At 37.6% G+C, this 1,125,387-nt stretch overlaps 1 protein-coding gene and 1 long non-coding RNA gene across 3 annotated transcripts; one reads left to right on the forward strand and one right to left on the reverse strand.

Moving 5' to 3' along the window:
- Positions 1-10,553: 10,553 nt before the first annotated feature.
- THSD7B (thrombospondin type 1 domain containing 7B) lies at positions 10,554-919,538 on the forward strand. Of its 2 annotated transcripts, none has more exons than XM_054679008.1 (28): positions 10,554-10,737; positions 128,090-128,263; positions 298,828-299,638; positions 334,810-335,058; positions 355,040-355,209; positions 400,089-400,244; positions 410,711-410,908; positions 471,066-471,257; positions 472,906-473,140; positions 482,103-482,218; positions 512,184-512,313; positions 515,565-515,668; positions 646,397-646,591; positions 652,385-652,648; positions 691,577-691,755; positions 806,153-806,286; positions 815,321-815,471; positions 858,096-858,237; positions 860,311-860,426; positions 862,526-862,643; positions 884,363-884,508; positions 897,385-897,544; positions 898,688-898,861; positions 898,957-899,052; positions 901,555-901,637; positions 905,233-905,425; positions 909,620-909,707; positions 918,340-919,538. In XM_054679008.1, exons 2-28 carry the CDS (start codon positions 128,125-128,127, stop codon positions 918,419-918,421), a joined length of 4,821 nt encoding a protein of 1,606 aa, XP_054534983.1. In that variant the 5' UTR covers positions 10,554-10,737; positions 128,090-128,124; the 3' UTR covers positions 918,422-919,538. The 2 variants fall into 2 exon arrangements, with proteins under 2 accessions (XP_054534983.1, XP_009441664.2); XM_009443389.3 differs by lacking the exon at positions 10,554-10,737 and adding an exon at positions 11,408-11,636.
- LOC129143306 (uncharacterized) lies at positions 719,658-747,924 on the reverse strand. Its single transcript, XR_008546594.1, has 3 exons — positions 747,786-747,924; positions 745,065-745,181; positions 719,658-721,313 (listed from the first exon to the last, which is right to left on the reverse strand). It is a non-coding gene; the product is annotated as an uncharacterized LOC129143306 (long non-coding RNA).
- Positions 919,539-1,125,387: the final 205,849 nt, after the last annotated feature.

Here is a 1,125,387-nt window from a genome sequence, read left to right on the forward strand (position 1 = left end):
CAAGTTTTGCACATAAATGCCATTTAAATGTCATTGGTTAGATCACCAAAAGGCTAATAATTGTATAATCAGGAATAGATCAAATACCATTACAATAAGGTTCCTCAAAGATTGAAAAAGTCCTCTTTACAGGAATGAAATCAAAAGAATTTTTTTCATGAGGTCCAAATTGCCATTTTGGTATGAGCTCTAATTAAATTAAAGCCTGAGAAATTTAAACTGGAAATATAGAAGATCCCCTCCTGCCCCTGACTGACTCTAAAGGTTACAAGATAATAGAACATGTTCTTTGGGAAATGTACAGACTTTTAAGAAAGGTGAATAACTAACTTGTTGAGGAAGCTGTAGCTCTAAGCTACAACTCAAAGTGGGTGAACTTAGCAAGAAAGCCTGCTTTGACAAAAAGGGACACAGAGATCAGACTAGACTGGGTATGGTGTTGTCCTCAAAGAGCTGACAGCAATATCCCCTGAGAGATGGACCAAATCATGGCTGACATGGAAAGCCAATTGTCCAAGTAGGGGAAGCATGCTGAGTGCCACTCCTGGTAAGAAAGATAAAAGAAGTCCATAAATAGGAAGCTAAATGAAATAGTCAATGATAGCATCAGGAGTAAGTTGAGAAGCAAGGTGTGAGAACATTTGCAGGGAGAGCAGTGCTGGATAAAGGTCATTGCACCATGAAAGCCTTCCTTTATATGTCTCCAGCTACCTGTCCTGAGAGTTTTGAGAAGCCAGGCAGAACCAGACACTAGGAGGTAAACTGCCTTTTGTGCTCTGAGCATCCTTGGTCTAGGCAGAGCAGACTGCTAAGGAATGGAAGTCTTTCCTTCCTTGAGAACTCTAGAAATTGGACCAATGGTGCATACAAGTTATATAATGTTGTGGTATCAAGATGTGACTGTGTATCATGGTACCTGTACTTTCTATTTATTTCAGTGGACTTGGAGATGAACCCTTAGGTCAGTCCTGTCTCCCATCCTGTCACTGCTTCCCCTCCACCTTGGGTGAATCACTCCTTCCAGAACAGTGACAGCCATCACCAAAACTGAGAACTCAGTGTGACAAAAGGGCTGTTTTCACAGTTCTCTGGCAACATAATATAAAAGTTCACCACATCAGGCACATCATCTTAATCACCAGGGTCAAAAGAACCTTTAGACGTGACAAGTTGCTGCCTTCTTAGTTAACTTTTTCCCTCTGACTGGCAAGGGGAAGACTGCAAATCACCAACCAGGATGATCACTTCACTGTTTCATTTCTTTAGATTTGACTCCATCAGTTGCAAATAGGGATTTCAGCAAGAGTCTTTTGTATTGAAAGGATATATGAAAGGAACCCAAAGCTCACACTTAAAGGTGAGAAGAACAAGGGCACCAGAATTCGTAAGGAAACCAGTGAATGCATTTCTTCAGTCCATGGTTTTTTGTTTTTTGTTTTTTTTTTGAGACAGAGTCTTGCTCTGCCGCCCAGGCTGGAGTGCAGTGGCACGATCTCGGCTCACTGCAATCTCCACCTCCCGAGTCCACACTATTCTCTTGCCTCAGCCTCAAGTAGCCGGGACTACAGGCGCCCGCCACCATGCCCAGCTAATTTTTTTGTATTTTTAGTAGAGACGGTGTTTCACCGTGTTAGCCAGGATGGTCTCGATCTCCTGACTTCGTGATCCACCCGCCTTGGCCTCCCAAAGTGCTGGGATTACAGGTGTGAGTCACCGCCCCCTCCCCACGCCCAGTCCATGTTTTTAAAGGACCTACTCTGTGCCTGACACTGTTTCTTTAGGCACTGGTGGCTACAAGAATGAACAGGCTGACAAAGTTCAGCTCTAATTGAGCTTATATTCCAGTGGATAAACAAATACACAACAGCAAAATGTTACATAATGACAAGTACTATGCAAGGAAACAAGTAGGGGGATGTGATACAGAATGACAGTGGCTACTTTATTTAGCTGTTTGGAAAGGCCTCTCTAAGGTACTGACATCAACACTGAGGTCTGAATGATAAGAGAGAGGCAGCTGCATGCAGGTCTGGGGGTGAGTGTTCAAAGCACAGCACAGAGTTGATACAAAGTCCCTGAGGCAGAACTGAAATTGGCATACAAGACAATCTGTCAACGGTGACAGAGTAGAGAAGTAGAAGATGAATTCTTAGAGAAAAATAGGGGTCAGATTGAATAAAGAATTTGGAATTTATTCTAAGTGTACTGGGAAATCATTGGAGGGTTTTAAGCAGAAAAATGATTTTATCCAATATACCCTTTGAAAAGATCACTGTGGCTGCTATGTGGAAAATGGATTGTATGAAGACAGGCATGTAAGAACAGGAGTCCATTAGGAAGCTACTGCTATTACCTACTAGGAAAGATCATGGTGGCTTTGACCAGAGTGGTGGGAGTAGAAAAGAAGAGAAGTGGATGCCTGTGGGATTTATTTTGGGAGTAGATCTAACAGAACTGGTTATTTCCATGTAGGTGGAATGACAGAAAGCATGAAGGATAATTCCTGGAGTTTGCAGGTGAACAGAATCAATGTTCAATTTGAAGTACATGTGTGATGTCAAAAAAGATGTCAAGGAAGCACTTGGATACAGAATTGGAGCATGGAGGTATGCACAGTGCTAGTGTGGAAGAGACAGGTACTACTCATTGCTTATTCCTTTGCTTTCCTATATTTTTTGATCCCCTCTTCATTTTGGTGGGTCACATGACTGGTTCTGGACAATGGGCTATGCCAACTTGGGCTGAAACATAGAAGAGGGAATTTGAGTTTTGCAGTGATCCCTCCTGCTGCTGCCACAGAGAACAGCAATGTCCCAGATGGCAGAGCCCTTTTCAACCTGGGTCCCTGACTGGGTTATGTGAAGCAGAGTCACCATTTCCTCTCATAACCTGTATTAGTCATATAGGATGAGACACACATAAATCTTCTGTGTCAAGCCAGTAAGGTTTGGGAGTGAATTATTATTATTATTATTTTTATTTTTACTGTAGCACAACTTAGCCTGTACTGACTACTACAGCCAAAGAAATGGATTAAGACATTACCAGTAAAAGGATACTTTCTAAAATGATGGGAATGGACGTATTCATTCAAGGAGAAAGTCTAGATGGAGAGAAAAGGGGAGACCAGTCTAGAGCCCTAATATGCCCCAGCATGCAGGAGTTGAACAGAAGAGGAAAGCAAGTGTTGTGTGAAGCTTAGAAAGTTAAGAGAAGAGTCATAAGAACAGGATTCTTGGTGTTAAGTGCTGAGTATTGATGCAGAAGGGATTTTGCAGCATGCATAGACACTGCAATGGCAATTGAGTTTTCCCTAGACACATGGGTGTGAGAGAGAGCCTGTGCTATGATTTCGTAGAATTAAGTCATGACTGGAGCACAACACACTAAAAATGTCACACTGATAAATAAACTATTTCAAACCAGCAGGTCACAAAAACTGAGGATTTTTTTTTTAACCTGGCTCACAATTGGGCAGAGGCATATGTATTCAACACATCAAGCTTTTCTGACCTCACTCCAGACTAGGTTAGATGCTTCTCCTTGGGGTTTCCACTGCATCCACTGGATGCCTCTAAGGGTTGGTATATGGCAATTTAAGTGTCTGTTTCCCCAGATAATATCTCCTCCAAGACACTCTCCAGTGCCTACAGTGGTGTCTGCCACAAAGTGAATTCTCAGTCAGTGTTTGTTCAATGAATAAACAGTCTTCCATGGCACCTGCAAGAGCACCTCCCACAAATATAAGGTGATAAGGGTCTGGTTGTTAGAAACGTAAGGTGATAATGATTCTATTAACATCACATGACTAAGAAAAGTCTAACCCTCTGGTTCAGATTCCTCACACATCCTAGTCCATCGACAAGTATTTAACTGAGTGCCTGCTGTGTACCAAAAGTTGTGCCATTGGAAAAAAAAGAAAATATCTATCTTAGCCTCTATCCTCAAGGAACTAGCAATGCAGTTGAAAGGACTAGCTAATGACTATGAAACCATTAGAGACCAGTAGGAAATACTACACAGTTACTTGAAAAACTGAATGGCAGAGACAATGAGCATTACAGGAGTATGATAATGGGAAGACATAGATAAATGTAGAATGAAATAATATCCAGGAAAATTTCATAGAAGAAGTGGGACTTTGAGGGAAGGTAAGATTTGCAAGACTGAGGAGGGAGAGATGGAGAGGACCGGAATCCGAATGAGTGGGAAGGTAAGGTGGGGCCAGACTAGGAAGGATCCCAAAAGTCAGTGAGGTGCTAATGAGAGGTGACAGCGTGCTGGCAGCCCTCGCAGCCCTCGCTCTCAGCACCGCCTCGGCCTTGGTGCCCACTCTGGCCACGCTTGAGGAGCCCTTCAGCCCGCCGCTGCAATGTGGGAGCCCCTTTCTGGGCTGGCCAAGGCCGGAGCCGGCTCCCTCAGCTTGCGGGGAGGTGTGGAGGGAGGGACACGGGCGGGAACGGGGGCTGTGCCCGGTGCTTGCGGGCCAGCTCAAGTTCCGAGTGGGCGTGGGCTCAGCGGGCTGGCACTCCCAGCGGCCAGCCGGCCCCGCCTCCCCAGGCAGTGAGGGGCTTAGCACCTGGGCCAGCAGCTGCTGTGCTTGACTTCTCACTGGGCCTTAGCTGCCTCCCCGCGGCGCAGGGCTGGGAACCTGCAGCCCGCCATGCCTGAGCCTCCCCCGCCTCCCCACCGTGGGCTCCTGCGTGGCCTAAGCCTCCCTGATGAGCGCCGCCCCCTGCTCCATGGTGCCCAGTCCCATCGACCACCCAAGGGCTGAGGAGTGCCAGCGGACAGTGCAGGACTGGCAGGCAGCTCCACCTGCGGCCCCTGTGTGGGATCCACTGGGTGAAGCCAGCTGGGCTCCTGAGTCTGGTGGGGACTTGGAGAATCTTTATGTCTAGCTAAGGGATTGTAAATACACCAATCGGCACTCTGTCTCTAGCTCAACGTTTGTAAACACACCAATTAGCACCCTGTGTCTAGCTCAGGGTTTGTGAATGCACCAATCCACACTCTGTATCTAGCTACTCTGGTGGGAACTTGGAGAACCTTTGTGTGGACACTCTGTATCTAGCTAATCTAATGGGACGTGGATAACTTTTGTCTCTAGCTCAGGGATTGTAAACGCACCAATCAACATCCTGTCAAAACGGACCAATCGGCTCTCTGTAAAATGGACCAATCAGCAGGATGTGGGTGGGGCCAGATAAGAGAATAAAAGCAGGCTGCCCTACCCAGCACTGGCAACCCGTTGGGGTCCCCTTCCACACTGTGGGAGTTTTGTTCTTTGGCTCTTTGCAATAAATCTTGCTGCTGTTCACTCTTTGGGTCCACACTGCCTTTATGAGCTGTAACACTCACCACGAAAGTCTGCAGCTTCACTCCTGAAGCCAGCGAGACCACGAACCCACCGGGAGGAATGAACAACTCCAGATGCGCCGCCTTAAGAGCTGTAACATTCACCAGGAAGGTCTGCAGCTTCACTCCTGAGCCAGCGAGACCACGAACCCACCAGAAGGAAGAAACTCTGAACACATCCGAACATCAGAAGGAACAAACTCCGGACCCACCGCTTTTAAGAACTGTAACACTCACCGCGAGGGTCCGCGGCTTCATTCTTGAAGTCAGTGAGACCAAGAACCCACCAATTCCGGACACACTAACTTATGCCATTCATTCAACATTTAGTGAGGCCCCGCCATTTGCCAGGCACTGTTGTACGTATGGGGGTTTGTGTGTGTATAGTTCCTGACCTCATGGGGCTTACATTCTTAATAAGAGGATAGATAATAATCATTGAAAAATTATGTAGCAAAATTTTAGATTGTGATAAAGGCTGTGAAGGAAAGGAAGACCAGATAAGAGATACAGAGAGATGGAGGAAGATATTTTCTCTAGGGGAATGTAAGAGAAAGCTTTTCTGTGGAGCTGATATTTTTGAAAGGACTCACATAAAGTGACAAGATGAAGATAATAGTGGGTTCCTGGGAATCAAAGTGATATGACAGAGTATTTCAGGAAGATAATGCATAATGTAGAGAAATGTGGAGAGTCAATGAGGTAGCAGCAAGGAAAATGGCATAATTCAGAATTTAAGAATATACTAGAAAGCTTTAATTATGGGATTTATTTTATATGCTTTCTTTTAAACATCAGAGGTATTGGGGGTTTTCCCTATAGATACTTAGGTCCTGTAGTTGAAATGACTAAGACATGAAAAAAAATGATGCTCTTTTATCTGTTCCACCCCTTATACCTCACTCATGAACACTCTAGCTTTCAATCTGTTGACAATAGTCATTTTCCAATATTATCTATTCTTCCTATCCTATAAAGGGACCTACTGTCCGTCAGTCAGGCTGGTGTCCTTAGAAGACAGAGAAATAGAAGACATGGGCCCTCTTGCCCATCTCATCAAAGTTAGGCTATGAGTATTGTGTGGCTTTGTGCCCAGCAGAAGAGGATTAAGGTTGCCAAATCTTTGGATAATAACAAGCTCCAATCTACATAACACCTGGGCTTTACAAACCAAGTCATTATGAATGTGATCCAAGTTGTCACTCCAGCGGTTTTATTATTTCCACATTAGTCGGTGTTGTGTCTTAGATATATGGAGGTTGCCAGCTTGTTTAGTGTGGATTGAATGACTGCCTCTCCTTTCTTTGCTCTGGTTTGGTAACGTTAGAGAGAAGTGGGGAAGAAGGGATCATTGTACTATAGATCTCTTGGTCAGTCAATATTATTGGAGATGAGCAGCAAAACAATGAACCCAGATAATGCTGGGCATTAGAGTGGGTGGTACAGGCTTCTAGGACAGGGATCAGAAGCAAGGGTCCCAGAACTGACTGGATGGGGCTGATCACTCTCCAGCCTCTCCACAATGCTGCTATATGACAAGAAGACAGAGCCAAGATCCTTCCAAATATTCATCAAACCATCTGGTTCTCTCTCCATTAAGCCACTTCCATCTCTTGCCTGGACACTGGCATCCCTGTTATGCTCTTGCCATTTTCTTGGTTGCTGCACAGCATCAAGTGATCTTTTTAAAGTCTAAATTAGATGATATTGTTCAAAGAGATAAAACCACTCATTGGTCACAAGCACCTGCCCCTCTGCCCCTGCCTGCCTTTCCTATCCCACTGCACTGCAGTTTTTCCAGGCTTACTCATCTCCGGCTACCTTGGCCCCCGATGGGTTCTTCATGTGCCAACCTCTTCCAGCCATAGGCTCTTTGGCCATGTATCCTTCTTCTTCCCCTTTCTTAGCTGATGCCTGCTTATATGAGATGCAGTGTATCTTGGTGATTAAAAATGCACACACTAGTGCCAGACTGCCTGGCCAAATCCTAGCTTTCCTACTTATCAGCTGTGTGACTTTGAATAAGTTGCGTAAACTCTGTATGCCTCCACTGTAAAATGGAGTTGAAAATAGTGTCCACATCTTGGGGTAGTTATGAGGATTAAATTATATATATATATAACATTTAGCCTGTTGCCTAATATCTAGAAAAATCTTCATAAATGTTACCTCTCATTCATGATTGGGTCTCAGCCTAAATATCATTTCCTCTGAGAGCTCTTGCCTGGTTCTGACCTTCCTTTCTACCCCTGCTCCATTGCATTCCTTTTTTATTGCAGGACTCCTTTCCTTTTCTTTCATATTATATATTTAGGATCATTTGCATACCTGTTTATTGTCACTGCATTAGACTATAAATGCCATGAGGGCAGGGACTCTGTATCACTGAATAACCAATACCTAGTGCAGTGCCAGGCACATAGTAGACACTAATCAAATATGTTGCTGAGTGAATGACTGAGGCTGATGGTTCAGGACTTCGTTTGTGAGTGTTGAGCGTCTGCTGGGAAAGCATTGGTGCCTCAGAGGGACTGAACTGGGCCAGAAGCCAGTGGAGTTCCACTACACTACTTTTCAAGACATTATCTTTACATTGTATTTTAAGATGTTGACACATCAAAATCAAATTACTGGACCAAGCTCAAAAGTTACATTTATATGCCAGGATTAAATGTTCTTTTTTGGCAGAAAAAATGTTCAGATTTGCCACAGAATCTCTTCCAACCTGGAACTGGCCTGAATGAATTGTGTAAATGAGACAATCATGATTCTTTTTCTCTTCCCCCTTTCCTCCTATTTTGTCCCCCAGAGTGACTGAATATTTGACTCAATTCGCTGCTTCAGTGGATGGGCCATTGTAGACCTGGGCAGCAACTCCCTGGGTGGCAAGTCCAAGATACTGGCTTATGTTTGCATTTATCACTTGTGTTTTAGATTGGGCTTCTTTATCTATGTGCCTTCTTTAGCTCTTCCTTGTTTAATGCCACGGCTTGTTTATTTCATTTCCATAGCACTTTCCCATCCAAGCTTGTTAGACTATATGGAGAACATCATGTTCAGAAAAAGCAGTGGCAAACACACACGACAACAACAAAAATGTAAATTTACACTCTGCCTGTACTTGGCTAGCATAGGGTTACTTTTCTCCGTGATTCCTTAATGGGAAGACGCATTAGGTCTTCCCAATGGAGACCTAATCTCAACAGACTTTCTCCTTCTATCCCCTCTCTTCTGCCATTGTATTTTTGTTTTGTTCATTCTCATTGGAAGTCTGGTGGTGATTGGGGCCTTTGGCATCTGTGTGTGCAGGATTATGGGAATTTCTAATCTCAAGCTTATTTTCCAACCCTGGCACATTCAACTATTTCTTACACATGATGCCACCTTTGTTTTTTTTTTTAATCAAGCCTACCTTCTTCCAAATCCTTTCTTTGTTCACTTATTTTTAAAAATTTCTGTTCCTGCTCTTACGGACTTCATTACTAATATCCCTTTCCCTGCCTAGGTTATCCTTTTAATGTTTCTAACCTAATCTAGATTTTGAGAGCAGTGTTTTTATTAAGAACCAAAGCTAACTATGTTGGCAAGAAACTCATATTATGAGTAAAATATACATTTAAAATATAAATTGGGAATTTGAGCTAGAAATGGAAAGAGAAAGTTAGAATGAGTCTTGTGCTTGCATTCTCCGTCTACAAAATTTGTATGTAATCACACAGATAAAGTTCAGACATCTTATACTCTTTGACTATACTGAAATATATGTTGTCAGCAGTGCCTTAATGAAAAGTGATTGTTCTCTAAAGGAATCAAATGTAACAAGTTTAACATTCATGGTTCTTTATTTTTCAAAAATAATTTAGATTTCATTCTCCTTTTTTATTTTAAGAAGCCCAACAGAATTACCATATGACTATAATCTCATATCCTAGATTCAAAAACCAGGAGACCAAACACCAACAATGCCTCAGAGGAGAAAAGTTGTGTCTTAAGAATCAAAGTATTCTTGGGTATCGTAAGTGATTGCTGACGTAGAGCAAAGGGTTAATGAGAATGGGCTGGCATATTAAATCAGAATGCACGTTGAAAGCAAATTGCCAGCCTAAAGGAAAATATACGTATCATTGTCTCTGGTGAGGGAGGGGGACAAATAACTACTAAGATGTCCATACATGCCATACTCAGAAGTCATCCTTGATATCTTTTTTTCCAGACAGATTGCAAACCCAAGTCTTTCTCCCATATAGGGGTGTGTGCAGGGGGTGTGGCCTGAAAATGCAGCATTGATTCTGGGAAAACTGAAACCTGGGAAGCCTGGGTATAATAGTTCAAGAAAACAGAAATGTTTTTCTTTGGCTGTTGTTCCTGAAGTTACTTAAATGAGACTCATAGGCTATTGATCTGTATATATTGAGATTACAATAAAACATAATGGACCAGTTTCTCTCTCCCCTGGGTCACAGGATTGGCCTTTTATCTCTTGAGAGTAATAAATCATGGTCTTGGATTTAAGAAAATATTCTGGGATCTGGTTGGCAGCTGATTTATTTTTAAGACAGTGATGTCAGGGAAAAAAAAAGCATAACCCAGAATGTGACTATAGTGGGAGAATAGCGATTGCTGTTTAAAATATTAAGTAAGGCTTCCCTGCTTTCAGAACCCATCATCCCACAGCAAGCTGAGTTGAAGCCCCTTACCAATATATTCACATCTTTCTTTACAATGGCACTTACATTCTTTTGATTTCCTTTTATCTGTGACAGATCCTAGCTGCTCTATTTATCTCTTGAATCTAATTTGCTCTATGACATCAAGCTTTAATTTTATCATTATTATTTTGCTTCATTTTAAGCACCCATGGTGTGCCAGGCATTGGATAAAATAGAAAAGATACAATCCCTGCTGTCGCTGGGCTCACACATTTAAAGAGATTTGACAGGCAAAATATCCTGTAATTGGCAATAGGTAGTCCTCATGCTTCCCCCCGCCCCTTCTCCCTTTTGAAGCAACTTCATCTCTCTGAACAAGCTTAAGAAGTTCCCTAGATCAAAGGTGTCAAAAACCAGAAGGGTTTGGAACAAGTGTCAGAGAGTAAGCAAACGACTTTCTGAGCTGTGACTCTGCTCCTCGACTGCCCACGTGCTCTCCGCTGTCTGCACTCCTGCCTCACCTGGGCTGACTCGGACTCTCCACCTCCTTTGCTGCTTCCGGCATCAGCTACCCAGGAGCCTAAGGCGCTCCTTCCCGCAACTCCGGTCCCCGCGCCCCGGGACTGCAAATCCTTTAAACAGAGGCCCCAGAGCTAGGGGTTTTCCCAGGCTCTGGTGGGCGTGGGCTGACAGTCGCTGGGAGCCCCGCAACAGGGGGATGTCCAGGCAGGTATGCACCCAGCTCCCGGCGTTTCCCGGAGTCACCACAATGTTTCCCTTTCTCTCTCCCCAACGTACGCTGCTAGGGGTACTCCCCAGATAGGATTTTCTTTGTCTTTTCTCCTAGTAACACCGAAGCCCTCTCGTGCCCGGGGACTGCAGAGGAACGCCAGACCATCCGGACCTTGCGGGATGGCTCGGTGTGTGTGTTTTACTGTGTGTCGGAGTGTCGCGCATGTGTGCGTGTTGGGGCGCGTTATCAACAGGGGCCTAGGGCACCCCCACTCTTTCTTGCTCTCTTCCCCCATCACTTCATGGACCTCCGAGGCGCAAAGCGCTCGACCCTCTCCTGGGCTCAGTGGCTTGGGTACTCCGGGCTGAGCTCAGCTGGGGAGACCCCTTACCCAGCCCGCACCGGCACCCCGAAGCTTCAAAGTTGCGGCAAACAGTTGCGGGGAGCAGAGGAACTGAGGTCCAGGCCAGCGCGCCCGCGGTCGCTCGCCTTGGGGAGCGGGCTGAGCCGAGGGTCCTGCGGGTGCGCGGCAGAGGCGGTAGGAGGCGGAGGAGAGGGGGGAGAAGGAGGGGGCGGTGGGGAACAGCTGCCGGGGTAGGCGAGGCGCAAGGTGGCTCCCCGAGGCCCCGCGCCCCGCGGCTCTCGGACGCACCAGGCAGCCAATGGCTGCGCAGAGGTGTACAGCAGATGGCGTCCGACTGCGCCGTTCCTTCCTCCTCCTCCTCCTCCTTCTCTTCCTCCTCCTCCTCCTTCAGTGCTGAGGAGCCAGAGTCGCCGCCGGGTTGCCAGACGCTGGAATGGGTGGTCTTCCGACACACACCACCATCTTTCTTGCGCTCGGGAAGCTCAGGGCTCAGCGGCTCCCAGAGGTTACGGCGGCGGCTCTGGCGAGACGGGTGAGTGCAAGCGCGCGGAGCCTCGAGTCGGGGATGCCGGGCCCCCTGGCCGGCCGACTGGGGCGCGGGGTGGCAGCCCCGGGGATGGGGGCGCGCCGCCGGCGCAGACTTTGCTCTTTCCTCGCCGGACAGCCATCGTCGCCCCTTCTCCCAGCCAGACGCGGGAACTTGGAAGCGGATCTTCTCGGACGCCTCTGGCTTGGGGCTGCGGGAAGCGTGGGCTGCCCGGGGCGCAGTGTGCGGAGACCCTCTAGGCGGGCGGGGACGCCCCACGCGGCGACCTGAGCACCGACCTCATGCAACGGGACCGAACCTTGGGACCCGGGCAGCAGGAGCTCTGTTCCCTTCACCTCCAGCTTGCTTTGAGGGATACTGATGAAGGAAACCGGGGGTTTCCCGTCCTGCGCGGAGAGCCTCGGGGCCCAAGATCGAAAGGCCGGGAGTTGTTCTGCAGGCTTTGCAAACAGGTTGACTGAGGGTTTCCTTTCCCGTAGCGCTGACTGCGAAATCTGCGCGTGGGCGTTCAGTGCCTGTGGAGGATAGCTGAGCAAGCCAAGAAGTTTTGCAGCTTCCTCTGATTTATCGGTGGAGTGTCAGGAGGCTGTAGCAACAGTTTACATTTCCCCTGTCCCTGCGAGTGGCTAGGGGCAAGCTGGGGTCGGACGTGATATCCTGCTGTTTGTGGAGAGGAAACTGGGAACGGGGCGTGAGAGTGAGGGGCAGGGAGGGGGGGACAGGCATATTTTCTACTGCATTGCCCATCTGCACCTGTCCCCTTTGCTATCTTACACATCCCATAGTATTAAAGTTATTTGAATATGCAAATGAACCCCGCTCTTTGGTGACTGCGTATTTTGAAGTTGGAAAACTTTGCAGGGGACGAGGGAATGTTGAGGAGGGGGCGTTAAGCTCTCTCACTCTATCCCTTTTTAAAGACAAGAAAAAAACTTTCGTTGGCGAAGGTGGTACTTTTTTCTTTTGGAATGTCTGAGCTCAGAGCTTCCCATAAGAGGTATTGCGATTCAATACTGTACAGTCAAGATGAAGTTCCACTAAGATTATGGGACCGTGGCATATTCTACGGAAGATACCAGGGTTCCTTGGCGCTCTGTTCATTGCCAGGGTGGTCTGCTGAAAGCCGGCAGTTTCCCACCCTCAGACTCCTTGGAGCTCTTTAAATGACGATCTGCCTGGTGTTTCTCAGCGGTACACCTGTGAGTGCTCTGTTATCATGGAAATGGTAACCCATGCAGGTAGGGCTCATGCCAACCAGACTGTGGTGGGGTGTGTGTGTGTTCGTGTGTGTGTGTATACATGCGCGTGCGTGTGAACGTGTGTGTTTGGAGTTTCCTTTTGACAGGTAATCTTTGGATGTCAAAGGGATACACTTATTTGTCTGGCAGTGTCAGGGCAATCTGAGTTTCTCGAGTAACTAGGAGGAGGTAATCTCCAGGGAAGCCTTTTTGTGCTCTTGACTCTCTACTCAGCCGTTGGTGAAGGCTTCCTGAAAGCCACTTAGGGTGTTACTAACCAAATCAAGAAGTCTTACTCAGTGGTGAGTGAAAGCTCGTGTCTTTGTGGGATAAAAGCTGTTTATAAAGTTTCTGTCTTGAGGCTTCACTTTGATAGACTGCTGTTTTTAAACCTTAGTGCCATTAATAATAGGAGCCTTCTTTTGAAAAGTAATGTGGCTAGTTCTCTGTTTTCTGAGGGTAGTTGATCTAATCTGGTAGATTCCCTGGAATTGTTTTATTTTCTATCCCTGGGAAGTGTGTGTGTGTGTGTGTGTGTGTATTTTTGTGTGTGTGTTTTCTTCATCTACCTGCTGAGAGTTGAGGGTTAGAAACTCTTTTTCATGCAAATTTAAGTGAAAAAAATTATGAAGAAAATTCTCCTGACACTGTAACAATATACACAGATACTTCTGAAAAAATTGTAGGTGTCATTGTTGACTTTAAAAACATCGGATAGTCTCGTATAAATCAGCACAGACAGATCCAGCAGCCCTGAACACCTACAAACCATTCAGGGTTTTGGATATTCTAGATTAATCTGTGATAAGGGCTTGGAGATACATGGTCCAGGAAAGGGCTGTCTACTGTTGGTGGACTTTGATAGTCTGTTTTGAGGGTTTACAATACGATGAGCTCACTTTATGTCAACCTTAATATTTAAATCAATACTTGAGAAATGATCTTACAATATTTCTTAATCTCCTGGCCCATTGTTTTCCATCAAAGTTGTTGATTGTTAGAGAGTTGAAAGGCTAAGAAAGAGGAACACTGTTAGACAGGTAGAAAATAATTACCGATCATATAAACAATGTAAATACAGACTCTACTGTTTGAAGACTGACATTAACAAATTGGTAACGAGAGGTACCTTTCTGTTCTCTGCTGAGTGTGCCTTTTGAGAGAAAGTAGGGAAGGAATGAAAGGAAAATGGTACTAAATTGTACTTCATCAGAAGGGCTATGAAGGACCTTGTCTGCTTGCTACAGATCCTATTTCTGAAGGAATAACTCTTTTGTTAATATCAGCAAAAAGAATTTTGTCCTTAAATGATAGACTGAAAAAGCAGAATAAAAAGATAGGCTCTAAGTTAAAGGAGGGAGAATGTCCAAACAAGAACAATTCTAAAGCATGTCAACTCACTTTAATTATACTTCACAAATTGAAACTGGAGTCGTATGATTCCTTTAAAGAAAAAAAGTCTTGCCAAATCTTCAATTCTGCTGTTCTGCACACTTTACAAAGATTAGGCATTAAAGTAATAACATCATGTCAAAAGTTTGAATAGAATGATGAAGAATATTTGACTGGTCCCATTTAGTTAACTGTGAAAATGACAAATGATACAATATATTAAATACATGATTAAGATAAACAGATTAAAGAATTCTAAGTAGTGACACCTATATTAGTTGATGGGAAAAAAAGAATAGCACTATAAAGGCTTCAGCGATGCTCTACAGACAAAGCATAAAGGCTGGGTCTTTGAATAACTATTGGGTATTGTATTATCAAAAACTACATGAGTTACTTAGATATGCTGTTGGATCTTTGAATATGGATTGCACATAAGTGCTTCATATTTTCAAAAGAAAACGTTTCCCAGTATATAACTACAAAAGAAGCTGCTGCATTAACTTTAACACCAGGCAGCTTCCTAAATATAACACAGGTCCTTAATTTAGAGCTGTTAACAAGATTAATATCTAAGTGACAATTAGCACGTTAAACCTGTGAAAGTAGAGGGATTTTTAACTCCACTTCTAGTCTAGAAATTTACTATTGTGAATTTTAGTGGGGTCTGTAGTTTAACAGATCTAAAATCACAGGCACCTGTGCTCCAAGATGATAAGCATTCTATTCCCACCCTTTAAAACTTCTCCATCTACTGAGATTATTTTGTGGATGTTTTAGTAGGATGTTCATGGGTGGTTATTCTTGATAGCTAACAGTGGCTATTTTTGAAACGAAGCCAAGGAGGATTAGGTAGTTTTTGGTCATCTTGTAAGTATCTCTTGACAAAAGGAAATAGGAATCCCAGTCACTGAATTCCTACATTTATGCTTTCATTCTAAGCCATGAATCCTGGTATGGGCTAGTTATACAAAATATAGAGACATAGTTATTTTGCCAGGTTATAGTCCACCAGTGATTTAGTATGATCATTTTGTTGCTACCACATCAAGCATTTCATTTGAAAGGGAAAATCAAATATTAGTGAAACCCAATTACTCCGTATCTTTTGGTAAAACTTTGAAACTAACTCTAGAGATGCTGTAGAATAGTTTCACTGCTGGTAGGGACTCATGCTTTTGGTAACAGGAGTTGAATCTAAGCATGGTTTGTAAGCTGAACAACGGAGTCATCTGGCATCTATAAGAACTACTTTATTTTAAGTGTGTATATACTGTTGTGATGACTAAAACACAGTATGTATAAAAGCATCGCTAAATTCATATTAATGTTTGGTTACTAGGTATTTTTGCAATTTATGGATTCTAAAAACACAACTGTTTGCTGTGACGTGGAAATCAGTAGAATTTTTTGACGTTAAAAAGAAGAGGTCCACCTACTAGAAAAGGTTAGACATTGACCTAGATGTGGAGATCTGTGAAAGTGTGAAAATGTTTCCTGCATGAATAAAAAAGGCTATCATTGTTGAACTTAGGTGTTTTGCAGCAAGGGACATGATGCTCGCTTTTGATTTTGCCTTTCTGGGCATATTTTAATTATGAGCCTCTTGTAATTAAACATGCCATAGCTAAAAACAGAATCCTAAGTAACTAATGCACAAACGATTTTTCAATGCCTTGACTTGGAAGAAACTCATGGCCGTGTTCCACTTGCCTGCATGAGGGCTGGCTGCTGATTTGTGTCCTAGTGTTATGTTAGCGAACAGCTCATTACTTCTGGAAAAATCACAATGTTGAGTAAGGCTCTGAACTTTGTGGTAGTTAGGCACGATTGCCTTAGTCTTAGACTGCAGCTTTGTAGCAATGCATATTTTAATTTTGAGTTCTTTCAGATGGTTATTTTAAAAAGCATACCATGTAGTATGCATACATGAAAGATTTTAATTATAATAAGACTAAGGCTTGCTGCAATCTCTTCTTGCAGAGTTTGCTTCTGGGCTCTCCTCTATTGATTTTTGCCTTTTGTGCTTACGTTAGACTTATTCAGGGCAAGTTAGACAGTGCACGTGAATACAGCCTTACTGGTAAAAATATTGAACTATTTGTAAAATATTGAAATACTTGTAAAAATATTGAAATACATGTGCTCCAGTAGGTCAATGAGTATTGCTCTGAGCCCTCTGAAGGTCCCACTATCATCCTGGTCCTACAGACCACTCCCCTTAGATCACTTCCTGAGAGAGCCACTGGGTGTCACCCACCTGGTATGGCAAGGAGGCCTTGGGACACACTCCAGTGATATTACCTAAGGCTGTTCTGATTGGCTTATGCCCCAGACCTACCAACTGGTAAATATTTTAAATATTATCCCTTGATATTTGTACTCGTGACAAGAATGAATGCAACCATTGGCATTATCAAGTAGTTGAACATCAAATGTTTACATTTTAATTTTCTCTGTGTCTAATATTTCTGGCTGTTAAAACACTTAAATATTGTTATCTTTATATTATCTAGGAGCCCAAAGGTATCAAAACCCCTTTCATCTGAGTTATCAATTCATATAAAGCCACTCTACCTTCAATTTAATTTGTTTTCTTAGAAAATATAAAATAAGGATATTAAGTTCCTTCCTTCCTGTTAAGAGGAAGAGCCAAATTTCTCACCCAGGTCATCTGCCACAACTGTAAATTCTTCTGCCTCACAGCTGTCTCAGACCACTTAATTAAAATGTATGTATGTGGGAGTAGTTCAACAAGGCTTCTTTCTTTTGGGGAAAAAGTAATTATTTTTTTTCAATCTCTGTTTCTAGTCTTCAGAATTAACTCAATTTATTTCATATTGACTTCCATTCATTTTTGTGATTAAATATTGTTAGTAGGGCTTTCATTTCATCTGACTTGACCCATTCTATGAACTGGAATATCTTCTGGCCAATCACAGACAGGCAAGGGATGTTAATGACTTTGAGGAAAATTTTTTGGTGCTTTCTTCTAGATCTCTTCTAGCTAAAACTAAACTCCAGCACTGCTAGATGGTCCCTGAAAAACATAACTTAAATTATGCTTCTTTCTTGAACAGAAAAAATAGGATTCCAGATACTACATCAATTTAACTCTTGCCTGTCGTTAATTTCCTATTATCCACTTCCTTCTTCTTTTAGACCTATCTCTTTACAGTCACCCACAAGACTCACACTTATTTAAAGTGGCCAAAAATGTTGCTCTCCCTACTCCTGTGGTCCCAGTTATCCAAATTGTATCTATTAGTCAAAATCCAGTTCCAATTATACTTCCACTGAGCTTTCACTGATGATGCCAATTCACAAAGCCCTCTCTCAGTCCGAACAACTCAGGTGGTAAATTCTAATTTTCATGTTTGATTGAATCTATTTTCTTATTAGCATCTATGTGTGGAGTTCTGATAGTAAAGGATTTAAATGGAGAAGGGCACCACTCTCTACTGAGAATTCTGGAAAATGTTGAAGAGGGGAGTGTGATGGAGAGTAGGGGCCTGGGTAATAACAGCCATTTGAGGATCTGTAAGGTAAGGCTTACCAATATCCAGGTAGGCAACAAGTGTGACTAGTAATTATTACTATTAGTTAATTACCTATGAATTGCTGCATACCTAGCTAGGTACATTAGAATTTGTTTGTCTAATCCTCATAATAATGTTGCAAAGTAGGTACTGTTATTTAGTCCCATTTTTTTTTGTAATAGGAAACAGAATCTGAGGGACCTCTGGTACCTTGTCTAAGGTGAATGCAACTGGTAAACCACAGAGCCTAGATGTGTATCCCAGTTTGTTGGACTGCAAGGCCTATTCTGCTTCTGATAAACCAGACTATCCAAAGCCCGAGGTTTTACTCAGCAGGTTCAGTCTTTACCGCTGCTGGAATTTATCCAAAATGCAAGAACACACACACTTTCAAGGCCTCTATAGTCAATGGAGATGACTGACAGGAAGAATATTGCTGAATTACTTCTACCTGGAGGTAGAAGCGTCATTTGGAAATATGGAAAAAGGCTGCATTTTGATTTTGCACAGACCTTGTGCATGAAGATTATATCATATTAAAATTGTAAAGAACTAGATACATTCACTTATAAAAGTGTTGGCTTCCTGAGGAACCATTGGAAAATTCAGAAAAGACAGACATATTTAGAAAATCCACACCATATTTCTTTGTATTAATGGCTTATCATTAGAACAGAACTGTCCTGCCAACTATGCAAAGCATTAGTTTTTGAAATTAGCATAATGAATACAAAAAAGGGAAAATGAGTTGTTCGATGTGAGTGGGGGTTGCTGGTGGGTGCCTGGGTCACTCCTGTGATTTGGTCAGGTGAGTGCTCTAGTCTGTTCTCTTTGCTCTAAGTATATCCCAACTGGAAATTGTTCTTGGTCAAAGAGGACAACTTACTGAGAAGAGAAGAACTGTTCTTTAGTTGAGCATGTGTAAGAAGTCACAGTTCTGAAGATCTGTTTCTTGAAAGTATTTTGATGGCTCAGTATGAGTTTTCTTGACATGAACTTTCATGGAAGTGTATAATAAACTCATTTCCAATACTAATGTCTTGTAACTATTTCTAAACAAATATACTGTTGGAATCTGACCAGTTTCTGTCTTTGCCTCTGGCAGAATCATATAGGAAGAAGCTCAGAAAAGTCAAAGTTGTAAAGAGATTTTTACTCATTCCAGGAATGAGCTTTTTCACATTCAGGGCTGTCTAAAAGTGTGATCGGCTGTCTCAGGGAAATGTGAGTTGCCCGTCTTTGGGAGTATTCAAGCAGAGTATGAGTAACTACATGTCAGGGTGCTTTGCAAAGAGGATGTGCACATTGAATATTAGTAGTTGAGATTTATTGAACATATACTGTGTGCCAGACGCTACTCTATGTGGATTAACTTATGAAATCCTCTCAAAAAACTTATGAGGTTGATTGTATTATTATTATTTTTATTTTACAAATATAGAAATAGTGAGTGATTTGCGCCAAGTCGGGAGTTGCATGCAGGCATTCTCCTTCTAGAGCAGTACAGGTCCCTAGAAATTGAACAAGAGCCACAAATACAATTCATGTATGCAACCTTGTATTTTTTAGTAGCCACATTAAAGAAGAAAACATTGAAATTAATTTTAATAATATGTCTTGTTAACCCAATGTATATAAAATATTGCCATTTCAATATGTAGTGATTATGAAAGTTATTAATGTGATGCTTTAGATCTTTGCTGTATTACATCTTTAAAACCCAGTCTGTATTTTACACTTACAAGCACATACATTTTAGTTTAGCCATGTTTCAAGTGCTCAGTAGCCACATGTGGCTGGTGGCCACCATGTTGAACATGCCTAGAATCTGTACTATTAACGACTCTACCCTACTGCCTGCCTATTGACAGAAGAGGGTTTCCTTTTAACGGTACATACCAGACTACATAGTAGAGGGTTTCCTTTTAACTGTACATAGTAGTCTTTGTGTATGTGAGACCATTCATTTGTTTATTAATGTTTTCTTTAGATACCGGCATGGATAATCTATTTAAAAAAGAAAAAAAAAACCACTTCCATGACTGCTTTCAAGAGCACAAATTAAAAACCCATCAGATAGTAAGATTTCTCTCTATCTCATTACTCTCATCTACTAAAAACTGAATCCCACATACCTTTCATTTTGGAAGAGGGGGCATGTCTGGCTTGCTTCCACTTTACAACTCTTCATACATATTATGAAATCACCTCACCCTTCTTGTTTCCAGCCTAATAATCCCAGTTTCTTTTTTAATTTTGATTAGTTTGTTAGTGTGTATGTGTAGCCTAATACATATGAAATGGGCATAGCCTAAAAATAACCTTTAACTAAGATTGTAAGTAACCAGTGTTTCTGATTTACATTTAATGCATATTTCTCAGCCCTCCTTTACTGTATCTTTATTATAATGACTGCAATTGGAGACGACATGCAGCCCACCAAAGTGATATTTCTGATCAAATGGTAGTAATTTTTTGGTAGATTTGATTCATTCCCTGGTAGGTAGCATTCTTCTCAGTGATCTGAAGGTCTTTTCTCAAGTTGAATTTCTGACAGTAACAGACCCTCTGGGCTGTGACATGCTTCAATTGAAAAAACAGAATGTGACATTCCTTTCATTGTGTGCAACATAGAAAAAAAGTCCTGTGTTTCCTTTGTGAGTGCAACCTCTATTCAGCTGTACATGACAATGTGAAACATTTTAATAATTCCAAGTCCCTTTTGGTGGGGGGATGCATATTTCACAGGTAGCTTAAATCTTACTTCAGTTACTTTTTAAAAGAATATTAAGAACAAGACGTCTGTTAGAAAAATTCTAAACTTCATAAAGAAGAACTACCTTGTGGAGATAGACTCTAAGGCTATGTCATGTAAGAGTATGTGCATGATTATTAGATGTTTCAGTTGGATTACAGAGTCGGTGGAATAAAAACATAATGCTTGTGGACATAATATATTCCCAGTGAAGCACTTCTTTTATTTTTATTTTTTATAGCTAAGCAGTTTTCAAATAGCAAGACAAACAAATGTAAAGTCCAAGATGCATTTGTTTGTAAGCTATATGAATAAATTCAAAGAGTATTTATTGTGTACCTGCTGTGTCCGTGACATAGAGTAGATACATGCAAGAGTAAAATGCCAGTTCCAGTTTCTAGGAATTTACAGTCTACCTACGGAGATATGACATGCACATTCTCTGTACTTGGCAAAGCCAGATCACTTTATTTATATATGTCTATCTCTCTTAGTAAGTATGAGCTCCATAAAAGCACAGAAGCCATCTTACTCATCTTTGGATTGTTGCCACCTTGCAGGGTATGTACTCAACAGGTATGTATTGAATTAAATGAAAGGGGTACATTAATTGAATTTACACATGTGAATTAAAATATAGCTGTCAAGCCATATTTACAGTGGGACCATCTATATAAAATTTGCAATTCAAATAATGAAGACAAAGTCTGGTCTCAATCCTTTTCTACTCCTGTGACTGGATCAGCTCTGCTCACTCCATTGGTGACTTGTAACAAGTCAGGGCACTAGAAAAAGATTTTCATCTGAAAGGAGTAAAGGAATGTGGACGTCTTTTTTCAACATGCCAGGATTCTATTCAGATGTACCCTTAATCATACAGTCATTCAATATAAAAAATTATTTTGTTCAGGGGATAAAGAACCTTATCATTCAGTCACACTAAGTGATCTTTGGAAGTATGCATATGGGAGGTGGGAAGTGGAGCAGGATAAAAGTGTATTCACGTATGCCTGCATAGGGCTCCCAATAACTCTTGAAGAATATAGTGCTAAGCAATACCAGGAGGACCATTTAATATTTGTGAGCAAAAGGAATCAGCTAAAAATTAGAAATGCTATATAAGCTGCAGAGGTGAAGCCCCTTTAAGTATCCCATTAAGTGCATAGAATATGCTGCATTGCTAGTTTAACTATTTGAGCCAGTTACAGAACAGTGGCGATTACCCGTGGGGGCATCAGATCATCAAGAAGACATTTCTTCAGCAATTTCCAGGCAAGGAGTTTATTATACTTTGATAGATTAACATAATTCTTCTCAGCCTACTGGGTTCCTCAAGGCAAATTCAGCCAATCTTTATGTACTGGTTGCCTGTAGTGTGAAATATATGTACTATGGTTGGCCCAGTCAGGGTGCACAATGATATCCAAGAATTGGCCATGCTCTTAAGGAATTTTCACAGAGATTTTATGGAGTTAGGAGAACAAAGAAGGATGCTTCAAGGGTAATTATTGAATCTGTGGGGTTTTATAGGTGAGTAGATTCAGCATGGGAAGAAAGGAATTGGGCTCTCTGTCTACCTATTTGTTTCTGTCACAATTTTCGCAGCATTGTTTGGATTCTGGGTTATATATGCTGGTCTTAAATGCCAAGTATTTATATTTTCTTTGATCTTTAATAACATCTTATTTCATGGTGTTTTGAATTCTGGGGTTAAGGAACCTAGGGGTTAAGATTCAACAAAAACAAAAAATGGCAATAACAATGCCCTCCTACGGCCTCACAATGCAGGCAGAAGGTTTATCTCTGGTTTACTGGTCCACCTAGAACTTGATAACATTCTTAAACTCTGTGTTTTGAAAACCTGTGATGCTCACAGCACAGTCTAAATAAAGAGAGACCCAAATCCTTATAATCTAAGATAAACAATTTTGTCCTGGCATGTGTCAGTGTGTGGCAGAAAAATGTACACAGGGACAGAATTATCCATTGATTTGGCAACAAGGTTGGCAAGCATTGATGTTCAGCAAATGCCTACAAGATAAAAGCACCTGAAATAGCAAAGTAGTTATTCATCCCTAAAAACTGAAAGCCAAGGGAGGTTCAAAATAGTATGAAATAATTTATGCTGTGAAGACTTAGGAAGGGGATCTAGGCTGATGGAAATATGGTAGAGCATTCATGTGTGCATGCAAGCCCATGCACACACTTGTGCACTCACACACATATGCACACACACACACATACAACCAGAAAGAAAACATACAGATATTTGAATGATAGGAAAATGATTCTCAGATGAGAAATGACAGGAAAAGAGGAGAGAAGAGGAGACAAACAATTCAACTGAAAGGGAAAAACCATTCTCAGCTGTTGGGACTCGACATGTGTTCAGAAATATCATTTGTTCAAACCAACAAATGAGATAATTAGAAGGGGTAGAAGGAAAGAAATATAGGGCTCCAGAGGTTTCACCAGTTGCAAAGGTGAGAGAGATCTGAATAACACAATCAGATTATGCATTCTCTTGGATTTAGAGAAGCTTTATGAACAAGACCAAAAACGAATGGGAAAGAAATGAAACGGTGGGTGATGTAGTGAAATTGAAGGTTACTCATAATGTACTGTCAGAAGTTCATGTATAGTACATGAGAGCCCAAAACTTTCCCATTTAATACAAAGCAACTACTCCTGACCCTGTTTCCAGTTACTGCCTCATCTCTTGCCCTCCTTTCAAATTCTAGCTTCTGAAACTAGTAGAATTTGCTCAAGGTCTCCACTTTGCACTCACTCTTCAAATCACCAGTCTGTATTCTGCCCTCACTGGTCCTGCTGAAATAGTTCTGGCCAAAGTAATGAATTACTTCCCAGTTGTCAAATCCAAAAGACATTTTCCAGTCTCTTTTTATTGTGGTGATTAAAAGAAGAATCTTAGTATATGAGAGGAGCCAAGAATGGATTGGCAAAATTCCCATGATCCTGCCATTTTGATTCTCTCTTTTAAAGCTGCCAAAATAACTACTGAAGATTTAGACAAGGAAAACGAGTAATTTTGGACTGAACGTAAACTGAAAAAGTTTGACATATATGATACTTGGCCAAAAAGAATAGCTACCAAATAAAGTTAAAATTGGAATTTTAGGTTTTGGAAATGGAGAAAGACACAGGTAAAAGGGAAAATTAATTAGAATTTATTAGTAGAAAATATCACAATGCTTTATGGAAGAAACCCTGTTAACTCTGAGGGGAGATGTTGCCTAATACACAGACATAGTCCTCTTCCTAGAGGACTTTGAAGCCAAAAAGTTGAAAGTGGCAGAGTGTTAAAGGAATGCATAAAGATGAACATGCAGTCAGACACAAATGTCCTTATGAGCACCAAATGTTTATGGATCCAGAGTGTGGAAAGAATGAAGGGCATACTTATAGAATATTCTGGTTGATGGAATTATCATGGAAATAATCTTTCCAAGAACACCTACAACCCTCTGTCTGCATAGTTCTACATTTACTTTCACCCTCCTCATGGCACTAGATTAATTTGCTTTCTTCACCTTGCTTTCCTGCTCAAATTCTGTCATTAGATCCACATGGTCTAGACTGGCGTTCAAAATCTTACACTCTGAGGTCTCATACTTAGTTTTCCACCATTTGCTTCTATAGTTTCCTTCAATAGATCATCAGTGGCAGCTACACTTGTCCCTAAAAGAAATCCTGTACACGTCTCCCTCCCGTGACTCAGTTCAAGCTTTGGTGTCCCTTCTGCCCCTCTCTGTATCATGTTCACCCAGTCATAGCTGAATGAGGTGAATATCTACCCCCACACTCTCCACCTCATGGTAGAGCCTGCCTTCCACAGCCTTTAACCATGAATCCATCAATGTCCTACCCAGGAATTCACACAAAAGACAAGCCAGGGGCTCCAAAGTTCTATGAGAAATATTTTGATGCATCTTTTAAAAACTCCTCTGTTACCGATCTAATAATTGCTGCTGGGGTTTCCCAATGAAATTCTTAGCTATCTGTTTACACACAGTAGGTTTATTCCATATTTACTTTTTCCTCATTAAAAAAATCTGGTCAGAAACCGTCACCTTAAGGAAGTTCAAGAGATAGAAGAGAATGAAATGAAGAAATGTTAGGTCAGTCTTTTTAAAAGAGAAGCGATGCACTGATACCTCTATAAGCACTAGGAACAGACATTTACTAAATTCCTTCCCTGGGCCTATAAGTCAGCTCTAAGGTAAGGGAGGAATTTGGGCACTGCAGAGAGATTTATCTGTAGAAAAAGAATACATCAGCTCATTTTTAAAAGAGACTCAGGCCATCAAAATCATCCCAAAAGTACACTTTAAAATCCAACAAGTCAAGCAAAACTATGGTTAATGATATACTTGTGTTTATCAGAGCTGGCATTAAGTTTGTAATATATTACAGTTTACATTAGAGTTTTATTTTTATGAAGTGTGTAAACTTGAGTACATTGGATCTTCTTGTATCATTTCTCCATAATTATTATCCCTTTTTGGGGACACATGTTAAAAGGCTATATATATATACGTGTGTGTGTGTGTGTATTCTTTTTTAATGTCAAGTCCTTGATCAGGAAAACAACTTATAATTATAATTTATAAAGTTTTTCCTTCGGGAAATATGTCCAATTTATGACCCAGTTTCTCAGGACACGTTAGAGTAGAAAGACAAGTGTCTTTGTTGGTGTGTGGCATTAGTATAAATATTGTTATATTGTAGCTTAATTTATGTTGTAGCTTTTCTTTTCTTATGAGTATTGTAACTGCTCTAAGGTCCCACACCTTGTATTATATTTGGAATTGTCTCCATTATGCTGAGCACATTACTGCATATACATTAGGAGCTAATTTAAGTGTTTCTTAAATGAATCATATTAGAGTAAGAAAAAAAATCTTGGAAACTTCATTGAACATAGGTTAATCTCGCTTTGATGATTTAAAGTTCCTTAGGGAACTTGGAGTATTCCCAAAAACACTAAGAAAATCAATTACCATTGAATGGCACTATAAATTCTGTTTATTTAAATTTTCTGGGGTTTTCAACATGTAATACATGGGATTTTGCTCTAAATAGGAATGGATATGCATGTGCACAGACCCATTTGGTCTACAATAAGCCTATGAAAAAATGTAAACAAACTGGTTATTGACGCAAATAGGGTTAGTCCTATGGAGGAGTTGAGGTCCAGCCTGCTGAGAAAGGTTCTGTATTCAGAATACCATGGACAGAACTTGTGGAAGAGAAAGAATCTGGTCTGAATCAGTAAAATTTAAAGGCCAGAGTTGAAGGGATGTATTAGCTAAGGCTGTAAACTGGCTGTCCACCACAGATGAGGTGATTTTTTGAGGGGTGTGTGTGTGTCTATGTGTGCTTGTGTCTGTCTGTCTTAGGCTGTTTTGTGCTGCTATAACAATAATTTATAATTTATGAATTATGGGTAATTCATAAATAATTTACTCTCTCACAGTTCTGATGGCTGGGAAGTGCGAGATCAAGGCATTGGCAAGTTCCTTTGGTTCCAAGAATGGTGCCTCATTGCTGTGTCCTCTGGGGAGGGAGGAACATTGCGTCCTCATATGGCAGAAGAGTAGAAGAGAGAACCCACTCTCACAGCCCTTTTACAGCAGCATCCATCCATTCATGAGCGCATGTGCCCTCATAGCCTGAGCACCTCCAAAAAGGCCTAACTCCAAATACTGTTACCTTGGAGGTTAGGAGTTCAACATATGAATGTTGGTGAGACACAAACATTCAGATAATAGCAGTGTGTGTGTGTGTGCATGTATTTGTATTTTCTCTTTCTATCTCTGTCCTCCCGACTCATTGAATTTGATTTCCTTTATGCGAGGAGAGCAGATTCAAGTTTTCCCTAATGATCACCTCTCTTTAGTGTCTAATGTTGAGTTTTCATTTTCACTGTATGTACAGAACTTCCCCCTCCCTAAATTATTCTATAGAGTAGTGAGAATCACCTGACAAAGTCTTTCGTATATAGGGCTCTCTTTCAAAAACTTAATTTTTGAACAGAGTGTTTAAACAGAACTTTTAGTTTCTTTATCCAAAATCTGATCTCTTTAGATGTGCATTTAAATACAAAGGCATTTATTGTTTTTTATGCTCTTCACTGAACAATCCAGGCAGCAGTTTGTTACTGCTCCTCAAAGTTCCAGAGAGGTGTAAAACAGGCCAACACTTCCACCCATAATTAAAGAGTAAAATAATTAGAAGGGGGTGGATAGCCGTAGTGAAGGCCAACACCGATGCCTCCAATGCCTGTGAAGAATGTGAAGAAGCATATAAAGAGTATGTGCAAAATGCTTCATGCAGTGTGTGAAAGCAATATTTCAAAATCACAGTATGATTTCTTGTAATGTGATTTTAAATATGCATGTGTAACGGTTAATAACAAATTTTAATATGTAGATGTTTTCAATTTAATATACATTATCAAAAATTAAGTATGTGTTGGGGAGTGGGGTGGGGGGGCGTTGCGCAAGCTGGCCCAACACGAATTAATTTGTATTTTATCATTGGGAAAATGGGGCCTTGTATTTTGACTACTTACCAGTTCTATTTTTTTTTTGAGATGGAGTCACTCTGTCACCCAGGCTGGAATGCAGTGGTGTGATCTCGGCTCACGGTAACCTCCACCTCCTGAGCTCAAGAGATTCTCCTGCCTCAGCCTCCTGAGTAGCTGGGACCACAGGTGCACACCACCATGCCCGGCTAATTTTTTTTTTTTTTTAATTTTTTTAGAGACACGGTTTCACCATGTTGGCCAGGCTGGTCTTGAACTCCTGACCTCAGGTGATCTGCCCTTCTCGGCCTCCCAAAGTGCTGGAATTACAGGTGTGAGCCACTGTGCCCGGCCGCCTACTTACCAGTTCTATTGGATACTTGTCTGTATGTCCAGCTCCCTCCTGCTACTCTACTATGGCCCCTCCCCTCTTCCTGTCTACCATACATAGGCTCTCCATGCAGCCCCTGTCTACCACTTCAGCTCTCTGGCCTTCTCCCCAACCACATTCCTGTCTCTCCCTCTGTCCTCCAGCTCCTTCACCCTGGCGTTCCTCTGATTCCTTCTATCTATGCCCTGCCTCCTGTCTCCGTGGCCATGGCTCTCGCTACTCTTTGCTACTCTGCTCTCCTAGAATGTGGAGAAATAACACGATTACCCTTTCCTTCAAAGTGTAGCTGTTTGATTAACATGTGACATATACATTTTTGGAAATCATCATGCTATGCAAAAATTACAGAATGAAAATCCACAGGGCTTGTGGGAAAAAGGGGTAGGGCACAGCATTAAAAAACTTCCATAGTGACACGTAAAATAAAAGATAGGAAACTAATACAAAATGCTGGTATGTTTTTGCATGTGTAAAGTGGTTAAGAAATGCCTAAATACTTCAGTAAATGTATTTTACCTTGGAAAAGATCTGAAATGTACTTGTGGAAGTAGGCTTTGGAAAATCTGCAGCTTGTGAGTTGCGACGTGGTAGAAGGGGTTTACCTGCGATGTGTGCGGAAGTTGTAACGCCAGAAGAGGTGTGCGCTTCTGCTGCGTTTGTGTATTACTACCTTGCTGTAACTCCCTCAGGATTCTAGGTCTCTCTTGGTGGCTCCAGTTCTGGGCTCTGCTAATTCCACCTCCTTCATTGGTCTCTCCTTCCTCCTTCTTAGCTGTAACTAAGCTCTGAATTGTTTCACCATCTCTTGTTTGCATTTCAATTGTCAAAAACACCCTTTGAAGGAGTACCCATCTTAACTTCCCTTCATTGAACCACTTGGCTGTGTTCAGCTGGGTGCAGATTTTTGCTTGTTCACCTGGTGCTTCTGCCAGATGAAATTGCTGCGTAGCAAAGATGAAATTATGTTATGCTCTAGAAGTAGAGAGTAGAATGGTGGTTACCTGAGGCTGGGGTGGTTGAGGGGATGGGGAGATGTTGGTCAAAGGATACATAATTAAAGTTAGATAGGAATAATTTTCAAGTGATCTATTATATAGCAAGGTGACTATAGTTAGTGTCGATATATTGCATTCTTGAAAAACTTGGAGTGTGCATGTTACCTGCTCTTAATACAAAAATGATAACTATGTGAGTTAATGCATGTGTTAATTAGCTAGATATAACCATTCCACAGTGTGTATATATACTTCAAAGCATCATGTTGTACATGATAAAAACATGCAATATTATCTGTCAATTAAAAAAAAAGAAAAAACAAAATAGAGGAATGACAACATTCAACAGAGGAAGATCACATTATGCTCAAATTGTTCCCCAATATATATGTATTTCACATTTCAGAGCAAACATCCAGGCAGAACTGACTGTATGTTGTTGCAAACTTACGCTGAGTAGCGTGATTTTCCATGCATGCTCATCTTCTTCATTATATTAGACACTGTGAAGACTGTGTTTGCTTTTGCTCGTATTTGTAACCTCATCATCCAGCACATTGCCTGGTATTTGAAAAATGAATGAATGAGTCTTTTTGTCCATTCTCATCTTGTTTTCTCAGGACCCTTATACCTGCTGTATACCTTGTGAGCAAAAGGGTTAAAGGCTGATTATGGCTTAGTGTGTTACTCTACCTAGCTAGCAAAATCTTGGGATGGTTTCTTCATGAATTATCTATGTGGTTCTCATATCAGGCAGAATTGAGCTGGGAAACAGAGTACATGCCACGTGGTTCTCATTGAACCAAAGGGAATTTAAGATGGGTACTCATTCAAAAGATGTTTCTGACAATTGAAATACAAACAGAAGATGGTGAAACAATTCAGAGCTTAGCTACAGCAGGAAGGAGAGACCAATGAAGGAGGTGAAATTAGCAGAGCCCAGAACTGGAGCCACCAAGAGAGACCTGGAACCCTGAAGGAGTCACAGCACTGCTGAAAATGCTGTCCTAAGGGAGGTAGAGAGGCTATAAAAGCTAAGAGCTTCTCCTGGCCTCCCACCCGCAATCTCCTGCCAGGCCCTCCAGTTGGAAGACCATAATCAGAAGTTAGTTGGAAGGGGAGTGTGGGAATTGTAATTTGCAGGAACCAGCTCCCCTCCTCACAGAGGAGAGGAAGAGTAAGGTAGAGAGCCCTGAGGCAAATGACTGGTGGGGACCCACTGTTTCATCACCTCCTTTTCAACAAGTTAGTTAATCAGTGGTGTCAATGCTGCCTGTGAATCAGTTTGTGAGAGTCTTCTTCATCAATTTCGTAAGAGAAATGCATGGCAGTTAGGACTTTAATTAGAGTTTCCTTGAGAGAACTTACTGGTGAATGGATTATTTATGTTAAAAGTGTGAAGCATAGGCCACATAGATCCAGTGAACCCGAGGGTGTGTTCTAAGAATGTGTGTCGTGAGGAAACTTCTGTTTCCTAATGAGTCACAATGTGAAATACTTATTTAAAAAGTGGTCTCTCTTTAGTTTCAAATCACAGTAGCAATATGGTACGACTCACTTTTACCCTGTCTTATTTTTCTTGCAGTTTGTAGGCAATATTGTCATCCATAAATTATATTTCTAGCTGAATATTATTCTTCAGGGCAAAACAAAAGTAATCAAAATGGAGCTTTTACAAATAACAATTTTGAGCACAGACTCTGCAAGATGGAGAACATTCTTTCTACTTGGGCTGCCTTTTATTTGGTTCATTCCTTTTATCATTTAGAACAACAATGCTCTCTGATACAGAAATGGCTAGGCACAGATTTTTTTTTTTGTAAGACATTAAAGGGCTTAGATTATTGCAAAGATGATATTTATTTTGTAGGCTCCATTCTTTGTTTTGTTTTTGTAAAATATGTTAAAGAAAATTTAAAATGTGCAAATAGAAGGCTGTTAAATTATTGATGAATTTATTCCTTCAAGAAGGAAGTATTATAAAATAAAATGCAATTCAATTTTAATAAATGTGTCTTAAATTTCCAAAACCTTGAATCTTTTTCTATCTGATAATATTTAGTTCTGAGCTTCAAAGGTGTTATATACAAGGTACTTTTTATCCTTAGTCTATAAAATTGTCATCATGATGAAATATTTGTTAACCTTTCCTCTGTTAGTAGCACTGTGAAGTGCAATTTTCAAGGCAAGTTACAGTGACATCCACTGGCTCTCTAAACAGGGATAAATTATTATACTAGCTACTACCAATATTTTTAAGCCACATACTTATGCATGCAAATGAGGAAATTTCTTAGTTGTTTTTCCTCTGGCAAAACAATCTCTATTTTCATAATGCCATTCAGCCTAATGGCAGAAAATGTAATCTGAGCTAATTGTAGGTTAACTTCATTATGTCTCTCTCTATATATATTTTAATCATTCAATTCTGGACATTACTCCCACCTTTCTCCCCTGGTGGCACTTGTTGTGGGAGGGGCTTCTGGCCTGCAGGAGTCTGCCATGATCTGAGCTGGCATCCTCTGAGGTGTTAAACCATTGCTGCTCCTGGGTATTGTCAAGCCTTCCACTCACTGGCCTCTGCAACATATCCTAGTGCCCACGTGCTCTGTTGTCCTTAAGTCCACACTGCCCTTCACACTGCATCCTCTAGCACTGGGAGATCCATCAGGTCTGCTGCTTGCTCTGTCAAAACCTTGCCCTTCTTGTCACTAGGATGATGTTTGGCTGTTCCCCTTGCCCCCTCAGGTGAGAGCTGGTGAGGCAGTGTAGCCCCTCCGCCTGGCCCCTGGCTGCTGTCACTACCCTGCCACCTTGGCCACAGCAGTGTGGGGACAGTGAGATGAGGGGGCAGGGGCCGCTTTCCATCTTGGAGGACCCCAGAAGGAAAGCAGGATAGGGCTCCCGGGGTCTGAGTGCTCTCCACCACTCCTTTTCATAGAAACCCAAACTGCGTCCAGCTCTTGTTTTCCATTAAACATGTCTGCTCTGTTTCAAACACACATCCAAGACCAATCTGCAAACCCAAAAGTAAGGAGTTTGAGATTTCTGTTTTCTGATTCTCTTACAGACTTCCCCTTGAGGCAATGAGCAACTCATTAGGTGGAGGTCTTTGGGATTTCCGGGAAAGCCCTTACAGCCCCAGTTCAGAAATTCAGTAAAGCTGGATGAGAATGCCTCACTTGATACCCAATACATGGTCTTAAACCACGTTGTGTAACTCCTGGGAGCCTGTTTTATAAAATGTAAAATGAGATGATAATATCCAGTTCGTATGGCTATTATGAAGATTAAATGTAGTAGATTAAGTCAAGGACCAAGCCCAGTGACCAAACAAATGAGTTCTTTTCCCTCCACGTCTCCCTTCCCTGCTATAGTTTAGAGACAGAAAAAAGTTTAACTGACACACAAGGATCAAATAAAATCAGAAAACAAACTCAAGGCTGTAATTCAAAGTATTGTCCATATAATCATGTTGAGGCTAACCCCTTAAAACACAGTCTTGTGTTATTACAGAGGCAGTACATATGCAGTGTAGACAATTAGACAATACTGACAAGCAACAATAAGGAAAAAAGTCATCATATTTCATCATGTAGAGATAACTATTTTAACACTTAGTGTATATTCACTTTGATCTGTCTGTCCGTATACATATATGTATATATGAATTTATAAATATATTTTCATCTCCTGTAGTAGCAAAGAATATTCACATTTCACATTTTCCCAGTTGTCACCAAAATGTCTTTCACTGCTGCTTTTCCTGTCCAGCATCCCAAAGAGGACCATGTATTGTTTCTGCTTGTTATGATTCTTACGTTTCTTTTACCTAAGAGCTGCCTATTTTTTAATGATGTTGGCTTGTTGAAGAGACCTGTTCAGTTTTCCTGTGAAATATATCACCTCCTGGATTCGTCTGATTGCTTCTTCAATGTGTTGCTTGCTTGGCTTGTTTCTCTTGTATTTATTTAGTTAATCAGACGTTTCATCTAAAATGTTCATCAACAAACATTTTGGGCTTCACTGGCCATTTTGTATAATTCAGATTGCACCATATCGGAATGCGCATGGTCTCTGTGATGCTAAAAATAATGGCTGGATTAAAACGATGGCACTGATATTTCCATTGTGCAGTTACGTGTTTCCCCTTCTGTCAAGAAATTACTTTCTTCTGTGTGTAGGCTTGTTTTGGCATTACATAAATGTCGATGATTTCTTATCAGTCATTCACCTAATAATTTTAGCACCATTTAAAATACATAAAGCTATTTTGAATCAAAAGGAACATTTAAGTATGTTGTAGGGATGGAGATTGGCACAGTATATTTTTAAAAAGGGGGTACATCAGCTTTCTCTGTTTGGGTTAATGGGGTGGCAGATTTTAGCAGTCTTTGAGTGAGGCATATCTTGGTGGCCAAGACACACAAGGTTGCCAGAAGTATCAAGAACTGAACCTAAAATTCAGAAGAAAGCATAGGGTAATTTTAACAAGATACTTTGAGTTTGTTTCCAGGATGAGTGTAAGGAGGAGAGTCAAAATTTAGAAAATGATGGAATTCATAATCCAATATTATTCAGAAAATGTAGAGCACCTTACAAATGAAATCCAAGAAGCTTCAAAACTTGAAGTTGGATGATTCTTTTTTTTTCAAGGAAAGTTTTGAGTTGGAATATTTTTTTCTTTATATCTGTATAGTATACTTTTGATTAAGTACCCAAGTTTTATGAGCTCTGACAATTTTTTCATAAGCCTTCTCTTTTTTAGCTCTCTAGGTATAAATTATTCTTTTCTGTTTGCCAAGAGAAAGTTACCCTCTGCTCTGGCACAGTGAATATTTCTCAGGCTGCCGGAAGGACTAGATGGTACTGGATTCTTATAGAATTTCAAGGACTGATTTTTAGGAATAGGTTGCTTTATAAAATGTGCCTACAATGTAAGTTTACAAACGGAACCAACTTCCCTGGTCTTTTTGTCCCTTTGGATGTTAAGATTCAAAATCTCTTGGAGATTTGGAGTGGAATATGAAGTTTTTCTTGGCACATATAAATATTTATGGTTGTAGTGGGTATGGTAGATTGTATTAACCTTATTATTCACTATATTATTAGAAATATACTGCTATCCCTTGTTCCAGGAGCCTCTTGTACAAAGCTTGGCCATGTGATTTGCTTTATCCAGTGAAATATGAGATGATACCATGAGTGATTTTTTCCAAGCAGAACTTTTAAGAGCCATTGTGTAGTTCCCCTAATGCTATTTTCTCCTTCTGCCCTAAGGCTGCCATGTCCCAGATAGAGGCTGCTTTTCCAACCTGGCTCTCAGATCTGTGATTAGTGTGTAGCCTGTGTGGGACACAAACCTATGGTTGAAAGCCTGTAAGACTTTCCTTTGTTTCTTAATGCAGCACAGCTTAACCAAAACTGACTGATGCAGAGGAGAAATGAGATATGTGAGTATAAGGCAGGATCATGTTGAAGCCAACTGGAGGGTAAGGTTAAGAAATTTCAAGCCTGTGTTCAGCTACGCATAGTTGACTTGAAGGCATCTGGATTTTCCTTTCAGTTTTGTGATTCAGTGAAGTAAACTGCTAACCCAGAATGGGGTTAAAGTGCCCGTTGGGAGAGACCTTAAGCTACTAGAGTTATGCATACACTACAAATCACAATTGATTGAAGGAATGAGAAAGGACTTCTTCCAATTGGAGTATGGTTCTGCTCTGAGGTTAATACTAGTGGTCTGTTGGAACAATTAACTGAAAGTGTGCTGGGACTTTTAAGTTATTATTTTTTCCAGATATGCTGTTTGAAGTAGTTATTCAAATTGCAGTGCCCCATTGTGAAAGAACACAATCTGTTTGTTTTATAGTCATGCAAATTAATTTTCAACTGAAGTATAAATGTCAGATGATGTATGTCTTACTCAGCTTAGGAAAAAAATATTCTTTTATATTTGATTTTTTTTCCTTTGGAGAACACATGCTTAGAATAAACTGTGAGAGCTATGAACTGAGAGGAGAAACCATTCTCTCTTCACTTCAAATTAATTTCTTAGAACTAAAGCAGGATAAATACTCCTGCTGAAGTGTGTGCCTTAATTACAAACCTTAAGTTTTATGGCCCATTTTAAGCATCTAAACCTCTGCGACATGCCTTAAGTAAGCCAAGTTATCAACTAGGTGGTTGTAAATCATTATTTTGCATAAGGAGTGTTATATAAAAATTAAGAATTAGAGGCATGTCTCTTTTCTCCTTATCTGGTTAAATGAAGTTGATCTTCAAAAAGATGTTATTTTCAGCAGATCATTTTGTTATGTGTTGGAAGTTTCCGGATATAGGTTCTTTGGGTAATCAAGGAACAGAGATGAGGGTCTATAATTCATAATTGAAATTTAGCCTTTAGATTAATTTCATTAGTATGCAGTTGATTAGGAGGTATGTGTTTATTAAATGAAATGACCTCTAGATTTCCATATTCAGTACAAAATTAGGTTCTTGGAGATGTAAGGATGTTTAAAATCACTAATTAAAGGGATATTATTGCCAGGATTGAATAATTAAAATTATAACAGTTTGGTTTTTTAAGTTTTTATAGTTTTTGAAACTGCTTCCAGGCCATTTCTTTCTATGCTTCTGTCCTTAGCAAAAAGTAATTGTCTTTTTAACATGAAAAAGGTGAATGTGAGTTTCCCAATCCTAAAGAGCTGATGATCACTACTTAGTTTTATTTTTTATTTTTAATTTTTTAGCTTTTATTGATGCATAATAAATATCCATGTTTTCAGGGTACCTCTGATAATATGATACATTCACATAATATGTAAAGATCAAAGAAATCAGGGTAATTGGCATATCTACCACCTTAAATATTTATCTTTTGTGCATGCTAGGAACATTCGAATTATTCTTTTCTAACTATTTTGAAATGTACAGTAAGTAATTTCAGTCTAGTTCACTAAGGAACTCCTGTGTGTCAGACACTGTACCAAGCTGATGATACAAAGATAAAAAGATTTGCTTTGTGCTCTCAAGATGCTTACAACCTGATCAAGGAAATAGATACTTTAAGAATAAGTAATGTACAACTTGATATGTGACATTTATGGGAGTACTCTAGAGGAGAGGGTAATGAATTTTCTTATGGGGAATTAGGGACAGATGAATAAATGTTACAAAAACTGATTTTGTTTCCAAGATTGGTTTTTGTATCTAAACAACAGCAAAGTTAAAATGGATACCACAAACTCTTTGTGGAGGGGCTAGTTTAGAAAATGAGAAATATGTTACTTTATACCAAGCTCATTGCATGAGCAAAGGACCCTTCAATTTTAATTGATAGAAAAGATGGAGCCCTCTGTAGACAGATTTTGTCTTTTTTTATTTCTTAAACCCATTAGGGATCTTTAATGGCCTGGGAAGGGAAGGAGCTTTGTTCTCAGGGCCTTACCAAATTGTAAGCTCACCCTTTCTAACTCTCTGTGGTCTCCTAGTGCTTGGGAATCTTTCCTGGTTTGTGTGTGTGTGTGTGTGTGTGTGTGTGTGTGTGTGTGTGGTTTATTATACATTCTACTTGCCCTGGGTTTCCTTAGATAACAGGTTTTGAAACTCGATTCGCCTTCACCAGTCCTCACTTTTGATGAATTATGTTTCACCACAGGTAACAAACCCCACTGAGTTAATAGAGAAAAGAGTGGAAAATAGAAGAAAAAAAACCCACCTTATTTAATATCTTAAAATATTCAAATAGTGCCCTGACACTTCTACTGAACTAGAGATTATTAAAAATCTAGATTTCAATTCTATAAAAAATCACATTTGTTCATCAAAGTTGAAGTAAAATCCTGCCTTCTTTATGAATGTTTTATCAATAGTTTAAGTCACAGTCATCTCCACTTTTATTGCAAATTTCTACAACATTTGCAATTTCTGTAGGTAATAGAGCTTTCAATTATATACTGCCTTGTATCTTATTTTCCTGTTGTCTGTGTTAAAATATTTTCTCCATAAAAAGATGAAAGTTTTTGGAGATTCAAAGACTGTAATTTATACTTATCTCTGCCATGATAGTTAGCATATTGGGGGTAGTAAAAATGGTACTTAGGATGTCTAATCCAAATGTATCCAGGTTTTCCAGAGAAAAAATACAGATCAACAAAAAGAGCAAATAAAATCACAACATAACCTAGAGACCAAGGACACTACAAACTGTGGATTACCTCTAAATAGAGAAACACCCAAGTGTAGCAGAGGAAACTGAGAAAAGAGGAGAGGGGAAGCAGCGGGAGTTGATGGAAACAGAAAATATTCACTCAATAGAGGGAAAGTACCACTGACATTGGAGGCCTTAGGAGGAGGTCTAAGACTTTGTAGACCAGTGTTCCAGCTACTGGGGCACTGGAAGGAAATAACTGGAATGTTTGTGGGACATGACATGGCTGTCTCAAGAAGACATTGCATCTGGTGGAGAAGGGTGATTTGACATGGGGAGCTTCCATTGGAGAGTTGGTGATAATGGGAAAGAAAGAAGAAAGAGGGAATAATTGAGGATCCTACAGAAATAAATGAATAGGATAAAATAGAAAGATATAGCAACTTCTAGGTTTTCTCCCCTCCAAAAATACAAAACTACACTTTTTAATACCAGTAATCAGTGCTCTTGGGCAAGGAAACCTGGCAAGGAATAGTTATGCAACCATCTCCACAACCCAGTAATTTTATTTTAATGACATCAAAAAAACAGGGTTTTAAAAAAAATTACAACTTTATTGAGATGTAATTCACATACCAAAGAGTTTACCCATTTAAAACGTGCAATACAATGGTGTTTAGTATATATATGAAGTGGTGCAGCCATCACTACAATAAATTTTAAACTATTTTCATCATCCAAAAGGAAACCCCATGCCCATTCACAATCACTCTCCCTTTTCTCTCAACTCCACTCCCTCCCCCGCCCCCCATCCGAGGCAACCCTAATCTACTTTCTGTTCCTATAGATCCTATAGATTTTCCAATTCTGGACATTTAATATAAATAGAATTATACAGTGCATGATCTTTTCTGATTGACTCATTTCACTTGGCATGTTTTCAAGGTACATCTGTGTTCATGAATATGTACCAGTATTTATTTCTTTTTATTGTCTACTAATATTCCACTCTATGGATACACCACATTTTATTTGTCAGTTGGTGAACCTTTATATGTTTCTGCTCTTTTGGCTGTTATGAATAATGCTGCTACGAACATTTATGTAGTGTTTGTGTGGACATGTTTTCATTTCTCTTCGGTATATACCTAGGATTGGAATTCTGGATCATATAGTGACTCTATGTTTAACCTTTTGAAGAATTATCAGCTTGTTTTCCAAAGCATGATTTTACAATCCGACCAGCAGTGTATGAGGGTTTCAATTTCTCCACCTCCTTGCTAACCTTTGTTATTATCTGTCTTTTTTATCCTACTGGGTATGAAGTGGCATCTCATTGTGCTTTTAATTTGTACTTCCCTGGTGGCTGATGATGTTGTGCATTTTTGCATGTCACAATCTAGGATTGAAATTCCTGGATTCAATCCAAGGGTTAGAAGACTTCCATCACCCCCTAAAATTTCCTCTGTGAGGAAACTTAAGTGCAAATTATAAGTGAAAGGGGCCAATCTGAAAAGGCAACATAATGAATGATTCCAACTATATGATACCCTAGAAAAGGCAAAACTATGGAAACAGTGAAAAGATTAGTGGTTGCCAGGAGTTCTGGGGGAGGGAGAGAGAGATCAATAGATGGGGCACAGAATATTCTTAGGGCAGTGAGACTATTGTGTATGAAACAATAATGGTGGATACCTGCCATCGTACATTTGTCAAAACTCATAAAATGTATAACTCCAAGTGTGAACCCTGGTGTAAACGATGGGCTTCTGGGTGATGTCTCGTGCCAATGCAAGTTTATAGATTGTGACAAATGTACCACTGTGGGTGGAATGCTGGGGAGGCTGTGCTGATGGGGAGACAGGGAGAGATGTGAGCACTCTGTATTAATTCTACTGTGAACCTAAAACTGCTCTAAAAAATAAAGGTTATTAAACCAAAGTTCCTCTGGGATTATTTTCCCCATTAATCAGCCTCTGTTATTATAAATCCCCATTTCAAACCCAAATAACCAATGATCTTTTTCCTATCTCTGTATTCCTATCTCCTACTGCCTATCCTGAAAATTTTATAGAAATGGAATCATACAAATACAATGTTTTGTGTCAGACTTCTTTCTCTTACCAGGATGTTTTCAAAATTCATCCATGTTATTGCATTTATCAATAGTTAATTCCTTGGTATTGCTGAGTAGTATTCCTTTGTCTTGATATGTCACAGTTTGATTATTTCACCATTTGAAAGTGATTTGAATTGTTTCCATTTTTGGCTGCTATGAATAATGCTGCTATAAACATTTGGCTACACGTGTTTCTGTGTGGGCATATATTTTCTTTTTCTTTAAGTAAATAATATATGAGTGGAATTGCTGTGTTTTAGTATAAGTTTAACTTTTAAGAAACTGCTGAATTCTTTACCAAAATAGCAGTAGCATTTTGCATTCTTACCAGTAATGAATAGGGTTTCCAGTTTCCTTACAACCTTGCCAATACTTGGTAATGTCCATCATTTTGATTTTAGCCGTTCTTGTGTTTATGTAAGGTATCTCATTTTGGTTTTAATTTGCATTGCCTACATGACTAATGAAGTTGAGCATATTTTCATGGCTTATTTCCCATTGGTGTATCTTCTGTTGTAAAGTCTTTATTCACAACTTTTGCCCATTCTAAAAATTGGGTTGGAAGTCCTTTATCATATACGTAGTTCATAAATATTTTTCCCAGTGTGTGGGGTTATCTTTTGCTTTGTTTAATGGCATCTTTGAAGAGTAAGTTACTTAATTTTGATACACCAAAACTCACAGATTTTGTCGTACTTATGCCATGTTGATTGACTTTTGGTTGTTAAACCTATCTTGCATCACTGGAATAAAAACCTCTTGATCATGTTGTGTCATCTCTTTATATATTGCTGCATTTCATTTACTAATATTTTGGTTAGAATTTTTGTATCTTTGTTTATGAGGAATAATGATGTGTAATTTCTTTTCTTGTAATATCCTTCTTAGGTTTCAGTATCAGGATTATCCTAGCCTCATAACATAAATTGGAAAGTATTTTTACTTTCTTTTTTATTCCATAAGGGAGTATGTTTAAGCTTGGTGTTGTTTCTTCCTTAAATGTTGGGAGGCATTCATTTGTAAAGCCTTCTGGGCTTTTGTGGAAAGGTTTTAAATTATAGATACAAATTTTCATTGTTTTTCATACATTTTGGTAATTTGTGTTTTTTTTTGTGAATGTATCCCTTTCATCTAGTTTGACAGATTTATTGCTATAAATTTGTTCATAATATTCTCTCATTATCTGTTTCCGTGTGGTGATGCCCCTCATTAATTCCTGATATGTGTGCTTTGTTTATTTTTTCTTGTTCAGCTTTGCTATGTGAGACTAGAAAAAAATTTTGCAAATCTTTTCAAAGAAAGTCTGACTATATTGAATTCTGTATATCTGCTTTCTGTGTCATTAATTTTTATCTTACCTTTCTTATTTCCTTTTTATGTTTTCTTAAATTTCAATTTTTTTTTATTTTTCCTTTAGGCAGAAGCTTAGATAATTGATCTTTTACCTTTATACTTTTCTAATATATACATGTAAAGCCAAAATTTCCATTAAGCATTGCCTTAGTTGCATTCCATAAGTTTTAATATATTTTTATCTTCATTCACTTCAAACATTTTGTAATTTCATTTTTTTCCTATTTTCTTATTTAGAGGTATATTACTCAATTTTCAAAAAGTTGGTGGATTTTTCTAGTTATCTTTCTGCTTTTTATTTCTAAATCAATTCCGCTGGGGGCAGAGTGCATAATCTGTATGATTCAATCCCTTGAGATTCATTGTTTTGCTTTATGACCAAATGCATGCTTTATTTTGGAAATGTTTTATATGCCCTTGAGAGGAATGTGGATTCTGCAGTTGTTGAGTATTGTTTTATATATATTTGATTAGGACAGTTTAGCTAATTGTGTTCTTCACATCTTCTACATCCTTAAGTACTTTTGTCTGCCATTCTTTCAGTTCTTGAGAGAAGGAGTTGTTAAAATCTCCAATGATGATAGTGGATTTGTCTAGTTCTCTATTTTTTTCCCTCAGATTAAAAAAGAATTAGGATGTCCATGTCTTTCAGTTAAATTGACACTTGTATACTTATAAAATATTCCTATTTATGTGTAGTAAAACTTCTGGTCCAAGAGTCTACTTTGTCTAGCATTACTATAGCCATACCTGCTTTCTTGTGGTTAACATCTGCTTGATATACCTTTACCATCCTCTACCATTAATTTATCTATATACTTATATTTAAGATATTTCTCTTACAGCCAACTGTATTAATTTCCTATTGCTGATGCGACAAACTATCATAGCTCGTTGACTTAACAACAGCATAAATGAATTTTCTTACAGTTCTGGAGGTTAGGAGTCCAAAATGGCCCTCAGTGTGCTAAAACCGAGGTGTCAGCAGGGCTGTATTCCTTTTGGAGTGTCAAGGGGAGAATGCATGTTCTTGCCTTTCATCTTCTAGAGGCTCTCCACATTCCTTGGCTCATGGCTGCCTCCATCTTAAAAGGGGCTGTTCGAGGCTTCCTTACGTTGCATCCACCTGATGCTGACTCTCTTGCATTCCTGTTTCACTCAGAAGGACTCCTGTGATTACATTGGGCCCATCTGGATAATCCAGAATAATCTTTCTGTTTTAAGATCCTTAGCTTAATCACATCTGCAAAGTCCGTTTTGCTGTGTGAGGTATCATATCCACAGGTCTTGAGAATGACGACATGGACATCTTTGTGAGGGCCGTTATCCTGCCTATTACACCAGCAAATAGTTAGGTATTGTCATTTTTATTATTCTGACAATTTTTGTCTTTTAATTTGACTATTCATCCATTTATATGTAATACAATTAATGGCACAGATTAGTTCAGGTCTACCATCTTGCCTTTATTTTCTATTTGTTGCATTTTTTACTTACTCTCACCCCAACCCCTCTCTCTTGCCTTTTTGAGAATTAAATGAGTATTTTATTATTCTATTTTTCTCTTCTAATCTTTTTAGTTATGCATTATTTTATGATTTTAGTGGTTACTGGAGAGATTTCAGCATGCATACTTATAGTTTATCTTGATTTAGTTTTATCATATACGTTTTTTAAGTCCTTGGATGTTAACTCTAATACTTGGATCATATGTGAGTCTGCTTTTATTTTTTCCCCTTTGGTTATCAGCCTCATTTGCATATTACATACACACATAATCATATCTTACTCTCATTTACCCTCATCTCACCTAAAAAGTGTTCTGTCCTCTCTGAAATGTTAGTTCATGTAGACTTTATTGCTCCTACTGCTTTTTGATTTTTTTTTTTTAGGTATGAATTTTGAAATGTATCCCTTTTTAAAAGTAGTTTCCATAAGACCTCTACAGGTTTCCATGACCTCTACAACTATCCTAAAAACACAAGACAGGAAATGTTATTTATGAAGGAGAAAAGTTAAAGAAACTGGCATAGAGGATTGCAGGCTGATTGCCAGGGACACTGGCCTGAGCAGGGAAATGGCATCCACTGGTCTTTGAGGACACTTTCACTCGTTTTCCTATGATCTGGTAATTTCTTCGTGGGATGGTTTGTAAATTTTGACCTCACATGGAAACCTGCTGGCGACCGTGGAACTTTAACAGTAGCCTCTGCAGCCATCTAATTCACACAGGTCTGAGGAGTTTTCTTTCGAAACTAGACTAGCTCTACCAAGGCCCCACTTAAAACCTTTTCAGAGGGGATTATGAGTGTTGGGTGCTACCTGTAGGTGACAGTAGAGAGTCATTCAGTTGTGATAAAATCTAATTCAAGATTTTCAGAGATTAAGTTCTAAATTATAAAACTGAAGTATTCCCCAGTATTTTAACCTTTGTGCTTCTTATCAATTCTGGGAGTTTTGAGTTCCTCTAAAGTCAATATTTGTTTAGGTTTGGAAAAAGACCCATTATGAAGTTATAAGCCTGTTACAGTATGATTTCTGTGAAGGCTGAAGTCATGAATTTATCTTTCTCCTTAAAAAGCTTCCATTTTAAAGACTTGTATTTTTTAATAGTAATTTAAAATTATAAACATAACTTTCTCTGCTTCTATATCTGGGACATTTATGAAGAAGCCATAAATAAGGTTTGGAAGAGCTTGGGAGGGTATAACTACCAATTTTACTGGCCAAGATAGTGATATCATATTTGATCACACACACACACACACACACACACACACACACACACACACAACCTAAAAAAACTGAAGACTCATTTGTTTTTGTCATGAAAAGAAATAATAATTAGGAATAAGTGAAATGTCTGGAACTTTTTTTATAGAAACCAAATTTTGTTCACTTGGGGACCTTTCAAGGACAATAGAGAGACACTCCTGTATATCACAGACCTTCAAATGCTGGAACAAGTTATTGAGAGTGGGTGAGAAATTATCGTAATTATTCAAGTTTCTGCTGGTTGGTTTAGATAACCATCATCCCCTTCTTCCCTCAAGTCAAGGGAAAGATGTAAATAAACGCTTTCTCTCACTCTCTGAAGGCCATGAGTCACTAAACCACACAAATTAAATAACCCTTCCATGTTTTGAATGAACGGACTTAAAAACCATTGGAGAAGGCGTAAGTCTTTCCATAGGCAACTCCATCTGAGTGAATAAACTCGAAGAAGATGTCTGGCTAGTGAAGTCTTACTAGTGCAGATGGAACTTCACAGAAAGACCATAGAGTAGGGCTTAGTTAAAATGAGCTTGTTCATGCGTTGCAGATGGGTAGGCCATTGATTATACATAATGTTGTTCATGGTCTTTTTGAGATTGGTGAAATGGAAAGTAATACAATTTCATGCACATTTTAATCATTTTTATTGAGTGTTGGCGCTTGCATTTTTCTGAACCACTGGGGGACAAGTCATGGTTTTCTTTTTATTCTTTTTCCTTCAGTCTTATGATTCAAACAATGCATGTAGCCTGATACCAAGTGATGCTTGTTTCAGAGCATTAGCACCTTAGAAGGAAAATGACATTGCCAAGTACTCTCTACCATATGCAAATACTTACAGTTATTTAACATCAAAACTTGTATATGAGATTTGTTGCAAACCTGTACTAAGTGGCCTGGTGAATTTTCTGTCCTGCTGTTTGTTATGTCTGACTTCTATTTGGAGGTGATTTATATATGAGACAAGTCACTTTCTCACTACTATAATTCTAGACAAGTATCTAGCAAAATTATGCATTCCAGTAGACTTATTTTTTCTTTCCCATGCTCTCTCTTATGACCATTTCCTACTTGGATGAGCATTTCTTGGGCCCTTACAATCAAGGATGCCTGTTGGTTTCCACACTATGCTGAGCTCTAAAATTATACCCTTTATTCAAACCTGATTCTTTCAGTTTGATTATTTTTCCACTCTCATTAGAATAACAGGGTTCAGAGTCTGGATACCTCAAATCTTGCATGTTAGCAACCCCTATTTTATACATTAGGATATGCCTGCCTTTACTTTAATGATAGACTAGGGTTGACTGGTTCCTAGCCACTTGGGAACAATTCCTTGAAAACTTTGTGTTCAGTTCTTTGGTTTCTTTGCATGATTATAGAGTTACAGATTGCTTTAGGCGTCATAGATTGGATTTTGAAGGGAGCGATTATGATGGGTAGGGAAAGATCTCAGTATTCCTTAAAGGAGTCACTAAAGCATGTTGAGTGGGACAGTTCTTCACCTGTCAGACTGTTCTGCATATTCCAGAATGGTTAGTACCCCTGTCTGCTTCCCTGTCTTCTAAATGGTAGTTTCTACTTTTAGTTAACGACTCCCTCCAGAGGTGATACTGTCTCAGGTCAGGGACCACTGACCTGATATCAACACTGCGCTAAAAACAAAACAAAGCAACCACCTCCAAACTGGCCAGTAAACATTTTTACTCTCTTGCAAAATCAGCACTGGCTGAAGCCACACTGATTGCGACCTTTCTCTGTGGAACTTAGTTAAAACAAAAAAACCATTTGTCTGCAGTTTACCCAACCAATTTCCTTTGAAAATTCCCATAAACTCAAATTCCCATAAACATTGACCAAAGGACAATAGAAGTAGTTAGCAATGCTTTCTTTTTGGTTTTGTAGTCTACACACATTCCCTAACTTCCTCTAGGCCTTGCCCAGAGATTCCCTTGCCAATTTTTGGCATCTTGCCCTGCTAGCCTTTCATATGGCTGCTTTCAAAGTGAATCCATAGATTTTCTAGGGTCATCTAAAGTCTCCCTTTGCAGGATTAATGCTGCCTTTCCTGATGAAAGAACTTCTTTTTCTATTCTCCTTTACTAACCAGCAACAATATCTTTCATCTAGATTTGCTATGTAACACTTCTTTGTTAGTTGAATAAGAAAAATGATTTATTTCACATAGCAAAAAAGATGTTGGCTGGCCATGGGATTTTACCACAATGTCATTATTGCCCTCCACTGTAATAATCCAATTTCTTAGATTCTTACAAAATGTATTTTGTAAATGTTTTGGGAGATTGAAAAAAAAAGATTTTAACATTTAAGTTTCACAAAATAAAAAAAATTCTTTTGAACAGCAAGAACCATTGATTAGAGCCTATATATTTTATTTTGGTGACAAAAATGCTTACATATTCAATAGTTTTCATAGATTCCATTTTTTTGTAATCCATCTTCACCATCAAATCCACTAACCTGCATCCTAAGCATGTCTATACTTTAATTCAGGTCAGTTCGGGTCAGCTATATTGCAAATCATTACTTCCTTTCTAGCTAATTAACATTTGATTTTTTGAAGTCAATTTATAATTGCAAAGAATGTTTGACTACACATACACACAGACAGAAATACACAGACACACATCCAAAAACATAGTTATGTATATTTTACACATTTTTTTTAAATCACTGTGAAGTGCTTCTCCTGGACCTGAGTTAATTTGAAAGAAATAGAACTTTCAGAGATTTGAATATCACTTTTTCAATGGGATCAACATGAATTCTATAACCTCATATAAATTATTCTTAAATGCCCATTCTTATTTAATATATCTTATACATTCAAGGGCATCTCCATTGTTCTAGATCCCAAGATGGGTCACTTTGGTTTTACTTCTGCCCTCAATAACATGACATGACTGAATCATTGTGCCCATGAAATAACTATGTCAATATCCTGGTACTACAGTAATTGAAAGAAGAAAACCTTAAAAAATATATAGAGCTCCCTTTGAGCTATGTGTTCACTCTAGGGGGAATAAGAAATATTCTGATATGTGATGCTTTATAGAAAATTGATTTCATTAAAAAACAATTGTATATATTATAATTTAAAGAAACGCTAATTGGTTAGTATCTGAACCCTCAATTTTTTTCACATTAATTAGATTCTATAATCATTTACAGAGGTTGTACTTTAAATAGTTTTCAACTCCCAGACCACCAAATTTTGTACAGTCATTATATTTGCATCAGTTTCTGCTATTTTTTTCAATAATTATTTTTTGTGATTACCTCCTCCTTTAGGGAGGTGATTAAGCGTCATATTAAGTAGTGTGGCTTCTTGGCTTTGGCTATCTGGATTTGGAACTGTATCTCCGTCATCTCAAGGCTTATTTCACCTCTCTGTGGCTTACAGTAAGTATCCATCAGTAGGTGAATATTTCATAGTATCTTCCCCACAAAGAGAGTTGTAGCATAGTCCAGCTTGTGGCTTCCAAATGTGGATAGAAAACTTAAAACGGGCAACCAATAGAGAATGGGTGTTTTTATCTGTTAATCACACAGTTAGGTGAAACTGTTTAATGTATTGTTCAACTTGCATCAAACCTACTAAAATTGTTGTATTTAGAAATAAAATGTTTGCAAGATGAGCCGTTTTTCAAGTAACTGCAGATTTGTATGGGCTTCCGTAATTTTTTCTTGTTTTCCATGTTAGCATTTGGAATGATGGGTCAAGCCTCTATAGAAACTGTGAGATAAAATGGTAAGGCAGAGAGAGAGAGAGAGAGAGAGAGAGAGAGAGAGATTAACTTCTCAATTTTTTTTCTCCTAAAGTTTCTTGCATCTCAGATAACACAGCACTTTTGTAGATCTTAGAGACTTACTTTCTTTTTTTATTGCCTATGCAGTTCCCTGGAATGAGCTTACCAAGTAAACTCTTAACTCTTAACTTCCTTTACAACACACCCAGAGTCACCTTATTCATGAAGACTTTCATGACTTTGCCAGGTAGACCTCGAGTTTTTTTTTTCCTTTGTCCCTCTTTACCCACTGTGTGTATGTCCATTGTAGGAATAGTCCTAAGTCTTGATGGTTTGCATATCTTTGCCTTCACAAATAATTGATCACCTGGAAGACAGAGATATTTACTCCGACAAATGATGTAACTTGCAGCATAATTGGCTGTGAACACTGGGGAATCAGGGACACAAATAATTTTAGACTAAAATAAATCTCGAAATGTTTTTCTGTTAAAATTTCTCACTTCACAGATGAGGAAAACGGAGGACCGCCAAAGTTCAGTTTCCATTCTGTAGACTTTACTCTATCTAGAATCATTTGAGGTAGCATTGGGTAGGCACGTTCTGGAATAGACCTCCAAAGTTCAACTTCCGTTCTGTAGACTTGGTTGTATCTAGAATCATTTGAGACAGCATTGGGTAGGGTTCCAGAATGCAACTTTATGTCAAGAAAGCAAAATGGTAGGGCTAGGCTGCTTTATCCCAAAGCTTCTCAGAAAGGCTTATTTTGGCCTCAGTCCGATGTAGTCATGACTACCTTTTTAAATAAGGTTCAAACAGTTGGTTCTTCCTCTTCTGCTGTTTTGATATTCTCTGGTTAGCATCTGTATTAGAAGAAAAATGGCGGTGGAGCAAAGGAAGGGCCCATTAAAGAGGCTGTAACAAGTATAAGACGACATTTTGAAAGCGAGGAGGATGGTTTGAATAGTATTGTAATGCAATTGGCAAGCCAGTGGAATTGTGTCTGAGGGCAGGGTGTAATTGTGCAGCTGTGAATGGCTAAAACGAAGGCAGTAATTTTCAGCACATGCTGTGATCTGGAGTGCTAGAACTAAGAGGAGACTTCAGGGAAGGAAATGATAGCATCTTAAACCAGAGCATTATTTCATTCTGATTGCATAATATAGACATGGTGGTTAAACTGTTATTGTGGAGAAATGGCTTATGCATATTTAGTGAGCTGCTTGTATTGAAATGAGTGGCTGTTACAATAACACAAATGCATGTGTGGTTTCCGAACAGTTAATAATTGTTTAATAAGCAATTCCTTGTAAACCTCCCTGAATCATTGTAACTTGGATAGAGATGGATTATTCTGTCCCCCATTATTAGGGACAGAATAAGAAATAGCTGGTAATGAGGAAAACACTTTAAATATAAGGGGAACGTTAATGGGGTAAACTGCCAATTACCATCAGGAGAAATTTTCAAAGCTGACAGAAATGTACCATGTGGGAAAGAAAGTGAGAATAGCAGAGACAATATAATCCCGTGGATCCTTGGATAATTCACTTCCTTTTATTTCCAAATATATTTTTGCAATATGTGTACAGTGAAGGCAAAGAGGAAAGCTACACTGTAGAGAGGGAGCCAGCATATTTTGGCCAAAGAACTGAATTCCTTTGTAACATGAGCAATAAAGATAGCTTCTCTTGATTTCAGAAATGTACACAGCAGGAATAAAAAGTGTGTGCTTCTCCCCAAGTTGGCCCTCCTGAGAGGATAACAAAATATTCAACAATTGAAATGCTGTACAGCTTTGTGATAACCTGGTGTTATGGTCCTTCAGGTATCCCTGCATGTGTACTATTGATTATAATGCCTTTAAAAATAATTTATGAATTAAGTCCATATATATATATATATGTAGTATTTGATCACTGCTTTTGCATCCATGAGTGGGCAAAGCCTACTATGATTTGTCTACAATGAAATATTAAGCAACCCATTAAATATTTAATTCACCTGCTGAACTGCAACAGAATGGTTTAGAAATGTGAGACCTCCCTCTTCACTTACAGAGACACTTACTATATAACCAAATGAATTATTAACACCATTATTTAGATCTTTATTATCACCTCATGATGGGTATGCTATGAAACATTTTGCCTACATCAGAGCTAATATCTAACAACAGAGTCAACATTATTATTTTTCAAAGAGTGAATCTAAGCTCATAAAAATTATAAGCCATGGTGTAGATCAAGGAAAAGATGCTTGCTCATAAAATCATTTGATAAACTACCTAGTAACATCCTTGATATTATAGATTCCTATTTCATGAATTTAGATATATTATGGATCAAGTCATATTTCCTGGATATAAATACACCCACACACACACACACACACATATATATAAGACTGTTTATTTGTTCTGTCCAAATTTTCAATAAGCAAACAGAAAATTAATGTAATGAACACTAAACATCATGAAAAGATGGAAGAAGTGAATGTACTACCAGAACCCCAATATAACTATTGTGATTGAATCTTAAATTTGATGCTGTCCTTCCTGGCAGTCAAGTCCAGGAAGCATATTATGATTGGTTGCAAAATTCTTATTATCAGGAAAGAGGGAACATGTCAAATTTTAAAGCTAAATATCTGTCTGCACTAAAATAAATTTTTACGTGGAACTATGTGTAGAGGACTTTAGGGATTATGAAAGTTAAATGTCTACTGTGGCTGTTTTGTAGAATATGCAGAGAAAATTTTTACCTGGCAGTTTAATAGAGAATTTTAAAATTAGATTATATATTTGTATTAATCAAGGTTCTTCAGAAAAACAGAACCAATAGGTTATATATAGAGCCAGACAGATATGTAAGAAGAGATTTATTATAGGAATTGGCTCACATGATTATGGAGCTGAGAAGTCTGACAATTTGCCATCTTCACGCTGAAGAACATGGAAAGCCAATGGTGAAATGCACTTCAAGTCATGGAGCTGAGAAGTCTGACAATTTGCCATCTTCACGCTGAAGAACATGGAAAGCCAATGGTGAAATGCACTTCAAGTCCAAAGTCTGAGCATCAGTAGACAATGATTATGTAAGGCCCAGTCTGAGCTCAAATACCCAAGAACCAGGAGTGCCAGTGTGGGAGGGCAAGAGAAGATGGATGTCTCAGCTCAAGGTGTGAGGAAATTCACCCTTCCTCTGCCTTTTTGTTCTATCGAGGCCCTCAATGGACTGGACGAGGCCCAGTGACAATGGTGAAGCCCATCTACTTTACTTAGTTCATCAATTCAAATGGCAATGTCTTTTGGAAACACCATCACAGATACACCCAGAAATAATGTCTTACCAGGTATCTGGCATCTCTTAGTCCAGTCAAGTTGACATATAAAATTCACATGAAAATACTCCTGTACAAAGCTGGATATGATATGGCCTCTGAAGGTAATGTGGTGCATTGGAAAGTGCATGCTCTGTGAATACTGCTTTGGTCATGTATAGCTGTGTGATCTTCAGCAATGTAATTACCTTTCTATGTTCAGCTTCCTCATGTGCAAATATCTTCCGTATAGAATTATTTGTGAAGGTATAATGAATTAATGTGTCTATATAGAGGTTGAAACTTAATGTTGGTTTGTGGCTTCATTCTTTAGCATCAATGCGTTAAGTGAATGTACTGGAACTCACATACACACACACATAACACACACACACACACACCCTTACCCTTGTGTGTTTTACATTTGAGGTTTATTCTTAAAGATGTTAATGCTGGAGAAAACAGAGTGATTTCTTTATTAAATTTAAGGCCATAAAGACCAATATGAATATCAAAGTTTAGCTTGGGGTGTTTCCATAATATTATGGTGTTTTGTAAGGTAGTCAGCTGGAGTGTTTGGATCCTGTGAATTGTTTGAGAGCTTTAGGTTGTATTGGTTGTATTGAAGAGGAGAGTATGGATCCTCCTTCCTACAGATAACCTGGACCTCCTCAGATATTTGCATTTCTTTTCTTGAAGTTACTTTTTCCATTTGGGTACTTCAAAAATCTCCTTAAGTAAAAAAGCTTGCTTAATTATTAAGAATGAGGTGTCATGCTGCTGCCAGAGAGTGATAAATGCAACTTTCTTCAGGCCTTGGAGTCAGGGCCAGCAGGTCAGCCCATTCTATATTCGTTTTTTGTTCTAGGGAAATGGTGTCCCTACAGTCATTCAGTGGAAATGATCTTGGAGTTGGGCAACACATGTCCCTTTCTGGGGTGATGGCGAAACAAATTTAAGTTAGAATTGAATGATGTTCACATAGCAGGCTGTTATACTGAGCTAAAAACCTTCAAAGACCCAGGGCATAGCTGCTCTTTCTTTCTTCACCCTAGAAAAAATGCTGAAAGTATAAGTGATTCCATACAGTTCTTATTTTTATTGCAGAACCATATAGACTGCATCTTCAGCCTCCTTTACCTATTTGCTTCTGACTGGGTTTGGTCAGGAACTGATGAATTAACAGGCATTGTCTCTTTTCAGCCCCCTTCAACTGATAAAACTTCTGTTGGAGTAGCCACCTGTGTTTGCAGCAGTTAGATAAATTAGTGTCCACAGTTCAATCTGTCTGTGTTCATGTGAATTAGAATTAGAGGGAAATATATAGCACAATTAAACAGCATTTTTGCATCCCCACCAATAGGAGGGGAGAGGTGATCTGTTTCATGAATCTAAATGGATACAGCCTAAAATTCCAAAATGGTGGCCATGAGAATGGACCTTCTAAGCCCAGCACAGTGAGAGTCAGTGTTAGCTATGTGTAGGTGGGACAGCTAGCCATTTTCTCTTGTGTGTTGAAGAGCTGTTGTTTGCCCATCCAGTTCGGTTCTCTCTCCCCCTCTCATTTATCCTGCGGTGAGCTCCAGGAAGCAGAACCGTATTGGCTGCATCTTCAGGCTCCTTTGCCCATTGGCTGCTGATCTGCTGATTGGGTTTGGCTAGTAGGGGAGGGGCTGGGAGAAAAGTAAAATTTGGAGCCTTTAATTCCCATGGTTTTGTCCTTGCAGAGTCTGTAGCTCCTCTCGTCTTTTCTCACTTTGTTCATTTTCTCAGCCTCCAGCAACTGCTCTGTCCTCTGGTCCCTTCAGGTTAGGGGGTAGTAACAGCTCTCCTGTTGCTAGCTCAAGGGTGCTGCACTATTCCTTGTGGCTTCTCCACTTCCAGCCAACACCTTTGTAAATAAAACCTTTACTGAAATCTCTTCATATTACCTATTTAGAATATGCCATGTGTTTCTGCAGGGACCTTACACTGCTGTTGTCACTCAGTGCTGGTGCCCACTTAGAGGGTGGGAGTCCCTCAGGGAAATTCAGGCTGCTAATAAATGTGTCCAAATATAACTTGGCCACAGCATTGCCAAAGTTGACTCTTGTTCTCTTGGAGATCACAGTGCCAAGGCTACTACTTTTTCAGGATTGTGGATAAAATTTTTTTATCTTTTTCAGCCCATGACATTTTAGACATTTTAGGAATTATATCCTGGGATTCAGAAAGGAGTATTGGCCAGTGTGGGCTCTGGAGTCAGCAAACATAGGTTTGAATTCCACCTTCCCAACTCCTAGCTGCATGGCCCCAGGCCCTTTATATAATTTATATTTCTCTGTCTGTAAAATGTGAGAAAAACACTCAGCTCCTCAGGCTGTTCTGAGAGTAAGTATGATAATCCATGAAATCTACCAAGAAGAGTATGTGTACATTTAGGATACTTAATAAATGATAATGGGATATGACACAACTTAGCAAGAAGAGTGAAAAACATTATATTCAGCCATGTTTTCTTTTTTTAAATAAGCTTTTAATTTTAGAATAGTTTTACAGTCACAGGAGAGATGTGAAGATAGTAGAAAGAGTTCCCATATACCCAGCGCCCAGTTTCCCCTGTTGTAACATCTTACATCAACTATGGCACGTTTGACAGAAGACGAATCTGCTAACTATTGAACAAATAGTTTCCTATTATTATTAACTACTTTCTGCACTTTATTTTTACTTCATTGGTTGTTTTCTAGTGTCCTTTCTCTGTTCCAGGGTCCCACCCTGGATACCACATTACATTTAGTCTTCATGCCTCCTTAGGCTTCTCTGGATGGTGACAGTTTCTCAGATTGTCTTTGTTTTTGAGGACCTTGGCAGTTTTGAAGAGTTCATAGTCACGGATTTTGTAGAATCCTCTTTATTTGGGCTTGACTCATATTTTTCTCATGATTAGACTGGGGTTTTTGGGGGGAAGACCACTGAGGTGAAGTGCTCTTCCCAACACAACATATCAAGGGCGTTTACTATCAGTTTGAGTCATCACTACTGATGTTAACCTTTTACACTTGACAGCTGGCTAGGGTAGTGCTGGGAGGCTTCTTCATTGCACAGTTACTTTTTTATTTCCCCCTCTTCTATATGGTGCCTTTTGGACAAGTCGCTAAGTAGAGCCCAAACTTAGGTGAAAAGTTACACTCCATCTCCTTGAGGAGAGGAATATTTACGTAACTTATTTGGAATTTTTCTGTGCAGGAGATATTTTCTTCCCTTCATTTATTTATTTATTCAAATATGTATTCATATCAGCATGAACTCATGAATATCTTATACTTTGGGTTATTATCCAATAGTATGTTATTTATTTTTTGCAGGCATTATTCCATCTTTGGCCATTGGGTGTTCTTTGAGTTGGCTTCCGCGTTCCTTTGACATACCTTCATCATTTTGTTTTTGAGAATTTCCTTACTTCCTAGCACTACAAAATGTTTCTTTTTTTTTTTTTATTTTTGAGACGGAGTCTTGCTCATCGCCCAGGCTGGAGTGCAGTGGCACAATCTTGGCTCGCTGCAAGCTCCGCCTCCCGGGTTCACGCCATTCTCCTGCCTCAGCCTCCCAAGTAGCTGGGATTACAGGTGCCCGCCACCACACCTGGCTAATTTTTTGTATTTTTAGTAGAGATGGGGTTTCACCGTGTTAGCCAGGATGGTCTCGATCTCCTGACCTTATGATCCACCTGCCTCGGCCTCTCAAAGTGCTGGGATTACAGGCGTGAGCCACCACACCTGGCCACAAAATGTTTCTAGCTAATCTTGTATATTTCCTGTCCTAGAACCAGCCATTTCTCCAAGAAACTCTGGTTCCTTTTGTTGAACAGTAGTAAAAAATGAAATCTGGGAACTGGATATGCTCTTTGTACTGTGATTTCATTGCTTCTGGACCCTCTTAGTGGATAAGAGCTAGGACATACATGTGTGTATACACTATCTATATTAAGCTAAATAGGACTTCCTACTGATAGCTCCAAATCTGATCTGTTACCTTGTGTTTTATTCTTCTCCCTTTGCTTTGCTGCCATCTCCCACTCCAATAGTGAGAAGCCTTCCATTTACTTACTTGTTCAATCCAAATACTCAAGCACAGCACTTTCAGAATTGTCAATGTGCACCTCCATGAGGAACAACTTCACTAATGTGGTATAGTGCTTATGTGCAGATCTTTTTGTTTTTAAGTCTTACAGTTTCCAGTCATTTCCAAAGTTACTTAGGCCAACATCTCTTTTTCCTTACTCCCTCCAGTGAGGTTATGTCATACATTTGTAATTGAGTTAGATTCCTTTGCCCATTCCATCCTGGCTTATATGCCTTCCTGTTTCACTGATTAATAGCTTGTTTCTTTTCATGGCTCTCTGGTATCACCTGTTGAATAAATGCATTACAGTGTGTTTATTGAAGGTTTGTGTCCATCACCTATTGAAGGACATCTTGGTTGCTTCTAGGTTTTGGTGATTATTTATAAAGACACTATGATGTGCAGATTTTTGTGGGACATATGTTTTCAATCAGTTGGCTAAATGCTTTGATGTGTGACTTTCAAAGTGGCTATACCATTTTGCATTCCCACTGGCAATGAATGAGAGTTCTTGTTACTCCACATCCTCATTAGCACTTGCTATTGCCGATTCCTTTCATCCTTAGGAATATCTAAATTTAAACACATGTAATTTTTAGGTTTAAACTATTCTATATCTTCTGGCCACAGTTAAAGCTGCCTGAGGTCGTCTGGTCTTTTACAGATCTGTCCCCTTATGCTGGAGGTTACTTGCCAATTATGGCTAATTTTCTTTTAGGAGTCAGAAGTGCCTAAGTTATCTTTTTAAGGTCTATAAAAACCTTGCACAAGTTTGGATACTTGCTTAAGCCACTGTTTATTAGAAGCACTAGTTTCAGATACTCACTAGTTCATCAAATAGTTATTGAATACCTTCTATGTGCTGGGCCTTGGGGATCGAGCAGTGAAATAATTAAATGACAAAGTCCTTGCAGTTATAGAGCTTTTATTTGTAAGGGAGAGGAATTTTTCATATAAACATATAATGTAATGAACTTTATAAAGTAATGATAAATGTCATGATCAAATCAAGGCAGGGTCTAGGAATCTGGAGAACACGAGTTGGCAGGGGAGAGTAGGGGTTGTCAGGGCTCCCTTAGAAGACAGTGAGCAGGAATCTGGAAGTGGTGAAGGGATGAGCCAGTCAGATGTCCTAAGGGATGAACATTAGGGGCAAAGAGAAGAGTTAGAGCAGATGCCTGAAAGCACAATGCTTGCCACATTTGAGGAGGAGTGAGGAGCCCAGAGGCTAGAGCTAAGTGAAGATGGTAGGACATGGGGTTGTAGACAGGATAGGAGCTTGGTCTTGTTGAAGTTGGTAGACTTCAACCAAATTTAATGTGCCATGACATCACCTTGGAATCTTATTACAACGTAGACTCTGATTCATTAGGTCTGGGCAGGACCTGAGATCCTGCCTTTCTAATAAGTTTCTGGGTGATAGTTCCACTGCTGGTCCATGGATCACAGATGAACAGCAAAGTTAGACACTCTGGCCGGTTTTTATTCTGAATGAGACTAAAAGTCTTACGAGGATTCTTAGCTTGGGAATGGCATGATTTGTCTTAAAATTTTCAAGGCTCTTGCATAGAGAATTCTCTGTGGAAGCAAGGGGGAAAGCACAGAGACCAGCTTGGTGCCTACTGCTGCAGCCTGGGTGAAAGATTCTGGAGCTTGGACTTGGGTGGTGGAGATGACAATAATGAAAAAAGTGCCAGCCAACACCGTTGCATAGTTTGTGCACTGCTCAAGGTACTCACAGAATAGGCATGATGGGCTGGCAATCTAGCCACCTACCACTTGCTAAGCCATTCGTTTTGTGATTCATCAGCCCAGAGCAGGCAGCACCCTTTTTGCAATTCTTACTCTCAAAAGGTAAGGGGTGCCTTTTTATAATTCATGTAAAGGTAGGGGGTATGCTGGCTGTGCTCTGGGTGAGAAGTGGTAGGAGACTCCGGGTAGTTAACGCATAGAGAAGGCAAGTGTGACAAAAACCTTTCCCTTTCAGTTTTCACTTGTGCTGTCACGTGCTGCTGCCTGAGTTCATGGCCCATGAAAGCTTTTCCTGGAAAGTAGTGCAGCCACAGAGGAGCTAAGCTGAACTTTGCATTTTCCAGAGAGTAGTCTTTCAAAGAAATTGCTTTTGCCAGAGGAGATGGAAAACAGACCTAGGTCATTTGTTTTAGGCTCCTCTCCATGAGCAGATAGAAGTGAAACTTCCTTTAAAATGTCTCTATATGACTATAAAAGTGGTCACTAAATGTAAAAAGAGAGTCATAGCTCCCTATGCCAGTCCCCAAACTGCATCTGGTAGTTCATCTCCCTCTCCCCACTGCAAAAGTGGTCTGAAGATAATGTCTTGTCCAAAAAGTGAAACTATAAAAGATACATCGTACATTCTGCAGTGCTGAAATGGTGTGCTTTCTCTGAGAATGTCTTAAGCTGGTTGTTGGATGGTGCCAATGACAGGTTTCTTTACTGAAGGTTGCTTCACTCTCATGGGTTTTCTGCTAGTGCAATGGGCTCTGCACATGAAAGTTCAGGTGTTACATCCTTAGTCGTTATATAGTATAATTAGTTTGTATGCTCTTTTTATTTGTGTCAACATAGTCTGCTCCCTGAAGGCATGCTTCTTGTGGACCTGGCATTGGCACAGTACCCAACTTGCTTGAAAGGTAAAGAAATAAAATGTGATGACATTGTTGTAACCCTTGGGCCAGTGGTGCTCCTGGCATGGATTCTTTGAGTTCCTTCATGGGGGTATCATGCTTGACTTGTTCCCTTGCACTGAATGTGGGGTGATAGATCCTGCTGAGAGCTGTGCTGCATTAACCAGCTCTCAACACACGGTTTTAAATACAAGTTGCATGAATGGAACCCAACTTGACAGAAGTTGGCAACAAAGGGAGCCCTTGATGGCGGAGAGTCTTGGAAAGTCTCATTCACAACTCAGGTCCCCTGAGAAGGATTAGTCCAGGCTCTACACAGGAATGGGCGCTCTAGTGTCCTCTTCCACTGCGTTCCCCACTGCTGAATCTCCCAGATCTGGCCTGGACTCTGGGATTTCCCCCTTCTGGACTAGATGCCTATCCTGTTTGTAGTCAAGAGTTTGAATTTTATTTTATTTTTACAAACTCACTAGATAGATGTAGGGAGTAGCATTTTTCTCATTTTTCGACCCTCAGGCCTTAGAATAAATTCACAGCACATGGGAGGTAAGTAATTGTCATGTGAAATAGTAGAGAAATCAGGGTGAGGACTCATGCCCTTCTTGCTTTGATGCTCTGCCCTCCACCTTCTTGGGATGGTTTATTATCAAGATCATAGACCATGGGTTACTTCTTTAGATTAAATAAATTAATTCCATAGTGTATAATAATTATTTATCATGAAAATTTCTTTTCCTCAGCTCTCCTTTGGCCCAGTAGCTTATCATTATGATTAATACATTTTATTTTGGAAAAAGCATGATGGTCATACACTAGGATTGGTCTTGGGAAAAACATTTCAGTAGTTGAACCTAGACTTTAGATATAATTTGCTTGATCTGAACAGTGTTTAAAATCTTTTTGAATTATTTTCCATTATTTCACCATCGGGAAATTTTACACAAGACTTATGATTTCTGAGTTCTGCTGAAATGTTTCTACATGGCAGCACAGGGGCCTCTTTTGCACATGGTGACTATCAGCATGTGCTCAGTCATGGTTGTCCTCTTTGGAAGGGTGTCGGCTCTTCAAATTCCCACCATCCTCCATACTCATTGATGTTACCTGCCTGATCTCAGTAGGTATTGGATTTTGGGTTCTGTGATCTGAAGAACAAATTCCTCTAAGACTATGCTTTGCAGTCAAGAGTTTAGTTCCGATTCCAGTCTAAACTAACATAAAATGAATTATTAAGTGCAATAGACAGCAAATTACTTGATTAGAGCAATATTTCTCAAACTTCTTAGGATCTTGTGAATTATGTTTAAGTGATTAATTCATTCTAAATAATGTACAGCTTTGTTTTTAAAATATCAATAATTTGAAAACTCATTCTGGTTGCTGGATCACACTCTGAACACACTTAGTGATTTCTGCCTAGAAATGGTGATTGTATTTTTCTTGTTTAATTGGCCAACACCTTACCATGTTGTTTGTGTAGTAATTGTCATGAAGAATTTTAATGGCATAGCCACTGAATTATCTAGAAAGAATATAAAAAATTCACAGTACTTTAGTTGACCTGAAGCTTGCTAATTGACAATAAGATATTGTATTTGGTTCTTTGTAATATAAAAGCACATTTTTATTCTCTAGCTTACATGATTCTGATAAGACTGTAGTGAGGTAGTTGTAAGCTAAAATTCAGAAGCTGAGCAAAATAGTTATAAAATAGTAATAATAAGAACTACTATTTATTGAGAAGTCTGTATGTGCCATCACCATGCTAAATACTTTATATACAATGTCCTATTTACTCATCAAAGCAATTCACAGAAGTAGGCATCACAGTATGTTCATTTCCTAGATGAAGAGACTGAAGTTGAGAAACTTTAAGCAATTTGCAGTAGGTCACACACAAGTAGACAGCAGAGCGGAATTCGGCCTCAGGCTTGCCTCACTTTGTTGTCACCACTATGAACACTGTAGGCTGCTAGAAATAACGATTTATTACTACTAATAAATAACAGTACTAGGATTCACATGCAAATCTAATTCAGGATACCATTGTTTTTCAGACTGGGTAGTAATCTTTGCTCTGAAAATGCATTATTTTTGCAAGTTCATATAAGTAGTCATTACTGGGCAAATAAGAATCTATTTACATATATCTGGTGATACAAATGAGCAATACCAGTTGACATTTGGCCGGCAATTAAATGAAATTCTTCCAACTATTACTGAATCAATTGATTCAGAGGATAAAATAAGGATTGGATAAAAGTAAGCATGTCTTATTTACCACATTTTTCTTCTGTTTAATTACTTTTCTTCTGTTTAATTAATATCCTTTCTGAGTCCTCATACTTTTTGCTTCTTTTTGATGAATATGCAATGATTTTTTTCCCAGCATGGCTACATCAGTTTGAAGGAAAAATATTGACCTATGTGTCAAACAGTCTTTCTTTTTTATTATTATTCTTAATTAAAGCCATTTAACCTGACCTCAGCTCTGCTGTGACTTACCAGACACTGCTGTGCATTTAAACCCTTTGGATTAGCCCCACAGTGTGACTACAAAGCTCCTGTTGGCTGGAAAGTTAATGATAGATACTTCCCATTTCCCAAGAGAAGGAAAAATGGAGCGCCTGCTCTTTGAGATGACTTAAACGTATACACACAGAATTGACAAATGGCTCGCCTATATTTACACTGATATTAGTTTGGAGACAGCTGAAGGTTTTTAACTCCTAATTTGAAGTTTGAACTCATACAACTTTGAACTTCAACTACAGAATTACAAATAATATTTATGAAAATGCCATGATTCAGTTCACGTGCTATTCTATCATTTTTTTTCCAGTGAACTCTACGAGTCAATACAATTTCTAAGAGTGATTTTTTGTTGCTTCCAGAAGCACAGCGTGAAATGATAACTATGTTCTTCAAAGTGAGGTTGCTTGTTATGTTACTTAATGGAGATGATCAAGTTATTTCTCTGCTTGTGACTCTACAAAATTTCTCTTTTAGAGTTCATTAATTTTTGTGTTATTTTCCTGTTTATAGAGCGCTTTTCTCCTTTTATTCTCATAAGAGTTTTGTGAGTTAAGTGATGCCCATTTTATATGAAGAACTGTGCCTCAGCAAAGTAGCACGGTGACTTGTTCTTTTGGCTTCCTGGTGGCTATGCAGGGACTGATGACCTCAGGTTTTCTGACTCAGGCTCTCCTGATTTCCAATATCCCCCTGTGTTCTGTTGCATGCACTCTCCAGAACCACCAGTTGGGAACTTTGACTTCTATTTTGCCTTGATCTTTGAACTCAGCTGGAGTTCCTTTAGAGTAATTATTGAATAATCATTACATGAACTGCATAAATTGCTTTGTTCCTAGATGATGACCTCTAAATTCCCACGTAAAATGAAAGTGGGTTTTAATGGGAATAAGTGGAAAAGTAAAAGGTCTGTTATACACTCACTTATATTAGCCTCGGAATGGACTTGCTGGTAATTATGTATACGTAATTAAATGACACCAATTACAATTCTTTTTAAAACTCTTTAAAAACATTGTTTTGGAGTAAGATTTGTTTTTTTTTCTTTTTATTTTATTATTATTATTATTTTTTGAGACAGAGTCTTGCTCTGTTGCCCAGGCTTGAGTGCAGTGGCAAGATCTCAGCTCACTGCAAGCTCTGCCTCTGGGGTTCACGCCATTCTCCTGCCTCAGCCTCCTGAGTAGCTGGGACTACAGGCGCCTGCCACCACGCCCGGCTAATTTTTTGTAATTTTAGTAGAGACGGGGTTTCACCGTGTTAGCGAGAATGGTTTTGATCTCCTGACCTCGTGATCTGCCCGCCTCAGCCTCCCAAAGTGCTGGGATTACAGACGTGGTTTTATTGCCTTAGTATATAATTTTTTATATATGCAAAGAAATCTTTAGGGAAGAATATTACAAACACTTGGATCTTTGTCTTCCATCAGCTTGTATGGCAGCTATAAAATTGCCAACCCTAGTGGTCTAAAATAGGGTTTGGCAAACTATGGCCAGTTTGGCTCACTGCCTGTTTTTGTATGGCTCTCAAGATGAGAATGTTTTTTATACTTCTAGATAGTTGGAAATAAATTAAAAGAATAATATTTCTTGACATGCAAAATAACATCATATTCAAATTTTAGTGTTTGTGGTCAAGTTTTATTGGAATGCAGCCATGCTCATTAATTTATCTATTCATTCATTTATCTATCTATGGCTACAATTGAGCTATAATGACAGAGCTGAGTGGTTGTGACAGATAGTATGCTCCATGAACTCAAAAATATTTACTATCTGGCTGTTAACAATAAGTTTGCCGACTCTTGTTCTAAAGGAACTTAAAAGGGAAGTGTATCTCTGTTGTTTTAAATGCACGTTTTATTATCTAAATAAATGGCTGTTGCTGCCTGTATTTTGGAGAGAAGAAGCACAGGAGTCCCTGATCTAGAAAAAGAATTGACTTGAGTAGGTCAGTCAGGCAAAAAGATGGTCAATTTTGGGTCAGTTCCAAAAGATCCCTCTCATCCAGCCTTCCATGGTTCTTGGTGCTATGGAATATTTAGATTAATAAGATGTTGTTTCTCCTGATAGACTCTGTTAAACTATACCCAGATCACCTATCAGCATCCATTAAGCTGGCATTCCCATGTGTTTCCTGTTGGAATCAAAAACAATGGTGTAATTGCAGGAGATAACTTATTAGATGCTTTTTCCCCCTTGATAGGTATTCATTTTAACCTATATTAGAAAAAAATAATTAGAACATTAAACCCATGGTTTCATGAATGAGACTAAAATATTTAAATAAAAACATAAGCTCATATAAGAAAGAAATAGAGTAACAGACAACATAAATGTTGGTAAATGTCATGAACTTAGTAAGCAAATGGCCAAAGTTTGGAAAACAAATTAAGTTATAAGTTGAGTTGGAAGATCCAGGATATGTCAAAAACACACAGAGAGGTTAAATTTTGACCAAAGTGATGAGATGAGGCCCAGCTGAAAGTGAGGATCTTCTTCCACTTGGGAGAGAGCATCAGGCGAGGGATGTCAGAATTTTTTATTTTTATTTTTTTTCTGAGACAGTGTCTCACTCTGTCGCCCAGGCTGGAGTGCAGTGGTGTGATCTCAGCTCACTGCAATCTCTGCCTCCTGGGCTCAAGTGATCCTCCTGCCTCAGTCTCCTGAGTAGCTGTGATCACATGTGTCAATCACCAAGCCTGGATAATTTTTGTATGTTTTGTAGAGATGAGGTTTCACCATGTTGCCCAGGCTAGTCTCAAACTCCTGAGCTCAGACAATCTGCACACCTTGGCCTCCAAGTGCTGGGATTACAGGTATGAGCCACTGCGTTTAGCAGACATCAGAATTTGGTTTGGTATTATTGGAACATGAAGAAAGTGTTTGTTTGCCCCATTCTTTTTAGAGTTTATTCAGTCAGCTATTACGTAAAGGAGTCCTTACATTCTGGGGATTTGAGAGGCCTGGAAGGTATCCTTTGATATTGTTAAATGTCTACTACATGCACACATTTTATGAAGTGGAGAATATTCTGCTTCTTCAACTTGGTATCCTGCTTTAAGAGTATATTGTTTAATGCTATTTTAAGGCTTTTTTATATTTTTGAAAACTATGATTTTAATAGCTGCATAGGGTTCCATTGCATGAATGAGACAGTTTATTTACCCAATATCTCTGTTCTTGAAGTTTTTGAGTTTTTGTTTTATTTTGCTATTATGAATAACACTGGGACAAACAAACTTCATCCTTGGTTACATTTCTGGTAATTTCTTTAGGATAGATTTTTACATAGGGTTTCTTGAGTGAAAGAATATACATATTTGTAAGACAATATGTAATGCCAATGGTCCTCCATAAAGGCTGCACATATTTGCATCTCCACTGGGAATGCACTTGAATGCCCTGTTTTTTTGTTTGTTTTTATATCTATATCCTTATGGCTGAAAAAGGTTTTATAATGTTTTGAATATTATACACGAAGATTTAATTATCTGTTTGCTAGGTGAATAAGAATCTTTATTCCATTGTTTTCTATGGGGTATTGCTGGTGTGTTAAGAAAACAGTCATTTTTGGTAAATTTTATATATGGACATATTGCTGAACTTTCTTATTAATTCTAAAAGTATTGCAATTGATTCTCTCCATTTGCATTTAGGCAACAGAAAGGTTAGAGTAGATTCTAGGAGTGAAGATCTTCAACTTTCTTCAATGTGTAGAAGCCTCTATTGTCGGCCCATTCTTACCTGAGCCAAAAAACAACGCTAGCAGTAACATGCTGACCGGCTGTAATTTAGATAAATAAAACTGCATTAATCTACCAGTCTGAATGCTTCCCTTTAAGAGTAGAACTTACGGAAATATTACAGTTTTGTTTGCTGTTACTTGTCAAATTAGTTTAAAAAATAAAAGACTATGATTTTTCTTAGAAAAGAGTGCTGAATTATGATCAGCACTACAAAGAACCTGGAATGGGTTAGGAATTGACTATAGTCCCTTGCTTCCTTTAGCTTAAAACAGAATTTATGTTTTAATTTAGTTCTTCAGCCTTTATGTGAAATTGTTTAACATGAGTGTTAAGGCCAATGGTATAATAAAATGTCACTGATTCCTCATTTCTAATTTTTTTTTCATTTAGCAGTGTCCACTGGCTTTCAAGTAAGTTGATTTTTAGGGGACTGGATTTGGTGGCTTATAACTCTAATAAAATTATGCTGTTATAAAGGAGAATTGTCATTTTAGGTGCTATCAGACTTTTATGTTCTCAATATCCTAGCATCTCAGTGGAGAATTAGGTATTTATGCTTGGGTGAAAGCAGATTTAATGAACATGAAAACCACTGCCTTTACTCTTTCAAAGCATTCTCCATATTTGTCATGTAAAACCCACTGAGCGGCTCTGTGCTTAATACTTTGTTTTGCTTATTTCATCTCGATCCTCCAATGTCAACAGTGGGAACGAAAGGATCCAAGCTAGTGTCTTTGAAAAAATATATAATAGGCAAAAAAAAAAAAGAAGCCCATGTTCAAATGGTCATTTATCAGGGTCTTTAAAAGTCAAGATCATTATTATTTCTTTATGGAGACAAAGTATGATTATGTAAATGCACTAATAGTGCACATCTGTTGTTTTTTCCTGCTCATTACATCTTCTTCCTTTCTTTAGAATTAGGACCTTTGGAGAATTGTCCCCCATCCCCTACTCCATTAGTGTGTACTGGGTTGGGATTGGGTTTGTCCGGGTGGATTTGTGACCCAGACTTTATCAATCCAAACACCCTCCCCCTTCTTTTTCCCTCAGTCCTTATCCCTTAGGGATTTACTCAGGAATAAGACTGGAGCCAGGTAATGTCCATAACCTTGTTCTCTGGACTTATCCTCAATGTACTGGGGAAAAGGCACTCACTCTCCCTGGGAAGACTAAATGAGTACCATGAAACATGGGACTTGGGATGGCCATCTGAGCCACCACCTGGAGGAAGGAATTGGGGGCAAGAGCTAAAGAGGCTCCTGAGGACCTTGCTTATGCCCCCCCAGTCCAGCTGAGGCTGAACTGAGCTCTGCTATTGATGTCAAAATTATATTGGCCAATGCATTTCCTCTCCCTCCCTTCTTTCTTCATTTTAGAAGTGTAGGGAGTTTTCTTCTTGGGAAAGAATCCCAAGAAGCCTACTACTCTCCTTGTTGCTTAGATCACTCTGCTTCAGCTAAGTTGGCTCTTTGGTGTTTCCTAAACATAGTAGGCACCTCAGGCCATTTGCATTTGCCAGGCCTAATGTCTGGAAAGCTCTCCCCTTCCCCACTATTCTGGTCCTCACCGCTTCAAGTCTTTGCTCTAATGTCAACTCCTCAAGCAGGCCTTCCCTGACCACCCTACTTAAAATAGAAGCACACACATTCCTCTGTAAACTCTCTTCGGCTGTCTTCTTGCATACTAAATACCTTATTATTTGTTTACGGCCAGTATTTCTCCACCTTTGCTGGATCCTAGAAGGAAGACATTTTTGTTTCTTATTTTCTGTGATATCCCTAACACCTCAAACGGTGCTGGATAGGGTGGGTGCTCAATTAGTGTTGGTTGAACTACAAATAAAAGTGGTAGCTAATTCCTCCAGAGATCATTTACTAATTCCAAGGGGAAAATAATAACTTACTCAGTGGAATAACCTGGAGGATACCCTGAACCTAGTGACCAAATTCAGCATTCCAAACAGTGAAACAAAGCCATATCACCTGCCTCCTGATGCAAGGCACTGAGGACATAGCATCACTTCTGTGTTATTTTGCCACAAGTGCAAGGAAACATAAGAAAACATCAGATAAATTCAACATGAGGTTTAGTTAACAAAATAACTGTCTGGTATCCTTCAAGAACACTGATACTATAAATGAAAAAGAAAGGCTGAGGAAGTTTCTGGACTAAGGGGAACAAAAGAGACAGTAAACAAATGAAATGTGTGGTCTTAGATTAGAAAAAAATGCTATGAAGGTCATTATTGGGATAACTGGAAGACTTAGAATATGGACTGTATATTAGATAACAGTAGCATATCAATGTCAAATTCCTGAATTTAATAATCATACTATGATTATATAAGGTAATTTCCTTGTTCTTACAAAATACATATGAAGTATTTGAAAGTAAAACATTATGATGTTGCAGCTTTCAAAAATTTCAGCACTAAATATTCCAGTATCAGTATCTACTTGAGAGAGAGAGAGAGACAGAGAGAGAGAGAGAGAAAGAGAGAATCAAAAAGCAAATGCTACAAAATTCTACCAATTACAGAATTTAGGTGAAGGGCAAATGAGAATCCATTGCATTAAAATACAAACTTACAGATAATTGCAAGAATAATATTAGGTAGAACCGTATAAAATTACTAATATTTGGACTTTTTTGTGTATAAAAATGACAATCTCATTGAATATTCTTGCAACCTTTCTGTGAGTTTGATGTTTTTAATGAAAATTAGAAAAAAAGAAAGCGAATGTGGTAGGTATGACTGGCCAATCTTTACAGAGTCATGTATTTACATGGACTATTTTTTTTCCCAGTAATTTATATCAGCTCGACTTGTTAAGCTTCCATATCCAATGTACTAGCTGAGGGAAAGAAGGAAAGAAAATGTAAAGTTGCCAATTAGTGGCTTCTCAGTCCCTCCTGATAATTTTGTCCTACTTGATATTCATTTATAATTAGTTTGAAACTGGAAACTCCATCCTGTGTTATAGTTCAGAACTCCCTGGGCCTGACTCCTCTGGAATGGGTCTGCAGGGACCGGCTATCATGAACTGCTTCCTCCCCCTTCCCTCTGTCTCCTCCCTGCTCCAGTTTCCTAAACAACTGGTGGCTGAGTTGGAATAGGGCATGGTAGTGGCTGATGGTGTGGAGAAAAAGTCCTTTTTTGTTATTGACAAGCACAGCAGCTGGACTCGGTGGAGCAGGTCCCTTTCTTGGGTATCACTGGCTTATCTGGCTGGTGCTGGAGTTAGAAGACCATGAGCTCGCAAAGTCTTCTTCCGTGGTTAGGTTGGTGTTCACTGTGAGCTTCTCCTGCCTTGGAATTCTTAGTATAGGCAATGTGTGTGCTCTGCTCCAGCTCCAAACTCAGGGGCTTCTATGGGAGCCTTCACATCATTTTAAAACCTTCTACCAGTGATGCGTGCTGCAGCTCAACTTTAACTGTGGATCTCCTTGCTCTATTGCAAACTTTAGAAACGCAGAGCTTGTGCTATGCACAGGACCTAGTAAGACTTCAATAAATGTATGCTGTCTACAGAGAACACAACAAATTACATCAGGACATGAATAACTAGGAACATAATGAAATAGCGGGGCTCCTGGATCATGGCTCAAGGATCACCACCCTTATTTCAAGCCCCTCCGAAGAGGGAGAGAACCATATTCACACTAGAAAGGATGAAGTAACTGGGGCATAATTGTACGATGACTTGGGAGTTATAAAGAGGAGGTTCAGTCTTCTTGCCTTTTACGTTCTCTGAATGATGTAGAGACTAATGCTTTTGGTCTCTTGGTGAATTGATTGCTCGGAGTTATAGGGACTATGGCTCTGAGACCCCATCCAGACCGGCCTCCACCAAACCCACTTTAGATGATTTAATTTCAGCAAAGAATCCCTTCGGCCGTTTGTGTATTGACATACAAAAGCCAAGGGGCATCTTTTCCTTCTAGATGTTATTGTGGTTCTGTACTGAGACTGACTCCTGCTGCTGCTGGTGGTGTGATCACCTTGGCAACAACTAATTGTCCTCTGAAGGAGAAATCACTGTCAAGCACCTTAAACACTTAGAGCTTAGGGTCATTTAGTCCTTAGATTAACAGAGCAAACTTTTGAAACAGGCATTATTTTCCCCATTTTACAGATGAAGGAAGGAGACTTAGAGAGGTCATTCAGCTATTACATTATACAGCAGGGTTTTGACTCTTTCTGTAATTAATTCCAAGATTTTGCTTTTATACCCTGTTTAAAATATGCATAAGTTCATCTAATAAAATAAGGAAGGGAATGTCCCATGGAAGGAGCTAGCGGAAGATGGCCCAGGGCATACACTTTCCTTTGCCTGGTGTCACCACGGAGCATGTTTGAAAGGGAGAGTCCTACCTGCAGTCATCATGACTCTGTGGATGGAGCAGAGAATCTAATATTTTTAAAAACTCCCCAGGATAATTCTGATATCTGACTTCCCTAGAAAGTAGGCTAGATTTAGCCCTATACATTAATGAAATTGTTTATTCTAAGGAAATGTGTGATTCTAATTTATTTTGTGGTGTACTGATGGGGAGCTTTCCTTGAAGAAGTTTGGAGTTTAATTACAAGACAATATTATCAATAAGCACCTGTTTTATACTTCTTTCATGACTGAAGTAATATCTAGAACAATGATAGGCACAGCACAGGCTTTCTGGTTAGTTGGTTGGTTATTTAACGTGAAAGAGATGTGTATCATATGGAGGATGAGCATTATCTTGTAGGATATCCTTGTGTAAGGTGATTTCTCAAAGATAAAGGCAAGGAGATAATGAATAACCAAGGAGAATGGAGCTCTTAGTACTAACGTCCAGAAATTCCTCAACTCTTCTACGATGTGGGCCATTAAAGTTCTGATTTGAAGACATCCAGCTGCTAAAGAACAGTTTAGTACTTCATCTCTCAATGTCAGTTCCTTTTTGTTTTCTCTTGTGACAGACGGTGCTTGCTTTGGTTAGCAGAAAGCAGATGATACTTGTTTTTATAGACATTTTGACGACCCAAGACGGACTCCTTAACATGATTGGTTAACCTTTTCTCCCCGTGTCTCTCTTTTTGCTTCATCAGGTATTTCTGTGTCTTTTGCCAGTAATACCCTTTAACTTTTTTTTTCATTGTTTAAACTTCTATCTCCATACATTTACTTCTTTATATTTAAAACTTTTACTTTTCATGACATTCCCATTTGCTCTGAATTCTGCAGAAATATCTCATTTTAGCCAATTTATTACTTGGGCAGCACTTTCTTTTCTAAAGTTCATTTTTATTATCTTCCTGATTTTTCTTCTCATTCTTGGGATTTAGATTGTATTATCGTGTAGTTGCTTCTAACAGTATATATCAAAGGAATTTCTCTGTAATTCTTAACTAAATTAACAAAGAAGATCTGGATAAGTTTCTTCCTTTGAATTGTCCCTGTTGGTATTAGGAAATTGACTAAGGTGTAGCAAAGATATATATGATGAGCTGTGGTCCATGGACTGGATTCCTACCCTGAACATTTGATCATAATTGATGAAAATAATTACGAATATGTATTGAGTATCTGCGGTGGCTCAGAATTGTACTAAACATTTTGCATCCATTATCTCTTTATTAATCCTCACAACAATGTACTAAACTCAATATTCATTTATCACCATTTTACAGATGAGGAAACTGAAGTATAAAAAAGAAACTTTTCCAAAGGTACAAAGGCAGTACATAGTGTAGCCAAGATTTGAATGTAGATAGTTGCTTTAGACCAATGCTTTGTCACTTCTCTGCTTTTAAAAACATTTTCTAAATATTATTTTTAATATGTATACTCATTCATTACATATATAAAAGTATATATTATTATATAAAGAACTGTTTAGTACTTTGTACTAAGTGCTTATATATAAGTACATATATATGTACTTTGTACTGAGCAGATATATATATAAGCTCCCTTTGATTATTTAATATTATCTGAGATTAAGGTCTTTTTTTCTAATATGTTAGCTAGGAAGCTCAGTTTTGGATGCATCTAATATATAAACCCCAAAGTTATCTTTTTAAAGGGCTGTTCCTGGAATGTTGACAAATCATTTTGTGTGGCTGAGCTTCAGTATTTTGAGTGTACCAAATATAATCAGTGTTTGACTGATTAAATATGTTACTTGCGAAATATTTTATTCGGTTTGCAAACTCTAATACATGGCCTGCTGTCCTGTTTCTGATAGCTAAGGGTGGATGTGGAAACTTTTAATACATGGAGTGTCTTCTCTTTGCTGATAGATGTTTCTGTAAAAAATGGATAAGGTGATGAGATCAGAATCAACTGTGTTTCTTATGCAGAACTAGTGCTCGAGATGCATGCTAACTCCCTAGCTATGCATCTTATTAACTTGCCTAGCAGTTGGAGATCTGCATACTGACTTTGAGAATATTTCATTACTGTATTTTTCTAAGGGAGGCTTTACATTTGCTGAAGAACTGACAAGATATGTGTCTCTATAACTCAACTTGTTTTGTATTATGATCAATATGAAAGATTGCCTCTGATTACCTGGGGATGCCATGAAACTGTTAAGATATATTAGGTTTCTGGTTTATTTTCTAATTGACTCCTGTCAAATGTAGTAAAAGGAGGTACATTGAAGAAAATTTTAAAATGTGATTTCTTTTTACTATTTTCCTTTAAGAATCTTTGTTCAATATTTGTCTTTTAATGTTTGCAACAATTTAAGAGAACAATGAAAAGAAAATTGTCCTATTTTACAGTTGACAAAATAGAAAGGGAAACAAGATAGTCTTTTACTGCTGCTTTAACAAATTACCACACATTTAATGGCTTAAAACAAATTTATTATCTTATAGGTCTGGAGATTAGAAGTCCAGCATGGGTCTCACTGACTGCACTAAAATCAAGGTATTGACAGGACACCTGTGTTCCTTTCTGGAGCTTTCAAGAAGCTCTGAAAGCTGTGCTGATTACCCTTTTCATATTCTAGGGACAGCTTGCGTTCCTTGGCTTATGGTCCCTTCCTCCACCTTCAAAGCCTGCAGCAACAGTCCAGTCCCTCCTATACTCCCAGTTTTTCTTCTTTCCTCTCATCTTTTTAACCTAGCCAGGAGAGATTCCTCTCTTTCTTTTCTTTTTTTTAGACAGAGTCTCGCTCTGTCACCCAGGCTGGAGTGCAGTGGCGCGATCTCGGCTCACTGCAACCACCTCCTGGGTTCACGACATTCTCCTGCCTCAGCCTCCCGAGTAGCTGGGACTACAGGTGCTCACCACCATGCCTGGCTAATTTTTTTTTTTTTTTTTTTTTTTTTTTAAGAGCTGGGGTTTCACCATGTTGGCCAGACTGGTCTCGAACTCCTGACCTCAAATGATCCACCCACCTTGGCTTCCCAAAGTGCTGGGATTACAGGTGTGAGCATTCACGTCTGGCTAGATTCTTCTCTTTTAAGTATGCATATGACTAGATTGGGCCCACCTTAATGATTATTAAATGAAAATAATCTCTCCATCTCCAAGTCCTTTTCCTTCGCAGCACCTGCAGTGTCCTTTTTGCAATGTAAGATAACATATTCACAGGCCCTGGGGATTCGGATGTAGGCATCTTATGGAGGGGGGGCATTATTCTGCTTATCACAGATTCCCCAATGTCGTGACAGATTGAAAAAGGACTCGTTATACATAAATTAGTTTCATCCTTTTAGTTATGAAATTATATACTCTGAAGTGGACCTTCCAAAATATAAAATAGCTTATAATGATTGAATTGGACTCTAATGACATAAATTTCAGGAAATGGCAGATATGAAATAAGGAGTCTCTGTTTAATAAGAAGCCAGGTTCCCAGGATTAGCATTGAGAGGATTTATTATCATCTGCAGTTTTTATCTGTTTTGTACATTTGTACAAAATAAACTGTAAGCAAATAAACTGTAAGCACCTTGAAGGAGGTAAATTGGATTCACCCTCTTTTCCCTGAAGGATGTTGTTACAGAGCTCTTTGATTACTAAGTAACTGCAAGAGGACCGGCCCAAGGAACACTGGGAAAAGGATCAGACTGGGTTTTCTGGCTTCAGGCTCTTTCTTCTCTCTTCTTCTCCAAGTCACATTGTCCCATCTCTCCTCCTCTGGAAGGCATGGGGAGCCTTTTGTCCTAGCAAGAGCTAAAGTTAGATTCTTCATTCATGATGCCTGGCAAAATGTGCTTTTTTTGCATTCTAATAATCATTAAAACCACCAAAAAGAGAGGCGATGAATTTCAGATGCAGTAAGAAAATAAAAGGAATTTCTTCACAATAAGAGCTTCCTTGTTGTCCCCAAATCACACTCTGCTACTCTTCCCAGCACTAGAAGATGTCTCCATCTCTATGTGACCAGTGATGGAGAAGGAGTGATCTGACATGGTTTAGCAATAGCATTGAGCATAATAATCTCTATGTCTGTGTAGACTTAGTGATTAGCTGGTTAATTTATATACTTACATCTCCATCTCTTTGAGACAGAGTTTCTGACTTCTCTTACCTAAGAGTACAGTGCTGATAAATAGAAACCTAGGATTAGAAAACCAGAACAAACACAGGAAAAGAAAACATGCCACAGATTAACATAGTTACTATAGTTTCTGTGATTAGTGGTCAGATTTGACCTGATGGTAACCAAAGCAAAAAGACAATCATGAAAATCATTGGTTTCTCTGGCAGTGTTAGGTCAGCTCCAGACTCTTGCAGGATTTCTGACCCAATTTTTCTGCGGATCTTTCATTGACTTGGAGTACATAGCATAATATAGAGTACATGCAATATCCACAATACTTAGAAAACTCACATTTATGGTATTCTGGTGTCCAGACCTATTTGGACCAGCATCTGAAAAGATGAATAGCTGGTCCTGAGCTGTTAGGATATACAGAAAACAAGAAGTTTGTATGGCCTTAAGCATCAAGGAGAAAGAAATTTAAGTTTAGTTCTCTAGGCCAGGGCAACAATTCATCTATACACCAGAGGATGAAAGTAGTGTCTTATTTGAGGAAAGAATAACCCAGTGTCTCTCAGATGGCCTGCCTCTGCTGCCACAGTGTTGCTGCAGTTTAGTGGAGGTTGAAAATGGGGTGATGAGGGGCAGAAAGAACCTCCCAGCTTCAGGCTCTGGATTGAAAACCAAGGCAGAAGCTCTTCAGTGGTTTGGGTGTGTCCTCGTGGTCCACTTTCTTTAGAGGAAGATACAGGTAAATTTCTTGAGTTAATGCGTACAAAGATGTAGCCATTGGTTATCAGTAGAAAGGTATGAGATATTTAGAGAGTTACACTGAAATGAGAGAGAGAGAGAGAGAGAGAGAGAGAGAGAGATTGAGAGAGACACAGAGAGAGAAATATGAAGGAGGATAAAAGAAGCAACATATTTTGTGCTTTGAACCATTTCAGACTATAAAAATTGAATTTAGCCCATTTCTTACCTATTTGATCATTCAGGGATAATTTCTAATAAGTGATTTGAAGGGTGTGTGTGTGTGTGCCTGTGTATGTCTTGTTTGTGTCTGTTATATCAGCATAGGATATAACCTATGGGCTCCTGTGTTGATAACATAGGAGCCATGAAGATGCTGACAGGTGAGTGAAGATTGGGGTATACTTTACTCTTAATTTTTGTTCTCCAGCCCCTCATTCCACTCTTATCTGCCACCTGACCCCACATGCCACCTGAAATTACTGTCTTGAATAATCTTCATGTTTCTAAACTCAAAAGCCCCATCTTAACCTCTCTAGAGCATTTCATCATCCTCTCTTTCTCTGGGTAGCCTTTTCTATGTTTCTTTCTCAGTTAATGGCACTATCATTCCTTCTGTTATACAAATCAGAAACCTAGGAACTATCATTGACAACTGTCTCTTTCCTACACCCATATCCGTTACATCAGCAAATTTGGTCATCTTGACTCCCTCCCTCCCCACAGCCACCATCCTAGTCCAACATGTCATCATTTCTTACCTGGTCTGTGAAGTAGTTTCTTAAATATCTCCCCATATCTGCTCCTGTCTTTCTCTATTCTCTTCCCCACACAGTTACCAGATATGTACATCTGGCAATATTATTGTTTCAAAATGAAAATTGCTACCATGGCCTACAAGGACCTGTATGCCTGGTCTTGCTTTCCTCTTAAGCATCATCTTGTGCTCCTTGCTTTTTGCATTCTTGCCACATGTTCTTCTTTCAGTTCCTCAGACCTGCCAAGCACATAATTGCCACAGGGCCTTTGCACATGCTATACTCAGACTGCAATATTCTTGCCTCGTTTGTTTCACCTGGATAGTGCTGTTTTGTTTTTAGATTTTAGTATGAGGGTCACTTCTTCACAGAAGCTCCCTCTGAGCTTTCTTACTAGGTTCTTTCCTCCTTTTATCTCTCACATAGCAACATGGTCTTCTCCTGTCAATGCCTGTCTTCTGCTAAACTGTAAGCTTCATGAGAGCAAGAATTATGTTTGTTTTCGCACCTGACACAGAGCATGCACTCAGTAACTAATTGCGGAATTAGCAAAATCCTATTTCTTCTATGAACTCTTTGTTAGTTATTTACATCTACACGGAACTGTCCCTTTCCAAGGCCACTCTATTATGTATGAGTCTTCCTTTGTTCTCTTTCTTACTGTATTTTTGAGTTTTCTTCTAACTACATGGTAAGTTCTGTAAGGACAGATTGTAATTTCTGTGAGGAGAAGGAGCATATCTAATTCTTAAAAAAAAAAAAAAAAGTCCTCCAGAGTGCCCAGAATGCTTTTGAGCACATAGTAGGTTTTGAACCACGACTTGAAGATCAGTGTACCTTTGTTCCTATATATGTGGAAGTTCAGCCACAGTGTTTTGCATATAGCACCTCTTTTCTTGGCTTTCTCCTCCAACCACCTCAGATATGGGACAGGTTGGGGATAGATGAGAGATGGGAGTAGAACCATTGATTTGCATTCTCTTCTCTGTGGGAGCTTTCTGGAACCTTGGAGAGGACAGGCTTAAACTCTTCACCTTTTAGATCAGGAAACTGAGCCCCGGATGGGAGAAACTCTTGCATTGCATGGGGCAGGTGTGCAGTAAATTGTACCAGGCTGAGTAACTAATTAGAAGAAAATCTGTGGTCATAACTTGGGTCCCCTGACTCCAGGCCCATTGTTCTTTGCTAGGTTGTCTCATTTAAATTTGGAGAAGAAAGATTAAGCACTCATTAATAAGATGAGGAGCACATACTGGGGATCAAAATTAATAGGGACAGGGAAAGCCATGAAGATCTTGAGGGAAAATGTGGGTCTGTGGGTGAAGCCAGGAAGAGCAGGCATGGGTTATATATTTGGCTAAAACCATTATCTAGAATTTATTTTTCTTTGAAGCATATACATTCCCTCTATTTTCCTTATGTCTTACTACTTTAATCTTCATTTATAGAATAATTATACATTAAAACATGCCTTTACAAATATCCTTTCCCTCTTGCCTCTTTTTATCTTTTTTATATTTTTATTATACAAGCTCTAAGTTGTGGCCCCACTGGGTATTATAGTCTGTAACTGTGAATGGTAGTGTGTGTGGCTTAGTTTATGATCAGACACAAATCTGGTTGTGTTGTTTTCCCAGCCCGTCTATGCCTTTCCTTTTCCTAGGTACCAGATGTCATTTTCTTTGTATGCCTGTGCGCACACACACACACACACAAACCTGAGTGTGCATAAACAAAGATTAAATTGAAGTGAAATACTGTGACATATGGTACCTGAAAAACCAGAGTCTCAGTAGCAGATCCGTAATCAAGGGTGCAGATGTTTGGCATTTGACAAATGAAATTTTTTATGTAAAACTGTTTTAGTACATTAAGTCAAAAGATGGAAAATTAGCTGCATACCATAATGAACATTTTCTTCCATTGAAAAAGAATAAAATGAGAAAATTAACGAAACAAATAAGTTAGGCCCCCAGTGATCCTATGAATATGTTTTTCCAAGTACTCAGATTTCATTTTTATTGCCTCTTGGGGGTTCTTTTCTTCTGCCTTCATTATTCAGTTTACTACACAGATAGTGTGTTAAGGTGTTCTAAGTTTCATTAACCTTAAAGTATTTGGAAATAGATTTTCATGAGGATACTGTAATGTTTTCTTTCTCCAATGCTGAATTTTATTGTAAATGTATTTTCTTCTTCTCTCTATCCTTTCAGACTTTTGTTTCCCATTTTATCTTAGTTTCTAAAACATCTTGTCTCTTCTAAACACCTTTACTTAGCTATTTCAAATGGGTATCAGCCTATTTTTCAAATGTTTCATTGTCTGTATCATTGTCATTAAATTCAGTTCCATATACAATTTGGCATTTAGTTATGCCCTGTCGGAATTGCTTTTTGCTTAGTGCATGCTATTATTTTACTCCACCTTGATTGTAAATTCCTTAAAATTAGGAGTTTGATCTTGGGATAAGTGATCCATAAATCCCCCTTGATTCCTTTTGGACTGTTTTTAGAAAAGGAAGCAGTCTAGGGTTTTTATGGTTTTAGGTCTAACGTTTAAATCTTTAATCCATCTTGAATTGATTTTTGTATAAGGTGTAAGGAAGGGATCCAGTTTCAGCTTTCTACATATGGCTAGCCAGTTTTCCCAGCACCATTTATTAAAAACCCTAGAAGAAAACCTAGGCATTACCATTCAGGACATAGGCGTGGGCAAGGACTTCATGTCCAAAACACCAAAAGCAATGGCAACAAAAGACAAAATTGACAAATGGGATCTAATTAAACTAAAGAGCTTCTGCACAGCAAAAGAAACTACCGTCAGAGTGAACAGGCAACCTACAACATGGGAGAAAATTTTCACAACCTACTCATCTGACAAAGGGCTAATATCCAGAATCTACAATGAACTCAAACAAATCTACAAGAAAAAAACAAACAACCCCATCAAAAAGTGGGCGAAGGACATGAACAGACACTTCTCAAAAGAAGACATTTATGCAGCCAAAAAACACATGAAAAAATGCTCATCATCACTGGCCATCAGAGAAATGCAAATCAAAACCACTATGAGATATCATCTCACACCAGTTAGAATGGCAATCATTAAAAAGTCAGGAAACAACAGGTGCTGGAGAGGATGTGGAGAAATAGGAACACTTTTACACTGTTGGTGGGACTGTAAACTAGTTCAACCATTGTGAAGTCAGTGTGGCGATTCCTCAGGGATCTAGAGCTAGAAATACCATTTGACCCAGCCATCCCATTACTGGGTATATACCCAAATGACTATAAATCATGCTGCTATAAAGACACATGCACATGTATGTTTATTGCAGCATTATTCACAATAGCAAAGACTTGGAACCAACCCAAATGTCCAACAATGATAGACTGGATTAAGAAAATGTGGCACATATACACCATGGAATACTATGCAGCCATAAAAAATGATGAGTTCATGTCCTTTGTAGGGACATGGATGAAACTGGAAACCATCACTCTCAGTAAACTATCGCAAGAACAAAAAACCAAACACCGCATATTCTCACTCATAGGTGGGAATTGAACAATGAGATCACATGGACACAGGAAGGGGAATATCACACTCTGGGGACTGTGGTGGGGAGGGGAGAGGGGGGAGGGATAGCATTGGGAGATATACCTAATGCTAGATAATGAATTAGTGGGTGCAGCGCACCAGCATGGCACATGTATACATATGTAACTAACCTGCACAATGTGCACATGTACCCTAAAACTTAAAGTATAAAAAAAAAATTATTAAAAAAATAAATAAATAAAAATAAAATAAAAAGCCAAAAAAAAAAAAAAGAAAAGGAAGCAGTCACACTGCTTAGCAGAAAATGACATATGTGGATCAATTATAAATACATAAAATGATAATCAACTGGTAATTGCTATCAATAAACTGATTTGGCATTTCTTCTCAATCTTTTGGAACTATGCCACCTGTTTCCTAGTTTGCCTTCTTTGTTTGGTGGTCTGGAGTTCTCGGCCTGTAGAATCTTTTTTTTTTTTTTTTTTTAGCCATATTCAATTTTCCAATGGGATTTTCATCAGAAACAACTCAAAATTATATTTCCTAACAGTATTTTTACATTAAAGAGAAATATGGATCTCAGTTAAAGATTAAAAATAACATACATATTTAGTACTTAATATTTGTATAATATTCTCCTTCATCTCTTTATTTGACCCATATAACCTAATCCTAGGCAGGCATTTATATCTTGGTTTATGAATGAGAAAACAGGATAAATGATCAGGCAAAGCCCATATAGCTGTTGAATAGCAGAGCTTGAGTTCCAACCTAATCATCTGGCTTCAGATTTTTGGGCCTCCCAGAGGCATTGTGTCTTTGGTAGAATAGCTAACCTTTAAGTACACACTATTGTGTTTGATGCACTGTGTAAAGAGGTATTCTCCAAAATGCATGACAAGGCCATTTCTCTATGGCAAAGACATAACTGTTACAATATTTTGCCTAGTGACATAGACTTGTGCAAAAAGACATGGACATCACCTGTTGGTGGATTTGCCAAAGGCTGGTGTCCCAAAAGAGAAATGCCCAGTGTTAGAGTTGAATGGTTTTAGATGCTTTCGAAAGAAACTTAAGGCCCTACCAAATATCATCCTTTGAGGATATACTCCTTGGTCTTGGCAAATGAGCCTAGGTATACAATCTTCCTTTTCTTTCCTAGCCCACTTATATAAGGCTTATCCTTCCTTTAAGCCCAGCGCAGTCCTTCTGTATGGGCCTTTTCTATGTTGCTCAGGACACTGAGATATCTTGCTTTTAGGAAACTCCTGTAATAATCGTCCTGCTCATTTGGCACCTAGCAAATGTATTAGCTTAATTTCATTATAAATGTTTTGCTTCCTCAACTGGATTTAAAGGCTGTTGAGGCTGGAACCATGCTTGTGCATTTTGTATTAGCAATTTGACCATAGTACCTTATACCCAGTAGGCTATAATAAGTACTGGTTGAGATGGTTATTAGGTTTTTCCAGAAAGAACAGAATCAATAGGATATACATCCTATTGTGTGTGTGTGTGTGTGTGTGTGTATACACACACACATATATACAATTGTGTGAGATATATATATCTCACACAGTTATGGAGGATGAGAAGTCCCATGATATGCCATCTGCAAGCTGGAGAGCTGGAAAAGCTGGTGGTGTAGTTCCAACTGAGTTTGAAGGCCTGAGAACCAGGGCAGTGGATGGTGTAAGTCTCAGTCTGAGGACAGGAGAAGACTGATGTCCCAGCTTATGCATTCAGTCAGAAGGGACAAATTCCTTCTTCTTCTGCCTTTTCTTCTATTCAAGACCTCAATGGTTAGGTTGATGCCCACCCACATTGCAGAAGCCTATCTGCTTTACTAAATTCACTGATATAAATGCTAATTTTATCCAGACACACTCAGAAATCATGTCTACACTGGGCACCCAATCTCCCAGTGAAATTGACACATAAAATTAATCATCACAACATGGAGCTGTCCCCAGTGGTCCTCATCACTTTGCCACTGGCTATCCCAGTCTCCAGTCATTAATACAACTTAAAAGAATACAGAGATCATTTGTTTTGCATGTAGCATATAACAAGAACTATGCTGGTCCAGATGGTATCAATATCCCCATTTTATAGTTAAGACACTGAATCTCAAAGTAACTTGCCTGAAGTTACCAAGTAGGTGGCCGACTTGGGATGCATTCTTTCTTCTACCACTCTTGAAGCCTGGCCAGTATTCATCCTCTAGATATACTTTATCTCACTCTTATGTTTGCTTTTCACCTGAGAATATTGGTAGCTAGACAACAATTTGTGGATTTTCCTGATGAAACCATCACTCTTCTACTGATCTCTTAATAATAGACTTTATTTGTGTTGGGTGATTATCATATTGGTAGAAATTCATACTCTAATAAGTTTAAAAGGAGAGGGGAATTGGCTGGGTGCGGTGGCTCACGTCTGTAATGCCAGCACTTTGGGAGGCCGAGGTGGGCGGATCACGAGGTCAGGAGATCGAGACCATCCTGGATAACATGGTGAAACCCCGTCTCTACTAAAAATACCAAAAATTAGCCAGGCATGGTGGCAGGCGCCTGTAGTCCCAGCTACTCAGGAGGCTGAGGCAGGAGAATGGTGTGAACCTGGGAGGTGGAGCTCGCAGTGAGCCGAGATAGTGCCACTGCAGTCTGGCCTCGGCGAAAGAGCAAGACTCTGTCTCAAAAAAAAAAAAAGAGAGAGGGCAATTATATGCATAGACCTTGATTATTTTCTATTTTTTTTTTTTTTGCAATTAACTGTTTGGTACTTTTAATGACCTATCTCTTTCCGTTTTAGATTTAAGGCAATAATTAGAGCTAATCTCTGCTGGGTGAACTATGAAGGGTCAAGTGTGGGTCATATAATTCAAAGAGGTTTGTAATGAATATAGTTAGAAATATCCTACTTTGTGATTTTACTTTTGTGTATTCAAAGTCACATTTCTGAAAACGCTGATTTAGAGCCTAGTTTATAGAAGGGGGTGTTTTTCACTCAGGCAAAGTGCAAAAGGTCAAGTAGAATAATTTAGACCATCATTAAGCGTCTTTCTTTCTCATGTGTCATAGGTCTCCTTGCTCAGCCTTTGATGAGGGGAAGAAGATGAAAAAGGTTTGATCCAATGAGGGAAGTTTTTTGAGATGTGGATAATCACTTCATAAAAATTGTAAAATTCACTAATATTAATAAAAATATTCACTAAAAGTTTCACTCATCTAAAATGTGTGGCATGGCCTCCAAATCCCCATAGATTTTTTTTTTGAGATTAATTCCTGGAATTTTAGAGTTTAATAGTTTAGCCAGAACTCTTATCAGAACCTTTTCCTGCTAGAGAAGTTGTTCCCGTGACTAATTTGTAGCTAGTACACAGCAGTATGATGATATATCATGTCAAAATATTGAAATATTTCCATGTTGTTTGGTAAATGACACTGCCCTGACTTGCTGAAACTTCTCACAATCCAAGAGCTAAAAGGTTAATGTCTAGTACACTAGAGGCCAGAGAGGACCCAGCCCCTGATCAGCATCCATCCTGTTGGTGGTGAAGTGTTTTAAATATCACCGTTGGTTGTTCTTGCACAGTCTTGCTGCCATAGAACACGCTCACAGCCACAGTGGCTATGGTCCTTTGCTGCTCTTTGTCAACCTGAGAGTTGACTTTTGAATGCTGACAGACGTTGCTGTAATATAAAATTAGTGGTAGAGTCTTCTCAGTTGTAGATACAATGCCTTAAAAATATGCCATATATCTAGGTAAAAGTGAATGGACAAATCTAAGTTTTGCTTCCTTATTTTGTTACTACTGTTGTTTCCCAAGGAAAGCCATGTAGGTTGACTGTGACCCTGTGACATATTTGTGGAGTTCTCATCATCTCGGTGTCAGAGTTTTATGCTGGAAATGTCTACGACTAGGGGTATAGTGTTAGTATCTGTGATTGTAGATGGAAATACATTCTATAAATTGTGAAATGCTTTGACTCCAGGATTTTTTAAAAGAAGATGATTTTATGAGGTTAATGATACAACTCCAATAGTAGTAATTGCAGTAGAGCACAACAGTTAGCACTGTTTGGACAGCTGCTACTTACCACTCAGTTTTATATGGACAATTGACCTCTAGAAAATGCCAAATAGATACTAATAAATCTACTAATAAATCTATGTTATCTTCTGTATTTTAGGTAACAATAGAATGGTTTAAATAATTAATGAAATAAGGTTGGATGTAAATGTTCAAATGTCCCCATTGTCTAATTTTTCCCTCATAAAACCAATGAGAGAGGTCCTACTGTGTATTTTACAAAGACTAATTGGCTTGATAGCAGCCATATTATTTTGAATGGTGGAGCCAAAGCTGAGACTTAGATTTGCCTCCAGAGCCAACACGCAACTCTGATCACACCTACTCTGATACTGGGGCATCTTCTAATTATCAGGACTCTATTTCTATACAAAGCCTAATATTTTAAGTAAGGGACTTTTAAAGTTATAGAAAACTGACAGGTCATGCAACAAAACATAACAAGAACACCTCTTTAAATTGAAAAAAGAAGACTAAATTTGTTGTGTTTTTATACCATTCATAAAGTGAGTGAAAAGTAGGATGATAGTTGAGCTCTTTAATTGAGTCCAGGTGTAACTCTCTCATGACTGCTAAGCCATTTTTTCTTAGTTATTGAAATAAGGTTATTAACATTAGCTTGCCTCATAGGAGATGTTATGGAGTGTTGACAAACTTTTAAATTAGCAATATTGATGATGCAAAGTATCATGATATAGAATGTGAATTCATTATATTTTTCAGTTGTGAGGAGGCTCTGATTGTAACATCTTTTGCCTCATGCATGTCAGGAGTAGATTAGGCTCTTCAGCAAGCTGACTTTTATACCCATACTCCCTCTACACTCTGTGGGAAACCTTTTGAATTATATATTTCGTCTTTGCGGGGAGTAACCCTTTGTTTTAGCATCTTCATTCTATGTTGTAAAGAATACCTAAAATAACTCTTGTACTTCAGTTTCCTCACAAAGTGGAGAAATGAAAGATTAATATATATTAGTCCTTTCTGAAAATATGCCATACTTCCTGAATTCCATGGCCCAAGAAGAGAAACTGGTACACATTTGAGTTGTTAGATAAAGGACTGAATCTATCCCTGATAATGATGAAAGAACACAGGGGTTTGAGTTGCATAAAGACAGAGAAAATGACTGAGAATTAATGTCTGTTTATTTTTGCTTTCGGGGAAGAAATTAAACTAATCTCATCAAAGTTATTTAGGAAGTTTGCGACTACTCTTTAATCTTTGTTTCCGAAAACAGCAGACTGCATTATTAGAAAGGAGATCATTGCATGTGGGAAGAACATGCAGCTGTTGTCTGTTTTCAAATATGAAATTAAAGAATTTGAAGTTAATTTCAGAGCTAAAGAAAACTGCTAGTCAAAACAGTGTAAGCCATTTTGGAAATGTTATTGTATTATTTAACACATATTTATTCAAAAAGTGTGTATGTGAACTGCAATGCAAACGTCTTATGGATGTAATCGCACATGAAAATGTCACTAATGCTGAGCTCCAACTACAAATTGATAAACTGTACCTGAGGGTGTTAATTTGGTCTCTTTGTTTCAGATGGTCCATACTCAACTGTTTCCATACTTGAGAAGAGAGAACCTTTTTTCATCTTCTCTGTCAGGAGGTCCATATGCATGCAGTATTTTAATTTCATATTGTCTAGTCCTGTGGCTAGCAGGGATGAGACTTATTAGTGTGTGTACATTCACTTTTTGTATATATTGTATTAATTGGTAAAGCCACCTTGCGACCTAACATCCTCCCAGGGAGCTTAGCACCTCACTGGCTGTCCTTTCTCCATCACCTTTCTAGATCCCCATGCTATGTTGACCTTTGAGTTTTAGAGTGCTCCAGGGCTCAATTCTTGGACTACTCTACTTATCTAACTATATTCACCTCTTAGGTGATTTCTTCCAGTCCTATGGCTTTAAATGCCATCTACATGCTAAAGACGTTTATATTTTTCTTTCTAGTCTCAGTAACTCCTGAACTTCAGGCTTTTGTGTCTGCCATCTAGTGTATATCTCTCCTTGGATGTCTAAAGTCATCTCAAAACTAACACACCTAAAATGATGGGTATTAATTTCTGTTGCTCACACCCCTCCATGATCTAGCTCCTCTCTTGTCTTCCCCATCTTTACCCAGTTGCCAGGCCAAAAACCTGAGAATTATTCTTGAACTTTCTCATTCATTTCATATTCAACCCATTAGCAAGTCCTGTCAGCTATACTTTCAAAATATATTCCACATATATCTCCAGATTAATCCCAGCAGGTCACTGCTATCTTCCTAGGTTGGATTGGCTTCATCTTTCCCAAAGATCTCTCTGTGTCCACTCTTAACCTGGCGGGTCTGTATTCGATCCTCTATATTCATCATGAATCATCAAAAATATAAAGTTGTTCTTGTCATCCCCTGTCTTCCAAGGGCTTTTCTTCCTACTTGGAATTAAATCTCAAGACCTTACTATGGCCTGTAAGATCTGCCAGGGTCTGGCCATTGCCTGTGGCTCTTTATTTATTTTCTACCACTCTCCTTCTGCACTTACCTCATTCACTCTCCTCTAGCCATAGCCTCCCTTCTAGCCAACTAACTTTCCATCTCAGGGCCTCTGTTCCCTCTGCTTATAATTCTCCTCACCCGGATACATGCATGACATATTCCCTCTCCTCATTCACAAATCTGTGCTCTTCCTCCAGATAGCTGCAAGGCTTCCTTCCTCATGTCATTCAGAGTGACTGCTCTGTCTAAAATAGCAACTCTGCCACTCTCTATTCCTGCTTAATATTTTATAGCACTTCTCATTACCTGAAGTAATATTGGTTATTTCACTTGTTTATTCATTGTCTGTCTCCTTGGCAAGTGTGAAAGCTCCATTTGGACGTGGCATTGTGTGTGTTATTCATCACTGTCTCTAGAAACAGCATCTAGAATATGGTGATGAATGAATGAATCAATGATGGAATTACATTCATCTTTTTTTCCTTGATATCCTTACCCATCCTCTAATTTTCATCTTTGATGGTTTAAGTCATTTCTTTATATATCCTCCTACCTTGCAATAAATATTCAACAATATCCTGGTCCTTTTAGAATAGAGGAGCATCTCATTTAAGAGGCAGTCAAAATGCATAATGGGTTCAGGCATAGGACCTGGAAAGAGACAGACCTGAGTTACATTCTGGCTGTCTAGTTACTAACTTCGTGATTTTTGGACAATTTGCTTCATTCTCTTGACCTCATTTTCCTATGCTATTATCACAACTGTATGTTTTTTATAAAGAATAAGTAAAATCATACATGTAGAGCTCTTGGTTTAGAATTAATGCTCAAGTATGATACCTGTTATTATTGCCTTTGATCCTAAAGAGTTGTGTAAACTAATTTTTTTGTGATTAAATCATCGATTAACAAGTGACCACATTTGTTTGTCTTTTTTGTTTGATGCTCTGGATGTGATCCCTGTTTTTCTTAAGATCTGCTTCCTTGGATTGGGATTATAAATTGGGTATAGAGGGAAGGAGGAGGGGACAGTTTGCTTGGCTATTCTTAAATGAGATGAATCATGTTTTGGGCTTAGGGATACTAAGGGCAGAGTTCCCCTTTTATCATTTAAATATGTAGTAAGGTCAATATTTAAACCACTCCAAATGAAGCTGTATAATAAAAGTAGCTTCTGTACTTTCTATAACTGATTTCATCTTAATTGCAAGCCTCACTCTACTGGGTACTAGAGCTTGGGGGAACATAACCTTTCATATTAAGGGTATGCCAGTCTTTCTTGGTTAAACAAGTTATATTTTGGTCATTTAATTTTTTGCTTTTACATATTCAGCTTTTCTATGTTCCTCTGCCTTCCCCATCCTCCTTTTCAAGATGAGGTTATTGAGTCAAGAGGAACCTATGGGGCTGACACACTGACTTCTGGGTCTTTCTTGGCATCTGACTGGGGGTGGCCATTTTGATCTGACCCTGAGGGTCTGGCACTGTACTTGCAGAGGTGTTCAGACCTGATTTGCATGTGCTTTGGGTACCATACTGGCACTCAATGATAAAATATGTTTTTTCCCCCAATTATAAAGTCTTCATTTCCTGCCTGAAGTCTCTACTTGTGCAGCTGCCTTGCTCTGTGAGCATGGGTTTCCTTAGTTTTCTTCGTTCTCTCAGCTCCTGGAAAGCCGTGGATGGTGAAGGAGGATATTAGGACCTCTCAGGTGCTTTAGCCTCACCATGCTGGACGTTTATAGTTCAAGTGAGAGAATGCTTTAGTCCACTAACCTAGAAATGTTTGTAATTTATGTATAAACTACCCTTGAGACACTGTCATGTTGTTCTCGTGCCATATAGGACAAAGGAATTGACAAGGGAGCTTGCAGATTTTCCTAGACTATGCTTTGAGGAGCAAAGATCAAGCATGCCTCACACTAGAGTTTCCTCATACACTTGAGGGTATGCACCACACCTACCTCCTTCCTACTGCCTGAGGGTCACCCCTGGCTGGGAATATACTCCTTCTAACTCATGTTTCTCCCTTTCTCTCTCCAGCCTCTGCTAATGAGAAATGGAAGAACTGTTTTTCCTGTCTGGTAGGAACTTCTTATCCTCCATCCTCAAAACACTATGGCTTATAGTAAAACTCTGTGATCAGAGTTCAACATGGTTAGTTTTGATATAGAAATAGGGAATTTTTAGTAATAATAATAAAATCTCAGAATCTTTTTCTTTAGCTACAAATTCTGACCTTTAATATTATTGTTTCACTATGTACTCATTAATTTTAGTCTTTGAGACTCAGAGTCTGGCATTGACCTTCTTCCTTTAGGCAGAGCCCCTCCTCTCCATCCTAGGAGACACTTGACCTGCACAATGGAGGGTAGAAAGGGAAAAAACTTTCAAAAAAATGATCAATGCCTCTCTTTAACCTATTGATCACATTATTGTCTTGACATGTTTTATTTTTTCTTCTTCCTTTTTTTCTGCTGGTTTGGTGCTGCCTGATGGTCATTTAGATCTTGTTGTTTATGTTGGTCTTGCTAATTCATGATTTTTTAAATCAAAGAAATTAGTCATAGACAAAGGCATGTACTTAAGTTGAGTCAATGAGCTTCAAAATGGTATCTTTTACACACAATTTCAAGTTTATGCATTCAGTAAGCATTTATTGAGTACCAGCTATATGCCTGACATTGTATCATTGTCTGGGGATATTAAGTTGGAATGACATGGATTTTTGCCTTAAAACCCAGTTTAGTAAAGGAAATAGATAGAAAAATAAATACAAGGCCGATTGATAGCATATAACTGAGTATGCAAAAGAGTATCAAGAAAGAGGCTGAGCGTGGTGGCTCACACCTGTAATCCCAGCACTTTGGGAGGCTGAGGTGGGCAGGTCACCTGAGGTTAGGAGTTTGAGACCAGCCTGGCCAACATGGTGAAATCCTGTGTCTACTAAAAATACAAAAATTAGCCAGGAGTGGTGGTGCATGCCTGTAGTCCCAGCTACTCAGGAGGCTGAGGCAGGAGAATCACTTGAACCCTGGAGGTGGAGGTTGCAGTGAGCTGAGATTGCGCCATTGCACTCCAGCCTGGGTGACAAGAGCAAAACTCTGTCTCAAAAATAAATAAATAAAAAAGAATATTGAGAAAGAAATCGCCAGTTCTCTTGGGTAGTTGCAGAGCATGTCAGGGTTCCCACTGAGTTGGAAGTTGGAGAACAGCTTGCTAGGCAGGCAGAAACAGAGCAGCACAAGCAAAGGCATTGAAGCAAACCTGGTGTGTTATCTAAAATCACCTCTGTGTTTGGGGCATTGGAAGTTCGAAGGATTGGCAGAATATAAGACTGTCAAAGTAAACAGGTCCAGATCAACAAAGGCTTTGAATGTCTTGATAAAGAGCTTGAACTTTATCCTAAAGATGGGGGTCACTGGAGAATTTGAAACACAGGAGGGGTATGATCCAAGTTATATTCCAGGGAACTTGCTCTGGATGGTATATGGAGAAGTGATTGGAAGGGAATAAGCCTGCTGGAAACCCAATGGCAAAAGATGATAGGGGAAAAAGAAAAATTAAGTCAAGGGGCATGCAGTAAGTAGAGTGACAGAACAAGAAATTAGGGCTGTGGGAAATGAGAGGGAAAATATGGAATGATTCCAGATTTTTTGGTTTGATTGGATAGTTGGTGGTGCTACCAAAGGAGAGGGAATATATTTAATATCAAGAAGAGCTTCCTATACTATCATCAGTGAGGCTAGCATTTATTGTTCACTTGCTATGTGCTGAGTCCTTTGTATTCATTACTCCTAGGCAATTCTTCTAACAGCCCTATGAGGTAAGAATTTCAAACCCCATTTTACATACCAGTAACTGGAACTCCAAGGGGATATAGATACCTTGGCCAAAGTTTTACAATGGGAAATATCAGAACTAAGACTTGAACCCATCTGTCCGACTCGGTAGTGTGCTTAAAAATATATTTTACTTGTTTACATTTAATGTTTAATATATTCAGTTTTAAAGGTAATGCACATTTGTTATGGAAATGAAAAAAGACCGGGTGCAGTGGCTCACGACGGTAATCCCAGCACTTTGGGAGGCTGAGGCAGGCGGATCACAAGGTCAAGAGACTGAGACCATCCTGGCCAACATGGTGAAACTCCATCTCCACTAAAAATACAAAAAAAGTAGCTAGACATGGTGGTGTGCACCTACAGTCCCAGCTACTCGGGAGGGTGAGGCAGGAGAGTCGCTTGAACCTGGGAGGCGGAGGTTGCAGTGAGCCGAGATTGTACCACTGCACTCCAGCCTGGTGACAGAGCAAGACTCCATCAAAAAAAAAAAAAAAAAAAAAAAAGGAAAAGAAAAAGAAAAAGAAATGATAAAAATACCTAAAAGCAGCAATAGGAGAAATTATTGTTCAGCGTATTATAACACAAAAAGCTGATTCTTGGCTTTATTTTGCTGGGTGAACTTCCTGGTGGGGATGCAGGAGTTTGAGACACCTACAAGAATACACAGCTGGGTGTATCTTCTAGATGGTTGCTTACGAATCTGGATATCAGACTAGCAGTCAGAGCTAGAGACACGTATTTGGGAAAAGTCAGTAGATGGGTGGTGGGTAAATTGTAAAATTAAAGAAAAGAAAACCAAACTTTTCTTAATTATTGCAGCTGTATGTATCCTGACCTTCTGCAAAGAAAATAAAAATATGCTTATTTTTTCTGAAGAAATGAAGGGATCAGTTCATGCAAGCAGATGTGTATGGAATGTCATACCTACTATCATGATAGCAAACTTCGTCTCCATGACACTCTGAGGCAGCTACGTCTGTGGAAGCATGAATTTGTCAAATGAAAGGATTTAAGGACAATTGTTTTTAAAGAACATCTTGCACTCTTGCATTATCACTTCCTTTTTCATCTGAATGATTTCTGTGTTCTTGGGAAAATACTAGCATTTCTCATTGTTAACTTGGAAAAAAAGAACTGCACTGGGTTATTTTATAGGTGTCAAAAGCTACACAGGAAGTAGAGAAGCCAAAGAAGTACTAACAGTGTGAAACAGTTTGTGTTCTTTGTTCCTTGTCCAAAAATAATTGACTCATTAATCTCAACTATATCAATCTGGCCCCATTATGAGGGTCAAAGACAGGTTAATTCTAATAAGTTGATGAGTATCAGTTCACAGATAAGGCATGCATTTAACAGATATTATCTTAGCAAGAAAGCAATAATTAGAAAATTTATTCAGTGAGGTGATTTCAGGGAAAACAGGATAATAAAACCCCTAGTTTCTATCTCAGGGTTATTAGGAGAATGAAAACTGAGCTATGTTCCTAAAATTGACATTTGGAAGTAAAGCACAAGGTAAACTTGTCTCCTCTTTGGGAAGAACCTTTTTTTGAAAATAATAAAACACTTTCACTAAGGGAGCAATAATTTCACCCAAATCACAGAACAGCTGGGGTGAAGAATTATGGGAATTTGACCTTAGGTTGCTTTGGCTTTGATTCCTGAACCCATTACTTCATTATCTGACTTTGAGCAAATAACTTAATCTTTATAGATCTCTGTTTCTTTCTCTATGAAGTGGGATGAGAATCTATTTCTCAGATTTGTTTTAGGAATTGAACAAGAAAATGCAGGTGAAAACATGAAGCACAATCTTTCATGTACTTTAATTGTTCAATAAATGTTCTTTCCTTGCCCCTTCTGAATAATGTACTCTAATCAGGTACTGACTGGCATGGTCTCCCTTTCCAGAAGAATGTTATTGTAATTTTGAATTTGAGCAAAATAACCAAAATAACTGTTCACTCGTATCGAGTGGTTTCTTTTTTTTTTTTTTTTTTGCTTCCTTCCTTTGCTTCCAACTACGGCATTGCTTTCTTTTCTTTCATGTAACTTAACAGATTTAAGAGCACTGTTTATACTTCTATTGCCAAGGGTAATCATTCATTGGAAGTAAGGCAATGTCCCATTGTTACAGTTATTGGTGTCTATTGGGAGAAAAGTTAGAATTTTATTAAGTCGGTTCAAACATTACATTTCTTGCATTTCCCAAGAGGCATCCTGGCTTATGTAAATTTCTCTCTGATGATACTTATATTAATATGCTTATCCCTCATAATGGAATCGTATTCGTGAATGTCCATTGTTCTTTTCTCCTGCATCATAACCATCACCACATGCATAGGAAAGCCATTAAAATGGAGAAAAAAATATTACATAAAACTTTTTTACCATTCAAGAGAAAAGTACAGGAATGAGAATCTAGTTTATGTCTTGTACTTTCTTAGGGGTGGAATCTGATAAATAAGACAGAGATATTGCCACACTCCAATGGAAGAGACAGGCATGTGTAGAACCAACAGTGAGCTCAGTGTGGTACTGGAGGCTTGCATCTACTTTTACTGATATCTACAGCTGATCCATGTGCAGTCACTTGTTACCTGATTTGCAGGTAAATGGTACATATTTTAGTTAGGATGTTTCTCTGTACTGAGTAGGCAAGGAAGGGTCCCAAATATAGTGCCCTGACAGTTTTGGGGTGGCTGCTTCTCTGATGTGTTGTCATATGGTGGGGTTCTGGGGGTACTCCTTGTTGTTCTCCTAGGAACGCAGAATCCTTTGAACACTATGGATTTATTCCAGTTTAAATAATTCCATGATCCAACAGCTATCCACTGTGCCCAGCTCTGGGGGCAGTGTATACCATCACACTTAAGGATCATCCACAGGGATTTCAAACTATACTCTGAGAGGCCAGAGGCCTCTCTGAGACTGAAAGCAATGTTCTTCCAACCCCCTTTAGGCAGAGCTTTGTGATTTTGATCTTTTTCAGATGTTGGGCCTGTACATGTGGTTTTGATTCTGATAAAGTTTTATTAGTCAGGATCCAGTCAGGTATACCAAAATTATTCTAGAGACCTAAATAGAGAGAATTTAACACAGGGGTTAACATAGGTGTTGGAAGAGTGGAAAAGCCAATCAATGGACAATGTGGTAACTATGAGGCAACAGCTGAAAGCTACCAGCATTCCTAAATCCAGAGGAACAAGGGAGGGAGAAGTGTTGCAAAAGCTTAGGAACTGGGGCCACTTGGTGGAAGCTGGAATTACAGCTGTCCTGCATATTGGATGCTGCATCTGTATCTACCTAGGGCAAGATTTTTCAGCAAAAGCTGGCACCAAGGAGGAGAGGCCACCCAAAACAGAGAGAGAGAGAGAGAGAGAGAGAGAGAAAGAGAGAGAGACAGAGAGATCGGTTTTCTGGTTTCTCCTTTTCTTTTGTTCTCCAACCTCCTTTCATTGTCTCCTGATGACCAAGCCTAGCAAGGGAATTGGAAACTCATGAAAGGTAATTTGGAGAAGGGCTAAGAGTGGATCTGAGCACACATAGGTGATGACTATTGAGGCAGACGTGGAGATGGAGATGAGCTCTCCTTCAGGAAGGAAGCAGCAGTGTGGTTAGACAGCCTCCAACTGTCAGCTCTTTCAATCTGTCTTAGCTACAGAGAGCTTGCTTGCCTGAGGTCATGCCCAGTTCAGGGCAGCCCACAGCGGGAGAGGTAGGAGAACATGTAAAGGCCTAGCCATCAGAGTGCAAGGTGGTATAGCTCTTAATAAGCAGTATTCTCTCCAAAGCTCTAAGCTAGGTTTGCCAACACTTTAACAAGCCTGAATTGCAGTTCACTTTCTTTTTCTGCTCACTTCACCCTTCTTCCTTTCATATGTGTTGATACCTAGTAAAGGTCTTGTGCTCCAAACTCCATTTGCATCTGCTTCTAGATAACTGGAAGTCGGAGAGAGACTTATTAACTCAAACCTTGGACATGATCCAGGGCAGAGGGAGAAAAGAACACGCTTTGGATCTGGGAGGGTCAACAGGATTGTAATTCTCTACAGATGTTGTGAAGCCTCAGAAAAGGGAGAGACTGTTGTGCATTGGAGCATCTGGGCACATTCCTATGGAGGAGGTGAAAGGATTGGAAGATGTGAATAGCGTAGCGGTAAAGGGAGGCTTCTGGAAGACATGAAGAGCTCAATCAAAGGGTAACAGTGGGCATTATTATGCTTAGTGCAAAAGGCAGTGCAAGAATTTAGGACCTGGCCTTGATACTAAATTCTGCTTCAGGGAAGGATGAGAAGCCGTGATAAGCAAAAGAAGTTTTTCTTTTTAACTTTGCAGCATCTGGGGAAACATATTTCACAGTGTGGCAGAAAGAGGTATGCAGATTTTAAATAAGCTTTCTAACAAGATTTTGTACCCTGGTTTATGTATTTATTTTGCCCCATAAAACATTTAATCATAAGAGCATAACTGAGGCAGGTACAAGTCATTGTTTAAATATAAATTCTTTTCATTTTGGGGGTTTCATATGAGAAAGGAAGAACATCAGAAAGGCACTGTTATGTAAGCAATTACAGGCTGGAATGTTGTGCTAACCTATTATGAACTTTGGTTTAGGAGAGGAGTGGCGGTAGTACACTAAGGCAAGATGTGCTTGTTTGTTTCTTCTAGATTAGATTTAAGTAATCTGTGAGCATGAACTTGAAGAGAGAGGTTATTCCTCATTCCTCATCACAAGTTATTCCTGAACATTTGGAAACTTAAATTAGAAGTTTCCACTGATTTCTTGAGATATGATATAGCTCCCACAGTATGTTGTTTATACAAAAGGGGTATTGGGACCATTCCCATGACTGGCCATGGTGTGGATGGACTGATGAGGGGCTCTGGTGAGCACAGGGGGTAGTCGGTCATCTTCCTGTCACTATCCCTCATCTTGGCTGAGGGATGACTCCTTAGACTTCCCGAGACGAGCAAGGGATTTTCTATTTATATTAATGATGGATGCTTAACCCCAGGGGTTGAATCAAGGGTGGGATGTGGAGTCTTCCAGATAAAATGAGGTCTTTGCTGCATTTTCCATGGCAACATCCACAGCAATTTGGCTTGAGAGACTGGGGTTCCTGAGTCATTGCCTCTTCTGTCTCCTTAGTTATCACACTCATACCCTGGGTTATCATACCCTGGGTTGGGTAACTAAGGAGACACCAGGTACTGAGCAGATGTCTTGAAGCCACTCTTAAGATTACCTTTCATGCTTAGTGTTGTGTGGGAAAGGAGTCATAACTAGGAAATGTGATCATTTTGTTCATTAAAGAAATGAAAACACTTTCTGCTACAGTAATTTGATAATAAAATTTATATATTATGAGAAGCAGGAGCAACACCCCAGTACCTGCCTGATTTTCTTTAGGTATGAAGCTAATACTAAATAATTAACATAAGAATCGTTTATGGATGCCCTAATTTTATTGAAAAGCACTCTGTGATTCCATTTTAACCTTACTTAGTAATTCATACAGAGTGCAGGCAACATGGGCATTATCATAATTATACATTGAAAATTGCCCTACTAGGATATAACTTTTTTACTTGTATAATGTAGAATTCAGCAGGAATATGACCAGAGCTTGGTAGGTGCAGAAGAAAATCACCCACTGAAGCACTGTATGGGTTTTACGATACACAGATTTCCATATTAACTTTAGGACAGCATTAGGATTTACTAGCAACTCTATTTCCTAGGACTCTGTTGATATGCAATAAATATCAATAATAAAAATAGTGATGAAAAGTTGAGACTTCATCTTTTATATATTCTCCTGGGTCTGTGTATAATCATATGGGTTATTTAGAGTTTATGTAAAGCTTAGTTCTGGCCACAGGAGAAACATTTGAAAAATCTTTCGTTGAATATACTTTTTCTATTTTTTTTCCAATCTAGAAGACTTTTACAGCTGAATTAAAGGTGGGAATGAAGATGCCTTGTGAACACATCTTCATTTGGATGGAAATAACACATGGAATTGCTTTGATTTGGAATAAAAGTCCGGAAAGGAAGCCTTCTACCCCATTTAGAGAGGACTCTGTTACAGGCCGAGGTGCCAGTATTGCTAATACAGTCAGGGAGAAGTGGGAATAAATGCAGAATGAGAAAATCAGATTTGGTCAATAGGATCTCAGAGTGGTGGACTTTCCATGATGGAAGTGAATATGCATTAAGGATTACTTGATTTTAGTTTTATCTAGAACACTCTGGAAAGCAGTTCTTAGAATCGGGAATCCTCTTTCTATTTGGATAGGATTACAGGCTCAGAGGGGAAAGGATATTTTGGAAAGTTTGGGGGTGATTTCTATCTCATGGAGCAAAGATTATGGGTATTCCTGGGAGGGGCCCCATGGCTTTCTGATAAAGTCCTTAGCGCCCAGTTTAGAAAAAGGTGACTATATATCTGGATTTTTTCATAGACAGAATCTATTTCTTTTAAGATACTTCTTTGTGGCAACCTTGAATAAGAGATGTATGACTGCATATGATTGCTGGCTGATTATCTGTAGGGACACAGAATCCCTTTGCTTGACAGGGTCTTTCTGTCAGTGCCCACCAAGGCAGTCTACCTACATCCCACCCTTCAAAAGCAGGTCAAAAAGCATGTAAGCAGAACTTTGTCTTTTGAGATTCTTGCCTTTAATGTTTACCTTACACATTGGCAGGATACTTTCTCTACTTCAGGCTTCTATTTAGTTTGAATGAGTATATCAGAAGCACAAGGTGTGGAATTCTAAAACCATGCGGCCCAGCTTAGCCTTATTCCTCCCTTCTTATGAGAAAACATTTGCCAAGATTCCAGTGTGCATTTAAAGGTTCCCCTCACACCACACTGGGTTGTCTCTCACTGTGGGGGTGGAAGGGACTTAAAAGATGATCATGTGGAATCTCCTATGTGTTTTGAAGCACTTTCTGCAAATACAGAGACCATTATTTGTAGCATCAAAGATGTAAGAGATCTTAGAGGTCTTCTAATCCAGGTTTCTCATACAGTGCACAATTCCTGTACAACATTGTACAGTGCTTCTCTGTCAGATGTGGTCAGAGCACTACAGATAACACTGTGCTAGTCTCCTCAAGATTTGGAAGCTGTGAATTTACTATTAGGCGGCCCAGTACATCTTAAAACTCTAGCATGCATCAGAATCACCTGGAAGGCTTGTGAAACATTGCTGGGCTTCATTCTTGGGGTTTGGGAATTAGTAAGGCTGGGATCTGGCCCTACAATTTGCATTTCTAACAAGTTTCCAGGTGCTGTTGGTGCTGCAGGTCCAGAGACCACATTCTGACAGCCAGTGATATAACATACAGTTTTGGAGATTTGAAAACTATAAAAAGACAGATGCTAAATTAAGTGTGTAATATAAATTCTAATAACTTTTTCAAGAAATGGCTCTAATTTGAAAATCATAATTTTAGATTTTATTATGATTTCCCAAATATATTTGTGAGGGGCAATGAAGACTTAAAACCTAAGTATTTATTGTATCTTTTAATCCAATTTTTGCCTAGAAGTAAATCTGTCAATCATTTTGAGAAAGCTCTAGGGGTTTTTAGTTATGCAAAGTTTTATTGAGAATGAAATGTTCTTATTCTCTTGAAAGATTGTTTAGAGACATCTTAAATTGAACAAGACTTTTGATGTTTTAAAAATTCATAATTAATTTCTCACTCTGTGATCACAAATTCCCAATTTCTTTTCCTCTTTTACTCCCTTCTCTCTCAGTTTTTAGAGAATAATAATTTTGACAGCAACAATAGCAGCTACTGTTTATTGAATGTCTTTTTAAGTGTAGCACTTTATGGCATCTCTGAGTATTCTAATAACCCTGCAAGTTAAATTTTTTAATTCCCATTTCCAAGATGAGGAGGTTGATACTGAGAAATGTCACCTGACTTATTCAAAGACGTATGCAATCTGATATCTTACATTGTAAAGACTTGCATTTTCTTTATTGTAAAACACATCCCCTTACCATCAATGATACATCTGGTTTCTGATGCATTTTGTCTTTGCTTACATCAATGTTGTTTGAAGGAAGTTTAAGAGACTAACACGTTGAATGCCTAGTAGGTGCCATAGCTTTTATATGTTGTTTCGTTTATTGCTCCCTATACTCTGCCAGTAAAGTAATGCTAAACTCATTTTGAGAATGAGAATTCTGAAGCATTGAGAAGATTAAAGGACTTACTAAATAACTTGGGAAGGAGTATTTGAACGCTAGTCTTTTTGGCATCTAAACCTGTACTCTGTTCAAGGCACCATGTTGCTTCTCTAAGCTTTGAGATGGCCTGATCTTAAATGCTATTAAAGTTGCTAATTGTGCCTAACTATGGCCAGACTTACTGATGGGCAGAACAGAAAATCTTCTTGCTAGAGAGATTTGAGGGGAACAGGGATGTCCTGTCCCCATCCTAGCTCCTAGTGAAACATGCAGGGGGTGGGGAGTCTGATATATATCCATTAGTGCATTATAGCAGTAAATATAGCCTTGATCTCTCTGGTTGTCTTCTGCAAATATGTCCACCCCTGAGAGGGCTAATGCACTCAAATAGCCTTCCAGATTGCATTTCATTCTCTAGAGAAATAACCTGAATAATATTTAGAAAAATTGTTTAGATATTTTTGTTACAGGATATTAGAGACATACAGAAAGGTAAAACAAACAATATAACACCTACGCATAAACCACCTAGCTTTATCAAATCTTAATAGTTTTTTTATATTTGCTTCAAAAGGTTTTTTAATATCCTACCATTACTTTTACATTGGAAGTCATTTATGTTTTTGCCCTAAAACTGTTCCCTTCCACCTCTCTGCTGAGTTAAGCAGTATCCTTTATTTGGTGTTTATAATAACTCTAATATATATTTTAATTCTATCACTGCATATATATGCTTTTATAAAATATATTTCTTGACATTTTTAAACATACCTCTATGGTATGAAGCCATAAAGTATGGTTTCATACTTTATGTATCATTCTGCAATTTGCTTCTTCACTTAATCTTATGTGTTTTGAGATTTATCTATGTCAATAAATATAATGTTAGTTTATCAATTTTTACAACTGTATAATGCTGCATTGTATGAGTACATTAAAATTATTTATCCATTCTTTTCTGAATGGTTTTTTAGGTCATTTCAATATTATGCCATGGAAAACAGTGAAACAGTGAACATTTTTGTATATTTTTCTCTTTGAGCACATTGGAAAGACTTCTCTAATATTGCCTAAAAGAAAAGTATAGCAAATGATATAAAACAAGTGGAATTTCAGGGATAAAGAAAATATACATCTTCAAACTTCCCTCAGTGATGTCAATTTTTAAAAAGTGTTGTTCTGGTGACTCTACCATTAGCAGCTTGTAAGAGTTTCTTGTTGCAAGACTTCTAAATGGCAGGCATTTTAAACTTTTTTCAGGCTGAAAGTGTAAAAAAAATATGTGAATATGGCTTTAATTTTAATTTCCCTAATTACTAATGATATGGGACTTTTTTTCCATTTGTGGCTTGGCAATCAATACAGGATAGTTTCTACCTATTTTTAAGAAAAAATAATTATTTTATAGCTAATATTTAATTATAGTTTTAATTTAATAATGTAGTTTCATGAATATTTTGTGCTCACTATTGCTTATGTCCTACATTTTCCCTTTATTTTTACTTCTCTTCTTTTGGAAGTATATCCTTTAATAATTTTTAAAAGCCCTAGTGTTTATATGTCTTAAACTATCATTATTTTGAACTCAGCCAGGAGTGATAATTTAGCTGGTTATAAAATGAGAGATTTAAATTTATTTTTCTTCAGCTATTGGAAGATATTGCTGCACAATTTTTTGTTGCTGATGAATACTCTGCCATCAGAGTAATTTTTCTATTATTCTGGTCATCTCACTTTTCTTTCTGAAAATTTTGTCTTTCAAAAATATATTGGTGTGTTCTTCAGTTTTTCTGTATATCTAAATATGAATTTATCTTTAATGATCTTGCTTGATACCTAACATATTCTTTTCATTTGAGGATTCTTATATTTCCTAAATTATGGCGAAGTCTCATCTCTTATTTCTATAATTATATTTTTATACCATTCTTTTATTCTCATCTGCTATTTCTATAAGTATTCTTGTGTACCATTTCTTTATTCTTTCTTTCTGCTATCATTTGCATGGTATATAGCTCTTCATTCCACTCCCCATGTCTCTTAACAGCAGCACCTTGCCATTATTTTTTGCTTTTTGTCTTTGTATCCTGGATTCTGTGTAAATTCTCCAGTAATACTTTCTGATTTATTTAAAGTTTTCTTTGACTACTTTTAGGCTAACATTTATGTCATTGTATTGTTAGGTCTTGTTGCAAATGAAATTGCTATCCAAATAGTAGCTTAAAACTATTTTTTATTATTGTTTACATGTCAGTGGGTCAGCTGGAAATTAGCTGATCTGGGCTGGACTCAACTGGGGTGACTTTGTTCTATTTGCCTCTACTGTTTTTTGAACCGGGGCCTAGAGAGGGATGTTTTTCTCATGATGGCTTTGGAGATATAAGATGGCAAATAGAAATACTTGAAGTCTCTTAAGGCCTAGTCTTGTATCGTTACAGCCTTTTTCTACAGGACAAAGTAATTCATATTGGCTGAGCTCCAAATCAAGGGATGTGGAAATATCGTCAAAGGATGTGGAAATATCCTGCCATTGTGGGAGGAATTTCAAAATCAGTGACAAAGGATCTAACCACAGGGAAAGATGAAGAATTGAGGCCAATAATTCAATACACAAACATATATATATATATATATATATATATATGTATATATTTGTAGTAACAGAATAAGGGCCCCGAAAAGACACTCATATCTTATTCCCTGTTGATAAGTTATATGGCAAAAGAGACTTTGAAGATTTAATTAAGATTATATAAGGTCCTTAAAATAGATGATCCTGGATTGTTTAAATGGGCCCAATCTAATCAGATGAGCCCTTAAAGGCAGAGAACTTTCTCTGGCTCAAAGTGGAGAGATGTGACAGAAGAGTAATGCAGAAGAGATACAACGAAGTGAGGAAGTCAGAGAGATTCTGAGTAGGGAAAGGATTCTGAGTTATAAAGGGACATGTGGAAGAAATAGAGACTTGTTTCTAGAAGGTAAGGCAGTCCTGGGCTGAAAGCTGGCAAACAAAACAAAACAAAACAAAACAACAAAAAAAACAAAAAACCACAGGGGAGGATTTAAGTCCTTCTACAAGGAACTGAATTCTGTCAACAACCTGAATGGAAGTAGATTCTTCCACAGAGCCCTCAGAGAGGAACACCGCCTTGCTAACACCATACCTTAGGGTCTTGTGAGACTCAGAGAAGAGGCACTGGTTGAGCCACACCAAACTGAGACTTGACCTACAAAAATTGTTAGATGATGAGTATTGTTTTAAGCTGCTAAGTTTGTGATTATTTGTTATGGTAGCAATATAAAACTAATACAATTGCTGTGGTTTTGATTTTGTTCTTTTATATGTTTTCTTTTAATATAATTTATGCCTGTCTTTGCTTTATGATTTATCTTTGTATTAAAAACTATTTTCATTTTATAACTAAAAGAGCACTCTAAATATTTTTATTTTTGCAGTGTCACACAAAATTAATTTTATTTTTGGTGATTTCAAGTTCTGATTGTTTAGAACAGAACTTGCTGTCTTTCATACCATTAAATTTCTTCATGTGTTTTGGCATTTCCATTAAAAAAATTGTATATGATTTTAAAAATGTTGAAACTGCTTCAAATCTACAGAAAGGTTGAAAGTACTTCTGCCTTCCTATCACTCAGTTTCCCTAATTGTTAACATTTTATATATTTCCCCATCCCACCACTTTGCATGTGTGTGTGTGCATGTGTGTGTGTGCATGTGCATGTGTGTGTATGTGTTCATGTGCGTGTGTGTGTGAATACTCTACTGTTTCCCGCCCAGAAACAAGGACACTCTCTTATATTCCACTGTACAGCCCTCTGTTCAGGACATCAACCCTGGTATACTGTTTTCCATTCTGCTGACCTCACTCAAATTTCCCCATCTGTCCTATCAATGTCTCTTATTCCTTTGTGGTCCATATGGAATCCAGGATCTTGTGTTTCATTTAGTCATCAGGTCTCAGTAGTCTCTCTCAAATGGGAACAGTTCCTCCATATTTCTCTTATCTCTCATGTCCTAAAGAGTTTCAGAGTACAGGCCTTTATTTTGTAGGATAAACCTTAATGTGGGTCTGTCTGGTGTTTCCCCATGACCAAACTCCAGCCATCCATTCTTGGCAGGATACCATAGAAATGATTCTATGCTATTCTTGTTGCTTAATCTCAGGAGACACACAATGCTGACCCATCCAATACTGGTGATGCTAACCTTGATAACCTGGTCAAGATGGTGCCTCTACATACTTTACCTTTAAAATGACCTCTTTACCTTTGTGTTTGAGTAACATTTTGTGGGGAGATACTGCCGTATTATGCCAAACCTTCACTTATCAGACTTGGCATTCATTGATGACTCTTTCTTGAATTAACTACCACTATTCTAATTGCCAAATGGTGATTACCTAGTTCTGTCGTTCTTTTTGCATTTGCAGATTAGCATTCTATTGTGAGAAATAATTTTCCCTTCCATCTCATCATTTATTTAATTATATGGACTCATGGATTCCTATTTATTCAACAGGGTATAATTATGTACTCTCATTAGTTTTGTGTTTGTGTGTGTGTGATGCTTAAACTGTCCTAGATTTGGCCAGAGGTACCTCTTCAAGCTGATTTGTGTTCTTTTAGCATATCTCCATCCCACCCAATCTTTGAGTGTTTTCTTACTTTCTGGCACAACAGGATGCTCTAGGCTCATCTTATCATTTTGTATATTTTTTAACTCAGCCTAGAATTAGCTATTTATTCCTGGAGGATGGCATTTCAATACCAGATCAGGTTACTCAGTGTGCACATTGGTAGTGAAATGTCATTGCTTCTAGGCCCTCTTAGGAAAGAGCTGTGGGGGAATAAAATACCACACAGACACATACTTACACACACACACTCTGACACACACTTACATATGTGCATACATCCATATCTGTTTCTATATGCATGTATTTTTTGTTCTATGAATTTATACCAATGTTCTCAATTCCAGTTGAAAATTTTGGGATTCATTTTCATCTTCCTTTTATTCATGTTTATAAATTTTTTCTTAGAGAGTGAGAAATGGCTCTTATTATCTTTCATAGATTTACTTCTTTGCTTCATAAGTGGGCACATTTCCTTAACTACACAACTTTCTAACCACCCCCGACTCCTTCCCCATCAGGCCTGTCTCTAGTGATGTCCTCCCATGGCCCCCAGCTCTGTTCCATCCCTTTCTCAAGTGCACAGCACCATGGCCTTAGCACAGCACTAACTGTCCTCCATTGTCCTGCTTCTATGCACACTCTTTTTGCTAAGGCTGGAAAGGGATAAGAAAGAAAGATAAGTTGGGAACGGAAAGTGTGAAAGGAAAGGCAACTAGATCACTTTCAATGAGAAGTAGTTCAACAGTGTTTTTCCTCTGTCTTTACTTAGCTCTCTCTGTGTAGGGTTTTATGATGACATTTTGTGCTCCCAGCTCATGGTGATACTTGGGATGTGGAAAATCCAACCACAGAATCATTGGGCACCATGTTTCAGATCTTGATTGCTAGTATCTGTAGCGTCTCTCTCCCCCATGTTTTTCTATAAGCCATTGCCCCAGGTGATGGGCAGCAAGGGGTTTTATTCTTTTTAAATTTCTCTTTAAAATATAAGAAGCCCTTTCCCAGGCACTGGCTTCAAATAATTAGTCTCAATGTGGTCTGCTGTGTTATATAAGCATTGTTAGTTTTCTTTCTGCCTCTGATGGATTTGTGGTTCCTTCTGCCTGTTTCCAGTCATGGAACTGAGAATGCTTATGGCTTTAGCCTTACTCGCGTCTCCTTTATAGAGATATATCTCTTTGGTTTTCTGTATATTTATGTATGCATTTTGTTGACTTGAATTTTATTTACATGTATGAAGTGAAGAGTGGGTACATCTTGACTAAAATTTGAGTGTATATATATATATATATATATATATATATGGATTTTCCAGTATACATCAGATCATATCACCTTTCTACCCTATTCACACACCACCCTACTCTCACCACAAAATCTTAAAATCGCTTCCTTTACCTTAGAATATCCAAACTGCTTAACATGACTTTAGACGACCTCTATGACCTGGCACCTGCCTGTTTCCCTTGTTCTTCTCTCTCTTTTTTTTGAGACAGAGTCTCACTCTGTGGCCCAGACTAGAGTACAGTGGCACGGTCTTGGCTCACTGCAACCTCCACCTCCCAGGTTCAAGTGATTCTCCAGCCTCAGCCTCCTGAGAAGCTGGGATTACAGGTGCGTGCCACCGCATCCGGCTATTATTTATTTATTTATTTGTTTTTTGTATTTTTAGTAGAGACGGTGTTTCACCATGTTGGCCAAGCTGGTCTCGAACTCCTGACCTCAGGTGATCTGCCCGCCTAGGCCTCCCAAAGTGCTGGGATTACAGGCGTGAGCCATCTCGCCCGGGCTTCCCTCATTCTTCTCTTATCACTCCCTCCCTCATTGATTATGATCCAACTCCAAGGATCACCATTTTGCTCTCAAAGACACCAAGTGCACCCTCTCCTGTGGCCTTTGCAAACTCTTTCCTCTGCCTGGATTACCTGCCTCCTCTTCCCCAGATCTTCACATGGCTGGCTCCTTCTTACCATTTAAGTCTCAACTTGAATGTCACCTTCTCAAGGAAGTTTTTCCTATCCACCACCTACGTTCATACTCCCATAAGCACTTTCTATTACACCACACTTTTTCATTTCCTTAGTGGCATTTATCACTTTCAGGAAGAATTTCGTGTAATTATTTGTTTAGTTCTTAATTTCATGTATGTCAGTGAAGAGCAGGGCACTTCTGTTCTTGGACAGTCACTGGCATATGGTAGACTCTGGCTTGTTGAATGAGTTGATGAACGGATGATTCCCACATTAGCAAGAGGGAATCAGATAAACTTGGGCATTAGAGAGTTGGGAGGATGGGAATGTTAGGAAAGGTTGAGGGGTCTTCCAAAACACATCTCAACCACCTTTTTAACAGGCTGAGGCCAGTGCTTGTTTGTTATGTTTCATCAAAAGGCTCTTAGTATTGCATTCAGTGTCATGCTTCTTTCTAAATTTTCTTTAAAATGACTTTTAATGTCAATACTAAATTCTCTCTTGAACTTAGGTCAATTTACTTAGCTCTTGAAGACACAGATCACTCCATTATAATGAGCTGGATTTTTTTTCTTTTTTTTGAGACAGAGTCACTCTGTCACCCAGGCTGGAGTGTAATCACGAGATCTCAGCTCACCAAAACCTCTGCCTGCTGGGTTCAAACAATTCTCCCTGCCTCAGCCTCCTGAGTAGCTGGGATTACAGGATTCTGCCACCACGCCTGGCTAATTTTTGTATATTTTAGTAGAGATGGGGTTTCACCATGTTGGCCAGGCTGGTCTTGAACTACTGACCTCAGGTGATCTGCCCACCTTGGCCTCACAAAGTGCTGGGATTACAGACATGAGCCACCACACCCAGCCATGAGCTGGATATTTGACTAGTGTTCAGACTTCCTGTTAATTGTTTTCCTTGAATCTTCAGTTTAGTATTTTCTCCCAAAGAGAGAGAGAGAGAATGAGAGAGAAAGTGATCTAAGATTTCATAAACAACTTTTCTGAAGTTTAGTTAATTTTACTTTTCTTATTTTTATTCTTTTAGAATAGAGACCTAGATTGGTTTCTTGATATGATGTAATTCTGTTTTGAAAATTTCATTTTAATTCATTGGTTTTCATTTCGACTGTTTTCATTTCTACAATATCAGGAACATGACTTACCTTTTATAAAAATGGTTTGCTGTATAAGTATTAAATTAAAACTTAAATTGGCTATATTGATTTGAAATTGCCACCAATTTGGAAATATGAATTCATGAAGTTATATGATCAAGTTTACATGTTTAACAACAAACAAAATGATCTGTCCTTGGGTCGCCAGGGTCAGGCTCTCCATGTGACACTGGGCATGGCCACCCTGGGCTCAGGCTTGGGCTGGAACCACTGTGATCCCACTGGGACTGTGCACTCATGGTGACCACATGCCTGCGTTCCCACCAGATGCAGCAGTAAATGGCTGAAAGTGGCAGCAACTTGTGCTTTTTATTCCCCAACTGCCAAAGTGTTAAAGCAGATGTTCTTTTACCAAGTCCTAGGCATCCCGTATTTTCTCTCCCTTGTTTAATTTTACATTTGGATCTATCTTATTCCATGTCTATAATGTGGTTCTATAGCTATGTAAAATTTGCTAATTTATATAATTCGTTATATGTAACACACCACATGCACACACACACAAACACACACACACGAATGAATTTAAGCTTACTTAAATCCAGAGCTATCAAGTGAAGACAGAATTATGTATATCTGAAGTAGTGATTTGAAGGTTCAGATCTGGGTTGCTAAATTCATACATGACTACTCCAACAAAATCTCACATAATAATTGCATTTTTAAATAATTTGAGGAACAAAGAGTGTTCATGTCACTATTGAACATCGATTTATCATTTTTCCTCTTTTAAACTAAATTCTGGTTCTTATATCAGCAGTTTAAACCCATTCCTTGCTGTTCTAGCATCTGTAGAGAATAGTTGTTTTTCTCCTCTGTCTACTACCCACTGTACTGCTGGAAGGCAATTATATTTATGCACTGGCTGCCTTCTTTTTTTATTTGAAATGTTTGTAGAGTCTGTAGCCTTTCTTCCTAAGCCTAGTAACCAAACTCTTTATTTTGGATGGTAATAGCATTACAAACAGATGTCTTAAAAGCATAATTGAAAACAGCATTGGAGAAAAATAATTAAGGATGCAAGTGAACAGAGATTAGTTATTTAGATATGTTAATTAAAAATAAATTTAAAGCAATGATTATTAAATAAATAGCATTCTAGTCTTGGGCAGCATATTTTCACCGTTTCTGGAATCTTTCCTTTTGGGGATTGAAAATGTCTACTTTGAAAAAAATCAACAAATAAGGCCCATTGTAAAAATAATCTATAGTTCTATCCAATGTGGGGATTGCAGACATGCTGACATGTGGTTTATTCTCAGCTCTCTTAAGTTGTTATTGCCATTGTCTATTCATGCCACACAATATAAGGCTAATGGTCCTTTGCATTTCTGTCCATTTCCAGATCATCCTTGGGCATCCTGTGAAATGCTTAGGTAATACATCAAAAATGTCTTCTTTTACACAATACACACTATTTAGATAGTGATACTTTACTTGACAGTAGCTTCTGCCAATACCATATTTTATTTATATGATCTAAAATAGTGATGCCACTGTGAACATGTAGCTTCATAAGTCCAAGCCATTTGTTATTATTTTTATATTCCTTTCAAATATGTGTTGGATTGCTACACTGGGAAATTGACCTAATATTTCCAGGTGATCAGGTACTCTTTTCCCTCCCATTATCTGAATTGCTTTTACCACCCAGTGTGAAAATGGAAAAAAACTTAAGCAGACGTCCCATAATATCTTCCCATGGTGCGCCCTTATTGAATTATTTCCAGGTGGATGCGACAGATGTTCATCAAGTTGCTCCCGGCTTCCACTGTTAATTGAACCATAATGGGAGTGACAGCAGGGAAGGACAAATTACGGGAATAGAGAGACAGTTTGAACTCTGGGTTCTTATGACCTTCCTGGAAATGCTGGTTGGGCTGACAGTTCCTGTTTCTTTCCCATGTGTGGGAAGGAATATGAGATTGTTTCAGCTGAAAAGATCAATGAACTAATGTCCTCTAGGATTAGTAGTGTCTTACTGTTGGCACCTGCTACCAATCAACTTATTATTTCTGTACTTGTGAGATGTTAACAGCTTACTAAACCAGGAGTCATAAGTCTTCACTATGAACATCTTCACTATGAACAATGCTTTTAGACAAATCACTTAATCTTGATGAACCATCATTTTATCATTTTAAAAAGGAACAAACATTACCAATTTTAAAGTGTCTGAAATGAGGCCTTTTCATGTCTGTGAATATTTTTATAAGGGAGGTAAGTTTTATGCATGTATCTGTTTTAAAAGCCACTTAACTAGAATTAAAAATTCTCTTCTCGAATAATTGAATCTGGTGGAGAGAAGATAGACTCAAAGCTGACCAAGTTTAACAAGCACTGTGCTGACGTGCTAATAGATCATAACTATAGTAACCAAGAGTTAAGGAACAGGCTACTTAGAGAATAGAAGAATTTACAAAGTTCCTAGAGATGAGTTCCAAGGAAGAGCGAGTGGCAGTCATCAAATAAGATGAGATATGAAGGGAGTGACTAGAAGGTTGGTGTGGCTGGTGTGTGCAAGGTATGCCCCTTCTCTGTGTGTCCAAAAGGCAGTTCGAATGGTCAAGCATACTTGGCCACGGTGCGTTTTTATGTTCATCAGAAACAGCATTACTGTAGGTTCTTTGGCATTTTTTAAAAAGAGAAGTGGTATAGCCCCAAAAGAGCAGCCCAGCACTAAAAGTGTCAGGAATGAAGGGAAGGAAGACCTGAGACACATTAGCTGAACTACAATGGAATGAGCGCCGGACTGACCATCCCTTCTCCCTTTGTGTATCAGTGGATGATGAGAGAACAGTAAGAGAAACCAAATCATTCCAGAAACTGGTGTTTGAGGAACTAAATGTGGATCCCAGTTTTACATTGGAGTGGATTCGAGAAAACAATTCATGGTTTTTTTTGTTTGTTTGTTTGTTTGTTTTTGTTTGTTTTTTTTTTTTGAGATGGAGTCTCACTCTGTCGCCCAGGCTGGAGTGCAGTGGCGTGATCTCGGCACACTGCAAGCTCTGCCTCCCGGGTTCACGCCATTCTCCTGCCTCAGCCTCCCGAGTAGCTGAATTCATGATTTTTTTGAGGGGTTGAGGATGGTATCTTAGGAGGCCAGGGCAGTAGAATGAGAGAGAACTCAAAGGAGACAGCGATGCGAGTAGAGGGAGTGCATTGATGGTGGTGCAGGCCTTGGTCTTCTTCTCTATCCATTCTCACACTAACTTGTCCTCATCCAATATCACACTGTTTTTAGCTAACATCTCCCAAATTTATATCACCAGCCTAAGGCTCTCCTCTAAACTCCAGGCTTGTGTACACAATTTCCTATGTGCTATTTCTACTTGGATGAATAATAAGCATTTCGGTCTCAGTATCCAGAACTGAACTCCTGATATTCTTCCTATTCTAAATCTGTTCCTCTTACTGCACAGCCTTCCCCTATCTGTTAGTAGCAATTTTATCCTTTCAGTTGCTTGTGTCTAACATGTTGGAGTCATCCTTGATTCTTCTTTCTTACTGACATCTAATCCATCAGCAAATCTTGCTGTCACTACCTTCAAAATATTTCTAGAGCTTGAATAATGATTTCCACTGCCACTCATAACTGCATCATATCTAGTCTCCTGGTTTCCCAAGTATATTCTTAACACAGCATCTTGAGAGATCCTGCTAAAATGTAAGTCACATGACGTCACTGTTCTGTTCAAAATACTCCAGAAGCTCCCCAAATTACTCATAGTAAAAGCCAAAGTCATTGCAGTGGACTGTAAGGGCCCCGGGCCTACTCTGATGCTTTCCTGGAATCATTCTATTTCTCCTGTTGTTCTCTCCACTACAACCTCACTGGCTTCAGTGCCTCAGGACATCAGCACTTACTGTTCGTTTTGCCTAGAATGCTGTTTCGCAGATAGCTGCGTAGCTCACTTCTAATCTGTTTCATTTTGTTTACTGCTGCATTCTTAGCACAAGGACAGTACTTGGTATGTAGTAGGTACCCACTGAATGTGTATTGGAAAATTAATTTACCTTGAATGAGGATATGGGCCAGAAGGCTGGCAATTTGGGTAGCATGAGTGAGATTTGCTGAATAAGTGAGATGAACCTATTTTGTTACATGTGGAAGGTAGGACCTGGCATAGGAATATTAAGTGAGGCAAAAGTCTCATTTTAGGGTCTCATTATTTTGTGGTTTGCCTTCTATAATGATTTCTCCCACTTATTTCTTAGCCTTTTAAAATCTGGTTTCTCTTTGAACTGCCTTTAGATTCTCATTCCATTCATATTTATTGAACACCTACCATGTGTGAGATTCCGTGTTGGGTGCTTAAGATATTTTGTCTCACTTAAGACAACTCCACAATAAACATGTAGTTAGGTATTATATTCTCATTCTACATGGGAGGCAATAGTGTTTCAGAAGAATGCAAGGACTTGCCCTGAGTCACAGAGTATGCCAGGACTGGGTGAAGACTTGAGTTTTGTTTTCCCATGGATCTGGTTTGCTCCACTTTGCAGTCTTTAATCCACCAGCAGAATAATCAAATGTCTACTCTGTAAGAGTTGCTGTTACTGACTCTCCCTTTTTATCTTCTTTCTTTTGGGGAGGAGGTCTAGAGAAATTGAAAGAACCTAAATGTATTGGTCATTTATTATTGTATAACAAATTACTTCAAAATGTAGTAGCTTAAAATGATAAACGTTTAGCATCTCACACAGTTGCTGTAGGTCAGGAACCTGAGAGCTACTTAGCTGAGTGGTTCTGGCTCAGGATCTTTCTTGAGGTTGCAGCTTGGGCATCACCTGGGACTGCAGTCATCTGATGGCTTGACTGAGTCTGGAGGATCTGCTTCCAAAGGGACTCACCCACAAGCCTGGAATGTTAATGCTGGTTGTTGGCAGAAGACCTCAGTTCCTTGCCATGTGGACTCTTAATAGAATTGCTGGAATATCCTCATGACATGGAAGCTGGTGTTCCCCATGGTGAGTGATCGAGAAAGTGTGAGTCAGAAGCTGCAATATATTTTATGTAGTAGTCTAGGAAGTCACACACCATCATTTTCACAATTTCCTATCCCATTAGGGGTGGGACTGTACAAAGTGTGGATACCAGGAGGTGAGGATCAGTAGAGTCCATCTTGCAGCTGGCTGCCATAGTCTGCCCTGTGGCCTCCCATGACCCCACCTTTCCCACTTGCAAAATATAGTAATTTCTCCTCCAGGCCCCGAGAGTTGCTGCTCATAACAGCATCAGCTCTATGTCCAGGATCCTATCACCTAAATCAGTTTCAGGTATTATTAACTTTTACTTCACAAAATCTTGCCGTTTTGGGTCCCCTTCTACCTGCCAAGTTACCTTTTCTCTTCTTTGCTGAACATTGAACACCTGATTAGCATTGATTAAGTGTGTTTCTGTGCCAGGCACTAAGGTATGAGTACGAAAAAAATAATAAGGCAGGATGTTGATCACTGGGGAGCTCGCAGTCGAATGGGTGAAAGAAATGTGTAAATGATTATTGTAAAACATAATTTAGGATCATCAACTGGGGAGTGAATAACTGCCCAGATGAGCTAGAGAAGACCCTCCAGATGAAGCATCCTTTATGTTAGGCATTGAGTGTTGTGGAGAAGTTCATAAAGCGATCAAGTAGAAAAAAGCATTTTATTCAGAAGAGGCAGAATGAGCAATGTCTACTTCTTCCTCCTGAATATGAGCAGACTACAAAACTTAGCCCTTAGCCTTCTTCTCTTCCTATATCACATTCTCTCACTTGGAGAGCTTGCCCTGTTTTCTACTTTCAGGGACTTAACTGCTAACTTAATGGGCCCGATTTTCCAAATCCGTTGCTTATAGAGTGAAATCAGAAGTTTTCATGTTTCAGATCCTTTACCATGGGGACTCAATCTATTGCTTACGCTTTCTCTCCAATCTCAGCACTTTAGTTCACAATATTCCCTTGTTTGATATTCTGTGTGTTTCCCCATGCTCCAACCTTGCCTAAAATCACCTCATCTTTCAAAGTCTTCTTGAAGTCATTCTAGTAGTGCCTAGAATACCCGTGGTCTGTCATGGGAAATTGGCACTTACACAGGTTACTTTGTTAATTAAATCTTTACTCATTGTATACCCAGCCATTGGTGATTAGTTGGTAACCATCCTGAAAGGTGGTTCTGTGTGTATGTCCCCCTTATTTTCACCGGAATCCAGCACTCCACCTGGTCTCTGCATTCTGCATTTGTCACTATTTGATGTTGGCAAGTTTTGAGATGAAATACAGTGCTGGAGGAGGAGCAGAACCATGAGATTCTGTTCACTGTGATACTGAGATGTAATATCATGAAGTTGGGTGTGTGTCAGCTTCTCACAGTGCCCAAGGGGCCATCCAGATCCTTTTGCAGTAGAGTCTATGGCCATACCACCCGGAACACGCCCGATCTCATTAGGTCCTTTTGCACTAGAAATCTACTACTGAATGAAATCAGCCGAAAGATGGCTGTGGCAGTGACTATCATTGTGATGGAATTTGGCCTCAGTTCTCTGAATAGAAAGCCAATTGGAGCTGAGAATATTGAGAGAAGGAGATATTGCAATGGATTTTGGTTGGCTTAGGGTCTTAGGAAGAGGGTTCCAGCCACAACTATTAGAGGTAGAAAAGCTGTGCAGAGAGGAGTGGATATTTCTATCTGTGTTTGACTGTAAGCTTTCATTATTGAACTTCAACAAAAACAAATCAAACTGATATTAACCTCTTACAAGGGGCAAATCATTTATGTTTATTTTACTTTTCGTGATAAAAGATGTAAAATTTATCCAGCAATGAGCCTTGGTGATTTACAGGACTGTGAAACCCAAGGGTCTGCTTCCTGCTTGGCTCCAGGCATTTCCATTAAAAGTTGATGGTGGCTCTGTGTTTAGATAAGCTTTGTGCTGCATGACGGAGGGAGAGGCATGTGCTGTGTTTGCTGCTTAGAGAGGAATGGCTACATAGGGAAACAACACTATTTTTAAAGTAGTCATTACAGTTTATTTTGCCGCAGATTATTTTCCTTCCTGGGAAAAACATCGTTTCACTGACAAATTGCCAATATCCACACAGTGCAGTGAAGTGGCCTTGCTGAGTTGGCTTCCTCAAGCAGGCAGCAGATACTTATTAAGCGCTCAATATATGCTCCAAATTATGCCACATTTGGTGTTGGGTACACACAGTGTGTTCTCTGGATTTTCTTTTTTGAAAAAAATCTGCAAAATTCAGGTAGTCTGAATTACACATCCTGAATAAATGTTCTTGTTGAAGCTTGGAAAAGTAAGAGGACAAAGAAGAATAAAATCTTTCATATTTCTACCATGCAAATACAACGAACATTTTTAGTATATTTCTTCCAAAAATTTAATGTATGTATTTTTGCTCATAATTTTCATCAGCTATAATATTGAGTTACTTTTTAAACATATCATATTTCTTTTTTATCATTTTCTATATTTTCTTTTTTTTTTTTTTTTTGAGACGGAGTCTCACTCTGTTGCCCAGGCTGGAGTGCAGTGGTGCGATCTCAGCTCACTGCAAGCTCCACCTCCCAGGTTCACACCATTCTCCTGCTTCAGCCCCCCGAGTAGCTGGGACCACAGGCTCCAGCCACCATGCCTGGCTAGTTTTTTGTATTTTTAGTAGAGATGGGGTTTCCCCATGTTAGCCAGGATGGTCTTGATCTCCTGACCTCGTTATCTGCCCACCTTGGCCTCCCAAAGTGTTGGGATTACAGGCGTGAGCCACCGTGCCTGGCCTATTTTTATACTCTTGATAGCTGAGTAATATGGCTACATAATACTCCATGGAGAAGACATGACAAAATTATTACATTATAATAGACACTTAGGTTGCTGCCTTTCTAATCAATATTACCATGTGTCTAATTAAAATTAATAATAAGTTCTGATATGAATCCTTTTGTGCACAGTTTGGATTATTTCTATACTGGGTTATTACAGTACTGGATTATTTCTGGAGCAGTTGTTGCCCTGTCCAAATCTCCTTTACCTGGCCAGTTACTGTGAATGCTGGTTGCTCATGGATCACAGCCCTCTCCTTCCTAGAGAACTGCCCTTTGCCTCTTGGAGGCATGTCCGGAGAAAGGGGCCATTTTGGCTAAGGATGTGGGAAACCATGCTTCATAGAGAATGGTGGAGAGAGCTGGACATGTTTGGCTGAGAAGAGACAAGGCTTGGAGCTTCATTGCATTGGGAAAGATGAGACATACTTTAGCTATAATTACCAACAGAAGAGTTAAGATCAAAGGCTTTAGATTAAAAAAGGAGAGCACCTATTTCAATTTGAGATCCATGTCCTAATATTTGGACTGGGCTGCTTGGTGGGACATTGGATTAATTTTCTGTCATTGGAAGTATTCAGTTACTGCACAGGGTATTAGAGAAACTTTGAGCTGTGGAGATCTCTTCCAACATTCTTCTGATTCCTTGATCCTTCAAATGTTTGTCTCAGTACTATCAATGTGCTCTTCTGTGTTTTAACATTAACTTCAACATTCATTTCTTCTTGTCCATGTGAGTTAGAAGATGCAAGAAAAGCTTCTCTAGAGAAAGAGAAAGGTTTAGAAAAACAATAGCATGTGTTGAAAATTGTTGAGGGAAGATAGTACCATAAGTTAGGAAGATGTCATCCCTGGAGCTGGCGTTACCAGTTAAAAGCTGTATTCTTCTCATAAGTTCATTGATCCTCTATCAAAATCTCTCTACTGTATGTTTTTAAGTAGTGGCAAAGATGTGTTGGAGTGCATCATCCCACCTAAGTTTATTCAGGACTTCCACCCTGCAACCAATAACAAGCATTTTTAAAGCAGGTAGAGGGTTAAGATGCAGCTGTGGCCACAGAACAGAGTGACAAATGACCTGTAAGATGACATATTGTGTTACCTATTGTCTCATAAATATACAATTCCATGAGAGGATGATTTGATCAGCTGGGATGGTGAGCATTGCCTCTGGTTCCCCAAAAGTATTGTCAACACCTATGGAGTGGGTGTGATTGTTGCTTTTTCCTTGGTGTTCCTAACACAGGAAAAAGTGGGATTTCTTTTTTTTAAGCACTTGTGAGAGTGCCTATTTCATTCTTCTTATTTAACTAGTTCTTCATAAGCTCACTTTGTGTTTGTCCTAATGTATTTAGATTGTCATTTTTGTTTTAATGCTTTTAAGAAGTTTATGACTTTTTTTCTCTCTCAGGCTTTATTCCCGCAGACATCTTCTCATGTTCTTTGAATTTCTGAGTATTACTTCTTTTTCCCTAGCTGACAGAGGTCACGTTCTGTATTACTGTTAATAAAATATCAGGTCTGTAGGAAGCTATATTTTGAACTTTAATAAAAAATCACTATATTAAACTATGTTATTTTTAATGGCCAAGGTCCTTTAAAAACTTCCTGAAATTCACTCTTAACTCTGAAAAAAGGTGGAGGGGGGTGGGGGTTATTTGAAGAAACTATAGGGCATCTGACATTCCAAGACTATTAGTTTAGGAAATATAACTCATTTATTTTCTTTAAGAATTGTACCTAATTATTCAGTAAGGCTTACTTATGAAAACATTTGTTTGGTATTTAATTTTTAACGTATGGTTACACGCAGAAAAGCGTTCCTACCTAAAACCTTAGAGATTTTCCAACATTCTACCTGTTGGTCCTCACTTCAGTTTTGGAATTGGCAACAGTCTGGAAAGTATTTGTTATGAAAGGTGTAATGTTGATGGGATGAACAGAAGAAAGCTGGGTTTCTAGCAGAGTCTGTGAGAAATGGAATTTTGCAGCGTTTTGGAAGGAGCCTAATTGGTAATCAATTTTCCGTATGTGTTTGAGGTTGCTGGCTTTTCTAGCCCAGTTCTTTTTTTTTCATGAATTGTATTATATCATAATCTACTACTGGAATAGAATGTACCTTGCTTTACCTATTCACTTCATTCATTTCTTCATTTATTCAACATCTACTGTCACCCAGTGGGTCTAGACTACAAACTAGGACTACAAGATGAAGAAAATTATGTCCCCTAACATCCAGGAACAAACTTTTGTTTGGATGCTGCAGAGTCCACAGGAGTATTGTTGAAGCTTTTGAAAATACATGTCTTTAACATGCTAGTGTCTCAAGTAAATAATTTAATTCATGCCAAGAATAAAATCACAGACAGGCTATAACCTTGGCTGTCCCTAAGGGACCACCATTAATTCAGTGGACATTTTGATGGACATTTGTGGGCTCATTTGCCTTCTTTTGAAGCCCGTGGGTTTCCATGCAGTGTGGAGCTACCTCAGGTGCAGTTCACCAAGGACAAGCATGCAAACAAGAAATGCTTTTCCATTCCCACATGTCTTTAATGGACCTTCCCGTTTTTCTTACCCACACTTTTCTGCCCTTATAACTGAGAATGAAAGGTTTAAAATACTTTCTATAGTGAAATAGTTTCAAAGAATATATTATATAGTAAATAGAGTTAATGAACTGAGGGTAACAGTAATATCATTTCACAGAAGAGATCTATCCTATTGCTGTTTAATTAAAATCTTTCTGCTGATGGAAAAGTTCTCTCTCTGGTGTTTTCTTTAATGCATTCATGATGCATCTGTCTGGGCTCCCTTGCTAGAGATATCTTTCATTATAATCCACTTATCTAAGTTTGTAATTAAACTTCTAAATGTAAAATTTCCAGTGGTAAATTGCTAGGATACCCAGTGAACTTTACTTCTTTCTCTGGGAGAAATTGCTCCTTGAAATTTTTGATTTTGTGTTTTGGCTACTTTATTATTTAGAAAGTATTTGTGTGTACACACACACATATGTGTGATACAGCAATAAAGACAAAGAGTGGCTTTTTATTTAGTATTATTAATTTCTGTCTGTTTCTGTGAAATTGGAGATAGATAATATGGACTGAATGAATGAATGGCTGTTTTTAAGATGGGAAGTGGTAAATGAAATATACTTCAAGACAATTGCCTTCAGGCTCTATTGGTCTGTTTAAAACATCTAGAAACACACCACACAACACACACACATGCACACACACACACACACACACACATCCTTGAAGATGCAAGATGAAATAATATAATTTGTTTTCCACTGGTCAAACATGTTCTTGCAAATTTTCTTGGAATTTATACAATGAAAAAAGAATTTAAAAATGCCTTTTGCATTTCAACTTAATTTAGGATGTTTTCTTTCAAATAACACTCCATTCTTGTGCAAGGAGGGATGATACAGGATGAAAGTAAATTCTGTCAAATCTCCTGAATCTAATGGCAAATTACTAATGGTCAATGCCTAGACATAATAAATAAAAACTTATAAAGATAATGGAAGAGACTGCTAGAAAATTTTATAGGCTTATAAACTTATTATTTTAATGTCAACTGTAGATACATTTTTCAATAAATTTCTTTGCAACAATAGATGCATAATTAATCAAGAGAATGCAAAGCTATATTTACAGTTTAACTGGATAATTCTTTTGACATTAAATATTTAGAATCTTACATCGCAGAAAATGTTAATGAGTAATTAAGTATTTTTTTAATCTCAAAGTTCAACAGCATTTGAGAAGAGGATGTTTTCTTGTTCACACATTCCAGTTATCTTGAATTCTTATAAAGCTCCTTAGAGTAACTGTTAAATGTCAGCCTACATAAAATCTCTCTTTCTCGACAACATTCACATATATGTGTGTGTGTGTGTGTAAATTTGGTGAAAAGAGGTTATCAAATTCTTTCCTGTACCTTCAAGCAGAATGGACTACAGACTGACTTCCTCAGGTATCTATTTTATTTCTTAAAATATCTACAGAAGGTAATTGTGTCAATTTTATTACTTTTTCTAGAAGGTAAGGTTTTCAAATGGAACGTATTTTCTTTTTATAATTAACCTAAACTCCTCCAAACAACAGATTATATAGATTTTATTTTTTCTTTAGTGACTAGGTTATGTTTTTTGATATTATTTCTATTAAATGATTTAACTTCCTTTTTTTATAATTTGTAAAAAAAGTTCTCCACTTGAGTAGATTTAAAGTATAGGCAATTTAGAACTTCTTCTGTTCTGATCTTTAGGGGTGGTGGAGTGGGATATTCGTAATGTATTTATAAAGTAGGTGGAATTTTAAAGCTATTTACCGTAGGGTTGCGTAACTTCTGAATTAACTTTACTAAGCACAAAACAGATAATTCAGAGACTCAAACCAAGAGACATTCCTAAAGTTATAAAATTTACCTTTTCCCTGTGCAAAACTTAATTTAAATGCTATTTAAGAGATAACCTACTGCTGTTCTCAATTTAAATAATTTCCATTTGTCTGTAAACTAAATAAATTTTAGTAGCCATTAAAGTGAAAATGCCAAATATACATTTTAATCAATGATTTTCCACCTTAAATGCAAGGATTTGGAACCTGACAACATCTTTTATTGAAGCACAGCAGTATTAATTAACGATAACAGTTGTTGTTGAATAATAATGTAAAGACGGTCCTACCATAAGAAGTAAAAAAATCATAACTTATAGAAACCATTCTCTTTAAGTGAAGTTTGTTTTCTTTGATTCCATAATTTCATTCCTTTCCCACAAGAGTCATAATGCTTTGTGCTTGGGAGCCATTTTGTGCTTTAAAAATGTAAACAATAATTTGTTCATCTAAGACACTTGGAAATATGATTCTTTTAAAAATGAGTGTCAGCGGCTGGGCACGGTGGCTCACGCCTGTAATCCCAGCACTTTGGGAGGCCAAGGCGGAAAGATCATGAGGTCAGGAGTTTGAGCCTGGCATGGCCAATATGGTGAAACTCCATCTATACTAAAAATACAAAAATTAGCCAGGTATGGTGGCACGTGCCTGTAATCCCAGCTACTCAGGAGGCTGAGGCAGGAGAATCACTTGAAACTGGAAGGCAGATGTTGCAGTGAGCTGAGATCACACCACTGCACTCCGGGCTGGGCGAAAGAGCGAGACTCCGCCTCAAAAAAAAAAAAAAAAAAAGTGTCAGCGTTTGTGCTTGTATTTTAGGTGGCAGCAGATAGTTCTGTGTGTTGGGTAAGATCTCATTACCTGTGTGTTTGTATGTATGCATACCTTCCAAATGTTGATATTTTATGAATAATTTCTCAAAATGTTTTAAAATAGCCTAATTTTTCAGTAGTTGGATTTTTCTATCCATATTTCTCCCATCATAGGCTAAAGCTTCTTCACTGAAGTTATGGTCCAAGATTAAGAAAACTTCCTCGAAAAAATTATTTAAAAGTTGACTCAATAGTCCATGGATCCATTGAGCAAATCTTTGTTGAATATCTGTTTCCCAGGCAATATACTAGGAACTGGACATATAACACTGAACAAGATAAAGTACTTAGATACTGCTAGAGGACAGGAACATAAACCAATATGCCAATTTTAAGTACACTAAATTATGAGTTATTGAGCTGTTGTAAGTGTTACCAACAAACAACAAACAAACTAAACATCTAGGGACAGAGTCATCTCAGTTGTGCTGAAGAGACGGGGGTCTGGGAAGGCCTTTGCTGCACAATGAAGTGAGGAAGCAGGTCACGTGAATAGGAAGGAATGGCAGTGCAAGGACGTTAAGAAGGTGCATGCTTGAGGAACAAGAAAGAGGCCAGTGTGTCTGGGGCACAGGAGTGAATGGAGACTTGTGAGAAAGGAGGAAGGAGAAGAGGTAAAGTTCAACTAGCAGAGTCTTTAGATTTTATCCTGTGATTGAAAAGCCACTAGAGGATTTTGTAGAGGAAAGTATATTTTTTCCTTCCTAAAGATTACTCTGGATTTTCTGTGAGGAATGCATAGAAGGAAAGCAAGAGTGGAAGCAGAAAAGCCAGGCAGGAGGCTGTTAGCAGCTCTGGGGAGAATTGGTGTCTTGCATTAGGAGGGGAGTGGCTTGATACTGGATAGATTGCAAAGGTGCTGTCAACTAGATTTGCAGATGGATTGATTTTTCGATGCGACAAAGAAGGATTTCAGGATGACTCCTGGGCTTCTGGTCTGGTGAAGTGTGATGCTGTCGGGGAGATCCGGTCTGTGGGCTCTGTAGGGTAATCAAGCTCCATTTATTTTGTATGTTACATGTGTGTGCCCATCCAAATGCAGATGTTCAGTGGTAAGGTGTGAGTTCAGGGGCGAAGTCAGGTTGAAGATAGGGGAATAGATACAGAGAAATAGAAATAATGAATTGTGGAGTTTATTATTCCACTGTGGGACTAAGTCAGATCACCTGGAGAGTGAGCAAAGCTAGAGAAGAGGAGTCTGAGGACAGAGTCAGAGCCACACCAATCTAGAGGTTAAAATGAGAAAGACATACCAGAAATGGAGACTGAAAATACATAGCCCAGGAAAAATAAGACAAGTTGAGGAGAGTTTGATGTCTCTGTCCCAAGGGAAGAAAGTGATGAAGAAAGAGGGAGTAGGGGAATATTTGGGCAACAACCAGAAATGTTAGGGGGTGATAAAGAGATGATCCCATTAGGTAATCAGAGAAGGTGATTTTCCATGAAATGATGACAAGGCGGTTCTGAAATTATAAGAATGTATCCATGATACCTTCAGAATCAGGTAGGGCCTGGCAACTGCGTAGAAAGAAGCCGCATAAGTAAGTTCTTACTTTGGACTCTGTATGAACAGATTCATTCTCATTGGGGAATCTGAGGCAGCTTATCAGAGTAATTACTACTTTTCTTGGTATAAGCTGTGTCAGAGCCCTCAGTGAGAACAAATCCACTTACAGAACTTCCTTCTATGCAATTGCCATCATAAATGAAGCACCCCTTTCTTCACTGAAATGACACATGAAAAATGACAACAGATGCAATTACTCTACTTCTCATGTATTAATCATGTTTCTATGAATGTGAGTTTGTTTTATTCCCCATATTGGTTTCTCCTATGTTCACGTTCAGCAGGATGTTAGAGGCACACTCATACAACATACATCAACATACATAGATGTTTATAAATAGACCTACTGTATTTAGTGACATGGATACTGTGGGACTTACAGCTCATGTAGCAGAAGGCACACAAAAGCATGGCTTAAAAAGAAAGTGGTTTATTTACTCACAAAACAGGAAGTCCAGAAGTTGACAATTCAGACAGTGGCTGCAGCTCTGTGATGGTGTCTGAGCCTCAGGTTTCCTCTGTTCTCCATTCTATCTTCCTTAGTAGGTGGCACATATCCCCATGGCTTCAAGCAGGCTCTGGCGACTCCAGGTGTTGCATCTGTGTTCTATGGGAAAGAGATAAATGGCGAAAGACCATACTTTTTTTTTTGCGGGGAGGGGACTTTATATTTTTATTGGATAAGGGAACTCTCCATACCCTTGATACTTCTGCCTCCTAATCTTTGGCCAGAACTGAGTCACGTGGCAGCCCTAGCTACGTAAAAATCTGAGAACGTGATCTTTTCTTTTTTCTTTTCTTTTCCTTTTCTTTTCATTTTCTTTTCTTTTCTTTCTTTCTTTCTTTCTTTCTTCCTTTTTCTTTCTTTCTTCTTTCTCTTTCTTTTCTTTCTTTCTTTTCTCTCCTCTCTCTTCTCTCTCCCTTCGTTCCTTGACAAGTGGACACTTTAAAGAATAGTAGTTTTAGAAGAAAGGGAGATTGGGAGGCCAAGGCAGGTGGATCATGAGGTCAGGGGTTCAAGATCTACCTGGCCAAGATGATGAAACCCTGTCTTTACTGAAAATACCAAAAAAAAAAAAAAAAAAAAGCCAGGCATGGTGGCAGGCACCTGTAATCCCAGCTACTTGGATTTATAAAGTAGGGGGAATTTTAAAGCTATTTACCATAGGATTGCATAACTGCTACATTGCTTCAACCTGGGAGGTAGAGTTTGCAGTGAGCCGAGATCGCGCCACTGCACTCCAGCCTGGGTGACAGAGCAAGACTCCATCTAAAAAAAAAAAAAAAAAAAAAAAAGAAGAAAGGGAGAATATAGCAATGTTTGTCACAGATACCCGGATACCAAATTATGTTTTTGGAGGTTTCAGAAAACCTATTTCAATCCCTCTTTTTATCTGTTATGTCCTGTGGCAAAAGCTTGTTAAGAGGTAGGACTTTTTGCGAAATTTTCTGTGACTTCATTACATGACACCAAGTTATTGCAATTATAATATAGCAAACCAAAGACACATGTGATTGTATACTTTTATGGTATGCATTCCCGTGCCACATTCTTACATTTCACACTGTTTAGGATTCTTCAGTTACCTGCAGAGTGTCATGCTGAGGTCTGCAGAGTGAGGTGCAGAGAGGAAGAGGCTGGTGGTTCAAAGGCCTGAACAAGTTACTAAACATCATGTCATTGCAAGGCCGGAGGTTATTCTCTCATAAAATAGAGATGATAATACCTGTTTTCTCCTTCGCAGGGTCAGTGTGAATCTTTAATGGAGTTCTTGGTACAGAGTGCTTTTTAGCTCTTCAGAAATATGGCACAAAGTCACAAGATTGGAAAGTTGAAAAATCATCTTCCACTATTTTGCTGCAGGGCAGGATTGCATTCAAACTGTTCCTTAAATATTGCTGGAGTGGAGTTCTGACTTTTGAGAAAACAATGACAATAGTAATAATGACAACCCTTTAGTGACCTGTCAGTGTACACTGTCAGGCACTCATCTATACACTTTATATCCATGTTTCTGTAGCATCCTTCATTCCTAAGGGTTATCAATGACTGTCCTCCTCATTTTGTGGATGAGGAACCTCAGGCTCCAAGGTCGTGCACCGCCAGGGTTCACAAGGCATGATGTAAACAGAATGGGTTGTGGCGTCAGGACTGTTTTGTGACCCAGCTTGACACTTGTTTGCTGAGATGGCCTTGGAATATTGATTTAACACCCTTAGGGATCAATCTCTTTTGCATCTAAAAATAGGAATAATTGCTCATCGTGACGATTAAGTGAAATTATTTGATATAAATTGGCTTGTACAGATGCTAAGAGAACCTACTTCAGGCTATAAAGGATCTATATTATCAGAGACATGAAAAAATGCTTGTGTTGATATTGAGTTACAACTCTAGTCTCTCTTGCTTCAGTGGGAGATCATTGAGGTCACTTGGAAACAACCGACTATCTTTGGGACTTCGGGTTGTTGCTTGATGGACCATGCCTCAGTTTTCTTATCTCTAAAGTGGGGCATAATATGAATAACTACTTTGCAGGGCTGTGGTGAGCATTAAATGAAGTGTTTAGGTCATTGTCTTGTATACAGCAACGTATGGTAAAGCCATTATGGAAGGTAAAGTGGGATGCAGAATATTGCAGTCAGACAATAGCCCCGTTGATCGGCCATCTTTATTGAGCCATCTTCTCTGCACAGTTACCATGAGATGGCGCTATGGAGATGTACATAATCACAGTTTCCTTTTCTCCCACTCATTGCTGTTTCTTTAGGCTGAAAGCAAATTGAAACTATTTTTACTTTATTTTATTTTTTTAAATGTTGCACCTTTTAAATATTTAAGGGCTTCAACGGTAAGAATACATTTAAGGGAAAATGAAATGCGTATGAAGTGTGAGGCACTTTTTTTTATAGTCTCAATGGCCTTTCAATGATTAGAAAACTGAGGCTAAAAGGAGAAACTGTGTTTTTTAATTTCTCTTAATATTCATCAGTTTAGAGCTAACCTTGCAAATACATTTTGGATGCTAAGATATATAGTAAAGAAGAAGATTTGGAAACTCAACGACCTTCATGATATAAATTATTCAAGCCATTGTGGGTAGCACATGTCTCCCACATAATGTATTTTTGTAATCATAGTCATAGCATTTTTTTTTTCATTTGTGTTTTACAAACAGAGGAGTGGAATCTCTGATTGTTTCTTGTCCTCTCATTTTGTTTATGGTGAACTCTTGTGTAGCTTCCCAAGTTACAGATACAAAAATGACTCCCAATATTTTCCAAGGAATAATTTAATGGGAATTCCAGGCATTTCAGGAAGAGAGGCAGTGTGGTTCAGTGGAGTAGGACACACCTGTGTTCAAACTCCATTCTGGGCTGGGCACAGTGGCTCACGTCTGTAATCCCAGCACATTGGGAGGCCATGGCAGGCTGATCACCTGAGGCCAGGAGTTTGAGACCAGGCTGGCCAAAATGGTGAAACTCTGTCTCTACTAAAAATACAAAAATTAGCCAGACGTGGTGGTGGGCGCCTGTAGACCCAGCTGCTCGGGAGGCTGAGACACGAGAATTGTTTGAACCTGGGAGGAGGAGGCTACAGTGAGCCGAGATCGTGCCACTGCACTCCAGCCTGAGTGACAGAGTGAGACTGTCAATAAATAAATAAATAAATAAATAAATCCATTCTGCACTTTCCATCAGCTCAGTAGAAAGCATGCAGCACGTATTTTTAGGAGTAAAAGTCCAAAATTGAAATTCTTTTAATCATTGTGTAAGATCTGTATTCCAGATTGTTTTGGTCAAGATCAGTTTTTGGTTTCTTATTGGCACTAGGCCTTGTTAGTGATAGCCAGGAGATTATGGGGACCACAGGAGCCCCGTAGGTTCTCCAAGCCACTCTATCCGGATCTTCTGCTGTTAGGTCCTGGCTTGGGTAATCACAGAAGGCACCTTAAAGGAGTTAGGTCACTTTGCAGAGTTAATACAGGGTTCTAGACTGCTGAGGAAGCCTAAGAGAAAACCAAGGCTCATAGCAAACTGTGCTAAGACAATATTAATGTGGCTTTCTTTGGAATTAAAATTCAAAGATTGATGCAAAATTCAACATCTTTCCATATGACTCCTTGGCCAATCATTCTGGCTCATGTGCTATCTCATTGGAACTCATAATCCTTTCAATCGCTTTTTAGCTTCCCACCTACAGCCATTTGGAGTAGAGAAGATATGCTTTTGGCCCTCCTTCTCTTTAGTTTACATGGTAGTGATCTGAATATATTTTCAGATATGCTGAATGGCCATTAGTGAGAATGGACAAAGTCATCTTGTATACCCTGGTGATTTTGTTTCATGAAAAAAAGTAGCCTCTGTGTAGAACTGGTCCTGCTAGCTATTACTTTATTAACTTTGGAAATAATAGCTTAGGAACAACCACTGCCAAACACAGTCATCATCTTTATCAAAAGCTCTCTGACATGGCATTGACTTTGATCTATCATTATATATAGAAGACCACTCATTTGCTTTCCCAGGGGTATATTTTTAAACTAATTTGCTTTTTAGGATTCACCAGGAAGTTATATTGTTTTATGAGGGCAATATTTAGGTTTTTTTCAACTGCCTCAATGGCATATATAATTGGCAATGATGTCTTCTGAAAAATGTCCAGACTAAAATCTTTGTATCAAATCTGTATTATGCAGAATTAACCACCCATTTGTGTGGTGTGGTGTGTATGTGTCTGGAGAATATAATAGCCTGGCTTCAGTCCACCATTCCGTAGAAGTGGAGTGAACATCTATTGAGACAAAAGACTTAGGCAGTCTTTAAATATCATGATATAATTTCCAGTCCATTCTTTGTTGTGTTGCTTCTTAAAGCATGTGAACTTACATTATAAGTGTGAAATATCCATAATCTAGTGTATGTGTGTGTATGTGCATAAAAATGTCTCATCTATTGGGCCACAATTCATATCATAGACAGATGCCACCTTACCTGGGAGCATCAGGGCAGGAGCTGAGATTCCAGGGCTTCTAGCTGGAATGGGGAGCTCCTGCCTGTATGAACCCACAGCTGAAACTTGTACACTAAGCAGAGCAGGCACTGATGGGTAAACACATGTGTTTGTGGCTGCAGTCTGTCCCCTAACATGCTCTGGGGTCTCTGAGGCTCTTCTCCAGCTCTGCTGTAGCTGCAGTTCTGACTGTGGCACTGTCTCCTCTTCTGGAGAGGGGGAGGAAGGGAGCGTGTAGAGTGTGCTCCCTGATGGTGATGTGTGCGTCTGTGAATCTTCACATGTGCAGATGGGTTCCAGTGCGCCTGTATGTGCATAGAGCCTGGGCTGCTGTCCACTAGGGTTCCAGAAAAGGACTCTTGGTCAGAACAATTCAGGTTTTGTAATAGTATACTAACTTAAAAATATTTTTACTTGAGGAGGGGGACTACCTTTTTCAGCTTCACACAAAAATACCATGTAAGCTAGTAATTGCCTTAGAATAAACTATAATTTAGTAGCCATTTTGCCTAATTTTTAGCAAAAGCACAGTTGTGACAAATCATATTCTTGGATGTTTGCTCTAAGGAAATGTGGCCAATTCAGTTCTCTAGGCCAGAAGTTTTAGAATTGTGTCTAGTAACGCCGCAAAAGTTTCATGAAATCATCTAACAGGCCACTCTTGGAGAAAAAAACCATTCAAGCAACGGAGCTTTACCATCTTTCAGCTGGAGCACTCCACTTTTGCTCTTCTCAATATGGTATGCAGTGTAGAAATTTGAAGAAAAGTTTTGGTTGCTTTTTACTTCTCATCCCTGGATTGAGGCAGGCTGTCAGAGAGCTGTGTACTGGAACTTCATTGCTTGACTCCTTGTAGAATAATTTTTACTGATTTGTACTTTGCTACCATACCCTTGGAGTGTTCTAGGAATGCCACGAGACTCCACTACAGACAACTTGCTGTTTTATTTGATGAAGTAATGTGTTCAGCACATGGCCCAGCATACCACCTGTATTTATAAGGACTCCTGATATAAATCCCAACAGTGCTTGGGAGCAGGGCAATGTCTTTTCCTGGGGGGGAAAAAAAGAAGGCAAAAACTGTGGATAGGGTGGTATAATTTAATCCTATACACATGAGGATCATAGACTGCAATAGCCATTTCTTTTCTTTTCTTTTTTTTTAATTATACTTTAAGTGTTAGGGTACATGTGCACAATGTGCAGGTTTGTTACATATGTATACATGTGCCATGATGGTGTGCTGCACCCATTAACTCGTCATTTACATTAGGTATATCTCCTAATGCTATCCTTCCCCCCTCCCCCCACCCCACAACAGGTCCCAGTGTGTGATGTTCTCCCTCCTGTGTCCAAGTGTTCTCATTGTTCAATTCCCACCTATGAATGAGAACATGCGGTGTTTGGTTTTTTGTCCTTGCAATAGTTTGCTGAGAATGATGGTTTCCAGCTTCATCCATGTCCCTACAAAGGACATGAACTTATCATTTTTTATGGCTGCATAGTATTCCATGGTGTATATGTGCCACATTCTCTTAATCCAGTCTATCACTGATGGACATTTGGGTTGGTTCCAAGTCTTTGCTATTGTGAATAGTGCCACAATAAACATACGTTTGCATGTGTCTTTATAGCAGCATGACTTATAATCCTTTGGGTATATATCCAGTAATGGGATGGCTGGGTCAAATGGTATTTCTAGTTCTAGATCCTTGAGGAATCGCCACACTGACTTCCACAATGGTTGAACTAGTTTACAGTCCCACCAACAGTATAAAAGTGTTCCTATTTCTCCACATCCTCTCCAGCACCTGTTGTTTCCTGACCTTTTAATGATTGCCATTCTAACTGGTGTGAGATGGTATCTCATTGTGGTTTTGATTTGCATTTCTCTGATGGCCAGTGATGGTGAGCATTTTTTCATGTCTCTTGGCTGCATAAATGTCTTCTTTTGAGAAGTGTCTGTTCATATCCTTCGCCCACTTGTTAATGGGGTTGTTTGTTTTTTTCTTGTAAATTTGTTTGAGTTCATTGTAGATTCTGGATGTTAGCCCTTTGTCAGATGAGTAGATTGCAAAAATTTTCTCCCATTCTGTAGGTTGCCTGTTTGCTCTGGTGGTAGTTTCTTTTGCTGTGCAGCAGCTCTTTAGTTTAATTAGATCCCATTTGTCAATTTTGGCTTTTGTTGCCATTACTTTTGGTGTTTTAGACATGAAGTCCTTGCCCATGCCTATGTCCTGAATGGTATTGCCTGGGTTTTCTTCTGGGGTTTTTATGGTTTTAGGTCTAACATTTAAATCTTTAATCCATCTTGAATTAATTTTTGTATAAGGTGTAAGGAAGGGATCCAGTTTCAGCTTTCTGCATATGGCTAGCCAGTTTTCCCAGCACCATTTATTAAATAGGGAATCCTTTCCCCATTTCTTGTTTTTGTCAGGTTTGTCAAAGATCAAATAGTTGTAGATGTGTGGCATTATTTCTGAGGGCTCTGTTCTGTTCCATTGGTCTATTTCTCTGTTTTGGTACCAGTACCATGCTGTTTTGGTTACTGTAGCCTTGTAGTATAGTTTGAAGTCAGATAGCGTGATGCCTCCAGCTTTGTTTTTTTGGCTTAGGATTGACTTGGCAATGTGTGCTCTTTTTTGGTTCCACATGAACGTTAAAGTAGTTTTTTCCAATTCTGTGAAGAAAGTCATTGGTAGCTTGATGGGGATGGCATTGAATCTGTAAATTACCTTGGGCAGTATGGCCATTTTCACGATATTGATTCTTCCTACCCATGAGCATGGAATGTTCTTCCATTTGTTTGTGTCCTCTTTTATTTTGTTGAGCAGTGGTTTGTAGGTCTCCTTGAAGAGGTCCTTCACGTCCCTTGTAAGTTGGATTCCTAGGTATTTTATTCTCTTTGAAGCAATTTTGAATGGAGACCCATCAGTGTGCTGTATTCAGGAAACCCATTTCATGTGCAGAGACACACATAGGCTCAAAATAAAGGGATGGAGGAAGATCTACCAAGCAAATGGAAACAAAAAAAGGCAGGGGTTGCAATCCTAGTCTCTGATAAAATAGACTTTAAACCAACAAAGTTCAAAAGAGACAAAGAAGGCCATTACATAATGGTAAAGGGATCAATTCAACAAGAAGAGCTAACTATTCTAAATATATATGCACCCAATATAGGAGCACCCAGATTCATAAAGCAAGCCCTTAGAAACCTACAAAGAGACTTAGACTACCACACAATAATAATGGGAAACTATAACACCCCACTGTCAACATTAGACAGATCAACGAGACAGAAAGTTAACAAGGATATCCAGGACTTGAACTCAGCTCTGCACCAAGCAGACCTAATAGACATCTACAGAACTCTCCACCTCAAATCAACAGAATATACATTCTTCTCAGCACCACACCACACTTATTCCAACATTGACCACATAGTTGGAAGTAAATCACTCCTCAGCAAATGTAAAAGAACAGAAATTATAACAAGCTATTTCTTTTCCTTGGCCACTAGGAAGCTCATAGTCAGATTTGCCACCCACTTGTAGTAATTGTGTGGGTATATATTTAGGGGCAATAACTTCTACCCTTCAGATCCCCTTTTTACTGTTCAATCTTTTTACTCTCCAATATCTATATCTTTTTATTTTTCATAATACATATATTGTGGTAAGTTATTTTAGATCTCCTTCACTCCACTACAGTTTTCTTATTATCTTTTGGAAAACTGTACATGGATATCTGGTAGCCTCATCAGACTTAATCTATTCTATTCTAAAGTAAAGCATGTTCTCAAATGTGCCCCTCTTCCTGTTTCCTGTTTTTGGTAAAGGGATCCCATCAGTTCAGGCATCTAAGTTTGCAGTCTTTCTATCCTTTTTCATCATCTTCCTCTTATGTAGCACATCCAGTTGTTAACCAGATCGTTTAAATCCAGAAGCAATTTCTATGACTTCTCAAGTCTCTGCTGATCCTTGATCATTTCATTCACCAGTACTTGCCTGGACTACTGTTTCACTAATTTTCTAACTGCCCTCAATTTCTCTACCATTGTCTACTAGTAATCCATTTTGCACACTGATTCTAGTTATTTAAAAATCATTTGCTCTTCTATGATTCTTGTTACTATTTACAGCATGAAGCCCAAATCCCTCATATGCCATTCACAGCTCTTTACAATTTGGTTCCCAACCTATGTTTTAAATCTCATCTTAGTCTATTCCTCCCTCTTCTTTGTGTCCTTCACAGCAACCACCAGCCTAATCACCAGTCCCCAAGCACAAAACGCATTTCAACGCCTTGTTGTTTTCTCTGCCTGAGATGCCCTTCCCGACTCCTTCAAGTCCTTATGTTTCCTTAGGCTCTTCTCAAATATTATCTTGTGTGAGGCTCTCCTCTCTTTGTCGCACAGCACAGAGGAACTAATTGCCTTGTCCTCAGTCTTTCCATCCCACTTTCTTAATACTACTGTTAGAGCATCCCTTGCCCTGCTTTGGACTTGTTGTGTATGCGTATCTCTTTCTCCAAATCATGAACTCCTCATGGACTTTGTCTGAGTAGAAGGGAGGGAATATACAAGGTATCTGCCAACCCTGCTTTTAAGAATAAAATATACCGACACAGGGACTGTGGAGTCCATAGAATTGATGAGGCCTTCAGTGGGTGAGGATTGAAAACTTGGCTAATTAACTGCTGACCTTCAAATGTTAATATTATAAAGACTATCTTCATGGCAATAGAAAATTTGCAATACCATCATAATAAACGTTCTAGCAGTCAAAGTCAGTTTTTATCATTTCTGTACAGAAGAAACTTACTTGATTTTTTGTACAGAAGAAACTTACCTGATTTTATTTCAGAGAAATAAAAGGTATATATTTAACATTTAACATAACATATATTTACTACTTTCTTTTAATAATGTGTACAGTTAAAGCTTATTTTCTTACCAAAAGTATAAACATGAGTTAACCACCTCAGGCTTTTGTTTCTTTTCTTTTTAGAGCTACTATGGGAATCAAGTAACTACTTTGGATCCTGTGAGAATCCATGATAATATTATCACGTTACATTGATCTTTTTTTTACCAAAAGTATAAAATAAAAAGCAATTGGGGAAATAACTAGTTTTATCATCCAGTGGTAGATTTCATTCATGAATACACTTCACTACAAAAAATAATACAAAACATGGTAAAAACAGAATGTGGATTTGCTTTTTGTAGCTTTTCCCACAGGGTTGATATTATATGTACTATCTTCATGCTAATGAAAAATTTGCAATACCATCATAATAAAGGTTCTAGCAGTCAAAATGAGTTTTTATCTTTTCTTTATGGAAGAAACTTACCTGATTTTTCTTTTTCTCTTTTAGGAATAGGCAAGTCAAGAGGCTGAAAAATCTGAAGCATGTTTCCAAAGAGCAACCTAACAGTCACTTGCTGGGTATGGAGGAGCATGAGGAAGCTCTTTCTATTGCTTTCTCTCTTGCTGTCCCATGCAGCTCATTTGGAAGGCAAAAAGGATAATCAGTTCATCTGGAAACCAGGTAGGAATGTCCTGGCTGTTCCTTTGTCCTATTTTCATTAACAAGAAGAATATTCTTTCCATCCTTCTTCTTCTTCTTCTTTCTAAAGTAGTGGGAAATATCCAGAGAGGAAAAATAGACTCTTTTTTTAAATTCTGCAGCTTATATTTGATTTTTACTCCGGCATAATTGTCTTCTCCATCCATGATGCTTGTTGTCCTTCTGAATTTTCCTGTTGTTGTCAATTAAAGTTATGATTTCCATAGTTACATCTACTTCTCCTTTGTCAAATATTTCACCAGTGTGCAGCACATTTGTAGCAAAAATGACATCTGAATTTAGCTGATATTCTCAGCTAAGAACGCTTTGGACCAGTTTTGCATGTCTCTTTCAGGGTTTAAACTAGTTAGCTATTTATTATTAAATGCTTTCCAGCATAGATCTTCTATGTCTAGGTTTGAGAGCATGAAAAATTATCCTAACAGCTTTGCTCATTAGTTGTGACTGTAAAGTCACGTTAATGTATTTTGAGATTCTTAGCTACCTCATGCATTATCCTTTATGTATATGAATAATTTGAGTTGAAAGTTGGGGCTGGAATATAACTTATGTTCATCTCTAAATATTTCCTTAATTTGGCTGCGAAAAAGATCTTTTAAATTTAATTTCAGAGCCTAATAATTTATTAACTTAAATTATGAACCCTAAACATCTTAGCTCTTTGTATTACTGATGCTTTTCCTTGCTCTGGATTTTAATTTTCTTTAAGTTTCACAATCAGATCATTTAAAATATTTATTGCTTTCTCAAGACTCCATTCTTTCAAATACTGATAACTTATATACTTAATATCTTGGAACTGGAAAATGTGATGTTATAGAAGATCTATGGTCCTCAAAGAGTTTTCATTTTGGCCTCATCATCTGTAAATTAAATAGACTTCAAATGTATTGTGTCACCATGGAAATATGTATAAAAGTGATGTTTGTAATATTTAAATAATTTTGCAAAAATGAAAGTGAATTTTGCTTTAAAGTCTATTAAGTAAAAAAAAAAACAAAACAGCCACCATTAGAGATACAGTCTGGATGAAATTTAATTGCATTAAAGCCCCTATAAATTAATTTAATTGTGGGCTCCAATACTTCATTACTGATTTGCATTTTTTTCCCTCAGAGTAGTTTTAGGCAGCTTTGGAAATAGTCCTGAAAGTCAGTATTTCCTTTCTGGGAATGGGGTTATTTTGTTTTAATCACAAAAGACGAACATTTGATCAAATCAAAATATGCACATTTTTATGACTACTGTCAAAAGTTTTAAAAAATATATGATTAAAATGGAAAGTGGCAAATTTGAAAAACGAATGAGATGTGTTAAGAAAATGGGGTTATTTTGAAGCAAGTTTTAAAATAAGCATGCTTTTCTAAAAGTAGGTCATTGGAACAAGATGGTAAAAACAAACTCTACAGTGGATGAATTTTTTTGGTAACTGTCAAACTTAAGTTTCAGAAGTGAGGATCCTTTTCATCATACATAACACATTGTTTAAAATGAACATATAAGTCACTACTGTCACTTCTCCTGGTATTCATTACTTCTTTCCCTCCTTACAGTGCCATCAAAAAGGTAACAATATGATTTTTTCCTATTTGGTTTTGCTTTCAAAGCAGATTACTTATGTATGACTGACATTTTAAAAGTGAAAGAAATCTAAAAGGTACAAAATTAAGAACAAAAGCTCCAATGTATCCCTTTCCAATCTCTTTTGTATCCTTCAGAAAATTTCCTTGTACATGTAAGTACACATTTATGCATGTTTATGTGTATGAATCACACAGAAGATACACATATAACTATAGTCATTAATTAGGTTGTTAAGAAAGAAACAGCACATGCGAAGTTGGCAGTTGAGAAGAGTTTCATAGAAGGACATTTACAAAAGTAGGCAAGTGTGAGCAGTGTGTAAGGACAGGAACAAGGGATTGTGCAGTGACCCTGAACTGTATCAGTTGGGAGCCTCTACAACTTCTGGGTATGTAGGGACCAGGAGAAAGAGTGGTTCCCAGAATCTGGAGAGGTGCTTGACAAATGCTGTGGCTTTTAAAGGGATACAGCCAACCTGCAGCAAAATAGGAAGGAGGCCAGGGGAATGAAGGGCTCCACCTCACTTTCCTCCAGCTTTCAGATCTGCCAGGCCTCCCATTGGATGAATTCAACCAAAAACCACAAGGCAGGGGAGCCCATGGATATATCCATTTGGGTAAACCTCTTGAGCAGGAAGCAGGATGGAGAATGGTGCACCTGAAAATATTTAATTCTTCCATATATGCATGTATGTATACACACATGTTTCATATAAGTGGAATCATACTCTGCACTGCTTTCTGCAACTATCTTTGATCATATAATGATATATTGATGAATATTACATATTAATGCACATATGCCAACCTCATCTTTTAATGATTGCATAGTATTCTTTAGCATTTTCATTTAATAAATTTATCTAGTTTTCCTGTTGCTTTATCTTCTCTTCCTCTATTGCTTGGCATTTCAGTGGTTTCTAGTTTTTTTGCTATTATAAATAATGCTGACATGAATGCAGTATTATTTTAAAGGTAAGCAATAATAAATTGATTTAAGGAGTTACATCCCTGGAAAAATTCTAGTTTATAACCTTCGAAGACAACATCAACATCTTAGAATCTGTTACCTATTTACGGATGAGTTTAGTGTATTTCATTTTGATTTTTAACACTGTATTGCAGTTGAAATTAGCTGTATTTTTAGGGTATGTTATCAAATCCAAGGACTCAGGTCCAGTGTAATTTGGAATTTGAACAGATTTCCATGGAGACCCAGATAACTATACTTTATTTTAGAAACCTAGAAACCATTCTCTGGGTTTTGATTGCTGTGTCAACCACTTTACTCTTTTGCTGGTGTCTATTGTTCCCCACCCCCACACCCCAAATCGGTAGGTCCGATGTTAGTCAACCTCATCCAAATTACAGGCATTTCTAAGTGAGTCCTGGCTTTGGAAAAACAATGGATTGATGAATAATAAGTGAGTGTATTATGTTTTTTAGGATTTCCATACTGAGGGAGAGTCTGCTGAGTTGTAGGCTGCAAGGTCATTGATCTGTCAAGGCTGTTGAATGCCTATCATTATTGTGATGAGATCCTATAATCTATATTGGTGTCAGGCACTCTGTTAGCTGTGTCAAGAAAGAAGGATCACGTCAGCAACAGTATCAGATAAGGGACAATGTTGTTTGCGGTTTTAAGTTTCAATATAAAACTATTCATGCCTGCCTGCTTTGTAGAGATGAATAGATTATGGTCTCTGATCCCACAGTAAATTGTGCTCTCTTAAAAAATTCCTCAGTTTTGGTTCTAAGAGGTTCACTTATTTCTAGTAATACTTATTGAGTCCTTACTGTGTGTCAAGCATTGTTACAAGTACATGAGATAAATTGATTGAGAATAAAATAGGCAAATCCTCGGTCCTCATAAAGAGGGCAATAAACATGATCAGTAGTTAAATAGAGTATGCTAGATGAGGGCGAGTGGTAAGAAGGAAAGATGAGGCCAGGAGGAGGGATATGCAGTGGGAGCGGGGAGACTAAAAGCTTAAGGAGGTTGTCCATGAGCTGCCTGAGGAAGTGAATCTGAGTAAAGACCTGAGGGAAGTGAGGGAGCCAGCCGTAGATATATCAAGGTGAAGAAGAACATCCCAGATGGTGGGAACAAGAAGGACAAAGGACCTTAGGCAGGAGTGTGGGAGGCATACTTGAGGACATGTGGGGAGGCCAGCATGCAGGAGCAGAGTGAACATGGGGAGGGTGATGGGAGCTCAGGTGAGACGGGTAACGGGGTCCACATGGGGTATGTCCTCATAGGTCAGAATAAGATTTTGTCTTTTACTCTATGTGAGATAGAAAGACATGGGAGGGTTTTGAGAGGGTGGTGACATAAGCTGACTTTCTTATTGACTTTCTTTTCAATAAGATTTGAAGAGGATCCTTGTGGGTGGCTGGCTGAGAAGAGCAGGGCAAGGAGACGAGGTAGGAGGCTACTGCAGAATTAAAGGGAAGAGCCATGGTGATAGCTTGAACCAAGGCCATGGCAGTGGAGGTGCGGAGAAGGAGTTGAATCTTGGCTATATTATATTTAAGGCCACAGTTATCAACCAAGGGTGATTTTGCCCTGCTGGGGACATTTGGCAATGCCCGGAGACATTTCTGGTTGTCAAAACTGGGGGTGCTACTGATGTGTGTTGAGTAAAATCCAGGGATGCTGATAAACATTCTAAAATGCACAGAGCAGTCTTCTACAACAAAGAATTATCAGGCCCAAAGAATCTCAACAGTGCCCAGGTTGAGAAACCCTGATTTAAGATAAAGCCATCAGGATTTATTGATGTGGGATGGGTGATACTGACTTTGCCCTGAGCAACTGGAAGAGTGGAGGTGCTGTCATTTAATATGGGTTGAGAAGGAGCTGGTATACAGGGAATATTAAGCACTCAGAATTGGGCATGCTGAACTTTTGATTCTGTTAGAAATTCTTGTGGAGGTGTCGACTAGGAAGTTATGGGGTCTGAATTCAGGAGAGAGGTTTCTGCTGGAGATATAAATTTGAGAGCTACTACCAAAGAGGTAGGATTTAAATATGTAGTCCTAGAAATGAAGAGATTAGCTTGAAATTTGTGATCTGGCATAGGTAGAGGATAAAATTCTAATATATTTCCTTTTAGGACTGAAACGATGTTAAAGAAAATTGTTGTGGCAAAATACACACAATATAAACTTTACCATTTTAACCACTTCAAAGTATACAATTCAGTGATATTAGTACATCACAGTGTGGTGGAATCATCACCTCTATCTAATTTCAGAACATTTTCATCACCCCAAGCTATATTTTGCAAGTGAGCTTATAAAAAGTCTGGAAAACAAATTATGTTTTGAATAATACGTTCTGAAATAGAAGAAAACTCCATATTTGTTGTGTGTGTGTGTGTGTGTGTGTGTGTGTGTGTGTGTGTGTGTGTGACAGGCTTTTAAAATAGCCTTCAGTCATCCTAAGAGATTACTCTTGATATAATTTGGATGTTTGTTCCATCTAAGTCTCACATTACAATGTAATCCCCAATGATGGAGGTGGGGTCAGGTGGCAGGTGTTTGGATCATGAGGGGGGATCCCTGAAGAATGGCTTGGTGCCATCCTGGCAGTAGTGAGTGAGTTCTTGCTTTATTAGTTCCTGAGAGATCTGGTTGTTTAAAAGAGAATGGCACCTACCCCCCATCTTGCTCCCTCTTGCCATGTGGACACACTGGCTCTCCCTTTGCCTTCCTCCCTGATTGTAAGCTTCCTGAGGTCTCACCAGAAGCAGATGCTAGCACTGTGCTTCCTGTACAGTCTGTAGAACCATGAGCCAAATTAAACATTTTCTTTATAAATTACCTAGTCTCGGGTATTCCTTTGAGAAATGAAAACATACTAATACAAGTATAATACTAACACTAATACAGACTAATACTAATACAGGTAAACCAATGTTCAAATCCTGGTTGTCTAAGGGGAAAAAGTTGTTTAACCTCTCTGAGCCATATTTATCCATCTGAAAATGGATATTGATAATAAACACTTTACAGGACTCTTTGAGAATTAAGTAAGACACTTTGAAATACCTAATATATAGTGGCTATTCAATAACTGTTAGCTACTATTTCTATCATTGTTGTATAATAATTTCAGGTTTAAAATATTTACTTGTGCTTTTATGTTATACAATTTCCGTATACTTCTCTTTCTTAGACATACAAAAAAGGGGATTATTTGACAGATATGTGCACTTTATTAATAAATGGTCAAAATTATTTCACTGGCTTTTTTAGGTCTAAAACTTTCTTTATATATGCCAAACTCTAGGAAAGTTTTAATTTCAGTAGCTCATGCTCAATGAATAAAAAGGGTGAGGATAATGACCTGTTTCGAAGAACTAAGTATATAAATTGGAATTAATATTTTTGGAAAAAAGAGACTATGAAAATTACATTGCATGAGGAATAAAGTATCTTACATATATTAATATTTAGTTATAGCTTAAATAATAGTGTTTTCAGCATTGAATGTACTTTAAGGAAAAAATTGCATTATGTATATTACCTATTTATATATTAAAGGTTAGGAATTTTAGAGAAAATAAAATGTTCTTAGGAGAGAGCTATTTTTTAAAATATGTGCTAGAAGTTCATGAAATTTTTTTCTGGAAATTTTACTTATGTTGACATCATTTTAATTACTTCCATGGATATTGGTTTATCTAAGAGGCATGAGTGTTAAATCAGCAATATCCAAAAGTATAGACATATGGCCTGGAGTTCACCACTAAAAATTCTAATTTTTTTATAGACCACAGTCACTAATTTTCCAAGGTTTCCAATAGGTCAGAAAAACATCCATCTTACCTAAATTGCATAAAATAAATTACTCTGCTATATTTTTTCTAAGTAGTATTAAAATATAGGCTCCCTGAGGACAGGGCATTTTGCTGGTTTTATTCACGAATATACTCCAAGTGTCAAGAATATACATAACCTATATAATAAGAATAAAATATGAAAAATATCCCCAGCACATTAAATAAAATAAGGGACACTGTCTTTTGGGGTGTGTGTGTGTGTGTGTGTGTGCTTGTGTGTGTGTACATGTATTTAGGGGAGTTGAGAAGAGATGAAAGAGAAAATATGACCCATCTTATTCTAGAGCTTGTAGTATATATTGAGGAGAGGATATAAAATGACTGTAAATTAAAGTCAAACTTATAAATCAGTAAATGTGAAAATGTATTTCCATGTCACTTTATTCCAGTACCATTTCTGATCATCTCTGGAAAAGAGGTTGAACTCAATCTTTAAAAAACAGGCTCACATAAAGATTTAAATATTATTCTAAATCTTATAATGAGATATTATAGTTATATCTCACCTTCCAGTTCATTTACATAAAGAGACAGTTTCAGCTCTTTTTGCTGTTTATTCTGATATTCACCTTCATATTTCTAGGTAATATGCTCATGATTGATACTTCTTAGTTGATAGATATTAGATAGTTCCTATTGACTCTCTGTTATGTTAGTTAAGGATTTATGTCTCCTAGATCTACTCCTCTCCTCCTTACTACAGTTATTCAAAAAAGTTCTATCAAAATATTTAAATCAACAAACAGTGCCCATACTCTGTTGATTTAAATATTTTGATAGAACTTTTTTGAAGTCTTTGTAGTGTCCGCTGCTGAGCCAAGCAGTGTGCTGTGCACCTGCATCCTTTCTTGTTCAGCTTTTTCTTTTACATAGAAATGAAAAATTTCCTTCTTTATTGTTTTCTTGGTTTTCTTTGAACCTACTGCTGCTTTTCCCCAAGGCTCCATCTGATATGTCGCATGCCCATCATTAATTTATTCAAAGATTCAAGTGCAGTTCCAAGTGCTCTATTATATTTTTTTCTTTGGGAGATTTTCCCACAGTCCTGTCCCCCTGCACAGCCTGCATAGTCATCATCTGTGGAACATCCTTTTGCTCTCGATCATCTTGAATCGCTTGTTTCCTGTTCTGTTTCTCTTCTTTGCCTTTATTGTCGTGTTTTCCAGAACTGCTAAACGCATCCTCTAGTACTGCTAAAATAGGGTGTACTGGAAGTAATTTTTCAAATCCGTTGATGTCTGAAAGGGTCTTTGTGCTTGTCATATACTTGATTGATAGCTTGGGTGTGACATTCAAGGTTAAAAAGCATTTTTTCCTTCAGAATTTTGAAAGTCTTGCCCTATTGTATTATAGTCCCCAGTGCCATTACTGAGAAATTTGACGCCATTCTGATCCCGACTTTTTGCACATTGCTACCTGTTTGCTTGTTATTCTTTTTCTGGAATCTTTTTTATCCATGAAGTCTGAAATTTTGTGATTATATGCTTTGAGGTAAGCCTGTTTTCTTTATGGTGCTAGATGTTTGTAGGATATTTCGATTGGTGTACTCATTGCTCATTCATGTCCATGTCCTACACTACTTCTTCTTCTTCTTCTTCTTCTCCTCCTCCTCCTCCTCCTCCTCCTCCTCCTTCTTCTTCTTCTTCTTCTTCTTCTTCTTCCTTTTTTTTTTTTTTTTTTAAGACGGAGTCTCACTCTGTCGCCCAGGCTGGAGTGCAATGGTGTGATCTCGGCTCACTGCAACCTCCACCTCCTGGGTTCAAGCGATTCTTCTGCCTCAGCCTCCTGAGTAGCTGGGATTACAGGCATCCACCAACATGCCAGGCTAAGTTTTTGTATTTTTAGTAGAGACAGGGTTTCACAATGTTGGCCAGGCTGGTCTCGAACTCCTGACCTCAGGTGATCCACCTGCCTCAGCCTCCCAAAGTGCTGGGATTATAGGCGTGAGCTACCGTGCCTGGCCATGTCCTACACTTCTGAGATTTTTTTTTTTTTATGCAATTTCCTCTTCTCTGTTGTGTGAATTCCTTCTGAAACTCCTTAGACAAAGGTTTGACCTCTCTTACTGATCTTCAATTTTTAGATAATTTCCATATTTGTGTTTTGTTTGTAGATTTATTTTAATGTCTAAATTTTTTTTCTACTTCATCTTTTAACTATTATTTCGAACTTTTTTTATTTCTACAATCCCTTTTTTTAATTTGTAAGGTCTTTTACTTGTTCTATGATTTTTTTTAAATTTCATCTTGTTTCATAGATGTAGTGACTTTTCATTCAGAGGATATTAAGGACAGTTTAATCTTTTTACTTTCATTCTCTGCTTCCTCTGAGTCATTTTTTCCTGTTTCCTTCATTTATGTGTTTGATCATGGCCCCTGACATAGTGAGCTTTCTTCTAATGTCTATTAATTATTGGCTATCTCTTTAGTGTTTCACATTATTAAAAGCGAGGCACTAAAACTGATTCAACATTCCATGTACATGACTCAGCTGTTGGGCTTCACTGTCAAAATATTTTTGTGTGGAGAGCTGGCTTTTTTATTAGAGTATGGGTCCCTCAAATAATCTATATTTATCAATACCCAGAGTTTTTTCTCTGGAAGTCTATTCTTTAAGGTGGAGGCTAAGCAGCTGTAACAAAGATGCTCCCAAATACAGTGGTTTAAAAAGATAGAAGCTCAGACCTCTCTTATGTGAAATCATGTAGTTAGTGGTCCAGACTGGAGGCTCCGCTCCCTGTGTCCATTCAGCCAGGCACCTTTCTTTCATATTCGGGAAAGACATCATCATTCTCTGCCCATCCAAGCTGGGTCACAGGCATTTCCATGTTCTAGTTGATGAAAAGAGGTAAGAGCTGAAGTCCAGAACAACAGATTTCAAACAAGTGACACAGCAGTTCCATCCATGTTGCAATTCTCTATTGCTGTGTAATAGCTCACCCCAAAATAGTGATTTAAAACAGTAACACACCAATTTTGTTCACACATCAGTGTTCTCACTTGGGTTCGTTCTCTTGTGCCATTGTAATCAGCTGGTTCAGGGGCTGGGGTCATCTGGAGGGCTTCATCACTCACATAGCTGGCACCTGGGCTGGGAGGACTTAACTAGCTGGGGTTGGAACAGCTGAAATTCTTCAGGTATCCCTTTCTCTCTGTGTGGTCTCGCCATATGGAAGCTTCAGGGCAGCCAGGATCCTTACATAGGTGTCTGAAGGCTCTCAGAGTAAGCTTCCACAGAGAAACAGAGAAGAACTGCTTGGCTTGTTCTTAACTAGCCTGAGGGCCACGCATGGTCACTTTTTCTGCCTTCTGTTAGTTACAATTAAGTCTCCAAGGAGAGAGCTTCCAGATCATCTCTTGATGGGAGGAGTGGCAAATAATTTACAGATGTGTTTTAAAGCCGCCATGACCCATCACTTCTGTTTACAAATTTCACTGGTGAGAAGATAGTTACCCGGCCACTCCTAGCCACAAGGGAAGGTGAGTCTGTGACTGGGCTGTTATGTAAGAAGGGAAAATGGATTTAGTCATAATAAATGCATAATTTTTAGTACAGGAGCTATTCAGCGTCTCCTCAAATAGGAACATTTTTTCTACTACCTACGCTGGACTACTGAAAAAAGGGCAAGGGAGTGGGTCTTGGTGGAGATGGCTCAACATTTAGTCCCCAGTATTTCACTTATATCCTCTCTTTTGAATGATATACCTCATATTGCCTTCCACGTTGTCTACTCTTCTCAAGAATGTCCTCTTGAGAAGTTGAATTTTGCTGTCTGTTTTCCTGCAGAGATTAAGGAAGGCACAGAGGAAAGGATCTGGGGAGCTAATTAGTTCCATGTATGGATTTTAAAGTATTCTTCATTTCAAGCCACAAGCCTTGCCCCTTCTTAGAGTGTCTAGGTCCCAAGCCTTCCCAGAGTTTTGCAAGTATAAATTGCTTTTTTGTTGTTGGTTCATACTCTTCTGTAGGCCCCTAATATTCAGCTTCTTTTACATTGCAAAGCCGCTTAGAGCTCCTACATTTATCTGCCTCTTCATGTTGCAGAATTCATTGCTATATCTTCTCGACCTTTCTCTCTTTTTGACCTTTACTGAGTTATATCATTTAATGCTTTTAACTGTTATTTCAGTGGCGTATTAGCAGGGAGTGAAAATTATACCTATGTCATGTCTTCCACATTAACGGGAAGTCTTCTCATTTACGTTTTACCACTTCTACCACAGTGTTTGTTCTGGAATATAATAGCATGTTGAACTGGGTTAATTTTACAATAATTGACCCAGGTATCCTCTTTGCACATATGCTAGAAAATCTGTCTGTAATAACTGGCCACTAAAGCTTTTTCAGATTAAAACTTCAAAAAACCTAATTTCAAATGTTCATTGGCTTTAGATGATCGGGAGTTGAATTGAGATACTGGATTGACAATTTGATATGGGAAATATTCTGCCTCGTGGTGAAATTATTGGGGGAGAAATTTCTTTTTGGCACCTGGAAATGTCTCCCTGCACCTTTTTCTGCCATGGCAGAGTTTTGATATTTTACTTAAGTTTGAATTATTATTAACTGGGAAATACAGGTCACTATATAAATACAAACAAAGGTCAGAGTTCAAAACAAGTCAGACATATCAGAGTGGAATTGAATCATAAACTAAAGACTGAACAACAGTACTTTGGAGTAACAAAGGAACCTTAAAAGCTTACCTTGTAAACACCTTTATGGTCATGACCTTAGATGCCATAAACCACAGTCAATTTTTATTGGAATCAAAGTTTTTAAAAGCCCACCTTCTTCTGTGTACCTTATGGATTTACCCTATTTATGCAGTTATTTTGATATTTCACTAAAGTTCCCAACACTATAGCCACAGATGACATATATGCTGTAGACATTAGGGCCACAGATGTTATCTGAGACTCAATTAGAGAAATAAAAGGTGTACATTTAACATCACTCATACTTATTACCTTATTCTAATAATATGTACTATTAAAGCTTATTTTCTTAGCAAAAGTAGAAATACAAATTAACCATCTTAGGCTTTTGTTTCTTTTCTTTTTAGAGTTACTATGGGAATCAAGTAACTATTACAGATCATGTAGAGAATCCATGATATTATTACTCTCTTACATTGATCATTTTCCCCCAAAAGTGTAAAATAAAAAGCTATTGTGGAAATAAGTAGTTCTATCATCCAGTGGTGGATTTCATTCATGAATACACTTCACTACAAAAAGAATAAAATGTGGATTTGCCTTTTGTAGCTTTTCCCTCAGGGTTAATAATTTTCTAATTGAATGCAGCTGCTCAAAGATTTCTATTGCTAAATATATGTACTATGTTGCAAAAGAGTGCTGCACTTTTAATCTTTTTAGAAACTGTTTTCAGCTTAATTACTTGGCTTTATTTGTACAACTTTATACCATTTTCAAATACTGATGACTGTACATGATAAAGGAGCTGACACTACATACAAGGCAGGTTGGTGGAATGGTTCAGAGCATGGACACTGGAATCAGGCTGTCTAGGTCCTAAGCCATGCTGTGTGTGACCTTGAGCAAGTTCCTTAACCTTATGCCTCTACCTTCTCATCCAAAAAACGGGAATGAATGAGAAGCACGATATAAAACCTAGTTGATATTCTATGTTACATACTGAAACTAAGTTTTCTATACTCAAAGTACATATTACGTGCTTGAGTCATATAAAGCATGTAACTAATGCTACTTTTTATTTCTGGTAAATAGGTGTTACTTGAAGAGACTTATTCTTTGGCCCTCCACCTTCTGACACGTAGAACGTAATGTAGTTCGGATACATATACATGCATCTAATGATAAATGTTATTTTTCTAAAGTGGCCATTAGGTATTCCTTTTCTGCACGTTAAAGTTTATTTTCTAAAATATTTAAATTTTTTTATGTTATTGCATGTCTCTAGTGACATTCCTAATGTACTTTAGCTGTTTCAAATATTGGGCCTCCAATATTTTCCTCTGATATTTCCATTCATAAAACTCTATTGTTTTCAAAGCAAGAGCTCTGGGATTCTATCCAAAGCAATTACCAGGCAGAATGTAGTCTCAAAGCTTTCTTGGAACTGACAGTGTGTGGCATGTTTGAACAAACCTGGGTTTGAGCTTAGATGGGTCCATATGATTGACTTCTTCCATTTTCAGACTTAACATGAGGAAAAGCCAGAGTGTAGGTGGGAATAAGTGGCATCTTTATATTTGGTAATGAGTTCAAAAAATATTATATTATGGCACCTTCTCTTTTATTTCTCTTATATAGGCCTTACAATAGCCCTGGGATGCTGCAGGCAGGACAGGAATACCATTTTATTTTACAGTTGATGAAACTGAGTTTGAAGAGTGTAGATATGTGATAGAACTGAAACTTGCCCAGTGCCCTTTTACGACTTGAATTTTCTTTATGAAAAGGTCTTAGGTTTTCTTCTTTTGAAACTGTAACTTAGAACTGCTTATGATGTTGCCATTCTCCACAGAGAATCTCATTAATAAAAAAATGCAACTTTTTAATACCATGTAAATTGGTTACCATTTTGGGTGGTTGATGATCCAAATGAACCAATGTTTTATGCCAAGTGGAGACTTTTTTTTTTCTTTCTTTCTTTTTTTTTTTTTTACAGAATTCCATGCTATTACAATACTAGTAATTGTTAGCCTGAAAGATTGGCTATTTATTTTAAGCAACTTTATTGAAGCATAATTTATATTACATAAAATTTACCAATTTAAAATATATAATTCAAACTTTTTAGTACATTTATTAAGTTGTGCAGACATCAACACAATCTAATTTTAGATCACTTTAATCACCCCAATAAAATTCTGCATGCCCATTTACAGTTAGCCTCTGTCCTGCCTCTAGCCCAGGCAACCACTAATCTACTTTCCGTCTCCATAAATTGACTTCTCTGGATATTTCATATAAATAGAATGATACAATATTGGCCTTTTAAAACCACCTTCTTTCATATCACATAATGTTTTGTGGTTCCTCTATATTATAGCATCTATCACTATTTCATTCTTTTGTATTACTGAATAGTATTCCATTGTATGGATATAGCACATTTAAAAATATTCATGTTTGTGTTGTTTCTACTTTTTGGCTGCTATGGATAATGCTGTTATGGGCATAACATGCAAATTTTGGCATAGACATATGCTTTCATTTCTCTTGGGAGCAGAGTTGTTGTGTTGTATGGAATATACATGCTTAACTTTTTAAGAAAAACTATTTTCCAACCTGACTATAGTATTTCACATTGCCACCAGTGATTTATAAGAGTCCCTGTTTCCCCACATTCTTGCTAATATTTGATATTGTCTTTTTGATTGTAGTTATTTTAGTGGGTGTGAAATAGTTCCTCATTGTGGTTTTAATTTGGATTTCACTATATCTTTGAAAGTATTTATTAGCCACTTGTATATTTTCTTTGGTGAAATGTTTATGTACATCTTTTTTGCATTTTTTAAAACTGTTTTCCTATTAGTGAGTTTCAAGAGTTCTTTCTACATTCTGGATGCAAATCCTTTATTGGATGTGAGTTTTGCAAATATTTTCTCCCAGCTTGTGGCTTTTCTTTTCAGTTTAATGGTGTCTTTTGAAGTGCAAAAGTTTTGTATTCTTATGAAGCCCAGTTTTCCAATTTTTAAAAATTTATGGATTATACTTTGGTCTTTTATCTAAGAAATATTTGCCCTGTTCAGAGTCTCAAGATTTTCTCTTATGTTGTCTTCTAAAATTTTTATAGTTTTAACTCTTACATTTAAGTCTGTGACTCATTTCAAATTAATTTCTTTGGTATGAATAAAAGTCTAAGTTCAATTTTTTACATGTGGCTATTCAATTGTGCTAGCATAATTTGTTGTAAAAACTATGGAAATTCTTCACTGAATTGCCTTGGAATCTTTGTTGAAAATCAATCAAATGTAAATATTAGAGTTTATTTCTGGAATGTCTGTTCTGTTCCATTGATCTATAGTCTATACATAATCCTTATGCCAGTACTATATACATATATATATATATATATATATTTTTTTTTTTTTTTTTAAGACAGGGTCTCACTATGTAACCCACTCTGTAGTGCCATGGTGCAATTACTATTCACTGCAGCCTCAATCTCCTAGGCTCAAGCAATCCTTCTACCTCAGCCTCCCAAGTAGCTAGGACTACAGGTGTGCACCACCCTGCCTGGCTACTTATTTTTAATTAAAAAAAAATTTGTAGAGACAAGGTCTCACTGTGTTGCCTAGAAATCATTATAGAAAGAATCGTTCTCTTAATGTGTCCGTAACTGGTTCCTTCCGGTGGGTTCTTGGTCTCGCTGACTTCAAGAATGAAGTCACGGACCTGCGTGGTGAGTGTTGCAGTTCTTAAAGATAGCGTGTCCAGAGTTTGCTCCTTCAGATGTTCAGATGTATCCGGAGTTTCTTCCTTCTGGTGGGCTCGTGGTCTCGCTGACTTCAGGAGTGAAGCCACAGACCTTCACAGTGAGTGTTAACAGCTCTTAAAGGTGGCACATCTGGAGTTGTTTGTTCCTTCCAGTGGGTTCATGGTCTCACTGACTTCAGGAGTGAAGCCGCAGACCCTCGTGGTGAGTGTTACAACTCATAAAGGTAGTGTGGACCCAAAGAGTGAGCTGCGGGCTCAGGTGGCCAGCTTTTATTCCCTTATTTGACCCTGGCCATGTCCTGCTGATTGGTCCATTTTACAGAGCACTGATTGGTGAGTTTTTACAGAGTGCTGATTGGTGCATTTACAAACCTTTAGCTAGACACAGAGAGCTGATTGGTGTGCTTTTACAGAGTGCTGATTGGTGCGTTTACAAACCTTCAGCTAGACACAGAACGCTGATTGGTGCATTTTCACAGAGTGCTGATTGGTGCATTTACAAACCTTTAGCTAGACACAGAGTGCTGATTGGTGCGTTTTTACAGAGTGCTGATTGGTGCATTTACAAACCTGTAGCTAGACACAGAGCGCTTGCGTTTTTACAGAGTGCTGATTGGTGCATCTACAATCCTTTAGCTAAACACAGAGTGCTGATTGGTGCGTTTTTACAGAGTGCTGATTGGTGCGTTTACAGTTTTTTAGACACAGAGCGCTGATTGGTGCGTTTTTACAGAGTGCTGATCGGTGCATTTACAGTCCTCTAGCTAGACAGAAAAGTTCTCCAAGTCTCCACTCAACCCAGGAAGTCTAGCTGGCTTCACCTCTCATTAACAATATTGAGTCTTCCAATCCATGGACATAGAATGTCTCATCTCTTTAATTTCCTTCAGTGATGTTTTATAAATTTTAGTGTATAAGCCTTGTCCTTCTTTTGTTAAGTTTATTCATAAGTATTTTTTATTCAGTTTGAATAGAGTTTTTCTTTAAATTCTGCTTTTAGAGTTTTGACTTCTAAGACAAAGAAATGCAATAGATTGTTTAAAAATATAGACTGAGTGCAGTGAACTCCTGACCTCAGGTGATCTGCCCGCCTCGGTCTTCCAAAGTGCTGGGATTACAGGCATGAGCCACAGCGCCCAGCCCCATACTGTGAGCTTCTACTAGGCAGAGAGTACTGCAAGTAAGTTTTACTCCAACATTTACTATCCAGAAAGTCTAGAAAATTCTATTTAGCTCCCCTTGTCCCCCTCGCCAAAAGAGCTCAAAGTATGTTAAAACTCACTTGGGATATAACAGTGGGGAACTGAGACTTTTTTTTTTTTTGAAATGGAGTCTCCCCCCATCACCAGGCTGGAGTGAAGTGGCACAATCTCGGCTCATTGCAACCTCTGCCTCCCAGGTTCAAGGAATTCTCCTGCCTCAGCCTCCTGAGTAGCTGGGACCACAGGCGTGCACCACCATGCCCAGCTAAGTTTTGTAGTTTTGGTAGAGACAGGGTTTCACCATGTTGGCCAGGTTGTTCTTGATCTCCTGACCTCGTGATCTGCCCACCTCGGCCTCCCAAAGTGCTGGGATTACAGGTGTGAGCCACCGTGCCTGACTGGGAACTGGGACTTTTAATGATCATTGTTACCTCTTATGTCCAGAGGCCACTCCTGGATTTTTACCATGGAAAAAGTCATTTTTCCAGCAAAAAGAAAAATAAATATAGCAAATACCCTTTAAAGTACCAAGGAACCATAAAAAATACCCTTAGTTAAGTGAATAGACTATTAAGTGATATCAGGAACTGGCCAGTGTCTTTTAGCTTATATTGTCGAGAGGACCTGGTTCAAATAGTAAAGAGATACTACTTTTCTGTTTCTTAAAAACTCTGTTTTAAGATCCACCTTGTAGGCTATGTCGAGTGCTCTAAAATCCCAACTCCTGGCGGTTAAATATCATATTTTCATTTTCATATTTATTTGTATCGTGTATTATTATACACCTTAAGTAACTACCACTTATTCAACTGTAAGGTGCATGATAAATATTTATTGCATTCTTAAATGTGATTTTAAAATTGTATTTTCACACTGTAACTTTTCTTCTGGGAACATATGTCCAATTTTATAAGGCAAGCCAATTGGACAATATATTTCAGTTAACGCACAAATCGGTTTTGTACTTCAGTTTCCAGTGAAGCACAGCTATATTTAGGTCCCTCAATGGTGTGAGGTTTCATAAAGTTCACAAGGAAGTTACAAGTAGGTGAAAATCTTGTTCATTGCATTTTAATGGGTTTATGTTACAGTTGTTGTAAATGGGGTTCCTAAAATTGCTGGTGGATGAATTTCAGAATTATACATAACTGGGCATTCATGTGTTGGATGCTTGAGTTCGGAGAATCAAATAGATTCTCATAGTGCTACCCAGAATACTTATGTAGAGTATTGAGTATTATAAGCTGATTTTAAAAATCAATAATTGCATAATTCAAATGAAGTATAAGTTCTAAAGTTCTTAACATGTTGCTAATATGCCAGTGGATGCTTAGCTGGCAGGTTCAATAGTGCAGCCTCCTGCTCATAGCATGTCTTGTTTGGCTGGTCATGAAAAATCACTTTTCAAATTAGAACTTAATAAAAACTTTCCTGCTCTGAACACTAAGCTCTACTCCCTGTGCGATTAGTGGTTTCATTTCTTTCTCAGCAGTTGGGTAATGATTATGGCTCCAGATGCAGTGAGAGTGATAAAGAGATTGATTAATTTCACTTGAAAGGGCATATGTTCAAAGAGAATCCGATCTGAACACCATGAATGATCTGACATGTTTGCAGCTGAGAATTGTGTATACGCTTACTTTGTGTCCCACTAATGCTGAGACCAGGATCTCTAAACCAATGTTACTAACCCACTTGGTCTGTAAAATATTGGTCCTTGCTCATACCTGTTGTGCACATGTGTGCATGTGTGTTTGTTCTTACTGCCTTTATCTTTGTAGTAAGTTACTTGTGATAGCTAAAAAGGTTCCTTTGGCTCCTTTACCCTTGAGATGGCTTTGAGTTATGTGTTGTTATCGATCAATAGAACCAAAGTCATCTCTGAACCATGGCTTAATTTAGATCACACTACACACACATACACACACACACACCACACAACAAAATCTCTTTGTATTTTTGTTTGAAAAAAACAGGTTCAACATTGTAGCTGTGTGGCCATCGAGAAGGGCCTTTTATCACATTTTATAAAAGACCAAAAAGGGATCTGTTTCCTATACCTAATGCTTTTTCAGCTTGTGTTTATTTGGTATTTTTTATTTCCAGGGAGCACTATTTTGCACAAATGTCTTTACATACCACTCACTTTCATTTTCATGCATTATGTAACCTTTACAACAAATATTTCATGACAATTTTAAAGTGATTCAAAACTTACATTTCAAGAGAAAAATGTTAATATCTGTAAAAATCATGGGCTCAAATTTTGATGAAAGAAAGATAAGGGTGCACAGCTGATTTTAGCATGGAGCTTGAAGTCAATGAGTTTTGCTAATGAGTCTGCAAATGAGTAGGTGAGTATGTGTTTTTAGATAAACAAAATGTATCTACCCCCCATGCAGAAAGTGTCTCTTATATACAAATCTCTATTGTAAGGTATGAGTAGAAGATTAGAAAAAAGTGTGATACTTGGAAAACTATCTTCATAATCTTTTACTCAGTGCTTGTGTAAAACAGAAAAGCCTTCTTATTCCTTGGATTTTTTTTTTATTGTTTTAATAGAAAAACAAAGTTTTGATCTGAAATGTCTTAGGTTATTTTTCCTGCCTTTATCCTTAAATCTTAAGATTGTAATCATGCAGTAAATATTGCTTGGGCACTTATTATGTGTCAGATGCTGTGCTGTGAGAGTTACAAAGCAAAGCAAGACATAGCTACTGTTTCCAAGTCGGAGGGCTGCCATTTAATGATCCAAATATGGAACCAGTAGACTATGGCCTGTGAAGGCCCACGCCGAAGGAGAACGAAGAAGAATTGCCCTGTACATTATATTGACGTAAAACTTTTCACCTTTTAAAAATATATTATTTCTTTAATACTTCCAATTTTTTAAAAGCTCTAGAATATTATCTGAGAAAGCCCATGTGCTTCCTAATTGTTAAATTCTGAAGTAGACGATAAGGTCACTAAAGGATGCTAATGAGATGAATGGAAATGGGAAATTTGAGAAGAATTTTATAGCTATTTAAACACTCCTCACTGCTTAGGTTAAATTTTAAAAAATTATTGGGGAAGTGACATTAGCTCTTTAAGTTCTTTTGATATTTTGAAGACATTTCAGTTAGAATGAACTTTGACAAGGAGAAATTCCCCCCAGGGAGTTTTATTTATAGCACATGAGAAAGGAATTCTGTGTTCTCACCAGGATTTCTACAAAGCAAGGATACTTTTTAAAAACTTTTCTTTGAAAAACATCTTGTATTCAGCATTAAAGCCAGTGATGCATTAAAAGGTAGGCTTCACCTTCTCTTATTTATCTTTGTTAGACTCTGAGTTGTTTGCCCTTGATTGATTTTGAAATAGACAAGCCAGCTTTCAGACCAGAGAATGATTTAATTATTACAGAACCTAAGGCCCAAAATCAGATTTGAAGGTATGTTGAAGCAGTGTTCAGAATGAATTAGTGGACAGATGTAGAGTATATGTCACTGATATTCGATACCCTGGGCTGGCCCAGAAGTAGTGCATTTCCCTGAAGATCTTCACCTCTAAACGTCAGATGCTTGAATTTAATGGTGCCACTTAATCTACACTTAAGTCAAATAATGGAAATTCTAGAATCATTAAAGGGTCTAAAGCTGAGAAAACAGAGGGAAGGATGCATGCAGGATATACTGAATTTATCGGATATATAGGGGTCTTGTTTAGGATGACTAAATTAGCAGTCTGAACTTTGATGTCAGAACTGACACCGGAGATTAGCGAAAAGTACAATTTATGTTTTAATAGTTTCAAAGGTCATTGTCATTGTTTGGATCATTATGAAACATATATTTAAGCCAATGTTTTTATAGAGTTTTCAAGCTGGAGGAGATCTTCAGCTCAGCAAACCTGGCCTCTTCATTAACAAGTGAGAAAAATGACGGCAGGAAGACAGGTTGGAGCAGCAGAGATGGAACTGGGCCATGCGCCCTCTGAGTCTGTCCTCCCCTTTGCATTCTAAGTGTGGTTCACTTTCTTCTTCCACATGCGCTGAGGATAGGGGTCCAGAGCCTGCCATAAGGGAGTGGAGGGTGGACCTTCATGGTATACATTCCACATTTTACAATCTAAACAGTAGAAAGTCATGAGAAAAATAGGAGGTAAAGTCAATGATTCAGAAGAGGGTTCTCAGTCACAGGAGAAAGGACAGATGAAGAAAATATTGTGGCAATGTCTGCAGTGATGTGTTAGAAGGCCAGGATTCCTGAACTGTCACTGGATACAAAAGCACCTGGGAGACTGGCCCAACGTCAGCGGCTCTGGAACCTGTGAAAAGAAGCAGCCACTCCATTATATGCACATGGGAGGAAACTTCATTTTAAAATCAATGCCAAGAATGACCAGTGTTACAAGCTGGTCCAGCATAGAGGCATTTTGAGATTGGATGAAATTGGCTTGTGTCCAGCTCTGTTCTTACTAGGGTATGAGTGTGGCCCAGTTGTGCCTCCCTGCTGTGCCTCAGTGTTCTACTGAGTGCTCTATCCCATCATTTACGTGGTGAACGTTAATGTAGCATTTACGATGGCCCTTGCCAGATTATATAGAATAAGGTTATTGACAGCTACCCCAAAAAGGTGTTTTTTTTAAAAAAAATATGAAATTAGATAATATATGAAAACACAGCACAGTTGCCTGGCATATATTAAATGCTCCGTAGGAGATAGAATCATCACTAGTGTTGAACTGCTAGCATAGGAAGACCAAGTTTCTAGCTGAGGAAAAGGAGTAAGGTGATCAAGGATCTGATATAAATAGGCAAAAAGAGGTTATAAGGAGATAACATGGTTTTGAAGGCAATCTTTCCTTGACACTTAACAGGTAATTTTGAGGGTTCTCTTTTGTTGTTGCTGTTGTTTGTTTGCTTGCTTGCTTTCAGAATTTTTTTTTTAATTAAGGAAGAGAATAAAGTGTTGTAACATATGTTTTTCTCATGTACACCTCAAAGGTGATGCTGCCACAGAGCAGGGGTATGGACAAGATGGAGATCTTTTACCCTACTTCACCCCAGGCCTTTATCCTGGGTGACAGAGGCACATGGCAGGCCAGCACCACACCTCACCCTTCAACCCAAAGGATCAGTGATTCTAAGTTGCACAGATGGAAGGATGCCAGCCTCTAGCTCATTATCACAGGGCCAGAGAGCTAGGCTAGTGCCTCCAGGGAGGTTGGGTACACTTGTTAAGAAAACCCTTTACCAATTAGAAATAAATAAGACATGAGATTTCCGTGGACTCCCAGCACAGTGGCCAGGGCCACCACCTTACATGAGGCTCTCAGGATAGGTGGCAGAAAGCAAAGAACTTTCAAAGGAGTTCTCAGTACCCAGCAGAATCTTCCTGTGAGGTGTGTGTGTGTGTGTGTGTGTGTGTGTTTCTGAGCTGGGCCGGCAGCATGATTTTTGTAAACCTTAAAGCCAATGACAAAACCCATAGTCCCAGCTGTGTCCCCAAATGTTCCTCAAGGAGGAGGGAAGAATAAGAGGAGGCCTTTTATGGGCAAGAAAATGTGTTTCTCCTTTAATTAAATAATATTCAGTGTGTAGCGAGAATATTAGGCAACCCCAGCAAATGTGGAGATGGGGAAGTGGTGACATTGACTGGTGGTACATGCCTGAGGTATCCTGGCAGTGGCAGAGGTAACCCACCCTGGGATAAGCCTGGGCAGTGTGGGAAAGTGTCTGAGTGAATGAGTCATCCAGTCATCCTGATCCTAGACATGGAGGCAGATGCAGAGAAGCAGAGGCAGTGGCTGAGCTCAATGGGTTAGGGTAATGTGCAGTGACAGGGGTCACTTACCACCCCAACCACTGGAAGGGTTTCTACTCAGAAATCCTTCTGGGGCTGGTGCTACAGGAGACAGGGGCATGTTCTGGTAGGGCTGCTGAAAAGTTCCCTCTTCTGTTATGGGCTAAGCGTCTATGAAAATAACTCCATGTTCACCAGGATTGGAAACAAAATGCTTGGAGCCGGGCAGAGGTTCCCTGCCCTGTGGCAGGGGCCATCTTCTTCCATGTCAGGACACTCAGGGGTGGGATAGCTGGTGCTGAGCTTATGACAGTTCATCCCAGGTGAAGAGAAGTAATGAGTGATCTGGAGATCCCAAGGAACCTTCAATGTTTGGCCCTGGGGTCTTACTGGGAGATAATTCTGAAGGAAATGAAATAAGTTGGATAAAGAAGACAGAGAAATCTGAGAATAAAAAGAGAGAGAGAGAGAAAAAAAATTATTTGCTTTCAGCAAATGCATGTTCCATTTGATGTAATTTCTTTTGTTTTTGCTGTTCTGAGAACTTTAGTGTCCTTTAGCCTGGGGGTTCCACAGACTCATACAGTGTTGGAGCGGTACAGCCTCTTCTTTTTCAACTGGAATCTGTGGGAGGGGAAGTGACTCTTTCATCCACTACTTCCTTGGCTTTCACCTTCACACTTACTGTGTAATGTGATCCTCATGGGAACCTTATGAACTATGTAGGTGTACCTTACTCTCCTTCTGTATGTGGGTTGCTAAGACAATGCAGGAAATCACTGGTAGAGGTGAAATGAGAATCCAACTTTCCAAATAATATATCGAGCACTCTTATGATCATTCTACTTGGTTTTGTAGTGAAATCCTACCCAACTCTACCTTCATTCCTTTAGTTGGCTGTCAGGCATTTATGAGGCATCTTCCATGGTACTTATCGTGTTCTAGGCCTTGAGGACACAGTGATGATTCCCTCTTTCTTCACTCTGAGTTTACCATCTAGTTGGTGAGGCAGCACAGATATAGACAGTTATTGAAAGAAGAGCTAATAGAGGTATGTCAAAAGCATTATGAGAAGACGAAGACAAAGGTTTTGTGAGAAATATTGTTTTGAACAATGGAAAAGAGCTATAATAGCTATGTATACTAAATACTATGCTAAGTGCTTTGCATGAATTATGCCGTTAATGTATTAGCAAGACCATGTCATTGGTCCTAAATTAACAGTCAGGTTTGTAGTCATCCTGCGTAATCATGTTGGTGCTTATTCTCTTCACTAAGCTTCAGTAGCATGTTCTCCTATCTAATACAATACTGTCTATCAGGAATAGTCTATCACTTTTGGTTGTGGGCAAACATGCCAATGATAACCAGCAATTTGAGACAAGTACATCATTAGGCATTGAGACAAATGATCATTATGGATAATGTAAAATTGAGGGAGCATGTGGTCTCCTGCGAAAACAGAACTCCAGGGACAGTCAGATCGAAAAAGACAGTTGGGGCTAGCATTGGAGCCTCTTATATTAGGGAGGGGAGGGAGGCATGCATGTGCCTCTGAACCTTGAACACCGGGTGAGGAATACTTACAGCTAAAGGCAGAATCAAGCTGTGACATTTTGTTTGCCTAGGCAGCTCTATGAGTGCAGACAGGTTTCCCCTCAATAGTGAGAAACACAGTCTCAACATTCCAATGCATTGAACCTGGCCTTCTCTGCCTTTCACACCTTCTGCCCTGCTCACTGTGATCCCTTTTCTCATTTTCTTCCATTTCTTAATAGGGGCCTTTAAAAATATTTTTTATTCACTCTTTCATTCAATTTCCCTTGCGTGGAGTGAAGTTTTAAGAGAATCTGATTCTTCCAGATAACGCTCAGTGTTCAGCAGCAGACAGATACCCTTTATGAGAGCTTCCTAACTTTAAATACCCAAAGCAAGTTCTGAATATTGGCTAAAAAGATAAAGTATATTTGTGTGTGTTTGTGTATAATATATACATGTGTTTATATATCATCTATACATCTATATCCATTTATTGAGAGAAAATGAGAACAGGGTAAGATGCAGTGCACAGCTGAGTTTATTATTTTTGTACTTGCAGGACTTGCCAAGTAGAAGAAAGCACTTATTGGAGAGGGGGAGTAGAGTCAAGCAAATAAACCTGAGATTTTTAGGATCATTTTTATATGTCTTGAATTCGTTGATGATGTTAACAAAAAAAGTGAGTATGGATTCATCAAAATAGTGATTTAGTATATTGATATATTTGACTGGGAAGTTCTACTGTAACTTTTCCAGAATCCTTCACTGTTTTCTGTTTAGGAAATAAAGAATTGACAGGTGACTCTGCATGAAGAATGGAAGAGGAAGAAGTATGACAAATAATAGTGATCTTTCTTTTTAGTGGTCCTTTGAGTTTTTCTATCAAATTTTCACTCAAGTAATTATGGCAATGTTAGTTTAGTTTTAAAATGAAAATAAAAGAAATAAAAATAATGTGAAAATTATTCTTAAACTTTGTAGAAAGTATGAAGCTATGCAAACTTTCATTTACAATAGTCACATATTCATAGATTCCTTACATTTCAAGGTTTTTTTTTTTTTTTTTTTTTTTTAGAGGGTCTGACTTTGTCACCCAAGCTGGAGTGTAGTGGTGTGATCTTGGCTCACTGCAACCTCCACCTCCTGGGTTCAAGCAATTCTCCTACCTCAGTCTCCCAAGCAGCTGGGATTACAGGCACTCGCCACCATGCCTGGCTAATTTTTGTATATTTAGTAGAAACGGGATTTCGCCTTGTTTGCCAGGCTGGCCTCGAACTCCTGACCTCAGGTGATCCACCTACCTTGGCCTCCCAAAATGCTGGGGTTACAAGTGTGAGCCACCACTCCTGGGCTCAAGGTATCATTTTTATACAAGTTTTCTCAATAAGAACTGTCAAAAACATTTGAATATATTTTTTATTAAAATGGGCAGAAAGAGAAATATAATTTAATTCTGTACAGAATTAAGTAGTCACCAATATTTATTTTCTAAATCAATTACAAAGGTAGAAATATGGTTTTAAAAATTTAAGTGAAAGTTTAAAGTTTTTACTTATTTTATCAGATCTGTGAAAGTGGATACACTTCATTCTACCTATATTGGATCACAGGAATTTGATAGCCAACAGAAAAAATTCAAAACAAAGTAATAAAATGATAAATAAGAACCATGAAGGAAGTCATTTATTTCATGCCTAAGCAATTAAACTGTTATTATGTTAGTATTATTTATACCTAGAAGTGAACATCCATTCAGTTCCATCAACTATTTTAGTAAATTACTAAAAATCTACAAAGTCTGAGAATTTTTATTTTGTGTTAAGAGAAGCTGAAGTAATAATTATGGTCTCAGATACTGACAAATTGGCTTTTTCTCCTTTTGCAAAGGTAACTGCTGTATGTTGCTGACCTACAAAGATTTCAATTTAGAGGTTTGTGTTTTTTCTTCTGAAGCTGGAAAATAAATGTCACCAACATTAAGCAGTAGGATGTTGCTTTCAGTGCAGTATTTTAGGTGATAGTGGTGACACTAATAGAGGAAATTTGGCATAGGCGGCTATAATAGATGAAAAAACATTTATCTGAAGTTTTTTTTATTTGCCTAAAGGTTTGGTATCTTACAGTTCTCAAAATTGAGTGATTTACTTTTCATTTAATCTTTTCACAGAATTTGACAGCCTTGATTTAAAACACTTCATTTTCTTTAATAGTTTTAATGTGTTTTGTAGACACATGTTGCATATGGTTGCCAAAATTTGCTTCCAGGAGCTCATTTTAAATCTCTAGAACTATATTAAGTTACTGTGCCATGTACAAAATTAATAATAGATAAGTCAAATTATATTAAGAATTTTCACATAATGTGGTAGAAATAGCAGCAATAATAATATTTATGTTGATTGGCCAGTTGTTAGATTTCTGATTGCTTTTACATGCTTTATTTCATTGAATCTTCACACACAAGAAAACTATGAGATTATCATCCATATATTACATCTGAGGAAACTAAGTCACGTAGTGAAATGAGTAGCAAAATTGGAATTTGAACTAGAATATAATTGATAATAGACTTGTGCTTCTAAGCAACTGCTTTACAAATTGGGACACTGAGTTTCCACCTGGGATTTGATATGACTGGAATCCATCAGGTAATCTGGAGTCTAATTTGGAGATGATCTTCCCTGGGAAGCCATATGTCTGTACATCAGCCATCTAGGATTGAGTTTGCACATATTTACCAATAATACACAATTACTGAATGAACAGAGAAAGATGGACGTGATTTTGAATGAATGACATAATACCTTAGGTAACTGGATTGAGTCAAAGCAACCCAGCTAGTGCCGAGGCTGAGTGAATTCCGGTTTTCTTTATGGGGAGGAAGTAAGGCATTTTGAGGCATGGCTACTGAGGATTATGTTTTCTGAATAAATAAGAGTAGAACATCATTTAACAAGTAAACTTATGGGAACAACAGGAAGGATTAATTAAAAGTGGGCCTATCCTAGTCTGGGCGCGGTGGCTCACACCTGTAATCCCAGCATTTTGGGAGGCCGAGGTGGGAGAATCACTTGAGGTCAGGAGTTCGAGACCAGCCTGACCAACATGGCAAGACCCAATCTCTACTAAAAATACAAAAAAGTTAGTCAGGCATGATGGCATGTCCCTGTAGTCCCAGCTACTAGGGAGGCTAAGGTACAAGAATCACTTGAACCTGGGAGGTGGAGGTTGCAGTGAGCCAAGATTGCCCCACTGCACTCCAGCCTGGGTAACAGAGCAAGACCTTGTCTCAAAAAAAAGGTGGGCCTCCTAGAAAATGCACCAGAATCATCACTTTCAGCTTATAACACTCAAGGCAAGGACTGAAATGAGGTGTACAGTTCTAAATGCTTGAAATGGCAAGATGGCATGGGAAGATTTTGGAAAAATGAGGGGTGGAGGGTGGGAAATGAGACAAAAAGAAGGAACAGGGAGGAATAGCAAGATAACTTTCCTTTATCCAAAGATAAAGTACTGATACTCTACTGTTTGTGCTCCTGGAACAGAAACCCTTTGAAGGCAAGGCCATTTCTTATACATCTTTGTGCAATAGTTTCTTCCCGCAAAGTTGTGATTCCAGAGTCTTGGTGAGTTTTGAGCTCAATAAATGCGTAGTGAGCAGAGAGGAATGAATGCATGATGAAATACACGAATGACTTTGGAAAATCCATTTGAGCTCATATTTATCCAAGAAACACAGAATACTAATCAAGCAGTATCTAAAATGTAGTCCAAAACCATATTGGAAATAAGGGGAAAAGTGAATGAGGTTGTTAATCGAGGGCTTATGAGCATGTCCTAAACAATGTTTGAAATTACTAAATCAGTACAATCCACACGATGCTTCCATATTTGTAATATGGCCAGACTACTTACATTCTTTCCTGTTGTTGTTATTGATTGTTTTGTTCTAGTTTTGCTATTGTTACTGTTTGGTTTTCTTTACTATTTCCTTAGGGGTGAGCACAGATTACTCGCATAATGGGAGGGCATGCTGAGAATCCTGAGAGTGTAATAGCCTAGGAATGTGGTTGGCAAACAGAACAGGATCAGGTCTTCAGATATATATTAACTTTGAGGCCCCTCTGGGGCCTGTGGGGAAATATCTCTGCTGGCTTGAGCACCTTTCAAGAATAGTGCTTTAGGTTTCAGCAATCTGGGAGCAGTTTCATGGAGAAAGAAGAGTCCAATAGTGTGTCCTTAGTCTATGGAGTAACTCTGCCAGGAGGGAGAAAGCAAGGTGAACTACAGACAACTAGAGTGGAGTATAGACAAAACATGCTCTTTAGCAAAATGTGCCAAGCAGGAGTGGAGCCAAGAGGGAATGAAAAGAGTTCAGAGAGGAAGGGCTAAGAAACATCACTGGATGTATGGTTCTAGAATGAGTCTTGGCCATGGTAGTGGCATACTGGGTAGTGGAGCTTTTAGGAATGGGGGCTTGTGTTCACTCACATTTGGGATTAGTCATTTACATGTGAGATTTAATGATACCAATATATAGTCAAGATTATAAGTAAGTTGAACCTCAAGAATGTTTTTATATTTAAAAAATGTCTTGTTTTCTAACATGCACATGGGTTTTGGGATTATTGACTTTGTACAGATATAACTTAAGTAGCCGAAAAATTGATGGTCCTGAGGTGTTAGTGAATGTTATGAAAATATGTCTTTATCCAAGGGCTTTTTAGTACGTGGAGAAGAATCAAAGTGCTTTGCATACATGAACAATTCAGGAGTTATGAATGTGGATTCTGGAAACACATAAACATGAGTTTGAATGCCGGTTTTGCTACTACTTTGCTGGTTTTGCTATTTTGTAAATATTACCCCAAATGATATAATTTTTAATGATATTAATTTAATGATATAATGATATATTTGATTTTATAATGACATATGATTTAATGATATAATTTTTAAATGATATAAATTTTGCTACTACTTTGCTGATTTTGTTATTTTGTAAATATTACCCCAAATTATATCATTTATTTTAGTACCCAAATTATATCATTTGGGGTAATATTTACAATTCACTAAGCCTTTATGTATAAAATCAGACTTTAAGGTACCTTAATTATAGAATTATGAAGATCAAATGAGATATGATGAAGATATTATGAAGATCATGCTTTGTTCGGTAACTAATACATACTAAGGGATGATGCTGAAATAACTTGGGAAATATTAATTTTGGTCAGCAAAATCAACTTTAAGGTTGGCTTTTGGCCAAGGCACATACTACTATTTTCTGTAAGGGCAGGAAAATTCATGTTTTGCCCTTAGAAATCTTTAATGTTTGTAACCACTGAGAACATTTGAAGTGATGATTATGTTGATATGACCCATATTAATGTTGAAATTGCTCTTTAAATGCCATTCATTAATAATTCTTTGATCATCTGTGTGTTTAACAAAATTGATAAAATTGCTTTCACTGTTTCTTTCTAATAAAAACCTTTTGGCGTTCCTCTGGAGATTTTATTGATAAACTCTCCCTTAAGCATACATCCAAATTAAATGTGAGAACCTGCAGCTAAAAGAAATTGCTTCAAGGCAATGATTCACTAACATGAAAAATCAATAGCAGTTTCATTAAGGAAGGAAAGATACCTTAGACATACTCCTACCTAGCTTTCTTCATACTAAAAAATGGAAACAGTTGTTGATAATGTCTTTCCTTATAGATGTAATGTTCATATCTTAGTGACATGCCTGCTGTATAGCAAGATTGTATGTGTACCTTCTACTCTGCTGTGATTCTTGAATAGAGCTAGTCTCTGCATTTTGAGAAACTGACACTCATTCAAATCACAGTTTCTTTAATAATGCATGCCATGCTGCGACTACTACAAGAGAGTGCTTTACAGCCATCAAATCCTACGGATATATTTGAATTAGTTAAATTCCAAATTTCTAGACATATGCTTTAATTCCTTCTTCCTTTCCATCTACTCCATGGTTGATAGCTAGATGAGGGGAGGGACAGATGGATAAATGGATAGATGGATGGATGGATGAATAGCAGGTCTGTGCATTACTGATGGATTGATGGGCTGTTGGATAGCGGAATGCAGGAAGGGAAAGAGGGAGGAAGAAAGGAGGGGCCAGGTGCAGTGGCTCATGTAATCCCAGCACTTTGGGAGGCCAAGGTGGGCAGATCACCTAAGGTCAAGAGTTCTAGACCAGCCTGGGCAACATGGCACACATGGCAAAACCCCATCTCTACTAAAAATACAAAAATTAGCCGGGCGTGCTGGTGGGCGCCCATAATCCCAGCTAGTCATGAGGCTGAGGCAGGGAAATTGCTTGAACCTGGGAGGTGGAGGTTGCAGTGAGTTGAGATAGTGCCACTGCACTCCAGCCTGGGTGACAGAGCGAGACTCCATCTCAAAAAAAAAAAAAAAAAAAAAGGAGAGAGGAACTTAAAGGGTTTAACACAGTGGTATGTGTGCGAGACTCCCTCTCAAAAAAAGGAGGGAGAAACTAAAGGGTTTAACACAGTGGTATGTGTGGGAGACTCCCTCTCAAAAAAAGGAGGGAGAAACTAAAGGGTTTAACACAGTGGTATGTGTGCTTTCCTGCTGTGTTACTCTGGGCAGTTGATTCAAGCTCTATTTGCTTTGGTTTTATCACCTGTAAATAGGTCATAATAATATTATTAATTGTTATGGTTTAGCTGTGCCCCCAGCCAAATCTCATCTTGAATTGTATCTCCCAGAATTCCCACGTGTTGTAGGAGGGACCCAGTGGGAGGTAATTGGGTTATGGGGGCCAGTTTTTCCCCTGCTATTCTTGTGATAATGAATAAGTCTCACAAGATCTGATGGGTTTATCAGGGGTTTCTGCTTTTGCTTCTTCCTCATTTTCTCTTGGTGCTGCCATGTAAGAAGTACCTTTCACCTCCTGCCATGATTCTGAGGCCTCCCCAGTCATGTGGAACAGTAAGTCCAATTAAACCTCTTTTTCTTCCCAGTCTCAGATATGTCTTTACCAGCAGCATGAAAATGAACTAATACAGTAAATTGGTACCAGTAGAGTGGGGTGTTGCTGAAAAGATACCCAAAAATGTGGAAGCGACTTTGGAACTGAGTAACAGACAGAGATTGGAAGAGTTTGAAGGGCTCAGAAGATAGGAAAATGTAGGAAAGTTTGGAGCTTCCTAGAGACTTGTTGAATGGCTTTGTGCCAAATGCTGATAGTGATATGGACAATAAAAATGAAGGCTGAAGTGGTCTCAGATGGAAATGAGGAACTTTTTGGGAACTGGAGCAAAGGCGACTCGTTTCATTTTAGCAAAGAGACTATCGGCATTTTGCCCCTGCCCTAGAGATTTGTGAACTTTGAACTTGACAGAGATGATTTAGGGCATCCGGTGGAAGAAATTTGTAAGGAACAAAGCATTCAAGAGGTGACTTGGGTACTGTTAAAGACATTCAGTGTTAAAAGGGAAATAGAGCATAAAAGTTCAGAAAATTTGCAACCTGACTATGCAGTGGAAAATAAAAACTCACTTTCTGGGGAGAAATTCAAGCCAGCTGCAGAAACTTAACTAAGTAGCAAGGAGCCTAATGTTAATCCCCAAGACCAAGGGGAAAATGTCTCCAGGCCATGTCAGAGGCCTTCATGGCAGCCCCTCCCATTGCAGGCCTGGAGGCCCAGGAGGAAAAAGTGGTTTCATGGGCCAGGCCCAGGATCCACATGCTGCGTGCAGCCTAGGGACTTTGTGCCTTGTTTCCCAGCCTCTCTAGCCATGGCTGAAGGGAGCCAATGTACAGCTTGGGCTGGGGCTTCAGAGGGTGGAAGCCCCAAACCTTGGCAACTTCCATGTGGTATCAAGCCTGTGGGTACTCAGAAGTCAAGAATTAAGGTTTGGAAACCTCTGCCTAGATTTCAGGAGATGTATGGAAACACCTGGATGCCCAGGCAAATTTTGCTGCAAGGGCAGGGCCCTCATGGAGAACCTCTGCTAGGGCAGTGCAGAAGGGAAATGTGGGGTTGGAGCCCCCATGCAGAGTCCCTAGTGGGGTACTGCCTAGTGGAGCTGTGAGAAGAGGGCCACCATCCTCCAGACCCTTGAATTGTAGATCCACTGACAGCTTGAACCATGCATCTGGAAAAGCCACAGACACTCAACACCAGCCCATGAAAGCAGTTGGGAGGGAGGCTGTACCCTTTAAAGCCACTGGGGTGGAGCTGCCCAAGACCATGGGAACCCACCTCTTGCATCAGCGTAACCTGGATATGAGACCTGGAGTCAAAGGAGATCATTTTGGAGCTTTAAAATTCAACTGCCCCACTGGATTTCGGACATACGTGGGCCCTGTAATCCCTTTGTTTTGGCCAATTTCTCCCATTTGGAATAGCTGTATTTACCCAATACCTGTACCTTCATTGTATCTAGAAGTTAGCTAGCTTGCTTTTGATTTTACAGGCTCATAGGCAGAAGTGACTTGTCTCAGATGAGACATTAGACTATGGCCTTTTGAGTTAATGCTGAAATGAGTTTATACTTTGGCAGACTGTTGGGAAGGCATGATTGGTTTTAAAATGTGAGGACATGAGATTTGGGAGGGACCAGGGTTGGAATGACATGGTTTGGCTGTGTCCCCACCAAAATCTCAACTTGCATTGTATCTCCCAGAATTCCCACATTTTGTGGGAGAGACCTGTTGGGAGGTAATTGAATCATGGGAGCCCGTCTTTCCCCTGCTGTTTTCGTGATAGTGAATAAGTCTCATGAGATCTGATGGGTTTATCAGGGGTTTCTGCTTTTGCTTCTTCCTCATTTTCTCCTGCCACAGCCATGTAAAAAGTGCCTTTCACCCCCCACCATAATTCTGAGGCCTTCCCAGCCATGTGTAACTGTAAGTCCAATTAAACTTCTTTTTTTTCCCCAGTCTTGGGTATATCTTTATCAGCAGCATGAAAACGGACTAATACACTGCATCATAAGACAGAATTAAAATGAATTATGTGAAATATTGTGATCAATGTCTATTACATGATAGGCACCATATAACTGTATAATTTTGAGCTATATTACCAGAAACATTATTGAAAACAATAAAGAGATAGGCAAGATAAATATAATGAAATTTTAAAGATGGCATTTTAGACTAGAAAAATTCAAGTTAAAAATAATTGCATTTTAGTCTGAAAAAACACAAACATGGCTTCTGGGTTATCTTCGATGGGAGTTGGACTGTTTGGGGCATGAAACATCACAAACAGAAGATGGTTTTATCTCTAGGGGAAGATTTTAAGTGGAGTGGAACCACATCCATGCATTGAAGTGAGATACTAGCCTTTTTCAAGACATTTTAGTATTCACATTTGCTCTGAAATGAGTTAAGGGACTTACAAAAAATCCTTTCCAAAGCAAAGTGAAACAGTTAGTTTTTCACAGCGTAGAAATAATTGGAGTACTCAGTCCAGAGATGGAGACAGGACTTTATCATAAATTGCTGCACCTCCTCTATCAGGTGTAAATATGGTTATATGATGTTTTTCCTGTGATAGTGGCAGGCAATATAAGTATCACAGAGTTTTTAGGAACTTTATTAGAAAATGCTATTTCAAATTCTCAAGAGTTTAACTACTCCGAACAACTCGTTACATTTATTTCTAGACCTGTTTGATTCACTCAGTAAGCATAATTGCTAACACTTGCTACTTTTTCTTAATGGTCAGGTAGTATTGCAAATGCTTTTTATCAATTGTTTTATATTATTTTACCTCACATGGATTGTTAAGAGGTTGGTGCTATTAGCATTTCCATTTTCTAGGCTGAAGCACAGAGAGGTAAAGTACCTGGCCCATGGTTACACAGCAAGTAAGTGGCAGAGCCAAGGTGCCAAGGTTCAAACCCACTCTGATTCCAGAGCCTGAGTCCTAAATTAGTTCCTTGTACAGTAAGTCCTTGATAGTTTTTGGATGGTTATAATAAGATCTGGTATTAAATACAACAACAACAAAAGGAGATATCTTCTCAACCTGACAGTACATTTTTAGGTCTATAAGTTTCAGGTCTGTAAGTTTATGTTAAGTGCCTATACTTGAAGTACATTTTAAAACAATTGTAAAGATAATAACTCATCACTTTCCACTCACCTTCTGGCATAAAAGGAGATAAAGAACTATACCAGCTTTCCCTAACGATTGCTTTCTTTCCCTAGTAATTGGTCTAAATTTTGCTAGAGGGAAGAAGTACAGGTACAGGTAATGATGGATGTTTTTGTTTTTGTTTCTTGTTTTTATTTTTTTTAATCCACTACCAGCTACCACACACACAAAAAATGCTGAAAGTTTTCCAGTGCATTTATTAGTCATGAGAATGTGTTGGTTATCTGTGGTCTGTGGGGAATTGGGTTGTAAGAGCATATACTAACCTCTGCCATGATGGGCAGTGAGAATATTCTGGTCTACTGGTTCAGATTGCTCCTTGTGGACTTGAAAGGACTTGGTGGCTTCATGAAGCAGACCTGGTAAAAATAATGCCATTCCCGGAGTGCCTGCCAGGCCAGGCAGACGGTTAGTGTGCATTCACTCATTTCCTTCCACCAGTAATGCAAAGGAGGCTTAGTTAGCCCTGTAACACAAGTGCAAGAGCCAAGCATTAAGTTTAGAAATTCACTCAAAGTCACAAAGCTTGTGAGCAGTAGAACTCAGTTTTGAAGTTGTTTAGGATCTCTAGGATTTGTACCCATTCCATGGAGCGTTTTATTGTAGTCCAAGTGCATGATATAGAAAATGTATTTTCCCCACTGCTTCTCCCTGTGTATGACGTTCAGCTTCCAGATGGTTTAGTTTTCTGGAGTCTCTTACCTTCCCTTGCCTCCTTTTTGATCCAGATAGTTCATCAGTGTGAAGACTAAGTTGCCATAGCACCTGTCTTTACCTCCACACTCATAGGTAGTGATGGAGGAGGCAGATAACACTTAGTAGTTTACAGTGGAAAAGGACCCAAATCCTGATACTGGTTGCCACGAATCAATGGCTTCATTCTTTAGTCTTGGCATTGAACTTCTTTGAATAGACCTCTGGATCCTATTTCTAAAATACACAATTAGAGCCACTCAGCCTATGTTAAAGATAGCATTATTATGAGGCTATAAAAAGAAAGGTTATAGAAATACCTAGAAAAATAGCATTCAAATTGATACTGGTTTTATCAGTCTCATAGAGGAGCCTGCTTGTTTGGATAAATCATCAATAACTTTCATCAGAAACATTTTTGACTATGATATGATTGTTACAAATTATGAAGTTTTCCAATCTCAAAGTTTTCAGTTTAAGTTATCCTCCCCGCATCCCACCCCAGCTTATTAAATTGGCATGAAATCTTCAGTTTGGGACAGTGATATTACCATTTCTCACTTTGTTCCTAGTCCCCTAGTTCCTGTTAGTAAATGGAAATATATTCACACTGTAGCAGTATCTGTAGATATATTATTTAGCTTACAAAATAGCATATTTTATTGGGTTGTTTTAGCAGGAATGGATGGGGCTGATCGTTGCATGGTTTAGTCTGTGGACTCACAAAGCCAGCTCTTGTCTAATTGAGTCAGTGAGTCAGCTTATGTGTATTGAGCTCTCAGCTGGGGGTGGGGTGGAACTTTTAACCAGAATTGAGCATCTGCTCAGTGCTTAAGTAGTATGAGCCTCCAGACTCTGGCTGGCCTAATGGACTCTCCACCACATCTCTGTTATTGAGTAGTGATTAGTATACAGATTGGGACATATTTGGTTTCATTTCAGTCTGTTCCCACAGATGAGGCCTGTGTATGATCACATCATATAAATTATTTAAGGTGCACAGTCTATGTAACCCGAGCCATAAGTAAAAGTTGGCCTACCGTCTGTTCTGTCACCCTGGAGGACTCTTTATTTTCCAAAGGAAATAGTCCATCTTGTGAACTGACATCATTAGAGTCATAAAAATTCAAATGCGCCTTGAGCGATTTCTTTACTTTGGCATAAAGTCTCAAGTATAGTATCCAAAAGCTTAACATCCTTTAGCTGAAATATACTGGCTTAGGGTTAGGGGAAGACAATTCTAGAACACTAATTGCAGTTCCAGAACAGTGGTAACTAGTTGTAATCTGAGGAAAATTTGAATCTGTAAATTGCGTTTTCACTGACTCTGAAAAGTTTGTTATATTTATTTTTTTCGTTTGTAAATTTAGTTTGATTGTAAATACAGTTGGTTGTGGATTTTGGTGGGGGCAGGGGAATGGCATGAAATGGACTACAGAGATTATTATTATACAAACCTTTTAGTTTGTACCTGAAGAGCATTGGGTTTGGAAACAAAATTGACATGTTGAAGGCTACAGTGTTAGAACTAGAACTTAGGTTATCTGACTTCTGATGGAGGAACCTTTCGTTATATTATCTCCCATCACATAATCCTATTTTAGTACACAATGAAAGCCAGGTCTCTTTCATTTTTATTTCTCCACTCCTGGTTTCAGTGAGCTGGAAATGGAAAACTAGTGGAGACCTCAATCCATCTCCCCTTTCCTCTTGTTGAATCACCTTGCCAAATATAGTTGCTACATTATATCTATTCTTCCCTTTGTCTGGATAAGACCTGCTCCCTGAGCCTGTCCTTCTTATTTTTCCTGATGCATGTAATGAAGATGTTGGTGTAGGCTGTGGCAAGTGACAGATTCCTGAAGGTAAAAGTCTGATAGTTACAGGCTCACTGCTAAAAGGGTTTGTAACTCTCACTCCTTGGAGGTAAGGATAACGACAGAAGGGACCCAGAACTTTGTTATTCTTCTCCGTGACAGAAGATCTGAATTGGAGTTGCCAAGACCAAACTGGCTTTTCCTATGTCAGGAAGCAATCTGGCCTTTTCAGTGTTTTCCAGAAGTACAACTTTAAACTTGCAACTTCATCTAAGAAAAATACCTAGACTCAATTAATGGAGTTAAAAGGGCATTCGTTTCTTCAATTCAACATCTTTCCTTTCTCTCTCTATATCGTACGATTCTCCTGACCTGGGTTAATAAAATAAACAGCTTCTCTACACTGGGAAGTCCTGGGCATGCTTGAGTGATGGGTCTGGGGTGACTTTGCATTCTCTTCATGAAGGTGTTTATACCTCAGATCCTCCTTGTCATGCACTCAATTTAGAACTCCTTTAACAAGTGGTCTTGGTTCTAGTTCCTTAAATTGGTGTTTCCCAAACCCCAAAGTGAAACAATTTCCCAAATGATGAATTCCTTAAAAATGCATGTAGTTTAGGAGAGCAGTGGTAAATAATTGGCAACTCAGTAGCTTTAGACCTTTTTACTCTCTCAAAGCTCTTGACTACAGTTGGCAATCTCATAAAACAACCAGAGAATAAATAGTTGCCTAAAACAGTAATATCACGGAGTATATTTTTGCTTCTGCCAAAATATATTCTTGGTAATTAGTACTAACCTCAGGCAAAACCCAAGCAGGCAATATTTTTGTAGTGTTTCCTTCACTTTCTTGTCTATACCTCACCTTGCAGCAGTCTGCTTTTTGGGAGACCAGCTTGCTTCATTCTGATGACCCAGATCAGACCATGTAAATGGCTCTTTATAATGCCAGTTGCTTCTCATAAGAATGTTTATCTTCTAACAGGCTTATTCTAAATGTACAGCATCTTTCCCAAAGTACTTAAAGCTAGGATTGTGGCAGGCAGGATTATTAAAATTGAAGTTCAGGGGACTTTTCTCTCTGTCACAGGATATTTGGAGTGTCACTTTTCCAGCCAGAAACCTCTGTGGCCAGTGGCACCTTTTTCCTAGTTTTTCTTGGGCCTACTGGGCTTGTTCCACCTGCTTGGCCCAGCAGGCTGCGTATGGCTCACACTACTGGCCTGGATCCCACACCTACCAAGGGTGAGCCAGGTGCAGAGGGGCAAGGAGTGTGTGAGCAAGTGAGTGTGGGGTCCAGCCACTGTGCACAGCTGGGCATGCCGGCTGTGGCAGGGCGGGCAGCTCTAGGCACCGGCATAGGGACCGGCTCTGTGAGGCTGCAGGTGGACCACACATATCATAAGCTGCTTTCACTGTGGGCAGCAGGGAAGATGGTGGTGCCTGGAAGCTTGGAGATGTCAGGATTGCAGAGCCCCAAAGAGGATGTCACAGCCCTGGCTCAGGGAACCTCTAGGTCTGGGCTTCCTAAAGGGCTGCAGCTCTTCTCTCCTTCTTGTCACCTGCTACATGGCAAGTAAATGGGGGCGTGTTTCAGCCCTGTTTATGTTACAGCTCTTTCAGTCCTGCCATTCAGCAGGTTCCAAGTTCTTGTCCCATGTTCAGGAAGAATGAGGTGTGTGGACAACTGTAGGGTAAGTAAGGTGGAGAGGAACTTTATTGAGTGACAGAATAGTTCTCAGGAGACCCAAAGTGGCTAGTTTCCTTCCACAGGCAGGTCGTCCTGATGAGTGTCCAGCTCTCAGCAGGGAGGAGACCTGTAGTCGGTAGTTCCTTTCCACAGGCAAGTCGTCCCAGTGAGTGTCCGGCTCTTGGCAGAGAAGAGACCTGTAATGGGTAGCTCCTTTCTGTAGGCAGGTCATCTCAATGAGTGAGACTGGTTGAGTCTGGGGTTTTTGTGTGTTCAGAAAGAAGGAAGTGGGTGCTGATTGGTCCATGGGTGGCCACGGGCAGACCTGGAAAAAGTACTGTCCAATTGGCCAAAAGGCTTCAATGAAGTTCTGTCTCCAGGCCATGGACTTCACCTGGAATTGGCAGCCTGGCCCCCAAACCTCAAGCCTTTCCTGGCTTGAAGGAGGGGTTTCACTGGTAAGCTACCCCTTCCCACCTAGGACCCTGTCTGCCTTTAACATGCCATCCACAGTGCCCAGGCTGTCTGCACCGAGAGGCACCTGTAGGCCTGCACCAAGCTGCCCTCAGCTCCCCTGGCCTGCCTCCTGTGCTTGTTGGCACCCAAAGTCCAGAAGGAGCTGAAGTGGCAGGGGGCTTATGCGTCAGTGCTGCCCTGGCTGGGTTATGACAGTACCTGGGCTCAGCCACAACTTTGCTCTGCCCCAGAATGGTTGCCAGGAGGAGGGAGAGGCCAAGGGGTGGGAGCAGGCCCTTTGAAGCCTGCAGGGGTGGGGGGCTTCCTGGGCCCCTGAGAGCCCAGGGATGCCAGGGTCTGGAGCTGAACTCTGCATCAGCACCCGGGAGTGCGGCCTTCTGCACTGCCAACTTGGTAGAAGGTGGGGCTCTCATCTGCTCCTGGCTCCCACACCAGCTCTGCCTAGTGCGCAGGCCTGGCTGTGCCTCCCCTGCTGCAGCCAGTGTCCTTACAGCAGCCGCTCCAGATGGGCCATCACTGCCATCATCTGGACACTCAAAAAAAAAAAAAAAAAAAACCACATAGGCAGGCCCCTTACTCTACTTATATGTAAGCCTACTTCTGCTTATTTATATCTATATATCTCTGGATATAAATGGCCTTCTGCTATGTTGCTCATGCTGTCCCAAACTCCTATGCTCAAGCCATCCTCCTGCCTCAGCATCCTGATTAGCTGGGACTACAGACACACACCATTGCAACCCACCATACAAGCCTATGTCTATAAATATCATATGCGGTTTTTTTAAAAAATAAGATGAAGGCATAGGCTATGTAAGATGTGCTAAGCTAAGGAAGGTGGAAGATGCAGTTTGATTACAAAGAAGGTAGAATGTTTCAGATTCATTTCAGGTGTCACTAACTATTGACAGTACTGCCTTAAGGATGAATGGCAATTTTAATTTTGCATTTTCTTGATTTTCAAGGTGTTTTAGATTGTTAACATTTTCTTTAATTATAGAATCAATTAGCATGTTAATGGAAAAATCATTAAGTGGTAGAATTCATAAAGGCCCTGTTTTTTGCAACTATTTGTGAAACAGAGTACTGTTGTTTTCATTACAGTCAAAACAACAATCAGGCCAAATTCACTCTCCCTAGATTGTGGAAGCTCAGATGAATCCTATCTTTCTAACTGGTTATCATTTTGCACAGAGGTGGCTAATTTCCTTAGAAACTTTCTAAGCTGTAAAGAAAGGTTGGAGAAGATAGAGCCTGGGATTCCTTCAGTGCTTTTAGTGTTAATTTCTCCTTAGTTTTTGCTATCTAATCTCAGGTATGCTTTTGTAAACATTTTAAAAGGAATAAAAATCCCTAATGTTCTCTGCATTGTTCTCTTATTTCCCCTTCACTGTCTGTCCTCTTAGCTCTCTGCTACCTGCCCTTCTTTGGTGGATATGAGCAAACAAGTCCAGAGTGACTGCCTAGCATCAGCTTTAACTGAATTCCCAGTTGGCTGCCTGGTCCACATAGGAACTCAGTATGGATGGCCACTGTCGCTACATTCTCCAACCAGAGGGCATTTATGTCGAACAGTATTATGTCACACCATATAATTATATATTACAATTTGGGACCCTTCTCTCTGCACCTGATTCCAATGGGAACATGTCCTGCATATCCTTCCCTTGATCAATTTCTCTTGGCCAGAAAGCTTGCCATTTCCATTTTTCTGAAGGTGGTGGAGAGAGAAAAGGAGGTGTGTTTCATAAAACCACATTATTTTGGAGGTAGCATGTAATTAACTAACCATGATGTAATTTCCAGTTGGTAATCTTTTCAGTCTATCAACCAGAAATTGTACTTAGAAAATGCAATAAGCTTCTCTATTTTTGTATGTTTTCATTTTCAGCTTCTCCAAGGAGCTGGGAATATAGATATGAGACATACATTCTATTTATTGTACTTGATTGATGAACTCTTGTTTGCTACATTTAACTTTTAAAGTAGATAACCTAGACAGAATAATATATTTCTCTAAAATAAAACCCCATAAAATAAAATAAAAACCTCTTTTCCGTGACTAATCTCTGTTGCAGTCAAGCTAACTATACCACTTTTCTATCAAAACAGGAAAGCGAAACATTTAACCCTCCTATTCTCATGTCAGAGTCCACTGATGTCTTTTAACTCTTTCTTGACCCCCAAGTGCCATTCCTCTATTTGTTCATGGAGTTTATGTGAATTTGGATATGTAGTTATGTGAATTGTAATTTTTTACCAGTGTCTTTTTTTATTGTGGCAAAAGGTATCATTAATTTACTATCTTAACTATTTTTAAGTGTACAGTTCAGTAGTGTTAAGTACATACACATTGTGCAACAGATCTCCAGAACATTTTCATCTTGCAACTCTGAAATATTATACCCGTTAAACACTAGATTCCCCTCCTACCTCCCCACCTAGCCCTTGGTAACCAACTATCTGCTTTCTGTTTCTGTGATTTTGACCACCTTAGCTACTTCATATGAGTGGAATCATACAAGATTTGCCCTTTTTGGACTGGTTTATTTCTCCATAAGTTTCATCTATGTTGTAGTAGTATGTAACAGAATTTCCTTCTTTTTAAAGGCTGCATAATATTCCATTTTATTTATATATTTCTTTTTAAAAATTCATTCATCTATTGATAGACATCTGGGTTGCTTCCAACTCTTGGCTATTGTGAATAATGCTGTAATGTGCATGAGTGTGCAGATACCTTTTCAAGATCCTTTTTCTTCAATTCTTGTGGATATGTTTCCAGAATATATCTGGGGTTGTTGGATCATATGGTAATTCTGCTTTTAACTTTTTGAGGGGCCTCCATACTGTTTTTCCTAATGCCTGCCCTATTTTACATCTCAACCAAAATCATACAAGGGTTCCAGTTTCTCTCCATCTTCATTAATACTTGTTATTTCTCTTTGTTTTTTAGAAGTTATTCTAATGGGGGCGAGGTGTTATCTCTTTGGTTTTGGTTTGTGTGACTCTTATGATTAGTGACCTTGATTATGTTTTCCTGTGTTTGTTGGCTATTCATATGTCTCTTTTGGAGAACTGTAAATTCAAGTTCTTTACCTATTTTTTAATAGAGTTTTTTGTTATTGTTATTGTGTTATAGAAGTTCTTTATATGTTCTGGATACTAACTCCTTATCAGATATATGATTGGCACATATTTTCTCTCATTCTGCAGGTAACTTTTTCACTCTGTTGATTGCATCCTTTGAAACATGGAAGTCTTTAAGTTTAATGTAATCTCATTTGTCTTTTCTTGCTTTTGTTCCCTGTGCTTTAGGTGTCATATCCAAGAAATCATTGCCAAATCCAGTGTGACAAAGCTTTCCCCTTATGTTTACTTCTAGGAGTTTTATAGTTTTAACTCTTCTGTTTAGGTTTTATTTATTTTTTATTTAATTTTTGAGATGGAGCCCTGCTCTGTCACCAAGGGTGCAACCTCTGCCTCATGGGTTCAAGCGATTTTCCTGCCTCAGCCTTCTGAGTAGCTGGGATTACAGGTGCCTGCCACCATGCCCAGCTACTTTTTGTGTTTTAGTAGAGATGATGTTTCACCATGTTGGCCAGGCTGGTCTTGAACTCCTGACCTCAAGTGATCCACCTGCCTTGCTGTTTAGATTTTAAATCTACTTATTCTTACTTTTTGGTGTATGATATAAGGATCCAACTTCATTCTTTTGCATGTGGATATCCATTTTTCCCAGACCTATTTGTTGAAGGGACTATCCTTTCTTCATTAGGTAGCCTTGGCAACTTTGTAAAAAATCATTTGGCCATTATTTCTTGGTTCTCTGTTCCACTGGGGGATATATATATATGTTTTTATGCTAATGCTATGCTATTTTAATTACTGTACCTTTGTAGTATGTTTTGGAATCAGGAAGTATGAGGCCTTGGCCTTATTTTTTTTCAAGATTATTTTGGCTATGCATGGTCTCATGAAATTCTACATGAATTTTAGGATTTGTTTTCTATTTCTACACAAAGTGTCATTGGAGTTTTCATAAGGATTGCAATGAATTGATAAGTCACTTGGGAAAGCGTGATCATTTTAACAATCTTATTTCCATCTATGAGCATGGCATGCCTTTCCATTTATGTCTCTTCTTGATTTCTTTTAGCAATGGTTTGTAGTTTTTGGTGTACAAGTCTTTTACTTCCTTCATTGTTTATTCCTAAGTCTTTTATCCTTTTTGATGCCATAGTATTTGGGATTGTTTTCTTAATTTCATTTTTGAATTGACCATTGTTAGTAAATAGAAATGCAACTGAATTTTGCGTGTTGATTTTGTATCCTGCAACTTTGTTAAAATCATATATTAGCTGTAAGAGCTTTTTGTGTGTGTGTGAAATCTTTAGGCTTTTCCACACATGCAATGAGGTCATCTACAAGCAGAAATAATTTTATTCCTCTTTTATGATTTACATGTCTTCTATTCATTTTTCTTGTTCTTGCTCTGGCTAGGACTTCCAGTACTATGTTGGATAGCAGTGGTGAGAGTGGACATTCTGGTCTTGTTTCTTATCTTAGAAGAAAAGCTTTTAGTTTTTCACCATTGAGTATGTTATAGGCATGGACTTTTTATCTGTGACTTTTATTATGTTGAGGCATTTACACTATATTCCTAGTTTGTTGAATGTTTTTATTATGAAAGGATGTTATATTTTTTCAAATGCTGTTTCTGCATGAATTGACATGATCATGAAATTTTTGTCCTTCATTTTGTCAATGAGGTCTATTACATTGATTGACTTTCATACACTGAGCCATCCTTGAATTCTTGGTATAAATCCCACTTGGTCATGGTGTATAATTCTTTTAATGTGCTGTTGAATTTGGTTTACTAATAATTTGTACTGAATTTTTACATCAATATTCATTAAGGATATTGGTCTATAGTTTTCTTTTCTTGCTGTGCTTTCGTGTGATTTTGGGATCAGAGTAATACTGGCTTCATAGGATGAGTTTGGAAGTATTTCCTCCAATTCTTTGGAAGAGTTTAAGGGGATTGGTGTTAATTTTTCTCTAAGTATTTGAGAGAATTCTCTAGGGAAGCCATTTTATCCTGGGCTTTTCTTTTTTGAGCTGTTTTTGATTGCTATTTTAGTCTCTCTTACTAGTTAGTCAATTTTTAAAATTAATTTAGTGACATAATTTCTATGTTTCTCTTTCCTCCTAAACACACATTTTACTGATATTGTTAGTAAAGGAAATCATATGATGAAATTCCTCTAAAAGTACACAACTGTATAATAATATAGAAATGTTGGGCAGAATATTGAAAGTTTCTTCCAATACCCTCACTCTCATTCCTCTCTGCAAAAAGCTTCTTGATCAACTTCACCAAGAAAACAACAAACAACAATAATTTGGCCCCAAATCCCACCACCTTCATAGACTCCTACCTGCATTTGCTTGTATATGCATTCCTCCCTCCTTTCTCCCATGTCTGGGGCAGATGGATTCCTCCTATGATTGTGGTCTCATCTTTTCCCCTGGATTCTCCATCCTGTACTATCCCTTCTTGATTAACTAAAGTAGTTCTCCTTTTTTTTTATATTGGCTCTGACTCCCTGCCTTTTCTGGCCTTCCTCTTCATCTAAACCCCCATGACACAAGTTTACCTATGTAACAAACCTGCTGTTGTACCCCTAAACTTAAAAAAAAAGTTAAAAAAAATTGGCCAGTGCAGTGGCTTCTGCCTGTCATCCCAGCACTTTGGGAGGATGAGGCAGGCAAATTACTTGAGTCCAGGATTTTGAGACCAGTCTGGGCAACGTGGCAAAACCCTGTCTCTACAAAAAATACAAAAAATTATCCAGCCATGGTGGTGCTTGCATGTGGTCCCAGCTGCTCAGGAGGCTAAGGTGGGAGGATGGTCTGGGCTTGAGAGGTCAAGGCTTCAGTGAGCCATGATCATGCCACTGTACTCCAGCCTGGATGACAGAATGAGACCTTATCTGAAAAAGAAAAAGAAAAAAAAAACACAAAAAACAGTGCTCATGAGCAGTTCTGAGAACCTCTTTTGTCCACTTTACTCAATATTTCTGTGAATTGCTGTGGAATCTTCTCAGCCAAGCTGGCTGTATTAATAGACAGTTCATCATCCCAGCCCATCACTCACTAAGTCCCTTTCCCTCAAGTGTTCTATAATTTCTCCTTGTTTTTCAAATGCATTTCTATTCTATTGTTTTTAAATGGGCTCATCTCCAATTTCTGAATTGGTTCAGTTATCTTATAAAATACAAACTTGTTTCTAACACTTTTGTGCTTAAGATCCTTTAGTAATTCTCTACCAGTTTTAGGACAAAATATGATTTTTTTGTACACCAAAAAGACCTTATGATTTGTCTTATGCCTCAGCTGTATATTCTGTCTTCTATCACATACAATTTTGAGCAATATGGAACTATTTATCCTTCTAGGAAAGTGCATTTCTCTTCTTGCCAGTTTTTTTTTTTTTTTTTTTTTGCTTCTCCCTCCCACTGTTTCCTGCTTCTCTTTCTCTTTCTCTCCCTCCCGTTTTTCCCTTATCTCTACATAATTAACTTGTTTTAGTCTTTTAAAAACAGCTAAAACATTACCTGCTGAGTGAGCTGGACCTGCCTCAGGTGGGCAGCCGGTATGCTGACTTCCAGGGCAGTTGTCTTTTCATTATTACGCAAGAATATTAAGAAATGGTTTGAGTTCCAGGCAAATTGACTTCTGGAATACTAACAAGAGGTTTTTCCTCTGCTGCCACTCCAGTAGAACCTACATCTTTTGACATTTAGATAATGTTGTGGAATCCTTATGAAATAATTGGCTTCAGGGATGAGCCATTGTTCAATGTTGAACAGATAAGGTCACCTATGTACTTAGCAAAAGGCTTAATTTTGTCAAACTGCAGGACATTGAGTTAGCATTTCTGAGGAACAGGTGTTTCCTTCTGAGAACAGTTGGCTTGAACCAAAGTGAATGTTGCGTCTGGGGAATGAAGTCTACTTTGGTTCAAACAAGTAGACTGTAGATAGTGAGGACTGACTGATGACAGACATTGATAGGGCACAGCTAGTGCTTAGGAGTGCAGGAAGTTTGGCAGGAGTGAACTTTTTGTCAGCAGCTCAATTTTTGACACTAGTTACTTCACAACAGTTGTTTCTGCTTCCTAACGGAGGGTCAGCAAGTTAAAGCCCTTTGATTGCCTTATAAAGACACTTTCAATTCTTATCATGAATGTCATCTCCAGGTTTGGAAGTCAGGAGGGAGAGAAGTGGGAGAGGGAGATAGGAGTTTATACCTCTCTGAAAGTCAGCCTCAATCTGATATTTTTACAACTTAGCTTACAGTTGTGAAGTTTTTAATACAGATGCTCCTTGACTTACAATGGAGTTACATCCTGATAAGCCCATCTTGAAAATATCATAAGTAGAAAATGCTTATAACACACCTAACCTACCAAACGTCATAGCTTAGCCTAGCCTTGCACATGTTTAGAACATTTACATTAGCCTACTTTTGGGCAAAATCATCTAACACAAAGTGTATCTTATAATAAAGTATTGAATATCTCATATAATTCACTGAACGCTGTACTAAAAATGAAAAACAGAATGGTTGTATGGTTACTTGAAGTGTGGTTTCTACTAAGCACATATGGCTTTTGCACCATCATAAAGTTGAAAAATTGTAAGTCAAACCATTCTAAGTTGGGGACCATCTGCATTTTGAAAGCATTTGTATAGCGTTTGTTTTTAGCCTAACCCACTGCATCCTGTGTTTGACATTATTGTAATCCAATGTACAATTTTATGTTAATAAGATGATGTGACTGTATCCTGGTATACCTGAAAGGATGCATATCTAATGGCCTAGGTTGGAAGGTGAATTCTTGGTATAAAAGGCAATAATTGCTTTTGGTTAATGATTCATACAAAAAATTACTGTATTTTACATATAAATTTAAATACCCATAATTCATAATTGAATGATATGCATCTTATTTTAATTTGAGGAAGTCTAACATTAAAAGATTTATACAGAAAAAATACAACAAATATTTAACAGAAGAAAATTATAATTACAGAGTTTTAGGAGCTCATCTGAAATATATCTGCAGAGTGGGTTGATAGAAGAGTCATAAAACATAATATATGCAAAAAGGAATAAAAGCTATTGAAAAATCACTTCCCTTTTTTCCCTTTATTTTAATCATAAAAATCATGAAAATAGTTCTATAAACATGAGTGAGCTAAAAAATATTACCAGAGTATTAGTTACTAGAGAAACAGAAATGAAATTTGAAGATGAGATTTATCATCTTCTCACTTTAATTTGTACTCCTGCTGTACTGTAAATGTAATAGCCATCAACATGAAAAATGTAACAGATTGATAATACCATTGAGTTTTAATTAAACTACTGAAATGAAAAGGACCCAGATGGATAACTGGAAAATGTAGTTATCCTTTATGAAATGTGCGGGATTGCCCGTTTGCTCTGTTTCTTGTAGATTAATACTCTGCCAAAAATAGTGCACCATCAGAAGATTTACTAAAAATTAATCATTTCAGTTTGTAAAACAGATGGTTGCTTTAGTTTATTCAATTTAGTTTTGAGACACTTATCACTCTAAATCAGAGATTGTTTCCTTCCTGTCCCCACTTGCTATGACTTCCCATTTCTGCAGCTTTCTACATAAATCAATCAATAGTATTAAAGTACGTACATCTTGTTTTTCTATATAGTCATTGGTCTTATGTATTTACTTCAAAATGTCAGGTCTTTGTATGTCATCTTAGTAGGTTTTAGGTTCTGTGCATTCATAAGTTATAACAAAAATGCAATAACAGCTTTTAGAAGCCACTCAGGAAATTTTCATCACTCCTCAAAATAACAACCACTGATGATGTCAGCTCAGTTAAGGCAGGAGGAAGTGGTATTTTGTCTTATCAGCTTGATGTAAGGCTAAACTAGCTACTTAAGATTTAGGAGTAAGGTTTTCAGATGTTTTAGGAGGTAGGTGCTGGTGTCCACAACTGCAGACTGCTGGCCTATTTGTGACTCAGAGCACCAGGTGTTCCCTGTGGGGTAGTTGCTTGCAATGAAGCTGTTGTAAACATGTGCGAATTTCCAGTTTCTGACTCCTGTGTCGCATGACTAGATGAAGATGACCTTTATGCAGTAGCAGAACTGGACATAAACGTTGAATTAGAAACATAACATTTTCATGACAGCTACAGAGAAATGAGACAGATGAGCTTAATCACAGAGAAATCCTGTTTGTTTTTAATTCTAAGATTAACTCTTTAGGGTATGGAAGAAGGTGGTTGTTGGCCTGCAAAGGGCATGAAAATCAAGTTTGTGGTTATGTGTGTTTTATGCCCTGCACTGTGAGGAAGACACAAAAGCACATCTCTGCTCTGCAAGTTCTTATAACCAAAATGGAGAAATGGCAGAACAAATAGGAAATAATCAATTATTATATAAATGATTCCACATGAATGCTGTAAGAATTCAAGGAAGGGAGAGATCAGTATGAGTTGCATATAAAAATAGGACAGAATTGGAGCATTAGGCTATAATGAATTATTGGGATTTGGAACAGAGAGAGTAGAGAATTTTAGACAATAAAATTAGCACAATCAGAGGCCTAGAGGAGAATAACTGTGGCATGATCTTAAGTATCCCAGAAGAATGGTTCATGCGAAGGAATAGTAGCAGATAAAGTTGGCTGGATAAGGGAGGGCCAGCCACTGAAGAAGCTTTAAGACTAAATGGCAGAGGTTTGATCTCTATGACAGGCCATACAAAACCATGATTGGTTCTTGAATCTAGAAGTAATGTGAAAGTATAGTGGTGGGAAGATGAATCTGAAAGTGGTACCCAGCTAGAAAATGACTGCCGGCATCCAGGCTGATGGATGTAGCTGAAGAATGAATAATGATTTGTGACTTTAGAGAGATGTTAAAGTATATCAGCTCTAAAGAGTAAAGAGTCCAAGATGCTGACATGGTCTTTGTGTAAGTCAGTCTTTGTGTCTGCTCAGAGAGAAAAAATACCACAGATATTTTAAAGAATCAGCCTGAGCCAGGACTAAAGGGGCACAGGTCTCAGCTTAAGAAGACAAATAGGAAATAATCAATTATTATATAATTGATTACATATTTATAATCAATATAACACAGGCCTAAGAGACGTCTGCCCCTTTAGTCCTGTCTCAGGCTGGTTCAATATAGTACTACATTCCCCAGAGCAGTCATTGTCTAACAATGACTATTTATCTCAGTCTGGGCCAATAATAGTGCTTTCCCAGAACTTTTTTTCCTGATTGTTCTGGTTAGAAAAAGCCATTTTTCTTCTAATCACGAGGCCATAAATATTTAAGACTGGATATGTTTGCCACAATTTTTAACAGCCTCATGGGACTGAATGAAGAGATTGAAGCCCCAAAGTAGCCCCAAATGTAGCCCCAAAGTAGAAGGTTGTAAACGTCAGATCAATGACAAGTAGGTCGAAGGGAAATATGTATATACATGTGTGTATGTGCAGCTATATATACATGCACACATACATGCATGTGTTAGTACAGCCCTAGAATGCAAACCTCACTAGCTGAATTTTACAGTTGAGGAAATTATTGCTCAGGGAATATAGTAATCTGGTCAAGGTTAAATTGCTACTTACAAGGTGGATTAAGAATCAAAGTTTAAGTTTGTTTGGTTCCAAACCAGTGCTCTTTTCTCTTCATGAGACTGCCTCTTGTCAAGGTGATGGTGGAGGGTCATGCTCCATGTTTGGGCTAATGCTAATTATATTAATTGTGTTTTCCTGATCTTTCCCTCATGCTGGGAGGGTGTATTCTCAGCAAACACAGCCGCTATTGGTCTGCTTGGTGCTGTGGGAAGTTGACTTTTTGCTGCCCATGTCCCTGTGATTCTCTGTTGTATAAAATATGCAGAGCTTTACCTCCTAATAGATGTCACGAAAAGTGTTTAGTCAAACACTAGCCAATAAAGATCCATATAATCCATATAACAGTCCATGATACATTCTACATTAACAATGAAAAAAGTAGACTGTATTGTGCAAACCAAGAGGCAGTAAAAGTAAACCAGGACTAGCTTTTAATATATAACACTTATAGTATATTGGCACATTTAGTTCAGAGGTTTTAATAGATGGAGAAAACAATTTTAGATATTTCAAATAACATTTTAGGCATTTTGCAAATCATTTAATGTAGAAAGTAATAGTTCTGATATTATTTCAATTACCTTTAATGCAGATTTACTGGACCTAACATTTAAAAAATTATATTTAACATAGATAGGGCTGGTTCTGATACTTATTTCAAGTACATTGGTGGCTTTCCTTTTTCTTGATGTTATTATATCTTTCTTTAAGCCTCTTTGGTATAATTTTCCAAAGTCTTGTTTCTCAAAGTAACACACTAATTATTGATAATTTACCTGAAATTCAAACCTAAACTCAACAGTCAATTTTTAGCTCATTGTAGAAATCAAAGAGTGAGATGGAAAGAGGAAAGATAAGAAGAAAATTATTTTCCTAAGGAAATGTTACTAAAAATTGAAAGAGATAGAATGAAAAAAGGATAGATGTGCAAATTAATCTGCGAATTAATCCCTGAGTTGAAATTATTTGAGTCATGGCAGGAAGATATGGAAACAGTGAAAATACAGTTCACCCTTGAACACTGTGGGGGTTTGGGGCACTGGCCCCTGCGAAGTCAAAAATCTGTTTATAACTTTTGACTGTTTTTAAACTTAACTAATAGGCTATGGTTGACAGGAAGCTCTACTGATAACATAAACAGTTGATTAACCTATTTTGTATATTATATTTTATATACCATATTCTTACAATTAATTAAGCTAGAGAAAAGAAAAAATTATTGAGAAAATCACAAGGAAGAGAAAATATATTTATTATACATTAAGTGGAAGTGGATCATCTTAAAGTTCTTCATCCTCATCCTCTTCACGTTAAGTAGGCTGAGGAGGAGGAAGAGGAGGGGCTGGCCTTGCTGTCTCAGGGTGGCAGACACAGAAGAAAATCCACATATAAGCTGACCTGTGCAGTTAAACCTGTGTTGTTCAAGGTCAGCTGTTCAGTGTGAATTTATAGAGTTGGGGGAGAAATCAGGTGGTAAGGAAGGTTGAAAGGGGCTCAATAGCTTCCCTTTCAGGCCACCAGGAGGAGGTAATGTTCCAGAAAAGCTTGGAAGGCACCAGAGGCAGTAGGGTCAACTTGGTGCAGATAAAAGCATGGGTGGCTTTCACAGTGGTTAAAAGAAAGGCGGTTTTGGAAGTCCAGCTTCTGTTACTGGAGGAATGTCTTAATATCAGACTTGATTCCAGGAGTGATTTCTGCATTTGTAGATTATATATTTTGCCCTTCCTTCCTTCCTTCCTTCCTTCCTTCCTTCCTTCCTTCCTTCCTTCCTTCCTTCCTTCCTTCCTGTTCAACATTGACTGTTTCGTTTTTCTGTAATACATTTTCAAGTTGTTTGGACTTGGAAAATAAAAGATAACTTCAGATCTATTATGATTACTATCTAGTGGTTGTCAGAAAATTCTTAGTTTAGCTGGGCGCGGTGGCTCACACCTGTAATCCTAGCGCTTTGGGAGGCCCAGGTGGGCGGATCACCTGAGGTCAGGAGTTCAAGAGCAATCTGGCCAACATGGTGAAACCCTGCCTCTACTAAAAAAGAATACAATAATTAGCTGGGCATGGTAGCTGGCGCCTGTAGTCCCAGTTACTCAGGAGCCTTAGGCAGGAGAATGGCTTGAACCCAGGAGGCAGAGATTGCAGTGAGCCGAAATCACACCACTGCACTCCAACCTGGATGACAGAGGGAGACTCTGTCTCAAAAACAAAAAAACAACAAAAGAAAATTCTTAGTTTGTGAAGAGACTCCAACTGGCTTTTTTTATTATTGATAGATTTTAATTGCATCACTATCTTTTTAATAATCAATCTCTTTCTTCTTCTCTGTCCCTTTCTCTGTTCCCTGTCCCCCCATCCTTCAGTATTATCACAGATGTTAAGTCTACTATATTCTCTTTTCATATTCTAATGCTTAATTGTATTAATCTAATTGATATTGAACCTAACTGAAAATTTTATTCAGTTCCTAATGTATTCTACTGACCCAGAGTGGCAGATTACTAAGAAATAAGTGTAAAACCACACAGATCTTCCAAATTCATAGCTATTTAGGTTGCGCTATTAACTGAAGTTCCCAAGCTAGAAGTGTTTTCTCTCTCTTTGGAGATATACCAATTCAGAAATTCAGACAGTTTGCCAGGCAGCCTTTCTCTACAAGCCTCATTGACACAAAAAGGCATTAGTCTAATTAAATTAGGGGCTATTAAATCCACAAATTAGCATACAAAGTTAGAAAAATCAATATCTTATTAGTTTCAAAACCTTTTATCTAACTCCTCTTGAGTTTTTTTTCCAGAAACTTTTTATAGTAAATGACATGAAAATTGATTTAAAGCTTTCCAAAAATCGGTAATCAATAATTGTTTTCTAGTCATAGAGAAATTCATTAACTTCTATACTTATTGCATTGCCACATATTTTTATTGAACTATTTTCTAATCACATTATTTTTGGCTGAAAACATGTTAGCTATAAAAAGTCATGAAATGAGAAACATAACAATATAAAGACTTTGTTTAGGTATAGTAGTTAATGGATTGTGCAGAACAGTGGAACACTCTCATTTCCAGTAAAAATCAAAATTTATGTCTTTCGTTGTTTTACACTTAAACATGGATAACTTCACTGCATTATCATTGCATAAACAAATTATTGGCAAATGAATTTGTAGACCTGCAGAAGTTATATTTGTTTTGTTTAGCAAGAGGTTAGGAAGCTCAGTATCTTCTGTAGATGAAGATAGACAACTATCATATATGCACTAGGGAAAATTTATTATGAAGATAGACAAAAATCATATATGCACTAGGGAAAATTGATTACAAAAAGAAGAAATTATTGGCCATTGTCAACTTTAGAAAGTAAGTATAGTGGAGCAACAATAGATTAGGCATACTTAAATCATTTTAGAATTTTAGCGTACAATTTACCTTTTCTTTTGAGTGCATTTAAAACTTTAATTATTTTGACCTATCTTAAAATTTCTACCAGTTTATTTTATAAAAGTGCTAAATCATTTGTATTGATTTTTATCTCATAAATCATTTAAGAATTTTAGCAAATAGATTAATAGTAATTTATAATTCATTATATGTGGAGAATTTAAGAAACTTTCAAAATTAAGGTGAATATAAAAGATACATTCTTCCAAGGTAAAACTGTGGTATTTATGAGGAGTTTGATTATGAGAATAGGATCATGGATTCAAAGGCAATTAGAGGTTCATATTCAGACTTAACATCATTCAAACACTTTTAAGAAATGATTCAGATATAAAACTACCTTTTTTTCTGTGTTCAAATTTCATTTCATATTTGTATCTATGCAGAACACTTTTTCTCTCTTTTGAGACTTTGTTATTGGCTTTTGAGTCAGACCCTTTTGAACACTGATTTCACTACTTCCCAGTGGTGGTGAAAATTACTACACTTTTCTGAGCCTCAGTTTTTTAATCTGCATGATGGGGTCATTAAACCTTCATCATGGTATTGTGGTGAGGATTCAAAGAGGAGACTCTATGGAAAGTGTTTAGCACTTGCCAATAACAGAGTAGTTATTATTTTGTCATTTTTATTCTCCATGATGTAGGGAATAAAACTGGATGGAAGATTTGAATATGTTCTGAGATTCACCAATCACTAGCTACTTTAAGCCATTGATGTATCAACACAATGGGTGAGTTTAGGGGCAGATATTTTTAACTTGATGAAAAAAATCCATGGATTAAAAGACACTAGTATATTGAGATTCAGATTGTGAACCCAGTGTCATTTCTCCAGTATGAAGATGTTATATGTGACTAGTATAATTTACTGTTCCCAAAGCCATGAGGACTGCTGACGAAGTCTGTCATACTCTGGGGGTTGGTAAGAACCTGGAGAAAGAGAAGAAAAGAGTGTGCTCTGTGAAGGGGGGACAGTTGGGACAACTATGGCCAGGTATGCTTGGGCATATGCCAAGCTATTTATTACATTCTATAATAATTATATATTCTATTATATAATTACATATAATATAGTTATAATATGTAGTATATAATCTTATATAATTATAATTATATATTCTAAATAGAGAATATTCTAAATATATTATCTATATATTTTAAATTTAGAAATATATATTTCTAGAAATATATATATAGTCGAGGCCCTCTCTCCTGTTTAACAGGTTTATTGATATAAAATTCGTATATGATAAAATTTACCCATTTAATGCAAATCAAAATCACAGTGCAATACCACCTTACTCCCACAAAAGTGGCCATAAACAAAAAATCAAAAAATGATAGATGTTGGCGTGGATGTGGTGAAAAGTGAACATTTCTACACTGCTGGTGGGAATGTAAACTAGCACAACCACTATGGAAAACGGTGTGGAGATTCCTTAAAGAACTAAAAGTAGAACTACCATTTGATCCAGCAATCCCGCTACTGGGTACCCACCCAGAAGAAAAGAAGTCATTATACGGAAAAGATAATTGCACACGCATGTTTATAGCAGCACAATTCACAATTGCAAAAATGTGGAACCAACCCAAAAGTCCATCAATCAATGAGTGGATAAAGAAACTGTGGTATGCGTATATGATGGAATACTACTCAGCCATAAAAAGGAATGAATTAATGGCATTTGCCGCAACCTGGATGGGATTGGAGACTATTATTCTAAGAAAAGTAACTCAGGAATGGAAAACCAAACATTGTATGTTCTCACTCATAAGTGGGAACTAAGCTAGGAGGATGCAAAGGAATAAAAATGAAACAATTGACTTTGGGGACTCAGGAGAAAGGGTGGGAAGAGGGTGAGGGATAAAGACTACAAGTAGGGTGCAGTGTATACTGCATGGATGATGGATGCACCAAAATCTCACGAATCACCACTAAAGAGCTTACTCATGTAACCAAATACCACCTGTTTCTTAAAAACCTATGAAAATAATTTTTTTTTAAAAAAAGAAATGATAACATTTCTCCTTTCCCTCAGCTACATCTTCCTAAATGCCAATGGACACACATTCCTAAAACTGAAATCTCACCAAACGCAGTCATGTCTCTTCCCCTTTTTAATAACTTAATGTAAAAATAAAAAAGATATAATGATAAAAAATTTTACTCATTTAAAATGTTCGGCACAATGGTTTTTGTAAAATTGACAAAGTTGTGCAACCATATTCCGAACTGAGAATTTTCAGCACCGTAACAAGAAACCTCGTATTTATTAACAGTCTCCCCATTCTCCTGCACCCTCAGCCACAGGCAGCCCACAAATCGACTTTCGATATCCTCCTTCAATTGTGAGCCTTACTCTTGCATTTACTCAGATTGGAATTCCTATTCTAGCCACTCTGGTGTACTCAAGTTCTCTGGTACTTTGGTTTCTGCTTGGTCATCTCTGTGTTTTTGCCACATCACCTCCTTCCCTCACCTCTTACTTGCTAACTCTACCCCCCCGCCACCAGCTGTTCTACCTAGACAGTCCTCATCAATCTTCTATCAAACTCCATCTTTTATGTAAAACATTGGCTGACATCTCGAGGTAAATTGATGTGTCTTCTCTGAACTTGGATTGTCCGAGTTGGCAGGCATACTTTATGCTGCCCCGAGTCAAGCCTTCTGCTGTTTTAAACAGAAATGTTATTAATTGTTCACGCATTGATATTATTCTTCAGATTAATTTCAGGATGCTTGACCCACACATATCCTTGCAGAGTATTTAATGGTGCCTTGTATAGAGTTACTATTTAATAAAATATTACTTGTTGATTTTTATCACCAAGCATTAATATTAACTGTCATTTCTATTCACTTTTCTGCTTCATACAATTGCCTGAATTTGGCTGGAAGTCATCTTCACTTTCTTGTAATGGAAGAGATCTGCTTCTTAGATGTAGCGTGGGTACTTTGTGTTCAGAAAAAGCTACATCTTCCTTTGCAGTTGAAGAGATTTTGAGTGGAACTGTTGAAGAAATAGCTGAGTAGAGCAGTTGCTTGATTTTGTCATTGAGTAAATAAAATACTTGTCATTATCAAGCATATAGCCTTAGGTAGGTTCATCCCACATGAGTAGGGCTTGTATTGAGACACCCTCTGATTCAATCCTATTTTTGTACAGGTTCACTTGGGATAAAGGAAAAATACGTATACTTTAAGAGGTGAAAGAAGTCCAGCAAAGAGTGTGACGTGCAGGAAGTGGGTGAGAAGTCCAACTCACTTGACTTGGGCTGTGCTTTGGAATTTGCATCTTTACCCACACCAAGATGGGTACTTTTGCAGTGGTTTGTAGCTCACACCTGGAGAAAACAGTGCTCAGAGGGAGCAAAGTGCCCATCCTTTCTAAACAGCAGATTGTGAGATTTTAAGGGGAGTCAAGTTTGAAAGGACAGAAAATGAGCCTTGGTCACTGAACAGCTGAGAATGCTAAGGCAGTAGGGGAAAAGGAATGGAAAGAGGTAGAACCCAGAGACTGAGGAGCTGAAAATAAACAATGAAATTTAGTTTAAGTTTATCTTGCAGTGGGGAAGAGTGATCAAGCATATTTTTTTTGTGTGTGCTTTGAAAACACTAAAATCTTAACAGTGAGTCATTTCTGTTTCCCATTTCTCCCCAAATATAACATTCTTATTTATTTCCCTATGTACTGTGTATATTTTTTCATTTGCCTGGCTTTTTTTCAGATGCTTGTATACATAATATCTGAAAAAAACCAAAAACATTCTTTTCCTTTAGTTTGGAGCCAAAGATAACGTAATGTTCTCTGCTTTTGTTGCAGCACAGATTAGACTTTGTATTGAGGCACATTTTCCCTTTTTGTACCATAGTACATCACTGGGAAGGTTGCATTTGATGCTGTAATGTGTGGACAGAGCTTTTGAAAGGAAAAATAAGATGAGGACCCAATGGATGATGCCCCCATTGTGTCCAAGTCTGTAATAGAGTAATCTGATGAATAAACCAGTCTGACTTAGTGTGGTGTCACAGAGGTGACTGCCAAAATAGGATATTTATTCTCCAGTAGGCTCTAATCACTACAGAATTAATGGGAAAAAAGGAAAATAATACAACCCACACTGCTATAGAAATTAAGACACATCTGTGTGACTCGAAAACAGTAATGGGAAGGATCTTACATGACTCCTTTGCTGTTCGTTGAGTCCCTATTGTCCATTAGCCTACCTGGCCATGCAAAACAAGATTTCATGGCATCTTTCCTAAATATCTTTTTTCAAGAAGATTTTAATAAGAACGACTTTTCCATCCATTTCGTTGGCTGCAGCACTTGCCTGGTTTCTGCATTCCTGTAGCTGGCCTTGACTTGCTTCACTGACTCATTTCTTAAGTGTAACCAATCATCATGTGAATTTCTTCAAAGCACCATTGCGCTCCTATTGCTACCACCCACCACCCTAGCAACAGCTTCCAAGTTATTCTCTGCTCTCTTGATGTATCCTTCTCCGGTCAATTCTGGAATGGGAGATATTGGATTAACCTTCCCCGAAACACAAATGCTAACATGTTTCATGCTACTGGAATTTAACTTTTTTTCTCCATTACCTGTAGTAAATAATTCCATTCACTTTTACCTAACATACTGGCATGTACAACTTTATCGCCTTATGCCCCATGATTTTATGGGAGAATTCCTGTCAGGTTGGATCTTTCCTTTCACCAGGCGTATGCTGTGTGGAATTCCAATCCAGAACTATCCCCTGAGCCTCAGCTCTTTCCTGTCTCTTCCAAGAAGCCTTCTTTTCTCTCTGACCAATGGCAGTAGATTTTGCTCTTTTCTGAACCATGGTGTGCACATCTTTCCTCTATTATAACCCTTAAGTGTTATATATGCATCTTACCTCTACACACGTTGTTCCCTTCTCGCTTCACAGGCACAGATTATACCCTTAACTCTGTCATCCATCTTGTCAGTGTGCACTGTCTATCACTGGAAATCTCTAGGCAAGAAAGGTTTGATTATTTAGCACATCCTCAACCTCCCTACCACCACCCCCCGACACACACCACCACCAGGACCATCGTTTCATCCTGAAGTACCAAGTGGTGACAAAGAGCTTTCATTTTGTGTGCAAGTGCAGCACTTTTTAACATGTGTAATCACTATCCTAGCCAGGAAGTCCTTCCTTCTGTATGATAAATAGGGTCTGTGAAACTAACCCCCAAATAAGTTTGGTTTTTTATCTTTTTTAACATTTGTATAATGGTAAAGACTGAGCTTTTAGTGTAACCATCACCCGAACAGTATACATTGTACCCATTAAATAATTTCTCATCCCTCACCCCCCAAACTACCCTCCAACCCTTCCTAATCTCCAGTGTCTATTATTCTTCACCCCAAGTCCATGTGTACACATTATTTAGCTCCTACTTACAAGTTAGAACATATGGTATTTGACTTTCTAATTCACTTAAGATAATGGCCTCTACTTCCAACCATGCTGCTACAAAAGACATAATTTCATTCTTTTTTGTGGCTGAATAGTATTCCATGGTATATGTATACCACATTTTAAAAATCCCATCATCTGTTGATGGACCCTAAGCTCTTTTTGATAAAGCCTTAATATTTTATCAAACATTAAGTCTTAAGTTTGATAATTTTTTTTCCTCAATCCTCCCACCTCAGCCTCCCGAGTTGCTAGGACTATAGATGTGCACAACCACATCCAGCTAATTTTTGTATTTTCAGTAGAGACAGGATTTCACCATGTTGCCCAGGCTGGTCTTGAACTCTTGAGCTCCAGCAATCCATCCACCTCGGCCTCCCAAAGTGTTGGGATTCCAGGAGTGAGCCACCGTGTCTGGCTGAGACATACGTGTGTGTGTGTGTATCCGTGTGTATATACACACGTGTGTGTATCCGTGTATGTATACACACGTGTGTGTATACGTGTATGTATACACACGTGTGTGTATCCGTGTATGTATACACACGTGTGTGTATCCGTGTATGTATATATATACGTGTATATATATGTATATACATATATACATATATTATTCCCATTCTTAGGAGGAAAATATTATTTCACTATTAACTATTTTGTTAAGGGTAGTTTTTTTTGTAGGTGTTCTTTATCAAATTGAGAAAATTTTCTTCCATTCTTAGTTTTTTTTTTTTTTTTAAAGTTCTAGGGTACATGTGCACAATGTGCAAGTTTGTTACATGGGTATACATGTGCTATGTTGGTTTGTTGCACCTATTAACTCATCACTTACATTGGGTATTTCTCCTAATGCTATCCTTCCTCCAGCCCCCCACCCCATGACAGGCCCCAGTGTGTGATGTTCCCCTCCCAGTGTCCAAGTGTTCTCATTGTTCAATTCCTATGTATGAGTGAGAACATGTGGTGTTTGGTTTTCTGTCCTTGTGACAGTTTGCTCAGAATGATGGTTTCTAGCTTCATCCACGTCCCTGCAAAAGACATGAACTCATCCTTTTTTATGGCTGCATAGTATTCCATGATGTATATGTGCCACAGTTTCTTAATCCAGTCTATCACTGATGGACATTTGGGTTGGTTCCAAGTCTTTGCTGTTGTGAATAGTGCCGCAGTAAGCATACGTGTTCATGTGTCTTTATAGTAGCATGATTTATAATCCTTTGGGTATATATCCAGTAATGGAATGGCTGGGTCAAATGGTATTTCTAGTTCTAGATCCTCAAGGAATTGCCACATTGTCTTCCACAGTGGTTGAACTAATTTACACTCCCAGCAACAGTGTAAAAGCATTACTATTTCTCCACATCCTCTCCAGCATCTGTTGTTTCCTGACTTTTTAATGATCACCATTCTAACTGGTGTGAGATGGTATCTCACTGTGGTTTTGATTTGCATTTCTCTGGTGACTGGTGATGATGAGCATTTTTTCATGTGACTGTTGGCTGCATAAATGTTTTCTTTTGAGAAGTGTCTGTTCATATCCTTTGCCCACTTTTTGATTCTTTTTTCCTGAAAATTTGTTTAAGTTCTTTGTAGATTCTGGATATTAGCCCTTTGTCAGACGGATAGATTGCAAAAATTTTCTCCCATTCTGTAGATTGCCTGTTCACTCTGATGGTAGTTTCTTTTGCTGTGCAGAAACTCTTTAGGTTAATGAGATCCCGTTTGTTTATTTTGGCTTTTGTTGCCATTGCTTTTGGTGTTTTAGTCATGAAGTCCTTGCCCATGCCTGTGTCCTGAAAGGTATTGCCTAGGTTTTCTTCTAGGGTGTTTATGGTTTTACGTCTAACATTTAAGTCTTTAATTCATCTTGAATTAATTTTTGTATAAGGTGTAAGGAAGGGATCCAGTTTCAGCTTTCTACATATAGCTAGCCAGTTTTCCTAGCACCATTTATTAAATAGGGAATCCTTTCCCCATTTCTTGTTTTTGTCAGATTTGTCAAATATCAGATGGCTGTAGATGTGTGGTGTTATTTCTGAGTCCTCTGTTCTGTTCCATTGGACTATATCTCTGTTTTGGTACCAGTACCATGCTGTTTTGGTCACTGTAGCCTTGTAATATAATTTGAAGTCAGGTAGCATGATGCCTCCAGCTTTGTTATTTTTGCTTAGGATTGTCTTGGCAATGCAGGCTCTTTTTTGGTTCCATATGAACTTTAAAGCAGTTTTTTTTTTCCAATTCTGTGAAGAAAGTCATTGGTAGCTTGATGGGGATGGCATTGAATCTATAAATTACCTTGGGCAGTAAGGCCATTGTCGTGATATTGATTCTTCCTATCCATGAGCATGGAATGTTCTTCCATTTGTTTGTGTCCTCTTCTATTTCATTGAGCAGTGGTTTGTAGTTCTCCTTGAAGAGGTCCTTCACCTCCCTTGTAAGTTGGATTCCTAGGTATTTTATTCTCTTTGTAGCAATTGTGAATGGGAGTTGACTCATGATTTGGCTATCTGTTTGTCTGTTATTGCTGTATAGGAATGCTTGTGATTTTCGCACATTGATTTTATATCCTGAGACTTTGCTGAAGTTGCTTATCAGCTTAAGGGGATTTTGGGCTGAGACGATGGGGTTTTCTAAATGTACAATCATGTCATCTGCAAACAGGGACAATTTGACTTCCTCTTTTCCTAATCGAATACCCTTTATTTCTTTCTCCTGCCTGACTGCCCTGACCAGAACTTCCAACACTGTGTTGAATAGGAGTGGTGAGAGAGGACATCCCTGTCTTGTGCCAGTTTTCAAAGGGAATGCTTCCAGTTTTTGCCCATTCAGTATGTTATTGGCTGTGGCTTTGTCATAAATAGCTCTTATTATTTTGAGATATGTCCCATCAATACCTAGTTTATTGAGAGTTTTTAGCATGAAAGGCTATTGAATTTTGTCAAAGGCCTTTTCTGCATCTACTGAGATAATCAGGCCTTTTCTGCATCTACTGAGATAATCATGTGGTTTTTGTCATTGGTTCCGTTTATGTGATGGATTACATTTATTGATTTATGTATGTTGAACCAGCCTTGCATCCCAGGGATGAAGCCGACTTGATTGTGGTGGATAAGCTTTTTGATGTGCTGCTAGATTCAGTTTGCCAGTATTTTGTTGAGGATTTTTGCATCAATGTTCATCAGGGATATTGGTCTAAAATTCTCTTTTTTGGTTGTGTCTCTGCTAGGCTTTGGTATCAGGATGATGGCTGGCCTCATAAAATGAGTTAGGGAGGATTCCCTCTTTTTCTATTAATTGGAATAGTTTCAGAAGGAATGGTACCAGCTCCTTTTTGTACCTCTGGTAGAATTCGGCTGTGAATCTGTCTGGTCCTGGACTTTTTTTGGTTGGTAAGCTATTAATTATTGCCTCAATTTCAGAGCCTGTTATTGGTCTATTCAGAGATTCCACTTCTTCCTGGTTTAGTCTTGGGAGGGTGTATGTGTTCAGGAATTCATCCATTTCTTCTAGATTTCTTAGTTTATTTGTGTAGAGATGTTTATAGTATTCTCTGATGGTAGTTTGTATTTCTGTGGGATCAGTGGTGATTTCCCCTTTATCATTTTTTATTGCCTCTGTTTGATTCTTCTCTCTTTTCTTCTTTATTAGTCTTGCTAGCAGTCTGTCAATTTCATTGATCTTTTCAAAAAACCAGCTCCTCGATTCATTGATTTTTTGAAGGGTTTTTTGTGTCTCTATCTCCTTCATTTCTGCTCTGATCTTAGTTATTTCTTGCCTTCTGCTAGCTTTTGAATTTGTTTGCTCTCGCTTCTCTAGTTCTTTTAATTGTGATGTTAGGGTGTCAATTTTAGATCTTTCCTGCTTTCTCTTGTGGGCATCTAGTGCTATACATTTCCCTCTATACACTGCTTTAAATGTGTCTCTGAGATTCTAGTATGTTGTCTCTTTGTTCTTATTGGTTTCAAAAAACATTTTTATTTGTGCCTTCATTTCATTTTTTACCCAGTAGTCATTCAGGAGCAGGTCGTTCAGTTTACATTTAGTTGTGCTGTTTTGAGTGAGTTTCTTAATCCTGAGTTCTAATTTGATTGCACTGTGGTCTGAGAGACAGTTTGTTGTGATTTCTGTTCTTTCACATTTGCTGAGGAGTGCTTTGCTTCCAACTATGTGGTCAATTTTGGAATAAGTGTGATGTGGAGCTGAGAAGAATGTGTATTCTCTTGATTTAGGGAGGACAGTTCTGTAGATGTCTATTAGGTCTGCTTGGTGCAGAGCTGAGTTCAAGTCCTGGATATCCTTGTTAACCTTCTGTCTCCTTGATCTGTCTAATATTGACAGTGGGGTGTTAAAGTCTCCCATTATTACTGTGTGGGAGTCTTAAGTCTCTTTATAGGTCTCTGAGGACTTGCTTTATGAATCTGGGTGCTCCTGTATTGGGTGCATATATATATTTAGGATAGTTAGCTCTTCTTGTTGAATTGATCCCTTTACCATTATGTAATGGCCTTCTTTGTCTCTTTTGAACTTTGTTGGTTTAAAGTCTGTTTTATCATAAACTAGGATTGCAACCCCGCTTTTTTTTTTTTGTTTTCCATTTGCTTGGTAGATCTTCCTTCATCCCTTTATTTTGAGCCTAGTGTTTCTTTGCATGTGAGATGGGTCTCCTGAATACAACACACTGATGGGTCTTGACTCTTGATCAAATTTGCCAGTCTGTGTCTTTTAATTGGGGCATTTAGCGCATTCACATTTAAGGTTAATATTGTTATGTGTGAATCTGATCCTGTCATTATGATGTTAGCTGGTTATTTTGCTCATTAGTTGATGCAGTTTCTTCCTAGCATCGATGGTCTTTACAATTTGGCATGTTTTTGCAGTGGCTGGTACCAGTTGTTCCTTTCCATTTTTAGTGCCTCCTTCAGGAGCTCTTGTAGGGCAGGCATGGTGGTGACAAAATCTCTCAGCATTTGCTTGTCTGTAAAGGATTTTATTTCTCCTTCACTTCTGAAGCTTGGTTTGGCTGGATATGAAATTCTGGGTTGAAAATGATTCTCCTGAAGAATGTTGAATATTGGCCCCAACTCTCTTTTGTAGAGTTTCTGAGACCCTTTCTTCCACTTGATCGAATTGGCTATTGAAGCTTGTGCATGTGTCACGTGGTTCTTGCGCCATGGTTGTAGAGTTTCTGCCAAGAGTTCTGCTGTTGGTCTGATGGACTTCCCTTTGTAGGTAACCCGACCTTTCTCTCTGGCTGCCCTTAACATTTTTTCCTTGATTTCAACCTTGGTGAATCTGACAATTATGTGTCTTTGGGTTGCTCTTCTTGAGGAGTATCTTTGTGGTATTCTCTGTATTTCCTGAATTTGAATGTTGGTCTGCCTGTCTAGGTTGGGAAAGTTCTCCTGGATAATATCCTGAAGAGTGTTTTCCAGCTTGTTTCTATTCTCCCAGTCACTTTCAGGTACATCAGTCAAATGTAGATTTGGTGTTTCCTCATAGTGCCATATTTCTTGGAGGCTTTGTTCATTTCTTTTTACTCTTTTTTCTCTAAACTTCTCTTCTTGCTTTATTTCATTAATTTGATCTTCAATCACTGAGACCCTTTCTTCCACTTGATCGAATTGGCTATTGAAGCTTGTGCATGCGTCAGGTGGTTCTCGTGCCATGGTTTTCAGCTCCATCAGGTCATTTAATGTCTTCTCTACACTGTTGATTCTAGTTAGCCATTTGTCTAATCTTTTTAGTTCCTTGTGATGGGTTTGAACATCCTCCTTTAGTTCGGGGAAGTTTGTTATTACCGACCTTCTAAAGCCTACTTCTGTCAATTTGTCGAAGTCATTCTCCATCCAGCTTTGTTTTGTTGCTGGCAAGGAGCTGCAGTCGTTTGGAAGAGAAGAGGCGCTCTGGTTTTTAGAATTTTCAGCTTTTCTGCTCTGGTTTCTCTCCATCTTTGTGGTTTTATCTACCTTTGGTCTTTGATGTTGGTGATCTACAGAAGGGGTTTTGGTGTGGATGTCCTTTTTGTTGATGTTGATGCTATTCCTTTCTGTTTGTTAGTTTTCCTTCTAACAGTCAGGTCCCTCAGCTGCAGGTCTGTTGGAGTGTGCCGGAGGTCCACTGCAGACCCTGTTTGCCTGGGTATCACCAGTGGAGGCTGCAGAACTGGAAATGTTGCAGAACAACAAATATTGCTGCCCGATCCTTCCTCTGGAAGGTTCATCCCAGAGGAGCTCCCACCTGTATGATGTGTCAGTCAGCCCCTACTGGGAGGTGTCTCCCAGTTAGGCTACACGGGGGTCAGGGACCCACTTGAGGAGGCAGTCTCTCCGTTCTCCGAGCTCAAACACTGTGCTGGGAGAACCACTGCTCTCTTCAGAGCTGTCAGACAGTGATGTTTAAGTCTGCAGAAGTTTCTGCTGCGTTTTGTTCAGCTATGCCCTGCTGCAAGTGGTGGAGTCTATAGAGGGAGCAAGCTTTGCTGTGCTGTGGTTGGCTCTGCCCAGTTCGAGCTTCCTGGCTGCTTTGTTTATCTACTCAAGCCTCAGCAATGGTGGACACGCCTCCGCCTGCTGGGCTGCTGCCTCGCAGGTTGATCTCAGTCTACTGCGCTAGCAGTGAGCAAGGCTCCATGGGTGTGGGACCCACCGAGCCTTGCACAGGATATAATCTCCTGATGTACTATTTGCTAAGATGGTTGGAAAAGTGCAGTATTTGAGCGGGAGTGTTTCGTTTTTCCAGGTACAGTCTGTCGTGACTTCCCTTGGCTAGGAAAGGGAAATCCCCCAACCCCTTGCACTTCCCGGGTAAGGTGATGCCCTGCCCTGCTTCGGCTCACCCTCCATGGGCTGCACCCACTGTCCAACCAGTCCCAGTGAGATGAACCAGGTACCTCAGTTGGAAATGCAGAAATCACCCATCTTTTGCATCAATCACGCTGGTAGCTGCAGATCGGAGCTGTTCCTATTCGGCCATCTTGGAACAGTGACCCTCGACAAAATCTTAATGTGATTGTATGTCGCTAAGAGAAAGTCTTTCTTCTACCAGGGAAGGTATTTGAAGCTTTGTTGCTTCCTGTTTATTCTTGTGTTTTCAGCTATTCCACATTGAAAGGCAAAAAGGAAGAGATGAAAGATGGAATGGTAATGATAGGCAGTTTGAAATATTTGGTTAATTGAGATATTTTAGTAATTATTAAGATTATTTTTCTAATTAAGCATATAGATTATGGAATTAAATTTCAAATAATTTTCCTAATTTGTCAGGGTACTTTCATGAATGATGCTATCTATAATAACAACATAAAAATTTGTCAAATGCCAGTCAGGGGTTGAGTTACCATTTAAGTTTCTGTGTTATCCATATGATTCCCTGGAGGAAAGATAGCTTAAATCTAAACATTTCTGATGATAGACGACGCTGACCAGAGATTATTCTATTTGAAGATTATTTTGGTTTATCTCTCTCTTCCTCTGTCTTGCCCCTGGTCACGTCCCTGCAAAAAAGCTCTTCTGTCTGCCACAGGTGACGGCACATGGGAAGATAAATCCTACATTGGTTTTTGATTCTAAGGTGCATATAAAGTAGGTATCAGATTAATTCCTTTAGATTATGTAGGATTTCCATAGATTATGATTTACATGTTTTTTGCCTCTGCATTTAATGATTGATACATTTTTCTCTGGTCTCTGTAGATTGAAACTTAACACTTCAATGTGGATCATTCCAAAGTATGTCTCTCCCTGCCAGGTCCAACCTGCGGGGAAGTGTCTGCTGGTCAACTGCATGGAGGTGTCCTGCAGACACTTTACACTGACTCGTCTACCATGGCTGTCACCTTTACTCACGCCTGATGAACCATCAGTAATGGCACCATCAGCACTCTGAGTTTACATGACCATCTTCATCTTCCTTGTAAACTAAGCCTTATCACTTAACAGATTTTGTTCTTTCTCTCTCCATAATTGTATGTATGTTTTTTTTTAAATGACTAAACCTAGCCTGGAGTGGGTGATAGATTGTTGACTGAATGCGTGAAAACCATCATTACTGCCTACTTGTCACACATTGACTTTCTTGAAAATTTAAGTTGCACATGCCATGCCCCTGCTCACAAACCTTCAGTGACTCTCATTGTCTATGGAAAAATTGAGATTCCTTGACCTGTCAGGCAAGGCCCTTACAATTTAGAACCAACTTAATGTGGTATTCTTGTGTACTTTTACTTTCCTAGTAGACAAACTTGACTCTCATGTTTGACACATGAATGGCACCCCATCCCCCATACCTTTCTTTTTTTCATGCCTCATATATATCATATAAAAGAATACACACACACACACATGCACACACACACACACACCCCTCTTTAAAAATTTGGAGAAAATGCCGTAGAAATTCAGGTGAGAGAAAGATTATTTCCTGCTGGGTGACATTCGGGAAGTTTACTAACGGTATTTGTATGATATGTATAAGAATGTGTATTTATATACATATGTAAGATATGTGTATATATACTTACATGCATATGTGTATAATAAAAGCATTTGAAAAATAGCTAAAATTAATTGAGCACTTACTCTATGTCATGCACAGTGCTAAAAGCTTTACAGATGTTTTTCTCATTTAATTCTCACCACAATTCTAAAATATAAGCAACATGTAGGTCACGTCATATGTGAGAGATATATTCCTGATCTATGCAGGAAAGACGCAGAATTTAAAACTATTTCTGTAAAACGTTGGCATTTTTGTTCTTATGTGGTAATAATAATAATAATAGAGATATATCTTAGAATTCACTGAGTCTGTTGATTTTGACACTATTGGTTTTTTTAAAAAAATTGTTGGTTTTTGGAGATGGGGGGTCTCACTCTGTTTCCTAGGTTGCTTGGGAGGGGATTGGGCCTGTGTACATTTCTGAGGGACTTCCTAAACCTTACCTTGTCTTAGTTTGAATGGCCTTTTGGAAAGCTGGAAGTCAGCTGGGGGACAATTGTGGTTATCATTGGTACTGATTACCAAAGATTTTGGCCCTTGGCTACTCTGCCTTTTATTGTATCCTGTAATTGTGCTTCCTTGCTTCTTTGGAAACAGATGGGGCTCTGAGCCTTGCTTTCACCACAAAGTGTAAGTCTCCGCTTGGGGAAAGCTTTAAGAGCAACTGTGTGATTCTCTAAATTAATTTTTTTTCTGCTTCAGCCTTTGTGTGAGAAAGGACTTGGAAGCCCTCTCAGCCTGGTTCCCTCACTAAGAATGATGTAAAAGAAAACTCCAGATGAAATGCATTTGAAGCCAGCTAGACTTGTTTGAAGCCACTGAGATTTCGGAGGGTTGTTTGTTGCCACTGCATATTCTAGCTGATTCTGACTGATAAGACTAGGGTCTGCAGTTCACTGTTTCCCAGCATGGTTGCTGCGGTGCTCTGTAATGCGCACCCACCTCTGTTGAAATCTAAACATAGCGAGGAAAGCCAAGGAGGTACATGCGGTAACTACAGACCAGGAGTTCTCAATACTGGCTCATGTTAGAATCGCCAGTGAGATTTAAAAATACCATACAAGGGGCAGCACCCCCAGAGTTTCTGATTAAATTGGTCTGTGATGAGGCCTGAGAATATACATGTTTAAAAGTGCCAGGTGTGGTGATTCCTTAAGGATCTAGAACCAGAAATACCATTGGACCCAGCAATCCCACTACTGGATATATACCTAAAGGAATATAAATCATTGTACTGTAAAAACACATGCACACATATGTTTATTGCAGCACTATTTACAGTAGCAAAGACTTGGAACCAACCCAAATGCCCATCAATGATAGACTGGATAAAGAAAATGTGGCGGCCAGGTGCCTCACGCCTGTAATCGTAGCACTTTGGGAGGCCGAGGTGAGTGGATCACGAGGTCAGGAGTTTGAGACCAGCCTGGCCACTATGGTGAAACCCTGTCTCTACTAAAAATACAAAAATTACCTGGACGTGGTGGCACGTGGCTGTAGTCCCAGCTACTTGGGAGGCTGAGGCAGGAGAATTGCTTGAACCTGGAAGGTGGAGGTTGCAGTGAGCCGAGATTGTGCCACTGCACTCTAGCCTGGGCGACAGAGCAAGACTCCATCTCAGAAGAAAAAAATAAAAATAAAAATAAACACAAACCTTCAGTGACTGTGTAATGAACACACTCTAGATGACAGGTTGATAGGTGCAGCAAACCACCATGGCACATGTATACGTATGTAGCAAACCTGCACGTTCTGCACATGTAGCCCAAAACTGAAAGTAAAATAAAATTTAAAAAAAGATGCCCCAAGATGGTAATATTCTGCCAAAGTTGAGATTCACTGGTCCAGAAGTAGTCTGTCAGCTCTCAGACTTTCTTTTTTACTGCCTGTCCTTGTCATAAACGTGACTTTACGTCTGATTCTTAATATTACGATTAAGCTCAGATGGGGTAAATTTACGCTTAATAATGTTTGAATTATTTAATTAATTTGTAAAATTACTCATGGAAGATCTCATCGCCTTCTGCAATTATCCCCATTAAAAAAAGATTATTGAGTTGCTAGGATAAAGTAGATGGAGAAGAGGAAATCTAAGCACAGATGGTGGTGTTCACTACTATTTTGCACGATCCCATCAATAATTTTTACATTTCGTTTCAGGGATACTGAAGAAAGACTGTTGGCCCATGGTTGTGCATGGCATTCTCTTGATGTGGAAGAAAGGACCAAATCAATAACTCCCTCCTTTGCTTCAACTCAGATGCTGTTGTGTTTTAGGCAGGTGGTAGGGAGAGATACACATAGGTTGTAATTGTGATAAAGACTCCCACATTTGGTGGCTAGATACTGAAACTACTTTTAAACAACTGCCTGTTTAGGTAATTGAAAGGCTTCCACCGTTGATTTGGTTCTCTGTGGTAGCATCCCCAGAACTGGGTGGGCTAGGAGAGGATGAAGGGCATGAGGGAGGCCTCACAGCATCACTAATTGTAGCAGGTGCCATGGGACCCTACTGAGAATGAGTTTACCTTGGGATGAAGCATGCATTTGAGAGCCGGCCTTTGAGAGATAGCTTTATTGAGCAATTTAAGGCTGAGACACATCACAAAATATTTTTTCCTCTCTCTCCCTTCCTCATTTTCTTGTTATCTTCCCTATTCTCTTTTCCTCTCTGCATTTAACTAGTTAAATGATTAAAATGTCCTGTAAATTTGCTTAGGTAAAAATATAACTATAATTTGAATGTAGCAAACTCTGTTGAATCATCTAATTTTTTAAATCAGGAAATGCTGTTAGAATTCATTTATATACCTAAACTCTATTCCTGGCCCATAGGTCTGGGGGAAAAATAGCAAATGTCTAGCTTATTCTGCAGTGAGTAAACTAGAGAGAAAATATGGCATGTCTCCAAAAGGAGAGGAGAATAGTGATTTAAAAATTTTCTCACTCCAGCTTTCTTTCTGACTTCTGTCCTTCATCTTTTGCCAATACTACCAGAGGTAAAGAATAGTATTCTGTGGGGCAAGATGGTTTAATGATTTTGATGGGCTTTTTAATTCAAATATTTCAGATGGAGTATCTATCAACATTATAATTGCTAGTTGGTGGTTGGAAAAAAAGAACTGTCAAAATGTAAAACCTAAATCATAATTCAGCCTTTCTCTGCCATCTACAATGCAGATAAGGCATCAAGTTTTTTTAAAATTTATTTTTGTTTGTTTGTTTGTTTTTGTTTTTTTGAGATGGAGTCTAGCTCTGTCGCCCAGGCTCGAGTGCAGTGGTGCAATCTCAGCTCACTGCAACCTCCGCCTCTTGGGTTCAAGAGATTCTTCTGCCTCAGCCTCTTGAGTAGCTGGCACTACAGGCGCGCACCATCACGCCCAGCTAATTTTTGTATTTTTAGTGGAGATGGGGTTTCACCATATTGGCCAGCTGGTCTCGAACTCCTGTCCTCATGATCTGTCCACCTCAGCCTCCCAAAGTGCTGGGATTACAGGCATGAGCCATCACACCCAGCCAGTTTTTTTATTAAGTGTGTTTTAAATGAAGAAGAAGCCAACCCCCACCCCCCGCCCCCCCAAAAAAGCACATATATTGAACTCATTGAAATTACATTAACAAAACATATTTTACTGGGTCATGATATAGAAATAACTTATATTGTTATTTGTCAGTGTAATTGTTTCAATGGGATTCTTCTTGCCCTTGAATATGAGTAATGTACTATAGATTGCATTTCTCAGTTTCCATGAAAAATATAAATGCACTGAGAGACATAGTTTGGGCAGAAAACATTTTTTGTGTGTGTGGGTGTAAGTTAGTGAATCTCTTTTCCTGGAAATATCTGAGATGGTTTAATCTCAAGCTCGCTCAGTGGCAGAGGACTTATCTTTGGATGATTCTTTTTTATCTGAGTTATTACAATAAATCATCTAACAGACCCAAACTCACTTTAATAGTTTTACTCTTTGAGAATTGGTATGTAACTTGCATGCTATACCAACACTTCTAAAGAGGTTCTCAAAGAACCTAAAATTTCTGTTGTGTTTTATGTTGAGTATGGTAACAAAGAGGTATTCTTTTATTTTTTTGATCGTGTTTTCTAGAGTCAAGTACATAGGCCTTGAGATTATTTCACCTTTGACTTTGTACAGCTTTTGAAGTTTGGATCTCTAGAGATACTCTGGAAGAACATTAAGATAGTGATTTACCTTCTCCCTTGTGGATATCTGATATTTGCCATTAATGGGAATAAAAAATTCATAAACCAGTTAGAATTACAGTTTCATGTGGATTCTTCCAGAGCAAATTGTTATGGTTATGTATAACTTCACTCAAGTGACATATAATCCATGTGATAATTTCTCAGGAAGAAAATGAAGATTAGGGTAAAAATATGTGAAATTATGTTGGTAACAGGGCAAGATATTTTATTTGTTATTGATCCAATAAAAAGTAATAGAATATTTAAAAATAATAGAAAAGTATGTAGAGAAAAAACTAAAACATAGTCACAGCCTTCACTTATAGTTTTTAACTTGTATTTTGAGAACAAAGGGATGGACAGCAGAGGGCCTCTCTGGAAAGAAAAAAATTACTCTTAGACAAATTTTGTAGGAAAGACAAACTTGTTTATTGGATTTCAAGGCTAGCTAATTCCTTCAAAGACACTGCTGCTTAATCTGATTACTGGCTTTAAAGAACACATTAAGCTGTTTTAAAGAACAACTGTTTTCAGCCTGGGGTCTTCTCCTCATATGAGGCTGTAATATTTACTACCCAAGTAATATGGGACTCAAACAGAGAAATGGTAAGAAAGAATTATATATCCTTATACTTAAGGATAAGTATATCCTTTTCTTGTACATGTAGAGATTATTTCTAGATTTATTTCCTGATTATGTCACTTATGTACAAATGTATGAAAGTCATTAATAAGTTTAACATGAGTCAGACTTAAATGGAGCATCACAATGAGAAGAGAAATGACCCCAGGACCACTCCACCATCTTCATGCATTAACAGAATCTTATCTCCCTCATAAAATAATCTTATCAATCTTAAAACCCATGTAAACCCAAAGCCTGCAAATAAACATCTATTGGTAAAACACAAATAATTCCTAATCCTTAAATAGCTTTTCAGTTCTCCTTTTAGGGTCTCATGGACACTCTCTAGTTTACTGTGCTCTTTCCTGTCGAGGTACTTAAGAGTCATTAAAATCACCCACATTTCTAGGGTTCAAATTAAAGAGATGTAAGGGATTTGCTTAATTACAAATGCGTCAGAAATACAGCCTAACCCAGTCATGTGAATAGTTATTTGCCCCAAGATTTTATTTTAGAGTCACATTCTAGGTAATGAGAACTAGATGGCTCAGTTATTCACTCAAAAATTACTTATTGGATTATTTGTTGACATTTCTAGGAGCTGAGAACATGGGCAGGATCCCTGTAGTCACTGAGTTTGCAATAATCGGTTGTTTTAAAAAATCATTAAACAATTCATGATGGAGTCTTAATTGTGAAATGTGCACCAAAAGAGAAAAATGAGCTGCTGTGCTGTGGAGTTTAATGAGTCAGGGGGCTAATCTGGTTTGAGAGTCCGGAAGGCTCCCTAAGGAGGTGATGTTTAAGCTGCGAGTTGAAGAAACCCATCAAAGAGTAGCCAGATAAGAAAAGGTAAAGTGTTTTGCAAATCTTCCTTGGACAGCTCATCTCATAGTGATTTTCCTCCTCGTTGGATGTATTGACCAGTTAGTGCCTCTGCCTTGTTTTTAAGAAATTAGGGCCCGGCGCGGTGGCTCACGCCTGTAATCCCAGCCCTTTGGGAGGCCGAGGCGGGCGGATCATGAGGTCAGGAGATCGAGACCATCCTGGCTAACAGGGTGAAACCCCGTCTCTACTAAAAATACAAAAAATTAGCTGGGTGAGGTGGCGGGCGCCTGTAGTCCCAGCTACTCTGGAGGCTGAGGCAGGAGAATGGCGTGAACCCCGGGGAGCGGAGACTGCAGTGAGCCAAGATGGCGCCACTGCACTCCAGCCTGGGTGACAGCGAGACTCTGTCTCAAAAAAAAAAAAAAAAAAAAAAAAAAAGAAATTACATAAGAGCTTTTATACTGTTTATCTTATTGTTTCTTTTGACTGTTATACTAGACTGTGAAAAAGTGCATTTCTGGATCCTCAGGATTCAGCCTTCAGTGTCTCTATATAGGTATTTTATTTTTACGTAAAATATATATAGATACATTTGTTTCTATTTTTTTTACTGAGCATTTGCTTAAATGGTTGCATGTAGTAATTCTTTGTGTATTTCAACAGGCTCTGGAATTGAACTATTTTACTTTTTATCTGTAGACAGTAATCTTTCTTAATTGTTTTATGCCTAAAGTCGACGTTTGGGTTGACTTTATCAGAGGGATCCCAGAAGACTAGAATGGAGGGTTAGGAAAAGACGAGTTATGCTAACAATGCAGAAACGAGCATCATGGTTGACCCTAACTGAGTCACAGTTTGGGGAACTCTGCTTTTGTTTGAACCCAAAGACAGCAATATAACTGTGTGCAATTTGAGGTGATGTTTAGAGAGCTGGAATATATTTGATCACCTTGATGGAGCTGATGTATAAATGGAAATTTAGAGAACTATTATTTGCCTAGATCTTTCGCTGAGCAAGTTTCAGCCCATAACATCAAATTGTTGTAACTTAATTTACAAAATCACCTAGCTAAATTAGCCTCACTCCAGAAGGGAATTGGATTTGATATGACTAACATAATCTACTCTGTATAGATTCTTTCTATGTGTTAATAATAGCTTCTCATGCTCTTTAGAAGAGAAACTCTGAGAGTAACAGATATGCCACCTCAGGAAAATTAGTCACAGAACCAGCCCTCAGAGTTCTTTTAAATTTGTAGTTTCCTTTTTTAAAAAGTTAATATCAATTAAGTTTAGGACATGAGTTTTCTTATATTTTAATCCGATCTCTCAGATTCTAAATTGGTATCGCAATTTCTTAGAACGTTGCATCTGAAGGATGTGAATGTAAAAGCAGGGCAATCGTGAGGGCATTTCATTCATAGGAGGCAGCAGAAGACAGAAATATAGAAACTATATGTTTTCTCCTGCCTCAGCCTCCTGAGTAGCTGGGACTACAGGTGCCTGCCCACCACACCTGGCTAATTTTTTGTATTTTTAGTAGAGATGGGGTTTCACCATCTTAGCTGGATGGTCTCGATCTCCTGACCTCGTGATCCACCCACCTCGGCCTCCCAAAGTGCTGGGATTAGGATTATGGGCATGAGCCACCACGCCCGGGAGGCAGAGCTTGCAGTGAGCCGAGATTGTGCCACTGCACTCCAGCCTGGGCAACAGAGCGAGACTCCGTCTCAAAAAAAAAAAGAAAAAAAAAAAAAAAAGAAACTATATGTTTTCTTGCACATAAAAAACATTAAGATTCTTACTCTCAGGCAGTAGAAATTTAATAAATCTGTCAAGGAGTAAGATTAAATTTACCCTGAATTATTTAACTGTGTAAGGAAGCTAACTGCATGAATCCTGAACTAAACCTTTGATCTCAAAAGAACTTTGTAAAGCAAAAATGACTGATTTTTAACTATGTGTCAGCAAAATAAATTATTTAGCAGCCTACAGTGCCAGTTTGGCCCCAAGAGAGAATGAGTCTTCCAGTGGCTAAAATGGAGAGCATGGTGGTGTGTTTTGCAAATCTGGGAGAGATCACTTATCTGTCTTTGGAAGCCTTACAAGTTTTTCCATAGGTCTGACCAATAGCCCCATGTCTCTCTTTTGTATAGCAAAGTGTTCTCCCATCGTTAGTGTCCCTTAAGAATTTTTTTAAATTTTTTTATTTTTTATGTTTTTTTAGTCTGTTGAGTTCAGAAGATTGAGGCTGCAGTGAGCCATGTTCGTGCTACTGCCACTCTGGGTGACCAAGTGAGACCCTGTCTCAAAAAAAAAAAAAAAAAAAAATTAGTAAATTGGTCTCTTCAGCAAGAGGAGTTAGATTTCATAAATATTACTTTAATTTTTTTTCTTTTCTTTTTTTTTTTTGAGACAGAGTCTTGCTCTGTCGCCCAGGCTGGAGTGCAGTTGCACAATCTCAGGTCACTGCAACCTCTGCCTCCTGGGTTCAAGTGATTCTCCTGCCTCAGCCTCCTGAGTAGCTGGGATTATAGGCGCAAACCACCGTGTCTAGCTAATTTTTATATTTTTAGTAGAGACGGGGCTTGACCATGTTGACCAGGCTAATCTTGAACTTCTGATCTCGTGATCTGCCTGCCTCAGCCTCCCAAAGTGCTGGTATTACAGGCGTGAGCCACCGTGTCCAGCCCCCATAAGAATTTTATTAGGCTTCTTTAGTGGCCGTTTGAGATCTGGCCCACCCAACGTTCATTGCCCCTTCCACTGGTGACAGTGGCTCAAATTTCCACTGCCTTTTTCAGATTGTGTTCCAGAAGGGCTCATCTCCTGGTCTCAGGGGGGAGCATGTGACTTGGCCTGGCCAATCAGTGTCATTTAGTCCCTTTGTTAGTTCATTTACATACTCTGAGGCCTTGGGCTGGTGTAACCAGAGAGAGACTCATTTCTTCCACCAAGGATTGATTCTGAGAGAAGGTAGGACCCTATCTGGTGGCAGCCATCTTGCTACCATGTGCATGCTGAGAATGAGCCAACATGGAGGACAAGGGAGCTGACAGATGGGAGGGAGAGGAGGTCCTGAGGGCACTGTATGAGCCCAGAGTCCTGCTGTAACTATTTTAGCCTTTTCAGTTGCATGGGCCAATACAACGTTTTTTTTTTTTTTTTCTTGCTTTGATTAATTCAATTATTATCATTATTATTAATATTTTCTTTCTGAAACTAGTACCAGAAAGAGTCCCGACAAATTTAGTTTCATTTGTGTGACTAAAGTATTTCCTTTTTTGTTGTTGTTATTGCAATAAAACCTCCTGAGTTTTGTGTATTGTATGGGGATTAAAGCACTCTACATAATGCGATAGAAACAATCTGATTATGTACATTTTAATACTTCATGTAGTATTATATTTCGTCACATTGTGGATAAATGTGAAAAGTTTGAGGCAAGTGATAACAGCTAGAGAAACCTTGGCTAATTAAAAGATTATACTCGAATTGTGTGCATTAAATTTAAAATGTTAACCTGATAATTGTTGCTAACAGTGTTTTAGCCTAAATATGGTCAGTATTTTTCTTAGCATCTTTAGTCAGCACAAATGGATACAAAGCTGAAAGTGAGGATTAATATGTTGCCTATCTAAATCAGGATATATAAAGGTCTACAATAACTAAAATAGTTATTTGTATGTAGCAAGATAAATTTAACAGAGTTCTCCATTTTTATAATGGTATACACTGGTAAGATTTGTCAAACCTGTTTTTTTAATTACATCATGTTTAATTCATTTACCAAAACAAATTAATATTCTCATCTTATTTTATGGAGATAAGTTCAAATGTAGAAGTAACAAATGAGGATATAAGGAGAGACAGGAAGGACTTTTTGAAGCTTATCAAAATGCAAATACTAGAAACACATTTATTTAAAAAAGCAAAAGTGACGCTAAAGATTTCTATGAGTGTAAAGAGTCATAGTTGTGTCCTGCAAATAATCTTCAGCCTGCATGAGCACAGGATGACTGTCCTGTGTTGTTTTATCAGCAACACTGGGAAAATAACTTAGTGGTTTTAGTTGATCGCAAGCAAATATGATTTAACAACCTGCTTTACTAACCTAAATGATTAATTTGAACTCATTGATTCAGATGTAGACTAGTTTAATCCAGATATAAAACCCCCAACTTGGGAGGCAGTAGTCACCTTTTATTCTGGGATGATGGAGCCAAGTCTGAAGACTCAGATTGCTTTTGGCATTTCACTTAAGGGATATTGACCAAAGGGTAGAGTTCAGAGGAAAGGGAGAACAAGGCCAAGAAGTCCTGTCACTATTTTGAGGGAATTGGGGAAGTTTGCATTAGAGAAAGAAAGACTCTTTAATTATTTTTGAATAACATTTATGTGGAACAGTGAGTTACCTTATTCTGAGCATTGCTGGTGAGCAAACCTAGCCTGATTTACAGGAGGGAGGTTTCAGTTGATTAGATCAAGCTTATTAGATCTGTCCCACCATTGGACAGCTCATGAGACCAAGCAATCTAATAGTCAGAACTGCCCCCAAAGTGAGCTGAATTTCATCTAGAGTGGGTACTTTCAGACCTTTGAATTCCCTGTTCACTCTTGTGTGGGAAACCACTTCTTGGACATAGAATGTGGCGGGGGAGGATTCAGACAGACGCACCTCAGAGGGTGTGGTAATGGTGATGGAGGTGCTGGTGGGGCTAGGGAGAGAGAGTGTACCTGACTATTCAGATTCTCTCCAAGCAGGGATTCTGGGAAATTCTTTAAGGAGTGTAATTGGTTACAAGTGTATCGCAGACAAAGTCCCAAGGAAACTTTAGAGGTTAGACACTACCTAGGGATCATGAACATATCCTCAGGCCAGCAGCTATTTTGATATAACAGTTTTGGCTAACTGGCTTCAGTCATTATACTTGCTTAATAATTTCCTGCTTCTTTGTCTGATAGTGCAGCATTGTGTCAAGACTTCCTTGACTTGTGTTGGCTTAAAGGAGTGGAGATGGAAACAGATAAGCTGTCCCTCTCTTCTCTCGATCAGTAGCTTAGCAGTCATTCACTCCCATTTATAGCATATGTCAAAGTCAGTTACTGAAACTGCACTCGTGTCCTTCCTAGTTTTTCTTGTCATAGAACTTCCTATTCTCTGAATTTACTATTTCACTTTTGCCCCTAAAAACAGGTTTTGGTGAAACTTACTACCTTCCATATCCTCTTAAGATTACTTGACTGTCAGAGCACTCATTTCATAAAGTTTTTCAAATAAAACATTTGGTTTGAAATAAATAATCTTGAATTTCCTTGTTGATTTTTTAGAAGGTTGGCTGAACTTCAAACTAATTAAAGCCATTATTCCTTCTTGGCCAAATGTTTTTCAGCCTAAATTCTGGGTGACTAGAGATAGAATAGATTGCAAAGGGGCCTATATTAATGCCCCACTACTTATCTCCATAAATTTATCATAAACACATAAACATAGGAGTGTTTCTCTGCTTATTTGGTTAAAATAATTGTGATATTTATCCTTGACTAGATTTGAGAACTGTCAAGAAAAACTCTGGAGGGGGATTTCAGAGACAGGAATTAGAGGTTAAGTTGAGGAAAAGGACCAGGACACTTGACTGGAGGAAGACATGCTTAAATCAGAATCAGAATCCGCACCTGGATTCAGAATTAAGAGCTGAATCGCTAACCATTTGGAGTTCATGGGTTCTGGGTTGTTTGTGTTTGAAGTCATTTTTCAGCAAGCAAATGACCCATTTGTGTATTCATTCAGGAACTTTCTTGTAATGGATTCAGCTGGATGAAATGGTCTCTATTTTTTAATTTTTTATTTTTATTATGATTTTTTGAGACAAGGTCTCACTCTGTTACCCAGGCTGGAGTGCAATGGCGTGATCATGGCTCACTGTGGCCTCCACCTCCCAGGCTCAAGTGATCCCCGCACCACAACCTCCTGAGTAGCTGGGACTATAGGCATGCGCCACCATGTCCAGCCAGTTATTATTATTATTGTGTATTTTTTGTAGAGATAGGGTTTTGCCCCGTTGTCCAGGCTGGTCTCAAATTCCTGGGCTTAAGCAATCTTCCCACCTTGGCCGCTTGAAGTGCTGGGATTACAGGTATGAGCCACTGTGCGTGGCCTGGAATGGTCTCTAACGTCTCTTCCCCATGTAAAGTTTCCATGGTTTTGTCTATCATTGGCAGTAAATACGGGGTAACTGTGGGAGGGGAATGCATTGAACTTTCCCTTGGGGTTTTTTAGCTTCACTTCATTTTTTGATATGGGTTACTTCAAAACTGTTTCTGAGAAGTGCCTTTCAAACAAGAGCATTAACATGTGGCCTTTAGTGTCAGGCCTTCCCTATCCAACAAGATTCCCTTCTCGAATCTCCTTCCATAGAGTCATTCTGGAGCTGCCACAGTTGCTTATATCTTTACAAAGAGAAGAACAGAGGATGATGTGGACTCATAGGGAAGAAAAACAATGACATGTTTGAAAATGTGAGACTGGGCCTGACGCGGTGGCTCAGGCCTGTAATCCCAGCTCTTAGGGAGGCCGAGGTGGGCGGATCGCAAGGTCAGGAGATCGAGACCATCCTGGCTAATATGGTGAAACCTCGTCTCTACTAAAAATACAAAAAATTAGCTGGGCAAGGTGGCGGGCGCCTGTGGTCCCAGCTACTTGGGAGGCTGAGGTAGAAGAATGGCGTGAACCCAGGAGATGGAGCTTGCAGTGAGCCAAGACCGTGCCACTGCACTCCAGCCTGGGTGACAGAGCTAAGACTCTGTCTCAAAAAAAAAAAAAAAAAAAAAAAAGAAAATGTGAGACTGGGCAGATTTTAGAAAGTTGTAGGTAAAGATGAAGATTTCTGTTTCTGATTGAAAGCTGTTAACTTATTGGTATTATTGACATGTATTTTTCTTTTCTTTTTTTTTTTTTTTTTTTGAGATGGAGTCTCACTCTGTTGCCCAGGCTGGAGTGCAGTGGCGTGATCTCGGCTCACTGCAAGCTCCACCTCCCGGGTTCACGCCATTCTCCTGCCTCAGCCTCCCAAGTAGCTGGGACTACAGGCGCCACCACCATGCCCGGCTAATTTTTTGTATTTCTTAGTAGAGACAGGGTTTCACCATGTTAGCCAGGATGGTCTCGATCTCCTGACCTTGTGATCTGCCTGCCTCAGCCTTCCAGGGTGCTGGGATTACAGGCATGAGCCACTGCTCCCAGCCTGTATTTTTCAATATAAATAGTAAACCTATGAGGAAATGGCCATGATGGATCATTCCTGGCTGAGCTCAGTACCCCTTACTATGGAGGTCTTCATACATATGCATGTCCAACTGGAAACAAGGAGGAACTTATTACAGATTTACTGCTTCTTTAGCTTTATGTTTGAAGAAGATAAACTATCACAGAGAAGGGGAGTCATGTGGCCTTCGCACGAATGGAGGAATATGGTGGTCTCTGGAATATGGAAGCAAGTAGAAGCTTTATACAACCTTCGGTTACTAATCACATCAGCAAGGGAACGGGGAACTAAAGACAGTAACTTCAAGAATATAAAATGATTTCTTAGATTTTGTAACATTTCATTGGTGGTAGGAAGACTAATGCCCTCTGTCATCACCAAAGATGCCCATGTCCTAATGCCCAGGATGTATGAGTATGCTAGTTTCCATGGCCAAGTGAGTTAAGGTTGCTAATCAGCTGACCCTGAGATGGGGAGATTATCCTACATTTTCTGGATGGACCCAGTGTTATAATCAATGTCCTTATGAGTGGAAGAGGGAGGCAGAACAAGAGTGAGTATCATATTTGCATCTGGAGAAAGACTGCACAAGCCATTGCTGGCTTTGAATATGAGAAGGAGTCCTAAGCCAAGGAAGGCAAGAGACCTCTACAAGCTGAAAAAAGCAAGGACACAGATGCTCCCCTCAAGCTTGCAGAAGGAACTAGCCCTGCTGACAGCTTGGTTTTTAGCCCAGTGAGATTTATTTCAGACTTCTGACCTTCAAAACTGTAAGATAATAAGCTTGTGTCAAGTTGCTACATTCGTGGTAATTGGTTTACAGAGGCAATAGGAAAGTAATACACTATACATAAATCTGTTATCTTTTTTTTTTTTTTACAGTATATGGCAATAAATATTCTAAAAATGGGAGAAGACATTGCATGGGAATGGGCAGAGTCGTGGAGAGTTGGGATGGCGGTATCCTACTCCACAGTCTATTGCGTGTGGGTGGAAAGGAGGAGCAGAGTGTCTTCAAAGTAGCCTGTGTCATGCCCTCCCCTGTAAGGGAAGAAAACAGTCTCTGAGGGCAGGTGGATGAGAAGAAAGGGATGATGTCAAGAGTCAGCCTGGCCTTGAGAAACTACTCCTAGGCTTTAGTTTAGAAAGAAGTACACAAAAGACATCTGAGGAAAAATTGTCACAAAAATGATTGAAAGCACTACAGAAAATAATAAACATTTTTCTGTGAAATACAACTTCATAAAGATAAGTGATCTATTACTTTTCTTATAGGAATTAGAAGTTTGTGGGATCTTTAAATTTTTTTTGCCAGTTATAAAACAGACACACATTTGAAAGAAGAAAAATGAAAACTAATATTTCAATTCTGATTTTAGAATACTTGTGTTTTGAAATCAGATTTTGTGGTTTGTTTAGACAAGAGGATCAAAGGAGAAGTCTAAATGAAATGGCAAATGGGGATTATGTTACTCCTTCTACATATCATATCTCAGAGATGGCTGAAATAGGTCAAAATATTGATTTTTGTGTGGTTAAAAATTACAAAATTAAAACAATGTAACAAGGCCGAATGTATGTATAGTCACCATCTCTTTCCTGGCCCAACTCTCTGAAAAATTTGGGTTGGCCTGTTTGACACTGCATGCTATCTCCCTTCCCACCCCCAGTCCTTCCATCTTATTTTGCAGTTGAGAGTAAATTAGTATGAAAGAATAGGAGGTTAAATGATGGGTAATTGGCCTTGGAAAGGCTCATTTTTTTCTCATAAGAAATGAAAAAGAATATAGGCAGCAGAAAAGGGAAATTAAAAGGAAAGAACGGGGCTGAATACCCTGGGTGCCAGGGCTTAGGGAGGCCGAGGGTGGGGAATTCCTTGAGGCCAGCAGTTCAAGAGTAACCTGGGCAACATAGTGAGATCCATCTCTAAAATAAAAAATAAAAAATAATACTGGCATGATGGCACATGCCTGAAGTCTTAGTTACTCAGGAGGCTGAGGCAGGAGGATTGCCTGAGCCCAGAAGTTCAAGGTTACAGTGAGCCATGATTGCACCACTGTGCTGTCCAGCCTGAACAACACAGTCAGGCACTATCTCTAAAAAATAAATAAATGAAAGAGCAGAGCTTATGCCAACCCTGTGTCACAAAACAGTTTTGATTGGGAGAGTTTTGAGTAAACTGTGTTGAGGAGTTTTGAGGGTGTCTCTGGGTTGAGAGAATTACTGAGAAGAAAGAGAAAGTGGTATTTGTGTGTTATGAACTGGATCTTCTTGAATGTTTTTGAGCAGTAAATTATTCCTTTTGATAATTAGACGTGTTTGTTAATGTGCTAAAATGGTGAGATTAGGCCACATGAAACTCATCTATTTATTTGGGTTACAACTATATGTGACAGTGTGCTATCATAGGTAGAAAATATTGCTAGCTAGCCATGTTGGTTAAACCCAACTCTTTGTCTGTCCTCTAGTTGCACCCTTGCAACTGAACACAGCTGGAGAAGAGTACACGATTTTTGTTGCTGAATATTTTCACTTTGAATTTGATACCACGGAATTCCCACAGGAACAAGATTTTACCACATCTCCTTAGTAAATTCCGTTTTTCATGCCCAAGACAATTGTTTCACTTTTTATTTTTTCTTAAATCTTCAGCAGACTCAATTCTCCTTTCACTAAGGGAGGATTCAGAAGAGAATTTTTTCTAATCCTTTTAGGATTAGGAAATAGGCCTGAGGATTGACTCAGGCATGGTGAAGTCTTAGCTACTTAAGAGGCTGAGGCAGGAGGATTGCCCGAGCCCAGAAGTTCAAGGTTACAGTGAGCCATGATTGCACCACTGCACTCCAGCCTGGACAACACAGTGAGACCCTGTCTCTAAAAAATAAATAAATAAAAGGAAAGAGCAGAGCTTAACTCTTAACTTTTGTCTGGGGCAACTCTCAACCTTCTGCTCCAGAATTTGTCCCCCTTGACTTCTCAAGGGAATCACTTTATTAACTACCCTCTTTTTTTGCGTTATCAACACATTTTCTCCCTACTTAAACGTTCCTATGCAAATATTCTCATCCCTATGCAAATATTCTATAACATCTTCCATCTCAAAACAAAACAATAACAAAAACATCTCTCCAGCTGTCATCTCATTTCTCTTCTTCTCTATGTAGCAAACCTGCTTAGCTGGGCGTGGTGGCTCACATCTGTAATCCCAGCACTTTGGGAGGCCGAGGCAGGTGGATCATGAGGTCAGGGGTTTGAGACCAGCCTGGCCAATATGGTGACACTGTGTCTCTACTAAAAATACAAAAATTAGCCGGGTGCGGTGGCACATGCCTGTAGTCCCAGCTACTCAGGAAGCTGAGGCAGAAGAATTGCTTGAACCCAGGAGGCAGAGGTTGCAGTGAGCCGAGATCATGCCACTGTATTCCACTGCACTCCAGCCTGGGTGACAGAGTGAGACCCTGTCTCAAAAAAAAAAAAAAAAAAAAAAAGGGTTGTTTATACCAGCTGTCTGTATTCTCTCATTACCCATTAACACTTTTACCTGCTCCATTGTTTTCCCACAGTGCTTATTTGAAATTGCTGTTGCTAAGGTCTCTTCCAAAATCTGATAATCAGTTCTTTGTCTTCATATTATCTGCCTCTCATGTAGCACAGTTAACACGGCTTCTACACTTGGTTTTCAGAACATTCTCTGAATAGGCCCTTTTCTAGGCACTGGAGCTCAGAACAAAGATAACTAATTTGCCTCTCTTCTGGAGTTTACTTTTAGACAGATAATAAACAAATAACGCATATGGTGAAGAGTGCTGGGGTGAAAAATAGAATATGGGGATGGGAAGAATGTGCTGGCATCACGATTCTAAATAGAGGATCAGAGAAGTCCTCACGAAGAAAATGGCATTTGAGCCAAGACCTGGAGGAGAGGAAGGAGCAAGCCACAAGGAAAGTGTTCTGGGTAGTGGGGACAAGTACATAACTCCTGCCTCCTAATATGACTTCTACACACTTTGCTTAATGAAACCGCTTTCCTGAACCTCACCAATGACTTTTTATTTGTCAATGGCATTTCTAAGGCCCCTTTCTTTGTTCATTTCTCCTTGACATCTCTGTTCTATATGACTCTCTTAGTCTCCCTCCTACTATTTATCTTACTGTCCAGTTGAGATTATGGTTATCCTTTATTTTCTGATTTTTATTTCTTTATTTTTAATAGTTTCTTTTCCTCCTACCTCCAAACTTGTAAACTTTCCCTTTAGGTTTTTATTTTATCTTATTTTCAGTTTTCTTAAGTTAAAGTGCCTGTTATGGTATTTCCCACGTGGTAGGTGCTTAATATATGATTTAAAAAAAATTCATTAGAAATCTTTTCCACTTTCCTAGATTGAGCTCTCACTTCTCTGCACATATATCCTAGTTCTTCTGCTGACCTAATATTTTTTCCTGAGTAAATGCTCTAATTTTTCAAGACCATCTTGGGCTTATTTGTTTGATTAATCAACTTCTGTCTCATTATGCTCCCAGTGCTTAAAATTGAACTGATGCCCTTCCCCCAGATCTTCCCCTCCTGGCAACCTTCTTTCTCACAGTGGTCTCAGGGATCTTGCTGTCTAGACTTCCAACCTCAGAGCTGGTTTTAGCTTTTCCCCCTCCTTCAAATTCATTTCATATTAATTCTTCCTAAACATTTTTTTTTTTTTGAGACAGGGTTTCGGTCTGTTGCCCAGGCTGAAGTACAGTGGCATGATTTTGGCTCACTGAAGCCTCAGCCCACCAGCCTCAAGTGATCCTCCCACCTCAGCCTCCAGAATAGCTAGGACTACAGGTGCACACCACCTCGCTCAGCTAGTTTTTGTGTTTTTGTAGAGACGGGTTTTTACCGTATCACTCAGGGTGGTCTCAAACTCTTGGGTTCAAGTGATATGCCCAGCTCAGCCTCCAAAAGTGCTGGAATTATAGGCATGAGCCACTGTGTCCAGCCAACAACATGTCTTGAATCAGTCTTTTTTATTTTTATTTGAAAAAAACATTTTGAGCAGTCACATTTTAGAGCAGGTCTTTATCTTTGTTTTGTTTTGGCTGCTATAGTTGCCTGGTCTCTGAGTTGTGCTCCTTATCTTCTGTTTATTTTCTTAGCTCCTATTCAGCCGATGACAAAAATCTGGCTTCATCCTCTCTTTTCCTTGTCGTCTTTGCTGTTTGTCTTATTCTGCCCAGAGTACCCTCTTTGCCGTCTCCTGAATATACCATGAAGCACCTTCCCTGCCTAAAACAACCTTTTTTCCTCCTTTGTAAGTCCTATACATGTTCAAAGATATAGCTCAAAAGAAACACTAACTGGAAATGACTTTCTTTCACGTAGAAAGTCTATTCTATTCTCTTTCTCTCTTCCTTCCCCTCCCCTACTAAACTCTGTATCATTTATTGTCTCTGCAACTGACCTAGCCTTGTCTTTTATTTAACTGCCATTCCATTTTGATATGCCGTGTATCTTCAGCTAAATTGTAAGCTTCCTGGGGAAGCGAATGCTGTTTCTATTTTACTGTGTCCTCTACCGTGCTCAGCATGGTACCCTGCAGGTGGGAGGTACTGAAAAAAGCATTTCTTAGTTGGCTATTGGAAATAAATAATTGCCACAAAATTAAATACTGAAGGACTGTTTCAAGCAGTCCTTCAAAGAAAGGAAATACTGAAGGACTGTTTCAAAGTTGTTTTCCTCACCCTTCTCCCTGGGAACTTGCTCATATTCCTGGGTTGCCCTACTGTTTTCAATGGTGTATTTATCCTACCAATCACCTGAATAAAATCGTGAAGACATTCATTTCTCCTCGTTCTATTTGTTATTATATCCAGTCATTTGCCAAATTCTATTAATTCTGTCTCATTTCTGGTAACTCTGTCTCATTCTCTCCCTGTCCTCTGCCATTGTTCCAGACTTCATGTCCTTTCCTCTGAGTTGTTGCAATGGCTTTTCCTTCTGTTCTTGAGATATTTTCTTTCTCCCAATCTTTTGCCTTATTCGTATTTCAAAATATGTATTTATTTGATATTGTTAAATATACTTTGAAAAAATACAAGTAAATGCAAGTTTGAAGAATAATGGTAAAATGAGCCCCAATCCAACAACTCAGGTTTAGAAATACAATATTGCCTGTACTCCCAGTGTGTCTCTTTCTTATCACAATCAACTCCCTCTTACCCAGAGGAAAGCACTTTCCTTGATGTTTGTAATAATGTTTTCATATCTTTTCTTTGGAGTTACCACTGATGGATGCTTCCCTAAAGAAAATAGCTTAGTTTTGAACTTTATGTAAATGAAATTATACTGTATATGGATCTTCTGTGATTTGCTTCTTTCTCTCCACATTGTGTTTCTGAGATTCATCCACATAGTATCACGTCGCTGTATGTTTTTATTTCTGTATAGCCCTCTATTGAATGAATATTTCACAATTTACTTATTCATTCTATTATTAATGGGCATTTGGATTGTTTTCATTTTTATTATTACAAACAGTGCTGCTCTGAACATTTTATGACTGTATCATGATATGGATGTGCATGAGATTGTGTGGGATTTGTATTTTAGAATGCACTGACTGGGCATGTATATCTTCAATCTGCTACGAATGACAGGTTCTTTTCCAACGTGATGAAACTAATTTACTTTCCTATTAGCATTATTTGGAGGTCTACAGTATTCCATAGGTTAGTAATTTGTGCTATCTTCAGGCTTTTTAAATTTTTAAATTTTTATTTTGTTTATGTGTGTGGATTTAAAGGTATCTTTGAAATTTTAATTTGCATTTTTGTAAATAGTGGTGAAGTTGAGAATCTTTTCATGTTTACTGGCGTTTTGGATTTCCTTTTGTTGAATGTCTATTTAAGTCTTTGTACCCATTTGAGTATTTAGGTTTCTCTTTATTTCTTATAGATTTATAGTGATCTTTGTATATTCTTGGGATGACTGCTGCACTGGTTATATATGATGCAAATATATTTTTCTGCCATGTCTGTATTTTCGCTTTCCTTGTGATGTCTTTTAAAGTGAGAAGTTCTTAATTTTAATGTAGAGATGCTTATCAATAATTTATGAGTAGTACTCTTAGAATGTTGCTTAAGAAATCCTGTCCTACCCTGAAGTTATGCAGATATTTCCTATATCATTTTTTAAAAGATTTTAATATTTAAGTCTTCAGTCCATTTTTGATATTTGTTTATGCTGCTAGGCAGAAAGCAATAGCCTTTAAACTTTTTTGGTTTTCCTTCTAGTTTTTCTCCTCTCCCATCTGTCTAACACTTTGCAACCAGACTCACATCCCTAAAACACAACTTGAATAGTTTGCATATAAAAATTATGCAGCATGTTTCCCAGTACACAGTAAAAATTATATAACTAAATAAACAATATTAATATAATTCAGTTGCCCAGAGAAAACATCCTAACATTTTTATCCTAAACTTTGAGATGTTTGTTCAGTGACCCCAATCTACATTTGCAAGTTTTTACTCACCTCTTGAGTTCATAAAAAGATGTCAGCTATAGGTCTGCTTGCCATTGTAGTAAAGACTCTTGCTTTGATTCTCTTACCTCTGTGTCTTAGACTTCTTGGATTTTTCTTTCAAAGCTCTTTTTGACCTCTTTGTCTATCCAGTTTTGAATGTTTAATGTCCTTCACATCTTATGAAATCTAGCTTATCCTCAAGTCCTTCCCTGGTCCCTTTAGTGAGAAATGTCCACCCTACTCTAATAGTACTTCGTTTTGTCTCTCAGCACATGGCTATGGTAAACCTGTATTTCTAGACCTGACTCTCTGTAATACCACAAAATATTTTACATTAAAGTTAGTTGCTCCAGTGTCTTTGTCTCCAGTAGTTTGTGAACTGCCTTGGAGGGAATATTTAATCTTAATAATGTTTGAATTTCACAAAGCATCAAACATCATGTTGTAGAATCTCGAAAATATTTTTTGAATGACTTCATTAATCAATTCATCCTATGTATTTTCCTTTTCAAAGATTCGTTTAAGGCTATTTAATTATGAGGGTTTTTTTGCAAAAATATTTTGTGAAAATAGTGAAACTATTTAAAAGGCATGAATGGAGACTCTAAGCCCTTGTTTGTTGCCCTGTTCCCAGGGCACATTAGGCAGGAGATAGAAGATTTTCTTTATAGAAACAGTAATCTCGGAAGAAAGACCAAGGAATACTAGTATTTGGGGATCCCAAGTCTCCCTAAAATGTTGCCACTTAATCATTCTAAGTGAAGCCCACCTGTTGACAAGCTTCCAATGAGATTTTCAGTGTTCAATGTGTAATATAATTAGACAGATGGGAATCTTTCCAACTGAGGGAAGCTTCCAATATGAAAGTCATAAACTAGCAAAAACATAAACAAACCCAACCACATGCCTACAAAAGGAATCTGAAGGAAGCGCAGGCAATGTGGTTAAAAAAGAAAATATTTTTTAAAACTTGTGAGAGAAATAGGAGAAAATATTTTATCCAGAAAGTAATATGAGGATGCTTTAAAAATATAAACACTCAGAGGATATTAATGTGTTCTAGAAAATTAAAAATAACATAGAAGAAATAAAAAATATTGAATACAATTTTGGAAGGTAAAGTAGAGGAATGGCCAGGCATGGTGGCTCATACCTGTAATCACAGCACTTTGAGAGGCTGAGGCAGGTGGATCGCTTAATCTCAGAAGTTCAAGACCAGCCTGGGCAACATGGAGAAACCCCGTCTCTACTAAAAATACAAAAATTAGCCAGGCATGGTGGCACGAGCCTGTGGTCCTCCTGCTCCTTGGGAGGTTGAGGCACAAGAATCACTGGAACCTGGAAGGCAGAGGTTGCAGTGAGCTGAGATTGCACCACTGTACTCAGCCAGGGAGACAGAGTGAGTCTGTCTCAAAAAACAAACAAACAAACAAATAAATAAATAAATGAAAAAGAAAAAGAAGACTATAAGAAAGTATACAAATAAAAGGAAACATAAGAACATGGAACTATCGATTGGAGAAGTCCAAAATTTGATAGGTAATAATTTCAGAACCACAGAACTGAGAAACTAAAGGAGAGAAATAAATAATACAAAATATTCTCAGAATTGCCACACATCAGTAACTAGATTGAAAGATCCTGCCAAGGTCCAGTTTAGTAAATGAAAAGAAACAATTTTACTCCGAAGTGCAAATCTTGATTTACAGAATACCAGACATAAAGAGAACATTTTAAAATCTTTCAAAGAGAAAGAAAGAGAGTGAAAAATGCACCTTATTTACAAAGCAATGGGAATAAAGATGGCATTGGATTTCTAGATAGCAAGTTTGGAATCTATATAGCATTACATCAAAGCTTTACAAATTCTAGCCGATGGTTAATTAATCTTAAACATACAGTAAAGCCACAATTACATGTCCATATTTCAAGAATTTTTTCTGAGAAACTACTAAATGATATGTTGCAACTAAACAGTGGAATAAACTAAGAAAACAAAAACTACCTGAAAATGTTTTGCACCTAAATAAAGAGAAATACATGAAATCTGGACACAAAATATCTCAAATAGGAATAAGACAAATAAAGTTTCCAGGAAGTCTGTGATGGGCGGTTATAGAACTGTAAATGTGCAACAGGCCCAAAAAAGCCACTAGTTCCAAAAACGGGTACCCATGAAGGGTACTGTTAATTTAAAAATGCATTGATAGGTCATTAGATATATTTGTGTAGATGGTATGTCATGGTATTCTGAGTACAGCCCTGATTTATACTTATGGTTCTGGCATAATCATTGATAACACATACTTTTACTCTCAGAAGCGACACAGGTAGAATATTAAATTACACAGTCACTCATGATATGTTGTACCATGTGAAAAATTGCATTGAAATGTTGCATTGAAAGTTCCCTGTGGTGTAGGAAGAAATAACTATAGGCAAAAAGCAATCTAAGCAAATAAAGAAGCATGTTTTTAATATCAAGGAGCACTAAATATTGTATAGAAAAGAAAATGTAATTATTGCTTATCACTGAAAAAAACTTACATAGATGCAGAACACAAATACCAAGTCACTGGTTTAACAACAACAAATACACACACACACACACACACACACGATATGTATATACATACATATGTATATATATTATACATATAATAAAATTACATTGGACAATGGAAAAAGGAACTGAGGGCTATTAAAGATACATTCAACTATAGCAGAAAATGCCAACTCAGTTTAAATTTAAATTTTATATCTCTCATAATAAGAAGTTTCGAGATAGGGAAGCTACAGCCATGGTACTAGCAGGGATTGGGCTCCACTTCTCTATGAATGTTAATTCTTCTCTCTGCTCTTTTGGCTTTATGCTCAAGCAGATAGCAAGATAGTTGCAGAAGTTCCAGTGATTGCATTCAATTATGATAAAGTCCAGACACAGAAAGCAAATGTACTCTTCTGATACCTCTTATAATCTAGGAAACCTTTCCTGGTAGCTCCCCAGCTACCTTCCCTGAAGTCTCTATGACAAGGTTTAGTTGCATATCTACACCTACAACCAATCACTGTCAAGGAGAATGGAGTACCAGGATGACAGAGTCTCAGACCCAGGGTAGACGTTGGGTAGGCATCCAACATTATCTGCTGAATTTGGGATAGGAAGTGCTGAGGGGTAGTGAGAGCTATGTTCTCATCCACCTTGGAAGTTAGTAGATAACTTCCTAACATGATGAATTAAGATATTAAAATATAATTATATTATTTAGAAAAGTGGTGGTCAATAACAGCAGAGATAAAAGCAAAAGCAGTTGCTCTAGCGAATAGGCAGTAAGTAAAGAAACAAGGATTTTGCTTTATTTTTTAACTTTCATATGGCCTTTTAATGTTATTTGATGTTTTAAACAATATGCATGTATGCGTGTATGTATTTGATAAAAATGTTACATAGAAAATAAAACCACAAATATTAAGCCTATTTTAAGTAACATCATTATATTCCATTACAATTTTTCATTACCTTTAGTCAACTTTTGTTGAAATGTATTTAGGTTGTTGAAAATTTTTACTATTGCAAATCAGGAAGGGCGATCGTTGGTTCATTTAATATACTTTAGACACACTTATAAACATTAAATAAACTAGGGTTTAAGACAAGTTATTAGGAAGACAGTACTAAAGGATTAAAATGGTGCTTCTCAATGTTGCATCACATATGAATCACATGGAGAGATGTTATAAAATCTCAGTGCTTGGACTGTACCCCAAACCAACAAAATGAAAACCTTTTTGGGGGTGTGGGGGCAACTACACAGACATGGGTAGTTTTATCTAGAAATCTCTTCTGGTGATCTAGTGAATACCAAAGTTTGAGATTCGGATAAATTCTTCTCTCTTCTCCTCACTCCCCACAAATTAAATCACGGTTTAAAAACATTTGGTATGTCTGTGGTGTAAGCTGAATCAAGACTAGAATTGTATCATTTCTCATACTCATTACCGTCTTCTTTGGATCTTCTCTTATCTCCAGTCCACTCCAACACTCCTACCACCATCCTTTAAGGCAAGGAATCTTAGGAAGCACAAAGATTACGACTGGTGAATATTGTTCTTTCTTCATTCCTTATTTTATATTATAATCAGTCTTCTCTTTCCTCTAGAGGAGTAAAAGATGTCCCATCTGTACTGTCCACTCTGAATGTTATGCTTCCTTAGCTGACCTCGCTTTCCTTTCAAGTGTATAATTAATATCTTGTCCATTCTTGTATTGCTCACATTTGGGATTCTTTCATATAGTCTACTGGCTTGCACTTTTTAACGTGGAAAATTTTCTTTCACTTTTATATTCTATTTTGGCAAATAAATTTAGAGACTAAATATCTGTATTTTCCTTTTTTCTGCACTTTTTTTCTTATAATGGGGTTGTATTTTATATCAATATTTGTCATTACAAGAGAAGCAAAATTGATCATTTTCAAAAATTATTTGTGAAAATGGACTTCTGAGTCTTTAATATATTCTGTTATTTTACCAATAGAAAAGTGCATTCAATTTACTTTTTTGATCAAAACCAAACTTGACAAATACATTGTACTGTTATGCCATCTGTAGCAAGCTGTTGTAATTACCCATCTGTTTCAAATTGCTATTTTGCTAGTACATTCTTGCATTTGGTGTTTTGCATAATTAAGTTCATTAAAGCAGCACCCTTGAGTTTTAATATTTAGGGTAATATTTTTGAACTCTGCTGTTTGGGAGAGTATAAGTCAGTATGTGGAGTTTTGATGAAAGTAGATGTTTTATTCCTCACTGATTTGTGTTAATTTGAGACACAGTCTTTTAAAACTAAACTATCATGCGATAATGCATTGTGTAACCTCCTATCTTGAAAGATTTTATTCTTAGATGAAAGTTAGGCTAAGTGGAATTGACAAGTAATGATGATTTCGATTATGCTCTTTTTCTCATTGTGCTTTATGTAAGCATTTAATGAATGTTCATCTGAACTTGATATTTATTTTCATCTTGCCATTGATAATTGTTTTCTCCTTGCATTGTATATTGTTACCTCTATAATATTTTAGTATTCTTACGATTCAAAAATGCTTTATATATAGTTTGTATCAAAATATACTGTTTTACTTTAAAAAATTTTTACTTTAAGTTCCAGGGTACATGTGCATGTTTGTTACATACGTAAATGTGTGCCATGGTGTTTTGCTGCAGCTATCAACCCATCACCTAGGTATTAAGCCCAGCATGCATTAGCTACTTTTCCTAATGCTCTCCCTCCCCTGAACCCCCCGCCCCGCACAGGCCCCAGATTGTGTTGTTCTCCTCCCTGTATCCATGTGTTCTCATTGTTCAGCTCCCATTTATAAGTGGGAAAATGTGGGATTTGGTTTTCTGTTCCTGCATTAGTTTGCTGAGGATAATGGCTTCCAGCTCCATCCATGTCCCTACAAAGGACATGATCTCATTCCTTTTAATGGCTGCATAGTATTCCATTGTGTATATGTACCACATTTTCATTATCCAGACTATCATTCGTGGGCATATGGGGTGATTCCATGTCTTTGCTGTTGTGAATAGTGTTACAGTGAACATACATGTGCATGTAACTTTATAGTAGAATGATTTGTATTCCTTCAGTTTTATACCCAGTAATGAGATTGCTGGGCCAAATGATATTTCTGGTTCTAGGTCTTTGAGGAATCGCCATGCTTTCCTCCACAATGATTAAACTAATTTACATTCCCACCAACAGTGTAAAAGCATTCCTGTGTCTCTTCAGGTTTACCAGCATCTGTTGTTTCTTCACTGTTTAATAATTGCCATTCTGACTGGCATGACATTATATTTTATTGTGGTTTTGATTTACATTTCTCTAAGGTCAGTGATGTTGAGGTTTTTTCATATGTTTTTTGGCCACATAAATGTCTTATTTTGAGAAGTGTCTTTTCATGTCCTTTGCCCACTTTTTAATGGTTTTTTTTTTTTTTGTAAATTCTTTTAAGTTCCTGGTAGATTCTGGATATTAGACCTTTGTCAGATGGATAAATTGCAAAATTTTTCTCCCGTTCTGTAGGTTGCCTGTTCACTCTGATGATAGTTTCTTTTGCTGTGCAGAAGCTCTTTAGTTTCATTAGATCCCATTTGTCAATTTTTGCTTTTGTTGCAATTGCTTTTGATGTTTTCATCATAAAATCTTTGCCCGTGCCTATGTCCTGAATGGTATTGTCTAGATTTTCTCCTAGGGTTTTATAGTTTTGGGCTTTACATTTAAGTCTTTACTTAATTTTTGTATAAGGTGTAAGGAAGGGGTCTGGTTTCAATCTTCTGCATAGGGCTAGCCAGTTCTCCCAGCACTATTTATTGAATAGGGGATGCTTTTCCCATTGTTCATTTTTGTCTGGTTTATCAAAGATAAGATGGTTGTGGATGTGTGGTCTCATTTTTGAGGTCTCTATTCTGTTCCATTGGTCTATGTGTCTGTTTTTGCATCAGTACCATGCTGTTTTGGATACTGTGGCCTTGTAATATAGTTTGAAGTCAGGTAGTTTGATGCCTCTGGCTTTGTTCTTTTTTCTTAAGGTTGTCTTGGATGTATAGGCTCTTTTTTGGTACTACATGAATTTTAAAAGAGTTTTTTCTAGTTCAGTGAAGAATGTCAATGGTAGTTTGATGGAAATAGCATTCAATCTATAAATTGCTTTGGGCAGTATGGCCATTTTTATGATATTGATTCTTCCTATCCATGAGCATAAAATGCTTTTTCATTTGTTTGTGTTCTCTCTGATTTCCTTGAGCAATGGCTTCTAGTTCTCCTTGAAGAGGTCCTTCACTTCCCTTGTTAGCTGTATTCCTACATATTTTATTCTCCTTTTAGCAACTGTGAATGGGAGTTCATTCATGATTTGGCTCTTTGCTTCTCTGTTTTTGATGTATAGGAATGCTTGTGATTTTAGCACCTTGATTTTGTATCCTGAGACTTTGCTGAAGGTGCTTATCAGCTAAAGGAGCTGAGATGATGGGGTTTTCTAGATAAAAGATCATGTCATCTGCAAACAAAGACAATTTGACTTTCTCTCTTCCTATTTTATTTCTTTCTCTTGCCTGATTTCCTTGTCCAGAACTTACATTACTATGTTGAATAGGAGTGGTGAGAGAGGGCAGCCTTGCCTTGTGCCAGTTTTCAAGGTGAATGCTTTCAGCTTTTGCCCATTCATTATGATATTGTCTGTGGGTTTGTCATAGATGAATCTTATTATTTAGAGGTACTTTTCTTCAATACTTCGTTTATTAAACGTTTTTAACATGAAGGGATGTTGAATTCTATTGAAGTCCTTTTCTGGATCTATTGAGATAACCCCATGTTTTCTTATCTTTAGTTCTGTTTATGTGATGAGTTACATTTATTGATTTGCATATGTTGAACCAGCCTTGCATCCTGGGTATGAAGCCAACTTGACTGTGGTGGATAAGCTTTTTGATATGCTGCTGGATTCAGTTTGCCAGTATTTTATTGAGGGTTTTTGTATCAATGTTCATCAGAGATATTGGCCTGAAGTTTTCCTTTTTTTTTTTTTTCTTTTTTTGAGATGGAGTCTCGCTCTGTCGCTCAGTGGTACGATCTCGGCTCACTGCAAGCTCCGCCTCCCAGGTTCACGCCATTCTCCTGCCTCAGCCTCCAGAGTAGCTAGGACTACATGCGCCTGCCACCACGCCTGGCTAATTTTTTGTATTTTTAGTAGAGACGGGGTTTCACTGTGTTAGCCAGGATAGTCTCAATCTCCTGACCTCGTGATCCACCCGCCTCGGCCTCCCAAAGTGCTGGGATTACAGGCGTGAGCCACCGCGCCCGGCTGAAGTTTTCTTTTTTGTTGTGTCTCTGCCAGGTTTTGGTATCAGGATGATGCTGGTCTCATAAAATGAGTTAGGGGAGAGTCCCTCCTTTTAAATTGTTTAAATAGTTTCAGAAGAAATGGTACCAGCTCCTCTTTGTATCTCTTATAGAATTTAGCTGTAAATCTGTCTGGTCCTAAGCTTTTTTTTTTGGTTGATAGGCTATTACTGCCTCAATTTCAGAACTTGTTATTGGTCTATTCAACTTATTCCTGGTTCAGCCTTGGGAATGTGTATGTGCCCATTCTAGATTTTCTAGTTTATTTGCATAGAGATGTTTATAGTATTCTCTGATGGTTATTTGTACTTCTGTGGGGTCAGTGGTGATACATCCTTTATCATTTTTTATTGTATCTATTTGATTCTTCTCTCTCTTCTTCTTAGTCTAGCTAGCAGTCTATTCTTTTTTATTAGTCTACCTAGCAGTCTATTAATTTTTCCAAAAACCCTGCTTCTGGGTTTGTTGATTTTTTTGAAGACTTTTCTGTATGTCTATCTCATTCAGTGCTGCTCTGATCTTGGTTGTTTCTTGTCTTCTGCTGGCTTTAGAATTTGTTTGCCCTTGGTTCTCTAGTTCTTTTAGTTGTGATGTTAGGAGGTTGATTTGAGATCTTTCTAGCTTTTTGATGTGGGCACTTAGTGCTATAAATTTCCCTCTTAACACTGCTTTTGGCTGTGTCTCAGAGATTTGAGTTTGTTATCTCTTTGTTCTCATTAGTTTCAAAGAACTTCTTGATTTCTGCCTTAATTTCATTATTTACCCAGGAGTTATTCAGGAGCAGGTTTTTCAATTTCCATGTAGTTGTGTGGTTTTGAATGAGTTTCTTTTTTTCTTTTCTTTGTTTTTTTTTTTGTTTTGTTTTTGTTTTTGAGACGGAGTCTTGCTCTGTCACCCAGGCTGGAAATGGCATGATCTCAGCTCACTGCAACCTCTGCCTCCCAGGTTCAAGTGATTCTCCTGCCTCAGCCTCCTGAGTAGCTGGGATTACAGGTGTATGCCACCATGCCTAGCTAATTTTTGTATTTTTAGTAGAGGCAGGTTTCACAATGTTGGCCAGGCTGGTCTTGAACTCCTGACCTCAGGTGATCTGCTGGCCTTCAGCCTCCCAAAGTGCTGGGATTACAGGCGTGAGCCACTGCACCCAGCCTTGAATAAGTTTCTTAACCTTGAGTTCTAATTTAATTGCGCTGTGGTCTAACAAACTGTTTGTTATGATTTCAGTTCCTTTGCATTTGCTGAGGAGTGTTTTACTTCTGATTATGTGATCAATTTTAGAGTAAGTGCAATGTTGTGCCGAGAAGAATGTATATTCTGTTGTTTTGGGGTGGAGAATTTTGCAGATATCTATCAGTTCCATTTAATCCAGAGCTGAGTTCAAGTCCTGAATATCTTTGTTAATTTTCTGTGTCGATGATCTGTCTAATACTGACAGTAGGGTGTTTAAATCTCCCACTATTATTTTGTGAGAGTCTCAGTCTCTTCGTAGGTCTCCAATAACTTGTTTTATGAATCTAGGTGCTCCTGTATTGAGTGCATATATATTTAGGATAGTTAGCACTTCTTGTTGAATTGACCCCTTTACCATTATGTAATGCCCTTCTTTGTCTTTTTTTGATCTTTGTTAAAGTCCGGTTTTTCAGAAACTAGGATTGCAACCCCTGCTTTTTTCTACTTTCTGTTTGCTTGGTAAATTTTCCTCCATCCTTTTATTTTGAGCCTATGTTTGTCTTTGCATGTGAGGTGGGTCTGTTGAATATAGCACACTGATGGGTCTTGACTCTTTATCCAGCTTGCCATTCTTTGTCTTTTGATTGGGGCATTTAGCTCACTTACTTTTAAGGATATTTTGTTATATGTGAATTTGATCCTGTCACCATGATGCTGGCTGGTTATTTTGCAGACTTGTTAATGTAGCTGCTTTATAGTGTCAATGGTCTGTCTACTTCAGTGTTTTTTTTTTTTTTTTTTTGTAGTGGTTGGTATAGGCTTTTTCTTTCCATATTCATTGCTTTCTTCAGGAGCTCTTGCAAGCCAGGCCTGGTGGTGATGAATTCCCTTAGCATTTGGTTGTCTGAAAAGGATTTTTATTTCTCCTTCACTTATGAAGCTTAGTTTGGCCAGATATGAAATTCTGGGTTGGAAATTCTTTTCTTTAAGAATGTTGAATATTGGCTCCCAATCTCTTCTGGCTTGTAGGGTTTCCACTCAGAGGTCTGCTGTTAGTCTGATGGCCTTCCCTTTGTAGGTGACCTGACCTTTCTTTCTTGCTGCCCTTAACATTTTTTTTTTTATTTCAACCTTGGAAAATCTGATGATTATCTTTCTTGGAGTTGATCTTCTCATGGAATACCTTACTGTGGTTCTCTGGATTGCCTGAATGTGAACATTGGCCTATTTTGCTAGGTTTGGGAAGTGCTCCTGGATGATATCCTGAAGTATATTTTTCAATTTCGTCCTGTTCTCCCTGTCTCTTTCAGGTACCTCAGTCAATCATAGGTTCTATCTTTTTACATCATCCCATAGTTGTTGGGGGTTTTGTTCATTTCTTTTTATTCTTTTTCTCTAATCTTGTCTGCCTGTCTTATTTAAAGCTCTGAGATTTTTCCCTCCACTTGATCTATTTGGTTACTGATACTTGTGGTTGCATTGTGAAGTTCTCAAGTTGTATTTTTCAGTTCCATCAGGTCATTTATGTTTCTCTCTAAACTGCTTATTCTGGTTAACAGCTCTTGTAATGTTTTATCATGGTTCTTGGCTTCTTTGCATTGGGTTAAAACATACTCCTTTATTTAGCTCAGTGAAGTTCATTATTACCTATCTCTTTCAATTCATCCATCTCAGCCTCAGCCCAGTTCTGTGCCTTCCTGAAGAGGTGTTGTGATCATTTGTAGAAGAGACACTCTTGCTTTTTTAATTTTCAGTGTGTTTGCATTGATTTTTTTTCTCATCTTCATGGGTTTGTCTACTTTCAATCTTTGAGGCTACTGACTTTTGGCTGGCATTTTTGTGGGTTTTTTTGTTGATGTTGTTGTTGCCGTCTGTCATCTAAAATTTTTTTTTTTAAACAGACTCATTTTCCTTAGGGCTGCTGTGCTTTGCTGGGGGTTCACTCCATACCCTATTCACCTGGGTCTCTCCTGCACCTGGAGGTATCACCAGTGGAGGCTGCAGAACAGCAAGGATGGCTGCCTACTCCTTCCTCTGTGCAGTGGCCTGATGGAGGCTGGAAGGCCACAGCTCTCCTCTTTAAGATGTCTGGAGACCCCTGTTGGGAGGTCTCACCCAGTCAGGAGGCATGAAATCAGGGACCCGCTTAAAGAGCAGTCTGGCTGCCCCTTGGTGGAACAAGTGCTTGGCGCTGGGGGGAATCTACCTTGTCTGATCGGCTAGGACTCCTCAGAGCCACCAGGTGGGAAAAATTAAGCCCATTGAACTGGAGACAGCAGCCACCCCCTCCCAACAGGGGCTCCTTCTCAGGGAGATAAGAGTTCTGTCCATAAAGCCCTGGCTGGAGTTGCTGAAATTCCTGCAGGGAGGCCCCACCCCATGAGGAGGAGGAATAAATCTGGGTCCCACCTAAAGAAGCCCGGCCACGATCTGTCACAGCTGCTGTGCTGCACTGTAGGAAATTCCTCCCAGTTCAAACTACCCAGTCTCCCTGGCACCGACAGGGGAAAATGGCTGAAATTGATGGTGGTCACCCCTCCCCTGGGAACTTACTTGGTCATCTGAGGCAGTCTCCAGCCTGCTGTTGCTGGCTGCCAGCTGAGCGGTCCCAAGAGTCTTCACAGTTCTGTCCTTGGGAACCAAGGCCCTGGTGGTGTGGGTTCATGAGGGTATCTTCTGATCTGAGGGTTGTACTAATCTGTGGAAAATTCATGGTTTCCCTGGCAGGGTAGCACAATCACTCACCGCCTCTCTTGGCTGGGGATGGGAGATCCCCTTGCTCCATGTGGCTCCTGGGTGGGCCATAGCTCCACCTTGCTTTTCCTCGCTCTCTGGGGTCTCACCAACTGCCTAGTCAGTCCCATTGAGATAACCTGGATACCCTCAGCTGAAGATGCAGGATTCACTCGCTGTATTCATTGTTCTCGGTGGAGCCACAGTGGGAGCTGCTTCTAATCAGGCATCTTGGCCCCTCCTGTTTTGCTTTTATAAAAACTTTTTATACATTATAGTTTGTATTGGGATATTTGTAAAAGAGTGAATGTAACTTTCTTAGGTAAAATGTACTGATAAATTAACTTGAGATACGAAAGTTCATTTGAATGGAGATTGTATAGTTGATAGAGGACTCTCTCAGTGGCCTTAGCCTTGTGAATGGTGGTAAGTGCTGCAGCTGAGGCCTCTAGTTTTATCCACCCAGTACAGAGTGCTGAGATGATTAAAGAGAGCAGAATATTGGACAAAAAGAAATTGGTGCTATATACACTATGGGCCCTGGGATGTGTGCTTATTAGTTGTGAGGGTTCACTATCTACCTTAGGTATTTGGTAATTTAATAATCTACATGAATTTTTCTTTGCATTTTGCTCATCATTAACCCTGCTTGTCTCTTCATTTTTTAGTTTAATTCTATTCTAGCCATCCCTCCCTCTATGCTCTTTCTCTGAGGTGCTCTTAGACATGGAATATTCTCATTGACCTTGTAGCATGGCCTGCAGAAGCCTGGGTTCTACATGATTATCATCACTGCCATGCCTCACGTTCAATTCAAGTTAGTGAACCTCAGTTGGGTGCCCTCTGTTTATTCCTTCGACAAGTTTCCTCTTTATCATCGACTTCTCTGGAAAACCTTGTCTGACTCCTCCAGGCTGAGTAGAAACCCTCTGCCCACTGAAGACTGCACACCACACCTACGTTTAGCACTTGCTGCAGCATCTTGTAGTCTCTGGCTCACCCACCCCTCCTTCTTATCTGCCTGTGAGCTCTATGTCAGGGAGAACGTTGTGTTGCTCATTTATTGTCCAGTGCCCAGTGTCATTCACAGTGCTGGCTCTGACAGAGCACTTGGGAACCACTACGCAGGAGGCACTGGGTGAATTTCTAGGGAGATTGACATAAATGTGATGCCATTTTACTCTCAAGGAACTTACAACCTAGTTAGGGAGATAGACACACAAGCCACTAACTGTAACATGGTGTGACCTGTTTGTTTAAAAGCCATGGAAGACAGGCTGATCTTGAACTCCTAAATTCAAGCGATGCACCCACCTCAGCCTCCCAAAGTGCTGGGATTATAGGTGTGAGACACCACACCTGGCCCCAAATTTTAGATATTCTTAAACCTTCTGATCCTTGGTTTCTCTCTCCACGATACTCTTTCTAGGTAAGATAAAATAAAATAAGGCTCTTACATTTGGTGCTATGTGAGCAAAAATGTACTTTTTTTTTTTTAAGTTTTCTTAACAATAGCGACAGGGTCTCCTTATGTTGCCCAGGCTGGTCTTGAACCCTGGGCGCAGGGGATCCTCCTATCTCGGCCTCCCGAAGTGCTAGTTTCAGCATTATAAGCATGAACCATCACACCCAGCTGTAAAAATGTACTTCTTATTCTCCAGCCTCTTTTATATAAACTGTAGTAAGGGATGTGGGTAATGATGTTATCAGTGAAAATAGCCACCATTTACCCATAAGGCAAAACTTTTTAAAGCCTCATGAGTAAAATGTGGAATTGTCTTGGGAGTCTAACCTAGTATATCAGGCCCTTTTTCACACACACAAAAAAAATCCTTTTCAGGATTTAGTGGAATCTGTTGTTTCCCCTATGTTGCAAAACAACTCTAAGACACTTTTAAGTACCTGCTTGGGTACCTGCATTCATTCCTGCATCCTTATCACTAGGCCAGTGCAAGGTACCTGCTTGGGCTGGTACTTGCTTCTGCTCTCGCCATATGACCGTCCATTCTCCCTTTGCGTTCCACCATGATTTTAAGTATCCTGAGGCCCTCGCCAGAAACAGATGCTGGAGCCATGCTTGTACAGCCTGCAGAACCAAGAACCAGTTAAACCCCTTTTCTTTATAAATGATGCAGCCTCAGGTATTTCTTTATAGTAATGCACATGGAGTAACACATGCAAGGATGCAAATAACAAGCTTCTAAAGGTAGAGATAGTTGTAATGTTTCTCCTGCATTTTTTAAGGAAATGTCAAACAGCATTAGTGTTCCCATGATTTTTTTTTGAAAGTCAGATTAGTGTTCATTATCTGAGAACATGAATTGACAGATAACCATTCCTGCCAACAGTATCAAGTGTACCTTTGTAAACTGCCATTGTAAAAAGTTTATTTCTGTCACTCTGTCAGCTCCCACTGGTAAGAATGTATGACTGTAAGCATAGCTTATAATTTTGCAAACAGGATCAATGCTGTTTTGATGCCTTAACAATTTGTCTAGTGAGTTTCGGGAATAACTTGGTGCCGTCCCAGAGTCCAGAGATGTTAGTGACAGCAAAAGTGTTGATAGAGAGTTATTTAGCCACCTGAAATTGGACACCTACTTTGTGACAGAACATGCATGGTGTTATTTCATTATCTTTCAGCATTACTGAAAGGTAGTTATCAGTACCTCCATTTCACAGAAGAGAACTCAGACTCACAGTAGTTCAAGCAACATTTCAATATGTCACATATCTAGGTCTGTCTCAGCTGTCACATATAAACTAGAGAGCAAATAAAAGAGATTACTACTTTTGATTTTGCAAGGCTGTTTAGCCAGGGTAGAGGACTGTGACTCCTACCCAATGAAATACTGATATGCCTTATATGGGAAAGTATGCAACATCTGTAGCAATTCCATGGTGGAGAACCACTGGGGCTATTCATATTTTTACTGCCTTGATGAATGGAATACTTTAAAAAATATAGAGAAGAGAATGAAAACTGGATAAAAAGTTAGCTGTAAATGGAAGAAAAACCACATAGAGAAGTCAGGCATGTGAGGATAGGTTAAAGGTGAGAAATAATGGGCATGTTTTTACTACAAGAAGAGAGGGATGAGGTAGCCGTGGAAGTGGAAAACATGGAGTTAGGAAGGGAGAGACAGAGAAGGGCCAGAATACTGTACTCATGGAAGCTCATTCTTCTCGCCAGCTTTCCCACCACTCAACTTAGGCTTCTGACTTTTGCTCCAAGACTGGTGTCATAACTTTGCTTGGATTATCCCCTCGATATTTCATGTAATCTGATAATTGTGTCCTTTTGCATTTGGTCAAGTGCCAAAGATTGTGCCAAATATTTTATACCTAGTCACTTTCCATTTGACAAAAAGGATGAAAGAAGTAATAACAGATTTTTGCAATGGAAATTTTCTCTTCTGGGAAACTCCAGCAACATTATTAAGCCAAGACTTCCCCACATCTTTAGATTAATATGAAGAAAGAAAAGAAGAAATATATTTTTATAGAAAATTTCCCCTTGAAACTGAAGGTCAGGGAAAATCAGCTGATGAAGTCCAAATGTTTATTTTTAAAAAAACCTTTATTGAAATATAATATGCATTCCATAAAATTCACCCAATTTAATAATATTTAGTAAATGCACTGAGTTGTTTAATTGTCGCCACAATCTGGTTTTAGAGTATGGCCATCTCCCCAGTGAGATTCTGGGTGTCCTTTTACAGTTACTTCTTCTCACCTTCAGCCCCAGGCAATCACTAATGTGCTTTAGGTCTGTACAGATTTCCCAAAGGCTCTATTTTAAGAAAAGCAAGTGAGTCAGGAAGTTCTTGGGCTGGATTTTGGTGTCTCTGGCCTCAGAAGTGGAGCAGGGATGCTAATATGAGATCAGGTATTTCAGTCTGATTTGTAAGTCTTCTGATTTTTACCTATTGTGGAAAAGAATGACCATGAGCAGTGGAGGAAATAATACCTAATTTGAATTTCCTTCCAAATCTGCCAGAGAGAGTTGATAAATGTGTTTAAAAAGTAGTTTGAGGTTGCTGAATCTTTTCTCTAACCAGTGTGTGATCTTGGGTGATCTTACTTGGGAAGACTGGCCTCCACTGGTGTGTGAGTAAACTGGCTCCATGTGTGGAGCTTCCAGCAGAGACCATCCTTGTGGCTGTAAGCTAGAGAACTTTGTCCTCACCCTCTGAAAATTTATGTTTTCCAAAGAAACTTATCACTTGAGAAGTCTCTCATGGATTTCCAATTTTGGGCATGTAAATTTTTCCTGCCATTGATACTTTATTTTTCTGTTTTCCATTCAAAATCTGCTCCACTCCTGCTTAACCAAAAAATCAAGTCTGTCATTTAAAATGTCCAAGAAGTCTTCACTGCCCGAGTAACTTCTTCTGTCATTCCTCCATTTACCAAACATTTGTCATTTTGTGCACTGGCCTAGGTGATAAGGATGCAGGAATGAATCAGAAAAACAATGAATCAGAAAAACAAATGTTCCCCAAAAGTTTACATTTTACCAAGGCTAGAGAAATAATGAGTAGATAAATACAGTAAATTCAGACAGTGGTCAATGACACAATGAAATGAAAGCAGGGTATTGGGGTAAGGATGGTTGGTGGGGTTAATATAAATGGGTGGTCAGGAGAAAATCTCTAGGAGCAGATGGACATTCTCATTGAGACTGAAGTCCCACAGGGAAGTCAACCTTGTGAGAATTTGTTAGATGGGTATTCCAAGTAGAAGGCAGAGCAAATGCCAAGCCAGAAGGAGAGGGGTATGAGCTTGGTGTACAATACGGTTTGGATATTTTGTCCCCTTCAAATCTCACGTTGAAATGTGATCCCCAGTGTTGGTGGAGGGCCTAGTGGGAGGTATTTGGTTTATGGGGGCAGATCCCTCATGAATAGCTTGGTGCTGTCCTTGCAGTAATGAGTGAATTCTCACTCTGAGTTCATGTGAGATCTGGTTGTTTAAAAGAGCCTGGTGCCTTTGACTTCTCTCTTGCTTGTTCTCTCTCTCTTCCTATGTGATACACTGGCTCCCCCTTTGCCTTTTGCCCTGACTGTAAGCTTCCTGAGGCCTCAACAGAAGTTGAGCAGATGCTGGCACCATGCTTGTATAGCCTGCAGAAGCATGAGCCAAAGAAGGAAACCTAATTTCTTTATAAATTACCCAGCCTCAGATATTCCTTCATAGCGCACAAAACGAACACAGTATGTTCCAAAGACTAAAGCACTGTTGGTGGGGCTGTACTTCAGGAAGAGAGAGAGTGACCCAAGATGAGCTCAGAGAGGCTGGAACCCGTGGAAGGGAATTTGAATTTATTCCAAGTGCAGTGGGCAGCCAGCTGGGAGAGGGGTAGAGATATGATCTATTTATATTTAATTCATTTTATTCTAAGTGCTGGGTTTAAAATCTAGGTGTCATGGGAGAAAGCTAGGAGATCATTTGGAGGTGATAATGATAGTGGCTAGTACTAGGGTCATACAGCATTCTAACGGTTTCACACATGTGAATTCTTAACTTGATGCTTTCTTTCTTTATTCTGTGTATCTTTCCTGTCTTCTGCTTTCTTTTCTTGTTTTAAAAGTAGTCCTCATTGAATTGGCTAACCTAAAGTGACGATGGCTTTAAATCATTGAGTTAGAAATGTTCTTAGAGAAAATATAATGCAATTTTCTCATTTAAGAACTGAGGCAACTGAGGTCAAGAGGGAAATCAGCGACATTTCTGAGTTTATACATGTAGTTAATGGCAGAGCCCAGAGTAGAACCTAGAACTCTCATTGATTGCATTTTCCACTAATGTCCTGCCTAGTTTATGTTCTCATACATTATACTCATTTTTGTCTTCAGTAATGTGAGGGGCAGATATCCTTTCAGATAGATTGGTCTTTGGACAGAGACACCTGAGCTGATAGAACAAGCTGGTGGAGTAGATCACTGTGTCAGCCCAAGGTGATCAAGATGCCTGAGCAAGAGTGGCCGAGAGTCAGGAAATTGACAGGACTTTAAAAGGTCAGAGTGATGAAGACAGCAGATGGACAGAACTGTAGGGGGCGGACATGCCAGGCAGGGAGCAGATGAACCTGAGACTGTCTGAGGGCATTACAGGACATGCAGCAGATGGGCTGCGCTGGAATGTGGGGCGAGAAACACTGTCATTGACACTAATTACTCGTGATGGAGGTGCTTTGCAAAACATGGGGGAAAATGGCCTTATTTCATAGGACATTTACTGTAATGGCAGACAAGTTCACAACAGCTTTCTACATTAAATACACTAGACTGAGGAATCAGGGAAATATTTGCAGTTTGTTCTTCCCCTTCTCTAATACCTTGTTTGAGATGGAGATACTGATTAGGACACGCCACAGTGCCTGGCCGATGGTGTTTCTTCTGAGTACTGAGCATTTTCACAAATTAAAATTCCCTTTAAGAAGTAAAATATTCAGAGGCGAAACGATGCATAACACAGCAGATGAGGTGGTTTTGTATCACAAATTAGCAGGTAAATCAGAAGAATGAGATGTGGGAAAGACATCAAAACTATCACATCGTCTCTGCTGGCACAGGTGAATACCTGTCCTCCCCAAAAAAGGAGAAAGAAAGATGGTTATGTGTTAAGTAAAAAGGACCTGGACAAATGAAGTTCAATAGAAAGGCTGTACATTTTGCCTCATCATAAAGTACTAGGCATATAATTTAGCATTTTAAAACTCAAGAGATTTTTCAGCAGTAATTATGTGTCATACACAGTGCTGGGTTTTGGTGATACAAAATAGAGCAAGTCAGGATCCCAAAGCTCAAAGAGCTCACCATTTAGTCGGAGAGACCACATGCAAAATGATTCTAACATAACTGCTATTGTGGAGGGAGGTAAAAAATGCTTTGGTCACATGAAGGATATGCTTCTATGATAATAGAGTAAGAAATTAAATAAAAATATTAAAGTCAACCATGTTCTATAGAAAGGTATATTGGCTAAGTGATATATTTGGAATTAAAAAAAGAGAGCGAGAGAGAGAGAGTCTCTCTTTTGATTACCTTTTTTTGTCACGAGTATACCTGGGTATGTAGTGGAGAGGGGGACATCTTCTCTCCTGGCTTCTGAAGCTATATCACTTGGGTTCCAGAGTAGCAGAATACTAAATGCCAGCTGGGTGGTTTTCAGTGCATCTGAGTAGCTGGAGAGTTGGGTAAATTGAGTGTAGTGCATCAATTTGTTTGTACGCTCTTTCATATGCTGTATATTTATAAGGCAGTAGGAATTAAGGATTCTTGTTGGCCTTATTGTTTGCATTCTGTCCTCATAGCCAATTCTTTCATCCCATTAATTTTTCTTCTGCTTCACTTCTTTTCTTCAGATTCTCCTATTTCCTTGCCACTGCCCCAAGGCCAAATTAAATTTGTCAAGAGTATTTTGTAATTCAGGTTCATAAACTTTGAATGCCAAACTGCAACTGTTTGGTTTTCACAATTTTCAGAAGCTTGTCTGGCCCTAAAACAGGATTTCTTATTTGGCTTCTGCCTTCTCCATTAGTCACTTTACCGTAATAAAAATTACAGAGTCGCCTTCAGCAGTCACATAAGCTACAAAGTCACGTTCATGAAAACAAATTAAAATTTTATCCTCATTGTCTCTCTTGCCCAACACACCAATATATAATTTTATTCCAGACTTGGAAAAAATAATTTAGTTGATTGATATAGCAATAAAGAGGCATTTCAGATCGACCAAGATAAAAAGCCTGACTAAACTGTCTTTGTTTCACAATAATCTTTCTTCTGAAGTTACCAAGACCTTAATTAAATGACTCAAGTGTGGTAGATAAAATTTGTTCTCTTAGCAGAACTTGTACTGATTGAAGGCTGTAACTGATTTGATAGAGATTCTGTCTTAAAGTGTCATTTTGGTTTTGTGGAAACCATGGGAACCAATTTAGATAATTGTCTCTTGGTAGCTCTTGCTATTCCAGAGGTATATATGTCTTATTGTGGGTTCTCCCAGTAGCTGACCTGAAGACCACACTTGAGTACAAGGAGTCTAGTTGGAAAGCTCAGGAAAAGCCTATGGGGGATGGAGAAGTGATATAGGAAAAAGAAAACAGCCAATAAACGGAGAACTATTAAGGCAGCACTACAGTGGGTGCCTAGACTTGATTCTGAGGGCAGACACTGGGAAGCAAGGCAACACACACACTCAAGGCATGAAGGAGGTAGGACAATTGCACACTTAGTCACAAGACATTGGTTGAAAACTGCCCTGTCCCTGGGGGTGTTAACAACTTGGAACTTCTGGCTTGCCACACAGTAGCACATCTTGACAACTCACCTATTTATCATTGTAGGAAAAAATGACAGCTACTAGCAATTGTAAGTCAGCCTGATACCAGCCCATAGAGTGGACCCAAGACTACACATGGGTCATCCGCAATGTCTGTTAAAACATGTTTGCCCAACTTTAGATTATCTGAAGAATTGAAGAATAGAGAAAACAAAGTTAAACACTAAAAGCTTTGCTCTCTTTTTGAGTTCCACCTGTTCCTCTCATCAGTAGTCTAATCAAGAGATGTTAGTTCCTTCATCTTTCTACTCATGCTCTCGCACTGGAGCAAATGCTCAGTCAAGTGGTGAGCAAAATGAAGGGAAACAAAGCCACCTGAATGATTCATAAACTGGAGAAACAGACCATGAAAAACCGAGGATTGTCGGTACTGGCCTTTGCAACCAAGAAGGTGCTATAGATGTTTTGGATGTATATGAGAACAAATCATTGAGTGCTTGTATCATTGTCATCATTAATGTCACACATTTCTTAGGCATCTCCATTTAGATATGACACTTTCAGACAGTATAAAAAGCAAGTCAAACCAGTGTGCTCCTTTCCTCCTGGAATCTAAAATCAGAAACAGACACTAAAATGGACATAAAAGCATAGTCCAGAGTGCACAAAGTGAAATACCCATAAAGGCTATGAAAGTAAAGTGAATGAGGAAAGAAGCCAGGTGTAATAAGACATAGTAAGTGACATTTAGCCTTGTAGTCAAGAATCTAATAGTGAGTGATAGAGCCTTTAGTATAACTGAGAGCTTGAGCTTTGTCAAAAGTGAAAATGTAACCATATAGGGATGCACACTCAGTACATCAGTACATAGTACACATATAGACGTTCATGTGACATTGCCAAAAGGTTTAAATGAGAAGGTAATTCGTATACATTTAAAATACTCTGTGGCCCAAATCTGTTCAGGTGAAAAACAACAACAAGAACAAGAACAACAACAACAAAGACATATTTGCTGACCAGCTACAACATACAGGTCAATTTGGCTGGAGGCCTCTGAGACAGGAAAATGTATGAAATCGGATGACCCATGGCCAAAGGTGGAGTCATGTGTGTCTGTGTCTGCGTGCATGTGTGTGCAAGAAAGACAGAAGGGGAGACAGAATCACCTGATGTGCTCATGAAGAACATAAATATATACGTGCATTTATATTTGTGTATATATGTTTATACATACATGTTATAGAAAACAATGAGCTAAGTATATTTTCTGAGGTTATGGTTGGGGAGAACAGCAGATATAACTCTTGGATATACTTTTGCTATTTTAATCGTATTCTCACTTCAAGGTCACTCAGCCATTGCCACATCACAGATGACTTGCCTCTGTAAGACAAGATTGTTGCAGGAGGGATTTGCTTGGTGGTTAGGTGAATTTGGAAAGAAATACATAATTGACGAGGGCTGGCATAAAATATATTTAAACTGCTCAGTTTGTAAGACAGAGAAAAGCATGAAGAAGTTTGTAAGGCTTTGGATTGTAGCTTGAAAATCTAAGAAAGCCTATAGGGCCGGGCGCAGTGGCTCACGCCTGTAATCCCAGCAGTTTGGGAGGCCGAGGTGGGCAGATCACGAGGTCAGGAGATCGAGACCATCCTGGCTAACACGGTGAAACCCCGTCTCTACTAAAAATAAAAAAAAAATTAGCTGGGCATGGTGGCGGGCGCCTTTAGTCCCAGCTACTCGGGAGGCTGAGGCAGGAGAATGGCATGAACCCGGGAGGCGGAGCTTGCAGTGAGCTGAGATCGCACCACTGCACTCCAGCCTGGGACTGAGGGAAGCTCCGTCTTAGAAAATCTAAGAAAGCCTATATTGGGAATTCCTGGGTGCTGAGTCCTGAGATAGGTAGTTTGCATATGTTATCTTATTTGATCCCTATAACAATCGTTTATGGTGTTAAGAAACCATTTTAGAGAAGGGAAAACACACTCCTTTACACGTATATGTACAACAAGTGTAAACAACTTGTTCCACATTATATAAAAAGCATCAATACTAACATTCAAATACAGATTACCCTCCTAAAAGTATGTATATAATCCTAGACATAAACTTTTCTAAGTAGTGAATATGATCCACATTTTTCTAAAAGTAGGAAAATCGGCATTAACTTGCATTGCTGTGTGGTAATCCTATTTGAAATGCAGGTTGGAAGAGTTGCTAGATGCTGGGATCTTCAGCTAAAGCATGTGCTTTCATGATGCCTGAGCTAGCCTGACTCTGCAGTAGTCCTATCCCATGTGTTTTCTGTAGTCTTTCTAAAAGTGGAGCTAAATTTCAGAGTCAGGTGTTAATCCATCAACAAACATCTCTTGTGATTCAAAGCTGGCATCTGGAGTAGAGTAGGGTAGAAGGATCAATCCTACCCAACCCAGGACTCTATGGCTAAGAATGACTGTCTCAGAGCAAATTCTGGTGGGGTCTGTGACCAGAAGGTGGGAATTGATGTATGCCAGTGGATGTTAAATATGATCTGCACCCAAAGCAGGGAAAGCTGGGATGGTGTGGCAGGAGCTGGGATAAGGAGATGGGAAGATGGGCAGTAGGGAAGCCTAGGATCACAGAGACTCATGGACCAGCAAATCTGCATCTCTGGAATACAGAGGCAGCAACAACATTCCTCACCTCTTCCTTCTCCAAGATCAAGTTCCTCTTCCTGACTATATTTCTATTCTGTTCTCTTAATTTTCCCAAAATGTCCCCTTAGATTGGGGTCATTCTATTTCAAGGAAAGTTTTAATTTGAACTAGTCTGAGTAGTAAAAAGAACTAAATTGTTCTTTTCCTTGAAATAGAATGACCCCATCTAAGGGGACATTTTTTGGGAAAGTGTGATGTGAATCAATATCAAAGGTATAATAATTCCCTTATTTGGAGAAAGAAGAATAAGATGGGTCAATAATAACTTCTCATGATGACTTCATCATTTTCAGGAGATAAAAATCTCACCCAGACCTCACCTAACAAGGAGGTGGTTGTTACCTGCCTTTGTCCTTGTCATTTTAGAATTAAATGAGAAAAGCTTGTCGAAGGTAGAATTTTAATGCTATATGGAAACATATTTCTCTGGGTTATTCATTTTTAATGCTAGGCCTTATTTATAGATGGATGTAATGAGGACAGGGTACATGTCATTATTGAAGTCAGAGTTAATAACAGTGTATTCTGCAGTAGATTCTGTCAGCTCTCACTACTTGATCCACTTGATTTTTCTCCTAAAGGTTTTAAAGAATCATCTTTACTTTTTGTTTCATGTCACATAACATTTTATATCTTTGAAGAGCAACATATAATTTAAAGATGTAATAGTGTTATTTGCAGTTATGCTTATTTTTATGTCTTAATCCTGTGTGTATTAACACCTCTGCAGAGATGCTGCTGTAGCAGTAATTTCTATTTTCCTTCGTCTGTCTGTGTGCACTAAGCTAGCAGACTGGATGGAGGTACTCCACAACTTAATAACTAATTGGAAAAGACATGGAAACCTATTTTAATTTACCAACAAATAAGTCAGACTGGTCTCTCTCTCTCTCTCTGTCTCTGTCTCTTTCTTTCTCTCTTTTTCTTTTTTTCTTTTTTCTTTTCTTTTTTTTTCAGACAAGGTCTTGCTTTGTCATCTTGGCTGGAGTGCCGTGATGCAATTACAGCTCATTGCAGCCTGAAACCCCCAGGCTCAGGCAATCCTCCCTTCTCAGCCTCTGGAGTAGATGGCACTACAGGCATGTACCACTGTACCTGGCTAATTAAAAAAAATTATTTGTAGAGATGAGGTCTTTCTTATGTTGTCCAGGCTAGTCTTAAACCCCTGGGCTCAAGCAATCCACCTGCCTAAACCTCCTAAAGTGCTGGGATTACAGGCGTGAGTCACTGCATCTAGCCACTTTGTTTTTAATGTATGATTTAGAAACACACTAGAAACAGAAATTGGTGCTTTTAATAAAATAATTTAATTATTAATCAATCAATATTCATTGGTTACCCTTGGAAACAGCGTGTTGGATGCCAAAACAAATACTTCTAGCAAATGCATAGAAGTATAAATAAATGATCGAGAGAGCTGTCCTTTAATTTTACTAATGAAATATTGCACTCTCTCTGATGTTGGACTAAATTGAAAACACTTATAAACTGCTGTGGACTACAGTGATTGGAGAGTGGGTTATCTTTATTGAATGCATTTTTGAAGCAGTAATGGAAATTATTTTTTCTTAAATACATATTGCCAAAAATCTAGAACACTATTTTGTCTACTCTTTATCCTTGGAAACACAGTGTAATAATGTAATTGATATCTCTTTCCATCCTGGATTTTCTTACATTACCACCAAATTAGTCCCAGTAACATCAAGGATTATTATAAAGTTGAGGAATAAAATACATTATGCTGACTCTGTATCGAGCTGAAACTATTCCCTGGTGTAGGAAAGCACTCCTCTTTTCTTTCTCCCCTTTCTTTCCTTTAGTCTACTCCTTGCCCTCCTTTTTCTTCCCTTTCATCTTTAGTCAAAATCCTACTTAAAATGAAATTGTTTAATTGACATTTACTTTATTCTTCTAAAATTAGAGTGTAAATATAAGACAACATCTACGTGCTGGGGAGATTTGTTTCATTGGGGATTAAAGAATAAAATATTTTAAACAAGTTTTGTGCTTGATTTTGTATAGATACTGTCATATCCTAGAAAAGTTGGAGATAGTATTTTTAAAGTAGTACACCAAATGGGTGTGTTTCTTTTAGGTTACCTTCCTCTATTGATGCTTAACTTCATTCATATTGGAAAGTGGAAAGCGGGGCATAAGTGCCACCAGAAGTGGGAAGAGGATGTGATAAAGCCCTTAGGCTTCTAATAGCAGAAGCATAGAGGTGGAGGAAACTCACGTAGTAGAAGCAAGCTGTCTGATTCTTGTGTCCTAGTTTCCTCCCTCCAGTTATTGGAAAGTGAAAACAAATGCCTAGTCATAGAGAGGGAATGAGTTAATGACTCCTTGCCTAGTCTGGTTGATTTATGTCATGGAAGTGATTCAGAGGTCATCTTATGACCTTCTGGAGGTACAGAAGGAAGCTGAGCTCAAAGCTTGGGACCCTACCACACAGGCCTCAGGGAGCTCAGCTTAAGCCAGTCAAGCGGAAGGACATGGCTAAGACACAAAGGGTTCCTCATGCTACCAAGGGCAAAGGTAAGGCAGAGTGAGCAAGGGAAGGTAACCTGGCCTAGACTAAGAGAAAAAGCCCAAAATTCAGTAGTCACACTGTAGCAGACAACTGAGCAAGGAGCTCGGGACAGGATTAGACCAGCTGGAGACACTGACCACAGACCCACTGAAAAATCTGAAACCTCACTCAATGCCATGGCCCCATCCAAGCTTTTTGCTACTCTTAGGTTGCCATTCTGGGGAGAGGAGGCATTAGGAACCTTGAAAGCCTATAATTTATCCTTAAAAGACAGAGATTACCTCCTAAAGTATTCCTATACATGGAAAGAGACTAAAAGGCCAAAAAAACAAAAAAAAAAGAAAGAAAAAAAGAAAAGATACGACATCTTTATTAGCAGCAAATCTAAGGTTTTTTTCCCCTTGGTTTTCACTGGGTAGGAATATGCTTTTCTGTCTGTTTTAGTGCAACATGTATAAATTTCAACCCACTACTCACACTTAAATGAGTGAGGATGGCTGCTGCTTTGCTCCTTATCTCATCTGTGGGAGGAAGGGGTGGGCACTCCTAATGGCAGAGGCTGGACTATCTTTATAAAGTTTTACTGAGGAATTAGGCTTTTAGTGTGAAGCTTCACAGTATCAAGTTATGTGGCATATCGGACTTCACAAATACCCTTTTGAAAATGACAGACAGTATTTGCTAGCTGTAGAATGGAGAATGTCCTCTTACCTAGCATAGATGTGCATAGTTGCTTTCTTTCATTTCATACTTAGATCACACAAGAATACTGCTGCTGGTGGTTTCTTTCTGGAGAATAGGAACTTCAGATATCAGGTTCTCAAATTCTGAGTCTAAAGTTGTTTCAAGAGGCAGAAACATAAGTTTGAGAAGTTTAAAAACATACTTGGTGATGGGGGAGATAAATAATTAGTGTCATGCTTTCTATCATCTGCTGTTTCATGCTCCTTGAATACCCAACACACACACACACACACACACACACACACACACACCCCTGCTTTCTTTTTATCCAAGTCTTAAGCATGAGTGAAGATCCTGTTCAAGTTTCACCTCCTTGTTGAAGTCTTAGCCAATCACTCCCATCTCTTCCTTCCTTTCAACATCTATTTTATGTATTCCTTATTTAAGGACTGGATTGTATTTTGCCTGCAGAGTTCTCAACAATTTTTTGAGAGATTAGTGTTTCCTCAGAAGACATTATAAACCCCAAGTAGATAGTAACCATGGTTTTTGATCTTACCCTACTTTTCTGGCACAATAGAGATAGCTAATAATTGCTAACTATAATGAAAGCCATACAGCTACCCCCAATAAACAGCAAATACTTTTAGAAATTCCTGGTGAATCCTTTTATCTACCTTTGCTAGATCATGGATTCCTTCATGTTTAGTAAAAGGTAGAATGTGATGAACCTGTGTGTTGACTGAAAAAGAAGGAAAGCTAGGAAGATTTTAGGTAAAAGTAATGTAGGGTGATAGATTTAAATTAGATGTCTTGTTTTTTTTTTTTTCAAGCATGATATTGATTTTGACTTATCCCTTTTGTGTGTCAATATGAACTTGGCTGAATTCACCCTCGGAATTTTTAAAATTTATGGCAGCAGGTAAGGGATTAATTAATTTACCAAATCTAAAAGTCTGTTTCTCTACCCTCCTAGCATATGATTTTGGCATCTGTCTCACCAACAAGCTGCTATGAATCTGCAGCATTGTGAGGAGAAACTCACAATATTTAAGAAATATGAACATACTGTTTAGATTACATTTTTCAAATATTGCACCCCCCCTTAATGTCTGACTAAAGCCCAGCTGGAAAGTAATTTTAGTATAGTAGAAGTTGTAAGCCAATTTATATTTTTCAAGTTTTGCTTCAAGGCTCAGTCAAGAGAATCCATCCTGTGCTAACGTGTTCAATTTGGCACATTTTGGAAATGGATGGAGAGCAGTGAGGGTTCCAAATTTAATTGTATGAAATATTCCAGGCATTTTAGGGTAGATTCCAATTCCAATTGAAGAATTTCATTAGACAGTTCTACCTTAAGACAAATTAACACTTCTCGTCTTTTCATAAATTCCAACAGGAATGTATAATGGAAGAGACTGGCTATCAGTTTCTCTCTGGCATTGGGAGGAGGGTTCATCCTTTCAGGAGGCTGGAGGAACAAACACAGAGTTAGGATATAACTGACAAGAGAAGTTCAGTTGCTATTACGCTCTGAAATTTACAAGGCAAAAATGTTTCCTGAGTCCCTCCTCCTTCACCATTTTTCCCCTAGGTTGAGGAAACCCTGCTTAACTTCTCAAAATTCAAGGGGACTGAATTTTATGTAATCTAGAAATTGTAGATTTCCTATCACTCAGAATTTAACTGGGAAGCTGTGTTGTCATCATAGAACCTACAGTGTCTTAAAGTCTTTTAATGCTTAATCTCATTTAAAGGTGACATATTTTAATAGGCATCATAATTGTGATTGCATAAGTATCTTTAGCATTAAGAAGGACAACTGATACTATGGGGTTGATTATTAACACTGTTATTACATTCTTAGTGTACTCATGAAACCGTTTGGTAATGCTCCCGTAATTTATTTTTATTATATATTTTGGAAGCATTGTTATAGGTTAATTGGCTCTATATTTTACAAGTTTGCATCACTAATACAAATAAAAATCTGTTTATATTGTTCTTTTGGGAATCCAATTGCATTAAGGAATGATTAGTCTTAATTAAGTTCTGTAGTCTATACTAATTACAATCAAATAAGACTTCACATAAAAGTGTGAAATTAAGCCAAAGTAAATGCATTTTTGATCATTAATTAGATAGCTACCAGGCATACCTTTGGAGATGTTTTTATTTTATTTTTTATTTTTAGTAACTAGAAGGAAACCTCGCCTACAAGCCATTGCATTTCAAAAGGGTGCCTCTCATAGTTTTAACAGAAGCCATTTAGTTAATTATAAATTTGAGTAATGTTTGCTTATTTTACTCTCATGAGAACTGAAGTGTCCTCAGCTGTTACTTATCCACCCTCCAGGTAGCAATACTATGTTTACATTACAGAATAAAAATAAGAGGCTGAAGGTTTTAAGAGCATGTGTTCTATTATATTGCCTCATTTAACTTTTATGCACTGCAGTTTTTTTCCTGTTTTACGCTTCCCTGATTTCTTTTTAATGCTATAGATTCATTGGGATCATCCTGTGTGAGACGATAATGATACTTCTATCTGTACTTCCCCAGTGTGGTGATGACTGATGAGTTTTCTTTGCCCTTAACATCTGAGTTTTAATACTCTTGCATACAAGAAGCACTGAATTCTATGTATAATGAAGAAACTATAAACAGACTAAAATCACAATTTCTGGCCACCCACATCTTTTTCTGTCCTCTCATAGGTAGCACTAAATGACGTTGTGCCTTCACAATGTAACACACCCTGGTTCTTGATGCAAGGAAAGGTTCAATAAGTGTTAGCTGAGATAATAATTATTATTAGGATTGCATTGCATTTGGTACTTCTGGAAGTCCAATTTTAGACCAATTAATTGGTTTTGAGCTCAGGAGGAAGAAAAGTATTACATCAGAATCCTCCAACAATTTTATTTCCTGTTCTACATTTATCTTGCTTTGAGATGCTTCAAGTATGGCAACTAAAACACTTACAGAAGCCAAACTTTCTGGCCTGATGCAATGACCATGAAATGCCCATTTGATGCAGTACTAAAGGCTCCAATTCAGAAATATGTTCAAATCTTTGACCATTTATCTATGTTTAGCTTCAACCCACTTTTTCTAAACCACCTACTCATTCATTTTCTCACAACCAGTCACTTTTCTCCTCTATTTATCAACCCAAAAGCTGTTTTTCTACTTTTCTGACTTTTAATTGCATTTCACTTTCTTTGTTCTTTTTTGTTCAAAACTTTTTCTTTTTTCTTATAAAAATACTTTTGCTTACTCTTCAGAAAGTGTATTCATCATTTTATTCCTGTGTATTTTCCTTTTTTCAGCTGAGCTGCTGATCTACAGGACCCTATTTTCTTTCCTATCTAATTACTGTTATTTCTCTCTGAGTCCATATTCCAGCAAGAAGGTATGACTTTTGCCTTCCGCATATGACTGTTTTCTTTCTAGCTCTGGGTTTTGTGCACATTTTTTGCATTGCCTAATATTCGTCTTTGACAGTTTGTCAATAATCTCTACTCATCTCCCCTCCTTGAAGTTCCTCCTCAGAATTATTTTCTTCCAAGGATCTTTTACATCTAGAGTATGGGGTATACCTCCTCATGGGTGTTCCTCTAAAATCATAGACTACCCTAAATACCACTGGGATCGTATAGTAAACCTCCTCATGTTACAGATGAGAAAACAGATCCAGACTGGGTCACCTGAGCTGCCCAAGATTATGAGATCCTTCAGGAGCAGAATAGGGGACTAGGACCTGAGTGATTCCAAACCCCATGCTGTTTCTCTTGCATCTGCTGTATCTTAGGACTCCAAAGTAGATTTCCCCTTTGGTATCTTATGAGTTTTTAAAAACTTCCTTCATGTAAGAGGCTCTTTTCCCCCTCAGTTATTTTATGAAATTTTAGAAGACAGAGGTCGCACCTCTTTGCTTTTATTCTCTGTTTTCTATCATCCTCCATAACATCTAACACAAATTGGATTCTTAACAGGGATCCACTGACTGTTGTTAAATATCATTGTCTATATCACTCTAGCATTTGAATTTTCTGTGTCTTGTCTTAACCTGTATTTGATTCTATATCACTGTTCCCTGTTTTCCCCTTTTTTTTTGCCTTACTTCTCTTTCCGTACTTCTCATTACTTTAAAAACTATATTTCCCTGAATCATATTAATTCTCCATTTTATGCACAGATTTTTTTCTTATACTTCTGATACCAAGTAGATTTTATTTAAAAAATAGATGATAAAATGAGATAAATTGATGGGAAGCTAAAACCAATACCAGGAGTGTCAATGATTGTTGAAGTCACTGAGCATTTTATGGTGTCTGAATAAATTAACCCTGCATATACTAACTCAAATCTTTTATCCAGTTGACTGCAGTTACCTCATGAAATTTTCAAATGTTTGACATATCTCTGGGGAGTCTCTTTATTTGGTTTGTAAGTCAGGTAATAAGGGTATGATGACCTACCTCATGAGAAGGGTTGAACAAGAGGCTCTGTTCTCGTGATGATGGAATGGGAAGGCCACACATGGCTTTTTAAAAATGTATGACATATAAAACTCAGAGGCATATTTTGATTGTCTCAGAGTCCTGCTCCTTTAGAACAATCTTGAAAGGAGATTGAAAGCTTTGCTAAGGAAAATGGAAAGAGCATTCCAAGAATGAGAAAAGGTGTGATTAACTGTTCAGAGGCAGAGAGGACACAGGTTACTGTATTTTTCTGCCTGTAACAGAAAGTAGAGAGAGGATTATAGAGATAAGAGGGGTGTAACAATAGAAGAATTGCTCAAATATTTGAAGTCAGTGACCAGAATCTCTCATTTGAAATAAAGCGGGAATACATGGCATGGCAGTATTGTGAAGTATAATGTAAGATTATTACATTTCATGTAATGATCCTGAGATGCAAAATCTTTGCGAGAAATGGTTCCTTCTCTTGTAGCACTGGGAAGATTCTGACTTCCATTTGGGTCTCTTTACAGCAGCTTCTCCAGAAGTCACTCTCCTAGCCAAGACTCCTTATAAGCATCTATTTACTGTGTACCTATCTGTATTAGGCCTCTCCATGCATTTGCTAGCTCTTCAGTCATCACAGCTAATTCTTAGGTGAAAGGTATCAGTTCCAACTTACAGGTAAAGGAAAAAGAGTCACAAAGGATTGAAGTAAGTAACAAGCCCGTAATTAAGCAATGAATGGGGTATATCCAGGATTCAAACCTGACATTTATCAGACTTTACAGCATTTTATTTTTTGTATACTATGTTACTTTTTGGTGCTAAAGATGTTATAAAAACCCAAACCTATCTTTTCTCTTCCATTGATGCCTAAGAAGTGCCCTTCACCCTCCCCTGTTGCTTCCTAAAGGAATTGAGCCTTAAGCTGCAATCCCAATGTTGCTTTAGGGTCTTATTGTGAAAAGATAGAAAAAGTATCTGAGAAAATCAATATTAATTGATACTTGTCTATGAAATTATTTTCTTCATCAGTCAAAAGAAAAAGTGGCATTATATGAGGGCACAAAGATGGCATTCTGTAAAATGAGAAGTCTATGCATTTATACATTATAGATAGGGCTGCTGACCTTTATCCACCTTCATCTTCCTTCCCGTGACCCAGTGTGTGTGCACACGTACACACACACAAACACAAACTTATTCCAGGGGAACCATTATAAGGTTATGTGACTACAGCTATTCTTTTTACAAAATCACATTAGTTCTTCTTATGGAAACAATTGCTTGTTACTTATGGGTTCATAGTTACCAAAGTCTTTCAATATGCCTCCTATGATGGATTTTTTAAAAGGCAGTGAAATACAAAAATACAAATACATCCCACTGGAACAACTGCTTATCTGACTCAGGTAATTAGTCTTTCAAGAAAATTATGGTCCTATACCGAACTTTCAAGAGATCTATTTTTAAACTCCCAATGACAGTCTGTGTGTGTTTGGATAAATGTTTTCATGATGTTGATACCATCTCAAATTCTGGTAAAATAATCAGATAGCTATTGGACATTTTATTGGACCCAAATATTTGACTAAAATATCTCGTTTCCATATGAATATTTACTCTTAACAATCTGTGGCCTTCATTTTGTTAGGTTTGTAGTGCTTTGAAATATATTCATTAATTCACTGAGTTTTTACTGTAAAATATATTTTACCTTCCTTAGATCACTTCTGTTCTAAATAGCCGTGAAGAGGTAAACTATTGTATTGCCCTACTATTTATTTTGAAGTTGAATATCATATAAAGGTATCATTTACTCCTGCATGAGTGCATTTTGTAACTTTTCTTACATTTTGAAAAATAATTTTATAAAACAAACATAGTCTTATTAAATAAATGCTACTGCTCTGAAAATTGTAATGAAATATGTATATGAACTATGTAGCCGAAGAGAGTCTATTCTGCCAGTCCTTTAAAGCATTATTTGATATAAACCAGAAGAACTAAAATGTTGTCAGGCTTTTTCAATGAAAATGTGATTTCAGTGCTCAGCCAACTTGTTTTACCAATAATTTTCTTCTTGAGCCACCAAATGTTTATGAACAAGTCAGCTGGAAGAGTTGAAAGGTTCTGAAATCTGCCAAAGCATGTCAGTTGTTTTATGTTTAAATTCCCTAAAGAAAAGAAATGTAGGGTATAATACAGAAAATATCATCTGCTATCTTTTCTCCCCAGGGCAATGGCTCTGCATTGCCATCAGTGAAACGGCCCATCCTTTACTTTGTTTGACTGGCACCTTGTGACTTTCACGTCAGTGGAGTTGTGAGATCTTTAATGTGTATAGCTCAGACTGTGTATGTTGGCATTACTGCAGGAAGAAATTGAGATATCTTAACAGAAGTAATTGTATACCTGTATTGTTGGCTACTCAGTCATAATTACTTCTGCAATTGCCAAGTTTCATGAATTTAAAGTTAGCCTATTAATTTGGCTTCTATTGTAGAGAAAAATCTAGGCTTTTCAATTATACAAAGAAAAGGAAGAAAAGCTTATTTTTTCTAAATTCTTTTGTGTGTATTACAAATAGCAGAATCGTGTTGTATTGTTAGCTAAAATTTCACCTTCTAAAGATTTCATTTCTGTCTCTGCCTTAAAAAAAAAAAAAAAATAATAAGTCATTGACTCAAATAACATAGTTTTGGGTGTTACTGGATTGGAGGGAAAACTCATTTAACATTTTATGTGTGTATGTGCATATACGCATGTGTCTGTGTATCCCATAGTTATATAAATTATTATATCTTTTCAAATTATTAAGAGGAATAACCTCAACTAATGACAAGGCTGAATGGAAAACCATTTTCACACCTTTAAATACTAAAGCAATAAGAACTACCTCAAAAAATTTGTGACCGGAAATTCCATCTGAGCTGTTTTAATTAATACGTATAGGGCCGGGCGCGGTGGCTCACGCCTGTAATCCCAGCACTTTGGGAGGCCGAGGCGGGCAGATCACGAGGTCAGGAGATTGAGACCATCCTGGCTAACACGGTGAAACCCCGTCTCTACTAAAAAATACAAAAAAAATTAGCCAGGCGTGGTGGCAGGCGCCTGTAGTCCCAACTGCTCAGGAGGCTGAGGCAGGAGAATGGCGTGAACCCGGGAGGCGGAGCTTGCAGTGAGCCGAGATCACACCACTGCACTCCAGCCTGGGTGACAGAGTGAGACTCCGTCTCAAGAAATACATACATACATACATACATACATACATACATACAGGTTGTATATGAAAAGCATATACATTTGTCTGTGACATGGCCTGGAATTTATGTACAAGAGGTTACAGGACTCATCTGATAATCCTCATTCTACTGGTTTGCTTGACAAGTCTCTTCTATACTGCCTGTTCACACTCCATTATCAATGCAGAGAGAATAAATGCCACCAACTCCTCCAAATTCTTTTAGAAATAAGCAAGATATAGCTAAATAACTAAATATTTAGCTCAGCCCAAGTTAACACTGCAACAAATTTGAATTAATTGAATATTGTATATCTCATTTCCTATTTGTTAAACGTTTTACACTTGACAAAGTGCTTTTGTATGAAAATGCCCTCCCATACTAAGGGGCACATTTTACATTTTCTTTGATATTTTCTATAGCCATACAGTTTTAAAAGATTTCTCATTATTTCATGGATTTGAATATTTTTGAACCAGCACTAATGTTGGACACTATGAAACTGTGAGGTCAAAAACTGACATAAAAAATTTTAAAGATAATTTTTAATGATAAAAGTGTGCATTTTACTGAAATCAGTATTGCTCAAAACATTTCTTCCTAGCTGTGTAGAGGACAAGCAAATTAATATTAGGGTCATCTTAGTTTTGAAGGTATTGCATTTAAATATATTAGGGTAACTAAAAACTTTACCATGTGACATCGTTGCATATGACTAATAGTGGGGTTTGAATGCAAACAGACATTCCTGAGTGTAAATGTGTAGGCTGTCTCACACCTAAGATAGTAAATATTCATGTTGTAAGAATGGGCACTAGTGAATGGAGCTAGAGTTAAATCAGACATTTGTCACTTTAAGGGAGAGGCTTTGTGGGCAGCTTAAATTATGCCTGAGAATATTTAGATGCCTAAATGTACACTAATTATCCACAGGGATGTTTAAATTACACCATGAAGCATTTTAGCAATTAAAAGTTTCCTGCAGATTTGAATCACATTAACACTAATAGAGATAGATGGCCATCTAATGGAGAAATAAAGGCAGAAGCTGTATGGAAAAGACTAGAGGTGTCCAGTTTAATGTATTTTCATATCAGAGAATAAACAACTCATGGAGAAAGTACAAGGTGATGGAAGATGGCTTGTAAAATTTGAATTGATGAGTGATAAATGAAGTTTCTGGCCTGGTCAGATCTTGAATTCTATACTTGGACCATTGACTGTTGCAAAGGTACAACACAATGAGATAAGAATTGCAGAGACACACTTGTATCATTTTGGTAGCATAAAAAAGAGATTAAGGCATACACAGAAATTAAGGTATACAACAGTAATGTTCCTATAGAGATTATATTGCCAATGAAAAACTCAGAGAAGTCTGTATGATGAATTCACTAGGCCAGCAGTCTTTTTATTTAACTATGAGTCACCTAAATACCACTTTAATTCCAGGTCAATTGATGTTGTCATTAGTTCTTTTAATATCTATAAAACAAATATCCATGATAAAACATGGACAAATATGTGGACCACCTTTATGAACATGATTGATACTAGTTGGCTTGGTTTCAGCAATAGTTAGTTGAGGGAGTCAGCTATCCAGATAAATTTGATATGTCAAAGCTATAAGACTTGACAGTTTCATATCTAATCTATTATCTACTAGCAAAGACATGAAAAAGTGTTGTATAATAAAAAAAAAAGACTATATCTTAGGTTGGACTGGATCAGAAAAATACCCTCTGGCCAAAATTTCCATTTGCAACAGAAAGCGAAAAGCCCTTTCTGCATTCTACACTCTTTGCAGTGCATTGTTAAATGGTATAATGATAGAGGAGTGGGTGGAAATGCATCTTAATGAGCATGTCCTCTGGCAGACAGTGAGTTGAACACGTGGAAACAAATTGACTTAAGAACCCCTTTTAAAAAAATTAAATAAAAATATGAAGGAAATCACTTTTAACTAAAGGGGAACTATAAAACAAGTCATTCAACCCTAAGGGTGCATTGTGTCTTTAGATGTCATCCAGTAAAATGTCTTAATTACCTGTTGGGAAAATTGAATTTATGACCTATTGGACAACCTGAAGTGGTTGGTATAGTACTTTAGTTAACCAGGTAGAAGTAAGCTCTCTTATAATAAGATTAATTTTCACTATACTGTTTTGTTTGATATGGCTGATTTCTCTGGGATTTGTGTGTGTGTGTTTCTATTCAATGTAAAGAGATAAAACTCCTATTTTCTATAAGAGCTTATCTTATAGATACCCTTATATTTGCATGGGCATCACAATTTGTGGAACATTTTTATTTTACATAAATGTGGAGACTATAGTAAAAAAATCACTTGCTTATGAAGGAGATAGTGCCAGTTCATAAATTGTGCCTGTTGTAATCCACTAGAGATTAAGTGACCTTAAAGTGTTTTCTTTTTATTTTTCATTTTTTAATTAAGTCCCCACATACAAACTACAGTGTAATTTCTATTATTTGAAACATCAGCTTGGTTGGTTCTATAAAGGTTGACATAAAAATGCTTTGACAGTCTCTAAACCTAATTTACCATGTGGGGCTCTTTTGTTCTTCTGCAGACAGTAAAGAACAGAATAAATTAAAAATCATTGGGAGTAAATTCACTAACTCTTTGAGGCTATGTGATCTCTGGCAGCAATGCTTAAAACATAGATTAATTTGAAATAAGATTGATACTGAGTGTCAGAGAGTGAGGGTGGGGAAACATAGTTTGCCTCTGGTGACTCTTTCAGGAGTTGCTTTCCCGTGTGTTACTAAGACATCTTAGACACTGTCCACAATGGGTCTTATCATATACTATTGTCGTTATTTGCCTGCCTTGAATCATTGAAGGCAGGCATTCTTTCTTTGTATTTTTAGGTCTACAGCAGTATTTTTCAATCTTGGGATCGTTGACTCTTTGAACCAGATAATTGTTTGTGGTGGAAAACTGTTTCATGCATTATAGTATGTTTAACAGCATATCTGGTCTCTACCCAATAGAAGCCAGAAAAACCTCCTCCCCCATTCATGTCATATTAGTCTGTTTTCATGCTGCTAATAAAGACATACCCAAGACTGGGTAATTTATAAAGAAATAGAGGTTTAATGGACTCACAGTTCCACGTGGCTGAGGAGGCCTCATAATCATGATGGAAGGGGAAAGGTGCGTCTTACGTGGTGCCAGACAAGAGAGAATGAAAACCAAGCAAAAAGGGAACCCCTTGTAAAACTATCAGATCTCGTGAGACTTATGACTTACCATGAGAACAGTATGGGGGAAACCACTCCCATAATTCAATTATATTCCACTGGGTCCCTCCCACAACATGTGGGAATTATCCGGGGCTACAATTCAAGATGAGATTTACCTTGAATGATAAATGAGATTGATATCAAACTTGAATGATAAATGAAGATGAGATTGATATCAAACCATATCACATGTCAATCAAAAGTGTCTCCACACATTGCCAATGTTCCCAGAGGGAAGAGCTCTATGTCTGGCACACAACTGACATTTCATAAACATTTCCTTAAGATATACATGCAGCTATTGCTGCAGCATAAAACAATAACACCTTTATCAGAAAATCTATAAGGCTGTTCTTACCTAATTCTGAATTAAGTTCGGGTAATTTTTCCTTCTTTTTCCACCCTCACCCCCTCCCATCCTTCCCAGACCTAAGCTTGAGGTGTTGTAACTATGCAGTTCTAGCCTAGCACTGACAAAACGTCATCTCCTTGTGTAGACATCTTCAATTCATTTTGATTTGAGGACATGTGTTTTCCATTACGATCAGATACAGAATCATGGGCAGAAACCCTCACAGTCAGCAACAGTGGAAGAAACTAGATATTGGCACAGTGAAGATAAGGCTGCTACTTCAGTTATGTGTGTATTTCCAAAATAGTAACACTATATTAATCTTCATATCTAAGCAGTCTGTATAAATGTAAAAGAATCTCATCTTCACCTCTCACCTAGATGACTTGGAACAATTCTGTTAAGTTCCATGACCTGCTATTTTCTTACAAATAAAATAACAGTAATGTCTACCTCCCCTGACACTGTTATGGGTCTCTGCTATGTTCTACCATTTTTTCTATATTGGAAGACTTATCACACTTGGTTGTAGTTATCGTTTCCACTTTCCTGCCGCTCAGGCTGGCCTGTAAGGTGTGTAAGGGGCAGGCTCATATTGTTTCTTACCACAGTCTCTGCTGTAGTGCCAACACACGTTATTTCTCAAAGAAATGCAAGTGTTTTCTAGTGTACACTATACAAATGTGATCATCATCTATTTGTTCTGTAAATATTACTGAATGCCTACTTTTCAAAGCCCAGCTGAGGAGCTCTCCAGACCCGGGAATACAGTGGGTAATAGATGAGACAAAGTTCCTGCCCTCATGTAGCTTGCATTCTACTGGGCCAGGCATTCAATAAGAATTAAAATATCAATCAATCTCTCTCACTATCTAATTTCAGGTAGTGGTAAGTGACTAAGTGCTATGAAAAAATATATAGCACAGTGGGGTGAGAGTGATGAAGAGTGGCAGGGAGAGGCCTCTCAGGAGGTAATTAACATAATTTTTATCATTATCATGATTAACATTATCATCAAGGTTGATGTTATTAGCCTTTCATTAGTAGAACTTGTTCTTTGATTTATCTTCCTAATAGTGATTCTGAACTATTTACATTCTCTGACCTACTTCCCCTTCACACCAACAGGAGTAAGTATATGACTTGCCAGAGCTGAAGGTAGATTTGCTTTGAAATAGAGATTTTGACAATGCAATGGATCAAACCTGTGGGCTTAATCCAGCTACTCTGCACTTGAGGCCATCTGTAAGGAAGTTTTACCCCTAAAGCTTTATATTCCATTTGTTTCCTAAACAGCCCCCTCTTTCCTTTTTATCTTTTTCAGTTAGTATAAAGAAAGCCAATTTAGTGAGCTATTTCAAATCCTGTTTTAAGCTCTTCTTACAGGAGGGTTTCTGAAACTTAGCTGTTTTGACATTTTGGCCTTGATAATTCTAAGTTGTACGGACTGTTCTGTGCATGGTAAGATGTTTAGTGGCATCTCTGACCTGCACCTACTAGATGCCAGTAGCAGCTCATCTGCAGTTGTAACAAGAAAAAATGTCCCCCGACATTGCCAAATGTCTCTTGGGGACAAAATAGGCCCTGGCTGAAAAGCACTGTCTCACAGGAAGCTTCTCCATCTTTCCAACTCTGGTGCACTGTGTCTCCAGCAGGTGCTTCTGCTGGACTCACTGGTGTTTGCTTGTGCAGCACCACAAGCTCCTTTTCCCTGTCCAATTATCTGAATCTCATCCATCCTTCAAGACCCAGCTAGAGCCACATCTACCACATACAGTCTCCTCTAAGCACTAGAGTCTGTTCCATCTCTTCTATTTCTGAATTCCTATTGCATTTCTTTTGTTTGATCACTACCGTCTTCATCTATTAGCTGAATCCATCATTGTTTGTTAAAAGGATTGCATTTTATTATCTCTACTAGATTATAAATTCTTGGAAAGGAGAAACCTTGCTTTAGTCACCTCTGCATCTTCATAGACCACATAAAAAATACGTGGAATAAGGACACTCATTAAGTAATGGGTTGAATTTAGCATCAGCAATCCTATTCACAAAAATTCCACTAAAAACCCCATCCTCAATCAGGCGAAGTGATAAATAACACAAACAGTATAATCTTCACAACAATCAATCATTTTGGAAAATTATATTTTTATAAACATCTTCTGTAATTCAATTGTAACTAATACTATGGAGGTTCAGTACTGATGGAACTGAGTATGAGTGGAGCTGAGTTTTTAGAACTAATTTTTCCGAAAGAAATTATCAGTCTAGGGTGATCCAGAGTTTGGGGAGTCTGACCACTTTAAAAATATGGTCTTCTACTTCATCAACAATACTCCACCTAATTGCTAGCTCCTTATGCAAAAGATGGTTACATAACCACTTGAAACCCTGAGCTTGATCTGTTTTGGTAACAAGCTCTTTTGAGGACAATGTATGGAAAGATGCATCTAATCACGTAAATCCAAAATGTTTCATTGCAGAAGTGAATGGTTTGGTTTAACTCTCGAAGGGAAGTTTAAATCTTCATGGAGAAGAGTACACATTCAATTCTTTTTTTTGTCCAAATGCAACTTATTCAGAATGTGTCTAGTTGTTCAGCAAGTTCAGTGCTCATGTGGCATTCAGGCAATTATTGAATGTTGGAGAACCAAACTCGAGGTCCTTTTAATGACATTTGAGAAGTGTAGGACAACCACAGTTTTCACATCACATGTGGGCAGCTCTGGTTTCCCAGTGTGTTCACTCCACTTCGCATGGAGAGTCATCCTTCTACTTTTATTTGTGCTTTTAACAGAGTGCTTAAGAATTTTTGAAACATGAACTTATACTTTGTCAAAAATAAACTTTCTAAATTAATAAAGCTAATTTTATTTTTTCCAAATATGTCTCTGGGCAACTGGACAGAAACTACCTGGAGTATAGACTTAACCTGAGAAATGCCCATGTGGTGAGAAATTCATGCAGCAAACTCCACACCTACTGAAATAGATTCATCTTAGCCGGTCAAGATAACTCAATGAAATGAATGTTTATTTACTTTTTTTTCAGGTGAACAAAACTATGATTTTATTTGAAAAATACATAAATCAATTACTTTTAATTATGTGAAATGTATAAATAACTTTTAGAACAAACACATGCTTTAAAGTTTAAATGCAGACTTCCACTTCTGGCCAAGATTGAGTAACAGGGACTGGCTTACTCTCTTAGCTGAAACAATCAAATAAATTGACAAAATATATGAAACAATAGGTTTGAAAGACACTGGATATGAGGCAAAGAAAGATGGTGATCCCTGAGAGATGTAATGAGGTGAGTGCTACAGCTGCCTCAGTTTGGAGAGTTTCCAAGTCACAGCACAAAGAAAGGGGAACCCAGGTAGACCCAGGCAAACTTCATGAGTTGAGAATAAAGAGCTAAGACTCTGGGGAGATCAAGGCTGCTAGAGTTCTTAGGATAGGGTACAAGAAAGGAGAGAACTGCACAGAGAGAGGAAGTTCCAGAGGTGGGCAGAGGGTTCCCAGCTGAGTGAAATAAATATTTATTAAATTCTTTGTGAGGGTCCAAAGGCTGTAACATGTTGAGTATTTTCTGTACTAGCTATTCTACATATAGCAAATGAATCCTGAACACCACCTTTAGTGAGGTTTTGCTGCACAGAATTCCCTTTTGGGGTGCCTACCAACCCCCTGATCCTTCTTTAAAACCCATCCTCCACCCCCTACACTCTGCCCTGCCTCAAGGAGGGTTCTCAGAGCCAGGCTGGTGTGTGTGACCTGCCTCCTCTGGGGCAGAACTGGGCCTACCAGGTGACTTCCTAGGAATTAGAAATTAAGATTTTTAGAAAGGAGTCAGTCCCTTCGAGTAAGTGCTGAAATATAAGCCTGGGGTTTACGGGGAGCCACAGCAGTCCGTTACATTCACGTTGGTGAAACAGAGGATGTGTTGGCAGATATAAAACAGGTGGAGAGATGCAGCCAGTGGGAGAGCAGTTACTTCCCACAGCTTTCTAGTTTCTGCTTCCATTCCCTTGGGAGAGCTGACTGCATGCCCTGCCATCAGGTGGTGTGTCATCATGCCCATCCTTAATGTCATCCTCTTTGGCTTGTGCTCATTGACTGGGTTTCTGCCATCAATACAGCCTTGACAAACCAATTTCCTGTTTTCCTAGTGAGAAAAGTGAAGTTCAAAGATGCCAGCAACTCCTTCAGGATGGTGAAGTTAGGACGTGGTCGAGGAAGGCTTCAGGCCCCTGGCTCAGCATTCACATGTCTCTGCAACTACTCACATGGTTGTGGTTTTCATCAGCCCAGTGTAATGGGGCCAAAAATAATTTTGCATAATAAATGTATTGTGAATGGTCTAGTGCTCGGGCACCTGCATGATGGTGGCTATTTCCTAGGTGCTGCTGAGAGTGGTCAGAGCGAGGCTCATCGCTTAAGACACACTTTTTTCACCTGTAGGCCAAGATCAGCTGTCCTTTGCTGCTTTTGCACAACAACTCAGAGCCATGTCTGTTTTCTTAAAGGCATTCCTGTGTCTTGATGTTTTCAACATTGTCAGCCTGGGAGTTCTTTCATTTGGTCTATTAAAGTTCAAATACATGTCTTAGTCAGGAGCCCCAATTCAGACTGCCCAGTGTTGGCCTGTTGGGGTTGGTCTGTTCTTTATGGCCACGGCAACCAGCTTCCGTGACTCCAACATGAGCTGCTCTCTCAGTTTATCTGGGTTATTCAGATTTTCCCTCCACAGTCAGACCTCCGTTTTCCTCACACCGCATCTCAGTCACTTCCCCCTCTTGCTTTCTGTGCTCTCGTCCAACTAGACATCTTCAATTTCCTTCACTGCATCAGCCAGCTGTCTCTTCTAGTCTCCGGAGCTCTGAGCACACTGCTCACCCAGCCTGGAACCCCTCCCCTGTGTCCTTCCCTACCTGCCTCTGTCTCAGCGTCATACCTCTGGTCTCAGCTTTCTCCTCACTCCCTCTAAGAGGTCTTCTCTGGCCCCTCAGCTTGGTTCTGTTTCCTTAAATTCATTTTTGTCTCATATCCCCTGCATCATGATACTTATCACCACTTACTCATATTGCTTTTCAAGTGTCTGTTTTCTTTATTAAACTATAGACTCCCAGGGGGCAACGGCTGTATGTCTTGCTCACTGTTGTGTATTCAGAGCCTAGCACAAATGCTAGTGCAAATAGTAATAATGATAACTAGAGGACACGTGTCTCATTCTAAATGCCAGTTATCCAAGAAATATGGCCTTCATTTATTTCTGTGTGTCAACATTATTTTTGACTCTGAATTACTCTGATGGACTGCTGGGAAATTCAGTATTCTTAGCCTTGAGGGCTCCCCTCTCACTTCAGTCATGCCACAATCCTGGGGCCTTTTCAGTAATCTCTCACGTGTCCTCAGGGGTTATTGCTGAGGGGGCATATTGCACTAGTACCCCCATTGTCCCAGCAGCTTTCTGCTGCTCCAGAGTCATGCATGGAATTGAGCATCGTGGGTGTGGCTAGGTACTTCCAGGCTTCTGGGCTGATTTCCCTGGACACATCATATTTCATATGAAATTCCATTTGAATTTCATTCTCCCTTGACATACATATTGCATTCCGTAAAGGTAATTGCTGCCTTCCTGGTGCAGCTGGTGTTAAAAGAGCAGAGTCCTCACTATTTTGGAACTAAAACACTCTCCTGCACCGTTACCCTTTACTTTAAAGAGTCTCTAATCTTGGGAAACTCCTCCTTATCGCCTGCTTTTCTGGCTACTTATCTGTTTTGTAAACATCAGCCACTCTATTTCTCTCTCAGAAGTGGACTTTGATGTCTTATAAATTGCAGAACCTGAACCGGTGGCACACAGAGCTCAGTTCCCCTTTCCTCGAGAGGAGGGAGGGCTTAATGAGCAAAACCTTCTAGGAGATGAAGAGAAATGGAAATACTTGTGCTCTTTTCTTCTAGGACAGCAGTGAATGGTAAAACAGAATAATTCAATTTGCATAATAAAAGAGTCTGCATGTTCATCTTTTGCTACACTAACATTTGTTCAGTGCTTACTGTATGTCAGCCACTGTGCTAAATGCTTTACAGGGGGAAATTGCATTTCATCCTCACAAGAACCTTGTAAGGTAGGTAAAGTGTTCCTCATCTATGAGGAAATTGAGGCTTGGGGGATGAGGTGGCATTGTAAAGTCACATATGAGGATTCTAGCCTGGCCAGCCTGATGTCAGAGTCTGCAATCTCACCTCCTTTGCTGTTTCTCTCCCAAAAACTGATGGAAGTTTTTGGATGAATAATTAGATAAAAGAAACTCTTGAGAGCTTTCCTAACCTGATGTATGATAAGAGTGAATTTGGGGAGATATTTTTGACAAAGTCGTCTGTCACTATTTCTCTCAAACTCCATCTTTTAGAGGACTGTAACTTTGAATGGTGGTGTATATATTCTTACTTCCTTAGTAAGTTGGACAAACGCTGCCATCTTACTGTGAAACCTACCTGCCACCGCACATGTCTTTCTGGGAAAACTGCTCTGCAGAGCCCCTAGCAGAGAAAGAGGCACACTGTAATTATTTTCTCATTATGTGTTATTTAATTCTCATGGGTAGTATCATAGTTTATTTCCTTAACACTACTTTCCATCTTTGGGCCAGGATATATTCTCAGAGAATATTAAATGGTATGTGAAGAATGTCTAGACATGTTAATGCACCTTAATGTAGTACTGTAGCATGAATTAGACCACAATTCTTTAGAGGAACTTCTTAAGTAGGAAACCACTGGTGTTTCATATCAACCTCTGTATTAAACATTTAATGTAAATACTTTCGCAAGTGCTTCTAACTATCAAGATTGGCGTGAAAGATAGTGCAAGTTTACAATTCTTTACCCCAAATCCTTGGGGTCAGATGCTTTTCAAAATACAGATACTTTACAGTTTTCCAAATATAATACAGCACATATATGCTTTATGTTACATAGCACTCCCATTATGTTGTAAATAGGAATTTACCCTGAAGAATAAACAATATAATATTCAGTACAAGTGTAAGTTTCCATGAGATTTGGGTACCAAATGAGCAGATCAGATTTTGCCCTCAAATGAGTTGCAAACTATTTTTTTATTTTTATTTTTAGAGCTTCTTGCATTTTAGCACTGTGGATGAGGGATTGTGGACCTATAGTATGTATCTGCTATTCTTAACAAAAAAGAAAACAGCAAACATGGAATAGGTAGTTGAGGCGAAACTGAAGTTGAACGAAGGGGCTTCCATGTTTTTTTTTTTTCTCTCTCTCTCTCTTTATAAGAGAAAGTTAATTTTGGTGGTTAGGGGATATAACCAATTTGGGGAAGAGATTGGAAAAGAGACATGTACCATTTGTGAGAACAGGAGAGAAAGGACTGCCAGTATTAGCCAGGACAAGCAGAGGAGAAGATGGCTCAAGTGAGGTTGAAAGAGGGCGGAGCTTGGGAGTCTGGGTCTGATGACCTGGTTTATAAGGTATCATAGAAGCCAATATCATCTGCTGTGTGTCACAGGGATGATATTTGGGTTGGAAATGGCAAATACAGATGTAGAAACAGACTGTCAAGCCAAACTGAGAATGTTACTGAAGCACAGATTCCTGACTCACGCTTTCCAGTGTCAGGACATCCCTTATGGTCTGTCACTCATACAGGCTTCATTAGTCCCTCAGGAATCTCCCATCAGTGCCATATGATGCCTTATTCTGTAAGATGCTTTGTGGCTTTTTCAATTCTAATTTAAAGAGTTGCACATAATCATTTGTAACTTTTAAAGATCACATCAAAAAAAATAATATCCAGTCTGTTGTTCTTTAAATTCTGAGCAACTGGATTCAAAATTAATGCTGTGTTTCAGCTTGCACTGTTGTAATATTGCCAAAACTTCTGTTATATAAAATGTGGTAAGAGCATCTGTGAGGCCGAGGGAAAGACACCTTTGTCTTGCCTTTTTTTTTTTTTTTTAAAGCTTCTTTGGAGTTGATCCTTCTCTTTTATGAGTGAAAAACTCTGATCTTTTTTTAGCATCTTTAGATGTATATTGCTATTGCTGTGTGTTGAAAATGTAAGTCTTCAATGTTCTCTTTTTAAAGTCAACAATCCTTAAATATAAGAAAAATATCAGGCAAATGCATTTTATTTTATTTTAGAATAAAATATTGTTAAATCCAAAAATGACTTCTAGATAAAATTTTAAACTTCAGAAAATATTCTCATTTAAAAAATTGCAAAATAAGACAACAAAGTATATTTATTTCTTATTGTGTTTTCCCATAGGCATAAGGACATTTTTAAGGTTTCCCAAGAATGATTTATTTGTTGTTAATAAAATAACAAAGATGTTAGCAGGTGCAACCAAAGAAAACTAGTAGGAATACAGAAGTACTAAGAATAAACTGAGATAATCTCTGGAAAGGTACGTATCTATACCCTAAAAACTGGAAAATTTTGGAAAAACACAAGGATTCACCAGCACATATTTCATTCACTCTTACAGTGATGCTTTCAACAAATAAAATACAGCTTCTGGAAAATTCCATTGTATACTTATAAATACAGAGTATAAACTTGCAGGGCATTCAATTTGTACAGTACAAGACATCTGAGGAAGAAAAAGCAAATAAAATAGTATTTATTATTGTAGTAAGCTCAAACGTGTATTATTTTGGTAAGTGAGATGGCATAGTATTGACTATTATTAGCCAAGTAATGTAATCATTAATATTTAAAAAAATAACAAAAGTATGATGTTATTGTTGTCTGTCAAGTGTTATCCCATTACCAATGTTTTCTTTGATTCAATTATTTTTTTGTTTGGGAATTATTGGCAGTTTCCTCTTGTTTATAAAACTCTACCCAGACTCTTTCCTCTGCAAATTTACTGTTTTGTTTGTTTGTTTTTACTGTTTCAAATATCTTGGCATTGTCATAATCTCAGTTGGCTAAAGATTTTAGTCTCAGCCTCCAGTCCTCTCTTTACTTCTTTCTTGTCCCTGCCCCCATCCCAGTAAGTTACTACATATTTTAATCATTTCTAAGGAATGATTCTCAAATATATTTGCATCACAGTTGCCATGTCCTCACCCCTTCCACTGCATCCTCTGGGCACCTTCATGTGACATCTCCACGAGGGACACCTCACTCGCCTCCATTCCAATCCATGCCTCATCCTTCATGCTTCTTAACACCCTGCTAAGGAGTTACTATATTTTTCTGTAATTGTTGGTTTATTTGAGTCTCTCTGCCATTCTACTGAAAACCCGTATTTGTGTTTCCAGTTTCAACACAATGCTTGGTACTCAGTATTTATGTGAATAAATAAAAGAATTGACCACATCTGCTTAAAAATCCTTTTGTGGCTGTCAGTTACCACGGAATAACTTCCAACTCCTGTGTGTAACCGAGCAAACCCTTATAACCTGTCTTTGACTGTGTTTCTAGCATGCTGCTGAACTATTTTGAACACTCTGTGGACTTTTATAATTATTTGCCTTTGTCTGTCTAGAATATGTCATCTCACATTTCCGTATCGCCAGCCTATCCTTTGCCAGGCTCTTTCCACCTGATACCTTTCAAACATCTTGCAAACCCACTGTAAATGTAACGTCTTTGTGAAGACTTACAATTCTTTGTATCTATTTTTACCTAATGCACTTATATAATTATATTGTGAGCACCTATAATTTATTATTTATTATAGTCTCCTTAGAGACTAGCTCAGTGCCTGGCACCTATTAGATTCTCTATAAATGTGATTTGATTAAATGACTGTGCACTCAGTTAATACTGTAGTGCAGGGATAAAAGCACAGGTTTTAGAGATAGAAATAAATATTTAATTTGACTACTGGCTCTGATAGTTACCCGTGGTGTAATTTTAGTCCAGCTACTCAGTAGCTCTGATCCTCTGTTTACTTGTCTGTAAATAGTGATAATAATTCCTATTCAAGGTTTGTGAGGATTAAATTAGGGATCATGAAAACGCCAGGCACAGAACTCGAAACATATCCTTGCCCAGTCACTTGCAGCTGTTATTATAACTAGCTATGGAAGTCCCACAGAAGGCAAGGCCATTAACAGCTGGGTTGGATTTCCAGGCAGTGTGGTTCTAACTACACGTTAAAGGGCTTATCAAGACCCTACTAAAAGTAGATGAAACAAGTGTCATTCCAGGCAGCAGGAATAGCTTGAGCAAAAGCAGAGGGGGTGACCCAAACTGTGTTCTGAGGGAAGCAAGTGGACCTATGTGAATGGAGCACGGTGGCACATAAAGCCTGGAGGCAGAAAGGCCCAGATGGTCAAGGGCCCTGAATGCTAGACTGAGAGACTATTGACTTCTTTCCAGACCTGCTAAATGTCTGCAATTGCTTTAGAAAATTGATTGTGCTTATTTTCTCCTAGCCTGATCTGATTGCGGTTCATTTAAAAGGAACATACCTCGTGCAAGCCCCACCAGTGGGAACATGCATGTACATAGCACAGCAAGTTCGTCTGTGCCAGGACCCCCCGTTATTTCATTCAGAAGCTAATCATAGCAGTTATGGCAGAGAGGAGAAACCCCTGTACCCTGCACATCCCTCCCCAGAGCTCCACTGACAGAAAGCATCCCCATTAGCCTCCAGGCAGCTGGATTATGAGGGAGCCGCAAGCACTCCTTCGCTTTGCCCCGGGATTGTCTGCTTGTTTTCCAGTTTCATTTGTCAGCTTGTCAAAGAGAAAGACCTTTTGAGCAGGGCATCGACTTTTTTGTATTGTGAATGGGGGCCACCACTGCTCATTATCATACTAAATTCCATTTTTCACCTGGACATAAAGGTTGATGGGAAAAGCTGCAATCTACAATAATTCACACTCATTTTATTTTAAAAGATGGGAGTTTAAGGAGGAAGTGTACGACTTATCCAGGAGACAGCATCATGTTAATTGGCTGAGGCGCTATCTAGTGAACAATGCTTCTCTGTAAGCAGTTTGTCACAACTGGTTAGTTCTTACTACCATGCAGGGTTCATTACCACTTTTGGAACTGCAGAGTTTTTCGAGTAGAAATGTGTATTTCTTTGTAGGAAGTGTGCTTTCTGGGAGTAGTTTTGTGTGAAAAATTTCCTGTCTAATGGCTCAAATTTGGCTACATTTTTAGCCATTCTGGCCCCAAATGAGGGTCTAGAGCCACTCTGTCGACACATTGTTTTAGCCACTAGCTACATATGGCTACTGAGCATTTGAAATGTTACGAGTATGAGAAAGGATTGGATGTTTCTTTATTTTTATCTTTTTATTTGTATAAATATAAGGAGTATAACTGCAGTTTTGTTACATGGATATATTGCATAGTTTTGATGTCTGGGCTTTTCATGTAACCATTACCTGAACAGTGTGCATTAAGTTTTTAATTTTATTTAAGTTTATTTAATTTACACTTAAAAACTGATATTTGATTCAGTTACTGAAAAACTTCCAATTATTGGAGAAAGTTGGTTATATGAATCTACTTAAAAAATTAAACTATTTATTTTGTGAATTCACATACATTTGTAAGAAATAGTACAGATTTCCCATGTGTCTTTTACTCAGTTTCTCCAATGTTTACATCTTGCAAAATAATAGTACAGTTGCACAAACATGATATTGACATTGATGTAGTTAGATCCAGAGCATTTGTATCACCACATGGTCCCTCATGTGCCTGTTTATAGACACACCCATACTCACCATCCCTGACTCCTGGCAACCACTAATCCGTTCTTTATTTCTATAATTTTGTCATTTCAAGAATGCTATGTAAGTGGAATCATTCAGTAAGCATCATTCTGAGTCTAGTGTCTTTCACTGAATGGACACTTTCTTGGTACTGATCTGGGTTGTAATTATCACAGAGATCAGCAGGGCTCAGGATGGAGGGCCTTGTTTTATTTAGTGCATGAGTCATTTGAATTGCATTTGAATTGTTAAGATTTCTCCATGCTGTTACATGTATCAATAGTTTGTCCTTTTTAATTGCTGAGCAATTAACCATGGTAGAGCTGTACCATTGTTTAACCGTTTACCTGATGAAAGACATCTGTGTTTTTTTCCAGTTTGGGGCTACGATGAATAAAACTATAGCGAACATACGTGTACACGTTTTTGCATGAAATAAGTTTTTATTTAACTGGGATAAATGCCCAAGGGTGCAATTAGTGCATCGTATGATAGCTGCATGTTTAGTTTTGTAAGAAACTACCTGTTTTTAAACTGGTTGTACCATTTTGCATTCTCACTAGTAATGTACGAATGAGTCAGTTTCTCTGCATCTTTACAAGCATTTAGTGTTGTCATTACTTTTTTATTTCATCATTCTGATAGACGAATAATGTGCATCTCCTTTTTCAAATGTGAATTTTTTGATTTTATGAAAGCCACACAGAAGTCAAGTATTTGTAATGAAAATTTAGCATCCAAAATGAGATATGCCATAAGTGTAAAATATACACTGGGTTTTGAAGATGTACCACAAAAAAAATCTTCGTTTTTTTAAATATGAATAACACATTGGAAGGATTATAAGATACATGGGCTTAAATAAAATATAACAATTAATTTCACCTGTTCCTTTTAACTTTTTTTTGATGTGACTACTAGAAAATGTAAGATGGTCTGGTAGATCACACTTTCTGTTGGACAGTACTGGTCTAGGTTGTAATTATCACAGAGATCAGCAGGGCTCAGGATGGAGAGCCTTGTTTTATTTAGTGCATGGGTCAGCAAACATTCTGTGGAAGGCCAGCAGCTAGTAAATATTTTAGATTTGGGGGCCATAAAGTTTCTGTTGCAACTACTTAATTCTGCTGTTGTAGCACAAAATCAACTATAGATAATACAATATTTAAATGAATAAGCATGGCTGTGTTCCAAGAAAATTATTTACAAAAATAGACAGTGGGCCCAAGGTTCATAGTTTGCCAATCCCTGGTAATGAATACAAACAAACACACAAGAAGACAGTTAGCTTTATAAGAATGGCTCTATCAAATATGCTGCAGTCAAGAAACAAGAAAACACCATAGGTACTTTAACAAAAGAAATTTAATAGGGAATTGTTTATACAGAAGATGGAAAAGCCGAGAAGCTGGGCAGAGGGTGGTAAACCATCTCTCAAATTAGCAACCACGGGAAGCTGCTACCATTCCTAGACTTGGAGGGACAATGAGAAGGAGCAGAGTTGTTTTCTGAGTTCATCTGGAGAGTCATGTTGGAGACTGTCAGTCAGGGTCTAGGACTGCAGAATGAATGGCTGTCCAGTGGCACCAGACACCGGGGGAGGTCTAGTAGCTTCCAGGGTTTCTCTTTGCTTCCACCACTCAGGCTACTGTCAGTGCCCTGTAGCAGATAACCTGTATTAGGAAGGGACTCTGGGAAATGTAGTTCCCTGCAATTCAAAACAGAGCCTGGGAAGCATAGGTAAAGGATCTGAGAGCAATGCCATTTTAGTCAACAGATTAAAGCTAAAATTAAAGGGAAGTAAGGAGCTTTGAGCTAGCCTGGTGGCCAAGAACAGAAGCATTTTGTGCAGATATCTCTTTCCTTTGCGTGGACTCTTTTTCAGTAGTTTTACTATTAAATCCCTCAGGGAAAATGGTTAGTTAAGAAAGAATAAGATAAAAGGCCCGAGGACAAGAGTCCTCAGATAGAGTTATCAGTCCTGTCAGTAAATCGTCAGGAGCATGGGAGATGTGATGGCAGTGATGAAATGCTAGCTGGCAGTTTGTAGTTGGAGGAATTGTGACATTTTCTCCCTGTGGGTATGAGCCACCTACATAATAAGAGATTGGAAATAGGAAAACAGGATTTCACTTCAAATTCGACAAATGAACAAGACATTTCTCTTCTTCCTTCTAGTTTTTTTTTTTTTCCTTCTTCTTTTACTATCTGAAATAAGGTAAAATTTCAATTTTGCTTCAATCCACTCCTGAGTTCCAAGAACTGGGTTGGAAGATGTTACGGAAAAGGCCATTGATTACACATTCTTATCTTTGAAATAACATCCATTTGTTGAAAAGTCCCTCCTTGGGTCCTCACTTTTACAGATGTCTTTAACACTCATTTATTTGCATTTGTTTTATGAGAGAAACTCTTTTGCCTTTTCTGTTTCTCTGTAGGTAACATTCCTGGACGCGATCTGTCACCTCACTCTCTCCTCAGGAGAATGGGGGAGACTAAACTGATTGGTGGTGGATTTGGGAGAAGAAGCTTTGCATATGTGGCTTTCCAGGCTCTTTCTCAGAAAGTGTGCACTGGAATTTGCTCTCCTTTGTGGGTTAGAGACCTGACTGCAGTGTAGCCATGCTTTTGTTCACCCTGAGGCAGGGTGGGGTTTAGTATCATTAGCAAGGCTGCTTCGCTGAGGATAGTACGTTTCTATCATAATCAGCATTACCAATTATAAAAGTCATACTTAAATCTCCCTGCAACTGATTTCTGGATTTTTTTTCTATTGATTTCAAATTGAAGAGGAGAAACAGAGTGTGATATATTTCTTAGGTTCCTCAAAAACCTTCAAAATTAGCACCTTATTTCATTATAATAAGGCCTAGCAACATATATTAGCATACCTGTATTAAAAATTGATATTTAATACATAGCCCATGCCAGGTACTCTGATAAAAGTGTACACACACACACACACACTCTTCCTGTTCTTCCCACACATAGTCAACTTAATATTCTATTAGTTTTCTTCATCTCATCAAATAATACCTCTCTCTACTCAGCATTTCAGGCCAAATATATAATTATCATTGGCTCCTCATTTTTGCCTTGCTGACAATATCTTATCCATATGCAAAGCCTTTCAGCTTTAACTCCAAGATATATTCCATCTAACCACACATCAACATCAACACCACTATCCTTCTATGCCAGAGGGGCCCACCACAGTCTCATTCCCGGAGTCCTGCAGCGGCCTCCTGTCTGAACTCATTCTTCCATTTTGCTTATCCTAAGTCATTGTCCATGCAGCAGCCACAGGGATGAAGTAGCCCATCCGTACCAGTCTTCTGCTCAGAAACTCTTCTGCTGAGAGTTCCCCGTTAGAGTTAAAGTCTACCCAGTCTTTTCATGAAGCTGGGAAGATCCAAATAACAGATGGCCCTGCCTCTCTCTTTTTTCTCACTATGCCTCCCTTCACACTGGCCTTTTTGCTTTTCCTTAAAAGCATAAAATTGGTCTATATCTTAAGAGTTTTGTGTGTGCCACGATTTTGGCCCCAAATGCTCATTCCACAGATTTTGCCAGACGTTTTTCTCAACTGAAACATAATCTCTTCAGAGGAACCTTCTCTGATCTTCCTATTTCAGTGCATTGTCCCAGCTCATAGGACATGGCTCTGTCCATCACTCTGTTTTATTTTCTTCCTATTCACTGTTTGGAATCTTATGTGTGGATGTGGATTTTTTAGGGTAGGCTGAGTCCTGGTAACAAATAGATCCCCAAATAGTATACTAATACCACTTCTGTGGAGTTTTTTTATTTGCACACACTCAAAGTTGGTTGGCAGACAGCTCTCTTCTGTGTGAGGATTCAGGGTCCCAGATGCTGTTCATCTTGTGGCTCTGCTATTCCCTAGAGTCTGAAGTCAACAGAAGGAGAAAATAAGTGTGTGGGAAGCATTCTCACTTCTTAAAATATTTAGCCCAGGACTGATACATATCACTTCTGTTCAGATTCTTTTGGTGATAACTCATCGCATGGCTTCATCTACTTGCAAGGAGATTGGGGGTAATAGGGAATAGAGTTCCTGACTGGCAGGTTGCGCACTACCAATTATAATATATTATTAAAGGAGAAAAATAGATTTAGTTAGATATCAGCCATCTCTGCCACATCTACTCCTCTGGACACAAATTTCTGTGCATAATCTTTTTGTCACATAAAGAATACACTCAACCCCTTCCCAGGTGAGACAGATACTGCTTCCATCTCAAAGTCCAGAATCTCTGAGCAATGCTCAGTTCTTTCCATCAGGTCCACATGTTTTTTCTTGTATTCTGATCATTCAATTAAAAGATGAACTATCCTTCTTCTAGCGCTAATATAGATGATAGAACAGGGATGGCAGATGTACATGACAATTCCTATTCAGAGAAGGTAAGATTGAGAAACACACACACTCAGCAGTCCAGGGCCAGCGGTGGAGCCTTTGGGACAGGGAATATGAAGATTCTCTGCTTTTCCAGTGGAGAAAGTTCTTGTTTAGAACCTAGATCCCATTTTGGAGGAGTCCTCTTCTACGTCGTTCCCTATAGTTCCTTGCTTTGCCCTCTCAGAAGATCTGTCTTGTCCACTTTCTTCCATGGCCACATCTGAAGTGAGTTTGGGAAGTATCTCTGCTTTAGCTGTGTAGTTTCTGCACATGGCTTCTTGCTCGTAAAACTTTGGGAAAAGGATTACCTTAAAAATTTGAGAGTCCTTGGTTTTTTTATAGTACTAGGCTCATGGCTTCTTTGGCAATAAATTTCCCTCAAAATGAACTAGCCTTTTGATCTTTTTGCTTCCATTCAATGTTGTGTGTCTATCTCCCTACCCCCAGGTATTTCTTATGTATCCTTCTTGAGTCTGCTTTGCTTCTTTGCTTTCTCAAACCCATGCTTCTCACCCTTAGCCTTATTAAGGCCACCTCCTGGCCATCTGAAACAATATATTTGCAACACTCATACTCTTACTTTTGTTTTAGCCAAGTCTATTTGTTTAAATTGTAATTTTCTGATAAGGATTTGTCCTCCTTTTTCACTCTCGTCTCCTGATATTTAGGGTCATTGATCATTTGTCCTTTTTATCTCGGCAGTTTCCTTAGTGTTTGTCAATTTTCCCGTGAGGTTTTCAGTTTTTCATAATACATTGGAAAAGGCAGCAGCCATAATCCAACACATTCCAATCTGCAAAAGTCAAGCTTCTTGAGCTATGGGTTCAGTTTGGTGTTTGGTAAGCCTTTCCCATTATTGCAGGCAGCAGTGTTCACAACTATTTTGTAACTGTATAATGTGGGTCTTTATATTTCTAGCCTGTGATATCTGTTCCATGCCATTCACTGCGTGGTTATTAAATTAATTCCACATATTTTGGTTACATTAATGGTGGCACCAAAATGAAGCCCACACTTCTATATTTTTAAGTATAGTGCTAGTTGCTGTAACAAACAGACCTCATAATATAATGGCTAAGCCCACAGATGGCTCTTTCTCGCTTAGAGAGCAGTCTAGGGAAGGTCTTTCTGGTTGGCGTGTGTCTTTCCTCCAAGTAGTGATTTTGAGTCTCAAAAATCTTCCATATGGCAGCTCCTCTATTCCTTAGGACTTTATCATTGTCTGCATCCAGCTCAAAGAAGGAGAAAAAGAAGATCAAATTACATCCCACACCTGATTTCTTGAAACCTTTGCCCAAAAGGAACGCAAATTTTACTCACATTCTGTTGGCAAAAGTTGTCACATAGCCATATCTATATGCATGAGGAGCTGAAACGAAAGGTAATCCTCACTGAAGAAGTGCTTCCCAGTAACAAACATGTCCTATGAAAGAGGAAATAAAGGTTTTGGTGGACTCAGCCACCTTTACCACAGTATGTGTGCAGGCATGTGCTGCCGTTTCTGTCTATCCTGATTAAAATGGATACTCTAGGAGCACAGGGACTTTTACACCAGTGTTTGTTCACTGGTATATTCTCAGGGCACAGAACAGTGTGTTGCTGAGGGTACGCACTTAATACATATTTGTAGAATGAATAACAATAAGATTAATAAGGGAGACACTGGGATTTATAGCCCTGACTCTGGCACTCATTGGCCTTGTAAACTCAAGATACTTGCTTCAATTTCTTCATCATCAGAGAGGAAAGTCATATTATCCACCTCATGAAGTAAGGACTAAATTAATTAATGTACATATATTGCTTATCATAGTTCCCTGCACATAATAAGCATTCAGTAAATGTTAGCTAATCTTGTTATTATTATTCCTATATGTATATATCTACACATATGCTTCATATCATGAATTTTTAGGGTAATTAAATAGAGCTTCATTTCTAGAATCTAAATAGATTTCATTATTAAGATGGTTGTTTTTGGACCTAGTTAGGAGTTTGGTGTCAAAGCAATGCAGTCGTCTGGATTCATAAGCTTAGAGAATTGTCTTCCAACCTGAAGCAAACAGAAAGACTCAAGTATGAGCATATGGAACTTTATACACTGCATTGGTTAGACAGTCATGCTGATAAAATTATATAACAAATGGCAGGAATCCCTGTTACTGTTAAAACTGGGTGTGAAGAAAATTGCTTGTAGATAAAATTTCATAGGAAATATAAATTATTGACAGGCTTATCAACAATATCAGCTGCCTTAATAAAATATGTCACTTAAAGGGAAATTTCATTGTTGCTCCAGAATGTAGATATTACATTATCTTTGCCATACTATAGGCAACACATTTAGGAAATGAGAAAACATCTAAACTTTCAATTATTTAGTAAATGTTTATTTAACACCAACCATGTTCCAGTTACTGTGCGAGGCACTGGGATTACAGGGATAAATTGGACAGAGATAGGTAATAGTCTAGAAGGTATATAAGCAAGTAAATGAGGCAATGCAATGCCAGGAAATAGGTGCCATCGTAAGAAAGAGCCCAGCATGCTGTGGACGCTCAAGGTGGGCAACCTACCGCAGTGATGGGATGCTGGAGGTTTCCCAGAGGCAATCGTTTCTAAGCTCAAACTAAAAAATAGGTAGGAACTAGAAAGGTAAATGATTCTTTGATTCTTTCTGATGACTTAGAATTGATATTTTGTTTGTTTTGTATTCAGTTGTTTTAGAAGATATGGAAAAATATATAGATGTACCTATAAATGTTTCATATCCCTCCAAGCAAAGAAAACCCCTGTTAATATTCTAGTTTATTTGATCTCTGTAAATTTTATAAAATTAAAATATATAAAATATGCATATACAATATTCACCTATTTTGTTACTTAGATGTTATAAGCATTTTCTGATGTCTTTGTAAGGTTTTTTTTTTTTTTTTTTTTTTTTTTGAGAAAGAGTCTTGCTCTGTTGCCCATGCTAGAGTTTAGTGGCATGATCTCGGCTCACTGCAACCTCTGCCTCCTTGGTTCAAGGAATTCTCCTGCCTCAGCCTCCCGAGTAGCTGGGACTACAGGCACCTGCCAACATGCCAGGCCAATTTTTGTATTTTTAGTAGAGACGGGGTTTTACCATGTTGGCCAGGCTGGTCTCGAACTCCTGACCTCAAGTGACTTGGCCACTTCAGCCTCCCAAAGTGCTGAGGTTACAGGCACCATGCCGAGCCTGTAAGCATTGTTCTAATGGGTAAAAAATATCCCATTTTAAACATAGATCCCACCTTTACCCTATTGTTTTATATTTAGATTATTTCCATTTTTTCACATCTTAAAATTCAGTGGGAATTAATAGTCTATCTTAAAACATTCAAAGATATACAAACATACTTGTCATAATATAGCAAAGTCTGCATCTCCTGAGGATAATCTGAAAAATAACATTAAGGAAGAATTAATTCTCTTTGCCAGCTATAACTGCAAAAGTAGAATATCCCAATATGTATTAACCTCTCTAGATCCAAGGGGTCCTTCAAGTTGCTGGTCAATATTGAGGTAGTTCATTGCGGGATTTCTCAGAGCTGTCAGGGTGTTAGGGTGCATTGTTTATCTACAAGAGAGGAGGTATATCATTATGCCGTGATTTCCTAAGTTAGTTGATAATGGTACCCTGTTTTTATAGTGCGCCTGATAGCACTAGTGTTCCACGGAGCATAGCCTTGGAAATAATTAATTTATTATAACTCTGAGGAGCTGGTTGCCTGTTGAACAATTATAGGAGCTAAAAGGGAAGAGGTATGTCTTCATTCAGCTTATATTGGTCATATATTTGTGATCTGTATAAGACTGTGCTACACTACATGGGGTACACGCTGTTATATGAGAAGCAGCTCCTGCCCACAAGGATTTTCTAGTGCATCAAATATATCAAGATAATCTATGTGTGGGTTTTGCATGTGTGGGTGCGTGCATGAGTGCATGAGTGTATGTAGAGAAGGTTGGGTAGTATAAACGGAAATACAAACATTGTTTACATCGTATACAGACAACAAGAGATACTCCAGGAAGGGACATGCATGATGCTTAGAGAAAGGAAAACTCACAGCTCACTGAAAGGCTTAGGAAAACATATTTTAATATACAAATAGATTTAAAGATGGTTTCTTTGATGCTTTTCATTTTTAAGGATATGGAGTATGAGACTAAGCTTATCCAGAATATAGTCAGACATATTAGTAAGAAGTAAGAAGGGTATGGCCCAGTAGGCACGAGTTTAGGCTGTGTGTCAGAAAGTTTTGAGTGTGAATATGAGCTTGAATTTCAGAAGCTGTGAGATCTTGAACAGACACTTCAACGTTGCCAGGTACCAGCTGCCCACAAGGAGAGGCTCAGTATGTTGGGAGGATTTAGTGATAATGTATTTTAAGCACTAACACTCAATAAAAGCTAGGCTGTAGTTCTTACAAAATGGTCTCTTACAGCAACTTGGATGGAACTGGAGGCCATTACTCCGAAGTTACTCAAGAATCAAAAACCAAGTGAGAGCCGCATGTTCTCACTTGGAAGTGGGAGCTAAGCTATGGGTACACAAAGGTATACAGAGTGGTATAATGGACACTGGAGACTCAGAAATGGGGAGGATGGAAAGGGATGAGGGATGAAAAACTACCTATTGGTTACAGTGTACACTATTTGGGTGATGGGTGCGGTAAAATCCTAGACTTCACCACTATACAATTATCCATGTAATAAAATATCACTTGTATCCCTAAAGCTATTGAAATAAAAGAATTCAAAATAAATAAGTAAATTTTTTAAACCACTAGGTTGTAGTTCTTGTCACTATTGTTATTGTATTAATAATTCATATTTATACACCCACCACCTTCATAACATGAAAAACTAGAGTGCAATTAGCAGAGGCCAGGTGCAGTAGCTCATGCCTATAATCCCAGAATTTTGGGAGGCCAAGGTGGGTGGATCACTTAAGATCAGGGGTTCGAGACCAGCCTGGCCAACATGGTGAAACCCCGCCTCTACTAAAAATACAAAAATTAGCTGGGCATGGTGGCGGGTGCCTGTAATCCCAGCTACTTGGGAGGCTGAGGCAGGAGAATCACTAAAACCTGGGAGGTGGAGGTTGCAGTAAGCCGAGATCATGCCACTGCACTCTAGCCTGGGCGACAGAGTGAGACTCTGTCTCTGAATGGATGAATAAATACATAAATAAATAAATGAAGTAGCAGAAAATATAGACATATCATTGTCTTCTGAGAGTAGTCTCTCGTTTTTTGCTAGAGCCCATAGATTTTGTCACACTTTGCCTCAGAGACAGTGTGACAGGGATGGAACCAGACTGTAATCTCCATGTGGACAAGCATATGAAAGTTTTGTTCATCGGTACATATCTAGGGACCAGCACAGTACCTAGCTCATAATAGGAGTTCATTTAATATATTCAAAAAGAAGCATAACAAAATGTATTTAACAAAATAATAACAATAGCAAAATATATTCAAAAAGAAGCATAACAAAATGCATTTAACAAATAAAATAATAACAATAACAAAATATATTCAAAAAGAAGCATAACAAAATGTATTTAACAAATAAATTTACCCATGTTGCCTCATCACATTCCCTTATCCATGTCTTAAATCACTGGCCAACCATGGCATGCTTTTCTTTCCTTTTTTTTTTTTTTTTTTTTTTAGCTGGGGATAGGGGATAAGGTTTTGCTCTGTCACCCAGACTGGCATGCAGTGACATGCTCACCGCTCACTACAGCCTCAACCTCCTGGGTTTAAACAATCCTCCCACCTCAGCTTCAACTAGCTGGGACTACAGGCATGCTCCAACATGCCCAGCTAATTTTTGTATTTTTTTGTGGTGACGAGATTTTGCCATGTTACCCAGACTGGTCTCAAACTCCTAAGCTCAAGAGATCCACCTACCTCGGCCTCCCAAAATGCTGAGATTACAGGAGTGAGCCACCACACCCAACCCATGGCATGCTTTTCAGTGAACTGGGATAGAATCTGAGGTCTCAACACAGCATTCCAAGAACACCCTACTAATAGAGTAAAGTTGGGACATGAAGTTAAAAAAAAAATGCCGTTTAGTGTTGATATTTGACCTCAGGTCTTGTCTGGTACATAGATGCTTCACTTTGACTTGCCTGTCTCTGCTTAAATGGCATTTCCTCAAAAACAGGGACCCTACCCTGTCTTAGTTATCTCTGTATATACTTGCAACCAGTACTGTACCAGACATATAACTGGTTCACATCTGGTGACTTAACCCATAACATTTTGTGCCTATCCCTGTTCTTCCCAAAAAAGGAACAGGCATCTCCAGCAGATGTTCACCAACAAAACGGGGATAGCTTATTCTCTCCCTCTCTCTCTCACAATAGCCTCTTGACTACCTTAGAATGTGTTAGGACACTTAATAAACTTGGCTTTTTCACACAATTTAGTATAAAAGTTCTTGTAGGCAGGCCCTAGTTGGCTTCAAATCCTGATAATGATAAACCTGAGGTGCTCCTCTATCACATAACTGTATTTCTGAAAAATTGCTTGGAAGGTAGATTTTAGAAAGCAGATTATAGTTTAAGTGTGCATTGGAGTCATTTAATCATTTATAATGCATAAAAGTATCATGTAATATGTTTAGTATCCTTTAATTTATCATTGTTAAAATTCTGGTTTTCATGTCTAGTAAAATTAAGATTATGTGCCATCCTTGGGAATGAACCATACTGGATAGCTGGACTTTTCAAGGTTTTCAGATTATTTTCTTTATGTATTTTTAATGGCCACTTCAGATGGAAATATCTCTAAAACATCTTTATGTTTATCTGCCTTATTAAACAGAGGATACTGGGCAGAATTTAATTTTTCCAATGATTCAAGTTCATTGTTATGTGGAATAGCTAATATTTGCTGAAATTAAATTACATCAGTTAGTTATTACTTGATAACAAGTACTCTAAAACTCAGTGGCCTAAAAATATTATTGTATATGTGTCTACATGCCAGCCAGGTGGTTCTGCTGATACTGGCTAGACCTAGCTGTTCTAGGCCGAACTTGCTCTGACATTTCTAGTCAGTTAAAGAGTCTTCTAGAAGCTGGCTTATCTAAGATGGTTGTAAGTGGTGTGACTCCTCTCTGCTCCAAGTGGTCCCTCATCTTCCAGCAGGCTAGCTTAGGCCGGTTCAGGTGGCAGTAGCAAGGTTCTAACACAGTGAGCAGAAGTGCACAAGTCTCTTGAATCCTCTCTTAGAACTGACAGTCACTTCCATCACATCTTTTGGCCAAGGTAAGTAAAGAGATTGTCAGCCCAGTTTCAGGGGATGGAGAAGTAGACTCCACTTCCTGATGGAATTGTTGTAAAGTCATATTGCAAAGAGAGTAGATACAGGGAGGGTTGACTACTTGGAGTTTTTTTCTTAGATATTATTTTTATTATTTTTATTTATTTATTTATTTTTTGAGTCAGAGTCTCACTCTGTCCCCAGACCTGGAGCGCAGTGGCACAATCTCGGCTCACTGCAACCTCTGCCTCCCGGGTTCAAGCAATTCTCCTGCCTCAGCCTCCCAAGTAGCTGGGACTACAGGTGCGCACCATCACACCCAGCTAATTTTTTTTAACACTTTTTTTTTGTTATTATACTTTAAGTTCTAGGGTACATATGCATAATGTGCAGGCTCCTTACATAGGTATACATGTGCCATGCTGGCCTGCTGCACCCATCAACCAGTCATTTACATTAGGTATTTCTCCCAATGCTATCCCTCCCCCAATCCCCCTACCCCACAACAGGCCCCAGTTTATGATGTTCCACCTCCCGCCCCCCATGTCCAAGTGTTCTCATTGTTGAGTTCCCACCTATGAGTGAGAACATGCGGTGTTTGGTTTTCTGTCCTTGTGATAGTTTGCTGAGAATGATGGTTTCCAGCTTCATCCATGTCCCTGCAAAGGACATGAACTCATCCTTTTTTATGGCTGCATAATATTCCATGGTGTATATGTACCACATTTTCTTAAGCCAGCCTATCATTGATGGTGCTGGGAAAACTGACTAGCTATATGTAGATAGCTGAAACTGGATCCCTTCCTTACACCTTACGCTAATTTTTGTATTTTTAGTAGAGACGGGGTTTCACCATGTCGGTCAGGATGCTCTCGATCTCTTGACCTCGTGATCTGCCCGTCTCAGCCTCCCAAAGTGCTGGGATTACAAGCGTGAGCCACCACACCCAGCCAAATTTTCTTTTTATTTATTTTTAAATTTTTACTTTAGGTTTTGGGATACATGTCCTGAACATGCAGGTTTTTTACATAGGTATACATGGGCCGAAGTGGTTTGCTGCACTTATTAACCCGTCATCTAGGTTTTAAGCCCTGCATGCATTAGGTGTTTGTCCTAATGCTCTCCCTTCCCTTGCCCCCAACCCCACCAACAGGCCCCTGTGTGTGATGTTCCCCTCCTTGTGTGTCCATGTGTTCTCATTGTTCAACTCCCACTTATGAGCGAGAACATGCAGTGTTTGGTTTCTGTTCCTGTGTTCAGTGTTAGCTGAGGATAATGGTTTCCAGCTTCAACCATGTCCCTGCAAAAGATATGAACTCATTCTTTTTTATAGCTGCATAGTATTCCATGGTGTATATGTGCCACATTTTCTTTGTCCAGTCTATAATTGATGGGTGTTTGGGTTGGTTTCAAGTCTTTGCTATTGTAAATAGTGCTGCAATAAACATACATGTGCATGTGTCTTTATAGTAAAATGATTTATAATCCTTTGGGTACATACCCAGTAATGGGATTACTGGGTCAAATTGTGTTTGTGGTTCTAGATCCCTGAGGAACCGCCACACTGTCTTCCACAATGGTTCTTTCTTAAAAGAGCTCTACAACATGCTACAATGTTGTCTAGGAAGAATGAGCTCCAGAACTCTGAGGCCCTGATGCTAATTGGTCTCAGAAGTCTGTGAACTTTGAACTTTATCGTTTCCCTTTTTTTGGAAGTTGTGTGTCTCTTATCATTAGGCCACCTTTGTTATCTTTGCTGTCGATGTACCTACTTCTAACAGCCATTTAACCATACCCATCTCTTTTCTCATTTTACTTGACTAGAAACCAATTGACCTACATCTGTTAGGGACGTATGTAAAGTAATTCTCAATAATTTCTGTGGCATGAGGAGCTCTCCTTTTTGCAATGCAGTTTTGCTGCCTAGAATCTTAAATTTTTTTGCTAGTAGAAGATATTGTAGAGAGGCATGTTTCTAGATGGCCAGGGTGAGGTTCTAGATAAGAGATATGTCATAACATTTTTTTATTCCTCATAAATGAAAACATCTTACACTTTACACTCTTAAGTTTCAAGGGAGTGGAAAGGGATAGTGTTTCTGTTTTTTTTTTTTTTTTTTTTTTTTTTTAAACCATTCTATCCTGAGATCCTACCAACTTGTCTAGGGCTCATGATAGGTGGAAGAATGAATGAATAAATACACTGATGATTTGTAGTAGCTCTAAACCCAGGTAGACTGGTGAAAATCCCCAGTGCTTTCTGTGTTCTTAAAAAGTATCGCAGGCAATACTTCCTTGCCTCTGAGGGGTATTAGAAGGATTAACTAATGTCAGGAAAGGGCTTTGATATGCCTCAATGAAGGGCATCCCATAGCTATAATGTTTTATTGTTATAACACTATAAAATGCTTTTTGGGACATATAGCTTACATATTTTCCATAAAATTAATCCATAAATCATGTACAAAATGTATCAAATCCAAAAGCAATAGCTTTGACCTCAGAATTGCTGCAGCAGTAGTTAGATGATATACTACCTACCACATCAGCAGTACTCTAAAGTACATAAAATGTGCTTTCATATATTCAAAATGTGCAAACACTTAAAACAAATGACTAGGTGCTTTAAAAAAATTAAATGATTCAGAGTTTTTTATATGTAATGCAGGTATTTTAAATACATTATCATGAATGCTGCAATTCTTAGTTATTTTCACTAATGCACATGAAATACTCACTCTTCATATCAAAACATTCCATAGAACTACCTTACAGTTTCTTTCTTTGAAAGGTAATCTTCATTTCCTTTTGCTTCCTGCTTAATAGCCATATACAAATGTCCACAGAGCTTTTAATGAAATGTCAACTTGTATAATCTTTTCGTTACATCTTTGTTTTATGTCACCAACATGGCAAATAGAATACTTGCAAATTTTTTAATGGAAATATTCATTTCTCCTTCTCAGTTACACTATCAAATTTATGAGTGACTATATGAGAATGAAGGAAATATATTATCATTCTAATGTTGTCAAAGACTGGTTATTCATTTCAGTATACTTGAAGTAACTATTATGGCTTATAAATATAATTTTCAGAAATATAAAAAGACATACCTGTTTCAAGTAGACTCTTGCTTAAATAAGGCTGTTTTCCAATACCTCTATTACTGTACAGTGCCTGTAAAAGAACTGCAAGTTTAAATCAAAATGGTGTGCACATTCTTTTCCCAGAGGGACTTAGCCAAGTAGGGGAATATTGCTGAAAGGGTATCTGTGGCAGATACAAGGTAACTTTTAAATATTTGCATAGTGTAATACCAGACAGCAGATTTGGAAGTACAATTACTCATTTCTACTGGAGTTCTTGTCTGTCCGCACAGTGGCTGGGCTGAACCTTTCTCTGTCCACTTATGTCTCATTTTATTGAGCACATCAAGACTATTTGGTATAAATTACTTTTACTAGTTTCTTCTGAAACCTTGCTCACATCACCCCCCTTCTCTCTTCCTTCTCTGAGAAGAAGGTGTAGTTATAAAATTCTGCTGTTCATGAAACATTGTTTCCTGATTCAGTAATTTTCTGACCCAGTGTTCCTAAAGCCTTTGTACATTGGTTAGCATAGCTACTCCATAATATTTTGCATTAACATTATTTTTGACTAAGTCCTTTTTTTTCCCTAAGGGATTCCAAGCAATCTGAGGGCAGAGATGATATCTTAAATATCTATTTCTGGCATTTCTGATATAATTCTGACATCTACATTTTCTACATAGCAGTTACATAACCCTGAATTGAATTAAGTTTACATATGTGAGTACTGCAAATAGTACTATTCCAACTCTGAATATTTTTTGTTTACATATTAAGACGATCTAAATATAAATGGACACTAGATTCTTAGCTTAGACTAATGAAGAGCTGTATGAAAATGAAGGTCATGTTTTTGAACTGACATATGTATGTATACGTATATATATACACACACGCACATAGAGAAGGCATGTTGTGAATACCGTACTTTTGTTCAAAAAGGACAGGGCTTTATGAATCTAGTATATTTTTCCATGTAAATGTAGTCCGCTGTTATCATTTTTCACACTTCTGTGTCTAAAAAGAGGTCTTATTTTTATTTCCCAACAGGTCTTGATTTGACAGGTGGGGAATTGCAGAGGTGGAAATCACAGTTCTGCTTTTTTGCCTGTTTTTCATAGTCTTTTAAGAAGATAAATATGGATTTATTTGGCTAAAGTACTTTCTGCATGAACAAATTGTATCTTAAGATTTTTTTTCTCACATTTTCAACTGTGTGATAAAGTAGCATAAACAGTGTAGTTTATATTAGCTGGATGTCCTATATAAAGTATGGAAAAATGATATTAAGAAGACATTAAAAATAACTTTTATGGACATTAAGGAGGATGTTTTAAGTCACAGATGATGGATTAATGGAATCCATGTTGGCCATGTCACCTATGAGAAGGATAATCCCAAATATTTTATGTGTGAAGATTTTCATGTAATGTTTAGCAAAAATAAAAAAAAATGTTTTGTTGATTGCTTCCTTTGGAGAATCAGATAATTATTATTACTATTTACCTTGTAAAATTTTAACATAGGATAGAACTCTAATCCATAGTTTTTCCTTATTATGCATTTTGGGCCCAAATTGGGCCTATGGTGGTAGTTATCACTTGGGAATTTAAGGGCTGTATGTCCCTGAAAGTTGTTGTATGTTCCTTTTACAAGAATGTTTCATGGTTTTTGACGTTCTAGGAGTGGAAAGAGACTGAAATATTTGACATTTTCTTGAAGAGATTTTTTAAAACATCTTTTTAAAACTTCTTCATTCAAAATCACCACAGAGAAGGGGTTGAAAGCTAAATGGTCACATTTAAACCTATCTGATGAAGAAGAGCCATTTCTCTGTGATGGGCAGCAGGTCTTCACTGACCTTTCATGGAAAATCCACACTGCTGATGAGCCTGGCATCCCTTTGGAAAAGAGCTGCCACCGCCCTTGGCCACTCACAGGCATCATTGCTGGGACCTTTTCCAAAGTCCCTTAGTCTTAGACTAGACGGAACAGCTGGGTTATGTTTAATTTGTATTAAATTAATTGGAGGAAGTTGGATCATTTTTAAGTTGTGTTTCTGTGGGGAAGATAAGATTAATCATTTTTTAAGGATGTGGATAGGCAAGGCAGATTAAATGGGGAGGAAAGAATCCTACTACTTCTAGAGATGGCCTTGCAGAAAAGGGTCAAGGAGGCAGGGTTGCAGTCTACAACTGCAATCTGTACCATTCACCTTGGCTCTGCATAGCAGGCTATAGTGGGGAGCTGGCTGTCAACACTATTGTGAAGTTGGCACATTCAAGTTTGCTTTTCTGTAGGATATAAAGGTGAGAGTAAGTTATATGCTGAGAGTCACCCAGCTAGAAAGTGGAGCAGCCACAGTTCAAATGCAGGCTGATTCCAAAGTCTAGAGGTTTTTTTCTAGAAAAGGGACTGAGCAAGATAAAGTGGAATTTTATGAATTAGCACTGAAATTGATGGAGAGGGATAGTTCTGAAAATTTCTTTATTTGAAGATGAATAAAAACAGAGGATGGGTAAAGCACACAGTTATGTAAACATTACTCTGTGCAGCCAGAAGTTGAACTTGGCCTGCTGAATATACATCAGTGGCACTTCTTTTATTCTTCTTTAAAATACACATTTTAAAGATGTGGAGAATAGCAATGGGTTTCAAGCTCTTGGATCACTGTCCTGGATCTTCCCCTTATTACTGCTGAGATCCTGGATAGGTAATGTGGCTTCTCTGTAGAATGAAAAGTCACCCATTTCCAGGGATTTTTGATAGGATTAAACAATATATTAATAGTCTATATTAGTGGTTCTCTGCTATGGTGATTTTGCTCCCCAAGGGGCATTTGGCAATGTCTGGAGACATTTTTGATTGCCATAAGCGGAGAAGGGGTTGGTGATACTGCCATTTAAAGGGTTGAGGCCAAGGTTGTTGCTAAACATCCTGCAATGCACAGGACAACTCTTTACAACAACTGTCTGGCCCCAAATGTTGAAAGTGCCAAACTTGAGGAAGTTTTGTACAGCAAAAGCCTGGTAACAGACAATTCCTCCCACATGGACTTGTTATTCATTCAGGTCCCTCCATGTGTTAGGAGCTTCCATACTTGTCTCTGTCTTTATATGCCTACAAGATGAGATCATTGAAGATTAAAGCAAACAGTGTCCTGCTGAAGGTCACACAGTGCTGAATGGCAAAATCAAGATTTGGACTAAAGCCTGTATAGCTCCGAAGCACTTTCTACAAACTTGCTTCCCCCCGTTTAAACTATTTACTGCCATTGACTCTTTGCTTTGGGTATTTGGAAGAACAAATGAATGTAAGCATTTAAGGCTGATTTATCAGGCACTGTGAGCAGAGCCTGCCTACTCTATTTTGTTTCTGTCCACATACTGTGCCCAGCTAGTCAGAGGGTGTTGGTTTTCTGGTTGTAGCTGACTGCTTCTATGGAACCTCTGCTCCTTCCCCACGCCTGCTCAGGCCAGGCTTTCAGATCACTGACAAATGTTCACTTCTGTAATAATCACCCCCACAGTACAGCAAAAGGTTTGGCAGCACTGTGAGCAATGCCCTGCATGGCTTATTGAAATTGCCTCAAGAAAGAAGCAGGGTTACAGAGGAATAATGGAGTGTTTGATTCCCAAAGGAACTCTTTGATGAGAGCTACAAGGGCTGGACAATGCTTACAAATGTGTTCCGGTAGAAAGGTGGACAGGAGGTGTGGGATGGCCACCTCTCCCAGACTAAGTATGAAAGCTTATTTTGATTCTTCTCTTCCTCTAGGTGGAAGCTAGAGGAAACTAGCCCAAGAGGTAGCTATATTTCTTTTTCTTCTCCTTCTCCTCCTCTTTCTTTCTTCCTCTTCTTTTTTTTTTTTTGAGTTGGAGTCTCCCTCAGTTGCCCAGTCTGGAGTGCAATGCGCAATCTTGGCTCACTGCAGCCTCTGTCTCCCAGATTCAAGTGATTCTCCTGCCTCAGCCTCCCGAGTAGCTGGGATTACAAGTGCACACCACCACACCTGGCTAATTTTTTGTATTTTTAGTAGAGACGGAGTTTCACCACATTGGCCAAACTGGTCTTGAACTCCTGATCTCGTGATCCACCCGCCTTGGCATCCCAAAATGCTGGGATTACAGGCATGAGCCACCGCGCCCGGCAGAGGTAGCTATATTTCTTTCTGAGACCTGTAGATCTCACACTCAGTGTACCCCATGGCTTATGTGGTCAGCTAGAAAAAAGTAAAGAGGGACTCTTACTGAGCCTACATCTGTCTTGAACAGAATAAAAGAAAAGCTCAAGTAAATCTTCATGTAGATTATGAAGTGTAGACTTCAATTACCCCAAAGTGGTATAAGCTTTGATAATGTGTTTCATCAGGACAGGAATTATGAGGTACTCAAACTAATTCTCTGAAATCACAAGGGGAATAAAGAGTTCTAATGGCATGTTACAGTAAGTTGGTGCCAAGGGAATAGAATTTTATGGTCAGTATTAAATTTCCATATCTAGTCCATGAATTAACTATTGATTTTTGGAGAACAAGGATATAACGGGGTACAGCTCACTCTAAAATAAATGTAAATTCATATTTTGTGGATGGTTCAGGAATATTGTTGTGTGTTTAATCAATTTTTATGTGGTCTCTGCGTGGATAAAAAACTAAAATTCTTTGACTGTAGGATATCAGTACTTTCCTGTTTGTATTCAAGGGGATAGTCACACATTTGTTTGCATAGAAGGAAAAGAAGCAGAAGTCTCTTTGAGGTTGTTGATGATGGGATGAGCATAAGGGGTGCAGATAAGCAGTAATTTTGGTCATTGAGGTGATACATATTAGATGTGGCTATTAAAGTATACTAACAAAATGTACTAAGAATACTATAATAGAATCAATTGGCAACATACATATATATTAATATGAATGTATGTGCACACAGAAGAATGTATACATGCATTTATATTATATCTAATATAGTTTATAATAGAATTTCATATTATATCACACATATATATAAAATACATAACACATATATACTAACAAAAACTACATCGTATGTAAGAAACAGAATTGGCTTAAATATATGTAATATATTATGCAATATTATATAATATGTATTTAATATAACATATAATATGTTATGATTATATTAATATATAAGCCAATTCTGTTTCTTATGTATTGTTATATTAATATAATACTGGATTCATGTAATGTTCTTGGCATAGCACACAGAGTCAATAATGCTGTGTTCTAAAATTGGAAGCAATGATTATATTGCTATAATTCGCTAATGTGTGGCCAATAAAGTACATCATGTCATATCCTGAAGTAAAACCCCAGCACAGCACAAGGTATGTTTGAAAGGATGTAGGGAATCTGAACTTAGAGAGCATGTCCTGTAGGTAGGGCCTTTTCACGGTCTGTAAATTAGGCACATGTTCAGTGATTGTTCTGAATTAGTTTGTGCCTTTATAACATTAAGCCTTGTCACTCTTCTATGGGATCTGATCTCATGTCTCAGGACTTTGACAATTGCTCTGCTGATACCCCTGAAATATGCTGATTTCTGCCCTGCGTTCTACCTTCACATTTATTCCTTGTGAACATGTGGCAGATCTCGGACTTTTACTGATGTGTTCATTGTTTTGTGGTTTTATGTGTTCACATCCTGTAAAGGACATAAGTGCTAGGCTTTGGATGGGAAATTGGATTTTAACCTGAACTTATGAGATACGAATCCTAAAATTGAAATTATAAAAATGTTTCCATGTTATCTGTAATCATTGAGGTTAAAAAAAAAGATCATTTACCTCATCTAACCTAACAATAAGAAAAGTATCATGCATGCAAAATATTTCTCTCTCTCTCTTTTTTTTCCTCCAGGAAACAGTTACACAGGGAAAGAAGTTTGTGACCCTTTGCACACTAGGGATAAATTCTTGAGGATTCACATTGTGTATTAAAAGCCTGGAGGAGTCCTTTAAAAATGAAAACTTTTAGTTTTGTTTAACCCTGTATCATTCCCAAATTTATTTAATAACAAGGATCCTCCTTTCTTACTAAACTCAGAGGGTACAGTGGTTCCACTTAAAACATTTTGGAAAATCCTAAGTAATAATATGTTATCTTCAGTTGGAATCAGATGAGATGATTAATCCAGGAAAGGCAGGGGACAGCATAGTACTCACTTGTCCCCAGGAACTTTTAAAACTCAGCATTTTCTTTTCAATAGCCTGAGCTAACGTTGACCCTAACAAGTGATTAATGAGCCCTTATAATTATTATTTTCATTATGTAATTGTAAAGTCCCTCCGTAATTCAAATGACATTTCTTCAGTTCACTTTTTTTGTAAGCTGAATTCTCACAAAGCACTCTGGGAAATTCCAATAATGCAGGGGCTAAAAAGAGTTGACACAGGCTGCAGGCCATTGCTGTGTGCTCGCCCAGCTTGGAAAGGGTAATGAGGATAGATTTTCTCAGTGCACTATTGAGCGAAGGTTTGCATGTCCCATGGGTCTGTCAGCCCCTGGGCTGGTTGGGGATGTATTTATTATTGCAGTACATCTCTGATTTTCTTTAATTATTATACATGGTGGTGATTATTATAGTGGGTATCCCTCTCAGCCAAACAAATTAGGTGTGCAAGGAATATCATTTTCTTTAACTTACTTTGATTATTTACTTTGAGCCCTTCCTACCGCCAGGGTCCCCAATTATTTCCTCTGAAAAGTTCACCATTCTTCAGCTGTCAGTCAGTTGAAACTGGTCACTGCTTAGAGGGCTCTTTTTCCTGATAGGCTGGCTGGAGACTCTCTCTAGAGCTTCTGCACCATGCTTGGTTCTTTATGGTACTTTTCCACTGTGCTCAACTTGAGTCCTAGGTGTTTCTCAGTGACCTTGGCCTGCTCTGCCTGGTCACCCTAGGCAGCCATTCGTTCTCTGGGGAAGCAAGGTAAAGGGTCTCTCACTGACATTGAATTTTGATTCTTATCAGTTTTGCTCCGAGGAGGAGAAGAGCAGAGAGGAAGCTTTTGTTTTAATTATATGTATTTTTTGAGGCAGGAGGTGTGTGGCAGAAGCAGAGACTCCTTACCTCAGAAATACCCAAGGTAACCTACATAATGGCCTAGGAAGCTGGCACACAAACCCCAGAGGCTTGTTGGACTGTGTTGATGTTTTGCTCTATTACACCTCTTGTCTGAGAACATGAGCATGGGCCGCTGATGACCTGTTTAAAAGGGGCAAGGGGGAAAAGAGAAATATTAGGTGGAAGGAAACAATTGTTTAGGTTGATAATTCAAAAATGTCTTCCACCATCTTCTCTTAATAAATCTGTTTCTATAAACAAAACCTACTTCTTACACACATCTCTCCCATCCTTTAACCCCCACACTGAAGGTGAGTACTAGGTTTCTGACCTAGACTGTACCCTTCAGAACAATAATCTCACTCCACGCTCCTCTAGGGTGTGAGCATGAAGACATTTTGTGGAGAATCTTCCAGGTTTTAGTCGGGAACCTGCATCCTGACAGCTTTCTCGCTGCTTCTGGGGTTTTTCTCAGCTTCTCTTCCTTCCTCTTCAGGCAGAGGAGTGGTCCACATTAACAGCCTTGAAGCACAGCTGCTCCTGGCTCACTTCTTCTTAGATCTATTTTCCTGGATATCAGAGAATGTAATCATATCAACAATCTCTAAAAATATTACATTCACCCCCTTTTCATTTATTCTGCCAATTTTTCTGAAGATATCCAGGGAATTTTAGGCATCCAGGAATTCTTTTTAAAATTAGTCTCTTTGTAAGGCTGCTTTGAGGACTGCATGACATGTTTGCTGTAAAGTGTCCAGGATAATACTGGGTGTATTGATGCTGCGGTTACTATGATGAACCTGTGACCACCATGATAATTTCATCTCCCAGCACTTTTTAGCTTTTCTTGTACAAAAGTCCACCTTGGTTCCTGGGGGATATGTCCCAGGACCTCCAGTAGACACTTGAAACTGTGACTAGTACAGAACCCTGTGCATATTATGTTTTTTCCTATATACATACCTATGATAAAGTTTAATTTCTAAATTAGACACAATAAGATTAATAACCATAATAAAACAGATCAATTATAGTAATAATATTATAATAAAAACTGTGTGAAAGTGGTCCCTCTTTTTCTCTCTCTCAGAATGTCTCATACTATACTCATCTTTCTTCTTGTGATGATGTGGATCCTAAAATTAACAAGGATAAAATGACTGTGCGATGATGTGAAGGGAGGTGAATGGCGTAGGCATTGTGACATAGTGTTAGGCTGCCACTGACCTTCTGAATTCCTGAATCCATGTCACTATTCTGTACTTGCAGCAAGTGGCTTGGTGTCACTTGTTTCAGGGGATCCCTTGTTGAAGTCTTCCTTATGGGCTTAATGCTTTCTGGTGCAACACATTGCCATCAATGGCAACATGTTTCTCTTCCTGTCTTCCACCTAAAAATTTAAGGTCTTTTCCAACTCAGTACTTATGTACTGTGGCTGTAACTTTTGCAGTTTGAGGTGCAACAGCGAAACTAGGATGAATTTCTTTTTCCTTCTTCATAATTTCACAGGTAGAAGATTCATTCTGATGGTAGATCTTAATAACCTCAACATATGACTTGTTTTTTTTTTTCTCCTTATTAAGTCTAGAACTTTCCCCTTTTCACTTAAAGCTAACACTTTATGACTCCTCTTTGGTGTATCTGAATTGCCAGCATCACTACTCTTGCACTTTGAGGCCATTATGAGTAAAGTAAGGATTACTTGCACACAAGCACTGCCATACTGCAACATTGAATCTTGTAACCCAGAGGGCTGCTAAGTGACTAGTGGAGAGGCAGCATCTGCAGTGTGGATACACCTGACAAAGAAAGGATTCACATCCCCAGGCAGAAACATAAGCAGGACAAAGTGAGACCTCATCATATTATTCAAAACTTATGAATTGCTTATCTCTGGAATTTTCCATTTAGTATTTGGGAACTGCAGTTGACCATAGGTAACTAAAACCACAAAAAGTGAAGCCGCAGATAAATAGGAACTACTGTAGTAAGCTGGTATAATAGAATCTGATATGCAATTCTCATTTATTTACATTCTTCAAGGAAAAAGATAATATTTTACTTGTTGAGTGAGATTCCTGCATCATTTCATTAGAGCTATACTTAAGATCAAGGGTATTTCTGTAGTCTTGGGTGCTTTAGTACATTACCATGCTAGCCTTGAGAAGACTGGGTACCCCATTGCTGAATTCCATGGGCTTTATGGAGACTGGGAAGAAGGGATCTATAGAGTTGCAACAAAGAAAAACAGGCATTGCAAAAGGATTTGTGAAAAAACAGTATTTAAAAATTCTGTTGGGCACCATTATTAGGTGCCCAATAGAATACAGGTTTCTACCTACAATCATAAACTAAGGAAACACAGAGAAGAGACTTTTTCTCTTCAACTTTTTTTTTTCATTTTGGAAAAATCGTCAACCCATTGATGTTGTGAGTTTCTAGTGTTGACATTGCACCTAACTACGCTTGGACATGATTCTGCTGCCTATGATGCTACTTGTTCTAGCTTCAGTAATGTGCAATATTAATTAGACCCTAACTGTATGCCTAGTGCTGGGCTAGTACAGGGAATAGAGTAGTGAATAGGTTGAAAATGTTTCTACCTTCATGGAGTTTAGAGTCAACTGAGAGAGACAAGTATTAAACAGTGAATTCTACAATTAGATTTGTAATTGCAAGAGTGAATGCTTTGTAGGAGAATAAAGTACTATCAGAGCAGAGGGAAGAGTTCTCTACAGATATGCCTTGAGATCTAAAGGGTGAGTGGGAATGAATGTTACTGGGCTGTAGCAGGCAGTGTGGATAATTTGGTTTAAGAGACCCAGCCGGGTGTGGTGGCTCACGACTGTAATCCCAGCACTTTGGGAAGGCGACGTGGGCAGATCACCTGAGGTCGGGAGTTCGAGAGCAGCCTGGCCAACATGGCGAAACACCGTCTCTACTAAAAATACAAAAATTAGCTGGGCATGGTGGCGGGCACTTGTAATTCCAGCTACTTGGGAGGCTGAGGCAGGAGAATCATTTGAACCTGGGAGGCAGAGTTTGCAGTGAGCCAAGATCACGCCACTGCATTCCAGCCTGGGTGACAAGAGTGAAACTCCATCTCAAAAAAAAACAAAAGCAAAAAACAAAAAATTAAAAGACAGTCCATATGGCCGCCCAGGTATTGGAAGGAGCTTGGCTTATTGGGGGAACCAAATGGTGGCCAATGTGATGAGAGAGCAGTGAGTGGAGGTGGCTGGGCCAGGAAATCAGGACACTAAAGGAGTACGATGGGCCTGATCAAGCAGGCACTTGTATGTTATGTTAATAATATTGTTTTTCTTTATTTTGAAAGGAACAGGAAGCTGTTGATGAGCTTTTCACATGAAAATGATATACAGATGACATGCTGCACCCAAAGTGGTAGAAATTTGAATTATTAAAAGATATAATTAGGTCCTATAGGACCACAATAGGGAAAAGGAATTGATAGCAGGGGTGGAGTGGGGTGCAGCAGTGGATTCTTGAAGGCAGAATGGGAGGATACTCCTTTCATCCATGCAAGAGAAAGCAATGGTCTGCACCAAGGTTGCAGGTGGTGGTGGAATGGGATGAAGAAACTGGGGCAGATTGAAATAATGTTTAGGAGACAGAGCTGGTGGGTGATTGAATCTGATCTTTGTAAATCTTCCTGAAAGTCTTCAGCATACCCATTTGACTCTACTGGGTATATAGGTGTTTTAGTTGATTCTCGATAGAAAACAATATTGTGATTATGCCGTGTTGTAACCGAGCACAGGCTCAGGTGCTTACTGTTTGAAAAGCCAATAATGAGGATGAAGCGCAGTGAAAGGAAAGTGACTTTATTTCTAAAGCTAGCTGTGGAGAAGTGACTGGCTTATGCCTCCAGAAACTGCTTCTAATTTTAAACTAGGAAGAGGAGCTAAAAAAAGGAACTTGGAATGGGAGCCATGCAAGAGGGGTGCTGAATACAAGGTCCACGTGTCTTGTTCCAGTGGCCATTTCAAGCCATGGTCCACCAGGAGTGCGGCTGGCATCATCTCAACAATGCCAGGTTGTTGCTTTGAGGTAATCTCTGGAATTTTGCAGCTAAGTCTCCAGGCTTGGAGACAGAGGCTGTCTCAAGATTAGCCTCTGGAACTTCTAAGTAAACACATAATTAGATAACAAGCACACAGCTAGATAAATGTGCATAGGGCAAAGGAGTACATGGTGAGAAAGGGAAGGGAGTGGAGTTTTGGAGTGTCTCAAGACTATATTTTAAGACTAAGGAAGAAGGTCTCTACAGTTTTTTTTTTTTTTATACTTTACGTTCTGGGATACACATGCAGAACGTGCAGGTTTGTTACACAGGTATACACATGCCATGGTGGTTTGCCGCACCCATCAACCTGTCATCTACATTAGGTATTTCTCCTAATGCTATCCCTCCCCTTGCCCCCCACCCCCCAACAGGCCCTGGTGTGTGATGTTCCCCTCCCAGTGTCCATGTGTTCTCATTGTTCAATTCCCACTTATGAGTGAGAACAGTTTGTTTCATGGTTATATGGTCACACTGGGAAGAAAGGAGAAAAGAAAAAATTTTATAATGCATTTTGAAAGTAAACTACTCAGTTACAATGTTACTGCTATTTCTCAGATTTTTTTAAAAAAATATGCTAGCTTGAAAATTATTTTACAGACATGAGTCTCACAGTCTTAAAATTGCAGTTTCAAAAGAAAAAATTATTCCTTTGAAAAAAAAATGAGATGCACTAAATGTTCTGTCCACCAAAATGCAGCCAGTACTTTGTTTGTTCTCACTTGTATATCATATGAATATCTGCTACTAGAAAGAGATATGGGTTCAGGTACAGATACACTCCATGTATCTGTTACAGTGGTTGATTCTTGAAGTTAGGGAAAATATTGTCTTGGGTATGCTCTTGTGCAGTTTTTATCTCAGGCAAAATTAATTCTTGAGTTGCGTAATGGTAAATGAAATGTTTGCATGCTCACTGCCCTTTTGTTTTATGTATTTTTAAAGCTTGTGTGCATAGTCCCAACGTTACTGCCTTGCCTTGACCTCTAGTAGACAACATAAAAGAAAGCCTCTTTATCAAGTTCAGCATGTATTGATCATTCACTGGGTAAACAGAACTTTATTCTCATTTTTTTGATCAGGGACGCAGCTTAAAATTTTCAGCCTCCCTAGAACATCTTCTAGTTTGCTTTCTGTGTAGTACAAAGCAAACAGATATCTGGTCCTCTTGAGTGAAGTCAATGCCTAGGCTTTCTGTAAGCTCAAGGAGACAGTCCTTCAGGAGAACGTTGTGTGGGATTCAGCTGGTCTCTGTTTCTGGTTTACTCTTTATTGCCATTTCCATTTAACTGATGAGAAACAGCCAAGTAAATGATTTTCTTCCACTTCTCCAGGGAATCCAAAGGGCTTAGCTGAAGCATTTATTGTAAGTAAAGTCAAAGTTGAGTGAAGCCATATTTATGGGATGAAAACATTTCATAAATATCTTTTGACAGGTAGCAGAGCCCCAAGAGTTTTGAGGCCATCGCTCGAACCAGGGCATTGAGCTGGACAGAGACAGGGACACGGGCTTTCGGCAAGAGACGGGTGGCGGGGCCTTCGGCCCCACACACCAGCTGCACTAAAATCAGACTCCCTTCTAAATATGTTTTACCCAATGGCTTTGCAAGCCCCATTTGCTCAAGGGATATCATTGCTACAAATAATTAAATTGCAATTGTTGTGGAAGAGGTTTAGGATAAGATAGAACTGGAGAGGGCACCTGAGCTGTTTACCTTGTGCGGGTTCTTTGATCTCATGCGTTGATGTCCTCAATTGCAAAGCAGAACAATTTCAATAAGGCACATATGGTATTGGGAAGATGATAGTAGGTGTTCAAAACAAAAACAGAAATAATAAACCATGCCTATTACTATTATTGTAATTGTTATTCTAGGGACACATAATTTCTGATTGCTGTCTGAGGGTTCATTCCCGTGCTAAACCCCTGAATCTTGCTGGATGTACTTGAGCAGCAGTTTGACTGATGTTCTCAAGCAAACAAAGGCAGGAAGGATCTCATTTCACATAACAAATAGTGAAGGGACCCTGGGAGCAGCTATCTGCTCCAGGTGACAGACCGTCACAGAGGCCAAAAACCAGAATTAACAAGTGGAAATTACATTATAAACTTATATAACACAAACAACAAATTGCTTGTTAATGCTGAGATTTTTCGGCCTCTCTTCCCTCACCCACACCTTAGACTGCAACATTTATGGAGCCCTTATTCTTCCTTTGCAGTCTTAGAACTGTTCTAATAGAAACCAGCGTGATATAGAGTTACAAATTACTGGATTGGGTGTGTGTAAATAAAATTGTCAGCCCCATTTTTGCTCCAAATGATTGTGTGACCTTGGGCAAGTCACTGAATTTGTCTAGGCTTTACTTTTTCCTGCAAAAACTCTGGGCTGTAAGATTCCCTTGCCACTCCTACATTCTAGGAGGTTAGCAGGATGTAGGTTTTAGTGATCCTAAAGACCTACTTGTGTCAGATTGCTGTGAAATATATGAGGTTTGAGAGTCTTTTTTAGGCTTTAGAATTTTTAGAAAGTAGCATTCAAACCAGAAATATTGATAAACAATTTTTAAAAGGTGGTTTTCTGTCTCCGTGATGTTTGCATTAGCTGATAAGTGGTTCAAATACATGTCTAATCTGCTTTGCTGTCGAGCTACTTCTAATGGATGTTCTAGACACTGGCGACTAATAATTTGTAATCAAAAGTAAGTAACAGAGGCATTTTGCTTTTCAGTCAGAGGCATCTGTCCACAAAGATGAAATGGATTTACAATGTGCTATTAGTGCCAAACAAAAACACAATCATACAGAAAGAGCTGGGAACATTAGCAACAAAGCTTATGCTTACTTGAGGTATAAATATTCCATCCAAATGCTCTGCGGTAGTCTGCTATGGAATCATGAACTACCTTTATAAGTAAATCTTTAAGTGTGTGAAAATGAAGTTGTATATGTTACTTTTGCTGTTGAATTTTTCTGAGATTTATGGGAATACTTTAACACACATATTCAGGCCATGAGTGTACCATGAATGTTTTTTATTTTTTAAATGATTTTGATATAACTGAAATTTGTTTTGTTGTTGCAAAAAGTGCAAATGGAATTTTTTAATGAAATGCAACAGAGCTTAAGTTTCCTCTCATTTAAATTCTCGTATGTTTGTGTATTTTCTTTATTTAGTATTATCCAATGCGTAACTCAGTAATGGATATATCTGATGAGCAGGTTTTCATTGCTAGTTTAGAAAGTATTGAGTGACTTTGTGCATCTGCTGCTAGTGGAAGTTATTAATGATCATGATTGATTTAGAAATATAGACTTGGAAACTCTCATCCCTTCCTGTTTCCATCAGTGAGCCTGCCTCCAGGGCTGACTCTCAACTTCTGGCTTGCTGCTATAGATCTAGTGAGCTCTGGGAAACAAAAGCATTAAGATTGTTAATACTGTGTATAAAGTAAGTGTAAATAGGCCTAAAGGAAGGACCAAACACCCTCTTCAGGAGTAAATTGGTGTTACACTTCGTGCACAGCATTAACAGATATTTACTGCCTTATTTATTTTTGTATTCTCAGAATCTAATACACTACTCGTCAAGTAACAGAGAATGAATAATTGTTGTTATAATGAATGAATGTTCAGATGTCACTTTTTCTCATTGCTTGGGTTCTTAGATGCATTTTAGAAAGTGAACTTTCTTAAATAAATGTCTGCTATATAAGAGAGGTATTATTTTAATTATTCCGTAGTTGATGCGGTAGCTTTTTGAGAAGTAAAAGTCACTACATTAACCTATTGGAAGTGAAGCATCTTATAAGTAAGTCAATGTTGTTTTAAATCCGATTTTGTAATTCTGAGGTTTATGAGTGCTTTGATTTAGTAATTATTCACAAATAGTTTGCTTAAGTTGCTAAAACTCTGCATCATTATTCATGTCATCTCCCCATACCCCTTGCCCAAGTTAAAAATAAAGCAATGTCAGGATAATAAAAGCTGTGACAGGGAAAAATGAAAAATAAAGCAAACATCTCTTCTTATTGCATGCATGGTATTAAATCAGGGTTGCCACTTCAAATAGTGACCAATACTGTGCAAGAGCTATGGAGAGTGTGCTTATTTTCTTTGTCCTCTGGAGCGTCCTTTTTCGTTTGTTTCAGGCATTTTATTGAACACCACACCTAAAATTCAGGCATCCAGCATGCTTTCTTAAATGTGATGATTTATGTTCGGTGATGCATGCCCCCAACTAATCCAGTTAAGGGTGACTTAATTAAGAGGATAAAATTTGCCTGTGCTTTTCTGCTTCTAGCATTCACATTACAGCATTCACATATTTGCATTTCCTGCAAAAACACAGGCAGAAAAAAAGACAAATCACAGAGCCTTAAATTTGAAAGTGACCTGCGAGTTCATCAGTGCTACCCTTCCAAGTCCAAAGAATTCACTTCTAGGCCAAAATTTTAACGTGTTAATGTGTGATGTGGCTTAAAATACTTAGACTATTCAACAGCAGCTATATTCCTCTCACAAAAAGGGTAGCAAGTTGCAGATATATGACTCTTTACATAATGTTTGTCCAAGTAAACAGATACAGAACTACTGTCCCCATTACATCATTGAAGTATTTTCTGAGAAAGCAACCAGCATGAGTTTTATTAATAGTTTAGAGCTACATTACATCAGTAGTCAAACTTTTAATACTTAAATTATTCTAAATTTTGTTTTATTTTTATTACTTGGTGTCTGTTTTTGTTCACTAGGCATATAAAAATTCTTGACATTTAAAAACATAGTTTCTTATGTATTTCTTTAGATTATTTGTGAATACTGTTAATATATAATACATATATATTTTGTAATAAAAGCAAGGTTTTTTTGTATGTAGTAAATGTAAAGGTAATATTCTTCTTTCTTCATGCAACTGCTTACATTTTTAATTATTTCTTTTATTTGTGAACTTGGACAAGAGATGTAAGATTTCTCAAACTGCCAGTCACATTTTACTTCAATATTCATGATTTTTTGAAATGGCAAAACCCCTTAGGGCTGTGTGATTTTCACTCATGTATGTATTGAAAGTTCATAGCCAAATACAACTGAATAAATCATGGAGCACATTTTCTCTCCATGCCTGAGAACTGCAAATGGCTATAGGTCAATTGCTGAAAGGTCTTGTCTTCATCTCATATGTCTTGTTTGTAATTTGTTTTTCATTTATTCCATGTGTGCACAATTCAGTTTGCATTTGCTTGTTATTTACATGTTTTTTGGTTGTCCTCAAAGTTTGCTTTAATATAAGGAGGAACTATTCTAGTTTGACTCTGCCTTTCTAAATGTCCTGACCAAGGTTTATTAACATGCATGTGTCTTACCTCACAAGAGCCAGTATCCTAAATTTCCAGGCCAAGGAGTGGGGAGTAATTGTTTACATACTGCCTTCATTACCTGTTCTACTCATACCCAAATGAATATTAACATATATAGCATAATATTGAATTAACTCATATCCAAAATTAATATAGCTTAATATTCCTTTGGATAATTTTTAGAGTTAATATTGGATATGAGTTAATCCAAAATTAACTCACATCCAAATAGGAGATCATGGCTAAGCTAAGAAACATCTTCAAATATAGCAATTTTAATTACTTAATAGTTATCCTTTTTTCCTCCAATGATGCAGAAAAAATTTTGCTGCTTGATAAAATTCTTCATTTGATCTTAGCCAAAAGGCTAAGGAATTATTTGGAAAAATTCTGTAAAGAAAGAGGAGATGAAATCTAAGGGAAGAATAATATTTCTAAAGTTTAAAATAGTAATGATTTCAAATAACCAAAAAAGAGATAGCTTATTTTGAAAGTGGAGAATTTATAATAAAAAAAAATAAGAGAATGTCATAGTCAAATGCTTTAAAAGTAAAGACAAGAGTTACTTGGCCAGATATTCTAAATGAATTAAGTGTAATATTAACTTTTGGAGATTGATCAGAAATAGGTCCAACTTTTCTGATCTTACTTTCATTAATCCATGCAAAAAAAATCCTGAGTGGAAAATTGTGTATGCTTAATACCTAATCAAATAGAGATAAACTGACAGCCATTACTTAAAAATCCACAGTGCTCTACAAAAAAAAATTTCCTTTAACTTTATCCAATAACTGTTTTATATTATTCAAGATTAATTTTAGATTTTAAAGTTTGCTGTGTTTGTATATATTTTGAAATATTCCTTTACTGAGTAACTGTGGGAATTTCGGGGCAATAATAAAAATTTATATGAATGGTCTGACATGATGGACAATGAATAGAACACTTAAACTGAAACTTCTCTAGAACATTAGGACAGAGAAAGCCTCCCAGTCACTTTCAAGTAACAAGAAACATCTCAATTTGCAAAGTAAAGAATTGTGAGTAATCTACATTACCGAATTGTGGGTGGCTGATTAAGTCAGCCCGTGCTAAGATCGCCGTTTTCAACACATGTTCTCTATACTATAAGCAGTCTGTGCTGGGACAACAGACTGGAGGAAGGTAGTGGGCAAACTCAGGGGCATTTTGGTAATGAAAGCTGACCTGCTCCAGTGAAACCTGTTCTGTTTCAGCAAGAGAAGTCTCTAGTATGTTTTCTATGTTAATCTCTCTCACAAAGTGGCAGAAGGCATTGACATGCTATTGCCAAGAATGCCAGGTGTATATGGCTAGAACAGGGATGTGAGGAAGAACTGAGATGACTAGTTGCATTAGAACCAGACCCTTTTGTCCTACTAAAGTGACAGATCCTCATTTTAGTGTGTGGCCCCAGTGCAGATAACCTGCTTCTCTGGGGATGTATATGTTTCTTCCTAAATGCATGTGACTACGTACATGTCTACTATTTGTACAAATGTAGTGGATGCTAATGAAAATATTTTTCATGGAGTAATTAAACATCATTTGGGGCAGCTGGTCAGATTCAGGGAAACAGAGAGAGCTTGTGTAAATTCATATGCCTCTTAGGGTCTGAAGTGCCTTATGATCATCACAGTCCTGAGACAGGGGCAAAGGTACCTAGTTAAGCTGATAAAACTTTTTTTTTTTTTTAATTTTAAGTTCTGGGATATGTGGGCTGAACATGCAGGTTTGTTACATAGGTATACATGTGCCATGGTGGTTTGCTGCACCTGTTAACCCGTCATCTAGGTTTTAAGACCCGCATGCATTAGGTATTCGTCTTAATGCTCTCCCCACCCTTGCCCCCCATACCCCGACAGGCCCTGGTGGGTGATATTCCCCTCCCTGTGTCCATGTGTTCTCATTGTTCAACTCCCACTTACGAGTGAGAACATGCAGTGTTTGGTTTTCTATTCCTGTGTTCGTTTGCTGAGGATGATGGTTTCCAGCTTCATCCACGTCCCTGTGAAGGACATGAACTCATTCTTTTTTATGGCTGCATAGTATTCCATGGTGTACGTGTGCCACATTTTCTTTATCCGGTCTATAATTGATGGGCATTTGGGTTGGTTCCAAGTCTTTGATATTGTGAATAGTGCTGCAATAAACATACGTGTGCATGTGTCTTTACAGTAGAATGATTTATAATCCTTTGGGATCAATCCTTTATACCCAGTAATGAGATTGCTGGGTTGAATGGTATTTCTGGTTCTAGATCCTTGAGGAATCACCACACTGTCTTTCACTATGGTTGAACTAATTTACACTCCCACCAACAGGTTCAGATTACGTATTTAAATAAAATGAAAGAGAAGAAACTATTTTTTTCATTGTTGTTGACACAAAATGTGATTACTTACTGTCCTTGTGAAAAGATACCAACTTTCTGGATAAGGCCTGCTGGTATGTCTGTAGATGAGATGCAAAAAATATGATAAACGTCAATGGGCAGCTCCCTCATCTGTCCATTTCTTGGACTCTTACCTACACAAATGAATTAGTTAATTAAAAGATCTGGCATATTACAAGCTAATGTTGGAAACTTTACCTGGAGTCAGTACCCATCAGAAATCAAAATGAGTACACTTCAAGGATTCTAGGGGCACAATTTCCAGAGACAATTCAGTGCTGCTGCTTCTCTTATTACCTTACCTTTCCCCTGCACCCCATTGTTATTTTCATGCAATTCTCTCTGCAAGTACTAACCAAAACTGAGGACAATTATTTTGAAAATGAAAATAGGATACTTTGGCAACTTAGGGTGTTAAACATATCTCTCTTCTGAGCTTCTTAGAGTTTGAGCTGAAAGACTGGAAATATGAAAAATTCTACTTTATTAAAATCCTGGCTTTAGGGCTTTTCTTTTGAATGAAACACCACCTCAGTGGAAAGTATTAATATTGAGTTAGATGTATAGGCTTTGGAACGTAGTAGTTATAATGGTACCAATCATTTATTAAATTTGTATTGTCTACTTGACACATTGTATCATTTATCTTCAGAGCAATTCTACAAGTCGGTGCTTTTATTATCTTCTACCTTATATAGGTGAGGAACTTTCTAAGGCTTAGAAAGTTGAAATAATTCATCCAAGTTTACATTACTGATGGAATGCTTATTTCAACAAGAGTGTCCATATTCTGAACCACTAAATTATGTTGTCTCTGTTCCACCAAAATTCCTAATTTCATACTGCTTGTGTTGGAAAGTGTGTTAATTGACATCTACTTACCTGTGAATTGCTGAATGTAATCTCTGAGTAATTAACATCCTTGTTTTTCTGCCTGTAGGTCCCTGGGGAAGGTGTACAGGAGACTGTGGTCCCGGAGGAGTCCAGAGTCGGGCAGTGTGGTGTTTTCATGTTGACGGGTGGACGAGTCACCTGTCTAACTGTGGTGAGAGCAACAGGCCTCCAAAGGAAAGAAGTTGTTTCCGAGTCTGTGACTGGCACAGTGACCTCTTTCAGTGGGAGGTTTCTGACTGGCACCACTGTGTGCTTGTTCCTTACGCTCGCGGTGAAGTCAAGCCTCGGATTGCAGAGTGTGTGACGGCTCAGCATGGACTGCAGCACCGGATGGTGCGCTGCATTCAGAAGCTGAACCGAACTGTGGTTGCAAATGAAATATGCGAACACTTTGCCCCTCAGCCTCCTACAGAACAGGCTTGCCTCATTCCTTGTCCCCGGGATTGTGTAGTATCTGAGTTCTTACCATGGTCCAACTGTAGCAAGGGATGTGGGAAGAAATTGCAGCATAGAACTCGCGCGGTCATAGCTCCCCCTCTCTTTGGTGGTTTGCAATGTCCAAATCTGACTGAGTCAAGAGCCTGTGATGCTTCCATTTCCTGTCCTCTTGGGGAAGAGGAATATACATTTAGCCTTAAGGTTGGACCATGGAGTAAATGCAGACTGCCTCATCTTAAAGAAATTAATCCAAGCGGAAGAACTGTTCTGGATTTTAACTCTGATTCAAATGAGCGAGTCACCTTTAAGCATCAAAGTTACAAAGCACATCATCATTCGAAGTCTTGGGCAATAGAGATAGGTTATCAAACCCGGCAGGTTTCGTGTACAAGAAGTGATGGACAAAATGCTATGTTAAGGTAGGAGACCTTTGATGCTTGAATTTGATTCACCTAAAATATTTTATAGTGCAACTTTATAAAGCTTCTTTATGATTTTCTACAAAGCGAAAATGGCAACGAGGTTTATAATTTAGGTTTTTAGAAGTTTCATGTAAGAAATTTTTAATTTCACTGGGAGGTTTTCAAAATTGCATAGTTTAGACCAAGCAGTGTTCTAGCATTCTTGTGTGATTAGTAATGCAATTATATATATAGGATAAGTCGTATTTCCACATTTTATCAAGACAGTAACTAGTATAAAACTAGATCTGCCATTACAACAGTGATAGAAGACTAAGGGGCTTCTCATAATGATAAAAATTCAAGTTCAATTTCAAATGTGGGATATGAATTATGTAAATATTTTTGTTTTTCAGAACATTTGTCCTTTAAAATTTTATTTTTGTTTTTATTTGTTTACTTTTGTTTTCACTGTTATCAACATTCTTTGACATCTGTGTTGTACATTTTTTATACTAGCAATAATACTGAAAAGTTGTTCCAAGGGTGCTTTCTTTGGCATTATTTTGATAAAGGTATTAACTTGCGCAAGCAGTAATTAGAATGACCTACTGGAGAAGAAATAAACTATTAAAGCAACAGCTTAGGTTTCAAATTTATGCTTGTTTTATTTTAAATTGTAGTCTAAAACATCATGACATAAACTCACAGAAATATATTGAAAGTAGTATTTGTTTAATTTTACCCCAGAGGGTCTTAAATGAAGCATTTGTGTATTACTAAGTTTCTTCCAAATTAAGATGCCTTTCAATAGTACTTAAATTACCAAACAACATAATGCTTGTCTTTAGAATTAATCATTCTCATCAGTTGCTGCCTTCTTGGGATCCACAGCTGACCAGGAGATGCCCAGAAGACTACCACTGTTGTTTATGAACAAAGTAATGTGATGATTGTTTTTTTTTCCATTTGACTTCACAAATGAGTATATTTTATCCTTGATGCTTCATTCTGATTTATGCCATATGAAATTGGCAAGTCCATTGAAGAATGATTTGCAGCTTTTTATTGCCTACTTCTTTGAAGTCCAGATTAAGCAAAAGATTCATGCAATTTGTTTGAATGTGTGTGGGGTTGTGTAAATACATTGTTTTCTTAATATTCCATACTGTATTGCTGAAGTGAGCATTACATAGAATCTTTTCATTTTGTTTGTGCATTTTTGCAGTGTTTTTCTTTTTTGAATAGACTTGATTTTTCAGATCAATTTTTAAGTTTTCAGAAAAAATGAGTGAAAGTACTGAGTTCCTGTATACTCCCTGTCTCCAACATATAGTTTTTTCCTATTATTAACATCTTGCATTCATGTGATAGTTTCATAAACAAACATTTCATAGTTACATACACAAACATTGAGTGCATAACACAGTTCAAATTGTGTTCCCCTCCCCAAATTTATGTGTCGAAATTCTAACCATGAGTGTAATGTTTTTAGGAGGCATGGGGCCTTTGGGAGGTAATTATGTCGTGATGATGCAGTTCTCATAGATGGGATTAGTGCGCCATGAGAGCTTCCTCTCACTCTTTTTCTGCCATTTGAGGATACAATGTGAAGTCAGCAGTCTGCAAGCCAGAAGAGAGAACCCACCAGAATGTGACTATGCTGGTACCCTGGTCTCAGACTTCCAGCCTCTAGAACTGTGAGAAATAGATTTCTGTTGTTTTTTAAGCCTTCCAGCTTCTGGTACTTTGTTATAGCAGCTTGAATTGCCGAAGACTAACTGATATAAAAATAAATACCATAGTTTGGGAATTTAAATGAGAAATTTATTTCCACAGTTCTGGAGGCTGGAAAGTCCAAATTCAAGGTGTGTCTTGATTTAGTTCGTGATGAAGGTTGTCTTCTTGTCTTAAAGATGGCCATCTTCTTGCTGTGTCCTCACATGGTGGGGGAGAGAGAGAAAAAAAGAGAGCACTCTATGTCTCTTCTTATAAGGGCACCAATCCTATCACAAGGGCTCCACTCTCATGACCTGATTACATTAGAAAGTTCCCATATTCAAAATGGAGGTTAGAGTTTCAACATTTGAATTTTGGAGGAACACAATTCAGTGTGCAGCAGGCACATTGGTTACAATTGATGAGCTAATATTGATACATTACTATTAATAAAGACTATAGTTTACATTAGGATTCGCCCTTTGTATTGTACATTCTATTGGTTTGACAAATGAATAATGACATGGATCCACCATTACAGTATCATACAGAGTAGTTTTACTCCCCTAAGTATCCCTTGTACTCTATTTACTCATCCTTCCCTCTCTCCCTGAGAACCCCTGGCAACTACTGACCATTTTACTGACTGTCCTCAAAGTTTTGCCTTTTTAAAAAATGTTATATAGTTAGAATTATATATGTAGCTTTTTCTGGTTGACTTATTTCACTTTGCAATATGCATTTAAGTTTGCTCCATCCATGTCTGTTTGTGACTTGGTAGCTTATTTCTTTTTATCACTGAATAATATTCCATTTTGTGGTACTATAGTTTGTTCATTCACCTACTGAAGTACATCTTGGTTGCTATCAAGTTTTGGCAATTTTGAATAAAGCTGCTGTAAAAGTTTATGTGTGTAATTTTTTGTGAACATAGGTTTTCAAGTCATTTGGGTTAATATCAAGTAGTGCAATTGCTGTGTGGTATAGCAAGAGTATGTTTAGTTTTGTAAGAAACTGCCCAGCTGTCTTCCAGAATGGCTGTGCCACTTTGCAATGCCACCAGCAATTAGTGGAAGTTCTATTTTGTCACATCACTGGGATTTGTTGTCAGTATTTTGGAGTTTTGCCATTCGAATAGGTGTGTAATGGCATCTCATTGTTTTAAATTGCGATTCCTTAATGACATGTGATGCTGAAAATCTTTTCATACACTTGCTTGCCATCTGTATATATTATTTGAAAAGGTGTGTATTCAGATGTTTTGTCTATTTTTTAATTGAGTTGTTTTCTTATTGTTGAATTTTAAGAGTTATTTGTATATTTTGGATACCAGTCCTTTATCAGATATGTGTTTTGCAAATATTTTTGACAGTCTATGATTTGTGTTTTCATTTTCTTGATGGTGTTGTTCACAGAGAAAATATTTTTAATTTTAATGAAGCCCAACTTCTCAATATTTTTTCAAGGATCTTTTTTTTTTGGTGTTGTTTAAAAATATCACTAAACCCAAAGTCAACTGAATTTTTCTCTTATATTTTCTTCTACGAGTTGCATAATTTTGTTTATTATATTTAGGTCTATCATTCATTTTGAGGTTTTTTGGTGAAAGGTATAGGGTCTATGTCTGCATTCTTTTTAAAAAAGATTATTATATGTTCAGTTGTTCCAGCACCATTTATTGTAAAGAATATCTTTTCTCTATTGAGTTACCTATGCTTTTTTGACAAAGATCAGTTGACTATGTTGATACGAGTCTGTTCTATGCCTTCAATTTTTATTCTATTTTACTATCTATTATTTGTTAGTAACACAATGTTTTGAGTAATGTAGTTTTATAGTAAATTGTAAAGCAGAGAAGTGTCAGTCTTCCTATTTTTTTTCTTCCTATGTGTTGTCTGCCGTGAATCTTTTGCTTTTTCATATAAACTTTGGAACTACTTTTTGATATCCACAAAATAACTTCCAAGATTTTGATTGGGATTGCATGTAATGGAAGATCAATTTGGGAAGAACTAATATATTGATAATACTGAGTCATCCTATTCTGGTACACAGGATATCTCTCCATTTATTTAATTCTTGTTTATTTTGTCAGGGTCTTGGAGGGTTTTTAAAAAAATATATCTCGTACATATTGTGTCAGATTTAGATTAATTTACCTTTTTTGGTGCTAACATAAATGGTATTGTGTTTTTAATTTCATATTGCAATTGTGCATTGCTGGTATAATAAGAAAACCGTTAACTTTTTATATTAACCTTGCATCCTGCAACTTTGTTATAGTCACTTATTATCCAGAGATTTTCATTGCTGTAGTTGTTGATTTTTTGAGATTACTTACATAAATAAGCATGTCAGCATGTCATCTGCAAAAAAAAAAAAAGGAAAAATTATTGCTTTCTTTCCAATCTGAATATGTTTTCTTTATTTTATTTTCTTGTCTTCATTAGCCAAGACTTCCAGTACAATGTTATACAGGAGTGATGAGAAAGGACATTCTTTTTTTTTGTACTGGGAAAGAAATCTATGCTGTCACCATTAAGTGTTTTGTTAGCTATAGGTTTTTTTTTTTTGTAGGTGTTTTGATCAAGTCAAGGAAGTTCCCCTTCATTCTTAGTTTTCTGAGAATTTTCCTTATAAATAATCATTAGATTTTGTTAAATATTTTTTCTGCCTCTATTGATCTGATTATATGATTTTTGTTCATTAGCCTGTTTATGTTATGGATTACATTAATTGATTTTCAAATGTTGAACCAGCTTTGTGTATGTGGAATAAATCCCACTTAGCTGCGACGTAAATTCCTTTTATATAGTGTTGGATTCGACTTGCTAGTATTTTATTGAGACTTATTTCATGTATGTTTATGAGAAATGTTGATCTTTGTTGTCCTTACTTGTAATGTCTTTGTTGTGATGTTAGGGTAATGCTGCCCTCTTTGAATGAATTGGAAAGTATTTTCTGTGCTTTCATTTTCTGAAAGAAATTGTTGAGAATTGGTATAATTTTCCCTTGAATGTTTGGTAGTGAACCCTCTGGACCTCATGCTTTCTGATTTGGAAAGTTACTAAATACTGGTTTAATTTCTTTTAACAGATTTAGGACTATTCGTATCATTGATTTCTCTTTGGGTGTTTTGCTAGATTTTGTCTTTCAAGGAATTGGCTCATTTCATCTAGATTATCAAATTTAGGGACATAGAGTTGTTCATAATATCCCTTTTTCCTTTTAATAGCCATGGGATTATTAATGATTACCCTTCTTACGTTTCCAGTATTAATAATTTGTATCCTCTCTTTTTTTTCCTAACCTGGCTAGAGGTTCATTAATTTTATCAGTGCTTTTAAAAACCAACTTTTGGTTTTGATGATTTTTTTCTATTGATTTTTTTTCTAATTTCATTGATTTTGACTCTGATTTTATTATTTCTTTTCTTCTGCTTACTTTAGATTTAATTGCTCTTCTTTTTCTAGTTTCCTAAGGTGGAAACTTAGGTTACTCATTTGAGATCTCTCTTCTTTACTATTAGATGCATTCAATTTCCTCAAGCCCTTTCTCTTTGTTCCACAAATTCTGATAATTTGCATTATTTTCATGTAGTTCTAAATATTTTTGCATTTCTCTTGAGATTTTCTTGATCCATGTGTTATTTAAGAGTGTCTTGTTTAATCTCTATATATTTTAGGGTTCTCTATTTTGTTATTAATTTTAGTTTAATTCCATTGTGTCCTGGGAGCATATGTTGTATGATTTCTATTCTTTTAGATTTGTTAAGGTGTGTTTCATGGCCCAGAAATATGGCTTATCTTGAATATTTTATGTGAACTCAAGAAGAATGTGTGTACTCTGCTGTAGTTGGATAAAATATTCTATAAATGTCAATTATATCCAGTTGATTGATGGTGCTGTTCAGTTCAACTATGTTCTTACTGATGTTATTCCTGATGGATCTGTCGATTACTAGAGAGGAGTGTTGAGGTCTCCAAAAACAATACAAATTTTGTCTATTTGCAGTTATAACAGACTTTTCCTCATAGATTTTGACACTCTGTTGTTAGATAATACATATTAATGACTGCTATATCTTATTGGAGAAATAATCTCTTTATTATTATGTAATGCCCACCCCCACCTTAATCCCTGACAATTTTCTTTGCTCTAAATTCTCCATTGTCTGGAATTATGATACCTACTCCACCTTTTTTTGATTAATGCTAGCATAGTATATCTATGCTTACTGACAAAAAGTGTATTCATCTGTCTTGTAGATAACATATAATTGGATGCTGTTTATTATTCACTCTGACAGTCTGTCTTTTAATTAGTGTATTTAGATCATTTATGCTTAAAGTGATCATCAATACAATTGTATTAATATTTACTGTGGTCATTATTTTTCATTTATTGTCCTTGTTCTTTGCTCCTTTTTAATTTTAATTTATTATTTTTTATTTAATTTTTAGCTTTTGTAGGTGCATAGTAGGTGTATATATTTATGGGTTACATGAGATATTTTGATACAAGCATGCAATGCATTGTAATCATATCAGGGTAAATGGAGTATTTATCACCTCAAGCATTTATCCTTTGTGTTACAAACAATCCAGTTATACTCAGCTATTTTAAAATGCACAATTAAATTATTTTTTACTATATCACTCTGTTTTGCTAGCAAATACTAGGTTGTATTCATTCTTTCTAACTGTTACTGTGTGCCCATTAATCTCCATTTTCCCCAATCACCACTACTCTTCCCAGACTCTGGAAACCAGCCTCTATTCTCTAGCTCCATGAGTTCAATTGTTTTAATTTTTAATTGTCACAGGTAAGTGAGAACATGCAAAGCTTGTCTTTCTGTGCCTGGCCATTTAACTTAACAACTTCCAGTTCCATCCATGTTGGTGCAGATGACAGGATCTCATTGGTTTTTATAGCTGACTAGTACTCCATTGTGTATATGTACCAGATTTTCTTTATTCATTTGTTGATGGACACTTGGGTTGCTTCCAAATCTTGACTATTGTGGACAGTGCTACAGTAAATATGGGAGTTCAGCTATCTCTTTTATGTACTGATTTCCTTTCTTTTGTGTCCGTAGCAGTGGGATTGCTAGATAGTACGGTAGCTCTATTTTTAGTTTTTCGAGGAGCCTCTAAACTGTTCTCCATAGTGGTTGTACTGTGTTCCAACAAACAGTGTACAGTGATTCCCTTTTTTCCACATCCTCACCAGCATTTGTTATTGCTTGTCATTTGTATAAAACTCATTTTAACTGGGATGAGATGATATCTCATTTTAATTTTGATTTGCATTTCTCTGATGATCAGTGATGCTGAGCACCTTTCCATATGCCTGTTTGTCATTTCTATGTATTCTTTTGAGAAATGTCTATTAAGACCTTTTGCTCATTTTTAAATTGTATTATTATATTTTTTCCTATTGAGTTGTTTGAGCTTCTTATGTAATCTGGTTATTAATCCCTTGTTAGACTGGTAGTTTGCAAAAAATTTCTCTTATCCTGTGGATTTTCTCATCAGTTTGTTGATTGTTTCCTTTGCTGTACAGAGGCTTTTTAACTTGATGTGATATAATTTGTCCATCTTCTCTTTGATTGCCTGTGTTTTATTATTCAAGAATCTTTGCCCATTTCAATGGTTGAAGAGTTTCCTCAGTGTTTTTTTTATTCTTTTTGCAGTCGTTTCATAGTTTGAGGTCTTGGGTTTAATTCTTTAATTTTTATTTGATTTTTTTTTGTATGGTGAGACATAGGGGTCTAGTTTCATTCTTCTGCATAGGGATATCCAGTTTTCCTAGCATAATTTATTGAAGAGACTGTCCTTTCCTCAGTGTATGTTCTTGATACCTTTGTCAAAAATGAATTCATTGTAGATGTATGGGTTTATTTCTGGGTTCTCTACTCTGTTCCAGTGATGTGTATGTCTGCTTTTATGGCAGTACCATACTGTTTTGTTTACTGTAGTTCTGTAGTATAACTTGAAGTCAGGTAATGTGATTCCTCCAGTTTTTTGTTGTTGTTGTTGTTGTTTTTTCAGGTTAGCTTTGCCTATTCTGGGTCTTTTATGGTTCCATATGAGTTTTCAGATTGTTTTTGCGATTTCTGTGAAAAATGTTATTGATATTTTCATAGGGATTGCACTAAATCTATAGATTACTTTGAGTAATAGAGACATTTTAACAATATTGACTCTTCCAATCCATGAACAAGGATTATTTTTCCATTTTTTGTGCCCTCTTCAATTTTCTCCTTTGGTGTTTTATAGTTTTCATTGTAGAGATCTTTCACTTATTTAAGTTTATTCCTATGTATTTTATTTTATTTGTAGCAATTGTCAGTGGGATTACTTTTTCATTTCTTTTTAAGATTGTTAGCTGTTGTCATATAAAATGCTACTGATTTTTATATGTTGATTTTGTATCCTGTAACTTTACTAAATTTATCAGTTTTAATAATTTTTGTGGATTTTTTCAGTTTTTCCAAATATAAGATTATGTTATCTGCAAACAAGGATAATTTGACTTCTTCCTTTACAGTTTGGTTGTCCTTTATTTTTTTCTCTTGTCTGATTGCTCCAAGACTTTCAGTACTATGTTAAATAGCAGTGGTGGCAGTGGGCTTCCTTGTTGTTTTCAGGATCTTAAAGGAAAGGCTTTCAGTTTTCATTTCACTTATTTATTTTCTCTCTTCCTCTGTCCTCTCTGATTTTAATGGAACATTTTATGTTGTTTGATTTTTTCTTCTTTCTTAGCATATCAGTTATACATATCTTAAACATTTTTTATGGTTTTATTAGAATTTGCAATGTACATTTACAACTAACCAAAGCCCACTTTCAAATAACACTATATACACTTCACAGGCAGTGTAAGTATCCTATAATGGAGTATTCTGAATTGCTGTCTCCCATCCCTTGCATCATAGCTGTAATTTATTTCACATATATATAACCTATAATTACCAAATACATTGTTGCTATTATTTGAACAATTATTGTTAGATCAATTTGCATATGAAAAATAAATGACATTTTATTTTCCTTAATTCCTTCTCCAATTGGCAGTTTTTGTTTTCGTAGATCTGAGTTTCTAACCTATATAATTTTCCTCCTCTCTGAAGCTTCTTTTAATACATTTTTTTCAAAGCAAGTCTATTCCTCAATTTTTATATGAGAAAATCTTTATTTCTCCTTTATTTTTGAAGTATAATTTCATTGGATGTAGAATTTAGGTTGATGAGTTTTTACCTTTTTTTTTTTTTTTTGAGACAGAGTCTGGCTCTGTCTCCCAGGCTGGAGTGCGGTGGCATAATCTCGGCTCACTGCAACTTCTGTCTCCCAGGTTCAAGGCATTCTCCTGCCTCAGACTTCTGAGTAGCTGGGACTACAGTCATGTGCCACCACGTCTGGCTAATTTTTTTGTATTTTTAGTAGAGACGGGGTTTCACCATGTTGGTCAGGCTGGTCTCGAACTCCTGACCTTAAATAATCTGCCCACCTCGGCCTCCCAAAGTGCTGAGATTACAGGCGTGAGCCACTGCACCTGGCTAGGTTTTTGCTTTCAATAGCACATGATCTTGCTTGCATAGTTTGTGAACAGAAGTCTAATGTAACTTTATCCTTCCTTCTCTATAGGTAAGGTGTGTTTTTCTCCCTCTGGCTTCTTGAAATAATTTTTTTCTTTGTCTTTGATGTTCTGCAGTTCAAATATGGTATGCTTGGACGTGGATATTTTTGGTATTTGCCTTGCTTGATTTTCCCTGAGCTACTGGGATCTATGATTTGGTGTCTGCCATAAATTTTGGAAAATTCTTAGCCATTATTACTTTAAACATCTCTTCTGTTATTTTCTCTCTTTATTTTCCTACTGATATTTCTATTACGTGTAGCTACATCATTTGTAGTCCTACCCATAGTTCTTGGATAGTCTTTTCAGTCTTTTTTAATCCTCTTTGAATTTCAGTTTTAGAAGTTGCTATTGACATTTCATCAAGCTCACTGATTTCCTAGACTCCGTCCAGTCTGTTGATGAGCCTATCAAAGGTACTTTTCAGTACTTTACGATGTTTTTGATTTCTGTCATTTTCTTTTGATTCTTTGTTAGGGTTTCCATCTCACTGCTTACAATACCCATTTGTTCTTGCACATTGTCTACTTTTTCACTAGAACCTTTAGTATGTTAATCACAGTTGTGCTACATTTCCAGTCTGATAATGCTAAAATCTCTGCCATATCTGAATCTCATTTGGATGTTTGCTTTAGCTTTTCAAACTATGCTTTTTGTCTTTTAGTGTGCTGTGTAATGTTTTGTTGAAAGCTGGACATGATGTACCAGGCAAATGGAACGGGGGTAATTAGACCTTTAGTGTGAGGTTGTTATTTTACCTGATTTGGAGGTACACTGTGTTTGCTATAGTTATAGGTGTCAGGGGCAAAAAATCTCCTTTGGTGTCCTTGTTTTTGTTCATTTTCTGTTGTATTTTTTCTTTTCTGTTGTCTTTGGGTTTTCTTAGAGACTTCTTTCTAAATAAGGTCTGAAACAAGCAATTTTTTCCATTGTAACCCCCTAATATTATTCAGGAGCCCTATTCATGATTGCTAAGTTTCAGGAGTCGGGGAAAGAGTCTTTTGTCCCATGATTAGATTCTCATATTTTGTTAAGCCTATTAAGCCTGTTTGTTAAGACCTTCACAAATGCTTCTCAGTCTCTTCCTATTTTCACTCCCAACTCAGGTAAGACAGGAAGGCTAGAAGGGTATATGCCTTCTTTTATATCAGAGTCTGGTAAAACCCTAGTTTGTTAGGCTTTCCTAAGATAGTTTCCTGTGAGGGCAGAACTAAGAAAAACAGAATTCTCTTGGTGTCTTTCAAAATGCCTACTTTTCCTTTCCCCTGCTGAAACATGAAGAAAATTTTCTCTTATCTTCACTGTGAGAACCTGGCAGGGCTACTGAAAGTATACTCACAAAAGTATAGGGTCCCCACTAGAACTGGGCTCCCTTAAAGTTTTTAACTATAAAGATTGTAGACACTGAGCCTCCAGTAAGTGGTCAATCATAGTTAAAGTTTTTCTACTCTGGTCCTGGTTCTAGTAGTGGTTTCTTCTCCTGGCTTTCCTCTGCTATGTTGTGATTCTTTGTATATGCCTTGCCTACTTTGGAGGCAGCCATTTTCTCTATGACTTCGATTCTCTGATGGATCTAAGAAGGGTTATTGATTTTCAGATTGTTTAGCTTTTTTCTTATTGTGAGGAAAGAGTGACAACTTTGAAGTTCCTTACATGCCAGAGTGGAAAGCAGAAGTCACCATTATCTCTTTTGAGTTCTAGACAGCGTATTGAACCAAAGCGTTTTTCTTTGAATTATCATGTCATGAAATCTATAACTCTCATTTAGTCTTCAAATGACTATGAAATGGTTCATATATTATCATAAAATAATTAGGTTTTAGAAAAATAATCATGTTAGATGAGGACATTTCTACTTCTGTAACTTTCATTGCCAAAAACAAAAATGTTAACTCTTGACAGTTACGTGATCACATAGTTGACATTGCTGTCTCATTTCTGTCCAACTTGATGAACTATGTTGGCATACTCTACCAGGATTTTTTTGCTAAAAGGCTCAAATTAATCTCTGAAAAGTGGCATTTTTCGTGTGTGTATTTGATGCTTTCAGAAAATCATTAATACCTGTGTATACTTATTGACTTCTAGGATGAACTATAGGTTTCCCTAAAATTATTATAATTTGTTCTAAAGTACAGATTCCTTTTACTCTGTTCATATGCCTAACTTCGGATCTGTTTCCTTTTGGTAGTATCTGTGACACTGTAGGGACAAGTGGCATTCTGTTTCCTCTGTTTTGATTATGGCTACTGTTGGTTATTATGTCATTTGGAACAGGAAGAGCTTGTCTTTACTTCTATAATGTAAACTCCTGTTTGTGACTTGCTGAAAGTCACTTTATCAATCTAGGACACGACAGAGCTTTAATTAATGCCCTTTACTAGCTATCTCATTGATTGCTCTGACTTTTGATAATCGCCTCAAACGATTTTCTTTTCACAGTTATATTTGCAATGTGGTAGGCAGTTGTATTATTCTTGCTGCTACTCTGCTCTCTCATCATTGATTTGCTTCTTGTGCTTAAAGATCTTTTGCTTTTACTTGTCTCAGTGCACGTCCTAATTTTTCTCTTTCATTTTGACAGGAGTTTCTCTGAGGTTCCATTATTACATTTAAAAATAGCTGTCATATAGTCTGTTCATCATTCTTTCTCATATATCAATGATGCTATTATTGACTTTTTATAATACCTTAACTTGTGAAATGCAATAGTCTTCTCTCTTCAGTTTTTATTTTTGATTTTGTTTCACCTTGTTTCCTTTTTATTTTTTTGGAGTAAAAGTACATCTGAATTAAAATATCTGAGCTATAGACTAGGAAGACTGTTTATATAAATAGGAAAGTGATTCATACTTATTGTTTGGGTGAATAAAAATCATATCACTGGGTTTTACTTTTACTTTGATAGAGAGGAACATTTGGTTTGGGCATCCTTTTAAGAGCTATGATTATTTGGTACATGTTAACCATCTTTCAATTCTCAGAACACTTTAGTTAAATGAATGCACTGTGACTTCCTCATTAAGGAGTGACTGAAGGATAATAAATTTTAAGACGATTTTTTAAAAAGCCATCATCTCTAAAGCTCACTCCTCATTGTTCCCTTGTTTTTTGTATCTACTGTTAAAGGAGATTTAAATTTTACATTGCTATTCCTCCTTAAACATAAATAAAAATAAGTCCCCAAACAACACGTCTTTTTCATAATTTGTTCTTTGAAAGTAGTAGAAATGTATATATTTATATGATTTCTACTGTAAACATATATTACATATAAAATATATAACTATACATATAAAACATATATATAACTATATATAACATATATAACTATATATCTGTGGAAATATATATGTAGTTGTTTTGTTGTTGTGTTGGTGGGAATGGAGGATTATTTTCCAGTTAGAGATTTTATTTCCACCTCCTCATCCATATTGATTTAATTTTATTTTTGTACATATTGAACATTAACATGTTTCTAAAAATAAAAAATATGCATAGTTAGAGGAATGTCACTAATCCCATGTCCTCTACTGCTTGCAAATAACCAACTTCCTTATTTTCCATTTTGTACTTTGTGCTTGTTTGTATCTTTCTATTTCTCCTTATTTCTTACACAAAAGGTAGCAAGTTATATAATCTCTTTTGAATTTTTTGTCACTTAACATTTCCTAGGAATTAGTTCATATTAGTTATTCAAGGTCTTTTTCATTCTTTTTTTACAGTTGCATAGTACTTCATTGTGTGTGTGCAGCCATAGTTTATTTGAACAAATTCCTATACTTGGACATTTAGGTAGTTTTTAATAATTTATAATTATAAGCAATTTTTCAATGTACAATCTACTGCACTTGTATTTTCCTATTTTTGGAGGTATGTTTTCAGGATAAATTCATAGAAATGTGATTGTTGGATAACAGGATAAATGCATACAAGTTGTGTTAAATATTGCCAAATTTCTTTTTTTTAATTTTTTATTATTTTTTTTTAAATTTTATTATTATTATACTTTAAGTTTTAGGGTACATGTGCACAACGTGCAGGTTTGCTACATATGTATACATGTGCCATGTTGGTGTGCTGCACCCATTAACTCGTCATTTAGCATTAGGTATATCTCCTAATGCTATCCCTCCCCCCGTCCCCCACCCCACAACAGTCCTCGGTGTATGATGTTCCCCTTCCTGTGTGCATGTGTTCTCATTGTTCAATTCCCACCTATGCGTGAGAACATGCGGTGTTTGGTTTTTTGTCCTTGCGATAGTTTGCTGAGAATGATGGTTTCCAGTTTCATCTATGTCCCTACAAAGGACATGAAGTCATCATTTTTTATGGCTGCATAGTATTCCAAAGTGTATATGTGCCACATTTTCTTAATCCAATCTATCGTTGTTGGACATTTAGGTTAGTTCCAAGTCTTTGTTATTGTGAATAGTGCCGCTATAAACATACGTGTGCATGTGTCTTTATAGCAGCATGATTTATAATCCCTTGGGTATATACCCAGTAATGGAATGGCTGGGTCAAGTGGTATTTCTAGTTCTAGATCCCTGAGGAATTGCCACACTGACTTCCACAATGGTTGAACTAGTTTACAGTCCCAGCAACAGTGTAAAAGTATTCCTGTTTCTCCACATCCTCTCTAGCACGTGTGGTTTCCTGACTGTTTAATGATCACCATTCTAACTGGTGTGAGATGGTATCTCATTGTGGTTTTGATTTGCATTTCTCTGATGGCCAGTGATGATGAGCATTTTTTCATGTGTCTTTTGCTGCATAAATGTCTTCTTTTGAGAAGTGTCTGTTCATATCCTTCACCCACTTTTTGATGGGGTTGTTTGTTTTTTTCTTGTAAATTTGTTTGAGTTCATTGTAGATTCTGGATATTAGCCCTTTGTCAGATGAGTAGATTGCAAAAATTTTCTCCCATTCCATAGGTTGCCTGTTCACTCTGATGGTAGTTTCCTTTGCTGTGCAGAAGATCTTTAGTTTAATTAGATCCCATTTGTCAATGTTGGCTTTTGTTGCCGTTGCTTTCTGTGTTTTAGACATGAAGTCCTTGCCCATGCCTGTGTCCTGAATGGTATTGCCTAGGTTTTCTTCTAGGGATTTTATGGTTTCAGGTGTAACATTTAAGTCTTTAATCCATCTTGAATTAATTTTTGTATAAGGTATAAGGAAGGGATCCAGTTTCAGCTTTCTACATATGGCTAGCCAGTTTTCCCAGCAGCATTTATTAAATAGGGAATCATTTCCCCATTTCTTGTTTTTGTCAGGTTTGTCAAAGATCAGATAGTTGTAGATATGTGGCATTATTTCTGAGGGCTCTGTTCTGTTCCATTGATCTATATCTCTGTTTTGGTACCAGTACCATGCTTTTTTGCTTACTGTAGCCTTGTAGTGTAGTTTGAAGTCAGGTAGCGTGATGCCTCCAGCTTTGTTCTTTTGGCTTAGGATTGACTTGGCTATGTGGACTCTTTTTTGTTAAGTTTTTGAATTTTTGCCATATGTAAGAAATGATATCATAGTAGAGTTTTTGCTTGACATGTCTTTTATATGCACAAATTTGAACATTTGCTTATATATTTAGTGGCTATATTTATAGCTCTTTTTTTGAACTTTCTGTTTTTGTAGTTTTCCTATGTTTCTCTAGGAAATGTTTTTGCCTTCATTTTCAAATCTTTGTATTTAGAGACATATTCATATATCTGTGATATATTTTGCATACATTTTCTCTCATTTGGATATTTATGTTTTGACTTGGCTTGTAGTGATTGTTGCCATGCAAAAGATTTAAAGAGAATTTTTACATAGTCAAATGTATCATTAGTTTCTTTTGTTTCCTCTGGAATTTCAGTCATGGTTATAAAGCATTTTCCCATGCCACACTTAAGTTTACCCAGGATTTTTCTAAGTGTATGTATAATATTATTTTTTTACATTGGAGTCTTTGATCAGGTTGGACTGTGTGGTGTGTGGAGTAGACATAATTTTATATTTTTCTTAAAGTCTTTCCAATGTGTCCGTACCATCATGAAAAATCTCTCTCTTTGTCCTTGTGATTGAGATAACATATTTTCACATATTAGATACCTATATATATTTAGATTTCTTACTACACTGGTATTTCATTTGTCTGCCTAGTTATAAACTGATTCCACACTATTTAAATTAGGCATCGCCAGTATATTTTAATATCTGTTAGTGCTACTCCCTCCTCATAGCTATTCTTTTTGTGTGTGTTTTCAAGCTATCCTTATAAGATAATTTTTTTCATATAAAGTTTAGGATTAACTTTTCTAGCTCCATGAAACAGGCTCATTGGAGTTTTTTTATGATTACGTTAAATTTATAAATAAACTTAGAAAGAACTAAAATCTTGATGATTTTAAGATGATCTAACCAAGAACAAGGGATATATTTTTGTGTCAAGTCTATTTTTGGATCTAATAGAAATTTTAAAAATAGTTTTCTTTATAGAAACCTTGAATACTTCTTGTTATTTTCTTAAATATTTTATATTTTTGTTGCTATCATGGATGGAGTTTTATCCATTTTATTCTCTAACTGGTTAATAGAAAATGATATTGATATATACTTGCTAATTTTATAACATGCTAGCTTGTTCAATTTTTTATTTGAACTATTTTTTATAATTTATTCTATAGTAGTTTTCAAATATAATGTTATATTAGACAATAGAGAGGTTTTATTTCTAATTTGTATGCCTATAATTGTGTTCTCTGGTTTAATGCTTTAAGTAAAGATAGTGAGCATTCTTATGTTTCCCTAATCTCACTGGGAATGCCTCCAGGATTTCCCCACTAAGTAAGTACTTATGTTTCATATCACTGCTGTAACAGATTACTACAAATTTAGTGACTTATGAAAACACACTTATTATCATACAATTTTGGAGGTCAGAAGTAAGAAAAATGAATCTTAGTGGAATAAAATCAAGTTGTTAGCAGGGCTGCATTTATTCTGGAGGTTCTAGTGTATAATCAGTTTTGTTGTTTTTTTTTTTTTTTTGCCTTTTCCAGTTTCTGTAAGCCACTTGTGTTCTTTGTCCAGCAGTGTAGTTTCTTCAGATCTCTCTGACTCTGATCCTTCCTACCAACATCCCTCCTTCACTTAAAAATAACCCTGTGATTACACTGGGCTCACCTGGATAATCCAGAGCAATATTTCCATTTTAAAATCCTTTGGGAAAACTGGCTAGCCACACGCAGAAAACTGAAACTGGATCCCTTACTTATACCTTATACAAAAATTAACTCAAGATGGATTGAAGACTTAAATGTAAGACCTAAAACCATAAAAACCCTAGAAGTAAACCTAGGCAATACCATTCAGGACATAGGCATGGGCAAAAAGACTTCATGACTAAAATACCAAAAGCAATGACAACAAAAGCCAAAATTGACAAATGGGATTTAATTAAACTAAAGGGCTTCTGCACAGCAAAAGAAACTACCATCAGAGTGAAGAGGCAACCTACAGATTGGGAGAAAATTTTTGCAATCTATCCATCTGACAAAGGGCTACTATTCAGAATCTACAAGCAACTTAAACAAATTTACTAGAAAAAAACAACCCCATCAAAAAGTGAGTGAAGGATATGAACAGACACTTCTCAAAAGAAGACGTTTATGTGGCCAACAAACATATGAAAAATAGTTTATCATCACTGGTCATCAGAGAAATGCAAATGAAAACCACAATGAGATACGATCTCATGCCAGTCAGAATGGCAATCATTAAAAAGCAGGAAACAACAGATGCTGGAGAGGATGTGGAGAGATAGGAATGCTTTTACACTGTTGGGAGTGTAAATTAGTTCAACCATTATGGAAGACAGTGTGGTGATTCCTTGAGGATCTAGAACCAGAAATACCATTTGACCCAGCAATCCCATTACTGTGTATATACCCAAAGGATTATAAATCATTATACTATAAAGACACATACACACATATGTTTATTGCAGCACTCTTCACAATAGCAAAGACTTGGATCCAACCCAAATGCCCATGAGTGATAGACTGGAAAAACAAAATGTGGCACATATACAACATGGAAGACTATGCAGCCATAAAATAAGGATGCATTCATGTCCCTTGCAGGCACATGGATGAAGCTGGAAACCATCATTCTCAGCAAACTAACACAGGAACAGAAAAACAAACACCGCATGTTCTCACTCATAAGTGAGAGTTGAACAATGAAAACACATGGACACAGGGAGGGGAACATCACACACCCAGCCCTGTCGGTGGGTGAGGGGCTAAGGGAGGGATAGCATTAGGACAAATACCTAATGTAGATGACGGGTTGATGGGTGCAGCAAACCACCATGGCACGTGTATCCCTATGTAACAAACCTGTATGTTCTGCACATGTATCCCATCACTTAAAGTATAATAAAATTTAAAAAAAATCCTTATTTTAATCACATCTGCAAAATACACATAACACAGGTCGTGAAGTTTAGGGCATAGCTCTGTTGCTGGAGGATTGTCAAGGGTATATTGTACCTGTTACAAGGTGTGTGTGCGTGTGTGTTTGAATGTATGTGTGTTTGATCATATTAATGAAATATCCATTCCTGTTTTGTTTTTATTTTTTTTTGCAAGAGTTTGCATTAAGAATGGACGTTGGATTTTGTCAAATGAGGTAATCACATGATTTTTTCTTTGGACCTATTAATATGGTGAATTATATCAATACATTTTCTAATGCTGAACCATTTCTGCATTTGTAATATATTCCCCACTTTGTCATTTTCTTGTTTCTCTCTTTATCGGGTTCAGATATTATGATGATACTTCATAAAAAGAATGTGAATGTTTTTCTTCATTTCCTATGTTCTAAACAATTTATATAGCATTAGGACTATGTGGTCATTAAATGTTTGATAGAAATTCTTTGTGAAACTATGTAGAACTAACCTTTATTGTGAGGTATTTCTTTTAAAGCTCTCTATTCATGCTGAGGCTAATTTTGTTCTTTTCATGCTGGGGTAAGTTTTGGTTGGCTATATTCTGAAAAGGAATGACCCAGTTCCTCTAAATTTTCAAATTCATTTGCATAGATGTATATCCTTTATTAAGAGTTCTAACCCACACCATTTTTTCTTTTTATATCTATGTGTTTCTCTCCTCAGCTATTATTTAAAATAGTAATTTGCCTGTTTGGTTTAATTTTTTAGCAGGATTATGGTTTGTTAATTTTGTCTACTGTTTTTATATTCTCTACCTCATTAATTTCTGCATTTGTCTTTATTATTTAGTTTTTCATGCTTCCTTTATATATGTATATATTTTTTTCATTTTCCAACTGTCTGAATAAGACATTTAATTCATTTATTTTCGTGTGCCTGACATATGTGTTTAGGACTATTAATTTTCTCCTGATAACTATTTTAAATGGATCCCGTAGATTCTTATAGTGTTTTATTATCATACTTTTTTTCCCAAAAATTCTATAGTTTTCTTGTTTGTATTGCTCCTTTTACTCAAGGTTTGTTAAATGTAAACTATTTTAATTTCCAGATAGAAAGGCCATATTTTGTTTGTTTTAATTTTTAAATTCTGGTTTTATTGCATTGTAAGTAGAGTGTTGTTTGTGATATTTCTATTTTTTAAGAATCTACTGATGTTTTCTTTGTGTTAGAATCTATAATTTATATTTGTGAATGTTCAACTGGGTTCAGTGGGGCACACCTCTGATCCCAGGATGGCTGAGATAGGAAGATGACTTGAGCTCAAGAGTTTGAGACCAGCCTGGGCAACATAGTGAGAATCCATCTCAAAAAAATAAATCTGTAATTGCAAATATTCTATGTACATTTGGAAGAAGATACATCCTCTATTATTGATGTGATTTATTAAATATATATGTACTTAATTGATTATATTTTTTAGTTTTTTTAATAATCTTTACTATTTTTCTTCAATTGGTCTCTTTCGTACCAAAAATAGTTAAGTTATACTATTATTAGTATGTTTCTATCTATTTTTCCAGCATCTTCTGTATTTTTTCTACACATAGTTGCTGTTATATGGTGCATAGATATTCAAAACTTCGATTTCTTCATAGTGAAATGTTAACTTTAACATTCTAAAGTGTTTTTATTTGTCTCTTCTGATGCTTTTTGTCTTGAATTTTAATTTGTCAGATATAGGATTGTACAACATGCATTCTTCTTGTTTTAATTTGCCTGTCTTTATCCATCCCTTTATTTTTAGCCTTTTGAAACCACCACGATATGTGTGTCTTTTATATTCCGCATGAACACAGAGGTGGGTTTACCTTTATGTGTCAGTGTAAACACTGAATTTATCTTAATAAATGAATTAACCTTATTTACTTTTATTGATATGACAATTATCTTTGGCCTCTTCATAGTAGCTTACATTGTGTTTACGGTGTGTTTAATTTTACATGTATTAATTGCTTCCTTTATTTGGTGTATACATTTGGCTATTTTGTTTTTTTGTTTGTTTGTTTGTGTTCTGGGATGGAGTCTCACTCTGTCACCCAGGGTGGAGTGCAGTGGCGTGATCTCAGCTCACTTCAACCTCCGTCTCCTGGATTCAGGCGATTCTCTTACCTCAGCCTCCTGAGTTGCTGGAATTACAGGTGCGCACCATCACTCTCTGCTAATTTTTTTGTATTTTTAGTAGAGAAGACGTTTCACCATGTTGGCCAGGCTGGTCTCAAACTCCTGACCTCAGGTGATCTACCCGCTTCAGCCTCCCCAAATGCTGGGATTACAGGCGTGAGCCACTGTGCCTAGTCTTGGCTTTTTAAATATATGTAAATATATATGTGTGTGTGTGTGTGTGTGTGTGTGTGTGTATTATTGTATTGTATTGTATTTTGAGACAGAGTCTCACTTCATCACCCAGGCTGGGGTGCAGTGGTACAATCTTAGCTCACTGCAACCTCTGCCTCCTGGATTCAAGCAATCCTTGTGCCTGAAGCCTCCCAAGCAGCTGCGATTATAGGCATGTACCACCATGCCCAGCTGTTTTTTTTTTTTTTTTTTAATAGAGACAGGGTTTCACCATGTTGGCCAGGCTGGTCTCAAACTCCTGATCTCAAGTCATTTGCTTGCCTTGGCCTCCCAAAATGCTGGGATTACAGGTGTGAGCCACTGCATCTGACCAATATGTTTTGGTAGTTAGGAATACTTGCATTTTTATTTTAGAAGTTACCTTTGTATTTAACTGTGTATAGTGCCCTTTATTTCCTCACCTTTTCCAGCCTAATTTAGTGCTGTTTGTTATGTCAGTTTTAAGTTATTTCCACCTGGTACGTATAATTTTATTCCACTTTTTTACATTTTCTCTCTTCTTCTTCTTCTTCTTCTTCTTCTTCTTCTTCTTCTTCTTCTTCTTCTTCTTCTTCTTCTTCCATGTTTTAGGTCTGTTCTATAAATAGAATCTATTCTACTTTTACATAGCATGAAATATTTACGTTATTCTTCTAGTCCTGACCCCATTCTCATTGTAATATTTGCTTTACAATTGTATATTTGACAAGTTTCAGTCATTTTGCCAAAGATTTCCAAGTTATTTTTTGGTTGAATGAAGCTTAGTTTCCAGCAAATTCTTGAGGAAAATCACAATATACAGTGTTTCCTGAGTTGGGGAGATTCAAATCTGTTTGAAGAACAGTTTAGCCAGATATAATATTCTATTTACTATTCTTGAAAATGTTACTCTGTTGCAGCCTTGATTTGTATACTGTTTTGAGAAGTTTGTTGCCAGTTTTTATTTTTTATTTTTTGCATTTTAAAATTATCTATTTTCCTGAGAACTTGAGAATGTCTTTATTTTAAAGTTTAATAGTTTTACTAGTATATGTCCCAGGGTCGATTGATCTGGATTAGATTTTCAGGGGATATAGAAGTTCGTTTCAATGTATAGATTCAAGCTTGCTTTATTTTGGGGGAATTTGAGGGGTTACTAGAATTTTAAACATTATTTTGGTCAGATGTTTTAATTTTCTTTATATAAAATATAGGTATGTTGGACTATTTTCCATTTCATTTACTTTCTCTACTTCTATCTTTATCTCATCTTATTTATCTATATTTTTGGTACTTTCCTTTAATGTTTTCACTGAATCTTGTATGTCGTCATTTGAGTATTTCGTTTCTTGGACATCTTGTTATTCATAATTCAATTTTGAAAAATTTTTTGCTTCTATTGTCTTTCTGAGTTCAGTCAATTCATTTTATTATTTCTCTATTTGTCCATTCTGGTCTTAATATTTCTATTTCTGATTCAAGGTATTTTTTAGTCATATCTTCAAAGATTTTGAGGGTATTTACTGCTGTGTGATATTTTATGTTACAGGGTTTTTCTTTTCAGCTTTGTTCTTGGTTATTTGGAGGAGACTTTGTTAGTAGAAACATTTTCACATTTTCTGGCTTTTATTGCAGTTTTTTTTTTTTTTTTGAGACGGAGTCTCGCTCTGTCGCCCAGGCTGGAGTGCAGTGGCGCGATCTCGGCTCACTGCAAGCTCCGCCTCCCGGGTTCACGCCATTCTCCTGCCTCAGCCTCCCGAGTAGCTGGGACTACAGGCGCCCGCTACCACGCCCGGCTAATTTTTTGTATTTTTAGTAGAGACGGGGTTTCACCGTGTTAGCCAGGATGGTCTCGATCTCCTGACCTCGTGATCCGCCCGCCTCGGCCTCCCAAAGTGCTGGGATTACAGGCGTGAGCCACCGCGCCCGGCCTTTTATTGCAGTTTTACCTGAAGGTAGTCTGTTTTATTTCAATGTCTATTTATTTCATGAATAAGGTTTCTATTTCCAAAGCATCCTCTTTTGTTGTTTCTGCCCTCTTTTGTGAGGTTTGATTTATGGATGTTGTTGCTGGTAGTGGTGATAGGAAAAGGGCGGTATCTTGTTCTGTCTTTGTTTCTGCAGGATTCCTAATTTCCCTCCTCTAATTTCTTCTCCCCCTTTACTGCATTATCTCTAAGGTCTACCAGCTATTCTGTCTATATATGATTATCCATGACTGCCACTTCCAGTCTCTTACATTTTGAAGTCTGTATCTGGGTTCTGAACTGCCAAGTTCCGAACTGTTTTCTGTATTTTGAAGGCATCGTTGAACTTTCTTTTTCTGAAAATGATTTTGTCTGTGTTTCATCTAAGTCTTTTACTCCTCTGCAATTTTTTTCATGGAATCTCTTAGGATTCTCTTCCTCTATGTTCCACACCCACTGGGTGACATTCATACTGGGTAATCTGTCAGATATTTTTCTACTTACATCTAATTTGAAAGTGTGTATATGTGTGTGTGTTCATGTTCTGTCTCTAGTAATGGAGAATAAAAAGGTAATGTGTGGTTTGGTTTGCTCTGCTTGTTGATTTTCTTTTGTAGTAGTGCTGATAGGAGAATATCAAACTCAGGCTACTGCTTTTGTTTTGCACACCTGGAAGTCAAGATAGGTTTTTCTTTTCAGTGCAACTTGATTGGTTTTAAAATTTTGAATCTATAACAACAAGAGCTCTCAAATATTTTAACTTTAAACATAGTTTCGGTCTAAAAGGCAGGGGAAATTAATTTTAGTTTTGGCCATTCTACAATTTTGCCATGCAGCCATTAGGAAATTACTTATCTTTTTGGGTTTCCATTTTCATCTCTATAAAATGAAGGCAATGGCCAAGACCTTCAGATGATTGCTGATATTGCTTATATCTCTAACCGGTTGTACACAAATCCACAAATATGTACCTACATATCATTCTTAGTACTCTGTCTAAGAAATTTGGAGAAGATAAAGTCTGTTTTATTCTGAGAGTGGTACTGCATTTTAAATCTCTGTTGAATAATGTTTTCCAGTGACAGAAATTGATCATAATACTAAAAACATTTCATTTTGATATAACATCACACTCAAGGATACTCCTCAGGAATTTAATATCTCAGTATGTCTGTGTGCTTATTTCTATATCTGTAGAACAATCTCTTTATTCCACAGAAGCAACTGAATGGCATATTTAAAACATAATTTCATCCTGCTATTTTAGCTTAACTGCATGATGTTAGGTTTATTACCTTTTGAAAAGTTTAAAATCATGTAAATCAAGATAAGAAATTAAGAGGCATTTTAACAGTGCAGGTTTATTTTATTGAGAATTTTAAAGAGAAAGGCTATGTAACTCAAGCAGCGTCCCCCATTAGTTGTAAACACTAAACTTAGGTAAACATCATTTTTATCAAATAACACCTAAGTCACCTCAGCTTAATCTGGCTAAGAAAGGAGTTATGAAGAAAAGGAAACTCAAATACTCTTCCAGCTAAACTTCTCAGTGATCCTTTATTTTTTGGTAGTTTAAAAATCACTTTTAATATTTTCAAAATTGCCTTCTCTGTCATATTTTTAAAACTCTTATTCAAATACCTTTGTTAAATTTCACATTGCAGAAGGTGGCAATGCTCATGTTTTGGTCTAGTTCCTATAGCAGTCAGGGATGTAACATAAACCTTGGTATATGCAGATTTTTTTCTTCAAGTTGTTCTGATTTTTTGTATGTTTCTATTAGTTTGCCTAGTGGCAGAAAAATGCTACCAGTTTAGAGTCAAAATCATTAAAAGTAATAGCATACATTCTGATTTCCCAGATAGATTCTCTTTTGAATCTATCTCAGTTCTGGTTCATTTCTCTTCATTTTTCCAGTCACATTTTATTCCTTGGTGTTATTTTCATGATGTGATGTTGCAAACATTTGCTGAGTTTGAATCTGTAAGCTATAGAAGCAACTGTTCCCTTGTAATTATGCTATAATTTGGACAAGCTGCTGCCATATGGATAGCACTGTTTTTGTTAAATAATTGGAATAAGCATGATTTCGAATGGCCCACTGTTTGATTAAGAGTTTCTAAAGTACTCAGTTGCAATTTCACTTTTATAAAAGTACTTTTTAACTGTAAAGTGTATTTTGGAAGTATTATGTTCTATAAACAAATATTACATAATTTAGAATAAAATTAGTAGAAATTCAAATACCTTCACAATTAGGGACTTTACTCTTATGTTATTAGTTCTAATCAGTATTTTTTCCATATTCAGGGTAGATTTAGCTCTCTAGGAATATGTTTATTTATAAATTGGATTATTACATGGTTGTAGCAAAGCTTTGTGTCACATAACTTTTTAGATTTCTGGTTGAACATGATAAAATGAACACAGCTATGTCTGCTGTATTGGGGAAATCTACTTACATGACAGTAAAATAATAAAAGAGGCATAAACTCTCAAGAAAAAATATAATAAAGCATGTGACAGTTGGGAAGAAAGTTCAACAAATTTTGGGAGCTAGAAAGTAAAGCGATGAGTGGTAATTCACCTAGCTGAGTGGAGAAAGTAGAAAGCTCTTCTTCAGTTGGAAGATGTTGAAGAAGCAAATCAATTTACAGGGCATAGCTGCGTTGGGCACAAATCTATGTATTTATGACATTTTACCTCTTCCATGGCACATAGGAAGATATTTCACTGTCTTCTTTGCAGTATATTTGAGCCATTTGGCTGAGATCTGACCAATGACTTGTAGGCAGGAGCAACCTAAGCCACTTCTAAGCCAAAGTCATAAATCACCTTGGGCTACCCTCCTGCTATCTCTTTGCTTTTTAAGGGTGAACTTGAAAGCCACATATTCTAGATGGTGAATCTATAAGGTGGACACAACCTGGATTCTAAGTCTTCACTTAGAACATTGTCCTCTGGAAGAGTTGAACAACCTGTATCAAACTTTATGTGAAAAGAAAATAAACACTTATTTTAATAAATATTCAGATTTCCAGGTTTATTTGTTACCACAGTATAGCCTATTTTATTCTGACAAATACAAGATTATTGGAAGCCTTAGGAATTATAAGTTGTAAGAAACTAAAGACAAATGTGTTCAATGGTCCTAAAAATTACCCCCTTACCTAGAGAAGATAGTGTTAGTATAAAAGATCATACTGTGAAAATGCAGGGTAAAAGTAAAGGTCTATATAGTTTGTGAGAGAACCCTGACAGTGCTCCCTTTCTCTAGTCAGCTGTCATAAAAGCACCATCCAGGTTTATACACATGAAGCAAGAGATAGGGGATTCCTATCCTGAGAAAAAGGCAAGCTAAAAAGTAAAGACTTACGGATACTGGCATTTGTGGAACACAAATAAAATGCCCTGGTCCTTGCATAATCAACCAATAGTAATGATTAGTATTGGGTAAGACTCACCTATAATCAAAGAGCTTCCAATTTGTGTTTGTGGTGCCACATTCTAATCCCTAATAGCAAAGGATCACCAAAAATGTAAGCTAAGTCCAATGTGAAACAGTGAGGACAAAATAAACAGAAATCAGGAACTAAGAATAAAATGAGATAATGTACAGAGAGAAATAAAAATATTTTATTATTGTCAATTATGTAAGATGAAATATTGCAGTTATGAGAACAAGATAATATTTAAAAGGAATAATTAAGAAATGAACATTAAAAATCTAATTGCAAAATAAGTTAAAAATTAATAAAAAGTTGGAGACTAATTTAGGGTGAATTACTTGGAAAGAAAGAAAACACAGAAAATAGAGCAAAAATAAAAGAAAAAGTTATATAGGTTAAATATCTGATGGATGATGGTTCCATAAAAGGAGGACCTGTAAAACACCATACATGAAAGTGAATTGATGACCTAAATATGAAGTGGTAAAGTGTAAAATTTTCTAAATGAAAAAATATGCGAGCATAGATTTATAGCATTGGGATTGAGGAAAAAATCTCAAGTGTGGCATAAAAAGCACAAACTATGAGGGGAAGGATAAATCAAGAAATTTAAAAACTGTATTACAAAAACCATAACAAAATTAAAAATCAAATTATAGGAAAATATATTTGTATTATATAAAACCACCAACAGACTACTGTTCAGAATCTATGCATATATTTCTGTATGTCTGTTGTCAACATCTATCTATATATAAGTCTGTGTGCGTGTGTGTGCGTGCGTGTGTGTACTTAAACTCAGTAGGAAAAAAATACACGTTAGAAGTCTAAAAGTTGGCTGGGTGCGGTGGCTTATGCCTGTAATCCCAGCACTTTGGGAGGCCAAGGTGAGTGGGTCACCTGAGGTCAGGAGTTCAAGACCAGCCTGGCAAACCCCTTCTCTACTGAAAATACAAAAATTAGCTGGGCGTGATGGTGCACGCCTGTAATCCCAGCTGTTTGGGAGGCTGAGGCAGGAGAATCACTTGAACCCAGGAGGCAGAAGTTGCAATGAGCCAAGATCGCGCCATTGCACCCCAGCCTGGGCAACAGAGCAAGACCCCACCACCCCCACCACCAAAAAGGTCTAAAAGTTAAAAAAAAATTCTTGTAGCTATAGGGGCAAAACCATTTTCTATCTGCCCACACCCCTTGGTTCCTAACTCGTATCCCTCCAACTCCTGCTTCTGTCTCCTTCTCTGACTTCGACTTTTCTGACTCCCTCTTATAAAGATGCTGTGATGCATTGGGTCCACTGGGTACTCCAGAATCATTTCCCCTTCACAATATTCTTAACTTAATCACCTCTACAAAGTTTATTTTGCCATGTATGGTGGCACATTCATTGATTCCAATTATTAGGTGTGGACATTTTTGGAGGGCCATTGTTCACTCTACGACAATGGTCAAACAGTATGGACCAATTTGCAGAACAGGAAGTATGAAGAGTCATTAATGATGTGAGAGGAACATAAAGCTCATGGTAATCTGGAAAACAAATGAGTTTCCTCAACAAAAATAAGCCTGATGATACCAAGAATTGGGAGCATGTTGAAAAAATTTGACAATACGTTATGTATCTGCTTATATAAATATGTATGACCTAACTCTAGGCAATACTACTAGGGGAAATCTCTTTTACATGTGTAACACATAGAGATATGTACAAGGAGGTTCAATACATCATCCTGTGGATTTGCAAGAAATTGAGCACAACCAAAGGGCCCACTAATTGGGAAATGAATACATAAATTGCCATGTATTCATATCCTGGGATATTACTCAATAATGAAAATGAATTCTATCTGCATGGTCAACACGGATAGATCTAGAAATCACAATACTACATGAGGAAGATCTTTTCCAGAGCAATGTGTATAACAAAAATATTTAAGTAAAAATTAAAAAAAAATATATGGCAATAGTATGTGCTATCTGTAAATACAGGTATATACATCTTAGTTAAAGCATAAAACATTTATACTTATTAATTACACTCTCACCACTCCTCTTCACATAGTACTGGAAGTCCTAGCCAGAGCAATCAGACGAAAGAACTCAAGGCATACAAATCAGAAGAGAGGAAGCCAGCCTGTCGCTATTTGCCGATGACATGATCATTTACCTAAAGCCTCCTGCAGAAAGCTCCCAGAACTGATAAAAGAATTCAGCAAAGTTTCTGGATACAAAATTAATGTACATATATCAGTAGCTCTTTTATATACCAACAGCGACCAAGCTGAGAATCAAATCAAGAACTGAACTCCTTTTACAATAGCTGCAAAAACAAAACAAAACAAAATAAAACTAACCAAGGAAGTGAAAGACCTCTACAAGGAAAACTACAAAACACTGCTGAAAGAAATCATAGATGACACAAACAAATGGAAACACATCCCATGCTTATGGATGGGTAGAATCTATATCGTGAAAATGACCGTACTGCCAAAAGCAATCTACAAATTCAGTGCAATTCCTATAAAATATACTACCATTATTCTTCACCAAATTAGAAAAAACAATTCTAAAATTCATATGGAACCAAAAAAGAGCCTGCATAGCCAAAGCAAGACTAAGCAAAAAGGACAAATCTGGAGTCATCACATTACCTGATTTCAAACTATATTATAAGGCCATAGTCACCAAAACAGCATGGTACTGGTATAAAATAGGTACACAGGCCAGGCATGGTGGCTCACGCCTGTAATCCTAGCACTTTGGGAGGCTGAGGCAGGTGGATTGCCTGAGTTCAGGAGTTCGAGACCAGCCTGGGCAACACAGTGAAACCCTGTCTCTACTAAAATACAAAAAAGTAGCCAGGAATAGTGGTGTGTGCCTGTAGTCCTAGCTACTTGGGAGGCTGAGGCAGGAGAATTGCTTGAACCCAGGAGGCGGAGGTTGCAGTAAGCTGAGATCGCACCACTGCACTCCAGCCTGGGTGACAGATCAAGACTCTGTCTCAAAAAAATAAAAAATAAATAAAATTAAATTTAAAAAAAGGTGCATAGACCAATGGAACAGAATAGAGAACCCAGAAATAAGCCCAAATACTTACAGCCAACTTATCTTCAACAAAGCAAACAAAAACATAAAATGAGGAAAGAACTCCCTTTTAAACAAATGGTACTGGGATAATTGGCTAGCCACACATAGGAGAATGAAACTGGATCCTCATCTCTCACCTTATACAAAAATCAACTTAAGATGGATTAAGGACTTAAATCTAAGGCATGAAACTTTAAAAATTCTGGAAGATAACATTGGAAAAACCCTTCTAGACATTGGCTTAGGCAAGGGTTTCATGACCAAGAACCCAAAAGCAAATGCAATCAAAACAAAAATAAATAGCTGGGACTTAATTAAACCAAAGAGCTTTTGCACAGCAATAGGAACCATCAGCAAAATAAACAGACAACCCACAAAGTAGGAAAAAATCTTCACAATCTATACATGTGACAAAGTACTAATATCCAGATTCTACAATGAACTCAAACCAACAAGAAAAAACAATTCCATCAAAAAGTGGGCTAAGGACATAAATAGACAATTCTCAAAAGGAGATATACAAATGGCCAACAAACATTTGAAAAAATGTTGAACATCACTAATGATCAGCATTATGCAAATCAAAACCACAATGGGATATCACCTTACTCCTGCAAGAATGGCTGTAATAAAAAAATCAAAAAATATTAGTTGTTGTTGTGGATGCAGTGAACAAGGAACACTTCCGCCCTATTGGTGGAAAATATAAACCAGTGTAACCACTATGAAAAACAGTGTGGAGATTCCTTAAAGAACTAAAAGTAGAACTACGATTTGATCCAGCAATCCTACTACCCAGAGGAAAATAAGTCATTATACGAAAAATATACTTGCACATGCATGTTTACAGCAGCACAATTCGCAATTGCAAAATGTAGAACCAACCCAAATGCCCATCCATCAATGAGTGGATAAAGAAAGTGGTGTGTGTGTGTGTGTGTGTGTGTGTGTGTATATGTATATGTATATATACATATATATGTGTGTGTATATGTATATATAAATATATGTGTGTATATGTATATATACATATACACACTAGTATATATACATATACACACACATATATGTATATATGTGTATATATATGTGCATGTGTGTGTATAAGATGAAATATGACTCAGCCATAAAAAGGAATGAATTAATGGCATTCACAGTGACCTGGATGAGATTGGAGACTATTACTCTAAGTCAAGTAACTCAGGAATGGGAAACCAAACATCATATGTCCTCACTCATAAGTGGGAGCTAAGTTATGAGGATGCAAAGGCATAAGAATGACACAAAGGACTTTGGGGACTCAGAGGGAAAGGGTGGGAAGAGAGTCAGGGATAAAAACAACAAATTGGGTGCAGTGTAGACTGCTTGGGTGATGGGTGCACTGAAATCTCACACATCACCACTAAAGAATTTTAGGAGTCCAAAGAGGGCAGATTACCTGAGGTCAGGAATTTGAGACCAGCCTGGCCAACAGGGTGAAGCCCAGCTCTAATAAAAAATACAAAAAATTAGCTGGGTGTGGTGGTGCACCTGTAGGCCCAGCTACTTGGGAGGCTGAGACACGAGAATTCCTTAAACCCGGGAGGCAGAGGTTACAGTGAGCCAAGATTGTGCCACTGCACTCCAGCCTGGGTGACAGAGTTAGACTCAGTCTCAAAAAAAATTAGAAAAAGAAAAAAGAAAAAAGAACTTACTGATGTCACCAAACACCACTGTTCTCCAATAACTTATGAAAATAAAAAAATTAAAAAAATAAAAATTTAAAAAATATATATGGCAATACTACATGTGATCTGTATATACAGGTCTATACATATGAAAGTATAAAACATTTATACTTATTAATTATTATGTTTTTATATCTGAAATAATACAATCAATTTAAGGATAGTAGCTATGTCTGAGGAGACAGAAATAAAACTAGAATTGCAAAGAACAGTAGGGATTTCACCAGTATTTGTAATTTTTTTATTATTTAAGGAAATTTGAACCAAATGTTAGTTTTGCTAGAAAGGTATGGAAGTATTTGTTATATTACTCTATTTTTCTATATGTGTGATGTATGATATAAAAGTAGTGGTAAATGGAATGCTAATGAATTGGAGGTAGTTTACCGCTGATTTTTATTTTATAAGAGCTTCTGCCCACATTTGTAATTAGGGAGATTTTCTTACATTTCCAGGGGAAGTAAGAATTACTAGCATAATTTTTGTTTCAAATATTTTCTTTATATTTAAATATTTGGGGAGTAATTTATAAAAGACAGCATGTTCTATACATGTGACAGGGGTCAAATTATCACAGCATCTTTTCTAAAAAGGCAAATCAACAGAATAGGTCTGTTTCATTAAGAAGATACATGATTTTCTACGAAAGGATCAATTTTCATTTCTGTGTGTGGACAAAAATTTTTGTTGTGGATTTTAGTTTGTAAGGTCATTCCAATTACACTAAAGGTTACTACAAATCTAAGGGGTGAGTAAATCACATTTTATTATTGTTTCTCTCTGCTGATAATGAAACTTAGCAGCTAAGAGATTAAGGTCGTAATAATATATCGTGATGCAAAGTGCAGGACCCAGATATTTCTCATTCACCATCTAATGTTCCTTTTACTGTTCCAGAAAAGGGAATCTTACTGATCAAATTAGACCAGAGCTCAACATGTTACCTTTTATTATTATTGTTTTAACCAAAGAGTGGGATAGTGAAAATAACATTAAAAATATGTTAATATGTAATCAATAGGACATATGCTATTTCTTGGAAAGAAAACAAGAATTAGGATCCCTTTTCGAAAATACAAAATCCTCAATTAATTCCTATAACTCCCTGCACATGCTCTTACTGTTGGAGACTTATTATCTGTTCTGCTGGTCCAGGAGGAAAAGTCAATGTGGGAAGGATGAGCAACAGAGAGTGAAAGCTGGTAAGTGGGAAGAAAGGAACCACTACTTTAGCTGTATACAGAGAATGAAATAGCGTGGGGCTTTCTTTATGAAGGGAAAAATGAAATCAATCTTGGAAATTGAAATTCATTTTCTAAAAACATACACAAGTTATAAAACTCTTTTACATTTCTGCATTAGTTTGCTCGGGCTGTCGTAAGAAGTTCCACAAACTTGCTGGGTCAAACAACAGATTTTTATTTTATTTTATTTTATTCATTCATTCATTCATTCATTCACTCAGTCACTCACTTCTGGAGGCCGTAAGTCCAAGATCAAGGTGTGGGCAGCATTGCTTTTTTCTGAAGGCTCTCTCCTTGGCTTGTAGATGGCTGCCTTCCCGCTGTGTCTTCACATGGTCTTTCCTGTGTATGTGCCTGTGTGCTAATCTCTTATAAGGACACCAGTCATATTGGATTAAGGCCTACCCTATGCTTTATTTTAATCACCTCTTTAGTCACTCTGTCTCCAAATAAGTTTGCAGTCTGAGGTCCCAGGGGTTATGACTTCAACATTAATTTTAGAGCAATGAAACTCAGCCTATAACAATTTCTGAAAAGTCAAAACATGGAAACTTCTTGTTGACTTACAGCTTTCTGGTGTATTGCACAATAGAAAGAGGTGGTCCCCTCCCCCAGCCTCTGCTTTACTTGGCAACAGTGACGTTACTTTCTGTATTAGATGAGACATTTTCAGGAAAGTTTCTTTCTAGTGGATTTTGATCCCAGGCCCCAAAATTGTCACATTGAATTGAACAGTAACAATGAGACACTGCGCTTTTCATTTTGAAAGGACTAATATTATCTAAATAGATTTAAAAAAAAAAAATATTGAGGCTGGGCTCGATCCTGGGCCAATCCTGACACTTTGGGAGACCAAGTCAGGTGGATTGCTTGAACCCAGGAGCTCCAGACCAGCCTGGGCAACATGACAAAACCCCGTCTCTACAAAATATACAAAAATTAGACAGTTGTGGTGTTGTGCATCTGTAGTCCCAGCTACTCAGGAGACTGAGGTGGGAGGATCACCTGGGCCTGGGGAGGTCGAGGCTGCAATGAGCCCTGATTCCACTATTGCACCCAGCCTGAGTATCAGAGTGAGATCCTGTCTCAAAAAATAAATAAAATAAAATATTGGACCAGAGGAAGATTTAGCTTTTCCTCTATGAACACATTAACTCTCAATGGCTTAATGGGGGGTATAAATATGGAAATTTACTATCAATATGGCCAAATATGAGCATATTTTACTCTGTCTTCTGTAAGTGATCGCTCCCCCATTTATGTGTTTTCCCAAGTTAGAAATGAAACAATTTAAGACTTCTTCTTTTTTTGTTTTTTTGAGACTTTGCCCATCACCCAGGCTGGAGTGCGGTGGTGCAGTCTCAGCTCACTGTAGCCCCCTCCTCCCAGGTTCAAGCAATTCTCCTGCCTCAGCCTCCCAAGTAGCTAGGACTACAGGCACACACCACCACCATGCCTTGCTAATTTTTGTATTTTTAGTAGAGACAAGGTTTCATCGTGTTGGCCAGGCTGGTCTCGAACTTCTGACCTCAGGTGATCTGCCTGCCTTGGCCTCCCAAAGTGTTGGGATTATAGGTGTAAGCCACTACACCTGCTCCCCCTCCCCTTTTTTAAACCACATTCAGAGGAACCATTACCAAAATCTCTGTCAGTATTTGAACATTGACCCTTTCTTTAGTTTACATTCTTAGAATATTATCCTTTTCCTCCCAAAGTATTGGTTGCCTTTGACTGAATAGAGGAACTAATAACAAGGGACAAAAGGAACAGAATGCCAATTAATATTTGAAATATTATCTCCCAATATGAATCTGATTTCCCTCCACTTGAAATCATTTAATGCCTAATTAAACAAATTGCTTAGCCTGTGACAGGAAGCCCTTCCAGAGCAGCTTTCGAAGAACCCTCGTACCTTGTATCTATCTACGTTCCTCCACGCACTTTATGCTTCAGGAGAACAAATGGGCTCCTACGTTTCCCCAGTGGTGTGCTTACAAATGTTTAACAATCAGTTCTCAGGAGTTTGGGAGAGGAGGCTTGATTTGTAGCATTTGCCAATTTCTGTATTGTAAATACTCTGACTTTGGCCAATTTAAAGTTTACAGGAGGTCAAGTGGTTTGCAAATTCCTGAAAATTTAACAATTGGCTCCTGTGAGCAGGTAGAGCTAGCTCCAGTATACCACTGGTTCCCATCCCCAAAAGGTATGATTTCAAACCTTTGAATATGCTATTGTTTTACCTTAGAATAGTGTTTTCTCTGTGCCTGAGAAGCTCCCATTAATCTTTTAAAAATGTAGCTCAGGTGTCCTCTCTGAGCACCCTTCTGCCTTACCGGGGGTTCATCACTGCCTTGTCAGTGTTTCTCATCATTACAAATGCTTTTATGTTGGGCTGGTCACATTATCACATTATCTTTTTTATTTTAAATTTTTAGTATACTTTAAGTTTTAGGGTACATGTGCACAAAGTGCAGGTTTGTTACATATGTATACATGTGCCATGCTGGTATGCTGTACCCATTAACTCGTCATTTAGCATTAGGTATATCTCCTAATGCCACATTATCTTATCTTTTTATTTATTTACCTTTTTCCTAATTAGACTGTTGGTGCTTGATCACACACACATTTTGCCGATCAGGAAATTAATGCTCAGAGCCTAACAATATGAGGAAATATAACAGCACATTTTAAAAATTACCCAGTATTTACCACAATGGATAGGTGAATATTCTAAAGTTTATATTTACCTTTTTGATACTGTACAAATTACTTAGCCTTTCTGAGCCTAAATTTCTTTATCTATCTACAAAATGGATATAATAAAATGTAAACTCATGAGCTTGTTGTGAGAAAGTTATCTGTGAAGTGCAGCACAGTTGTGACACCTGAAAACCAGTCAATCCATGGTAATAGCAGGCTAACACCATGGGTGAAAGCAGTCTAGAAGGGCTGGGCGCGATGGCTCATGCCTGTAATCCCAGCACTTTGGGAGGCCAAGGTGGGTGGATCACTTGAGGTCAGGATTTCAAGACCAGCTTGTCCAACATGGTAAAACCCTGTCTCTACTGAAAATACGAAAATTAGCTGGGCATGGTGGTGTGTTTCTGTAGTCTCAGCTACTTGGGAGGAGGCTGAGGCAGGAGAGTTGCTTGAATCTGGGAGGCAGAGGTTGCATCACTGCACTCCAGCCTGGGTGACAGAGCAAGACTCCATCTCAAAAAAAAAAAAAAAAAAAAAACAGCAGCCTAGAAGGACCCCCATTATTTCTAATAATATGGATAATACTGATAAAGGTGGACCCATCTTAGATGTGTATCTTGCTAGAGTGAAGCAGCTTCAATGTTTCAGAAGAAATAAACATTCTTCAAATGTTACACTCTTCAATATTTTTCATGATGTCTCTAAAATTTTTAAAAAATCTTCCTATTAAACACTTAAATCAAATTTCAGAGTTTTTTTCTCATGGTAGGCACTTTATAATGTTAGTTGCATCCATTAATATATGGCCTCCTATTTTCTACTTCTGTTTTTTTCAGCCTTTGCCTTCAAGATTCCTTCCCATTGACTGTTCAGTCCTGCATCATGCCCAAAGACTGTGAAACCTCCCAGTGGTCCTCCTGGAGCCCCTGCTCCAAGACATGCCGTTCAGGGAGTCTCTTGCCAGGATTTAGGAGCAGGAGCCGGAACGTGAAGCACATGGCTATTGGAGGTGGAAAGGAGTGTCCTGAACTTCTTGAGAAAGAGGCCTGCATTGTTGAAGGAGAACTTCTGCAGCAATGTCCCAGGTATTATGCCTTTATGCCTTCTTTAGTGTGAAGAAGGCATAATTTAATGTTGTAGGAATGTTAACGTAATGAAAGTAGCTGTGACTCATGTTTATTGAGTCTTCACTCAGTATACAAGTTCCATACTTGGCAGCATAGGAGAGCAGGTTAAGATCATGGGCTTTGGTGTTGACTCCCTTGGTTTAAGTCCTGTTTCTGTGACTTTCTAATTATATTAATTTCTTCAAGTACTTAATTAGAGTGCCTTAGTTTACCAGAAGTACTTAATTCATCCTGTGTTTGGCACATAGTAAATGCTCAGTAACCATTAGCTATTATTACCTGACACAACACACCTAATTCTCATAGAAACCTGAGAGGCCATTCACGGCATCTCCATTTTACAAATGAAGCTACTAATGTTCAGAGAGATTAAATTATTTCTGAAGTTATGTAGGTAAGGAGTGGCAGTACCCTGATTCTAACTCAGTTCCGTTTTCAAATCTTACTGCCGCTATGTGGTGTTCTTCAATTCCAGAGTCCCTAGGGAGCCAGAGAATATTCGAGAAAGGATTTAACATATATTAATAGCTACATTTTAACAGCATTTTTTTTTTTAGATAAAAACTCTTGTTGCCCAGGGTGGAGTGCAATGGTGTAATTATGGCTCACTTTAGCCTCCACCTCCTGGGCTCAAGAAATCCTCCCATCTCAGCCTCTCCAGTAGCTGGGACTATAGGCATATGCTACAGTGTGTGCTACTATATATATTTTTTATTTTGTATAGAGATGGGGTCTCACTGTGTTGCCCAGGCTGGTCTCAAACTCCTGGGCTTAAGCGATACTCCCACCTCGGCTTCTCAAAGTGCTGGGATTGCAGGCTTGAGCCACCATGCTGTGCCTGGCCTACATTTTAACATCTTGATATTGGTTATACCCATCCAAAGACCTGGGTAAAGACCTGCAGTATGTTTTCCTTTAGGTTGTTGGCTCACAGTGGGCCCAGTTTGATAACAGACAGAAATCTGTTAGGGATGGATTTGTGATATTTCCTGCTGAACAGCTGCCCTGAACTGTATCTGTTAAATCTGTAGCTATTCAAGATAGGCATTTTTCTTATAGTTTCTTGTAACTTCTATGACTAGAAACTCATTTCTGCTGCCAAAAATAAAGTAAGGAAAAAATAGTTTTCTGTATGAATTAGTGATTTGGTGATGTGTGAAGGGTATGGGTTATCGACCCAACAGGTTCTGGTGGTGGGCTGCAGCCTGGCTCTTCCTGAAACCTGATATGAGGTGTGCATTAGAAAGGCAGGTTTCTGTTGTCAAAACTCTTAGCCACTCACATCCCCACTTCCCAATTGGAACCAGTGTTGATTGAACACAGTTCCTTATATTCTTATTGTTAATTTTTTGCTAAAATGACCCCTTAGATTTGTATCATTCCTTATCTCAAATGCAGAAGATGGAGATGCAGTGCATGCCTCTTTACCACAAACTCTCAGCCTCACAGAACCCTTCCTCGTTGTGTTGTGTTGAGTCTCTGAAAACACTAATTTTGGAGTAAAACAGAAGCTTGAAAATGGCACAACTCTGAGATCTCTGTCCCTTTTAACATTGAAATACCTGGAATAAAATTGTATCTTCATCACTTACTAGCAGTATGATCTTGAACAAGCTATACAACTTTTCCAAGACATTTACTTTTTCAGTAGAATGCATCTGATAATACTGCCTGTGTGGCAGGCTAGAAAGGCTGAAGACCAGGCATGTGAAATGCCAGGCCCAGGGCTTAGCACATAGGTGGTGCTGCAAGAAGGATGACCACTATTGTTGCTATTTGCAGGTGTATTTGTTTCCTCCAGAAAGAGAGTATCTCTTTTCCTTAGCATACAATAATAATTTCCTGAGGTAGAAATATATTTCTTCTAGATAATTGGGAAATCTTATTTCCCTTCAGAGGCTTACTTCAGAAGGCTTCTTAATGGTATACAGGCAGGAATAAAATCTGGGTTTCATGATGACCTTGACATTGATGCCTCTATCCCTCATTTTTTTTTTCATGTGATAGCTAATATTCTCTACCTGATACTTTCAAATGTTTGTGATTTATAGGCAATCCTTTTTTAATAACAATTACAGTTCTCTTGGAAGTCAGAATGGTACCTCCCTGTCAATGCTGAGAAAACTGAACTACATCTATGTTTGTTAAACAATGCCTACCTTTTATCAAGTACCTACTGTTGGCCAATAATTATAGCAGAGTTATAAATTAACTAATTAAATATAAATAATATTTAGTGTGACATGGAACATTTTTGAGAGTGAAAGGGATGTAAATTGGCATTAAGATTCAAGCACAAATTTACTCAACTCTGAAGCCAGTATTCTTTCCATTATATCACACTGACTTTCATGATAGGCACAGTAAAGATATGCACTAAGATAAGGGTATACCTACTAATATACATGCATTTGTGTGCATCATATTTTTTTCAACAAGATAATGTGGAAAGTAATAATTCAGGATGTACCCAAGATGAGTTTCTGTATGGATCTTCATTTGATAGAACATTAGTGTCTGAAAATAGAGGCTGACAGACTTCACTGGTGATGAACCTGGCCCTCTAGTTCTACTGTTTGAAAATGTCGCTAAGTTTGACACACACACACACACACACACACACACACACACACACACACACTTTTAAAACGGTGAAGCTGTAGGAAATAGGAGTATTGGAGAATTAACTGAAATACCAACCAACCAGTGTTCCATAGGGAGAATAATGTAACTAATGATTCTACTTGGTTGTGGGAAGGAGAATACATGAGTAACAGCAACTAAACATCAGCTAACATTCTAATTTGTCTGAAATCTGGACTGTGGTCTCTACCATGGGAAAGCATAGAGGCTATGTACTAACATTTGTTTTTGGTTTTATATCAGTGATTAAAATTCATTGTTAACAAGGGAAAGGAAAATGAAAATCTATTAGGGAACAGAAATTCTCGTTTCCTTTCACAGAACTCATAAGCAAGTCATGTGCATCAAGCAAGTTAATTCACCTTATTTCTCCCCAGGAAGTAAATGCATGCCTATTTGATTCTTCATAGTGTTTTTAAAAAATCTTTTAGAATACTGTTTGACTTTTACCCTTCTGCCTCTTTGCTATTTGAGATGTGTTTGTTCCTTCATCAAATACACATTAAGCCCTTGCTATATGCCAAACACTATGTTAAGCATTTGAGATACCTCAGAGAACACAACAGACAAACTTCCCTCACGCCCTGGAACCTAAATTTTAGTGAAAATACACCAAATAAATAATATAAACGGTCCACTTGGTGGAAGAGCTATGGAAAAAATAAAACATCCAAGTAAGATAAAGCTAGAGGCTCTGGAATGCTGTGATGAGGGGTCAGCACAGGTGATGAAATTAAACAATGTCCCTAGAAAAGCATCATTTGAACAAGCAGGATTTGAGGAGGTAGGAAAATCAAAGAAGTAAATAAATTACTCAGGAAATTAGGGGAAAAATATTTCAAGAACAAGGTATAGGTAGAAAAGTGCTCTAGTCCTTGGATATTAATAAATCTTCAGTTGCATAGCTTTGGGGGATACTCTTCTCATTGCTCGACTGTCCAGCATTTTCACAATAAACACTATGAGTGACCGTCCCTAAGGCATGACTCCATAAAGGGAATTGTAACTAACAGGAGATCATTGGAGAAGCATTCCCTGGGGCCACAACACTACCAAGTAGTTGCTGTGGAGCAACTAATTTAACTTGAAAGGAGACAGAGACAGTTTATGTTATGCTATCTTGGGAAATTTTAGAACTACATGAAAATTAGCATTGTATAGCCTTAAGTTTGTTTCAAAGTTGTAGTTTTTGACTAAGGCATATATAGATCCCAGGAAACCTCTTCCTTCAGTCTATTTGTAATTTTATGGACCTCCCCAACCTCTAGTGTGTCATTAAACACTCACAGTGTATACTATGGGTAGGGAATGGACATGAGAGAGAGGATAAATTTGCTTGTCAGTTGCCACCTTGGCTCTTGGTGTGGTTGTCCCCTGTCACTGGGCATCATGATCTTGGATGTCATGTTATTCTGTGTCCCCAAACATGATGAGATAGGAGTCATTTAGGATACCTTGGCACTTGGGCACTTTCCTTTGTCGTGACTAACATCTAAAATATTATATCCCAGATCTCAACTAAGGGGAAGGCAAAAAGCATTCTAACACTGCAGGATGAGGCAGTACTGTTTAGTAGATGGGGTAAAGAAAGACAAAGAACATAGAGCTGTAATAGTGTAAATGCTTCATGTCAGAGAGCTGAGACACAGCCTGATTCTGGAACAGCTATGATTCCAGATCTCTTGCGCTTTAATAGAGAGGCCCATTCTGGTGAAAGACACTGTAACACATTTGAATATTGGAAAAACATCAGCTGCAAACATCTTTCTTAGAAGCGACACCTCAGATGACCTACCAGCAACTCCTACCACCCCACTGGGAGACAACAGTTTTCATACGAAAATGGCTGTTCTGTCTCTTAAATGATCATTTAGAGTATGGAATCGAATGTAAGACAGAACTATTAAATGGTGACAGTGACCAATACCAAGTAAAACTCTTAAGAAAATCTCAAGGCAGAAGCTGCACAGCTGAGAGTATTACCTAGTCTTTGTGATATTACTACACAGAAAAGCCAACGTGTAAAATATCATTCCAATACTCTGGTCCGGCACTGAATAGATGCGCTCTTTTATTTCATCCTGACTTGTTTCTGGTATGTATTAATTTATCCTTATTTTGCATGGACTAGAGATCCTTTAAAATAAGTCTGTGCAAATTTATGCTGAGAGATCTATCTGGGCACCCTGCACCCCACTTTGATTTGCTTGTGAAACAAACCCCTGAGACCAGCCTTGTTCTCCCTAACATCTTTTTGAGGCATTGTACCTAATTTTAGATTTTCTAGACATCTTTTTTTTCTTGAGAAAACCCTGGGTATTAGTTGATGAATTTTTAGATAAATATTGAAGCCAGGGATAGTGCCAAGAAAAAGGATGGTAGGTGAAATCTTGGCGTGGTTGTTCACCTCCTTTGCCTTTTGAAACAGAGTGCTGTGTTGTGAAGGGATGTTTGTTCAAAACCTGCTTTGGCCTGTCACTGTGTTAACCACTGGAGAACTCATAAAACAGAGAACTTCCAGTCTGTGTTCACTTAGGTTATTTGTCTTAAGAATCTTGTTTCATGTACTCTTTCAAAACTATTGGGTTGCTGCAAAAGTAATTGCAGTTTTTGCCGTGGAAAGCAATGGCAAAAACTGCAATTACTTTTGCACCAACCTTACAGATGGCCCAGAACACGACAATCGTGTCCTTTAAGAGTGCTTAATAGTAATGTCCCAACACATCATCTCGTACATATGAATAGGACTATTTTGTTTGTTTGTTTCCTTTTCCTTAGAAAGAGTAGCACCTAGAAAAGTGCCTGGCTCATAGTAAATGCTCACCAAACATTGAAGGAATAAATAAATGAAGGTTAAAATGTGGAGTAGCTCCAGAACAGTATTATACACTCGGCACTTTATTCCATGTTTACCTTTATTATATAGTAAGTATGACAGACTCAAAGGTATTTTAAAATAAAGAACAGCTGAAATTGGCATCATCAAGGTCAAAAAAGGACATCCACCCAGGACAAGGATGGACCCAGGAAGCTTGCCACAGTTCCACAATCCTGCTGATGCTGCATCCAGCTTTCCAGATAAAAAATCTCTGTTGTCATTGGTTATGAGGGTTACTTCAAAAAAGGTGAGGAATGATATCATAGTCTGAATTTGTCCAAGTTTTCCTTCTAGCACACACATCACTTGTTACATCTTTTAAATCTTCTCCTATTAGTTTTCTTTTTGTTGTCATTTGTTTTGAAATGGACTCTCCCTCTGTCTCCCAGGCTGGAATGGAGTGGTGTGATCTCAGCTCACCACAACCTCTGCCTCCTGGGTTCAAGTGATTCTCCCACCTCAGCCTCCCAAGTAGCTGGGATTACAGGCATGTGCCACCATGCCTGGCTGATTATTGTATTTTTAGTAGGGACGAGGTTTCATCATGTTGTCCAGGCAGGCTAGTCTCAAACTCCTGATCTCAAGTGATCCACAGGCCTTCGCCTCCCGAAGTCCTGGGATTACAGGCATGAGCCACCATGCCAGCCTTCCATTGATTTTCTATCACAGCACCGAACACTCTTCACATAGTAGGTATTTAATAAATGGTTGTCAGATAAATTAACAGATTCTCTAAGGAAGCTTTTCAAAAATTGTTTAAGAAGCTTTTCTGCAGCTATTTAGAAGTAGAGCTAGCAGGAGTTTATTTTCATATCCCAGTGGCACCTGGAACACCAGCGAGACAGAACCATTCACTCTCCTGGAAAGGGGGCTGAAGGCGGGGAGCCAAGTGGTCTAGCTCAGCGGATCCCACCCCTATGGAGCCCAGCAAGCTAAGATCCACTGGTTTGAAATTCTCGCTGCCAGCACAGCAGTCTGAAGTCGACCTGGGATGCTCAAGCTTGGTGGTGGGAGGGGTGTCCGCCATTACTGAGGCTTGAGTAGGTGGTTTTCCCCTCACAGTGTAAACAAAGCTGCTGGGAAGTTCAAACTGGGTGGAGCCCACCACCGCGCCACAAAGCTGCTGTAGCCAGACTGCCTGTCTAGATTTCTCCTCTTTGGGCAGGGCATCTCTGAAAGAAAGGCAGCAGCCCCAGTCAGGGGCTTATAGATAAAACTCCCATCTCCCTAGGACAGAGCACCTGGGGGAAGGCGTGGCTGCGGTCACAGCTTTAGCAGACTTAAACGTTCCTGCCTGCAGGCTCTGAAGAGAGCAGCTGACCTCCCAGCACAGCACTCAAGCTCTGCTAAGGGACAGACTGTCTCCTCAAGTGGGTCCCTGACCCCCATGCCTCCTGACTTGGAGACACCTCCCTGCAGGAGTTGACAGACACTTAATACAGGAGAGTTCCAACTGGCATCTGGTGGGTGCCCCTCTGGGATGAAGCTTCCAGAGGAAGGAACAGGCAGCAATCTGCTGTTCTGCAGCCTCTGCTGGAGATACCCAGGCAAACAGAGCCTGAAGTGGACCTCCAGCAAACTCCAGCAGACCTGCAGCAGAGGGGCCTGACTGTTAGAAAAACTAACAAACAAAAAGGAATAGCATCAACATCAACAAAAAGGACATCCACACAAAAACCCCATCAGAAGGTCACCAACATCAAAGACCAAAGTTAGATAAATCCATGAAGATGAGGAAAAGCTAGTGCAAAAATGCTGAAAATTCCAAAAACCAGAATTCCTCTTCTCCTCCAACGGATCACAACTCCTTGCCAGCAGGGGAACAAAACTGGATGGAGAATGAGTTTGACGAATTGACAGAAGTAGGCTTCAGAAGATGGGTAATAACAAACTCCTCCCAGCTAAAGGAGCATGTTCTAACCCAATGCAAGGAAGCTAAGAACCTAAAAGTTTAAAGGAATCTCACTAACTAGAATAACCAGTTTAGAGAAGAATATAAATGACCTGATGGATCTGAAAAACACAGCATGAGAACTTCATGAAGCATACACAAGTATCAATAGCTGAATTGATCAAGGGGAAGAAAGGATATCAGAGATTGAAGATCAACTTAATGAAATAAAGCATGAAGACAAGATTAGAGAAAAAGCATGAAAAGGAAAGAACAAAGCCTCCAAGAACCATGGAACTATGTGAAAAGACCAAACCTACATTTGATTGGTGTATCTGAAAGTGACAGGGAGAATGGAACCAAGTTGGAAAACACTCTTCAGGATATTATCCAGAAGAACTTCCCCAACCTAACAAGACAGACCAACATTCAAATTCAGGAAATACAGAGAACACCACAAAAATACACCTCAAGAAGAGCAACCCCAAGACACAAAATCGTCGGATTCACCAAGGTTGAAATGAAGGAAAAAATGTTGAGGGCAGCCGGAGAGAAAGATCTGGTTACCCACAAAGGGAAGCTGATCAGACGGAGAGTGGATCTTTCTTCAGAAACCCTACAAGCTAGAAGAGAGTGGGGGCCAATATTCAACATTTTTAAAAGAATTTTCAAGCCAGAATTTCATATGCAGCTAAACTAATCTTCATAAGTGAGGGAGAAATAAAATCCTTTACAGACAAGCAAATGCTGAGAGATTTTGTCACAAACAGGCCTGCCTTACAAGAGCTCCTGAAGGAAGCACTAGATATGGAGACGAAAATCCAGTACCAGCCAATGCAAAAACATACCAAGTTGTAAGGACCATTGACACTATGAAGAAACTGCATCAACTAAAGGGCAGAATAACCAGCTAGCATCATAATGACAGGATCAAATTCATACATAACCATATTAACCTTAAATGTAAATAGGCTAAATGCCCCAATTAAAAGACACAGACTGGCAAATTAGATAAAGAGTCAATACCCATCGGTGTGTTGTATTCAGGAGACCCATCTCACATGCAGACACACATAGGCTGAAAATAAAGGGATGGAGGAATATTTACCAAGCAAATAGAAAGAAAAAAAAAAGAAGCAGGGGTTTCAATCCTAGTCTCTGATAAAACAGACTTTAAACCAACAAAGATAAAAAAAATCAAAGAAGGGCATTACGTAATGGTAAAGGGATAAACGCAACAAGACGAGCTAACTGTTGTAAATATATATGCACTTAACACAGGAGCATCCAGATTCATAAACCAAGTACTTAGAGACCTACAAAGAGACTTAGACTCCCACACAATAATAGTGGGAGACTTTAACACTCCACTGTCAATATTAGATCAACGGGACAGAAAATTAACAAGGATATTTAGGACTTGAACTCAGCTCTGAACCAAGTGGACCTAATAGACATCTACAGAACTCTCCACTCCAAATCAACAGAATATACATTCTTCTCAGCACCACATCACACTTATTCTAAAATTGACCATGCCATTGGAAGTAAAACACTCCTCAGCAAATGTAAAAGAACAGAAATCATAACAAACAGTCTCTCAGACCACAGTGCAATCAAATTAGAACTCAGGATAAGAAACTCTTTCAAAACCGCACAAGTACATGGAAGCTGAACAACCTGCTCCAGAATGACTACTGGGTAAATAATGAAATTAAGGCTGAAATAAATAAGTTCTTTGAAACCAGTGAGAACAAAGACACAACATACCAGAATCTCTGGGACACAGCTAAAGCACTATTTAGAGGGAAATGTATAGCACTAAATGCAGACAGGAGAAAGTAGGAAAGATCTAAAATCGACACCATAAGTGTCGAACATCACAAGTAAAAAGAACATCACAAGTAAAAGAACTAGAGAAGCACGAGTAAACAAATTCAAAAGCTAACAGAAGACAAGAAATAACTAAGATCAGAGCAGAACTGAAGGAGATAGAGACACGAAAAACCCTTCAAAAAAATCAATGAATCCAAGAGCTGGTTTTTTGAAAAGATTAACAAAATGATAGACGGCTAGCCAGACTAATAAAGAATAAAAGAGAGAAGAATCAAATAGACACAATAAAAAATGATAAAGGGGATATCACCACTGATCCCATAGAAATACAAACTACAACCAGAGAATACTATAAACATCTCTACGCAAATAAACTAAAAAATCTACAAGAAATGGATAAATTCCTGGACACTTACACCCTCCCAAGACTAAACCAGGAAGAAGTCAAATCCCTGAATAGACCAATGACAAGTTCTGAAATTGAGACAATAATTAATAGCCTACCAACCAAAAAAATTGCAAGACCAAACGGATTCACAGCCAAATTCTACCAGAGGTTCAAAGAGGAGCTGGCACCATTCCTTCTGAAACTATTCCAAACAATAGAAAAAGAGGGAATCCTCCCTAACACATTTTATGAGGCCAGCATCATCCTGATACAAAAACCTGGCAGAGACACAACAACAACAAAAAAATTTCAGGCCAATATACCTGATGTATTGATGTAAAAATCCTCAATAAAGTACTGGCAAATCGAATCCAGCAGCACAGCAAAAAGTTTATTCACCATGATCAAGTCAGTTTCATCCCAGGGATGCAAGGCGGATTCAACGTATGCAAATCAATAAACGTAATCCATCACATAAACAGAACCAATGACAAAAACCACATAATTATCTAGATAGACGCAGAAAAGCCCTTCAATAAAATTCAACACCCCTTCATGCTATAAACTCAATAAACTAGGTATTGATGGAACATATCTCAAAATAATAAGAGCTATTTATTACAAACCCACAGCCAATATCATACTGAACGAGCAAAAACTGGAAGCATTCCCTTTGAAAACCTGCACAAGACAAGGATCCCCTCTCTTACCACTCCTATTCAACATAATATTGGAAGTTCTGGCCAGGGCAATCAGGCAAGAGAAAGGAATGAAGGGTATTCAAGTAGGAAGAGAGGAAGTCAAATTGTCTCTGTTTGCAGATGACATGATTGTATATTTAGAAAACCCCATTGTCTCAGCCCAAAATCTCCTTAAGCTGATAAGCAACTTCAGCAGTCTCAGGATACAAAATCAATGTGCAAAAATCACAAGGATTCCTATTAATCAATAATAAACAGCCAAATCATGAGTGAACTCCCATTCACAGTTGCTACAAAGAGAGTAAAATACCTAGGAATACAACTTACAATGGATGTGAAGGACCTCTTCAAGGAGAACTACAAACCACTGCTCAAGGAAATAAGAGAGGACACAAACAAATGGAAAAACATTCCATGCTCCTGGATAGGAAGAATCAATATCATGAAAATGGCCATACTGCCCAAAGTAATTTATAGATTCAGTGCTATCCCCATCAAGGTACCATTGACTTTCTTCACAGAATTAGAAAAAACTACTTTAAATTTCATGTGGAACCAAAAATACCCCATATAGCCAAGAGATATCCCAAGCAAAAGGAACAAAGCTGGAGGAATCACGCTACCTGACTTCAAACTATAGTACAAGGCTACAGTAACCAAAATAGCATGTTACTGGTACCAAAACAGATATATAGACCAATGGAGCAGAACACAGACCTCAGAAATAATGCCACACATCTACAATCATCTGATCTTTGACAAACCTGACACAAACAAGCAATGGGGAAAGGATTCCCTGTTTAATAAATGGTGTTGGGAAAACTGGCTAGCCATATGCAGAAAACTGAAACTGGACCCCTTCCTTACACCTTATACAAAAATTAACTCCAGATGGATTAAAGACTTAAACATAAGACCTAAAACTATAACACCCTGGAAGAAAACCTAGGCGATAGCATTCGGGACATAGGCATGAGCAAAGACTTCATGACTAAAACACCAAAAGCAATGGCAGCAAAAGCCAAAATTGACAAATGGGATCTAATTAAGCTGAAGAGCTTCTGCACAACAAAAGAAACTATCATTAGAGTGAACAGGAAACCTACAGAATGGGAGAAAATTTTTCTATCTATACATTTGACAAAGGACTAATATATAGAATCTACAAGGAACTTAAACAAATTTACAGGAAGAAAACAACCCCATTAAAAAGTGGTCAAAGGATATGAACAGACATTTCTCAAAAGAAGACATTTATGCGGCCAACAAACATATGAGCAAAAGCTCATCGTCACTGGTCATTAGAGAAATGCAAATGAAAACCACAATGAGATACCATCTCATGCCAGTTAGAATGGTGATCGATTAAAAGTCAGGAAACAACAGATGCTGGAGAGGATGTGGAGAAATAGGAATGCTTTTACACTGTTGGTAGGAGTGTAAATTAGCTAAACCATTGTGGAAGTCAGTGTGGTGATTCCTCAAGGATCTAGAACAGGAAATACCATTTGACCCAGCAATCCCATTACTGGGTATATACCCTAAGGATTATAAATCATTGTACTATAAAGGTACAGGCACACATATGTTTATTGCAGCACATTCACAATAACAAAGGCTTGGAACCAACCCAAATGCCCATCAATAGGCCGAATAAACAAAATGTAGCACATATACAACATGGAATACTATGCAGCCATAAAAAAGGATGAGTTCATGTCCTTTGCAGGGACTTGGACGAAGCTAGAAACCATCATTCTCAGCAAACTAACACAGGAACAGAAACCCAAACACTGCATGTTCTCACTCAAAGTGGGAGTTGAACATTGAGAACACATGGACACAGGGAGGAGAAGGTCACACACTGGGGCCTGTCATGGGGTGGAGGGCTAAGGGAGGGATAGCATTAGGAGAAATACGTAACGTAGATGATGGGTTGATAGGTGCAGCAAACCACCACGGCACGTGTATCCCTATGTAACAAACCTGCACGTTCTGCACATGTATCCCAGAATTTGAAGTATACCACTAATAACAAAAGTAGAGGAGTCATGACCTGGATTCTCCAGGTACTGTTTTAGAAAAGAAACAATAGATTTCAAAGAATCTGGAATTGTTTCAATAGAAGACTCTTGCTTTTTTATTGCATTTGTCTATTACTGAGGTATTATTTCACGAGTCCACATTGTGCCACTTAAAGACCTCCTGGATGGAAGATTTGCTCCCCAGTTAGTGTAAGAAGGTTAACGTACTGCTAAGTGCTGTATATGGCGATAGAAGTCTATTAATAATACATGTGTGGAGTTTGGCTGGCAAAGTCATTTGCACTTCACAGTAGCTTTCCGTAATCAATAGTCCCACTTTATCCAATAAAAAATTACTGGAGCATAAAATGTATAAAGCTTGATCAGTTCTCTTTATTTTAGTCATCTGTTCAGCAAAACATGACAAGTTAATTCTTTTCTAAATGCATTTACAGCTTTAAAAGGACAACAGACATTATCATAAATTAGTCATGCTGCAGTACACTGATTTTTAATATACACATGCATTTAATTTGAATACCTTGCACTAGGGTTTCAATTCCAAGAATGTTTGCAAATCTATATGTGCTCAGTCAAAACATGACCATTAACTAATGCAATTATTCTTTCAATCTGTCATCATTAAATCACTTAAAATTCTATTTTGTGTTGTTCTGCTTTAAATCTAAGCTTTTAGAAGAAGGAGCAAAGAAACCCACACTTTTAAGCAATTCCAAGCCTTTATGAAAGTGATAAAGTTTAGATTTCAAAGGACAGAGGTTGCTGTCTGGCTGTGATGGTCCTGGTTCTATTTTAAGAATAGTTTCTTAAATGTGCCTACTTTTCTAATTTTGGCTTTGCTAATTTAGGATGCCTCTACTTATTGCTTCACAGCTATAAATGCCTTCCTTCTTTTGTCCCCCTTTCCTCCCTCAATTTAGAAAATATTTTAATTATGTGATTCCTTCGGTGGGACAGCATCACTATCAGGAAGTCAAGCCAGCCACTTGAGTTGTTTAATTCTAACTAAGGTCTAGACTCAGCTTCTCTAATCCAAAGTTTGTGTCCTGTATCTCTTTATGAGGACGTGTATTTCCACAGTTACAGGAGGGTCCTTTCTTTGATTAATTTTGATTTGTCATTTTAAGCTGCATCTACCTTTTGAGAATGATAACATATTAAATCTTAACTGTTTCTACTCATGCAGATACACTCATGAACCATTTCCTGAGTAGACTTAAATTATAAACTAAACATAGAGAAATTGGGCAATGAGTATCAGGCATGGGGGGATAAAAGTTCAGAAGACAGATGCTAGGAGGTAAATGAAGAAAAATGAAATGTCACAGCTATAATACGTGATGTCCTTAATATTTGTGATTTTGTTCCCTTTCCTGAGCTGTCTTACCTAAGAATTCAGTGCCAGGAAATTTTGCTGCTAATACGTGGGTCAAAAACAAATTTGGAATCATCCATCACTACTCTCTCTCATTCCAGGTCTAATCCACTAGAAGGTTGTCTCCACCTTCAAAATATATCCCGAATCTGATCTCTTTGCCCTACATTCACTATGACTGCTGCAGTGGAACCCACCATCCTTTCTCCTAGACAGGCAAAGACCTTCAAATGTATAATTTCTTCCACCTCTCTGGCTCCCACAGCCTATTACTTCCCTCAATAGCCAGGTGATCCTTAAAAAATTAAAATCACATCATCATGTTACCATTCTTCCCGAAATTGTCCAACGATTTTCCAGCATATTTGGAATAACACTCACAATCTGTCCTCTGGCCCAGTGTTCAAGCTTTTTGGTACCAGTGACCAGTTTTGTGGAAGATAATTTTTCCATGAACTTGGAAAGGGGGATGGTTTCAGGATGATTCAAGTGCATTACTTTTATTTATTTTGCATGTTATTTCTATCATTATCACATTATAATGAAATAATTATACAACTCACCATAATGTAAAATCAGTAGGAGCGCTGAGCTTGTTTTCCTGCAACTAGACAGTCCCATCTGGGGTTGGTGATGGGAGACAGTGATGGATCATCAGGCATGAGATTCTCATAAGGAGCGCGCAACCTAGATCCCTCTCTTGTGCAGTTCGCAATAGGGTTTGCACTCCTGTGAGAATCTAATGCTGCTGCTGATCTAACAGGAGGCAGAGCTCGGTGGCAATGTGAGTGATGGGGAGTGGCCGTAAATACAGATGAAGCTTCACTTGCTCACCTGCTGCTCACCTCCTGCTGTGAGACCTGGTTCCTAACAGGCCGCTGACCAGTACTGGTCTGTGGCTTGGGTGTTAGGGACCCCTGCTCTGGCCTATGAGGTTCCACATAATGTGACTCTTGACTACTCTTTATATCCTGTCTCTATTATTCTCCCCTTGACCCACGTGTCTTAACCACACTGGCTGCTGTGCTATTTCTAGATGGTGCTGGGCACTCTGCCTCCCTGGGGACTTTGAACAGGCTGCCCTTTTCTCTGCCCAGAACACCACTTGCCCACCATCCTTATGCTCACTCCCTCATTTTATTCAGGACTCTGAGGATTTCCCTCGTCATGGCACTGAAATATCTCTCCTCATCCATCTCTCTCTCCCCACCCGGTAACTGGTGCCATGCCATGTATTGATGCATTTATGTCTGTCTATCCCACCAGAAGGTAATCTTCCCAAGGTCAGGGGCTTTCTCTCTCTCACTGCTGTGTCTCTGTTGTCCTCGGTGCTTAGCTGTGGCTCAACAATTACTTGTTGAAAGAAAGGATAAGTGAATGCATGGATGAGTAAGTGATTCACTTACTGTTTGGACAGGCCTATTTCTTTGTCTAGTCAAACTGCTTTTTAGCACTTTTCAGGCTTCAGTCTTCCATCCATGTCTTTATCTTAACTAAAATGTTCTTGTAGGAGTTATTCTTCCTGTGCATCCAGTATTTGAGTTATTAGCATTCCCTTTCTCAGAGGTTTGGGGTTCAAAATGGCTGACAATGAGCTCTCTCACTCCAAGTAGGGACATCAGAGCTGTTTTTACATAAATGGAGGGCAGGTTTCTCTAACATTTAGAATAAGCAGGGAGCAATGTTGGGAATTTGATTTTGGGGCCTTGAAAAGACATTCTTTTTCAAAAAGTTATCTTTTGCATCTTTTAGTGGGAATTTGAATTTACACAATCAGAGATTCCTTTACTTATATTTTATTTCTCTTTTAACTTGCAATTACAGCCACGCACTCCATAACATTTCTGTCAATGGTGGGCCATAGACTGCATATACGATGGTCCCATAAGATTGTAATACTTTATTTTTACTGTACCTTGTTTATGTTAGACATGTTTAGATACACAAATACTTGCCATTGTGTTATAGGTGCCCACAGTATTTAGTAAATTGACATGCTGTACAGGTTTCCAGCCTAGGAGCAATATGTACCATATAGCCTAGGTATGTAGTAGACTACACCATCTAGGTTTGTGTAAGTGCACTCTATGATGTTTGCAAAAGGATGAAATTGCCTAATGACACATTTCTCCATAACATATCTCTGTCATCAAGTGAGACATGACTATCTCCTGAAAGAGCTGAAATGCATCCCTAGGTGACCACAGGGCTCTCATTATAAAATGATTATCATATATTCTCAAACTGTACTTGTATTTGAGATTAGAAGAAAAGTTATTTTGGCAGTGTGAAATATTATTGGTCAGCAGATTATATTTTTATTTACATCCAGAACACACTTCCTCGGACCAAGATCAACATTCACTTGTCCTTGTAATGGCTAGACAGGTAGCTACCCATTGTCTACTGAAGTTGCATTCTGTACTACTTGATTGAGCTTTCTGGACTATCTGATTGAGTAAATGGGTTTGCCATTTACCGTTTTAATCTGCCATAGTGTCATTTTATTATGAAGATATGCTTTAGAATCAGGTAAACCTTGCTTTGAACCCTGCTTTCACTCATGTGACCTTGGAAGAGTTACTTACTCTTTATGCCAGTTCTGCCATCTGTAAAAGGAGAAATAAGATTTTCTTCATAGGGTTGCTGGGAGGATTAAATGAAGTAATGCCCCTAAGTTCATTAGTGCAGTGCCTGGTATACAGTAAGCAGGCAGAAAATACTGTTATTTGTACTACTTGGAGGATCTGCCCTGATAACCCTAGTAGTCCAAACAAATTAATGCCTTGTTTATTCTGTTTAGCCGGACACTTTGAAAAAAGCACACTGATTCACACTCTCACGTTGGTAAGGGGCTATGGAAACTGACATTTCTTTCATTCCATGGCCATTTACTCTACTTGAGGCATTTCCATAGCCAATTTCGAAGTTTCATCTCAGAGGAGGTAGGACGCCGGCCTTTGCAACTCCCCACATTCCCTTTTAACCAAGAGGGCCAAATGAGGCTGCTTTGAAAGGCATCAGAGTTGGGAGATGGGAGGTTGAAAAGGTCTGGTCTTTGACATGGGTTTAGCCATTAAAGAGAGTGTTCCAGGCATCAGAAAGCTGAGTTTTCTGGAGGCTGGAGGACTATCGCTGTAACAACTTCTAAAGGAGAAAGGGAGTAACGTTTAGCTGAGTGGGCTCCTTTGATTTGTTATTCTGTCAGATCCTAGCGACACTTTCTCTGGTTGCAGCAGCTCAGGATGTTCAGTTTTCATGGCTGCCGGGATGATTTGTGACTAAACGTAGATAGGGCTTTTGAAAAAAATAAAGAAAAAAGGTTGAGCAAAGACTATGAAAAGACCCATATTTTTTAAAAAAGGAATATAGAAGTCGTTTATTGGTGTGGTTTTTCCTCTCCCTCTTGCTAGGTTGATATTTTCTCTGAGGTGGTAAAAAAAAAATAGCAATAGTGATAAATGTCTTCTCTAAAGGATTTATCATTTGCCAGTGAATGGAACTTGGGTGTTTTTGGTTAATGAGCTACCAACAAGTTTTTTGTTACTTTATATACAGATATAGTCATTAAACTCTTGTTTTCATTTTTCTTCATAATAACTTCCCAAATTTCTCCATTGCTATTTCTTGTAGGGTCATGTTAAATTAATTGTAAAAGCAATTTATACAGAATGCCCCATTCCTTTCAAACAAGCAAAAAATAACTGTAATCTAAACTTTATGTTTCTTTTTTGCTCTTTGTTGAACTGCTGTTGCTGGAACTTAGACCATGGCAACTGTGGATCTCTAATATTAAGACTTTTGATGAAATCAATGAAATCCTCATAAATAAAATGTTAATGTACGTGTGTGTGTGTGTTTTGCACATCAGCAATGGACAAAGGGCACATGTAGAAGGATGCAAGAAGAAAGGGAATGGACACTTATTGAATATTTATTATATGTCAGGCTCAATGATTGGTATTATTATCTCCCTTGTACAGGTAGGAAAACAAAATTTGACCCAAGTCACTAACCAGAAAGTGGTGAAATTCTGATTCAAACCAAGTTGGTTGGACTCCAAAGCATACTTGTCACCTGTACCACACTACCTTCTTTTTGCGTGTCTTCTTTGTTAATGATATCATAGAAGTCTCTGAGTCAGTGGCTGTATCTGACCCCCTTGTTCAGGCCAGAAAGTTCTTCTTTTGGGGAATCCTTGGAGGAAGAGGGTTTGAAATGAGATCTTGGTAATCATCCACCCCAACATTCTCATACCCCATTTTATTTTGCCCTGGATGAAAGATCTATCTGTGCCCTGAAACTGGAAATCTGAAAAACAAGGCTTCTGCTGAGGTGGCCCTGAAGAATAGGGTAAGGACTGACTCTTTGTGAGGAGAAAGGGTTTCAGAGCCCTGGCTCTGGAAAAGAACTATCCCTGTGAAGAAATGAACTTCTCTTTATTTCTCATACCCAGGAATTAGAAATATATTGTTTTGTGGGGTTTTTGTGTGTGTGTTTTTTTTCTTTGTTTGTTTTTTCTTTCGGAGTTTTGCTCTCGTTGCCCAGGCTGGAGTGCAATGGTGCAATCTTGGCTCACCGCAACCTCCGCCTCCTGGGTTCAAGTGATTCTCCCGTCTCAGCCTCCCGAGTAGCTGGGATTACAGGCATGTGCCACCACACCCGGCTAATTTGGGATTTTTAGTAGAGATGGGGGTTTCTCCATGTTGGCCAGGCTGGTCTCGAACTCCCGACCTCAGGTGATCCACCCACCTCAGCCTCTCAAAGTGCTGGGATTACAGGCATGAGCCACCGTGCCCGGCCAGAAATATATTGTTATTTATATTCACCTAGGATAGGAAGGACCTGAACTCTGCACTCCAAACTCTTGTCTGCCTGAGTGACTAATTCATAAGCCTAGGGGGAAAAAGTGAAAATTAAGTAGTGAGGCTGAGGGACAAAAACTCATGTTACAACAAATCCCAGAGGACTGTCCAAATCCTTTTTCTATGGTGGGCTTTTCACAAGACTAATGATTCTCAGCTGATTCTTAGCTTTCAGGCTTTTTAGAATGATGACATTCATTGTTAGGGATTTGTCACTATGAGGTTTCTTGGAGATTTGCTTTCTTATTTTGACATCTGTTACTTGATTTCAATTTTACTCTAGTTTTTGTAAAGCCAGGATCTTGGTGACATATGATTACTTTTATGGCTGGTTTTTCCTCTTTTTTCTTTTAAACAATCACAAAACTGATAAATTTTTCTTTAAATATGAAATGGGACAGCAGATATGTCAATGTTACTTAGGCTTTGTTTATTGTTCAGAATTTAATGAGTCTCTCAGTGTTTTTACGAATGCCGCAAGGTTATACCACTGCTGTGGGCTTAAAGAATGTGGTAATAATCCACAAAAGGAAATTCTGCCTAAAATAATTCCCTAGGTATGAATGTAGTAGTGTGATAGTTGTTTTGTTTTCTGTACATTGTATACAAACTCCATTGTGTTTTCCCCCTTATTTGTGGGGATGTATGTGTGTATTTGAGTATTAACCAGTTATAAACTAGGGAGACATATTTCTATATCAGTTTATATAACAGTATGGCTGCATATGTAAAAAAGTATTAATCAGTTATATATAGTGGCACGGTATTAACTCATTTTTAATACATATACTTTGAATGACATGAAGTCAAATGAGTAAAGAGTTTCTTACATCAAGAAGACTGAAAAGTTGGAGATAGCTGTATGTAAAATAATATATTTATGACTTTACACATTCACACACTGTCCTATTAAGAAAGAAAAGCCAACTTTCACACAAAGTCATCTGAAAGTCTGTGAAGTGAAACCCCATGACAAGTTCAGCTATCAAGAATTAGGCTCATTCGGTTTCCAACTCCTCTCTCTATTCCCTCACTCTCTTCCAGCTTCAAGGCTGAGACACACTCACTGTTTATCCGTATCACGTTCCTTTAGTCTGGTCATCTTGTGCTATTGTCATGATGGGCTGCTGGATGTTTTTTTTTCTAGGAAATAAAAGGGATTTAGTAATTCAAAGCTAGTATACTTCTTTATCCACAGGCAAAGATTTGGCCCTAGAAAGAGAGATTATGCCTCTTGATGTCATGACTTAAGTTTTCCTCAGAGTTGTATATTTTTCTTACTTCTTCTTCTTCTTTTAAATAAACCAAACCAAACAGGTATTCCTGGAGAACTTCTGAATGGAAAGAATGCCAAGTCTCTCTCCTCCTCGAGCAGCAGGATCCCCACTGGCATGTGACGGGACCCGTGTGTGGCGGTGGGATCCAGACCCGGGAGGTGTACTGTGCCCAGAGCGTACCAGCAGCTGCCGCACTGAGGGCCAAGGAAGGTAGGCAGCCAGTTCCGGGACAGATGGTGCGCTGCTGGTTGGAAGGAAAATCTCTCCAACTCTCCAAGTATTCTTCTTGAAATAAGTGACACTTAGCATTCACACATTTAATATTTATTTTGTTGACCATTTGTATGCCGCCCCTAAGTTCCTCCACTTGTAACACTTGGGATAGTTAAAAATAGTAGCAAAAATAATATGTCTCCCAAGAGTCACTGTGAAAGTTAAAGGAGAAAATGTAGTTAGGGTGTGTAGCATAGATAAATGCTACAAGCTAAGGGTCTGGTATGCCAGGAATGAGTCAGTAATGAATGAATAGCATTCTTTTTTGTTTTTTAATTTTTTGCTCAAAGGAATTTTTATGTGTGTGAATTTTTGAATGTGGAAATTTCTGCAAACATATTCCTTTCAAATGTCAAGGATCCAGGGTTTTGTCGCCAAGTTTTAATTTTTCTGAAGAAAAAGAAGGAAGAGGAGAAAACCGTAGCTTTCTCCATAATAAGCTCTCTAATTGGTGGGTGTAACCCAGCAATAGTGTGTTTGTTTCAGAGTGCGGATAGTGATAATATTTAGAGACTGGGAAACTTGCTCGGATTTATGTAAGTCAATGGGTTGAGAAGTCATGAGTAGACAAGGAAGCTTCCACTCTAGAAGAATTTGTGACCTGTTCTAACCACATTGGAGAACCCAAGCAGTACTCCCTGCAGAAGTGGTAAAGGTGGGAATGTTTCCTTGGGCTTGCCAGGTACGAGGACATATTTCCACTGTGGGCTTTGGTTAGGAAGGCAAGATGCAAATTTTCTTGCTATGGTAATGCATCCATTCAATTCTGTAAAGCTTGTCATGCTAGATGTCTTTGTGTGACATAGCTTTGCAGAGTTCATAGGCATCTGTGACCATAGCCTCAGATAAGGTGCCTGATGGGATGGTTCTTACAGACTGCTTAGCATTTTGCTTCAACAATTGGTGCTAAAAGGCCACATTGACAGGGCTACAGCTGTTTTTGAAAATAATGATTGAATTTTCTTCCTTCTCTAATTTCACTTTGGAAAATTATAGCTTAAACACTTTTTATTTCAGGACAAAACATGACTATAGTTACTCCTCTGAATTTGTAGAAACAGAATTTAGATTAAAAGGCTCCAGGTTAGTTTTTCAAACCTTGGTGATCTTTCCATTCCAGCTCCTCTCTTCTTTTCTTTGACTACTGTCTACTGTTGGAGGGTCTTCAGGGATCAACATATAAATAAAACTTGTATAGAATTGATGCATTATGACCTACCTATTTTTCAGCTTCAACTTTTAATCTGCTATTGACATTTTCATCTTTCTAAAGTTTCTTTTGTAAAAATAGCTTTTCTTATGGATCATCTATTCCTAAAGTTTCTTCAGGCTTAGTCTTTCTAGCTTTTTGAATGGAAACTTACTGGGCAGGAAGATTATAATTAGCAGGAAAGTGGAAGTCTGGTGTTCTAGAATTGGGAATTAGATGCTTACATAGTGTGGGGGTACGGGTGGAATAGAGAAGGGGTGTTAATTGCAGAGTGAGCAATCTATCAAGCCCTAGTACAATCTACTCCAAGCATCTAAAGAGGAGGAAAATGTCTTAGGCCAAAGCACACTTGGAAATTAATATCTGTGTTCACAGGAAAACAGAAAGTACTTAGAAAGCTGTAAGTCTGATAGTCCAGTTCTCAGGGGGAAAGGCTGGATGTGGGACCTGGATGTAAATACATAGATGTGTAACACGACCGTATACTCCTGTACAGAGCTGAATATAGTGAGTAAAACTATGCTGGATAACACAGCACAGCTGCCATAAAGGCACTGTATACAGCTTACTGCTTACCTTAGTAGTTGTTATCAAAGGTTTTATTTTGCTCTTGTGTGGAAGTGAACCAGCGGGGTTGTTCGCCCATTAGTTTCCTTTCTTATAAATGCTTTCACTTCTTACTGTTATCATTTATAGATGTACCTTGACAAATCTGGAATGAGAATTTCTTCTTGGCCCCCATTAAACACAGAGGAACAATTGAATTTTTATTGTTAGGAACCTGTGAGTATTTGCCCAGTGAAGTAAGCAGAATATAAATATTTTTTATCTGTCAATGCAATAATAAAGGCCAAAATTGGATACATTTTTAGCATTTCAGTTTCTGTGAACATCAAATTATTAATATTATTGTTGTTATGTTAGATATTCATACTTTGGAGGGAGAAAGCATTTTAGTAGTATTGACTTTGGAAATTCCTTTGTGAGTCACTATTGACATCCCCACAAGGTTAATTTTCCCCTAGACTCAAGGATACTCTCTCTCTGTTCACTCTGGAGTGTGATTGTGATTGCTTAACTTTTCTTCCATACAAAACCCCATCATCCACTGGTGATTTAGCAGCTCTAATTCCAAGCACCTGATTTTAGAGGAATTTACAATCTTGGGGGGAAAAACAAACTTCATTTCCATGGATCCTTCTTGTAACAGAATGCATATAATTTCTAGATGCCATAATAATAATAATTTTAAAAAATGCTAATTCCCTCCCAAAGGTCTCCAGATCTCTTGGCCTAGGCTGGATGCTGAAGCTAAATCCTGATGTTGATATGGTCCTGTTGATGACTTATTTTTGGTGATGTCTCATTCCTCACTGAACCTCAATTCAGGATGTTTGCCACAAGAGTATAATAACACCTATAGCATATTTAGTTGATACTGTTGTTCATTGTTCATGTGGTGTTTTAAATGCAGCCAAAATAGTGCTGTAACAATCAATGTATGTATTACCAGTAATATTAGCCATGCCAATAGAATTGGGAATGAAAATGTAGAGAGCTATTTATGATTTTGCTTAACACTTGTTGTTTTAAAGAGAATAGTGTTTCTCTTTTATAAATCAGAAGCAGCAGCACAAGTGATGCTTACCTGCAAAATAAAAGCTTGAATTTCGTAAGAACACTTTCTTCTTGCCTTTTCTCAAATAAAATTAAAGCCACTCAGTTTGCATTCCACAGTCCTTTCTCAGAAAGTAAAACATGAATCAAGGAATGCACTTTCAAAATCTAATAAAGACCAGGGCAAATGTATTCCATGTATGGGAATGTGGCCTAGAGACTAGGATATCAACAAATATAAATTTAAGTGGCATAGAAGTAGATATGTCATATATTGGTATATGGTAAAGCAAAATTTATTAAAGCAATAAACTATATTTAAAAATCCAGAAAAATTTTTGGTGTGGTTGTAGTGGAGCAGAACATTGCTTGAATTTTCTAAAATATATATATTTCAGATTTTCTACTGATAGCATATTAAAAATGGAACACAGTTTAGCTCTGAATTGTTAAATGCATTAGTTGCCCCCTCTGCACTAATAAGATTGTCTTCATTCTGGCCTCAGAGTTGGCATTAAGAGTACATGACCACACAAGGGCACACATTCTGGAATGCTAAGTTGTATTAGTCCATTTCCGTGCCGCTGATAAAGGCATACCTGAGACTGGATAATTAATAAAGAAAAAGAGGTTTAATGACCTCACAGTGTCACATGACTAGGGAGGCCTCACAATCATGGCAGAAGGGGAAAGACACGTTTTACGTGGCAGCAGACAAGAAAGAATGAGAGCCAAGCAAAAGGAGTGTCCCCTTATAAAACCATCAGATCTCATGAGACTTATTCACTACCATGAGAACAGTATGGGGCAATCACCCCCATGATTCAATTATCTCCCACTGGGTCCTTCCCACATCTTGTGGGAATTATGGGAGGTACAATTCAAGATGAGATTTGGGTGGGGACACAGCCAAACCATATCATGAGTAGTATATGGAAACTTAATATATTTCAGGTTCTGGGTTTTAATTCTGACTTTGAAGGAAATGTGGTAAACCACATAAATGTTGTACCAGTCTTCTAGTTCATTAATTTGATTTTGAATATGTTGATTTGATGAGTAAAATTACATGACAATCAAACATTTGTTTGTTTAAAAAAGTTATGTGCCTGTTATGAGTTAGTCTATGCACTAAAGTGCATCTGTCATAAGGGTGTCCCCAGTAATTTACAGGCTTTTAGTTGTAATAATAATTGAACTATTGACTACGTATGCTACAGTGACTTAAGTGTTTGGATGATTACATATCTAACATGGTCTAATCCATTTATTGATGCCCAAGAGTAATCTTCATTGAGGTGATATTTAAAGGGAGCTTGGAAAGTCCATAAGCATGTTCTAAGGTGTGGGAGAACACATGAAAAGAAATGGAGAAGTTTGTGTTCAGTAGCAGCCTGTGCACTGGTGTGAAGAGAGCTCAGGGTAAAAGAAAGTTACAATGACAGTGGAAAGGTAGGCCTTCTATGCTATTCTGGAGTAAGACTTTGTTTTTGAGAATATGGATATGTGCTGCAGCCTTTTTTCCCCCTACTGTAGATTTTTAAACAGAAAGGAAATCTTCCATTGACTGTACTTAAGCTTGTAAAAACATTAGTATGCTAAGAAAATTATGAGTTATCATATCCTATGTGTAAATGTATCTGACTATCCAGGAAGTTTTTGAGTTATTAAATAAAGTAATTTATATTCTTAGCTGATATCTTAAGGGACAATTGGAGGAGATATTCCACCATCATTTGAAAGACTGGAAATATCTTTCACCTGTCTTTAGAAATTGGTTTTAAAGTCAATAAAGTCATTTGGGTGTGAGAATAAGGTGTCAGGAAAGTAGTACACTAAGAACTTCCCTTGATGTCAACCTTTAGAGGAGCAATGAGACTGTTTAAGTGGGCTTATAGCATTTTCTCTTGCTTTATGCTAAGAGAGAAGCAGAGATAACGGGATAAAATAACCTTTGCTAATTAACAGCAGGATATTTGATGACAGTTCACATGAGTCCAAGAGAGATAAGGTTCTTGGCTTGTAAGAACCTCAGAAACCTCTTCAATTATTGAAATCATAGGTGTAGAAGAAAGTCAGCAAAGGGTAGCACAAGAGAATTATTAACATGCAGATCTCTGGATTCCTCACAATGACAGGTGGTGATGAAAAGGTGTGGGGAGGGGAGGGAATGAGAAGATGGGTGAAGACAAGCAGTTACTCCAGTGTTTTTTGCAAGAAGGAGGAGGAACGGAAGTGGAGGAAGAAAAAGAAGGGGAAGGAGGAGGAAAGATGTAGGAGGAGGAGGAAGAGGAAGAAAGGAAGAGGGAGAATGGAGCAGAGAGAAGGGAGAGGGGATGGGGAAGGGGAGAGCAGGGAGGAAGGAGGAAGAAACTTATTAAGTCAAACTCTTAGGGATCTTTTCTTTCCATTAGGCTGCATTATCTCTTTGCTTATATCTTGAACCTACACACTAAGGTAGAGTTTAGGACTTGATAGCCATTTCTCCCCGGGTTATTGATGCAGGATCCTAGACTCACAGATGCTCCAGATCTCTAGTGTTAACTCCATCTTCTTCTTAAGTGAGAATAGTTAGCGTGTCACGCTACCTAGGCCGAGTGTAAACAAGCTTCCTTTCCAAATTGTTATCTGTAAATGGAAGGAAGTAGAAGAGTTAGTGAAAGTAATGACGTGTGTTCCATCTTTAAATCCCCACTCTTTTTGCAGAGGCAAACTTAGACTTTATAAGCCATATATCTACATATATAGTTCAAATATTCTCTCTAAAAGTATAATGCTGGGAAGAGTTAAGGAACAAAAGAAACACGAAGTCAGAAAGAGTCCAAAGTGAGATTGGTTTCTACTGGTTCTGTTTGATTGCATTTGTATCTAAGTTTAGTTAATTTTTAAAATCAAGTGTAACAAACTTATCTTAGTGTGATATAGGAAATGTTTATTGAATTAATGGGCTTAGCAAAAATATTGAAGAGTTCCTACTTTAAGTGTTCATTAAATTATCAGACTGTTCTTGTTATTAAAAATTTCCTAATTTATTTAGCTCAAGGTATAATGCACCTCATTAAACAAGAGCAGGAGAGAGCTACCCTGGATGAATGAGAGAGTCAGGATATTTGAGGAGAAAGCCTAGCACTGAGTAGAGGTTGCTCTGGGAAAAATAAATGGCTTATGGAAAAATTTACTTTTTGAATGATGTGTGAGTCCTGTTTAATTTGATCTCCTGAAGAGGAAGAACATGTGCAACGTGTTATGTATTTCTTCAAAGTTAACATGACTAAACTGAAAATTCACTAATGCGTGTTGCTGAAACTAAAGCATGTGGCATCGTGGAGAAGGGAGATTATGAATGACCTAGAACTAGATATGAATATGGATTTTGGCAATGGTTTTACAAGTAATAGTTCAGCTTTCCTAATCCTATAGCCCTAAGTTCATACTCCTGTAGGACATCACTTCTTCCTGATTTCTAACTATTATTATAATAGTCTTTGTCACTCATTTGGCTGTAAAGGCCCTTAAAGGCCATGCTTGACATTCTTCTTTGTATTCCCAAGTGTCAATACTCTTCATGTAAAAGGCAAATAACAAATGTTTCTGGAATTCAAAATGGAAACTCTTAAACACAACAGAATGATATGTTGAGTTTGATTGAATTCTCTTTGTTTTTTAGATAGCATAGAGAAAGGAATTGTTTGACTGTTGACCAGACCAAAATTGTCTGCAACCTGGATGTCAGTATTCCATGCCAAAGCTAGGTAGCTCTGAGAGCCCAGAATGCAACCAGACAAAATAGAAGGTATAAGGATCCTGAGTGAGGGAAATGGCCCGTGGGGAAAGATTGGGAAGGAAAACAAATGAGAAAGAAACAAGGAGCATTACTGGGCCAGAGAGATTGGCCTGGACTGAAATGGGGGATTTGCCCAGTAGTTTTGGGCTAAGGCAATGCTAGTTGATTTCTAAATGATTTCCATAGTTAAATATATCCCTCTGTTGTTTTAAAGAGGAAAAAGTTTATAGAAGCCATGAAAATTGTTTATTTCTATCAGTGTTACTTTTGACCTCTTTAATGGTATAGGAGAGGAGATGAGCCAGTTAAATAAATAACTATTGAAATGAAACAAGAACCTTAAGAGAAAATAGGAATTTTAGGTAAGAAGAGATTAAACCAGTGAGACATGGGGACATAGGGTAGGTTTGGGGATAAGAAAGCTTTTACCTGGGCCTTAAAGGAAGTGCATGGTTTAAACAGGTGTTCATATGAAAGGGACAGAATCCCAGAGGAAGCAGGCCATGTGTAAAGACACTGAAGTGGAAAGGCAGAGAACATATTTTCAGTAAAATTGGTAATCAAGCTGGCCATGAATATGGGGGAGATGAGGTAAGGACTATGGGTTTAGGGTAGAGAGATAGAATTGTAGGCTATGATCTTAGGCCTCATGTGATCAGACCATGATATGGTAATACCTGAACTGTTAAGTCTCCATTCCTGTTCAACCCTTGGAGCTCCAACAATGCTGAACATCTTTCACAGTCTTGGGCTTTGGAGCTCATCTCTGCCTGCCTGCTGCCCACTATCATATAGTCTCCCTTATTTTCCTCCCTCACACATTTACTCCCTGGCTCAGACCTGTACCTGGATAACCCATGCCTAGAAAGTATCTCTTCTGGGAGTTCTTTGAGATGACACAGGTACCTCTGCTCCTCAGCCACTACAGCACTTTGTCTCACTGCATGATAATTGCTTGTTTATGCATACTGGTCACCTTGCTGCTACGCAAGTCTGAGATCAGGTAAATAACCAGATCTGTGTTATTTACTCTCATCTTCCCAGCACTGGGCACAGTATCTGGCATGTGAAAATTGCTTATACTGAATTCAAGCTTTGTGAACCTTCTCACCCTCCTTTTACCATCTTCTTTCTTGTCCTTGGCTCGTGCTGTGTGGTTTAACTGTCCCATCTCCCTTCCTAGACTGTTAAAGATGTTGCCAGTCCATTTTCAAACTTGGATAAAACACCATGTCGTGGTGTCTGGGATCTGGCTTCCTTGAGTAGCAGCTGAGAGGCTGGATGCTGCAATCTGGAGGATACAGCCTGGAAGTGTAGGGGTCTTAGCTCCCTGTGGGGTGAACCTTGACCAATGAGAAACAAGATTCAGGAGGAGGCCAGGCCACTCACAGTGCCCCTGGAGATTTTTATCATGTACAATTTCTTTTTGCAATCCTACCAAAAACACAGATCTGCTGAGTGATCACTATGTATCTTTGTGGTTTGATGATAAATGGTGGTCAGCAGGATAACACGCCACACAGCATTCCTTCATATTTTCTTTGCTTTACTCCTGTTGTTTCTGCACTGTCATTGCCTCCTGGCCTGGAACCTCCTGAGTAAAGTATTAGCACTCAAATTCTCATTGTAGATTTTGCCTTCTAGAGAATTTCAGCGATAACGTTCAATGAATGCATGTTGAAAGGAAGAAAGGAGAATGTTTTAAGGATTTATTGCAATAGATGAGATGTAATATGGGCCTGAGGTATGTTGAAGCTGTAAACGACAACTTTTCTTTCTGTTCCTCCTTCAATTTCTTTCTCTTTTTTCTCCCTCAGTCTCATTTCTCTTCCTCTTCTTTTATGTATTTCTCTTTCTCATCACCCAATATTTCTGTTTTCTCTCCTCCCTCCTCCTTTCATCTTGCATAAGCCTTGAGAAGAGGCTTAGTAATTGTGATAGACTTCGCAACGGTTAGCACATTGCCTGGCAAAAGGTAGATAAGAACTCAGTCGATATTTCCTGAACAAATGAATGTAACCCCCTGCATATAGTCTTACCATTCAGTTTTAGGCATTAGTTTTCACTTTGGGACAACTTTTCTCTTCATTCCAGTTGTTCGCATACACCTGCACTTCATTAATGAACAGTTAAGTTCTTTTTCTGAGAGTAGAAGATTACACTTGGAAAACCACGCTGAGACTAGTGCATTTACAATCTTTAGTTGAGCGTCTCGCTCATCTTCATTTTGTCAGCTGAACTGGATTTTTCTCAAACACAAAGCCAAGAGGTAATGAGGTTCCTCTTGGCAGTGCAATTTCTGAAACAAAGTTATTGCTTCCAATCTATTTCTCCAGCTTTGTTAAGTTTGCCAATTTAACTGGCAAGTAGGATATAGAAGAAGTATCCACTTACTGCCCAACTCTTCCTGCAAGAAAGTTTCAGAACATTTTCACAAACCTTGTTCTAGTATTTTGCATTTTTTTCATGCTCTAGTTTAAGCTTTACATCAGGTTCTCTTCATAAGAGGACATAGTCACTTAGTAAGATCTCAGTGTGCTTAGGAATAATTAAATGACTCCTTGTGTCTTCTGACTGCTTCCTCAAGCACACAGGGGAAAGGGGGAAGGGATTTATTCCTATGTCAAGAGAAAATCTGGAAAGCCAGTGAACTAGGATGCTAGTTCTAATTCCAAGATCCTGTGTGCCTCCATGTGGAATATATAATTGTAGTTCATTTTATTGTTTTTAGATCTGCTTTTCTTTTTTACCTTTTTATTTTTAAATTGACAAGTAAAAATGTTATGTACTTATGGCATACAACATGATGTTTTGATGTAGGCATATGTGTGAAATGAGTAAATAAAGCTATTTAACATATGCATTGCCTCACATACTTACCATCTTTTTTGTGGTAAGAACACTTAAAGTCTACTCTGTTAGCAACTTTCAAATATGCAACATGTGATAAACTGTAGTCACCATGAAGCACACAAAAAAAAAATCTTTCGAACTTGTTTCTTCTAAGATCTACTTCTCTAAGACTTTAATTATTTTTTTGACTTTTGATGGACTTTATTAGAGTTGTCCCAATTCTTTTGAAACTCAGTTCTGGACACAGCCATTTCTATTTGAATAATCTATGGGCATTTACAATTTAGTTTTTCTTTTATTGGACCCTTCATCATCTTCCTCACACCCATCTCAGAGTCTTCTCCACTGCTCCAAAATTCAGGAAATTGTCTGTTTCAATTGACTCTTCCTTATACGACAGATTTCTCTGTAGCATGAAAGGTTGTTTGATAGCATTTTACCTGTAGTAGAACTTATTTCAAAATTGGAGTCAATCCTCTCAAACCCTGCTGCTGCTTTTTCAACTAAGTTTATGTGATATTCTAAATGCTTTGTTGCCATTTCAACAATGTTGAGAGCATCTTCACCAGGAGTAGCTTCCATCTCAAGAAACCATCTTCTTTGCTCATTTGTAAGAAGCAATTCATCATCCATTCAAGTTCTATCATAAGGCTGCAGCAATTCAGTCACATCTTTAGGCTCCACTTCAAATTCTAGTTCTCTTACTATTTCTATCACGTTTGTAGTTACTTACTCCACTGAAGTCTTGAATACCTCAAAGTCATTTATGATGTTTGGAATCCACTTCTTTCAAACTTCTGTTAATGTTGATATTTTGACCTCCTCCCATGGATCACAAATGTTCTTAATGGCATCTAGAATGGTGAACGCATTTTCAATTTACTTTTCATTTATTTCATTTTCAATTATTTCATTTTCCCAGATCCATCAGATGAATTACTGTCTATGGCAGGTGTAGCCTTACACAAAGTATTTCTTAAATAATAAAACTTGAAAGTTAAAATTCCTCCTTGGTCCATGGGCTACAGAATGGATGTTGTGCTATGAGTCATGAAAACATTAATCTCCTTGTACATCTCCATCAGGGCTTTTGGGGCATCAGGTGCGTTGTCAATGAGAAATAATAGTCTGAAGGGAATCTCTTTTGTTTTCTGAGCAGTAGGCCTCAACAGTGGGCTTAAAATATTTAGGAAATCATGCTGTAAATAGATATGTTGGGGTTTGTTATTCCATTTATAGAGCACAAGAAAAATAGAGCTAGCATAATTCTTAAGGATCCTAGGATTTTTTGGAATGGTGAATGGGCACTGACTTCAACTTAAAGTCACCAGCTGCATCGGCCCCTAATGAAAGAGTCAGCCTATCTTTTAAAGCTTTAGAGCCAGGCATTGACTTCTCCTCTTTAGCTGTGGAAGTCCTAGATGGCATCTTCTTCCAATATAAGGCTGTTTCATCTACATTAAGAATTGGTTTTCCAGTGTAGCCACCTTCATCAATGATCTTAGCTAGATCCTCCTGATAACTTGCTTCTGCTTCTACATTAGCACTTGCTGCTTCACCTTGCACCTTTTTGCTATTGAGATAGCTCCTTTTTAAACCTTAGGAACCAACCTCTGCTAGCTTTGAATGTTTCCCCCACCCCACTGCCCCACAGCTTCCTCAGCTCTCTCAGCCTTCATAGAATTGAAGAGAGTTAGGACCTTGCTCTGGATTAGGCTTTTGCTTAAGGAAATGTTGTGACTGCTTTGGTCTTCTATCCAGAGAACTCAAACTTTCTTTATATCAACAATCAGACTGTTCTGCTTTCTCATGATTCATGTGTTTACTGCAGTAACACTTTTAATTTCCCTCAAAAACTTTTTCTTTGCATTCAGAACTGGGCTAATTGTTTGACACAGAGGCCTTGCTTTCAGCCAGTCTTGGCTTTCAACAAGCCTTCCTTTCTAAGCTTAATCATTTCTAGCTTTTGATTTAAAGTGAGAGATATATGACTCTTCCTTTCACTTGAACATGTAGAAGTCATGGTAGGGTTATTAATTGGCCTAATTTCAATATTGTGTCTCCAGAAATAGGGAGGCCTGAGGAAAGGGAGAGAGATGGGGGAATGGTGGGTAAGTGGAGCAGTCAGAACACACACAACATTTATTGATTAAGTTCACTGCCATGGATGGGTGTGGTTCCTGGAGCCCCAAAACAATGACAATAATAACATCAAAGATCACTGATCACTGATGACTATAATATATATATAATAATAATGAAAAAGTGTGAAATAATGCAAGAATTAGCAAAATGTGACACAGAGACACAAAGTGGGCACATGCTGTTTGAAAAGTGGTGCTTACAGTCTTGCCGGACACAGGGTTGCCACAGACCTTCAATTTGTAAAAAATGCAATAGCTGAAAAGTGAAATAAAATGAAGTATGCCCGTATTTAATATCTGCTAGCTGTACTGAGGAGATTAGAATTTTTACTCAGTTGCATACCACAACGTGATTCCAATCCTTTAAGGAAGAGGAACAGGTGCCCTAACTTACAGTGGCACATCATCAATATTGTTGCTGATAACACACTGCATACCTAATGATACTTAAAAAGAAATCTTTCATTTTGGAAATTGTCAAATATACATAAGTATAGATAATAGTTATTACTTTTTGGTAAAATGAAATTAAGTAGGAGGAAACACTGAATTGAGAGTTAGATGAGTGGAATTCTAATTCTAACCTTCTGCTGGTGGGCTACCTGATTTGGGCTTCAATTTGTTACTTTTAATAGTGTGAATAATAGAATGTATTTATTCTCATAGGTATATTAAACACTAGTTTATGGCTCAGGCCTGTAATCTCAGCACTTTGATAGGCTGAGGTGGGTGGATTTCTTGAGGTCAAGAGTTCAAGACTAGCCTGGCTAACATGGTGAAACCCCATCTCTACCAAAAATACAGAAAATTAGCCAGGCGTGGTGGTGCACACCTGTAATCCTAGCTATTCAGGAGGCTGAGGCAGGAGAATTGCTTGAACCCGGGAGGCGGAGGTTGCAGTAAGCTAAGATTATGCCACTGCACTCCAGCCTGGGTGGCAGAGTGAGACCCTGCCACAAAACAAAACGAAACAAAATAAAAAAACCAAAAAGCCCTACTAGTTTAATATAGTATATTAAACACTAATAAATATAGGGAAACATAGATGTAAAGGCAGTTGCATTCTGAAGAAAATCTATGTAAATGTAATATTTTCTTTTCTTATTACTGGTAATATTTTCTTCCATTGAACTAAAATGGATTGGGAACACTACAGATACTTTATTTCCCCAAAATTCTATACCTGTAATTTTCTTTCCTGCTAGTTAGGATATACTATCAAATGATGACTCTTTTAGTGTACTATAGATTAAATAAAGCTTACAACACCACTCGCCATTTTTAACACTTATAACTTTAATAAAATAAATTATTTGTGATTTATTAATCTATTTCTACATTAATCTGTTTAGGTTAAGTGTATTATTTCAACTAAGACTTAAAGAAATTGTATTTTGAGATTGAGAAGAATCGAAGTTTCATTTAAGCAGTAATTATCAACAACCATTGTGACACAAATCACTCATGGTACTTAATAAACATATTACTTTCTGGGTTCCTCTACTGAAGATTCTGATTCAATGAATCTAGTCTGGGCCTGAAATTTTGAAAATTTTTGTGATATAACAGACGATTCTTACCAAGAGGGAAAATTAGGAAAGATTGATATAACCCAATATTTTTATAGTAAAATGTGCAAATTGAGACCTGCAGTAGTTGAAACTTGCCTGAGTTCTCAATGTTTGTCAGTTGCAGGCCTAGGGCCCGTGCCTTAAACTTCTAGCACTTTAGCCAGGCCTCCATCCACTTCCCTAACCTGAAAGTTAATGTGCTTCTAAAACATGTACCTTCTCTACTAACTTACACTGACTTTTTACTGACACCAATTTACTCACTAGTCTAATTTCTTCTTAGCTAAATTTAGCAACTATTCAAGTTTCAGGGGTTGGAAAGCAGCCTCAGGAATCACAGAGTTCCTATAAGAACCTTTTTCCAATGAAAAGAACTTTAAGTGTCCAGGCTCAATGTGGAGTTTGAAGCTTTAGCATCAAAGCTTGTAATGACTTGCTAACTCTAATTGATTTTTTAGCTAGGACTTCCTGGATTTTTGTTTCCTGGTTGGTTCTTACATCTTATATAAGCCACGTGGCTTTTTTTCATGACCCTGAAAAAAACCTCCTATTGTGATAATTCTTTGTCAAAGAACCTTGAAAATCTGTAACCTTTTATAAAGAAGAAGATAATTATTTTCTACTCGTTTTCAAGTTGCTTGGGGTGGAATTAAATCTTAAAAGACATAGTGGTGATATACCAGGCATCAATCAGTATACTCTCTTCTTGCAACTCTGGAGCTCAACTTATTAAGACTTTTCTCTAGATTTCTTTTTTCTCATTAGTAGAGGGGTAAACTCTGTACAGGATAATTTAGACCCTGTTGCTGCAGTCAATGTTATTTGTTCTTTTTATGTCAGATATAAGACTTCTTAAAGGAGTTTTGTTCTTTTTAATTCAATTCAAATCCCCTTTGAACATTCTGTAATTACCTTTTTTTTTTTTAAGACAGAGTCTCACTCTGTCACCCAGGCTGGAGTGTGGTGGCGCCATATCAGCTTACTGTAGCCTCAGCCTCCTGGGCTCAGGTGATCCTCCTGCCTCAGCCTCCCAAGTAGCTGGGACCACAGGCCCGTGCCACCACACCTAGCTAATTAAAAAAAATAGCTTTAGAGATGGGATCTCTCTATGTTGCCCAGACTGGTCTCTAACTTTTGGCCTCAAGTGATCCTCCTGCCTCAACCTCCCAAAATGCTGGGATTACGGGCATGAGCTACCACACCTGACCTTATAATACCTTTTAACTCAGCATTACACAGTCATTTCTTAATACCATTTATGATTATAAGTATTTGTTACCTACATTTTGACCATTTGCATTGTTGGGTGGCGGGGTCCTAACTTATGAAATAGTCCTAATTCTAATTATCTCATCACTGTTTTCTAATGAGAATACGATGAGCATTAGTGGGAAAATGTAGAAGGTAAAATAAATTTTTATTTCAGTATACTTGACATTTGGTGTTGGAGGACAGTTATAAGAATATGTCTGACAGTTTTTATGTTTTTTCAGTAAATTGTCAATGCCAGGAAAAACTGGAGGTCCTTTAGAACTCAAGGAGCTACATTGACAGGGGATTGCATTGGGAAGCAAGGGAAGGAGAGAGCAAGAGGTGGGGCATAGCACTGACAGGTGGGTGCTGTTTCACAATACCCAGATGAAGTGGATTTACGGCCAGATGAGGTGGATTTAAAAGGCCTAAAATGGGACAGTCACTGAAAAAACACATAATGTATGTCTAGTTTGTTAATATGTTTTAGTAGTATATGTACCCCTACCCCATTTGCTCAAAGGGCTGTGCTACATTATCGTTTCCATCTCCATAGTTACTAAAATCCTTACTTTTTCCAAGCCTCACCTTTTTTTAAAATTATTATTATACTTTAAGTTTTAGGTTACATGTGCACAATGTGCAGGTTAGTTACATATGTATACATGTGTCATGCTGGTGTGCTGCACCCATTAACTCATGATTTAGCATTAGGTATATCTCCTAATGCTATCCGTTCCCCCTCCCCCCACCCCACAGCAGTCCCCAGAGTGTGATGTTCCCCTTCCTGTATCCATGTGTTCTCATTGTTCAATTCCCACCTGTGAGTGAGAACATGTGGTGTTTGGTTTTTTGTCCTTGAGATAGTTTACTGAGAATGATGATTTCCAATTTCATCCATGTCCCTACAGAGGACATGAAGTCATCATTTTTTATGGCTGCATAGTATTCCATGGTGTATATGTGCCACATTTTCTTAATCCAGTCTATCATTGTTGGACATTTGGGTTGGTTCCAAGTCTTTGCTATTTTGAATAGTGACGCAATAAACATGTGTGCATGTGTCTTTATAGCAGCATGATTTATAGTCCTTTGGGTATATGCCCAGTAATGGGATGGCTGGGTCGGATGGTATTTCTAGTTCTAGATCCCTGAGGAATCACCACACTGACTTCTAAAATGGTTGAACTAGTTTCCAGTCCCACCAACAGTGTAAAAGTGTTCCTATTTCTCCACATCCTCTCCAGCACCTGTTGTTTCCTGACTTTTTAATAATTGCCATTCTAACTGGTGTGAGATGGTATCTCATTGTGGTTTTGATTTGCATTTCTCTGATGGCCAATGATGGTGAGCATTTTTTCATGTGTTTTTTGGCTGCATAAATGTCTTCTTTTGAGAAGTGTTTGTTCATGTCCTTTGCCCACTTTTTGATGGGGTTGTTTGTTTTTTTCTTGTAAATTTGTTTGAGTTCATTGTAGATTCTGGATATTAGCCCTTTGTCAGATGAGTAGGTTGCGAAAATTTTCTCCCATTTTGTAGGTTGCCTGTTCACTCTGATGGTAGTTTCTTTTGCTGTGCAGAAGCTCTTTAGTTTAATTAGATCCCATTTGTCAATGTTGGCTTTTGTTGCCATTGCTTTTGGTGTTTTAGACATGAAGTCCTTGCCCATGCCTATGTCCTGAATGGTAATGCCTAGGTTTTCTTCTAGGGTTTTTATGGTTTTAGGTCTAACATTTAAGTCTTTAATCCATCTTGAATTAATTTTTGTATAAGGTGTAAGGAAGGGATCCAGTTTCAGCTTTCTACATATGGCTAGCCAGTTTTCCCAGCACCATTTATTAAATAGGGAATCCTTTCCCCATTGCTTGTTTTTCTCAGGTTTGTCAAAGATCAGATAGTTGTAGATACGCGGCGTTATTTCTGAGGGCTCTTTTCTGTTCCATTGGTCTATATCTCTGTTTTGGTACCAGTACCATGCTGTTTTGGTTACTGCAGCGTGATGCCTCCAGCTTTGCTCTTTTGACTTAGGATTGACTTGGCAATGTAGGCTCTTTTTTGGTTCCATATGAACTTTAACGTAGTTTTTTCCAATTCTGTGAAGAAAATCATTAGTAGCTTGATGGAGATGGCGTTGAATCTCTAAATTACCTTGGGCAGTATGGCCACTTTCACGATATTGATTCTTCCTACCCATGAGCATGGAATGTTCTTCCATTTGTTTGTATCCTCTTTTATTTCGTTGAGCAGTGGTTTGTAGTTCTCCTTGAACAGGTCCTTCACGTCCCTTGTAAGTTGGATTCCTAGGTATTTTATTCTCTTTGAAGCAATTGTGAATGGCAGTTCACTCATGATTTGGCTCTCTGTTTGTCTTTTATTGGTGTATAAGAATGCTTGTGATTTTTGTACATTGATTTTGTTTCCTGAGACTTTGCTGAAGTTGCTTATCAGCTTAAGGAGATTTTGCACTGAGACAATGGGGTTTTCTAGATATACAATCATGTCGTCTGCAAACAGGGACAATTTGACTTCCTCTTTTCCTAAAAGGGTATTCAATTTTTTTTTTTTAAAGAAGCTATGTAAAGATTTGATTTTGGGAATGTTTATTTTTAATAGGGGAGTAATAGAATAGACCTTTCCTACTGATAAGGCAAGGATACTTTCTTATGTTAGTTCACATTACATATTATCAATATATTAACTTTGCCCAGTATTAAGTGACTGTCTTTTAGCTCTCTGCTAATCCTTCTTTATACAGATAAAGGCTAGACATCAAGATATAACCTTAGAACTATTGCTGTTTTCATTCTTGTTATCTTTACTAACTAAGATAGTGGTATCATAAGGTCTACAATTGGAAAGGAATTCGATTGATTGTCTGGTGCAAACCTCTCTCAGACAGTGATTTCCTCTTGAAGAGTTCTAGGGTGTGGTTTCAGGTTGCATGCTAGTGATAAGTAATTCATTGCTACACAAAGCTGCAGTTATTATATAGACTTTTCCCTTGTATTCAACTGCCTCTTGTTAATGTCTATCCATTTCTCCCAGTTCTATGTTTACAGACTACATGAAATTTACCTATTTTTTCTAGAAAAGCCCTTCAAAAATGTAAAGACAGCCACAGTGTACTTTTTACAGTTTCTCTCTTTACAAAACACTGACAGCCTGACATTTTTCTCATGGGTCATATATTCAAACTCTTTCATCATAAAGGATGATTAATGAACTCTAATCATCTTATAATGAAGTATGGTTTCCTTTCTGTGTGGTTACTGTCTATTTAAAAATACTCCATTGACTTTTGCCTTGGATTATTATCACACTGAATACCTAGGAAATCCACTCTCTTTTCCTGTCTTGAGTCAGTGCAAAACTGGTTTGTTTTCTCTTTCCACTGTCTCACCTAAAATTCCTCATGTAGTAAGGCCCCAAATAATCTATTTTAAAGCAACCTGAAGGGTTTGTTTGTGTGAGGGTGGAGAGTGGGAATATTAATGGGAATTCTAGTTATGCAGAGTTTGAAAGAGGAGGAGGTTAGGCAAATGGAACATAAACTTCTTTATTCAATAAAGTAAAAGGGACTCCCACCTCTGCCATGCAGACAATGTAGGAGGTGACTTGGTTTTTCCTATGGAATAGCAGTTCTCATATTTCAATGAGCATGTAAATTACCCAGGGATTTTTTTTTTAAATGCTGGTTCTGAGTAAATAAAGTTGGCATGGGAGTGGGATCCTGCATTTCTAATAAGTTCCCTGGAGATGCCTATGCTGTTGCTCCATGGACCACATTTTGAGCAGCACTGTCCAGCAGAAATTCATTGTGAGTTACAAATGTGAATGACATATGTAATTTTAAGTTTTCAAGGAGCCACATGAAAAATGCATAAAGAAGACAAATAGGTGAAATTAATTTTAATAGTGTATTTTGTTTCACCAAATATATCCAAAGGACTATCATTTCAACATAAATCAGCATAAAAATAAATAATGAGATAGTTGAAATTATTTCACTTTGGTACCAAAAATTTGATGTTTGTATATATTTTACACTTGCAGTGCATCTCATATTGGATCAGCCACATTTCAAGTGCTCCATAGCCATATGCAGCTCTGTGGCTACTGGCTACCATGTTGGACAGTGTAACTCTAGATCTGAAGATTTTGATCTCTCAGAACCTGGAAATAACACAAATAACTAATATTTGTTGAGTATTCACTTTGTGCATGGCATGGATATGAGATGTAAGTGCTATATAAATGCTTCATCTAAGTCATCTCCTAAGACCCTTACAACATCCCAATCAAGTAAGCAACATTATTATTTCCATTATACACAGGAAGAAAGTGAGGCTTTGGACTGGCGGTAACTTGTGTGAAGTCACAATGGTAGAGCTGGATTTTTCCAGCCCATGCTCTTACCCACTGTTTCAGAGCAGAGGGCCCTCTGAAGGAAGCAAGTCAGCATTCCTAACACTGAGTTTTAATTTTTTTTTCATGTGTTCTTGTTTTCTTGTGGTATCCTTAAGCCTTTAGCACAGTTGATTCCCTTCTGTAGTCTAGCAGCAATGGTCTCCTGTTGACAGAGCCTTCGAGAATTAAGATTCTTGGGGACGCAAGGGGTACTCTGTGCACAAGCTTACAGTGGGATGGCCCAAGTGTCAGCTGGAGCAGCAGTCCAGAGGATGAGGAAGATGGGAAGTGGTTCAGGCCATGCGCTGGCACTCTAGGGGTGGGAGGCACTGTCAAACCCACTCCCAGGGTCTGGCCTTCCATAGTCACATGGGGCAAGGGCTTACATGATTTTGTTTGTATACCAAAGGGAAACGGCAAACCTGTTGCCCTTCTCTGCCATCTCAACTGTGGGTGAGACACTGGTTATATACATTCCCTCTTTGTTCTCGGCTGCAATTTATCTGAAACAAGAGGCTCAGTTTTCTTTTGAAAAGCTACACAATCCCTTTGCCTACTTTAGATTTTGATTCCCTCTTAACCAAGTTCTTTCTACCCTTTTCAGATGTAGAATAGGATTCCATTAACAGCAGTAACAGTGAGAGTTTGAGAGGTAAATTACTGTGTGGTGCCTAAGACAGCAGGCCCTAGGCTCAGATTGCTGCCCTCAGAGTCTGGCCATATCTCTTGCTAGCTATGTGACCTCGACTAAAGCATTTATCTCCTGTGAACTTCAGTTTCTTCTGAGCCTAAGATAAGGCTGATACTAATACCAGCCCTGCAAGTCTGTTGTAAGCATTACATAAAATAGTAAACCTATAATGCTTAGCTTAGCCCCTTCTATTTAAAAAGTAGTCAGTAAATGTTAACTCTTAAATTATTATTGCCATTCTAACCCTTATATCTCATTATTCTATTTGCCCAAGCTGAAGGGTCATCCAGTTCTTTTACTTATTTTTCTTAAAGTTTTCAAGTGCCCCTTCCATTCTCTTCGCTTTCTTTAGCATTTATACAGGCACAGTTTCTTCTGAGCTTTAGCCCTTATAACATTATTATAATGCTTGTCTGAAGTCACTAATATTTGGTCGTGGTGCTATTTCCTTCTTTCTAAATATCTGCAAGTCCTTAAAACATGAACTCATTGGAGAGCTCCCTGTGCAGCTCAGGAGCCCTTCTTTGGAGTTTTCTTCTCTCAGATCTGCATTGAGATTCCTGCAAATTGATTATCAGAATTCTTTTTTGAGGGAAGCCTACACATTAAAATTCTTAACGGATTTAGCCCATGGCTTTTCTGTGACCCTTTTGAAACTTGCATTTCTAGTCTAGGGTGCAAGTCTAGCTCAGCTCTCTATGTCTGTCACAAAATCTTAGAATACCTGAAGGAAACCCTGGGAGGAGTAGAACCACCAATGTTTGGTCCCTACTTTTAACCCATCTCCATCGTGCAAAAAGACTTAGTCACTCAGTCTCTGAACATAGTCTCTAAATACAGCTTCACTCACACAATGATTTAATGAGAAATGCATGTTTGCCTAAAGATTCAAGGAAAGGAAGAAATGAAGAGTTATATGCTACACTAAAAAAAAAAACACCTTAGCAACATTTCTTGTTAGACCATTAGACACACTGTTTTTCTTCAATGTTGTGAACTACTTGATAAAGAAAATGTGGCACATATGCTCCATGGAATATTATGCAGCCATAAAAAGGATGCGTTCATGTCCTTTTCAGGGACATGAATGAAGCTGGAAACCATCATTCTCAGCAAACTGACACAGGAACAGGAAATTAAACACCACATGTTCTCACTCGTAAGTGGGAATTGAACAATGAGAACACATGGACACAAAGAGGGGAACATCACACACCAGGGCCTGTTGGGGGGTGAGGGGGCAAGGGGAGGGATAGCATTAGGAGAAATATTTCATGTAGATGACAGGTTGATGGGTGCAACAAAACCACCAAGGCACATATATGCCTATGTAACAAACCACATTCTTTACCTGTATCCCAGAACTTAAAGAATAATAAAATTCCCTGAAAATGAATTTGGAGGAATGAGACTTTATTCTAGTGAACAGTTCACAAACAAGGAGAAATATCCTTCTGTATAAAATGAAGGTGTTCCAGAGAACAACAGAATGGTTTGGCTTTTATAAAAGTTTTCAATCAGGCCCTCTTATGCAAAGGAAGGATTCAAACTTGCTTTGTTCTGATTGATTGATGCAGCTGAGTTCTGATTGGTTGATGTAGGCCATAGCTCAATGGTTGATTCAAGAGACATGAATGGGCACAGTCAGCTATGAAAGGCGTAAAGTTAAGCAGATGTGTAGGTTTTCTAGGAACTCTGAGTATGTGTGTGACCTCTAGTCAACAAATGGCTGTTTGGCTCTTTTTAAATTTTAGGCTCAATTAGCAACTTGGCATTTCATCTTCAAGGATTAACTCTTTCAAGTTCACATTATCATCCTCCAAACTCTCATTTTCTGATTGCCTTTTTATATCATTTTCTTCTTTAAATGCAAAACTTTCATCTTAATTTTTTTTCTGAAAGACAATTCATTTTTTATGTTGAAAATACTACATTCAGCAAATCAAAAGATGAATATTAGAAAATTATTGACTATGTATTGCCATTAAATAGGACTGAAGGAAACAGAATCACAGTTAATTCCACCCAAATTGCTTTCGCCAATGTTCTCATCTTCCCATTTGTTAGAATTTGTCCTGAGATGACAGTTCCTTTTCCTACTTTCTTTACAATTTCAGGTATCAATGTGCTGTCAGTAGAAGTTTCCAAATGTTCTGATTTTTAGTTAAATGAAATTTTGGTAAAATATTTGCACAACTGAAATCCTCATTCATACTTTATACCTCTGTGATCACTGAGGTGTAATTTACAAACAGCAAAATGTTCAAATGATGTGTATATTTTGCTGGGTGCCTTTCAAGACACACATTTCTATCACCCCCAGAAGGTTTCCTTCTGCCCCTCCCCAGTTAACTCATTCCACTTCCACTCCTAACCCCCACCAGAAGCAACCATTCATCAGTTTTCTATCACCTTAGGTTAGTTTATTCTGTTCTAGGATTTTGTATAAATGCATCATGTAGTATGTACAGTCAGGTACTGCATAACCATGTTTCAGTCAATGACAAACCACAAATGAGATGGTCGTTCTTTAAGATTACATTTTTTACTGTACTTTCTGCTAAACTTATGCTTAGACATGTTTAGATACATGAGTACTTACTATTGTTTTAAAATTGCCTACAGTGTTCAGTACAGTAGCATGCTGTATAGGTTTACAGCCTAGGAGCAATGGGGTATGCCATATATCCTAGGTGTATAGTAGACTAATTCCTCTAAGTTTGTGGAAGTAACACTTACATGATGTTTGCACCACAAAATTGCCTGATGACACATTTCTCAAAATGTATCCCTATGGTTAAGTGACACATGACTTTTTGTGGGTTTTTTTGTGGATTTTTACTGAATTTCATCCATGTTATCCTTTCATTCTGAGTAATATTCCATTGTATGAATATGGCAGTTTACTTACTCATTTTCTTCTTGAAGGGCATCAGGGTTTTGTTGGGTTTGTTTTTTAGTATTATTTATAACACAATAATGAATATTCTTTTTTTGAAATAGGGTCTCACTCTGTTGCTCAGGCTGGAATGCAGTGGTGTGATCCCAGTTCACTGCAGCCTCGACTTCCCAGGCTCAAGTAATCCTCCCTCCTCAGCCTCCCAAGTAGCTGAGAACCACCATACCTGGTTAATTTTTTTAAAATACTTCTTTTGTACAGATGGGGTCCCATTATGTTGCCCGGGCTGGTCTCAAACTTCTGGCCTCAAGTGACCTTTCTGCCTCAACTTCTCAAAGTGCTAAGGCATGATGAATATTTTTTTGGAATAGTTTTGGAATATGAAGGATTTTTTGTGAAAAATTCTTTCATTTATTTTGAGTAAGTAATTGAGAGTGAAATCACTGGATAATAGTTTGATAGGATTTCTGGAATATATTTTGATTAAAAAATCCAAATAGATTGTACCACTTTATGCACCTGCCAGCTGTGTGTACATATGAGGTTCTGATTGTTTTATATTCCTAACAGCTTTTGGTGTTTGCAGTTTTTTTACTCTTGGCTATTTGGGTGGGTGTATGGTGGTTTCTCCTTGTGGTTTAAATTTGCATTTCTTTGGTGACTAATGATGTTGAGATATTCTGTGTGCTCATTGTATACCTTCTGCTGTAAAGGTGGAGTATTTAAATCATTATAGAGGGTTGTGATGGATTTTCCATCCAGAATAATAATGTGTGGTCCATGTCCTCCAGAAAACTGGGTGGGTTTATCATTCTCTCCAAAGATTACTTCTCTTCATCTACATCTTGTTTTGTTTCTCTCCTGAGCAACCCACCACATGTTCAGATTCATTGTTATCCAAGAAGGTGAGCATAGCTATGACATTTAATAAGAAAATTTGTGGGAAACCACTGTATCTGAAAGTTTTGCAAATTTAAAGTGTGTTTCTATTTCCTTTTCAATATCAAATTTGTTTCTTTTGAAGATAATTGTATGTATGTTCTACTTGAACTCTCCAGCTCAGCAAGTCTTGGTGTCATTTGCAATATCTTATTTACCTCCTTTTGTTATATTTCTAGTTTCATTCTATAAGGTGGTATGATTATGTTATTTTCCCTACTGTCCCTAAGTATTTAGTCCTGTGTATTACTGAGCACATCTTCCATTATTGAATTTTTTCTGTTCTATCACTCAACATTCTGTTCTCCAGTCATTCAATTTTTCAATTTTATATTGGTTTTTCTCTTTCCTTTCATTGTAAAGGAATGGAAATAAATAAAGCTTGAAGTAAATTCTATAATTATTTGATGAGTGTTAACTGCTGTGTTAATATGCAGCCTCTACTGTATGGACATGTTACTGCTGATTGAGGGTTAGTAGAGTAAGTGCATGGAATTATTTTCAAGGAATGTTAACTAGATTGCACTTAGTCATCTCCATTCTTTTAGATGAACATCTGAGAAATTCCTCAGCTAATAGATTATATCTCTGAAAAAAAATTAGTAGTGAAAGGATCTGCTACTCTGGATCTAGAAGAACACATTTCTGAGGCAATTTGGATGTGGTAGAGAGCCAATGTGATACAGATGTAAATGCACTCACTGACCAGTGCTTCGGTGGAACCCCTAGGTAATATGCTGCAATGGGGCCCAGGAGGCTGCCCAATCAAAGTAGGAACATGGTACTAAGAGGATTTTTTTCTATCTATATTTAGTCATTTGATTTCTAGCTATGAAATCTTAAACTCTCCACACCAAGCCCTTAAGTAGTTTGCCAGCCATTGGGCCAGGATTTTTGGATGGCAGGAGAGTTAGCGATTCCTCCAGACTGCCTTTTGATTGATGTAGATATTACATTTGCCTGCCTGATTCACTGTGAGATGCTCCAGGAATCCCTTCATAGAAGAAATACTCTTGCTGAGATTCTGCTGTTGGCAATTTTTTCCTTTGGCTTAAGAAAAAAGGTATTTAAATACAAGTGTCCCTAGTAAAAAGATAACACATTATGTCAAATACTTTATGATATTTTATATCAATGACACTTTAATATGAATTAGTTTAATGAGACTATCTTCCATTTAATTTTTAATTATTTGAATTGGTTTTTATTCATAAAGGAAATGTGTTATTATAAAAATTTATAGAGAGAATATGTAGTGCAAAAAGTTTAAAAATTTTTCATTCAACATTTGGTTGAATGTTGAATGTTGCCAGTCCTAAGAATATCAGGGCTAGTTATTATAAATGAATTGGCATAAATACTTTTTGGTGTAATTTAGTGCATACACACACACAATATATTTATATATACTGATATCTAGATGTACATGCAGAATATTTTTTCAAAACTTGCCTTTGTCACTTAATTTTTCCGAAATAGTACTTATGTAGGTCCTTCTTTATAACAATTGCTTAATATCCATGGTATAAATTACTTCAGAAAGTTTATTTCTCTTTAGAAAGACATTTAGCATGTTTTTCTTATAACAAACGAAGTATACAGCATCCAGCTATCCTCAAATAATGTTGAGGGGAACGTCTTTCTATGCCTTTGTTCAAATGTCAATATTTTACTATGTTTCCTTGAAATGGAATTGTTGGATTTGTACATTCTAAATTTTGACAGATACCACCAAAATTTCTTCCAAAAATTCTGGGTCATTTAAATTTCATTAACAGTGTCTAAGCTATCCAGTTTCTTCATTTTCCTGCCAGTTCTAAATATTTTCCTTATTTTTAATTTTTTGCCAACTAGATAAGAGAGAATTGAAGTCTTGCTTTTTGGAGTTTATTTTTAAGATAACTAAGGGTAATTTATTCATCGAACAAATATTTATTGAGGGTCCATTTTATGATAAGAACTGTTTTCATTACTTGGAATTAGCAATAAACAAAGCAGTAAGTCTTTTTAGTAGTATTTATGTTCTGATGGGAAGGGAGATAAAATGGATTATTTAACAAAAAAGGAATAAGTGTGATACATGCAATATAGAAAAATTAAGCAGGCTTAGAGAGCAAATAATAATAAAGGAATGAGTAAGAGTGGGTACTGCTTCAAATAGGGAAGTCAGTAAAAGTTCTATCTTAAGAGGTGATATTTAAGTAGAGACTTAAGTAAGGAAGTGAGACTGTATCTCTCTGGGAAAGGAGTGTTCCAGGCAGAGGACTTAACAAGTGCAAAGCCATAGGGCAAGAGGGTTCCTGGAATGTTCCCCAAAGAGGGTTTCTCACATGGAGGAGTGTGAGGCTGGGGAGAGAGGCAGGAGGGGAGTCTGAGAGCTGGTCCCTTACCAGGGCCAGATGATTCTGAGATGTATTGGCCAATGCAAGGGTTTGAGATTTAGTTGAGTGACAGGAGATGCCAGAGTTCTCTGAGCATTACCACAGCTCTGTAGTAAACTAAGAGGGTGTCAGTGCCAGCTACAAGCTTGAGAGCAGGGATAAGGATACATCTTCTGTAGAGAATTTATAAACAAAACTAAGACCAATCAGAAAAAATAGACAGCAGATTAGAGGTAGCAGAAAGGAGTCTTATAGTGATAGAGCAGCTCTGTAGCTTGATTGAGGTGCTGCTTAAATGAATCTGCACAGATGATAAAATTGCATAGAAACACACATGCGTGCACACACACACTCACACACACACATAGGAATGCATGCAAAACTGGTGAAATCTGGGTAAGCTCTGCAGATTGTAACAACGTCAATTTCCTGGTTTTGATATTGTATTCTGGTTGTGCAAGATGTTACCATGGGGGAAACTTAGTGAAAGGTACATGGGACCTCCATGCCCCTGTGTGTGTGTATGTGTATGTGTATGTGTGTGTGTGTGTGTGTGTGTGTGTATCTTCCAGATAAAAAGTAAAACAATCATATTTAGTTATCACCATCTGCTGGCAATTCTTAATAACAGTGATAAAACACCCCTTCCCTGGGGCAGCCTACTCCCCGTGCCCCACACCTGGTACTCACTGTTACAGTCTAGAAGTTACATTTAATGTTTTTTTGCTATCACCCTTGTCTCCCAAACATTCATGTAGTAGATACAATGAATTCAAGTTTTAATAGAGATCAAGCCATTGGTTTATTTTAACTATTACTAAAAACTTCCCACATATAGTTGTTTTTACATATGACACTCGATACTTTGATAAACAATATTTCAACAACATTCTTTAACCAAAGAAATAATTGCTACAAAATATAGCAGATGACTTAAAAGAATAAACTTTAAAGGAGTGCCTTAGTCTCTTTTGTGCAGCTATAACAGAATATCACATACTGTGTAATTTATAATAGACAGAAATATATTGCCTCACATTTCTGGAGGCTGCTCAAGGTAAAGGAATCTAGTGAGAGCCTTCTTGCTGTGTTATAATATGGCAGAAAGTATCACATGGCAGAAGGACAGAGAGAGAATGAGCCCAGGAGAGGGCAAACCCACTCCCTAGATAAGGAACCCATTCACTCCTGTGATAATGACATTAGTTCATTCATGAGGGAGGAGCCCTCCTGACCAAAACACCTCTTAGAGGTAACTTTTCTCAATATCATTACTATGGCAAGCAAATTTCAACATTCGTTTTTGTTGTTGTTGTTGTTGTTTTTGGAGGGTTGAGCATTCAAACCGTAGCAAGAAGACTTTGAGAAATTAAAGATGATACCTAAAACCTTGTCTATTATACTATCTTAAGCATTCTTACAGGTTTTATTTGATATTATCAAATTTTTTGGACAATAATTATATATAAGCCATAATATTTATCTTTTCTCACTTAATATTTATAACTTTTATGTCTTTTTTATGTTATCACACTAGGTAGGAAATCTATCACAACATTAAGTCATAGTATGTTCACTGTTATCTTTACCTTGCTTCTAACCTAAATATTTAGAGTTTTGCAATTCTAAATATGACTTGATTGTTATTTATGTTATATGACATTTATTAAGTAAGGGCGATTGTTTTCTTATTTGTTTTGAAGATTTGGATATTTGATTCTTAATGGCTGTGGAATATGCATACACAGGTATACACACACTTATTGAGATGAGTTCTTTTTCCTCCCTCAATCTGTTCATGCAGTAAGTTACATTAACAGATATTTCAATGTTGAACTATCCTTGAATGGTTTTGGGAAGATAAAAAATCTAGCATCCTACCAAGGTATATGTAATTGGCCAAAAGGCTATAAGAGTATCCTCCATACCAGGGACTTAAAAAAAATAAATCACCAGAAAAAAAACAGAGAAGGCATTGCATAATTCACAATTATGCCCTGGCTATGCCTGGCTTTTTCAGAATTTCTCAACACGTGCCTGATCTTTTTCTTTTGTGAATACCTACCTCATACACAATTGGTACTATATACATGAATGCTGAATTACATACCTGTTTTAATATAGTCCCCAGTTTTTGTGTGTGTAAATCTAATTCTTCCAGTCAAATTATAAGCCCATCAAAACGTGGAATCATGCATTCTCTTCTCTGGGACTTTTTAACAGTGCCTAGAAAAAGGCTGGTTAGTAATAACTGCTTTGCCTTGAGGAAGCAGGCAGCAGGGTGGAAAGGGGGGATTTAGGAGTTCAACAGTTTTATTCCAATTACAGCTCAGCTGGTGTGTCTTATTTGACAGTGATCTGTGTTAAGGAGGTACTTTCTGCTTCCAGAATATTTCCTTTTATGAAGAATGTGTTCTTTCCTTTTAACATTACACTGCTTATTGCTAAGAGGTTACAAAAGGTAAATGGCCTAATGTGGGCACTTTCACACTGTGTCTGTTTAAGTTTTTGGACTTTGGGATCTTTAGCAAGTAAATTTAACATGCTGACCTTTCATGCATGCCTCTATTAACCTTGCTCTTATTTCCCCTAGTCATTTTTCATTCTGTATCTTAGTATCTTATTTCTAATAAACTGTACTGGTTAATCTCAGACCACAAGAATCTGTTACTTATATGTAGTTCTTCCATATACTGTATTTTCATTGGTTTGGGATCTTTTTTTAACCAATCATCGGAATTTTTTTGATTTGTACATATTTCTGATGTACTGCCTGGTGGGTTTTTTTTTCCAGCTTTTAATTAACTTTAAAACAATTCATAAGAGTTCATGGCTATAGGAGTGCCTTCTAATTTCAAGATGAAACATTTAAACCAACTTGACTCTACAGGTACTTATGTTTTAAGATTGCACATGGGTAGGGCAACAGGCAGCATAAACGGAGTCATCATTTGAATTAAAATGTCATTCCTCTGGGTGGAAGTAATAGAAAGTAGTGCCTTTTGAGGCATAAAGTAGAGGGAACAGCTTGGAAAGAAGAGAATAGGCTGGATTTCAGCTCCAACCTGCCCCTTGGTATGGTGAACTTTTCTAGACTTGACCTGTACAACCCTATTAAGACCCAGTATATTAGGATTTTAAGGCCATTTCATACTCTCAAATATATATCAAATTGTTGCTACCAACTTTTTCCATCTTTTATTTAGTATTTCATTTAGAATTGAATTCATATAACCACACTAATTTATTTATGTGTTTATTCAACATTTATTGAGTGCTGACTATCTGCTTGTCAGTATCAGAGAGGCTCAAGTTAAAATGGTCAACTGGACAGATACAGTGTCTGCTTTTGCAGACTCAGTATCATAGGGGAATTTAACTTAATATATGTGTTCTTATTTAAATATCTACATAGTCTACAGAGGCCTTTCATTGTAGGTAGAATGCTTATTTCAAACTGTGTATTGACAAAAAGACCTGTGTTGTTTTTCTTGGTGAGTGAAAACACACTAATAATGACTATCTGGTGGAAATAGATGATCTAGACCTAACTACAGGGTATTTGCAACCTAATTGGGAAGGAGAAAAAAATATCCATTTCATGGAGAAGAACATTATCATTGCAGAATAAAATGAATAGATGTGAAGTATTGGAGGGATTGGGATATGAATTAATCAAGGATTTTATCTTTTATTATTATTTTTAACTAGAAGCAATAAAAATGAATGAACTAAGCATCAGGACAGGGAATTTTAGGTTGATTTTTACACTGTTGATCTTGAAAAAGTGATATGATCACTCTAGACCTTGATTTTCTCATTTGTAAAAGTAGGATATTATTATAAGATATAATTAAGATCTCATTCATTCTAAGATTCAAGGAGAGAGCACAGCTCTGAGGAGAAAAGTAGGCTGTTATTTTCTTTAGGGTCTGGCTGGCTATTGTTTTGAGACATAAAGCCTCCTTAGGTCATGCAAGTGGCAACTCAGAAAAGGAGAAGCTTCTTTTTTCCAAAAATATAGCAGTGTATGTCAGCTTTTTATTATCATAGATATAAAATAACATAACTATAGATGAAAGGAGTATCATATAATTAGTTGACAATAAATATTAAGAAGAGAGGCCACAGTTAGTTATGGCCTGGTGGCCTGCAAGATGTGTCTTGTCTTTGTTCCCAGGATAAGAATATTAATATATCAGAAAGCAGGAATGGTTGTCATAGGAGTCTTGTCCTATTTGGATTCTACTGGGCCTGATTGGAGGCAGGATGGTTCTGGATAGGTAATGCTGATGGTTCTTAGATAAAGTGCCTTACCATTATCTGTACTCTCTCTTAGGGAGCCCCTAAAGGCTTTCTGACTTTTGTGCCAAATTGAGTTCATTATTGTAAAGATCTTGAGCTGCCAGAGGTAGGAATATTATCTGAAAAGCCATGACTACTATCCATTGAGAGCCCCCCATGCTGCCAAATATTAGCCATAATAAGTATGTCTTATCTGTGGGCTTCATCAATTTGAACAAAACAGTATTTGTTAGAGCATCTCAATTAAGAAGGTATAAATGCTAAAAAAAAGATTGCTGCACCTGTAGTTTTTCATATGTTATTTAAAGAACTATATTACTTTGAAAAATTCATTTTACCTGTCCTTTTAGAAATATGTAATAACGCTTTCAGAATCAGTGTTTATTTGCATTTAAGAACCTCCAGATACATCCATGCTGTTTTTAGTGTAAAATCATCTAATTTCATTTTTTAATGAAATAATTATTCTCATTATATTTGGTGCTTTCTCTCTCAAAACTTCATAGAAGACAACTGTAGTATTTTAAAATGTAAATAATTGTCTCCATTTTATAACCCATTTTCTCTGATGATATATGTATATGTGAAAAATTTAGGCATATACAACTTAAGACAACTTTTTATAACATGTCTGCTATTTAAGCAAAAGAAAAAAATTCCTAAAATTCTACAGCATATCAGTTGTTTTTAAGTTTCCATGTTCTCCTCATGCACTAGAATGCTACCAGAAAATAGTGTATCTTATTGGCTAAAGTATTATCTTTAATACAAGTAATAAAATAGTAATAAAAATATCAGCATATAGATTTTAACTACAGGCAATACACAGGTGCTGAGATGCACTGTAGTCAAATTAAAAAGATAGATTTCAGTCTATAGCCATGGAAAAGCACAACAAAGCCGAGTTTCAAATCCTTAATCTGGAAGAGTCTGACATGGTGATAAAGAGGGAAAACTAGTATCACACTCTCTGAGTTCAAGTCTTGCCTCAGCCGTTTAGGAATCATAAAATCTTGGACAGATTAAAAAAAAACACTTCAGTTGTCTCACTGAAAACTGGAGATACTAGTAGTACTCACCTCATAGAATTTTCTTTTTAGTTAAATTAGACTATACTTGTATGTTGCTTAGTACATCAATTGTTCAATATGTGATCTAGTCCAAGCATTCTCAGTAGAGGTGATATCACCTCCAAGGGGACAAAAATTAGTTCTTAGGGTTAAATAAAATATTGTACTTATTATATATAAAGCACAAATACACATATAGCACATATGCAGATATATAGCGTATGTTTATTGTGAAAATATCATAAGGGAGGAAAAGACAATTAGGAAAAAAATGTTTACAAAAATTACTGAGGGAGGAGATCATGAAGCTTAGGTGAGAAACACTGTATAGTCTAATATGTTTATTTTGTTGAAGCTCAGTTGCTAAGAGTTTGGCCCAGTTCACAGGAGTAGTAGCAGACTCTTAGTTTAATGGTTTTTAAATGAGAGTATTTTGTCAATTGGCTTGTCAAAATTATACTCCATAAATTATTCACAAGAGTAACTCCCCAACCTGGTAATCATAAAGATTTTTATAAAGTATAAATCCTTGTTGTACTCTCTGCTACTCTGTTCCCAATTTTGACCCAGTGCCTCTGACTTGGGTCTATGTTAGGTTCTGTTGGTTTAGACAGGTTGGAAGCTACTGATTTAGAATACTGGCTGTGACATAGTGAAGAGCTATACAAGTAGGACTTGTAATACATGAATGCACCTGGGAAGAAGATGCTTTTGTTCGGTTTTGCAGTAAAGGGGTTATGCATTTCCTCACACAGAAGAATGAACTAATCTGTATTTTAAAAATTCTGCGGACTCTTGTTCCTGTCACTTCTTGGGACCTAGTGAATCCCATGAGCCTTCCTTTGAAGCTGAGTTAACTTGTTTAGTCTAAAATGATTTGCAAATTTAAAGTAGCATATGCTAACAAAGACGTCAGTTACAATGAGGACTTCATTACTCCTTCCTTTAAAAAAAAAAGGCACATATTTATTTTAGAGACACAGAGTTCTTACTTGGACCTTGTCTGGTATTTTTTTTGGTTTTTGTCCCTTATACAGAGGTTTAAGCTTTGGAGTTTGTGGTGGTGTTTTTGGAGGAGAATGTTATTTTAGAGAATGTGGATTTCTCCTTGCTATCATTATTACAGATTTCCGTTCAGATACTTTTAGGTCAGGGTACCTACCTTCTGAAGGAACACAGGTGGAGATCTGTCTTGCTTGATTCACCCCGTGGCCTAAAAGGGCATCTTGTGACCAGAACTGAAGTCTGCGAGACCTAGCTCTGATTTTTCTCACCTCTTTCTTACTGGATCTTCCTGTTCCCTTTCTCTCTTCTCAGACATTCTTATCTCAACCATGCTTTTGTATTTTTTTTAAACAGCCTTCTCCCTTCAAATTCTTGATCATTTGCCTTACTGACATTTTACTGTCACCTCTGGCCTTTCTTAATTGATAAGAAGAAAGAATTTGTGCTACTTACATTATAGTGACGTTAGGTGCTTGATATGGTTTGGCTGTGTCCCCACCCAAATTTTATCTTGAATTGTAGTTCCCATAATCCCCAAGTGTCATGGGAAGGACCTGGTAGGAGGTAATTGAACCATGAGGGTGGTTACCTCCATGCTGTTCTCATGATAGTGGGTGAGTTATCATGAGATCTGAAGGTTTTATAAAGGACTTTTCCCCCTCTTTGCTCTGCATTTCTCATTGCTGCTGCCATGTGAAGGACATGTTTGCTTCCCCTTCCACCATGATTATAAGTTTCCTGAGGCCTCCCCAGCCCTGTGAATCTGTGAGTCAATTAAAGCTCTTTCCTTTATAAATTACCCAGTCTCGGGTATTTCTTCATAGCAGCATGAGAATGGACTAATACAAAAAACTGGTACTGCAGAGAGTGGGGCACTGCTGTAAAGATACCTGAAAATGTGGAAGTGACTTCAGAAGAGGTTAGAACAGTTTGGAGGGCTCAGAAGAAGATAGGAATATGTGGGAAAGTTTGGAACTTCCTAGAGGCTTGGAGGGCTCAGAAGACAGGAAAATGTAGGAAACTTTGGAACTTTCTAGAAACTTGTTGAATGGCTTTGACCAAAATGCTAATAAGGATATGGACAATAAAGGCCAGGCTGAGGTGGTATCAGATGGAGATGAAGAGCTTGTTGGGAACTGGAGTAAAGGTCACTTTTGGTATGCAAAGAGACTAGTGGCATTTTGTCCCTGCCCTAGAGATCTGTGGAAGTTTGAACTTGAGAGAGATGATTTAGGTTATCTAGTGGAAGAAATTTGCAGCAAAGTGCTCAAGAGAAAGCAGAGCATAAAAGTTTGGAAAACTTGCAGCCTGACAATGCCATTGAAAAGAAAACCCCATTTTGGGGTAAGAAATTCAAGCTGGCTGCAGAAATTTGCATAAATAACAATGAGCCAAATGTTAGTCACCAAGACAATGGGGAAAATGTCATCAGGGCATGTCAGAGAACTTTGTGGCAGCCCCTCCCATCACAGGCCTGGAGGTCTGGGAAGGAAAAATGATTTCATAGGCTGGATCCAGGGCACTCCTGCTCTATGCAGCCTCGAACATGGTACCCTGCATCCCAGCTGCTTCAGCTCTAGCCATGGCTAAAAGAGGCCAATATAGAGCTCAGGCTGTTGCTTCAGAGGGTGGAAGCTCCAAGCCTTGGTGTATATGTGGTGTTGGGCCTTTTGGTGCATAGAAGTCAAGAATAAAGGTTTGGGAACCTCCACTTAGATTTCAGAGGATATATGAGAATACCTGGATGTCCAGGCAGAAGTTTTCTGCAGGGGTGAAACCCTCATGGAGAACTTCTGCTAAGGCAGTGCAGAAGGGAAATATGGGGTTGGAGTTCCACACAGAGTCCCCACCAGGGCACTGCCTAGTAGAGCTGTGAGAAGAGGGCCACTGTTCTCCAGATCCCAGAATGATAGGTCCACCAACCGCTTTTGCACTACTTGGGACCTAGTGAATCCCATGAGCCTTCCTGTTCTCTGTACCTGGAAAAGCTGCAGACACTCAATGCCACGATGTGAGGGCAGCCAGGAGGCTGGCTGTACCCTGCAAAGTCACAGGGGTGGAGCTGCCCAAGGCTACGAGAGCCCACCTTTTGCATCAGCATGACCTGGACATGAGACATGGAGTCAAAGGAGATCATTTTGGAGCTTTAAGATTTGACTGCCCCTGTGGATTTCGGACTTGCATGGGGCCTGTAGCCCCTTCATTTTGGCCAATTTTTCCCATTTGGAATGGGTGTATTTACCCAATGCCTGTATCCCCATTGTATCTAGGAAGTAACTAACTTGCTTTTGATTTTATAGGCTTATAGGTGGATGGGACATGACTTGTCTCCAATGAGACTTTGGACTTGGACTTTCAGGTTAATGCTGGAATGAGTTAAGATTTTGAGGAACTTTTGGGAAGACATGATTACATTTTGAAATGTGAAGACATGGCTTGGTGCAGTGGCTCACGCCTGTAATCCCAGCAGTTTGGGAGGCCAAGGTGGGCAGATCACCTGAGGTCAGGAGTTCGAGACCAGCCTGACCAACATGGAGAAAACACTGTCTCTACTAAAAATACAAAACTAGCCAGGTGTGGTGGTGCATGCCTGTAATCCCAGCTACTCTGGAGGCTGAGGCAGGAGAATCATTTGAACCCGGGAGGCAGAGGTTGTGGTGAGCTGAGATGGTGCCACTGCACTGCAGCCTGGGTAACAAGAGTGAAATTCTGTCTCAAAAAAAAAAAAAAGAAAAAAGAAAAGAAAAAGAAAAAGAAAGAAATGTGAAGACATGAGATTTGGGAGGGGCCAGGGGCAGAATGATATGGTTTGGCTGTATTCCCACCCAAATCTTATCTTGAATTTTATTTCCCATAGTTTCCACATGTTGTGGGAGGGGCTCGGTGGGAGGTAATTGAGATCATGAGGGTGGTTACCTCCATGCTGTTCTCATGACAGTGAGTGAGTTCTCATGAGATCTGATGTTTTTATAAGGGGCATCCCCCCCTACACTCTGCACTTCTCCTTGTTGCTGCCATGTGAAGAAGGACATGTTTTCTTCCCCTTCTTCCATGATTGTAAGTTTCCTGAGGCCTCCCCAGCCCTGAACAACTGTGAGTTAATTATAACTCTTTTCTTCATAAATTACCCAGTCTCAGGTATTTCTTCACAGGAGCATGGGAATGGACTAATACAGGGCTTAATGAGGGGGTTCCTTCTAAGAGATGCTTTGTTAGATGATCTTGTCTTTGTACATCATAGAGTGTACTTACACAAATCTAGTTGGGATAGTCCACTCACAACTAGGCTATATGGTATGGCCTAATGCTGACAGGCTACAAACCTGTAATGCATGTTACTGTGCTGAATAATATAGGCAATTATAACACAGTGGTAAGTATTTGTATATCTAAACATAGAAAAGATACAGTAAAAATACAGTGTAAAAGATTAAAACCCGGCACATCTGTGTAGGGCACTTACATGAATTGGGCTCGTAGGAGTCAAAGTTGCTCTGGGTGAATCAGTGAGTGAGTCCTGACTGAGTATGAAGGCCTAGGATGTTACTGTACACTACTGTAGATTTTATAAACACTGCACACTTATGCTACACTGAATTTATTTTTAAAACTTCTCTTTTCAATAATAAATTAATCTTAGCTTAATTTAACTTTTGTACTTCATAAACTTCTCAATTTTTTAAAACTTTTAACTCTTTTGTTATTACACTTAGCTTAAAACAAAAATATTGAAATATTGTTCAACAGCACAATATTTTCTTTCATCTTACCCTTTCTGTAAGCTTTTTTCCATTTTTAACTTTTTTTATTTTTTATTTTATACTTTTAAACTTCTTTGTTAAAAACTAAGACACAAACACACACATTACCCTAGGCCTACGTAGGGTAAGGATCATCAATATCACTGTCTTCGACCTCCACATCTTGTCCCACTGGAAGATCTTTAGGGGCAATAACACACATGGAGCTGCTATCTCCTCTGTTAACAATGCACATGTACCCTAGAACTTAAAGTATAAAAAAAAACAGCAACAAAAAGACAATGCCTCCTTCTGGAATACCTCCTGAAGGACCTGCCTGAGGCTGTTTTACAGTTAATTCTTTGGTAAGTAGAAGGAGTACACTCTAACAATAAAAAGTATAGTATAGTAAATGTACAAACCAGTAATACAATTATTTATTATCAAGTATTATATATTGTACATAATTGTATGTGCTGTACGTTTATATGACTAGCAGCACCACAGGTCTGTTTATACCAGCATCACCACAAATGTAAATAATGCATTGATTGCACTATGACATTAGGATGACTGTGATGTCCTTAGGCAACAGGTATTTTTCAGGTCCATTATAATCTTATGGGACCACAGTTGTCTGGGCAGTCCTTGAGGTGAAGTGTCATTATGTGGCACATGACTGCGTTTGTAGCTAGTGGAGGGTGACCTTTGCACCCGGTTGCCACTCCTTCCCCAGTTTCAAAGCTACCTTAATTTTTTTTTTTTTTTTGTCATTCTTTGCCCTTTAAGCAAAACTTGAAGAGGAGGGGTGCTTATAGTGAACTCTTTAAATGTTTTTAGGAATGGTCCTACAACTAAATGTTAAAATGAAAATAGTCAATATAAACACATTTCATCCCCTCTCTCAAGCCTTTGGAAATAATCGTAAGTACTTTTTAGATTACCACAAAAATACTCATCTAGCTTCTTTTACTTTAACAACACTTACCTTTCCTAAGGTTTAGCTTGTACTGGTGACATTTTTAAACCTATTTTTTTCTATTTTATCTCATTTCACATATTTTTTGGAAGCAGACAAAATAGTCACTTATTTTTTTCCCAGTTAATTATTACTATAACAGCCTACTTTTCTATTATAATTTTTCTTGCAAATACAAAATCATTGTATAGTGTAGTATTAAAGGATATGGAGATTTAAGAAGCCTGGAGTTTGTCACTTATTAGCCTTGTAATTTGAGACAAATAACTTACCTTCAGTTATCTCATCTGTAAAATAGAAATGATAATTGTACGCACCCGAGTGGTTGTGATGAGTAAATGAGAAATCACATTAAAGCGATTAGCATAGCACCTAGAGCCAAGTGGGTTGTCAATGCCTATTAGCTATTAATACCAACATTAGTTAAATAGGCACTTGTGATCATTCCCAGGAAGACTTGCTTTCATTTAACTGTTGTCATAGTTTCTATGGAAAAGAAAATGAATTATAAGTTACAAAGTGCTGGGTGTGAAGAGGACTCTTGGACCTTTTGAAAGCTCCCCTTCCCTCACATTGCATATTTCTGCCCTTGAAATCTCTGGAAATAGCTCTTTCATTGTACCTGCCTCTCTGCCTTTTTACTTTTTCTCTTTTCTTGACCACTTCCCTATCTCTCACTTGCCGCCTTTCTCTTCTGTGTCATCAACAATGGTGCTTCTCACTTCATGAACTGTATAAGATGTCATTTAGATCAGCTCTTGTTCTTTCTATCTTCTCCATGCCCTTCTTTTATTTCTGAGCCAAAAGTCTGAGAAATAATCAGAAAATAAGTTTCAAAAGGGGGACAGAGGAGAGAACATATGATAATAGAAACAGATGAATATATGGCTGAAGGCTACTATATTTTTTTCCTTAATTATGTAATTGGTGGCTATTGACTTTGATTTCTTTCTAAAATTATATATGTGCTTCACTTGTTTTGCCTTTATTTTTCTCCTGAGGAGTGTTTTTCTATCTTTGCCTATAGTGCTGTTACTCTTTATCATTAGGAAAATCACTAGTTGATATTCATTTTCTAATTGGCTATATGAAATGAATGAAATTCAGAAAACTTTTTGACATGTGGCCAAATTTTACATAATTATTTCTAATTGCAGGAATTATTTTTATATATTAAATCTGCTGTGCATATACACACATCTTCCTGCCAAATTGTATTGCATGTTACTTTGCCAAGAGAGTCACAATATGGCTAAAATTAAGCTTTATTAGGTATAATAGGATGAGAAGTGATTTAATTCTTTAAGCTGCCTATAAGTTCTAGGAGACAGATTTTATTCTATTTACTAAGTTAAAAGACTGATTCATTATTTTGCAAATCCCAGTGACAACAGTCAACTGAAACAATGCATGATGCTTCTTGAAGGAAAATGGCTTTATGGTTAAAATTGTAAAATTATTTATCTTTCCCCTTCCACCATTTGACTCCTTCAGTCTGTAGAAGAGGCCTATTTATTTTAGCAGGAGGTAGATTGAGTTTCTGCCAAGTCAGTGTACTCCCTAAATGAATATATCAGGGGCAATATTGTTTCTCAAAAGTCATTTAGAAAGTAGCATTTTTACATAAGTAGGCTCTTTCATTAGTTTCAAATTAAATTTGAGCAATTGCTGGTGATTTTTGGTTGTTTCTTGAAAAGCCCATGGAATTGGGGAGTTCTGAGTCTTTGAGTGAGCATTTCCTTTCGGGTTTACAGTGCCTTCATTTGATTTGGAAAACTGAAATGACTGTAACTTCTTTATCTAACTTCTTTGAGGAGGTTGATGTTGTATTCTGGAAATCAAAATCATATTTAAAATTAACTGAAGATAGAATGTTTTATTTGTAGGGTTACTTAGGTACCCCTAAGGTAGAAAGCAGACAAAACAATTTAGATTTTGGGGGTTCTTAGGAAGTAACAGTAGCTTTATTTTCTTTTAATCTCTACTTTTTTGAAAATGCTGGGGAAAAAAATTAGTATCTTGTGACGAATTCCTCTACCATCTGTAAGATACTTCTTTTTGTCCTAAAGGAAAGATGAACTCCATTATGCCTTGCCAGAATTACCTCAAACACTTTCTGAATTTTGAAAAAGACTAACTTGATTTTTTATCCAGTAATATATTTAAAAACAACAAAGCGCCAATGACTCTTATAGTACCTCTTTTTACTTTAAGCAAATATAACTTCCTGTATTTAAACTAAAGAGGGATACATGGTTATTAATTATAATTAATTAAATACTATTATGCAATTCCATTTTAATTTCTTTTTGAGGAGTTTAAATGAACTGAAATTTAAATCTTACAAAATGGCTATCAATAGGGGTGGGAAAATGTATACTCATTGATTCTTTAGCATCTTATTTCTCGGTTAATTCAAATTAGTTTGGAGTAGAGTTTGATTTAATTTCAAAGAATGATACTCATTTTTCTTCACAATGGCAGTCACATACTAATGATCACAACAGGCATTTTTCCTCTTAATTACAATTCATTTTGTATGAATTTGTATGCTCATCTGAATTCACCATGTCATTAAGGAAAATGGTAAACTTTGTTCATATCTAGAATTAAGAACAGTTTTTTTTCCTTAACATTAAACATATCCCCTACCCAGCATATTTTTCCTCCTCTTAATTAACATTCTGTTCATGGAGGAATTCATTATTTAAGGTGACTTTGCAATTATTAGTAGCAGACTTTAACATTTCTTGTGAGACAGGTCAATTTAATAATTTCATATTGCCAATGAAAAATTCCAGTTTAGACACCAGCAAAATATTCAAAATATTAATGACTATTGCATATGTGCAATCACTTACAATACTATAATATTTTCCTTAGCATTTAGAAAGATGCCGCTAGGCAGTGATCCAGATTTGTCTGAGTTATATGTTATTTCGACTCTTTAACATTTTGTGACCATGAAGAGTCTCTGTGGGGATTAACATTGCTGTCTACCAAACCTAAATAGCCTATAAGACCTGGGATAATTGCTTACCTAGTCTGGCAGTTGGTCAGCCTAGGAATGGCAGAAGGCTCCAAGGTGACATGGTCTAAGAGGCAGCTGGAGGAAGTGGGATAGCACAGACCTGCTCCTAGGGCCTCATTGCATTAAGAGAAGACAGAGCTAATTAATAGAAATAAATTTGTTTCAGGCAGTAGTTTCAGAGAAAGGAGTGCAGGTGAATAGAAAAGCAGCAGTTCTTACCACAAACATCGTGGCTGGAGTTTGGCCAAAGAGAACTGAAGACTCAGTAGACAGTAAATTGCATAGATCACCCAACTTTAGGTGACCCAGGAAATGCCTTCACTCCACCCACTTCCTGGGATAAATGTGTTTCAATATGAACAGCCACAAATTTTTAAAAAGTATGATAGTCATTTGAACTGGAGCAAATTTTGGTCTCACTGCCTCCTTGATGGGGACCATTTGGGAAAAGACTGGAGTTTTGCAGTAGCAATGAAGGAGGGGAAGGATTTGGATTTTATTTAAAGGTATAAAGGGTTTAAAGTGTTAAATTTATTTAAAGATTCTTGGATCTGTCATGTCACGTGTTGCCTCCAGTTCTGGTCACTGTGATTCATAAACAAAATATCCTTGGTAGAAATGACCACATCTGCGCTATCTGATGTTTTCATTCTATGGAAGGAAAACCAAGAAGGATAGACAGAGATGAGTTGGCCACTTGGGTAGAGGCTTAGCTCTTGCTTTGCTCTGTGCTTGCTGAATGAACTTGGAAAAACCACCCAAAGTCTTGGGAGCTTAGTTTTTCAGTAAAATTGATGAATTAAACTAAATCAGCTCTGAAGCTCCCTCTAGCTCCGAAAGTCCTATTGACTGTTGGAGCATAGAAATATCCTGTGTTTTTAGTCTTCTCTGGAAGATATGACTTGCTAAGTGGTCTGAAGCTGGTAAGTTCTTTGTGACTTACTCATGATTTATTTCTAGAACAAATTTAGCCTGGGGTGGGCTTAGTGGGTCTGTGATAGAGACAGGCTGACCCAAGCACATTGATTCAGTGTCTAAATGAAGCATCTTAGACTTGTCACCAGACACTGGAATAATTTATTGATATGGATTAAGATTCACTGTCCATCAAAACAGCAGGTGCTGAAGAGACGTGACTGCTTTGATAAATGGTCTCTCTCCTACCCCTGGTCCTCCAATATGTCACTTAATAGTCCCTGGAGAAATCCCTCCCTGTTCTTTTCCAGCAAACCATGTCCTTCTCTAATTTCAAATCTGAGGGTACCATTAGTTCTAATGTTCAACAGTCAACTAATTGACAGTTAAGTATTTATCAAAGAGGACTCAGGGGACTTAACCTCACAACCCCCGTAATCCTCAACAGGCCTCCAAAAATAAGCCACATAAGCATAATATCGGTGTAGACACAGTGTCCTTGACAAACGCAGCTTCAGAACGTATTTCCCAGGCTTTTTCCAGCTGCACTGCCAACCATAAGCCCTTCCTGCACAGACATGCTGGGAGCTTCAGATACACTGTAGTGCTTGCCTAATGTGTGCCTGAGAGTTGCTCCGGTTGATTGAGTACTTTGAACTGCAGGGCCCAACATCAAGTACAGAGGTTGTGGCAGCAGCTGTCAGCTGGGTCTTGGGGCTGAGGGGCTTAGAGTATCTTCTTAGTAATGAGAGAGACAGTCATGGCAAGGAAAAGAGGGCAGTAATACAGCTTTCCAGTCTTATTAGGATTTGTGGACCCATATACAATTAATATGAATTCTTGCTGTAACATGGACTCTATGAAGACAGAAACCTGGTATGTTTTACTCACCATTGTAGCTTAAGCACCTAACACTGTGTTAACAAATGGTGTGATGCAGGTCCACTGTGCACTGGTTACCAACTTGTCTGAGTCCAGTGGGAGCAAATACACTCATATGCAACAAGTTATATGAAGCAGATTTATTACTCACAGATAGGCAGCAAGGGACAACAGACGCCTACGATTCATTGTGAGCTGGTGCCCCACGGTACAGAAAGCTGCCCATGGGGTCTCCACTGTGCATATCCCACTTGCACTGCAGATGAGGGACACTGAAAAGTGGCCCATCTTGGGTTTTATACCTTGGGGGATACTTGACATGCTGGGCTAAAAATGTTGAAGGACATCTTGTTCTTATGGGGGACTGGAGCAAAGCTGGGGCTATTTTGGCTAGCTTCCTCCTTATCTCTGGATGTTGCATTTTCAGCTCATTCTACAGTTATTTTTGGGAGCTACACACAACAAAGAGGGAAAACTGTATCAGTCCAAGGCCACCCAGAGAAGTGTCCTATGCAGGGAAGGTACTTAATATAGGTTGAATGACAAATACCGAGGTCATATAGGGCTGTGGTTAAGAAGACAAACTCAGACCCAGATGCCTAGATCCCAATCCCAGGTCCACTGCTTACTAGCTGGGAATGTGAATAAGTGAACATTTCTGTGCCTCAGTTTCCTTATTTTAAAACTAGAGAGAATAATAACAACATATACCTCAAAGGGAAGTTATGCAGATTAAATGAATTAATGTTGATAAGTGGGTTATAACTAGTGCCTGGCATGCATTATAAATGCTCATTAAACATCAGCTTACATGGCCCACTTTCTTTTCCATCATTACCAAGGTTTTGTTTTTGGAACTAAAGTTTGAGTTTGTGAGAACACATGCTAACATGTATGAGACCAGATTGAAATACACTTCTGCCTTAAGCCATCCAGCTATGCAGCTTTCTATTTATACAATGCTCTGGCACATCTCTTTCATCAGCTCTGTTAATATACTGCTTGATTTACCCTTTTAGACTGAGAGCTCCTTGTAACCAGACACTACTCAAGAGTGCCTGATTTAGATGGATGCTCAGTGGTTTGAAATGAATGCATGATTTACTCAATGAATGACTGTTTTGTGTGTGTCTTGATTTCCTCAACCCTGGGGATGAATCACAAACCCCTTCCCCATCTCTTGGGTTCCCCTTTACACACAGTTCATCAGTCTCATCTGTGCATCCCCAGTTCCGGTCACTCCAGCTTCTCATCCTATTGTTCCCATTTCAAGCACAACCTTTGTTTGATTGCCACCTCTTCTCAGCCTCCCTGGGCAATCCCTTTACATTCCCCTAATACCTGTTCTCTCTTCCTTTCTCTGTCCCCTCCACATGGCTTGCAAACTGTAACATTTACATTGGCAATCTTGCTTTGTACTTGCCCTTTATTTTAAGTCATATCAAATCCTTTTGGTAAACTGGAAAAGAATTAATTGCAAATAAACCATTATTATTTTGTTTCACAGCCTCTCTTTTCCTTTCACCCTCATAAGCAGCTCAGGTTGCCTCATTGTTCATTAGAAATACTTTTTCCCCATGGGTTGCAACTTTGTCATGATAATATTTTTTTATTTTGCTGCTATTTTGGTGTTCAAAGTTCTGCTGGTCAGTGCTGAAATTTATTTTCACTCTTACCAGATTTGACTCTTACACATGTGTTAAGGGTAAGACAGAAAGTAGATGGTGTGATTTACAACTCACTCCTCTTACTGCAGTGTCCACCTTGGAAGCATTTCTAGTGTGCTCAAATGAATAGAAATGACATATCAGAAATATTTAGACAATAGTACAAACTAGTGTGTAAAATAACATTTTTGGAACTTTAACCATTTGTTAAAAAAAACTCTAGATTGCTTCAAAGCCTTCCTAGTTTAGGGTCTCTCTGTGCAAGAGTAATTACTTAATACATTTGTCTGTTCCTTTAGAGTGTCATCTCCAAGTATTACTATCCTAGCTCCTATAAAATTACAATCTTCACAAGGATTGGGATCTTATCTTCTCCTTCTTCTGTGTATTCTCATGGTGCCTAGAAAGAGTCTCCTGGCCAGGCATGGTGGCTCACGTGTGTAATCCCAGCACTTTGGGAGGCTGATGGAGGCAGATTGCTTGAGCCCAGGAGTCTCAGAACAGCCTAGGGAACATAGGGAGACCTTCTCTCTACAAAAAGCAATAGAAAAAATTAGCCGATCATGGTGACATTGCACCAGTGGTCCCAGCTACTCAGGAGGCTGAGGTAGGAAGATCGATTAAGTTGATGCTACAGTGAGCTATGATGGTACCACTGCACTCCAGCCTGGGTGACAGGGTGAAACCCTGTCTCAAAAAAAAATTAATTAATTAATTAAATTTAAAAGAGCAAAAAATAAAAAGAAAAAAAAAGCATCTGCATACAGAGGACACATGGTGAACACTGTTGTTGGAAAGATGGTTGCTGCGACCTGAAGTGACCTCCATGTGGGCCCACTCTGGGTGCAGGTGCACACCGGGAAGAGACGGAAGCTACTAGTCATTTTCCAAGAGGACATTTGGGCCTCTGTGTAGCCTCACAAATGAAACTGATTTCCAAGGGCCAGTTCTGCAGTCACAGATTCTGAATTTTCTTCTTATCCTAAGTACCATTTTTCTTGTGTATCTTTGCCAGCTCCCCCGCTCAGGGGAGTCACAGCAGTAGATTGGTTATGCTAAACACTCCACCTGAGGGCTTCGATCTGGATTTTTTTCACAGTGACCTAGTCATTTATATAGTTGAGATAGACTCATCTTGAAACTTCACAAAGCCATTTAATTTTTTAAAGAGTCATAACTCTAGATAATTTGTATCTATGATATTTCCAGTTCTCTCTTAGATTCCCAGGGAATACCCTGCAAAGCAGGAATTTCAAGCGCATGCACTTTGCCTCTGTCTTCTTTGCCTTTTCTCAACCAAAATACTAGTCATGTGAAGCTAAACAACACATATTAGAAAGTGTTGATGTTTTCTTTGCATATGTTCTTTTTAACTATAATGTTTTATTTGCAAGACAGGCATGCAAATAAAGGCAGAAGCAATGCTAAGGATGTCCAGAGAATGTGACATGGTCCGTTATCTTTTTGTCCCTCAGTCTCTAGACCTGTGGAAAAGACATTATGTATGGGACCCACCCCGTTGCCCTCTCAGCTCTGCAATATCCCTTGCTCTACAGACTGCATAGTATCTTCCTGGTCAGCCTGGGGCCTGTGCATCCATGAAAACTGTCGTGATCCTCAGGGGAAAAAAGGTGAGTGCCTTGTTTGCATGCGCTTCATTTGCTGTCAGCGTACAAACGTTTATTTTGGTAGCTAAGTCACTGATTAAGCCTGCTTAAGACAATATTTGTTTGTAAAATTTAGATAACCAGCTCAAGCCTAACGGTATTCAGTTTTAGGGAGGCAACTGGGACATTTCTGTGGAGTGCACAATCTCACCTTGATTTACCTTCAGTTAGACTCATAGCTGACTACTACTCTATTTGGTATAACTCCATCTTTTGTTTTGTTTTGTTTTCCAAGATGAGGTCTTGCTCTGTGACCCAGGCTGGAGTGCAATGGCACGATCTTGGCTCACTGCAATCTCTGCCTCCTGGGTTCAAACAATTCTCTGGACTCAGCCTCCCAAGTAGCTGGGATTACAGGTGCTTGCCACCAAGCCCTGCTAATTTTTGTATTTTTAGTAGAGATGGGGTTTCACCATGTTTTCCAGGCTGGTCTCGAACTCCTGACCTCGTGATCTGCCCACGTCAGTCTCCTAAAGTGCTGGGATTACAGGCGTGAGCCACCGTGCCTGGCCACTTCATGTTTTTTATATATAATGTTTATATGGGGGAAATTGGACATGATTTCCACACTCACACCTGAAAAGAACTGTTTGGCAAATCTATATATTTCTTTTCAGATTTCCACATTTAACATTTGATGTTATATTTTAGATTTTTGCAAGGGTCATTATGTATATTGTTTAGTTTCTGATATTGATCTTGGGCTTAAGGAAAAACCTTCAACCTTTATATTCCTGTTTATTTTTGTAGGCCTCTATGGTCTAGTTTTCTTCAGTTTGTAATCAAAATATACGTCTTCATCTTCAAAAGTTTACTCCTAGTGATATCTTGCCTTCTCTTTCATTGACCCTTTAGTTTCTATTGATACTGTGTTCCCTTAAATGACAGTACTAAAAAAAAATATTTCCTTTACCAAGAAAAATGAGATCCAAGGACATTCCAGAAAATAGATTCTAGTTATTACATGCAAAGCAAGAATCCATGGCCAAACACTTGATGCTAGCATGCTTGCGTACCTAGCACCCTGCTCACTGCTTACTGCTACATTCACTTGAAAACCCACATTTCAGTAATTCCTAGAGTGCTCATATATACACATGTGCACACCCAGACTCACTTATCCCTGTTCCTGGGCTTTTCCTTTCATTCTGACTCTTGTTCTAAGGTAGAAAGGAAGACGTGTATTGGCTTTCAGGCAGGTGGAAGCTAACTTTCATTCTTTTATCAAACCATAGAAATCTGGATGTCAAAGAAGCCTGGAGAGGGCCTTGGGCAATTCTCTTATTCGACATGTAACCAGAATGTCCCCCACGCCTCCGCAGCTTGTGGACACAAATAAGTTTCCATTTATACTAATACCTATAGTTTGCAGTCTTATGATCTACACGTATATAGTCAGTTGCATGTAGTTGTATACGAGATTCTTCAGGGTGATTTACATATTTTTAGAACAGTCATCTTATGTTTAGCCTGTGCTGCTCCTGTTTAGGTCACTGTCCAGAAAATCATGTGAGGTTGGACCAAGGCTCCTCCAGTCACTGTGGCTGTGACATCACTTTGCTGCATGAAGTGCTGCCTTCATCTGCTTTCAAAGCTGTAGAACCACATCAGACCAAGTAGATCTGGGAGACTCTTGGTTATATTACTTGGGAGACTAATGGTTATAGGTGACAGAAACCCAATTGATAACCAGCTTAAGTCAAAAGAAGAGACTGGTTTGAGCTCATGTAGCTGAAATGAGAAGAGAGGATAGGGCTGCATCCAAGAGTATAAACAGGCCAATGGGTCTCCGTCTTGTTTTCTAATTCTTTCTTTACCTTTACATTTCTCTCTCTCTCCATCTCTTGTGTCTGCTTTTCTCTATATTAGGTTCAATTTAAGGTAGTACATAAAGCAGAAAGAAATGTCTTTTCCATTGGTCCCCGGAAGAGTCCTGGAGTTGAATCTCATTGACTGTTTTATGTCATGTCCTCATTCCTGAACCAACTACTCTGACTGGAGGATGTGGGGTTTACATGTTCAAATCCTGGACATGTGGCCACCACTGGGATCAGGAGAGGGACAGTTCCCTTCAAACTTCAAAGACAGAGAATGGGGAAATGTGACTCCCTCAGAAAAAAATGAGGTACTGGTACTACAGGCAGGTAGAAGCAGTTCTGAGGGTCAGATTTTATAGGTGCTTGTTAAATAGATGTTTACTAAATGCTTTCTCCCCTTCGTTCTGGGCCATGGATTCTCTATGGCAATTCAAAGAATGCTTTTGCCTGCTTTCTTTCTTTTTCTTTCCTTTCTTTCCTTCCTCCCTCCCTCCCTTCCTTCCTTTCTTCCTCCCTTTCCCTTTTCCTTTCACTTTCCATTTCCCTTTCCCCTTCTTTTGAGTTTCACTCTTGTTGCCCAGGCTGGAGTGCAATGGCGTGATCTTGGCTCACCACAACCTCTGCCTCCTGGGTTCAAGCAATTCTCCTGCCTCAGCCTCCCGAGTAGCTGGGATTGCAGGCATGCGCCACCATGTCTGGTTAATTTTTGTGTTTTTAGTAGAGACGGGGTTTCTCCATGTTGATCAGGCTGGTTGCCCTAATTCTGTGTTGTGTTTTTTTGTCACTTGACCTCCAATTTTCACAAAACTCCTGTTAAAAACCGGCTCCTTGAACTTTCAGTTTTATTTTTCTGGATAATTCGGAACTGGCCCATGGAACTTCAGACCCCCTCCCTTGGCCCCATTCCGCCAAGTAACTTTTTTTGCCAAACTTTATCCTCATTGGCCTCTATTTCTCTATAGTAAAAGTCAACCTGTGCAGATATACCCTGGTCCATCATTCATAAGACACCACTTGCTGTAGGTTGAATGATATGCCCCCAAAAAGATGTGTTCAAATCCCAACCCCTGGTACATATGAGTAGGATGTTATTTGGAAATAGGATTATTTCAGAAGTAATGAAGTTAAGATTAGGTCATACTGGATTAAGGTAGGCTCTATTCCAGTGACTGGTGTTCTTGCAAGAAGAGGAAAATTTGGGCATAGTGACATACACAGAGAGGAGAGTGCCATGTGAGGACATTGAGACACAGAAGAGGAGAGGCCACATGAAGATGAAGGCAGACATTGGGAGTAATGTGTTCCAAGCCAAGGAGCACCATGGAGAACCACAACCACCAGAAGCTAGGAGAGAGGCATGGCACAGATTCTTCTGTAAAGCCTCCAGAGGGAGCATGTGGAGCATGGCCCTGCTGACACCTTGATTTCAGGCTTCCAGCCTGTAGAACTCTGAAGACGATACATTTCTATTGATTTAAGCTACCCAATTTCCAGTACTTAGTTATGACAGCTCTAGAAACTAATACACTGCCCAACTTTGAATCAGCATTTAGGCTCAACAAGGATACAGCACTTCACAAAATGACAACACCAAAGTGTCAAGAAGTAAGGTAATTTGTCTAAAGTCCCATGGTAATTTAATGATGGCCATGTTGGCAGTAAGGATCTGGTTTCCTGTCTCTTTAGTCCAGTGTCTCTCCAAACCCTAAGCTTCCTTAGTTGATTTTCTCCATCAGCCTAAAGAAGTTTGGATCAAAGTACAAGCTCAGTTCTGAGAAGAGGAGCCATCTGCCCATCATGCACCACATTGGTCAGTGTGAGCCATTATGCCTAAGAGCAAATCATTGAGCAGATGCAGGAGACAAGGTATGGGGCATGGGATGTATCTAGTGCCAGTACGTTGTCATTGGATGAAGGGGGAAAAGAGACTGCAGTTGTGGGAGGGCAGGAGGTTGTGCTGAGAGTAGCTTAAGAGCACTAGATAACCAGAGGTGGGGAGTGTTTTGCCCCAATCAATACTTTTTTCAAAGGGAGACTCAGCCTTTGAAAAGGGCTTAAGGCATCATCACTGGCCATCAGAGAAATGCAAATCAAAACCACAATGAGATACCGTCTCACACCAGTTAGAATGGCGATCATTAAAAAGTCAGGAAACAACAGGTGCTGGAGAGGATGTGGAGAAATAGGAATACTTTTACACTGTTGGTGGGATTGTAAACTAGTTCAACCATTGTGGAAGACACTGTGGCGATTCCTCAAGGATCTAGAGCTAGAAATACCATTTGACCCAGCCATCCCATTACTGGGTATATACCCAAAGGATTATAAATCATGCTGCTATAAAGACCCATGCACACATATGTTTGTTGTGGCACTACTCACAATAGCAAAGACTTGGAACCAACCCAAATGTCCAACAATGATAGACTGGATTAAGAAAATGTGGCACATATACACCATAGAATACTATGCAGCCATAAAAAAGGGTGAATTCATATCCTTTGTAGGGACATGGATGAAGCTGGAAACCATCATTCTCAGCAAACTATCGCAAGGACAAAAAACCAAACACCGCATATTCTCACTCATAGGTGGGAATTGAACAGTGAGAACACTTGGACACAGGAAGGGGAACATCACACACCGGGGCCTGTCGTGGGGTGGGGGAGAGGGGAGGAATGGCATTAGGAGATATACCTAATGTAAATGACGAGTTAATGGGTGCAGCCCACCAACATGTCACATGTATACATATGTAACAAACCTGCACGTTGTGTACATGTACCCTAGAACTTAAAGTATAATAAAAAAAAAGAAAGAGTGAAAGAAAAGTGCTGAAGGAGAGGATGGAGGCAGTAGAACCTCTCACCTGAAGGTGGTACTGTCCCCACAGCCTCCTGCAGAGTTTAGGGACATGTTGGGATTGATGAGAATTAGCCGTTTTTTAATAGAACCCATTCTGTGGCTGAATGGCTGCCTCCTGAACTGTAGTCACTGACAGGAGGGATGGTAAGCCCTGATGATTGTTATTCAGGTCTAGGAGTTTGGTATTTTATAAATGCTCCCCTAGAGCAGAGAGAATTTTGGTTTGTAAGGTCTTGTTAAAACCTGCCAGGACCACCTGCATATTCCCTCTTGGGAAGAATGAAGAATAGAGTTTTCCCTCTAGGGAAATGATTCTGTTCCTTCAGGGTATCCAAGCATGTTGTGATGACAGCAAGTAGTCTTGTTATTTCTACTGACTTGTGTGTATTAGGTCTGAGATCCCCCTCAGTCTTGGTGTCTGTCCCATGATTCTACTGTGAGTAGAATCATGGGAGTTCTGCCAGGATCACTGAGTGGTACAAACTAAAGATACTTCAGAATTCTATAGAAGCTGGGGTACACAGGCTAATGCATTAAACATTGCAAAACTCTGGGATATAAGCGGGAGTGTTTAGCTTCACATCTGAATTCTCTACTCTAAAATGCAGTGATTCCACTAGCAGAAATCTAGGATATTTATACTTTCCTAGATATTTCATACTCTTAAAACACACACACACACACACACACACGTGCACGCACACACATACACACAGAAAGATGGAGTATTTAAGAGAAAAGCAAACAACAGCAAAAAAAAAATGAATGTGGAAAGTAGGAGAGAATATCATTTTTCTCCTCTCTAGGCTTTCCTAGTCATCGTGTTATTGCTCTGGTACATTTCCTTTGTTCACATTAAGAAAAAAAGTAGAAAGGAATGGGAAAGTAGGAAATGTTTTATTACCGAATAGAAGAAATTAGTTACTATAGAAATTATCTTTACACGACTTTTATTCTTAATCAGAAATCCTTCCATTAGGAATCATGGAAGGCTTGTGGCTGTTGGTTATTCAGAGTACATTAGAAAATCAGCCAGTGTTCACAGCCTTCACACCCTTCCATCGCGTCATGACAGGCAGACAAGGGAACCATGATCGGCAGGTTGGTGCTTGTCAAGTAAAGCTAGGATGCCTTTCAGAGGAATTTAAATTGGGTCAGGTTTTATCATTTGTTGCTTTCTCTTTGATACACTCCCAGAGTGTTATAATTAGAGATATACGAAAGAGAATTAGCCTGAAAAAATAAATACTCTTAGACAAACTCTACACATAGATGTGATACATTTTAAAATTTTTTCTTGATATATAGACACACATTTATATGACATCCTTATCCTTTTCAGACATATACTAGAAAGGCAGAATTGCCCACTGAAGTTGTTCTAAAGAGGAATTTGCTGGAGGCTCCCTATAGAGTGTCACAACAGCCAGCTGCTTAGGTGGAAGGACTTCAGGGATTCCTTCCCTCAATGAGAGCACCCAAGTCCTTAAAAATTCCCAAAGGACAAGATACTTTGAAACTGAGAAGGCATGACTGTTTTTTGAAGACAGTCTTTTATGCTCTTAAACAAATTAGATAACATGCTAAAGTTGGAAAATACTGACTTGTTTTAGATGTTACATACCAAAAACGGGGGATATTTCCATTTTCCATCCTTGTCTGCTAGATAGGCTTTCCCTTGAATGAGAAGTCTATAAAATCATTTTGCTTTCTCATAGATAGGAAATGCTAAGAGATAGTTGTTTCTTTTTTCTGTGTCTATGTGTTTGGGGTGGGTGGGGCGTTCTGTTAACTTCTCATTCTAAGCTTTGGGAGTTCTCATGCTGACTTCACCCTATCAGTGTGTCTTCTTAGTTTCTGGATTTACACCAGGCTGTGGACTAATAGTGATACTATAAAATACTATCCCTGCAGGATGGTGGTTGATTTCCAAAGGGTTAGGATTGAAGCTTCAATATGCTCAGATTCTTTCACTCAGAGTTGTTACCCAAAGTTCAGGGCCGCCAGAGAGGAAGAGCAAATGGAGTACTTAAGACAGAATAAGCTTCTGTCCTGTTTGTTTAACCTGCTAGACTTTCTTTTTTATAATTATTATTTTATTATTTATTTATTTATTTATTTATTTATTTTCTGAGACAGAGTCTCACTCTGTCACCCGGGCTGGAGTGCAGTGGCGTGATCTCGTCTCACGGCAACCTCCACCTCCCAGGTTCAAGCAGTTCTGCCTCAGCCTCCTGAGTAGCTGGGATTACAGGCAGGTGCCACCCTGCCTGGCTAATTTTTTTGTATTTTTAGTAGAGATGGAGTTTTACCATATTGGCCAGGCTGGAACCTGCTGGACTTTCTTCACGCCTGTCCCAATGGAGTCAGTGTTGAGACATAACATTGCCTGTGGATAGCTCATGTGTACACTTCTGATCCACTAACTCATGCAGAAATACAGCCCTCAGATCTGGATATACCCTCCGGAGCCTCTTTTAATTCTTCCATGGCTTCAATTAAAAAACACTGACCCCTTTTCTGCCATCTGCTCGTCTTCCCTTTTCTCTCCCCAACCCACTGCCCATTCTTTTCTAATTATCTCCTGTAGAATTATACACTAAATATTAATTCTTGGAGTCATAGAAAAAAATAAACCCTGCAGATACTAGTTTCACTAAAGGTGAATTGAATCTGTGGTCAGGAAATGTTGATTATGGCTCTCCCCTGCTGTGCAGTGTCTAAAATTCCACTGTCCAATCTACTCGCCTTTAGTACCTTCAACTAAACCACAGTGCCTTTCAGGTTCACTTTATAAAGTGTGGCGAAAACACAATATCCACAGGAGCTGACTTTAATCTTTTCTTGTGAGGAGGCAATGACTCTGAAAGACTTCTGCTGATTTTCACACCCATCCATTTAATCAGTAATAATGCACCTTTGGAGAAGTAATAAAGTGGCGTCTTAGTTTTCACACATGCAAAATGGGAATAGTAACTTATAACATAGTTTTGAGGCTTTATTCATTTAGAGTAATAAAGTTACTGTCCCAGTCTTGGTAAAGGGTGGATGTTAGTTTATGCATGTGCCTTTTTCCCTTGTTGGGTTTTATGCTTTGAGAAGAATACACATTTCTGGTTCCTCCTGTGGCTTCCCATAGTACAGGAAAGTCATGTGCAAATGACAGTTAATATTTATGGAAGAATATCATCTGATTAATATGAAACTCAATAAATGAAAGTGATTGGTTGGCTGGCCCCCAACCACTATGGACTTGGCAATTGTATATCTTTCAGAACAGAAGTACCTGGGAGACGCCTGATGTCTATTGCAGGCATGAACAGCGATGTGTGATTAAAGTTAAGTGCTAGCAAGAGAATCCAGGGTTTTTGTTTTATGCTAAGCTTGTGCTGTGATTTGATCCTAGTTAGAGTCAGGACAAGGGCAGCACAAATGAAAGACTGAAGGAATTTATTGACTGAGGAGATGTAATCTATAGATTTATGGCAAGATGGATGCAACTTGATTTATGGAGGGAAACTGAACATGCCCCTCAATGGCATTAAGCTCCAAATAATAGGACACCCAGAATCCTTCATAAAGACTTCTAAGTTTCTGTGCTCAAGTCTGGGCTGGTTGTCAAACAGTGTAAATCATGGCGACTCATGCCATGTCTTGCTCAAAGATAAAATCAAAACAAGCAAAAATATAAGACAATAAATAAACAGCATGCAGATGTTACCTATAAGAATAGAGGTCATTCGAGTTTTGTGGCAGTGAGAGCTCGTAGGTCATTGTAGTTTGATGCTCGTCAAGTGAAGTTTACAGCCGTGTATGCATCTCCTTTCAAGGTGGCTTAGAAAGGAAGCTGAGCCCTTCTGTAGATTTTATTTGGCTAGTTAATGATATAGACATGGAGGTATGGAGGTATAAAGCATGGCAGAAGCCATTATTATTTTTTTTTAACTGCTCTGATCTTAACCATGTCAATGCCATGAGCATATAGCCTCTGACTGGCTGAATGATTTCTTCCCAAGGTAGCTAATCCTTAAAGAGACTAGGAGTCTCTTTTAAAGGGAGGTTCTGGGTTATCTTAGGAAAAAAAAAAAAACCCTCAAATAAAGCACTTAAAAATCCTTACCTAAAATTCTTGCCCAGCCCTGTACTTTGCTAAAATACTTAGTATTTTAGGTAAGGATTTTTAAGTGCTTTATTTGAGGGTTTTTTTTTTTTTTTTCAATCTAAGATAACCCAGAACCTCTCTGTAGCTTTTTCTTGTGTCTCAAAACCTCATGTTCATTGTGTTCTAGCCTCCTTGGCTGTGCTATTTAAGAGAGGTTGGTCTTTCTCCAACTATACCTTGAGGTGTGTAACTTTTTCATGAGAGAGATGTTACCTCTCATGCTCCCGAACTTGTCCTTCTCCCCTCCCCTTGTGGGAAGAGTGGTGGGATATGCAGCTTTCACTCTGGGAATTGAATGTTCTCTGTGCTATCAAACTCTCTCATTTTCTTTACTTACTCCAAGGAATAAATGAATAACATTTCTTAACATTATTAATATATATGTTATAATATGTATGTTATATATATGTTATTATATATAACAATATATATGTTATTAATATAATTAATAACATTCTTAAAATGTTATTCATGCAAAACTGTTGGTTTTGTTAAAAGAAAAAGGAATTAAAGGAATCTGTTGATTGAATTTGGAATAGAAACGATGGAAGGTATGAGATCCACAAAAGGTAGACGTAGCCTTTAGAAGTGGTATATCATGGGGGCCAGAGATTGAAAATTTAGACTAAAGGGTTCAATCTGGTTCTCAGTCCTTCTTTATTAGGTCACTTTGTTTTTTAAAAATTGTGCATTAGTTTTTATCATTTAAAAATAGAGGGATTTCTGGTTTCTTAGACAAAATGGAAGGATCTGTTAACAGAGGGTTCATGATCTCTAAGGCCAAGAGTCAACGGAAGCTGAATAGTAGTCAGGCATTTTAGAGCAGGCCGATTAACCCAAACACTCGCTGCAGTCTCATGGTTGACCCATTTGCCTCGATGTGTACCTGCTTGACTCCTGTTGATTTGCATTTGTGACTCTCTGGGCCCATAGCATGTAAAATACATCTATGTTCTTATTACAGTCTCTGGCTGGGACTTTGAGGCCCTAGTCCCACAGTACACTTTTTTTAAACATAATAACAATCATGGACCCATGTCTAGCCTGGATGGAAAGTGAACTCCAAAGAGATATTGTCTTTATGAGGCAGACTGATGTGTAAACCTCAGTGACATGATGCAGATAAATCTCGGAGCAGGAAGTTGTGAATGGTCAGGCGCCATGGAGATGCCAAAGAGGTGATGTATTTTAACCGAATGCAGCGTAACAAGAATGTCAAAATCAACAGCAAAAAGAAAATGTGGATTAATCTATATTTAGATCATTTCTGAGTCTCCATTTATTTTTACTGGTTTATTGATACTATAGGACTTATGCTACTTATTATTCCATTGAATTATGTCTGACTTCTCCAACTCCTAGTTTGTAAACTCTTGGAAGACAGATTTCCTGCTTTTATTCTTTCCCATTCTCTTTTTTTTCTACATCTCATCCTCTCACTTCACATAGAATAAAACACATCAAGATAATACGTGCTTAGAGCGATGAGTACTTGAATAAAACTTTTCATCTCTCACCCAGCTGCTTCTTTTCCTTTCTTGGAAAAGAGTGGAATTCTCTGAAAATTCTTTTCTCTCTCTTTTTAGGATTTAGAACGAGGCAGCGCCATGTCCTCATGGAATCTACAGGGCCTGCAGGGCATTGCCCTCATTTGGTGGAGTCTGTTCCTTGTGAGGATCCAATGTGCTACCGATGGCTGGCATCGGAAGGGATCTGCTTCCCTGATCATGGAAAATGTGGCCTGGGACATCGTATTCTGAAGGCTGTCTGCCAGAATGACCGCGGTATGACCCAGTGACCCACTAGAGGTGTTAGGATGTTAAGTATCAGCCAAATAACACATGACCACCCTTCAATAGATCATTCTCATGAGGAAGAGAAGCACAGCCTTTCTTATCCTTGAATATTTATGTTTACATCGAGTGACACATTGCTGCAAAGTAAGGTGCCGTGACTTAATATGGGTCCACATACTCCATGACAGAACACTATTTGATTGTACTTAAATGCAATACAGCAAACCTAGAGATTTCTTAAGAGTTTTTAATTTGTCAAAAAAACAGAAAACAAATCTCTTAGATAGTGTTCAACTTATCAATATAAAACAAGTAAAAGCCAATGTATAACATGCCTTTATATATTATAAACAAATATCATCTTGTTAAGAATCCAGGACCGAAACGTCCTGCAAGTTAAAAAAACAACCAAACAAAACTAGGTGGCTTTTTGTTTATATGACATTAGAGTTGAATCAGCTATAGACACAATACTAACATTTCCAAAGAACTGTTTTTAAATACAAGTTGTCAAGATTTACAAAACTATTAACAATGATGTCTTTCCTCAATCAGCAAGCACCTGGTAGGTTATTTGAAATGAAAGGTGATTCAGAAAACATGTGTCATGTGGAACTAAGAAAAGTGACATGTAAAACCTTGATCCTGAACTTGAAAAAAATTTCAGTGCCTTGGAAGAATATCGTGTATATTTATTAATCAGCTCTGCCATGAGAAGCCCCACTTATAATGCTCATGATATGTGGAATGAAGCGTTTTGAACTTATGCAGCTAAGTAATCCATAGAACAGAAGTAAATCACAAAATAGATTCAGAGCACACAGGGTTGATATATATTGCAAAGCTTTTCATTCCTTTTTTTCTCTCTCCCTCCCTCCCTCTCTTCATCCTTTCTTCATTTCTTTTCAATCATTATCATAATTACACAGATATAGATTTTGTCAGGTGATGTAATTGGTTACCTGTGGAAACCAGGTGATTATTTAATTAAAGGGCAATAACAGATTGTATTAGCTACAGCAGAGAATTAAAACTAATAGCAACTCCTGTGAATATTAACATATAATTTTTGAATTGTGGTAACATATGTGCAATTTAGTAACAGATCACTTTTGTATTGCTTTTGTTTGTTTTCTAATAAGACGTATATTTTTTGGTCTTTGTCCCTGGCTCCTTATCACAGAGCTCCTAAAACCCTGGTTATTTCCTGAGATACAGGGGTGCTAGGAGAATCTTTTGTTTTAATAGTTGGTCTTTAATCCTGGTTCCTGACACAGCTCTTAAATCCCTTGGAATTTCCTGAGTGCAAGGCCTGCCTTGTTCTAATGAAGTAATGCTTGGTGAGCTTCTGGATGGGGGATGATCACCAGAAAGACCAAACCATGATTAGAAGCTTAGGGATTTCAGTTCACCCACTGGAAACAAGAGAGGGGCTGGAGATTGGGTTAATTATTGATCCTACTTACATAAACACCTCTGAACTATGAGGTACAGAGAGCTTCTGGGCTGCTGGAAATGTGGCAGTGCTGAGAGGGTGGCAGATCCCAGCAAGGGGATGGAAGCCCTGCACTCTGTCCCCCATACCTTGCCCTGTGCATCTTTTCCTCATGAATCTCTTCTGGCTTTTCATGTATATTCTTTGTAATATCCTTTATGATAAACCAATACATGTAAAATGTTTCCCTGAGTTCTGTAATATGTCCTAGGAAATTATAGGGCCTGAGGAAGGAGTTGTGGGAACCCCGATGTATAACCATGGGTCAGAAGCACAGGTGACAGTCTGGGACTTGAGACGGGCATCTGAAGTGAGCGGCAGTCTTGCAGGACTGAACCCATAACCTGTGGGATCTAATGCTAACTCCAAATAGATAGTGTTGGAGTTGAGTTAAATTGCAGGATGCCCAGGTGGTGTTGGAGAATTGTGTGGTTACAGAAGTGTTCTGTGTTGAGTTTGGAGTAAGAAGTGAAGTATGGAAGTTTAAAACATGAGCTCTAGAGTTAGATAGGTTGCAGTTTCAACTCTGCTACTCACCTGCTAGGTGATCTCAGGAAATTTATTTAACTAGGAAGTATCCTTTCTTTCAGCTGCCAAGTGGGGTAATAAAACCTCCCTGTCACTCTTAAGACTGTGAGAGTTAAATTAGTTATATAACAATGATTAGTGAAGTGGCAATGATTTTTTGAATGGCATATAACCATTCAAAAAAGCCATAAACTTATTTTATGTATATTTTAAAGTACAATTATTATTCTACCCGGTCCTGAAGAATTGGTCAAAGAGCATTCTTTTAAAACATGAAAATAATAAGGAGGATTCGAATAGCCATAACTAATTCTTCCTCCCCAGCTCCAGCTAAGGAAACAGGAAGATCATTGGTTTGGTTGGAACCCAGTGATAAATGACTCTCATGCTTTGTTATCTCACAGCAGATATTGGAGGGTTGTCATGATATCTCTGTCCACTTGGCTAGGAACTTCTTTCATAATTTATGCTGAGCCTTCTACAATCATCAGCTTTACTGTTTTACAGCAGTTTTAGAGCTTTCTTACTTATTCCTGTGAAATGACTAATTTTCAGCTTTTGACCTACACACTGAACTTATGTGTGCAGAAGAGGGAATTAATATTTGTTCATATCAGCTCCATGAAGTCTTTGTGGTTTTTAAATACCTGAATGACTCCCTCATCGTTTGTGGGGCAATGGCCATGGTTGTGGTTCTGGGAACATGCTTGGCCTCCTAGTGGCTGAAGCTGTCTTTTGTTCTGTGTGAAACTGAAAATGTGGTCTGGTTACACTTTTTGTGGTTCAGCTTCAGTGTGAATCTGGGTGATTGATGATAGAAGTTTGGCAGAGAAGTGCTCCTGTTTGACTTCTACATATTATCAGGGTTTTTCCATAACTACAGGAGTTGACAGAACTGTTGACATTAATTTAAATGCCTGGAGAAAGACAGGTTTGAGATATACAGTGTCCTTTGATTTCCTTTTGTTTTTTTCTTTGTAACATTTGATATTTTCTTCCATCACTCTTGGTTTATTAATTGCTTCATAGACACTTTCTTTCAGAATTTGTTTTGAATTTAACAGATAAGACCAAAAGAAATACTTTATTTTTGATTTTTTAAAAAACCACTTACATTAGATCTACTCAGACTTGAGGCCTACCATAATTTGTAAGGGTAACTTGGCTTGTTTACCATTTTTAGGCTTTTACATATGATCTCCTTCTAGATATCCTGCATATAGGTGTTTAGAAAGGAACATTCAACATCCCTGCCAAGTATCTATGTCCCATTCAAATTGTGGAGCCATGAGATTTCTACATAAGCTTGACCAAGATTCTGTAGGACTCTCGACAGTGTCTTGTTGGGTGTCCTTGTTAGCTGCTAGGAAGACGTATTGCTCTTCCCCAGGAGTTTGTTTAGACCATTAGCTTACAAACTTCAAAAATATATAATCTATGTCACATTGAAACCAGGGAGTATTTGGAAATAGCAATTTCTGATGTGCCTAAACTTTGTGGATTAGTTTAAGAATGTGGTCTACTTTGGGTTATCTTAGATTCGAGTAGTCATCTCTAATTCCTACAGCTATCTCTGCTTTGTTCCATTCTCTACTTTGATTTATTAGCAATACTATCAGTGCCACTGAAGCTCCTCTTTCTCCCTCAAGCCTGTAATTATAGCAAACAATATGTTAGTCAGTGATATTTATTTTCAAGAGGTAAATTGCTTAATAGATTGTATAAATGAGTGTTCTTATTTGGAATCTGATTTCCGAGTCTCTGATTGATGGAATAGCTTTGATTTCTGTCCTCTGCACAATATCTTATCAAATGTCAATAGACATTTATGGAGCGTTGAATATGCATAGGTTATTCTTGTCTCATTGACAAGTATGTTTCATCATTTCAAAGTAGCACTTGAAATGTAAATGGAGTGAGATTCAAAAATGCAAGCCCAACATATTTCTCCCTTAGAATATCAGATTTACTCACTGCATTTTAAACATCAATTCTCAAACATGTAACTGGTTCGTTATTGCCAGGTTTCACTGGCGATTGATCAAAGTTTACCACCAAGTGACATCTTCAAAAGCAAGTTGGAAAAACCCTCATAATGCCAGGGCAGTGGACAGTGTTCCCAGTGGCTGGCAAGTGACTACTATGTATCATCTTTCATGTGCCCACAATGCAAAGTGGGCAGAAGACTCCATGGGGTCATTGGATAAACACCTGTCTGCCTGCTGTAGCAGTCAGACCTGGAGCACTCACCCATAACTTTTGCCCCATAATTTGCCAAATAGGCTATCTTGAAAAAAAAAGTGTTTACATGTTTCAGCAAACATCTTCATTCAGGGATAATGCAACATACAATCTGCACTTCTAGAAGGCAAATGCCCACACTAGTGAAGAGTGTAATAGATCACAAAGAACAAAGTTCACATGTTGAGAGGCATGGAGTTAGAGTTCTGCAGTGTTGCCAAAAACACTCCCTTGCATACAAGGTTTTTTTATTTTCACAGTTGCACTATGCCTTTTCCATGCAAATATTTTTCTCAAGCTGTGTATATATTTGCACAGCACTAGGAATTATTTTGCATCATTAAAGTAGCTTTGCTTTTTATTTCAAGGATATTTTTCTAGGGCTCTTTGCCTTAAATCATTAACTGTGAACACTCCAAGAATGCTACCTTTAATCTTGGCTAAAATGGCATGTACTTGTAAGCTCTAACACTGTAAGTACTTTTTAAGGAGGACTTCAACTGGTGGAAATGTGTTAGAATAATCATTTACCTAAGTTGGATCAAATATTTTTTAAATGTTTTTACGTCTGTGATTGGAGTTGAAAGTTTTGTTTTGTTTGTTTCATTTTTAGATCTCAAAAATGTTCTTTGGCTTACCTGTGAGAATAATGTCAGACTCCATTCAAATAAAAATTATTTTTTGGAATATTTTGCGATTCACCAGAATTCTAAAGAGAACTCCTTTTGTGTTGTCTTTATTTTTAAACTGTTCGATTATGCTGTATCTCGTGTTGTTAACAAATGCTGCTTTACTTCTGCTCTGTAAGTTTTTGCTTTTGCTTATAAGATATTCTAAATGCTATTTTAGTATAATATTTATTTTCTTGTATTTTAGGATGAAAGAAGAATAGATTATTCATCAGATATTTCTTTTTCACATAAGTATATTCCTTCAGTGAATCAACCTATTTAAAGAGATGCTACAAAATTCGAGCCACCTGAGGATATGTAGGCTCTAAAATAAAGTTAAAATGTGGATTTTCTAAAAGTTTTGAGAAATGGCAACTTGGTTAAAATAAATATGCGGTTTATTAAGATGTGCATTTTAGAAAGGATAATAGTAATCAGATTTATCTTTTCTTTTTTAAGAAAGTAACTATCACTTTTTCTTATGCTATCAATTTTTTATTTGTGTAGGAAAACTCCCACTTACCTTTATATAAGGACGAGAATCTTATCTTGCCAACATCTTGCCACCTGTTTGGAAGAATCGAAGAATGGGAGAATAAACATGGACATGCATTTGTATTAGCAATGCAGATTCAGAGAAATGGCCTTTTGGAATAGTCAGAAGTAATGGGTTGTAGCACACACCTTTGTTTCCTGCCCAGATCCCCTTGGCCATTTCCCATTTTTGTGGGTGTCAGCCTGAAATTCCAGCTGATATCACCTACATCTCTTTGCCTAAGAAATGTCTCTGTTCACTGCAGTCTTGCTAGGGAATTGGCAACCCCAGGGAGCAGTCTTCAACTATTGATTGAGAGTTGGTGATACACACCCAGCTTCTTTCTTCTCGGTTGGAATAGCCTGGAGATGTATGTTTGAAGCTGTTTCCTTATTGATTACCTACTCTTTACCAGGCTCCTCCCTTTCCTGCCTCACTTCCCCACTTTGTGACTGGCTCCCTGGCATGGCTTCCCAATAAGTACTTGTCCGGGAATCTTTGTCACAGAGTTTCATTATGACACAGCTCAAACTAAGACAAAGATACTTGGAAAGATATTCAGTCAATCCATTCCTATGGGAGATACAAAATCCAATTCAAATCATACCATGTTGATGATAGTTTTTAAAGAATTACCTTTCAAAGCAGAAATGATATAGTATCTCATGAGAGATCGTTCAGTATTTTGAACAACCCTCAGTCTTTATTCATTATTTGCCATTATTCAAAGGGCTTCAATATACTGCTTCTGTTCTCCCTATGAAAACATAAAACATGTTATTGAATTCCATTTATTTTCCAGTTAAGCAATCTGGGTAACATACATCATCATCTTGAGTCTTGTTTTTCAACTATTGAGTCATGTGTGACTCTGGAGGGGGACTAGGTTACTCTTATTTTCATTTTGTAGTTGATTCCAGATTGTATTGGAATAGTTCTGAAAAAGAAAAAGATAAACAGACCTCTACTGGGTGTTAAGGTAATTACTTGTATAGGAAAATTGGGTCTGAAATGTTGGAGAGACATGGTGCTCTTATCTTGTTTCTCCTAGATCAGTGGTTCTAAAACTAGTAGGCATCAGAATCACCTGGTGGGCTTGTAAAAACACATGTTTCCAGCCCCTACCCCAGAGTTTCTGATTCAGTAGGGCTAGAATAGGGCTCAAGAACTTGTATTTCTGGCAAGTTCCCAGGTGATGCTGGTGTTGATCCAGGGACCAGACTTTGAAAAACACAGTTGTAAGCCAAAGAAGGACAATGGGCAGCTTCATAATGTTAGCATATAACAGAGAAGTAGGCTGCAGCATGTCTTACAAGGCATGTCTTACACTTAGTTAGAATCAAGAATAGTATTGGTCCAGGCACAGTGGTTCACACCTGTAATTCCAGCCCTTTGGGAGGTCAAGGTGGGCGGATCACTTGAGGTCAGGAGATTGAGACCATCCTGGACAATATGGTGAAACCCCATCTCTACTAAAAATACGGAAATTAGCTGGGCATGGCGGCACATGCCTGTAATCCCAGCTATTCGGGAGGCTGAGACAGGAGAATCGCTTGAACCTGGGAGGCGGAGGTTGCAGTGAGCCAAGATTGCGCCACTGTACTCCAGCCTGGTGACAAAGCTAAACTCCGTCTCAAAAAAAAAAAAAAAAAAAAAAAAGTAGTAGTATTGGTTCTAATCTTGTTTCTTGTTTCCTGCTGCAGAAGTTATTCTTGAAATTCTTGAAATATTCCAGAAGCAAGCAGTGAGTAAAATTTTTTTTTTTTTTTTACTTCTTTATTGTTACCTATGAATTGCTAAATGATCAAATAGTGGAAAGCAATAGTGTTCTCTTGCAGGAACAGAAGACACGCAATATGTGAGATGAGTTATTTAGGTTTAGAGGAGAGAATTTTCATTTCAGCAGGCTGTCTTTTGCAGACCACCAACTGGTAGCAGTTTGGTGTCAGTGTCCTTACCTAAGGAAATGTGGTGATGACAAATATGTTGTATTAAATTTTGAAATGAACCTGACATTGCAGTTGAAAGTGTCAATAAGATCAGGCTGTGCTGTTCACGCTACGGGAATCAGACTGCAAGGGAGATTAAATTAGAAAGTTTTTGTAGCCAAGTTCCTCGTTCCCTTTCATTTAGTTGTCTTGCAGTGAAATTAAAGATGAAACTCTAATAATGTTTGGCAATGAGGGACTCCAAAAGAGAAAAATAGAGACTCATTCTAATCAGAGTTTCCCCATCCACATTTGACGTGAAGGTGGGAGTAGATGTAAACTGGTGAATCAATTTAAATGCTAAAGAGAGAGGAACTGCAATGCAGGTTTAAATATATTTACTGTATGTTGTCTCTATAAACAGGCATTGTGTTTTGAATTACTTCCAATTTCCACCCTGCTGCATACGTAGACATTGCAAGATAGCTTTTGTCTTTTTTCTCCTTTAGAAAGGGGCCTAAATAAATGACTGTTCCCATCACTACTCCACCAGTGTTTCACAATCAGACTAAATGTAATCTGTTTTTTCCAGACTTTAATATTTAGAAATAGCTTAGAGCAAATTGCTTCCTGAGTTGTGCCTGTGTCTCTCATAGGAGTGCTGTCTCCTTTTTCTATCTCTTCTGAAATTCTTATTAGGCAATCGACTTTCTGTTCCCATTCTATATGATTCAAGAAGCAAAATGAGTCATAGATTGTACTGATATTTCAAAATGTAGCTCATGTGATTAAATGGTCAATCCAACCTTTCAGTGAGAATTAATGTGAGATTGTCACCCTTGCTATCCTTTTCATCTTCCCCCCAGACATGTCCTAAGTTTTTCTATTCCCTATTGTATTCCGCTGTAATGAGAATAACAGGGATTAGTTATAGCATTAGTCACAGGGACACAGTTTTGTTTTCACTTTCTGAAATGTATTTTAAAGTGGTATTTTGCTGTTTCGTATGACCATTGGCTCATTACTCTTGACACATTTACCAGTTTTCCCTCTATGTAGACACAAAAAAAGTAATGAACATGGATAAAACACTTCTCCATTATGACGGAGTAATTTATACTGGTGGCATGGCCAATATGACTAGATAAGGAAAAGTAATCAGAGGTTTACACATTCTGTACCTGTTCAAATGTGTTCAGGAAATATAGTGGGGAAAAAAAAGCCCTCCTAGAAAGGCCCTTCTACCCCATGCAAAATCAATAATTTTTTTTACTTAATCTTATAATCAAATATTTTTTGAATTACTAAATTAATGTATACATATACTTTAACTGATTCATGAGTCAGGAATTCATAGTGTGTAACCTTTTGTGCTCTGAAATTCCATAGCTCATAATCAGTGCTCCTTTACCTCTGTTACTTTGATGGTAATTTGCTTCCACAGTCAGAGTCATGTTGTTCCCCTGCCTGAGATGCTTATCCTCCTCTTCTTCTTTGGCTAATTCTTATTTATCCTTTAAAAACTTGAATTGGTGTCCTTCAAGAAACATTTTCTTCACTCTCACTCCAACTATTTTATGCTGGTCTAGAATCTCAAGTGAATATTATGTTTATCACCTGTGCAAGATTATTTGTCACAGCCATTAATGGTAATTTTATTTCCTTTATAGGTTATTGGTTCAGAAATGGGTAACGTTAAATTTATTTAGGTCAACAAGATATGAGAAGAGGGACTTGAACAAGGAAGGGTGTTGTTTTAATTGCTGCTGTGATCCATCTTATTATAACAGGATATGTAGCTTCAGGATAAAGGCATTACTGTGCACAGTAGGTCAGAGATGGAAAGATACTATGGGTCCTGGAAGATATTGTTGAGCCACTGAATCAACAGTGTGAGCACTGGCTGTTATGTGAGACAATATATTTCCTTACTGTTAAAGCCAGTTTCTATCAGAGTATTTAACAGTTGCTGCAGAAATCATTATAACTGATAGACTGCTCATCGTTTGTGTTATCATAACAGTTTGTGATTCGGTTATCAATGCCTTTACTGTATTATATTAAAATTATGTTTATTTCTCTGTTTCTGCCATTTGACTCAGCTTCTCAAGGGCACATACCTTGACTCATTTATCATTTTATTCTTGGCATGATACCAGAGTATCTGGTATATTAAGGTATACTCAATGTTTATAGAATTTGAAAGAGTTATTTCAATTGATTCACACAATAGCCCAATTGGGAATTATTGTTATTTTTTATTCCAAATTTACTGATGAGAAAATTGTAGGCAGAGATATTGATAGTTTAAAGTCACTAAACTAGTAATTTCTGATACCAGAAGTTTGAACTTCAGTCGCAGGACTCCAAACCAGTGCTTATTCTGCTTTATGAATCTTGGTAAATGCATGTCACATGTACCAACTACATTGACCCTGCCCTGTACCAGACTATGCAATAACTTTCAATAGTTAAGATGTTATTTTTTGGTAAAGTCCAACTTGGCCTGAGATTTATTCTCAATGCAGCATTAGGGGCAATTGTGCCAACTCAGTGGGCTAGACTCATGAAACCTATTCCTAACCATACACTAAGCATGTTGGCTTTTCTTTCCTTAGTGTGAGCTAAGAGCAAGAGAGATCACCTGTACAATGAAAACATAAAGCCCACACACATTTCCCTCTGGCACAAAGTGAATTTAAGTTAGATATATAGTACATACTTATCTGGTTTTCCCTGCAACTGTAATTCTAATCTTGATCATATTCAGACAGCTAAGCAGCATAGAATTTATTCATCAGAATGGATTGGAAGGAGAGAGAAGCAGAGTTTCTGAAAAAGGAGATATGTGAAATCACAAAGAAGATAGGAGACAGCTCTTTAGGGATAAACAGCTTTTCACTCCTTCATCGTAGAGATATTCCTAGAGGAGGGTGATAGCGGAGCTGCTAATAACACCATATTGAGATGAGAAAGTTTAGTAAAAAACAAGCAAAATTCGATACACCAAAGTGGTCTTTATTACATCAGAGTTCATTAAATATACTTAACTAAGGATTCATTGAGAAGGAGAGGTAGTTATTTCTGTGTTGTTCCAGAAGGCAAATAGGTAGAAATAAAAAGATGACAGATGTTGGCCTAACATTAGAATACATGTTCCATTATAGCTGCCTAGCAATGGTGAGTAATGAGCTCAGTGTCACCAGAGGCATATTTACAGAGGCTGGGACCAGCTCTTAGGGTTTCTGCAGGGGAATCTCCTCAGTATCCTGCAAGTGAGGGTAGCTCTGTGGACCATCTGCTGCCACTTTGGACAGGACAATTTTGTATTTTTCCTCGTTGTCCTGCAATTAATGATATGTAGCATCTCTGGCACTCCCCCATGGATTGACAGTCATGTCCCCTCATCATCATGGCAAACAAAATGGACCACATAGTTTTTATTGTCCCCATAAGGCGTGGTGATATTGCTCTTGGTAGAAAACCACAGGCAAGGAGATGTCTAGTTTTTCCCAAATTATCAAGATTATGTTTAATTACATAATTGATTTTAATTAATCAATTTTAATATTAAAATTTAAGTTAGAATGGATTAAGGAAATTAGCAGTATATTTTGAGTGCATTGTAATTAAAAGCTAAAATAAGATCAGGCTGCAAGTTTAAATTGGAAACTTCAGGTAAATAGAAAATTCACTTATCCAGAAGGGCCAATCAGCATCCTTATTTGTAAATAGGGTTTCTTTGTTTGTAAGGCGTCCCAGCAGGTATAAGAAGATAATATGAAAGGGAAAGTATAACTACCTCTTTAGAGAAATACTAAGGCATATGGGCATTTGTTTATTGAGACAAGTAGGACCCTGTGCTTTAGGAACTTGGCAGGGAGCACAATCACAAAATCATTTCCATGCAATATTTATCACAGGCGCAGCTGAGAGAAACAGTGTATGTCCAGATATGCCGAAATCCTTCCCTGAATTAATTCTGACTGGAGAGAGCTGTGTGCCTGGAGAACATAATGTTGACAACTTACAGAATTGTTTTTACAGAAATGTTCACAGCTGTGATAGTGTATGAAGCTGCCTATAGTGTATGAAGCTGCCTATAGTGTATGAAGTTATAAGACTCTTCACCATGAAACTCATTGTCGTTTCTTCAAAAGGTATGAGATTTAGGGTCATTACCTTGTATGTTTCTGCATCCTGTATGAGAATCCGTAGGAGTAACACTGGTCAGTTCTAAATCAAACATACTCGCCCATCTCTTTGTAATAATATAGCTGCCAGCGTAGGTTGAGTGCACCCTGAAAATTATACTGATGACCGGATTCCCAGATTGTCTCCTTCCTGGACTCATTTTACGTCCTTCCTTTCTTTCATATCATTTGAGTGTCATCGTGAATGCTGTGTATCACTCCTAATTTCTCCACTTGCTAGGTGTGTGACTTTGAGAAAGTTACTGCTCTCTTTGGCATCTCAGTTTTGCTGTGAGAAATGGAAATTAGAATAGGACCTACATCATAAATTTGATATAGATGCTGATTTCATCTATGTCAAGTTCTTAAAACAGTTCCTGGCATGTGAATACTGCTGCAGAAATGTCAGCTCTTATCATTATTATAATTATCTTTCATTTTGTGTAAACAAACTTACTTAAATACTTTATAGAATGAATTGGTGGTATCAGTTAGTGGAAATGACAACTGATTTCAGGCAATTGATTATCTCTCAGAGGCCTAGTTTCCAGACTTATGGTCGTAAGGATGCTATTTTGTAAAATTTTTGTTTTATTAACTCTTTTGTATTTTAAAATCTTTAGATTTACAGAAACATTGAAGAGTTGAGAAAACAGTACAATGCGTTCCTTTGTATTCCTTGTGCACTGCCCCAATGTAAACATCTCACATAACCATAGTTCAATGATCACAAATTAGAAATTTAACACTGGTATAATATAGCTTGTTTTGAGGGTTAAAAAAGATAACATGAAGGCTTAACGGAAGATCTGGCAGCTATCTTGATTTTTCTGGAAGTTGCTCATATCTGCAAGAATGGAGTGTCTGGTAATCTTCAGTCAATCCAGATGTTTGAAAGCATTATTTACAAATGATGATTGTAAAAAGTTAGAATATTTGAACTGGAAGGTGCAGGCATAGCCCACATTATAGTCTGAGATCACGTTCTTAAAAAGAATGACTTGTTTTTTTTAATTAATTAAAGAAAATACCTTAGTAATAGCACAATTTACTATAAATCCTGGCATATCCCTCTGGTAATAGGGAGGAAATTTTGTGGCCTCAGGCTCTGATAGTAACATGAGCCAAGCAGCTATGGGATGGGCCGTAATTATACCCAGTGTCAAAACAAGGGACCTAGGTATTGATGGATGTAGGCCTTTACATGCAATAGGAAAGAACATCTATGGAAAATCAATTTCTTTGTTGTGAAAAATGGCTCATTGTCATTTCTAACATTTTACTTTGGGCTGATTTCATTTTTAGTGTTCAAATTTGTTTATGTCGTACAATAAGGATGAAAAATGCCTGTGTTCTCTAGCGGTTTTGATTAAAGATAATGGAACCTTCTGTTTATATACTACTTTCCACTTTCAAAATGCTTACTTTCACTTACATTATTTCATTTTACTCCTTATAACAGCCCTGCATGGTGGTCAGGCATTGGTGGTTCTCACAGTTCTGCAAGCTGGAAATCCAAGATCAAGGAAATAGCCAGGTTCAGTGTGTCTAGTGAGGAGTCCATCTCTCCTTCCAAGATGGTGCCTTTTTCCTGCATCTTCAGGAGAGAAGGGACACTGTGTCCTCGTATGGTGAAATGCAGAGGAGGGAAAAAGGGCTAAGCACTGTGAGAAACCTCTATTACAAGGGCCTTAGTCCCATGCAGGAGAGAGGAGCCCTCATAACAAAATCTCTTAATGGCCCCTCTTCTTAATATTATCACATTGGCCATTAAGTTTTGACTCATGAATTTTTGAGGGTACACATTCAAACCACAGCAGTGACTTACTCCCATTTTACAACAGAAGAGATTGAAAATAAGGGAGGGTTAAGACATGCCTGTGATCACAAGACAAGTGTATTTACAAAGTCTGAGCTCCTGAATCCTAGGATTCTATGTGGAAACACAGTTGAGACAGCTACTATGAAATAATGAAATTTATATATCTAAAAATGTCTATCACTTATGCAATCTAGGGGAATTTTTTAAAATTCCACATGTACATATCCATATTCATATCAACTGTCTATATTTGTCTATATTGTCTATATGTCATATGTCTAAGTCTATATCTATATCTAGCTGCTTCTAACATTCTCATTCCTTAGACCAATATTTTGGGCAAGAGAAGAAAAGAAAGCCAGAGATCCAGAGGCAAGGCAAAAATAATAGAAAGCCCACTGTACTAGAAAACTATTCTTAAGGCACAGATGGGCCAAAACTAATTTGAAATTTGTTTGGAAGTGATAATAGGCATTTGGGAATATGAGGCTTCATTCTACTCTCCCAAAATGAAATTATTGGGAAAAGTTCTTTATTCTCTTTTGAATTATATATAGTTAGTTATAGTCACAGATGAATGACTTTTAGCTTTTTGTTTTGTTTTGTCATTCCCTCATTCTCTCAGGTATCACAACAAATAGTGGACAGCTACATTATGGAGAATAAAAATGGCATGCCTGATCAAAAGCTTTGGGTGGCCCCAAAAAGGAGCCCGAGAACTGGCAAACAGTTATCCAGAAGAGAATATATTTCATACAATAAAAGCAACATATTTATATAACTTATTAAAGAAAAAAATTTGTGGGGAGTCTCTAGCCACAGGGCTGACTGCAAAGTTATATCTCTAGTGCCTTTTTTTTCCCAACTTTTATTTTAGATTCTGGGGGTACATGTGCAGGTTTGTTACAAAGGTATATTGTGTGATGCTGATGTTTGGGGTATGATTGAATCCATCACGCAAGAAATGAGCATAGTCCCCAATAGGTGGTTTTTCATCCATCCCTTGCCCCCTTTTATACTCTCCAGTATCTATTGTTCTCATATTTATGTTCATGTGTACTCATGTTTTAACTCCCACTGATAAGTGAGGATATGCAGTATTTGGTTTTCTGTTCCTGCTTTAGTTCACTTAGGATAATGGTCTCCAGAGCATCCATGTCACTGGAAAGGACATGATTTTGTCCTTTTATACGGCTGCATAGTATTCCATGATGTATACATACCGCATTTTCTAATGCAATCCACCTTTGATGGGCATCTAGGTTGATTCTATGTCTCTGCTATTGTGACTAGCTCTGCAGTGAACCTATGAGTTCATGTGTTTGTGGTAGAACAGTTTATTTTCCTTTGGCTATATACTCAGTAATGAGATTGCAGGGTTGAATTGTGTTTCTGTTTTAAGTTCTTTGGGAAATCTCCAAACTGCTTTCCACAGGGAGTGAACTCATTTACATTCCCACCAACAGTGTATAAGCATTCCCTTTTCTCTACGGCCTTGCCAGCATCTGTTGTTTTTTGACTTTTTAACAAAAGCCATTCTGACTAAGATGGTGTCTCATTGTGGTTTTGATTTGCATTTCTCTGATGATTAGTGATGTTGAGCATTTTTTCATATGTTTGTTGTCCACTTGTATATCTTCTTTGGAGAAGTATCTGTTCATATCCTTTGCCTACTTTTTAGTGTGGTTATTTTGTTTTTGCTTGTTGATTTAAGTTCCTTGTTGATTTTGGATATTAGGCCTTTGTTGGATGCAGAGTTTGAAAATATTTCTTCCCATTCTATAGGATGTCTGCTTACTCCATCGATAGTTTTTCTTGCTGTGCAGAAGCTCTTTAATTTAATTAGGTTTCACTTGTCAATTTTTGTTTTTGTTGCAATTGCTTTTAAGGACCTAGCCATAAATTATTTGCCAAAGCCCGTGTTGTGAAGGGTATTTCCTAGGTTTTCTTCTAAGAATTTTATAGTTTGAGGTCTTCTATTTCAGTCTTTATCTTGAGTTAATTTTTGTATATGGTGAAAGGTAAGGGTTCAGTTTTATTCTTCCGCATATGGCTAGACAGTTATCCCAGCACCATTTATGGAATAGGGAGTCCTTTCCTTATTGCTTTATGGACTTTGGATGACTGTAGATGTGTGGCTTTATTTTTGAGTTCTCTATTTTGTTCCATTGATCTTTTTGTCTGTGTTTGTACCCATACTATGTTGGTTTGATTACTGTTGTCTTGTAGTGTAGTTTGACGTCAGGTAACATGATTCCTCTGAATTTGTTCTCTTTGCTTAGGATTACTTTGACTATTAGGACTCTTTTTTGGTTCCAGATGAATTTTAGAATTATTTTTTCTACTTGTATAAAAAATAACATTTGTAGTTTGATAGAAATAGTGTTGAATCTATACATTGTTTTGAACAGTATGACTTTAATATTGATTCTTCCAATCCATGAACATGGATGTTTTTCCATTTGTTTCTGTCATATCTGATTTTTTTCAGCAGTGTTTTGTAGTTCTTTTTATAGAGATCTTTCACCTCCTTGGTAAGAAGTTTTCCTGGGTATTTTATTCTTTTTGTGGCTATTGTAAATGCAATTCCACTTACAATAGCCACAAAAAGAGTAAAATATCTAGTGCCTTTAAAAAATTATGCTCAGAAAATCCAAGTGGCTTATGTGATTGGGTAAAGAAAGTATAGATATGCTTTCCTAGGTGATCTTTCCATTCTTTCACTAGGAGATGTCATTTGAAGTCGTTTTAGTGTCTGTGAAAATGTAGCCGTTGCCAACCCTTTGACATTGGATAGCTTTTGTCTTAGGAACTGCTCTGCGAGGACAGAGGCAACACTGAGAATGACAGCATGGCTTCTCCAGGGCTAAGGTGGACAGGTGGCTTGTGAACCAACCAGAGTGTTTCACAAAGGAATGACCTGACCTGCCTGTTCCTCAGGAGATCTGTGAGCTCTACACAGTGACTTGCCACATAGACCATGGTGTGCAAGTTTTTTACAAAGCTCAAGAGCAGCACTTCCTTTTAAGGGATTAGAGGGCAGGAAGTGTTTTGAATTCTCAGTTACTTCCTTTTGCTTGAAGAACTGTCCTGAAACCATGTCTGTAATCTTGAATAAATGCGTTAGATCAATGCACAATGAGTTGCACAGTTGAGACAGGTATCTTCCTGATCTCTGTGTTGTAAGAGGCTAGAAATACAAGATTAGAAGTTGATTTGGGAAGCCTGAAATGAATGCCAGAGTAACTACCACTACCCCAGAAAGCCATGAGAATCCTGAGAAAGGGAGTTATAGCTGTGGTGAAAGAAATATGTTGTTATTTATTTTGCATTATCTTTGGTGGTTAGATAATATCTTGTGTAGATAGACTATCATATTCAACCCATATTTCCTTTGCTGTATATAGTATATAATGTATACTTCATTTTTCCTCAATCTGGCTAATTTATTTTACTTATTTTTAATTTTTGTTCCAATGTTCCCTTCATCCACATCCCCTCCTACCTGTGTATGTACTCCTGATCTGAGATTTTAATATCAAATTTGAAAAAAAAATTCTGTATTTGCTTTCCATGGGAAATCCCCAATGTTTAGAGCTACCAGCTCTAGACACTGTAAGATAAGTCTCATTGTTCATCTGGTATCTCCAACACTTAGCATGGTGCCTGGCTCATGGTAGGTACTCAATATTTAAAGAATTAAATGAATGCTGGATTTACCCAATGACAATGTAGGAATCAAGATGTAAGAGCTAAAAGAATCGTAGGCATTGAATTCAACCCTTTCATTACACTGAGATTCAAAGGAGTTACTTTTTCAAAGAGAGGTAGTGCTGAGACCAGAATCCAATCACCTTGCAGCCTGCCAAGAGCTCCTTCTCCCTCTCTATTTACCAGCAAATGGATATTTCATGTCTCAGACCAGTGCCACCTTCTTCTTGTTCTTATGAATTGGAGTGCTGAAGGTAGATACTCTATCTGGAAGTCTTCTAACCCATTCATTTAACAGATAATTTTCCAAATTATTTTCCATGGGATATTAGTTCCAGGGCCTCCTAATGAATAACCTGGAAAAATAGATCTTCCAATAAAATAAAAGTGTACAAGACTGCATATTTTATCTCTCTTACGGAAACTCATGATACACATTACCATAGAAAGGGCTGCAGGCAGAATACCTCTGAAGAAAACCTGCTTAATTGTGTTTCCTTGGGAGTGTCCTAAATTGTTGGAACATTGGATGTTTTATTTGTAAAGTACATACTGACACTTTGTGGAATTGTTTTCCTAGAGATAGCATTTTGGGGATGGCTGTCATCTAACTTCCAGGTTTGACAATGTGTTACCCAGTGTTTTGCAGTCCTTAGGAGCAGCATCTCTTTTCTATGCTGTAGTAAATTTGAAAATGGACCTGGGCACTTTAAGATATGTATATATGGGTATTAGCCATACCAGGCATTTATCAGAAACATATATTGTACTGAAGTTTTCACAGGAAAGATGGAGGAAGAGTTTTACATAGAGTGGTCATTTACCCCGGTTTGCTCAGTGAAACCCCATTTATCCCCATTGTCCTGCTGTCATTATGAATGCTACTACATTTCAACTTCAGAAATGTCCTGATTTTGACACATTGTAATTCTTCCAAGCCTAGAGCCACCATATTAGCTAGTGTTTTTCTCTTGGACACATTGTCTTCTCTGGCAGCCAATTCCCATCTCATCTTCCTTCCTTCATTTTCCTCCACACCACACTCAGTTCCCACTTCCCTGGCTGCTTCTTTGTTAGGCAGAGTTGTCCTGTAGCTATATAAACCCAGGGGCAGCTCCTTTTCACCAGAAGTGACGGTTCGTAAATTCTTGTCAGAAAACTGGTTTCTCCCTATCAAAGGGTTTTCAACACTTGTCAAGAACCTATGAGTGAAAAAACCAGAAAGTTAACAACAACAACAAAAATCCCCCTGTATACATAGGCCCTGTAACATCGTCCCCAGCACTGAGCCTTTGCTTGTCCACATCCATTATGGTGTTCACTCTAGGCCCTGCTCTTTCTCAGGGCCTCTAGTGTCACCACTTAGGAAGCCACAAGGTCAACGTCACCCATGACCTATGCCCTCCAGAGCTTGGTTCAAATCTGCTCCATCCACAGGTTCCTGTCCTCAGGATTCTTCACACTGACCTTCTGGTCACTTCGTACCCCTCTCTACTTGCCATGGTACCATGCTCTGCATTGCATGTTTTTGTTGCGATTGCTTTTAAGAACTTAGCTATAAATTCTTTGCCAAGGGTATTTCTGACTCTGACTATGCGGACCTTACAGACGGCTCCCTTCTCTCATCTGCTATTTCACACAAACTTCTTACTGCATGGCTTCACATTTATTCAACTCTGTATTCTAAGTTGAGCTTCCTTCTTATATGTGCTCCTCAAAAATAGAAACTGTCTTAATAAGTCTAAATTGCCTTCCATTCCTAGCACATTGTTAGACTCGAATCAGTCAGGGATTTTCAATCATAGAAGGTATTTTAGGTACCATCTAGTTCAGTCCTTAAACATGTTCAGAGACTTACGTGAGGTCACCCATTTGTGGAAAGCCAGTCCAGGTTGCCAGGAAGAACTGTGGGTTAATAAGGGGGAATAGCCCACAATTAAGGCTTGGAAGGTCTAGCTCACTATGTAGGCTTCCGCTGGATGTGACTAACTAGAGAATTTCTGCTGCTTATTGTCTCCTATTTCTCATGGGCAATAGCATGGAGATGATTTTTTGAACTCTGTGGGTTTGAAATGAAGACTACATGAGACAATGTATATGCCATGTGCTATTCCAAATCTAGGACGTACCAGGCGCTTAGTGCATGATAGTTCATATCAATTTTTTTTCTGATTTTTCATTCTTTTGTGTGCAAATGGCTTGAAGAACGGAAGCAAGTTGCCTGACTTTGGGCAGCTTATGATGTAGAATTGGCATCATAACATCTGCTCCGAGGTGTCTCTGAGGAGGGTTGGGAGCGTGGGATTGCCATGGTGACAGGGATTCTGCCAGACCCGCCTGCAGCAAGGGAGCTTGCTCTTTTTCTGAACCCATCGACTTTGATGACACTTGGCAAAAGTATCCTAGGGTGTTTGCAGCATTGGTTTCTGTACTGCACGGTCCTTCTGGTCATCCTTTCCTGGGCTTTCATGAGTCACAGTAACAACTTCAGTGCTGAATATGGAACCAGAATCCCCTGGGGCTGGTTAAAGCATATATGCATATCTAACACTATAATTCAGAGAGGAAATGATTTACAGTTCACAATGTCAGGTAACATTTCCTAGGAGCATAGTATTTTCACATCTTTTATGGGGATTGCACCTTTTCCCTCGTGTGGAGAGTTGATGGGGTGTGCTCCCCGTCAGCTGTCACTGCTGCTCTAGGAGAAGGCTGCCCACTGACAGTCTGGTGGCTGTTTGCTGGCAGCGGACTGCTGCGTGTCTCCTTGGGGCAGACCATTTATCACAGGTCTAAGCCAGGACTGAGAGACGCTGCAATTTCACAGCCACACTCCTGCTGACAGGCGATCACCCAAGCTGCCTACTGCAGTGTGCCTTTGCCCTTACAAAAGATCCTGGGGCCCGAGCAGGGTTTCTCTCATGAAGGGCCTCTGGCAGAGTCTGCTGTCTGCAGAGGTGCTGATGATAACCCCTGCAGGTGACACCACTCTTCCTGAGAATGGCAAGCAGGTGTATTGCTGCCTTTATTCCCTTCATCAAGTATGAATTCAACAAAATGCTGATTGTCCATTGGTGGCGGGATTTGTGATTCCTTTCTCGACTTTATTCTCTCCATGTTAGTTTGCTACCAGATGTCATTGTGTTTCTTTTATAATTCATTTATAATTTTATTTTCAAAATTGTATGTAAATCTCCTATTACTTGCATTTTTATTGTTCTCTTGCTGCATCCTCAAGGCTCTGATAGGAACAAAGTATGGGGCTTAAGCTGGGATGAGGGGTTGCCTTTCTGCTTGAGACAGCTGGTTGGGGAGCAGGGAAACTGGTGCTTGCCTGGTTCTGCCGCTTTTCTTACCAGATGTCTGGGTTTTAGTAAGCTGCATGAGGTTCCTCAAATCTAGGCTTCCTCTTGCCTCTGGGCCTTTATTTAACACTATCCCATCAACCTGGAGCATACCCTAGACCATGCCCCCATGGCTGCCCACCGTCCTGCACTCAGTCATCTCAGCTTAGGGGTCATCTCCTCCAAGAAGCTCTCTCTGACCCCTCATTTGTTTGAGTATCCTCAAATGCTCCCCCACTGCAGCCTGTGCACAGGCTTACACAGCCCTACTTCGGCAGCTGTGGATCATATTATATATACTGAATGATGACCTGTCACTTTGGTGTGAGCATTTTACCGATTACACATTTTTTTCTACATTGTCTTTTTTATGGCTTCATTGTATCACAAAGGACAAAGCCACCTCGATTTCTTTAAGGAATTACCTATTGTTGGATATTTGGGGTGTTCCAGTTTTTTGGGGTATTACAGATAGTGCTAAGATGAATATACCAATAACTGAATCTTTATGCTTTCCTTAGGATGAATTGTTGGAAGAGGAATTGCTGGTGTTATCATTTGTGTTTTGTGGGTTTATACATCCCTACAGTGTTACTGGGATTGGAGATTTAATCAGAAGTGAAAGAAAAAAATCAAAGTGGGAAAAGCCCCTGTGATCATCTCAGTTTATCCCAGCTTAATCGTGGGTATACATAAATAATATGCTAATAAACAGCATGTTTATTCAACACAACAACACATGTATATGTGTTCTAGGAGATACTGATGATACATAAAGTAACCTCCAAGTATATTATAGTATAGGCAGTGAACAAGGTGCACATAGAAAGGGTATGAGCAAGGAAAAACTCACAGGGAGAAGAGTGAAGTGATATTCATGATCAATCATGAATGTCATTTCTAGCCAGAGTGATTGGGGCTGGGGGAATTCTCCTGATAAGGTGTTATTTGGAACAAAGCTGAAAGCATTGGTATACTTGTATACTTGAGAAGAGAGATGGGAAATTGAGGGAAAATTCTAAGTAGAAAGAATTGTGAAAGCAAAACTTGAAAGCAGGAAAGCAATGGGCATTTTTCCAGAATAATGAGTGTTTCCAATTTTCATATGAATAAGGAATAGCAGTGCTTTTTTAAAAAAATAAACTCCTGTCATTTACACACTACCTTTACGCATTTTGCTTTAACTGCCTACTCTTATTCCTGAAATCTGGATGTATTTTGAATTTAACAAATCTTGATAATAAATTAAATATATACAGAAAAAAAACCATTTCACTTTAAATGGAAAATCAGTATTTCCTCATTCACCTTTACCTTTGGAAAACCTGGAACAAAGGATGAGGAGCCATAGGAAATGCTGAGTGGGGTTTTTAAATTAAGCTAAATTACTTGACGTGGTGTCTCTAAGTCTATTCTTGAAGTATTCTTCCATAGCTTAGAAAGGAAAGCTTGTGTGTGCATGTGTATATGTGTGTATGTGTGTGTATGTGTGTATGTGTGTGTGTTTGCATAGCTGATATTCAGAGGGTGTGCACTAACTGTGGAAACAGTTCAGCATGTATTGAGAAATGTTCACTCACCGCTCCACCCCTGCAGCCCTTCAGAGTCCAGCCAATCTCCCGGCGCTTTCCAGACCTCTCCACCGTCCAGTAACCTGATGAGTCACCCTGCCACGCCAGGGGTTAAATATTTGGATTATCACACATGTGTGTATGTATGTGTGTATGTGTGCATATACATCTCTGAACATTCATGTGGATGTGTAACTTGTATGAGTGTGTGTTTGTTCATTTTTATGATAAATTGATAATTTATAATTGCGTAAATTTATGAGGTGCAAATTGATGTTAAATTTATAAACACAGTGTGGAATAATTAAGTCAAACTAGTTAACATATTCATCACCTCAAATACTTAACATTACTTGTGGTGAGAACATCTGAAATGTACTCTCTTAGCAATTTTGAAATGGACATTATTATTAATCATATTCACCACACGTAAGAGAACTGTGAAGATGGAAACAGAAGTGACAGGACACATCTGATTGACAAGAAAGCTTCTTGAGATAGTAGGCTCAGGTTCTGAAGGAAAAGAATGGTGGCAGATGCTCTTGGCAGGTCCTTTGTCCCGCCTTGCCAACACTGAGGGTGTCATGCTCAGTGATGAGCATGTCAGTGGACCTTCTGTATAGGAGCAGTTCCCTATAAAATCAAGAATTTGTTGTTTCAAGGACTGTTATAAACTGGAATATAAAAGCCAGAACTCATAAGGTTACGGGATGCATACAAAACTTCTGACCTGCATATCTTGAAGCATTCACCTTCTCTTAGACCTAGATGGCAAATCATAGACATAAACTTGTGCATCCTAGATAATTCTCCTGACTCTGGACTTTCTCGCTCCTGATCTCCTTAACTATTTGACATTAGAGGAGAGTCTGAATTTGCAACCTTCGTTTTCTCATCTGGAAATTGAGCTAATGGACTCACCCAACAGGGTTCTTGTAATGATTAATGGGATAATAGCCAAGGCCATACAGGCCTTCTAAAATTGTTTTCACAACTTGCCTCCAAACACAATAAGGAAATATAAGAGTAACAAGTAAGACCACACAAAATCCATAATCCCAGCATAACTGGAACATGGAGAAAACCCATCTTCCAATAACATTAAGTAGGAAAATAAACACCAAGTCCAGTGAGCTGTCTCCTGTATTCCCACCCTTTGGGGAATGCAAGAGTTGCTGAGGGTGGGGAAAAGGGGCATGCTGTAGGAAAGAAAGGGCAGGGGAACTTAGCAGCAGCCCTAAAATTGACCTAAAGCTGCCACAAGGGAAAAAGAGACTTCCCTGTGTATGGTATTGAGAGTTTCCTCCAGTTTAGAGCAGCCCCTCCTGGGAAGTGACTTAAAAACCCACACATGATCTGAGTAAGCAGTCTTGGAAAAATAAAGCTCCAGGAAGAGAAAGAAGTGGGTTAGTATTTTTATTTTAATTGAATTAGTTTGTAAATGAACTTAGGGAGAACTTCTATCTTTACAATGTTGATTTTTCCTTCAAAGAACAAGCGTAACTTTACATATGCTAACATCAACCTTTGTGTCTTTCAGGGTTGTTTCAGTGTTTTCTTCATACAGGTTTTATACATTTCTTTTCAAGATTATTCCTATTCTATCTTTTGTTACTATTGTAAATAATGTTTTCTCTCTTTGTATCCTCTAATTATTATACATGTACATGAACACTACTGATTTCCTATGTTAATTTTATAGCTTGCTACTCTATTGAATTATTTTATTATTTGAGTTAATTTTATCATTGACTCTCTAGGGTTTTCCAGGTACACACTCATATCATCTGCATAAACATTTTCTTTTACTTCTTTTCATTCAATTTTTATTCAGATAATTAATTTCCCTCTTCTAAATGCACTGGGTAATATATGATTAATAGTGGTAGAAACAGTGGGAAATCTTGCCTTTACCTAATCTTAGTGAAGCCACCTTTAGTGTTTCTCATCAAGAAAGATGCTATCTTTAGGACTGGGGTAAATATCTTTTAATCTATACATGATTCTATTTTGTGAATAATAAGGGACCCTGTTCATAGAGCACAGGGGAGCTCTTTACTGTATTCACAACTTTTTGGTAAATTTAAACCTCTTCTAAAAAACTTTAATAACTGCAAAAAGCAAAACCCTGCATATAGCTATTTGTATGTATATGTATGTGTGTATATATATATATACACACACACGCGTGTTTCTGTATTTGTGTATAGACATATATCAATTTTTCAGCTTCTTTATTGAGAGAACTGAGAAACTGCCACTTCAGTAGCAACAATCCACTCCTAGAGCTCAGATCTTGGTGTCTCAATGCCATTTACTCCTAAAATAACCCTGGGCCCCTTAGAAAAATAGCTGATTCCTGGTGCGAATCAGAAAAAACAAGATGAGCTTGGGAGATCTTCATGTGCCAAAAAGTAAGAAAATATTTAAATGGTGGGAATATTGCAAAAGAATGCAGGTCCACTTTGAAGGGGTTTCTACTGGCTAAATCTATGACAATTTGAGCTCCAAATAAATAATATTTAACTGTTATAACTATTAAATAAAGTATAAATCTGCTTGATATTAATAAATGCATGAATAAATAGATAAATAAATGGGGAGAAAGGAAAGCTCTTGCTTGCATTAGAAAGCCAACCAAAAAATATCACATGAATAATGGAATTAAAAAATCAGTATTCGTAACCATCAGAGTGATAATTAAGTCAGGCAAGAATCATCAACAAATGTTGACACTAGTGGATGAAATTTTGACGAGGAACAGGATATTTACATCATCTGAAACTATATACCCACAAGATATATTTTTATTATAAGAGGTAAAATGATAACTTTACAGAGGGAAAAAAACAGCAGATATTACTTTAACTTTCACAGATTGACCATCCCTAATCTAAAAATCTGAATTCCAAAATGCTTCTAAAGTTCAAAATTTTTGAGCACTGACATGATCATAGAGATGACATCGTTGGCACTGCACAAAAAGTGCCTATAGACAACAGGGTGAAAAAGTGTGAAGGGCTTTTTGTACTGGAGCAGTGCCTTCATCACAAAACAAGAAATAGTGTTCATTTATAAAATCAAAGAGAGACTTCTAACCCAAAAACCATTGTTAATGAGGCAGATGACGCTGGAGAAAACATTTAAAAAGCCCTCCGGCAGAATGCCTCCTCATCCCTAGAGGACGCGCTTCCTGGTCCTTCAGCTGCTTCTGATGTTTCTTCTAAGCTCAAAAATAAGATACACAATAACCTTTTAATCAAAACACAGCCTTTTAGCTGGAGATGGAAAACCTGCTGTTTTTTGTTTTTTGTTTTTTTTTTTTTTTGTGGCTGCCGTTTCGCAGCTAATCCAGGTATTCTGGTGATGCTACTGTGCTGCTTAGTTACCCTAAACTTTTAACATTATTTTTTCACTGTATTAATGGCATGTCATAGTTTGATCCCTAAATACTTACGGGTGAATGAGTATAAGAAAATGATTGCTTATCTGTAACATAAATTCAGAGTCAGGAATGATGGTGATGCCAAAAAACCACAGATTGTCCATGTGGGTGGCTGAGACAGTGACACCTTTTGCCTTCTGATAGTTCACTGTACAAGAACTTTGTTTCATGTACAAAATTATTAAAAATATTGTATACAATTATCTTCAGCTATGTGTATCTGGTGTAAAAGAAACATAAATAAATGTCGTGTTTAGACTTGGATTCTGTCATGAAGATATCTCATTATGCATATGCCAATATTCAAAAATTTGCAAAAATCTGAAATAGAAAACGCTTCTGGTCCCAAGCATTTTGGATAAGGGATATTCAAACTGTAATCAAAGATCAGCGGTAATAGGGCTAATGCACAGCGGGCTCCTCCTGTTACGACACCCTAAGAGCTCAGCATCAGGTCTGTGCTATTCCTGCCAAAGGTGCAGACCCTGAATCTAATCACACAATCATGAGGAAATATCTAATGTAATCATGAAGAAACTTCGGACCAATGCAAATTAGAGACATTGTACAAAATAACTTCAAAAATGTCAGTCATGAAATATACAGAGTGACTGTGGGACTTTTTCAGATTGAAAGGGATTTGGGATGTGCTACTGAGGGCATGATTAAGATAACTGACAAAATCTAAAAACGTCCGGAAATTAGGCGATAGCATTATTTCCAATGTGAAGTTCCACTGCTTATGTACACAGGAGAGAGAGATGGAGGAAGGAAGAAGTTGGAGGAGGGAGATGTGTGAATATTCCAGTTGAGGGTGTGCTAAAAGCTAAACTTCGGGCAATCTTGTTGAATGGTATCCAGTAATATTTTGTTTTATTCTTGTGACTTTTATGTAAGTCACAAGTAAAAAATAAAAATAAATACACTGAAATAAATATTAAATGAAGTGATCTGGCTAAATCACCACCGAAAGATATGTCGATTAAAATTTGTTTAAAAAAGAAATAAAGATACCATACTTTAAAAAGAGAAATTAGGACCCTGTGAAATGGGCTACTGTTAGAGGTTTGAGTGGATGTCAGAGTAAGTCTTAAACTTTATGAAGATGAATGGGGGAGGCATGCAGTACTGTTGGCACTTTAGAAATGCTGTTGTCAGAGAGGACAGAAAGAATCCATTCTTGGGTTCTGTGTGTTTAGGAACATCACGGAAGCAGCATCAGCATTCTCTTAACATTTTAGGGCACTGGCACTTTGTTCAGAGAGTGTAGTCCATGTTTGTGAAAGCTGAAGCATGATTACCTTAAGAGTTAAGAAATGCCCATTGTACTAAATGAGAATAGGACCATGTCTTCAGGTCATTGATAGCCACTTGAATCCTATCTCCATCAAATGACCTGGACAATTTCCTGTTCCGCACACACTCATGCACACGTGTATGCATGTGCACAGTATGTGTTGTGGGGAGGTTGGTGAGTTCATTTTTTATTTTCAAGGAGTAGCAAGTACATCTTTCATGCCTCTGTGTCTACTTCGTCTTTCTGCCTGCTTGCTTTTCATTATTTAGCTTCAAATTTTCATTACATCTTTACCAAAGGATAAAAAGAGAAACGGAAATACTAATGAGTCTACGTAGTCATTTATCAGAAATTCTTCAGAGATGTTTTGAGTCCAGAAATCAATGAGACTGGCATTTCTCTTGTACTCATTTATTTTCTTGCTTCTGGGATTCCTCTTTTCACCACCTGCCCTTCTCCAATTTTGAAAGGAGAACATGAGAGTGGTATTTTCTCTTTATCTTTCAGTGGTGTAACCTGCAACTTTATCCCTAAACCTCTTAGAGGTAGATCCTGACACTGGGAGAGGAATGACTTATGTTTAATAAAAATCTGCTTCAGGAGAGTAAATGGAAAAACGCTTCACTGCAGGTCACATTTCCCCTATAGTTCCTCCCCAACTTAGCAACTGTCCTTGGAAGACAATTCCCCTACTACTGCCAACCTCTTGGCCTTCTGAGGAAAAGAAGACTAACGGTTTCAGCTGCTAGCTTTCAACCATCTGAATAATGACCAGAACATGTCCTTCTTCCCCTCCACTACATATATGCACTTTAAGTGGTAAAATGTTGTTATAAAAAGGCTGGGGGTGGGAGCTTTAGGTGTATAAATGGGAATGTATATTCTGATTACCTTACCATTTCTGTGGATTCTCATTAACTTGCTGTATCTCTGAATACAAACTTTTATTCCAAGATATATTGGCAAATGATGAGTTATAAAAGAAAAACTGTTTGGAAGACTTTTTGGTGGTTTTCTTTTCTTCAGACTAAGAATGTAAACCACCTTACTGTTGCTGTTTTACCCTTATTATTTGAGTATTATGATGCCTTTGGGACAAAATTGTCATTATTTTGCCTAAGATATTTGAGTCGGGAGATTTGTATGTCCAGGACTTGCACTGTTTATAAGAAATTAACAATCAGAGTAGATGCTGTTAAGGCTTCTTGCCATAACCATAAGGGGCAGAGCTGAACTGCACGGCACTCCTAGTGTAGTCTTTGTGTGTGATCTGCAGTATAAATTGGGTAAATAGTGGTGCTGCTCTCCCATTCTACAAGCGAGTCCTATTAAGTCACTTTCCATGTTTAGCTCTTCACTGACAGTGGTGAACAACTTAAGAAAACATGTTTTTAAAACAAATGCTTTTCCCAGTCTTTTATTTTCATTTTTCTTTCTTTTCTAAAAAATATATCGAAAGATAATGTATCTAGTCTTTTCTCACTCTAAAAATATGAAGTATAGAAATGTATGCACATTGTAAATACTTTAAAAATGTTTATATAAAATAAAAAGTAAGTCCCCTTCTCAAAACCTCCTTCCATTTGCCTCTTCCCTCTAGTCCCAGTAATTAACAAGGTTTGGGATATTAACTGAATATTTTTAAAGTATTTCATATGTGCATATAAAGATTCACTTAGTTATTTATACTTGTCATGTATTGAAATACAGACATATTAGCTAATTCCTTTGAGTTGATCTTTAAGGATCTGATCTACTTGGTTTTGTGATGCTCTTCCTGAAATGACTGTGAAAGCTAATTCCAATGCTCATTTTATGAAGTGGAAAGGAAGAATTATGTGGTGATGAATATCACTAAAACACTCTTGATAAAAAATACCATATTGCATTTTTGCTTTTGATAAGTAAGCATAATTTATTTCCCCATATCAGATTATTAAAAGTTATTGTGTATGTTCTCCTTAACTAAGAGAAATATGCAAATATGAGAATTTTGCATTATACTTTTGAACTTTACTTGATAATAGGTTTTAATAGAGAAAATGAAAAAGCTGAAGACAGTGTACAATAGTTTCCAAAGGCCAGGTGGTTAGAATGATTAATGAGAAAACAATGCTGGTGGCCAAATATTTCTAGAGATGCAACTGAGATTTTGGAAGAAATAACCTCAGCATCTGACTAGACTGTTGCAGAATCTTCACATAATTACATCCTTAAAAGGATGTAATTCCTTCTCAAGGAACGTTGGAAACGTGAATATTTTTCAATCTTTAATAATTTTTCTCTTACTCAAATTTTTAAATCTGTACCACTGCATTCTTCCTTAGATGTTTCAGAAATATAGGTTTCTTTCTCTCTGAAGACTATAAATTATTCAAGGGCATAGGAGTACCTTTTTATTCTTGTGTATTCCTATATGCCTTCTTCATTCCCACCTCAGTTTGAATATGATATGGATGCTGTGTCAGTGCTTGTGGAATTAATGAAAGAAATCAGTTTAGATTTAAATCTCCATTTGAACCCACTTTATTGTGGCATTATATACATACAATTTATGTAAATACTTTACTGTTCAACTTTGTTTTAGGCCAACCTTCCCATTTTTATTTCTTCTTGGTTTGTCAAGTATTTTTTTTAATGAGTTTACATTGTTTATTTTTAAAGAACATTTTTAGTAAAGTGTAACATACATATAGAAATCAGCATAAATCATAGTATTCCCAGAATGAATTTTTAAATGCAAACACACATGTGCCTAGTACTCACATAAATAAATAGAAATTCCTGACTTCCCTGAACCTCTCCTGCCCCATCCCAGTCACACATACGGTCCATACTGTAACCACTATTTTTTTTTTTTTTAATTTGAGAAACAGGATCTTACTCCGTCGCCCAGACTAGAGTGCAGTAGCACAATCATAGCTTACTGCAGCCTCCAACTCCCAGGCTCCAGTGACCCCGGGTTCCAGTGGTCCTCCTGACTCAGCCTCCCAAGTAGCTGGGGCTACAGGCACATGCTGCGTGCCTGGCTAATTTAGATATATATTGAAGAGATGGGGCCTCCTATGTTGCCCAGACTGGTCTCCAATTCCTGGCCTCAAGCGATCCTACTGCCTTGACCTCCCAAAGCACTGGGATTATAGGTATAGAGCCACTCACCCAGCAAAACCTGTATTTTGATTTGTAACATCATAGTCTGATTTTGCCTGTTTTTGAACTTTATGTAGATGTAGGCTATTTTCAAACAGCATTGTTTCCAAGATTCATCCAGGTTGAACGGTAGTTTTAAATATATGTGTGGTTCATTCTTTTTCATTGCTAAATAGCATTCCATTGTTTGAGTATATTGATTGATTGATTGATTGATTCCATTTTGATGGCCATTTTAGTGTGTGTCTTTGTTACATTTAACCCTTAGTGCAAATGACAGAATTTTCTTCTTTTCAAGAGCTGCAAAACATCCTGGGGTGTGTGTGCATGTGCATGTGTGCACACGCACCACATTTTCATTGTCTGCTGCTCCATTGGTGGGCACTTGGGCTTCTCTCATGTCTTGCTTATTGTGAATAATGCTGCAATGAACATGTAGTGCACATATCTCTTTGACATGTTGATTTCAGTTCCTTTTGATATGTACCCAGCAGTGCTGAGATCATATGGTAATTCTACTTTTATTTTCTTGAGAAATCTCCATAGTTTTTCTATAATGTCTGTATTAATTTACATCCCCACCAACAATGTATACATATATTAAAACACATTGTACTCCATAAGTATATATAATCATTATTTGTCAATTTAAAAAATAAACAAAAAACAAACAAAACCAAACCCCAGTGCAGAATTGTTGTATCATATGGTGAGCACATGGTCACTTCCTAGTAAAAGCTGCCCCACAGTTCTCCAAAGTGGCTGTGCCAATTAAGACCCCATCCAGCATCAGTGTGAGAGTGCGAGGTGCCACATCCCCTCGTCGGACTTGCTACTGTTGGTCCTTTTCTTTTAACCACTCAGGTGGATGAGTAGCAGGATCTCATTTGTGGTTTAATTTACAATTTCCTAATGACTAAATAGACTGAGCCCTTTTCAAATCTTTATCAGCCGTTTATGTTTCTCCTCTGGGATGCTCCTGCTCAAGCCTTTGCCCATTTTTTCTGATGGTCTCTATGTCTTTTCCTTGTTAATCTCTCAGGGTACTTGATTCTCTATAGATTCTGGATCTGGGTCCTTTGCTGCACATCATCTTTTCTCCCATAGTGTATTGTGTAATTTCACTTTCAGAACGCTGTCTTTCGCAGAAGAGAGATTCTTTGTTCCCATGTAGTAATTTTATTACAATTTTTCTTTAAGGACTGTGCTCATCTGAGTGAGCTTTTGTATAATTTTGTTTTCATTATTTTCTCTGGGTTTTTCAGTAGCCTGAATGATACTTCTCCAAAAGATATCCACATCAAATCCCTGGAACTTGTGAATGTGATCTTAAAAATTTGGGAAAAAGGGTGTCTGCTAATGTGGTTAAGGATTTGAGGTAATGAGATAATCCTGGATTATCTCAGATGGACCCTAGATGTCATCCCAAGTGTCCTCATAAGAAGGAGGCAAAGAAGATAGACACCCAGAAGAGAAGACACAGAGGAGATGGCGAGGTGAAAAGAAAGAAGCAGAGCAGAGTGGTTTAACCACAAGCCGGGGGCATCGACTGCCACAGAGCAGTTACAGAACGGGTTCTCCCAGGAGCAGCAGTAGAGAGCACGGTCCTGCCAACACCTAACTGTCAGACTTCTGTTTTTCAGGACTGCTGGAGAATGAGTTTCTGTTGCTTCAAGTACCAAGTTTGTAGTAATTTGTTATAGCAGCTTTGGAAATAAATACAGGGTTACATAGGGCTTCTTAAGTTTATGGCTCCATGAGTTTGACACAGATACACACCAAGAATCAGCAAATGCTTTGAGAAAAGAGAGGCTGTGGTGGTAAGTCAAGTCTCTCCAATTACATCTCTCTGGGATCTCAACTTCCAGATTTCTATTTGAGTCAGCAGTTTTCCTATGTCTTGATAGAGAGATAAACAGATGATAGATAGATAACAAACAGGTGATAGTTGGATAGATAACAGATGTGTAGAGAGATGATAGCTAGATAATGGATAGAGGGATAGATAGGTGATACATGTGTAGATAGATATGTGATACACAAATAAGAGATGGATAGAAGGAGGCATGGACAAACAGACATAGATAATGATGGATAAACAGATAGTATTTTGTTTGGCTTTTTTAGTTGTTCTCGGTGTGATTGTTGATATTTTTCAAGCTATTCCCATCACAGCCAAAAACAGAAATCTGATGTAAAATTTTTAAATTGAGAATTCTCTCATTTGTTTCCCTAAATTTACTTTGTTCTCTCGAAAAGTAAATAATAACTTCCTAGTTTTATTCCCTGGTCTAGGGTATGAATAAAATGAGAACTCTTCTCTTCCTTAATGGTATTTTAAATACCTGAAATTAAGCTGCTTTATGATTTATCCTTTCTTAAATAGGACTATAATAATTGTGTCAGATTGTCTGGACTTGGCATGGGTGTTAGAGAGTAAGAACAACTAATTCAAACCTTAGTGAAGTATACTTTTTTAGATCTCAATATTTTAATGATAAATACTTTCTAATTTTACTTATTTATTTACATACTTCTTTCTTTACATGTGAAATAGATCTTGACCGTGCTCCTGGTTCTAGGCCAAAATTCCATATTTCTTTTTTAGTGAGAGAAGAGATAAGGAAAAAAAACCTTTTTTTATTTTATTAATATGTATAAGTGTAATTTATTAGTAGCTATAAGGTTTGCTAACATGCTTAAGAACTGAGATAGTTATAATGACATTGGGGACTTCAAAACATCAATAAGGAATGAAGGGTGTGTTTGTGTATGTGTGTGTGTATGAAATGTAGAATCTATTTAACTTCAGAAAATAGAATATTATGCAGTGTATTTCTTACTTTTAATTGGCATTGATTAAAAATGTTTAATGGAGATTTAGAAAAGTATCATGACACACACACACGTTTGCATGAACTTTGCTCTCAGAGAACTTGAGGACATAATACTATTTCATTGCACCCTCTCCTCACAGACAACCTTTTCCTTGTCAGATAAGAGTACACAGACCACCCAGTGATAAATATGAGTATGTGAAAGAAATATATCCATAGACAATCTCAAGGGAAATGGAATAGTTTACAGCTGCTAGGAAATCAACATCAAATAGTTTTCAGATTGGTGATGTGATGATAATTGGAATAGAATGATAGGCAAGACAGTTCAGTCCTCTGGGGTTTCTATGTAAAGATCATCTGTTACATGGCACCTGGAGTGGGCACCATGGAAAAAAATTCCCAATATGTTAGTTTAGAGTGACACTTTTATTTAAAGGAAAATAAAGATTGCTTTAACATTGCTATAAAGTAAGAAATATCTACATCAAATTCTTAATAAAGGGACAAAAAGAGCAAAATTGGGGTTTTCCCTTAGTCTTTCAGTTGAGAATGCGTAGTTATGGTGAAGAGAACTATGCTATATATTAATTTCTCCAGGTGGTATTGTCTTCTGATTTCCATATATTCTGTGTCACAGTGTAAGCTGTGAATTTTTCTTAGAGTTATTTTGCAGGTCACTTTATCTGTTGTTCAGTTGTGTTAAGTGTGATTGAGATCTGAGATTACAGGTGAAGACTTTGAGAAATTCTAGTTCACATTCAGTAGTTGATTAGGACACCATTTCAGAAATAAGATGCCATTTGGAAGGACACCATTTCAGAAATGAGACATTTTCATTTACAAATACATATATATGTATGTAACATATGTATTTTTTATTGAGCACAAATTATTTTAATCTATAAGTGGCTTTGTGCTGGCTTATTGCCTACATGAAATGCATCAGTAAATCAGAAATCAACTATCTTAAGAAGTTATACTGAAAAGTATGATTTGCAGTATGTGTCATTTTTCATAGATTATGATGTAGTAATTTCATCCAGAACTCAGATTTATTGAAAGGAAAAAAAGTCGCTGAAACACACTGGCACTGTTATAACTAAGTAATAGTTAACAAAATTTGGAGTCAATGAGCATCAGTAATGCATGGACAAAATCTTCGTCATCAGGGAATACTGCATTTGAATATAACACCCAATTACTGTGTGAGAGGCTAGGTTAGAATGCACCCACACGGATGACCCAAAAGTTTTCTTCTGTCTACCACACTCATCCATTTCTTTGTTGACTCCAGGTAAGCCTGGGCCAGATCCTACCATAGCCAAAATCTTGATGGAAGGAAGATAGGAGAATGCTTCTGAATACCATTTTGTAATGCCAGTTTTGTTGCTGGATAGAGTGCCAGTGAAGGTGAAAAAACTGTAGGTTTTTTAGAAAAGATTCTTGGAGATTATAAAAGTTGTCATTAGGTATTTAAAAGACTGTCACATAGAACATGTGTTAACTTGTACTCTGTGGTCCCAGAGGAACTCCAGAGAATCCCAAAGATTCTCCTACCACAAATGAAGGGAATTTATAAGAAATTCTTCCAGTCAACATAATTAAGATCTAAGTTTATCACAGCTGAAAAATGTTCAAATAAAGACACACCATTTGCTGAGGATGTTGCCAGGAAATTAATGAAATGCATGGTTAGATTCAATCCTTTAATTTAATTATGTAGTTTTTGTTTCTTTTTTGTTTTTGGTATAACAAAGGCAAGAGCAGTTTTCTGTTTCGTATCGCTATTATTTCTGTTAAGTAGATGTGAGGCCTCTGCAATATTATGATTTTAGACATTGAACGTCACTTTCCACTTTGGAAACAAATTTTTTCCAAGTTCATTTCTTTCTACAAAAATCGAGGTGATGGAAACAGCTCCATATTTAAAGGTTCTCAGCTCCTCAAGAGCTCTACTTTTGCATTTAAATATTTGTTACTTTTAACATCATGTGAGTCTTAAATCCCATAGAAGTGATTCTACAACAGCTGTACATTTATGTTACAGCAGTTTGCATTAATTCAGACCCTACTTGCTCTTCTAATACATTATTTATCATTGTGTTAAGAATAAGAATAATGTCAGTGGTAGATTGTTGCAACATATTTCTACATATTAATAGTATCTACTAACTTATTTTCTTCTATTACTAAAGTATATTCACATACAAATCTCTGCCTTTTCTGACAAAAAAATAGTTTATATTTCCAACAGTGATTATCCTTTTTTTTTTTATCTAAATGTCTTTCATATTGTTTTTTTAAAGGATCAGGAATTGCGGAGGGTGATTTTGGAGGCAGAGTATTTGATTTTTAGTGGGTGATTCTTAAGCAGCTGTTGACTGCTGCATGTAGTCATCTTACAACTGTGTCATTTAATTCTTGACACCTCCCTCAGAGGTAGGAGGAGTCCTTAAATCCTGAGGAGCAAGACATTGTGATTATGAGAGGTGAAATGACTTGCCTAAAGGCATGCATCTAGTAACCAGTACAAACTAAACAGGGAAATGGAAATGATCTTGACTTTCAACAGTATGATTAATGAGGAAGAAAGAATAAGCGTGAGAGTGTTTAAAGTCCCAAATACACAATCACATGTAGCTAGTTGCCACTCAGAGGTTTTCAGCCCTGACTGCGTATTAGTTACCTGTCACATTAGAGTTACATTATCAGGGGGTCCCATACTCAAGCACTGATTTAATTGGATTTGGATTGAATCCTAGTATCAGCATTTTAAAAGAGATCCCCAGGTGATTCTAATATGCAAACAAGGCTGCCAGCCACCACTCCCTATATAAGAATTAAACAGGTCCAGGAGGGAATAGAGAAAGACCATAAAGGATTTTGCTCAGAAAAGCATTAGGGACAGGTAGAAGAGGCATGTTTTGTGGTAATGTATTTGAGTAAGGGCAAGGATGCATTTTGTTTAACTGTATTAGAGAGTCACTATTCACAGACACATCATTTGCTGAAGCCCAGTACTTCAGCTTAAATGAATGAAAGCAGAATAATAGATTTGTTTTCATGGTTGGAGCTGTGAATACAAATTAATATATTGAAAGAAATAAAAGCAATTAGATAAGGAAGGATTTCATCTAATTAAAGCAGGAATGTATATCTTTGTGGGATTTCAAAGAAAGGGTGTAATTGATCAGGTGAGGCTTGTGGAAGGTTTTCACTGTTTTTCCAAAAAGGAAAGTTCAGAGGGGAGAGAGGATGTTGATGTTAGGAAGAAAAGACATTTTCATAGGTAATTTAGGACTGTGTCTAAAGGAATGAAGAGAAGCTGCAAGATGTAAAAGTGAAGAGAGGAGGAGGAAGATAATGCATCTACTTTTCAGGGCTACCTATTGTGTTCTTTATGCTTTTATATGTTAACAACTTGACCAGGTAGAGTTTATTGTGGGCATTGTATTACAAATGAGGAAACTAAGCTCAGCAAATTTGAATTATTTGCTCAAGGTCAGAAGATTAGAAATGGGTACATCATTGCTCAGATCTAGGTCTTTCTGGTCCAAAGCTTGGCTCATTCACTACATTCCTTTTCTGTCAAGCACTGCTGCCATGTAAAGGACGCATATTATAAAGAATTAGCAGTTAATCAAGAACTACTGAATTAATGGATATGAGGCAACAGGTGGCAACAAATTTCTAGATGTTCTTTGCTGTTAATCTTTTAACCACCAGAGTGTAATGCAAATTGTTTGCAAGAAGAAGACCCTGTCAATAAATCATGGAGCTTAAAAGCAGGTAGAAAGAGAAATAAAGTGACTATAAGCATAGGCAGCCAGCATGGCTTTCATAATATGGCTAAGAGATGGCACTGGATTGAGGTATTGGTAGACATTTGGAGAGTGGGTTCACTTAAGTGAATATTGGGCAAGAACATAAAGACATAGCCCTTGACTATACTTCTCTCCTGAGTTTGGTGAGCTCCTACTTATTCAAACCTCAGTCTGTTTGTTACCTCTTCCATGAAGTATATACTGATCTCTGCTTATATTATTGATCACTGTCTCATTTGTGCCATCATTGTGTGATCACCTGATTGGTTCTTCCTGCCCGCTGCACAGACAAAACCAATTCATTGAGACCGTGGTTTTGCAGTAAAGAGTTTAATTAATGCAAGGCTGCCAAGTGGAAGTGTTCCCAGACCAAACAGGGTAGGGCTGCTATTTCTCACGGCCCAATAACGAGATGTAGATGAACTGGGGAGGAAGAGAGTTTTTAATTCTGTAACCGGCTACAGTGAGAAGTCCTGGAAATTATCGCCAGACCAACTCAAAATTACAAAGTTTTCCAGAACTTATATACCTTCTATGGTATGTGTCTGTGAGTAAGTGTGCATTCATCTAAAGACATATGTGATTAACTTCTTTTAACCTATAACTAAGGTCTGAGTCCTGAAGACCTTCCTCTGGAGCCTCAGTAAATTTACTTAATCTAAATGGGTCCAGGTGCTGGGGTGATTACCCTTATCTGTCTGCTGCTAAATTACCCAGGTTGAAAGAGTTCCTTCAGATCCCCAGTAAACTTGTTTGCGGAGGCCTGGGGAATTTCTTCAGACCCACAGTAAAATGTGTTTAATCCTAAACGGGTCCTGTTAAGAATTCCTTTTTTATTTTGTCGTGCTTTAAGGCCCAGGAAAGGCCTACACAAAACCCTGGGTGGGCTTTTTTTTACATTCCAGCCTTTGTACAAGGGCACTGGCTTTTAGTATTTAACTTAACCACCCAGCACTGAAACAGTTGTTATGGAGGTCTGCCACAGGACTGGAGGTATCCCTCAAATCAGTCTCCTCAAAGGCTCATAGGTAGGGTTTTTCAAGGATAATTTGGTGGGCAGGGTGCTAGAGAATGGGGAATGTTGACTGGTTGTGGATGAAATCAGAGGGGTATGGAAAATTGTCCTCACGCACTGAGTCAGCCCCTGGGTAGAGGACACAGAACTGGATGAGTCATGAGCCATGGGGCTGGGTAGAGTCAGCTGGTCATCAGCAATGCAAAAGTCTGAAAAACATCTCAAAAGGCTAATCTTAGGATCTACAATAGCAATGCTGTGTACAGGAGTAATTGGGGAAGTTACAGATCTTATGACCTTCAGAATAGTGGCTGGTTATTGCATAACTATGCCTGCATCTTAGCAAAATTAAAGCCCCTCTCATAATCCTAACCTTGTAGACATCATTAGTTTTACAAAGGCAGTTTAGTTTTGGGAAGGGCTATGATTATCCTTGCTTTAAGGTTAAACTATAAACTAAATTTTTTCTCAAAGTTAGCTCAGTTTATTCCCAGGAATGACCAAGGACAGCTTGGAGGTTAGAAGCAAGATGGAGTCAACTATGTCAGATTTATTTTACTGTCATAATCTTTGCAAAGGTGGTTTCAATTGCTCCTTTCCAATGCCTGTGTTATAACACTGATCAAATAGAATATTTGCTTGCATAGCTGACTTTACTAGATTCTGACCTTCTTGAAGATGGGCATCATGCTTTAATTTTCCTTCAATCCATAGCTCTTAGCACAGGATGTCTCTCCCCATTAAAAAATGGGTGGATTAAAAAGACAAATAAATGTATTAATAAATGGATTGACTTCATTCTTTTTATTAGTGACTATTACAAGGTCCCACAGTGTGCCAGATTTGTGAAACACAGATCACACAATTACATTGTTTACCTGGAAATAATGTAATTACTGTTATAGCTATGATTTATTTTTTAAAGTCTGGTCATATTTGTAAACTCATTTGTTTAACATTGAAATTTAAGAACCTGAACTAAATACTGTTGGATTTGGCAAGTGATTAAATCATTCCAATGATGCCTAATAATAGTCACTATAACAATTTATTTATTTACATGCAATTCTAACTATTTGAAAGTTAGACAAGTTACCATGTATTATCTAAATTTAAGAAATGCTAATGCATTTAACGCATTTAAATTACAATAACTTGGCATATGTTATGGGCTGAATTGTGCTCTCTCAAAATTCATATGGTGAAGTCCTAGAACCCAGTATCTCAGAAGATAACCATGTGGCGATGGGGCCTTTAAAGAATGATGAAGTTAAACTTAGGCTGTTAAGGTGAACCCTGTTTGAATCTGACTGGTATCCTTATAAAAAGAGGAAGTTGGGCCTACAAAGGGGTGCCTGGAAGGCATGTATACAGAAGAAAGACCAGTGAGGATATAGCAAAAAGGCTGCCATCTGCAAGCCATAGAGAGAGACCTTAGGAGAGACCAACCCTGTGAAGACTGACACCTTCATCTTGAACTTCCAGCCCTCAGAACTGTGAGAAAATGAATTTCTGTTGTTCAAGCTACTCAGTCTGTGGTATTTTGTTATGGTAGTCCAAGAAAATTGACACAGCATGATACTCATTTTCCTTCTCAATGATGCCTGTCATCTAGGTTCTTTATCATCTATCAAGCTTTCACTTTTTGGCACTTAAGTAGCTATTACCATGAAGTAATGAATAGACGTAAGTAGATCATGCCTAAGCAAGTAGACATACAATATTAAAAATTCTGTCGTGTAGAGTTGAAAAAAATGTATAATTGGTTCAGAGATATATGGGGAAAAGAAGTATTCTATAAATTATGTTAAAATATATACATTCATTTAAAATTATCCATTGAGGCTGATTTGAAGTATTCGTTCTTACAGTCATGTAGGAGCCTCTTTTTTCTTTTCTTTTCAAGTTTAAACATTCAAAACATTCAAGGATAAATCTCTTTGTAAACTACCTAAAAGTCATTGTCAAATCTTTATAAACTTTGAGTGGGAGAATTTTGTAGGAAATTACTGGGCTGACTTGGTTTGATGTATAGTAATACATTTAAACTGCATTTAAGTAGAGATGAGAGGAGTATCGAAGACTGCACCAATAAACATTAATTTCTTCTGAGAGTTTAACATTTCTCTTGTACAACTTTTATGTTCACTTTTGTATTATGTCATTTAATGAGATTATGTTCTAGTTAAAGTTAAAAAAAAGTTATTTCAGAAGATAGAATTTAGCCCTCTAGGTGTATCAGGCTTTTGAATGTCATATGGCTTTTGAACTCCTTATCTATCTTTCATTTATTCTGAATAATTTTTAGAATAATTCATTTGGGGGAAAAAGGAAAATGTATTCATAATAGAGCTGTTTCTTCCAAACTTTGATTCTGTTGATTGCAGGAACATTAACTATTCTTTCTTAATTATATTTTTTACTTCCCTCCACCTGTTAAAGTGAACATTCATTGAGACCCTATTATTGCAAGATACTTCCTTGACATTTAGTGTTTCAAAGGTATCGGCGTGACCTCAAATATCTTTCACTTTGGCTTTGGAAATGAGATTTGTATAAACAAATAGATACTGGCCATGAGAAAGAGTAATTTATAGTTTAACTGTTTGATTATTTTGTTCACAAAATTTGACATTGAACAATGGGGCATAGTCCATTTAAAACTATTAACCCAGATTGCTTGTCTATTACTTCAACAGACTCTATCCTTCCTACACACACACACACACACACAGGCACACACACACACACATGGAATATATTATAGATGTTATAGTTGTGCCCTCTCACTGTCTCACACTCAAGATTTTCTCAATAAAGCCAGTGTTTTATGTGAAAAAATTAAACCATCACATTATTAGTGTAATATATGTGTTATGTAATTTTCATTTTCAATCAATTCATTTTAATACTATAATGATGTATCTAATTTTTTAGCTGAATTTTAATATAGAATTTATAAATGATCTTAGTTAGGATGACATGTGGTTAATGGCTTGCTGACTTGGAACAACCCATTTAATCTTCTTTTGCCTCAGTTTCTTTGTCAATATAAGAGTGCTAATACCTTGGTGAACATTGTTTGATTCATGGTTTGTGAAATTGCTTGATAAACAGCTAAGTGTTCTACAAGTATTTTTTTGTTATTTTTGTCACTGCAATTATGATTGTTATTTCAAAGTGTCTTTCATGGCATTTGCATATGCACCTGCCTATTATCACATTATGGAAAGAAAAGGTAAGAATGCAAATTAGCCTTTGCTGTTAGTCTTTCATTCATTCAATAGATATTTATCAAATGAATCTGTACCAGATATATCTGATATGTATCATGGTAAGAAAAAGAGGAACAGATTCTACCATGCTGGAGCTAAATAAACAATAAACAAAGGGGGAATCCTAATGTGAATCACAACAATCACGTACATGTAAAATTACACTAGTATTTTTGGTGATGTTTTCTAATATAACCTCACAAAGTCAAAAATTTTATTAGATATTTATTGTATTAAATATTTTTAAATGCTAAATTTTATGTAAAACTATGTTACTTTTGAATTCACTACCTTTGGCTTCACTTACATTAGATTCTGGTCGGTTTTTACTTTTTGTTTGTTTTTGGCAGATATCATAGTTTCATAGGTAGTTTCTCCTAAATTCATTTTGTAATGAGTGAGCTCTTTCTTAATTTTATTCTCAAATTCCATGTCTCAACAATCATTTCAGAACTTATCTCAATGGTACACATAAGTTATTCTATCAGAATTATGAAAAGCCTTCATCAGAAAACTCTTTAGAATATTGACAAGATTTGGGAATGCTTGAAAATTATTCAAAGCCTAATTTGATATGTGAAGATTTTTGTCAAACTGGGTAATTGAAAATGTGTCCAAGAGAAAGAGCATGTAGAATAATTTTAAAGCAAATTAAAACATTGTCTGAATTGGGACTAATTGGCTTTCAAAATGGAATGTATTGAGGGCTGAGATGGTAATACTAAATGCTTGAAGGTAGGCCTCATCTCTAAAGCAATTTTTTAGTGCACACAAAAAAAAATCAGTTTTTTTCCTGTGACTTATAGTTCAGAAATTCACTGCTTAAGGCAATCCATCATCAGCCATGAAAATATAAGATTTTTAAGATGAGGCTGAGGCTCTTTAATATGTGAAAACATGCACTGAGTCTTGAGGATGGCTCCAGGACAAAACCAAGATGCTATAAAGAGAAGGGTAAGGAACGAACCACAAATGGTGTAAAATTATGGATCAGGAATCAAAGTAGAACTAGAATACTTTCCTCGATAGTTGATACTGGATAAAAGTTCAAGGACAGGAATGTTGTTCAATTCAGGCCCAGATTTATGGCATCTGCCACAACAAAAATTGTTCTAAATTGCATAAGGTGATGTCTGTATGCTAAAAAAAAAAAAAAAAAGGTTATACAGAAACGTTGTCAGGTATGTAATATTTTGTAAGCCTAAATTTGAAGGAAGCTGTAAAGTCATTTGAAATACACTAAAGAATATTAATATATTGGGAGCACACAACCATGTACCCTTTGGTCTCAACATTTTCTGTGGCTTTTAAAATTTATATTTCATTGTTAGGTAGCTAGCTAGCTAGATATCAGGTAGGTATCTGACACATATTCTATATATCTGCTGTTATGTATTGCCAACTTTCTCCCTCCATTTGCACATTGTTAGTAGCAGATAATTATATCTAATATAATGTTATATATATTTATAATATATAATAGTATATATATGTTATAATATGTACTAAATTCAATATTAGTATTAACTAACCTACATAATATATAGATTATATATTATAATATATTGTCATATTAAGTTTATATTAGGTCATATGTTATATGTATTATAATATGCTATATATATTCTATATAATTTAATAGTATGATATGGTATATATAATTTATATATGTGGATAATCATATATAATGATACATGATATATGAGATTATTAATTCATAGTAAGATAAAATTAAGTGGCAAGGCAGAGAATTGATCCCCTTATCCCTAGTATTCTCCCTGTTGGATTGGGCTGCCAAAACAGACATCAATAAACCTGTTTTCAAATCTTGCTCATGGTGCTTGAAATCTCAGCCAGCTTTAGCACCAGAATTATTCCCATCCTTGTTTAAATCAAAGTAGATAATGGCTACTGGGTCGTGACAAATGGCAGGTAGAGTTGGCTCACAGAGCCAGATCCTGGAACACTGAGCTATCAGGATCACCCCAGCTGTTTCATTAGCCCCATAATGATATGACTCTCTATCTTATAAGCTTGAAATTTTTAGAATCTACTTACTGTGTTAGGATAGAGTTCTCACGTTCAGAAGCCATGAAGCCATAGGTAAAATTCAGCATCTCATTTAATAATAATAATGGTAATAAATTTTGTTCTGAGATTGATTTTTCATGCCAGTGTGTTTCAGGTGGGAGAAAAAGAAATAAACTAGTAAGTTGAAGGCTTTGATTCTAGATAATAACTCTGTTCATTTTTGTGTTAATGGCAGTATATATGTTTTTCTCGTATACCTTGTTTTTCTTTCTGGGAAATAAAAGCATTTAACATTGTCACCATGCCTATTTATGTACTTTTACCTGGATTTTCCTTCTGTCTACCATCTTCCTTATGTTTACAACATCAAGTTGCTGACATCAGATACCTTTGACAAGTGGAAATCGAACTATTAAAATAACAACATTAACTCTAATAAGCATCTCTAGCTGGTATGTAATAAATATACAAATCATAAAAGTCATACCTTTGGTAGAAAGTAGAGAGAAAGGCAAGCATTTTTATTTATTATACTTTAAGTTCTGGGATACACGTGCAGAACGTGCAGGTTTGTTACATAGGTATACACATGCCATGGTGGTTTGCTGCACCCATCACCCCGTCATCTGTATTAGGTATTTCTCCTAATGCTATCCCTCCCCTAGCCCCCCACCCCCTGACAGGCCCCGGTGTGTGATGTTCCCCTCCCTGTGTCCACGTTTTCTCATTGTTCAACTCCCACTTACGAGTGAGAACATGTGGTGTTTGGTTTTCTGTTCCTGTGTTAGTTTGCTGAGAAAGATGGTTTCCAGCTTCATCCATGTCCCTGCAAAGGACATGAGCGCATCCTTTTTTTATGGCTGCATAGTCTTCCATGTTGTATATGTGCCACATTTTCTTTATCCAGTCTATTGCTGATGGGCATTTGGGTTGGTTCCAGGTCTTTGCTATTGTGAATACTGCTGCAATAAACATACGTGTGCATATGTCTTTATAGCAGCATGATTTATAATCCTTTGGGTATATACCCAGTAATGGGATTGCTGGTCAAATGGTATTTCTGGTTCTAGATCCTTGAGGAATCCCTACACTGTCTTCCACAATGGTTGAACTAATTTACACTCCCACCAACAGTGTAAAAGCATTCCTATTTCTCCACATCCTCTCCAGCACCTGTTGTTTCCTGACTTTTTATTGATCACCATTCTAACTAGCATAAGATGGTATCTCATTGTGGTTTTGATTTGCATTTCTCTAATGACCAGTGATGACGAGCTCTTTTTCATGTTTGTTGGCTGCACAAATGTTTTCTTTTGAGAAATGTTTGTTCATATCCTTTGCCTACTTTTTGATGGGGTTTTTTGTTTGTTTCTTGTAAATTTGTTTAAGTTCCTTGTAGATTCTGGATATTAGGGCTAATATCCAGGATACAAGCATTTTAACAGAAACTTTTCTCATCCTATTCTACAAAAGCTGCAGATTCCCAAACAGGTTATATGAGTTCTAAAACTGTGATAATCAATTCTCCCTAGGGGCGGAGTCATTTGAAATAAGTGATTCTGAAATGCAAAAAGGAGATGCTGGCCTGGAGAGCTCTGCATGCCCTCAGTCATGGGAGGAAACCTGTTGATCAGGAAGTTAAGACACTATAGTACATTTTAAAATGATGACCGAACGAAGATGACCACCTAGTAATAGTCTTTATTTTCTTGGAAGACCACTTGAACTCCTCTTTAAAGCTTGTAAGAAGTCCAGAGACACATTTTGCAAGGATTATGTTAAGACATTGGCCAAGTTTGTTATAGTCTTTATTCTCTTAATCTTTGTGAATTAGCTCTTTGACTACTTTGAATAAGTGGAAATGTTTTTTCCAAATTTTGAATATTTCTTCTCTAAGATACTGAAAGCAATTCATCAGAATAAGGCCTAGGAAATTATGCATTCCTTAAATAGGTTTTTAGATTAAGCTATGTGATAGGCCCAGAAGTACATAAAGATAATGAAATTCTATTTGCAGTGTCAGTGTTTCAATATTTTATGAAATTAGCAAAGCTTTATTGTATTTTCTGCCTGGGTACTCAATTGAATAAAAGGCATAATAAATAAGAATTCAAAGGCAGAATTTTGTTGAGGGGGAAAATAAATTAGAAACAGTATTGCAGTCATGCTCATATATATTTTATGAATTTCATGCATTCTGTATATGAAAGTTTGTGAATATATGCTTGTGTTTTAAAATATAGATTAACACTGAAAGTTTTAATATTTTTCTGTTTACATACTTACTGCTTTGCACACATAAGTATAAAAATTCTGCCAAAAGCAGTTGTCAGGGTATCCCTGCCCCCTGCCCCCCACCCCCCACCCCCTGCATTATGATAACTGAATAGTGAAGAAAATTGAGGAATATTTTCTAAGTTAGAGAAACAATATTGCATTCTCTAACTCTGGGGCTTTCCTTATTTTCAGGCAAATTTATCACACACGCTCTTCTTCCATCTCTTCATCTACATTTGGAAGAGTGGATAGAAATTAGTTTTGACAGGCTTGAGATTTTAGGTACACTGATGAATAAGGGAAATGGAACAGAGTCCCTTTTCCATGTTGCTGAAATTATAGGGATCCTGTCACTGCCTGGCAGTAAACACGGTATGATTACTTCTGAATGTGAAACGGGTGCCGCATGGTGCCGAGATGTCCAAGGATGGATTTGGCATGCTCGGCAAAGATCCGTAAGTCAGCTCAGCATTGGCTGGATGTACAAAACGGGTTGGCAATTAAACTTTCATAGTTTATGAAATTTCACAGCGAAAGAAAATGTGGTTTCCTGAGTTTGGGCTGATCTCCACAAACTTGAATAAGTCACATGAGGCCAGATCTGTAAGCACAGTGATACATCATAGGCTCCAGCTGCCAATGCCACTGCTCATAGTTTCAAGGATGCTCAAATATCACTGTCTAGGTTAGCTGCCTAGTTGTCTATGGGCAAGTTTGTTCCTGTATCTTCTAAGAGATATATGTAATGCGGATTTAGCTCTTTTGTGATTATTCAACTCTCTTCTCTCTTGGCACTTTCAGTCATCTTTTTCTTACCTAAATGAGAGCCCCTTTTGCAAAATTTTCCCTTTGACATGGTCATCCTTCCATCCAGAATTGTTTCTCAACACTCCCCCTGGAGGAATTGTATACTGATGGATATTACCTCAAGCAAAAGCTAAATAACAGTACTGGACAGGTAAACCCACTACCAAAGCAAGCATACTGACAATCAGATGGTGCCTTGCAAAGCTTTGCATAAATGCCTTTTCATATGCCCATTATTTTTTACACTCTTCTGTACTTTCTTCCTATGTTGGCGTAGTTTTTACAGATTTGACTGTATCTGCAAGGAACTTATGGAAAATCTAAAGCCATTAATAGAGATTGGTAGACATATGTCATTATTATTACCAACACATAGTGAACACTTACTGTGTACCTGTTACTTTAATCTTACCTCATTTAATTATGATGTAATTCCTGTGATGTATTGACAGGAATGATTATTTACATATTTAGATGAAGTAGCCAATGCAAAGTTAGAGATGAAATAACTCACCTAGAGACACCCAACTTAGAATGGCAGGCTAGAATTCAAACCCAGGTCTATCTGCTTGTAAATCAGTGCCTTTAGCAGTATTCATAGCAGTAGAACCTTGATCAAATATATTGATGGTGATACATTTCTAGTCATTTAAAAATTTCCTCAGTTTGTGCTAGCTCTATGGAAACCAAAAACATCTCAGATCCTAAAACATCTGTTCAGCTCAATTATGCTCATTTCAGTTCAATTAGCATTTATTGACTACTTACTATGAGCCAAGTAATGTTCTAAGAAGTGGGGATTCAGAAATACATAAGATACATCATTTTCTCTGGCCAAGGAGGTGATATAATGGGTTAAAGACTTAAGACATTATGCAACCCTGAATTTACTGAGCAGCTGTTTCCCTCCATTTGTTATGTCTCAGGAAAAAATGCATGTGTACAAATAACCTAATAAGTGCAGTTTAACTGCCTAGAAAAATTAGAAAATTATTCTTTTAATCAGTAGGCCAGTTAGAATAAGATAAATTATCAGAAATATCTAATGTTCTTAAATTGCTTCCAAATAAACTATGCCTTGCAGGCAATAATTGTCAATATAATTATTAATGATATAATTACAATTTGACCTCTTAAGTAGACATCCAATAAAATAATCCTTATTTCATGGACATGTTTCTTTTTTATTTTAATGCAGAGGAAAAAGGAGTACATGTATTTCAAATGTCTGTATTCTTCATCTTTTTTTACTCTGAGCACACAACTTGACTTAAATGTCACTATTATTGTTCTGAAGTGTTGAGGAGAATTTGACAATGATATAAAGTGATGTTTGGATTTTTGAAACATTTGCTTAAGTTCACTCCTTGTGTTTTGAAATATCTCAGCATATATTTTATTTATATTTAAATATATCTTAAGTGAAAGTGTGGTTTCTTTCTGAATTATTAGAGATTGGCTAGAAACATGGCAGTGCCAAATTGATTGTTGTAATAACTGGTAGGTGAGTTTGGGGAAGATAGACAAAGTACGGTTTATTCTTCTTTAGAATTCATTCAATTGCATAAAGGCATTAATATCAGTCTTAAGACAATACTAGAAAAGTATACTACATTAAAGATAATTACAGTAGAAATCTATACATTCATGATATATGCATATCATTAATTTAGGTGTTATTATTTACATAAATTTCCAACTGATGTCAGCTTGGCTTGAGTAAGAACTTTGGGATTATGCCTTCAGTATTTATTCTTTCCCCATTCTGTTTTTCTGATTGTTATCTTTCCAATATTCATGTGAAGATCTTATTTTTTACAGCTGGTTGGTTTTACTAAAGACTGAACTAAACTTTTAACGGCTCTCTGTTTTCTGTTTGGAGCACAAAACTTCTGATGAGTGAGAAACCTATTCTAAGTATTAGCTTCTATGCTGCCTTGTCTGTGGTATTGTCATACTTTTTTTTCAACTGAGTTCGTGAAAAAAAATAGAAAATTGAGATACATTCCTTATTCTAAGGTCTTCATTAGTTTGCAAGATTTTGATGAGAAAAATATAAAGCGTGATTCTCCCCTAGTTCACCACTGCAAACTTTCAATGTAGTTATGTGGTTTGTTGTTTCATTGTACTTCTTCAATATAGTACAAAAGTAGTCATTAGGCCCCTGCCATGTTCTGCAAAATTGAATAGGAACAGTTTAATAGCCAGGGAATCAGGCATGGGAAAAGACATCAAGAATGCCTTTTAAAGGGAAACACTGTGGTTATCCTCTGAGAATTACACAGTCAGTGATGTTTGCCTGCCTTAAACTGTTCTGTTTCTGTAGATTTGTTTTCCCAAGTACAAGAATTCTTAGATGTTGATGAGCTCTACAAATTTTTCATAAATTCCAAAATGTAGAGGATCCAAAGACAAGAACTGGCAATATCATGGTTGCTATAATAGCAGGCATATAATTCAGACAAAAACAGAAGAGGTTACCAACCAACTCAAGAAAAAGGCAAGCTCATCTTGCTTTTTGCATACTTTATTCAAAGTCAAGCTTCCTAGAGGCCTGAGCTGAAAAATGTGTTAGAGTGAAAATGGTTTGCCATGGTCTGTAACTTTCAATATGTTACTGTCACAATTATATCATAAAAACTAGTATACATATGTAACTAACCTGCACAATGTGCACATGTACCCTAAAACTTAAAGTATAATAAAAAATTAAAAAAAAAAAAAAAACTATTAGGAGCAAATACTGTAAAAGCAAAAGATTGCTTATGCATTAAGTAGACTAAACATCTTTCCCTTTACTTCTCATTTACTTCTTCATCCAAAATTTATTGAGACCTACTATGTGGCTGACATTGTGCCGGATGTTTGCACAATGTTATAAACAACAGTCTCACCTTCATCATGGTGCATTATACTAAATGGATACTAAATAATGTTTCAGCCACAAGGTAATTTTCATTGCATCATACAGGTTGACAGGATGTTATATTGCTAGACTCTCAGTTGTTACTTCAGTAAACATTCACTATGGAAAAATTGTGCTATAGAACTGTAGGTGAAAACTAGTGTTGGTGTTGTATACTAGGACACACTGGTTGGAGAATTCACTCTATCCAAAATTATAAAATTATATGTTCTAATATAGAAGTTTCAACTCTCTTTTTTTTGTGTGTGTGCATAGAGCAATGTATTTTCTGTTCCTTCCTGAAAATTTGTATTTTTAAATACAAACTGAATACAGCACCAAAGCACTATCTATACAGGAAAAAGTTAATAAGATGACTTCAGCAAAATTAAAACTTTTTCTCTGCAGAAGACACTGTTTAGAAAATGGGGAAAAAAAGACTGTAAAAGGATATTTTTAAATCACATGTGTGACAAATAATTTCTTTCTAGAATGTATAAGGAACTTACAAAACTCAACAATAAAAAAAAATCCCAATTAAAATAATAAGCCAAAGATTTGAAAAGACTCTTCACCAAAGATATACAGATGACAAATAAACACATGAAAAGATGCATCATTAGTCAATAGGAAAATGCAAATTAAAAATACAGTTTAATAACACTACACACCTATAAGAATGACAACAATTCAATAAAGAACAGAAAGAAACTGGTTATACCAAGTGCTATTAAGGGTGTAGAACAGTTAGAGCAATATAGAACTCTCAAACATTGCTCATGGGAAGGCAAAAGAGTGCCGCCACTTTGGAGAACAGTTTGGCAGTGTCTTATAACATCTACACTTGCCATATGATTCAGCAATTTCACCCTTAATTATTTACCCAAGAGAAATGAAAACTTGTAGTAATCTTGCATAGCAGCTTTATGCACAATCGCCAAAACCTGGAAACAACCCAAAAGTCTTTAAGCAGGAGAATGAATAAACAAAACCTTCTACATCCATACAATGCAATGCTATTCAGCAACAAAAAAGAATGACTAATTCATAGAGACAGTAACATGAATGAACCTAAATTGCACTTTGCTATGTGGAAGAAGTAAGACCTCAAATGATACAGACTGCATCATTTTTTATATATATGACATTCTGGGGGAGGAGGGAAGCAAAACTATAGGGACAGGTGCCTTCTCAGTCGTTCCGAAAAGTTAGAACTGGCTCACGCCTGTAATCCCAGCACTTTGGGAGTCCGAGGCGGGCAGATCACGAGGTCAGGAGATCAAGACCACGGTGAAACCCCGTCTCTATTAAAAATACAAAAATTAGCCAGGAGTGGTGGCGGGCACCTGTAGTCCCAGCTATTCGGGAGGCTGAGGCAGGAGAATGGCTTGAACCCGGGAGGCGGAGCTTGCAGTGAGCCGAGATTGCGCCACTGCACTCCAGCCTGGGTGACAGAGCAAGGCTCTGTCTCAAAAAAAACAAAAACAAAAACAAAAACAAACAAAAAAAGTTAGAACTGATGGGGAGGGATTGACTACAGGGGGACCCCACAAGGGAAGTTTTTAGTGGTGACAGAACTGTCCTGCCTCGTCATTTTGGTGATGGATACAAGACTGTGCATTTGCCAGAACCCATAGAACTATACAACTACAAAGAGTGAATTTTATTGAATGTACATTAAAAAGCTATGTGTGATGATAAATAATGGAAAAAAAGAAAATAGGCAACTTTTTCTACTAAGAACCTTAATGAAGTTTATGTTTTTTGACTTTGTTTTTCCATTTCAAGAAATCTATTCTTAGGAAAGTAATCAACGTGTTATGGTCAAGAATATTTTTGGGGTGTTATTTATCACAGAGAAATTGAAAACATCTTAATTGTGCAATTATAGTGAGGTAGTTAAATAAATTACCATACTTTTCCCATGTACAGACATTAAAGTTATGTTTCTGAAGGTTAATTACAGAGATAAATGATTATTCTTTAGTGATGTGTTACCAATTTACTCTATTGACTTACCCAATCTAACTTAAAAGTTTTGATTTTTCAACTATTTAACAAACTTCTAGATAATTTGAAGTACTTTGTAAAGGTATACCTCATGTTGAAGCTGGTCCAGATTCTTTTCTGCAGAGCTAGCTAGACAGCTAAATGAATTGAGTAATATTATTTCTGACTTCATAATCCTTTCAGTTCCTCTTATACTTTTCTAGCTAAGACAAAATTAGGATGAGTAAGAGACATAGTATCTTTAACTCAAATCATTTTTCTATTTGGAATGTCCTTTATCTCCATTTTTACCAATAATAAGAAAACCACATTATGTATAAATAGTGTTTGTAATTTTCTAAATATTATTTTCTATTACCCACTTTGATCCATCATCAAACCCAATAATATAATCAGAAATGTTAGTACTGCCCTTTCCTCCACTTATGGCAGGTATCTTAGGCCTAATAAGCTTAATAATTTTCCAGCGTCACATTTTGGTAAATGTCAAAAGCAGAACTGAAATCCAGACGTCCCAACTACTCATCAACTATTCTGTCCATTATAATGCACTGTTTATTTGCTCCAATATTTTCCTTTTGAAGAAGCATTTCCTACATTACAGAGGTCACATATTCATTTTATTATTTTATTCTGGATTCATGTTTTGAAAATTATACAGAGTTTTTCTGCAAAACTCTCATGAGAAACAAGGTTTCCATATTAAGTAGATGTCATCAGATCATATTTTGAGATGTTGCAGTCTGCTTTTTTCTTGTATACCTTCGTGGGCAAGAAACCCTCCCCCTGTTGATTTCTGAGGCATGCACTGGAAAAATTTGGATAATTATACCTCAAATACAAACATACAGAAAAGAGTTAGTGCCACAAAATGGAGCTCACATCAGAGACAATAATTCTGAAAGTCGGTAATTCATATGCAATAGCCAGGTGTATAGAAGAGTGCTTTGTAAATCCCACATAGCTCCCTTCAAATATCAAAAAGGAAGGCCAAAGGATTAGAGTGTAGAGTGTTAGCATAAGCCTGGATCCCACATTGCTGGCTTCCTGGGTCAGAAAGGAGGAGCCTGGGGAGGATGTGGAGAAGATAGTAGATAGTGAGAGTCCCTGGCCTCTCTCATTCTGTGGATGAAATACTGGGCTGAAGAAATGACAACTATGGAAATTTCAGATAGGTTAAAAGGAAACTGAAAGCAGAGAAAATGGTTCCCTGTGTTTAGGCACAGAGTGGGCCTGAGCTAGCTGCTACCCACCCTCCAAACCAGGTCTCCCCAGGCCTGTTTTATCATGTGGGGATAGTCCTGAAATTCCTGAGTGTCCCTGTATGGGCTGTGGAAATGTTGACTGCTCCAGGAAACTAGAACTGGCTTGAAGTCAGGTGTAGGTGGCCGTGAAGTATGTGGACCAGAAGATAGGAAAACTGTGTCATGGACCCTAGAAATTCGCAGTGGCTGCAGGTGCGCTTTCAAGACTAGGTAATAATACACAAAGACCAATTTGATGGCAATAGCTCAGTTGGAGAACCAGCAAAATTCACACAACATGTCCAACATTGTTACATACATGTCTCTCTGACCCTTGGCTGCTGCCCAGAGAAAATGAGAAAAGAGACAGAGGAGAAACATTGAAAACCTGAGATTGAGTTAAAAATGAAATATCGAGTTTTACCATCCAGTGCTAAGTTACTTTAAATGGATACCTTCTTACCCTGTTCTCACCCACCCTGACTACCAAGCTGAAAGGCTTATCAACAAGTTGGCGTTATTTTTAGGAACAAAAAAAGCCAACATTTTTTTCCTGCATTTTAGTTATAGTAATTTTCAAACTCTTTACACAAATATAAAATAGTGATTGCTTCCTCCTGGAATGTGTGACTGGACCCCCTCAATGTAACATTTCAGCACTGATGTGGTTTGAATTTGTGACTCTACCCAAATCTCATGTTGAATTGTAATCTCGAATATTGGGAGGAGGGGCCTGATGGGAGGTGACTGGAACATGGAGGCGGATATTCCCCTTGCTCTTCTCTTGACTGTGAGTTCTCATGTGATGTGGTTGTTTAAAAGTGTGCAGTATCCCCCCACCCCCGCTTCCTCCTAACTCAGCCCTGTAAGGTGTGACTGCTCCCCCTTCTGCCAATGATGTAAGTTTCCTGAGGCCTTTCCAGCCGTGCTTCCTGTACAGCCTGTGGAACCATGAGCCAATTTAACCTCTTTTCTTTATAAATTACCCAGGTAGTTCTTTATAACAGTGTGAGAATGAACTAACACAACCACTAAGACATTTTGTTAGATTTTTGCTCGATTTGTTGTTTTTGAGCAACTGCAGTTTGCTCCTAAATCATAGAGTCTGTTTCTGCTCTTTCACATCTCTTCTCACCTTGAGTAACACATAGTACAGAATTCGTTTACTAAAGGTGTGATAATACTTACATTTCACTGACTTTCCAGTGGATTGAGCCTTCTGTAGCCAGGTACATAAATTGTCCTGAGAGAGAATAGAACGCTTGAGTATCTGTAGAGCATCATGATTAAGAAACATACTCTGACTAGGTTGTCCATGTCCAAATTCAAGCTCCACGATTTACTTGTGTTTGTTCCTACACAGAATGTTTAACTTACCCAAGACACAGTGCCTTTATGAATAAAGATAGTTCCCACATAGGACTATTGTGAAATTTAAATGAATTAATATAGGTGATTTACTTGGGGCAGAAACTGACATCTATTAAGTACTATGCATGTGTTTACTGATATTAACGCTTTGAGGGTTAAATAAGCTAATACTTGTAGGACATAACAGTATGTTTCTGAGTACATCCTAGGTGATCAAATTGTTAGCTACTATTATTATTATCATTATTATTATTTTGAGATGGAGTCTCGCTCTGTCGCCCAGGCTGGAGTGCAGTGGCGCGATCTCGGCTCACTGCAAGCTCCGCCTCCCGGGTTCACGCCATTCTCCTGCTTAGCTACTCTTATTATATTATTGTATGTTGAAGAACTTTGTATAGCTACCCAGTTAGGCTTCTGAAACAAACAGCTCACTTGCCACATGGATGCAATTTTAGCTAATTCCTGGCCTTTGTAATCATGTTTATTTGGAATTTTTTTTCCTTATTCTTCATTTATTATTGCTATTATTTCTTATCTAAAGTATTTTCTTTTTAATGTCTCTTTTGGGTTTTCCTCCCATGTTCATTTTAGCCTTTGCTCTATGTTCTCTTTCTTTACTTCTATCAGTTCTTAGAACTTCAATGTTTTTCACTCTGTGAGCATCTTTACATCATTATTATATTTTTTGCCTGTGTTTGTGTAATTTAGCTCATCATACATTGTACAGTTTTTGCTGAATCTCCCTACTTGAGTCTTAACTTATGTGGCCTTGTATTCTATCACTTCCTCCCATCTCTTCATTCTGAACTGTCTTTCATCTACTCATCTTTTCTATGTTGGAAAAGCATTGTTCAATTCCACCCCATGCCATGATGCAGTTCCAAAATAATCAAGGTGCCCACTCTTCTGGGCTTGCTCCCCCAGTGCTAGATTTACTGATGAGCTGACAATGAATTGTGTAGAGTCCCTTATTTATGGTTTGGTATTATCTAAAAGTAATGTAAAGAGAAAGATATATGTGAGATATGAACCAGAAGGCAACACAACCCCAATGGATAAGAACTGAGCTTATTACATATTGCAGATCTGCTTTCCAAACCCAGCTCAGACACTGGCTGTGTAAGGAAAAAACTTTGAGAAAGTTTTTTAACTTCTTCATGCCTCAGGTGTAACAATAGTGCCAAACTAATGATATTAATATGAATATTCAGTGAAATACTGCATGTGATGTGGTTAGCTAGAGTTTAGTCCACTCTAAGCTTTCCCAAATATCAGATGCTATTGTTATTTTATTGCAGTTGTTGATGTTGTTTTTGTTATTATAATATTTGACATTGAGTTTCTTTATGTATCTTCCTGTATGTGTAAGCTAAATAGACAAATATGCTTCCAATTCTGAAATTAGCAAGCAGAGACATTAATTGTGTTGTTAGCAATATTAGGATGTTGTTCATAGCTTCTGTTTTGCCCTTAGCTTTTGTTCCATATTTTATTGATTCTGAATATAAACATTTCCTTAGCTGGTTAGGGTCTCAATCCAGAAGTGGCCAGGGGCTACTTGCTTTTGAGGACATAATATTTAGATTTTAAAAATGGAATTAAAAGCATATGAGTTCCACTAAATTTGCTACTTACTCTGTTGATATCTTACTCAGCTGTGGGCAAGCATTTAATCAAGGTTTATTGGCATTCTTTTCTTAGATTTAAATAGGACATAAAATTTTATGACATGTAGAGTATTTTCCATAACTGTTTCATTATTTTCCATAGTGTAATAGCATACAAGAGGAAATATCAATAAAGTACCCAGTATGCATTATTTTTGGACGAGTAAGGTAGTTTGAAGTTTGTATCATAACAAAATGTTGGTCTACTTTTCAAATTACACTGTGGATTCATGGTTGTCTAGATTTTTTTTATTTTCTTTTTCTTGGTACTTTGTTCATATCTTTATTTTTTTCTTTCTCTCTTTGGACACCTGTACTCTAGGGTCAGAAAATAAGAATTATAGACTATGCTGTTTGTTTATTTTTATGAAATATAACTGCTATTTATATTTTATTTTTAATTGGTATATACATTTGAACTGAAAAAAAGAAACATTCTTAAATGATCTTGAGTATATTCATATGTTAAGAATCTTTGTTGTGTCCAAGTGCTTTTGATTCTGCTGGGAATGGGCAGGTATTAGAAGAGTAGTGTGAACTGTAGCCAGAGCCTATTCATCTGGCTATCTATGCCACAGTCCCCAGAATCACCAGCGAGCAAAATTGAGTGATAAATGTGACTCCAGAATTCCACTCCTAGATGTATATCCCAAATAAGTAGAAACAGGTATTCAAACAAGTATATGCACATGCATATTCATAGCAGTAGTATTCATAATAACCAAAATATGGGAACAGCCCAAATGTCTATCGACAGATGAATAAACACATTTCAGTATATACATACAATGGAATATTGTTCATTCGTAAAATGGAATGAAGTTCTGAAACATGCTGTAAGGTGAATGTGCTTCCAAAATACTATGCTTAAAGAAGCCAGATGCAAAAGATCACAAATATATATAAAATATTCAGAATAAGTAAATTCATAGAGACAGAAAGAATGTAAATTGGCAGTTTCCAGAGGCTGCGGGGAAGAGGTAACAGAAACTGCTCAATGCGTATGGGGCTTTACTTTGGAGTGATTAAAATATTTTGTAACCATTGTGAATGTGCTAAATGCCACCGAAATGTTTACTTTAAAACAGTTAATTTTATGTTATGTGAATTTCATCACATTAAATTATTTTTCAAAATCCCAAGTGACACGGTCAAAGCAGCACCATTTTCCATTTTTCCAGAAGCATAACGGGTTTAAATAAGTCTATTCCATGAGGAGAGAACAGGGAGTTTGCTGTTATTGATCCCAGGGAGCCTGTTGAGTGCTGGGAATAATTTTACAGAGTCTTTTTGAAAGATGAATTCAATTTCCCTCTTAAATATATTCCATTTTATTATGACATTAGATTATCCGAGCTTGTGAAAATCACTTTTAATGGCTAAGCTTCTGAACTATGTAGGGCTTTATTTTCCATGCTTGCCTGAGATTTCCATGGTCTCATTGATCCATCCAAGAAATTAAAAACAGGAAAGCATAAATGTTCCTCTTCTGAGATGGGTTCTGTCTGCACAATGGGAAGATAATTATACCAATGTATATGGGCAGATGAGGTTATTTAGGCTCAAGTGCTTTATTTTTGGCTCTTAGATGGTTTAGATTAGCCAACCATGTCAATAAAAGGATCTGTATAATTATAAGTTTTTAAATATTTTATGTAAACCAATCTATGAAACTGTTGATTGTCATTTGTACACAAATATGAATAGTAAAGCAAGTGCTTTTCATGGCTGTGACATAAATATCTAGATTTCAGATGAAGACCATTTTTTGTGGTATATGTCTTTGCAATGACATTTTTAAGGTTCCCCTATATTGAGAGCTCACCATGTGTTAGACACCTTGATATGTATGTTGAATAAATGAATCCTAATCCTTAGAATAGCTCTAAAAGGTAAACATCATTATTTGATTCCTACAAATGAAATAATTGACGTTCAAAAATGTTAAGTGATGTCCTTAAGTGACTAAATGTTGGTAGCTACAATTCACCTTAATACACTTAATTGAGTCTGGCTAGACACATTGCAGCTGAAACCTCACTGTGCAGCTGGTTTTTTTTTTCAAGATTTCTTTTAAAATAACTCCCACAGGAATTACAGGATGCTTATGACTATTAGTTTTGCTTCCCTAAAGTTCTGATCTATTTGTTCCCTTTTCTGAATTAGCCTGTATAGCCAAACTACCAAAAGGTTGGTGTTGGTGGGAGTATTGACATTAAAGTTCACTGAGGAAATAGGTATATCAGCTTATAAAAAAGCTGAGATTTTAAAAAGTATTTGAGCACCTGAAATGAATACTGAGAACAATGAACGTAATGACAGGGAAGATGGTAAATTTGGGTCATGGGAAACCTGAGTAACTGGGAATTTAAGGAAGGCAGAGATACAATAAAACTTATGTTTCAGTCTGGATCATTTGGAATTTGATGTCAAATAACTCCTCCAAGATAGTCTTTCTCTTCTCATCATGCACCTTCAGTATTAACTATCTTCCAGATACCTCGTATTTTCCTACCTAACCTTTGCTGATCCTTCCAACGCCTGAAATACCCTCCATCCTTGCCACAAATTCTCAGCCCTTTTATTTCCATTATTGGAGGGAACCATGCCAATCCACTGAATCACTAAAATATTTTATGTTTGAATCACGCAGTTGCAACTTGACATTTACTTTTGGCCTTGGTTTTACTTTTATGTGTTAATAGCTCATCTTCATCATTAATCATGAGCTCTAGAAAGATAAGTAACAGTGAGCCCATCTATTTTTATCCCATCATATGCCTTGGACATAGTATTTACTCATCAAATAGTAGTTAACAATTTCATAATTCTTTAACGTAGAATTTTCTCAAAGCATACTCATAAAAGTACCATTTCTGAAAGAAAGAGAGAGATGCTCTTCCAAAAGTATGGCCCTTGATCAAATACAGATGAAAAGCACTACATCTCATTTACCTTCTAGGAAACTTACAATATATATTGGCATTTTCAACACTGAGAAATTTTTCAGTAATGAAACAAATGTTACTATTTTTAACCCAACACTCACCACCTTTCCCCTTACTTTTATTCATAAAACCCCTACAAATATCTTGTTCCTCAAAATGTTTATTGTGAGACATAACTTTAAAGTATTTTGTGCACAGATTATGTTAATAATATTCACAAGTGTGAAAATTAAATTTTGATTAGACGTAGGTTGGGCCTTTTGTTTGGCCTGCCTGCTTCTATACTTGTGAAAGTGCTGTATTGGGGGTGTGTGTGTGTGTGTGTATGTTACACACAGTGTGAACTCAACCTGGAAATAGATTGAGACTGAAGAGAGAATTATTGGAACTGGTTTTTCAGCTTGATTATCTGCTAGAACGTCTATTACTTCTCATAATATGCTTGAAAAGCTTTATTTGTACCTCAAGGGCAATGAGCCTGGCCTCATTTACAAATATGAATGCAGATATTAGCTGTGCACTATCTTCTCCTTCAGGCAGTCTTGCTGACTGTCAGCTTATTTTATTGACTTCCTCAGAAAAAGAATATCCATCTCCTTGGAATTAGACACAGCACGGTTAATGGGAGAAGCAGAAGTTTCAGAGTCAGAGGGTCCGGATTTGCTCCCCAGCTCAGGCCTGTGTAAGCATGAGCAAACTTTCCTCTCTGAGCCTCTGCTCTGAGCCCTCATCTATGAGATGAGATGGATCACACTTGTCATTCAGAGTTTCTTGTGAGGACTCAATAACATATGCAAAGCCTGAATGATATATGCAAAACACAGTGCCTGGCGCAAGGAGATGTTCAATAAATACTAGTCCCCTTCGCGTTTATTTTTTTGTTTCAGCCAGATCATGACAAGAGAATTTCAAAGCCATAAAGTCATACAAACAAAACCGCCTCTCTCCTATAGTTGCCATTTCATGTTTTATGTTGTTATTTCAAACAATAAATGATGTCACTATTCTTTGTGTCCTCTGTTTTTATGAGGAGACTGTGAATGAGGGAAATAGTAAGAGTTGAGTTATTATCTATAAAAGAGGAATATTTGAATTCTACTAATAGGAAATAAATAACCTGAGAGTTTTAATTAGCCATTGTAGTCATTTGAAATATTTTTCCATTACTTAGAAATTATCCCTTTAGTCCTAACATCTGTTAATTATAAAACTCCATTATTTTATAGTTTCCGAAAAATCATGTTCTATGATATGGTATCAAAGGATTGTAAATAGTATTTACAGAAAGGCACTGAGGCAATAGCAAAATTGAGGATCCTTGACATCTGGTGTGTTTGTGCCATATTTTTGAGTATAGTTATTTTTTGGTTTAGCAATGCATTAGATTATTCAAGGGGGAATAGTAAATGTATTAGGGAGAACTTCAGACTGGCTGTCAACTTTATGTCAACACGTTATATAATTTTAGCCACAGGTCCATTTTCATTTTAGTTTCAGATAACTTACCACTATGAAAAAGGAGAACAAAACAGTCATTGTGTGATAATATTGCATAAGGTTGCATATTTGGAGGTGAATGTACCCAAAAGAAAACTAGAATTATAAAATTCCTTTTAATGTAGTAGATTAGAAGGCTCAACATAAATTGTGGTTTTCAGGTGAACGGACAGCTCTGACTTCCGTTTTGAAGAAAAGCATATACTTGTTATATATGGTTGTCCATATCACATCCACCACGTCCGTCTTTAGCCATCCGTGGCTAAATTGTTTCTGAAAGAAGCCAACTTTGTCTCTATGAAAGATTACAAATGGCAGTTTTGCTGTAGTATCTACCTTTCTAAATGCCAAATTATCTCCTGGCAGTTTTTTCTGATGTAAATGTTGTGAATGGCTGAAGAAACTATCATTTTTGGGGGGGTACTTTAAACTGAAGTAATAGATAAAGCAGTGAGCCTTGATTGTGCATTAATCACCAACTGTCTTGATCTTATTGATTGTAGGAGAAGATGTATCAGGGAGTCTTTGCCCAGTTCCCCCTCCTCCTGAGAGGAAGGCTTGTGAAATTCCCTGCCGAATGGACTGTGTGCTGAGCGAGTGGACGGAGTGGTCATCCTGTTCCCAGTCCTGTTCAAATAAAAACTCAGATGGGAAACAGACCAGGTCAAGAACTATCCTGGCACTGGCTGGGGAAGGTGAGTAACAGAAAAGGTTTTCACTTTGGATTCATTAGCTCAATTATTATCATTTTTCTTCATTGGTGATAGAGAAGTTTATATGGAGGAAATAGTCACACATAGATGATATCTCTATTCCCTGAATCCAGATTAACAGTTTCATTTCCCTCTATGCTTTTTGCTTTGATTCTCTAGTTTAGCTATACTGGGTTAACCCATTTACATGAATTGCTTTACCACATACCTGTGTATGGGCCATGGCAATCAGATGGATGTTATTTTTCAGAACCCTTCTTAGACAAGAAAGCAGAATTTGGTTGATACACACCCAAACCAAAGATAGCTTGTGCAGTTGGGAACATAATTAGACTATGTTTAGTAAAAAGAGCTTCAAATTAATAATCAGGAGACATGGCTTCTCAACTGGGAACTGCCACTAACATCTGCAAGCTTCTGCAAACTACCTGATCCGTGCATGCTGGCATCCTGTCATGCCAGCATTCTGCAGGAGGGGGGCACAGCATGGAGGCTGTGAAAATGGCTTTGATGAAGCTAAAAAGTGCTATGAGAATATAAGCGGGTGACATCAGAACAAATTAGAGGAGCAGCTGTTCCTGTAATTTATGGTGATGGTCTCTGTCTCCAGCACACGTCATTTCTTTCATGCCCTCCCTTGGCTTTTTCTGCCCATGGCTCAGTTAGAACAGCAGGACAGCATGGCCACTGGCTGTGAGGAGCTACTTTTTAAGTAAGTTTCTGTTCTTTGATCCTGCGAAATGGGGCCAGGGTCAAGATAAATGAAGATTTTCATATTCTTAAAGTGAAGATGGTTCCTTCTCTTTTCTTTTATATTTCTGGAAGGAGTGAATGGGAAAAAAATCAAGAATAACAAAACCAAGGTCACAGATCTTGGGCATTTGGGCCACTGAATAAACCATTAAAGTGTAGAAGAGTAGGCAAAGATCGATGCTTTAGATAAATACCACTTTTTATATGGATATAAAAATGTGAGAAAAGGACAATAATGAAATTGGATTGTCTGACTCATCCAAGAGTCTATGGATGCATATATGTCTGGTCTTCCTGCCAGGGGATAGCACATTGTCAGGTATTATTTCAGAGTTTAAGGAGGGGTTTTCTTCTCCAAACAAACTTCAACAGATATTTCTGGATTTCTCAAATTGCAGTGAAATGCACTGCTTGATAGAGGATAGGTGTCTTAAAATAGTTCTCTTGGAAAAATAATGCCTCTCTTAGGAAGACCGTGCTGCATAAGGGGTGTGTGTGTGTGTGTGCTCATTCAAGATAATATAACTTCGAGGTCATAGACTATTCTAACTGGCTAATACATGAATATAAGAAGCATAGAAATATTTTTTGGAAAGCAGGTTTCTTTGGAGTTTATCTCAGAGATACATGCTGCAGTGGTGGGCAACAGAGTGTGGACTGCTGCTTGTTATTTAGTGGAAAAGAGTGTACAATATTATCCTCAGGTGTTGCTTGGGACAAAAATCCCTGTTCTTAGACTGAGAAGAACAGTGCAGTGGCTCAGGTCTTTGGAAGGCTGTGTCAGCAAAGCTGTCTCTCTAGACCATTAAAGCAGCAGAAACAACAAAAACAAGAACAGCAACCACTATGTATTACCTTTTGTTCTTATTTTTGGCAGGTGGAAAGCCATGTCCCCCTAGTCAGGCTCTCCAAGAGCATCGTTTGTGTAATGACCATTCCTGTATGCAGCTTCACTGGGAGACATCGCCTTGGGGCCCTTGTTCTGAGGACACATTGGTAACTGCCCTTAATGCAACCATTGGCTGGAATGGAGAAGCCACGTGTGGTGTAGGCATTCAGACTCGGAGAGTCTTCTGTGTCAAGAGTCACGTGGGACAAGTAATGACCAAAAGGTATTTATTAGCCTGTTACTGAAAATGCATTTGCTTATTTCATGTTGAGTATTTTTAGTTGAAAGCATTTATCAAGCAATAGATATTTCTGGGTCTCTGATAGAGTAAGAGGGTTTGTTGTTGCTGTTTGACCATTAAAGATTAAAACATGTGCCTCAAACAAAGATAAACATGGTTATGATATATATCACTGGTGCATTTATAACATGTATTAATATATCAGTTCTTGGATAAAAATGAATAGTGTCCACAAACATTGAATGCTTTTGAATAATCAAATTTTCTAGAGCTGATCTCTGTATTTTTTACTCTTCTCAAATCACATAAAGACGAGGTCAACATAAAGCTAGGTTCTGTGCTTTGAAATATAGGGTTGTGTCTTACTCTTCTTTAGACTCCACAGATCTCTCCTGCATTAAATAGATACATCCATACAGCCATTCTAATTAGACTAATGAATCCATGCCCCCCAGAAGCTTACAATCTCATGCATGTTATACTCTATGTACATGGAGATATAAAACTTTTTAAAGACAGTAGGAAAATATGGGCTTGGAAACTAGGATATAGATGTCAAAACGATCAAGAACAACTGCAAATGATTGGAGGAAAAAAAGTAATTGACTAAAGAACTGGCTGTGGGAGTTTTATCACTAGACCAAATGAGGAGATGTATGTTTTCCTAAAGTCCCTGTGGGAAGGCTGGTAAAGAAGAAAACAGAAGGGCCCTATGCATTATAGAGAGACTTGTGACTGGTCTATCTGGAAAGATTCCCAGTGGCCATATTTGGAGACCCCACTCCAGGCACAGGTGTAGGCCACTAGGATGAGCTGGTGCCAGCTTTGGTCTAGTGTCATAAGCTAGGCAACATACAGTGCCTCCCCAGGAATTTTCAAGCTGGGAGAATGAAACTCATTTATTTTCTGTTCATCATACTCTAAGCATATGAGCTGAGAGTTGCCACAGACAGGGTCAGGTCTGGTGGAAAAAGTAAAAGGAGAGATTCATTCTGATGCTCAGGAAGAAACAGATATGCAGTTGGAACAAATCCTGGCAGCACTGAACCGTGGTACTGTCCCTACTGACTACACCCTGCCTTCCATGGCAAAATATGAAAATACATTTGATGTTCTGCCTAATTCAATTTAATTTGTGTTTCTCTCATGGGCAATGGAAACACTGAATAATTTCATCTGGGGAACCACGGTGAAGGGCTCTGGGCCTGACCCACACTGTCATGGAAGCCACTTTGGCCATGTGTAAGGAAAGTCACCCAAGCTCCGTTATGGGAAATGAACTGCTTACGGCAGCAGATAGAGTGCAGACTGGCAGACACTGCCCAGAGCTTGTGTTAGAGCATTTGATGAGCGGGTGGTTTTGCAAATACACATGAAGATGTGTATTTGCAAGTCGTACTGTGACTTGAAGGGAAGCATAGCCTGGAACACTTGACCTTTCTCTTCTCCTAAATGTGGCTCCCAGAGTGCTGGGATTGGGTGTTCTTTCTTGTTCCAACCCTAGTCTAGCACAGCATCTGGCAGGTAGTTAGTATAAACATTTCTGGAATTTATGAATGAGCTAAACCTATATGTAGAGGAGTGATCGGTTTGCCAAGGATTGGATATGAAGATCAAGGAAAGTGTATGTTTATCTTTTGCTTCAAGAAAAACATATTTAATCTCCCATGATAAATTTTGTTAAAGGGTACTATCATGAAAAGTAGTGAACATGTCATACATATGACCTGCTCTTTTTAGCTCATAAATACTGTTTTTGCTCTAGAACCTAACTCTACATTATTAGCAGTGTTCTTGGAAATGTCAGCTTGTATCAGTTGTATTTTTCAACTTACCTGGTAGCCATAGCAGCACATGGATTGATTGGACCAGTGAATCAATGGAAGTTATAGACAAATATGGACAATAACATTTAGTATCACCTGCTTCAGGTGATAACCTAAGTCATGAGGTTATGGTAAAATTCTGAAAGTTTTATAAAGGTGTTACGCAGACATGAGAACTCCTTTTATCTGAGAAGGATTGAAGCCTAGACAATGTTTATTTTTATGACCTGAATTTTCAACTGCTTTAGAAAGATTAGAATGAATATAAAAATAATAATAAGTATGGATTAGATGTAGGAGTAACCCTACATAAAATGCAGCAAACTATTATTCTTTATAGTGATGAAAAATTTTAGCATGCCTGAAGCCTGATCTCGTTTCCACAAAGCTTTTCATCTTTGACCCACTATGACAGGAAAAATCCACTGGACGTGAATGTAGCTTGTTTATTTTTTAGCAAAGGGGCATTAGAATTGAGACTGATACCAATTCCATAAATTATCATCATATTTTAAAGGGCTATTCGGACAGAAAAAGTTGAGTTATATGTTCAAATCAGCATCTATTTCTTCTTGTATCGTCATTATTACTTTGAATCACAGTTTCCTGAAGGTTTCTGAGCACATCAGCTTACTCAAATGTTAAAGAGGATTTGAGAAAAAAATCACAGGAACAGAAGTTTGTAGTTTAAAACATAATTCATAATAAGCTAATATGCATTTGTTTTAAAATGTACATAAGTGAGACTAAAATATTATTATTACAGTAAATCATCTCCAGTTTTGCTGTGGTTTACCAACACAGAAAAATCAATTGCACAGATGTTTTCCCTAACATACACACACAAATATAAAGGCATTGCTAATGACTTTCTGTACTGTTAATGAGGCTGGAGACTTAACAACCTAGTTTTAATTCTGACTGTATGTCTCCAAATAATCCTGTTAAACATGAGCAGCCTGCATTGACTTTAGTGAAATTAATTAAAATTCTTGAGGTTAATGAGATTAATTGAGCTAAGAAAATAATACCTAGTGTCCAGTGAAGCACCCAAGGAGATTATCAGCAATATAAAGTATCCTTTGCTATGCCTCCAGAAATATATTTTTGCTCTTTTTCACATGAAAGTCATTGCAGTGGGAAAAGATCCCCTGTCATATATGAAATCTTTGGGATGGGGATAGAGAAATGGAAAGGAAGAAGAAAATATCCCAGAGAAAGAGTGGCCTTCAGAAAACAGAGAAGGACGCATGTTTCCATGGAACGTGTGGTTCAAAATAATGTTATATCTCTAAACCCACTGCACTGAGAGGCATAGAGTTTCTCGCAAGTTCTTGTGTCCCTGGGTTGGTGTTTTGGTTTCCATGTAATTGTACAGGTGAGACTGTTACCATTGTACGAGTAATCAAACTGATCATATCAGAAAATGAGAGCTAGCTGGGAACAACTGAATCAGAGTGAGAGCTTGTTGGGATCTTCCTGAAGTTGTGTTCGGTTTTGTTTTACTATTCAATGCTTTTCTTTCCCCGGTGGCAGTGTACAAAAAATAATGATAATAAAGATTGAAAACACATAACTCAAAGCCTTTCAAAGTTCCTGATAAGGTACTTTCTGCTTTTAATGTGAAAACAACTGGCATTTTGTGAGATATAGCCATAAATAGCTCCATTTAAACATTTAACATTTAAAAGCTTGGCAGGTTTCCCCATCTAGCTGAGTGAGATGAATACATCAGTTCCTGGGTCAGATGACTAATTATGGAGGTGTAGCTAAAAAATGGCAGGTCTTTGTAGCTCAATGTGATGTATTTCAGTGCTTATAAGAAGCTGAAGCTAGCTGGGCGCGGTGGCTCATGCCTGTAATCCCAGCACTTTGGGAGGCCGAGGCAGGTGGATCACCTGAGGTCAGGAGCTTGAGACCAGCCTGGCCAACATGGTGAAACCCCATCTCTACTAAAAATACAAAAATTATCCAGGAGTGGTGGCAGGCACCTGTAATCCCAGCTACTCGGGAGGCTGAGGCAGGAGAATCGCTTGAACCTGGGAGGCAGAGCTTGCAGTGAGCTGAGATGGCACATTACACTCCAGCTTGGGCAATAAGAGAGAAACTCCGTCTCAAAAAAAAAAAAAAAGCTGAAGCCTACAGTGAGGCCAAGAGACAAGAGTTATAGAACATTCCAGTGCAAGTCCAGGAAAATATATTCATTGAAATGGAATTCATTCCCTTTTATGGAGAGCATTGCTAATCCAAAATCAGAGTATTACATGAAAGCAGGAAGTTAAATTTTGACAAAAGGCAAGGGGCCATGTATGCTTACTAACTAAAAAGTGAATCCATCTGTTTCTCTGGGTTTCAAGGCTTCAGTTTTGTTGCGGAAATAGCTGGAGAAATAAGTCTAATATTCCCCAGGGATTTATTTGTCTTCAGGCTTCGATAGCACAGAATACTATTCAGTCATTCACTTACTGTTACTAAATGTTTACACTGAGCTAAATATGGGGTTTTTAAGGCACGATATAAAATGGAATTCTACCATCAAGGCACTCAAAATTAGTGTATGTACAGCATGTGCGTGTATGTGCACACACACAGCATCAGCACCCCAAAAGTTATCAAAAGTCTTTTCTATGTCAGTGATAATACAGTGATACAGAAAACCAACTTTACCTTTTTCAGAAGTTGGGGAGAACCTAGGTTCCTAATAGCCAAAGACTGTATTTTTGAAGACTATGAGAAAATGTATGGAAATTGGAAATGTGACGATACATGAAAGGATAGACAATGTGTAGATAAAAAGGAAGAGAAAGTTGAATCCCTGAGGAAAGGGTAAACCTCATTGGCAGGGGAAGTGACAAAAAGACAATTTCCATTGCAACAAAATATTTGGCCCTTATCAAACCAAAAATAACTTGCATTTCCAGGAAAGCCCACAGTTCATTTCTTCTATAATAGCACTGTAACCTAAGCTTGACCTTTGCCCTTGAGGGAATGATACTCTTTCTCTCTTTCAGACTTAAGAGAAAAAGAGAGAGAAAGGGCCATATCATGGAGAGTTCAAGTATTACCCAGTGAGTGTTTATGGTGAGTGATGCCAGGAAAGGGTCAATAAAATTGACAATATCAGTTCCCTAAAAGAGATTAATGCCTACTCCTAATTGAAGGGGATAAAGTTCCTGAGATATTAGCAACTCTCTATAGAAAGCTTGAAGTGTTGCGCCACAAATATTTCCAGGCTGTTTTGTGAATGTTCGAGTGTTGGATGGGTCCATATGGGAACCCTTGTGACTCCTGGGCACAGGAAGTTGGCATCACTCAAGTTGTGTTTTCATTCCCAGCTATCTACCAGGAAAGGATGGAGAAGAGTTAGAATAAATGGCAATTGAATTCATTTTTAGAAGACCTTAAAAATTAATAAGGGACTTAGGAATGATTTTAGTGTTTTCTTATCTTGACTAAAGTATGATATAAATTTTCCTTACCAGAGTAGCTTGTTTAAATAACACTATATCCTGATAATGACACTCATCTTTCTTTCTCTTGTTATGCTCATTGAATCAATCTATTTTATAGATGGTTTGTGTGTATATATGTATTAAAGATAGTTAATAATAATAATGCCACTAATAAGAATGAATTAGCAATTTTTTCTGGGTATATATCTTTTAATATTAGTTTATTTTTTATCAAAGCGTTACATGTTTTATTGTATAAGTAAAATAATAGAGGGACTGATGGTGGAAAGCAGTAGGTTCTCAACCACCTCCTCCTGCACTTCATATCCTACTTCCTTAACACAACCCCTTTTTTTTTGAAATAATTATAGATCCACAGCAACTTGCAAAAATTGTACAGAGAAATCTATATACCCTTCACTCAGCTTCCCCCAGCTGTAACATCTTACATAACCATAGTACATTATCAAAGCCAGAAAATGTATTTATATAGCACAACCACTTTTTAACAGTTGCTGACTTTTTTTTCTGTCTCTCTCTGAATTTTGATTGGGAAAACAGACACATAGTTCACCAATATAAAAAGGTGAACAGTTGGAAGCCTTATGCCACCCCGGCTCTCATTCACCCACTTCCGTCCTCCTTCCCTGTCACCAACAACCACTTGACTCCTTCCTCATCTACCTCCCCTGTATCTTTATGTGGATACAAGCAAATTCAAGTATATATCACTGGCCCTTCTCCCTTTCTGGTGTTTACCTCCTAACTCTAAAGGATATATTTTTCACACAAGAGCCATGTAGCTCTGCATTTATCAATTTAAAATTGTCATTCTGTGATTTGCTCCCATGAAAGTAATCAACCTTAGCTCATTTCCACTACTTCCTCTCCCAGCTCCTCCCAGAATGTTGGCATTCTCTTGGTTGGTTACAGTAGTACTTTTGATCAAGTTTCTTAGAACCTTTGTCAAAGTCAGTTTGGGCTGCTATAACAAAAATACCATAGACTGGTTGGCTGAAACAACAAACAGGTTTATTTCTGACAGTTTTGGAGGCTGAAAGTCCGAGATCAGGGTGACCTCATGGTTGAATTCCAGGAAAAGCCCTCTTGCTGGTTTGCAGATGGCCACCTTCTTGTATCTTCACATGGTGGAGAACACAGAGAGGAAACCAGCTACTTGGTGTCTCTTTTTGTAAGGGACACTGATGCCATTCGTGGGAGCTCCAACCTCATGATCTAATTATCTCCTAAAGGCTCCACCACCCGATGTTTTCACTTTGGGGGTTAGGTTTCAACATACAGATTTTGGGAGGGACACAAACCTTTTGTTCATAATGACGTTGTCTCTTATTTCATTTGTGTTTAGATCAACCCTCTGAACACCTGCTTTGTTGGAGGAGGACATCCAGTGTCCATCCTCTCTCCTCTTTCTAGTTCTCATCCTGTGCTCTCTGTGACCAGAATGATGTGTTGGAACATTTTATCCCAAAACAAAATTTATTCGTCTCTGTTTTGCCTATGCATTGTTTCTAAAATGTTAACACTATGAAATTGCTTTCAGATTTATAATTATGTAAGTTGATGAGGTCTGATGTCACTCAGATTCCTCTCCCTTCTTAGATGAACCATTTTTCTTCCTTTTTGCCCTAACAGTTATTAGTTTCTGTTCTGCCCGCCCTCCCTCCCTCCCTCCTTCCTTCTTTTTCTCTCACTCTCTCTCTCTCTTTGTTTCTTTTTTAGAGACAGAGTCTTGCTTTATTGGCCAGGCTCTGGAGTGCAGGGGTGTGATCATAGCTTACTGCAGCCTTGAACTCCTGGGTTTCAGTGATCCTCTGGCCTCAGCAACCCATGTAGCTAGGACTACAGGCATGTACCCCCATGCCCAGCTAATATTTTTTATATTTTTTATAGACACAGGGTCTGGCTATGTTGCCCAGGCTAGTGTTTAACTTCTGGCCTCAAGCAATACTCCTGCCTCGGCCTCCCAAAGCGTTGGGATTACTAGTTTCTCCTCTTAACATTTTCTTTGTGTTTGAAATTTGGACACTCCCTGTATTTGCATGTTGGTCATTTTGTATACACTTCCTGGGTTTTTCAGTCTGAATTATCATCTCTTTTTCAATTCTGTAATAGTTAAGTCCATTATTTCCTCATCAATTTTCTCTTTTCCATTTTTCTCTATTCTCTCTTACTGGAAGTCTATTAATTGTCTGTTTAAACTTGCTAGACTGGTGTTTTTTCAATCATAATTTTTTCAGGTGCTTTGTCTCCATGAAGCTTTGGGTCCATTACTTATTTCAACATCTCAGCTTATCATATGAAAATGAAGATTATAATGCTCGTCATTGCTGTTAAGACTAACTGAAAGAATGTAGGCAGAGCACTTAACTCAGCACTGGCTATCCAATACAGAGCTCACACTATTTAACTTTATACACACTGCAATTCTCTTCTTTATATGAAACTTACGGGAAACAGAATTTAAAAACCAAATGTATAGCATAAAGTGCTTTCCTGTTTTTCTTCTTGGTGTAACACTGTTGTAGAATATAATAAATGTGATTGTTAGCCATCTCTACTCTAAAAACAAGCAAGCAAGCAAACAAACAAAAACTCGCTTGCTATTTGCTGAGACTTTAGTTTTCCAAATAATTGTGAATCTATTAACTATTTATATTACTTTCTTCCCAAGTCTGGGCACTAAATTAATTATCAGCAAAGTAATAAAATCAATATCTTCTTCCTTGTTAATGCTGGTTAGTATATTTGTTATTAACAGGCTGTCATATGTTGCTTCTTCCAACTTTTCAGTCTACGTGTTCTATAGAAATACCTATTAATTGACTGGGCGTGGTGGCTCACGCCTGTAATCCCAGCACTTTGGGAGGCCAAGGAGGGCAGATTATGAGGTCGAGAGATCGAGATCATCCTGGTTAACATGGTGAAACCCCATCTTTACTAAAACTACAAAAATTAACCAGGCATGATGGTGCACCTGTAATCCCAGCTACTTGAGAGGCTGAGGTGTGAGAGTCACTTGAACTCAGGAGGTGGAGGTTGCAGTGAGCCGAGATCGTGCCGCTGCACTCCAGGCTAAGGGACAGAGTGAGACTCCATCTCGGGAAAAAAAAAAAAAAAAAAAAAGAAAAGGAAAGAAATACCTGTTCATCATTTAAGTAGTCTAGAATTCTGTTAATGATCAAAGATTCCTAGTATTTTCCATCAAAGATTTTTGTTTTCCAATATATGTTTATATTTCTTTTATAATCCTTTCTTTTGTAGAATATTGCTAATTTGATGTATCACCCTGAATAAAACATTTAAAATAATATTTCAGTTTTTTCCTTCTGAAAAAGATCAAATTAGTTGATGCTGATGGTGAGACACTTTCTTGGCACTCATCTTTCATTGGTTTCAGAGGTTATTTTTTACTGGTGTAGTGAAAAGTTATTTTGGTCTTTGGATCAAGAGAGCTGAGGTCTGCTTCAGGCTCTGCCTCCAGCTTTGAGCGCTTGGGCAAGTCGCTTCACCTCCAGGAGTCTCTCTTCCCTCACCTATTAAGGGAACATGAGGCCCTTAATATTTTCGGTTCTAAAATCCTATAGTTCTGCGTTCAACCGCTTAGTCTCTCAAAAAGGCATTGACATGGTCTTTTCACATTGACAGATGTCCAGATTCTACTCGACCTGAAACTGTGCGCCCCTGTTTTCTCCCATGCAAAAAAGACTGTATTGTGACTGCTTTCAGTGAGTGGACACCCTGCCCAAGGATGTGCCAAGCAGGTAGGTGGATGCTGCGTTCTTAGTTCTTTCTTCCCTAACCTGATTGTTTCTCCACATCTAAGTAAGTGAGAGGTTGTGGAATGCGAGCACCTTTTTTTTTTTTCATTTGCCTATCACCCTGGAAACAAGTTTGGTAAAGTTTGTAAATGAAGTCTTGTATTTCCAAATCTATCAGAGCTTGGAAGAGAAAACATATTCTCTTATTTTATGTCATAGTTCCACCTGCATGCATTGCAGGAGTATTCATCTTCTACTGACCCCATTGTGGCATTTTGAATAGTCATTCCCATGTGATTCCTTATAAAGCATCATCACTATCACAGTTTCTATGTGGCTCTTGTGTGTCTGGACCCCAGTTCCAGGTATCCTCATTAGAATATAGGGCTTGAATACAATGCATACATCACTGATTAATATAAGTACATGGAGTACAAGAGCAGATACATTACAAAGTGTTGAACAAGTACAGAAATTGGCAATATATGATTTGTATTTCTTTATTCTTAATGGTGATACTTTATACATCTGGGTATATTTGAAGGTATTTAATCCAGGATACTTAATAGCAAAGTCCTAGATGAACACATAGGAGTATATGCTAAAGTGATCCTCTCTCTTAGAACAGATCTTTCCCCCAAAGTGTATTGCAGCTCCCTGATGGCTAGTTCATGTGAAGATATAATTAATCCTCATCCCAAAACTCCATTTTGGCCTAAGATCTAGAGTTAATAACTTAGTCCCTCTCTCCTAGTCTCATACACTAGCCTTGGCCCTTTGGATCTTACCATTGCATGGTTACAAAAGGCAAATCCAAGAAAAGGAAAGACAGAAAGAATATTACCTCTAATGCCCAGAGTTCAGTGAGTCTCATCCACTGGTCCCTGGGCTTCTCTTGGCAGCCATGTCCTCTCAAGCAGAGCATGGCTCTCTTGCTGCACCAGCCTCCTGGAAGAAGAAAGAAGAAAGTATGCAGTTCTGCAGAGAAAAAAACCTGTCAGAGGTTTACTTTCCTTGGATAATTCCAGCTGTGTGCGTCTAAGATCCTTCAAATGCTCTTTGACTCACATATCTATAGCATCACTTCATGAGAGTGACGTGAAAATAAGGCCAATATTGACATAGATCTGATGGTCATTCAAACACCTCTCAGTGATTGAAAACAGAGCTGTGGCACCTGTTGAAAATTATCATCTTTGTATTGCAATGGTGGAGTACCAGCATAAAGTTTTATACCTATGGCATTTCATCTTCCTGATGATCATTTGTCACAGAATTAATATAGTAGCATACAATGAGATTTGCTTATGGGTAGAATCAGAAATAAATACATTGAATAAGAAAGAGCTTTGAAAATACAGTGCTTTATTTATCTGATCTTTTGAGGGATGGAAACGACAATCTCTTCTAGAAACTCTCCAAAACTTGTTTTTTTCTGAATGAAGATCCAAAGTAAATGAACTGGATGAACAGGGTTTGTTAAATAGCCAGTGTAATGTCGTTTCAAAGCAGGCAAGGATAGAAAAGCTTCTGTCTCTATTCTGAGCCATTTGAAAGGCAGCATCTAGGAGGCTGACTTTGGGAATTTTAATCATAATGTACCTAAAAACATTTCAGGCTCTTAAAGATAAATATTGATAAGATGCAAGGGAATAATATAATCTATGATGATGGAGTTTTGTTGATGTTTAACTATTTATTTTAGCTTCTTATTCATGAGAGTTTAGTATAATTCCTGTTAAATTGTTATAAGAAGAGACTGGATTTAAGAGAATACCCCATCAGCAGCCAGAAATTGGTGTTGGAGTTATTGAAGTCTCTTGATACATAGGGAAGCAGATTAACTTTGTTGAGCCAGTGTGCCCTGGTGACCAGAGATTACTTTAGCCACTGCTAGTCCACCTATTCTACATTCAAGAAAATTCTCTCTGCTACCGGAGAGTCTTTTCCTAGCATTGGGTAAAGGAAACGGAATCACAGGGCATGTAAAGTAATTGTTCCTCAAGCAACTTTAAATTTTACTCCGATTTCCAGAAATTCAATTAGTTGTTTAAATCATTGGCATTGTAATGAAAATAGTTCTGAGTCTCTGTGGTCTCTCTTTGCCGCCAACTCTTCAAGCCCAGATAATTCTTTTCACAGCTTGGCAGTCAGGGACCTACAGAGGCAAAGATTCAATTTTCAGATTTCTTCCAGCTTTCCATTTCAATCCTATTTACCCTAATTTTTAGTTTATAGCTTGGGACTAAGATATTATTAAGTAACTATGGGTTAATTAAAGGACACTATAAGAGGGGGAAAAATTTGGAGGAAATTGTATCTATAAGCCTATGGTTCTCAAACTTTATTGCATTTGAATCACCTGGAAGAATTATTAATATGCAGATTTCTGGATCCATGACTGGAAACTCTGATTCAATAACTATGGGGTGGGTCCCAGAAATTTTCAGTTGTAAGAAGCTAGGGCCCCCTGAATGGTGACCCTCCTCCTCCTCGTCTCTCTCATTCTGATGAAGCCCATAGATCCATGAGCAAAACTTGCTTTAACGCTAGATATGTGGCCCTTCTTTCAGCTTCTTGAATGTATCTTGTTTTTTTCCCCAGTTTAAGAGACTGTAGATTAGGGCATAAGAGCATGGATGCTGGAGCCAGATAACTGTGGTTGTATTTTCATGTTTGCTGTGTAGCAGATATATTACTTAATGTCTCTTTGCCTCAGTTTTCTAATTTGTAAAATGGAGGTTAATAATAACACCTGCCTATAAAGAAAGCACTTAGACCACCTCCTGACACTGAGTAGGCACTGGGCAAGTGTTTGTATAGTTGTATAGTTTGCGCCTGCTGTGCATGAGGTTGGCACTCCATTCTCTTCAGCTGCCCCTCCTTCCCGGGTCCTCAGCCTGTGTATCCACAGAGACCTGCCTTTCCCCTGGAATGCTGCTCTCATCTACCAGACTACTGTAGACTCCCCCATCCTCCTCCATTAAGTAGATTATCCCACAGCATCCTATTCATCCCCTTAAATTATCTTTTCTTGTTAGAGTTGCCCCTGCTAGATTTTAAGTCCATGAATATAAGGACCACTTCCGCCATCTTCACAACTGGATACTCTAAACCCAGCCTAGTATGAGGCATATAGTTGCTACTCAATGCATATATTTTGAATGTACAGGTGTTCTGTAAAGAGATAGAGGAGTGTGGATTAAAATCTAGGCAGTGGATTTTGTGTCCTTGAGAGTGTCCTTCAACAGACTTTTTGGGAAATGGTGTCCTAAAACAGTACTTCTCAAACTTGAAAGTGCATACAAGTCCCCTGGGGATCTTATTAATTGCAGATTCTAATTCAATAGACCAAAATGGGGCCTGGAATTGTATATTTCTGTAAGTTCCCAGGGGATACGTATATGTTGGGTATAAAGCTCTATGCAGGGTTGGGTTCATTAGAAATTTCTGGGCGAGGCAATGTCTGATCAAAGTTTTAAAGTGAGAAGCATGGACCAGGGACAGACTAGCAGGTGGGGACAGGGTGGGAGGTGAAGGGGAGTGGTTAAAAGTGGTTTAACTTAAACTGAGAGGTCAGGAAGAGATCCAGGAGGAGGATGGACCAGAGCAAGTGGAAACCTCGACTAATGAAGACAGAAGAACTCCTTTGTTTTGTTTTGTGGCTATGGCTTCAGGTTGGGTCATCAAAGTTGAGAAGCGGTTATGTCTGTGGTCCTCAAAGTTGACTGCACAATGGAATCACCTGAAAATCTCTGATGCCTGGATCCTACTCTAATACATTCTGATTTAATAGGTTTGTGGTAACAACCAGGGAATCACTGGATTATGAAAATCTCAAACCACATTCATTCTAAACCTCTCAGAAAGCCAAGGTTGTTTAGGGGACCAAGTGCACCAGCAGTGATTTGTGACATAGCAATGGATGAATTGCGTCAGGTTTTATTTTGTCCCGGCTTGATTCAAGAGCTAAAACCTTAAAACATAAAGGTATTTTCAAGCCATGGACAATCTCAAGCCATGCTTATGATCTTCTTACTCCTCCTTCTCTGAGTCTCTGCTTAAAGGATCAATGATAGTCTCATATTTTTCTAAGCAAACCAAAGGTCTACCAAGCTTTGGCCTGTTGTGGCCTAATTCTTCAGTCCTTGTAATAAATTCACCAAATTATCACGAACCATTTCCTTTGTACTTTTTTTTTTTTTTTTTGCTGTTTTCTTTGATTCTTTTTTCGGCCTACAAAACAAATGCCTGCCTAAAGTATCCAATGTGGTCTAGTTAATAATAGCAACAGCTAGCTTATTGCAACATTTCTCAGCCCTTAGTTTTTTCAATGGACTGATGTCTGAGCCTTATCCCAGCTCGCCCAGTCAGAATATCTTTAGGTTGGAAGGATATCTGCGATACTAAAATTCTCCATAGGTGACTTATAAGCAGTGAAGGATGAGAAACACTCATTTAATGCCTAATATTTTACAATACGTCTTCACATACATTTCAGCCTGTTATAGGAGATCATTGATAATTGTTTGCCGAGGTAGTGTTGGAATTAATTATGTTGGCCACTGCTGCCATCACTGTCATTCCTCATGTTTTTACTTTAAGATCACAAATCAGTATTATCCTTTGTACGATTTATATCAGAGAACCTTTAAAGAGCCTCACTGCATATTTTCAACATTTAATTATATGAAGTTTCAAACATATGCATAAATGAATGCAATGTGAATACAAAGTATTAATGGTTAATACAATGTATTCATGTCATGATGGCTACACAAAGCAATTATCACCTCATGGACATTCTTATTTTGTCTATACATTAATCCCCACTTCCACACCCAAAAGGACTAGTTGAGATAATTGCCTGATATGTTTACCAGTTTATGGAAAGGGAGAATATGAAAGAGGTAAAGTTACTAGACTGAAGATAAATTATGGTATATTAAAAATAGAATATTCAACAGAATATTTCTAGAAACCATGGAGCTAATGATTAATTATTTGTCAGTCTCAAATAATTGGAGGCTGAAGGAACTCCTTTAACTTTCATCTCTAAGGAGTGAGCTAGAGAGCAATGTCATGGTAACAGGAAGGCCAACAGCAGAGACTGCTGCTGGGAATTGGTAGGAAACCTCATTTGGTGGAATTCATTTCCTCCTGTGTCAACCCTCCTGGAGTTGCCTCTTGAGTTTTCAGTATCAAAAACAGACAGTGATTTTTTTTTAAACACCTAGGCATGTAGCATGGATTCTTGAGTTAGATTTCCTTGATTCAAATCTCATCTCTGCCATACAAATTACTTTAAACTTGCTGTGTTTCAATTTCTTCCTTTCCAAAATAAGGTAATATTACCAGCTACTTCAAAGAGCTGTTATAAGGAGGACAGATGGAACAGTGCCAGGTATATAGAAATTTATTATTGTTTATTTTTATTTAATCTCAACCCCATTGAGTTTTTTCAATCCACAGATGTCTGAGACTCACCCCAGCTCAAACCAGTCAGAATCTCTTCAGGTTGAAAGGATATTTTCAGTGTTAAAACTCTCCATAGGTGACTCTTACCAGTGGTGGAGGATGAGAAATACTCAGTGCTTAGCATTTATTTATTATTATTATTATTAGATGATAATGATGATGATAAAAGTTCCTTAAGGTCAGGGAGCTTGTATTATGTTGAGTTCCTGCAATTATTAAGTCCTCTACATGCTGGTATTATGGCACCTGTTTCTATGCCTGTATTGCTCTGGACAGACTATAAACTCAGAGGGTAGGAGTCTTTCATTTCATTAATGAACTTCCAGTGCTTAGTACAGTGTCTGGCACATGGTTGGCATTTAGTAATTATTGTTGAATGAATGAATAAATAGACACATCTCTTCCCCAGTCAGTTCTAATGCTTAAAGATTTTGCTTTCTTTTAAATGAAACTGTGGCATTAACAGATTATTCCACAGATCCAGGTCAATTAGGGAATTGGTCAATCTGAATGTCAAAAAGGTAAAAAATAACCTATTCTGGATTCCAGAATTTTGCCCACTCAAATACATACAAGCACTAACTTGCCTGTTTACTTTCCCCTGTCAAGCATATGTGGCCCCCTCCTCTTCACAGAACCATCCACACCTTTGTTCATCCATTTGTTCCCAAATAATAGAGGGTCTGCTGTGTTTGAGTAATCAAAGCTTTGAGCCTGGAACACTGGCCCAAAAAATAATGTTCAAGGCACTTTAACACCTTGTTCTTCCTTGAGATTGACATTACCTAAATCTTTTTTGTTTCTTCTGTAAACTTTAGATAATGTTATCTTTTCCAAAGAGTTTTTTGAGAAATTAAACACAGCAAGATGTATAGCTCACATAGATGTCTCCAGACCCAGCTCTGATACATGAGTGCAGGTATCTTTGTCTTCACAGGTGCTGCTGGGTGTAACTTGCTTCCTTTAGTCTGTAATTTAAATTCCATAGATCAGTACATGGTCCCAGTGCTCAATAAATATTCCTGATAATTTAGTAGGAGGAATGACAAACACTTGGGCTTGTAGAGATTATAGTTTTCAATCATACTCCTGCTAAACTGAGGAGTTCTGCTGATAAAATTCATTAAAAAACACCTTTTCCTATTTCATAGGGGGAAAAAGTTCATGGATAAAATTCTCTCAATTAAATATTGTTTTATTTTTTCCTATATATTTTTTTAATTATGGGATCTTCTGCCTGTCTTTATTAAAACCCAGCATAAGAAGTTATCAGATTTGGTTTTAAAAAAAATAACAACATTGCATTAGAGTCCGATGACCATATTGAGACAAGGAGGAACACTTACATTAGAATGGGAGTTGCTGCTCAGAGCTCAGAACTCTTAGTCTGGTCTAAACTCCTTCAGAGAAATGTTAATCCGAGTAATATCTGGTAGGGAAAGCATTGTCAGTCCAGACTCTTTCCTCTCACCCCATTACTCCGTCTTCTTCCCTCTGGACTAGAGATTGATGTATATTTAGAAGGACCTGAAATCTACAGTATAGTCTACTGGATTTTCTCTTGCATCCTACAGTGGCCCCAGGAAGTAAGTCTAATCATACATGACTAACAGGTGAGAAACACCAGGCTCAGAAAGATGAAGTAACTGCTCCGAGGTTAACCAGTATGTTAGAATCAGAGCATGGTGGAAATCCAGGCTTCTCTCTGGCTCTAGGGCTTGTCTGTTTTTATCCCACAACAATGAGCTACTTGCTACATCCATAGGCACAGATAGTCTTGCCTGTCTATTAGCAAATCAAGAATTTGAAGTCCAGTACCTTTATTGCAGGCTTTGCATGTTATAGATCACACATTAATTTGACATGTGCTATCTCATAAATTGTCAGGACAGTTTAATGGTAAAGGAAGAGCTGTTTTATTAGTGCTGCTTCACAGATGAGGCAACACACTCCTCAAGGGAAGTTGCCATATGGCCTCAAAGGAGCAAAGACCAAGTTAAAAAACCCAGTGTTTAAACTTGCTACATTGTCCGTCCTGGTGCCCCTGTTCAGCTACAGAAAGGCAAGCTACACAAGTTTAATTCTTGCCAGTGAAAGGCTGTAACTTCGGCATAGCTTTGCTTTATTTCACTGCCTCTTCCTATTAAATTTATAATAGCTATAATTTATATGCATTACTCTATTTGATTATTTCTATTTTAAAATTTTATTTTAATTTGACAAATAATAACTGTATATAAGTATGGGGTATAATGTGATGTTTTGATACATGTATACATGATGGAATGATTAAATCAAGCTAATTAATATATCCATCACCTCACCTGCCTAGAGTTAATAATAAAGCATATTTCAAAATTGCCACCAGAGTAGGTTTTAAATGTTCTCACTATTCCATTTAATTCTTACCTCAACCTTATGTTAAAAGAATTATTACTCCATTTTATGTAAAAGAAAATAGGGCTTAAAGATAGAGCCCAAGGTTGCAAAACTAACATTAATAAATACCAAAACCACATGGAATCCTAAGCTCTTAACCACTTAACAACAAATATTTGCTGAATGATCCTGCATTTCAGGCTGTGTGCTAGGCGCTGTGTGTATATGGATAAAGTGGTGAATGAAACATACAGAAATCTCTCCATCATAGAGAATACCATCCAGTGGGAAGATAGAGGAGTTGAACACAAAACTACCTGAATAAAGATGCAGTCACAAAGTGTGCTATGAAGGTCAGGGAACTATGGAAGAAGGCAAGAAAAGTCTGATTTCCCCTCTGCCTGAATGTCTCCCTTCATCTCTACTGCTTGCCCAAATCTTACTACAGCCTAAATCCTAGCCCCCTCCACAGAGTTTGTTCTGACCCTTCTGCTGGAAATAAACACTTTGCCCTCTGAATTCCCATGCTCTGTCTGAAATGTTTGCAGTCTGGCTATTGGTAAAGGTGTTTTGTGTTCCTCTGAAGGATTGTGAACTCCTTGAGGGCTTAAACCTTGCCCTTTTCAGTTTTCAGTCCCCAAAGTACCAAGAAATAAACTTAAGGCAGAACAGAACTTAGTAAATCCATGTCAAATAAATACATGCTAGCAAGAACCAGTTTGCTTAAGCAAACCTAGCAAACTGCTGAACGAGAAGTTAGTCTACCTTCACAGCTCAATTTTCCTCATAAAAATTTGCATAGCTTAATGCAAGAACATATGTGACGACGCTGGCCACAGAATGTGTGAGACTTAGAGCATCAGATTTGTCTCTGTTTTCCTGGCAAATGTGGTTAAAAGGGAAAAAATTCTATCATTTTTATTTATTTTTTGTGTACTTGTTTGTTCATTCATTTGTCTATCAGTCTGTCTATTATCTGTAATGAAGTTGTATGACTATCTCAGGGAAGCAAAGCCTATTAAATTGCTAATTTCTTAAAGTCATTTCCCACTCGTGCTTCAAAGTCACCAACTGGGGTAGTAGTTACTGTTTTCAACCATATGGTTATGGGAAATGCAATGCACTGTCTGACAGGGTTTCATTCTTGATAAAAACCCAAGGCCATATATAAGGTGAAATGCAAAATTGTGGTCATGTGCAATCTTTTAGTGTCCTAGACTGACCCATGGGTAAAACTTAAAGTAATTGAACAGGTTTCTGAAAATGTGGTCCACAAACCTTCAGCTCAGATCTGTGTGGTATGCTTGCTAGAACCCTAAGAGATTCTGATTTTGAAGTTGGAACTGGGGCCTAAAACTCTGCATTTTTAAATTAACTTCCTTAGTGATTCTAAGACACACTAAAGTTTGAAAACCACTATATTGGAGAAGCATTGGATGTAACCATAGACCAACAGATTGTTTAAGAAATGTGTGACAAGCACCTACTGTGTTGTTTTAATCAACTCTATTTTAGTTTTTAAGGATCAAAGAACTTTAAGCTACATTAGGTAAAAGGGGGCTTGGCTGGGCGCAGTGGCTCACGCCTGTAATACCAGTCCTTGGGAGGCCGAGGCGGGTGGATCACGAGGTCAGGAGTTTGAGACCATCCTGGCTAACATGGAGAAACCCCGTCTCTACTGAAAATACAAAAAATTAGCCAGATGTGGTAGCACATGCCTGTAGTCCCAGCTACTCGTGAGGCTGAGTCAGGAGAATCACTTGAACCCGGGAGGCGGAGGTTGCAGTGCGCTGAAATCATGCCACTGCACTTCAGCCTGGGTGACAGAGCGAGACTCTGTCTCAAAAAAAAAAAAAAAAAAAAGGGTTGGGGGGCTTGATGGGAATTTATAACAGATCTGGCAGATGTCCAAATGTAAGAAAAAAACCCTATGGGTGTGATGGGAGCTATAAATGCTGGGATTACAGTTTAGATTACAGTTGGAAGTAATACTGGAAGTGCTGGGATTATAGGCATGAGCCACCATGCCTGGCCCTTTATTTATTTATTTATTTGTAGAGATGGGGTCTCGCCATGTTGCCCAGGCTTGTCTGGAACTCCTTTTGCTGTCCTTCTGCCTCAGCCTTCTGAAGTGCTGGGATTACAGGTGTGAGCCACTGTGCCTGGCCCCGGTTTGTATAATACTTTTGTGCCAGGTCCCTCAGTGGCTCAGAAGCCTGTTGGAGCAGCCCTTGAGGCCAGAGACTCATGTGGAAGGAGAGGGGACAGTGATGCACAAAGGTGGCAGAGAATGATGCAGGAGCATCCCTCTGGAGAGGGCTCGTGGTGTTCCGCAGGGAGGTTGGCCTCTCCAACTGGTTCAAGCTCCACTTTTTGGAGGGAATTCAGAACCTGGCTCATCCCTCTCTTGTGCCTCCACCAGTTACACTCTGGGTGCTGAACTATTGGAAGAGACTAGCATGTTTCCAATAGAAAAGGCTTGCTTTTTTTTTTTTTTTTTTTTACTTCACAGCTTTGGTTTGAGAAAAGGGCTGTTGTGAATTAGGTAGAAATATAGAAAAGGAAAATGAAGCTCCAGAGAATAGAAATGCAGTAGAATAACACCTTCATGTGGAATAGAAACTGGGAGAATGAGGTACTCACTCTGAGTATGATCTGAGTCTGATATTAGCCACTCTGAGTATGATCTGAGTGATATTTTACTTCAAACAAGCAAAATATGCAGTCTGTGTGTACTTGCATTCTTACCAAAATGCCTTGGCTGTGATTCCTATCAGTGGTCTATGATAAACAGTGCTGTTTGGTTGTCTTATAAAATAAACCAACATACCAAAGAAAACAAAATAAATTTAAAAAGCAGAAAAATAAGCAAATGTAGGTTTAGTGTGTGGAGTTCTGTTCTTTACACCTGAAATGCAATACTATGCTGTCTTAGTTTATATCTAATAGTGACTTTAAAGCACTATTAATTTCCTTCGTGGAACAGCCAGGCTATGTTACCATAAATAAATCCTATGGCACATGGATATTTAAAATGATTTATTGTTAGCATTGGTGGCAAAAATCTGTGTTTCCTTCAATATGAGTGTTCTTTCTTTACAAAATGCTTTTGCTTCTGGCTGGTTTCATTCTCATATCTATAGAATTCTCTGCAGACAATATAATATGATTCTTATATGTCGATAGAGGTAAATGAGTTGTTTTATAGAAACCAAGGTACCCATTCTAATTAGAAGTATATTTTTAGTCTTTTGATGTACTTCCTATGAAGAAATTGAATAAATTAGCTTTGATTTACCTGGGGTGTTTCCTTCAGTTTATTAAATAATCTTCTGCAATTAAAAAGAATAAATTAGTTATTTTTTGCTTCCTTGGCTTTGGTCCCATTTCAATGTGATTTCTAAATTAGAGTGTGGTTTCCGGAGGTTTTTGACACACTGGGTTAGCTAATGTGATGGTAGATTTATAAAGTGTTTAATTTATATTATTATAGTAAAGCCTAGAATTAGAGGTGGAGTTAAACATTGGGATCTTAATATGTCAGTTTGAAACTTCAGGTTTTATAAAAACATCAAATAATTTATGTATGGTTAAAAAATCAACAAGCTACTTTATGCTTAAATGAAATAGATTGCTCATGGTTTAGACAAACAACTTTTAAGTGTCCCCTAGTAGAAAAATCAGCCCTGGATAGTCTGTGAATCTCTTGAAGTTGTTTTGAAATTAAGTTGCTACATATAGATGGTTCAGATAGAATATTTCTTGAATGACATGCTTTCAATGATCATAAATAAAATATCCAAAAATAAGTATGCTAGGAATGATAGACTCTCTGCCTTTTGAAATCTTTCCAAGTTAGATTTAATTTGCTGATATCTAAAATATGTTTGTCATATTGTATTTTGAGACCTTATGGATAACCAAAGGAATACAGATCACACGAATGTGGTGACAAGCTCTGTTGCAAGTGTGTTAATTTCTAACTTGAGCCAGCAATATCCTCTCTCATTGCTGAATGACCACAATGCTTTTGAGTAGGTGTTTGATTATATTTAGTTTCGCACTGAATTATATTCTGTCTTAAGCTTCTGTCTTATTTGTTCATGGGTACTGGGAAGAGCTTGACCTTTTTTAGAATCTAACAGACTTCTGGTGGACTCCTGGTATTGTCACTTTTTCGCAGTATTTTGAATTTTAGTTAACATCTCTGAAACTACATGCTCATGTGTAACATAGATATAACATGTAATATCTGTAAGACAACTTAACTTCATAGGGCTTTCTTATCCCATGCAAAGTTGCTCAATATGTGATAATTTTCTCCATTATGTATTTTTTCTACCCCAAGTAAGTTGTAGGATTCATGACTATTTAAGCTCAAGCCATAAACATTATGAATTTTATAAACAGAAGATACTTAGCAGTGTGTATGTTTATGTGAGTGTGTATGTGTGTGCGTGTGTATGTGTGTATGTCCAGACAGAGAAAGAGTGAGAGGGGGGCTCTCATAGTGGAACAATAATAATGTTTAGTATTTAAACATTAGGACCTGCTTATCACGTATAATGTTATTTTATATTCTTGCAATGTAAACATGCAATGTAACATTGCAAGAATGTAAACATGCAGTGTAACATTGCAAGAATGTAAACATGCAATGTAACATTGCAAGAATGTAAACATTGCAAGAATATAAAATAACATTATATATGACCAACAAGGTCATACATGGTCTTGAACCTTGAAGAATTCCATCTTTTCCCAAACTATCGTTCCTTCCACCCAAAATCAGAAACAACTGAGAGTTAATCAAAGCAGAGGGAGATCAAAATATCAGCTGCTTCTCAACCCCAGAATTAGACAGGCTTTCCTACCTGGCCACAGCCTATGCTGAATAGCAAAACATTCTTCTTGGGTGAGCACAGCTGAGAAGACAGAAGAATATGTGCATTTTCTGAGCAGACGTATCCCAAAGAAAGAAAAGGAGAGAGCATATCATAACAAGAAACATATCAGTTTCTTGTTGCCAAAGTCATGATTTACATCTCCACAGGAGATGTAGGTGAGGGAGGTATAGAGAGTCGAGGCACAAGAACTACTATGGAAGTGGATCTCCCTTCACATGGAAGGCATCATTAAGAGGACTCCACCCTTGCTGTCTGGTGCCGTGCGACTTGGTGAACTCTCAACCTAATACTTTCCACTGCCTCCTTTACTTCCCTTTAGCTATGTCAGCCTCCTTTCTGACCAAGCTTTTTTCCATCTCATTCAGACTTTCACTTACTGCTCCGTCTTTCTGGGAATCTCTTCTAGCCTTTTGCCTGGGTGCCTTTCTAAAACTTTTCACTTTTTTAGAAACAGGGTCTGGCTTTGTCACCTGATGGAGTGCAATGATGCAGTCATAGCTCACTGCAGCCTCAAACTCCTGGGCTTAAGCCTCCTGAGTGGCTGGGACTACAGGTGCGTGCCACCAAGCCTGATTATTTTTATGTTTTTAGAGGTAGAATCTCTCTGTGTTGCCCAGGATGGTCTCAAACTCCTGACCTCCAGTGGTGCCTGGCCCTTGGGTGCTTTTATTCAACACTTTGTTTAAATGCCATTGCCTCAGAGTGTCTGTCTCTGACTACCCTATTTAAAAATCCCCCTTCTTCCTGTTTTTTTTCTTCTTCTTTACTCTGTATTATTTTCTCACAGCAATTATCATTATCCCAACTAGAATAGAAGTTCCATGTCTTGTTCTCTGCTGAAACATGTTGAATGGTGACTGCCACAAAGTAATTGCCTAAATATTTTTTGAATGAATAATAATAATAATAATAATAATAATAATAATAATGGATGAGTCAGTAAACCTTTTTCTAGGGCTTACTGTATACCAAGTTTTATGCCAACTGCTAGTTACATTAAGATGAATAAAATGAGGTTACTTTTATCACGGAGCACTTAAATAGAAATTCAGGCATGCAAACACATGTTTTCTATAACAGGAATGAGTACAGGACATTATGGAGCCAGAAAGAAGGGAGTCCTGTGATTGGGGAGGTGAGACTTAGTAGATCAGGAGTTACCGGGTAAACATGGAATAGATGTTTACAAGTAGTAAGTAGCAGAGGAGATATGTGTGCAGAAGCTTGGCTGTGTGACAGTACTTTGTAATTGAATGAATTACAGGTGGCTAATGATGCTTCGGATACACAACCCATATGGGGGAATGATAAGAAATAAAGAGATATGCAGGTACCCGCTCGTGAAGACATTCTACCAAGTTTGTATCTTATCTGGAATTCTGGTGGAATTTAAATTTTAACCATGAGTGTGATAAAATCACATTTTTGTTTTAGAAAAAGAAAATAGTATAGAAAATAATGAGGTGAGACGACATTTGGAAACCAGTGGAAAAATTAGGGGACCATTCAATTATCTGGGCAAGAAATGAGGAAAATATTTTCTTGAATAGAAAAGGGGAATTGAAGTTATCTTAGTCTGTTTTCTGTTACTTATAACAAAATACTTGAAACTGGGTAACTTATAAAGAAACAAAATTTATTTCTTACAGTTCTGGAGACTGGGAAGTTCAAGGGTGAGGGTGCGCATTTGGTGAGAGCCTTCTTGCTCGTGGGGAGTCTACAGAGTCCCAAAGTGGCACAGGGCATCACATGGTGAAGGGTTGATCATGTGAACTTTGGTCTTTCTTTGGCATCTTATAAAGCTACGGGTCCCACTCCCGTGATCCGTAATCCCATTAATCCATAAATAAAATCCAGTCACCTCTTAAAGGAGCCACCTCTCACTTCTGCCACATAGGGGATTCACTTTTGCCATGAGTTTTGGAGGGGGCAAATATTGAAACCACAGCAGTAGGTAAGCATATGAATTATCATAACTCGATAGTGTTTAATAGCATGTCTTCATGACCTGGAGTGTGCTCAATTTTTCATCCATCCATCCTGTGTAATTCACATAACTGGATGATTATGCAAACACTCTTCCCTGCTCAACGGATTTAATAGAAACAGTAGTAAGCAATTGGCTGGATTTCAGCAAGGCACAGACCCTTTTTAGCCACCTCTTCTGAATGTGAGCTTCTAAGGAGTAAAATGGTTCCAAAGATCCAGGGTATCTCACAAAGTCCCCACGTTCCCATCTCTTCTTATCAGGATCAGGGACAAAATTTGAGGGTCCTGTGCAAAATGGGAAAATGTGGAGTTCAGTGTTCAAAAAAGTATTGAGAATTTCAAGACTATTGTCACAGAGCCCTAAACCACCCCTGAGACTGCACAGATCACCTGCCCATCCATGATGCTGGTCCCAGTCTTTACTGGCTTTCTCTCCAGGCCAGGATCCTAACTGGCTTTGAGTTTTAATTTCTGGGAAGAGTTGCCATTAACTCAGATTATTTTATTGGATTGCATTTCTTCAGCTGAGAACATCTAAGGATTGGAGGGAATAGGACCAGGGAGAGGTTCATTTTTGTGACAGGCAACAAAGCAGAATGCACACTCTGGACCCACATTGCTTGGGTTCCAAAGTCTCTCAACCACTTACTGGGACCTTGCATGAGGAACAGAAGCTCTCTTTGTCTCCATTTTCTTACCTGCAAAATGGGAATGACAAGAGTAATTGTTATAGGTTCTTATGAGGATTGAGTGAGTTGATTCATGTAAAGCACTTGGTAAATGACTCACATGGTTGAATTGTTTTTCTTACTGTTTTGAAGATTATAGTCTCCATATTAAACTTTTGTGGTTCCATGTAGTAAAATTATCCCCATTCAGAATGAAGCTTGTCATTTGGGGAAGAGAAATGCTTAATTTTAATGTAGTTGAATTTATCCAACTACATTATGGCTTTTATTTTTTATGTTTTAAAATACTTTTTTTATCCTAAAGATATAAAGATATTAGCCTATGTTTTTCTTCTGAAATTTTTACATCAAAGTCTTTACTAATTTATTTTTAATATGGTTCCAGGTAGAAATCCAATTCTGTGTGTGTGTTTATGTGGGGAAGTGGTCCTCTTTTGCTCTCATTCCCTCTCAGTGATCCAGCCACACCTGTGCTGTTGCTCTGTCTGCAATTTGGCTCTGGGCCTTGGCACATAATATCAGCTCTGCCTTGACCTGTCCTTCCCCATATATTACATTAGATGACCTCCTACCTCCTTCAAGTTCTTACTCAAATATTCCCTTCTTATTGAAGATTTTGAAACTTAAAATTGCAAAACCTTCTCCCTTGCCACCACTCCCCCTGCCCCACACCCGCCACAGGCACACATGGAAAGATACACACAGACACACTTACCATGCTCTTTTTTTTTTTTCTGCACATTTTTTTTTTATTTTAGGTTCCAGGATACATGTGCAGGTTTGTTATGTAGGTATACATATGCCATGGTGATTTGCTGCACCCGTCAACCCATCATCTAGGTTTTAAGCCCCGCATGCATTAGGTATTTGTCCTAATGCTCTCCCTCCCATGTCCCCCCCAACCCCCGACAGGCCCCGAAGCATGTTGTTCTCTCCCCTGTGTCTTCTCTTTGTTCAGCTCCCACTTATGAGTGAGAACATGCGGTGTTTGGTCTTCTATTCCTGCGTTAGTTTGCTAAGAGTGATGACTTCTGGCTTCATCCATGTCCCTGCAAAGGACATGATCTCATTCCTTTTTATGGCTGCATAGTATTCCATGGTATATATGTGCCACATTTTCTTTATCCAGTCTATCATTGATGGGCATTTGGGTTGGTTCCAAGTCTTTGCTAGTGTAAATAGTGCTGCAATAAACATACATGTGCATGTATCTTTATAGTAGAATGATTTATAATCCTTTGGGTATATACCCAGTGATGGGGTTGGTGGGTCAAATGGTATTTCTGGTTCTTGATCCTTAAGGAATCACCACACTGTTTTCCACAATGGTTGAACTACTTTATACTCCCACCAAAAGTGTAAAAGCGTTCCTACTTCTCCACAGCCTAGCCAGCATCTATTGTTTCTTGACTTTTTAATAATTGCCATTCTGACTGGCATGAGGTGACATCTCATTATGGTTTTGATTTGCATTTCTCTAGTGATCAGTGATGATGAGCTTTTTAATATATGTTTGTTGGCTGCATAAATATCTTCTTTTGACAATGGTCTGTTTATATCCTTTGCCCACTTTTTGACGGGGTTGTTTTTTTCTTGTAAATTTGTTTACGTTCCTTGTAGATTCTGGATATTAGACTTTTGCCAGTTGGGTAGATGGCAAAAATTTTCTCCCATTCTGTATGTTGCCTGTTCAATCTGATGCTAGTTTCTTTTGCTGCTTTGCACAGTATTTTTTGCACAGTATTTAATTACTGTATGAAACACTAAATGTTTAGCTTATTTATTTTCAAATTGCCTTTCTCCCTCTACCAGAATGAAAAGTCCTTGAGGTCAGGAATAATTTCTTTTGTTTGGTTGTAGCTTCAATTTGTAGAACGGTATCCTCTCCTTAGAATATTTCAGTATTCTTCTTCTAGAACTCAGAGCACCTATAAATAGTTCTCATCTTGGGTTTTCTTTATTTGTGTGTGTGCGTGTGGGCGTGTGCGTGTGTGTGTGTGGTGGAGGTTGTAGGTTTTGCCTCCTCTTTCCTGATTTCTCTTATCCAGTAAATCCCAGGCTTTCACTATCAGTGATGGAGAAATTTTCCCAAGGGCCAGTGCTCCAAACCGTCTCCTGACTTTAATGCTATTTTAGGTATGGATTTATAAAACACTTTAAAAACATTTCAAAGAGAATTGCAAGGCAAACAAAAATAAAAGGAGAAGGAACTTATAGGACATGTCAACAAATTATAGCCCAAATAATGGTTAGATATTTATTAATATTTTAAGAGAATTGGTATAAGTATGTATAATATATTACTATGATATTAAAAACAGTTTTAAAGAGTTATTGTCTTTTAAATATATTCTGAAATATTTGCATGTAAATAATGTGCTTTCTGAATTTTTTTAAAGTAATCTGCATGTGTATGTGGGCACGGGTATAGTTGAAACAAGGTAGGTCATATACTGATGGTTATGGAAGCTGGCATATGTGAACTCTGGGTTCATTTGATTTGTTAAAAAATTTCTTAAAAAGGTAAAAATTGTCCAGGCATGGTGGTTCATGCCTGTAATTCCAGCACTTTGGCAGGTCAAGGCGGGAGGATTCCTTGAGCCCCGGAGTTGAAGATGAGCCTGGACGACAAAGGACAACCTTGTCTCTATAAAAAACAAACAATAATAAGGCAGGTGCAGTGGCACACTCCTGTAGTCCCAGCTACTCTGGAGGCTGAGGTGAGAGGATTGCTTGAGCCTGGGAAGCTGAGGATGCAGTGAGTTATGATCTTGCCACTGCATTCCAGCCTAGGTGACAGAGTGAGACGCTGTCTCAAAAAATGAATAAATAAACAAACCTTTCAGCAGAGGTTCTCTAGACATGCAGTTTCCTATATTGTTGGAAGCTAATGTCTCCATCTTCTCATTCAGAAGAATAATGTGTTTTAAATGGCTATATGGTAATTCGGTCATTTTTTTCACTCATTCACTCTTTTATTTGTTCAATGATTATTTACTAATGCCTACCAGGTTTATTTTATTTTATTTTTATTTATTTGTTTTTTGTAGATATGAGGGTCTTGCTATGTTGCCTAGGCTGGTCTCAAACTTGTGGGCTTCAGCAATCCTGCCACCTCAGTCTTGCAAAGTGCTGAGATTACAGGTGTGAGCCACCTTGCCTGGCCCTTACTAGGCTTTAAGCACTACAATAAGACCTAGAGAGGCTCACTGTTCAAAGACAGAGAGTCAAAAAGACAACAGGATGCGACAGAGTTCTTTGTGGAGGTGTAGGAACATGGGAAGAGGGATGCTTAGATGAGAGTGGGGTGGAAAAAACTTCTTGAAAGTGGTGACCCTCTGCTCAATCTCAAAGGAAGTATAGGGGTCATCTAGATGAAGAAAGAAGAAATATGCTTAACCTATCCTGCATGCTAACCTGTCTCCCAACTAACATTTTTACATGCTGACTAGATGCCAAACCCTGAACTAACTACTTGATATTTCATTACCTTATTATTCTTCTTCAAAGCCCCCAAATCAAGTCTTATTATTGCCCTTTGATGTACTGAGAGATAAGTAATTTTTCTAGGTTCACAGACCTTGGGCTCTAGGTTTACTGATTCTAAAAAGTCGCATTATTTCATCAACATAAAGCCAAAAGAGAAGTTTTAAACACTAGTGACCATGCTGACACTGCAGAAGTAGTGACAGCAATACAAGCATTAACATGTACCTTATGCATAAAAGAGATAATTGAGTGTCTATCTTGTGCTAAAATTTATGTTTAAAAATAAAAAGCCTAATTTTAATTAGTTTGTATTCACAGAGTTATTTTCCTTTAGTCATGTTTTACAACCACCTCCAAAACAAAAATTTTAATATGACAACTGATATTTAATGTCTGAGTAATTTCCCTCACCTTACATTTGGAAAACCAATGTTTCCATATAGACCCATCATGGAAAGGACATTGAGGAAAGTTTGTCAAAAAAAAAAAGCCCAGGATTTTTGTGGTTGAGCCATAGTGAGTGATGGGCAGAACATGGCAAGCTCCCTAACAGCAAGTGGTCCAGTGATACACTTCACTGTCCTGTAAAAGCTGAGGATGCAAGGACCCAGTGGTGCTATCTGTGCCCTTTCTGAGTTGTGTCCTCACTCTGCTAGCTTCTCTCTCAAGCTATCAGCACAATGGTCGGCCTGAATAGCATGCTTAAGGACATAAAGCATTTATAGAGTAGGGCAACATGAATTGTTTTAAAGCAGTTTTCAGATATGTAGTTCAATATTCATGCCTAATAATGATGACAGCATCTTCAGCTTCAATTCCAGCAGTATTTTTTCAGCTTATATCTTAGATGACATTTGTGCCTCTCAAAACCTGTCTGTATCCCATGCAGAATGGTGTTTCAGTGTATTTCAGTCTTAATGCTGACAGAATGCAACACATTAGGGGACCTTGTTGTAGCAAGCAGCTATAGTCACTTCCTCTGCTAAAATGAAAGGGGTCAGGATTTGGGGGAAAAAAAAAAATCCCTGTCATTTCATAACACATAACACATTGACAAGAAGAAAAGACAAGTGCAACTTATCATTATAGGTGTTGTTATTAACCTTCCTTGTTTATACTGCACAATTCCAATTATACCCTTTATGATAGACTTAGCTAGAGGGCAGGTCGTATTTTTTAAATGGGTTGAGAGCAGTAATGGTTTAGCTAGTGTTCCTTTGTTTTCTATTGCTTGGTTAAGCATGCCATATGGTCTTTTTCCTGTTTTACTTATTGGATGCATAAGAAACTCTTCTTTAGTTGTGCTAAATCGGTGGTTCTCCTCCCTGGGGATTTTTTTAAAACATGCTAATACTTCAGCTCCACCCATCAGGGATTGTCCTTTAATTGGTTTGGGTTTCTGAGAGTAGGGTGGGGCACTAGGAATTTGAGAAAGGATCCCTGAGATTCTGATATGCAGCTGGAATTAGACACAATGAGATCAGCTATGGATGACTTCAGTTGTGATATGTAGAGACTGAGGAAGGGCAGACTCAAAGTGGGTCACTATTTGATAAGGTTAGCTCTCTCTAAATTGGGGATGTTTTAAGAACAGCAGTGGTTGGGGATAGAAAGCTGAGGATATTGGAAGGAGTCCCTGGAAATTTAGAACTATGGCCTGGGCTTCTGAGTGTGTTGCATCTGCTACAGGAAGTTTGTATTTGCCTTGACTCTTATCCTGGATAGTGTATGCAGATATAAACATGAATTGCTCTTTCTTAAGTCTATACAAAGGGCTTTCATATAAAAAATTTCAAGTTCACTATATATATAATATATATATATACACACACATACACATATATATAGCATTTGAGAAAAACTTTAAATCCCACTTAATTAAGCATTCCTAACAGCTGTCCTGTGAATTGTCTCAGCAGTATTACCCACATAGGACAAGTAAGAAAATTGAAGTTCTGAAAGGTTAAGTGCCTTGCCCAAGGTCATATAGCAATTCAGTAATGAGATGGGATTAGAAATCAGAGCCCTGAAGGTCTTGTCTGTTGCCAGATCCATTGAATTTGGCTTCTGTTGCAAAATGAATGATGATTATAAAAATTTAAGAATATAGAGTACATTTTTTCAGGCAGTATTTCAAAATGAAAGAAGTATATGGATATCCTGAAGCTTATTTTTAACATTCCTGGAAAGCAGAAAAGCTTTGCAATTTCACCTAATTTCATTTGTATATAGATAGATAGAATCTTTAGCTCAGTGTTCATTTTGAAGTACTTCAAGGTTTAGCCTGGGAGAGAATTTTAGGGGAAGATGCTGCTGTTGATGTATCTGCTCTATATATGGAACACCAAGATGGATAGGAAGGAAGTCTATAAAACCTTCCTACTCATAGTTCTACTAGGGCATTGCATTTTTTTAAGCACTTAAGCCTCCATTTCTCCTTGAACAAAGAGAGAACATATTGGATTGATGGATTTGGATAATAAATACAAAGTTCATATTATCATTTCTGATCTCTTATAGAGATCTTTTACATTATTATCCATCTGTCAAGTTTCACTTCTGCTGCACTGGGTAGATTTAATAATGCATGTATGTACATTTCAGCATAACACCAGCACCTAGGTGAGTTGCCTACATGTAGCAGGTACCTCACAAATATTTATTAATGATGACAACACTGTATGTGGTAAATGCTTCACTCTGATAACTGAGTCACAGATTTAAAGGTGAATAAACTTAGGCTGCCTAATATTGTACTGCCATCTTTGCTGTCTATAGTATTGACTTAGAAACAGCCTTTTTTTTTTTTTTTTTCTTTTTTTGAGACAGAGTCTCGCTCTCTTGCCCAGGCTGGGGTGCAGTGGCACAATTTCAGCTCATGGCAAGCTCTGCCTCCCAGGTTCATGCCATTCTCCTGCCTCAGCCTCCTGAGTAGCTGGGACTACAGGCGCCCACCACCATGCCTAATTTTTTGTATTTTTAGTAGAGGCGGGATTTCACTGTGTTAGCCGGGATGGTCTCGATCTCCTGACCTCGTGATCCGCCCACCTCAGCCTCCTAAAGTGCTGGAATTACAGGCGTGAGCCACCACGCCCAGCCAGAAACAGCCTTCTTAATGACAATTTGGAATTTTTTCCAAGTCCAAGTTGTTTTCCCCTCATATTAATGCTCCTTTTTTAATAAATGCCAAGTCTCTTCAGTATTATGGCATCCATTTGTGATATTTCTGTTATAATAACACATATAGAGTAGCTATGGTTATTTTGAGGTAAGCCCTATACTCTCTTTTCCCATTAATTTTTAATTCCATGTTTCACAAACAGGTTTGTTGAGGGACGCAAAACAGCCTTCTTTTTTTTTTTTTAAATTTTTTTTATTTTTTATTTATTATTATTGTACGTTAAGTTTTAGGGTACATGTGCACAGTGTGCAGGTTAGTTACATATGTATACATGTGCCATGCTGGTGCGCTGCACCCACTAACTCGTCAACTAGCATTAGGTATATCTCCCAATGCTATCCCTCCCCTCTCCCCCCATGCCACAACAGTCCCCAGAGTGTGATGTTCCCCTTCCTGTGTCCATGTGTTCTCATTGTTCAATTCCCACCTATGAGTGAGAATATGCGGTGTTTGGTTTTTTGTTCTTGCGATAGTTTACTGAGAATGATGATTTCCAATTTCATCCATGTCCCTACAAAGGACATGAACTCATCATTTTTTATGGCTGCATAGTATTCCGTGGTGTATATGTGCCACAAGAAAAAATGCTCACCATCACTGGCCATCAGAGAAATGCAAATCAAAACCACAATGAGATACCATCTCACACCAGTTAGAATGGCAATCATTAAAAAGTCAGGAAACAACAGGTGCTGGAGAGGATGTGGAGAAATAGGAACACTTCTACACTGTTGGTGGGACTGTAAACTAGTTCAACCACTGTGGAAATCAGTGTGGCAATTCCTCAGGGATCTAGAACTAGAAATACCATTTGACCCAGCCATCCCATTACTGGGTATATACCCAAAGGACTATAAATCATGCTGCTATAAAGACACATGCACACGTATGTTTATTGCAGCATTATTCACAATAGCAAAGACTTGGAACCAACCCAAAACAGCCTTCTTTGAATGTTTGAATGATGCAAGCAGAATTCTGTGGCAAGAAATAAAAAGGTCCAGTGATCCTGTTGAGTAGATAATTTTAAGAATAGCAGTGCAGTCAGTCTACCTTTTCCACACATTTGAAATGCAATCCTGTGCTGGAATGAGAAATAAAATGTACATTTTTCTTATTATACATGCACATGGGGGTGATAGTCTTTGAATGATCATATAATGTTTCGTACAAACCAAGACATTTATGAGAGTGAATGGAGGAGTTATTATTATTTAAGCTAAGATAATAGGTATTGGCTAAAATTGCCGTGAGAAAACAGGATGTTTGACCATCCTATCCATTCCTCTCCAATAATATGAGAACGTGGTTGTAGGTACTAATTGCCTTGCAATTGTAGTTTAATTTACCAGGAACATGGAATGGTTTTAAGCCATTCGTTGTCTGCTCCTAGATGTACAAAACAGGAATGAGACTCAGCTCTGAATAGAAAGCTGGTTTGTCATTTTTTTCTTTTTCTAAATTACAGAAAATTTAACTATTGAAACTTTTCTTCTATTTTTTAAAATCTTTCTTTTCTTTCTTGAACTGACATGCTAGAGAAGATTCCTTGCATCTGGCAATGTGTTCATGCTTTACATGCAGTATCTCATGTAATCCTCCTAGCAGTTATAAGAACTAGAAACTTTTAGTTGGCCTGTTTTACAACTTAGGAAGTTGAAGCTTAGCAAGGTCAAACAAATAACCTAAAGTCTAACAGGTGTTAGGGTTGCAACTCAACCCTAGGAAGTATTTAATGTGTGACTATTAATGTGATATTAATCATAAAAAGCATTGGTGTCATCCTTTTGCTTCAATCTTTGTGAGAGAGGAACCACCAGGATGGGTTCAGTTTTGTTTTTGAGTGGTGAATTGTATATATAAGTGAAGAGGAGGAAAGAGAACTTCAGGGTGAGAACCAGGAGTTAAAAGGTGGTAAGCCTGGAACAATACTGGGGCTGTGAAGCATAATAGACCACTGATGTTTAATGGGTAATAGGAATATTTGAGAAACAAGGGAAACCCCTAAAGGTTAATTTTTAAAATCTATTAGAATTCTGCAGGTTGCTGCTGGAATAACTGCCATGCATTGCTGGTACATAACTATCCTGCATCTACTCTGCACCTATGCTTGCCTCTAGCAGTGCCCCCAATTTCCTGGCCACACGTTCATCTCCAACCCTGCCTGTCCTATCAGCCAGTGCCTATGTTCACTCCTGTTCTACCACCCACTTGCTGTCCCCCTACTCTTACATTTTAAATTAGTTGCAAACTTAGTAAGTCAGTTCTTTATTGTAGCTCATTAATCGAATAACTCTGACATCAGGGCTCAGCATTCATGACACTAATTCAGTGTGATGTTCCCCAGCTTACCTACCAGCAAATCACCCAAAGGGTCTCTTTACATACTCATTTCTTCTCTCTTTGCTGTCATCTTTCTGGAAAAGACTAGTGTAGACCTTCACAAAGAATCTATAAACATCTCTCAATGTTTGTAGCCTATTCGTCTGCTTTCTATGGTAAATATGTTTCTTAATCTTTAAGTCACCATCTTCTCTAAATGTTATTTCTTTTGACTATAATTAAAAACAAGTTTAATTATACCTGATGACTTAGTGATGATAAAATATGCATAAATCAAAACTGAATTTAAACTAGTTATTTATTAGTCATAATCATGCTTGAGCAATTGTTGATGTTGGCAAACAGGCACTTTAATTTATTGTTATTCTTCTTCATAGGCCTAATGAGGTTGGAAACTTCACTCACAAAAGCTTACAAATATGGCACTTTTTTAACACTGAAATCTTCTGTAAGCGAGTGCTATTGAAAAATTGCTTAGAAGGGAAGAAGCATTCCTTTAAAATAACAGAAGGACAGTGACGTAGACTACCTCCCCCCAAATCCCCCACCCCCGAATGCTCCCCTCTTTCCCTTCATCATACTATAAAGTCTCTTTTAATGGAAATATCATGGGCCTAAATGTCTGCCTAGTACAGTTTTAACTCTATCTTGGTGATTTTTGGGAAATTATTTACCTCTTCCACCCCCCATTTTCTTATCTGTAAAATGGGAATAATAATACGAATCTGATAAGAAGTTATAATAATAAAATAAGGTAGCATATGCATACGTAAAATGCCCAGGCATGGATCTGACATAGATTAAGATGGTAATTCCTAGAAACATTTAATATGTTTTACACACATAGGTGATCTAAATGTAGTCCAGTGGCAAAGCCACTATCCTCCCCTCTCTATAGCTACTTCCCGAAATCACTTTTTCTTGAGTATTCAGTGGAAAAGGAGGTGTTGTTTGACATCACTTTCTGAGAGCTACTACTTGGCCTTTGCCCATCTTCTCTTACCTGGCTTCAAACCATGATATTGGGGGCTGCCTCAGACTCTACTTCTTTTGTTGCTGGTTACCTTTTGGATTTCTGGAATTATTATTCTCCCTTGACACAACCCTCATGCTGGGTTCAAAATGAGGTGAAATTTTTACAGGAAAGGGATATGGATCCAGAACCTAAGAGAGGATTCTTTATTTTATTTTATTTTTTTTATATACTTTAAGTTCTAGGGTACATGTGCACAACATGCAGGTTTGTTACGTAAGTATACATGTGCCATGTTGGTTTGCTGCACCCATCAACTCATAATTTACATTAGGTATATCTCCTAATGCTATCCCTCCCCCAGGCCCCCACCCCCCAACAGGCCCCAGTGTGTGATGTTCCCCGCCCTATGTCCAAGTATTCTCATTGTTCAATTCCCACCTATGAGTGAGAACATGCAGTGTTTGGTTTTCTGTCCTTGTGATAGTTTGCCGAGAATGATGGTTTCCAGCTTAATCCATGTTATTATTTCTTCATGTTGTTATTTCTTGATGATATGCTCAACAAGGTGGGGATTATTCATGCCTCCCTTTTTAGACCATGTAGGGTAGCTTCCTGACGTTGCCATGCCATCTGTAAACTGTCATGGAGCTGGTGGTAGTATAGCAGTGAGGATGACCAGAGGTCACTCTTGTGGCCATCTTGGTTTTGGTGGGATTTAGCTGGCTTCTTTACTGCAGCCCATTTTATCAGCAAGGTCTTTATGACCTGTATCTTATGCTGACCTCCTATCTCAGCCTGTGACTTAGAATGCCTTAACCATCTGGGAATGCAGCCCAGTAGGTCTCAGCCTTATTTTACCCAGCCCCTATTCAAGATGGAGTTGCTGTGGTTCAAACGCCTCTAACAAAATAAGAAAATCATTGACTGCTCTATCTCAAGTGTACACTGCCTGCCCTTGAGTTTCGCACAACACCACTTAAGTCTGTTGTGTGCAAAGGATTCTGCTATAGGTTTGGCCATAATTTGAGGCATTTACATCATAAGTGCAGGAAAATTATTTAAAATTGAATGCTAAATATGTCCATTGCAAAGTTCAGGGAAATATACATGCACACACATACACACACAAACACACACAGAGAGAGAGACTCTTAACAAATAGTTCACACATCTCTGGTGTTGTTTCCCTAGCTTAAGATCCTCCCTTAACTCTCTCTCTTCAAAGACATATACATTTTTCTTCATTTATGCAGTGTGGATCAGTTTCTCCTCTGGAAAATCTTACTTTGATACTAAATGTTGATTTTCACTAGAGGATCCATCCTTTTGAAACTCCATCTGAATATCTGTAGGGCATGAAAATCAATGCAACTATTTTTCTCAAACTTTAGATTATTTTACCTGCAGTCACACCATAAAGGCTGACTACCTCTTTATGCGAGTGTGTACCGTATGTGTATGGTGTGTGCATGTGCATGTTCAGTGTAAAAGGGAGACGTATTGATCCATGCTGTATATGTAGTCTCCCTTAGGGATTCTTCCTCCATGTGAGGTGAAGGCATCCCTTTCGTTTTTTTCTATTGTTTTCAATCTTTATTTACAGACTCCTAAGATAATATTTGGACAAAACACACATACACACAAACCCACACTCAAGAAAACATTCTGAGGCTAAATAGTACAGTATAGGCTAAACAGAGATAATACAGTATAATTGACATTAATTGGGAGTAGGGGAAGAGACTTTTTCCTAAAGGCATAATTATTTACAAAATATTCTTCCCACCCAAATAAAGATAGCTTTTTGTATTATTATGATGCAGAGCTATCTTGGTAACCCTCTTTTTCTTTTTAAGCATCTATTTCTAAACTCTTCACAGAACCTTAACTACATTTAAAAAGGGGCCAATTATAGCATTTACTCTTTCAAATAGCAGCATGTCTCCTTTGACTTTATTGGCACGTTCTGCCAGGAAAGAGGTAGCCCACTCAAATGGGACAACTGAGGAAGATTTAATGAAGGGACTATTTACAAAGGATGAGAAGTGTTAGGGTAGACTAACAGGGTATGATGGTTTAGGACCTGGGCTAGTGAAAGTTAGAAGCCATAAAGTTGATGGAGGGAGAAACATTTAGTGGAATGAAAGAAAAGTATTTAATAGCTACAGGCAAATGCCGCTCCATAGGAACTGTGGCTTTTGTTAGAGATAGGGAGACAATGTGAGGCAATACAGAGGATGGAATCTGGTGGAATAAATACCTTGATGTCTCTATCCCTCCTCTTGCCCTTTTTTTCTTTTCTTTTGTGTGTCCTATCCCCCCATTCGCAAAGCCCAAGCAGAAGCTAATAAGCCGGGGGGCTACCAATGCAGCCCATCTCTGGGTATAAAGCAGGTTGAAGAAGAACAAAGAGGGAATCTAGGGGGAACAGATGGAAAAGATCCTATACATCTCCTTAACTTCCAGTTCAAGGTCATAAGATGTGCAAAGGTGTTGGTCTCTCCTCCTTCTGAGGATCTCATTCAAAATGATAGGAAAGGAATTTTAAAAGCCCTAATTCCTTCTCAGAAACAAAAGGAGAGGGCCATTAGTGGAGGACATTAGTGGATGACAGAACATTAATGGGTAATGACAGAACATTAATGGGTAAGACCAAAAAGTAGAGAAATTGATGACACGACATTGGGAGCCATGACCTAATGTAGCAGGAAGGTGGGTGGTGGCAAGGAGAAAGCTCCTCTACCCAAGAGGGCACCACAGAGCCTTGGTGACTGGTCTGATGGAGGACAGGAGTGAGGGGTAGGGCTTAAAAAAATATGGGTTATTAAGTAACCAGTAGAGGCATAAAAAACATCATTATAAAAGATTGAAAGATGGTACAAAGTAAATTGTCAATTGCTGCAGAAAGTCAATAGGTAATGTCTGAAGTTCATAAATCAAGAAGTAATGACATAAGCATAGTATTTATAGATTTGGAGGTAACCATAGAAAAATTAAATACAGAAGCAGTTGGAAGTGTTCCCTCTGAAAAGGAAGACGGAGAGTAAGGAAGCTTTCATAGTGGCTGAGTTGCTTCTCACTGTGGGTCTTCTAGTATTAATGATTTTTTTTAAATGCATATATAATTTTAATAAATTCTTATTTCATTGTGCTGGCTTTCTATAAGTTAACTTCTTGATATGGGTAGGTCTATTATTTGTACCAAACCTACCAATTTATTCCATCTTCTCCTACATTGTCTTTTCTCTCCATTCTTTATAACCCTCACTGTGCTCCTCCCTCTCTCCCACCTTTCCCATGTGCTCACACCCAGAGCCATACTCACATACCTTCCTTCTGAGTGTAGTTACTTGTCTGTCTTTGTAAATAAATGCCTTGCACTCTTACATCTCAGTGCCCTTCTTCAAAGTGTTTCCTTGGCCTGAAATGGCTTCATTCATATATATATATTTTATATATATATATATATATATATATATATATATAAAATATATATATATGATTCATTCATATATATATGATTTTTTTTCTATGTAGCTATCAAGGCCCTCAAAGCAGACAAAAATCTGTCTCCTTCATGATCCCTCTTTGGTTGCCACAGTCAAAAATGATTTCTGTTTCTTCTATATCCACCTAGCACCGTGTCACTTTCTGACACTGCTCACACTGCAATGTCTTCTAACTAGTCGTATATATGTCTGCCCCTTTTCTTCTTGCTTAATTATAAGTTCTGTAGGTCAGAGATTTGTGTGTGCATTTACAGTGCAAATAGTCTATCTTCCACATAGTAATTGAAGTAATTGCTAAGCACTTTAACGATAATTGATTTTTGTTTTTGATGTTGATTCAGAAGGCATCTAAAGATTGTGAAATGAGTGCCTCAACACATTAAAGTGAACATCCGTTGTTTTTTAATTGATGTTCCTATTAATACTTCTATTTCTCAGCAAAACCCTGAACTAAACAATATTTTGTTCTTTCCCAATTTTATGCCTCTTTCCTAAATTCCAATTATATATATATGGTTATAAGGTTATGAGGTTTTGAGGAATAAGAAATCTAATAAACTAATATCCATAAATGAATAGGTGACTAATATATTAATTATTATAGGTGTGTTTTGTTTGCATTATAAAAAATAGCCTGGATGGAGAAATCCCTTACTCAAGGGACTGAGTTGCTAATAATAAAACACCAGAGATTTCAGCTGTTGTTTGGAGATCAAAGAAGGTTTCTGGGGCCCCTCCGATCATGCCATAAAACTTTTATGCCATTGGTAAGGTAGATTCTAATTAAACATATTAAGACAGTGGGAAATAATTATATTTGAAATCACCATTATTAAGTATTGTGTGTTTATTTCATAAAAGTAAGATGGAGTGTTAACTCCTGGTCTTTGCTTGTTATTTTCGTTCCCAGGTTGACTTTCCACATGTGCTTACTTTATCTCTCTCTCTTTTTTTTCAACTGCTACCTGGATTTTGATCTGCATCAACATAAAAGGGCACTATATAATTTTCTTTTTCCTTTACTTCAGGAAATGCCACAGTAAAACAGTCTCGATACAGAATCATCATCCAAGAAGCAGCCAATGGAGGCCAGGAATGCCCAGATACCTTATATGAGGAGAGAGAGTGTGAAGATGTTTCCTTGTGTCCTGTATATCGGTAAGTAGTTACCTTTTAAAATTATCGTTAGACCTACTATAAATTATAACCTATTTTCTTTCACATAATATATGGTCGTTTGGTGAAAAATAAGTAAGAGGGGATCTGACATTTACATATCTTCAAATACTTTAATATTCTTACCCTTTTATCTGGAACATATTTGGGAGGAGTAGAGATATGAAAGTCTAATTAACAGGGGGAAAAGGAAGCATGTTTGACTGTAAGTGAGCTGCTTGACTTATGCCACCATGGCAGTCCATTTTCAGGATCATGTTCGAAAGAGATTCAGGATGAGATTTTTACGGTTGTTATCTGGGGGCTGGGAGAAGAAATACACACCACACACACACACACACGGGAGAAGGAATACACACACACACACACACACACACACACAGGTGGTAACTTACCTTCATTCTATTGTTCTCATCCTAACATCTTTAATCAAGAATTAAGAACAAATTTGTACTCCCTTGTTTATTTTAATTAAAAAATTTTGGTTCTCAATTTTTGTGATACACAATTTCAGAAACCATCCAATTAGAAGAAAACGTTTAACTTAGGGATAAAATTTTTTATTACAAAAAGAAAATGAATAACTTTTAAACTATGTGTGTTCCCTGTATATTCCCTCTTGGCAAATTGGTGATTACTATTTAAAAAATAATAATAGGTTTCTTTGCTTACTCACAAACTTCCCCCCTTTTAACACCTGACAGTTTTAAATCTGATTGAAATGCTACTTTAAGGTGTATTTGGATTAAATTCAATCTCTATGGGGTTTTACTGATTTGTGAATATAATCCATGGTCTTAAAAATAATATAGGTTTTATCAGCACGCTTATAAATGCCTTTAGCAAAAATGTCCCGTGTTTCTGCTAATTATTTGAGAAACTAAACCTAAAGCTGTGAAATTCAAGGGCTAATTTATTTGGGAAAATACAAGTCATTTCCTTTTTTAAAAGAAGAAAGATATCGTTGAAGAAGGTCTAAATTACTATTGATTTTATCATCCTTTACTTTCATTGTTTTTATCTGATGACCAATTTTGGGAGGATGTAAATAAACACTGGGAACATGCCCAGACTACCATTTTTTTCTCATTAACCACAGGGCCATTGTGGAAACACTGTCAATATTCATCCTTTTGTACAATGTCTAAATATTGAAACTTCTGAGCCCAGCAAAAGAGCTCTCAAGGAAAGTATCCAAATGAAAAAAATTAGCCAAATCAAATATTATTAGACATTTTTATGAACCCAGGGTTGTTATAATCAGATAAAATCAAAAAACTATTAGTGGGATCTTCCATTTCTTTGTCCACTCATTTTACTCTCCTATTGCACTTCAATTTAGCTACTTGTGTTTGAGCTAGTTTCTATCAATGACCTCCTGCCACGTTCCCCAAAAATCAGTTCTACTGTGTATGAATTGGATCATTGTGCCATTTTTCCTGATGCATAGTTCAAAATGTATCCAAGTTATCAGCATGAATCTCTGCTCCTTAGTGAAACATCCTTGAATTTTGAGCAATATAGTTCCAATTTAGATTTTGCTTTCCCCTTTATTGGTATGTTAGGGAGGAAATTGTCTTAGGAAGCGAGTTAACGTAGGATTTTATCATTATCTTCTGATTCTTCTTTCTGACTCCATTAAGGTGATATATTCACATGTTTACCAAATTAAAGCAGAATCAAAATGCCTATTTAATTTGTCAAGTGAATTTGAACTTCTCTCAACACATTAAGTAGCTAAGACAGCATGGGCGCCTTTATCCCTATGTAGAATTGGCAATAAGATGTTGACAAGAGGCTGTGGCTGAGCATCAGAGACAGGACTGGAAACTGGCCTGTCCTGACTTACGCAGCCTGGGACAAATCATTTAACTTCTCTGAGCCTGGTTTTTGAAAGTTTAATAAAGGAATTCCAAAAATTTCTTTCCTCCATTTCAGTCTATTCACCAAGGTAAAGGAGATTGAACTCCTTGGTCTCATTTTGGTCAAGAAAGTCTATATAAACTCAATTTAAGGAAATTGAGTGAATCAATGACATTTTAGTTCAAAAGTTGGACTAAAATCCCTTACCTTTTGGCTTCTGTATCTTGGAATCATGCAGAATGTATATCTATGCATGTATAAAGTAAATTTATAACAATCTAAAATTAATAGATGATTTCTTTAAATGTAACAGGTTTCCTGTCTAGCTGTTTCCTGATTTTTTTTCCCCAACTCTTCAGCTATTCCCATTATGAAGGCCACTTGAATGAAGTCAATGATGTTTTGCTTTATGTTTCTCACTGCTTTTTTGAAGTAGTTATCAGAGGTACTGGCTGATATGAAAAGGGTTAAAATGTACTAAGTGAAAGAGCAGAATCTGTAGTTATACTTAGGGTTTGGGTTTTCTGGAATATTCTGAAGGGACAGATTTAAGGACACAAGTCATCGTCTGCCCTGTGAGTCATAAAAATAGAGTTTTGTTGACCTGAGAAAGAAAAGCCAGTAGAAGGTGAAAAGATTTCCTTCAAGACTGTATCCTCTGAGGACTAGAAATCATGGTATTTTATCAACAGCAGGTCCATTCGTCTTTCCTAAGATTAACTATCAGATAAGATAGTTCCATGGTGCCCGTTCTTTTACTCTATAACCTATTGAGATGTTTGATTTACTTCAAAAGTCCTTGGAAACACCTTATAAAAATTTGAAGCAGAGGATTAAGTGTGAAGGTTTGTACCTCAAGCTTATAAAAATTTTGAAGCAGAAGATTAATGTGAAGTTTGTACCTCAAGCTTACAGATGTTCAAACCTTTATTCTCTAACGCACCAATGGGACACAGGGATTTTCTCTCTCTTGTTTTCTTTTATTGTTTTTTTTTTTTGGAAACAATTTTAAGTGCATAAAGAACTAAAGAACTAGACCCTCCAGACTGATCAGTGCCTCTAATGTTTATTATTGCCACTTTTCTATATTAACCAAAGTTTATGTGTAAAATATCCAAATTCAGTTTTTTTCTCATTAGCCACAGGGCCAATTCAAAAACACTGAATTACTGCCTAAATCATGAATCTGGGGTAGAGTGGACTATTGTCATTCTAGTGCTTGCCAAGGCTTGGTTTTATGACATTGATTTCACATCCATTTTTATTGAATTACTGTCTTTACGTTTTTTTAAACTTCAAACATATATAAGTATTTCTTCTTCGTGTTGATCACAGTAAAGTTTCTAGTCCATCATTTTTGGTAATCATAGGTGGAAGCCACAGAAATGGAGCCCTTGCATCTTAGTGCCAGAGTCTGTCTGGCAGGGAATAACGGGCAGCAGTGAAGCCTGTGGAAAGGGGTTACAAACAAGAGGTATGATGATTTTTACATAGTTTTTTTTTTATTAATACGTAAGTTAACATTATGTAACTCATATGTGTTGCTTACTTTTATATTTGAATGAATTGTGATATTATTGGCTTGAATTATTCATATTTATTGATGTTAAATATAAATAGGATTTGGCATAGTTAGCAGTTTATATTAGATTATCTTTAACTATAACCAGTTAGTGTACCTAAGGACTAAAGCCATATAAGCAAATATCTGTTCTCGGTCATAGTATAGCCCAATGCTCATGTTCCAAATGCATGTTAGATATTACCTAATATCTGTGAATGAAGGTTTTGTCAAGTTGAGATTCAACTGTCTGTATACCTTAGATTTTTTGGTGCTAATTAAATATTTGTTGATGAATGAAAGAATAACTGAAGGAATTGACTAATCTTAATGATCATAGGATATGTCTTAAATATAATTGTCATATACATACTCATCATATATCTTACATGTCAAATGCATAAAAAGGAAGTATTAAAATTTCTGGAAGACATATGAATAAGCTTCTGGACCTGAGTAGAACTGCTTTTTATCATCAATGTCTAGAAGGTATGGGAAATCCCTGAAAAGTACTCAGAGAATCATCAGACTGCTCACTTTTCTATTTCATTCATAATCCAGGTGCCAGTTGTAGGAAGCTTGATATGAAGTGCATTATTCTCAAAACCTGACCACTTTCTCACTAAAGGGATATATGTGGCAAAATTAGACCTTGTGGAATCAATTAAATTATACTGGTTTCATAATTAATGTTCTTTTAGAAGGCATATTTAGAATTAAGTTTCTCTTTTTGTTACATAGGTCATACTTTGGAAATAATATCCCTGTCAAAAAATTTACAGATGAAATTTATTGATCAGGTAGTTTGATTTAAGATTGCTATGGGGATCTACAGTGGCTTTGTGTAAATTATAAGAAAACCACTTTCTTAAGACATTTTACTTTTATATATCACTAAATTATTGTAATAATATGATATTGTTATTTTAATATTTTTGCCTACTTTCTGCTGAAAAATTGTTACAGAATATCCTAATCACCAATATCTACTCCATGAATGGAGCCCTGTTAAAAAAATGCCAACTTTATGTAGTGTACAGTTTAAGTAGGACCTTGAATTTGTTACTCTATGATATTACAATAGTAAACAAAACCATTTAGTAAATTCTGCAAGGATATTGTTTGTAAATGATGTAAAATTATCACATAAAAGCAAGCTATTTCATATTTTCTAGAATATGAAATCTCTTTGGATTTCAATATAAATGAATATTTCTAGCTGGATGCCTGATAGTCCTTTAGATTAGGCAATGAACTTTCTCTAAATTTGACACCAACATTAGAGCATTCCTGGTGTTTAGTTGATGGGCAAGTTGTACTTTTAGCATAGTAGGATGGGTCTTCAATTTTAGGATTATGGAAGAAAGACATTGCTACCTCTATCTTTTCTTTAAATTAAGAACCATAAAGGAAAATACAGAACAATAAGACTAAATACATCTCCAATGAGATCAATGTCCTTTATAAAATCACTCGAAAGAACAAGGAATACAGTAAACTTACTTTCAGGTAAATTGGGAGCCATCTGTAAACTAGGTCATAATATATAAATTTGGAAAGTAAATGGAGATATGGCAAAGTATTTTGCAGAACAGGATTACACCTAAGTGTTGGCAAGGGTGAAGGTGTGGGAGCTGGAGAGAAATAAAATGGTATATCCTGGACAACTCCAGGAAGAAACCACATTCTGCAGAAGGAAGTGTGCAAGAGTGTGTGTGTATGTGTATTGGGAGTTGAGGATAAAAGCTGGAGCTCTGAAAGTCTGAATAAAGAGCAGGAAAGTTCCTCCTTGTTCAAGTTCCTCACCTTTCACTCTACAGAGTCAGATTTCTACCATTTCTTTTTCTTGTGGGAGCATGGAGATGTATTCTTTGGGAAACAGAGAGATTTTAGACTCTGGACAATAAGCAGAGTTGGGTGGAGATGCGGGGCTACACTGAAATCAGGTGGATCAAAGGAATGTCTGAATAAGGAATTATGAGACTCTGATTTCCTCTGAACATTAAACTGCTAAGAGTTGAAGGATAGAGAAATGAGAATATAAAGGGGAGAAAAGTATCAAAGAAATAATACTAGAAAAATACTCATTAAGGAGCCAAAATGATTAAATAAGGCCCATATCAAGGCTTGTCATTGTGATATTTCAGACCTCCTGGGGTAAAGTCATGACCCTAAAGCCTTCCAGAGTAAACACCATGATCTCTCACCCAGAGTTCTTGAATAAGATTGTAGGACTTTTCAACAGCAGCACTGGAAAGTGGAAGGAAATAAAACAGTATCTTCTAAATGTGGAATGAGAATATTTTCAACCAAGAAATCCATATTAAATTATCATTCAATTATTAGGATAACATGAAATGTTTGTAGAAAACAAAATCTCCAAAAGCTTACCTTCATAGCATCCTGTGTCCAGAAGTAAATAGAGTATATGCCTCATCAAAGATGAATAAATCAGTATGCACACTGGGTATCCTCCCCAGAAGAGAGGACATTGGCATTCCTAGGAAGAAAGGGAGGGGAAATTCATGGACCACTGCTGTTCACAGGCCTCGAGCTGTTCACTAGGCTCATGTGGTGAGAGCAGGAGACCTGTAAAGTGTCAGGAGGGATGTCTTAACATTAACAATAGAAAGAATAGAGGACCTGTCAGGTTTGACCTGGACAACTGTACTGAGAAGCATTTCATAGGTATAAAAGCACTTATCCGGATTCATAGAAACATTTGCAAATAAAAGTGAAAAAATTTCAGGAAATACAAAGTGTTGTAGATAGGAGGTATAGTTACAATATACTTTTTCAGCTTACCTATAAAGAATATATTGTCATAAAGGCAAAAGCATTAAGTTATGGATTTAAGCAAAAAATGTGATTCAACAATGTTGAGAGTTTAGTGAAGGGACCTGGGAGGTGTTGTCTTCAAAAAAACAGCAGTAGAAAACACCTATCATTAAGGAATTGGCTAATGGAGCTATATGAATATATTTTTAGAAACATGAAGTACCCATTAGAAGAAACTGTAGAACAGTAAAAAAAATAATTGACTCAAAGCGAGGAGTCAGATAATTATTTGTTTTATCATTATTCAAATTTCAGTGCTATGAATATGTACTACTTTGGTAAAAATATATTTTTTAACATAAACTGGCCAGGTGTGATAGCTCATGCCTGTAATCTCAGCACTTTGGAAGGCTGAGGTGAGAGGATTTCTTGAGCTCAAGAGTTGGAGACCAGCCTGGACAATATAACAAGACCCTGTCTCTACAAAAATAGAAATTTTAAAAAAAGAGCCAGACATGGTAATGCATGCCGGTCATCCCAGCTACTCAGAAGGCTGAGGTGGGAGGATTGTTTGAACCTGGGAGGCTGAGGCTACAGTGAGCTGTGATCATGCCACTGCATTTCAGCCTGGGTGACAGAATAAGACCCTGGCTTAAACAATAATAATAATGAAATAAAGTGATCGATGCAGTGTTCTAAGGGATTATTTAAGTAAATGCATTGCAAAATGCTGAAAAAGCTAGGTCCAGGAAGGAAATTTAGATTGGGGAAGGGAGGAGGAAGGACCTGCCTGTTTTATACTGTATGAAGAAGCTTCTGCTGTCAGCATTTTTTGCTGGTTTAAACACACAGGGTCTTGTTTCTTTACGCATATTAATAGGATGGACTGTGCTTCCCAAAAATACATGTCCACATGCTAAGCATCATAACCTGCACATATGACTTTATTTGCAAAAAGGATCTTTGTAAATGTAATTAATTTAAGGATTTAAAGCCTTTATCAATTTGGAAAAGTTTATTTTGTCTTTGAGGATTCTTTGTATCCCAGAGGGAGTTTGAACTCAGACCATAAAGTCATGGGAAAGCCGGCTTGAGGTTACACATTCTCATGAAGGATTCTCCTCTCTTGCTATCCAATGCTGTTTTAGAATTGCAACTTGTCTTGCCAAAACCTTGTGCTTACAAGTTTATTTCTATCTAGTTCATCCCTAAACACTAAGGGTGAGTGTTAGTTGCCATTGCTTCTAGTGTGGGAATTTTATAAGATTCTCCATAGCCAACCTTATATTTTTTCCTTCTGTGCATTATGAATCCATAAAAGTAAAAACTGGGATCTCCAAGATTTGACAGAAACCCTTGGGATGAAATTTGTCTTGTTTACCTTGCAGGGCCTCGTACTTTCACTCTGTTTGGGGTGTTACGGATTCCTTACTTTCAGACCAGCCCATCAATACATTCAGAAAATATATATGTTGTCATATGCTTTAGTCTTTTTCATTTGAAAGGATATTTTAGGATTTATATACCATTAGACTGCCAGAAACAGAAGTACCACTTGTTTTACTTCATTATGCATTTGTTGCTGACCTGTTTAATTGGTTCATGGTTAAGATTTCATTCGTGTAATAATTTTTCAGTTAAAAAATAAGAAAAACAAGAAGATAGAACAGCACATAGAGTTATAGCTGTAGCTAAGCGTCTACACCATCTCCAGAAAGATGGGCATTTTGGGTTTCATTGTCCTGGTTGTCTCATACTTCAAGGAGACCCACGTGTTCTTTCTGCCCAGAGTCTTGTGCTTTATCAGAATAATTTTTTTAACGGTGACTTGTATTTTATGGCAAATAAAAGTATAAGAGGAAGAAACTTAAACATAATAATAAGCTTTGTAGAAACTGCCCTTAAAATGCTAAAACTTTAGTACTAAAAAAAGAGAGAAAGAAAAGCCGAGATGCTGTCGTTGCTGTAAGTGGAGTGTATTTCTCTAGGGACCGATTTTTTGTTTTGCTATCCACAGTAACTATTTTAAAGCTGACTTAATGGACTTTCCAGTATTTTTCTTTTGGACAGAACTTTCTTGTCATTTATCAGCCCGTGAGTATACTCTGTCAGCGACAGACTTGACATTATGGCACTGTAATGGATACAGAGTAGGTACTGGAGATCAAAATCACTTGTCTACAATATCGTTGACTTTCTTGAACTATCTGTAGTCTTTTTTGGTTTATTTTTCCTGAACAATGTTTAGGTGGACCAAAAGAGGCAGATCTCTAAACTCTGTCAAATCTTTTTGTTCTTCTTTAATTAGTTTTTGTCACAGTTTTCTTACACAATAGTTTTGATGGATTCTGTCTGTTTTTCTTTGCATTCAAGGAACCCCTTTAAAGTAAAGATGTTTTTCTGGGAAAAAAAAATGAGCAAAATAATTCACTTTCAAAATTAGTTGTGGATTACCTTTAGTTTTATTTATTTATTTATTTTTTTACTGGATGATAATGTGACTTTATTTTTCTTATTTATTATTATTATTATTATACTTCAAGTTTTAGGGTACATGTGCACAAGGTGCAGGTTTGTTACATATGTATACCTGTGCCATGTTGGTGTGCTGCACCTATTAACTCGTCATTTAGCATTAGGTATATCACCTAATGCTATCCCCCCGCCCCCACCCCACAGCAGTCCCCGGTATGTGATGTTCCCCTTCTTGTGTCCATGTGTTCTCATTGTTCAATTCCCACCTATGAGTGAGAACATGCAGTGTTTGGTTTTTTGTCCTTGAGATAGTTTGCTGAGAATGATGGTTTCCAGCTTCATCCATGTCCCGACAAAGGACATGAACTCATCATTTTTTATGGCTGCATAGTATTCCATGGTGTATATGTGCCACATTTTCTTAATCCAGTCTATCATTGTTGGACATTTGGGTTGGTTCCAAGTCATTGCTATTGTGAATAGTGCTGCAATAAACATACGTGTGCATGTGTCTTTATAGCAGCATGATTTATAATCCTTTGGATATATACCCAGTAATGGGATGGCTGGGTCAAATGGTATTTCTAGTTCTAGATCCCTGAGGAATCACCACACTGACTTCCACAATGGTTGAACTAGTTTATAGTCCCACCAACAGTGTAAAAGTGTTCCTATTTCTCCACATCCTCTCCAGCACCTGTTGTTTCCTGACTTTTTAATGATCGCCATTCTAACTGGTGTGAGATGGTATCTCATTGTGGTTTTGATTTTCATTTCTCTGATGGCCAGTGATGATGAGCATTTTTTCATGTGTTTTTTGGCTGCATAAATGTCTTCTTTTGAGAAGTGTCTGTTCATGTCCTTCGCCCACTTGTTGATGGGGTTGTTTGTTTTTTTCTTGTAAATTTGTTTGAGTTCATTGTAGATTCTGGATATTAGCCCTTTGTCAGATGAGTAGGTTGCAAAAATTTTCTCCCGTTCTGTAGGTTGCCTGTTCACTCTGATGGTAGTTTCTTTCGCTGTGCAGAAACTCATTAATTTAATTAGATCCCATTTGTCAATTTTGGCTTTTGTTGCCATTGCTTTTGGTGTTTTAGACATGAAGTCCTTGCCCATGCCTATGTCCTGAATGGTATTGCCTAGGTTTTTTCTAGAGTTTTTATGGTTTTAGGTCTAACATTTAAGTCGTTAATCAATCTTGAATTAATTTTTGTATAAGGTGTAAGGAAGGGATCCAGTTTCAGCTTTCTACATATGGCTAGCGAGTTTTCCCAGCACCATTTATTAAATAGGGAATCCTTTCCCCATTGCTTGTTTTTCTCAGGTGTGTCAAAGATCAGATAGTTGTAGATGTGTGGTATTATTTCTGAGGGCTCTGTTTTATTCCATTGATCTATATCTCTGTTTTGGTACCAGTGCCATGCTGTTTTGGTTACTGTAGCCTTGTAGTATAGTTTGAAGTCAGGTATCATGATGCCTCCGGCTTTGTTCTTTTGGCTTAGGATTGACTTGGCAATGTGGGCTCTTTTTTGGTTCCAAATGAACTTTAAAGTAGTTTTTTTCAATTATGTGAAGAAAGTCATTGGTAGATTGATGGGGATGGCATTGAATCTATAAATTACCTTGGGCAGTATGGCCATTTTCACGATAATTAATTCTTCCTACCCATGAGCATGGAATATTCTTCCATTTGTTTGTAGCCTCTTTTATTTCATTGAGCAGTGATTTGTCATTCTCCTTGAAGAGGTCCTTCACATCCCTTGTAAGTTGGATTCCTAGGTATTTTATTCTCTTTGAAGCAATTGTGAATGGGAGTTCACTCATGATTTGGCTCTCTGTTTGTCTATTATTGGTGTATAAGAATGCTTGTGATTTTTGCACATTGATTTTGTATCCTGAGACTGCTGAAGTTGCTTATCAGCTTAAGGAGATTTTGGGCTGAGATGATGGGGTTTTCTAGTTATACAATCGTGTCATCTGCAAACAGGGACAATTTGACTTCCTCTTTTCCTAATTGAATGCCCTTTATTTCCTTCTCCTGCCTGATTGCCCTGGCCAGAACTTCCAACACTATGTTGAATAGGAGTGGTGAGAGAGGGCATCCCTGTCTTGTGCCAGTTTTCAAAGGGAATGCTTCCAGTTTTTGCCCATTCAGTATGATATTCGCTGTGGGTTTGTCATAGATAGCTCTTATTATTTTGAGATACGTCCCATCAATACCTAATTTATTGAGAGTTTTTAGCATGAAGAGTTGTTGAATTTTGTCAAAGGCCTTTTCTGCATCTGTTGAGATAATCATGTGGTTTTTGTCTTTGGTTCTGTTTATATGCTGGATTACATTTATTGATTTGCGTATGTTGAACCAGCCTTGCATCCCAGGGATGAAGCCCACTTGATCATGGTGGATAAGCTTTTTGATGTGTTGCTGGATTCGGTTTGCCAGTATTTTATTGAGGGTTTTTGCATCAATGTTCATCAAGAATATTGGTCTAAAATTCTCTTTTTTGGTTGTATCTCTTCCCAGCTTTGGTATCAGGATGATGCTGGCCTCATAAAATGAGTTAGGGAGAATTCCCTCTTTTTCTGTTGATTGGAATAGTTTCAGAAGGAATGGTACCAGTTCCTCCTTGTACCTCTGGTAGAATTCGCCTGTGAATCCATCTGGTCCTGGACTTTTTGTGGTTGGTAAGCTATTAATTATTGCCTCAATTTCAGAGCCTGTTATTGGTCTATTCAGAGGTTCCACTTCTTCCTGGTTTAGTCTTGGGAGAGTGTATGTGTCAAGGAATTTATCCATTTCTTCTCGATTTTCTAGTTTATTTGCGTAGAGGTCTTTGTAGTATTCTCTGATGGTAGTTTGTATTTCTGTGGGATTGGTGGTGATATCCCCTTTGTCATTTTTTATTGCATCTATTTGATTCTTCTCTCTTTTCTTCTTTATTAGTCCTGCTAGCGATCAATCAATTTTGTTGATCTTTTCAAAAAACCAGCTCCTGGATTCATTGATTTTTTGAAGGGTTTTTTGTGTCTCTGTTTCCTTCAGTTCTGCTCTGATCTTAGTTATTTCTTGCCTTCTGCTAGCTTTTGAATATGTTCGCTCTTGCTTCTCTAGTTCTTTTAATTGTGATGTTAGGGTGTCAATTTTAGATCTTTCCTGCTTTCTCTTGTGCGCATTTAGTGCTATAAATTTCCCTCTACACACTGCTTTGAATGTGTCCCAGAGATTCTGGTATGTTGTGTCTTTGTTGTCGTTGGTTTCAAAGAACATCTTTATTTCTGCCTTCATTTTGTTATGCATTCCGTAGTCATTCAGGAGCAGGTTGTTCAGTTTCCATGTAGTTGAGTTGTTTTGAGTGAGTTTCTCAATCCTGAGTTCTAATTTGATTGCACTGTGGTCTGAGAGACAGTTTGTTAGAATTTCTGTTCTTTTACATTTGCTGAGGAGTGCTTTACTTCCAACTATGTGGTCAATTTTGGAATAGGTGTGGTGTGGTGCTGAAAAGAATGTATATTCTGTTGATTTGGGGTGGAGAGTTCTGTAGATGTCTATTAGGTCCACTTTGTGCAGAGCTGAGTTTAATTCCTGGATATCCTTGTTAACTTTCTGTCTCGTTGATCTGTCTAATGTTGACAGTGGGGTGTTTAAGTCTCCCATTATTATTGTGTGGGAGTCTAAGTCTCTTTGTAGGTCACTAAGGACTTGCTTTATGAATCTGGGTGCTCCTGTATTGGGTGCCTATATATTTAGGATAGTTAGTTCTTCTTGTTGAATTGATCCCTTTACCATTATGTAATGGCCTTCTTTGTCTCTTTTGATCTTTATTGGTTTAAAGTCTGTTTTATCAGAGACTAGGATTGCAACCCCTGCCTTTTTTTGTTTTCCATTTGCTTGGTAGATCTTCCTCCATCCCTGTATTTTGAGCCTATGTGTGTCTCTGCACGTGAGATGGGTTTCCTGAATATAGCATACGGATGGGTCTTGACTCTTTATCCAATTTGCCAGTCTGTGCCTTTTAATTGGAGCATGTAGCCCATTAGCATTTAAGGTTAGTATTGTTATGTGTGAATTTGATCCTGTCATTATGATGTTAGCTGGTTATTTGGCTCGTTAGTTGTTGCAGTTTCTTCCTAGCCTTCATGGTCTTTACAATTTGGCATGTTTTTGCAGTGTAGCTGGTACCAGTTGTTGCTTTCCATGTTTAGTGCTTCCTTCAGGAGCTCTTATTTTTTTTTTTTTTTTTTAGAAAAGATGGAATTAGAAATCGGAAGAAGTTAAATAATGGAGATCTAAAGTCTTAATTATACAGCAATAATACCTGGTATTTAAAAATGAAAATTCACTGGAAACATATATTTGCATGTATTTACCATTTTTGCCTGATATGCTTTATTTAACACAACATTTCATAATCTAGTCTTTCACTAAGGCTTGTAATATGCGATCAAATCATTAAGAATTGATTTATGGCTGGGCGCAGTGGCTCACACCTGTAATCCCAGCACTTTGGGAGGCTGAAGTGGGCCGATCACCTGAGGTCAGGAGTTCGAGACCAGCCTGACCAACATGGTGAAACCCCATCTCTACTAAAAATACAAAAATTAGCCGGGCACGGTGGTGGGTGCCGGTAATCCCAACTACTCGGGAGGCTGAGGCAGAAGAATCACTTGAACCCGGGAGTTGGAAGTTGCAGTGAGCCGAGATCTCGCCATTTCACACCAGCTTGGTGAGAGAGACTCTGTCTAAAAAAAGATTTATATCATTTTCCAACATTATATATTACATAAAGTATATATTTATATAAAACAAAGGCAAGTAAGTTGATTGCCTGAGTTGGATTCAGAGAAAACTATTTGTATTGTAGATCTGAGTAGTATAATTTTCTGATTGAAAGTGTTCTCCTCAGCTATGTTATCTTCATGGAGAGAAGGTTAAAGATGTTACCCATCAGCAGCTCATCATCCAACTTTCATCTGGAAAACACATAGAAATATAGCAAAAACACACACTCTAAAATAAAGATGTCATTGTAGTCTATCAAATGTCAAGACAGCCAATCAGCACGTTGTGTTCTTCTTTCTGATGCCAGGTATCCTTGTATTTTAGGAGACAAAGGATACCTCTGGAACATTGGACTTTCATTCTCCGAATGGAAGACACCATAGTCACTTAACGTTTGAGCTGCAGTTTTATTTTCTGCCGTAGCCATCTACCTACATCAGAAGCAAAAAGTCATTTCAGTTCATTCAGAAAGCAAAGCACATATATAGGTTTGAACTATGACTGAACAATAGCAAAAAAACAGAGATAGTCACAGCCATTTTTCTTTTGGGTATGAGAGGAGGAGGAGGAGAAAGGTTTTCTGGGAAAGAAAGTAGAGTAGTTTCTTCTATTTACTTCGAGGTTTGGACAAAAATGAGCTACCTTATCCACGAGCTATGGGCATTTCCAGTAGGGGTTGCGGAGCAACTGTAGCCTAGCCCAGGTGCCCCTTCCATAAATGTAACTGTATTCTAAGAGGGCAAAGCCATTTGGCAGTGTTTTCTCATGGACTTGAAGACGAGAGGACATGAACTCTCTGTCCAAATCAACATATCATGGTTGCTGATATAGGCAACAGGCAAATATTTATTTAACCACGCTATTTTTAATAACTTTTGTGAGATAGTTTTTAATAACTGTGTTCACAGCATAGAAAAAAATGATTATACCCCAATATTTTTGTATTATTTATTATTTTTGGGGAGAATTCTGCCATGAACACCAGAGTAAAATATTGGAGGACATAATATGCTTTATTGATTTATCTAATTCATTAGCACTCGATACCAAATGATGGATTATAAATATTTTAAGGAACTTAAAAAAATCTCTCCTAAATATTATGATTTTTAAGTGGCAAAAAGAAAGGAAGATCAGGTTAAAATGTAGAAATTAGACCGTGTAGGGCAACTTTCTAAATTAAAATATCTTCAGATTATAACAAAAGGATGTGTTTTATAACACCAGAGGCATTGGTTTTGAGAGTAAAGCGTTGGATTCAGAACAAAGATTGCATTTTAATCTACGTGAATAATGATTCTGTGAGGTATTTTTCATTTTCTTTGCATGTTTTAGGGTAGGATTATATTCGTGGCTTTTATGGTTGCTTCAGGTAGAATGTGCACACTTTTTTAAATTGATGATAAATTAAAAATAAATATTAAAAGAGATGAGCAACCTAAGGCAGTGATGCTTTAGTAACACAGTATGAACTAACTGCAGATTCAGAGATGCTGTCCTGTGCCAGCCTCCCATTTTTAACATAATAAGCTATGATACAAAGAACAGAGTAACCCTTTCTTGTACCTCCACTGCACCCACATCCCAGTAGATATTTCATTGATAAAATTGATGTTGGATGTGAAGATGGGTGGGTGGGGGTAATTTTTTTTAAATTGGTGAATGCAGTCATTTGTAAAACTGGTAGTAAGAAATTTCTCTTCTAGCTACACGGTTCTCAGTCACAGAACTATCTTCCCTTCAGGAATGCTAATATGAATTTCAAAGTCTACTGCAAACTGTGTAAATGTAATAAGATTATATGTCTCTTGTTCATGACTAAAATTCTATCTCTTCAAATAGATGTGAATTCCCTGGCTTCCCTTAACACTTAGATTACTAAGGTCAGGGTATTCATGTCTGTTTATGTCAGGTGCCATCTCAGGATTGCATCAGAAACATGTAATGTTTGTACTTTTTTTGTTTTCATTTCTAAGAGAACAGAAGGACTAACACTCTTCCCAGGCAGCAGTGAAAGAACAAGGAGACCGCCCTTGCTCTAGAGGCTCTAAAAACTAACAGAGGAGAGTCAAAACTCAGCCTCACCACTACTTGGAATGCAAACAAATACAAAAGTTGTGAAACAATGCTTCTTTATGCCAACCATGTCATGAAAAATTTACATGGTGAGAAAAACAATAAAAAACAAATCACTCTTTTAGCTGAGGTGTATGGGGAGTGAGAATTTAAAACCTACTAGAGTCTATTAAACTTAGCAAGTACATAAAGTAACCTGCCACTTATCAGGATATGAGAAGTAGGAACTGAAAATGGGAAAGCTGGGGGTTTTTGAAGACTTTGTAATTATGCCAGGAAGGGTTTTGAGAGCCTATACCAGAAGAATGACTTCAGGAATGGATTAGAAGGAGTCTACATAAAAGGCATTTTGGGAAATAAAACAATGGGACTTAACAGCTAACTTTTTGTACAGAGCACAGGATAGTGATGAGTTGAAATTTCATACTCAATGGGGTTTTAGGCCAATGAGAATAGGATAATATTGACATTAAAAAGTTCACATCAATAATTGACATAAAAATGCACACACACAGAGCACACATACACAGTGAGAGAGGACTTAAATATGCAAGAATAAGTATTTCTAGAAACATAATATATATATATATTAGAATCATTTGTTTAAAGTTTGAAGTTGATGCCATTTTCTTTTGAAAGCACATAGGGCATGTAAAGGCCTAAGACCTAGAGGCAAACTGGTGTGATGAAAAGGATGCTCCTTCACTTTGAAATGTGAGGGACATGACTCAAATCATACTTGTTCCAGTCGCTACTTGAGTGAACTTGGTTGAACCACTTAACCTCTCAATATTCTTACCTATGAAGTGGATAATAATTCCAATTTTTTGATACTTTTACCAGTGCTTATAGTTGCTCAGGAAATATTAATCTATTTTTCTTTTTCAAACCTCGGAAGACAGCAATCCTTAGAAGGCAGGGAAAATGGAAGTATTACAAGACATGTTTTTTTAAAGTAAGTGAGTGGAAATTAGTGGAGAGATTCATTGTTATATGAATAAAAGGGTGAAGAGGGGGAGTTTTTGTAACCAAATGATCTTCCTCTTAGAAATCCTCAATAAAAAAAAAAGAAAGAAAAAAGAAATTCTCAGTAGAGTTAGTATATTAAAGGCTCTTAGATTGCAGCAATAAAGAAGTGTATTACATTTTTTTTCTTTTAAGTAACAGAGTTTTCTCAAACTTATTTGCCTGTAGACTGTTTATCATGAAATACCACCTAAGATCTTTATGCTATTGAAAAATGTGGGTATGGTATCACAAAAATCACATGGGGCAATTTTTAAAAAATATGTGTGTGATATTGTCAAATGTTTGTAAAATAATTGTGTAAACAAAGACAGAAAAACGATTTGGCAATTGAGTAGCTGTAGCTGAATATATAGACTCTAGTCTCAGCAAAGTAATTGTAGATTTTTTTAAATAATAATTTTGGGACTAAGCGCTAACAGCAAACAGATATTGAATAGATGGCTTTACAAAGTATTTGCCAAAGAAAACCAAGAAATAAGTAGCTTTAAAACTCAGGGTTCAAAGAGTGATGATAGGACCACCCTGTACAAGTATGAAGAAAAAAGAGGAAAAAAAAGAGTGGGGTAAATATACTGAAGGTGTTCGAGAGGGAAGAAATACTTGAGTAAGCATGATTTTTGGGTGAGGGGATATGACTGAATGCATAAATGAGTTCAGGATTTGGAAAAGAAAATCCTTTTTTCTTTCTTCTAAACTCCAAGCGAAACTCAGAACCAAGGTATAAGGGCAATGTGGAAGAAAGATAAAAGACCTCTTTATAAAATGGCTCAATGTACGTAGAAACCTCTCTCCCAGTAGTTACGCATGATCTTCTCATTTTAAATCCAGTAATTACTTTTCAGCCCCAAAGAGTTTTCTTTTTTTTTTTAAATGGAATCTCGCTCTGTTGTCCAGGCTGTAGAGCCTGGAATCTACACCTGGGTTCAAGGGATTCTCCTGCCTCAGCCTCCTCAGTAGCTGGGACTACAAGGCATGTGCCACCACGCCCGGCTAATTTTTTGTATTTTTAGTAGAGAAAGGGTTTCACCGTATTAGCCAGGATGGTCTCGATCTCCTGACCTCGTGATCTGCCCGCCTGAGCCTCCCAAAGTGCTGGGATTACAGGCGTGAGCCACAGCGCCCAGCCCAAAGAGTTTTCTTTCTGAGAGTCCATAGCTCTACTCCTGTTTTGCAGTTTTCTCCCGATGCTTACTCTGTCTCTCTACTGCTCAGATCCCAAGTCGCTGAGCCCCGCTTCTCTTTCTCCACTGAAACTTTACATGGCATCATTCTTTGAGCTTCTCCTTTTGTGATTTCCATCTTTAATGTCTCCCCAGGTCATCCCAGTTCTGCCCAGGATTTAAGCTCTTTAGATAATCCCTAGGTCTTTATTTCAAGGGAAGTCTCCCTGTCAGCACCAGACTTAGAATTTTCCCTGATGAACACCAATCACCTTAGAGACAATATAATGATCATTCAAATTCATTGTTTCTAAAAGTGAACCTATTTTCTCTATCTGAGTTTTCAATCTTAATGAGTTGCATCTCCACTGATCCATTAACAGAGGGAATCAGGCTTGGAATCCCGTCTGTTCCATCTTCATGAGGACTCTCCAGCCTATTCCCTTTTGCTAGACCACTGTTGATATCCACCTGAGAATTATAGTAACATCCCACTGCTCCAGGAGCATTTCTTACTAATCCATCACACTTATGAAGCCAAGGTCATCTGTGTAGAGTAACTCACCTGATTATCTCAATCAACTGCCCAGTAATTTTTAGTTTCTGTCCTTTTCTGTTCAAAGTCCTTATTACCATGCACACTTTTATGTCTCTAACTGCTCTCTCTCATATCCCTAATCCACTAGCCATTGACCAGGCATTACCCATAATCTACAAATGCTCATCAACTCTTGCTTTCTCCTTTAACCTGGAAATCTTACCTTTCTTAACTTGTTGGGATCCTATGTCCTGTCCTAGTCCCACCTCATGTATCTCTTTCTCCAAATAATTCCATTCTCCCAGTTGTAATTAAGCAATTCTCAGTATACACTCCCTTCTTACTTATACTTTATGTTTAGAAATTATACCTTAAAGGTTTTCTTATTGGATTTTCAGCTCCCAAAATGCAGAAAATGTACCTTATTCGTCTTTATATCCCCAGTGCCCCAAATAGTCATATATTACACATATGAAAGTTACTCCATAAATGTTTGCTCAATAAATATTAATCCATGTGCCCATTATTGGAGGTTCAGAGCTTTGGCAAAAATACGATGAACAAAAATACATGTAATGAAAGTATGATTTTATTCTGGAAAGTCCAATGCAGAAATTATAACACATTAAAATTACTATGACAAAACACGTTTTCTGTGCTTAAATCAAGTAATGGAAAGGGGAACTGTGCTTATGAGAGTTTAATCTCCTAGAGAGTAGAGGCTCTATCAGCTTTACTGTATAGTGTGCATATTTTACAATTTCCTTCAAAAGTATATTTCTAGTGAAATAAGAATGAGATGATGAGAAAATGCCATACAACCCAATTCTCTGATGCCAGGATTATGAATCAAATTTATATAATTTCTCAGGTGCCACTCTATGAATTTACATGAGACTGAGAGGATTTTGTCCCTTAACTGTAGCAGAGTGGGCCAAAAATGTGGCTTCTCTTTCTGTTTCTTTAGAGTAGTGCTTTTCAATCAGGGGTGAATTTTTCCCTCAAGGGACATTTGCAACATCTGAAGACATTTTCAGTGGTCACAACTAGGGGAGCAGAGGCTGTTACTGGCATAGTTCTGGCATAGCAATAGTGCTGAGATTCAGAAATGCTGCTTCTAGAACCAGAAGGGAAGTGTTGGCTTCACTTCTCATGATTACACAGATCTAATTTGAAAATATTTGTTCATTTTCAGGACTACTCAAAATGCTTCCCATACAAATAATATTTCTTACAACTTGTGCTTATTGCTAATAACATAAGCTAATTGGTTTAACTGTGTGTATAGATAGAAATTAATTACAAATGCATTTTAATCTGGAGTAGTGCTAAACACTTTTTTAGAGAATCATTTGTTTCAACATATGGGTCCAAGGCACTTCAGAATTTACAATTGGCTGGTGGATGGTGATATGACAGTTGCAAAACTGCAAACTCACAGTTCAATTCTGAAACACTTGTGTAGACTGAAAATTTGAGTACTGTGTCATCTTATTAGCAACTGCCCTTGGAAGCCTAGGTTTTGGAATGACATGTATGGCATAATTATATTTCACAAAAAGAGCTGTTTATTATGCTTTAGAACCTGTTAAGTGTAGTTTGTATTGGTATTATTATAACAATCCAATCTACTGTTAACATAGTTGGTCTCTAGTAAGTACCTTTTCTTCCTTACATTACCAGAAAAATAATTTTGTCTCCATGGTTGTTGTTACCTACCATATTGGATTATTTATTCCCTGATGGTAACTACCCATATTTGTTTGGCTTAAAAGATCCTCACCCTTTCTTTAACTCCCAACTGCAATTTTAGCATGCCAGCTATCTTCAATCACTCTAGAGCACTTCTTCCTCATAACCCTGCTCTGCGTTGGCCATTCCATGTATATCATAACTTCCTCATTAGTTATTTCATCTTATGGGTTAAATTTGTACTTTAATACTCCCTATCTTTACCAGTTACCCAGTCTGAACAGTGCATTTTCTTCTTTAGTTTGTGGAACTATGAATCAAATTGCATGCCCTCTCCTTGCCATGGGATAGGTGGCATGATTTCCCAGCCATTGCTTAAGGCACTAGTTTCCTGGATTTTGAATATTAAATTGAGTGGGCCCAGGTGGTACTTTTCATCAAAACTTCTTGCTATTAAGAACTGCCTTAGTTTTGTTTTTTGACAGATAGTCTTTTTTTTTTTTTTTCTTTTGAGACATGGTCTGTATTATACAGGCTGGAGTGCAGAGGCACAATCATGGCTCACTGCAGCCTCAACCTCCTAGGCTCAAGGGATTCTTTCACCTCAGCCTCCCAAGTAGCTGGGATGACAGGTGCGTGCCACCACTGCCAATTAACTTTTGTATTTTGGGTAGAGACGGGTTTTGCCATGTTGCCCAGGATGACCTAAAATTCCTGAGCTCAAGTGATTTATCTGCCTTGGCCTCACCGAAGTGCTGAGATTACATGGGTGACCCACCATGCTGGGCCATAGATAATTTATTCTCCTATTCTGTGAAATACCTCATACCTTTTCTCTTTTCCTTTTTCTCTCTCTCTATTTCTATCTTTCTATCTCTATCTTTCTATTTCTGCCTTTTTTGCTAAGTTAACCAGAATTGGTTCTCTTCATTGCAATTTTAAAACTTTAACTGATGTACCTCAATATTCCCAACTTGTTATTCCAATATTCTGTATCGAACAGAATGGCATCATTGAAAAATTACTCTGGAATTTTCCCAATTTTTAACCAATTATATATTTTATTAGACACAAGATCTTACAGGTTTTACCCCAGATCTATTCTCCTCTCTCCCTTCTTACTGCTGCCAATTTAGTTTAATACTTCATCATGTCACCTGGACTATTAATCTCCAAATCCATGTCAATATTTCTAAATGATTATTCCAACATTACTATCTCATTATGTAACTATGTCTTTAATATTTTATAATGCCTTGAGTACTTCTAAAACATGAAATATACGGCTATTTATAATCTGGCCCCTGTATTTTATTTTGTAGCTCACTTGGCCCTAACCCCCCAGTACCTAATTCACCTTTACACTTAACTTTCTCCAAAAGGTCTGTCTTCCCTCTGCTTTGACCAAAGTCTTCACAGGGCTTTCAATAAACAGTTCTCTGCTCCCATGGCATCCTTCTTTCATTCTTTTTAAGTGCTAACTTGTAATCATTGGTTAACTTGTCTCTCTCTTTCCTATTAAATACCTGTGAGCAGCAATTGTGTTTCATTCATCTTTGTACACTCTACAAGGTAGTCCTGCCTTAGCTATGGTTTTGTTTTCGATAATTTCAGTTTCCTATGGTATGGTACAATAAGATATTTTGAAAGAGAGGGGGCTGGTTGCAGTGGCTTACACCTGTAATCCCAGCACTTTGGGAGGCCGAGGCAGGTGGATCACCTGAGGTCAAGAGTTCGAGACCAGCCTGGCCAACATGGTGAAACCCCATCTCTGATAAAAATACAAAAATTAGCTGGACATGGTGGTGAGTGCCTGTAATCCCAGCTACTTCAGAGGCTGAGGCAGAAGAATCACTTGAACCCGGGAGGCAGAGGTTGCAGTAAGCTGAGATTATGCCACTGTACTCCAGCCTGGGTGAAAAGAGAGTGAAACTCCATCTCAAAAAAAAAAAAAAAAAAAAAAAGAAAGGGAGAGAGACCACATTCATATAATTTTATTATAGTATATTATTAAAATTATCCTATTTTATTGTTAGATGTTAATTTCTTACTGTGCTTAATCTATAAATTAGACTTTATCATAGGTATGTATGTATAGGAAAAAACATAGTGTTTATAGGAGTGGGTACTTTCCACAATTTCAGGCATTCACTAGAGGTCTTGGAACGTATACCCCATGGGTAAGAGGAGACTGGTATGCATAGTGTCTGGCACATTTTAGGCACTCAGAAAATATTAGGAAAATCAATGCCTTGATGCTTATCTTTTCTTGTATTCACAGAATTTTAACTAATACTAACTTTTTAAAATTTTTTCATTATGAAACATTTCAAATATACAACTCATACATGTACCTATCCATGTACCAGTATTTAATACTCACATACTACTTTCATGTTTCATTTTTTCTCCCTCCTCTCCCCCTGTATCTCTGCTGACATTTGTTTACTTGTCTCAAATATAATTTCCTAGTTGAGTTTACAATTGGCTCAATTTTCTTCACATTTTCTCACTGGAGTTATTATAGGACAACAAGCCCTGTTCCAATTAAAACACTAGCACAACCAGCAGTATCATAACCAATGGTAAAGAAAAAACTTGTCAATTGAATGAATATTTAGTTTTCCACTTTACCTAGTAGTAGAGTGATACATGCTTAGTCTCTTCCTCTAAAATATATCTATTACACAAATGCATATTTTTTTTCTTTGCTTCTGTTTTCTTTATATGATTTCTATGGCAATTTTGAACTTTGCTACATATTATGCCTTCATCAAACAGGCAAAATATAAGTCTTACGTAGAATATTTTGCCCTACTGAAATTAAAAAATATTTTTTGTTTTTGTTTTTGAGATGGAGTCTTGCTCTGTTGCCAGGCTAGAGGGCAGTGGTGCGATCTCGGCTCACTGCAACCTCCTACTCCCTGGTTCAGCAATTCTCCTGCCTCAGTTTCCTGAGTAGCTGGGATTACAGGCACGTGCCCCCATGGCCAGCTAACTTTTGTATTTTTAGGAGAGACAGGGTTTCACTATGTTGGCCAAGATGGTCTTGATCTCCTGATCTCGTGATCCTCTCGCCTCATCCTCCCAAAGTGCTGGGATTACAGGCATGAGCCACCACACCCAGCCAAAAAATCTTTTTAGGTAGTAGAATTTCCCTGCTTATTTGTTTTTAAATGCTGAGGTTCCATGGTGGCTAGTTTGTTTTCATTCATATCTGGGACCTCAAAACATTTTATCTTCTGTCAGATCTGATAGATTAGGCTTTGCAAATCCATGTCCTGTATGATCTGACCTCTTTCACTCACAGAGGATTGAGCTCATTTGAATTTGTTTTATGGTAGATATTTTACAGTCATCATTAAATAATGGTACAACCTGTTAGAAGGTTAAAAGTCAAATTTCCATTTTGCTCTTGCTGTAAATGGTTTGAGATTCTTTGGGGAAAAAAAATCCATTCGGGTTGAAAATGAGTTTTATTCTTCACATATTCCATATTGCAAATTTCTTTTACATGTTTTCTATTGACCCAAAAGCTTCAGACTTAGGATAATTCATGTTATATGTTGTTTACAAATTTATTAAATCCTTTGTTTTATGCTCAACTAGAATTTTTTCATAGTTTTCTTCAGCTTAACTCTTATTGCACTTAGGGATTATTTTTCTTGCTTTCATTAGTTTCTTAAAAATTTTATATGCTACCTTTTTAGTTATAGTGACTCAATTTGCTACCTAAACAAACACAGAACTTTCAACAAACCAGAGGAATCCTACATCTAAGGGGCTAACATACAAGTTGGTAAGGCTCTATTAGCAAGGCTGTTGAAGCTAGGTAATTATCTATCATGAATGCTGTCACTGTCTTTTGGATTCTAGTAATGAGAACAATGTAGTTACCATGGACTATAAACTCATAATGCAGATAGGATCTTAAATCATTTTGTGCATCTGATTTTTACTAATGGTTAATTACCAATACTACCATTGAATGCTAAATGACAGTTTTTACAAGCAAATACTCCACACATGTAGGTTGAGATAAATTGCAGATATTTCTAAAAATGTCCTCAACTCCCTTATAATTATCGTTGAAAACAACAACTACACAAAGGAGGGAACAGTAGGGTACAGCTCCTCTCACCTGGGCTCTGTCTGGTTTGGGTGGATAGTCCCTAGGTGTAAGCTCCACTAGCTAGAAACTCAGGGCTGTTGTGGCTCCCTTGCTCATTGATTAGTCCATTGTGATACACTCAGTCTCTCCTCAACTGAAAAGACATCTTCAAACTGAGTTCTTTCTAATTGGCATAAGAGATTCAAATATGTGGTTCATATTTATTGCTTTGCCTTTTCTATTTTTGTCTCCAGTGAACTGCTTTTTTTATTCTTATTATTTTTTAATACTTGGTTTTGTACATTCTTGTTTACGTTTGTTGTCTTTTTCAAACAATTACTGATGTGAATATTGGAGGGGGGTCCCAGAAAGTATCTAGTAGGCCTGGAGTAGTGGCTTGCACCTGTAGTGCCATCTACTCTAGGGAGCTGAGGCAGGAGAAGTGCTTGAGCTGAAGAGTTCGAGGCTTCACTGAGATATGATCGCACCACTATTCTCCAGCTGGGGTGACAGAGCAAGACTCTGTTCCTAAAAAAAAGAAAGAAAAGAAAAAAGGAAAAGAAAATAGCCAGTAGGATAACCCCACTTCCTTCCTCTTTTTTTTTTTTCTTCTTTCCCCAGCCTTTCCCATTTTATAGGTAAGTATGTGGAGTTCAACTTGGTCAAATTTGAAGGTTTTTTCTTTCTTTTTTTAAGCTGCAAATTCCAGGTAAGAAATACTCAGATATCTAAAAAGGAGTAAATTGATCGCCAAAAGGTAATTCCATAAATATGACAATTTCTGAATTTAAAACAAAGTTCCATCATGACTCACCGAATGTCCTTGAAGTTAGTGTTTGATATGGTGCCCCCACCCAAATCTCAACTTGAATTTTATCTCCCAGAATTCCCATGTGTTGTAGGAGGGACCTAGTGGGAGGTAATTGAATCATGGGGGATAGTCTTTCCCGTGCTATTCTCGTGGTGGTGAATAAGTCTCATGATACTTGATGGGTTTACCAGGGGTTTCAGCTGTTGGTTCTTTCTCATTCTCTCTTGCCGCTGCCATGTAAGAAGTGTTTTTAGCCTTCTGCCATAATTGTGAGACCTCCTCCAGCCACGTGGAACTGTAAGTCCAATTAAACCTCTTTCTTTTGTAAATTGCCCAGTCTTGGATATGTCTTTATCAGCAGTGTGAAAATGGACTAATACAGTTAATTGGTACCAGTAGAGTGGGGCATTGTTGAAAGAATACCCAAAAATGTGGAAGCAACTTTGGAACTGGGTAGCAGGCAGAAGTTGGAACAATTTGGAGGGCTCAGAAGAAGACAGGAAAATGTGGGAAAGTTTGGAACCTCCTAGCGACTTGCTGAATGGCCTTGACAAAAATGCTGATGGTGATATGAACAATAAAGTCCAGGCTGAGGTGGTCTCAGATGGAGATGAAGAACTTGTTTGGGAATGGGAGCAAAGGTGACCCTTGTTATGTTTTAGCAAAGAGATTGGTGGCATTTTGCCTCTGCCCTAGAGATTTGTGGAACTTTGAACTTGAGAGAGGTGATTTAGGGTACCTGGTGGAAGAAATTTCTAAGCAGCAAAGCATTCAAGAGGTGACTTGGGTGCCGTTAAAAGCATTCTGTTTTAAAAGAGAAACAGAGCATGAAAGTTCAGAAAATTTGCAGCCTGACGATGCAGTAGAAAAGCAAAACCCATTTTTAAGGAGAAATTCAAGCTAGCTGAAAAAATTTGCATAAGTAGCAAGAAGCCTAATGTTAATCCCTGAGACCATGGGGAAAATGTCTCCAGGCCATGTCAGAGACTTTCATGTCAGCCCCTCCCATCACAGGGCCAGAGGCCCAGGAGAAAAAAGAGGTTTCGTGGGCTGGGCCCAGGATCCCTGTGCTGTGTGCAGCTTAGGGACTTGGTGCCCTGTGTCCCAGCTGCTCCAGTCATGGCTGAAAGGAGCCAATGTACAGCTCAGGCTGTGGCTTCAGAGGGTGGAAGCCCCAAACCTTGGCAACTTCCACCTGGTGTTGAGCCTGCGGGTGCACAGAAGTCAAGAATTGAGGTTTGGAAACCTCTGCCTAGATTTCAGAAGATGTATGGAAATGACTGGATGCCCAGGCAGAAGTTTGCTGCAGGGGCGGGGCCCTCATGGAGAACCTCTGCTAGAGCAGTGCAGAATGGAACTGTGGGGTTGGAGTCCCCACACAGAGTCCCTAGTGGGGCACTGCCTAGTGGAGCTGTGAGAAGAAAGCCACTATCCTCCAGACCCCAGAATGGTACATCTACCGACAGCTGGCACTATGTGCCTGGAAATGCTGCATGAAGGCAGCCAGAAGGGAGGCTGTACCTTGCAAAACCACAGGGATGGAGCTGCCCAAGACCATGGGAACCCACCTTTTGCATCAGCATGATCTGAAAGTGAGACTTGGAGTTGAAGGAAGTCATTTTGGAGCTTTAAAATTTGACTTCCCCGCTGAATTTCAGACTTGAATGGACGCTGTAACCCCTTTGTTTTGGCCAATTTCTCCCATTTGGTATGGCTGTATTTACTCAATACCTGTACCCCCATTGTATCTAGGAAGTAACTGGCTTGCTTTTGATTTTACTGGCTCATAGGCACAAAGGACTTGCCTTATCTCAGATGAGACTTTGGACTATGGACTTTTGAGTTAATGCTGAAATGAGTTAAGACTTTGGGCAACTGCTGGGAAGGCATGATTGGTTTTGAAATGTGAGGACATGAGATTTGGGAGGGGCCAGGGGTGGAGTGATATGGTTTGGCTGTGCCCCCATCCAAATTTCAACTTGAATTTTATTTCCCAGAATTCTGAGATTTCCCAAGAAATCTCAGAGGGTGAGGCTACAAAATAACAACATGTTAGTGCAGTTACCAGCTTATTTATTAAGATAAAGAAAGATGTAGGGAATATTTGTATTTTATTGAAAAACAACACTACACTGTTTTCACACTTTTAAAAATATTAAACTTGTGGGCTTAACCGGCTGTTAAACATAAACATTATACATAGTTTTAACTATGAATAGTTGCTATTGTACCATGGATTTTTCTCTATTAAGTATAGGAAATTGATTTTGTACCAGTGAATGATAGATATGATTTTTAAACTTTCTCTCTGTATAGATTTGTTATATTTTTGAGAAATTGCTTTTAAACCATAAAACATGATATTATATGCAATCTTATACATCTGTTCTCTCAATTAGGCAATAAAGTATTGAACAATATTCCTTATAGAACCAGTGCAGTCTCACTGTTATGTGCTTGATGAAAATATTTTGTCTACCTTATGGAATGAGTAGAAGCAGGTGAAGGTTGATTATGATTTCTTAAAAATCTGTTTCTTAAAAATGGAATTGTTCCTCTACATTTCATGTGCTAAGGGAAATCAAATAGGAATTTTATTATACTTCACATTTATAAACTTAATGCTATTTTAATTGCTTCTTATTCCTACTTACCCTTTCCCTCTGCAAGTTTCTTAACCAAAAAAAGTTAATTTATTCCAACTAAAATATCCATACTTATTATAGCAATATCTTTTAATCAGCTATAATGAAGAACTGAGCCTGGGCAAGTTATTTTGTAATTTACAAAAGGTTATGAAAATTTAGAAGCTTTCCTTCCTTCTTGTCTTCCTTCCTTTGAATGATAATTGTATGATGTGCCATCTCCATTTTATTTACTATTTTAGTGATGCAACTTGGTCCAGTGATTGTAGGGTATGTTTGTGTGTGCGTGTGTATATGTGTGTGTGTTTTCTATGCAACTGTTGTGCATTAATACATATCCACATGGCAAATTACATTTTCAAAATTTATTGCAAAATCTATGTGGAATAGAGGGAATAAGTTGTCCCCAACATTTATAATTTATACATGCCTGAAAATCTAGAGATGGATGATTTATAAGAATTCATGAGAGGATGACATTGCTGTAGAGGAAGGCACATGCTGGAAAAAGGAAAAAGTGAAATCAGCCAAAGAAATACATTTATACTTGTGCTCATGAATAGATGAGTAGTTGATTTGATGCTGGAATATAGGACAAGTAGGAGAATGGTTGAGCAAGTTTATACGGACAAAAAGATGGAAAGAACTCGTGTAGTGACTGAGGAGAGTAGAGGACAAGATAGGTCAGTGAGGACAGAGACATCGGGGTCATGTGGGGAAAAATGGAAGCTCTAGAAACCCCTTTGGTGCTGGCATGATGAGGGCCGGTAAAGTGTATGTGCCTGTGCTAATTATGAAGTCCCTTATTGCAATTCTCATCACTATCAAAAGGAATTAAAATCCTTTTACAATTAGAATTTATAACTTTTATTACAATTCATAAAGCAATATAAAAACCTGCCTCCCACTGGCTCTTTAAATCAAAATCATTCTACCCAGCACTGCATCACAGCTGGCCCGTTAATGTTCACTACAGACATTAACCCAACTGCCCCCAGCTTCCTTTTGAACTGCTGCTCCTGAGTTTCCCTTTATGGTTCCCAGGCGACTGGCTGTGGACCTCATCGGCTTGCAGTATTTGCTTTTGGCTCTTTCTGGCATGATTGTTTCATTATTCCATCACTGGTGTGTTAATTAACAAATGTTAATGATCACCTACTATATCATAAACACCAGTTCTAGATACTGAACTGTAGTAATAAACAAAATTAAACTCTTTTACCTCCTGTAATTTATATCATGGTGAAAGAAAATAGATTATCAACAGAAATGGATAGTATATGATGTCGGCATGGTGACAAATGCTATGGAGAAAAATGAATCAGGAGAGGAGGACAGAGAATGCAGGAATGAGGTGAAGAGAATGGCTCAATATAAATATATTTAAATGTTAATATATTTTATTTAATATATTAATTTAATGTATTATGTTGATCAAGGAAGCTCTTGCTTAGAAAGTAACATTTGAGCAAACACTAGAAGCAGGGAAGGGAGCAAATGATGCTTATGTCTAGAAAATGCAAAAGTCCCAGGTTAGTAAAGACCTTGATGCATTTAAGGAATAGCAAAAGACAGTAAAGTTTGAGCAGAAAAAATCAGGAGAAGAAAAGTGAGACAAGAGGCCAAAAAGGTGGGGGAGAGGTATAAAGCCTTGTGACAACTTTTGATTTTTACTCAGTGAAATGGATGGCTTTTGAAAGCTTTATACAGAAGACTGATAGGATCCGGTTTACATGGTGGTTAAGTGGATAAGAAACTATACTTGAAAAGACCCAAGCAAGGACACCAATTAGGAGGCTGCTAGAACCATCCAGGGGAATGATGATGTGACTTGGACCAGAGTGCTGTCATTAGACGTAAGAAAGGGCCAGATTTTGAATATGGTTTGAGGGTAGGGTTGATAGGCCCTATAAATGTTATGAGGGAAAGGTTATTCTGGTATGATGAGAGATATAATTTGGGTGGTCATCATCACATAGTTGATATTTAAACAATGGGACTGAATGAGATCATGGAGGGATTGTACGTAACTAGGGAAGACTCCAAGGACTGAAACAAGGCTAAGAGACTGGGGAAATGAGAAAAAAACAGCAGAGACTGAGGAGAAGATGACAGTGGTGCATGGAGAAGACCCAGAGAGGTTGGAGTCTTGGACATCAAGAGAAGGAAATGTTTCCAGGAGGGAAAGAGAATGGCTATCTGTGCTAAATGTTGCTGAAAGGACAAGTAAGGTGGGTTGGAGAATTGTCCATAAGATGTAACAATGTTGGCCTTGACAAGAACAGTTATACGAAGGTGGGGAAGGATTACAAGAGCATGCCGTCGTGAGTTCAAGAGAAAATTGGAGATAGTAATTGGGAGTAATGAAAAGTAAAGATCTTGTAAAAAGTTTTGATGTGAAGGGAACAGAGAAGTGGGGTAGTAGCTGGTGGAGGGGAAGTGCAGTTAAAGGAGTGTTCTTTTATTTGCTCTTTTGTTTTGTTTCTATATTGAAAAATAATACCTGAAGAGAATGATTTCACAAGAGAGAAACTCATGAGGGAGAAAAAGGAGAAACTTGCTAGAAGGATGTTCTTAAAAGCGAGAATGGATGGATTTTATTTTTAGAAAACTTTTCTGTATTAAAAACGAAGTCATGACCATTTTAAAAAATTGAAAAGAAAAACAGTACAATCTAAATTCACTCTTCCCCTTCATTCTCCTACTACAGTCTTTACTTCCCAAGTCAACTCAAAAGTAACTCGGTATGTGGTTCTCAAATGCAGGTGCAAATATCCATAGAGACACACAGAGGCACTTCTTTATTTTATTTTTTTTGAAACGAGGGTCTTCTCACTCTGTCAGCCAGGTTGGAGTGCAATGGCACAATCATAGCTCACCATAACCTCAAACTCCTGGGCTCAAGCAATGCTCCTGCCTGAGCCTGCCAAGTAGCCAGTACTACAGGCACATGCCACAGCACAAGTGCCCACTGCCGCACATGGCTAACTTATTTTTATGTTTTGTAGAGACATAATCCCACTTTGTTGCCAGGCTGATGTCAAATTCTTGGCTTCAAGCCATATTCCTGCTTCAGCCTCCCAAAGTTTTGAGATGACAGGCATGAGCCACTGCCTCCAGCCACTTCTAAAATATAGGTTCATTTTGTACTACGACCTTTGCAATTTTATTTAATATTAATAATGCAACTGTATTTTCACAATAATATGTAGAATTCTTTTTTAAACTTGTATTTAATCTTTTTCCCTGAAAAAGTTGCTGAATTTCAAATGCTTTATTTTATTTTAATAAACAGAATTAATGTGGTCCTCAAAGATTAATCTCAGGTTCATAGAAAAGTTGAGAGATACATTAAGAAGTTGGGGTAGTCATTTATAACTGTAATTGCATGATTCTTTTTTTAATAGAAAAAGTTTAATTGTCCCACTCTTTACAGACATATATAAACACACATTTTTATGTTTATATATATATTTATATATATTTATATATATATTTATATATATTTATATATATATTTATATATATTTATATATATTTATATATATATTTATATATATTTATATATATTTATATATATATTTATATATATTTATATATATATTTATATATATTTATATATATATTTATATATATTTATATATATATTTATATATATTTATATATATATTTATATATATTTATATATATATTTATATATATTTATATATATATACACATATATAGTTTCAAATCCTATATATAAATAGGATTTGGAGCTTCTCTGAGTATTCTTTATATTATTATTACACTTTAAGTTCGGGGATCCATGTGCAGAACATGCAGGTTTATTACATAGGTATACACGTGCCATGGTGGTTTGCTGCACCCATCAACCCGTCATCTACATTAGGTATTTCTCCTAATGCTATCCCTCCCCTAGCCCACCACCCCCTGACAGGCCCTAGTGTGATGTTCCCCTCCCTGTGTCCATGTGTTCTCATTGCTCAACTCCCACTTATGAAGGAGAACATGTGGTGTTTGGTTTTCTGTTCCTGTGTTAGTTTGCTGAGAATGATGTTTTCCAGCTTGATTCATGTCCCTGCAAAGGACATGAGCTCATCCTTTTTATGGCTGCATAGTATTCCATGGTGTATATGTGATTCTTCATTGTCATTAGTTTATTTTCATTAAAAATACTTGGACAAATGTCCCCTAAAAATCAGATTGCACCACTAATGTCTAAACACCAAGCTAAACCTTCCTGGATTCTTTAAATTAAATAATGCAAAAAATATCTATCAAGCAATGACTGTGGTAGGCATAATTTTGAGAAGTAGAGATGCAGTAATTGCCAGTGTTGATAAAGCCTTTGCCTCATGCAACTTACATTCATTTTAAAAATAAGAATAAATTTTCATATAGAAATCTAGATTTAGAAATAATAATAGGGAAAGCTTGATTTGAAAGCCAAATTTCTATTAGTGAAAAAAGACTTTTAAAGGAAATACATCATGGGATAATTATTACACTTAATACATTATAAATTAAATAAAAGTTACAAATTACACTTGACTTCATATTATCAGTAGGCCCTCTCATCCTTTTGCAGTTTCTTCACTGGTATATGTATGCTATTGTTTTTCTAGAAAACTGTTCTATTAATTGCTTCATATCAGATGATGCCTAGCTTGTTTCATCTAGGAGCCATGGCTCTCTTTAGGAATTTTTTCTTTTCCTTCTTTCTGTTTTTGTTTGTTTATTTGTTTAACAAAACATGATATATAGTTTTCTTAGCAACTGTGCCTCAAAATAATAATTCATAATAATGTAATATTCATAATATTTCTAAGCTATGCATGTATGTTCATAATGTACATGAGTAGCTTAGTTTAATGGTGAATGTTGTCTTCTTGAGGATATACCCATGGGGGCTTTCTAGACCTGCTGCATGATTATAAAATAGGACCTGAACTTAGATTTAGTTCTACTTTTTCTGTCTTGGATTTATATTTAATTTTGCTTGGGTTATTTTTCAGGATCCCTGAGGTGGCAAGTTTTCTGAGATCTTATGTGTTCAAAGATGATTTTATTTTGCTCTGAAACTGAAATGACAGTTTGATAGAGTGTAGAATGCTGGCTTTAAAATAATTTTCCCCCATGTTGCAGGTCAGAAATCTTATGCCAATCAGGCACTCATTGTACCAGTCGGGATCAAAAGCAGAACCAGTATGGGATATGAGTTTATTACAGAGACTTGGCTTACACAGTTGCTGGAACTGGTCAATCAGTCTCTGTAAGGCTGTCATCTCTGCATTTGATGATGAAACTTGGAGTCTACAGGACAGGCAGTCAGGAAGAGAATGTCACAAGTAGGCTGGAACTCACAGCACTACTTGGAACCCAGGAGGATGAATTGAAACTCATGTCCATTCATGCTATCTTTAACCTTGCTTAGAAGGGTATCTTGAATAAGCTGGGGCTTCTTTCAGAGTTAAACATAACTTGGAGTCCCAGAAGCTAAAGGAGGGAAAGGTAGAAAAATTGTAGGCTTAGCTGCTGCTTCATGCCCAGGAGGCAAGTCAGTACATCAGCAACAATGCAGATGAACTACCAAAGTCCTACTACCTTCCTTACCCCTTTTAAATCTCTTAGACTCTCCCTTGTGACCCTCTCTAAGCTGAAATACAGTCATGTGTCACTTAATGACAGGGATACTTCCTGGGAAATGTGTCTTTAGGTGATTCTGCTGTTGTGTGAACATCATAGAGTGTACTTACATGACACACATCTAGATAGGATAGCCTACTATACACCTAAGGCTATGTGGTATGACCTATTGCTCCTAGGCTACAAACCTGTACTGCATGTTACTGTACTGAATACTGTAGGCAATGATAACACAACGGTAAGTATCTGCTTAGCTAAACATAGAAAAGGTACAATAAAATATAGTACAAAAGATAAAATGTGTACACCTGTGTGCGGCACTTACGATGAATGGAATTTGCAGGACTGGAAGTTGCTCTGGGTGAATCAGTGAATGAGTGGTAGTGAATGTGAAGCCCCAGGACATTACTAGACACTTTTATATGACTGGAGAGCTCAGTAGGTTTGTTTACACAACATCACCACAAACACAGTGCATAATACATTGTGCTGTGATGTTAGGACGTTGCTAGGTGATAGGAATTTTTCTGCTCCGTTATAATGTTATGGGACCACCATTGTCTTTGTAGCCAGTCATTAATGGACCAAAAAGTCATTACACGGCACATGACTATATACAAGTAATGGAATTCTAGGAACTGTAATTTAAACTAGCCAAGTTGACACATTATAAAACCATCACACTTAAGTATTTTTAGGTAGCCTGTTTATGTGCCTTTTTCATTCCTTTTTCTTCAAACTTTAAAGATTCTTTTTACCCTGAATTTATAAAATTTTAGAAGGATTTGTCAATGTGTTTATCATCACCATCATCATTATTCTCATCGTCATTTATTGTGATAAGATATTTTGTTCTTATTTTTTGCTCTATACCTAATGGGCATAATTTAAAAACTTACATGTATCTTCTAGTGAAAAAGAATTGTATTTTATTATTTTCATGCTGTCCTGTCTTTTTTCTGTGATATCTTCAGACTGATACATGTTTTCTATATTTACCCTTTTATATCTTGAGTTTTCTGTTTTTGTTTATCTCTTTATTTTGCCCTTTTAAAAATGTTTTCATTTTTTGCCCAGGTATGATTTTTAGCCATGTCTATTCTATTTTGTAGCATGTTTTTAAAATTCTATAATTTCTTTCTTATTTTCTGATTGTTCCTTTTACAAAAAATATGAGGATACTAATAGATAAATAGAACATAACAATATTTCAGGCAAGAACCTTTTAAAAAAATGCTCTTTGAGAACAGAAGTACTTTAAATTCTCTTCTGTAATCTGCATTGTCTTTGTTCATCTTGACCTTTGTCTAATAAGCTGTTGGCTTTCCACATTTATCTAGGGATTTGGGGTTCATTTATATTTGCAGCTGAAAAACTAGTTCGAAACATGAGCTTCTGCAGCAGCTTTATAAAATAGGTATAACACCTGAAATGGAAGAATTATTTTGGGGTCAGCAGCTCTTTCAGTTCTAACAACATACACAGACCCTATTAGGTCTATTAGATGAGAAGTTCAAGTTGACTTTAGGCCTTATTCTAACACTTCTGATATTGGTGCTACTAGTAGATCTGTGAGAAGCTCCTTTCCATCCCTCCCACCACAGACCCCCATCAGTCAGGGTAACTCGCAGCCCGCCCAGAATGAGAGGGGACATTCTGTGGTGACACATGGGAAAAGAACAAAAGAGACACCAAACTCTCTAGGAACATGTCTCGACAACCCAGGAATAAAAGGAGGCTGTGAATCAGTACGAATTTCCACTTCATCCCTAATCCAAAGGTGAAATCCATTTACCTTCTGAAGACACACACATTAGAAAAGCTATAGACTGCTTTGGATAAACTGCAGCTTTGTTTATTGAATGTAGAAATGGGAATGTCAAATGCCAAATGTGAAATGTGTCCCTAAAAAAGCTTTCAGGCTTCCATTCCTGAGAAACCAAACATATTTTCATGAAAGATGAAAAACAATGATCATGCACTACTGATAATAATTGTCTATTCTTTGTGCAATTTGGACACAGGCATAAATTGGATTTATGTTGCACAAGCATAAATTACGTTCTTCTTAGAGTAGATTAGCATGTATTTCAGGATTTATCTTACTTGACTTTAATGCTTTTGTTAGTCAGGCAACTCCGGAAGCTGACCAGGAGCGGTGACCCTCTCTGGAGACTGTCTCTTATAATACAAGGAGTCTTATAGGTTCCTCACAGGAGCCACAACTACCTGACAGGAAGTAAGAATGCCTCTGGGAGGGAGGCAGGGGTGCAAATAGGGCAACCATTTTCTACCATGCGAGTCCTTTATGAATCTATCCCGATGCTCTTATCTCATTACATCTGTGTGTGATACACTATGGAAGAGAGAATGGAGGCTTCCCCACGATTATTTCCTCCAGGTGTTAAAGTAACCCCTTCTTGATGCTCCTGCCCACCCCTAGAACATTGTATGCATGTGCACTCACACTCATAAACTCATACTTCAGTCCTAGCGATGATGGAGATGGCTCTGCCCTATTTGAGGTCCAAGCAGAAAAGATCACCAGGAATAAGGGAGCAGGCCTGTTCAGTGTGTGATGATTTTACCGACTGTGAGCTTCCTGATCAGGTTCCAGACCAGCTTATTGTCTGATTAGTCTTGTATCATCTATTAGGAGAAGATCTGGTTGAAGCATTTCTATGCTTTGAAGACGTGTGGGGGCTTTATAAGTGACGGAGTACCATGATATGTAACATATCATATGTAAGAAGGTTTATTTTAGACTTCATTCAGAGTCGTTACCCATGGTAGATATATCATATTCCTAAATTGTTCATTAGCACACATTAACTCATACTTGTCAAGTTATAGGTGTTGAACAAGCAACAATTTTTTGTTTTATGTGTTTATATAATTTTTTTCTGTTTTCAAAATACAATTTGCTTTATGATTATAAGAATATTATATGTTTTTGAAAAAAATCCCATTGTTTCATAGAATTCATTGAGAAAAGGTATAATAAAAATTACCTGAAATCTCACCAACCTAAAGAAACCACTATTTATTTTGATATTTTAATGTACAACCTTCCAAACATTTATCTATATGTATATGTACTGACACACAACTGCTTTTTTCCTTGCTAACAGTTTGCAGACATATCTTAAAGTCCTTATTTATTGGTACAAAGCTACTGATCATATGAATGCTTCATTTTGTTGTAACCAGTTTATTGCTGAATGATATGACATTCTTTTTGTATTAGAAACAGCTCTGAACTACAACTTTGTCCATTTTTAACTTTAGGACCTACTTCTATAAGTGGAATTTGTGAGTCAAAGAGCAGGAATCTATAAAGTTTTTCGTAAATATTTCCAAACGGGCTTCTAGAAACATCATATCATTTTATTTTTCAACGATAGCATAGGACAGTGCCTCATTCTTCATTCCTTTAGCTAATGCCAGATCTACTCAATATTTTAATAGTTGTTAATCAAAATGGAAAGGAAAACTCATTTTTGTACTTGAATTTCTTTGATTGCTATTAATATTACTTAGTCATTTATATTCCTTTTCAGACATTACTTCTCAGAGTTTTTTTTCACTATTTTTATACTGGCTGTTTGCTTTTTTGTCTTTCCCTGTAGTGTAAAAGACTTAGTTGGCATACTGTGGATAATAAGCCTTTTTGTCACATATTTTGCAAATATGCTCCCAGTTTGATATTTATTTTTAAACTTACTTATGAACTTATTTGTTTTTTAAAAATTATTGGACAAAGTTCAGAGTTTTATATATATATAATTTTATTTATTTTTTATTATTATACTTTAAGTTTTAGGGTACATGTGCACAATGTGCAGGTTAGTTACATATGTATACATGTGTCATGCTGGTGCGCTGCACCCACTACCTCGTCATCTAGCATTAGGTATATCTCCCAATGCTATCCCCACCCCACAACAGTCCCTAGAGTGTGATGTTCCCCTTCCTGTGTCCATGTGTACTCATTGTTCAATTCCCACCTATGAGTGAGAATGTGCGGTGTTTGGTTTTTTGTTCTTGCGATAGTTTACTGAGAATGATGATTTCCAATTTCATCCATGTCTCTACAAAGGACATGAACTCATCATTTTTTATGGCTGCATAGTATTCCATGGTGTATATGTGCCACATTTTCTTAATCCAGTCTATCATTGTTGGACATTTGGGTTGGTTCCAAGTCTTTGCTATTGTGAATAATGCCGCAATAAACATACGTGTGCATGTGTCTTTATAGCAGCATGATTTATAGTCCTTTGGGTATATACCCAGTAATGGGATGGCTGGGTCAAATGGTATTTCTAGTTCTAGATCCCTGAGGAATCGCCACACTGACTTCCACAATGGTTGTACTAGTTTACAATCCCACCAACAGTGTAATAGTGTTCCTATTTCTCCACATCCTCTCCGGCACCTGTTTCCTGACTTCTTAATGATTGCCATTCTAACTGGTGTGAAATGTTATCTCATTGTGGTTTTGATTTTCATTTCTCTGATGGCCAGTGATGGTGAGCATTTTTTCATGTGTTTTTTGGCTGCATAAATGTCTTCCTTTGAGAAGTGTCTGTTCATGTCCTTCACCCACTTTTTGATGGGGTTGTTTGTTTTTTTTCTTGTAAATTTGTTTGAGTTCATTGTAGATTCTGGATATTAGCCCTTTGTCAGATGAGTAGGTTGTGAAAATTTTCTCCCATTTTGTAGGTTGCCTGTTCACTCTGATGGTAGTTTCTTTTGCTGTGCAGAAGCTCTTTAGTTTAATTAGATCCCATTTGTCAATTTTGGCTTTTGTTGCCATTGCTTTTGGTGTTTTAGACATGAAGTCCTTGCCCATGCCTATGTCCTGAATGGTAATGCCTAGGTTTTCTTCTAGGGTTTTTATGGTTTTAGGTCTAACATTTAAGTCTTTAATCCATCTTGAATTGATTTTTGTATAAGGTATAAGGAAGGGATCCAGTTTCAGCTTTCTACATATGGCTAGCCAGTTTTCCCAGCACCATTTATTAAATAGGGAATCCTTTCCCCATTGCTTGTTTTTCTCAGGTGTGTCAAAGATCAGATAGTTGTAGATATGCGGCGTTATTTCTGAGGGCTCTGTTCTGTTCCATTGATCTATATCTCTGTTTTGGTACCAGTACCATGCTGTTTCGGTTACTGTAGCCTTGCAGTATAGTTTGAAGTCAGGTAGTGTGATGACTCCAGCTTCGTTCTTTTGGCTCAGGATTGACTTGGTGATGCGGGCTCTTTTTTGCTTCCATATGAACTTTAAAGTAGTTTTTTCCAATTCTGTGAAGAAAGTCATTGGTAGCTTGATGGGGATGGCATTGAATGTGTAAATTACCTTGGGCAGTATGGCCATTTTCACGATATTGATTCTTCCTACCCATGAGCATGGAATGTTCTTCCATTTGTTTGTGTCCTCTTTTATTTCCTTGAGCAGTGGTTTGTAGTTCTCCTTGAAGAGGTCCTTCACATCCCTTGTAAGTTGGATTCCTAGGTATTTTATTCTCTTTGAAGCAATTGTGAATGGGACTTCACTCATGATTTGGCTGTCTGTTTGTCTGTTGTTGGTGTATAAGAATGCTTGTGATTTTTGTACATTGATTTTGTATCCTGAGACTTTGCTGAAGTTGCTTATCAGCTTAAGGAGATTTTAGACTGAGACAATGGGGTTTTCTAGTTATACAATCATGTTGTCTGCAGACAGGGACAATTTGACTTCCTCTTTTCCTAATTGAATACCCTTTATTTCCTTCTCCTGCCTAATTGCCCTGAACAGAACTTCCAACACTATGTTGAATAGGAGTGGTGAGAGAGGGCATCCCTGTCTTGTGCCCATTTTCAAAGGGAATACTTCCAGTTTTTGCCCATTCACTATGATGTTGGCTGTGGGTTTGTCATAGATAGCTCTTATTATTTTGAGATATGTCCCATCAATACCTAATTTATTGAGAGTTTTTAGCATGAAGGGTTGTTGAATTTTGTCAAAGGCCTTTTCTGCATCTATTGAGATAATCATGTGGTTTTTGTCTTTGGTTCTGTTTATATGCTGGATTACATTTATTGATTTGCATATATTGAACCAGCCTTGCATCCCAGGGATGAAGCCCACTTGATCATGGTGGATAAGCTTTTTGATGTGCTGCTGGATTCGTTTTGCCAGTATTTTATTGAGGATTTTTGCATCAATGTTCATCAAGGATATTGGTCTAAAATTCTCTTTTTTGGTTGTGTCTCTGCCCAGCTTTGGTATCAGGATGATGCTGGCCTCATAAAATGAGTTAGGGAGAATTCCCTCTTTTTCTATTGATTGGAATAGTTTCAGAAGGAATGGTACCAGTTCCTCCTTGTACCTCTGGTAGAATTCGGCTGTGAATCCATCTGGTCCTGGACTCTTTTTTGTTGGTAAGCTATTGATTATTGCCACAATTTCAACTCCTGTTATTGCCCTATTCAGAGATTCAAATTCTTCCTGGTTTAGTCTTGGGAAAGTGTATGTGTCAAGGAATTTATCCACTTCTTCTAGATTTTCTAGTTTATTTGCGTAGAGGTGTTTATAGTATTCTCTGATGGTAGTTTGTGTTTCTGTGGGATCGGTGGTGATATCCCCTTTATCATTTTTTATTGTGTCTATTTGATTCTTCCCTCTTTTTTTCTTATTCGTCTTGCTAGCGGTCTATCAATTTTGTTGATCCTCTCAAAAAACCAGCTCCTGGATTCGTTAATTTTTTGAAGGGTTTTTTGTGTCTCTATTTCCTTCAGTTCTGCTCTGATTTTAGTTATTTCTTGCCTTCTGCTAGCTTTTGAATGTGTTTGCTCTTGCTTTTCTAGTTCTTTCAATTGTGATGTTAGGGTGTCAATTTTGGATCTTTCCTGCTTTCTCTTGTGGGCATTTAGTGCTATAAATTTCCCTCTACACACTGCTTTGAATGCGTCCCAGAGATTCTGGTATGTTGTGTCTTTGTTCTTGTTGGTTTCAAAGAACATCTTTATTTCTGCCTTCATTTCGTTATGTACCCAGTAGTCATTCAGGAGCAGGTTGTTCAGTTTCCATGTAGTTGAGCGGTTTTGAGTGAGATTCTTAATCCTGAGTTCTAATTTGATTGCACTGTGGTCTGAGAGAGAGTTTGTTATAATTTCTGTTCTTTTACATTTGCGGAGGAGAGCTTTACTTCCAAGTATGTGGTCAATTTTGGAATAGGTGTGGTGTGGTGCTGACAAAAATGTATATTCTGTTGATTTGGGGTGGAGAGTTCTGTAGATGTCTATTAGGTCTGCTTGGTGCAGAGCTGAGTTCAATTCCTGGGTATCCTTGTTGACTTTCTGTCTCGTTGATCTGTCTAATGTTGACAGTGGGGTGTTAAAGTCTCCCATTATTAATATGCGGGAGACTAAGTCTCTTTGTAGGTCACTAAGGACTTGCTTTATGAATCTGGGTGCTCCTGTATTGGATGCATATATATTTAGGATAGTTAGCTCTTCTTGTTGAATTGATCCCTTTACCATTTTGTAATGGCCTTCTTTGTCTCTTTTGATCTTTGTTGGTTTAAAGTCTGTTTTATCAGCGATGAGGATTGCAAGCCCTGCCTTTTTTTGTTTTCCATTTGCTTGGTAGATCTTCCTCCATCCTTTTATTTTGAGCCTATGTGTGTTTCTGCACGTGAGATGGGTTTCCTGAATACAGCACACTGATGGTCTTGACTCTTTATCCAATTTGCCAGTCTGTGTCTTTTAATTGGAGCATTTAGTCCATTGACATTTAAAGTTAATATTGTTATGTGTGAATTTGATCCTGTCATTATGATGTTAGCTGGTTATTTTGCTCGTTAGTTGATGCAGTTTCTTCCTAGTCTCGATGGTCTTTACATTTTGGCATGATTTTGCAGTGGCTGGTACCGGTTGTTCCTTTCCATGTTTAGCGCTTCCTTCAGGAGCTCTTTTAGGGCCGGCCTGGTGGTGACAAGATCTCTCAGCATTTGCTTGTCTGTAAAGGATTTTATTTCTCCTTCAATTATGAAGCTTAGTTTGGCTGGATATGAAATTCTGGGTTGAAAATTCTTTTCTTTAAGAATGTTGAATGTTGGCCCCCACTCTCTTCTGTCTTGTAGAGTTTCTGCCGAGAGATCTGCTGTTAGTCTGATGGACTTCCCTTTGAGGGTAACCCGACCTTTCTCTCTGGCTGCCCTTAGCATTTTTTCCTTCATTTCAACTTTGGTGAATCTGATAATTATGTGTCTTGGTGTTGCTCTTCTCAAGGAGTATCTTTGTGGCGTTCTTTGTATTTCCTGAATCTGAATGTTGGCCTGCTTTGCTAGATTGGGGAAGTTCTCCTGGATAATATCCTGCAGAGTGTTTTTCAACTTGGTTCCATTCTCCCCGTCACTTTCAGGTACACCAATCAGATGTAGATTTGGTCTTTTCACATAGTCCCATATTTCTTGGAGGCTTTGCTCATTTCTTTTTATTCTTTTTTCTCTAAACTTCCCTTCTTGCTTCATTTCATTCATTTCATCTTCCATCACTGATAACCTTTCTTCCAGTTGATCGCATCGGCTCCTGAGGCTTCTGCATTCTTCACGTAGTTCTCGAGCCTTGGTTTACAGCTCCTTCAGCTACTTTAAGCACTTCTCTGTATTGGTTATTCTATTTATACATTCTTCTAAATTTTTTTCAAAGTTTTCAACTTCTTTGCCTTTGGTTTGAGTGTCCTCCCATAGCTCGGAGTAATTTGATCGTCTGAAGCCTTCTTCTCTCACCTCGTCAAAGTCATTCTCCATCCAGCTTTGTTCCGTTGCTGGTGAGGAACTGCATTCCTTTGGAGGAGGAGAGGTGCTCTGCTTTTTAGAGTTTCCAGTTTTTCTGCTCTGTTTTTTCCCTATCTTTGTGGTTTTATCTACTTTTGGTCTTTGATGATAGTGATGTACAGATGAGTTTTTGGTGTGGATGTCCTTTCTGTTTGTTAGTTCTCCTTTTAACAGACAGGACCCTCAGCTGCAGGTCTGTTGGAGTACTCGGCCTTGTGAGGTGTCAGTCTGCCCCTGCTGAGGGTTGCCTCCCAGTTAGGCTGCTCGGGGGTCAGGGGTCAGGGACCCACTTGAGGTGGCAGTCTGCCCATTCTCAGATCTCCAGCTGCGTGCTGGGAGAACCACTGCTCTCTTCAAAGCTGTCAGACGGGGACATTTAAGTCTGCAGAGGTTACTGCTGTCTTTTTGTTTGTCTGTGCCCTGCCCCCAGAGGTGGAGCCTACAGAGGCAGGCAGGCCTCCTTGAGCTGTGGTGGGCTCCACCCAGTTCGAGCTTCCCAGCAGCTTTGTTTACCTAAGCAAGCCTGGGCAATGGCGGGCACCCCTCCCCCAGCCTCGCTGCCGCCTTGCAGTTTGATCTCAGACTGCTGTGCTAGCAATCAGCGAGACTCCGTGGGCGTAGGACCCTCCAAGCCAGGTGCGGGATATAATCTCGTGGTACGCCGTTTTTTAAGCCCGTCGGAAAAGCGCAGTATTCGGATGGGAGTGACCCGATTTTCCAGGTGCCGTCCGTCACTCCTTTCTTTGACTCGGAAAGGGAACTCCCTGACCCCTTGCGCTTCCCGAGTGAGGCAATGCCTCGCCCTGCTTCGGCTCGCGCAGGGTGCGCACACCCACTGACCTGCGCCCACTGTCTGGCACTTCCTAGTGAGATGAACCCGGTATCTCAGATGGAAATGCAGAAATCACCATCTTCTGAGTCGCTCACGCTGGGAGCTGTAGACCTGAGCTGTTCCTATTTGGCCATCTTGGCTCCTCCCCCCCATATATATATATAATTTTAAAACGTTTTTCAGTAGCGTCTCTATCAACTTTTTTTTTTGGTTTCTAGATTTGGTATTATTATAGAAAAGCCCCTCTATCTCTAGATTATAAAAATAACTAACTTGATTTTCTTCTTCTGTTACCTTTTTAAATTTAATTATTATATTTAGATGGAATATATTTAGGAGGGAAATTGCAGTAGAGATAGAGTGTTTTGTTTCTCAGATAGCTAGCCAGTTATCCCTAGTTACCCCATGAGTTCAAAAGCTGCCTGTTGTAATTTCTCATGTTAGAATCTCTGCCTGTGCCTTTTTACTGATTCATGTCTTCACACATTAGTAATTCCACTGCTGTAATATTGTTAGTTTGATGATGTTTTAACACCTAGAATGCTATTTTTTTCATTGTACAGTTATTTTCAAAATTTTATATATCTACTCTTCCCTGTGAATTTGTGAATTCTTTAAAAATTTTTATTTCAACTTTTAAATTCTTGATATTATGTGTGTTTCTTAGTCTTTGATATCATCGCAGAATTATTACTTGGGTAAAACAATTACTTCAGCAGGATAGATCTGGTGGAAATATGTTGACAATTATAGTGAAGTGGTATATATTTTCACAGATCTGTAAGAAGTTATGGCCTTTGCCTAAGCCTGCATGTGTGGGCGAAAAAAATACCACAACCGATACCTTCAAAATGAATCTGTAAAACTAGGGAGTTGTAGAACTTGGTGAAAGTTAAATGACTGTTCTTAACGGAATGCCACAGTCCTCATTTTGTGCTAAAAATAACCTCTGAAGCTTAACCAAAAAGTTACTAAGAATTTACTCCAGGTTTCCCTGATGAGTTCCCCTCCCTCATTTTTGTACATATTTCCCAAAGATTTTGGAAAAAAGTGATAGGTTCATACAAGTGAATCATCTAAATGAGAACTAACTGCTGTTAAGAAAAGGCGAGGCCGGGCATGGTGGCTCACACCTGTAATCCCAGCACTTTGGGAGGTCGAGGTGGGAGGATCATGAGGTCAGGAGATCAAGACCACAGTGAAACCCTGTCTCTGCTAAAAATACAAAAAGTTAGCCAGGCGCGGTGGTGGGTGCCTGTATTCCCAGCTACTCAGGAAGCTGAGGCAGGAGAATGGCGTGAACCCTGGAGGCGGAGCTTGCAGTGAGCCGAGATGGTGCCACTGCACTCCAGCCTGGGCGACAGAGCGAGACTCTGTCTCAAAAAAAAAAAAAAAAAAATGAAAAAAAAAGAAAAGGCGACCAGGTTCTTATGATATGGTAATTTTGATGGGGAGAGGATGGGGAGGAGAGAGTGAGCCAGTAGAAATGGGATTTATAATCATTGACTGTTGTTAACATTGCATAAATGTATTACTCCCAGCAGATAATTAAGGTTTTTACTCCTCTGAGTTGGTAGGTTCTGACATAATCTGTATTTCAAGAGTAAAAGTAAAACCATAGGGGAAAAAGTGTAGAATTTAGAGTATAAATAGAAGTCTTTTGTAAACATAATTCTTATTCACAGCATTAAACTGATCCATGAAATACAGTTGACAGTTTTTCCCTGGTGATAGAGACAAATTTTTTGTATATCTTGATTTTTTTTCCTGTTCTTTTATCTTTGTTCAGGTATTGTTTTCATCAGTGAAATGAGACTATCCTACATACTAATTATCTGATCTATTTTTATTTTCCCAAGAATTCTATGGGCAGTCAAGTCCTTTATGATACAAACATCAAGTATTATTTATTAATGCTACATGCTCAAATAGTGTTTGTTGATATTGTATAATGAGCCTATTTCTCGTAAACCTCTTTATAATGATACGGCGTGCTACACGTTCTGCAATTACCTAACATGCAGAGGCACCTTTTGAAATATGGTAACTGGACTATCTATTTTTAGAGGATCAAGTGATGTCAAGCAAAACAAACAAATCATAAGTACTCTAGAGCATTCTAATCAAATTATCTTATAGTATATCCATAAATATCTCCAGAGGAAAAAATTTCTCAGATAGTTTCAACATAAACCAGTTTTACTAACTCACAAAACGTGGGCTTTAAAAAGTATTGATGCTGGGCTGGGTAGGATGGCTCCTGGCGATATAATTATGCCTATAATCCCAGAGCTTTGGAAGGTTGAGGTGGGAGGATCTCTTGAGGTCAGGAGTTTGAGACCAGCCTGGGCAACATAACCAGACCTTGTCTCTATAAAAAATTAAAAAGAAATGAGCTGGGCATGGTGGCGCACACTTGTAGACCTAGTTACTCAGAAGACTGAGACTGAGGCCAGAGGATTGCTTGAGCCCAGGAGTTCAAGGTTGTAATGAGCTATTATAGCACCACTGCACTGCCACTGCCTGAGTGACAGAGCAAGACCCTGTCTCTATGGGGGAGGGGGGAAGAAAAAGGATCCATGCTGGTTTAGTTGCAGCTATTCCTGTTCGAATTCTAAATTACTCCATATTAGTTACATCATACATCTGTTACAGTTACATCTGTAAACCCACTCTATTAGGCAAGATTTTTTGTATTATATTAACAGAAAATCTAACTCAAATTAGGCTAGTTACAAAAAGAGGGACCTACTCTTGCACATAATTGAAAAATACAAGGTTTTGATTTTGCTTCAAGCATGATTAAATCTGGAGACTCAAATGATATCATCAGGGCTTGGGTTTTCTTCCTGACTCTAGTTCTCTATGCTCTGGCTTTATTCTCTAGCCATCTCTGTGCATAAAGAAGTACCTCCTAGTCCAGGTTTAACAACCACAGGATGATGGGAACTTTCCCTGTCCAATTTTGCAGAAAAAGCCCAGGAATTGAGACATAATGTCTTTATTTGAAGTCATATCTGTGAACCAATCACCATTACTCTCATTGGTCAAGCCTAAGTCTAGTACTCACCCGAGGAGGTACAATATAGGGCCAATCTTATCCCAGATACATCTACTGAAAGTAAAAACGGAGGTAATACCCTCACTCCCCCGCCCCCATCCAAAAAAAGCAGGGCACTGAAACAGAGGACAAAGGAGTACAAACTCGGCAACAATAATATTGGAAAACCATGATCCAACATTATTGAAATTTCTCTACTCCTTCCTAGCACAGAAACAGCATAGGATTCAGAACCTAATTGTCTGTGTTTAACTTTTGTCTCTGTACTTAAGAGCTTTGTAACCTTGGTTTTAGCCTTTTAAAACCCTTTGTCCTTCAGCTTTTCCAACTCTAAAATAGGAATGCTTACTTTTTTTTTTTTTTTTTGAGATGGAGTCTCGCTCTTGTTGCCCAGGCTGGAGTACAGTGGTGCTATCTCGGCTCACTGCAACCTCTGCCTCCCAGGTTCAAGTGATTCTCCTGCCTCAGCCTCCCAAGTAGCCACAGGCACCCACTTATCTTAAAGGAAGTTCTGAAGATTGAATTGTCTCACAATGGAAAGGTGTAATGAATAACATATCTAGAAACAAGACTCATTAAACAGAATTTTGTAATGGAGGTTGTTTACTCGTCTTACTGTTTCTGATCTTAAAATCTTTACTCAGGGTATAATACCTCTTATAAAATATCTTTCTATACTCTCTGCAACTCCATGAAGAAACACGTGTTCCTATAACTTGTGGTTTTTTGAAGACAAAAAACAAGGGAGTTAAGATGACTATACCGTAAGTATATATTTCTTTTTTTTTTTTTTTGAAGGACATGTTAATGGGACCTAGGGTTAGCTCCTTCACCATCCATGTGGCTTTAGAAATGTTCTGTACTGTTTCCTACTCTTCTTCCATGTTTTGAGGTGCTTATATGTCTCCTTTGTCTTATTCCATGTGATCTGTACCATGATGTCCACCTCCAGCTTCAAGACTCTTATTACTATCTACAGAGCAATGTTAGTCTTGCTTTTTTCTCTTATTAGCAATGTTTCAGTGAATATTGTTGTGATATTTTCTGTGTCACACTATTTATGTTCCCAAGTCCCTTTAATCCAGACCCTTGCTGTTTAATCACTTCATGTTCAATATTGTGTGGACTACAAAACCACTTTATGAAGGGCAAAGCACCGAAAAGATGTTATCATGGCTGTTGCTGCCATTTTCTCATAAGCTCTACTCAACTTATCAGTTCAGATTTTTCATATCACACACTGTGGGTGGAGGTTTCTAGTTGCCTTCACAATTCTGATTTTCTTCTTATTCCCTAATAACGCAAACTTGACTTTTTTTAGAGATGCCAGCTTAAAAAGTCATTGTTTTCCAGATTTTCTTAAGGCTTGGGGGGGTCAAATGAGTTATAAGCATAGAATATTGGGTAGAGCTTCTGGGAAATACCTTTAAATGTTGCTGATTTGGCTTGCCCTCCTGTTGCTCTTGCCTGGCTCATGGATGAGACTCCTGGAGCTCCAGCTACCTTCTTGTGGCCTGGAAGATGGAGACATTCACTGAGGATTATGGAGTAGAAATACAGAAAGGTCCTAAGGGAGTTGCTGTGTCAGCTTTGGAGCACTTATCATTAGATTTCTTTTATAAGAGAAAATAAAACTGCCAGAAAATTTAATGTGTTTAGGCTACTATAATTGGATTTCTGTTATTAGCAGCTGAATATAGTTAACTGATTAGACTTTTTTCTTTTCATAGTAACCATATTTAGCATATGACCTCATACATGTGCAAAGATATTATATCACATTGTACTCCAGCTCTTATATTCTAATATATGTATATTTACTGTATGTATTGATGTATTTTATTACACAGCACAGTGTTGTTAATTATTTTTGCATACTGTGTCATACTTATCCAGAAAAACAGTTTGCCCTGTTTCTCTAAAATGAATCATCCAAATATATTGAAAAGTACAACTATTTTGAAATCATACACCTTCAGTAAGATTTATCAGTCTTTGGTTGAGGAAATGACATTAAATGTGCAATTTGTCCTTTATAAAGCCTTATTAACTTTGAGTTAATCTGTGTTGATTTGGGCCATGTAGAAAATGAATGTGGTATGTGGACTAGTGTCAGGCTTGTAATTATACCCAAAGCCCAAGGTCATGCTTTTCATATTTAAATGGAATAATAAGTTTTATTGTATTTGCTGTCCACAGGCTTTACTGTGAATCCACTAACCATCTAAAAAGTGCTTACAAAGGTGGAATGGAAAGAGATGTGTTCAAATTAGAGAAAAATGTATTAATTCTTTCATACCCCTGGCTTTGGGCCTGCCATTTCTTTACCTTGAATGTCCTTCTTCTTCTTCGACTGATAAAATCTGACTTATCCTCAAAGCCCAGATCAGATGGCATTTTTTTCTCTGAAGCCTTCCCCAATTCAAAGAATTATTCATTTCCCTCTAGCTTCCCAGAGCAATGCAGCAAATGCATGTGGGATCCCACAGAGGCTTTCTGGCTTTGAGCGTGTGTGTGCCTTAGACAAGTTACTTGATTTCATTAAGCCACAAGTTTCTCATCTTTAAAATAATTGTAACAACTATGTCATAAAGTAGCTGTGAGATAAGTGAGATTAGCTATATAAAGTCCTCACAAAGAAGTCAGCCCATATTTATCCCTCAAATTATAAAAGTTTTCATCATCTTTATCTTAATTAGCCTCATGAAAATTATTCTTTCCATTTTAGGGGGAAACTGAACATATGCTGTAGTTTAGAGTATTATGTCTCTTATAGGCTAAATTATGTATGGTGTAGAATAGGAAATTTTCTGACTCATCTTTGAATACCCTAGACCTAAAAAGTGAATAATTCATTTATTAAACTGAAAGAATCTAAAATAAGTATCTTTTGAATTAATCAATTCATAATTGTTCAGCCTTGTGCTTTGTATATGAAAGTCACGCACATGCATTCTTAGCTGTTATAATAGGAGTGTTGTGTTTGTGCTAATGAGTTGACATATTCTTATCTGCTCACCTATTCCAGAAGGGATAAGAATGTCTTACCATGATATTAAATACAATTAACTTCCCTAGATGGGGAAGGTACACATAATCCTGGCTTCATTAGTCTGGCACATCAACAGCTGAATCAACCAATCATAGGCACTTTAGGAATGAGGCAATGTGGTCATCTCAATGTGTAAAGTGGGTTCTTCTGGACTGAAATATATGCAAAGTGGTCTGCAATAGGAAAGTAAGACTCTCAAGGGCCTTCAAATGAACATTCCGGGATGGTGAGCAGTGCATCCCTTTCAACAACCACCCAAGAAATACAAATATACCAACCATATTGTGTTGTTTCAGCCCATGCTGAATTTCATGGAGTATAAATTCTTGTCCAATCTAAGCACATCTGTTCATAATAATTAACTTCTGTGCCTTGTGAGCAGGGAAGCAGCATCAGCTATATAGTGAGATGCATTGGCTTTATTTCTGTTTGTCATAATGATTCATTGATACATTATGGGGAAGCAGATGCTTTTTATGCACTCCAAGACTCTGCATTGTGGCTGCCTTTGCACTGCCATTACTTCTCATATGTTGAATTAAGCAGAGTTTTAAGGTTGTAGAGCATTAAGGTTGTCAAGTGTTAATACCACTGTGGGAATATAATTTTGAAACCTTAAAAAGTCATTTGCTGTTTCTAAAACTCAGCTCCCCTTTCCTCCCTGGTGTAAGATCATAATTTAAGCTCTAATCTCAAATTGGAATGGAAGCTTTTACAAAGTTGCAAATCATGGGACTAGAAGTTCCTGTGAAAACTTTAGTTCCCGTCCCAGGTCTGCCACCTTCTCTGTCAAAGACATGCAATAACACTTTCTCAGTAGAGACATTATGATGATTAAAATGAAATTAGAGGAGTAGGGCACATAGCATGGAGCCTGACATATAGCAATGATAACAGCCAGAACAGTTACTTTTCAGGGCCTGTTCTAAATCTTTACGTGGGTTGTATTTAGTCTTCAAGAAATCCCATGAGGTGGGTACTATTATCACTCCCATTTTATATATAACGAGACTGAATCTTGGAGAAATTAACTTCACCAAGCTCATCTATCAAGACATTGTGGGACCAGGATTCAGGCCCATTCAGAGTCCAGAGCTAGCATCCTTAACTGTATACCCTTCTTCACTTCATAAATATCAGTTGACAGATCTTTAAAGCTAACACAAAAGCAGATTTGACCTTCAGCTGAGATTTGATTAGACATTTGTTAACCATGCATTAGCTGGGTTATCCTAATTTAGGTAGGAATCAATATGTGCCCTAGAATACTCTCTAATCCATTCTGATTTCTAGACTTGGAACATCTCTGTTTGTCATAGAGCCTCACCTTGTTTCCTGATAGGTACAGAAACCTAGTTTTAATGGTATAGAGGGACATGGAGGAGAGGATATTATCTCTGTCATAAACACAACAAGAATATTATCTGACATTTCCACAGCTTTTGTAAAGGAAAGTCATTCCAAAGCTCTATCGACAGGACAGCTTCATGCCATGGCTTTTGTCACTATGTGGCTCCATATTCCTGACTCTCAGGCAAGCTCACTGGTCACCACCAGTCAACATACAGTGTAGTAGAAACTCAAGGAATGTGATAATAGAGAAGTCAAGGAGGCTGTGATGGATCAGGTTCAATCACAATTCTGAAAGAAAAACTGATCAGAAATGACAGAGCTAAAAAGATTCTACAAAATGGAAGAGTATAAAGATAGTACAGTTAACAGACAGAGTAGACTGGAATGAATGTGAAGTCACAGGTGGAGGTAGCATGACAGAGACACCATGCCATCCATGAGCAAGGAGACTGGTAGCCTGACTTGTGGCTGCCCTGGCTCCCAGTTCCTGTCCCCCATGAGAAGCTTGATATTCAGTCTCCTCTTGTATTCCTATGAAGTCATTCTCCCTTATTGACCAACATCATAACCTTACCACATCCTTCTACTATTCATTTGAGATGTCATAAGATGCTCTTTTATTTCCAGTCAAAAGAATAAATTATGTGTCTACTCTTCACTAACTATGCTGAGAGGTACTGTGTGGCATGAAGGCGAGAATTGTGGCTGCACACAGCTCTAGTCTTGAATCTCTTCTTTGACACTTATTAGCTATTGAGGGAGTGGGGAGTCTGTTTTGATTAAGTAGTAGCGACTAAGTGAGTGTTTAGTCTCTTGCTTATGTGAATGAATTTGACTGGAAACCTGATGACAAATTTGTCTATAAGCCAAACTGGCAACAAAAAACTAGGGCGAACTGGTAATTTTGAAAGATATTAATTCCATAAATTTTACAGATGAATATTCATCATTTATATGAGAAAATCTAAGAAGATGAATGAGATTCTGTTTGACAAAAATAAATGCTCTGGCTCTAGCAAAGCAGAATGCCACATTATTGTCAGCAGTAATACCTTTCATTTATTCCCATGTTTTCCCTAAGTCATAATCATTTTGAAAGTGAATTTTAAATAGGAAAATACATCACTCTCCGAGGCTCATAGTAATGAGTGGCCCAAAAAGAGATTTTATCACTGGAGACTTGGATTATCTTTTCCCTCATTGTCACAACTCCTAAGGATTTAATGTGTTTCAGAGGTAAAAAGTCACTACAGGTCAACTTAGGAAATAAGCACGTAGTGTAATTTTCATTTCACTTATCACATCAGTTTTCAATTTTTGATTACTTCTCTGTGTCCTAAATATGCTGAAGCAGAGACCAAGTTCTTTATCATATGCAGCCCTGGAACCTAGTGTAGCTGGACACACAGTTGATACTTAAGAAGTGTTTCTTTAATTAATGGATGAAAAAAATGACAAGATACTGTATCTCTTCCCTGAGTTATATAATCGTGGTTGAATTTATAATATTTGAAATAGTATTCCTCACAAGAAAAATGTAGTCAGCCAATAATTAATGACATTCATGTTTATTTCATTCAATCAAAAATTTTTGTGTTTTATAATTCTTTCATTCATTGCTTTGAATTTTACTAGGCATCTTGTGAAATAACAAAAAAAAACCCTCTATAGTTCCTAACCTCAAAATGCTTATAGTTAAAGGGGTATAAATTACATAGTTACCAACAGACATACCATTTTGAGTGCTTGCTGCTTTCTCATATTGATTCTTACAGCAAAGCTTTTCAACCTTTGGGGACAATGGATAATTTAAGGGAAAGCGTATATTTCTAGAGAAATAAAAGTTTAAAAAATTGTTTTGTGTAAATCAAGGGGAATGCTAATCAAATCAAGGGTATAAAAACAGGAAAGGACTGTTTCAAAGATAGGATCAAGAAGACAAATTAAAATTAGGAAGGAGGACAAAATCGAACTCCATATTACTGACCCGCTTCTGAGGACCTTTCTCCCAGGAGGAAGACTGCCTCAAACCATGAGTCAACTTGATCAATGCATGCTTCTTCCTTGCGAATAGAGGTCAGCAAATTCCATTTCATACTTAACTGCATTCAACTGGTTGTTCAGTTTCCATGGTATGATACGACAGATTTCCTTGTGGTTTTGCCATAGGCATTGGCGTTAAGCAGTGCGTCTATTCGAGATGTTGTTGCTATAGAAAGAAGTCACTGGACAGGCGGCCACAGGTTAATAACTCATCTCTCTGAATTCCAGCTCCCTTCTCCACCTACATTGTTTTTTTTTTGTTTGTTTGTTTTTTTAATTTTTTAAGCTTCTGGTCACAGACAGAAACTCCACATCTGGGCCATCTCTGAATGGAAGTGAAAAGAAAGCTCTGAACTGAAGTGAAAGCAAGCAGTTAACCTCACTTTGACTTACTTTTCAGCCATGGCTTTTTAAATTTTCCATTTTATGCTTGCCTTGGAAAAGAGCAAGAACAACAGTGAAAGCAGGGTGAAAAATCTCAGTACCCAACAAAATGGTATCACACAGGAAACCTGGTGGTGGGCTTCGCTGGACCTGCACCCTTTCATGTATTGGTTGCCTGACCGTGGTGGAATTATTTATCCTTCATCAGCTTCATGACCTGTAAAATAAAGAGACTAATAACACAACCTCAGAGAGCTGTTTTGTGAGCTAAATGAGATAACTCACAGACACACACACACACAGACACACAAACACACACATGAATACGTTTAGCACAGTGCCTGATACTCTACCCATGTTAACTGAGTTTAATAAATGTAAAATAAGAATGATATATATTTATTATATTTGAAGAATGTAATGAAGTAACATAAATGTATTTGGAAGGATGCTTTTTTTGCTGCAAGTAATTTAAAATCCTGCTCAAATTATTCTACTACGCAGAACTCAAGACTTGGTGTCTGCTTCGCAGTGCTTCTGATTCTCTTGGCTCTGTCCTCTGCCATCTTCATTTGCTGGTTTTCCGTTGGCTTCACAACCCCAAACTTCTCATTCATGTGTTGCCATAACATCTAAAGGAAAAGAGACATATCTTCCCAGTGTCTTCTCTTAAATGTGAGGGAGCATTTTTCTTAGAAGCCTTCTGAAATCTTTTCTCATATACCATTGACTTGGATCGGGTCACAGTCTCATTCCAGAACCAGTCTCGTTAACAGGGGATTATCAGGAATTGATTGGCTTCAGTTTGGATTCTTGACCTAGTGGATATTTTAAGGGGAATTATGTTAGATCCATCCAACCTTCCTTTGACAATGGTGAGGGACATAGCTTCTATCGAGACCCATGATCATAGCAAGGAGGGGTAGATACCCAAAGGAAAATCAGCATGCCCTTCAGAAGGGTAAGAGTGAATAAATAATGCATAAAAATCAACAACATTACAACAATACATGAACATGCCTAGATCTTTGTCTGGCATGTAGTTGTAGATTAATTTCTTCGCCATTCCTCCTTTCTTATTAATCAGTGTAGATTAATTTCTTCGCCATTCCTCCTTTCTTATCTTGGCCGTTACCACAAAAGGTCTTAAGCCCCCCACACATTCTTAACAAAGTACAAACATGCAAGAAATGAAAACTTGACCTAAAAACAACTAAATGTAAAAAAAAACTTCAAAGCAGGTTATACAAAGCCACTTAGATTCCTAAAAGTGGTAGGCTGAATAATTGACAGAGAAAACGGTGGCTCTATTTTTTAAAAACTCGTGAAATCTACCTGTACTCATACCTCGCAGTTCCCCTTTACTGTCTTTCATAGTAACAAAAGCTATCAGTTATTCCAAGGTATTGATTTCATGCCTATCAAATGCTGAGCCATTTTGGAGATATTAAAATAAATAGAAGATGCGGGAATGAACAGTTTTGGGGGACTTAAAATACAGTTGACAAAACTGGATGTACACAAGTGAATATAATGTGAGTCCTTACAAAGCAGCAAGCATACTAGCACAGATCAATATAAGAATGCCAGAAAAAATGGACCCCTCCCTTGATAAATGCAGTTGCAGTTTCAAACACACAGCAGCCAAGCTTAAGTGTGTTTTATGATAAATGTTTAAGTGTGAAAATAATAAATGAGTAAAATCTCTCTGTGGTCAATGCTAGAATACTTAAGCTTGTTGATTCTTCCCTGCAAAACACATTTATCCACACATTTAATAATTTTATTTCTATTTGACTAAGTCATCTTTCCTTCCCTTGGTAGTGAGTAGTTATTTGTCATCTCCAAGGAAAGCTTAGTGTACTTTTTGCACTATATGCATGTTGTTCTACTGAAGTCCCTGATTTAAAGCGCAAGCCTGTGTTAGAACTGAGACAGCTGGACTAGGTGAGTGTCTGGTAAGCCTAGACCACTGCCAAGCCTGAGACATTCTGTGACATCTGCTGAGCATTGTAGATCTCCTTATTAATCTTTTCTGGTACTGAGTTGAAGATTTGATTGTTTAGCTTTGAGTTTTTACTGTAAGTATTAAAAGTATCTGATTATAATAAATTTTGTTTATAATATGATATCAAGGAGTAGAAATTCAGTATTGTTTTATATGATCAGTTCTTCCAACCTCTGACATCTTTCTCCTTTTCCTTCCATTCTCTCTTCTCTGTTTTCCTTTTCTCTTTCTCCTCTGCTCTCTATCTCCTCTATCTTCCCATTTACTCTTTTCTTTTCTGTTCTTACATTTCCTTATTCCTTTTGTACTCCCCCATCTTGCTTTCTCTTCTACCTTTATCCATCATTAAATATTTATTGAAAGTTTATCATAGATAAATCAATACAAGGAAGTGAGGCAGTTATTTATGGTACATAGTTTTAGGTAGCTCCGACTTTGACATGTAGAAGGCTAGATGTAATAAAAAATGTTTTCAAGCAATAGTTTTAGAATTGTTAGATAATAAACTTAGCTATACTTTCTTTTTAGCACAATAGCTAAACAGTATTAATTAATTATTGTAAAGAAAAGCTGTCAACATCCACAGATGTGGCCTTTGGAGTTTCTAGATTATTCTTTCGGAGCCTCTTTGTGAAAGGTGTGCTGACATTTCAAAAAGCAGATAGTCCAAGTTGACATTTTTTTCGCAGCTGGATGAATTTTCAAAACACCACTGAGGCAAAGAATTACAAAGCCGTTGCAATGTTTCTCCCTTATTGATATGGGGATTTTAGTTTCTTATCAGATTTTTACAAGTACTTGGCATTTTTCACTGCTTCTCCTTTACAAGGGGGACATAGCTGTGTGAAATTTGACATCTTATACTTAGATAAATGCGTATGAGTCTAAAATATTAGATAAAGAGAGCATATTATTTTAAAAATGCAACTGAAAATATGGCTAATATTTTCATTAAATTTGCTTAATCCTGTAAGAGTGTCTCTACTAAAAATTTGGCAGAAACAGCAACAACAACAACAAACACATTTATGCACAAATACAGTCACTAGTTTCTAGTAGCAACAGATTTTTGAATGTCCTCTTACTCCAAGACTTAATTGTATTGAATTTCATAGAGAACACTTTTGAAATGTAATTTAAAACGTTTAAATGTTATCTAGGATACTGATAATTATCCTTTTATTTTTATTTTACAGTGACAAACAAACCTACAAAAACATTTTTTTTCTCAAAACATGAATCAAGGATACATAGCAGAATGTATAATAGTAGCAGTTATGCTTCTTCCTTTGAAAATGGACATCCGCAGACTGGTGTTTTGTCTAGTGACATCTGACTGGTTTTACAAAAGTGAACCATTCCTTCCCAAATTCTCTGATATGGTTTGGCTGTGTCCCCACCAAAATCTCATCTTGAATTGTAGTTCCCATAATCCCCACATGTGGTGAGAGGGACCTGGTGGGAGGTAATTGAAACACAGTGGCAGTTTCCCCTATGCTATTCTCGTGATAGTAAGTTCTCATGAGATCTGATGGTTTTATAAGGGCCCCCTCCCCAGCTTTGTTCATCTCTTTCATTATCTCTCCTGCTTCCCTGTGAAGAGGTGCCTTCTTCTATGATTGTAAGTTTCCTGAGGCCTCCCCAGCCATGCTGAACTGTGAGTTAACTAAACTTCCTTTATAAATTACCCAGGCTCAGGCAGTCGTTTATAGCAGTGTGAGAATGGACTAATGCAGTAAATTGGTACCACAAAGACTGGGGTGCTGCCATAAAGATACCCAAAAATGTGGAAGTAACTTTGGAACTGGGTAACAGGCAGAGATTGGAAAAGTTTGGAGGGCTCAGAAGAAGAGAGGAAGATGTGGGAAAGTTTAAAATTTCCTAGAGACTTGTTGAATGGCTTTGACCAAAATGCTGATAGTGATATGAACAATAAAGTCCAGGCTGAGGTGGTCTCAGATGGAGATAAGGAATTTGTTGGGAACTGGAGTAAAGGTCACTCTTGTTATGTAAAGAGACTGACAGCATATTGTCCCTGCCCTAGAGATCTGTGGAGCTTTGTACTTGAGAAAGATAATTTAGGGTATCTGGTAGAAGAAATTTGTTTGTTTGTTTGTTTGTTGAGACAGAGTCTCGCACTGTTGCCTGGGCTGGAGTGAGGTGGCATGATCTCAGCTCACTGCAACCCCCACCTCCAGGGTTCAAGCAATTCTCTTACCTCAGCCTCCCAAGTAGCTGGGATTACAGGTGCCTGCCACTATCCCCAATTAATTTTCTGTATTTTCAGTAGAGACGGGGTTTCACCATGTTGGCCAGGCTGATCGTGATCTCCTAACTTCGTGATCTGCCCACCTTGGCCTCCCAAAGTGCTAGGATTATAGGCATGAGCCACTGCACCCGGCCCAGCAGAAGAAATTTCTAAACAGCAAAAGATTCAAGAGAAAGCCGAGGATAAAAGTTTGGAAAATTTGCCTGACAATGCAATAGGAAAGAAAAACTCATTTTCTGGGGAGAAACTCAAGCCTGTTGCAGAAATTTGCGTACGTAATGAGGAGTCGAATGTTGATCACCAAGACAATGGAGAAACTGTCTCTAGGGCACATCAGAGACCTTTGTGGCAGCCCCTGTCATCACAGGCCTGAAGGCCTAGGAGGGAAAAATGGTTTCCTGGTCTGGGCCCTCCTGCTGTATGCCGTCTTGGGACTTGATGCCCTGCATCTCAGCTGCTCCAGGCATGGCTAAAAGGGGCCAACATAAAGCTTAGGCTGTTGCTTCAGAGGGTGCAATCTTTAAGCCTTGGCAGCTTCCATGTAGTGTTGGGTATGCAGGTGTGTAGAAGTCAAGAATTGAGGTTTGGGAACCTCTGCCTAGATTTCAGAGGCTGTGTGGAAATGCCTAGATGTCTAGGCAGAAGTTTTCTGCAGGGGTAGAGGCCTCGTAAAGAAACTTGGCTAGAGCAGTTTGGAAGGGAAATATGGGGTCAGAACTCCCACATCGAGTCCCCACTGGGGCACTGCCAAGTGCAGCTGTGAGAAGAGGGCCACCATCCTCCCGACCCCAGAATGGTAGACCTGACAACTTGCACCGTGCACCTGGAAAAGCCACAGACACTAAAGCCAGTCTGTGAAAGTGTGTCCGGAATTGGTGGGTTCTTGGTCTCACTGACTTCAAGAATGAAGCCGTGGACCCTCACGGTGAGTGTTACAGCTCTTAAGGTGGCACGTCTGGAGTTTATTCCTTCTGATGTTCGGATATGTTCGGAGTTTCTTCCTTCTGGTGGGTTCGTGGTCGCGCTGGCTCAGGAGTGAAGCTGCAGACCTTCGCAGTGAGTGTTATAGCTCTTAAGGCGGTGTGTCTGGAGTTGTTCCTTCCCCCCGGTGGGCTCATGGTCTCGCTGGCTTCAGGAGTGAAGCTGCAGACTTTTGTGGTGAGTGTTACAGCTCATAAAAGCAGTGTGGACCCAAAGAGTGAGCAGCAGCAAGATTTATTGCAAAGAGCGAAAGAACAAAGCTTCCACAGTGTGGAAGGGGACCCAAGCGGGTTGCCACTGCTGGCTCAGGCAGCCTGCTTTTATTCTCTTATTTGGCCCCACCCATGTCCTGCTGATTGGTAGAGCCCAGTGGTCTGTTTTGACAGGGCGCTGATTGGTGCATTTACAATCCCTGAGCTAGATACAAAGGTTCTCCACGTCCCCAGCAGATTAGTTAGATAGAGAGTATGGACACAAAGGTTCTCCAAGACCCCACCAGAGCAGCTAGATACAGAGTGTCCATTGGTGCACTCACAAACCCTGAGCTAGAAGCAGGGTGCTGATTCGTGTGTTTACAAACCTTGAGCTAGATACAGAGTGCCGACTGGTGTATTTACAATCCCTGAGCTAGACATAAAGGTTCTCCAAGGCCCCACCAGAGCAGCTAGATACAGAGTGCTGATTGGTGTATTTACAATCCCTGAGCTAGACATAAAGGTACTCCAAGGCCCCACCAGAGCAGCTAGATACAGAGTGTCGATTGGTGCACTCACAAACCCTGAACTAGACACAGGGTGCTGATTGGTGTATTTACAATCCCTGAGCTAGACATAAACGTTCTCCAAGGCCCCACCAGAGCAGCTAGATACAGAGTGTCGATTGGTGCACTCACAAACCCTGAACTAGACACAGGGTGCTGATTGGTGTGTTTACAAACCTTGAGCTAGATGCAGAGTGCTGATTGGTGTATTTACAATCCTGAGCTAGACATAAAGGTTCTCCACGTCCCCACCAGACTCAGGAGCCCAGCTGGCTTCACCCAGTGGATCCTGCACTGGGGCTGCAGGTGGAGCTGCCTGCCAGTCCTGCGCCATGTGCTCACACTCCTCAGCCCTTGGGTGGTCGATGGGACTGGGCGCTGTGGAGCAGGGGGCGGTGCTCATCGGGGAGGCTCTGGCCGCACAGGAGCCCATGGAGGGGGTGGGAGACTCAGGCATGGCGGGCTGCAGGTCCCGAGCCCTGCCCCGAGGGAAGGCAGCTAAGGCTTGGTGAGAAATTGAGCGCAGCGCTGGTGGGCTGGTACTGCTGGGGGACCCAGTACACCCTCTGCAGCTGCTGGCCCGGGTGCTAAGCCCCTCATTGCCCAGGGCCAGCGGGGCCGGCTGCTCCAAGTGCGGGGCCCACCAAGCCCACGCCCACCCGGAACTCCAGCTGGCCCACAAGCGCCGCACACAGCCCCGGTTCCCACTCGGGCCTTTCCCTCAACACCTCCCTGCAAACTGAGGGAGCCGACTCCGGCCTTGGCCAGCCCAGAAAGGGGCTCCCACGGTGCAGCGGTGGGCTGAAGGGCTCCTCAAGTGACGCCAAAGTGGGAGCCCAGGCAGAGGAGGCACCGAGAGCGAGTGAGGGCTGTGAGGACTGCCAGCACCCTGTCACCTCTCAAAAGCAGCCAGGAGGAGGGCTGTACCCTGCAAAGCCACAGGGGCAGAGCAGCTGAAGGCCGTTGGAGCCTACCTCTCACCTCAGCATGACCTGGATGTGAGACATGGAGTCAAAGGAGATTATTTTGGAACTTTAAGATTTAATGACTGTCCTCTTGGATTTCAGACTTGCACGGGCCCTGAGTCCCTTTGTTTTGGCCAATTTCTCCCATTCAGAATGGGCGTATTTACTCAAAGCCTGTATCTGCATTGCGTCTAGGAAGTAACTAATTGGCTTTTGATTTTACAGGCTCAGAGGTGGAAAGGATTTGCTTTGTCTTAGATGAGAGTTTGGACTTAGACTTTTGGTTTAATGCTGGAATGAGCTAAGATTTTGGGGGACTGTTGGAAAGGTATGATTGTGTTTTGAAATGTGAGGACATGAGATTTGTGAGGAGCCAGGGGTGGAATGATATGTTTTGGCTGTGTTTCCACGCAAATCTCATCTCCAATTGTAGTTCCCATAATCCCAACATGTGCTGAGAGGGACCTGGTGAGAGGTAATTGAATCATGGGGGCAGTTTCCCTCATACTATTCTTGTGATCTCACAAGATCTGATGCTTTTATAAGGGGCTTCTCCCTTCGCTCAGCTCTGTCATTCTCTCTCCTGCTGCCCTGTGAAGAGGTGCCTTCTGCCATGATTGTAAGTTTCCTGAGACCTCCCCCGCTATGCTGAACTGTGAGTCAATTAAACCTATTTCCTTTATAAATTACCCAGTTTGGGGCAGTTCTTTATAGCAGCATGAGAATAGACTAATATATTCCTCTAACACAGACTTTCAGTGAGCAACAGAATGAGTTAGGTGGCCCTGTAGTATCAATTGTGTGGATCCGAGAACGAAGGAAACCATATTCATTGACTCATTGTAAGTTGCCCAGAGAAATTTTGGGAGGGTCTGTCTGGTAGAGGAAATAGTTGTGCAAGTGGAGAGGTAGATTGATGGATGCTAGGAGTTTAGAACTAATCCTGGACGTCTAACCCCCTTCATCCCCTGCCCAGCGACAGGTTCCAATACATCTACCTCCTGGGAGGACGCAAATTGTCTTCATCTACACCACCACTACTGTAGTTCATACTATCATTTTAATCTATTCTCTACTCTGCAGCCAAAATGATCTCTTATGTATGGAAATCAAATGATACCATTTGCTTGCCTAAAATCTTTCAATAATTTTTCCTTTACTCTTAGGAAAAAGGCACAGTCCTCTACACGATGGCAAAGTCCTGTGTGTCTGTACCTTTTTCCAGGTCTGGAAAGTCCTTTCCTCCCTCAATCCAGCTCCAGCTGCACTGATCTGTTTTCAGTTCCTAGAACACTCATTGCTCTCTTTAACCTCTGGCCCTTGGCACATCCTGCACTTCATCCTTCTCTGCTCAGTAAGGGAAACTTTCTGTCCTCCAGACTGCTAAGGTCTCCCCATGACATCCTGTGTCTTCTTTGCACTGGTTACAAGTTTCACTTACGAATTTGTGTGATTAGTGGATTAATATCCACTGTCTAATTAATAATGTCATAAAACTAGATTATAAATTCCATGATAACCAAATTATAAACTCATGCCTGTTACTCTACTCCTGATTTCCAGAACTCTGGTTTTATATATAACAGTTACATATACAAATAAGTAACTGTTCAGTATGGAAGGAAATAAAAGATTGTGGATATGAAATCTGGTTTGGGTACAGGCCAGCTGGAATTTCTGTGTTGGCTTCCTTGCTAGCTAGCTATGTAACCTTGGTCAAGGTACATAATCTTCAATAGACTTGGTTCATAATGTCAGACAAGGTTCATAATGTCAGATATACATAGTGATTGTAAAGATAAATTGTATAATGTTTCTTAATATAATTATTGCCACTAATATTATGCCACTATTATTATATGTAGCTCTGTGTTAATATTGTATTAATTAACAATCTAATTTTCCTTAAGGACAATTTGTGGCAAGTAGCAAAATGCACAGTCTGATGCCAAAAAAGAAATCTCTTATTAGTATTTGTTTGAATCTATTGAGAACCATCGGAGATCAGAAATTAAGCATTATTTCCTTCTGGAGTGCCTCCACAGTGTCTTCACTTCAGTATGTTACCACTCAGATCATCATGAATGATGGCATAACACACATGTCATGAAAAGCCAATATTAAAACACAAAAAGACTGCTAAAATTTCAGCCTTCTCTGAATGCAATTTCCTAAAATTACTAAGTAGTAAACTTTAAAAAAATTATTGATTTTGCAATTGAATTGCAACTTTTTAAAAGTTAGGAAAATTTGGAGGAAATATACAAATAATAATGGTTTCTTATTTGGTAAATTCTCAGAACTATCAGAGATAATTAAATTAAATTATCTCTAATTTAATTTAATTAGACTGACTAAATTAAATCTTGTATTTTCTTGTCTCTGAGTGCCTCTACATGTGTAATTAGCTTCTGCATTTTATGTTGCTCAACCTGTACCTAGACTGTACTACACACCATGGAAGACATAAAAGGAATATCACATGTGAAGAAATTATTACTTAGTTGAGAAAATAAGGTTCCCACCTGGACTAAAAAGCAAGCCAGAGAGCAGATGAAATATACAGTTTTACAGCCTAGACAAGTAGAGAATAGAAAGCCAACAAGAGAGTCCCATGGAGTCTTTATTTGACCTTTTATAAGAAAAGTAACTTTCTTCGAACAGCTAGAGGTAATTCTCTTCTGATGCCCCAGGCACTTTCTCTTCACTCCCTGCCTTTAGTTTTGTACTTTATATAACTGCTTAGAAACCTTCTGTTATTTTTAGTCCTGGTCTCCTCTAGTTACATCATCCTAATGCTACAGCAGCCACAATAAGAAAAGCAAGAAATGCTCTATGATGATGGGGTGGGGCAGCAAAGAAGAGGTTAAGTGGAAAAGCTCTCTCACTTGATATGACTTATTGTCTAATATGGTTCTAAACCAAAAGTTTGCAAACTCTGCAAAGGGCCAGAGAATAGATATTTTTGGTCTCAGAAACCATATGGTTTCTGTCACAACTACTCAATTTTGCTATTTAGCATGAAAACAACCATAGACAATATGTAGACATGTAAGTGTGTTTGCAATTCAATATTACTTCATTTACAGACAGGACAGATTTGACATACCGGCTAATCACTGTTCCAAATCATTCATTTCTTTCTTTCTCTCTTTCTCTCTTTTTCTCTCTCTCTCTCTCTTTCTTTCTCTCTTTCTCTCTTTCTCCTTCCTTCCTTCCTTCCTTTACCTCAATGCCAGTGGCCATAAATGGAGGAAAGAAGGAGAGAAGTACATTTAGCAAATTGTGTTCCACCATCACTGTTCTTTTCCTCCCTCCTCAGCTCATCCCAGCTCAGCATGAACTCCACAGGAGTGAGAAGTCGGGGAGCAAGAAAGGAAGTGATGGGAGAAGGGAGAAGGGAGAATAGACCCTGCCTTTATTTTTCTCCACAACCTGAACCCACATTCAAAGCCCTCAATCCTTTCTGTCACCTCATGTGACTTGTGCCAAATTCTCCCTGACCCTTCAGCTCAATATTAACTCCTCTGCATGCCCTTCATCCTCAGATTCCTCCATTTCTCCCCATTCCTCCAGCCCTACTCTCCTGTAACATCTGCCCCGGCAAATCAGCATCAATCACTGACCAAATTAGGACATCTGGTGAGAATGTGTGCTTCCGGCATTCTTAGGGTATTTCTGAATGCATTTTCCCCATATAGGAGTGGTTAGAGAATACAGTTAAATATGAATAGAAATAGATTAACTAGATTTCTGTAACTAATATGATTTGGCTCTGTGTCCCCACCCAAATCTCACCTTCGATTGTAATAATACCCATGTGTCAAGAGTGGGACCAGGTGGGAGTGAAAGTAATTGTCTTATGGGAGCAGTTCCCCCACGCTGTTCTCGTGATAATGAGTGAATCTGATGAGATCTGATGGTTTTATAAGCATCTGGCATTTCCCCTGCTGGCACTCATTCTCTCTCCTGCTGACCTGTCAAGAGGTGACTTCTGCCATGATTGTAAGTTTCCTGAGGCCTCCCAGCAAGGTGGAACTATAAGTCAATTAAAGCTCTTTTCTTTATAAATTACCCAGTCTCAGGTATTTCTTCATAGCAGTGTGGGAATGGACTAATCCAGTAACCTACCCCAGAAACTTTGTATTTCTATGGGAAAATGTAGTAGCTATTTGGAGATTCAAGTTAATGATTGCATATGAGCTTTTACAATACAACCACTTATAAGTTAAAAAACTACCTCATGATCTTATTTAAGCCAAGAATTGCTTAGTGTTGGACTCTTAATGAGCGAACAAAAATAAGGTAATGAAGGCACTGACTGTTAGTTATAAGTGGCCAAGAAAGGAGGACGTCTCCAGGGGCTCTATAAACTGATCTTCCTCCTTCTTCTCATTCCATGAAGGGTTGGTAAAACAACACAGAACAGGTTATCAACTGATGCCTTAATTCCTGTTTCTTTTATTTTAACCTTTCTTTTATTTTCCCCTCTTGGAAGTAGTTTTTTTCTTATCCACATTGAATTTTCCTCCCAAAGTTAATACCCTATGCTCACAACCTCTAAATAAATCAGCAACAGTTGGTGATAATATTGGTTTTTGGAGAGAAATAATGTTTGGCATGCATTGCAGTAGTTAGACAGATTGGAACCAGCTTACGGACGGAGGGGGTAATAAGGTGATTTTGAGTTGTAGTTATTGCCCTTCGGCGCACTTTGAGTAAATAGATCAAATGCTGGTTTCGAAGATTATTGATTTTAAGTGATTTTACCTGCACAGAGAATGGTGATTAGAATTCTAGCTGCCGCACATTCAGGAGGAAAGTTTCTTAGGTTGTAATTGAAGAATATTGCCCTATCAAGTTTGAAATGTTTGCTTTTCTTTTTTTTCTTTTTTAGTTTATAGCAGCTTATTTTTTCTACTGATTTATTTGTTTGTATATTTTCTTAATTTTCTTGGGTATTCTTTCTGATAGCAAGCTATTCCATTAGTAAACCATCAATGAATATTATTTAATAACCTTAATTTTCAAAGAAAGCAGCTTCTTACTAATTAGAGAAATATGAGGTCATTGATTAAGTGTTGTTTTCTAGAGACAGTAGAAGAGGGAAGTCCACAATTAACAGTACTAAAGTGTCAGAGAAACAGTTCATTATGAGGATTAGATCATCAAAAATATTCAAGGTGACTTTACATATTTTAGGACTATTTATAATTTTGTATTTATGTCTGTTAAATAATTAACTGCCTTCCAAAGCTGCAATAAAAAGTGCTGATGCAGGAAAAACCAGTAAGTTACCTGCTTCCTCCACAACCTATTATCTTCTGAAGCTGTCCTGAAACTGAATGATGGCATCTGTCTTTACTCCACCTTAGCTCACGTAAGTTGAGTTTTTATCCCTTCAACTCCTCATCCAATATATTGTGAACAGTGAACGAGATTTTGCAGTATCAGTGTGGCAGCCAAAGATCTTCCCTTTGCATCAGAAGATAATTTACAGAGATGGTGTTAAAGAACTTAAATAACCTTCTCTTCCATCCTCCACCCTTCTGGATGGGTTTCGTATCAAACCAAAATCAAGACATGTGCAAAACTCAGCAGATCAGTTGTGATAACAGCAGTTCTTTTCATGGTCTTGCTCCCTGTGCTAAGACCATGAGGAGCTGCAATGAGCTAGAACACAGGACAGGCAATTAAATTATGAAATTGTGTTCTTGAAGAGAATACCATAAAACAGTGTTTGTCTAACTGGAGTTATGTAGCTACTTTTTCTTATTTTTAGAACATATTATCGAAGCATTACATACATAAAAGGTTTCCATTATTTTTTAAAAGTATTCAAAAATAAGCATTTAAATGTCTGTTCTTCAAGAACATAATGAAGCAACTTTGAAGTCATGCTTAATCCACCATTCCTCCTTCATATCAGTTTTTTAATGTATCAACCTTATATTTACTTTCTATTTAAAATACTTTAAAAACTACAAAATAGTTGCAAAATCATATACTGATTCCTTGTATGCCACCTTTCCCTGTTGTTAACATCTTATGTGAGAATAATAATACCTAATAATTATACCTAAATAATAATAATACCAAATAATATATATATTATAGATACCTAATAATAATACCTAATAATACCTAAACCAGGACATCAGCATGGGTATAATACTATTAATATTCAGAACTTATTCAGATTTCACCAATTATCCCACTACTTTTGTTTTGTCTTGATTTTCCAGTCTAAGATTCACTCCAGAATCCCACATTGCATTTAGTTGTCATGCATTCTTAGTTTTCCCCAGTCTAGGACAGTTCTTCACTCTTTATCTCTTATGACCCTGACAGTTGTGAAGATCACCTCTCATTTATTTCACAGCACATTTCTCAGTTGGAGTTTGTCTGATGTCTTTCTCATGATTAGATTGAGGTTACACTTTCTTGGCAATAATAGCATCGAATCAGAAGTTACATGATATCAACATGTCTTATTACAGATTAATTTTGATCACTTTGTTTATGTTGTGCCTGGAGGATTTCTCCACTGTTAAGTGACAAATTTTCTCTTGTAATTATTACATATTATGTGTGAGGTTACTTTGAGACTATAAAAGCATCCTGTTTCTTATCATTCTTTTACTCCTTAATTTTAGCAACTATCAGTGATTCTTACCCACAAAATTTATAAATGTGGTGATTTCCAAATAGTGATTCTCTAGTTTTCATCAGTCTTACTATTTATTAATTTGAATATTACTGAAAGTAAGAATTGTCTCTTCTTTCCTATGTATTTATTTTTCCAACTATTTATATTGGCCCAGACTCATGGGCAGTTATTTTACTATATGAGTTTTAATCCATTACTATCATTATGTTGTTGCTCAAGTTGTGCCAAATTTGGCCATTGGAAGTTTCTTCAGGATGGCTCCCAATGTTAATTTTTTTTTAAGAGGAAAACCATTATATTCTTATGGACACTAATCTGGTTATTTAGTGCTATATACAAATAACCCCAAAATTTAGGGGTTAAAACAACACTGTATTTTCATTCTTATGCTTCTAAAGATTAGTAGGCTTGGTGATTCTCACTTATCCTTCAATCCGTTGCAGTCAGACAGCGGCTGAGACTGTGCTAAAGGTTTCTTTAGTTTGAAGCCTGGCTAAGAATGGTTGCAGCAGCTCTGAGGTTATTCAGGTCTTTTTTTCTCCACATAGTTCCTCCAAATGGCCAGGTAGCCTTGCTCATATTACAGCAGGCTCAAAATAGTTGAGCATTTTGCATAGTGAATAGCTTCTCCCAGATCAGGAACTCTAAGGGACCTAGGAAAAAGCTACAAGGCTCCTGATGTCCAAGCCTGAGATGGCATGCCATAGTCTATTGATCACAGTGGTTATGGGTCAGGGAATTCAAGGTTGGGAGGTGGGAGGACTGGCCTCTGACTTTCATTGAGGAATTGCTTGCACAAAAAAGAGAAGAAATTCATGATGGCATCTTAGAGACAAACTAAAACATATACCTAGTGTTGATTTACATCCGTTTAATTTTAATGCTACTTATAAGTCTACATACATAAAACTAAGGAAATATTCTTTAGTTTACAATGTTAATGAATTATAAAGTAATAAAAATTAAATTCAACAAAGTTTTTAAAACCAATACAATTCAAATTAACAATATTAATTAAATATGACAGTTGATGTTGCTTCATTGAAACCAAAATTCTGCTTAGGATGTGGTACTGAATGTTATAGGGAAGAAGGTTTTGAATCTGACACACTAAGACATTATCCTTTAATCAATTACAAAGCCTCTGTGTGTACCACACATTATGAAATCTTTTGTTGATGGAGAAAGACAAAGATAAAGGACAGGAAATGTGACAAAGTTCATGGCTGTGGAGGTTAATTGCTCTTTAGAGATTTTATGAAGGTTCCTTGGCATCTGACAATTGTCTTTTGCATGATTCTATAATGAATTGGCTACTTGTATGTACTCATAAGGTGGCATATAATAGATACATGATCACCACTCTCAAGAAATCTATAATCTCTTTTTTGATAACATGAAGTAGGAGCCTAAATGTTCTCTTAGAAATTGTTGAAGAATAAATACATTTTTTTCTGAATAAATATCTTTTGAAGATAAATCAAAGACTGATCCCTGATAACGTTCTTCCGAGAACTGTGTCATCAGTTGGAGTCCCGTGCCATTAGAATGCAGCCCTTCTGCTCAGACAAATAAGCACAACTGTTTCTGTCAGATGGCGAGCATCCAGCGCATCCAGAAATCACTGGAGCAGGTGTGTTTGTGGTAGATGCAAAAATAACTAGAGAAGAGCAAATGAGCACAAGCTCCTTCATGCTCTACTGAGTGCTATGAGAGAAGAAAATATAGAAATATCAAGAGAATGTCTTTCTGGCCATTCTTGGGGATGTGAGAATGGATGAAGCAGAGTAGAAAGCACAGTATTGTGAAGGGATGGATTGGGAGCTGGGGTTCGCTGAATGCCCAAACATCTAAATTGAAAAATAATAATTCAAAACACAAATGCACATGATTTGTGGTTTGGAGATTTGGAACATCTATAAGGCAGCTGTTGTTCATAAATTGATCTCTCAATGACAGCAATAAAGAAAAGTGCTTTGACGTAAGTGGTCATCATCATGTGACTCTAGAAGAAAGATCAGTCCTGTGGGAAGCAGCCCTAAGACTCAGGTGGCTTTGGTGAGGAAGGGGACAGACAGGGAAAGGGCTGTTGTTTTTTGTCACTTCCATATAGACATGTCTTTCCCATTTCTGCCTGAACCTCTTTCCTCAGCTTTTTCTTGCTACCTGATTTAACTATGTAGAGAAGCAGCACTGAGTTAAGGAAAGAGGGAAAAGAATGGCCTTTTTTTTTTTTTAAATCAGACCAACCTGTATTTAATCCCAGCTTCTCTCCTTATGTATGTTTGCAGGCTGCCTCATCTGCTGATATCCCAGTTTTGTCTGGTGCGAAGGTCTAATAATTCTGTCATAGGATTGTTTTGATATGGAAACTTACTAGTTCAGTGTTTGGTACATTGGAGATAAACATCATATAAAATATATCATTGTGATTTATAGTCAATAAAAGTTGGAATCACTCTCCTTTTTATAGACATTTTATCTTGAACTGAGATTCTACTTCCCACACTTTCCTTTAATCAAATAGACACAAATCTAAAATATATTCTTCATACGTATAATTTCAGGAAAATTCAGACCTCTTAAAAAACTAAGTTTCAGATGAAATATATCTTAAAACTCAGGTATAAAGGATGTAAAGGTTTTAGGAGGAATTCAGAGGATAATTTTTATTATAAATTGATAGTTTATAATTATATAAATGGTACAAAGTGATGTTATGATTTATGAATACAATGTGGAATAATTAAATCAAGCCAGTTGACATATTCACTACCTCAAATACTTAAAAAGTTTTTGTGGTAAGAACATAGTATTTGAAATGTACAATATTATTAACTATATTCACCATGCTGTGCAAAAGGTCTGAAAAAGATCATATTCCTTCTGTTTAACTGAGATTTTGTATCCATTGACCATTATTTTTCCATATCCCAAACCCCTGCCTCCATAATTGCCATTCTACTTTCTGTTTCTATGGGTTCAATTGTTTTAGATTCCACGTGTAGGTGAGAATATGCATTATTTTTGTCTTTCTGTGCCTCGCTTATTTCACTTAGCGTGATGCTCTCCAGTTCCATTCATATGATTGCAAATGACAGAATTTCTCTTTTGAAATATGAATAGTATTCCATTGTGTATGTATCCCACATTTTCTGTATCCATTCATCTTCTGGTGGACACTTAGGTTTACTTCATAACTTGGCTATTGTGAACAGTACTGCAATGAACATGGGAGTGTGGACATCTCTTCAATAAACTGATCTTAAGTCTTTTGGATAAATGCTCAGAAGTGGGATTGCTGGATCATACTCTAATTCTCTTTTTGTTTTGTTTTTTTTTTTTTTTTGAGGAACCTCCTTACAGTTACCATAATAGCTGTAATACTATAATTTACCTTCCCACCAACAGTTCCCTTTTCTCGAGGTTCCCTTTTCTCGACATCCTTGCCAACACTTGTTATCTTTTATTTTTTTGAGAATAGCCATTCTAATATGTGAGACGATACCTCACTGTGGTTTTAATTTGCATTTCCCTAATGATTAGTGATGTTGGGCATTTTTTTCATTTGTATGTTGGCCATTTGTATATCTTCTTTTGAAAAATGTCTATTCATATCCCTTGCCCATTTTTTAATTTTTGTTTTTCTTGCTGTTGAGTTGTTTGAGCTCCTTATATATATTGAATATTAACCCCTTCTCAGATATATGGTTTGCAAATATTTTTTCTTCATAGGTTGTCTCTGCACACTCTTAATTGTTTTCCTTGCTATGCAGAAGCTTTTTAGTTTTATGTAATCCTATTTGTCTCCTTTTGTTCTTGATGACTGCATTTTTGGGGTCAAATAAAAAAACAAACAAAAAATCATTGCCTAGATCAATGTCATGTAGTTTTTTTTGTTGTTATTTTTATTTTTCCCCTACATTTTCTTCAAGTAGTTTCACATTTTATGGTCTTATGTTTAAGTGTTTAATCCATTTAGAGTTGATTTTTGTATGTGTTGTGGGATTAAGGTCCACTTTCATTCTTCTGCATATAGATACCCAGTATTCCCAATACCATTTAAGGGATTGTCCTTTTTACTATGCATATTCTTAGGCACTTTTATAAAAAATCAGTTGACCATACATATATGGGTTCATTTATGGACTCTCTATTTTGTTCCATTGGTTAATGTGTCTTTCTTTTTTCTGCCAGAAGCATTCTGTTTTAATTACTATAGCTCCATAGTAAAACTTGATATCAGGTAATGTTATACCTCCAGCTGTTTTTTGTTTGTTTTTTTGTTTTTTTATCATGATTGTATTGGCTATTCAAGACTTTTGTTGTTGTTGTTGCTCCATATGAATTTTAGGGTTTTTTTCTATGCCTATATGAAATGACATTGACATTTTAATAGAGATAAAATTAGTATTGAATTGGCATTGAATTGGTAGATTACTTTGGGTAGTGTGGACATTTTAACAATATTCTTTCAATCCATAAGCATGGAATATATTTTAATTTGTATATTCTTGAATGTCTTTCATCAATGTTTTATAGCTTTTTAGTGTACCGTTCTTTCACCTTCTTGGTTAAACTTATTCCCAAATTTATTTATTTTTTGTAGCTATTGCAAATGAGATTGTCCTCTTGATTTTTTTTCCCAGACAGTTTATTGTTAGTAAACAGAAACACTACTGACTTTTTGTGTTGATTTTGTATCCTGAAACTTTCTGTATTTGTTAATTAGTTCTAACAGGGTTTTTTTTTTTGGTATATTCTGTAGGATTTTTCATATATAAGAAAGATTATGTCATTAGCAAACAGTGACAATTTTACTTCTTTCTTTCCTATGTCAATGCCTTTTATTTATTTATCTTGCCTAATTGTTCTGACAAGGACTTCCAGTACTGTGTTACATAGAAGTTGCTAGTATGGGCATCCTTGCCTTGTTCTAAATCTTGAGGAAAGGTTTAAATTTTTCACTGTTGAATATAATATTAGCTCTGGGCTTCTCATATATGGCCTTTATTGTGTGTAGATGCATTCTTTCTATACCTAATTTGGTGAGAAGATTTTGTTTTGTTTTGTTTTGTCGTGAAACTATGCTGAATTTGTCAATTTTTTTATACCTAAAGAGATGATCATATGGTTTTTATTATTCATTCTGTTTAATGTAATGTGTCATGTTTATTGATTTGCATACGGTAAACCATCCTTGTATCCCAGGGCTAAATCCCAGGTAGTAATGGTGGATGGTCTTTTTAATGGTTGTTGAATTCAGTTTGCAAGTTTTTTTCTTGGGAATTTTCCCCCTTTGTTCATTAAGGATACTGGCCTATAATTTTACTTTCTTCTAAAGCCTTGTCTAACTTTGATATCAGGATAATGCTGCCACATAAAAAGAATTTCGAAGTATTCCCTTCTGTTTTTTTTTTTTTTTTTTTTTTTTTGGCATGAGTTTGATTTTTTTGCAGGTTTGTTTTATTTTTTTGCAAGAGTTTTGTGTTTTTTGTTGTTTTTGTTTTTGTTTTTGTTTTGATTGACTTTTTTGCAAGGATTGGTATTAGTTCTTTAAATTTTGGTAGGATTCAGCTGTGAAGACATCAGGTCCTTGGCTTTTCTGTGATGGGAGACTTTTTATTACTGACTGAATCTCCTTAGTCCTTATTAGTCTGTTCAAATTTTCTGTTTCTTCATAATTCAGTCTTAGTGAGTGATATGTGTCTGAGAATCTATTCTTTTTTTCTAGGTTATAGTTTGTTGACATATAATTGTTTATAGTAATTGCTTATTATCGTTTGTGTTTCTGTTGTATCATTTGTAATGTCTGAGAGGAGAATTGTTTCAGTAATTAAAGTATTAGCCTGAACAGGGTTTTTCAACATAGGCATTATTGGTGTTTGGGGCAGGATGACTCTTGCTGTGCATGACCGTTCTGTGCCAATGCAGGATGTTTAGACTTTGTCCCCAGATACTGCCACTCAGTCATTTTAACAACCATGGCCCTACTTCTTGTTTTAAAATTCTGCTTAGAGGAGTGCAATTACTTTCAGTTGAGAATGTCTGCACTAAAAGACATGTTTATTTGTTTTAGAAGAGAGCACATTTCCATATGTAGGCTGAGCACATGCTACAGTGTACAAATACCACACATTTATTCTTAAAAATGGTAGAAAATATAATTTAACGAATGCATAACTTCATTCTTTTACAATACACTGAAGCCCTTGATGGACCAGAAATTGCTAACAAGAAGCATTAGAGGTGTGAAGGAAGCACTAATCTCAAATACACATGTTGAGTTCTTTGAAATGACCTAAAAAATAACATTCCTTTGTTATTTCTGAATGGAGAGAAAAAGGACAATGGTCTAAGACAGGAGCTCCCAACACCCGGGCCACTGACCAGTATTGGCCGCATTAGATTCTCACAGGAGAGCAAATCCTATTGTCAGCTGCACATGAGAGGGATCTAGGTTGCAGACTTCTTACGAGAATCTAACTAATGCCTGATAATCTGAGGTGGAACAGTTTCATCCCGAAGCCACTCCCCCATATCTGTGGAAAAATTGTCTTCCACAAAACTGGTCTCTAGTGCCAAAAAGGCTGGGGAACACTGGTCTAAGAAACAGGGAGTTAAATATTTCAGATATTAAGCTCATGTTGAATAATGTGGCTTATAAGTGAGAACAAATGAGTTTTCTAATATGAGAATAAGACAAACTTACCACCCAGTCATGGAAGCATCAGACTGTACAGGCCTTTCCACATTTACAGATGTGTTTGCTGCCTGCATAACATTCATAGTAGAGATGAAAAAAGGAGAACTTATAATTTCTGCAGGCTGGCCCACTTTTAAGTGACAAAAAAAGATGCTGCTTTATATGTGACTACATTCTTACAAATACCCCTGATCGATTTTCTCCCATCCACGGGAGGAATAAGTGGAAACAAACCGGGAGTGTTAGAGCTAGTGCAGCTTCCTTCATTTGGAGGAGATATCACCAGTTTGGATGAACCATTTTCTCTCATTATGACATAGAAATGAACTCCTAAAACAAGGGTGCACCATGCCTGGAAGGGGTGGATACAAGGAATAGAAAGAGCATGATCTAAGGGCAAATAAAAGGGTGCGTAGTCAACATTAACAGAACAGAAACAAATAGGCTGGCCCTTGCATATCCTCTGCATTCCCACCTAGGTCAAGTGGCAGTGATGAGGGGATATATATGTTATCAAAGGGAGCCTGATATCTGGTAACTTATAAGAATAAGATAAGTTCGTGATACCTAAGTAGAATATGGAGCTCCCTGTACAGAGAGTGACTCTAGAATCTTCTTTAACTATATATTCAGCTACCCAACACCCTCCCTTCTTCTGAAAACAGGCTTGAATGCAACCAGAGGAAGCTACTTCTTGCCTTCCCTAACCCTATAGTGAGGCATAGCATATAAATTGATATATCAAATAATCTAATGGCAAATCTTAATCTTAACTGTAAACAGACGCAAATGTTGTTAGCCATCAAACATTTAAGAAAATGCAATATCAGCAAGCAAGGAAGAAAACTGAATAAATGGAAGAAACTATTCTCAAGAAGAGAGGTTAATTGAGGAAGTACATTCAGAATAAAACAGATTTTGACATTAACTTTCTTATTAAGCACTTTGGTTACATGGAAATAATTGCATAGTACCTTCAGAGACATAAGGAAACAATAATTTATAAGCTAGAAATTTATGGCAAACCCACACTATGCATTTGTGAGGAGAAAAAAATAGATATACAAAAACATATGATGCTTTCTAGACATAGACATAGACGTCTCTGAAAGAATTGAAAGATGTGCTTCAGAACAAAGAAACATAATTTGAGAAATAGAAATGGGGTGTGAGAGACCATGCTACTTGGTCACATGCTCAATCAAACTAAGAGTGAGAGAGAGAGAGAGAGAGAGAGAATATGAATTAATATGGTATTAAAGAAATAATGACTGTGACCAAGAAGAGCAATTAAAGAAAGAAAAATAGCTGAGCAATTTTCTTTTTTAGACTCTAACCTAGATAAAAGCTGAAGGAAAGAGCAGGTATGTAGATCCATGAACTAGATAGTATGTGAGTTTAGAAAACAACTTTAAGATGTGAGCAATTCAGCTGATGAAAAAAGAAAAAGGAAAAGAAAGGATAAGAGACATTTTTTAGAAAGCTCAGCACACACACATATATATGAACAGACACACACGCACACACACACACATATATACACACCCATATATTTATTTAAAAAACATTTGCACCCACTTTGATGACATGTCAAGGTTGCTTGTTGTGGTGGGGGAATAGGGTAGGGAGCTTGCCCTTTTATTTTTGTGAGAGGCTAGGGTGCTATTGGCTGCTTCAGGGCCTCCTATGTCTTCCCTTATCCTCTTTACTTTTGTTTTGAGAGCATTTTTCTAGTGGTAAAAAGCACTTAACATAAAATTTACCATACTAAACATTTTAAGTGTACAGTGCATAGTGTGAACTTTGTGTCCATTGTTGTGCAACAGACCTCTAGAACAGTTTAATCTTGCAAAACAAACTCTCTAGCCATTGAAACGTTGTACTCCTTTTCCCTCTTCCCTAGTCCATCATTTTACTTTATATTTCTGAGATTTTGACTACTTTAGATAGTTCATATAAGTGAAATAATGCAATATGTGTTTTATTGCCATGGGTTTATTTCCCTTAGCATGATGTCTGCCAGGTTCATTCGTGTTGTAACATATGACAGGATTTTCTTCTTTAATATGGCTGCATAATGTTTAATTTAATAAGGCTGTGCATAATATTAATATTCCATTCTCTCTCTCTCTCTCTCTCTCCCTCCCTCTCCCCAACATGCCCTTGATTGAGCATATCCCTAAGTAGCATTGACTCTTATACCAATTATTTTCTCAAATTATTTTTCTTCTTTCTAAAGCACAACTTACAATTCTTCCAGAGTGCTCTATGTCTAGAAAGTGCTATGCATTTTTGTATGTGTAATTGTTTTGAAGTTTTATTTTCTCCTCACACATGGATAGGATAGTGTGGGTTTGCTGTAAAATTCTAGCCTATAAATTATTTTTCTTTATCTCACTGAAGGAACTATGCAATTATTTTATGTTTGTGTGTATATACTACATTTTCTTTAACCATTCATTCATTCATTGGTAGACATTTAGGTTGCTTCCACTACTTGGCTATTGTAAATAATGCTGTGCAGTGAATATAGATGCACAAATATCTCTTTGAGATTCTGATTTCATGTTATCAAATAAATACATAGAAGCGGAATTGCTGGATCATATAGTTCTATGTTTAACTTTCTGAGGAGCCTCCATACTATTTTCCATAGCTGCTGCACCATTGCAACCCCACCAACAGTGCACAAGGATTCCAATATCCCCACATCCTCACCAACGCTTATTATTTTCCACAAAGCCTAACATACTTACATCTGTCCTTTTACAGAAAAAAGTCCCCAACCCTTGCTTGATGAGAAAGCACAAAAAATTATAGAATTTAAATATTAATCAACCTTGACAATGTAAAACTACAGGAGCAGAAGTTGAGACAGAAGGAAAAAGGAGAGATGAAGGTTGATATAGACAAGCTAATGCTGTTATGCTACCATGTGGTTTAAGAAACAGAACATTCCTGTAAGTGGGTACGAGTTACATGTTACCATAGTGAGAAGTCAGTAGTGTTCCATTGATTAATAAGTCAATGAAAGGATTAGTATATAATTTATAGTTATGGAAGATATGACTTTAACAACAGAAGCAGCAGAAAGTGTGGACTCCGGGGAGCTGGAGTGATGGTACCAAGCACTGGGAACGGAGACAACTCCTTTTCACTAGTCTTGTTTGGAATGACTTACATTCATTGATATTGATTTTTTTTTTTTTAATATCAAGAGGAGAAGCAGTAGAGCATAAGGAAGAGATACTGGGCTTACTTTGCCTTCTTGGCTCAGCTGCTATCTAGTTGTGTGAATTTGGGCAGATCTCGTTATCACATCCCCCTTTGTTTCCTTAATTGAACTTGGACTCTACGATTGAGTTTGGATGTGTTGTATGCTCAAATTTTTTCAACTTCTATGCTTAGGATATAAACTTATACAGTGACTTAAGAGTTATTTACATGAAAAATAGTTCTTAATGTTATAGTTCCACTAGAATTATCATGCTTAGATGTTCATCTCTAAAGCATTAAAATAGGATTGTTATGATCAAATCACAGGAAGAAGTTATAGAACTCTATTGTATTATGCTCTAAATTTAATTTGGGCATCATTTTCAAAAAAAAAAATAGCATTACTAGAGGAAATGTAGACCAGAGTTTCACAGTAGCTGCGCTTAAATTGGATTATTAATCATTTTGTTTGTGTAAATTCAACAATGTGGAAAATTCTATATGGAGGCATTTGAACCATCTTAAAGGCTCTAATGTGAAGAAAGATATTATGAAAGAACCAAATGCAAAATTTTATGAATATCCAATTGATGTAGACACTCAACAGAAGATATGATTGAAATGTCTCCACTGTACTCTCTAGATGCAGATTACACAAGCTGGTGTCAAAAGCCAAGTATGATTTAATAAGTAAAAAGCAACTGTTTGCAACTGAATGCCTACTGAGAGTATCCATAACTGCAAGGCCAGATGTTCATATTCATGCTTTTTTGTGTGTTTTCTCTGGTTTTTGATTTTCTGAGGGCTGTTAATCATATGCCCTCGATATGCAGTGTTCAATCCATTTTGTTGGCCTTTTATCATTTTAAACAGTTACAGATTATGTCTCCATGGAGTGTGCCAGAAATGTCCTTATGTTGCACCAGCCCATGCTTTATGAGATAAACAAATGAGTAATTCAAGCTTTGTAGCGGGTTCGTGTGTCACATAAGAGCTCAGTCATAATTTCTGAATTGTCTGCCAATGCACATTAAATCAAAGTGTCTATCTGAAACAGTAGTAGTATTTCATGGGCTGTGTAGAACAGTTCTTTATCCTATCTCTATGAACTCCTTTTTTTTTTTTTTTTTTTTTGTTCCTTTTCGGTTTTACTAGGGGCATGGGAGTGGAGGGCACAAAAGTTTAACTTAATGTTAAAGCCAAGGTCAAGACACAGGAATCTAAATGCTACATTTTTCATTCCTATTATCTTGAAAATTTGGTCATTTATGCATATAGATAGTATATACCTGGATGACAGGAGGGGGTTCACTTTTTCTGGAGGTTTCAAAAACTGATACTAACTCTAAAAGTAAATCAACCATATTATAAAATAGTTATAAAATAGTATTTTTCTGGCCATCTAAAATGTTGATTTTCTGCATGTCAATGTGTGTAGATGCATGTGTGTGAGTATGTATATATGTAACTGTTTCCATAAACTGGGATAAAGTTGGATAAAGTTAGATAAGGTTAGTGATTTTTGCCATATTTTGTCCTGTGGCAAAACTCTTTATTTGACTCTACAATCAAAGTGAAAATGGCTTCAGAATCATCCATTCAAGTCTATTGCTTTGGGAAATCATATATAAGCAATCATGGGCATCTTCAAATCAAACTTACTAATGTTCCCTTTGGAAACATTATTTTGTGATTTTTAACAGCATTTTTACCCATTTGTCATTTCTTTATGGAATAAAATGATCATGAAAAGGAATATTATTAATTTGTGACGCTGATTGCATTCCATTCCAGCTGATTAAAGCCAGCTGGGAAACAGTACCCCAATGCTGTTTATAAGAATCTTGTCTGGCATATGCAAAGTTCATAAAAATCCTTAGCAATTTGTTAAATAATGTGCCAGATGATAGCTATAGATTTGTAATATTTTAGAAAGGTCTATCTTTAATTCATGAACTTTTCAATTACCTTAAAAACTTATGCCAGGAGGGCAAAGCTGTCTGACCCACTTAGAATTATTGCAAACCCTCTTTTCAGTTACAGTTTAAACGTAGGTATTGCTATTGCTTGCTGGGTTCAACTTTTTATTGAGACCATTTTTCTTTGACTCTTGAATACCTAGGTAGTTACTTGTGATAGTTATTTCAAACTCTATTCTCTCTCATTTTTTAAATGAGCCCATAATTTTTCAAAATTTTGCTCAATGATCAGTCCGTGACAATGATAATATGCTAAAGTCATAACAACATGAGAACTAACAGAGATTAAGAGGGAAAAATGTTGTTTAAAGGTATCTATCTTGTCTCCTAAATCCCAGATAAAGCATCAGGTGTGACAATTGTTAATCGTAATTTGCTAGACCAAGTTTCTCATATTTCTATTATGGAACACACAGTTTGGGGCCAGAGACAGTGATATTGCTATCAAGTATCACTTTAAAAAGTCTCTTATGTATTAGATATTTCTCATTAACTTATTTTATAAATGTACTATTCGTTAACCTGTTATGTACCAATGTATTAGAGATGGAATACAGAAGAAGATACATGCTTCCTTATGGATCTTTTAACCTAATAGTGAAGTTGTATGTTAAATATTTATTAAAATAGTCAAGTCTTGTTCTGATAAGCATTACAAAGGAAAAGTTCAGAGTACAATAAATAAGTTTAATAAAGCTAAGGAATCCTTGAAATTTTTTTTTGGAGGAAATATATTAATAATTGAGCCAGGACTGGATGAAGGGAATTAGATTGGTCAGGAAGAGGAGAAAGAGTATTTCCAGTAAAAGTAATACTATGTGTAAATCCGTGTGTAAGGAAGATGTTCAGTGCAATGGAATAATTGAAATAGAACCGTTGTGGTTAAACTAAATCTAGCAGTGGAGAAAGTCAGAGAGTGGCACCCGGTAAAGTCATATCAGTGAGGAGAGGAGGGGGATCATGGAGGAGTTTATAAGCCACATTCATGTATCTAGACGTTATGATAAAAGCAATAGAACCATTGCAGAGCATAAAGTTGGAGAGCGACATGATTAGATTTATGTCTGAAAGAGATCACTCTGCAAGCAATGTGGAGAGTGAGGTGGGGAGGGTTGGGGAGAAGACTGGATTAAGAGAGACCAGGCAGCAGGCAATTTTGATAAACCAGAGGAGACAGGATCGTAGCTTTGATTATCAGTGTGCTAGTGGAGATGGGAAGAAGAGGATGCACTGAAGAGATGTTGGAAAAGTAGAATGCCAAAGACTAATTGGATATAAGAGTAAAAGGAAAGACGAAACCAGGACAACACCCAGGTTTCTGGTTGAGCACAGCATTGATAGTGATGCCACTTACTGAGTTAGTTGTGAGAGTAGAGCAGGACACCAGAAAGATCATCAGTTGAACTCTGGATATGTCAAGTTTGAAGAGCCTGACAAAATAGCCTAGTGGAGACCTCTGGTAGACAACTGGAGCTAAGTGGAAAAGTCAGGCTTCAGATCAAGCCTGGTAATCATTCACATCACCATTGATAATTGAATCCTTGGGATTGGATGAGATCTGCTAGTCTCATAGAGAGGGACAATGTCTAGTGAGAAGAAGGCTTAAGATCATTCCCTGAAGAACTTCAACATTTAAATGACAAGTGTCAGAACATGGTATGAGTCTTAGATGCTATTTAATAATATAAGCTTAATATAGAATATTAAGATAAGCTTAACATAGAAGATATGCAAGATAAGCTTAACATAGAGTATTAAAAGTAATACACTTGATATATTTTTGTCATCACCGAGGATGTCCTGTATGTTCAGCAGGACACAATATTTCACAAATGCAATTTTTCTGACTTTAGGCAAGTCATGGTTTCTAAAGCATCAGTTTATTTGCTGTTAAAATCAGTCTACCCAATGGTCCATGCATGCATAGGCAGAGTAGGTTATCACTAGAGCAGACATTTCCACTAGGGATCATTTCCAACTAAATAGAAAATAGAGGTCTGATAAAATGAAGCAATCGATGAGTGAGCCTTGATAGAGTTTGGGAAGTAGATAAAATGTAGAACAGTACGAGCAAATTTTCATGTAATTATAAAGGAAGGATGAAGCCTGGGTGGCTTTCAACATGAGGCACTGATCACATAAGAGATAGAGGGAAAGCTTAGATGTAGCTAAGACAACCAGGGGATGAAAAGCTTGGAGATGGAGGTTAATGGACAAATGTTTGAGATGGAATGAACCATGATTGCCTCTGAAAGTCCACATGCCAAGTAGTGTCTGCTTTCAAGGAGGAACAAAAACTTGTTCATTTCCCTGCTCAAAAGCAACTTGGTCATTTCAGTCTCTGTTGGGCCTTCAGAGAAGTTGGCTCGTGGGTTAAGCCACTTTATCCTCCTGGCCTTATAGACTCTTTAATCAGTTTTGTTTCTAAAGTTATCACCCCATGGTTTATGGGGTTTACCTGGAGTGGGTGGCTACAGGATTCAAATTTTCTGCCATGACTTCGGCCCTCTTCTGAGTTAAATGTCCAACAGTGGTTCCTGATATGTAAATTGCTGAGTACCATATTGTATGTCCCTGACACTGCCCTCTAATTATGGACCACGTGTCAGTGCTCCAGTTAAAGGTAAATGATGTAGTGCTTCCCAAATTATAGTTAATGTTAAACTCTTTGTGAAAATGTTTAAGAAGGGTTAAAGGGAGAAAAATGTATTGAGAAAAAATAAACTTCTATCTTTAAAATAAATTCCTCTTTTTAAAGCAGAATTTTTATTTTTCAATTTTAGAGCCATATATATATTATATAATGCATTTCTAACAGACAGATTTGGTACATATTTTCTCTAGCTTTTTTAATGGTAGAATGAGCCTTGCTTAACATCTCCTAGAATTGGAGTTTCCTGGAAGATAGTAGAAATGTAGAGTTAGCCATAAAGGAGACTACGCAACTCTTAATTGGCCGAGTTCTAGAATTCTGACAATTGAGATGTTTTGTATTAGGCAGTGACTAATTGATTCAGTCAGATTTTCATTTTTCAAAAGACAGGGAGGCAGTGTTAGAAAAAATGTCAGCAGTAAGTGGAGATGTTGACAGTAAGAGCAGAGTCAGAAGGAAATTTGGTAATGAGTATGGTGGAATTGCCAAGTTAGGGAGAAATAGATAACCTCATCTGAAAGTTTAGCAAGATGTGTCGGTTACCAGTTATTAGCTCATTCCTGGTGCCATTGGATTCTGAATGATTGTTAACCCTTGAGTCAGTTATCCATGAGGCCAAGTTGTAGAGCTATGGGCAGTGGTCTGCGTATCCTAGCTTCCCTGTGTATCCTTCACTGACCTAACCAATCCTGTTTCTTTTTCCTTGCAACCTAAAGTGTCTCTAAAGCAGGAGTGGACTCTGTACAATATCCTGGACATGGCATGGATTTCCCTAAAATAACAAAGAATGAGAAAAGAATGAGAGATCATTCTTCCAGATCTTCTAAAGCTCACTGTAGAATTAGGTTTTTTGTGTTCATGCTTGGCATTCTTTCAAGTGTTTTGCAGTGAGAATTCACTTCAATTTATTCTTTTCAATTTTCTAGACAAGATCTTATGGATAAATACATACAAATCAAAGAATCTTATACCTATTCTGCCGAGTATAATAGAAGCTTCAACCACATAAAAGCTTTCTTTCTTACCTTTCAGAATGTCATGCCATCCCTATTTTACATACTTCAGGAGATTCCACATGTGATTGAAAATGAGGTAGAGTAGGCTTTGGAAGAATTGGGAAGCTGTAGTTACAGAAAGAAAAGAACACATTTAAGTCAATCTTTGTGCCAGTTTTCATTAGAAAAGCCAATCTTAAAACCATCTGGCCCACTTTTCTAGTCTCCCAGCTGAGTCTGATGTCTGATCCTTCTCTGTCTCAGACTAATCCTGTTTGTAACTACATGGCTGGCTCTGCAGACAGAGCTGGTATTTCCCTACCCTCTGCTTGAAACAATAACTATGTATATAACTCCACTAAAATACTTTACTACATTGTTATTGTAGTTATGTGTTCATATATTTGTCTTTCCCATGAACTTATTAGCTTCTTAAGGGCTACAGTAGTATCTTATTTGCCTTTGTACCCCCACAGCCTCCTAGATCTTCGATGTTGAATGCACAAATATGATTAATGCAGTCAGAAAAAAACCTCTTTACTCCAGAAATCTTAATTCTGGCAAATGTGTAATGCACAATGTTTTACCTTTTAAAACTCTATTTTAAGAGGAAAGAAAACTTATGAAATTTCCTATAGGTATACTGTTGGAAAGAGCAATAATTTATAATCATATTCATAGTTTGACCAATTGAATGTATTTTTCTTTAATAATCATCTATTAAAATCATTCCCTAAGCAACATTAAAATAGAATAATATTGTATTTAGTGTCTTTCTTTTATAGATGTCCAAGTATTTTATTTTATAATTTTTAGTATAATGTACATCTAGCAAGTGAGAAATAGCCTTAAGTTAACAGTTTTGAATATAAGTTCTATAGTCATTTTTGACTGAGTCATTGAGCAGTTGCATTTATGGTTATGTATTATGAAATCTATAGTAATCTTTGCATTTTTTGTATTATGAAATTTAGAATCAAGGTATACTTTTGTCCAAAAAACAGCCCATAAACTCAGTCCTATTTCCATTGAAGTTTGGATTTCAGTTCCCTCTGGGTATCTGAGCAGCTGTTTTTTTTTTTCTAAGTCTTGATCATCTAATCAAAAGGGAATATTTTGAATGCATTTTCATTTTATCTAAAATTAACAGTGAAGCTTCAAGCAGATGTTATGAAAGATTGGAAATAACTGTTAAATAAAAAGAATAGCAAGGGACTGCTGCAGTCTAGCATAGAAATGGCAAAGTAAACAGCCAAATCAAAACAAAATGTAGTAAGCATCCACCATGAGTATCTTTAATAGCTTTATTTGAAATGATTTGGGGTTTTGACAGTTTAAGAAAGACGTAATCATGAATGAATATCAGATCTCAAATATTTATGCTTTTTTAAGAACAGCCACAAACTTTGAGGCTTTTTAAGAGCTTCATAGTCTTCGGTTGAGTTTTATTTTTGCTGGAGCAAGAGTAATGAAAATAAACCAGTTGTCACCAACTCTAACATTGAAATGTGAATGGCCATTTAAATACTGCAAAGCCAGAAAAGTAGAATGGCCCATTGAAACTTGTGTTACAAAATAAGTGATATCATATGGCTGACATTTATTTTTACAGGAAATAAATGAGATAGTCATAAACTATCTATGAATGAAACTAAAATGTTTCATAAACACAAAGTTTTTCTTTTGTAAAGATACATCATAACACCTATCTATTCTTCTAAAAGTATCTCAATACAAGATAAAAAGTATAAAGAAATATAAATTCACTGTGTAGAAAAATAAACTTATATTTGTTCAGACCTGAGAGGGGACCAGAGTATCATTAAGATTAAAACACAGGAGTATGCAATTCCCAATTCAAGAGTGCTTTTAAAATCAGCATGAACTTCCCAAAGAGTTGCAAATATAGTCACACCATTTACTTTTCTAATGAATCAATCTCCAAGGAAGGCAAACTGCTTAGCTTTGAGTCCTAGCTCAGCTGTGTAACAGCTATTTGGAATTGGAAAGTTAATTAACCTTTCTTTGCCCCTTTTTCCTTCTCCTTAAAGTGGGAATGGTCACAGAAGCCAACTGTAGAGTGTGTAGAATTGTATTGACACATAGTGAGCACTCTGTAAAGCTAGGCTAATGCTATGCTTCTTTGCCCATCTGCCTTAAGGGATATGCTTCTTTGCCCATCTGAGAGTGTTAGGCATGGTAGTGTGTCATGGACATCGAGTCATGGAGAGAGTAGGCATCTGTGAGATCCACTACAGCTGTGGCTTCTCACTGACACAGGGAGCTGCTGTTGAAGGCTGCTCTGCTGTGGCAGTCGTGTATCATTCACTGGCATCAAGTATCACTAAGACACGAAGGCTCTTTGTGTGAACCACAACTGCTAATGTGGATTTTGGTCAAGGGTGCATCACGGTGGGCTAACAAATTTGCATATCTTTATGCTTACTACTTTTATTTCTTATACGTATCCACATACCAGGGCTATACCTATGCCCGCTCAGGGCTACTTTCATGATCCACCAACTCACGGACTAGAACTTCTGTCCCCTCCCCTTCTTTCTTTAGGAATCCACCTGAAAAATTAGATCTCTTTTCCTCTCAAATTCTCAAACACCAAGCATCAGATAACATCCTTTTTGGAGCCTAATTGACAAAGTTGCTCTACCATGCTTCTAAAGGAAAGCTGTCTTTAAGTCCAAAAGATGTGTGTGTTAGATTATTATTTTAATAGGTCCTAATGAGTCTCATATTCCAGTATTTATGCCGTTGATGTAGTCTCCTCCAACACTGATTCTGTACTTGCCATGACTTGCTTTGGCTAACAGGACATTGGTAATCATGACACAAGCCTAGATGTGGTGAAGTCTTGCCCACTGGAGCTTGCACTCTTGGGAGGCTGACCCCACCTTATGAGGGGCTGTCTCGACTCCTCCAGTGTGCAAAACCACATGGAAGAGACGCCAGCTTCTCCAGTGACAGCTCAGTTCAGCTTCCATTTGACTCTTGAACTGAATACACCTTTTAGGTAAGCCCAGGCAAAACCCAAGGAATAGCCAAGTTAATCCACACTTACTTTAAGCCTTTGTTTTGGGGTAGTTTGTATGTAGCAGTAGATCAGTAATACAGTGTCAATACCTACTTTTTCAAGCTGCTACTTTCAACTATCTCTTTTCCAAGACACATACACACACACACACACACACACACACACACACTTTAACCTCCTTGGTAGCAGACATTGTTATGCTTGGCTTGGAAATGTATTATCTGATCATAGGAAGTATATTTTCTATTTATATTTGTTGAAACATATTAATGACATTATATGTGTATGATTCACTACATCAAAGATTTAGTAAATACCCAGGAAAAGATTTTGGTGGGTACCAAGGAAAGTCACTTTTAAGGAAAATAAATTTTAAACGAAGAATTAAATTGATACTTACAATTAAACATCTTCAAATGTATCTATGCTTCAAAGATATATTTCCCTATTCGAAACAGCTAAGCATACTCTAGTGACTACATAGTGTGAAATTTGGGGGTCTTAGGTTTATATCTTAACATCTCCATTTGTTGTTTTTTAATTTGGGGAAAAATAATAGGTTTTTCTGAGCTTTAGAGTTTTTTTGTTTGTTTGTTTTTTTACAAACTGAGATTATATATCTTATTTATAGGATTGTTATAAGTATTAGAAAATTATTCCATAAGGTATGCAGCAAAATGTTGGATCCCCGATGCCTTAGTAATTGTTCCATATGTTTAGTGTTCTTTCTTCTTGCCATCACCAATTTTCCAGTTGTGAAGCAATCTGGACAACGTTAAGTAAAAGCACTGGAAAGAATTGGTGTTTGAAAAATAAATTTGGAGAAAATGGATAGCCTAACTTGTCTCTCTCTTTTGAGGACAATGCATGACCAGTTCTCCTACTCACCACTCTCTGCTCTTCTACTCCCAAATGTTGAGACATTGATTAACAGTGCTATAGGAGGAGGCAGTAGTGATGATGAAATTACAATAGCCCATGTGATTGTAACCATGAGGAAGAGCAGCAATGATCGTTTGTTCTGCAGCTGACTCATTCGTACATTTTAGATCATTTTAAGTGAAGCGTGAGGCTTTGCTGTGTATTTCCAATAGTCCCCTTCTGTGTTTGCATTTTAATGTTACCCCTTGTTCACATTTCAGAGCAAAACATTTCTCCATTTAATTTCTCCTATCTTGCCTAACACTTTCCCTTTTTTATGGTGATTTTCTTTGCTCTTTTCTTTCCTTTCCTTGCTGAAGTGAACAGCTTTGCCCTCAGGCACCAACCTTGACATGCTGCCTCTTTCAAATATTAGAAAACAAATAAGATGAGCTTCTTTTGCAGGGTGGAAGACTAGTCAGTTTTGTTTGCTTGTTTGGTTTTGTCTACAAACATTCTAAGATTCCCACTCAAATTTCCTCCCTGAAAAGACACGTTTTTTAAATTGCTAGCCAAGGTTCTAATGAGAATCTTATTTCCTCTTTCTCTTGTTTTATAAATTGATTCAAAATAGAACTGACCTTACAATCTCATGTAATAGCATCCGTAAGAGCATTTTTGGTCATGATTATGGACTGATTTAATTTGCAGACTGGATGAGTTCGATGTGGTAGATTATTTAGATGTGAACTTATTACACCTACTCAGAGGATCGAAAAAAATTTTTTAAAGCTGGACGTCTACATGCCAAATAAATTTAACAAAATATCTTAAAAATACCACCCCTCTTATTGTTTTATGAAGGATAGCATCAAAGAAAGTAAAGGGAACTTATTCTGGATAAATTCTCAGATAAGCAATCCTACTGGCAATTTCCATGATTTTCTGCAGTCTATTTTTAGAGGTTCCAGAGAAGCCAGTTGCAGATTGATGAGGAGCCACTTGCAGTCTCTTGAGGTCAGATGCCGTATCTTATACTTCAGATCCCCTTCAGTGCCAAACACAGTATCTCACATTTAGAAGGTGCTTAGTGAATTCTTATTCAATGGCTATTTCACCATGGCTTTAGTAGCTCTACTTTTCCAATTATCACAACCTGGGTTTTGATGTTCACAAATAGTGTATATTAGCACCTTTGCTTGTGAATGTTTGTGTTTGTAGGCTCCCTGAGTGCCTGCAGCTTCGTTAAAAGAAGGCTTTTACTTATGGACATTCATCAGAGATCAAAAACACATATTCCTCAACTGAAAATAAAATAAATTCCACAGATATGCTTTATCTGTAGATGCCAAATCTCTTAATATAGCCCACAAGGCCTTCTACAATTTCATGTGTGCTTACATGTCTTCTTTCCCACATGAACCTTTGGCTTTTAGTCCAAGGAAGGCTAATGGGCTGTGACATATCTTCTCCATAGAATATTTTCCTTCCCCTTATTGTCAAGTAAAATTGTATCCAACCTTCAGGGTCCTGGAAAGGAGCTACTTCTAGGAGCATCTCAGTCCAGGAGCGAGGGCAAGCCACACATGGAGAGTGGACCAGGACTTTGATGAATTGCATTTGAAAAATAGACCTGGTGGGGCTTAGAGCCAAGACACAGAAAGACCAGCTTTATCTTAAAATAGTGTGAGAGTTAAACTAGGCACAAAAGAGTCAAAATGTCAAGACATCAGAGTAGAGGAAGAGGAGATGAAACCTTGAGGGGTGCTAGTGAAGTCCAACTGTAGTGCTACCAAGGAAAACTACCAAGAGGGGTATGGGGTGGTTTCAGGGTAGGCACTTACTGAAGAAGGGTGGTAGAATAGAGATGATGGGATGCTACAGACAGGTCCCTGGCTTTTTATCTGGTCTGGATTTAACCCTGACCCACATGTTAAAACAGAATGATAGGCTACTGTAACCTTGGACACTTGCTAGAACATTTGGTCACCTCCTGGGTACCGTGAACTTCTAGGATAACACATCACCCACCAGATGCTCTTTTTAGATGTGTGTATGTGATACCTCTTTTGTTCTCTTTTAAGATTATGTCTATATCATGGGATTTCTGCTATACTTATCTTGCTGTTCTTCCCACAGTCCACCAACCCCACATTCACAAACACATACAGGCTCACAAGACAGTTGGTATTCAAAATATTTGTATTGAATTAATAAGCAAATCAATGAATAAGTACATCACTTGTAATACAGAAATCTTAATGTGAAATCCAATCATAGGAATAAAAGTCAGCCTAAAACAAATCTAGCAGGGCCATATTAAATGGGCAACTGCTATTTGTTTCAAGCTTAGATAATCAATACTAAAAATTAACTTGTCAAACAGGTCATGTAGAAGTTTATGAACTTTTTTAATGAATGTAACAGGGTCTTCGGAAACCGTGGCTCATAACTTGTGAAATATAGATCAAATGGCTACAGATAACTCAAGTTATTAGCCAGACACAATTGAGGAAGAGGTTTAGAATTTTAAGCCTTGAGGTCCATTCCAAGATGGCCGAATAGGAACAGCTCGGGTCTGGAGCTCTCAGTGTGATTGATGCAGAAGACAGGGGATTTCTGCATTTCCAACTGAGGTACCTGGTTCATCTCATTGGGACTGGTCAGACAGAGGGTGCAGCCTACGGAGGGTGAGCTGAAGCAGAGTGGGGCATTTCTTCCCCCGGGAAGCAGGAGGGGTTGGGGGATTTCCCTTTCCTAGCCAAGGGAAGCCATGACAGACTGTACCAGGAAAATCGGGACACTGCCACCTAAATACTGCGCTATTCCAAAGGGCTTAGCAAACAGCACACCAGGAGATTATATCCCTTGCCTGGCTCAGTGGGTGCCAAACCCACAGAGCCTTGCTCACTGCTAGTCCAAGATTGAACTGCTGGGCGGCAAGCCTGGCTAGGGGAGGGGCGTCCACCATTGCTGAGGCTTGAGTACATAAAGTGGCCTGGAATCTCGAACTGGGTGGAGCCAACCGCAGCTCAACCAGGCCTGCCTGCCTCTGTACACCCCACCTCTGGGGGCAGGGCATAGCTGAACAAAAGGCAGCAGAAACTTCTGCAGACTTAAACATTCTTGTCTGACAGCTCTGAAGAGAGCAGTGGGTCTCCCAGCATGTTTGAGCCCTGAGAATGGACAGACTGCCTCCTCAAGTGGGTCCCTGAGCCCTGTGTAGCTTAACTTGGAGACATCTCCAAGTAGGGGCCGACTGATACCTCATACAGCTGGGTGCCCCTCTGAGATGAAGTTTCCAGAGGAAGGATCAGGCAGCAATATATGCTGTTCTGCAATATTTGCTATTCTGCAGACTCTGCTAGTGATACCCAGGCACACAGGGTCAGGAGTGGACCTCCAGCAAACTCCAACAGACCTGCAGCTGAGGGACCTGACTGTTAGAAGGAAAACCAACAAACAGAAAGGAATAGCATCCACATCAAAAAAAAGGACATCCACACCAAAACCCCATCTGTACGTCACCATCATCAAAGACCAAAGGTAGATAAAACCACAAAGATGGAGAGGAACCAGAGCAGAAAAGCTGAAAGTTCTAAAAACCAGAGCGCCCCTTCTCCTCCAAAGGACTGCAGCTCCTCACCAGCAATGGAACAAAGCTGGATGAAGAATGACTTTGATGAGTTGACAGAAGTAGGCTTCAGAAAGTTGGTAATGATAAACTTCTCTGAGCTAAAGGAGGATGTTCAAACCCATCAAAAGGAAGCTAAAAACCTTCAAAAAAGATTAGACATATGGCTAACTAGAATAAACAGTGTAGAGAAGACGTTAAATGACCTTATGGAGCTGAAAACCATGGCACGAGAACTACATGACGCATCCACAAGCTTCAGTAGCTGATTTGATCAAGTGGAAGAAAGGGTATAAGTGATTGAAGATCAAATGAATGAAATGAAGCGCGAAGAGAAGTTTAAAGTAAAAACAGTAAAAATAAACGAACAAACTCTCCAAGAAATATGAGACTACGTGAAAAGACCAAATCTACGTTTGATTGGTGTACCTGAAAGTGACGGGGAGAATGGAACCAAGTTGGAAAACACTCTTCAGGATATTATCCAGGAGAACTTCCCCAACCTAGCAAGGCAGGCCAACATTCAAATTCAGGAAATACAGAGAACACCACAAAGATACTCCTCGAGAAGAGCAACCCCAAAACACATAATTATCAGATTCACCAAGGTTGAAATGAAGGAAAAAATGTTAAGGGCAGCCAGAGACAAAGGTCAGGTTACCCACAAAGGGAAGCCCATCAGACTAACAGGGGATCTCTCGGTAGAAACTTTACAAGCCAGAAGAGAGTGAGGGCCAATATTCAACATTCTTAAAGAAAAGAATTTTCAACCCAGAATTTCATATCCAGCCAAACTAAGCTTCAGAAGTGAAGGAGAAATAAAATCCTTTACAGACAAGCAAATGCTGAGAGATTTTGTCACCACCAGGCCTGCCTTACAAGAACTCCTGAAGGAAGCACTAAACGTGGAAAGTAACAACCAGTACCAGCCACTGCAAAAACATGGCAAATTGTAAAGACCATCGATGCTACAAAGAAACTGCACCAACTAATGAGCAAAATAACCAGCTAACATCTTAATGACAGGATCAAATTCACACATAACAATATTAACCTTAAATGTAAATGGGCTAAATGCCCCAGTTAAAAGATACAGACTGGCAAATTGGATAAAGAGTCAAGACCCATCAGTGTGCTGTATTCAGGAGACCCATCTCACGTGCAGAGACACACATAGGCTCAAAATAAGGGGATGGAGGAAGATCTGCCAAACAAATGGAAAGCAAAAAAAAAAGCAGGGGTTGCAATCCTAGTCTCTGACAAAAACAGTCTTTAAACCAACAAAGATCAAAAGAGACAAAGAAGGCCATTACATAATGGTAAAGGGATCAATTCAACAAGACGAGCTAACTACCCTAAATATATATGCACCCAATACAGGAGCACCCAGATTCATAAAGCAAGTCCTTAGAGACCTACAAAGAGACTTATACTCCCACACAATATTAATGGGAGACTTTAACACCCCACTGTCAATAGTAGACAGATCAATGAGACAGAAGAGTAACAAGGATATGCAGGACTTGAACTCAGCTCTGCACCAAGCAGACCTAATAGACATCTACGGAACTCTCCACCCCAAATCAACAGAATACACATTCTTCTCAGCACCACATCTCACTTATTCCAAAATTGACCACATAGTTGGGAGTAAAGCACTCCTCAGCAAATGTGAAAGAACAGAAATCACAACAAACTGTCTCTCAGACCACAGTGCAATCAAATTAGAACTCAGGATTAAGAAACTCACTCAAAACTGCACAAACATATGGAAACTGAACAACCTGCTCCTGAATGACTACTGGGTAAATAACGAAATGAAGGCAGAAATAAAGATGTTCTTTGAAACCAATGAGAACAAAGACGTAACGTAGCAGAATTTCTAGGACACAATTAAAGCAGTGTGTAGACGGAAATTTAAAGCACTAAATGCCCACAAGAGAAAGCAGGAAAGATCTAAAATCGACACCCTAACATCACAATAAAAAGAACTAGAGAAGCAAGAGCAAACAAATTCAAAAGCTAGCAGGAGGCAAGAAATAACTAAGATCAGAGCAGAGCAGAAGGAGATAGAGACACAAAAAACCCTCCAAAAAATCAATGAATCCAGGAGCTGGTTTTTTGAAAAGATCAACAAAATTGATAGACCGCTAGCAAGACTAATGAAGAAAAGAGAGAAGAATCAAATAGATGCAATAAAAAATGATAAAGGGGATATCACCACCAATCCCACAGAAATACAAACTACCATCAGAGAATACTATAAACAGCTCTATGCAAATAAACTAGAAAATCTAGAAGAAATGGATAAATTCCTCGACACATACACCCTCCCAAGGCTAAACCAGGAAGAAGTTGAATCAATGAATAGACCAATAACAGGCCCTGAAATTGAGGCAATAACCAATAGCATACCAACCAAAAAGAGTCCAAGACCAGACAGATTCAGAGCCGAATTCTACTGGAGGTATGAAGAAAGGAGCTGGTACCATTCTTTCTGAAACTATTCCAATCAATAGAAAAAGGGGGAATCCTCCCTAACTCATTTTATGAGGCCAACATCATCCTGATACCAAAGCCTGGCAGAGACACAACAAAAAAAGAGAATTTTAGACCAATATCCCTGATGAACTTCGATGTAAAAATCCTCAATAAAATACTGGGAAACTGAATCCAGCAGCGCATCAAAAAGCTTATCCACCAATATCAATTTGGCTTCATCCCTGGAATGCAAGGCTGGTTCAACATATGCAAATCAATAAACATAATCCAGCATACAAACAGAACCAAAGACAAAAGCCACATGATTATCTCAAAAGATGCAGCAAAGGCCTTTGACAAAATTCATGCTAAAAATTCTCAATAAACTAGGTATTGATAGGACATATCTCAAAATAATAAGAGCTATTTATGACAGACCCACAGCCAATATCATACTGAATGGGCAAAAACTGGAAGCATTCCCTTTGAAAACTGGCACAAGACATGGATGCCATCTCTCACCACTCCTGTTCAACATAGTGTTGGAAGTTCTGGCGAGGGCAATCAGGCAAGAGAAAGAAATAAAGGGGATTCAGTTAGGAAAACAGGAAGTCAAATTGTCCCTGTTTGCAGATGACATGATTGTATATTTAGAAAACCCCATCATCTCAGCCAAAATCTCCTTAAGCTGATAAGCAAGTTCAGCAAAGTCTCAGGATATAAAATCAATGTGCCAAAATCACAAGCATTCCTATACAGCAATGACAAACAGAGAGCCAAATCATGAGTGTTCTCCCATTCACAATTGCTAGAAAGAGAATAAAATTCCTAGGAATTCAACTTACAAGGGAGGTGAAAGACCTCTTCAAGGAGAACTACAAACCACTGCTCAACAGAATAAAAGAGGACACAAACAAATGAAAGAACATTCCATGCTCATGGATAGGAAGAATCAATATTGTGAAAATGGCCATACTGCCCAAGGTAATTTATAGATTCAATGCCATCCCCAACAAGCTACCAATGACTTTCTTCACAAAATTGGAAAAAACTACTTTGAAGTTCATATGGAACCAAAAAACAGCCCACATTGCCAAGACAATCCTAAGCCAAAAGAATAAAGCTGGAGGCATCACGCTACCTGACTTCAAACTATACTACAATGCTACAGCAACCCAAACAGCATGGTGCTGGTACCAGAACAGAGATATAGACCAGTGGAACAGAACAGAGGCCTCAGAAATAACACCACACACCTACAACCATCTGATCTTTGACAAACATGACAAAAACAAGAAATGAGGAAAGGATTCCCTATTCAATAAATGGTGCTGGGAAAACTGGCTAGCCATATGAAGAAAGCTGAAACTGGATCTCTTCCTTACACCTTATACAAAAATTAATTCAAGATGGATTAAAGACTTACATGTTAGACGTAAAACCATAAAAACCCTAGAAGAAAACCTAGGCAATGCCATTTAGGACATAGGCATGGGCAAGGACTTCATGACCAAAACACCAAAAGCAATGGCAACAAGAGCCAAAATTGACAAATGGGATCTAATTAAACTAAAGAGCTTCTGCACAGCAAAAGAAACTACCATCAGAGTGAACAGGCAACCTACAGAATGGGAGAAAATTTTCACAATCTACCCATCTGACAAAGGGCTAATATCCAGAATCTACAAAGAACTTAAACAAATTTACAAGAAAAAATCAAACAACCCATCAAAAAGTGGGCAAGGTATATGAACAGACACTTTTCAAAAGAAGACATTTATGCAGCCAACAGACACATGGAAAAATGCTCATCATCACTGGTCATCAGAGAAATGCAAATCAAAACCACGATGAGATACCATCTCACACCAGTTAGAATGGCAATCATTAAAAAGTCAGGAAACAACAGGTGCTGGAGAGGATGTGGAGAAATAGGAACACTTTTACACTGTTGGTGGGACTGTAAACTAGTTCAACCATTGTGGAAGTCAGTGTGGCGATCCCTCAGGGATGTAGAACTGGAAATACCATTTGACCCAGCCATCCCATTACTGGGTATATACCCAAAAGATTATAAATCATGCTACTATAAAGACACATGGACATGTATGTTTATTGTGGCACCATTCACAATAGCAAAGACTTGGAACCAACCCAAATGTCCATCAGTGGTAGACTGGATTAAGAAAATGTGGCACATATACACCATGGAATACTATGCAGCCATAAAAAAGGACAAATTCTTGTCCTTTGTAGGGACATGGATGAAGCTGGAAACCATCATTCTGAGCAAACTATCACAAGGACAGAAACCCAAACACTGCATATTCTCACTCATAGGTGGGAATTGAACAATGAGAATACTTGGACACAGGGTGGGGAACATCACACACTGGAGCCTGTCATGGGGTGGGGGGATGAGGATGGGATAGCATTGGGAGAAATACCTAATGTAAATAATGAGTTAATGGCTGCAGCAAACCAACATGGCTTATGTATACATATGTAACAAACCTGCAAGTTGTATGCATGTACCCTAGAACTTAAAGTATAATAATAATAAAAAAAAGAATTTTAAGCCTCAGTTTTCTCTCCTCTGAAATGGAGGTAATGCCTTGCTTTACATGTGTATTCAGACTTTTGGGAAGGATCAAATAAGAGAATATCTGTGGACAAAATATTTTTTATTACAGTTGATATCACAAATGGTTTCTCTTTCCATCCCCTTCTATGTGTTACATCTACTTCTGCTATTTTTTCTCTTCAAAATATGCTATTGACATACAATCGTAAAAAAAAAAGAAGAAAAACTAGTCCACTGATATTCCTTCCTTGCAAATCTTGCAAAGATCTAAGAAAGGCAAATAAAAGATAAATGTTTTTGATATTAATTGTTATAAAAAATATTTTGAGAGGACTTATGTAATTAAAGTAAAATATAGACATTTTAGTAGATTCACTCTTGTAATATAGTACTAAAATATAGCATTTCTATAACTATGTTTTCTCTTTCTGTTATTTCCTTTGCTATAATCTTTATTATACCATTTCCCTTACAAAAACCCTTTAAATTACTTCTTTAGTCAACATTAACAGAAATACTTTTAAGGAATATAGTACAAGTATGTTTGTTTTCCGTATTTACTTCCAAAGTGATGATATTACATCTTCAAGGTTAATATGTACGCGTTTCAGACTTCATTCACCTGGGTAGATAAATAAAATTTAAAAATGAATGGTTGCTTTTTTTTGGTTTTGGCTTGAAATCTTTCCCTGGCATCCATGATGCATCAAGTAGCTAAAATATTTGCTACTGTGTTATACCAATGCAGTAGCTAACTACCATATTCCTTAGGCAGGCTGTGCAGTAGAACACTGTACAGATTAGCAAGAGATCTGGATTCCAGACACATTTCTCATTTCAATTACTTGCCTTAGCATGGGCAAGTCACCCTAAATTTCTGAACCTTAGTTTCTTTGTATATAAAAGGAGAGAGATGGCAGAAATCAGAGTCACAGGCATGAAGCAGGTTACACAGATAGGTTTTTAGGTTAGGAGTAATGCAATTGACAGTGATGGCACTTGTGTGAAATTACAGCTGTCACCCCTATGCAATATATGTTTTGGAAGTATTTTTAATTCTATGAACACAAAACAAAGCAAGTCTGCAGGCTAATTCAAAAGGTCACCAGTTTTTAACCCTTGGAATGAGTCATCTCTGAGTTCCCTTCCAGCTTTAAAATTCTGTAATCTTTCTAACCTATATTAGTCTGCTTCGGAGGGCATAACAAAACACCACAGACTGAGTGGCAAAAACAACAGAAATTTATTTTCTCACAGTTCTGGAGGCTGGAAGTCTGAGGTCAGTGTGCCAGCATGGTTGGGTTCTGGTGAAGAACCTCTTCCTGGCTTGCAGATGGACACCTTCTTGATATGTGGCCTTTCCTCAGTGTGTGCATTCAGAAAGAGTGAGCATGAGAGACTAAGAGATCTTCATCATTTTATAAGGCTACCAATTCCATCATGACGTTCCCACCCTCATGACCTAATCAAACCTTATTTATCACCCAAAGGCCCCTTCTCCAAATACCATCACTTGGGGTTTAGGGATACAACTAATGGATTTGGGGAGACACAGATACTCAGTCTATTACATAACCTATTCAGTCTGTCTTTCTGAAAATGTCAGAAAGCATGAGTTTTGTAGTTCAAGACTCTAAAGGACTCAGGGCCACTTTTCTTGATGGAGTTTGTTGAGAAAGAATAAAACCCTTCCTGTATCTGAAGATTATGCAAAGAATGTGGGCCCACTTTGTTTTCTGTCCCTGTAATTGAAAGAAAAAGGAACTATCTTCAGAAATTAAAGAGGGATGGACTTTGGGTATATGAAAGAAAAATCATTGTAAATTAACCCAAATCTCTAGATTTACAAAAAAAAATTATAGAATTTTACTCTGAAATTTCCTATTAAAATGGTAATCTATATTTTTCTCCTTTTTCCTTTTCTCTCTTTTTTCGCTTAAGAATTTAAAAAAAAGTGTTAATCATTATCTTAGGCATTTTTTTCAAGTCTTTTGGTTTCTCCTAGCCCTGTGAAAATTATATTATGAGTAAGGAGGGTAGTAGTTAAATTAATTCTGGCTTTCTCAGCTAGCTTACATTTAATTGTTTGTAAAGATCATGTATCAATGCAGTTTACTTCAACAGAAGCTCATCTTTTCAGTGATACTATATTCCAGTATCTGGGTAATTTTAGACATATTTTTATTATGCTAATTTAGAAAATCAGAATTGAAGATTATACAACCAAGAGAATTTTACTTGTTAAAAAACAGATGTGATCTAATTTCCACAATTTGGAAAATAACTTGAAAAGGAAACTAATTTACATCTCAACCCATGAGGTAAAAGACTGTATTGAATTTTAGCCTTATCCTGATTCTTTAATTCTCAGTTGCCCACTACTCATAAAATGTGTTCATTATGTTACTTGCATTTGCAATCATGACCACAAAGATTACCATCATGTAATTTTCAGAATTTTCAATCATATTTAAGGGAGATAGTTATAGAACTCTGCTTGGAATTTCTTGGACTTGGTCTCTTTTACTTGGTTCAACTTTTCTAAGTAGTCAGAGTACTAGGAGAATTGAATGTTAGTAGTAACTAAAATGTGTTAAAGCAAAAAATAATTTTATCATTTTCACACCCAAGCCACTTACTTTTTTGAAGTTGTTTTGATTTGAATTTGCCATTGCCCCTTCCTGATTTGTTGTTTTTGTTGTTGTTTGGAGGGGAGGCGGGGGGGACCCTATTTTTTTCTTTTTGACAACTTTAGACACTATTTGGCATTGCATCCCCTTTCCTCACAAGGTTACAGTTTTGGAAGGAAGCAGATGCCTCACAGTCGCTAATGAGTTTATCTTGGCTGAGAATAAAATGAGATTATTTTGGCTTGAGTTTGTTAATTGCTGTCAGCAGTCTTTCAAATTGATTTCTGGCATTATTTGCTTTAGCAGGCAGCAGCTCTGAGGAGTAGAGATGCCCTCAATGCCAGAATTAATGTCTACTGCTTTGAATTTGCACTGGACTGTTTCTTTGTGACTTATGAAATCAAAGGGATACAGAAATTAATGCTACTCTCCTAGAAATGGAGAAAGAAGAACATGGAAATTAAATCCGAGATTATATTTGGGGGTTGAGTGTGCTGAAAGAGGCTAAATAGTTCCAGCTAAGGGAAGTGAACTAAGAGCTGCAAAGCAAACCATTGCCTTTGCCTTTCCACGCAGCTCAGTAATGATTACTCTCTTTTGTAGGCCCTGGTGTTTCCAGCTAGCTCATCTCTCATTACAAGCAAATAACCATTGTATTTCATCCTCATCATTTTGACCTCTGCTATCAACAGAGTTTTCTCTATGTCCTGTTCTAATTTCTCCTTCTGGAGGTTAAAAATAAATTACATTGCCCACCCTTCCCAACCAAGGACCCACTTAAGGTGTCAAAAGCCAAGGACTGGGTATCTTTCTTGTATTTTTACTTTGCAATGCTTAATAGAGCTTATGGCACATAGTAAGCCATTAAAACATGAAATAAATGAATTTGAATAGCTGTCTCTGTTATTTCCACAAAATCGGAAGAAAAAAAATCTGCCACTTTTTGTTGTGTCATTTTTGTTGAGAAAGATAAATAATAGGTGGACTATCTGGAGGAAAGAAATACAAACATATGCTCCTTTATATTTTATTGACAAAAGTAGGAAAATTGGACAGGCTTTGCCTATAAAGAATGCATATATGATATAGAGTCCTGTATGTCATGTATTTGATCTGGTATGCTATTTCATATACTTGTGGAAGTATTTTAAAGATGTTAGATTTAATCTGTTTTATTCACTCATTTATTCATTTTAATTTTGGTTTTTATTTTTATCAAATGTATACATGCCCATAATTTGAAGGATATTTCTATGATGTATGACTCCATTTGTTCTCCCCAGCATCAACTACTATCAATTATTTCAGCTGATTATGTTGTTTTTTTAAACTCAATCTCCAAAGAGTGTTTGTTTTGTGACATTTATATTTCAGATTTAACCATTATCTTTTGCTTCCCCACTCTGAATGATAAGGATTTTGTTTTGTTTTGTTTTAGACAGAGTCTCACTCTGTTGCCCAGTCTGGAATGCAGTGGCACAATCTCAGCTCACTACAACCTCTGCCTCCTGGGTTCGGGTGATCCTCATGTCTCAGCCTCCCGAGTAACTGGGATTACAGGCATACACAACCATGCTTGGCTAATTTTTGTATTTTTAGTAGAAAGGAGGTTTCACTATGTTGGCCAGGCTGGTCTTGAACTCCTGACCTCAAGCGATCCACCTGCCTAGGCCTCCCAAAGTGCTGGAATTACATGTGTGAGCCACCGTGCCCAGCCCTTAATAATAAGGATTTAAAACTCTTGTCTCATACTCCCCTCATTATGCATGTACACGTCCCATCTTCTCCAAAAGTTATATAATTTCATTAATTAATATATTTAGTGTTTATATTAGTATAGCTATATACAAGTTTTTGAAAGGCTTACCATGGGTAAGTAAACTATGATAATCTTTTTTTTTCATGCAGCATTTTATTTTTCCTGGAATTATTTTCTATATACTTTTTTGCTTTTAAAAAATCTTATTAAGAACAAACAAAATTTTTTACTAATTGAGTAAATGTCTTCTCAAGATTATCAGATCCATCAGTGACATATTTCTGTAAAACTGTTGTGGACCTTTCTGACCTATTTTATGTGGACTCAACCTCGATATTTAGTGCAGATCTGCCATCCTGGGATCTCCCTTAAACATTATTCTGTCTTCTTACTCTCTCCCCTACTCTTCCTTGGTCTTCTCTCTCAGAGAAGTGCATCTTGCTCTTCTGCAGGTTTCTGAGAAAGGATGTGGAGGTAAAATTTTTCTAATCACGAATATCTGAAAAGATCTTCATTCCGTTCTCACACTTGAATAATATGGTGAGGTATAAAATTCTAAGTCGGACACAGTTTTCCTTCAGCATCTTGCAGATATTTTCCTTCTAAATTTCAGTGGAGACAAGGAATCAAAAGCTGTGAGATCTTTGTCTTCATTGTTTTGAAATTTTATGAAGATGTATCCTTATATGGATGTACTTTAATTAAATTGATTGGACATTCAGTTATCTCTTTTAATTTGGAAAAATATATTCTTGAAATTAGTTTGAATAATTTTTTAATGATTTCCTCCCTGGCATATTTTTGTTCTCTAGTTCTAGAACTCCTATAATCTAAATGTTAAACTTCCTAGATGTATTTTTCTAATTTTTTTCTCCTAGATTTCATCTATTTGTTCTTTTACTCTATGTCTGAAAGATTTCTTTGACTTAATCTTACATTCTATTGAATTGTTTTTTTAATTCTTATTTTGCTTTGATTTCTGAAAGATCTTTACTTGCTAAATATTCTTTTTTTCCTAGTAAGCACTACTGGTTTCATGGTAGAAATCTTTCTGTTTTTCTTCAGTTTAATAGTTTTAGTGATAGTCTTTTCATTCGCAAAGTTTTCTTCCCCTTATCATGTTTTAATTTGTTTCAACTTGTATTTATGACAGACATTGTCCTCAGGTATCTGGTAATCCTTCGGTTTCTGTTTCTTTTTAAGACTGAAGTAAAAAAGTTGAATTGTATGAGTTTTTCTGCTCCTACTAGCTTAAGAGTGAAGTGGTCTGGCTGGACTGTTCAGTTGAAAAGCTCCTCATGTCAACATAGGTGACCCTTTCCTCTTGTACTGAATGGACTTCCAAGAGAAGAATTTTTCAGTGGTGGCCTAGAGGGGGAAGACCTGATTGTCAGTCTTCTGGAAGCTGAGTTAGGGAAGATGGCAAGGAGTTCCAGCATTCAGCATGAATGTGGTCAGGTAATCCCCTCAGCTATGCCTTTGGCCCACAGGCCAGAGAGAGTCTGATAATACTCTTTTTTTTAAAAAAAAATATTTAAAGAGGTTTATTCTGAGCCAAATGTTAGCAACCATGGCCCACGACACAGCCTCAGGAGGTCCTGAGAACAGGTGCCCGAGGTGGTTGAGTTACAACTTGGTTTTATACATTTTAGGGAGACAAAAGTTACAGGCAAAGGTATAAATCAATACGTATAAGGTATACATTGGTTTAGCTCAGAATGTCAGGACATTTCGAAGTAGGGGCTTCCAAGTCAAAGATTTCCTGATTGGGAATTGATTGAAAGCATTAAGCTTTGTCTGGAGAATTGAAGTCAATATAAAGAAATGCTTGAGTTAAGATAAGGGGAGTTGTAGAAGCCAGGGTTCTTTTTTTTAATTTTATTTTATTCTTATTATACTTTAAGTTTTAGGGTACATGTGCACAATGTGCAGGTTAGTTACATATGTATACATGTGTCATGCTGGTGTGCTGCACCCATTAACTCGTCATTTAGCATTAGGTAAATCTCCTAAAGCTATCCCTCCCCGCTCCCCACATCCCACAACAGTCCCCAGAGTGTGATGTTCCCCTTCCTGTGTCCATGTGTTCTCATTGTTCAATTCCCACCTATGAGTGAGAATATGTGGTGTTTGGTTTTTTGTTCTTGCAATAGTTTACTGAGAATGATGATTTCCAATTTCATCCATGTCCCTACAAAGGACATGAACTCATCATTTTTTATGGCTGCATAGTATTCCATGGTGTATATGTGCCACATTTTCTTAATCCAGTCTATCATTGTTGGACATTTGGGTTGGTTCCAAGTCTTTGCTATTGTGAATAGTGCCGCAATAAACATACATGTGCATGTGTCTTTATAGCAACATGATTTATAGTCCTTTGGGTATATACCCAGTAACGGGATGGCTGGGTCAAATGGTATTTCTAGTTCTAGATCCCTGAGGAATCACCACACTGACTTCACAATGGTTGAACTAGTTTACAGTCCCACCAACAGTGTAAAAGTGTTCCTATTTCTCCACATCCTCTCCAGCACCTGTTGTTTCCTGACTTTTTATTGATTGCCATTCTAACTGGTGTGAGATGGTATCTCATTGTGGTTTTGATTTGCATTTCTCTGATGGCCAGTGACGGTGAGCATTTTTTCATGTGTCTTTTGGCTGCATAAATGTCTTCTTTTGAGAAGTGTCTGTTCATTTCCTTTGCCCACTTTTTGATGGGGTTGTTTGTTTTTTTCTTGTAAATTTGTTTGAGTTCTTTGTAGATTCTGGATATTAGCCCTTTGTCAGATGACTAGGTTGCGAAAATTTTCTCCCATTTTGTAGGTCGTCTGTTCCCTCTGATGGTAGTTTCTTTTGCTGTGCAGAAGCTCTTTAGTTTAATTTGATCCAATTTGTCAATTTTGTCTTTTGTTGCCATTGCTTTTGGTGTTTTAGACATGAAGTCCTTGCCCATGCCTATGTCCTGAATGGTAATGCCTAGGTTTTCTTCTAGGGTTTTAATGGTTTTAGGTCTAACATGTAAGTCATTAATCCATCTTGAATTAATTTTTTTATAAGGTGTAAGGAAGGGATCCAGTTTCAGCTTTCCACATATGGCTAACCAGTTTTCCCAGCACCATTTATTAAATAGGGAATCCTTTCCCCATTGCTTGTTTTTCTCAGGTTTGTCAAAGATCAGATAGTTGTAGATATGCGGCGTTATTTCTGAGGGCTCTGTTCTGTTCCATGGATTTATATCTCTGTTTTGGTACCAGTACTATGCAATACTCTTTAACCTCTAGTCTTTTGCAAAGATAAAGGGAAGGTCATACATAGCTCTGTGGCATGAGGGGAGGGAGGGAGGGAGAGAGAGAGAGCTGGGAATCTGGCCACTTTGTAAACACACAATGGGATATTTCTGATTTTTTAAAGCACATCCTTTCTTTCCATTTAACTGCACTTTTATTCTGTGATGTAAATCAGATTACTTCTTGACTTTTTCTATTCTGCCTTAAAATTTACTATTTTCTTTGGTCTTTTTAATCCTTTACCTCTTGTTCATTGATTTACAGCTTCCAAAATCATGACACTATTTTATTCTTTCCCATTCTCTTTGTTCTTAATGTGTTTAGCACTCACTGATAAAGTTTTAGTGCAGTTATAGAAGGACGTGAAAGTATATTCGAGTTTCCACTGTGCCATCTTTATCGGTAAGTCCAATTAATTTATATTTGTTGTGGAAAATGCCTTCTAAGTGAGGTATGAATTTTTTTTAACCAAAATTGTAGAATGTTTTCCGTTGTGTATTAGCATGCTGTGTGTACTTAACATGTCACTAAGTGAAATAAAAACAAAATAATTATGCATAAGTGCTTGCTTTAGTACCAGCTGGCTATGCTAATCTTGCAAGTTCTCAATAGAACCACAGATTACAACAATACACATAAGAATGCACTCTACATGCTTGTGCCCATAATGTATTCATGGAGTATTAGGGCTGGAAGGGACCCAGATCATCCAGGTCCAGCTCATTCATTTTGCATATCAATACACTTCAGTTTCCATGAGCCTAGCGAGTGGGTCATGCAGCTATCACAGGTAAAGCCAGAGCCAGATTGACAATTCTGACCAGCCATGTTGCCTCCTCAGGTTGTGCTTGGATCGTGGACATTGTCATGGAACTCTTTGGTTGAGACACAAGTTCCACTTGGGTGCTATGAAGACTTGAAGCAAATGTGTAGCATAACATTTTATCAGATCTCATTACAGGCCCAATTAGCCTTGGTAATTTGAATCATCCGGGTGGCCAGTACTACCTCAAAGTAGTCAAATGTGCAAATTTAATATTGTTAGTCACATTAAGGTTAATTACTTTGCAGAGTCTAGAGGTAAAAATAAGTCAAGTTCCTGACTTAAAGAAGTTATAACTCATGAGACATTGGAAGGCAGTTTTATACTTAGCCAATTTTAACAGGTTAAAAAAAACACAGTGCAGAAAAAACCAGAGGTCATTTGGTATTGAAATATACATCACTTTAAGCAAATTCAGTTTCACATAAGCACAACATTGGTTGTTTACATTGAAAAATAAATCTTTAAGGTTAAATACCATTATTCTGGATGGAAAGCCTTTCAATAGCAGGCTTCCCTATTGCATTAAAATAAATTCATTTCCTTCATGTTTCTCACATACAACTTTTCAGGAATCCATCTACATATTATATGAAATGAGCTGTTCTTCATTAAAAAGTCTTGTGCAAGACACGAAGGTGTATGACTAATAAATATATGTAGTATATAAGGACTGCAAAATGATCCTCTGAATCCACCATTACTCAGACTTCTATAATAGAATTTTATCAAGTTGGAGATTCTAGAACAGAATTAAGGTGTGACAAATTTGTTTTTTATAAAGAATGTAGCAAATGCATGGTCTCCAGAGAAACCAAAGAAGATATGGGGACGAATAAACATAATTCCAGCAGCACCTTGAGAGAGTCTATGGAGGAGGAGAGCAAACAAAATGAAAATAAATGCCTTCTTGACATGGCATCAGCTTTGTACATAACAGACGATATATTAAAATAATGGTGATTATGATCTCATGCAAAGCATGACTACTCATACTGATCTACAAAAAGGAAATCCTTTGTAGAAAAAGGAAAGTTCCTTAGAAGATGTTTTAAATAGCCAGATCCACAAGAAAATGTAGAATATACTTTGGCAAGTTCGGAAAATAAATGTGGATATTGTGCTAATTTATCGTTTCTCTATAGCAATGAGATAATTAATATCTTGAGTCTTTGCAGTTGTTTTTCATGGGAGAACAGCAAATTACTTCTAAATTCGGGTTTTACATTCCATTTGTTACTTAGTTACTGTTTCTAGAATGATTATATGACACAAAGTTTAGCTTCCTAATAAATGATGCTGCATTCATTATCCCGATAGCCTATTTCACGGCAGATGTAGTTAGAACCTCAGTCGTACACAGGCTTTTTTTTTTTTTTTTTGAGACGGAGTCTCGCTCTCGTACACAGGCTTTTTAAGAATCTTACTTCTCATACTTCAAGAATAAGTACATTTTTAAAAATCTATAATTACCTGATGCAGTGATTTGGCCCAACTCTTCCCTGTGCCTTTAGGTGAAGTGCAGCAGGTGACTAAAGCACCATCCATCTGTCAAATCCAGAGCAACTGTTAAAAATTACGCAGCCCATTTTTTTCTTCTGATTTGGAAGTTAGTTGCACAACAGCTGTTTGCAGAGATACAGGTGAAACTTATGTAAATACTGCCATATTCCTTCAAAAGTGGAATAAATCATACACATGAAGTGTGTGAATTAGCATATTTATTCTTTCTACCTGCCAAATGTGCATTTCTTTTGTACATGTACATAAAATAGGGGTTTAAGGAGCATAAAGCTTCTAGCATATTGCGTAGTTATAGGCAATAGTCTGTAGAATGAAGTATGTCTAAATTTTTTTCCCAAATACATAAAAGAAATGCCAGAAACTTTCATACAATTTGAATTGAAGACTTCATTCAGCATAAAACACAGAATTCTGATGCAGGAGATATTTCTGAAGGATTTTAGTCTGATGTCTTTTTAGTGGCAGTGAGAAAAATGACTTGGAAATATCAAAAAGCATCTCATCTTTAGCTTTCATCTCTAATGAAGCCATGATGTAGAAAGAAGGAAGGAAAAAGAACACTCATTTAAAAGGGGAGTTAGATGATTTCTTACCTAACAGATTTTTATAACATGGTAAGAAATTAACTTTAATCACCATTCAATGCTTACATATTCTGTATACGCTAAAATGCAATTGATTCATAGATATTTATATATTTAGTGCATTTTTTCCTTATGTGGTGGAAATTGGGTATTCTGTGTAGATTATGAGCCCTCTTAGGGAAAAAATTCTGTTTATATTACTGTTATGTTTCATCAACTGACTGAATCCTCCAGATAGTGTTCTGCAGAATTCTAATTTGGTAAATATGACATTGCAGAAAGTCTAGGTGAATGTCTATTTTGTCCTTAATGGAGGATAAAATTTAAAAACAAAATTTTGAAGGTCATAAGCATGTGAAAAGAACTGCATTAATGACAAAATATTAATTCCTTATTTGTGGGTATACTTTTATTTATAAAAGTTAATATAAATGGTTTAGAGCATAACTTTTGGGAAAATCATTTTTTTTTCTAACTAGTAAATGCTTATGATTCCTAAGATTTCTGGAAAGCTGCATCTAATTGACATTGTTTTGTGACGTGATGTCTGAGCTCAGTTTAAAAAAATTACATCATTTAAGATTCAGAATATTTAAATTATGAATTTTTTTTGCAGCAGCTTTGTTGAGATAAAATTCACTTTTTTTTTTGAGCTGGAATCTCCTTCTGTTACCCAGGCTGGAGTGTAGTGGTGCGATCCTGATTCACGGCAACCTCTGCCTCCCAAGTTCAAGCAATTCTCCTATCTCAGCCTCCTGAGTAGCTGCGATTACAGGCATGAATCACCATGCCTGGCTAATTTTTGTGTCTTTAGTAGATACAGGGTTTCACCATGTTGGCCAGGCTGGTCTCGAACTCCTGACCTCGTGATCCACCCGCCTCAGCCTCCCGAAGTGCTGAAATTACAGGCATAAGCCACCACGCCTGGACAAAATTCACCCTTTAAAGTGTACTATTTGATGACTTTTAGTGTATCCACAGAGTTGTACGACCATCACACTAATTTCACATTTTCATCACTTCCAAAAGAAACACCTTAGCAGTCATTCCCCATTGAATTATTTTTAATGGAAGAAAGTCAACTGAAATAAATGGAGCTACTCCAAGGTGTTGTAAAACCTGGGAGAGGATCACTGATCTATAAAAAAAAAAAAAAAGCCTGGTTGCGATGAAAGCTCCTTCATATTCACTGTCAGGTCTTAACTTAGAATGATTGCTGACAATGTCTTGACGAATATGATTTATATGCATTTATGATGGTTTTCTTCAATATAGGTTTTAATATTTCTTTGTAGAAGGAAAGACTTAAAGAGGCAATCTAAAAGGAAGGAGTGGCTAAGGAACTTCTTTTGCAGCTGACTTTGCACAGCGTGTCCACTATTTCTATTCAGAGTGTATATTTATTTGGTCCAGTTTACAGGAGGGAGTAGTTGAGGATTAAGAGATTTGTCTTGCAGCCTCCTTAACAAGCAAGCTACTTTTTGTATTTATATATTTATTATGGGTGGTTTCATCATGGCTGATGGAGATTATTGGGGTTCAAGACCACTTGTTGTCATGTAAACATCATCCGTGGGCTACATTTTGTCTTATTTAACACTTTTCTTTCTTCCTTGGACTTAGGATTCCTAACAGTTATTCTTTCACCGCTCATTCTTGAAAGTCTTCACTCTACTTGTCTGGAAGAGCCTGATTTCCTGACTTGGCTAGGAAGTTAATTTGGAGCACCTGTGATTCCCACCTCCCCCAACCACTCCCTAAGCCAGAGCTGGTCCTAATTATTTTGCTTCCAACCATGGCTGAGTAACTTGACCACAATTCCTAGCATTCCCTCCTGGACTTAGCCACAGCAGATCATCAGCCAGAGTTTAAGATGTTTCTCCTCCCTCCTCTGTGACCCACATGTGTATTAGCTATTCTTTATATCTAATTTATGAATTGTTTGTGATTTTATTTTATCCATTTTTTTCTGAAATGCTTATTCTTGTCAGTCTTTATAAGTGATACGTTGAAGCCAAGAGCCCTATCTGTGTAACTTCTTGGTTTAGCTGGGAACACAGAGGGCTACAGGGCTCAACAAACGCCTTGGAATAAAGTGAAGGGGCATTTTTCAACTCTGCATTTTCTGGTCTTGTATTAGAACCTGAATAAAGTGTTTCCAGGTTACCTAGGGACTAAGTATATATCACTAGCTTACTAAGCATTTATTTATTTAAAAATTCACTTTTTTTGAGGCAACAATAATTGGAGAATATGTTTCCAACATGCAAAATAAGTTGTATCTTTCCGTAAGCAAGCTTATAATTGGGCTCCTGCAGCCACGCAGCTTCGCATATGGTACTTACGAGTCAATTAAAGCACCCTAACAAGCAATTACGGTTTTACTGTTTAATTCAATTTCCACAACTCATGCTGTTCCCACTCAAAAGTTGCATATATGTCAGCATGTAATCATAAGTACACACTTTCCTCAAACATTGGTTTTGAAGAATGGGGCCTCCAGATATTGTGCTCCCACAAACTGAGTGCAGCACAGGGAGAAATCAAATGCAAGGGGAGAAGGAAAGCAATTGGGATATGGCAAGAACTAGCTTTAACTTCCAGATAGATTTCTTTGTATAATAGCAAGTAAAAGATCTCTTCTACTTACAGATGTCACAGTAATGAGATTGCTAGAACATCCTCTGGGAGGATATGAATATGTAGAGTGGTTGGTTTGTGAAGCTCTAGTATTAAAGTCAGGGGGAAGAGCTGGAGTTTGATCCTCTAATGAGGAATTTGGCCAGGGTGACCTGTCTCTATGCCTGGAAAATGCTAATGCTAGCTGTCCACCTTCCCTGTTCCTCCTGTGCTACTAGGGCTCTTGCCCTGCCCCACACCAGCTCTCTACCTGGTGAGAAGATGAAAGCAATTCATCCTCTTCCCTGCGGCCCAAATAATAGATGCACAGGTAAATTGGGAAGACTCTGTTGCAAACAACATCCCATTGACAATACCAATGCATGTCCTAACTCTGGTAGTTCTTTGCTCTTAAGCTTCAGGTGGAATATGGGAGTGACCCAGGGCTGCCATTGCTTCTGGTAGACAGTTTAGAGCACGTGTGTCCATTGTAGAGTCAACAAAACACATTTGGGCCGGGCACAGTGGCTCACACCTGTAAAGCTAACACTTTCGGAGGCCAAGGTGAGAGGATCACTTGAGACCAGAAGTTTGAGACCAGCCTGGGCAAAAAAGTGATAACTCATCTCTACAAAAAATAGAAAAAAAAAATAGCCACGCATGATGGTACACAAATCTAGTTCCAGCTACTCATTGGGAGAATTGCTTGAGCCTGGGAGGTCAAGAATGCATTTGTTTAAAAGACAGCATAGAGTTAGTCTTCTTTTCCAGGACATAGGACTCTCTCTTCCTTCTAGCTGTTCCCACTCCCTTCTCAATACTAGTATTCCTCTGAAAATGTTTTTATCTTCATTTATTCATAAGCTAACAATTGAACTGCAATAGTTGGATGAATGGAAGTGACTTTATAGAAGCAGAGGGACAGATGGAAAGGGATGTGAAGACACTCCCCTGCTGGCTTTGAAGAGGGAGGAAGGGGTTATGTGTGAGGGGTATAGGCAGCCTCTGGAAGCTGAAAAGGGTGAGATAACAGATTCTTTCCTAGAGCCTCCAGAAGGAACCCGACCCACTGCCACCTTGGCATTAGCCTGGTGTAAGGAAAATGCATGTGCTGCGGTCAAGAATAAGCCAAGGCAGACATCCAGTCCAGCATGACTCAGTGAATTTGGAACGCAGGCATACAACTCCACACATTATGTAACCACACCACATGAGGTGCATTAGGTGATCACCCACATGAGCTCGTGCTTGGCTTGGAGCCACTATTGTCTGTAAAAGGTATAATTACCCTGCTAACACTGTACATATGGCTTGTGCCCATGGCTCATGCCACGGTGTGTACCCAGGCTCACTCACACCCAGAGAGAGAGTAAAACCATGTCAAAACTGTCTACGATTCCTTGAGTGTTTTTCCAACTACCTGACACTCACCCTTTGACTCCCCTCAGACCTCAGTTAGAACCTGACAATTGGTGTCACAAACAGGATTTCAGAGTGAGTGAGCCTTCAGTCCCCACCGATTCCGGGTCAGCCATGTGGCTGCAACATGGATTGTGGTACCCGGTGGCAGCCGTATTGCTCAGATGGGCTCTGGTAGAAACCTGGGTGGCAGTAGATGAGTCCCCTGCAAGCAGAAGCACAGAGCACCAAGAAGGAATGAACCTTTGCCAGCAGAGTTGGATGGGCATTTTTGACCACGCTATGAGAAGTACACACCCAGTCCCTGAGGGATGCAGCAGAGGTGAGGACCCTCCAGATGCAGGCAGGTCACCTGGATGCCTGGCTACATATTTCAGAAAAAGAGTTAGAAGCTTCTGTGAATGGGGACCGCCAGGTGCAGGTGGGGTGCCTGGAGGCCCGGCTTCAGAGCTTGGAAAAAGAATTAGAGGCTGCTGTGAATGCAGGCCTGGAGGTCATCAGCAGTACCAAGGGGTCCATGCTGTAAAGAAGGCAAAGATGCCCCACCTGCGGGGGCCTCCCCAGTGGGAGAAAATGGGGCCTCAATGAGTGACACACTCACAGATGCAGATAGATTTGATTTTAGCTTGGGCTGACTGAGAGAAAATCGATAATCAGCCCAATGAAGTACTCTTAACTTTGTGGAGACAGTTGTCTTTGGAACACCAATTCCAGAAAATGCCCAAGTAGGGGAAGGACATTGCTGTGTGACCCAGTCCCGCCCAGGCACTTCAGCTCAAAGACTACGTGCTGCAGCCAGGCTGGGGTGTAAAGCCTTTTCTGTTTGATGAGGGAACTGGCCAAGGTGCTTGGCCACTGGATGACTGGAGGCCACATGTGAAATGAGCGATCCAGTAGTCCCCCACCAACGTACGGCAAGTGCTGGCGCTGGTAGACATCAATGCAGATATATTCTGGGGGTGGATGTTTTACACAGCTTGGCAGCTGTGCTGTCTGTCGTGAACTTGATGGACCGCTTGACGATTGAATTGGGACAGTACCACTATGTGGTGGACTTGGCTAATGCATTTTTTATTTTCTAGAGAGCCAGAAACAGTTTGTCTTCATGGGAGGGCAACAATGAACTTTCACAGGGTTGCCTCAGTGCTATATGCCTAGCCCCACTGTATTTCATGGTCTTGTTGATAATGTTATGTTAACCTCTGATTCTCTTGCAGATTTAGAAGTGGCAACACTCCTCTTGCCTGAGATTGGGATGATGCAGCTGAGACTGCCTTTCTGGCAGCCAAGGGGGCTATTCAGTAGGCACAAGCCCTATGGGTAGTTGACCAGGAGTGCCCATTTGAGCAGGATGTGCATGTGACAACAGATGGTTTTGGTTGGGGCCTGTGGCAGCACATGGAGCACTTGAGAATGCCAGTAGGTTTTTGGTCCCAATGATGGAAGGGAGCTGAGCACCAGTATTCCTTGATAGAGAAACAGCTAGCAGCTATATATGCCACCCTTCAGACTTGTGAGAGTATGGCAGGATGGGCTGCAGTCATCATGCAGATGACTTACCCGATAGTGGGATGGGTGCATTCATGCATAACAATCCCCTGGACTGGAATGGTGCAGACATCTACTTTAGCAAAGTGGGGCACCTACTTAGAACAGCAGAGTACACTGAGTACAAGCCCCTTAGGAGCAAAGTTGCAAGAGGTCTTGGGATCTGTAGTCCTAATGCACAATAAGGCCATGGGGCCTGAGGCACCCCTAGACCCTGAGCCTTCACTGTTTAAGGAAGGGTGTCCCCCATTCCCAATGGGACATGGTATATGGATGGGTCTAGCCAGGATGCTGCTGCTGCCTGGACTTCTGTTGAAGTCCAGCCTAGTACTGACACCATATGGTTTGATAGCAGGTGTGGATATAGTAGCCAATGGGCTGAGTTTAGAGCAGCATAGATGGTGATCACCAAGGAAGCGACACCTATGGTAATCTGTACCAATAGCTGGATGTTCTAATGAGGCTTGACCTTGTGGCTAACCACCTGGAAAATACAGAAGTGGCTAGTTGGCCACCAACCCATGTGGGGCCAAGCCATGTGACAAGACCTGTAGGTGGAAGGATGACCTCCTGCAACCAAGCATGGGACAAATGGTAACCTGTTGTTGCCTGCCCCAGTGCCCCTAAAGGTAGGGAAATAAAAACTTGGCTTAATGTATAAAGCAACATTGGGGTAACATCACCATGGGGTGGTTGCACGCCATAACCTGGAGTTATTGCTCCCCGTATTACTGCTGTGGCCTCTGAGTCCAGGGTTCCACCCTGTGGGTGCATCTCCCCACTAGAAAAACCCTCAGCCTAGGGGGTGGAATATAAGGCCTATGCATCAGACCTGTGTGTCCAAGACCTGTGTCTCCCTTGGCCTTGGGGATGGAATGTAAGGAAAATGGATGTGCTGCAGTCAAGAATAGGCCGAGGCAGACATCTGGTCCAGTGTGACTCAGCAAGTTTGGAGCGCAGGCACGTAACTCCATACATTATGTAACCACGCCATTTGAGGTGCATTAGGTGACCACCCACATGAGCTTGTGCTTGGCTCAGAGCCACTATTGCCTGTAAAATGTATAATTACCCTGCTAACACTGTACATATGGCTTGTGTCCATGGGTCATACCCAAGCACATGCCCAAGCTTGCTTGTGCCCAGAGAGAGAGTAAAACCATGTCAAAACTGTCTACGATTTATTGAGTGTTTTTCCAGCTCCCTGCCACTTGCCCACCAACACCCCTCAGACCTCAGTTAGAACCTGACACCTGCTAAAACTGATTTTGAATTTCTGGCCCCCAGAATCATAAACAAATACATTTATGTTCTTTTAAACCACTCAATTTGCGGATTGTTACAGCAGAAACAGGAAACTAATATATGCTTGAAACAATTAAGCATTTTTTAAAAAAAATCTCATGGGACCTTCTTTATACTAAAGGACCAAGGGTGTTGAAATTTCCAGCAGAGCATCCAAGTCCTTTGGCACCTGATACCTAGCTTTGCTCTCCAGGCATGTGGTGAACAAACATCCTCTGCCTCCTGCTCCAAGGTGGGCTTCAAAGACTCCAACTACTCTATTTAGCAGAATCCTAATGTGTCTCAGGAGCTTATTAGGAGATACCTCTGGACACAAGCCAGTCACAGGCTTATCTCTCCTGGGACTCAGCTCATGGTAAAGCATATGGATTGCAGGCTTCATATTTTTTAAAATGCTTCTTAATTGATATTCTTAATTCAATCAGATTTCTTTCTCTGCAACCTGTCTGCCATTATAACTTCAGGGAAAGAGACAAGATAAATGCCACTTCAGGAGGGAGAGAGATGTAATTCTAGGGAAGTCTCTGTTAGACAGAAGGGATTAAAATTCTCCTCTTTCTGCCAGCATGGGTGAAGGAAGGGAATAGGAAAGAGACTGGGGTAGGGAAAGGAAGTAGCACAGAAGGAACATGAACCATGACTTCCCCTGACTCAGGACTTGTGTTCTAGAGGTGGAGGAAGGGTCTGTTCAATCTCCTGTTTAGAATCTTGAGAAGAGATGCTCTACAGGGGCCCCACTCCAAACATGGCATGGGCCCTGTCATCTTACAGTCGTGGCCTAGAGTGACTTGGCAGAAGGAGGGACTTAATGCCTTTTCAGGTGCTCCCTGAGTTCTCCCTCTGGAGAGAAAGTCTCCAGAAGTTTCCCCATGGGGAAACTGCTCTAGGAGGGTGTGGTAGCTGATGGTGCTGGCTGGCAGGCTTAGCAGAAGATTCTACCCTGGAACTCCTGGGCCACTCATCACATGGCCCCTACAAACTGGTTCACCCCAACAGGTGCCGAGATGGGGTGGGATGAGGCACCTGACCAGGTTGAGAGAAATGGATCTGGAGTTCTTCAGCCTGAGACTTCAGCAGTGGATATCACCAGGGCAAGCAGTCACCAGGTGGACTCCAGCCACTCATTTCAGAGGATAGCAAAGACCCAGGGAGCTTCAAAGAATTTTCCTGCAGAGCCAAGGCCCCTGCTGGCTGCCACAGACACCCAGGTGCCATCTTGGGAGAAGGGGAAGTCACTAAAAGAGACCGCACGTTTACCTGAAAAGAAATATTTTAAACAAGAAAGAAACTAATTAAAATGGCCAGAACTGAGCTAGTGTTAATTGGCATTTTTACCTTTCATGATTACCTAGTAGGGAGCTCTTAAGGAAGATTGTATCAACCCATGATGAAATAATTGCAGTGGAGTGTAGTTCTGCCTTTAGATTCAGCAAGAGGGCACCTGCCCTGGCCTCCATGCCCCTGCTCTGGCCTTCTTGCTATGCTTCATTTTTGGGCAAGGAATCACAAGGCAGATGATAGCCTCACCAGAGCCCATGCTCCCCCACTCAGTCCCCTGTCTAAACTCTTTCCCCAGTACTCGGCACCTTGGAACTTCTGCCCAGTGGTCTTGAGCCAGCTTCCAGGGTTTGCAGGGGCCTCTACTCTGAGTCTTAACCTCTAAGGAAAGCTTGCACTGCCTATGTGTATATCTTAGGCCATGGAGTGGACAAAAGGTGGCCAATTTGTGACTTGAGCATTGGAGGATTGACTTCAGTGTCCACAGACACGTGCAAAAAAGTCTCTTCTGGAACAGAATCAAGCTGGGAGTGAGAAGAGAAGGAGTAAGGCCAGAGACCTTCTGCCACCATATTCCATCCTGAAACTCCAAGTCATCCCAGAATTCTTTAATGAAATCTTGGTTTCAAAGTCATTATGAAGGTGTATTTGTGAAGGTGCAGAAATAGAACTAATTTATTACACCTTTTAAAATTTCAATTATAACCTTTAACTCTTTGGACTTGTGGTTCTTAATTCCACTTATATTTTAACCATGATTTCCACACATGTGGGCAGCCTGATGTAGTGTCATTAAATTAGACACTGAACGTGTAATTATACATATGAGAAGTCTTATCAAAGGGGAGTTTAGAAGTTCCTACTGAAGTGAGTAGCATGAGCAGGAAACAAGTCTGTCACATTGCTTGTTTCTCTGCACACCTTTCATGGTGTTCCAAGCACCTGGCCAAACTCATGCTGTTTTCAAGGGACATGTCCTACTCAGCATTTGTGCATCATTCCTTCCAGAAAGGCTCCACTGACTGGCTGATGCTCGGGGTCCCAGTGCTGTGCTCTTGCAGCCCCCTGAGTGTAGTGAAATTTTATTTCTGTTTCTTTCATCTGTGTATCTTAGGCCACTAGTGCTGGGCCTGACATACAGAACACATTGTAGGAACATTGGTTGAGCTGAGCAATTGCTTCCCACTCTCTCAGCAACTTGATATGCGTGTAAATTGAGCTGTGCAGCTGAACTGAGGTCCCCTGTTATTGCAGGACAGGAAGCTTTATAGGTAGAGGCCCTCAATTTTTCAAGAAAGTCACCCCCATTTCCTGGAAATTATGACCTCTTGAAATAAATTCTATCCTTTTTCTTTAACTATTAGAGTTGAACTCTGGTCGGAATCAACTTCAGGAAAGTGATTTCAGTGTCCTTGGTGAAGGTGATGATCTGAAGTAGCAAGCTCCAGCCTTTTATAGTTTTTCCAGGGAGAACATTATCATTTCTTTTCATAAGGCCAGTAACCCCTGCCCTCTTCATATCATAATTGAAAAGAAGCAAAACTTATCACTGCATGTCTGACTATCCAAGTTTAGAGGTGATACAGGGCAAAAAGACCAGCCATTTAGTAATAGTTAATAATCTGCTGATTTGAGACATCATTTAAGCTTAAGAGGGCTGCCTGACTATCCTACCGTTAACAGCAATTCTTTTTAAAAAATTAACTATGAGACACACTGAGAATTCATACAGATCCTCGCTTTGTTTCTTTTGCTAAGTTTTTAGATAATTTTACATTTGTGCCAGGGCATTCTTTTTCATGCTGCTAGAATTGAAAAGAATCAGATAACAGGGGGAAGCAATCAATGACTATTCTCTCCACTCTGACCTCCCATTTTGGGTGCGTTTCTCCCAAGGCTCATCCTGTGTAGCAATTAAGAAAAAGATGAAGTAGCTGAACTCAGTTCTCTGTGTTATGTAGCTTGTTAGATACTTTGCATAGGAACATGTGGCCTCAGTCATCAAGGAGATTTTTGGAGGGTTCCAGGTCACCCTGACACACCCACTTGCCAGGTGACTGCTCGTATTTGAGTGCTCTTGTCTGAGTGGCTTACCTCAAACACCTGTTTCTCTGTCATTCCCTAACAAGGATACTCAGCTGTCCCAGGCAGTTTCTCAGAGGGCTTTCTGCCCAGAGCTTAAGATAGCTAAATTTCAAACAATACCCAATAATGAGATCCTTATAGAGCTATTTGGAATAATTTTACCTAGGAGTACAATTTTCCTCTAGTAAAGACAACAATATTCCAAGTTAAATAAATATAATTAAGCATTAAATTGTCCCTCCCCTTAAACAATTCATTACAGGTAAAAATATACAACAAGAAGGGTCAGAAGTATATAAATGTCTTCCCCACCCTAATGGAAAGACCTTTCCCAATAGTATAGTATAGTACTTAGAATAACAGAAAGAACCAAAAAAGAAATATTTTTTCTAAGATTGTGTCCTGAGAGTGATTTGTTTTGATCTGAAGGACCCAGGATTTAAGAGTTCAACTAAATAGCAGATGTCTGACAGATAAATTTTCTGTAATACCATATTTTATTCTACCTAACCATTACACGTCCCTTTCATTCAAGATGGAAGTGTCTACTCTTCCCTTCTATGCCAGGTTTCCCATTGGTTATCACTATTATGAAAACTATAATATTGTGCTACTGTTATCTCTCTACCTGCCTGTCACCGACACCACTGTGGCCTCCCAGAAGCCAGATTACTGATACGTATATGTGTGTATATACACACACACACACAGTACATTTGTAATTGTTCACAGCAGACTGCTAACCTCAACATTATCATGTAAGAGAGACTCTAGTAATACTTTTAGGGCTCAAGAGGCTTTGCTGGAATTTGGAAATTCTTCCCAAGGCAAGAACTAAGACAGATGTAGTAGATGCTTTTTTCCTACCATTTCTTACATTTCATTTTCAATAGGCTTTTTCATAATAGTACATACTTCCCAGGGCTCATGTACTAATGTACTAAGTGCTTAGTTTTGTGCAAAGCAATTTATCTGTATCAGTTTATCCTGCAAGGTAGGTATTATTACTCCCATTTCATAGATGAGTTCATTGAGTCTTAATTTATATAACTTAACAAAAGTAACAGTAAAAAAAAAAGGAGAGTGACCCTTAATTCTTTTTGAGTTTTTTTATTGATATATAATTTCTGTACATTTTTTTGTGGGGTATCTATGATACTTTGTTTTATACAGAGAGAATGTGTAATGATTGAGTCAGGGTATATATCACTTCAAGTATTTATCATTTCTATGTATCAGAAACATTTCAAGTCATGTCTTCCAGCTATTTTGCAATATGGAAAACATTGTCATTAAGTATAGTTGCCCTAGTCTCTTATCAAACATTAAAACTCCCTCCTACCTAACTATATGTTTGTACCCATTAACCAACCTCTCTTCATCCTCCTCACCCCCACACATATCCTTCCCATCCTCTGGTAACTCTCATTCTACTGCATACTTCCATAAGATCAGCTTATTTAGCACCTACGTGAGTAAGAAAATGCATTATTTGTCTTTCTGCACCTGGCTTGTTTCACTTAACATAATGACCTTCAGTTCCAACCATGTTGCTGCAAATGAGAAGATTTAATTATATTTTTATGAGTGATCAGTATTCTATTGTGTATATATACCACATTTTCTTTATCCATTATTCATTGATGTACTTATGTTGATTCCATATCTTTGCAATTATGAATATTGCTGCAATAAACATGGGGGCTGCAGTAAACATGGAGGTGATATACTGATTTTCTATCCTTTGGATAAATACCCAATGATGGAATTTCTGGGTCATATAGTAATTCTATTTTTAGCTTTTTGAGAAATCTCCATACTGTTTTCCTTACTGGCTGTATTAATTTACATTACCACTAACAGTGTATAAGAGCTCCCTCCTCTCTGCACCATCACCAGGATCTCACCATATATCTGTCATATATATATATATATATGACAAAATAATATATATATACAGAGAGAGTTTTTTTTCTAACTAGCATAAGATGATATCTCATTGTGGTTTTGAGTTTCCCTAATGATAAGTGATATTAACTATTTTTCAATATACCTCTTGGCTAATTGTTTGTCTTTATTTGAGAAGTGTCCATTCAGATAGTTTGACCACTTCTGAATGTGATTTTTTTTTTTTTTTTCTGTGCTGTTGTTTGAGTTCCTTCTATATTCTGGATATTAGTCTCTTGTCAGATGGATAGTTTGCAAATATTTGCTTCCATTTAACAGGCTGTCTCTTCACTCTTGATTGTTTTCTTTGCTGTGCAGAAACTTTTTATTTTACTATAGTCCCATTTGTTTATTTTCATTTTTCTTGTTCATGTTTTTGAGGTCTTACCTATAAAATCTTTGCCTAGACCAATGTCCAGAAAAGTTTTCCCTAGGTTTTCATCTAGTATTTTTATACTTTTGCATCTTATGCTTAGGTTTTAAACAATTTTGAGTTGCTTTTTGTACGTGGTGAGAAACACAATGTCTGTTTTTATTCATCTGTATGTGGATATTCAGTTGTCCAGCACAATTTATTAAAAAGGGTTTCTTTTCAGCAATGTATGTTATTAGTACCTTTGTAAAAAATCTATTGGCTGTAAGTACATGAACTTATTTCTAGATTCTCTATTCTGTTTCATTAGTGTGCGTTTCTGTTTTTATACCAATGAGATGATGTTTGGGGTTTTGAAGTCAGGTAGTGCGATGCCTCCAGCTTTGTTCTTTTTGCTCAGGATTGGTTCAGCTAAACTGGCTCTTTTGAGCTCCACACAAATTTTAGGATTACCCTTTCTATTTCTGTGAAAAAAACGACATTGGTATTTTGATAGGGATTGCACTGAATCAGCAGATTGCTTTGGGTAGTGTGGTCGTTCTACAATATTAATTCTTTTGGTCATGAGCGTGGGATGTCTTTCCATTTGTGTTCTCTTCAGTTTCTTTCATCATTGTTTTATAGTTTTTCTTATAGAGTTAGTTCACCTCCTTGGTTAAATTTATTTTTAGATTTTTTTTGTAGGAATTATAAATAGGATTGCCTTCTTGATTATGTTTCAGCTAGTTCATTATTGGTATATAGAAATGCTACTGATTTCTGTATATGGATTTTATATTCTACAACTCATTAGATTTATATATCAGATCTAAGTTTTTTAAATGGAATCTTTATGTTTTTTGAAATATAAAATCATGTCATCTGCAAAGAGAAACAATTTGACATCTTTTTCAATTTGGATGCCTTTCATTTTTTTCTCTTGCCTGATTTCTCTAGCTAGGAATTCCAGTACTACATCGAATAAAAGTAGTAAAAGTGGATATCCTTGTCTTGTTCTAGTTCTTAGAGGAAATGCTTTTAACTTTTCTCCATTTAGTATGATGTTAGCTCTCAGTTTGTCATACATGGTCTTTATTATTTTGAGGTATGTTCCATCTGTGCCTAATGTGTTGAGAGTTTTTATTATGAAGGGATGCTGGATTTATCAAATGTTATTTCTGTCTATTGAGATGATCAAGTAGTTTTTGTCTTAAATTCTCTTTACGTGCTGTATTACATTTGTTGATTTGCATATGTTGAACCATTTTTGCATCCCTAGCAAGAAACCCACTTGATCATGGTGTATTTTTTGATGTGATGTTGGATTTCATTTGCTTGCATTTTGATGAGGATTTTTGCATCTATGTTCACCAGGGATATTTGTAGTGTGGTATGGGGTGTGTGTGTGTGTGTGTTGTTGTTGTAGTATTCAGGAGGATTAATATCAGTTCTTCATATGTTTGGTGAAACTCATCTGTGAATCCATCTGATCCTGGGCTTTTTGTTGTTGTTGAGAGACTTTATATTACTGCTTCAAACTCATTATTTCTTATTAGTCTGTTCAGGATTTCTGTTTGTTCTTGGTTTCATTTTGGGAGGTTGTATGTTTCAGGAATTAATCCATTTTCTCTCAGTTTTCTCATTTGTGAGCGTATAGTTTTTTCTTAATAGTATCTGTTGATCTTTTGTATTTCTGTGGTATCAGTTGTTATGTCCCTTTTTTCATTTCTGATTATGTTTATTTGGATCTTCTTTCTTCTTGGTTTGTTCAGCTAGTGGTTTATCAACTATTTTTTTAATCTTTTTAAAGAACAGGCCAGGTGCGGTGGCTCATGCTTGTAATCCCAGCATTTTGGGAGGCCAAGGCGGGCAGATCACAAGGATCCGGGATTCGAGACCAGCCTGGCCAACATAGTGAAACCCTCTCTCTACTAGAAATACAAAAATTAGCCGGGCATGGTAGCATGTGCCTGTATTCCCATCTATTGGGAAGCTGAGGCAGGAGAACCACTTGAACCCAGGAGGCGGAGGTTGTGGTGAGTTGAGATCATGCCACTGTACTCCAGACTGGACAACAGACATTCGGTCTCAAAAAAAAAAAAAAACCAACTTCTTTTTTTGTTACTCTTTTGCATGCTACTTTTATTTAGTTCTGCTCTGATCTTTTTATTTCTTTTCTTCTGTTAACATTAGGTTTGGTTTATTCTTGCTTTTCTAGTTCCTTGAGATGGAATATTAGCTTTAAACTTTGTGATCTTTATACTTTCTTGATGTGGGCATTTAATGCTACAGACTTCTTTCTTAGCACTACTTTTGCTGTACCCAACAAGTTTTGGTATGTTGTGCTTCCATTTTTATTTGTTTCAAAAACGGTTTAAGTTTCTATCTTAATTTCTTCCTTGACCCAGGATCGTTTAGGAATATGTTGTTTAATTGCCATGTATTTGTATAGTTTCCAAAGTTCCTCTTGTTACCACCCCTTTCTAGTTTTATTCTGCTATGGCTTGAGAAGATACTTGATATGATTTCGATTTCTAAAAATTTGTTGAGGCTTGTTTTCAGCCTACAATGTGGTCTGTCCTAGAGAATGTTCCATGTGCTGGTAAGAATGCATATTCTGCATTTGGTGCATTTAGGTAGAATGTTCTGTAAATATCTGTTAGGTTCATTTAGTCTAAAGTCCAATTCACATCCATTGTTTTTTGTTGCTTTTCTGTCTTAATGATCTGTCTAATGCTGTGAGTAGGATGTTTAAATCCCCTACTATTATTGTATTGCTGTCTCTTTCTTTCTGGAGTTCTAGTAATATTTATTTTATGAATCTGGGTGTTCCGGTGTTGGGTACATATATATTTAGAATGGTTATATCCTCTTACTGAACTGATCCTTTTATCGTTGTATAGTGATCATTTTTGTCTTTTCATAAACTGTTTTTTATTTAAAGTCTATTTTATCTGATATAGCTACTCTGCTCCCTTTTGGTTTCTGTTTGCATGGAATATCTTTTTCCACCTCTTTTCTTTCTGTCCATATGTGTCTTTAGAGAGAAAGTTAGTTTTTTATAAGCAATATATGGTTGGATCATCTTTTCTTTTTCTCATTCTGCTTATCTATATATTTTAGGAGGAGCATAAATTTAATCCATCTATGTCTTTTAAAAGGAATGTAAATTTAATCTATTTACATTCAAGTTAATACTTACATGTGAGGTTTTGCTCCTGTCATATTTGTCTTTAGGTGAAATTGTCTTTAGGTGAAATTGTGTTGTGTTGCCATTAGATTCCTTTCTCTTCCTTCTTTGTGTGATTATTTTATAAGACCTGTGAGTTTTATACTTTTTATGTTTTTACAGTGGTAAATATCAACTTTTCATTTCCATGTTTAGGAATACTAAAGATTCCTAAAAATCCTAAAGATTTTTTGTAGAACCGGTCTGACAGTAACGAGTTTCCTCAATATTTGCTTATTTGGGAAACACTTTATTTTTCTCTATTTATGAAGCTTGATCTTACTAGGTAAAAATTCTTGGCTGCAGGTTTTTTCTTCCAGCTTTTTTTTTTTTTTTTTTTTTTTGAGACGGAGTCTCGCTCTGTCGCCCAGGCTGGAGTGCAGTGGTGCGATCTCGGCTCACTGCAAGCTCCGCCTCCCGGGTTCACGCCATTCTCCTGCCTCAGCCTCCCGAGTAGCTGGGACTACAGGCGCCCACCATCACGCCCGGCTAATTTTTTGTATTTTTAGTAGAGACGGGGTTTCACCGTGCTAGCCAGGATGGTCTCGATCTCCTGACCTCGTGATCCACCCGCCTCAGCCTCCCAAAGTGCTGGGATTACAGGCGTGAGCCACCGCGCCCGGCCTTTTTTTTTTTATTTTTATTTTTTATTATACTTTAAGTTTTAGGGTACATGTGCACATTGTGCAGGTTAGTTACATATGTATACATGTGCCATGCTGGTGCGCTGCAGCCACTAACTCGTCATCTAGCATTAGGTATATCTCCCAATGCTATCCCTCCCCCTTCCCACCACCCCACCACAGTCCCCAGAGTGTGATATTCCCCTTCCTGTGTCCATGTGATCTCATTGTTCAATTCCCACCTATGAGTGAGAATATGCGGTGTTTGGTTTTTTGTTCTTGCGATAGTTTACTGAGAATGATGATTTCCAATTTCATCCATGTCCCTACAAAGCACATGAACTCATCATTTTTTATGGCTGCATAGTATTCCATAGTGTATATGTGCCATGTTTTCTTAATCCAGTCTATCATTGTTGGACATTTGGGTTGGTTTCAAGTCTTTGCTATTGTGAATAATGCCGCAATAAACATACGTGTGCATGTGTCTTTATAGCAGCATGATTTATACTCCTTTGTGTATATACCCAGTAATGGGATGGCTGGGTCAAATGGTATTTCTAGTTCTAGATCCCTGAGGAATCGCCACACTGACTTCCACAATGGTTGAACTAGTTTACAGTCCCACCAACAGTGTAAAAGTGTTCCTATTTCTCCACATCCTCTCCAGCACCTGTTGTTTCCTGACTTTTTAATGTTTGCCATTCTAACTGGTGTGAGATGGTATCTCATTGTGGTTTTGATTTGCATTTCTCTGATGGCCAGTGATGATGAGCATTTTTTCATGTGTTTTTTGGCTGCATAAATGTCTTCTTTGGAGAAGTGTCTGTTCATGTCCTTCACCCACTTTTTGATGGGGTTGTTTGTTTTTTTCTTGTAAATTTGTTTGAGTTCATTGTAAATTCTGGATATTAGCCCTTTGTCAGATGAGTAGGTTGTGAAAATTTTCTCCCATTTTGTAGGTTGCCTGTTCACTCTGATGGTAGTTTCTTTTGCTGTGCAGAAGCTCTTTAGTTTAATTAGATCCCATTTGTCAATTTTGTCTTTTGTTGCCATTGCTTTTGGTGTTTTGGACATGAAGTCCGTGCCCATGCCTATGTCCTGAATGGTAATGCCTAGGTTTTCTTCTAGGGTTTTTATGGTTTTAGGTCTAAGGTTTAAGGCTTTAATCCATCTTGAATTGATTTTTGTATAAGGTGTAAGGAAGGGATCCAGTTTCAACTTTCTACATATGGCTAGCCAGTTATCCCAGCACCATTTATTAAATAGGGAATCCTTTCCCCATTGCTTGTTTTTCTCAGGTTTGTCAAAGATCTGATAGTTGTAGATATGCGGCGTTATTTCTGTGGGCTCTGTTCTGTTCCATTGATCTATATCTCTGTTTTGGTACCAGTACCATGCTGTTTTGGTTACTGTAGCCTTGTAGTATAGTTTGAAGTCAGGTAGTGTGATGCCTCCAGCTTTGTTCTTTTGGCTTAGGATTGCCTTGGCGATGCGGGCTCTTTTTTGCTTCCATATGAACTTTAAAGTAGTTTTTTCCAATTCTGTGAAGAAAGTCATTGGTAGCTTGATGGGGATGGCATTGAATCTGTAAATTACCTTGGGCAGTATGGCCATTTTCACGATATTGATTCCTCCTACCCATGAGCATGGAATGTTCTTCCATTTGTTTGTATCCTCTTTTATTTCTTTGAGCAGTGGTTTGTAGTTCTCCTTGAAGAAGTCCCTCACATCCCTTGTAAGTTGGATTCCTAGGTATTTTATGCTCTTTGAAGCAATTGTGAATGGGAGTTCACTCATGATTTGGCTCTCTGTTTGTCTGTTATTGGTGTATAAGAATGCTTGTGATTTTTGCACATTGATTTTGTATCCTGAGACTGCTGAAGTTGCTTATCAGCTTAAGGAGATTTTGGGCTGGGATGATGGGGTTTTCTAGTTATACAATCATGTCATCTGCAAACAGGGACAATTTGACTTCCTCTTTTCCTAATTGAATGCCCTTTATTTCCTTCTCCTGCCTGATTGCCCTGGCCAGAACTTCCAACACTATGTTGAATAGGAGTGGTGAGAGAGGGCATCCCTGTCTTGTGCCAGTTTTCAAAGGGAATGCTTCCAGTTTTTGCCCATTCAGTATGATATTGGCTGTGGGTTTGCCATAGATAGCTCTTATTATTTTGAAATATGTCCCATCATTACCTAATTTATTGAGAGTTTTTAGCATGAAGGGTTGTTGAATTTTGTCAAAGGCTTTTTCTGCATCTATTGAGATAATCATGTGGTTTTTGTCTTTGGCTGTGTTTATATGCTGGATTACATTTATTGATTTGCGTATATTGAACCAGCCTTGCATGCCAGGGATGAAGCCCACTTGATCATGGTGGATAAGCTTTTTAATGTGCTCCTGGATTCATTTTGCCAGTATTTTATTGAGGATTTTTGCATCAATGTTCATCAAGGATATTGGTCTAAAATTCTCTTTTTTTGTTGTGTCTCTGCCCAGCTTTAGTATTAGAATGATGCTGGCCTCATAAAATGAGTTAGGGAGGATTCCCTCTTTTTCTATTGATTGGAATAGTTTCAGAAGGAATGGTACCAGTTCCTCCTTGTACCTCTGATAGAATTCAGCTGTGAATCCATCTGGTCCTGGACTCTTTTTGGTTGGTAAACTATTGATTATTGCCACAATTTCAGCTCCTGTTATTGGTCTATTCAGAGATTCAACTTCTTCCTGGTTTAGTCTTGGGAGAGTGTATGTGTCGAAGAATTTATCCATTTCTTCTAGATTTTCTAGTTTATTTGCATAGAGGTGTTTGTAGTGTTCTCTGATGGTAGTTTGTATTTCTGTGGGACCGGTGGTGATAGCCCCTTTATCATTTTTTATTGTGTCTATTTGATTCTTCTCTCTCTTTTTCTTTATTAGTCTTGCTAGTGGTCTATCAATTTTGTTGATCCTTTCAAAAAACCAGCTCCTGGATTCATTAATTTTTTGAAGGGTTTTTTGTGTCTCTATTTCCTTCAGTTCTGCTCTGATTTTAGTTATTTCTTGCCTTCTGCTAGCTTTTGAATGTGTTTGCTCTTGCTTTTCTAGTTCTTTTAATTGTGATGTCAGGGTGTCAGTTTTGGATCTTTCCTGCTTTCTCTTGTGGGCATTTAGTGCTATAAATTTCCCTCTACACACTGCTTTGAATGTGTCCCAGAGATTCTGGTATGTTGTGTCTTTGTTGTCGTTGGTTTCAAAGAACATCTTTATTTCTGCCTTCATTTTGTTATGTATCCAGTAGTCATTCAGGAGCAGGTTGTTCAATTTCCATGTAGTTGAGCGGTTTTGAGTGAGATTCTTAATCCTGAGTTCTAGTTTGATTGCACTGTGGTCTGAGAGATAGTTTGTTATAATCTCTGTTCTTTTACATTTGCTGAGGAGATCTTTACTTCCAAGTATGTGGTCAATTATGGAATAGGTGTGGTGTGGTGCTGACAAAAATGTATATTCTGTTGATTTGGGGTGGAGAGTTCTGTAGATGTCTATTAGGTCTGCTTGGTGCAGAGCTGAGTTCAATTCCTGGGTATCCTTGTTGACTTTCTGTCTCGTTGATCTGTCTAATGTTGACAGTGGGATGTTAAATTCTCCCATTATTAATGTGTGGGAGTCTAAGTCTCTTTGTAGGTCAGTTAGGACTTGCTTTATGAATCTGGGTGCTCCTGTATTGGGTGCATATATATTTAGGATAGTTAGCTCTTCTTGTTGAATTGATCCCTTTACCATTATGTCATGGCCTTCTTTGTCTCTTTTGATCTTTGTTGGTTTAAAGTCTGTTTTATCAGAGACAAGGATTGCAACCCCTGCCTTTTTTTGTTTTCCATTTGCTTGGTAGATCTTCCTCCATCCTTTTATTTTGAGCCTATGTGTGTCTCTGCACATGAGATGGGTTTCCTGAATACAGCACACTGATGGGTCTTGACTCTTTATCCAATTTGCCAGTCTGTGTCTTTTAATTGGAGCATTTAGTCCATTTACATTTAAAGCTAATATTGTTATGTGTGAATTTGATCCTGTCATTATGATGTTAGCTGGTTATTTTGCTCATTATTTGATGCAGTTTCTTCCTAGTCTCGATGGTCTTTACATTTGGGCATGATTTTGCAGCGGCTGGTACCAGTTGTTCCTTTCCATGTTTAGCGCTTCCTTCAGGAGCTCTTTTAGGGCAGGCCTGGTGGTGACAAAATCTCTCAGCATTTGCTTGTCTGTAAAGGATTTTATTTCTCCTTCACTTAGGAAGCTTATTTTGGCTGGATATGAAATTCTGGGTTGAAAATTCTTTTCTTTAAGAATGTTGAATATTGGCCCCCACTCTCTTCTGGCTTGTAGGGTTTCTGCCAAGAGATCCGCTGTTAGTATGATGGGCTTCCCTTTGAGGGTAACCCAACCTTTCTCTGTGGCTGCTCTTAACCTTTTTTCCTTCATTTCAACTTTGGTGAATCTGACAATTATGTGTCTTGGAGTTGCTCTTCTCGAGGAGTATCTTTGTGGCATTCTCTGTATTTCCTGAATCTGAACGTTGGCCTGCCTTGCTAGATTGGGGAAGTTCTCCTGGATAATATCCTGCAGAGTGTTTTCCAACTTGGTTCCATTCTCCCCATCACTTTCAGGTACACCAATCAGACGTAGATTTGGTCTTTTCACATAGTCCCATATTTCTTGGAGGCTTTGCTCATTTCTTTTTATTCTTTTTTCTCTAAACTTCCCTTCTCGTTTCATTTCATTCATTTCATCTTCCATTGCTGATACCCTTTCTTCCAGTTGATCTCATTGCCTCCTGAGGCTTCTGCATTCTTCACGTAGTTCTCGAGCCTTGGTTTTCAGCTCCATCAGCTCCTTTAAGCACTTCTCTGTATTGGTTATTCTAGTTATACATTCTTCTAATTTTTTTTCAAAGTTTTCAACTTCTTTGCCTTTGGTTTGAATGTCCTCCCCTAGCTCAGAGTAATTTGATTGTCTGAAGCCTTCTTCTCTCAGCTCGTCAAAGTCATTCTCCATCCAGCTTTGTTCTGTTGCTGGTGAGGAACTGCGTTCCTTTGGAGGAGGAGAGGCACTCTGCGTTTTAGAGTTTCCAGTTTTTCTGTTCTGTTTTTTCCTCATCTTTGTGGTTTTATCTACTTTTGGTCTTTGATGATGGTGATGTACAGATGGGTTTTTGGTGTGGATGTCCTTTCTGTTTGTTAGTTTTCCTTCTAACAGACAGGACCCTCAGCTGCAGGTCTGTTGGAATACCCTGCCGTGTGAGGTGTCGGTGTGCCCCTGCTGGGGGGTGCCTCCCAGTTAGGCTGCTCAAGGGTCAGGGGTCAGGGACCCACTTGAGGAGGCAGTCTGCCCGTTCTCAGATCTCCAGCTGCGTGCTGGGAGAACCACTGCTCTCTTCAAAGCTGTCAGACAGGGACATTTAAGTCTGCAGAGGTTACTGCTGTCTTTTTGTTTGTCTGTGCCCTGCCCCCAGAGGTGGAGCCTACAGAGGCAGGCAGGCCTCCTTGAGCTGTGGTGGGCTCCACCCAGTTCGAGCTTCAGGGCTGCTTTGTTTACCTAATCAAGCCTGGGCAATGGTGGGCGCCCCTCCCCCAGCCTCGCTGCCGCCTTGCAGTTTGATCTCAGACTGCTGTGCTAGCAATCAGCGAGACTCCGTGGGCGTAGGACCCTCCAAGCCAGGTGCGGGATATAATCTCGTGGTGCACCGTTTTTTAAGCCGGTCTGAAAAGCGCAATATTCGGGTGGGAGTGACCCGATTTTCCAGGTGCTGTCTGTCACCCCTTTCTTTGACTCGGAAAGGGAACTCCCTGACCCCTTGTGCTTCCCAAGTGAGGCAATGCCTCGCCCTGCTTCGGCTCGCGCACGGTGCGCGCACCCACTGACCTGCGCCCACTGTCTGGCACTCCCTAGTGAGATGAACCCGGTACCTCAGATGGAAATGCAGAAATCACCTGTCTTCTGCATCACTCTCGCTGGGAGCTGTAGACTGGAGCTGTTCCTATTCGGCCATCTTGGCTCCTCCCCCCCCCTTTTTTTTTTTTTTAAACACAAAGTCTTGCTCTGTTTCCCAGGTTGTAGTGCAGTGGTGTGACCTTGGCTCACTGCAGCATCCACCTCCTGGATTCAAGCGATTTTCCTACCTCAGCCCCTTGAATAGCTGGGATTACAGGTACGCGCCGCCACGCCTGGCTGATTTTTGTATTTTTAGTAGAGATGGGGTTTCACCATGTTGGCCAAGCTGGTCTCGAACTCATGACCTTGAATGATCTCCCAGCCTTGGCCTCTGAAAGTGCTGGGATTACAGGCATGAGGCATAACACTCAGCCTCTTTCAGCAGTTTTTAAACACCTTCCCATTCTCTTCTGGCCTGTGAGTATTCTGCTGAGAAATCTGCTGTTAGTCTGATGGAGTTTCCTTTAAAGATGACTAGGCACTTTTATCTTGCTGCTTTAAAAATTATTTTCTTCTTTTTGACTTTAGACAGTCTGATGATGATATTATCAGGGTGATTTTTTTCTTTTTTTGCAGTGTATTTGAGGATTGCTGGGCCTTCTGTATCTGGATATCTAAATCACCATCTAGAATAAGGATGTTTTCATCAATTATTTCCTTAAATAAGGTTTCTAAACTTCTTTATTTTTCTTCTCCCTCAGAAATACTGATAATTCTTAAGTTCAGTTTACGTAGTTCCAAACATCTTAAATGCTTTGTTCATTATTTATATTCTTTTCTCTTTATTTTTGTCTGACTAGATTATTTCAAATGATGTGTCTTCAGGTCCTGAGATCTTTTACTGGGTGTAATCTACTGTTAACATTTTTAATGTATTTTGAAATTTCTTCAATGCACTTTTCAGATCTATTATTTCTGTTTTTTTAAATAAACATATCTATCACCTTGGTAATTTTTTCATTCATATCCTAAATTGATTTTCTAATTTTTTTGTCTTAGTTTTTGTCATTCATATCCTAAATTGCTTTTCTAATTTCTTTTGCATCTCTTGCATTGGGCTTCTCTAAAACATGTACTTTTGATTATCTGGCATTTTGAGAATTTCTTTTTAGCTAGCATCTATTGCTGGTGGAGGATTACTATGTTTCTTTGAGGATGTTGTAATACCTTGTGTTTTTTTTTTTTTCCATGATTTTTGTGTGTTTGCATTGATTTCTGCGCATCTAGAGCAACAGTAGCTTCTTATTTGTGAATTTACTTTTATTGGGAGGAGCACTTTTTCCTGAAGATATGGCTATGATGGTTGGGTAGGGTCATTTGGCTTTGCTTCTGGGTACATGTAGTGGCAAAGACTCTATGATTTCCCTGGCTATAAATAGCTTTAGTGTGGTAGCTTCCTTGAATGCAGTTGTAGTAGTGGTACACTGGGTGGATGAGCAGGCTGATGACCTCTTGGGCAGCTGGGGTGGCATACGCAATGAGGGATGGCAGTGGTCATGAGAAGCTTTTCTTCTTCCTTATCACTGTGATTTTTGTGTTAGGAATTGTTGTAATGGGCTGTGTGGGCTGGCCTCCAGACCAGTAGATGGCTTTTGCAGGTTACAGCCAGCTGCAGTGATAGTGGTAGGATTTATGCCCAACCTCTCTTTCCTGGGAGAAGTGCTCGGATGTCTCACGTGGTGGATTGGGCCATGGAACCCCAGGGGCCTGGATCCTGTGCTGTGTCCTGGAGCAGGGGAAGAAGGTAGGTGGAGCTAGATAGTGCAAGCCTGTATTCAGGCCCACTAGTGGCAGGGGCATTTGCCAGCCCTGATGGAAGTGGTGGGGCAGTCCTCAGACCCCTGATTGAGTGGCTTAGGTGAAACCGCTGACATGCCAAAGAGTTAGCACAGTGAGGAAGAAGTAGTCCCAGTGCTTCAGCCTTGGCCAGCAGGAGTGGGATCTTAAAGCCTATAGTTTTATCTGTAGATTTCTACTTCTGATTTAATCCTCAGAAATGTTCTCTGATTTAAGGACACTATGTATCTTTAATATTGGCCCCAGAATTATATTGTATGTAATGTATAATTAATATGTTTTTAAACTCTCTTTCCCCAGGAGTTGTGCAACGGAAGGGGCCTCTGAATTGGGTTGTACCTGTGGTTACTTATTATCCCCATTTATGCTTAATTGTCTTCTTTTCTAATTTCCTTTGTGTGTTTGTTTTGTGTGCTTTGCTGATTTTCCAGCCCTGCAGCCTTCCTACTTGCTATTTATTTAGTATTTTCATACCCTCTAGTATAATTCAATACACAGTAATTCAATTAATGTTTATGAATAAAATGATTGCTTTTATACTAGAACATTCCCAACAAGGAAATGTTTCATTTAACTTTTTAGTGTTTTCATTTCCAGTGATCTTTTCACACTTGAAAATAAATTAGAATTCTGAACCAGAAGACACCTGAAAACTAATTCCTGGTCTGAACTGATGATTGCATGATCTGTAGCTGCTGAGTTTTTTCTTTCTTTCTTTTTTTTTTTTTCTTCAACTCTGCAGTTTTTCAATGGCCTTCATCCTTGGGTTACCATTAAGAGAGCTGTGGTCTTCAGGCTAATGTGGATGCTGTCAAACATCATGTCCTAACTTTGCGTGCATTTGGTGGCATTTAGAAAACCCAAATGCCTCCATTAAACTACTTTACAATACCAATTTATAAAGAAAAACAAACTGATTTGCTCTGCACAGCCCTGTTAATTCAGTGAATGTGTCTTCACCATATCTGAGCTATTGGTTCATTACTGATGCTTACAAATCTAGCACCAAATCCGGCGAAGGTGCAAAAATATTTTCTCCTTACCTTTATTCTTCACATACTAAGGATGACCAAGAAACAAATGAGGCATGGTGTGGAGAATGTGTGTACATATACTTGCTTGGAGAATGATCAGCCTACTTTATTTAAAAACAAATATAAAGGATAGTAATAATTAATAGCATTTATCAAGCTCCTTAGTGTGAGACATTGTCTTAAGAATTCTCACTAGACTTTGTTATAGTCTTGTGATACTCATTTTAAAGATGAAAATACTAGGGCATGAAGAATTAAATAACTTATCTTAGTTCAGATAGCTCCTTGTTTAGACTTGAAATTTTCAATTATTACCGTTTGACTACAATATGTGTGAATTCCACCCTACTCTATAGCTATTCTTTCTTAATTTCTTATGCTTTCCTTTATTAATTTGAAAAGTTCGATATAGATCTCTGTAAATGCAGTGTATTCTAATTTAGATAGTTTCTAGAACTTGAAAACATCATTCAATTTGGTTTATCATAGCTTTTAAATTATAAACATATTCAAAAGAAATGTGAATAAAATATTCTAAAATAATTTATTATAATTGAAAAAATGTTATTTATATACATCAAGCACATAGTGGCTCACACCTGTAATCCCAGCACTTTGGGAGGTCGAGGTGGGCAGATCACTTGAGGTCAAGAGTTTGAGACCAGCCTGGCCAACATGATGAAACCCCATCTCTACTAAAAATACCAAAAAATTAGCCAGGCATGGTGGACAGTTGTATTCCCAGATACTCTGGAGGCTGAGGCATGAGAATTGCATGAACCCAGCAGGCGGAGGTTGCAGTCAGCTGAGATCGCATCACTGCACTCTAGCCTGTGCAGTGAAGCAAAACTCCATCTCAAAAAAAAAAAAAAAAAAAAAAGGTTTAAATTTCACATAGCAATGCTTTTGAAAGTATTTAAAATGTGTCTTCATGTTATTCAGTGCATTGTCATTTTGGAAAAAAAAATTAACTTGGCAAGATAAAAGTCCTCTAAATTAACTCTAAATTGGTTATCTAAACAAGCAATTCAAAGAACATTTGCTTGTACCCTACTTGAGATAAAATGTCTTGCTGTATTCATCATTAATGGCTGTAATATTCCCAACAAAGAAAATGCAGGTGATGTTGGCTTGATGTGTGATGGATTTTGTCCCTGCGACGTGGATAAAAACGAAAACAAAAAATATTCAGAATGAATGAATAGCTCCACCTGCCACAGAGCAGATGTACAAACTGGAAAGTATTGTGTGTGCATCCATTGTCATCTTAGCTAATTCCTTGGTTCTAAAGCATTAGATGGGTTTGGCTTTCACCAGTTCTAAAAAAAAATAAAAATAAAAAAAGATAGATTTATGGTGTTCAGACAGACATATTATCTGATGTGCTCAGAATAAAGAACTGAATTCAGAATATAAGAAGAATGGGCATCTGAAAGGAGCCCATATGTACACTTATCCTACATAAGAGAATTTTATATAAAAAGTTTTTAACAACATGATCCTAAGCTGTGGTCTTTTTGTTCCTTTCACATAGCAGATTTTAAAGAACTGTAAAAAAGTGATCCTAAACTATGATTTCTTTAGAATGATGAATTCAGCAAATATCCATTAACATACAGCGTGTCTAAGGCATCATGCCAAATATGGGTAGTCGGTAGACAGGGTAGACCAGAATTATGTGAGCCATTTAAACACAAAGGTATTCCCTGGTTTCTCACCCAGAGATGTTGATATGGAAGATCTGAAGTGGTACCATGGAATCTGTGTATTCTCATATACATCCATGGTTAGGAATTAGAAGAGGTGTTTTCAACTGTGGCAATTTTGCCCCCAAGGGAACATTTGGCAATGCCTGGAGAGAGTTTTGATTGTTACCACTTAAGAGGGGTGGATGCTACTGGCATCTAATGGGTAGAGGCCAGAGATGCTGCTACATATCTCACCATGCACAACACTTATTTACACACCCACAAAAAAAAACTGTCCAATCTAAATTTTCTGTAGTGCCAAGGTTGAGAAATGTTGATCTAGAGAATATAAATGTATATTCTTTGAGAGTCTATAATTAACCAGAGTGAAAAAGATGAACCAAAATATTGTGCATTCATTCATAAATAAAATAAAACAAAATAAATACCATTAGTCCAGAGAATTCAGTAAAAATTTAAGCAAAATTTTAGGAATGTGTTACCTCACGATTATTATTTTAAGGAACGACTAGAGAGTTCCTAGTTGAAAAAGTGTGTGAGAGAAACTTTGAAAAGCTATAAAGAACTAAAAAAGCTATAAAGAACTAAAAGTAGAATTACCATTTGATCCATCAGTCCCACTACTCGGTATCTACCCAGAGGAAAAGAAGTCATTATTCAGAAAAGATACTTGCACATGCATGTTTATAGCAGCACAAGTCACAATAGGAAAATCGTGGAACCCACCCAAATGCCCATCAATCAATGAGTGGTTAAAGAAACTCTGAGATATATATATATATATATATATATATATATATATACACACACACACACACACACATATATATGTATATACACACACAAAATATATATACACACATACTATATATTTATATACACACCCTATATATATACACACATACTATATATACACACACATACTATATATGATCATATATATGATCACATATATTATATATATACACTATATATGATCATATATATGATCATATATAGTATATATACTATATGTGATCATATATATGATCATATATAGTGTATATATATTATATATATGATGGAATATTACTCAACCATAAAAAGGAATGAATTAACAGCATTTGCAGTGACCTGGATGAGATTAGAGGCCATTATTCTGAGTGAAGTAACTCAGGAATGGAAAACCAAACATCGTATGCTCTCACTGATATGTGGGAGCTAAGCTATGAGGATGCAAAGGCATAAGAATGATACAATGAACTTTGGGGACTTGGTGGGAACAGTGGGAGGGGAGTGAGGGATAAAAGACAACAAATATGGTGCAGTGTACACTGCTCAGGTGATGGGTGTACCAGGTTCTCACACATCTCCGCTAAAGAATTTATGTAACAAAATACCACCTGTACCCCAATAACTTATGGAAAAATAAAATTCAAAACATAAAATATATTTGCAATGGAAATGATCTGAATAGATTATGCTTGTGCTTGAAAAAAAATAAAAATTTTAACTGGTCCCTAAAAATTAATAAGGAGAAAAATGTTTATTTACAGACAGCAGCAATTCCTTTAAAAATACTGACTGTGTAGGTCTACTTCTGTAAGTGCCATCTAAACAAGCAAAAAAAAAAAAATGACATCTAGGAGGAGTCTATGTGATTTTTTAAAAGTAGTTTCGTCCTTTTTGTGTTATCATCTTACTCTTATAGTTTCCTTTTCTTAGTTTTATATCATCTCTAGAGATTAGATGCTGAGGAGCAGGAAGTACAATAAATTACTGGAAGTTATGTTGGTTGCTGTCGATGCAGGGTTTGGATTAATAATGAAACCAATTAAATCCTCAAATACCTCCAATGGCAACAATAAAAATTTAATTTCCAGAGAGAAATAAGGTTAGCTATGTTGAACACCATTTGCACCATTTGTGAAGCCCAAGTTTTTAAACATTGGGGGATTCTGCTGTCTTGTCAAAGAACCAGCAGCTGACTGATTTAATCAAAATAGTAACAAAAGAATTCATGCTTTTTTTCAGCTGTCTCATGCATCTCTGATGACAACCGGTCAGCAGAAATGATGGAATGCCTCAAGCAGACAAACGGCATGCCTCTCCTTGTGCAAGAATGCACGGTCCCATGTCGAGAAGACTGCACCTTCACTGCTTGGTCCAAGTTTACACCCTGCTCCACGAACTGTGAAGCCACAAAAAGTAGGCGGCGACAGCTCACAGGTATAGTGTGCATTTTACTCTTCAGCATCAGGCAAGCTGAACATCTCTGGATCTTTTGTGTAGAATATGAGGTCCAAAGGACAGGAATTTGCATCAGGTCTCTTCCTCTCTCTCCATTCGTTAATACATATCCTCAAACTCAGAACAATGCCTGGTACGTAACATGTACTCAATTAATGTTTCCAAAATGAATGAAAGATGTGAACTGTTTTATAGCTATCAAGTTCCTCTCTATATAGTTTTATAATCTTTGTAGTCATAAAAGGCATTTTATTCACCAACTTCTTTTGAGTAGGTAATGGCAAAGTTTGTCATGTGCTATCATGCCAGGATCTCAGTGAGCTTGAAGGCAATCACTGGTTTGGGAAGATTATCAAAAACAGATCTAACTGACATCATTGTCTTTTGCCATTATCTTATAAGCAATTTGACATTTTAAAATTTTACTAGTGTAAGGCAAAAATCAAATTACATATACTGATTCCGCTTTTGTGGTATATTATTAATTATGAGTTCTGTTTTCAGCTGCAAAAATTTAATGGGAATTAAAGCAACTAATTGTTTAATTGAATTCCTGGGGCAATTTTTGCCTGCAGTATGCAAATAATTGATGCAATAGTGTATTTTACTACGTGCCTAGATAAATATGCCACAACTTCTCTTAACTTCTTATGTGTTTGTATAAGCAGAAAATGAAGAACCAAAGGAAAATGCCTGAGTAATCACTGAGATAATGAAATTGGTGTTGACATTGAAGAATTAAGCACAGATGACCATTTGTTCTCATGAGCAGTTGAAGGGCTAATTCTGTTGGTTTCAAGACCCTTTTGTCTGAATGCATTGCTTACCTGATCACATTTTGAATTTAAATCACCATTGTGGATTTAAGTAATCTGCTAGAGCCTTTAACAGGATTTCTGCAAACAAACTAGGAGTCCATTTGTAAGTGTAGGTGAAATGCATAACCATAAACAGAACACCAAACAAGAAATGCTGTACTTCATGCCCTATCTTCCACAAAAACTTGTGCGACATGATTTTATGCAACATTGCTTGTTTCTAAGATACAACAAATTTCTCATAGAAAAACAACACAATGAGATAGAATGTATGTGACAGGAATTGTTGAAGTTCAGGGGCCAATGAATGAAACTTTGTTTGCCTGTACAAACATAACGCATCGGAAGCCATTACTCTGGCAACTCTTTATATACTTGAGATGAGAGAGAATTTCCCGTAGAGGAAAGGGAAATTTTTAATTAGTGGCCAGTTTTTTCTTTTTTCTTGAAAGTTTATTCATGATAGTTTACACCTACATAATGAAAATGGAAAATATTGAAAATCCTAGGATATTTATTCATTTTACAACCAGCACCATTTATGTTATGAATTGTTAAAACTCTAATGAATTTGACTTTTATTGAAAATGTTCCTTTTATATAAATATTGAAGAATAGCTGTACATTTTTTCTGCAAACTCTAAAAATTACTCATACTGAAAGACTGTTTGAAATTTCTTTTCTAAATTATTAACTGCTGTACTTTCAGGTGACTAATTGACCTTTGTGTATCTTTATGTCTACGTGACACCAAAACAAGTTAGCAATTTCATGAAATACATGAGTTTTTTTTTAAAAAATAAAACAGTAAAATGAATCATTTAATATCACTGTTGGAAAAAAATCCCACTAATGAATTGAAATATTTTCACTTTTCAAGACTTATTTTTATTGTCATGAAACTAATGCTTGTATTTTGTTATCTCTAAGTAATTTGGTAGTAAATGCAATAAACAATCTCTAACATGAATGCTGCTGAAAGCCTTGTACTCAAACTCCAAAGCCATGTGATTCTTTCTCTCTTTAATGCAAACATACACACTGAAACATATAAACATAAATACAAGCCACTTCATTGAATATGGGGCCATACAGGATATTTAACTTTCTTGTGTCCATTTGTAACAGGCTTTAATTCACTGAGCGTTCTGTATGTTGTACCCAAACTATGTCATCACAGGTTTTAGACTCAATAGTATTTAAAGCAATTGTTTATAGAATGCCAAAAATATTCCATTTATTAGATAGTAAACCTGTCCAGGTTTTATATATATTATATGAGATATAATATATAAATATTTATTTATAATAACTAGATAACTACTACATATTCTGACTTAAGGAAGAAAAAGTCTTTAGAATTGTACTTGGGATTGATTTTTAATATTAACTTGTTCTGAATCCAAAGGTTAATGCTGATTTTGATTAGTATATAATCAAAGTAAAGGATCACTGATAATTTGTTTCTTATTGTGACAACCATTTCTGCATTAACTTGCTTAAATCCTTCATCAAACAGTGATGCTATATAATTAAGAAGGATATCATAAACATAGAGGCAGCATATATTTGTACAGAATATTTGTTCGCTAATAACTTCTGGTCACCTTGTAGATGAACATTATTTTTCTTTTTTCTCCTCCTCCCTCTCTTTCTCTTTTTTCTCTTTCCTCCTTCTCCTTTATCTTTATCTTCTTCTTTTTTTCACAACTTCCTTTTCTCAATTATTCAATGAATTTTTTTTGTTTACCACTTATATGTGCTAGTCCTTGGTAATGGCCACAAGGGAATCAGTAGACATGATCCTAACTTAACAGAGCTTGCAATCTAATTGGAGATATGGTGAGATTTTTACTGGAGATAATTACAGTATAGCTTCTGCTATAGTAGCTGTTGTATTGGGAGCGGTATTCAAACAAATCCTATTGTTGTAACAAATTACCACAACATTGCTGGCTTAAAGCAGCACAGATTTATTATTTTACAGATCTGTAGTGTTTCACAGATCTAAATAAAGATGAGATGTTGGTAAGGCTGCATTTCTTTCTGGAGGCTTCAGGGGACAATTGTTTCCTTTCATTTTCAAGCTTGCAGTTGCTGTGCAAATCCCTGGCTCATGTTCCCCTCCCTCCATCTTCAAAGCCAGCAACATTGCATTTCTCTAACCACTCTTCCATGTTCAAGGATGGTTTTCTGGAGGGAGTAACCCATGAGTTTTGATCTGAAGGAGAAGTAGGCGTTAGCTAGCCTAAGGAAGGAGGGTAGAAATTGTGGAAATTTCTGGAGTAAACATACAAAGGCCAGAAGCAAAATGAGTAATTTCTAGGATCTGAAAGAGGCTCACTATGACTGTATCGTAACATGCTAGAGGCAGAGTGGTACAATGTAGGCTAGAGGCAGATACAAATGGGCACAAATCATATAGGTCCTTGATGACCCTAGGAGAGGAGTCTGGATTTCATTCTGTACTATGGTAAGCCACTTCAGAGTTTTCAGTAGACCAGTGATTTGATCAGATTTGTACTTTGAAAGCTGGCTCTGACTGCAATGTGGTGGACAGATTGAAGGTAGTGAGGTATGATGGCATCAAGATCTTGGAGGAATCTGCTGTAATTTCAGCTGGAGATTTGCAGGTGGGGCTAAATATGGGTGACACCCATTGGAATGGAAACAAATGGACTGATGCAATGAATCTTTATGCATTTGAAGTGATATACCTTTGTCATTAATCAGATGTAGGGGGTTCAACAGAATAATTCAGAGCATTCCAACTTTTAACTTGGTGATATTGATAGAATTGAGAAACGCAGGAGAAAGAAACATTGTGATGTAAAGAGAATGGGTGTGATTGGTTCTTTAGATGTAGATTTTTCAGTCTATGGATTGGAAGCTTGAGCAAGAAATCTTGGATGAAGACAGTCATTTAAAATTGAAGAAATATGTATGATAATTAACACTCTTCAAATGGGTGAAGTTGTAGGATCAGAAGAGAGATGAACCTAAGATGTTGCCTTGGGGAACCCCATCAGTTTAAGGGAGGTAGAGAAGAAGAATAGTTCACCAAGTAAAAATAAATAATATATGGCAAGAGAGAGGTGGGGGCATGGGGTGAGGGTGAGGAACAAAAAGATATGTTACGATGGAACTTGGAAAGAATATTTCAAGAATGAAAGTGTAGTCAATACTCTGAACTATCATTGAGTGATTATTAAAGATAAGGAATAAAAGATATTCCAGGGCTTTGGCTTTGTTTCTTGTTTTTGTTGTTGTTTGTTTGTTGCTTGATAACAGTGGTTTCCAGAAATAAGTAGACAGAATCCAGGGTTAAGTGGGTTTAGAAGAGAAATGAAACTGAAGAGATGAAGACTGAGAGATTCAACAATATTTTATGGAAGTTTGAAAAAAGGGAGGTCTTGAACCTGCTAAATGCTAATAGGAAGGAGCCCCTCACTAATTATTGATCTATCTCTCAGCCAGTAAATTTTCATGGCTGTGGTGGAAGCTGTGCTTTTCAAACTTATTCTAGTGTCCTAATGGTAGAGGCAAGTGAATATCTTCTATCAGAAGTGTAGCTGAATCTACTACCAGCTCAACTTCAGGTCCTGCAGAAATTCTTTTTTTTTTTTTCTTTTTTGAGACAGCGTCTTGCTCTGTCGCCCAGACTAGAGTGCAGTGATGCGATCTTAGCTCACTGCAACCTCCACCTCTTCAGTTCAAGTGATTCTCCTACCTCTGCCTCCTGAGTAGCTGGGATTACAGGCACGTGCCACCACACCTGTCTAATTTTTGTATTTTTAGCAGAGATGGGGTTTCACTATGTTGGCCAGTCTGGTCTCGAACTCCTGATCTCAAGTAATCCTCCCCCAGTGGCCTCCCAAAGTGCTGGGATTACAGGTGTGAGCCACCATGCCCAGCTTAGAAATTCTTATTTATTGCAAACATAAGCATCATGGCAGACCATAGAGCCAATCATCCCGTCAGCAACTCTAGAATTGTATGTAATGCAAACCATGTGGCAATGAGAAAGTAGCCCAGGCATCAGCTTGTATCAGGCATTTCAGAACAGACATAAACACAGAAAATAGACCAATAAAACTGCCTATATATTTTATAACCAGCCATGACTCTAGCTAATGACTCATTAATGAGAAAACAAAAGGTGGAATTATTAGATCTAGGAAAATTTTTAGTAATCCAGAGGAATTGTGTTAACGCAAAGTTGAATCAAGTTACAGGCTGATTTAGAATCCACTAAACATGATTACCAAGTGTTTACAGCTGTGAAAAATGACACTGCATTGTCTTACTCAGAGATGGGACCAAAACTAACAGGTCCATCAAAGTGAATTCGTAAGGTAAAGTCATATTTCAGAATACTTAAGTTAGAAGAATCTCTCAAAATGAAAGAGCTTTTTCTCTGATTAAATTATCCAGTATGACTTGATCATTTATTTCAATTTATTGTTTGTATAAATGTTTGGGAGCTGCCTGATGGCAGAGACCAAAATGAGTTTAACTTTGTCCATCACATTGCAAGAGACCTCTACTAAGAAGAGAGGGAGTTAACCACTTGGATGCTTTCGTTGGTTCCCTGGCGATCGTTAGTCAAGGAGAATGGGGACAGGGTTATCAGTATGTTTTTTCCAGCAAACTACAGAGAAAATGTTAAATAAATTAACTGGAATTCTCTAGCTGTAGCAAACATCTTCTAAATATTTTATGCCACTCTCAAACATTAAACCATTTTCTACTTTTTTCAAATTAACTTGAATTTCACAGTTGTTCTGGGAGTTGTTTCCGTTGTCTCAGGATTTACTTTCATGGCAAAAGAGTGAAGAAAACAAAGGCTTTATTTTATTTAATATTCTAAAAGCTTACAAATACAAAAGTGTGAGTGACTTTTAACAAAACAGCAGATAGGCATTTAATATCTCAATGTCTCTTGTTGGAACAGGGAAAAGCAGAAAGAAGGAGAAATGCCAGGATGCTGACCTTTACCCTCTAGTGGAGACAGAACTATGTCCTTGTGATGAATTTATATCCCAACCTTATGGAAACTGGTCAGATTGCATTCTTCCAGAAGGCAGAAGGGAGCCTCACCGAGGACTGCGGGTACAAGGAGACAGCAAAGAATGTGGAGAAGGCCTGCGCTTTCGAGCAGTAGCCTGTTCTGATAAAAATGGAAGACCTGTTGACCCCTCCTTCTGCAGCAGCTCTGGTAAGGAGATGGATGGAGAGTAACAGATGAGAACACTCACACACAGCTCGGGAGGTTTGTTTCAGGTCTAGAATTAATAGCTCTGCTCTATAATAATTGTTTTAATTTTCCTTTGTCAATAACACATTGTCTCTCATAAAATATGGACAGGTGAAATGCATACATCTGTATCTCAATGATTATCTGGAATGTGATGGTGCTGGATCCCTGACTCACTTCATTCTCTAATTCACCTTTGTTTATTAGCCGTCTGTTTACTGGTGGTCAGCACTGCTGCTCCACTTCACTGAGAAAGCCAAAGCCAAATACAAACAAATATGTTCCATGCTGTTTTTTCGTGTTCTGACCATATACATAGAAGGCATCAGAACTTGAGTGTCTTCTAATGTAGTTGAGAAAAAAAAATCAATGAAAAAGTTGATTTTAAAAGTTTTACTATATAAAGGCCAGGCGCGGTGGCTCACACCTGTAATCCCAGCACTTTGAGAGGCCGAGGCAGGCAGATCACCTGAGGTCGGGAGTTTGAGACCAGCCTGACCAACATGGAGAAACCCTGTCTCTACTGAAAATACAAAATTAGCTGGGCGTGGTGGCGCATGCCTGTAATCCCAGCTACTTGGGAGGCTGCGGCAGAATTGCTTGAACCCAGGAGGCAGAGGTAGCAGTGAGCCCAGACTGTGCCATTACACTCTTTCCTGGGCAACGAGAGCAAAACTCTGTCTCAAAAAAAAAAAAAAAAACAGTTTTACTATATAAAGTATAAGTATACCCAAGTTAATAGAATAAAACTGTAGGAAAAAACAAGAGACAATCTCAGAGAGTTTTGTCAGATGTTAATCTGGGAAAATACTGTTTTTGAACCTTAATTGGGAGAATTTGAAAGATCTGGGTGTATGGAAAAAGAAATGGAGGTTAAATACAGCTGGGGTGAAAGTTGGTGAAACAGGCTGAAACCAATCATTACAATGGAGCCTCTGAATTTCCTGCTCTGTTTTTCTTTCTTTGTTTTTTTTTTTTACTAGTTTTTTAAAAAGAATAAACAAGTCTAGAAACAAATGGGTAGATTTTGGTCTTAGTCATCAAGGTTTTGTGTACTAATAAACGTTCTCAGTCATACCAGAAAATCAAATTCAATTATAACGTACAAGCTAAGTAAATGATAGTTCTTCTTTATTGCCAGTGTACTCGCTATCTTTATTTAAGATATACCCATATCATTATACAATGAGATTTAATGACTTCTAAATTAATACTCTCATTCCTTTATATAGGCTTCCTAGATTAGTCTACATTAATTTTTTAAGTGATTTGACTTTCAGAAACATTAAATACCTCACAAGAAAGTAACGGACCCATTTTAAGGTGATGCTAATCTTTGATTTTTAGCTTGTATGTGCGCATTGGTTTATTCATTCATTTGAACAAAACGTTTTTATTGACCATCTGCTATGTACCTGGACATCTATGACTTGAGTGTACAGTTAAGGAGAAGTCAGAAACTTGTGGAGTTTACTGTCCAGAGGGGGATAGAAATAAAACAAACACATAAAAAGAATTTCAAGTTTTGATTAGCTCTGAGGATGCTGAATAGAAAATTTTTTGATAGACTTTAGGGAAGCCTTCACTGAAGTGACATAAATCTAAGATGTGAAGGGTAAGAAGGAGGCAGATGTACAAAGCACATAACAAGGTTGTTTTAGTTAGTGGGGTGTCCAGAAGATAAAAGCTAGGAAAGGTGTTTTGGATAAAAAGAAAACCCTGTGGTTTGAGTGTAGAGAGTGAGGAGAGAGCTGTGTGAAGTGAAGTTGAAGAAGTATGTGGAATCTTGTGAGACAAGCCAAGGAATATGAATATAATTTAACCACAGTCATCAGCTTGGAAGTGGGGTAAGTTATGTTATCCAATTTAGAGATTTTAAAGATCACTTTTGACTACTGTCTACAGACTGACTTAAAAGGGGGAAGGAAGCTGCTGGGAAACTCAAGTAGTTAATCAAGGAAAGACATGATGGTAGGTTAGACTAGGGTGGTGGCAATAAAGAAATACAGAAGTAATTTTAAGATGTAATTTAGAGATAGAATTGACAAGATTATTCCAAATGCAAGTCGTCTTTTCTATATGTTATCTGTCATTCATCCGTAATTTTGCATGAATTTGTGGAGGGTTTTTTAATTTAGAAAATAATCATTTCAGGTTAGAAATGAAAACATCTTGAAACAAGAGGAGACATTTGTAATTCAACCAATTTGCAATGCCATAGCAAAAGCTATTAGGGAATCTAAGAGACTTTCACCAGATGAAAATCGTGCTTTAATCAAAATTTACTGTAGCCTCATAACTTTTATGGCACTTGTATTAAGCTACTTTCACAGCATATATTTTCAAAAAAAGGTTTTTTAAAAAAAAATAGCAAGTGAAAATACCTTATTGTGTCACCTCTAGGGATATGACATATACTTGTCTATCAAAGAAAAAAAAATCTTTTAATGGTTACTAATAAAGACTTAGTGTGTGTATGTGTATATATATATCCATCCATGAATTGGGGTATGGCACTGTGGCTTATGCCTGTAATCCCAGCACTTTGGGAGGCATAGGCGGGAGGATCGCTGGAGCCCAAGAGTTTGAGACAAGCCTGGTCAACATAGGGAGGCCTTGCCTCTAGAAAAAATAAAAAATTAGCCAGGCATGGTAGCATGCATCTGTGGTCCCAACTGTTTGGGAGACCGAGGTGGCAGGATCACTTGAGTTTGTGGGAGGTCAAGGCTTCAGTGAGCCATGATTGTGTCACTGGACTCCAGCCTGTGTGAAAGAATGAGACCCTGCCTCTAAGTATATGTATATATGTATATGAATTAGCTCACTATTAAGAATTACATTATAGGTTAGGTGCAGTGGCTCATGCCTGTAATCCTAGCACTTTGGGAGGCCAAGGCAGGTGGATCACTTGAGGCCATGAGTTCAAGACCAGCCTGGCCAACATGGCAAAATCCCATCTCTACTAAAAATACAAAAATTAGCCAGGTGTGGTGGCAGGTGCCTGTAATCCCAGCTACTTGGGAGGCTGAGGTGGTAGAATCACTTGAACTCGGTAGGCGGAGGTTGCAGTGAGCCAACATCGTGTCACTGCACTCTAGCGTAGGTGACAGAGCAAGACCCTGTCTCAAAAAAAAAAAAAAAATTATTATCATGGGCAAACTGAGGCACAGGATAATGACCTAAATCTGGATCTCCCAGTAAGAATGGTAAGTGCTTCCCCCTTTTAAATCTTTACTTGGACTTTGTCTCCCATTTGCATTTTAGACATGAGCAGGATTCCCTACAATGACATCAGGGAGACTTCTTCATGAGGATAATTATTCCTCATCAAGCATAATGTGTTCTATATGGCCCCTATTGGATACACATAACTGTGGGAACACAACTCCATAAATTCTGAGTTATCCATACTAATGGATTCCATGGATAACTCAAACCATAGATAATCACAGCCAAGTCTGCTTGGCTTTTGGAGTATCACAATGAGGAGAAATATTAAAATCACAATTTATTTTTTAAAAAAACTTTAAAATGGAGTTTGTCTCTAAGTTCTGTCAGCCCCTATTGGCTCTTAATGAGTTCCATCACTGCCTGATGCAAAAGTGCATGGTGTCGTCTCCATCTGTGTGACAATAGGTCCAATGAAGGGACTACCTAAATTGGGCAACAAAATATCCCATGACAAAATTCAGATTCTTGAGGTGAGCCACTTCCAACCATGTTTCTTATATCAGTGTTTTTTTTTTTTTTTTCAAAGAACAGGACAAAAAAGTACTCCAGCATGCCAATACACTGAGCTTTATCTCTCCCTGGCCCTGCCTTCATCTCTCCTTTCATTCAGGTCTCTGCTGAATATCCCCTCATATCAAGTCTTTCTGATTCCTCTAATAATTGATCCACCTCATCACTTCCAATTTCCCTTGCCAGTCTTTATGTTTTTTCATAGCACTTAATCACCAACTGACACATTATATATTTACTTTTTAGAAATGAGTGCTTATTGTCTCTCCCTGCAGTCAATTATAAAGTTCCAGGAGAGTGGAAACTTATTAAAAATGTCTTTTGTTTATATTCAACTGCTGTATCCACAACACCTATAGTGTCAGAAATTTCATAGACATTCAAAACATGTTTTTGAAAACGTGACTGAATCATCGGGTTCTGGTAATTTTGTCTCCAAAGTATGTCTTGTCTTTTCCTTTCCTTTTTCTGTCTTCTGCACATGCTGATGTTATGCTGTTCTGTCTTGACTTATCCACCTGGTATCTGTCATGCCAGGAACCATCAGCCATCATACTGACACGAAAATGTGTCCAAGCCATGGGCCTGCTTGCAGTCTTTCCTGGTCTCTTTATGTAGCAGCTCCTCAGCTGGACCCTCGAGGACTTCCATGAGGATGTACTTCACCTGGCATGCCCTTTCTCCTCCTGTCATGGGACTCTTCATCCTCTGGGTTAAGATCAGGTGCTACCCATTGCAGGAAGTATTTCCCCTTCTTCCACTCTTGTGTTTCTTTGTAACACTACATTTAACTTTATTTAAAAAATCCATGTAGATCTCTATTTCTCTTACTAAATTGAGAGTTCATTGAAATTCATGATTGTATCATGTTTATTTCTCCATCCCCAATACCTATCACAGGCTCTGGCCCCACACAGGCTCTCAGTATCTGTTGGCTGAATGAATGGAAAGGCTAGTTTAGACAAGAGTCAACACACATATGCCCATATACAGGTTCTGAAGTGTATGTTCAGTGTATGCACATGTTTTAACAGCCCTTTGGGTAGAACAGCTGTGTATAACAAAAGCAGATCCATAGAGAAGCCACCTGTGTAACACAAAGAGCACAGAAAACCTTGTTCTATTTTGCACTCGATGTATAGTTTGGGAATAGAGGAAATGAAATTACATTGCTGCTAGTGGATAAGCAATGTTTTTGAAACAATGGAAGAATGCAGAAGGAATGATTTTTTCAAGTGATCCAGTGACAAAAATGTGAATAAGCTTTCATTCATTAAATTATGAAATGAAAATATAATGTTTTCTATCTGATTCCAGATAAATCATAATTGATTTGTAGGCAATGAATTATTTTCATTAGTATATCATCCACATGTAATTTAGCATTTGCAATTTAACAATTATAATTTCATTAATTTACTGTAATATATAAGTAGGTATAGATAGAACACAAAGCAAAATAATCATCATAATCTAAAGAATCTCTTTTTGGATTTAAGAAATAAATATTTACATGTTTGCAATCACTGGAAAAGTGAATTTAATATTAATATATTTAGAAAGTTTAGATTTGCTGTGTATGTATTGAATTTTACATAATTGAAATATCTCTCTTACAACTCTATATGAACAAGTTTATTTTGGCTGAGCTGGGAGAACATGCTTGGGACTGAAAATTACATCTTTATTAATCAAGGTGATTAAAAGAGCTTTTTTTTTTTTCTAATTCCAGGTCTAGGTTCAAAATTAACCATTTTATTTTATTTTATTTTATTTTACTTTATTTTTGAGACAAAGTTTCCTCTGTAGCCTAGGCTAGATTACAGTAGCATGATTATAGCTCACTGCAACTTCAGAGTCCTGGGCTCAAGTGATTCTCCCGCCTCAGCCTCCTGAGTATCTAGGACTACTGACTAATTTTTTATTTTTATTTTTTATTTTATGTAGAGTTGAGGTCTCCCTATGTTGCCCACGCTGGTCTAAAACTCTTGGGCTCAAGCGATCCTCCCACCAAGGCCTCTCAAACTGCTGGAATTACAGGCATGAGCCACTGCAACTGACCTAAGACAGCATTTTATATATACAGTGTCCTGGCAAAGATTTGTGGATATCAAAGACAGGACACATGTATTAACCTATTGTGAACAGTCTTCATAAGTCCAGTTCATGGAAGGGACTGAATAATTATATTATATCCTCTCTCCCAGAAAGAAATAGAAACTTTCTAGTTATATGAAATTCTTGCCAAATGACTCATTGCCTAAATCCTTTACACCTTTATGTTTATTTACCAAGACATTGAAAGGCTCTTCAATTCACCACTTGGGGAAGAATAATAGTGTCTGGGCTAAGGAGATTTGCATTGACAAGATAAAGAGTATGTTTCTATGTTTTCATGTTGTGATTTTGCCTCTTTTGCTACTTTTGTTTGTTTTAACATGACCATAGATATAAACTTCATATAATATTGCTGTGTTAGAGCTGTTTCTCTCTTCTATCCACTTTTCTCCAGCCCTGTTGCTCTGCCTTAGTTCGGGCTACTTTATGTTTATTGTAGATTCGCTGCAGTGGTGGCCCATCCACTGTCCTCACTCAGTCCTTCTTCTGGCCAGCCTCTCTCCCGTTTCAAGGACAGGAATCTTTCCAAAAGGCAAATCTGATTATCACTCCCGTAGATTTTAAAACCTCAAATGGCAACCCATTGCCCAGACCCCTTAGAATGGGATACAAGCCCTTCATGATTTTACCCTCCTTTTTTAAATCATTATAAAAGATTTACATATTTTCTGCATACAACTGATAATTTGAAACACTCATATAATCATATCAGGTTAAGTAGAACATTCATCACCTTAAATATCTTTTCTTTATGCTGGAAACATTCAAATTACTCTTCTAGATATTTTGAAATGTACAATAGATTAATGTTAACTAGAGTCACTCTACTGATCTATTGAAAACCAGATTTTATTTTTTCCTAAGTATGTATTTGTACCCGTTAATCAACCTCTCTTCATCCCTCCTATTTTTTTCCAGCCTCTGGTAATCACCAATCTACTCTCTATTTTTATGACATCTCCTTTTATAGCTCCCACATATAAGTGAGGACATGTGATATCTGTCCTTCTATGCTTGGCTAATTTCACTCAACATAATGACCTCCAGTTCAATCAATGTTGCTGCAAATGACAGGAGTTCATTCTATATAGTGGCTGAATAATGTTCCATTGTGTATATGTATCACTTTTTTTTTTAAGATGGAGTCTAGCTCTGTCACCCAGGCTGGAGTGCAGGGGTGCAATCTGGGCTCACTGCAACCACTGTCTCCTGCGTTCAAGTGATTATCATGCCTCAGCCTTCCAAGTAGCTGGGATTAGAAGCATCTGCCACCACACCTAGCTAATTTTTATATTTTTACTGGAGATGGGGTTTCACCATGTTGCCCTGGCTGGTCTTGAACTGCTGACCTCAGGTGATTCACCCCTGTTGGCTTCCCAAAGTGCTGGGTTTATAGACATGAACCACCATGCCCAGCTATACCACATTTTTGATGCAGGATTTTTCTTGGCCCCTTTGCCAGCTTTGCTGCAGGAGATACCCCATCTACTCAGCCTGCCAGGCTGTGCCTGGCTTGTACTCTGGTGCTTATCCTGTAGCCACTGCAATTGAGCTCTCAGCCCCCACTTTTGGTGGGTCCTGAGTTCTTGTCCCACATCAAAGAAGAATGAGGATACACTGATAATCAAAGAGTGAAAAGGACAGAGAATAATGTTACTGAGTGATGAAATAGCTCTCTGCAGAGATGGGATGCCAAGGTGCCCCCCACCTGAAGTCAGGTCATCTCTCCCTCAGTGTGGCTGGGTCCAGGGCTTTTATGTGTTCAGAATGGGGCGTGTGTACTGATTGGAGTATGCAAAAAGAGGCTAAAACAAAGGCACCACTCAAAGGTGGGCACAACAGTGTAGAAAACCAATTAGGAAAGGGGAGGTATATGTAAAATAGGTGAAGGGTGGGGATCAATCGGTGGAAAGCACAGCACACAGTCAGAGAGGTTCTCAATCTGGTCCGAGAATTTACCCAGGACTGTCTTCAGCTTGAAGGTCAGATTTCACTGGGGACCTGTCCCTGTCTGCCTAGGATTTGTCTGCCTCCTATCATTATCATTTGCTTTATACATTCATCCACTGATGAACACTTAGACTGATTCCATATTTTGGCTACTGAAAATAGTGGGAGTATAGATACCCCTTTGCTATATTGACTTTATGTCTCTTGAATATATACTCAGTACTGGAATTGCTGGATAATATGGTAGTTCTATTTTTAGTTTTTTAAGGAAACTCCATACTGTTATTCATAATGATTATACTAATTTACATTCCCACTAACAGTGTACGAGGGTTCCCCTTTCTCCATATCCTCAGCAGCATCTGTTATTCCCTGTCTTTTAGATAAAAGCCATTTTTACTGGAGTGAGATGATATCTACCGTGGTTTTGATTTTAACCTTGTTTAATCCCTGAAGCCTCATATTTCATCCACCCCACTCTGAACTCCAGCAGTCCTGGGTTCTAGAATATCTCAATATATACCATTTGCTGGCAGGGGTCTTTTGCCTTCTGTACCTATCTACTTTCCTCCTGCTGTGACTTTAATTTAATTTAATTTGCAACTTAATTCTCTAGTTGACTCCTAATAACCTTTCTGAGCTTGTATTAGAAATGTCACCCTTTTTGAAAAACCACAGACAGTCTTGCCCGGCAGCCCTTTCCTGACTCCCCAACCCCTAGAACCCACTAGGAGAGGAGCTTGCCTGCTTAATGTTTGTTAGCAAGATATACATTCTCGGTCCTATACTTCTCCTATTTTACCTATCTTATTGCTAATCCATGCTGCCACAGAGGGCTGTGTGCCCCCTGAGAGATGGACCATGAACACTTCATCACTCTATCATCACAAACAGCTGGCAGAGTGTCAGCACATCACACATACTCAATAATGGCTCACAAAACACAGATTGTAAATTATGCTTATGAATAACTAATTTTAATTCACATATGTGAATTCATTCCCTATGACTACTTTATCAAAACTACAAACTTGGTGGCATAAAACAATGCAGTTATTCTCTCACAGTTCTGAAGGTAAGTAAGAAGTTCAAAATCTGTTTCACTATTTAAGAAGGTCAAAATCAAGGTGTAGTCAGGGCCATGCTCACTCCAGAGGCTTTGGAAGAAAGCTTTTCCTGGCCTTTTCCCCTTTCTAGAGTTGCATTCCTTGCATTCCTTGGCTCATGGCCTCTTCCTGTGTCTTTAAATCCGGTGGCATAGCATCTGGCTTCAGTATCACATTGGGTTCTTCTTCTGCAGCAAACCTTTTGACTCCTTCTTATAAAAACACTTACGACTACCTGACCTGTGTGGACAATTTAGGATAACCTTTCTGTGCAGGGAAAAACACGCTGACTGTGTTTTTCCTCTGCCCACACACCACCACAACACCAATCATCAATACAGAAAAATACTTCTGTGACCAAATGTATGGGAGTTTTTCCCCCACACACCCAGCAGCAGATACCAGTTGGTTGTCCTCCAATTCAATTCTAATACTGTCTATCTGGAGATAATATCAGATCCCACAGGTTGGCAGCTCAGAACCTAAAACTGCCTCCCATACCTCCAGGCACCAGTTGCAACTCTGGGCCTCTGAAAATTCTGACCAACTGGCTTCAAGTTGGGGTTCCCATGACTCCCTCTTTGGGTTTGATTAATTTGCTGGAGTAGTTCACAGAACTAAGGGAAATAGTTACTTACATTTATTGGCTTATTCTAAAGGATACAGATGAAGAGACAAGAGGGGCATGGGGGTAGGGGGACAGAACTTCCATGCTCTCCCTGGGCACACCACCCTCCAGGAATTTCCATGTGTTCAGCTATCTGGAAGCTCCCTGAACCTGGTCCTCTTGAGTTTTTATGGAAGTTTCATGAAGTCAGCATTCCTTCCACAGGATATAGGGCAGGACCCTCTCTGGGGAGGGTCTTAACACCCACAATCATAAATTTTGGAGAAGATCAGAGTCCCGCCTTGGAGCAGGTGAAAGGAGGGTAGGACAAGGTTGGAGAGATTCTGTTTCCTGAGGCCTAACACACCCAACATTGTAACAAAAGATTGTGTCAAGGACTATGGGAGTTATAAGCCAGGAAACCTGGATGAACACCAATATAAATTGTAACACCACACTTACCATCTCAATATCACATCTGCAAAATCTGTTTTACCTTATTAGGTAGCATTTGCACATTCCAAGGAATAAAACCTGAAAATCTGTGGGCTGTTTTTCACCGTACCAGAATATGTTAAGAAGGCAGTCATGTTTTTGAAACTAAACTCCTGAAAGATGTGCAAGTGAAAAACAACTTGAAACTTTGCTCAATGGTTTGAAGCATTCGCAGAGTGTTATTTTCTTATTTTCTTGTGTGTAATATCTACACAGGGGACTTTATGTGAATTATATTGGATTGAATTATCTGGAAAACTATTGGGGAAAATATCGTCAGCAAAAATGTTACAATGAAGAAAGCAAATATGGGATTTGAGTATTTCCTTGAACAACATTATATAAAATTAGTATTTCCTTTTACTTTTGTGTTGTTTGTTTTTGCAGGGTATTGGGCATCCCCTTGTCTCCAGGTCACATATTTGCTATATCTTGTTTATTTAATATGTTGTATTTTCTAATTCCAACCTATTTAGCAGTTGCTGGAGACAAGGGCTTACTGATGAATTCTCATTTGAAGAGAAAATTCAGCTACTGACAATGTTTGAGGAGCTCATGTTGTCCAAGAAGTCATCTGGAAAGATCCATTGGGAATAGTGGCTCATTTGCTTATGGATTCATTTATACTTTTAAAAAAATCAATGGAACATCTAGTTTTCATCAGGCATTTTCCTATATATCAGTTTATAAAGATTAACAAGTCATACGCTCTAAACATATTCATAGTCTAATAAAAGACTGTATTAGGGACTTCTAAATTTAGGAATATCTCCTCTCTCTGAGTCAGACCATACTTTAATTTTTTTTAATTACACTGAAGGAAAAATTTCAGGACCTCAACCAGTCAAATGGTTTAATATACTCTATATTTCTAAATCCAGAATTATGCCCAAATATGGAATCAATATTTCTTTATTGGTGATTGAAAATGGACAATGAGAGAAGACATGTCTAGGGCCTCATAGCCTGGTCTGTATGGATTTGATAGGAAAACCTTTCTAGAGAAGGCAGTGTATGTTTTGACCCTTCTCAGAGAATAAATTGTGGACCCATGATGAAATCCACGTACAACTTTCTTCGTACCTATTTGGAATAAAATGGGATATAGTTTACCCTAAATAAGAAAGTAAACAGAACTTCTAAACAAATGGTTTTTAATTAATAAATTAATATTTATTACTCATTTTTTCTTCAAAAACAAAAGCAAGTAGGTATCTTATGAAAGGCTACAAAGTAACTTTCTCTACCTTGATTAAAGAAAAAATAGTTCAATCTTCCTGAGATCAGGGAAAAAACAAGAATGTCTATTCTCAAATTCTATTCAGCACCATGCTGGAGGTTTTAGCCATGGCAATTAGGCAATAAAAATAAATAAAAGGTATCTATATTGAAAATCCAGGAGTTAAACTACATCTATTGGCAGATAAAATAAACTTATAAATAGAAAATACTAAGAACCACCCTCAGAAAGAAGCTATTAAAGCTAAAGAATTTAGCAGGTTTGCAGAGTATAAGATCAATGGTCACAAAGCAGTTGTAGGTCTATACACTAACAATGAACAATCAGAAAATGAAATTAAGAAAATAATTTCATTTATAATAGCATCAAAAAGACTGAAAGACTTAAGAATCTATTTAACAAAAGAAACTTATTATACTCTGAAAACTTTATTTATTATACTCTATAAAACATTGTTGGGGAAGATTAAAGAAGACCTAAATTAATGGAAAGATGTGCTATGTTAATGGATGATAATTCTTAATATTGTTAAGAATTGTTACCTTAAAATACCAGTTGTCCTCAAATTAATCTATTTAGTTCAGATTATATTAAAAGCTTAGCTAGCTTTTTTGAATAAATTGAGAAACTGATCCTGAAATTCATATGGAAATGTGAGAGACCAAGAATAGTCAAACAGTCTTGAAAAGGTGGAACAAAGTTGAAAGAGATACACTCTCTAATTTCAAAACTTACTACAAAGTTACAGTTATCAAGACACTGTGGTACTGGCATAAGGAGATACATATAGATTAATGAAACAGAATTGGCATTTCATAAATAAACCCTTACATTTATGCTCAATTGATTTTCAACAAGGGTACTATGACTGTTCAATGAAGAAAGAATAATCCCTTTAACAAATGGTGCTGGAACAACTGAATGTCTATATGCCAATGAATGTAGCTTGACTGTTTCCTTATACCATGACAAAAATTAACAAAATGAATCATAGACCTAAATGTAATAGCTAAAATTATAAAAAAATTATAAGAAAACTTAAAAGCATATCTTCTAGACTTGGACTAGGCAGAGACTTCTTAGATACTACACCACCCAAAGCACTAGAAACAAAAGAAAAAATTAATTGTCATTCATCAAAATTAAAAATGTATGTGCTGTAAAAGATACCATTAAGAATATATAACTAAAGAGGCTAGCATGATCCTTATACCAAAGCCGGAAAAGGACGAAAAGGACACTATGAGAAAAGAAAATTATAGGCCAATAGCCCTGATAAATGTAGATGCAATAATCCTCAACAAAATTTTAGCAAACCAAATTCAATAGCACATTAAAAGGATCATATACAAAGATTAAGTGAGATTTATTCCTGGGATGCAAAGATGTTTCAAAATACAAAAGTCAACAAATGTAATACATCACATTAACAGAATGAAGGACCCAAATCATATGATCATCTCAATAGATAAAGAAAAAATATTTGATAAAATTCAACATCCTTCATAATAAAAACTCTCAATAAATTGCATAGAGTTGGCTCTCCATATTTAAAGGTTCTGCATTAGTGGACTTAACTCACCACAGATAAAAAATATTTTAAAAAATAGGCCGGGCACAGTGGCTCACGCCTGTAATCCCAGCACTTTGGGAGGCCGAGGGAGGCAGATCACAAAGTCAGGAGATCGAGACCATCCTGGCTAACACGGTGAAACCTCGTCTCTACTAAAAATATAAAAAAATTAGCTGGGCATGGTGGCGGTCACCTGTAGTCCCAGCTACTTGGGAGGCTGAGGCAGGAGAATGGCGTGAACCCGGGAGGCGGAGCTTACAGTGAGCGGAGATCGCGCCACTGCACTCCAGCCTGGGCGACAGAGCAAGACTCTGTCTCAAAAATAATAATAATAATAATAATAATAATAATAATAATACAATAAAAATAGTCAAATAAAAACCATATTCTATAACTGTTTACATAGCATTTACATTATAGTAGGTATTAAGAGTAATCTAGAGATGATTTATTTATTTTTATTTTTTATTTTTTCTTTGAGACGGAGTCTTGCTCTGTTGCTGGGCCTGGAGTGCAGTGGTGCAGTCTCCAATCACTCCAACCTCCACCTCGAGGTTCAAGTGATTCTCCTGCCTCAGCCTCCTGAGTAGCTGGGATTACAGGCATGCACCACCATGCCCAGCTAATGTTTGTAATTTTAGTAGAGGTGGGGTTTCACCATGTTGGCCAGGCTGGTCTCAAACTCCTGACCTCAGGTGATCCGCCCACCTCAGCCTCCCAAAGTGTTGGGATTACAGGCGTGAGCCACTGTACCTGGCCCTAGAGATGATTTAAAATATATGGAAGGATATATGTAGGTCACATGCAAATGCTATAGCATTTATATCAGGTACTTGAGTACCCGCAGGTTTTGGTATACACAAGGATGATGGAACCAATCCCCTGTAGAATACCCTGTGGATTCTGAGGGTTGATTGTATAAAAAAAAATGTCAACACAATAAAGGCAATATATCACAAGCCCACAGCTAACATTGTCCTCAATGGTAAAAAGTTGAAAGCTTTTTCTCTGTGATCAGCAGCCAGACAAGAATGCTTATTCTTGCCACTTCTACTTAACATAGTACTAGAAATCTTAGCTAGAGCAATGATGCGAGAAAATAAGTTAAAGCCATCAAAAACAGAAAGAAAAAGACTGACCCTGTTTGCAGATGGCTTGATCTCGTAGTATATCCTAAATACTCCACCAAAGAACTGATAGAACTAATAAATGAATTCAGTAAATTTGCAGGAAACAAAATCAATATACAAAAATCAGTGGTGTTTTTGTATACTAAAAACAAACTGTCCGATAAAGAGATTAAGAATACAATCCCATTTACAATAGAATTTTAAGAATAAAATACTTAGGAATAAAATTAAGGAAGTGGAAGATCTGTAAGCTGAAAACTATAAAACATCAATGAAACAACTTGAAAATGACATAATAAATGGAAAGATATCCTGTTTGTTCATAAATCAAAGTAATAAATATTGTCAAAATGTTTATACTATTCAAAATCATCTACAGACTCAATGCAACCCTTATCAAAGCTTCAATGGCACTTTTCACAAAAATAGAAAAAAAAATCCTACAATTCATATGGAACCACAAAAGACCTTGAATAGGTAAAGTAATATTGAACAAGAAGAACAAAGCTGGAGGCACCACACTTCCTGAGTTAAAATTATCTTACAAAGCTATAGTCATCATAAGCAGTATGGTACAGGCATAAAAACACACACATAAATCAATGGAACAGAATATAAAGCCCAGAAATAAATGTATGCGCTAGTAATCTTTGACAAAGTTACCAAGAATACACAATGGGGAAAAGAGAGTCTCTTTGATAAATGGTATTGGATAAACTAGATATCATGAAATTGAATCCTTATCTTACATCATGCACAAACTCAAAATAGTTTAAAGATTTGAATGTAAGACTTGAAGCAATAAAACTACTCAAGACATAAGGGAAACATTCATGACATTGGTCTTGACAATGATATTTTGGATATGACGCCAAAAATACCAGCAACAAAAACAAAAATAAGTGACCACATAAACTAAAATTTTCTGCACAAGAAATGAAACCATCAATAAAATGAAGAGGCATCCCATGGAATAGGAAAAAATATTTGGATACCATATATTCAATAAGGGGTTAATATCCAACATATATTTAAAAACTACTACAACTCAATAGTGAAAAACAAATAGCCCAATTTTAAAAGGGGCAAAGGATCTTAGTAGACATTTTTTTCAAGGAAGACATGCAAACAGCCAACAAGGATATGAAAAGTTGCTGAACATCACTCGTTATCAGAGAAATGGAAATCTAAACCACAATAAGATATCACCTTAGACAGTCTTTTATTAAATAGTCAAAAAGTAACAAATGTTGGTGAGATGTAAAGAAAAGAGAACCTTTCTTTATACAAGGCTCGTGGGAATGTAAATTGGCTTAGCCATTATGGAAAACAGTATGGAGTTTCCTTAACAAATTAAATACTGAACTAATATATGATTCAGCAGTCCAACTTTGTGGTATAATTCCCCCTTCCAAAAAAATAAAATAAAATCACTATCTCAAAGAGATGTCTGCACTCCCATGTTCATTGTAGTGTGATTCACAACAGCCAAGATATGAAAACAACTTATGTGTCTGTTGACAGATGAATGGATACAATAAATAAATTATGGTGTGTGGGGTATGTGCTTGTGTGTCTGTGTGTGTGCTTGTGTAATGAAATATTATTCAGTCTGAAAAAAAAAACCCTGCCATTTGTGGCAATATAGATGAACCTTGACGTTAGGCTAAGTGAATTAAGCCAGACACAGAAAGACAAATACTACATGATCTCGCTTATATGTATAATCTAAAAAAGTCAAATTTATAGAAACAGAGAGTAGACTGGTGGTTACCAGGGGTTGGGTATTAGGGGAATGCTGATCAAAGGGTACAAACTTGCAGTAATGAGATGAATAAGTTCTGTAAAACTGATGTACTTGAATGTACATCATGGCAATCATAGTTAATAATAGTATATACTTGAAATTCTCTGTGAGAGAAAATCTTAAGGATTCTCACCACACACAAAAACAGGGAACTATGTGAAGTGAAGTATATGTTATTTTGCTTGTTGGAAATCATTTTGTAGTATATGTGGATATATCAAAACATAATGTTGTATACTTTAAGTATATACAATTTTTATTTGTCAATTATATCAGAATAAAACTGAAAAAAATAATGTATAAAGACAACATACAGGATGGGAGAATTATTTGCACGTCATATATCTGATAAGAGACTTGTATGCAGAATATATAAAGAATTCTTACAAGACAACAAATAAAAGGTATTTGTCCTTTTATTCTTGATGTATGATCCAAGGATTTAAGTAGGCATTTCTTCAAAGACAATACAAAAATGGCCAGCAAACACATGAAAAGATACTCAACATCATGTCATTAAGGAACTACAAACCAAAGCCCAATGAGATACTAATTCATACCCACTAGAATGGCTGTAATCAAAAAGATGAAAACAGGTGTTGGTGAGGATATGAAGAATTTGGAATTCTCATACATTGCTCGTGAGAATACAAAATGATTCAGCTGCTTTGAAAAATCATCAGTTTCTCACAAAGATAAACATAGAATTACCATATGACCCAACGGAGATGAACAATATATCCAAAAGAAGTAAACACACATCTACATAAAAATTTGTACACAAATGTTTAGTAGTGTTACTCTTTATAGCTAGAGAGTGAAAACAACCCAATTTTTTTCTGCTAACACATGGATAAATAAAATGTATACTTTCTCTATAAAGCAATATTATTTGGCAATTAAAAGAATGATGTACTAATACCAGCTACAACATAGATGAATCTTGACCTCACTATACTAGACATAAGAAACCAGTCACAAAAGACCAAGTAGTATGTGGTTCTATTTACATGAAATATCCAGAATAGGCTAATGTACTTCTATGGTCTGAATGTGTATGTCCTCCAAAATTTATATATTGAAACTTAATTCCCAATATAATAGTACATGAGTAGGACTTTTAGGGGTGATTGAGTTATGAGGACTCTACCTTCATGAGGTGAATTACTTCATGGGAGTAATGCCCTCATAAACAGGCTTGAGGGAACCTGCTTGTCACTTTTTTCCCCTTCTGCTGTGTAAGGAGAAAGCTAAAAGTTACTGTATGAAGGAAAGACCATCACCAGACACCAAGTTTGCCAGCACATTGATCTTGGATTTCCCAGTCTCCCGAACTGTTAGAAATAAATTTCTGTTGTTTACAAATTACCCATTTGAAGGTATTTTGTTATAGCAGCAGGAATGGACTAACACATTTATGGAGACAGAAATTTGGTTAGTGGTTGCTTAGGACTGGAAGAATGGGGAGAAACTGCCAATGGATATAGGGTCTCTTTTGGGGGTGATTAAAGTATTGTCAAATTGTGGTAATAGTTGTACAGCTCTGTGAATATAATGAAAAACATTGTGCTTTACATTTTAAATTCATGAATTATATGAGAATTCTATCTCAGTAAAGCTGTGAAAAATTAAGTCAATTTAAGATCTAATTAGCAAAGAATAACAATTCAAAGGAATAGTTGAATGCAAATATATATATGAACATATCTGTGTATGTATATACACGTATTATTTATGTGTGTGTATATGCACACTATACACACATTCACACACATTTATAAAATATTTGCACTATGAATTTTGATTCATTTGAAGGATTTTCTGGAGAATCACTTATGATAGGAATAGACGTGTAAATTAATTAAATGTAAAACATACCAAAAGAGAAATTTGAATAAAGTATTCTGGTTAGACATTGGGAAATTCTGGTGTGGTTTTAGGTTTTATAAACAGCGTCTCAGAATAGAGGAATATTTAACCTGAGTTTTGAAGAATGAGAGTGCATTGTTGTTTGGCAATATTGACTAGTGCTGTGTGATTAGGGTATATGTAGGTGATAGAAGACTAGGTTAGAAATGTGGATTGGAGTTAAGCTGTTTAGGAACTGTTGTGCTAAAGAAGCTTTATTTGAGTTGGTTTTATTTTTTTCTGAATTTGAGTAAAGTTTCACCTTGTTTTTTAAAGAGATTCATGTCTAACAGAACTCCAGTGTTAACAAAATGATTTTTATGATAAAATTACTTAAGTATGGCCAGGTGCAGTGGCTCACACATGTAATCACAGCACTTTGGGAAGCCTAGGTAGGAGGATCTCTTGAGCCCAGGATTTTGAGACCAGCCTGGGCAACATAAGGAGACCCCATCTCCACAAAAATTTTAAAAAGAAGTTAGCTGGGTGTGGTGGTGCATGTCTGTGGTCCCAGCTACTTGGGAAACTGAGGTGGGAGGACTACTTGAGCCCAGGAATTCAAGGCTACAGTGAGCTGTGATCATATCACTACCCTCTAGCCTGGGTGGCAGAGCAAGACCCTGACTCAAAAAAATTTATTTTAATTTAAAATATTACTTAAGTGAATATCAATATAAACTAAGCATAACCTTATGCTTACAGGATATAAGCTATATGAACTGAAAGAGACACAACATTTCACATGTTAAATTTTGAAATGGACTGTCCTCTGAGAAATATCTTCAGATGTCTGCAAAACTCAGCTTTAGGCCAGTAATTCTTCACTTTTTACTCTGGTGAAGTAAAAATACATTTACCCAACAATGTTTCTCTAGCATACCCATCAGAAGAGGAATTGCCCAAGGGCTGCCCCATGGATAAAATCTCCTGCCTGAGGGTGGAAGAAACTCAGGGGCTCTGGCCCTAACTTACCTTTCTCTCTCTCAGTGATTCTTCAAATCCCCAGCTGTCAAGACATTGCCACTTTAGAAAGTTGGGGCATTAGCCAGGGCTGTGATAGGATTCCATGTTTATTTCAGAAAGGTAATTCTGACTTCAAGGTTGAGGCTGGATTTGAATAAAATCAAAGGTAGAGAAACCAGCCAGGAGAGAGTGACGTTGGTCCTGGAGAGTGTGAGACAAGGCAGCAACCATAGGGATGGGGAGGGAAGACACTGACCAGAGGTGCGGAAACACAGAGGAATCCAGAATAAGGTAGAAAAGTGAGCTAGGGATGGTTGATGACATTAACACGGGTAAATATCCAGCTGGTGAGAGGAAAACAAAGAACTGGGTTCTGGATGGTTGGAGGACTGAGCAGAACAATTATTAGTGTCGACAAAAAGAGTCAAACTCTATAAAATATTTGAAGAGTTTTATTCTGGGCCAAATAAGAGTGAACGTGGCCCATAACACAGCCCTCAGGAGATTCTGAGAACATGTGCCCAAGGTGGTCAGGGAACAGCTTGGTTTTATCCATTTTAGAGAGGCATGAGACAACAATCAAATACAATTAAGAAATACATTGGTTTGATCTAGAAAGTGAGACAACTCAAAGCAGGGGGAGGGGGTTTCCAGGCTATAGGTGAATTTAAACATTTTATGGTTGACACTTGGTTCAGTTTGTCTAAAGACCTGGAATTGACAGAAAGGGAATGTTCAGGTTAAGATAAAAGATTGTAGAGACCAGGGTTCTTCTGAAATCTTATAGTGGCTGCCCTTAAAGACAATAGATGACAAATGTTTCCTATTCAGATCTTAGTTCATCCCTTTAGGATTGGGAGGGCCTGGAAGAGAAAGATCTAGCTATGTTAACAGAGATTCTTTATAGATGCAAATTTTCCCCACAAAAGATGGCTTTGCAGGGCCATTTCAAGATATGGCAGAGAAACATGTTTTGGAATAAAATATTTTGATTTTCTTCCTTGACTTGTAATGTTATGCCAGAGTAAGATTGGAAAGTAAATCACAATATAAAGGGTTAAATAAAACATATCTGATGAGAATTTATGGTTTGTAGATTATGACACCCCGGACCCCATAGATAGGATTTTGGGCAAGATAAAAAAAAATTAGAGCTTAGTCCTCATTCGAGTGGTTATGAAGAAAACACAACTAAAATATTTTATTGAAGTCAGGAGAAAGAAATCTCTGTAATTTTAGATTTGGAATAGATAGAGCTTTTGGAATAGCTTATAGGTGATAAGAATGATGTTGACAACGGGAACAGATAACCTCAGAAAAACTCTAAGAAATATTTTTATTTGAGATGGTTATGGAAGAATCTGCTTAAACCTCCTCCCTGACTAAGAGCTTGTAACCACTGCAAAATTCAGCTGAACTACTCTCAAATTGGAAAGATCTTTATATTTAAAGTCTAAAGGTAGCTTCTTCCATTCATTGGTTCAAATTAACTTCATTTAATTAAAAAAAAATTAAAAACTTGTCAGCGGCCAGGCGCGGTGGCTCCTGCCTGTAATCCCAGCACTTTGGGAGGCGGAGGTGGGTGGATCACGAGGTCAGGAGATTGAGACCATCCTGGCCAACGTGGTGAAACCCCGTTTCTACTAAAATCCAAAAAATTAGCTGGGCGTGGCAGTGTCTGCCTGTAATCCCAGCTACTCGGGAGGCTGAGGCAGGGGAATCGCTTGAATTTGGGAGTCGGAGGTTGCAGTCAGCCGAGATCGCGCCACTGCGCTCCAGCCTGCCGATAGAGCGGAACTCTGTCTCAAAAATAAAATAAATAAAAATAAAAATTGTCGGCATAAGAGGATTTCACAAATTTGAAAAAATATATAATGCTTCCTCCACTTATAAATGTTTTACTCTTCAGGCTAAATTGTTGTTTTCTGACTCATATGACTGTTTCTAGCCCCTTTCGTTCCTGTGCTCATGTTTTCCTAGGATGTTTCCATTTGGCCACTAAACACTTAAATGGCAGTAAAGGGAACATTGTGTCCCAATGTCATTTTCAACCACACATTTCATGTACCATATGGACTTCCTCTCACTGTTCCCCATGTGTCTTCTGTCCTTCCAGGACTCCATTTCTTTGCCTGTGTTCCTTCCTCAATTTGATGTCTTTTTCTTTTTAAGGTGGACTTCTACTCAATTTTAAGCCCTAACTCAAGTCAGTTTCTTCAAGAAGCCTTTTCCTCAACTTCACCAGTCTGTTTCTATACTCTTACAGAGATTTAGACAGACACTAATGAAGAATATTATTTATATTAGACTTTATCTCTTTGCTTGTCTTTCTCCCTTTCTAGATTGTTAGCGTCTAATTCTTGGCTCATTTACTCATTAACATAGGACATATTTATTTAATACCTTCTAGAGGCCAAAACCTCTGCTATAGCTATACCTTGGCTATATAGTATTAAACAAGACAGATGTGATCTCTGTACAGTCTAGTAGTTGAGGAAGATATTAAGAAAGTATATACACAGAATATGTAATTTCAAATAGCCCTAAGTGCAAAAAGGAGCAGGGCGCTGTAAGATAATAACAAGATGGAGGACATTATTTAAGTTGGGGAATCAGGGAAGACCACTCTAGGGAAGAAAATGTGATCTAAAAAGTGAAGGATAAGTAGGTGTGTAATAGGCAAAGAACACTCTTTTGGACACAAAAGATGCTCAAAAATGTCTCTTGAACCAATAGGAATACAATATTTGCAATATTGTATTTTTTTTTCTTTTTTTTTTTGAGATGGAGTCTTGCTCTGTCACCCAGGCTGGAGTGCAGTGGCGTGATCTCTGCTCTCAACAATCTCCACCTCCTGGGTTTAAGTGATTCTCCTGCCTCAGCGTCCCAAGTAGCTGGGATTACAGGCGGGCACCATCCCTGGCTAATTTTTGTATATTTTGTAGAGACAGGGTTTCTTCATGTTGGCCAGGCTGGTCTCGAACTCCTGACCTCAAGTGATCCACTCGCCTCGGCCTGTGAAAGTGCCGGGATTACAGGCATGAGCCTCCGTGCCCCACCTATTTTTCTACTTTCTTTAGGCCATTTCAATACTGCTTTTGTGCATGTTTTATAAATCACTTCAAACACTGCTCAGTAGATGACATTTACATTAAATAAAATGTATACTTTATATAATAACTATTGATGCATTTTCACTGTGCGGTTTAAAAAAACTCTTGAAGTCTGTTTTTTAAGAACAGCTATAAAGTTTTGTAACCCCCAATCTGAGTATATATGTTCAGCTGCCCTTTGGGTACCATAATGCAGAACTGCACTTTTACCTGTATTCCTTTTTATATTCTTAGTTGCTTATTATTCCAGCTTGTTAAGGGCTCTAAGTCTTGACTCTGACATCTCATATATTAGCTATAACTCTCAGCTTTATATCATCCCAAAATTTGATAAGCATGCCATCTGTGTCTTTATCCAAGTTGTTAATCAAAATGTTGGACAAAATAAGACCAAGCATTTCCACTCAGCATTTGTTGCAGGGAAGACATCTCTCAGGATGGCACTGATACATTAATCAACATTGTTTGGGTAGCTACAAAAATCCCTCTAGCTCTTTACATTTGTTTATGAGGGTATCAGGAGACTTTTTGTCAAATTTCTTTCTGCATATGCCGTCTCCTTTCTTCTCTACAAGTCTAGTAAACCCATCACAAAAGAGATTAGATGCCTCTCTCTGAGTGATCTAAAGGAGCCCATTTGGACACCTGATGCCCATTTCTTCTTTCTTGAAATATTCAGAAGCTCTTTAACAGTATGTTCATAAATTTTTGTCAGAATCAGGCACTAACATAGGTTTGTGTTAACCCTGTATGGCACTGTGCCCTCTGGTTAGGCCCAGACCTCCTGGGCAAAGATAATATTTCAATGGTTTGAAACTGATGCCAAGTTACGCAACTTCCAAAAAGACTGGGTCTTTCACGAGCTCATAGCTCCTTTCAGGTAGTGATGCTGTTCAGCACTCAGGCATGACAATGTGGGGATGTAACCGCAGAACAGATTTCCCACACTGAGTCTTTGCTTTACTGTGTCTGTTTTCCACATTTTGTGTATTAATTTACAGATACTTCAGGCTACAGTGATAGTTCCTCAATTTCTACGGTTATTTTCTCCTTATGATGATGTACGTCTCCTCTACTCCTGATTCAAGTCTTGTTCTCAGTTTTGTACTTTTACTTGTTCATTTATTCTCCCTCTCCCTCAAGGTTGCCTTAAAGCCTATAATTATGTCAGCTGCAAACATTTTTTTCTTCCATTAAGATGTACTTAATTGTTTGCCAAGAGGCTCATTATAGTTCATTGCCTAAAAAACTTACTGTAGTCTTCAGTACTATTACATTGAAAATACTTTACTTTTTATGTCCATCTTTCTTTTTCTTTTTTAAAGCCTTCTTCTAGGAAAAAAATATATTAATACCACCTGTATTCACTCCATCCCCTTCCCCTCATATCTAAGACTATCATGTCCCAGCAGCTACATTCTGGATTTCTCATTAGTTATATTCCTTTCCACTAATATCATTCCATTTAAGTTGCAGTTAATTAACTTCATAAGTTTTGGCATCCTTTTTTGGTTATTGGAGCCATGCCTGAGGATGGTTTGGGGAAAGATACAAACTTTTTAAGGGTATGCCATGTGTTAGGCACTCTGCCCAGGACTTTGCTTATGTTATTTCATAACGTCTGTTTATCAGAGTAAAACCTCACACAACCCAGTCTTGATAGAGTTTCATATTGGAAGCAATTAAAATATTTTAAATCTTTTCAGATTCTTGATGTAATACCAAATAGTGCAATGATGAATCACTACGCACAGAGATCTTAAAGATACTGTTTTCTCCATTCCAGCCCCACCCAATGTCCACTGTAGGGCTTTGAGCAGGAGAAAATTAACAGTTATCTTGAAGGTCATTATCATAGTTTTTTCTGTCCTTATATTTGTACACCTCAAGTTGAACTGAAGAACATTTTCATGTCCACGGGCAATGATCTCTGTGGAGTGCCTTATCAAACTGATATACTATTAGTCTATTCTTAATTTCAAACAATGAGAAAACACTGAAGTAGTCTCAGGTATTGGGGCCCAGGGATGGATACACAGGGAGCTAAGGAAGCAAAGAGGAACTCCTGTGTCTCAGGAGGAAATGCACAGTAGCTCCTGGTTCTGCCCTCTGCATGGCTCCTCACTGTAGGATTCTGTTGTTCAGGTGACTCTGTGTCTTTGGGTCTCCGGATTCAGCCTAACTTTCCAGTTCCTTCCATGCTTCTACCACTTTCTCTCCATCTCACATTTAAAATTCCCTAAGAGAATCTGAGTTACTGCATGCTCTCATCTCCAGTCCATGCACATCCTCCTGTTATTTTAAATTCAGTTTCATAATTTCCCCTTTCAGTCTGTATCCCCAATCCTATTAGCGTCCCTCATATTAAATTTATAACCTTCCACTTCACTCTGCATCTGTTTATATTAATGTATATGTATTCCTGATTATACATATAAATAAATATATATAATTATTTAGCTTGTGTTTTAATTTACAGTTATGATATACATATTCATCTTGTTTATTTCTGATAGATAATGGTAACTGACATTTATTGAGCACTTAAAATATGCTATGTCTTTCTCTAAGTGCTCTCTTTATTAACTAATTTATTCTTATATCAATGGTATCAGTTAGATATTATTTTTATTCTTGTGTTACAGATAAGGAAATCAAGGAACAGATAGGTTAAAGGATTTGCACGAGAATGCACAGCTGAGAATGTCAGAGCCTGTTTTGTCATACACACAATTTGGTTCCAGAGCTTGTTCCCTATTCTGTGTATTAACTGCCTCTGTTCCTGCTGCTGTTTGTAGATTAGTTTTTATTTGGGGAGCAGTGCATGGTATTCCATCTTTTGCATCTATTTAGCATTTTACATTTATTTCCCATTAGTGATCAATTAGCAAGCCTTCATTCAATTCTTGGCCATTCAACTGATACTGTTATGAACAGTCTTACAACAGCCTCTTGTGCCACAGTATGATTACTAGATGGTTAGTAAAATAGTATGAATATAATTTACAAACAAACCGTAAAAACAAGAACAATAACACAAAAAAATTATACGAAAATGTTAATAGTTGGTAGCCTTTGAATGGTGAGAATGTTTTCTTTCTCCAATTCTTTTCTCGTTTTGCCTCCCATTTCTCATATCTCCACGTTTAGAATTGTACTGTTGACAAGCCCCCAGATTTTGAGTCTCAGGTGTGAAATCAAAGCCAGAGCCAAATTTCTACCTGTGTGGCTTGTGTATTGTGTCACTTAATTTTGCACACACCTAGGTATAGGTTAGTTTTACCTAATTATTTCCAATAGCAGCAAAACGAATATTTGTGCCCTGAAATACCATAGTTGTTTCTACAGTATCTCAGTTTTCTTGAATAACACTTGAAGATTTTATCTCATCTTTTTTCCCAGATCATCTTTTGAGATACTAGAAAGATGAATGCAAAGTACATTCTAATCCCAGATGAAATAATCCAGCACTTTCCTGGATCAGAGCTATACTTCAAATATACACAGCCATAGCCTTGGCAGCCCAAGCTCTGATTTGACAGCTTATGAAATCTTATAAAATGAAAATCCTTACTAATGATGTTGTCTCCCACTCCCCCCATGCATTACCATTATTGTCTAAACAGTCAGTATAAGGAGATGGTCTTGCCTGTGCCCTCATTGCTCCAAGTTCATGTCTAAGGGGATGATGATTGTAGAGAAATTCCTATAAAGCTAAGATGATGGTGAAGAACAGGAGGCAAAACAAAGGAAGCTGTCGTCAACATGTCCTGAATTATATCTCCACTTGACAAAATTATTACCAGCTGTTGAGCATTGTGAAGTTACAGAATTTCATGCACCTTTAAAGCAAGAAGAGACATGAAAGCAACAGATTACAGAAGTCCCTATGAATCATTTCAAAGAGCTCGGACCTTAATATAGGAGCAAAGGAGGGAACACAGGAAGAGGAACCCGATTGGTGAGGGTGGGATGATAAAGATTTCAATGTAACTGTTTTTATTTAAGGTCTTATGATTTCATCCCCATCTATGCCAGCCTTCAGGCTCTGTGTTCAATAGTTTAAATAATTCTGCTTTAATTAGCAGGGAACTATTGATTTCTGTATACCAAATGTTAATCTTTACCTACTCTGTTTGTTTGACTAGGAAATAGATAAAAATTCACATGAGCACTCTACCCTTTTCTGCATGCCACAGAGGTTTTGGCCTTGAGGAGAAAACATCATTTTGGGGAAGACTTGAGACATTTGATCTTCTTAAATATGGAATTTCTCAAAATGAAACTGTCTTCCCAACTCCCACTTGCATCTCATACACTGAAGATGTTATATTTTCTTTGTTGGAGAATAATACTAGTAGCAGAAATGGCTAACCTCTTGTTCCAGACCATCTGATCTACAGAGCAATTTGAAGTACATGCAATAATTACCTCCACTTTAAAGATAAGAAAATTGAAGATTGGAGAGGTTCAATGACAGGCACAAAGTAACACCACAAGTAGTAAGTGTCCTGGTTGATTTTGAACTTAGGTCTTTAAATTTCTAAGCCCATGTTGTTATCTACCATGACACTATGCCTTTCTAATAGAAACAGCGAATTTTCACCTACTGAGTGCTCACTGTGTGGTCAATACCGTTTAATGCTCTCATTTGATTCTCATAATAATCTTATGCAATGGGTACTGTTATTAACCCCATTTGATAGCATTTTCTATAAAAGTCTAGATAGTATATATATTCAACTTTGTCAGCTGTACTGTCTCTGTCACTAGTCTCCTCTGCTTGTTGCGGTGTGAAAGCAGTCATAGGCAATGCAGAAATAAATGGGTGTGGCTCTGTCCCAACAAAACTGTATTTACAAAAACAGGTGGAGGCTGGGGTTGACCTGCAATAGTCCCTGTGATGGTTGATAACATTGAAGCTTAGAGGATTTAGGCAGCTCACGTTGAGGTGGGATATAAGCCTATGTCAGCTTGGTGTGTATCTAAGGCTGCACTCTTGTCCATGTGTTACATTCTCTTCTTTATTATAATCTTCACTCCTCTCTCTAGTAGGTTGAATTTTGTCCCCACAAAAGATATGTTGAAGTTCTATCCCTCAGTACCTGTACCTGTGAACTTATTTGCAAATAGTCTTTGCAGATGTAATTAACTTAAGGAACTTGAGATGAGATCATCCTAGGTTTGGGGTAGGCTGTAAAACCAATTATTAGCATCCTTACAAGAGAAAAGAGAAAGATTTGAGACAGAGAAACAAAGGGGAAACAACCATGAGAAGATGAAGGCAAAAATTAGAAGTATGCTGCCAAGCAAGGGGCCACCAGGAGCTACCAGAAACTGGAAAAGGCAAGGATTTTCTCCTATAAACTTTAGAGGGAACACAGCCCTGCTGACACCTTAATGTCAGGCTTCTAGAATGTACCAAAATGAATTAAGCATATATTATGAGAGAGCAATGAAAGAATAATTTTTTCTTTTTTTAAACTACCAAGTTTCTGGTAATTTGATACAACAGTTCTAGAAAACTAACAAACCCTCTTTTTCTGTTGCTTTTTCTTAGAGGAATATTTTGGTTGCTTTTGATGCTTTTTTCTGGTTTCAAAAGCCTTCTTTGTGTGAATTAGGATTACCCACAGTCTCTTGAGACTTCTATTGGTACAATTAGAAGATTTCTGGCTATTTAATTTTTTGAAGAACATAAAATTAAACAAATAAATTGAAATGTCTTGACTTCTTTTATTTCTTTATTTCTTCCTTCATCCAAGGTATATCATTAAATAAATAAGTTATCTGTCAATTGCAGACAACAGAAGTCTAAATGTAAATCTCTGGATTCGATAATGCACAATCAGTCAGGAAACAAAATTATTGGTAATGGAACAAATTCTCCATTACCAGAGAGCTGTGTAAATCAAAACTGGAAGTTGTATTTCATTTTACACCTTGGTGATAGTTCAAAGGATTTTATAGTAACTTGCAAGGAGTTAATGTACTGTGAATTCATTCTTGTACATTGATTTCTGCGTTAGCTCCGTGAAAGGTACAGTTTTTTGGCAAATGAAAACTTTAAGAGGTACATTTTTTTTGTCATGTAATCCATATTCTGATTATAAATCAGAATTTATAATAACTTGTCTCATCGTTCATGATTACAAATCATTGTCTGGATAACCGCACAGTCAGGCAAATAGAAAAATGGATTCTCATCTCTGAAGCTTACTGTGCAGACATTTTATTACATTATGAACTTTCTTCTGTTCCACAGAGTTCTTTGGAGGAGCTAGGCTCTGAATGAAGAACGCTTCCATCTACCTATCTCTAGATATTCATGTTCTAGTTATTCATGATGTCTCTTGTTGCCACCTTTAGGAATTATGTTTGAATTCTGGTGTAGTAATATGTTGAATACTGATAGCAGCGGAAGTTAATCCACCTAATTAACCTTAAAGTTCAGAAACTTGATTGTCATGATCCTCTTCCAAATCATTGCACTTAAATTTGCATTTATAATTTTGTCTTGTTTTTTAAATTTTAAAGACTGCCTTTTTCATTATATAATTTCCAGAGCCCACATGTCTGCTCCAACACTGGCTGGTAGCATAGAGTCTGGCTCCTTCTGAAGATTTCAGACTAGAAAAAGTTTCTGACTCAACTCTTCCTAGATCCCTTCATGTGATGAGTAGGGTGAGCCTGGAGAGGTAGATCTCTGTCTCATCCACCCTCCTCTCCAATAACCATAGCCTCACCTTACCTTTTTTTTTTTAATTGGACATATGAGTAAGTTTTGGCCTTGTTTCAGTTGGTAAAGAAGTCCTTAGTTTAGGGACTGTAGAATACTGTGATGGCAGATTTCATCTGAAGAGGTCCTGCTATTCAGTTCCAGCCAATTGTTGCTATGCTGGAATGAGAACCCAGGTGTTACCAGATCATCTGCATTTTCAAGGGAAGTCAGAAATGTTTATTTTATGTGAAATCTCCCAATTTTGCACTCCTATCCTTATAAGAAATACACAAATATATAAATAAATAAGCAAATAAGTAAGCAGGTAGGCAGTAGGTAAATCTACTGTTCTGGTCCAATATATTGGCTGGATTCAGGCCAAAGTTTCTTTAGGAACCCTGGGAGATAAAGAAAAAAGAAGAGAAATACTTTTCTTCTAAGCTTATATGTTTCTGAATCCCATGAGACACATACAGAAATCTATCTACTCATAAACTGGCAATTGCTGATGCTTAGGATTCATTGTATCAGACCTGTCTTCACAGTTGGGAAATGAAGCTGCTATTTAAAGAGCAGATTCATTGGTCATTTTGAAGGTAGTTGTTTCTATTTAGATAGTATATTAGCCATGTGTACATGTCACAATGAGCTAATTATAAGTAATATCCTATCATGTTTCATTATATTGTTCTCTAACAACATGCATATCATTTTTAATTATATTTAGTGGTCTTTTAGCCTAAGGGCAAAGCATTTGCCACTTCAGAATTTTCAAATTGTCTCTTAATCAGGTGCTCTGATCTCATGCTGTCTCTTCTTCATTCCAGTGCCCCAATCAAATTTGTACCAGAATTCTTAATCAATTTTCTGAGCCTCCCCAGCAGAACCTCCTCCTGTGGTCTCACACCACCCTAGCCAAACTTATACTTCTCCTCAAACAAAAATTATTGTAGAGAATATTTGACTTATAAACATTTGGGGTTCATTGTCTTCTTAATTTAATTTGTGGTCTCTCTCCTGCCAAGATTGCCTTCCACATGCCTGTCTATTTATCAAAATTCTGCTACACTGTGAAGGTTATTTATTTTAGGTTAGGCCATGACATATGTAGAGTTGTGCTTTAGGGATATTAATATTGCAGTTGATCAGACATGGAATAGATTAGAAGGAAGAAATTGGAAACCTGCAGCCCAGTTAAGGGGCTATTATAATAGTTCAAGTGAGAGATATTGAGTATCTGGCCTTGGTTGGTAGCAGCAGACTTGGAAAGACAGACATGGAATGAAACAACAATTGATTTATTGACCCAAAACAGAATCTCTCATTTTGTCAATGTTATCCTAGTCTTTAATTTACATGGAAATGAGCTGGAATGAGAAAAGGCACCCAAATTTGAAAATTATTACCCTATAATTTTTCTGCTAAAGTATCTTTACAGAATTATATTTTTTACCAATCACCTACCCCAAAAACATAATAATGAAAGAATATTTTTACTCTGCTATATAGCTTTTAGTAGCAGTAAAATGTTAGTATGTCACTTTCATCGTATATTAATTATTTTCCACAGAATTCTACTTCTTATATTTTTTGACCCTCACAGCATTATAAGAAATTAGAAAGGAGAAATATTGTTCCATTTTTATATTCATACAAAGAAATTGAACTATGGAGATTTAATATTTTATCCCAGATGACATAAGGTTAGACTTTGATTTATAATCCATATTGTGAGTCCTTTTTTAAATAATAAATTATACATTTTCCTGAAATATATATATATAAGCTCAACTTTCTGCAAAGTCACATCCTCATTTGATTTGATTTTCCATTCAGACTGTGCTAACTGCTGATATAGCTTAATTGTATTTTCTCAGCACACTATATTCGCAAAATATTCTAAATATTTGTTTCATTGTGTTCTTTACTTCACCTTCTGAAGTTGCTTTGTTGTGCCAAGCTTGATCCATCAGGATGGAATTGGTAATGTTGCAGAAACAAACAGAACAGATTACTTCAAAGTCTCGGTGGTTGAAAGCCACAGGGTCTCTCACTATTCATGTCTATCTTGGGTTGGCTGGAGACTCTGCGCCAAGTCCTCATCACTCCAGGACCTGGGCTGATTGAGCAGCCAGGAATATTGCTGGTCCTTGTGGCATAAGGAAAGAAAGAGTAGGTCAAATTATGCTGCAGCTCTTAAAGCTTCCACCTAGAGGCGTCACACTACATTTCTGCTCACATTTTATTGGCTAAAACAAATTATAAGATCACACCAAACTTCAAAGTGTGGTAAAGTGTCCAGGAACAGAACCTGAAATATTTGGAGAATAGCCTGATGAATACAAGGTATGCTCAGAAATCAGCTTTCATAAATGAGAAAATGTAAAGTACATACAGTATGGTGTAGTTTAAGGTGAAATTCTCTCAAGGCAAGAAGATGTAATGAGAAGACTTCATATAGGCACTTGAAGCCACAGTTCTAAGAATTACTCGGTAATATTGGGTTATTTAAATCTGTGTGTCTTTATTGTGTTGCAAATGCCAAGTTTGTTATGTTATTAAAGCATTCAGTCACTTTAATTTTAACAGCACTTATTTGCAGTAATGGGAAAAATAGCTAGTGTACGTACAGTCCTAACTGAACAGTCCAGATTGTTCTGTGTCTAGTCTCCTTTGTCTCTAATATCCTCAATATCGTCTAAGGAAAAAAATATCTTTTCTCTGCCTGGAGGAACCTGGCACAAGGGAGTTAATGTTGCAAGCTCTGCCTATAAGAACAACTGAGATACCATTGTGATTAAATTGCCTGGACTATTCAATTTCAAAGATCAGTTCTTTATAGGATTTGGCTGCTTGATTAGGTTGACACTGATACATTTAGTTGTGGCAAGTGAACCCAGTCAAGCCATTAGCCAAATCCTGTGTGTACCAACATAAATACTTTTCACAAGAATCTCTTAGAAAATTAAAACCATAATATATTCATGTTATCTCAATTTGTCATAGAATTTGTATACATTATTTGTATCATACAACATATGTACTTGATTACATACCACATTTTTTCCTCATTTATAAGAATTATCTCTTCCCAAATATGAATTAATTAGATCAAGGGCAGGGTTGATTCTCTATCTTGTCAATCCTTTACTAAAGAGAACATTCTGGGCCATAGTAATGATTTTTTTCTACTTGATAGTGAACTATCTCAACCAAGTCTGAGTTTGAGTTCCCATTCTACTTCTGACTATAAAATGAAGTCTTTTCCTAGATGATCTTGAATAGCTCATCTACATCCAAAATACAGTACACCAGTGAATTAGTGAATTATATTTTAATTAAGGAAACTGGCTGACACCGAAATGATTTTCCTGGTGAATGTAATATAATTTAATAAGTTTTTGTGCTACAAAAAATTGAGTTTTAAGGAATCCAGTAAAACTTTTTTGTCAATTAATTGTTTGAACATTGTGTGACTTCTAAATCAGCTACATTTCAGTTATCATATTGTGGGTCTAAATGAGATATTTTGTTTGCAATACATTAGCATCATTTATAATATTTAACATTATTTTGTCTACGCTGATGGAGTTTTATAAAAAGCAGTAAGATATTTTCTACTGGTAGACAGTACTTTCAAAACCATCTCTTAATAATTCAGAATTCTAAAAAGAAGAGATAATAACCTAGGCACTTTTTAACTATCATGTCTCAGGCCTCACAGAGACCTAAACAAGGTTGGAAGCATCTTTATGAGAGTATGCAACTTCTTTTCATGAATGGCATTTCCAAGAAAATGTATACATTCACCAAGGCAAGCTGGTAACTCTATTGCATTTGATTTACATTTTCACATGCTGATGGATTGAGATTCTAAGTAAGCGTTTAACACTGTCAGTTCCTTTCTTCATAACAATGGCAAAGTATTGATCTAACTTCTCAAATTGTCTTTCTTGGACTAAGGTTAAAATAATTTTGCAATTTTTTTCTTCACCTTTCCCAAACAAATATGCCCTTTAAACTAATCTGATTGAAGTCATTGGATACTTTTTAGTATAGTGCATTTTTACTAGATAAATAGAAAAACAATTATATTCTCATAGTACTAAAATATATAAGCTAGAAAACTGGATATCCATGTGCAGAAGAATGAAAGTAGACCTCTATCCCTCACCATTTACAAAAATCAAATCAATTAAAGACTTAAATATAGGACCTGAAACTATAAAACTACTAAAAGAAAACTTTGGGAAAATGCTCCAGGACATTGGTCTGTTCACAGATTTCTTGAATGAGACCTCAAAAGCATAGGCCACAAAGGCAAAAATGGACAAATGGGATCACATCCAGCTAAAAAGTTTCTGCACAGTAAAGGAAACACTCAACAAAATGAAGAGACAACCTACAGAACGAGAGAAAATATTTGCAAACTATTCATTCAATAAGGGATTAATAACCAGAATATATAAGGAACTCCAATAGCAAAAACAAATAATCCAGTTGAAAAATAGGCAAAACATCTGAATAGACATTTTTTAAAAGAAGACATACAAATGGCCAACAGATGTATAAAAAAATGCTCACCACTAATCATCAGAGGAAATGCAAATCAAAACCACAACGAGATATTATATCACCCCATTTAAAATGGCTATTATCAAAAAGGTAGAAACTAACAAACTCTAGTGAGGATATGGAAAAAGAAGAATGCTCGTACACAGTTGGTAGGAATGCAAATTAGTACAGCCACTATGAAAAACAGTATGGAGATTTCTCAAAAGACTACAAATAGAACTACCATATGATTCAGCAATTTCACTGCTGGGTATGTAACCAAAAGAAAGGGAATCAATATATCAAAGTATCAGCACTGCAATGTTTATTGCAGCAATAATCACAATAGCCAAGATATGGAATCAACCTAAGTGCCCATCAACAGATAGCTGGATAAAGAAAATATGTATATACACAATGGAATATTATTTGTCCATGAAGAGAATGAAATTGACATCCTATCATTTGCAGCAATATGGATGGAAATAGAGGAGATTATGTTACATGAAATAAGCCAGACACAGAAAGACAAATATTGTGTGTTCTTACTCATATGTGGGAGATTTGAAAAACAATATGGATCTCATGGAAGTAGTGAAGAGAATGGTGGTTCCAGAGGCTGGAAAGGGTAGTAGGGAGGGAAGAAGAAAGACAGGTTGATTAATGGGTACAAAAATACAGTTAGATAGAAGGAATAAGATCTAGCATTCAATAGCACAATAGGGCAACTATAGATAACAATAATTGTTGTACATTTCAAAAAAGTATGAGTTGTAATGTTCCCAACACAAAGAAAAGATACATGTTTGTGGTGATGGATAGCCCAGTTACCCCGATTTGATCATTACACATTGCATGCTTGTATCAAAATATCACATGTACCCCATAAATATATACAACTATTATGTATCCATAAAAGTTGAAAAAGGAAAAAACATTAAATAAACTCTAAAAAGCAGGTTTTTAAATATTGAGAAAATCACAACATGCTATTTTAACTCACAAGATTCTCCCAGATCTTAGCTTGTTTAGTATTGAAAGAAAAAAATCTGTTTCCTTTTTGGTACTATGTTTCATTATTCGAGCACAGTGTCAGTAGATAGAACATAAGCTGTCCAGTGAGATGTTGGCTATTATTTTATATAGCAGGAAAATATAAGTAAATTAATCTAGGTTATTTTCTCAGGATTAATATAATCAATATTTCCTACTTTTATGTCCTTCAAAACTAGATCTTAACGGGAGAAAAACGTGTTTGTACTTGACTGTTGAAGGGGAAAAATGCACATAAGGTAATATTCTGGGAGAGGTTGTATTAATGAGTCCACCTTATTCGGAGAACTGTGCTTACACATACATCCGTTATGCTAACTCAACGGCTTCAGTCTTTGGGGATTAGAAATATAGACTGAAAAGTCCTTTCATTCCAAGTCTCTGGGCTTCAATTCTATTTGGTAGATCATTAAATAAATACCACTGGTTGTAACATCGATAGGGATAGTATTAATGCATCCTATTCAGTCCATCTTTATCTGTAATAGGATTTTTTTGAGCATCTACTATGTATAATGAATATGGTTTACAAAATTACAAAGTTTGGTGTATTCTCTACTGATAATTCTGTAATGACTACTTCACCCCTAATTCTATATGCATACTGATAACTAAAATAGAACACTAAAGTATCCCTAGGCCAAGTAATAAGATGGTCCAAGCAATGTATTCTGCATATAAACCGTAGTGTAAAATACTTTTCGGTAGAAAAAACTGCTTTTTTGGTAGCAATTAGGTTTAGATGTGTGAGTGTTGCCGTGAAATATTATGTAGATGGGAACAGAGATTCTGTGGTATATTTTATGGAAATGAGTTTCTTAAATATTAGTGGGACTTCTGCAGTTAGAAATTAGAATATTTAAGTGGCAGGTCAACCTTGTACATAGTCACATTTGATCATATTCTGTTGCCAAAAACTATAAGTGTTAAGTGTGTGGTAAAACTTATCCATTCGAATATGAGATAGGTATAAGAATATGCAAGTATTAATATTCCTCACTATGAATTTTCCTTTGGGGTATACTCTGGCATGAAAATAATTTTCCTGAAAAATAAATGTCACTGTTGCTCAGTCCTGTTGAATTTCAAAATTATTTTATACTCATTGAATTTATAACCTTGACTTTCATAGAGATCCTCTGGGTTTACTTCTTATCATAGGGAAAGAAAAAAAAAGTATTGCTACAGGCTTGCTAATTAAAATCCTTCAGTATGCAAGTGTAGATGAGAATGATTTAAAATCTCAATTAAAAGGGCATCTACTTCAAATTCTGCTTTAACATAGGGTCTACATAGACATTCAAACATTTAAAGTTTATCTGAAACCTCCTGGAATTTCAGATTTGCATATGTGAAGTATGCATGCCATGAGAGTTAATCCCACCTAATTTCTAGTTTTCCTCTTTCTATTTGGTAGCAAATGAAAGCATTTTGTGACTCAGTTTCTCTATAAAATGAAGTAATGTTGTGGCTTCTTTTTAATCCTTTATTTAGCTTTTACTGTGTATCTAATAGTGAATTAGTAATCAAAACTCCTTAGAAATGACTGTAAAATTAAAATTATGTTAGAGGATTAGTCTTTTACGAGTGTCTATTGGAGCATTTTTTTTTTCAATTCCAGAAGGATCTTTTCTGATGACTCTTAGATTTTAGTGTATTCTCTCTTGTCGATGACTAGTATTAGGGGAATTTAAATTCATTCTAATATTAATCTGAAAGAAATATAAATATGAAATGGAGAGAGAGAAAGAAAGAAAGAAAGAGAAAGAGAATCAAGGAAACAAGGTTCTGAAAGAGCCTGTAGACCAGGGGAGAAATCAGATGGAAATGAAGAATGTTCCTTATATAGGAAAATGCAGAAAATGGACACTTTTTTCATGTTAATATGAAGAGAGAAGAAAAAAATATGAGAATGCATACAGACACATTCATAGGAAACTGAAGGAGTCTCGTCCATTTCTTGCTATTTTTTTCTGTAAAGGAAGATGTGAGGAAGATGTGAGGTCTTAGAAGTTTGAAAATAGGTGGAGGCTTGAAAGAGCTGTCTGTGGAATCAGAGTGAGAAGAAAACTCAGAAGAATGACCAAGCAGTGTGAGAAACTGGTTGAAGATAGAGTACTTATTAAAGTGTCTCCAGTGTGGTATCAGCATTTTCTTCATCTCTGCTTGGCAGCCCTCTTTTAAGAACAGAAAAGGAAGACAATTGGACCAAACTAAGTCTGAAGTTTTTCCAGCCTGGGATGGCAGAACACTGGGACGAGGCCATCAACCAAATTGGCAAGAGAGTGGTTAAAGTAATGAAGCAGGGAGGCTAAGCTGGTTAGGAAAATAACTCATTTTTGCACGAGCAAAGGCTCGTGGAGAAGATGGAGCAGTCTGTGTAGAAAGAATTTAAGATAGAAGAGACGGGAGGGAGGGGGGAACAATAAGTTTGGTAGGCAGTCCTCAGAATCATCTGAATGTGTTTAAAAACTACCCTTTCCTGGCCGGCCGCCGTGGCTCACGCCTGTAATCCCAGCACTTTGGGAGGCCGAGGCGGGCAGATCACGAGGTCAGGAGATTGACACCACAGTGAAACCCCGTCTCTACTAAAAATACAAAAAAAATTAGCTGGGAGCGGTGGTGGGCGCCTGTAGTCCCAGCTACTGGGGAGGCTGAGGCCGGAGAATGGCGTGAACCCGGGAGTCAGAGCTTGCAGTGAGCCGAGATTGCGCCACTGCACTCCAGCCTGGGCGACAGAGCGAGACTCCATCTCAAAACAACAACAACAACAACAACAACAACAACAACAACAACAACAACAAAAACTACCCTTTCCTGGGTCCCATCCTCTGAGAATCAGGTAGAATTGGTCTATGGTTTGTCCTGGGGAATGGACTTAGATTTTACAGACAAGGTTGAAACCATTGCTTAGAGTCTTTTATAAAGAATTTTTGTTTGTTTGTTTGTTTTATTTTTGTAAAGTGTGTTGACTTTTTATTATAAAGGCAATGGGGAGTTAGCAGAGGTTTCAAAAAAGGAGTAGTAAAAGTTATTTTGTATTTTAGAAAATGATCTTTTTTCCCCCCCTCAAAGTAATTGACAGATACCAAAACAGAACAATTAAGAAAAAGAAAGGCAGGCTTGTGGAGAGAATATGGCATTATTCTGGGCCAGAAATGGTGAGATCTTGAAGTAGGGCCTGACAAAGGAGTTGTGGAATAGGGGACTTATTTATTTGTTTTAATATAAGGATTTGTGACACATTTTAATGTTTGTGTAGAATGATGAAGGAGGGTCTAAGATAACTGGAGATATTTATTTTGGATAACTTCTTAGCTTTTCCATTGTTGCATAAAAAAATACCACAGACTTCACATCTCAAAACAACCTTTATTATCTCACAGTTTGCATGGGGCAGAAATTCAGACACAGCTTCTCTGGATTCTCTGCTTGAGGGCTTCACTTGGTTAAAATCAAGGTGTAGGCTAGGGTTGAGATCTCAGCAGAGGCTTGGCTGGGGAAAGCTCCTCTTCTGAACTCCCTCATGTTTTTGGCAGAATTTATCCCCATGCACCTGTGGGCCTGAAGGCCCTGTGTTCTGCTAGCTGACAGCAAGGGGCTGCCCTCAGATTCTAGAGGCTGCTTGCAGTTTCCTGTCATGTGACCATGCCATCAGCATTTCATAGCATGGCTATTTTCTTTTTCAAGGCCAGCAGGAGAATCTCTCTCTCTCTACACAAAAGGACTCAGTCCTCTTTTAAGGCTTTTCACCCAATTAAGCCAGGCCCACCCAGTATATCTCAAACTGATTAACTGATGTGGCATATTAATCATATCTGTAAATTCCCTTAACATTTGCCATATACCATAACCTAATAATGGGAGGGACATTCTGTCACATTCACACTTCCTTCCCACACTCAAGCAGAAGAGATTATACAGGCATTACAACAGGATACAGGAATCAGATGATGTTGCAGTTAATCGGGAAAGGAACACAAGAGAAGTATAATTTTTTAGGAAATTGATGGCCTCAGTTTTAGACATGTTGAATTTTCAGTAAATCGGGCATCAAATTAGAGTGGTTCAGTAGATGGTATAGAATTTAGTAGAGAGATCTACATTAGAAGTATATATTTGGTAGTCATTATTAGAGGTGATAGTTAAAACAGTGAGATTATCCAGAGAAAGACCGTTGCAAGAAGTGGGCTGAAGACACAAGCAAGGCCAAGTAGAGCTAGAACTTCTAAAGCTGTACTTCAACCCACATCTCTTGATTTCAGTGCAATATCTCATTATACAACTTTTTGCTATTCTTCTACTGTCTTCTTTCAATAATATCCCACTCTTCCTAATCTGTGGTCCACTGTCTGTCCTCTTCCCATTCCCAAGTCACATTACAGAATCAACCTCTTTTTAAGTGAAAGCCTTGCAGATCATAGACCCTTAAGAAGGATGGACTCTTTTATAATCCCTCTTCTAGACAGTGAATCATAGGAGGGAAATACAAGGCCCAGTGAGGGGAGATGGCTCCATCTTTAGCCCTGAGCTACCTCATTCCTTCTTATCAGAAACCAGAACTAACTGTGTACTTTTTCCTGTTCCTTTCATCCCAAAATTGCCTACAAAGTAAACAGAGTGACACAAATTTGAATGGAGATGTCATATTTATTTCTTAAAATTTTGGTCTGTTTATCTGAGAACAAAATTATTGAAGCCACTACAGCAATATTGTTGAAAAAATCCAAACTGTGATCATGGAAATAGAAAGTGAATTTGATCAGTACATTTTAATCAGACTTTCTTCTCTTAAATCTTTTTCTGTCAGGTTACATTCAAGAAAAATGTGTCATTCCCTGCCCATTTGATTGCAAGTTAAGCGATTGGTCTAGTTGGGGGTCTTGCAGTTCATCTTGTGGAATTGGAGTGAGAATTCGATCCAAATGGCTAAAAGAAAAACCTTACAATGGAGGACGACCATGTCCCAAACTGGATCTCAAGAATCAGGTAAAGTGCATGAAGCAACAAATAAAAAGCTAAAAAAGCTATCCTCATTATTATTTCCCATTGAAATTGAAGTCATTCTCTTATTACAAGGAGCTCATTAAAAGTTATCACAATCTCAGAAGAAGGATTAAGAGGGCCAAATTTAAAATAATAGAATTAGTAATTGAAGCTTTGCTCACACCTGGATAATGCTGAGACAAACTTGGTATCCTTAGTAGTAATAATATTTACAAAATCAAATCAAATTGATTTTAAAATAATCTTAAGCTGTAATTTTGATATTTTAAAAGTTGGATATATATATGTGTGTATATATATATGTCTAAATATATAAATATATTTAAATATAAGTAATAATGTTGGGAGAGTATCACTTATGTTATGGCAATATGATTAGTGGTCTTATCCATCAAGTCCAAAAATGGTGTTCTATTTTTGTTTCACCTAACACTTTATCCTAATGTTTTTCATTCTCAATCTTGCCAAATCTTCCACAAGTCTATAAATCTCTTTTGAACTACTTCTTTACCTGCTTTCTCAAAAGTCATAGATATTTTCATAAATAAAACCATGATAGATCCCTTTCCATATACATGTCTAATGAAATTGCCATCCTAAGCAATCAAAGTTGATTAGAGTATTTCAGTTGCCTTTGTATATATAACAGAGTCTAAGATTTCATTAAGAATTATAATAAAGAACTCAAATTTCTCCCATGATTGTGTACTGATTATTAGATTAGGACTGATATTACATTAATCAGTTGACTAGGTTGAGTACAAGATGATTTTGATTAAAAGTTTTTTTTATTTTTAGACAGGTGAAGTGTGTCTCATATGAGTTGGTAGATCCTCTGTAATTGGGAAACTTAAAAGAATAGCTACACATGCTTCTATTACTAATTCTAGTATATGAATTTCTATCCTCTCAATTCCATTCAGCCTCTATACATGCTGTTTAATGTAAGGAAAATCTCATATGTCCTTTCTTAATTACAATAGCATGTTTAGTACTGCTTAGACTTGAATATCATGTATCAATTCAAGGCCAATCTCTTTAGCTATTTTTTTCTAGGTTTTTATAAAAGACATATAACTCACTGAAATTAAAAAAAAATTCAACAAGATATGTTTAAGTTCTAAAACAGAGCATAGTTATTATGCTAGTCTTGATTTTTAAGGTTATGTGGTAAAATAATGACCATAGTTTATTCTCTTAAATAAGATATGAACCTTTTAGGGAAAATAAAGCAGAGGATTATAAAATCAATGTAAAAGTTGAAAAAAAAAACCTCAAGATTTTGGTGACAGGAGAATAAAATATGATTAATGAAAACTGGAGGGAAATAATTAAAGCAGAGATATCTGAAGAGATAATCCTTACAAAGAAAGAAATAATGCAGGTTTATGTTCAGGAGGGAGACTTTTAGGGAAATACTCTGTATGAAGAATATTTGCCCATCCCTGGAGGAATTTTCTGGGCATTTAAAATGAAAAGAACTACTAAGCACTTATAGTTATAAATAATGTATGATAATTCTTTTTGTATCTTCCTCAAAACCATCAATGAAAGCTAAGCCTTTATAACACTAGTGTTAAACACTCATTTTAATATGCTAATTTTATGAACTAGGAAATTATCAAGGGAATAAAAGGATTTTATTTGAACTCTGACTTTAAGACTTTATTCTCAGTATGTGTAGGCAAATGTATAGACATGTCTATAACATTTGAGAGTAAGAATAAGATAAAAATAACTCATTTTGTGAAGGGATGACATGACAGTATTTGGGTGCCTGTTGTGACTTAAAGGAAACTTGCTCTAAACAATTCATTAACATATAGCACTTATACCCTTGGGAAGTTATACAAACTAGAAATTAAATCAAAGTTCAAGAATAATTACATAAATTCAATAAGTAAAGGTAGGTCTGTCTGTAGAGGGTATTTCTAACTTTTGAGTTCCAGAAGGGAATAGCAGCCTTCCAAAGACATTTTCTTTTTGGTTTTTCTTGATGCTCAAAAAAGAACCCTGTATAATGATCAGAAATATAATTTAGTTTGGCTTTTAGTTTGTTATAAAGAGATTTCAGATATCAAGTATGTATGTGGCTAAATTAAGAACCTCACCCCAATCCATATGTTATATCTTAAAAAAAAGTTTATTTACTGTAAATTGACAATATGAGGGGTACAAAATGATGTGTAATTTCTGAATACAGTGTGGAAAAATTAAATCAGGCTAGTTAACATATCCATTACCTCAAATAATTTTTTTCTCTGCTGAGAACATTTGAAATTTACTTTTTTTTTTTTTTTTTTTTGAGACAGAGTCTCACTCTGTCTCCCAGGCTGGAGTGCAGTGGCATGATCTCGGCTCACTGCAAGCTCTGCCTCCCGGGTTCATGCCATTCTCCTGCCTCAGCCTCCCATGTAGCTGGGGCTACAGGCATCTGCCACCATGCCTGGCTAATTTTTTGTATTTTTAGTAGAGACAGGGTTTCACTGTGTTAGCCAGGATGGTCTCAATCTCCTGACCTCGTGCTCTGCCCGCCTCGGCCTCCCAAAGTGCTGGGATTACAGGTGTGAGCTACTGCACCCGGCTTGAAATTTACTTTCTTAGCAATTTTGAAATGTACAATACACTATTATTAACTACATTTACCATGCTATGCAATATATCTCAATTGAAAATAAAATGTATTTCTCCTGAGATTTTGTGCCCTTTGAGCATCATCCCCCTTCCCTCCACTTCCAGCCTCTGATAACCACCATTCTACTCAGTGTTTCTATAAACTTGATAGTTTTGGATTCCACATGTAAGTGAAAACATGCAGTATTTTTCTTTTTGTGCCTGGATTATTTCACTTATCATAAGGTTTTCCAGTTGCATCCATGTAGTCTCAAATAGCAGAGTTTCTTTCTTTTTAAGGTTGAATAGTATCCCATTGTGTATCTATATCACATTTTCTTCATCCACTCATCTATTGATGTACACTTAGGTTGATTCCATAACTTGGCTGTTGTAAATAGTGCTGTAATGAGTATGGGAGTGCAGACATCTCTTCAACATACTGATTTCAAATTTTTATAGTAAATGCCCAGCAATGGGATTGCTGGATCATATAATGCTATTTTTAGTTTTTTGCGGAACTGCCATATAATTTTCCATAATGGCTTTACTAGTTTACATTTGCACCAAATGTGTATAAGGAATCACTTTTCTCCACACATACTTTATATCTTACCATGAGTTAATTGATCAGGACAATAAGTAATAAGTCCTTTCTCTCACTCATAAGTTTTTGAATGGCAAGGGCAAATAATATAGTGAAAAATCCTAAATTTAAAAGAAATTCTCTTCAGAGCCATTCTATCTATCTGTCTGTCTGTCTGTCTGTCTATCTATCTATCTATCTATCTATCTGTCTTTCTGTCTATCTATCTATCTATGTGTGTGTGTGTGTGTGTAAGTATGTTTGTGGAAAGATCTCTGTGGTGACTTCATTATACATTCGTTCTTATGTATAGTAGAATCCCATGTGTATGTTATACTGTACATACAGCTTTGTTTGATGTTATTCATATTTTTTTAATTCATTTGACAATAAATTGGGTTGTCAGTAATTTTCATGTTTAAAAATTATTCCCCAGCTTCTATTATTTATGGCAATTCTTTAGAGGAGGCCACTATTTGTTTCTCTAGGCTAGGCATATGGTATATTTAGAGTTATACCTACTGAGGCTTTTTTACAAAGTTCAATTTTACTGCTAGCTTTAGGTTATTCGTCTCCTGTCCAATTTGTTTCAGTTTTCGATTTACTTTCCTATTTTTGGAACCAGATTAATACCCTACTGCATTTTTACCCATAAGTAAGAGCTTTAAAAAAAAGTAACCAAATTATAACATTAAGAGAGGAACACATCTTTACTATTTGGGCATGAGGAGGATACATTATGTGTCAGATTGAACCTAACATACTGTTCATAAAAATATTGAATTTTGATGTGTGTATGTGTTTATGTAAATGTCAGTATATCTGCATATACTTATTCATTCTCCTCCACTGCTTCTCTTTAGAATATGAGGTCTTTTTGAGGGCAAGGGCTGTCTTTCTACTTTTGCAACTCATTCCAGTCCCTGTACATTATCTTGTGGGTTGTCAAATTGTATTCACTGGAAGCCTCATTTGAAAACGTAGCCTTCTCTCTGGATGAGTGGTGCCTAGTTCCACAGAAATAAACAAATATATTAGAACTCTGGTCTCTTATGCTGTGATTTGTCATTAGAATTCTCAAAAATGTGGGCTCTTCTAGAGGAAAGAGATCAGAATCCCCAAATTATTATTGACCAAAAAGTCTTTCAAAATTTTCCTGGAACATCTTGGGTGTTTCATTCCCCATTGCAATCTAACACAACAATGTAAATGGGAAGATTGCTATTATGTACACATGCTCTTCATAAGTTGATCTGAATCTGTTAGTGAAATCAATATTTATCATCCTTCATAAAAGCCTCCTTTTTAAACCAAAACCTATCACAATGATAGCTCTTTCTCTAGAAGTGCCTAAATGACAGCAATACTCGAGTAGCTTTCTGCTAAGTATATTTGTGATGCTAAATACTTTGAGCATGCAGCTTGTCCAAAGCTCTTATCAAGGCATAAAACATCTTCTAAATAGTTTATTGTATTATCAGGTTAGTTGGCTGATGCCCTTGACTCTGCTTTGCATATTAAAATACCTAATATATTTTAATTTTTCACAGTCTCTAATGCGTTGAGTAGATTTAAGTGCACTTGCACTGTACATTTTTTGCTACATATTTTTTTAAATGTTGCCTAATAGAAGATTAAATATGAGGACATTAAAGCCCTGTTGGACTTACATTTCCCTTTATGAGTTCTTCACATGGCGGAAACCAACAGAGTTCCAGAAAACTATATATTTTGTTTATTAATTGCAAAGCACATGTTCAGTTTGTTGGAATAAAAATTTTGTATCAAGATTAATTACCTGTGCTTTTTATAAGTACATGCTATTTAAATGCATTTTGAAATCATTTTTATTATGTTTGCAACTGAATGAGAGTATATAAATTAAATATATGTGTTCTCTAGAAACAACTGCTATTTTAAAGGTGTGTCTTCTCCCCAAAGAGAGGTATTCTAAATTTGGAAATGAATAATGTAATAAATTTTATTTTTCATAGCAGGGTAATGATGTTTTTAAGAATTTCTTGTTTCCAAAGATATACAAATATATTTTAGGATGAAGATGACTTTGGGATGAGAAAAATTTCTATGGAGAAGTAGCTTATGCTCATTCTGATACTGCTTTATTAACTATATTAGCAGCATGTTGGGATGTGAAAATAGGATAACTGCCATTTTATTACAATATTTGTTTACACAGAAATATATGGCTATGCTTCAGATTTAATTTGGTTTTATCAGTGTTGGCCTCTTGCATCTTTTCAACCAGCCCAACTCTCTGATCCTGACCTAGGCCTGATCATTCTTGGCAGACTGCTGCTCACTTTGGACGTAGAACTTTGGCAGGAGCCCCAGACTTTACTGGAGCAAGAAGTCATCTTCCTGGGTATCCATATGGAAGGCAGCCCAAACTGATCCATGATTGAGCACATTCAGGTGTACTGTTCTTACATGCGGAGGGGAGGTTGGTGGTTTTACCTTGGATAAGAACTTGTTTTAAATGTGAAACATCACATGCCATATAATTAAGGGCTGCAGAGTGATTTATTCCTCAGGGCTGTTTGGGAGGATTTAATTTAGAAGACAAAACCCCTAAAACATTTTACCTCTCTCTGCATAGTAATAATCCCAAAGCCCAGGCATATACCCTATCTTGGAGGTGGCATAAAATGCCTTATATAAGCTGGTGTTCTTCCATTTGTATCCTTTCTGCCGGTCAGCTAGCCCCGACTCTGTGCTCTCAAGTTGTGGCATTGCACTAATTGAGCTGAATGGAGCTTAGAGGAGAGGCAATTATTCTTTTTTGTTCTTGCCCTGTCGCCATTTCCAAGAAAAATTGTTTTTTTCTCCTCAAGAGATTCCTCTCCCCCAACATTTGTATCCACACACACCCTATTGTAGATCATTGCAAAGTACTACCCCCTCAGGCTTGTTAAATCTTTTGAATCTTTGATCGTTATTCTTGCGAGCCGTCAGAATCAATCATGAGAAGCAATTTTCCTGTATCTGTTGTCCATGTAGTCTTACATTTTACTATATTTTTTCATACCTGGTTATTGCTACTCTGCATGCATCCAAACTCAGTTTTAGCTGTTCTTCAAGGTATTTGCTATGCACCTCTAGAATGTTCTCTTCTAGGCTGGCTTGTCAAATGTCCCTAAGGCTGCCCTTGGGCAGGGTTGTCAGGATTGGCTGGAGACAGCTATAAAATTGTGAAGCTGGCAAATTTTGTCTAATTTTGCCATTGGAAGTCTTTCACTGTCCTCCCACATCTCATATTATCCCTAATCCCTTAACTCCTAAAGCCCTGAAATATTAGATAGCATTAGCTTCAACAGGAAAATCAAATCATCTGTTTGTAATTTTGCAAAACTGTCTTCTTAACCAAGTGCTTCAAGTAGAAGCTCCCAAGTAGTTTTCTAGAAAAACATTACAACCTGCTTTTCAAATTTTCTCTGAATCAGTCTGTCATTTAAGCTTTAAATAAAGAGTGAAAAGCTCTCCCCTCCTTTCAGGCATTGAAAGAATAAGAATCTAACTTTATGTGTGTAAATTTTTTATACTAAATGTACCAGAGGACTTTAAAAAGTTTGTGGAAAAATGGAATTAACAGATAAAAATACAAAAGATAAACTTTCTCAACATAAGCTCCATCCAGGTCAAGACACTTCTGTAAGTGATGATACTAGCCATTTAGTCCACCCCTAAATAAATGAAGGTTCTGGGAATTTAACCATGTCAATGCAATCAATCATTTTTTACATTATTAACTAAAGAAAAATGGGTGCCCTTTCAAGATCTTTTTAAGATTAGGAAACAAACAAAAAAACAGTTAGAAGAACCAAATCAGGACTGTAAGTGGATGCCTAATAATTTCCTATGAAAAACTCACAAATTTGCTCTTGTTTAATGAAAGGAATAAGAAGGAGCATTGTTGTGATAAAGAAGGAATCTCTGGTAAAGGTTTCCCAGGGGTCTTTCTGCTAAAGTTTTTATTACCTTTCGTGAAACACTCTCACAATAAGTGGATGTGATCATTCTTTGAACCTCCAGAAAGTCAACAAGCAAAATGCCTTGAGCATTCCAAAAAACTATTTTTATGACCTCTGCTTTTGACTGGTCTGCTTTTACTTTGACTGGACCACTTCCTTCTCTTGGTAGCCATTGCTTTGATTGTGCTTTGTCTTCAGGATAGTACTGATAAAGCCATGTTTCATCTCCTGTTACAATTCTTTCAAAAAATGCATCAGGGGCCGGGCGCGGTGGCTCACGCCTGTAATCCCAGCACTTTGGGAGGCCGAGGCGGGCGGATCACGAGGTCAGGAGATCGAGACCATCCTGGCTAACACGGTGAAACCCCGTCTCTACTAAAAAAAAATACAAAAAAATTAGCCGGGCGTGGTAGCGGGCGCCTGTAGTCCCAGCTACTCGGGAGGCTGAGGCAGGAGAATGGCGTGAACCCGGGAGGCGGAGCTTGCAGTGAGCCGAGATCGCGCCACGGCACTCCAGCCTGGGCGACAGAGCGAGACTCCGTCTCAAAAAAAAAAAAAAAAAAAAAAAAAAAATGCATCAGGATCTGGATCCCACTTTTTAAAACTTCCATTGATAGCTCTGCTTTTGTCTTGCAGCTAATCTGGATGCAACAGTTTTGGCACCCGTCAAGCGGAAAGCTTGCTCAAATTTAATTTGTTTTCAGTCAGAATTTCATAATTCTGCAGTAGTTGAGACATCTATAGTATTGGCTATTGTGTATGCTGTTAATCATCAGTCATTTTCAATTCAGGCAATACCAATATAAAATTTTTCCTCAAAAATTGATGTGCATAGTCTATCCCTTTGGGCTTCATCTTCAGGAGTGTCTAATACCTTCTTAAAATGAGTTATCTTTTTGTAAAGTGCTTTTATTTTATTTGGTGCACTGTCTCCATAAACTTTTCATAAAGATCAATGATTACACCATTCTTGTACCCAAGCTTTCCCATAAATTTGATTTTTGTTCTTGCTCTAGTTTTAGCAGAATTCATGTTGCTCTGATAGGGACTCTTTTCAAACTGATATCTTATCTTTCTTACTGCATCAAACTAGATCCTGTCCAGACATGTTGTAACAAGTTCATATGAGTTGATTTTGGTGCAAAAAATTTTGAAATCTATGTGTCCTTTTTTCACCATACCCATTTTCCATGAACTTTTTAAGGACCTCTTATACTAGTTTGAAAATTAAATCCAAACCGATGGGAGTACAGTATCTTTTAAAAAAAAATCTAAAAGAGAAATTTCCTAATATCATTTGAGAGTAAGATTCTAAATTGCATGCTAAGTCTCCCATTCTTTAGATTTTTTAAAAGCTTTATTCCAATATTAAGATAAAGTGACAGAAAGCAAGTGACCTATGTATTGTCACAGGTTCCTGCAGAAAAACATTTGTTAAAACATGAGTTTATTTTTTTCTACATGACTTAAGATTCAAGATAAAAAGACCCAGTGTGGTGGCTCAAGCCTGTAGTCCTAGCCCTTTGAGAGGCCAAACAGGCAGATCACTTGAGGTCAGGAGTTTGAGACCAGCCTGGCCAACATGGTGAAATCCCATCTCTACTAAAAATACAAAAATTAGCTAGGCGTGGTGATAGGTGCCATAATCCCAGCTACCTGGAAGGCTGAGGCAGGAGAATTGCTTGAACCCAGGAAGTGGAGGTTGCAATTAGCTGAGATCGCACCACTGCACTCCAGCTTGGGTGACAGAGTGAGACTCTGTCTTTAAAGAAAAAAAAAAAAGATTCAAGATAAAAATAATAATCTCTCTGAGGAACCTATCTAGGTCTTTTGAAATCTGGAGTTTATTGATCATAACCATTATTGGTCATAAGAATGGAAAAATCACTGGGATTGGGAGGAGACTGTTACAAAAACAGCTTTCCAGACACCTGCTCTGGAATCTGTAGTTCAGTACACTTAGAGTGGATTAAGGAACATGTATTTGTTAAAACAAAAAATGGTTTATTTTTGCTGGTTCTTCTGATCAGGCAGGTTTGTGAATACTACCAGGGTTAAGATTCTTGCCCAGTGAAGCCATCATTTCTTCTGAAGTCAGCCATGGAAAAACTTTTCTCTGCAGTTGACTTAGCCTACCCTTTCTAATTCAAACAATGAAAGTAATCACTCCTTGTCTGCATGATACCATACCCAAAGCAAATCTGTGAGGACCCTTCCATTTTACAGAAGAGGAAACTAAGGTTTAGAGGATGTAATAGCTTGTCCAGTGTCACCCACTGGTATATTAAGTGGTTAAGACTCACTCAGTTCTCTTTCCAAATTGAACTTTTCTGAGTCTCCATTTCTTAATCTGGTCAATGAGTATAATTGTGACAACTATCTCATAAGCTTATTATGATTATTAAATAAGCTAAAGTGAATATAAACTTCTTATCTTGTTGCTTGATACACGGTAAGTACTTGATAGATGTTAAGTATGAACATTTTTCCTTGGTCTCTAACATATAATATCTGTTTCCACATCAGTTTACTTGTATTTATATTATATTGCCTTTTAGAAATAAATTATGCAGATTGCTCCTCTTTTTGCATTTATCTCCTGGAGCATTTGGATTCAAATATTTTCATTGTAATGATTCAGCTCAGATGAATAGTAAAAGCTGTTGTCACTGCTTCCTGTATGGAAGCAGTCTGTTTTATTTTATTCCTAAACACCTTATTTGGCATAGCATTTTTTTCCCTAATGACAAAAAGTAATATAACTTTTAAATAACTCCCCATGAATGTGTAATTCTTTGGCCCTTTTTGTATATTTATAAGAAGGAGTGCAGACAGAAAGGCACACAAATCATTAGGTACACAACTCTATGATTTTTCACAAAGTAAACATTCTCTCTCACTACCCAGGTCAAGAAGTAACATATCATCAATATATCAGATGACCCCTCTGTTTCCTAAATCCTTCACGGCCCCCTTCCTCTCACCAAATATAACTACTATTCAGATTTTTAACATAATAGATTAGTTTTATCACTGAGGAAAACAACTTTACGTAAGTGGAATTTTGCATTATGTACTCTTTCACGCCTACCTTTTTCTACTTAATATTACTATTCATGATGTTACATGTAGCAATATTTTGTTGACTTTCAGTGCCTTATTTCATTGTATATACTTCATTATGTTATTGTATATACCACATTTTTTCATTTTATTGTTGATGGGCATTTCGGTTATTTCCAGTCTGGGGCTATTACAAATAACACTATGACCATTCTTGTATAAGTCTTTTAATAATAGACACATATGTATGCATTTCTATTCAGTACATGCCTAAGAGTAGAATTGCTAGATCATAGGATATGTAGATATTCAATTTCAGTAAGCAATTGGCATTTCATCTTAACTTGTAAACTATCACAGGTCTTCGTAAATACAGATAGTAGATAATTTTAGATAATGACTTAACATATGACCTGACACCCTGAAAAATAAAAGCCATGTGGGTGCAATAAATGTTTATCTCAACACTTCTCATCACAGCATATCAGTAACTGCTGCCTAGTCCTGAGTCATATATCTTGTCCCAAATGGCAAAAGTACATGAGCACTACCTTCCCACTGGACTCTGCTCACTGCACTCCAAAATAACCATCATAACCATTACGTTTCCTCTGTCTCTTATCTCCTTCCCTCCTCCCCTCCTCTTCAATCTATTCTTCATACAGAAACCTTAATTTTCTGCCTCATAAGTCTGATATGCCTTAAACATTTTCAAAGCTTCTTGTTGCCTTTGAGATAACATACAAACTACATGGTATAGTTTTAAAAACGTTTTATGACCCCTCCCCAATAACACTTTTCTGAGCCAGAGACATGCTCAAATAACCATGCTCAGGTAAACTGCTGAGGAGTCAGAAGGAAGGAGCCACTTTTGTGTTTCTATCTCCTCATCAGCCCTCATCCAGGCTGTCTCATAAAGAGTATGAAAGTTTCATGTCCTCAGGTTGATCATATAAATCAACTGATGGGTATCAAATATGGTGTCTGTTAATTAAACTTGTCTTTCAACTTACTTTGCAAGTCATCAGAGATTCTTTAATGAAATTATACATAGTAATCTGCCTTTGTCTGCAGTTTTGCTTTCCATGGATTCAATTACCTGCATTCAATGTTAAAAGAAAAAATCCAGAAATAAACAATCCATAAGTTTTAAATTGTGCAGCATCCTGAATAGGGTGATGAAATCTCATGCCTCATCTCTGTGTCCTGCTTGGGACATGAAACATCCCTTTGTCCAGTGTCTCCATGCTGTATACTCTGTTTACCAGTTAGTCACTTAGTAGTCCTTTTGGTTATCAGATTGAGGAAGAAAAATAAACAACTCTATATCTGAGAAATGTGAGCTTCTTCAAGTTATAGAAGCTCACAGGGGCATTGAAAATGTAACAGCATTCACTCACTCCCTCTTGAGCTAAATAATTATCTTTTGAAGACACTTGCTGTGTGGGCTCTAGACTAACTGAGACCAAGTAGCCGTCAAATGCTGTGCATGCTATAGTTCACCAATGCATAGCCAATCACTAACCAATGCTATTTCTATAAGCCAATACGAATTCATGACGAACAACTTTTGTAATTGCTCCCTCTCCTGATTCATCCTTTTAAAACAAAATAAAACAAACAAACAAAACTTGAGCCTCTCCTTTGTTCTCCAAAGCACTCTGCAAGGCAACCTGGAAGTGTGTTCCAGGCTGCAGTCCTCAACATTGGCCCAAATAAACTCTCTATATTAATTTAGCCTCAGCTTCTTCCTTTTAGGTTGACAAGATTGGCTGTTGTGGTATTGCAGTGCCTGTGTTCAAGTAACCCTTATTTTACTTAAAAATGGCTCAGAAGCACAAGAGTAGTGAAGCTCACAATTCACGTATGCCAAAGAGAAGCCATGAAGTGCTTCCTTTAAGTGAATAGGTACAAATTCTCAACTTAATAAGGAAAGAAAAAAATTGTATGCTGAGGTTGCTAAGATCTACGGTAAGAGGTAAATCTATCTGTGAAATTGTGAAGGAAAACAAGTCCATGCATAGTAATACAGGGTTTGGCACTATTCACAGTTTCAGGCATCCACTGGGAGTCTTGGAATGTATCCCCCATGGGGAAGGGGGCACAGTACAGTATTTGAGCTTGCTCTATTTCCTTTTTCTGGGAACTGTTCATCACATTCCTTCTACATTGGATTTAAAATCATGTTCGATTGTCATGTAAATAAAGACAGCTCACAAATCTGGAGACAGCAAGGACCATGTAGCGTAAGCCAGGGGGCAACTACAACACAAAGACAGAAATTGTGGTTGCTTTTCTCTGTATTCAGAGCAAGGAGATACAACTGTATTGAACTTATAATTGGTCCAAAATTTTATATTTTGCTAATTTAAAGGGACATTTCACACTTCCATGCATGTATTTTTATACCATATTTTAAAATCTTGTTCAGACTCAACTGCTTTTTTTTTCTTCTCTTTTTCTGGGAGTCTGAAACAAACTCAACTTTTTACTCTTTCCTACCTGACAACCTGTTTAATATAACATGCTGCCCCTACCTGCCATCACTCCCCCCATTTACCTTTCTGTGGCTTTTCTTTCTCTACTATCATCCCAAAGACCACCAGGATGGCCAAATAATAGCTACAAGAGCTTTATTGGCAATATTGGTTATCAAGCCTGGAAGTAAAAGTCTCCAGTGTGGACAAAAGATGTTCTCTCTTTGAAGAGGAGAAGGACATATTGGGTTTTTGCCTCACAGAGCCAGTATCATCCATATTTAGCAGGTTTAGGGGAAATGCTGTACATATATATGAGGTGAGGTGAGTGCATAAACAATGGATACACATATATGTAACAAATATCTCATCTTCACTTGGGAGGGCTTTAGCATTAAAATGAGGTGGAATTTTGCACTTTATGTTGAAAAGTTATCTGTAAGACACAAAGGCAGCTTCTGCACAGCCTCTATAAGCTGACTAAAACTGGCTTAAAGTCTGCAATAGCTTATCAGAAAAGGATGTTTGTAAGGCTGGTCCTCTGTGTAATCAGAGTTGTAGGTCTGGGTTGTAAATCAGGGTTGATGGCTCCTATGGTTAGGAGGTTTAGCCCATAGGAATATAGATATTTGTCATGCCAGGCGGACCCTGAATCTCTAACTTGTAGATAACTGTTTTTTTAACCTTTAGGTCCATCATAATTGATAGAGGGGCATCTGGTTGGGTCTCTCACATTACATTACAATATGATTTCCTCATTTACTTTTTGGTTTTAATGTTTATCCCTCCCCAAAACCCTCAAAACATATACTACTCAGTTCCCACAAGTGACTTGAAAACTGCTAACAGTGTTATCTTAGGTTGGGTTCTTCCAGAAAGAGTGCAGAATTCAGGAGTAAGATTTTTATTATTAAGTACAGACAACACCATTAGGAAAGTGAGTAGGAAGTGTTACAAAGAGAAGAAGAAGCCAAGAGAGACACATTATTAAGCCAGGTACCATAGTGGCCACTGAAGTTTAAGCTTGTGGGTAACTCTGGGAGGCTGTGCAGAACACTTGCCTCAGATTTATCTCACCTGAAGGGCCAGGGAGCTGGAATATTCATAAGGAAATTTCTGAGAGTCCCTGGTGGAGGGAATGTTAAGTCTTTGCACTTTGTACTAAGCATAAGCAGTCTTCTGTTCTGGAAGAAACCCTTAGGCATAGAAATACAGATTCCAGTAGTTGGAATTTGGCCAGAGCACAGTGAAAAGTTGCTATTAGTATTATCTCCATATTGAAGAGCTGCTCAATTGACTGTTTAAAAAATTATTTATTTATTTATTTTACTGAAGATAGTGTGTGGTCTATGCTATCCATGTTGAAACCAGAAGTAAGTTTTATTTCCAATAAAAATATGCTTTATGATAGCCCAGTGGTCGATTAGATATGTATGTTTAGTCGCTTGTGTTTGGAGTAAAATAGGTGTATAATCATCTCTCTCTGCAATCTTATGTGGTCTCTCCTGAGACTGATTCCTTATCCTTTGTGGACGTTGAATCAAGATTATTGCAAAGAGCAAATCTGGGTGTAGAGCCCAAAGCATGTTCCAATTTAGGAGAGAGAAATAAGGACATGCAAAGGCTTCAGAACAATCCTACAAGGAGCCTTTTTTTCTCCTTTATGTGCTCTGCCATATATTAATCTTTTTTTCTACCACTGCCACCAAGTATAGTTTTGTTTGTCTGAAACTAGGAGTAAGCAGGAGGCAGAGTAGGGTGGGACTGGGATGTGAGCCCCTTTAATGGCATTCCCCATGCATGAAAAAAAAAAAAAGTACCTGGCTGAACATAACTAAGACATTCCAGGACAATTGAATACTAGAATAAAAGACAGTTCAAGTTGGGAAGAAACCTAAAAATATCTAATCTACTAGTTGCCAAACGTGGCTGCACATTAGATTTACATGAGATTTATGACCCCTGCTCCTCTTCCTGGACCAATTAAATCAGAATATCTAGTAATGTGATCCAACTGTCTATATGTTTATAAATCTCCAGGTGATTCTAATGGGCAGATAGGACTGAGAACTGCTGTCTAAGGCAACCCCTTCATTCTGTCATTGAGGTAACTGGGACTCAGAGCGGTGATATGACACCTAATTACTGACTAGAACAGGGGTCCTGACACTTGGTCCATCGTTATTCTTTCCTACTTTGAATACATCTTCCAGCCAAATGAATGCAAGTGCAATAAGACACATCAATAACATGGGTGTGTACTACATGTTCATTGTTCTTAGAGGCAAACAAGCCAGTAGCACTCTGGCTTCATCCTCTAATATTGCCTTCTGACAATGACTCTCTGAACCACTAATGTCAAGTGGCATTTACCATGAGCAAGTAATCTCTTTTGGAAGATGGTTTAACTGAACCTGAAGCTTCCAACAACTTTCTATTGCTTAGGTGGGGAAAGACCTTACCTGATGGCTGTGTATATTCCTCTGAATATGTGGAAAAATAAAATATAAGGTATTTCATGGCCCCATGGTTTGGAGTGGCACGATATGGTGGTAAATATATTTTCCTTTGCATTAGTCATTAAATATTATATGTGTATCCTCATGCTATATAATTAAAAGCATTGCAAGTATTATGCAGGTGGGTAAAATGATATAAGTTTATAATATGGATGAGAATTTTGTAGCAAAACAGTAATTTGTTCATAAGCCCCAGTAGCTTTTAAAAAAAGAAGTGGTAACAATAAAATGGAATTCAAGGTAATGGTAAATATTTTGGAAGACTTTAACTCAGTGTACTTGTGCTATTATTCATTCGTTCTTTCATTTATTCATCACACACTTATTTTACTCTACTGCTCAATGAGTTTCCATTGAGCACTGGCATTCCAGTTTTGAGTGGGAGGTCATAAAGTGTGAAGTATTGATAATAATGCTCTGGATCAAGCTTGTCCAACCCGTGGCCTGCCTGTGGCCCAGGACGGCTTTAAATGTGGCCCAACACAAATATGTAAACTTTCTTAAAACATTATGAGATGATTTTTTTTATGATTTTTTTTTCTTAGCTCATCAGCTATCATTAGTGTTACTGTGTTTTATGTGTGGCCCAAGACAATTCTTCTTCCAGTGTGGCTCAGGGAAGCCAAAAGATTGGACACACCTACTCTAGATGCTTTGGCATCTGAGCTGCTTTACCTTTTTCAAATATACATGAAACCAGTTTGCACGCAATCAGCAAAATTGCCCTTTCTCCTCTTTATTAGGATGATTTGCAACTAAAAGAAACCTTAAGCCAAAATGGGCTTGAAGAGTAAGGAAATGCATTACTTCATATAGCAAGAAGTCCAGAGGTTATGGAGACTCCAGGGCAGGTTGGCTCTGTGGCTCAGCAATGTCATAAAGACAGAGCTTCTTTTCATCTCTGTCTGCTTTGTCATCTTCAGTGTTGGCTTCATCCTCTGGTTGTTAGCAAAATGGCCCAGCAGTTTGCAGAGTAGCCTCCTGAAGCAGCAGTGACCAAAAGAATAAGAGAGTGTTGCTGTTCTTGGAATCTTAGGTACAACAAAATTCTCCCAATGCCTACCCAGCTCCCCCAGAAGCCTTTCCCTCATGCCTCACTGACTGAAGCTGCATGTATGTCCATTCGTGAACTACTCATTGGAAGAAGTCCTGGGGAGAGCTTGATTTGCTCAGACAAGTGGTTTCCAACCTTTTATTTCTTAAACTTCTTGGCACATATAGAAATCTATATAATATTTGTCTGATGAACTGGGATACATGTTCAGAACTGCTTAAGGCAGCAGTGAACGATCTGAGACCCTAGGCTTTGTGGGGTGGTGACAGCAATGTCTCAGTCACACCTGGAATACATTTGTTATATACTGGTGTGGGAGGGCAGGACTTCACAGACTTTAATATGTACGTGAATCATCTGACAGATGTTGTTTCAGTGCACATTGTGATTGAGTAGGTCTGGGGAAAGGAGATAGCCTGCAATTCTAACAGCTGCCAGATGAGGGCAAAGCTGCTGGTCTGCAAATTACACTTTGAGATGCTAATGTGTATTAACTAGTTGGAAGGTTTTTTCGTAGGCTGATCACCTAGGGTGGAATGCTTGTTGAGGAGTAAATAAGAATGTCCCCTATATACACTTAATGTTACTCTCTTTTTGATACCTAATTTGACAAAAGTATAATTAATTTTAAATAAAATGTTGAGATGGGAAAATTAAGTAATGTTTTAAGTCACATATCAGAAAGTCTCATTTGCAATGGGAAAAATGGCCTAATACTTTCTCTATGAGGATACAAGTTGCATTGACCAGGGCTCTTCCTTGACACTTACATTTTTGGCAAAGGGATGATTCTATCTTGCAAGCTATTTTCTGTAAACAACCTTCATGCCTCACTCAAATGATAAATAAGGAAACCCCAAATCAGACAAGCAATACATGCATACAACACATGTTTCTCCTTCTGTTTTCTCTGAACTCTGTAACTATGTAAGCCTCTTTGGGTTATTTACGAATGATTTAAAGGCATAGTAAAATTATGCACATATTAATGAGTGCTCATAAGAATGCTAATGAAGAAAACTAAGCCTAATATTTTCTATAGATTTCTCCAGAATGTTTTGATCCAAGTTAAACCTTCTGTAGACTATTGAAGTTGGAACACCATTTAGTAATGCTTGTAACAATAGCAGCTGGCAGGGAGAAGTAGAGCTGCATATTATTTTGCAGGAAAGTGAAATAAGAGCCTGTACTTATGAAAAGAAATCCCAGTGAAAATTGTCACTTAAGGAGATTTATATATTTAGATTTAGATATACAGTTGCTATAAAAAGTTTAAAAAGCCCCAGAGGGATGATACATTCAGAAGAGGTGAGGGTAGAATCTTAGCAAGTGCAAGGCAATGAGACATCAAACACTTAAAGCTTGGTTTAGTATGTACATACCCATCTAGTTATTTGCCATTGTTCTACTGTTTTGCATGTGTCTCTCCTGGTTTGTCCTCTAAACTTGAAGATGCTAGAAGGCATGTGTCATATCTTCTATCGCCATCATGAGTCTCCAAGGGCTGAGCACTTGGAACCACATGAGTGAAAGTCTGTGTGCCTCCAAACAAAAAAGAAAAGAAAAAATAAAAGCTTCAGAGGCAAATAGATTTGTGTGTGTGGAGGGGTGGGGGGTGGGGGTGGTGGGTAGAACTTCTGACATAGTGAAAATATTACATTATTTTCTCTGAGTAAATTGAGTCACTGGAGAATAGTTAGCATGTATATTTAGATACTTTATTTTCAGATTCCGTTTTTGGCCTTATATGAACTTCCCTATGGATTCTTTAGGGTGTTTACATTACCCTCTACATCAGTCAGAGCTAGAAACCAGACAGGTAGCATCAAGCCCTGTGAAAGAGAGTGAAAGGGGAAAAGTTTGATTCAGTCCTTTTAATGTATTGGTGTGGTCAAAAGAGATTGGACCTTTTTGTTGACGACTGAATTGCTAATTCTGTGTATTTGTCAACTTTTAAAATGTTGGTTTTTATGTAGTTGATTAGGCCATGTCTGTATGAAACTGAAACAAATGGCAAGTTCAATAAAGTCCGGGGAAAATAATTTATGAAAATAGAACATTTAGTGGTTTGAATGTAGACCTATCTGGATCTGTCTAGATTCTGGCTCCTCACCCTTGGGATTACAGGGATTAATATTTAAGTCTCCCATGTCTAAGAGATCAAACCAGAAAGGTAATTGAATAGAATACTGAATAATTCTGGCGAGAAAAATTAGTCAAGTTAGCTGCATAACGCTAAATAGAGATAGCGAAGTACTAAGAGAAAGAAAACTGAATAGAAATAGTTTTGTAATGTAAAAGTGAAATATGAACATTCTGAATTCAATATGCGATCCTCTTTGCATGAATTATTATCAGTCATTTGTAATGCACATTATTCAGAACATCGGAAAAATCTTTCCTGACTTATTTCTTAATTAAAAGAAATGAGCATTTTTAGTTTTTATATAATTTATATCATTTACATGTCACAAAATTCCCATAATTCTGTTGGCCTTAATCATCAAATAAGTATTGCTGTGCTTAAATACAATCACTTTGCATCCCTCCTCTCCAGCGATGTTATAAAAGAAACTATCACAGCTGGGGGAAATTGATATGCAAAAGTATAAAACTTGGCAGTGAAAAGATTAATTTTTAATACCCTTGATTCTTGAAAACTTTAAACTTTTTTCACAGTAAGGACAGTGGTTTCATTGTCTGGTGGGCAGTGGACAGATGATAACGTTCTGCTCTATTTTACTTTATGATGAACCAAAGAGCACCGGTTGTTTCTCTAATGACTTTGTAAGAGTTGCTTCAATGCTGAAACATTAGCTGCATCTTTTGGACTACTATGATGGGGAAGTGAGAAGTGGTTTTAATAACTTGCTAAAATTATCACCATTAGAGTGAATGAAGCACTAAAATATCCATACCAGATATTTCAAATGGTTAGATTTGGGGGAAAACATACAATTAATTTACATTTTAGTACTAAGTACAAATTTTAATTTACTCTGATTAACTACTTTATAGCCCATCTAGAAGACCATTTGAAGGAGTTATGGAAAAGCTATAAAAGAAGTTGTAACTGAGAGATGACACTTTATTGGCATAGAAGCAGAAGAGTTTTATGCCCAATGCCCATATTGCTTAGAAGGTTCAAGTTTCACTTTCCCAGAACCTATTATTGAATTACAGACTTAGAATCAATATGGCAAGCAGATTAACTCACTTAATTACAACAATTTTCACCAAGGTTTAATCTCTTCACAGACCAGGTAAATGTTCTAATCCATGACCTTATACTTTGTCCTTACTGTACTTGCTGAGCAAAAGGATAAACAGATTTCTTGTTACAAATTATTATAAAAGAGACTGGACAAGTGGAAATGGGTGGTTGAGCTCCTCAGCTTTCCCATGGATGAAAACAAACAAACAAACAAAAAACATTGGGAAGTATGAATGCTGTTGAAATAGCATGTTCAAAAATCTTAATGTAACACCTGGCATGTAATGATAGGTAGCCATTATTATTAATCACGATGCTAGTAAGGATGCTGAAAGAAGAGCCCTGGAAACTCCATGATGTTGCAAATTTTCTTCAAGCCCAAACCATTGTAAGCTAGTGGGCCTCTGGCCAGCTCTCAGCTACAGAATACATTATTTGGACCAGTCAGTGTTTGCTACCAGCTGTCAATTTTTAAAATTAGTTGTTAAGATTTTAAAATTAGAATTTTCTGCATTAAAATTTGGATTCCCAATATTCCTTTAAAAATCAGAATGTCTGGCACGCTTCAGCTGAATCTGAGAATGTCTATAGTCTTTAGACAGAATATACCAGTATAATGACTGTCTTCCCTCCCTCTTCCACCAGCCCTTCCTATTTCTTTATTTTTCTTTACTTTTTTTTTTTTTTCTTTTTTGAGACAGAGTCTCACTTCATCACTCAGGCTGGAGTGCAATGGCACAATCTCAGCTCACTGCAACCTCTGCCTCCCAGGTTCAAGTGATTCTCCTGTCTAGCCTCCCAAGTAGCTGGGATTACAGGCACTTGCCACCACGCCTGGCTAATGTTTTATATTTTTAATAGAGGCAGGGTTTTGCTGTGTTGTCCAGGCTGGTCTTGAACTCCTGACCTCAGGTGATCCACCAGCCTCGGCCCCCCAAAGTGCTGCAATTATAGGCGTAAGCCACTGCACCTGGCCAGCTCTTCCCATTTCTAAGCCAAACATCAAAAGCCAGGCTCATCCCTTAATATTTGTGATTTGGAGAGGGAATTCAAATACACATCCACATTTCATATGTTTAAATTATTAAGTTATAAAACAAGCCAACAAACTGTTATATAAAATATGTTTTATCCTTCTACCTTGACAAATACACCTTCATAACTACCCAGAAAGCTAAATTCAAATTTGTGATTCTCAAAGTTCTGGGGTGGCATGTGGTGCCATAGGAAGAGCCCGTCTTCACACTGTGGTTTGCACTTCTGCTTGTTTGTTCCTACTCTGTCCCAGAAACCCCAATCTACTTGTATAAATTCTGTCCACTGCCGTCAAGGACCCCATGCCTACTCCTCAGGTCTAGGGGTCATCACATGGGAAGAGGGTGCAGTCCCCAGCCTCAAGAGGATAAATCTAGAAAAGAGGCTCACACAAGTCATCGAAGCAATTCAAACCCATTTTGGGGAGAACTTTGGGGTCCAGGGCTTGTGAAATGGGGTTTAGGTGCAGGCTCCCAGTGGCATGTCCCCTAGACTCTGCACCTTCTTCACTGTGGGGAAAGGTGTCACTGGACGAGGGTCAGAAAATGTTCTTCTGTGCTGAGGGCAAAAGCCAAAAGGCAGTACTGCGGGTGACCATTTATAATGAAACTTGTTCTGTTGTTTTCTTACGGTTGCTTCAAGATGAAAATATTATTCTTGGAATTCAAGTCTCTATCAAAAATGATAATGTGAAAAATAGTGTGGTGGGTTTTAAGAAAGTGGAAAGGGCTTAGTTCTTAGATGGAAATTATTTTACCCATTTATGTCACAGGCCTACAATCTGCAGGTGTTGGAGTTTAAGGCCTTTGGTTAGTCATCTTCCTCCTGTTCATATTGCAGTGCTGTGTTTATGTTACATGGTAGCTGCTCGTAATATTAACTGCTTGCCTTAATGCCAGAATATGAGATTTGTGGAAAGCTCATTAAATTATTTCAATTGAAATAGAAAAGAAATTAGGAAAGTTTCATCTAAAAAGCCTTTTAAGAAAGTGCCCTTAAAATAGTGATTCTCACTTTCTGATTTCAGGATCCTATACACTTTTAAAAATTATTGAGGGCCTAAAAGAACTTTTACTTATATAGCTTCTATCCATCTATATTTACTATAATCAAAACTTAAACTGAAAAGTAGAAAAAGTATGTATTAGTGTATTTAAAATAGTTAAAACTAAATTGTACCTTTATGAAAAATAACTATATATTTCAAAACAAAAAAAATTAAGTGGCATTGATTGTTTTACACTTTTGCAAACGTCTTTGATATCTGACTTCACAGAAAAGAGCTGAATTCTTATGTCTGTTCTTGCATCAGTCTTTTACAATGGGTTGTTTTAGTAAAGGATATGAACAACTTTCAGCCTTACCCAGATATGTAGGTGGAAAAAGGAGAAGTATTATAGTAGACCATTTAGGTAGTTTTAGATACTCTTTGGTACTACACCAAAACTTGACAAATGATTGGTTTTGAAAGGCTAGTTGCAGTGTGGAATCTAAAATCATAACAGTGTACTTTTTATATTCTGTTACTTTAAAATACATTGAGATCTTAGGCATTTTGAATTAATCTTTATGCATTATTTTCTGACATCGTATATTGGTCATTGGAAAATATTTGTCCATTGAGTTATGCTGGTATGTTAATACATAGTATCAAAAATCATACTCATTAATATCACCACAGATATTATTTTAAAAGTTTTTATGTACTGTGAAACTCCTAAGCTTATGGTTGCAGACACAAGTCTTCCAAATTTCTAATTTTCTTTTGAGAGCTTCAATTTTATCATTGCAAACAAATACTATTAATTATTTTTTTTTTTTTTTGAGTAACAGTCTCCATTCATTCAGGAAAAATTATCCACTAAATAAGCAAGTCTTTATAACCATAGCTTGTCTGCAAAACATTATTATTATTAATATTATTATTTGTTTGTTTGTTTGTTTGCTTGCTTGAGACAAAGAGTCTTGCTCTGTTGCCCAGGCTGGAGTGCAGTGGCGCGATCTCAGCTCACTGCAGGCTCTGTCTTCCGGGTTCACGCCATTCTCCTGCCTCAGCCTCCCACTACAGGCACCCGCCACCACACCTGGCTAATTTTTTGTATTTTTAGTAGAGACAGCGTTTCACCGTGTTAGCCAGGATGGTCTCTATCTCCTGACCTCATGATCCGCCCGCCTCGGCCTCCCAAGGAAAACATTATTTTAAGTGAAAATGATGTTCCATTATCAGCTAGTACTGCTTGCAACTCAATCACACAAGTCCTTCATATCAAGAGAACTCTCAAACCTTAGTACGTAGCAGAATTATTTTATGCTGACTTCAAAATTAGTCATGTTGAATATTATAAAGATGTGTGATTGGGAGTGCAGTGGTTAAGAATACAATGACTACTAGTACAGTTCTGTGCCACTCTTCAATTGCTTTTAAGTACCAGCAGTTTACTGTCCTTGCTTTTGCACCCTCACTACAAATGTCTGAGAGGTTTTTAAAAAGCAAAGACATCTGCTTTATGATTATGAAAATAGTTTTGACCTGTAGGCTTTCTGAAATTGTCTCAAGTACTCCTCAGGCATTCTACAAATCACACTTTGAAAACCACTTTCTTAAAAGTAGAAGGGTGAGTATAGGACCTCCTGAAAGTGGGTGAGGAGGGGATAAAGGAAATGAAACTGCATTTTCCTCTTAGATGTGCCACGTTAGTCATAATAAATTTATTAGAGAAACAACTGTAGAATTTGTTTAAAAGAAGGCTACCTAATCCCTTTGGCCAAGACTTTACAATCTTATGCTTTTCACTTTCAGCAAATTGTTTTCATTCATTACTAAAATTCATCCTACTGAAGTGTATGTTCAATGTATTTGTACATATGTTTGACCATACCATTTATAATTCCTCTATGTAAACACTGCTTTCAAATTGCTCCTCAATTTTCTGATGTTTGGTTACTATAGTTTTTCCAGAAATTTACTTAATGTGCCATTAATCAGCTGTTTCCCTGGATTCTTTTCTACTCATTCCTATTCACATTTAAGTCATTAGACCTGGAGGAAACAGATTGAATGGTTTCAGCTTTTACTTGTCAAAGTCCACTCCCTTTGGTCTCCCTTTTCTCTATTTTTTTTCTAGCTTTACCAGTGGCACTTTCTATCCCCAGCGTCCCAATATGGAGACCACATAGTCAACTGAACTTGACTAAGAAGTATGGGAATGCCAGATGTCTCACAAGAAGTGTTTCTTTATTTTCTTGTTAGCTCTCTTTTAGTTTAAACCTCTGGATCATAACACAGACACATCAGGTGGCAGTCAAGATTTTAAAAGAGCAAATTATGCTTTCTAGGTCTATATTTTCATTTGCCTGAATCAGTGAGCTTCTCAATTATGCTGTTAGAGCACAGTTACAAGGGCCTAGGCATGGAATCCAGTAGTCGTCCCTTAAAATTCTTAGTCATTTATTTGTTTGAATCCTCAGCAAGATTAAACTCTCAGAATCCCAATATCCTTATCACAAATGATGAAAATAGTTTCTATCTTATGTAAGAAAATAATACACAAAAGCCACATACCACAATCTGTGGCATATACTAATCCTTGATCAATGATAGCCATTATCGTAATGTTTATAAATCATTTTAAATGGATTTATATCCCATTTCTATTCACTTCTTCTCTTAGCTTTTTGTAAATCTGTCCAAGTGTAAGTTTCTCTAGGACTGGGTATTCTTGTACTTAAACTTCAGAAAGAAAGAAACTCTTTTCAGACAGGCCAGTGACCTCGATGTGCTTGATTGATGTAATTTACTTTCCATGTATATTGCTAACAGTCATATTGGAGTCTTTGTTCATATGTACTTAGATATACATTCAATTTGGGGAGTCTTTTGACTTTTCAATTTTAAGGTACTTAACACCCTTTGAAAACTGATATATAATGTTTGTATTTATTTATGGGATACATATAACACATTTTGTTACATGCATAGAATGTGTAATAATCAAGTCAGGGTATTTAGGGTATCCATTGCCTCGAGTATTTATCATTTCTATGTGTTCGGAAACTTTCAAATTCTCTCTTCTAGCTTTTTTTGAACTATACAATAGGTTGTTAACTATAGTCATTCTACTCTCTTATTAAACATTGGAACTTATTTATTCTCTTAAACTGCTTTTTGTATCCACTAACCAACCTCTCTTTATCCCCCACATCTCCAGACCCTTCTCAGCCTCTGGTAATGACCAATCAACTCTACTTCCATGAGATACGCTATTTTAGATCCCACATATGAGTAAGAACATTCAGTATTTGTGTTTTTGTGCTTGGCTTATTTCACTTCACATAAGGACCTCCAGTTCCATAGATGTTGCTTCAAATGACTTTATTTATGGCTGAATAACATATATGTATTGTGTATATTTACATTTTCCTTATTGATAATCTGTTAATAAATATCTAGGTTGATTCCATATCTTTGCTATTGTGAATAATGCTGCAATAAACATGGGAGTGCCAAGATCATTTTTGTATACTGATTTCTTTCCTTTGGATAAATACCCAGTAGTGAGAGTGCTGGGTTATATTGTGTTTATATTTTTAGTTTTTTGAGAAATCTCCATATCGTTTTCCATAGTTGCTTTTAAATTACATTTCCACCAACTGTCTAGAAGAGATCCCTTTTCTTTGTGTTTTTACAAGCATCTATTGTTTTTTCTTTTTAATAATAGCCATTCTAATTGGAGGAGGATGATACTGTACTTTTGCATTTTCTCAATGATTCTTAATGTTGAGTATTTTTTCATATACCTGGTAAGCCATTTATATGACTTCTTTTAATACATGTGTCCTCATGTCCTTTGCATGCTTTTTAATGTGACTATTTGTTTTCATTTTTGTTTTTTCTCTTGAGTTGTTTGAGTTCCTTGTATATACTGGATATTATTATAGCATCCTGTTGAATAAATAGTTTGCAAATATTTTTTACCATTCTGCAGGTTGTCTCTTCACTCTGTTGATTGTTATCTGTGTAGAAGCTTTTTAGTATAATAATGCGGTTCTGTTTGTTTATTTTTTTTCTTTTTGCTTGTGCTTTTGAGGTGTTACTCATAAAATCTTTGCCTGGACCAATGTCCTGAAGTGTTTTCCCTATCTTTTCTCATAGTGGTTTCATAGTTTTTGGTTTTATGTCTAAGTCTTTAATCCATCTCTGATTGATTTTTATATATGGTGAGAGATAGGGGTCTAGATTAATTTTTTCTGCATATGGATGTCCAGTTTTCCCACTAATATTTAATGAAAAGGGTGTCCTTTCCCCAATGTATGTTACTGGTATTTTTATGGAAAATCAGTTGTCTATAAATACATCTCAGCTCACTGCAACCTCCATCTCCTGGGTTCAAGGGATTCCCTTGCCTCAGCCACCACGCCAGGCTAATTTTTGTATTTTTAGTAGAGACGGGGTTTTACCATGTTGGCCAGGCTGATTTCGACCTGCTGACCTCAGGTGATCCACCCACTTCGACCTCCCAAAGTGCTGCGATTACAGGCATGATCCACTGTGCCCAGCCATGATTATTACTTTTATTCCACTGTGATATGGGAAGATACCAGATATGATCTTGATTTTTTAAAAATTTGTTGATATTTGTTTAGTGTTCTAACATATGGTCTATCCTGGAGAACATTCCATGTGCTGATGAGAAGAATGTGCATTCTATAGGTGTTGGATGAAATGTTCTGTATGTCTGTTAGGTCTATTTGTTTCTAAAGTTCAGTTTATATGCAATGTTTCTTTGTTAGTTTTCGGTCCAGAAGATCTCTCTAATACTGAGAGTGGGTGTTGACATATCCAGCTATTATTGTATTGCAGTCTGTCTCTTCCTGTAGATCTAATGTTCGCTTTATAAATCTTGGTCCTCTGGTGTTGAGTGTATACATGTTTACAATTATTATATCTTCTTGCTGAATTTATCCTTTGCCATTGTATATGACTATTTTTCTTTCTTCTTACTGGTTTTAATTTAAAATCTGTGTTACCTTATGTGAAGATAGCTACTCATTTTTGCTTTCTGTTTGCATATAATATCTTTTTCCATTCCTTTACTTGAAGTGTATATGTATCTTTACAGGTAACATGAATTTCTTACAGGCAGCATATAATTGAGTCATGTTCTTTCATCCATTCAGCCAGCTTATGTCTTTTAAGTGTAAATTTTAATTTATTTATACTCATGATTATTATTTATATTTGATTATTATTTATATTATTTATGTATTTATTCCTTTCATTTTATTAACTGATTTCTGGTAGTTTTGTTTCGTCTTTGTTCTTTTCCCTCTTATTTTTTATCATTGCAGTTTGTTGGGTTTTTATAGTGATAACATTTGAGTTCTTTATCTTTCTCATTTGTGTATTCGCTACACAATACACAAATTGTACATGCCATTTTTTCACTTCTAGGTGTAGGACTCTCTTAAGCATTTCTGGTACAGCTGATCTAATTGTGATGAATTTCCTCAGTTTTGCTTGTCTAGGAAAGACTTTTTTAATCCTTCATTTATGAAGGGTAACTTTGCTGGGCATAAAATTCTTGACTGATAGTTTTTTTTTTTTTTCTTTCAGCATTTTGAATATATTGTCCCATTCTTTCTTGCCCTGTAAGGTTTCTATTGAGGAATATGCTATTAGTCTAATGGAGATTCCCTTATAAGTAGCTATATGCTGTTCTCTTGCTTTTTGTAGAATTCTCTTTTTTTTTTTTGTTTGACATTTGAGACTGTGACTATAATGAGCCATGGTGAAGATCTTTTTAATTATATCTATTTGGCATCTGTAAGCTTCCTCTATCTGGATATCTAAATCTTTTCTTAGACTTGGGAAGTTTTCATCTATTACTTTGTTAAATAGGTTTTCTATCCCTTTTGTTTACTTTTCATTTGCTAAAACACCCAATATTCACTCTGTGGTGTCCCATATATCATGTAGGCTTTAGTCATTCATTTTTCTTTATTTTCATCTAACTGGGTTATTTTGGAAGACCTATCTTAACATTCTGAAATTCTTTTGTCTGATTGATTGAGTCTGTTGTTGAAGATTTCAGATGTATTTTTCATTTCATTGACTGAATTCTTCAGTTTGAAAATTTCTGTGTTTTTTTTTTTTTTTTTTTTTTTTTTTTTTTTTTTTTTTGTTATCCACCTCTGGTAAATTTCTCATTCAATTGTTTTTCTGATTTTCTTGTATTGTTTATCTCATTTGTCTTATAGCTCACTGAGTTTCTTTAATGTCATTATTTTGGATTCTTTTTCAAAAATTTCATATTTTTTTTTCATTGGAATCTCTTGTGGAAGAATTATTGCATTTCTTGGAGGTGTCATGTTCTCTTGCTTTTTCATGTTTCTTGTGTCCTTACATTGATATCTGTGCCTGTAGTGTAACAGTCACTTCTTCTAATTTTTTGAATTCTCTTTAATAGGGGAGGACATTTTCCTAAAGTTGTATCTATGGTGTCAATTGTGTTGGGCACTTTGACTTTGATCCTGGGTGCATAGTATAGTTTTCATATGATTTATTTCACTGTAAACAGAATCAGTAGTGTCTGTGATTTGCTCAGTGGCCTATGTTGGTTGTTAGTGGAGTCTGTGGTGAAAATTTGCTGGTGACAGGGATGTCAAGTAGGCCAACCCTTGGACCCTAATGGTGGAAGTGGTGCCTGTTCTTTGCCCCAGGGAAGCATATGCATATGCTGGCACTGAAGTTGGAAAGTCCAGACAGGCTTATATTTGGGCCTCCACATAACTTGCTCAAATGCTAGGAATAGCAGCAGTGGGCCTGGTAGGTGGACAGGTTTTTGGGCTTCTGGGACATGGGCATGGTACAGGCAATGGCAGTGCAGTGGCAGAACAACCCTATCTCCCAAGTGGTCTACACCAGTGTTAGTGGTGGCTGCAATGGGCTAGCAAGGCCAGTCTCCAGGCCCACAGGTGGTGTGTGCAGGTGGGTGCCTGCTCTGGTGGTAGTGGAATGTGAGGTAGGCCTGCTGTTAAGCCACCAGGAGGAGTGCTCAGGTGTCACTGGTGGTGGGTTGTGCCAGGTAATTCCCAGGCTCCCAGATAGCATGCTTGGGTCCTGTGGAGCTGGGCTTGGTGGGCCTGTCCTCTGGCTTCCCAGTGGTGCATGCAGGTGCTGGCTGTGGCAGACAGGGGTGGAGTGATCTTCAGGTCCCTGTCAGAATGCTCAGGTTGGAGCAGCAGTTGCTGGGGAAAGTGGGGTTCCTTTCGCTGGGAGCAGCCTTAGGCAGGTGGCTGGGTACCATATGCTTTGGCCCCAGTTAGTGGCTGCAAGCAGGTAGCCTTTCCTTAGTACGCTTGTAAAAGCACAGAGGCTAAGATTCTCTGGGGATAGTGGGGGTTGCTGCCAATGGTTCATGTTGTTGCCCTGGCAGCAGCATCTAGAAATGGTGCCTGGCTGCTGGCAGGGAATATCAGTAGGACTTCAGAGATATAAAGATGCAGGGGCTATTGAGATCCTGGCAGTATGTAGTAGTCTGATGAGGGTTAAGGCCTCAAACTGGTGCTATGCTGTAGCTGTAGGTGCTTGGGACTCAGAGTTTTGTGGGACTCAGCATGAGCTCTCTCTGTAACAATGCTGGTGCACAATCTCCAGGCAGATCTTTATGTTAGTATCAGGGTCCATGAAGGTCAGGGGGTCTCCCATGGCTAGGATTGCAGGAGTTCACAGTGGGAATGTGGACTTCTTGGGTCTTTCATTTACCCTTTTCCTGCAATGGGAAGCTCTCTAGGCACCCAACAAAGTTTGGCTGAGCAGGCTGCCTCACTTACCTCTCATTCCTTGCCTTAGGTGTTTTCTGTCATTTCTCTCTTGAATCCCTATCTTCTCTCTAGGCGATCTATTCAAAGTGTGATTATCTACTCACTGTTTTGACTCTTCTTTGTAGAGAGGTGAATACTAGATGCCTCTAGACAGCCGTCTTGAAGCCCTGCTTATAGAAAATCTCCTTTATCATTTGGGATAAGAACATGGTATTAGACTACTATTATTGATTATAGAAATAATATATTCAGTATATGTTTTCATCAGAATTTTAAATCATGGCTATTATTTCAATATTTACAAAACGTTTGTGGTCAAGTTATAAAGTTTTGAAAAATCATTTTGATTTATAGTACATTATGATAATTTGAAATGCCAACATAAGACATCTGTCAAAGTACCCATATAGGCCTCACCAAATTCTGTAGTTTAATAAAAAAGTAACTGTAAGCATTAGATTATTTTATTAAATTTGCATGTAGAATGTTCCATATTTTTGGCAATTACATTGAAGTTCTATCTTTATTGAGAAAAGATGAGATTTTTCACTTTTGATTAAGCTAAATTGCATGTTTCAAGAACCGTCCAATTAATTATAACTCAAATAAAGATTTTTCATTAGTGTTTGGAAGAGGCTAAATTTAAGTGCATTAATAAATTAACAGGATTAAAATTTTACCCATGCAATGGGCTACTGGAATTCTCTAGACTTTTTAAAAAAGACAACCTTGTAAATCTTTGAAATCAAATCAGAATTTTATAGTAATTTTTCCCAGAAGCAGGAAGTGCTATGTACTTCTGCTATGTTTGTGTCTCCTCCAAAATCTTGTTGAAACCTAATCCTCAGTGCAACAATATTAAGAGACAAGGCCTCTTACACGGTCATTAGGTCTTTATAAAAGGTGTTGGGGTGGGGGTGAGTTCACCCTTTTGTCTTTTCTGCCATGTGAGGATACAGCATTTGTCCCCTCTGGAGAAAATAACTTTTAAGCTGCCATCTTGGAAGCAGAGAACGATCTTTATCAGACACCAGACCTACCAGTACCTTGATCTTGGACTTCCCAGCCTCCAGAAAAGTGAGAAATAAGTTTCTATTTTTTGAATTGCCCAGTCTCAGGTATTTTGTTATAATAGTACAAACATACTAAGACTTATGCATACAACTCTTAGTTAAGACATATACATGCAAATCTTAGTTACATGTCAAAACACTGAAACTTTCTTTATAACATGACTTTTGCAGCTCATACAGAAATATCGGGTTTTGATGTTTTAGTTTTATATCTATGACAGTTGTAAAATTCTGTCTGGGCATTAGATAAGGTTATTAGTTAGACACTTTCCAGATTGAATTATTATGGATAACATCTCCTCTAAGATTACTTTTAGAAAGTTGTCATCTGATGTTAAATAGAAAGTAACCCTGGAAATCAGGGTGAGCAAGCTGCTTCTACAAAGTACCAAACAGAAAAATTTTAGGCTTTGCAGACCCCATGATCTTTGTAAGGATTACTTAGCTCTGTTGTGATATTGCAAAAGCAGCCATGAGCAATAAAGAAATGAATAAACATGAATGTGTTCTAATAAACCTTTATTTATAAAAACAGACATTAGACTGAATTTTACCTTTGGGATATAGTTTGCCAACCCACATCCCACTCCCCAGTAAGATATTAAACATTGGAGAATACAAAAATATAATAGCAGACCCTACTAGCATTTTCATATATCCAAGGAGTCTCAGGAACGATGCTTATAATTTTAAATGGCATTATCGCCTTGGACTATTGGAAATAACATTCTACAAGAGTTTAGCCGGCTGGCCGCAGTGGCTCACACCTGTAATCCCCGAACTTTAGGAGGCCAAGAGATTGAGACCATCCTGGCTAATACGGTGAAACCCTGTCTCTACTAAAAATACAAAAAAATTAGCTGGGCGTGGTGGCAGATGCCTGTAGTCCCAGCTACTTGGGAGGCTGAGGCAGGAGAATGGCATGTGAACCTGGGAAGTGGAGCTTGCTGTGAGCCGAGATACTGCCACTGCACTCCAGCCTGGGCGGCAGAGCAAGACTCCGGCCCTCCCCACCAAAAGAAAAAAAAAAAAAAAAGGGTTTAGCCATAGGTTAATTTCAAATGCATGAAAACTGTTGACTAATCATTAGTAGAGGCCAACTTTTCAACTGTATTTTGCATGTTCACCAAGCAACTAATTTGTATTCTAAGAATAAATGTAATTGCATAAATTCTCATGTTCAAATAATTTCTGGAAACACAGGATTAAACAAAATTAAATTTGTTTATTTACTGTAGAACTTAATAAAACTTCTAATATACTTATGTGCCCTGTGGGTCTCCAATGGGTGGCGCAGGATGAATGTGGTATAGCATATTTTGTTTCCTAAACTTATTTAATCATTAAAACCCCTACTGAGTAATCACAGAAAGTACAGTACACGAAACATAGTTTGAAAAATACTTGCATAGGTATTCCTGGGCTTGGGTATGCCTGACAGCATTCTTAAATATGACTGGCCATCTGGCAGTAGCTTTCCCAGCTTGAAAGGCTCAATAGCCACCTAAAGAAAACTGGTTTTTTTTCTCCCTTGGAGCCACCATTTAGGGTTTATTATTAGTATTGCTTTTCCTTTTTTAGTGTGTACTCATCAGAACCACCGTTTCTACCCTGATTGTGTTCCAGCTTCTCACCTTGTGCCAGAGCAAAGAAAAGGACAGACAAGGGTGAGAGGAAAGGCAGGAAGTGGGTGGGAGATCCAGATGCCCAATACAGCATAGGATCTCTGAAATGCAGATGAATTACTCTTCAACCCCTGGGACATAAAAACATTGCAAGGTACTCTGACTGTTAGGAAAAAGCTTAATAAGAGGGAAAGAGTGAGACATTACTAAGTGATAGAAGTCATGACCAAAAGTCGTGAGGGTATGTTCTGTCTCACTTGGGACTGAGATGTGTTCTCAATAGGATGCCTTGGGACCTACAGCTCATCATTCCTTGGTTCTCTGCTTCCCCTGACGGCCATTTATTCTGGTGTTTTCGTGGCTCTCCCACTTGAGGGAATTATAGTATTAAGAGTTCAAACTAATGACCAGAATGTTCTACGTGCATTATCTGTTTTAATTCTTGTTTACCCTGTGAGGAAGGTACTACTATCATGCCTTTTTTGTAAATGAAGAAAGTAATATCTCAGAGAGGTTTAAGTAATTACTGAAAGTTACATAACTAATAAGTCATGGATCTAGGACTAAAACCCAAGGGAGCTTGTCTCTAGAGTCTTAGGTAATACCTCTTCATAACCATCCAGCGCTTGAAGGAGCAGAAGCTACTAATTCCACAAGCAATGTATATTAATTGAAAATGCTGGGCTCTGCCAGGAGCAATGGTTTCAGAAGTTAAAATGGCCTAACTCTTACCCTGAAGGCACTTACACAGCACCTACTTCATTGAACTCTATTATTGTCTATTTATTTTATTTTATTTCTTTGTAGATGGATTTTTAGAAGCACTGGGGTGGGGACAATTAATTTTAGTCAATGAAGTTGGGGAAGGTTTTATAAAAATAACAGTGGAGCTGAGCCTGTAGGATGATTCTAACAAGTAGAAAATGGGAGGGAGGCTTTCTGGGCAGGAGAAAGCACAAAGACCCAGAAGCCCCTGCTGGTGGCAGGAAGCAGTGTGTTGTCAGGTACGACTGGTTATAACCTTACAAATCATTTCGGAGACAGAATTTACAGTCTGTGTTCATGGATAGAAACTTGAGGGAGCGAGACCTAAAGAAGAATCAGTTTTCAAGCTTGGATGGCTGGTAGGATGCTAACATCATTAGTGGACAGAGAACGCCTTGAGGGCTGGACATGATGCGATTCGTTCCAGACATGCTTGATTTGAGGTTTCTTTTTTTTTATTTTATTATTATTATACTTTAAGTTTTAGGGTACATGTGCACAATGTGCAGGTTAGTTACATATGTATACATGTGCCATGCTGGTGTGCTGCACCCATTACCTCGTCATTTAGCATTAGGTATATCTCCTGAAGCTATCCCTCCCCCCTCCCCCCACCACACAATAGTCCCCAGAGTGTGATGTTCCACTTCCTGTGTCCATGTGTTCTCATTGTTCAATTCCCAACTATGAGTGAGAATATGCGCTGTTTGGTTTTTTGTTCTTGCAATAGTTTACTGAGAATGATGATTTCCAATTTCACCCATGTCCCTACAAAGGACATGAACTCATCCTTTTTTATGGCTGCATAGTATTCCATGGTGTATATGTGCCACATTTTCTTAATCCAATCTATCATTGTTGGACATTTGGGTTGGTTCCAAGTCTTTGCTCTTGTGAATAGTGCCGCAATAAACATACGTGTGCATGTGTCTTTATAGCAGCATGATTTATAGTCCTTTGGGTATATACCCAGTAATGGGATGGCTGGGTCAAATGGTATTTCTAGTTCTAGATCCCTGAGGAATCGCCACACTGACTTCCACAATGGTTGAACTAGTTTACAGTCCCACCAACAGTGTAAAAGTGTTCCTATTTCTCCACATCCTCTCCAGCACCTGTTGTTTCCTGACTTTTTAATGATTGCCATTCTAACTGGTGTGAGATGGTATCTCATTGTGGTTTTGATTTGCATTTCTCTGATGGCCAATGATGGTGAGCATTTTTTCATGTGTTTTTTGGCTGCATAAATGTCTTCTTTTGAGAAGTGTCTGTTCATGTCCTTCGCCCACTTTTTGATGGGGTTGTTTGGTTTTTTCTTGTAAATTTGTTTGAGTTCATTGTAGATTCTGGATATTAGCCCTTTGTCAGATGAGTAGGTTGCAAAAATTTTCTCCCATTTTGTAGGTTGCCTGTTCACTCTGATGGTAGTTTCTTTTGCTGTGCAGAAGCTCTTTAGTTTAATTAGACCCCATTTGTCAATTTTGGCTTTTGTTGCCATTGCTTTGGTGTTTTAGACATGAAGTCCTTGCCCATGCCTATGTCCTGAATGGTAATGCCTAGGTTTTCTTCTAGGGTTTTTATGGTTTTAGGTCTAATGTTTAAGTCTTTAATCCATCTTGAATTAATTTTTGTATAAGGTGTAAAGAAGGGATCCAGTTTCAGCTTTCTACATATGGCTAGCCAGTTTTCCCAGCACCATTTATTAAATAGGGAATCCTTTCCCCATTGCTTGTATTTGTCAGGTTTGTCAAAGATCAGATAGTTGTAGATATGCGGCGTTATTTCTGAGGGCTCTGTTCTGTTCCATTGATCTATATCTCTGTTTTGGTACCAGTACCATGCTGTTTTGGTTACTGTAGCTTTGTAGTATAGTTTGAAGTCAGGTAGCATGATGCCTCCAGCCTTGTTCTTTTGACTTAGGATTGACTTGGCGATGCGGGCCAAATCTACATCTGATTGGTGTACCTGAAAGTGATGGGGAGAATGGAACCAAGTTGGAAAACACTCTGCAGGATATTATCCAGGAGAACTTCCCCAATCTAGCAAGGCAGGCCAACATTCAGATTCAGGAAATACAGAGAACGCCACAAAGATACTCCTCGAGAAGCGCAACTCCAAGACACATAATTGTCAGATTCACCAAAGTTGAAATGAAGCAAAAAATGTTAAGGGCAGCCAGGGAGAAAGGTCGGGTTACCCACAAAGGGAAGACCATCAGACTAACAGCGGATCTCTCAGCAGAAACTTTACAAGCCAGAAGAGAGTGGGGGCCAATATTCAACATTCTTAAAGAAAAGAATTTTCAACCCAGAATTTCATATCCAGCCAAACTAAGCTTCATAAGTGAAGGAGAAACAAAATACTTTACAGACAAGCAAATGCTGAGAGATTTTGTCACCACCAGGCCTGCCCTAAAAGAGCTCCTGAAGGAAGCGCTAAACATGGAAAGGAACAACCGGTACCAGCCGCTGCAAAATCATGCCAAATTGTAAAGACCATTGAGGCTAGGAAGAAACTGCATCAACTAACAAGCAAAATAACCAGCTAACATCATAATGACAGGATCAGATTCACACATAACAATATTAACTTTAAATGTAAATGGACTAAATGCTCCAATTAAAAGACACAGACTGGCAAATTGGATAAAAGGTCAAGACCCATCAGTGTACTGTATTCAGGAAACCCATCTCACCTGCAGAGACACACATAGGCTCAAAATAAAAGGATGGAGGAAGATCTACCAAGCAAATGGAAAAGAAAAAAAGGCAGGGGTTGCAAGCCTAGTCTCTGATAAAACAGACTTTAAACCAACAAAGATCAAAAGAGACAAAGAAGGCCATTACATAATGGTAAAGGGATCAATTCAACAAGAAGAGCTAACTATCCTAAATATATATGCACCCAATACAGGAGCACCCAGATTCATGAAGCAAGTCCTGAGTGACCTACAAAGAGACTTAGACTCCCACACAATAATAATGGGAGACTTTAACACCCCACTGTCAACATTAGACAGATCAATGAGACAGAAAGTTAACAAGGATACCCAGGAATTGAACTCAGCTCTGCACCAAGTGGACCTAATAGACATCTACAGAACTCTCCACCCCAAATCAACAGAATATACATTTTTGTCAGCACCACACCACACCTATTCCAAAATTGATCACATAGTTGGAAGTAAAGCTCTCCTCAGCAAATGTAAAAGATCAGAAATTCTAACAAACTGTCTCTCAGACCACAGTGCAATCAAACTAGAACTCAGGATTAAGAAACTCACTCAAAACCGCTCAACTACATGGAAACTGAACAACCTGCTCCTGAATGACTACTGGGTACATAACGATATATGAAGGCAGAAATAAAGATGTTCTTTGAAACCAACGAGAACAAAGACACAACATACCAGAATCTCTGGGACACATTCAAAGCAATGTGTAGAGGGAAATTTATAGCACTAAATGCCCACAAGAGAAAGCAGAAAAGATCCAAAATTGACACCCTGCCATCACAATTAAAAGAACTAGAAAAGCAAGAGCAAACACATTCAAAAGCTAGCAGAAGGCAAGAAATAACTAAAATCAGAGCAGAACTGAAGGAAATAGAGACAAAAAAAACCCTTCAAAAAATTATTGAATCCAGGAGCTGGTTTTTTGAAAGGATCAACAAAATTGATAGTCTGCTAGCAAGACTAATAAAGAAGAAAAGAGAGAAGAATCAAATAGACGCAATAAAAAATGATAAAGGGGGTATCACCACCGATCCCACAGAAATACAAACTACCATCAGAGAATACTACAAACACCTCTACGCAAATAAACTAGAAAATCTAGAAGAAATGTTTTGAGGTTTCTTAGGGCATTTAGCTGCCGATTTCCAATCAATAGTTGAATATTTACATTTGAAACCTAGTAAAATGCTCAATACTATCCAGACTGCATTGGAACTAAAAAGGTGAACTATTTCAACTGATACTAGTTTTTATAATATGTCAGAAGTAACTCATTTCTAACACTTAAAGTATACTGTAAAATAATTATTTAATTAACTATTAAGGTATTCATATGTATATGCACACACATATACCAATATACACATTATATTTATACACCTATATATTTAAAACCAATGTATACATCATATATGTAATATATATTACATGTGTTATATTTTGAAGAATATATGTGTCTTTTATGAGAAAAGGCACTTTGAGTTTCAACTCATTGATATAGAAGCAGGTTTTCTTAATCTTTAAGATTGGCCCTACCTATAATTTTATCAACTGCTTACAATAAAAAATATAGAATTATCAATGATTGATGATGAAATTAGAAGTAGAGGTTCTAGTGATCTGAAAGATGGTGTTTTCACAATTTTCTTCCCTCACTGTCTTTCTCTTCCTTCCACGTGTGCATGCATACAACACAGTGTACTCAAAATCACCCATCTTCTAAGATGAAGAAGCTAAGGCATCTTCTATCAATTTTTGGAGAATGAAACATTCACTTTTATCTTGCCTGAGAGAATAATTACAAGTCAGTCTAAGATTGAATTTGAAATTACCAAATGTTAGAGAAGAAAGAACTTTGTTCATTGGGTAGTCCTGCCTATCCTGTAGGATGAGTCACAGAGAGAGTATATGACTTTCCCAGCTTGATGGGGGACAAATCTATAAGTTGCAGGAAGTCTCCAGGATCCCCACTGCTGTGTACATTCTGGCCACCTCAGTTCTCAGATTTTAGGGATAAAGTTGAAATTTCATCCGTGCCAACATAATTTTCCACACTTGTTAATTTTCTATATTAACAATTTTCTTATTGACTAAAGGAAGAACTTAATGTTTTTTTCTAGGTTGTCTGTTATGCTAACAAATAGAAATGACATAGCAATGGACAATTTGGTCTATTGTCTCCCTTTCTTAGGAAAATGTTGGGCTGGATGTGGTGGCTCACATCTGTAATACTAGCACTTTGGGAGGCCGAGGCTGGCGGATCATGAGGTCAGGAGATCGAGACCATCCTGGCCAACATGGTGAAACCCCATCTCTACTAAAATACAAAATATTAGCCGGGCGTGGTGGTGCACGCCTGTAGTCACCACTACTTGGGAGGCTGAGGCAGGAGATCGCTTGAACCTGGGAGGCAGAGATTGCAGTGAGCCAAGATCGCACCATGGCACTCCAGCCTGGTGAGAGAGCAAGACTCCATCTCAAAAAAGAAAAAGAAAAAGAAAAAAAAAATTAGCCTACCCAATCTCATAACAAGTAGAATCGAGTTAATTAGGTTTTTTTTCTTCGATGTTTGCCAATTTAGTCTTATTGACCATAAGTTGTTTTGGTTTGGATTTTAGTTTTAAGAATTGCATTCATTGAATTAAAATCAAATTCATAGTTGCAAGTTTCTTACAGTAGCCTTTAAAATCACTGTTGAGTCACTCTGTAGATGATGTGACCCAGATTAATTATAATTTGAATGATTAAAAAGAGAAAATCCTGGATCAGGACCCAGCATCATTCCTAATGTGCACACACACAAATACATATTCTAAATATATCCTCAATATGGAATGTTTTTATATTTTGTTAGCCTGAAATCACCATATTTTAAACCACTGATAGTTTAAAGAAAAAAACCTCTCCCTCCTTTACTGTCTTTTTCCCACATCTCTGCATGAACATCACTGATTGTGAAGTCTGTGGAACAATATTCTGTTTTGTGTGTGTGTGTGTGGTGTCACGTAGAGAAAACACTTGAGCAACTCAAGAACAATAGATATTCATTAGAAAAATCCATCAGAGAAATCAATGGTATTTTGAGTTTCACTGAGGACAAATGCAAATACATTGAACATACCATATGATCAGAGTAATCACCAAGCTAGCAGGGATGATGACATAAACTGTATTAAAGTGAGTATAGCTAAGACATGGGCATTTCCTAGCCATTAGTAATTGGCCACTAGAATTCATTCAGCATGCAAAGGATACCCATTAAGTCTCAAATAAGAGCGAGCGACTTTTGGTCATGCTTGATAAGACAGTGACTTTTCAGAACTTTCTTTTTGATGGTGTAGAATCCAAAGTGAAAATGTTAATTATGTTTTTACATTGATGACACTTCCCTGTTTAAATATACAAAGACCATATCTAAAAAAATCGATTCCTAATAATGTTAGAAAGTGAGATAAGTTAAATATTTTCATAGGGTGCAGCTGGAGCTTTAAAAGTTACTTTTTTCTTTTTTTAATTAGACATTATTTTTAAGGCAGTTTTAGGTTCACAGCAAAGTTGAGCAGAAGGTACAGAGATTTCCCATATAGCCTCAGCCCCTGCACATGTATCATGGTCTACCCAACTGTCAACATCCCCCATCAGAGTGCTACATGTTTTACAGCTGGTGAAACTACATTGACACACATTATCAGACAAAATCTATAGTTTACATTAGGGTTCATTCTTGGTGTTATTTATTTTTGTCACTCAGAAATGCTAGCTGAAGCATTGTTGTAGGAAAAGTGATAACTTTGCTAATCCTGTATATGAAAGTTTATCCTACTAGGGTCTGAGGGTCCCAGGGATAATGGACATAGTCTAGAAAGTCCATAAGTTGTCCAAAAAAATCTTTGCATGTATGCATTAATGAGTATATTTTAATTACAAAGACAATTGTTAGAAAAATAATAAATTCAAGCATGTTGTGGATTATCCAAATAACCAGATTTTATCCAAACATGGTTTTTCAAAACCTTCATTTACATTTGTGTGTTTGGTCACATTAGTAACAATCACTTGAAAGGTTTATTTTGAAATCTGAATCTGAGTTCCATAGACTAATGAAGGTTTATAGAGTTATTTATGTGACCCCGTATTTTTAGATTAGAGACACGTTGACCCAAGGGTGAGTAATTTCCATGTGCCTAATGACACTGTGCAATGAAACTATAACCTCTTAACCAAACAAAGATTGGCTTTTTCAGTTAACTCTTGAAGGAAACACGTCTCCCTAACATACACACAGCTGTGTGTATACAAAAGAAATCATGCCTTTTTTCCCCTTAGCTAGATTTGAAATGAGGGAAATGTGAAGAGGGATAAAAAGGAAATACATTCACCTTTCTGAATTGATCGTGGAAAAGACTATCAGGAATTATAGGTGTGGCCAACGTTTTTGATGGTACTATTACTATGTTTTTGATAGTACTATTACTATTTCTGAATTTGCCCATTAATCTGGGTTTATATAACACAAACTAGAAAACATATATTAAATCAAGTCATGTGCTTAATTGTATTTATATGATACCAAGCCACATAGTTAACTTTTACTCCCTTCATCTCAATATTTTTAGCTAAATGGACTAGTATTCCGTCATCATGTGGAGACAGGTTTAGATTGGGGTTGGCCCAAAGGCTGAGCTGTTGACAAATGTCTTCATACCAGGATGCTAGAAGCCAGTTTGCTATGTTGGCCACAACTCTGAGCCAAGACCTGTTTCATGCTACACATGTTGAAATCATTCCAGTTCCTTTTAAAAAGATTTATGTCTTCCCCACTATTAGTGTCAATTGAAAGAAAGTTAAGCCATTTAAGAGGACAAATTGGGAAAAAAAATTCTGAAAAGAGATGAATTAAATTGTTCCTAGTTTAGTGTATAGCTCCATCAGTTTCTAGATTGTTTCTAGTATTCGATATGTCATGATTTTCTGATTTTATTAAACCATCAGTGATGTGTTGGTCTTTGAAAAATGTAGAGCAATTCTTTTTCTTATTTTTTTTCTTGAAGAGTACTACTACTAATCTGGTTTTGGTTTGAGCTAATCTTTGCATCTCAATAAGGAATACAAGAGCAATTTCTTGATTAGCTCTATTTTCAACTAAATTCATTCTTTACAGTTTTACATTTAACCCTGAACTCCTTTTCTGCTTCTTTAGGTTACAGTACTTCAAAGCAAGGGAAATGAAACTCCATTTGCCTACTTTCTGAACAAGTTCCAAACCCACTTAGGGAAAGCTTGCTTACTACCATTTTATAACTATAAAATGACAAATTTAAGTTTTGAGACTCCTTTTTCTTTCCATCTTATACCTATTTTCCAGATTCAACATCCCTACCCACTCATTATCAATTATATACATGTGCCTGCTAGGAGTCTCTTACCATGCCTCTCCTATTTAGGCTTATTAATCTCCACACCTCTACTTTTGTGTCAACTATACCAACTCTAGAGAAGAAATCATCTCAATTGAAACAAGTTGTACTGTGGTATAAGTAGGTAATAACTGGTAGATGTAGTATTCTCATCTGCCCTCAATACTTTTCATTGCCAAAGAAACATCTGTAATCCAAGGTTAGTAAAGAGGAGATAGATAGGTTTAATGAAAAGAGCTTGAGCTTTAGAATCAAGAGGACTTGTGTAGACATTCTGGGCCCCATTTATTCCTCCTCTATAAAAAGGTATAAAACAATGGTTACTTTTTAGGAATTCTGCCACAGTTGAATTAGATGATTTATCTAAAGCACCACACATAGTATTTGGCATAAATTAGCGGTTAATAAATAACACAAGAACTTAGCACTTAAAACATGATACAATTTCAAGTATTATTAGCAATAAACTAAGAAAAGTATCTTTGGGCTGGGCATGGTGGCTCACACCTATAATCCCAGCACTTTGGGAGGCCGACATGGGTATTACCTGAGGTCAGAGATTCAAGATCAGCCTGGCCAACATGGTGAAACCCCGTCTCTACTAAAAATATAAAAAATTAGCCGGGCATGGTGGTGGGTGCCTATAATCCCAGCTACTTGGGAGGCTGAGGAGGGAGAATTGCTTGAACCTGGGAGGAGGAGGTTGCAATGAGCCGAAATTGCACCATTGCACTCCAGTCTGGGCAACAGAGTGACTCTCTCTCTCTCTCTCAAAAAAAAAAAAAAAAGAAAACAGGAAAAGAAAAAGGAAAGAAAAGTATTTTTGAACAACAGTTCTTTGTTGTTGTTTTAGTATGTTCTCCATAGTATTCCTTGAATCTTTTCCAGAAAGAGATTTACAGGAAGTTAGATACTGCATTTACTGAAGACGTTTCTTTATAGTTTTAACAATTGCTTTCTCTAACCCTTTGTAGAGTGGGTTTTATTATTTTGGCCACAAAGAGGCAGGTTAAATGTCAGCAAGAGATTAACTTTATTATATGTAATCCAAGAACATTCTGAGGCTAATGACCTGCAATGCAGCTGTCTTCTGTTGTCCTAAGAGCCAAGTCCTGCTACTCCCTGCCTGCACTTCTTACTTTACACACTCGTACGGTGACACAAGAGAGGGCATTCATGGCTCACAACTTCCACCACAAGGAAAGTCTATTATCATCTTCAAGTAAAAGAATGCCTGGTGGTAAAGGTCAGCTCGTGAGTCCAATTTTATCTTTGGTTTATGCATTGGAGAGAAACAAAGCCACTGCAGATATAAGCCAAGTTGCTGACAACCTTTAAGTCTGCAGTCTTCTAAAATGCAGATGAGAGAAAAGCAACGTAATGTAAACGTGTTATCCCCTGCTCCTATTTTCTTTATTTAATTTTTTATTCTTTCATTTTCATCAGATGTATTTTAAGAAGAATGATGCCAATCCAAGGGGAAACGTACCTAGCACTGGATATGATACCCTTTGTGTCATTTGGAAAATGATGCTGTTAATACCTCAGTTGAAATCTTCACATCTCATAGTACATTACCTATTTTTATATGAAATCAGCTGCTTCATAATTAAATTTGATGCATGACGTTTTTGAATGTAAAATTTTACTAGTAAATAAATTGAACAATAGCATATCATTTTCCCAGGAAATCAATCTTCCTGCCTCTTGATTAACCAAAATGCATGAAAGGAGAGCATTCATTATTAAATTTTAAAGCTGTGGTTAACAGAAAGTTACTAATTTAATCTTTCCTGCGGAAAATAGCTTACAATTTATTAGTCTGCCTCACAGCCTTATTAATAGAGCATATTATGCTGAATGAAATAAATGGACTCTTCTCTGATGATCAGACCCCCTCTATTTCCTTAACATCTTCATTTTTATAAATGAGAGTACAGTAGATCAAGATTCATAAGATTCAGGAGAGCAGACTGTATCAACTAAAAAAAATTCCTTGGAATTTACTCCTTTAAAAAATAAATTAGTATTTATTGCCAGATTTTTTTCTTATATATTTCTTTCTGAGAGTCAAGGACAGAAAAAAAGAAATAAAGATGATAGTTAGCTGAGATCCTGTACCCTAGTCAGAAATGAGCCCGTGATCATGTGACACATGGATATTTCTGTGTTCCATTTTCCTGTGCTTTGTAAGGATCTATTCCAGCAAGCAGAACCAACATGGCAATCTCATATTTCTTAGGAAGCATTTATTATTAAACTCACCAGATCATCTCTGCCTACCACACTCTTACTCTTATTGAATGTTTTTATTACCTTACATCTACTTTTAACTTCATTTTCCTGCTACCATTTTTTATATCAAGAGAAAGCTTAACTTCCCTGACTTTGTAACCATGGCCCTTTGTGATCTGGTGCTATGCCTCTATGGACACCCCTCTCCCAGTCATCTAGAATCACATGCAAACATCTTTTCTTTCCCACAAACAGTAAACTTTCATTCTCATTCTGCCAACTCAATCCATGTATCCCTTCTCTACCTCTGTAACTCCTACACGTGCTTTAATACCCATATTTTGTATCACCTTCTCTAAGAATGCTGCCTTGATTACCATCTCCACCCCACACCACACAGAGTGCTACTTTGCATTTTCCTGGCATGCTGGGATTCCTTCTCTCACTCATTACTTACCACAGTCTAATTGTTTGTTGTTTGTCTGTTTCTCTCTATGGTAGGTAGAATCCTTTGCACAGTGCTAAGTATTGTGTATTCAAAATGTTATTTCAGCCAATTTGGATTATTTTTTTTCTATTTAGTGGTTCCTGATGAAAATGCATAATAACTTTAATAAATATACTATTTAAAATTAAATAATACCCAGGAAAAACTGGCAGGTTTAATATTTCCTATAGCCTGGCAATAAGGCAATAGGCCCTTTGCCTTTTCTTCTTTCTGTTCCTTAAAAGCAGCTATCTTCTGATCTCTAGCTGTTATAGCCACTTTACCCACCTGAACCCTTTTCGCTTGTTGGTATTGGCAGAAAATTAGATCTTAACTCCTTCAATCTATCACCCATAGTAATTCCAAAATCCAGGGAGGTCTACCCTGGGGTTTACACCCTCAGTCTTACGGAAGTGTTCTTCTCAATGCAAATAGCCACTTCCAAGGGTAAAATTTCATCGCCCCAAGGATTATCTTGGGAGGGACTCTAGAGTGAGTAAGTTAGTAATTTAAAAGACCCAACACTCATCTCTCATTAACCATCCAAATGATTGGTGCAAGAGCCTGCTGACAGGTCCCAAGTATCCAACTGCCTCTCAACCTCTCCAAATGCCCCCTTATCCCATACATTTCTCAGCAGTGAGTGGTTACACAACAAAAAGGGACTGTTCCCATGATTATTTTCAAAACAAAGAAGTTCTACTCCAATAGAGCTTTGATATTTGTAGTGGGACAAAATATATGCCTCTTAACTTTTCAATGACATATTCTGCCAAAACTAGCAATCAAAACTCCAGTTCTACCCCCCTGGCAAGCCCGCTAAGTTTATTGGCCAATTTTATTTTCTACAAATAATACAGAATTTTTATTTTTCATATTAAAAAAAAAAGTCAAAAATTTTATTTCTAGTGAATCACATCTCAATTTAGACTCAATTATTGGGGTCTTTATCTGTTTTGCTGAGTTTTTAAAATAGCATGGGCTCCAAATCAGAGTCGCAAAAATTTGAGAAAATTTTGAAATTGGTGAGTGTAGTTTGAGCCATCCTTTGAAATTCTGCAAGTAGAGATATATCAAAGAAAGTTACATTTTTAAAGCTACCAAAGACTTACAAGCTCAGTTAATGAGCCCTCTCATTTTGCAAGCGATGAGTAGATTCCAGGTCCAATGCTCTTAGCTGACTTTCCTAAGGTCTCCTACGGCCAAAGACTGATAGACTTGGACTACAGCTGGCCTTCTGATGACCAGATTAATGTACTTTTCCCTCCAGGCAATCCAGCACTTTGTACATTTTAAAGATAAACTTAAAATCTAGGCATGTTAATATGCGCTCTTATCCCAAATTTTGTCCCCTCCCAATAATGGGCCTATTTTCTACCTCTTTGAGTCCTTTTTGTTTTGTGTGCATTTTTTTAGACTCTCAAATGTATAGCCAGCTTTTATTATGTGCAGATTTCTCTCATACAGCAAGCTCTTTTAAGTTATTACCAGTATAATTACCATTGCATCAATAATTTCTCTCCTTCAACTGCACGTTTAAAAACCACGGGCAATATTTGCTCTCTTTTGGCAGCATAAATCTCTGATCCATTTATTTATAAGATAAACTCTTGTAATTGGAAGGATTCTGAAGTGATCATTATGTTGTAAATACCTCATGAGTAGAGGCAGTTTACAAAATGGATTTAATTTCTTTCTGTAGAGTTGTGACTTCTCATTAACTTTTTTCATAAAGATAATTTTTAATTCAGGCATAATTTTTTGAGTGCCTATCAGGTGCCCGGTCCTAGGGATATGGAAATTCACATACACAGATGTTACCCTTGAGGAGTTCCAATCATCTAGTTCGTGTAGTCTGCTAGGGTCAGCAAATTGCACAAGTGGTAGGCAAATGTGATTATTTGTATGTCCATTCTTTCTTTTCTGCAGAGAATAGTCATAATTTTTATTTGGTCCTCTAAGGGATTGTAATTCAAAACAGGGTTAATAAATACTACTAATTCAGCCTAACCTTTTTCTAAATTGTAATATGCAGGCAAAGACTTCCAGAAAGATTGGCAGTTACTTTTTTAGGCTTCTTATGAATGAAACTCTACATAGACACACATACAACACATACACAACACACACACACACACACACACACACTAGATCTCACTTTAATCCTCTTTTTCTTGTTAAAGAAAATAACATTCTGTTGATTAACATTGATGGTAAGATAACTTTTAATTAACTTTTCTTTCAACTACAGTCTGGTAAAATAACCGTAGACCTTAAAAACATTTCACATGACCCTAATTTTTTCAACTTGTTAGTAAACTGTGTAGGTCTTCCCTGAAATCTATATTATCTATGATGATTTTAGCCAAAATCCTCCCTGCCTTGTTTTGAGACTAGACCCACTTCCAAATGTACCAATTGCATACATGCTTTCCAAGATAGAATATAGCCAAATTAAGAATATATATATGTATCAAACATATAATTATACATACATATCTGTATATATATATGTATGTGTGTGTGTGTGTGTATTTCCCCAATGAAGAATTTCCTCTCGCATATGGGTAAAAATACTTCATTTCTTTAAAAACATCTCTGACAGCAGTATAACTTAATTTCAACTGGCAGACTGTTGACTAAAATTACCCTCATGAAATAAAAGCATTATTAAATGACAGAAAGGTTTCTTAACTCCTTCATTGACTCACATTTTTAAAGTCACACATATGTAACTTTAAGAGGGTAAACTAATATTGGTTTTCATGGAGTGCTTGTTTCTTTTAAGGCTCAAAAACCCCAAGGAAATATTTTTCTATTAAAATGAAGTGAAATGTAACCTTCCTGCTGAGAACTTATATTTGATGATCATTTACTTTCCTCACAATGCTGGACACTAAACACCATACAAGGACTTGTGGCACCTCAGCACGCTGGCTCTACCACCATTGCATATTAAATAATCCAAGGCATATGGAACTTTCCCGTATATAAAATGGTACTACAACAGCTAATAAATTTGGTGATTTCTAGTGATCTGTTAAATATGTTCAGATAAGTGTGAAATTAAATTAATCTATGGATTGTTGTAACTTCTATTTTTCTTCATTAAGGATGTATTTATTGAGCTCCCCACCATGTGCCAAGATACCGTGTTAGGCACAAGAAATAAAAGATGAATTAAGATTGTTTAGGTCAGTATATCACATCTCTGTAGAAGGGACAGTAAAGTCTTTTTTTTTTTTTCATGTGTAAAGTATATTATCATGATTTAGACAATTGAATTGATTTCATAATCAAGTAGTTCTGAAACTTGGCTGTGCGTCTTACTTCTTAATTCCCTATCCTTAAATGAAAGCATCTGACCCAGTGATTTTATATGTCTTCTTAAATCAAATGATCTAGAACAACTTCATCCACCAATCCTAACCTAAGCTTCAGAGTTTACTGGCCAGGGAACCATCTTTGGATCTATTGGATGGGGGTATTTTTTTTTTATTGTTGAAGAGAGAATGGAATCTGGGGGTAGGGGAGCTCTTAATTGTTTGTTGGTTGTGTTGTAGTCACCCATGGCAATCCTTCATCCAGTAAGAAACAAAAGAGAAAGGGAGAAGGGGTAGGAATTGGCCCTTTGGACTAATTATAAGAGGGGGGAGACATGTTTTATTGTGACAACATTATCTTCATGGTAGCCCTTCCAAAACCCTGAGAGAGCAGAGGCCTAAGTGAGAGTGAGCTGCCTCATGCTGAAGAAAGGAATACCTCCCCACTTTTTTCAGGAATCTCATGGAGACCTTTGGAAGATCAGAGGCAGGTTGCTTCCTTGCCATGGATATGGGCATTGTCACCAGGACTACTAGCAGGGGCAATACTGAGTCTCCCTCAGGAAGTGGGCAAGGAGGTACAGGATCTCCCTTATGTAATGGTGATGGAGAGCCTGAGTCACAGGCATCTGTGGGCCCCTGTTCAGAACCACCAGGAAACACAGGGTAGGCTGTGTGCCTCTTGCAGGAGAAGGGTAAGTGTGGTAGTCGCCTGTAAGTAGATGAGGCAAGATCAGAAAAATCTCAATTATTGGTGAAATGTGACCAATTATATTTAGTGAAGTACAGAGGACATTTGCTTCTTCCATCTATTCTATTACAGTGTACAGTTCCTCTTTTAGTCTCAATGGTTCATTGTAAATCTAAAATAGTATACAGATTGCAGGGACTTGTCTAACCTGCAGAATTTTGAGAAACTTTAAATATATCTTGGTACTTACAGAAAAAAAAAATGTGTATGGATATTTTCAGCCTGGCTGAAGCCCTAATACCATCATATCAATGCTTGCATAAGCAAAAATAACAAAATAATTTTCCCATTGCAACATTTCATTATGTTCCCATTCCTCAAATTTTGCACCTACTCCCAATTTTGCTTTGGGTGATCCATCTCATCTTCTACTTTTGATCTCTTGACATCTATGGCAAAGAGTACTAGCCTTTCAACACTGAAAGGTTTTCATAAGATTCATCTGAATGTTTATCTCTAAAAAGCATTGAATTGCTTAAGTTCTCACCAATGGATATGAGCCATGACAATACTGAAGCTCCTTCAATTGGCTTCGTGAACAGAGCTATCAACAATGGGGAACATGAGCTGGAGCAGAAGAGGGCAGACTGAGAAATACCATATGGTGGCTGTAGCTGAAAGCCAAATGCATGAGTGCACACACATACACACCAGAGGACTATCAGGAATTCTTGGAGGAGAAACACATCTCATGAGGGCAGGCAATACAGTCTAATCTGGAAACAATGAGGAGCATATTGAAACTATATAAATCCTGGAGGAAAAGATAAAGATAAAATGTTCTACATTAAAAGGAATGCAGATTAGAAGAAATATAGGATGATAAAGGACTATAGGAGTATGTAATCCCTGACAATACAGGAAAAAATAACAAAACCATATGTTTCAAGACACCCCACTGTTTATGCATGGAGTTCAGACAACAACCCCCCAATTCCAATCAAAGGCTCCTCTTTCCTTGAAAAACCATCACTATTGAAATCCTGACCTAATTAAAATACCCACTTTGATATATCAGAATAAAGAACTGAATATTGAGTAATGAAACCTATCTGAGTGCATAAGATTAAATGATATTGTAACAACTCAAGCTAAGTATAGAAGTTGAATCCAAGGTTCAATCTACCACAGGAAAAACAAATTAAAGCAATTATTTGAATAATTCAGAAACATGTTTTTTTGACTCAGTAGCAAAGATCTAGACATTTTAGACATGCGTAGTCAGGCTAACGGCCCTGCTGTCATTGCAGTTTAACGTGTGCCGCAGTTTGTTCTAAAATTTAGCCTTTCCAGTGCCTAGAGAGTTGACACACCAACAAAGAAAATGAGGCAAATTAGGAAGGTCTAAATTATAAGTCAGGCACACTTATGTTTACTTTCCAGCCGTATCACTTACCACCAGTGCAACCCTGACAGTCATTTAACGCTCTGTGAAGCTATCTTTTAAATCTGTAAAATGAACATACTAATATGTATGTCAAGTGTTTCTGTGAGAATCAAATGAAATGATATGTGTGTAGCTCCCAATATGGAATCTGACATCCAGTAAGCACTCATTACTATATTTCATTTTGTTTATGCAGATGTTAGTAAAACATGTCGGGGGTATTTCTATGCACATGAGGAGCACATATTATGTATCCACTCAGGTCAGTCAATGCCTCCTTACAGGCTTGCCCAGAGCTTAGAGCTTGGTAATTGCACCAGAAAGGATTGTTGCAAATGTGAATTGTGACTTTATGCTTAGTACCTTTTATGTTTCATGTTTTTTTTTTTTATTAGAAAGGTTTAAATCAGGAACAAAGATTTATAGTTTTGTTAGATTTGTAAGATTAAGCATCTCAGTACTTCACACAAGGGTAAAAGCAAGTGCATGGCAGGGGCAGTTAACATTTAGGATCACCCTGAATTGTGACATTTACTTTAACAGGGTGATTCTGTCAGGGGGTATATTGCTTCACCTAGCATCCTTTCATGAAATCATAAAACTAAACATTCACTGCATCTGCCCCTTTTGGAATAAGATGCTATTGACATATGCAAATGTATTTTATTAATCAACATTGAAGATTATTCACGTAGTGAAAAGAAGAGGATTCCACAATCTAGCAAAATTACCTCTTTTAATAGAATATGGTATATTTCTTTTTATGAAGTATCTGAATACAAGCCCAATAGTGTGGAATGTTGAATGAATTAATCCATAATATTACAGCCATTTCAATATTACATTGAGGGGTTCTGCATCCACTTTTTGAAAAAATAATTTGGTAAAAGTATTTTATTAAGAGATCAAAATATATAATCTCAATAAAATTTTTGATTAGGTTTTATACTATGACATATTATGAAAATGAATTCATTCTTCCATTTATTTTGCTATTATTCATCTTAGATGATACCTCTATAGGTTTCTTCAGCAATAGGAACCTTACCTTAAAGTAGAATGAAAGTTAGAATCACAACTCCCTCCCCGAAAAGAATCAGTGCTGCATTACCAAAATGATTGTACTTATAAAAACCACTTGAGTAATTTGCATTTAATTCAAGATTTCCTCAAGAAAATTGCCTATGATTTACTAATCTAACTCTGGGTTAGCAAGGAAATTAGCATCTCTGAAGCCACAGAATAGCAGAGATAAGTTAAATTTAGTGGTTAATTGTGAGGGTAGTTAACAGAAATCTAAGCAGGGCTTTCCCCAGTGAACGATGTTGAGCTTCCCCTGAATGCAACTGGAAGTGCTTTGTCCGCTGTGATCTGGCTAATGAATTAAGTAATTTAAACAGGAAAGGATTAAATGGGTACTGATGATCAATGCGCAAGCTAAAGTGTTGATTTGTCTGCTTTCAGTGTTTATCCTAAACCTAAATACAAGAAACTCGTAAGCCAATAAATGATGTGTAGTGAAATGTTTTAGTATAATCTGAAAATATATTAGATAATAAAATAAATGATGATGAAGTCAGGTTCTATGCATTGAGGATAACATCCCTGGATTGATTATTCTTCCACAATAAATATTCTTTCATTATAATAGTTTTGAACTTCAGTGGTTATCTTAGTAAATTAGATACTAAGTCAGGTTAGTAGTTAACTATGCAACATAAATCCTTACTGACAGATAAATAGATAGATAAACACACACATATATATGTATGTGTGTATATATGTATGTTTGTACACATATAAAGAGAAAGAGAGAGAGACGGATACAGAGATAGGAACAGATCGATAGAAAAAGAGAGAAAAAGAACGAGAGGGAAAGGTCAGAGACAAATCTTACATTTGAAATGGAGTACATTGATTCCATTAATAAAATCTCAAGGGTGAAATGAATACAACCTAGCTTCTTGCTAACCTTGACTTGGTCCTAAGTAAATGCTTCAGAATCAAGCTGTCTTTACTGTGAATTAAGACAAAAATGCACTGAAATCAACTAACTTTGGGAAGCTGGAATTCTCATCATAACTACAATCAATAACTTAGACAAATATAAATAAACTTGGATGTTTAATCCTTGAGATAGTCCCCACTTTGATTAATCCAGTGCTAAATATATTTTGTCATCAAATTACTCTTACTTTGAAAACTACTTCTATTTAATCTCAGCCCCGCACAACAATATCTCTGATTCCATGGGTTATAGTTTATAATGTTTATTTTCAGGTTGATGAATTTATAATATTCTTAGAGGCCTGCAGAAAATCATGCAAAATGTGTATATCCATGTATGGAATATAATATAAATGGAAAAAGTCCATTCCCTCTGTAATTTTTAGAAGATGCTAGTCATTACTGCATATTACATATATTACATAATAACAGGCTGTCAACAGTCATAAGTCTTTCCAAAGAAACAGCAGGGAAAGATACATATTTTTAAACAAAATATGCATTCTATCATTGTTATGTACAGAGTATCATGCATCCAAATGGACTATATATTATAATCTGTAAGCAAGCATACCATTGTTATAACTCTGGGACATATTTTTTTTTTCTTCTTAAAATGAACTTTGTTGAAGTTTAATTTGTATATAGTAAAATCCTAAGTATACAATAGAGTTCAGTGAGTTGTATACACTTGTGTAAGTAGCAGCCCAGTCATAACACGGAATATTTCTCCCACCCTAATCAGTATAAAAAACATTCCTCACAAAAAAGTCTCCTTTTCTAGTTGCCACCACTGTTGCCCTAGACCCTGGTCTTGGTTCAAAATCACAGCTATTCCCCATTTTTAGCTTGTCCTACACCCTGTATGAATAAACATGTTATGTACTGAGGGACAGAGACATGAGAAAGAATTTTGAAAATTCTACATGGCTGTACATGTAGCTATTATAGTTATGTAATGTTATATTTTTGCCTTTTTCATGAGAAGAATATCAAGTGATGCAGCTGAAGAGTCATAAAAACAGCACAGGCATTGGTGCAAAACAGATCTGCTTTTACATTCCAGGTTACCTACTTTCTTGATGCATAGTGTTCAGTTCAAGGTACATAATGTTTGTGACCCCTAGTTCCCTCCTTTGTTAAGCGGAGACAACACCCACTTATAGAGTATAGAAAAGAGAAAGTGAGCCGGGTGTGGTAGCTCACGCCTGTAATCCCACCACTTTGGGAGGCTGAGGCAGGTGAATCACGAGGTCAAGAGATCAAGACCATCCTGGCCAACATGGTGAAACCCCATCTCTACTAAAAATACACAAATTAGCTGGGCGTGGTGGAATGCACCTATAGTCCCAGCTACCTGGGGGAGGCTGAGGCAGGAGAATCGCTTGAACCTGGGAGACAGAGGTTGCAGTGAGCCAAGATCATGCCAGTGCACTCCAGCCTGGTGACAGAGTGAGACTCCATCTCAAAAAAAAAAGAAAAAAAGAAAAAGAAAAAAGAAAAGAGAGAGAAAGTGAGCTTCGGTGCAGTGATTGTCATCGTTATGTTCCTGAACATAGCTTTCCCTCTAATTACCCTTTAAAGGCAACTTCTGGTTCATCTCAGTTCTTTACAATACCTCTGACTCCATGGGTGATGGTTTACAATATGTATTTTCAGGATGTGGAATTGAATTTATAACATTTATAGGTTATTGAAGAAATTAATGAAAAGTATGTATATAGTTTATATATAGAATAAAAGGTAATTGCAAAAGAAATCCTTCCTCTGTGTATTTTTGAGAAGATGATAGTCATTACTGCATCTGTCTGATCTAAGACCTACTCATTCTCCCTCAACTCATGCCATGCTGCTGAAAATATTGGTGTTGGATTATTCTGCTCCCATCTAATCCATGTAGTTGACTGTTTTTCTTTATGAGGATGTCCAAAATAGCAGCAACAAGTCTAACTATGTCCTTTCAACAAGGAAAGGTATTATCATCTTTACCTAAAATGATTATTGATATAATACAAATATGATTGAACCACACAAAAATTAGATCCCCACTGAAGATTTGGTAGACTGTTCATTATTTGTCTTTTCTGTGGAGTCATCTTGGGTCCAACATCTACCTGAATTTAATCTTGGATTATACCTTCAGGAAAGAATATGCGAGAGTGGCTGCTTTGCTGATGAGGCGATATCCATATCTATTGGGTCAGTTTTAGAGTTTCTGCAGATCAGGAAAGCTGCCAAGTAAAATAGTATAGAGATGTGTGTTAATTCAGGCTGTCCAATAGGCAGACTCCAAGACAAGATTAAAGGCAATGTATTAGAGGAAACAACTGTAAGAGAAAATAGAGTGGTGCTGGGAGAGCCAGTTTGCCATGATGCAGGTCTGACCTGGAATGAAGGAGACAAGGAAGGGAGGAAGGGAGGAAGGGAGGAATGGAGGAAGGCAGGAAGGGAGAAAGGGAGGAAGGCAGGAAGGGAGAAAGGGAGGAAGGGAGGGAGAGAGGGAGGGAGAGAGGGAGGGAGAAAAGGAGGGAGGCAGGGAGGGAGGAGCAAATATTTTAGAATGCAGTCCTAAGAGGAATTCAGCAAGGCCATTGGAGGATCGTTGAGCCTGTCCCAATTTGCCTGTCCCACATTTCCCAAGAAGGGGCCTGCTTTGTATCTCTGCTGCAGTCATCACAGGCTGGGAGCAACCCACAAGAAGCATGGACCAAGTGGTCATTTTCAGACTTTAATAAGAGAAGATGATATGCTTTAATATGCATAGAAATCACTCGGGGTTTTTGTTAAAATGCACATTCTGATTCAGTGGCTCTGGGGAGGGACATGAGCTTCTGTGGCTCCAAGTTCCAGGAGCTGCTTATGGCACTGGCCCCTGGACCACAGGTTGGGTCACAATGGTAGGAACACTTAGCTATTGGTCAGTCCATCCACATTTGTGGATTCATTGCTGTTCCATTCACTGGCAACCTGGGAAGCCCAGTTCCACAGAGCTTTTGTACCAGCCCAACTCATAGGCCACTGTCCAGTCTATAGATGACTGCTGTGTGCCACGTGATCATTTCTTGGACCAACATTCTGCTAACGGAGTCCTGGGATAAAGTTGTACAGAGTGGCAACTTTGCATAATAGTCAGTGTTTTAAAATAAAGTATATTAATGGAAAACTAGAGGTATAGCAAGGCCAACAGATGAGAAGGTGACTGCCATTGAAAAGACAGTTGGTATACTCACAGTTCCCAAAAGGAGGGGCACTCCATGTAGTGGGGCCCACATTGGATAGCACCAGGGCTGTCCGGAAGCAGAGGGAGTGCAGGGACTGTGATGAGAGCTTCTATCATGGTTTTCCAGGGAAGAAATGGATAAGGCAGGGTAAGCAGGCTTAAGTTTGGCTAGTTATAATAACTGGCATAGTGGCCAGCTTTAATTATCTGGTACCTGGCTTAGGGGTGATTAGGACAGATGGATAGTGATCCTGTGTGTAGGAGCTTGTAAAGGAGGTAGTTGAGGTGTGAACTCTGGATTGGTCTGTTTGTGTTTGAAAAGCACATCCCTGGGGAAGGGGATTCCTCCTGAGGAGGAGGGCGGCTGAGTGGGAGACAGGAGGCCAAGGCAAGGTGACCCAGGCCTATCATTAGGTTGTTCAAAGCAAAGCATACCCTTCATATCCACTCAAGGCAGAAGTTACAGCTTCACATTACAGAAGCTAGAATGAGGCTAACACAGTCATTGGCTTTGTTTCAGAACTGAGTCGTGGCCACAAAAAGCCCTCAGATGCCTCTTCTTCAAAAACTTCACCATTTACACACAAGGGGGGTTTTCTTTAGATGTTGGATATGTCCTTGGGTAAACCATTTTCTGGTCAGATTAGGCATCTTCTTTCCTTCTTTTGGATTCTTTAACATTCCTGAATAAAAACCGATTCTAATTCTTGATTCTATGCTAATGGCAACCAATTAAAACAACTCCTATATTTCTCCAAGTAGACTGAACCTACCTGCCTGTGACTCTCTGTGATTCTGACTCTCAAACGCTGCTTTGTGGAAAGCACAGGGAGATGTGGAGACACATAGATAAATACTCAGGAGGGAGGTTTGAAAAAGCCCACAGACAGACTTCTCCATTAGCATTTACCACACAAAATGCTTCAGAGAGTGGACATTCTTCTCTTCAGCACTCACTCTTTTACAGGGCTCTTTCAGGTTTTAGGACGACCTCCTGATGAAAACCTGATTCAGTGCTAATGGACTGTAAGCTCTTGTAGCCTGGGAATGTTCTGGAAGCTACTGCAAGATGACCCAGCCTCTGGGCTCAGTAGGCAGCTAATAGTAAAAATATCTGAATCAGAAAGGAGTCCTGCACAGTAAATTTCAAGAAAGGTGAATTAACAACCTTAAACTCTGCAGACCCACTCATCTCCAGAGGTTTGAAAGAACTAACAATCACATAATTGGTGTTTTCTGAAGGAAGTTTTGTTTACTTCAGTTTAACAATACAAGCTCAGCTGGCAGACTCCAGGTGCCTCAAGATATTTGAGAGGGCAGCACAGTACATAATCATATCCTTGAAAGGAAAATAGATAACCCCTCCAGGAATTGAGTATTCTCATTCATACAAAATCTGGCCTGTTTGTCAACCCTCGTCTTACAATGACAGCTAGCAATGGGAGAGAAATTACAAATGGCTCTCACTCCAGTGCCAGAAAGTAACCTTCCGGCTTCTCTTCAAACCACAGAAAATAGAGCCACCTTAATACAAAGTCAAAGAATTGCCAGCCTTGGGGAGGTCAAACTCCAGTCATGTATTATAGTTCAGGGATTTTCAGAACATAAATCATACCAGAAATTCCACTGTCTTTCTCCCTTGGCAACAAATTCCCATAACTTTGGGGTTCGGTGATTTGAAAATTCTGGAGTGAAGTTTGATGGAATAAGCTTAGTCAGATTCAGATTCAGAGCTGTCCTGTGAGCAGCTAGCTTTGCCACTTCAGGCAGGTGGTTTAAACTGCATGAAGTCATAAATCCCCGCTTCCTCCTTTGTGATTGTAATAAGGGCCTGAATTAGGTAATAAATGGGAATAAAGTTCCTTGTAAAGTTATAATTACCCTTCAAATAGGAGATTAATTTCCAAACCTGAATTTTTCTTACTATGTTTAAATCCATTTTTTTCTGTTTCCTTTTTCTTCCTCCTTTTTTCTGTCTTCTTTCCTCTCTCTCTACTTCTTTCCCTCTCCCTCCCTTCCTTTCATTAATCTTTGCTTTTGTCCTTCCTTCCTTTCATTCTTCCTTTTCTGTTTTGATTTATGTTTGGCGAAATTGATTACTTTCGAAAGATGATCTGGGCTAAAATAATTACCCCAGTCAACAAATTGAGCCAGCATTGTAGAACCAGGCTTTCTGGGATCAAATTCTGTCTCCTCTAAGTGGCTGTGTAAACATGAGCAAGTTACTTAATATATTTGTATAATAGTTTCCTCATCTTAAAAAGTAAGAAAGATAATAGTATCTACTTCACATGGTTCTTGTAATAAAAAGTTAGTATTTGCAAAACAATTAAAATAGCGACTGGTTTACAGTAAGTGCTGTATTTGTTAAATAAAGTACCTTAAAGTGTTATTTGAAAAATGACAAGATAAACTGAGTTTAGATTTCAGTTTTCTGAAGGAAATCCCTGTCCACTTGTATTTACTTTTTAAATTCTTTCTCTCTTTTTAAATTTCTGGTTTTGCTTTTTGTTGTTGTGTTTTAGAAACAGGGCTCTGTTGCCCAGGCTGGAGTGCAGTGGCACACTCAAGCTCACTGCATTCTCAAACTCTTGGGCTCAAGTGATTCTCCTGCCAGGCTTCTGCTAAATAAAACAATTTTTTTTTTTTTTTTTTTTTTTTTGAGACAGTCTCGCTGTGTCGCCCAGGCTGGAGTGCAGTGGCGGGATCTCTGCTCACTGCAAGCTCCGCCTCCCGGGTTCACGCCATTCTCCTGCCTCTGCCTCCCGAGTAGCTGGGACTACAGGCGCCCGCCACCATGCCCGGCTAATTTTTTTTTTTTTTTTTTTTTTTTTTTGTGTGTGTGTGTATTTTTTTAGTGGAGACGGGGTTTCACCATGTTAGCCAGGATGGTTTCAATCTCCTGACCTCGTGATCTGCCCGCCTCGGCCTTCCAAAGTGCTGGGATTACCGGCTAAATAAAACAATTTTAAACTAAATTAGTTAAGCTGGAGCTCATGTGTATAAATTGAGTCTCAGTACTCAATTTATGCCTGGGCAAGTGCTGCCCTGTCCCTTCTCAGGGGTACTTATGGGTTGGAGCACCCTCCTTTATAGAAAATACCCTGTGTCTAGAATCGTCCAGGGCCAGCAGTGAAGTCAGAGGAGAGACCTGAGCTGGACTTGGACCTGGAGCTAGATGGGAACCTGACCTGTTTTCTGCCTCAGGGCACTCTCCAACCTGCTATTCTACCATGCAGGGTTAAGCAGCGCTCCAAAAAGTTCCAAGGCTTACCACTATGAGGTCATCCTGGGGCACCATGGGCAGGTAGACACTAATTCCTGAAGGCAACCTGGCCAGTGAATCATTCTCCCTGGCCAAAGCAGTATTTCTTTTTCAGAATCATATGAACGGTGCTGATACACTAATATTGCAGGACTCAAATTGTTCAGAGACAGGAGTCCACCAAATGTATTTGTCCTGCACAACTTATGATAGCCCTGTGTAGCCTAAGGTCACCTTCCTGTCTTTTTTTCTTTTCTTTTTCCTTCCTTCCTTCCTTCTTTCCTTCCTTCCTTTCTTCCTTCCCTCCTTTCCTTCTTTCCTCTCTTTCTTTTCTTTTCTCTTTCTTTCTTTCTTTTTCTCTTTCTTTCTCCTTCCTTCCTCCCTTCCTTTCTTCCTTTATTTATTTTGTATACCTTTATTTATTCACATTAAAATTTGGCCATTTTAAGTATACAGCAAGATATCTGTTTATTTATCTTAAACATTTTTTTCTCTCTTCTTTGGATTGGGTATTGATCTATATTGAATTTTATTTCTTTGGTCATTATCTGTATATTTTTAATTATTTGAACATATTTTCCTCTAATTCTTTGAACATGTTTTCCTTAAATTTGAGAATATTTAGACTAGCTACTTGAAAGTCTTTGTCTGCTAAGTCCACTCCTAGTCAATTTCTACAGACTGTTTTATTCCCATCTGTGCATTGGTAACTGAGTTTTGGCTACTACCAAAAGCAAGTTTTAGAACATTTCTATTATCCCCCAAATTTTCCCTGTGCCTCTTTGCAATCACTGCTGTGAAATAAAGGTGAAATAAAGACTGTGGTTAGAGGCTTAGATGTCTGTAATTGTTACAGGTTTATGATTGGTTATTCCCTTTTATCATTAAATATGAAATCTCTTTCTTTAATAACATTTCATTTCTTGACGGCTATTTGATCTGGAATTGGTGTAGTCATTCTAGTTCTCTTCTATTTATTGTTCATTTGGTTTTAACATTTTTTTCTCCCTTTATTTTCAACCTATTTATGTCTTTGCATTAGAATTATGTCTCTTGTTAATATTAAATAATTGGAAATTATTTTTTACATAGTCCGAAAATCTCTACTGCTGGATGTGTTTAGTGAATTCACATTTAATATAGTAATTGGTATGATTGGATTTAGATAAGGAATTTGATTACTTATTTTCTATTTCCGTCATTTATTTTTTATTCCTCTATTCTTTCTATCTTCTATGAATTTTAATAGCCATTTTACCCCCCTAATTAAGTTTCAGCTATATTTATTTTTTAAAAGTGATTGCTGTAGGGATTATAACATGCATCTTGAATTTATTATAATCTAATGGTAATTTACCCTGACTTCTGATAAAATGTGGGAATTTTGCACAAGTATGGGTCCATTTTCCCCCATTATTTTTGCATTGTCATGTATATTATATCTGTGCATTATAATATGCATTATAAACCCCCAAATATAGTATAACTTTGCTTCACACAATTCTAAATCTTAAAGAAGAAAGGAAATACATATGTGTGTGTATTTTATATATTTACACCATACTTACCATTTCTGATACTCTTCATGTCTTCCAATGTAGATAAGTTAGCATTTGTGTTATTTTTCTTCCACCAAAGGACTTCTTTTAGTATGCTTTATAGTGCAATTCTCCTAGCAACAATTTTTTTTTAACTGTTAGCAATTTCAGTGTCTCCTTTGGCTTCCATTGTTTCTGAAGAGAATTCTGCCACTAATCATATAGTTTTCCTTTGTATATGATTTGTCATTTTTCTTTGGTTGCTTTTAAGATTTTCTCTTTATTTTTGGCTATTAGAAATTAGACCATCATGTGTCCAGGTGCAGTCTCCTTTGTGTTTATGCTATTCGGGGTTTGTTGAACTTCTTGATGCATTAGTTAATATTTTTCATGATTTGGAAGGGAGGTATACTAACTACCATGCCACATATACCTATACCTCAGTATTTGTCACCAATTTGGGAAGGTTTTGCCCATTTTAGTTAAAATATGGTTTTTCTCCTTTCTCTCTATCATCTTCTGTGACTCTAATTGTATGATAGTTGGAATGCTTAATAGTGTGTCACAGATCTCTGTTTATTTATCTTAAACATTTTTTCCTCTCTCTTCTTTGGATTGGGTATTGATCTGTTCTGAAGTTTATTTGTTTGGTCATTATCTGTATTTTTTATTATTTGAACATATTTTTCTTTAATTCCTTGAATCTATTTTTCTTAAATTCGAGAATATTTGGAATACCTACTTGAAAGTCTCTGTCTGGTAAGTCCACTCCTAGTCAATTTCTACAGACTGTTTTATTCCCCTCTGTGCATGGATAACTTTTCTGTTTCTCTGCATGACTAGTAATTTTGTGAGAAACTAGACAATGGAGATGATATGATGCAGATGTTATGTTGCAGTTACTTTCATGTCAGTTTCAGGTCCCCCCTGCAACCAAAGGGTTGTTGTGTTTTTTGTTTTAATAGGCAGTTAAGTTCCCTGGACTTAAGCTGGAAAATCTGCTGCTCTGAAGGAGGCAGTCCTTGATATGTCCATTTAGTGTTTGATAGCCTGGTTCCCTTGTAGAGTTTCAGGGTCAGCCAATGACACACACAGAGGTTATGCTAACCTCTTACTTACTGGGTTAGGCTTACTGGCCCCATGCAGTAAGGCTTCCATCCTCTGCCACCCGAGCTGTTTGTTGGTTGGTAAATAGACTCAGAGACAACAAATCCTTAATTCCCCCTAGGCTTTCAGTCTTTACCTGGATCATTACTGTGCCTCACCTGCAGGGGAGTTTAGGAGTAAACTGAGGATGTATGGAGAGTTTATTATTTCAACCTTTTTACATTTCCCTAACTTCCAAAATTTTACACTTAAATTTCTTATTCCTTTGCCACCTGCCCTGAACTGAGTCTGCAAACACCAAATGTAAAGCTATTGGATTTTGCCACCCTATATGAAGCAGTAGGAATGTCCCAGCCAGTGGCCACAAAATCACTATTCTTACCTGATGAATTAGCAGGCTTCATGAACAAACAATGTTCAAATTGTTACCTGCCTTTTATCTTCTTTTGATGTCTGGAAATAATTATTTTGAATAATTTTGACCAATTTTAAACTTTTCTCCCATCCAAGTACTAACTAGGCCCAACCCTACTTAGCTTCCAAGATTAGATGAGATGGGTGTATTCAGGGTGATATGGCCATAGAGCAATTTTAAACTTGCTTTCTAAACAGTGTAATCACCCACATTTTCTATCAAGGCATTATTAAAAGTACAATTTTTTTCATTTTATTTTAAGGGATTTAAATCATTCATGGTATCAGAATATATGTAAGTTTTGTTTGTTTTTGAATGATTATTAGTTACATTTATTTCCTTTTTTTTTTTTTTTGAGACAAGGTCTTACTCTCTTGCCCAGCCCGGAGAGCTATGGCATAATCACAGCTCACTGCCGCCTTGACCTCCCAGGCTCAAGGGATCCTCCCACCTCAGCCTCCCGAGCAACTGTGACCACAGGCACTCACCACCACTCTCAGCTAATTTTTTGTATTATTTGTAGAGACAGGGTTTCGTCATGTTGCCCAGGACATATCTTGAACTCTTGAGCTCAAGTAATCTGTCTGCCTCAGCCTCCTAAAGTGCTGAGATTACAAGCGTAAGCCACCACGCTTGGCCTTATTCACTACTTTTAAAGGACCTTGAAAAGCCTATGAAAAAGATATCATGGATATAAAGATTAACTTATGTAGGTACAATTATAAATCCTTGACATGTAGTAATTCTTTTTATCCTCACAGCTAATACTTACCTCCATGAGGCAGTAATAATATTTTTCTCACTTTCCAGAAGAGTAAACTAAGCAGAAACAAGATGAATGACTTGCCCAAGGTCACCTACTCAGGATTTCAAGTTCAAGCAGAGTGGGATAATCACTTTGTATCATTAGAGAGGCAAACCTAAGATAATATCAAAAGTTATCAAGGACTGTCATTTACCTTCAAAGCAACACTACTGAAAACCTCCAAAGGGTGTACAATAAGGATCCCTGATATTTCCTAGTGTCTTCCTCAAACTTTATCACATTAAATAACTCAGGTTCTCTAAGCCTTTGGGGCTTATTTGTCACTTTTTTGAACAATACTGTTTATTTCTCTAATTAATCCCCATATTTAACATAGTGAACCAGTGAAGAATAAAAAGCAGTAGGTTACATTGAGATTATGCACTAATTTGTTGAGACTGAGAATTTGGGGACAATAGGAAGTTTTACTGCAACACATATCTGAAAGGGCATAATAAAATGAGTTGTTAAAAAATTAATTACATTGCTATAGGATTGATATTTTAATTGCAAGTAAAGGATTTGGAGAGAGTAGAATTCAGTATCATATGCAAATAAATCTAGGCTTGATCAATGAGGCATAAAAGGAAAGATAAAATCTTCTAATAATTTATGCTAGGAAAACTATGCTCCAAATACTGCAAAGTAGGCATAAATATATTATATGCATTTTATAATTTGAAGTTTTCGATGATATACAGACACATAATAAATATAACAAAATTCTTCTAGTATATATTTGACCAAAAATAATTTAACTAAAATATGTAACCATTTCATTAAAAAAGTATTATTATTTTTTTACTTTCTGTCTTATTTAGAGTACAGATCCTTAGAAAACAGATCCTGTGGTAAGCTAGAGCTAGCACCGTGAGGATTATTCTGGAACCTGATTCTTATTCAGAAGTTGTCCAGACAACCAGGAGAGTTTGTGGATGAGGCAGCAGTGGAAGCTGGGAATCTCTATGAACAAAGCCTGAGTACAAGGAGACAGTGATGTCCAGAGGGTCTGAGAGGAAATGTCAATTGTGCCAGACGCACATACTTTGTGTCACTTCATTTATTTTTATAAGTTATAATTTTATACACCTCAAAGTAGCAACACAGTTGCTTTCTATCTCTATGCCTCACTGCATTTCTCTTTTCTTGACCCTCTCTGTATTGATCTATTTCATTATCAACAGTATTTTCCCACTAGATATCAATTGAAAATTGATAAATTCCTTGAAATTGACCTTGCATCCTCTCTTACTGCCTATATATATGACAGTATATGTGATATGGTTGTGATGGTTAATACTGAGTGTCAACTTGATTGATTGGATTGAAAGATGCAAACTACTGTTCCTGGGTGTATCTGTGAGGCTGTTGCCAAAGGAGATTAACATTTGAGTCAGTGGACTGGGAGAAGCCGACCCACCCTCAGTCCGGGTGGGCACCATCTAATAAGCAGCCAGTGTGGCCAGAATAAAAGGCAGGCAGAAGAATGTGGAGAGATTAAACTGGCTTAGCCTCCCAGCCTCATCTTTCTCCTGTGCTGGATGCTTTCTGTCCTTGAACATCGGACTCCAAGTTCTTCAGCTTTGGGTCTCGGACTGGCTTCCTTGCTCCTCAGCTTACAGATGGCCTATTGTGGGACCCTGTGATACTGTGAGTTAATACTCCTTAATAAACTCCCCTTTATATATATCTATCCTATTATTTCTGTCCCTCTAGAGAACTCTGACTAATATAGATTTTGGTACCAAGAGTGGTTCCAGAGGAACAGAATATTAAGGACAAAGTTGTTTTGTTGATTTTGGAGTTTCTGGAGTTGGCTGCTTAATATGATGAACCCAAAAATGTTAAGGACTCTACTTCTAATAGTATGGAGAACACTAATAGTCCTTGGTGTGAACTGTGTAGAGATTTATGCAAAATAAATGCATTTGACACTCCTGATTCACCACTCGTGAGAGTCAAGGTGTTTGGTGACTCTAAACATGATACCTTTGACTATACGTGGAGAACCAAGGAACATAATGAAGTTGGTTGGTTGCTCCTAAGTTCACTGGACAAAGTGATGAAAGAAAATGAAGAACCCAGGGATTCTAACTCCCGGCTTCAGAAGCAAATACTGAACATCAAATCTGCTAAGATTGCCCTGAGTGAGAGTCTTATCTCCTGTAGAGAAAGCGCTGAAATTTTGGAACACCAGACACAACCTCTTATCATGCGAGTGGCTGACCTGCAATGAAAGGTGCATGCACAGCCTCACCAGGTGTCTACCGTTAAAGTGAGGACATTGACTGGAAAAGAATAGGACCCTGCAACTTGGAATGGGGACGTGTGGGAGGACCCTGATGAAGCTGGAGACACTGAGTTTGTAAACTCTGATTAACTTTTTTTACCAGAAGAAACAGCTTCCCCATTCCCATTAGTGGCAACATCCCGTCCCGGTCCCATGCTGCCATCAGCCTTTCCACCTTTGTCTAAAGTGATAAACCTTGCACTGCCTGAGGCAATAATGATGGCCTCCCCTGAGGCAGTTGCCAGACAAAACAATATTGATTCTCCTCAGGACCCTCCCCTAACACCCCTGTTTGCTTCTAGACCTATAACTAAACTAAAATCCCTCCAGGCTCCTACAGGTGAGGTTCAGAGTGTGACCCACAAGGAGGTACATGACACTTGAACTACTTGAGTTTTCTAATTAATATAAGCAGAAATCTGGAGAACAGGCATGGGAATGGATATTAAGGGTGTGGAATGATGGTGGAAGGAACACAGAGTTGAATCAGGCTGAATTTATTTATTTGGGCCCACTAAGTAGGGATTCTGCATTTTATGTTGCAGCTCAGGGAGTTAAAAAAGTTTCTAATAATTTATTTCCTTGGTTAGCTGAAATATAGATTAAAAGATGACTCACTGTGAGTGAGCTGGAAATGCCTAATCTCCCTTGGTTTAATGTAGAGGAAGGGATCCAAAGGCTGAAGGAGATTGAGATGGTAGAGTGGATTATTCACTTCAGACCTACTAATCACAGCTGGGAGAGTCCAGAAGATATATCCTTGACCAATACTTATGAAATAGATTTGTGACGGCAGCACCTGCATCTTTGAGGAGGCCTGTAATTGCTGTTCTCTGCATGTCAGATCTAACAATGGGAACTGCAGTCACTCAACTACAGCATTTAAATGCAGTGGGAATAATTGGATCTCAAGTTGGCTAGGGCCAAGTGGCAGCACTCAACCAACAAAGGCAAGGTGAGTGTAGCTGCCATAATGGACAGCAGAGGCAAAGCAGCAGTTAGAATAGTCTGACTTGTGTAGAGCTCTGACATGGGCTAATTAATCACGGTGTTCCTAAAAGTGAAATTTGTAGGAAGTCTCCTGCATTCCTACTTAATTTATATAAGCAGAAAACTTGCAGGTCAAAAGACTAATTTGAATTCTAAAAACAGAGAATCACTGATCCTCAATCAATTTCCAGACTTGAACCAGTTTACATGTCCAGAACTACTTGAATGAAGGAGAGACCAGGTCCCCTTGACGAAGGACCCCACTACATTACCAACAATTTACACCGTTAATCTTTCTCTCACCCTTCCCCAAGGAGACCTCCAGCCTTTTACCAGGGTAAATGTGCACTGGGGAAAGGAAAATGATCAAGCATGTTGAGGACTACTGGACATTGGCTCTCAGCTGACCTTGATTTCAGGGGACCCAAAACGTCATTGTGGTCCTCCAGTTAAAGTAGGGGCTTATGAAGGTCAGGTAATTAATGGAGTTTTAGCTCAGATCTGACTTACAGTGGGTCCACGGACTCATTCTGTGGTCATTTCCCCAGTGCCAGAATGCATAATTGCCATTGACATATTTAGCAGCTGACAGAACCCCCACATTGGCTCCCTGACTGGTAGGGTGAGGGCAATTATGATGGGAAAGGCCAAATAAAAGCCATTAGAGCTGCCTCTACCTAGAAAAAATAGTAAATAAAAACAATATTGCTTCTCCAAGGGATTGCGGAGATTAGTGCCACCATCAAGGACTTGAAAGATGCAGGGGTGGTGATTCCCACCACATCCCTGTTCAACTCTCCTATTTGAGTTGTGCAGAAGACAGATGGATCTTGGAGAATGACAGTGGATTATTGTAAGCTTAACCAAGTGGTGACTCCAATTGCAGCTGCTGTACCAATTGTGGTTTAATTGCTTGAACAAATTAACACATCTCCTGGTACCCGTTATGCAGCCATTGACTTGGCAAATGCGTTTTTCTCTATTCCTGTCCATAAGGCCAACCAGAAGCAATTTGCATTCTGCTGGCAAGGCCAGCAATATACCTTTACTGTCCTAGCTCAGGGGTATATCAACTCTCCAGCTTTGTGTCATGATCTTGTTTGAAGAGACCTTGATCACTTTGTGCTTCCACAAGGTATCACACTGGTCCATTACATTAATGACACTATGCTGATTGGATCCAGTGAGCAAGAAGTAGCAAACACACTGGACTTACTGGTAAATCATTTGCATGCCAGAGGATGGGAAATAAATCTGACTAAAATTCAGGGCCCTTCTACCTCAGTAAAATTTCTAGGGGTCTGGTGGTGTGAGGCCTGTTGAGATGTTCCTTCTAAGGCGAAGCATAAGTTACTGCATTTGGTCCCTCCTACAACTAAGAAAGAGGCATAATGTCTAGTGGGCCTATTTGAATTTTGGAGGCAACATATTCCTCATTTGAATGTGTTACTCCAGTCCATTTGTCGAGTGATCCAAAAGACTGCCAGTTTTGAGTGGGGTCTAGAAGAGAAGAAGGCTCTGAAACAGGTCCAGCCTGCTGTGCAAGCTTCTCTGCCACTTGGGCCATATGACTCAGCATATCCAATGGTGCTTGAGGTGTCAGTGGCAGATAGGGATGCTGTTTGGAGCCCTGGCAGGCCCCCGTTGGTGAATCACAGTGGAGGCCTCTAGGATGTTGGAGCAAGACCCTGCCATCTTCTGCAGATAACTGCTCTCCTTTTGAAAGGCAGCTCTTGGCCTGTTACTGGGCTTTGGTGGAAACTGAATGTTTGAATGTGGGTCATCAAGTCACCATGCAACCTGAACTGCCTATCGTGAACTGGGCGCTTTCTGACCCATCTAGCCATAAAGTGGGTCATGCACAGCAGCATTAAATCATCAAATGGAAGTGGTTGGGCTTCCATCAAATGGAAGTGGTTGGGCTCCCAATCACATATATATGTGATTGGGCTCAAGCAGTCCCGAAGGCACAAGTAAGTTACATGAGTAAGTGGCTGAAATGCCCATGGTCTCCACTCCTGCCACCCTGCCTTCTCTTCCCCAGCCTGCACTGATGGCCTCATGGGGAGTTCCCTATGATCAGTTGGCAGAGGAAGAGAAGACCAGGGCCTGGTTCACAGATGATCCTGCACCACCCGAAAGTGGACAGCTGCAGCACTACAGCCCCTTTCCAGGACATCCCTGAAGGACAGTGGTGAAGGGAAGTCTTCCCAGTGGGCAGAATTTCAAGCACTGCACGTGGTTGTGCACTTTGCATGGAAGGAGAAATGGCCAGATGTGTGATTACATACTGATTCATGGGCTGTAGCCAATGGTTTGGCCGGTTGGTCAGGGATGTGGAAGAAGCACGATTGGAAAATTGGTGACCAAAAAATTTGGCGATGAGGTATGTGGATGGGCCTCTCTGAGTAGTCAAAAACTGTGAAGATATTTGTATCCTATATGAGTGCTCACCAACGGGTGACCTCAGCAAAGGAGGATTTAAATAATCAAGTGGATAGGATGACCTGTTCTGTGGACACCACTCATCCTTTTTCCCCAGCCACCCCTGTCGTTGCCCAATGGGCCCATGATCACAGTGGCCATGGTGGCAGGGGTGGAGGTTAGGCATGGGCTCAGCAACGTGGACTTCCACTCACCAAAACTGACATGGCTACGGCCACTCCTGAGTGCCCAATTTGCCAGCAGCATAAACCAACACTGAGCCTTCGATATGGCACCATTCCTCAGGGTGATCGGCCACTACTTGGTGGCAGGTTGATTATATTGGACCTCTTCCATCATGGAAAGGGCAGAGGTTTGTCCTCACTGGAATAGACACTTACTTCGGATATGGGTTTGCCAATCCTACATGCAATGCTTCTGCCAAGACTACCATCTTCATGGACTCACAGAATGTATTATCCACGTCATGGTATTCTACACAGTATTGCCTCTGACCAAGGCACTCACTTTATGGCTAAAGAAGGGTGGCAGTGGGCTCATGCTCATGGAATTCACTGGTCTTACATGTTTCCCATCATCTTGAAGCAGCTGGATTGATAGAATGGTAGAATGGCCTTTTGTAGTCACAATTACAATGCTAAGTAGATGACAGTACTTTACAGGGCTGGGGCAAAGTTTTCCAGAAGGCTGTGCATGCTCTGAATCAGCATCCAATGTATGCTACTCTTTCTCCCATAGCCAGGATTCATGAGTCCAGGAATCAAGGGGTGGAAGTGGAAGTGGCACCAACCATCATCACCCGTAGTGATCCACTAGCAAAATTTTTGCTTCCTGTTCCTGTGACATTACATTCTGCTGGCCTAGAGGTCTTAGTTTCAGAGGGAAGAATGCTGTCACCAGGAGACACAACAATTCCATTAAACTGGAAGCTAAGATTGCCACCTGGACACTTTGGGCTTCCCCTAACTTTAAGTCAACAGGCTAAGAAGGGAGTTACAGTGTTGACTGGGGTGATTGACCCAGACTATCAAGATGAAATCAGTCTACTACTCCACAATGGAGGTAAGGAAGATTATGTGTGGAATACAAGAAATAGTCCATTAGGGTGTCTCTTAGTATTACCATGCCCTGTGATTAAGGTCCATGGGAGACTACGACAGCCTAATCCAGGAAGGACAAATTGCCCATACCTTTCAGGAATGAAGGTTTGGGTTGCTCCACCAGGAAAAAAAAAAAAAAAAAAGCATGGTAGTAGAAGGTAGCCATCAATACCAGCTACAACCACATGACCAGTTGCAGAAATGAGGACTGTAATTGTCATGAGTATTTCCTCCTTCTTTTGTTAAAAACATGTTTATGCATGTATACACTTGTACTAAGAACTTATCTTCATTTTATTTTTCTTTCCTTTATCATGTGATATAAGATTTATTGACTTCATATCAGCATTTAAGTGTTGTTAACTTTATGTAATAGCATTTGGGTTGGGGGTTGGTGCATTTCCAGTTGTACAAAGGATAGTTGTATGTGTTAGGCATAATTATGACCTTATTATTGTCTTTATTTGAAGATTATGTATGATCTCAGGAGATGTGTATGGGTTCAAGTTGACAAGGGGTGGACGTGTAATGATTAATACCGAGTGTCAGCTTTACTGAATTGAAGGATGCGAAGTATTGTTCCTGGGCATGTGTGTGAGGGTGTTGCCAAAGGAGATTAACATTTGAGTCAATGGAATGGGAGAGGCAGACCCACCTTCAATCCAGGTGGGCAGCATCTAATCAGCTGCCAGTGCAGCCAGAATAAAAAGCAGGCAGAAGAAGTGGAGAGATTAGACTGGCTTAGCCTCCCAGCCTTATCTTTCTTCTGTGCTGGATGCTTCCTGCCCTCGAACATTGGATCCAAGTTCTTCAGCTTTGGGACTCCGACTGGCTTCTTTACTCCTCAGCTTGCAGATGGCCTATTATGGGACCTTGTGATACTGTGAGTTAATACTCCTCAATAAACTCCAATATATATATATACACACACATACATATATGTATATCTATCTTATTAGTTCTATCCATCTAAAGAACCCTGAGTAATACAGTCGTATATACTGTATTGTAGATCACATCAACTAAAAGTTATGGGGATCAGAAAGTTGATGCGTTCATTTGGAGGCTTAAAAGACAACATGTATTTCTTGCATTTTATTTCAAATTTTATAAATTTGCCATATACGATTTCAAAATTACAACAGAATACACTTAACATTTTATAGCATGTTTAAATAGGTGGTTCTTAACATTGAATAGTAAGTGTTTCTGTGCCCAGCAGAACCATAGTTCCAATTCTAGCTCTTCTATTTATTAGTCAGATCACCTTGGTCAAGTCACTTTCCTAAGAATTATTTTCCTCATCTGTAAAGCAGAGATAACAATACCTGCTTAAAGATGCTTCAAGTGTATCTGTCAGTCATTGTCCAGTCAGGAAATCAACACCAATCTATGTCTTTCAACCAGAAACAGATTTATTATAGAAAAGTTTGCAAAAGTGTTAGATGAGCTGGAAAACAAAAGGGGAAAGGGGCTGGGCATGGTGGCTCACGCCTGTAATCCCAGCACTTTGGGAGGCCAAGGCGGGTGGATCACGAGGTCAGGAGTTCAAGACCAGCCTGGCTAATATGGTGAAACCCCATCTCTACTAAAAAATACAAGAATTAGCCGGGAGTGGTGTGGTGGCGTGCGCCTATAGTCCCAGCTAGTCAAGAGGGTGAGGCAGGAGAATCACTTGAACCCAGGAGGTGGAGGTTGCAGTGAGCTGAGTTTGCACCACTGCACTCTAGCCTGGCAACAGACTGAGACTCCATCTCAAAAAATAAATAAATAAATAAATAAATAAAGAGAGAAAGAAAGAAAGAAGAAGAAGAAAAGGGAAAGGGCCATTATTATCCAGATATAAGCAAGATGTTGCCATCTCTGGACTGATGTCCATAAGAGTTTTCTTGCCACTAATATTATTAGAACAGTTATTTTCAATACTGCTGAAACCATGGCAGGTGGTATGAGCAAGAGCTGTTGTTCCTTCACCTGGTAGAACTGCTAACTCCTGATTCTAAAATGCTTCATTAGCAGAACTTGGGCTCCCACTGCTGCTATCACTATAGGAGGGTTCATCAGAAACAGAATGTCTCACTTCTTACTGATTTTCATTTTGGCGTAACTACTTCTGACTGGCAGAATATGATCAGCAACTTGCTAGCCAGGAAAGCTGAAAATAATAGTTTGCAGGTTTCTAGCCCTAGCAGTTTGAAGGTGAATATAGAAGGACAAGTTTGGGGCTGAGGCTTAATAAGGAAATGTCTAACATATTAAGAGGAAACAAAAACTAAAGCATCTGTCATCAGGTAGGGATCTTACTGGTCCTGTTTTTATACACGTAAACCTTCTTATAATTTCACATTCTTCTTAGAATTCATTGATAAATACTTAAAATATAAGAAAAACAACTTTATTTGATCACTGGGGCTTTAAAAGGAAACATATCTCAGAGAATGAGTGAATCCCAGCAAGAGAATATAAAGTTTTCAGTACCTGTTACTATTTCCTTTCTGACGTGGAAAGAAAGCTAAATACATGAAGACGAAGAGCCCTGAGGCGTGGAGAATAATGTCACAGGGACATTGTGAGAGAGATGCTAAAAGGTAAAGACTTCCCATTTTATTGTCCAATGCCCTTAATAATGTGAAAATATTTTACATTATTTAATAGTTGTGTAAAAAAGCTCTAGACTTGGAATTAGGATGCATTTCTGTTTTTGTTTTTTTCACATTTGTTGGGTGGCAGTAGGAATAAATTAGTTTACAGAGAGTGGGCTTCCCTTCTACAGAGAAAAAAAAAGCTCTTGGATTCATTAATTCTTTTTAGGTTTTGTCCAGCTTTATTGTTCTGTTTCATGAAAATGGATGATGATGATAATGATAATGATAATGATGACGACAATTTGTATAACGAATAGAATTGAATTTTTATTGAATGCTAACCATATGCCAGAAACTAGGATAAGCACTCTGTATATATAATGACAACCATTGTTAATGTATTTAAAGCACCTGCATTTAACAGAGGAGAAAATTAGGCATAAGTGAACTAGTTACTCTCCTTATGTGTGTATAGCTGAATGCAGACCTAAAACTAATTCTCAGTGCTTCGTTAAAAGCACTAAATTTATAAGAGAAAGATGCCCATAAATGCTGGATATATTTTATGTCCAAAGATTCTTGGGTAGCCACTGCTACAGTAGGAGTGCTCGTAAGAATGGCAAGCTCTTCGATTGCTTTCTTTCTTTTTATCAGTCCATTCACTTGCTGCCCTTTGGCATAAGGTACTTTTATTTTCAGCATCCCTGGGGCACAATATATGCACTAGGAAACCAATAAACATGGCAACATTCAACATTAAATTGCAATTACATATTCTTTCATAATGCTAGAGCATGATGAAATTTCTACAAATTACATTTCATAATTTAATATGCTGGATGAATCATGATTCGTGCTTAAAAATCATTAGCACTTGAATTTTTAACACTCTTCAAGTTGTTTGAAAGTTGTGTTTAGTGAACCATTGTGGGTGAACTCTTTGGTCAGACAAAAGGAAAATATAAGGCTTCCTAATTTCTCTGACCTGAGGTGGGGTTGGCGATTGGGTTAGAGCTGTTTTTGCTGCTTGGTAGTATCACCGGAGCAGGTGTAAAATTGCTATAGAGGCAAAGAGTCATTTGGGCATTGCCAGGGAGATTAACATGTTATTTGTATCAATTTTTGGGTGAGAAAGAGCTGATCCGGAGATTTGAGCACTCTGTCCCCACCCCAGATTATGAGATTCTATAGTCCTTATTTAATAGGTATGTTATCTCAATTCGTTTTCACAGCACTTTTCTTAAAAATAAAACAAAACAGATATTTGTTGAGCTGTCCTTCTGGGTCAGCCTTTGTATTGGGGGGGGGGCTGTGACTACAGACATCAGTGAGACCATCACTGTCATTAAATGAAGCTTGTACACTCATGGGTAGAGAGATCTGTAAATAAATTGTAATAAGTCATGTGGAGTGCAGCACACATTCATCTAAGGAAAAAAAGCCCACAGGAAGGAAAAATCTCCCCCATCCCTCTTTTTCTTCTCATTGGACCCTTTCTCTTCTCGTTGGACTCTTTCTCTTGCCCATTAGTTCATCTCTCACTGGTGGGCTTTACTGGTACAGGGGAATAAAGTTGTTAGTGTCTCAGCCCTGTTTGTTTTCTGTGATCAGAGCATGGTTGGAGGAAGTGGAGATGCCAGCTGGCAAAGCCACTTCTGGTAGATCAGGGACAGTAGAGGGGACACTGGCATCTGGCTGGCTTTTGAGACTTCTCTGACAATCTGTCTCCCTGTAGAGCAGGAGTGCTTCTTAGCATATGGTCACCATGTCACATGGCAGAGCATCAGAGGGCCTGTCAGTCAGAGAATGTCCACACAACAGGGCAGACTGTGCTGGCATGCATCCCTCAGCTGTTGAGTAACCTTACTCCAGGTTCTGCATGATTTTTTAGCACAAGATACCCAGTGTTCGAATCCCTCCTTGTAGGGGTATCACAAAGGAAAATCCCACAAGACCTCCTTGGTTCTGTGCTTTGTAAATGTGGACAACTTCCCAGATGGAGATAAACTACCCTTTCCTCTGAACTCAGCCTGAGAACTGCATGGGCTAGGCTGTCTTTTTCTCAGGTTTGAATCAGCTCAGATAAACTCTTCTTGGTGCACTAGCCAGGACTCCCCATGAGTGCTCTATAGTGAACCCTTCAAATGCTTCTCTCTGTGTGTAGTCTTAAGAGTCCTACCAGAGTCCCTTGTAGACTGCATGTGTTTTCCAGAAGGATAGTGTAGAAATGGCATCAAACTGTAAAAGACAAGTTTAATTCCCAGCTTTGCGCTTGTTTCTTTTGTAACATGAGTGAGTCACTTAATGTCTCAATGTATTTATCTTAAAATTAGAATGATAATCCAGAAATTCCACAGAGTTGTGAGTGCCTTGCATGCATGTCTTTCTTCCCTTTTAGCACATTTCTTGACACAAAGGAGGTGCTTGATGAATGTTTCTTGAATGAATTGCTGGTGAGGGAAAGAAAGCAATTCAGAGTCACTTTTTTTTTTCTTTTCCTTTTTCTTGGAATGGAGAGGGAAGAGTAAATATGAGGGAACTGTGGAATTTCTTCTCAGTTAGAAACCTTAGTTGCAGCTCCTCTTGCTCTGGACTTTCCTTTGCATTATTTTATTGACATTGTCATAAATCCAGCTCCATTCGAGCAAAGTTTTGTAGCAAATCTACCTTCTACTTAAATGAGAACAAAGCAGATTTTGATTAGAAATCTCTCAGCAGAGCAGAACAGAGCACTTAGGAATTATATGCTGTGACACAGTATACACTTATACCAGATAAATCATTTCTGCATTGAAGACTCTGCCAGTTACCACCATTTGTGCTGGGTGATTGCATTCAAGCTACTTGTTTATCTGCCTGATGGCAAAGATTGCATCTCATTCATCTTTAAATATCTCTAATGGATGGTGGAGGACTTTCCACATAGTGGTTACTAAACATACATGTATGTTTTGAATGAATACACTTGAAGATTGTTATTGACGTTGTAAAGACCACAACCTAAAAATGCTGCAAGGAGTCATGTACTTTTCTTAGACCAATGTGATGGTATAAATATTATTTCATATGCACAGATGTAGAAATGGACTAGGCATATAATCAGTGTTCTGATTATAGGTTGCAGTTGTTATTTTGTTAATAGCTTCTTCTGTCATTAATTCAAAATTCAGTTTTTGCCGCATCAATTTTATTTGCTCATATAGTCTTCAGATGTTTTTCCTGTGCTCATGCTATTTCTCCATGCAATTTTCACATTTCCAAGCCCAGAAACCTCTGTTTCTTCTCACATTTGGAGTTTACCACAGTCTGCAATCATGGATTTGTTTTAGAGGTTGGGAGAAACTTATATATTACTGAATCCAATCCCACATTTTCTTGGGACATTCTGTTACTTTGTGTATTCATACAGAAAAGGAAGGGAACTGGAAGAATTGATATGAGAAATGTCATTTTCAAACTATGCTTTGGTAAGTTTCCCATGTCACTGAAAATTTTTAAGAGCAATTTGAGAAACTTGGAGTATATGACAGACACAATTGGTTGCATATACTCAACAATTGTGTGCCCAATAGCCATTCTTTTTTCCATTCCCTTTTTCATGCTCATAGAACCAAAATGTATTCAGTCAGGTATGTGCCCACTTCCACTGATTTAGTCAAGATGGGTCTGAGCTGGTCATGGTTACTCCACTGTGCTGTTTCATGACCTAGTTCTTGCCATCCCCACTTATAGATCTCTGGGGCACACTCTTTTTTAAGCTCTGGGATGGATCTCAGACACCATCTATTTTTTTCCTAAGATCATTATATGATTCTAAATGTGAAGCCACGGTTGAAAACCACTGGTGCAGCATATTCTGAACAAATAGGTCCTCAACACATGACTTTTAGTTAAAAATACAGTGAGGGGATTTAATTTTATATAAAAGTAGTTTAATGGATTTTTTTTTCCATTAAAATACGAATCAATTTCTGGATTTCAACCAACTCTTTTTATAGTCTACTAAGTGAAACTGCATATGTGTTTACTGCATTGAAACCCCAACAATGACAACAACAGAAAGTCCTGCTGCTTTGAGTTTTGTAGCCTGTCAAAATGTCAAAAGGGTTGGCATCAAGACCTCATTTTAAATGAATGCCTTGTGGTATAAATAGGATATTCAGTAAGCCACTGGAAAATCTCAAGTTTGCTTGGGGAGGCTTTGCCGTTAGCCTCCCCAAGCAAAGAGCTATTTCCCAACTCATGAAGAAATTCCTCATGTGGAACTGCCTCCTCACTGTCTCTGCCATGGGCCACTGGAAATCACTGCTTGGCTGGCAGAGCACAGGGCCCTCTGTAGGTTAGAGCTTACTGTTCATTTTTCTTCCTTTCCTGTTCACCAATATTTTTGGGTCTAAGCCATTTTGGACTACAAAGTGCTTCTTCCCCTCCCGACATAGTCTGGGACAGAAATATCTGCATTTTCTTTATAGGTGATGGCTGCATCCTTGTTTATGTTTGCCAAACTAATGTTACAGAGTCAACTGCCGTGAATAAATGTTGGAAAAGAAAGAGTCCCAACTCTGAAGGAACTTAGGTTTTGCTTTGTTTTGTAAATATCAATTATGCAGAAAAAAGATGTGTGTTCATAAGGTCAGGAAATTGATGTGCACTGGTCTGAGTCTTCTAAACTGAGGTTATTCTTACATGGGACAGCCTTAAGACTGTTCTTAGGATGAATATTCCATGGATATGTACCTGTCCAGCTCACCAGCTGTTCTCCCTGTGATTGTGAGTGACTTTTCTCAGTGGTGGATATCAGACATTCAGGTGGCTGAATATTTTGAATGTCATCACTGCTGTAGAGTTTGTATCCACTTGCATTGTGGCTAGCATTGCTTGGCATTTTGCTATTCACTCTCTTTTTCATGTATGTTGGCAGCTAGATGGGAGACAATAAGGAGAGGCCGTGCTTCATGTTTTGTGAGGTCGTTGTTGGTGTGCCTTTTTTTGTTGGTTGGTTGGTGTTTAATTTACTTTTCTCACAATGGTGGCACAATCTTTGACATTTAGTTCAAAATAAATATTTGCTGTTTGGCTAAGAGGTTCAAAGCACCAAGGGTAGTGGAACCACACATGAATATTGTGTTCACACAAACAGTATACTCAAAACAGATGGTGTCTGATCATGGACTGCTGCAGAAAAAATAGAAACCAAACACCATGCACAATTTCTAGCTGTCTCTTTCTGACCCCAGAGATCACAGTTTATTCTAACTCTTAGAATCCCAAGGGAGAATCACTGCCCCAGATCATAACTGAGGTCGGAGCTGCTAGCTCCTAGGTAGCTGCAAACCTCTCTTTATATTGACAGGCAGTTTATGAGCATCTCTTCAGTGTACATTTAATGAGGCAAACCCTTTTCCAAAAGCTAGTTACTTATACGTATTTATCCATTTCCCAGCCACTATAATTCTCTCTTCTCTTGAAATTCCTAACTGCTACTCAGGAATACATTTTAAAATATGCTGTCATTATGGAGCTTAAGTAGTGTTTTGCATCTGTAATTTGTTGTGTTGATCGATGTGAGCCACATTTTGAACATAATAATGCAATTTCATTTGTTTAAATATCATTAATAACAGTATTTCATAATGTACTATGCTTAGAAATGGAAATATTATAGTCAGAAAGTGTAGCAATGAATGAGAAGAAAGCTGGAGATCAAAGAGCTGCTGGTGAGTTCACACATTTGTAAGTGTTTAATGAGTCAGAGGGGGCTGAATAAGTAAGTGGCTATGTAATCAAATTACTCCCTCTGTTCCTATCTCTTAATGTAGTCATACATCCCCATTTAGGAGCCACATAAAAGCTAGCTTCACCCAGCCCTTGTCACAGTTGGTATGCCAGCCAGCCCCTTTCCTCCTTAGCCTGTAAGTGTCTCTTCTCTTGTCCCTGGGTCTTTGTTTCCTTGCCATGACTCTTCAGCTGCAGATATCTCACCTAGCCAGCCCCTCCCAGGCTGACAGCCACTTGGTTTGTTATCTCTGCTGCTCTTCTCCCTCCTTCCCCTGGTTTTACTACTCTTACTGCTTGGAGAGAGGCAGAGAGAGAGCCATGTCCCGTACCACTTCTACCTGGCCGATTTCAATAGGATACCGGGCTACTGGGCACATTCCCTTCCTTTTCATCTAAAAGGATTGAGCAAAATCAACTTTTTGAAAAGTAAAATATTAACCTACAACATGACTTATTATATTAAGTCCATTTATTAATATTTGTAAGATATGGTGCTAGGGGCTGAGAATGCAAAGCTGTGCCCTCAATGAGTTTTCAGTTTATGGAGAATTAAACTAAATTTTCTTTAAGTTTAGGGTTTGTTGTTGTTGTTGTTGTTGTTGTTGTTTGTTTGTTTGTTTTTGAGAGAGAATCTCGCTCTGTCACCTAGGCTGGAGTGCAGTGGTGCAATCTCATCTCACTGCAACCTCTGCCTCCTAGGTTCAAGCAATTCTCCTGTCTCAGCCTCCTGAGTAGCTGGGGCCACAGGTGTGTACCACCACATCCCACTAACTTTTTTGTATTTTTAGTAGAGACAGGGTTTTGCCATGTTGGCCAGGCTGGTCTCGAAATCCTGACCTCAGGTGATCCATCCGCCTCAGCCTCCCAAAGTGCTGGGATTACAGGCATGAGCCACCACACCCAGCCAGTTTAATTAGTTTTTATTTATGTAATTAACTTTATTATTATGGTATTAATAATAAATGTGGTGCACAGTGATAAATGTTTTGAATAAGAGGGTATTGGCCTGTAGAGGAGAGGTGTCTTGGAGGTTTGAACTGTACCTTGAAGAATGAGCAGGTTGAAAATTAACACATGTACTCAAGAGAACATAACATATCACCAAAGAGGAAAATCCTCAGAAATTTTGTACCGCTTATCCAATCCGTAACAAACCACTGAGGAGATAAGTCAGCAAAACCTTCTACCTTCCTTAGAGAAATGAATAATTTTGGAAAGGGAATGAAAAGATATGAATTGCCGGAAGGAAGTATTGATTAAAGGATTAAGATAACCAGTGTACTTTAGCTGAAGAATGATTGTGGCTATATGTGCACACAAATTAAAGTTTAAAACAAGCATTTTAATTTGATTGAACAGTGGATTATTTTGAAAAGAAAATAAAAGAATTCAGTCAGTTGCAAAACAGAATAATCTTATTTGAATAGATTTAATCCATATCAAGAAAATTGCCTTGTAGAAATTGGGGTGCGTGTGTGTATATGTACATATGTGTATGTGCATGTGTATAAAAACCATCTAAAAACAGATTTCCTGCTAGAATAAATTTTCATTTGTCCAGAGGTGTGTCCTAAGGAAATACAGACATCTGGAAAAGTATCACCTAATTCATCAATGAGTATAATTGATTCTGTCATAATAATAAAAAGCCAAGGTCAGTTACCTTGCTCCATTTTTTTAGCTGAACATTGTGGTTATTTGCTAGCATTGCTCCCTCCATTTTGAAACTCCTTTTTTTGTGCCATCAATTAAATTTTATTTTGAAGAATCATGTGTCCCTCATTTGAAGTCTATGACATTTGGGTGGTGTTGACTCTGTGCTTGATCCAAAGGTAAACATTAGGCTCCCACATAGACAATCAGAGCATGGAGTTTCCCTGGCTGCAAAGTGAACTTAGGGATAGATCTGTGACCCAAGAAGGACTGCAATGGGTCATTGAAAGAGATTAGAAAAAAGAAAAGTGCTGTCTTCCATTGAACTTGAATTTTGGAGGATATGAGGACAGCACTCTGGAGCAAGCCATTTTGCCAGGACCAGTGAAACTTAACATGGAGATGACAAAGAGAAAGCAACCAAGAGATAAGAAAGGAAAAACTGGATTCTAGAGTCATTATTTTTGTTTCCTGAATCAATTAATTCCTAGAGCCTACCATGAACTTTTCAGCCATAAGAATCAATAAATTCCCCCTTTGCTTCAATCAGCTGGGCTTGAGTTTTTGTCATTTACAATAGAAATAACACTGATACACACTTGATTGGATTCTTGTATTTCTTAACTTCAATTACATCAAATTCACGTTCAATTTTGTTGAACCTAAAATTGTGCCCAATCTTGTTGGCCCAAAATTGATGTTTGTTGTATTTCATTGTGCCCCAAATTGGGGTTTGTTGTATTTCATTGGATAGTTTGGAAGTTACATTGCAGATATTTGGAAAGGAAGCATGATGAAGGAGGAGGAGTCAGACGGCCCTAGACTTTAATTTCCACTCCTATCATGCATGCATTGGGTAACTGCTGCCATGTCATTTCAACCCTCTGAACCTTTGTTTCCTCATCTGTTAAGTACAGATAGTAATGACTACCTCACTGGATTTTTTATGAGGTGCATGTGGGACAATATGTTTAGTAACAGAAGAATAATAGCTGCTGGAATATTGTAAATTAAACACATGATATTTCAGTGCTTTTACTTATAGATCACTCAGGTACAATCTTGATTTATGCAAACATAGTAGCAACTAACTAAATTAATCTGTTTGTAATCATTATCATTAAAACTGACATTCCTTGCCTGATCTAGTGCCAAAACCTCCTAGAAGTGGGCTAGCCATCCCACACTGCCTTTTCAATAATTCCCTTAGATTTCCTGTTTGCATACAGAGGCATTTCTCACAGTTTCATCTGAGGACAACTTGTATCAGAATCACTAGAGATGCTGAAAATAAAAATTCCAAGACTCCATTGTATATTTACTGCATTAGCCTCAGTAGGAGCTTCTGACCTGCCAGAGTCCTTGACCTGCTTGTATGTAGGATAGAGAACACACTGATTGGCATGGTATGCAAAGCTCTTCTCAGTCTGGCGCTTCGCAGACTCATCTTTCTATCAACTGCATTCTAGCCACACCAAAAATTCTTGGCATTCCTTGAGCATACAATCCTCTTTAATCATTAAATTTTCATACATGTAATTATTTTCACTTGAAAAATCTTTCTCTTTACCTTTTGGCAAACTACTACTTATGGCTAGTGATAGGGAGATATTAAATCTTCCAGGATCTTCCACTTCACGGAGACAGTACTTTCCCTTTCTAAAGCACATTTCATTTAATGAATTATTTGCTTTACGTGACTGTTAACTGCCTCTCCTCTCCCACTTTTTCCTCTGGACTATGGGCAATCTAGATATGATCATTATTATTTAATGAGGTACTCTGTAGATATTTGTTGAATAAATACATGAATGAAAGAATGAATGATTCATTGTGACAAGCATTGGGAATACAATGATATAAAGGCAAGGTAGAGATTTTCAAGGCAGTCAGGGAACTAGCTCTTTCACCTAAAATATATTTTAAAATATAAGGGCTCTATGTGCTAAGGGACTAATGATTGTCCCAAAGATAAAGGCTTTAGTGCATAGGGAGGCCTCATAAAGAAGGTAAGGGAGGAGTTGAACCTTGAAAGAGAAGAATAAGCAAACATTAGAGTTAGGCAAATATCGTGTAGAATGTTCATGGAATCTGGATAGTTTAAGGGATTTAGAATCCTCCTAAGAATCTTTTTTTTTTTTTTAAAGGACATCCAGAGTGTACTTGTGTTCAGAGAGACCATAGAAAACTTCAGAAAATGGAAATTCAAATGGAAAGTTTAAGCTTTTTAATAAGATTATGGTTAAAAAAATCATCAGAAGAATTAAACTGCCCTTTAGATATTATACCTATCTTCCCTGCTGTGATTGAGATGAGTAATGAGAGTAGGGACATCTGGGTTTGTAGTGTGACCTCTAACTACATGTCAGCACTTAGAGAAGTGTCCTCCCATGTATTTGAAATTTAAGTGACAAGCGGATGATGATTCAATTAACATTAAAAGGGAGAGAAAATGCCTTTTAAGTAGTATGTGGGAAAAATTAAGTGCAAAGGAGCCTTTTAATTTTTTTGGTTCCTCCACATATTGACTGTTAATTGAAAAACAGTTATTGTTAATACCACAACATGTTCTTGAGTACATCTGGGCGAATTAGAACTTGAAAGCTGTGCAGGCCTAATGAAAAAAATCAGCATTCTACTATTGCTCTAGCAATCAGCTATTGAGATGTGTGTGCCTCATTGAGGCTTTGCAAAAGTTAATTGTTGACTAAGCAATAGGTAGAGAAGCTCTAGGGATCCAACATAAGTAAATCATGTTTACAACTGGAAAATTGAACGTTTCATGGATTTATATGAAACATATGTTTCTTTTACCATTAGGATGCCTCATAACTCTATTAAATCATTTATGAGATTTTCATGGGGTATTGCATGACATAGCTAAATGACCTATCAGGCCCACCATGTTTCTCAATGACAAGGTACATAGTCCATACTGTAGCCCCTGCAAATGGTGTCACTGGAAAACAACTGAAATGGGACTAAACCACAATATAAATGATACTTCCTGGATTTGTAAAATGACCCTTGAAATGACAACAAAATAGAGCTTCAAGTCAGCTTGGTCATCAGCCTTACTTGGGTAATCGTGCTGTTTTAGCACAGCCTGTCTCATTTAGAGAGACAGGAAGTTGAACTGTGAAGGGCACACAACTGCAGGCAAAATTGGAAGTGCTAAAGGGGCAGTGTTATGGGGTGTTCTGGGGATAGCTGTCATAGGCTTGATCTCAGGGGCTTGAATGCCGAAGCAGAACTCTAGGAGACCTAGAAAGAGAAAACAGGGTTCTGTGAAACACAAAGTGGACTAAAGCATATGCAAACAAGTGTAGTACCTCTTACTAGAATTGTGATAAGTGACAAGGCTTGATTTCACAAGGATTATAGCATGAGCTGAGTTGTTGGAATTAGGATACAGAGGAGTGCAGGCATCATTGATCCTTGAATTCCAATATATAATCATCTAGATTAAAGAGAACTTAACATTGATCAGTTCTCGAATATCTAAACACACAATCTTTGGGATGCATTTTCTGTCACTACAAAGCATTTTTGTAGCCTACATCTTTCTGTTGTTAAATGGTGTGTTTAAAAATTACAAACCCATTGCTATGCGGACAGAAAATAAAATAAAATCATAGTAAACAGGCTCACTCTAGTAGGGATAATATAAGCATTGTATCCTATAGCAGTAAAAGTTGGCCTTGTAAGGTACACACCCTGCTTCCTGTGAAGCATAGCACTCAATTAATAATAGTTGCATTGCTTGGTCTTCAAGATCAGTAAAGCAGTCTTATCAGAGTGTGATGTTTTCTACAATTAATCATGGCAATTAGGCTTAATACTGAATTCAAGAAAATATTCTGACACTGATGCCCTTGACACATCGTTTTGTTGAGCAAAGTAAGGATATGATTCGAGTCCACAATGATTAAGCATAGAGGTAGCACTCAGGGTGAGAACTGTTAGTTTGAAATTCAGTTCTCAAGCACCTGAAACCCAGCAGCACTCTCATTTAATGAAATTTTTATGAAAGCTTACTTTCATATCTTATCTTCTGCTCTAGAGTTTTTTAAGCAGTAAAATTGCATGGAAATTTATATAATTATAGCTTTAATTACCTAATAATTGGGATAATTAACCAAGGGCTCCCTTAGGAGGATGCAACTGACCAGTTACACCTGCAGTTAGCTAATTTCAGGTGCTATGATTTCTGCATACAAATTTTTACACCTGCCATTAACTGCAAGGGCTAAAGGTAAACTTAAGACAAAGCCATCTGTGTGACCCTTTCCCCTTAATGCTCATGTGCTTTATACCACTACCTAGTATCTAATGCTTAATTCAGCAGGGTTTTAAGGTCTTAGTAGGTAAAGTGTCTTCCTGGAGTGACATGGAAAATTTGGGTGAGTTGTGGTATTTTGCTCACAGAATATCAAGTAGTATTCCTCACAGGAGGAATGAGCAAAAGTCTGGGGCTCATAGCCAAATAGAGATAATTAGCCTTCTACAATATAAACAGAGAGAGTGTATTTGACTACGTAAGGTGTATTTGAAAGGGAGAGTTACACATTGTAACTGTGATTTTAGAGTTGAATGTTAAAGAAGTGAATTCTAATTTACCAAGTTAATTGCTTAACATGATAATATTGAGAACACAGTAGGAGTTCAATAAATGGGGAATGAAAGAACATGCCTTGCAATTACTTTAGGACAATTCTGAATCTGAATCTTGGGAATTCAGTAGAGCCATCTTGATCAAATGTATTACAGTAGTTCTTCTGTATATCAAATGCCAATAAAGGATGTTTTTCTAAATACATAAAGCTATTACAGACTTGATTCCTAAAACAGAAATTCTTTGATCTTGGGTACTACTAATCATTGAAGAAACTGGAAAAAAATCTAATTATAGAAAAGGCAAAACTTTAGATTGAGAAAAAAAGAATTATTCTAGATTATTCTGTTTCTCTGTGTTTTGTAACTCATTAAATTCCTACAAAACAAATTTAATTTAGATTTAATTTGATGGGATCATAGCCCTTAGGGAAAAATTAACATCTTTGAGATAAGATATCCGTATTATAGAGTGCAAAAAATTAAATGATTTGCTATAAATGATTAAACTACTTGGTTATGGAATAGAGATAAAACATGTTATTCATGTCCCTCGGAGTTTGTTTCAAGATACAGAGTATAGTTGGCTGTCTCTTTGCATCTTTGTTTCTCTTTCTAATTCTTTCTCTGTTGTAATCTGCAGGGCTTTATGATCCCACTTTTAAGTTTTTAATAATGAACAATTTAGAAATTCTGTAATAATATAAAACAAACCTGTAAACTAGCCAGTGAGTGACCATATAGGTAAAAGTCACAGTTATTAGGACAAGTATATATATTTTATATGAGCAAATAATGTGTGGCTATATGCATATATATGTATACATATATGCATAGATATATACACATACCATACATACATATACCATACATTTATGTATCTATATCTATATACATTCTATCTGTATCTATGTATCTATGTAATATTCCTTATGTGATATATAATAGGTAATATTATTTATATATAAATAATGATATACATATGCATAATGAAATAATATATTTTCTTAACAATGTAGCTTAGAAATATTAGAGAAGCCAAAATATATTTGTTTTAATTTAAATCACCAAACTGTGTTTGAGTATAAATAATTCCCTATTGCTAAATTAATTTTTTCAGATTAAATCATTTCTGACTCATTCCTCTCGTATCAGAAATGTTCCAGTTCCCTATAACGTGCCTCTCCAGGATTGTTTCCCATAGGAAATAAGTCGAATACAGAGTAAATCCTGTTATTTCTACTCTGGTTAAATCTCTCCTCTCTGTAATTACATGAGAGACAACTTCTTTATCATATTATTTTATTAGGTTTCAGACTCACCTAAAATTAATAACTGCATTACTCCTCCTTCAACTCAATACCCTACTTATTAAAAAAATTCAACTATTCTGACATTTAGCAAGAAGGTAGCAAAATAGTTGGAGTGTTTGTTGTTATTATTGTTTTGTTGTTTTGCCTTGTTTGTTTTAGATCTTCCATTCTTACATAGGCTTTGTTTAGTGACCTAGTCCAATGATATGCAAAACATTGCATTGCAAATGTTATATAAATAACTCTTCAAAAGAAGAAAACAATTATTCCCTAAATAGATTATTATATTTGTTTTAATGTAGTCATAGCATGTAAGCCCTTAGCCTGGGCTGCCACTGACTGGGCTTTCTGGGTTATTGAGATTTCAGCAAGTTGCATATGATTAAAAGGACTCTCAGAACCAGCAGTTTGCCTCTGAAAATGTTGTTTGCTTGGCTGCTTGATTGATACCCTCTCTTATTACATAAAAGCACAATAAAAACTTTGACTAAACAATTAATTTGGCGACTACAATCTTAGGGGCTTTCTCTCTGTAATATTGGTTATTCCAATATCCTTTAAAAAAGTATTTATTAAATAACTGCCCATGCACGTGTGTGTGTGTGTGTGCGCGCACACACACACACACACACAGACTTCCTTTAACTGATGGGAAAGAGCTTGTTTTCTTCCAACTTTGATCTTCTGTAGTGTTTGAAACACTATTTTTTCCCTAATCTTTCCATTTCCCCTTTTGCCTTTGATCTAGGTTTATTCTTTTAGTTTTAGTACCATAAAATAGAAATAGTTATCTCTTTTATTTTGCCTTCTTACCTATTTATGAAGGGGTAAAGAGGATTAATGAGAATAAGGGTTCTAACAGTAGTACATCTATTTTTCAAGTTGTTGCTGGCTATTTAATAGTGGATAGCAGTCCCTTTTATGTCATTGTGAATACAGGATAGTATTTTATGACCAACCATAAGTTGCACTCAGAAAAGTATCATTCATAAAGTTCCAAGACAGTGAATATACATATTTTTTTCCATTTTTTCTCTGAGGAGACAGCAAAATACAGGTTCTCTAAGGAAAGAAAAAGTGTGCTTAAGTTTTTCTTTGTATCATTCAACTTTTCCATATATTTTTAATTATAAATTGTATATAATACTCAATTCATTTTTACTTCCATGAACTAAACACAAAATAATGCTTAACCTACAGGAAAGTTTTATGTACCTGATACTAAAATATATACTATCAATATAAGTTTTCTTTTTTACCCCAAATTCTAAGATATGTCAAAACAGACACATAAATCTATGAGTAATAAATGTATCCTTAACATCTCTGAGTTTCTCAAAAAAGAAGCTGAATAGCATATTTCTTATAATCACATTAGATATCTCTCATATAAAAGCTATATAATAACATATTCTTTCAGGTGATTCCACATTAAACTAGTTAGAATGACTATTCACATCATGCTCTTGTTTAATTATAAAATTTCACAAGAAAAATGTAGACATATTCAATTCATATATCCTCCTATAATTGAAACTTGATTTTGTCTGTTGGCATCTGCCTTAATTATGCATAAAAATCCCTATTTTTCTCCATTTTTCTCTAAGGCAAATTTCAAGTATTCTTTGACATTTTATTTAACTTGATGGTCTTATGGTACTACAAAAAGTTGTGAATACAGATAATGCTGTGGCAATGTTTTAATATGTAAAACTTGATAACCTGTTCATTTTTACTCCTGGTTAATGTTTTGGATTCACATTTCCCTAGATAAGCATTCATTATTTGTGTAAGTCTATACCATTTCTATCCATTCACATTGACACACTTGGCTGAAAGTTCATTATTTGTGGAAGTATAGAGGAGGTATATGCTGGAACACATATGAAAAAAAAGCAAAGGTATTCATACCTCCTAGTGACCTGCCTTAATTACCATTTATATTAACTGTCAGTGATATTTAATTTCAGGTAATGAATAAATTGGATTACACGGAAATGGAATTCGAACACCTATACCTATTTATTTAAGTGCAATGACCACATAGCCTCCATATAATATAAGATGGCTTCAGAGTATCTTTTTACCACATTTTCTTATTCTGTAGTTATCAATCCTCACAGTCTGTGCTTAAGACTTTATACCCGGTGCCTAACTTACTAAGAGGTAATTATTCATGGAACAAACATTTATTTAATAGATCCTGTGTGCTACTTGCTAGGATACACCTAGGAACATGACAGTCAAAAACTCTGCTTTAATGAAGTATATATTCAAGTGAAAGAAATAGACTGCAAAGAAGTAAAAATACAGAGAAATGGTTGCAGATAATGATAGGTTCTGATGGTTTGGAGGACAGAATGATCAGAGAAGACTTCTCTGAGATGACGATGTCAGACATAGCCAAGAATGATGTGAGGGGGATGCTGCAGAGGCCTCAAGAAAGAATATTATCAATGGGGGGAACAGACTTGGAGACAGACGTTCTCTTGTCATGGAGGAACAGTAAGAAGGGTGGTGTGGCTGGAGTGGATAAGGTACAGGGAGAGTGTTGAAGATAATTTCAGATAAATAGGCAAGGTTTGGGTTATTTAGGGACCTAACCGGCCATGAGTATGGAAACCACGGGTATGTGAGTCACTCTCCTACTCAAAACACAGCAGGGCCCTCTAACAAGGCTACGAGTACAGAAATCACTCATGACACCAGTGGTTTCCACACTCATGGCCTGTTAGGGGGCCCTGCCATGTTTTGAGTAGGAGACTGAATTGGTCTGAGCTTGTCTGAAGTGTGTGCTACAGATCCCAGTCTCAAAACAGACTCAGACTCCGTTTGGAAAATAGGACACATATATAAAAAGCCAAATCTGTGGTACTGTCTGCTGAGTCTCCAAAATTCATGGGACTGTGGAAACACAGATTTGGGGAAGTTTAGGGTTAAAGAGAGGGAGATCTGAACTGAACTCAACTCTAAAGAAAGAATAGTACTTAGATATGTGAAAATGGTGTTGGCCCGGGGTGAAAATTAAGCAGTTTCTGTTTAGGCCATTAAAGTTGACATAATAGCAGTATTTTAATGTAGAAATAGCCAGAAGCAGTTTTACTAAACCCAAGAAGACAGATTAAGATTGCATGTAGAAGTAAAAGTGGTTGAAATATTTGAAAATATTTTAATCAAGAACAATAAAGGACTAATCTTACGCAGAAATTATATATTTATTTAACAAGAGACTAAGTAATTATAATAACAAGATTTTTTTAAAAAAAAGACAGAAAGAAAAAATGATATATGTGATTACAGGAAAACAACTTAGCACATCATAATACCTTCAAATTTCCATATCTAATGTGATTGATGCTTCTTCAGTATGTACCCTGAGGAATGACAAAGAGGTGCTTTTGATTGCTTTTATTTATTGCCGCATAGAAATTTAACCATCCATATCCAAGAAATTACCCATTATAATTCAGTGAGAGAATTTTGGTCTTTAATATTAATAATGCATTTGTTATTTACCCAGCACATATTTTCTGTAGCAATGCAATAAATTAAAATGGAATAATTCCAGCAACTCTTCAGCTACAGAGCTGCATTCCTAGAACCCTACTAACTCTCTGTTCTGGACAAACCAAAATGCATGGGTTGTCTATACAAAAAAAAGAGTGAAGCAAGTGATACACCCAAGTTTTGATGATCATTGATCTAAATTCCAATGCATGGGCAGTCATCATCAAGCTTTGATATTAATACTAAGATAGCACAGAACTCATTCTATAGATATAATACTAATGTGCAATAAAATTATCATGTGAACATTGTTCATTAATCACTAAATTCTGATATAATTATGTCTACTACATATGAAGCCGACTTTTCCCTGATGTCAGGAATTTTGTTGAGTTTCTTGTGATTAAGGATTTTTAATGTTTCTATACTTCTATCTAAAGCCAAAGGTATTCTTCTTTTAATTAGGCTATATAATAATATATAAATGGCAACTTACTCATTTTAATAATATTTTTGAAATAGTGATAGTTAATCTGGCTTTCTGCTGAGTTTGTGAATGCCTGTAGGCTCAATGACTTCTGGTTGCAAACAACCATCATTTATAGATTGTGATGATGATGGGTTGTATAACTCTAATGTGCTTAGAGTTTACAAGATGCCAGGTATATGGATATTTAATTGACCTTCTCAACTTAGTTTCTTTGGAACTATTATTCTGTTCATTAAGATTTGTGGTCTATTACATAAAAGAGTAAAATTTGATTTCAAATTGAAAATGGATTTTGGATTTGGGATATAATTTTTCAGATATATCTACATGTTTATAATTTACATTGCTTTTAGACTACATTCATTTATTCATCTTTCTAAAAATATTTTGGAAATATCTATTTTATACCAGGCACTGGGTTTAGTATTGAGACTACAATATTTAAAAAAATATGATCCTAGCCCTGCCCTCAGGGAGCACACAGTCTAGTTTTAAAGATGGCAGTAATTAAACTGTCACTCACATAAGTTCAAAATCGAAGTTGTAGTAAAGTTAAGGAGGAAAGAAAGATACATGGTTGAAGAAGAGGGGACCAGTAGGGACAAGTGTCATGGAATCCACATTCCAAGAGTTAATCTGGTCTATATGTCCTGTATCCCTGAAAAATAGCAATTCTCATGTCTTTTCCTGTGATAAGCTGTGATTAAGATACTTCTTAGGGAATTTGAGTTCAGCTTCAGAGATTTATTTCATTTCATTAAGCCCTTGATCTTAGGAATCAGCTCTCATAGCCAGAGGACAACTAGGAAAACATCTGCTTAACCTTCTCAGATCCAAGTGTTCTCTATTTCCACACAATCATATGTTTAATATCAATTAGGGGGAAGTATTTTGCTCAAGACTGGGAGGGTAACATTCAAATTGTAGCTGAAAAATAGCCATTAATTTTGAATGATCAGGGGAAAGGATTTCTACTTTTTTCAATTTTGCATTATAATAGGAGTTCCACTAATGCATATATAATTTTCTTTCCCTTTTGCTTATCATGCACTGCTAACATGGACTTCTACAAAGGCTCAGGTTGGTGTTGCAATCTGTTTTGATCTTTATTGTTTTTTATTTAGTGAAAAGAAGCTTTGATGTTTTCCTTCACAAATCAGCTTTTTTTCTCTTTGTAAATTCTGATCAAAACATTGTTCACATATGACAGAAAAAAATTCCTCCTATAGAAAAGTCACTTTCTCAAACGTTGCTGTTGAATGAATTCCTTTATTTCAGTAAAAGGACTATTTCAGACACCGAGGAAATTGATTTATATCTGCTTAAATTGGCCATGCCTGGCTTATTTTACAATAGGAAGAAAACAATGCTCTGAGATTTCAGAATCAGCATAATATAATAGGCTCTGAAAAGATTTCTGATACGGAATCTGCCCTGTACTTTCAGAATGTATTAAATGTCATTGCCATGGTTAATACAGCTCCAAACAGCCGAGAATTTTATACATAGCTTCCTAGCCAGAGCTGATTCTAGGATCACCAAATTCTTAGTAAATAGCTTTCAGAAAATTAATGGTGTTTCTCTTTTTCTCTCTCTGTTTCTTAAAGGCATTAGTCTACTTTCTAGATTACATCAATATCTCATATAAATCACAAGTTCTTTACTTTTATAGTTTTAATAAATCCACATGCTATTTCTGTCCACCCCAATTCTTACTTGAAATATTATTGGTCATATAATAAATAAAAACTTCAGTAATGTTTTCAGAGACTACTTGTGTAGTAGACTGGAGTGATATTTATAATGCCTTAGGGGCCAAGTGCTAAGTGTAGCTAAAGTGAGTTTGTCACTCACAGGATAATTCAAATTTTTTTTTCACGCGCAGGGTTTTGCAAGGACTAAGAAAGGAAAATCAAATGGCTAGGTGGTTTGGATCTCATACACTGGGAAGGGGGTAAGATGTACAATTCCAGACCTATTCTGCCTTATGCTGTTTGGTTGTTAGGAGGCAGACTTTAAGATCCAAGAATGTTATAATGTCATACCTTCTGTTATGTCTAAGCTTCATCAAATTGTTCAAGTTGGCTTTTTCTAGTCATATGGTGTATAAGTAAAATCATGGCACGATATTCTTGGGGTTGGCTCCCATTTCACATTCTAGTCATGTGCAAACAGCTTGTGTAGAGGATGAATTTACTAAAATTAAATATTCACATCATAATCTCATATTTAACTTCCAAGATTGTTATAATGATTTGTCAAGATGAATACTTAGAGTCCTATAGAAACATTTTTTCTCTGAGTAAAAATAATGACTTATTGCTAATAAGGCTGTATACCATGCTGCATGACACATGCAACTTCGTGGATTGTTTGAGCTTACTCACCCAAAATGTTACATTGTGTTGACTTAAAGTCATTTTCTTTTTTTCGGTTGAAGATGGTGAACACTGTCTTCCCAATTCATGATGTATTTCTTGCTGAATAATCAATACTTCATCTTATTGATTAGTATATATTATTTTAATTTAACTTTACCCTAAAAAGGATCACATTTGAATTTTTCTTCCAAAACTTGGTCACACAATATAAAAACTAAAAAACTAAAAGCTTGATATACATATAATGTCTTATCTAAAATGAAGTGTGAGATATAGAAAAGGGGTCAGCAAATATGACTTTGTAGATAATGAGCTCTTGTTGCCACTACTCAACTCTGCTAGAGTAGCACAAAAGCAGCTACAGACAATAAATACATGAATGAGCATGGCTGTGACTCAATAAAACTTGATTTAGAGAAGTAGGCAATGTCAGCAAAAATAGTGGAGAAAAGATCTCCCCAAATCTCTTCCTGCATAAAAGCAGCAAGAACCACTTGGCAAAACTTGTCAAAATCAAGTTTCATAGAATTCTGGAAGTAAATCAAGGGTTTGCCACAATCTGGAGAGCACTTACTCAGAAAAATGACTGAGTCTTGGTAAGAACTGAGAGATTTCTCGCATTTTAACTTGCCCTGTTTCCAACTCCAGCTGCAGGGTACCCTTGAAAGAAGCTGCCCACAATTGTGGTAAAACAACCAACCAACCCCAACACCTAGCATTTTGGAAGCCAGTGGAGAGGGCTGAACAGGATTGGAACTCCTTCAAAGCCCTATCTTTGAAGAATTGTCATTGTTTGAACTGTCCAGTGTTTCCCTGGAACACCCCACTCACACAGCTATCTTTGTTTGACCTGACTCCAAGCTGGTCTGGTACAAACAGCTTTTTCTCTGATATGCTTTTTCTCTAGAGAAAAAGCTGTTTAGTCTAAAACACTCAGAGGCAATTGTTTAACTTGTAGCTACCTGAGATGGTATATAACAGTTAGGGTAAAGAGTAAGATAACAAAAAGCTTAAAAGGAAAAGCTAGAGAATGAGATGTTCACAGGGGTTCTGACAAACTGTAAGATATTCCTGGGAATTAAAAGAGCATGCAAGTATATAGGGCTGTGCACATACTTAGGAAAGCACTGACAAGACCCTAAGATCTCACCTCAGGCAAACTATGAGACTGGGTGGAAGCAAAAAATTGAAAACAAAGGCAGTTTTAAATTGCCTGGCTAGATGTTGAACGTGTGCCCCAACACATACGTACAGCCACTCAGCAAAGACTGGTAAACTTACTAATTCCAGACATCAAAAGGCATCTTTGTCAGATCATAACACAGAGACATCATTATACATGACAAACAACATACATATCATAGAGTTATTTCAGAAAAGTAACTAAACAAATAACAATAACAAATATCCACAACAACAAACTTTGGGAGAGTGAAGAATCTGATTTCCAGGACTGCCATATTATATTATTTTAAATGTCTCCTCTTTAACAAAAAATTATGACACATGGAAGAAAAAAAATATGGTCCAAAAACAAGAAGCAGTCACTAGAAACTGTCTGAGGAAGCTGGGATGTTAGACTTAAGGAGACAACTATTTTCCAAATATTTTATTTAATTTTATTTTTTAATTGACAAATAATAATGGTAAATATTCATGGGGTACATAGTGATGTTTTGATACATGTAATGTATAGTGATCAAATCAGGTTAATTCACATATCCATCATCTCACACACTTATCATTTCTTTGTTTTGGAAACAGTCAATATCTTCCCTCTAGCTATTTGAAACTATATATTATTGTTAACTATAGTCATGCTACAGTACAGAACACTGCATGTCCAGCTGTAATGTTAGACAAAGATTTTGAACCTATTTTAAATATGTTCAAAGCACTAAAGAAAACCATATCTAAAGAACTAAAGTATGAGAATAATGTGAAACAAAATAAAGAATATCAATTAGCCAGATAGAAATTATAAGAATTACATAGATATTCTGGAGGTAAAAAGTTGAAATGAAAAATTTACTAGAGGGCTTAAGCAACGGTTTTGGGCAGACAAAAAAAAATTATTGAATCGAAATATTTGCCAATTGAGATTATCTAGTCTGAGGAACAAGAAAGATTAAAAAGTGAAGAACAATAAGAGCCTCAGAAATCTATGGGACATTATCAAGTATGTAAACATTCACATCACGGGAGTCCCGGAAAAAAAGAGGAGAGATGGAAAGGGGCAAAAAAGATTATTTAAAGAAATAAAATCTAAAATCTTCCTGAGTTTGATGAAAAAATATAAATTCAGAAGCTCAAAAAACTTTGTGGAACATAAACTCAGAGCTATTTTCACCTAGATGCATCTTAATAAAAACTGTCAAAGCCAAACATAAAGAATCTTGACAGCAGCAAAACAGAAGTGACTTACTGTAAACAAATGAGTATCAATATCAGGATTAACAGCTGAGTTCTCATCAGAAACCATGGAGGCAAGAAGGCATTAGGAAGACAAATTTAAAATGCTGAGAAACAGTCAATCAATACTTACATATCCAGCAAAGTATTCTTTGAAAATTAGGAGAAATTAAGAAACTCTCAAATAAACTAAAACTGAGTATATTAATTGCTAGCTGACCAGACCTACACTAGATACTAAAGGAAGTCTTTCAGGCTGAAATGAAAGGACACTGGAAAGTAATTCAAATCTGCACAGAGAAAACAAAGAATACCAGTAAAGGTAAAGCTAAAGGTAATAACTACCTAAGTATCGAACACTCTACCTAGCAATAACACAATATACATTCTTCTCCACTGCACATGGAGCATTCTCCAGGGTATACCATATGTTCAGATTCATAACGGTCTTAGTAAATTTAGAAGTCTTGATATCATACAAAGTATTCAAGGGGAACAATAGCCAAAACAGTCCTGGAAAAAAACAAATTTGGAGGACTGACTTACACTTTTTCATTTCAAAGCTTACTACAAAGCTCAATAATCACAATCGTGTTGTACTAACATAAGGATAATCCTGTAACTCAATAGAATAGAAGTGAGAGCCTGAAAATACACCAAAACATTTATGATCGTTTTGGCAATGGTGCTGTTATTAGTTTTCCATTGCTGCTATAGCAAATTATCACAACCTTAGTGGCTTAAAAGAACACAACTTTATTATCTTATAGTTCTAGAGGTGAAAAGATCAAAACGGATCTCACAGAGCTAAAGTCAAGGTGTTGGTAGGACTGTTTCCTTTCAGAGGCTCCAGGGGACAAGCTATTCCTTGCCTTTTCTCACTTTTAGAAGCTGCCAGTGTCTGTGGCCAGATTACTCTAATCTTTGTATCATTTTCACACCCGCTTTTCCTGTATCTGACCTTTCTATGATCCTTTTATAAGGACTCTTTTCCTTATTACGGGCTGACTAAAATAATATAGGACAATCTCCCTAACACAAGATCCTTAACCATATATGCAAAGTCTTTTTTTGCTATACAGAAAATATGTAGAATATTCAGAATCTAAGGACAGGATGGGAATATCTCTGCAATACTGTTGTTCAGCTTAACACAGGTGCCAAGGCAATGCAATGAAGAAAAACTGTCTTTTTGACAAATAGTGCTTGGACAACTGGATATCCACATGCAAAGAATGAATTTAGACCACTCCCTCGTATTATATGAAGACAGTAATTTAGCTGGATTAAAGACCAAAATATAAGCACCAAAGCTGTAAAGCTGTTAGAAGAAAACATTGATATACATCTTTATGATCATGGATTAAGCAATTGACAATGAAAGCTCATGTAACCAAAGAGAAAAGAGATAAATTGGACCTTATCAAAATGAAAACATTTTAAATTTAAAGACACCATCGAGAAAGTGTGAAGGCAATCCACAGAATGGGATAAAATATTTGCAAACCATACATCCGATAAGGGTGTAGTATTGAGGATAAATAAAGAACTCTTACAACTGAACAACAGGAAGACAATCTGATTAATAAATGGGCTCAGGACTTAGACATTTCTCCAAAATATGTCTTGGAGAAGATAAACAAGCAGCTAAAAGGACCCGAAAAAATACTCGGATGCTAAAGATTAGTCATTAGGGAAATATAAATGAAAATAAAAATGATATGTCACTTCACACCCACAAAGATGCCTACAACACAGTAAGTGTTGGTGAAGATGTTGAGTAATTGTAATCATCATGTATTGTTGATGAGAACCTAAAATGTTGCAGCCACTTTGGAACACTGTGTGGCAGTTTCTCAAAATGGTAAATATAGCATTTCCACATGACCCAGCAATTCTACTTCTAGGTATATAACCAAGAAAATTGATAACATAGGTTCATGCAAAAACTTGCATATAAATGTTTATGCAGCATTAGTCATAGGTGAACAGCCAAAATGTCCATCAAATAAAGAATGCATAAACAAAATGTAGTACGTTCACACAAATGAGTACTATTCAGCTACAAAAAATAATGAAATATATGTTCGTGGATGAACTTTGAAAATATTATGCTAAATGAAAGTAGCCAAAAACAAAAGGCCATAGATTATATGATTCTATTTATATGAAATTTCCAGAACAGGCAAATTCATAGAAGCAGAAAGTAGACTAGTGGCTGGGTTGACTGAGAAGGGGGAAGAATATAATGGGCAGTGACTGCTAATGAGTATGGTTTTTCTTTTAGCGATGAGGAAATATTCTAGAATTACAGATAGTGGTTATGGATGGACAACTTTATGAATATTTATGTAAGTTAAAGAGTAAGTACAAGAGATTTAGTTCCCACTGTTGAAGATGTATATAATCCATGACTTTTGTAATCAGATGACATTTATTTTTAATGAAGAGTGATTTTTATAATATTCATACTCTCTTTTATTTTTATTTTTCATCAATACCTTGTAGTCTACCTTTATATAGTGATTTATAAATAGTTAATGGCTTAATTTTAATTCTTTCAATGTAGGGCACTTTATATGTCTCAGTTATAAAATTAAAGACTTCTTTTTTTTGGAGGAATCATTTCATACTCGAGAAATTTCAAAAACTGACATTATTGTAGAATTGTACATGCCTCCTCATACTATTATGAGAAATAGCAGTGGTATTTTTGGAATGACAGGTTGTTTTGCTGGCTTAGCTGTTAGTGATTGGGCATCTCTTATTCTTAATAATGTATCAGGGGCTATGGAGGATGAGAAAGCATACAACTTCAAGGCATGTGTCTGTCTCAGTCACCTCTTCTTTTGAGGGTGCAATGTTAGTAAGTATTCAAAGATTAATTCATGTGGGAATGCAGGTGTATTTTTGATGAAGAAAATGAGACAGTTGGAATTGATGATCAGTTTACTCTGAGCTCCAAAATTTCATCAACTTTGTATTTTAATCCTAATCTTACTAAAATAAAAAGTTACTTATTACAGTGAATTCTCTTAAAGTTTCTAAAGTTCATATACCATTGCTGTACATCTCTTGAAAATGGTAAGTATTAATTTCAGGTTATGAAGAGAAAAACTAGACCCCAAGAGTCCCGTAAGTGAGCTGCCAGAAAATCAATGGCGGAACCTGAAATAAAACCTCTTTCTCACAGCTTCCTTAATACTGCCTTGCTCACCAGACCACAGATAATCTTTCACACAGGATAAAGGATCACTTCACCCATCATTGAAATGAAGCCACCCCCGAAGAGGACCACATTATCAATTTAATAGAACCCAACCAAGGAATCCAATAATGAAGGATAGGAATCCAAGACAAGTAAAGTACTTGATGCTGCCCATCTCCTAAGTTGCTCTACAGATGGCATTTCATTAAACCAAAGCAGTGTGCTTCCTGCTAAGGAGTCATATTTTAACAGACCCCTCCAATAAGTGAGAAGCCAGCTCAGATCTAGAACCCTAAGCTCTATACTTCCTAGAGTTCAGTCAACATGCATTTATTATGAGCCCATCATGAGTCCAGCACAAAAGAGATGCTATGTGGAACATAAAAGGTGTGCAAGACATGGTCCCCACCTTCTGGGAGATCAAGCTGTCTCTGTGAGCCTTGCTCCCTCGTGCCATCAGGGTCTGCCTGTAGTTATGCATGGTGAGGGCTGACCACCTTGAATATTACCTGCCTTTAAGGGAAAAAAAGTCAATCCTTTTAGAAGCTTATTTTTTAAATTAATTCAAGACATCCTTTATTGGGATAGGAAAGTGGGGTAATATTGTCTTATTACTGTCATCTCTACTGAGAAAAAAACATAAATGGATTCAGAAATGAGAGGATTTCTAATTCATATCAATCTAAGAAATATAAGAAAGACTCTAAATTCATTGAGATTTTTACTCTCCAGAACGATTCAAATCTAGACACTAACATTATAGTTATAAGCAATTAGAACTGATATTAATGCATAATGCTGATCTCATAAAATTAATAACAGTGGGCAAAAGTTTTAGCTTCAGGTGATATTAGCATCATGGTTCGGTATGGGCATGCTTTTCAGAAAGCATATTCATATTCATTTCTGTGTTCATGCATTCAGTATTGAAGTCAGCATATATATATATTATATATATATATATATATTAACATACCTGTTGAGCACAGAGGATAAACCAGGGACAATGGTTTACAAACGTTTTTCTTTCTTTCTCTCTCTCTTTCTTTTCCTTTTTCTTTTGGGGATACTGGGGTTTTTTTTTGTTTGTTTGTTTGTTTGTTTGTTTTTTACAGAAAATATGGTTTTCTGGAATTCTTAGTTCTCAATAAATATCAGAGAAAGGCTGCTGTTGTTTGTACATACGTGTGTATTTATGTTTTAACCTATTATCAAGGCCAAGTTTGTGGAAATATGCCCACTTTATATAAATGGGTTAGTTGACCATTCAGTAACACATTTTGTGGTCTTAATTGTTTACTGCATGCAGGAATAGCTGCTCTTGTTACAAGTGGCTTCTACCTTACCAACAGTAGTCTTTCCTTTGGCTAAACAAATGAAATTTAATCAAATGGAGACCAGGTACAGGTTAGCCTTAAATGAACACTTTTCTTCAGCAATTATCTGTTTTTATTTTGTGAAGAGCCGGAAAGGTCTGTATTAGTCTTTGTCTGTTCCTCACTGTCTGCCTCAGAAGAAAAATGTTTGCAACAAAATACCTTTTATTCCATACAGCAACAGCTTTCAATTAGTCCATAATAAAAGTCTCCAACTGTTGAAATTAGTGTGGAACTCAGAGCCAAGATCTCAATTTATCACCATGTAAGTGAATGGCAGGAATGCCATTATCCAATCAATTTTGCTTCTCACTTTTGCAAAGGTCAGGCTGTGCCATCCTTGGTTATAAAACACCACTTCTGGCTCTATGTTCCACTTTAACTTTCTCCCAGACATGTCAGGTCTGTTATGGAAGGACTCCCATTAAGTGTTCATACTTTCAAAAGCCATTTTGTACTGGGCCTAGCCTTATATTTTAACTCGTAATATAGCACAAGGCTGCCTTAGAACTGCTTCTTCATACATTTATACTTTTCTACAGGAAAAGGAAAAATTCACTGTGTGTGTGTATGTGTGTGTATGTTTGTAACACTTCTGTGCAATATTCTCTTTAGGGCTATATTATAATCATTATTTTCATTTTTGTCTTTTCTCCAAACTACAATGAAGTAATAATCTATTTTATCTCTTGGATAAAAAGATGCAGCAATTTCCTCCTTTCTCCTATTACAGCAAACTCATTTAGAAATTAGCCACATCAGGAACGGAGTTTGCAGACTGCAAGTTGTATGTTTTTCCTTTTTTTAAAATCAGACTTTCTAGATAGAATAAAGGCTGTTTTTGATAGTCCCCCTTTTGTTCTGTCCTCTTTCACTTCCTGATAGACTGTGGAATAAGTGATACGTAAGAACTCTGATGTGCTTCAGAGTAGGGAAGGTTTGTTTGCAGTGCTGATTAAGAGACGGTAGCATGGTGGGCCCGTAGCTCTCACTGCATGATAAGAAAGTCTTAAAAAGGCATTTCTTACCAGTTATGGGCTTTCCTTTTGGATGTGATCCTGGAATTCAGGCCAGATCCAGTTTTGTGCTTGCCTACTGTGAACACTGGTAAGTTCTGAGCAAAACTTCCAAAGACCAGATTGCTTTTAAGGTCACACATGACGTCAGATTTATCCCAAGGAAGCCAACATAAGATGAAATAAGGTGGCAAATATATTATGAAGAAATTTTCTTTGCAAATACCCATGAGTTTCTGCTGCTCTTCTCATTAGCAATACTCCCTGGAATCCAGGGCACTTGGGAGGCTGCTGCCTTGTCTTTTTCCTCACAACGATGTTGGTGAAAAACAGGAAACTTGAATGTGTTCCTAAGTATTAGAATATACTAATTTTAAATGATCCCAAAAAGTAGCAGTGATGTTTCAACTGTCTCTTTCATTTTCACTCCTAAATCTTGGTGTTTCTTCATCCTTGTTATATACTGGAAGCTTTGCGAAAATAGTAATAGTGGTGATCATTATTCCATAGCTATCACCTCATGCTGAGACCATAGCAATGTCCTCCTTTCTCAGCCCTTCCACACACTCTCATCTCCCTCACACTCCAGATGACTTATTCTTTCCCAAACTTTATTTGGAATATCTCACAATATAAATCTCAGAAGTCTTAGTAACTCTCATTGTCCACAAATAAAATTTTACATCATTACATTTTCCCATTTTCATACCCCAGCTAGCTGCAGTCTCCAGACTTTATTCTGTACACGTCATGGCCCTGTGTACAGTTTATGAGAATTACATTTCAGTTAGTTTGCTTGATTGATTAACAAATCTCCCTTTCAAAGTATAGTAGTTGATATTAGGTTAATCCTAACTAGGGCTACTCATCCTTGTCCATTTGTACTTAATAGTCCAGCCACACAAATGTAGGATTTCTCTGCCTAAGGAGTGTGTGTCTTAAATTATATTGCTTCTTTATACAAACACATTTTTATAATCCAAATTATATTGATTTCCTGGACATGCTCTGTAAGTTTCTCACCTTCTTGAATATATTGAGTAAGGCGACAGTTGCATGCATCCTAGAGAAAAGGAATAGCATGAAGTTCTTAACCACTGAGAATAACAGGGAGTTATATCAAGCCTTCTTCCAGCAAAAGTCCATAAGGAAAGTAAAGGTTTTCCTGAAGCCTTTATTTCTTAGGTCACAAAAAGTTGCAAGCCTGGGGCTTAAACTCATTCTCCTCCTTTTCTTGGTAAATCCTAAATAGCACTGCATACCCTTCTGATTCACTTCACCTTAGTACATGTGTTTCTAAGGACTGAGATCCGTTAACTGATCTCTGCTTTTAACTCCACCTTATGCCTGTAACTTGTAGAACCTTTGCTGCCTGCCAGAAGGCAGACATGTCTTTTTTTTCAGATGCTCTTTTTTTTTTTTTTTTTTTTTTGCAACAGAGATAGAAAGTTTTCCGTTTTCACCTGATTTCTGATGGTCATATTCTGTGGCGCAGACTCACTCACTCAATCTATCTACCTATCCTTGCACTAGACTCTAAACAGTATCTCCTAGATGGTAAAAGCAGTGATAGGTTTCCATGGTGCAATCCAACCCTTTCTGAGACACATAACTTAAAAAATATTATTCTGATAAGAACACTTAGCATGAAATCCTCTTAACAGATTATCAAGTGTACAATACAGCATTGTTATCTACAGGCACGGCATCATACTGTAGGTCTCCAGAACTTACTAATCTTGCATAACTGAAGTTTTATGCCCATTGATTAGGAACTCCTTATTTCCCTGACCCGCCAGCCCCTGGCAACCACCATTCTATTCTTTGTGTCTATGAGTTTGACTATTTTAGATACCTCACCTAAGTCTATCATGCAGTATTTGTCCTTTTGTGATTGGCATATTTCACTTAGCATAGTGTCCTCAAGGTTCATCCATAACCTCTTTTCTGAAGACCTGTAAATTCAGCTCTTCCAACATTTTCTGACAGTATCAATCATAGCTAGCATGGTGTTGCTTTTTTTCACTTGAACTTGACTGATAACTACAATCTGTTCTATGAAAATTGGAAGGACCACCATGGCTGGAGTCCCTGGCATGCTGTGAACAGTCTCCAAAATCCCATCTGATTTCTTGCCATAATACAGCATGGCAGTGGGAAGCATCTCCCAGGGTATTGGAGAAGGCATTTTAGACTCTGGAGTGAGCTTCCCTCTCTCACTCTACTTGCTGTGACTGTTTGCATAGTGCTGTGGAACAGAATGTGGGCTTTACAGTTCAACTTACCCCAAGTGCCTATGTCAATATGCTCCCTCAGTTCTGTTTAAAAAAAATACAGCGGGAGTCTGATCAGCACTCAAATTTGTCTGTACATGTGTGTTAGTACTTGCCTGGTAGAATATCATGTGCTTTATAGGATCTGCACAACAATAATTTATGTTGCTGATTGAGTGCCCCTTACTGTGCATTCACTTTGAAGTCATAATTTATTTTCATAGTCACTTAAACCACGCACAATCAGAAATATAAATCTGCTATAGGGGGAAATATAATATTCTGCATTAAAAAACTAAGGAATTTCTACTTCTCTGCCATTACAAATAATATAAACTACAACAGCACAGATAGCTTAGCTTTAACTATGGTCTTTGAGACAAGGGCTTTGTGGCTGCCCTCTGTTAAATATGTTGTGTAGTGGGAAGGGGCACTGTGTGCAACATCCTTGAAGGGAGTCAGGAAGCACAGGAGTGGGGATGAAGTACATGCATGGCTTACGACTGCATTTATTAAGTCTCAGTGCTTCCACGATGGCAAGGAAAATAAGACTATGTGGATGACATGGATGGTTTAGCTGGGAGTAGGTGTTGGCTTGATTTTGAGGACCTCATGTTTATAAGATCATCAGTGGTACTCAGGGCAGAGGGAAAGGGTTAAGTGCTTTAGATCATTAGAAAATGAAAGGTAAAGAGTCCAGAGCTCAATTCTATGCTTAGTACCTGGGTAACAAATTCGTCTGTACACCAAACCCCCGAGTTATGAGTTTACCTATATAACAAACCTTCACATGTACCCCTGAACCTAAAATGAAAGTTAAAATATTAAAATAAATAAATAAATAATAAAAAAGCAACCGAATCATTGAAGTAATCAAAAGATAAAAATATATAAAGATACAAGCTGAAAAAAAATCCAGAGTTCAGAACTTCTCAGAAAAAATTATTCTTCAAAAAATTATCCTTCTGAAAGTGATCTCTGAAGGTCTGTTATATGCATATATAAGCAGCAGTGTGTTTTTAGGGCATAGCCTTTTTGTTAGTAAATTTCTTCTCTTCTTTATATGTAAAGGCAGCAGTTCCCTGCATTTTTGATATGAAGACCTTATACTCTTAGTCAGCCTGAATTGGGAAAATGCCTAAGGGGAGAAAAGCTCATTCAAATTCAGCAGTGCCTTCAAATGAAATTAAAATCTCATTAATCACAATGGTGCCTACATTCATTTGACAAGAGATGGCACCAACATGCCTCAGATTATGTTATTCATTGAGACTACAGACAAGGTTTAGGATGTGAAATGTTCATGGGCCCCTTGCAATAATACTGCTGTCCTTAAGAGCCACACATCCAGATTGCAAACCACTGTTCTTAGGCGAAGGGGAATGCAGCTACCAAAGTTATTCTAATAAACTTCCCGTTGGCTTTAAAGTTCAAAAATTTATTTATCAATACATTTTGTTAAATAAAGCTTATTTAGTATTATTAGTTTCATTTTTAGGTTCTTAATATCAAAATTGAGAACACATAATGCATATTTAAAACTAAGATGATTCCTAACAAACCAGGCGTGATGGGAAGCTCAGAGTATTCTGAGGACATCTGCTCAATTTCTGTGTAGGTAAAAAATCTAGTGTGTGAAAATGCCTGCAAACCGGAGGATAGCCTGGGCCTGGGGCTTGAGCATCTGGCTTAAAATGGACAGTTATCAAGAGGGGTAACTGACCCAGGACCCACTGGACCTAGGATCTCCAGAGATACCTGACTCCCAGTGCTGCCCTCTTGAGAGACCAATAGTACACGTGACAGGCATAATAGTTTTCCTACAGATACCAATTCAAAAATGTCTCTGGAAATTTCCTAACCCACCGTCTTCCCACAAATAATTGCAACCTTCCAAAAGACATAGGCCTGCTCTTGCTTTAAACATGAAAGGTAGTTTACTGAAAGACTTTTTGACTTTTTGAAATTGTCGAATGCATCTCCTTACCCAAAGACTAAGAATAAATTGCTTTTGTGGCTTTTTTTTTCTATATAAAATAACAGGCATCATCTAATTTATAGGCAACTTTGAAAATTCTGTTTCTGGCTTTCCTTTTGCAGGAATTTAGAACTATTAGAATTATGTTCATTGAAAAGGTGTTCAGTATCTCTTGGAGGATAGTGATGTGCCTGAACAAACTAAACAGGCAGCGCCTGTGCACCACTGGCCCCTCCAGAATTGGCATCTCACCATCTCAGTGTGAGTGTGGGCATTAGCTTCCCTCAAATTGCAGTTATTATTTTTTTCCTTTTTTTCCTGTTAGTAAGGATCATACCAACCTTGTCTAACTCCAATGAGTGTGATGACCAAGACTTAAGACACAGAATACCTTACATAAGCTATAAAGTTCTACACAGTATTATTGTGGTATCACTGCTGGCCAGATACTATTAATGGGCATATTTGTACAGCTTGTGAGTATGGTTGTGTTAGGACTAAAACTTATCATTGCATGCATTACATTGTACACAAACAGATATGAATGCATGGTTGATAAAAATGGAAGCACAACTTCTTTGTGTAAATGTGATCCTTTCCAGTCAGTCAGACCAATCAGAATGGAGGAAAGCATAACTTAGTTGCTGATTGAATAAGAAAAGGGTCAGAATGTGGTAAATTGGAGGAGAGTATAGCCCAGAGAACCCATCTGGGGAGAAAGTGTGAGCCGTGAATGAGAAAAGAGAGAAAGCCTGGACACCTATAGAATGGCAAGGAGTAAGTTCATTGAATTAGGGGATGGGGATCCTAGGCCTGATGAGAGGCAAAATTGGACAGCTTATGGAAAGAGCTCACAACATTTGGAGAAGAAGCAATCTCATAGTGCTTTATTGATCTCAATGTTCCTAGAGACCATTTCCCCTAACATTCCAATGAAAGCGACATTGAATGTGACTTGCCAGGATCTCTGGTCCCAGATGGGCCTTTGAACTGGTTTCCAAGTTCTATTGAGTAGCCACAGTGCCCAGCATGGAGGTCTCAAGCTTGAAGGCATCTACCTGGGTCTTGACTTGCAGCGTCACTAGAGCAAGGTTTATTGCTACAGAAAGGCAGAAGCTGTAAATTTTCTATTTTTTTAATGTGGTTGTTGTTAAAGGATTATTTGTTTTATTTGAGCCCTTGAACCCTATGGCTCTGACATACAAGAATGACTTCCACCAAGCCCCAGTAAGACCCGGCTTCCAAGTTTATGGCAGGGAAGTCAGTCTGTAGCTAGAGAAGCAGTATCAGAAAGCAGTACTTAGTTAAATTGATCAATTACAATGAATGGAGGCTTATTTAGTAAATATTAAAAGACTGACTCTATGAATGAGTTTATGATATGACTCTGGAACTGGCAAAATTATAAAAACACAACTCCCCTGTGAAGAAATAACAAATAGGACTCATTACTAGGAGAATGAAATGTTGCCTCTCTCAGAGGATTTGGACTTTTCAGTGGCATTTTTTTAGCATCTATGGCCCTATTAAACCTTGTTATTTTTTCCCTAATTTGTGCCATTCAGAAATAGATTTCATTTAACTTTCCCATGGCTCATTTCTCTCCCTTAGAACATTTTCATATGATTCCCTGATAAAGTCCATGCAGCAACACATTTCCATTATAAAACTGTAATAAGCACCAACTAAACAGCAATGTAAAATAGGCAGAGCATAAAAGACTGACAGGAGAAGGAATTGGGCATCTGGGTAGTTAATTTTTATTCTTGAATGCCCTGCTGCTTTTTTGTCTTTTGTGGGTGTTTTTGGTCCTCTAGATAAGATTCCTTGCCTGTTGGACAAAGGCTTTAAGGAGACATTTTTCACGATTCTTAAAAGATAGCTTCTTTTTTTTTTTCAACAAGAAAATCATCAACCGATACCTTTCAATGACATAGTGAGATTGCTGTTCTTCACCAAATTTCCATAATGGAAAGAAAAGATTTTTATTTTTGTTCCTTCTAATCATCCTTTGTGCTTTCTAAAATATCCCTTGCTCATTTCATGGAGTGGGACTGTTTTCTCTAGAGAATTAAGTGAGGGGCATTTAGCCACCTGTGTCCCTTCAATAATTGTTTCAATTAAACCAATATTTATTAATAGCCTCCCCTTCACCTTATGTCTTGCGAAAAATATGCATCATGGAAACACAGCCTCTCCCCACAGAAGACACAATTTTTTTCCCCAATAAACACTTAAACAAATGCTGACAGTTCAAGTATAACTTTGGTTAAGACTAGAAGCGTATGTATGCATGGAGAGGTCAAACTGTGTCTCTGAGCATATTGACTCAGTATTATTTCAGGTATGAAATAGACATATAGTTTTTGGGACTAAGGTGAGATAAAGAGCTAAAGTCATGAAAGGCTAAAAAAGGGGACGTGGTTCCAAGATGGCCGAATAGGAACAGCTCCAGTCTACAGCTCCCAGTGTGAGTGATGCAGAGGTTGGGTGATTTCTGCATTTCCAACTGAGGTACCAGGTTCATCTCACTGGGGCATGTCAGACAGTGGGTGCAGAACAGTGGGTGCAGCGCACCGAGCATGAGCCAAAGCAGGGCAAGGCATCACCTCACCCGGGAAGCACAAGGGGTTAGGGAATTCCCTTTCATAGCCAAACAAATCTGTGACAGAAGGCACTTGGAAAATCTGGTCACTCCCACTCTAATACTGCGTTTTTCCAATGGTCTTAGTAAACAGCGCACCAAATTATATCCCGACCCAGTCTCGGAGGGTCCCATGGCCAGGGAGCCCCGCTCACTGCTAACATAGCAGTCTGAGATCAAACTGCAAGGCAACAGTGAGGCTGAGGGAGGGGCGCCCACCATTGTTGAGGCTTGAGTAGGTAAACAAAGCCGCTGGGAAGCTCCAACTGGGTGGAGCCCACTGCAGTTCAAGGAGGCCTGCCTGCCTCTGTAGACTACACCTCTAGGGGCAGGGCATAGCCCAACAAAAGGCAACAGAAACCTCTGCAGACTTAAATGTTCCTGTCTGACAGCTTTGAAGAGAGTAGTGGTTCTCCCAGCATGGAGTTTGAGATCTGAGAATGGACAGACTGCCTCCTCAAGTGGGTCCCTGATCCCCGAGTAGCCTATCTGGGAGGCACCCCCCAGTAGGGGCAGACTGACACCTCACACAGCCAGGTACCCCTCTGAGATGAAACCTCCAGGGGAACGATTAGACAGCAACATTTGCTGTTCAGCAACATTTGCTGTTCTGCAGCATCCGCTGCTGATACCCAGGCAAACGAGGTCTGGAGTGGACCTCCAGCAAACTCCAACAGACCTGCAGCTGAGGGTCCTGACTGTTAAAAGGAAAACTAACAACCAGAAAGGACATCCACACCAAAAACCCATCTGTACGTCATTATCATCAAAAACCAAAGGTAGATAAAACCACAAAGATGGGGAAAAAACCGAACAGAAAAACTGAAAATTCTAAAAATCAGAGGGCCTCTCCTCCTCCAAAGGAACACAGCTCCTCACCAGCAACGGAACAAAGCTGGATGGAGAATGACTTTAATGAGTTGAGAGAAGAAGGCTTCGGATGATTAAACTTCTCGGAGCTAAAGGAAGAAGTTTGAACCCATCGCAAAGAAGTTAAAAACCTTGAAAAAGGAATAGACGAATGGCTAGCTAGAATAACCAATGCAGAGAAGTCCTTAAAGGACCTGATGGAGCTGAAAACCATGGCATGAGAACTATGTGACAAATGCACAAGCTTCAGTAGCCGTTTCAATCAACTGGAAGAAAGGGTATCAGTGATTGAAGATCAAATGAATGAAATGAAGCAAGAAGAGAAGTTTAGAGAAAGAAGTAAAAAGAAACTAACAAAACCTCCAAGAAATATGGGAATATGTGAAAAGACCAAATCTACGTCTGATTGGTGTACCTGAAAGTGATGGGGAGAATGGAACCAAGTTGGAAAACACTCTGCAGGATATTATCCAGGAGAACTTCCCCAACCTAGCAAGACAGGCCAACATTCAAATTCAAGAAATACAGAGAATGCCACAAAGATACTCCTCGAGAAGAGCAACTCCAAGACACATAATTGTCAGATTCACCAAAGTTGAAATGACGCAAAAAATGTTAAGGGCAGCCAGAGAGAAAGGTCAGGTTACCCACAAAGGGAAGCCCATCAGACTAACAGCGGATCTCTCAGCAGAAACTCTACAAGCCAGAAGACAGTGGGGACCAATATTCGACATTCTTAAAGAAAAGAATTTTCAACCCAGAATTTCGTATCCAGCCAAACTAAGCTTCAGAAGTGAAGGAGAAATAAAATCCTTTACAGACAAGCAAATGCTGAGAGATTTTGTCACCACCAGGCCTGCACTACAAGAGCTCCTGAAGAAAGCACTAAACATGGAAAGGAACCAACGGTACCAGCCACTGCAAAAACATGCCAAATTGTAAAGATCATCGATGCTAGGAAGAAACTGCATCAACTAATGAGCAAAATAACCAGCTAACATCATAATGACAGGATCAAATTCACACATAACAATATTAACCTTAAATGTAAATGGGCTAAATGCTCCAATTAAAAGACACAGACTGGCAAATTGGATAGAGTCAAGACCCATCAGTGTGCTGTATTCAGGAGACCCATCTCACGTGCAGAGACACACATAGGCTCAAAAGAAAGGGATGGAGGAAGATCTACCTAGCAAATGGAAAACAAAAAAAGACAGGGGTTACAATCCTAGTCTCTGATAAAACAGACTTTAAACCAACAAAGATCAAAAGAGACAAAGAAGGCCATTACATAATGGTAAAGGGATCAATTCAACAAGGAGAGCTAACTATCCTAAATATATATGCACCCAATACAGGAGCACCCAGATTCATAACACAAGTCCTTAGAGACCTACAAAGAGACTTAGACTCCCACACAATAATAATGGGAGACTTTAACACACCACTGTCAACTGTAGACAGATCAACGAGACAGAAAGTTAACAAGGATATCCAGGAATTGAATTCAGCTCTGCACCAAGCAGACCTAATAGACATCTATAGAACTCTACACCACAAATCAACAGAATATACATTATTCTCAGAACCACACCACACTTATTCCTAAATTGACCACATACTTGGAAGTGAAGCACTCCTCAGCAAACGTAAAAGAACAGAAATTATAACAAACTGTCTCACAGACCACAGTGCAATCAAACTAGAACTCAGGATTAAGAAACTCAGTCAAAACCACTCAACTACATGGATACTGAACAACCTGCTCCTGGAAACTGAACAACCTGCTCCTGAATGAATACCGGCTACATAACGAAATGAAGGCAGAAATAAAGATGTTCTTTGAAACCAACGAGAGCAAAGACACAACATAACAGAATCTCTGGGACACATTCAAAGCAGTGTGTAGAGGGAAATATATAGCACTAAATGCCCACAGGAGAAAGCAGGGAAGATCTAAAATTGACACCCTAACATCACAATTAAAGAACTAGAGAAGCAAGAGCAAAAACATTCAAAAGCTAGCAGAAGGCAAGAAATAACTAAGATCAGAGCAGAACTGAAGGACATAGAGACACAAAAAACCCTTCAAAAATTAATGAATACAGGAGCTGGTTTTTTGAAAAGATCAACAAAATTGATAGACCACTAGCAAGACTAATAAAGAAGAAAAGAGAGAAGAATCAAATAGATGCAATAAAAAATGATAAGGGGGATATGACCACTGATCCCACAGAAATACAAACTACCATCAGAGAATACTATAAACACCTCTGTGCAAATAAACTAGAAAATCTAGAAGAAATGGATAAATTCCTGGACACATACACCCTCCCAAGACTAAACCAGGAAGAAGTTGAATCCCTCAATAGACCAATAGCAGGCTCTGAAATTGAGGCAATAATTAATAGCTTACCAACCGCAAAAAGTCCAGGACCAGATGGATTCACAGCCAAATTCTAGCAGAGGTACAAGGAGGAGCTGGTACCATTCCTTCTGAAACTATTCCAATCAATAGAAAAAGAGGGAATCCTCCCTAACTCATTTTATGAGGCTAGCATCATCCTCATACCAAAGCCTGGCAGAGACACAACAAAAAAAGAGAATTTTAGACCAATATCCCTTATGAACATCGATGCAAAAATCCTTAATATAATACTGGCAAACTGAATCCAGCAGCACATCAAAAAGCTTATCCACCATGATCAAGTGGGCTTCATCCCTGGGATTCAAGTCTGGTTCAACATATGCAAATCAATAAACGTAATCCAGCATATAAATAGAACCAAAGACAAAAACCACATGATTATCTTAATAGATGTAGAAAAGGCCTTCAACATAAATCAACAGCCCTTCATGCTAAAAACTCTCAATAAACTAGATATTGATGGAACGTATCTCAAAATACTAAGAGCTGTTTATGACAAAGTCACAGCCAATATCATACTGAATGGGCAAAAACTGGAAGCATTCCTTTTGAAAACTGGCAAAAGACTGGGATGTCCTCTCGCACCACTCCTATTCAACGTAGTGTTGGAAGTTCTGGCCAGGGCAATTCAGGCAGGAGAAAGAAAGAAAGGGTAATCAATTAGGAAAAGAGGAAGTCAAATTGTCCCTGTTTGCAGATGACATGATTGTATATCTAGAAAACCCCATCATCTCAGCCCAAAATCTCCTTAAGATGATAAGCAACTCCAGCAAAGTCTCAGGATACAAAATCCATGTGCAAAAATCACAAGCATTCCTATACAGCAAGAACAGACAAACAGAGAGCCAAATCATGAGTGAACTCCCATTCACAATTGCTTCAAAGAGAATAAAATACCTAGGAATCCAACTTACAAGGGATGTGAAGGACCTCTTCAAGGAGAAATACAAACCACTGCTCAATGAAATGAAAGAGGACACAAACAAATGGAAGAACATTCCAAGCTCATGGATAGGAGAGTCAATATCTTGAAAATGGCCATACTGCCCAAGGTAATTTATAGATTCAATGCCATTCCCATCAAGCTACCAATGACTTTCTTCACAGAATTGGAAAAAACTACTTTAAAGTTCATATGGAACCAAAAAAGAGCCTGCATTGCCAAGACAATCCTAAGCCAAAAGAACAAAGCTGGAGGCATCACGCTACCTGACTTCAAACTATACTACAAGGCTACAGTAACCAAAACAGCATGGTACTGGTACCAAAACAGAGATATAGACCAATGGAACACAACAGAGCCCTCAGAAATAATACCACACATCTACAACTATCTGATTTTTGACAAACCTGACAAAAACAAGAAATGGGGAAAGGATTCCCTATTTAACAAGTGGTGCTGGGAAAACTGGCTAGCCATATGTAGAAAGCTGAAACTGGATCCCTTCCTTACACCATATACAAAAATTAATTCAGGATGGACTAATGACTTAAATGTTAGACCTAAAACCATGAAAACCCTAGAAGAAAACCTAGGCAATACCATTCAGGACATAGGCATGGGCAAGGACTTCATGTCTAAAATACCAAAAGCAATGGCAACAAAAGCCAAAATTGACAAATGGGATCTAATTACACTAAAGAGCTTCTGCACAGCAAAAGAAACTACCATCCAATTGAACAGGCAACCTACAGAATGGGAGACAATTTTTGCAATCTACTCATCTGACAAAGGGCTAATATCCAGAATCTACAAAGAACTCAAATGAATTTACAGGAAAAAACCAGCCCCATCAACAAGTGGGCAAAGGATATGGGCAAAGGATATGAACAGACACTTCTTAAAAGAAGACTTTTATCCAGCCAACAGACACATGAAAAAATGCTCATCATCACTGGCCATCAGAGAAATGCAAATCAAAACCACAATGAGATACCATCTCACACCAGTTAGAATGGCAATCATTTAAAAAGTCAGGAAACAACAGGTGCTGGAGAGGATGTGGAGAAATAGGAACACTTTTACACTGTTGGTGGGACTGTAAACTGGTTCAACCATTGTGGAAGACAGTGTGGCGATTCCTCAAGGATCTAGAACTAGAAATACCATTTGACCCAGCCATCCCATTGCTGGGTGTATACCCAAAGGATTATAAATCATGCTGCTATAAAGACACATGCACACGTATGTTTATTGCAGCACTACTCACAATAGCAAAGACTTGGAACCAACCCAAATGTCCAACAATGATAGACTGGATTAAAAAAATGTGGCACATATACACCATGGAATACTATGCAGCCATAAAATATGATGAGTTCATGTCCTTTGTAGGGACATGGATGAAGCTGGAAACTATCATTCTCAGCAAACTATCTCAAGGAGAAAATACCAAACACCACATGTTCTCACTCATAGGTGGGAATTGAACAGTGAGAACACTTGGACACAGGAAGGGGAACATCACATACCGGGGCCTGTCGTGGGGTTGGTGGAAGGGAGAGGGATAGCATTAGGACATATACCTAATGTAAATGATGAGTTAATGGGTGCAACACACCAACATGGCACATGTATACATATGTAACAAACCTGCACGTTGTGCACATGTACCCTAGAACTTAAAGTATAATTTAAAAAAATATATAGATAGATAGATAGATGATAGATAGATAGATAGATAGATATAAAGAAAGGCTAAAAGATGCACAAAGGAGTCCAGGTGCTGACTTTTTTGAGTGTTTGCTCCCCTAGCAGCCCACCATGTGTCCCTAACAACACCACTGCCCAGCCCCAAACATGTGCACTCTGGCTTTATTACATGGCTTAAAGCTGGGACTGTGACTGCATCCCAAAGAAACACTAACTGGGGTCAGAGGAAGAGTCTTGTGTTGTGATAGGGTTCACTTGGGCTTTAAAGCAAGAGGGTAAGGATTTGTTGGCTAGAATGAACAGCATGAACAATTATTAAATGATAGACACATATGGGGAAAATTTTCAAGTAATTCCATGAGAATGGAGAATCTTGTTTAAGAGGTGCTGTTTAAATGCTATTACTCAAGAAGGTATCTCCACATCTTCCTATACAGACATTCTCCCTGTCTTCCAATAGCTTGACATTGCAGATAGCTATCCTGCTGCAGGTGCAGACAACTGGAGCATAAAAATATAAGCAAGAAACCAATATACAATGAGGTGGTCAAATGATTATACCAAAGGTACATGCAACTAAACAAACAGTTTTTCATTTTTAGTTTGACCTTGGGGCTTTATATGGGAGGGAAGGTGAAAATCTAAGTTCTACTTTATATTGATAGCTTTAGAAAAAATACTTTCATTTCAGAGAGTTTATCTCAACCATTTGCTCTTAAATTCATGCATGAAATATAGGATAATTACTTTTCAAATTAAGGTTTTCATCCAGCCCTGTTTGTACAAAGCACTTTGGCAGAGGTGCTCTCTTCTATCTCAGGGGAAATCCAAAAAGCCTTGTTTAAATTAACAGATATTAAAGGGTTCAGAGGATGAAACCATAAATTCAGTGAAAGCATCGTTGTCGTGATGCAGTCAGATCAGCTAAACCCTCGGCTATCATCAGCTCAATTTCTTAGTATCTGTTTGGTTGGGATCCTATCTCTTCATTTTTATAGATTATTCTCTTACATCTACTATCCTACGACTGTTATGGGAAAGACTTCTTAGGTATAAGATATCACCCCCTTATTCTAATGTAGGAACTGCTTCTGACCCTTTCATTCTATTCTTGCCAGCATTCACAGCATGAAATGTGATTATTTTATTGCTTAATTCCTTTCTTTCCACACACCCATTTCCACTTCTATTTTCCCATCTCCTTTCATTTTGTCCTCACATATTTGTTACTTTGTGTTTTATCTTCTTGTGAGTTCTTTTTTTTTTTTTTTTTTGAGACGGAGTCTCGCTCTGTCGCCCAGGCTGGAGTGCAGTGGCGCGATCTCGGCTCACTGCAAGCTCCGCCTCCCGGGTTCACGCCATTCTCCTGCCTCAGCCTCCCGAGTAGCTGGGACTACAGGCGCCCGCTACCACGCCCGGCTAATTTTTTGTATTTTTAGTAGAGACGGGGTTTCACTGTGTTAGCCAGGATGGTCTCGATCTCCTGACCTCGTGATCCGCCCGCCTCGGCCTCCCAAAGTGCTGGGATTACAGGCGTGAGCCACCGCGCCCGGCCTTATCTTCTTGTGAGTTCTAAGTGAGACAGCCAAGTAGAACCAGATGGTTAAAAATAGTTTGTGACATTATTTGTGATTCTTCAGAGGTAGTCTTGCAAATCACTTTTTCTCATTTGATTTTTACCTAACATGCTGACAGTACTCCAATCTTGTTTCTTGATTATCCTATTACATAGTGCCTTCCTTTGCATTTAGTAAAAACATACAAGCAATGGTTCTGTTTGGATAGTGCAACCTAGTTATCATTTACAATTTTATGGAATTAGAAAGGCAAGAGGAGGAAAGGATTGAGACTTAAATTATTATTTAAAAGGAAAAGCATGAATTAACTACATTGGTGATAGGTGGAACCATTCTTTGTAAGCATGCCTATAATCGAGCCATCTTTGTGATCGTGCAATGGAACAGTGTTCTTTTTCTTACCTAGAAAGAGCACTGTTCCCCAGATAAAGGAGCAATGCAATTGAAATGCAGCCACAAAGAGGCAGACAAACTCCATTGGCTGCCCACTGGGATACAATTTCAGTTAAAAAAAATCACCACAAACAAATGCATAGGAAGTAACCTAAGAATTCATTTACTGTACTCATTGTTTTCACCATAAAATTGTAAATATTCATAGTCAGTAATCATGCAGAGCCAGTAACAGTTTAGCAGTATTTCTCTTTGTGTGTGTGTGTGTGTGTGTGTGTGTGTGTGTGTCTGTTTTAGCTACACTCTGAAAACATCCTACATATAGCTAAATTTATATGAAGCCACAATACCCAGGAGGCTAAATGATTGCCTGTTAGCATTGATCATTTGGGGGTATAAAAAGAAATTTCCGGTGCAAATAATATCACTTTTCTTATGCATTGTAAGAACTCCTTATATTCAAGAATAATTTTCCTTATATATGTTTGTTTCAATTGACATGTTAAAGTACATCTGAGAATACAATATACCATATAATTGAGAGCTGGACCATCTAATAGATGCTGTGTGAGCTCTCAGAGGAAATGAAATGATAATGGAATTCCTATTCTTGGCACTAGGAAATGACCGTCCTTTGTTCTCTTCTGTGAAAGCATGCCATCATATTTTAGTTGATTTCCCCTGTATGCTTCTTTAGGCAAGTCAGTAAATTCAGAGAAGCCAAATCTATCTTGCTTTTTTGGGAAAGTAATTTGGCTGTTTGGGCCAGAGTGCAGTTTCTTGGGTTATGTTCAGCAAGCATTACTAAAAGATAGGCTATTTTTCTATAAGTTGGATGGTTCCACATAATTTTGTTTCTTTCCTGTTCTTGACAGGTACATGAGGCAGTCCCATGTTACAGTGAGTGCAATCAGTATTCCTGGGTTGTAGAACACTGGTCTTCATGCAAAATCAACAATGAGCTGAGGTCCCTGCGCTGTGGAGGAGGAACACAATCTAGGAAAATCAGGTGTGTAAAAATGGAGAGATTTGGGAAATAGGGGGAAGTGGAACTTATACATTTTTTATAAAAACAACAGTGATGTTTATCCAAATACACTCTGATTTTCATAACACATACTCTGGTTTTTGCTCATCTTTGAAATATTCATTGAAATATGTGCATCCTGACCTGCCATGTGTATAGTGGGGTTCCCTCTGCAGTGCAGCCACAATCCTTTAGCGTATCCTGCAAATGACATTGGTGCGAGAACCACCTGCATGGAGCAGGCTGCTGTCACTCCACTGATTCATGGCCGTTATTCTTAACAAATTAGGAGATTCTGACTGTGTTGCCATTTCTCTTTTTTGCATTATGGTTAGTATAGTTGATGAACATTTTGTTAATTTTGGATGTTGATAATTAAAAAGGTTAATTTAAACCCCATGATTAGCCTTGGAAACTAAAGTCTGAGAATACCTATGAACAGTAGCAATACATGTTAATATAAGAGAAACACATCTCTCAGAGAATTTAGTGAATGCTAGATTATTTACTGAGGAAACTGGTTTAAAGTTTTTGGTTTAGAAATATAGCAGTGTTAACCAAAGAAAATACATGGTCTGAGTTTGTCAAGATGGTCTATTTTGAAATGATTTTGAAAGAAAGAAGAACGATGTCCTTACCAACTGAGGATAATGGCAATGAACATTAGACAATTAAAACAGCAGAAGTTACAATATTTATACATAATGATTAGTATGTAAAATAAATAAGCATAACTTAGTTAACTATTGCACATGCATAGTGTATTATTTTGTCAGATTTAGGAAGCTGTGTTTCAAATGGACAGTCAGTGTCTAAATCAGGTAGCTGCCTATTGAGTTAACTGTTGAAAGTCAGTTGCAAGGCAGAGCCTAGTTATGTCATTGATTGTTATTCAACATCTGTGAAACGTACTTTATTCAGTAAAATCAGTACATACTCACTATTTATGACAGTCTCAATGTTGCAAAATCACTGGTAGTCATGTTGAAAGGAAGAGCTGCTAGCAAAATTAGAAAGTTGCTTCTCCTCACCAGCTCAAGCAAATGGCTAATGGACAAATTATCTTTCTTCCCTTTGTACATTGCCCTTTCTTCTGGGAACTCAGATGCTCAGGCTGTTGCAAATTTGGAGCTTTTACTTTTTTCTTTTTAAAATTTCTGTCTCCTGTGTCTTATTCTCTCATGGTTTTGAAAAACGATTGACCAACCTAGCTTGTAAAGTAGTATGTAAATGAGCTGTGGCATCTCCTACTTGTATCCTATTCAGGCCTCTTAGAAATATTAAAGGAAAGTCTCAGGAGAAAAAGAAAAGCTTTAGGAGAATAAATTGCAATGGACAGAATTGTGGAAGGTTGATTGAGGAAAACACACTTGAACAAGAAGGCCTTTCAGTCATATGCCTCAGCTTAAACCTACAAAGCCTGATATAATACAAACAGTATAATAACTATGAAGCATTATTCTACAATAGGATGAATTGTATATTTTCCAAGCCCTTCCCCACAAAAAATATCCATATGTCTAAGTTAGAACCCTCAGTAGCTCAGAAGGTGACCATTTGGAAATAAATAGGATCTTTAAAGAAGTAATTAAGGTAAAATGAGGTTATTGGTGTGGGCCCTAATCCATTCTAACTGGTGGCCTTATAAGAAGAGAAGACTAGGACACAGACACATAAAGGAAAGACCATGTGAAGACAGGGAGAAGATGCCCATCTATAAACCAAGGAAAGAGGCCTCAGGAGAAAAAAGAAATTCAGATTACACCTTGATCTCAGACTTCTAGTCTCCAGAATTATGAGAAAATAAAGTTCTGTAATTTGAGTGACCCAGTCTGTGGTATTTTATTATGGTATCTGTTTCAGCTCTTTTTATTTTGCTATGACAGAATACCCAAGACTTAGCAATTTATAAAGAAAAGAAATTTATTTGGCTCATGGCTCTGGAGGCTGGGAATTCCAAGGACATGGCAGCAGCTTCTGGCAAGGGTTTTAGTACTCTTTCATAACATGGTTGGAAAGTAGAAGGACAAGCAAGCATGTGAGAATGAGACCGCAAGAATGAGCCAAGCTTGCTTTTACAACAGTCAACTCCCACGAGAACAAACTCACTTGCATAAGAACTCAACACTAGAATAATGACATTCATAAGAGTTCCACCTTCAAGACTCAATTGCATCTTAAAGGCCTCATGTCTTGGCACTATTACATTGGCAATTACATTTTCAACACATGAATTTTAGAGTGACATATTCAAACCATATCATTCTGCCCCAGTCCCCTAGAATTTATGTCCTTCTCACTTGGTGGAAGCTTCTGGCGAGGGCTTTTTGTACTGTGTCAAAATGAAGTGGAGGGCATCACATGGAGAGAAAACAAAATCTTGCATGTTAGCTCACGTCTTTCTCTTTCTCTTCTTATAAAGCCACCAGTCTCATCATGGTGGCTCCACTCTGATGACTTAATCTAATCCTGATTATGTCCCAATGGCTCCATCTCCAATCAACATACACATTTGAGAGATTAAGTTTTCAATACATGAGATCTGGGGAACACATTCAACCCACTGAGGTAGCCCTAGAAAACATACATACTCACAACGCACCATGCTGTATGTACGTAATTACTTTTAAATATGTGAAGCAGATCTTCCAGTTACCTTGCATTCTAAACTATTATTGACCTTAAAGTCTTATAATGAATGGAATAGCTCATCTGTTCTCTTTCTTAAAACCTTCCAACTGTAGAGCATCTTCATGGTTTATCCATGACTAGAATCAATTATTAAATCAAAAAATATTTGTGAATATTTGCCTTCTATGTATCAGATATTGTCCTAAGCACATCAGATAAAATAGTGAATAACCTTTTTGTCCTCTAAGAATTGACAATATAATGTCACTGAGTCGAATTTGGTCCATTTGCTCACATGCAGTGGAAAGCCAAACACTGAAGCACCAGGTTTTTGCAGCAAGGAAAGTTTGAGCTGGGGGTTGGGTCATGTTTTATAAGCATAAATAACAAGGTATGATCTGATTGGATCTTGCAATAAGGTGGTGCTGAGAGACATGATTTGAGTGGACCCTCCTATGGAGTGATTCCAGGGACTTGACCTGATTGATCCTACATCCTGCCATGCAGTATCCACCTCTTAATTCAGTCCCTCTTCTGAGTACTTACATTCCACTGGTGCTTAGTTCATCTGGTCATGCCCATCGGGTTTCATAACCTTTAGTGTAAGGGACCCATGACAACTGAAAAACAACTCACAACTTTGTTACATAAAAATTCAGTCTGATTGGTCTGATGTAATATAATAGCAGTAGAGATAGTCTGATGATTATAATAGCAGTAGAGAAAAAAATGAACACATAAATTATATTCAATAAAATGTCTTTGCTATGAAATGCCAAAAAAGAAAAACGAAACTGAGTTGGAGTTATCAGGAGTATTATTTTGGCAAGATGGTTAGCAAAATATTTGAGCACAAACCTAAATATAGTGAGAGACCTGAATGAGCATGAAAATCTGTAGAAAGAGAATTCCAGGGACAAGGAGAGTAAAAAGCAGGAAACTTCTTGGCTTATTAACAGAGTAACAAGCTGTCCCATATGACTAGTGTCAGTACTCAAACAAGATAAAGACTGGATATTATTCTTACTGCAACATGAAGCTATGGAAGGTTTGACGTGGGGGAATGACATGCTCTATTTTATTTTATTTTATTTTATTTTATTTTATTTTATTTTATTTTATTTTTTGAGACTGAGTCTTGATCTATCGCCCAGGTTGGAGTGCAATGGCGCAATCCCAGCTCACTGCAGCCTCTGCCTCCCAAGTTGAAGTAATTTTCATGCCTCAGCCTCCCAAATAGCTGAGATTACAGGTGCCCACCACCACACCCAGCTAATTTTTGTTTGTATTTTTAGTAAAGAGAGTTTCACCATGTTGGCCAGGCTGGTTTTGAACTCTTGTCCTCAAGTGATCTGCCCAAAGTGCTGGGATTACAGGCATGAGCCACCCTACCTGGCCTCTTATTTACATTTGAAAAGAGCCTTATTGGATGTGGTATAGGGAAGGTATTTTCAGAGTGTAGTGTAGAACAGCAAGGGATACAGTTTTGAGGCCCTTACAGAATTCCAGGTGAAAAAGTTAATGGTTGGAATCGATTTAGTAAAAGTGAAGGTGATGCAAAAGTCAAATTTGGAATATATTCTGAAGGTGTAGAACACAGAGTTTGGTGATAAAATGATTGCAGAGTGGGGAAAAAAGGAAACCTCAAAAGTGTCTGTTAGGTGGTGTGGCCTGAGCAACGTTAGGAATAATGGCATAATTTTTTGAGTTGAGGAACATTAGAAGCAGGTTTGAGATAAAAATCAAAATTAGCTTTTGAACACATTATATTTGAGGTGATAGTAGCTTTCCAACTGAACTATTACAGTCCAGTTCAGAGGAAAGATTTAGAATATAAATTTGGGCACCATTAGCTTATAAATTTAGTATTTATTGAGAAGAAATTGAGTCCTGGGGAACTCCAACATTCATAGATTAGAGCGAATAGAAAGATTCTACAAGTGAGACTAAGAAAAAAACTGGAATAGAAGGAAAACAAAGAAAATGAGAAGATGGACAAGTGAGTTACTCAAGAAGATATAGTAATCAATTGTTTCAAATGCTTTTTGGTTTACTGAGATAAGAATTCACCATTGGGTTTGGCAATGGGGAGTTTGTTGATGATCTCACTAAGAGGTTTCTCTGGAATGGTAATAAAAGTGTGATTTAAGTGAGTTCAAGAGGTAATAATTGGGGAGGCGGGAGGAGAGGAGGGGAGGAAGTGGAGATAGCAAATATAGACAATGCCTTAAAGCAGTTTTGCAATGAATTTGAGTAAAAGTGAGGTGATGACTGAAGGGAGATGGGCAAGGAAATTGATGGTGCAGGATATGTAGTGGATAACTGCATTTTCATTTAGGAACACCCTCAATTTAAATATTTTGAAGTCTTTACTCTCGGGCTTGTCAGAACACCTAGTAAAGTCTCTTTTTAAATCATATGTGAAATAGATAATCCTAACAGCCAGTGTATTAGTCTATTTTCACACTGCTATAAAGAAATACCCGAGACTGGTTAATTTATAAAAGAAAGAGATTTAGTTGACTCACAGTTCCACATGGCTGGGGAGGCCTCAGGAAACTTACAATCATGGTGGAAGGCAAAGGGGAAGCAAGTTTGGACCTTCTCACATGGCAGTAGGAGAAAGTGAGTGTCAGCACAGGAAAAACTGCCATTTATAAAACCATCAGACCTCGTGAAAATTCACTCACTATCACGAGAACAGCAGGGGGGAAATCGCCCCCATAATCCAATCACTTCCCATGAGGTATCTCCCTGAACACCTGGCGATTACAATTCAAGATGAGATTTGGGTGGGGACACCAAGCCTAACCATATCAGCCGGTATTCTGGAAACCTAGTGAAACAGGAATGCTGGGGTTATAGAGAGAATGGTGGCCCCCAAAGATGTCCACATCCTAATTCCTGGACTTTATGGATATGCTACCTTTGGCAAAAGGGACTTGGCAGATGTTATTAAGGTGAGGACTTTGTGATGGGAAGATTTTCTTAGATTGTCCAATGGGAAAAATGTATTCACAGGATTTTTAAGAGTGGAGGTAAGAAAGGGTGGAAGATGTGACTACAGAAGCCAGGCACCAAGAAATGCAGTGTTGCTGCCTCCGGAGATGGAGAAAGGGGTCACCCAAAGAATATAAGTGTCCCCTGAACCTGGAAAAGGCAAGGAAAGGGATTCTTCTCTAGGAGTGCAGCTCTGCTGATACCTGACTCTCTGATGTTAGCCCATGAGGCCCAAGTTGTATTTTCATCCTACAGAGCTATAAGATAATACAGTTCCATGGTTTAAGCCACTAACTTTGTGGTAATTTTTGCAGTATGTAAACTTTTACTTAAGCCTCTGTTTACAGGATGGTGTCCCCATTAAGTGCACCAGGTGTTCTCTAGTCCAAAGACCCTTTTGTGACCCTCTCCAGATAGTAAACCAGCAATCACCGGCAGGGGGAGGGGATGGGCAATCACTTACCTGTGTGGACCAGGGGAGAGGATCTAAAGGTTTGGGTACTTCTTATACTTTCAATAAATCCTTCAGTTTTTTTAAGCCTCATTTTCATCCTCATTTCCAGAGGTACTTGGTGCCATGAATTCCAGAATTTTTTATTTGTTCTGTGTTGTAAATGGAGTTATTTTTGGTGTTTCCCTTTGAAGGTTTAGTATCAGTTTTTTCAGATGCGCTAAGGAGTTACCAGGAGCCCATCTACTTTCCATTTCTTGTACTTGTCCTCTCCCATGTTCTCTGTCCTTGTGGAGTAATGCCTTTCCCTCCCAATTATTATTATTATTATTAATTATTATTATTGTTTTGGTAACAAATTCCTTTACTATTGCTTTTGTAGCATATTGGGAGTGAATGGAGACTAATATGTACATTCACTGGATTTCATTAACCAGAAGTCTTACCTCTTCTTTTTCAGTGAAATAATAAATGAACATCAGCAGATAGTGTGCAGGCAGGAAGGGAAGCAATTTCCAGTTTTTATTTTCTTTTTAAGTTTGTCCAGGAAAGGACATTTAAGCTATCCCATGGATTTTCCTTCTACTATTGACTTTTGCCACAGAAGAAATTAAAGTCCATAGTTATTAAAGTCCATAGAATTAAAGTCCCTATATTAGAAGGCATTATTACAACTTTTTTATATACCATTCTCTGCTAACCTCTTTTATACTATCTAACTTTTCATGAGTTAGCAACTCATAAAGCTTGTTTTATTTTTCAGTACGTGATTAGCTACTTTGAAATGCTCCTGGAGTTTTCTTTTATCATTATTATTATTATTAATTATTATCATTATTATTATTTTGAGACGGAGTCTCGCCCTGTCGTCCAGGCTGGAGTGCAGTGGCATGATCTCGGCTCACTGCAAACTCAGCCTCCTGGGTTCACGCCATTCTCCTGCCTTAGCCTCCCGAGTAGCTGGGACTACAGGCGCCTGCCACCTTGCCCAGCTAATTTTTTGTATTTTTAGTAGAGACAGGGTTTCACCATGTTAGCGAGGATGGTCTCGATCTCTTTTTCTGTTTTTAATGTGTGTATAAAAGAAACTCTTAAAGTGCAGGATAATTCATTAGCATAGCATGATCTAGGGAGCACCAAAAGCTCTTTAGTGTATTGTTATTAAAGTGCTTACTTCTTAACCTTGACATTGTACCTGAATTGCTAGATCAGCAAATGGCATGATTTATTTCATCATCATTGCCATTTTCATCTTTATCTTTATCATTATCACTAGAACAAAATACTTATAGCACTAGGGATCATGTCTTTCTCTATTTCAGTTCTGTACCCCAACACCCAGGCGAGGACTTAGTATGTAGCAAGCTATCAAAAATATTGACTAAATGAATCACTAACAAATAACAACTTTGTATCCCAACAGCTAGCAAAAGATATTTTCACATAGAAAGTCTTTATTAAATCATTTTGAAAAATAATTATAAAATTAATTTCTATTTGGGATGTGATATAAATAGAGAGAAATGCCCCCATCATAGGGGTACAGCTGGATGAATTTTAACAATGTGAACACAACTGTGTAACCAGCCCAGAGGTCAAGAAACAAAATGTTATCAAGACTACCTAAGTCCCTATCAGTCACTAACCATTTCCTCAAAGGTAGCCACTTTTCTGACTTCTGACACCCTAGATTAGTATTACCTATTCATTAACTTCATTGTAACAGGATCATATGTACTCTTTTGTGTCTAGCTTCTTTGGTTCAACATTATATTTTTGACTGTCACTCATATTCTTTCATTCATTCTCATCACTTTATGGCATTTACTATAATATATTTATAGGTTATACTCTTGCTGAACATTTGGACTGTTTCTAGTTTGGTTCATTATGAATAATGCTGCTATGAACATTTTCAGTCAGCTTTGGTTTTTGGTTTGGTACACATTTATATGCATTTCTATAGAAATATAAGTGGATTGTTGGGTTACATAGTATGTATAGGTTTAGCTTTAGTAGACATTGCCAACCAGTTTTCAAAACAGATTATGCTCCCACCAGCAGCATGAGAAGAATTAATTATAATCGCTCTGCATTCTTGCCAGCTTTTGATATTTTCCATGTTTTTACAATTTAATCCATTTTGGCAAGCATATAGTGGTATAACACTTTGGTTTTAATTTGATTGAATCTTCTTCATCTTTAACAATAGTGTGATTATCTCATTATTGCCAGTACTTATCTCAAAACCTGACACAGAGTAGGCCAAGCATCCATGATGCATACATCTGTGCTGTGTGATTAATTGATGCATGAAAATACTTGCTCATTGCCCTTTGTTTTTTTTTTTTTTTTTGATTTGAAAAATTCTTTACTGAAATGCAGAAGTTACCTGAAAGAATACCTATTCAGATATTTTTCATATTACTTTGCCATGACTTTAAAAATGGGTGGGATAAAGTTTAGGAAATTTTACATGGTATCAGATAGAAGTTTGGGAAAGGTTTAAGAAAGCCACAGGAAGTAGGAAGGTTCTAGCTATCACAAAGTGATAGATTTATTCAGAGAAGGAGAGCCTTCAAGATTCATTACAATAAAAAGAATATTCACTCAGTGCTGGACCTGAGTAAATGTATTGCAGGTCTCTTGAAATATAAAGTTCTTCAAGGTCAACCATTGCCTTTAGTCCAAGGTCAACCATTGCCTCTAGTCTTTCCATTGTTCTCCCTTGCCCTGATGAATAAAGGGTTCTGTACTGAGTTAATGCTCACAAAGCCTGACTGACTAGAGGAGGAAAGTTTTGTTCCCCTTGGTTTCTGTGCTGGTCTTATGTTATATTTAACTATTGTCAGTTACTATGATACATCATAACTATTTTAAATATACTCTCCACTGTTTTAAATAATCAAACTATCTTGTGACCTTGCTTTACAGATGTGTGAATACTGCGGATGGTGAAGGTGGAGCAGTGGATAGCAACCTGTGCAACCAGGATGAAATTCCCCCGGAAACCCAGTCCTGTTCTCTTATGTGTCCCAATGAGTGTGTCATGTCTGAGTGGGGACTTTGGAGCAAATGCCCACAGGTAATTTCTCTTTCTTTGTCAATGCTCTGATAATCTATTGTTGCCTTCACTGTTGTTCGTTGTGCATTCACAGTGCTAGTCTCCAAAGCATTCTTCTAGTAACATGGGAAAATAATTTTTTTCTTTTTGAGAAATCCAAAGAAAGAAAAAAAGAAAAAAAAAAGTCTGCAAGCAAGACTGAGCAATTTAAAATGCCAGTCCTTCTTCCACAGCCTTTATCACAGTTACATGAACAAGGAAAATAAGCCTATAATGATCACACTAGGATTCAACTGTGCACCCATTGTGAAAGGAGACTTCTTTAGTAACAAAATGATTCTCGTTATAATATCTTGGTCCTGTTCCATTTTTATCCTGGCAGAATCAATTACATCTTAGGAGCTCAACTCCACTGTGTGATTTAGCTTCTGTTAGTGATGATCTGTTTTTGCCTTTTACTGTTTTCCTGAAGATGAGGCATTCTTTTGCCATGTTTCTACTTCTTCCAAAGCTAACAAAAATACCTTAAAAAAAAAAAACTAAAGCATATACCTTTATTTTTTTCTTTTAAAGTTTTAAAAAATTGGAAGCACAACAGGAGTATGGCAAAATAAATATTATTCAAGGAGCATATTTCAACTTACTATTCCCAGAAGATAAATTCTGATATTTTATACTCATACTTCAAAGTAAACACTGAAAAAAATGAAAGTGGGGATTAGGAACAAATTATATGAATTCAAACATTAGAAAGGAAAATTAGGATACTTTGAACTTGATTGTCATAGTGACAATTTGTGGAAAGACTATGAAAATCTCTGTATGGAAATGGAAAATATCTTTAAAATCAGTTAATATCTTATGTTTAGAGCTTCAAATTATTATTCCTTATTAAATATTGAGCCCTTATCTTTGATATTTGTATAATTCTGTTCCTGAAAGAGATTTCACTCTATTGTTATTTTTATTTGTTGAGTTGTTTTTAGAGCAATGTAATATTGACATGAAGAGAAACTGATAAGAATAACTTGTAGAAGTGGGATATTTGTACTACTAAGTCATTTATTTTGTGTGTAACCTGAATATAATGAAAGTTAAAATTTATTGACCACTTATTTTGTGCAAGGTACATGTAGGAACTATTCCCTTTAGTACTTGTACTAATCCTATTAGGTTGGTAGTATTACTAGTTCATTGTTCAGCTTAGAAACTGATGTGTAGAAAGGTTAAGTGGTTTGCACAAAGTTTTGTACTTAATAAGTGATGAGCTCAGAATGAACATTATTCTATTGATGAAGCCAGATATTTTGCTCTTATATTCTCGGTCCAATTATCTTGGAAAAATTAAGGTAGATTTAGACTCAATACTTTTCTTTGTTTAAAATGCAATATTTATTTTAAGAAGAAGGGAAGCTGTTTTAGTTATCTGTGTGATTATTCCATGAGTGAGTACTATGTTTATATTTTAGAAAGTGTGCTAGTACCACTCTTTATTAATCAACCTATAGAAGAATTAGCAGCCTGAAGAAGTTTAATTAAATGTAAGGTCATGATCTTCCTCACTTTTGTTTTTCTAATTTACTCACAGAAGACTCCATTAAGCTCTAATCACTTGGCAATGAAAACATTGCCCTCTTAAGGTATCTGGCCACTGGGCTAAAATTTTTATTGTAAGAACGTTTTACACAAAGTTGTGAAGGTTTAGCATTCTGTGTTTGCTTCTTTTGGGTTTTTGTTTTTTCAAGGCTTCTTTTTCGAAACATAATTATTTAATTTTTGGAGTGTTTAGAAATTGGAGGTAGAGAAAATATTTTAACCTCCTTTCATGTGTCAGAAAGACAACATAGTTACTCACTTGTCAGCATGAAATGGGAAGGTTGTTCCTTTACCTGCTTATGTACCTTCTAAGTTACATAATGATAGAAGCTATGACAATGACAATACAGACTTTTATTGAGCATATCTTATATAACCAACATTATACTGAAAGCTACATGTAACTCTTAAGTTTTATAACAACATTGCACTATGATGATATAACACTTGTCCATGGCCACTCAGGTCTGTCTGACCACAATGGCCTTGTTCTTTCTCAGATGCTATGCTGTACTGTCCCATGTAAATGTAAACTTCAAAGTGAAAAAATGGTAATTAGGGCTCATACCTGATTATTTTCCCTAAGTCTAGATATATTGCATAACTTTAGTTAAGTTGCAAGATCTTAGCATAATGTCCCGTCATCATAGGACAATCCCAATCAGTATTGGACAATGATAATGAGAATGATTATAGCAAAGGCAGCAAACTAAATCATTGTGCCTGTAATTTAATTAGCACTTCAATGTGCATTTTATTAGAAAAAGGAAACAATTATTTTATAAGTGTTCTGTAGAACATGAGCTGATTTAAGGATCTTTAATATTGGCCATTATTTTACCAAATTCTCCTTTGATAGTCTGCAGTGTGACATATGATATTGGGACAAATTCACTATTTGTTGGGTATTTTCTCCTCCAAAGGTACTTCTTTAGAGACAAACACATAAATAAGCTGAACATGTCTTTAAGTGTGGTTGCAGCAAGTTATTTAAACGTCTGAGTTACAGGTTTCTTACTGGGAAGTGAGGACAATAATAGCTATTTTTTTCAGATTGTTTAAAAAATTAGATATAATATGTATAAAATAAATTTCATAAGGTATTACCTAACACAGAATTGTGATGAAGAAGAACCACCACAAAGCCCCCTCCCACTTACTTTGTTTGCCACGTGGTTGGGAAATCCCAGACAGGGAGCAGTACATTTTTTAAGCTATACAGGAAAGATCCCTTCCCCTGCACAAAATAAGTTATTACTTGATCTTTTAGAAATAAAATGTTACCTCCATTACTGAAACATGACTTATATCTAATTTAATAGTAGTCCTTAAAAATAATGCATCACAAAGATGACTTTGAATGAATGGATTACTGACCTGACAGTAACTACCAATTGCAAACCGTACAGAAGAACAAATAAGACAAAGGCATTAAAAATTGTATTGGGACCATTTTTTTAAAACTGTATTGGGAAAACCATAAATGGATCAAGAAAAAAACAAATACAATTCAAGGAGGAATTTGAAGAAAATGAAAAACTATTTGTTTCCTTTGTTTTATGTTCGTGTTTTTTCTTATTCCCATAACACACATATATATATATTTTTTTACTTTAACATGCTTACTTTTCTAGAATGCTTTACTATGAAAGGAAAATTGTGTAATCATGCATACAATAACCTTCCTAATAGTGTTTACTCTTTAAAGGTATGTGTGTGTATACATGTTTATACATGTATATAAGTACATGCATATACATACAAATATATAGACATTTCGTAGTTCATTACTTACCACCCAATATTCTCTTTTACCTAACTAATTTTTTCCAGTTTTTGTCCTGATCCTACATACTTCAGAATTATGCTGAGGATTATTCATAGAATCATCTATTCTTCAAGAGAAGTTTGTAAATTTCTGGATGCAAATATCTTGGAACATTTGAAGTTGATTAGCCACTTATGTATCTGAAACAATATTGGGTTGCCTTCATTTATGCTACCAATCCTTACTGAAATTTTCCATTCAGTAACACAGATTTTCTATTTATATCTCTCCTTGGAGTCTTGGCAAAGGAATTTCCTAAACATTGATATTGATAGGACAAGTGTATTGGAAGTGAATTTCCAAACTCTTGTATATTTTGCAGAAGCAAGACTTTGCAAACCCACTCCAGAAAGATGACTTAGATTTAGCAAACCTGTTTGAACTTTGATTCACCTCTAGCTGAATGTATCAGGGGTTGGCCAGAACTGTAGCCAAGCATCCCTTCACATAGTGGGAATTAGAGGCTCATTAAACAGTGGTCCCAAGGAAACTTCATGATCAAAAAGTGACCCAAATCTTTGAATTATCACCAGAACAATCTGTGAAAAACGATCACAAAGGAAGACTTTGCAAAGAAACTATATAGGGCTTAAGTGCAATGGAATCTGGATTCTGTCACAGTCTGAATATTGTGTTTTTAAAATTCACCTTATTTCTGTGCTTTATTCTTTTCTGTAACTCTTTATGTGTGCAGGAGATACTAGTGAAAGCCAATGCAGAAACTGCCATTATTTCTTCAGGCAAATGCCCTGCTTTAGAAGAGAAAGAGAAATGCATGCCGGTTTTCTGATAAGTGGTCTATAATTAAGCATTTGAGGTTAAGAAAAACACCCCCCCCCCTTTTTTTTAATGGTGCTCCAGTGTTATTTTGGGGAAAGGCTGTGAGCAATGACATTTTATTCCTGATGACTCAGTATTTTCAGCACCTTGGCATCACCTGTGTAAATTATGTTTCAGGGAAGCAATTTATCCCAATGTTTAGTACTAGAGCTTAGCTCTAAGCACTTCCTCAACCTCACCTAACAGTCTTTATCACGCAGATGGAAACCTGTATTTGTCTCTGGAGGAGGTGCCTAATGATCACGACCCTCATACTACCTAGTTCTTTTCTTTGATTCAAGCTGAAAGCCAGAGGATGAGAATGATGATAACTTTCTATAATCTGGACTATAAATTCTGGTTGCATGTGCTAAATTGATATTGGCCCTTGTCAGATGACAGTAATTCATTACTCAGGGGCTTGCAGCGTATTTTACCCATGTGTGCAGTGAGATGTATTATCACTTAGAGCCACTATTACTTCCAGAACCATATGAGGCACTGCAAGAAGGGTGCCTCATTTCGTGCATTGGAGCAGTGAATGACAATCTAATAGAAGCAGTCTTTAGGCTCCTCAAGTTTTTGATATTTAATATGCTTGTTATCATTCTTTCTTATACAGTCTGATTTCTTTGATTCTCAATATCATCTATTTGGAGTACAAAGTAAGGCTTCCATTGCCCTCAATTTCCATCTGTCTCTCCCTTTGCCCCGACACCTTCCATTCTATCTCCATTTCTATCTCTACCTCTATTTCATGAAATTCTCAGTTATAAAAAACATTATGATGGGCCCTATACATTGATCATCCTGCTTCAACAATTATCTACATGTGACAAACCTTATTTCATTTATCTCTTCTTCCCCCACTTCTCTTTCCTTTTCTTACTAGCAGACTAAGGCATATCCCACATTTTATATTATTTCCGCCATAAATACTTCTATATATCTTCCTAAGAGAGAATGATTAATGACAACAACTACACCTAACAACACTTTTCTACACCTTGTAAAAGTATAATTCTATACCTTGTAAAAGTATAACTTTCAAAAAATTAAAAACGTGACTCATACAAAGTATCAAAAGTTAATTAACTGATTATTCATTAAACTAGCACGATTGTAACGTGATTCAAGAGAATTGGAGAGAGAAGAGAATTTTCACATCTAAAAGTGATGGAATATCATTGGATTTATTTGGACTGGATTTATGCTCCATAGTAAACAATGTTATAAAGGGCAAAATATATAAACCAACAGTTTTGATACTTTGGATGAGTAGCATGGGACTCTGGTGATTGAGGAAGAAAACCAAATGAAGTGAGCCTTACAATCACCATGGCTTTCTAGCTAGAGGCACTTTCTGAATGGTGATGAAAGGAACGAGATTCCAAGGAGACCATGGTGAGGATCCAGCAACCAGAGTCAGAGAGGTACAGGAAGTTGAAATTTGAGACACAAAATACTGAAAAGAAAAGAGCTAGGCAAACAAAATGATCTAGATATCTATATGGGGCCTCCTGGAGTTCTTAGCTAACTACTAATTTGGACATTCATGGAGTGAAACTCCCCAAGTTCAGACAAAGAATGTCTTCTGAGAATCCGCAAGATGTACATATTCTAAAGCTCACACAGGTCTAGGAGACATTTCAATTTCATGTAGTGTGAACAGTGATACCTCTTCAAGCTCTGAGACCATTTGTTAATGATCTAACAAGGGTTTTGCCTTAGCAGGAGGGCTAAATTAACCTTAAAGTCTACTCTGGAATTTCCCTAATGAAACTTAAAGACAAACCACAGAAAGACCAAGCTGATCCACAGGTAACATTACTGCCTGCTAAAACATACTTCAACACATTCGAATGGAAGACACCAGCACCCCCCCAAGCATTCAGCAGTGTTACAATCACAATGTCTAGGAGTGGTTATTGGCTAGAGAGGGGACATGATAGGGACCTAGGTGGTTTTGGTAATATTTTGTTTGTTTCTTTTTTACAAGGTAACATTTTATTTCATGAGCTCTGTTCTGGCTATATAGGTGTTTTCACTTGAAAACATAGCTACTAAGCACAGAAAGAAAAAAAGAATGGAAAAGAAATGAATAGAGACTAAGTGATCTGTACAACAACAGCAAGTCATTTAACGTTTGCATAATTAGAGCCCTGGAAGTGGACAGAAAAATATTTGAAGAAGTAATAGCTCAAATTATTTCAAATCTTGGAATGGTTGCAGTTTTCAGAGAATATTATCTGGATCATATGATCCTGGCTGACAATATTCGGAAGACAAAATAGAAAACATATTCTAGAGGGTCTCAGTATCAGTATATGAGCAGGGTTTCCCTTAATCATTTTATTTTCAAAATGGTAGCACCATGCTTAATTGTGCCCAGTGTAGAGATTTTCTGCTTTACTTTTCCCAAATAATGAAGTTCCATCCAAACAGTTAAAGGCCCAAGTAGAACAAAAAGGCTGACATTCCCATGAGCAAGAGGAAACTCCTTCTGCCTGATTGCCTTGCACTGAGACATTAGTTTTTTCCTGCCATTATACTCAAACCAAAACATTGGTCCTTCTTGGGTATAAAGCCAGCAGGCCCTTTGGACTGGAACCACACCATTGACTCTCTTGGGTCTCCAGCTTGCAGACTGCAGAACTTGGGACTTGTCAAGCTCCATAATCATGTGAGCCAATTCCTAAATAAATTAATATGCACGTGAGTACATGCACACACACACGCGCGCGCGCGCACACACACACACTGTTGATTCTGTATCTCTGGAGAACCCTAATATAGACGGGTTAATTATTGACAGATGCACTTTCAATTAGTTCTCTAGTTTTGAACACTACTTTTAATTCCTTTTTCAGTTTTACTTGATGCTCAAATTCCTAGTCTTTTGAGGCTATAGAGTCCAAATCAAGTTCCAATTTATCCATTGCTGATTTGGAATTCAGTACTTTCAAGTCGGCTGTCAGTTATCAGATAAGTTTTCTAGCTTCTTAAATGTTATTACTATTAGGTCCTTATATTATTATTGTTGTTGTTTGTACACCTTTATAAACAAATGTCTTCACTCTCATTTTAATCCTTTTAATATCATTTTAGTGGTATTCCTGGAAAGAGTTTTGTATAGTCTTCCATATTTAACCAAAATTACCTATCAATTAAATTTTAACACAATTTGTGGTATCTTCTGTCATATAAAAGTGTTTAGTTTTTATGATACTAAGTTTCTTTCTTGCTTAAAAAAATCCCAGGTTTACTGTATAAAGATATGTTTCTAATATTTTAATTGTTTGAAAATACATAAACATGTTTTACTTAGTTTTGTATATGTTGACACAAGTTCTATTAAATTTCAAATGAATATTCCTATACCAACTAGTTTCTGGATTCCATTTTCTAGATATGTTAAAAAAATATTTGCAAGAGTTTTATTTCTATTTTTGCTGTACCCAGTTACATTTAATATCATGTGAATTGAGATTTTTTTCATCACTATTATTAATGGGGTGTTTTCTTCCATCTGTGTATCTAATTGGTTAGTGCTAATGTCTGAAGAAACAAATGGGTGTTATATTGGCATTACAGGAATATCTTGCATCCAACTGTTTTCTTAATTTTATTATTAATTCTACTAGTAGTTTTTAAAAAATTGGTTCATAGTCTTAGGATTTCCTGACATACACCCATATAATATACAATAATGACTTTTACCTATCCTTTCTTGATATTCACATTATCTTTCCTAGACATACATACTTTATTAGGAAGAACTTTCTAAATAGTGCTAAAAATCAAAAATCATTTTTATCTTTTCCTGGTATATTAGACTGTTCTCATGTTGCTGTAAAGAAATACCTGAGATTGGGTAATTTATAAGAAAGAGGTTTAATTGGCTTACAGTCCTGCAAGCTGTACAGGAAGCATGGTTTCTGGGAAGGCCTCAGAAAGCTTTTATTTTGGTGAAGTGAGAGCAGGCAGGTCACATAGCTAGAACAGGAGCAAGAGAGAAGGGGAATATTGGGGGAGGTGCCACACACTTTAAAATGTCCAGATCTCATGTGAACTCAGAGCTAGAGGTCCCTTATCACCAAGGGGATGGCCCAAAATATTCATAAGGAATCCACCCTCATGATCCAAATATCTCCCACTAGGCCCCACCTTCAACATTGGGGATTACAATTCAACATGAGATTTGGGTGGGGATAAATATCCAAACTCTATCAACTGGCTTTAATCAGGTGATATAATATGTTTGAGCTTTTGTTAAACAAATACTCATTGCGTATTATCTTTAATATTTTCTGTGAATTTCTTTTTAAATGTATGTATATATACAATATATCAAAGTATGTATGTGTTCAAAAATGATTACTCAGTTCTACTAAATGCTTTTTATTATTGCTGATATTATTTTTAGAATTTGTCATTTATAAGTATGATAAAGCAGAGCTTCTAGTTTTGAAATACACATTAATTCTTAAAATAACTTTAATTTAAATTATAGGCTGGGTGCAGTGGCTCACGTCTGTAATCCCAGCACTTTGGGAGGCCAAGGCGGGCAGATCACCTGAGGTTGGGAGCTTGAGACCAGCCTTCCCAACATGGCAAAACCCCATCTCTACTAAAAATGCAAAAATTAGCCCAGCGTGGTGGCACATGCCTGTAATCCCAGGTTCTCCAGAGGCTGAGGCAGGACACACGGGAGGCTGAAGCAGGAGAAATTGCTTGAATGGAGGACGCGGAGGCTGCAGTGAGCCGAGATCGCGTCACTGCACTCCACACTCCAGCCTGGGCAACACAGAGAGACTCCGTTTCAAAAAATAATAATTATAAAAATAAAAAATAATAATAATAAATGAAATCTGCTGGGCATGGTGGCTTATACCTTCCCAGCATTTTGGGAGGCTGAGGCAGGTGGATCACTTGAGGTCAGGAGTTGAGACCAGCCTGGCCAACATAGTAAAAACTCCCTCTCTTTAAAATACAAAAATTAGCCAGATGTGTTGGTGGACACCTGTAATCCCAGCTGCTCGGGAGGCTGAGGCATAAGGATTGCTTGAGCCTGGGAGGCAGAGGTTGCAGGAGGTTGCAGTGAGCCAAGATGGCGCCACTGCACTGCAGCCTGGGTGACAGAGGGAGACTCCTTCTCAAAAAATAAAATATAGATAAATAAAAATAAATAAATTAATTAAATTCTATTTAGTTTATCATTTTCTTAACTGGTTCAGGATGTTCTGGTTCAAGATGTTTCTCTCTCATCTCTGTCTCTCTTATTCTTCCCATCAACATATTTGGCATTACTGGTATGCTAATTTTAAAATAATTTGTTAAGTTTCAACATTTTATATTCTTTAAACTAGTTTTGTTAAATGTAGGAAATAGTTATTTGACTTTTTTTATTATTATATTTTAAGTTCTAGGGTGCATGTGCACAACGTGGAGGTTTGTTACATATGTATCCATGTGCCGTGTTGGTGTGCTGCACCCATTAACTCCTCGTTTACATTAGGTATATCTCCTAATGCTATCTCTCCTCCCTCCCCCCACCCCAAGACAGGCCCTGGTATGTGATGTTCTCCTTCCTGTGTCCAAGTGTTCTCATTGTTCAATTCCCACCTATGAGTGAGAACATGTGGTGTTTGGTTTTTTGTCCTTGTGATAGTTTGCTGAGGATGATGGTTTCCAGCTTCATCCACATCCCTACAAAGGACATGAACTCATCCTTTTTTATGTCTGCATAGCATTCCACGGTGTATATGTGCCACATTTTCTTAATCCAGTCTATCATTGTTGGACATTTGGGTTGGTTCCATGTCTTTGCTCTTGTGAATACTGCCACAATAAACATACATGTGCATGTGTCTTTATAGCAGCATGATTTATAATCCTTTGGGTGTATACCCAGTAATGGGATGGCTGGGTCAAACCATATTTCTAGTTCTAGATCCCTGAGGAATCACCACACTCTCTTCCATAATGGTTAAATTAGTTTACACTCCCACCAACAGTGTAAAAGTGTTCCTATTTCTCCACATCCTCTCCAGCACCTGTTGTTTCCTGACTTTTTGATGATCACCATTCTAACTGGTGTGAGATGATATCTCATTGTGGTTTTGATTTGCATTTCTCTGATGGCCAGGGATGATGAGCATTTTTTCATGTGTCTGTTGGCTGCATAAATGTCTTCTTTTGAGAAGTGTCTGTTCATATCCTTTGCCCACTTTTTGATGGGGTTGTTTTTTTTCTTGTAAATTTGTTTGAGTTCTTTGTAGATTTTGAATATTAGCCTTTGTCAGATGAGTAGATTGCAAAAATTTCCTCCCATTCTGTAGGTTGCCTGTTCACTCTGATGGTAGTTTCTTTTACTGTGCATAAGCTCTTTAGTGTAATTAGATCCCATTTGTCAATTTTGGCTTTTGTTGCCGTTGCTTTTGGTGTTTTAGACACGAAGTCCTTGCCTATGCCTATGTCCTGAATGGTATTGCCTAGGTTTTCTTCTAGGGTTTTTGTGGTTTTAGGTCTAACATTTAAGTCTTTAATCCATCTTGAATTAATTTTTGTATAAGGTGTAAGGAAGGGATCCAGTTTCAGCTTTCTACATATGGCTAGCCAGTTTTCCCAGCACCATTTATTAAATAGGGAATCCTTTCCCCATTATTTGTTTTTCTCAGGTTTGTCAAAGATCAGATAGTTGTAGATGTGTGGTATTATTTATGAGGGCTCTGTTGTGTTCCATTGATCTATATCTCTGTTTTGGTACCAGTACCATGCTGTTTTGGTTACTGTAGCCTTATAGTATAGTTTGAAGTCAGGTAGCGTGATGCCTCCAGCTTTGTTCTTTTGGCTTAGATTCTCTTGGCAATGTGGGCTCTTTTTTGGTTCCATACGAACTTTAAAGTAGTTTTTTCCAACTCTGTGAAGAAAGTCATTGGCAGCTTGATGGGGATGACGTTGAATCTATAAATTACCTTGGGCAGTATGGCCATTTTCATGATATTGATTCTTCCTATCCATGAGCATGGAATGTTCCTCCATTTGTTTGTGTCCTTGTTTATTTTGTTGAGCAGTGGTTTGTAGTTCTCCTTGAAGAGGTCCTTCACATCCCTTGTAAATTGGAATCCTAGGTATTTTATTCTCTTTGAAGCAACTGGGAATGGGAATTCACTCATGATTTGGCTCACTGTTCGTCTGTCATTGCTGTATAGGAATGCTTGTGATTTTTGCACATTGATTTTGTATCCTGAGACTTTGCTGAAGTTGCTTATCAGCTTAAGTAGATTTTGGGTTGAGATGATTAGGTTTTCTAAATATACAATCATGTCATCTGCAAACAGGGACAATTTGACTTCCTCTTTTCCTAATTGAATACCAGTTATTTCTTTTTCCTGCCTGATTGCCTTGGCCAGAACTTCCAACACTATGTTGAATAGGAGTGGTGCGAGAGGACATTCCTGTCTTGTGCCAGTTTTCAAAGGGAATGCTTCCAAGTTTTGCCCATTCAGTATGATATTGGCTGTGGCTTTGTCATAAATAGTTCTTATTATTTTGAGACATGTCCCATCAATACCTAGTTTATTGAGAGTTTTTAGCATGAAGGACTGTTGAATTTTGTCAAAGGCCTTTTCTGCATCTATTGAGATAATCATGTCATTTTTGTTTTTGGTTCTTTTTATATGCTGGATTATGTTTATTGATTTGTGTATGTTGAACCAGCCTTGCATCCTAGAGATGAAGCCCAATTGATCATGGTGGATAAGCTTTTTGATGTGCTGCTGGATTTGGTTTGCAAGTATTTTATTGAGGATTTTTGCATCGATGTTCATAAGGGATATTGGTCTAAAATTCTCTTTTTTTGTTGTGTCTCTGCCAGGCTTTGGTATCAGGATGATGCTGGCCTCATAAAATGAGTTAGCAAGGATTCCCTCTTTTTCTATTGATTGGAATAGTTTCAGAAGGAATGGTACCAGCTCCTCCTTGTACCTCTGGTAGAACTCGGCTGTGAATCCGTCTGGTCCTGGACTTTTTTTTTATTTGTTAGGCTATTAATTATTGCCTCAATTTCAGAGCCTGTTATTGGTCTATTGAGGGATTCAACTTCTTCCTGGTTTAGTCTTGGGAAGTTGTATGTGTCCAGGAATTTACCCATTTCTTCTAGATTTTCTGGTTTATTTGCATAGAGGTGTTTATAGTATTCTCTGATGGTAGTTTGTATTTCTGTGGGATCAGTGGTGATATCCTTTTTATCATTCTTTTATTGCATCTGTTTGATTCTTCTCTCTTTTTTTCTTTATTAGTCTTGCTAGCACTCTATCAATTTTGTTGATCTTTTCAAAAAAACCAGCTCCTGGATTTATTGATTTTTTGAAAGGTTTTTTTGTGTCTCTATCTCCTTCAGTTCTGCTCTGATCTTAGTTATTTCTTGCCTTCTGCTAGCTTTTGAATGTGTTTGCTGTTGCTTCTCTAGTCTTTAAATTGTGATGTTAGGGTGTCAATTTTAGATCTTTCCTGCTTTCTCTTGTGGGCATTTAGTGCTATAAATTTCCCTCTACACACTGCTTTAAATGTGTCCCAGAGATTCTGGTATGTTGTGTCTTTGTTCTCGTTGGTTTCAAAGAACATCTTTATTTCTGCCTTCATTTTGTTATATACCCAGTAGTCTTTCAGGAGCAGGTTGTTCAGTATCCATGTAGTTGAGTGGTTTTGAGTGAGTTTAGTCCTGAGTTCTAGTTTGATTGCACTGTGGTCTGAGAGACAGTTTGTTATAATATCTGTTCTTTTACATTTGCTGAGGAGTGCTTCACTTTCAACTATGTGGTCAATTTAGGAATAGGTGCGGTGTGGTTCTGAGAAGAATGTATATTCTGTTGATTTGAGGTGGAGAGTTCTGTAGATGTCTATTAGGTCCGCTTGGTGCAGAGCTGAGTTCAATTCCTGGATATGCTATTTAACTTTCTGTCTCGATCTGTCTAATGTTGACAGTGGGATGTTAAAGTCTCCCATTATTATTGTGTGGGAGTATAAGTCTCTTTGTAGGTCTCTAAGGACTTGCTTTATGAAGCTGGGTGCTTCTGTATTGGGTGCATATATATTTAGGATAGTTAGCTCTCCTTGTTGAATTGATCCCTTTACCATTATGTAATGGCCTTCTTTGTCTCTTTTGATCTTTGTTGGTTTAAAGTCTGTTTTATCAGAGACTAGGATTGCAACCCCTGCCTTTTTTTGTTTTCCATTTGCTTGGTAGATCTTCCTCCATCCCTTTCTTTTGAGCCTATGTGTGTCCCTGCACATGAGATGGGTTTCCTGAATACAGCACACTGATGGGTCTTGACTCTTTATCCAATTTGCCAGTCTGTGTCTTTTAATTGGAGTATTTAGCCCATTTACATTTAAGGTTAGTATTGTTATGTGTGAATTTGATCCTGTCATTATGATGCTAGCTGGTTATTTTGCCCATTAGTTGATGCAATTTCTTCCTAGCATCGATGGTCTTTACAATTTGGCATGTTTGTGCAGTGGGTGGTACCGGTTGTTCCTTTCCATGTTTAGTGCTTCCTTCAGGAGCTCTTATAGGGCAGGGTTGGTGGTGACATAATCTCTCAGCATTTGCTTGTCTGTAAAGGATTTTATTTCTCCTTCACTTCTGAAGCTTAGTTTGGCTGGATATGAAATTCTGGGGTGAAAATTCTTTTCTTTAAGAATGTTGAATATTGGCCCCCACTCTCTTCTGGCTTGTAGAGTTTCTGTGGAGAGATCCGCTGTTAGTCTGATGGGCTTCCCTTTGTGGGTAACCCGATCTTTCTCTCTGGCTGCCCTTAGCATTTTTACCTTCATTTCAACTTTGGTGAATCTGACAATTGTGTGTCTTGGAGTTGCTCTCCTTGAGGAGTATCTTTGTGGTGTTCTCTGTATTTCCTGAATTTGAATGTTGGCCTGCCTTGCTAGGTTGGGTAAGTTCTCCTGGAAAATATCCTGCAGAGTGTTTTCCAACTTGGTTCCATTCTCCCTGTCACTTTCAGGTACACCAATCAGACATAGATTTGGTCCTTTCACATAGTCCCATATTTCTTGGAGGTTTTGTTCATTTCTTTTTACTCTTCTTTCTCTAACTTCTCTTCTCACTTCATTTCATTCATTTGATCTTCAATCACTGATACCCTTTCTTCCAGTTGATCGAATCGGCTACTGAAGCTTGTGCATTTGTCACGTAGTTCTCGTGCCATGGCTTTCACCTCCATCAGGTCCTTTAAGGACTTCTCTACACTGGTTATTCTAGTTAGCCATTCGTCTAATCTTTTTTCAAGGTTTTTAGCTTCTTTGTGATGGGTTCAAACTTCCTCCTTTAGCTCGGAGAAGTTTCGTTGTCTGAAGCCTTCTTCTGTCAACTTGTCAAAGTTATTATCCATCTAGCTTTGTTCCGTTGCTGGCGAGGGCCTGCGTTCCTTTGGAGGGGGAGAGGTGCTCTGATTTTTAGAATTTTCAGCTTTTCTGCTCTGTTTTTTCCCCATCTTTGTGGTTTTATCTACCTTTGGTCTTTGATGATAGTGACGTACAGATGGGGTTTTGGTGTGGATGTCCTTTCTGTTTGTTAGTTTTCCTTCTAACATTCAGGATCCTCAACTGCAGGTCTGTTGGAGTTTGCTGGAGGTCCACTCCAAACCCTGTTTGCCTGGGTATCAGCAGCGGAGGCTGCAGAACAGCGAATATTGCTGAACAGCAAATGTTGCTGTCTGATTGTTCTTCTGGAAGCTTTGTCTCAGGGGGGTACCTGGCCGTGTGAGGTGTCAATCTGCCCCTACTGGGCGGTTCCTCCCAGTTAGGCTACTCAGGGATCACAGACCCACTTTAGGAGGCAGTCTGTCCATTCTCAGATCTCAAACTCCGTGCTGGGAGAACCACTACTCTCTTCAAAGCTGTCAGAGAGGGACATTTAAGTCTGCAGAGGTTTCTGCTGCCTTTTGTTGGGCTGTGCCCTGCCCCCAGAGGTGGAGTCTACAAAGGCAGCAGGCCTCTTTGAGCTGTGGTGGGCTCCACCCAGTTCGAGCTTCCCAGTGCTTTGTTTACATACTCAAGCCTCAGCAATGGCAGGTGCCCGTCCCCCAGCCTGGCTGCCCCCTTGCAGTTTGATCTCAGACTGCTGTGCTAGCAATGAGTGAGGCTCCAAGGGCGTGGGACCCTCCGAGCCATGCACGGGATATAATCTCCTGGTGTGCCGTTTGCTAAGACCATTGGAAAAGTGCAATATTAGGGTGGGAGTGACCCGATTTTCCAGGTGCTGTCTGTCACAGATTCCCTTGGCTAGGAAAGGGAATTCCCTGACCCCTTGTGCTTCCCAGGTGAGGTGATGCCTTACCCTGCTTCGGCTCATGGTCAGTGGGCTGCACCCACCGTCCTGCACCCATTGTCCAACAAGCCCCAGTGAGATGAACCTGGTACCTCAGTTGGAAATGCAGAAATCACCTGTCTTCTGCATCACTCATGCTGGGCTATTTGATGTTTTAAAATACCTCTGGAGCTGGAATATTTTTCAGTGTTTTTTTTTTCAATTTCTCCATTTTATCTTGTGGTTATAGTCTTTTGAATGCTTCTGCTTCCATTTTAGCATTTATATTTCACACAACTATAGCATATTTTTATTAGATTTAAAAAGATCCATTGAAATCCAGCACACATAGATTTTTTTAACTCATATAGTCTCATGTATCTGTGATTACCATCTTTTTATTACTTTTTATCACATAATAATGTGTATGTGTATCTCTGGCATTTTGACAATATCCATATATTGGTATGTTGACTCATGTTGTCCTTTATTTATTTATTTATTTATTTATTTATTTATTTATTTATTTTTCGAGATGGAGTTTTGCTCTTGTTGCTCAGGCTGGAGTGCAATGGCATGATCTCAGCTCACTGCAACCTTCACCTCCCAGTGGATTTTCCTGCCTCAGCCTCCTGAGTAGGTGGGATTACAGGTTTATGCCACCACGCCCAGGTAATTTTTGTATTTTTAGTAGAGATGGGGTTTTGCCATGTTGGTCAGGCTGGTCTTGAACTTCTGACCTCAGGTGATCTGCCTGTCTGGGCCTCCACAAATGCTGGGATTACAGGTGTGAGCCGCCGCACCTGGCCACATGTTGTCCTTTTAAAATCAAATAACATAAGTGTATGCTTTTGATATTTGGCAGATACTTTCCTGTCATTTGATTTTCTTTTCACTTTTTTTTGCTATTTACATTTCTTATTATTCTAAATTAAACTTTGACATTTTTGTCATTTGTAAAATAAAAAAATACTTATTTAAGTTTATATTTAATCCATATTCTACTTAGAAAAAATTTTACCTAATTCTATTAATGTAATGTATTGTCTCTTTTATAATCATGAAACATTTAAGCATGCAGAAACTACCCAGAATCATATAAATAAAACTTTAGTGTCCAACCTCCATTTTAATAAAATATTAAGCAATTTATATCTACATTTTTAAAATTCAACCCTTTCCTTACATATAGTTGTGAAATTTTGTGATTTTCTTCAAGTAGATATTTTACATTGTTTATATTTAGGCATTGCTATTTTAAATTACACTGTTTAAAATATTATTGCCAGCATAGAGGTGGTATAGTGTTGGGTTTTCTTTTTGGTTTTTGTTTTTCATGTTTCTATTCACTTCACTAGACTTTTATATTTGCTCTTGCATATTTGGGGTCTGGTTTCTTAGTATTTTAAGGCATATAAATGTATTATCTCAAATAATAGATAAGCCTTTTTTCTAATGTGTACATGCAAGTGTGTAGAATACTTTTTCCTATCAGAACTTATTTAGTTGGGAAGAGCTAACAACCACCATTGCAATTATATACTGGTTATTGGACATCCTTGCATTCCTGATTCACGCAGCAATGCCAAGTGCTTCACAATTATTATGACTGTTAGATTGAGATCATTTATGATTTTCATCTTAAGGAACAAAAGACTAAGACTAAGACCATAACTAAGATGAAGACCACATAAGCTGCCAGTTGTGTTTAAAAATCATAGAAAATTGGGGTGAAATTATTGACTTTTAAGTTCATTTTTTTTTCTTTCATAGCCCTCCTGATTTTTCTCTTTTGCTATCAGTACCTGTGCTTCACTTTTCATATGTAAGCCATGCTTTCTCCCTTCCTTTTACTCCAGAACAGAACTCACAATATTCTTTTGTGCAAGTCCTGGGAAGAGCTAGATCACTGGCTGTACTATTTACCATGGCTAATACTTGTCCAAGCATTTTAATACAAGCATTTAGTACAAGACACAGCAATGTGGGACACACTTAGGCCTGATCACCTCATGAAGAACAAGGCTGATGGTCTGATTGATGGTCATTTTATGAGCTAGAACCATGGGCAGGGTGACATCATCTGGAATGGAAATTTGTGCAGGACAGGCATCATGGCTGACTTGGCTAGTATAGCTGACTATAATAATAATATGTTTATTTCTAAACATCTACAAGATTGTATCAGGCTTGGATTTTAGACTTTCTTGATTGAATACCCTGCATGTGTCGCAATGAGTATTTGTGTATGTGTGTGTTTGTGTATAAGTGGATGAATTATTATGGTATTTTGAAAGTCTTTTATATTAGACATCTTTATTTTTCCAAGAAAAACAACTCAATCACTCCTACTGTATAGTATTTTTTGAAGTAGCATAGGTTTTTTAGTGCTTCTGCATCATATTTCTATAATTGACAATGATTTATAATTTCCTTTTTATACGTTAATTTTGTAAATTTGGAATTAGGGCATCTAATTGCTGTAAAATACATTTTGCATTTTTCCCTCTGCTTTGAAATAGTTTTTTTTTTTTTTTTTAGCTAAGGAGGTACATGATACCTGATGGTATAAAGTAGTTTATGTGTGGAACTGTCTGGATACAGAACATTTTGATTGGTGAACTTTGATCAAACTATTCCTTAGTTTCCTCCAGGCTGATTAGTCTATTCACATTTTCAGTAATTTCTTGAGCTAATTGTGAGAAATTTTATTTTTTATTTTTTCTGATACACTTTAAAAATTCCTTGTGGAAGAGTCTTTCTACTTTTATTTCACTCTGTTTATTACTTTTTCTCTTCATTTCTCTTGGTTAGATTTGTTAAAAGTTTACCCCTTTGGTAATCTATTTTCAAAATTTTATTTGATGATCATATATGATCTTTTTATTTTCTAATTTATCATTTTTAGTTGTTGTACTTATTTAATCTATTTGGGGAGGCATTTAAGGTATACATTTTTTCCAACTAGAATAAAATGCTTATTAATATATTTACTATCTTTTGTAGTAATGAAACATTTAAAGATATTATTTTCCCTTTAGTAGAATTTGGGCAGAGTGGAATGGTAAGGTTTTGACTCTGACCTTAAATTTCACATGTAGTATTCTCATTTTCATTATGTCTACAAAGCCCATAATGATATAAATGTCCTTATTTCCTGAATATTTTACAAAGTTCAGTATATTTCAGTTTTTAAATTTCAAAAGTTTTTCATAGTATTTAAGCTTTTTTACTTATTAATTTCTGTTTGCTTCAAAAATGTATTTAAATTTTAACAAAATCAGTGATTGCCTTTCTTAGAATACACATATATATTGAAAAAATTGGTTCCATGTATTATGTTTTTCAATATTCTTGTGTCCTATTTGTCATAAACCAATCGAAGAGTTGTAGAACGACAGCAGTCTATTAGAGGATGCTATTACAATTATATTTCTGTCAAATTCTTTTTGCTTTTATTATAGTGTTTTATTCTTATAGTTTGATACCACGTTATTTAGCTCAATAAGGTTCACAAATGTTTGTTTATATAATGTTCGGCTGATCTTTGTTTCATAAGAACATTTTGCCTGGGATTTTATTCTGTCTAACAGTTATGCTGTTTTTCTTTCTTTTTCTTTGTGTTTTTAAAATATCTTTATTAGCTCTTTTTTTATTTTTCTATGCTTCTTTCTTTTAAAGAAGACTTCCATTAGAAGTATAGATTAATATTTTTGGCTTTTCATAGGAGTATTTAAAATCTATTTTGTATAATTGGCATCTGTTGTATTATGCTATAAAAAGAAAGGATCTTTGGTATTTCTTTTATTTTCAGTAGTTTCATGGACTATGCCTTGTATTTTTCTGTGCACTTGAGTAATTTAATATTACTACTGATTATGTTTTATTTTTATTAAAAAACTTAAATACATATTTCTCTGCATTACAAATGTATAAACAAAAAATTCAATAGTGAACCTTGCATATCAAAAAATATATAGCTTGTTATATTTCTCCCTCAAATTTTTTGTATTTTGTCAATATAACCTAAAATTATAGATCTAGATGATTATTTTCATCAGTTTCTATATTTTACATAATCATATGTTATTTGTAAATATCCACATAGAAAAGCTAATCTTTTTCTATTAGAACATTTTTGCTTTTATGAATGTGGTACCCTTTAATTTCTGTATTTTAGCTATGGAATACTACTCCAAGCAAGTTGGAATGATACCTTGAATTTCTGTATACTTCATTATGACAAAACTTCAAGTTCAAGTGCTTTAGTGCATTCTGAGACCATAACTTTTATTCCTAAATCACTTCTCATTTTCAGTGATTACGGGATGCATCTTCACCCAAGCTGCATTTTTCTGTTATCCTCTGTATGGTTTAGGGTTTTACATGTTTATTTTCTGTTTCAATTCTAGGAAATTTTTAATAGTCTTTTGATGTATATACTTTATATGTGAAAATGCATAGATCTCAAGGGTATGGGTTGATAAATTTTTTTACTTCTTATATCTCTGAATAACCACTAAACACAAAAATATAAGCCAAATCTAGTACACTACAGGATCTTTGATGCTGCTTTTCAGTGTATATGTACAATTTTCTACTCAAATTTAGGCACTTCTTTTACATCTATTACTTTTGCCTGCCTTGGGCTTCATGTACTGAAATAATACCCTAGCCTTTTGTGTATGATCTCATTAGCTCAACATTATGTCTTGAATTTCATATAAATGGAACCACACAGTTCTTTTGGGTCTAGTTTCATTTGCTCAACATAATGCCTTTGAGATGTCTGCATGTTGTTGAGCAGATCAGTAGTTTGTTCTTTTTTGTTGTTAAATAGTATTTCACTGTAGGATTATAGCATCATTTATTTATGTACTCTCTTGTTAGCAGACATTTGGTTCACTTCTAGTTTAGAGCCTTTATGAATAAAGCTACTGCAAACGTTCTGTAAAAGGTATTTTGTGAATATCTGCACTCATTTCTCTTAAGCACATATTTAGGAGTAGAATAGCTAAGTTATAAAATAGGTGTATATTAATTATAAGAAATTTTCAAGCAGTTTTCAAAGTTATAGTGCCATTTTACACTATTTACAACAACGTAGGAAACTTTCAATTTTAATACAACCTCATCAACATTTGATATTTTCCATGTTTTTTTCTTGTTTAATTTTAGCTATTCTGCTGGATATACAGTAATATCTTTTAGTGATTTTAATTTGTATTTCCCTAATAACTAATAGTGTTGAGCAACTTTTTATCAGTTTATGGGTCATTAAGATATCTTATTTGTAAAATGATTGTTGAAGTCACATGCCTATTTTTTAATGAATTTAACTATTTTTATTATTGATTTAAATAAGTTATTTGTATATTCTGGATGTAAGTCGTCTGTCAGATGTAAGCATTGTGAATATTTTCCACAATTTTATATTGCTTTTTACCTTTTTATCACAATGTTTTGTTGTGTTTTAGAAGTGGATTTTACTTCTGTTGTTGCCAAATTTATCGTTTTATTTTATGGTTAATATCTATTTTGTCCTAAGAAATCTTTTTCTTACTCAAGGCCACAGAAGCATTTTTTTCATATTTTCTTCTAAAAGTTCTATGAGTTTAGTGTTCACATTTAGATATATGGTTCATCTCAAATACATTATGTATGTGTGGAATGGTGTAGGAATATTTTAGGTTGAGTCCTTTAGAAGGTGGATCCTGAGCTTCAGTACAAGTGATTTATTAAGGAAGTGTTAAATGTTCCAAAAAGAAACCAATAAGGTATAGAGGGGAAGCAGAACTGAAAAGGGAAAGAAGCCAGGCAAGGGTGCTATTTCAAATGAAGTCCCAGACTCAGTCTGATTTTGAAAGACTCTCTGGAGTAGAATTGCACTACAGAGATGACCATTTTTGAGGCAAAGGATCTAGGCTTATATCTCCTGCCACTAGTTACTTACCAGCTACAGGCTGTCTGTTTGGGGTTGGGGATTAAATCTTCCAGGCACTTTTGATTCTCCTTAGAGTTTTAGAAAGGTAAGATAATCCATGGACAATTATTTGAGAGTCTTGGGTGCAAGTCATTAGCTGCAAGTCATGGCAAAGCAGAGAAATTGGTACACAGAACTGGTAAAAATATCTGAAGGAATCTGAATGTGGCACCAATGTTATCTGCTATAAGATTAATGGCCCCCACTTCCATACAGTTTCAAATTGCATTGTTGCCTTTGTAGAACATCAAGTAAACAGCTATGTGTTTGTCTCTTTCTAGACTGTCAGTTTTATTCCATTGATTGGTTTGTCTATCCATGCAGCAGTATTGTATTGTCTTAATTAGTGTTGACTTAGACTGAGTCTAAAAATTTGATAACGTATTTTTTCATTATTCTTAATTCTTCAAAATTTTCATAGCTATTCTATGTCTTAGCGTTTCCATATAAATTTTAGGATTGCATTGTCGATTTCTTACAATAATCCTGCTGTGTTTTTACTTGATAATAAATGGAATTTATAGATCAGTTTGGAAAAGAAGCCTGATATCATAAAAATAGTCTCCCAATTCATGAATATGGTATATCTCTCCATTGTTAAGATCTTTCTTAATTTATTTCAACAATGTTTGATAGTATTCAGTGTAGATGTTCTGCATATCTTAGTTTATTACTATAATTTTATGTTTTTAATGTTACCAGAAATGAAATTGTTTTGCTATCTTTACTTTCCCATTTTTGGTTGCAACTGTACAGATATGCAATTAATTATTAAATATTAACCTTATATGGCACTACTATGCTAAATTCACTGCTACTAAAAGTACTCTTTTTCTGTGGCAAACACAACTTTCCAGTTTTTGTGCAATGGACACCTTTCCGTATGATATTTTATCACTCTAGCATATGTTATGGCCTCAAAATTTCCAATTCTCCCCTTTGTTGCATTTGTTGTATTCCTCTATCTATTCCAAAGTGACAGTATTTAATTACAAGAAGATATGAAAATGCTATACCTGCTCCTTTTATTTTTCAGTCTGTCAAAGTTTCTTCTTTATATACCACATCTTCTCATTGGCAGTAATATGGGTAACTTGTTGTGGTGGGTTTCATAAGCATTGACATGCTTTCTATCATATTTATAGCACATGGCTAATTAGGCAGCCCTGAGGCCAGACATGTTCAAACAACCCAGGGATAAATACTTTCAAAGGGGTGAGGTAACACATAAAATGCTTTCTGGTTTCTAACACTTTAGTTGTCTTTTGTGCACAATAATTCTTGAATTCAAATATGAATCCAAGAAAGTTTAATTTGAGATTTGCTATGTTGGCTTGGTATTGGAAATACTAAACTTTCAGTTTTAAACAGAAAATGGACTATCTTTTATAGACTTAATCCCTTTTTGTTGGATGTACATTGGGAGAAATTTCATTTTAAAAATATACTTGTATAGATATATGTACACATTCCACATGAATCAATAAATATATATACACATATATGTTTATATCAATCATGAATGATTTATTAATCACACAAAACTTTAAAAAATAATATTATTACAAACTTCAAGTGAAGGTTATAACTATATACCTATTTAATATTGTAATTCAAGTCATTAAATATTTAGTATATTTTTGGGAGCTCATAAATTGCTCAATACTTTTGAAGATATATATTACATAGTTCTAATCTTTAAAAGACTCAGAATCTTAGTGAAGAAAAAACCCCAAAATACAAGTAGCAAAAACAGAGAGCTATACAAAATAGTCAAATATATTTCAGCCTTTATATCTTATTGTAGGGTCAAAAAAATGAGATTATTGTAAGCCAGAGAGGTTAAGAAGGACAGCTGGTAAAAGTCATACATCTTGCAAGCACAGAAGGCAACATGGAAACTCACCAAACAGGTAAAAAGCATGAACACATGCTGGATAATACAGCATCCTCCAGGGACAGAGCCCAGACTGCCTTACCTGGAAGATAATGTAGCTATTAACTAACTGTAAGAATTCAGTTAAATGGAGGCAGATAACACAGGACTCGAATGTCAGATTAAGGAATTATTTTTGTGTTGCCAGTATATGGAATTAGTATATGTTTTGAAATCTGCACACTTTCTAGAAACATTAAAAATGTTTAATTATTCTTTATTTGGCTGTGTTCAAACATCATCTTCTAATTGCCCAAAACTCCTGAAACCAAAATCTTATCATCATGGTTAAGCATACTCTGATCAAATATCAAACAATTATAGCTGTGTCTCAACCCATATTTATCTCCATTGAAATAAAATGAATTGACTTCAATCAAATTCATCAAAGCACATGCAAATTGAGTTAATGTGAGAGTTGTGCTGTGAGTGCCTAATATAAATGGCTTCTTTTATTCTTTTTTTGTTTTCTTTCTTCTCTCCCTCTCTTTCACCCTCTTTTTTTCTCCTCTTCCTCCTCCCCCCTCCTCTTCCTCCTCTTTCTCTTGCACCTCCTCCTTTCTTCTTCAAGATTGTTAATACCATGTGGCTATGTTCTGTGGTCCAGTAACAGAACATAGTTTGATCAGCACATTTTCTCCTTTGTTACTATATATTCTAAATTATTTTTAGAAGTTTGAAATGACATAATGAAACAAGATTATTATGTATAACTATAAGGGATGCTAGAGAATGTGTATTGCCATAAAAACAATAGAATGTAAGGATACAACCACATGTGGTGATTAGTTTCGTAAATATTTAAGAAACCATTGTATGGTTTTTCACCAGAAAGAACATTTTGAAACTAGCATTATTAGTAGCCTAGGCTCCAAAATCATGGATATGAGATGATAAATTTTGAAATTTTGTCAGAATGGAGTTTAGTATACTGGAGTATATTAACTAATAAAAATTACTGTTGCCATGGACGATCAAATGGGACATGGAAGTGCCTTGCTGGATACAATCTTTGTTGTAATGACATTTAGAATAATGGGATTCTGCCTTTGTTATCAACACCTGTATAGTTAGATTATGATTCTCTGACTCTCAAACAATATTAGAACATGAAATTCTCCATTGTCTCTCAGGCCAGATGTCCTGATCTTCTAGTGCTTGGAAATAGGATTCTTTGTGTTTAAATGCATTGGCTGTATGAGCCAGCTGTAAAGGTCATTTCCTAATCCAAGACGGTCCAATGGGCAAAAGAAAAACAAAACCAAAAAAAAAACCTGTTTTCTTTTTTTTTAAGATGCTTTTGTTTGCAAATATCACTACAATAAAATTTACCTGGAATTGTGGGAAGAATGGTCCTCTAGTGCAACAAAGTGCTTGCATAGTGACAAGGAGTGTCCTTACCAGTGGTCAAACTACGGAGGACATATAGTCAGGACAACTGGAGGCATCTCCAAGAACAAAAGACACAAAATCAATGAAGTATATTATGTTTCAAACACATATTATAATTCCATTTTGTAAAACTCAGCTGTCCAAATCTGTAAAAGGGCAATGCACTGTGCACTGTAGTTTTCTGAGGGAACACTTGCAAAAGGTACACAATTTTAGTGGTTACCATTTAATTATTTTGAATTGGGTTGTCACTGTTTATTGACAAAAGATTATTAAAATTGTAATTAATTACACTCTCTATATCTAGAGATATAGCCCTCAGTTTTCATATCTATAATATGGTTAGTTAGTAAATATTTCTCAAAGTGTTCCTAAGATAAATAAATGATAGAAGACATAAAAGCCCCCAACAATTGAACTTGAGTCTCTCTTCCTATCTCCTACTTCTCTTGCTCCCTCACTCTATCTCATTCGTGTTCCTATCTCCCCATTTCCCCATCTTTCTTTTTTTCTGTCTTTCCTCTTCACCCCACTCTCCATGCTATGCACATATGCATATTTTAATAAAGATCTAACAAATTCCAGGACATTATTTTTGTCCTGATGAAGGTAGAGGGGGAACTAGACCAGTGACACAACAGTCTGCTAGATGGTACATTTTCCAGAAGTTGCCAATATGCTAAGAAATCCTCAGATCCTTGAAATATATCTCACTGCTACATCTGATAAATCTAGATATAGAATCAGGAGTAAAAGATGATTTTCTTTTTCATGTGCTAGCAAAATTTTAGCAAGGAAAGTAGGTTCTTTATCATTCAGATTCTTTAGCATTTAGGACCCAGTGTACAGATTCTGCCATGTGTTCCAAACTGTTCACTAATTCATAGAATAAAGTGCTTACAGAAGAACTGGAAAACATTTACACTGGCTTGTACAGTAAGTTAGCAAACAAGCATTTATTAGACAATTATAACTGCTCAAAACTCACTAGAGATGCATTCACTTTAGTTTAAGGGTTACACGTTTCCCTATAAATGGCTTGTTGTGAATAATGTAAATGTGCATCCCTGAGAATAAATTAAATACATTTCCTGATATTGTTAATGTGTTAGAACAGTTGTACCATAAATCACTTGAATAGCATTTATAGATTACTATACTCTATCTAGGCCAAGCTTGTAAATATCTGTGTAACTCATAATTCAATGATTTGCAACCCTTGAAAGAAAACCTTAGAGATTTTTCTCTTGTTTTCTTTCCTCCCTTCTTGTATGATATCGACAAACATCTAGCTCAAAGAAATTCATTTTGAATGCCTTTATAAAGCTTTACTTTTCAATAGAAGCTGGAGGATTTAGTGTATAACTAAATGAGAGGGAATCAACAAAAAGCATATGGAGTGACTTTCCACTGCACATGGTTGGGTCATCATTCATGTATCCTTTCCCCTTTGCTCTACCAAGCCCTCCTCCTTGTAAGATTCAGAAATCCTCTATGGCCATGCAAGGCATGACAATTTTCCAATGCCCCTCAGCTTCCAGTTTCCTTTGTCTTCCCTCTTCTTTCCTCCACCTCCTCCTTTGCCTCCTCTTCTTCCTCATCATCTCTCCCTTTTCTGCCTTCCCCTCCCCAGGGGCACCTGCACACATGCACGCACACACGCACACACACACACAGAGAGAGAGAGAGAGAGAGAGAGAGAGAGAGAAACATTTATTGTAGAAACCAGTTCAGGCATATTTTGTCTGTTCCTACCACCATGAATTTCATTAAAGCTTATGGCATATCAGAAGCAAAATGAGCATTCAGCTTTGGAGACACTAAAGGTTATTGGTTTCAGTATCCAGTCATGCGCCACATAACATTTCAATAATGACTAACTGCATGTATGAAGGTGGTGCCATATGATTACAATGGAACTGAAAATTTCTTATTGCCTAATATTTACTGTATTATAATTTTTATCATTATTTTAGTGTACTCCTTCTACTTATATATATTTTTAAAAGTTAACTACAGACTGGATGTTGTGGCTCAGGCCTGTAGTCCTAGAACTTTGAGAGGCTAAGGCGGGCAGATCACTTGAAGCCAGGAGTTCAAGACCAGCCTGGCCAACATGGCGATACCCTATCTCTGCTAAAAATACAAAAATTAGCTGGGTGTAGTGGCACACGCCTGTAGTCCCAGCTACTTGAGAGGGTAAGGTATGAGAATCACTTGAACCCGTGAGGAAGAGGTTGCAGTGAGCTGAGATCACGCCACTGCACTCCAGTGTGGGCAACAGAGAGACCATTTCAAAAACAAAACAAAACAAAAAAAAACAAAACTTAACAACTACAAGACAGCATCAGGCAGCTCCTTCGGGAGGTATTTCAATGGATGCCATTATTATTGTATGAGATGATAGCTCTATATGCAAGTTATTGCCCCTGAAGACCTTCCAGTAGGACAAGACGGGGAGGTGGAAGACAGCAAAATTGATGATCCGGACCCTGTGTGGCCTAAGCTAAAAAGTGTATTTATATCTTAGTTTTCAGCTACAAAAAAAAGTTTAAATAGGAAAAAAATTAAAAATAGAAAAAAATTATAGGATAAGGATATAAAGAAAGAAAATATTTTTGTTAGGCTATACAACGTGTTTGTGTTTTAAGCTTAGTGTTATTGTAAAAGAGTCAAAAAGTTAAAAAAAATTAAAAGTTTATAAAATAAAAAAGTTACAGTAAGCTGAGGTAAATTTATTATTGAAGAATGGAAAACATTTTAAAATAAATGGAGTGTAACCTAAGTGTACAATGTTTATAAAGTCTACCATAGTGTACAGTAGTGCCTTAGGCCTCCATATTCACTCACTGCTCACTCACTGGCTCACCTGGCACAACTTCCAGTCCTGCAGGCTCCATCTGTGCTAAGTGACCTATAGAGGTGTACCATTTTTTAAATCTTTTATACCATATGTTACTGTACCTTTTTTATTTTTAGGTGTATTTAGATACAGAAATACCATTGTGTTGTAATTATCTATAGTATTTAGTAGACAGTATTCTGTACAGGTTTGTAGCCTAGGAGTAATACACTATCCCATATAGCCTAGGTGTGTACCAGGCTATCCCATCCAGGTTTGTGTAAGTACATTTTATGATATTCATACAATGATGAAATTGCCTAATGATGGATTTCTCAGAACATATCCCCGTCATTAAGTAACATATGACTGTATGTCTTTGAAACCATTCTTCTAAGTAAAAGGAATTTTTAAAAATGGTGTTTCTTTGTTCTGGGCATTTTGCATGCATTATCTCATTATTAAAAAAGTATTAACTCACAGTGTAGCATTCTTAGTCCCTCTTTATTAGTGAAGAAAGTGAAAGATACAGCAATGAAATAACTAATCAAACTCATAATACTTGAGGTTGCAGGATCAGAATTTGAAATTGAGCCTCATTCAGAAGCCAACATCTGTATCCTTTCAGCTCCACCTAACTGGTCATAACTGTAGCAAACTATTTCAATCTGATGAAAATCTGTCATGTCTATTCAATAGAGTGCTCTGAAATTTTATCTCTGTTCACTGTGTCTGAGTTCCCAAAACTGCAGTGGCCTGCTCCCTCTCACATTTACCTGTGTTGCTTTCATTCACCCCTTTCTGGTCATCCCTTGGGCTTCTTGAGGGAATACAATCCAAATTATCCTTCAAATGTATTGTTTATTTCTGAGGCTATATTAATTGAGAGTGGAGAATCATTATGTGTTGTTCTGTTTTGTGGTGCTATAGCAGAATACCCCAGATTGCGTAATTTATAAAGGAAAGACATTTCTTTCTCGTTTTTTTGTTTTTGTTTTTGTTTTTGTGTTTTTTTTAAGATGGAGTCTTGCTCTTTTGCCAGGCTGGAGTGCAGTGGCGCAGTCTTGGCTCACTGAAACCTCCGCCTCCCAGATTCAAGCGATTCCCCTGCCTCAGCCTCCTAAGTAGGTGGGACTATAGGCACGCATCACCACGCCCGGCTAATTTTTTGTATTTTAGTAGAGACGGGGTTTCACCATGCTGGCCAGGATGGTCTCAATCTCCTGACCTCGTGATCCACCCACCTTCGCCTCCCAAAGTGCTGGGATTACAGGCGTGAGCCACCGCGCCCTGCCAAAGAAAGACATTTCTTACAGTTCTGAAGTCTGAGAAGTTCAATATCAAGATGCCAGCATCTGGCAAGGGTCTTCTACGTGCATCATCCCAAGGTGGAAGGGCAAAAAAAGCATCAGTGGTGGGGGACAAGTTTCTTTGTTTTTTAATAAGGAACCCACTCTTGGGATAACAGAATTAATCTACTCATGAGAGTGGAGCCCCCATGGCCTAATTACCTCTTAAAAGTCCCACCTCTCAACACAGTTGCATTTGGGATTGTTTCAAACCCATGAACTTTGGGGGACACATTAAAACCATAGCACCTTTCAGTGGGGAATTTCTCTCTGTGCCACATGTCTGTATCTACCATCCACAATGACCCTGCCTTAGGAGTTACCAATGCTTCCCATGCCCACTCATCACATCCCAGAGTCTGACTGTCTGTGCCTGACCAATTTTTATTTTGTTTTTGGTGGTGCTTGATTGAGTTGCTCCAGCCTTAGTGTAATTGGTGGTGAGTTGGAGCTTGATAGTCTTTGGTTTTCATTAGATGATGCTTTGCTGAACTGCTGTCTCATGGCACAGTCCAGCATGAACGCCTCCCCTCGCCTGAGTATCCCACCATTGCAATATGGACACCACCACTTTGTATTTGTAGAATGCCTTTTGTTTCTTCAGAGTGCTTTCAAGCTTATCTCACTTCATTGCCTTCACATCATTGTGAATTACATGGGGTAAATCTGAGTGAAGAGACTGAGACATGGAGAAATGAATTTTATTTCTGCAGATGGTGACTTTAGTTTCTTTTTTTTTTTTTTTAAGTACACTTCTTCCAGTGAGTCCTGTGTAATTAAAATGTGCTAAAATGGGTTCTCTAAATCTTTAACTTCCTTTGTAGGACGGTTTTGACATTGGAACACCCAGATCATTGAACAGTGTACTTGGAAGGTCTTAGTCACCCATATAATTTAGAATGAAGGCTGAGACTCATTAGCCACTGGGGTAATAATAAAATTGTTCTTCTTGCTATTGAATTAATATTTATATAGCAAGTATAAAAAGATAGCACTTGAAGTACTTGACATCCAAGAAGACAGCAAGAAGGAGATATCTGGATTTTGGTCTCTGTTTTGCTTATTACGCTATGTGACTTTGGCATGTTGCTGATATTCTTTCAAGCTCAGTTTACTGATCTATAAAACTTAGTGTAATTACTTTTTAGAATATCAAATATAATTTGGCTTGGCATCACAAATGCGTAAAAATTAGTAATATTAAAAACTTTAAAACATGGCCGGGCACGGTGGCTCATGCCTGTAACCCCAACACTTTGGGAGGCCAAGGTGGATGGATCACCTGAAGTCAGGAGTTCAAGACTAGCCTGGCCAACATGGTGAAACCCCGTCTCTACTAAAAATACAAAAATTATCCAGGCTTTGTGGTGTGCACCTGTAATCCCAGCTACTTGGGAGGCTGAGGCAGGAGAATTGCTTGAACCTGGGAGGTGGAGATTGCGCCACTGTATTCCAGCCTGCCTGGGTGACAGAGTGAGACTCTATCTCGAAAAAATAATAATAATAAAATAAAAAAACAACTCAATCAGATTCCCAATTCACTTATAATAAATATTTCTAATTGCTCATAGCTTCCTGAAAGTAAGGAAAGAGTTTTCTTCAAGAAGTATAAAAAGAAGTGACTATTTCAACTTTTTAAATAGTGAAAATATAAAATTTAATTTTTTAAAATGACTCAATTCCTCTCTTTGAGCTATGTGATATATGTCTTTACTGTCAATAATATTTCATTATTATGATGGCTGTTATTAAAACTTTTAGTATTAAACTACTCTATAGCACCAGTTTTGAGCTCAGATGTGTGATCTATATTCCACTTTACCTGTGATTTTTATTCCATCTAATATGTGTGTTTCATGTCTAAGAAGAAAAGGCCAGATTTTTGCTTTGAATTTTAACATGTATCTATCGTCTAGGTTATCCTAGAAGTCCTCTTTTGCATCATTTTAATCCCAAAAATTGCTTATCTGGAAAAAGAATGTAAAAATTCACTTATTCCCATGGAACCTCACAGTGTCAGTTGCCAGGGACCCTCTCCATAAAATATCACTACTGATGAGTCATACGGGGCACACTGATCTCTTGTTGAGTTTTGCACACACTTCAACTTTTAAAAAATTTACATGTTTCTTTCCAAGTCTTTTCTAATATCTTTTCCATTTTGGGTACAATATAACTATCACCTTAAAAAGTATCTATGAATAACATTATGCAAACTGTGATTTCTTAAAGAAGTATGTGATATATTTGGCTATATTAGATTTATTATATCCCAGTAGTATTTCTTAGTTCTTAATATTTATTTGTAGGATTTCTAAATCATTACTTTTTTGGTATGGTTGTACTAGTAGAAAAATAATATAATAATAATAATTCTGAAATTGCACATACAAGTCCTTTGGGTATTTTGACCTTCAAATTAGCTAATAAGCATAAATTCTATAGAGAGCATCTTTTCACCTCCCAGATTCTGTTCACATTTCAATAAGGCCTGTGGACAAAATGGACCTTCTCAATTTGGCTGCATGTCTTGTTTTCCAGATGCTAATTTCTATTTTGAGAGGCAAGTACATAGTGATGCTGAGTAAACAATTGTGGAAAATAAGTTTAAGATTTAGAAACAACCCAAACTCATCACATTCTCCTTTTTACCCTATCTCCTTTCATGTCTGTATACTCCTTCACACTGGCACTTTGGGCAAGTAATTTAACCTCAATATGTCTGGAAAATTGGAGTAATAGTGCACAACTCAGAGGCCAGTGTGAGGATTAATACATGTAAATCACTTAACAGCGTCAGGCACGTAAGTACAAAAATCAGTTGTAAATATTGTGTGTTTGACTAATATTAACTACCTGCTATGTAACAGGTATTATGGTAGACATCAGTGGTATGATGAAGAGACCTTGTCCCCAAGGAACATACAGTCTACTGAGATATACAGGAAATTCCAGATCAATCTCAGCAGAGCCATAGTGTTAAAAGTAAAAAAGCCAAGGGTATTAAAAAAGCATATATTGGCACTTCGCACTTTTTTTTTTTTTTTTTTTGAGACGGAGTCCCGCTCTGTCGCCAGGCTGGAGTGCAGTGGTGCGATCTCGGCTCACTGCAGCCTCCACCTCCCTGGTTCAAGCAATTTTCCTGCCTCAGCCTCCTGAGTAGCTGGGGTTACAGGTGCTTGCCACCACGCCCAGCTAATTTTTTTGTATTTTTAGTAGAGACGGGGTTTCACCGTGTTAGCCAGGATGGTCTCAGTCTCCTACCTTGTGATCCACCCACCTTGGCTTCCCAAAGTGCTGGGATTACAGGCGCGTGCCACCATGCCCAGCTAATTTTTTGTATTTTTAGTAGAGACGGGGTTTCATCATGTTAGCCAGGATGGTCTCAATCTACTACCTCATGATCCACCCACCTTGGCTTCCCAAAGTGCTGGGATTACAGGCGTGAGCCACCACACCTGGATAATGGCACATTTTCTAACCCCTGGAAAGATCAGTGACATCTTTCAGGAAGAGAACGTTTTTCTGGAAACCTCAGAGGTGGGTAAGGGCGAGTTAGGCAAAGTGGCGTAGGAGAGTGATGAGGAAAGAGGAAAAAAATGAAAGAATACATCCTGTATGAGGAGAGCCCAGAACAACAATGTGACTAGAAAGAATGGACCTAGATCGAAGTCCCATGTGGGGGCCCCTATGTTGCTAGCCCCAAGTATGCAACTGGATAACACCTCTTCTAAGAGCAGATCGAGTGGCTTTGGCTAACCTGAGAGGAAAGGGGCCCTGCATTCTTTGGTGGAAGAAGAAAGGAAAAGGTGAAGCGTGAAATCCCAAACACATTCTAGATCCATTGTTTGGCCCCTTTTCTTTGGTTTGGTAGGGAGTGGGAATGGAGGGTGCACAAATATTAAAACAGAAATGTCATAGAAGTGGCCCCTTCTACTTTTCTGGGGTCTAGAGAAATACCCAGTACCCCTACTCTGCTGGCAGAGACTGGAATTTTTGTCCTGGGAGTCTCATTCCAGATATTATTCCGGGACTCCTCACAGACCAAGAGGCCTCAAGCAATTTATCGGCTACTTTGGCTCGACTTTAAATTTGGTTCTTGAATGGCTGGGGCTTAGGATAAAGAAAGAGAAGTAAGCATTGCATGGGAAGGAAAAGAAGGAGGAGGAGGAGGAAAGGAAAGAGAGAGAAAGTGAAAGGAGAGAGGGAAACTGAGATTGAGATTAAGAGTTTTGTGTGCCCTTATTTCAAATAGCAACTGTCACCTAAGGACCCTTTGGGTGGCATATAGATAAATATGAATAAGGCTTGCTGCCTGCCTTTGAGGAAACCACAGTTCACAAAAGATGCTCCCAGTCTAGGGGCCTGGCTGTCAGATTTAGAGTTAATTGGAAGGAGAAGTGCCCGATACATGTTTTAATATAACGGGACTGACAAGAGCAGGGGCAAAAGCTATGATATCATTAAGACGATATAACATTCCTGGTAAGACTTCACTCGTGTTATTCATTAGTGTCTTCTAATATTGGTGTTCCAGTGCCATTTATATTTCTCTCATTGAAAAAATTTCCAAAACTCATTTACATAAAATTTGCACCACCAATTATTAAGTTTACCACATATGCTTACCTCTATGTCTAGGTCTTTTTCTGTATATCTCTATTTCTATGTCTCTACACAGACCTTCCAAACACACACATACACACACAACTATTCTGTTTTCTGAACCATTTCAGTATATGTTGTAGGCATCATCCATTTTATCCCTTAATATTGATAATTTAGTATGTAATCCTAAATACAGGGATATTTTCTAACATAATCACAACATGGTTTAAAAATTCAGCCTCGATGCAATACTCATAACTAGTCTGTAGTCCATATTTGTAGTTCTCATGGGTCTCAATAATGTCCTTTATAGTGTTTATATTTTTTTGATTACAGGATCCAGACTGTATTGCATTTGAGGATCATTTCTCTTACATCTCTTTCTTCCTCTCTCAATGCCAGATAACTGACATCTTTGGAGAATTCAGCCCAGCATTTTGGCTTGTACTTGGTCATATTTTTTCTTCACTCCCAAGCTCCAACTGTAATATAAACAGGTGACAGCCTCGATTTCTGTGATTGGATATGCCATACATCATTTATCTGTTCCAAAACCTTTGACTGGATTGTAAATATGCAACTTCACAACTCCTTAGTGTCATAAAATATCAGACAGAAAGACTATGTGAGGATGTCCCTGCCTATTATAAAATCTTCACCCAAATAACTTAGCTAAGCAAAAAATCTACTGACATTTATGCATCATCCTAACTTCCTCTTTGCAGTAGGCCAGCAAAGTCTTACCAGGAACGTTATATCATCTTGATGATATCATAGCTTTTGCCCCTGGTCTTGTCAGTCCCGTTAATACTAACACATGTATCTGGCACTTCTCCTTCCAATTAACTCTAAATCTGACAATCCAGGCCCCTAGACTGGGAGCATCTTTTGTGAACTGTGGGCTCCTCAAAGGCAGGCAGCAAGCCTTATTTATTGTTCTATTCCTAGCTTGGCTCTCTCATTCTTTAGCCTGTGATTTATCTTGCTTTTTGATTAGCTTATAAGCTATAGTTCCTTGTGTCTGTTCCCTCTCTTTCCCAATCTCCAATTACCATTGTCCATACTAAATGCTTTTCAGATTACAATAACTGCAATCACAATACAGCTCTGTGGTGCTTTTTTTTTTAACCAGTTATCTTCAACTCAACGTACTCCACAAGCACCAGTGCTTTACAAGTGTAACAGTTACTGAGGAGCAAATTAGACCTCCCAGATTGAAATCCCAGCTTAGATATCTACTATAAACTTGTTATGTTCTTTGATCTTTAATTCCATTATCTGTAAAAACAAGGATATTAAAAGTACACCTAGCTCGTTGGGAGGTTGAAGGGATGTGTGAGATAATAAATATGGAATGTTCAGCACAGTTCTAGGTATGTATTGACATTTTTACATGTTTCCTGTTGCTATTATTTGGGGAATAGCATAGCACCCAGAATATAGTTTTAGTTTCCCTCACTATTATCCATTTATTTCTTAAAAGACCAGTGGAAGCTGTAAGGAGCTATTCCTCTATGCACAGATATGTATGCCTTGTTAAATTCCTTAAAATTAAGGTAAAGTATAGGAAGAGACAGTCTTCACTGAAGGACCCCAGAAATCTGAACCTCCGGCCCTTCTAACTGACCAGATTAGTTTATAGTGTTTCAATCAGGTTTGCATTGATGTTATAGTAAACATTCTTGTGTTGTATGCTATCTTTTTACCTATGTAAAATGCATTAATGATAAGAGTGCACTGCACTTGCAGAATCCAAAACTCCCAGGAATTCAGGATACACATTCATTAATCTCATTAAACTCATTAGATATCTCAACCCCCTGGGGAGGCTAAGTGATAAATATTCTCTCTACTTGAGACAATTGAAAGGCCAGACTGCCCTTGCAAAGCTTGCGTTGTTACTCACTAACACACACAGTCTGTTGAAATCTATTTGTCGAGTATCTCTGAAGCCCATGAGCCTATTAGGGGAAAGATAAAATTTAAAAGAAAAAAACACACCAGAAGCACCAAATTAATATATAGAATATGAGGTAGCGATAAATGATATGGAGAAGAAAAATATGTAGGAAGACAAGGAGTAACATGGAAGAGTTGCTGATATTTTTACGTAGCATGATCAGAGAAGGCCTTTCTAATAGAGAAGGCTTTGAGCAGTGGTGACCAGAAGCAAATAAAGCAGCAAGTCATGCAGGTACTGGAGGAAGAGCATTGCAGGCAGAGGGAACAGCAAGATCAAGGCCCTGGGGCAAGGAAATGCTTGGAGCTCTCCAAGAACAACACAGAGGCCAGAGTGGTGAATGAGGTGTAAGCAGATAGTGTAAGGAGGTGAATGGGCAGATTGTGTAAGCAGGCTATGAGCATTCAGATATAATGCTGGACCCGATTGTGTATAACTTTGTAGGCATAGAAATGGACTTGGTTTTCACTAAGTCGGGAAGTCATTTAAGGGTATGGAAGAGAGGAATTAAATAATCTGAACTGAGCTATTTTAAGAAGATAGTTCTGGCCCCAGAGGTCAACATAATCTGTAGAATGGGAAGATTGGAGTCACTTATTAGGTTATTGTTATAATCTAAGTGAAGAGTGATAGTGACTTTTACCAGGATAGGAGTGGCACAAATGGTGAGAGGTAGATGGGTTGTGCATTCTACTTTGAAGATGGAGCTGAAAGGATTTGCTCAGGTTTGGGTTGTGAGGTGTAAGAAAAATAAGGGAGTCAAAATTGATTCCAAATTTTTTGACCTGAGCCTCTAGATTGTTGGAGTTGCCATTAACAGAGATGGGAAAGATTAGAAGAGGATGCTGGGGATGGGGTATCAGTTTCTTATTGTGCACATAAAGTTCAGAGACAATGGTTTGAGGGCATTGGTTTTAAAACTAGAACATGCATTAGAACCACCTAGAGGACTCATTAAAACAAGATTGCCGAATCCAAACCCCGAAGTAGATTTTTCTTTTGTCTTTTTTTACCCTAGGGTTTTTGATTTAGTGGATCTAGAATGGGATGGGACCCAGTAATTTGTATTTCTAACAAGTTGCCAGGTGATGTTGATGCTGCTGGTCCTGGGACCACACTTGAAGAATGACTTTTCTAGTATTGAGAGTATCCATGGAAGGCATGGCTAGGGTAAAAAAAGCCCCAGGGCATTAGCAGGGGCGAGTTGAAATATAGTTAGTGGAATGCTTTCTGCACCTGGACTGCTGGAGTACCCCCTTCGGTTCTACTTTCTTCTACCTCATGGCCAATATTGATACGTGTGAGCCCATGGTCAACAACAGTTTTTGAGTTTTGATCCTACTTCACATTCGGTCACAAAGAACCCTGTGAAAGGAAATATTCTAAACACATGAAGAGTTGACTCAGACACTAGCTTTTGCTTCTTCTCTAGTTAAGTCTAATTTATCTAGATAGGCTGCAGACACCAACCTAACTCCATACCCATTTCTATGGGAAGAGATATGCCTAAAAAATTAATTTGTCTGACAAGTTTACATTTAAGAATCACATTTTTTTTTTTGCTTTAGATGTCATATAATTGAAAGCAAATTATTTTCTAGGTACAAACTTAATTTGATGATTGTATTGTTCTGAAATTAATTCTGGCATTTAAAGAAGAAAACCATTTCATCTTATAGAGAAATATTCTAGAGAGAAAATAGAGTGAACATCCACTTCTTTTTAAAAGTTATAGCTTTAGGGTACATGTGCACTACATGTACCCTAAAACTTAAAGTATAATAATAATAATAATAATAATAATAATAAATAAAAAATAAAAAATAAAAAAGTTATAGCTTATAGCAAAACGCACCAAAAAAAGACAAGCAAACCTTTATAATGAAAACAGTTTTGCAGTAATGATCATGACAGTCTATGTAATGGAAAAATTCTTTTGATAAGAATTTATCATTACATTAGTGGCCTTTAATCATTTTTGACCATGGTCTACTATAAAAATGTGTTTTATATCTCAAAAAACACACAAATCATTGTTTACCTATAGATGTTATGAATATATATATATAATTTTTTGAAATAATTTTTACCCTGAGTATATGACAGATGTTTACTATGCTATGCCCTATCAGTTTTAATATTGCTGGCTTTTACCCACTAAATTGAGAACCAAGATGGCATGATCAAAAACATGTACTCACAAGGCTGATAGGGTTGGAATCTTGGCTCTGCCTGTAACTGTGTGATCTTGATGAAATTGCTTAACCTCTCTTTGCCATCAGTAACATGGGAATAATAATATATCTACCTTATAAGGCAGTTATAAGGATGAAATGAGTTAAAGAACTTAGAATGGTGACTGACATATAGTAAACACTACAGAATTATTAGTTACTAATATTGTTTTCACAACCCAATAATATGTAATGGCTTGAAGTTTGAAAAAAACAAAACAAACAAAAAAACACTTATTTGGATGACTAAGACTAACCTCACCCACCTGCCACCTTATCTTCCAACACGTATAAAAAATTAGTAAATTAACTTTCTCAGAGGCAACTTAGTAAGTTCTTTTGTTTTGTATGGAGGGTGAAATAGCTCCATTTCCTTTTAAATCCCTAGTATGTTCTTTTAAAGTGTAATTGTAAGTCTTTTGGGGAGACAAGGTATGATCTCTTGAAACTCCAGACTATAAAAAGAAAATTCTTCCTTAGATGATGTTTTATTCATTGGTGTGGTGTCTTGCATTTAATGTATTTTCAAAAACTATTTGTTTAAAATGAGTGTAAATCTTAATAGAAAAATTTTCAAGGAGACCAAGTGATGCATACAGATAATAAATTAATAACTTTGTAATTTACAATGATTTCACATTCATGTGTCTTAAATCTGTAATTCAAATTATATAACATGAAATGCTAAATTGAAACATAAAAATTTGAACCTCTTCAAGAGTCACCATGTACAGTGTAGTAAATTGAAAGATAAAAGTTTGAGACTCTTCAAGAGTCACCATGTACAGTGTACTAGTTATAGATAATTTATCAAAACACATAGCCCCAAATTATAATGGTTCAAATGCAATGTAATTTTTGCTGATCACCCAGAAAACAGTCCAAAGTGAGTTTTCCAGCTGTGGAAAGGGTAATCTGAATCTGTTACATGCATCACTCTGAGGCCCAAGCCCATAGTGGGTGTGCTGTCTTCAAGCTTGACTTCCAATGTAATTCTGGTTACCCCTATTCCAGCTCTCTGGAGGGAGCCAGTGCAGGTTGGAGGATGACAAGTGGGATTTAGCATCAGGAGTGGAAGTGTCACATAAGACCTCCCATTTATTTGTCATTTATCAGAACTCAGTAACATGGTCACTTAACTGCAAAGAAGGCTGGGATGTATGATCCAGTCTTGTGCCAACAATGAAAAAAGAAAATAGATTTTAATAACAAATAGCAGACCGCCAAACATCATTAAGTTCTATTGCAAAAAATCCTTGTTTAGCACTATTAGGTCAATGTTTTCTCATTATATTTGACTAGGAACCCTGGTTTTCTCTCTTGGCACCTCTTAACACACTATAGAAAACACACTTTGGAAAAGATGGTTGTCAGGAAACTATCAAATCTCATAATGAAAATAATCTTACATTTTCCAAGAACAATGAGAGAAAGATTGTTTTAACTTCTTCAAAATTGATTAGGACACAGATGCAGAACAAATAAACTATATATTTAACAAATATACAGTTAAATCATTATTAGCCGAATACCCTTGTAACAGTCACCCAGGTGGCAGAACCTTCCCAGCTACTTGGAAGGAAGAGCTTCATAACTTCCTCCTGATTATAACTTCCTTGCTTCCCTCAAAAGTAAATTCTGCCCTGATGTCTATGGTAGTCTTTTCCTTACTTCTCCTTACAGGTCTAAAACCAGAGTGGTTCAAACATGATCACTTAGTTCTGTCTTTAGATATGTCTTTAAATCCCTTTTAACCTAGCTTCTCCTCCCCTTGCTTGTTTTCCACCTTCATAGTAATTTATTGGTGAGGAAACAGGCCACCTGTCCTATAAACATTTTCAGTCTCTCTTTCGTGAATTGCATCTGCATGGTGAGGTTTAACATGTTCCTTTATCCTTGAATTTCCTGTAAATTGGAAGTTGGATATCAAGGCTTCATTACTCTTTGACAAGACTCCTTCATAGAAAGTGTGCTGTTTACCAGAAAGCACATCATCTTGAGGGATATGAATACAAGTATTTAAATCAGGCAAAAGCCTTTGCTTCTAGAGATAACAAAATACGTGAAGGCATAATGTCATAAGGGAAGATTGAACTTTAAGGTAAATGCTGCTTTACAAAAGTGGTAAGTCATGAAGGGGTTTCTGTACTAGACACTAACTGGTTCTAACTGGATCATCTTCTTCCCTAGCAAATAAACATTAGCTATATAACCTTGATTTTTTAAAAATAAAACTGGTCCAAAGTTGACTTTTGGTTAGTTATTCACACATCATTTTCCCACTTCGATATGCAGGAAATTGACAATATGTCTTTATATAATTACTCTAGTGAAGAGAAGATCCAGAATTGTATTTGAGGAGTCTTGATCTAATAAAGAAATCATCCAGATAGATGTAAACATCCTTTCTCTTCTTTTTTCACTTATCCTCACACTCCTCCATCTCTCTTGTGGATAATTCATTATTTTATGGACTTTGTATAAACAGCTAATAGAGAGAAAGAAATAAGGATAAAAACACTAACATTAAACTTTCTATAAATAGCTATTAGAAAGAAATAAGGAGAAACAGTAATCTATCACTTGTTAGCAGCACCAGGAGAATTTTTATAAGATGAAGTGTGAAAATACTGCCTGAGATGAGGCTGAATAACGTTCATGGATTTCAGTCACCTACGCAATCCTCTTTGCCTGTTTCTATGGGAAGAAATTTAGTAGGGGAGTAAGGTGCAGTGTTGGTTTTCTTTATATTAATATCTAATTATCCGAAACTATATGATATGAAATGTGGATTACCTCAAGAAGATATTTTAGAACTATACCCATCAGACTTATACACATATGGACTGTGAGATCTGAGGAAGAAAATTCTTAAATCTTATCAAATTTCATCCCATCCCCATTCTTCTTTCTCATCTAGGTTTAGATGCGGAACTAAGGTTTAGAGTATATAAGTGAATTGTTCAAGGTTACATAGTAATTTGATTGATGTGTGTATGTTTTATTTTCTCTTTTACTTGATAGCTTACACTAAGCAGGTACCTAAGCCTTTACATGTATTCACTTGTTTCAGACATTAATTGATTACTTTATAAGATAGAAATGTAGGAAAGCACTAATCAGGAGTATCTACCAAGATACTTTCATTTTATTTTATTGACAAATCATTTGTTATTATTCTGCCACATGAAAAGAAGCATTCAAATTAATTGGTAAAATAGTAATAAATTATTGGTAAGCATTTAGCATGGAATTCATGTGCAGATAATTAAGAATAATTGCTTGGTTTCATGGGCCCTTCTTGATTATCCAGAGACAATTTGATTCAATTAAGTATAAAATTATAAGTACTGACAGATCCAAATACAAAATCACATGGATAGTGAATGTGTATCAATGGTCCAAACTTTTACAATTAGAAGAAAAATTTGTGGCATGCTTTTTTGCATAATTTAGTGCAATCCAACATAATAATTTTGGTTCATAGCCAAGACTCAGTGTACAGGTTTTGTTCTTTACTACTATATCTGAAAGAGGAATAGGAATAAAAAACAAATTGGTGATTTGATGATCTTCATCCAGAGACTTTTATTTTTCCCATGACTTAAGAATCTATGGGCCTTGTTAGATTGAGGGTCTGGGATTGCATGTTGTGAACATGTTTAATGGTATTTGTTGAAAAACTATGACATATAATTGATATTAAGACTTTCAGGGAGTGACATGAGAAGTAGAAGCCATGATCCAACATGCCCTAAAGGAATTTGTAAAGAAAGTAAGAGGCAGGGTGATGAAGAAACAGAATGACGATGCAAAGAAAGGTTAGCACCTGAGGATATATGTATGTATATGTGTTTAGAAGCAGTTCTATACAGAATTTCCTAAGCATGAGTGGAAGTTTGCTCAAAAAGGAAGAGAAGAACATGGTATTGTTAGAAAAAAGACTGACAGGAGTGAGGCTTGATTAGTGTTCTGAAAACGGTGAATAGGATTTGGAGGACAGTGGAAAGAAGATTGTTCCAGTAGGAGGAGCTTGAAGGCCCACTGTGGGTAGACCAGCTGGATGAAATCTGGCAGGCCGGTTGACCTGGGTCAAGAACATTATAGGAACTGAGGCTACAGGAGGACATGTGGAGCCACAGGTATCATGATATTTGCCGGATATCTTTGGAGTTCACATTTTCACATTAATTTTGCCAGAAGGGCAACAGCATGCAGTTGTCCATGCTCTGTGGACCAAAGGCATTCCCAAATAAGAAGAAGGTTCTAGTGTATTGGCAATGTTGATTTTATAATTCCTTTTCTATATCTCTGTGTTCTAGTGTTTAAAAAATGATTTTCTCATGAAAATTTTCTGTGTGATTATTTTTATTAGTCTAGACTATCTGAGGTCACAGGGCAGTTTCTTCCTTTTTTTAAAAAAAAAGCATTTAAACATTCAAAATATACGGATCTCTTACATTGTTGCAGACCATTTGAGAGTACAGTGTGAGTTTAAATGATAGAAATAGTCTCTGTGTGCTTAATTATATACGGGAGATAGAAATGTAGCCTTCAAGGTAACACAGGATAAACAAAAGAGTTGTCAGGTGGAGAAAAAGAATTTATAATCATTCACAGAATGGTTTCATTTTCTAAGTAATATGTTTAACCCTCTAGATAATCTATTCCCTATATTGTTACATATGTGCCTACTTATACCTGTATATCTTATATAATTTATCAAATAACTTGCCCACAGTCAACTTTTCCTACTCTGATTTTAATAGTCATGCGATCCCCACACAATGCAGAGAAGAACTCGCCACCTGCTAAGACCATCACTGAACTCAAGGACTTGTGCTGAAGACTCACAGGTGCAGCCTTGCCTCCTGAATGAAAATTGCTTCCAGTTCCAGTACAATCTAACAGGTACAGTTAAAATCTATGACCTTGTCGTTCTCCCTGAACATTGACTAATGAGAGAATTTTTGCGTGGGTTTTCATTCTCAAGATTAAGAATGGAGAGTAGAATGTGTGAGTGTATTGCATAAAAGCCTGAGGACTTCATGTTTCTAGTATCCCCTCACAGAAAGAAATGCCCACTCTTGGCATGTAGAATCAGCAAGGCCACATAAAATCTCTGTAGTAAGAGAAGCTTAGAAAGATTTGGCAACATTTCAGCAAAATGTTGATTTAAGCCATGATAAACTGAAACAACAAAAATAAGTAGCAGAGAATAATTTACCATTGAGAGAAGAATGTAATCATACTGTGATAGAATTTGGCTCTTTTATGCCTTTTATTATTTCAGAAATCTGAGCTTGTGAGGTACTTTCTGTATGGGTCTGAATAAGAATGAATGCTACGACTGACTGGTCAGGGATGTTTTCGAGGCACTGGGAGTTAAATCACTCTAGCTGTTTGGCCGCTGCTCAGTAATTTTCCAGGCACCACAGTGCTCAGTGTCTAAAACCAGAGGACTGGTATAGTTACATTGATCTGCTACTTGCCATTCCCTGCAGCAGCAGACATTCCATAATGCTACAAAATATGGAACCATGTTAAGTCACAGCATTGAATTCAATACTGACAACCAAACCACCACATGCCTGCAGAGGCAAAGCAATTGCCTTTTCTGAGAGAAAAAAAAAAATCCTCACCACAGCCATGTTGGCTCTGCTGAGATTCCTCTTGTGGAAAACCTCATAGTGACTTCTGTGGGGCTGTCTGATTGTCTTCGTGGGTAAAGATGACCTGGTGTATTTGTCCTTTTTCTTTAGAGAAGAGATCTCTGGTTTTTATAGTACTGTTTCAGAAATACAATAAAACTTGCTTTATTGGAAGAGCATATCTTTGAAACACTGATTTTACTATACATGGGTTTGCTATTCTATTCCTATTAAACTATTAGATCATCTACCAATATGGAAAATTTCTTTAAAGAGTTTTTATATGACCAAGGGTCTTCCTTTCTACTGACACCAAAAATAACCGTTGTTTAAAAATCAAATTAACTTTGGGATAATTTATTCTAATTCTTCACCATCTAGTTTGTAATATGACTAGCCAAATCTGTAAAACTTTTTCTCATGATAGAATAATCTGAAAAAATATAGTTTCTGTAACAGTCCATACAGTTTTGTGTGCCTTTCCCTCTTTCTTTCCCGGAGCATCTCTTTTGACTATTCTGTGTCAAATGCACTAAATGGTTTAAATGATTGGATTTAGTATTGAAAATGTTTTCAAGTTTACATAAAAGATTGGTGTCTTAGTCTGTCCTGGATGCTATAACAAATTGCTATAGACTAAGTAGCTTATAAAACACATAAATGTATTTCTTATAGTTCTGGAGGCTGGAAGTCCAAAATCAAGGTGCTACTAGCTTCAGTGTCTGGTGAGGAGGGCCTGTATCTCTAGACAGTGCCTTCTAGCTACATCCTCAGAGGATGGAAGGCGCAAACAAGCTCCCTTAGGCCTCCTTTATAAAGGCACTAATTTCATTCATGAGAGCTCAGCTCCCATATTCTAATTACCCCCAAAGGTTCTCCCTCAAAATACCATCACCTAGAGGGTTAGGATTTAAATATATGAATTTTGCAGGGGTACACAAACATCTGGAGCATAGCAACTGGCATCATTTCTGGGTTGTTTTTTCTCCAGTTATCCTCAACAAATAGTTGATTCTAAAGTGATTTTTCTTTACCATCCTGGTTAGTATCTTTCCTCTTCTACTCCAGCCAGCCATGGGATGGTTTCTAACAAACCATTGGCTCTTTATCTCTGGAAAGCAAATTTAAGTAGGTAACTCGCTTTTTTGTGTGTATTTGTTTTTTGTTCGTTTTGCAATAAGGGCATTGCATGATGCTTCCCAAAGCTACCTGGAAATGATTTTAGGATTATGTGTGGATTATTCTCCACCAATGCAGATAATCAAAGATCTGTTGTATTTTGCTCACATGGCCATAATTTTGAAACTCAGTGTGGGTGATCCTATGCCTGTAGAGTGGAGCACATGCCAGCTGAGTGAAAACGCACCCTGTGGTCAAGGCGTCAGGACCCGCCTGCTAAGCTGTGTGCGCAGTGATGGCAAGCCAGTCAGCGTGGACCAATGTGAGCAGGTACTGTGTTTATATTCATATCTCACATCCAAGGCTTTGTTTTTCTTAATATTGGTCTGCAGTTCCATGATGTCCAATATAGATAACAGACTGATTTCTTCTCATCTCAGGTTAGGTTCAGTTAGAGTAAGCGGTGCCAGTATAGTATGGTTATAGCTCACTAGTTTGAATTTAGTCAAAATGACTGGGAAAGGTCATTTTTGTAGTGGAGAAATGGGTTCATTAAAAATATATGTTTTCATTACTTATAAAAAGTTATTTAACTGTACTTGTTTGCCAAACTGTTGACCTTGGGTGACTTTAATATTTAAATGTGATTCTTTTGTATTGGACAGGTGATTCATTTGCATATGTGATAATACTGTCCCTTGCATAGAAGACGAACATGGACACTTGCCATTACAGAATCATGTCAGTTTGCTTAAGCAGATAATATTTGGATAAATAGCAGAGACTTTTCTTTTCAACCTACATTAAAATGCATCCCTACCAAGTTTCAAATTAATGGGTTCTGAATCTTTGTAATTTTATAGCCTCCTTTTTTTTCCTCTGTTCCAAACTATATGGAGTTCAGACAAAAGCTATAGTCAGACCTTTTCCAAAGAAGTTGGCATTTTCTTGCCAACATATAAATGAAAAACACTATGGGGGCAGTTTAGTAGAAGTAAAGATACTATCACACTTCAAGAATCACTGAAACAGTCTTTGGATAAATTGGAAAAAGGGGACCAGTTAACTCACGTTTCCCCAGAAACTTCTTTAACAAACTTGCAAAATGAAAATTGGTGGCATTTCTCTTAAGAGAGGTGGAATACATCAGTGGGAATTAAAACAAAACAAACCTCTGTCACCTATCCTGACTTCGCTCTGTTTTGTCACAACACGCTCATGCTCTTTAAACCAACAGAGCAGCTGCAGACTACGTCACCAGTCCTAAGAACAGAACATCTGAAATGGATCTCCATTTGGTCAAATTCTGAAACTGACTGATACAGGGCAGAATGCTGTATACCATGATTTATTTTAACATTTATTTTATTTAATCAGCCTCTGAAGAAGTTGTCTGTTTCAGGGGAAAAAAATCATTAATCTGCAACTCCCAATAGGTGAGCATTGTTTATTTAGTGTATGTAATGAGTATTTTCTTTTGATACAAAAAGATATAAACTATTCATTAAAAGAAAGTCAGTTTCTCTGATTTCCAGATACCATATGCCCAATAAATATGTAAAAAATACCAGTTTAAAGCAATCTCAAATTATTAACAAAACTAGAATATCCATATATCTCAGATGGATTATAGGTCTCATTATGATAGTATCCATTTTACCCACTTGGCAAGTCATTGTACTATAATCATTAATATTAGCTTGGTAAGGATATTGCTACCATATAACACATGTTGAATGTCAAAGTTTTCCTAATAAGCACAGAAATAGTGTGTTATTCCTAGAGCAGAATTTTTTATCATTCCTTCTGTGTTTCTCAGGTGCTTTATTCTTTCACTAGGATCTCTGCTACCTTGGCCATTAGAAAATTTGTATGGTTTGCCAAGATGCTGGTTTCAGAGAGGACAAGAAAAAAAATAAACTGTATCATCAACTTGACCCATCGTTACGACCATGATTGTTTTTAGCCCTGGCTTTTTTATACACTTTAGATGGGTTGCTGATTGTATTTTTATCTCCACATTATTTATTTTCTAGCCTAGCTGGCTTTCTGTGTTGGCCCTCTATGTACTTTTGGCCTATTCAGAAGCACAAAGTGCCTGAAGTTGGCGTTGAAGTGTCTTTCTGGTTCCTTGCTGATTGAGCAACAGGACAGATCTCTGTGTAATGAGACGCCTCTGCTTTCCTGGCAGCCTAATAGAGTTTAGGATTTTATAAAAAGAAATTTTGGCTGACAAATTTTTATTTGGTAATTAAAGGACAATCATTTTCTATGATTGTCACCAATTTATATAAGAAAGGATATACTTCCCCACTGAAATATGGAAAGGTTATTATCACAGAGTAAAGGCGAGTCTTTCCCATGAAAGGACAGTGATTTGACTAAAGAGTGATTTCTCCAATAAAGTTGTGTTTCATTTCCATTTGCAGCATAATTTGGAGAAGCCCCAGAGAATGAGCATTCCCTGCTTGGTGGAATGCGTGGTCAACTGTCAGCTCTCAGGGTGGACGGCTTGGACAGAGTGTTCACAGACCTGTGGCCATGGAGGTATTGGTTTCCCCATATTTCCCACTAACTAGTGTAGGTTTCTAAATATCATTCAGTATGCCATAGCTTGATAAATGGCATAAGGTATGGGACCCAGCTGAAGTCAATATGAAACTGACCCACAGGGGAAGAAAAACAGAGCCTGGCCTCATATCAGTCCAGGAGAGTGAGGCAGAGGTTGCAGAATGGACCAGATAACAGTGGCAGACTCCAGAGAGGCTGATGAACCTGTGGGACAATGTTTATTCAGAAGGTCATAAGCTCAACAAATTGAAAAAACATATTGGCCTCAGTGGTTTTTGGAAAAAGTAGTATGTAAAGCTGTCTACTATACCACATAAACCCCCAAAGCACACCCTAGGCTGAGCATAATAGACTAGAGGCTTGCTTTTCACCCACATAAAGAGAGGGCTTTATGCTTCAAAATGTAAATCAAGGACACAAGTTCACAGAGGTTCTGCCACTTTAACAGGACCAAGTTACTCTGGATGGTGATATCACTTGGCTCTGTGGAGGTTTTATGAACTGGGTTGGAAGCAGCATACATCTCTTACATATATATTAGACAAAATTGCTCTATGTTTCCAACTCATTGGAAGATGGCAGGGAAGGAAATGTACTTTCTGGGTAGTGAGTCACATCTCAGCAATAATGTTACATTATCACATAATGTTGTAAAGGAAAGGGAGTATAAATCTTTGGGAAGAAACAGAAATCATTACTACACGATCCCAGAATCCCAGTGGATAAGTAATGCACCATGGCAAGGAATGCAGAAGGCAATTGATACTCAGTAGTGAGGCAGGTAAGTGAAAACAGAGGTGGCATTCCAGTCATTAGGCTGAAGTAGGGATCAAGACATGGGCCCATGGGAGAGAAAGCAACAAGACCATAGCATAAAACAGAGCTGGCTTAGGACAGAACTCTGGTCCTAAAGTAGAGTTGCAATATATCATAAGGTAAATGTCAAAAATTTGGAGTAAGGACCTAGGGAGAAATCCTGGTACACTGTTAGTACATCTTAGTGCATTTTGTGCTGCTATAATAGAACACATGAGGCTGGTTAATTTATGAAGAAAATTGGTTTATTTGGCTCATGATTCTTGTGGCTAGACGGTTCAAGATTAGGCAGCTGCATCTGGTGAAAGCCTCAGGCTGTGTCAACTAATGGCAGAAAGCAGAGGAGAGAAGGTGTTCGTAAAGAGATCACATCGTGAAAGAGGAAGCAAGAGAGAGAAACTGAGGAAGCAAGAGAGAAATAACGCTGTGTTGCAGGAATGAATCTATCCCTGCACGAGTGAGAACTCACTCGCCCCCAGGGAGAGCATTAATCCATTCATGGGGTACCAGCACTTATGACCCACACACCACCCCATAGACCTCATCGTCCAAGACCATCACAAAGGGGATCAAATTTTAATCTCAGTTTTGCTGGGAACAAACCAAATCCAAACCATAGCATTCCACAGGTGAATCTAAAAACTCATGTTCCTCTCACATGCAAAATACAATCATTCCATCCCATAATCCTAAGTCTTAACTTGTTTCAGTAACAACTTAGAAGCCCAAAATCCAGAGTCTCATCTGAGACTCAAGGTAAGTTCTTCCAGCTTTGAGCCTGCAAAAACAAAACAAAACAAAAAACAAGTTATTTGCTTCCAAGGTACAGTGGTGGTATAGACATTTGTAAACATTCCTATTCTAAAATAGGAAAGCTAGCAGAAGGCAAAAAATAACAAAGATCAGAGCAAAAGTGAAGGAGATAGAGACACAAAGAAAACCCTTCAAAAAAATCAATGAATCCAGGAGCTTGTTTTTTGAAAAGATCAACAAAATTGATAGACAGCTGGCAAGACTAATAAAGAAGAAAAGAGATAAGAATCAAATTGCCACAATAGAAAATGATAACAGGGATATCACCACCGATCCCACAGAAATACAAACTACCATCAGAGAATACTATAAACACCTCTATGCAAATAAACTAGAAAATCTCGAAGAAATGGATAAATTCCTGGACACATACACCCTCCCAAAATGAAAACAGGAAGAAGTTGAATCCCTGAATGGACCAATAACAGGCTCTGAAATTGAGGCAATAATTAATAGACTACCAACCAAAAAAAGTCCAGGACCAGATGGATTCACAGCCGATTCTACCAGAGATACAAAGAGGAGCTGGTACCATTCCTTCTGAAACTATTCCAATCAATAGAAAAAGAGGAAATCCTCCCTAACTCATTTTATGAGGCCAGCATCATCCTGATACCAAAGCCTGGCAGAGACACAACAAAAAAAGAGAATTTTAGACCAATATCCCTGATGAACGTCGATGCAAAAATCCTCAATAAAATACTGGCAAACCGAATCCAGCAGCACATCAAAAAGCTTACCTACCACGATCAAGTTGACTTCATCCCTGGGATGCAAGGCTGGTTCAACATATGCGAATCAATAAACATAATTCATCATATAAATAGAACCAAAGACAAAAACCACATGATTATCTCAATAGATGCAGAAAAGGCCTTTGACAAAATTCAACAGTCCTTCATGCTAAAAACTCTCAATAAACTAGGTATTGATGGGGCATATCTCAAAATAATAAGAGCTATTTATGACAAAGTCACAGCCAATATCATACTGAATGGGCAAAAACTGGAAGCATTCCCTTTGAAAACTGGCACAAGACACGGATGCCCTCTCTCACCACTCCTATTCAACATAGTGTTGGAAGTTCTGGCCAGGGCAATTAGGCAGGAGAAAGAAATAAAGGGTATTCAATTAGGAAAAGAGGAAGTCAAATTGTCCCTGTTTGCAGATGACATGATTGTATATTTAGAAAACCCCATCATCTCAGCCCAAAATCTCCTTAAGCTGATAAGCAACTTCAGCAAAGTCTCAGGATACAAAATCAATGTGCAAAAATCACAAGCATTCCTATACAGCAATAACAGACAAACAGAGAGCCAAATCATGAGTGAACTCCCATTCACAATTGCTTCAAAGAGAATAAAATACCTAGGAATCCAACTTACAAGGGATGTGAAGGACCTCTTCAAGGAGAATTACAAACCACTGCTCAGTGAAATAAAAGAGATACAAACAAATGGAAGAACATTCCATGCTAATGTGTAGGAAGAATCAATATCGTGAAAATGGCCATACTGCCCAAGGTAATTTATAGATTCAATGCCATCCCCATCAAGCTACCAACGACTTTCTTCACAGAATTGGAAAAAACTACTTTAAAGTTCATATGGAACCAAAAAAGAGCCCACATTGCCAAGACAATCCTAAGCCAAAGAACAAAGCTGTAGGCTTCATGCTACCTGACTTCAAACTATACTACAAGGCTACAGTAACCAAAACAGCATGGTACTGGTACCAAAACAGAGATATAGACCAATGGAACACAACAGAGCCCTCAGAAATAATACCACACATCTACAACCATCTGATCTTTGACAAACCTGACAAAAACAAGAAATGGGAAAAGGATTCCCTATTTAATAACTGCTGCTAGGAAAACTGGCCAGCCATATGTAGAAAGCTGAAACTGGATCCCTTCCTTACACCTTATACAAAAATTAATTCAAGATGGATTAAAGACTTAAATGTTAGACCTAAAACCATAGAAAACCTAGGCAATACCATTCAGGACATAGGCATGGGGAAGGACTTCATGTCTAAATCACCAAAAACAATGGCAACAAAAGTCAAAATAGACAAATGGGATCTAATTAAAGAGCTACTGCACAGCAAAAGAAACTACCATCAGAATGAACAGGCAACCTACAGAATGGGAGAAAATTTTCACAGTCTACCCATCTGACAAAGGGCTAATATCCAGAATCTACAAAGAACTTAAACAAATTTACAAGAAAAAATCAAACAACCCCATCAACAAGTGGGTGAAGGATATGAACAGACACTTCTCAAAAGAAGATATTTATGCAGCCAACAGACACATGAAAAAATGCTCATCATCACTAGTCATCAGAGAAATGCAAATCAAAACCACAATGAGACACCATCTCACACCAGTTAGAATGGTGATCATTAAAAAGTCAGGAAACAACAGGTGCTGGAGAGGATGTGGAGAAATAGGAACACTTTTACACTGTTGGTGGGACTGTAAACGAGTTCAACCATTGTGGAAGACAGTGTGGTGATTCCTCAAGGATCTAGAACTAGAAATACCATTTGACCCAGCAATCCCATTACTGGGTATATACCCAAAGGACTATAAATCATGCTGCTATAAAGACACATGCACATGTATGTTTATTGTGGCACTATTCACAATAGCAAAGACTTGGAACCAACCCAAATGTCCATCAATGATAGACTGGATTAAGAAAATGTGGCACATATACACCATGGAATACTATGAAGCCATAAAAAATGATGAGTTCATGTCCTTTTTAGGGTTATGGATGAAGCTGGAAACCATCATGCTGAGCAAACTATCACAAGGTCAGAAAACCAAAGACTGCATGTTCTCACTCATAGGTGGGAATTGAACAATGAAAACACTTGGACACAGGGTGGGGAACATCACACACTGGGACCTGTCATGGGGTGGGGGGAGGGGGGAGGGATAACATTAGGGGAAATACCTAGTGTAAACAACGAGTTAATGGGTGCAGCACACCAACATGACACATGTATACCTATGTAACAAACCTGCACGTTGTGCACATGTGCCCTAGAACTTGAAGTATAATAAAAAAAAAAAAAATAGAAAAATAGGCCTGAATAAATAAATGACAGGGCCCAGGAAAGTACAAAACATAGCAGGACAGGCATGAAATGTTAAATTTCTGGAACATATTCATTTGACTTCATGTCCTGGGCATACTGGTGCAAGAGATGGTCTCCCAAGGCCTTGGGCAACCCCACCTCTATGGCTTTGCTGAGTGCAGCTCATGTGCCTGCTCTCACCAGTTGGGAGTTGAATGCCTATGGCTTTTTCAGGTGGGCATTGCACACTGCCAATGGCTCTACAGTCTGGGGTTCCCAAGGCAGCCCTGCTTCCAGGGATCTACTAGGCTTTGCCACGGTGGAAACTCTGTGGCAGCTCCACTCCTGTGGCATATTTCTGTCTGAGTCCCAAGCTTTCTGACACATCCTCTGAAAGCTAGGTGAAAGCCAACATACCTTCATTGCTCTCCCATTACGAAATTAGTAATATGGATGTGGATGCCCCTAAAGCTTATAGCTTAGACTCTCCAGAGTGACAGCATGGTTACATCTAGGGCAGATTGAGCCATGGCTGCTCCAGCAGGAATCACTGGGATGTGGGTAGCAGATCTCTGAGGCAACACAGGGCAGTGGTGCTCCGGTCATGTCCCCTGAAACCATTCTTTCCTTCTAGACTTCTGGGCCTCTGATAGGAAGGGTTGGCTGTGAAGATCTTTAAAATGCCTTTAGGGGGCCAGGCGCGGTGGCTCACGCCTGTAACCCCAGCACTTTGGGAGGCCGAGGCGGGCGGATCACGAGGTCAGGAGATCGAGACCATCATGGCTAACACGGTGAAACCCCGTCTCTACTAAAAATACAAAAAAATTTAGCCAGGTGCCATGGCGGGCGCCTGTAGTCCCAGCTACTCAGGAGGCTGAGGCAGGAGAATGGCGTGAACCCGGGAGGCGGAGCTTGCAGTAAGCCAAGATAGCGCCACTGCAGTCCCGCCTGGGCAAAAGAGCGAGACTCTGTCTCAAAAAAAAAAAAAAAAAAAAAAAAAAAGAAAAGAAAAGAAAATGCCTTCAGGGCTTTTTTTCCATTGTTCTCACCATTACCACCTGGCTCTCTTTTAGCCATGCTACTCTTTTTAGCAAAGGGTCTCTTGGCAGTATTCTTATATTCCTTTCCTGAAGATACTGTTTCATTCTCTACCACATGGCCATGCTAAAAATTTTCCAAATCTTTCCACTGAGCGTCCCTTTTCTCTAGCTGTTTACCATAAGCAGTTAGAAGCAGCAGCAGCCTGAGCTTTGCTGCTTAGAAATTGTGTCCACCAGGTATGCTATTCTTTTAAGTTCTATATTCCACAAAGCTGTAGGGGCATGGCCACAATGCAACCAAGTTGCTTGCTATGGTGTAACAAGGATAGTGTTTTATCCAGTTCCCAGTAAGTTTCTTATTTCCAACAATTCACTCCTGAGTACCAATTTTCTGTGTTAGTCCATTTTGAATTGCTATAACAGAATACCTAAGACTGTAATTTATAAAGACAAGAGGTTTATTTGGCTAATGATTCTGGTGCCTGGAAAGTTCAAGATTGGGCAGCTGCATCTGGTGGGGGTCTCAGGCTGCTTCAACTCATGACAGAAAGCGGAAGGGGAGCAGGCGTGTGCAAAACAGTCACATGGTGAGAAAGAGAACAAGAGCAAGAAGCCAAGAAAGCCACACACTTTTTAACAACCCTGTCTTGCAAGAGCTAATACATTCCTGCAAGAGGGAGAACTCACTCTCCCCCAAGGGAGGGCATTAATTTATTAACGAGGAATCCTCACCTATGACCCAAATACCTCCCACTAGTCCTTACCTCCCAACCCCACTGCAAAGGAGATCAAATGTTGACATGCCTTTTGGTGGGCACAAACCACATCCAAACCATAGCAGGCAAATTAAACAGGGGAGGAGATGGGAAGAACTGCAGTTTGGAGAAATCATCATTGGGAAGGGAGGATGGGATACCAGGACCTGGATCTGATTGTCAACCAAAGAGATTTGAAAGCAGTTTTCTAGAAGTCCTGATATTGGACCACTGGCAATAAGTTATGGACTCATCTATAAGCTACTCACAAATGTATGTGCTGATGTTGTTGATAATTATCTTCTTTAGTTGGGATTGTGTGAGAAACCAGGCATGACTCACAATTAAAAAGGTGCTCATCTGTGAACTCAACTGTAAGGTCCTAGAGAGGGCAGGGCCAAAAACTGTAGCCAGGGTACATATTAGGAAAATGTGACTAAGAAAAATTGACAACTACTTCCACAAAGAATGTCACTCATAATGAAAACATGGGAATTGCAATGTCCAACAATAATATGTAATTTCTTGCACAAATGAGAGCAAAGAGCCTGTAGAAATGAAATGGCAGGTCTTAGGACCAAGATTTCAGTGATTAACCAATAGTTTGTCAATTGTTTTAAGAGGCAGTCAGGCATGGTTTCCACTGGGGCATCCACTTTAAAGTTGTGTAAATCTAAGTTCAAATGTAGCTGTTTAAGCAATTAGCTGAATCTTTCTGAATGTCCAATTCTTTATCTATAAATTGGAATTTTGCACATGTTAGTGGTTTAGTTTTTGTTTTGAGAATTAAATGAAATTAAGTATTTGAAGACACCTGGCATAGTAACAGACACATCATGAGTGTTTAGTATATGTGAATTTTCTCCTCCACGTTCCTCTACCTGTCTGTAGAAGAGAGGGTTATTGGAGACTCCGTAGGATCTTTTAAAAATTATTCCATAGATGCAGTCACCCTAATCTCCCAATTTTATATCTCATCCTTTTACTCCTCTCCAAATTCTACACACTATACTCATAGCCTATATGATGTTCTAAAAATGAATATCTGATCAAGTGTTTTTATATTGACATATAAGTCATTCATCTATTTTTTAATCCATAAACAAATATATACATGTCAGTTATAGTCTTATGTACTTAGAATTCAGCACTGGGGGAAAAAAGGCAATTTCCCTATTTTTATGGAGCTTAAAATCTAGTTTAGGGACAACAGAGAGTAAACTAACAAGTAATAATGCCCATTGATGAATCCACAAAAGACATACAAATGAGAGGTGTTATTTGCATCAGTGATGTCTTTCATTGAAACAGTTGGTTGCGCCTCTGTCCAGAAAAGACCCACTCTGGATATCCCACTGCCATAAGCACTACAGTGTTGTCCTCAAGGGCCACTGCTGGGATGTTTGTTTCTCTCAGTAATAAAGGAGAGCGTGGAAAAGGCAAGAAAGAATAAAGTCCTGTATTGTGAACATGGCCCACAGGAATCTTCAGGATCTCACCTGTGCTGCCCCACTGTCTCCATCACCTTGTACTGCCCTGCCAGCTCTGTCAGTTCCAACATACTACATTTCAATCACACCCTTGATCAAATTATGCTGCTTCTCACCTTGGCACTTTTCCTTACATGGAACCTCTCACCATCATCCCCATGACTGCCTCCTATGATTTTTATCATGCATGAATTGAATCCATTTTCATGTCTGTCTTTCTAAGGGGCCAATGACCCTGTTTGTATTCTTTGTGGGTGAATCTTCACAGTTGAAACACAGTTCTTGGCACACTGAAAGAATTTTATTATTGTCATTGCCTAGATGGTTCTGGATCATAAAAAGAAAGTTGAAAGGGGAAGAGCTTGCATGCTAGATTGCAAGCCCAAAGGCAGCCAATCCCAAGAAACAGTGGCTGTTTCTTCTCCTTTGCCTAAATACCTACATTCTTAGGTCTCATTATCCAAGATTGTGTTCAATGCAAGGAGACAAGAAATCTGTTTATTATTATTTTTGTCTGAAAGTCCTAATTCTGCCACTGTACCAAGTCACTGAAACATGACAGATCTCCGTGTTATTCCAACATACCACCTTTATGAATAAGACCCCAAATCATAAGTTTAGTATTAAAAGATCACTTAAAAATTGTAAGCAGTTCTGTTAGTGCTGTGGACTCATCAGACCCTGTTGTCTACTAGACCCTGTTTGTCTACAAACAACAAAAACCCATGCAAATTTCAATCCTACTATTCAGGAGTTCTAGGCAACTATAGTCTGAGCTAAAATTCACCTTTCTCCAATCCTTAGAATAATAAACAAAGACAAAAACAAAACACAGATTTCACAAGAAAAGTCCTTGTGTGAACTAAGGCACAGAAGGACTAGGGAAGAAATGTTAACTACTTGGAGAAATGAAGTTGCATAAAGTACTTGGAAATCATCTAGATAGTGTCTATTGGCATATAAGTATGGCATCAGTTACACATCACTTCTGGCTAGTTTCTAAGGGTCTAGTAGGATAATATTTGGGCAGGATGGTGCCATAGCTCTTGTGACTAATGTTTTCTTTACTAGGCTGCTCAGTGTTCAATCTCACAAGCATTTTTTGACTAACTGTTCTATTTAAGGTCCCATGTTAAGACCTTCAGACAAAAATATAAAGATGAGTATTTTCTACTTGCATTTATTTGCGCCCAACTTCAATTTTTTTTTTCGTGATACAGAATCTTGCTCTGTTGCCCAGGCTGAAATGTAATGGCACAATCTTGGCTCACTGCACCCTCTGCCTCCTGGGCTCAAGCAGTCCTCCCTCTTCAGCCTCCCAAGTAGCTGGGACTACAGGCACATGCCACCACACCTGATTAAATTTTCTATTTTTTGTAGAAACTGGGTTATGCCATGTTACCCAGGCTGGTCTTGAACTCCTGAGCTCAAGCAATCTGCCTGCCTCGGCCCCCCAAAGTGCTGGGGTTATAGGCATAAGCCACCCCACCCAGCCCCAATCTCAAACTTTAAAAACAGAATTGAGTGGTACAAAGAGGAATAGGATACATGGCCCTTGAATTTTTAAGCACCTACCCTCAAGACTGTGCTAAGGCAGCCTCTGTGGGTGTATCATGTTATTCCCCACCATCCGCAAACTTCTTCCCCATTCTAGCCTTCCTGCTCCAGTCTGTTGGCACCACACTTCCCTAACCATCACACCTGTGGTAGATAGTAATATTATTAAAATAAGATAATTCTGTATTTAAATCATGCTTGAATCCTCATACAGCACAACCTGAAAAACAAACAGTAAATGAATAGCAGTGATCAGAAGCAGGAATGTATGGTATAGATGAACTTGTTTCTTAAGAGACCAAATTGTGGAGCTGCAAAGGTTGGAGACTATCATTAGGAAACATCAGCAGCTTGCCTGTTCTAAGACAAAGTGCCAGCAGCTGTCTTTTGTAGGAGCCGCTTTCTCTTTTCGAATGGGTTGTAGCAATAGGCAGAGACCACAGGAAGAGGTAGAGTTCATTTAGTCACATTAAAGTGGGCATGCGAGTTACCTGGGAGTCAAACTTCAGCAGCTGCAGTTCTCAGCTGATGTCTTTATCAAAAACAAAAGTTCGCACAATTATCTTTTTTTCTGCATTCGCTGAGTTGTTGGGCAAAACCTGGTGTGCTGGATGTCCCTGATGCTTCCCCATGAGCCACACTTCATCATCAAACCCACAGAACTACAACGATCTGAGGGGAAGTTTTGAAATGAGCTCTTACTTTATCTTCCAAGTACCTGGATTGCCTCTTTAATGTACACCTGATGCTTGGCATATACTTTCTAATTGTGTTAAAGATTTCAAGGTCAGAACAGTTTGAATCCAATTTATTTCAATTTAGAGAGAGACTGATTCTAAGCTTCCACTAAGGGATCTTTTTAGATAGATTTCAAAGATCAAAGCTTGTAATAGAAGAGCTTAATATTTGGATTAGTCATGTTTTTTGTCTCTTGAATTTTCATCAGTTTAGTGGGATGTAGAACTCCCTAAATTTAGCATATCATGAATTATTCATAATTATTTAACTGATAACACTCTAAGAATGTTATTAAATCCAGACTATGATTTATTTGTATTTTATATTTTTAAATTTAATGCATATGAGTTTATAATATTTTTATATCATATGACCCAGCCTACTTCTTGTGTTTCCCAGACGGCATATAATTTTCTGTCAACTCTAGCCCATAATGAGAAAATAATTTTGTATTAACTCCAAAACACAACAACAACTTTGTGACTTCCAGCTGTTTTTTCTAGGTTTCAAGGGCAAGCCAATAACTTTAATTTTTGGTATCTGCATCCAATTTGATCAATGCATGGTATTCTTGATTGGGCACAGTCTGTCACAATAATTCAGACTTATTTACTGTATCAAGTAATTCGTTCTTATGGCAAAAGAACAAGAAGCTAGGTAGTGGAATGGAAGAAAAAGAATAGACAAGAAACTCGACGATCTGGGTTTTAGAGTCAGCTTTTCCATGGCAAGTTGTAGGATGTCGGACCGCTCACTCATCCTGTGCAGAACTCTCTTGCACTGTTTTTATCTATAAAATGATGAAATGTTAGAGGGGTTACTTTTTAATACCTGTTGGTCAAGGGTATAATTACTGATGCTAGGAGTATGTTAGTAATTCTTCTCAACAGTACTATGAAGAATAGACCTAATTTTACAGATGTAATGATAGGCACTGAAGTAATCTGCCCAAGGTTACATAGTTTGTCAGTTGTGGAGGATGGACTTGAACCCAAGTTCAGGTATCTCCAAAGCCCCCATTTGTTCCACTATGATCGTGTACATCTGACACTCTGTATCACCTATTGTGTACATGGCCCTGGGTTGCATGCTATATCACTATAAAAATTATTATAATTTATAGATATATTTGAGAATAAGCAGAGAAAATGGGTCATAGGTTGGAACACAAAAGGCAGTGAAATATATTAATGCTTTAAGAAGCCGCTCTGAATTTTAAACCTACTAAATATGTTCTTGCCTCGCAACTAATAATGTTGCATGTTATGTAGTTTATCTAATAGGGATATAGCTGCCAATCTTACGGAGAGGTAATGTGTGACTCTGATGGTTTTCTCTAAAAAGGGTGTGAAGATTAGCTCCAAGATTTGCAAATTCACTCTCTCTCACCTTCTTGCATCCCATCAAAATTGCTCATTGTGGGTATTGCTGCTGTTTATAGGTATTACAGTGGTCCCTCAAGTTGTGTTAGTTTTTAATGGAACTGAAATGTGATTGTTGAAAATAGAACTGGAGGTAAGCGGTCAGAATGCATATACATACTCTACCATTGAAAAATCTGGAGTTATTTATATCCAAGCAATGTCAAAAGTGCTTAATCTTCTGCCATAAAATGCCATAAAAGCAATGTCAAAAGTGCTTAATCTTCTGCCATAAAATACCTATCTAAGCCTCTTGACATCACGGCCTTGACTTTTAAAGTGGTGGTCTTGTTACTTCCCATGTACCTGGCAGAGATGTGATCCTGGCTTGGACTAGAGTCTGTTTTGCTCTGAAAAGCCGATAGAATGTTTGTCTTGCTTAAGTTGGATCTTCTCTAGGATAAAAGGGTATCCGGAGACCTGAAGCAACTTTCATATAAGCCAAGGAATCCCTCTATAGGGGAAGCTGAGGGACTGTATCTCTGGGTGTAGAATTATTGCTGCATCAATACCACACACGTGCTAAAGAGCTGTCTTTAGTTTGCAGATCAGGACTGTAATTTTCCTCCACTCTGCTATACTGGAAAATAGCCTTGATCCCAAATCTATATCCACCAGTAATATTTAAAATAAATTTTGCACTTAAAATAAACTTGGATAAAAATTCCTGATATTTGTTAAGAGAAGTGAGAAGTACAGCTTTAACCACTTTTTAGTAGATGTCCAGCCTAAAAAGCCACATGAAATTAACTGAGCATTTTATACACAACCTGATTTTCCACTGCTTTCAGAAATTTACTGTGATGAGTACCTGAAAACAAATAAAGAATTGTCATAGGAGAAAGGTGTTAGCACAGTCACCTTAATTCCTTTTTGCTAAAGAAAATATGGAGTGTACAAATACATACAACAAATGTATTGCAAAAGATAGATCTAAGTGCAATTCTCAAACTAGTTTGAGTGGCCTAATAACTAGAGCATAGTATCTGATACCTAAGATATGGATTAGATGAGATCTATTGGAAAGCATATGTTTTTGGAGCAAGACAAATCTTTGTTCCAAACCTTCTACCTGTATCATTTCACAAAAAATATTTAAATTCTCTGAGCCTCAGTTTATCATATGTTAAAGGGGAATGAATATTAATAACTATGTCCTGAACTCAGCCTGAAACCGGGGTTGATAAAGTGTTTTATGTGACTCAGAGAGTAGGGGGAGGAACTCTCAGGGGCAGGAGAGTGAAGAAAGCAGGATAAGGAAGAGAAAAAGCTAAGCAAGAACGTATGATATCATTTGTATATCAAAGCACATTGTATTCCCTTAATTAATTTAGTGCCTTCCTCCATAATGAGGACTGTTTTTACAATGACAAAAGGTATCATACAATAAAATGCCTTAAACACAGAAATATATATGACTAAAATTAACTTAGATTGAACATGGCCATCTACTAATGAGGTTTTGTTAGTATTCCTTTGCTTCTTTTTCACTTATGTTGTCATCCACTAGTATTTGCTATTGTCTAACACTAGGTCACAGGTACCAAATGCTTAAGAATAAATCCATAGGGGGAAAACTCTTGAAAGCGGAAATCTTTTATTCATTAACCTGATTTTGGGGTTCTTATCAGGAAAGACCGTCATTAACTTCAGTTAAGCGACATTGTACCCTATTCTGCATGGTGTTTTAGTTGGCCAACCCCTTCTAGATGTTGGCTTCTGGGTGATCATTTTCTGCCAATGATTGTGCATAAACTTTGGAAATTTAACTTATGTTCAAAAGAAGTGATGTCCAGGTGGAAAGCAAGCCAACAATAATGGCATTCATAGACATGCTGGAAGCTCAAAGTTACTTCATATACTACTATTATTGCTTTTATATATCTACAGTGCACTGGAGTTTATAGGTATATTTATGTAAATTGCTCAGATATTTTATTCAATGAACTATTTGTTTCCAGTCAATAGGAACCTTCTTCGACAATCTCTCTATTATTCTTATATTTCCTTTTCCATTATCTCTTACATATATACTTTGCCTGGGCCATATCCAAACTGGCCAGAGCTACCAAAACCATAATTTCCAGTAAATTCAATGACTATGTGTCAGGGCCACAGAAGAATTGTTGTTTACAGCATGGCTCTCTAAAGGGCATGGTGGCTGGCTACTTTGATTGGAAAGTATAGTCAGAATAGGGAATTACTGCATTTGACTTCCTTTCTTTTTCTAAGTGTATACATTGACAAATGTTTACCAGTTTTGAGATTTGTTTGAATTGCTTAAAATTTCCTACATCTACTTTGTCAGTGGAGCCTCAAGAGGGAAGTTTGACTACTGCCTAGTTCAGTAGGAATATCATCTAGTCTGATATGCTTTAAACCTGTATGCAGGCACTAGGATTGGCCTCTCTGTTTCTGTTTTTGTTTTTACAACCTGTATACCACCTCACTGTCAATCATTTTTTCTAAAGATCTTGCCATTCAATCCTTTTTGTTTCATTGCTAGTGATTATTGCTCATATAATAATAAGCTCAATATCAATGTTGTTTATAATGAGGTCCCAGTATTCTCCAGGGAAAAAGAGTAAAAGGCTCAGAGAGGAGAATTACTAGCAAATAGCAAATTTACCCTACTATGATTTCGGTCTTTTTTCCATTGGAAACACATTTTATAGGGAGTGTCTTTCTCTGTTTTGTAAGCTGATGAGTACACGAATAGAGAGTCAACTTCTGTTCCTTCATCTCAATGGGCATTGCTCATTCAGCATATTGTCCATATTTATGATTGAATTTAGTTCCCAGTTGATACCTATTGTCATGTCTTATGCTGTTATTGAAAAACATAAACCCAAGCAAGACAAGTCCAGAGAGTTTCCAAGGAAATTCTTCCCCTCTGACTTTGAAAGCATGAGGATATGTATGGCAGCAAGCTTCACTATTACTCTGAGAACAGAAAGAGTCCAGGATACAGTGTTAAGGGATTTGATAGGTTGGGACCTGGCTGAGTAATTATGTATTTTATAATTTCATTCATTTAATATAATAAGCCCAGTAAAATACAGGAGACGCAGGTAGCATGTTTTATGTACTCATTACAGGCATGTTTCAGGGCCAGTTCTAGGAATTGATATGAGAGTATTTGTTAAAAATAAATGTTTAAGAAGAGAAAAATAAAAGCAGTTACCATATTTAAAATATTCCGCAAGTTTCTTTTTTTTTTTTTAAACGGAGTCACAGGCTATAGTGTAGTGGCACGATCTTGGCTCACTGCAACCTCTGCCTTCCAGGTTCAAGTGATCTTCCTGTCTCAGCCTCCGAATAGCTGAGATTATAAGTATACACTACCATGTCTGCTAATTTTTGTATTTTTAGTAGAAATGGGGTTTTACCACGTTGGTCAGGCTGGTCTCGAACTCCTGACCTCAAGTGATCTGCCCATCTTGCGTCCCAAACTGCTGGGATTACAGGCATGAGCTACTGTGCCCAGCCCCTTGCAAGTTGCTTTTATACAGTATTTTTTATTTGTATAACCTTTGTGACACATATCCAGGCAGTCCTCATCATCTGATATTCTTCATCTGAATCTGCATTATTGTGAATTCCATAGACAGCCAAGCCCCTCATAACATCAAAATATTCATGAACAAACATCATTTACAGAACCTTTGCCCAGTCAACAAGCCTTCTCCATTAACACACATGTTCTATCATTGCAAATCAGGGGATTTGTTGGTCTATCTTTAGCTGTAAATTAAACATGTGTCCACTACAAAGGGGATACAATATGGAGTGATCTTCACACCAAAGATTAAAGGGAGCCCTTGGAAAACTGATGATAATTGACTCAACAGCCAAAAACTTTATGTTCAAGCTGTGAAAGTCAGCTATGAAACATCAAGATCTCTTACAGCTATCATAAAATTATGTAAGAAATATCAATGACCAATTTATTATTTGTCCTAATAACAAGTGCATAATTGTAATCATAATATATATGCTAGTGGATATTAGATAAAATAAACCCACTTGCATTCTTTTAGTTTCAGAAAAAAGTCTCATTTAAATATTTTTTACTATTTAAAATAATTTAATTCCCATTTAAAATAGCTTCACTTTTAAGTGGCATTTTTTTTCTAACATGAATTGTCTTCAAGTAATAAAGACTTTTTGTATTCTCAGTTTTATTTTACAGAAAATTTATGCTCAGAAGAGTTAAAGTACTTGTATGTAGTCATATCATTTACTAGTTGTTAATTGGAGAGAACTATTTCCAACTAGAAACTTTTAATGCCCATTCCAGGCCTCTCTCCACCATATATCAGGTTTATTTTTTAACTTTCTGTGTTTTTTCTATAGATATGAGGTCTTGCTACGCTGCCCAGGCTGGTCTCAAACTCTTGAACTCAAGTGATCCCCCTGTCTCAGCCTTCCAAAATGCTGGGATTACAGGCGTGAGCCACTGTGCCTGGCACATCAGCTAGTTTCAAATTCTCTTCCTCTCATGTTCCATACCACACCATACTTTTATCTTTAATTTGGCCACATCCTCCACTGCTTTCTCTCTCCCATCAAAACTCATCATTGCCAAAACAATTCCTTCAGGCTCCTGCTGTTAGGATTTCTTGATAGAATAAGTATTGCTGGGAGATAGCTGCTTGGTTGAATATTCCATCCTTTCTGAGATCTGGCATCCCAAGTAATATTTGACCACTACCCTGGGAGGTGGCAGACCTCTTTATTGATAACATCCACATTCCATGTTATTAGATTTTTTTTATTTGAGGGATACATTTTTGGTTCTTTAACTTATACAATCTAAACATCCCTGACTTAAATAGAAAAAGAAATATAGTAAAAGATAACAATTACCCAACAGAAGCATCAGGTCCAGTAATTTTCTCTTACACTTGCATGTATTTATTAGCAATAGTTTTTGTTGAAGTTTAACATGAACCAATTAAACACAAAATACATCAAAATGCAGATTTACTATGTGTTCCTTGGTTTCAAAAAATATTCTTGGAAGTCATAGGCATTGTTTGTAAATCTTCTCTTTGTGTTTGGATACCAAAAGCAAGAGAAACCATATGGCTGTGCTTCCAATGAATGGTCTTGAGACTTCATTATTTTAAAAGTAATAGCATCATTTTTTTCTTTTGCATTTATTAGATTTTCTCTACCTTTATGTCCGGCAGAACATATCTGTCACCTTAATGGAAATAAATAAAATGGTTCCATAGTATTGGCCCTCAGCCTGCCATCAATTCAAAACAAGCTTGAAGTTATTTGGTTATAATGAAATAGAGTCTCTTTGGCCGTGATAAAGGTGACACCACATTGTCATTATCCTTACAAAGATGGGTGGAACAGCCTGCAATTATAATGACATTAGGATAATAGGTGTTTCAGTCAAGAGAATAAACATTAAAGTTATTATAAAACTTGAAGAGTATTTAAGCAAAAATTAATGTGAAATCTTGTGCCAAATGTGTTCATCTGGCAGGGACAACATTTGATGTGAATGATATCTGACCTGTATGATTTGAGTGATGCTGGGAAGAACATCTGTCTAAACGTATACACTCCATGCAAGAGCTCTGTGCCCAGGGTTGCAGAATAAGCCCTTGCCTATATTATCACTGAAAGAAATTTTACCGCTGATATGGTTTGGCTGTGTCCCCAACCAAATCTCAAACGTGAATTGTATCTCCCAGAATTCCCACGTGTTGTAGGAGGGACCCAGGGTGAGGTAACTGAATCATGGGTGCCGGTCTTTCCTGTGCTATTCTTATGATAGTGAATAAGTCTCATGAGATATGATGGGTTTATCAGGGGTTTCCGCTTTTGCTTCGTCCTCATTTTTCTCTTGTTACCTCCATGTAAGAAGTGCCTTTCACCTCCCACCATGATTCTGAGGCCTCCCCAGCCATGTGGAACTGTAAGTCCATTTAAACCTCGTTTTCTTCCCAGTCTTGGATATGTCTTTATCCGCAGTGTGAAAACAGATTAATAGAGTAAATTGATAACAGTACATTGGGGCACTGCTGAAAAGATACCTGAAAATGTGGAAGCGACTTTGGAACTAGGTAACAGGCAGAGGGCTCAGAAGAAGACAAGAAAATGTGGGAAAGTGTTGAACCTCCTAGAGATTTGTTGAATGGCTTCGACAAAAATGCTGATAGTGATATGAACAATAAAGTTCGGGCTGAGGTGGTCTCAGATGGAGATGAGGAACTTGTTGGGAACTGGAGGAAAGGTGACTCTTGTTATGTTTTAGCAAAGAGACTGGTGGCATTTTGCCCCTGCCCTAGAGATTTGTGAAACTTCGAACTTGAGAGAGATAATTTAGGGTACCTGGTGGAAGAAATTTCTAAGCAGCAAAGCATTCAAGATGTGACTTGGGTGCTGTTAAAAGCGTTCCATTTTAGAAGAGAAACAGAGCATAAAAGTTAAGAAAAATTTGCAGCCTGACGATGCAGTATAAAAGAAAAAGCCATTTTTTTTTTTTTTGAGGAGAAATTCAAGCCAGCTGCAGAAATTTGCATAAGTAGCAAGGACTCTAATGTTAATCCCCAAGACCAAGGGGAAAATGTCTCCAGGGCATGTCAGAGAACTTCACAGCAGGCCCTCCCATCACAGCCTGGAGGCCCAGCAGGAAAAGTGGTTTTGTGGGCCTCGGGACTTGGTGCCCTGTGTCCCAGCTGCTCCAGCTGTGGCTGAAAGGGGCCAACATAAAGCTCGGGCTGTGGCTTCAGAGAGTGGAAGCCCCAAGCCTTGGCAGCTTCCATGTGGTGTTGAGCCTGAGGGTGCCAAGAAGTCAAGAATTGAGGTTTGGGAACCTCTGCCTGTATTTCAGAAGATGTATGGAAACGCCTGCGTGCCCAGGCAAAAGTTTGCTGCAGGGGCAGGGCCCTCATGGAAAACCCCCTCTAGGGCAGTGCAGAAGGGAAATATGGGGTCGGAGCCCCCACACAGAGTCCCTAGTGGGGTGCTGCCTAGTGGAGCTGTGAGAAGAGGGCCATTGTTCTACATCCTCGTGAATGGTAGACCCACTGACAGCTTGCACCGTGTGCCTGGAAAACCTGCAGACACTCAACGCCAGCCCATGAAAGCAGGCAAGAGGGAGGCTGTGCCCTGCAAAGCCACAGGGATGGAGCTGCCCCAGACCATGGCAACCCACCTTTTGCGTCAGTGTGACCTGAAAGTGAGACCTGGAGTCATAGGAGATCATTTTGGAGCTTTAAAATTTGACTGCCCCACTGGATTTCGGACTTGCCTGGGCCGCATAACCCCTTTATTTTTGCCAAGTTCTCCCATTTGGAATGGCTGTATTTTTCCAATACCTGTGCCGGTATGTATTATATCTAGGAAGTAACTAGCTTGCTTTTGATTTTACAGGCTCATAAGCAGAAGGGACTTGCCTTGTCTCAGATGAGACTTTGGACTGTGGGCTTTTGGGTTAATGCTGAAATGAGTTAAGACTTTGGGGAACTGTTGGGGAGCCATTATTGGTTTTGAAATGTGAGGACATGAGATTTGGAAGGGCCAGGGGCAGAATGATATGGTTTGGCTGTGTCCCCACCCAAATCTCAACTTGAATTGTATCTCCAGAATTCCCACCTGTTGTGGGAGGGACCCAGGGGGAGGTAACTGAATCATGGGGGCCGGTCTTTCCCGTGCTATTCTTGTGATAGTGAATAAGTCTCATGAGATCTGATGGGTTTATCAGGGGTTTCTGCTTTTGCTTCTTCCTCATTTTTCTCTTACCACCACCATGTAAGAAGTGCCTTTCACCTCCCATCATGGTTCTGAGGCCTCCCCAGCCATGTGGAACTGTAAGTCTAATTAAACTTCTATTTCTTCTCAGTCTTGGGTGTGTCTTTATCAGCAGCATGAAAATGAATTAATACAACCACCATCTAAAATTCCTTGTATATCTCCTATAAAAGACTTAAATAGGTAGCTATCTTTGCTGTCTTGCTCATGTCTACCCAGCAGCATAATTAATGAAGCAGCTACTAGAGTAAAACTGCTTTGAATCCTGTTCTGCAACCTACTTTGTTTGTTTGTTTTTTTAAACCCAAACAAGGGACTTAAATTCTCTGAGCCTTAGTTTCGTCATCTATAATATGAGAAAACAGTAGAATTTTCCTCTTGGGTTGTTATCACTATTAAATGAATCCATGCATATGAAGTGTTGAAAATATTGCCCAACACATGGTACTAGCTCAATCAATGTATTGATATTATTATATCACACATTTGCATATAACATAGTATCACATCAATAATTTATGAAAATATAAATTAAACATATAGTCTACTTACTTAATGTCTGTGAAGTACCATGTTAGGCACAGAAGTATAAACCTTAAGAAATTTAGAAGCCAGTGATTAGGACACCCTAGTTTTCTTCAAGGATACTCTCAGAGAGTTAGTTTACCACCAAATCTATGATAATATTCTGGTGGACAGTAAGAGGTCTAGTTCTTTGAAAGTGAGTCACCCTTACTTATCACTAAACTTGAAGGTATCTGTAATTGTTTCTATCCAGGGTTTTCAAGTAAATTCTATCTAGAAGCGAAGTCCTCACTAGCTTTCCATTTCTCTTAGGATATAAATGTAGAATCTTTGACATCAACTAGAAGACTCTGCTTTTAATAGCTTTAACAACATTTTCTCAAGCCCTTCTCACTAATACTCTCTGCTCCAGCTGCACTGGCTTCTGTCAGGTCCTCAGATATATGATCCTTTGCACCTCACCATCTCTTCACGTGCTCCCTCCTCTGTGTGGCGTACTCTCTCTCCACATCATGTCTGACTTACATCTTTTCAGATTTCTGCTTAAAGTTCCACTGCTCATGGCAGTGATCTCTGATTCCTTCTCAGAATGGGCTGCCATTCTAATGCATGCTTCCACAGAACCCTGTTTTTCTTTTAACATTTATCACAAATACAATTACATAATTAACTTTATAACAACACTGGAAGTCCATCATATTCACAAATAACTAATAGTAATTAAATTATATGTGCTGAGTTCTTCATCAGAAAGAACAAGAGTAGGAAAGAGAGAGTGAGAGTGAAAGAGTACAAGAGAAAGAGAGAAGCACAAACAAATAATGTAGGTTATTCCATCACTATTCCACTTGATGAGCTGATGACCTAATGCCTAGGAGGGGGCAGAAGATGACATGGGAGCACTGCTCTTTTCTGAGTGATTTTTACTAATCAATTGTCTTTCATTGCAGAACAGGAGACTAGTATTTGAACATATGTTTTTTAAACATCTTGGTTGCTTCATACAAGCCAACAACTTTATCTTGTGCTTGGTGAAGAAAGAAATTGGTTCTAAACCTCTGAAAAAAATTATCTGTTTTGAATTAATTAAAAGACACTATTGGGACCTTGGGGTAGCACCTTCCTAGGGAATTTTTTAGGATAATTTGGATGATGTGTGATTTTTACCTTACTTGCTCGTGTTTATTATGCTCATGCTCATTGCCTCACAGAAGAGGCAATGCTCACTATTTTGGTTTAATATTTGTAATCCTGGCTTAAAATATGAGGTCTTTGACGGTAGAGGATACATCTGGCAATTTTACTACTGTCCATAGCACACTACAGGGTGCCTTGATCATGCTAGAGCTTAATAAATAAATATTTATTAAATGAATTGACAGTCTACCAATGTTTACAAGATCAGTCCACTTGGCAACAATAGAAAGTTTGTACTTTGAAGACTAAAAGAAGTAGAAGACAGAATTTCAGATCCTTTAAGCATTGTGAAAACCTAGATAGCCTGTGTCTCTGTGGAACTCTAAATGAAAATGACAGAAAAACTAAAAGTGGGATAGGACAGAGTTCAGTCTATTAAAATGAAGACTTACGTGTATAAGGCAACATTCTGTTCTTCAGGTCCCTTTCCAAGCCAAACTAACTGAAAAGCTGACACCTCCCTTATCATTTTAGGTCGAATGAGCCGGACTCGATTTATCATTATGCCAACCCAAGGAGAAGGACGGCCATGCCCCACAGAGCTTACCCAGCAGAAAACCTGCCCAGTGACCCCCTGCTACAGCTGGGTCCTTGGCAACTGGTCTGCATGTAAATTGGAGGTAGGTCATGTAATGACAGTTAGAGAAATATTCATCAGTATATTCGAAGCACTTGTCTGGTCAAACCTATGCGCTGATGGAATAAATTTCACAGCACCAGGGGTCTGGCACAATGTATTTTTAATGCAATGCAGAACATGGAAAAATACAACCAAATGGCTTAACCTCATGCAGAGTGATATTGCTAGGGTAATAAACAGCCATTCATTAAGCACTGATTATAATAGGACAGGTCACAGATCCTTCAATCTCCTTGGCATCCTTAAGAATTCTGTTATTTTATTGGCTTGTTGGGAATATCAAAGGATTATTTAATTAGGCGAAAATCCTGATGCTGTGAAAATGCATAGCTTGCTTTAGATTGTTTAAGAAATTTAGATTTCTTAAAGAAGCACTTTTAGGGTTAGACAAAATCTTGCATATGAGCAGAAAACCAAAAGTGTATGAAGTTATATTTTAACATTATTACATGAACCATGGTTACTACATTTTCCTCAATGATTACTTTTTTATTGGCCTTACAGATAAATGCCTAACAACATCCTAGTATATCCCGTACCAAGAGCTTTTGCTGGATCAGCAAAGATCCTCTACTGCATTTTCTCTCTGGCTTCTTGCTTAAGAAATAGCACATTGCTTTTCCCTATTTTCTTATCCTAGTAGTTTATCCTTAGTTCATGTTCCAAAGCATACTTTAATTAGGTAACAATAATTTTGATTATGCATTAAGAAATCTGCAGAGTATTCTCATAGAGATGTTAGGTGTTCCTGTCAGGATGACATTGTCAGGCACCATTATTATCTTGCAAAAGTTAAATGCCTATGTATTTTAATAGGTCCCAGAGGAACAAAAATGCGTGGTACATTTGTTCAGTCTCATTTTTAGAGAAAATAAGGTAACCATGCTAATTAACCAATTCAGAAGTAACTTAATAGCTTTAAATATTAATACTTTGTCTACTAGTGTAAATCCTTTCCTAAGTATTCAGCAATATTTAAATGTTGTTTGGACTCACTTACAAAAATTGAAGGAATATTGCTCCTTATCATTGGGACTGCTTTGACAGAATAGAGAAAATAAGCTCAAAGAATTTAGAAAGCCATTTCCGGGGAAGGGAGAGGAAAGTTGAATGTTAGGAAGAAAAGAGAGGACAAAGGATGGGAGGGAGGGAGAGACAGAGGGACAGAGAACTGACAATGTCCACACTCCAAGTTTTACCAAAAATACAACTACTACTGTACCTTACCTGTTTTGGGTACTTTCTCTTTTATCTTCTCAGGTATCAGGAATCTATATCTTTGATAGGCAAGTCTACCAACTTGTTCTATAGGAATATTATAGGAAAATGCCAAATGCTATGTTTTGCTGTCAAATGTTGAGCTTTTACAGAAACAATAAGGGCAAGAGTGATGGGTGGTGGTCATTCTCTGTAGTGGTGCTGGTGATGGGTGGAGGGTTATAGCATCTATTGGAAATACCTAGTCTTGAAAGCCCTGACAAGGCTTCTGGAGATCCACCAGAGTAGGTGATTGGTTTTTGCTTCCAGAAACTTCAGAGTTGCCCCAGATTTCTAGATAGAGTGAGTCCCGTTCGCTGACACTTCTAGTTGGGAAGAAACTCTGGAGCTAGACTTAATCTATGCAAAAGCTTCAATAAACAAGTCTATAGTTAATTATTCTAGGGTGGGCACTTACCCAAACAGTGCCGATCAGCATTCTTCCCCAATAATTTAAAATGAAATTGATCTCATTCCAAGATACTGTAATCAGAAGCTCTTCACTGCCACATTTTTCTACCTTATAGATGAAGTCAGTCACTCAGAAGCAAAAAGCCCACCGAAAATGACGTAAAGTAAAGCAGAGGTGCAAGAGAAAGGGAATCATGACAGTATCTAAGTTGAGTTTTTCCTGACTTCCAGCTACATTCCTACTTTTCCTGCAGCCTGATTGTTAACTCTTTGTGAGATAGGTAACACTATATCTTCTTTAAAAATTTACTATACTTAAACGTATATATAAGCTGGATTTTTTAAATTACTGATCAAAATGAATGTGGGCCTTTTTGCACAAAGGAAAAACATCTTTCTACCGCTGCATTTGTGCTTCCTCTTGTCCTAGCATGTCCTTGCCTGCCAAACACAAGTTGGGATCTCATTCAATGAGGGTGGTGATGATATTTAGGTGGCTGCTTGCCTTCACAAGTATCAACCCATAATAAAAGCTCGCGTGGGGCACAGTGGGTGTGCCAATTCTGCCAGTGTCTTATGTGAAAAAGGAAGTATTTATCCTCAGGCATCACTTTCTTTTTTAGCATTTCCTAACTCTTCCCAAGTTTCTCAGCTGCTAACACATATACACACATATGCTCATAAATCTGCTTGAGGAGCTCAGATTCTGGAGTCTAGCAGCCCTAATTTTGGTCATGGTTCTGCCAATTTTTAGCTCTGCATTTCTGGCCAAGTCTATAAACTCTCCAAACATCTGTTTTCTTTTTTATATAGTGGGGGTAGCAGTAGTACCTATTTCGCTTGTTATGTGGGCAGGAAGTAGATAAGTTAAAGTACTTTGCATAGTAATAGACATAAGTTAAGAGCTCAATAGTTATAGTTAGTATTATAATTTTTATTAAAACTATGATTATGATTATAAACACCATCTGCCTATTCACATTAGGTAGTAATACCAATTCATTGTACACTAAACCTCTATTAATGCTCTAGGCAATGGAGAGTTAACGAGAGAACCTGTGCCATTTCCAGTCTTTCTCTTAGAAACCTGGGTCTATTTTCAGGCCCTAGTGTGTAAAATCTCTTGACTGTGGATGAGTGAATGTTTGCTTTATGACAGAAATTATTAATCTGATGCTGATTTCTCTTTACATTGTGGCTGTTGTTGTCAAAGGTATAAGCGATTAAGGTTGAGTATGGACTGATCCCAAGATACATACTAGGAGCACACTGTTATTTGTCTTAGTTTTTAAAGTGATCTGCAGCATAAGTTTGTTTCCTGTTATTTCTTCACACTCTGTCTCATGGTGTGTAAAAAAAAAAAAAACCACTTTAATAAACTGCATATTTTACCTAAGGGTCCATGTATCAGTGCTTTCAAAACTTTCAAATTTCATGTATGTTACAGTATCTTTAAACTCTTCTTTCCAGGTACGCAAAGTCTAATACTCCACAGTAAAACATACACCTAGACAATTCTGCAATGAATCTATCATATGGAATAATAAGTTATAAGTGAGCCCTCCCTTCCCTGGAGTAATTTATACCTATTGTTTTTCACTCTAGGAAATAAACATTTACTGGAATATTTGCTTTGAATAAATCTACTATGAATTGATTTTGAACTTCCACTTATCTCCAAAAAATGCATTTAGATTTAAAATTATGGTGCTTTTTTGGGACAGTTTCATAACAGGCATAGAAATTATTCAAGCAATTATGAAATACTGATAAAACAAATGTGGGAATGACTGTGTGCTGTGGGCTGAATGTTTGTGCCTCCTCCTCCAAACTCACATGTTGAAGCATAACCCCCAATGTGATGGAATTCAGAAGTGGAGTTATTGGAAGGTGATAAGGGCACGAGGGCTCCACCCTCATGAATGGTATTAATGTCCTTATAAAAGAGGCCTGAAGGAGCTTCTTCTTCCCTTGTACCATTTGAGGACACCCAGAAGTCACCATCTGTGAGGACCTGGCTCTCATTTAAACACTTCAGGTGGGGCGTGGTGGCTCACACCTGTTATCCCAGAACTTTGGGAGGCCGAGGAGGGTGAATCACTTGAGGTCAGAAGTTTGAGACCAGCCTGAACAACATGATGAAACCCCATCTCTACTACAAATACAAAAAAAAAAAAAAAAAAAATAGCTGAGTGTGGTGGCACGTGCCTGTAATCTGAGCTACTCGGGAGGCTGAGGCAGGAGAATCACTTGAACCTGGGAGGCAGAGGTTGCAGTGAGCTGAGATCGCCCCACTGCACTCCAGCTTAGGTAACAAAGTGACACTCCATCTCAATAATAATAATAATAATAATAATAATAAACACTTCACTGGCACCTTGATCTAGGATTTTGCAGCTTCCAGAACCATGAGCAATACATTTCCATTGTTTATAAATTACCCAATCTAAGGTATTTTATTATAGCAACATGAACAGACTAAGAGACTATCTTAGATAAATAAATCATAATTCCTCTTAACACTTCTTTAAAAGAGGGTAGAGTGTCCCTAATGTTTGTGACTGCTCAGATTCTTTAGATTTAAAGTTGCTACAACTTCATGTCCTCCAAGTTGCCCTTTTTCTTTTGTGCCAGTATGTCTTTGGGTCACAACTTCTCTATGTTAAGAAGCTTTATGAGCAGCCATTCTATACCATCCTGCACCCTCCAGCAGCTTATCCGTGACCTTCCCTTGATGCCCAACAGCTGCTGTCACTGTACCCTGGCATGTCTGATGCCCAGCTGACCCATAAGCCCAGGGATCACTTGCTCCATGTCCTGGAATGCTGTCATGACTGCTTTAGCGGGCCACCTTGTCCTACTTTACTCCTGCCTCTGCAAGGGCTATAGCAGCTCTAAAATCTAGACAATGCAGTTTGGGAGTCCTGCAGGGAAAGAGGGATAAGAAGGAGGAGACACTCAGTTTTCAAGTGCATAGTTGTCAGACTGTCATCTAATAATGGATTGTAGCATGTAGCATACCTGACTGCAGCAACAGAGGTGCAAAAAGACTGGGAAGTTTGAAGGCCTGAGTCCCTACTCCGATCTCTCTCTGTCTCTTTCTCTCTCTCTCTCCCCAACCCCCCCGCCCCCACTCTCTCAACTTCTCTTATTCTCCCTCTTGTTTTGTCTCTTGCTCCCACCTTCACTTTTCTTCTTTGTCTTAGCATCCGTAGCAGCAGCAATAGTCACAAAGCCTCTAGCTCTTCCACCAACTTCTGGACTTAGTGGAAGCTGAGTAACACAACTTGGAAGTACAGAGGAATTAAGACTTCCTAAAATGACCATTGATCAATAAGAACTGGATCCTAGGAGTTGTTGACATTTAAGTGCCTCTCCTTTCTTTCCTCTCCTCCCTGCTCTTCATGAATGGTACTGAGACATGGTGATACCCCATGACCTGTCTGGAAGATGATGTGAGTAGCCAAGAAACCAGCTGTGCCTGTTTGTGAAGCTGAGGCCAGCTTGGTAACACACTATCTCATGTTAGCGTCCCCTCCTTTCCTGCTTCAGTTATATTTTACCTCTACTCTAGCCATACTGGGATTGCTTCTTAGTGTAAAAGTTTTGCCTTGGACTCTGTTTTCTAGAATATCTACATGAAAACAGAGCTATCAACTGAAGTTATCCAAATATCTAACAGACTTCTTTGAAGTGTGAACACCTGACTAAAATCGAAGATACTCATCTCATGAGTGCCTGACAAAATTTTATTTTTTATTTTAGAACTATATTTTTGATTCATAATAGATGTATATATTTTTTGGGTATATGTGATAACTTAGTATATTCATATAATTCGTAAATATCAAGTCAGTGTAATTGGGATATCCATTGCCTTATATATTTTCCTTTATGCTAGAACAACTCAAATTATTCTCTTCTGGCCATTTTGAAATATATAGTAGATTATTGTAAGCTATAGTCACCCTACTGATCTATCAAATACTGGGTCTTATTTCTTTTATCAAACTATATATTTGTACCCATTCATCAACCTGTCTTCATCCCCCCGCTCACCCCTAGCGTTCCTTGCCTCTGGTAACTACCAATCTTAACTCTCTATCTTTGTGAGATCCACCTTTTTAGCTTCCACATATGAGTGAGAACATATGATATTTGTCTTTCTGTTTGGCTTATTTCACTTAATGAGCTCCAGTTCCATTTATGTTTCTGCAAATGACAGGATTTTATTCTTCCTTATGGTTGAGTAATAGTCCATTTGTATACATTATACCACGTGTTCTTTATCCATTCATCCATTGATGTGCACTTAGGTTGATTCCATAGTTTGACTATTGTGAATTGTGCTGCAATAAACAGGCAGTGCAGTTGTCTCTTCAATTTATTGACCTCTTTCCCTTCTCTTGAGTATATAAATGTGTGTGTGTATGTGTGCGTGTGTATTCAGTAGTAGAATTTCTGTATATGGTACCTCCATTTTTAGTTTTTTGAGGAACCTCCATACAGTTTTCCATAATGGCTGTACTTATTTAAATTCCCACCAACAGTGTTCAAGGGTTCCCCTTTGTCCACATCCTCACCAGCATCTATTATTACCTGTCTTTTTTATAATAGCCATTTTAGCTGGGGTAAGATGATATCTCATTATGCTTTTGATTTACATTTTTCTGATAAGTACTAATGTTGAACTTTTTTTTTTTCATATGGCAGTTGGCTATTTGCATGTCTTCTTTTGAGAAATGTCTACTCAGGTCTTTTGCCCATTTTTAAATTGGATTATTTGGGGTTTTTTTTTTTGCTGTTGAGTTCTTTGAACTATTTATTTATTCTGGTTATTAAGTCCTTGTCACATGGGTAGTTTGCAAACATTTTCTCCCATTCTGTTGGTTTTCTCTTCACTTTGTTGATTGTTTGCTATGCAGAAGCTTTTTAGCCTGTTGTACTCCCATTTGTCTATTTTTGCTTTGATTGCCTGTGCTTTGATATCTGACACGAAAGAAAAAAAATCTTTTCCCAGACCAATATCCTGGAGCATATTCCCAAAGTTCTTTTCTTCTAGTAGTTTCAAAGTTTCGGTTCTTAGGTTTAAGACTTTAATACATTTTGATTTGATTTTCGTGTATTTTGAAAGATAGAGGACTAGTTTTATTTTTCTGCATATGCTTATCCAGTTTTCCTGGTAATATTTATTGAAGAGACTATCCTTTCCCCACTGCATGTTCTTGGCACCTTTGTCAAAAATGAGTTGTCTATAAATGCATGAATATAAACCTGGATATAAATCTGGGGTTTTTATCATGCATATAAGTCTGAGTTTTTTATTTTGTTTCATTTGTCTAAGTATCTGTTTTTATGCAAGTGCCATGCTGATTTGCCTACTACAGGTTTGTAGTGTATTTTGAAGTCAAGTATTGTGATGCTTTCAGCATTGTTCTTTTTGCTCAGGATTGCTTTGGCTATTCAAGATATTTTGAGTTTCAGCTGGACACAGTGGCTCACGCCTGTAACCCCAGCACTTGGGGAGGCTGAGGTGGGAGAATCCCTTGCCCTCAGGAGTTTGAGACCAGCTTGGGTAACATAGTGAGACCTAATCTCTACTAAAATTAAAAAAAAAAAATTAGGCAGGTGTGGTGGTGGATGCCTCTCATCCCAGATACTCGGGGGGCTAATGTGGGAAGATGGCTTGAGTCTGAGAGGTCGAGGCTTTAGTGAGCCCTGATTATGCCACTGCATTGATATTTTGAGTTCCATATACATTTTACGATGTTTTTCTATGTATGTGAAGAATGTCTTTGGTATTTTGATGGGGATTGCACTAAATCTGTAAATTGCTTTGGGAAGTATCATCATTTTAATACTAGTTCTTCCAATCCATGTGCATAGAATATCTTTCCATTTTCATATATCATCTTCAATTACTTTCTTTAGCATTTTACGCTTTTCCTTGTATAGCTCTTTCACTTTTTTTGGTTAAATTGATTTGCAGGTGTTTTATATCCTTTATAGCTATTGCAAATGAGATTGCATTCTTGATTTATTTTTCAGATTGTTCACTGTTGGTGTATATAAATGCTACTGATTTCTGTATGTTGATTTTGTATCTTGCAGCTTTACTTAATTCTTTTATCAGTTACAAGAGTTTTTTGGTAGAGTCTTTAGGTTTTTGTAAGTATAAGATCATATCATCTGCAAACAAGGCTAATTTGACGTCTTCTTTTCCAACTTAGATGTCCTTTATTTCCTTCTCTTGACTAACTGCTATGGCGAAGACTTCCAGTATTATGTTGAACAAAAGTGGTAAAAGTAGGCATCCTTGTCTTTTTCCAGATCTTAGAGCAAACGCTTTCCATTTTTCTCCATTCAATACAATGTTAGCTGTGAGTCTGTCATATGAAATCTTTACTATTTTGAGTTCTTTTTCCTTCTGTATCTAATTTGTCAAGAGTTTCTATCATAAAGGGATATTGAATTTTGTCAAATGCTCTTCAGCATCTATTGAAATGATCGTATGGTTTTTGTTCTTGCTTCTGATAATGTTGCATGTTATTCCTGCACAGGGTGTACCATCCTTACATTCCTGAAATGAATCCCACCTGATCATGGTGAATGATCTTTTTAATGCATTGTTGAATTTGGTTTGCTAATATTTTGTTCAGGATTTTTACATTTATTTTCACCAGTGATACTGGCCTATAGTTTTCTACTTTTGCTATGCCCGTTTCTGGTCTTGGATCAGGGAAAGCTGGCTTCATGGAATAAATTATGAAGTATTCCCTCCTCTTCAATTTTATTTAAATAATTTGAGTAGAATTGGTATTAGTTCTACGTTAAATGTTTGGTAGAATTCATTAATGAAGCCATCAGAGGCTGGGTTTTTTTTTCATGGGAGACTTTTAAGTACAGCTTCAGTTTTCTTACTTGTTACTCGTTTGTTGCCATTTTCTATTTCTTCATGGTTCAATCTTGATAGGTTGTGTATGTCCAGGAATTTATCAATTTAGTCTAAGTTTTTCAAATTGTTGGCATTTGGTTGCTCATAATATACTGTAATTATTATTTGTATTTCTGTGATCTCAGTGTTTATGTCTCCTTTTGGGGTTCTGATATTTATTTGGATCTTCTTTCTTTTTTCTTAGTCTAGCTAAAAGTTTGTCAGTTTTGTTTATTTTTTTAAAAAAAACAAAGATTTGATCATTTGATCTTCTGTATGGTGAGACCACTTTGACTTATGGCTACTCTGATGTATATGATTTTGTCTTTCTACTAATATGAGGTTTGGTTTGTTCTTGCATTTCTAGTACCTTGAAGTACATCATTAAATTGTTTATTTGAATTCTTTCTACTTTTTCAATGTAGACATTTATTGCTGTAAACTTCCCTCTTAATACTGCTTTTGCTGTATCTCATAGATTTTGGTTTGTTATATCTCCATTTTCATTGTTTTAAGAAATTTTTACATTTTCTTAATTTTTTAATTTATTCGTTGGTTATTCAGGAGCATGTTGTTTAATTTCCATGTATTTGTGTAGTTTTTAAGGTTCCTCTTGTTATTTATTTCTAGCAGCATTCCCTTGTGATCAGAAAACATACTTGATATGATTTCTACTTTTTTGGATTTGTTGAAACTTGCTTTGTGGCCGAAGATATGGTTTATTCTGAAGAATGTCCTATGTGCTGATGAAAAGAATGTATATTCTACAACAATTGGGTGAAATATTCTATAAATATCTGTTAGACCTATTTGGTATAATGTAGTTTAACTCTAGTGTTTCTTTGTTGATTATGTGCCTGTCCTGTCAATTACTGAGAGTGGAGTGTTGAAATTTTCTACTATTATTGTATTGAGATCTCTCTTTCTCTCTCTCTCCCTTTAAATCTATTAATGTTTTCTTTATATACTTGGGAAGTCCAGTGTTGGATCTATCAACAATTACAGTTGCTATATCCTCTTGCTGAATTGACACCTTTATCATTATATAGTGACCTTCTTTGTCTATTTTTACAGTCTCTGATTTGTAGACTATTTTAGCTGATACAAATACAGCTGCTCCTTCTCTTTTTGGTTTCCAGTTGCATGGAATATCTTTTTTTATTCTTTCACTTTCAATGTCTTTCACTATATGTGTCTTTATAGGTAAGGTGAGTTTCTTGTAGACAGTATATACTTGGGACTTGTTCCTTTATCCATTCAGACACTCTATGTCTTTTAAATGGAAAATTGAGTCTATTTACACTCAGTGTTATTGATAGGAACTTGCTACTGCCATTTTGTTGCTTGTTTTCTAATTGTTTTGTAACTCCTCTTTTAGTTTTTTCCCCTCTTCCTTTGTGGTGAAGTTATTTTCTCTGGTAGTATGTTTTAATTTGTTGTGTTTTACTTCTGGTAAACCTATTATAGGTTTTTGCATTATGGTTACCACGAAGCTTACAAAAATATCCTGTATGACAAGTTATTCTGAAGAGATGACAAGTTCACTTAGATCGCAAAGAAAATAATAGAAACAAACAAAAAAATTTACACTTTCACTTTGCCCCCGACATTTTGACTTTCATTTTTCTCAATTGATATATTTTTTATATTATCATTCTTAGGTTGCTGTAGCCGTTATTATTTTTGATAGATGTTTATTTGGGGCTTCAAATTCAGTTATGAGTGAACTGCACACCACAATTAAAGTATTAGGATATTCCATGTTTGTCCATGTGCTTAATTTTTCCTGTGATTTCATTTTGCACATTTGTGTTTTGTTCTTTCAAACTGAAGAACCCCCTTTAGCATTTCTCATAAGAGAAGTCTGGTGGTGGTGAATTCTCTCAGCTTTTGTTTGTCTGTAAAGGACTTTATCCTGCATTTATATCTGGAGGATAACTTTGCTGGATACAGTAAGCTTGGGCAGTGGATTTTTTTTCTTTCAGAACTTTGAAAATGTCCCACTCCCTCCTACCCTGTATGATTTCCATTGAAAGATCTGTTGCCAGATAAGTGGGAGCTCCTTTATATGTTGTTTGCTTATTCTGTCTTAAGGTTTTTAAGGTCCTGTTTTTCTCCTTCACCTTGGAAAGTTTGATTATTATGCGCCTTATGATAGTCTTATTTGGGTCATATCTGTTTGGTGTTCTCTGACCTTGCAGTACCTAGATGTTTATATCATTCCCAAGTTTTGGAAAGTTTTCTGTTGTTTTTTATTTGAATATGTTTTCTACGCTTTGCTCTTGCTCAACTACCTTTTGAGCACCAATAAATCCTAGATATGGTCTTTTGGGGTAATTTTCTGTATCTTGTAGGCAGTCTTCATTCCCTTTCATTCTTTTTCTCCTCTGACTGTGTATTTTCAGATAACCTGTCTTTGATCTCCCTAATTCTTTTCTCTGCTTGATCCATTCCCCTTTTGAGAGCCTCTAATGAATTTTTCAGTTCAGCAAATGTAGTTGTTTCAATATTTCTATTTTTTAAAATTATTATTTCAAACTGTTTAATTTCTCTGATAAATTTCTGAATAGATTTTCTGTGTTATCTTGGAGATCATAGAGTATTCTAGAAATTGTTATTTTGAATTCTAGCTCAGAGAGCTCACATATCCATGTTGTTAGGATCACGCACTGGTTCCTTTCTTTATTCATCTGGGGTGGTCCTGCTTCCCTGTTTCCCTTGTTTTTTTAATGGACGTACCTCTCTGTCTTTATGTGGAAGGCTTAGCTATTAATTCCAGGTTTGTCAGTGTGGCTTGTTTTGGTTTTTATTGGATATTATTTTTTAGTAATTCTTTGTAATTTAACTGTTGGTTTTCTTTCTTTTTTTCTACTGCTAAGTTCTGGCCTTCTTTTTAGCACTATATAGCATCTTGAGCCTAGGTTTGCTTTGCTTCAGTAAACAATTAGTGTGCTGCCTATCATGAATAGGGGAGGTCCCCAAGGGGATATCTCAATAGTGTGAGAAGGCTAGGTAGGTGTTCATGCCTAGGGGATCTGTGAAACCAACCTCCTACAGCGTGGTACTGCTGAACAGCCACTTTGACTTCGTATCTCCTTTGGATGAATTACAGAACAGAGTTTTCAGAGCTGGAGGATAGTAGTCATCCCTCCCCACTTTGTCTCTGGATGTCCTTAGGGATGTTTCTTTCTTCAGGCACTTCCCATGCTTCCGGTGGGTTGAGGCAGGGACAGGCCTCCTACCAGGATACTGAAGATGGTGGGGAAGCTGGTTATCTACCTCAATCTCACATTTTGCAGGACAGAAACCATGAGTAAAGGGGAAAATTTCTGTGCACTTGGTTCTGGGCAGATTCCGGGGAGGGCTATTGCAGATATGGAAGTCTGATTCCCTTACCACTCACTGAGTTTTTTCACTTCTCTGTGGCACCAGGAACTGTCTTATCCTCATATTCGAGCTCTGAGATATGGCTGATGATAGTCTCAGCATTGAATATTTGTTTTTGGTTTTCTGTGGGGGGCTGGAGGAAGGGTGAAGCCAGCTTGCTTCTATGCTGACATTTTGGAGCTGAAGTCTTCTCTGCCAAAAATTTTATAGTAGGAAACCTTTTATCAGGCAGATCGTTGGGCCAGTTTACCACCAGGAGCTATCCAATTCTAAGCTTCTGTTTCTGTGAGACACTGTACAAAATTTTTCTAATTGCCTTGAATATCTAAGTGAGATGGGTATGACATGTCTTCAAAGAACATTATTCAGCATAGAAGGCATGCTGTGAAAACAAATTCTTGTGGCAACAGAGAAAAACCGTGTTTTATTAGAAACCTCAACCTAATCCATAGAAAAAAGTACTGAATTCTATAAAAAAGAAAAACAGGTAAAATTAAAGAAATGTATGCCCTGTAACTTTATATGTTCTCATTGGTGATTACAGATTAGGTCATTTTATCACATACAACTAGACAAATTATGTATTGTTTTCTTTTTTAGTCAATCTTGGCTGAGTTCCAAAATGAATTGTCATATTCTAAGTACATAGGTTCCATGGCATGATATGCATTCCCACTGCAGCTTCTCTATCAGCTCTGGCAGTGTTGCTCAGGGATGCTTTATTGTCAACAATTGAGAGATAGCTCACAAAAGGAGGAAGCTACCAAAATATGCAACTATGGTCTTCTTAGGCAAGAGGTGGCAAGAGCCAAAACTTTGAGATGTGAATTATTTGGGTAATTGTGAAAGTATCCTTTCCTCTCATAGGGTGGAGACTGTGGGGAAGGAGTTCAGATCCGCAGCCTTTCCTGCATGGTCCACAATGGTTCAATATCTCATGCAGCTGGACGTGTCGAGGATGCACTGTGTGGAGAAATGCCCTTTCAGGACAGCATCCTGAAGCAGCTGTGTTCTGTGCCTTGCCCAGGTATGCAATGCTAGTGATTGGGAGCACCTCCCATGGTGATCTTTTTGTTTATTTTACTACTGTTTTCCTAGAGATGCTCTAGCTCATCAAAATTAAAGTTTTTAAATAACTTTAATTCATTTTAAATTGTGGTTATCACTTTGGTATATACCTACTGCTTTGATGGAGCCAAAGTAGGCAAAAGAAAAAAAAAGGCACTGGATTTGGAAACTTAAGAGCTAAGTTAGAATCATGTCTCTATCACTTCATTGTTTTACTTGGGGTATGTAGTCTAGCCCCTGTGAGCAATGATTTCTTCATCTAGAAACTGTGATGTTAATTCCGTATCCAACAGCACCTAGCACATTGGCCAGCATTCAAAAAATGTTGGCTGAATTCTGGGTGATGGCATGGTTGGAACCAGTAAGGCTATGAGTTCATGAAAGCACTCTGTAAATGTGAAGTTCCATATAAATGTGAAGTTCTATATAAATTTTATTAGTTACATAAAATGTATCAGTTTATCTTAATCCTAGTAACACAACATAGTTTGTATGGCATAAGTTCAAGTGACAATATGTTTTTATAATACAGTATATAACATATGTGTATGTATGTATGTATACACACATATGTATTACAAAAAAATTTATATATAATTTATATAAAGATACATTTATATAAATTATAAATTATATTTCTTGAGTGAGAAAGATGTTTAGGGTATTAAATTAAACATTCTTTGGTCCAAAAGATAGTTCATTTCAGTGACCTACTTATTCTCTTTTATATGGTTTCTATGAACTTCCATTTTATGATGTTATTCTGATCTTTGAACACTGAGTTACCATAATCTTTATATCTCTCTTTTAAAAGTTTTATTAACACTAGCAGATACATAATATTTTCTAGATGTGACTACTACAATTTGAAGCAAAGTAATAACAATCTAGTTTTTGGCACTTTCTTGTTAAACAAGATTAAACTATAAATTACTTCATCATTCTTAGTACATTCTGATTGAAAAATTGATCAATATAGAATGTGTAGTATCAGGAACTGCATGTATCACTGCAAATCTCTGTGTGAGCCCTGCCCATGCAAATGTTGTCCAGTGCCACTTTTCATGCTGTTTTCTCCACCCTGTACTGCATGACTGTCCAGGAGACTGCCATTTAACGGAATGGTCAGAGTGGAGCACATGTGAATTAACCTGCATTGATGGAAGAAGCTTTGAGACTGTGGGCCGCCAGTCTAGATCAAGGACATTTATAATTCAGTCTTTTGAGAACCAAGACAGCTGCCCCCAACAGGTTCTAGAAACACGCCCTTGTACAGGTACCAAGAGCACTTTTCAGTTCTTTAGCCTTCATTGATCAATGCTTATTCTAAGTGAGGTGTAATAGAACTGCTATTATCATATTTACTTACAGGAGGCAAATGTTATCACTACACATGGAAAGCAAGTCTTTGGAACAATAACGAACGAACTGTATGGTGCCAGCGTTCAGATGGCGTTAATGTCACAGGTATTCCTGCCTAAGACTCATGTGGGCACTTCACAGACACCCCTGAGTGTTGTTATTTGTGAGAAGAATTAGCTTACAAATTATAAACAAGGGGTGACTTGGGCAGGTAGCTTAGATGAATTTTATTACAAATTTTCATTAGACGTTTGCATCTTAGAAAGAAAGCAATTCAATTTTAAGACCTATAAAAATATCAAACAACTTAAAGAAATAAGCTGAAATGCAATAAAATGTCCTTAAATATCATGATCTGAGATAAAAACTGAAAAAGACAGATGCTAGTAAAATTTTAAATCATGTCCCTTCTCAATAAAACGTTTCAAAGGACATATCTTAGCATGTGTGTGTGCAGTACTCACCTGACATAAAACATACTCAGAAGTTGAAATTAAAGAGGTTAATAAAGACAAAATTTAAAAATTAAAATATTCTGTATGTTAATGATGCAGAAAGCTTTTATGACGTAAATTACAGGTATTTGTATTCATGTACTAGAAGCTTAGTTTTTGAATATTTTGTGAGTCATGATTATTACTTAATATCTAAATATAGACTGAGCAAGAGGTCCCTCATTCATGATGGCAGATACCATTTAGCAGGCTGAAGTGCAGTGACACAATTTTGGCTCACTGCAACCTCTGCCTCCCTGGTTTGAGTGATTCTCTTGTCTCGGCTTCCCGAGTAGTTGGGACTGCAGGCACACGCCACCACGCCCAGCTAATTTTTGTGTTTAGTACAGACGGGGTTTCACCATGTTGGCCAGGATGGTCTCGATCTCTTGACCTCATAATCTGCCCGCCTTGGCCTCCCAAAGTGCTGGGATTACAGGCGTGAGCCACCACGCCCGGCCAATTTTTGAGATTTTTAAATGCTTTCTTGTCAGCAAATTAAATTGTCATTATTTTTACTTAGTACTATCGTTTACAGAGAGCTTGTGCAAGAGCTGAAATGCCTATAGGAATAGAAGTATTGTCAGCTCCTCCTTTTTCTTGTTTACTTGCTCTTGCACTATTGGTATTCTTTTTAATTTAAAGTTTATCCACAAAATAATTTACTTTAAGCTATTTATCCTTTTTGTAAGTTGTTAAAACTAAATATACTCTAAGTCTCCCTAGTCAGGAACACAGAAGGCATCATACTCAGCAATACACTGAGAGTTAACCTACTGGTAGGAGCTTTGCTATCAATTCTCTGCACGGAATTCCTCAGGCACAGTGTATAACATGTAATCATCTGATGAAGAAGCTCAGGTCATCAGTATCATCTGACAAATATTATTAAAGCTTAATTTAATTCTTAGAATTAAAAAATATATTCTATAACCTATGTAAATTCCAAGATTTTCTTTCCTATTCCCAAGAGCCCTCCTCCCACTGAAGTACTCCTGCTGTGGAGATCCCTGGTTGAAAGAACGGAAACCCTCCCCCTGCCAGCACCAACACAGTTGGTAGAAATAGGACTGTGTGGTTATTGCCACTAACACCGAAATTATCAATTTCACACCTAGATGCTAATTCTGGACTGTGAATTTTGCTTTTTAAAAATTTCTGTGTGGATTCTTTGTGTTATTTTTCAAGTCACAGTGAGAATTTAGTTGCTTCATTCCCAGGGACAATGTAGGTCTGACTGTTCACTACTCTGCCTTAGGCCCAGAGCTTTTTGCTAGCTACAAAACTATAAACTATAATGGGTTGACAATTGTACTTATCCAAACGCTAGAACCTTTCAATGCAACCAGTACTATATAAATGGTGCTTTGTCAAATTTTCTCTAGGCTTTGTCTCATGTCTCTTTTACTATCTTGAATTTAGCAAAGTAAGACTAGTATGCAAATGATTTTCCAGTTACAGAGACATACATTGTCTCATCCATTTATTCAAAAATATGTACGGAGCAGGAACAAGTACTGTGTCAGATGTTTGATTGTCTCTCCTAGAGCTTCGGTGCTTGCTCTTAAGAATGTGTTTATACGTGACTCTGTGTGCATGTATTCCAGTTGATTTACATTTAAAAATACTACCAACATATTGATACCATGGTCCCATGAATTCATTCATGGCATTCTTTTAGCATTTCCTGGGTTGTTGAAATCGGCCTAGTGCCTACCTGGGTGCTCAGGAGCTGAAGCAGTATATATGTAGAAGGAGTATTCCAGCAGATATGTTTTCTGCTCCTGAGTTTAAATTTAGATTTTATCAATTCTTCTACAGATTCTGGCTCACATAGACTTTGCGCTCAAGCATAGCCCTATGATAGAATCACATCGCCAATAAACAGTATAAAAACTCTACTGCAAATAGCCTCTGTTAGAAGAGCCTCCCATCTCAATTCATTTTAGAGTAATCAATAAAATAGGCTTGGACCACAATGTTGGCAAATAGATTTTTCAAAAATAATAATACTGTTGCAAAGAGGCCGGTGGCACAGGTTAAAAAAAAATACCAAAAAATTAGAAATATCTAATAGAGAAATCTGCAAATGATGGTGGAATTTCCTTTGCAGGAGGCTGCTCCCCTCAGGCCCGTCCTGCTGCCATTCGGCAGTGCATTCCAGCCTGCAGAAAACCTTTCTCCTACTGTACACAGGTGAGTCATGTGCTGGAGTCTTCTATAAGTGCATTAATTGCTGTGTTTTACATATGCAATCAGATGTTCTCCTGCCGGCTGCAGCCCAAGCAGCAGTTCCACGTGCCCATGATACCATCTAGAGGCATTTGCAGGAGTAATCCCAGTTATAAAGAATTTCTCGTCAAGCCCATGTATTAACAGTCTTTTTCTATAACTCTGTCTTTAGCCAAATCTATCTTTCAAATACCTAATTTATGTTAGCTCTGTTTACCAGTAAGTATTCTCAGTTGACTTATGTCTTCTCTTCTTAACCTTTTATATGCCTCAACTATTTTGAAAGATACTATAAATGTTCATATTTGCTAAAGTTATTATGCAAATTGTATTACACTATGATTACTGTTGAGTGAGTACATTTTTAGTTTATTTTAAATAAACTGAATATGTGACTATGGTTGAAAAAAATATGTGTATGGGGTGGCGGTTATGCATGTATTTTTTTTTTTCAAAGCAGAAATTTATTTGTGCCTTTTCTCCTATAACTCCCGTCTACCACAACTCAGGAATTAATGTAAAACATGTAATGTATTCTAATCAATGGCATTCATGGTGTGCAGTGCATTATAATTTTTAAAAACTATACTACATTTTTTAAAGAAACAAGCTTTTTCTTATAGTATGCCTATTCTAAAAATGATTTGATTAAAAATAATTCAAGTACTCAGTCCTATTATTGGCCTTACAAATCAAGATGGGTTAATTCTTTACCACAGAAAAGACAGTGGGTCAGCTTGCAGAGGGGAATAGAAGGAAAAGAGGGGGAGTTCAGGAACAACTCCATTTGGGTTAATGATGTTTGAAAAGTAGAAATTGTAGCTTTTCACCAACTCTCTGGATGTCCTCTTTAATTAAACAGAAAATACTTTTTTCCTTGAACTCTTGAACATATGACTGACTGGTTACAAGTTTTATCTCATGCTAAAAATAGAGATGCATCTTGAGAATATGGCTTTAATAGCTAAGCACATACAAATTTGCTTAGATATCTCCACTGTGATATGAAGATATCATTTTGTGATACTTTCAATTAAAACCAACTGAAAATATCATATTTATGTTATTATTATATGAATGCAACCTGAACTAAACTATAGGCTGTTAACTATAACATGTGCTCTTACTTTTTTTCTTTTGTAGAAGATTGAGGTGCTTTGTTTACTTTTAGTATCTGTTTCTCCTCAAAATCATGTGTTCAGTCAATAATTGATGACCTAAATAAAGTTAACTGGTTGATGAGGATTGGCATGAGTAGCTATGTGAAGCTAAGGTCTGTTCAGAAAATGCTAGATAAATAGCTTTAGGTAAGGAGCCATAAGAGCGAAGTCATAGAGATTCATAATCTTATGTTTATTCTCTTCCACTCTTCTCTATTGTCTGTATACTTGCTGGAGGAAGAGCAGTTATTTTCAGGTTCACTTCCAGAGACAGATAGGAATCTTCATCCATCATGTCTCATAATAATCTGCTTCTTGGTGACATTCATTGTACTTAAAAATGACCAGAAATTTACAGACTAATATAAAAGACCCATTGTCACAATGCCAACTAGAGATGTGATGTGGGGTGACACTCAAGTTATTACAAGGAAGGAGTAACTCAGATAGGCATAGGTATATTTCTCTTGAGCATGCGTCTTTGGTGAAGTCTTTTATCTCCCATGTAAGGCTGCCCTCCTTGAGTGCAGAAGTAAGCCTACAAGCAGAGACGTAGTTTGACATGGTTATGTCAGCAGCAGCGAATCCATACAGGTCTGCAGCAATTTGACTCTTCCTCCTCAGAGGAAAGAATTCATCTGAGGGGCATAAGGCAGAATGTACTTATGCTTGTACTGAGGCAAGTATTTGAACAAGAGTGAAAGTTTATTAAAAAGTTTCAGAGCAGGAAAGAAAGGAAGTAAAGTACACTTGGAAGAAGGCCAAGTGCCCTCTTTGACCTTTGACTTGGGTTTTATATGTTGGCATGCTTCAGGGGTAGAGGTCGTTTTCCCTCTCCCCCGATTCTTCCCTTAGGGTGCGCCATCCACATGCATAGTGGCCATCCACAGTGGCCTGCCAGGACTTGGGAGGGGCCGCATGCACAGCGTGTTTACTGAAGTTGTACACATGCTCACTTTAGGCATTTTTCCCTTACAAGTTGTGTGTTCCTAGAGGAAGGTCATATACCAGTTAAACTCCTCCATCAACTCCTGAGATTTTATTAGGAAGCTACTAATCACCAGCTTCAGGTGTTTTCTTTTTTTTTTTTTTTTTTTTTTTTTTTTTGAGATGGAGTCTTGCTCAGTCCACCCAGGCTGGAGTGCAGTGGCATGATCTTGGCTCACTGCAACCACCGCCTCCTGGGTTCACGCCATTCTCCTGCCTCAGCCTCCCAAGTAGCTAGGACTACAGATGCCCGCCACAATGCCTGGATAATTTTTTTTTTTTTTTTTTGTATGTTTGGTAGAGACAGGTTTCACCATGTTAGCCAGGATGGTCTCGATCTCCTCACCTTGTGATCCACCCGCCTTGGCCTCCCAAAGTGCTGGGATTACAGGCGTGAGCCACAGCGCCTGGCCAGGTGTTTTCTATCTTTTGGGAGACTGCCTTTCCCTTGTGCTCGCTGCAACCAATTATTATTTTAGAGAGACAGTTTAACAGCTGCCTAACCATCACCTGATGGTTGCCTGACATTCCTGGTGGGGGACCCTTCTCCTGCCCTGTTTATGTCTTCTTAGCTACCTACTCTAACATTTAGTGGTCAATGGTAAAAGGTGATGGAGGGATTTTGCAGCTGTGATAGCAAGAGCACTTAATTCAAAGAAGATATGTACATAATCCCTGTTGCTTTGCTTCTCAGTAAGAAGGGTGGGTTGGAGCAACTAGGCAAGGATCTGAAACAAATGGAGATAAGAGTTGAAGATAATTTGATTAAATGCCATAAACATCTCCATAAGAGAGGAAAAGATGGCCAGACATGGTGGCTCACACCTGTAATCCCAGCACTTTGGTAGGCCGAGGCGGGAAGATTACCTGAGGTCAGGAGTTTAAGACCAGCCTGGCCAACATGGTGAAACCCTGTTTCTATTAAAAGAACAAAAAAAAGACAAAATTAGCCAGGTGTGATGGCGGGTGCCTATAATCCCAGCTACTCGGAAGGCTGAGACAGGAGAAGTGCTTGAACCTGGGAGGCGGAGATTACAATGAGCTGAGATTGCGCCATTGTACTCCAGCCTCAGCAACAGAGTGAAACTCCATCTAAAAAAAAAAAAAAGACAAAAAGAGAGAGGAAAAGCATAGTTAATTAACTTTATTCACAAAGAACTATGGTTTAATATTTGGCAGGTGTCAGAATTGTAAACACATTTGAAAAACCTAACATTTGATTTAAGAGCTGACTTTGGAATTTAAAAAGATGAACTGTGTATTTGATTTTCATGTCACTGGTAAGTCAGTTGCCCCAAACCCTAAATTGCCATGATGTATAGTGCAAATATTAAGTGATTTTAACATTATATTTTTATTCATTCACCTGTTCAACTCACTGTGTAACCATAAAAATATTCTTTATGCTGTAGGGTGGAGTCTGTGGTTGTGAGAAGGGCTATACAGAAATAATGAGATCAAATGGTTTCCTGGATTACTGCATGAAAGTACCAGGCTCAGAGGATAAAAAAGCTGATGTGAAAAACCTTTCTGGGAAAAACAGACCTGTGAATTCAAAAATACATGATATTTTTAAAGGATGGTCTCTTCAACCACTTGATCCAGGTGAGTTTCAGTTGTGAGTAAGAAATAAAAATTTTCTCACGGGAGGTCTATATTTTGACCACTTCTCATGATGGAAAGAATGGAGGGAAGGAGGAAAAGAGGAGAGAAGAAAGAGGCAGTAAGGCATAATTCAGGGTTTCTCAGATTGGAATATTACATGATACATGAGTCCCTTTAAGTGTACAGTGTTTTCATGAATGGTTGAACATAAGTCTCTCAACCTCAGTCTAAGAAACAGTGGGTTAAGTAACAAAAATAATATTCTTTGAAAAATCTTTCTTTTTTCTTGGGTCAGGGAGAGAATTTCACTCTGTCGCCCAGGCTGCAGTCCAGTGGTGTGATCTCGGCTTACTGCAACCTCCACCTCCCAGGTTCAAGCGATTCTCCTGCCATAGCCTCCAGAGTAGCTGGGATTACAGGTGCCTGCCACCACGCCTGACTAATTTTTTTGTATTTTTAGTAGAGATGAGTTTCGCCATGTTGGCCAGGCTGGTCTTGAACTCCTGACTTCAAGTGACCCGCCCGCCTTGGCCTCCCAAAGTGCTGGGATTACAGGCTTGAGCCACTGCACCCGGCCTGAAAATATCTTTCAATCCTAAATTATCTCTGAAAAATGATCTACTCTTATAACTGAATTTGCATATATAACTAAAATGACAAAATTGGAATAGAACCTCAAGAACTTATAAGAAATGTCCAGAGATCCTATTTGCTTCAAGAAATACTAGTGAAAAGGTAAAGAGTATCAGTTTCAAAGTTAGACCTTACTGGACCCATGGCTTACACACACCTGTTTTGTGATTACGTATAGTTTCTTAACTTCTCTGGACCTCAGTTTTCTCATCTATAAACCCAATCTAGTGGTATTTATCCTGCAGGATTGTCATGGATATTGCAGTATTAGGCCTGTAGGGCTCAGTAATCGATTCTTACTAAGTGCAGGAATGGACATTTATTAGATGCTTTCTGTGTGTCCTGTGGCTCTGTGCTGGCTGGTTGTACAGCATGAAATGTCTCATTACATTCTTGCAACCTAATGAGATGTTATCATCCCATTTGAGAGATGAGGAAACTGAAAATGGCAGTGCAGGTTAATTTTATCAGTTTCACACCACCAGCAAGTGACAGAGGAAGGTTTTAAAGGCAGATCTTTTAGGCTTTTACAAACCCCTGTCCCTGCTTCCTACTTTGTGAATTGGATAGAAGGGGAAAGCCAGTCTCTGTGGCCATCAGACATACTTCTTTTGGAAACAAAATGCTACAAATGATCAAGCAAAGCAACATTAACTCCTAGGGCATGGGAAGGGAAGACACAGACAAAACTCAGGCAAATATACCCTAGGAACTCTCCTTCCAAACCCTAGGCCTTAGCCATACCAGAAATGTCTTGATGACCTGTTTAAATGAAGCAAAATCCAAAGCCCAGGCCCAAAGAAACACAGATCTAACAGGAGAAGCAATATTTATACCCCTCAATCAACTTTTAAGAATTACCACCATATCTTAGTCAACTTTTGCTTCCCCTATGTGTCTGGGAATGCCAAAGGTGTTTAAAAACATCTCATTAGCTTTAATGCTAAATTAGAAGTAGATTTAAATTTGAAGGAAGCATGATATTAAATATAGCCAGGTTCACCCATTGCCTGTGGATCCTATTTCTGACACAGAATTAAGTTGAGGTCCCAGGGAAATGAGTCTTCAAATCCACAAGTAAGCCCTTAACCTTTTATCCATGGATGGAATTTGGAGATCTAACTAAAACAGCAATATCTTATGTGTGAGTATATGTGTGTGTGTCTATGTGTGTCTAGATACACAAAAGTTTATGTATTCACACATATATGTATATTGGGATATAAATTGCATGGGTGTGTGTGTTTATATTTGTATCTATGTATATAGATAAGTATATATAAAATATATATTTGGTCTTGGGAGAGTTTACAACTTTCATTAGGTTCTCATGGTGAGGGTATAAATTAGAGCACCCTGTCAGGAGGACAGTTAGGCCATACTAATATACTTATTTACCTGTCATATATTTTGACCTAAAATGTTCCTCTAAGGAACTCATCATGCAGTTATATGCACATATACTAAAAGAAGTCTGTAAATTATATCAATTACATGATTGCTTATTATAGCAAATGAATGAAAACAATATAAATGCCCACAAATAGAATAATGGGAAAACCAAAATATGATATAACTGTGTCATGGTTTATCACAGGGATACTAAGAAGAGGTAGACCTTCCTTTATGAACTAATATGAAAATATTTCCAACCTGTATTGTTTAGTGAAAGAAAAAGTACAAATCAAAGTGAATGATATGCACCATTTGTGTCTTTTTAAGAAGTGTATGAATTGGTATGTGTGTGCTCAGATGCTTGCATATACAAAGAAAAACTAGAAAGATTCACGAGGAAACTGGTAACAGTAATAGCCACTGGGTAGGGAATTGAGAGGTTGGTGGGAAGACTTATTTTTCACTGTTATCTTTTTTAATAGTTAGAAGTTTTAGCCTATCTTTTTTTATGTTCTTACAGAATACATTAATGCTTTTTTTAAGTAACATGGCTTAAAGGTTTTGTACCACCACATACCTCTAAACTGAGTATTTAAAAGCACTGGATCCTCCCAATGCACCAATCTATAAGTTGTTATGGATTATAAGCTATAAGGAGCATTCTCACTCAGGAAAGACTTTTTTTTTGATCAATGTAAAAACTCAGATTAGGCCATTTCATCATTAGTGTTTCAAAGAGATTAGAAACAAAGCTTTGGTAAAAGTTTTATGACCATAGAAAAATACCATTACTACATTGAACCTCATTCTAAAATCTGATTGAGACTTGAAAGTGTCCTATAAGCAAAAACTATAATAGGTAGTTGTAATGTAATTGACAGTAATTGTGATTTTATTCAAAACAAGTGTTGTTTACAATAGATTTTGATTGATTTTCCCCCCATAGAAGCTTTTCAAATAAGATACTGTTATGTGTATTTTGGACCTGTAGTTAATTACATTCGTGTAGTATAATGAATCTCTGTGTGTGTTTCTTCCAGAAATAAATGCAATTCCTTTGGGATGCTGAGACATTGCCTTTGTCAGTCCAATTCTAAGTTTAGTTAGCTATATGCTCACATAAAATAGAGCAAAAAGACATTAGAGTGACAGAAACAACTCAAGTTTCTATCACATGTAGAAAAAGCATATATATATTTGTGAATATATGTATATATACTCAAGCTTATATTTTATATAGAATAAAAGTAACATAATAGATTAAAATATATGGTTGATTCATTTTGTTAACTGTAGTAGATATCAGATCCAGAATAATGTGTACTTGCAGACACATGGTCATAATTTTACAGTAATTTGGTGAATTGATTAACTTGTTTGGTCATGTGGTTTTTGTTTGCCTAGCATCATTTTGGAAGTAGAGCCACTAAAAATGGTCATAGTAGTTTTCTTTCCATGCAAGGTTGTCTCTTAATTATAATTTTCTTTGTTCTTTTTGTCAAATGTTTTGCCATATTTTTGTATATGCATATGACTATAAACACCTTAAAATAAATTCAAATTAGCCCAACAATTGACTGGATTTTATGAACTAATGATTACCAGTGTTTGTTTGGTATTATGAAAAAATTTCATTGACTATCTTACATTTTACATTTTCACTTTTTTTTCTTCATTTGAGAGCTGTTACCTATGTGTATTTCCACCTATGCTTATGACTTATGCGTGTCTCAGAATTCAGATGAAAAGTAAAACATTCAGTAAAATAAACATTTGGTGCCATGAAGTTACAACCTAATGTTGTTGAGAGTTAATTTGCTAAAAATCAAACAACAATGCAAACTGTTTATCTGTAAAAGTTCATTAAAAATGGTACCATGTAATAACATTTAAGGTTTTTTTCATAGACATAATTTCTAGTAGGAAACCCGTATTCCTATGATGTTCTAAGAGAATCTTTTTAATTCCTGATTATACCTGGCAATTTACAGAGTATGCTAGAGCATTGCTAACTTCTGCAGTTGAGTGCACAGTTGGCTAAAGTGCTGCTGTTCAAGTACAGAACTAATGGTCAGCTTGGGGTTGTCAGATCTGATGTTGCCCTATCTCTCAAATGCTGCAGACCTCTGTATGCTAAGCTTCTTATGTTATCTCTATTTTAAACAGATGGCCGAGTAAAAATTTGGGTTTATGGCGTTTCAGGTGGCGCTTTTCTCATCATGATTTTCCTAATATTTACTTCCTACCTTGTTTGGTAAGTACTAATTAGTAAAAAGTTTATATTCCGTATTTTTATGGATTTCATGTTATACTTAAAAAAAGTATCTCAGGATCATTGCCCATTATAACAGGATTCTTGAGTCCAAAAATAGTCTTTAACAGTAGAATGGCTGAATGGTTGAAATGAGGAATCATTTTTTTTTGTTATTATTTGAGCTAACATTTTTTAAATTTGGTATTGGAATAATATGAAAATCACTGGTCAGAACTTTTCCATTTGCATGTTTTGATTTCGATCAGTAGTTTTCAGCTTTGACAATACATTGATGTCTCCTAGGGAATCAGGCTTGATCTCACTCCCCAGAGGTTCTGATTTAATTAGTCTTAGGTGTGGCCAGGTCATCTGGGTGTTGTAAAGCTTCTCAGGTAATTCTAATCTGTGGTCACAGATAGGAAAATTACCATAGATTATTTTAGTTCTTAAATTTTGTTCTTAAATTTTGAATGGTTAGGTTAAACTGACCAGTTGGTTGAAAGAACCTGTAAGCACATTTTAAATAGTAGAGCAAGTTGTTTTGCTCTATTGACCAGCTATGAGACAAAATTTAACTGATGGTCATTTGCAAAAAAAAAAAAAAAACAAAACCATTTTGTAAAGTGACTAGTTCTGAGAATTTATTAATCTCAGAAAATAATAAATAGTTTATCATACAGAATATATTTAAGTTGATGAACGGCTCTTGAAACCAGACAGAAGTAAATGCAATTGACTCTTGAACAATGTGAGGAGGACTGGGGTGCCTACTCCCCACACAGTCGAAAATTCAAGTATAATTTATGACTCCCCCAAAACCTGACTACTAATGGCCCACTTTTGATCAGAAGCCTTACCAATAACATAGTCAAATAACGCATATTTTGTATATGAATTATATAGTATATTCTTACTATAAAGTAAGCTAGAGAAAAGAAAATGTAATTAAGAAAATCATAAGGAATACAAAATATATTTACTATTCACTAAGTAGTTATGGATTATCATGAAGGTCTTCATCCTCACCATCTTCATACTGACTAGGCTGAGGAGGAGGAGGAAGAAAGGGCTGTTTGCCTTATTGTCTCAGGGGTGGCAGAGGCGGAAGAAATTCTGCCTATAAGTTGATGCAGTTCAAACCTGTGTTGTTCAAGGGTCAACTGTAGATTTTAATGTTTTCAAGTGTGCTAAGAATATTATATCAGCTTTCTGAGCAGAAGTTTCAATGGATTTTTTTTAATTTTAATGAGATCAAAGTGTTACTTCAATTTTTTCTCCTAATAAATATATTTATATTCATCATCTGTCCCAGAGACTATTTTCCGGAGAGTTTTTACCCAAGTTTTAATCTTGATTCAAATTCAGCCATTGTCTATTAACCTCAAGTTCTGTTTCCAAGGCTACACAGGTTTTTAAATTTTTGCTCTTGGTCAGTGAAAGTTGATGAAGAAAATAAGGTGACTTTAATTCTTTCTGCCACCTAGAGTGATAGAAATTGAATCCCTAGAAATTAGATTTCTATCCAACTAACATTTCCCTGTTGTTGTAGTGAAAAGTATCATCTTCAGTTGGTCATTCATCCTAGAATCAATTTTTTTTTTACTGATTTTCTTTATTCAAATTGATGTTTGGCTAGTATTGCCTAGATCTACTTTTAATGAACAAATGTGAATTTGAAAGCTTTGTATGAGGTTTAAAGGAATAGGAAGCACTCATCACCAGAAAAGATTAAAACAAGGAGGAAATTTCTTAAATTGCAGCAAAGGACATGAAGGTTTGGCCAATAGGAAACTGCTTTCAAAGCAATAGGTAGGCCAACCCAGTGTAAGGTAATTAGACAGTCTATCGGTCTATAAAAGCTTAGATGAATTCTAGCTGTTAGTAGCCATATCCCCAAATCTAGATTCTATGGTTCCCATTTCCCTTAAGTATTTAAAAGATTAAAAATTTACGTGTAGTAACACATACATTTTTCCTTTTTGTTTTCCTCCATTCCCTTCAACCTAAAAATGTGTTAACCATAATCTATTCCTTCGACAACAAATATTTATTAAGGCCCCTTTCTGCATGACTCTAGGGTCTGGGAATTAATTAGGTACATCATTGAATTCTGTTAACAAACCACTTTCTAGAGCATTTATATATATATATTCATGGGATACAAATGCAGTTTTGCTACATGGATATATTGCTTTTTGGTGAATTTTTAAGTATAAAATACCAATGAAATTTCTCTTTACTTTTCAGTAGCCAAATTACATAAATATTTATGCATATTGTATCTCATAGCCATTTTTTTGATCCCCAATGTCTGCCTTTAATAATGTCCCTGTGGAAGTAGCACTCATATTTGGACCAGCTCCCATCTGCAGTCTACAGCCAGATTCGTCTTTCTGAAGCTTAGCTCCAGGGATCAGCCCTTTGCTACTCATAGATGAGCTCTGGCTTCCCACTGACAGCAAAACTAAAGTCATGTTTTGGCTGCCTCACCAGTTGACTAAAGTCTTCCACAACTGGAGCCCAAAAAACTCTTTCAAATTTATCTGCTACTAATTCCCTATACCCTGTACAGGCTGGTGTGTTGTATAGGTCCAAACACATTTAAGTCTTCATTTTCTAACAAGGAAAATTTTTTAAAATAGAAAAAAATTGACTTTTTAAATAAACTTTGATTTCGATAAGAGAGTAAATTGTCTATGCTAATATTTAATCAATGTGCTAAATTATAGTTCCATTTATTATCTTTCTTACATCATATATACATACAGTATTTCATTATATAAAATGCTCATCTTCGGCCAGGTGCGGTGGCTCACGCCTGTAATCCCAGCACTTTGGGAGGCCGAGGCGGGCGGATCACGAGGTCAGGAGATCGAGACCATCCTATCTAACACGGTGAAACCCCGTCTCTACTAAAAATACAAAAAATTAGCCAGGTGTGGTGGCGGGCGCCTGTAGTCCCAGCTACTCCGGAGGCTGAGGCAGGAGAATGGTGTGAACCCGGGAGGCGGAGCTTGCAGTGAGCCAAGATTGCGCCACTGCACTCCAGCCTGGGCGACAGAGTGAGAGAGACTCCGCCTCAAAAAAAAAAAAAAAAAAAAAAAAAATGCTTGTCTTCTCTAATTTCATATTCATAATAGAATTTTATTCAATGTCTACATCTACCTTTCAGATAAGTCACTCTTATCACTGCTTTAGCCTTTCTTTCCACAGTTCACTTCAGTATCAGGTTTAGTATATTCATTTCCACCCAGGTTGTTTGAGATACAGCACTTCTTTGGATCTCTTTGTGCTGCTGTTTCAGAAGTTTTATCCTAACATCCAAATACCTATCTGCATATATTAGAGAGATGGCCATTTTATTTGTCTTGTGTGTATATTTATGATTTGCTTTTTTTTTGTTTTAAAAAAAAGCTTGTGGTATAACAAATGTAGCCCCTCATTATATAAAAGATTTTATAGTCATTGAATAAAAGACTATTGCCTCTTTCTGAAAGATAATTTTAGGAGGAATAATTTCACATTAGGGCACTATATTAATCCATTGTCATACTACTATGAAGAAGAAATAGCCAAGACTGGGTAATTTATAAAGGAAAGAGATTTAATTGACTCAACAGTTCTATATGGCTGGAGAGGCCTCAGGAAACTTACTTACAATCATGGCCCAAGGCAAAGGAGAAACAGGCACCTTCTTCACAGAGCAGCAGAATGGATTAAGTGCTGAGAGTAGGGGAAAAAGCCCCTTATAAAACCATCACATCTTTTGAGAACTCACTCGCTATCATGAGAACAGCATGGGGGAAGCGATGATTCAGTTACCTCCACCTAGTTTCTCTCTTGACATGTGGGGATTATGGGGTTTATAGGCATTACAATTCAAGATGAGATTTAGGTGGAGAAACAAAGCCTAACCATATCAGGCACTTAGGGTACTGCCCCTCTAATTTTCCAAGGACGTTTCTGCTTCTGTGGCTTACTCCTTGTTTCCCATTGCTAGCTATTGGTACTCTACCTGTTCATTAATCCCTGTAAAACTCAAATACCAACATTTTCCTTTTTAAACAGTCTGGAATAACTTGTTCATGTCTCTTTTGTCGTGGTAGTTACCCCATGATTGATAATATTGTAGTTATTTATATAAACATCTTCCTCCTCTATCAAACTCCAGGGAGTTTGGGTGGGGAGAGGTAATGACTATGCTTTATGGATTGTTTTAAAGCATGAATTTGATAAAGATTTATTGAGCAAATATATAAAATGTATTATTGCCCGTGATTTTTAGAAAAACAGTATAGGAAAAAAATCTAATATTTATATGTCAAATATTACATACATTGCCTTATTCAATCATAATAATTCAAGGAGGTGTTGCTATTGCCATCCCTATTTTAAAGAGTAATTGATCCTTAGTGAAATTATATAACTTTTCTGAGGTCACCAGCATGGTAGAATCAACCCCAGGTTTACCTCTCCCTAGAGTTTGCCTATCCCTAGAGTTCATGCTCTTTCTACTGGTCTTTGAGTCATTGTGATTTCTTTCTCTTGAGTGATGCCCAAAACTCTTTAGACTCAACATAATGTCTATAGCTTCCACATTTCCTAGAGGATTTTTGTTTCACAGGTAAAGTAAGCTGTTGACCTATTACAGACCTATTGTTACAAAAACACGTACCTTTTACTGTTACATATGAGCCGCCAAAGAAACCCAAATAGATATTTTCACAGCATCTAATTCTATTAAATGGATTGCAGAAGAGTTAGTTACAGGATGACAGTTTTAGAGATTTTATATTTTTGCCAAAAACAGAAGCCTTAGGACAAGAGAACTGCTATAATATGCCAGGTCTTTGGTGTATACTTCAGATGAAAGCAATTTATAGTAAAACTTGAAAATGCTTCTGAGAAAATGTCAAAAAAATAGCCTTCTAAAGACTACTTCTTTCAAATACTAGCCTTTGAACATCTACCATTAGTGTTTGGAGTTTCAGAAATATTATTGATGCCCCTTCTCCTCTGGCAGTAAATATCCATGAAGCAATTTAATGGGGATGACCACTGGATGAACTTGCTGTTAACCTAGATGTAGCACCTGGAAGTTACACCAGATAATAATGTCCATTCTGCCTGGCCCAGCACAGTTCTGTAATGCACTCTTATTCTTCCCAAGTTTGAGAGTGGTACTTGCACCTCCAAAGGCTTGTCTCTCACAAATGGCTGCCAAAACAAAATGTGGTTTGCTGCTTTCATCAGACTAGTTAATCTCTCCTGGCTTGAGAATGAGTCCTTGCTGAGAAGTGCCAGAGGCTTGCTTGTCAGTCCACAATGAGCTCACTTTTCTGGCTTAATTCATTTTTGTCCTTTGCTAAAATGCAAATGACCCTAAAAGAGGTAACTTTAAAATGTGTCTGCCAGTGATCTTTCACAGCTAGGATTGCAAAATGGTTTTATGCTGTGTGCCAACTCTAAAAGCGGCTATGGCTGTCAAGAGTGCTGTTAGGAAGAATGATGAGGCTACACCTCAGCTCAACAGGAGAGAATAGAGTGATGGATTAGAGATGTCCACCTGGGCACAGGATGACTGGTGGTGTTGGTGGCCTATGTGCCAGGCATTTATGGGTCCTGATTTAGTGAGTGAGGGAGGTGATCATACCTTTTCTGAAACCAGAGGAGTGGAGGAGGAAAAAATAAGAAATAAACTTACTTCTAAAGGAAAAATGTGGCTACTGTAGGGAGAAAGGAAAGCAAGCCAGAGGTTCTAAAGACAAGCCTCCTAGTTGCTGGCCTCCTCACTGTTGGCCTTGCTGAGTGCAGTCTTGCCCCTCAGCTCCTCCTCCTGAGGTTCTTTTTTACTGGCCAGAAAGCCTTGCTAAGCTGCTATTCGGCAAAGTACTACCATGTTCAGTGGTCCAGAGATTAATATTTGAGAGGAGGCTGATCTATTCTAAGCCATAAAGCTTCTCAGATCTCATGTATTCGTAACTGTGATTCTGGTGTCTGGCAATTGGGAGGTTGCACAATATGAAAAGATGCTTGATAAATGAGGTCCTAATCCCAATGATCCCCAGCACACCACATGGCCCACAAAGGTCCAAGGCCTACCTATTAGTAGCCCCCGCTGGCCACAGTGTCCGTGATTCCAAACATGGTAAGTGGTATAAACATATTTGTGTAAATTTTGAATAGAATATTCCAAACCTAGATCATAGAGGCTGGCCAAGTTGACGTGTCTCCCAGGTGATAGTATTGTCTCTTTATAGAGATATGACCACCTCTAGCCGTTCTCCTGGCTTTGCATTCTCAACTCCCCAATGCTTAGGATTGTCTAATTTCTCCTTGGCCAGTGGCCTTTAGCAAATGCCCATTAAAGGTAGACTGCCAAAATCTCTGTTTTGGAAGCAACTACATTTCTTACCCCTCTCTTCTTCTTTGCTCCCTTCCCGCAGAAAAAAGAAAGCCAAGAGAGGTGGGAGGGAGAAGACTCCTACTGTAATTTCAGATGAACTTCCTTGTACTCTTTTTTGCCATTAAGACAACCCACCCCATCACCACCACCACCATCAGGTTTTACAGGCTGTCACTTTCAGATTGCCTCACCCTCTGGTGTGTGTGTGATTTCTTAGCACCTTTAAATGCTGTGGAATGGTATACCCAGGACTCCATGTCAAGCGGGGTTCATGCCAGAGCCTGAGCCCATCAGTATAATTAGAGTCACTGGAACATACTTAGTATAGATAAAGTTAAATTGAATGTTATTCAGATAATTAAGCAATACCCTTTTGAAAATTGGAGCGGACCTGGAAAGCAGGAAATTGAAGGCTGAAGCTCCCTCTGGAGAATATTCTGAATCATGTTTTTGCATCTCCGCAGCTTCTCTGGTTGGAAGTTGTTTGCCTGCAGCCATCCCTGCCCAGCACTCAGCATATTCTCAATGAGCACCCGCTGCATGCCAGGTGCTAGGGTGGGGGGCACTGAGAGAATCTGCAGTTCCTTTTAGGGTTTCTGCCAAAACCATTTTTAATTTATTTCTTTAACTTGTATGATTTGCTTCAAACATCAATCAAAAAAATAATTTTACTCCTCAAATTAAAACGTGAGCATTTTAAACTAGGAGTTTCTCCCTACAACCATTTTAATTTTATCAATTTTTTTATTGCAGTAAAATTCACATAACATAAAATTCACAATTTTAGCCATTAAGTGTAAGAAGCCAGACACAATAGACCAGATACAGCATGATTCCATTTAAGATATCAAAATCTATTGGGGCAGAAAGTTAATTGATGAATGGCTGCTAGGGGCTGACAGCAGGGTGAAATGGGGGAGGGACTGCTTGGAAGAGTGCAGAGTTGCCTTTTGGCACGATGAAAATATTCTGGAGCTAGATAATGGTGATGGTACACATGCTGTGACTGTGCCAAATGCCACTGAATTGTATAGATTAAAATCTTTGTTTTTAAATTAGATTCACTCAGAATACAAAAATTAATTCATATGTATAGACAAAAAATGTCATTTCTACCAAGTGCCAAATGAATGCCATATATATATATATATACGGACAGTGTGGTGAAAAGGTTAAAAGCTCAGGTCTGTGTGTTAGATTTGCTTAGAATTCAGGTTCTGCCACTCACTCAGTGACCTAAGGGAAGGTAAACAGCCTCGGTAGTCCTTCTCTGTAAAGTAGCAATAATTCTAATGCCTCCCTTGCAGGGTTGTTCTGGGATGTTTTGAGAGATTTTGTGTAAAACATTCAGCACAGATCTTGGCACTTAGTATGCATCGAATAAGCAATAGATGATGCTAATATAATATAAAAGCATGGAAGGTTGGAGACAGGGAGAGAGATGAAGCTGGGCTGTGTGGGCGGGGCAAAGCAAAGACCTTGAGGAGGGAGGATAAGTGTGGTGGTGAGAGAAGTTAAGTGGCAGAATTAAAGGTTACAAGCATTTATAAATACAAGTTAAGATTTCCCCATACTAAGAAACAAGAAGTGTACTGCAGGGTGTTTTGCCCCATATCTTGGGCATCGCTGTGTGATTTGGGAATGTTGTTAACTTAAGCTTTTCTCTCCATGAGAAGGAAAAGCAGCCTTCTCTGACCTGGCAAAGTTGTGGACTTCAGGTAAAGCAGAGACCAGGTGAGAATGGCTTTGCACGGAGTAGAGTTGGTTAAATTTTCCTGACACACTCTGGCATCTTGGCAGCTAAATGTCAGGTTCCAGGTCAGAGCAGAAGTGTGTTTACTTAAAAACAAGACCAGCAGGGTGAGGCCTGGCTGCTCCAGCTGCTTATGATGTTGAGCATCTGTGATGTGAAGGTCACAATAGCTTAAAAATTAGTGAGAAAAGACGTTCCTGTTGTTGTGTATCATCAAGAATATAAAAGGAAAACAACTCTTCTAGTAAGTTCCTTCATTCCACTAAACCAATTTTAAGATTGTGAAAAATGATGGCTTCTCCTTAACAGAGGGTGAAAGCATTCAATATTCACAAAAGGGAACCTGCACGTCTAGAGAAATGAATCTTTTTGTCATTTTACCGCTTAAATTTCTATATCTCAAAATTGTCTTTGGCAGATGAAACAGAGCTCTATGAACTTACTTGATCTGAGGAATTTTTTTCCCTTTGCAGCAAGAAGCCAAAACCACATCAAAGCACACCTCCCCAACAGAAGCCTCTGACCTTAGCCTACGATGGAGACTTAGACATGTAATCTGAAAAAGAAATCCAAATGTAGACATCAACTGCCTTAACCGCTTTCTCTTTTGTAGCTCTCAGACTGACTTCTCAGTTTTTTTGAGGAATCGCAAGATGTGATATATTGGGCAGAATACAAATATTGCAAAAGTAATATTGCCTCAACTTCATTTGGACATGGAGTCAAGGATTATTAGGTCTGCCATTTTGTTTTCAAGTTGTTTGTGGGTGTGTTTTATTTTTTTGGTTTTCCCAAGGGACCTGAAAACCCTTCTCTTCCTGTTTGGAACTGGGAGGAAGAAAACATGATGGAATTCCCACAGACTTGAGTAAACTTGATCTTCAGCAGCATAATGACAATCCAGAGGAAAATACAGTCAAGGCATTTACTCTAAATGACGAGTCTGACACTGCATTGTTACGCACTATATTAGTGCAAAGTCTTTATTCTTCCCACACTTCAACACTGAGTTTTCTAGAGTTTACTTTGGTTTAAAGACTTTCAAATTGGATTGCCTATTTTCATGAACACAGAGAGAATGGATTACCATTTCAGAAATTCTCTGAGTTTTTAACCTTTAAATATTGTATTTTGTTTTGTAGCCAGGGGATGATGGCGCTTCATGGGTTGCAGCTACTGAAAATAGCAGCGTGTGTGTAATTGCTGGACTAGATGAAAGCTAGGTCATTTCTGAAGGGAATGTGTACTGAATGTTAGAGTGTACAAATGAAATATGTGGTTAAATTGGAGAATGAGGTAGATTATTTGATTACTAAAACTGTATTTTAACAAAAACTTATCCATGTAGATATAGCATTAACCACACACAGTTGTAATTCAGTTTAATGATGACAAACTCTGCTTTTGTAATTTCAATTTTCTTATCTGAATATTTATAAATTCTTCTTTCAAATTTAATTATCTGACCTCATTTAATATACATCAAACACCAATCCTGTTTCTAGAAAGTCTTGCTTTTATAAGGTTTCAATAATATCTAAAACAACACATTAAAAAGCTGAGACCATTTTATGAAGATAATTGTTTGTAATCATAGGTGTTGAAAGTAAAAAGGTGCCATCTTGTGGTATTGACTTGTATTTATAACAAATAAACTGCTCAAGAGACTGCAGTGTTGGCTGTTCTAGATTTATTCACTTCTGAAGTGCCTTGCCCTTGCTTTGACAAAAACAGTATTAATATCAGTTTTTCAGTGTTTTGGGGGTTGACAGCTGCTATCACTGACAAAAACAAAAAAAGGAATCTTACCCCTCCACACTATCAGGCATACTAGGAAACAGCGCCAGTCACAATGACATAGAGTAGCTTTTAGGGAACATTTAGAGCTCAAATAATATTAGAAAAAACCGCTGTAATCATGCAAACACTGATATGTAAATGATGTGAGAGAAGGAAGAAAATGGAAATGTTAGAAATGTGACACAACGACCAGATTAAAGGATGTTTTCATTTACACTGTAGCCTCTATTAACCATTTAACACCTAGGTAAGCCCTCCAACTAGCTGATTGTGTCCAATGATACCATAATTTTAAAATAAGAAAGCAAAAAGAGAATACTTTACTTTATTTTACTAGTATACTTAATTGAGGAAACAATTCCCAGAATTGTGCTTTCAAAAGTTCACTTTAGCTAAAGCATCAGTAGCCTTCTTAGTAGTTTAAGAAAGGCTGCTTTGGAGATCAAACCATGGCTAGGCCCTTTATTGCCTGTGTGACCCCGGACCAGGAATATAACTTTTCTGTGCCTCAGTTGTTTGACCCACAAAATGAAGATAATAAAATTATGTTCCTCTAAAGTTAGACACTAATAATAAATGTAAAATCCTTAATATTCACCACATATCAAAAGTGCAATAAATATTATCCACAATTAGTATTGTATATTCAGAGTTAGGACCCTTAGGTCATTCAAGTTTTTCATTCATTACAGATTCAACAATTATCCATATATTTGTGTCAATAATATTAGACTTTTAGTACTCATGGCTTGAATAAAATTGCTTTTCCAATAATACATGCCCAAAATATTATTTCAGTTACATCCAGTTCCCAAATATCAATATCACTACATATGTCTTTCATTCATTTAAGCAAATCATATATATTAAACATCTACCATTGGTTAGGCACAGTGCTCAGAGGTGCACTGTTGAATGAAATGTGATCCCTTCTGACTTTTACTTTACTTGAAAATTATGCCAGACAGACCCAAAGATTTGGGACCATTACTCCTCAGGAGGAAAGCCAAGTAAAAAAATATGAGTAAAAAACTATGTATATTCCATAAACTGATATAGATTTCAAAAGTTTATACATGAAGTCTATGAACACTTCCTTAGGACAGCATATTGCTCCTACAGGACAAATGGTTTTAACATGTGTAGTGCTTATAGGCAGAGGATAAAAGGAGGAGATCAGAAGAAGTCAGTTTGTGCCTGGTACTGCTACTAACTAGCCATTGACTTTAACAAGCCACCTAAGTCAGTTTCCACACTGCACAGTGTAGAAAACAGACTCACAGACACCAACTGATTTACCCTGTGAATGTATATAGTAGAAATCTAGCTTGCAGAAAGATTCAGTTTCATATGCAAAGGGTTTTTGTTTTTGAATTAAAGTCATTTAAAATTCAGAGCTTTTACATAAAAATTTGGAGTTCTAGGTTCTCTTGAAAACTTACACAATCTGATAACAAATACCTCAATCCTTCATGGTAATTTGCTGGAACTGAATGTTGACTGCAGTCTTTAGAAATGGCATTCACTCTCATTGGTTAAACAAATATACATCGTGTATTTAGGCCTTGCAGGCCATACAATCTCTATTGCAACTACTCAACTCTGGGAAGGCAGCTGTAGACAATACATTAATGAATGAGCAGTTGCAATAGAGATTGTATGGCCTGCAAAGCCTAAATATTATCTGGCTCTCTACAGAAAAGAACTGCTGACCCCTTTCCTACTGGTTCTCTCAACCTAGTTTCTTCTCCCCAGTTTCTTCTTATTTTTTTCATACCCTGATTACTTCTAACATTCTATTTACTATACATATTTATTTTATAGTTTGTCTATTTTTTCCTTGCATTTAGATGTTAACACCACGAGGGCAAGGATCTTTTAATTTTGCTCACATATGTATCCCAAATGCTTGGAATACTCAATGAATATTTGTAGAGTGATTGAATGAGGATAGAGGAATTACAGCATGCAACCACGGAAGCCATGGTGAGGAATTTGTATTTTATTCTGAATAACAGCCACAAGGGTGTTTTAAACATGATATGATCCGTGGCACCACAGCCTCATGACTTCCTACACTCCTTACCCCGGATTAGACAGGTCGATTTACCTGTGTGCTTGGTCTGTGCTACGTATTAGTCCAGCAAATACTGCATGAATGAGAAATGATCATAGTAATGGAATCTCAAAAGACTACCTCTTTTCAACCACTTCACCTCAGAAGATTCCCCTGTGAGCAGAGGCCCCGGGGAGAAATGGTTTTAATGCCAAGCTCTGCATAGTTCTTTAATAACAACATTAAACATCAAGCTCAATTATTTTGGGACAGAGAGATCTTACAGGAATTTTACAAGCTTATGTATTACATTTGCTATAATGCTTGTGAGTTTTCTTCTGTGAAATTTATATAATGCTGTTAGTGTAACCAAAGCATGATAAAACTCACTTAATCAACTAATATGCTGAGTACATAGGTATGCCAGAAGTGGGTTTCAGATGTGCTGGAATATTGATTCCTCTTCACCTTGGGGGTGACCAAAGCCAGTCAGTATCTTAGTCAGTCATGGCCACACCCATTTACCCTCAGATTTTATAGAATTAGTATCATTTTCTATGCATTCCATAAGATTAAGCTCCTGCAATGGGCAACGATCATAATTTATTAATGATATTTGTTTTTCAAAAGAGAAGAAAAATCATTAAGTTTGTAATTATTTATAGAAGTAGGAGGCTCATTGGAACAACTTGACAACGGTTTCCTGAGAATATTCCTATTTTTAATAAATTTACAAACTAGGGAAAGCACATATAAACAATAAGAAACAATGATATGGATAGGTGCAGAAAAGAAGGCTTGATAATTGCATCTAAGGGATTAAAGTAGGGCTTAGGAATAATAGGAGTTTCAGTTGCACATTGGAGAGTAAAGACTTTCTGACAAGGATAGAGGGCTAAGTAGCTGATAATTGGCTAGACAATGTTGCCCCAAAGATTCAACTGAATGTCCACATTCTTTGTGATAAGAACCAGGGTGACAACATTTTAACATTCTTAGATTGATCTAGGAATGAGATACCAAACAGTTGTATCAATTTTTTTCATCAAACAGCATCAAATGCCTTTTCATTAACACCTCATGATCCATTATATTGGCACTATTCCTACCAAAGAGTTTTTATCCTATGTCTACCATGGAGCAGCCTCATCACTCTCACTCCAGAAGGAGGAGGTGTAGAAAGCAGTATATGCTACCCAACTACCTAATTAAGAAAACTCTGCCTCAATTCACTTATAGGTAGAGACTAGGGAACTGGGGACTATTTAGTCACAGAATATAGGAATTACACACACATACACGCACACCAAAAAAAACTTCCTAGAATGTCACTTGGCCTTTTATGATTATTCTTAAAGCAAAATCAACAGATTCAAATGATTGAACAATGTCAAACAACAAAATTGTGTGATTCAGAGATCCCCAAACTTTCTTGATCCACAGATCCTTTGTGTCTCAGTAATTGACCGAAAGCAACATTTAACTATTCTGCTTATGAATAGTTAGGTCCAAACAACTTAATTTATGTCTTAAGAATGTAGTAGCCTTTAGGAAAAATACAGGCATAAATAAAAAGTAATCTTTTTATTTTTGAATTACAATTACCAAGTCATTAGGAGCCAAAGTCGATTTATGCTCCTGGAACTTCTCAAATTTTGGAATCTATTTTGATGCTATCACCTTCATTACCAATTTCATATTGATTTCTGTGCACTTTTTATCAGAGAAATCAATGAAAATCTAAGTTAACAAAGATGTGACATCATTGACAGAAATGTAGTGTCATGAAATATGAACTACTTCAAGCTAGTAGTTCATACCATGTCTGATGGATGCTATGTTTTGCTGTGTTTTTCTCATAAATTTAAAATCTGGTAGATGCAATCTCAAAGAGATCTTTGATACATAGCCAATAAGAGTGGTGTCTCTAAATGGCCAACATTTTAGATATCAATGTCAATTTTTTCCATGAGCTTGTTTTTCATTTCAGGGCTGAAAAACTTCACGAGTCTCATTTTGTTGTTATTTTGCTTCCTAAAACTGCAGCTTCAACTTATTACTCAAATCTCTAAATATCTCTCTATCAAGCATTATTGATTTGCTGAATGTTTAAAAGCACAAAGGGCACAGTTAAAGGGCTTTTCTGTGAGTGCGGTTACTCACCCCTCATAAATAAATTCTGTATAGATATAATTTTTATGGGAAATTTCCTTAAAATGGAATATTATGCCCTCCCCACCAAGTTTTCTATTATCAGACCCTTTACCTAAACACTGTTCATTGACACCTTTTTAACATAAGCATATTGATATTTAACAAAAAAGTAACAAGGAAACATGCAGTTGGAACAACAGATAGAACATGGCAAGAAGTTGTAGAGAAATTGAAGAAATAAGAGTAAAGGATGTAGAGACACCTTCAGCTGCTGATTATTTTATCAAAAGTTGAAAGAATCTAAGGCCATTGCCACAAAAAGCAATTTATAAAAGGTTTATTCATGACTAATATTTCTGAGATTACATATATGTGTATGTATAGTTACAAGCGTGTGTGTGTGTATATTTCTTCAGGGGAACTAAATTCAAGATTTACAAGAAAAGATCTAAGACCACTCTGAGTTAATAAGTTCCATCTCACTACATTAGGCAAAAAGTAATTTATTATTCTTATTTTACAGATGTGGTTAGTTACTTTGGAATATGATTTCATCAGTAAATTGTAACAAATCAACTAGAATAGGCCTGAAACTACTTGGGGGATTAATCTTCTAACCAATAGACAGGATATGGCTCCCATCTTGTAGCCTAATCAAGGTGAAAAATGGCTGTGTGTCACATTGCAAACTAAGATCTTGTAGATTTGGTCATAATGGCAAATGTGGACATATGGTCATGCTCCATGCAGGGCCACTGAAGAATTCTTAGTTATTGTTCCCATCTTTCATTTTAACAGAATAAGAGGGTAGTTCCTTTTAATGGCTCTGTACTGTATCTTCCTTTGGACAAGATAACTAGACAGGTTGGACAGCAAGGTGAATCACCTTTGGTAGATACTGAGTATGAAGTACTTACTCAGGCTGCTCCAAGTGCTGTCAATGAGAGAGAGAAGGGGGAAAGTTCTGAGCACATTAGAAAGTGGGTGAAGTTTCAAGTCCTCCTTTTTGTGTACTTGACACAAAGGAAAAGAAAAGCATTCACAGCCCTCGTGGAGGCTGCAGGGCTTTTCCCAGAACCACAGACCTCCACTTACATCCCTTATTGCACAACAGGGGTTTCCATTCTCAGTTTGGTCTGTGTGAATGATTCCAACAGGAGTTGTGTGATGCTACAGTCCTGATGGTCTTCATAGTTAGTTTGATAATTTGGGGTAGCTGCTTGAACTTTTTTTAATTTTATAAGTTGAATTTATCATATTTTATATTTTAAATAATAAATAAGAATGTTTTACCTGAAGCTAGAGCAGCAAATAAACAATAGCTTAAAGAAAACAAAGTTCAAGTCCTATAAATTTATTTTTTACTCAAAAACTGTATTTTGTTGATCCTATTCTTTAAACTGGGAATGACTTTAAGTATAAAATTTTAATTTATTGACTTTTCATGTGCATTGTGTAATTCAAATACAGTGACAACACACCATCATCTTCCCTCATCCTAAGATTTGGAAAAGTACAAGAAATTAAGTTTTTAAGTACTAAATAGTAATACCAATTCCTTAACTTATCAGATTTACCTTACAAACCAATTTGTTATCAATTATAGAAAGACTAAATATATACATGACTTAATATTCACTACCATTAATGAATCTGACACTAGACTATATATGCCAGTACCAATTTCCTTAGTCCATCTCCTACAGATAATGAATACATTTATAATCAAAGCTTAAAATTTTAATAATTGTACCTAAATAAAAATTGAAAAATAGAAGGTCAACAGTAGTCACTTTTGAAGATACAAGTTATTTCCATAAATTTCTAAGAACAGACCTTTCCGTTAAAGAAAAATGGCAAATATATGCCTCTCTCTAAACAAATTTAAGTAAGCCTTCTATTGCAAATAATCTGTAGAAATCCCAGCAGGGATATGCAGAATGCAGACACATAGTCCTGGATTTATTTGTTTCATGCGCGTCTGTGTGAAGAGAGTGAAAGTGTCTACCTAGACTAAGAGGTATTTTAGTTATCTGACTCTGGGAGTGTTGAGTAAAGCTAATTTGCCAGTCCTGGGTGGGGGCAAATCCTTCAGCTTGATGTGTAGGGAAGGGAGGGGGCCTGAATAATCCCTGAGGAGTAGTAGAACAACAGATGGAACACTGAGAAGTTATTTCCTTGAGGACTGATTTCCACGATGGAAAGAAAATGAGAGGTTCTAAGAGGCGGGCTAGTAGCTTGTACTATAGCATAGCCTGCCTTTGCTGGTGTGTGGCGATTAGTCCTGGTGGAACTGCCATGAATAAATCAAGCATGATCAGGATGAGGAACAGGAAAGAAGGAAATATGGGGAGATGGGGTGAATGTCAGGTGGATCAGAGAGATACAGTCATGGGGGTCAGGTGTGGTATCAGGAATAATGTGGGAGGCCGGATTGAAGTCCAGGCCTGGAATAATGGTAATTGTGGGACTTAACAAAGAGTGAGTACAGCTGAAGGAGCCGGGGAGCAGAAAGTATATGCATCAGGTATGAGGAAGAAAATAGATTTTGGAAGTTATGAGAAATGCAGAGAGTGAGTTGAGCATAGTTTGTGATTTTTAGGGCCTCTAAAAGTATTAAAGCAGCAGCAGCCGCTTCATGCAGACATGAGGGCTAGGCTAAAACAGTAAGGTCAAGTTGTTTGGACAGAAAGGCTACAGGGTGCGGTCCTGGCTCTTGTGTAAGAATTCTGACCACACTAACCATGCCTAGGAAGGAAAGGAGTTGTTGTTTTGTAAGGGATTGAGGTTTGGGAGATTGATCAGACACGATCAGCAGGGAGAGCACGTGTGTTTTTCTGAGAATTATGCCAAGATAGGTAACAGATGAGGATGAAATTTGGGCTCAACTGAAGTAATGGGGACTGTCTGTGAAGCCCTGCGGCAGTACAGCCCAGGTAATTTGCTGAGCCTAATGGGTGTCAGGGTCAGTCTAAGTGAAAGCAAAGAGAGGCTGGGATGAAGGGTGCAAAGGAATAGTAAAGAAAGCATGTTTGAGATCCAGAACAGAATAATGGGTTGTAGAGGGAGGTATTGAGGATAGGAGAGTATATGGGTTTGGCACTATGGGGTGGATAGGCAAAACAATTTGGTTGATAAGACGCCGATTCTGAACTAACCTGTAAGCCTTGTCTGGTTTTAGGACAGGTAAAATGGGGGAATTGTAAGAAGAGTTTATAGGCTTTAAAAGGCCATGCTGTCACAGGAGAGTGATAACAGGCTTTAATCTTTTTAAAGCATGCTGTGGGATGGGATATCGGCATTGAGCGAGGTAAGCGTGATTAGGTTTTAATGGGATGGTAAGGGGTGCATGATCGGTCGCTAAGGAGGGAGTAGAGGTGTCATACTTGTGGGTTAAGGTGGGGAGATACAAGGGGAGGATGTGAAGGAGGCTTTGAACTGGGGCAAAAGGCAGCAATGAGGTATGGCTGTAGACTAGGAATAGTCAGGGAAACCGACAATTCAGTTAAAGTGTCTCGGCCTAATAAGGGAACTGGGCAGGTGGAGATAACTAAAAAGGAGTGCTTAAAAGAGTATTGTCTAAGTTGGCACCAGAGTTGGGGAGTTTTAAGAGGTTTAGAAGCCTGGCTGTCAATATGCGCAACAGTTGTGGAAGCAAGGGAAACAGGCCTTTGAAAAGCAAGTAATGTGGAGTGGGTAGCCTCCGTATTGATTAAGAAGGGGATGGACTTACTTTGCACTGTGAGAGGTACTCAAAGCTCGGCGTCTGTGATGGTCTAGGGGGCTTCTGAGGCGATCGGGCAGTGTCAGTCTTCAGCCACTAAGCCGAGAAGATCTGGGAAGGAGTCAGAGAGCCTTGGGCCAGAGTTCCAGGAGCTCTGGGAGTGGCTGCCAGGTGAGTTTAACAGTCTGATTTTCAGTGGGGTCCTACACAGATGGGATAAGGCTTAGGAGGAATCCTGGGCTGTGGGCATTCCTTGGCCCAGTGGCCAGATTTCTGGCACTTGTAGCAAGCTCCTGGGGGAGGAGGTTCTGGAGGAACACCTGGCAGCTGCGGTTCGGGCATTTGGAGTTCTTGTGTGCTGGAGATGTGGCTGGGGTTTGTCTCACAGTGGAGGCAAGGAATTGCAACTCAGAAATACATTGCTACTTGGCTGCCTCTACTCTATTATTGTACACCTTGAAGGCGAGGTTAATTAAGTCCTGTTGTGGGGTTTGAGGGCTGGAATTTAATTTTTGGAGTTTTATTTAATGTCAGGAGTGGATTGGGTAATAAAATGTATATTGAGAATAAGACCGCCTTTTGACTTTTTAGGGTCTAGGGCTGTAAAGCGTCTCAGAGTTGCTGCCGAATGAGCCATGAACTGGGCTGGGTTTTTCATATTTGATGAAACACCCTAAACGCCACTGATTTGGGAGAGGTCTGATAAAGAAAAAGGAGCATTAACCTTAACTATGCCTTTAGCTTCAGCCACCTTTTTAAGAGGAAATTGCTGGGCAGGTGGGGGAGGGCCACTCATGGAATGAAACTGTAAACCGGACCAGGTGTGAGGAGGGGAGGTGATAAAAAGATTATAGGGTGGAGGAGCCGAGGCTGAGGAAGAATTGGGAACTAGCTCGGCCTGGCGAGGAGCAGCCTGGGGAGGAGGGGAGAGGTCAGATGGGTCTGTAGAAAAGGAAGATTAGAAAGACTCAGCAAAGCTTGGGGTTGGGACTGAGGGGACAGGCGGGAGGGAAAGAAGGAAGATTTGGGATGAGTTGCACTGGGCACAGAGACTAGGGAGGGACAGATGTGTAAAAATGCCCAGATGTCAGGCACCTCAGACCGTTTGCCTATTTTACAAGAATTATTTAGATCTTGCAGGATGGAAACATTGAAAGTGCCATTTTCTGGCTATTTGGAACCACTGCCGAGAGTTTGTATTGGGGTCAAGCAGCATTGAAGAAGAAAATAAGGCATTTAGGTTTTAGGTCAGGTGTGAGTTGAAGAGGTTTTAAGTTCTTGAGAGCACAGGCTAAGGGAGACGGAGGAATGGAGGGTGGAAGGTTGCCTATAGTGAAGGAGGCAAGCCCAGAGAAAAGAGAGAGTAGAGACACAGAGGGAAGGGGTTCGGGGGTTCTTACCTTCCAGAAAAGTGGGAAAGGGGTTGGGGTGCAGAAATAAGGGATCGGGGCACAGAGATAAGAGGTCAGGGCACAGAAATAAGGGATTGGGGTGCAGAGATAAGAGGTCAGGGTGCGGAAGTAAGGGATTGGGGATTCTTGCCCCCTAGAAAAGTGGAACTTGCCACTAAGGGTGAAGGAGAAGGGGTTGAGGGGTTCTTGCCCGTCTCCCAGAAAAGCGGAGAAGGGGTAGAGACGTGGAGAGAAGGGGTTGGGTACTTGCCCCTCCCCCAGAAAAGCGGGACTTGCTGCTAAGGGTGAAGGACGAAGGCAGGTGTCCATGCATGGTCTGACACCTCTGAAACGTGGGTGAATATTCAGAGAGGCGTCCCTGAAATGATTAAACACCAAGGGAAGGCTGCCTTCCCAGTCCGTGACCAGTGCCGGAGTTTTGGGTCCACAGATAAAACGTGTCTCCTTTGTCTCTACTAGAAAATGAAAGGAATTGAAATTAAGAGAAGGGAGAGATTGAAGTGTGGCGCCAAGATTGAAAGGAGAAAGAGGTTGAGGGATAGTGAGGGAAGTTGGAGAAGAGAGTAAAAAGAGGCCACTTACCGGATTTGAAATTGGTGAGATGTTTCTTGGGCTGGTCGGTCTGAGGACCTGAGGTCGTAGGTGGATCTTTCTCATAGAGCAAAGAACAGGAGGACAGGGGATTGATCTCCCAAGGGAGGTCCCCCGATCTGAGTCACGGCACCAAATTTCATGCGCGTCTGTGTGAAGAGACCACCAAACAGGCTTTGTGTGAGCAATAAAGCTGTTTATTTCACCTGGGTGCAGGTGGGCTGAGTCTGAAAAGAGAGCGAAGGGAAATAAGGGTGGGGCCATTTTATAGGATTTGGGTAGATAAAGGAAAATTACAGTCAAAGGGGGGTTGTTCCCTGGCGGGCAGAATGGGGGTCACAAGGTGCTCAGTAGGGGAGTTTTTGAGCCAGGATGAGCCAGGAGAAGGAATTTCACAGGACAATGTCATCAGTTAAGGCAGGAACAGGACATTTTCACTTCTTTTGTGGTGGAATGTCGTCAGTTAAGGCAGGAACCGGCCATCTGGATGTGGACGTGCAGGTCACAGGGGATATGATGGCTTAGCTTGGGCTCAGAGGCCTGACAATTTGAGTTCAACTCAAATGCAGAATTGATTTTTCTCCCTGGCAGTTTTCTGAAATGTACATTATAGCTTTGTTTAGTTAAACCAGTTATGACACTTGTGCCTCTGAAATGCTAATATACCTGCAATGTGCCTTCTGAGCATGTTGACTTTACTTCTTTGGTGGAACAAATTTCAATCCCTTTTGTGCAGAAAACTAAGATGAGCAGATATTTGTGTAATGTATATGTTAATTAAAACATACTGTTACCTGGGGGCTGGAAGCAAAGAAAATATTATGGCTATTTTAAGGAAGACATTCACTTGTGAAATACAGGAGCAATAGGGCAGGATAGTGGATTGCTAGATGCTGTAAAATGACTTATAATAACATACTTAAAACAAGAGAAAACCATGCTGTAAAAATACATTTGGATGCCTTAATGTAACAGTGATATGGTTTCCATCAAATGTTGTGTCATGCTGATGGTCACCATGACAGTAAAATTACTTCACCTGGTTGTAGGCCGTCACAGCTCTACTCAGTCAATGGTTGATAGGTTTACATTACCATAAATAATTAGCTTTTCCAGGTAAGCTGAAAACTGTCTTCAGAGTCTATTACCATCCTACTCACTAGCAAAACATGGGCTTACAGATTAAGATGCAAAAAGCTAGCATGTCCCAATTGGTGCTATACTTTCATGCCAGACAAATGCACAGGCAAGCAATGACTGTCCGATAAACAATCCATCAAAAATCCTCTGGACTCAGGCAATGATCCCAGAACATATTCACTAGCTTCCTACTTATCTTTTGTTTGGTAAATGATTCAGTTCCTAAATTTTGAGGTTCTTTGTTTTGTTTTGTCTTATTTTTAATTTATTGTTCATCTTGGTCCAAGAGTTTGTATATGTCACCCAGATATCAATCAAACATTCTAGGTTGGAATTGACAACAAACTCACTCTTTTTCACACTGGTATGACCACACTGGTTCCCTTACAACCAGCATTCAGTTAGCCAGTTAGCCCACTCAAGTCTTTCTTTGAAGAGTGAGGTTTCTAACAAGTGTGTGTGTCTTAGAAAGAAAACACAGGGGATGCAGTGAAGTTTCAAAGTGACTTACAGTTTTATTTACAGAATACCGAATGTCCAAGTCTTATCTTCAATGTGAGATGTAGTGGCTGACCACAAACACATGGAATGTCTTGAGTAATTTCATCAGTTTTACATAGGCAAATGTGTATTGTCATAATTGCAGAAAATATATTTCTACCTGTATTTATTGATTTATTAACTTTAGAAAATAGCAATTGATTTCAATATGAATGATGAGCACTGAGCTTGCAAATATAGTTTTTTCTTTCTACTTTTTCATATTTACATTATTTTAAATATTCTCACTTATAATTTAAGTTCAAAATATATACAAACATCCATATAATCAATAATCTTTTGAACCGCTTTTTTTTTTACAATAATAATAACATTTTTCTCCTTTTCCCTCACCCTTATGCCACAGATATTTTTAGTGACTAAATAAATATAGCACTCTACTAGTCCAGGTAGCATATTGGAATATAAATTTTATTCACTAGGCATCCAGTCCGACAGATGCTGTCTCTTATCGAGTGCTTAAAAGCGTGCTCTTTTTCATTGTACTTCATATCTGGGAAGCATTTTTCTCATCCAATTTTCCCCCTTTTAGAGTGTCTAGTTGATTTTTCCCCTATAAATTATTACCTGTTTTCATTGTATTAATTTTTTAACTTCATAAATATAGATTATATGCTATAAAGCCTTTTTTCTTTTTCTCCACCTACCAAACTTCCAGTCCTTCATTGTCTTTCTCCAATCCAAGCTGGTTGTAGTTTAGGTTTATTATAGAAATCTCATTCTGGGACTTGCTTTTGTTATTTAATTTGTTGGTTCCATTGTCTTTTAGATTCCATGGCTTTCTTTTTCATGGATTACTCCATTATTTTGCTGAAGAACATCCTAATGGTTTGAGTCTTTCCATGTCTGAAGAGACCATATTCCATCTTTGTATGGTTTGATTCTAGGCTAAAAAATGGGGGATGGGATTATATAATAATAAAAAGTTATAAAAAACTATAAAAATTATTAACTAGAATATATTAATAGAGCCTCAAATATGAAATAAAAAAATGACTGAAGTACCATGAGAATTCACTGACATACTGGATTTTTAACATATCTCCTTCAGTAAATGGTCATTTAGATAAAAGATAAAATTGTAAGTATAATTTTTAATCAGCATTGCAACCACTAACTGTATGAAACCACAATTTCATACATAGATAAAACAATTGGCAACAATTTTAAGTAAATTAGAAAGATATCTACAATGTCACCTAAAGTTGGAAATTTTCAGAAAAAAAAAATTTAACAAAGTCTAAGATTGGTTGTTTGAAAATACTGAAAAGCAGATAATCTTCTGGAAATGTTGATCAAGATAAAAGTTACAAATAAAGAATATCTGGAATGAAACAAAGGGATACATTGCATGGTATAGAGAATGAAATATAATGGGAATAACATTATGAGTTTTATGAGAATAAAATTAGTAGCTTACGTAAAATTCCTTGAAAGAAAAACTCAAAAAAATTGAACTGAACAGACTTCTTAATATTAAAGAAATTCAATTGATAATTAAATATAATTATATACAAGATATAATTGGTCCAAATGGCTTTGCTTATACATTCCAGCAAACACTCAAAAAGTAATTCTAAGGATTCACCAACTTTTACATAGAATTTGTAAAACAGCCAACACTTTCCAACTCATTAAATTGGGTTAGCATATCCTTGATGCCATAATAAGAAAAGACTGTACAATTTATAAAAATATAAAAATTATTGGCCAATCTCACTCATGCAATTCTAAAGAAAATATTAATCTAGCAAAATACACTATGACAATTTTGGAATACATCCAAGAATACAAGGTTGGCTTATTAGATAATTAATATAATTAGTCAATTAACATATTAAAGCAAGAAGACCTTGTAATCTTCTCAGTAAATGCTCAAAAAGAACTTGAAAAAATGGAACAATCTGTGGCAAAGCTCTTAGTAGAAAAAATAGAAAGTATAGAAGAAAAGTACTGACCTGATATGGTAGTTGGTCTCCGAAATATCCCACAATAATTCTTACCTCCCGATTATTCTTACCTTCATGTATTTACGTAATTTCCTCTATCAAAGAACAAAATTTCAAAAAAATTCAAGATCTAATGATTTTATTAGTGATTCATAAGTTGAGCAGCCTCCCATCTGGGAAACAGAAAGGCACTTCCCAGAGCTGAGCAGAGAGAGAACTCTTTATAGGCAGGAAAAGGCTGAAGAAAGCAGAAATAAGGAACAAAAAGTTGACTGGTCGTTTTAAAGTAACTTTCCTTATACAGTTAAAGTAGACAGGACTTTCTTACTGCACTGGTTCATGTTGAAGGGGCCCATTTGGATGGGTTTCTGTGAATCTCCTGTTTTTTGGAAAACTTTTTTTCTAAGTTCAGTTTCATTATGTGGAAGCTGGCATGAGTGACTCTATTCTGTATTAGTCTGGCCTGATTGTGTCTAGTGCAGGAGCTCAGTCCAAGAAATGACCTCCCATAACTTTTACCTAACACTTCTGCATGACATTCAATAAATCTTGGTACTCAATAAGATACTGTGGAAATAGCAATGTGTTACTTTCAAGTGTGTCATAAAAACATTTTGGCTTCCGCCTTGCTGTCTCTTAGATTGCTCACTCTGAGGGAAGCCAGCTACTATGTTCTGAAGGCATGTAAGCAATCTTATAGACAGGTCCATGTGGAACCTATCTAAAGTCTCCATCCAGCAACCAGCATCAACTCGCCACCTGTATGAGCAGGCCATTTTGGAAACCAATACTCCAATTCCAGTCAATCTTTAGATGACTATACCCTTGGCTGATAATTTGACTATAACTTACTGTCTCCCTGGCTGACATTTTGACCACAGTTTCATGAGAGACCCCCTAAGACAGAATCATATACCTAAGGTGCTCCTAGTTTCATTACTCACAGATAATATGAGCTGACATATGTTTATTGTTATTTTAGGCCACTAATTTTTAAAGTAACTTGTTATGCAGCAAAAGTTAACAATACACTTGATAAAATGTTTTATAAAAAAATTTAACAGCATTCTTTATATGCAATAATAAAATATTAAAATATTCACTTTAAATTAGGAACAAAATAAGGAATTCTTATATCGTCATTCTTTTTCAATATAATATATTAAGAAATCCTAGCCAGCCCAGTAAGGTGAAGGGGGAACTTACAAAGACTGTAAAATCAGAATAAAAACCTTATTATTACAAATGAAAAGTTGTCTCAATAGATAATGAAAAAAATATAGACAAACTATTAAAATTAAGACAGTTTAGTAAATTTTTCAGATAGAAAATCAACATATTGATATTTGTTGCAATTATTTACACCAACAGCAAATAGAAATGTAATGAAAATATGCCATTTGAAATATCAACACCCCCAAAAAAACACTAGGAATAAATTCAACAAAGCATATGTAAGAACTTTTTGTAGGATAACACTTTATTTAGAGGTTATAAATAAAACTTAAATAAATGGGAATATGTGCTGGATGCTTTCTTCCTTTTTCCCTCTAGACCCACTCTCAACTTTTCTCCACAAACTCTTGAAGACAAAATTTATGGATTACATCAATGAGCTCCCTTGAACCCTGGATTCTGGTAGGCATCATCAGGCAAGAAGCACTGGCATGAGATTAGAGAGCAAAAAGAGAATATTCAGCCAACTGTCTTCCTGCTGGATGGCCAAGGAATGATTATATTCCTCTAATGAAGGCCACAGCTTCTGTAAAGTGAGTGGCTCTCTTTTATAGCTAGAGATTTTGCTTCTGGGTTCCAGTAACTACTCTCTCAATCTACTTTCCTTTGCTACTACTTCAGGCACAAGAGTGATAATCATTTATGACTGTTGGTTTTCCATTAATCCTGCTCATTCATTTAAAAACACTTTTATTAAACTCAAATCAATCATCTTGTTTGAGTAAGCCACTTCCTTCCTGCTTAAACTCTGAGTAATAAGTCATTTGTACCAAAGTGACCCCAGGAAATGGGACTCTCGCATTGCATTGCTCATGTATTTAAGGAGAGCACAAATTACTTTCTTGCCCTAGAAACCAATGTCATGTAATGGATTCACAATTACCCAGATTAACACTGGTGGTGGTGCGTTATGAATGCAAATGGAGAGCAGGAAATTGGGAGATCATCTATGGCCCCTCATTTCTTTGATGACAAAAGTGATTATAATAATGCAGGAGACAACAAACAAAGAAAAGAAAAAAATTAAGGCCTTTATTGTTAACTCAGATTGTGAGTGAAAAATTAGAATGACTGTATGACAGCTGGTGACTCAGGACAATTATGGCTGAGATATAAGCCATATATATATATATATATGTATATATATATATATATGGCTTATATATATATATCTCAGACTTAAGATGAGTTTGTTTACATGGAAACAGTCACCTCGGATTCATGATTTAATGTTTTAACTTGAGCTTCTAAGAGTTGCATTAAATCTATGGTGAATTTAAGCCTGGACTTAATGGTGAGCTAGACATGCATTAGAAGAAGATCAAATATCAAGGAGATGGAGATGTTGGACTGGATCTACTTTGAACCTGCTTAGTCACCCATGAACCTTACCCTCATGGAAGGCCCAGAGGATACTGTCTTCACCAAATCATTAAGAAATGCATTGGCAAGGCAGCAGCTTTAATAAGTTCTGTGGTAGCTGACTCTGTAGGTCAGAGATGATGGTAGAGGATGCTTCACTGGAATTGGGCTCCCTATTTTTAATGAGAATAATTAATAAGATCCTACATGAGAAAGGCCAGGATGTAGAACTTGAAAATCAGCTGCTAAAACTGGGCATAATTGCCATAAAAGTTCACAAGGACAAAGTAGTAATTAGAATATTGACCTGTAGGGATGTGTGGTGATTGTTAATTAATCACACCTAAGGATGGAAAGTTTATTTTTTACTGATTTACATATACAAGAAAAAAATTCTAGGTCTGGTAGCAGTTGTAGCTTATTAACATAGAGAATTGTGATCTCTTACATGATGCCTAGACCTAAGCTATTTTATAGATCTAGAGTCCTTCGATAGAGATAAAGACCCTACAATGTGACCAGTGCAGTATACTTTAAGTAACAGCTCAAGCCTTCCCCCAAGATGCTTGTGGCCATTTCCCATGATGTTTTTTCAATACATAAATGGAGACCCACAAATCTTCTGGACATAATTAAGTAGTGGAATAACTGATGTTAATCCCTAGGTCTGAAATCTTTAACATGTTGTACAAGTCAAAGAGGGGACATATGGCGGTCCAGTGATAGATGAACTGCTGACTCCAGTCTGTATCACAATGAGTCCAGCAAAAGCTCAAACTTATGTTACAATGATTTACCTGGTTCAAGAAGTAAGGCTCAGTTCAGGTATAATAATTAAATAGAACAGTGACTACTCCCACTGCTGCCTCTTACCCCACTTATAGCCTTATGGAAAGTATTCTGAAACCAATGAATGAAAACCAATTAGCTCACACCAGAATCACCTGGAGGACTAGTTAAAACACAGGTTTCTTTTTTTTTGAACTAGAATTAAATGTGTGCTTTATTTATTTTTTTTTTACTTTAAGTTTTAGGGTACATGTGCACAATGTGCAGGTTAGTTACATATGTATACATGTGCCATGTTGGTGTGCTGCACCCATTAACTCATCATTTAACATTAGGTATATCTCCTAATGCTATCCCTTCCCCGTCCCCCCACCCCACAACAGTCCCTGGTGTGTGATGTTCCCCTTCCTGTGTCCATGTGTTCTCATTGTTCAATTCCCACCAATGAGTGAGAACATGCGGTGTTTGGTTTTTTGTCCTTGCCATAGTTTGCTGAGAATGATGGTTTCCAGCTTCATCCATGTCCCTACAAAGGACATTAACTCATCATTTTTTATGGCTGCATAGTATTCCATGTTGTATATGTGCCACATTTTCTTAATCCAGTCTATCATTGTTGGACATTTGGGTTGGTTCCAAGTCTTTGCTATTGTGAATAGTGCCGCAATAAACATACGTGTGCATGTGTTTTTATAGCAGCATGATTTATAATCCACCAGTTAGAATGGCAATCATTAAAAAGTCAGGAAACAACAGGTGCTGGAGAGGATGTGGAGAAATAGGAACACTTTTACACTGTTGGTGGGACTGTAAACTAGTTCAACCATTGTGGAAGTCAGTGTGGCAATTCCTCAGGGATCTTGAACTAGAAATACCATTTGACCCAGCAATCCCATTACTGGGTATATACTTAAAACACAGGTTTCTAAGCACCACCCCCAAAGTCTCTGCCTTGGTAGCTCTGCGATGGAGGCCACAAATTTGCATGACTGCATTTCCAAGTGATACTTACTACTTTGAGAACTCTTAGCCCTTTATGGTTCAGGTCACCAATTGGTGTTCTTCTAGATAAAGTCCTTCCCAGATATGAGCCTCTTTCCCACAGCATGGGAAGTATTCATTCCTTTCTACTTTGTCTGATTGGTGCAAAAGTTAGATGTCTTCTGGTACACATCAACACAAACAATCAGAGAGTGATGTTAATTACAGCTATCTTTTTAGATGTGGTCTTTTCTAGAGAGCAAAACAACACAGCCCTTGGCACCTAGTATACAGAGAGTGACTTGACAATTTTTTTCCTTATTGCTACCAGCAAAGTTAGTTAAAAGCACTTTGTCTTTATATATTAGGAAAAACAGTATACTATTATGCCCTTGTCACTCATCAGCTCTCCCATTCTCCCTCCATAATATATTCTAAAGGGAGCTTAATTTTTCAAATGGCCTACAAAGTATTTTGCTAGTTCATTTTATTGATGACATTTTCCTCATTGTACCTAATGGGTAAGAAGAAATACATGTATACCTGACAGAGGGTGATAAATACCCCTGAAATTCAGAGGCCTGATACATAGGTGAAATTTCTGGACCCTCTGATCTACGGTATGTTGGGATCTCTATTATAAAGTAAAAGTCAACTAGTATATTTACTCCCACCAATTAATAAAAAAAAGAAATCCAAGGTGGTGATACTCTGGATTTGGGGGTAATTATAACTCATTCAGCCTTACTGTTTCAAGGTGTTTACTAAGTTAACTGAAAGGCTCATGGTTTTGAGTACTACTTTGGAGCAAAAAAAGTCTCTGCAGCAAGTATAGGCTGGAATGCAAGCTGCCCTGCCCCTTTAAACTTATGACCCACAATCATACCTGTTTTGGAAAGATCTGTAGTGGAGAAATGCCAAATAAAGCTTTTAGCAAGCCCCAGTAGAAGAACTGCAGTGCAGGCCCTGAGAGGTTTGGAGTTAGGCCATGTTCTCTTTGCCCTCTTTCCCTGACAACTATATGCCATCTGAAAAGCAGTCCCTGGTTTGCTACTGGGCTCTATGAATACATAATCATGTGACACCAAGTATCTACACAATAGAAACTACCTGTTAGGTACTTGGCATTATGTAATTTACCAAATCATAAAATTGGAACATTTTCAGCAGCCGTTGCATTGTAAGATGGAAATAGCATGCAATCCAGCACTGGCAGTTTCCGAATGCGTGGGTAAACTGCACAAAGTGCTTCGGATTTCAGTGCCCACTCCCACTGCTGCCTCTTACCCCACTTACAGCCTCATGGAAGGTGTTCTAAAACCAATTAATGAAAAATAAAACAGGACTGACCTGGCTGGTAAATAAATCTGTACAATGTTCTGCCATGAGTTAAAATAAAGGAAAGATAAAGACAGTAATGAAGGGCTATCTTCCCAGTGGGTTGGTTGCTCACGTGAACTAGAGATGGCCAATGGTAAAGACCGACATCAACTTACCGCAGTGCTATATACTGGCTGGTTAGTCAAGGACAGAAAAAAAACAAAACTGACAAACTGGTAACAACAAAGGCTGAGACTGAAGTAAAGTAATGAATACCTTGGTGCAGCATATAAAGATGATCATGTGCCACATAAATGCCCACCAGAGGGTATCCACAACCTAGGACCTTCTTAAGAATTAGATAGACAATAAAAAAAAAAAAAAGAATTAGACAGACAAGATCTTTCTCTGATGTCAATCAGTCTCTTTCCCTTGCCACTCTTCTCTTTGCTCAATGGAGTCATGTACGACAAGGCCCTAATGATATGTGTAGTGGTTATACATAGCTCAACAAACGATCCCCATTGTTAAGTCCAAAACCTGCTAATAGCAGACACACAAATGGAGCCTTAGATGGCACCATTTCCTAAGGAAACCTGCTAGCCACCTGATGGCTGATTGCAGACATACACAATCATACATGGAGTGAAATTGCTGGTTCATATGGTCAAAGTATTTTAGCTTTATTACAGATTAGTTGGCAGTTTTGCGAGGAGGTAGTACAATTTTAGATTCTTAACATGAGAGTTCCAGTTGCTCTACATTCTCACCAATCCTTGCTTTTCAGGCTTTTCATATATGAGCCTGTTTGGTATATGTAGTTTTTTTAATTATTATTTTAAAATCTTATTATGCATGTAATTTGCATTAGCCATGACAATTGAGAAGCTTTTCATATGCTTATTGCCATATGGATATTTCATTTTCTAAGTGTCTGTCCAACTATTTTGGTCATTTTTTAAAAGTATGTTGCTTTGTTATTATTGATTTGTAGGGTTTATATATGCTGGATATACATTCTTTGTCAGCTATATGCTTTATGAATAGTTTTCTGAATCTGTGGATTTTCCTTTTATTTCCTTAAGTTTATCTTTCTGTGAGCAGAATATTTTAATTTTAAGCCTAACTTTTCCACTTTTTTTAATGGATAGGCCTTATTTACCCTGAAGAAACACTTGCTACACCAGGAAATTTGGCTATGTTTTCTTCTAAAAGCTTAAAAGTTTTTAGCTTTGACATTTAGATTTATGTCGAATTAATTTTAGTGTAAGGAATAATGTAGATGGTCAATGTTAACTGATTTTTTAAGCCTTTCTTTTTTCATTTTGACATATTTTTTTCTCCAGAAATATCTGTATTTTAAATTGAAGAACACTGCGTGGGCAACATGGTGAGACCCTGTCTCTAAAAAATCTAGTTCTAGCTATCATGAGCCTGAGGTGGTAGAATCACTTGAGCCCAGGAGTTTGAGGTTATAGTAAGCTATGATCATGCCCTTATACTCCAGCTTGGGCAACAGGGTGAGACCCTGTCTCTAACAAATAGATAGATGATGATAGGTAGATAGATAGATAGATAGATAGATAGATAGCTGATGATAGACAGATTAGATAGATAGATGATAGAGAGATAGATATAGATAGAAAGACAGAAAGAAATAACTCTCCTTTATCCCATTAAACTGCATTGGTGCATCTGTCAAAATCAAGTAATTGTACACTCTCTTTAGTTCTATTGATGTATTTGTCTGTCTGTGTACTAATACTCATTGACTTAATTAATGTTGTTTTATTCTGCCTGGAAATATGGTCTTTTTTTTTTTTTAAGAATTGCCTTGACTCTTCTGCATTTTTGAATAAAATACAGAATAAACTTTTTCAGTTCTAGAATTTAAAAACCTGCTAGAATTTGGAATTATACAGCTATGAATCCATATATTAATATCAGGAGAAATGGCATCTTAACATTCTGACTTCCAATTTATGACATTATTTTTCATTTTAGTTAGTTTCTTAATTTCTTTCAATAATTTTCAATGTACAGGTCTTACACATGGTTCTTTAAAATTATTATTCAGTATTTTATGGTTTTGTGGTTTTTTAATTGCTATTTTAAATGGTATTATTTCCCCATTTTATTTTTCTATTTTGTGTTACTATACCTTTATGAGACCATTTGACATTCTCCTACAGGGCTCTGATCACCAATTTAAAAATCATTATTTCTTTTTCCTCTCTGTGCTTCAGTTTAGAGAATTTCAAATGACCTTATTTGAAGTCAATAAATTTTAGTTTCTGTGTCCAGTCTACTTTTAAGACAATCAGATTATTCACTTCCAATATTACAGTTCTCAGTTCTAGAATTTCCTATTTTAGTTTTCCTTTTCTCTGCTGAAATTCTTCATCTATATACCAATTCATCCATTTTTTCTTCTAAATTACTTCACTTTAATTTTTTTCATCTACTAATTCCTATAATTGTATCATCTACAGTTCTGCTTCTTTTGGCTTTTTAACTTTTTAAAAATAATTTAATCTAATTTTATTGCCTTGAACATGTTTTGACAGCAGTAGCCCTCTCTCACCACTCCTATTTAACATAGTATTAGAAGTTCTAGTCAGGGCAGTCAGGCAAGAGAAAGAAATAAAGTGTATTGAAATAGGAAGACAGGAAGTCAAATTGTCTCTGTTTGCAGATGACATGATTGTATAGTTAGAAAACCCCATTGTCTCAGCCCTAAATCTCCTTAAGCTGATAAGCAACTTCAGCAAAGTCTCAGGATACAAAATCAATGTGCAAAAGTCAGAAGCATTCCTATACACCAATAATAGACAAACAGAGAGCCAAATCATGAATGAACTCCCATTCACAATTGCTACAAAGATAATAAAATACCTAGGAATCCAACTTACAAGGGATGTGAAGGACCTCTTCAAGGAGAACTACAAACCACTGCTCAAGGAAATGAGAGGACACAAACAAATGGAAGAACATTTCATGCTCAAGAATAGGAAGAATCAATATCATGAAAATGGCCATACTGCCCAAAGTAATTTATAGATTCAATGCTATCCCCATCAAGCTACCAATGACTTTCTTCACGTAATTAGGCTTTTTAACTTTTTATCAGGAATCACATTGTCTTAACACTTTTCATGTCTTCTAGTTTTCTATTGCATGCCACAATTTAAATACAAAATAGCAGCAAACACCCAAGTTGGTAAGTTCTTCCAGAAAGGACTTGCTTTGTTCCTTTGTCATGGAGCTAGAGGCTTACATCCTCAATTTAATCAGTAGTTTAGAAGACTTGAGTTCTGTCTTTAAAAGCTTCCAGAATGGGATCAGGCCCCACCCTTCAGCAGGTCTTAAGCAAATTCTTTCTGTTTTCCAACCTGCCTGCCATCAGTTTTTCAGAACCACTTCTTAGTCACCCATATTCCTTATATGGAGAATTTCATTAGCAGCCCTGTCAGCCAATTTGCACTGGTAAAAATCTCAGCTTGCCTCTCCCTTTGGCATTAATGCTGCTTTGCTTATAATGGTCTAAATTTCCACCCAAGTATTCCTATAGACTCAACAACTGCATTCAGAAATGAAGGATGTTGCAGTCTCTGCTCATCTTTAAAGGTCTCACATATTTCTAAAATTATTTTATTTAGGCCAGGCATGGTAGCTCAGGCCTGTAATCCCAGCATTTGGGGAGGCCAAGGTGGGTGGATGGCTTAAGCCTAGGAGTTAGAGACCAACCTGGACAACAAGGTAAAACCCCATCTCTACAAGAAATACAAAAAATTAGCCAGGTGTGGTGGCATGCAACTATAGTCCCAGTCTCTCAGGAGGCTGTGGTGGGAGAATCATTTGAATCTGGGAGGTTGAGGCTGCAGTGAGTCATGATGTCACCCCTGCACTCCAGCTTGAGCAACAGGAGTGAGACGCTGTCTCAAAAAATAAAAATTAAAAAAAAATTTTACTTAAATTTCTTTGTGCCCATAGCTTTTTGGTGGTTTTAAATATATGTGTGTGTGTGTATGTGTGTGTGTGTGTGTATATATATATATGTGTGTGTGTGTGTGTATATATATATCATGTTATATGTTTTTTCTTAATCTTATGGAGTGATCAATTGTATTTTGTGACCATTTATAATTTAACTGAGATCATAACTCCAAGAGATATGTTTTATATTAATCAATTTATCTCACACTCTTTACCTATTTCTCACTAATATCTTAAATGAAGAGCAAAAAGAGAGATGACTGGACTGGAATGATCTCAGGATAATATAGTAGCTGTTGGAACTTGACATGGGAATATATATTTTTCAACAGAACAAAGGGCAAAAGTGAACTCTAAGGAGGAAAATGGCTGAATATCTACCATTTGCCCTAGCAGATTACTTTCATATTTCTCTACCATGCTGTATGCTCCAGAAAATGGTTTCTGGATTCCATCAATAAGCTCCCTCACACACTTAATACCAACTGTATTTAGTCACTTATAAGAGGCCCTGATGGTAATGGGAGGAGGGCACATCTTAGCCTTCCAGAATGCCTGGAATGTACTATATTTTGATCCCATGGTGGTTACAAAAGTGTATACATATGTAAACATTAACTACACTGAACACTTAATATGTGTACACTTCACTGTATGTAAGTTTTAACTGAATTAAAATAGTATTAAAATATATTTATAACAAACATTCTATTTAGTAGTAAACTATGAAAAAGAAAACAAAAGATATGCACTATCACTACCTCTATGTAACATTGTACAACACTGTGAAAAGTCCTTGCTATTGCAATATGACAAGAAAAAGAAAATGCATAATGTTTGTAACAAATACAATTTCTTATTCACACATAATGTCATTAGGTATCTATAAAACTCTTAACAAACTATGAAAAATAGAATTAAAAAGAGAATTTATTCATAGATTAAAAAGTCAATATATAAATAAATGTTTTTATGCAACAACAGATACAATTACATACTAATTTTTTAAAGAATGATTATTCTTACTTTAGCAACAAGAACTGTCAAACACAGTAAAACTAAAAGTTGTATAAGATATAGACACAGAAAAGCCATGAAACATTACTGAGGGAAATTCAAGATGGTCTTTGTAAGTAAATGGAGCTTTATGAATTGCAATATTCAAAATTGTAAAGATGCCAATTATCTCCAAATCAATTAACAAATTAAAGAAAATCTCAGAATATGTGTATATGTCTAAAATCATAGCCTGGACTATTCACAAGTGTTGCTCAAAGATCAACTGTGTGTATGCATACAACTGTATTCTTCTCCCGCTTCTTGCTTACCTTTTCACTCAGTAATGGTGTCTGACTAAATTTAAAATTTTTAAATTTTAAATATATATTAATTAGATATGCAAATATCTAATTAGATATTTGCATATCTAATATATATTATACTAATTAATATTTAATACATATTAAATCTATATATTGTGATAGCAAAGGCGTGGAATCAACCTATGTGCCCACCAATGATGGTTTGTATAAAGATAATGTGACACATAAACACCATGAAATGCTATGCAGCCATAAAGAAGAATAAAATCATGTTCTTTGCAGAAACACAGATGCAAATAGATGTCATCATCCTAAGCAAATTAACACAGAAACAGAAGCCAAATACCACGTGCTCCCACTCAAAAATGGGAGCTAAACATTGAGCATTCATGGACATTAAGATGGCAACAATAGACATTGGGGACTGCTAGAGGGAGAAGGATGGAATAGGGGCAAATGTTAAAAACTATAGGTACTATGCTCACTACCTGGTTGACAGAACCAATCATACCCCAACCATCAGCATCACACAATACACCCATGTAACAAACCTGCACACATACCCACAAATCAAAAGAAAATAAAAGTTGAAATTATAAATAAAATAAAATAAAATCATAAGCTCTTTCTTACATACATGAGAGAATGTAATGGGTCAAGAATAAAAAAGACAAATTTGTGGAAGCAAAACAAAATTGGAAGAATTTTATTACCAGATATGAAAACTTTATGTAAGCTACACCTATTAAGATCATGTAATGTTGGGGTAAGATAAACTAATGCATCAAGAGAGTGGAATAGAGAATCTAAAAAAGACTGTACACATATATGGTCACTTGATTTATATCAAAGGAGAGTCTGTGTTATAGTGTGGAGAGAATTATTTTTTCAATAACCAATGCTGAATCAATTGATTATCTGCATAGAAAAATATTGAATCTTGACATATTCCTCATGTTATTTGCAAAATGAATTTCAGAAGTACAGTAAATATAAATGCAAATTTTAAATAAGCAATAAGACTTCTGGAAGAAAATGTATTAGAGTATCTTTATAGTCTTGGGGTTGGCAATGATCTCTTATAATAAACATAAAAATATAAAACATGAAATAAAAAATCGATGGATAAACTACATTAAAATGTTAAATATCTATTAATTAAAAGACATCATTACTGAGTGAAAAGGTAAACAAGAAGTGGGAAAAGAATACAGTTGTATGCATACACACAGTTGATCTTTGAATGACATGTTTGAACTGCACGATTCCACTTATATGCAAATTTTTAAAATAAATATATTGGAAAATTTTTTGGATATTTGAGACAATTTGAAAAAATGTGCAGATGAACCACATAGCCTTATTTTAAAATTAGAATTTTTTAAAAGAACAGAATTATTTTAAAAAATTAAGAAAATGTATGTCATGACTGCATAAAATACATAAAAATCTATTTAGATACTATTTCATCATTTACTACCATAAAATATACACAGATATAAACAGTTAAAATGTATCAAAATTTATGCATATAAACATAGACTGTACATACAATCATTTGTGGTCAAGAGAAATGTAAACAAATGTAAATATGAACTATAGGAACTACTACTGTATAGAAAGAACTACAGGGCCTACTACTGCATAAAATGAACTATAGGACCTACTACTGTAATAATTTTGTAGCTACCTCCTATAGGTTAGCATGCAGTTAGCTCAAGTGCTGTGAGTATCCACTTAAAATACTACGTGATGTTAATCATTTCTGCATGAGCAGTTTCTCTCTCTAGTAAATTGTATATCACATCAAAAAGTGATCTCTCATAGTTCTCATGTATTTTTCATTGTACTTAGTTCAATACTATAAACCTTGAATAACACCACAGGACCCTTATGAAATGGCTCTACTGATGCTGGAGGACTTAAGCAGAGAAAAGACATGACATTACAAGAAAAAGTTGAATTGCTTGATATGTACTATGGGTTGAGGTCTGCAGCTGCAGACAGATGATTTGTCTTGTAAGCAGACACAGTATTAATACAATGCAGTAGTATAAATATATTTTCTCTTCCTTATAATTTTCTTCATAACCTTTTCTTTAGTTTCTTAACTGTAATAATTTGGTGTATAATACATACAACATAAAAAATACACGTTAATTGACTGTTTATGGTATCAGTAAGGCTTCCAGTCTACAGTAGGCTATTAGTAGTTAAGTTTTGGGGGAGTCAGAAGTTATACATGGATTTTACACTTTAGGGGTGATTGGTGTCCCTTAGCCTTCACGTTGTTCAAGGGTCACTATGTAAGTGTGTGTCTATATGTGTGTATAACTACATGTATGTATGACATGCATCCAGAATATATGAATAACTATTATGAACCAATAAAAGGAAGACAACCAAGTAAGAAAGTGAACACATTGAATAGACAATTTATAAAAGAGAATATAATAGCCAATACATTTTAAAAATGCTAATTTTTTTAGTCCTTAACATATTGAAGTTGAAACCACAATGAGACCACAACTCATCTGCCAAATGGCTAAAATAAAAAATAAAATTAAAACAATAAAAGACAGTGTCAAACGTGGGCAATAATTTGGCACAATGGAAACCCTCAAGTACTATTACTGGCAGTGTACATTTGTGCAGAAACTTTAGATAAATTTTGTGGCAGTTTCCACTCAAGTGGAATAAAAGCATAGGTGATGACTCATTGGTTCCATTTCCATGCAATATGGACTTACGTGCAAAGAAAGATGTGTACAAGAATATACATAAGAGCACTACTAACAATATCCCTAAACTAGAAACAATCCAAATGTTTAATTGTGGGTTGATAAAGTGTTATGTAGCCATGCGACAGAATATCATACAATGAAAATGATACAAATATGTTTAGATCCAAGAAGGATTAATGTAGCAAGCACATACAGATGATCCCTGACTGTTGATGGTGTGATTTATGAGTTTTTGATTTTACAATGGTGCAAAGTGATACACATCAAGATTCTCCTCAACTTATGATGATATGTGTGAATAAAGCCATTGTAACTTGAAAACATTTCAAGTTACTATGGGTTTACCCAGACATATTTATCTAAAGTTTCTGTACCAATTTAGACTCCCAAGACATTGTTTTCAAGTTACAATTTAAGAAACACAATTTCCACCTATAAAATTTTCAATTTATGATAGATTTATCAGGATGTAACCTCATCATAAATTAAGAAGGATCTGTGTATACTACTTTCTTGCCTATGACTTATTTTGCTTAATACAGATGTTCTTCAACTTGCAGTGAGGTTATGTCACAATAAACTCATTTTAAACTGAAAATATTGTAAGTTGAAAACACATTTAATACATCTAACCTAGCAAATGTTATCGCCTAGCCTACCTTAAGTGTATTCAGAACACTTACATTATCCTACAGTTGGGCAAAATCACCTAACACAAGGCCTATTTTGTAATAAATCCTGAATATTTTATGTAATTTATTGAATACTGTACTGAAAGTAAAAAACAGATGGTGTGTGAGTACTCGGAGTATGGTTTCTATAGAAAACTTACTGCTTTCACAACATCTAAAGTAAAAAACTCATAAGTCAAATGATTGTAAATTGAGGACTGTCTGTGTTTTATGACAATGTAAAGTTCAACAATAGGGAACTGCTAATCTTTTTCTGTATCTTAAACTATCTAATGTACAATTATGACATGTGATTTTCTATATGTATAATACATAGTTAAAGTTTTACTGAGAAAAACATACATTTGCACATTTGCACATACATTTGCACATTTCTAGATATCTATTTCCTAGGAATCCATATAATAAAAATTAAATATCAGCCAGCACCTAAGAACATATATATAAAGATGTTAATTGCAACATAATTTTTTAAAAAGTAAATGCCCTTCAATACGGAACTGTTGAATAAATAATAATATGTGCACATAGTGATTACTATGCAGCCACTAAAAAGAATTTTACTTGTAAGGATTTAATGAAATATCATCATGTGAATATGTCACAGGATCCTTCAGGTGTTGCTTCACCAGCCAGAAACCTTTGTGGCCAGCGGAACCTCAGCTTGAGTTTTCCTTGTGCCCTCTGGGCTCATTCTGCACACTCAGCCCGACAGGCTGCACTTAGCTTACGCTACCAGCTCGTATCCCATGCCTGCCACGGGAGAGTCAGGCATGGAGCGGCAAGAAGTATGTAAGCGAGTGGGGTGCGGAAGCCGGCCACTGTGTACAGCCAGGCATTCTGGCTGCTGTGGTGGGGTGGGAAGCTCCAGGCACTGGCACATGTGCCAGCTCCATGCAAGGCTGAAGCTGGAACAGACATACAGCAAGCACCCTCTGCTGTGGGCACCAGCATCTGGACAAGAGGAATGCAATGGCACTTGAAAGCTCAGAGACGCCACAAACCACAGAGCCCCAGAGAGGATGTTACAACATGTCACAGCCCTGTCCTGGGGAGCCCCGAGGTCTGGGGTTTCAGAAGGGCTACAGCTCTTCTTTCCTTCTTGTCACCTGCAGCACAGCGAGCTGGGTGGCAGGCAGGGTGGAGGGCATGTTTCAGGAGGAGTATTTAAGTCCGTTTGTGTAACAGTTCTTTCAGTCCTTCTGCCCTCAGCCAGGCCTGCAGCTCCTGGGCTGGCCAAGCCCTGCCACTGCTTCTTGTTGCAGGAGGTGCCTGCCCAGTGCTGGCAAAGGGCCAGAGAGCTATAGTGTTACAGCAGCTCTGGCTTGGGAGAATCCTGAGGTATGGACCCCCAGCAGAGTCACCACCCTTCACTCCCACAGTCTGGGAGTGTGTTGCTGCCTGCAGCTCAATAAGCCATCCAGGAACCTATTACAGCCCCTTTAGCTGCCACTGGCACCTCTGCGAGCCAGCCAGGAATGTGTTACAGTTCCTTTCATTCCTGGTGTTTAGCAGGTCCCAAGTTCTTTTCCTATGTCCAGGAAGAATGAGGTTATGTGGACAAATGGAAGGTGAGCAAGGGAGAAAGCTTTATTGATAGAACACCTCTCAGCAGAGAGGAGACCTGAAGTGGGTGGCTCCTATCTGCAAGCAGGTCTTGCTGATGAATATCTGAGTCTGACTAAGTCCAGGGGTTTTTATGGGCTCAAAAGAGAGGAAGGTCATGCTTATTGATCCATGGATGGGAGGAAGTATGTGCTGATTGGTCCATGGGCAGCCATGGGCAGGCCTGGAAAAAGCACCATCTCGTCACAGAAGGCATCAAGGAAGTTCTCACTCCAGGTTGTGGACTCCACTGGGAACTGGAAGCCCAGTGCCCAGGCTTCAGGCTGTCCCTGGCTTGAAGGTGGAGTTTCACAGGGGAACAGCCCCCTCCCGCCTAGGAACCTGTCTGCCTCCCACTGCCATCAACATGCCATCCACAGAGCCCAGGATGTCTGCACCGAGGGGCACCCACAAACCCATACCAAGCCACCCTCAGCCTCCTGGGCTCCCTCCCATGACCGTCAGCACCCAATGTTTTAGCCTCAGAAGCAGTTTCCAGAGGAGGCCAAGCCAGCAGGAGACTGGTATGTCAGCACCACCCTAAGTGCACACATGCCCAGCTGGGTAGCAAGAGTGCCTGGGCTCAGCTATCGGGACATGTCCACAACTTTGTTCTGCTGCAGAGTAGCACTGGGAGCAGGGAGAGGCCAGGGAGTGGGAGCAGGCACTTCCAAGCCTGTGGGTGCAGGGGTCTTCCTAGGCCCCCGGGAGTACAGGGATGACTGGATCCAGAGCTGTGACTGGGTGGCTGCAGCTGCACCCAGGAGCACAGTCTCTGCCAACTAAATAGGGTGTGGGGCTCCCACTGGGATCACCTGTTCCCAGCCCCTGTCATCTTTGCAAATCGCGCAGCCCTGGCTGTGCCTCCCCTGCTGCAGCTGATGTCCTTGCAGCTGCCACTCCAGATGGGCCACTACTGCCATCAAATAGAGCAAGATGCTGAAAAATGAGAAAAACATATAGAATATCATTCATTTTTTAATAAAAATAATCAAAGAGTTACATCTTTAAGCATATATATGACTATGTATTTCATATAATATATATTTTATATATTATTGTGAGATTGTGGAGGAATTTTGAGTAGTGCCTACACTCCTGGATAGAAGGTGATGATTGATATGAGTGGAAAGATGAATAAAGGAAAAGAATTAGAAAATCTAAATAAAAAATACACCACCAATATATATGACTAAATTAATTTATTTTCTGTCACAGTGAATAAACATATATGTATATATAATGATAAAATAGAAAGATGAAAGTATAAAGAACTTTAAAGAAAGTATGAAAGACCAAAAGTAAGTACAGAGAAAAATTACAGGGCAACCTTATTCTGACCATAGAGGCAAAATATGTTTTAAAATATTAGCAAACCAAATTGAAATATTTGTTTTAAAAAATATATCATGGCCATATCAAGTTGTCCCAATAATGTAAAGACAGTTTATATTTTAAAATAAACATGTAACTTGCTATATTTAGAAATTAAAGAAAAAGAAATAAACCATTATGTCAAACATATGAAAAGCATTTGTAATATTCGTTAATGGTAACAATTGATAGCAAACTAATAATAGATGGCAACTCTTTCAGCCTAGTATAAGACATCTACCAAAATTTTACATGAGTTATTATTAATAATGGAAGAAGTATTAATAATGGAGACATATGATATCAGCAAAATGGCAGAAGAGGAGTTCCCTGGTATCGCTCACCCCACTAAAGTACAACTAGCATTATCAGTAGACAAGAATACCACCCTGAACTTGCCAGAACCCTGAGGAGAAGCAGAAAACCCCTGTGGGTTTGAAAAATGACAGAAGCTGCAACTAATAAGAGGGATGGTTATTTCAGACTTCACTACCCCTCCCCTAAACTAACATAATGCCACTTACAGAGAACTCCTATCAACCCATAGTTTCTCAGGTGGGAGGAGGGAATTGGAGGTGGATATTTGATCTCCTCACTGGTCCAGCAATCTTCCCAGGAAGATGGGAAATGCTTTAGTCTCATCTGCTGGAAGCACTGGAAGTGCCAGTAGGGCTCCAGTCCCATCTCATGGAAGCACTAGGAGTGCCCATAGGGCCAAGCCACCTGGGGTAAATTGGAGACAAAGATCAGGAGTACTGATGGCAGTGACTGGTGTGCAGATCTTAGTGGCTACTCTACCACTGATCAGGGGGGTCATCATGCTGAGGAGACTAACCAGCACAATTACAGTGCAGGGGGCATGGTTCATGTGTCTCCTAGGCCAAAGTTTCTGGCTGGCTTTCACACATGGTTCAGGTGCTCTTGTTGAGTCTTACCCTGACTAGGAAGCAACTAAAACTTCAGTAATTATTTTTCAATGTTCAGATTAAGTCTTCTCCAGAGTTGAAAAGAACTTCAAGTCATTGGTTTAGCTCTGGTGCAGCATTTGAGGTCTGGTGCTCACTATAAGTGTTCCCCAGAACAGAACTTAACTGCAGGCCAGCAGTTAAATTCTGACATTAAATAGTAAAAGTTTAATGCCACAAAATAATATCTTCACAAGATAAAAGTGGTGACTGTCTCCTTAAATCCACAAGCATTAACATAAACACACAATGATTGTGAAAAATCAGGAAAATATGATACCACTGTAACGCCAAAGGTCCTTGCCTTAGCCACACCAAAGAATTGGTGTGGCGGCTGCCCGTGACAAGTGGCAGAGACACAGACTGATAGAGAGAAAAAGCTGTAGGCTTTATTCGGCAGAGTGAAAGTATAAAGCTTCCACAGCATGGAAGGGGTCTCAAACGGGTAGACAGAGTTAGATTATGCAGTTGCCTTTTAAACTCTTTGAGGTGGGAAATATGTGCAGAGAGAAGACGTTACCAGAGCGAGAAACAAAGGCAGTAAATTATTTTGTGACATGTCTTAGATTTTGAGGAAAACTGGAATTGCAACTTAGGTTTTATCTACTTTATGACCTTGCAGTGACATGGCAAAGGAGACAGGATCTCACATGACTTTACAAAGTGTGTTTACAAGGAATTGGAATTAGGAGCATAGATAAGGTCCACTGGTCCTTATCTACCCATTAGAAAAATGGGCATTTAACATTCCTTTTAGTTTTAGGGGAGGAGGAAGGGAGAAAGGGAGAGAGGACACAGGGAAGCTTACAGCAAAATTTTCTCTGTTTATAGCTTTTTTGGGGAAGAAAACACATGCACAAATCCTGGTGTTAGGAATATTTTAAGCATATATATTCAATATTACTCATTCAGGACCGAAGTAAGTCCTGACGCAGGAAATGAGTGAGTTTCACAGCTTTCTGAGCCCCTACTTGACCCAGGAAGCCCAGCTGGCCCCTCCTTTCACCACCAAGGTAAACAAATAAAGCTCCCATAATTGATTCAGAAGAATTGAAGATCTATGAACTGACTGACAAAAAATTCAGAAAGATCCTCTTAAAACAATTCAGGGCATCACAAGAAAATATGTTTAGAAAATTAAATAAATTTTAGAAAACAATTTATGATGTTCACAAAAACATTTGACAGAGGAATAGAAATAAAGAAACAAATTAAAACCCTAAAACTAAAAAATACAATAACTGAATTGAAAAACTCAATAGAAAACCTTGAAAGCAGACTTAATCAAACATAGGAAAGCATCAGTAAGCTCAAAGGATGTATAAAATTGTTCAAGTAGGGAAGTAAAAATAATAAATAAAAATAAAATAAACACCACGGGAATCATGGGACACCATCAAGTGATCTAAACTTCACATAATGTAAATTTCTTGAAAGAGGTAAGAGAGAAAAAAGCCTAGAAATAATATTTTTAAAAATAATGACTAAAACTTTTCCATATCTGGGGAAAAATAACAACATACAGGTACAGGAAGCTCAGAGATCACCAATCAAATGTAAGACAAAGAATAATTCCCCAACAAATCCTCAAAAATCAGAGACAAAGAAAGAATACTGAATGTAGCAAGAGGAAAAAACTTGTCACATTCAATGGAGTACCAATACAACTTTCAGTGGATTTCCTGGCAGAAATCCTACAAACTAAGAGAGAGTGGGATGATACGTTCAAAGCACTGAAGAAAAAAAAAAAACCTTCCAACCAATGATACTTTACCCACAAAAACTATACTTCAAATTAAAAGAGAGATAAAGACTTTTCCAGACAAACAAAAGCTGAGGAAGTTCATCACTACCAGACCTGGCTTACAGGTATCACTCCAGGCTGGAGAAAAAAAAAAAAACAACATTAATAAGTAATACAAAAACATCTGAAAAATATAATACTTACTAGTCAAGTATGCTAATAGCCAAATTCAGAAAACTCTAAAAGTGTAATGATGGTAGGTAAATCACTTAATATTCTTAGTGTAATGGTTAAGTGATAAAACACTGAAAAATAATAGTAAGTATGATTCTATTTTAAAGAATATGCCATATAAAAATGTAAATTGTGACATGAAAAGTTCTAAATATGGGGTGACAGTAAACTTAAAATATAACTTTTTTTAAGAGATCAAGGTTAAGTTGATAGAAGCCCAAAATAACCTATTCTAACTACAAGACACTGTCTGTAATCCTCATGGTAACCAGGAAGCACAAAACCTGCCTTTAGTTTAGTAGATAATGTAAAAATAAAAGGCAAGGAATCAAAGTAGAATACTAGAGAAAATCACAACCATCAAGGAAGACACTAAGAAGGAAAGTAATAAAGAATCTACAAAATGACAGTAAAATAATTAACACAATGGCAGTAGTTAGTTCTTACCAATCAATAATCACACTGAATACAAATGTATTAAATTCTCCAATTAAGACACAGAATGACTGAACGGATAAAACATAAAGACCCAACAATATGTTGCATACAGGAGACTCACTTTACCTGTAAGAATACTCACAGATTGAAAGTGAAGGGATAGAAAAAAATATTCCATGCAAATGAAAACCAGAACAGAGCTGGGGCAGCTATACTTATACCAGATAAAATAGACTTTTCAGGTTAAAAATTTGAAATTTTCTTTTCCTCTTAAAAAGAGGCAGAGAAGGTCTTTATATAATGATAATGGTATCTATTCAATATATATGTACCCAGCATAGGAGCACCTAAATATATGGAACAAATATTAATAGACCTAAAGGGAGAGATAGACAGTACAATAATAGTAGGAAACTTCAACACTCCATTCTCAGCAATTGACAGATGATCATCCAGGCAGAAAATCAACAGAGAAACACTAGATTTAAACTGTACTCTAGACCGAATGGACGTAACAGACATTTATAGAACATTCCATCCAATAGCTACTGAATACACATTCTTCTCGAGTGCACACAGGACATTTTCCAGGATACATTATATGTTAGGCCACAAAACATATCTTAACAAATTTAAGAAGACTGAAAACATCACAAGCATCTTTTTTAACAATAATGGTATAAAACTAGAAATTGATAACAGGAGGACATTCAGAAACTTTACAAATACAAGAAAATTAAACAATATACTATTGAATAATCAATGAGCGAATGAAAAAAGTAAAGGAGATATTAGAAATAGTCTCTGTAAAATCAGGGATAAGTCAAGAATATGCTTATTGAATGTATGATGACTACTAAAGTTTCTAAACAGTGTAGCAAGATAAGAAAAGAGAGAAGAAGGACATTGCCATCTTCAAAACGATGAAACTGGTAACATATAAAGGGCAAAATCTAAGAGAAAATTATAATTTAAAAAAGGCTTATTTAATATAAACTTATGATAAACTTATGTCAAACTTATGCCTTAAAGGTAAAGACAAAAGTTCTATTTCTTATCTTTCAAGGAGCCTTGACTTCAGGAGGATAATAAAATTTCACAAGTCATTGAAGTCTGGCATAGCTTTGTCTTTTCCAGCTTATTTAGGACATCGCACATCTACAATTGCTAAAGTACTAGTATGTAACTACACCTTCTCAGCAATAAGTTATGTATTAGGAGTTAGAGACACAAAGTGTTGCCCTCAAAGAATTTACAATATATTATGGGGAAGATTCATAAGTGGTGTAATACAATAAAATGTTTAGACAATATTATAAATGTATGTTCACAATACATTGGAGGCATAAAGATGCTAATAAGTTGGCCTGAGCTGATTAAGAGATGTCTTTACAAAGGATTTGGAGCTAAGTTGGGAGACAGATTGGGAAATGGCATTCCAGGCAGAAGAAATAGAGGCATATCATTGAAATATGAGGTGCCTGAAATATTTCAAAGAAGCTTGGGTGTAAGAGGAATGTGGAAAGTACCTCTTGAGAGAAAGAAAAAAGAGCTGGATTATACAGAGTTATTTGTAGCATAATAAGCCACATAGGCATTGACCAAAGGCTATGGAGACCCATTCAATAGGCTTAAGCAGAAAAGACCTCAGATTTGTATTTTAGTAACATATAATTGAAGGTAGGGTAATAAAGGCAAGGAAGAGATAGCTATGGCACAAAAAGGAGGTGAACTGAAAATATATGTGGCTCTGGTTTGGGAACAAAGATGATGAGAAGAGTTAGCAAATCAATTAATCTGATGCACCTGTAGGATCACCAGGCCAAGATCATTAGACCTGCAACAGGAAGGGATGGGGCAAGGGTTGAAAAACTATTGGTAGTATGCTTACAACCTGGGTGATGGGGTCATCCATACCGTATACATCAGCATCACACAATATACCCATGGAGCAAACCTGCACATGCACCCTCTGAATCCAAAATAAAAGTTGAAAAAAAAAATAGTATCTGACATAAGGTGTTTATTATTTCACATAAATCTGTAAGCCCATTTCCCCCTCTTTCTCAAAGATAGTATTCATTTGACCTTGGGTGGATATATTTTTTATGTTAAGTCAAGCAGATGATCTCCTGGAAACATTTAATTGGTTGAGAAACCACAAATTAGTCTCTATTGATAATTTGAACTTAATATGTAACCTTGGGAGTTATAATGTGATCATGCCTTGTAGCTTTCTTTCTTTTGGTCAAGGCCCAGCTATGCTGCATTTCCACATTTTATGCATAAATTCTTATATTTAATGTTTACATTTTTCCTTGACTTGGTTTGTGTTTCTTTGAACAAAAAAACTCAATTTATACAATACATATGAGTTAAATCTCTTGATTGTAGCAAATGTTTCAGTATTACTTGAATGTAAAGGTGACTACAGTGAACTGTTCAACATTTCTCTTCTATCAATAATATTTTAGTTCTTAATTATGAGCAGAAGAGAATAAAATCAGATAGAAGGCTGAGTAGTTCATTCAAAGCAGACCTACCTCAAAGTTGTCTCTTTTATAAAGACTTCTTATATGCTCAATATACACAGCTATTCAATGTCCTCCTTTTTGGCTCTCAAAACATTGGGTCTCAGATATTTAGATGTTCTTGTCCAGTTAAGGGCAGAGAATCTAAATATATCCCAGAATTTCCCACCTTATCATCTGTATCACCATATTTCCATAAAATAAAGAATTATCTTCACTTAAAAAAATCAGGAAAAGGCTGATCTGAAGATGATGAGTTATCTCAATTGATTGTTCAGCCAGTTACAGATCCAACTCCTTGCTCTATTCTTTCCTCTCTTCTCACTACTGCACTTGGCTAGGAAAAAAAAATCAGAAAAAACTTTTATTTTAGAATTAAGTTCAGTTCCTTCAATTAAACATATTTAACTTTATGCAAAATATCTCTACATTTTTCTTTTTTTATAATCAACTGAAACCAAAGCCCTGGTCTTGTAGCACTTGTAATTCTTCATTTTTAGCAACTATTATTAATTCATTGTTGGTATTGAGAGGTGACAGCATGCTGGCAGCCCTCGCTCACTCTCGGTGCCTCCTCGGCCTTGGTGCCCACTCTGGCCGCACTTGAGGAGGCCTTTGGCCTGCTGCTGCACTATGGGAGCCCCTCTCTGGGTTGGCCAAGGCCAGAGCCAGTTCCCTCTGCTTACAGGGAGGTGTGGAGGAGAGGCGTGGGTGGGAACCGGGGCTGCGCATGGCACTCATGGGCCAGCGCAACTTCTGGGTGGGTGCAGGCTCAGCAGGCCCCATACTCAGAGCAGCCAGCCGGCACCACAGGCCCCAGGCAGTGAGGGGCTTAGCACCCGGGCCAGCAGCTGCAGAGGGTGTGCTGGGTCCCCCAGCACTGCTGGCCCACCCATGCCATGCTTGAATTCTCACCAGGTCGCAGCCACCTACCCATGGGGCAGGGCTCAGGACCTGCAGCCTGCCATGCCTGAGCCCTGCCCCTCCATGGGCTCCTGTGTGGCCCAAGCTTCCCCAACGGGCACCACCCCCTGCTCCATGGTGCCCGGTCCCATCGTCCTCCCAAGTGCTGAGGAGTGCGGGCACACGGTACGGGACTGGCGGGCAGCTCCGCCTGAGGCCCCGGTGCAGGATCCACTAGGTGAAGCCAGCTGGGCTCCTCAGTTGGGTGGAGACTTGGAGAATTTTATGTCTAGCTAAAGGATTGTAAATACACCAATCAGCACTCTGTGTCTAGCTCAAGGTTTGTAAATGCACCAATCAGTGCTCTGTGTCTAGTTAACCTAGTGGGGACTTAGAGAACTTTTACATCTAGCTAGAGGATTGTAAATACACCAATCAGCACTCTGTGTCTAGCTCAGGGATTGTAAACGCACCAATCAGCACCCTGTCAAAACGGACCAAAAAGCTCTCTGTAAAATGGACCAATCAGCTCTCTGTAAAATGGGCCAATCAGCAGGATGTGGGTGGGGTCAGATAAGGGAATAAAAGCAGGCTGCCCCAGCTGGCAGCAACAACCCACTCGGGTCCCCTTCCACGCTGTGGAAGCTTTGTTCTTTTGCTCTTTGCAATAAATCTTGCTGCTGCTCACTCTTTGAGGCCGCACTGGCTGTAACACTCACCATGAAGGTCTCCAGCTTCACTCCTGAGGCCAGTGAGACCACAAACCAACAGGGAGGAATGAACAACTCCAGACACTCTGCCTTAAGAGCCGTAACACTCACTGCGAAAGTTTGCAGCTTCACTCCTGAAGCCAGCGAGACCATGAACCCACCAGAAGGAAGAAACTCCAAACACGTCCGAACATCAGAAGGAACAAACTCCAGACCCACCATCTTTAAGAACTGTAACACTCACCGCAATGGTCCGCAGCTTCATTCTTGAAGTCAGTGAGATCAAGAACCCACCAATTCTAGACACAGTATTACATTTATTATGTATGGAGCCTTTCTCTTCCATTGAATGATATTTTTCTTGGAGGAAAAAGTGTTTTTCTTATTCATCTTTGTCTTATCCATCATGTCCAGGCAGCCCCTAACATACATCTTTTATATAGTCAGTGCTTCAGTAATACATTGCTGAAGGTTGGGCAATGCTGGTGGCCCAGAAGCAATTGATTTATTATTGTTTTTATTTTTAAAATTTCAGTTCAGGTTTGGGTGAGAAAAAGGTGAGAGTAAAAGTTGGGCACATCAAAACTTCTCTTACCAATAATGTTTGAATCTTTACTGTAGGCATGACCAAGTAGCTCACGATGACATGGACTTCAAACAAAATCTGATTTTACCAATTATCTTTGCTTTAGGAATCCAGTGATTACCTGGGAGTATTTTGATGGCCATGTTTGATTATTTAGTTTTCATTTTCAAAGCCATCACTATTTTTCTAGTTTAAATAACTTAAACAGCTCTAGGGTAGACAATAATGTCAGAAATAAATTATAGACTAAAAGCATTACTGGTACATTTGCATCTAAGATTCATTTGCTGAAATTATCAGGCTGGGTTATAATAGATTGTGGTTGAGGCACAGGCTGTCAAGACTCTCAAGGTCTACTTTGTCCTGGAAATGATTTTTAAAGTAAGCAAGGATGTTTATCTAATAACAATGTGAATTGAAGATATATTTTCTTGTTTTGTTGCACTATCATTCTCAGATAGTTCTTATATGTAAGCCCTGACTAGGGCATTTAACACAGCAGAGAAAACTACACACTTCCACCTTCATTTTGAAGGCCAGGCACACGGCAGCATAATGGAGTTCTGGTATGAGCAGTCTCAAATCTGGACATCTCTCAGGATTGGCAAATGATGAGTCTCAGGAGCTGTAATTCTTTGGGCTGATGACTGGGGCTGGAACAAATTAAGAGATCTCATTCTTTTCTGGCAAGTGGAGAAGCCTATTAGAGTTTTACATATTTTGAAGACATTGTCTAGCCCCATTAAAATACCTTAAGTGCTTTTTTCCTACCAGCATACATTTCAAGCAACAGATCTAACACAGGCAGTTAATACAACAGCTCTAAAGAAATATTCTCATATAACCAATTGAATCCATCTCAGGTGACCACTCAATTACTGCAAATACACACATTAAACCATCGCTTCAAGGTAATTTGTTTTATAATTATTTGGTGTGATTAAATTAATTACCTGGAAGCATTACAAAGTACATTCTCTTTTTTTCCTTTTTGCCAGACACGAAAAGTGGTTTGCAAGCATGTTTCATGTGCTCTCTTCGTGTCTTCTCCTAGCATATACTCCTTTCATCCTTTTCTCCCACCTGCTCCTCCAGCCCTATTGTGTGTGTTCACTATGGTTCAACATATTGGCATTGTTGCCCAGGTTTCCTAAGATCTGTGCTCATCAGTGCTCTTCACTGGTTGACTGCTCAAGTAGTTGACTTCTACTCATCATTCTGTCCTTGGCCTTAAAATTGTTTCTTCAAGAAAATCTTCCCCAACTTCTAAAACTAGGTTAAGTGACTCAATTACATGAAAATACTCTCATGTTAATGATGTATATTTACTTAATTTTTTCTCTTATCACTAGATAAGGTCTATGTGAATAGGAACTTAGGCCCCGTTTCTCTGAGATCTATGCCCCAAAACAACTACCACAGTGGTGGTTGTGGTAACACCGTTCTTTTCCGTAGAACTGACATCTAACATATGATGACAGTACTGAATTTCCTGCCTACTCCTTTGAGACAGTAGCAGCTGTGTCAGATCTTATACAACTCTTGTTATGGAGCATTGACCATGATAGCAGCCCAAGCTGTCTTGGGCAAGTAACCTTAATATCAAAGATTTTTAGAGTCCTGTGTTGCTCTACATGTGTTGACAGACCCACACGTGTTGCTATTATACTGGCAAAGAACAACAAGTCTTCCTAAATTCTAATTTGTGAGTAAAAACATATGCATTCCTAGGGAATTTTGAAGATGTTTGTGGAAGCAGAATCTTTCAAAGTCTATATGTTCTTATAAGTCTAAGAAGTAGTAGCAGTGAGAAGTTTTGGGAAATTCAGGAAAGGTAACTTTCTCTGGTATATTTTTTTGCTAGAGCTGCCATAAAAAATATTACAATCACAGATTGGGTAGCTAAAGCAACAGAAATGTAGTTTCTCACAGTTCTGGAGGCTGGAAGTCCAAGATCAAGATGTCAGCAGGTTTGGTTTCTTCTGGGGCTCCTCTCCTTGGCTTGCATATGGCTGCCTTCTCACTGTATCTTCACATGGCCTTTTCTCTCTGAGTAAATAGCACTGGTACATCTCTGCTTCTTATAAAAAAAAATCAGTCATATTGAATCAGAGCCCCACCCTTAAGACATCATTTAAATTTAATTATCTTTCTAAAGGCCCTATCTCCAAACACAGTCACAGTGAACAATAGGGATTCAACTTATAAACTTGGAGAAAACATAATTTACTCCATCATGTCTAGTAATTCCTGGGATAATCTGGTTACATGGGTTTCTACTGTTTCAAAAGAGTGATCTTTAATGTTGCTGCATTTTGTTCTTTTATAGGTATATACTCATACATATGTAGTATATATGTTTATATCAAATATACATAAAGATTTATGTGTGTGTATATATATTTATATATATATATAAAATTAATGATTCTGACCTGGACCTCAAAATAATGTCTATATTTTGCTGTTAATATACCTAGCCAAAACAAGACCCATTGATCTGTTGCCTAAAAGAAACACTTCACCTGTTAAGACACGTATAGACTGAAATAAAGGAATGGTGTGATGGTTAATACTGAGTGTCAACTTGATTGGATTGAAGGATGCAAAATATTGATCTTGGGTGTGTCTCTGAGGGTGTAGCCAAAGGAGATAAACAATTGAGTCAGTTGGCTAGGAAAGGCAGACCCACCCTTAATATGGGTGAACACCATCTAATCAGATGTGAGCGTGGCCAGAAAATAAAGCAGACAGAAAATGTGAGAAGATTAGACTGGCTTAGCTTCCCAGCCTACATCTTTCTCTAATGCTGGATGCTTCCCACCCTCAAACATCAAACTCCAAATTCTTCAGCTTTGGAACTCAGACTTGCTTCCTTGCTCTTCAGCTTGCAGATGGCCTATTGTGGGACCTTGTGATACTGTGAGTTAATATTCCCTAATAAACTCCCCTTTATACATATGCATATATATATACACACACACACACACATATATGTGTGTGTGTGTGTGTGTGTGTGTGTGTGTGTGTCCTATTAGTTCTGTCTCTCTAGAGAACCCTGACTAATACAGATTTTGGTATCAGGAGAGGAGTTCTAGAGAAACAGAATATTAAGCATAAAGTTCTTTTGTTGGTTTTGTAGTTTCTGGAGTTGGCTGCTTAATATGATTAGACCCTAAAATGCTAAGGACTCTACTTCTAATGGTATGGAGAACACTAATAGTCCTTGGCATGAACTGTTAAGAGAGTTATGCAAAAATAAATGCATTCGACCCTCCTGATTCACTGCCCATGAGAGGCAAGGAGTTTAGTGACTCTATACATAATACCTTTGACAATATGTGGAGAACCAAAGAACATAATGAAGTTTGTTGGTTGCTCCTAAGTTCACTGGACAAAGTGATGAAAGAAAATGCAGAATTCAGGGATTCTAATTCCCGGCCTTCAGAAGCAGATCCTGAACTTTACATCTGCTAAGATTGTCCTAAGTGAGAGTCTTATCTCCTGTAGAGAAAGAGCTGAAATTGTGGAAAACCAGACACAAGCTCTTATCATGTGAGTAACTGACCTGCAATGAAAGGTACATGCGCAACCTTGCCAGGTGTCTACTGTTAAAGTGAAGGCACTGATTGAAAAAGAATGGAACCCTACAACTTGGAATGGGGATGTGTGGGAGAACTCTGATGAAGCTGGGGACATTGAGCTTGTAAACTCTGATTAACCTTTTTTTGCCAGAAGAAACAACTTCCCCATTCCCAGTAGGGGCAACATCCCTTCCTCGATCAATGCTGCCATCAGCCTTTCCACCTTTTTCTGGGAAGATAAACCCTACGCTGCCTGAGGCAACAGTGATGGCCTCCCCTGAGGCAGTTGCCAGGCAAGACAGTGTTGATTCTCCTCTGGACCTTCCCCCAACACCCCTGTTTTCTTCTAGACCTATAACTAGACTAAAGTCCTGACGGGCCTCTAAAGGTGAGGTTCAGAGTGTGACACAAAAGGAGATGCACTAGATTTGAAAAGAACTGCTTGAGTTTTCTAATTTATATAAGCAGAAATCTGGAAACAGGCATAGGAATGGATTTAAGGGAGTGGGATGATGGTAGAAGGAACACAGATTTGGATCAGGCTGAATTTATTGGTTTGGGCCCACTAAATAATGGTTCTGCATTTAATATTGTAGATCAGGGAGTTTAAAAAAGGTTCTAATAGTTTATTTGCTTGGTTAGCTGAAATATGGGTTAATAGATGGCCCAATGTGAGTGAGCTGGAAATGCCCAATCTCTGTTGGTTTAATGTAAAGGAAGGGATCCAAAGGCTTAGGGAGATTGGGATGCTGAAGTGGGTTAGTCACTTTAAACCTACTTATTCCAGCTGGGAGGGTCCAGAAGACATACCTTTGACCAGTGCTTGTGAAGTAGATTTGTGAGGGCAGCACTTGCATCTTTGAAGAGCCCTGTAATTGCTCTTCTCTGTTTGTCAGATCTAACTGTGGGAACCATAGTCACTCAACTACAACATTAAAATTCATTGAGAATCACTGGAACCTAAGGTGGCAGGGGGCAAGTGGCAGCACTCAACCATCAAAGGGAAGGTGGGAGTAGCTACTGTAATGGATAGCAGAGGCAAAGCAGCAATCAGAATAGTCTGACACATGTAGAGTTCTGGCATTGGCTAATTAATTATGGTGTTCCTGGAAGTAAAACTGATAGAAAGCCTACTGCATTCCTACTTAATGTATATAAGCAGAAAACTTCCAGGTCGAGCAGACAAAAGACTAATTTGAATTATAAAAACAGAGAATCACCACCCATTGATCAATTTCCAGACTTGAACCAGTTTACTGACCCAGAACCCCTTGAATGAAGGAGAGGCCAGGTCCCCTTGAGGAAGGACTCCACTACATTACTGACAATTTGTGCTATTAATATTTCTCCCATTCTTTGCCAAGGAGACCTACAGCCTTTTACCAGGGTAACTGTGCAATGGGGAAAGGGAAATAGTCAGACATTTCAGTGACTGCTGGACATTGGCTCTGAGCTGACCTTGATTCTAGGGGACCCAAAACGTCCTTGTGATCCTCCAGTTAAAGTAGAGGCTTATGAAGGTCAGGTAATTAATGGGGTTTTAGCTCAGGTCTGACTTACAGTGGGTCCAGTGGGTCCACGGACTCATCCTGTGGTCATTTCCTCAGTGCCAGAATGCATAACTGGCATAGATATATTTAGCAGCTGGCAGAACCCCCACATTGGTTTCATGACTGGTAGGGTGAGGGCAGTTATGATGGGAAAGGCCAAATGGAAACTATTACAGCTGTCTTTACCTAGAAGAATGTAAATCAAAAACAATATTGCTTCCCTGGAGAGATTGCGGAGATTAGTGCCACCATCAAGGACTTGAAAGATGCAGGAGTGGTGATTCCCACCATATCTTCATTCAAGTCTCCCATTTGACCTGTGCAGAAGACAGATGGATCTTGGAGAATGACAGTGGATTATCGGAAGCTTATCCAAGCGGTGACACCAATTGCAGGTGCTGTACCAGATGTAGTTTCATTGCTTGAGCAAATTAACACATCTCCTGATACCTAATATGCAGCTATTGATTTGGTAAATTCCTTTTTCTACATTCCTGTCCATAAGGACCACCAGAAGCAATTTGCCTTCAGTTGGCAAGGCCAGCAATAAACCTTTACTGTCCTACATCAAATGTATATTAACTCTCTGGCTTTGTGTCATAGTCTGTTCGAAGAGACCTTGATCACTTTTCGCTTCCACCAGTATCACACTGGTCCATTACATTGATGACATTATGCTGATTGGATCCAGTGAGCAAGAAGTAGCAAACGCACTGGACTTATTGCTGAGACATTTGCATGCCAGAGGGTGAGAAATAAATATGACTAAAATTCAAGGAGCTTCTACCTCAGTAAAATTTCTAGGGGTTCAGGGTTGTGGGGCCTGTCAAGATATTTCTTCTAAGGTAAAGGATAAGTTGCTGCATTTTGACCCTCCTACAACCAAGAAACAGGCGGAATGCCTAGTGGGCCTATTTGAATTTCGGAGGCAACACCTTCCTCCTTTGGGTGTGTTACTTCAGCCCGTTTATTGAGTTACCCTAAAGGCTGCCAGTTTTGAGTAGGGTCCAGAACAGAAGAAGGCTCTGAAACAGATCCAGGCTGCTGTGCAAGCTACTCTGCCACTTGGGCCATATGACCCAGCAAATCCAATGGTGCTTGAGGTGTCAGTGGCAGATAGGAATGCTGTTTGGAACATTTGGCAGGCCCCCATAGGTGAATCACAGTGGAGGCCTCTAGAATTTTGGAGCAGCCCTGCCATCTTCTGCAGATAACTACTCTCCTTTTGAGAGACAGCATTTAGCCTGTTACTGGGCTTTGGTGGAAACTGAACATTTGACTATCAGTCATCAAGTTACCATGCGACCCAAACTGCCTATCATGAGCCGGGTGCTTTCTGACCCAACTATGCATAAAGTGAGTCATGCACAGCAGCATTCCATCATCAAATGGAAGTGGTATATACATTATCAGGCTTGAGCAGGTCCTGAAGGCACAAGTAAGTTACATGAGAAAGTGGCTCAAATGCCCATGATTTCCCCTCCTGCCACCCTGCCTTCCCTCCCCCAAATTGCACTGATGGTCTCATGGGGAGTTCCCTATGATCAGTTGACAGAGGAAGAGAAGACTAGGGCCTGGTTCACAGATGGTTCTGCACGATATGTAGGCACCACCTGCTGCTGACAGCTGCAGCACTACAGGCCCTTTCTAGGATAACCCTGAAGCACAGCGGCAAAGGGAAATCTTCCCAGTGGGCAGGATTTCAAGCAGTGCACCTGATTGTGGCCTTTGCATGGAAGTAAAAAATGTCCAGATGTGTGATTATATACTGATTCATGGGCTGTAGCCAATGGTTTGGCTGGATGGTCAGGGACTTGGAAGAAACATGATTGGAAAATTGGTGACAAAGAAATCCGGCAAAGAAATATGTGGATGGACTTCTCTGAGTAGTCAAAAACTGTGAAGATATTTGTATCCCATATGAGTGCTCACCGACAGGTGACCTCAGCAGAGGAGGATTTTAATAATCAAGTGGATAGGATGACCCATTCTGTGGACCCCACTCAGCCTCTTTCCCCAGCCACCTGCTGTCATCGCCCAATGGGCCCATGAACAAAATGGCCATGGTGGCAGGGATGGAGGTTACATATGGGCTCAGCAACATGGACTTCCACTTACCAAGGCTGACCTGGCCACAGCCACTGCTGAGTGCCCAATTTACCAGGAGCAGAGGTCAACACTGATCCCTCGATATGGCACCATTCTTTGGGGTGATCAGCCAGCTACTTTGTGGCAGATTGATTATATTGGACTTCTTCAATCATGGAAAGGGCAGAAGTTTGTCCTCACTGGAATAGATACTCCAGATATGGGCTTGCCTTTCCTTCACACAATGCTTCTGCCAAGACTACCATCCATGGATTCACGGAAAGCCTTATCCACTTTTATGGTATTCCACACAGCATTGCCTCTGACCAAGGCACTCACTTTATGGCTAAAAAAGTGTGGCAGTGGGCTTATGCTCATGGAATTCACTGGTCTTAGTATGTTCCTCATCATCCTGAAGCAGCTGGATTGATAGAATGGTGGAATGGCTTTTTGAATTCACAATTACAATGCCAACTAGATGACAATACTTTGCAGGGCTGAGGCAAAATTCTCCAGAAGGCCAAGTATGCTCTGAATCAGCAACCAATATATGGTATTGTTTCTCCCATAGCTGGGATTCATGGTTCCAGGAATCAAGGGGTGAAAGTGGAAGTGGCATCACTCACCATCACCCCTAATGATCCACTAGCAAAATTTTTGCTTCCTGTTCCTGCGACATTGCATTCTGCTGGCTTAGAGGTCTTAGTTCCAGAGGGAGGAATGCTGCCACCAGGAGACACAACAACAATTCAATTAAACTGGAAGTTAAGATTGCCACCTGGACACTTTGGGTTCCTCCTACCTTTAAGTCAACAGGCTAAGAAGGGAGTTACAGTGTGGGCTGTGGTGATTGGCCCAGACTATTAATATATAATCAGTCTACTACTCCACAACCAAGGTAAGAAAGAGTATGGATGGAATACAGATCCATTAGGGTGTCTCTTAGTATTACCATGCCCTGCGATTAATGTCAATGGGAAACTACAACAGCCCAATCCAGGCAGGACTACAAGTGACTTAGACCATTCAGGAATGAAGTTTTGGGTCACTCTACCAGGAAAAAATTTATGACCTTCTGAGGGGTTTGCTGAAGGCAAAGGGAATACAGAATGGATTGTAGAAGAAGGTAGTCATTAACACCAGCTATGACCATGTGACCAGGTGCAGAAACAAGGACTGTAATAGTCATGAATACTTCCTCCTCCTTTTGTTAAAAATGTATTTGTGTATGTACATACCTGTACTAAGAAAATATCTTCGTTTTATTTCCTTTTCCTTTATCATGTGACATAAGATTTCTTGACTTCATGTCAGCATTTAAATATTGTTAACTTTATGTAATAGCATTTAGGTTGGGGATTGATGCATTTCAGGTTGTTTGAAGGACAATTTTATTATGTTAGGTGTAATTATAACTTTATTATTGTCTTTTTTTGAAAATTATGTATGATCTCAGGAGATGTGTATGGGTTCAAATTGACAAGGGGTGGACTTATGATGGTTAATACTGAGTGTCTACTTGATTAGACTGAAGGATGCAAAATATTGATCCTGGGTGTGTCTGTGAGGGTGTTGCCAAAGGAGATTAACAGTTGAGTCAGTGGCCTGGGAAAGGCAGACCCACCTTTAATCTGGGTGGGCACCATCTAATCAGCATAGCCAGAATACAAAGCAGACAGAAAAAATGTGAAGAGACTAGTCTGGCTTAGCCTCCCAGCCTACATCTTTTCTCCCGTGCTGGATGCTTCCTGCCCGTGAACACTGGAATCCAAGTTCCTCAGCCTTGGGACTCAGACTGGCTTCCTTGCTCCTCAGCTTGCAGATACCCTATTGTGGAACTTTCTAATCCTGTGACTTAATACTCCTTAATAAACTCCCATATACATATACATATATATACACACACACATATATATACACACATATATATGTATATACATATATATATACGTGTGTGTGTGTGTGTGTGTGTGTGTGTGTATCCTATTAGTTCTGTCCATCTAAGGAACCCTGACTAATACAGATGAAAAAAGATATTCCATGCCAATGGAAACCAAAAAAGAGTTGGAACTGCTATACTTACATCAAACCAAATAGATTTGAAGATGAAAACCGTAAGAAGAGACAAAGAAGGTCACTATATAATGATAAAGGGGTTAATTCAGAAACAGCACATAACAATTTTTAATATATATACACTCAACACTGAACCACCCAGATAATTATTCATAGAGCTAAAGAGAGGGCAAGGCTCCAATATAATAATAGCTGGAGACTTCAACACCCCTCTTTCAGCATGGGAAAGATCTTCAAGACTGAAAATCAACAAAGAAACATTTGATTTAATCTGCACTGTAAGCCAAATTGATTTAATGGATATTTACAGAATATTTATCCAACAGCTACAGAATACACATTATTTTCCTCAGCACAAGGATCATTCTCAAGGATGGACCATATATCAGGTCACAAATCAAGTTCTTAAACATTGAATAAAGTAAAATAATATCAATCATTTTGTCTGGCTATGATGGAAAAGCTAGAAATTAATAACAAGATGAGTTTTGGAAACCATAACAATACATAAAAATGAAACAGTATGCTCCTGAATGATCAGTGTGTCAATGAAGAAATTAAGAAAGAAGTTGAAAAATTTATTGAAACAGATGACAATAGAAACACAACATATAAAAACCTATGGGATATGGCAAAAGCAGTACAAATAGGGAAGTTTACAGCTGTAAGTGACTATATCAAAAAAGAAGAAAAACTTTGAATAAACAATGGAATAATGAATCTTAAAAAAAAACTAGAAAAGCAAGAGCAAACCAAGTCCAAAATTAGTAAAAGAAAAGAAGTAAAATATTCAAACAGAAGTAAATGAAATTGAAATGAAAAGAACAATAAAAAAGATAAATGAAACAAAAGGTCGGGTTTTTTTGAAAACTTAAATAAAACAGACAAACCTTTAGCTAGACTAAATAAGAAAAAAAAAAAGAGAGAAGATCCAAATAAATAAAATGACAGATGAAAATGGAGACATTACAACTAATACAACAGTAATTCAAAGGATTATTAGTGGCTACTATGAGCAACGATATTTCAATAAATTAGAAAACTTAGAAGAAATGGACAAATTCCTAAACACATACAACCTACCAAGATTGAACCAGGAAGCAATCCAAAATGTAAACAGACAAATAACAAGTAATAAGATTGGAATCATAATAAAAGTCTTTTAGTAAGGAAAAGCCCGGGACCCAGTGCTTTCACTGCTAAATTCTATCAAACATTTTAAGAAGACCTAATACAATTTTTACTCAAACTATTCTAAAAAACAGAGGAAGAGGGAATACTTCCAAATTCATTCTATGAGGCCATTATTGCTCTGATGCCAAAAGCAGACAAAGACACATCAAAAAAGAAAACTACGGGCTAATATCCCTAATGAATATTGATACAAAAATTCTCAACAAAATATTAGGGAACCAAATTAAATAATACATTTAAAAGATCATGCATCATGACCAAGTGGGACTTTTCCCTGGTTTGCAAGAAAGTTTCAACATAATCAATAAATGTATGACATTTCTATTTTTATTGTTTATTTATACAAATATTATAAATTCTAAATAAGTAAATATTAATATAAATAAATATTAATTATTTGTTGTTTTATTATTTATATATTTAATTTACTTATAATTATGTTTTATTTATTTAATTTATTTGTTATTGGTTTGTTTAATTTATTTTGTATTGATTATGATTATTTATCGATTACATAATTAAAAATGTCATACATCATATCAATGGAAGGAAGGACAATAATCATATGGTCATTTCAATTGATGCTGAAAAAGCATTTGATAAAATTCAACATCCATTCATGTTAAAAACTCTAGAAATCCTAGGTATAGAAAGAACATACCTCAACATAGTAAAGGCTAGAGATGACAGACCCACAGCTAGTATTATACTGAATGAGGAAAAGCTGAAAACCTTTTCTCTAAGATCTGGAACACAACAAAGATGCCCATTTTCACCACTGTTATGCAACATAGTACTGAAAGTTCTAGCTACAGCAGTCACACAAGAGAAGGCTATAAAGGTAATCCAAATTGGAAAATAAAAGAAGTCAAATTATCCTTGTTGGCAAATGATATGATCTTATATTTGAAAAAACCTAAAGACTCCACAAAAAAACTATTAGAACTGGTCAATAAATTCAGTAAAGCTGAAAGATATGGAATCAACATACAAAAATCACTCATATTTCTATATGCTAACCATGAACAATCTGAAAAAGAAATTTAAAAAGTAATCCCATGTACAATAGCCAAAATAAAATTAAGTACTTAGGAATTAGCCACAAAAGTGAAAGATCTGTATAATGAAAACTATAAAACACTGATGAAAGAAATTGAAGAGAATACCTAAAAAGTAGAAAGATAGTGCAGGTTCCTAGATTGGAAGAATGAGTATTGTTAAAATGTCCATACTACTCAAAGCAATCTATAGATTTAATGCAATCCCCATTAAAATACCAATGACGTTTTGCATGAAAATGGAAGAAAAACTATCCTATATTTCATATGGTACCACAAAAGACCCAAAATAAGCAAATATATCCTAAGCAAAAAGAACAAAACTGGAGGCTTCACATTACCTGACTTCAAACTATACCGCAGAGCTATAGTTACAAAAACAGCATGGTACTGGCATACAAACAGACACATAGACCAACGGAACAGAATAGAGAACTCAGGAACAAATCCACACACCTAGAGTAAACTCAATTTCAACATAGCTGCCAAGAACATACATGGGCGAAAAGACAGCCTTCAGTAAACCATGCTGGGAAAACTAGATATCTATATGCAGAAGAATAAAACTTGAATCCTGTCTCTCAATTTATACAAAAATCAAATCAAAATGAATTAAAGACTTAAATGTAAGACCTCAAACTATGACACTAATACAAGAAAACCTGGGGAAAATCTCCAGGTTACTGGGCAAAAATTTATCAAGTAGTAGCTTACAAGCACAGGCAACCAAAGTAAAAATGGACAAGTGGTATCACATCAAGTTAAAAAGGTCTGCACAGCAAAGGAAACAATCAACAAAGTGAAGAGACAGCCCACAAATTGGGAGAAAATATTTGCAAGCAACTCATCTGACAAGGGATTAAAAACCAGAATACATAAACAGCTCAAACTCTATCAGAAAAAATTGAATAATCCAATTCAAACTGGGCAGAATATTTGAATAGACATTTCTCAAAAGAAGACTTACAAATGACAAACAGGAATATGAAAAAGTGCTTAACATCATTGATCATCAAAGAAATGCAAATCAGAACTACAGTGAAATATTATCTCACCCCAGTTAAAATGGCTTTTATACAAAAGTCAGGCAATAACAAATACTGGTGAGGATGTGGAAAAAAGGAAACCCTCATACACTGTTGGTGGAAAAGTAAATTAGTACAACCACTATGAAGACCAGTATGGAGGTTCCTCAAACGACTAAAAATAGAGGTACTATACAATGCAGCAATCCCACTGCTGAGTATATAACCCTACCCTGCCAAAAAAATAGGATATTGAAGAGATATCTGAACTTCCATGTTTGTTTCAGCACTGTTCACAACAGCCAAGATTTGGAAGCAACCTAAGTGTCCATTAACAGATGAATGTATAAAGAAAATGTGGTACATATACACAATGGAGTACTATTCAGCCATAAAAATGAATGACATTCAGTATTTGCAACAACATGGATGGAACTGGAGGTCATTATCTTAAGCGACATAAGCCAGGCACAGAAAGACAATCATCACATATTCTCACTTACTTGTGGGATCTAAAAATCAAAACAATTGAACCCATGGAGATAGTAGAAAGGAGGTTACCAGAAGCTGGGAGGGGTAGTAGAGGGTTAGAGGGGATGTCTGGATGGTTAACGGGTATGAAAATAGTTAGAATAAATATGGCCTACTATTTCATAGCACAACATGATGAGTATAGTCAATATTAGTTTAATTGTACATTTAAAAATAACTAAAAGAGTATAATTGGATTGTTTGTAATACAAAGGATAAATGCTTTAGGGCACGGATACCCCATTTTCCATTATGTGATATTATGCATTGCATGTCTCTGTTAGAACATCTCATGTACCCCATAAATATGTACACCACAAAAATTAAATCTAAAAAACTACAAAAATATTTTTTAAAATTACATAGCCAACTCTCCTTTAACAGATAGCAGTGTATATCTATTTTAGGAATGGTCTTAAGGGGAAATAATATTTCTCATGAAAGAGCCTTAGAGACATAAACATACAGACAGTTAAATTCTGCTCTACATAATCTATTGCATTTAAGGGATTAAAAAGAATTTGTCATATTTGGTCACAGATCGCCCTTACAATCTCTGCACATGAGAATTCAGACCCTTTTGAACCATCAATATGGCTCTTTATTGTGCATTTTAATGTTTACTGAGATGAAAAAATATAAAATTCATTATTATTTTGCACAGACTTATCTAAAATTGTTTTAGATACTGACCAGATGTTTTTTCTTTTCTTGTTTTGTCTTAATCTGTGATTTGGGATATTTCTTCAGCCTGTTTCTGATCCAAGGTATTTGCTTTGTATACCATATCATGAAAACTGTTTTATTCATAGGCAAGTGAAAATGCTCAGCCTGAGTGAACAAATTTCCTGCATGACAAAGCTGTTGTCTTTCCTGACAGAAGAAGCTCCAATTCCCTGTTTAATGCAATCAGTGGAGGAAGTCTATGAACTGTTTGAATTGAAATGAAAAACCATAATGACGACGTTTATAACACCTGTCACATTAGATTTGCTTGGTCTATATATCTCTCTCTGGAATAATAGTGATTTATGCAAATTGCTTTTCACTGCAATTTATATCAGTGTAAAGATGCCACTAGATATATGGAGAATTTTATTTGCTTCAAACTGACTGTCTATTTAATTGTATTTGCCACTAACTGAAAATACTACCCTCTGGCACATCTGCTTAGATATAATGGTTAATTTATTTTTGGGTTTTATAACTTCAGCCTCTTCCACTTGTTAGACACTTGAAAGCATAACTTTCTCTTTTCTTTGCAAATATATATATATATATATATATATGTTTTAATATATGTATATGTAACATCTTTATGTCACAAATCTGGTAACTACACTTTTATTTCTCTAGGAACTTCATTGCCTAGATATCATTATTCCTCTTGTGGAAGGAAAAAAAAATGCTTATTCTGGCTACTTAAACTACAGCAGTGGTTCCCAATATAGAGAAAGAGGGTATTTTGTGACTGTGAACATTTTTGGCTGTCACAAGTGGGAAGGGTTACTATTAACACCTGTGAATAGAGGCCAGGGATGCTGCTAAACATTCTACAATTTATGAGACAGTCTGATAACAAAATATTCAGTCCAAAGTGTCAATAGTGCTAAGGTTAATAAACCTTGAACTACAGAATGGTTTTCGTAGTGCCTGGAGCTGCATTATTAAGATATGGCTATATAAATCCCGATATTTCCATTAAAGGTCAACAACTTCTAAAAATACAAAGGTCAATTGATCTAGGCACAGATGAATTTCCAGGAAATCCAGTTGCATTTTCAGTTGTAGTTTTGGAGTATTTTAGATGCCTGAATTCTTTCTGGCTGCTTCTATTCTGCCCTTTATAGAGCCGGGCTTTCCCCAGAGTTGCAGAGAGCCCAGTGTGGCCTTATGCTTTTTCCATAGACTCCTTTTTCTTTGAAGGAAAAGGAGCGAAAGAGCCCAGAAACTCATCCTCAATCATTATTTTGGCTCTCTGCTGCTCAGCACTCCTGTGTCTTTCTCAGTATGTCTTCTACTGCAATGATCTCTTTTTCTCTGTCCCCTTCACTAACTTTTCCTCTTCCTCCCATTCCTTCCATGTAGCTACCACCCAGGGCTCTGACACATAATCTCTTTCTTTACTTCTGAATGTGCTCCTTTGACATTTTCATTTACTTTCTGGTTTCAATAATGATTTCTAGAGGATTATTGAATTTGCAATATAAGCCTAAGTCTCTTTTCTGAATTACAGATTTTTTCTCTGGGTACCAGGTGCTTTGCCCAACTTTACTGATTTGCTTAAAGTCACTGTTCATAATCTCCTCCTTTACATTTACCACATTGACATAATCAGTGCTAAATCATGCAGATTGTGCCTCATGTAGTTTCTTTCCATCCATACTTATTTCCCAGTATTATTTGCTTTCTCCATCCACTCAGTCCTATATGATATGGTCATAGGAATTTCTTCAAAGCAGAGATTATTTGTGGTAGCACACTGCTAAAATGCTGAGTGCAAACTCTTCACCATATGTGTTAAATGAAAAGTCCCCATCCTGACATTCAAGATCCTCACTAACATGCCCCAAACTAATCTTTCTGCTTCAACAATGTATATACCAAAAGAACTTTCACATTCCAGCCAATATACCCTGATCCTTGATCATGAATATGCCCGTATTTTCCCGAGTGTCTGTTTCAAGCTTGCTTTGTCCCCTGTAAACTCTGCACCACATCATTATAGATCCTGTAAGAAGCCTTTTTTAAAAAAGCCTCCCATGCTCCTCCACCTTCAACATTATTTTTCTCTTTTATGAATACCCAGAGTACTTGTTGCCACCATTTTATCAATGCTTACCTAGTGGAATGATCATTTTTGTCCTTGTCCAATTTTCTGTGTTAAATAAACTGCACATTGTTTGTTGAAGGGCATGGATTGAGTTTTTCATATCTGTTTTTCTTCAAAACACTAAACATAAGATGCTGCACATTATTCATTGTTCAGTAAATGTCATACTCAAATTGCAATCTACCTTTTGCCCTCCATCTTCAACTGCTGACAGAATATTTATTTTATTTTTATCTAAAATTCTGCTTATTTCTAAAGCTGGGCTCATCTTCCCCGATCACAAGATTCTCCATTTACAATTTCTTATTTTTGTCAAGGTAGGCCTTTTAATTCATTAGCCAAGTGAAAAACAAACAAAACAACAACAACAACAACAAAAACCCCAGTCTTTAATTTTATACTTCCTTTTCTTCTTTTCTTTTTAAGTCTTTTGAATCTTTCCTTGAACAATCTACACCTGCATTTTATGTTGACCTTTTAACCAGTGTTTCTGCCGCTCACTTTATTTGAACACTAATAAAAATTGCTCACGTTGTTTTGAATTATTCCTATGTGCTAGGCAGTACTTAAGCACTTCCTAATCAGTAATTCTCTTAATGCTGAAAACAATCTTATTATCATGATTCCTGGAGAGATAAAATGACTTTGCCATAGAAACAAAATTATAAAGTGGTGAGCCAGAGGCAAACTTAGGCAACCCGACACCAAGTCTTAAAACGCTAGGCAGACTGTTCCCCATCCTTGAATTCATCTTCAACTACAAGCAATTTAATTAAATCTCTTTCCATAATAAAACATTTTTTCCATTGTTAATAGAAGAAAAAACCATATTTTTTTGAATTCTAGACCACGTTCAATTTCTCCCGACAATACTGATCCAAACTTGTCTATTGCAAGAGCCTATCTCTCCAGCAGTTGCAGACACTGGCTGAAGCTTCCCCCCTTGTCATTTCTGCCTCTACAACTTGCTCAGTCTTCTCCTTTCACCTTTTCTGCTATCCATGCCCTCCTTATCCAGTAATTCAGACATGAAAATGAATAGACTATAGGTCATATATGACCTACACAGCACTGGTTTATGGTATTTTAATGTAAGATATTAAAAGTTAGATGTTTTCACAAAAAAAATTCAGATTCCTGGTTCTTCAGAAAAATGGAAAGATCTCGCAATGTTGAGCCTGCTTATCGCCTCATAGTAATTCATGGGAGCTGAGAAGTTACTGTTTTATTTAAACAGAACGGACCCCTCCACCCACTACTCTCTCCGCCATACCGATGCTAAGGGAACAGTCACTATTTAGCTTGCGTTAATTCTTATGTGTATATTGACTTTAATACTACAGTTAGAGGAAAGTAAAATACTTATTATCTTAATATCTCTATGAAAAGTCAAAAAATAAAAAGTAAAATAAAATAACTTTTGAAGATTAAGAAAACCAAAAAAGGTATATTACATAAAGACAGTAAAAAATATTATTTTGCATTTATTAAGCAATAAATGCAGGTAAAACAAATGAATGAAAATGAATAAATGAGCGTTAGTATGTAGGGAACTAAATATATTTAACATTCATTCCGTGGAAGACAATTTCCATATGTTATTACATTAGATACTTACCAGATCTCATGATGTTCTCTCCATTTAAAAGATAAGGCAACTGAAGCTCAGAAAGGATGAAGTTGCCTGCAACCACATGAATATGAAGCTATTTATTAGTGTGGCCAGGGTTTCCTCTGACCTGGCTGAAAAGTCTAAGTGCTTCCCACACTGCCATATTTAAGTAACACATTGATTAATTATGTCATTAAGTGTGAATAGAGAGCACAGACATTGTTATTAATTCTCAGAGTCAGTGATAAGCTGGCTCACACTGACTGATAACAGCCCTTTGTGCACTTCTCTTCCTATCTCCACCTTAATGCCATCACACAGGTAGCTTGAAATCAGCCTTGGAGGGAGTATTTACACCATGGAAGCTGGCAAAAATCCTAAAATTAGGGCTGGTGTTTTGTTTTGGTTGTGTGTGTGTGTGTGTGTGTGTGTGTGTGTGTGTGTGTGTGAATAGCCTGTTGTTAAACATTTACTGGCACGTTCTTAATGAGAAATCTGGTTATTGCACGTTTGACCCAAAGGGGTTTTATTTTTCATGTCTTGGGAAAGCATCTCCTAATACTAACAACCTAATACACTGAATATCAGGATTTGGAGAAATCATTGTGGTTGATCAGACAAATCTTTGTCTGGTAATGGTAAGTCTTTCCATTAGCTCTGTCAGGAGCACACAATGCTGCTATTGCAAGTTTCTGTTTCTGATGTTCATTACAGAAAAAGCTGGGAAAACATGAGCACGAAAGACTACAGAATAGCATTTGTTCAAAGAAGCTACCACAGTGCAAACACATAGCAGCCGACAAGTTATGTTGGGCCCCATCAGAAATAAAGGTGAGATTTGCTCATGATTTTTCTCACTGATGGTCACAGCAGGCACTGTTAACCAAGCAGAACAAGTCTTTGTCCTCTTGGTATTCACATGCTATGTTACACTGACGTTCAAACTCCTAGAGCCCAAAAAGGCTTTAGAGGCATTTACAGGCATTTACACCCTGCTGAGAATCCAGACCCTGTTATGTCTAATAGCAAGTATTTAATAGTTGGTCAATATGTTTGAGATTAATTAAGGGACACATCTGATGTTCATTTGGCAGATCTCTGGGCTTGCTATTGGTGTTGCAGCCGATGAGATATGAAAGCCTTGTGAGTCTGAGTGAGGGTTCAGCCTGGCCAAAAGGCTGGAGAAGACCAGAAGGTGTTGGAAGAGAGAGGAAAGATGTGGCTACCAGAGAGAGAAAACCCATGCAGGAAGACTTCATGATGTGCAAATTGGTCATCATCTTCTTCCCTGCGTAAAACTTTATGGACATTTTATTACTCATCAAACCTTTCAAGGTTGGATATTTGGGATGATAGGGTAAAGTTACCACATGCTAGGTTTAACCTGAAGATGGGCAAAACACAAGAACAGACACGTGGTACAGTAAGTAACTAAATCATATTTTCTTTGTTGATATTATTTTATTATAAACACCATGAAATTGCTCTTTCTAATCATGAATTGGGCTGGGTGACCACTTCTCTATTAATTGAAGCACACTGGTAAGTGCTAGAAGCAGTTTTAACTTGCTTTGACATATACTTCTAATTACCATCCAATATCTATTTTCTACTTCCTCCATAAAAACAAAACTCAGAGTTTTAATTTAGAGTGATGATGTAACTAGCCTTCCATGACTTTCTCAAGCCTTCTTTTCAGCAAGGTATGGGCATGTGAATACTTAATGTCAATAAGACATATGCAGAAGTATTACATGGGGTTTCCAGAAAGGTGTTTGAAGGGGTGTTGACTTGTTTCACAGACTCTGTTTTTGGTTCTTCCACTTTCCTACTGCCTGTGTTGAAGAAGAGATAGCGTGAACACCAGATGTCATGTTTGTACAGGAATCAACCTTGAAGATAGAAGCCTTGTAGCAAAGACATTTTAGGAGAAAACTAGGAATTAGGTGGCTGAGTAATTCATCAAATCATCACATGAGGCTTGACAGCCTACCTTTTACATGTCTTTGTCTCATGGTTATTTTGAGTTTTCTCCTTTACGCAACCAAACTAATCTTAATTTATATAATCATAGTAGCCCTTTATAAACAATCAAACATTATCGCTTTTATATTTAAAAGTAAGGAATTCTGCTTACAAATGATTCCTAAGTATTTCCAGAGATTTGTGGACATACATGCCTTTAATACAGTAATTTTCTTAATTTTATTCAAGTTGTTTTTATTCATGTAGATAGTTCATTCTTTTATATGTGTTTAAGTCAACTTTACAGCTTTCCCCAGTGATCATTTTGAGTTTATCAAAATAAAATAAAATGCAGCCATTAGTAAACATTTACTTATATTTTGGGATGAAATTTTAAAATTTAATTTTATTGTGGTAAGACCACAACATGAAATCTATCTTCTTAACAAAATTTTAGCTGTACCATAAAATATTGTTAACTATAAGTACGTTGTTGTATAGTAGATATCCAGCAGCTATTAATCTTGAGTAACTGAGACTTTCACCAGTTGATTAGTAATGCCCCTTATAATGCTTTTACTTTTAATTTTTTTGAGGAACCTCTATACTGTTTCATCAGAAGCTGCATCATTATGCATTTCCTCTAACAGTGTACACAAGTTTCTATTTCTTCACGTGTTGTCTAACAACTGTTCTTTGGTTTTTTGATATTAGCTATTCTAAAAGTATTAGGTGATGTCACATTTTGGTTTTGAATCTCATTCTTTGATGATTAGTGACATTGAGCATCTATTTATATACTTTTTGGCCATTTGTATGTCTTCTTTGAGGAAAGATCTGTTCAAGTCTTTAGCCATTTTAAAAATGGATTTTAAGGGTATTTTTGCTACTGAATTTTAGGAGTTTTTAAATATATTTTACAAATTAGTCCCTTAATTGATATGTGCTTTGCAAATTATCCAATTCCATAGGTTTTTTTTTTTTACAAATTTCTTTTTTCTCTACAGCTTTTTAGTTTGATGTAGTTCCACTTGTCTGATTTTGCTTTTGTTGCCTGTGCTTTTGGTGTCATATCCATGAAATGATTGCCAAGACTACTGTCGTGTAACTTTGCCCCATCGTTTCTTCTGGAAGTTTTGAGGTTTTAGTTTGTTTATCTGAGCCTTTAATCCATTTCAAATTGATTTTTGTGTATGGTATAAGGCAAAGCTCTAATTTTGTTCTTTTGCATGTGGATGATCAGTTTTCCCTGCACCATTTGTTGAAGAAACTATCTTTTCCCCATTGTGTATACTTGGCACTCTTGACCAGTTCACAATATGTGCATGAATTTATTTCTGGGCTCTTTTCTGTTCCATTGTTCCATATGCCTAGCTTTATGCCAGTACCATACATTTTTAATTATTGTAGCTTTGTGATATATTTTAATATCAGGAGGTGTGGTACTGCCAGTTTTGTTCTTCTTTCTCAAGACTGATTTGACTATTTGGGGTCATTTGTGGTTTCACAGTAATTTTAGAATTGTTTTTCTATTTCTATAAAAAATGCTATTGGGATTTTGATAAGGATAGTATTTTGAATCTGTAGATTACTATGTGTTGCATGAACATTTTAATAATATTAAGTCTTTAAATCTATGAACACAGAATATCTTTCCACATGTTTGTGCCTTATTTGATTTTTTCCTCAGTGTTTTGTAGTTTTTACTATGTGTCTTTCATCTCCTTAGTTAAGTTTAATCCCAAGTATTTTATTCTTTTTTGTGCTATTGTAAATTGGATTGTTTTTCTAAATTTCTTTTCAGTATTTCATTCTTAGTGTATAGAAATCCCAATGATTTTTTTTTTATTGATTTTGTATCCTGTCACTTTACTGAATTCATTTGTTAACAGATTTTTGTGGAGTCTTTAGGGTTTCCTATGTATAAAATCACATCATCTGCAGAGACAATTTATCTTCATCCTCTTGAATTTGGATGCTTTCTATTTATTTATCTTGCCCAATTGCTCTGGCTAAGACTTCTGGTATTAAGTTGAATACAACTGGGCAAAGTGGGCATCTTGCCTTGTTCCAGATCTTAGAGAAAAATCTTTCAGTCCTTCACAGTTGATTATCATGTTAGCTGTGGGCTTATCATATAGGGCTGCCTTTATTATGTTGAGGTAATTTCCATCTTTTCTAGTTTGTCGAGAGTTATCATGAAAGGGTGTTGAACTTTGTGAAACTTTTTTTTGGCATCTATTCAACAATCATGTGATTTGTATTCTTTATTCTGTTAATGGGATATGTCACATTAATTGATGTTTGGATGTTGTGACCCAGGAATACTCCAACTTGTTCATGGTGTATGGTCCTTTTAACGCACTGTTGGATTCAGCTTGCTAGTATTTTTTTTTTTAGTTTTTTTTTTTTTTTTGCATCTGTTTATCAGGGATATTGGTCTCTAATTTTTTTCTTGTAACATCTTGGTCTGGCTTGGATATTAGGATAATGCTGGCCTCATAAAAGAGTTTGGAAGTTTCTTTCTCCTCTTCAGTTTTTTGAAAGTGTTTGAGAATTATCAATACTAATTCTTTAAAGCTATCTGGTCCTGGGCTTTTGTGGAGATTTTGGATTACTGAATCAATCTCCATGTCAGTTATAGGTCTGCTCAGACTTTCTATTTATTTATGATTTAGTCTTGGTGGTTGTATGTTTCTAGGAATTTATCCATTTTTTCTAGATTATCCAGTTTGTTAGTGGACAATTACTTACAGTAATCTCTTGTGACCCTTTTCATTTCCATGGCATCAGTTTTAATGTCTTTGTTTACATTTTTGTTTTATTTATTTGAGTTTTTCTCTCTTTTTTCCTTGGTTAGTCTAACTAAAGATTTATAATTTTTGTTGGTCTTTTCAAAAAACCAACCCTTAATTTTATTGACTTTTTATTGTTTTTCTATTCTCTATGTTGTTTAATTCTGCTGTATATTTCATTACTTCCTTCCTTCTGCTAATTTCATCTTTGGTTTATTCTTTTTCTAGTTCCTTGCAGTGTAAAGTTAGGTTATTTATTTGAGAGCTTTCTTTTTTTAATGTACACATTTTTCACATTAAACTTCCTTCTCAGTCCTTATTTATTTTCCTGCATCTCATAAGTTTTGGTGTGTGGTGTTTCCATTTTTGTTTGTATCAAGATATTTTCTGATTTTCCTTTGATTTGGTTTTTGAGTTATTGGTTGTTCAAAAGTGCATTGTTTATTTTCCACATATTTGGAAATGTTTAAGTTTTTCCCCCACTATTGATTTCTAATTTCATTCCATTGTGGTCAGAAAAAAATACATGGTATGATTTAAATCTTCTTAACTTTATAAAGTGTTGTTTTATGAACTAACATGTGATCCATACTGAAGAGTGTTCTGTGTGCACTTATGAGGAATGTATATTCTACTACTGTTGAGTGAAACTTTCTGTATAGGTCTGTTAGGTCCATTTGGTACTTCACATTGTTTAAGTCTACTGCTTCTTTTCAATTTTCTGTCTGATTGTTTAATCCATTATTGAAAGTGGGGCTGTGAAATCTCCTACCATTATTGTATTGCTTTATAGTTCTCTGTCAGTTCTATCAATTTTTGCTTTATAGACTTAGGTGTTCTGCTCTTGGGTGCATATATTTAGAATTGTTATATCTTCTTGGTGAATTAACTCTTTTATTATAGATAGATAGATATATATTGTTTTTCTTTATCTCTTGTGACAAAATATTTTACTTAAATCTATTTTGCCTGGTATATGTATAGCCACCTCTGCATTCCTTTTGTTACTATTCCCATGTAATAGCCTTTTCTAGCCCTTCTAATTCAGCTTATGTGTGTCCTTCAACCGAAAGCAAGTTTCTTGTAGACATCATACAGTTGGATTTTAAGAATCCATCCAGTTACTCTATGTCTTTTGATTGAGGCGTTTAATCCATCTGTATCTAAAGTAATTATTAATAGGGATGGATTTACTATTACCATTTTGTTAATTGTTTTGTTTCTCTTGTAGTTCTTTTCCCATCTTTTCCCCTCTTGCTGTTTTCCTTTGAATTTCGTTAATTTTTTTTGTATTGCTGTGCTTTCATTTTCTTCTTTTTTTCTTTTGTGTAATTTCTACAAGTATTTTTTGTGGTTACCATGGGACTTACATTAAATACCAATAGTTACGTTTACTGTAAGCTGATAACAATTTAAGCTAAATTGCATACAAAGGTTATACTTTTATCCCGGACACACACACTTTATGTTATCAATGTCACAATTTACATCTATTCATACTGTGTACCATTAACATATTTTAAAGTTACATTTATTTATAATACTTTTAAAACTTTTCTTCTAGCATAAAAGTGACTTATGCAACAGTTACAATCAAGGAGTATTCTGTATTTGTCTATAAATTAATCTTTACCAATGAGTTTTATACTTTCTTATTTTATTGTGCTGCTGTTTAGCATCCTTTTGTTTGAACTGGAAGAGCTCTCTTTAGCATTTCTTGTAAGGCAAATCTGGTGGTGATGAACACTCTCAGCTTTTGTTTGTCTGGGAAAGTCTTTCATTTCTGAATGAAAGTTTTGCCAGAAATTGTTTTCTTTGTTGGCAGATTTTTCTTCCCTTCAGCACTTTGAACATATGATCCCACTACCTTTTGGCCTGCAAGTTTCTGCTGAAAAATCAACTGATGGTCTCATAAAAGTTCCCTTGCACACAACAGGTTGCTTTTCTTTTACTGCTTTCAAAATTATTTGTCTTTGGCTCTTTACCATTTGATTATAATATGTCTAGGTGTAAATTTCTTTGGGTTATTAACTTATTAGGAATCTTTGGGCTTCCTGGTTCTGGATATTCATTTCATTTCCCAGATTTGGGACACTTTTAGCCATTATTTCTTTGAATAACTTTCTGGTCCTTTCTCTTTTTCTTCTCATTCTATGATTTCCATAGTGTACACACCAGTCCAATCGATGACATACCTTAAGTTTTCTCCACTCTTTTTTATTTCTTTTTCTTTTTGCTTCTCTGATTGAATAATTTCCAATGACCTACCTTTGAGTTTACTGATTATTTCTTCCGCTTGATCTAGCCTGCTCTTAAATTCCTCTAGTGAGAATTCTGGTGAGGCAGGAAATCTGTCCAATCCCATAGGAAGGGGGCTAAAGACAGGGAGCCAAGCAGCATTCTCCACCGGGTCCCACTTCCACAGATACTCAGTAGCTAAGACCTACAGGCTTGGAATCCCCACCAGCCAGTGGCAGCAGACTTGAAACTGCCTAAGATGAATGAGCGCCTAGTGGGAGGGAGGGCTGCCATCTCTGCAGCTCCAGTTGGCTGTTTTCCCCTGCCAGTGCCCAGGAAACTGGAAAAGATACTTGCACACGCATATGTATAGCAGCACAATTCACAACTGCAAAAACATAGAACCAACCCAAATGTCCATTAATCAATGAATGGATAATGAAACTAAGGTATATTATATGTATATTATATATATATATACCTCAGTTATATATATATATACATTATATATATACACATCATATATATACACATCATATATACACACACACACACACACACACACCATTTGTAGATGAATTATTGTTGATTTGGTTTCTTAATAAGGAGGGGAAAGGATGGTCCAGGACTTTCTTTTTTGCCATCTTTCTGACTTGCCATCTTCAGATTTTCTGCCTTTTTCTTTGTAAGGTGTATTCTCTGAAAAATGTAATACTTTTATATCATCAGCAAAGCAATAGTAAGACCAGTTTAATCTATTATTGTAACTTTTAAATTTAATTTATGCAATCTAAAAAAAGCTGCCAACCTGGTATTCATATATATATATATGAATGATGGAATAATAATCAGCCATAAAAAGGAGTGAATTAATGGCATTTGCAGCAAGCTGGATGTGATTGGAGACTATTATTCTAAGTAAAGTAACTCAGGAATGGGAAACCAAACATTGTATGTTCTCACTCATAAGTGAGAGCTAAGCTATGAGGATGCAAAGGCATAAGAATGACACAATGGACTTTGGAGACTCAGAGGAAAGGGCAGGAAGGGGGTGAGGGATAAAAGACTACAAATAGAGTGCAGTGTATACCTCTCAGGTGATGGGTGCACCAAAATCTCACAAACCACTTCTAAAGAACTTACTCACATAACAAAACACCATCTGTTCCCCAATAACCTATGAAAATAAAAGATAAAAGTAAAATAAATAAATAAATAAATAACCCTAGAAGAATACCTAGGCAATACCATTCATGACATAGGCATAGGCATGGGCAAAGATTTCATGATAAAAATGCCAAAAGCATTGCAACAAAAGCAAAAATTGACCAATGGGATCCAATTAAACTAAAGAGCTTCTGCACGGCAAAAGAAACTATCATCAGAGCAAAAAGACAACCTACAGAATGGGAGAAAACTTTTGCAATCTATTTATCTGACAAAGGTCAAAAATCCAGAGTCTACAAGGAACTTAAGCAAATTTACCAAAAAAAAAAAAAAAAAAAAAAAAAAAAAAAAAAAAAAAAAAACCAACCCCAATAAAAAGTGGGCAAAGGACATGAACAGACACTTCTCAAAAGAAGATATTTATGTGGCCAACAAACATATGAAAAAAAGCTTGGCATCACTGATCGTTAGATAAATGGAAATCAAAACCATAATGAGATACCATCTCACTCCAGTCAGAATGGCCATTTTTAAAAAGTCAAGAAATGACAAATGCTGGCAAGGTTGTGGAGAAATAGAAATGGTTTTACACTGTTAGTGGGAACATAAATTAGTTCAACCATTGGGGAAGACAGTGTGGCAATTCCTCAAATATGTAGAACCAGAAATACCATTTGACCCAGCAATCCCATTACTGGGTGTATACCCAAAGGAAGATAAGTCATTCTACTATAAACTTACATGCACATGTATGTTCATTACAGCACTATTCACAATAGCCAATACATTGAGTCAACCCAAATGCTCATCAATGATTGACTGGATAAAGAAAATGTGGTACATATACACCATGAAATACTATGCAGCCATGAAAAGGAACAAGATCATGTCCTTTGCAGGGACAAGGATGGAGCTGGAAGCCATTATCCTCAGCAAACAAATGCAGGAACAGAAAACCAAACTCCATATGTTCTCACTTATAAGTATGAGCTGAATGGTGAAAACACATAGACACAGGGAGGGGAACAACACACACTGGGGCCTGTCAAGTACAGGGTAGTGGGGGGAAGGAGAGCATCAGGAAAAATAGCTAATGCATGCTGGGCTTAATACCTAGGTGATGGTTGATAGGTGCAGCAAATCACCATGGCACACATTTACCTATGTAACAATCCTGCATTCCTCTACACATACCCCATAACTTAAAATAAAAAAAAAAGTGTTAATTGGATACAAATGCTGGGGAGAATAAACTTCCTGGGCCTGTGCACTAAGAGACAGAATGGTGAGAAAAAATAAAAAAACCTCCTCTATTAAATTTTTCAGTTCAATAATCTTCAGCCCTACAGTTTTTGTTTGGTACTTTATTATATTTTTATATCTTCGTTTAAATCATCATTTTGTTCATGCATTGCTCTCTGACCTCAGTGAACATCTTTATGACTGCTATTTTGAATTCTCTGTCAGATAAATCACGTATCTCTACTTAATTATTGGTGGTTTCCAGATAATTATCTTGTAGATGTTTTTGGAACATATTTATTCATTTCTTTGTTTTCTTTCACTCTCTGTGTTGGTGTTGGCACATTAGAAAAACAGCCATTTCTCCCAGTCTATGAAGACTGTTCTCATCAGGAGAAGACTCTCACCAGTCAGGCTGGTTGATTCTTGGGACCTCTCAAATCTTTGTGCTAGTTCAATCTGCTTTCTTTGTTCTTAGCAACCCCTAGTGTCCAGATTATGCTGGTCCTACCCAGAGCTTTGAGACAAGTGAGACTGAATCCAGTTACCAGAGTAGCCCACATAAAAGTTGAATAATGAATAACTGGATGCTCTGTCCAAACCTTTTCTCTCCAGGAAAAATCTGAGATCTTGGATTTTTTGCCTGTTCCTTCTGTGCTAAATTGGGGGATGGGGCTGTGGCAACTAGTTGCATGCTCAATCAAACCACTGTCTTGTTCTCACTGGCTCATTGATGTCTAAAGTATTCTGGTTCTCATCAGCCCTCTGAAACAGGCAAAACAGAAGCCATTTTTTGAGGTATCCCTCAGAAAAGCTGTGGCATTGGATGCATGGTCCAACTCTTTCCCTCTCCAGGGAGAAGCTAGGAGCTGAGGGTTTCCTTCCAATCATATGGCATGGGCAGGAATAGGAATTCTTGCAAGAGGGTGTCTTGATCTCCCCAACAGTTTCTATGTATCTGATTTCGCATTCATACAAGGTACAGAAAACTTTTAACCAGTGTCTAAATTCTCAGAGGAGAAATTTGTAGATGAATTATTGTTGATTTGGTTTCTTAATGAGGAGGGGAAAGGATGGTCCAAGACTTTCTTTTTGCCATCTTTCTGACTTGCCATCTTCAGACTTTCTGCCTTTTTCTTTGTAAGGCATATTCTCTGAAAAATGTAATACTTTTATATCATCAGCAAAGCAATAGTAAGACCAGTTTCATCTATTATTTCAACTTTTAAATTTAATTTATGCAATCCAAAAAAAGCGGCCAACCTGGTATTCATTCTCTTTTATAATGACATCCTAATTTTGTGGGCAGCAACAAAGGGTTCAGATAAAAACAAACAAGCAAACAAAACTACATTCACTTGTATCCGTCAGTGATGACCAAGATTTTGCAATTCTGGCCAAGTAGATATAAGCATACGGTAGCTGACAGAGTGTTCTGAAAAACTCCTTTAAAGAAGGTGGACTCAGCAGGTTCATACCCTTTTACTTTTCACCATCTCCTTTACTCGTATCTGTTGTGAGTATGAAAGCTGGTAATGCAGCAGCCATTAGGACCATTAATGGAAAGCCAAGAGAGTCACAGAATCCTGGACTCAGATGTTTTTCAGCCGCAGGACCAGTGCCTACAAGTTTCTGCCTTTGGATATCTTATTGTGTGATTGGGCTTTAAACCCTCAATGTGTTTCCATTTACAGGCAGTCAAGCAGACAAATTCAATTCCCAAGAGTTACATGGCTACAGGGAAAAATAAATACATAAATAAAAGGGAGGTAAAGTATCTATATTTTAGGAGGCGGTTTATAAGAGATGATGATTTTTCAAAACTATTTTCATGACTGCTTCCTGCACTTTTAGTTGGAAGTTGGCAAGATTTCATTTTCTCATTATCCCCTCAATCATGAGAGAAGTCGTAATAATTTTATTCTCTTCTTTTTCTCTGGTTCGCCAATGAAGATATTCTCACTGGGGAAAACTATTTCTTCACCTCTTACTCATAGATAATTGAGAGATAATGTCTCCTTGTTTTCTTTCTTTGTTCCTTTCCCTAATATCTGACTTTTTCTTCAACATCCCATTACTTTCCTTCTTTTCTAGTTTTTCCCTTTGCTTTTCCCCCTTCTCTTATCTTTTCTCCATCTGTCATTTCTTTTCTTTAATCTGTATTTTTATTCAATGCATTTTAAAATATATATTACAACTGCTAGAAAAATAGTTATTATTTATTATTTTTTTCATCACCCCAAATGCTTGAGTTACTGAAATTTTGGAAAATACAAAAAAGAGGCATTTTAGCAGTTTAACAGGTAAACACAATGACTAAGGACTAAGGGCTATATATATATATATATATATGGCCCTTGAGTATACACACATATGTGTGTGTGTGTGTGTGTGTGTGTGTGTGTGTGTGTATTGTTCAGTGTTCTTTAAAGAGAGGTTTTGTTACAAAATGGCAAGAAAATGTATTATTGGCAAAAAAGGAAAAAGGAAAGAAAAGAAAAAGCCTTCTTGGTATACATTTGATCCCAATGATTTTCATAGCATGATATGCTACTTATTGGTATAAAATACTAATGTGTGTGCATATGTATGAATTTAAAAATGTTATTCCAGGCTGGGCACGGGGTCCCATGCCTGTAATCCCAGCACTTTGGGAGCCTGAGGCCGGCAGATCCCCTGAGTCAGGAGTTTGAGACAATCCTGGACAACATAGTGAAACCCTGTCTCTACCAAAAATATAAAAACTAGTTGGGCATGGTGAAGGGCGCCTGTAGTTCCAGCTACTTGAGAGACCGAGGCAGGAGAATCACTTGAAGCCGAGAGGTGGAGGTAGCAGTAAGCCAAAACTGGGATGCTGCATTCCAGCCTGGGTGACTGAGTGAGACTCTGTCTCAAAAATAAAAAAAAATAATAATAAAAAATTAATCCATATTAACTTTAAAGCAAGTTTTCCCTTCTATACAGTTCTATTAGACATGATGCAAGCCCTTGAAAGTGCTTGTTAACTAAAATTATTTATCTAATTCTTCAGTGCTCGTTAACTAAAATTATTTATCTAATTATTCAGTGATCTTGATATTGGAGATTTCCACTGTAATGTCCACCTTTAGTTCTCTCCCAATTTGAAAGTAAAGTAAAGTAAATGAAAATTGGAATAGCCATTCACCATCTTTACAATGATTTGTGTAATAAATGGATCTTGCCATAGAGTAGTTTCTTTAGGTAAATCTGGTGGGGAAATAACATTGCCTGCAAATTATTTTATTACTTGTTTGTAACTTCAAGATCCTCTATCAGGTTTTAAAGATAATTTATGGTTTATTACCTTAGGGTCATTTCATGAGAGCAAATGTGGTTTTCCTGACATAAAAATGCCACACAGTAACTAAATGAATATAAAATAGGTGCCTCAACCAAAAGAAACTTGGTTCTGACAGCCTTGCATTCTGAAGGGAAAATGGGCAAGAAAGTAAATTGAACTGACAAGGTGATGTAAACCGTAGATGGAAGTCTGTTACTTCATTAACTTAGCAAAAGATTTTGACTCCTCACAATACCTGTAATAATTTAGTAGCATGAGCTGCTTGGCCTCTTTGCCTCAAAAGTTATTTCCCAACATATTTCTGGAAGTAGTTTAGCACTACCAAGTCATCCTGTTGTGACACCTGGAAGTAGGTAAAAGCAAGCTGTGAAAATGCCAAGAGTGGACATTAAGAATATTTTATTGCTTCAGTTAAATTTGGAAAGAAAAGAAGACAAAAACAGCAATACTCCCTACTGCTGTCTGTGTGGGAGCCTGTCACTCTCTTCCAAGTCGACTTCTGCATGTTCTGCATTCCCCGGAGGTCTCTTTGTCATCTTCCTCCCTGTCATCACCACTCAATCCCTTATTTAAAAAGGAGCACATAAAGGGACCACACCATCACACAAATTGTCATTGTTAAGAGGAAGCACAGAATTCTAAAGTCTTTTCATTCAGTTCAAGCACATATCAGGATGTAGGTGCCATGAAAAATCATAGTGAAAATGGGTGGATCACTCACTCTGTGTCAAGCACAGGCGTAAGCTTTCTATACCCAGCATCTGTTTTATGATGTGCAACAACACCAATACCCTCCTTTAATGGGATGAGTCAATAAAGGCAGAGAAAAGTTAAGTAAGTTACTCGGGGTCACAGAGCGGGTGACAGAGCCAGAATTGGAGCCTATGCTATATGACTCCAGAACTCTCTCTTAATAATGGCCATACTGCTAATATATATATATATATATATATATATATATATATATATATATATATATATATACTATGCCTTGCTAAATGCTGACCTGGAAATTTAGCCTGTCACATGCCCATTTGTTCAGCTCCTCCTCCTCAGTCTCTTTAATTCCAGCCCTAACACTGCAAGGCTGAGAACTCCTTTAAATGAAAGGGCACATAGATTTCTAAGCAGCCTGAGGTTTCTGCTTGACATTTTTAGAAGTGTATTCCTTATAAAGCTGATCCTTTCTCAGTCCTACAGGACAATTAGAACTTGTCAGTTGAAGACACGGTGCATTATTCTCCCCTTTAACCCTGTCCTATTTGCGCTTCCTTATCACAGTTCACAGGCAGCTACTGATCTGATTATTAAACAGACAATTCACCCTGCTGCTCCTGCCTGCCAGAGCAGGAGCTCTATCTGTTTGGACTAGTTCAGCCCCATCTCTTTTGGGGTGACTCGGGTGATGCTAAGCTTCCCAGGGCCGTTGTGTTCTGTCTTCTGCCTCTGACTTTTTCCCTGCTACCCACATGAGCTTCTGCTATGCTCTCTTCTTTCCTGTCCAGAAATCATGTAGTAAGATGCTTTTTGGCTGGAGACTCTGAAAGCAGTCTGAAGCTGCAGACCTTTCCTTCCTGTGCCCTCCAGGTGGTCAAGCCCATTAAGCAAAGTTAAAACTTGCAGAAACTAAACTCTCTTGTTTTCATAGCCCTTGGTGGTCTCTAGATTTGTCAGGGGCTTCCAAAATCACTCTGGAGAGAAGAAAGAGATGCAAGAACAGAATTAATAATAAAATCACTATGCTTCCTCTCCCACTGGTTGCCTCATTAAATTTAGAAATTGCTATAGCAATCTATCCAATTAGGCCATAGAGACTTAGTAGTGGAGTCTACCATACTATAAGGGATCCCATTTAGTTTATTATTTTCAGGTTACTTCTTTGAACTAAGCAGGCTGCTAAGTTCAATCAAATATAAAAATAGCAGGGTAATTCAGGAAAGCAACTGACTTGCCTATTGCTTTTAGCCAATTGGCCTATTATGAGGGAGTTATGAAATCTATTATTTGCATATTGGTTGACTGAACCCGGGAACCAGGTTGCCAATGGTTTCACTTCAGATTGATTCTGGGTGAAATACCCCAAATTTTAGCCCAAATAATAAGCTATGAGATTAATTCAGAGGTATATTTTTATTATACTCTTAAAGCTCAACATGGGGCTGCAGGGCTCTTGAAAGCCTGGCATGACTTTAGGAGGCAGGAGGAGGAAACTCATTGTCTCCCTGGAAGCACACCCGTATTAGACTTGGAAATCCCCCTAATTTGTTGCTCTCCTGTGTGGAGTACCAAATTGATAGAGGAGATACCTTATTAGGATACAGTTTTTGGCTTAAAACATATTTTTCACCTATTTGGAATTTAAATTTGTTGCTACATTTCAAGATGAAGACCAGAACAGTTAGTGAGCGGTTAGTGATAATCCAATTAAGGGCCTTGATGGGGTCAAGCTTCTCATTGAAGGTGACAGGCCTTGGCTATTTCAAATACAAAACCTGTTACTGAAAGAGATGAGCCTTTGGCCCCTGGATGATCTCATCTATATGCCATGGCTTCACAGGAGCAATGAGCACAAGCCCCAAGCTCTGTAATATTTTTTAAATGATGCAAAGACTGAAAAGTATATTTTTTTCTTCCTCAAAAGAATAGGCATGAATATGAAGGAGATTATTTAGGATATGCATACATTTTAAGGAAAAAGCTATCCAACTGAGAGGCTGGGGTTATATAAAGTGAATGTCTGTTTTGTGTCTGTAAATTTACATATTCAAAATAACTCAGAAGCCAAGAAATTTGCTTCAATGAAAAGTTGCAAGATGCATTTATTCTTGGGCAATGAAATGGTATGTCTTCAGGAAAGCTTGAGAGCTGCAGATTCTGAATACAAGACTGTAAGAGTGTGTCACAGTAAGACACCTGTTGCTAAATGCTCCTAAAAGTATTGATAATAGGCTGAATCTGCAGATTTGGTCTTGTATAAAGTATCAAATGCCATATTTGTTGGCTAACCCCATAATAAAGGACATGGAATAAAAGAGGAAGGCCTCAGGCAACTGCTGCTGAGGAAAAGCCACTGGCATATGCAGGAAGGGTTTTGCTGTCCATGTACTTGGGGCAAGGAGCCTATTTTGTTGTATTCTCTGTACTTGATTTTAAAATACCTCAGGCCAAAATATATGTGTATTACTTTAAATCTATAACTTAGGAACTTTCCAAATTCCATGGCTGAGAATATACCAACCTAGGTCAGAGGCTTTAGCTGTCTTAATCTCCAAACAACATCAGAGCCCTTAAAATGAACATACTGGATGATAAAGTAGCTTTTCATCATTGAACTGAGTGCTGTTTCAGATGAATGCAGAGGAGACTTATTGTTCCTGGCAACATATCCTACTCCAACACTTTTGTAGGAATAGAGAATGAGAATCAGAATCAGCAAACCCAATAGGCTCAATCTTACAGATCACTGTTTTAGGCTTAGACTTCTGAAATTAAACCTATATTTATTTTACCACTGTATTAGTCATGGTCCTCCAAGTCAATAGCATATGTAAATTTGTGTGTATTGAGAGGGAGAAAGTGGAGTGGGGGGCGAAGAGAGAGAGATACCATAAGGAATTGGCTCATACGATTACAGAGATGACAAATCCCAAAATCTACAGTCAGCAGGCTTGAGACCCAGGAGGGGCTGATGTTTTGATGTTTCGGTTCAAGTCTAAAGGCAGGACAACCAATATTCCAGTCCAAAAGCAGTCAGGTAGGAAGAATTACCTCTTATTCAAGAGAAGGTCAGGCTTTTGTTGTATTCAGCCCTTCAACTGAAAGGATGGTGCCCACCTACATTCAGGGTTACAATCTGCTTTACTCAGTCTATTGATGTAAATGTTAAACACATCCAAAACCACTATCACAGAAACATCCAGAATAATGTTTGACCCAGTATCATTGTACTGCATTGCCCAGTCAAGTTGACCTATTAAATTAACTATCACAACCATCTGGCAAAGACACTTGACATGTGCTCCAACTATAATATTAGGTGAAAACTGCCTCTAGAATGATGTCACATCTGTCTCTAATGATGTGAGGTGGTGTCAGAACACAGAAATGGACAGAGGCCTAGAATCTCATCAGTATTACTGAAAATGTTTTATGATGACTTTTGTGCATGCTTGTTAATAGATGTTGATGTACAGAATTTGCTTTCATTGCTTTCATTGTAACCTCATTGTAGTGAGGGCATATGGGAGGATACCTATTGTTTTCAGCTATTTCTAAACTACTGGAGACTGCCCAGTGTCAACCAAGAAGAATCTCATACTTGGGAATGGCCACATTACATTGGCTTAGGCCAGATTGCAGCACATTTTCTATAAAGCCTCTGGGTGGAAAATGTTTTTTTCCATAGAAGAGGTTTTGAAATGTCCTTCCTAGCTCAACAGCACCCAGGATAATACAGATCTCACAGAGCAAATGCAGGTGACAGAGATCACAGCCCCAGGCCTCAGGTAGAGAGTAAAGGCTTGCAAGATCTCACAACTATTTTTGATAATATACAAAACAGAAAGCTAGCATTGAGCAGAGGTAAGGGGAGTAAAATACAGCTTCTGTGGAAATCAGTTGCTAAAGGCTGTCTCAGGAGCAAAGAAAGAAATAAAATAAGACTTTGGAACCAAAAGAAAGAAGCAGACCTCAGAGCACACCCAAACAGAGAACCCAGAGAAGATTAACATTAGCCCCTTATCACATTGCTCAAAGATTATCATCAGCTCAACAGTAATCAAAACTCCAAATAAATATCAAAAGCTATTGAATTCCTTTAGAGTTTGTCATATATGTATAAATTAAATGTTTTATCATTTTTATTGCATTTCTTTTGTCTTCCTATATATTCCCCAAATAAAATGCCCTACATGTTTTGTGATGGGATGAATGAAAACCATCTTATAAAATTAGAGTCAAGATTCTGGTGCCCACAGTGGACTAGACAGATAAGCACCTGCATGCCCTGATGAATATGTGATAGAATATGTCATTGAATACAGACCTAATGAGACTTAATACTCTTCTTGTATATACCACCAAAGTAAAAAAAATAATCCAATAAACAAATTCAATGACTATTCCCAAGGAATGTGTATTTCACTCAAGGCTGAAGTTTTTAACCTTCTGGAAGCAAATTTGCTCTCTGAAATATTTTATATTTAGCTTTGAATGTAAAGTCCCTTTGCTTTGGCTGAGGACTCCCCAACAGAGTTGTAAAGCAAAGGAAATTATAGAATTACTTTATCTGTTGCCCTTTCAACTGGCTTTGTAATGCAATCTATGTTTTGAGACTTAAGGGAGGTGCTTTTGGAAGATACAGTAACTCTAATCAACCTTGCAGTATTTTCTCTAGGAAATTACTACATCAATGTCTAAAATTGCATTTAAATGAAGAATAGTAGGTCACTTCCTTCCCACAATAGTCTTTTGTGTACTTGATGTCTCTTGTATAATCTATATTCAGCCTTCTGCTATTTCTTCATATCTTATCTCCTCAGGACAGTGGGGATTTATGTGGCTTATTAATGTCTCCTTTTCAGGGATATTTTTCCCCATGAGGCTATTCTGTGTTCCACTATGAGCTCATAAAGCTAATCTAAACATAGGGCACCACTGACATTAAAGGAAAAATTTGTTCAGAAAACATCCCCATGAGACTTAGAAAAAAAAAAATCAACCCTGCAGGCAGATTCACAGAGTGATTTTAGGATGAACATTTTCATTTCATGAAAAAAAACAAGACAGCTTTGATTTTTACGTATCACTTTTTTTCCCATAAGTTAGAGATACTAAAGATAAATATGTTTATATGTGTGGAATTTACTCCAGATTCTGATAAACAATGTGCATATCTCTGCATATTGAGTCGAGATGGCAAACACTGTGGGTTTTTTGTATTATAACTAAATTATGTATCTGGAGTTTTACCTCCTCAGCAAGATAAGCTTTTCTATTACATATAGGACCACATGCAAGAATTAGGAAGATTAGGAAAAAGAAAAAGGCATCTGAGCATGTTGATATTACTGGTTTGGGGAATTTAGCTGACATATTAAAAGAACTTTCTGAACAAGATTGGTAGAAACTCAATTTCACTTCTCCCTTGAGTTTCTTGGGTTCTGGCCATTTCTGACAATTGAAGGCTCTGGATGGGAGCTCTCTGCCTATCTGGGAGCCTATTAAAAGAAGGAAATCAAATACACATAACTATTTACTTCCTTTATGGCAACCACTAAAACCACTGAATAAACAAAAAAAAGTTGCTCAATAAAATGTTAATTTGAAAATGCCACTGTAGTTAAGTCCAAAGTCATTTTTCACCCTTACATCCTATCCTGTATCCAATTTGTCATTAATTACAGGTTTTTTTCTTTAAAATGTCTTTCAGCTTTTTTTTCTTGTTAGGCCTTAGGACTACACTCTTTTGTTAACAACAAAAACAATAATAATAATAAACTTTAGCGTGACTTCCTGCCTGAGTCGCTACACATTTCCATGTACATATTTGCAGATTAATTTAAGGCTTAAGTTCAGCTACCTAAGATAGTGTTTCGGTTGTTTATGAGAACACCGAGTACAAACTAACTTTATATTTAAGATGTATCTCTTGTGAGAAGTAAATAGTTGTGTCTTGCTTTTTATCCAACCTGATGACTTCTTTTAATTGGAGTCTATAGCTCATTTTTATATTAATATGGATGCATTAAATCTATGATTTGGTATATGTTTTCTACTTGGCTCCTCTATTTTTTCATTAGCCTGTTTCTCCTTTCCTACACTACAGAATGGCAGATTAAAGTAAACTCTCTTTGGGGCCACAAACTGAAAATAAGTCATGGATGCTAATGGAGCTATCTTGGTTACTTGTGTAGATGTCTATGGTAAGGGTCCATTCTCTGATGAGACTGACTGCCTGAGCTTATACTGCTCAGCTTGCCATTACTGCTGTCTGGATTCATTATCATACCAGAAAAATCAGTGCATCTACCATCACAGACAAGGCACAAAATAAAGTGTTCTATGTTTCTGATGCAGAGATTACCATTACCACCACTTGCGTAACTTGTGATACATGCCAAAAGTTGACCCATTTGTCTTGTGATAAGAGAGGTCACCTTGTACAGGGTATAGCTCTCACCCACTCTTGTAGACTGACTAGATTGCACCTTTGACCCCCTCTCCAGGCTGACAGCAGTGTTTTACCACTGTTTACGCTTTCTCACATTATGGGTGTTTCTGTTCCTTAAAGATCAGCTGTATTTGACCAGAGTTGTGGCCCTTCAAACGATCTGTGTATTTGGCCTTCCAGATCATTTTCAGTCTGATAAGCACTTTTTATCATACATGTTACTTAGTAATGAGTTGATTATCAAGGTATTTGACAGAATTTCCACACTCTCTTTTATCTACAGGTATCTGATATTATTGTGCATGCATTGCATCTGCCTTCTCAAAAATTGATTCAAACTATTTCTGACTTTGTGTTTCTCACTTTCTTTGGGCTCACACACCATAGCAAGGAAATTTGACCACTGAGTGCAGCTGCCCCCAGAAAGGGATCATCTACCTGTGACTGCTTCTTGGGTGATAATTAGGACCAAAGACGTGAGAGGTTATTTAAACCTATTTTGAAAATTCAAGATTCATCCTTGATCATTCTTGGGCCTGAAGCTTCTTACTTTCCCCTAATAATAAACACAGGTGATCTTGGTAGGTATGCCCTTTGGACGTCCAAAAGGGGGCCCAAAAAACTTAATTCTGGTTTAGCATCTTGGTTTCTTTTGTTGGATGGATCTGGTCCTGGATCATAACACAAAGATCTCTTGGTTGACCACATTGTCATTGAGTCCCCCTGTAGTGGCCCACTTCTACAAAATTGAGCATAATAGATTTCTATAAATGTTATAAAAATGACCTTGTTTCTCTCATACCTGATCTTTCTAGATGAGAAATCTAGTTGTGAGCAGGAGATAATAAAAAAAAAAAGGTGTTGTACTATATTGGAATGAGGCACATCTATTTTGTGGTGGCAGAAAACAACACCCTGTCACCTGAGAGAAGAATACTTCAGATATGGAGAGGGAGAGGAGAGAGGAGTACGTTAATCATCTCTGTCTTCCAGAATCAACTCTGGAGATTTCCTTCACAAAGAAGAAGGCCCTGATTTTCTCTCCCAAAATATTATAAGAACATTTACTTCAGCTGACTGCTCGGTCTACCAAACCCTACCAGGTATCTGTGAACACAATTTGATCAACATCTCCTTTCACCTTACTGAGAAGATAAGTAGAAACATATCTTCTGCACCTTTCATGTGAAACAGCCGTCAACACATCTGGAGGTCTTCCCCACCCTCATTGATGTAGCCCTTGCTCAGTCCCATGATGCAGACTAATTCCACCAAACCAGTGGGATAGACAAATGGGACAGGTTAAATTGACTGCCCTCAAGCAGGTCTTCCAGAACAATCATTTGACTCAATCATTTTAACTGAACTGGGCACTGAAAGGTCTAATGGCCAGACAGAGAGGCTGTTAGGCCAACCTGTTAGGTCAACCTGTAGGTCCTGACCCATGTAGGAACTACTTTGAGGACACCAACAATTGTAGCCAATACTTTATTTCCTGGGGTTCTATGTATATTCGCTTCTTAACTGTAAGGCAGGTATAAACTGACTTCCTCCTAAAAACATCATGTCTTTACCTTAAAAGACTTTCAAGTATTTAAGAATACAAGTAGATCATGTAGCTCTCATATGGCTATAGAAATCTCTTCAAAATTTGGTCACCCCTAGTTACTCAGGGAAGATTTCTGGAGAAATCAGTGAGATAAATGACTCATTATTTTAGCACACCCTGTGAGAAGTTAGTTTTACAATGGAAAGCATTCAGTTAGAAATTTGTCCTTAACTTTGTTGAAATGACTAAACATACCACTTCAGCTCTAGAATGCATTCAGGTCAGCCATAACTTAAAGGCCACAATTGCCCTAGACTTCCCCCTTTTGGGTTTAAGCAGAATCTATGTATTCACTGATACATCTTACTGTACCTCAGCTAAAGTGGAAAGGCTAATGCAGAAATTTAAGAGGAAAATTACCTCAATTTCTAAGGTAGACCCTGATGGCTTAAAAGAATTTATTTAGCTGGTTGGGTCCAGCTGGGAAGAATGGTCAATACAGCAGATTGGCTTCCTCCTGCTACTGGTAGCTCTGGGGATAGTAGTCTTAATTAAATGATATGGGAAACAAAGTGATGGATTTAGTCCAAGCCTACCTTATTTAAATTAATGAGACTAGCCAACAGAGTAGCGTACTCATGGGAAAATTCACCAGCAGTCAAGACAAAGTAGTAGCAATAGGAAGTAGATACTGTTGTGACATAATTCTCCAGGGCTATCTCATAATTTTATGTCTTATAAGGAAGGCAGTTACTATACTTTATTCTGAACTATCTTTTAAAAGATTTTTGTATAGAGAGTAGCCTTGGAAGACAGAGATAGAGTTTTCCTCCAGAGCAAATAGCAAGCACGCTTACTGTCAAATACAGTAATGATAATATCTCTTTCCAGACCAAAGGGCTAGCATGCTTATTACCTATCATGAAATATTAGGTTCTAAGCGCAGAATCGCTTTCCTGTATTACAGACCACAGCATGTGCTAATGCTTTCTGGCTGAATAGCCCTTTGGAAATCAGGAATTGGAGGCACAGGGCAAAAAAAAAATGCCAATACCTTTGTGATTGCCAATATTATTTGTAATTAACTATAGTTTCCAAACCAGAAAGCTCATATAATTTACCAGAATCCATGAAACTGTGGCAGGCTAACCTGTTAGCTTCCCAATAGACTAAAATCTCAGAGCCTTCAGAGTTGCTGACAATATAATAAGGTGAAACATCACACATAAACGGTGATCACAGTTTCTGATACAATAAATAACTTCAATATTGGAAGTTATTTGGTGTCATTTCCCTTGCATATCACAACACTCAGTACAAAGTCAAAGTGCAATATATAGTAAAAGAGGGATTGGTCAAATTTTCAATAAAATATTAAAAAAATAATTTGCTTGCCATAATGCCACAAAATAAAGATTTCAAAATATAATTGGGTGGTCAAAACAAAATTAATAGATAGTTCTAGAATCTTTTTAGTTCAATACATACCAATCAGCCGTCAGTTTTCACAAGTTGAATAGGTTTTGTTCTTAATTTTCTATCCAGTAGATGTCAGCAATTTTCTCTATTTCTTTATAAAATTAATTCTTGCCTAACTCATATGTTTCAAACATCAGAGATTCTCATTACAATTAGATTTTTATCATTATCTAAAAATTTTGGTAACATAATAATCAATGTTGACTAAAGATGATATTTTGATACAGTGACAAAAGGCCAATGCTTAGCTTTATGTATCTCAATGCATCAGCCAGACACGTGAAAAACATCTCATTTATGAAGGACATACCTGTCATATAATGAAAAGATATCATAAATTTTTGCCCTGAGTAATATTTCAGTACTTATTAAACCCATAATGTTCTCTTATTTTTATGGAAAAGGAGGGAAGGGTGGAGTTTCTATTAGATTATATTATTACATAAAATATCCTATACCCTTTCCTGTGGAAGGGTTATAGACATACTTCAAAAAGTTTGTAGAAAATGGAATTAAATGATAAAAATAAAAAATACAAACTTTATTTCTCAGCATAACCTCCACTGAGCTCAAGACACTTTTGTAAGTAATAGTGCCAGCCATTCAGTCCATCTCCAAAGAATTGAGGGGCCTGGGAATTTAACCATGTCAATGCAGTCTTTTTTACATTACTAACTTTTGAAAAAAGTGTGCCCTTTAAAGATTTGTTGTTTAAGATTAGGGAACAATAAAAAGTCAGAAGCAGCCAAATGAGGACTGTAAGGTGGATGCCTACTGATTTCCTATTTACACTCTAATAAAATGACCTTTGTTTAATGAGAAGAATGAGCAGGAACATTGTCATAGTGGTAAAGAACCCTCTGATGAAAATTTCTGGGTGTTTTTCTGCTAACACTTTGGCTAACTTTCTTAAAACTCTCTCATAATAATCAGATATTATCAGTTTTTGGCCCTCCACAAGGGCAACAAGCCAAATGCATTTAGAATCCCCTAAAATTGTTGCCATTACTTTTGCTCTTGACTGTTTCACAATTGGACCACTTCCATCTCTTGGTAGCCATTATTTTGGTTTGGTTTTGTCTTCAGGATTGTACTGGTAAAGGCATGTTCAATCTCCTGTTATAATTCTTCAAAGAAATCCTTTGGGATCTTGACCCCTCTTGTATAAAATCTCCATTGAAAGTTCTGCTCATATATGCAGTTGATCTGGGTGCAATGGTTTTAGCACACATTGAGTAGAATATTTGCTCAACTTTTTCAGTTGGAATTGTGTAAGCTGAACCAATTAAGATGTCTATGATATTGGCTGTTGTGGGTGCTATTAATCATTGGTCTTTTACAATTAGGGCATTTTGATGGTCAATATTGAGTGTCAACTTGATCAGATTGAAGGATGTAAAGTATTGTTCCTGGGCATGTCTGTAAGTGTTGCCAAATGAGATTCACATTTGAGTCAGTGGACTGTGAGAGGCAAACCCACCCTCAATCTGGGTGGCACCATCTAATCAGCTACTGCGGCAGCTAGAATAAAGCAGGCAGAAGAGGTTAGAAGGACTTGACTTGCTGAGTCTTCCAGGTTTCATCTTTCTCCCATGATGATACTTCCTGCCTTCAAACATCAGATTCCCAGTTATTCAGCTTGTGGACTCTTGGACTTACAACAGTGGTTTGCCAGAGGCTCTCAGGTCTTTGGCCACAGACTGAAGCCTGCACCATCGTCCTCCTTATTTTGAGGTGTTGGGACTCAAACTGGTTTCCTTGCTCCTCAGCTTGCAGTGGGCCTATTGTGAGACTTCGCCTTGTGATCATATGAGTCAATACTCCTTAATAAACTCCCCTTCATAATTACATCTATCTTATTAGTTCGGTCCCTGTAGAGAACCCTGGTTAATACAGGCATGAACAAGTTAACTTTTTCCTCACAAATTGATGTGAATAATCTGCTGCTGTGGGCTTCATCTTCAACATTGATTCCTTCTTAAAATGAGCCATTCATTTGTAAATTGCTAATATCTTTAGGGCATTGTCCCCATAAACTTTTTGAAAAGCATCAGTGATTTTACCATTCTTTCATCCAAGCTTCCCATTAATTGGATGTTTGCTTTATATCAATTTTAGTAGAATTCATGTTGCTCTGATAAAGATTCTGTTCAAACTGATGTTTTATCCTTCTTAGTGCCTCAAACTAGATCCTGTTCAGACATGTTATAACAAGTTAGTATGACGTTATTTTGGTGTAAAAACTTTGAAATCCCTGCATAGATATTTCATAATGTGCATTTTCATGAACTTTTTGAATATCCTTCATACACTTCAATCTATTTATTGATGCCAGATTTTAAAATGTGAGCAGGAATTTGTCTCATTAATGAGTAGAAGTTTTAGAATCATCATGTCCTTTATTCATTGTTTTCTTTTTCCTCTGACATGAGACTGGAAATATCCCATACAGGGGTTGTTCATCATGTTTGCTAGAATGAGAACAATGAGTTGCATTTAACCCATGATGGCTATGTAACAAGAGAAAAAAATTGACTGAAGTTGAGGACACTAAGATTTAGGGGTTTTTTAGATACTGCAACAGATTTAGCTTGAGCTATCTGATAAAGGGGCAATAGAAAAGGATATTTATTACCCCAGAAAGTTGACAGATGGGTAATATGTATAAACACCTTGCTAATTCTAAAGCACAATTCTGCACATTTAAAGAAGAATATGGCAGGGTGTGGTGGCTTATGCCTGTAATCCCAGCACTTTGGGAGGCCAAGGCAGGTGGATCACCTGAAATCAGCGGTTCGAGACCAGCCTGGCCAACATGGTGAAACGCGTCTCTACTAAAAATACAAAAATTAGCTGGGTGTGGTGGCATGTACCTGTAGTTCCAGCTACTTGGGAGGCTGAGTCAGGAGAATTGCTTGAACCTGGGAAGTGGAGGTTGCTGTGTGCTGAGATCACACCACTGCAATCCAGCCTGGGTGGCAGAGTGAGACAAAAAAAAGAAAGAAAGAAAGAAAGAAAAAAAAAGAGAGAGAGAAAGAAAGAGAGAGAAAGAAAGAAAGAAAGAAAGAAAGAAAGAAAGAAAGAAAGAAAGAAAGAAAGGACTTCTGAACATAGAAAGCTATTAACTTTTCCTCTTCTTTTTTTGCTTTTTTAAAGATCACCTGTTCCATGGCCTCTGTTGGTGTCTCGTAATGTTGACCATTAAATTCTATTTTTCTCTTTTACTATCCTTAGGCAAAGATTCAACGAACATCCACTATGTTCAGCCATGTGTCCACATTTCTGTCTTTATTCCTTCCTCATGCCTTATGGAGGAAACTTCTTACAAGATTTGTAACCATTTATGAAGCAACCTCTGTATATCAGGTTCTGCCTTAATGTTATTGTTATTAACATATTTAATAATAAATCATATGTTATGCATAAATTTTCTTTTACAAATAACTCAAATGAGATTGACAGAGGTTAAGAAAATTGAAGACAATTACACAGCTGATAAAAGAACAAAACCAAGATTTGAATTTAGTTTGCTTAGTTTCAAACTCCCCTATCCTTCCACTACATCATTTGCTTAGATGGCAGCATGAGAAAACTACATAGTTTATCAAATCAAATTTCTCCATGAAACCCAAAATATGTGTAATGGAAATTAACCATATGAGAAATTGATGAATTTCAATTAACATTTGTACTCCTAAACTGTATGTTGGCTCTTTCTTAGTTTAATGCAATCAAAGTATCAGTTTCAAAGTACTTGACAATAATTAAGGTGGAAGAAGTTTTTGGACAAATCCAGGTGCTTGAGATAAATATTAATCAAAACTTTTCTTTTAACTTAATTTCACATGATCTTCTTAACTCTTTTGGGGCTGAAATTGGTTTATTTAAGATAAGCCTAGAACTGATTATTGGTTTAAGAATATAAGATTATAAGAGAAACAGATGGATTTCAAAAACATTATGTTGAAGAAAAGAAGCCAGAAACAAAAGATTATATACTATATGAGTTCTTTGTATGATGTTCTAGGATGGTTCTGCATATAAAATCAATTAATATGTTATATCATGTCAACAGAAAAGGAAAAAGCACAAAATCCACATGATCATTTCAACAGATGCAGAAATAGACTTTGACAAAATCCCATCTCCTTTCATGATAAACCACACAGCAAAATAGGAATAGAAGAAAACTTCCTAAACTTGATAAAGAGCATCTATGAAAAAAACCTATGCTAACATCAAGATGAATAATGAAAGACTGGCTTTTTTTCCTCCTAAGATCAGGGACTAGACAGAGCTGTCATCTCTTCAAAATTGCATGAAGATTCTAGCCAGGTAAATTATGCAACAAAAATAAATTAATGACATCTGGTTGGAAATAAGAAAGTAAAACTATATTTACTTGAAGATGACATGATTGTGAGTATGGAAGATCTTTAAAATTTACTAACAATTTATTACAGATAATAAATGACCTCAGTAAGATTGCAAGACACAAAATCAATATATTAAAAAAACACAACTGGATTTCTGTACACTTGCACTAAACAATTCAAAATAAAATTAAGAAAACCATTCCATTTATAGTAGCATCAAAAGTAATAACATATTTAGGAAAAAATTTAACAAAACAACTGTAAAATGTATGCTCTGAAAACTACAAAACATTATTGAAAGATACTAAAGATCTAAATAAAAGAAAAAATCTGATGTTCATGAATTGGAAGACTTAGTATTGTTAAAATGGCAATACTTCCAAAAGTAATCTAAAAATTCAAGGTAATTATGATTAGAATCCCAGAAGACTTCTTGCAGAAATTGTCCAGCTGTTTCTAATATTCAGATGGAATTTCAAGAGACCCAGGATAACCAAAGCAATCTTGAAAAAGAAGAACAAAAAACTAGGACTCATTTTTCTGATTTAAAAATTTACCAACAAACTAGAGTAATCAAGACATTATGGTATGGCATGAGGACATAAACCAGTGAAATAGAATTGAGAGATCAAAAATACATCCATGTGTCTATGGTCAAATGATTCTCATCAAGAATGCCAAGACCATTAAATGGGACAAAGAATAGTCTTTTAAACAAATGGTATAGGAACAACTGGCAAACCATATGAAAAAAAAAGGCAATAGTCACTTGTCATTGAAATGGTTTGATAAAATAAAAATTCATGAGCATGATGGTAAGACACACTACCATCTACCATCTGGCCCAGGTTGTTTTACATAATATTGTATTATTTCTTTAGTCAACTTTTATGATAGCACCATACACATTGATTTGCTATTAACTTACCATGGTTATCCTTGAATCTTTTCAAGGATCTCTACTTCAAAATGGGAACATAATAGAAATTGACATATATAATTGAATAAATAAACTTTCACATTCTCCTTTTTTTCCCTCATCATTCTTTTCCCATTGGCTGAAACATTTCACTAAAAAACTCCTCCAGAGCACAGCCAAGGACACCCATCCCCCAAGGCTCACCATGTTCCCCTAGGATACTCTAGCCTTAGGAGAAGTGTTGGACCTGAAGAGAGAAGGGCAATTTTGCCCGTGAGATGGAGCCAGTCTTTCTGTCTGCCTCCTTCTCTCAGGACCCCAGCCTGGCCATGCCTGTTAGCAATTCAGCCTTGGATGCCCAACTGGAGTGCCGTCCTGAAGTTGCATCATAGCTTCCGCACTGGCAGACCATGCCTGAACATCAGAGAGCCCCAGCAGAGCAGTCCCCCACTGACACATACCAGCCGTCTGCACCTTCCTTCCACCTCAGCCTCCCCCATGCCACTTTGCTGGCATACACTTGCCCATGGCCACTCCCTCATTGCTTTGCCAGCATGCATGTGTGCAGGTGGACCTTGCCTCCTCTTCCCTGCCAGTACATGCCACGAGTACATATGCCTCCCACCATGCCATTGCTGCCAGCATGAGTGCACCCATGCCCCTCCTCCCATCACCGCCCCACCACATCACCATTGTTGTCATGAATACATGTGTGGACACCAGCAGCCTTGCCTCTGCCTTGTGCTTCCACTGCCACTAGTGTAAATGTGCAGGGGCACTGCCATGGGTGCAAATGTGCAAATGGACCCCAGCAGCCCCAACATTTCTCCCCTGCCATGTAACCACTACAGTCATTACTAAAACCTACATGCAAACCAGTAGGCTTGGGCCTGCCAGCACTCCACCCGAGCTGACAAGTGTGCAGCCCACCATGCTGCCACTGCTGCTGGCACATTCAAACAAGTATCGATCCCACTGCTACCAACTGATGAAGCACTTTGGCTGGCACCACCCTTTGAGGTGCTGTGACCAACAGTCCAGGAACACCTCAGCCCCTCCAACACAGCACATACCCAACCTCAAGAGGCCAGAGAACAAAGCCAGGGGCCGGATACCAACCATTAGAGTTAAAGCATGTAGCCCAGGCATGCCCAACTGAGCCTTGCCCCTCCAAAAGTCTACCAGAAATGAAGCCAGATGACTGAACCCAACTTATACCACAATCAAACACCAAGGACATCAAAGAAGATAAAAGAAACAAAAACCCATCCAAAGGACAGCAGCTTCAAAGGTGGAAGGAACATCAGCCCACACAAGATGAGAAAGAACCAGCACAAAAACTCTGGCAACTCAAGAAGCCAGCGTGTCTTCTTACTTCCAAACAACCACATACTAGTTCCCCAGCAATGGTTCTTAAGCAGGCTGAAATGGCTGAAATGACAGAAATAGAATTCAGAATATGGATAGAAACAAAGATCATAGACATTCAGGAGAAAGTTGAAACCCAATCCAAGGATTCCAAGGAATACAACAAAACAATACAGGAGATGAAAGATGTAATGGCAATTTTTAGAAGAAACCAAACAGAAGTGATAGAGCTGAAAAACTCGTTTCAAGAATTTCAAAAACAATTGCAAACATTAACAGCAGAATTGACCAAGCTGAGGAAAGAATCTCAGAACTTGATTACTGGCTCTCTGAAATAACTCAGTCAGAAAAAATGAAAAAAAATCAATAAATAAAAATGAACAAAACCTTCAAGAAATATAGGATCATGTAAAGAGACAAAATCACCCACTCATTGGGGTCCCTGAAAGAGAGGGAGAGAAACAAGCAACTTGGAAAACATATTTCAGAATACAGTCCATGAAAATTTTCCAAACTTACAAGAGGACAACATTCAAATTCAGGAAATGCAGAGAACACCTATGGAACACTACTCAAGAAGATCATCCCCAAAACATAGTCATCACATTCTCCAAGGTTAAAAAAAAAAAAAAGAAAGTTAATCATAGCTAGAGAGAAGGGACAGGTCACATACAAAAGGAACCCCAATTAGGCTAAAAATAGACCTTTCAGCAGAAACCGTACAAGCCAGAAGAGAATGAGGGTCAATTTTCAGCATTTTTTTTTTTTTTGAGATGGAGTCTTGCTCTGTCACCCAGGCTGGAGTGCCGTGGCACAATCTCAGCTCACTGCAACCTCCACCTCCCAGGTTCAAGCAATTCTGCCTCAGCCTCCCGAGCAGCTGGCATTACAGGCATGCGCCACCATGCCTGACGATTTTTTGTGTTTTTAGTAGAGACGGGGTTTTGCCATGTTGGCCAGGCTGGTCTCAAACTCCTGACCTCAGGTGATCCACCTGAGGCATCAGCCACCTCACCTGGCAATTTTCAGCATTCTTAAAGAAAAAAATTTAAACAAGAATTTCATATCCCACCAAAGTAAGATTCGTAAGCAAAGGAGAAACATCCTTTCAAGACGTGCTAATACTAAGACATTGTATTACCACCAGACTTGCCTTACAAGATGTCCTGAAGTTAGTGCTAATCAAGAAAAGGAAAAACTGTTACCAGCTACTACAAAAACACACTTACTTACATAGACCATTAACACTATAGCAGCCACAAAAACAAGTCTACACAATAACCTGCTAACAACATGATGACAGGAGCAACTTCACACATACCAGTACTAACCTTGAAAATAAACAAGCTACATGCCCCAGTTGAACGGCACAGACTGCTAAGTTGAATAAAGAAGCAAGACCCAATGGTATGCTATCTTCAAGAGGCCCATCTCACATGCAATGACACCCATAGGCTCAAGATAAAGGTATAAAGAAAAATCTACCAAGCAAACAGAAAACAGAAAAAAGCATCAGTTGCAATCATAGCTTCAGACAAAACAGACTTTAAACCAACAAAGATAAAAAAAGACAAAGAAAGGCATTACACAATGTTAAAGGGCTCAATTCAACAGGAAGGCTTAACTATTAAATATTCTAACTATATACGCACCCAACAGAGGAGCACACAGATTCATAGAGCAATTCCTTAGAGACCTACAAAGAGACTTAGGTAATAACAAAATAATAGTGGGAGACTTCAACACCCCACTGACAGTATTAGACATAAAGCATGGCAGAAAACTAACAAAGATATTCAGGACCTGAACTATGGGCCTAGTAGACATCACGGAACATTCCACCCCAAAGCAACAGAATATACATTCTTCTCACCTGTACATGGCATATACTCTAAAGTTGACCACACATAAACCAACCCCAAAGCTAACAGAAGGCAAGAAATAACCAAAATCAGAGCTGAACTGAAGGAGTCTGAGACATGAAAAACCATACAAAAAAAAAAAATCAAGGAATTCAGGAGTTGGCCCTTGAAAAAATTCCTAAGATAAATAGACTGCTAGTTACACTAATAAAGAAAAAAAGAGAGAAGATCCAAATAAACACAATTAGAAATGACAAAGCGTACATTACCACTGACCCAACAGAAATACAAATAACTATCAGAGACTACTATCAACACCTCTATGTACACAAACTAGAAAATCAAGGGGGGAAAATGGATACATTTTTGGACACATACAACCTCCCAAGACTGAATCAGGAATAAATTGAATATCTGAACAGACCAATAATGAGCTCCAACATTGACTCAATAAGTAAAAATCCTGCCAACCCAAGAAAAGCCCAGGACCAGGTGGATTCATTGCTGAATTCTACCAGATGTACAAAGAAAAGCTGGTACCATTCCTACTGAAACTATTCCAAACAATTGACGAGGGACTCACCCCCAACTCTATGAGGCCAGCATCATCCTGATACCAAAATCTGGCAGAGACACAACAAAAAAAGAAAGCTTCAGGACAATATTATTTATGAGTATTGATACAAAAAATCTCAACAAAATACTAAGGAACTGAATTCAGCAGCATATCAGAAAGCTACTACATTGAGATCGAGTAGGCTTTTTCCTTGGAATGCAAGGTTGGTTCCACATATGCAGATCAATAAATGTGATTCATCAGATAAACAGAACTAAAGACAAAAACCACATGATTATCTCAATAGATGCAGAAAAGGCTTTTGACAAAATTCAACATTGCTTCATGTTGAAAGCTGTCAATAAACTAGACGTTGAAGGAGCATACCTTAAAATAATAAGAGTCATCTATGACAAACCCACAGACAACATCTTACAGAATAGGCAAAAGCTGGAAGTATTCTCCTTGAAAACCAGCATAAGACAAGGATGCCTTCTCTCACCACTCCTATTCAATCACCACTGAGTGCTCTGGCCTATTGGATGTCCCAGTCTGAAAAATCAGGCAAGAAAAGAAATAAAAGGCATCAAATTAGGAAGAAAGAAAATCACATTATCCCTGCTTGTGGATGATGTGATTCTATAGCTAGAAAACCCCATAGCCTCTCCCCAAAATTCCTTGAGCTGAGAAAAAACTTCAGCAAAGTTTCAGGATGCAAAATCAATGTATAAAAGCCAGTTGCATTTCTATACACCAACAATATCGAAGCTGAGAGCCTAATTAGGAAGAAAATTCCATTCACAATAGCCACAAAAGAACAAAATAAAATACATAGGAATTCAGCTATCCATGAAGGTGAAAGACCTCTACAATGAGAATTACAAAACACTTCTTAAAGAAGTGAGAGATGATGCAAACAAACAGAAAAATATTATATGCTCATGGATAGAAAGAATCAATACTGTCAAAATGGCAATACTACCCAAAGTAGTTTACAGATTCAATGCTATTCTTATCAAACTACTAATGACATTCCTCACAGAATTAGAAGAAACCATTTTAAAATTCATATGGAACCAAAAAAAAAAGTGCCCAAATAGTAATACTATCCAAATAGGCAATACTAAGCTAAAAGAACAAAGCTGGAGGTATCATATTACCTGACTTCAAACCATACTACAAGGCTACAGTAACCATAACAGTATACTGGGACATAAACAGGCACATAGACCAGTGGAACTGAATTAGGAGCCCAGAAATAATGCTGCACACCTACAACCATCTGATCTTTGGCAAAGTTGACAAAAATAAGCAACGGGGAAAGGACTCCCTATTCAATAAATGGTGCTGAGATAAATGGCCAGCCATATGCAGAAGATTGAAACTATACTCCTTCTTATAACATATACAAAAATCTCAAGATGGATTAAAGACTTAAATATAAAACCTAAAACTATAAAAACCATGGAAGGTAACCTAAGAAATACCATCCTGGACATAGGGCCTGGCAAAGATTTCATGACAAAGATGCCAAAGCAATTGCAACAAAAACAAAAATTAATAAATAAAGCCTAATTAAACTAAAGTGCTTCTGCCCAGCAAAGGAAACCATCAACAGAATAAACAGACAACCTACAGAATCGGAGAAAATTTTTGCAAATTATGCATCTGACAAAGGTTTAATATCCAGAATACATAAGAAACTTAAACAAATTTACAAGCAAACAACCCCATTAAAAAGTGGGCCAAGGACATGATCAAACACTTTTCCAAAGAAAATATACATGCATTTAACAAGCATATTAAAAAATGCTCAACATCACTGATTATTAGGGAAATGCCAATCAAAACCACAATGAGATACCATCTCACACCAGTCAGAATGGTTATTATGTAAAAGTCTAAAAATAACAGGTGCTAGCAAAGTTGTGGAGAAAAGGGAATGCTTACACACTTCTGGAGGAAATATAAATTAGTTCAGCCATTGTGAAAAGCAGTTTGGCATTTTCTGAAAGATCTTAAAACTGAATTACCATTCAACCTAGCAATCCTGTTATTAGGTATATACCCAAAGGAATATATATCATCCTACTATAAAGACACATGCATGTGTACGTTCATTGCAGCAGTATTTGCAATAGCAAAAACATGGATTCAACCTAAAGGCCCATCAATGGTAAACTGGATAAAGAAATGTAGTACATATATACTATGGAATACTATGAAGCCATAGAAAAGAATGAAATCATGTTCTTTGCAGCAATATGGATGGACCTGGAGGACATTATCTTAAGCAAACTAACATAGGAACAGAAAACCAAATATTGTATGTTCTCACTTATAAGTGGAAGCTAAACATTGCATACGTATGAACACAAAGACGAGAACAACATATCAGGTCCTACTTAGGATGCAAGGTGGGAGAATGGTGATGATCAAAAAGTTACCTTTTGGGTACTATGCTTATTACTTAAGTGATGAAATAATCTGTACACTAGATCCCCGTGACACACAATTTACATATATGATAAACCTGCACACATACCCCTGAACCTAAAATAAAAGTTAAAAATAACTTCCATATTTATGTCTTCACTCAAGTGTTAAATATTGTTGGCAGTAAAATGTACATACTTCAGAAATAATTTTATATCCGCCTTTACATACATATGTGAACATATTAATATATACATCATTTTACATTATTGAATTCATACTGCATTTTTTCACAATCTGTTTCATTTACAGATAATATATCTTGAATAATAATCATAGCTTCCACTTATACACCACTTTTTATGGGAGAGGCAATATTCTAAGTCCTCTATGGCTCTTAACTTAATGTAATCCTCAAAAAAAAAACCCTGAGATAAGTAGTATTACTATTCACATTTCAGGATGATGAAACTGAGGTATGTGGAGTTTAATAAATTTGACCAAGTTTGCACAACTGGAAGCTGCTGATTTAACTCTGGAAAAACTGGAAGAACTTGAAATCTCTCCATATAAGAGCATATTTTCCTCCTCCTCCTCCTTCTTCTTTTTTTTTTTTTTTTTTTTTTTGACAGTGTCTTGCTCTGTTGCCCAGGCTGGAGTGCAGTAGCGTGATCTTGGCTCACTGCAACCTCCGTCTTGTGGGTTCAAGCCATTCTCCTGCCTCAGCCTCCCGAGTAGCTGAGATTACAGGTATGCATCAACACGCTCGGCTATGTTTTGTATTTTTAGTAGAGCTGGGGTTTCACCATGTTGACCAGGCTGGTCTTGAACTCCTGACCTCAGATGATCCACCCAGCTTGGCCTCCCAAAGTGCTAGGATGACAGGTATGAGCCACCAGGCCCTGCCCTTCTTATTTTTTACAACAGCCCCATTTCAGCAACAATTGGCATGTTTTCTACTTAACTATATTTATCTGTTCAAGAAATGGAGACATAATCATTTAAACTGGGTCCCTTCGTGCTATTTCAGGTAATGCCACATGAACATCTTGACAACACTTATCTTACTGTATAGAATGAAGTAGAGATCAAATTATCTTTTCTTGATTCCCAGCCAGAATTTTATTTATGATATTTATTTTTATTTGTCTGCCTGTCCATGACATGGTCAGGAACTGTCTTTTTTCTTATGCTTAGCTAAGTGACTCTACAATTGTTCACTAAATGAATGAATGAATAAATAATCTATCCCTTTCATGAATTATTAGCTCATTGAGGATAAATCAAATGAGTCACAGAATTGTGAAGATCAGATGAGTAAACTCTAACATGCTGAGAAATTAAAAGTTTTATAGTGTTCTCCCTCTTTGTGATTTGATGTGAAATCTTTGTGTAGATACTTTAAAGATTCCTGACCACGTATTCAAAATCTTAAACATTCTTTAAATTCAAAGTCGTTACTTCCTGATTCCTCTAAAATGTCTCAAACTTTTTTTGGTTTCTCTGATTCTTCATTTTAATAAAAACTTTCCTCTTTCATTAAATTTCATTTGGTCTTTGAAAAGACACTCTAGCTCCTGGGCTATGCTTTGCTTTGCATCCTGTCTGCCAGTCTGAGTTTAAAAGGAGGAAGCACGGGGACGCTCCACATCTGATTGGCTGTAGTCCACTCTCTGGTACTGTGCTGACGCAGCTGACAGTGCTGAGATGATTAAAGGATTTCGAGAATCTGTGAAGAACCAAGTACAGATATTTGAATTGTACCCACTTGTCAAAATTTTACAGTAATTAGGAGCTAAGCAAAGAAAAAAGAATGTGGCTTCTCAGAACTTGGTAGAATCTCAGTGTGATGAATATTCCTTTTGAAATTTTTAAATGACCTGAATTCATTAAGAAGACACATAAACTTCACATTCCATTGAAAGGAAAAAATAAATACATTTGTGTAGTATCCTAGATAGTGGTATCCTTGAGATGGGGGCCAGTATTTAGAAGTGGTGTCTTGGAATTGATTGCATTTGAGCAGCTACCATCTTCCTTCTTTCTCCTAGGAGAGTAGTCAGATTACCCTTTCATTAATTTTCTCCTTCATTGCATTTATACTGCCAGACACTGTAGCAGGTATGGGGACAAAATGGTAAAGAGCATAGGTGCTGTATTGGACCTTGTCAACCTAATAGCTTGTTTAGGACATTTTATCACAATTTTCTCTGTGTCATTTACAGCTACTGTATTTAAACACCATTTTTGAAGCTTTATGATCTCTTATGATTGAGAGCTATCATCTACCTAATTGTTTATTTGAGAAGATTAAGATTGCTTCTATTTTTAAAATTATTATATCTAATTTGGATACAAATATTTTTATATTTTAATATTTATTTACCTTGTCAAAAGAAGAGTTTTGAAGTAAAATTTTTCACTTACCACAGGACTCAATCCAATTTAACCAAGGCAAATTTTTTTTTCACTAGGGAAATCCTAAATTTTGTGTGTCTTTGTCAAAGGAAATAATTTAAAAGCCCAATTAGAGGGTATGTGATGTAGGAATCACTTTCCCTATATTAGGGCTTTAAAGTAAGTTGGCTTCTTCTTATCTACCAGGAGCCTCCTATTTGCTACCATGTTTGTAGTCAGGGAGCATGGTGTGGTGTCTTGGTTTGTTTCATGTGACTGTATGATGATGGATGCTTTTTCCAGCATCTGAGGTTCCAGAGAAATTGAACAACTTGAATACTTGAGAATGTTTTAGAAATTCTGAATTATGATTGAACAATACTGGAAATCTGTATGATACAAAATAGAAAAAAAAATGAAGTAGCTAACTGACCTTCTTAGAGAGATGTATGGGTTTGAGGACTATATATAAGCTAAGATTTCAAATGATCTAGAATTCAAGGTGTGTTATCCAGGAATGGTGTCTCCCACCTTGACTAGATGCAATGAATCCTAGAAAACCAATCTCTCTGGTCTGCCCCCATTGGAATAGTGTAACCAGCTCAATCTAGCCCCAACAAGAAGGAATAAATGTAATTACTGTTTTTCCTGTTACAAAAACCTCGGGACAGAGAACAGATCCCAGCTATTCCAACTAAAAATACACACCCCTTAGCTTAGTTTTACCCATCCTTTTGCCATTTCCTCAGGCTGTAGAAAATTGGAAGTGACACAAAGTACCCAGCTCTCATTATATCTCATAGTGAAAAAGAAAAAGGGAAAAGAAAGAAAAATTATACTAAAAATGCACTTGTGGGGAGAGAGTCTAAAGTTACCCACATTCTATCAGAGCAAATAGAATGTGTAGACAAAGACTCTCAAAAAGGAGAAAAATGAAAACTAAAGCAATCTTGGCAACTAAGAAAACTTAAGAAGAATAAATTTTTAAAATCAAGAAGGCAGGAAAGAAGGAGAAAAGACACATTATCTAAAGTAAGAAATAAATAAAAAATACATTGGTCCAATTATTAAAAGATGAATAAAAATAATAAAATAAAAATTTGGGGAACAGGGAAATGTGTTAAAGGATTACTGCTTCATACTGTCAAAAGATAAAATTACAACAAATTTATTTTTTATGCTTATTTGAATATAAAGTTTAGGGTTTTTATTTTTATTTTTTAATTTTGTCAGGCATAAAGTTTCAATTTACATAGTTTAAAGATTTAATTGGCTTCTATTGGAAATTCTAGATTTGGGCAATACATTCTATAAAATATAATTAGTGATTTGATGCGCTGAGCAGAGGCTTGGTTTTATAGACAGAAAAGGGCTGAAAAAAGCAGAAACTGGGAATAAGAAACAGATTGATCATTTCAAAGTTACTTTCCTTATAGGGTTAAACACAAGGGCCTTCCTTATTACGCTGACTTAAGTTGACCGAGATCTGCATTTTGTTTTGCATTATTTGGGAAAACTGGCCCACTTCAACGTTCAGTTTGATTACATGGCACCTAGTATGAGTGGCTTCATTCTGGGTTGGTCTGGCCTGCTGGGATCTAGTACAGGAGGCTAGTCCGAAAAAATGGTCCTCATAAATTTTGTTTAACACTAGTATATCAACTAAATGTAGGAGTAAAACCAATTATTAGAATTGTGGTTAACAACTAAATACTAATATTATAAAAGTTGACCTTGACATAGGAATACCAGTAACCAAAAATCCAGAGGAAAAGTTGAGGAGAGTTGATAAGATTGGTGAGATTGGTGGCATCCTTCTAAAGCAGAGTAAATTATAGATATGGCTTAAAATTGAAGCACATTGTTTAAAAAAAGCATAATGACTCCAACTTTTACCGAAAGTTTCATAGCATCTTTTTGAAACCATAGTTGAGAATATTAATTTTAATTTTTTTCAACTTTACTTCTATATTTTAACTGCAAGTAAAATTAACTTTATTATCAAAATAGCATGTACTTTATAAATTTCTTTATATAAATATTTATATTTGTTTATTTATTCTCATCCATCTGCATATAAATCCATCAATCTATTTGTATATTCAGAAAATAACACCCAACTATTTCAATAATAAAAATGTATGGATGGTGAGAATTAAGTTTAAAAAAATACTTCACCTTTGGGGTTTTTTCAAAATAGACTATTTTTTAGAGCAGTTTTAGGTTCACAGCAAAATTAAGAGGACAATTCAGAGAATTCCTGTATACTCCCCAACCTCATACACAGGTAGTCTCTACAGATATCAATATCCCACATCAGAGTGATTCCTTTGTTAAAACTGACAAACTTACATTGACATCATCATCACCCAGCCTCCATAGTTTGTATTAAGGCTCACTCTTAGAGTTGTACATCTTATGAGTTTTGACATAATGTATAATGACATGTTTTAGTTCATTCAGGATCCTATAACAAAACATCAAACACTGGATAGCTTATAAACAATAGAAATTTCCCAGTTCTAGAGGCTGGGAAGTCCAAGATCAAGGCACCAGTAGATTTAGTGTCTGGTGATGGCCCATTTGATTCATAAATGTTGCCTTCTCACTGTGTCCTCACCTGGTGAAAGGGGCAAGGCAGCTCCCCGAGGCCCCCTTTTTTTTTTTTTTTTTTTTGAGATGGAGTTTCATTCTTGTTGCCCAGGCTGGAGTGCAATGGCACTGTCTTGACTCACTGCAACCTCTGCCACCTGGGTTCAAGTGATTCTCCTGTCTGAGGCCACTTTTATAAAGGCACTAATCCTATCCATGAGAGTTCCCTGCTCATGATCTAATCGTCTCATAAAAGCCTTGTCTCCTAATATTATCACATTGGTGAATAGGTTTCAATATGTTAATTTGTGGGTGAGGGGATACAACATTCAGACTACAGCAGCATGTGTCTATCATTATAGTTTCATACATAGGACAGCTTTACTGTCCTAAAAATTCTATTTATTCTACTTACTCCCTGGCCACTGAAAATCACTAATCGTTTTACTGTCTCGATAATATTGCCTTTTCCAGAATGTCATATAATTGGAAATATACAGTATCTAGGCTTTTCAGATTGGCTTTTTTCACTTAGTAATATACACTTAAGTTTCCTCCATGCCTTTTTCATGGCTCTGAATAATATTCCATTGTCTGGATGTACCAGTTTTTGTTTGTTTGTTTGCTTTGGGTTTTTTTAAAAAAGTATTCATCTACTAAAGGACATTTGGCTGCTTCCAAGTTTTAGCAATTATAAATAAAGCTGCTATAAACAACTATATACATTTTTGTGTCAACATAAGTTTTCAGCTTCTTTAGATAAATACCAAGGAGCAAGATTACTGGATCACATGGTATGACTATGCTGGATTTTATAGGAAATTGCTCAGTTGTCCTCCAAAGTGGTTGTACAATTTTGCATTCTCACTGGCGATGAATGAGAGTTCCTGTTGCTCCATATTCCTGTCAGCATTTGGTGGTGGCAGTGTTCTGGATTTTAGCCATTTGAATAGGTAGGTAGTGGTATCTTTGTTGTTTTAATTTACAATTCTCTAATGACAATATCATCTTGAGCATCTCTTTGTATGCTCCTTTTGCTTTTCAATTCCTAAAAATTCTGTTAAAGCAGTTTTCAATTTTATGAAATCAATTGAGAAACATTAACTTTAAAGGAAAAAAAAAAAACCTTGAAGCAAATATACCAAGATTTAACAGTGGTTAATTCATAATATGAAATATGAACTATAAATTATCCCACTTTCTCTTTCATGTTTTAAAAATTCAACAAAGTAAGAAAAATGTGTGAGATAATTTAAATCTACTCAGCCAGGCACAGATGAGAAGATATCTAGGCATGAGATTACCTGTCCATTTTTACCCTGGATTTTTCAGCTTTGTCTCCACCCTGAAGCATATCTTGTCAGAGCTTACAAGGGCTAAGGAGACCCTTTGACATGGCATTTCGACACCACTCATACCCAGCAAGAGATGTGAGACTGGTATCCCTCTGGGCCTGGAGGAACTTGGCTTCTTCATTTTATTCAAACCTTAGCAAAGCTGCATTGAAAAAACTGCTTCTTTTATTTTGAAATTTGCTATACTTCCCTTTTCTCTTTCCATCACCAATCTTGCTCTTTTTGTAACATTTCTCAATAGCATGAAAAATGCTAATTTTTGGAGTTGAGTCCTTAACAAGTAACTTTCTCATGTTAAGTCTGTTAAGTGCAATGCAGAAGAGCCTGTTGTCCTGCCTAAACAGCTGAGGCTGCAGAGGGGTGTCAGTTCTGACACATTTCCAATTTATCTGCATTAATAGTTTATGAGAAGGCTGGGGTAGGGGTTAGAGAAACTCTGCTTTAAGTCTTAAACACTTGAGAGGCAAAAAGCAAAGAAGAGAAGAGAGAGAGGGGAAACATGCACCCACAATGGCAGTTGGTTAATGTTGGCTGCTGATAAAGGGAGCTTACCAAGAAGGTGGCTATACTTTGATTCACTGGGTCTTGGTGGGGTGTGAGGGGACATCTCCTTCCTGCTATTTTGCTAGTTTACCCGAAGATGACATAGCTAGTGGCCCAGTGCTTGTTCACTGGCATTCAAGCAGCTTTCTGTTTGATAATTCTGTTTTATATGCTAAGCTGAAGAAATCACCTCAGCAAGATAGAACAACCATCAGGATTAAAAGGCCCTGGCCACAGCACTATCAACAGCCCTGCAGTGTTTGTTGCATGAATGAGTGCTAAACCCCCCAGTTAAATGCCTCATTAGAAGGCCTACCTAATCCTAGATCTTCACAGAATCACATAGCATCTGTCTTCTTAGCTCAGCTTTGGGAGCGGTGGCAACAGGAGGGAGCTTGAGCCTCACAGTGGAGTAGAAATGTTTTCCCAAGAAAGGAGAATGTTGGGAATTATATATTCAATTTGAAGGCTGCATGGGGCCTAAAAAATTAGATTTCTTCAGAAATGCTAAGGAACCAGGCAGATTTGAATCTGCCAGAAAGGCAATTCTTTTTTCTTATTTTTTAACATACCCAAGGACAGAAATAGTGTGAATTTCTGTGTTAAATAACCAAAGAAGTACTATTTTTAAATTTTAGAGATTCACCAAAAATGATGGTAATTTGAAACACAAAATGCAATAATAGGAAAGTGTATGGACCGTAGAGTTCATAAGCCGCAACTTATATCTGAGTGGCTTTCACTGCCTTGTTTAACCTCTTGGAGTCTCACTTTCCTCATTTGTAAAATGAGAACAGCTAGCCTGGAGTATTTTTGTAAGAATTAGAGACAGTGAGTGTAAAAAACTTGGTACAGTGGGCAGCACACCTTAGGCACATTATAATGATGATTTAAGTACTATTTATAGATTTTTTTCCCCCAGATCAACACTAAGAATTAGCCATTGTTGGAAAAAAGAGATGCAATTTTAGCCATGTACATCAATGGGTTTAGGAATATATAAAAACCATAAGTAATTAAGAAGATATGTGTTACAGATATTGGTCCAAATTTTAAAATTATCTTAATAAAGGATAAGCATTGTAACAGAAATGAAAAGACAAACAAACAACCACAAAAAAAGGGAGACTGCAAGAGGAGAATTGAAACTGCTCCTTAAATGAGTCAACTTCAGCCCACAGAGAGGGCATAAGAACAAGACTGAGGAGCAATTTTGTGGCCATTACTTCATAATCACTTTGTCATTCTGAAGCAGTGCTAATGGTATTTAGAAATTTCCTATAGCACCACAGTTCTTCTCTCATATCCTGTTCTCCCATAGCTATGGCAAATTTTGGAAGTATTATAGAGAGTTTTAGGTGCCAGGAAATCATTGCCCAGACACAACGGTAACTGCCTTTAACACCAATGCTCTCTGCTTGGTGCACTGGGTAACATTTCCCCAACACAGGCAAAGAAATCCATGTTGGAGCCGGATCAGAGATTGCACATATGGGACAAAAGCTCGAAATATCTCATTACTCTCTAATTGTCATTGGAGTCCAAAGTCTTCCTGAGAGTGGCTCTGCTTCACTCACCAGAACTCTATGTTATGATATGCCTCTGGAACTAACAATTAGAATAAAAAATTTAAGATGGAATAGTTTTAAAATAACTGCTCATGAAGAATGTTTACTGTCTCCACTTAATGTGGCATTTGTTTGTCCCCTGCAGACATCATATTCCAAGGGAAGAACATTTATTATTTATTTCATTTTTAAAAATTTATGATTTTTTTTCTCAAGGGATATATCCCAAACTCCAAACTCTTAATAGTTTATACAGCAGGATGGTGAAAAATACACATGGAAGAATTTTCCTTGTCAGTTTCTTGCATTTATGGGTGTGAATTTTAATGTTCACCTATTTATTTAGTTAAAATAAAATAAGTTAAAACACGTATGCCCCAAAACTCGTAGTTTTGCTCAGCCATTCTACAGAGATGCTGATAATTTATAGCACTCTAATCATAAAGGCTGACTGGCTTAGTTAGGTCCTCAACATTAGTCATAGAGGTCTTTAGAAAGAATAAATGATTTAATTTATTTAAAACTCAATGACCATTTTTTAGTGCCAACTCTTTGCCAACTAGTGGAGATGCAGAGGTAAATCAGATTGGTCCATACTTTCCAGAAGGATACTCTCTATTGATAATAATAATTTCATAAAGAATAATTATGATGATGCTACCAGTTGTTGATTCTTACCCCAGGCCTGGCACTGTGCTGAGCCCTTCATGCACATTCACTTACAGAAACTCTTCATTAACAAGATGACAAAGATAACTATTAGTATCTCAATTTTACAGAAGAAAAAAAATGCAGGCATAGACGGGTTAAACAAATCTGCCAATATGTTTTAAAATGTAGGTTTTTTTATTATTCAGGTATGGTGAGGCCAGTGGATCAGGAGAAGACTGCCATAGAAAAGATAGTTGTTACTTGTAGTTCCCAAGAGAAGGGAGAACAACCCACCACCCAGGTCCACATGAGGAAGCACCAGGGCCAATGAGAAGGCAGAGGAAGCAGGAGAAAAATGTGGGTAAGAGCTTTTGTTTTGGCTTTCATGGGAAGAAATGGGCAGTGCACCTACAGGCTGAACATGAGGATTTTACTTGTTAAAGACTCAGCGCCAACAATCACCCTACTACTGTGGTAGCTATTAAGAAATGTTACAAAAAGAGCAAGACTGGTTCTTTCGGGGTTCACAGTGAAATGTTTTAGTATTCCTTCATCCTGTGCATTCTGTGTTGAATTTGCTCCATGTGGAGGCCTCCAATTAGCATAATACAGGATGCTACTTTTCCATTCATATCTATGAACAAAGGCAGAACCTGGTTCTTCAGAATTAAATGTTGCTGCCTCTGCTGACTAGACTTTTTAGCCCTACATAAATTACAAACCTCAATGAGCTTTAGTCTTCTTACTTACAAAGAGGAAGCATGTAATTATGCTGTTGACCTAAAGGAAGAAACTGAAGCAAACAATATGAGTAAAGAGTTTATTGGGCTAAGGTTGAGGACTAAAGCACAAGAATCATAGATTCAAGTTGCCCTGAACATATGCTCCCATTAGCAGCAGTTATGAGTGGGTTTTTAAAGGAAAAAATAAGAAGTTTAGGGGCAGTTCCTAAGTTGTTTCCCAAGAATTTACATTCGTTCATTAAAATAACATAAGCTATCTACTGGCTATACATTGATCTTTGTGTCACAAATTCCACAAACATGAAGATAATGGGCAGGGGTCATGTCGTGCACCTTGTGGTAACACTTAGGTAATTTATCACCTAGTCTGAAACTTCCGAGAAGGAAAGGAAAACCAAAATGCCTTTAAACAACTACCTCTCCACCCCCACCCAAGCATGGGTGCAGGAAGCATGAATGAAGTCCCATGCTTGTGTCACTCTGGGCCTGATAAATTTTACAAATCTCACATTCCTCAGACTGCCCTGAGCCCTTTTCTTTCTAGATGTTTACTCTGAAAGTTCTTTTAGAGATTAGAACAGGTTTTTGCATAGGTTGGAGAGCATAGTAAGTGCTCAGTAAGCACTATATATTTTAAAATTATTCAGGAAAGTTCCCTGTCTGTGAGATTCTTGCTAGAAGACAAACATTAGCAGATAGTTACTAACTACTTTTTTTTTACATTTTGTTTTTATAGATTCAGGAGATGCATGTGCAGCTTTGTTATGTGGACATATTGCATAATGATGAAGTTTGGGCTTCTAGTGTGTGCCCATCACCTGAATAGTGAATGCTGTACGCAGTAGGTAATTTTTCAACCCTCACCCCTTTCCCACCCTCTCCTCTTTAGAAGTCCCCAGTGTCTGGTATTTCCCTCTGTATTCCACATGTACCCATTGTTTAGCTTCCACTTATAAGTGAGAATATACGGTATTCAATTTTCTGTTTCTGAGTTATTTCACTTAGAATAATGGCAAAGCCCCATCCATGTTGCTGCAAAAAAAACATTATTTCATTATTTTTTATGGTTGTGTAATATTCCAGTACATATATGTGTGTGTGTGTGTGTGTGTGTGTGTGTGTATATATATATATGTATACCAGTCATTCACATCCATCAGATCCATCCTTAGGTTGGCTCCATGACTTTGCTATTGTGAGTAGTGCTGTGCTATGATAAACATATGAATACAGGTGTCTTTTTGATAAATTAATTTCTTTTTCTTTGAGCAGATAGCCAGTAGTGGGATTACTGGGTCAAACGGTAGTTCTATTTTTAGTTCTTTGAGAAATCTCCATACCATTTTTCGTAGAAATTGTACTAATTTACATCCCTACCTAGAGTGTATAAGTGTTCTCTTTTCTCTGCATCCTCACTAACATCTGTTTTTTGTAAAACCTTTTAATAATAGCCATTCTGACTGGTGTGGGATGGTATCTCATTGCAATTTTAATTTGCATTTCTTTTATGATTAGTGATGTTGAGCATTTTTTCATATGTTTGTTGGCCGCTTGGATGTCTTCTTTTGAGGTATATCTGATTCTGTCCTTTGCCCAATTTTTAATGGGTTTGTTTTTTTTCTTGTTGAGTTTTTTGAGTTCCTTGTAGGTTCTGGACATTAGTCCTTTGTCACATGCATAGCTTGCAAATATTTTCTCCCATTCTTTACACTGTCTATTTAATCTGTTGATTATTTATTTTGCTATGCAGAAGCTAGTTTGAGTCCCATGTATCTATTTTTCTTTTTGTTGCATTTGCTTTTGAGGTCTTAGCCATAAATTCTATGCCTGAGCCAATGTTCAGAAGTTTTGTCTAGGTTTTCTTTTAGGCTTTTGATAGTTTCAGGTCATACATTTAATTGCGAACTACTATTTAGTGAGGATAATAGTAGTGATGGTTAGACAAAATGTACTTGAATGCTTCTGGGTAAAGAGCATCTTTTTCTGAATTACACAAAATCAGAGAAGCATATCAGTCAGAGTTCTAGAAATTATCTACCATCTAGTAAACAATCCTAAAAGGATTAAATACCTTTAAAAAATTCTACTTCAATAACTGACTATGTTATGATAAGTTTCGCCCTTTCCTTTGTCCACATTGTCAGGGTTGGTTTGGTATGTACATAAAATGGCATCAAAATATTAGAGTATTACATGAAGTATGAAATATATAATTTCTCCTCTATAATTCCCTGTGTAGGGCCCAAGGGGTTAACTTCTTCTGAAGTTTCACTGAAAAATCAAATTGCAAAAGGCAGGTTGATTAGAGAAAAGGCATATACATTTATTTAACATGTATACGTGGGAGGCTTTTGAATGAAGACCCCAAAATACAGGGGAAATGGTTCATTGTTATGCTTATGTTCAACGAAGTATAGACAGTGATGTAAAAATGTGATTGGAAAAAAGGGGTATGTGCTGATGCTAATAGACTGATTGGGAAACCCAGCAAGGCCAGTCTGTCTAGACTCTTCTTGACCTCATTGTGTCTGCATCCTTTTCTTCTGGGTTTGTGGCAGGTCCCTCTCTGGAAGGGGGGTTTTATAACTTACAGTCAAACAAAGTTGATCAGATAACTTGTGACTAGTTTTCACATGGCATATTTTTCTGTTTTATGGTTGCGTTTCAAACAAAAGCATTCTACTTCCTGTGACCTGCCTCGAGGAAGAAGGATTATAGTTTCTATGGTTAGCCTTAGGGGAGAATGAGACTGAAAGACAGGAGGGCAAGAGAAAGTTAGAGAAAATTTTTATTTCTAAGGTGTTTCTGAGGCCTTCATTTTGGAGTATTGTTTTTGAGTCCTACTTGTCAGTTGGGGCTGGGAATTCCAAACATTAGAATCATTCCACTGGGTTGAAAGAGTGCCTCCTCACAGTCCTTGCTAAAATGCTCACAAATAATCTGAGTGCTAGCACCATGCATAAAACCTATCAGTCACAAAGTTAACACAGCAGGTGGAGTCCTCAACCGGGGGACTGTGGTTTGTTGGATTCTTTTCTTTTCATTGTAACCTTGCCCTCCCATTGATAATTGGTTGCCTGACCAATTCATCTGGATAGGTAGCCTGAACAGTTGAGGAAGTCATGATAGCATTTACATTTACCAAAAAGGCGACAGGACTGACGTGTTAGGTTGGGAACTGTGGGGCATCAAAAGTGATGAATACCAGACACCATATGGGTTTTATTTCAAAAGTATATGTCCTGACCAGTGCAGTGGCTCACACCTGTAATCCCAGCACTTTGGGAGGCTGAAACAGGTGGATCACCTGAGGTCAGGAGTTCAAGACCAGCCTGACCTACATGGTGAAACCCCATATTTACTAATTACAAAAAATTAGCCAGGCATGATGGCATATTCCTGTAATCCCAGCTACTTGGGAGGCTGAGGCAGGAGAATTGCTTAAACCTGGGAGGCGGAGGTTGCAGTAAGCAGAGATTGCCCCATTGCACTCCAGCCTGGGCAACAAGAGTGAAACTCTGTCTCAAAGAAAAAAAAAGTATATGTCCTGACATTTTCTTAATCCTGTGGTGAAGAGTAGTGCTTTTTAAAATGGACTTGTCCTTGGATCAAAATGAATGGAAAATAAAAGAAGGCACATCAGAGAGGAGAGGTATGGCTGAAAATCCAGGACACAGCTATGGGGTTTGATAAGGGCATCTCACTTCCTTCCACCTGAGCTGTTAGCCAGAAAGTGTCACCCAAGATTCACCACATAATGAGAGCTGCAGTGTCCATTTCAGACTGGGGGAATTCTGCTGGGATTTTTTAGGTGCTGAACAGGAAAGGAAGTCCTACATCAGGCACCTCAGCAGAGTGCCTGGCGGGGTCAGAGGGAAGATAAGGACACAGTTTCCGACAGTTTTGCCAGATTACATGAGAGCATATTTAGACTTGAAGTGATTATTTTCCTGAAAGGAAGCTTAGAGGTCTAGATGAGTAGCAAATGTGTCAATGAATAAGTTTTCAAACACTTTTAAAGTAAAGATTTTCTGACCCCACTTTTATATTTATTTTGCAGCCCAGGGAGGCAATATGATGCAGTGGGTAATGGGATGGATTTTGAAACTGAATAGATTTGGCTTAAAAACCCTAGCTCTGCCAGTGAGTATGTTCCATAATGAGTACTGGAACCACAGTCTCCTAATCTGTAAAATGTGGGGATAAGACCTACCTCACATAATTATTGCAGATTTTAAATAAGCTTATATAAGTATTTAGCATAAAGCCTATATAATTAAAAGTGATAAATAAGTATTGTTGTTATGGTTAGGATTATTTTCTTACTGGTCATGCCAATTTGTTTATGTTGGATCATTCTGGCAACATGGAGAGACTAAACAGAATGACCCATTAACTAAATTCAATTCTTGATTTCATTACTATGTCTCACTATTTTGTATGGATAGACTGCTTGTGCTGGTTTCACCTAGACCAAGTGTCCATAAGTGATACAGGCTAATCCATCCTAATGAGCTAATAAATCAGTTTAAGCAGGCATTCTGCTGGTGCTTCCCTCATCTACTTCATCAATTCTTTGTACTTTGTCTTCAGAAGGAAGTTTGTAAGCACAGTGAGAAGATTCGTAATTAAAATAGAAGGTTCATTTAACCCTAATATGCTAATTTGTCTCTGTGAGGAGATAAAAAACATTATGGATACACTATCAGGAAATAAAATACAACCAGCTGCATTTTTTTTTCCTGAAATGATAACAAAGAAGATAACATTGGAGCAGTAACACTAAGTCTGAAATTGGCGTTAGCTGTACGTACCTAACACAAATGAAACAAGATTTCTCTTCTCTTTAGATCCTCTCTGTTAGGTTTTTTAACTTCCTGCTCATCCATGGAGCCCATGTTTTCAGTTCTTCTTGTCACTAGGATCTGTCTGGCTCCAGGCACTCGCAAGCTTCTTTTGTATTTCTTTATTGGTAAGCTGTGTGTGACGAAAGTTAATTTCTGTGTAGCCTCCTTGTGTCACTTCCTGGATCTTCTTTCCACCACCTTGGAATATTCCTCTCCATTAGTCAGATTAGCCATCACACGGGGACCATGAAAAAGGTGTGAGTTACAGAATATTGGCTAATTTGAATTCTTAGAATAATGTGAAACTACAAATATTTGCTGAGTCTACTGAAGTTTATGTTGATGAGTCAGGAAGTCATTTCAATGGTTGCAGTTGAGCATTACTGTGTTTAAAGTAAAGATTAGTTTCTTAGTTTCAAGCGTACATATGGGACCTTTTACTTCAAGGGATCTAGGGCAAGAAAGATAGGTGTAGATTAAATGGGGACTTTATAGTAAGCCATGAATTTGTGTTAAGATATGTAATATGTGTATGATTTAGGGCTTGTTATAAAATGTCTCCAGGCTATGACATTCTCATGTGAAAAATGTTAATAGGGTCTTTGTAGTACACTTCTGCTGTTTTTGCTTACTTAGAGTTGCCAAATTTGGCGAAGAAAAATAGAGGAAACACACTTTAATTTGAATTTAGATCAACAAGGAATAATTTTTTAGTATTGTTCCAAATATTGCATGGGACATATTTATACTAAAAATTATATGACATTTGGTATGTAATTATAATGAAAATATTAATTATTGATCTGAAATTGAAACTTAAGTGGGTACCTTCTATTCACAACCCTATGCTTATCCCATCTCTTCTTTCTCTGATAATCTCTGATCTTTCCCTAGGAAAGCACTCCTCTCCTAATGTAAGCCCATGTGCTTCAAGTAGAGTTTCTCCTGCATGGCACTAAGCAGGGTAATAGGATGAAGGTTTGGCCAATTGGGCACCAAACTCTCTTTGTTTCTGTTTCTTGTTCACAGTTGGTTATGAGACCAAGGTGGTCTAATTGAACTCAATGTTGGGACTCAATGAAGCAACTCTGAAAGATGAATTTACTGTCTCTGGAACTGATGAGCTGCAGATGTAAGTCGGCAGTTGCTGGATCTGTTTTGCTAACGTGATTTGAGAGACTGCTGGAGAATTCAGCCAGGATGGCACAGTGTAGACCTCAGAGTTAAAGAGAGTTAGATTGTGTATTGATGATAAAACCACCTTTGCAAAGATTATCACAGTGAAATAAATCCTACATGGCTGATTTCATCTTGCTTATAGCCTCACAGGCTAACTATCTTCTTTCATTCCTGGGCATAGGCCAAGTTAACCATGGAAGAAATTTAGATTATAATTTAACTTGAAAGCAAAGATGATAATAGTCCCTCCCTAAAACTAACCCCCTCCTTCCTCAGAGACTGAAAACTAACGAAGGCCATGAGATTAGGATTACGAGAGGGGTCTGAACTCTGAGATTAGGATTATAGAGGCATAGTTTCTATAATCCTTTACTACTTAGGAGTCATGTGAGCAGAGGTCACAAGATTTTTGACTTTCCCAATTGCTCCTATAGATAACATCACTGTTATAGAACTTAAGACTGGACTCTTGAGATATTTTTCAGACTTGCATTCTGGCAATGAACTGATCTCACCCAAACATGTGAATAATGATTCAAGCTGTCCTGTGCACCCTGACAAAGAGGTGGACTCAGTGCACAAGGACTGTTTTCCACACCCCTATGATTTCATCCACAACCAATTAGCAGCTTCCATTCCCTAGTTCCCTGTCCATCAAAGTATCCTTTAAAAACCCTAACCTCTAAGCCTTGGAGGAGACTGAGTTGAGTAATAACTCCAGTTCTTCCATGGAACTGGAAGTTCCATGCATGTGGCTTGCCTTGCATTAATTAAGCTCTTTTTTTGCTGCAATACCACAGTCTCAGTGAGTTGGTTTTGTCTGTGCAGCGGACAGGAAGAACCCAATCAAGTAGCTACAAATCAGGGGGCTCATCCAGGATCTGCCCTCCTGGGTGCCTATCCACGGTTTGTCAGGCCCCGTGTATGTGTTTATATATGTAGAAGGATCCCTGAGGGAATTGCTAATAGAAGTCCAGCCGGCCTTAATTTGGAGAACCCTCTTTTTTTGTCTGGTCACATTTGGTGAGCCCTGAAGGAAGCTCAACAGGTCTAACTCAGGGTGACCATTTGCCCTTCCATCTTGCCCAGATACTGACTGTTGAAATTCTGGGTTGGAGGTCATCCCTTCTGACCTTGAGTAGATCAAAGACAACAGGGGCCAGTGGGTGATGTTTGAGCCTTGCCAGGTTGATACTTGGGTGCTGAGTGGGATGACTACTGTCTGTGTTTTGTCACATGTATATCACTCTGGCCAGAATGGGAAATGTTAATTCAATTCCCCCATACAGCCTGTTGGGCTGCATCTTGCAAGATTGAGAGGCTTTTTCCTATGATTCCATGAAATAGAAAAGGATGATTTCCTTTTGTGTTGCAACTTGGCCCCCAGAAATATGGTGCAGTGAGTGTTTTCATCAAACTCTACTCTACTCTTCTGGAAGCTACAGAAAAAGGAAGCCCAGAAACTTGGCAATCTGGCAAAAGGGTAAGAATTTCTGACCAGCTTCTGGCTTCTCTGTGTTTGTGTGCAAACCAGTTGAGTAAATGGTAAAAATTAATGTTTGTCTCCTCTGAAAGGTTTTCATTAATGAGGGAAAGGATTTATGAGACTGATCTAAGGTTGTGGGGAATCTGGCATACAGCCTACTTTGTGCTATGTATTTATCTTTCTGTGTCATTCTGTCACAAAAAGGAACACCATAGGATAGAAGGTGGCCTAGGACCGCTATATACTCACCAGTTGAGCTGGCCCTGCAGACTGGTCAGATACAATCTTTGCTGCAGGTCCCTGAAGCAAAAACTAGATGAGGTTTCCTTCTTATCTTGTTTCATGTCCTTGGGAGCTTGACTTTTAACCATGTGGGGATATTCTACCATCCAGAAGGCAGAAATTTTCAGGTTCATATCAGGCAGCTGGTTTGAAAGACTGGGAGTCCAAGAAACATCAGCACATTCTCCATCCTGAATGTATCAGGTCCTTAGGTGAAGTTTTTATTAAAGGGACCCATTCCTATGGGGCTTTTCTTGTCTTTTGCTACCATAATCCCATTTCTGAGAGGGAATTCTTGGAGATCATAAGGAAGCCTTTTCTACCCACTCTCTAGAAATACTTCTTGCTTGTATGGTGTATTAGTCCGTTCTTGCACTGCTATAAAGAAATACTAAAGCCTGGATAATTTATAAAGCAAAGAGGTTTCATTGGCTCATGGTTCCACAGGCTGTACAAGAAATGTGGCAGCATCTGCTTCTGGGGAGGCCTCAGGGAGCTTTTACTTATGGCAGAAGGCAAAGCAGAAGCAGGCATCTTACATGGCAGTATCAGGGCTGAGAGAGACTGGGGAGAGGCTACACAATTTTAAACAACCAGATCTCATTGAGAATTCTTTCTCAAGAACAAGACTAGGGGGATGGTGATAAACCATTCATAAGTAACTACCCCCATTATCCAATCACCTCCTATCAGGCCCCACCTCCAGCATCGGGGATTACATTTCAACATGAGATTTGAGTGGAGACACTGATCCAAACCATACCATATGATGAAAACCTGGAAAATTATCATCCGGGCATTTAAAAGCTTTGAGGTTGAGTCACTATTGGAACTAAGCACACCATTGAAAGAAAAAAAGATTTTAGAGTTCTCTTATTCTAAACAATTGAAAAGCGGTTAATAATAGTGTCATGGCTAACCTTGAGAATTCTCCTTGGTAGTTTTAAAATCCTTTGCAAATTCACAAATGACTGTTCCAGACTCCTGGAAAGAAGAATGGAAACTGACCCATGCTATAGCTCAGTAGGTAAGGCTTTCCCCTTTTGTGGTGGTAGCATGGGTTCAAGTTCTGGCTTAGGGAATAGATCCTCTTTGTTTTGATACCTGTGTCACTTTTGCCACTTATTGATCTTTTCCCTTCCATGTACAGTTTTGCTTTCCTGCCTTCCATCTGTGTGGGCATATAGTGTTTTGAGATCTTTCTGTATAGATGGTTAGCTGAGAAGCTGAGGCCCTGCAGAATATGACTAGATAGAAATGTAAGTTGTACCCCATTTACAGCCAGTGAATCCTTCCTTTCTCTGAGCTGCCTTTAGGATTGATCTTGTAAAAACTGCTTGCTGCCTCTTTAGGGACACCTTGTGTGTCATAAATCATGGCCTTAGTTGGGGCTTATTGGTTACACTTGGGAGAATAACTATAGGGAAAAAAATGCTTAAAAGCCAGAGGTTTTGGCGGTTTGTCCTGGCTACAGTCTGTTAATAAGAGATTTGAAAGGATTGTCTTAAAGTTATAAGCCAGCTTAATTAAAAGTGGATATTCAAATATATATATATATATTTTTTTTTTTTCTGTTTCTCTATTTACTTCTGCCTGTCACTTCCTTTTGCCAAACTCAATGTCCATATGAGGGGACCTAAAGTAATTTCTAACAGCTGGGATCCTTTGGGGAAAACAGAGAAGGAACCTCAGACTTTGTTTTGGGAGAAACCTGTTTTCCTCTTGGATCCCCAAGAATTGTAAATAGACAGATCCATCTCAAATTCTAAGGCTCTACTCTGTTTTGCATTGTGTTAACTGACCTTTTCGACTTTTGAGGGCATCACAAATTATTTTGCATTATGACAGAACATTTAGCCTCAGTGTGTAATAGCTAGGTAGGAGATATATTTTTAAGGATAGCTAATGGCTGTTGCTTACAGTGAGTGGTTATTACTACAAGGTGATACTCCTTTCTTTGCATGTTTCAATAATAAAAGCATGCTCTTGGGCACCTAGAAGGCATAGAATGGGGGATGGGCTGATTATAGAATAGGCTGATGGGTGATAGGATGCCCAGCAGCCATGGGAAATTGCTCGTACAATGACATACATTGTGGAAACATTGCACTGTCTCATCCCCCAGCATTTCTCTCTTTTGGGGGAGCCAGTGTATTAGTATGTTCCCATATTGCTATAAAGATGTATCTGAGACTTGGTAATTATAAAGAAAATAGGTTTAATTGGCACACAGTTCTGTAAGTTGTATAGGAAGCATGATGCTGGCATCTGCTTGGCTTCTGGGGGTGCCTCAGGAAACTTACAATCATGGCAGAATGTGAAAAGTGAGCAGGCACATCACATGTGAAAGCAGGTGCAAGCGGGAGAGCTGGGAGCTGCCACACACTCTTCAACAGCCAGATCTCTGAGAACTCACTCACTGTCATGGGGACAGTACCAAGGGGGATGGGGATAAAGCATTCAAGAGAAATCTGCCCCCAGATATTTTATTTAATTCCTTTTAATTCATATAACTTTAGTAATCTTTGATAAAGATAGTTCTTAAGATTATTTGTAAAATAAAAAAAAACTTTAGAATTTAGATACTTGGTCTATGACATTTTTGTATAATTTTTTGACTTGTCTGTTTTACAGCCATTTAAATTCTAGTATGGCCTGGGACATGTAGAGTTAGCCAAGTCCCCTGCCTATGCTGGGAAAAGCCAGATGCTGTCTGTGGTCTGTCCTTTCCCTGGGCTCTGCAACCTGATACATGGTTAAAATTTCTTACTTACCAGGGTTTTCACTAAAAGTAAAAGTTTCAAAGAGTTAACATTGTCAAATATGAAATTGAGACTACAAGAGGAACAGTTTTATATAAAAGATGTATAAAGTAAGTAGAGTGTGTTTTGGTAAAAGGTTATAGAAGAAGGCATTGCAGTATGGTTTTTATTAAAGGGAAAGTAATTTTGTCTAGCTTAGAGGTTTTTAAGGATTGTCCTAAGTTTAAAAAATGAGAAGACAAAATTGAAGATTTAAGCAAGTTGTAAAACATTTGTAAAAGATTGATCTTGTAGAGGAATTTCTGTGTGTGAGCAAGCTGTCCAAAATTTGAGGGAGATTATTTAGTTTTTCTCTGAACTGAACATTAATATGTAAAGCACATTGATGCAGGCCCAGAATCTGGGCCGCTGTGTCTGAAAAATAGAGTTTTGTGGAGCATTAATCTGCCCTTTAATAAAAAATTGTAAATGGTAATAAAGGGTTTGTAGAAATCTTACCTTACAGTTAAACTAATTAAAATTAGATAAATTTATTTATAAAATTGTATTAAAAATTAGCTTTAACATTAATAATACACTAATGTAAAGGTGGAATTTGGTTTTCTCTTTTGAACAGAATTTCCACGTGATACTTAAAAATAGTTTTTTTGTTTTTGTTTTTTTTTGCCTTTTGAGTAAACTGCAGGTAAAAAGGAAAAACGAATGGAGAGGAAAAGGACAGTCAGTTGGTCTCATGTGTTGGATCTTGTTTGAAAAGCTGAGTGCCCTCTATATCAGAGTAAAGGTTTTTGACTTCTTGAAATTTTTTGAGTTATCACTTTGACTAAATGAATGACCGGTGATCCAACTTTGTGGTATCAAGTGCTTTAAACATTTGATATTTAACAAACCTTCCAAGATCAAAATTTCAAATTCTAAATTCAATCCTTTTTACCTTATTAACTTTTTAAGATATTAGGTCCCCTGGAGTCCAAAAGAGACATTTGGTTAATTTGTTGTGTTAAATCATACAGGAGGAATTTTCAAGTATGAAATGGTGTTTGGCTTTCTTTAGATCATATTCGTATGAATGTGTAATTAGTGTGTGTTACAGAATTGCATGAGATTCTTGTATTCTGATATGTCTCAGCATATGTTATCAGTAATAATTATAATTATGTTAAAATTTTTTATGCCACAAAATAAGCACATTTTCACCAATTGTATCATTAACCCTGAATGTTCTAAAACTTTTGTCATCCATAAATGCTTTAGATTGATCCTTTTGAAAAGATGATTTTATAATCAGCTATAAGACTCTGACAGGCACTCTTGAATGCAAGTTTCTGATAACTTTAGAAATTGTGTCTTTGAAATAGGAAAACTTCCCAGACTGTCATGGAAAGCAGATGTATTCATGAGATTTGAGCAAAACAGGAGTTATTGGCATGGACTGAACTAATAGAAGACTGAAATAATCTTTTTATGACTTATTGCTTGAAACATTGCTTGTCTTCCAGAGTCAAGAAAACTTATTTTCTTTCGAGCTGTTTACAACTTTTTAACAACTGAGTAAAGTATACTCCCTTGAGCAAAATTTGGCATATATATCTTTCTCTCTACCTGATTTCTCCAGAATTTGGAAACTATTTATGAGTATTTTTAACTTATGACAATATATTTATTTGCAATAATTCAATGAGAATCTGTTTTCTTTTCTAACAGGAAACAATTGGAGACACTGATTATTTTACCAAGGCTTTGACTGGTATGACATGTTTTCAGACCGCTTTGAAGAATTGTTGTTGAACTACAGAGCCAACAAAAGTTCCTTGGGAAAATTGGTCTCATACCTTGTCCTTTACAAGTTTCCTAACCTGTAGTAAGTAAAGAATGTCAGTTTCTGACAGGCCCAGGAACCCCAAGTTATTTTGGAAACATCGAGATGGAAGGAATTCACTCAATTCATACAAGCATCTGCAGGCACAAATAAATCCTGGGCTGGGCTCAAGAGGCTTTAAAAAGGTCTAATCTGAGATTCCTTATTAAAAAGTCCCAGAAAAGCCAATTAAAAAAAAAAAGGATATATGGCAATTAATTATTCTCACCTCATTTTGTGTGTATAATTAGGCCAAGTATAATAAGACTAAAACTTATTTTGCAAATAAATTAGTCTTACTATGATGTGTCTTTGATAGAAATAAAAAAGTGAAGAGATAAATATTATTTCAGAAAAATTATAGTATACCTGTTATTAGATTCCATTCTTGTCCATTGTTTTTGAGTCTCCGCTAACAACCCAATATCTGACTGGTTTTCACGGTCATTCACCTGGATCCCTCAAAGCCTCAGGGGAGTTTTACAGAGACTCCTGAAGCTAAGAATTTTACCCCTTATGTTAGGGCTCATTATTTATCTTATAGTCCACTGTTCTCTCAAGTGCTGTACTAAAGCTGTAGATAAGAATATTAGTGTTTTTGTTATGCAGAACTTGAGACCCCAACTAGGCACCTGTGAATACATACAGACAACTGCAAAATGGTTTCACTCCTCTTGCCCTCGCAGAAACCCCTATCCCAACTATGCCCACTGTCAACAGGAAGAAGTTAGAGGAGTCCTCAGTCTTTTTCCATCTCCATAGCTCACGCCTAAGGATTGAGGTATGGTGAAGCCCAAGGAAGGAATTGAAACCACCTTTGCAGAGATCATGAGGGTGAGAGAAATCTAACATGGCTGACTGCATCTTTCTTCTAGCCTCACAAACTGGCTGTCTTTACTCATTTCTGTGCATAGGCCAAACTAACCACAGGAAGAATTTAGTTTAGTTTAACTTGGAAACAAGCACGATAATAGTCCTTCCCTAAAACTAACCCTCTGTTTGCTCAGGGACTGAAAACTAATGAAAGGCCATGAGATAAGAATTATGGGAGGGGCCTGAACTCTGCTGAGATGTAGGTGTAGCTTGTATAATCCTATACTGCTCAGGAGTCATGTGGGCAGAGGTCAGAAGATGTGTAACTTCCCTAATTGATCCTATAGATGGCCTCACCATTGTAGAACTTGTGTTAGTTCATTTGCTGTGATATAAAGAAATACCTGAGGCTGGGTAATTGATAAAGAATAGAGGTTTGTTTGGCTCATGGTTGTGCAGACATATAAGCATATAGGCATGACACCAACATCTGCTTGACTTCTGGTGCAGTCTTAGGAAGATTTTACTTATGGCAGAGGGTGAAGGGGGAACAAGCATGTCACATGGTGAGAGCAGGAGCCAGAGAGCTCCCAGGCTCTTTAAGCAACCAGTTCTCATGGGAAATGATATAATGAGAAGTCACTCATTACTGTGAAAAGGGTCCCAAGCCATTCATGAGCAGTCTGTCCCCATGACCAAAACATCTCCCACCAGGCCCCACCTCCAACACTGGGGACCACATTTCAACATGAGATCTGGAGGGTAAAAACATCCCAACTGTATCAGTGAGATTGGTCTTTTGAGATGTTTTCCAGACTTTTGCATTCTGGCAACTGACTGGCCCCTACCTGGACTCACGATTCATGATTCAACCAGTCCTATGGCCCCCAATAGAGAGGTGGGCTCAGCACAAGAGGATTGTTTTCCACATCCTTATACTTGCATCTCCAACCAATCAGCAACACCCATTCCCTAGTCCCCTGCCCACCAAATATCCTTGAAAAACCTAACCTCCAAGCCTTCAGAGAGACTGATTTGAGTGATAACTTCAGTTATCCCATGTGGTCAGTCTTGCATTAATTAAACTCTTTTTTTTACTGCAAAATAACTCAGTGAATTGGTCTTGTCTGTGCAAAGGGCAGGAAGAACCCATCAGGTGATTAATGACATTATATGAACCTCTGCCTGTGACTATAGCCAGCCTACCCTGCATTTCTGGCAATATGAGCCTATTTTATAAACCACTTGCTGCTTTAGCCATTTTGAATTGGGTTTCTGTCACTTGCAACAGGAAAGTTCTGAGAAATACAGAGCATAATCAAATTTTGTGAGTACTAAATGAAAAACTATGTAGAGAGCTAAAAGGACCCTCTGTTACATAAAAGATATTCACTAAATATCAGTTCCCCTCTGTCTCCCTGCTCCCAATCTCTGTAACACCACACACAATCCCTGTGCAAGCGCAAACAATAATATATGAGTGAGAAGATATAGAGTTTTAAATTTACATTTATCCTCCATATGAGAAAGAAACAAGTGAGAAAAATAACCTCTTAATAATTACAGGATCAGCCACATGTTTTCTTAATAAAGGAGACCACTACTTTTTTACTTACTTTAGACACAAGATATAGCAGCTTTTCTCCAGAAATATAAAAAGCAATTGCTGATTTATTGATAAGTAAGGCTCATAATGCTAAAATATGAGAAACTTTAATCTTAAGCTCATGCAATGTTACCATAATTGCTAGTTGGACTGGGATATTTACTTTCCTAAAAGTTTGTAGGGACAATAATTATTTGAAAGCTTAGGCTAACTAGTAAATATTGGGAAAGATGAGTTTTCCTTAATTTTATATATTGAGATAAAAACATGGTTCTGTTTGAATCTGTGTGTGTGTGTGTGTGTGTGTATGTGTGTGTGTGTAGAACACAGTGTAGTTTAGTGTTTCTACTGGGAAATAGAATGAGAATACATATAATAAAGAGAGCCCAGTGATCTGGTCTTAGGGCAAGATGCTTAAATATTACCCAAATTGTAAGGCTAATCATCCTGTCTTTTAAAATTACAATAATTACTTTGTTTTTATATTTCATGATCATGAAACACAAGCAATGATTCATATTGGAGGCTTTGGAGTTAGATAAACTAGGAATAAAATCCAGGTCTGCTTAAATATTACCCAAATTGTAAGGCTAATCATCCTGTCTTTTAAAATTACAATAATTACTTTGTTTTTACATTTCACGATCATGAAACACAAGCAATGATTCATATTGGAGGCTTTGGAGTTATATAAACTAGGAATAAAATCTGGTCTGAAAATTGTAAATTGCATGGGTATTTGCAATTACCTTAATTACTCTGACACTCTGTAATTTCTTTAAAACAAGTTGCTGTGAGAATTCAAGTATGATGGGTACCTGGAACAAAGTAGGTGCTCACAAAATGGTGAGCTACAGAGATAGTTGAATCATGGCTATGTTGGGATTTTACAGCATAATCTCTGAGGAGATGGTTGCCAGATCCATAAACTGGCAGTTTTTCTTCTGTTCTCTTCAATTCCCCTGAAGTTAGAACATGCTATAATCCAGTTTCTTCCAGCTACACTTCAAATCATTGTTGGTCCATAAACTGAGGCAAGAGATTTTATAACACCCTAGCTAATTTTAAAACACCTCTCCCAATCGCAATTACTTTCTGGTATTTTAACTTGGTCTTTTTAATTTATTTCAATTGCTATGAAGTTGACATTTTAGCTTCTGGTATAATCATCTCTTTTGATTCTTTGATCCACTCCTATTCCTTATGCACATTTAGTCTGATGCATATAGGTCTAAACTCTCTAATAGAACACAAATCAATGGTAAGAAAAGCGGCTATATCAGGGTAAGTGACACAGTAACACTCAGAATAGTACAGCAGGCCATTTATTGGTAAAGAGCATAGAGCACAATTTGTAACTTGGGGCTGGAGCTGCTAGTGACATTGCTAGGCTGGGAAATTTAAGGAGACATTTGCTCTGAGGGTCCCACAAGTGCAGTGTCAGCCCTGGGAGCAAATGCCTCCTAAATTTTGAGCCCTAGGGCCTCACTCCCTTTACCCTAGTCCTGGCTCTGAATTGCAACACTAAGTCACATTGGCTATAAATACAGAATAGCATTCAAAGCTTGGAAAAATAAACATTTTAAGTAACTTACAGTGGATTGTATTAGAAGTCAGCAAAAAATTTTACACACATGGGGAACATATATATAGCATTCTCTTTTTAGATTATACATTAAAAGGTACTAGGAAAATTTAAAATTTTTATGCCCAGTTTTAAAAATATATGAATAGTAATGTTAGAACCACTAGCATACCTCAACAAATATTGAGCAAACTAAGTGCATCCACATCTTTATTTCATCATTAGTTTGGTGACTTGAAATAAATTTTATGTTAAACACTATGAGCAAATTGAAAGGTTCATCCAGGAGAATTAAGTACTTGTATTTTTTTAAAGTTTTAATAGGATGTATATTTCTGTATTAGTCCATTTTCATACTGCTATGAAGAAATACCTGAGACTGGGTAATTTATAAAGAAAAAGAGGTTTAATGGACTCACAGTTCCACATGGCTGGGGAGGCCTCAGAATTATGGCAGAAGGCAAAAGAGGAGGAAAGGCACATCTTACATGTCAGCAAGCCAGAGAGTGTGTGCAGGGAAACTGCCTTTTATAAAACCATCAGATCTCAGGAGACTTATTCACTATCACAAGAACAGCATGGGAAAAACCAGCCCCCATGATTCAATTACCTCCCACCAGGTCCCACCCATGACAAGAGTATTAAGGAGCTACAATTCAAAATGAGGTTTGGGTGGGGACACAGCCAAACCATATCATTCTGCTCCAGGTCCCTCCCAAATCTCATATCCTCACATTTCAAGACCAATCATGCCTTTCCAACAGTCCCCCAAAGTCTTAACTCATTTCAGCATTAAGTTGAAAGTCCACAATCCAAAGTCTCATCTGAAACAAGGCAAGTCCCTTCTGCCTATGAGCCTGTAAAATCAAGAGTTAATTACTTCCTAGATACAGTGGGGTACAGGCATTTGGTAAATACACCTATTCCAAATGAGGGAAACTGGCCAAAAACAAAGGGGTTAAAGGCCCATGCAAGTCCAAAATCCAGCAGAGCAGTAAAAATTGTAAAGTTCCAAAATGATCTCCTTTGACTACATGTCTCACATCCAGGTCATGCCGATGAAAGAGGTGGGCTCCTTTGGTCTTGGGCAGCTCTGCCACTGTGGCTTTGAAGGATACAGCCGCCCTTCTGGCTGCTTTCATGGGCTGGCATTGAGTGTCTGTGGCTTTTCCAAGTGCACAGTGCAAGCTGTCTGTGAACCCATCATTCTGGGGTCTGAAAGACAGTGACCCTCTTCTCACAGCTCCACTGGGCAGTGCCCCAGTGGGGACTCTGTGTGGAGACTCCAACTCCACATTTCCCTTCTGGACTGCCCTAGCAGAGGTTCTCCATGAGGGCTCTGCCCCTGCAGTAAACTTCTGCCTGGACATCCAGGTGTTTCTATACATCCTCTGCAATCTAGGCAGAGGTTCCCAAACCACAATTCTTGACTTCCATGCACCCACAGGCCCAACACCACATGTAAGCTGCCAAGGCTTGGGGTCTGCACCCTCTGAAGCAATGGTCTGAGCCCTATTTTGGTTCCTTTTAGCCACAGCTGGGATGCAGGGCACCAAGTCCTGAGACAGCCCACAGCAGCAAGGCCCTGGGCATGGCCCACAAAACCATTTTTTCCTCCTAGGCCTCCCAGCTTGTCATGGGAGGGGCTGCCATGAAGGTCTCTGACATGCCCTGGAGACATTTTCCTCATTGTCTTGGCAATTAACATTTGGCTCCTTGTTACTTATGCAAATTTCTGCAGCCAGCTTAAACTTCTCCTCAGAAATGGGTTTTTCTTTTCTACCACATGGTCGGGCTGTAAATTTTCCAAACTTTTATGCTCTGCTTCCCTTTTAAATATAAGTTCCAATTCCAAGTCTTATCTTTGTGAATGAAAAAAACTGAATGCTTTTAAGAACTCCCACGTCACCTCTTGAATGCTTTGCTGCTAAGAAATTTCCTCTATCAGATGCCCTAAGTCATCTCTCTCAAGTTCAAAGTCCCACAGATCTCTAGGGCAGGGACAAAATTCCACCAGTCTCTTTGTTAAAGCATAGCAAGAATCATCTTTGCTCCAGTTCCCAATAAGTTCCTCATCTCATCTAAGACTACCTCAGCCTGGACTTTTTTATCGAAACCATTCAACAAGTCTTTAGGAAGCTCCAAACTTTCCCACATCTTTCTGTCTTATTCTGAGCCCTCCAAACTGTTCCAACCTCTTCCTGTTACCCAGTTCCAAAGTATCTTCCACATTTTCGGGTATCTTAGTAGTAGTACCTCACTGTACTGGTACAAATTTACTGTATTAGTCCATTTTCATACTACTATGAAGAAATATCTGAGATGGGGTAATTTATTTAAAAAAAGAGGTTTAATGGACTCAGTTCCACATTGCTGGGGAGGCCTCACAATCATAGCCGAAGGAAAGGGGGGGCAAGGGCACATTTTACATGACAGCAGGCAAGAGAGCATGTTCAGGGGAACTGCCCTTTATAAAAGCATCAGATCTTGGGAAACTTATTCACTATCATGAGAATAGCACAAGAAAAACCCGCCCCCATAATTCAATTACCTCCCACGAGGCCCCTCCCATGGCATGTGGGGATTATGGAAGCTACAATTCAAGATGAGATTTGGGTGGGGACATAAAAAACCATATCAATCTCTGATCAGTATAGCTAAAATGAAGAAAACAAGCACAAAAAAAATCCTGTATTGTGTTAATTTTCAGAAGCCTGCTCCCTCAAAAAACACATTAACATTTCTTTTACAGTGTTGTTACATGTGACTTATTTTGCTTATATATAAAGTAACCAGAGAGTTTTTATTCTTCTTAATAAGTATTTAAAATACATCTCTAGGTATTAAGTTTAAGTGTTAATTTATGACACCCTTAAAAGTCTTTTGTATGGCAGACTAACCTGACAACAATAATTTAAAGACCCCATCATCTAAGAAGAATGTGTGTTCAGAGATCCAAGCTAAGGAACCTGGAAGCAGTCAGCCTGGAGATTTATTCCTTATTGATGAGGAACATCTGAAACCCTGGCCCATCCTGTGGAAAGCAGGCCTTACAGTGGATCAAGTCCTTTTGTTTTGGATTAAGTGAAGGTTGCCAGGTGGAGGGTGCTAGGGGGAGGGTGCTGAGAGAAAATGCCATATAAACTGTGTGTTTTTTACAAATGGTAGTGGTTCTGCTATCCAGCCCATTACCACTGGACTACACTGTATGGTAAGTCTCCTCAACAAACTCTATGTCTTGCTTACTGGTTCTATGTCTCTTCTGCCTCTTGAACATGGTGTCATTCCTACTGAATAGTCAATAGGGGTCCAGCACAACGTCTATGAACTTCTAAAAAACAATTTCTAAATATATACGGATGCTTATGTTTTAGTAGCAAATTGTCATATAATTAATCAGCACCATGTAAAGACATATGTATTTGCTTTGGTTCTAGAAATAACTTTGGTTCAGTATAATAAGAAAATCATGGGTATTGGAGGAGTGGTCTTCAAAGAGTCAAAAGCATAAATTGTTTCCTAACTTTTTTTAGTTGTCATGTAAAGTGTTAATTTTTTCATGAAATATTCAAACATAAAACCTAGCATTTTCTCTCCAATATGAATTGATTTTTTACAAATTGATACATTTCAGAAATTCAACTTTGTGAGTGCATTTGAAAAGAAAGAAATACAAGACAGTATTTTAAGGCAGTTCAGATAGCTTTCCAGCCTAGCAGAAAGAATAAAAACGCTGGTCTGAAACAAATTTAAAAATCAAGGAGTTGATTAGCTAGCCTTTAAGTTTGTAAACCTAGGGGTAATTGGATGGTCAACTCTCTTCCCTTAAGATTAAAGCTCTGCTATTTTTTTAGGGCTCAAAAAAATTTATACTGATTTAAGTTTTAGAGAACGCATACCCAAGTCCTCATCCTTGATACATTCAAGAAGCTTCTTTCTCTATGCTCAATTTGCATTCTCTGTATAAGACTCCTTGAGGCTAATCTGTATTGTCAGGTTTTAAGGAATCCAGTGGTTGTGCATTTTCAGCAGCTCACACTTAATTCTGCATACTGGCAGCTGTCATTTATGTGTGGGTGAGTATGAGGTGGAGGTCAGGCAATATAGGCTTTGCAAAAGGAGGACTTATCTATTGCTTTCAGTTGCTTTGAGCTTTTTCTCTGCTCTTTCCCTTTGTTTTCTTACTGTGTGTTTGTTCCCTTTTCTTTGGAAGAAAGTTTATATGCTGCTGGGATAATGCTGAGTGATCTATAGCTGGAAGGAACAGGCAGGTTTTTGATGAAGTTTCCAGTTGTAGTTAGACCTTTTTCACCTGTCACTTGGAACCAAATTTATATACTTCCTAACCACTAGAGAAGACAGAAAGATGGTCCTGCAGTCAGGTAGAGTGATGTACTTTAAATGATATCAATGCCCTCCTTCTTGCTGATTATTAGAAAGAACCAAAAGCAGAGACATTCGTTAGAAAAACCAAAGCCCTCTGCTTAGACTGAAACAGGTTAAATGTTCTTTTGAGGGAAACCTTTTAGTTTGCTCTTTAAAGATGGCTTACCTTCTAGAAAATGTAGTAGGTTCCAATCCTTTCTTTTTGAGGAATGCCCCTAAACATTCAAGAACTTCAAAGTGATTAAACATGTATCATTACATATCAGATCTTGGAGGCTATATGGTATGAGAGAAAAAAATTAGTTTTGGGTCATAATTTTTTTTTTTTTGAGACAGAGTCTCGCTCTGTCGCCCAGGCTGGAGTGCAGTGGCACAATCTCGGCTCACTGCAAGCTCTGCCTCCCGGGTTCAAGCCATTCTCCTGCCTCAGCCTCCCGAGTAGCTGGAACTGTAGGCACCCGCCACCACACCTGGCTAATTTTTTGTATTTTTAGTAGGGACGGGGTTTCATCATGTTAGCCAGGATGGTCTTGATCTCCTGACCTCATGATCCACCCACCTTGGCCTCCCAAAGTGCTGGGATTACAGGCATGAGCCACCGTGCCCGGCCGGGTCAGATATTTTATACCCCAGTTTTAACACTGTAACTAACTCTTTGAAAGGCACTAGAAAAGTTTGTTTTTTTGTTTTGTTTTGTTTTGTCTTCTGGGCGTCAGTTGCCTCATCCCTAGATATTGGACTTTAAATTAAATCTCTATTTCAGCTCAAACATTCTGTGAATTCTTGTTATTCTAAGTTTAACATTACAGGCATAATACAGAACTGTACATCACAGTCATGACTGGAGGAACCTGCAATCCTACTGCAGAGATAAGGCTGTCCCTGTGAAATAACAGCATGTACTACAGAACAGACTATATTTTAGTAATGAATAGAGTGGAACAGATCACCAGTGTCAAAACATTTCAGAATAGCAAGAGAGAGTAAGGCAGACTCAAATGATAAAGTTCCTTAGAAAGGGTTAGACTTGGGTTGGGCCTTTGAGGTAGGCATCGTGTAGATGGATAAAATAGCAAATGTAACAGGTAACAGTAATTCAGTTAATGGATACTACACAACAGGGCCCAGATATGAGAGGGAGCATGGTAAAGCCAAGTAAGGAGATAGCTCAATATGTCTTTTGGTTCAAAGGGTAAAATGTTGTTTATTTTTCACTTGTAGGCTTTAGTCAGTTTGGACTGCTTTAAAGAATACCATAGACTAGATGCGTTAAGCAACAAACACTTATTTCTCACAGTTCTGAAGGCTGGAAAGTCCAAGATCAAAGTGCCAGCAGATTCACTGTCTGATGGAGGCCCACTTCCTGACTCAAATGACCATCTTCTTGCTGTATCCTCTCATACTGAATGGGGCAAGGGAGTTCTCTAGGGTCTCTTTTATAAGGGTATTAATCCTACTCATGAAGGGTCATCCTCAAGACTTAGCTCCCAAAGACACCATCTTTTATAATCATCACATTGTGGGTTAGGATTTCAAAATATGACTTTGGGTGGAGGGCACATAAACAGGCAGTCCAGAACATTGTAGAAGCCCTATTTCCAACTTTCTTCCCAGTTTATATAAGAAGCAAACTTAGGACCTAGAGCATGGACAGATCAACTGTGCTATCTTACACAATTGTATCTTACTCACTTCTTAGAAGAACTTCTCTAGATTACAGCCAGTCTGGCCTTGCTTCCTCTCTGAATGGGTCTTTTCCACCTAAATTTCTCTTGAAACTATTCTACCACCACAATTTCAATTGCTAGAACTAAAGAGTTTATTGCATTCTCTTTGTGACTTCCCAATGTTTTAGATACAAGGAAAGTTTTAGAAAAGTCCAAAGAACAGATCATCTTTTTACTTTTGCATCCCAGAACACAGCCATTGCATCTCAATTTACTGCCTGATTCTACATGACCTCATCTTCCATAAGCCCTCTGTTGAAGTTCCTTGTGTTTGCCTTTGGTTCCTTGTCTTTCAGGAGCATAAGGAACCTCAGAACATCCATTGTTATTACTATTTGGAAGTTCTAAGATTGACGATATTTTTTAATTGCAGATTTATACCTAGCCCGCCAAGCAGAGAGCAATGGAGTAACTACCAATTCATTTATTTTCATAATTTAGCTACATAGGATCATATGAGTTGCCTTCTTCCTTTTCTTACCCATTTTTTAGATTCTCAAAATTATGCCTTCTACCTAGTGAGAGAGAAGAAAAACTGCCTGAAGATATTTGACATAAAGTTACAGAATCTTTCATTAGAAACAGATGGTATAAGGAAAGTGTTATGTTTCATATCTGGGTATAATAGAAGTCAAGGTGTGCATCCAGGTTTCCTCCAAAATATGTAAAAATGTATCTAAGGAACTTCTTTCCTTCTTTGAACCAAGACTAGGGGAGGTAAAACTTTTCATGTTCTGCCTCATTTAACTCTGAGGAAACACCTCCTGATTGATGCGGCAGTGTTTGTTTCATATTCCATCTGGTGTTCATTAATTACTGAGAGCATTAATGATGACTCGACAGCCATTTTGCAAAACAGTAAAGTAGAATATGGTCCACAGAATATTTAATGTTCTACACATTTATTTTATTCTGCCAATTTTGAACAGGTGGATCTATTATGTTTTTGGCTATTCGTCTCATATGACTGACTCTCACTCTTACAACTTTCACAACTTCATGCTAACTGACTAAAAAGGTGCTTAATTAAATGTGTGCGTGGCAATTAGAGAGTTTTCACAAGCAAGTACAGATGGAGCAAATGTAATTGAATGGAGGAACATAGCAATTCAGTGAGCTTTTATATAGATGTGGAATAGTATGAGCAAGATAGTAGGAGAAGATCTTTGTAGAGGTTTAACAGTAGAAGCTTTTTTATCCCTCCCTAAAAATTTAACAGTTTTGAACCATTTGGATTTATACTCAAGGGGAAATGCCCTAATACATGGGGCAATTAGTAGGAAGAGCATATGCCCTAGTTTCCCTTGGACCATCTTAGTAAAAACTTTATAGCAGACGTTGTTGGTTTCCACCTATAATGCATTGGTGTTCACATTCAAGTCTATGTCTAAGACATCCCAAGACAAGTACTTGTGACTCTCTCTATAAGGCTTCCTCTAGGCTCAAAAGAATGGCAGGCCAGAATTGTGTAGTCGTTTATGCTCTTGAGAGTGGCCCTTAGATGATAAAAGATGGACGTTGAGGGATAAATGGTCCAGTTTCTTCTTTCTTTGGGGATACACATCTGGATTATGTTCTAGATCAATTTTCAGAGTTTTTCAGCAGGATTGAGTCCCTGTTACCCACCGTGGTAACTGACTTGATATATAGCTATTATTGTGTTCTCTCCTTTTCTTGCCTTAGTTCCTCACTCTCATGCTAGTGCTTCCTGGGATAGTCTCCCAGATAAATGGCTTCTACTCAAATTCTTGCCCTCAAGTCTGCACCCGGGGGAAGACAGCCCAGTGCTTGCTATTGCTGGGTAATTTTGAAGTTTCCTCTGTCTCTCAAAATTTCTCAGCTTAGATATAAAATAAATAGCATTCTAATCATTACATATCAGGATACACTCTTGTTAGACTCATCTAAATCTGTAGACAATTTTGTCCTCATTATTTCAAGATTTAGTTTTGAGTCAACAGTTTCAAATAGTTCTCTACTTCCTCTTTTTGCAGTCTTCCAGGAGACAGATAACTAGAGTATTCCAACACCCACAGACACCTCCAGGGAGTTCAACTTATTTCTCTCTGTGTGTTTCCATAACATTTTATTCATACATCTGTGAATTGCATGCTTAGCAAAATTACAATGACAATTTGCATAACTGTCTTTTCCATGAGGTTATAGGTTTCTCTAGTTCTGAGGACTTTAGTTTATTTATCTTTTACTTTCCACAGTATAAATAAGTACCTGACATCTCTAATGATAGCTACTCAATGAGTGAATAAGTAAATCAATGAATAAATGAACGGCATGCATAAATTCTAGGGTCTATTCCCTTGGAAATTAGGTCTGGATTTCTGAATCCAGGAAAGGATGTTTACTGGGTGATATGGTTTGGCTCTGTGAGCCCACCCAAATCTCATGTGGAATTGTAATCCCCATGTGTCAGGGGAGGTTCTGGGTGGGAGGTGATTGGATCATGGGGGTGGATTTCTCCCATGCTGTTTTCATGGCAGTGAGTGAGTTCTCACGAAATCTGATGGTTTAAAAGTGTGGCACTTTTCCTCCCTTACACTTTCTCTCTCCTGACACTTTGTGAAGAAGGTGTTTGCTTTCTGTTTGTCATCCACCATGATTGTAAGCTTCCTGAGGCCTCCCAGTCATACTTCTTGTTAAGCATGCAGAACTGGGTCAATTAAACTTCTTTTCTTCATAAATTACCCAGTCTCAGGTAGTTCTTTACAACAGTGTGAAAACAGACTAATACAGAAAATTGGTACTGGGAGAGTGGGCAGTGCTATAAAGATACCTGAAAATGTGGAAATGACTTTGGAACTGGTTAACAGGCAGAGGCTGAATCAGTTTGGAGGGCTCAGAAGAAGACAGGAAGATGCGGGAGAGTTTGGAACTTCCTAGAGACTTGTTGAATGGTTTTTACCAAAATGCTGATAGCAATATGGACCACAAAATTGAGGCTGAAGTGGTCTCAGATGGAGATGAGGAACTTATTGGGAGCTAGAATAAAGGTCACTCTTGCTATGCTTTAGCAAAGAAACTAGCAGCATTTTGCCCTTGCCCTAGAGATCTGTGGGACTTTGAACTTGAGAGAGATGATTTAGGCTGTCTGGTAGAAGAAATTTCTAAGCAGCAAAGCATTCAAGATATGACCTGGCTGTTACTAACAACATACAGTCATATGTGTTCACAAAGAGATGGGCTGAATTTGGAATTTATATTAAAAATGGAAGCAGAGCATGAAACTTTGGAAAATTTCCATCCTGCTAAGAAAAGAAAAACCCATTTTCTGGGGAGAAATTCAAGCCACTAGCTGCAGAAATTTGTATAAGTAATGAGGAGCCAAATGTTAACAGTCAAGGCAATGGAAAAAATGTCTCCAGGGCACTTCAGAGATCTTCACTGCAGCCCCTTCCATCACAGGCCTGGAGTCCTAGGAGGGAAAAGCAGTTTCATAGGCCAGGCCCAGGGCCCTGCTGCTCTGTGTAGCTTCAGGACATGGCACCCAGCATCTCAGCAACTCAAGCACCAACCATGGCTAAAAGGAGAAAAGATACAGCTTGGGCCATTGCTTCAGAGGGTGCAATCCCCAAGCCTTGGTAGCTTCCATGTTTTGTTGGACCTCTGGGTGTGCAGAAGGCAAGAGTTTGGAAACCTCCACCTAGATTTCAGAGGATGTATGGAAATGTCTGGATGTCCAGGCAGAAATCTGCTGCAGGGGCAGAACCTCTGCTAGGGCAATGCAGGGGGATATTTGGGGCTGGAGCCCCCACACAGAGTCCCCACTGGAGCACTACCTAGTGGGGCTGTGAGAAGAGGGTCACTGTTCTCTAGATCCCAGAATGGTCGATCCACTGACAGCTTGTGCTGTTCACCTGGAAAAGCTTCAGGCACTCAGCCTGAATATATAGCCAATGGGGCTATATTCTGCAGAGCCACAGGGGTTGAGCTGCCACCCAAGGCCCTGGGAGAGTGCTCTTGCATGCTCTTGCATCAGCATGTCTTGGATGTGAGACATGGAGCCAAAGGAAATTATTTTGGAGCTCTAAGATTTAATAACTTCTCTGCTAGGTTTTGGACTTGTGTGGGACCTGTGGCCCCTTTGTTTTGGCCAATTTCTCCCATTTGCAAGGGGAGAACTTACCCAATGCCTGTACCCCCCATCGTATCTTGGAAGTAATTAACTTTTTGATTTTACAGGCTCATAGGCAAAAGGGATATGCCTTAACTCAGGCGAGACTTTGGACTTGAACTTTTGAGTTAATGCTGGAATGTGTTAAGACTTTGGGGGACAGTTGAGAAGGGATACTTGAATTTTGCAATGTGAGAAGAACATGAGATTTGGGAGGGTCCAGGGACCAGGGGTGGAATGATATGATTTGGCTCTGTGTCCCCACCCAAATTTCAGATAGAATTGTAATCCCCATGTATCAGAGGCGAGACATGGTGGGAGGTGACTGGATCATAGGAGCAGATTTCACCCATGCAGTTTTGTGATAGTGAGTGAGTTATCAGGAGATCTGATGGTTTAAAAGTGTAGTTCTTCCCCTACCCCTCCTGCCATCTTGTGAAGAAGGTGCTTGCTTCCCTTTCACCTCCCACCATGATTGTATGTTTCCTGAGGCTTCTCAGTCATGCTTCCTGTTAAGGCTGTGGAACCGTCAGTCAATTAAACCTCTTTTCTTCATAAATTACCCAGTCTCAGGCAATTCTTCACGGCAGTGAAAATGCTGGGTAATACACTGGGTAACAAAGCCATGTGTTCCTGTCATAAAGGCATCTTCCGTTGCAGGAAAGAAGTTGCAGAAATAACTGTGGTTCATATATTGAGTAATATCAAACTTTTCTCTTTGTTAACTCACTAGGTCAGAGATTAGCACTTGAAGGAAAAAGATTCTCTAAAAGCACATAGGAGTCCAATTGCCCCAAAAATAGCTTGGAGTAAAATTCCACCCATTAGGATTGCTTGGCATTTACATGGTGATTAAACATTTTGTCAGTTCCACTCTTCTGGAAATGAATTCCTAACTAAAAAAAAGAAGGCAATAAGTATACATATAATGTGACCCTTTAAGAATCCTGAGGCATTTTTCCAGTTTCCCATGAGACCTGCCGTATATCTGCCATATATCTTGGAAGTACTGGAAGCCTAAAACATTATCTACATGAAACATTGAAGTGCTTTGTCTCTCTACATTTTTCAGTATCTTTGAAAAAGCAATTTTACCAAATGCAACATTTTATGCCTCTTGCTTGCAAATCTTAAAGAACCAAACAAATGCACATAAATGAGTGGATAAATAAGTTGGGGCCAAAGCAAAAGATCATCGTGTAAAAATAAGCAGTGCATAGGAGCAGGAAGATCAACCTTTGGAATAAGTTCTTTCAGCTTCTTTTGTTTTCTGACTTTACATCTGGCTGCTGTGACCCTCAGATTTCAGCTTTTGTTACCTGGTATCTGTAGATGTCTTGGCTTACTTCCTTTAGAAGGAACTGGGGAATAATGAGTCTATTCCTAGTCTGCTTTGGGATTACAAAACTACCCTAGCCGAAGCAGTGAGAGAAGTCCAGCATAGCTGACCCCATCTTGCTTTGAGCCTCATAGTCTGACTGTCCTTGCTCATTCCTGGGCATAGGCCCAGATAACCATGGAAGGAATTTAGTTTATAGTTTAATTTTGAAGAAAGGATAATAGTCACTCTCTAAAACTGACCCCTTCTTGTTCAGGGACTGTAACCACTGCAAGATTAGGATTATGAAAAGAACCTGAATTTTGCTAAAATGTAAACATAGCTTGCCCTTCTGTAATCATTTACTATGCTGGAGGTTACAAGATTTGTGACTTCCCAAATTGCTGCTTCTACAGATAACATCACTATTGTAGAACCTAAGATTTGTCTTTTGAGATGTTTTTCAGACTTTTGTATTCTGGGGACAGCCTGACTCCACCTATACCCATGATGCATGACTCAACAGGTCCTGTGACCCCACCCAGAGGCAGACTAAGAGCATAAGGACATTTTCCAGACCCCTAGGATTTCATCCACAACCAATCAGCAGCACCCATTCCCTAATCCCATGCCCACAAAATCATCCCTAAAATCCTTAGTCTCTGAATTCTCAGAGAGGCTGATTTGAGTAATAAACTCTGCCTTCTTCTTGGCTAGCCCTGTGCTAATTAACCTCTTTCCTTGATGCAAAAACCTTCTGTTCTCAGTGCATTGACTTTTTTGGGCAGCAGGCAAGATGAACCCATTGGGTTATTACAATTATACTAAGGACCCCAGGATACAGAGCACCTTTTAAACTCAAGACAGGGTGACTTAAACAAAGAAAGCAGGAACCATGCAATAGACTGTCTAGTCAGGGGCATGTGGTAAGATCTGCAGCCCTCTCCTGGGACATGCAGAGAGTGATACTTCTCCAGAACTGCTGGGGCTTACTGACATCTATGATGCAACTTTCCATTAAAGCACAGCAGAAATTTTCCTATTTTAAAACTCAACTTTCTCAGATGTAAAATGATCCCAGAAGTCATCTCAGCCAGGCTTTATCTTGGTAAAGAAAAAACTACAACAATCAAAAGCTAAAAGTCAAGAACAAAACTTGGAAAAAATCAACACCCTAATTATGTACAGCATTCTAGAAAATTTCAAATCATTTCTCTGTTATCACATTATATTTGATATCACAATACATCTATTAGGTGGGAAAGAAAATGAAGATCCTGAGATACAGGATAGGTAAGCCATTCTGCTAGTTATCGGTTAAGTCAGAACACAAGTTCTTTGCGATCTCACTATACTTAGAGCGCATCTGCAGGTATAACCATTGTTGATCTCCCCGGCTCCTTCAGAGACAACTCCTTCCTTAATCTACTTCCCTCAGGCTATAAGAATGAACACCTACTCTAAGTCTGGGTAATTATTATATCACTCTTGCTGAACAAAAGTGATTGGTCCAAGAAGTAGACATTACCTTTTTTGTTTGTTGTCTTTCAGCTTCTGAAAGGAAAATAAAATCTCGGGACCCCAAACTCACTATGCCAAAGGGAAAAGTTAAGCTTTGGAACTGAGTCATGCAAAAAACAAAAACAGAAACAAAACAAAACAAAACAAAACAAAAACCTGCCTTCCTTTTGTTCCCAAATAGATAGCTATAATTTCGTATGCTTACTTTATCTTATGTAAAATGTAGATTTACTAAGCATAAGACATGTACGTAATTGACTTGTTCCCCACTACTCTCTTTTCACCTGTAAAATGTGGATTTCTCATTGCCTAATGTCTCCCTTTTTTCCTTTCCTTCTTCCCCTCCTTTCCAATCTTTCCCTTTAAATATTGAAGTCCATCATGAACAGACACTTTTCAAAAGAAAACATACATGTGGCCAAAAGTATATGAAAAAATGCTCCACATTGCTAATCATTAGGAAAGTGAAAATCAAAATCATTATGAGATACCATCTCACACCAATCAGAATGGCCATTATTAAAAAGTCAAAGAATAACAGATGTTGGCAAGGTTGTGGAGAAAAAGGAAAACTTACACACGGCTGGTGGCAATGGAAGTCAGTTAAGCCAATGTGAAAAGTAGCTGGACTATTTTTGAAAGAACTTTAAACAGAACTACCATTCAACCCAGCAATCCCATAACTGGTTATGTACCCAAAGGAATACAAATTGTTCTACCACAAAGACACACACATGCATATGTTCACTGTAGCATTATTCACAATAGCAAAGCTATGGATTCAACTGAAATGCCCATCAATGGTAAACTGGATAAAGAAAATGTGATACATATGCACCATGGAATACTATACAGCAATGAGATCATGTCCTTTGCAGGAACATGAATGGAGCTGGAGATCATTATCCTTAGAAAACTAATTCAGGAACAGAAAACCAAATAGTGCATGTTCTCACTTATAAGTGGGAGTTAAACAATGAGAATACATGGAAACAAAAAGGGTACCAAGAGACACTGGGTCCTACTTGAGGGTGGAGTGTGGGAAGAGGGAGAGGATCAGAAAAAATACCTATTGGGTACTATGCTTGGTACCTGTGTGACGAAATCATCTGTATGTACATCAAACCTCCATAACATAAGTTACCTATGTAACAAATCTGCACATCTACTCCTGAACCTAAAATAAAAGTTAAAAGAAAAGAAATGAATAAGTAAATAAATAAATATTGAAGTCCTCAGAACCTTATTTTGAAAAAAGCACAGGCCACAGATCCTACTTTAATTTGTGTTTCTTTTTCCCAGGCATGTTCTCAAACTTGGCAAAATAAATTTCTTAATTAATTGACATCAGTCTCAGACACTTTTTGGTTTACAAGTTCATAATTTTTTAACTAGTTTTTTTGTTTGTTAGTTGTTTGTTTGTTTTTTGCTATGCAGATGTGGAAAGAATGAAGTCACCATTTCACTGGGATCGCTAAACTGGTGGTATCAATCTTGAGCTGTTAAGGGTGTCTGCCAAGCTGTTGGAGGAAATACATCTTTAAAATCTATTTTATTTCATTTTATTTTTTATTACTATAAGTTCTAGGGTAGATATGCACAATGTGCAGGTTTGTTACATATGTATACACGTGCCATGTTGGTGTGCTGCACCCGTTAACTCATCATTTACATTAGGTATATCTCCTAACGCTATCCGACCCCCCCACCCCACCCCATGACAGGCCCCGGTGTGTGATGTTTGCCACCCTGTGTCCAGGTGTTCTCATTGTTCAAAAGAACTTAAACAAATTTACAAGAAAAAATCAAACAACCCCATCAAAAAGTGGGTGAAGGATATGAACAGACACTTCTCAAAAGAAGACATTTATGCAGCCAACAGACACATGAAAAATGCTCATCATCACTGGCCATCAGAGAAATGCAAATCAAAACCACAATGAGATACTATCTCACACCAGTTAGAATGGCCATCATTAAAAAGTCAAGAAACAACAGGTTCTGGAGAGGATGTGGAGAAATAGGAACACTTTTACACTGTTGGAGGGAGTGTAAACTAGTTCAACCATTGTGGAAGACAGTGTGGGGATTCCTCAAGGACCTAGAACTAGAAATATCATTTGACCCAGTCATCCCATTACTGGGTATATACCCAAAGGATTATAAATCATGCTGTTATAAAGACACATGCACACGTATGTTTATTGCGGCACTATTCACAATAGCAAAGACTTGGAACCAACCCAAATGTCCATCAATGATAGACTGGATTAAGAAAATGTGGCACATATACACCATGGAATACTATGCAGCCATAAAAAAGGATGAGTTCATGTCCTTTGTAGGGACATGGATGAAGCTGGAAACCATCATTCTCAGCAAACTATCTCAAGGACAGAAAACCAAACACCACATGTTCTCACTCATAGGTGGGAATTGAACAATGAGAACACTTGGACACAGGGTGGGGAACATCATACACCGGGGCCTGTTGTGGGGTAGGGGGAGGGAGGAGTGATAGCATTAGGAGATATACCTCATGTAAATGACAAGTTAATGGGTGCAGCACACCAACATGGCACATGTATACATATGTAACAAACCTGCACGTTGTGCACATGTACCCTAGAACTTAAAGTATAATAATAATAAAAAAATCTATTTTAAAAAATATAAAAGAAAAATAAAAGGAAGAACAAAAATGGGATTTGAATTTTCATGTTAGCCTGTGAAGTGAGGACTTCATTCTTGCATCTCTATCTTAGCCCGGGTATCGTTTCTTACTTCCTAAACCAATAAATGGTCCTATGTGTCTTTAAGTTGCTTTGAGTGGTGTTGTTCTCCCTTGCAACCTTTGACCTATTATGAAGATAAATAACAGATGCTGGCAAGGTGGTGGAGAAAAGGGAACGCTTATACGCTTCCAGTTAGAACACTCTTCTAGTTAGAGTACAAATATGGCTCAACCACCCCTAAGATTATGAGGCTTAAAAACAGAGATTAGATGAGTGAATTTAGCCAGAAAATGAAGAAGTCAGAGTTGCTAGAGGGAAATAAAGGGTGTATATATGCCAGGGAAGTGAGTTCCAAGGACACGCAGGAGAGGTAGAGAGAAAGGAAGTTGGGGAAGATAGAGCTGGGGTAGAGGTTGAGGAATGTTTTAGCTTCAAAGGTTTTAGAATATACCTCAGGTCAGGAAATAGTCTAATGCACACAACTTGGTCAGCTCACCCAATTCATCATCTGATGGCTATGCTAGTTCATATATACTCAGTAACCAAGGTCTCTGCCTCTTTGCTTGTAATTCTGACTGTTGCTCTCTGTTAGCCAGCCTCAGTGCTATCTTTGGTTTACTATTAAAATGCTTCTCCTTGGACAGGGGTAACAACCAGTCTTATTTAACATTACAATCCTATGCAAAACTCCAGAGCATGCATAAACCTGATTTCTTAAGAAAGCACAAGGCTTATGTAAATCCTATTAAAGAAGCCAAGAAATTAAAGACTCAGCAAAATAGGGATTATCATATTTTGTACTCATTTAAGCATTCATAGATTTAGGGAGGGGTTGAGTGAAGCATAGAAAGTCAGATACCTTGATACAAAGCCTGCTTTTGTCACAAAACATTGCGACCTGTTTTTTTAAAAGCCTGTTTTGAAAACATGTCAGTTCTGAAGTTGGTTTGGTAAGTAGTCTTCATATTAATCATCAGTTCAGAGATCCTTGGGCCAGAAAGCCCTGGAGTTGTAATCCAATCTTTGCTACCTTAGAGAACACCAATTTAATCCTACCAGGTTTATTTATTTATTTATTTATTTGCTAGTCAGTGTGATAGCTTTTGAATATACTATGGAACACAAATCATAGTCCACAATGTCATAGAACTGCTAGTCTAATGGGAAGGAAGACAGGCAAGTAATAATGACAATATGAGGAGACACTAATGAGGAGGAAGCTTAGGGAACTAGGTTAAGTTGTAGCAGGAAGCCTGACTAATCTAGGGGCAAAGAAGGCTTTCCTTTCAAAATTAATGTTTAAGCTAAGACTGTAGGAACAAGTAAGACTAGCCAAGTACAAGTGGCTCTAGAGAGCGTTTTATGCGGCAAGGAAAGTGTGCGTGAAGAACAAGAAAAGAAGGGGCGCACTGAACCTGGTGGAACCACAATCTGTCCATTATGGTTTGCATGTAATGGTGCAGCAAGAGGACACTGGGGGGAGATGGAGCTAGCTAGTAACTATCTTAAATAGATACTAAAAAATATTGAAACAGTTGATGTCTAGGATCAGACCAGTGTTCTATTAGGAGAATCATATTCCAACTTCAAGGTTTTCTCACTCAGCAACTCATTATCTGGTTACCAGGAGCCAGACTGTGGAAGGCCTTGTAAATTGTTTTAAGAAATTTGGATTTTGTGTTTGAAGTTTCTTTGAGATAGCTATGTATCCAACCACCCACACATCCACTTGCTTATTTCACAGGTACTTATTACGCTTCTATTACATGGCAGGCATTGAGGCAGGAATTAGCTTTAGATTAGAGAATAAACTAGACACACTTCCTAACTGTGAAATTTATAGAGAACATGGAGAAATGAACAATAAACAACTAAGGAGACAAACATGTGATATGACTTATTGGTACAATAAAGGAAACAAATTTCATATAACGATAGAAGATAATGGAAATTCACTCATGTACATAAGGTGGTGTGAATGGTTTCTCTAGGGAAATATAATTTATGATGATAAATGAAGGGTAAGAAGACAGAAGCCTTGTGAAGAAGATTCTAGGCAAAATGACACCTCTGTGAAGACCCAAAGGCAAAAATATCTTGAGATGTTTAAGGAAGTAAATACAGCTACTGTGATTTAGATGGAGAGGGAAACAGAGAGTGGTTCAAGGTGAAGTTAAAGGTTTACCAGGTTAGACAGGGAATTTGTAGACAATATCAGTGAGTTTGGATTTTATCTGAAAAGCAAGAAGAAACCATTGAAAGTTTAAACAGAAAGTAGTGGCCATGGTACTATAAAGGTTGGGTTCTGGTGAGGACCCTCTTCCTGACTTGCAGGTGGATACCTTCTCACTGTGTTCTCACATGGCCTTTCCTTGTGCACACAATGAGAGAGAGAGAGAGAGAAAAAGAGAGAGAGAGAGAGACAGAGATGTCTCCAGTGTCTCTTTCTCTTCTTATAAGACAATACCATGGTATCTTCAGGAGCTATCACAGGGACTAGCAAAAAGTACCTGATTGGTGTTCTCTAAGATAGCAAAAATCAGATTGCATTCCTATCAAGGTGAGGCTCATCCTTATGATCCCATTAACCATAACTACCTCCTAAAGGCACTATCTCCAAATACAGTCATACTGAGGATTAGGGCTTCAACATACACACACATTTGAAGGAATCAAAATTCAGTACACAACCAGACTATGGATCAAGACTAGAAATGGAAAAACACAAGTATGCTAGGATCTTGATTATGTCTTGAAACGAGTAGTGCTCATGCATTGAAGAGAAGTAGGTGAACTCAAAATATGTTTAGACGTAGAAACAGTAGAACTTGCAGATGGTTTGGGTGTGGGAAATGGTACCACTACTAAAGTGGAAAAGCCTTGGGAGGAAAGATTTGTAAGAAGGAAACGGGCACAGTATTTTAATTTCTATATTTGGGAAATCTATAACTCACCAAACTGGAGATGTGTGTTGAAAATTGAATGTAATAATCTGGAACTCAGAATATAGATCTAGAGAACAGTGAAAATTTTGGAAATCATTGGCATCAATACAGAATGAAGTATCACCAAGAGACACCGTAGAGTGAGTGGAGCTGAATATCCACAGTAAATTAACACTTAGAGGATGGGGAAAGAAAAAGTCATCTAAAAATAAATTAAGCTGGTGTATATGTATCATATTTTCTTTATCCAATCCACTGTTGATTGGCACCTGGGTTGATTTTATGTCTTTGCCACTGTGAATAGTGTGATGAACATACAAGTGCATATGTCCTTTTGGTAGAACAATTTATTTTCCTTTGGGTATATACCCAGTAACACGATGCTGGGTCAAGTGGTAGTTCAACTATTTGTTCTTTGAGAAATCTTCAAATGGCTCTCCAGGGTGGCTGGACTAGTTTATATTCCCACCAACCGTGTATAAATTTCTTCTTTTCTCCATAGCCAACATCTGTTATTATTATTATTATTTTTTTTTTTTTTTTTTTTTTTTTTTTTTTTTTTTTTTTTTACTTTTAACAGAAGCTATTCTGACTGGTGTGGGATGGTATCTCATTGTGGTTTTGATTTGCATTTCCTGATGATTAGCAGTTTTCATATATTTGTTGGCCTCTTTTATGTCTTCTTTTAAGAAGTGTTTGTTCATGTCCTTTGCCCATTTTTTAATGGAGTTATTTCTTTTTTTCTTGTTGATTTAAGTTCCTTATAAATTCTGGATATTAGACCTTTGTCAGATGCATAGTTTGTGAATATTTTCTCCTGTTGTGTAGGTTTTCTGTATACTGCTTTGATGTTTTCTCTTGCTGTGCAGAAGCTCTTCAGCTTAATTAGGTCCCACTTATTTTTTTGTTTTTGTTGCAGTTGCTTTTGAGGACTGATGGAATACTATGCAGCCATAAAAAAGAATGAAATCATGTCCTCTGCAGCATTATGGATGCAGCTAGAGGCTATTTTCTTAAGTGAACTAGTGCAGAAACAGAAAACCAAATACTGCATGTTCTCATGTATAAGTGGGAGCTAAACACTGGGAACACATGGACACAAAAATATGAAGAAGAGACACTGGGGACTATTAGAGCAGGAAGAGAGGAAGTGGGGCAAGGGCTGAAAAACTGCCTATTGGATACTATGATTACTAACTGGACGATGGATTCAGTCATGTCTCAAACCTCAGCATCATACAATATGCCCATGTAACAAACCCACATATGTGCCCCCTGGTTCCAAACTAAAAGTTGAAAAAATAAAATAAAAATTTAAAAACAAAACTATGAATAAATAAAATTTTTTAAAAAAATAAGAAAGACAGAAAGGCAGGAATAAAACCAGGAAAATGTGTTGCCAGAAGTGGAGAGAGTTTCTAAAAATGAATATCTGTGTTGAGGTCCCCAAGACCAAGCCAAGGTTCAATGATTCTCTAGGAAGCCTCACAGGACTCAACATAAGTTGTGCTTACAACTATGATTAATTATATGGTATGAAAGAATACAAAGCAAAGTCAGCAAAATTAAAGGCAGATGGATAAATTCCAGGGGAAAGCAGGTACAAGCTTCCCAGGATCCTCTCCCAGGGGAGTTGCACAGAACACAGGTAATTTCCCCCAGCATCAAGCTGTGACAACAAATATGAAATGTTGCCAACCTAGAAAGCTCGTACAACACTCAGTGCTCAGAGTTTTTACTGGGGGCTTATCATATAGGCAACCAATTCCTGGCATGTATGAAAATTCCAGACTCCCTGAAGGAAATCAGGTGATCAGTATAAACCATATTGTGTGCACAGGCAGTTTAGGTACAGTTAGCTACTCTTAAAAAAAACAAAACAAAACAAAACAAAAAAAACAGCTTTACTGAGGCATAATTGACATACAAAAATCTGCACATATTGATTGTATATGTTTGGACATATGCATATACATGTGAAACCATCACTACAATCAAGGTAAAAAACTCATCTATCACCTCCAAAAATTTTCTTGTGTCCCTTGTGAATTTGTTTGTTTTTGTGATAAGAATACTTAATATGAAATCTGCCCTCTAAACAAATATTTAAGCGCATAATACAATATTGGTGACTATAAGCATTATGCTGCACAACAGGTCTCTAGAGCTAATTCTTCCTGCATAATTGTAATTTCCTACCAGCTGAGAAGAAACTCCCTATTTTCTCCTCCCCCTGTTCCCTGGTAACCACTGTTCTTTTCACTGTTTCTAGGAGTTTGACTATTTTGGGTACCTCATGTAAGTGGAATAATGCAGTGTCCTGCCGTGCCTGGCTTATTTCATTCAGCATAATGTCCTCCAGGTTCATCCATGTTGTTTGAAATGGCATGATTTCTCTCTTCTTTGAGGCTAAATAATATTCCATTGTACATATATGTCACAATTTCTTTACCCACTCATCTGTCTGTAAACTTTTGGGTTGCTTCCATATGTTGGCTATTATGAATAATGCTGCAATAAATATGGGAGTACAGATATCTCTTCACAATCCTTATTTCAATAATTACTTCTGGGAGTGGTGGGAATTCTCCTCAAATCAAGATTCTCAGATGCCCGCCAAGGGCAACCTTGTAAGCAGGACTTTCTAAGGATAAGCGGTCAGGTCTGCTTTATGTATTTTCTGTGCAGCACCAAAGTGTCAGATGCTGTTAGGGAGGATTAAAGCTAAAAAGAATCAAAGATTGTCATTGAATTAAGTGATAAGGAAGTTATTCATGACAATACAAAAGCAGTTTTCATACAGGGCAGAGTAAGGCAATTTTTCAAGGGTTGAGGTGTAATGAAGGGATAAAAGACAGAAGAGAGTCAGTGTAGACAACTCCTTCCAGAAGACTTGTTATGAAGGTAGGAACAGGGAATGTAGTAGCTAGAAGTAAAATTGGAGTAAACGGTGTACTTTTTGTTTTTGTTTTTTAACGGGGAAGTCTGGAACATATTGAAAATCTGGTATGCACAAGTTGGTAGAGAAAGAGAGGTTGAAGGCACCAGACAGAAAGAAGACAATCAAAAGGATGAGAGTTCTGAAGAGGCAGCGGGAAGGTTGGCTTTAGACTGAAGAAGGGACTTTCCTTTCATATTGGTGGGATGCCAGGCAGAATGGATGCATTCAAGGGCACAGAAATCTGAGGTATTCATAGCAAGAAGTTGAAATGATTTTTTTCTGGTAGAATTTGTTTCCTTAAAGAAATAGGAAGTTAGATTTCTACTGTGAGATCTATGAAGATCTACGGATGTGGGTGTTGGAGGATTAACTAAAATGAGATAGTGGAGTAAGGAAACAAAGTAGGACTGACAGTCTGCTTAATGTTGGTGAACACAAATTTATAACTGCAATAAATGGCTAACTGGGTGCTTTCTTCACAGACAGTTCAGTAGGAGAAGGTTGATGTTGGACGTAGTCAGAGGCACACTATGGTTCAGCTTAGGAAACCATGTGAACATGATGTGGCCTTGAGAAAGCCCTGAAGAGGGCAAAGGTGGGCAGTGGGGAATACATTTAAAAAATTATTCTGACTTGGCTTTCCTGTCTTGTGTCTCAGGATAGACCTAGAAATTTGATGCTGTTCAACCAGTGTTTATTGAACACTTTATATTGTGCCATACACATGTTCTAAATAATAGAGATAGGGACATAGAGAAAGATTATTTTACATAGCAAAATAACCCAAAGTCTCATTTACCACAGTATAAAAGAGGTAATTAAAAGAACAAAAGTAAAGGTGATAAAATAATTTCTTATCTGCTCTCCCACAGGTAAATCAATGCTTTATATTATCTGGAGCTAGCAGGATACTTTTCCTATATTTTTTCTTGTGACTATATACAAAATATCATGACATTATATTACTCATGATTTATTTTGAACTTCTCTTTCTTCATTATAATGCATTTTGCTAATTAGTTATTTTCTTATTCTACAGCCATTTAAGTTTTATTTATTGGGTTTGTTGTTAAAGATGGTGCACATTATAGAAGCAATGCTGGGAGTTGCAATTTCCTGTATTTTAATAAACCAAGGCTTTAATGAGGTGTCTGCCTGATCCATAGCCCAGAATTTAGAAGAGAAATCAAGCCTTCATTGGAAAATGAGGATCTAGACTTTGCTAAAAATGCCACAATACTTTGGCAGTCTGGACTGACAAGAGAACAAAAAGTTATTTTTAACATTCATTTTATGGTGATGTTATTCTTGAATATGTAGGCATATTCTGATGAAAGCATTTCCATTTTGAACTTAGAGAAAGTGTTGAGTGTTAAAATAAATTGAGAAAGTACTGTAGCATTTCATTTTTGTTTCTTATTTAATTCAGCAATCCTAAAAGGGGAAAAATTCTAGAATCAGATGTATAAAACTTCATATGGAAGAAATAAATACATCAACAATGACACTGTGTTTACCCATTTTGCTGACATCATATGAAGTATACTATCACAGATTTATCACATTGTATTTAACAAATATGTTCCTAAATATATAGTTGTTGCAATAAAATATTTATTACCTCATGTATACTAAGAACTATGCTAACATCCATGAAAGATGCAAATGAACTGTAGTCTCTGCCTCCTGGATTATAGAGTCTTACTGTAGAAAAAAGTAATCTATCACACAGTTTGAGAGATGTCTAAGACAACAACAATAATACCCTAAATATGTGGCAAAGAAAAGTTTGAGTAGGGTGCAATTACTCTGAACTGTGGGATCCAGTTACTATTTCAAGAAGCAGCAGCTCCAGGATAAAGTTCCAGGATACACTCTGCCATGATTGAGCTATTTCCAGTTCTGGCTTAATCCTCTCTCACTCTCTCACATGAAAATGCTAGACTTAATGCTACTTAACGCACTAAGGATTCTTAATGCTACTTAATGCATTAAGGATTCTTAATGCTACTCCAAAACCTCACCTGGGTTTGATGCCTACATGATTTGTACTTACAACTTCCTCTGCCTGGAAAGCCACACCCAATTCATCAACTTGCTTTTATGACTAATTTCTAGCCTTTCAGTAGCAACTAAAAAATCACTCACTCAGGGGTGCTTCTCAGACCTGGTTTGGCTGGGTTAGGAAACCCCTTCTCTGTGTTGTTAAAATATCTTCACTTACTTCTGCCCTTCAGGTAGCCTCCTCACCGATAGGCTGCAAACTCTTTGAAGGCGATATATCCCTGGTAGCCATGAGTATACTGTACAAATGGGGGCCATCATCAGCCCCTAGAATAATGCCTGGCACATAATGGTCTCTCTAAAAATTATCTCATGGTTGAATGAAAGAGAACATTTGATATGGAGAATGCTCTAGTTAAATGGGACACCAACTTTCAATTGTTCCAGAAAAAATGCATCAAAGGCATAACGGTTAACAGCACTATGACTTCCTCTAGGGTCTGTGAGGAGATAAATTTGATTGCAATGAAAGAATAAAACTCGGCTCTGGACAAAACGAGTCCCATAAATTGTGAAAAAACTACACCACAGAATTTTGTGGGTGTGTATCTATCATGTGCCTATCATTTCTGTTACCTCATTTAATCTGCAAACAACTTTGCCAAATATCTTGTCATGATAACTTATAGACACTTTAAAATTGTCTAAATTCTATTATCTACTTGCTCTAATTTGATCAATCTTTTATTATAAAAACAACATATGCACATAATGAGCTATTATGCCATTGCCATTTCCAGTTAGCTCACAGGTAACCTCTTTTAACTACTTGTGTTTTTCAGTTTCTGGTGATTAACAATATCTTAGTAATGTCAATATGACTTCATTGCTTGACTTACCAACTTAGGATAGTTTTCTTTTATTTAAGCTATTAGAGACTAAAAATTCAGCTCACTTATTCTGCCATCTGCCAAATATTTCCCTTCATTCTGAGTTTCAAGAATTATACTATCATTTTAGTTATTCTGCAGGCTTTAAAAAATAATGTAAATAAAGTGTCTGGGCCTACATGTTTGTTCCATCAGCTTGAAACCTAAAAAAGACAAGGCAATGTACTTCCCTACACTAACCTACTCCATTTACCACTATCGTACCTACTGTACTATTATTGGAGTATCAAGACTTGTACAATTTTCTTTCTGATAAAACTGTAATTAATTCAAGTATGTTAATAGTTTGAGATTCTACAAATCTAAATGCCAATAAATAGTATTAATAATATTTGGCTTATCCAAATACTACTTTTTAAAAGAACAAAGGAGTATGATCAAAACCATAAAAAGAAACCCATAGAAGGAAATATAATTCAACATCATGTAAGATATGCTAATGAGAAGAGAATCAGCCAGCATCAATCAAAATAATTCTCTTTTTAAATTTTCTATAATTCAAACATGATGTATTTTGCTATGCTTTTTTGAGCATCACCTTCATGTATAGCTCTTTGTTTTTCGGAGGATTTCTATTCATATCTCAATGCTTCTTTTATGATACAACTGATATCTTCCAGCTTTTAAGTCATAAGATTTGATGAATAATGTCACTTTTATCTCTCAGTCATAGTTCTTTATGCGCTCTTTCCCTCTTCCAGCAGAAGAGCCATGTCCCAGAAAAGGACATGGATCCTAGGATGAAGACAACATAGAAGAGAGCTACAGCCAGTCCACAGTGGGCATGTGACTTAAACATATGGGGCCATTTGCTACCTTAGCATTTCTTACTCTGTTCTGATACAGGCTTGAAAGATTTGATACCAATTTAACTATCATTTCTTTGCTAAATGATTGATATATTTTATCATATTCTTTCAGAAGTTTTAGAATCTTCCCTTTAATCATTGGTGTCTTGAACTCTTCTAAGCATTGTCTAAATGTCAACTATGTTTCATTCATACTAGTTCTAATAAATTTCTCCTCTTCCTCCCTTAATTTTTCCGTGTTCCCTAGTCTTAATTTAAGTCTTCTAGCTTTTAAGTCATAATATTGACATTTTTATTAGAAACAGATCTTCCTAATTTTATATTTTGAATTTCTGTCCTGTTTTAACTGTTAATTTAATTGGAAATTAAATTAACTGCAGTTTAAACAAATTGTCCAAGTCATAAGTTAACATCCTATTGGCTTTAGGTTATATGTGATTTCCTCAACTCATTTCTCATTTTTTCTTTTTCTTTTATTAATGACATTTCTAATGTAAGTACTATGATCTTTTTTTCCTAGAAGTCTTTTTGCAATGAAGATAAATGTCTTTTCAATTCTCTTTGGAAATAAAAATTGAAATTAAAAATATTATTTTAACTTTGCTGAATTATATTTGCTTTCCTCTTGAGCAGTTGATTTGTGTGTTCATTTTGGTACATCTGTATCAAGTCATTTGTTTTCCTCAAATGCTTAGTTGTCTTTAATTTTCTATCATATTTATGAGTAAATGATGAGGTGGATGATCATAGATAACTGGAGACCTGTTCTAAGCTTCTGACAAGTCTAATACCTATTTTGTTATTAAAACAATCAAAACATCCTTCTTGTAATTGAAGGACTGGTAACAATGACTGCAAGTCCTGGGTGTTGGGACAAGGTGAGCTGGCTTTCAGGTTTCCTATTAGGGTACACAGATGGGATGTAGGTAGCAAACTGTCCGTCTCCTCCACTGAAAGAAAAGTGCTTTCCTCTTAAGACACATACCTGCCTTAGGAACCCTAACCTTGCATAAATAGGTTGTTCAAACTCATTGGAAAACTCTTTTTCTAGTTTTAGCTACAGAGGCAACTCTACTGCTCTCTGATTTTTGGTATATGTAGGTTTGTTTAAATTTAAAAAGATCAATTAACTTAGTATTCATATAGACAGTTTTAAAATTATTTATTCAGATTATTACTCTACAACCCTTTGTGCTTTTCCTGCCTGATGATCCTGAGCCTGGTCTTTCCAGGGTTTTGCCAGGAAGCTCAGCTTCTACTTTTTTTTTTTTTTTTTTTTTTTTGAGACAGGTCATCCAGGCTAGAGTGGAGTGGTGTGATCTCAGCTCACTGCAGCCTCAACCTCCCAGGCTCAATCGATCCTCCCACCTCAGCCTCCCAAGTAGCTGGGACTACAGACACATGCCACTATGCCCAGGTAATTTCTTGCATTTTTTTGTAGAGACGGGGTTTCATCATGTTGCCCAAGCTCGTCTACAGTTCCAGGGCTCAAGCAATCTGCCCACCTCAGCCTCCCAAAGTGTAGCTCTAATGTAGCCTTCTTCAGGCTTTTTCTTTCTATTATGATTTGCATGTTAATGTGGTCCCATTCACTTTCCAAAATATCCAATTTTCTGAGATGCTTGGCCTATTCTTAGTATTATTAAGGATGTATTTCATTTTGTGCCTTCTTACTAGAATCTCAAACATATTTTGGCATGTATGTGTCTCAGTCTCCCATCATGAACAGGAAGCTACCAAATTTATTTTCCTGAACATTAGGAAAAGCTATGCATCTATTCATTACTGAATAAAAAACTAAATTGTACTAAGAAATTTAGGCAAAAATGATATAGAAAAGAGAGGAAAGAAGGCTAACATTTGTTGATGACATACTGAGAGCCAAGATCTGAATAAGAGACTTTTTTTTTTTTTTTGCTTTCATGATCCAATTTAATCTACACAATAACCCTAAGTGCTGTCATTATCCGGTTTTTAAATATATCAGGGAATTCAAATAAAGCCAGGGAGCTCAAAAGGTTTAAATAAATTGTCCAAGTTGAGTCATAGGACTAATAAATTGTAGAACTGATCCTGGGCATGTCTAGCTCTAAATCATCTGCTAGTTGCTTCACAGCATGCTGAATGACTTTGAGTGGTTTAGACTCGATGCTGGAACATTGTCAGTTGTTTCTAAGTTGTTGTTGTTGTTGTTGTTTTTAAAAACAGGAAAATAACATGTGAAATACTAGATTTTATTTGCAATCTTTAAACTCAGAGAAATTCTATATAAAGGGAAAATGTATTTTAAAATACATTTTCAGACTAGCATAAGCAGTAGAACATACTGCATGCATCCCTTTCACTGAAATTCAACCAGTGACACATGTTTTTCCTCCCCATAATTGGATTATGCATAGATAGTAACAAACATGTAAGTGTTAGTGTTCTTTAATGACAAAATCAAGGCTAAAACAAGAGATGCTGTGATCTGGTGCTCACAGACCATGAGACCAAGACAGTAAAGTGGGTAAACATAGTTCAGTCTTCCCCCAATATAGTCTCCATGCCAAAACAAGGTGACAAAGGCTAGCTCAAGTGTCGTGGTCTTCATTCAGTCAAGAAATGGTGTGTTTCTTTCTTCCCCAATGGATTAGGTATATATGACACTCTCAGTGTATGTGGATCTATCAGTCTATCTTCATCCTATATGATTCCTCCCATAAGCAATGGGAGCTGAAAAACAGCAAACAGCAGTAGAAACAAAGAAGCAAACAAACCCTTTCTGTTAGACGGTTTATGAGGGAGAATCACGTTGGGTTTTTCATAGAAAAAAAATTACTGACCACATTACTGGTCAACTTATTATTAAAGACTTCTCACAAACAAAAAACAACCCTTTGCTATTTTGATATGGCTGAGTTTAAATCTACCATATTGCTGGGTTTTTTTCTGTTTATTCAATCCATTCTTGCTTAATTTCCCCCATCCGTTTGAAGAATACATGTTTATTCTAGTTTATCTCCTTTATTGACTTATTAGTTATGAACCTCTGTTTTGTTTTTAGTGGTTGCTCTATTTTTTGTCCAATAAAACTTTATATGATTATGAAAATGTTCTATTATCTGCATCACCCAACACTATTCTCTAGTTACACAAGACTATTGTGTCTTTGAAAAGTAGATTTAAATTTAATATCAAATAGATACATACAGCTATCAAATGCTATACCATGAAACTTAAGGGATTACTATGTATAATCTTAACTTATCCATGTTTACCTTCAAATAATATTACTTTACCTAGCCAGGTGTGGTTATGTGTGCCTGTAGTTCCAGCTACTTAGGGGGATTCTAATTTCAGCTGAGGCAGGAGGATTGCCTGAGTCCAAGAATTTGAGGCTGCAGTGAGCTATGATCACACCACTGCACTCCAGTCTTGATGGCAGAGTGAGACCCTGTCTCTAATAAGAAAGAAAAGAAATTACTTTACCTAGAGTATAAGAATCTTATATCTACGCTGTAAGTTTAAGACTAGGCTAGTCTAGTTCAATTGTCATTGTACATTTTACTTCTACCTATGTCATAAGCCCCCGTTATATATTGCTATCATTTTTGGTTTAAGCAATCATATTTTAAAGATACTTTTAAATAAAAAGAATTATCTGATATGTTCCCTCATATTTACCCTTTTAAGTGTTCTTTATTCTTTTATAAATTTCTACCTACCTAAAGGACTTCTTTCTTTCTTTTTTTAGTAAAGATCTGCAGATAATGAATTGCCTCTGCTTTGTATGTCTTTAAAAGTGTTTATTTCACTTTCGCTTTTAAAAGTTGTTTCTGGCTGGGTGCGGTGGCTCACGCCTGTAATCCCAGCACTTTGGAAGGCCAAGGCAGGTGGATCACGAGGTCAGGACATGGAGACCATCCTGGGTAACACAGTGAAACCCGGTCTCTACTAAATATACAAAAAAAATTAGCTGGGCATGGTGGTGGGCACCTGTAGTCCCAGCTACTCAGGAGGCTGAGGCAGGAGAATGGTGTGAACCCGGGAGGCAGAGCTTGCAGTGAGCTGAGATTGTGCCACTGCACTTGAGCCTGCAAGACAGAGCGAGGCTCCATCTCAAAAAAAAATAAATAAAATAAAATAAAATAAAAAGTTGTTTCTACTGTGTATAGAATTCTAGTTTGACACTTTTCATTCAACATTTTAAAGATGTTGCTCTACTCTTTTCTGGTTTGCATTACTTCTGACAAAATGCCTGCTGTCACTTACCTTTGTTCATTTGTACAAATGGTCTTTTTTTCCTGACTGCTTTTAAGATTTTCTCTTTATCACTGAGTTTCAGCAATTTGATTATGATGTGCCTTGGTGTATCTTTCTTCAGTTTCTTGTGTTTGAGATTGGTTGAGCTTCTTACATTTGTGGGGTTATAGTTTTCACTAAATTTTTAAAAATTGAATAGTTTTTCTTCAAATATCTTTCTGTCTCTATTATTGTTTCTCTCCTTCAGGGGTTCTAATTATAGATCTGTTAGGCTACTTGATATTGTATTGTCTCACAGCATGTTTACTTTAAAAAAAATCTTTTGTTCTCTGCATGTTTAATAAGTTTATCAATTTTTTTAGGCAGGGTCTAAAATGTTGCTAATATGATCTAGGGTTTTTCGTTTTTGTTTTTGTTTTTGTTTTGTCTTAGCTGTTACATTTTTCATCCCTAGAAGTTTCATTTTGGTCTTTCTTTTATAAATTGTATTTCTCTCTTCAACATATTTATGCTTTCCTTCATGTTCATGAGCATACAGAAGACATTTTAAATAGGTGATTCAATGTTTCTTTAAATGAATTCTGTCATCCATGCTGTTTTCTGCATCTGTGTCTATTGAATAATTTTTCTCCTCATTATGAGTCATATTTTCCTGCTTCTTTTATGCCTAGTAATTTTGTACTGGATACCAGACATTGTGGATTTTGTATTGGGTGCTGAATATTTTTTAACTTCTTTAAATACTTGAGAGGTTTTTTCCTTTGTTGTTGTTGTTTTTTCTGGGATGCAGTGAAGTCTCTTGTTTTATCCTTTTGAGGCTTGTTTTTTAAAATGTGTTAGTTTGGGATACAACACCCTTTATTCTAGGGCTAACTTATTCTACTTCTAAGGTAGGACCATTTTAAAGACTTCACTTGGTGCATATATGTTAAGATACATTTCCATTCTGGCTGATGAAAACAGTAATTATTCCTGGCCCTGTGTGAGCTCTGAATATTATTTTTACTGTTTTTCTTCTGATGGTTCTTTGCTTAGTCTTGGTAGTTTGTTCACATGCATGGAGTGATCAGTACACAGCTAAAGGCTTGAGGAAACCCTCTGAAGATCTTTGGAATCCACCTTCTCTTTAGGATCTTTTATCCCTGGTATTCTGCTCCATAAATTTGAGTTGCTTTGGCCTCCTTGAACTCCAACTTTGTCTCCTCAACTCAAGAAAACTTCAAGCTCCAGTTTGATTATTCCTATCCAATGGTTAATTTTTTGTGTTAACTTGTCTGGGGAAAGGGATATCCAGATGGCTGTTAAACATTATGTATTAGTCCATGCTCATGCTGCTAACAAAGACACACCTGAGGCTGGGTAATTTATACAGGAAAGAGATTTAATTGACTCAGTTCAGCATGGCTGGGGAGGCCTCAGGAAACTTAACAATCAAGGCAGAAAAGGAAGCAAACATGTCCTTATTCACATGGCAATAGGAAGGAAAGAATGAGAGCCGAGTGAAGAGGGAAGCCCCTCATAAGACCATCAGATCTTGTGAGAACTTATTCACTATCACGAGAATAGTATGGGGGAACCACCCCATGATACAATTACCTCCCACCACGTCCCTCCTACCTCACTTGGAAATAATGGGAACTGCAATTCAAGATGAGATTTATGTGGGAACAGAGAAAAACACATCACATTATTTCAGGGTGTGTCTGAGAAGTTGTTTCCAGAAGATATTAGCATTTGAATTGGTCAACTGAGTAAAGATCACTCTTACTAACATGGATCGACATCTTTCAATCCATTGAGAGTCCAAAACAGCAAAAAGGTGGAGGAGGGCATATTCACTGTCTCTTCTTGAGCTGGGACATCAATCTTTTCCTGACCTTAGATATCAGAGATCCTGGTTCTTAGATCTTTAGCTTCCTATACCAACTCTTTAGACTTTATACCAACTCTTTAGATTATGACATCAAGAGCCCCCTGATTACTAGGCCTCCAGATTTGGATTGTTTCCCAGCTTGCTGATGGCAGATGATGGAACTTCTCTGCCTTCATAATCACATGAGCCAATTTCCATAATAAATTAAACCAATCATCTTCTCTCCCCATCCCCATCTGCCTGTTCCCCTTCTCAGCCTTTTCTTTCGTATATATAGATAGATACAGACGTAAATATCTTTTACCAGTTCTGTTCCTTTGGAGAACCCTGGCTAATCTTTACTACAATTCTAGTAACCTTTACTACAATCTTGCCTAAAAACCTCTCCAGTCAATACCTCTCCAGTCAATGGGCTGTGGTTGTCATTGGTCTCATCTTGCTTGTTTTCTTTCTCTCAGTTGTCACTATTCCTTACTCTCTGCTGCACAATGTCTGAAAACCATTGCTTCACAAATTTTGTCTTGTTTCTTAGTTTAAGAAGGAGGATAAATTCAGTTCCTGTTACTCTTTTTTTTTTTTAATTATACTTTAAGTTCTAGGATACATGTGCACAATGCGCAGGTTTGTTACATAGGTATACATGTGCCATGTTGGTTTGCTGCACCCATTAACTCGTCATTTACATTAGGTATTTCTCCTAATGCTATCCCTCCCACTGACCCCTACCCCACGACTGAATGAAAATAGTCATTTTCATGACTATTTTCACGACTGTGATTTTCACTTACTTCATGCCTGCTTGCATTTGGTAAAAAACAAATAAAAAACAATCCTAGCTGTTAGAATATGTGTGTGGTCGGAATTCTTACACAAGAGCCAGGACCGCGCCCTGTAGCCTTTCTGTCCAAACAACTTGACCTTACTGTTTTAGCCTAGCCCTCATGTGTGCGTGCGGCAGCTGCCGCTGCTTTAATACTTTTAGAGGCCCTCAAAAATCACAAACTATGCTCAACTCACTCTCTACAGTTCTCATCACTTCCAAAATCTACTTTCTTCCTCCCACCTGACGCATATACTTTCTGCCCCCTGGCTCCTTCAGCTGTACTCACTCTTTTTTGAGTCTCCCACAAGTACCATGTTCCTGGCCTGGACTTCAATCCGGTCTCCCACATCTGAACCCCATGACTGTATCTCTCTGATCCACCTGACATTCACTCCATTTCCCCATATTTCCTTCTTTCCTGTTTCTCATCCTGAACACACTTGGTTTATTGATGGCAGTTTTACCAGGCCTGATTAGGCCTCACCAGCAAAGGCAGGCTATGCTATAGTATCTTCCACACCTATCATTGAGGCTACCACTCTGCCCCCCTCCACTACCTCTCAACAAGCCAAACTCATTGCCTTAACTCAAGCCCTCGCTCTTGCGAAAGGACTACACGTCAATATTTATACTGACTCCTTTTTCGGACTCAGCCCATCTGCACCCAGGTGAAATAAACAGCCTTGTTGCTCACGCAAAAGCCTATTTGGTGGTCTCTTCACACGGATGCGTGAGACAATATGGATATAGGCAGCTTTTCTTTTTACTCATTTCTAGTTTAGGTCACAATAAATCAATCCAATAATCATAAATTTAAAAATGAAATTTATTTTAAAGCTACCATACATCTTGGGGGAGGAAAAGGGTAAACATTGGAGGATATATGGCTTATGTGTATTATCTACATTGTTTTGATGTTACATCCAGAACTTTTACACCTTATTGCCATAGCCTTATTTTACATAAGATGAAAGACATTTCATCAGGAAGATTTCTTCTAAAGTATTCACTCACATTTGTGATGTATTTGAACACAAAAGACAGTAAAGCAGTGAAAGAAGGGCAGTGGTCCACATACAAGATTAAGCTGGTGTTTTTTATAAGCAGGCTGGCTAGAAAATGAGGCCCTCTGTGCAGCAAAAATTGCTCCAGGGTAATTTAAGTACCAAACACAATCAATAAAAATATCAGGGCTATTTATAATGTGTCGCTAAGAAAGACAACAAATAAAAACTCATTTCAGAGTACTTGCCAGCCATTCAGACTTGGAAGACACATCTCCAGTGAGTCAGAATGGCAAAGAAAGGCTGTAGTTGTCACCGGCATTCAGCAAATCATTGGCTTTTGCAGCCTTTAAAATCTAAGAAAAGCTTTGTGTTTATTTTTAAAGCCCCAAGCATTTCAATGGACCGTCTTTTTCTTCATATATGCTATGAAACATAAGTTCTATGTTACTACACATTTATCGACCACTTCAAGCTTAGTAGTGTGTGCTATTTGGATGTATAATGATGAGTAACAGCAGTTTTATCCCTGAATAATTTTATAGTAAAAAGGGGTTAAGAATTTATGTCCAAATATTCACAATCCAAGTCATGATATGCTAAGTGCCATTAGGATAGTCTGAAGAAGGGTGTCCAGGGGCAGAGATCTCACCTGAATTGTCTCTAATGGATGCTTTCTTGGAGGAGGTAGTTTTAGAGTAGATGACAGAAGGTGGGCAGGATTTTCACAGGAAGAGGTAGGCGTGGATGGTAACTTATTAAGAGCAGAGGCAACAAATCACGAGGTAGTGATTTAAAAGAATAAAAGTTAAAGGGAGAGGGACTAATGGAAGAAGACACTGGAGAGAAAACTTGGGCACAGGATTATAAAGAGCTTTACGTGGCAGGCTGAAAGGTTGTTGTGCAAGATAGGTAGGTCCCTTCTGAGTTCCCATTACAGTGCATTGCAGCACTAGGATTTGACACTAAATTTACAACTTTACATAGTACGGATTTAAAAAAAGAAACAGGCTCTTTGGAGAAACTTAAATAGGCCAAAGATACAAAGATATACAAGGAAAAAGACGTCATGTGAGTCCTGATGCTCCTTTCACCCCGCAGAGAGATGTATGGGGGCCAAGGCAATGCTGAGCCTGCAGCATATCCAACTGGTAACACTTTACCTTGTTACTCTCACTTTTTCCAGAAAAAGTATGATAAATTAGCCTATCCGTGGGCAAATTCACAGATTACTTAGTCACATGGTGTCTGAATTCATAGGAAGTGTCTGGAGAAGCCAGATAGCTGGAACTTAAAGACCGTGGATCCCCTGGATGTTACTGTATGACCCCTAGGAGGCCACATGGGTAGCTGAATTTGGACCCAGCAACTCTCACTCGGACATAGTGGTCATGAGTTCTAGCTAACTTTCAGGGTCACTTTTTGGACAATTATGCTCATTATACCATCAAAGGATTGGAATTAACAAGGTTAATGGAAGTTGCAAATCCAAAAAATTTCTAAAGCCAAACAGAATTTTAAAGAAAAAGGAGGGCAGGGCTTAAGGCATACTGAAAAGATTAACAACATTCAAAGTTCAATTTAGCAAGAACCTGCATAACAAAGGTCAAGATTATCCTGACCCATTCAATGTTCAGATGAGGAGTGAAAAGGATAATAGAGTCAGGATGACTCAACCATGAAAACAGGTAACTAAAAAATGTGCCAGTACCATTAGCAGTGCTAAGAAATTTAGAAGAGCTAGTTTGGGTGGAAAGAAGGCAGTAAGTCTGGATTTTAGACATTTTGGATTGGAGAGGTCAAGTAGAATAGCTAAACATATTTTGTGTTGTTTTTTGCCGCAGGCGTACTCTTTTCTTTTTTTCTTTTTTGAGACAGGGTCTCACTCTGTCACCCAGGCTGGAGTACAGTGGCACGATCACAGCTCACTGCATCCTCCAACTATTGGGCTTAAGCTATCTTCCTGCTGCAACCTCCCAAGTAGATGGGACTACAGGCATGCACCACACTCAGCGAATTTCTTTCGATTTTTCTTTAGAGATGGGGTCTCGCCATGTCACCCAGGCTGGTCTCCAACTCCTGGGCTCAAGCAATTCTTCTGCCTCGGCCTCCCAAAGTGCTGGAATTACAGGTATGAGCCATTGCACTCGGCCCATTTAAGTCTTATAATTACTCTTTGAAGTGGAAACTATTATTATTATCCCCGTTTTACTGGGAGAACAACTATGACTTAGCGATATTAAAAATAGCTAATTATACCATTCGCTAGTAAGTGGCAAAATCCAAATGAAGATAGTCTTCTGATGCAAAGCTGATCAACCACTGAGTCAGTGAGCAAATTCCAACCAAAAGGTCTTTCTGAGAGCAGCCACAGAGGCTTTGGTTTATCCACCTAGTCATGGGAGAAGGAGCCACAGGAAGAAAACAAAATTGTTCAAAGGGAACACAGACATATAAAAAGAAAGGCAGCCCTGAAGAAAATGTTGGGACAGACCAATTTGAGTGAGTAGTGGGAAAGGGGAAGGAGTAAGAATATGGAGAATGGGAGAAATTAGGGAAGACAGGATGTGTGTTATGAAAAACAAGAAACAAAGTTCTGAGAAAAATGCATAATCCACAATGTAAATTGTTGCCAAAGGGGATAACAACTAGAAGGTTATGGGGAACTTTGGGATAATAATGACAAGTAAAACATGCTTATTATGTGTTAGGAACTGTTTTAAGTACTTTACATGAATTAATCATATAATCATCACAGCAAGTTTATTACCCCATTTCACAGAGAGAAGCTGGTGCACAGAGAAGCAATGCCCAGCTAAAATAATTAAATGGCAGGAAATTTGCCTGAGATGGCTCTGACACCCTGTGTTCTAGAGTAAGCAAGCCAAAACCTGGTACAGAACTTAAAAGAAAACAAAACTTAATCTCAGCCAATCACAGGCACCCTACTGGGCATTAGGTAATATTGTCTTGAACTTCCTGTCAAGATATTCTAAACAAGGCATTTGCTCACACTTTAGCCAATCAGATAATTTATTTTATTTGCTCTTACATTCACCCTATAAAAGCTTCCCCTCATGTCCCTTTTTAGTGCTATGAACCATTTCTAGTTTTAAGCTGTCTGATTCATGAATTACTATCTGCTCAAATAAACTCTTTATCTTTTAACAGCCAAAAGTCACTCAGCTCGTAAGTAGCAGAGCTGTGATACAACCCAGTGAGTCCAATCCAAGTATATATATCCTTCATTGTGCCACAGTTTCAGGAGAATGGCACCTGCACTGACCAGATGATAGCATGTTAACAAATGACTAAATGATATTATTTTCCCTCTTGCTATCCAGTGGTTAATGGGATAATCTGGCTTAGGGATCTTCCTTTGTTGCTGACTCATTTTTTAAAAAGCCAAGGAGCTGGAGTCCAGCAAATGTCAGCGTAGTTGTGCTGCAATGACCACACTGCAGTTTCTGTGGCTCTGGGGACTGACTGCTGGACTCTTTTGACAAGTGAACCAAAGCCTTAAAGGTCAGGACCAGTGTTTCTCTGGGAGTTGCTTAACTCCCTCTCCCCTTTTTTCCTGATGTATTTTCCTTCAAAATAGCAGAGAAGCCAAGTAGACCCACATATTTGGTAAGAAGGAGAAGAGAGGATGCTGGTGAAGAACAGGAGTCTGAGTCAGTGCTAAACAAGAGGAGATCCCAGTGTCAATTACAAGGGCCTTTTTCATTATGAGTCAGGCCTTTGCTACTTGATTTGAGGCACAGTACATAGAGGTTTAGGGTTAACCCTACCTAACCACAGAGAGGCAGCTGCTGGAACCAATGAAAAGGAATGATTGCAAACAACACTCACCAATCATTTGTCTCCACAAGAAGACCCTCTTAGTCATTCCTTACTGTTCCTATTCATTAATTCCTTTGAGAAGGGCCATTGCTTGTGAGCTTTGGTTGAAAAGCTCGGCATTTTTCCTGAGAGGAATTCTACGTTACCCCATTAGCTGGAGCAAAGTGGGAGTGAGGTCATCCTGGAGGCCCCAAAAGGGCTCTGGTTCTGGGGAGGAACTGACCTTGATTTGAATAACTGCTCTTGCCAGCTCAGCCCGAAAGCCTCAAATTTCTCATCTCTTATGTTGCTGAATTTATGGCTTCTAGAGCCTCCCTGACTTGCTCTCTCCTTAAGAGCCCACATTTTTCTGCCTTCACCATTTTATTGAAGAGCTGTTTGCCAAGATTCCCAATGATGGAGTCCAGGTACCAAGGGGAGGATGGGAGACCAGGCAGGGGAGCCTCAGTTACTGCCCTCCCATTGTGGGGAGTGGGTTGTGTGTGGAGAGACACTGGTCCTTCAAATAAGAGTTGGAAGAACTGAAAGCAATGCTGTGTATATCAGTGGTTCCCAAACTTCGCTGCATATTGAGATCAACTGGGGACCTTTGAAAAATATGGCTGCCTCATTTCCACTCCCAGGCACTCTGATTAAACTAGGATGAGATGGGCATGGGAAGTTTGGAAAGCTACCCAGGTGATTCTAATATGCAGCAAAGTTTGGTAGTAAACCACTGGTCTACTACACTTGCCTCCCCTGTCCTAGATTCTTGAAGATTATCTTTGAATGTGCGGTCTTGAGTTGGCTTAAGGAAGTCTGGATCCAACAAACATATTTATTCAAGTTGGCCTGGTGGGCTTTTTCCGTTTGGATGTGGTATGGTGTCATGCTTGCTGGAATGGCCTTCCTGACCCCTTAATCTCTTCGCAAAAGTGATCAACTGTTAGGCTTAGTCAGCTGGGAATGAAGCTTAAAGGAGATGCAGCAGGTGTCAGAGTTCAAATCTGTAAGTTCTAAAGGCTAACAGAAGTCCCCGGAGGCAGGTGGTGAAGAATACCAGACGAATAGAGGAGGCAGATGATATCTGTTAATCCAGCAAGTTTTGGTGAATGATAAATAGCAGCATTGATAGAGATATAGCTTGATTCTAGAACAAAGGATGTTCGGGTGGAAGGGTAATCACAACCATTTGAACTGGACTGGAAGCAGGAGGAGGGAATCTGGTAGCCATGGGAGATGCATTGACACCAATTTTCCGGTCTTCACTGTACTCATTTTGTGTGAATGTGAGTGATCTGTGTCCAGAGATAACAAAACTCTAATGAATATTATTATACAACAACATTGGAAATATGTATTTGGGTGGTGTCATCTACTGGTTGATACATAAGGACCTAGCACAGCTGGGAAGACTTTGCAAAAGGAGCTTGTTATAGTGTTGTGTAACGGAATGAGCTCCCCAGTGAGACAGATCTGGGAGAACATGGACTGAATACTTGCTAGTTGTGTGACGTTGGCCAAGTTACATAAGCTTTCTGAGCCTTAGTTTCCTTACCTGTAAAGTGAGAATATGGTTCGCTCTCATAAATTTGTTGCTGGATTAAGTAAGGTAATGGCATAAACATCTTGTACATTTCTTGGCATATAACATGAGTTCAACAAATGCAAGTTGAGTGGCCTTCGAAGGAAGCCAAAATATTCCTCTCCAGAATACTGAGGATTATTGAGCTGAAGAATACAGGAGGCATCCTGCCCCTCCCTCTGCCTGCATGATGGCAGGACAGCAATTTACAAAGACAAAAGTTGACCTTCCCTCCTCTGCCTTTCCCACCTAAAGATAGGCTGCTTTCCAATGCTTGCTTATCAGCTCAGAGACAGCAGCACCAGAGCATGTAGGAGCAGACTTTTCTCTTCCCATAAATTTACATTCCCATGTTTTCCCGCCTTTAGGAAGCCTGAAGATATTATCTTCTTTATCTTGTTACTATATAGGATTTATGGCTCTTTGACAAAATGCTATTTAGGTAAATCCCCTAAGCCACTGCCTTGAGAGAGAAATATTTTGAACTGAGGCCTCTTCTGTGTGATGGGTACAGTACACGTTAATAAACTTCTCCCAGTTTATCTCTTGTTAATCTGACTTTTGTTTTCAGGAAAATGTCTCAACTAAGAGCCTATGAGGGCAAGATAAGAAATTATATTCTCTCCTTTACACTTTTCTCTGTCATCTTGTTCTTTTATCTCTAGAATAGAAACATATTAAAACATTTTTATAATATGCAGCAGGTTTAATATCACTTAAATTTAAAAATATTATAGGTGATTAAATATAATAATATATAAGTGTTTTGAAAATTATAAAGTACTAAGCAACTCTAAGGTATCATTATTTTAATTACATAATTACACACGAGCAGCTCCTATCTCATTGTCCTGCCTATTACTGCCTGCTGCTGACTCTCAAATCTGCATTTCTAGGAGAAATCCCTGAAGGCTCCTTCTCCTCAGGGGCACTCACAAATCTCCACTTCGCATTTCCATAAACAGACTCATTACCTTCCCTCCTTTGTGTTTTCTTCTATTAGTTGGTGCAAAAGTAATTGCGGTTTTCTCCATTGCTTTTAATGACAATTAAATGGTGCAATTACTTTTCCACCAACCTAATACTTCTATTGGCACTTTGGATGAAGTGATCCTCTCTGTAATTGTGTGAAGAAGGATCTGTCTGTGAATTCAGCTCAGAGTGGTGGAATGAGCTGAGGAGGATGGCTGAATTAGAAAGCCATAATTTGACATCTTGGAGGGGCAGAACAGTATATGGTGAAATAATATATTCTGGAACCTAACTGCCTTGGTTCAAATCCCAGCCTCATCTCCTATAAGCTGTGTGACCTCAGACAAGCTTCCAAATTTACCTGTGCCTCAGTTGTCTCAGCTGTGAAATGGGGATAGTAATAACAGCACTTACCTTACAGGGCTGCAGTGATAATTAAATGGCCTAACATAGTTAATCTATTTACAATACATTCATTATTTATTAGCTTGGTGCTGCCTGTATAGTCACATAGTCTCTGCAAAAGTAACTCAACTTGGAGCCTATTGGCTTGTCCATGAAGTGAAATAAAAGTGCTTGCCTGTTAGAGACTGTGATGATTAAGTGAGAAAGTAAATTTGCTGCCAAAGAGTTGGGATCATTCTCTAGTTTAGTTGACATCAAGGAAGACAGTGGGTTGTGTCCTCTTGCCCACTGAAGACAGAAGATATAGATGTGCACCTCCTTCCTGCTTCTCCTTTCTGCGTCTAGACTGGTCATCTTACCTGGGATTGGCCAGTTAAATTGAATTTGGAAGCCCTTACCTTGGACTGGCCAGTTACCCTGGATCTGGCTTCTATTACCTGGGTTTGGCCAGTTCCTCCTGAAACTGTGCATCTCACGTGGGAGCTGGTGAGTCTAGTGTCCAGGCTCCTGGGCAGGCTGGTTGGGCAGAGACACTGTGGACAACACTTTCTCACTTGCTGTCTGGCTGCTTCCATTCCCCCATCTTGGGGATTCAGAATTAGATGTAAGGAAAGGGCTTCTCACTTGAGCAAAATGAGTGCTGTACATGGTAGGTCTCAGATTACTGCAGGACTTGCAGAGAACCCCCACAATAATCAAGAATAATTTCCCTTCTATTTGCTATGAGTGTATTTACCTAAAAACTGGTCTAGGTTAACTTGGGTATCCCTAGACTCTGGCTATCTTGTTGCCATAGGAGGATCTCAATCTGTTCGTGTTTTCTGTCATAAGCACTGGGATTGGTATTCATTCTATTTCCACGTGTGATGTGGTCAATCAGGCTGGAAAGGGGGCATTTTCCTCCTCCCTACCTGTTTAATGTGCTTACCTCCTGAAGTCCATGGGCAAAATGATGTGGACACACTTTCTTCCAGACAGTAGCTGTTTTCTTGCTAAAGCCTCTGCTGTATATTCTCTCGGTCACATGAACTCCACATCCCCATGAATTTGGGCTTCTCCTTCTCTGTCATTGTCCATATTGTGCTGGTCATCTAATAAGTGGTGATACTCCCTCCAATGCCTCTCACTTTTGTGGTGTCTAAATAGTGGTCTCTCCACATTCATTGGGTTTCTAGCCATTGCAAAACTATATTCTATCTTCTTAAAGCAACAGTTCTGATGCCTCACTGCAATGATTTTCCCATCGTCCATGTGCAGAAGTGGATTTGCCACGAAGCTAATGAGGCATAAGGTTGAGGGCACCCACTGGCAGGGCCCCTGGCATTATGTTTTCATGGTCATATGTTATTGTAAAATAAATAAAAGTAAGACATTTAACCTAAATAAATTCATACCTCCATGCCTTTCTGCTTTGGTTTGCCCTACGTACACACCCCCTCATGTCAGAAGGTGATGTCATAGTGTGGATATTTTAGATTCATGTAACAGGAATTTTAGCTGAGCACATATTACAATCCAGTTTGGTGCCATATGTCCTTTTTTGACTCGCAGCCACGTTGTGCCATTATGCTATTTTCCTGAATTTTGTGATGTTTTTGAAACCTGTCAGCTTTGAAAAAAATTGTAGCATGTTGTGGCTTATTTCCTTACATAAAATAATGTGTTTATTTTTATTTTTATTTTTTGAGATGGAGTTTCGCTCCTGTTACCCAGGCTGGAGTGCAATGGTGCAATCTTGGCTCACTGCAACCTCTGCCTCCTGGGTTCAAGTGATTCTCCCACCTCAGCCTCCTGAGTAGCTGGGATTACAGGTGCCTACCACCACTCCCAGCTAATTTAGAGATGGGGTTTCCCCATGTTGGCCAGACTGGTCTCAAACTTCTGACCTCAAGTGATCCACCTGCCTCAGCCTCCCAAAATGCTAAGATTACAGGCATGAGCCACTGTGCCTGGCCAAAAATGTTTATTCTTGTACCTAATTTTGTAACAAAAGTTTTGTGATGGCCAAATCATGTAAGTCTGCAAGCTCCCAACAACAACAACAACAAGAAAGATCCACCCTTGCTCATAATTTTTAAAGAATACACTAGTTTGGGATTCTGATCCCTCCCTTCTGGGCTGCTCATGTATTTTCCAAATTTTCCCAACAATCACCACTGTCAGTGTGGAGCTTCTACTCCTGTTATTTACTCCTTTTCCCCTCAACATGTCATACATGGATTTCAAGTCCTGTGTGTCTCTAAATTCCACCCATCCCTTTAGGCCCTCACCACATTGCATATCAAGGATAAACATGACAAAGTCACAGTTATTGACTATTTTCAATAGGACAGGTGTTCTTTATGCATTGTCTTTAGTTCCTACAACCACCTGGAGAGGAAGGCATCATTATGATCATTCTGTAGTTGAAGAAAGATAATCTGCAGTTATTTTTCCCACTGTCATGGCACACAAAGGCCAGGAGCCAGCATTTGCTATTGCCTTCAATCAGCATCTCTTTAGAATGAGAACCCCCCTCCCACCATCAGTCCAGAGTTATCTCTGAGCCCTAAAGTGTGATGGTGCCTATCTTGTAAATAACCAACAAGAATCTTAACTACTTTGTAGACACCCTTCTTAATTCTTCCTTCTTCCTCCACCCCAACTAGAGCATAATAACCTGGAAAACTTGGACAAAATTTATGCTTCCATTATATCTCCTGTAGGGCCCATGGCATGCAGACAGGTTAGGGTTTATTAAATCAAGGTACAAATGAATTACTCTATTAGAAACTAAAATAAAAGCAGTTGGAGGAAGAGCTCAATTTTAATTCATAAGAGTTAGGAAACTTGAGAATAAGAGTCTCTGTTCTAACATTTTAATCCCAAAATAGAAGACAGAAGTTAAATGATGCATAACAGCAGAAATATATTTGAATCCACAATGTCAAGAAATATTAACTAAAAATATTTTTCACACAAAAAGTAATTCATTTGTGTCTGGAGACTGACACTTCAGTGTAGGTGATTAGGCTGAGAGGAATTCATAGTTTTTAGAACATAGCTGAAAAATTACATAGAAATTTTGAGTCAACTTCTGTTCTTCAACCTGAAAAATGCATATTTTCAAAACCCAATCAAATACAATGATAATGAAGATTAACAAATAAGTTGCATATCAGAAAGATGATGATGCCATTACAGTTTTCTTTTTTATCTCTCTTTTTTTACCTAATTGTCCATATGTAGTTTCATGGAATAGTGGGAAAGAAATATACAAGCTTCAAGTTTTCATTTTCTGTCTCTCTCTCTCTTTCTCTCTCTCGCTCACTATTCCTCCCTGCCTCCTCCCTTACTTCTATTACACTTCCTTCCTCTCTATCCTTCTCTCTTTCAAATCATTAATTTGTTAAATTAAAAGGAACATTTTGTTTCAATACACAAGCTATAGGTATCTGCCTCAAAAGAGCATGCTGGGAAAATTTCTTGGTAACCTGCTGTTGCTCAGTCATTGGATCACAGAATCTCAGGTTTATTCTTATAGTGTCTAATATTTTAGATATTATGTAGCTCAAAACATTTCATCAAATTAATAAACATACTTGTTTAGTATGTCAAGCGCCATATTAAATACAATACATATTTTATTTTTCTAAAGGAAATCCATAAGGCACATATTATCTTTACTGTAGAGGAAGCATATGTTGAGATAGTTGAATAATAACTGTTAACATTTGACTGGGCATGGTGGCTCACGCCTGTAATCCCAATACTTTGGGAGGCTTAGGTGGGTGGATCACCTCAGGTCAGGAGTTTGAGACCAGCCTGGCCAACATGGTGAAGCCTCATCTCTACTAAAAATACAAAAATTAGCTGGGCATGGTGGCATATGCCTGCAATTTCAGCTACTCAGGAGGCTGAGGCAGGAGAATCACTTCAACCCAGGAGGCAGAGGTTGCAGTGAGCTGAGATTGCACCACTCCAGCCTGGGTCACAGAGCTAGACTCTAAACTCAAAAACAAATAAACAAAATTGTTACCATTAATTAGGTTCTTACTATATGTCAGGTAATGTTCTGAGTTTTATGTTTGTTGACTTGTTTGATCCTCACACAATGCTGATAATAGTACTTACAAGACAGACAGTATTTTTGTCCACATTTTGTAGATGAGATCATCGAGGCCAGGAGACATTCAATGCCATGCCAAGGTCACACAGCTAGTAAGTGCAGACTAGATTGAAAACCAGGCTATCCAGCTTCAGAAACCACCACTCAGCTCAAAATAATGTATCTATTTAGAGAAAGTCTTTGAACTTAAGTCTTTTTTTCCCAAAGCCCATTTTCTTAGTTACACTGTTTCAATCTTCTTTCCAATTACCTTACAAAAGGTTATTAAGCCTTGGCTAGAACTCCTCAATTGCTGGTGGGGATTGGCTGCTTCTGTTTCTGAGGAAAGTTCATTCTATTTTCGGACAACTCTGTTAGAAAATTCTTCCTTATACTGAGCTAAAATGTTCCTCCCCATTACCTGTGTGAAAGGAGCAGGTTGGCAGAAAATGTCACTAGATGTGAGGCTGGACAGGAAGGTAAAGGCTGGAGTGTGCAGTGCCTTGAGGCCATGCCAGCCTCTGAAGTTGCTGTGGAGAGTGACCCCTGAAATAAGTCCAGTGTTAGCACACATCTTCCCATACTGCACCTGGACGGCAGGTTTCCACGTTTGGAGCAGAATCTACTTTCATCTATGCTACATTTAACAGTGTTGGCTTCTGCTCATCATTCCAATGTAAGGATGTTTTGTCTCCCAACTCTGACTTTCAGTATATTACCTACCTTTTTCAGTTTTCTACATTCATCAGTATTTTTATTCAAGCTATTGATAAACTTGATAGCAAGCTTGATACCAAGAAAGATGTTACTGGATGTTGCCTGAAAAAAATAGACTTGAATTTCTCAATCACCATTAAGTTGTAGTATTCTTGCCTTGTAATATATTGCCAGAGATTCTCTCCTCTTTTTCTCACCAGGCAGTGTCCTGGGTGCTTCACCAGCTAAGAGATCACTGGGTGAGAAAGAGTAAAAATCATAAAACTTGGACCTCTGTAGCCAAGGAGGATGTTTAATGGTGTTACACAGGAAATAAAATGGTATTTATGTTTCTGCTTAATAGAGAATCAATATTTAGCTATGACCTAGTTGGAAAGTTCTTTGAATGACCAAGGGGGAAAAAGCTATGGATCATAAAAGTCTACTCACTGCCACAGCTTTGAGAAGAACACAAAGTTGACTGGGCAGAACACAGAGCAAGTACATGAGGCCAAGGCAAGACAAGGGTACTGACCCAGGAAAGCAGAGCCACGTGCCTTTCTGGGTCCATTCATAACTCATAACCAACAGGCTGGGTGCTCGCAGGCTGCAGGCGAAAAAGAGCCCCTTCTTAGAAATACCTGGTAAGGACTTTATTAATTAACGTCTAAACTCTCAGTGGCTATAGCTATAGAGAGGGAAAATTCTCTGTAATTACAATGAAGATCATGATACCAGGAAGCAATCTTCCCAGCCACCTGGGAAGGGCCCAGAGAGTTATCTGTCTCATAAGGAAACTAACAAGTTCTGTTCAGAGGAAGAAATAAGACATTCTGAGTTAAAGCAAAACAAGACCATTCCCAATTAGCCAAGATATTAGTAAAGACAGAATGAAATTTAACACAGAGTGTGCCATTTAGACCTTTTAGTTTATTATGCAGTCATTCTCACATTGCTGTTTTAATAATCTGCATATAATTTTCATTTTGAAATGGTTCATTTGTTTTCTCGAAGTACTCTATTATGAAAAATTAATAATAATAACTCTCCATGTACCATGTTAGAGAGATGTCTGGTCTGAGCCAACCCAAACTAAAAATCACATGTAAGACTCACATTTACAACTCTGGAGCCCTTAAGTGGGCAGACCAGACAAGCAATCTTTTCTTAGAATGTTTAAAACAGCTGTTCCCAACTAGTTGTGCTTCATTATTATATTTCCACCCATAAGTAGGTATATGTCCATACAAAACTCAATTTGGGAGATCAGAGCTTGCCTCTCTTACTGAGACATCTGATGCTTTTGAGGGAGGTGTCCATCTCAATGTTGCTTCTCATCCCAAGACTCACCCTACCCAGTCCCAGCAATTCCATGTGATACATTGTCAATAGCTGTAACAAGGATAGTTACAATTTACGCTGCATTTAGTATCTGAAGTATGTGTCCTCGTTTTAAAGTAATGACTTTGATTTACTGCTTTCTGAATTCCCATAATAACTCTTTGACATATATTTAATCATCCTGATTTTATATTTTAAGAAATTTCAGTTCAAGACTTTAAGCTTCTTTTCTAAAGTCGAATAACCAGGAGATGGGGGACCTGGTGTCTGCTGTCTGTGATGTAGTCATTTCCGTGCTTGGTGTGATGCTTGGGTTTTACTACCAATTCCTTTTGTGGGTTTTTTTGTTTTTTTGTTTTTCCTTGTGGGCACCTCCAGCACTGAGATTCTGCTTTTATGTCCTGCCTTTTATGGACTGCCGTTCACACACTACTCCAACTTGCAGAGTGCTCCTACAGCGTTGCCTATCTCAGAGGCAGGGCCACCTCATGTTTGGCTGGTCCCAAGGAAAGGATGCAAATGTAAGGCCCACATTCCACTTGTCTAAATATTTTAATTTATAAGCCAAGTTAACTAATCATTTAATTAAATATGTTTAATCCTCCTACCTTGACAAATATACAAAAAAGACCAGAGAGGCTACATTTCAGTTCAGAATGATCAAATTCCTCAGCCAGAACCTGGAGGTGCCAGAAGAGAAGGGTCCTGGAGCCCAGCAAGCCACCTGTCGGCTCCATTCTCTCCTGCGAAGGGCCTCACACATTCACCACCCCCAGCCTAGGAGTGTGCACAGTATAATGCTAGCCATGCCAGAGAGGGCAGATCTAGAGAAAAAGCCTGTAGGGGACTTGGGGAAGGGCTGGGAGGCCATGTGGTTGAAGAATTCTGGGATCTGGGCACCACCTGTATCACTGGCTGGGAGGGGAAGATGCTAATTCTGGGGACATGTTCCACTGGCCCCGTGGGCACATCCTCGATGGCAAGGGGCCTCCAGAAATTAGTCCAGCGTGGGGTCTTAGATGGGTCTAAAGACAATACTCTTTGGGGTTTCTCCAAACTTTGGCTTCTTTCATTGAAGACCATTGAAGTAATGAGGAATCTCTGGGTCAAACGCCAGACAAGTTGCCTTGCAGCAAGGCAAGCTGGTCTGCTAGAGCCAGTGCCCTACAACCCTACAACCCTTTAGAATTGTTTCCTTCCTAGTATCCAGTGCTTTTCTGTAGATATGAGCCATCCACTTACAGAGGCTGTGGTGTGAACATTCATTCTCTAAAATAGGACACCTTTCCCAGGATCTCATGTATTTTATTTTAAAAGAATCTGCAATTTAAACCAAAGGAATAAATTTGCTAATCATGGAATTTCTAGCACACTGGAAAAATACATAGGGACAGGAATTTTCTTGATATAAACCTGTACTAGTTTCCTAGAGTTACCATTTCAAAAGGCCACAAATTTGGTAGCTTAGCACGATAAGAATTTAGAATATTTACTTAGAGTTGTGGCGTACAGGATTCTGAAATTAGGGTGTTGGCAGAACCACGCACCTCCCAGAGGCTCTAGGGGGGAATCCTTCCCTGCCTCTTCAGGCTTCTGGCAGCTCGGGTGTTCCTGGGTTTGTGGTCACGCCACTGCAATCTCTGCCCCTGTCTTCATATGGCTGAATCCTCTCTGTCACACATCTCCCTGTGCCTTTCTAAGGACACTGGCCATTGGATTTAGAACTCACCTGGATAATACAGGATGAGCTCATCTCAGGATTCTTAACTTCATTACGTCTTCAAATACCTTTTTTTTTTTTTTCTAAATTAGGTCACATTCACGGGTTCTATGTGGACATATTTTGGGAGTGCTTCCATTAACTCACTATGAAATTCTCATGCATTCATAAACTAAAGGCAGATGTAGGAAGAGGGAAGTGGTGAGCACTGGAGTCCCTGCTGTGACCTCCTGCCCGTGCGAAGGCCATGACTGTTAGTCCAACACTGCAGACCTCTCGAAACTTGGCAATGCTCCTCACAGGAGAGGAACTTCACGTGTCAAGGAGAGATGGGGAGGGGAGCAACTGCATTTGAGAACATGAAGAGAAGGTTATTGTGACACTTTGCAGGGAAGCTTTAGCCACATTGAAGCAGAGTAAAGAATAAATCTTCTCTCTTTACTTTTCAAGACCTATAATTTCCTCACAACCATACCTGGAGATTAGTTTAGGACCTAAAATCTAAATTGTATTATTTTTCCCTACCCAAAGGAGACACAGAGCTATTAATAATCGACTGCTTATTAAATCTTAAGTATTTTAATAATATTACTCCGTTTTACTTCATTTTTCTTTCCCTTGTAAGAAAAATAACATTCACACCCATTATATAAATGTGAACACTGAGGCCTTGTGATGTTAAGCAACTTGCCAGGATCTCATAGATTGGAATTAGAGGAGCTGAGACACAGAGTCCATGCTCTTTCTAGCCCGGGAGTCCATCTAGAACAGTCCTGGCCCTCTAAGTGACTGCCTTAACATGACTGAATTTCCTCCTTTTCTCCTGAAACAGCGGTAAAACATCCTTTATCAACAGCCAGAGAAGCTTGGGCTGAGGGAATAGATTTTCCTTTTGCTTACACTATACTGCCATCTAGTGGCTATATAGTTAATTACAAATAATACCTTTTCTGGTGTCTTCATTCTTTTTTGGGGGTGGGGTATTGGTAATTAATTGATATTTAAATATTGCTTTTAAACATTGTGATTCTATAAAAATCTACATCAACTTCATTCCTTTGCTTCCATATATGCACGCACCGCTTCTCCTGTACACCTCTCCTACATATGTGTACCCCACTTGGTCATATTTTGTGTAGCAGAGAAGTGAGTTAGGCCTACCTTCAGTGGTCAGAATATGACTTGAAACATCCAGAAATTAAAATCGTATGCAAACACACCACATGCTCCCCATCCTCCCTCCTCATGGAACTGTGCTCCTTTGGCATGATCTAAATAAAGCTTGTCCAACCTGTGGCCCACAGGCCATATGCGGCTCAGGACAGCTCTGAATGTGGCCAAATTCATAAAGTTTCTTAAAACATTGTAAGTATTTTTGCAATTTTTTAAGCTCATTAGTTATCGTTAGTGTTAGTATATTTTATGTGTGGACAATTCTTCCAATGTAACCCAGGGAAGCCAAAAGATTGGAAACCCCTGGTAAATTGACAGAAATGTTAGGATAGACTTGCTTTTCATCATGTTTTTAGATCTGAATACACAATTTTTGTCCCACCAAAGATGACATATGCACTAAGCCATGGCAGAACTGCCTCTGGTACTGATTGCCCATGCTGGAATGAGATCACCCATTCAGGGATGTGTGCTGAGTGCCTCTGTGTACAAGTTGAGCGGAAGGAGGTCTCACCGCCCCATTATAAAATATACATTCTGAAGCTGCAAGACACCAACCAGTGCTAGTATTAATCATCTAATGTGGCTGTTGTAACAAATTACCACAAATTTAGTGGCTTAAAACAACGCACTTTTATTATCTTACTGTTCTGGAGGTCAGAAATTTAAAATAGGTTTCACGGGCCGAAAACCAAGGTGTCGGCATGCTGTTGTCTTCTGGAGGCTCTAGGGAAGCGTCTGTTCCCTCATCTCTTCCGGCCTCTGGAGGTTGTCTGCATTCTTTGGCTTAGGGCCCCTTCTTCTATCTTCAAAACCAGCAACATGGCTCCAGTCCTACTCACATTGCTATCTTTCTGGTTTGCTCTCTTTTGTCTTTCTCTTCTCCACTGAAAAACCCTTGCTGGTTATATTGAGACCACTTACAGTAATCCAGGATAATGTCCCATCTCCCTATTTTAAGGGTAGCTGATTAACAACCCTAATTCCATCTGTGACCTTAATTCCCCTTTGCCATGGAACATAACATATTCACAGGTCCCAGGGATTGAGGCTTGGACATCTTTGGTGGTGTGGGTGGGGCATTATTCTGCATACTCAATACTCAAGAGAAGGGAAATCTGGACTGAAGTGTTTCTTGCTGGGCCATGGTGGCGATGGGAGAGACAAGTTCTACCCAGAGATCATTCTTTCCCTTCTCGCTGCCTCTCCATCTTCACAGACTGCAGAGACTCTTGTAAGCATGAGGACACACCCACCCTTAGATTCTGCCCACACTTTTTTGAAGCCACACTTAACAGTAGATACGAACATAGATTTAGACAGATTTCAATTTAAATCCCAGATTTATTCCTAGATCTAAGAACTTGAGTATATTACTAAGCTCAGTTTCTTCATTATTAAAATGGGTGAAATACCTTCCTCCTAGTATTGTTGCAAGGCTTAAATAAAAGAGTCTCCAAAGAGCACTTAGCAGAGCACATGGCATATATTAGGACCTCATAAAGAGGAGTTTCTGAAAATGAAGGTTTTTCTATTCAATATTTAATGGGAGATTAACTAAACACTTTGCTGATGCTTGGGGAACAAGGGAAGGACGGTGTCTATCTTCACTGAATTAACTCCAAGTGAATGAAAAAAGATTTCATGTGTGAAATTAGAGACCAAGTTACAGCCTATGATAGGTACAGAATTTGCCCAATCATATACCTTTAGGTGCAAGTGCATTTATAGAGAATGTTGAAGAGAAAGACATAGCCATAAAAAGGAATGAAACAACATTTGCAGCAACTTAGATGGGGTTCGAGGCTATTATTCTAAGTGAAGTACCTCAGGAATAGAAATTGTATATTCTCACTTATAAGTGGAGCGAAGCTATGAGGATGCAAAGGCATAAGAATGATATAATGGACTATGGGGTCTTAGGGGGGAGGGTAGGAGGGGGTGTACACTGCTCGGTGACAGGTGCACCCCATGATCACCACTAAATCACCACTAAAGTACTTATCCATGTAATCAAAAACCACCTGTTCCCCAAAAGCGATTGAAACAAAAAGTAAAGTAATAAAAATTACAAAAGGAGGAAGATAATCTTTCCTTAATTCTTTCTATTCTTCATTTTCTTGAACATGCATACCCATGTACCTACCTAGGTGAGTGTTTCCATACTGTATAAGAATATACATGGAAATATGGTCATTTTGACCTGTTTCCTAATGGTGGTTGGAGACATATATATGTACCGCTACCACACACACACACAAGCCATCAAGTCATAAGACCTATTTTGCCCTAAAAATAAGTAAACATTTGGCAATAAAATAAAAACATCTTTGAAACAATCTTATTATACTAAAGGTTATTGTCAGGTGGAAGTCCTGAAATAATGAGTTTAAAAGTTCATTGCTTATGAGCTACCCCAAAACAATTTACTTAAATTATTTTTTTAATCTATGCTTTTAGGTAGGCTAAATCTATGTGTTCCCTATAGTCTTGTTTCAGTAACTTTACTTATGAATATGTTCATTAAAGAAGGTAATTTTTACAACTATTGTAAAATTTTTTGAATTTGTGACATCTAATGATATGGTTTGGCTGTGTCCCCACCCAAATCTCATCTTGAGTTCCCACGTGTTGTGGGAGGGACCTGCTGGGAGGTAATTGAATCATGGGGGCAAGTCTTTCTCATGCTGTTCTCATGATAGTGAATAAGTCTGATGAGATCTGATGGTTTTTAAGAGAGGTGTTCCCCTGCACAAGCTCTCTCATTTTCTGTCTGCCACCATCCACACAAGATGTGACTTGCTCCTCCTTGCCTTCTGCCATGGTTGTGAGGCTTTCCCAACCACGTGGACCTGTAAGTCCAATTAAACCTCTTTCTTTTGTAAATTGCTCAGTCTTGGGTATGTCTTTATCAGCAGGGTGAAAATGGACTAATACATCTAATATGTTTGAATGAATATTTCATTTTAGGATTTTATGTAATGTTCATGGTTATAATGCATTAATGCCTTGAATATAGAAACTAAACAGTAAAATGCTATTTTGCACATTACAAATATTAAAAAGACACCAAAAGTAAAGTTTTACTTTGGCCCTGATGGTCTTTTTAATTGCCTCAGTAGAATCAGAAAACAGAACCCTGTCTCCCAGGTCTACCAGACCTTCCTGGAAAAAACAGAGAACATTTGGCCATGACCAGTTCTGCTTGGGTCTCTGCTAACTCTCTCACTTAGATGGCAGCATTGAGAAGGGTCACTAGGTTTTTTTTTTTTTTTTTTTTTTCTATTTTTTCTTTTCTTTTTTTTTTTTTATTATACTTTAAGTTTTAGGGTTCATGTGCACATTGTGCAGGTTAGTTCACTAGGTTTTTATTGTGGTCTCAGCTCTACTCCTGATTGCTGCAAACCTCAGGATTTGGAGGACTAGATGAGGACTGGAAAACCTAGTATCAGCAACAAGATCACAGCTCACAGTTTTGCTTGAGCTTAGTGTTCATTACATACCAGGGACTTTGGCATGAGGATATTAAAAGCAGATCGACAAACCCAACCTCTGTCCTGAGTTTACATGGCTGAGGCTGAAACTGATTTGGTAGGGAGGTGGTCATAGCTTGGGTAATGAGGCCTTTGCAGACTGCATGTGCAACTGTTCTTTGAGGCACTGTTGTGAATACACCCAGTACCTCCTCAGAGAAAGCCATGGAGTTTTATATTTGAGAATTGTTCAACCCTCAGCTCAATGTGCATACCAAGTCCAGCATGCTGATTCAGTGTGACAAGACTGTCAACCTGGTCCACTTAAGCAGTGGCTAAGGCCACATTCCAGCATAACTTGAGTCAGCCCTGCCAGAGGAAGGCTGGAAAGGATACACTCAAGAACCCATTGTATTTTGTTCCTCTGTACCTCAATGAAACATTTTTTAAATTGCAGGTGTCCTGAATTTAGTTTTTACAAAGTAATGGCTAGTTCTTTTCAGTATTTGATAGATAAATTAGACAGTTGGTAACATTTATTTAGCACCTAATATATGGCAAGCACTCTACTAAGAAACATATGTGCATTATTTATGTAAAGTAGCCAACCACACTATTAAGTGAGTAGAATTAGTGATGGATGAATCTGAGGCCTGAAGAAGCCAAATGACTTCCCCAAGTTTGCACAGGGAGTAAAGAATTGTATTGGTGTTTCCCTCACAGCTCTAACCCCTTTGAGTTCCACTGTTACTTAAGAACACAGAAGTTAAATATATATAAATAAATAAACAAATAAATCTTAATCAAATTTCGCTAGCCCTGCTATTTTTTATTCAAGGGATCATTCTCATAGTCTATCTTTGTTGCCTCTCAAGACATTGGCACCTCCATATCCTTCATGCTAGAATGTGTAATATTGTGACCCTGAGATGGGTCACATTTGAATTGTTCATAGGATAGATCCTCATTAAGAGCATTCATTTAAAAAAAAAGAGTATTCATAATGGGTCAGGAACTATCATTTGTCCTTTGTTCTGGATTAGATCATCCAGGAAATAACAGGTTTATTAAACAAAATAATAAATGGGTAGATGAGCAAATGAGGGCCATAATTGTTAAAAGGAATGAATGGAAGAGATTGGGGGTCAATAGACTCTTTTATCCCATCCATGAGATCATGGAAGGGCAATGGTGTGATCATTTCTATTACATGTTGTATATCAATTCTGACCAAACTTCTTAGTTTCCTCCATCAACTCATTGAATTAAAATTCTTTCTACTCTATGATTATTTCTACAATCAACAGAAAAGAATAAATGAGTCTTTGTGTCAAGCCTCTGAGAATATGTTCAGTAAATGAAAAAGATTGTTTTGAAGTAGATTTATAATGTTTTCTCCTTCATTGGCCTAGATTGGAGGTGAAACTCAATTGTCCATTAGGATGAGCTTCTCTCTTCAATAATGAGGAGGTGATGATTAGGAGAAATACATTAGCACATAACCAGGTCAAATATGTACCATAAAATATTAGCTAATGCTTTCCCTTTCCTGGTAATAGAGTTTGGGAGGGTTTCTCATCTATTTAAGAAATGGGCTACATTAGTCTTTAGGTCATGTGACTCAAAGTTTTATCATTTTCATAGATCCAGTCCTAAGCTAAAGTACTTGTTGTTGCTAAAGCTATTACATTTTTTGGATGATTAAAAACAAGAGCTAAGGATTAACAGTAATTAAATGTCTCTTAGAAAAGGTCAGTGGTACAAAGAAATGGTTAATTAGAGTGAGAGAATAATAAGAAGGAAGTTGCAGAGAATGTATTTTTTCAACAACAAAATTGAGTAAAAGCTATCCAAGCAATGAGATTCACTAATTCATAGTAACTAAGTAGTTAATTAGAAGTCTGTAATTATCTTTGCTACTTAATTAAGAACTCTGTACAGATTTCTCAATATACCTTGTTGGAAACTCTACTTATCTTGGTTATTGGGATTTCATGAGGAAACTGCTTTCAGTGTATTAGATTGTCTCATTAAAACTTTGCTCAGCCATCCGTGGAAGCACGAGTTGATTCCTAAGAGTCTAATAGTTCAGGGTTTGCTGGTGAAGTGTGACTGAAAGGGCATAGGATAGCACAAATAACTTTCTAATCCTCAATCACTAAGGTGGATATTAACCCACTATGCACAGCTATGGCATTATTACTTACTTATGTTGGTATTGATTCTTATTGACTGTAGGCATCAATTCTTATCGTTTACTGCCCAGGCTGTATAAGATCATTGTAAAACTCACCTCTTCTACAAATGGGTGACTACCTGGATGGAAAAACAGAACCCACAAGATACTGACCTCAGGTTACCTACTTTGACAATGGTAGGAGAGCTCAAACTTACTTCCATCTATAACAGCTGAAACTCATGAAGACAAGTCTCCAGGAAAGAAGTCAAAAAGCAAAAGTGTAGTAGCATCATTGGTGACTCTACTTTTCTGTATTTTTTAAATAGACAGATCCTGTGATTATTATCAACATTGTCAATAATCCTTCTTAGAGAGCTTGCAAATGTAGTGGCTACATTTGCAAATAGATGAATAGCAAAATAATAGAAATTACAATGTCATCAGGTAATATAGAAAGAATGAAGTTAATGGATATGTGTAGCCTCTTAGCCCAACTCTGGAATAGAGTACATTCTCAGTAAATAGTAAGAAATATAAGAAGAAGCATTTCCCCATGTTTTTCAGACTGATTACTACCTAATTTTTAATAGCATATATTTCTTCACCAAGTGAATGCATTGTGATGTTTTTAACCACCTTATTATAGTTGGACATTTAGGTTATTTCAAAATTTTTGCAACTGAAAACAATGACAATCTCCTCATGGACATCTGTATGTATCATGAACATTGTTTTTGCATTTTGGGTTATTTCTCATTCTATTCCAAGTGGATTGGCTGGGTCTAGTGTATGAATTTGTTTTAGAGTCCATTGCAATTGGTCCTACCCTCCTTATTTATTGTCTACTTACAGATAATGGTGAACTACATATAGTACCTAACTAAGTTTAAAGATTTGTCATGTTGTAATAAAGATTAATAAAAATACAAAATAGTATGTCATAAATGTGGGAGAAAACAGTGAAGTAGAAACTAAGGGCCACTGATTTTTATACTTTAAATAGAGATTGAAGCTGGAATTTAGAATTCAAGGAGAAATTTATATTATTTCATCAGAAAGAGAATAGGGACAGGACAGTGAACTTGCAGACAATAAGAAGATGAATTTTGCTGACACAGTTTATTCATATACAGAAATAATAGGGCATCAATGGAGAATCAAGAGTAGGTAGATGCCAGATAGGAAAGGACTTTCAACATAATTTAAGGCATTTGGACTTTATTATTCAGTCAATTGGAAGAAATATGATTTCTCATTATGAGGTTGATATGCAAAAAGGCATTATAGGAATCTATACTTTTTAGGGGTGTGAATTACCAGTGGTTGAAAATAGAAAGAAATATTTTTTTCATATACTTGTTGGCTATTTGTATGTCTTCTTTCAAGAAAAGTTTATTCAGGTCCTTTGCCCATTTTTAAAATTGAATTACTTGTTTTCTTGCTATTGAGTTTAATTCCTTACATATTTTGGATATGAATCCCTTATATGATGTATGGTTTGCAAATTTTTTTCTCTCAATCTGTAGGTTGTCTTTTCACTCTATTAACACTGTTTCCTTTGCTGTACAGAAGCTTTTTAGAGTGAAGCAATCCCATTTGTTTATTTTTTCTTTTATTGGCTAAGCTTTTGGGATCAAATCTAAAATATCATTGCCCAGACAAATGGTGTAGAGATTTTCCCTTATGTTTTATTCTAGTGGTATTACAGTTTCCATTATTATGTCTAGGTCTTTTATCTATTTTGAGTTTATTTCTGTATGTGGTGTAAGATAAAGTCCCAAATTTATTCTTCTGCATGAGGATATCCAGTTTTCCCAGCACCACTTATTGAATTGAAGAGATGGAACTTTTCCATTGATTGTTCTCGCCATCTTTGACAAAAATCAATTGCTTGTAAATCTGTAGGTTTATTTCAGGTTTTTCTATCCTGTTTTATTGTGGTGTCTGTTTTTATGCCAATACCACACTGTTTTAATTACTATAACTTTGTAACATATTTTAAAATCAGGTGGTTTGATGCCTCCAACTTTGTTCTCAAAATTACCTTGGCTATTCAGGATAATTTGCAGTTCCATATGAATTTTAGAATTTTTTTTCTATTTCTGTGAAAAGGATTTGGAATTTTGATAGGGATTGAATTGAATCTATAGATTTTGTGGGGGTGGTATGGAGATTTTAACAATATTAATTACTCCCAGCTAGGAACACAGAATTTCCTTTCATTTATTTTCAGTTTGTTTTATCAAAGGTTTATAGACCTTTCACGTCCTTGGCTAATTTTAGTTATAAGTACTTTTTTTTTCCATAGCTATTGTTAACAGGATTTTTTTTCTTGATTTGTTTTTTGGATAGTTTATTGTTAATGCATAGAAATACTACCAATTATCATATATTAATTTTTGCACCCTGCAATTTTCCTGAATTTATGTATCAATACTAACAGTCTTTGGTAGAGTCTTTAGAGATTTTTTATATAGAATATCACTAGTCACTAGGAAAACACAAATTAAAACCACAATGAGATGTCACTTTACTCCTTTCAGTATAGCTATTATTAAAAAGATGAAAGGTGAGTGTTGGTGAGGATGTGCAGAAAAGGGAAACTCTTGTACAGTGTTGGTGGAATGTGAGTTAGTAACGTTATTAAGGAAAACTAAGGTGAGTTCTTGAGAAACAATACCATATGACTCAGCAATCTTATATCTAGGTACATATGCAAAGGAACGGAAATCAGCATGTCAAAGAGGTAGCTACATTCCCACGTTCATTGCAGCATTATTCTCAATCGTCAAGATATGGAATCAAAAGATGAATGGATAAATAAAATGTAGTGTATTCACACACACACACACACACACACATGCACACACAGGAATATTATCCAGCCTTTAAAAAATGGGCAAAATCGTATCATTTGCAGCAACATAGATGAACCTGGAGGATACTGAGCTAAGTAAAATAACCAGGCACAAAAAGCCAAATACCACATGATTTCACTTACATGTTGAAATAAAAAAGTCAAACTCAAAGTAAAATAGTCATTATCAGAGGCTGGGTGTGGGGAAAAAGGAATGGAAAGGTGTTATACCAAGTTCCAGTTAGACTGGAGTTACAAGTTTTGAGACTGATTGCACAACATGGTAGCTATATAGTGAATAACAACCTACTGCATATTTCAAGACTAAGAAAGTAAATTTCAAATGTTCTCATGAAAAATGATAAGTATGTGAGGTGATGGATATGTTAATTTAGGTTGAATTAATCATTGCACATTGCATACATGTATCAAAAGATCACATTGTACCCCATAACTATATACAATTATAATTTGTCTTTTAAAAATTTTGAAAAATAGAGACAGTAAAATGCTAGTAGCCATGGATTTGTCATTAAGAATCTAGAAGCGACTTCTTGCTATGCAAAAGAGACACACTTGATATAAATAACTATAGCTTTGATTTTATGGGTTAAGAATGTTGGGTTGAATGTAATAATGTAAAAATTGACAGGTAATACAATTTAAAAATAGTAATAGTTCACATTTTTTACTATTTAAGACCTACTATGTGGCAGGTACTGTGTGAAGCATTTTACATTCCTTTTCTTATTTAAAATTCCTCCAAACCCCATATGGTAGGAACTATGATTATCCCAACTTTATGAAAGAAATAATAACTTAAAGAGGATAAGTAATTTCCTTATTTAATGTAGATACTTATGGGCAAAGCTAGGATTTGAACCTCATTCTGCCTGGCACCAGCATGTTTGAACTATCTTTCTTCAGGTATGGTTACACTCATGACAAACATGATTCATTTATTAAAATAACATTATAGAAGTCCAGGAAAAAGGTGGCTCCAGGGCAAATGGAAAAGAGGAAAAGATGTAAGATAAATTACTCAATTGAAGACAAGAGGAGAGATGAGGATTCGAGAACAACTTCAAGTGTTTAAACATGAGATAAAAGGAGAGCAGTAGCACCACTAGTGGAAATAGTAAAAACTAGAGAATAAACTTGCCTCCAGTAATAAAAAGTTTTGGCTTGACAATGGTAAAACAGTATGGGCTTATTTTAGACCAAAGTCCAAGTTTTATAATTGTATCCCTTGAGTCCAGCAATTACCAAAATAATGTTATTAAGGATGAGATGTTTCCAGGGGGCGGCTTGACCACAGTGCCTATCTTCTCTTCTTCCTAAGATCAGCATACACAGCAATAAGTCTACACACTATTTGGTGAACTAGCTCAACTACTGTGGGCATTAGTATCCTGGATCAAGGATATTCAGTTTCAATCATATAGAATTTCCCTGACTAATGAGATTACTTCTCTTTAGTTATTCCTATTGATTATCAATCCTCCTTCATGTAAACCAAAGTCCCCATGAAGTTTCAAATGTCTTGTTTTTAAATATGAGCCAAAAAAAAAAACCCAAGAAGCTACAAGCACACAAGAAAATTAACATATAAATGCAAAAGAAAAAATAAGTATAAAATAGGAAGAAAGAAAGGAAGGTAGGAAAAAGGAAAAGAGGAAGGAAGGAAGGAAGGAAGGAGGGGAAGGAGGGAGAAAAACCAGAGAAAGTTGAGATTAAAAAGAATAGAAAACAGCTTAAAATAATAAAATAAAATATTGATTACTATTCTCAGAGAGAATCCTGAAGATATTTAATTTATAAAACCACTGTTGTGGCCCTTAGAAATCATTACTTCTAATGTCTTTTGTTGATAGTGTTCATTGAAAAGAAAAGTATTTGGATGAATGCTTGTTGCTTAAGGGCTTTTGCTTGAAAATTGCAATATTAATTGTCAGTACTTTTGTAGAAAATATCATTGAATGACTATATCTGTGACACAAAAATGAAGGGGATAGTTTTAATTTGAAGCATTTTCTTTATCACAAATTACATATCTAGCAGAATTCACAGCCCTTCAAATAAGGTTTGCAATTACAGGAAACTTATCTCTACAAGCCCCTTGAGAAGCCCTGGATTGGATTCCATGATTCCAGCAGGTATCTCTTAGAGGCATCACCTCTTACAGGACTCACCAAAGCTCTTGCTAGGTAATCTGCAGAAGTGTAATAAACTTTAAATAATAACCTCATGGAGACATCATAGTTTACTGGAAGTCACTATTATGGGCAACTAATCTGCAAAGTACATTTTCTTATATCCTCCAAACTTTGCAGCGGTGCTACGAAAATCTAGGTATGGAATTAGGAAATCAGCATTAAAATTACAGCCGTTTACCATTTGATTTTAAATAAGTCAATTACCATTCTGAGTTGTGGTTTCTATGTAAACCATGAATACAGTAATACCCTTACAGCATGAATTGCTAAAAAAATAAATTAATTAAAAAATTTTAAAGCGCTATCATGATAAATAGCATATAGAAACTCTATTATATTGAAGATAATTTGTTGCATGGGCATTAATTAAAATTTCCATATAAAATCAAGATCATTACACATTATCATCATAAAAACTGAATATATCTATTATTTTATCCACCCCAAACAGGTCTAGCTTTATTTTTAAAAAATCTATGTGTACCCCAAACCCTCTCTGTTCTATTAGAGAGATAGACATTAATTTTGAGCAGATAACCCCTACTAAAACAAAAACACATACACAACATGAAATACACGATCTTAATGATAAAATATGAGGTTTCAACAATATAAAAACCCAAGATTAATCTCTAATTCTGTCATATTTGGAAGATAATGATTTTATCTCTTTAAATGTAAGATATAGACATTTGAAGTGATGATTTATAAGATCTACAACACTTTGGAGCTTAAGCTCTAAATATTTGTAATAATCATCCAACCTGGCCATAACTGTGAATAAAATTGGTCCAAAACATAGATTTTATTTTTTTCTAGATTTTTCTTTATATCTATAAATATTTTTAGAATAGTAAATTTACCTTTTGAGCAAAATTATGGTATCTCTCAATTAATCATGTAGAGAAAATATTTATGATCTTCATAAAACTTTCCTTGCCTTATAAACTCCACGATACTACAGAAAATGTCACCAACACAATTACAGCCAATTTTTTTGTTGAATATTCTTGGCAAAGTTCCTCAAAATGTTAAACATTAGAGTTAGTACATGACCCAACAATTTCACTCCTATATATCCTAAAGAAGTGAAGATATATATTCACGCAGAAACTTGTACATAGGTTATAGCAGCACTATTCATAATAGCCAAAAAAGCAGAAACTGTACAAATATGCACAGACTGATGAATAGTTAAACAACATGTGGTATATCTATACAATAGAATATCACTTTGCAATAAAAAGGAATGAAGTACTGACACATGATACAACATCATGAACCTTGAAAACATTAGGCTAAGTGAAAGAAGCTGGTCACAAAAGCCCACATATTGTATGATTCTATTCATATGAAATGTCCCGACTAGACAAATCTATAGAGACAGAAAGCAGATTAGCAGTTGTCTAGGGCTGGGGGCGAAAGTGTGTGTGAGGAGGCAGGACGGATGGGGAGTGACTGCTAATGGGTATGGCAGTTTGGCAGTAACTACCTAAATTTTTAAAGAACATAATTTTTTGACTCAGCAATCCACTCTCAGAGTCCTATCCCAAAGAAAGAATACAATTAAACTTGTATTAAAAACTTGTTTATTACAATATTATTTGTAACAGTGAGAAAATTTATTAATTCTGTGGAATATTATGCAGCATTTGCAAATTGTAAGAATATGTACAGGGTTTGAAAGAGTGCTAATACATTTATAGATAGACTAGACAGAAAGATAACTATGCCTTTTATATGATAACCTGTATATGACATATAATCTATGAAGACATGCCTTTATGTTAATATTAACATATATAACATATATATGCAACATATGTATGCCATACAATTATACATGTAATATGATTTCATTAATGTTAAAACAAAAATAAGATATGTATAGAACGTAAGTGCTTGGATATGCACATCAGGGCACAGGCAGAGACTGAAAGAGGCCTAGTCAATTGTCAAAGTGCAGTTGTTGCTGGGACTGAAGTGGTATTGGGAGGTAAGAAAGAGGACCTTTGAGCATTCTACTCTGTATGCTTTATATCATTTGAATCTTAGGAAATAATAATATATTCCTATAGTACTCATGTCATCGGAAAGGGAGACTTATGTTTTAAGTAACTATAAATTTGCCTATTCTGAAGGATTTATTTTATTTTATTTTATTTTTATTTTTTTGAGACAGAGTCTCGCCCTGTCACCCAGGCTGGTGTGCAGTGGCTCAATCTTGGCTCACTGCAAGCTCCGCCTTCTGGGTTCATGCCATTCTCCTGCCTTAGACTCCCAAGTAGCTGGGACTACAGGTGCCCCCCACCACGCCCGGCTATTTTTGCTGTATTTTTAGTAGAGACAGGGTCTCACCGTGTTAGCTAGGATGGTCTCGATCTCCTGACCTCGTGACCCACCTGCCTCAGCCTCCCGAAGTGCCGGTATTACAGGCATGAGCCACCGCGCCCGGCCAGGATTTTTTTTTTTTTTAAAGTAAATAGATGGTCCCAATATGGTCAAGAATCCAAGCAAGCAGACAAGCTGCCTGGTTTCTCTCAACAGATATCAGGTTCCACCAAGATTGAGGAGAAAAAGGGGAGAGAGGTATAGACTGAGGCTTGGCCAGACCATGGTCAGCCTCCCAGCTCTCAGAAGAACATGGGGTACAAGTCAACTAGAAAGAAAGGGTGAATGAGCTGAATCTTACCTTTATGATGTGAAATGACTGGTCAGTTGGAAAACTATCATTAACTGTCATCTTGACCATTTTTATTTTAAAACTTTTGTAGGACACAGCACATGATAGATGATATTATAAGCCATGATCCTGGACAGCGAAGAAATGGCATTGTCACAGGGTCATGGAATGAGTAATGAAAGGACTAGTTAGAAAGCTGGAGGCAGGGTTAAGGGAACCAACAAGAGAAGGTGAAACACAGAGGAGTAGGATGGTATGAAGCCTGACCATTTTAAGGCCTGAGGGGAAGCAGGGTAAGTGGTTGTTAGAACCTGTGAGAACTGCCCCTATGAGCGAGGGTCCACTCCACAGGAGCTGTGGCTGTTGGTGAAGTATCACTGCTGCTCTTAAACTGCTATCCAGCCAGAGAAGCAACCTGAGAAGTACAGAACTTTCTCTCCTCCTGCACTCTACTGCCAATGCCCTCTTCTAGCCAAATCTAAAGGTCACATGATACAAGAGCAGGATGAAGAAGGGCTGAGAGGGACTAATTAATTACCAAGGCTATTGCCTATTTTAATTACAAGGAAGCTTGTGCCTTTAAAATGAACTGATATTTGAGACATCACTATGTTATTCTGGTTGTGTCTTACTTTGCCATTGTCATGTAAATATCATGGGAAATAAAATGCAAAATGGGGTACACTTAACTACTCAAACATAATGGAAATGTGTTTAAAAGATGCAGGTAGAGTCTCTGCAAAAATGAAAATATTTCAGGGAGAATTCACATGTCTGCTCTAGCTCATATAATTAGAAACCGTAAAGTGATTCTCCCATCTTTGTCATGCGGCTGAAAGAATTTTCAGCTGTCCCATTATTCCCTATGATAAAGAAGATAATATGTAAGCCATAGTGTTATTTTGCAAGGGTCTTTTTTTTATTTTTGTAGCAAGACATTGCCAGATTTGAAATTCAGATGATTCAAATGATCAGAATAAGCCAATTGGCACTCTTCAGGAATCCTAACTATCAGCCAGGATGATCCTATGTGGATGTAATTTCCTTTGGATATGAGAAAAACAAAATTTTGAAAAACAATTCATTTTATTGACTAATCTAAAAAAAGACCCAACTCATTCTATTATAAATTCAGTTATCATCCTATATGACTTTAAAAAGCATGTAAAACTTAAAATTGAATAATGAGATTCATTGAAACATGTCTCAACTCGAGTTTCCTTTGCAAATAATGAATGAATGCCTCCAAGTACAAGAAACAACCATTTGAGAGTCACAGCAACATGGGCATGCTTGGTGTGTTTGAAGAATAGCAAAAGGCCAGCATGGCTGCAGCCAAGGGAGCAAGGGGAGATATGCAGATGAAAGTGCAGGAAGGTAGCCGAACAAATCACATAGGATCCTGGAGGCCAAAGGCAGAACTTTGGTTTTTATTCTAGGTGAAAAGTAGCAGAGGCTTCAGGAAGCCTTGCCTGTTTCTGCCTGTTTTTTCTTATCTGTCTAATGTCTGTGATGAGTAGAGAAGAACTCAGATAGCTGCTGCCCTTTCACCCTGGCTCCCAGCAGATTGTTGAAACTGCTTCTTGTGGTATGTCATGGACGTTTTGAAGTTGGTTTGTTGCTGGAGAGTAAACTGAGTAATACACTTTGTGTGTGCATGCTTATGTCTGTTTTTGACCAACATGTGGATTCCCAGTGCTAGCATGGTTCCCATCAAATAGTAGGTGCTCAGAAAATGAATGAGGGTGGTGAAAAGCTCAGGCTACTACAACAAAATGCCACAGACTGCGTGGCTTAAACAACAGGACAAGATAGAGGAGGTGTTACTCTTAATTGGTTACTTTGATTATCAAAGACATGCTCCCTCCTGAGCCATTTGTTATCTCTAAGAAATGGCTAGACCAGGAGAGGCAGCCTGTCCCCAACCTGAAGGGTTTTTTAAGACATCGAAGTATAATATACTGATAACAAAAATGAAACAATATATCCCCTATTCTTTTACTAATAATTTTTGTATACTCCATATACTTTATGCATGTATGTATGTACTTATACAGATATGTGCATATGTAAGTATGTGTGTATATTTACCTATACATATATTTCATAGTGATGTTATAGCATATATATTGATTTGCAACTTGTTTTATCACATAACAAATTGAAAACATTTTTATGCTTTTTAAGTTTATTTTAAAAAGCTTCATGTTTTATATATATATTTATATATATATATATATATACACACACACACATATATACCCATATGTGTTTAAGCAACATCCTATTGATGTTTTTCTGGATATTTTTCTAAGATTTGCCTGTGCATTTCTACTTGGATATCTGTAGTGCAAATTTGTAAAAGTGGAATTGCTGAATGCCACATACATGATTTATATTTAGATAGTGACAGATTGTTCTCCAAAAGATTTTTCCAGTTTTTCATGTTTATTGTTAAAATCTTCATTGATGATAAGAATGAACCCTTGTGGTTATAAACCACTGGGTGAGATAAAGAAATACAGAGAAACCTTGATGTAGGAAGAATAACATTTCCAATCATGTCACATGCTTAGCCAGAAGTGAATAAAAGGACACTTTGCCTATTTACCCCTTTGAATTTACTCTTTTTACATTTTTTAATTTATTTTGGTTACCTCCTCTCTTTTTTTTTTTGCTCTTTTTATTCCTATCATCTTTTTTCTTAATGAAGTTTCAGTAATACCTATTTTCCCTTGAGCTCCTTGTAACTTCTTTTCTTCTCAGATGATTGTATTTATTTATTTATTCATTTATTTATTTACCAGCTCCTTTTTACCATTTCAAAATTATTTGATTCTAAGGAAAACCCATCTGGACACTGGCTACCCCATTTACTTAAACCCAGAAAAAGTTATTTCCCAGGGCTGCCTCCCCTGGTAATTCACATATTCCAAACTGTTTTTTTTTTTTTTAATTCCCAGTAGTGAGTCCTCTGATACACCAGGTTTTGAACATATTCTCCATATTTTGTTGTAGAGAATATGTTTGAAACCTGGCATATGAGAGGACTGACTACTGTTGTATATTTCAAACATATTCTTTGTCCAATCAATGGGTCTCTTTTCTTATAAGGGTCAATCCTAGTTGACGTAATCTGTGTTCTCCCATGGGACTGTCATGTATCTCCTCTTGACCAGCAACAAATGCATAAACTCTATACATAACTCTAATGTTCTGGCTTATTTATGTGCTTACTTAAATATAACTTGAAGTTTGTAATATTATCTGTCTTTTAGTTATCTGTGGGTATGCATTCTGGGAGATTTTATTTATTTTCATTGTTAATTGGTATGATTTTTTGATGACATGGTAAGATTCAAAGTTAGGAAGCTATCATCTTTGCACAATTTCTCTTCATGAGAACTTTCCAAATTAACAAGGGACTTATTTCAGTTTATTGTATATTAATTAGGATAACTTCTGAATTGGTAGGAATTAAATAGATGCTAGTCTAATAGTAATAATGATAATGATAACAAGATAATATACAGAGCTTTATATTTAAATTATCCATAGTACTTTAAGATTTTTCAAAAATCCTGTTAGAAAGGTATTCACAGGCTGGAATCTGATACTATTATTATGATTTGGCCAAACTTCAGGTAAAGCCAGTAAAATTGATAATATGCTTTTTGACCTGACTTGATATATGGTCCATTAGGTTGTGTTAAACAGCACATTACAGCTTGTCAGAGAAAATAAAAAGAAGAAAACGTAAGCCACTCCAGTCAGGGAAACATTCTTACTTTGCAATAATTTTTTGATATTGTAGTTGAATTGCCATTTTCTATAACTTCAATCTATTTGGTTGAATAAATAATTTATTATATACCTTATCCTTTGTCTACCCTTCAATACCATTATACAAGCTGCTCATATCTTGAAATATTGGCTAGTGAATCTTTAGCTATTACTCCAAGGTCATCATGGCATTTAGATAATTAAGATTTACTACAATATATTACACTTTCAACAAAAATTAAACACCCCAGATTGAAGAAATATAGCCAAAGAGTGAATTCATCAATTATAATGTCTCGCCATCTTCCTTGAAGATTGGTGTTTCCAATAAAAGTGATCATGTAATTTCCCTTTGTCATTACATGGACATGTACTATTAATTTTAAATATTTTGTCTGAAAGAAGGTAGTAACCCAAAATTTGCAGTATGTAACACCTATTGAAAGGGAAGGTATTTAAAATCTATATTCAGATTTTCTCTAAACCTAAAAAATATTAGATGTCAACCACATCTCAGTTCAGTGAAGCTTGATGTAGTTTGAGTACATTGACACTTAGCTATAAAAGACATTATATCTGGACTATTTTTTAAAAGGTAAGAACTGAAGAAATCCAGTTAGATTGTTTACATTTGATACCCTTAATGATCAAAGGTAAAAATTTTGCTAGTTGTATGGTAAAAATTTTGCAAGTTTATTAAATTTCTAAACTAAAATATGTTCCTGAGAAAGCTGAAAGATGGCAAAGTGTCTTTTTCTTCACTTCTGGCTAAGCATGTGGAATGACTGGAAAAGTTATTCTTCCTACTTCAAGATTTCTTTGTATTCCTTTATCTCACCCAATGGCTTATAACCACAAGGGTTCATTCTTATCATCAATGAAGATTTCAACAGTAAACATGGAAAACTGCAACAATCTTTTGGAGAACAATCTGTCACTATCTAAATAAAAATCATGTGGACCCTGGGGTTCAGCAATTCTACTTTTACAAACTTGCACTACAGATATCCAAGTAGAAATGCACAGGCGTACCTGTAGAAAAATATCTAGGAAAAAAAAACATAAATATCAATAGGACGTTGATTAAACACATATTGGTATAGATATGTAATAAAACATGCAGCTTTTTAAAAGAAATAGGAAAAACAGCATTAAAATGTTTTCAATTTGTTATGTGATAAAACAAGTTGCAAATCAACATATATGCTGTAATATCACTTACAAAATATATGTATATGTAAATATACAGACATACTAGTAAGCATATATGCACATACATGTATGACTACATACATATATGCACATACATGTATGACTACATACATATATGCATAAAGTATATGGAGTACACAAAAATTATTAGAGAATAGGGGATATATTGTTTAAGTTTTTGTTATCAGTATGTTATGATATTTTGACATCTTAAAAAGCCCTTCTGGTTGGGGACAAGCTGCCCCTCCTGGACTAGCCATTTCTTAGAGATAACAGACAGCTCAGCAGGGAGCATGTATTTGATAAGTAAAGTAACCAATCAAGAGTAACACCTCCTCTATCCTGCCCTGTTGTTTAAGCCACACAGTCTGTGGCATTTTGTTATAGCAGCCTAAGCTTTTCACCACCCTCATTCATTTTCCGAACACCTACTATTTGATGGGAACCATGCTAGCACTGGGAATCCACATGTTGGTCAAAAACAGACATAAACATGGACACACAAAGAAAGTATTACTCAATTTATGCTGCAGCAACAAACCAACTCCAAAGCATCGATGACATACCTCAAGAAGCAGTTTCAACAATCTGCTGGGAGCCAGGGTGAAAGGGCAGCAGCTATCTGAGTTCTGCTCTACTCATCACAGACATTAGACAGATAAGAAAAAACAGGCAGAAACAGGCAAGGCTTCCTGAAGCCTCTGCTACTTTTCACCTAGAATAAAAACCAAAGTTCTGCCTTTGGCCTCCAGGATCCTATATGATTTGTTCAGCTACCCTCCTGCATTTTCATCCTGCATATCTCCTCTTTCTCCCTTGGCTGCAGCCATGCTGGCCTTTTGCTATTCTTCAAACACACCAAGCATACCTATGTTGCTATGACTCTCAAGTGGCTGTTTCTTCTACCTGGAGGCATTCATTCATTATTTGCAAAGGAAACTCGAGTTGAGAGATGATTTGATGAATCTCTTATTATTCAATATGAAGTTTTGCAAAGTTTGAAAAGGGACAAATGAGTAGTGTCAAGACAAAAAAATCATTGAAACAGAAAAGTTATAAAGAATCATAGGAAAGTACAAAAAAGTATATTTCTTATTTGTAACACTTTTTTTCTCCTATCTTATATAAAACACAATCACATAAAGTGCTTATTATAAATGTGATTGGATAGACGTACAATGTGGAAGGATGTAAATCATACAACAATAATAGCACAAAGATAAAAGAGGAAAGGGCGCTATATAGAAGCAATTTTTGTATAGTATTTAAATTAAGTTGCTATTAATCCAAACTATATGGTTAGAAATTAAGAAGTGAATTAATCTCCAAGGCCAGAACTAAGAAAATACATTTTATTATTTTTATTATATTTATTGTTTTTCTGTTTTTTTAATTTGTATATATGTATGGGGTACAAGTTCAATTTTTTTACATGCATAGATTGCATAGTAGCCAAGTAAGAGCTTTAAGGGTATCCATCACTCCAATAATGTGCATTGTACCCATTAAGTGGTTTCTCATATCTACCCCCACTGCCACCCCCTCAATCTTCTGAGACTTCTTTGTCTATCATTCCACTCTCTATGTCTATATAAACACATATTTTAGCTCCTACTTATGAGTGAGAAATGCAATATTTGTTTTATTGTGTCTGACTTGTTTTACTTAAGATAATGACCTCCAGTTTCATCCATAATTCTGTAAAAGATATGATTCCATTCTTTTTATGGCTGAGCATATTCCTTGTGTATTTATACCCCATTTTCTTTATCTAATCATCCACCAATGGACACTCAGGTTGATTTGGTATCTGCTGTTGTGAACAGTGCTGTTATAAACATACGCATGCAAATACCATTTTGATATATTGATTTGTTTTCCTTTGGATAGATACCTAGTAGTAGAATTGCTGAATCGCATGATAGTTCTATTTTTTGTTCTTTGAGAAACCTCCATACTGTATGAGATTGTACTTACTTAGATTCTCACCAAAAATGTATGAGTTCCCTTTTCTCTGTATCCTTGCCAACATCTGTTATTTTTTTACTTTTTAGTAGTAGCCATTCTGACTGGTATAAGATGATATCTCATTGTGATTTAAATCTGCATTTATTTAATGATTAATAATGTTGAGCATTTTTTCATATACCTGTTGGTCATCTGAATGTTTTCTTTTGAAAAATACCTATTATGTCTTTTGCCCACTTTTTGATGGGATTATTTGTTGTTGTCGTTGTTGCTGCTGTTGTGTTGTTTGAGTTCCTTGTGTATTCTGGATGTCAGTCCACTGCTGGAAGCATAGTTTGCAAATATTTTTTCCCATCCTGCAGGTTGTTTGTTCACTCTACTGATTTATTTTACTGTGCAAGAAGCTTTTTAATTTAATCAAGTCCCATTTGTTTATTTTTGTTTTTGTTGCCTGTGCTGTTAAGGTCTTAGTCATAAATTCTTTGTCTGAAGGGATCTCCAGAAGAGTTTTTGCAATGTTTTCTTTGAGTATTTTTACTTTTGGGTCTTATGTTTAGGTCTTTAATCCATCTTGAGTTAATTTTTTATACATTGTGAGAGAGAGGGGCTCAGTTTCATTCTTCTGCATATGGCATTCCAGTATTCCCAGCACCATTTATTGAAGTGTCCTTTATCTGATGTATGTTCGTGTCAACTTTGTCAAAGATGAGCTTGCTGTAAATATGTGGCTTTATTTCTGTCTTTTGTATTCTGTTCCATTGATCTATGTGTCTATTTTTCTACCAGTGCCACAGTGTTTGGCATGGCATATATGGTAAAGCATATATTTACCCAGGTATTAAGCCTACCTAGAAGTGACTATTAATGGGCATGAAGTTTGTTTCAGGGTAGATGTAAATATTCCAAAATTAGATAGTAAGGATTGTTGCAGAACCCTGTGAACCTTATGATTGTAGCAGAACTAAAAACCACTGAATTGTACATTTTTAAAAAGAAAATGAATGCAATCTTTCAGTTAAAAAATAAATAAATAATCTCTTTTTAGTGTATACTGCTGAAGTTAATGGTAAGTGTAATTATCTGACTATATTTACTTTTAGCCTCCTAAAGATATTTCAAGTTGTTTCTGAACCAATTAGATGCTTCTTTCCAACTAAAGTGCATTAAGTCTAAAGTAAATGTTTAATAATTAACATTTATAGATTTAAAAAATACTTTCTTAATGAACAGAATATAGGATTAATGTAACACTATGACTCACTCACACTAATGTTTTTGCCCAAAAGTATATTAGCTCTAGATTCAAATGCAGAACCTGGTTGAGTCATGAATGGACATTTATGGGCTCTGACTGCATCCAGTCAAGCCATTAGGGCTCGGTAAGAGCAATTCCGTACAAAGAATAACCAATTTACTTGTGTTCCGATAATAAATCTGATGACAAGATTTCAACGGCCATGATTATAATTATATTAATTTTAACTGCTATCTGAAAATGCAGATTATATTGACACACTCAGACTTGTTTCACATAAAATCTCCTAAAGAACAATTTAGGTGAATTTAATCAAATAATCTATATTTTTTTCTTAATTAAGTTCATAAAAAAAATTTGAATTTTTAACCTTTTCAACAATTTGTTTTGACGTAGTAGACAATGGGCATTTATAAGCAGAATGAAGGACAGACAGGAAGATTGATTTAAGTGGCACTTAAGAATGTTTGAAAGTTTTAAAAAATTCACTGAAGAAGTAACATGAGTTGAAATTGCGGAATCTCTGTTTTAGCCACAATACTGAAAAGTACAAAGATTTCTTTTTCTACTGAGCTTATATTTTAAATGCAGAGTTAAATATAAATAAACTTAAACTAATGAATGAATGAACAAATAACTGAAATAGCATAGTATATCTTAGGTGAGAAACTGTATAGAGATAATGAGCACATTAAGTAGAAAGGAGCATGCAAGGGAAGGGATGGGGATATGCTGCAGTGTTAAATAATGTGATGAGAAAGGACTTCATTATGAGATGGGAATTGTATGGAGATTTCTCCAAAAGTTAAAAATAGAACTACAGTGTGATGCAGCAATCCTACCACTGGATATATATCCAAAGGAAATACAATCAGCATTCCTATGTTCATTGCAACATTATTCACAAAAGCCAAGATATGAAAGTTACCTAAGCATCCATAAATTGACAAATGAATAAAGAAAATGTGGTATATATTATATATTCAATAGATTATTATTCATTCTTAAGGAAATCCTGTCATTTGTGATAACATGGATGAACCTAGAGGATGTTATGCTAAGTGATATGAGCCGGGCACAAAAAGACAAGTCAGTACTACATTATCTTACACAGACGTGGAATCTAAAAATGACCAACTCATAGAAGTAGAAGGCAGAATAGTGGTTACCAGGGGTTGGCAAAAAGGTGAAGGTTGGGGGGATTGGGAAGATGTTCATCAAAAGATACGGTATTTCAATTAGATAGAAGAAATTAGTTCAAGAGATCTGTTGTACAACATGGTGACTAGAGTTAGTAACAATATATTGTACAATTGAAAATGGCTAAGAAAGTAGATTTTAAGTGTTTTCATCACAAATAAATAAGTTCGTGAGGTAACGTATATGTTAATTAGCTTTAGTTAGCCATTCCACAATGTATACACATATAAAAATATGATAAATATGTATCAGGTTGATGCAAAAGTAATCACGGTTTTTGCTAATATAATTTTTGTTAATTAAAAAATAAATTTTAAAAAAGCTAACGTCTATCAATGGGATGGTTAATAAACAGTTAAAATGAATATATAAAGAGGAAATGAGAGTTAAACAAGGTATTCAAAGTGGTGGTAAGAGAATATTTCTGAAAGAGCTACCAGCAAGAGTGAAATCTCTAATGTGCAGTCGTGTGGGGAAACTGGCTTATAACCGTTCACAAAAGCTCATTGTTAAATTATCAGAAATTGTTTGAGCCAGTTGCTAAATATGGTCATTATTAAACATCATATTACATGCACTTAAAATTAAATAAAATGCATTAGAAAAAAAGATATTCATTACTTGTTAATCATTTTACTACATTTTATTATTGATGATCTTGAAGTTATTTACTCCTATTCTTTCTATATTGTGAATACAATATAATGATGTACTTCTGTGCATTTCTTCCCAATTCTGTATTCAAAGATGTCATAATGATCATTTGAAATCTCCAAGGGTGGAAGTACTTACATCACAGAAGTTGGCAAACACTACAAATCAGGGCTTTCTTTCATGTTTTATTGATTATCTAGACACAAGAAAGAGATAGAATGTTAGTAATGCATATTGAACTTAAAAGTGTGCTGTATCCTATTATTTCAAGATCTTAGTCAACTTCATATATAAAACATGCCGTGCTTCTGGGTTAACTTTTCTAGGAAATTGCTGTGGTTTCTTCTTCTTTTGAATATGTGAGTGTCTTAGTCTGTTTTGTATTGCTGTAAAAGAATACCCAAGACTGAATAACTTATTAATTAAAGAGTTTTATTTAGCTCATGTTTCTGCAGGCTGGAAAAGAAGCATGACACCAGCATCTGCTTTTAGTGAGAGCCTCAGACTGCTTTCAATCATGACGGAAAGCAAAAAGGAGCCAGTGTGAACAGAGATCACATGCTGAGAGAAGATGCAAAAGAAAGAGGAGGGAGGTACCAGACTCTTTTTAACAACCAGCTCTCACGGAAACTAATAGAGTGAGAACTCACTCATTCCTGTAAGGGTTGCACCAAACCTTTCATGACTAGGCCCCACATCCAACATTGAGGACAAAATTTCAACATGAGCTTTGTGAGGGACAGACGTTCAAACTGTAGTTGTGAGTCTCGCTTGACTAAGGAGTTTTACCTATACACTGAAGGAAAATCAGAGAGGCTAAATAGATATAAAATGCTTAACTTTAGGGTGAGAGGATGGAGACAAAACTATAAGCTGAGTGGAATGCACATGCCAGAAAGAGTAGAGTGCCAACATCTATCCTAGGAATCATAATTCCCAAACAGGTAATTTTATCTCTGTCAAAAAGAGCCCTGTTAATTTTTCCTGGGAATAAATGCTGCATTACGAGCATTTGGAAAGGGGATGTGGAGAGAAAACTGGGATATTTGACCTATAGGTAGACTTTTAATTAATTACCCTGCTTTGATTTCCCTTTGATATGGCTGAGCTGTGTCTCCACCCAAATCTCTTCTCGAATTGTAATCTCTATAATCTCCATGCATTGAGGGAGTGATCAGGTGGGAGGTGATTGGATCATGGGGTGGTTTCCCCCATGCTGTTCTTATGATAGTGAATGAGTTCTCATGAGATCTAATGGTTTTATAAGGCAGTTTTCCCTGCTCTTGCTAGCTCCCTCTTTCCTGCCACCATGTGAAGGTCTTTGCTTTCCCTTTGCCTTCTGCCATGATTGTAAGTTTCCTGAGGCCTCCCCAGCCACGTGGAACTGTGAGTCAATTAAACCTCTCTATGTAAGAAAGGGTGCCCATATAAGCCTACACCAAATGGTTAATAGGAGTTCTTTCTGTGCAATAGTACTAAGTAACCTAACTTTTTTTTCTTTTCTATATTTCCCGATTTTGCAAATAAACATATTTACTTGCTTAATACAGTTGTTTTTAAGGACATGTTACTTTCTGATTTTAAGTTTGCAACTGGTAACATTACTGCTGTCTTCACCAGTTGTCTAGAGCTGGCTGATTGGTTATTTTTAACAATGACATTAACCAATACTGTCTCAGAAGATTAATTTGTCTTTCAAAGTTGGGGTAATTTTTCTTTGTTCATGTTACTTTAGCTGCAGTCAATGAAAGGGAGTTTTTACAAAGATAATCAGAGCATAGATAAGCTTTCACAGGATATTCTTATTTTCTGCTTTCGGTTTTTTCCTCAATAGTACCTTAAATGGCAGCATACAGATGAATGAAGATCTGTTAATGTCAGCATTGATTTTATAATCCCTCAGCAGAAACTCAAATGGGATCTGATGTCTGCCATGACTTTTTTATTCTTATGGAATAAGTATGGTTTAAGAAACTATGGCTTCATTGTTTGTAAGGCAAATATTTCCAACGTTGCTGTATTCCTTGACAATCTGCCTTAAGGAAGAATATATGACTTTCTCTTTGCCTAAAAATTTTGTTTGATGGATTTTTTTGATGTAGGTATATATACATATATATTTATAAAATGTAAATTAACAAATATTTCTTTATATCCCAAACAATTAAAAATACATTGTCGTAGACACCATTATTCTGCAATTCCTTCTGGGGGAGATAAGAGGACTTAGGACATCAGTCTCACTTCTTTGGAGGAACGATAACCTGGTTATACCAATAGCTTGGCTATAGGGTGTAAGAAAGTAATACGTTCCTCACTAGGAAATATATAACTGCCTTTGTGACATTGCAATTAAGTCTCAAGTTGGAGACATCTGATTGTGTGGGGAGTGAGAGTGAGGAGAGGTGTCTTTTCTAGTTTCTTCATAACATTTTGCATTCAGGGGTCTCAGCTAACAACAATTTATTGATGTCCATATGTATTGTTAGATAAATTTGGGTGTATGGGAGTAACAGTCTCAGTCTCAAAGTGAATCATGTTGAAGCAAAATACTAAATGAATGTATTTTGAAGTATCTATCAAATAGATAATATGTTCTCCTTAGATTCATTCAAAAGTCATTCTTTAAATATGTATTCGGTGAGGTTGTCAGTCTCACACATTTGTGGCCAGTGAAGAGCAAGAAAAGCATGAAAAGGCTGCCAGAGTCCATAGCATATCACTTGCATGTCAATAGAGCTGCTGCTAGCGAGACAGATATTGGGGGAAATTCAATAACCTAGGGTTGAGGGCAAAATTGCATCAGCCAAAATCATGCTTAAAACTTAAAAGAGGTTACAGAGCATTGGATGGGGAGAGAGAATGCAAAGCCAAATTCTCGGTGAAAGGCATAGAGGCATGGGGATTATAAGAAAGACTTTGTGGAAATTATTCTGGTAGAATTTGTGTCCCTATTTCAAGTTCAAACTGATAAGTATACTTGACCCCCATGTTCTAACCTAGTCACATCAGTCAATTGAGCCATTGTTGAGAAGACTTAAATGATTACTTCATGGAGAACTCTCTGGAGCAGTGGACTGGCAAGGAAATATGTGTAAATAAAATAGTTAATCAATCCTAAAGTATTAATATTTAATGTTAAATTTGCAATCTGTGTATATTATTTAAAATATTGGTAATAATAAAAAGAATTTGATATATTAGCTTTGTTGTTTTTAGCTGTGAGTAAATAGGATGTTTTTGTAAATTGAACAGTAATATTTATGGGAACTCAGTTCCTGGCTTGTGTTAATTTATTTATTAGATTAATAACATTTCATATCATGTTTAAATATATGTATATTTAATTTATAAAACTTACTTTAGTGTGTTTAAGAGAATGTACTTCACTAAGTTTGTAAGCAGGAACTACTTACTGGTTAGGAAACATTAACTGCTTAACTTGGGTTAACCATTAATTTTAAATAAGATGAAATAAACTACTCTCATTTTTATCTAAATATTACTTATAAGTTAATAAAACATAGATGAACTAAAAGGTCTAAGGAAAATTAATCCTTTAGTAAAACTGAATATTAATTTGAAACTCTCAAATATTAAAACTCATGTCAGCATGCCACAATTGATAACATAAATTGTATATAATACAGTTGATAATGGAATTCTATTCCTCAACAAGTGTCAGAGAAGTTGATAGTTCTAGGTATTTATGGAGGTGGGAAAGTGTGGACAGAGTCCAAAGAAATGAGGTCTGATAGGGAAACATTGAGGGTCAAGGTCTACCCATCCACAAGACTTCAAATCATCCCCATTAGGATTTAACTCAAAATGGGCAACAGCCACCAGGTGGTGCCAAACTACAGCCCAAACCAGTTATGGATTTAGCTCATACAGACAAACCACTGGGCCTCATTCTGACTAAATACATGGAGTTGAACCAATTAATTCCTTAACCTTACATTAATTGAATTGCACGTTTTCATAAAATTCAGTTTCTGCCTTTCAATCACAGTGTAATGTTGGGATTTTTACTGTGACTATAGTTATTTTTGATTCTCAAGGTTTCACCTAACACATTTTTAAAAATTGCATTCATAGACATAGCGGCCTTATAGAAGATGGAAATTGTACAATGCTCCCAGCTCTTCTGTGTCTGAAGTTATCTGAACTCAGTACAATTTATCTTGTATTATTAATAATGTTAACTTGGTCTGCATAATCAATGGCACCTAGAGAATATTCCACAAAAGTATTCTGTGATCTGTTTATAAAGTTAGTAAAATAATTTGTTAATACTTTATCCCAAATATTAAATATACTATACATCACTTGTTACATATTTACATGAAGATAAATATGTTTAACAAATGATGTATGATATTTACAAGTAACTAATGAAATTGAAACTCTAATTGATATTCAATGTCAGTCCATTTGTAGTGTAGTGACGATGATGATGAGAGTAAATAGGCAAAAGTCTTTATAGCCTTCCTCCTCTTGGACATCAGGCTTTGTCATATGTTAACATAAGAGCAAATGAGTTGTCTCCTGGAAGTAAAGGTGATATGCAAATTGTAAAAAGTTCCTTTATCTCCATGTAGTTATTCAATGTTGAGATCTGTGTATGTCTATGTACTCTAAATATACATAATGAACTTAATTTTTATGTTTTGATATTATCTTTATTTTACTAATTGTTTCATGCTAATCCGTGAATTACAGAAACACTTTCTTATGTGCCATGAAATGCCTGCAAATGTGTGTATCTGTGCTATATCTATCTATGAGAAAGGTTTACCACGAATTACAGAGACACTTTCTTGTATGCCATGAAATGCCTGCAAATGTGTGTATGTGTGCTATATCTGTCTATGAGAAAGGTTTATCACCTAGGCTGAACACTTGGGTTTCTCCCCTGGGTTTGTTTTCTATCTCTTTTTAAAGATGACTTGTCTTCAAAAGAATCTCTTGCTCTTGGGGCTGAGACTAATCTAACTGACTGAACTAAAACTTCACTATAAAGAGATTTTATGTTCTTTGCATGCTAATTACAGTAGCGCTGTGAAAAACCACCCTGAAAATAGGTCCAACACAAGCATGAAGCTATGAAATACATGCCAATTTATGTGAGCCTTTACAATACTAGTTCATCTGACCACCCAACACTCTCTAAAAGGATCCCTTAATGTATTAGAATATAGACTGGCTCACAATTAAAACTTACCATTTCTTTTAAAAAAAAAATTTTTTTTAATTTTTTTGGCCTAATTGTATTTTTTTAATTGATGAATAATAATTGCCATATTCATACATATTCATGGGGTACATAGTAATGTTTGGATACCTATAATATATAGTGATTAGATGAGGGTAATTAGCATATCTGTTATCTCAAAGCTTTATCATTTATTTGTGTTGGGAATGTTCAATATCCTCCTCCTAGCTATTTGAAACTATATCATACATTATGGTTAACTATAGTGATCCTAAAATGGTATGGATTTCATTATGGGATATAAATTTAGTTGGTGGCAGCCTACCAGGTACATAGGCCAGATGGCAGACAATCTTTTAATCAATTATATGACCCAGAGAGCAGACTATGATCATTGAAACAAATTTATAAAATAAGCATAGACCTGACCTTGGAGGCCCTTGTTTGAACATATCTTTACAATTGTTTCAATGGCATGCCTCCAAAAAATTCAGCGATACCCCATTGGTTTTCTTCCCAAGATGCTAAGAGCAGTAAGCAGTTAGTATTTAAGATAACTTATAGGATCATGAAGAAGCTTCATGGAATTTTAATGACAAAATTTGAGTTGAGGGGAAGCGTATTTTAAAGTGCTTGCATTTCTTTCTATGAGACAGTAATTCAAACTATTATTTTTATAAATATATAAGGCTAAAGTGTTAACATCAAGTATGTTAGCAAAATGAGTCAAATTTCAGAGTTATGAAAGCAATATCAACCAAGCAGAAAGTAAAAGTATTCCTACTCAAGGCGTATAAATTTCTATATTAGAAAGTAGGCCCCTGACGTTTTTGAGGGGTGGTCCATTTGTCAAGTTGTAAGTAGTCAATAACTGTTCATCTCTTGAAGACATAGAGAATACCTAATGTCTAAATTATATCCCAAGTACCTAATATTGTGCTAAGACCTTTTAGATCTTCAATAAAATCTAGTGATTGACAAAGAAAATACATCATACTTTTCACAGCCTCCGTATCAAGAGCTTTTAGTTTGGTAGGTTTATTTGGCTTCCTTACTGTCAAGTTTGCATGTCACAAAATGGGATAAGAGGAACAGCTCTCTTTTGATCTTTAAAACTATACGGATTTGACCCACCAATTCCAAGTCCAATAAATAATCAATTAACAGCCACTTTGTGGATATATAAGTATACATAAGTGTATGTTTTCTATAGCCATAGAAAGTCTCACTGAGAAAGTGATGTTTGATTAAAGACCTGGAGGGGAGAAATTACGTAAATATGTAGATAATGTCATAAATTCAACCAGTATATGTGGTAGAAATATAACCAATTATAACACCCTGTCTGTTCAGTAAAGAGAGATTACAAATTCAAACTATCATTCCTCTGAATTGGCAGTCTATAGAGTCTTTTTAACAGGTAGTTACTGTGTGGCTTTTTGTTCAAAAAAGATTGAGAATCAACAGTTATGGTAGGCACCGTGGGTTTGCAAATCCAAAATTTATTCTCAATTCTTCTCTCTTTTGCTCACCTCTGCATTTAGATGCTAGAAAAATCTCAATACCTTTCTGCCAGCTATGTAGCCATACAGGACAGTGGGAAGTTAAAATAGAAAAACGTTTGATTTCTTGAAAGACAACAGGCTCAGTGTCTTGGTCCCCTGTCCTTTTGCTATGGCTTTGAATGCAAATAACATAACTGGACATGGGTAGATATCCTGGACCACAGCGTAGCGAGGATGAAGGAAAGGCCCAAAGAATCTCAGAGACATTAACCCTACAATCAGGCTGTTAAACCAACACTAAAGCTGCTTTACTCAAGACTTAAAAAAAATTTTGAGAAAAATACACCCTGATTCATTTGAACTTCTGTAACTCAAGTTTTCATTTACTTGTGGCTAAAATCTTTTCTAATGTTTACAGACAGAAAGAGCTAAACCCATGCAATTGTGAGATTAAGCAAAAGCCCATTCCTGTGCCTAAGACTAACAAACCCTCCATGCATTCTTGAACTCATTCACCTCTTTGTTTTTTTGTGACTTATCTCACAGATAATGAGACCTTAATAACAAATAAGTGTAAAAAAATTTTCACATTGAAATGTTACAAACATTTGATGTAATAAAACCTTGTTGGCGTGATAAGCACATCACATTCATTATCTCTTATTTAGTAACTGTTTTTGATTTAAAACACTCTAGAGATAATTTTGATTTCACAAAGGAAGAAGAAAGTTAGATACAAATTCAGGAACATATAATCAAATTCTGATACTAAGACTAGAAGACTTGACTTGATATAAGCTGTTCTTTTAGTCACGAGAAAGGAGTTCTATGTTTTGAGAAAATGATATTGGTCAAAGTCCAATGACACCAAATAAATATATCATTATGGAATAAGAATGCCATTTCTATACGGATTTGGTCTTTTGTTGCCAACAGGAGTGTAAATTGTCATTCAACTGCAAAGTGTTATTTAGTAGCTCATGCTTAAAGAAAACAAATCATAACCACAGGTTATTTGCTGACTCTTACTGGGAAAAATAATAAGGCTTATTCTTTTGGTAAAATTAAACCATGCATAGTATGAGATAGTGTGACTTGCATTATGTATCCTATGATACGAAATTATATCCCATATTCTCATATTTTATTATTATTTATTTATGAGGGCTCAAAAGTCCTTTGCTCTCCCACCATAACAAGTTCCACCTTCCTCCTCTACCTAGTTTTATAGTCAGAAATACAGAAGAAGTAAATGTAATTAGATAAATTTTTTAAATATTTGTTTTATCCACTGAATGATATTGCTGCTCTCAAGTTTTCTAAAATTGCTTTATGTTATCATACTTATGTCAATTTTATAGCCATCTGCAAATTGAAATGTACATGAAAACATAAAGTTTAAAGAATCAATACAGCCATGGACATGTTAAAAGAGTTCTGTGATTTGTTTCTCACTATTGGAATTGGCAAGTTTTTTTAAAAGTGTGTCTGTGTGTGTGTGTGTGTGTGTGCATACATGCATGGGTGTGTAGTTTATAAGTTTAATTTGAAGTTAACTAGAAATGACAACAATTAAGCCTTCACAATTAAATATGAATTCTGCCTGTTGTTATTAAGTCCTATTTAAGAAAGAAAAGCTTAAATACCTTAATTTCTGAGGTTCTAAGCAGATGTAACATGTAACAGGAGAGCAGTCTATGTAACTATATAAAATTTTTAAAAATCTTCTTGATGAATTATATTCATTAGCAGCAAAAGTTTGATGTACAGCTCTGTACAGAAGAATGCCCCAGGACTCAGAGATTTACTTCTGCCCCTTCTGTCATTGATTAACAAAGTTTCAGGATGGTTTATATTTACTAGATGTAACTCTCTCTCAATATGAGTCAAGATAACATTCTGAGATTTATGAAGCTTAACGTGCTCTGATATTTCTTGGTATTTACTTTACAGCTGTCTTTGTAGTTTATTTACAGTAGGCTCAACTGACTGGGTGAAGCCTGGAGTCGTCTGGAATAGTAAAGGTAGAAATCCTCAATACTTCCTCCCAGGGCTACTTATAAAAGTGTTTTTGTTTATTACAAACATATTTGAAACTATTCAGATCAAAAATTGCAGTGCCGTGTTTCTAATCACTATATCACTATTATTTGAGCATCAACCAAAATTAGTTTTCTATGATAATTCATATTTTAAATATGCAAATAGAGAAAGTCCTTTCTAAATGTCTACTCCATTGTTGGAGCTGCTTGCCATTTGTGCTGTTTGGTATCACTTTATAGGATTGATTGAAAAGTAGAGAATACCTTTTCTCCATGCCAAACCAAAGGTTCCTTTCCCATGGCTAATACTCAGCAGAGGGATAAGGATTGGAGAACTGGGTCTTAGTTCTAAGTCTTCCACTTACTAATTCTATGACTTTGAATAAGTCACTTGGATAAATCTCAGCCTCTTCATACTTAAAAATGAGATCAAGGAAGTAGTATACATTGGTGTACTATTAATATGGCATGCTTATTATAAACAGGGCTTATAATTGTTATTCTATTAAGCACCGCATAGTTGCAATGAAATATTATATTTTAAATACTGTACAAATATAAAATTAAATGATTAATTTGAGGCATGGGGAAAGTTGAACACACATAAGGTTATTAGATGCAAAGTTAATCTCCAAACCTTGAATTCAAAGATTGGAAACACTGACTATCTATTGGAAGGGACAGCTCATTTGTCCATGGTATTCTTGCCTAGTAAACTCTCTGAGGGCTGCCACCATATTTATACTAATCACTATTTTGTTCTAGTGACTAGCATGGTGCCTAATACGTAGTGTGCATTAAACACATACACACATATAGTTTATATATACAATAATCAACTTGTTGGATGACTACATGCATAAAAAAAGAAAATTTTTCGTTTCTCTCTGCAGGTATGGGGTGAACAATGAGGCTGTGAATGAGGATATGGGTGAAAAATTAGGACAAATTGGTAGAAACAACAGGACATTAGTAAACCTAACCTTTAAAAGAGTTATTCAAAATGAGAAACACCTATGTTGGTAATAGACCTTTCTTTGTAGCAAGATATGTTCAACTGAGGCCAGATCATTCCTGGACCAAACCAAGGGTTGGGCTGCTTAATCTCATGGCCCAATAACAAGATGCAGATGAACTGGGAGAGAAGGGAGTTTACTTCTGTAACCGGGTACAGGGATAAAGCCTGGAAATTATCACCAGACCAACTGAAAATTACAAAGTTTTCCAGAGCTTATATACCTTCTAAGCCATATTTCTACGTGTAAGTGTGCATTCATCTAAAGACACAAGTGATTAACTTCTAATCTATAACTAAAGTCTGAGTTTTGAACACCTTCCTCTGGAGCCTTAGTCAATTTACTTAATCTAAGTGGGTCCAGTTGCTGGGGTGACTACCCTTACCTCCTGCTAAATCATGGAGGTTTGGGGAATTCCTTCAGACCCACAATAAACTTCTCTGTGGAGTTCTGGGGAGTTTCTTCAGACCCACAGTAAAACTTGTTTAATCCTAAACGGGTCCTGTTAAGAATTCCTTCAATATCTTCTAATACTTCGAGGCCCAGGAAAGGCCTAGGCAAAACTCTTGGTGGGCTTTTCTTATATTCCAGGCTTTGTATAAGGGCATTGCCTCTATCAGCTTTTAATATTTAACTTAACCACTCAGTCAGTGCTGAAACAGTTGTTACAGAAGCCTGTATTAGTGAAACCTGGCCTGCCACAAGATGACCCCCTACACTGGATATTCTAGAATTCACTGCACTGGCTGAGTGGATGTTCAAGGTGAAAACTATAATCTCATTTAGTAGTCAAATGTATTTCAAATCACAATAAAAACAACAAACTTCTTGGATACCGGATTACTAAGACATTTGAATAAATTAGCTGGTCAATTTAATTAATATAATTGATCCCATCATCTTGGAAACAAATCCAAGAAATGTTTTACGCCTCTGACAATTTTGCATGATTTATAACGGCATGAAGCAATGAAAGAACTAGTAAGTGCTGGGAAAGTGTTAGTACTACTAATATGGTTTGACTCTGTCACTACCCGAATCTCACCTTGAATTGGAATAATCCTCACGTGTCATGGGAGGGACCTGGTAGGAGGTAATTGAATCATGGGGGCGCATTTTCTCATGCTGTCTTTGTGATAGTGAACAAGTCTCAAAAGATCTGATAGTTTTATAAGGGGGAGCTCCCCCACGCAAGCTCTCTTGCCTGCCACCATGTAAGATGTGACTTTGCTCCTCATTTACCTTCCACCATGATTGTGAGGCTTCCCTAACCATGTGGAACTGTGAGTAAATTAAACCTCTTTCCTTTATAAATTACCCAGTCTCAGGTATGTCTTATAAGCAGTGTGAGAACAGACTAATATAACTACCTCCATTTTATAGGCAGTAGTGTTGTTTGCTATTTCCCTAGTGCAAATAGAGCTTCCCAAAAAGCATTTGCCTTCTTATCAGATGGAATTTGACTAATTTTTTTTAAAGACTTAACAGGGACAAAGGACTTTATGAATGTGACATATCTTGATCTTAAATATCTTTCAAAAGCTCTCAAAAGATGCCCCTTGCCATCGTGTGTTCTGGAAGTAAAAGTGGGAGCTGCCTGGCAACAAGCACAGAGTAACAGTCATTTGTTCTAAATGCTGAGTAATGCAGCATGACATTTTTCATCAAGAACATCAAAGAGAAATGGTCCTTAAAATATCTACAGCATCAAGTACGGTACATGGACAATTACCATGTGATAGATAAGTAAATTGGGTACACATAGGTTGTTTGTTATTACTGCAGTTCTCTCAGAATCCAGAGAGAATGACATTCCCTTTTTACTTAGGACAGTTTTGTATGTGAGGGTTAACTCCTCAAACAGCAGTGCAATGTATTCTTAGTGAACTGCTTCAGTTAAATGCACTGTTAAAAACCACAGTCATGAAATTAGAGAAGTGATAAGAACTTTAGAAATCAACCCTTTTATCTAATATTTCATGTGAGAAACCTGAAACCCAGATTGATTGTCTCGTGTAAGATCATGTTGAAAGTTATTAGTAGGTCTGTTTGCCTTTGTCTCAGGCCCATACACTTCCAATGATTACATTGCCAATTCACTGAAAGGTTAATATTGTTAAACAGTCTAAATTAACTAAATGACATATGTCAACATAACAGGGCAAGCTGAACTTGCACATTTAACCTCTTTCCTCACCACCTTTCCAACTCCCTGAATTCCATAGCAAAATATTTATACCACATTGGAAATTGGGGAGGAGTGCTGGTTATATGCCAGAAATTTTATGGAATCTTTGCAAGATATAGTATAAGTGAGATCAGAATGAGAGGTAGGCTGACCAACAGCTAAGACATCAAGGACAAAGTCAAAGTCTGATAAATATCTGGCAGAATCTAGCACCATTGTCAAGTTCCAAAGGAAGGTGATGGGCACAAGGGCAGTAGATGAGAAGTAAACATTAATTTTTCCAGTTCTTCTTAGAGTAGTATTAATGTGCTAGTACACACAATGTCATCCAGGGTACTCATTTTTAGCTTGCACTTACTGTGAAGTAAAGGATGCTGTGTGTGTATATTTGGTGGGCGGCAGAGGGTCAGCCACTGCCATCGTAAGTCTTACAGAAATAAAGCAGGGCTCCAGCTAATTTGGTTTGTAACAACCAACATGAATAATACAACTTCAGCACAGTGAACAACACTTCCCCTAACCAAGTCTTATCTTTTACGGATCGCAAAAAAAGGGACTTGTCATCTGGCATCTTAACAATGTAATTGATCTAAATCTAAATCTAATTGATTTCCATCTTTATTTTCTGGGATGCAAGTGTTTGAATAAAGACTCAGAACAATCTGATAGAAACCATGTTATAGCCATAAACATGAGAAGTTTGTGTCATTCAAAATTAGAAACTTGTATTATGTGTAGCTATAATCTGTTTTAGAATAATTATAAAATAATATTTATTATTACGTTGGTGCAAAAGTAATTGTGGTTTTGCCATTACTTTCAGTGGCAAAACCACAATTACTTTTGCATGAACCTAATAAATCTAAAGAAAAGTCTGTATTCCAAGAAAAAGAACACAAATGACACAGGTTGGAGCAAGTGTTAAAGCAGCCATGGCTAATGGAAATGGAACCAAATTTTGCAGTTCAGGCCATCAGTTCTCATAAAAAATAAGGCTTTGCAGCGTATCTCAAGTGTCTATTTTGTATGGGGTCAGAAACTTATAGCACGTTAGTGACATGACTCAAACCGTTAACACGATAAAAGAAAAAAAATTAAATACAAAGTATTAAAAAAAGAGAACTTCAGCCTATAAAGCCTAGAACATTAAATATTCTTTCTTTTTCAGTCATTCGATATGAAACTTGTTATGTTGCCTCTCTTAACAGAATACTGTTAAGTATCTTTTCATCCAATTAACTCCTTTTACTTGAATTTTTATTCACAATCAAACTTCTCATTATTATAATATAGCTCTGCCTGTAGTGAGAAAAATAGCCTATGTACATCCATGCAAGTGTTTCATTTTACGTATTATTTAAAACAATTAATTGATCCTCTGATTTTATGGGCTGGTGTGGAGGAGGAGGGATGTGCACCTACATGCATTAATAGAGCGAAGGAACAATGATATTCATGTATAATGAAGAGAACTTAATGCCAAACAATTAAGTTGATATGAAGTTTTCTGTGGACAATTGTATTGTTTGTAAACACTTACCTATATAATAATATAGCATTGCAATATGTAAAACAAAATGAAATTTTCAGGAAATGATTTTAAGATACATTTTAAGTCATTTGCAAACAATTTAAACCAAAGGAAAACATGGATATAGTATATTTAAATAATGTAATCAGTAACATACATCTTACGTGAAATCTTATAAAAGATGTACAAATATTCTTCTCTAATGGAGCTTTTGTACAAATTGACATATTAAACCATACAGAAAAATCTGTCATGAAATTTTAGTGCCAATGTTCCCAGGACACATTGGAATAAATTGAGAGATAACAACAAATAGAAAAAAAACTCAAAAATATTTTAGCTCCAAAATATTTTTTAAAATATTTTTTAAAATTTCAACACATCGAGTAAGAAATAAGAGCTGCAATGGCATATTACTCTAAAAATGAAAACAGTCACAGAATTATTTTTCCCAAAACTTGTAAATAGCCAAATTTTATTCAGAACAATGTAACTTTAAATGTCTCTATTATTTGAAGAAAGACATAAAAATGTATTTCTCTGAGCTGCACAAGACCCAGAATGCTCTACCAACAGTATATTTAAATATTGAAGCAACAGATTCTAGGCTATTTAAGCTCTTCCAGGATATAAAAATAAGTAAATAAATAAATATATTAAAAACAGCTTAAAATTCCTTTTGAGAAGCTCATGTTAACAAAAAGAAAATTAAAAATAAATTATTATTCAGAAACAAAACCAAAAATTACAACTATTAAAAAATTCAATTTAGTAAATTTAAAAAGGAGTATAAAATAGGATCAGGAAGAGGTTACTCTAGAACTTAAAGAATAATTCAATATTAAGTCACATTTTTCTTCATATCAGTAAATCAGATGAAAAAAAAGTTGACCTTATGAATAGAGGCCAAAATAGTGTTTGATTAAATATTGAATTCATTCTTGATATAAAATAGTATAAAAATAAACATTTAAAATATAAGTGTAAAAATAACAAAGAACATATAACTTGACCCAGTCAATATTATGCATATTGGAAGAAAACAAAAGCTTTTCATAAATGTGCTGTTATTTTTCTAAGAAAAAAAATTGGAAGGAGGAGGATAAAAGAAGGAAGAGTGGTAATTTGACAGTGTCTTAGATTCGAAGAAGTACTATTCATAGCTGTTAAAATCTTGTCCATAAATAGAGTATTTTCTCAGCTAATCACATGAAAATCAAATTTATAACCAATTACAAAAGGAGTACATGCAATCAGGGCCTATGCATCTATCCTTTCTAAACTTTCTTCAGTGTTTAAATACAAGACTAGATGAAAGAGGTAGAAATTACTGAAAGTAGAATTTCCCTCCACACATTTTCTTCTTAACAAGAAAGAAGATCCCTTACCAAATTGTTAGCTGAAAAAAATCAGTATTTCCAAGAAATGTATATGTTTGTGTTAATTAAGCTAATTGTTTTCTTAATACATACTGTGAAATGTAATAATCACTGATCTATCTATAAGAGTAAATTACAACATTTTATAGCCCCTGTCTAATTACAAACTCTCTTAAAAGCTTTGGAAGCTTTTGGAAATTAAAACCTTTGGAAATTCTCTTAAAACCTTTGGATTCAGAGAAATCTGATGAATTTTGACTTCAGCATAAAATATATTGTTTAACATGTATGACATCAACAAATTAAAATCAGGTTATAAAAATAGGAACCTTAAAGGGGTCAAATCTCAATATATTTCCAAAAACCAAATGTTTCTGCTTAAAGAAGAAAACTTTTACTTCTGATTTTAAAAAGAAAACATGAATCTTAAAATAGTTACAGTAGGCTCCCAAAATGTTATTGTATGATTATAGGAGTTTATTTTTGCACCTTTGAAAGTGTATTTTGATAATATATTTTAAACAGAAATGCTTTGTGCTAGTGCTTTGTGTGAGTATAGTGACTACTTCAGACTCAAAGTTGTGTTGAAGTGATGAAAAAGATACTGTATTTTTGAACCCTTCACAGTCTTGTTTACAGAATTGGCATCAGCTATTGTCTTAGTCCATTTAATATTGATATAAAGGAATACCTGAAGCTAGGTAATTTCTGAGGAAAAAAGACTTATTTGGTTCACTCTTCTTACGGTGGGAAAGTTCAAGATTGGGCATCT

The sequence above is a fragment of the Pan troglodytes genome, chromosome 13, assembly GCF_028858775.2.
Source record: "Pan troglodytes isolate AG18354 chromosome 13, NHGRI_mPanTro3-v2.0_pri, whole genome shotgun sequence".
Classification (NCBI taxonomy): Eukaryota; Metazoa; Chordata; class Mammalia; order Primates; family Hominidae; genus Pan; species Pan troglodytes.

Coding starts and splice junctions, on each gene's coding strand:
- THSD7B (XM_054679008.1), top strand. CDS start 128,125: ATGTTTCCAAAGAGCAACCTAACAGTCACTTGCTGGGTATGGAGGAGC. Junction 128,264..298,827: donor TCAGTTCATCTGGAAACCAG/GTAGGAATGTCC, acceptor TTCTGCCTGTAG/GTCCCTGGGGAAGGTGTACA. Junction 815,472..858,095: donor TTTGGAGCAAATGCCCACAG/GTAATTTCTCTT, acceptor TGATTTTAATAG/TCATGCGATCCCCACACAAT.